The 1,028,209-nt window shown below is 39.5% G+C and overlaps 50 protein-coding genes and 11 long non-coding RNA genes across 136 annotated transcripts in view; 29 read left to right on the top strand and 32 right to left on the bottom strand.

Moving 5' to 3' along the window:
• The first annotated feature begins 16,026 nt into the window (after positions 1–16,026).
• On the top strand, positions 16,027–19,915 carry Syx5 (syntaxin 5). Its single transcript, XM_076809493.1, has 5 exons — positions 16,027–16,578; positions 16,898–17,154; positions 17,246–17,437; positions 17,520–17,641; positions 19,461–19,915. Exons 1-5 carry the CDS (start codon positions 16,209–16,211, stop codon positions 19,618–19,620), a joined length of 1,101 nt encoding a protein of 366 aa, XP_076665608.1. The 5' UTR covers positions 16,027–16,208; the 3' UTR covers positions 19,621–19,915.
• A 77-nt stretch (positions 19,916–19,992) lies between these two features.
• On the bottom strand, positions 19,993–29,320 carry Tango1 (transport and golgi organization 1). Its single transcript, XM_076809492.1, is given in 19 exon segments — positions 19,993–20,555; positions 21,173–21,682; positions 22,308–22,431; positions 22,510–22,606; positions 23,435–23,524; positions 23,602–23,740; positions 23,819–24,041; positions 24,112–24,279; positions 24,400–24,420; positions 24,517–24,741; positions 24,813–24,890; positions 24,976–25,092; positions 25,222–25,359; positions 25,436–25,518; positions 25,593–25,751; positions 26,433–28,719; positions 28,929–29,062; positions 29,156–29,291; positions 29,294–29,320. Coding segments are annotated over 19 exon segments (4,800 nt in total). The 5' UTR covers positions 29,306–29,320; the 3' UTR covers positions 19,993–20,496.
• A 784-nt stretch (positions 29,321–30,104) lies between these two features.
• LOC143366897 (uncharacterized) lies at positions 30,105–34,343 on the top strand. 2 transcript variants are annotated; one of them, XR_013084848.1, is made up of 3 exons: positions 30,105–30,369; positions 33,853–34,026; positions 34,153–34,343. It is a non-coding gene; the product is annotated as an uncharacterized LOC143366897 (long non-coding RNA). The 2 variants fall into 2 exon arrangements; XR_013084847.1 differs by lacking the exon at positions 30,105–30,369 and adding an exon at positions 32,485–33,179.
• On the bottom strand, positions 30,637–33,053 carry LOC143367294 (odorant receptor Or2-like). The gene is made up of 6 exons (XM_076808932.1): positions 32,954–33,053; positions 32,235–32,523; positions 31,921–32,020; positions 31,601–31,708; positions 31,123–31,278; positions 30,637–30,867 (listed from the first exon to the last, which is right to left on the bottom strand). The coding sequence occupies exons 1-6, from the start codon at positions 33,051–33,053 to the stop codon at positions 30,817–30,819; spliced, it is 804 nt and encodes a 267-aa protein (XP_076665047.1). The 3' UTR covers positions 30,637–30,816.
• A 2,593-nt stretch (positions 34,344–36,936) lies between the features above and the next one.
• Positions 36,937–40,376, bottom strand: LOC143366896 (uncharacterized). 2 transcript variants are annotated; one of them, XM_076808344.1, is made up of 5 exons: positions 40,217–40,376; positions 39,911–40,010; positions 38,328–38,435; positions 37,351–37,506; positions 36,937–37,081 (listed from the first exon to the last, which is right to left on the bottom strand). In XM_076808344.1, exons 1-5 carry the CDS (start codon positions 40,234–40,236, stop codon positions 37,031–37,033), a joined length of 435 nt encoding a protein of 144 aa, XP_076664459.1. In that variant the 5' UTR covers positions 40,237–40,376; the 3' UTR covers positions 36,937–37,030. The 2 variants fall into 2 exon arrangements, with proteins under 2 accessions (XP_076664459.1, XP_076664458.1); XM_076808343.1 differs by lacking the exon at positions 36,937–37,081 and having other exon boundaries at positions 37,285–37,506.
• Positions 40,377–55,255: 14,879 nt separating this feature from the next.
• LOC143367298 (uncharacterized) lies at positions 55,256–193,662 on the top strand. 7 transcript variants are annotated; one of them, XM_076808940.1, is made up of 15 exons: positions 96,580–96,860; positions 100,155–100,765; positions 160,401–160,464; positions 172,613–172,869; positions 177,408–177,471; positions 181,673–181,768; positions 185,731–185,831; positions 185,928–186,059; positions 186,135–186,308; positions 187,495–189,450; positions 189,539–189,677; positions 189,772–189,894; positions 189,975–190,160; positions 190,239–190,364; positions 190,644–193,662. In XM_076808940.1, the coding sequence occupies exons 2-15, from the start codon at positions 100,556–100,558 to the stop codon at positions 190,685–190,687; spliced, it is 3,672 nt and encodes a 1,223-aa protein (XP_076665055.1). In that variant the 5' UTR covers positions 96,580–96,860; positions 100,155–100,555; the 3' UTR covers positions 190,688–193,662. The 7 variants fall into 7 exon arrangements, with proteins under 7 accessions (XP_076665057.1, XP_076665055.1, XP_076665056.1 ...); XM_076808941.1 differs by having other exon boundaries at positions 190,239–190,408; XM_076808938.1 differs by having other exon boundaries at positions 96,581–96,860; positions 189,975–190,364.
• LOC143367305 (uncharacterized) lies at positions 95,073–96,486 on the bottom strand. The gene is made up of 2 exons (XR_013085012.1): positions 95,885–96,486; positions 95,073–95,814 (listed from the first exon to the last, which is right to left on the bottom strand). It is a non-coding gene; the product is annotated as an uncharacterized LOC143367305 (long non-coding RNA).
• Positions 193,663–196,473: 2,811 nt separating the features above from the next.
• Positions 196,474–229,397, top strand: LOC143367300 (uncharacterized). Of its 5 annotated transcripts, XM_076808945.1 has the most exons (8): positions 196,474–196,917; positions 198,001–198,198; positions 212,907–213,185; positions 222,233–222,366; positions 225,304–225,813; positions 226,064–227,122; positions 227,509–227,964; positions 228,657–229,397. In XM_076808945.1, exons 1-8 carry the CDS (start codon positions 196,794–196,796, stop codon positions 228,834–228,836), a joined length of 2,940 nt encoding a protein of 979 aa, XP_076665060.1. In that variant the 5' UTR covers positions 196,474–196,793; the 3' UTR covers positions 228,837–229,397. The 5 variants fall into 5 exon arrangements, with proteins under 5 accessions (XP_076665060.1, XP_076665061.1, XP_076665062.1 ...); XM_076808946.1 differs by lacking the exon at positions 212,907–213,185; XM_076808950.1 differs by lacking the exons at positions 196,474–196,917; positions 198,001–198,198; positions 212,907–213,185 and adding exons at positions 217,660–217,685; positions 217,840–217,955.
• On the bottom strand, positions 229,392–230,591 carry LOC143367304 (transmembrane protein 70 homolog, mitochondrial). The gene is made up of 3 exons (XM_076808958.1): positions 230,374–230,591; positions 229,704–230,045; positions 229,392–229,633 (listed from the first exon to the last, which is right to left on the bottom strand). Exons 1-3 carry the CDS (start codon positions 230,485–230,487, stop codon positions 229,403–229,405), a joined length of 687 nt encoding a protein of 228 aa, XP_076665073.1. The 5' UTR covers positions 230,488–230,591; the 3' UTR covers positions 229,392–229,402.
• Positions 230,592–231,895: 1,304 nt separating this feature from the next.
• Positions 231,896–234,729, top strand: Nsmase (neutral sphingomyelinase). Its single transcript, XM_076808957.1, has 6 exons — positions 231,896–232,181; positions 232,313–232,486; positions 232,625–232,808; positions 233,101–233,427; positions 233,502–233,607; positions 233,693–234,729. Exons 1-6 carry the CDS (start codon positions 232,138–232,140, stop codon positions 234,034–234,036), a joined length of 1,179 nt encoding a protein of 392 aa, XP_076665072.1. The 5' UTR covers positions 231,896–232,137; the 3' UTR covers positions 234,037–234,729.
• Positions 233,985–243,010, bottom strand: Graf (GTPase regulator associated with FAK). Of its 6 annotated transcripts, none has more exons than XM_076808952.1 (21): positions 242,514–243,009; positions 241,889–242,046; positions 240,351–240,422; positions 240,181–240,282; positions 239,989–240,099; positions 239,816–239,920; positions 239,086–239,157; positions 238,756–238,822; positions 238,572–238,666; positions 238,398–238,492; positions 237,824–237,905; positions 237,653–237,755; positions 237,363–237,584; positions 237,077–237,182; positions 236,657–236,987; positions 236,376–236,565; positions 236,138–236,294; positions 235,991–236,047; positions 235,785–235,864; positions 235,136–235,671; positions 233,985–235,093 (listed from the first exon to the last, which is right to left on the bottom strand). In XM_076808952.1, exons 1-20 carry the CDS (start codon positions 242,671–242,673, stop codon positions 235,580–235,582), a joined length of 2,457 nt encoding a protein of 818 aa, XP_076665067.1. In that variant the 5' UTR covers positions 242,674–243,009; the 3' UTR covers positions 233,985–235,093; positions 235,136–235,579. The 6 variants fall into 6 exon arrangements, with proteins under 6 accessions (XP_076665067.1, XP_076665066.1, XP_076665071.1 ...); XM_076808951.1 differs by having other exon boundaries at positions 238,572–238,669; positions 242,514–243,003; XM_076808956.1 differs by lacking the exon at positions 242,514–243,009 and adding an exon at positions 241,567–241,592 and having other exon boundaries at positions 238,572–238,669; positions 241,889–241,948.
• Positions 243,011–244,886: 1,876 nt separating this feature from the next.
• On the top strand, positions 244,887–250,300 carry Smg5 (Smg5 nonsense mediated mRNA decay factor). Its single transcript, XM_076809196.1, has 8 exons — positions 244,887–245,123; positions 245,608–245,830; positions 245,939–246,103; positions 246,231–246,499; positions 247,407–247,587; positions 247,667–249,410; positions 249,490–249,825; positions 249,920–250,300. The coding sequence occupies exons 1-8, from the start codon at positions 245,050–245,052 to the stop codon at positions 249,985–249,987; spliced, it is 3,060 nt and encodes a 1,019-aa protein (XP_076665311.1). The 5' UTR covers positions 244,887–245,049; the 3' UTR covers positions 249,988–250,300.
• Positions 250,301–250,822: 522 nt separating this feature from the next.
• Ubqn (ubiquilin) lies at positions 250,823–255,067 on the top strand. Of its 2 annotated transcripts, none has more exons than XM_076809200.1 (8): positions 250,823–251,036; positions 251,148–251,377; positions 251,496–251,694; positions 251,785–252,073; positions 252,218–252,868; positions 252,930–253,056; positions 253,129–253,261; positions 253,484–255,067. In XM_076809200.1, exons 2-8 carry the CDS (start codon positions 251,276–251,278, stop codon positions 253,558–253,560), a joined length of 1,578 nt encoding a protein of 525 aa, XP_076665315.1. In that variant the 5' UTR covers positions 250,823–251,036; positions 251,148–251,275; the 3' UTR covers positions 253,561–255,067. The 2 variants fall into 2 exon arrangements, with proteins under 2 accessions (XP_076665315.1, XP_076665314.1); XM_076809199.1 differs by having other exon boundaries at positions 250,823–251,082; positions 251,133–251,377.
• Positions 255,068–255,569: 502 nt separating this feature from the next.
• LOC143367410 (uncharacterized) lies at positions 255,570–291,814 on the top strand. 2 transcript variants are annotated; one of them, XM_076809198.1, is made up of 6 exons: positions 255,570–255,976; positions 274,285–276,193; positions 287,841–287,926; positions 288,152–288,276; positions 289,138–289,565; positions 289,599–291,814. In XM_076809198.1, exons 2-6 carry the CDS (start codon positions 275,241–275,243, stop codon positions 289,717–289,719), a joined length of 1,713 nt encoding a protein of 570 aa, XP_076665313.1. In that variant the 5' UTR covers positions 255,570–255,976; positions 274,285–275,240; the 3' UTR covers positions 289,720–291,814. The 2 variants fall into 2 exon arrangements, with proteins under 2 accessions (XP_076665313.1, XP_076665312.1); XM_076809197.1 differs by having other exon boundaries at positions 289,138–291,814.
• Fdx2 (Adrenodoxin-like protein 2, mitochondrial Ferredoxin 2) lies at positions 291,752–293,764 on the bottom strand. The gene is made up of 4 exons (XM_076809201.1): positions 293,426–293,764; positions 293,015–293,127; positions 292,553–292,685; positions 291,752–292,237 (listed from the first exon to the last, which is right to left on the bottom strand). Exons 1-4 carry the CDS (start codon positions 293,572–293,574, stop codon positions 292,147–292,149), a joined length of 486 nt encoding a protein of 161 aa, XP_076665316.1. The 5' UTR covers positions 293,575–293,764; the 3' UTR covers positions 291,752–292,146.
• Positions 293,765–296,515: 2,751 nt separating this feature from the next.
• Iru (E3 ubiquitin-protein ligase Iruka) lies at positions 296,516–302,366 on the bottom strand. 5 transcript variants are annotated; one of them, XM_076809236.1, is made up of 8 exons: positions 301,411–302,366; positions 300,749–300,877; positions 300,512–300,661; positions 300,213–300,331; positions 298,930–299,102; positions 298,668–298,783; positions 298,488–298,585; positions 296,516–298,251 (listed from the first exon to the last, which is right to left on the bottom strand). In XM_076809236.1, exons 1-8 carry the CDS (start codon positions 301,492–301,494, stop codon positions 298,161–298,163), a joined length of 960 nt encoding a protein of 319 aa, XP_076665351.1. In that variant the 5' UTR covers positions 301,495–302,366; the 3' UTR covers positions 296,516–298,160. The 5 variants fall into 5 exon arrangements, with proteins under 5 accessions (XP_076665351.1, XP_076665350.1, XP_076665349.1 ...); XM_076809235.1 differs by having other exon boundaries at positions 300,213–300,326; positions 300,501–300,661; positions 301,411–302,363; XM_076809234.1 differs by having other exon boundaries at positions 300,213–300,329; positions 300,501–300,661; positions 301,411–302,362.
• A 3,426-nt stretch (positions 302,367–305,792) lies between these two features.
• Positions 305,793–306,817, top strand: LOC143367433 (uncharacterized). Its single transcript, XR_013085035.1, has 2 exons — positions 305,793–306,010; positions 306,078–306,817. It is a non-coding gene; the product is annotated as an uncharacterized LOC143367433 (long non-coding RNA).
• A 1,078-nt stretch (positions 306,818–307,895) lies between these two features.
• LOC143367428 (uncharacterized) lies at positions 307,896–313,496 on the bottom strand. Its single transcript, XM_076809231.1, has 6 exons — positions 312,935–313,496; positions 311,985–312,142; positions 310,583–310,811; positions 309,475–310,505; positions 309,085–309,386; positions 307,896–308,903 (listed from the first exon to the last, which is right to left on the bottom strand). Exons 1-6 carry the CDS (start codon positions 312,996–312,998, stop codon positions 308,831–308,833), a joined length of 1,857 nt encoding a protein of 618 aa, XP_076665346.1. The 5' UTR covers positions 312,999–313,496; the 3' UTR covers positions 307,896–308,830.
• A 697-nt stretch (positions 313,497–314,193) lies between these two features.
• On the top strand, positions 314,194–317,347 carry LOC143367427 (uncharacterized). The gene is made up of 4 exons (XM_076809230.1): positions 314,194–314,374; positions 314,485–314,657; positions 314,746–314,943; positions 315,223–317,347. The coding sequence occupies exons 1-4, from the start codon at positions 314,210–314,212 to the stop codon at positions 317,207–317,209; spliced, it is 2,523 nt and encodes an 840-aa protein (XP_076665345.1). The 5' UTR covers positions 314,194–314,209; the 3' UTR covers positions 317,210–317,347.
• Positions 317,348–318,251: 904 nt separating this feature from the next.
• Positions 318,252–321,254, top strand: LOC143367429 (very-long-chain 3-oxoacyl-CoA reductase). Of its 2 annotated transcripts, none has more exons than XM_076809232.1 (4): positions 318,252–318,483; positions 318,978–319,353; positions 320,150–320,493; positions 320,602–321,254. In XM_076809232.1, the coding sequence occupies exons 1-4, from the start codon at positions 318,398–318,400 to the stop codon at positions 320,870–320,872; spliced, it is 1,077 nt and encodes a 358-aa protein (XP_076665347.1). In that variant the 5' UTR covers positions 318,252–318,397; the 3' UTR covers positions 320,873–321,254. The 2 variants fall into 2 exon arrangements, with proteins under 2 accessions (XP_076665347.1, XP_076665348.1); XM_076809233.1 differs by lacking the exon at positions 318,252–318,483 and adding an exon at positions 318,743–318,886.
• A 1,133-nt stretch (positions 321,255–322,387) lies between these two features.
• Positions 322,388–345,725, top strand: LOC143366944 (elongation factor-like GTPase 1). The gene is made up of 5 exons (XM_076808429.1): positions 322,388–325,319; positions 325,528–325,650; positions 325,830–325,981; positions 344,420–344,607; positions 344,775–345,725. The coding sequence occupies exons 1-5, from the start codon at positions 322,771–322,773 to the stop codon at positions 344,961–344,963; spliced, it is 3,201 nt and encodes a 1,066-aa protein (XP_076664544.1). The 5' UTR covers positions 322,388–322,770; the 3' UTR covers positions 344,964–345,725.
• Positions 327,182–337,126, bottom strand: Dsx-c73a (doublesex cognate 73A). Its single transcript, XM_076808449.1, has 5 exons — positions 336,312–337,126; positions 328,593–328,847; positions 327,624–327,774; positions 327,410–327,535; positions 327,182–327,317 (listed from the first exon to the last, which is right to left on the bottom strand). The coding sequence occupies exons 1-5, from the start codon at positions 337,101–337,103 to the stop codon at positions 327,193–327,195; spliced, it is 1,449 nt and encodes a 482-aa protein (XP_076664564.1). The 5' UTR covers positions 337,104–337,126; the 3' UTR covers positions 327,182–327,192.
• Positions 339,700–344,203, bottom strand: Aos (protein argos). 2 transcript variants are annotated; one of them, XM_076808454.1, is made up of 5 exons: positions 343,631–344,203; positions 342,156–343,556; positions 340,534–340,775; positions 340,260–340,455; positions 339,700–340,122 (listed from the first exon to the last, which is right to left on the bottom strand). In XM_076808454.1, exons 2-5 carry the CDS (start codon positions 342,414–342,416, stop codon positions 339,874–339,876), a joined length of 948 nt encoding a protein of 315 aa, XP_076664569.1. In that variant the 5' UTR covers positions 342,417–343,556; positions 343,631–344,203; the 3' UTR covers positions 339,700–339,873. The 2 variants fall into 2 exon arrangements, with proteins under 2 accessions (XP_076664569.1, XP_076664570.1); XM_076808455.1 differs by lacking the exon at positions 343,631–344,203 and having other exon boundaries at positions 339,715–340,122; positions 340,555–340,775; positions 342,156–343,211.
• Positions 344,484–344,860, bottom strand: LOC143366956 (uncharacterized). Its single transcript, XR_013084869.1, has 2 exons — positions 344,737–344,860; positions 344,484–344,662 (listed from the first exon to the last, which is right to left on the bottom strand). It is a non-coding gene; the product is annotated as an uncharacterized LOC143366956 (long non-coding RNA).
• A 146-nt stretch (positions 345,726–345,871) lies between the features above and the next one.
• LOC143366950 (serum response factor-binding protein 1) lies at positions 345,872–348,195 on the bottom strand. Of its 2 annotated transcripts, XM_076808451.1 has the most exons (4): positions 347,998–348,195; positions 347,801–347,868; positions 346,276–347,242; positions 345,872–346,203 (listed from the first exon to the last, which is right to left on the bottom strand). In XM_076808451.1, exons 2-4 carry the CDS (start codon positions 347,837–347,839, stop codon positions 346,034–346,036), a joined length of 1,176 nt encoding a protein of 391 aa, XP_076664566.1. In that variant the 5' UTR covers positions 347,840–347,868; positions 347,998–348,195; the 3' UTR covers positions 345,872–346,033. The 2 variants fall into 2 exon arrangements, with proteins under 2 accessions (XP_076664566.1, XP_076664565.1); XM_076808450.1 differs by having other exon boundaries at positions 345,872–347,242; positions 347,998–348,189.
• Positions 348,196–348,332: 137 nt separating this feature from the next.
• Positions 348,333–353,806, top strand: Clpx (Caseinolytic protease chaperone subunit). 14 transcript variants are annotated; one of them, XR_013084867.1, is made up of 9 exons: positions 348,779–349,010; positions 349,352–349,494; positions 349,578–349,781; positions 349,877–350,025; positions 350,105–350,294; positions 350,618–351,519; positions 351,606–352,116; positions 352,149–352,209; positions 353,521–353,806. XR_013084867.1 is itself a non-coding variant. In XM_076808443.1 (7 exons), exons 2-7 carry the CDS (start codon positions 349,425–349,427, stop codon positions 351,855–351,857), a joined length of 1,767 nt encoding a protein of 588 aa, XP_076664558.1. In that variant the 5' UTR covers positions 348,333–348,592; positions 349,352–349,424; the 3' UTR covers positions 351,858–353,147. The 14 variants fall into 14 exon arrangements, 8 of the variants coding, with proteins under 8 accessions (XP_076664558.1, XP_076664554.1, XP_076664555.1 ...); XR_013084866.1 differs by lacking the exon at positions 353,521–353,806 and adding an exon at positions 352,492–353,147; XR_013084865.1 differs by having other exon boundaries at positions 351,606–352,209.
• LOC143366951 (mitochondrial outer membrane protein SLC25A46) lies at positions 353,765–357,006 on the bottom strand. Its single transcript, XM_076808452.1, has 5 exons — positions 356,719–357,006; positions 356,299–356,581; positions 354,653–354,709; positions 354,295–354,571; positions 353,765–354,218 (listed from the first exon to the last, which is right to left on the bottom strand). Exons 1-5 carry the CDS (start codon positions 356,876–356,878, stop codon positions 353,808–353,810), a joined length of 1,188 nt encoding a protein of 395 aa, XP_076664567.1. The 5' UTR covers positions 356,879–357,006; the 3' UTR covers positions 353,765–353,807.
• Positions 357,007–357,388: 382 nt separating this feature from the next.
• On the top strand, positions 357,389–360,769 carry Asnrs (asparagine--tRNA ligase). Of its 2 annotated transcripts, none has more exons than XM_076808448.1 (9): positions 357,389–357,614; positions 357,738–358,148; positions 358,221–358,378; positions 359,092–359,235; positions 359,360–359,508; positions 359,587–359,715; positions 359,807–360,056; positions 360,164–360,427; positions 360,504–360,769. In XM_076808448.1, the coding sequence occupies exons 1-9, from the start codon at positions 357,593–357,595 to the stop codon at positions 360,633–360,635; spliced, it is 1,659 nt and encodes a 552-aa protein (XP_076664563.1). In that variant the 5' UTR covers positions 357,389–357,592; the 3' UTR covers positions 360,636–360,769. The 2 variants fall into 2 exon arrangements, with proteins under 2 accessions (XP_076664563.1, XP_076664562.1); XM_076808447.1 differs by having other exon boundaries at positions 357,390–357,626.
• Positions 360,770–362,187: 1,418 nt separating this feature from the next.
• On the bottom strand, positions 362,188–371,135 carry LOC143366946 (uncharacterized). 4 transcript variants are annotated; one of them, XR_013084861.1, is made up of 11 exons: positions 370,338–370,649; positions 367,401–367,681; positions 365,996–366,585; positions 365,656–365,921; positions 365,200–365,536; positions 364,588–364,719; positions 364,312–364,499; positions 364,081–364,224; positions 363,856–363,980; positions 362,998–363,779; positions 362,188–362,939 (listed from the first exon to the last, which is right to left on the bottom strand). XR_013084861.1 is itself a non-coding variant. In XM_076808435.1 (11 exons), the coding sequence occupies exons 2-11, from the start codon at positions 370,370–370,372 to the stop codon at positions 363,688–363,690; spliced, it is 2,190 nt and encodes a 729-aa protein (XP_076664550.1). In that variant the 5' UTR covers positions 370,373–370,454; positions 370,733–371,135; the 3' UTR covers positions 362,188–363,687. The 4 variants fall into 4 exon arrangements, 3 of the variants coding, with proteins under 3 accessions (XP_076664550.1, XP_076664549.1, XP_076664552.1); XM_076808435.1 differs by adding an exon at positions 370,733–371,135 and having other exon boundaries at positions 362,188–363,779; positions 370,338–370,454; XM_076808434.1 differs by having other exon boundaries at positions 362,188–363,779.
• Positions 371,136–373,515: 2,380 nt separating this feature from the next.
• LOC143366945 (uncharacterized) lies at positions 373,516–378,550 on the bottom strand. 4 transcript variants are annotated; one of them, XM_076808430.1, is made up of 9 exons: positions 378,238–378,550; positions 376,363–377,894; positions 375,930–376,032; positions 375,140–375,324; positions 374,645–375,033; positions 374,224–374,548; positions 374,038–374,122; positions 373,825–373,954; positions 373,516–373,739 (listed from the first exon to the last, which is right to left on the bottom strand). In XM_076808430.1, exons 1-9 carry the CDS (start codon positions 378,456–378,458, stop codon positions 373,713–373,715), a joined length of 2,997 nt encoding a protein of 998 aa, XP_076664545.1. In that variant the 5' UTR covers positions 378,459–378,550; the 3' UTR covers positions 373,516–373,712. The 4 variants fall into 4 exon arrangements, with proteins under 4 accessions (XP_076664545.1, XP_076664547.1, XP_076664546.1 ...); XM_076808432.1 differs by having other exon boundaries at positions 374,645–374,982; XM_076808431.1 differs by having other exon boundaries at positions 375,930–376,020.
• A 143-nt stretch (positions 378,551–378,693) lies between these two features.
• Positions 378,694–381,620, top strand: LOC143366953 (uncharacterized). Of its 3 annotated transcripts, none has more exons than XM_076808457.1 (7): positions 378,694–379,614; positions 379,898–380,001; positions 380,292–380,496; positions 380,611–380,746; positions 380,843–380,992; positions 381,088–381,126; positions 381,428–381,620. In XM_076808457.1, the coding sequence occupies exons 2-7, from the start codon at positions 379,969–379,971 to the stop codon at positions 381,579–381,581; spliced, it is 717 nt and encodes a 238-aa protein (XP_076664572.1). In that variant the 5' UTR covers positions 378,694–379,614; positions 379,898–379,968; the 3' UTR covers positions 381,582–381,620. The 3 variants fall into 3 exon arrangements, with proteins under 3 accessions (XP_076664572.1, XP_076664573.1, XP_076664571.1); XM_076808458.1 differs by having other exon boundaries at positions 378,946–379,614; positions 381,349–381,550; XM_076808456.1 differs by having other exon boundaries at positions 379,106–379,614; positions 381,088–381,217; positions 381,349–381,620.
• A 220-nt stretch (positions 381,621–381,840) lies between these two features.
• On the top strand, positions 381,841–383,403 carry LOC143366955 (uncharacterized). The gene is made up of 3 exons (XR_013084868.1): positions 381,841–382,189; positions 382,242–382,812; positions 383,345–383,403. It is a non-coding gene; the product is annotated as an uncharacterized LOC143366955 (long non-coding RNA).
• Positions 383,404–383,436: 33 nt separating this feature from the next.
• LOC143366954 (uncharacterized) lies at positions 383,437–388,082 on the top strand. The gene is made up of 4 exons (XM_076808459.1): positions 383,437–383,813; positions 383,896–383,917; positions 384,036–384,140; positions 385,953–388,082. The coding sequence occupies exons 1-4, from the start codon at positions 383,610–383,612 to the stop codon at positions 385,997–385,999; spliced, it is 378 nt and encodes a 125-aa protein (XP_076664574.1). The 5' UTR covers positions 383,437–383,609; the 3' UTR covers positions 386,000–388,082.
• Positions 388,083–388,622: 540 nt separating this feature from the next.
• On the top strand, positions 388,623–410,380 carry LOC143366943 (dynein axonemal heavy chain 7). Its single transcript, XM_076808428.1, has 50 exons — positions 388,623–389,238; positions 389,358–389,515; positions 390,026–390,179; positions 391,421–391,570; positions 391,753–391,947; positions 392,808–393,184; positions 393,295–393,516; positions 393,819–394,116; positions 394,343–394,690; positions 394,774–395,039; positions 395,127–395,280; positions 395,373–395,599; positions 395,693–395,894; positions 395,972–396,206; positions 396,289–396,404; positions 396,495–396,773; positions 396,859–397,116; positions 398,147–398,431; positions 398,521–398,769; positions 398,832–399,177; positions 399,259–399,428; positions 399,502–399,633; positions 399,708–399,929; positions 400,011–400,462; positions 400,540–400,737; positions 400,807–400,954; positions 401,046–401,279; positions 401,346–401,527; positions 401,595–401,904; positions 401,977–402,222; positions 402,316–402,545; positions 402,619–402,838; positions 402,933–403,121; positions 403,215–403,589; positions 403,673–403,845; positions 403,905–404,150; positions 404,227–404,514; positions 404,625–404,816; positions 404,924–405,150; positions 405,231–405,601; positions 405,693–405,873; positions 406,043–406,231; positions 406,313–406,910; positions 406,989–407,199; positions 407,299–407,307; positions 407,536–407,556; positions 407,686–407,920; positions 408,000–408,151; positions 409,622–409,906; positions 410,021–410,380. Exons 1-50 carry the CDS (start codon positions 388,840–388,842, stop codon positions 410,225–410,227), a joined length of 11,811 nt encoding a protein of 3,936 aa, XP_076664543.1. The 5' UTR covers positions 388,623–388,839; the 3' UTR covers positions 410,228–410,380.
• A 1,061-nt stretch (positions 410,381–411,441) lies between these two features.
• Rbcn-3a (rabconnectin-3 alpha) lies at positions 411,442–429,923 on the top strand. 6 transcript variants are annotated; one of them, XM_076809014.1, is made up of 39 exons: positions 411,442–411,673; positions 412,081–412,278; positions 412,395–412,548; positions 412,664–412,744; positions 413,202–413,414; positions 413,495–413,630; positions 413,702–413,899; positions 413,984–414,165; positions 414,239–414,457; positions 414,525–414,678; positions 414,783–415,150; positions 415,234–415,529; positions 415,619–415,834; positions 415,928–416,218; positions 416,307–416,453; positions 416,520–416,778; positions 416,934–417,175; positions 417,298–417,514; positions 417,606–420,566; positions 420,675–420,779; positions 420,873–421,046; positions 421,128–421,361; positions 421,447–421,587; positions 421,681–421,913; positions 421,994–422,175; positions 422,283–422,649; positions 422,745–422,978; positions 423,064–423,316; positions 423,399–423,603; positions 423,673–423,943; positions 424,038–424,211; positions 424,307–424,405; positions 425,441–425,527; positions 427,439–427,499; positions 427,616–427,824; positions 427,911–428,055; positions 428,141–428,358; positions 428,766–428,849; positions 428,914–429,923. In XM_076809014.1, the coding sequence occupies exons 1-39, from the start codon at positions 411,587–411,589 to the stop codon at positions 429,028–429,030; spliced, it is 10,212 nt and encodes a 3,403-aa protein (XP_076665129.1). In that variant the 5' UTR covers positions 411,442–411,586; the 3' UTR covers positions 429,031–429,923. The 6 variants fall into 6 exon arrangements, with proteins under 6 accessions (XP_076665129.1, XP_076665128.1, XP_076665132.1 ...); XM_076809013.1 differs by having other exon boundaries at positions 428,902–429,923; XM_076809017.1 differs by lacking the exon at positions 412,664–412,744.
• Positions 429,924–431,451: 1,528 nt separating this feature from the next.
• On the bottom strand, positions 431,452–490,713 carry LOC143367337 (icarapin-like). Its single transcript, XM_076809019.1, has 4 exons — positions 490,437–490,713; positions 456,201–456,401; positions 434,165–434,280; positions 431,452–433,231 (listed from the first exon to the last, which is right to left on the bottom strand). The coding sequence occupies exons 1-4, from the start codon at positions 490,501–490,503 to the stop codon at positions 432,911–432,913; spliced, it is 705 nt and encodes a 234-aa protein (XP_076665134.1). The 5' UTR covers positions 490,504–490,713; the 3' UTR covers positions 431,452–432,910.
• LOC143367338 (uncharacterized) lies at positions 447,148–447,405 on the bottom strand. Its single transcript, XR_013085017.1, has 2 exons — positions 447,281–447,405; positions 447,148–447,246 (listed from the first exon to the last, which is right to left on the bottom strand). It is a non-coding gene; the product is annotated as an uncharacterized LOC143367338 (long non-coding RNA).
• Positions 490,714–493,089: 2,376 nt separating the features above from the next.
• On the bottom strand, positions 493,090–518,390 carry LOC143366863 (uncharacterized). Its single transcript, XR_013084837.1, has 3 exons — positions 515,042–518,390; positions 494,406–494,566; positions 493,090–494,312 (listed from the first exon to the last, which is right to left on the bottom strand). It is a non-coding gene; the product is annotated as an uncharacterized LOC143366863 (long non-coding RNA).
• Positions 506,276–567,164, top strand: Iav (transient receptor potential cation channel subfamily V iav). The gene is made up of 13 exons (XM_076808285.1): positions 506,276–507,097; positions 509,221–509,446; positions 521,232–521,347; positions 526,373–526,609; positions 529,856–530,007; positions 541,788–542,004; positions 549,031–549,192; positions 549,954–550,151; positions 550,840–550,949; positions 554,039–554,382; positions 557,071–557,322; positions 559,441–559,744; positions 566,724–567,164. The coding sequence occupies exons 1-13, from the start codon at positions 506,276–506,278 to the stop codon at positions 566,899–566,901; spliced, it is 3,318 nt and encodes a 1,105-aa protein (XP_076664400.1). The 3' UTR covers positions 566,902–567,164.
• A 1,419-nt stretch (positions 567,165–568,583) lies between these two features.
• On the bottom strand, positions 568,584–575,246 carry LOC143366571 (uncharacterized). Its single transcript, XR_013084766.1, has 3 exons — positions 575,104–575,246; positions 570,290–570,485; positions 568,584–569,627 (listed from the first exon to the last, which is right to left on the bottom strand). It is a non-coding gene; the product is annotated as an uncharacterized LOC143366571 (long non-coding RNA).
• Positions 575,023–597,144, top strand: LOC143366570 (venom allergen 5-like). Its single transcript, XM_076807693.1, has 6 exons — positions 575,023–575,226; positions 583,747–583,917; positions 584,004–584,088; positions 587,068–587,203; positions 594,177–594,472; positions 596,929–597,144. Exons 1-6 carry the CDS (start codon positions 575,080–575,082, stop codon positions 597,087–597,089), a joined length of 996 nt encoding a protein of 331 aa, XP_076663808.1. The 5' UTR covers positions 575,023–575,079; the 3' UTR covers positions 597,090–597,144.
• A 9,541-nt stretch (positions 597,145–606,685) lies between these two features.
• On the bottom strand, positions 606,686–624,468 carry LOC143366864 (arginine kinase). Its single transcript, XM_076808286.1, has 4 exons — positions 623,906–624,468; positions 620,720–620,885; positions 610,118–610,419; positions 606,686–606,985 (listed from the first exon to the last, which is right to left on the bottom strand). The coding sequence occupies exons 1-4, from the start codon at positions 624,458–624,460 to the stop codon at positions 606,827–606,829; spliced, it is 1,182 nt and encodes a 393-aa protein (XP_076664401.1). The 5' UTR covers positions 624,461–624,468; the 3' UTR covers positions 606,686–606,826.
• Positions 624,469–632,196: 7,728 nt separating this feature from the next.
• On the top strand, positions 632,197–638,555 carry LOC143366865 (uncharacterized). Its single transcript, XM_076808287.1, has 7 exons — positions 632,197–632,256; positions 632,347–632,469; positions 634,181–634,243; positions 634,309–634,371; positions 634,516–634,557; positions 634,627–634,701; positions 638,481–638,555. The coding sequence occupies exons 1-7, from the start codon at positions 632,197–632,199 to the stop codon at positions 638,553–638,555; spliced, it is 501 nt and encodes a 166-aa protein (XP_076664402.1).
• A 53,251-nt stretch (positions 638,556–691,806) lies between these two features.
• LOC143366848 (uncharacterized) lies at positions 691,807–703,468 on the bottom strand. The gene is made up of 2 exons (XR_013084833.1): positions 695,184–703,468; positions 691,807–694,875 (listed from the first exon to the last, which is right to left on the bottom strand). It is a non-coding gene; the product is annotated as an uncharacterized LOC143366848 (long non-coding RNA).
• Positions 703,469–713,861: 10,393 nt separating this feature from the next.
• Positions 713,862–718,601, bottom strand: LOC143366882 (leucine-rich repeat, immunoglobulin-like domain and transmembrane domain-containing protein 2). The gene is made up of 2 exons (XM_076808303.1): positions 715,572–718,601; positions 713,862–715,537 (listed from the first exon to the last, which is right to left on the bottom strand). The coding sequence occupies exon 1, from the start codon at positions 717,848–717,850 to the stop codon at positions 715,865–715,867; it is 1,986 nt and encodes a 661-aa protein (XP_076664418.1). The 5' UTR covers positions 717,851–718,601; the 3' UTR covers positions 713,862–715,537; positions 715,572–715,864.
• A 7,105-nt stretch (positions 718,602–725,706) lies between these two features.
• On the bottom strand, positions 725,707–735,837 carry Me31b (ATP-dependent RNA helicase me31b). Of its 2 annotated transcripts, none has more exons than XM_076809217.1 (8): positions 735,581–735,837; positions 734,289–734,457; positions 733,926–734,132; positions 733,463–733,634; positions 731,721–731,871; positions 731,435–731,630; positions 731,164–731,334; positions 725,707–730,978 (listed from the first exon to the last, which is right to left on the bottom strand). In XM_076809217.1, exons 2-8 carry the CDS (start codon positions 734,427–734,429, stop codon positions 730,682–730,684), a joined length of 1,335 nt encoding a protein of 444 aa, XP_076665332.1. In that variant the 5' UTR covers positions 734,430–734,457; positions 735,581–735,837; the 3' UTR covers positions 725,707–730,681. The 2 variants fall into 2 exon arrangements, with proteins under 2 accessions (XP_076665332.1, XP_076665333.1); XM_076809218.1 differs by lacking the exon at positions 735,581–735,837 and adding an exon at positions 735,336–735,490.
• LOC143367421 (uncharacterized) lies at positions 735,600–738,963 on the bottom strand. Of its 2 annotated transcripts, XR_013085034.1 has the most exons (4): positions 738,780–738,963; positions 737,136–737,790; positions 736,381–736,620; positions 735,600–736,272 (listed from the first exon to the last, which is right to left on the bottom strand). XR_013085034.1 is itself a non-coding variant. In XM_076809219.1 (3 exons), the coding sequence occupies exons 1-3, from the start codon at positions 738,958–738,960 to the stop codon at positions 736,455–736,457; spliced, it is 1,002 nt and encodes a 333-aa protein (XP_076665334.1). In that variant the 5' UTR covers positions 738,961–738,962; the 3' UTR covers positions 736,353–736,454. The 2 variants fall into 2 exon arrangements, 1 of the variants encoding a protein (XP_076665334.1); XM_076809219.1 differs by lacking the exon at positions 735,600–736,272 and having other exon boundaries at positions 736,353–736,620; positions 738,780–738,962.
• Positions 738,964–742,463: 3,500 nt separating this feature from the next.
• Positions 742,464–757,818, top strand: Yl (Putative vitellogenin receptor yl). Its single transcript, XM_076809328.1, has 32 exons — positions 742,464–742,644; positions 743,047–743,113; positions 743,194–743,321; positions 743,426–743,563; positions 745,905–746,013; positions 746,099–746,248; positions 746,335–746,451; positions 746,550–746,675; positions 747,004–747,219; positions 747,765–747,936; positions 748,143–748,344; positions 748,791–748,982; positions 749,084–749,204; positions 749,350–749,490; positions 749,663–749,915; positions 750,031–750,233; positions 750,306–750,458; positions 750,555–750,682; positions 751,303–751,427; positions 751,666–751,868; positions 752,562–752,737; positions 753,451–753,695; positions 753,826–754,136; positions 754,979–755,218; positions 755,339–755,491; positions 755,937–756,082; positions 756,162–756,253; positions 756,344–756,581; positions 756,658–756,835; positions 756,952–757,249; positions 757,332–757,449; positions 757,517–757,818. The coding sequence occupies exons 2-32, from the start codon at positions 743,050–743,052 to the stop codon at positions 757,628–757,630; spliced, it is 5,250 nt and encodes a 1,749-aa protein (XP_076665443.1). The 5' UTR covers positions 742,464–742,644; positions 743,047–743,049; the 3' UTR covers positions 757,631–757,818.
• On the bottom strand, positions 755,132–762,399 carry LOC143367482 (glutathione synthetase). 2 transcript variants are annotated; one of them, XM_076809330.1, is made up of 12 exons: positions 762,132–762,399; positions 761,832–762,015; positions 761,690–761,765; positions 761,220–761,344; positions 761,100–761,142; positions 760,956–761,029; positions 760,712–760,876; positions 760,337–760,490; positions 759,485–759,592; positions 759,062–759,351; positions 758,850–758,984; positions 755,132–755,271 (listed from the first exon to the last, which is right to left on the bottom strand). In XM_076809330.1, exons 1-11 carry the CDS (start codon positions 762,229–762,231, stop codon positions 758,858–758,860), a joined length of 1,446 nt encoding a protein of 481 aa, XP_076665445.1. In that variant the 5' UTR covers positions 762,232–762,399; the 3' UTR covers positions 755,132–755,271; positions 758,850–758,857. The 2 variants fall into 2 exon arrangements, with proteins under 2 accessions (XP_076665445.1, XP_076665444.1); XM_076809329.1 differs by lacking the exon at positions 755,132–755,271 and having other exon boundaries at positions 756,659–758,984; positions 762,132–762,398.
• Positions 762,400–762,973: 574 nt separating this feature from the next.
• Positions 762,974–777,267, top strand: Psi (P-element somatic inhibitor). Of its 10 annotated transcripts, none has more exons than XM_076809416.1 (14): positions 762,974–763,033; positions 767,970–768,048; positions 768,285–768,485; positions 768,886–769,015; positions 770,173–770,427; positions 770,496–770,697; positions 770,814–771,020; positions 771,098–771,281; positions 771,357–771,514; positions 771,615–771,729; positions 772,320–772,481; positions 772,594–772,811; positions 772,903–773,188; positions 774,273–775,003. In XM_076809416.1, exons 1-13 carry the CDS (start codon positions 762,989–762,991, stop codon positions 773,161–773,163), a joined length of 2,217 nt encoding a protein of 738 aa, XP_076665531.1. In that variant the 5' UTR covers positions 762,974–762,988; the 3' UTR covers positions 773,164–773,188; positions 774,273–775,003. The 10 variants fall into 10 exon arrangements, with proteins under 10 accessions (XP_076665531.1, XP_076665529.1, XP_076665524.1 ...); XM_076809414.1 differs by lacking the exon at positions 762,974–763,033 and adding an exon at positions 767,128–767,442 and having other exon boundaries at positions 770,814–771,014; XM_076809409.1 differs by lacking the exons at positions 762,974–763,033; positions 774,273–775,003 and adding exons at positions 767,129–767,442; positions 776,657–777,267.
• Positions 777,268–777,669: 402 nt separating this feature from the next.
• LOC143367516 (GMP reductase 1) lies at positions 777,670–781,688 on the bottom strand. Of its 3 annotated transcripts, none has more exons than XM_076809418.1 (7): positions 781,540–781,688; positions 781,055–781,360; positions 780,514–780,633; positions 779,015–779,272; positions 778,704–778,892; positions 778,395–778,597; positions 777,670–778,078 (listed from the first exon to the last, which is right to left on the bottom strand). In XM_076809418.1, exons 2-7 carry the CDS (start codon positions 781,139–781,141, stop codon positions 777,883–777,885), a joined length of 1,053 nt encoding a protein of 350 aa, XP_076665533.1. In that variant the 5' UTR covers positions 781,142–781,360; positions 781,540–781,688; the 3' UTR covers positions 777,670–777,882. The 3 variants fall into 3 exon arrangements, with proteins under 3 accessions (XP_076665533.1, XP_076665535.1, XP_076665534.1); XM_076809420.1 differs by having other exon boundaries at positions 781,472–781,617; XM_076809419.1 differs by having other exon boundaries at positions 781,055–781,594.
• Positions 781,689–782,239: 551 nt separating this feature from the next.
• On the bottom strand, positions 782,240–785,700 carry Fkbp59 (FK506-binding protein 59kD). 3 transcript variants are annotated; one of them, XM_076807689.1, is made up of 6 exons: positions 785,274–785,686; positions 784,562–784,898; positions 784,355–784,475; positions 784,031–784,278; positions 783,176–783,685; positions 782,240–782,895 (listed from the first exon to the last, which is right to left on the bottom strand). In XM_076807689.1, exons 2-6 carry the CDS (start codon positions 784,895–784,897, stop codon positions 782,731–782,733), a joined length of 1,380 nt encoding a protein of 459 aa, XP_076663804.1. In that variant the 5' UTR covers position 784,898; positions 785,274–785,686; the 3' UTR covers positions 782,240–782,730. The 3 variants fall into 3 exon arrangements, with proteins under 3 accessions (XP_076663804.1, XP_076663803.1, XP_076663805.1); XM_076807688.1 differs by having other exon boundaries at positions 785,400–785,680; XM_076807690.1 differs by having other exon boundaries at positions 782,766–782,906; positions 785,400–785,700.
• A 1,774-nt stretch (positions 785,701–787,474) lies between these two features.
• Positions 787,475–789,428, top strand: LOC143366569 (uncharacterized). 2 transcript variants are annotated; one of them, XR_013084764.1, is made up of 3 exons: positions 787,475–787,630; positions 788,280–788,433; positions 789,226–789,379. It is a non-coding gene; the product is annotated as an uncharacterized LOC143366569 (long non-coding RNA). The 2 variants fall into 2 exon arrangements; XR_013084765.1 differs by having other exon boundaries at positions 787,551–787,574; positions 789,226–789,428.
• A 2,152-nt stretch (positions 789,429–791,580) lies between these two features.
• On the bottom strand, positions 791,581–793,556 carry Snap29 (Synaptosomal-associated protein 29kDa). Its single transcript, XM_076807691.1, has 2 exons — positions 793,107–793,556; positions 791,581–792,349 (listed from the first exon to the last, which is right to left on the bottom strand). The coding sequence occupies exons 1-2, from the start codon at positions 793,377–793,379 to the stop codon at positions 791,831–791,833; spliced, it is 792 nt and encodes a 263-aa protein (XP_076663806.1). The 5' UTR covers positions 793,380–793,556; the 3' UTR covers positions 791,581–791,830.
• A 2,322-nt stretch (positions 793,557–795,878) lies between these two features.
• On the top strand, positions 795,879–799,077 carry LOC143367293 (uncharacterized). Its single transcript, XM_076808931.1, has 2 exons — positions 795,879–796,214; positions 796,846–799,077. Exons 1-2 carry the CDS (start codon positions 795,879–795,881, stop codon positions 799,075–799,077), a joined length of 2,568 nt encoding a protein of 855 aa, XP_076665046.1.
• Positions 799,078–825,099: 26,022 nt separating this feature from the next.
• On the top strand, positions 825,100–859,152 carry Awh (LIM/homeobox protein arrowhead). Its single transcript, XM_076807728.1, has 6 exons — positions 825,100–825,276; positions 842,565–842,848; positions 852,347–852,564; positions 853,851–854,099; positions 855,437–855,610; positions 856,385–859,152. Exons 1-6 carry the CDS (start codon positions 825,271–825,273, stop codon positions 856,450–856,452), a joined length of 999 nt encoding a protein of 332 aa, XP_076663843.1. The 5' UTR covers positions 825,100–825,270; the 3' UTR covers positions 856,453–859,152.
• A 190-nt stretch (positions 859,153–859,342) lies between these two features.
• On the bottom strand, positions 859,343–916,177 carry LOC143366594 (LIM/homeobox protein Awh). 2 transcript variants are annotated; one of them, XM_076807735.1, is made up of 4 exons: positions 916,065–916,177; positions 870,984–871,303; positions 861,868–862,322; positions 859,343–860,949 (listed from the first exon to the last, which is right to left on the bottom strand). In XM_076807735.1, exons 2-4 carry the CDS (start codon positions 871,160–871,162, stop codon positions 860,741–860,743), a joined length of 843 nt encoding a protein of 280 aa, XP_076663850.1. In that variant the 5' UTR covers positions 871,163–871,303; positions 916,065–916,177; the 3' UTR covers positions 859,343–860,740. The 2 variants fall into 2 exon arrangements, with proteins under 2 accessions (XP_076663850.1, XP_076663849.1); XM_076807734.1 differs by lacking the exon at positions 916,065–916,177 and adding an exon at positions 882,239–882,583.
• A 309-nt stretch (positions 916,178–916,486) lies between these two features.
• Positions 916,487–952,565, top strand: LOC143366592 (acyl-CoA Delta-9 desaturase-like). 3 transcript variants are annotated; one of them, XM_076807730.1, is made up of 8 exons: positions 916,487–917,560; positions 921,460–921,665; positions 923,128–923,213; positions 948,085–948,332; positions 948,622–948,752; positions 949,826–950,031; positions 950,811–950,996; positions 951,683–952,565. In XM_076807730.1, exons 4-8 carry the CDS (start codon positions 948,128–948,130, stop codon positions 951,981–951,983), a joined length of 1,029 nt encoding a protein of 342 aa, XP_076663845.1. In that variant the 5' UTR covers positions 916,487–917,560; positions 921,460–921,665; positions 923,128–923,213; positions 948,085–948,127; the 3' UTR covers positions 951,984–952,565. The 3 variants fall into 3 exon arrangements, with proteins under 3 accessions (XP_076663845.1, XP_076663844.1, XP_076663846.1); XM_076807729.1 differs by lacking the exon at positions 921,460–921,665; XM_076807731.1 differs by lacking the exons at positions 921,460–921,665; positions 923,128–923,213.
• On the bottom strand, positions 918,477–922,265 carry LOC143366590 (TBC1 domain family member 13). 2 transcript variants are annotated; one of them, XR_013084769.1, is made up of 11 exons: positions 921,691–922,265; positions 921,556–921,629; positions 921,282–921,407; positions 921,040–921,193; positions 920,815–920,971; positions 920,457–920,655; positions 920,180–920,381; positions 919,955–920,077; positions 919,825–919,882; positions 918,996–919,756; positions 918,477–918,920 (listed from the first exon to the last, which is right to left on the bottom strand). XR_013084769.1 is itself a non-coding variant. In XM_076807727.1 (10 exons), the coding sequence occupies exons 1-10, from the start codon at positions 921,708–921,710 to the stop codon at positions 919,679–919,681; spliced, it is 1,191 nt and encodes a 396-aa protein (XP_076663842.1). In that variant the 5' UTR covers positions 921,711–922,265; the 3' UTR covers positions 918,477–919,678. The 2 variants fall into 2 exon arrangements, 1 of the variants encoding a protein (XP_076663842.1); XM_076807727.1 differs by having other exon boundaries at positions 918,477–919,756.
• Positions 924,136–1,028,209, bottom strand: part of Crp (transcription factor cropped) — a 232,696-nt gene continuing 128,622 nt past the window's right edge. Inside the window, exons 3-8 of one of the 2 annotated variants that reach the window (XM_076807724.1) lie at positions 945,268–945,418; positions 943,790–944,055; positions 943,247–943,701; positions 935,395–942,407; positions 928,268–935,170; positions 924,136–928,202 (exon numbers count right to left, since the gene is read on the bottom strand). In XM_076807724.1, the coding sequence (XP_076663839.1) occupies positions 942,083–942,407; positions 943,247–943,701; positions 943,790–944,055; positions 945,268–945,418 (1,197 nt within the window). In that variant the 3' untranslated portion in view covers positions 924,136–928,202; positions 928,268–935,170; positions 935,395–942,082. Of the gene's footprint in view, positions 935,171–935,394; positions 942,408–943,246; positions 943,702–943,789; positions 944,056–945,267; positions 945,419–1,028,209 lie in introns of both variants that reach the window. The other variant, XM_076807723.1, reaches the window with a different exon arrangement.
• LOC143366599 (uncharacterized) lies at positions 1,013,592–1,014,789 on the top strand. Its single transcript, XR_013084770.1, has 3 exons — positions 1,013,592–1,013,840; positions 1,014,159–1,014,276; positions 1,014,395–1,014,789. It is a non-coding gene; the product is annotated as an uncharacterized LOC143366599 (long non-coding RNA).

Genomic DNA, 1,028,209 nt, shown 5'->3' with positions numbered 1-1,028,209 from the left:
CTAACCCAGACCTAACCCAGACCTAACCCAGACCTAACCCAGACCTAACCCAGACCTAACCCAGACCTAACCCAGACCTAACCCTAACCCAGACCTAACCCAGACCTAACCCAGACCTAACCCAGACCTAACCCAGACCTAACCCAGACCTAACCCAGACCTAACCCTAACCCAGACCTAACCCAGACCTAACCCAGACCTAACCCAGACCTAACCCAGACCTAACCCAGACCTAACCCAGACCTAACCCAGACCTAACCCAGACCTAACCCAGACCTAACCCAGACCTAACCCAGACCTAACCCAGACCTAACCCAGACCTAACCCAGACCTAACCCAGACCTAACCCAGACCTAACCCAGACCTAACCCAGACCTAACCCAGACCTAACCCAGACCTAACCCAGACCTAACCCAGACCTAACCCAGACCTAACCCAGACCTAACCCAGACCTAACCCAGACCTAACCCAGACCTAACCCAGACCTAACCCAGACCTAACCCAGACCTAACCCAGACCTAACCCAGACCTAACCCAGACCTAACCCAGACCTAACCCAGACCTAACCCAGACCTAACCCAGACCTAACCCAGACCTAACCCAGACCTAACCCAGACCTAACCCAGACCTAACCCAGACCTAACCCAGACCTAACCCAGACCTAACCCAGACCTAACCCAGACCTAACCCAGACCTAACCCAGACCTAACCCAGACCTAACCCAGACCTAACCCAGACCTAACCCAGACCTAACCCAGACCTAACCCAGACCTAACCCAAACCCTAACCCAGACCTAACCCTAACCCAGACCTAACCCAGACCTAACCCAGACCTAACCCAGACCTAACCCAGACCTAACCCAGACCTAACCCAGACCTAACCCAGACCTAACCCAGACCTAACCCAGACCTAACCCAGACCTAACCCAGACCTAACCCAGACCTAACCCAGACCTAACCCAGACCTAACCCAGACCTAACCCAGACCTAACCCAGACCTAACCCAGACCTAACCCAGACCTAACCCAGACCTAACCCAGACCTAACCCAGACCTAACCCAGACCTAACCCAGACCTAACCCAGACCTAACCCAGACCTAACCCAGACCTAACCCAGACCTAACCCAGACCTAACCCAGACCTAACCCAGACCTAACCCAGACCTAACCCAGACCTAACCCAGACCTAACCCAGACCTAACCCAGACCTAACCCAGACCTAACCCAGACCTAACCCAGACCTAACCCAGACCTAACCCAGACCTAACCCAGACCTAACCCAGACCTAACCCAGACCTAACCCAGACCTAACCCAGACCTAACCCAGACCTAACCCAGACCTAACCCAGACCTAACCCAGACCTAACCCAGACCTAACCCAGACCTAACCCAGACCTAACCCAGACCTAACCCAGACCTAACCCAGACCTAACCCAGACCTAACCCAGACCTAACCCAGACCTAACCCAGACCTAACCCAGACCTAACCCAGACCTAACCCAGACCTAACCCAGACCTAACCCTAACCCAGACCTAACCCAGACCTAACCCAGACCTAACCCAGACCTAACCCAGACCTAACCCAGACCTAACCCTAACCCAAACCTAACCCAGACCTAACCCAGACCTAACCCAGACCTAACCCAGACCTAACCCAGACCTAACCCAGGACGAACCCGGTGAAACTAGTGAAAAAGTGGAAAAAATTAGGAAAAAAATTGAAAAAATTAGAAAAAATTCATTAAAAAACAGTCTGGGGGAGGTCTGGGTTACTAAAAAGCAGGAAAAACCAGACCTAACCCATAAAGAAGCAAGAAAAACCAGACCTAACCCAGGACGAACCCGGTGAAACTAGTGAAAAAGTGGAAAAAATTAGGAAAAAAATTGAAAAAATTAGAAAAAATTCATTAAAAAACAGTCTGGGGGAGGTCTGGGTTACTAAAAAGCAGGAAAAACCAGACCTAACCCATAAAGAAGCAAGAAAAACCAGACCTAACCCAGGACGAACCCGGTGAAACTAGTGAAAAAGTGGAAAAAATTAGGAAAAAAATTGAAAAAATTAGAAAAAATTCATTAAAAAACAGTCTGGGGGAGGTCTGGGTTACTAAAAAGCAGGAAAAACCAGACCTAACCCATAAAGAAGCAAGAAAAACCAGACCTAACCCAGGACGAACCCGGTGAAACTAGTGAAAAAGTGGAAAAAATTAGGAAAAAAATTGAAAAAATTAGAAAAAATTCATTAAAAAACAGTCTGGGGGAGGTCTGGGTTACTAAAAAGCAGGAAAAACCAGACCTAACCCATAAAGAAGCAAGAAAAACCAGACCTAACCCAGGACGAACCCGGTGAAACTAGTGAAAAAGTGGAAAAAATTAGGAAAAAAATTGAAAAAATTAGAAAAAATTCATTAAAAAACAGTCTGGGGGAGGTCTGGGTTACTAAAAAGCAGGAAAAACCAGACCTAACCCATAAAGAAGCAAGAAAAACCAGACCTAACCCAGGACGAACCCGGTGAAACTAGTGAAAAAGTGGAAAAAATTAGGAAAAAAATTGAAAAAATTAGAAAAAATTCATTAAAAAACAGTCTGGGGGAGGTCTGGGTTACTAAAAAGCAGGAAAAACCAGACCTAACCCATAAAGAAGCAAGAAAAACCAGACCTAACCCAGGACGAACCCGGTGAAACTAGTGAAAAAGTGGAAAAAATTAGGAAAAAAATTGAAAAAATTAGAAAAAATTCATTAAAAAACAGTCTGGGGGAGGTCTGGGTTACTAAAAAGCAGGAAAAACCAGACCTAACCCATAAAGAAGCAAGAAAAACCAGACCTAACCCAGGACGAACCCGGTGAAACTAGTGAAAAAGTGGAAAAAATTAGGAAAAAAATTGAAAAAATTAGAAAAAATTCATTAAAAAACAGTCTGGGGGAGGTCTGGGTTACTAAAAAGCAGGAAAAACCAGACCTAACCCATAAAGAAGCAAGAAAAACCAGACCTAACCCAGGACGAACCCGGTGAAACTAGTGAAAAAGTGGAAAAAATTAGGAAAAAAATTGAAAAAATTAGAAAAAATTCATTAAAAAACAGTCTGGGGGAGGTCTGGGTTACTAAAAAGCAGGAAAAACCAGACCTAACCCATAAAGAAGCAAGAAAAACCAGACCTAACCCAGGACGAACCCGGTGAAACTAGTGAAAAAGTGGAAAAAATTAGGAAAAAAATTGAAAAAATTAGAAAAAATTCATTAAAAAACAGTCTGGGGGAGGTCTGGGTTACTAAAAAGCAGGAAAAACCAGACCTAACCCATAAAGAAGCAAGAAAAACCAGACCTAACCCAGGACGAACCCGGTGAAACTAGTGAAAAAGTGGAAAAAATTAGGAAAAAAATTGAAAAAATTAGAAAAAATTCATTAAAAAACAGTCTGGGGGAGGTCTGGGTTACTAAAAAGCAGGAAAAACCAGACCTAACCCATAAAGAAGCAAGAAAAACCAGACCTAACCCAGGACGAACCCGGTGAAACTAGTGAAAAAGTGGAAAAAATTAGGAAAAAAATTGAAAAAATTAGAAAAAATTCATTAAAAAACAGTCTGGGGGAGGTCTGGGTTACTAAAAAGCAGGAAAAACCAGACCTAACCCATAAAGAAGCAAGAAAAACCAGACCTAACCCAGGACGAACCCGGTGAAACTAGTGAAAAAGTGGAAAAAATTAGGAAAAAAATTGAAAAAATTAGAAAAAATTCATTAAAAAACAGTCTGGGGGAGGTCTGGGTTACTAAAAAGCAGGAAAAACCAGACCTAACCCATAAAGAAGCAAGAAAAACCAGACCTAACCCAGGACGAACCCGGTGAAACTAGTGAAAAAGTGGAAAAAATTAGGAAAAAAATTGAAAAAATTAGAAAAAATTCATTAAAAAACAGTCTGGGGGAGGTCTGGGTTACTAAAAAGCAGGAAAAACCAGACCTAACCCATAAAGAAGCAAGAAAAACCAGACCTAACCCAGGACGAACCCGGTGAAACTAGTGAAAAAGTGGAAAAAATTAGGAAAAAAATTGAAAAAATTAGAAAAAATTCATTAAAAAACAGTCTGGGGGAGGTCTGGGTTACTAAAAAGCAGGAAAAACCAGACCTAACCCATAAAGAAGCAAGAAAAACCAGACCTAACCCAGGACGAACCCGGTGAAACTAGTGAAAAAGTGGAAAAAATTAGGAAAAAAATTGAAAAAATTAGAAAAAATTCATTAAAAAACAGTCTGGGGGAGGTCTGGGTTACTAAAAAGCAGGAAAAACCAGACCTAACCCATAAAGAAGCAAGAAAAACCAGACCTAACCCAGGACGAACCCGGTGAAACTAGTGAAAAAGTGGAAAAAATTAGGAAAAAAATTGAAAAAATTAGAAAAAATTCATTAAAAAACAGTCTGGGGGAGGTCTGGGTTACTAAAAAGCAGGAAAAACCAGACCTAACCCATAAAGAAGCAAGAAAAACCAGACCTAACCCAGGACGAACCCGGTGAAACTAGTGAAAAAGTGGAAAAAATTAGGAAAAAAATTGAAAAAATTAGAAAAAATTCATTAAAAAACAGTCTGGGGGAGGTCTGGGTTACTAAAAAGCAGGAAAAACCAGACCTAACCCATAAAGAAGCAAGAAAAACCAGACCTAACCCAGGACGAACCCGGTGAAACTAGTGAAAAAGTGGAAAAAATTAGGAAAAAAATTGAAAAAATTAGAAAAAATTCATTAAAAAACAGTCTGGGGGAGGTCTGGGTTACTAAAAAGCAGGAAAAACCAGACCTAACCCATAAAGAAGCAAGAAAAACCAGACCTAACCCAGGACGAACCCGGTGAAACTAGTGAAAAAGTGGAAAAAATTAGGAAAAAAATTGAAAAAATTAGAAAAAATTCATTAAAAAACAGTCTGGGGGAGGTCTGGGTTACTAAAAAGCAGGAAAAACCAGACCTAACCCATAAAGAAGCAAGAAAAACCAGACCTAACCCAGGACGAACCCGGTGAAACTAGTGAAAAAGTGGAAAAAATTAGGAAAAAAATTGAAAAAATTAGAAAAAATTCATTAAAAAACAGTCTGGGGGAGGTCTGGGTTACTAAAAAGCAGGAAAAACCAGACCTAACCCATAAAGAAGCAAGAAAAACCAGACCTAACCCAGGACGAACCCGGTGAAACTAGTGAAAAAGTGGAAAAAATTAGGAAAAAAATTGAAAAAATTAGAAAAAATTCATTAAAAAACAGTCTGGGGGAGGTCTGGGTTACTAAAAAGCAGGAAAAACCAGACCTAACCCATAAAGAAGCAAGAAAAACCAGACCTAACCCAGGACGAACCCGGTGAAACTAGTGAAAAAGTGGAAAAAATTAGGAAAAAAATTGAAAAAATTAGAAAAAATTCATTAAAAAACAGTCTGGGGGAGGTCTGGGTTACTAAAAAGCAGGAAAAACCAGACCTAACCCATAAAGAAGCAAGAAAAACCAGACCTAACCCAGGACGAACCCGGTGAAACTAGTGAAAAAGTGGAAAAAATTAGGAAAAAAATTGAAAAAATTAGAAAAAATTCATTAAAAAACAGTCTGGGGGAGGTCTGGGTTACTAAAAAGCAGGAAAAACCAGACCTAACCCATAAAGAAGCAAGAAAAACCAGACCTAACCCAGGACGAACCCGGTGAAACTAGTGAAAAAGTGGAAAAAATTAGGAAAAAAATTGAAAAAATTAGAAAAAATTCATTAAAAAACAGTCTGGGGGAGGTCTGGGTTACTAAAAAGCAGGAAAAACCAGACCTAACCCATAAAGAAGCAAGAAAAACCAGACCTAACCCAGGACGAACCCGGTGAAACTAGTGAAAAAGTGGAAAAAATTAGGAAAAAAATTGAAAAAATTAGAAAAAATTCATTAAAAAACAGTCTGGGGGAGGTCTGGGTTACTAAAAAGCAGGAAAAACCAGACCTAACCCATAAAGAAGCAAGAAAAACCAGACCTAACCCAGGACGAACCCGGTGAAACTAGTGAAAAAGTGGAAAAAATTAGGAAAAAAATTGAAAAAATTAGAAAAAATTCATTAAAAAACAGTCTGGGGGAGGTCTGGGTTACTAAAAAGCAGGAAAAACCAGACCTAACCCATAAAGAAGCAAGAAAAACCAGACCTAACCCAGGACGAACCCGGTGAAACTAGTGAAAAAGTGGAAAAAATTAGGAAAAAAATTGAAAAAATTAGAAAAAATTCATTAAAAAACAGTCTGGGGGAGGTCTGGGTTACTAAAAAGCAGGAAAAACCAGACCTAACCCATAAAGAAGCAAGAAAAACCAGACCTAACCCAGGACGAACCCGGTGAAACTAGTGAAAAAGTGGAAAAAATTAGGAAAAAAATTGAAAAAATTAGAAAAAATTCATTAAAAAACAGTCTGGGGGAGGTCTGGGTTACTAAAAAGCAGGAAAAACCAGACCTAACCCATAAAGAAGCAAGAAAAACCAGACCTAACCCAGGACGAACCCGGTGAAACTAGTGAAAAAGTGGAAAAAATTAGGAAAAAAATTGAAAAAATTAGAAAAAATTCATTAAAAAACAGTCTGGGGGAGGTCTGGGTTACTAAAAAGCAGGAAAAACCAGACCTAACCCATAAAGAAGCAAGAAAAACCAGACCTAACCCAGGACGAACCCGGTGAAACTAGTGAAAAAGTGGAAAAAATTAGGAAAAAAATTGAAAAAATTAGAAAAAATTCATTAAAAAACAGTCTGGGGGAGGTCTGGGTTACTAAAAAGCAGGAAAAACCAGACCTAACCCATAAAGAAGCAAGAAAAACCAGACCTAACCCAGGACGAACCCGGTGAAACTAGTGAAAAAGTGGAAAAAATTAGGAAAAAAATTGAAAAAATTAGAAAAAATTCATTAAAAAACAGTCTGGGGGAGGTCTGGGTTACTAAAAAGCAGGAAAAACCAGACCTAACCCATAAAGAAGCAAGAAAAACCAGACCTAACCCAGGACGAACCCGGTGAAACTAGTGAAAAAGTGGAAAAAATTAGGAAAAAAATTGAAAAAATTAGAAAAAATTCATTAAAAAACAGTCTGGGGGAGGTCTGGGTTACTAAAAAGCAGGAAAAACCAGACCTAACCCATAAAGAAGCAAGAAAAACCAGACCTAACCCAGGACGAACCCGGTGAAACTAGTGAAAAAGTGGAAAAAATTAGGAAAAAAATTGAAAAAATTAGAAAAAATTCATTAAAAAACAGTCTGGGGGAGGTCTGGGTTACTAAAAAGCAGGAAAAACCAGACCTAACCCATAAAGAAGCAAGAAAAACCAGACCTAACCCAGGACGAACCCGGTGAAACTAGTGAAAAAGTGGAAAAAATTAGGAAAAAAATTGAAAAAATTATAAAAAATTGTATAAAAAACAGTCTGGGGGAGGTCTGGGTTACTAAAAAGCAGGAAAAACCAGACCTAACCCATAAAGAAGCAAGAAAAACCAGACCTAACCCAGGACGAACCCGGTGAAACTAGTGAAAAAGTGGAAAAAATTAGGAAAAAAATTGAAAAAATTAGAAAAAATTCATTAAAAAACAGTCTGGGGGAGGTCTGGGTTACTAAAAAGCAGGAAAAACCAGACCTAACCCATAAAGAAGCAAGAAAAACCAGACCTAACCCAGGACGAACCCGGTGAAACTAGTGAAAAAGTGGAAAAAATTAGGAAAAAAATTGAAAAAATTAGAAAAAATTCATTAAAAAACAGTCTGGGGGAGGTCTGGGTTACTAAAAAGCAGGAAAAACCAGACCTAACCCATAAAGAAGCAAGAAAAACCAGACCTAACCCAGGACGAACCCGGTGAAACTAGTGAAAAAGTGGAAAAAATTAGGAAAAAAATTGAAAAAATTAGAAAAAATTCATTAAAAAACAGTCTGGGGGAGGTCTGGGTTACTAAAAAGCAGGAAAAACCAGACCTAACCCATAAAGAAGCAAGAAAAACCAGACCTAACCCAGGACGAACCCGGTGAAACTAGTGAAAAAGTGGAAAAAATTAGGAAAAAAATTGAAAAAATTAGAAAAAATTCATTAAAAAACAGTCTGGGGGAGGTCTGGGTTACTAAAAAGCAGGAAAAACCAGACCTAACCCATAAAGAAGCAAGAAAAACCAGACCTAACCCAGGACGAACCCGGTGAAACTAGTGAAAAAGTGGAAAAAATTAGGAAAAAAATTGAAAAAATTAGAAAAAATTCATTAAAAAACAGTCTGGGGGAGGTCTGGGTTACTAAAAAGCAGGAAAAACCAGACCTAACCCATAAAGAAGCAAGAAAAACCAGACCTAACCCAGGACGAACCCGGTGAAACTAGTGAAAAAGTGGAAAAAATTAGGAAAAAAATTGAAAAAATTAGAAAAAATTCATTAAAAAACAGTCTGGGGGAGGTCTGGGTTACTAAAAAGCAGGAAAAACCAGACCTAACCCATAAAGAAGCAAGAAAAACCAGACCTAACCCAGGACGAACCCGGTGAAACTAGTGAAAAAGTGGAAAAAATTAGGAAAAAAATTGAAAAAATTAGAAAAAATTCATTAAAAAACAGTCTGGGGGAGGTCTGGGTTACTAAAAAGCAGGAAAAACCAGACCTAACCCATAAAGAAGCAAGAAAAACCAGACCTAACCCAGGACGAACCCGGTGAAACTAGTGAAAAAGTGGAAAAAATTAGGAAAAAAATTGAAAAAATTATAAAAAATTGTATAAAAAACAGTCTGGGGGAGGTCTGGGTTACTAAAAAGCAGGAAAAACCAGACCTAACCCATAAAGAAGCAAGAAAAACCAGACCTAACCCAGGACGAACCCGGTGAAACTAGTGAAAAAGTGGAAAAAATTAGGAAAAAAATTGAAAAAATTAGAAAAAATTCATTAAAAAACAGTCTGGGGGAGGTCTGGGTTACTAAAAAGCAGGAAAAACCAGACCTAACCCATAAAGAAGCAAGAAAAACCAGACCTAACCCAGGACGAACCCGGTGAAACTAGTGAAAAAGTGGAAAAAATTAGGAAAAAAATTGAAAAAATTAGAAAAAATTCATTAAAAAACAGTCTGGGGGAGGTCTGGGTTACTAAAAAGCAGGAAAAACCAGACCTAACCCATAAAGAAGCAAGAAAAACCAGACCTAACCCAGGACGAACCCGGTGAAACTAGTGAAAAAGTGGAAAAAATTAGGAAAAAAATTGAAAAAATTAGAAAAAATTCATTAAAAAACAGTCTGGGGGAGGTCTGGGTTACTAAAAAGCAGGAAAAACCAGACCTAACCCATAAAGAAGCAAGAAAAACCAGACCTAACCCAGGACGAACCCGGTGAAACTAGTGAAAAAGTGGAAAAAATTAGGAAAAAAATTGAAAAAATTAGAAAAAATTCATTAAAAAACAGTCTGGGGGAGGTCTGGGTTACTAAAAAGCAGGAAAAACCAGACCTAACCCATAAAGAAGCAAGAAAAACCAGACCTAACCCAGGACGAACCCGGTGAAACTAGTGAAAAAGTGGAAAAAATTAGGAAAAAAATTGAAAAAATTAGAAAAAATTCATTAAAAAACAGTCTGGGGGAGGTCTGGGTTACTAAAAAGCAGGAAAAACCAGACCTAACCCATAAAGAAGCAAGAAAAACCAGACCTAACCCAGGACGAACCCGGTGAAACTAGTGAAAAAGTGGAAAAAATTAGGAAAAAAATTGAAAAAATTAGAAAAAATTCATTAAAAAACAGTCTGGGGGAGGTCTGGGTTACTAAAAAGCAGGAAAAACCAGACCTAACCCATAAAGAAGCAAGAAAAACCAGACCTAACCCAGGACGAACCCGGTGAAACTAGTGAAAAAGTGGAAAAAATTAGGAAAAAAATTGAAAAAATTAGAAAAAATTCATTAAAAAACAGTCTGGGGGAGGTCTGGGTTACTAAAAAGCAGGAAAAACCAGACCTAACCCATAAAGAAGCAAGAAAAAACAGACCTAACCCAGGACGAACCCGGTGAAACTAGTGAAAAAGTGGAAAAAATTAGGAAAGAAATTGAAAAAATTAGAAAAAATTCATTAAAAAACAGTCTGGGGGAGGTCTGGGTTACAAAAAATACAAAAAAACCAGACCTAACCCATAAAAAATCAGGAAAAACCAGACCGTACCCGGTGGAACAGGTAAAAAATTGGAAAAAAGTAGAAAAAAAATTGAGAAAAGTATTAAAGAAACATAAAAATCATGAGAAAAGTTTTAGAAAAACATAAAAAACATGAGAAAAGTATTAAAAAAACATAAAAAACATGAGAAAATTATAAAAAAAAATATAAAATGTAATAAAAAAACTTAACAAAAGTATAAAAAAGTATAAAAAAACTTAAGGAAAGTATAAAAAAAAGTATAAAAAACATAAGAAAAACTCAAGAAAAGTATAAAAGATTAATAAAAAAAACATAAGAAAAGTATAAAAAAAGTATAAAAAAAAACATGATTGTAAACGAATAGCGACTTCTGTAATTGCAGAGATTTTAAACGAATAGCGACTGCTGTAAATGTAGAAATTTTTTAAATGTGTAACGTCTGCTGAAATTGTAGAGATTGTAAACGATTAGCGACTGCTGAAATTGTAGAAATTTTATAAATGTGTATCGTCTGCTGATATTGTAGAGATTTTAAACGAAACGCGACTGCTGTAATTGTAGAAAGTTTTTAAATGTGAACCTTCTGCTGAATTTGTAGAAATTTTTAATTGTGTGCCGTCTGCTGAAGTTATAGAGATTGTAAACGAATAGCGACTGCTGAAATTGTAGAAAGTTTTTAAATGTGTGCCTTCTGCTGAATTTGTAGAAACTTTTAAATTGTGTACCGACTACTGAATTTGTAGAGATTTTAAACGAATCGCGACTGCTGATAATGTAGAAATTTTTTAAATGTATACCGTCTGCTGAATTTGTGAGATTGTAAACGAATAGCGACTGCTGAAATTGTAAAAAGTTATTAAATGTGTACCTTCTGCTGAATTTGTAGAGATTTTAAACGAATCGCGACTGCTGTAATTGTAGAAATTTTAAAAATGTGTACGACTGCTGAAATTGTAGAAAGTATTTAAATGTGTACCTTCTGCTGAATTTGTAGAAACTTTTAAAATGTGTACCGACTACTGAAATTGTAGAGATTGTAAACGAATAGCGACTGCTGAAAATGTAGAAATTTTTAAATGTGTACCGTCTGCTGCATTTGTAGAGATTGTAAACGAATAGCGACTGCTGAAATGTAGAAATTTTTAAATGTGTACCGTCTGCTGAATTTGTAGAGATTGTAAACGAATAGCGACTGCTGAAATTGTAGAAAGTTATTAAATGTGTACCTTCTGCTGTTTTTGTAGAAATTTTTAATTGTGTGCCGTCTGCTGAAATTGTAGAGATTGTAAACGAATAGCGACTGCTGAAATTGCAGAAAGTTATTAAATGTGTACCTTCTGCTGAATTTGTAGAAATTTTTAATTGTGTACCGTCTGCTGAAATTGTAGAGATTGTAAACGAATAGCGACTGCTGAAATGTAGAAATTTTTAAATGTGTACCGTCTGCTGAAATTGTAGAGATTGTAAACGAATAGCGACTGCTGAATTTGTAGAAAGTTTTTAAATGTGTACCTTCTGCTGAATTTGTAGAAATTTTTAATTGTGTGCCGTCTGCTGAAATTGTAGAGATTGTAAACGAATAGCGACTGCTGAAAATGTAGAAGTTTTTAAATGTGTACCGTCTGCTGAAATTGTAGAGATTGTAAACGAATAGCGACTGCTGAAATTGTAGAAAGTTTTTAAATGTGTACCGTCTGCTGAAATTGTAGAGATTGTAAACGAATAGCGACTGCTGAAATTGTAGAAAGTTTTTAAATGTGTACCTTCTGCTGAATTTGTAGAAACTTTTAAAATGTGTACCGACTACTGAAATTGTAGAGATTTTAAACGAATCGCGACTGCTGTAATTGTAGAAATTTTTTAAATATGTACGACTGGTGAAATTGTAGAAAGTATTTAAATGTGTACCTTCTGCTGAATTTGTAGAAATTTTTAATTGTGTGCCGTCTGCTGAAATTGTAGAGATTGTAAACGAATAGCGACTGCTGATAATGTAGAAATTTTTTAAATGTGTACCGTCTGCTGAAATTGTAGAGATTGTAAACGAATAGCGACTGCTGAATTTGTAGAAAGTTTTTAAATGTGTACCTTCTGCTGAATTTGCAGAAATTTTTAATTGTGTGCCGTCTGCTGAAATTGTAGAGATTGTAAACGAATAGCGACTGCTGAAAATGTAGAAATTTTTAATTGTGTGCCGTCTGCTGAATTTGTAGAGATTGTAAACGAATAGCGACTGCTTAAAATGTAGAAATTTTTAAATGTGTACCGTCTGCTGCATTTGTAGAGATTGTAAACGAATAGCGACTGCTGAAATTGTAGAAAGTTATTAAATGTGTACCGTCTGCTGAAATTGTAGAGATTGTAAACGAATAGCGACTGCTGAAATTGTAGAAAGTTTTTAAATGTGTACCTTCTGCTGAATTTGTAGAAACTTTTAAAATGTGTACCGACTACTGAAATTGTAGAGATTTTAAACGAATCGCGACTGCTGTATTTGTAGAAATTTTAAAAATGTGTACGACTGCTGAAATTGTAGAAAGTATTTAAATGTGTACCTTCTGCTGAATTTGTAGAAATTTTTAATTGTGTGCCGTCTGCTGAAATTGTAGAGATTGTAAACGAATAGCGACTGCTGAAAATGTAGAAATTTTTTAAATGTGTACCGTCTGCTGAAATTGTAGAGATTGTAAACGAATAGCGACTGCTGAAATTGTAGAAAGTTTTTAAATGTGTACCTTCTGCTGAATTTGTAGAAATTTTTAATCGTGTGCCGTCTGCTGAAATTGTAGAGATTGTAAACGAATAGCGACTGCTTAAATTGTAGAAAGTTTTTAAATGTGTACCGACTACTGAAATTGTAGAGATTTTAAACGAATCGCGACTGCTGTATTTGTAGAAATTTTAAAAATGTGTACGACTGCTGAAATTGTAGAAAGTATTTAAATGTGTACCTTCTGCTGATTTTGTAGAAATTTTTAATTGTGTGCCGTCTGCTGTAATTGTAGAGATTGTAAACGAATAGCGACTGCTGAAATTGTAGAAACTTTTAAAATGTGTACCGTCTGCTGAATTTGTAGAGATTGTAAACGAATAGCGACTGCTGAATTTGTAGAAAGTTTTTAAATGTGTACCTTCTGCTGAATTTGTAGAAATTTTTAATTGTGTGCCGTCTGCTGAAATTGTAGAGATTGTATACGAATAGCGACTGCTGAAATTGTAGAAATTTTTAAAATGTGTACCAATTACTGAATTTGTAGAGATTATAAACGAATCGCGACTGCTGTAAATGTAGAAATTATTAAAATGTGTACCGACTTTTTTTATAATTTTTTCTCTTTCATTTTTAATTCTTTTAAATTTTTAAAATTTAAAAAAAAAAAATTTTAAGTTTAAAATTTTTTTTAATCATTTTTAAAAATTTTTTTTACTTATTTTTTGCTTTTTATTTTTTTTTATTTTAATTTTATTTTTAATTTTTTATAAATTTTTATTAACTTTTTTTTTAATTTTTTTTAAAACACTTATTTCATGAAGCAATTCGGCGTATAAGTTACTCTGACACGGTAAAAAAGACGAAAAAATCAGTTTTTAATTTTTTTAACTGCGGCGCACCAAATTGAAAAATTTGAAAAAAATTCAGAACAATAGTAACAGTGATACGTACAGTAAAAATATAATTATAGTACCAAGCCTGCTTCGATACACAATCGGCATTTTTCAGCATTTTTTGGCGTTTTTTATTTTTCACAGCTTGGTTTTTCAATTTAAAAATCTGAAACAACAACAATTCTCTAATAACAATTCTCTGATTTTTTTCAAAATTTTTCATCCCCTAATATAGGAGAAATTCGGCAAAAACCTGATTTCCAATTTTTGCCTTTTACTACCCTCCGGGTGGAGATACGAAGTTGGAAATTGCCACAAATGTTTCTTTTTTAATAAGCTTTCGAATGATTCATCGTGAGTCGAATTCGGTTCAAGGACACATTTGACCATCTTAACTGGCTACACCCTTTCAGCTTCAAAGGCATCGCCTTAAAGTTGCAAATAAGAGGCGCTCCAAAGTTCTGCGTCTCTTCGTTAAACAGTCCCTGTCTCGAAACATCTGCGCCACTTCTCGCTCTTTGATTTGCTCTCTGGAGACGTTACTGGATGAAAATAGTCTTGGAAAAATGTAACAATGAATAAACAAAATTTAAAGTCTTCCTATATCTACTGCGAATTACTTTTTTATTCCTGTTACTGTAAAAATAAATATAATATTGAAGTGAGATTATTTCCAGTATTATTCCTTTCATTCATTTATATAATATCATTCAGTATAGTATGTCCTCCTCTGTACTTGGTTACAATAGCATGTCCAACTTCCAAGCATTATTGTCGAGTTATTATTATAATTTTGCAGATTCTAACTTATACTACTAATTACATACTTTCAGTGATACCTATATTACAATAATGCAAAAAGTATTTATGTAATTATAAAGTACCATTGAATGTTTGAACCTGTTTTTCTCAAAAACGCTAAAAGTGGACATACAATATGTGTGCACTAATTGTAAGCCATCGATGTACAATAGGAAATTTTTTTTTAATGACCTACATTAAAAGGTTAGTCCGTTGTTGTTCTAACTGCCTGAATTACTATACATAAATACGACAGCGATTTCAAGTGATGTATATGTAACGATAAAAGCGTTAATTTAGTAAATGTATACAATTCCCAGCAGTTCCTATGTCAATGTATGCCTAAAATGCATATAACCTAACCTCTAATCGTACGAAAATGCATACATTGACTGCATCACGCTTTTACTGTAGCATATTTATCCACCTAACGCTCCAGTTTTGCTATGATTCCACGTTGGCAGTTGTGGGGGATATCCGATTAGATAGACAACGTGAATAATCGAGGAATTAAGGAAAACGTCCGTTTGGTCAGGGAACAGAATATTTAATGAATTTATACAGAAAATGTGACAAAAACCTTAGCAACTAATAAACAGAAGAGCAATTAATTATAAACATTTATAACTCACTTCATTCATTCTTCATTCATTCGATAAATTATAAATTCGCGCGCAAACAGGCATACCACAACACAAACACGAAACCCCACACAGTCCTCCCGAGTAGGCGCCATCTCGTATTCACTATCTGAACTAAATTTGTCACGTGACTTCTCTTTTATTATCGCCAATATGGCGGAACTCGTATTTGGGAATGCAATCACGGGCTTACGTTGTTTGTCGTTATATGAGCAAATTTTGAGCTGGGTGAGGTCTCATTCGAAAGAGGAAGGTTCAGTACAACCCGCTCTGCTCATCGTTTGAGTCACAAAACTCTTTTAGTGACGTACAAATGCTTGGAATCTGCGAGTGAATTTCGCCCACTTTTTCTCTACTTTGGACACTCATATTATTACATATCAACACAATCTCTTTGAACCATGAGCAGAGCGGGCTGCATTCAACCTTCATCTTTCGAATGAGACCTCGCCCAGCCCAAAATTTGCTCATATATGGACAAACAACGTCAGCGCGCAAACCCATGTTTCAGGCCAGATTATGTCGGTATACAGAGCGCTGCATTACCCGTGTCTACCCCCTTAAAAATAAGTAGCGACTGCGAATTCCGCCCTATATGCTCTAAGCGAAAATGTAGACGGCGGTAGAAAGAGAAAGATATACATTGTGGGACAGCCTCTCTCTGTCTAGCTCCAGGGGCGGCAGTGTTTTTCTTTTGAAATTAGAAAGAGAGAGGGTGTCCCCAATGTATATCTTTCTCTTTCTACCGCCGTCTACATTTTCGCCCATTGCATGCTTCCTCCATGTTTATATGCTCTAAGCTCGCGAACGTAATTTCTAGTAACATTTCGTTTCATTAAGAGCACGCCTAACACTTGACGTTGCCAAGGATGAACGAGTGAAATCACTGTATGTGTCATACGAGGTATAGGTATTCGATGGTATTCGAGCTGTCATGTGGACGTGCTCTTTTCAATCTGTTGATACGTTTACAGGAGAGTACATAAGGTAGACTGATAATAGGGATTGTACTTTAGAGATTATAAAACTGTGAATACGTATAGAAATTGAGAATGCGATGCCAGCGCGTAGACGACACGTTGGCTACGAGATTGACCATGATTTCGTGATCACAACCTCAAACGGTCCCTTGCGGGGCAGTACCATAAGTCAGCGGTCTAACCATGAAAGTGAAGGGCGCGATTTAACGGGGAACGAGAAACAGCAACTGGACACCGTGCCACCGACAATGACGTCACGCGACAGAACTAATGAATTCGTCAACGCCATCCGGACGATGCAAAGCAGGACCGTGGCGCGAGCAGTGGTCTCGCAGAACCCTCGGAGAGCACGGCAGCTGCAGAGTTACTCAAATTTCATGATGATAGCTAAGAGTATTGGAAAAAATATAGCAAGCACATATAACAAGCTAGAGAAGCTTGCTCTACGTAAGAACGCAGTAAACAATATCGTCTTCCCCTTGTCATATTCAGAGCAACACATTAATAATCTAGCGTACGGTGAAACAGGAATAAGATCGCAGAGGAAATGTCTTGATATGAACTGTATTTCGTTCGTATAACCTTATGTACTTGGAATCATTTTGGTATAAACTTTTTCTGTGTTCTTATTTTTGCCCGGTGGCGAAGCATTCGTTTCCAATTGAGAAACCGGCATGTACACATGTTTCAATACGCTATAAGAATGACAAGTGTGTAAGTAACAAGTAATGAACTTTTAATACATTGGTTATATTTATTCTTTTAGTGGCAAAAAGGAAGTCTATATTTAATGACAGACAAGTGGAAATTGAAGAATTAACGAATATCATAAAAACGGACTTAAAAAGTTTAAATCACCAAATAGGAAAGTTGCAGGAACTTGGAAAGAAGCAGCGAGAAGGGCATGGTGCAGTTCAAAGTCACCATATGGCCTCGCATTCATCTTCCATTGTTATGGCCTTACAATCAAAACTGGCAAATATGTCGAATCACTTCAAGAGTGTATTAGAAGTTCGCTCGGAGGTATGTAAAAAGAAAAGTGAAAGCGTAATATTGGGTCTAATACTATGCGTTAAATATAGATTCATATGATAACATAAATGTTTATGAATAGAACATGAGGGAGGAACAAAGTAGGAGGCAACAGTTTACTCAAGGTTCTGTGTCCACCATGTTACCCCCCAGCGTTGCTGGGAAACAAGGTTCATTATTGTTTCAAGAACAAGATTCCCCGACATCTGTAACGATAGATCTAGAGCCAGCAATGGGGCAACTGTCACTACAGCAAGCAATCACTGATGACACTGTACGAATATAATTTTGATAAAGAATAATTTAATGATACTAAATGTGTTTTCGCAATATCGAGATAATTATTTGTTTACTAGGATGCTTATGTTCAGTCAAGAGCAGAAACAATGCAAAGCATAGAATCTACTATTGTCGAACTTGGTGGCATTTTTCAACAATTAGCGCACATGGTTAAGGAACAGGAAGAAATGGTGGAGAGGTAAGAGTGATATTTATAATCATATACAGTGGCTCACACTCAAAATCGTACACTCTTTAAAATCGAATAACATTCTTAAAATTGGTCTAAGTGACTTGAGTTTTTTTGGAAAGCTGTAAGGATTAACTAATGCTACAAACATTCAAACGTTCAATAAGGTCGAAAATCGCTGATTTCTGGAATTTCGTGATTTTCGACCTTATTCTGCGATCTTTAAACGTTTGTAGCTCAGAGCAACGTCAACCGGTTTTGATGAAATTTTCAGCATGTACACAAACTTACTTAAATCTACAAACGGGTTTTTTGAATTTTCAATACAGGCTCAGGAAAAAAAATTAAAAAATGACCTTTACTATTTTTTTTTTCACTTAGCAAACTAATCCATCTAGCTTCTCAAAAAAAAAACTCAAGTCGTTTGGACCAATTTTAAAAATCTTATGCGATTTTAAAGAGTGTAGGATTTTGGGTGTGAGCCACTGTAGATTCTAATAAAGAATTTGAGGATATTGTTCCGAATGGCTCCAGTGGCTGATCGACACGAGGTTTGAGAGGAAGGGTGAGGATGGGGTGTGGACTCTAAATCTAAAATTGTAGCTTCGGGTATTTATTAGTTTCCAAAATATTAAGAAACAAAATTATTTTTTTACCTAAATACACGTAGCTGCGAGCCCTCAATCTGTCCTCAAACCTGCTCCTATAGGGGTAGCAATAGATTCCGCTGGCAACACCAGAAGAATCGTCGCGTCGCCGAAATTTTATATGGGGCACTTTATCGATACTGGGGCCAATATCGCTACTGTATCATCGGCTATTCGACACGTGACGACGACTGCTACAACGAAAACAGTTGACTAGCAGCATCTGTATATGCGGCATTCATTGTATTATACTGAAAGTTTTTAATTAATACCTCGGAAACAAAATTGGGAATCCACCTGGAAGCTAAGCCATGCTTATGCTATGTTTTAAAAAATTAGCTACAATACATTCTTATGGAACCGTTTCCACCAAAAAAAGCTAAGCTGTGCCATGCTATGCTACATATGTTTTAAAAAGACAGCTTCAATCCATCATTTTTCACCAAACGCTACGTTTCTGTGCTGTGTTCTTTTCGGGTTAGCTCGACGTAGCACGAGATTGCCCCGCGAACGATTTTTCGGAAACATAGCAAGCCATAGAACAGAAACGTAGCTTTTGGTGGAAAATGATGTCTCGAAGCTGTTTTTTTTTTTAAATATAGCATAGCGTGGCTTAGCTTAGCTTCCGGGTGGATTCCCAGCTTAATAAATGCCCGAAGCTACAATTGAGGGACTCAGTGGAAAATAGGCACATGTCCAGAACTCCAGAATACATAGAAATAAGTGGTAAAAGAATTCTCGTAATGGGAATAAATGGAAAGATAACGGAAGAAAATTATTAAGAAATACCGGTAAATAATATAAACAGCGAAATAAAAAAAATAAGAAAAAAAATTTTTTCAGCTAAATTTTGATAGTAGTCAGTTATCGTGTAATTCAAGTACCGTTTAAAATAATTACAATTTGGTTCCTTTGAAAATAATTTTTCCTTCAAGTTGATTTCCTCACAAAATAATAAAACGGTGGTATGTGCTTGTTTCCCACTGGGCCCCTCAATTCTAGATTTAAGATCCACACACCCTCCCTTCAAAGCTCGTGTCGACCTGCCACTGGGGCCATTCGGAACTACAGCCGAATTTTACAATTACATTTGATAAAGTATTAAAACTACAAGTCAAAAAGCACCCAACCTATACGAAGGTTCATGAAGTATACTATTTGTGGATTTAATGAAATTTCAGGATAGATAGCAATATAGAAGACACTGAATTGAACGTGGAGGCAGCACACACAGAAATTTTAAAATATTTCCAGTCAGTAACAAACAACAGGTGGTTAATGATAAAAATATTTGCTGTCCTTATATTTTTCTTCATATTTTTTGTAGTGTTTCTGGCATAAACTAATTATTATAAAATTATGCATATTTCTTTGCGCAACTTTGTAGTTGACCATCCATATCGATTACTTGTGATATAAGATGATCAATGAGCAAGACAAATTTTTATAAAATTATGACTCATTAGCTATAGAGTATTAATAATATATTCAATTGCATTCCTCGACCTCTTTGTTGAATTGTGAATACTGTAAGTATTAATTATTAAAAGGTATATCAATGTAGAGCACCAGCTACATTGTTGTCTGTAAAATGTAAAAAAAAGGAAACTGTGGGTAATAAATGTATAATTTTCAATGTTTGGCAATTTCTGGCGAATGCACGTCTGTACACGCAGAAATGGAGTTTGGTGTAGTCAGCTATGAAACGTGAAGTAATAATAAATTACGGTTTATTTCAATTTTTTTTAAAACCTTATATAACAATTGCGTTTAGTCTAAATTCGTATTACAATTTATTTCTTGACTGCATGTTTTATGAAGACACGTAAGTTTCGGACTGGAACAAAGAATTATATATAACTGTATGTATAAAGAAACATTTTCACAATCTGCTCTATATACTTCAACACATTTCTAATCAAGTGTATATGTACAATTGTTTTTTTTTTCTTGTTTTTCTTTAACAGCAATGACATTTGACAGTTGCATTCCTTTCAGTGAACTAAGTATGCGTTTATCACATTTCACAAATCCTTATCAAATGCACGATTCTCTATTCCAATAAATTATATAATAAATGCTGGTCTTTCTACTAGCATTAATATATCTTCCATCACTGTTAATTATTTATTGAAGTTTCATATAATCGAGTATATCCCATTACTACAGTGACAATTTTGGCGTACGTATGAAGATGTTTTATAACAAAATAAACAGTTAAACTTTGCTGTTATGATGCGTCTTGTCCAATGACTCTCCTGAAGAATGCAAGGAACCTGGGAACAAGAATGAACTATCAGTAATCTGTGAAATCTTTTTTCTTTTCAAATTAATTATAATTGCTGGTATGGAAAAGAAAAGAAAAGAAAATGAAGAATGGAAATTTCGAATTCTTCACAAAAATAACGATAATGATGAATATAAAATAGGATTGAAAAATTACAAATACGAATTTTAAATACACATTGTTCTGAGAATATCGGAATCGAATCACGAAGTTGTGCTGTATGTTTTGTTTCAGCTAAAACAATAACAGGATTTAATTCCCACGGAGCTGATTATAACATTTTCTCGTTCGTGATCCGATTTCGGCATTTCACACGCATCTTGTGTAGCATAACTAGCGAAACTAAATCAAAATCTCGAGTTGCTGAACCTGATCTGTTGCATCTATTTGCAATTATTCCCTTCCATAGTACTCCAAAACTGTCTCACTTTAGAGAATCGCTTGCGTCCTTGCATGCACAACAAAAAGAAAAAACGGGGGGAAATAAATAATAATAAACAAAGGAGAGTAAATTGGGTCATTTGGTCGCAATGAAATTGAGTTCCGTTAATAAATGGCCGTGCGCCAATTTGTCGTTGTCGCTTGTTGGAGATGTGTTGCACAAACCTTTGTGATTTCGTACTCGTTCTCGCCGCGGTGGATGGAAACCAGAATTGCGTGGAGGCGGCAGTGATTCTTCCCCCCATGAATGCGTCGCTCCAAGGGGTGGTGGCAAAATCGAGCCAGGAGGAGGAGGAGGTGGGTGAATATGATCGCTAGCAAATAGATGCGGTGGTGATCTATGATCGAAGTGAGGAAGTAAGTGTGGCGACATTGGTGGCGGCGGGGAACCAGCATTATCATACCTGCTGGAAGCAGGAGGGTGTAGGGGCATAGGTGGAGGCGAGGATAAACGGCCACCCAACGGTGGTGGTCGTTGACTGACTTCGTATGACGGTACACCAGGAGCATTGGGCAATGGAGGTGGCAAGTAAGGAGGAAAGAGTGAATGCAGATAAGATGGCGGTGGCGGGGGAGGAACGTTTGTAGAACCAGAAAACATTACGGGAGAGTTGGATGACTCTGGTCCTATGAATAATGGAGGCGACGTTGCCGTCTCCCCATTTGCTTCCAGGCCTGTTTGAAAATCAGGTGAAGAAAATACATTTTTCCACTTAAGTGTCTCTTGTAATACCGCAGTGATTTTAAAGAAAGTGCACCACTGGTAGACGAGCCTGAAGATCTTTGATAATCCTTAACATGACTTAAATTCAATAATCAAGTTCCTACAAGTTCTACCAGTACTAACTTTACAGTAGCGATCTACGAAATATAATAACATTATAACAGCTTTTAAGATTAACCCTTCATTGCCACTTCCTTCATTTTACTTTTTAACCTTCACTATTGAAGGAAAATTTTGCACGTGTATGAATATATCTGTCATACACATGAATAACTGTAACATATACTGTTATTTAAGCAAATTTTTTAAAATTTCCTAACTGTTAAACGGAAATTTGAACGAAAGCAGAAAATAGTTTCTTTTAAGAATTCTGCTCGTAACTACTGGGTCATTTCCATATTAAAAAAATAAATTCGTACACTGAGGGGTTAATGGAACCACTAAGGAAACTGCATAGCTAAATATCTTCGTATTTAAATGTCAGAGAATAAAATTGTAGCTGCTACTTACAGAAACTGCAATATTCAAATGAAACTTAATACAAGTAAAATATGTTCTTTACAGTGAAACACTTACGGTGCAATTTTGCTTCAGAATCTGCATCATTAATATTCTTCTCTATAAGTGTGAGCCGGTTACGTAATTGGCCTGCTTCAACTTTGGATTCCTCTAAACGACGCTCGACTTGACGTGCTATCACCTAATGTTGAAATTCAATCGAACAATTAGAAAAATATCAAATCAAGATTAAAGATAGTGTAATAAAAAAAAATCATACCCATTGTTCATGCGCTTTCGTTTCAAGAACAGACATTTGGTTTTTGTATTCTCTCTCTTGGTCCAATATTTCGCGTTTCAACATTTCTATTTGCTGTCTGAAATTATGAGCAGATGTTGTAATAACTACACAATAGCCGGCTTTAGACGGACAGTTTTCCAAAACTGTACGTGTAAAGTCTCCAACGCGATAAAGGACGATCACGCATTCCCGGCGGAGTGCAGGTCTGACCTTGTCCTTTACACCATGATGCGAGGACATTAGGTGTGCTCAATCAGCGGTTCATTTTCGTCTTTTACTGCGCATTCCCACTTTCCGCCATATTAAAATATGTATGTATGTATGTATGTATGTATATGAATGCATATGAAAGTGTGCGGACGCGTTATCAAAATGAAGATAAATTAAATCTACACTATCGGTTGACAATCCAATATGTAGGATCTTGGGAAAAGCACGTTATTGGCTAATCTGGAAGGCTGCGTAAGAGCACACTTAATGTCCTTACATCATGCTTTACACGTTCAGATGTGATTGATGTGCCACGCGCTACGCGCCAGATCGTGCTTTATAGGTATAGCAGTGAAAATGTGATCCACAGCCGGTTTGGAACAATTTATCGCAATTTACAGACGCTTCCTCTGCCTGCGGAAACTAAAACCGTGGCGATCTCTGTCGTCACTTCATCTCTTGACATGCCGCGCTCCACGCGAAATCTTGCAAATTTGGAGCGGACGCTCTAAACCTGCGGATCTGGCGCGCGCATTTGGAGTGTTGCGCTTTGAACATCACGCAGGAGTGCGTTCCAACGCGGCACGATGGAGCAACGCGCCAAGCCCGAAGGTTTGGAGCGGCCGCGTAAAGCCAGCTAATGATTATACGTCTTTCAAATTTTCATAGCGCGATTAACGCACTAAGTACTTACTTATAGTTTTGTATTTCATTTTGCATCGTTTGTATTCTTTCTACGGTCGACAGAACTTCACCCTGCTGTTGCAGCCAAACAGCTTCTTCCCTGGAAGAGTATATCGCATTAAATAAAAAGAATAATGATTGAACTAATTTATAAGAAGTAAAATAAGTCTATCGTACTTTTGCCGTTGGGCCTCCTTTTCTTGGAAAAAGCTTGATAGTACTTCAAGCCGAGTTTCTGCATCTTTCTTCTCTTTCTCAGCAATCTTGCATTGTTTGCTCAGAGTAACTACCTCTTCTTTGACAAGCTTCATGTGCTCTACCATTAAAAAAGAATTTGTATTTAATACTTTCTTTATTCTACAATTTCTAATGTAATTAACGTTATTAAAAGTACCCTCTAATAAGTTGTGGGCCCCTTCAACATCAGTTAGTCGTATTTTTAGTTCGTTTCCTTCTTCAAGCAAAGCTGTTGCTTCTGCCTTAATGCGAGATACCTCGTACAACTTATCCAAATCCAAGTTATTGCAATTCAGTCGGTTAATAACGTCTGCGAGATCTTTTATTTCTACTTCTTTACCCTTTATCTCTTTCAGTAAGGCTGTTTTTTCGGTAGAAATCTATAAACAAACATCTGTGAAACAACGTTCTTCCCTAATACGATTAAATATACATGCATTGTATACTTACTTCCTTGATTTGCATTTCTAATTGCTGTACCTTATCAGTCAATGTTTTCTCGATACTATTCTTACTGTTCTCTTCGACTTTCAAATTTTCTGCTACTCGTGTGAGTTCCACTTCCAGATCTTCATACTTCTTTTTAAGAGATACGAGCTCGGCTGATAAAGACTCGTTCTACAAAAATCAACAGTATATAACGTTTATATATGTACAATAGAATATGTCGCATGAGACATATGCTCTGATAAAGTACAACAATGTCGTTACTCTTATAAAATATCTATGATTACGAACCTCAAATTTATCGAACTCAAGCTGCGGTAAATGAATAAATGATAAAATAAAATTAAGAATCTATCTATGAAAGGAAAAATGTTATTGTAGGTAATATAAATGTACTTGTACGCGTACTTCTTGAGTTTTGAGATTGAGGACATTCGTTAATGATTCATTTGCAGCTTGTTGAGCATTTAACCTTCTTTGTAAATCTTCCACGGATTGAGCTAATGGATTAACATCATTGTTCGATGATAGAACTTCCCGCAACATTCGTTCTAATTCTAAGCCTGCTTCAGTAGCACTTTCTAAATCCTTTTCCCACAAATCGACCTGCTTCTCCAATTCTGCTTTGGCATTCTGTAAGAAATTATTTCACCATTGAATGTTGTTATACTAAAATTAAAATTATATAAATTTCTATGCTTTACCTGTGAAGCTTCTAAGTCAGCCTTTAAAGAAAGTACCATTTCATTGGAACCGAATGATTCGTCCTCAATACTTGTTAACTAAATTGTCCATCATAATAACAAAAAAAATCAATAATATAAAAATACTATAAAATAAAAACAGATAATATATTAATTTCACTACCTTATCCTTTGTTAATTTTAAATTGTCGTTCAACATCGTACATTCCTTTGTGGAAATCAGTAAATCTTTTTCAAGTTTGTTGATTCTAGCTATTAATTTTCCATCTCTCCTCATATTCTGTAAAAATACAGAATTAAAAGAATGATAGAGATTTAATTCCAAGTATTTCCGGATTACTATTAACAGAAGTGATTCTTTATTGGTACTTGATACTAGAAACGGGGTAAAAGAAAATATATTAATTACCTCAATATAGTAGTATCCTAAAGAAAATATAAGCGTTGTAGTAGCAGTAATGCTTACATATATTAGTGTCAACCAATAATTGCTTTCTATTTTTATTCCCTCCATTAAAGCATTTTCACTATTTTGAGAGGTTCCTTCCTGCAATAATTAGCTAAATAAATGATTGTAATTTATTTGTAATATGTGTAACTTCTAAAAACAGATTAATCCTTACGTTATCACTAAAATAGCTTTGAGTGTTATCTTCAAAGGAACATTCATCATTATCAGCCACACAAACGTGAGGAGATGGGACTACTAACATTAATAAAATGGATTAAATATAATAATAATGAATGCAACATTCAATGAAAACGTTTTCAATACCACACCTTGCACTTGGTGTAAAAGGTCTTCTGATGTTGTTTCAAACACAATATCTTCGATATTCGAATCTTCATGCAAAACCTTATCCTGAACACTTATATCACCTTCGTGTTCAGTTAAGGCTTCATTCTTAAGAGGATCAGTTTCATGGTTTACTAGATTCTCTATTTGATATAAACACAAAATAAGATTACAAGACATTCGGGTGCAATTTCATGCTGACGCTCGACGCTCATTTTGAGCGTCAAAATCAGTCACGTGATCGGTCCACGTGACTTTTAGCAGCAAGCGGAAAAGCTAAACCGAGTTCACTCTGACTTAGAGTTGATCGAGTACTCGAATATTCGAGCAGCTCGAAATTCAATCCGAGCCGATACTCGGTTTCCGATCCGAACCGAACGGCTCGAATGAAGCCAGCAATTCGAATAAAGCGAGCAGCTCGAAAAAATCGAACGGCTTGAAACAATCTAGTGGCTTGAACGACCCGAGCAAGGTCTTTCTGCTCGGCCGAGCTGCTCGGGTCGTTCAAGCCACTAGATTGTTTAGAGTCGCTCGGATCGGTTATTCGAACCGAGTATATCCCGGCTCGGTTTTTCCGAGTACTCGAACAGCTCTACTCTGACTTGCTCTGACTCGCTCGTTCGTTGGTTAAGCGTCAGTCACGTGATTGGCTTTGACGCTCAAAACGGGCGTCAATGTTGAAAGCCCCGTAGACCGATCATGTGACTGGCTTTGACGCTCAAAACGCGCGTTGAGCGTCAGCATGAAATTGCACCTTTCTGTTTAAACTTCCCTATAAACAGAATTTCTTTAAAGTTTGCAACTATGAAATATTAGGTACATACCAATCTCAAGTTGTTCACCTATATCAGCATTTAACAAATTTCTATTATGAAATTCATTAATACTCTCGATATTTTCTGAGATCATACTAGTTTCATCAGAATATAGCAATTCTGGTGTGCTTAAATTAGATTCTTCGATTGTAGGTGCATCGATCTCGTTTACTACAAGAGGTACTTCAATGGAATGTGAATCATCGCTCACATTTATATGTACATTCGTCTCATTTTCCAAAATATTATCTGCTATTGTTGTCTTATTTACAATTTCACTTATCTCTTTCTCAGTATGATGTTCGCTTTGATACCGCTTGTCCTGCACTGTGTCTTTTTGCAATTCTCCATTACTGTCCACCTCACCGACAAGAATAGCATTATTATTCTCCTTTAGATTCTGATTCACATTTTGAGGAACAGGCGAAACTGTTGTTGTACTAGGAGTTACTTTAACTTCAGCGCTTTTAGATGGAATAGGTACGTTTTGCTCACGAGATGAAATCTCCAAACTAGAATTATGTACTTGTTCACCTGTAATCTTTTCATCACTATTAGAGGATAATGTTAATTTCGCTGCATCGAGTACATACGATTTTATCGATAAGGGTGAAACATGCGTATCAGTGTTATCACTTATAATTAACTTGTTTCCAGAAGCTTTACTATCCTGTTTCGATTCACCTTCTTCCGTTCCTAACTGAGTCACATTGTTCAAGGTTTCAGCTTCGTTTATCTCAGATTTAGTCATATTCTGCACTGCCTCTTTATCTGTTTTAGCATCATCAGCTGCAACTGCTTTAATTGTATCAGTATTATGTTTCTTCTCTAATTCAATGGCTGATGTATCACTGACATTACTATGTGTTACATTTTTATTCGAAGCTTCTTCGGTAACATGGGATGTAGGTATTTCTTCTGTTTTTAACTTAGTCACATTTTGCAAGGTTCCGGTATCTTTCACCTGAGATTTAGCGATACTCTGTACTGCCTTTGTATCTGTTTCAACATCGTCAGCTGCAACTGCTTTAATTGTATCAGTATTATGTGACTTCTCTAATTCAATGGCTAATTTATCATTAACATTACTATGCGATACATTTTTATTTATTGGTGTAGATATTTCTTCTGTTTTTAACTGAGTCACATTGTTCAAGGTTTCAGCATCTTTTGTTTCAGATTTAGTGGTACTCTGCACTGCCCTTGTATCTGTTTTAGCATCGTCAGCAGCAACTGCTTTAATTGTATCAGTATTACGTTTCTTCTCTAATTCAATGGCTGATTTTTCATTGACATTACTATGTGTTACATTTTTATTCGGAGCTTCTTCAGTATCATGGAATGTAGACATTTCTTCTGTTTTTACCTGAGTCACATTGTTCAAGGTTTCAGCTTCGTTTATCTCAGATTTAGTCATATTCTGCACTGGCTTTGTATCTGTTTTAGCATCGTGAGCTGCAACTGCTATAATTGTATCAGTATTACGATTCTCCTCCAATTCAAGGGCTGATGTATCATTGACATTACTATGCGATACATTTTTATTTACTGCTTCTTCGGCGTCATGTGGTGTAGATGTTTCCGAGACAGTGATATTACTAGATTCTTCCGAACTCTGTGCCTCCTTCGTTTCAATAGTTGTATCGTTCTTTACGTTTTGTGTTACACGTTCAACTTTACTGAGATCATTAGTTTTTAGGCTCTCATTTACATCCAACGCTGGAACCTGTATCCCTGCTATTTCTGGTACATGTAACATATCCTCCGAGCTTGTCACAAAATCTTTGATGTCAACCGTCTCGGGAAATTGTTGCTCGTTACTTTCTACTTTATCGCTGAAAATTTCTTTCTGTAACTTATTCCCTGCTGTAAAAATATTCGATTTAACTTTCGCGCTACTGGAACTCGGTCCTGCATTATGAACCGCATCTTGTTTATTTGGCACTGCTGTCGTTTGTACAACTTCGGTCACAGAAGCTGGCTGTACAGTAGGTTCGTTATGACCTAAGTGGAAGGTAGTTCCATCTATAATTTCGTACGGCGGAGTTACATCGCTTACAACTGGCAGTTCTTCTGTGGATTCTAGATTGAAATTATTAGTCTGAGCATTGGAAGCCTTAGTATCTTTAGCAACAAACTCTGCTTTGTCATTATCCTTCTTAGGCTGAAGTTCTGTATCGGATACATTATTATTATGTGGTAATCGATTAGTAGGCACTTCGTAAGTTAAATTCTTATGTAAAATCCTATACTCCTTCAAAAACTTTTTTGGTGCATATCCGCGTTTACCATTTATCTAAAATTAATAAAACTCGTCAAGTTATTTTCGTACGTGTAACTTTTGATTAGAAAATATACCACTGTTCAATATCATTGAATCGGGAAGAATGCTGTATCCAAATAAGAAATTAATTTTTATTCTTGCTAAATTTGTTTATATGAAGATAGTATAGAAGAGTGGTATTAATCATAGCATAGGGGGTAAATCTTAACAGTGACATATACCTCTACACCCCATAAGTCAGTTCTATTGCCTGCTTCTTTACTGTAAACTTTGACTTTTACATTAACGTCAAAGGGCAATATTCCTGGCTCATTTGGATTATATCTGATTGACGTTCTAGCCAACGAAACCGGCTCTGTGTGAAAGAAATGATTAAATAATTTAAGGTAATTTTAGAAAGGAATGCGCTTGTAAATTAGATACATATTGAAAGTATGGCTTCAATTACCCGAGCAATCATGATCATAACATAATCGTTTGTTCGATAGTGCTGAGGAGCATTGTGATATTGCACTAAATAATATTGCAATAAGTAGAAATGCTACATAAATAAACAAATTTCTTTTCATCATATTTCCACTATTCCGAAGTTCCACATCACTACTAAGATACAATGACACAGCCTTGGACGCACATTTTGAACCAGAAATAGTTTATAATAAGATGGTTCGCCGGAAGTAGCGTTCAATCTCTCCACGAAGCAAGTGCTCAACATATGTCACCATTTGATTGGTAATTCAAATGCAATGTAGTTTACGAAAATCCATGTATCCAAAAGAAACCTTGACCTGAATAAGTATATTTAGGATTTACATATACTCTATTTACATCGTAAATAATATTGTTTAAAACGTGCGCCGAAATTACGAGAAATCGCGTATTAATTGAGTATATACCCATGTCCATCGAAGAAGAATCGTAGAGATTGTCCACGCTTCGCTCACGAAGATCCATTGCGCATGTGCCACAGTCGGGCAAATTTTATTTCGAATAATGAAGATATCTTGAAGATCTGTCTATGGAAAATTAATTGCCATAACTTTTAGTCGTCAGTAGTGAGTACATTGTATTTTCATGCTGTATCAGAATTCCTTCAAATCAAACATAATTTCTTATTTATTTTCTATGACAATACATTTCGGCTGCGTTCCGATTTACGCATACTGCGCATGAAGTGCGACAACCGGCAACCGTTCCGTTATAGGGTCTGTTCCAATTCACGCATTATGTGCATAGATCGCAGCGTAGTCGCCGCGCGCATTCATAGCGTTCCGTTTCCAACAGCGCATGAACTAGAACATTAGACCTCTTTAGTGCTTTACATGAACGGCAGTAACGAAACGGAACGGTTTTCGATGCGTTTGATGCTCGTGAGGTTGCGCGGGAATGTTCAAACTTACAATTATCTGTGTAGTTGGATGGATTACGTTAAATTTAATTCGAGACTTTTGGACGGTGGTCGAAGCACGCTTCCTAACTACATCGGTTACTTCGTCCTAAGGATCGGGGACCGACCCCTAACGAAATTTGATGGCTTTATTGGTTCCTGGATTTTCTCAACCCGAGTTTTTCTATTCTTCTTGAACAGCGGTAATTATTGAAAGCGAAGACCATATTTCATGAGTTTTACAAGACGAACTGCTGCTTACCCAGCGAAATTTGGTAAGTAGATGTGTAAAAGAAAAATGAAGTTATTTATTATCCATGCCCGGTGAAGTTGAAGGTTTTGAAGGCTATTGAATACAATCGCAGGCTCTCGTACGTACATCTTCTGAATTAGAGTATAGCTGTATAGTTAGCATTATAAGAACACGTTCAAAAAACTTAGCAGTAAAAGCCTTTAAGAAATAACAATGCGTGCCACGTATTTGTCATTTGTATTTTACTAATACGTAATTTACTGTGTACGAAGAATAATTGCCAATCACATTGTGATTATAACAGATTCTCATTTATTCAATATAATATGTTTGTTCTGTGTCGACGCCGAAACATGTATGTTGTAGCGCACTATCACTTTGTATCACCTACTTAGTACATCATATATAACAAGTTTATATAAACAACAATCTGTAACGGGAATTTTTGGTACATTTTGTACTCGCATCTTTACATGCTGGCTTGTAACATAGAGAGACACCCCATTGAAGTTTTTATGATCTATGTAGGGAAAAGGATCGTTATTAAAACTTACATATGTTATAAAGTAATTCCTAATTAGGTAGGTATTCGTGTAATTTTTATAATGTCCCGTTTTGTTATGTGAAGCAATTAATGCAAGTGCCTCACAGATTTCATCACGAAGCACCAACTCGTTCAATCAAATGTTTGCTTGTGGTTTTACTTTTCATATTATAACAAATTTGTGAGCCACTATAGGTACTTGGAAAAGCTATAGAAAATCGTTATACTCACACTGGTGAAACCGGATAGCGAGAAAGTGTAGACTTTCCCAGCTGTGACATACAGTGTTTTGTACCCGTTTAAAATGCATATTAATAATGACTTTCTGTCATTGTTTTCCACGGCTGGCCAGTCGATTGCGTAGAACGCATCACCCACTTTCTGGGACTAGATATTAATCGTTCCGTTAATACTGTGCATATCACGATCAAAAACGTGTAAAATAAGGAATGAAGCAACGGGAGAATATATTTTGAATGCGCAAAGGACCTGGCTCGGTACCTTCAAGAGCGAAGAGCAACTCGCGGTTGCTCGTGCGAACATTTGCCAGACCTAAGCCTGGACAGGCCTGGTCTAATTATACCTATCCAGTGTCAAGTTGATAAACCAAATTATAAAAAGCTCCTTTATGTAGCTATATATAAATACTTGCGGATGGAAATCGTTGCTCTAACCCACTCTAACGAAAGACATTATATAAATGACATACCTGAAAAATCGCTTGTTCGCCAATATAGCAGTACAAGAACAACCAGCCAACTTGAACAATACTGTACAGCGAGAAATTAATTACAGCTCCAAAATCTGTGCCAAGTTTCTGAAAAGTGTGAAGAGACATTGAAATAAGTAATGGAGCAATGTTATCACTGTCATGTATTCCCTTCTTTCGTATTAATTAGTCTGTACCTAGACGTAAGTAGGTATCTACCCATACAGCACACTTCGTTATGGCAACATTGCAGGAGGCGGACATAGCACACCTTGCACCGCAACGTTGCTGCAACGAGAGTGTGCTGTGTGGGTACTTACGACGAGCACAACGAACATAGCAAGACCCAGTCTGCTACAGCAGCTCAGAAGTTCTAGAAGGAGGACCACAGAAAGGATGTCGTTCAAAACTTGTACCGACCTGTGAAACGTACATTTCTTAATATGACCGTTAAACAATACAAATAGTGTAAAGCTTCCCACAGTATTTCTGATTATAAATTGTCATGTGTGATGTGAAAGCCCTCTTCTACGCAAAGGAACTTGAAACGTCTGATTATATTATGCATGTTGGCATAGTGCCTGCATCAATTTTACATAGAAATATAAAATGTTAATGGAAAACTGATACATACTCTATCAGCTCCAAATGCGTGGCCACTGCCTTTTGGATGCCGTCGGTGAAAGCTCGATGTGATTCCGTTGAGATATTTCGAATACGATAGGACAGCACCGATAATCTTCCGCAAAAATGCAGGACTAGACTAACTATGAAGCTAGCTAATGTTGCATGGTACACGGCCACGCACGTAACAGGAAATTGGTACAAATACAGTAGACTGTAAATTCGAGCATCCGTGGTGTAGTCGAAAATAATGTGCGCCCGAAATGGCAGGTCATAAGACAACGTACTATTATCGTAACCTGCGTCAACATACGGGAAAGATAAGATAAATGAGAATAAGAAGAATAGGTAATAATTTCAATTTTGATACCGTGGTGCTAAATAGAAAGATTCAAGAAAACCAAGTAGAATGGTCCAGGAGAATGGAGGAGGGACTAGAATTCGTAGAATCGAAAGGAGGCAACTCTGAGCTCGTAAAATGTCAGATAATTGAAACTGAGGGATTCTAAGATTTTCGGTACTAATCATCGTATTATCCTGGATAAATTCGAGAATCGCGTCAATCTATTTCCATGGAATCTCAAGGTCGACTATCGCCCATACGGCTTTCCGCAGGGCACGATTCATTTATCTTGGCCCTAGTGATCTACGATCGTCCATGAATTTTCTCGTCGTTCAAGCGATGAAGTTAGACAAAGCCAAGGGAAATACCAAACGATCGACGAATACCTTGATGGCCACGGAGCACTTTTATCAAAGGACGCACGTACATCAGATAAGCAGTAGTGGCTGCGGCAATGATCGTGTATTTGCTCAAAAGATAGACCATGTTGCTGTGGCCATGATACAAGACTTTCTCCTCGTCCTCGAGCGACGAAACATCCGCGATGTATCCTTTCATCCCGAGGACCACACCCTCCAACTGTTTGTTGCATTGCAAGATAATCATGGCGAGGTAACTTCCCGTCGTTAACGTAGTCTCCAACACATTGAACACCATCATATCGAAGTCATTCATGCAATCATACAAATCCCAATATTGCATGACCGTGTGCAGGCCCAAGTACATCATCGTTATCGCAAATCTTGCGCGCATATGGTGCCCTGGCCACGAACCACATAATGTAAAAATCCGTTCGTACAATACGAGTGGATCTTTTATCTCGACATCACCCTACAACACGACCAACAACTTCCATCGAGAAGGCAAGATAATACAGGGTGTTCAGCAATAAATACTAGAAAATGAAATGGCTGTTTCTACGTGGCAAAATAAGACGATAATCCAGGGTACGGAAATTGCGGTGGGAACCTTCATTTCTTCATTATTAATGCTTAACAATTCGGTACAGGAATTCCTGAAGCACGGCAATTCGCGTTACGTAGGTCATTTTCTTCGACTTATTGTGCCACGTAGCCAAATTACCCAATTTATTATCTACTATCTGTTGCCAACACCGTGTATATGGTTGTAACATATAAAACGTCTGCTCACTGTTGTGTAATAAACAAAAAGGTATCGTCGTCCCAGGAATAAAGCGATTTTTTTCTGAAATTCTCTTACAATTAGTCATTCATAAAATTCTATATAAATGAAGTTGGAAATGTGTTAAAATGAACTTTCGCAGGTACAATTTCGACAACAACGAAAAAACGGACGTTTCGTACGCTACAACCGCATATAAAGAATTACTCGTGTTACCTTCATCGTGCTCTATCTTTGGAGTAAGAAGAAAGTCGAGAATGAAGTTTGATCGAGTGACGGCGGCTTGGGTTCGAACGCGACCCCCTAAGCGCATTAAGTATGCAGTCATTTGATATGAAAATTGCTACATAAATGAAGCTCGACTATTGCCTTCTCGAAGCAAACGTAACAAACACGTTTGTGAAGTTTTTTTCGAAGTAATTTTGTATTTTTCATGTTTCAGCACGAAATTGTCAATATTACGGTGCCACTTTATCTTTTCTACATGCAGACAACCGTAACGTTTATCCATCATTTGTCCTAATGCTATGCTGCACTCCAAGTTTCAATTTTTCCCCAATGTATCTGATTGCGCTCAATTGTTGCGTCTCGTCTTGCGTGTATGGATAACAGAGAAATGAAAAAAAAATCGAATGCGTAATTTTTATTCAATAATCCAACCACTGTGTTTCTGTGTTTATTTCGACGACGAAAATTGCTAAATTACGTGGTACCGTTCGTAAGAATACTACGCGGTCCTTTGCAAAATGCAAACTAATGGTGGTTCACCGAGGTAAGTCGAGAATTATGCTTCTTTGTAACTTTTTTATTCTTGAGAATTATACCCCCAAGATTCTTCTCCCTTTTTACACACAGGTGTATCGTTCCCCACTTCCTTCCCCCAATACTTTTGCAATATCTTCAGTTATCACTTTCATACCATTCGGCGTGCTGCGTACAGTCGTAATGCGATTAACAGTTTCCCCGACATTGACGCATCAATTTTTCGCAGTGTGTACTTTAGGGTGGTTCATTTTTTCCAAGTATAATGTAGGTTTTCCACACGGTTGCTTTTATTCCATAAAACCAAATACAACTCATGTAATTTTGATTATTTTTACTTGAAAATATAATTTACATACTTCAAATATCAATAAATGTGTATGGAAAAAACTTGAGCAAAAAATCTTATCATTTCTTTGAATATAAATCCTAAAAAAGACGTAATAAATGGACTATTATATATTTATTATAGACTATTCAGAACACCTCCTTAACTGATGTTATATCTGTTCGGAACCAAAGAATTACCGGGTAGATGCACTGCACTCCTGCAGTGTTTACATTGACATCGCTCATGTCCCGCCCTTGGACGGGCAGGGAAACCGGCAGGTAAAGCGCTACAAGCAATCGCCTGCGCAGATCGGTCGCAAAACGGTATGGGCGTACGGTTTTATCTTAAGCTGGATTCGAAAAACGATTAACACTAGCGACCTCCAAATATTATCCGACTAGGCTCAAATTTTGTACAGATTTTAGTTAGCATATTTGGAACAAAATCAACCTTGTGAAAAACCTACATTTTATACCTGAAAAAATGGACCACCCTAAGTAGTATACATCAGTGAAAATAGGATCAGGTATTTAATTTTAAATTCATTGAAACGGAGGAGAAATGAAAAAGATAGTAATTTAACATGTGTAATATTTATTTCGTTATAAGCACCTTGCAAAGAAGGAGAGAGCACAAAAAAGGGAGTTTCCTCGTAATGGGCCCTGTTTAGTTTAACGAATCCCTTCGCCCCAACCCTAAAATGAATGTTCCCTATTTTTATTGCATTTACGGGAACAACGAATCATCTTGATAATAATTCAACTTTAGTAACACTAAAGGTATACAATTTTTAAATGAACTCTTTTTATATCTCTGACTTGTATTTTATTATTCGAAAGTGAGCCACAAACTTTGCTGCATATTCAATTATACAAAGAAAGTATGGTGCTTACTGGTATATATGTACGTACTTACCTATACTACTAATACGTAATTTACTGTGTACGAAGAATAATTGACAAACACATTGTGATTGTATTAGTCGGGTAATTATTTGGGTAATTAGTTACTTCAGGGATTCCTCATCGATTTTGATGACCTTGAAATATGTTGTCAAGGTCATCGTTCTGAACAACTTTTTCCTATATGTACCTACATGTTACCGCTGCTCGGTCTTAGTTCTCGAGATATTTGCGAAAAACTTCTGTTGATTTATTCCGACCCAACGCATTTCACTTTCCAACTTACACCGGGTAGAGTTTGGAAATTTGAACCAGAAACTTGCGGATGCCCGTCAACACCCCGACTCTGTTCGGCAGCGCGGGCGCTGCCGGGTATTACGATGACTCTGGTTCTAAAACATAATTTTTTTGCTAGGAAGAGGGTGCTTTCGAGAGCACCTGTCAGGTGTGTGGGGGCTCCCGTCAACATCCCCGACTCGCATCAGTCCGCTACCATGCCGTGTGTGAATATCTTGAAAAGTAAAGCCGAGCGGCGGTAACATGTATAGGAAAAAGTTATTCAAAATGTGGAGTTTTACAACATATCTAAATTTCATGAAAATCGGTGAGGAATCCCAAAAGTAAATAATCACCGGCCGTTCGTCCACCGCAAAACGATCGGCGAAATCTACTCATTTGCATATTAATTCTATGGTTTCATGTCGATTTTGCAATCATTTCGAAAATGTAAAAATGTGACATGAAATTTTAGGTTTTAATTGCTCTTTTGCAATGTGAATTACAGCGCGAAGAGTGTGTGCAATATTTCACGTGTGAAATGTGCGTATACTTCGTAGTCTGGTTATGACTTTGGAAGTTAAAACTGTGTCCACTGCGAGTGGACCTAAGATGATTCTTTGTAAGCTGCGATTTTTTAACCTGATTAGACCATAAGAGAAAATAAGTTTATTATTTACTTACTTACTTATTTTTTGTAATTTTATAAAGTGAAGGTGAATTGAAATACCGGTATGTCAAATTATCTGCACCTTAACAAAATCGTTACTTTCTGTCATTTTTCAATTAGAACAAAGTTTCAGATACTTTTTGCTTTTCATTATTACTGATAGTTTGAAATATAAAATTTCTTAGTTTATTAGTTCCTTACTTTATTAGTTTATTAGTTTCTTACTTTATTATTTTATTAGTTTCCCTTTGATGTTATGCAGTTTTATTTGTTGCCATCCTCTGCTGTAATTTTTTATTCATCTTGAACAAATTGGTATTCCACATATATTACACTTCCTCTACGTTTCGTAATGGCATTATTCTCGTTACTCGTATTTTTACATGTTGGCTCGTAACATGGAGAGACACCCCATTGCAGTTTTCATGATCTATGTTAGAAAAAGGATCGTTATCAAAACTTTCATATATTACAAAACAATTCCTAAGTAGGTACTCGTGTCCTCGTAGGACGAAATAGTGTTAATTTTTATAATGTCCCGTTTTGATATGTGGAATAAATTGATGCAAATGACTCACAGATTTCTTTACAATGTACTAACGCATTCAATTAAATTTTTGCTTGCAGTTTAACTTTCATATTTTAATGAATCTGTAAGCCACTGTACTCCAGGAAGCTATAGAGAATCGTTATACTCACACTAGTGAAACCGAAAAGAGAGAAAGTGTAGACCTTCCCAGCTGTGAGATATAGCATTTTGTACCCATATACGATGCATATTAACAATGACTTTCTGTCATTATTTCCCAACGCTGGCCAGTTGAATTCGTAGAATGCTTCACCCACTTTCTGGGACTAGACGTTAATCGTTCTGTTAATACTGTGCATATCACGATCAAAAACGTGTAAAATAAGGAATGAGGCAAAGCGAAAATACATTTTCAATGCGCAATTGTTATACGATTGTGAACAATTAGAGGATCATATGTCCTAACAATTCGACTGAATAATTCAAATTGCATGGGATGAAAAACGATCACTGTGTGTTTAATATCGAACACTGCATAGTATTATTGCTGAAAACTTAATGCATATAATATTATGAAATTCATATTTGCTGAAAGCTTTTATGCAGTTATTTAAAATAACTGATCGTTTAATTGTATCCAGCCTCAAGTTGATAAATCAGCTTGTAAAAAGTGTCTTTACGTAGCCCTGTATAAATACTTGCGGATGGGATTCGCACTGCCCACCTTAATTAAAATAACCTATGTAACATTTCGAAACAATTGAGAATCTGAAGTTTTAACATTCTCTTTGTGCCGTCCTTGTTTTTCTTAATTCAATTTAAAAAATACTGTTGTTATTTCGTAACAGCCTAATATAATTTTTTGTAATAGATGTGGCGATAGATAATGTTATTAACGTAGCAATTAATTAAATGTTTTAGATAGGATATTTTAACCATCCGAAAAACAGTTAGGTCAAATACATTAGACTGTTTATAGATCTCTATGAAGTACGTAGGGTTTTATGACTTTACTTGAAAGGTAAAAGAACTTCAAACATTTCAACATATCTCGGAAAATGAAAAAATGAAAAATTGAAAAATAGGACATTTTAACTAAGGAGGGCAGCGTAGCTCTAACGAAGAATTTATTAAATAAATCAAATACCTGAAAAATCGTTTGTTCGCCAATATAGCAGAACGAGTACAACCAGCCAGCTTGAGCAATGGCGTACAACCCGTAAGTTATTACACCTGCTAAATCTGTGCCGAATTTCTGAAAAATGTGAAGAAATAATCCAGCGATGTTATCAATGTCATCTATTCTCTTCTTTCGTAATAATAGCTGTGAACTTAAGGGGTCATTCCGGTTAGCGCGCCGATAAATTCAGCGATTTTCAGGAATTTATTGCGACGACAATAATATAGTAACGAAATAAAACATTTTTCTATTTATTAAACTACATTTCTACAGTAAATAAAAAATATAAAAGTAATAAAATTATTGCTTTTCAAGTGTTAGAGTTATCTGACTATCTGAACCCAAAAATCCAAGCAGATTCTTGATCAGTATGACTGTCGCTATCGCTTGGATTATAATTAGTGATTTATCTTCAAAATTAGCAAAATGGCAGGCAAAATGCAAGAAAAATGTTTTTTTTTTGTTTTTTTTCTATTGTTATTTTCGATATTAAAATGAAAATACTTGGTTGTAGTCCGTGCGAGAGTCACAGGTGTGCAGAATAAGCAGTAAAATTTATAAAGCAATCGGTTCGATAGATTCTGAGATCTTATCTTCACGATCTGGACAAATGACGTTTTAAAAAAAACGCGTTTAAAGTTTTCATCTATAGAGGCTGAGACACTGCGCTCCCTATAAAATGCCTCTGTAGAAGCTAAAGTAATCGGAACATTTCCATGAACCTTTAACAGTACATTCTTGAGGATATGTACTTTCGAAAAATATTTTTTAAAAAAAATCGATTTTTTCGACCCGTCTATCCCTAATGATCCCTTAAGGGGGGAATCCTATTCTTTGGGCTAAAAATATAGCAAAATTGTTTTTTTTTTTAAAGAAACTAGCGATTTGATTCATCTGAAATTTGGACCATATTTTGATGCATCTTTGAGGAAGCAATAGTTTTTTTTATGAATTTTTAATAACAAATATATATGATCGACCAACACGCCGCGGAAAATTCGTCGTCTGCTGGTGTGCATGATATTTACCTTCCTGGTAATCTAAAACAGAACAAATGAAACGGCGTTTCACTGTATACATATGTAGCCATAATTTGATGAGTCAGAAAAAATACAAAAACTTTTTGAGAAGTGTGGAGAGAGTTTTTAAATTAAAAGGTCTGAAACTTTATCTTTTGCTATACAATTTTGCGGCAATTTTCTTATCTAATCAAAGAAGTCTTATATAACTTATCGGTATCCTGGTTCAGCAAAGAATAAATTAATGTTTGTTCGACATACAGATCAAATTTGAAGGTAATCAGTTCAGTGGTTACAGAGATATCGTGCACACCAGCGGACATAGGCGGCGTGATGATCGATCATTCATAACTCCTATATCTATTACTAAAAATTAATACAGAAAACTACAACTTCTTCAAAGATACATAAACACATGGTCCAAATTTAAAATTATTCGAATTGCTAGTATCTTAAAAAAAAAATCTAAAATTTCGTATGTTTTTAACCCAAAGAATAGGATTCACCACTTAAAACGAAGCGCCAACTTACGACGAGCACAACAAACATAGAAAGGCCCAGCCTGCTGCAGCAGCCCAGAAGTTCTAGAAGAAGGATCACAGAAATAGTGTCGTTCAAACTTCGTATCGACCTGCGAAGTGTACATTTCTTAAAATAACGGTTCAAAAATAGAATTAGTGTAAAAATTCCCACAGTATTTCTGATTATAAATTGTTATTTTTTATATGAAAGCTTTTTTTACGCAAGGGAACACTGTATTATACATGTTGGCGATGGTACCTACATCAGTTTTACATAGGAATATGAAATGTCAATTAATGAAACATTGATACATACTCTGTCAGCTCCAAATGCATGGCCACTGCCTTTTTGATGCCATCGTTGACGGATCGACGTGATTCCGTTGAGATATTTCGAATACGATAGGACAGGACTGATAATCTTCCGCAGAAATGTAGGACCAGATTAAATATGAAGGTAATTACTGTAGCGTGGCATCCTGGCACACACGTAACGGGTAATTGGTATAAATACAGTAGACTGTAAATTCGCACGTCCGTGGTGTAGTCGAAAATAATGTGCGCCCGATATGGCAGTTGATAAGACAATGTACTATTAACATAACCTGTGTGGACATATGAGAAATAAACTTCTATACTCATCACACAGTCGTTGAAAATGCGATTCTAGCTAAGCAAAATTATTTTTGTCATTATTTTTTCCTGTAAGTATACACCCAGATAGCACACGACGTGTTAAAGATGTCCTAAAGACGTCTGTTTCAGACTTTCAAGACGTCCTAAAGACGTCTTAAAGACGCCTAAGACAGACATCTTAGAAACGTCTCGACACCGACGTCTTAATACGGTCGTCGGACGTTCAGACCAAAAACAGACGTAAAATGGACGTCTTTAACACGTCGTGTGCTATCTGGGCATACTTTAAAAGTATTTACTTATTTATTATTTTTATTGTTATTTCTACTTATTTATAATCATGTTCTGCTTATTTTTGTGTGTTAGTAAAAATATAGGTGTTCTCAATATTATTGTGTCAATAACAGTTAATATTACCCGATTGTGTCTGTGTTATAGGTACTTGATAGGAAATATTATTAAAAACTTATAGTATAAATATGTACAATCTTGCGCAATATATTCTTAATTTTAATCGCCACCTTCGATCTTCATTCAGGGGCGGAGGATTTGCCAATAGAGCAATATCATCCGATGTTAATGTCGACAAATTACTTTTTAATACCCTTCGATAGTAGCTAAAAAGAAATTAAATCTCTTCTTGAAATTCGGATATGCCCTTGAAAAAAGCAATTTCTCAATAACCTGCAAAAACCAGCAAAAGTTATCCTTAAATTTTATTAACGTACCTATTTATCATAGTACCAGAAGCTAAATATTACGGCATTCTTAACGCCTCGCACTAATTTTATTCTATATGCATTACATGCATTTTTTGTTTTTCGCTGAAATATTTATCTGTTTGAAATATCAACTTTTATCGAGAACACAAAACATAATCATTAATAAGTAAAAATAATATTAAAAATAATAAATGTGTAAGTACTTTTAAACTCCATATATGTACCGGAAAAGATATGACAAAAAAATGTTGCTTAGCTAGAATCGCATTTTAACTCAGTGTGCATCAGTTGCCTAAAGTTTCACATACTCTATAGAAATAAGAAGAAAAGGTAATAATTTCAATTGTGGTAATGTGGGACTCAATAAAAAAGGTTCAACATAATCAAATAGGATCCTAAGGAATTGATTTTGAATTGGGATCTGACATGGGGGCGGGGCCTAGCCATGATGGCGCCGATATGGGTACAAGATACATGTGTTATACATGCGATAATGTTTCTTTCTATGCAAAGTATATGTGATTGGGCAGGTTCATGCGCTCCTACTTTCGCCACCAGATGTCATGGTGACGGATGTCAGACCCCAATACCTAGCGCTCGGAGAGGAGGATCTAGAATTCGTGGGACGCAAAGAATTCAGCTCTGACTCGTAGAACCGAAAGGGACTGAGGGATTCTAAGATTTCCGGTACTGATCATCGTATCATTCGGTATAAATTTGGGAATCAGACTCGCGCAGAGCACGTTTCATTTATCTTCACCCCCGTGATCTACGCTTGTCCATGAATTTTCTCGTCGTTCAAGCGATGAAGTTACACAAAGCCAAGGAGGATACCAAACGGTCGACGAATACCTTGATGGCCAAGGACCATTCTTATCAAAGGTCGCAAATACATCAGAGAAGCAGTACTGCATACAATAATGATCGCGTATTTGCCAAAAAAATAGGCCACGTTGTTATGTTTATGGTACAAGCGTTTCTCCTGAGTGTCCTCGAGCAACGAAACATCCGCGATATATTTTCTCATCGCGATGATCGTAGCCTCCAACCGTTTGTTGCGTTGCAAGATAATCAAGGCAACGAAAGTTGATGTCATAATCGTAGTCTCCAACATGTTTAGCACCACCATATCGAAGTCACCCATGTAATCATACAAATCCCAATATTGCATGAACGTGTGCAGGCTCAAGTACACCATCGCCATCGCAAATTTTGCGCGCATACGTTTCTCTGGCCACGTTCCACATAATGTAAAAATCCGTTCATACAGTATAAGTGGGTCTTTTATCTCCACATCGCCCTACAACACGACCAACAACTTCCATCGAGGATACAGGGTGTTCGGCAATAGATAGTAGAGAATGAAATGGCTGATTCCACGTGGCAAAATAAGAGGGAAATCAAGAGTGACGAAATTGCGGTGGAGGCTCTTCGTTTCTTAGTTATTAATGCTCACAAATTCGGGGCAGGAACGCCTGAAGAATGGTAACTCCGCGGTCAGCAGGTAGTGTTGCTCAGGTCAGTAGAGCCACGTACGTACAGCATCCGTAAAAAAACAATGATACAAGTACTAGGGCACTTGCTGTATTTCCACAAAATGTGATATTTGGTACAGATTGAATACTTTTCACTGCTCTTACTTTAAAACACCGAATAAAGGCCGTATGAAAATATTTGACAGAGTTTTTCAATAAATTTCTAAAGATTTTCGCCATTATTTCATACAAAGTAGGTGTCCTTATATGTAAGTACTAATGAATGGCAGTGTAACGAAGGCAAGTGTTTCCACTGATTATCGCGGAATTGCTGTCTTTCAGGCGTTTCTCAGCCGATTTTTTAAACATTAATAACTGAAGAATGAAGCATTCACCACAATTTTGTTACTCTTCATTTTCGTCTTATTCTGCGATGTAGAATTATCCACTTTATTATCTACAACCTGTTGCCCGAACCGTGTATTTGGTTGTAACATATAAAACGTCTGTTTACAAGCCCAACCGTACCGTATGTAATTAACACGGTGAATAATACACAGAAAAGTATCGTCGTACCGAGAATGAAGAGAATTTTATCTGAAATTCTCTTAGTCATTCAGAAAATTGTATATGAATGAAATTGAAGGTTTATAAAATGAACTTTCGTTGATACAGTTTCAACTTCAGCGAAAATACGAACGTGTCGTACGCTACAACCGCATGTAAAGAATCACTCGTGTCACCTTCATCGTGCTCTATCTTCGGGTCAATCGAAAGTGAAGAATGAACTTTGTTCGGGTAATGGCGGCTTAGGTTCGAACGCGAACCCCTAAGCGCATTAAGTATGCAGTTCATTTGATATGAAAATTGCTACATATATGAAGTTCGACCATTGCCTTTGCGAAGGAAACGTAACAAACACGTTTGTGTACTTTTTTTTTCGAAGCCATTTTGCATTTTTCATATGTCAGTACGATAATGCCAATATTACGGATGCCACTTTATCATTTCTGCATCTAGACTGTCGTACCGTTTATCAATTATTTGTCTTAATGCTACTCTGTACCACAAGTTTCGATTCTGCTCCATGTACCTGATTGTTTTTCATCGTGACGTCTCGTCTTGCGTGCATGGATAATAGCGAAACAGTAAGAAAAACTCGAAGATGTAATTTTCATTCGATAATCGAATTACTGTGTTCCTGCGCTTATTTTCCGTACGAAAATTGCTAAATTACATGGTACCGTTCGTAAGAATAGTGCGCGGTTATTTCGCAAAATGCAGAATACAAAGGCCTAATGGTGGTTCTTATTCTTCTTTTCAACTTTTTTACTCTCGTGAATTATACCCCCAAGATTCTTCTCGGTTTTTACACAAAGTGTATAGTTTCCCTACTTTCTTCACCCAATATCTTCACAATATCTGCAGTTATCATTTTCATACCATTCGGGGTGTTTGATACAGTCGTAATGCCATTATAGTTTTAGCGTCATTGGCATTTCAATTTTTCGCAGTATGTACGTCAGTTACAAGAAGATTGGGTGTTTTAATTTCAATTATGAGTGTTATACGTTTACAAGATTTAAAACGGCAAAGCAATTAGTGCCGAGAATTGAATAAGACAAGTGAAAGTGAATAGAAAGACATTGTGATTTAATACATGTAACGTTTGTTTCGTGATAAGCATCTTGCACGCAAGGTGAGAAAACCTGAGCAATACAGTAAATCCTCGTTACCAGTCCGACGAACGGGGCTGGCGGCGAGCTCCTAACGTGTTGTGGACGCTATTCCGCGCGGCCAATAGCGCAAGTGAGAAAACCCAATGATCGAGCGAGAGGAAACGAAACAGTTGACACGAAGTTGCCAACAGACTTATATCAGCGCTGTCCAGCGTAGGGGCCCCTCACGCGCATGCTTCCCCTTCCAATCTTTCTTTCGCGCGGCGTGCCTTCCGTTGTCAAGGAGACCGCGCGATGCTAAGAAGGCTGCCATGACAACGCGGACGAGAGTCGGAGGACCCCAAGCTCCCGTGGGAACGACCTTGGACAGCGCTGACTTATATAGACGGAACCGAAGAGAGGACTGTGGGCGACAACCGGTGATCAACCGGTGAGTGATCTCCCTAGATTTTACTCTGAACGCAACCAATGACATTTGGTATATCTGGCGGGAATATTAAAAACATGGATCCAGAATTATTAATTGGTCTAGATATTAGTTTGCATTTGAATGTAATGAAAATAATAGTAGATGAATTGTCGCAACCAACAAATTTATTAATCGCAGAACGTGGCGTTAGATCAAGAAATGAAAATTATATAGAGGTTATAGTTCCTCTATATAACAATAATCTGTTTAAAGAACATTTTCGAATGTCACGCATAAGTTTTGAAGTAAGTGTACATTTTTGAAACGAGTGATAGTTTTAAAGTGCAGAAAATAAAATGTATAACCTATATTTACCCTTGTATTATTATTTTGAACGGGTCTCGACATTTTGAAAAACCAGAACTGATTCCTGATCCCAAATGTACCGCAGTTTATGTCCTGAACAAAAAATGGCGACCGATTACTAAACATGTTGAGTAGGTGGTAAGTGAGCGGTTGCGTTCAGAGTAAAATCTAGTGAGATAATTCACCGGTTTGTCACCGGTTGCTCACCGTCTATTTAGACATGCGCGAAGTGCAGAGATTTGCGGGAATGTCAGTAAGAGCGTCAATTTTTAATATTTTTCGGCATACGACACAGGAAAAAGTTAGTTAAGTGTTCCACTACATGTAAAGTACTAACAATCAATGTTATCTTGCAATTTATAGCTTGTACAAGCTCTCAAGAAGAGCGATCCCCGAAATAGATTTTTGGATTTTCGGAGAGAAATCCACGCGAGTCGTTGACAAACCGAGCCCAAGCGTAGCGGAGCGAAAGCCTGCCCTCTATGTCAAACTCTTACTCTAAACAAGTCACACGTAAACAATCACGTACGCACCTTTCAGCATTTCACACATTTCAGAGTAGTTCCGGAGTTGAACGCTGATCATGAACAGAGGCCGCTAAATTCAGTCTTCAAATTATCGGTCGGTAACACAGTTTGGGTGGTGACACGAACATCCATAAGTTGATAGGTCTACTCTATACTTCGTCGATGGTGACACGACTGCCATAAGCTGATACATCTATACCTCGCCTGTGAAAGCATTCGGCATCTTTTACTAGCTACTAGATTAGTAGAGAATGCCGCATGCTTAAGCATTCGCTTAAGAATAAGTAGCGCCTGAGAATACCGCCCTAGGACCCCCAAACCCGGGACAAAAAAATGCATTGGTTGTCAGGTCTATTCTATACTTCGTATCTGGTATTAGATTTACATTTTTTTAGTTACCGACGCCTCCATCAGCGTCATCTGCACGAAAATTTCAATGCGTTACGTGTAGGTGCTGCTCCCTATTCATACAGTCTCATGACGTAGAAATTAAAAAATTTCTAAATCAATCTAGGCCGGTATTCATAGTCGCTAATTATTCTTAAGCAAATACTTAAGCATTCGGCATCCTTTACTAACTACTAGGTTAGGAGAGGATGCCGCATGCTTAAGCATTTGCTTAAGAATAAGTAGCGACTATGAATACCGGCCCTACTCTGATAGTAACTTAAGCCTATTAAAACCGAAACTTAAATCCGTTAAGGCTGCCGTCTCATTTTTCTTATGGTTCGAATCGATCGAAGCGCCCCCAGTAAACGAACGGACCCTAATGAAACTACTGCGGTCGATAAAAAGAACTTGTACAGAGATGACATCTCCAGGTACTCTGGGTAGACGAATTTTTCACGCATAGTTGTCACATGTTCTGTTCTCTCTGTCTCTGCTATGCTGTTGCGACAGAGTGCTCTCTTTTTATCGAGAAGTCTTGAAGGAATACGGCACGAGAGCTGCGTCTAGCGTCACAGTCTTGCTAAACGTAGCAATAATGAAAGATAGAGAGGTCCGGAAGTGTAAGAAGGAATGATGGAAAGATACTAAACCTGACACAATTTCAACTATCATTATTAACGATATTACACATCAAATTCGTTTGCAGAATTGAAAGCCCGTTTCGTTCAAAGTTGTCTGATTTCAATTATTTTCTGTCAATTTAATTGGCAGAATCACTTTCATATTGATACGATGAAAAATAATGAAATTCTGTTTCTGCATAATCGATGATACATCGCCGAGCAACTCCAGGCGGTCGGCTCGGGCTTCTGGGGACTTCAAGAATGAAGTATGTTACTGAAAACGTTACCTTTTACATTTTATTAATACATAATCCACCGCAAGCAACACTGTATGCCTCTCGAACCGAACTTTTATTCTAATTTATCCAGATATTATCTTTGCCCATCTCCGTTCTCCAGCCGCTTCGCCGTGATTCATTCAAGCCTTCCTGGTGACAAAATAGTAATAGGGGAAATGCGGCAACAACGCGACACGACTCTCAATACGTATCGGCAACTATGTCTTTCCTACATTTATCGGCTAGGGTGTACTTCCACCGGTTCTAATGGTACATGGCGCGAATATGCCATCAGCGCCGGTGACGGAGAATTCTTGAAGCCTCATTCTGTCATTTCTAGAGTCTGCCTAAGTACACGTTTCACAAATTCATTAACGTACGGTGCTTATTAGTGTTGAAACGCAGCAGACCCGTCTGCATAGATGTCTACTGGAGGCAACTATACCCTCAAAAACTTCTTTCTTGCCGATTCCACGACGAAAGTTGATTGAAACGGTTTCGCGTATACGTACACGCTTTTCCTAGCTTGTGTGAGCGTACGCGCGCATTCAAGACCCGGTGAGACGGCAGCCTTAAATATATAAACCTCAACTAAAGTTTGTCTGGTCACGGTCAAGTTAGATCAGCGTTACTTATGCATACGTAACGTTAGTTTCGACTTTAAAACTATCATTACACTGATATATATATATATATATATATATATGTAAGTGTAACCAAATTCAAAGATGAGGTCGAGGGCAGATGGCTCCACGCTGTCCTGCTTTCGAGGATTTTATGGCAGGGACTGAGCCTGTGTGCGGTCCTGATAGAGAGTGCATGAGACTAAACAGCCCTGACGACGGGCGATGGCTAGCGACCGCATTGTGTCTTCCAGCTATCGGGTGTCGAAGGATTTCTTGTGTGAATGACGAGAGAGAGAGAGAGAGAGAGTGAGAGTTTAGACATGGCAAACGGTCTGGCACCGTATTGCCAAAAAATGGGGTCTTTGTTCCTAAAGGATCTGGCCACAAAGTGGGGAAGGCTATGCCTTTTGGTCCTGGAACAAGCTTCTTTACCACCCTTATAAAGTCGTTTCTAACATACAAAGTATACAATTCAGAGTATGCCGTTTACTATCTCTATCGGTAGTAAAACAATGAGCGAATCATGTTCATATTCGACTTAATCCTGACAAACCACAATTTATAATATCGAGGCCAAGGTGATCTAATGTTGACAGTCGAATCAGCGGTGAAGGATCAGTGAGTGTTTACATTCGTCAAAAGGACGAACGGTTCTTATAATGTATTGGAATGCAGCATTTTAAGTTGGTAGTTTGTGATCTGATACGATTTGGGTAGCAGCGAATCGTTCAACGAACTCGGCGCGAAAAGTGAAGTGGCACTTTGGATTGTTTCCAGTCTAGTTACGCGAAATTCGTTTTCCTTGACTATCGTCATTGAAATTGAAATTCTAGACAAGCGTTATCACAAATATGTAAGATTTACTCTTAAAATTCAATGTTTGTCGCATGCTTATATGTACGTTAAATGTGTAGACAAGATTACACTATTTTTTGCATTTACTATACACAGATTTTTACATTCATACAGAATGTTAATGACAAATTCTTTCATTAATTCTACGCGTTGTATGAAGTCGAGTATCTTTTATACTTTATATGTAGCAAATTATCTAAGGAATCTATAGTTACAGCGTTTCTTGGGTGAAAAACAAATACCAGAGTGAGGTTAAGATGTATTGTTGTTTAAATTGTTTATTTATGCATACGATCGAAGATGTTTTATTTAGTAATGAAATGCACGATATATATTTCGAATACGAATGCAAACGTATCTGTAAGAATTGTAATGGTAGCAGTCAGTTTTCAAGTGATATCGTCGTTCCAATGGTAAAGCTGTGAACCTGCAATTTTTGCGAATCTGACCTAAATGCCTGATTTTATTTATTTCTCATCAACGTATTATACCGTGATACAGTTTCAAAATTAATTAAGTTCTTGTAGCATTCGAATATTCCATATAAATGATGTCTATACGTTAGCCGTATTAGGATGTACTATATTCAGACGCATCATTTATTTTAGTTAGACGAAGATAAGCGGACGAAACAGTTGGACTTCCATAACCACGGTGGAGCTACCGAGACTTCCGTTACTATTTCGGACGAAATCGTCGCAACATTCTTACGAGTAAGTAAAGTTGTTTACACTCCCTTTGGTTTAATAAACTGTAAGTAATTACAGTTTATTAAACAGTCAGCATCTACATATTTAACGTTCCTTTTAACGTGAATTAATTCAATATGAATTATTATACTATCCGCAAATCTTAGACCATCGAAATTTTAGGAATATTAGTATTTTCAGACGTCACCTAACTGTTATACCTAATTTAAGCATACAATCGATGTTTGATTAAAAATTGTGAAATTTCGAAACGTTTATGAGATGATCATCTAAAATCTCTGAATAGAGCTGCGGGTAGGTAGAATGTAGAATGGAATGAAAGGTGCAATACACCAAATGCACTAATTATGTATTATAATCTATTTGTTCTTTAAATATCAGTTTTTCGTAACGAAAGTGAGATGGAGAAAATACTTTCGGAGTATTGAATGTAAAAAAACATCGAAGAAATTAATGCTTTACTCAGTTAAACTTGTAATTTAACCGAGGATGTTACATTGAGTAGTATGTAGAATATTTAGTGCAACATCGACTTCAGATCAACAATGATCTTAAAGTATTTGAACGTATAATTACATACATATAATAATTTTGACGGTCCACGCGGAAAAAGTAGGAGTTAATAAGTCACAGTATTTCCGCGATCGATCTGCGGCGTTCGTGGGGACTAAATATTTGTACAGAATGCAACGTCAAGCATAATTTATGACAGAAGGAAGTTCGTTTTGTGGCCATTGTATTAAGCGTGCTGAATAACATCCACGCTATATTGAGTCCAAAGGAACGTTCTATTGAATGTACAGTCTACCATTTGCACGAGCATTAGACTAACCCGGCGTTAAAATTAACTCGGTTAATGTACTTACCCGCCGCGGAAATGAATTCCATTCGAGAAGACCAAATTTTTTTATTCGAATCGATTTGTTCTACCATTTTTATAATAATATTAAAAATGTACATCAACAGTAAAAAATGCTATTTTTTAATAATATTGTCAAGTAGTTATGTCTTGAGAATTTTGTATAAATTTCGTCGTTCGAGTATCCTTAATGTTTTCTCTTTAAAATTATCAGAAAATACCCGTTTTTCTCCGTGGAAATTCACTGACATTAGCGTCCCAATCTTAAATCGATACCTATATCGAGTCGCTACAGGATTCTTGAAGATCCGTTATTAAAATAATAAACGTGTAATGTATTTTATAAAGACTTTAGGTTTTATTTTTAGGAGACTCACCGATTCACCCTGTATATACAGTGTAATACAAAAAATCAAGTAGAAGCAGTAGGGTGGCCCTTATTTTCAACCTGCGTCTTCTTTTGCTCTCACCCACTAATATGATGCCATTTCATAAAAAAAAAACAGTCCCTGAAAAAGTTTATTGCAATCGGACAACAGGAAAGGGTGTCGACCAGGCCTTAAAGTTTAAAATTCTATTTCTAAAAACTGGCAAGCCCTATCGAAATTTTCTTCAAATAATATTAAAAGAGCATTCAATTTTCTACAATTGCTGTATATATAATTTCTTCGTCCTTGCAACCATTTTTTAGATAATAGCATTTGAATATAGAGAGGTCCGAATATACTTCGCGCGTCCCCCCTGTACGGCATGACGTATTGTCTATACGCGCATAGGGCGGACCACTCTATATTCAAACGCTATTATCTAAAAAATGGTTGGAAGCACGAAAAACTTATATATACAGTAATTGTAGAAAATTGAATGCTCTTTTAATATTATGTGAAGAATATTTCGATAGGTCTTACCATTTTTTAGAAATAGCAGTTTATTATAAATAATTAAGTGTAATATACTGGGTGTCCAAAAATACGTAATACAATCTGTCACGGAATAATTTTACATAAAAAATTAAATAGAAGTTGTAGAATAAATATTTTTTATATGGAGCTCCATTTTTCACAACAACGGTTATAGAAATCTGCTAAGTGCACATGCCTACATTTGATTTAGCCCTACCATTTGTTTGACAAAATAATTTCTTTTTAATTGTATTTGATTAACTTAGAAATTCTATACCAGTAGAAACATTATGATGACATGAGAAAATTACCATATCCTATCATGTCATGTCGATGAATTAATCAAATCTGACTTTTGATATTGACAGAGAAATAGTAGGTAAGACTAATTGTAAGTGAATAAACATAGTAGCACAACAAGTACCTATACAAACATCGAAATCAATAGTCATTTGTATGATTAATTTCCTGAACAGTGGTGTGGTCAAGTACACATAGGTACACACGCAGCGGATTTTCAAAACTAAACCTTCCAATGAAAAAGGTTTATTGTATAATCTCGACTTACTTTTTGCTACCAATTTGTTTTTCACTACCTAAGTATAGTATACAAAAACAAAGCTTAATCCAATAATCAAAACATTACGGTCATGGTTTCAGTCAACAAATAAAAACGCCTGCTCGGTTTATTCATTTTAAAAATCGATCGTAATTTAAATAAATTAACATAGGTATCCAAGTATCGAAAACAATCATTGCAGTGACCCAATACAAAGAGTTCCAAGGTGCCATTTTCCATGTATGGAATTTTCCATTATGCAAGAGGATGGGAGAGAGAAGGTGGCTCTAGAATGCAACGACTATTAGATTACAGATAAGTAGGCGCGCATGTACGTGCGTGATAGAAAAGAATGGTCGAATCTTAGGGTTGCGTGTGGAATGACTTCCTAGGACACTGACATCCATATAGTCAATGTACGATCATTGTATCGTGGCAAGAGTAAATGATTCGCGGGGTGGTGAATATGGCCGGATGAACGGGAATGGCGGCAAGCCTCTTTCCGCATGAAGGGCACGGAGAAGGTGCGCTTCAGGTGCGTGAAGTCAAGATCGATATTGCAAGCGTCTCCCTGGGCCATGACATGCCCCTGCGGCAGCCATCGGTTGCACGCGATCGTGCTAAAATTAAATGATGAAATTCACATTGTTCCCTCTCGCTTTCCCTTCACTCGTCTGTCTCCTTCCTGCTCCTCCTCCTCCTTTTTACCTCGCACGTATATCTCCCTCTATGTCTCTTTCTCGCTCTGACGTTTCGTCATTTGCATCGTGTGACGAACCACGTGCGACGTCTTGTCAGTGATGTAACGCAGGCCCACTCGTTTCGTGTCGTCCTGTGCGTAATGGTCGTGCGTTGATTTGCAATGCGACACGGACGGAAATTATGCCTGTGTAGAAGCGACGTTTAAACGCGTTTTATCGCGAGGATTTCAGTTGCAATTAACGCACGAGAAACGGGTACATACGCGTTTCTGCGAGCTCGTTTAATGACTGGGTGCTTTTTTAAAGGCGGATTCACACATATCAGTGCCGCGACGGTTCAGTGCCCATCAGTGTCAATGGTCTCTTTATGCCACTGTCAGTAATTGGCACGGACAAGTTGTACTGCTACATTCCGAAACAAGGAAACGATATTTTTATCACTGACACCGAAGGCACTGAAGCGTCACGGAACTGATATGTGTGAAAACGCCTTTAGTCGGGACACTTTTGTGGCTCACGACCGATACCACTGTCCAACAGAATTCAACTTTTTTTCTTTTCTCAAACACTCAGTAGATGTTTCTTATAGATTTTTGCGCGATGAAAACAAATCCGGAAACCGTTTGTCGCCATCATTTACAGTTTTCGAGAAATTCGATTTTTTTAAAAAAATGCAAATTTTCAAATTTGAACATGAAATTATTCCATGAACCCTCGCGAACACAACGATACAAGTTATTATTGAATTATGAACATTTAAATATGTTTAAACAGCGGGAAAGGGGAAAGGGCATCCAAAATGCACAAATTTTGCAGATATCTTTATATCTGACTACTCCACGCGATGCAGTAGATATTTTTCCTCCGGAAACAATCAACAGAAGTGGTAAAACGCCTTTTCTTTCCAATAGAGAAACGAAAGAGTTTGGCAAAACGTGCGGCGCCGACAGTGAATCTCAGCGTCACAGAATCGCGTAACGCGCGTACAAAAATCTATAAGAAACGTCTATTGAATGTTACAGAACAGAAAAAAGTTGAATTTTGTTGGATAGTGATATCGGTCGTGAGCCACAAAAGTGTATCCTCTAAAATCACTAACGGGTGTAGTACTGTGATGGTCAATGATTTCTCAAGTCTTTACATCGCGTTTCAATATAATTATGATTCATAATGGTTATGTCACAATTTGGTCACCTTTTAAATGGTACAAGCAGCATTGTAAATACTAGATAAATAGTCTAAACGTAGCGTAGTGCAGAAATTGGTTATACCAAGCGTTTTCCCTGTGATAGATAAGGATGTCTTACCCTACGGTGTAACAACCTTTGTTGTCCGAGTCTAATAAAAGTAGCGACAATATCTTGGCTCGTGATTTTAGCGTCCGCTGGGGTCTTACACGGCAGATAATGTACCGGGCACGGCACTCCCGCAAGAGGTGGCGCAAGGGGGGCTTTAGATTTGAAAAATTCATTTCAGTTCTCGTACGGCTTATAAAAAGTAGTGAAACTTTCGGGGAACGAACGTTCACAAAAAGTACAATTCCTTCTAAATAGTAACATATTAATGAACATATTAAGATAAAATTAATAATAAAAATCTGAGATATTTTGAAAATATGGAGAGTGATCACAATTTATTTCTCAAAAATTAGTTTATTCAAGAGAGCAAGTATATACGGTGAATTTTAGCGTTTGTGGATACAGTTCTGTTATTCTACTGACAACATTGATGATTTCTTAGGTCGAATCAATTAACGGCACAAAAACGAGTTGGTGGCACGCGATAAGGCTAAATTTAAGCTTCCAAAATCCTTGGCGCTTGTAAAATCAGCCTGAAACTTACAAACGTTATATTAGAAACACAATTTCAGCCTATCGAACGTGTGACAAGTAGATCCTACACCTAAACACTTGACATTGTAACATATTTTAATGTCGTTTATTATTTGGGATAACTGTACAGGGTGTTAAAAAAGTGATGGTCACTGCTTTCAAATGAGTAAAAAAAATTGTTGCGAATTTGTTTATAAAATTGAAAATTAAAGTTAATTTGTTTTTTTACATTAACATATTCTGCTTTCTGAAAGGAGAAAAAGTCTAAGAGGAAACATACGCCGCAAACGCACCGTTTTCCCAAAATGGTATTATTTTTTTTTACAAAACGCTGCGTTTACGACATATGATTCCTTTTGGACTTTGTCTCTTTTCAGCGATCAGAATATGTTGATGTAAAGAAAAAAATTAATATATAATTTTCAATGCTATAAACAATTTTGCAACGAGTTTTTTTATAAATCTGTATCGATGCAGAGGTGTAGATTCGCCCCTAAAACCAGTGACCATCACTTTTTTAACACTCTATATATTCACGTGTCATCGCTTAAGCCTTTCAGCGCTACGGTTACAGGTTGGCGTTTAGTAACCAACTACAATGCATGTGATAACCGCCCGTACGCACCTATGAATATGATTAAGAAGAATGACTGTAGAATTTCTATACATGGTGTACGTTGAACGTTGAAATTATAGCGCTAAAAACGTTAAGGACTCGAAATAGTAGACTCTATGTTCAAACAAATCGATTACTTCTGTCCACAAACAACCTACCATTCGCTCAATCCATTTTATTAAACGTTCATCCAACCAATCAATTGATCGACCCTAAGGACTGAATAGAAAGTATACTGGACAAGTACCAACAGTCGTACTCATCTCATTACGAAGTAAACATCAGCCAGTTGACGAATGCATGCCACACGGTCCCAGGGGGCGACGAAACGTGGACTGATTTCTGGGTAGAGGGCTATCGAGGAACCAAATTGCAATTGTCGATCCTAAACGTGAGGTTCTGTATGGACTATATGCAAGAGACCGCGACCCGGTTCTCACCCCGGCCGTCTTCGGTGATCGTCGCGGTCGCTCGTAAGCGCTCGGGTGCTTCTAGGCGAATGCCTTCTTCGCCTCGGGTCTCATTGATCCCTTGGACGCGGTTGCGCGCAATGCTCGGCAGACGGCGGTGGTACTCGCGTCAGCCAATCAGCGGCTGCGATTCCCCTGGCTACGCTCGAGTCTCGTGGTCTTCGACTAGCCGGTCGCCTCTTGTTGTTTTCCATCGTGGCTTCTCTGACCCGTTTGTTTGTCGGCGGAACGCGCGCCCGAACGCCGCTGAACGCGTGAACGCGGTTCGCGAGAACGCGGGATACGTGGGCAAACGGCTGAAAACGACGATTATTAGAGAGGCCCTCCGGCAGGCAAGATTCTCGAGCGGATCGTACGCCCCCTTCTTGTCGCTGCCGTCACCATGATACCGTACTCCACGTGCTTGTCTTTCGGGGGCCGTCGCGACGCTCGTCGCTGGGTGGTCCTACACGACGAGTCCTCTCCCTACCCGGTGAGTCGCAGTACGAATACGCACGAGCACGCACGAGAGACGAACGTGTACGTCACGTTCAGTAGATGAAAAGACGCGCATCCCCAGTCGCGCGCTTACACCGAAAATCCTATCTGTTTCTATATAGTGCGACGTGAACCGCACCGCGCTGATGCACACACCGTTACACTGTATATATAGAGTAACGCCTTGGCCGCGTGAGCCACAATACCTCCGGGTTCGATGAACGTCTTCGATCATCCTCGATTTCTAGATTCGGTGAAACCAATCTGTATCCGAGCTGGGCAAATTTTCTGTCAACATATAACCAAATACGAAGTAAAGATAGGGTAAATTCATCATTATAAGATCACTTGCCCTGGAAAACAAAACTGCAATTTTTTTAGCAGCTTGCCTGCAGCATATTACATATCACCTATATAGTATAGGTTTAGCTACTTGAAATCACAGTTGAAAAAAGTGAAAATTAAGTAAGATTTAACTACAAATTTAAAGTGAGTCTTGCTTACATAAAAGCATGAAAATGAAAATAAAAATGTGTGGAAATTAGTATTTATTACATTCGCGTGAAAATATATGGAAATGTGTATTTATTACAAAATGAAAATATATGTAACTTTAGCAACAAACCTAGCTATATGTCCATCAAAGAAGCGATATCTTCTTTGCTTCTGTTGCGATTTATAAGCTCAATTATTATTTTTTTTTAATAATTTAAGTAATTTTCGTATTTTTCTATAATTTCAAATTAAATTCCAACTAGGTAAATAATGCATCACACAAAATTTAAAGGTAGTGGTTAATTTTAAACCTGAAATTGTACCGTTTTTCCACTAGTCGTTTTTAAAATTGAAACATTGAAAAAATTCACACATCCTGTCAATTTTATTTCTATATCATATAACACACGAGCTCGATCATTGCAGGTTATTATAAAACTGAATCGATGGCTGTTGGAGTGCCTTGTGAATGAATAGCATCGCTTCCTTTCGCGAGAATATTATCGGTCATATTAGTGCAGTGAAAGAATTAGCTATTACATTTATCATCTTTCTAGGAATGTTTCAAGCATTCTGTAGCTGAAAAATTGTATTCGCAACTGCATTTACGTTTGGAAATATTTTTCTCCGTTTTTAAAGAAAGCGATTTTGAAAACTTTCGCAGATATCATACATGAATATTATGGACTATATTATAATGTTGCTACAAGTGGTTCTTAAATTTATTTTTAGACTAGATGTTAGATTTATTTACCAGATCAACTGATTTCAGTCGTATTGAAATCTGTGTAATTTCACTCCTTATAAAATATATATACTTATAAAATTAACTTTCAACTCAGAAAACTTACGTTTTCCCGAAAATCCCGAACCCGGAAATTTAAAAAATTCTTAAACTTTGTGAATATGTAGGGGATTTCCTCCTGGTTACAACGCAATTTTTGTTTGCTGCCCAAATTTACTCGATGGGGGTGAAATTAACCCCTGAAAATTCGGTTATTTTCCGATTTTGTGTTACAATTCGTGAACTGTAAGAGATAGAAAAAAAACTTCAAGACAAAAGTTACTTCTTTTAATTAGAGCTATCATTTGGTAAAAAAAAATTATTTTACAGTTCACGAGTTATTACACAAAATCGGGAATTAACCGGATTTTTAGGGGTCAATTCCACCCCCATAGAGTGAATTTGGCAGGAAAAATAATTGCGTTGTAATTAGGAGGAAATTCCCTACATATTCACAAAGTTTCAGAATTTTTTGAATTCCCGGATTCGGGATGTTCCCTTGTAAGTCTCACAATTTCTGAAAAAACCGTATTCGTTCTGAAACGATTGACAGTTACTCACTGGAACAGACACGTCAAGTAATTTAGTCGAGTAGCGAGTAATTTAGTAATTTGCCATTGTCTTACTAAACAACTTGATTAAATTTCAGTGTTCACACACGAAAAATTAGTAAATTACTCGCTACTCGACGTGTTAGTATCAACCTTTAGACAAAAATCGTAATAAAATACGCTATACAGGGTGGTCCACGCAACCAGAACGAGTCATATCCTTTTGTGGTTTCAGTTAAGAAAAAATGAGAAAAAAGTTGAATGGGGAGATCTATTTTCTTATGACAAAAACGTTTCCGCAAGTGCAACATTTGTAATATGTAGTTACACGTAATTTTTATATATATATTTCATTTCTTGTGAATACTTTAGCCAATCGCACCAGTTTGTTTATACATAGACTAAGTAGAGAATGTATACATTCGCAGAATTACGCTTTGAGTGTAACATATATACAATATAAAGCAATTCAAGAGTTTGACAGAGATTGATAGTGCGTTAGTAGGTGCAGCACGAACGTGCGTGTCCCTTTGAACTGCAAGATACGTGGGTCGAAGGACTACTTAAACAAATTATTTCGTGACGATTGCTGTTCACGGTTAACATTTCGAAGCATGAACATACGGCTCTAGATATTATCGCTCGTGCGAGTCTAGATGAATTTCTGTGCTCTATTAGTCTTGATATATTATAACTATTGCACTGTTTGCTGTTCTCTCCAGATTATTACAAAATCATGTTTTTTAAATTATGTATTGGAATACCAATTTTCTATTTATAATAATGTTGTATTTATAAAAGCTTTGAAATCAAATTTATTTCAAAGCTGTCTCAAAAACTTTGAAATAATAGTGTGAAGTGAAATTTTACTGAATCTTCTTTAGATAATTACAATAATTTTTTTTGGAGCTTGAATTTAAATGTTTGAGACTAATATTAATTATGAGGAAGCACTGTATATGTACATGTATTAATTACATTTACGAAGCAGTATCCTCCATAATGTATGTTAAACGCTTTTGCTTCCAATTTTGCTCTAATAGTTTATTGGCCGAAAACAGTAATAATTCTGAAAAACATCACATTTTTTATACACCACGATGTAATATGCGTGTAGAGTTTGCAAAATTATTGTACCTATGACATATATATTTAAATCCCCGAGTAACACCGTACTGTTCACGTTTTTCATTCTTACTGTTCGTCCATAAATCTGTTTTTTTTTTTTTATTCATTGCACCAATCAATAAATGCACCCTTGCATCCTTCTATTTATACGGGGCATTGAAGGGGAGGTTCAGGATTCAGAGAGTGTTTAATATTCACTCAACTGGGCAAGAATTGCTTAGTCAACATGGGTCGACAAATCAAGCCCTTGTCAGAGTTAGAAGGTGTTTTGCTTTTGCAGCGTTGAGGATAATAACTCTGACAGGGTTAATACTACAACGTACATTGACTAAGAATTTTTTCAGTATGTGATATACACCTAGAACAAGTATTATATTTACATGTGTGGGTGAGTTGAAAAAGGGTCGACGTTTTATTCAACAAAGTCTTTATTCTATAATTCTGACACATATTAGGTACCTATAATATGGTAAATTTTTAATGTATTACTTTATGATTTTTATATGCACTAATTTATATTAATATCGGGAATTTATAGTATAATATATGAATGTATATTGGAAATATATTAGTAAATTTCCATCACGTAATTAATTAATTAAACTAACTTAATATCAAATAATTGCTTCACCATTTCGTTAGATTAAATCAAGCTGCGCGAATCAAATATTCCGAGACAAAATGCAAACAGCACGTATTGTGTTTAACGAAACAATGAATTTACAGTTCTGTGTGAGGCAACAATTGTACATTCGACATTTACCAAAAACAAATTTATTCCCGTGGGAATAGGATTTCGCGTATTTAATTAATTAAAATAAATTAATAGTAAGTAATTGCGATGTTGTTTCATTAATGTAAATCGTGTGTGAAGCATAGAGTGTATGTATATTATGTATAAAAGTTAATTTAAAATATAAAATCGTGAGTATTTAGTGAAAAGTTACAGTTGGAAAAAGTGACGACAACTTTTCCCATCGTACATTAAAAGTATTTCTATTTACGAGTGAATACAAATCAGTACCACCATATGAATCCTATACAATAAGGCGCTTAAGGTGGATGTTCGTTTGTTAGCAAAATCTTTCCAGAGGCTTTTCTTTGGGACTTCCCGATGGCCTACAAGGTTCAGATTCGGCAGGAAGTTTTCTCGGCGCCCAAAGATGCCGTAAAAAATTAAAAACCTGGAAAATTCGATAATGGGTATTACCTGTGGTACAAAGTATCATGCTTTCTCTCTTTCGTCCTTTCTCGCTCGCTCACGAGTTCTCTTACTCTCGACCGAAGGATTCCAAGAAGTGGTGGAGATACAAACGCGCGCTCAACGCAGGGTCGAAATACGCCCTTTATGCTCCACAAATTTCTTTGATCCGGGGTTTTTGTCACAGATTAGTTGTTGTAATAATATCAACAACTATTTCGTTTCTAGGGGGGATCTGAAATGTCGACGGGCAGTGAGTCTGGCCACGTATGCGACTTAGGCCCCTCGTAATGCCCTTCAGGATACCAATTAGACAGGTACAGAGACCCTTCTGATACGCAAAAGTTGTAAAATTTCGTATTTCGCAGCGAAAATTGTTTCTAGGAGAGTTTCCAACAAAAATTGTGGTTATCTTACGCGTCTTAGTGTATAGGATAGTAATTTCTGGCGAAGACAGGCTAAAAAAACTAGTTAGCATGTATTAGTTGAATGTTGTTTGTCCAGCGAAACAAGGGTAACGTTTTGTTTTTCCTGTGGTCTAAAATCACCTACGCACCTACGTACCTACGCACGCATTTTTATTATACCCGTGACGCGCTGATAGGTATAATTTGTATAAACAGTTTCGTTTGCATCGTTCCTTATCTAATTTTATTAGCCAGTTGCTTTCGTAAATCTGCCTTCCGTCATTTGGCCTACCTATGTATTTGGTTCATAAATATAAATGAAGAGTCTATTTTTGGAGCAGTCAATCAGTACGACGCGACGCCAAATAATCCCAATATTTTTGAATTTCTTAAAACATATATCTAATTTTACTATGAAGTACATAATTGTTCAGGAATTTATCTCGTGAATTATTGTATTTTCATTATAAAATTCTGGAATACTCAATAACGAAACGTCTAGACCACTATCTTTACTTGTAAAAATACTTGTAAATTTCTATTAACAATGAGAACAAGGAGAAATCTGTAATTAGTAGTTTTTCATTTTGGCAGTTTTTATGACGTAGTGGTGAATGGTCATTGTTAATATCATCAAATAATATGTATATCATGCATTAAAATAATTGCATTTGGTGGAGTGTTATTTTATTACAGTGTATTATGAATTATTCTAAGTATAGAATAAATTCCATTGATTTCTAACTTGATTTAAATGTAGTTATCACTTTAGCTTCATTTTTAGCTTGCCAAATGGCACTACTTAGTCGATGACGAAAGGTTGCCTGAATTTTCATATTGATTCTCACAAGCAATTTCCTACTTTATAACATTTTTAAACGATTTTAATTAAATAGCCCTACAATTTTAACCCATAACCACAAATCCAATCGACTTGAAATCAGCCTCTTGTGTTCTTCTCGAACACGACAAAGTCAACTAACCTCGTTAGTGCGATAATTGGTATTGCACGCTTTTTCAATTAGTTCAGAAGAAACTATTATAGAATATGAGAGTGATATATGAGCACTGATCAATTGATGATTGATCACATGTGAGGTGTACAAGGATTTATTATAACATTTCGATCACATTTTAATTAAATAATTACGCTTTTCTGATTCCTTAAAACGTACGCATGCATGTATCGCAAAAAGTATTTCTTTCCATCGTGGTCCCAAATTGACCAAAAAAAAAATGGCTGGGTCCTTTAAAATCCGTTTTGCACGTAAGATGTAGAATGTCACTGAAGCACGCCTGATTTGCAGGTTCTCGAGGATTAACGAAGCTCTGCCTGCGCTAAATTAATTTTCCAGGCTTTATTGGCTATCTCTAAGCTCGATAGAGCTGGATTATAGTCCGTTAACTATCCATGTATTCTTGGTGCCTGCACGACGAAATCTCGGGAATGTTTGTTAACCGGGCAGGTTCGTTTGTCAATGCCAAGATCAAAGGGGATTCGATGCCCCGAAACAGCATCGCAAACGGATCCATCTCAAACATGTATTAACACGCTGATTATGTCGCTATATTCGACAGAAGTTCTATCACGCCACAGTAATTCTAATTTCAAGTAAAATTCTAAATGTAGTTCTTGGATAATCTACTAAATTCAAGAATTCTTTCAAATTTCGTTCGAAACTAATTTGGAATACAAGAAACTCTTGTACAAAGTTTAAAATCGATTTACCACATAGTTATCGAGAAATTGTTAATTAAAGTCGATGCATTTTACCACAGTGCCATATGACACCGTCGAAAAAAGGGGGTTATAGTTTCAGTTTTTCTTCTGAAACAGGAAAACTGTATTCAAGAAGTGTACCAAAATTGGCATAAAAGTACATCGGAATGTCAGGAAATGAATTTATTAATTTCTGTAAAATTGATCACATCGTTTCTCGCAAATGCCCATAAAATATAGGTTTACGTGCAAATTTTTTAGAAACTACGTAGAGCAGTCAACGTGGCAACGTCGTACAATCGATATGTTTAGACATTTAAATAGCGAACGACGATTCAAATTCATATGAACATTTTGCTTATAAAAGTCGCTCCATATGAATGCGACGTGGTCAGATCTGCTGCTCCAATTCACTACGCTAACCAATTTAATATTCTATTTTCGTATTACAATTATTTATATTAACATTGAATTTTTTAAAATATATATATACACATGATGTTAAAAATTATTATTATTATTTTATTACTCAACTCTAGTTTGACTAACATAGTTGGTCAGGAACTAGCTTAAATCAATCTTGTCAGTGGCTTCAGAGGGCTTTATTCGTTTTAGCAGCCGTTAGAAAATTCTGTTAATATTATTCATATTCGTAAAAACAGGGTGTTTCATAACAAGTGGTGCGACTGAAAGGGTAGAGAGTCTACATGAAAAAATAAGTAGGAAATGTGGAATAAAATTTGTTTGACTAAAAATCAATAGGATTTGTCTGTACTTAAATAGGGTACAGGTAACAAGGGAACTTCGGCAATTCGAAAACTCAAAAAAATCTGAATCTTTGCAGAAATATAGCTCAAGTGATGCTAATAATGTAACTATTTCTTGATTCGGTAATAAAACGGCCCTAAGGGTGAAAATACACCCTGAAAGAAATTGCGAGTTTTCATATTATCGCGAATATCTACGAAACCATAAAAGATATCGAAAAGAAGTTCAATTCAAAGTTTTATGGTTTTCGATACCCTAAAATATGGCGATAAAGAATTGCCGAAAAAGGGGTAATGAGGTTAAATTTTGAAAAAATAATGTTTTTTTGCAAATTCTTTATCGCCGATTTATACGACATAAAAGAGCATAGAACTTTGAATTTAACTGCTTTTTGATATCTTTACTTTCATAGATATTCAGGATATTCTGGAAACTCACTATTTTTTCGAGAAGGTGTGTCCATATATGTATATTTCACACATAATATAGTTGAATTTTCATGTAGGTGTTTATCAAACTTATCTAAATTGATTTAAAACGCTGATCGCATAAGACGCGAGATCACATTGACTAAACGGCGACTTGAGACGCGTACGATGCTCGTGTCTCGCGTAGAATGCCCGCGTCTTGCGTACAATGTTTATATTTTGCTTTGGAAAAACTACTTAACTGCGACACGGTCGAGCAGAATAAGACAAGTCCAGTGGACTTGCGTCGTTCTGCCTAAAGTGCCCGTAAATCATTACTATTTTGTTTATTATTATTTACCTACGTTAATCGTGCGAATATTGAGTGTTCCGCAAAATGAAGGAAATGTACGTCTCTATTGTAAAAAGAAAACAAGGAAACATTACTAATAAGAAGAATTGGTGACCACAAGAATCTCTTCAAGGTCCATTTAGTCATTTTTGGCATTCTCTCTCACCAATAGAATTCTTCCACCTTTGAGTAGGGCAAAGCCAGCCAATGTCTTAAAAATAACAGAAATAGCTGAAATAGAATAGCAGAAGGTAATTTCGAAAACAAGCCCCTTGGAATGGCATTCAATTCTCTAGCCAGGATGCAGAGGCAGTGGTAATGGTGGGGGTGTTATGGCGAAGGACGCCGTTCGAAGGAGAAATATTTTCCTGATGGAAGGACTTGCCTTTACTTTCTGTCCGAGCCGCTCTTAAAGGGTGTCGTTTCTTCTCCTCATGGCCGATCCGAACGGTCGGTAGGGTGATTAAAAACGAAGCTAATAAATTAGTTTAAAGTGCTTTCAAGATGGCGCCCCTGATGGCAAATCATGAGACGGAGGAAATGGGAAAGTACCATCCTTCTATCCCCCGAAGCGTCTCGAAGATGTCTTAACGAGACTTCCAGCATCGCTATTTTTTTTTTTTTTTTTTTTAGAAAGAGAGAGGAACCTCCCGTCGCTTTCGTTGTAATGTGTTTGATAAAAGAAAGCTACCGTTCACTGATTCTCTCTCCCGATTTATTTATAAAAATCTTCCATTGTATTTCAATGCTTCTCCTTGGAGTTGTTATTCGACCTTTTTGTGGCCGCAATTTTCATAGTTCAAGGCAATCAATAGTGAACAAATGATTGTTTAGGTATTTCAAATGTTAGTAATAATCGATGAAAAATCGTTGCGCGTGACAATCGGACGAAGACAGCTTTAAAGGGAATAAATTGTTTTGTTTGATTGAGCCTGTTAATACAGGTAATGATAGTAATAGAAGGATTGTAGTGATAAATACTGATCATGGGAATAGAGGTAATTGATCATAATTTATTGAAATAATTTTCATATTTAAAATTGTAACAATAAAATTGATTGCACCTATAATTGATGAAATTCCTACAATTTGTAGGGAAAAAATTGTTAAATCTATAGAAGACGAGGGTTGGTAAATGTATGATGATAAAGGAGGATAAATTGTTCATCCTGTTCCTGACCCAGAAGTTGAAATTCTTATTAAAATAATTAAAATTGACGGTGCTAAGAGTTGAAATCTTATATTATTTATTCGTGAGAAAGCTATACCAGGAGCACCTATTATTATAGGAGTAAGTCAATTTCCAAATCCACCGATTGCAAATTGTATAACTGTGGAAAAAATTATAATAAACGATATGCGTGTTGCGATTGCTGTACTTCAATTGACCAGAATAATCGTTCTGAGCGTAAACTGCGGACGTGTCTGTGATATTCGAAGTACGTCATGGGTTTTCCGGAAGAATTCCAAGTTATAACGTATTATAAACATTAGTTCTCCCTCTTGTTGTTGGTTTCCCGTTCTGCTGTTTTTAAATTATTCTCGTTTCGAAGAAACTTTCCAGAGATAACAAAACGATTTTATGATGCGTGGGGAAAATATGTTGAATTACAAGCAGAGGAGCTTCCGAGGAAACGTACTGTTCCATTTCAAATTAAAATGATGTTGCGCATCGATGTGTGAATATGAAATCAACTTGTTCAACTTGATTTCGCTTCTGCCGAAACAATAACTTTGAATTTTAAATTAAGACAAACTGTAGGGGGTAATTGCGAGTGCATTTAAATAAATAAATATTAAGTTAATTCCTCTTGTGCAACTGATGCTACGTTTTAAGTAAATAACGCATGATGCAATCATCCTTCGTCCGAGTCTAAAAATATGTATTTTATTATTGCGAGCACAGTCAACGTCTTCTTCAGGGTCTCGGTGTGTTCAGGTCAGTTAGTTACGTGATGTGCATTAATCAGACTCGCGAAGAAGACCCGCGTGCGTAATTAATATCGCTTTTAAACATTTATCTGGATCAATTTCAATTACTGTTTTCCAACGCGGCGCATACAAATCAATCATGAATTTCACCTGGCGAAAAATCGCTGGCAAAAAGAGTTGTTATCCCATCAATGTTTCAATTCCATCTGTTCTTTTATTCGCGAGTAGAGAACGGAATATTACAGGGTACGTCATAAAATATGAACATAACTCCAGATACGAATTCAGTAGTAGAAATTATGTGATAGATTATGGATCAATTATTGACAATTCAGTACAGGCTGATTAATAATATCGTTCAGTAATACTACTTGCAATAACACTGATATTAATAATACTGCTACTGATTATCATGCAATTATTGCCACCTTGTTAATCAGTACAGGCTGATTAATAATATCGTTAAATTATACTACAACTAGTTTTACTACTTGGCTTTGCCCGAAATTTAGATTCTGCTTTTATAAAAAAAAAAAATATTTCTAGTTTTTTTTTTGTGAAATTGGTCACATTAATCTGGATTAGTCAGGCATAATGAGCTGAGACACATTTCGTGATCCCAGAGTTTATCGTTCGAAAGTTTTTAGGCGACAGACAAACACACAGATATATAGAAGCTTCCTGCTTTATATATTAAGATAATACTCGAAAAAGACACTCGGCACACCTAAAATTGCAAAGGCGTGGGGGTCATTCCATACCAAATCGATCATCTTTTCCCTCCATAGGTATTTGGGATTTTGTTCAAAATGGAATATTATGTAAACCACGTGAAATTAGGGGGGGGGGGGGTTTAAGTCATCATTTTGCTGATTTCGAATTTGTTTAAAAAATGCATAGCGGTTTGCGACTTTTGCTTATTTTCGTGAAAATTGGCTGTACTTATGAATTTTTATCTCAGCAACTATTTATTGTATTTAGGTGATTCCATTTTTATTTTAATAGAGGAGAATCGGGCTTTCTAAATAAAGGCCCCTGGCAGACGTTGCAGCCCGCGGCTATGACAATTGGTTTTTGTCACCGATTGGTGCACACTTATAAAGACGGGGCACACGTATTTTTGTTATTGGTGGAATCGGCCACATCTACTTACTACATGTATACAGATGGAGGTTGAGGTGGAGCTAGCGGCGGACTGCACCGCCTGCCAGGGGCCTTCTTTCTGTGAAGTAATAGTACAGGGTGTATAAAACTTTTGTATAAATATCACCACTGCGGGATTCTACCTTTGGATCGGTGGCAATATGTCAAAAAAATTAGGTGCAAAATTGTCCCTGATCCAAATTGTTTTATTTTAATGCGTTCTACTCACTGGAGGGTTTCCGCATACGACATACGTTAACTGTTTGAATTTTCAAACCCAAAGAATTAACAAACTGAACTGATGTACATCCACATAGCACGTAATATAATCACACCCAATCCAAGAAAATTTAAAAAAAAATCATTTCTGTTTCTTTACTTAAAGAATATTACAATTATCGCAACTTGAAAACGAAGAGCGATTTAAAAAAATTTCACCTAGTACTTTCGACTTATTTTTACACGAAGAAATATCCCCTTCGCTGGTTTACCATCAATAAAAATATATATATATATATATATACCGTGTTTGCGTGTCCTATTTGCCACCGGATTAATGCCACGTTTCATGGTATGTACATCTTAATATATAAAGCAGAAAGTTTATATGTTTGTGTGTTTATCTGTCGCCTGAAATCGAGTTGAAAGCTCATTAAATAAACTAAAAGCTGATTACGCCTGGCTAATCCAGAAGAATGTGGCTATTTTCACACGAAATATCCCTAAAAAATGTCTTCTTTTTATAGAAACAGAATCTAAATTCCGGGCGAAGCCGAGTAGGAATCCGGTGTATTTTCCCATGGTGTATACGTAATCGTAAAGTACCCATTTGGTCAAGAATCGACGAAACGCGTTCGAGTTTGGCGACCACTTACGAACGTATCACTGACACACGTTTCCTGTGGGTGGTCGAAGGTAGTTTACGCGACGATACCATTTGCTGCTAATGCGTTTTTAGACTTTGCGGCACGTAACCCCGTGAAGAAGCCGCAGGGGTACCGTACACCGGGGATATAGGAATTCATGGTGCTACGGAAAGGGAGGGACGAAACGGGAAAACCAGTGGGCGAGAGAAAGACAGAGTGTATATAGCGAAGGGTGAGAATCACGAGGGTGCCACTTGCGTCCCTCGATCGACATTTTCGTCGCGTTGCTTTGTCAACCACGCTGCTTTCGCCTTAAACGTGTAATTGAATGGTTCGGAATGGTCGCTTGCGTAATTGGTTTCATTAACAGAGTTTTATTACCAAGAGTTTGATTCTAGGTGCCAAGTTCAATGGTTATAAAATTTTCGATCCTAAAACGTGCATTCTGTCTTTGACGAGGGATCCAAATGGAGAGGGTGTAAATTATTATTAAATATTTCGTAATTCAATTTAAGATACCTCGTATCTTTTAGATACCTCTGTAATTATTTGCTGAAAATTCCTTTATTCTGAATTTGAAAAATTCGCTTACGCCATTTTTCATTGTTTCTATATTTTTGAATGATCCGATATTAAGAAAATGATGTGGCGAATGATGTAAAAATTTCATTCAAGTACCTCTGAAAAATGCAGGGTGCGTTGGTCAATCCGAATGGCATTTGCAAGTCTTGAGATGTACTTAACAGAAGACTCAGGCACCTTGACGTGGTAGGGTGTGTCAATTTTATGGGTAAATTTTAAATTTTTTGAAAATTTTAAAACGACTAGTGTCAAAGTAATGCTGTTTTTAATCCTGCATCTGAAATTATCTTCAGAAATTGATTTGAATGAGGTTTAGCTACTTGAAATCACAGTTGAAAAAAGTGAAAATTAAGTAAGATTTAACTACAAACTTAAAGTGAGTCTTGCTTACATAAAAGCATGAAAATGAAAATAAAAATATGTGGAAATTAGTATTTATTACATTCGCATGAAAATATATGGAAATGTGTATTTATTACAAAATGAAAATATATGTAACTTTAGCAACAGATCTAGCTATATGTCATCTATGTAGTAAATTTAATGCTATTTAACAAAGTCCACCAAATAAATGATATCTTCTTTGCTTCTGTTGCGATTCATAAGCTCAATTATTTTTTTTTTTTAAATAATTTTAGTAATTTTCGTATTTTTCTATAATTTCAAATTAAATTCCAACTAGGCAAATAATGCATCACACAAAATTTAAAGGTAGTGGTTAATTTTAAACCTGAAATTGTACCGTTTTTCCACTAGTCGTTTTTAAAATTGAAACATTGAAAAAATTCACACACCCTGATACTATAATCTAATTGCGTCATTCCTGAGATGCTATTTGCAACGAAGGTTGCATCGTCTGGGCCTTCTGTATCGTACGTGATACAGGCCGGAAATAAAATAGACGAAAGAATGAAATCAGACAGGAGAAAAGGGGTCATTGTCAACAAACTAAATAGACACTCACGATGGATTATTTGGCTCGGAGAATGAATTTGCAGCAAGTATTTGTCGGTTGGCGCATTGGACACAGCAACATGCTATACCGGATGTCCCAGTTTAATCTCTCCACGTAAACGACATTGAAAATATTTATGATATCAAAAAAATTTTGTAGTAAAGGCTTCTTCAGATACTGATCCATCTTTAAAATAAGCAGAGAAAATCTGCGAGTATATCAGTCAAAGATGTATCATAAAGTCGTTGCTACGTGCGAGCACTCGAGCAGAAACCAGCAACGCGTACGCCGACTTTGCTTCCACATGCGTGGGCAATAAATGCTTCCAATCTGGTTTTGTTTTTGTCTATTTATATATAGAAAATGTTATTTGTTGCGCTAGCACAGCTGTAACAACGAAGGATTTGACGGAAAATACAGAGGATATGAGATAATGCCGGGACACATCGATTTTCTTCACGTCATAAATTTTATATCTGACTTTCCACTTAATACGTCATCGGTAGCCTCGCCAAATTGAATCGTAATACGTATTTAATATGAAAAAATACATTTGTAATGCTGTGAAATATGCTGGGTGGATGATGAAATCTAATTTTTAATTGAATCAGCGTAAATTCTCATTAAATATAAATTGTGTTCCCGAATCATATATGTACATATAGAATAATTTTCTTGTATTACATATTAACTAGCAACACACGGACACATTTCACATTTGCCTATAATTAAGTAGTAAATAAAGTGATCAGTTTTTATTCATAAACATCGTTTACATTGTCGACCGTTCGTTAGGCTACAAACTTTTATTTTTATTTTGTTGCTTAGCGATACTGTTCAGTGCAGTATACATATAGTCAAGTAATACAAATTTACAAATTATTCAATTAAATTAAATCTCCCCTTTAGTGGCTACGTACATTTCAGTTACCATTTACTCTTTAATAAATCAATGTATGTACCTACTGAAGAAAACGGTTAAAAGTTGAAATTGAAAATAACCTCACCCAGTATTCTATTCGTGATTTGACGTGTTATCAGTTCCATTAACAGTTTACTAAATTATATAAGCGTAAACAGATTTTAATATATATTATAATATACATATTTGTTATTTAAGTCGTTGCATTAAGTGCAATAAAAAACTCGTCGATTCTCCGCCATTGCAGCCTGCCCTCTTCACGGCCCCTTTGATACGCCCCATACGTTTTTTTTTTTTTTAAATTCGCGGTACTGCGAGTATGGCCCATGAAAGACTCGGACGTTAATTGAAAAGGCAATTACCATTAGCAGCGTCTAAAAACGTTCTTTCAATTTACATGTTAACCGAATTTAGAGCGCCCCTTTCGTTCGCGTGCGTATCAGTCACCCATATTTTCCTGTTTTTCCTCTTTTTTCGAGAGGGGAACGAACCTCGTGAATATTTCATTGCAATCGCTGCTCCCGGGGACGTGGGAGAGGGGCAGACGCGGTCGTGTTCCGCGCGTATAAAATTAATTCGCTCGTCGCGATATAACATCGCGGCGAGTGAACTTTGACGCGCCCACGGTCACGTACCGTGGGATGTGCTCGACTAAAATACAACGGCCACGTATTAATAAAATTGTATTTTGCAGCGCGAATTTCAAGAGTAGATTTTTTGATTGGTACCTGCCCCTCTGCGGGTGTACGCGATGGATCCGAGTCGTAGGAGCGTAAATCGAACACAGCCTTCTGATATATAAATTCACCGGAGTGCGACAGCTTGAGAAACCGCTGCTAGAGCACGCTTGTGCGTTGGCCAAAATTCTTCTCGGACACGCGCGGGCGCACGAGCCCGCTCGCTGCGCGGGGAATAATTTACTTGATGGTGACTGCGCCCTCGACGGTGGCACCCTCAGGAACGATTCGCGGGTTCCACGGAGACCCCGAGGTCGGTCTGTCCCGCCTGTTAGTAAATATTACTTAACATTATTACCTGTCAGGTGACGTCATCGTGGACATAGACTAACGAACGAGGACACTCGCGTTTTCTATAGCGCAGCTCTACTAGCCGAGTCGCCTCTCGGAATGCTCAATCTTCCATTAGCGATCACGGGGTATTGTTCGTGGCAGAGTAATGGGGTGATAACCATATTTTAAAGAGCAATTACGCTTCAAATAAACTAGTACCACCATGATTTCTAATAATAGTGGTAGCAGTGCGTCTTTGTTGCACACTAATGACTGGGTAGAAATAAGAGAAGGAGAATGCGACAAATTATTTTAATTAAATAGGTGTGTATTGGGCGATGTTCCGCGAAAAGGTTTGGTATGCCAGTGATTAGACACTCTGTGACTAATTTTTCATATATTTTTTCAAAGAAAGTTATTGTAGCTTGAGACTCCACGGTTCGTGGAAGGAATAAAGAAAAATTGCAGTAAAAAAAAATGATATCTAAACCTCTATGAATGTCGTACATAATCAAACTACAAACGCAGCACAAGGCAACTAACATACGTTAGACGGTTGAAGGAGGGCCATCTTGCGATGACAGTGACTTATTTTTATTCATTTCTTCATTCTTTCTTCTTTATCTGTCTTCTTTATTTAAATAGAACGATATGTTTCCTTGTAATTTATAGCACACACTCGAAAATGTTATACAAAATAATGTATCTGAAAAAGAATTCGCGCAAACAACCACATCAATTGTATTCAAGTAGTACTACGTTGTCGTGACCAAATATATGGGTCTCTCAGAGAAAGAAAGAAATTTTGGCATTCTGAAAATATTATTTGGTCTGACGTAGCATTTCGAAGAGGATAGGAAACGAAAGAAAGAGACTCAAGATTCTTCGGTGTGTCAACATTTGCACGCGGTTTTAATTCACCGCTTAATCGAGCCGCCTGTAAACTTGGATCTCCCGTGGCGAGTTTCTTGTGTGTCACACTCTTCCTCACGCGGACCCTCTTAACTCCGTTTGTTCAGAAAGCAATCTAAGTTTAGCGCGGCCGTCTAAATGCGTCCAGCGTGGTGGATCGCGAACAACTATTTTCGACATGTTTCGCCTATCCGGCGATAACTCTTCTTTACACGTTCGAACTGAATCCAGCATCATACATTATTATTTTTATTATAAGCGTCGCGTTGCCCCCGTCAGCTGGTGACGGGCTTAAAGTGATTTGTTCGCGTTTTCCCGCGGATTAATGGCGTTGGCTCACCTCAGCCGCCCGCGCTGTGAAAGAATTGAAGGGGGTATTCCCATCTGAGCGGTCAAAAAATCGATTCTTTTTTATTATATCTCCTTAAAGGTTCACATTCCGAAAACGGGTTTCTGAAATTTTATGCCCAAATCCGATGGAATAACGAAGCTACAGAGATTTGAAATTCTGGGGTGTAAGATTTGAAGAGCGTCAGGGCCGTCAGGTTTGTAGGTTTATAAAAGTATTATGAGATAAAATATAGTAGTATTGCATCCGTAATAACGATATGGACGATAAAAATGCCAAAGGAACGAGACAGAAGTGGCATGCATAATTTAAATTGTTACTTACGTAGAAAGTGTACCCAGAACTCTACGCGCGTTTTTCACCAATGAATTATCCAATGAATCTCAAAGTTTACGTGCATCTAAAGTAGGCAGTTGTGAATCATGTTACCAGAATTAAGTCGATGTCGGTAAAAGTTTCTCTTCGTAAGTTCTCAAAGACAAAAATGTATTAAACATAATCGTATTCTTTACAACAGTGTTTCCCAACCTTTTTTCAGTTGCGGCCACCTTTTATAATAATCAAACGACCTGCGAGCACTTTGGCCTTATTTCTTAAACTCAAATTATCTTATAATAAAAAAAACAAGAAAAAAGATAGATAACATTTGTGATTTTACTAATTGGTTTGCTTCAGCAAAGACAACCACTCTTTTTAGTGTTTTAACATGACTTGTTTAACAAAAAATAAAAATATAAGTAAAGGATTTTTTGTCCCAATGGTACCTCCATAGATTCGCCGATATATACGTTCGAAAATATTATCATTTAGAAATAAACAATATCATGCACACATTACTAACGGAACATACAATCCCAACGTATTCACCTGATACGCTGTTAAATTGTTGTTTACTTCGAATAACGCAACAAAAACGAAGTAGTTTTTTCGCTTCTTGATATACATAATGACAACGGCGTCATATGGCTCGCACGAACGTTAAAACAACTGGCGACTCTGCAGTCCTTCTCATTACCCTTGCCACCAACATAGTTATGCTACAATATTCAATCGATTGTTTACGAACGGAGATTTTGAATTCGGGACTTTTTACCCGCCGGATTTTTAGCCCCACTCTATGTCAATGTAACCATATTAAAATAAATAAGTGCAAAGAATCGTCAACTAAAAATAACCGTGGCAACCCCCCAGAAAACAGCTTCGCGACCGCTTGGGTGTCCCAGCTGGGCGACCCACAGGTTGGCAATCACTGCTGTGCTTTTGTCAAATTACGTTTCTTATTTAAAATAAGACTTCTTCGGATTTTCCCGTCTCAGTTGCATGGAACCACGCCAATTGTGCAGTCATGGCGAAACATTTTTGTACTAATAACTTCTTAAATATACGAGACAATTACGTACGAATTTGTCCGTACTTTCTTGAAACGTGAATAAATATTTGAGAAAGATCGTGAATCCCCTTAACGTCTCGTAACTCGAACGTTTGTAGTGAAACCATTGCACTAACCCGCGCCACGCGAACGCGTTGTCTGGCCATTTAATTAATAACTTCCACGCACATTAAATAGATGCGACGCGGCATCAAAGGAGTATTAACATTGGCAGTACGGGGTAACATTGGCAGTTACTTAATAAGTATTAAAGAAGGAAAAGGACCAAAGAACTTGTAGTTCAATCACAAACGCTGCAATGTTATAATGAATACTTAAAGCAAATGTAAAAATGTTAATTTTCATATTATGTAACAAAATGTTCCAAAAGCATACCAATGTTCCCCCACTTTGCGGTACCTACCACTTTGTCATCAAAGGGTGTACAAAGGGTAAAAAAGGCGAGTTTTATAATATAAAAACTGGAGTACCTAAAAGAATGTATCTGTCCACAGAGAAGTGATAAGACAAAGGGAATTATGAAAGTGGAAAAATTATTTCCCTCAATGCTCATAGTCTTTGAGTTTTCAAGACTGTCAGTGGTTTTTTCCGCGGAACATAAATTTCGCCATAGAAAGAAGGGACAACTGGTAATTGTTCCAAACAAGGCAATTATACAGCTCTCACTCTAAGGTGCAAGGTACATAGAGACTTTCCAAACGGTTGTTACACCTTGAGAACCGGGGAAACGTGTGGGTGAGCAAACGCGCATGACCAATCATACCTCAACATACCTTATTGCAATGTAAATAACAAAATGTGTCGCCTACTAGCCATGACATGCATATCATTGCCAGTAAGCTATCTGGCTGCAGCGTTTTTAATTTATTGCATAATAATAACAGGCATCAGGCAGAACATCTCCGTTAAGAAATAACCGTGTTACGTCGTGTTGAGGAGGCGCGTGGTAGTCATCAGAATTCAATGCTTCGTTGTTTACAATCATCAGACTGTCGCGCTAATTACGCCGTTACGTGTCAATCCATCGAATCGAGGCTCAGTCTGTAGAGAAATTGAAAGGAATTTCATGTAAGCTGATAGGCGGGTACCAGTCCGATATATTTCCTCTCTGCGGAGGCGCTGTGTGTCCATGTATTAAGGGCGCGTGGAAACTGGTTTCACAAAGCGAACTAGCGACGACCAGGGAAATACTGAAGCCAACAATGGGGTTACACGGGTGAAAGGGGCGACTGCACCAGAGATATTTTACACGGGAAGGAAAGATGTACGTCAATAAAGACAGCAAAGTAGGGAGAAGAACCAGCTTTCGAACCCCGTTTGCCTTCGCTTTCGCCATTTCGAGCCCCCCCGTCTCTCCCTCTCTGTCGTTGTCTGCTTCACCCTCGATTCAGTTCTTGATGTGCAAATTTCACGGTTCCGTGTATCAACATCGACAACAATATGAACGTAACACGTTGCTGCAAAGCGGCCGTCTGCCTGTAGAACGGGAACGGGGCAAGGGTCAAAGACACGGATGAGGGGATGGAAGCTGTATTCAACAGCGTCGAAGAAGAAATTGCAAAGAGTGAATGGAAGCGGGTCACAATGCCCTTTTGCTGCTCTGTAATTGGCGATGAGTGTTTCGTCAATTAATAGCGCGCCAATTGCCACGGCTTTTTACGGTTCTGGAAAATTGTAGTTATATCTATATACAGGGTGAGGTATTTCATATAATCACTTTAAATAACTGTTAAACTGTGGGTTGCATAACAATTTATTTTGTACGAAAGTTAGATAGTTTTGATGTAGTATAATAGAAATCATCCTATACATGTAACATAGTTATTTAATGTCTTTTAGCCATTATAATTTACATTAGTATAAACCTTGTTTAATATATTTTTAGATAGTACCACCTAGCAAAGAAATCCTCAAACAAAATTTTACTGGAAACATGGAACAAGATAACCTCGAATTTTAGAGAAAATTAATTGAATTTATGCCTTATAATAAAATCGCAGAAATATTAGAAAAATATTAACTTATTGTAATTACGATTGTATAAATTAAATATTGAATTTGGGCAAATATTTTCATGCACTATAATTTTTCATGTCACGCAGTTTCGGACTTATTTTGGATGGTCATTTCAAGAGCATCACCCTGTATAGTTATCTTCAGACGTTGTATATAATCGATGTTCATCGACAGCATCGCTGATTCTTGACGCGCTGCCCTTTCAGCCTTTCCCTCCTTTTTCCGGATCGCGTAAGCCCTTGCAGAATCGACGAGATATTTTCAGAGAGAAACAGGTTGGCGGCAATGGTGCGAGAGGGAGAGACTGCTGGTCCCGAGGTTCCAATGAAAAATATTCGCTGTCAACATAGTGTATCTACCCGGGAAAATGGAATTTCATTGTATGCTCCCGGGTTGATTTAGGACAGGGGCGCGGAGCAGTTCCTTAAACAGAAAGATTTAGGGAAGTTGACACTGGTAAATCGCCCGTCGAAGAAACGTTAAAGCTCTGCTCTTCACGCGGACAGTGGAATTGCGCATTCTTGAAATATTTATGGCATTACCCACGATTCAACGTAGTGTGTAAAATTTCTGCAGCTAACAATGCAAGTTCGGCAACTGGAAAATTAAAAAATATCTGAATCTTTGCAGAAATGTAGCTCAAGTGATGCTAATAACGTAACTATTTTCTGACTCGGCAATAAAACGATCCGAAAGGTGAAAACAACCCCTCGAAAAAATGGTGAGTTTCCAGATTATCGTGAATATCTACGAAACTGTAAAAGATATAAAAAAGAAGCTAAATTCAAAGTTCTATGGTTTTGTATGTCCTATAAAGCAGCGATAAAGAATTTGCGAAGAACAATATGACTTTTTTCAAAATTTATCCACTCCACCCTTTTCTTCGAAAATTCTTTATCACCATATTTTAGGATATCGAAAGCCATAACACTTTGAATTGAACTTTTTTTCTATATCTTTTACGGTTTTGTAGATATTCGCGATAATATGACAACTCGCAATTTCTTTGAGGGGGTGTATTCAACCTTAGGAGGACCGTTTTATCAGTTGAGCTACACTTCTGCAAAGTTCCAGGTTTTTGAATTTTCGAGTTGCCGAACTTCCCTTGTAAGTACTTAGATGAGAAACGCTTCAAGTATGCGTGGTTTTAAACTTTTAGTAGTTTTCCTTTTAACCCGCGTCTATCCAATGCCTGGTCACTTTTCACCCGTTTCTTATGTATGTGTATGCACAGTCAGATAGTCGATTCTATACAGTGTTGCATTCTTCTGAGCTGGACCAGAGTCTTGTTTACTTTATTTATCTCGCTCTACCCCAGCGTTTCTCAAAATTTGCATCGCACCTAAACTCTAAATCTAAATCTTACAGTTACTAGATTCAGTGACTTCTGAGCTCTCACGATGTTCCCTGCGTTGAGAACCACTGCTCTAACCTATCGGTTTTCCTTCTGAATATTTGCAACAGCAAAAAGCTTGCGATCAAAATTGCAAAATTCATATCATATAAGAATGTAAAATATATGTGTAAATTGTGCTGAGAATGAATAAAGAAGAATTATTTATTCTTTGCAAATTTATTCCCTTTTCTTCCAAGTATTTTGTAGTGGCGTCACTTAAAAAAAGCCATAATACACCATTAGTGGTGTAATAAGAGATAAATTTTGATAGAGTTATACTAATCAATGCTAGGGGAAGCAAAATTTTGTTGCACATTTTCTAAAACCTCCCATAGATTGAAACTACATACAACTCAGTAACAAACGAACCATTACCACCCAATAATTTTAAGGAGGTTCGATACCTCATTTGCAGGGCAGGTGGCGAGAGGGGTAAGCCTATGCTTATACATAGGAGCTCTGCAGTGATACCAATCTGAGATAAACAAAAATTATGTAGACAAAAAAGTTGTTTACATGTCTATCCCTAATAAAATTATTATTACATATTTTGTTTTTGAATTCAATTAAACAAGAAGTATGTTTAATGCAGCTAGAAACACAATATTTTCATTAAAAGTAGCGTAAAGTATGCGAGTGAAATGCGGCAACGTCGCTTTGCGTTCATCTTCTTTTTCACTTTTCATCTTACACTTCTGGCGTCCTTTGCGCGTTTGTACCGGTTCGTAACAAATTACTAAATCCATGTTCAGAGGTTGGTAGTGTTTTTACCAATTTATACATTATATACATCACTACCCGGCGTACAACGTTGCCACGTTTCAAACAGTTCCTTCAGGCAATTCCAAAAGTAAATCGTATTGCCAGTGTCCGATTTTCTTTTTTACAATTACTTAGGAATATTTTACACTTTTTATAATTTTATAGAAATTTTATCGCTTCCCCCATAAAAGCCTGTGTATAAGAGCGCAACTTGGATGTTAATTTTATCGAAAAACTGTGTCGTCGATCGACTTGAAATTTTGACACAATACTTGTTACTGTTTGAGCATTAAATTAAAACACTTTTCAAAGATTTAATCAATCTAGAAATCGCCACGTGAAGCCCCTGCTTGCAGGCGACAGTGTCCCCTGTACGTACGGTACTGTACGGCCGTCCAAGAATCCCAGCTCACAAGGGAATGGAGTAATTTCGTGGCCCCCGTGGCCCTCCAAATATTGGATTTACCCCTTAACATACGTCCTGCAAATATCGTTAACGATATCCGGCCGAGGGGTTGAAGTTTACGGCCTGGCCGCAGTGTCAGCGATATCGCTGAACGATTCGGTGTCATGCGCAGCTGAGTCGCGGCGTTCCCCCGTTAATCGTTACACGATAAACATAAATATATCCCTACATAATACGAGAGATACACCGGTGCCACGAAGCGCGGGGAACCGTGGAAGAGTATGAAATCAGTGAGGTGTACGTGTCGAGTATATAACCTCCCTGTATAATGGGCTCGTAAGGCTCGATGGATCTGGATGGATCTGGGAGCTTCCCAGCCTCTGGAGCCGATGAGTGGCGTTGCGCGCGCACCTTCCAGAAACACTTTTCCTCCATCCATCCTCATCCGCGTCCCTGGCCATGGCGGGCCACCCCCCGGCTGCGCCGGCAGGTCTGCCAACATCGCTGGTTGGCTCGCCCCTGCACAGGTTTCGCGGGACTACGCGTTTCCTGGGCTACGCCAGTTTTTCCTTCGCTTTCCTCTCCCAGAACGGCGAACTTGCCGCCAACTATTAATAGCGTTACACACAATGTTCGAATGACGCATGGTTTAATCAACTGTTGCGGAGAGTTCCACTGAAACTCCTCGAGTTTTACTCATGTGTTGTCGCGGCGAACACACGATGCCCCATTGCAGGATTTCGTTTCAACGTCGATGCCGTTCTGCTCAGACACTTAGGCGTTCCGGTCTACTTTCCTGGCGCTTGCTCGCTCAAGTTGCGTCGCCTGTCGACGCGAAATTATGCAAATGACACCTGTTTAGGGAAACTGTTGCGGCCACCAGTAGCCACGAGTGCGGTTCACTGGTACGGGTAACGAATGCGAGCGTGGATACTTGGTTTGCTTCTATCTAGACTCTAGAGCATTCGATTTTTAAGTTGATGCAGGAATTGGTCGATTGGTGGATAACTAGACTTCTGTTAGACCTGTAGCTGTAAAACGTCTGACTGGCGAGTGTCATATTCCAGAGATAAAATCCTTCTCTTCTCAGGAAACACCTTTGTGTGCAGGGTGTTTTGTAATTGACGGCACAACCGAGAGGATAGCGAGTCTACATGAGCAAATAAGTAAGGAAAATCCATTTTGTAAACTCGTCTTGCACGCATGCTGCTAACAATCGGCAGAATTTACCAATAGATATGGTACAACTGCGCACGAAATGAATATTTAGTGTCAAAATATATTGAAATTTCAAATTATATTTTTGAATGGAGCCTTTTTCGAGTAAATCGATTTGAAGTACACGTCTACTCCATGAATTTTAGACCTCATTTTTTCCTGAAGCACAGTGTCATTTGAAAAAACAATTGTGTACAATATCGACGTATTTCTGCACGAAGATTCATGTTGTTCATGACCGTACCATAAATGCTAATAAATTTTTCTGATTTTTAGTCTTGAGTATGAAACGAGGTTTCCAAATCTAGGGATAGAGTAGGTCTGTAGAATGATTATAAACCTAAATTTATTATATAAAAATTATCGGTAATGTATAACACTTTTAAGGTAGGCTTGACTCACACTGCGCCTCGTCTCGCCTCGGCGCAACTCCGAGCCGCGGTTTCTTTCTCGAGAATATTTTGAGGAAGAGAGGCGAGGCGAGCCGATGCAAGGCGTAGTGTGAGTGGATGCAATGCCACTGCACAGGAAGAGGTTCTCTGGGTAACTGACCAAACACATGAACCGAGGCAAGCTCGGATAACTTCAGGTACGGAAAAACCGAAGTGACGCGAGCCTAGATGTGAGTGCGAAAAGAAATTGCGCCGAGGCGAGACGAGACGAAGTGAGACCCTACCTACGTCACACGTCACACGTCACGTCATAACTCTGCGTCGTAGGGCTTGGACCAAAACACGCCTTGCCTTCAGGTGTGCGCACACACAACAGCTCCGAAGACAAGCATATGTGTTGAAAACATTTTTATCCTATACAAATTTTATGTCACATTTTGTACTTATTTCTTCGTGTAAAGTCTATTCTACTCTTTTGGTTATACCTTTTGGTTACACCCTGTATATATCCTTGGGAATTGTGTCAATGTTTAGAGAAAGCCTAGGGAAGTTAAAATTCGATTTAGACTCAAATCATTTACAGGTTACTCATTGATAGATTCTTTTTCTCTGAGCACTTATGTAATTCTCGTCGCGGCAACTCAACAAGGCTAACTATTCTCATTGTAACTTGCGTGGTATGAGGATTCTGTCGTCAATATATGTATATTCTACTGTTGAAATATAATCAGTCTGTATATTTTTCAACTGAAGTGCAACAGAGTTTTTTGGGGGGTTTTTACATGCCTTGTGATTTAATTCTCACACTTATTATCGTATCCTCGCATCTCAAATTTTCTTGCCCCTTTTAAGCTAACTGTTTCCATATACCAGTTCAGTACCATGTTAGTGTATGTATCACTAATTATGGAAGAAGGGTAGAAGTGAATAGAATTTTATTTTGCACCAGAAATATTGATCAATCTATGTTACCAAAAATAAATATGGAATATCATAGAGCCCATTATTCACTATACTTTAGACGTATCGAGCGACATTTTCAACGTTCGTTTAACATTTCGCATGGAAATCTTGCTGGAATATTTATACCGACGATTCAGAATTTTTTGTTGTCGTTTAGAGATAAAGTACATATCGTTAATATTTTTGCAATTGAGTTTATCACTGACAGGACTTTGAACTCTTTCAGTTAGCTTTCGAGGCATTTACTATGCATTTCCATCGCCGATTTTTCGTCAGACACATATTTTATGTTCAAATAAATCGGGTGCTGGGTATTACCAGCATACGTATCGTGCAGTTTCATATATTTTTGAAATTCACAAGTAATACCACTGGCAGAATAAATAATCCTCCTGGTATCGTGCAGAGAGTTTCTCGATATCATATCATCGGTCCCCTTTTTACCTTTCATTTTATCGAGGATATTTTTCATTTTTCATATTTGGGCTGCAATCTCAATTTCGGGTGTACTGTTTTTGAAAGTTGTCGCTGCCATTTCGTCTCTTATTTTCTCTCTGCTATTTATCTTTTATTGAAATTAATTAAACATTAATAGCAAATAATTACGATTAATAAACTAGTTACTCTTTCAAATAGTTCCTCTGTAATTAATTAATGATCAATTCTAAATTCGCCCACTTTTTATTATTTGTTAATTTATTTTTTTAGACATAAGTGCATCGAAACAAATAACCACTTATGCAATTAATCGATTATTTTTCAATAGATTGCAAGGGCTCTCCATAGCTAGCGCTGCAAGCTTAGAACCTTGGATTATGTCAGGGTGTGTTTAAATAAGTTTTTTTTTAATGAGTCTGGCGAACTTGATTCTTTCTACAATTTCGTGGTATTTATATGTAGAAGAATAAGTATTTCATTAATACGCTGACTGTCATGCAATTCTCCTACGTTTCCCGTTCACTCACGTTCATTTAAATGTATCGTCAGAAATAAGTATCTGCTTCATTACTCCACTATCATTACTAATAACAGTAGTAAAGCTGACGAGTTTGAAAAATCATAACTTCGAGGCAGTGATGCCCTCCATCGCAGTCTAGTTAGAAATACAAAAAGTTTCTCATATTTCGATATTTTTGCGAAGATATAGAGTCTACATCTTCGATATTTTTGCGAATTTCGGTCCCAAATTTTCAGGAAACATTCATGACATATCAAACACTGAAAATAAGAATTTTTTTTTTATCTTTTTCGCATATTTCGGTATATGCCCCCACATTAAATGTTTAAAAAATAGTTCTCGAAAATAAAAATTACATTTTTTTGTTCGCCTTTAGAAATAAAAAATGTTCTAGAAGTATTTAAACGTTCAAAATTTGAGAAAAAAGTTTTTTTTTAGTTTTTCGGACTATTTCGAAAACCGTTTGTCGCACGAGAAAAAGTAATAGAATATAAAATATACTCCTTGTCCGGATCTACAACTTTTGTTTGACATATTTTTTTATATAATCAATAACTTGGAGGATATTATATAAAATCGACTTCGCAAGCTGTTAAATAATGATTTAAATGTTTAAGGGCCCAGGGGCACCGTTACCCGTTATCCGATCGAACTCAAACTTTACGCGGATTTTTTTTTTAATTATTTGGAACTATTCTGGAGGATGCCCCGAAGAAAGTTGAAAAGTCGAAAATAAGAGCCACCCTAGTGGTCACTTAACACATTTATTGGTACATAGAAACATATACAGCATGAGATGCCGGTTATAACCTTAGATGTATCTGTTTTCGGAGGATATATATGTTGCACTCAACTATGTTTGCTCTATACTTTTCGCTCGCGGAAGGAAGTGACGCGCGGTTAACAATCGCTCGGTACCTCGTCACATTCGCGCTGTCGCGCCTGTGCAATCACGTCCGTCCATGCTCTCACATGTTCTCGTGGAACAGATATTTTAGAACCTATATAATAAAAGTTGCATGGAAACAGTTATATTAGAACATTTATTAAAAAAGGTTCCATAAGATAAAGAAAAGTACTAAACTATTAGGTACTAGTTTTATTTAACAATATAATATCATATTCTTCGTGTTTATTTAATAAAACACATGAAAGTCATAACATAGGTAATTAATAGTTTCAAAAGAAGTATTGAAAGAAAGAAAACATATTTGGCACTTACATTTTTTACATTTCTTAATTACATGTATAATTTTATATAATTGAATACTCTATTAAGTTAATCTGTATTTTGAAATGTTGCATTCAACTTTTAACGTCTGAGAAGTTTTGTTCGGTTGACATCTGGACGCAACGACTGGCAAGTAATCCTTGTTACAGTAGTTTGTACAAATTCAGAGTGAGGTATGCAATCAAAGTGCTTTATAGATTTGTATTGTTAAACATGATACAATTCTTTGAATTATTACGTTATTTCCCTTAAAAGTAAGTAATAGGACGAAGTATCTCTTTCTCCAAAGTCAATGTTAAATAGAAGTGGTCGACATCTCGTGTTTTTCGAAATGCCTACATTAATTGCATATAAATGTCTTATTTATTCTAAATCACGATTACATGCTCAGCATTCGTACGAACCCTAAAGTGGCCATTCTCTTAGTGCCTACCGATTCTTGGACCCCTAGAATATACAGGGTGTTGAAAAAAAATATACTTCGAGAACGTATAATTCTCACAGAGCTGGGTAAGAAATGCTTAGAAAACACAGGTCAAGAAACCAATATTTAACAAACCTTTTTTTAAAAAATATTGAAAAATAAAAAAGGTATGATTGTTTTAGTAAAAAAAAAAGGTCATTTTTTTAGAACTTTACACCTTTCCGATTTTTTTGATGCGTGTTGTCATTTCATTTCTTACTAAAACGCGACTATTCCATATTCTACAATGTTCAAAGTGTGTATAATAATTTTTGTGACTCGATTGGACTGATACAGTTCGAACATTGGACCCAGTGTCACTACCGCGTAACTTTACAGAAGTGTGACCACGAAGGGTTAAAAGCAGTAATACATTACATGCTTTTTTAATCAGAGTACTTCCCTTGGCTATCTATAACCTTTTGCCATTTTTCTGGTGACGGTATACGTAGGTGTGGTAAAAAAGACATTTCCGTACACCGAATATCACTTAGCAGTGAGCGAGCGAACTTTAGCACCAACCTAACACATTCTAATCTTGTTATGCTTTGAGAAATTTCTATCTTCCTTAAGAGGTAATGCGAATAATAAGCAACGCGCATAGCTTACTATTTAGGATATTTAGGCTGCATCCGTCACCCTAGGGTTAAATCGTAACAAGCCATTTAGGAAGCTATTGACATCAGGAAACCTAATCACCACTCGAAGCAACGGTATGCATTAGTATACACGAATCGTGATTATTCCTATTCCTATCGTAATCATTAGCAGAAGAAACTCGTCTCTTGTTCCTTTCAATTCTGCGCCGATAATTCGGAAACATCCTGCATTCGTAACGGGGTCTACGTCTCCACCGCGGATTAATCTATCGCGCATCCTTAGCACGGGAGAGAGACATTGATCCGCCTCTGCTGGAGGCGTAACGGTGGCTAAAGCAACAGAAAAGCATCGTAATGAGTAACGAGACGTGAAGAATGGTGGGTAAGGAATGGAAGGGGGCGGGGAGGGTAGACAGAATAGTTTCATAGCACCAACAAACTGAAGAGGGAGGCTGCGAGATGAGGGGTGGTTGCAATTGCGGGGTCAACGTCCGACAAGCAGTCGCCCCGTTGAAACAAACCTGCCAAACGACAGAGGTTCTCAGTTGCCCATCCCTCTTCTATCCGCCCTCCCTTCTCCTTCATTCGTTTCTCTTCTTTTGAGGATCGATCATCCTCTACGGTGTCTCGTTGTCATTTCGCGACTACACGATCTCTGTCTGATGTCAAGGAAGTTATAATTGAAACGAATTTGTTGATCGTGGTGGAACATTTTTTCCACGTTCCACTGACCCATGCACTTATCGGAAGACAATCTGTTCTATTGTACAAACTGTCTCAATCAAGCGGCAATTAATTGATCCGCCGCAACGAAGTAGCCCGATAAAACGGAGTAAAGGCGGATTCACACGTATCAGTGCCGTGAGTGTTGAGGGCTGCCAGTGTCAGTGCCAGTAACTGACACGGACAAGTGTGAACTCTACTCTATTCCAAAGCAGGGAAACGAAATTTTTTTTACCGCTGAGCAGGGTTGCCATATGTAGGGAATTAATGGCGGCGTAGACACCACCTGAGGTAGTATGGAGTAGGAGAAGGGGGACACCTACACCAATAACCGTATATTTCTGTTGGTCACGCCGTGGGTCGTGACGTCATGCCAATCGACGCCAGACCCAAACCAAGCCAAGCCAGTAACGCCACGTTTTCGAGTGTATATATGTAGGTCTATGTGACGTCATGTCTTTTCTACGCGTAGAGAATTCCCTGGCGACCCTGGGAAAAGATTTTGTACGTAGTCTGGCCAGGGTTACCAGGAGTACAGACCACATGACGTAATAGGGAGTAGTGGAACGGGAATCCTCGTATGTATAGAGATACATACAGAATGTTTATTAATATGTGGGACATTTTCTCAAGTTCTACTCACCAAAATAATAAAAAAAATTAGTGTACCCGTTATAAGCATTTTTATATTTCATAAAACACGGACCCGAAACGCTATTGAAGTGGCAAAATATATTACAGTACGCACTCGTTATAAGGCGCGTTGCGGACACTATTCCGCGCGGCCAGTGGCGCGAGTGAGAAAACCCAAGAGCGAGCGAGGGATAGTCGCCGGGCGTACAACGCATGGTAGAAACGGGCTTATAACGAGTGCGGAGTGTATTAGGTATATTAGGCCAACAGACGAACACGCCAGTCTGCCGATTGCCCTTTAATAGGCATTTCGAGCCGATGTTTTACGGAATATAAAAATGCTTATCACGGGTAATACTTAACATTATCGGACATATGTGTATACCAACTTTTCTTATTATTTTAATAGAACCACATTTTTATAATCACCCTGTATACTAATGCGACTTGTGCGCACCACGAACTCAGTGACGTAGTAGGGTGTAGTAGGGGGAGAATCCTCGCGTGGTGTGCACAAGTCGTGTTAGTATACATGCCAGGATTCCCCTTCCACTACTACCTACTACGTCATGTGGTCTATACTCCTGGCATCCCTGCTGACGGCACTGAACCGTCGCGGAATTCATACGTGTGAATCTGCCTTAAAACTCTAGGTGTGCTTACCTACTTCTATTACGGGAACAGGCGTGTACTTGCACTCATTTGCATTTGACTTTAATCGATCGGCGGAATCTATATTTGGACCGCTTTGCTGAATTCCTAAATACGGCAGCTCTTTTCTTTCCTTCTGTGGAAATTCCAAAGTCATTAGGTAGAAAGGCGTTGTTAAGCTATAGCGTGCATGCACGTAGGCGCCTGCTTTCGCTTTGAATGCCGGCGCACGCTTTGCACGGTTCAAGCTGCGTTCCCACGGGCGTAACGCGTCGCCTATTGAAGGCAGCATTTCGATCCGTAGGTACTGTTTTCGCGAAGGAATACTTTTTTCAGCTGCTTAAATAATGCACACTGACTCTGACGATGCATCTTAAAAGGATTTTTCATTATTTATATACAACTTTTAAATTATTGTATTTTAAATTAAACATTATAAATCTTTCTACACTTATCTTCTTAATAATTAATCAAATTCAATAAATACTTACGCAGCCAAAATTTTTTCTGTACGTTGCGGACTGAAAATGAGTGGAGTGTAATTACACTCCTGTACACGGTTAACGTTAAACTATTAGTACGCAGAGTGAAGGTTAAAACGTAGAAACGTTATAATACATCAGACGCAAAGTGACTACAAAGTATTAAGTATGAACAGGTTCCTTGAAGTAACATTTCAAATTACGTACAAGTGTGTCTTGAACGCATTTGCTCTGCAATGTAGTTAACAAATTTTCAACCTTTTTGAGTAACATTTAAACACAAAATTTGTCCACTTTATATGGAAATTCTGTACATTCGCTTCTAAAATGGAGATAAATACGACCACGAAATTCATTAGAATTTACAACTTTAAGCCACATACTCACATATGCAATGCGGGACGCGGAACAAGTTTGAAGCACTTATTTAGCTTCTTATATAATCACCTGGTTTTAGATTTCCCTTGTACTTGACAAATGTGTTAATAAATCTTAAATACGTATGGACAGAAATTTCAGTTTGAATTAAAAATTGTAGGTTTAAAAATGTAATTTTAAATTGCCTTGCAACTGATAAGGGAATATTCCGAACCTGGAAGTTCAAAAAATCCTGAAACTTTGTAAATATGTAGAGGATTTCCTCCTGATTAGAACACAATTTGTGTTTGCTGCCCAAATTCACTGGAAGGGGGTGAAATTAACCCCTGAAAATTCGGCTATTTTCCGATTTTTTAAGAGAAACTTTATTCACGATGGAATAAAGAAAGTATGCCACCAATTTGAAGACTGCCTTTAAATATGAACCTATAGTGTATATGACATTTTTTATACAGAATAACCTACTGAACAGATGGGAAAATTTTGTTTAATACATTGTGGAACACCCTGTATATTATTAATATTCTGTAAAAAATTCATACCTTAAAATATTTAAACATATATCCTTCGAAACAATCTCCAATATAAAAACCTGACTCCTCCTAGACATCACTATGATGTGCAGATGCATGCTTCGTCGTTAAACTGTTTCGGTTCGAACATACAACGCAATCTTTACATTTTCCTTCGTCATTCCAGCGAATTACACCCAATTTTCCATTCGATCTTTCTTGCTCGGAACGAGACCCGAATTCCCACATTCTATTGCTTTAATTGAATTGAGATATTTGGCTAGAGCTAAAAACTACCTCCCCCAAAATAATTAATATTTCATCCCTTATGAAAATCGACAAATGAGCGTTCGAAAATAAGATTTCGTACCGAAATAGCGTCATATCACGTTTGTGAGGTGTACAGAGTGTGACCTCGCCTAGCAAGCGGAATGATGAAACTGTTCTGGTGAGTGCAGCTCGTCACCCCACTGTAAAAGGTTAAGTGGGCCTCTCGGAAGCCAAGCTGATCGGTTTCGTGAAATAAATAGTATAGAGAATGGATATGTTATGCAATAATCATACGTTGGTGTACTAAAATTAAGAAATTCGCAGAAAATTGTGTTAATCAATTTGCTTTCCGAAACGCTCAAGTGTGTTCTTCGCCAGTGTTTGTGCATGTGCAAACGCGGCTTCACGCTGAGAACAGTGGTGTCCCGGTGCAGCGAGTGAATTACCCAAATTCACCCGTGGTGCAGCCATCGATTGACGAGAGATTACGGCTCCGCGTATGCACGCTCGTTACAAACGTATTCAAGGAACCATGGCGGCAAGTGTCTCGCGAGGAACCGCGCGGAAGAAGTAGGAAGGGAAAAATGAGGTTTCTATGGCGCTGCCTAGGTTTAACATAAAGGAAAATACGGGTCAAGTCTTTTTATAGCGGCAAGGGCAATCCCGCGATAATGCAGCCCGATTTTCTCCCTTTGGGATTGTCGCCATGCAGCGGAGAAGGAGGGGAGTAAGGTGGGGGAGAAGAGGGTTCACTGAAAACACACCGTTATTTTCTCTGTCCGTAATTGCCCCAGCGGGAATCTCACCTTGGTCCGTGCGCGCTCCTCTACGTGCGTTTTCAGGGTCGCGATTATGGGAACCGATGAGACGTGCCTTAAATTCGATTTTATTTTCAGGCGTGTAGGTACACTGAAAGACGTGGAGTCTCTCGTTTTTGGTGATTCACCAATGGTGGTGCGCATCACCTGTGGTATTCTGTCGTAGATGTAGCTTAATATTTTATACAGTAATAAAATGAGATAAATATTGTCGCTGATATCCAATTAGCATTGTATCGTATTTTGGCTGTACTTCCGAAAAGGACCGGTGGCCGATCGAGATGAAACTTGGTGGGTATTACGAGAGGTGTGGAAAGGCCCCAAATATACAATTTTAGCTTCGGCAATTAATGCGTTCAATAGATACAGGGGTAATTGTGCATAAACGATCGCCCCTGTTAACAATATTTCTGTTGATTTATACCGATACAACGCATTCCACTTTCCAACTTGTCCCGGGTATTAGTATTGTTTGGGGAAGCACGGTAGCGAACCGATGTGAGTTTGGCGATGCTAAAAATGAGACTGTGGTTACAAAATTTCAAAAATAAAAAATGGCAGGACCGGGAGGGTTCCCGGGCAGGGGGCCTGCACCAACGTCCAAAAAAAATTAACAATAATTTTTTATTAATATTTCGGAAACTAATAAATACCCGAAGCTATATTTTTAGATTTGGGGTCTATTTTTCAGTATGGTTACATTGCAATATTTTATTAATGATGTAATACTGATTGTTGGTTATCCAGATGCAAGCACAATCATCACACTAAATAAGATAATTAAATATATTATTATCTGTAAGTATATTTAATAGGTTTACAATACATATATTAAGATAGTTAAATACATATTATTAAGTTAGAATTACCTATGTCTGAAATACCTATGTCTAATGTTTTCTATACCTTATTAAATCTATCTTACCTTACATGGGGCGGGGGTTGCAGGTTATTTGAATATTATAAAAGGGGGTCGCGACTCAAAACAGGTTGGAAAAAACCTGCTTTATGGAATTCACTTGGTCCGACCACTAAATGCAGGTTTAACTTTTACACACTATAGTTGGGACTACGCGCCCCTTTTTTGTATTCGAATACTCAAGTATACGAATATTATTTGAATATTTAAGTATTCGAATATCCGTCTTGTACGTGCCGCGATTGACGGACACGCTGCCACTAGCCAAGTTAATTTTAAGTGGCTTTTTCAAGTGACAAGAGAGCTTCTTGCTTCGAACGATGAGTTTAACAAAATTGAAATGGTCGAACGGTGACTAATTGCAAGACGGAAAAGGATCCAGTAGTCACGAGAAGCTTGTGGTCTGAACGATGATCACGGCAAGACTGAGTCGAGGGATGTCTACGACGGAGACTCTGTGATGTGAATGTTCGAACGAGGTAACGAAAAAATCGATTGTTTGCATTTTCCTGGAGAAGTAGAGGAGGAAAATGCAACATCTGCATTTCCCAAAAACCAGCCAGGTTGATCGGCCAGAGAGTCTCTGCCCACGCCAGGGTCGCGGTTTATGACTATTGTCCCGCAAGTCAACGGTCGACATCGTAACCATGTACATATACAGGGTGGGGCAGGGATTTATCCCTAACTTTGAATAATATGTCGAATATTGGTACGAGAAAATTTTATTCCACATTTTCGACTTATTTTGACGCGCGGAATGAATTGGTCAAGTCTTTTCGGAGTGTCCTACTAAATTCCACCTCATCTTACGCAATCATGAAACATTAGCAATGATTCTGCTCGTCTCACTCATTAAAGCACGATACTACATTATCTCCATCGAATAACTTAATGATCAAAGAAAAATCAATAGCAATTATTGGACACAGTCCAGCGGCAGGGGTCAATTTCACGGGTTAATGTCAGCTATCTTGTCCGCAACGTATCGTGCAACGTTGTTCCATCAAATAATATGTACGCCCGCGTCATTTCGTTGAATATGCAAGTGCACTCGCGTTTTTCGATAGGGCGAGCACATTGTCCATCGAATCGCATACGTAAAACCGGCAACGTTTCTCGATTTTTCATCCGTTTGTATTATAGGTATTTCTCTGGCATCGGCGAGAAATGCAGAGATAAGCGCACACATCAATCCGAGCTCAGAGTGTACAGAGTCGAGGGTACTTTGTAAATATAACATGTACTTTTTTTTTGTTTCGTAAAACAAATCTGGTCGCGCGATAAAGCAGTCGTATTTGTATATTTATTTTGGGGACAGGGGCGGGAATTCTACCATACTCTTCGCATCTCGCGGGATTAAACGTTGCGTTTGAATTCCATCAAAAGGGGCGGAATTATCGTTCGAGCAACTTTAAATACGATTTCACCGTAATCCGGCTTTCGTTCAATTTTTTTACCTACCACGAATGATTCATTTGGGGTGTTGGGGTGCTCGCCTTAACAACGACAAATATCGTACGGATTTAATTTCAGTACTGGTTTGGTTAAAATAAATAACTACTGAAGATAAAGGTCTGGCATACAGAATGAAAAATACAATTGGAATTGGAAATCCCTATATTCTCGATGATGAACTAAAAATGGAAAGAACATAACAATGCCTTCATTTTCAAAGCTTCACTCTTTTCTTGGTTACCCATAGTGGATGCACGCTGCAATGTATTTGTTCGAAAATAAGAACAAATATTTTTATTTATCGCAAAGTATAATTTTTGTTTACTACTCTGAATTACACGGGCATTGCTTCAATTTGTCCAAAACACCAACAATCTGAAAACCACAATAATGCTACGATTTGTTTTCCAAAAACTGGTCGAACTATCCCAGACTTACCCTATTCCGTGTTTTACTCCGCTATCTGTTTCTGCCTTTGGCGACATATAAGCTACGACTCGCCTGCATAATTTCACAACACCAGCGTATAGGGTGGTTTTACAAAAAGGGTTCATGACTTACAGGGTAGTACCTAGATATCTAACAAGGATTCTGATTTTAATGAAACTTGTGTGATTGTGGAGCATAGTGGAGAATACCAGGAGCAACTGGTTATTTCTATAGAAATTCACTCTGAAGTTGTGAAAGCAGCCCTTAAAGTTATCGCGTCTTTTCGTTTCTTTTTAATATACCTAACTTTATTTTCCTTCTGATACTGCGACACAGCGTAAAAAACAGAGCAATTCTTACATTTGAAGTTTTATTCTATCCCACACCGTTGCAAAGTTGTATTAAAAAAAATTGAAAAGACGCGATAACTTTAAGGGCTGATTTCACCCCTTTTGCTGTACAGTAAAATCAGAATTTTCGGGTTCGGAAAGTTTCCTTGTGAGTTGAACAATAAACAAATATATAAAAAAAATTATGTTAAACGATTTTATTAAAAATGTAGTAAAAACTAAATTAAAATTCACTAAAAACTAGAAAATAATTCTTTTCTCGTACTTGAATTTCAATGGTGATATACTACGAACGCCTGCAAAGTTTTAGTTTTACTATTCGTACATACGTGACGGATGATTTCTCGATAAATTGTGTATTTTCGGTAATCGCGATGCGATTAGGGTCACGAACGCAGCGGCTTTTTGTCGTTTTCGTAAAGAACGCGAGTGGCTGATTTCAAGTCGTTTGGATTTGTGGTTATGGGTTATATTTATCGATGACTGGGTAATTTTTTCACCCGCTCGGGGTTAATTTTTTTTAAAAATATTGTATCGTCATCCAAACTACGCACACCTGCAAAGTTTCAAGACAATTGGATAGTTGTAAGTGGATTAAATTTGAGTTGCCAGATTTGAACCATACAAATAAACACAGGATCGAGGCTGAATAAAATCGTTTAAAAATGTTTAATGAACATAGATTGACAAATGAACTTTGCCAGAATTGGCAGCAATTTTCGACGATAATAATGCCAATGATCTGCTTTCTACTATTATTATATAACACGCAGAGTAGAAACAAGGAATTATCGTACCACATTCTCACTTTCATGTTTAAAAAACATGTTTTATGCGTTCTACTTTCGTTTTGGCACAGACTTCACATCTGCGTGGTACAGAATAGCGAATACTTTGAAAAATTCCTGTTCTGCCTTTGACAGGTATTTTCTACTTACTGAAGGGAAGCTCGCAGCATTTTAGCTTGAAATATTACAAAATTATAACACAGTAGTAATTATTAATTGTGGTGTGAATGAAATGCAATTATTAACGTAGCAAGGTGTGCTTTTATTTTCAGTCAGTATGCGTCAAGTATTAATAGAAGCAGGCAAACCTCCTGCATCACCAGAACTGGAAATTGCTTCTAATTCTGACACGGTTAATTTTCAGATGCATGTTAAGTAATAAGTTAATAAGCATTTTCTACTCGCGTTAGAGAATACTATTTAACTTGTAAATCCTGAACGCCTTTTTAAAAACTCGCTTTGGACGATGGACAGTTTGGTAGTGGATTGCTGATACGGGGTCCATTTTGACCCATAATAAAATTTCGTTCGCATAATTCTCAGATTAAAGTTTCATATTGTTATGTTGGAATGGATTATAATTTCTCTACAATTTAAAATTCTTATTTTCTTAAAGTAATGATAGTAATTAGTAATGAGTAACATAAACTCCTTCTGTTGTCTGCAAGTGGATACTGTATCCGCTAGACGAGAGTTAAATAAAGGACGCAGTATTTAGAGTGACAAAGGCTTAATCGAATAATAAAAAGAATCGAAAGAACTGAACTGATCAGAGTTAGAAGAGTCTTTCGGTTTTGATGATTCGAGTAACATAGCTACTCCTGTTCATTGCATAGAATTTGCAAAGAAACGAATCTCTTTCCATATTCTTACTTTGATATCTATGAAAGATGCTCTCAGTAACTTCGATTCTCGAATACATTTCACATTTTCATATCCAAAGATTGTGTGCTCTGTCTGAAAATTGAAAATTCTCCGTCTGCACTGAACAGGTATATTCTACTTTCTGCAACAATACTTCCTCTAAAGCAGTATTATAAAATAGAACACAGCATTGGTTATTAATCGTAATATTAATTAAATACAGTCAATGCAAATATTTATGTTAGGATATTACAATGTTATTTTCATTTTACAAGACGTGATTGTTTTTTCTTTAAGATTTTAAATATACCTTGTACGTGTTTAAACTATATGGCGGGCTGTCTCGGTAACAGTTTAATCTTATTGCCATTGGAGGATAATACATATTGAAAATTCACATTTAAAGAAGAATTCACTCCAGTGGATATCAGTATACAAACCATTCCTCTAACAGCAAGCAGTACATCTTCATGTTTACGTTCTCCCTAATAATACAGACTGCTTGTGTCATTTAAGCAGAATATAGTTTTAAAATAATTGACCTAACTATAAGTAACGGCGCGAATTTCATATAAAATGCAAATAAAAGCGAACTTGCTGATAATAATAATTTTTTTTTTTGGCTATCCCTTGCAATATTACAGATAGCGTGTAATTATTACAATATTGCAGAAAATTATACATTCAATTAAGGGGAAATTAAGAATATCTTTCGTTCAATTACGAAAAACGAGTGGTTCTGAAACTTCAATTACTTTGATCTATCACTCGCTTAGGTTTTTTATTACTGCACCACAAGTGGCTCAAAAATCGGGCAGCCTGTTACCATTTACACATACTGTGCATACAATTTTTCATCCTCAAACCTGTCCATTTATCTTCGTAACGTTCAAACTACACACAGCTATACATAAACACGTCCCTTCGCTTCGTCGGAAGCACTCGTGCGTGCATATTTTTCATACAATCGAATTTTTGCTTTCCTCCCATTTAAATTTCGCAGTTTTTCCCCGAACGCAGCAACATATAGGGTTTGTGTTTACATATTAGTATCATGTATACCAGTGTTTCCCAACCTTTTTTTCAGTCGCGGTTCCCTTTTATAATCTTCTATTCTTATATAATCGTTGTGTTACTGATTCATCACCGCCCGGTCCAAACCGCTCACACTAGAAACATGAAATTCGGCGGGAATCACTAATGTATGTATACAGTAGTAACAGCACAGGCGAGCCAAAAATGGTGTATCACTCTTAATCCGAATTTTTCGAAAGTTGCAGTTTACAAAAGTCAATAGGTATATGTTACAATTAGAACGTATTTGGTGTAGAGAGTTAAATGAAAATCAAGCGAAAATACATTCTACGCGGATGTAGAATTAGTTTTTGTTATACATTTCGTTTTCGGAAAGATAAATTTTAAATATCTGTCGAGTACTGGTGCATTTCACTGAGAATCGCTTATGTATCTTTCTGTAGAGTAGTATTTTGATTTGATCTCGGGTTTAATAACATTGGTACTACTATATAATGGAAAATTTCAGAAAGCACTCCAAACCCGTGATCGAAAAAGAATGTCAATTTTCATGGAAATATGTAGTCAATACTTTTTCATTTAGGTGCACGAGAACTTGATCTTCAAAAGCGATTCTGCCAGAAACAGAACTTCGTTGGAGAAAATGTTGTCCTCCACTTTCGACTGACTTCGCTCAGACAATCATTTCACTTGTAGTTGTGCCATATTTAACGCTGTCTTTTCTTAGCCGAGTGCATTAATCGTTAGATGCATACACATTGGATGAATTGTGCAAATTGATCTTTGCAAAAAGAAAGTCTCGCACTCCAAAATTTCATTCTACTTTTCCAATTTATTTTTGCGCAAGGACTCATACATACATTTATCACAAATAATTTTATAAATTTTATAACTTAGTTAAATCAGCAGATTTATATTAATATATTCACATACATTTGAATATTTTACTTTGCGCTTACACCGAAGGGTTTCGCTCTACTAAATGTGTAAGAGAAGTTAATTAGTCGTCTAAAAATGCCTCCATCTAACAAGGGAAGATCCCGAACCCGGAAATTCGAAAAATTCTGAAACTTTGTGAATATGTACGGGATCTCGTCCCGATTACAATGCAATTTTTGTTTGCTGCTCAAATTTACTCGAAGGAGGTGAAATTAACCCCTAAAAATTCGGCTATTTTCCGATTTTGTATTATAACTCGCGAACTGTAAGAGATAGAAAACAAGTTTCAAGACAAACGTTACTTCTTTTAATTAGATCTGTCATTTGGTAAGAAATTATTTTACAGCTCACGAGGTATAAAACAAAATCGGAAAATAACCGGATTTTCAGGGGTCAATTACACCCCCTTAGAAAAGCCCCCAAGCAAAAATTGAGTTGTAATGAGGAAAGTTTGAGAATTTTTTTGAATTTCCGGGTTCGGGATGTTCCTTTGTTAGTCAAGACGAGTTCGTGAAAGTTGAATAATTGCATTCGTACAGAAGAAAGGAATATAGCATCTCTCGTATGAAACCGAAATAAAAGTGGAAGTTGACCCAAACATACATCTTCACCTTATCTTATTATCTCCATGAGTTGATTTGCAATTCCACAGCGCGACAACTGTTGCCATCCACCCCGCTGTAACATAAAGTGGTATGTAAAGTTATATGTTGATTGGGCATTTCTTGTCTATTTCTGTGAGGCCTACATTCCCTCGAAATTCCCAGCCCCCTTTTTAGATCACCCTGTACACCTCCCCGCTCTAACGTCCCTCCAATGAAATCCGTAAAAGATCAATAAACGGGGCCATCCTTTACACGCGTCTTACGACCGCGAAATCCTTCCTACCCTTCGAGCAGCTCACTATGGGGCTGGCAGAGAGGAGGGGTTGGTAAGAGCTCGCACGACGTGCGTGTGTAAATACGGTGGCGGCTACGTCGCGGTCGCGTACGCGCCACTGAAAAGAGAGGGACGACGAGGCGGAGGAGGGATCCGTTATTGATCTTCTTCCCTCGCGCTTACGCTCGCGCTTACGCTCGCACCCTCCCGCCCTCTCGCCGTCCCTCTTTCTCTCGTAAAGCGAGAGAAAGCTACATCGAAGTAACGTCACCGACAACAGCCACTCGCGACGAGATCCCGTCGCGTTGTGAGAGCCACTCTCCCGTTGGTGTTTCGGAGCGAGCGGTGCGCGCTGTTCGGGATGACCGGGAAGCGTGGCCAGGCGGCGAGCGGGGCCGAGTCCTGGCGAAGGCTGTCGAGCGCGGCCGAGTCTCGGTCGCTCGAATCCAGTGGCTCAGTGTATGCACAACGGCCGGCCGGCGTGCATAGTCGGTGACGAAGGTGGTGCGCTTCCCGGTCTCGAGTATTCTCTTTTCTTCTTTTAAAGGGGGATCCCTTTTTCCCCCTTTTTTTTTATCGCCGCACTTGTCTCCGAAACACGAAAACGCGCGCGACGGAGGAGCCAACGAGGGAGCCGGGCGTCGTGCTCACGGCCTCGTCGGCACCGGGCCTCGGGGCCCGGGGGCCACCCGCGACTCGCACGCGGTCATGGAGCTCCTAGGCTCGTCCCGGTGCGGAACCAGCTACGATATCTGTGCGCGGGCATTACCCCGCGTCGTTCTCTCGCGTACTGCTCACGAAGTCTCGCGCGACGACACCCAAGGCCTTGCACCGCCCCGATAAAGGTATCAAGATCGCTCCTCTCTCGCGTGTCGGCGATTGAAATTGGGTTACGGCGGTGCTGACCAGGAGGAACTCCGGCCGATACGTTTGTCGCTGCTCTTCGGATCGGGGGAACGTTGGAGTGATACGATGGTGCGCTCGAATGGGAGGGGATTAATTGTGTCTTAATCGAGTATACGTCGATAGCTCCGGGCACGGTTAACTGTGTAGACTTCCGTTGTTGACGGAAGAGCTCGCGTCTCATGGCGTTTTAGATCGTAATAGGGACACTCGTCTCCTTCTGTCTGGTTATTTAATCTCGAGATTTCATTGTCCTTCTAGTGGCAAGACGGCCGAGGCAGTGTCGCCCTGCATACTGCCACGGGAACGTGCTCCCTTTTCTTTTTTCTCTCTCTCTCTCTCTCTCTCCTCGCGTACGCTCTCTTTGAGAGCAGCATTCACCACGCTCGGTTATAATTGCTGCTCCGTAAGCTGAAAAAGAGTCTTGCTTGGAAATCGAGGTCGTAGAGGGAACAAAAGGGAGCGGCCTTTGTTCTTGCCCGGTTTTCATTTCTCTTCCTAGACCCCGAGATTCTTGCTTCCGAGCTTCCACTATCTTATCGGGAAGGGTTAGGGGGTGGAGCGACCACGCGAAGAACAATCGACGATGGGCCTCTTGGAGAGAAAGTCACGATCGGGACCCATACATCGCCACGCGAGACACGTGCTGGAGATACGTGTTGTACCGTTCGGAATAGCCAAATTGATATCCCCTCCTCGAAGATGTGTTAGCGTGTACGCGATCGTAGTAATTGATCCTTGGACGATCTAGCAAATTGGCATGTCCCTTACCATCCACTTAACCCTTCAGAGTGTCAACGAAAGTAATAGTCATAGATTTTCACAGATGAATCTGAGCGTGCGAATTGGGGGGCAGATTTGTTGAAAACACTCGCTGTAAAATTCATCTATTTTTATTTCTACCCGCTGTGCTCGATGAGAGGTGGACAATTTCGGAATGGAACTATATGTGTCACGAAGCAACTTTTTTTTTGTAAAAGTGCCATTATTTCGACCAATAATCTGTGCTGTTTGCTACCGAAGACCCTTACGTAGTTTTCTCTCCCCTCCACGCGGTGCATCCGGAAACGATGTAGGGGATACGTTCCGCCCCCACGAGCTACTCTGTGCGATCTAATTGGCCAGAACGTTAACAATGTTTTATAGAGAAACGGTTTGTTTTAGACGTATGATCCTTTGCGAACTTTTCATTTTCTTCATTCAATACAACGCGTAGGAATATGAAAAATATCACCCCGAATTTTCCAAGTTCGAAACGAACTTTACGACTGAATTTCTTAACCAATCTGCAACGAATCGAAGGGGAAGATTAATTATTTACTTTACTTATTGCACAATTTGTAACTAGAACATTCGCTACCGTTTCAATGTGACGAAAATATAATACAGACATAATTTTGGAATTCTTTAAGCTGCGTAAAACCTATGTTTAACACAAAATGGACATTTAGTCAGCAATTAGAAGAGAAGTCTGAAATAATAATAGCAAGTGTACTTGAAAAGTTGTCCTTGGTTACACAACACAGAAAATTGCTTTCAGTACACTATTTTGTAAGCTTGTCCTTATTTCAAAATATCTTTATCATACTTATCGATAATAATCTATTGTTTTGGCAAAGTATATACCATTTCTTGGCAATGCAAATTTTCAAATCTGCACATTGAAAACGCGTTCTATTAACTATCTCGAAGAATTCTCTGATATAACCATGTTAGATAATCTTACTGACCACTGCCAAATAGTTATTTTCTCGTTGGTTATATCATTCTATTTAACAAAATAATTTTTCTTCTCTGTCGCAAAATATGAAGACAAATATTGTACCCTTTTAACTTGTACCGAAGTCGTGAAATACAAAGTAGATACTAGGACGTGTCAATTTTATGAGTAATTTAAAATTTTTGAAAATTTTAAAACGACTAGTGTCAAAGCAATGCCGTTTTTAATCCTGCATCTGAAATTATGTTCGGAAATTGATTTGTGTGAGATTTAACTACGAACTACATATTCATATACTGCTTAAAGCGAGTCTTGCTTACATAAAAGCATGAAAATGAAAATAAAAATATGTGGAAATTAGTATTTATTACATTCACAAGAAAATATATGGAAATGTGTATTTATTACAAAATGAAAATATATGGAACTTTAGTAACAGATCTAGCTATATGTCATCTATGTAGTAAATTTAATGCTATTTAACAAAGTCCACCAAAGAAACGATATCTTCTTTGCTTCTGTTGCGATTTATAAGCTCAATTATTAAATTTTTTTTAATAATTTTAGTAATTTTCGTATTTTTCTATAATGTCAAATGAAATTCCAACTAGGCAAATAATGCATCACATAAAATTTAAAGGTAGTGGTTAATTTTAAACCTGAAATTGTACCGTTTTTCCACTAGTCGTTTTTAAAATTGAAACAAAATAATTATTCTGACAGTCTCTTTTCTTCTTTTTTTTACAGTCACTCCAAATCCATAGCTACATAATAGTTAAATCTCACGTCATCCATAAAGAACCTTTCTCCATTTCTTTCTACCAAATATATTTAATTACAAACTGAAATGTGCTACTTTTCGTTCGCAGACTTATAGCAAGCTTCTTCATGCACTTTCAGATAATTTATGAAAGAAAACTCGTAAATCTTGTACGCCCCCACATGGATTTCTCGTGACTCCCTGCAACTCCAAAATCCCCGTACCCTTTACTATGCCTACGTCAAAAAACTTCGTACAATGGACTCCAGAATTGTTAACTCTGGTTACTCCAGTACGCACGCGTTTTCATCCCCTGCTGCTTCAGCGAACCTACTGTATTTCTTCTAGCCATTATAACCCCATTGCTCCTCATCTTTTTGAATCCAGTACATACGTGCCCGTACGTATTTACGTGACGCACTCCAGTCATAGACAGCCCTTTAGAATTGAAAGTAACGCGTTATCGGCCGGAGGGGGGATCGTCGTGTCAGTGGCGTCCGAACGATCGCGAATAAGCACTCGTCTGATTTTCTCCTTCGTTCCGGACCCGGCACGGTGTTCCGTCGACGTCGTTAGACGCTATCGGACGTGGCTTCACGGCAATCGATAGTTCTCCGAGAGACACGCCGGCCGGAGCTCCTCCTCCCTTCGGGAGAGAGAACGAGGGCGATAGAAAGAGCGAGAGAGAGAGAGAGAGAGAGAGAGAGAGAGAGAGAGATCTTTGGACCTGTTCCCGACGGTGCTTTGGTCGTGCAGGTGATATGCGGCACCGGGGGATCGTCGGCAGACGTGACGTTGGCTTGAACCGTGTACGTGAGGAGGAGAGGAGGCGACCGTGCGGGAACTCGAGAGCACAGCGGGCTGGCGATCTCGAGGAAGATAGACACTGCGGCGTGGGGATGGAAGGCGAAGTGACGAGAGATCTCGGTGAAACGGTTCGATAGAAGCGGAGGAGCTTACGCGTGGGCTCGCGAGCAGGGGTCGACGGGGGCTAAAACACGGACAAGAGACCGATAGGGGCAGGAGAGGGGGAGAGAAGAAAGTGGCCACCGGGTAGAAAGCTGGCGTCCCAAACACGCGAGGGTGGCTCTCGCGGGACTCGGACCCGGCGACGGACCAATGGTGGATCCCTGTCCAGCAGAGGAAGCGCCACGGGGATGCAATGCGGCCTGTGCGCCGTTGTCGCGGGACTCTTCCGGCGAGCTATGTGCATCGCGGGCAGCAGACGGGGCTCCGGGGAATCCTGCTACCAGGAGCTCACTACCGAGGCCCAGGCCAGGCGGCACTCGCAGGTCGCGCCCGTAGAGACTGGCCTGAAGGCGGCCGAGATCGCGGAGCACGTTAAAGGGGCCGTTGAGACGCAGGAGGTGAGAGAATTTTACTACGACCCACGTACAGCTTTTTCCACCTGATCCCTCGTTATTCACTGGTCCCGAAGCGCGTGGTCACGGTGGTTATTTTTGAGGAACTTAAGCGGGTACATTAATAAAAGACGTAATTATGGATTGTGGTGCAAAATGGCTATAGCAGTCACTGGAGAGGAAATATTCTTTCGCGGCACCATTCTGTATTTTCTAAGTAATCAGAAACCAATTACCGAGCCTAGAAGTGAGAGGAAGGTTATAATAAACACGCGTAAAGGCAGGGATATAATTGAAGACCTTGCAGCAAGAGGGGTGCGACTCCATCTTGACCAGTTTCGAGTAAACTGGAAAAAACTGTTTGTAGACATAAATAAATAACATTATTCTTGTGCCTGCTCGTCATCATTAGCTGCGGAAATATCCTCATCCGCAGTCAACACACATTTAAAAGTCTTCACAAGCAGTAAAGGGTGCAGGTTCAAAATTTGCAATAAATCGCTCATTTGTTATCGGATTTGCATCAAAGATTTTGTTTACATATATTACACGTTATAAGTTAAAAAATGTCAAAAATGGAGTTGCACCCCTCTTGCTACAAGGTCTTCAATTGTGATCGTAGCTTATCTAATTACTATGTTTTGTTCTTATTTTCTTCGGATGCGGGTCTATTGGTAAATCGTCGAGGAAGGCTGCGGTTGGTCGATATCCAGTAAAATTGAAAAATTATAAAACTCGTGGCTATATTGGCTCGTCGTTCATGCGTCCGCATACAGTTAATAGTTGTATGATGTGGCGCTCATGTACGGTATACATGGTGTTCGGTAAAACGTAGTACAACTGACAATGTGATAATATATATCTATACTATTATATAAAGAGAGAGCCGATTTTTATGTTCGCGCAAAAGTCAAGACCTATCGAATCGATCTTCCTCAAATTTTAACACGTTATTCGTGCATACTCTAGGATGGACATAGGCTATGTAGCATGTCTCAGAAACGCGTTATTAACATGTAATTTATGTGTAAACATTTCATGTGTAGTACGGCTGTTTTGAGACCACGTGACCCGTGTATACGACAGTCTACTTCGCGCGCGCATGCGCATATTCGGCCCGCGCGATACCTCGCCCGCGGTAATACCGTGATGTCACCACCAGATGGCAAAGCTTTTCGCGCGCTTTCTCGCTAGAAAAGTGGATTACCGCGGACATATATGTTAGAATGATCGTATGGTTATTGGTTACAAATTGCTGTTGCAGATTTATGTGTACCCCATGTGGATATTACTATGCCCCGGATGCGATCCAATTTGTAAAGATCATATCCACTCTTGCTCGATGTATGCAATACTAACTTTGCTACTCAGCTTCGCCCGAAACTTAGATTGTTGTGAAAATAGCCACGTTCATCTGGATTAGGTAGAGATATAATGAGCTGGGAGAAATTTCGTCACCACTGAGAGTATATCGTTCGAATGTTTTTAGGCGACAGACAAAAACACACAAACACTTTCTGCTTTATACATTAAGATATATTGTAAATCCTGGACTTATAAGAGTGAATTGTTACCGGAAGGTTTGCATTGCATTATGCTCCAGGAATTAACTAGGTATGTTAACTTAGGAGAAGTTCAAATAGAAGCGATGGATATTTGCCATCATTGCTCCGGCAGGTGATGCGCAACAACAATTCATCCTAATGTCAGAAAATCATTATACCAAGAATGTTATCTTCTCCGAAATATTACGAAGAACTCAAGCTTTTTTTTTCAAAATACTTAATTTCCTTAAAGGATATATTTTTTACTTTTTTTAAGAAATCACCCTGTCGTTTGTACTCCGCTTCACGGGATACCCTGTATATTTGCTCCACATCAATCCTCCATCAATTAAGCGTCGAGCTTCTTAAATAATTGTCTCACAGATAGACCATGATTCAAAGAAGATGAGAACGAAACGTAGCAACTAAGTGAGCTGCAATCGCGATTATACTCCTGCATTTACGCGTATTTATTACAATTTTCCCGTCGACTAGGATAAATTGCTTTCTGACTCCTTAGAAAGTACAGAATTGTACTGTGAAAGAATATTTTCTTCCGACGACCTGAATAATCTCAAATTTCCTGCTACTTTTTTGTATATAACCTTAGTAGGTGGCAAACACGAGTCCAATGAATAAAGTCATGAAGATTTTATGATGTTCCAATGGATTACTTTAAAATGAGCAAGAAACATGTGCAATGCTGCTACTATCCTCAAAATTCATGTACAAACCACTGTCTAAACTAGCATTTCTGTGATTTCAGCGAAGGGATAGAACTTGTGGTGATAAACTTTTGTAAAATGTTACAAAAAGCGTATTCATTACAATCCTCAGTGACCTATTCGCGAAGTACATAATAATGGTCACACGTGCATGTATCGATACAATAATTTTGAATTTGGGGGTCTGATAGGGTTGAGTAAGTTCGATTTTCACCTTTTTCAGTGCACTTTTTTTACAGGAATTGGTGATCATGAAATCAATGAATCTGGGCGTAGTATCTCTATTCAAAGTGATGCTCCGATCTTTGTACCTAACTGGATGTACATAGTTTTTCTGTGCACGCACATATATGCTTTAGTATAATTGGGGATTATTGGGACAATTTGGAGTAGATATTCATGTAGGATAATTACTCGAGTAATTTATCGGATATGGATTATTCAGTATTCGTAATGAGTTATCCTATTATCACGTTGTTCAAACAATTATTTATTATAATTGTTACGAAGATCATAAAAGTGATTTTTAAAATGCCCAGAGTAAAATAATTTCGACAAATTATAACAATAGAATATAAAACCTACTGATTGCGAGTTTGACTCCGTTTCAAAGACACTAAATTAAATTTTCGACTTCGGTATCCACCTCGGCAAACGATGAACTGTCCGGTGATGGACATCGCTTCACGGAAAATACTATATCACCGTCAATTTTGCAAATGTCTTCATAAAATTTGGAGAGATCATTCTTGAAACGTACGTGTTTCAGAAAATGTGAAAAGAAAAAATCGATTTTTCCGATTTTTTACAGTGGTCTGCCCCCTTAAACTGAGATTGCGACAACATGATAGGTGGTTAATTTCTTCGAACTAGCTCTTTGTCAATTTGTTCCTAGCTTTCATTTCAAACTCGTGTCAGTCAAACTTCTTAAATTCTTCCAAACTATTCAATTCTTTTTTAAATAGTTGAATTCTGTTACTCGAATTGCTCATCGGTCTTAAGGTAGGCTCTTACTACGCCTCGGCGCAACTTCTTTTCGCACTCGCATCTAGGCTCGCGTCGCCTTGGGTTTTCCGTATTTGAAGTTATCTGAGCTAGCCTCGGTTCATGCGTTTGGTCAGTTGCTCAGAGAACCTTTTCCTTTCCTCTTTTAGCGGTCACCGAAAGCGGTGGCATTGCACCCACTCACACTACGCCTCGCCTCGCCTCAAGAATATTTTGAGGAAAAGAGGCGAGGCGCGGTGAGTGGATGCAATGCCACCGCACAGGAAGATGTTCTCTGAGCAATTGACCAAACACAGGAACCGAGGCAAGCTCGGATAACTTCAGGTACGGAAAAACCGAGGCGAAGCGAGCCTAGATGTGAGTGCGAAGAGAAATTGCGTCGAGGCGAGGTCTCAAATTTCTTAAGTACCAAATATATCTACTGCTCTAATTAAATGACCTGTGGCTGATTATACTTGTTATATTATAGTTATACGGAGTGCCCCGCGAGGTAGCTTCTATACGTTCTCAAACTCGACATTTTTTATCTTGATGTCAAACTAGCATATGTGCTGGCTGTTGGCGAAGATGTGGACTGTGATGTTCAATATACTCTGGATTTTGACTAAACTCTTTCTGTTCACTATCCAATGATTCATGTTTGTTAATGGTGACAGTAGTAAAATTGCTGCGGTGGTCAGTGATTATATCCGAAATTTAGAATCACATATCCCTCGACGTTTCAATATACGGTAAATCCCCGTTATGAGCCCGTTTTTACCATCCGTTGACAGTCCGGCGACTATCCCCACCATTTCTTGGAAGCCTGCAGAGGAGAGTGAGAGGAAACGAAAGAGTCGACATAGACACTGGCCGCGCGGAATCATGTCCGCAACCCATTATGAGCCCGCCGCCAGCCCCGTTCGTCGGGCTCATAACGGGGATTTACTGTACACAGTATTTTAAGAGAAATTAGATCCGTATTGTTACTAAATGCGAAGCAATCCTCTTATTAATACACGTATTGAAATATACCTGTGTGTATTCATGGATGAAACTCAGTTTAGCCGCAATACTATTGACGGTAACCACAGTTTCCATTACTGGACTGGTGAAAACGCAAGAAACCACACAGCATGAATTTCAGTATCGGGTTTTAATAAATGTGTGGTTTGGGATAATAGACGAATGCTTTGTGCCGCCAATAATTAACATGCGTCACATCAAAAGGATAAACATTCGCTGTGAGAGGGAGTGGAATAAGTCTCATAAAATACGAAACCTAACTTACTCATCTAGCAAGTAAAGTTTCTGATTGTTTGTATGAGATATATATATCTCTAAAAATAAATAATTTTGTAAGATTCGAATTTTCATTTTTTAAAATCTAAGTGGTAACTCAGCTTTCATACTCTTTCCATATTCTACTACAATTAGCATGGAATAGATGTTTGAAGTTACTTTAGTAGACAGAAAAAGGCTGCTTATCGAGTAATATTTTGAAATTTATCTATACACATACTGTATACTTGTGTCTTCTTCACCGTGTTTATACTTTCCCTTCGGTTCTCCTTTATAATTCAAAATCGTACATGAAAATGAATAAAATGGTATTGAATTCAGTTGGACGAAATTCCAATGCCGAATCTCTCTGAAAAAAATACACGCACGTAGCATTTCTCTTTCTGCCGGGGGACCAACGAGGCACGATTGCGGCCCGACGCACTCGGTCTCTTCCATTTCCTTATCATCGAATCCTCGATTGTCCGCGCGACCGCGGAAGCGTGCGCGCGCGCAGGACCGTCGATACCCGCGTCGATGAGCGCGATAATGTTTGTCATTTCGCCGAGGTGCTGCTCGTGCTCGTATTGCATCGCGAGTCTCACCCTCTCCCCCCACCCCTCAAGGAGGATTTTAAAATTAGTCTTAAGGTCAAACGTTGGTAGCTGTCGTCATCGTTGTTCCTGACCTAGACTCGCTGGAGTGTAAACTTCGGGATGCAGGCACGCGGGGACAAGGTGCGAATGGAAAGAAAAGAAAGCCTCGATTTACACACTCGACTCGACCGACGTAAACTGTTCGCGCACGCGCGCACGCGTCGCTGCGGAGGTGGCGTACTCGCGCGCTCGTTCCGTGACGTAACCGTCGGGCTGAGGCGAGGCGATGCGACGTGAATCACGCGAGCCGCCGCTATATTAAAAGTCGATTATCGCGATTTCCAATTCATACGTCGCCGACGATCGGCGTGTACTCGTTATACCAGACGAAATTGCACTCTGCTCCCTTTTATTCGATAATGATGGCCGATAAGGCGGTTGGGCGCTGCCTGCTTGGGGTGGAACTGGGAAGGGATCGTACAGGGTGTCCCGTATTTCAGTGGTGCACGCGAAAGTGTTTGGTCACTGATTATATAGGGTGTTCTGTAATATGTGGGACTCGCTTTACAGAGAGAATCTGCACTTGAAAACAATGAAAGAAGGTCGTTTAAACATGTGCTCTATTTGACCTTGTTCCCAAGTTATAGCCATTTTTGTACCCCAGCAATGTGCAACTGCTTATAAGCACCTACTTTTATAGGAAGTATTTGAAATGGTCACCTTCCGCCTGACAAGGAGAGGCTCTAAAGGTAGGCCCTCACTGCACCTCGCCACGAAGTTAGGGGAAGGGGTGGGCATGATGGGGAAGCTAAAGAAAAATGCAAATAAACTGATGATTAATTAAATATTTATTACTCCAAATACCACTATAAGTTAATGATTTAGCATTTCGTTCTCTGTCCGTTGAACTGCAGGAATTGACGAATTGTCTTTGAGGGAAGTATTTTCAAAGCTAGATGTTAGATCGCGACAAACAGCTCTAGCAGGTGATGGAATTATAGGTGCACTATCAGAATTTTTGTCCGTCAAGCTGCGCGAACAACATGGTTCGGGATTGAAAACAGGAGGGGCATTTTCCTGACCTGAGGCGGTATCAGACTTGTAGCCCGTTTTCTTGCTCAAAACTTTATTTACAGCGTTTTTCATCACTTCTATTCACCACTCTCCTCCTCTTCTGGTTTTTTCGTATACGTTCTGACCATTTTATAAATTCCAACTAAAAATAAGGAGATTTATTTGAATTAAATTATAATAGAGAACGATGACGTTGCTTAATCCCACATGAACAACCATGGTACGGGGAATGATGAGGTTAGGTCGGGGTACCCCATCATTCTCCGCATCAAAGACCCCATCTTTCCAAAGATTTAATATATTCGTACAACAAATAAAGAAATATTAAAATTTTGAATATGTCACATAATAATAGGCTTACCGTTCTTTAATATATATTTATTTCAAATCTTTTTGTCACACGAAATAAGATCGACGCAGCACGCAAACGGTTCACAGCTATAAAGAAAAAACGCGTGCTCCCTCAGTCACTTTTGCCAGCGACCACACTATTATAATACAATGGCTTCCTAGAGATGTATCTGTGACGTGCCTAGCATCTTTTAATTAGCGTTTAGGGCGATACCCGATCTTACCTCGCTTCCCCGTCTTTGGTCAGATACTCGGAGAAATTCACACTATGCCTCGCTTCTGTCCTCGCAGTGTGAGTCAAATTGTCAAAGTACATAAGAAAAGCATAGGAAGAATAAAATGAGTCGTGGCGAGCCGATGCGAGGCGAGGCGTAGTGATAGCCTACCTTTAAGGTGTCCCCACCGATTGCTTTTTCTCTATTTTGGTCTGTTTGAATATTAGGGGGACTAAAAAAAGGGGGATAAATACAAGAAATAATTAACTATGTACTTACTGTTTTATTCTATTTTTTTGCACTAATATAGAGCGAGTGATTTTTTGTGGTGACATTTTTTCATATAAAGCTTTGCTGTTTGAGAAATTCATTCGTTTTTGGAATTCTTTGAGCGATTATGTTTCGATCCTGCCTATCTCCTTGTCGATAGTGTTTGCAGTTGTATGCGCGCTTCTGAATACAGCAGAACCTTCGTTATCCAAGTTTCGTATTATCCGAGCGTCCTACTATTTCAGCGTTCTATTATCTGAACGGGTATGCCCTCGTAAAACACCTTTTCTCCTATTATAACTTCTTCTATACCCGCTCAAACTAATTTCCATGAGAACAGTTTAGTTTTGAACTGACAGTGCGCGTCGTCACATTGTGTACTTAACTACAAAAGTACGCTAGTGGTGAGTCCCGATTATAGGAGCCTAAATAGTCAGAAACTCGTCCACTCTTGAAACTATAATAGGGCCCGCGGACGTAACGATTTATCGTACTGCATGTTGTATAATAAGTTGCATACACAGTTGTATCAATTTGTTTGTTGTTGTTGGACAAGTATTACCAAGAGGTAGCGCAACTGATCCCAAGAAAAAATAATAGATTATTGGTGACAGACAGCGACTCTTCCGCAGAAAAAGGGGAGGAATTTGTTTTTTAAAATAAGATACTCACTTTTATGTGGATTGATACCTAAACTGAATGTCAAACGTCGTTTAACATTCAATTGGAGTTTACGCAATTTCTCACCTGTGAACACGCTTCCAAGAAAGAGATATAAAATTGGAGAACAATTGGCGAGGGAATATTCATTATTTATTTTGTGATATTTATTCTTCAAATAAGATGGCCCAAGTTTCAATGAAATCAGGAAAATGAATGAAGTATTAACTCTTCGTTGACACTCATAAGCTGATTTCAACGCCCTGTACATTCTATATGCAAAATAAATACCTTTACTCCAAAGCCGACATATAAACTATTTTTTTCTCAAAATATTATATCTGAACAACAACTCTGTACATTTTCAGCTTCTAATATCGAAATTTGTAAAAGTTAGAATTTTTTTTAAAGATTTTCTTCGTTTTTTCCGACATATAGTAATCTAGCATTTTTCCACAAAAACTGTGGTAAAATTTCAATAAAAAATCTATTGGAATACATTCTGCAGACCTTGGAAATGACCCATGATTTTTTTCATAACGATTGGATTCTTTAGACGAGAATGGCAGTCTTTCAAAAATTGTTCTGGGTATGAGCCACTCAGGTATGTGAAAGTTGATGGAAAAAAGAGGGGTGTCAACGAAGGGTTAAGAATCCAAGCTGCAGAGCATTATATTTCATCGGATGAAACGTGAGTTTGACTTACCTGCCCTATTAAAAATGTCTGATACTCGTGCATCCCTAGGTTCAACTACTAAAGAACATAAGACTCTAATAAAAATTTCGCATTTAGCCTTCTCTCTAATATATTCGAAAAATTCAAAACTTTATTATATCCTACATTTCAAACTCTACTTCTTACGGAAATACAATAAAAATATCTATTAAGTCTGTGTTGATATCTGTTCTGTTCTCGCCTCCACATCCAGAGTTTCGCCTCTATTAACGGCGTAATATTCGAGATATTCAATTATCTACCAAATACAATGCACATTGTATGGCAAAACTAAGCTTATCATCGCGAATGGTGTTCAGGCATCCAGCCAATAGAATCTTACTCGACATCAGTTTGCATCGACAAGTGTCGCGCTCGCAATACCGATTCACCTTTTACGAATCACGATAATTAGCGATATGGGAGTATCACGGAATAGCCTGATCGCTATTTCGTGGGCTAGTTCCGTAGTACGGCGGGTTAAGACTCGCGTGCTCGTAAACTGCGCGAAACAAGTTTATGAGACGGGACGATAATATGGTTATCGCAGCCGCCGTGCCTGACCTATGCTCGAAAATAATGTGATCATTCCCGCCGCCTCGAGCCCGCTGCGGACGGACCAGGGAGCGTCTAGGAAAGGGTGCACACCCCGCGAACAATACCCACCCTCGATACAGAGGCTTGATGTCATTCAATCATTTATGACATTTTGAACACAAGCCATGCTACGTGACGAGGAAATTAGATTGCGATGTTGTGTTACAGAAAAGTAGCAATTCTTTTCAATTCTTCAAAATTTTAGCTTCTTTTTGTCCAGTTTGATTTCAAAGTCGAATCGGAAACCCCGCTTTGATCTGAAACTCTAATTGAAAACCCCGCTTTGATTTCAAACTCGAATTGGAAACCCCGCTTTGATTTCAAAATTCAATTGGAAACCCCGCTTTGATTTCAAACTCGAATTGGAAACCCTGCTTTGATTTCAAAATCGAATTGGAAATCGCGCCTGTGCGTTGACTGAAAGTTTCACTTCTGTTAAATATTGTGGGTCGCCGATGATCCACCCAGCATGGAACATTTTAATTTTACACTCTCTACGTATCATTGTAACTGAAACGGGGTAAAACGTACTGGGAATACTGTGTGAATCGTGTGACGACTCTATTTGTGGAACGACATGCACGGCTGATAAGAGGGAAAGGCGGAAAAGGAGAACAAGCGGACGCGAAAAACTTTATCCCACTTTCCAAGATGACACGTTATCGGGATGGAACTTTATGATTTCACAGTGGCGTAAGAAACAAAAATGAAACTTTGGTTTGCCTCATGTAAGACACTTTTTTATATCAGGGGGATGAAAATCCACGGGGCCAGCGATATACAGGGCATTTCGTAATAGATGATACGATCAGGAAAACAGTGATTTCAAAGGAAGAAATAAATGGGACATGGGATTAAAGTTTTTCATACGACGTTTCGTTTCTGAAAAAAATTCATTTTGAATAGTCGTTTTGTACGTTTGACTGAGATTTCGTCGAATGCAATGGCAAATGTGATACAACTGCATATGATTGTGCAAAAATGAGTCGAAATTGTAAGGTACCTACTTGTTTTTTTAATCAGACTTTGTTTTCGAGAAAATCAATTTTCCAAATCTGTCTAGTACAAGCGAGAATGTTTTCAAGTGAGACAATGAAAGCAGAACACGATCACACGATAAGTATTTTGTCTTAAAATGTATTCTCAAAATTTTGCATCAACGTGTTTATTAGATTTCGAAAAATCTTAACAACCACAAAACAACTGTGTCTCATATGGATCAATTTCGATGATACATAAGTTTGTGTAAAATTAATATTTTGCAAACAAATTTATTTTCTCTTACTATTTCAAAAATGCATTTTTCCAACATTAATAAATAAATTCTAAAGTAGTCTCCATTTTTCGAATCAACACTCATTAAGTAACACTCATTAGAAAATTTCAAATCGATAGCTTTATTAGTATTCGAGATTTCACTTCCGCGAGCTTGAAAAATGTAGTTGCGAGAAAAACGGCTTTAAATTGTTTACAATGATTCTTGAATGCTTACAAAATTTGTGTACATTGCCCAAAAGCCAATGAACATGTCCGTAGACTTAGAAAACAATGCATTCGACATTCATTTCTCCATAAAGTTGTACAAAAATTCTCCTGTTTTTCGAACCTTCGAAGGGGAAAGCCAGCCCCCCTGTCTCCTAAATAGTTGTAGCATGTCACTTGAACTTCAGTAAATTGAAAACACAGTCAGTCAGTCCGGATCATTCAAAGTATCGAAGCAGACCAAACTTTCCCACGTACTCGGGCATTCGGCCCGAGTCGAAACGTTCGACCCCGCGGTTGAGTCCTTTTTCCTTTTTGCGGGACACTTGGACAGCTCTGTTAGCAGCGGAGCACGTTTATCCCCGAGACCTCCATTAAATCTTTTGTCTGGCGAGGAGGGCGGGCGCAGTTTATCTTCCGCGGAAAGTTGCCAGTCCGTTCGAAAGCGACTCGCGACCGAACGGCATAAAAATCGGGTCAATCTCTTATTGGATCTATGAAACGTGCCTAGACTGTAAAATAAACGAGCGTGCCGCGCGTACCCGTGCTCGAATTCCATCTGAATCGACGACGTCGCGTAGGCAAATGCGTCGCTTTTGGCGATGGAGGTCGAAGAAACGAAACTTGATTCGTGCAGGAGTAGTTATTAAGGGGGCACGTATTTTTTTTATAATCTGTAAGATAATATCTATCTTGAGTCGGCAGCAGAATTTTGATAAAAAATTTAATACAATTTTTATGTTGAAATGTATGATTTTATCCTTTTTCTGTATTAAAAAATATTTTTTATCTTCCTTTTAAGAATGTATATTGAAAATGCGCTTCCCACACATTATGTATCTACCTGTAAATATTCATTCAAATCGTTGGAGCGGTTTTCGAGATTTTATGTTCACCGTTGTGGAAAACGTGGATTATGGGAAATCGCGTTTAAAGTACATAAAGAACATGCAGTTTTGTCGTACTTTAGGCGTTAATAATTGCTACCTACGAATTTCAATCGATGCCTGGTCCATGCATTACATCTTCCTCTGATAGATTAAGATCCTCTATGGCCTTTCTTTCTCTTCTCATTTCAATTCTGCCTTCTTTCGTCGCAAGTGTGGCACGGCGTGGCATCCACACTCGTGTGCAGCCTCGCACATTTTTGCGTTTAGAATACATAGAAAAGATGTAGCTAGCGGAATATGCAAAGATCCAAAACTTGAATTTTCCAAGATTTTCAGGGTAACCTACCCCCTCAGGGAAAGTCGGCGATTCGCATGGGACGAGCCTAACCCGCCCATCGGAAATAATTTTCCAAACTATACCGAAGCAACGCTGCTTTTCGTCCCTGAAGAGCACTCGCTAAATAGCTATACCTCGCTAATAATTTTCACTTCACACAGTTTGATAGAGATTAATAGGATGGAATGGCGTTGTATCCTGCGCTGCATTATTATCATTTGAGGTTTAAACTTTGATTAGATTTATAATTCTCTTAGTTGCCTAGATAGTATCTAGAAACGGGGTCATATGGTACAGGGAATTGATTAAGCTACACGGTAAAGAGAAAGGGGGAAAGAAGTGATTAAGATGAGTCAATCAAAGTATCTACTAGAATCTAGCAACTACAGCGTTGTCCCGTTATATGTCCGGGTACCGTGTTTCGTTAGAAGTACATTTCTATCTCCACCATTCGCCGAAGGGGCACATAGTAAGTCCAGTAGATGCTATTTACAATCTTTTTATCACCTTTCTTAATCTTCTGTACCGCTTAACTCTGTTTTTTTCCTCGAGGTATCTAAAATTTTATTCATTTTTAAGCCGGGTCCGCATTTGTTACCGCACCGCGCTCTGTTATCGTAATCTATTACCTAACAAATGTAGGCGATGTTCTGTTACTGCATAGTGTGACTCGTTACTTGGATCGGCCGCTCCGATGAATGTGGACAGAGCGAAGTGCGAAATCTTTGGAATTTTATTAAAGGCAAAATACGCGATAAATCTTTTTTAAACTTTCAGGACCTTTTATTGGATATTTAAGTTATACGAATATCTTTTTTTAAATTTATTTAAAGCAGATGTACAAGCTGTAACTTTGCGCTGCAAAAAATCTGGTTGACATTTTTCTGACGAAACGGTGCTTCTAAAATTAACAATGGCTATAGCACGACCGGAGATTTTTTTGATTGATCGTTTCCTTTTATTTCTTTTTCAACGAAAGAGGTTAATTTGCTAGACCGAAATTTTACCATTTTTTTCAGAGGTTCGCTATTGTGTCATTTTTCAACATTTTCAAAATCAAACCCGTCGTGCCATAGCCACGCGCATATACCTAGTTTCTAAAACATGTTGGTTACTTGATTTTCGAAGAGCCGTTTCATCAGAAAACTCTCAACCAGATTTTTTGCAGCGCAAAGTTACTGGTTCTGTACAACTTGTAAATCTGTTTTAAATAAATTTAAAAAAGATATTCGTATAACTTAAATATGAAATAAAAAGTCCTGAATGTTAAAAAAAATTCATTCTGTAGTTTGGTTTTAATAAATTTCCAAAGATACCTTTACTTTTCGGGCCATTACAGTGGTGTCCTCCCTTAAGGAGTCATTTACGTTTCTCATACTCTCTGAACATCCCTTGGCCGTTCCCGGCACTGCCTGAACAAATGTATGCGTACACAGCAATAATAAAGTTAATACATACTTATTTTATTTCATAATATTCCACTTCACGATCATTATCATGTTTGAAACATGTTTAACAAAGCATGTTTAAAACCTAAATCCAAAAACGAGTTCTTTCTTCTATTCAAATCGATAACATAATTTTCTCTCCTAAAGAACCTCCAAGAATGTCCTCCCACTTACTAAAATAAATAAAAAATATCTATACAATCCCAGTAGAGTGAAATACTGATCGCAGCGTAAAAATACTCTCTCGAATGTGATCATTCACGCACACGAGTTAATAATTGGCAGGATTAATTAACGACTTTAATTAATTAAACTCTTCGCGCATCCGCTGACCGATGAACGTCGAAACGTTGAACGCGGAGTGCGCGGGCACGCAGCATTTGGTTCGGCGTACACACATCGCATCTTATAGAAACGGCAAGCAGTTTTCGAATGTTCGTCTCGAAACACCGTGACACGGTTGTCAATAGGCTGGCAACCGCCTTGGTTGAATTCACAGTACGATCGAGCGAGCGAGAACGTCCACTTTCGAAATGCCCGAGAAACTCGAAGTCGCGCCGCCGCCGCGGAATTTCAATCGCCGACCACGTTCTTCGTATTCGAGGCGCGCGCGATTGATAACCAAGTGTGATCATCGATTTTCTGCCCCGTAAAGAGCAGCTGCGCGAAAGCGAGAAAAGCTCGAATCCCCGGTTGAATCTGTTCGTTATCATTTCCAACAATGCCCATGCGTCCTTATCTCGACATTGCTGGCGGCCATTCTCGTGCATTAGGCTTACGTTCCAAGCAGCTACACAGTTGTCACTTGTTCCGTTACCGACTAAACTTTTTTGTCGACGAAAACGAGGGATGATTTGTATTTAGAAGGACGGAGGTAGTTAAGTAGATCGTTGAGGCTCTTGATTTGGGCTGGGACTCGTTAGAAAGGCTCATTTCCACTTCTGGTCCGTCCTCATTAGGGGAAAAGGATCTATTGGTGAGAAAATGGCTTGTAGTTGTAGCGTTTGAGGTTCTGTCGGTTAAACTGTGCCCTTTTGGAAGCCTATTTTGGACTTTGCTATCAATTCAGGGAACTACTTTAGGGTGCTGATGATGCGCCGATAAAGCGTCAGCTTGATGAAGATAGTTACGGTGCAACTATAAGAATTGGGACGGTAAAAAGTTAAAATATTTTACCTACGTAGTTGAATCAGGGGACCTGCAAGCACAGAATCTGGATTGGAATTTCGGTAGAGATATTTGAGTGGGTGATTTCTTTTGTCGCGTTTCACATTTTAGTTCCAAATTATTTGGATTTTCTAATTTTGAGAATAGCTGTAGTTTATGCTTCTTTTGATAATCATTTCGTAGACGCCATTTTCAGACCCGAGGTACTTGACCGAAAGAAAATCTAAAATGGTATCAAAATTACTGGAAGTTTTAAGTTCTGATTATAACTCAGGTTGATCAGATTTTGTCAGATGATCTAATTATAGGCAGCAAGCACTTTTCAATGTTGCATTTATGTCGGTAGAATCAATCCATTGGCTAGAAAATTCATTCGAATTTAATACTTATACAGTATAATCGAGCTCCAATCAAAGAATGCAACTCTTAGTTCAGCAAATTCTATCGGATGATTCCATTTTTCAGAAAATAGATTCTTCAATTTCAACTTCGCGTTTTGTGAAAGCACCTCTGTCCAAAGAGTAAGAATTTCCGTAGCGAGGGAATCCGAAATTTCGATTTACTTCCCTCATAGAAATAAGATTTCATGTACCAGGAGACTTTTCAATTTCAAGTTATTTCGTGCATTACATTTGGGTGGCTCTACGTGTCACACTCGTCAAACCATAGGCAGGAGCGATCTTCTAATATATCTCGAGATAGACAAAAACCAGGACAACCGGCTAGAACACCTGTTCATCGAGAAGCCAATTTCAGCGAAATAACTCAATCAATCCATATTCCAACTGCCTGCATAATGAAGCGGCCAAGTTCTTCCCTGTAGCCAGCAGTTCGTTATACTTATCCTAAGCACGCGAAGAGAGTCGGCTATACAGAGCACACGGAGTGCATAAAAGTCAAAGAATTTATATAGAGCGCGAATGGTCGCAAACTGGTGGAAAGCAGTGAAGCAAACTGCCATGAAACCCGGCCCGATATATACCGTTCCACTTATTCTTTAAATAGTGCCCAGTCAACAAGTCTCGGGGATCCATAAAGTTGAGAATTTGTCGCACGAGAGGGACTGCGCGGAACTTTCTTCGTCCTGACCCGATTCGGTGGCATCAACCGTCCCCTCAAAGACTTCGGGGCGGCCGACAAAAATACAGTGGTACCCGCTAACTTGTCGCAGAACTGCTCGCTTAATTATCACTGAGTTATCCCCACCAGTTCCTGCAGCTACTCGCACGGGGGGAGCCTCCGTGTTATCTACACATGTCATCAACGATGACTCAGAAATAACAGAAATAAGATGTTAATATTTTTCAGTGTACAATTTATTACGATGAAAATCATACCAAACGGCGGCAAATTTTAAGAGGCGGCAACCTATATGCCTATTTCTTTAATGTGAATAAATTATTCAATATAATTTAACAGAAAGGACCACTTTTTTATTTTAGCTGAGGCTTGAGACAATTTTAGAAACAATTTACTTTTTTTCATGTAGCAAATTACCAATAACTCATATGTGAGTTGTCACATTGAATTAATTTTAATATTGTCCCAAGTCTTTGGCATTAAAATGGGCGGCAGACGCTAATCTCCAACTCCGCTCTGAGTAAACACGATCACATTTGAATAGTTTGAGTTAAAGAGGCAGTATGTATCTAACCAAAGTCCAGAAGGGGTGTGAAATAGATATTGTAAGAGACGTTTATTTTCTCAATTAAATTTTACTACCTCGATTTCTCGATTCACGTTGCTCGTAATAGATTTACGACATGTCATTCACAATTAAGTGCCAAGAAACGAGACGTTAGAGGCGCTCACGGGCCACAAAGGTGCACAGTTTTGTGCCAATGACACAATGCGTAGGATTACTACTTTCTAAAAAACCGTATAATAAATCCAACAGGCCTTAGTAATTTTACATATATACATGTCTCCTTCAATTGTAATTTAAGGGTGTGAAAACTAACCTCAAAGTTAAATAGGCACTCTCACTTTTTCGCATATAGCTCCTAAAGTACAAGAGACAGAAAAGAATTTTTTGAAAAGACTTTAAAAGAAAATACCTTTTTTAAAAAATTTGTTAACGCAAATTTGTATCGTGTGAGTGCCTATTTAAGTTTGATGTTAGGTTTCACACCCATAAAGGGCTACTGTTGTCTTGTCTCGAGTCACTCTACGAACCCTCCATAGGGCCGGGCGAGTTAGAGGATACCTACTTATAACAGCTGGCAATTCCTGGAATAACTACCTCCCCGCTCAATTGTCACGGCTGGGCCTTCAGCTTCCAACAATTCAAGACAGAGGGTCTTTTCGGCTGGCCTTGATTACCTTATTGCGTAGAACGAGAGAAATTTCCATCTATTTCTCTCTTGAGGGAGCGGAGACAGGATAGCGATCACCTTATTTCGAGCCTGAAACCCCGTCCTACTGTGTTGCGCGGGTCCCGCGATCGGCGTCGCGTGACGCGCACGGCGAATCCACGATTTCGTTGCATAAATGTTACGTGACCGTCCGGATTATCCATCCCGGACGCGGCTGCTACTCTCGCGGGTGAATGGAATTATAATGACGCTAACGATCTATCGAGCATCGACGCGGCGCGTAGGACTCGCTTATTCGCATGACACAGGGCACCGATACACGACGGGCGAATGAACCTTTGAGGCAGTCACGCTTCTACGCCCGTGTTGACCCGTATTTCTTGTTACATTCCCTCGTTTTATTGTCCCATACGAACGAACGTCAACCGTGCGCTCCCCGCCTGGTCGGTGTTTTCATCCGTACCAACGTCACACCGTTCTCCATCGTATCTCCTTTTATCTTTCCTCGTATCTCATTTTGTGTTTATGGGAGTTTGGAGGGAACACGTTGCGGACGGGCTATATTGCGGTGATTCGGGCCCCGAAATTATGGGGCTAGCAGAAATATGAAAATTCTCCCTGTTAAATAAATAAAAATCGCTCGTTGCCTTGCGATCCGTAGACTCGTTTTCATGGTATGAACAGTGAATTATTTGATCGACGCTAGGGAAACGAAATATCGTCTCGAGTCTAGCTGGCTTTTTTATGCATTCAGGCGTTAGGCCTCGTTCACTTTAGTCAAGTTTTCCCCTAAACTATATGTTGTTAAGCAGCGGTACTCTGTCCATAAAATAATATCTGGTTGGCAAGGAAGGATTATTAAAATAGGAAGTGTATTCATCAGTTTGTACACGGTTGCATATCAGTTCCATGGGGAACTTAATAAAGAATGGTAATTGTGTTTATTGTAACTAAATAAATATGAAAAATTAGCACTATAACAGCCAAATTACTTGACTTGAAGTCGCTTGAATTCAAATAATTTGAAACTAGAGGTCTCGACGCCAAGTACATGTCGACTGTCGCTGCTGTGTATCTTTACTCGTAACCCGGCTATTCCAACCTTACTTGAAACTTATTTCATTAATATTTTACTTGACTCGAAATATCCTTTCAGGTTTCTTTCAATGCCAGGAAATGCATAGACTAGTTACGTAATCGCTGCTTGGCATTGATAGTGGCATAACTGAAAAATGTCATTTTTGCACAAGTAAACTCCGCAGGTGCAGTAAGTACGTAGATACATACTGCTTTTCCTATAAAACTTATATTTTTTGTGTTATGCCACTATCAATGCCAAGCGGATGTCGAAGAAATGTCAAAGATGTAAAGTTTAAGAACCTTTGGCGTCCTCTGTTTACATATCTAGCAGTCTATTATCTCAAAGTCTAGAACACGTAAAAAGTGTAGAATGAGCAAAATAGGTTTATTATACGACTGTGCAGTTTTGGGAACAAGCCCAAATTTTGCCACCCATATTTACCTTTCCGGCCATTATCGTTATTAAGCTGTCTAGAATAGATGCTGCCCAGATGGTCACTAAGAAGGTAGCGATAGGAGGGTTACAAAATAGGCATATTTACCAGCGGAGCAAACCTTATAGCACCTTTCCACAACTCCCTCGTCATAAATCTTGTACGTAACGACCAAAACATTATGCTGGAACTCCTACCACTTCTCGCTTCTCCCACCCTTCTTATCTAATACCTTACATCTTTTGTGTGCTCTGAATTTCAAGGTGAACACCAATTCCTTTTAAAGCCGAACAGAGTTCGCGACTTTTTCTTGATATGCCCGGACGATAGTCGAAGTTTGTGTGATGTAATTCAGTTCCGTTAAATGTGTTCAATGTGATTTAGTGTACATTGAATTTTCCAAGGACGAATAGAAGTATCCATATCGTTTGTAGCGCACGCAATCGTTACGTTTTACTATCACGAGGACGAGTGTCTCTTTTAATACGAAATCGCATGAACTGAAAAAAAGATTCTACTACGGTTAAAACTTAAAACAAGGGAAGGTCTGTTGAACGGTTTGTTCAGGATCGATCTCAGCAGAAGCATCAGGCAGTTTTTCGTTTGTGCCTATTTTTGCTTCTTCGGGGTGAAAACACCCCTTACGTTTCCTGTATATCTTGCAAACTATAGTAGATACAAAAAAGTTATTATAATGACAACTTAACGGCTTTTTAGGCTCTATAAAACTATGCATTCGAATTATCCGTTCCAAAATTTAAACAATTCGATTCACAGTTTTATAGAGCACAAACAACTGTTAAGTTTTCATTGTAATCATTTTTCTATATCTACTATAGTTTTCAAGATATACAGGAAAGTAGGAAATCGCGCAGGAACCTTTAAGGCGGGTTTTCACGCCGGAGAACCGAAAATGGACACAAACGAAAAATGGCCTGATACTTCTATCGAGTATCCTCCTCTACATTACAAGCCTGCACAGTTTAAAAAAAAATCGGAATGTTCGGGTAACCGTACTTCCCTTGAAAGAACAACTTGTATAATCGCGTAATATATTTAAAAGTGCAGCGTGAAGAGGGCGTGAACATGTGCTACAAACTTCTTTCGTCGGGACACTTTGTACTGTTAACGTTACAGTATACGCGAAGGTTCATCTGGCGTGTTTTGGATGTGCGAGTGTGCCGCTGACGTTTAAATACAACGCGCGCCGGAAATCAGACACCAGAATTTCAATTGCTTGCCTTGGAAACGAAGCCTTTGATTACAAAGTGGTACAGAACTTTTCGATTTCATTTGACAGACTGAATTTGCATGCTCGGCTTGTCCCATAATTTTGGACACTGTGTATGCGGTATATGCTACGAAAACCAATGCACAAAGGTCTTTCACACGAAACATTTCTGTAGTTCACGGTTGATATTTAGAATATAGTTTCATATATTTTATATTTATCTATTTCCCACAAACCTACGCGGTTACAGAGAATATATCACACAAGTATCTCGTGTCAAGAGGTCGTAAGTAAGGCTGGTGGACGATTTTTTACACGAGTCACTTTTGTGGCTCACGACTTATATTTCTAATGTATTATAAAGATAGGAAATGTATGAATATTATTCGAGATATTAGGCGCGAGCCACAAAAGTGTCCCGTGTGAAAAGGCCTTAATGCAATTTCTGAGGAGAACGTGTGTACTTAATGGATGAGTAAGTAGTAATTTGAAGCTGAGAGTAGAACACGAGTACGCTGACGATTAATATATTTTTGAAATAATTGCCAGGCGGAACTTATCAGCTAGACCTTTCAGTGACTCAGGATCATCAAATAGTTGGAAGAAAGACACACATCTTGATTTATTACTTCCGTCCCTGATTACCGTGTATGTTTCTGCGCGCTCTTTACCGAGTTTTATGCATGTCCGTGTTACATTTAGATTCTTGATGCATTTACTTATTTATTCATCAGCCAAATCATCGAATTGGCTATTTACGTATTCATATATCGATCAGTACGTCGACCTGTTACTTGGATCATTTGTCGACTAGAAACGTTCCACGTACTTATATTGTAAAATGATTAAAGCTCCAGTATGATATACAAATAATACAAACCAACGGCCTGACAGTTATTAACTGTCCAATTACCTAATTCACATTTAACAAAGTGAGTTGTGATAAGCGTACGTAGCGATCTAACCCTCGGTTGTTAGTTTTTTTTTTAAATATCCTAAACTTTTGAAGGGATCACAGGAGAATATACCGTTAAAATTTTAACCCTTCCACACTCTTGAATGAGATATCTTCTAAGCCATTTTTCCTGTTCGATTTTACAGACAAGATATCTCACACCCTCACACGAGATGACTTACCTTTATGTTGATAAACATTTCGGGACATTGGAACATCTATATTAGGACATACACTGTACCTTTGGATATGTTTACATATTTAACCACTTAGAAATTTCCATTACCAGTCAGCTTTCATGCGGTGCACAGTAAGATATATACTTAACGCGGTGGATGCGAAAGCGCGCGCGTGACGAACGGCCGCTGTAGGCCCCTGTAATTTACACGAAATTCATTTAACGTCGAGTGATCGACGGTTATATAACTGGCCAACAATACGCATAACATCGCCCGTACTCGCCGCGCGATTAAATCATTTACGGCGACAGTTGTGTCGCGGCTGGGGATTTACGTTTCGTCGACCTGTCGTACGGCACCCGTTATGCAATTAGGTGCTCGAATAACCGTGAATCGCCTCTGGCTCTCGCCCCCAAGGCGCAGCTGCATTTATAGTGACGGACAAACGTAGAGGATCATTTAAAAATGAAAGTCAAGGAATTCAGGGGTGCATACAGATACAGTGGGCAGAAGAATGGGCAACAAATATACAGTTGTAGGTCTAAAAGTCAGTTTCGATAGATTAAAGTTAGAGATAGCTATCCATTTTCTGTCAGATTTTTATTTCGTTTCTCTACAGAAGATGTTTTAATTCTGAGCTACGAGATCTTAGTAACAGAAAATTAAGGCTTACAACTTACAATCAATATTTCAGACTCAAAGATATGAATATACCGACAAGGGAAGTTCGACAATTCTAAATTCAGAAAAATCTGGAGCTTTGCAGAAATGTAGCTCGAGTAATGCTAATAACGCAACTATTTTTTGATTCAGCCCGAAAGATGGTGAGTTTTTAGATTATCGTGAATATCTACGAGACTGTAAAAGATACCAAAGAGAAGTTAAATTCTATTAAATTAGAATCTATTAAATTAGAATTTAATTTAAAAAAAAAAAAAAAATCTATGGTTTTTTATGTCCTATAAAGCGACGATAAAGAGTTCGCGAAAAACAATTTTTTTGCCAAATGTATCGCGAGCAGCCTTTTTTCGACATTTCTTTATCATCTTATTGTAGGATATCGAAAGCAATAAAACATTGAATTGAACTTTTTTTTCGATATCTTTTACGGTTTTGCAGATATTCGTGATAATATTAAAACTCGGAATTTCTTTGAGGAAATGTTTTCATCCTTAGGACCAGTTTATTGCCGAATCAAAAAATAGATACGTTATTAGCATCACTTGAGCTACATTTCTGCATTCTTTGTAATTTTGAGAAATTCACAGCCTTATAGAAGCATTTTGTGTTCGCCTTTGTAAATCCTTTTCATCATTAATTCGATGTAAAGAAATTAAAGTTTTTACTGACGAGATAAGTAAGGATTGCAGATGAACCTTGCACGATAACGTATCGTAACAGATACATACCTAGTTGGTTTCCGCAAATAAAATAAATTGCCTGCATCTGCAACAACTGTGACTCGAGGACGTATGTCGACGGGATGTTTGATGCCCACTTTTGCGAGTGCAACAGAACCTCGATTATCCGAACCACTTGGAAAACAAGATGTTCAGACCGTCGAACGATTACGTTCCAACAATGGAGAACGTTCATTTATCATGCGGTATTAAATTTATTACCCAGAAACTGCATTGGAATTGCACGGTGTCCTTTGTCTCGCGCTTTAAGTAGTCAATCGTTCTAACAACAAATCTTAAAGTGAATATACTGCAGTAACAACTCCTTTTCCACTTTGTACTACCTTAAAACTGATTTTGAAAATGTGAACGCGCCAGAAGGTACGGAAATATTCGCGCAAACGCATTCTTTGTGATTCGCTTCTTATCTCTTATACGTTTGGTTAATTATTTCCAATATTAATACCTTCGGGGTTTTCCTGTCGTATATTCCGAAAATTTCTTGTCCTGTTTTTATTTTTATTTTTTAAGGGACTGCCAACACTATTCGAATATCGAATGATCCTCTAAACTCTAAAGGATGCATAGATAATCGAATATACTATCAAACAATATTCAAATAATCAGGCGCTGCTCAGATAATTAATGGACATTCTACATAGGGTTGCCATCCGTACTATATTATACAGTATTGTACATATTTCAGTAAATTGTACTATAAACTGTTGAAACAAAATATAGGTAACATACTATATTTTCAGTTTATAGTTAATTAAAAAGAAATTTAATTATCAACCTAACTAAACTAACCCAATTGCAACGAGTCACAGTGCTCGGAACATACCCTTAATTAACATCACGCGACACTATGCATGACCAGCTTAGGTTAATTGACAATGTCTAAGGTGTTCTTATATGAATATTAAATGGCGAGAAGATGGAAATAAAGCTACAATTAAATTAATAAAAAAATGATCTATTAATTTATATTAATATGAATGCCGGAATTCTTATACTTTATAAAAAATAATTTCTCCAAACTAAAAGCAAAAACTAACAACAAATATATTTGGAAAAATAAGTAAAATAAAAAAATAAATCTGTACTTTTTATTTTCCTAAATTTCCCTGAGAATACTATATTTTTCCAAAATGCCAGAAAAATGCTATATTTCCGCCCGAAAAATGGCCACTCTAGTTCCAAGTACAATGCTACGTGTTGAAAAATTCCGGAACTTCATTTTTTAGACGTTACATTAATTTTTCCCATGTACCGCTCTCCGTGACCGCGTGCTTCTAATACCGAAGGGAGAGCGACCACCGCGGTTAGGAACGGCAGCTGGGATGCAACGGAACAGAGTGCAACTGTAAATCGAGGCGACAGAGCGAGCAGACGTGTGGCCAAGCTCTGCTTAGCGTAGTCAGACCCGAGAACGGATCCGTTTGTCTTTCTATTCTATTTTCTACATATTTATACATCCCGCGCTCGCCCTCTCCTCGGCCGTTCGGCACAGTGGCTCGGTCGCCGGCGATGCAGACCAGTTTCTTCGATCGACACGAAAAAAATGGTGCGAACGCAACGAAAACAATCCCGTGGAATGCGTCCTCTGAATGATCTTGTTCGAATGCCAGCGACCACTCTGCTTGGATGAAAACAAGAAAATAAACATGTTCGGTGTATTCTAAGTCGTGTATAGTGCATCGAGGGTATCGTTTCACCGAACGAGTCATCGTAGAGAGCATTCCTCCAACGAGTTCCCCTTCGCCAATTATTAGGCCACTGTCACTCTGGTTTTCGTCTATTGACTCTCGATTTAGCTTTCTATTTCTGGCTTCTGATTTGTCACAGTAGATGCCTGAATTTCAACGCGACTTTAATGATACTTGAATGAAGTGCACGTTGCGCCTAGAGTTAGGGTTGCCAATTTTTCTTCGGGAAAATATCAGGCTACCAGCGCAATAGTGGCGTCACCCCAAAACTTTTCTTTTCAGATAACGGCTAATGAAATTATTGACGTTTTAAAGTTGTTAATTAACAATTAAGATTTTCGTTATTTACACTTTATCGAATAATTTGGGGTCATTGGTAGAGCCCAAACTGTTTTCGATGTCTCATCTAAGATACACTGCTGGAAACATCGAAAGCTGGGGAATTTCTTACGGACACGATTTCTATTGATGTTGAATATATTTATAGTCATACGGGGCATTTCCATAACTACCTCGTTCACCTTTGCATCTCTGCGTGAAAAGTTTTCCTCGCTGCCAATTGTGGAATAAGTAGTGTTACCTTCAAGAGCGTGACGCTGTCTTTAACAAGAACTTGAAGCAACGCATTCGATTGAGAATAGTTGTCTGTTCTTTCAATCCAATATTTCTCACAGAAGAGAATCTTCTCGTGTTTCATTTTTGCACAGTGTATAGGCGAAGGGGAGGGGGGGGGGGGCGTAGCCGTCTTCGGAAGAATTGAATTCGAAATGAGAGATGAACAATAAATAGTTGCTTTTACTTTATTACCTAGCATCCTTAAGATGCTCTCTAGAAGGTATACTAACTATAATCTTTTATTCTTTGCTCACTTTTAAATTTCTATATCTATTGTCCTTTCGTTCTCGTCTGTATGTACATTTTTCATATGTATATTATTTCTCCCCGCGTTATATCTCCTTGTACCAAAGGGTTTATCCCGTGAATACTAATAAATAAATAAATAAATTACTTACATTATACACATTTTTAATATAAACGCTATTATCTAAAAAATGGTTGGAAGCACGAACAAATTATATATGCAGCAATTGTAGAAAATTGAATGCTCTTTCTATATTATATGAACAAAATTTCGATAGGGGTTAACATTTTTGAAAAATTCTTCAAATTCAAACCATTGATGAATTCTAAACCTTAAGGCCTGGTTGGCACCCTTTTCTGTTGTCCGATTGCAATAATCATTTTCAGGGAATATTTTTTTATGAAATGGAACCATATTAGAAAAAGAAAAAAAAAATCGCAGATTGAAAATAAGGGCCACCCTAATACATACATATTGTGACTTTTATATATATATAGATCGTTGCGGCGGGTAAGGGTCTCCTCCGTGCGTTATAACGGAATAACACAATTTAAGTAATACAATACAATAGTTTATTCAAACAGTTCAGAGCTTGGTTTGGCAATTTTCTTCGCGAATGCCGTCAGTCCAAGACTGACGGTTAATCAATAACAATTTCGGTCGGTAGAGATTAACTTCGGATGCGAGCATCAGTAGACCATGAAGTTATACACGGTGCTCGCAACAATATGTAGAGAAGAGAAGAGAAGATAATCGAGGACCTTGCAGCAATAGGAGTGCAGCTCCATTTTTCACAGTATTTCACTTTCGCCACGTAATATACATATGTAAAAAAAGATTCAACAATTTGGCGATTTATTGCAAATTTTGAATCTGCATCAATTACTGTTTTGCGCAATATAAATGCTCCAGATTTGAAAAATTCGCTAAAATTAGAAATGAAAACTTATCAATTAAATAACTACTACTTATTGTGTGAAAAAAATATATTTTTCAATTAGTGTTCTCCTTTTAATGCGAAGTGAAAGCAATAATTTTATAAACAGATTTTTCATTAAATAGAGCTGCACCCCTCTTGCTGCAAGGTCCTCAATTACTAGTTTCTGATTCCTGAAAGAATACAAAATCATGCTGTGAAAACATTTTCCTTTTCCGATGCCTTTCAAAATTTGCCACATTCCAGTATTATTCCTCGCCCGTGTCTGTAAAAAGATCGTTTATAACTCTGGGTAATACGTTGCCTCTCCGTTTCGGCGTGAACGGAGCAGCCACGATAAAGAAAAATCGCGGCTTATCGCTGCTACGTTTTTCGCATTTCACTGACGTCCCGGACGCGGGCATTTCTATCTCCCCGAAAGAATTTCAGCGATACGTGTCAGTGTACGCAAATTCCCCCGACTTACGAAAATATACCAGTGAAAAGTTCCAATGTCCTCGTGTCTGGCTCGATGATGCGTCGCCGTGCATGTTTTCTCGCGTAAACACGGTACGGTTGAGGGACCACGAGTAACATTTTCAATGAATTTGCGTCGAAGAAAAATTTCGCGAGAAAACGCCACAGCAAACGCTATCGGAAAGCTCTCTGTTTTATCAGGGCTTTTGTTAATTGTCTACATTTTGTAAACGCATAGTGACTAGCCTCGTGCCCGTTTTCGCATTCTGTGACTTTAACGATGCGAGCCACGAAAAATGGTGCGTAATTTGGCATACCGGAGGTTTGCAAGAGGATATCGTGTGGCTTCGTTTTTTATGTAGACGTTAGTAGACGGTAGAAAGTGCATAGAATGCATTAGAATGTATTAGGGCGCTTGAAGAGGCTTCATGTTTCTGATAATTAATTACAGTATATAAGAATTCGATGGGGGAATTTTGAGATTTTATATTAAAAATAATATTTATGTGTTAATACTTTTATTTTAACTCGACGAAATTTGATTGCAAGTGCCTTGAATAAGATAACTTAGTAAACCGTAAATTATTATGTAATGGAGTGTTCTTGCAAAACGAAGTAGATTTATTCATTCAAACGATAAAATGATGTGAAAACCGCGACAGAATTTAGGAGAAAATGGAGTCATGAAACATAAAACAGGCGGAGACTATCTTATTATTTGTGTGCAAAATATGATTTAAAACTCGAATGGAAATAATGGAACGAGATGAAATGTTGCAACCAAATGCTAAATATAAAATATTTGTGAACAAATTTGCACAAATATTGTATGTCCACTTTTTGTGAAATTTGAGTTTTTACATGCAACAAATAGTTCTTCACTGTCCCTGTATGCTCTATAAAAATCACGTTTATATCTATTCCATAAAATTGTCAAAATTAAAATTGTTATTCATAGCATGTCCCTGAATCTTATGCATCATTGCATGTTTAAAACTGTTTTTATCGAAAACGCTATAGTGGACATACGATATATGTGCGCTAAGCTATCGATATGTCTCACCTGTCATATTAAATCGTAAGTTATAGTCCGAACAAAATAGCGAATCTCTAATTACATATATTGTTGTCCAAAAGTTTGTAATTACTCTGATTATGGGAATTTTCTTGTTAAACAAACACAAGCAAAAACTATTTTTAAGATATTAAAATTGTTTGAAATATAGAATGCTGCAAGCATTGATATGATTTTATTGAGACTTAGCTCACGATTTTTAGCAAATTTTTAGCCAGGCAGTGGTTAAAACATATATACATATATACAGTTTTAAAATTCCAGAAAATATCTTATACCAATTTTTTCATGATTCATTAGATAATTTTAAAGAAGTCTTACTCGCGCGCCATGTGTGGAAGGGAGCAGTAAATAGGATGGTGGGGATAGCTTAGCCCTCTCGATAACTATAAATTGCTAGTTGATTTGGTTCCGCCTGTAGCCTAAGATCTCACGTAACATCGCGATCCAATGGAACAACGCAGTATTATGCAATATAGTCTATTTTTTCTTCTTTTTCCTTTTTGGGCTTAATTTCAGATTAGCATCCCTTGCAGAGAAGCTATCAGTATAAACGTGCAACGCGTGCGCATCGTTATATATTGTTACACAATGTTGCATTTGCAACTGCATATGCAAAAAATGGCAATTGGAATAATATTATAAAATTCATGACACAACGTCTCTGTTTTTGTAATTTGGCAATATTTCATATTCATACCCAAATGTACATCGGATGTGCAACGGTTTAATAATAAAAAAAACGGGGCATATTTTCGTACAATTCGGGAGCAGCGCGAACGTGTATTTCTGATAATAAAATCTAATTTGTAGTATGACGCAAACAACTCGCGAGCGTTGTGGCATTTCATTCTTTGAAGTGCGCAACTCGTCTATAAATGTAACAGGTGCGTTCAATTTTAATAACGATATCGATATCGTAGAGATTTTGCGTGCAGTAAATTTGTTAATATACGTATTTAGCCTCCGGCGTTACTTATATTTCTCAGAGCATTTTAATTATCAATAAAAATTACTTTTTCACAATCTTCACAAACCAATTTTGGGGTATTCGAATTGTTATTACACCTTCGCTGTATTCAAGACTTTCCTTAAACTTCAGAAAAAATTATTTTAGACAAAAGTTGAGCTGTGGTGAATATTGCACCCTTCTCCATATTTGAGAGAAACATTGCGGCTACCTCGTGTGGGCTGGACCGTAACTAATAGGCACATAAATCTGTCTCACTTGTTGTACATCTTCACGTTTTTATGCTTTGGTCGTCACCACTTTCTTTTTGTACTTTTCTCAATAAATAAATAAGTATTTTTGTTCTAAAGTTATCAATCATATCTTCACATATTACTATAATATTAATCCCACAAATCTCATTATGACACTAACCCACAACAAACTATATTTAGAACTTCAGTGAACCAGAGTGTCTTTTTCTGCATTTTTTCGGAGATATGAATGTTACCTTCTGTTTCTTAAATAGCATAAAGGGAACTATACCATTTTTTAAATATTTTACATACGTTTTAAAAAGAAATACCAATCTATCTACGTAAAATTCATTTTATGTTTGTTTGTTCGTAATACAAATTTACACCGCTGCGCGGATTTCATTCGATTTTTAGGCACATATGTTCTACACGTCCGAGCGGAGGTCACTGTATAGGTTTCGTTGACCACGCCCGCTTTTACGCTCTGTTATTTAATGAGAAATTAAATCGATGAATACTCGATTACATACGAAATGAATACTCGCGTAGCGTTTCGGTATCGGCGCGGCGAGCTACATAGACGTTGTAAGTGAAGTTGGTTACCGATATTACGTGGGTCCGTGTATCGCTCTAACATTTAGAAAAATTTCTGTTTGGACATGTTTTTTTTTTTTTAGAAAAAACACTATTGCCGTTGTCGCTAACTTTAATAAGGCTATCAACTGTTTGCCGTCTATAATACTGCCGCTTTTATTTTAAAAGTTGCGTCAACCCGGATAACACCCCTATTTGAACTAATAATGTCCTTCCCGCGACGCTTCCGTTGGGCCTGGGTTTTTCCCCAGATCTCTCGCGCAAACGGTCCCAGCCGGTGTGTTTGGGCTTCCGGGCAGTTGGCCGCGGTTCCGGAGCTCCATTTCAATATGCGTCCATCGGATTTTCTTACACGATATTGTATTAGTGGCGCGATTGTGTTTGAACAATGCACGACCTATCAGCCAGAAACGAATTCGCCGTTCTCCTGGCTAAAGTCGATCGATTTATGTTATCCATTATCACACTTGGATGCACGTGTGCATCGAATCGGACTGTATTCGGTTTATCTCGTTGATTTATCGTTACGTTGTTCCTCGAGCTCCTTTCTTAAGGGCACGCGTGTACACGCGTGTTTCAAGCCTGCTTCTCAGCGCATTCGACAACACGGGGCGCGCGCGGGTCTGCTAGGATGAGATTGTTTGCCTGGTCGAGCGGGCTATGAAGAAACGCGGGGCAAATGAGAGCCCGGAAATTGAAATTTATTGGAAAAGTTGGGCGGGGACTTAGTTTCATATGGAATCGCCGTTAAAGAAGTCGTAAAGTAAAGCTACCAAAGGCAAATATTGGGTCGCGTTTCTGCTCGTTCCGAATAGCCGGCAGAGTGAGGACGCCAGAGAGATTTTTTGCGCGTTTTCTTCTTTTTTTGGAACGGTCAATAGCAGAATGTTTACTAGAGAAAAGGGATGGGCCATTAAAATTGCACCGACAACAAGCTCGAAGTTTTAGAGATTCTTACAATTTGTATGCACAAATATTTTCAATTATTTTTCATTTTTTTTACTTCGTAATTTACAAATCTCTGTTTTACGCGTGCTTAAGTGTACCCTCCGGTCGAAATGCTTGACAAATACGTGATTTTCGTGAATTAAAAAAAAGAAACTCAACAGCATACAGTAAAACAGGTTTTTGGACTTTATTACTACAGATCCACATAGTGTAGTGTATTCAATTTATTTTGGTCAATATATCGGGAACCGAATACGTAATCATTATTTACATAATAATAATTGTTCTCTGATACTAATGTTAAGTCAGATATAACTGATAACATGTTAAATATTCAAGTGATACGATAAATATTCTCAGTAGTGAATTTGTGTTTTATTCGCCACAAGCAAAGAAGGACGAATCATTTTTATTCGGATAATTATTTATTCGTTATTTATCCCCATCTTCTGTTATTCGAGTAATATCATACTTTGCATTTATCATTTACCAAAATAATAGTTATCAGTAAGTAGATAATGAGAACTATTGTATCAACAGTTATTCGTATCATTATATGAATAATTTCTTAATGGTAATGTGAATAAATTATTGAATTAAATGATACCACTAAGGAGAATTTATAATTAATTTTCTTAGATAAATATTTATTCCAAACAATGCGTATAATATTAAATTATCTACTTGACACTATTGTGTCATGTCTGAAGCAACATCGCACCCGAACAAGTTTCTACTTATTAACTCATGTCGTCAAATCCTGATAAGACTTGACAATATGCATCGCTATGAAAAAATACGACCTCAAAGGGTTAATATCGACGTAGGTAAACTGAGCTTCCTTCAGAAAAAGGATGCATAAGAGGATGTCTCGTGTTACGAGTCAGGCCCCAGAGGCTGCGAAACCCGAGATTGGATGTTAAGTTTTCTTGTTAGTTGCGGACGACCTGGTGTTTGAAACGTTTGTATGTCACCGTTTATTAAGTCTACCGATCTTTGCCAGATTTTCAGATTCGACGTAGAGCGTAACGGACATTCCCATACATAATTTGAAAATTTCTACTGAAAACCAGTCTCGTTTCGTAATCCCTATGATGTATTGTTTCTAACAAGGGGAGGACACCATGTGGTAGACACCGATTTTGATGAGCCTTGGCACGATGGATCTATGTCGAAAATAAGTAAATAGGTGTCCGAGCGTTTCTGCCAATGGTCAAAGGTTAACCGAGAAATTGCATACTCAGCTTGAAACTGTAATTTCCCATGTGCTCCGTCAGAGTTGTCATTTCTACCTAATGCAATTGCGGGGATTTGGTGTGACTTTGATTCTTCTGCAGTTTCTGATGTAACGAGATCCTAGGACCTAGGCAGATAAATCTAGAATCTAGAGGGATTAAACCTGAAGATCGAGCATTCCAAATATAAGTTCCCTACGTTCAATTCACTGATTAGAAAAATGAGTTTTCAGATGTTCTCGACGAATAAAGACAAAATTCTATGGGATCCCTTTCTGCGGAAACTATAGTGGCGAGAGTAAAATCTCGAAAAAGTGGAGTTGAAGGAAATGTTAAAGCGTATCTTTGTGACCGTCGCTATAAAAATAAGATCCAGAAATATTTAACTACGTCATTAGAAGCCACTTGTTTACGCTAGACGAGTCTGTTTCCTATTCAGTGATCTCAATTCCTTTTTTCATCAGGCCAGATGCCACGGTTATGTCAACTGTTGACATCCTTTACAACACTGCTTGCTCCCATTTGCTGTCACGTCGTACAAAGCATAACATTGCAATATCGACCGAAGAAAATTTAAATAATCTCTCTCGAAAGCTGGGTAACTGGCAAACTGCATCGCGCTAATGGTTAACGAAGCTCTTGTTGTCGAGCATCCGACAGTCGTCCAACGAATAACCAATTTAGCGATCAACGTCCTGCGGCAGCTAATTGATAAATTGCAGCAGAAATAAACTTCCATTAATTATCAATCTGTTTTCTAGTCCAACACCGTTGGAACGAGTTTAATGCATCGTGAATATTTCGTATCGTATTTAGCCTAGTTTTCGGATCTCGTGACGCAACTCCTACGCTGGTTGATACTAGGGCTGGAACTTGTTTATCGAATTTTTCTTTAGTGGAATAGTCGAGCAGTTTGTGAGCAAAAATCGACTGTGCATCGAATAGAAGTCGAATACTGTATTTGAATTAGGCTTGTATTCGAATACTTGGACGCCCTGAATTGTAGAATATAAGTCGAATTTTCAAAAACTTGAATCTTACACTCGAATAGATGTATTCTTACAAGGGAACATGCGGAAAGTTAAATGTGCAGAGCATTAAACAGTATTAGAACGGTTTAAAAAGGTAAAACACTTGGGCAAAATTCGCTAGCTGAAATAGCCTTTCTCTAATTAACTCCAAACTATTTATCGCATTGAATAATGTTTTATACAAATGTTGCTTTGGTGTAAATGCAGAATTGTATCGGAAAATAAAAATGTCAGTATTCAAATATTTGAATACTTTGAAGTAGGACTCGAAACGAAAATTAATATTCAAATATAGTCCTTCTTATTATTATTATTATTACTACTACTATTGTTGTTATCAAGTTTTAAGGCGCCTGTACGATTCATATACAATTCTAATTCGAATGTAATATCCGAATACTGGACTATTCGTGGAATTTTCGTCTCATTCCAGTACTCACGAAGACATTCGATTAGCCCCAATCCTGCTTGGTACGCGTAGGTAACCACTAGGGGTTGCAAAAACACCGGTTTACCGGTATTTTTTAAGGTATTGAAGATATAAGAGTAAACATTACAAAAAACTTTTTTTAAACTCATTTTTTTAAACAAATTTTTGTACAAAATAATCTAGCCACGGATACAGCGCTCTCAGATTCTACACTTGTTGGCCGGGTAGGCATTAAGAAATCATATGCCATTTGTATATATTTTCTCCTTACTTTTCCGACTTGAAAATACGTCCATTTTTGATGACTTGATTCAGATGTTTAGTTTTCTTTGCGATCAGAGTTGATTCGTCATGAGATACTTCGGTTTTCGTATTTATTAGTAATTGAAATGTTTTCTCACTGATAACGTAGTAGATGTCTATGGAACCAATGAACGTATATATGCGCTATATTGGTATACCTAGTAACCACAGGTGTCTTTAGCGAACAATCACCGAAAGGCACAGATGTTACATTTCATACATTTCAACGTAAAGCTCTCTGTTTATCGTTTATACAGTTCGAGCATTACCTACATCAATTTATGCAGCTACCAGTGTCACGCGCGGGGCTATGCACGCACGCGGATGTTTCCATGAAACTCTCTCGAGTATTAATATCACAGAGTGTTTCGTCCGTCGTGTAATTACTATTTAGTACGTAGTGTATCGCATATGAACCCCATTTATAATTCTCCAAACTTCACCTATAAATTTCGTTGTCTTGAAATATCAGTTCGGCTTGAAATGAATGTATATCCTGAAATCCATTTTTCAGTTCCATTATTATTCAAACATGTTGCCATCACCCAAGCCGCTTTGACATCCATTATGCTTGGATAAATGGAATTCTACTGTCATTTCGTGGAATAAATGAGACATTGCATAGGGTAATTCCAAAAACTGGGCTGTGCTATAGGTATTTTGCATTGCGTGAAGAGATAGAGAAAATTGGAACAAGGAAATATTTCTTTTCTAAGCGAGTTTTATCTTTCCACGATTATATTATTTTCACAAGATACATCGATGTACCCCTGCAAGTATATTTCTTTCGTATACAAATTAATACTTTTCGTCATTCTGCGTATACAAGTGTTAAGGTGCAGTTATCGAAAAATTAATACTTCTGGAAATATCATATTTTATGTTCGCATACAATATTGTGTAACTTTATGTTTATCTTTGACGGGCTCAGTGGAAAAGTGATATAAGTGATATATGCCCTTGTACCATTTTTGTAACATTTTATATATTTTTCTGTATTTACATATTGTGTGATACTTAGTTTTAGTCAATTCTTATTTCGATAGGAGTATTCAGATCAAATTTTTTCAAGTGGCACACATATTTATAAATATACACATAAATTTGTTGCCTATTTCTTGGCGATTACAATGATTGTACACAGTCAGAATTATACGAAGGCCACAAGAGAAATGTAGGAAGTGCAAGTAAGTAGATGAGAAAAAAAAACCTGCTTTATTCACGAGCCGTTTCCTTAGCAGACACGAATAGCAAGTAGAAACGTCCTATATGCGGTCAGACACAGGAAAACATTTCACGACGCGTGGACGCGTCTAATTTTAGATTTTCAATCCTAGTAAATAGACCATTTTATTTAATAACGAACAACATATTGGAACTACATTATTTCGAACATTTATTGATTCCTCTTCGCAATAATTGAACGCTTTCAACTTTCACCCGCTATTCTTTCATTATCTGCCTGATCTGAGATTGACTTTCATATGGCCATTTTGCTCGTCAATAAATGGAATGCACACGTAGGAACTTAAAAACGTAAGTTTTCATTTCAAAAAATCAAAACGACCTGGCAATGATTTACATATTTGCACTAACAATTAGACAAGAAATTAATTGTTGTATCATAATGTTCAACTCGAAACTGGACAGTGTCTAAGAAATAAAAATGTTGTTTTTTAACACACACATAGATATGTATGGAAACGAAAGTTTAAACTGCGAATGGTAACACGAATAACATAGTTCCATTAGAAATAATTATACCGTAAAATTGACATTCCTTAGATTGGGTGGTTTTCAGAACAGACCAGTGATACCAATATAATACTTAAAGCCTAGTATTAAGTAGTTATTCAAACATATAAAAATATGAGTTTTAAATTTTCTTTTGACCACCACTGTTCATATGAAATATTTTAATTTAATATATATAATTCATTGTCCGATACAAATTCTCTCCACTTTCAAAATTGCAATTCCTCTGCTGAAAGTTCATTATCTCTAAAATTGAAATGCTTATTCAATGCTATTTTTCACTGTATTAGTATTTTTGGATGTTTCTGCAATGCTGAAAGAAACAAATGAAAATATTTTTGCACACCCTTTAAACAATACATTGGGCGTACTAAAATTTCCCAACCAAGATAAATTCATTTTAGATTGTTTTGTCCACATCAGACTTTTTATTTATATTCCCTTTTTCAGTGTCTCTTAATTTGTCACAAGTGCATAAACAAATTTAGGAAATGACTCGAAACGACGCGCTTATGCTCGATGTAAATGCATCGTTTCGAGTCATTACCTAAAATTCATTGCAGAGTGTTTTATCGTAAACTGTGACCACGTGTTTGGCAACATCTGACAAGAAAACCTATCAACAAGTTCAAGCCATGAAGAAAGATTAGCGGTAGTATGGAAGAGGAGCATCCCCTCTGCATCATTGGCAACGCGCGCTAATTGCGTTGGCATAGTAGCTAAATTCTACTATTTTTGACAACAGTCTAGCGACATTGTGTTCAACGAAAACGTTATTCGCAAGGCCCGAATAGCAGACCCATTGTAGCGCGATAACAACATCACAGTATAGACGGCTCCGCGTCTATTTTCATCCTAATTAAGTTTCCCAATCTCCTCGTTGCTTACGAAATGCATTCTGCGGCTCGCGTTGCATTCGGTCGATCTTTGCGTGGTGCCACTTTATTCAAACTCGGAGATGCGGCTGACGATCGCCGATGAGATACACTCGCGTAGGTAGGTATCTTGACAAGTATTCGATTATTATACAGAGTGATTCTAAAAAACTTGGACAGGCTGTACCTCTTTGCTACGCAAAGATGCAGTACATTTTTACAGGAAAGACTTAAACGTCATAATGAGGATCATCTTTTCACGATGCAAACTTTATAGGCAATATGCACTAACATAAAATACGAAATATCTTGTAAAGAATTTCGTTCTCGATGGTCGTATTTTAGAACTTTTATATGTGGAATAATGAGAAGAATCAATTTATTTAGAACAAGAAACAGAGGTTACTTTAAATTTAACAAGTAGGTGCAAGTGCAGAAAAATTCTCATGAAAAGGTGGTCCTCGTGTGATATATAATCTTTTTGTTTATATTACTCTAACACAACAGAAATGATTAATTCCTTGATATATTTGATTGAAACAAGCAAATAATATTCTGAAATTCACTTTTCAAGATGAAAACGTTCAAGGATTTCGCGTCTGCTGTTAAAATTTTTTTGATAATTTGTATTATAATTTGTGTTCGAAATCACGCCGCAGGTATTTTTCTTATTAGCCTTTCAAAGCTGGCTTGTCGACATAATTATTAACAAACTGAAGTTAACGCAAGCTCGTGGACGAAAGCTGCGAAAAACGATCATGAAACCATGAAATTTTTTCCTCCGTGGCGGCAGCATCTGGGTCGACATGAATCTTTACGTTCCTCGCCCCAGTGAGAGATCGATCCCCCAACGGTTATCCGCATCTTATTTTACTCTTCATATTGGCGTAGCCAGTTTCATGTATGTATGCGGGCACATCAGCCCGACTGCCACTGAATTCATTAACTCCGCCTCGGCGGCATCCCTCGCGCTTTAAAGAAATATTCAAAGCTGAAGACGGGTCACGCGGTGGGTCCTGAAACGCGCTCGTCCTCGATTCTCACCGGCGCCAGAGCGTGCTCTTGTCAGGTCCGAGAAAAAATTATTTGAAATACATATTACACTGGGTCGCGAGAAAGATAATGCCCCTGTTTGGTCGATTTGGGAGACTTTGGAATACAGAATTTTGTACAGAACCTGTATATGTAGGTACGTTCCAAGGAATCGGGAAAGCTTAATTGTCTAATAAATGTCGATTATAATAAATCACCATTAACAAACACGATTTCTGCTGTTTAGTAACGCACGGGTAGAAAAAGTGAAATTGTTACAGACTATGCGTGTTTAAACCTGACAATAATTAACAATATCCGTTAATTAACGAAGAAATTTTTCTACACTCCATCAAGAGTATAAGAAATTGAGAACCTTGGAGCACGAGGGGTGTGTAGTTTCATTTTCACCAACTTCGAGTAAATTAGAAAAAACTATTTATAAAATTATTACTGTGACTTAACATTGAAAAGGGAACACTAATTGAAAAAGTTCCTCTGACTTGCAGCAAGTTAATGGGTGCAGGTTCAAAAATTCCAATAAATCGCTCATTTGTTATCGGATTTGCATCAAACGTGCACCAAACGATGTAGAATTTTTTTACGTATATTACATGTCATAACTCTAAAATAGAAAAAGGGAAGCTGCACCCCTCTTGCTGCGAGGTCTTCAATTACAATCCTAGACTATTCAAAAAGTGTTGACGTGCAAGTGCTTCGACTTTAGTTCCCTTTAAAGTCATACTACAAAAAAAATAAAGGTATAATATCTATTATATCATTATTTCGCAAAATCAATAATTTATATATGATAAAATTGAAATATAGCAGAATACAGCTAACAGTAATAGTGAATAATAGAGTAGAACAAAATTAACATATAGAGATACCTATTATTAATAGAGAACCACAGTTGTGTGTTCTTTCAAAAATTCCTGGCCTGCATTTGACAGGCATTTTCTACTTGCTGAAGCAAGGATGTGTGCATGTATTGCCCCTTATGATGGTAGTAGTAATTAGTTCTAGTAATATGTAAATAAAATTATTAATTATATTTATATCAGTTATGTAAATCAAATTATTAAATTATATATATATATATATATATATATATATATAATTTATGTAAATAAAATTATTAATTAGATTGATTCATTTTATAGTATAATATTATATTTATTATCAATAGGTATTACTGAAGGTGCAAATAAAATTATTGCATGTTAATAAGTATGTTAATTTTTTTATCTGCATTTACTAAGCATTGTTTTAGCACTTTTTTTTTTTAAATACATGTTTATCTCTACTTCTATTTTATGATATATAAAGTACCAGAATCTGTTTCAAACTTACATGTTGAATACAAATTGACTACCCTATTTTGAACAAAGTAAATTCAAATTCAAACTAACGAAAAGATGTTCATTATCGTACTAAATTGCTTTTACAGTTTTATATTCTGATTCGTGAAGAATAGAGACACTTCCATCACTTATAGTTTCACATATTGTAGTAATATAGCTTTATTCTTATTTAGAGATATTAAATGCTACAAATAGTGATGGACGAAATCGAATATATTTTATGAAAATTGAAACGAATAATTTCAGTTTACGTTACCACTTATGATACATTGTTTACTGAACCGTGCGTAGTATCAAAACATTACAAGCATAACATTTTAACGCCACAGATCTCCTATTACAATCCCCAAACCATTTCTAAGAGTGCCTTGCTATTTCTGCTAAAGAACTAACGTCAGAAAACGAAAGGAAAGCCAGATTTGCTCTGAAAATACAATTTCGAAGTTGACACTTTTAATCAACTCCTATAAAACATTCCGCGATGAACTCCTCTAGACACAAAAACCAGAACGCGGTATGCAAATTTCGATAACGACGTGACGCAAGTGCTCCAACATGTACCTACGTACATACAACACTGTAATCAACTAATTTTTTCACAATGTCACCAAGATAAAATCTACATCAAATACGTTACGTAACGACATGTTATACAAGATAAACGAGATACAAAAGGATTAAGGGGCGTCTACTTTTTTTCTTCTCGTCGACGCTGGGCGAGAAACGTTCGAGTACATGTAAAGTGGGGAGAGGGGTGGGGACGCAGAAGAGGAGACGTAGGACGAGGGAGAGAGCCGGAGCGAGAGAGGGTGGTTGGTAGAGGGGTGAGTCGACCTGAATTTCTACGCGTGACCCTAGGCACGATGACGTCATGGACTGACTTTCCTCGCCCTCCTTGTCCGTGTCCTGAAGTATTCAGGGCCGCAAAGGAGTGCAGTAAACGGAGTCGTGAGAATCCGAAGAAAGAGAAAATTACTGGGTAGGGGTCGGTTGGGGCTGAGAAGCGAGAGTAAGGTAGACACTAAAGGTGGCGCCGCTGGCGGTGCAGGGGGTTGAAAGGAGGACCAGAGGCTTTCAAAAGGTTCGCAGCAATTACGTTAAGCAGTCAGTGACTCTCGTGTCACAGCGCCGAAATAGGGTTACTTGCAAACGACTAGGTGAAGCCGTTTTAAAGTGAACCCGCCATATAGTGCTCCTCAACCCTCACCCGTGAAGATCACTGCCAGTTAGAAGTTTAAGGAAATGTCGTAATAGCTTAATGTTAACGATACTATTTGCCACGAATAATAACAGAAATGATAGTAAGTCTGTAGTATATTAAAATTAGTATGCAATGCAAAGGGTAAAGTGCAACTGTGAGCTGCTATTGACCTAACTAAAATACGAAAAGAAAGAAGATAAGTAGGAGGAAGAAAGATATTGATTTCTTACTCTTCCATAAATATACCAACTGGACTAAATAAAATTTGTGTTATTTTAAATACGTCGTTTCTTTAAGTCATGTGTAATAATTTAGAGGATTGACGCTTCTTTGAACGACATTAATAGAAGGTTTAACTGCATTTTCATCGATGCTGTCTCATCAATTGCAACTTCTTCTCCCGCCTTTTCAAATTAGCGGTTATTAGGAAAAATTCGTTGAACTGGTATTTCCCGTAAGTTCTGAATTGGTTTCGACCTGGGAAAACGTGCAGCCGATTTCCGAGGGGAATATTACTTTCTCTAAATTAAACGAACGTTGACGTTAAACACTCTGGTATGAATTGCTGCGCTACCTTCCATAAGCGTATGCAGACGGGCGGTTTGCGGCCGTTTGCCACCACGTTATTATATACTCAATCGTGGTATATGTAGTGTATTCATCATCACTTCCAAAAATCAAAATCAGGAAAAAATATATGTCGGTGTGGTAGTAAGTGTTTTTTTTTTTTTAACTTTGACCTCCTGCATCTCAGAAACTAATTGTCGGCTCAATGGTAGTTAATGCAGTAGAATAAAAGAAAGAACACTGACGGAAAAAGGGGTAAGAATAGGCAGGAAATTCTTATTGGGCTCATGTGTCATTGAAAAGTGTCAACGTATACATAGACATACCCACCTTATGATTCGCTACCGATCGACTAACCATGAATATAACCATAGAAACGTTGTGAATTGCTTTTCGCAAGTGTTACACATGCAAGAAAGAGCGACGGAAAAACTGTGTGCAAGATCTCTTGCAGATGCTCGTAAAGGTGACAGAAGAGCACCTCGTTAAGCTGACAATGTGAATCACTTCCGTAACTAAGGTGAATGATTTAAATGCTTATCGCCAGCAAACGCAGAGATACCACCGTGGCTCTCTCTCTCTCTCCTTCTCACTCGTGCACGCTCGGCCACATCTTCTGCAAGCTTGTTCAGCACAAATTTATCCAATCATCGTAACACACTTCTCGCCGACTCAATCCTGTCTGGAGATTAATTTATGAGGCAGAATAATTTTCGAGGTTCCAGGGTAACTCGACCCAGACGCAATGCACACTTTATAATCATGCCAACTAATTAGAGGAAGTGTTATTCACGTCCGTGAGGAATTTCCTATATCGTATTAGTGTCTGCTAACGGACTAGGTAAAATTACGCTTTATCTGTGGATAGCGAAGCTCGAACTAAATTTTGCTGATACGAGCTCTGCGAAAGCGAATAGCATTTATCATCGAAATGGTACACCCACCTCCGTTGATCGTTGTAATTGATGACCACGGACTATCATTGAATTCAATTTCGCATTCTTTCATAGCTGTACACGGACATGAAACTATGTTTTCAATGTTTTAATGACCTTTTTGGCGTGGCTGAAGAGGAAAGGTGTCAAGAATATTTTGTTTCCGCTATATTTAATTATTTATAATTCTCTGAGTTTGCTCGAATGAATGGTCACTTTTCAATCCTTACATTTGCATCAGTAATTGAAAGTTTAAAATTTTGAAGAAATATCTTGAAATTGAATAGTTACATTTTAATTTCTATTTCAAATAAAATCCGATTGAGCTTTGATCAGGAAGAATGTGTGTTATACATATGATATTTAGCTTCGTTATTGTGTCATTATTGCAAATGTCTCTTAGATATTTATTATACTTTGTTGCTTCTTTCTGTCGTTACTAATATAAACATAAAATTGGACTTGTTTTTGATAATTACAGAAATTTCCTTACTTTCCTTTTAATTTTCCAATTTTTGTTATTTCAGTGCATTTGTTGTCCTCTTGGAACATTGCATTCCAGTTCCTAAAGGCTTAAACTTCAATTAGCGGTGTCTGGATCTTCTTGGACCCAATGGAAGCACCACTGACAATGAGTACAATAGTAAATAATAGAGATTACCTTAGAAATAAAAAAAATGAGTTGCTTTAACAAAAAGTGGGTCATTTAAAATGCGTTGGGTATAGGGGAAGAATTACTATGGGTACAGACGGGCCCAGATACCGATTCCTGTGCGCGCAGATTAAATAATAAATACATAATGCAAAATAATATAATAACCACGTAGGGATACAAAAGGAAAGTAAATGTTTACCATTCAGATTTTACATAGTTATATCAGATGCCTAAAGATCTTGTTAGAGCTGTTTGAATTTATTAACCTGCCTAAATTTCTCATCTTTTGGATAAAACCAAACTCAAAACATAAGAAACGAGATCAGTACTTTGTACACAGGCATCAACGCAATACTGTGTACAATCGCAGTTACTTAAACTTTGAAATATTATTACAAAGTAAATTTGTAAACCAGCAACTTTTAAAAATAACCAATTCATATTTATAAAAGTCTAGTAGTAATGTTTACTAGCCAGAGTAGAGGGTAGACAACTATTGCGGGAGGGAGAATTCTTGATATAATGACGCCAGGCAATCCAACTCTCAGGTTTATACAGGGTGTATAGAAGGTGTATGAATTCGTCTTATGTAAAAAATACAATTTTATTTAAAATATTAATAAGCGGGTAGCAACCTCTAAAGCATTATGCAACGTAATCAAATTTTAACGAGGCCCGTTTTTCAGCATAGAGAACAAAATGTTGGGCTGCCAGCAATATTTTAAAAGTTGAACTTTAAACATCACCCTACGTCAGCGTTTGAACACTACTGAGGAACGAATTGTATTTCTGTTTACGTTTCTAATCATTGCGTGTGCTATCTAAAGAGATTTTTTAATTTTCAATCCTTCGTCAATAATGATAGTAAAATAAGCTACCTGTAAGCGACAGTGAACTGAAACTTACAAACCAAATGTTTAAGAAACAATACCAGTTGAACAAACTGATCAGCAAGGAATTCAGAGTCTAAAACCAGTGAGAAACAGTAGAACAATGTCATTCCAGTTTGTCAATTTGTGCGCAATGCAAGCCGCATCACTTAACTCGTCAACGACAATTTCACTCGGCTGAACGTTTACTCAGGTTCCTCGCGCCAAACACATTATTCAGCCGTTGCGTCTCGAACATGCACTCTGCAACGAAACCAGCCGTATAATTTATTTACGATCGAGACCAAACACGTCTAGTGGCGACCCTTAAAGGTCTACGCACACATATCAGTTCCCTGTTTTGGAAAGGAGCAGGCCACACTTGTCCGTGTCAGTGACTGAACCATCATGGAACTGATATGTGCGAATCCGCCTTAAATATTCGGACGCGCATCAGTCCCGTGTCCATTCTGGGTCCACTGAGAGGCGTCCGCACTTTACAGCAGGTCTGCTCTGACCCATTATAATGATTACAAATAAATAATCAGAATTATATCACGTTTGGTGTCATTGTCATAATAAAACCACCAGCAATCCATCGGTGATACTTATATGAAGATCTAATACGAATTATAGAAATTGACATTTTCATTACTGAATGGCGTATTGTTGCTGTCTTTGTCGTTATGACCCTAGGACATGAAGTTATGAGTTCATTCTTATGAAATTCTATGTTAATTTTTAAAACTGTCTTTAATTTGTTCTATCTAATTTTGCGCCAATTTTCGTACGTGACAAAACAAGTACAGAACTTAGCGGTATTTTGGCTCATAAAATTCAAGCTACATATGTATAAAATAAAACGCTGTTTCATTTTTCTGTTTCAGATTACGTGGAAGGTAAATATCATGTATACAGAATTGAAATGCTAGTTTCTGAAAAAAAATCCTAAATTTTGCCACGTTTTTAACCCATAAAATAGGCCACTACCCATGTATCGGTTCCGTGCCAGCGTGTCGGTAGTAAGAAGAAAAGATCTTCTATCCCCTCTTCTTCTTACCACTGGCACGTTGGGACGAAACTGATATGTGTGCAGGGGCCTCTATTAATCTGTGCGCTTTCCGGCGTGTTTATCTATCACGTTTATCGAAGCATTCGTCGATCCCCTTTGAAAATGCGGAGCCGTCTGAGAGAACCGTAAAATCAATGGAGCCAGCGGCGTGCGCTAGTCCGGACACGCCAGGAAAAGACAACAATCGATATTCCGTGAAAGCACACCGGGGCCGAGTGCACCGTTTACGTTTTCGGTCGCATCTCGCCGATCCAGCCGATAAATCACGGGAGGATTAAAACCGTTTTCAACGACGGTGGCCGTTTCTCTGGGGATCGTTCGACCGATCTTAATGGCCGTTTTCCGGTTTCGCAACCGCACGCCGGAGTTAATCTTAGCCGTTTTACAGTCCCCGCGATTTACAGACCGCGCGCGGGGAGACTCGTCTTTGCACAGGTACGATCAGGCGGACGGACTCGTGTCATAACTAAGTAGCAAACTTTATTTTAAATACGAAATACGCTTTACACATCGAACGAAAGGACGCGAAATAGGCCCGCGAGTAACGGAATCTAAGTCTCCAGTGGTATCCAGAAATGCTACATCTGGCGGATCCGGATGTGCTTATTCTTAATATCGTTATAATTCGCCTACGTCCGCGAACCCGCACTCACCAATTGAAACGCAACTTGGTAGGATTATAGGGTGACTCAAGACAAGAACAACGGTATGCTTCATTCGTGCCCAATCGCCCCTTTTCGGTGTAAAAACTAACCTCAAAGTCAAATAGGCACTCACACATTTTCCCGTATAATTCATAAAGTAAGAGGAACAGAAAAGAAAGTGTTTCAAACAAAAGTTTAATGGCCCAGTAAGCGCTGCAAACCTGCGTTATCAAAATTTTCTTAATGTAAGTTTGCAGCGCGCATTGTACCGTTAAACTTTTCCTTGAAATTCGTTTCCCTGTCTCTTATACTTTAGGAGTTATACGCGGAAAAGTGGGAGTACCCATTTGACTTGAAGGTTAATTTTCGCACCCTTAAACGGCGATTGAGACATACCGTTGTTCTTGTCTCGAGTGTTGTGCCTCGCGGTGTTCCCTTGTTAGTCAAAGCGGAAACAGTTGCGGGGTTTTAACACCTTCTGCGGTAACGCCAGTAAAGAGGACGCATCCTTGCTGACTGGATGGGCTTTCTAACAATGGGAGGGACGAACGAAGGGAGTCACATAGGTCTCCAAGCTTTGGAATCTATGGTCGTTTTGAGCGATAAGATATCGTTAGTCATCGCACTGATTGAAACGGAGAGGTTTTTAGGTGTCCGCCTCCAATTGCTTTAGTTTTTCGATATGTATCAGAGTACCGAAAAATAAGAAATACGTGTCTTTTTATTTTGGCCCGTTTGCATATTTAGGGGATGAATTCACCCATCAAAGTTCATACTTGCTGGATGGATGAATGCAATGTCAACTAAAATGGACATTTGAAGTCTACATATTCCCCAAATGCAGTATTCACTTACTTAGTAGGTAATTAATGGTTGTATTAACTTTTTTATTCCTATTCATATCTTTCTTACTTTCATGATGATAATATTTTCTATTTTAAAAAGTGATGAAAATCAGGCTTGTTTACTAGTACGGGGACGTAACGTGGAATAGTTCCGACCTTTTACAAAACGTGAATACAGATCCCACTTTGTGCAACAACGGTTTGCACCTCGTGACTTTTTTAACGCCATACACTGGTATTTGGTGAATAGTGCCTAGCTGCGCCGCGGTACTGGTCTTTTACAGTAAAAAATTACTCGCCGTGCTGATGGCAGAATTTTTAAATTCTATTTTCCCCAATTCAGATGAACAAAGGTTCTGATAGTGTTAAACGTTTGCACAGATAGAGAAACGGTATGTAACTCGTTTTACCCTCCTATTTCGTTTCTAAATTTGCAAGTTAAATTTGAATCTTGATATATTAAAAACGAATATGATATAGATAAGTAATTAAACTGCTTATCCTGTGTTTTTGGTCTTGATTACTTTTCAGTTACTGTGGTCATTAAATTTTGATCGAATGAGGATGGCAACTATCAGTATTAAAAAGCATATATTTATGTAATTTTATAAAAGACAAATTTAGTGATTTTGATATCAGGTAAATTCTTTCAGAAAACACGTTCCCTACAACCTTTGAACTCTGTGGCAAATAAAATTTTTGTCACGAGCAATACATTTGGAGATATTCAATCTTGTCGCATTTTTGTTATGCATCAACTTCTATAATTTAGTTTTAAATACATGGTACGTTTTTAAATACTAAATCGTTGCGCTATGTTCGTTATAAGCAGAACTCTCTACAATTTCTAATTTTTGTCGTGCATTGCATTAATGGAAACATGACTTTAGACACCTATGTGGCAACGTAAAAATTGAGAAATCTTCTAACCAATAGCTCAATTCTTAGGATAGCATATTTCATAAAAATTTCTGCAAGAACCATGAAGTAATCAAGGTCCATTTTAATAAAGAAGACCTAAAAAGTGCATTTGAAAGACTGCACGCCATAAAGGGACGTGGAAACATGGCTTAATATTTTATATCATATTAATTTTCGTTGATTTTCATTTTTTGTGTCCGAATCCAATTCGCTTGTGAAATTTGCAGGGAGCTAGGATAACTCTGATTCTCGTCGAGAGAACTGATATTGATTACACACGAGTATTGTCCTTAATTAAAATATGAATATTAATGTCTTGCTCATCGTCGGTATTATCATGCATAATGTTCAAGTGTCACCCATTATTCGCCACAGTTTGTAACTTTACGCAGCGGCACTCCGCTATTTTAATAGTAATTACGTGTTAAACGACAATCGACTGCGACTAACCGCAAATCGATCGGTAAAATAATTTCATTGAATAATGCTAATGTTCCGCAAATGTAGCATTGTGCCACGTCGACGTACAATGTCGCATAAGAAGGGAATAATATTTTTTTACTTTTTCTTTCTGTTCAATATATTTTTTTAAATAACTACGTTACATTTCTGTGTCCTTTGTACAAATTTTATCGTGATATGTAATTTGAATATTTATTTACACAAAATAACGCTACTGTCATAAATTTCTTAACAATTAAACGAACAATTAAAACTGGTCAAAGATTAATACGCGGTGTGGTATCAAAAAGTGGAATTTAAAATATCGAGTTGACCAAAAAGTATTCTCGTGTTTTAGTAATATGACATTTCGATTGCAATATATGAGTATGGTTACTTTCAGCTGCATGCACGCAAATAAAATTTGAAAATCAACTCGGCAAATTGAAGAGACACTCGATGTATAAAATGTTTTCGGTTTTACGTATAGAACTTGTTTCTGCAATTTCATTAAAACACGAGGACATTTTTTGGCCAGCGCAATATTATTATAAAGATTATTAACATGTTATTCCGTCATAAAATATTGAAAGAATGGACATTTCTATTTCGAGTTTATGCTTCGTTCGCGCGTTTAATAATTCTGATTTTACTCGATGTACACGTTTATTATTCCTGCATTATCGCCTCGCTAATTTAACAAAGCCGACCTCTGGCAGACTGCAGAGCATCGTAATTGATACCGTTTGTTAATATTTATAAATTGCTACAAGTGCAACAACGTTGCTTTGATAAGATAAACTCAAGCAACGATAAAAGTGAAACAACATGCTTGAAATCACGTTCTATAATCTAAGAGTTTGCCATAATCAATCATTATGTCGAATAATATTTTGCAAACAAAAATTTTCATTAGTAGGTATGACATAACTATTTACACTAGGTGTTGGAATTTAGCCTTATAGCGTTTTCCTATTCTGGCAATGAAGACACGGCTTATCGATGGAGATCTTCCAGGGCTTCCCGCTCTTCGTTTATTCGTTCGTACGGTGTGAGCATTGTAAATTGATAGTTAAATTGCAGTGCAAGTATTTATGAGAGTTTGAATTAAACTAGGATTTTATCGTTAGAAGCTTTAATAAAAATTGCGCGAGTGTGGTGACGTTTCTATATTCACTCGTATTGTTTCGAACAACACCGTGTAATCATCTTGTGAAATTTCAACAGCAGTGGTTTTTCAAATGTTTCAACTTATTGTTAAGCAACGAATTCACAGTTTTTCTACAGGATGCCTTCTTTCTTTCACACTAAAATTTCGAATAATGAATAAAAGTTAAAAACATTATTCGTCATGTGTCGAATAAAGTTGACCCGAGTTAACTTTATTCGACGAATTAATTCTCGTCGAATAAAAAAGTTAACTTCATTCGTCAAATAATCCAAAGTTATTTAAATATTTTTTTATTTAATTAATACCCAACTCTGGTGGCATTCAGAGTCACCCTACGAACAATTTTTCTTCTTTTTTCTCTACCTTTTTATTGTTTCTTTCACATATAACTCAACGAATTCTTATTTTATACATGGCTAGTGTAAGACTGCAATAATTCAGAAAAATGATCTTTAAGCATAAATATAAGAATGCAGGGGGCGGTATGAAATTCCAAGACCAAACTAATTACTGCAGCAACGTGTTTTAAACTCTGAAGTTTACCAGACTTTGCGATATTTATCCAGGTTTAATGTTGAAAGCTTTTTATTTAAAAACTTCAAAAATTGTGTAGATAAATTGAGCAGTCTTCGCTATTATTTTTAATACGACTTAAATGGCAGGCGAAATCTTAACATTAAGAACAGTGTCGGTTATTATTATTTTAGGCGATTATTCAAGAACACCACTTAATTAATAGCATTAACCCCTTAGGTGTTCATCACCGTTTATTTTTGTAATACAACTGTGAAACATGATTGCCAGCAATTCAGTCTTTAATAATGCGTATTTATAAACCATTCAAAGGTGAAATAACAGCTGATTATAGAAATAAATTTATGGCATTTTAAATGAAAAGATAAATGTAACATTCATATGCTAACAGGATTCGTAATGCTTATACACGAGCAGTAAAAACTGAAATAGGTTGTGCGAAAGATAAAACGCAAGTAACGCAAAAATACTGTGTAAAAATAGTAATATTTATAATTATTATATTCAAACATTCGAAACAGCACAGTAAAAGTACAAATGTAAATATAGAATAAATTAGAATAAATTAAGAATAAATTAGGAAAGATAGTACAGTAAGTGGGTACAGACGAGACCAAAGACAGATAAGCGAGTGGAAGGTGTGTGAGGGAGGTCTGGAAGAGATGGTATAAAGGAGCATGAACGTTTCGTTATTAGATATGTAAAACCAAGCGAGTCCCTTTCTTGGCAGCAATGCCGAAATAAAGGTTACTACTACTACATTCCGAATGGTTTTCGAAAATTCGTCAAGCAGGCGTGCACCTGACCGGTTCCACCTTTGAGTCGATTTTCTAAAAAATCAAGCCTCATTCGAAAGAAAATAACTCTGCAATTTCGATTTATTTCTGCACGAGGATCCTATTCTATTCGCAGTTGTACCTAATTTATTCTAGTCGGACGGGCTTTGAAAAATTTTCTCAAAAACGAAACTTACCATGGACGAATTTTATTCAATTTTTCAAACTTTCGGTTCTACTACTACCTATGATGGAATACGAATGTTTCAACGAATGGACGATTTGCAAAAATCGATTATAAATGCCTCGATATCGTGCCTCGCGCGGTGTGTGCATGGAGCAATAAATGAAGTCGTTACTACGAAGATTTGCAGGTTTGCAAAAAAAGACCGATTACAGGACAGAAGCCTAGTTTACATAATCGCATCAGCACACGTGCTTTGCACATTAATTATACGCGCGGTAAGTCCTTCGGATTACGGAGGCTCTTTCGTGCGTACACAGCGAGGCGGGCAGAGTTTAAGGAGCAGCCGTGTTCAACACGAATCGGCGTTGTTTAGCAATAGCTGGAACGATCCTTGCAAGATTGGCTGGGAACCAAATTCTCATGGACGATCACGAAACAGATATGACCGACGTGAAATTTATTATTCTTTCCGTGACAGTTTGATAAATGGTCCCGTGATCAAATTAAAGCGATGCTACGGGACGTGTTTCGCAAGCATTTGGAAAATATTGAAACTGCAAACGCTGAACCCAAAAATACATACTATGCGAATGGCTGGAGACACCCTGGTGGAATTTCGGCTGTGACCGTACGCACGGCGTGCGTTTATAATTATACAGGGGAAATATCAAAGGGGCCAAGCGCCAAATCGTAGTTTTTTAATTCTAAAAATGAAACATTGGATGTACGTTGTTATTTAAAAAAAATAATAAAATAATAAAGGCACGCTTTTTCTTTTTCGTATGCGAGTTGGTGGCATATTTATTTATTTAGTTAAACGGAAGCCCTTTGATAAATACAAGAAGCAATAATATACACTGAGCGATGAAGCGCAGATTAGATAAATAATTATACAATACCTACGTAAATATAGTAGAAGCATAATGCACATAAAGGTACAAACACAAAATCAAAGTAAAGATAAAGCTAGTTACAAATATATACCTTCGTAGTCACACGGGGTATATCGCACCCCAACAGTAATTTTCGAGTTCAAATGCCGCGCCTTTAGGACTTCCAAAGATGATTTATCGATATTCTTGAACTACAGATTTTATCATATCAAAATTTATATTTCTAGAAAGATACTATTACAGCATAATTGTATGAGTATCACAAATGTACAATTATCACTCAAACACGTACGTAGTATGCAACTACCTAGTTTCGCAAAAATCTCGATCTACTTAATTTTCACATTTATGTTTGCTTCGACCTGTGGAAGGTATTTATTTTTTATCCGTTGAATGTAGATTGCAGGTAATAATAATGCGCTATAGAAAATGATTGTGCGACCTACAGTGAGCCACGAAAGTATTCGAACGCTCGCTATTAAAACTGTAAACAATAAAAATATACATGTTATACCTAAGTTCTGAAAGTAATGTTGTAACTACTATAAGACAGAAATATCCAGATTATATATACCAAATTTGAAATGGATCGGATAATATTTGTAGAAGTTATGAAACATTTATTATGAAAAATACTCATTTTATTCCCGATCAAAACAAACCCCTCCCATTGCAATAGAAATCAGCCATTAAATTGATGCTATACAACGAAGTTCGGAGGAACAAACGCGAATGAATCCCTCACAGTCTTACACAATCGAATATTTAGTCGTCGACGTTTTGGTTTCCATCTTACCCTTTGAAATCGTAGTATGGCTCGTAAAGCGTAGAGCACATTGTGCATACAACTACCCCAATAAGCTGCTTTCCATTTATAAGTCCACAATATTGCCGGCGTATTGTGGTTGTATGGACGTTGCATAACCCGACCAGGTGATAGGGAATTCTGTTTATCGAGCACGCACATGGGAACGTGATTCAAGGAATACGATACGCTAGACCTGGAATTAGGAACGAAGAAAACGATCGGACATGCATACATGCGTGTCTTCCTGCAACATTATTTCGAATATTGAATTCACACATGTGCCGGTGATTATGAAAGTGGTGTGTCGAGATGAAAATTTTTCACAACATATATGCTCTTCGAATGTCAAACTTATCTGTCATTATACAATTCTATGAGTAACTTGTACGAAAATGTGTTTTTTAAAACTTTCAACGTCTCCCAAATTCCAAAAGTGCCCGAACGCAATTTTTCGATATTCACAGCTTAATACATTCAAATAATCTTTTGAACAGCAATTTTAATTTTTAAATAGTTTATCACTAACAACTTTACTATTTTTGGTAATGTATTCTTTACCATTGTTTCTCCTAATTTTTCTCATCTTTTCAGCATAATTGAGTATATTTCGCGTTTTCCTTCTTTTTTTCTACATGTAATTATTTCCTTTTTCACAAGTTGAAATGAAATTTCGTAAATAATTTAAAGTCAGGGTAGTTTTTTTTCTCTCCTGAGAAATTTGATTTTTGACACTTATACAGTGTTTTCTACAAGGACTCTCAATTAACTTTATAAAATCTTGCAAAATTACAACTCTCTTTTTTACTTAAATATCGCGTCCTTCTACGTAAATTTTTTATTAAGTTTTAAGCTCCAGTGAAATTCAAATGCTTCCGGTATTCTTTTGGTAACAAAAAGAGGCATGTCCACTCTATATCTATGTATACCTATATCAACCTCTATTCCTTCTTGAACATGCACATCAAAGTATTGTTCCGGTCAGTCGAAGTTTTCACGGGTTTCCCGTTATTGCACCCGTCGAGTATTGGAAGTTGCGAACAGAAAGGGGATGGCGAGGGAATCGTACAACTAGGGGAGAGCGAAAGGCCAACATGTCAAGGGACCAGGAGTGAGAAGTCGAAAAACCGATGATGAATTTCGAGTTTCGTGTTTCCCTGCTCGTATTCCCCCGAGTGCTGAGCTAGATCCTTGAAAAAAAAATCTTAAAAAAGCTCTAAAAAATCTGGTCATTATTTCAAACATACCTTAATACGCAGGCAAAACGCCAGATAGTATAAACTTATAGTTTCTGTTAAATAAATTCCTGAAGATGGCGTTGAAAAACGAGCTATGTATAAAACATGACTTTATATGTTTGAACCTCACCACTTGAAAATTGAAGGGCCCAGTGGAAATTAGGCACGTACCACTCGGCTCCTTAGGAACACGTGACGTAATAAAATTATGTTTTCACTTAAAATTGAATAATAGTTGTCATTTCCCATTTAATTCAAGTATAATTAACATATGTATTTAACTCATTTCTAGCGTACACATCATACTTGATTATGAACTAATGTGTTCTCGTGCTTTCACTGCTTTCCCGAGACTGCAACACATCTTAATATATAAAGCAGAAAGTGATTGTCTGTCGCCTAAAAATTTTCGAACGGTAAACTCTGCGGTCACGGAATGTGTCCCAGCTCGTTATGCCTAGCTAATCCAGATGATTGTGAATATTTTCACAAAAAAAATAAATGAATTTTTTTTTTATTAAATCAGAATCTAAATTTCGGGCGAAGCCGAGTAGAAAAGCTTTCTCGTTGGAAACGTAGCATTTAAAAGTCCTGATTAGGGCCTTACGTTCAATGTCCAATTGAAACTGTTATTTAATTTTTTTCTTCTTTCCATTACTGCGACGAGATTGCCTGCAACGGCGTAGACTGTGCAGCAAAAGAAAAAAAAGGGTGCTAGGGGCGTTTCAAACACCTCGGAAAGAAGGAATGCAATCCTAAATACATAATTGCCAGTGGTTCTCGATCAACCGTTCTCCTCTTTCATTTAGCGCGTTCCTTTTCTCTTCTGTATTTCAGCGGAAACGGAATTGCGCTGATTCGAATCTTCCTAGCCGTACAGAGCAGTTTGCAATGCAGATTGAAAGGAATTTTTATTTCGCTACAGGCTCGCCGTGATTCCTACAAATTAGGCATTTTATTCTATTAATTATTTATCACGATTCTAAGTTTTACTGCAGCTCCGTTTAATTCATTTATCAGCTCGAGCATCGCAGGACCTGCGTTTCAGCCTGCCCATACTTTTTAACGATTCGAACCGCACATCTGCTGCTCGCGTAGCAAATAATTTCACTGAGTTTTCGTGATTTCCTGACATTTCCCGTCACTCCTGCGTCAAATGAACAGTATACGACGATCGTTCACGCGGAAATTGTTGTTCTGACCTTTCTATTTTTATGAGTACTATTTTTCCACCGACATCGCGATGTATTCCCAATTTTTATTATCAAACTCAAAAAAATTTTGTATATTATATATTTAATTTCGCACTCTTTTCGTTTTCTTTGCTTGCTGGTGCGTAATAAAGACGAGCTATTCTTGTTATTATAATTTTCGAGTAATATCTTCTAACGAAGAATTCAGTAATTAAGTAATTTAAGTAGATTGAAAGAGTGATTAAGTAACTGGTGTAGGTAGTTAGAAATAGTAATTATGGATGATCTGTAATTGGTTCTGCGATACATGTTGCGTAAAGATCCAACTCGTTCTCGAAAATAATTCTGAATTCTGCATTCCAATCCATTTCTTTTTCAATTCAAGATATGAAACAGTTTCGAGCATGTTATACATATAGGGTGCACCGCGATAAAACGATAAAGGAGAAAAATGAATGGAATAAATAGTATAATAAGATCTATTTTCCTATGACCTCAGATTTTTCATATAGATATGTATAATGATGCAGTTGCACAGCGCTTTTGCATTTTTTTAATGCAACCACTTTTCATAGACAGATTGATTCTGCCTGTTATTCTGCATTTAAATATTTTTCGACATATGTAGGTATTTAAAATTTTGTAGTACAGTATATGCTTTATTCAAAGAGATTTAAATTTTTTAAAATATTTTTTATAAATATTTAATATTTAATATTATTTAATATTCAATATTATTTATTAAATATTAATATTTAATGTTTAAATACTTGATTTTTAATATTAATATTAATATTTTAATATCAAAATATTGAATATTAAATATTTTTAAATATTTTTAAATATTTTTAAATATTTTTAAATATTTATAAATTCATCCATCATATAACAGCGTGTATCATTACGATTTGATTGTTAATATTGGAGAGCATAAGGCACTGTTAAAAACAAGTGCAAATGACAATCTTGAGAAAATGTGTAGCTATCTCCGCTGTCATATGAACGTAAGGGAGATACACAAAGGTGAACCAGTAGATGTCCTAGTCTGTATAATCATATCAGTTCAGCAAAGTATGGAATTATTCCTAAGTACGTCATACGAGTTCTATCAAAGTACTCCACTTCAAAGAAGAACGATTTCCAGGGAAGAAAATAACCGTAAATCACCCCATCCACGCTCTCTTCCCAACGTCCTTCTGACACCCTTTCTTCTTTCGAACAGTCGAAAGAAGCCTCGTTAAATCTATCTAGAGTCCGTCACCCTGGAGAATGCTCCAAGGAAATTGGATCACACTGGGTACATTGTAATACAGGCTTGTACTTCTAGTTATGGATGTTACTGGAGTTTGTTGAGAAACCTTGACAGCGTGCTCTTCGCAAAATACTGCATCAATTTCTTGGGTCTGCTATCTTTACTCGAACTCTATTCGGGGTCTTCGAAAGAAAATGTATGTACCAAAATCGTTGAGTAATTGAATTCTTTAATAATTTAATCACAACGTAATCCGTCTTCGACGAATCCCGCGTTTTATTCCACTATTTGTATTTGTCTTTGTCGATCGATTCGTTCGTTCTTTTTATATCTGTTTTGATTTGAGCACCTTGCAGCAAGAGGGGTGCAGCTCCGTTTTTAGCAACTTCAAGTAAATTAGAAGCAACTGTATATAAAATTATTGCATTGTTTGGTAAGTTTTTATTTCAATTTTTGCCAATTTTTTCCAATGTGGATCATTCGTATTGCGCAAAACAGTAATGAGTACAGATTCAAAATTTGCAATAAATCGCTCATTTGTTATCCGATTTGTATTAAACGTGCACCGAACGATGTAGATTTTTTTTTACATATATTACACGTTATATCTCAGAAACTATCAAAAGTGGGGCTATACCTCCTCCCCCCCCCCTCACTCTTATTGCAAGGTTCTCATTTAGTGTTTTTGGTAAATGTTTACTTTAGGGGAGGATTGTGTAAAAATTGGTGAAAATCTTCCTTGTATGTTAAGGAAAAACTTTGTCGTTGCAAGTTATATATACCTGAAAATTGCCTCGATACTTAACGGCGAACGTTGAAAAACATGGGTTATGTCCAGTGTTAGTTTTTAATTAAATATTATTACATTTGTTAACATAAGGGTTTTATTCATACATTTTACAGAACATGAAATAATTATGAAATGAAAAAACTTCCAAATGACTCCATTAACCACTCAATTGAAGTCACTCTAAGGTCACAGAAGATTTTAAAAATACACACGTTATAGCTACAGTTGAAGAAAACATTCTACATTTCGTAACAGACAAGATTGCTCTATCACGTTTCAAGTGTCCCGTCCAAATTGCTTCTGTCCCCACAAATTCTGCCAACTTGTCTTGCCCACATTGTCAATCTAACGAGCACGTCCCCTGTCCGCTCCTTCGCCGATTCCTCGGCACTTTCGTAGGCCTATCACGAAGCTGGCGATTCGTCCCTGCATCGCAGCAACGTACCTGGGGACCTCGGAGTGAATCCGAATCCAGGTCGCCCCAATTTTGCAATTGGCAATCGGCCTGATCCGCCAGTGAAAAGTCTGCCAGCGAGTTCCAGTTGTCGAACACTGCCAGGTCGATCTATCGGTTGTCGGGTCGCGTTTGCCTAGACTTTGCACAATTCTCTTCTCGTTCCCAAGCACTTTTTGTTTCCCTCTGTTCGTTGAATCTTCGCTTTTCTTCTTTCTCTCCTATTTTTTTTTGCTCGTTTCCCATTGTCCTGGCACCGACCCCGCATTCACATCGGGGACAATTTTCTCTCCGCGGCTACGTTTTATCAAAGTCCGCCCCAATGGAGGGAATTCCAGATAGCACGCGACATGGATTCTCTTATGGACGAAATTCGAAATATTTGTTTCTCTGAACGACACCAGTGGAACGAAGGTTTAGGTTACGTCCAAAACCGATGTTGTCTCACGTTTTTAAGTATTTTCTATTAGAGAGAGGGGTCTGTGGACGAAGATTGTGAGAAAGCAACAGAAATGTAATTCGTTGGACAAAAATAGGTTGAGAATGTGAAATATGGTTTTTTCGCTCGACCTTTCACGCCCAGCGAAAAAGCTGAGACCCTGACTCAGACCTAACCCCAGACCAAACATCGGGAGGGTGATTTCACATCCAAAAATAAGTCAGAAATGTGAAGGAAAGCTTTCTCCTGAGGCGTTGTTTTCTTAAGAAATCGACTTCTAAAATCGTCGAATGTGTTCTCTGTAGATAATATTGTATTAAACTGATAATTTATATTTATGACAGGTTCCTATAGATTACAGATTCTCTTCGGCACGTGTTTGTATTCAAGGTGATCCTACATATTAATTAAAAAGCGAAATTTCAGCCTCTTAAAATTGCTAACTCGAAAAGCTAAAGTTCAATACCTGAATACATTTAAACACGACATTAAACTTATTTTAAAGATATCATGATATCTATAAATATAACAAATAGTAAATATTTCATTTCTATGGTTCTTTACATAAAGCTGAAAATTTGAATTTTTAATATATGTCCAAAGGTTCATTTTATTAGAATCAAGTAATATTTATTCAAACAAAAATACTCGTGATGTGTTCGAACCCATCGCTACTTTCTTCAAATCAGCCCTGACTCGAAACACTTACATGAGTCATCAGTTTAGGAAGTAAGTGAGCTTCGTCTCGCTGGAGCGACTGTGTAGGTGGTCTCGAAAGTCGATTCTTTCTTCGATCGTAAGTTAAATTGCCCGCAAACGTGATATAACCTACAGTTGACATAGTCTTAGATTTTCGACCGTAAACCCCGCCCTCCTGAAATTGTGTTTCGGTATTTTATTAACATTATTAGTAGTTTCCTTAGTGATCCGATGAAATGAATAATCCTTGTAGACGACACTGTAAGTGCCAAAATTAAAACAAGACCGTGTATTTTACACTACAGAAGTGAAACTTACTTATGCAAAATCAACATATACACCGGGTAAGAAATATGTTAGGTTTGTGAGGTAATTCTCAATGAGTATAAATAATTTTTAATTTGCCGTGATTGCTTGCACACATAAACTGTAAGATCACTTGCATCGATAAAAAAATTAATTTTTCAATTTATTTCCTGTTTTACAAACATTTTCTTCAGGGACGAAATTAGGAACACTTTTTTCAGATCTCACATGTTGAACGTTTTCGCATTTTGTTTATTGATGCATAACTACATTTTGCGAATCGTGAATACACAGAGAAACGTTCAAAGCAAATTCATGGCAAGTACCAGCTCATTCCAATATTTTATACACCCTCTACAGGGTCAAATACAAATGGGGTACGAAATTTGGGTCCTTTACCCTTCCTTGGATCATCGACACTTGATCAGAGCTTTTGGTAACTTGGTACTACAGAAAAATTTCCTAATATATTTGTCGATTAGAAAACGTTGTTGAAAATCAGAATCAATCATAGGTCTGCAAACGGTTCTTTTCGAAGTGGGTTCTTTGAGCAAGGGGACATGCTTAAAAGCGTCGTCTTATTTGAACATGGCTCGACCTATATTATACATACATATTGTGTAAATAGGTGGGAAGGATCCTTTCTGTGTAAGACGTCTATGAATGCTGCAAATGTGATTTAAGCTGGACAACGTCGACGTGGGGAAGCTTGTCGATACAGATGCTGAGCTTTTCTGCTATTTCCATTCGCTCGTTCATACGTGAAGCGCAAATCTATCAGCCATTTCACGACTTGGGCAAGGATCCTCTTTAATATTAATATGTTCCAAAAAATTGATGAAAATAGTATTACTATAATTGCAACGTTATGCTATCGCCACTATTACGAACCAATGCTGTCCTTATCTGTATTCGATAACTAACGATGGCTGTTTACATTCTCCTATCATATCTGAGTGATGTCAAATAATAGATGCTTTACATTCAAATGCCTAGCCCTTTTCTGTAATGTGCAACTTTAAAAGATTGCAATTCGGACAGGAAACATTTTTGGAAGACAAACTTTTTATCGATATAATTGGTAGAGTACCTACTTCTACCGTGTTAATTCGAAAAGGTGTATCTGGTCAAAAGGTGGTTCCGAGATAAATGACTTTTAGTGTTTTCTGTTATGCAATCGGTATCTTATATGAATCGAATTAGGTTAAATATTAAATCTGGATAGAAAGGTATCTAAATATTTGTAATAAATCCATAAAAATGAACTGTGGTTACGCCTTTTATTACTAATATTTTACAGTTACTGCTATTTCATTTAACAATCAGGCATCGATTTCACATGCGTCCGAAATATAAACTATTATATGTGTATTCAGTTTCAATGCAGCCATGGATTTCTTATTATATATAGATAAACTATTTTTGTATAACTTAGTTTAAGCGAAATTACACTCCTAAGGCCATATCTACATGGTATCTATTCACGTTTCAAACCATTTAACCCTTTGACTATGAAAGGTGTATATATACGCGCTCTCACAAGTCTATCAATATATACGAAAGAAAAACTGAATATTTTTAATTTATTTGCAATTATTTATTTTTTTTTAACCCCGAAGAATGGTATCAAATCTCCGGGTATCGTTTTGGTCAGTACGTAGTCAGTGGACAACCAGTCGCAGCGACTGATATGCGAATATCGCGCCGTCTGTATTGATGGTTCTCTCCGAGAATGCGCCGCAGTCAAAAGGTTAAACAATTTCGAGGGACCACAATTTTCTAAGCGTTCATGTGGAAGTCACTTTTAAAAATCGAGTTTATATTAATAATCCAAATATTAAACTAAATCTAAAGAATGTAAACGCATATTAGATTATTTTGTTAAATGTAATGCAATTGTATTCTTGAAAAAGAAACATTTTTTTTTCAATACTTTAAATGCGTATTGTGCTGCTCGTGGCACGTGTAGGGCGTGGCTCTACATGTTCTCTGTATCACGAGCAAGATTCGGGAGAACGCGGCTTAACACTTCGACGGCCGCACCTTTTGTAGCAAACTTACATTAACTGTCGATCTTTTTTAAATGTTTCAACTATTCAACCATCAAAACAGTATATTATAAGTAGAATATAAGTCTTTGAATGGTATAGTTTATAGTTTTGTCGCTGATAAATATGAAATTCAATTGATTTCTTAAGCTCACGGAAAAAAGTAAATAAGCCGTCAAGGTATTAAGGGTGCTTGTACATGATAATTTTTAAAAAATAAGTAAGGTTTATATGAGTTATTAACATGCATGTCTGAAGAACAGTATAAGCGAGTAAAAAACAATGGCTTGAGCTTAAAATTGAAAAATATTTGGACTAAGATTTAATATAAAAATATCAAATTATTCGCGTATTAAAAGAAGGACTTATATACTTACGTGTAGGTCTACTTTCAGCATGTATATATTAATGCAAATTAAAAACCGCTAATTAGAACTATTCTTCACCGAATCTGTACCAGGTTTGTTGGTGTAAAAGAATTGTCATTTACAGCTATTTAATAAAATATGCCCTAAAAATGCATGGAACAATAGGAACAATGTTCCTATCACGTTGAATTTTAGCAGTATTCGTTAAGGCGCATAGTATGTACTTACAACACGTTGAAAGTGGAATTTTTCAAACAAGAAACATCGTATGAATAAACTGTATCCTATAATTCCAACTTTTTTTTTATATAAAAATAATCGCCTTCCTCTCGTTTGTATACAAATTTACAATGCGCACTGGGATATGTGCCAAACCAATAATAAAATTCATTTATGTGATAGTTCTATAGTATACTATTTTTATGCAACGAATGAATAGTTGTAATTTGTAAGCCCCCAAGATGTTAAGATACCAGAATAAGTCAGCTTATTTAAAAAAAAATGTCGCGGTTGTATTATTATCTTGTCAACCTGATAAACATAAGTGATTATTCAAAAAGAAAAATTTAATCGACGATCCTCTCTTATCGTTGCAGAGGAGAAGCGTAGAGATAACGGTGGACAGTGGGGAACAGAATGCTGTATTCGTCCGTATTTCCGGTGAGTGAAACAAGTGCTACATTGAACATTTAACAGGACGTTGATTCACTTTAAGCCATTATTTTGATTCGCAATCAAGGAATCGACGAATTCGAATTTGTTACAGTTTTTATTATACCACTAGTTGTCACATGTTCTGTAATTTATGAATGTATTCATGAGAGCAGATCAGTACCGTGACTTAATGTTAATGTGAAATACGTACTCGGTAGTCGCGTTTTAGTGTCTTGTGCAGATTAGGTAGATATCAACCTTTTAAAACACATGCAATATGCATTCATTATGGACACGGTACATGGTAACAATTATATCCATACTATCATCCTTTTATCATTTCTTATTCTTACATCAATACAAATGAAACTGAAATGTTTATTATTGTATAATATAAATGATTTGACAAAATTATCCAAATTTTGATATAGAAATTTTAATTAAAAAAATGATGAGTATCAAAGAAAATGTGAAAATTAAACCTGCATTCTTATTCATAATTGATATCTCTATACATCAGGTAATCCATCAAAAAAAAAACATTTTAATTACTTACGTAGGAAGTACTTTGAACTATATGTATCGGCAACTTTAAAAACTTCTATATCAAAAGGGCAAAAAATAACTTTGCAAATTCTTTAAAAAATGAATGAAATTTTCCTGTACGCCATATATCCGATTTAAAGGAATTTCAGTTTTATTTCGGACATTTTCTTACATCTATAAAGCAGTGTCGCCTTCAAGCAGCACAGTTGCGTGACTCATAATGACTTGTGCACCAAGATTTTTTGTTGAATTTATTAGCGAGCACGTGAAGCTATTTTTGTAAAATATATCAGTGGATATGAATATTTGTATAGGAATTACAGGCTCAGATTCTTGCTGCCCTGTATAGTGCGAGTAGTAATAAATCTCCTCTAATTTTTGTTTCTTTTTTAAGCAGTCTAGTTCAAAAAAAATAATTACAATAAAACATGAATAAACAGCTACTAAAGAAGTACTTAATGTGTAGTTCTAATATGCACGTACTAAAAAAAGACCTTACGACTAGACGAATAAATCCACTTACCATGCTTACAGTAATCTGTTCGACTTGCACCTCCATTTTGATCCCTTGGAGGGACATTGCTTCAGAGCTAACAAGGGAACACCGCGAACCCCTACTCACCGATTAGAACGCAAGTTTGTGAGTGTATAGAGTGACTCAAAGTAACGGTCCGAAATGTTCTTTTTCCAAATTTTGTTAGGGCAAGTTTGCAGCGCTTAGTGCGCCATTAAACTTTTGTTTGAAACATGTTTTTCTGTCTCTTATACTTTAACAGCTATACGTAAAAAAGTGAGAGTGCCTATTTGACTTTAAGGTATGTTTTTGTCTTGAGTCACTCTATAAACCCACAAAGTTGCGTTCCAATCGGTGAGTAAAGGTTCCCGGTGTTCCAGTTGTTTTAGTTCTACTGTGTCACCCTGTATTGATATTATAAAGTGTTAAAATTAGAACCTATCATTCTCGTTAAGTAACCAATGCGCAACAATAACATTCCTCTTTAGAAATATTCTCTATAAAGCACCACGCGATGATACTTGGCGGTGAAGTGCAGGTTTCATGAGAACGCAATTATTGTTACGACTACGACAGAAAACGAAGCTCGTTCGCGATTTAAACTCCGCGTTAAAAAAAGAAAAGGAATTCCAATGCCCCTTTGCTGAAATAAATCAAGAGGCAGCTCATGGATACCAGAATTCTCGTAGCTGGGTTGCAATCGTATCGTTATTGGAGTACTGTAAAACAACGACGGATATAAATTGAGTCTTTTACTGCATTACAATCTGGCCAAGTTCTCCCATTGTAATGTACCTTTCAAAAGCTGTGACTGAAGCTGCAGGCGTAATTACGCGGTGACCTTTCCTCCTGACAGACTGCCGTTTTCCACTTACAATTTCCATTTACATTGTTTTGTACAGTAGACGGAAAAATTCAGAATTATTCAAAGAATATCGAAATATTTTCATCGTGACTGGGACCAATGATTTCTAAAATTAATTCATTATTTCTGGCGTTAGTGGACCAAATTCAGATTTTTCCTATTTTCTTACCTTGTTTATAAAAAACCTTGCAATTAAAATATGTGGCAAACCAAAAGTAAATTTCTTGACAAACAATATTCATTTCAGTCAGTCCATGCGGTCGCTCGGGGAACGCCTATAGGCGTTCAGCGAGTGTACTCAACAAATACGACTGGCGCATTTCCGCACGTGACGTACGTTGCGCGTTTGAATATCAATGCTGAAGAGGTTCACACCGCAGGTTTCAAACGGACCAGCATATAGAGACAAAGACCATCGGTTGATCGATTGTATAGTAAATTTAACGTGTCGGTTAACGTTACAGAAAACACACATATCCGAAGAGAGTAATGAAAATGAATGAACGAATAATGCAAAGACCGTGGCGTTGCTCTCGCGCCGCCTGGTTTGATTAGGAAACGCTCACGACGTAGAAAACGGAGCGATGATGGCAGGGAACGTTGCGTTTCCTACGGCATCGGTGATAAAAGATAAACGGCCCCTCGTGTTCAACGTATTTGTCTTTCCTAATGAAACGTCCCTATCCAATTGAATTTCAAACATAGGTAAACTACTTAGTGGACAAACTTTTAAATTATTTCTTAAAATGAAATAGCATAATTGCGTTTCATAAACAAAATCACTGTGAAATGGCGTAACAAGTTTTTTGAACCAATATTTAAAAAAATATTATGTAAAAATATTTATTGTTAGAAGTAATTTCAGTTGTGATAACGTCCACTGATTTGTTTGTTTTTCTATTTAAAGGGAGATTACTATAACGTTATATGATATGTTCTAATTGGAATAGTTTATTTTCCTATTATGAGAAATTTTAGCATAGGTACTTCTTCGTTTTAGTAATTCGGAGTTTAATTGTCCCATCAGCTGCTTATGCTGGTTATTAGCGGCAAAATAAAAAAATATATGCAAAAAAATTTATGTTAAACAATTTTATTAAAACTGCACAAAGATCTAAATTAAAATGCACTAAAAACTAAAAAATAGTTCTTTTCTTGTACTATAATTTCGATAGTGTCTTTTCACTTTAATAATATTGTATTGTCATCCAAACTACGCACGCCTGCAAAGTTTCAGGACAATTGGATAGTTGGAAGTGGGTTAAATTTGAGTTGCCAGATTTGAACCATACAAACAAACAAACAAACAAACAAACAAACCAACAAACAGAGGTTCGAAGCTGAATAAAATCGTTTAAAAACTGGAGCAGTGAATCAATTGAAACTTATATTAACTTGTCAAGCAACTTCGTTTCTTTGAGGAACGTTATCGCGTTAGGAATTCCATTAACGCTGAGATTGACTCTGAAATTTAATTCAATTGGATTTTTTTACGAGCCGTTCAAAACTTGGAACAATCAATCATGAAATGTGTCGAGGTTGCACGTGGATTCAAAGGCGTGATGAGAGAACACAAAAAGATGATGTTTATTATATATTACAAAGTGCAGAAAATGAAATAGATGATATCATTTACGATGGTTACAGATAACCGACGACTTAACTTTTTACTTTTTACTCTCTCCAACTCTCTCTGTGTCTTACAAGGAGATATAACGAAAACCATACCACACAGTCCTACCAACCTAGGACCTCTACACCCCATACTGTCAATTCTGGTGAATTACCTTCCCAACAAAATGTCCAACAGTTATAATAGTGCTGCACGCATCATAGTGCGGTGGATCGCATTTGGATAGCAGCTTTCCAATTTTCAGTCTAGGAATAAGTAGGGGAGAGCGAGGACAAAAGTAACACTTTTTACATTTGGCCTAGCCTACAATTATCTTTTATAGATATAAATATGAAAATGGTGCTTTAAGATCCTACGTTTCTTGGTCTATCATTTGAGCCCAGATTCAGCCTTAAGTGATAAGTAGTTAAAAAGTTATGGCAGTTTTCCGCTGTGACTGTCATTGTTACTTTTGTCCTGCAGGGGTAGGACGAAAGTAACACTAATTATTTTCAGGAGAATTAAGTAAAAACACTTTGCCCACCGCAAAGGATTTTTTGTTATAAAAAAACCGATAGGAAGAAACATTTAAATAAATATATTTTAAGTAACGATAAAAGCAAATAAATTTTAAATAACGAAAGGTGGAAAGGATAACCAGCTTCGAACATTTCTTTGATATTGTGTATTTAGTTAAATTATAGGTATTACATTTCACCTAATCCGAATTAAAATTATATTAATTTATTCCAAGGAGGAAAGATTGGAATCCTCTTGTGTGGTTGATAAATTTTGATCTATTTCTAGTTCATTTTTGAGAATTTAAATCTACTATTTGTGGCCCAGTTTTGTATCTTCTTCAGGTTTTCTTGCAATATTTTTTGAGTAGATAAGAGATAGTTTTCTCTGCGTAACTATAGGCGTAAGGTCATCTCCGTACAGAAAGATGTTGATGGCTACGAGGAATAGAGTTACACTCAACACTGAGCCCTGTCAAACTCCCTTTACGATGGTTCTGGGTTGAGATAACGGGTTATTTACTTTAACTTCCATTTATCTTGTTTTTAGAAAGTTCTTTATAATCCTGAGGATATGTTCTGTAATTTCGATATTTCTTAGTAATTTTATAACGCGAGGTCTCCATACCATATCATAAACTTTGCAATATCAATATTGATAATATATGTGTTAAGTAATTAAAAAAAAAAAAAAAAATTATGATTTTCTCAGTTCCTTGTTTGTTTAATTTGAAACACTTTGAAAATAGGTGTCCAACTTATTACAACCGCGCGCTTAAACACAAAGATGACTATGTAGACACTTTCACCACTTACATACTGCTACGTTGTGGAAAACCAACGAGGCAGAAAGGGAAACGAAGCGATAACCTCAATGAAATTTACGCGTCATAAAGTCTGCCGTTTTCTTTGACCGATAACACTTACGGCTGCAATTAGGTTAATTAGACAGCGACAGTGAGCTCGTCACGAGACAGTTACAGGACTCTAAGCTCACGTTCTGTTTCTATTCGTGGCGAGCGGATGTTTCCTTTAAATACAGTATTGGAAACGTATTTATTGCACCGAATACCACGTATAACATCGAATAACATGAATATTTAACATGTCACCACTTACACCTCAGTTAAGGGGTTACATCTAACACAAATTTGGGGATTTTTTTTATAAAAAGTAATACTACTATAAAAGATACACTTATTCAATAAATTTTCACAAGTTTTTACTGAAAAATAATAATAACAACTAAAGGAGTTATCGTTGCTGATAGGAGACGCGTGTTTTTTCAAGGCGTCTGGTGGGCACACACCAAACTCCAGCTCAGATGGTGTATCTAAAAACAAAAGTTCGAACAGATTTTAACTTATCAACCGGCACATTTTTCGATTCAGAGTGCTCTGTAGTTGGGCAGTGATAAATAACGAGAAACCTGTTATTTCGTCTGACTCATGGCAGGTATGAGTCTTAATGTTAATCTTATACTATAAAGCAGAAAGTTTATATGTTTCCCTCTTCCAAAAAAAAAACCTAAATTTGAATCTTTTTCAGGCTTCGAGATAGATATAATTTTTTAATATACTTAGTATTCAGAAAATATTTGTATCGCGTGATTATTGACTAGGTGTTCAATGCTCGCAATCTTGGCCAAAATAAATAAGTGGGGCCCCTTAAACATATGTACACTGCAATTACTCAAAAATATATATTTATTTCGCAACATTTTTTTATTTATTTCTTATAAAAATTAAATAATAGCCTTATAGTTGTGGGTGGGCTCCCTTTGTCTCCGGGCAACCAATATTTTTAAACCTAGTCCGCCACTGTTCAAATACCTGCACACGTATTCGACATATATTTAAAGTTATTTTTCTCAAAATCGAAGTCTCGTATGAAAAAGTTTTATTCTTTATTTTCCATTCATTTTCTCATGTAGAATATTCTATTCCCCTGTCCGCTTGTACCACCAGTTGCTTCCCATAATGTGGTTTATCTATGAACCTCAAGCTTAACACCTTACAAGCTGGTGAATTTCAACCACATTATCGGTGGTCCGAAAAGGTCGAAGCTTTCGTCTGTGATTAGCTACGTCACGTACAGCATGTCCCATTTTCGTTATGAAATGTTGTGATGCAAGTACGTAGTTTGAAATTCCGATGGAATATGCTTGACTCGTGTATGTGCTTCGAAAAGCAAGGACAGTATCTTTAAATATAATCAAACGCTACGTTTCTTTTTAGTTGAGACACTTTTATGGATCGCAACTGTTATGTATGTATTTCAGACAGTCACTCGACAAATACAGTACTGGCTTAAGGGAAAGGGAGGAAAGATGGAAAATTTGTGACTAGGTTCGAAATATCAATAAACATTTCGAAATATCAGTTCGCCTGAGAAAGGTTCTAAAATAAATATATTTCAATTTTATATTATGATTTATTTGTTACCGTCACCGAATTTAAGGATTACCTTCGAGGATTCTCTGGCAGGGATTAGAGAGTGCATGAGACTAAACAGTCCTGGCGACGGACGAGGGCTGGTGATCACGTTGGGTCTACCAGCTATCGGGTGTCGAAGAATTGATTGTTTAGTGTGAGATAGAGAATATGGGAATGAATGGCAAGCGGCCCAACGCCTTATTGCTAATGAATAGGGACTCTGTGCCTAGAGGATCTGGATTGGGACACGGAGTGGGGAAGGCTATGCCTTTTGGCGAGAGGACTGTGACGAACCCCACGGCACTTACCCCAGAACTGTTCTGGAACGAGCGTCTTCCAACCTTTTTTAAAATCGTTTCTAACATATTATTTCTTTCATCATCTCAGATATTTCATTATTGTTTTCGAAATTATTTTTTTCTTCAAATGAAATAAGATAATTGAATAGTCCTTGTAGAAAACACTGTAAGTGTAAAACATTTACCGATAAAATTTTGTTTTTTCCTGAACTACAAATTTCGCGGCTATAAGTAGTTAAAAATCATTCAGTGTCGCCGGGAGACCCAAATAGAACAGCAGACTCAATAAACCATAGTTACCCCCTCCGCTGAGAGACGTAATCGTTCGGCCCATTAATAGAAACGAAAGGTCGCTCAAGCGTTTCATAGACGACATTTATGGCACGCGTACGCGCGAGCGCACATTTGCATGAAAAGAAACACGGTAATCATATAATCGCACGTACGATGGTACACGACGTAATGTCGAATAAAACGATGTCGCAAGCTAAGTACCGTACAAATTGTGCAACAGAAATTATTAGCAGAGGCAAGATGCACGTATCAAGTGGCCTGCCGCGTTTAACGCGATGTTGCAATCGACTTGCTTGACAATGCTTTCTAGCCGGGGCATCGTTACGCAAACGCGTAATTACGAGGGAAAACTTTGTCTTCTTCTTTCCTTCATTTTGTCAGAAGATAAATATGCACCTCGACTGTTTCGTAGTTAAGTAGTTTCTCAGAGAAACGGATCGAGGGAAATAAATTGCAGCGGAATAAACACTGCTGCTCGAAATAGTGAAACTTGACCGATCAGAAAATTAACATTTAGATTAATTTTAAGGGGGTAGTCTGGTATTCTGGGTCCGAAAAAGTCAATTTTTTTGCATTTTTCGAAAGTATTTAGTTGTTGGGGCACATCATATGGGGACACAATTGTTGCACAAAGAAATCGATTAAAAATTTACAAAAAATTTGTTTTGTAAGTATACTCTCTAAGTTGATGAATATTAAGTAAAAAGTTTGGCACGATTATATTTGTTATTCGTTGAGTATAAAATTCATAAAGTTGCTCAAGTTTTCAACCGGATTGCCACAGTGCCCCTTTAAATTACCAAAAGAAAAAAAGTAACAGGGTATCTGAATGTAAGGTTTTTCCTTGTAAGATACCGAATACTATCTTGGATTACAGCCCTCTTGGTTCATTCTATTCAATTACCCAGAAACACGATCCTCGTGAATTGCTTGATACAAGAAAATGAAAGTTAGAAATTAACATAATCCAAATAGAGGATATCGACCAGTAAAATTCATATTTGTCGCGAAGCTACTGTTTTTATTCAAAGTCATTAATAGGCATTTTGAAAAGCTAGTACTTAACAGGACGGAACTGTTATCGAAGATTCAGTACTATGGAATTGATTATCTTCCGTGCTTGTTAATTTTTAATCTAAACGCTCCTCTTCACGATCCTGCCCGAGTTGGCTCTAATTTTTTAAACATTTCCAGCACTATACAGGAAGCTGTAACTCTTTTTTAGGAGGAGATACAAGAAAATGGCAGAGGACTATCCCCTTGTATCATTCTTTCTTCTGCACTTGCGCACCTCTTTTAAATGGCACCATTCAATTTTTACTTCATATCAAAGTACTTGCAATAAGTTATGACTATTGAAAACGAAATACACAGATGTTTCTAATACGCAGGTGCTTGATTATCGCTATTATGATCACCTCAAGTTCCAATAAATACCTGAAATTAGGATAAGATATGGTCGGGGTTGGTTGGAGTTAGATAAGAGTGCGTCAATATCGGGTCTACAATTTTTAATCTATAATTTCTGAATGGGACGTTTTCGGTAGCTGTGCCCACCCTTATCCGACTCCTCTGCTCACAAGCTTTCCGACGGTGTACCATACTTCTCAGTGGGAAATATTACCTTAAGCTTTACTGATATTTTAGCTTTTATAGTAACACGTACGTAGTTCATTCCTGTAGACTGACCTCCTCGATAACCTGACTTGAATCCTCTATATTCCTTTTTTAGGGGATACTTATATACTTTAGTGTACTCGCCAATGATAAATTAATTATGCAGTGGACTTACAGCAAGAATACTTCAAAATGTATACAGGGTGTTCCTCTACCTGTAGTCAACACTCTGCAGGGTGATTATACAAGCAAAAATAAAAGAAAAATTAAGAGTGAGGAAATTGCGGTAAAGGCTTCGTTTTCGAGAAAATTCACTTTGAATTTCACTTAAAGTTGAGGGGCACGCGGAGGTGAGCGGAACGCGTCAGCTGCCCGTAGAACAGCGCCTACGGTGCACGTGTATTTAGGTGAAAGTCAATTTTCTCGAAAATGAAGCCTTTAGCGCAATTTTGTCACTCTTTAATCACTCCCTGGAGTATAGACCATAGGTAGAGAAACACCCTGTATATACATGCCAGTCTTGTATACAAATGGAAAAACGGCGCATCGAACATCCCTTGTAGAAATAAAAATAAACTTTCGTGTTTTACATTGACAGTGAATACTATAACTCCCATACCACGTACTCTTAAACCCTTTTTTTTAACACCTTGTGTAGCCCCTCTTTCTAGAACCACCCTGTATTCGCTCGACCAACAACGCGAGTATAGTTTTCCGAGGTAGGTACTCAAATAATTTGAAACGACAGTGTGACGTGTCGCGATAAATTATAATATCCACGGACATTCCTATTTCTCGTCTGGTTTCATTCGCGTTTAATCGCGCCGAGCAATAGGAACACGGACGCGGCCAACCCAAAGCACATTAATCTTGTCTTGTGTAGCAATTTAATGCAGAATTCGCTGTGTTTATAATTTATCGGGGATCGATCTCGATGCCGTTTAAACGGCTGACCTTAAGGTTCCGTAATTAGACGCGGCTGTTGCACAATCGCGAAGACTGGGATCGCGACAACCGAATCTCTTGTCTTGATTATATCACTCGCTGCCAACGAAAGCGAGATCTGTTATTATTGCCGTTGTTTATAGGGGATCGTAATCAACAGTGCCGGGAATAGACGCGCCGCGTTAAAATTACAACAGCTTGGTGCATTTCCGCGTGCCCTGTACGCGCAGCTAATTAATTTAAATGCGCCACTTCGCCTATATGTCTGCACGCGCCTACGGTGTGCAGGGGTACGGGTGGACGAAACGTTTATAGACGCGGCGTCTAGCCGTGCATTTAGCGGGTCGCATAGCGACTCGTAGAAACATAGTGGGGTCGTGAAAGCAGCAGAGGGCAAAGTCCGTAAGGACCCTTGGGCGTCTTCCCCCTGGGGACACGCTCGTGACAATAAAACACCCATGACACAAGGCATCAGCCCTCGGCGATATATGTGACATATGTGCTTGACATATTGTGGGGGAATATTTACTCATAGGACAGGTGGCGTGAAAAACCGCTACTTTCACGGAACCGGGTGTTACGGTTTATTATAATTGGACAACTCTAAGCTCTGTATAAATGAAGCTTTTAAGCATGCGACCGTGGTTTAGTCTGTGCTTTGTCCTGTAGGGGCACGGTGATGTATTGGCACCGCGGAGCAACAGGAACTAAAGTTGGTGGGACCCTTGAATGTCTTGTCGATAAGTAAAGACTCTGGGGACGTATTTGGTGTATTCTTTAGATGTTAGTACTTAAAGGCTCTGGGGTGCCTAAGAATTTGATTGCCGCGAGGAACACATTTGGTTGGTGGTTTGTGTCATCAGGAATATTGCTTTAGACGCTTGAGTGGACTCCAGATTAGTTATATGATTCCAGGTTATATGTACTACATATTTCTTTAAGGGGCAGCATACACCTAGGACGACTTTTTTGTTGAAAATATTACTTAACTTAAAAATCTTTAGATGCATCTTAGAATGCATACTTTATCGTAATAATTGTGTAAATTTAATTCGAAACCTATGAAGATTGAATATGTAATAGCGTTTTTCTCAAAATGGTATTTTAAAAAACGATAACCAATTTCTCCAGAACTAGTGGACCATTTCAGTTGAAATTGGGGGTAGAGGTTTTTGATAGAGTTATTTAGTTTATGTCGTAGGATTTTTTTTAGTGCAAAAGCATATATCTGTATTCAAATTTTCGCCATTTGGCAAAAAAAAAGATGTTTTTAAAATCAGCTACTGCAAAAAGTAGATTCTTTTATGTATTTGAAGAAAACAAAATTTATTTTTCAGATAAAAACTATCGGAGATATTTTGGTTGCCGGCGAGGCTGTTGTGAAAAAACTGCCCGACGGAAATTGCTGAAATAAAAAAAAAACCAAACTGAGTCTTATTCATTGTCAGTACCGCTATCGCAGGTGCCAGAATTAGCCACGGAAGTGAAAATTTAACAAAATTGCGCGTATTCAAACTTCAAGTCTCGAAATTTTCCATTTTTTCTTGAAGTTTGAATGCGCGCAATTTTGTTAAATTTTAACTTACGTGACTAATTCTGGCACCTGCGATAGCGGTACTCATAATGATTAAGAATCAGCTTGGTTCTTTTGTTTCAGATGAGTCTGTGAGCTGAAATCACTCCCGCCGTCTTTTCAAAGGCGAGATTTTTAACTCCAGATAACATTGAAAAAACACAATTAAAAGTGTATTTAAACAAAACACCGCGAGAAGTACTTGATAGTTTATCAGCCATTGATGACTGACGCTAAGAATGTTCCTTCTCGAGAAATTTTATAATTGCTTATTTCTCATTTCTCGAGAAATTACAGTATTTCTCGAGAAACTTAAGTCTAGGAAAATTATTATAAATCTCATTTATTTTCGGAAATGAATTTTCAGTTACTTCAAAGTGGGTATTTCTAGTTAACCGCGAACGTATAAAATAAACACATCTACAGTTTATAATAAATGTTAGCAATGCATGTCTAAGTGAGATCATGCATTTGGTGCTTATGAATTTAGATTATATGTGAAACGATGAATATACTAAAATATCTGAAATCTTATTAGTAACATTAGAACCCACTACAAGAATTGCAATAGAAAATCTCAGTAGCAAAGATTCGACATTATTAGCTACTGAAGATGCCCTTAAGGGGGTACATAGGTTTCAACTTCAGCGTCGAATAAACTTTTCAACTTTCATTTTAATTTAACTTCAAATTTAACTTTACCTTTAACTTTCCGGGTTAACTTTATTCGACGCATGACGAATATTTTTTTTTTATCTTTTATTCGTTATTCGAAATTTGTATTTAAATAAAAATTTCCCCTATCTCTGAGTTAAGGGCACAATTAGTGCCTAACTTGTAATGCTCTCTACTTAACTAGTTACTAAAAGCGTACATAATTCAGCGATCTTGCCGACCAGTGTCTTTTCTCTCGTTACAAATAATTTGTTTTTACAGAAAGTGCCGCATTACCAACGTCAGGTGTGCCAGCGACGTTAACGGAAGTCCACGATGAACCTACGACGGAAACGGCGTTCAGGCGTTTGTCGAAGGTGGACCGAATCCTCCTGGAGAGTTTGGATATCGGCCATTCCAGGCCCAGGCCAACTGGTCGATTTCTGACGATGCACAAGAGACGCCGTAAGAGGCTTACCACCAGATCCTTAACTCAGGAGCCGGGTATCCTGGACGATGTATTCCATGGCCTGGTTCAGGTAAGCCGTTCATCGACGGATATAAATTCTATGCCTTCCCGAGCAGTAACTATTTTCTCAGAATCGCGTCAACATGATGAAGAAAATCTGTTTACGGTAAATAACGTGTCAAGGTCTTTCTCTGTTCATTGCTTGAAACAATTGGAGGATTACATTGAATACGGTGAATGGTCACATTAATGGGTACACAAGAATGTGGGCAACTAAACCTATACTTGAAGTGGGCAATTAAACCTATCCAAGGCACTTTGTCTGAGAATAACACCTGTTCTAAAATAGATGCTAGAGGAATTTTTTTTTAAAATCTAGTTTTGTGATCAAAGTTACGCCACTTGGTGGTACCTGTAGGTGAACTGCTCGATGCAGTTTATCACTATCGTAAAAAAAGTATTAACACGTTTTCACGCCAAGGAATTTGCACCTGCTGCATGGCTTTGGCGTACTTTCGCGTAATCTTGTTCCCTTTTTTCTTAAATTTAACGTATATTCCCCATTCTTCGCAAAACATTACGCATAGCAGCGTCTATTAATTTTCTTAATTGCACTTATCAACCATAGACTCTGGTATACCACAAGGGAATTCTCTTTCACCTAGATATCCCCGACCGCGATAGCAAAAACAATGCTGAAAAATATTGAAAAATTTAGCTGAAAATTATTACCACATCCACCATATTGTTCCTAACTTGGCACTAACAAATCATCTATTTCGTTGCTTATAAAACTTTGTAAATAGCCACACCTGCAACATTGGATTAGTTTTTTAGTTGAAAAGTCACGAAATTTTAGGCGATGGGGATTAAAAATTTGCCTAAAAAATGGGAAGTGGTTGTCGCAAATAATGGTCATTATTTTATCAACGCATAGTAAGTATAAGTATTATCATTTACCTGTTGAAAATCGGTCCTCTAAATGACCTAGTTTTCCAATAAGACAGAATTTCAAGACATGCATGTGTATATCTACATGTAGGTAGTTTTCAACCAGTGCTCTTCTGACATTTACCATTAAAAACATGAACGACCTGAATGCAACGAAAGTAGTCAGAGCAACTCACTATCGTAGAGTGTTCTGTAATAAACAACCCTCCTTTGCCTGAAAATGCAATCTTTCGCTTATATGAACATCCTGTCCTCTAATTAATTACAGTGAAGTAAAAAACACGATAAAGGTCGTGCACTTTCCTAGTTTTCAATTCGGTAACCGATTTATTGTTGATTGAGTAGTAGTGGCAGCAGCGGTAATTGTTGCACACATACGCCAGTCGTTTGATTGAAATAAAAGATATTATCAGTTAATTAAAATCGTCGGCTGATCGGATCGACAAAATTCCAGCTGGTTAAAGGACTCAGACTGTTAGGTAATTGAAGCGAAAAACCGATGATAGCGGTCGAACGGTCAGAACCTTTGAGCGATTTAATCGGTTAATACTAATGCGACATTACTGGCCAGAAATGTGACACGGTGTATGGAAGTCACTAATTCTGTTTAGAAGCTTTACACACGTTCGTGGGCACACGTGCCACGATAACACGACTAAAATGTTCGTATAATCTGCATGTAGGTGTGTCATAACTGATGAAAAACAATTTTTCTATTAATTTCTGTTTTAGCTTATCGCTGAAAGGACACGTGGATTTATGTAATCATTTTAATAACGGATACAATAATATTATTATTAAAATTCTTTTTACTGTTTTTAAAGTCCCCAAAAAGAATCACGAAATATTCAATTTCAATTTCATCAACAAGAACGCGTCGTTTCATAGATGCAACCCGAATTTTGCCTTTGTGTTGACAGAGAATATGATTTTCAACGATTTTTATATTGTTGACTAATTTGCTACGATCAAATGATAATTAAATAATTGCTTTTGTAATAGTATAGATATAATACTTTATTAATTGCGCATACAATTAATCATAAAAATCACACTGGTTAGTATTCTTCTGTGTTTAGAATAATAATAGTCTTTTTTCAACTACTTCTTTGTAGTGTAAATTTAATAAATATTATATAGTCGGCGTGAAATGCACATTCAAAAAACGAATATTTCGTCTTAAGCTTCTTGAAAAAGGTGTATTTAGGATTAGGTATGCCGAAGCTTCGGTTACTTTCTAATTTTAAAGTTAAAAAGAGATGGAGGTTTAAGGGGGCAGACCACTGTAACGGTCCGAAATGTAAGGGTGTTTTCGGGAATTTATTTCAACCAAACAGCGCAAGTAAATCAATGTATTGCTTAGTACAGTTAATAATGTACATATCGAAGGGTAAGAAAACATTTTTTTCAATCAAATTCATAATTCCGTTTCCTACATACTCTTCGTCAAAATGTGCGCTGCGGCAAAATCGTGATTGTCGCGTTCACAGTGCCCAGGCCATATGGTTAATCCGAATTCAAAAAGACAAAAATATTAAGAAACTAGAAGCTTACGTCTATTGCGTGACGATAAAAAAAAGTCAAAATCGCAAAAAATTACAAAATTGCGGACCACTGAAAAAAAATCATGTTTTCGGTGTACAAAGTTGTCGTTAATTGAAAAAAACTGATGGTCACGTAATAGCGACGGGTTTTTCGTACAATAAATGCCCTTGCTCGTGTAAATTGGACGTATAGTTCTGAGGAAAACGCGTTCGAAATTCTGCGCGGCTCAGTCGCGCGCTTGACACCGCTTCACGGAAAATACTATATCTCCGTGAATTTTGCGAATTTCTTCATAAAATTTGTAAAGAGCATTCTTGAAACGTACGTGTTTCAGAAGATGTGGAAAAGAAAAAATCGATTTCTCCGATTTGTTACAGTGGTCTGCCCCCTTAATATCGCGCGGTTATATTTGAAATTTTCTATCTCGGACTCCACTACTTTGATCTCACACAGACCTGAAGTAAGTGAACATTTTCACGTTAAGCCGCGTATTCACCTGCGCATTCGCCCCGAATGTGCATTCGGCGCGCACCGATTTTTTGCTCGTCCGGTGTTCGGCGCGTGTTCGGGGCGCGGCGCGCATTCGGGCCGATCCGCTTGTTGGCGGTCCATCAAAGCGCGCATTCGGGTCCGAACAATACCATGAAATGGACGCCGCAAATTTCACTCAACCCCGAACGCGCGCCGAATGCGCGCCGAATGCACATTCGGGGCGAATGCGCAGGTGAATACGCGGCTTTACTAACACTTTATCACCAAATGATATTCGAACAAAATTTACAATACAATCCATGACAAAAAAAATGGCATGTATTGCACTTTCATACTAATCTTTCTTTGGATATAATCCACTAAAAAGTTTACAAAGATGTGGTTACCATTAATTAACAATATTAATTGGAACCTGTAAATCGAATTTGATAAAACGATAACTTGCTTGAAAAATATCTGTTGGTTAGACAATAGTATAAGGAACTATTTTTAATTTAATGTTTCTTATCTATCTATCACTATCATCAACCATTTTAATAAAGTTTTTTACATTATGTTTGTACTCTTTTCTGACAGAGTTTATCACGTGTCTGTGTAATGGAAAATTTTCAAATTTAATACGCTTTAAAATTACCTTCCGTTCCTGTATATGACTCTCGCAACTTCCCTTCCAACAGTTCTCTATTATGTTAAAGTTAGGTAACTTTGTTGGCAATTCTAAAACGGTTATTTTCTTATTAGGAAAACACTGTTTAATACTTTATACTCTTTATAGCATGTACAGCTACATTATCCGGTTGAAATATTAATTTTTGCTTAGCAATTTACCCAGCACGCTCTTGTATTCAGTTGTTAATCAGTTTTATACAACCAACAGTGTTCATTCGTCTTTTCAAGGTGTCCCGTAACCAGCGGTACGAGCGGAGGGGTGTTGATTCTGCGTGAAAAAATGAATAAAAAATATAGAATAAAATTTTGTTATAACTTCAAAGTCAATTTTCTCGAAAACGGAGTGCGATATAAAAAAATATTGTTCTTCGTTTTTGACTTATTCTTTCATACTTAATCGCCACCCTTCCCTTTGTATCACTGGTTACAGGACACCCCGTACAATTCTAAAACAACGACACAACCCTACGATGCATGACTATGGCGTTCATCAGATTTACACGCCGTGAGTGAAAAGGTCCCACATCAGCTTCATTAATTAGCACTATTTTAAAAATACATATAATGTTAATATGAAATGTGTTCTTTACATGGACATGTAAAGCAACGCATTCAAGTATGTAATCCTCTAATTATCTCAACAACCACATTTTTTTTACCTGGAAATACAGCACATACATTACGGTAAACACTGCAACTTATGTTTACTTCTCTTGTAGTAGAAGCGTGCCGTGCTCGCTAATTACTTACCCGTTTGAATCGCACGAAAGGCTTCGATTAGCAAGACTGCGTCACGACGGGGCCTTAATGATTTATCGTACACCCGAGAAATAGACACGCTCCTTCTATTGTAATTGCATTGCGCTCGGGGACACATATCGACTCTACCTACCCAGCGAGACTGTTCATTTCACCCAGTCTGATCTATTGTGCATTGATGATTTGTTGCAGTGCGTGTTGCTAAAGGCCGGAAACTGGCGATTTAACGCGTTTACTCTAGAAACAGTGACGGGAGGTAAGCAACTATGAAAAACCATCGTCGTTCCAATGGTAAAGTAACGAAACTGCAAAAGCGTTAATTAACTTTAAAACTTTACCACGGTATACGTTGATGACAAGCAAATGAAATCATCCATTTAGCTCAGATTCGCAAAAATTACAGTTTCGCGACTTTTTACCATTGGAACGACGGTATACAGGCACTTGTGCCTTTGAGATTGAAATATTTTCGTTTATTTGATCGAACACAAATCAATATATCCATTCAGAATATTACGATGGCCCTTTGATTATTTTCTCTGTACTGTCGAGTAATTAAACGGAAACAAGACGGATGGACAAATTTGACTAACCGAATAGAACGAATTTTTTTTTTTTTTTTGTTAAATATTTATTATTCCTTGCTGTATAGAATTGTATTTCTCATGTTTCCAAAATATAATTACAAATGTGTGCATTCAAGTCGCAAGCGTTACAGTGGTTCTAAAATGGTGAAAATAGAATGACTGTGTCCTATAGGGGATGTACGCATAAAGTGGACTAGAATAAAATTATTGATTTATTAACAGTGGTTACGAAATAGCGGCCTTCTAAAACAAAAAGTTTGAATTTTCTGTCTATTTTTTATGCTTTTTATCGATGCAATAAAAACTAATTTTGATAACTGGATGATTCTAGTCCACATTATTCGTACACCCCTATAGGACATAATCATTCCATTTTTATCATTTTAGGACCACTTTAAGGGCGAGGAGAATTTTCGCAAAAGCCTGTATTCTCACTGAGGCACACATTTGTAATTATATTTTGGAAAAATGAAAACTACGATTCTACGTAACAAGGAATAATAAACATTTAACCAAAAAAACATTAAAATCCGTACCTACCTTAGTTCTTGAAAAAAAATCATGAAAATAGGCCTCCTTTTCGACCCTTAAGTTGATAATTCCAGGTTCCGGAGATTATCGTTTATTCGGGGTAGTAGGCAAATTTTCCACTTCCGATTTCACGCTTCACTGAATTTTATGCGATTCGGGGCTCGAGAATAAGGGACCACGAAGACACTCTAACACTGGCCATTAAGAAGCGAAAAATGTCATATTCCGCGTTTCTCATCGAACCTTCATGAAAGTAACACCAATCGATCCCTCGTGTTTTCCCGATGAAGATGATACCGATTGGCTTCCAGGTCCCCAATTCTCGAGCGCCGAATGGCATAATCTTTAATGATGCGTAAAGTCGGAGGTGTGGAAGGCTACCACCCCGAATAAACGATAATCTCCGGAATCGGAATTATAAAATTAACCGAGCATAACTGTACTTATAAAAGCGTTTGTTCGATTCTAAGTACCTAAACGCGTAAATTAAAAAATAATAGTGGTATAGAATGCATTCTGAGGATGTTTTGTTACACAAATACAACTTATATGTAGGATGTTTTTAATTATATGATTGATTAATACTGTGCATTTGACAATGATTAAAGGAGAGTTACCTCGTTTTATTCACCGTAAATGGAACATGGCACCATATGTTACATTTATTTATTTTACACGAGTGTAGTGAATGTTTTGCTTTAAAATTTGTACATAATTTTAAAGTTGATATTCTTTAACACGTCTGACCACAGACGATCCACTCTCCCTGGTCCCCTTAACGTTGCTTTTCTCTTGCCTTCCAGCATAACTTGTTACACATATCGCTTTTAAATGTGCATTATTTTGATAATCATTTCGAGTTAAAATTGTTTACATTAACAGAAGCTTTATAAAAACATACATAAATTCAACAAGAATTCCATTTGGGAGTCTTTAGTTGTATCACCATTTATCCAGGTTAAAGAAAATTGAAATATTCTTGTCCATGTAAAGCGAAAAGTACCTTTATGTAATTTGGATTAATGAAACATCCTATAATCTATACAGAATCCTTCAATGAATGAGGAAAAAAGTAAAGCTTTCTTTGATAAATTCAGTTCACTAAATATGAGACACGTCATTTTTTTATACAAAAATATTAATAGATTTTCCTCAATTTTCCGTCATTTTTATAGTTTCTTCTTTTACAGTTCCGTTAAGCAAGAAAGGCGTTTACATTTCAGAAATTTATGACAAGTATTGCATGTAATTTTTAACACTTTTTCATATGTTAATCAACTTTTCTGAAAATCCATTGATCATTAAAGTGTATTTCTAAGTTTTTTTTCTATTAAAAGAGTCACAATTTTGATATGCTTTTAGGTTTTCCTAAAACTCAATTTCTTTAAAACAATATTTTTGAGACTAATATTCTAACAGAATGTGGCACCACGTCGTGATGCCCTAATTCATTTGGAATACTTAAACAATGATATTCAATTAGGCATGGGGGGCCGAGATCTCAGTCTGTGTAATCTTCAGATTTAATCCCATTAAATACCTTCACTTGGAATTTCATGAAATCTGAATGGAAGGATTAAAGACACACCACAGATTCGAAATCGCATTAGAGGGAGAGAGAGAGCTCAAAGGCTAATTATAAACTCTGAAATGCTCGCAACTTAGCTGTCTGATTTGAGGGTTGCAGAAGTACTAACGAGGCACACGTAGAATTACGTGATTAATTTTTATATAAAAGTATATATGCAACTATATTGTAATTAAAATTTTCCTGATTTCAACAGAATATGGATTTTAAAAGGCCACGCATTGGGAAGTCGCTTGAATCCTCAACGTTTTAATATACGGGGGCGTGGTCGCAATGATTGTACATTCGGGCAATAGGGTGATTTCTCGTGTAAACATAAATCGAAAATCTAGAAGGGTGTTATTTTATACGAGATTTTGTTTTAGAGAAAATTGATTTGAAAAATGGGATAGGTGCGCATTAGGGTGACTCTTATTTACTCTTGGTGAAATTTTTTTCTCAAGATTTTCTTCGCCCCCCCCCCCCTCCAGAATAGTTTTAAATGATAAAACAAAAATCTGTGTAAAGTTTAAGCCCGATCGGATAATGGGAATTAACAGCTCACAAAGTCGATTTTATATAACATCCTCCAAGTTATTGATTACATAAAAAAATATGTTAAACAAAAGTTGTAGATCCAGACAAGGAGCATCTTTTATGTTGTATTACTTTTTCTCGTGCGCCTAATGGTTTTGAAAAATTCTGAACAACTTAAAAAAACTCAGGTCAGTTTATTTGCACAAGCGAATGGTTTTTCTCTGAATTATTTCGTTATTTGGTCACTAATCGAATAATTTTTTTATTTTATTTCATGTTTAAAAAAGTGTCTCTTGAAATGATCTCGAAAATAATGCTATTAAAATCATCGATTATATTATTTGAAACAGTTATCTAAAATAAAAGATCATTTTGAAATGATTTATTTGATATTGGCGCACAATAAGATTACTTTTCCGAAAGTATTTTTAAAATAGAAATATCAGGTTGGTATATACAAAAAGGCCCGAAAGTTTATAATAATAAAGTAATTCAAATAATTAAATACGTAAAATATTATATTTCACTTTGTATTTTAAATCACTTTTGCACAAACTTGCTCTGCAGAAATTACACCAGCTCGTACCATCATTGCGACCATCCCCTGTGTAGAAACTCATGTTTCCTAAAAGAATGACCCATTAATGCTTTTAATGGCCAATTAAAGCATACTAGAAATGAAAAGAATGTATTAATTCATTTACTAGAGGAAACACGTAATTATAACATCACGGTATCTTAACTTTGCAATAAGAAGCCACTCGACGAGAATCACTGCAGCAAGCCAGTATCTAGCACAGCATGATTTATTCGGGCCGCATCTTCGATGCGACCAAGGAGGTGTACGATATTTACGAGCAGCGACGTCTTTAGCTCGCTAGCGCGCCATTAATTCCGCGAAAAATTTTCCATGCCGACAATACAGAGCGTCCTCCATGGCCACGTAATTTGAATTTTAGAAGATGTCGCCGAGATAGAGGGGAAATTGGATACAAATAAAAACAGATGCTTGGGCGGGAGAGAGCAGAGGACAGAATCCTATTACGAATGCAAGAACCGTCTTCAGCGCTCGCGCGCCATCATTATCCTCGTTTTTCCTCCTTGGAGGCTGCTCCCGCCCCCGCAACGGTTGCTCGCGTTACCATTATTCCTCGTCCGCGAGTTTCAGCTCGGCGACACGCCAGCTTGCCTTACACTTGGGCCTCTCCACTGTCACGCTTGCATTTGATTTCCAGGTCGTTCGCTGCCAGTATTATGCGTCCACCTTTTTCATTGGTACGGACTCCTGCAACACTTCAACCTGGACGTGGTAACGGTGTGGAAGTTGTTCGGTAAGTGTGCGATCGAGTTAGCGTGGGAAGTTGTAGCAAACGTTCGCGAAGAGTTTGAATTGAATTTTATGGAGGGTACGTCGTGCAGCTGGAGTGGTTCGTACGTAACATGCGTTTCGTTGGAGGGAAAGAAAGTGGTTGAGGGTAAAATTCAATGGTATAACAAGGTCTATCTTCCAATGGTGTCACTTTATTCATAAGTGCAACCAGTGGCGCACCCAAAGAAAAAGGAAACACGAGATTAATGTAACCGCGACTCAAGTAAGTCAAGGGCTTTGTGAAAAGAAAAAAATAACTGGATTCTATTTTATTGGATTTGTACTGAAAATATTTTTATCCATTCAACTCGGCTCCCCCCGTGGAAAAATCCTGAGTGCGCCACTGATTGTGACTGCAACGATACACACGTGAAGCGCAATTGCGCAAACGCGCAATTGCCTCTTGGCAGTCGGTGCATATTTTCCGGGATACTGGATGCTTGTTGATAAGCGAGACGCTTTATTCAAAGATATGTTTAAATGTCCCGTCATCTTATAACATTAACAACAGTGATCATACACACATTGTATATTAGGGTGTGTCAATTTTATGGGTAAATTTAAAATTTTTAAAAATTTTAAAATGACTTTGGTAACAAAGTAATGCTGTTTTTATTCCTGAATCTGAATATGCATAAAATTCTTGTCCAACTCCCTCTTTAATACATGTTAAATACCTGCCAGTGTTACCCCGTAACCGGATAACATTGGCACATCATATTCCTATAAATAGCACTAAAAAGTTAAAATTTTACCACATCTGAACTTACATTAACACTTAAATTTCTTTCTTTTAATGTTGAATGCACTCTATTTTATATTTGTTTTTATTTTGTTATTTTTTTAATTAACATTTTTATATTTGGTTTACTACATACTATACCCCCTTAAAATCATGCAACTGTAGCATAAAAAAAAAGTTTATACAATGTAGTTGTACAATAACAGGCTTCGTATTAAATTTTCTGTTTATTTCATTATCTTCCTAAAAAAAAAAATCCGTCCAAGATGGCCTAACCCCGTAAATATTGCAACGGTATATGGCAACGTTTACTTAGCGCGTTTGCGGAACTGAACGATTATTTCCAACAATATCTCGGTTTTCCTCCCGCGTCGGCGCCAGCATTTCCTGATACCGCTGCGCGAGGCAGAATCCCGACGGTCCTATTAGTAATTGTTACTTTCTTTCCGCACGAAATTTTTACGTCATCATCGGGCTGGAATACAGGTCGGAAGCTATTCGTCACCATTAAATATTCAAAAGGGGGAGAGAGCCCCGCAACAGAGAGAAACGGCCCCTTTACGCGGTTTATTCGTATTTATAGACCGCCGCGATGCTTATTATTTATTTATTCTGTGTAAGATTTCCATACAAACAGGATTTATGTGCTGCCGCGTACATAAGAGCGAACGTGAATACTTAAGCTCCTTGTAGCCAATCGATTAAAATAAACGATATGCAGATCGTAGTCGCGATTCTTTCTAATAGAAGATAATGCCGTTGGAAGACACGTGTAATGCGTTCAGATAAATTATTAAAGTCATTCGTATTTACTGCCTGCTATTATTGACCTGTTGACGGCGAATTAGTTTCTTGCATACTTATAGAATCAATGGTAGAACAGGTGGGCGCAATTAACCTTGCAGAGACGGAGTGCTTTTACGCGAAGCTTTAACACTGGCGCCGTCCAAATGTCTTATTCTTATTAATAACCTGTTAATCAGCAACTTTTATTAGTTTTTCCGTGTAACTCTGCAACTATTACTGCCACTTCATTTATTTTACTTGATAAAAACGCGTAAAGAATACCTAGGGTATAAAGAAATTGATCATTAAATTTATTAAGTAAAATAAATAAAGTGAAGGTGATAGGGACATTTACCCTAAGCTTTCGTCGAATCTTTATTTTCCATAAAAAGAATGGTCTGTTAACAGGTGCTCGACTCTTCTATAAGGACAATCCACCATAATCGAAACTAATATATCTTGCCAGGCTTACACGTTTCTGGCCATGTCACTTGTTTCTCCACTTATCTTATTTCATCATCTAATTAGAAAAAATCTGGGTAAATATTGACAAAAGGGACCCTGCCGCAATGACGTTGACCTTGACATATGACGGGTAAAACCTTTTCAAGGTCACACAGATGGGTGACCTTGAGAAAATATGTCAAAGTTAAGGTCGTTAAGGCTGTGTCCCCATTTGTCGATATTTACCAAAATCTGTTGTAGGTATATTTATTTTTTCACGTTTCTTCATATAGTCTTTTAATAAGGCTTGACAGTTCGTCGCGAGAGTTAAGCTATGAAAGAATTAAAAGAATGGCGTATGCTTGTACGTTTGCGTAGAAAATGGTGACCTTGGCCAGTCAGTTGATTTTCTTTTTGCTATATTCATACTATGCATTGTCAAGTAGGTACCACATACACATGACATGGGATGTGGTACAAAAAGTTATCATCGTGCATATTCAGATTTTTTTACATTTTTTTTATTATAATTTGCAATCACTATTGATTTGCTTATTTGCATATTCGGTTTTTTTGCGGATTTCTTGAATTTATAAGTGCTCTTCATAGATGCTTCCATTTATAGCTGCTCGAGCAAAAATTGTTTCCAAAATATTTTGTCTCGTTTCTTATGCGAAAGCATGTCTTCCAATTATTATAGCGTCATATTTACTTACGCTTATTGTATAATAAACTATAAGGCAATTCAATTCCAAGGAAAGCATAAAATTGATTAAAAAATCTTTAGAGCATATTGATAATATTATTTATTTCAATGACCGCGACAATACTGCTGAATTTCGTAAAATATAATCGTGACTTAAATTAAGTCATTAAGTAACTTAAATTCAATTTAATATTCAAATATCATCCAGAAGAGGAAGCGTACGTTACCGAGAATATTTCAACATCCGTTGGTATAGGGTTAAATGACTTTTACAACAAGTTTGATTGGTTCTGTGAAAACCTCATCTATAAGCAGTTCAAAATTTAGGTACATTTCTGACGTAAACCGTGACCATTTTTTTAAAAATTATTTCATTGATTAATCAATATTACTTACAACTGACTTCATAAAGATCATTAATTATTGGTAACAGCTTGTTGAAACTTTGATAACTTTTTATTCGATACACTGCAGCATTGTGATAGAACGGTATCGCGATATTGGAGTACTATCATGACTTTGCATAAGTACATATAAAGCCACCGAAAAACATTATTTAACCCTTCGTTTACACACCTCCTTTTTCGATCAACTTTGACATACCTAGGTGGCTCGCACCCAGAGCAATTTTTCAACGACTGCCATTCTCCTCTAAAAACTACAATTTTTGTGAAAAAAATCATGGGTCAATTTCGAAGTCTCTAGAATGTATACAATAGATTTTTCATTAAAATATTATTACCGTTTTTGTAGAAAAAAATTCTAGATTACCACATGTTGAGAAAAAACGAAGAAAATTTTTTAAAAATTGTAACTTTTACAAATTTCAATATTAGAAGCTAAAAATCTACAGAATTGTTGTTCGGAAATAATACTTTGAGAGAAAAGATAGCGTGTAAGTCGGCTTTGGAGAAAAAAACTATTTATTATGCATATAGAAGGTATAGAGCGTCGATATCAGCTTATGGGTGGCTCACACCCAGAGTGTCAACGAAGGATCGATGGGAGCGATGTTTAATGGAGAAATTATTGCCTGCAAGTACTTGAATGCCTCTGAAAACTTGACTATAAGAACCCCAGTAATAAAAGCCTCAAGTATCTCACCCTCATCTTCCAATGTTTCACTTACTAATTAGAGCATTATTAGCATTTTCCTCGTAGTCCTCGTACAATCCAAGAATACACGAGAACGGTGTATTCTTCATTATTAACGGTGTTAATCTTCGTTATGATTATTTGATTTCAGCGTTCATCGAAGAGGGTTATCACAGTACAAATCCTTACCACAACAGTATACATGCGACGGATGTAACTCAGGCGATGCACTGCTTCCTCCAAGAGGAAAAAGTGAGTACTGATAATTCTCTTTCTTTTTCGGTCGTTTCAACGTAATTCGATCGTGGAGAGGAACAGAATTTACGAGTGTACGTTGTAAATTTACAGATTAGGACGCACTTAACCAACTTGGAAATTATGGCTTCGCTGATAGCTGCGGTGACGCACGATCTGGATCATCCAGGCGTAAATCAACCGTTTCTCGTTGCTACGAGCAATCACTTGGCTGCTCTCTACCAAGTGAGTCGATTAATTAAAAAAGAAATTCGTGAGAAGCTCAAGGTGTCTCGAGCAATCAACTATTGCTAATTGCAGAACACGTCGGTTCTGGAGAATCATCATTGGAGGTCAGCGATAGGGTGCCTCTTGGAGAGCGGCGTTTCGAATCAACTTCCGGCCAGCGTGAGACCGGAACTGCAACGACACATCAGCTCCCTTATTCTAGCGACGGACATTACGCGACAGCAGGAGTTTCTTGTCCGATTCAAGGTGAGTCTTCGAAAATTCCAGTGAACTCTTTAATACTGCTAAATTTCGGTATTTTCCCAGTGCGGTTAGGTATGCCAAAAGTTAATCCTTAACTGGCGAGGTGGAAAATTTCTTACCTAACTGGTGAGGTGAGGTCTAACGTATCCCAATTTCTATTTCTATTTACACAGTCTTTTCACTTTTCCTTCGGAATAAAGCGTCCAAGTATTTTCAGTAAGTATATGAATTTAGTAGTGATAAAACTTAAATTTTATTGTAATGAATATAAAACTACAATTAGTTGTTTTGTATCCTCGCGTGAAAAAACGTCACCTCACCAAATAAGGGTTATGACAATTAAATCTATTCTATGATTAAAGATTGTTTAATAATACAGTTGTAAAAATGTCATTTTTAGAAAGTAGGTATTTATGCTAGAAGTTTGGAAGTTTTACTGTGTACATATTCTTAATAAACAGGGTGCTCGGCAACTGGTGTCAGAAACTTTAAGGGGGATTGTACATGCCAAAATAATCGTAGTCAAAGTGATGACATACGACGCCACTCGTCAAATAGGTATTTTCTAGGTAGCTACGGCACTGCCTCCGTCGTGCCTGATCTAAATAGCTAACGCGCGCCGACAGTAGTCTAAATCCCTCGTGTTTTCAACAATTAATAACTGAAACAAAGCCTCAAACGCAATTTCCTCATTCATGAATCTCGTCTTATTTTGACATGTAGAATCCCCTCTTGAAGTTTCTGTCACCTATTACCAAACACATATTATACAAGGCATTTCGTCATAAATATTACAACCGGACAGTCTATGATTCTACGTGAAAGAATACATTATTTCATACGAGATTTTGTTTCCAAGAGAACTCGTTTTGTCATTAACACCTTGTACAAAAATAAATTCAAGTAGTAGAATAATATTTTTCGTACGAAGCTTTGAGTCTAACGAGAATAGAGTCTAGCACGCGTATCACGTAATCTTTCTACTTTAACGGCATAAATTTGCCAGTATAACCAATCAGCGTCTCACCTTTTAATCTTTCGCAAATACATATATGCATACAATTTATAACTTACAATAAATCGATGGCAGTTGTATTTAAACAGTGAATATACTTGTGTAGATCAGTTCTCCCTGCTAAGGGGGTTGAAAACGTCTTATCATGAGTTTCATGGTGGCATATTTTTTCAGCATTATTTGGACGAGAACAAGTTGGAGATGAAACGCGCGGAAGATCGGCATTTCATTCTGCAGATAGCATTGAAGTGCGCAGATATATCGAACCCGTGCAGACCCTGGGACATCTCGAGGAAATGGTCGTATAAAGTATGCGAGGAATTCTTTCGGCAAGGTGATTACGAACGCCGACTGAACCTTCCTGTGACGCCGTTATGCGATCGACATACCACTAGCATACCAAAGATACAAACTGGATTCTTCAAATTCGTCGTGACACCTCTTTACGAGGAATGGCATCGTTTCCTCGGCGACGGGTTGAGCGTGTCCCTCATGGAACATTTGCAGGCCAACCAGAAGAAATGGGAGGCGTTGATCCTGCAGGAAACCGCAGAAGAAACGGAAACAGAGATATCAGAGTTGGAGGAGATGGAAGACGCTGTTAGCTCTATCGAGGACCCAGCCGCGGACGAAGACACGGGAAGCATAGATTTGCTCATACCAGCAGCATACGTTCAGTCCTCCCGAATGCAAAGCTTACCAGCACGTGTCGGTCTGGAGCGTGTTGGAAGACGCCATTCCGTGCCACTGAGCATCTCGAAGCCGCTGACGTTGCTTCCACGCAGTACGGTAAGGCGAGAGAGTCTGCCGAACGAGCAAAGTAGCAAGGCGAAGAATCTGTCGAGCGAGCAGAGTAGCAGGACGAAGAATCTGTTGCTGAAGCTGGAGGATCAAAGTCTCCTGGGACCCAGTACGCTGTCGCTGCTTTCCTCCAGGAGCAGCATACATGAATTATCGCCAAACGTGAATACCGCAGAGAGGCCAGTTAGCGCGGAAAGTCTCTTGCCAGAAACGAGTATAGCTAGCATCACCAACAGCGCCGAAGCGTCCAGGCTGAGCTCGGTTCTGCAGCCGGATAATCAAAAAGCAGGATCGCAATCTAAACAGCTAACGAGACAGCAGACTTTCCCTCCCCTGCAACCCTACATTAGAATGAGATACCTATCCACGACCGCGGAAATGTCGCAATGCTACTCTCAGATCTTGATGGAGGGTGACAGCTCCAGCTCTTCGTCGTGTTCTGTGAAGGATAAATCCTGTTCTGACGGTCATTGCGGTACACCTCCAACGAACGAAGCGCACACGTCGCAAGGGAAGACTAGTAACGCGAAGATATCGAAGGAATCACTTTCGGTGGACGTAGCAAGCAAGAGGCGCGGCTCAGCCGTGACAGATCTGTTCAGACAGAAGAGCGATGCTACCTTGACTGTCGACTATCCGCGACGCCATTCGGTGCAAACGATCCGTATCGAGGACACGAGCTTCAAGAATCGCCACAAACGACCTACCTCTGCTCAAGGAACGGATTCTGCGCAAATCTTCTACACATCGTTGACCGGGTCACGCGACGACAAAGAGACCAGTAGTCCCGAAACCGCGGAATCTAAGGCGGACAATATGTCGTCCATGTCAGTGGTGAAGCAGGAGAGTGAAAGGGCGACGTGCGACGAGCAACGGACTACAATAATACCCCCATGTAAATTGGAGCAGTGTAGTTCGATGCAGGTTGCGAAACCAAAGTGCACCGACTCCGAATTACGAAGATACTCAACTCCTGTGCCAGAAACTAAGACAATAATGACCGATACAGGTGGTAGACGATTTACCGCGATACCAGTGTCTTCTGAACTTAGCACGCATAAAGTGTTCTTCATTGGCAGCCCACCGGACTCACCGCCTCTCAACCAAAGCATATCTTCTTCGAGCGACAGTGGCAGTGAACGGAAGAGATGTAGTGGTGATTCGAATAATGAAATCGTTTCTATCGGTAGTAAACGGGACTCGGATCCTGTGAAAGAAAAAAGCTCCAAGGTTGCTAAGTTGAGCCTGGATATGCAAATGAAGGAGAACATTGATCCACGTGGGGTAGAAGATCCAAAGGGGATTACGTTGTCTCGAAAAGGGAGCCAGGTAAAGCCACTTTTTCGAATGTTACATGTATAGCAGACGCAACGTTCACTAGGATTACTTTACTAAATTGCATTTTGCGTTACGTTAGTCGTGGGCTAGAAGACGTGGATCCGCTCCAGTTGGTCTTCTATCGAGATTGGATGACATCACGGTACCACCTATAACGTCTAGAGTAGACCACACTTCTAGGCGTGGATCTGTACCAACAGATATTACTAGGCATCAAGGTACGATAGTGAAATATAACAGCAGGTGTATGCACATAATAAATCCAGAGCACAGAAAATAATAATAAAAGCATTATATTCATTGATGTTTCAGGTGGCGGTTTCAATCGATTAGCCTTAGGACCGCGAGAGGGTAATGTTTCAGCACCCAGAAGAGCAAGTCTTCCACAAGAAACTGCTCTTGGTAATCTTCTTGGCAATATTTTATCTTTAACCAGTGAGTATGCGTTGCAAATTGTAATGTTCTGGGGAATATGTTTGCTTTTCTTCTTCATTACAATAGATAAATGATTCTAGATGAGCGAGAGAATCTCCCAATGAATAATAACAACAATAATAACAATACCGGAAGTAGCAACAATAATGGAATAACAAGAATAATTGATAGCACCGGACCTGGCATGCCGTCTCCGCGGCGGGGTTCAGTGCCAGCAGACATATCTGAATTGCGCCGTGATATGTTCAATAGGAGTAGCATAAATGGTAAGCCTCGTAATCGGAAAAAGGTTTTGAGGAGGAGAAGTTCTGGAGGACCAGAAATGTTTTCTGGAGGATCCACAGATGGAAACGATAATGGCACATTGCTTAAATGGAAGAGGGAACTCGGAAAAAGGGACTCGATTCCTGAACCGCTCATCAAGCGAAGAGGTTCCCTGCCCATAGAGATGGTGGCCATATCTCATGCTGGTCGGTACAATCATAGATAAAGGAGGATGTCGTAAAACAAGCCGGTACCATTGCGTTCTCCACTAATATTTATTCGAGAAATTGATTCACAAGCTTGTCCAAACGTTATCAAAAGGCAATTTCATTAGCAGCACTTAGCGAAACTCCAGCATTGGTTGTAGAATCTGTAAAGTCATAGATATCAGCTTTCTTCAAGTCGTACGTTCACTAATGCTTTTTGTAGAGGTAGGAGCCTGACCGTAGATTAGATCTAACGAAGCCATTATGTATGCACAACAGGATCAGGATCTGGAGCCCGAAGATCCAGTTTGTGGAGACTTTAGCGTGCAACAGATGCAAGTGGACAACGTGCGCTACCAACTGTTAACATCAGATCATCGAATACTACCATATTGACAGTCTTTCCTTACAACTTTAGCAGCAACAGCGATGATTGACTTCCATGTTCCAGAATTGCCAAAATTGGAACTCCTCTTATTAACCGTAATTGTGGGCAAGTGAATTTTGTAAAATTAACCAAAGATTTCTATAACACAATGGCAACACGTATGAAGCAATTAAAGCGATTTCTTCATTAATCGCTATTAATTTCATTGCCGTAATAATAGTGCTATGCATGTTAATGCCTATGGTAAAAGAATCTACTTAAAGGAAGAGAGAAAGAAAAATGGCGGGTGTATAGTGTAAACATTGGCACAGAATATAACACTAACATTGGCAGAGAGAAACCTCAAATTTTAGGACAGGGTTAGTATAGATAAAAGGAGTATAAAAAATATAAATTCTAAAGTCTTCCCCGCAATTGACTCGTCCGCGTGGAAGAGGGTAAAATGTATACATATTATTAGCTATTGGGGCTCTATATTCATTTGTGCCATACACAGATGTTGTCGAAAACGTGACGCAGTGAAAAACACAGGGTTCAAATATGACGATTTTAATAATTAAAAATGCCTAGGTACGGAGAAGGAGAAAAGACTGGTAGAGAAACTCACCGCTACAAAACTAGCAACTTAAAGGAGGCACATAAATCGATCGAAACCAAACAACATTTGCTCATAGCTAGGAAAATTATGATCATTTAAACACCTCGGGCAGGATAATGTTATCTATATACATTCAGTTAGTCATTTTTAGTGTACGTTATCCCTAAATACAAAATTCATTTCTGCACCTGCCTTAAGGATGAAATTTTTTTATTTTCATTGATAGTGTTAAAGACGAAATGCAACAAAATTGAAATTATCGTTAAGTCGAAAATAAGGAAAAGTAATAGGTACATATAAAATGTAGCTCCGATGGTAAAAAAAATATACTCAGTATCAACCGTAGTTTCCTTCGAACTCTAATGAAAATCAAGATAGACATTCCATTAAAACAGATAGTGTACGATGCTTAGTACATGAATGAGAATTAATAATTATAAAGTTGTAATTATCGCTATTTATCATCATTCATTATAATATCATAACGATCATTACTGTCATCATCGTTGTTGTTATAGTTATAAATGAAATCTTAATGACCGTTCAAGTAAGTAGATATGATAAACTTAGGCAGTAACAATACATGCGTTTAATCACAAGGTTAATTAGTTAGTGAATTGCGTGAAATTATAACCATAATTGTTTATAATGAAAACAAAAGATGGTTACGATGTATGGGTTTACGGTACGTGAACCAAAATCAATCAAAAGTTGCAAAATCAGTTCGTACTATCTTTTAAAGCATGAATTTATATAGTAGCACACATTTAATTAATAAGCTTTTGTCACATAAAGTACAATTACTAAACTGCCTATGCACAACCATTACATACAAGCTGGTTTCAAACATTATCCTATTTTGCTGTAACATTTTTGTTATTACAGGGTTACTACACAAAACGAATTTTAATAGCCTTTATAATTATTTTTCTATAAAAAAGGAGCAGAAGATACTGATAATTTATATCACGTACTGCTACAACCTATCGTCCCTCTGACTGTCAGAAAGTAAAGAAATATTATTAAGCCATTGCAGTTCAGTAATAATATGTAACGAATCTAAGTTTATAACTAATCAAAGTAATAATTGATATCTGTATCGATGTAACATAGATAGGTCAATCCATTCCCCAGGCAAAATGTTAGAAGCTTACCAAACTACCCCTATTAAAGTTTCCAGATCTTCTTGATACAGGAACTGTCAGAGCTTTATGTGTATTACACTCAATGACCAGAAAGACAAAGGTGCGACAAGGACACCTTAAATAGATTGCAAATCTTTAAACACGAAACGTGAAAACAATTCTTAAGTTTTCCTATTTGTAATGCAGGAGCGTCCTGTATAAAGGACTTGTTGTATATGTGTATTAACAACTAAGTTAGTATAAAACTACTAGTCTTTCTAACTCTTGATATAATTTGTGTTTACATGTACATGTATATGTATCTGTATATATATATATATACACATATACATATGCGTATACATGCGCATACACGACAAAGAAATGCACAGATGACATCGAGGAACATATTGGCGAAAGATATTGAGAAATTTCATTGATAAATTTATTTCTTTATACTTCTTAAAACACTTACCTTTACAGACAGACCAATAAAAATGGGACTAAACAGAATCTCTGTAAAAATGATAATTGACGACTTAGCTTCTGCAATGAATTTGAACCCAATATTATACACGACCACTCTGTCCAACTACTTTTCGAAGAATTTATAACACTCAAATATACATGTTTCCCATTATGCCTCATTCCAATGGAGAGCGATTCATGTTCTTGAAAAATTCTTCTCTTCTGCCATCCTATAGATATTGTGTATTTGTCTTACACCATTCTCTGTGATTGTATTATCGTGGGATGTGCGAAATTAATAAAATATTATTACTTTATAGGAATGGATGTAAAAGTAGAATAATTGACATATAATGCATCAGGCAGTGTTTATGCTCATATAAATAGTATTCATTTTGTATGTAACAAAATTACTGCTACGGTATTCCTTTGGCTTGTAAAATTTTACTCTCCAACTGTGTGTATAACAAAGTATTATTTGAAAATTGTATTATTTCTAAAATGTTCTGAGATGTATGGTTTCTTTGAAAATTACTGTACTGACAAAAATGCAAACATAGTTATATTTATATTAAATATACTATTTGCAATCTCTTTATTATTATTTTTAAACACGGATCTTCCAAAATTCGAAATTACTATAATTGTTACTATTCCAGTCTATGTATATGTACATACACTTGACAAACATGACAAAGTTATTTATGATTTTTCTAATAACTGTATACACGGTAGAGAAAAGTTATGACAATTAATTTTCTCAGCCTACATCAATATTTAAAAAATCTAATGACCGAATGAATAATTGACAAATGTATCGATGAATTTCGAAAGTTGATTGCACAGTACAGAGTTTTTAAATTTAGAAAAATCAAATGAGATATTGTCCTTAAAAATAAACGAAAGAGGCGAATAACTATTATATCTCTCGTTTCTTTCTCATTAGGTACGTTTAGTTTATTAATTTCTTCCACTTTCTTATGACATTTGATGTTATAATTGTACATCAGCAAAAGAAAATTTGCGTGCAATTCGCAGTATTGGAAATGTCAATTAACAAGTAACAATTCGTATGTAATCGGTCTGACGATAAGAAAGTCGTTATGTATTTTCTATAATGTTACTGGTAGGTAGCTACTGCGTTAGATACAATTAAATGATGTGTTCTTATCATTATTCATAATTAAATTATAATGTCGTTACAATAAACACGAGATGCGGAATAGTATGAAATGAACACGTGCATGAGTGACAGTGATAAGAATGCGAGTGAAATCCAATCGATTGTCCTATTTACAATGGACAGCGTGAGCAAAATTAATATATATCTGTATATGTATGTGGTGGCTCTACATGGCCTATTATATTCATTAGATCGAAATTACCATAGTCGATAATTGTAGTACCCAGATTTTCTATCATTTCCATTTGGTTGAAGTGACTATTTATTTAATGAATGTACATGCAACTTTAGCAATCATATGGCAAAACTCCCCATTATTAGTTTAGAATTGAATGATACGTGATGCGATATGTAAACCCATCTTCTTTATTAAAAAAAACACAAAACTTACAAGAGTATATTTTATTAGTCAAAATACTTTATTCTTATCTCTAACAATAAGTAAATTTTTCAGCCCCTTTGATGGCTGCAACCCTTATTAATTATCTGATAGCTATTATTAGAAAGAATCATTTTTGGGACGAGCCTCAACTGAGGGTGTAGGGAATGATGAGTATGAACAAATACCAGAACATCAGTTACGTTCTGGTGAAAAATAGCTCCGTATATTTATATCTCCATAAATTCTCTAAAATAGATGCTATCCAATTGTAGTTGTAGGCTTAGTAAGACCATCCTGAATTAAGAAGTAGGGGAGCCTCAAATTCAATTTAAATTAGCCGAATATGAGACCCATTTCTTAAAAACATCATAACTCTTGACTGAGAAAACATTTATTAAAATTCGATACACGTTTTAAAAGTAGAATATGTATTCACACATAGCTCTGCATTTGTTGTCATTGTAATAAAATTATAGACTGACGTCAATAACGCTCGATATGTATTATTACGCGAATGATTCCAACGTAACGCGCGGGTACGCATTTCAAAGCGTACGCAAAGAGATAAATACGCATGCGCGACTAACTATGCAGTCTATGGGCGGCGTTCTCAGTCGCTACTTATTCTTAAAGGATGCCGAATGCTTAAGCATTTGCTTAAGAATAAGTAGCGACTGAGAATGCCGCCCTATGCACTCAATGCGCGAAACCGAACGCACCCTTGACCACTCACAAGTTTCAGCATTATGGCGCAGCCAATCCAAGCGTTGCCCATTTTACCTCCACATTGGTACTCGTGGTGCATCTACATAGGTACCCTTTGTTCAAAGCGGTATCCGTTGTGTTTCAAGACGAACGCTCGAAGAATATTCCACGCGATTCTAAGTGTCAATATCCAGACATATCTTCTCGAAGTATCCAGAAAGTGAACGTAATTATGGAATTGAATAATTTTCAATTATCTACGTCGCGGAAATCGAGACTCACGTTATCTGTAACTCAGAGAAGTAGGGTTATGCGCGAAGTGCGAATGTTTAGCGTCTTGTTTCGTATATAATAATTTAACACATGTTTTCTTATAAGTGTTAATGTTTGCAGGAGCATGTATGATCGCCTAGGGTGTGTACTGTGTGGAGAAGGAGCTGAAGTAAGTATCGCATGTATCCTGTTTATTCGTACGTTACGTTTTATTTTATACCTATATTGTATTTGTTTTCAGCGCTAACACAACAGGGATGATTCTACACACAAAAGAAGTCGGAAATATTGAATAAAATTTGGTATATGAATTTGTAAATGTTAATATGGAAAGTTCCTCTTTGGATTTATATGTACTATTTATATTATTTTGTAATAATTGTAATTACCAATCCTGTATATAATTAAAGAAAGAATAAATACTTTTTGAAATAAGTAGAATTAATTATTTACTAAACTGCAGAATCTGCTTATTGGTTATGTAAGGGTAGAGATACACGCGTACGGAATTGTTTGGCAATTGTGGCCTTCAGATGCCGCTGTTTGATGTGTCAGACGGGCAGCAGGATCTGCCTGCAGAACCGTAGCTGAATGCGGACACAGACTGCACCGCATTTGCCGGCAGACCCTGCTGTCAATCTGCTGGCAGATTGTTATCAGGGGTTGAAAAATATTTTAATTCTACCGCAGTTAAACAGATACAAATATCTAAAGCCACGTATATTTATAAAAATGGCTAATATTTCAAGATGTATTTATACTCATTATTCCCTACATTTCAAGCTTTGCTCCATCCAAAAATAATCTGCCTCGATGACAGTGATTTGTTGCAAGGCTGCGTTTAATTGTATTGTTGATTTGAATGTTGGCGCGATGCACGCTCCTGACAGAGATACCAACTGTAAACACAACGCAAACGTTGCGTCATATTGCGCACTGTGCCCCCGAGTCGTGTGTCACGAATCTCGTTTTCGAAAGAGCACGCACACACATGCCGCGTCGTGAAATCAAATCGTCGGCCCGGGAAACAAGAGTGCATAAATCGCCAGCGACGATTCTCGGTGTTCGTCAGATGCGATCGGTTTTGGCGCGTGTGACTGCGTACGTGTCGCGTGACTGTCGATTCACGTATCTGTGCGCGCTCGGTAGGTCAAAATGGCGTGAACCGACCGCGCGATTTTAGGTTATCTCTGCTCGTGGCGAATCACCGCGGGCCCACGATTAGAAACGTGCGTCTATCCGCGGGTGGCATCCTTCCCCTCGAGTGTATACCACGATCCTTCACGCGCGTTTTCGAGTCCGAGTTACATGAGTTATGAGGACGGAATGCCCGCAGGCGGTAACAGTCGTTTCCGCGGTTACCCAGCGCGGATGTCCGAGCGACAACAGCTTGCACTCCTTCTCCAAATGACCTCTCAGGAAATAGTACCAGGTGAGATGGACAAGCACTTCGTCACAAATGAACACGCGCACAATTTCTCTACTCCGATGCAGGAGCACATAATCTATCACCCAACGATGCTCGCTCGTGATGTCTATGTGTATGTTTCACTATTAATGAAACGGTTCGGTAAACGTTCGAACGGATTATATATTTCATATTTACATAGGATTACGTAGCTGACAATGAGATTCACTACAACGTGACGTTACGTTATTTATTCTACACAAGTTAGTTCAAGGATATGCTCGAGAATTCGATTACCGCGATTTAATCGCGAGTCATGCATTTAATTCTTTACTGATCACGGGACAAGCAACACTCGCGCAGAGCCTACGCACCTTACTCGCCCCGATTGGCCACATATGTACATACTTGCTTTATTGAACGAGCTACAGCACGAAACTCTTAGCTAGTTACTTCGCGCGAGCAAGTTGTGTCCGCCTGTTTTCACGCTCCCAGGCTTGCCAACTATGCGTGCTTATTGCTTCGTGACAGTCGACCGTTCCCGCGGTACTGCGTTGATGGCGCATGCCCACTTAACAATGAGAGGGAGGAAGGAAGGGGCAATGTTAATATAAGTAATTGACAAGCGCGCTCGAGTTCCCGCCACGGGAGAATTATCACGGCACCGATTGCCGGTAACTTGTTGCAACTGCAATTTTCACTAGGAGGCGTTAATGCCACTCCGTATTTCACTATTGCTTATCAACCGTATTGCGGTGCTCGTATTTCGGAGAAATTACCTCGAAATTTCGGAATATGAAAGTTACATAAAGAATGGCACTCCAGTACAGTGGGAAAACTTTGATGCAGATTTTTTTGAACTATAATTTACACACGTATCGAGGAATTACCCAAGTAAACAGTTCCACGAAAGAGATGTAGTGTTACTGCGTTAATCAGATTCTAAATATATAGACTGTACTTCATAGGCGTGGAGTTTCACATTATAGAGTTACGATTTTCATATAAAGCGATGAATTTGAAATTTCGCGCACGAATGAAATATCCTACTGAATCACGTAGTTAATTTGGAAGCTGTAGGGATTGAGTTTATTCTTTCGTTTTTAGGAGGAAATCGAACAGAGAACACAACAACGTCGAGCACCACTCCAAGGTCGTCGACGTTACAGCAACGAGGGTCGAAAGGTCGCTGGACCAGCAAAAATGGAGAATCGCCAGTCCAAGCGTCTATTAATCGTAAAGAGGATTTTCGTATGCGGCCAATGCTTGTGAATGGATACGATCTCAATGCTAAAGAAACGAGTGGTAAGTAACTCCAATTCCTCTACGCTCTCAACTTAATTTATTCTCTTCATGGATGCAATAATTATACTCGATTCTGATACTACTGTGAAGTGTGGGTACTTATAAGTATGTATTCACTGCATTCAGTAAAACAGCACTGTAATTGCGGCGAACGCCCATGGGCGTCCGGCAAGCACGGTTTATTAAACACGACTCCGATGTTAAGCATAGAAATTCTATCGCGTAGAATTTCTTTTATTTAAAAACATTTTTTGGAACATATATAATCTCCCTCGTGAAAAATTTCACGACCACATAAATAGCTCTGTATTGAAATCAGACCTGGGCACCTTTCAAATAGCACTTCACAAAATATTATATTATTTAACTTTTTCTTTTTTAAATACAATTGTTGTTTTATTTTAAAGATCAATTTAAAAAAAAAACAATAATTTTGTCTGGGATAATTATCTAATGCAATGATTAATTAATAATCCAATACAAAGTATTGCAAATATATGTGACGTGCTCTGGTAAAAAAGACTAACATGCGAAAACGACTTTTCGAAATATGTAAACGCGTTTAAAGTATGCACTCCGTAAGTTTGTTTCGTTTTCAGCTGTTTTTTCTTGCGTTTCGACGTTTTATTTCCGGCTGGATGGTGTTACGATTTGATCAGCTTGATGCATAATCCATAGTATTTTTGAATAGTGAAGCTTGTACAACCATTGACTACTTTCATTATTAATACATGATTTTAATTGTGAATTGTGAAGTCAATAATTATCCTAGGAAATTGGAATGTTGGTCTCATTGCAAAGAGCATACTTTTGCCTATAAAAAAACATGGAAATGTAAAAATCGATTTTTCCGCACCTTAATCCCTTTTTAACAGAGCACGTCACATATGTATAGTGAAACTATCTCACATTACCGTCGGATGAGTGGAGTGTTTACATTTAACTCTCACTCTTCCAGATATGTGTAGAGGCACTTTGATAAATGCAAGTTCTATTTATAGAAAAGAGTATACTGAATTATACAATACGCGACGTTTAATTAAACATCGTGATATCTTTTTTAAAGAATTATTTACAATACATCAAATTCTTTAGTATGCATTCCTATCGCAAAAAACTATAAGGCAAATGAGTGAATTTTACGCACACGTCCCTAGAAACTACAAATGTGATCTAAAATTATCTCTTTCAATAAGAAGACTTTAGAAATCCTTTCACGATTCTAGAAAAAACATAAATTGATCATACGTATTTTATTGACACTTCGTGCTTCCACATTATTTATTTATAACTGGAATTGTCAGTGTACCTACTACAACAAGTAAAAACATTTGCTTAAAATTGTAAAACATTATTCCATTCATCTTTAAGGCTGCCGTCTCATTTTTGTTACGGTCCGAATCGATCGAAGCGTCTCCAATAAACAAACGGACCCTAATTAAACTATTGCGGTCGATAAAAAGAACTTGTACAGAGATGACATCTCCAGGTACTCTGGGTAGACGAATTTTTCACGCATAGTTGCCACAGAGTTCTCTCTTTTTATAGAGAAGTCTTGAAGGAATACGGCACGAGAGCTGCATCTAGCGTCAAAGCCTCGCTGAACGTAGCAATAATGAAAGACAGAGAGGTCCGGGAGTCTAAGAAGGAAATATGGAAAGATACCAAACATCACGTTGCACTTCCTCTGGTACAACACCCTCTGACATTCGTGTAATTACGCTATAACGAAATAAGTTTTCTTTTAAACAGAAAGACAACATTCCCGGAGCTCGGTCACCCCCGGTTTTGTGTGTAGTAGAGGCTCTCGTCGATAAATGAAAGCGACAGTGCACGACCTTCCTAAACGCAGGAAGTCAGCGGGTCCGGGTTCATTCATATACAATCCACCTCCGTTGCTCGGCTGCCCCTTTCTCCGGTCCGTTTCGTTCCATTACCCTTTAAGGTCTGCGCACACATATCCGTTCCGTGTCAGTTCCGTATCCGTCGTGCCAGTGGTAAGAAGAAGAGACACGGAACGGATATGTGTGCGCAGACCTTTAAGGGGGCTGCTCTGTTAAGGCGGGATTTCCTAGCCGCGATCGGCCGCGACGGCCGGATTACGAGTAAAAGATACGCGGCAGCGACAGTCGACTTATACAGGGTGTCGAAACATGTACTTGGCGTCGAGACGCTGCCGCGTCTCTAGATTCAATATTACTTTGGTACCTATATGAAATCGTCAGATATACTGCCTTCAGATTCTATCTTTGACAAAAATAAGTGAAATTAGTAGAAATTAATAAAAACGAATGTGCGAATTCTGATAAAACCGTTTCCGTAAACGGGTATCTTTTTAGATTATACTCGATTATTTTCAGCTCTGTGATAATGTCTTAATTCAATGATTATATTATATATAGCATAGCATGTCTCAGATTTTAACGAAATGAGCATTTACTGAATCTAAACGATAAAATTATTCACATGAATAATCATCGAAATACTTGGAGAACTGTACGTGTGCAAGTACTTGTAGTGACACTGAAAAAAGTACCTTCGGTATATTTATAATACAGTGTACTTTTAAGGAAAATTCCGATCACATTTATTTTTCATATTGATCTCTGAATCTACTATGGTATATTGCTGGAAAGAATTAGAATAGAGCATTTTCGAGGAATACTTGACTAAAATCGTCACTGCTCCGCTTCCGCTTGCCATAGATTAATATTTCATATACGTAAACTTTCCCCGAGAAATGCTCTATAAAACGGTGAAAACCGCATCACAATCCGTACAGTGGTTCTTGAGATTAGTTCGTACAAACAGACGCCTGCGGATAATGATAAAGATGGAAAACCAAAATAACTGAAAAGCTCCTTATAGCGGGATCAAGTTTTATGACGACAACACTACAGGAGGTACATACGCGCATTATGTAGAATCTAGTGTCCACCGTACTGCGCGAAAAAGATGCGCGTACGGTTCCCCGCATAGTGGTGGGGATGCTGAGTCACATCGTTAGCTGTTCTGTCAGAGCGTTGCGATTCACGCGATTCTTCTCGAGGCGTGCTTTACTGAAATCGTCACTGCTCGGTTTCCTTTTGTCATAGGTTAATGTTTCATACATCTAAACCTTCCTCGAAAAATGCTCTATACAACGGTGAAAACCGCATTACGATCCGATCATTGGTTCTCGAGATTAGGTCGAACAAACAACAAAACGCCTACCGGGGATTTTATTTTATACTATGTAGAGAAGATATATGCATACGCACAGAATATAACATAGATAAACACAATATATATTTTGAACTGTACATAACATTGCAAAAAATACAAAAAAATCTTACACAGATATACATATATTGTTCAAGCTATATCTTCCTGGTTATAACTAATTATAAACAGTGATGAACTGAACATGCATTAGATAACTTGGGAAGTAAAACCTGATCACCCCACGTTTACATAATATTTTCATCTGGTTCTGGGTTCTAGATTTAGCTTCTTAAGGCTTCTGGTGACTTTTACGTACAAGGTCACTTAAAATTGAGTTTGCACATATGTACATTTTAAAAGATATAAATTAGGAAGATGTATGACATCTATGGGAGAAAAATATTGATATTTTCTTTGTGGTACACAGAAGTGTAAAACGTGAAAACTGAATAGCATGTACCAAGTGCAAAGTGAGTTCGTGTTAGAATTATTACGTAATATTAATTTATCAAAACTGATGTAAAGGTTAATTACAATGTGATATTGTTTTTAGTACTGCCATTTCAACAATTCTGATGATTTGAACAATATCAGGAATTCTGACTCAAAGATTCCATAAAAAAGATTTATTTTCTAATACTGTATGAAAATGAGAATTTATTCTTCATTGAAAAAGACGTCCCACAAGCAGTAAAATCAACCTAAAAATTTATTTGCACATTTTTTATTTACCTAATTTCGAATGTAACATACCAACCTACACATTGATAAGAAAATTGATCATCAATACCAAAACAAGCAACAGATAATCTAAAAATACATAAAATCAGTCGAAACCGCACAAGTCCTCCAAACGGTTGAAAGTTCAAATATCGAACACCTCACCAAGCGATAAATTGATTTAGATAGGTTCTCTAAGTGGCCTTCTAATTGCTTTGAATAGTGTAGGTACATGTACATGCTTCTTTCTGTTACATCTCGACCAAGGTAGCAGTTTTAGATCGGGTCACTTTCCCTTTTGGTATAGATATCTTATTTTGCGACCAAAGTGGACTAGAATCTCCGGCCGAGACGTGCCGCGCGTGCGGACTGGCCACTGAGGCCGAATTTAAATTCTAAGTTCGCGGATGTCGAAAGCAAATGATAGCAGGCGAACGTGATACGTAGTTTCGCACATGCCCGCGTAGACAACGTCGACGTAAGATGCCTAATAGAGGGTATTCACCGACAGCCTAGACACAGGTGCGCGACATCCTTGTTGTTCAGGGGCTGCGGAGGGATGAAGCATCCACCGTTTGCCACGGGAGGGGCGGCAGACAACTCTCGTACAGATCAATACTCGAGACAGGGCCGCACAATTCCATCGAGTTTTTCAGCTGACTCTTAAAGCACCCGATTCTCATTCATCATACGAGGATCGGAGCAACCAAACTGCTCCATAAAATAAACGGTAGAGAAATTGATAAGTTAAGCACTACTTAAATAATAAAATTAAGAAATTTACAGAAAGCCGAGTTGATTAATTTCACCTCTCGAGGACTCATATTTGGAAAAATATTTACCACAGGACATCGGTGTTTTGTACAATACTTTTCCTTCTTTTCGCGTGATATGTTTCAAACTGGGCGACAGTGTTGTATGTAATTTTTTTTGTTAACTGCTTAACGCATGTAATGTTTTTTTGTAACATTTGAGATAATGCTTGGTATATAGATGATGCGGTGGTAAGTGTGATCTTTAGGCGAAACCTAAAAGGGTAGCGTTCACTTGTAATGATTGAAGCAATATTTCAGACACACTGGCAATATAGTTTTTTGGGACTACAACTTGGAATATGAAATTAAAATTATTAAATTTGAGACAGTGTTTGTGATAGGCTGTGCTAAAATTTAACCCTTTGACTGTGGGGTGTTTGGAAGTAAGACGTTTCCCTGCTTGCGGCGCGGAGGTGGCAGTAACTATATATATATATATATATATATATATATATATATATATATAGTATATATTTTTCACTTGTGATATTTGAAACAGATTTACAGATTTCGTATAATTTTTTAGCTAAAATTATTAATATATCAAATTTCAGGTAAGAAGTAAAAGTGTATAATATTCACTTGCAATATACCTATGAAGTAATATTTCAACCAAGATCACAGTATTTTTTATAGCCGTTGACTTAAAGTTTAAAACATATAATTCTGTACTGGTTGAATTCGTGGGAGCATTGCAATATTTCGAATCATTTTTTACTTGAAACTTATAATAATTCCATAGACTTAGTTTTTTTTTCAAATGTACCATATAGTTTTTGAATTTGGACCTGAAATGTGCGATTTTTATTTTGAATATTGGAAGGGGTATTTGTAATTTGGGTTGCATGTAATTTGTCTGTATTTAAGACAATGACTCTAGTATTCGATGTTTTTGGGGCAACCAAAAGTGGACGGTATTAATTCATAATAATGGAAGCAATATAATCTGGGCCACGATACCTAGGTACTACAAAAAATGTTGAATGACAATTTTGTTTGCGATTTATAAGGAACTAGCGAGGCAGATAAATTGCATACATCTCTGCCACACATATTGTTTTGTTCAACTACGTACAAAAATTACGTTATGAAATAGCGTAATAGAATCAGTTGGAAAATATATAACAGTTTGATAACAGTAGAAAAAATGGAGATATCAGGAAATATTAGATTGGATGACTCCATAGCGCGGCGCTTGTTGCGCATATTTTTGTCACGTAATACCTCAGACAATAGATACTACGCAATATCTACATATGTATATGTATAATGCTTTCTCCTACCTTGTGGTTCAGATACAAAATTTACATTCCTCAGATTAGATTCTTATTAGATGAGAGTCGTCGCAAGTAAAAAATTCTATCATTATGTCACGTACTTCGAATCGTACGTACTAATTTGTTAATGTATAGAATTTTAAGATTTTGAGATAATAAAGATACATTCAATCACATACAGAAAGCAAATTCCATAAAATAAGTAACTTAAGTGTATTTAATGGTTTTTGGGTCTATTAATAGTACCTACACCTATGAAAGACTGAACCCATCTATGCGACGCCAATGCATTCGCCTTCTTCTTATACGCCAACAGTAGATACGTTAAGACGTAATTTAACTGCATTAAAAGACTTTACTTTTCTATTACCTATTTTGTTACATTACTTCAATTTGTAACAAACGTGTAATTTAAATTGTCTATTCGCCGCCACTGTATTTGGTTTGGATACATAAAACAGTAATTAAACTATATTTCCTTAATCTCGCCTTTCATTTCTACTGATAGACAATGAACTACAACATATTTCTCTAATTATTTGGATTTGTAAAATGTTTCTATCAAAATATAGCCAGTGGTTTCACCATTGCATTCATCTTTTTTCACCTAATTGTTATTTCTTTTACCACGTTACTTCAGTTTGTTCAATATATCTAACTAAATATATCTGTGCCACGCCACTGTATTAATCTTCACAAATTTTGCTTTTGCAGTTCCACGTATAGTACATAGGTATACTCCTACACTACACTCCTCCAGATCTGGGTTATCTGACTATCGTTTTCCTCTTCATTGTAGTATACTGAAGCTGAGCTTTTAAAAATAAATTTTAATTTATTTTATATGTCCTGTATTATACCCTATATAATTAACAAAATGTCTTAGCCACCTACAGTTACTCATAAAATTATCCGCTCATCCGATACACGTAACATAGTTTACTTATTTAAGTAGGTAATGTTGAATTCAGAATTACCAATTATAATTTACATTAGTATGAACCTTGATTAATATATTTTTATTTAATGCCAACTACCAAAGAAATGCTCAAATAAATTTTACAAGAAGGATGAAATAAAATTAGCCCGAATTTCACAAAAAATTCGTTGAATAAAATCGCAGGAATATTAGAAGAGTATTCAAACCTATTCCTTACATTTTTATAAATTAAATATTGAATTTGGGCGAATATTCTTTTGCACGATCTTTACGACTTTCACGGATAATAATACCTACGTTTGTAAATAAACTGTGTGCCATTTTTTAATTGAATACACCCAAAATCAAATTATAAGTAATTAATCAAGGTTTATAAATATGAATTAGAATTGCGAATTCTTACTTTAAAGTCGATTTAATATGTAAAATATGTTACATATAGGGTGGGCGGATGCTTCTGTGAGTAACTGTATAAGTTTCTTTAAAATAATAAAATATCTCGATTCACTTTCCCTGAATGGTTTCGGGGAAGCAATCATTTCTGACGGAAGTTCGGCCCTGGCTTACCTGCGAGACGATGCCCATGACAAATCCAATGTTTCCACGGAGAATTTCGAACTCGGCTTAAAGCCGAAGGTTTCGTACCGCCATGCCCCAGCATTCTTGAGGAAGTGGTCTGTCTCCAATGCCTGTGGGCGTCGGACGCTTGTGCATAGCTTGACAATACAGGACTATATTTATCTTTTAATATTCTTCAAAGTAATCTTCTTAAACCGCCAAACACATTTATGCTTGCTGATGAAGTTGTTACAAATCATTTTCAAACTTATTTACATGTTATGCCAACAGCTCCTTTGTTCCAAAATATCTACTTTGGGCAAAACCAGTTGACTCTACAAAAATTTATTAGTTACATTCTTATGTAAAATAGAGCATTTGTTATTTTTAAAACGTGGTAATGCACCATTATGATGAATCGTATATTTTGTCAAAACCGTATATCGTATATTTTTGTTTGACTGTTGCTGCAAAATGTGGTCTCGCATTGGCATGCAAAGGAAACCGACTTCCTCTTTCTTGAAATTGTCTTACTCGGCGAATTCTTTCAAGGGAAAGAGACAACACATAATGTTCCTTATTTAGCTAACATTGACGAGTTGAATCGTCGTATTCTTACGTACTTTGCATATGGTAAACTTAGACCCTGCATTTAAATGTTGAACCTGGTATAGGATTTATCATTTCACATACACTTAAGTACTAATAACTCGCATATATCAGAATAAAAGCAATGCTGTACAATTTTATACACAAATATTAACATTAAATTGTGTAACAAAGTACATTCAATTTTCATATACACACAAATGTAGAAACTAGTGATCTAAAAACTACAACTGCTAATTAAAATCGTATAATGGCTAAAAATATCGCAGTAAGTTTAAATATATGCAGCAATAATTTATCTCCCATCGAAATTTTCGACTCTTCCCAATACATTTAACTTTATATGTGTTTTTTTACCCACTGTAACTTGATCACGCAAATGCTTAAAACATATGTAAGTAGCTTGTGTTCAGTTATCGAGATGTTTACATTCTGGAAAATGATTAGCCAAAGTTTCAAATTCGAATTTCGAGTGTAACGTAATTAAAGCGAATGAAGTTTTCATCGAATCCCCAAGAGGAGGAGACGGCATCGGGCGCCGCCCGCGTTCTTAAAGCTGATAGACCACTCAGGGAATTACGGGTTTGTTGTTTATCGTGACGCAAGTTCCCAACTCGGTTTCCGTTGCTACATACAAAACAACAACATCGTGAACTCCACGTGACGCCTTTTACTCTCCCAATACTTACTTCATTCGCCTAAAATTAGTCATGCAATGAACTTTCAAATTTAATTTCGTTATTGGAACTCTTGCTTCCGTTCCAATAAAGCAACTTTTCATCTACCATATTTGACTATGGTAATTCGAAGATGGTTGTAATTGCATATTAAACATACAAATTTCCTGGAAGTTGTAAGCTAATAAGATCATGTTCTTGTTTGTTGTAACTCCCTCATTGAATTATCCAGTGCACCTATTGCTTCGATTAACAGCATTTGTATATAAAATTGGAATTGCACTTTGAGGTTACTGCGGATGCAATTTTTTGACGTTCTGTATTTAAGCTTAAGTTTTATCAAACATATTAAGTTGTAAGCAACTAAATTTTGTACGGTGAATTACAGAAATTGTCAAAGCTGAGATTGAGGTTAGAGTATACTTCATAAATTCTATCATGAATCTGTTAGGAGCGAACTATAATCCCACGAATCTCTTACATAATCAAAATTGTAACCGCGTTCGACTACATCGCCAAGAACGTATTGACTGAAAATTTCAAGTGCAATCCTTGAACGACGTTTTCTCCTCGATATTAAATGTCCAAGGACTTCGGCCATTGGCCATATGCGAACAGGGGTTTATCACTTGCATATTTTCTTCCCCTTTTTAATAGAACAGGACATATGTTATTAGTCGACGTTATACGTTTACTTTGGATTTATTGTAAAGTGGAAAAATTTTCTCATTCGACGGACTTACGAATAAAAGGACAAGAAATTGTGGCATAGTGTCTTGGAGCACAGCGTGCGTTCCATGTTTGGCTGTAAATGACCAGCCTTATTCTGACAGCAGAGATATCGATCGGGAAGAACTGACGAATGTCGCAAATTCTCGACGAGGACCGTGCACCACGAGTTTACACGACGATCCCCAAAATGTTCGTATTCAAACCCCATCTGCTTGTGTGTGGATCCTGTGTATGCTTCGACTGGTCGAGAGCGTCAAGTTTTGCCCTCCCCCCTTACCATGTGCAGATAAAAAGGGTTCGTGAATTCTTGGAAACACTCTGCACGTAATTAGTCTTTAAATATAAAGATGCCTCTTCACCTGTTGACCCGAACGTTCCTCGAAGTGTGTAATCACTTTAATCTTATGATCAGAGTGTATAACGTTAAAAATAGAAAATAAATACACTAACGTTAGGAATAAGTTTCAGCGGGTTAAGTTTGTAGCATCAGATAAAGAGGAACGTAGATGGAGATAGAAGGAAAATCGAAAGTTTTTGATACGTGTGTACCTCTGGCTAGACCAGCCATGGCCAACTGGATGTCCTACGGGCAGGGTTGCCATATGTAGGGAATTAATGGCGGCGTAGACATCACATGACGTAGTACGGAGTAGGAGAAGGAGACCACCTATAGCAATAACGGTATATTTATGTTGGTGACGCCATGACGTCATGCCAATTCATCGCATAGCGTGCACAAGGGCAAATGGCGACGTCACCAGCAGTAGATGAGAAGTGTGGAACAGCTCAAGCAGGGGAGCGCAGCGCCACGTAACTGTACATACAAAAACATATTGAAAGGAGATGCATTGTTGTGCCCGTGGCTCTGTTCGTGCTGTTTTTGCGAGCATCGGCGAGCGTCTGTGCCCTTCGAACAGCGTTGCCAGAAGTAGGGAGAGAATGGCAGTGCACGGTGCTAGGGATGTAGTAGAGGGGGAACAGCTGTTGGAAGTTGAAAATCAGTGACGTAATAGGGAGTAGTAGAGGGGGAATCCTTCGCATGGTGTGCACAAGTCGCATGAGTTCATTTATGTATATACAGCTCTCAGTGACGTCGGTTATACCTATAGATATCCATGACGACACGAGCAACCTATAGGGTAGGGTGTTCTCCCGGTAACGCCGCCTTCAAATCGCTAGTTGAGCACGACTGGTTAGACACACGACGTTCTTACGGCTCCGTCTGGTGTGCACAAGTCGTATTAGTACATGTAGCTCTATACATGCGAGGATTGCCCCTCTACTACTCCCTACTACGTCACCGAGTTCCTTCTTCCAATAGCTGTTCCCAGGGCCGTCTTATCCAATAGGCACAATGGACACTGTGCCTAGGACCTACGAACCTACAGGTGCCTACGAAAGTCTAAAAATGAAATTTTAAATAGGAATGTATCCTAATATAACAAAAATAAAATTGAAAATATAATTTAATTTAAAAAATAATGTAAATATATTAACAATTGAATGACGTGAATAATAAATTGAAAGGGCTTACAAATACAGTTTTTATGCAAAAGTGCCTAGGGCCTACGGTGATCGTAAAACGGCCCTGGCTGTTCCCCCTCTAGTATGTACTCCATGCTACGTCATATGATGCGCTTTTCTGGCAACCCTGTTCGAGCCGGTTCCCACTCCTCCATCACTGCTCGCGAGGTCATTATGTACCCGCAGCTGTGCCAGTGCGAACGGCAAAGAGCCAGTTGTGCACAGGGTTGCCAGGAATTTCTCTACCGTAGTAGAGGGAGGAACACGCCGTGTGATGATGTCCGTGACACACATGTCCCGCCATTGCTGTAGGTGTTTCCCCTCCACTACGGTAGGGAAATTCCTGGCAACCCTGGCTGTGCATGCTTCAGCTAAACACATGTAGGTCGCTGTAATTTGATATTGATTTTGCGTTCCTCCTAATGTACATGAAGATAATTTTCACGATATTTTTATCCCGTGTTATGAGATCTTAGACACTTATGTGTAAAGAAATTAATTGGCAATGAACTTTTATATTATTAAGGTACGTCTACACGACGACCCTTTTGTGTCTAGATCAAGTGTCTTTTGTGTCTAGCTAGAACTAATTGCAGTGTCTTCAGTCTAGCTCTAGCTGCAACTCCCGCGATGATAGGTCGAATTCAGTGTCGCGGACTGCTCTAGGCAGTTTCCAATCTTCCGGAAATATTTTTGAGTGTCGTATACTCTTGATCTAGACACAAAAGTGTCGTCGCGTAGACGTACATTTACATTACGAGTCCCTAGCGTGGACAACATGCTATAATGTGGAGCCAATGTAAGCAATATGAGTTAATACTTCTATTTCATATTTTTGAAGTCAAACATACAGAAATACTCATGATGCCATATTTAGGCATTCAAGAGTGGAAATATGATAAACTACTAATGCCAAGGATATGTAACAGTTCAGATCACAATTCATTACAACACACATAAGTGTTTATAAAAATTGCTATTGTTAAGAAATTTCTGGTTTTTCTTCTACTCGTTATGCCCAGTCATAAACAGCTTGAGATAGCACTGGATCGGTAACCGCTGGGAAAAAAACAAGGTGACCGCGACGATCATGCTGGTCTATCTCCTTTAAAGTAAACGTTGCTGTTCATACTCGCAGAGCATGTCTCGTCCCTTTCGCATTTGCCAGTAAGCCACACGTCGGACGGAGTACGCCAATATCTTCTTCCCCATGACAGTTAGTTCGACATTCTACTGAATCGCGTTTTCACTTTTCCAAGCCTTCCGCGTTTTCTTTGTTCTCCGTGTTTCCTAGTCTTTCCTGTGTTTTCGCCCCCCCCCCCCCCAACACACACCCTCTCTACTTGTACAAAAATATAATGACCTGTAAAGACTATTGTTTTCATCTGTATCCCAAAAATTCGTTACTCGCGTTACTCTCTCGTTTTTGGGCGACGCACACGGCCATCTGGATTTATTACGCTAGCTATAGTCAGTCTTGCCAATTTATGGAGCCCACCATCGATCGTGATGGTGTATCGCCATGATGTACAATGTATACATCGCGTTGGTACAAAATTAAGTTTATGTTCCACCTGTCAAATGTTAAGTAAACAAGAAACAGTAGCACTGTTTTTCATCGTATGCTTATCTGGACATAGTTCACAAATCCATGTGTTGTACTGCAGTAATACAGTGTTTTAAATTCATTATATTTCCATGAACTGTGAATATTTACTCTTAAAATTAGATATTTTGTTTCCGAATTTAATAGAAATTTTAATACAGACGCAAAAATACGGATTCAGTTACATTGACTAAGTAACTAACGAATTCTAAATGCATTGTTGATTCTATAGGCGACCATAATGCGTTAAGGATAAAAACTATTTAGAATACGACGGGATGTGTGACGTTTTTGAAGTAATCGCCATAACGAAACATACACGAAATCTAGAAAATTGGTGCACTCCTCCCTGCAACTAGCCGAGCGAACGTCAGTACCCTTCTAAGGTGAATGTCCCAATTTCTGCTCATTTAAGAGATAACTCGTCATAAAGAAGGTATAAAAAATTTGTTTGTGATAAAAGTTTGCAGAGTAATTGATTAATTCTTTAATAATAAATCAACCAATTCAAAAACTATTTAAGAAATATATTTCACGATTGTTAACTATTAGTAATTTCTAATTAAATATATAATGCTCTAAATGTCCGTATTTCTGATCATGAAAAATAGCGATGTATGTATTGCCCCAAGCTCGTGCAACACTCGCGTAAATGTTTAAATAGTTTAGAATTATTTTGTTGCAACTATAGTACAAACGTAACGCATATAATAATAAGAAAAATACGAAATGATCAGAAATGGGGACATGAGCAGAAATTGGGACATTCACCTTACAGCTCTATTTGGCGCAAGATGCGCGGATACACTCGGAAAGTAAGCAATAATGCGACTGGTGTGCCGAGCGCAGGAGCGGCACGTGAGGAAATGCTGCCACTGGCACACATGTGCGTATATACAGGATATAGTTATAGGGGGATATAGACATGGCTCCCCACTCTGCCTACGCAACGGCGTGAACACAGGTGTGCATTTCGCTGTGGTGGTGAATCGCATGCATGGACACATAGGTCTCACGGCCGTCTCGCAGAGCGCACGACCACCAATGTCAGTTGGCGGGATCAGCTTGTTTCGGATTGGCTAGAAAGAGCGTCCGCGACTCTCTGTTGGTGGGGCGACGCGGGGAGAGGCGGAGCCAATCGTCGACATAGCGACGCAACATGGCCCCTAGTTCGCGAGGGGCCGTGTTCGCGTGCACGTCGAGCACGTACGCGTACCGACTTTCCCCGGCGGACCGACAGATGTCGCCCTGACCACCTTTGAATCGTCAAGATCGGCGTAACAATTGGCCCCATGAGAAAAAAAGAAAACCCACAAGGAACCTGTTTATCACAGAAACGAACCGTGATCGTGTATCAATACGGTCAAAGGCACTTGTGGGAATAAGTTGAAACGAAAGACTGAAAGTGACGTCGACACATCGTGCTTTAAAATATAAATCTAGCATAATGACAATAATCCGTACATCAATATATCTCGAAGCGTCATAATCCTTGCTGAAGCTTTCGAAATTATTCTACTCGAAGAAGCTGCCGATTCCTGTCAATTGTTTATCACATTGCACCGTGTATATACACGAGTGTAGTATTTCTGCAAGACTGTGTCACCGAGGGGGAGAGAGAGAGAGAAGAAATAATTGGAACCTTTAAGCGTTTACAAAGCTGGAAATACTGATCAAGTATCTCACAGTAAAGTCTGTACGTAGTGTAACTGCTATTTCTGAGATTGAAGATTCATGTAGAAGTGGCGTGTTCGAAAAAGTGTTCGTAATGTGTTCATAACCTATCTAGATTTTAAATGGAATGAAAATATGGAAATAATACAATAGAGATGTTAGCATCCTTAGAATGTTGAACAAACGAAACCATCATAGTATTGTAAATCGTTGTGTAATGTGTACAGTCTATTGAACTTTTCACCTTGTTCCACTATTCCATTGTTTTGTGCTTCAAATCTTGCTTTTTTCACACGAGACATTCGACACGTCTCCCGAGATTTACCAGATCACGCTCATAGGTTTTTATTTCTATTTTACTTGTGAGTGCAGATATTACAAGTGCAAGTTCACCAGATGAGAGTACAACCGTTGTTCCCGACAGCCCCTGCTCTCCCGTTGAAACGAGCGCAACAGCGCCGTCCAACGAGCAACAAGAACAGGAGCAGCAGCAGCAGCAACAGCAGCAACAAATTTACCAACATCACCCAACGTCTGACTTTCAACAACAGCAGCAACGTACGACCGGAAGTGCACCAGCCGCTGCACCGCACGTTGCTGAGGACAGTGGAGCCCCCTGTGAGATGCGGAGGACACCACCGCAAAATAAAGGTAAGTTCACTGTGCAATCTGTCATGCATGAAATATTCTTATTTTAAATTTAAAACACTAGACAATTTAAATTCAGTATTTAAGCTCCCTGGCTGAAAGCGAAGCGTTGTAAATTACGTTGTATCGGTTCAAGCCCGACAGGTTTTTTCACGCATTAGCTATCAACATACATAAAATTATTGTCTATTTTTATCCTCCATAATCATAGACGTTGCCGTTAAAACAATTTTTAATTTCCATACCCAGTTCTATTTAACATAAAGTGAAAAAAACAGTGTGTGTAATCTTAAAATGTCCCTAGATTAAGCGTGGATTTCATGGAGTCATAACCTTCGCTGCCACATTGACGTGAAACAATGCTAATCACAATGCTAATAGTATTGATGTCTTTCATTAAATTCATTTAATTATAACGTCAAATTGTTTTCGAATGTATCTTATAAATAGTAAATATTATCTGAAGTAGATTTACAAAAGTGAGGTTAGCTGTATTCCACAACATGGGGATAATCTTACACGTAAGACTGTGTATTTACATACATATGAAACGTATACGAGCTAATCTATCTAAAATAAGATTCTAATTACTGCTAATGTATTGAAAGTTATGACTGTAAAATTTACGATATCGAAATTTTGTAATGCCGGCTTAAAATTTTCATTCATTTGCCTTTGCTTTTGTGTGTACTAGAAAACATCTTATAATTTTTTATTCTTGGAGTAAGAATATATGGAAACAATGTAACAAACAAAACTTTTCTTTATCACAGTTTCGAAACAATATATTATGTACATTCATTTAAAGTACATTATGTATACTTTGTTCCTCAGTTGTTTAACAGTAGGTGTTATTTGGTTAAATAGATACTTGGTTTATTACATGTTCTGCTACACTTACTAACATCAAGCACAGACTATGTAGTAGGTATAGAATATACTTAATATCCACTGCATCTTTCCGTATCGAGTTTGTGGGATCCTAGAACTCCTAGGACCTTCTTACCATTTTATTATCACATGCAACATTACCGGTAAAGTCTCGAAACAGATTGTAACGTTACGCGTGGTTGGAATTAGAGTTCGCCATAGGTAAAATAAGGTTATTCGAAACCCGCGATTTTCAATTGATGTTTATTTATTTTTATTTTATTTTTATTTTTTTTCCTGTGTTCAAACAGGATGGCGGCGTTTCAAACTTATTCGCTTATATTGCCCAACGAACTATATTAAGTCTCATTCTTTTCCCTCCTCTCTCTCTCTCTCTCTCTCTCTCTCCTTCGGGTCCCATAGTGATCCTCCAGGGAGTGATCGGCATAACCGCAGCCATTTAGTACAAAACTGGAAATAAACATAAACTAAACGTTTATCGATCTCTTTCTATCAGTATTTCTCTCTCTTTCTGTCAGTATTTCTGTCTCTTTCTTTTTTACAGTTTCTTTCTCTGTCTACTTCCGCTTTTGCCCCAAATCGCGGAAACCAATCAGCGACGATACACGTTGTTCCGATCACTGCCTAGAGGATCACTAGGGTCCCAGCAGCAGCAGCGCACCGGAAGAAAGGTGATCTAACGAGAACCGGTGTTTTCCATCACGGCCACCGCCGCTGGTCAATTGATGTTTATGTTCGTAATAATTTAAAGATCGCCTTATGAACGTATTCAGTTGAATGAAAAAGAAAAAAACGGAATCATAACAAAATCAAAACACATTCGATTTCCAACCTTGCTGTTTTGTTCGTGCTTATTTAACGCAAACAAATTTCATTTTATCGCAAAAACGTTATTTATGATGGGTGTGCCTTAATAATTAAAGGAGTTTTTTAAGAGCACCTATTGCTGAGACTTAGCCATTCATCACGTGTAGGCGTATACATTAACGATAGTGTAGAATATGGTATAATAGACACACATAAAAATATTAATAATATCTTCTACTGTATTCTGTATTACACACTTAGTAATTTCTGTGCCAAACGAATTTTTCGGTCTTCATTATTTGTTACTTTTTAAAAATGAATACTAACATAACATTCGAGTCAGTATGAGTCAACGCCGAAGTGCAACGAATAATGGTATGTACTTCTTCTAATAACAGAAGTGATACAGAAAATTATATCAACCTGCAGAAGCTGTAAAATGATCACGAGGACCTCGATAACCCTATAGTACAATCCATATAATCTATTAAAGAAAAGGTTATTTTCGGAGAAATTAGTAAAATATCTCGTTATATCACCATTACCTCGCAACGGTGTACAGTAATTTCTCGATAAATGTAACTCGCTCGGGACCGAATACTTGTACATATATGTATACAGTAAATACTAGTATTATATACTCGACGAACGGGGCTGGTGGCGGGCGTACGACGCGTTGCGGACACAATTCCGTGCGGCCAATGCTGCGAGTGAGAAAACCCAAGAGAGAGCGAGAGGGAACGAAACAGTTGACACGAAGTTGCCGTCGACTCTTTCATTCCCTCTCGCTCGTTCTCGGGTTCTCTCACTCTCGACCGAAGATTCCAAGAAATGGTGGGGATAATCACCGTGCGTACTACGCATGGTAACAACGGGGCTATAATGAGGATTTACTGTATCGGATATAGGATGTCAAACATTATGTCACCTCACTTGTCCCGCTCTTTTGTTAATGTAAGCAACCGTTGGCCCGATTTTCTGTCCCGCCAACATCGACGGTCAAAGAAAAGGACAGCGAGTGACAAAGACAGAAAGTAAGAACGAGTCACAGAAAAGGAGAGTGAGCGAGATGCACATAGTACATAGATTCTTCGTCTCGCCAAGCCGTTTAAAGGTCCCCACAGATGTTATGATTTTTCATACTATTCATCGTACATACATAGTTGTATCAGCTTAACCGGGCACTACCTACATATGCATATAAATGTTAGCAATGAATCGTCTGAAGCAGCACGCGTTTAAACTGCAACATTGACAATACCTTGGAACAGCGTTTCCTAATTGGTGTACCACGCAACACTAGGATTACATTTACAATTAATAATTGGGTTTGTAAATGTAATTAAATTAGGCGTCATTAAAATTATGTACAATTCATTACTTTTAACTAGTTGACCAATTCATTTATTTTTTAATTGATTAATGTGAAACTCTGATTAAGTACATCATACGACAGAGCTAATATTCTAGGGTAGGTACGATTAATATTGCAGTCCAAACGCGTACTGCTTCACACAATTCTTTGCAAACATGTATACGTACAAGTAGTTTCCGGTTAAGTTGATACAAAACCATTCCCACTACCATTTTTTCTTTACTTAGTAAGATCCTTTATGGCCTCTTGGCTATGAGGCCATATAGGTATGTATTACTCATTTTTTTTTATCCCTGCAAATATAACCTTTTTTGTATAGAATTTCCTAAGCTACAAATTTCAAAATAACTAATTTTGTTGTAAAACTGATAGCTAACGAGATATTCGTGAAAAACTTTTTTCCATCAACCCTCTGTAAAATTTTTGGCGGATGTCGGATCGACGGGGACTTTTGACATATTTTTTAAAACGACCAAAATGTAGCCTGTTAGGAATTGTTCTTGAATATATGAATTGTCAAAGAATGAAGAGAAAAAACGGAAGAATGTCGTCGGATCCTGAAAACTACGAATATAAATTTTGTAAAAATGTTTCGATTCATTGTTTTAAATCATTTTTTACGTATCGCAGGGTGGACACCGCCTAGACACGCGCGTAGTTGAGAGTTTTGTAGGAATGTCAGTAACAGCGCGAATTTTTAATATTTTTCAGCGTGCGACGCGTAAAAATGTTTGATAAATGTTCTTCTAGGCGTACAGTACTAATAAACAATGTCATCTTGCAATTTATATTTCGACGCCATATACATAGTCTCCTGACCCCGGAATAGATTTTCGAAGAGAAATCCGCGCGAGTCGTTGACAAACGGAGCTAAAGTACAGCGTAAAACTCTCCCTCTAAAGAAGTCACACGTATGCAAGCAAACACTTGGCCATTTCAACACATTTTAGAGTAGTTCTTGAGTTAAACACTGTTCATGAGTAGAGGACGCTAAGTTCAGCCCTGAAATTGTGGGTCGGTAACACAGTTTCGCTAGAGACACACAACCCCACAAGATGGTCTATTCTGTACCTCGTCTGTGACTTAATTAAACGCGACATTCCGGAGTAGTGACGCGTCGGTATATGGTGCGCGCGATGCAGTGCCGCGCCTGTTAGTTGCCTGAGACGGTGGACGCGGCGACACAGTCGCAAGCCGGTTCCTCTCTCTCTCTTGATTCTCAGTGTCTTCGCTTTGGCGCGTTGTGTGGGAGCCGTGCGAGCGGCAGTAGTGTACACACGCTGCTGCTGCGGCTACTGAACCTCTTTCCCTTGTCGTCGCGCTGGCTGTCTACCGCTCCTCATTGTTCTTCTTGTCCTTCCGCAGTGATACGTCGAGACCTTTAATCGTCATACGCTTGGTACTGTCAGTGTGCTCCGTCGCGCGAACAGGTATGTGCTCGACGCCACTGCGTTCCTTTTCACTCGGGACCCTCTCGCCGCTGTCGGATGACCCAAAAGTACCGTTACTAGCCAGTACTGCCGACCACGTGGCTCGGCGCGTGTTTCGACTATCTTAACTGAACGTGTGCCGTTGACACGTTAGCTTTGGTCAACCTTGCTCGGGAAAGCATCGACAAAACCAGGAGTGCCAAACCTCCGGCTACATCTTCTGCTCTTCGCTGTCGCCGAAGGAGAGGGATAAAGGCGGACTTCCCAGAGGTGAGAGAGAAAGGAGCGCGCGACGGGGGAGGGGGAAGAAAAAGCGTAGAAGGCATGGAGTGAGAGAGGAACAGAGCGAGCACGCTGACTGGCAAGTACATTGGACACGTTTGCGCTCGCGGACTGCGTCCATCGACACCACTAGGGTGATCGCACCTCCAAAAGTGGTCTATGTTGCAGTCGCTGCAACGGCGCACCATTTTCTACAAGCTTGCTCGATAATTTATGTGTCCCTACTTATCGTCGCAAATGCATACAGACTAGACTCTTCGGTGAATATTGTATATAGCATACGATTGTCGAAACAATTTATCTTCATAATAAATATCATAATTCTGATGCCGACTGACCCGTTAGAAACGCGCTACATAACAGAAATCGTAGACATATTGCAAGCGCCATTTATCGACTGTAACCAAAGTTGAATTACATCCGACAACATTTAGTAACGGAAATTAAACGTACATTATATGTATACACGTATATATAGCGAGATCAAAACCGGTTACGTACTTTGTCTCGTGCATTTCGCGGAACATGGAAACACGATATAGCCGTGTCCCGTATTCGCTTTCAGCATAACGAAATCTTATAAACTTTCAACCTGAGCGGTATGCTAATCTTTCTTAATGCAAACCCAGAGGCCCGTAGGAGGAAACGGCGACACTTTGCGAAGAGGTATCTGGCCTGACCTTGATTCTCGTTGTGACATATTTTGTCATTGTGTAGCGATCGAAGGTTATGGTAAATCGGTACTGCAATTAGCGATCGGCCATTATGAAATGCTGTCTGCCGCAAAGTCGAATTCAATCGCGAATACGAACAGATTCCCTGTTTTTTATGTTGTAACAAAGACGACGTTGAAAATCCAGTCGCGAAGATTTCTCGTAGATTTGACTCCACGGACGGATTCAAGGAGAATTGTAACGTACGTACGTGTGAAACGAGTACGGTACGATAAATGTTAGGTTTAATTTTAAAATATGATTCTTGGATGAATCGTGCTGGTTAAGAAGCGGCTGTGTCAGTTTGTGTCATCAGTTGTACAATTATCTTTATCGCGAACCGCGACAAGTTAATGAACTTCTATCGCAAACAGTGTATCCGATAAAACGTACGTCGTTATCGGTCAAAAAGAATGCAGTGTCGTTTTCTTGTCCAGTTAGACTCTTGATCATTTCACACTTTGGAAGAACAGAATAGAGGAGGGGGATATCAATTTGAACAAAAATAGTATAAGATTTCGCATTTTCTGAACTTATGTCTGTTATCGATTCTCAATACTTGACTTGTCGAACGTTCGTGCCAAGAGTTAATCTTTCGAACCGATCGATCACGTCGAACTTCTTTTTTCCTCGGAATATTCGTACGTAAGTACATACAGTCGGTTATGCAACTTTCGCGAGTCGCGTCGTAAGACGTGGTTATCTCCGTGCTACTTAGGGAGGGGGGCTGATACATCGCTGTGTTTGATAGTTTTTAACGCATCGGTAATTCCCTTGAAGACAGATCTCTTGCGCGGAGGAAGTGGGAGTGTACGCCACGAAATAATATACGTTGCATTCGAAGAAATACATGCGTGTACACGAATACACCGTTCCGATATTTGCGTATCGTCATTTCGCGGTAAGAATGTTCCTGGGCAAATATGTACTCTCTTTCTAGAGATAGTATTATGCTGTACGCGCGTTAGCATATTACAGAACGACTGTACTGGCGATAAAAATATTTTTGGTCTGAAATATTGGAAGATTGGTTTTGTTACTCGATTCAAGTAAGCTTATTTTATTAATTCGTCGAAGAAAAATTTTAATTGATATTTTATGTAGCGTTCTACTGTGAGTAGTCTACCGACAATAGAATTTTTTACCGCTAACGATTATTAGATATTAAATAATTTACGAGTTAAACCATTTCGTTTATTGCTTGTAAAAGTGGGACCGAATGTGTTGTTGGTTAATTAGAAGACTATTATATTAATGATATATATTAATGATATTATTTTAAACTAATAATATTCATCCTCTTGGTTAATTTGAACATCATATTTTGCATGGAAAAATACATACGTAATTTTATTTTTTGTATGACAAAGAGTAAATGGAGTCATATTTTCAAAATGATAATTTAATTGATTCACATTCATTTACAAAGGCTGCTATGTCTAAGACTGTAAAACTGTCTAAAAACTTTATTAATTACAAAATTAATTATCTCCACTAAGTATAGAATTTTATAATACACTGTAAACTATGTTATATTGTTTTGTAAATTGATTATAACAATTAAATACAAACGCTTTTTATTTAAAAATTGATAATGCTGTTAAATATAGTATAATTAGATGTGTTTATTAAGCAGTTTAATATATCCTCTTATCATCGAATGATTAAAACATTACTTCAAACATTTAATTATCAGCCAAAAGATAAATAATGGATTTAGTGTTTATACGGATTATCTTTCTTGGGATAGACATATGGTCTGATATATAATAAATAATTATTATTATTAGGATTTAGTATTCCCTATCTTAAACTTACTAAAATTCTCAGCCCTTTTTCATATTACTCCAGACGTAAAGAAATAACCAAAAAATGGAATATTTATAAAATCAGCTATAAATAAACGTGCCTGATTTATTAAATGCACAATAAAGTCGAGAGCCTGAGCGGGGTTAATCGGATTCACGATCTCCAAGTCTCGTTACCTACCTACAAAACGGAATAAAAAGTTTTGCCTCTCAGTCAATAAGAGAGTAACGTAGACGAATCGATGTTTTCTACGCCGGTTGGGAAACATTGATCCCGTATACGGAGAAATCTTTTATCCCGGTGAATCGCTGATGCGTTGTAAACGCGGCAGAATAGCCACGAACTCATTGACTAGCGGAGTCGATGTATTTTCGGATACACTGTTTGCGAGCGCCAAGTTTCATTGGCACAATTCCCTCTTACATGCGCGAGGAGAAGGGGAGGGCGCAGTAGGAGGAGGAGCTACGATCAATGACCAACTGAAAGTAGATATTAATAAGAGTGGATATTTATGCGCGCGTAATAGAGAATCCCGCGCCCCGGTAATCAAAGCTAAACGACAGCTTATTGTTCACGCGTACATTTCGGCGCGTATTGATCCAAATCCTGAAATTATGGTGACGCCGCACTAACTCGTAGATTCAATTACATATTGATCGAGCAGAGCCTGCGTCAGCCTCGCTGTCAACGGTGCACGTACGGTACCCTGAAATCTCTCGAAACAAGCCTTCCGTGAAATCACCGCCGAGCTCTGTGTTCATTGTTCCTCGTTCAGTCCATTTTACCGCGTTTCTCTGCAATTAGCGAGCCAATTTCGCCAATAAAGCACTTAAAATGATTGGGCGAAAACTGGAAACATACTGGATTATTATATCTCCTGCACAGTGTACACCTGTTACGTTATCCCAATTTTAGTATCCGGTTAATGGAGCCGAATAACTTATAGTTACCACACTTTCAAATAGACACAGATTCTTTTATAGCCCTTTATCGTTTTGCAGGATCGTTGCTAACGTATAAGATACATTATTGGATTTGATGTTATAAGCGGTTTATTGGATACGTCCGCGGACAAACCGTATTACTATTCGCCATTAAATATTTCTTTGTCTCGCCTTAGATTCGCAATTTATCATTCCATTCACATTCTAAATAGTCCAAGCATCGTTATCCATTATTCAAACCTGCCTCTAAGAATAAGCACTTACGAGATCCTCTATAATCATCCGTCATATATAAACTATCCCCGATGTTATAAAAGCATCAAGATGGCGGTCGTAAATGCCCCGATAACAGTAGCGGGAACAATTTATCCGCTTTAAGCATGGTAAGATGCATCGGCGAGGGACTGAGGCTCGATTGTGCTGGTGAGTAAGCTCCACTTACCGTATTCGTCGCGACCAGCGCTACAGCCACGCGAATAAAGGGTTTAATGGCACGCCTTCCTGTAATACGATCGTCCGGTAAAAGGCCACTAATGAATCGATCGCGGATCGGGACTCTCCCCCTCCATTTCATTCTCCTCGAGGAACTCGTTCTCTCGGGGGCCCAGTGATTAACGGCCATATCCCCGATGATCGCAACCAGCGACTCCGTGCCTCGCAGCTCGAATATGCTCCCCCCACCTCAGCTACTCCTTCTGGACTCCTTCCCTCCATGTGCCAGAGTACTGGTTTCGTGGAAACTCGTTCCATGGCATTCCGTCGTTGTTGTCGCAATTAACCGGCGTTTTGTTCTCCACAGTCGATAGATCGGGAACCGGGCAGTCTGGAAGCTCGCCGAGGGTGACGCTTCGGCTCAACCAGGTGCGAGGAGCGAGGGATGAAAAGAAAGGAGGGGGCGCTGCTAACTCCCGTCAGGGCGGCATGAACGCACAGGTACTGCACAGTATTATCCATCATATTAACGTACTGAGTGATTCCTACGTTAGGTGGGTGTATAAATTTGTTCGCTTCATTCAACCAAAGCCTTTATTAAAAGTAAAAGTATAATGTATGTTTTTATGTATCTGTGACCTTTAGCTACGTTTCTGGTAAAACTAGGAGTGGGTGTAGCAAAAAAAGGCATTTCGGTACACCTATCATCACCTGACAGTGACCGAACGAACTTTTGCCCCGACCAAATATAAAGGTGGGATCAATTTTTGTCCAAAAGACGCAATTGCATAGTTTTTTAAATGAGAACGCGTACCTTTTTTTACACAAATTGACCGTTTTTATATTGTGTATATGCGTATTAACGCATGGACATCAGGAAATGAATACCTTACGAGATATTTCGTATTTTATGGCAAAACGTTATTTTATTGCTGCAAGTGTTAAACATTGTTTGTGAGATGAAGGAACACTCGATATCGTTTTTCTTATATCGTATTCACGATTTATAGCCGTGACCTGGCATGTTATTTGCATTACATAACACTTATTATTAACTCTTTTGGAGTTTATATTACACTCTGCCCTTGACGATATATGTACCACTTCGTACACGATCAGATGTAAAATACTATCTGCAATACGACGCATCGATACTGGTTAATTGAATTGTGACAAAATTTCTACCACGAAAAATGATTTGGGATCAATAACTTTAAGATTTAGATTTAAATCTTGATGCCTCATTCACCGGTTTTAAAATCCGTTGATTTCTTTTCTAATTGGACAAACATGATCATTGGAAATATTGGAAAATATTTGGAGTATAACAGTAATAAGTAGGTACATCTGAACATTCAGTGTAATAAAATAATATTTTAGCATGAAATGTGAATTATCTCCAAGTGGTTACTTTCCATTTCCAATATCTATATCTTTGTACGCAGAATAACGAGAGGAATCAATTTATGTAAAGAAACGTAAGCTATCGTTTAAAAAACATTGTTGTTATATCGTAACCCCTCCTGAAAAATATGATCATGAAAAGATATAAAAGTGTCTCGTCTCTAAAATCGTCGTTTATAAATGCATTTTTTTTTATTGAAAGTCTGTTCTGGATGCGTAGCGTTTATAAATATTGCCACGCGTCCATGATCCGCGACGGAGCACTCGTGGATGGAGTTAATTAAATTAATTGATGCACGCGGTGACACGAAGCAATTACGGAATCCACATGATGCACGAATGGTAATGCTCGAGAATCGAACGATGTTCCATGAACGGATTTTTTTAAATGCAAAATTGTAGATTGCTCGTTTTAGTCCAAATGACTCCCTCTCCCTCCGTAACTCCTAGGACAATAACGACGTGCGTTATGAAAAGTAGCACGTTTGCCTTCGATCTCACGAAAACTATCACGTTTGAGCGGTTTGCCACGAAAAGTACTGTGCCCGGATGGAAAGAAGTCGGTCGAGAAACTCTAGGGTCCAAATAGTATATCCCTATTGGTCAACGCGACAACGTCAACGGGCAATTTTTAGCTTACTGTCGCCTAGGTAGTTTCAGAAAGGTTCTTGGTATTATTGGTCATCTTTGTGTACAATTTTCAGGCAAAAATTATTTTTAACTTTCTGTGTCACATAATAATGCAACAAATAACATTCAATAAAACATAGGCAATAATTTTCTCAGGTAAGATTTCGTTTTTCAGAAAATCGATTTTAAAGATTCGGCGCTTGGTTAAGGTGTTTGAAATAAGGGTTGAAGGGACTCGTATTGAAAACTACTGCGCAGGAGCTTGGATCTATTTGAACGACGCGGCCTTTAAACCTTTATAACTCTACCAATTTTATGAAGATCCTAATCTTTAGGAAAGTACCTATAATGAAACAGAAATTTTTTTAACCTTCACATTGAGAATATCCCCTTAAGGGGGGAATCTTATTCTTTGGGCTAAAAACATAGCAAGATAAACCTGCCGATGAACTGGGCCCTCGCCGATTTCGATGACCTTCGCATATGTTGTCAAGGTCGCCATTCTGAACAACATTTCCCTTTAAACAAAAACGTATGAAAAACTTTCGGCATAATATATTGAAATCTGTTTCACAGCTGACGGTATTAGCATTGGTTGTGGTTAAATGGGGCGGGGGGCGCGTAAAGCCATGGAAGCGAACCGATGTGAGTTTGTGTTAAACTCGGTAGTTTTTTATGAATATCTCGTGAACCAAAGCCGGTCGCCAAAAAATTTAAAGAGAATTGTTGTTCAGAATGACGACTTTGACAACATATGCGAAGGTCTTCGAAATCGGCGAGGGCTCAGTTCATCGGCAAGTTTACCCATAGCAAAATTGGGGATTTTCTTTTTAAGAAACTAGCGGTTTGATCTTTGAGGAAACAAGTTTTTTATTAATTTTTAATAACAAATATAGCAGTTATACGTGATCTAAAACAGCAACATATGTAGCCATAATTTGACGAGCCAGAAAAAATACAAAAATTTGTCGAGGTGTGTAAAGAGTTTTCAAATTGAAAGGTCTGAAAATTATCGGTATCCTGGTTCATCAAAGTGTAAAGAAATGTTTGTTGGATATCAGTGGTTACAGAAATATCGTGCACACCAGCGGACAACAGCGGCGTGATGGTCGATCATGCGTAACTCCCATATTTATTATTAAAAATTAATAATAAAAAAACTACAACTTCTTCAAAGATGCATAAGAAAATTCTTTTAAAAAAATCTAAAATTTGGCTATGTTTTTAACCGAAAGAATACGATTCCCCCCTTAAACATGGTGCTTTCGACGTTTCTCTCTCGTGAAGATACAAAACAACTACTTGCAATTTTATATTCTTTAAAAGCCTCCGCCTCGCCATTTAAGCATTAAGTATTCGCGTACGATGTGTCATCTGCATTCTGATATAAAACAATGCTTACAGAATCAAGGACAAATGGAAGCTTCGTCAAAGGCGTCGTCAAACGTCTCATCGGGGACCGTAAATGCCGCCCCGGGCTCGAGTGCCTCTGGGAACACGTCGTCCTCTGCCACCGACAGCGGCGACGTGTACGAGTTCAAAAGCTCGAAGGAGCCGACACCGGTGAGAGGCGCGAGTTCCTCGCCGAATCCTAATCCTGAGAAAGATAAAGATGGCAGCAAATCCACTGGCGGTCAAGGAAGCCAAAGTGGTGGGAACAACGTGTCCACCACTGGCAGCTCGACGATATCCTCTGGGGAAACGTCAACGACGCCCATTACTACCGACGAGGCACCCGTGGTTTCAGCGTCGCCCTCGTCGAAGCGCGCCTTCGAAAGCGACAATGCCGAAGAACAGGACGAAGAAAATCGCCGGAAGAAACGGAAGGATTCGGAGCCCGTGAAAGAAAATTTAAAAGGCACAACAACTGGAAGACAGAGTACTGGCAGAAATGCTGCTAACACGGCAGAAAAAGTAAGCATTGTTTCTTTTGCAACTAGTAATGAAAGCAACGTTAGGCATGTAGAGTGACTGTCCCGAAAAGTGATAGGTTTCGTGGTTCGATGGGTAAAAATCTGCCATCCCCACTGCTTCTTTTGTAATTGCCGCGGCGAGTCAGAGGGAGACTGAGAACGAGTCAGAAGGCACCGTAATTTATGCCCCGTGATCAGACCCTCTCACGCGCCGCAGTGATAGTTTCTAATAGCTCCGTTTTTAATTACAGTGCGCAAAATCGGGTAAACAAGGATCTGGAGCAACTTCTGGAAAGACTAATCAAAACACAACCTCGATTAGTACCGATAGGAAAAGTCCAAGTACTTCAATGGCAAGTAGCCCAAAGCCATCAAATCCTCCTGGTTCGGCAACCAGCTCCAAAACAACTACACCAGCACCGCCTGAATCCGATGGTGAAGATGATCGATCAAAGGGTTCAGATTCTAATTCAGCTCCCAAAGTGCCGCCTTTAAAAATAGTTATTCCGCAAAGTACCACATCCGAGCAAGAGCAAGGCAACAGAAATGGGAAGAGCACGTCTAATAGAAGTCACCAACTGCCTTATGTAGTTGCAAGCTCTAACAGTAATGATTCGACTGATAAGGATCAAAGCCAATCTGCCAGTGGCACGACAAGCCCTACGGAGGGTGGAAGTAATACTAAAAGCGAGGACAAAAAGGATTTCAGTGGTGCTTTACACGGAGAAGAAAGATCCACGCATCATCAGAGAGTGCTGAGAAGTTCGCATAGATCTGGCAATGGCAGCAATGGCTCAGCAACGTTGAAAGAAACATCCACATCCGCGGGTAATGGAAATTACTCAAACTCATCTCCCTTACCAGTCACTGCTTCCACCGACCGTTCGAATAATTCGTCGCCGCAACAACGGCATCATTCGCCGACACCCGAAACAACTGGCTCCGAATCGAGTAAAACAACCTCGACGGAGACTTCGAACAATAACGCTACTTCAAAGGCAAATGTTATGGTGGAGAAATCTGAGAAAAATACCGAAGTTAGTGGAAAAAGTCAGAAAGATAGCGGCGGGGAGAATTCAGAAAGCACATCTACAACTACCTCGTCTACAACGTCAAATGTAGGTACTCCTGCCCCACCAGTTGAGCTGCACCCCAGAAAAAGAAAAATGAAACCTAATAAGGAAGCACAGCAAGCTGCCACGGCTGCTTCTAACGAAGCGTCTGAAACCACCAACACAGGCCCAGAAATTCATCCACACGATCAACCCATCACTAATTGTTACCAATTATTTCTCAATATCAGAAAACAGGTACTTTTGCAGTATTATTATATGGCATAGAAATTTCAGTATTACTAACCTGCTACTAACGAATTTGACTATAACAAAAATGTATTAGGTGGCAAATGATATTGGAATTACCAGAAAATTCTTTAAAGAATTATCATTTTCAACATATTTTGTAACACAGATTCATCAAAAGCGATTATTAATATTTCCAAATTTTTGCACACAAATGAACATGTTATTTAATGTAATTATTATTACGAAATATCGATTTTTATGTATGTCAGCACATGCTCTAAAATCATATATATACATTGAAACGACGTCTATAATTTTTTTTATACTAATAGAAATTAAAGAATAAATATACAATATAATATAATGTAATGTAATTATTTTCATCATTTCAGATCGAACGAAGAAGGAAGGGTCTTTTTCCAGTTCAACCAAAACCACCTCAGGGCTTTAAAGATTATTTAATGAATCGTTGTACATACGTATTAGCTGGAAATGCGAATAAAGAGCCCAACGTTAATCCGCCAGTTGGATTGCAAGGGGCTATGAAGGATTTGTACATTGAACAAGAGAAAGAGAGATATCGCCTTAGAATGCAGCATGTCGTTGAAAAAGAGAAATTAGTTTTGTCGGTGGAACAGGAAATTCTTAGAGTACACGGTCGAGCCGCCAGAGCCCTTGCTAATCAATCACTTCCTTTTTCTGTTTGTACTATATTGAAGGATGAAGAAGTTTATAACGTTATTACTCCGGAGCAAGAAGAGAAAGACCGAAATGCAAGGAGTCGATACAATGGCAGACTATTTTTGAGTTGGTTACAAGATGTGGATGACAAATGGGAAAAAATCAAGGTAACGTGAATAGTGATTAAGGGGATATTCTCATTAAAAATTTTCAGAAACTCGATTTACTTTCCATAGTATATCTATAGTATAGTATCTGAAGAATGCTCATTGTCAGTAAAAGTTATAAGACTTTATATTTCCGTCTATATATTTCTATGTTTTTTTAGCATATGTTTGTGTTGAAACGTACACCGAACATCGTCATTTTTGTTTCTATGCCTTCTTAAAGGCTGATACGATAGCGATTGCTATAACATAAAAGAATATCTTTGGTTTCTTTATTTGGGACAATGCTTCAGTTATACTGGCTACCATCGACGCCTCTTTTTGTTGTAGCAGGGCACTGAGCACTACTGGAAAATGAAAAAAAAAATCATAGCCTTGAATAACAAATAAATAAAGGGTAAAGTTAAAACAAAAGCAACCCTAAAAATCATTCATTTCTTGAGCGATTTGATGAGACTGTCCCCTTAAAACTGATTGTCAACCTGAATTACAGTTTAGACATTCGTAATTCCGTACGCTGTCCTCGATTATTCAGGTTATATTAATACGCGTTATGTAAAAACCAGCTGATAAGTTTCTCCTTTACGCATATCAGCGTAAAAAGGCATAACACATGATTGGTGGATTATTATTACCATTATATTTTACTTGATTGAAACAGCTATGAGTTACAATAAAAAATATTATTCTAGGAAGCAATGTTGCTTAGACATCACAACGAGGCTGAATCGTTACATGCTGTGCAGAGAATGGATTGGGAATGGAAGTTAAAGGAAGTTGGACTGTGCGAATTTAAAGCGACCCCTCAAATAGAGGACATTCATGTTCCAATGGTACATGTTTCAGACGACTTTGACTTGCTCCCAGCTTAGTGTACAGTGATTGCACTATTGTACTGGCATAACTGTTTTGCTCATACCTTTGAAATTCTTTCAAGGGTAGTGACTATAATCTGTGATCTCTTTAATAACGTATTCGCCATTCTTGCACGGTTACCAAATTACGTTGTATCATTCTTGAAATTCTCATTACACCTCGAGGCTATGTTTAGGAAACGATTTGATGACTCTCTAATTAGGTTATCCTATATTGTATTTATACTTTTGTTGGCTACTTGAAAATTTAAACACTGGATTAAGTTTTTTCCGTAAGTAGCATATTTTATTCGCAGATTGTACATTTAAAAAGGGTAAGTAAGGATAATTATGAATATCGAAATTTATAATACTCCTTACAAATGTGTAGTAATTAACAATTGAGAAATTCATCCCTTTCGCATTTTAGATAATTGGTACTTTTTAGTACACAATCTCTACACGATAATGTATTGTAAATATTTTGTACCTAGCGATTTATGATAGTACTTTTAAATAATGTATAAAAATTCTAGATTAAGAAGCTGTGTAATAAATGAGACTGCTTCGAACTTTAAATTTTTTTATCGTTTAATGTCCATTTCCGGCTGATCCGGTTTCTCTTTAATCGAATCAACTGGATTTACATTACCCAATTTAAAATCTATTGGCTTATAATGTCCCATGATATTGAAATAATGAGTAACATCTGTAAAATCATGCTCGTGAAGAAACATTGGCTTCCCTTTTACAAAGCAAGACGTAAACATTCCAGTTACATCAGGTACGTGCACGTCGCCTACTCTAAATTCAATCTGAAACATTTAATATAATAGCTATTTACAAACAGAATCGAAACTAATAAGAAGAAACGTTTGCAAGTACCTTTTTCTTCCGAAGGAAAAAGGTGTACAGTTCGGCAAGATATTTGTCTTCTTTAGGGTAATAATATAAGTCAGTTACATAATTCTTTGACACTGAATGTAAAAACAGCGGAGTACCGATTGCAAAGACGCCAACAATTCCAAATACTGCAAACATAGCTGCTAGATTATCCCCTTGTGCAGCTTGCATATAAAGAAAAGGTTGAGCCGCTAAGGCTACGCATGACGATAGGATAGAGAATCCTTTAACCATAAAAATTCGTTTTGTTAAAATTCCTTTGTATATGTATTCCTTTTCTGATTCGCTATTACTTTCTGTGGAAAAGTGTTTCACTCCAAAATCCTGAAACAAAGTCAGGATTGCCAATGATAACAACAAACCATTTTTAGAATTTATGGTAACCGAAGATATGAAGTAGTTACTATAAAATAATTCAAGAGAACAAAATCAATGCACAGGGAATGAATTTCCTGGGTGTCTGCTTACTCAAGATAATGGCATAATAAAATCATATGAGAAATGGACAATGGTTCCAAAACAAAAACAGATGGCAATCATGTCTGCTAAAACAATTACTTAATCTAAAATTATAGGCTCAATTTCCACGTATCACAGCGACAAACATTGACGACTAATACCGAAAACCCGTTCTTTTAAGAAATATTCTAACCTTAACATTACTACTGTTAGATGTAAAGCACGTGACAGTACGTCCGAGTAACGCAAATTCTTGCAAGCATCGTTTCCTCTGGACTAAAATACAGGCACGTAATACAGCAGCCATTTTTGCAAATTAAATATACTTTGTTTTAACTTTAATATTAGGTAACCACGTCCAGAAACAATATCGTTAAGGGGGTACATACGGGTAATGCAGCGCGCTATATACCGACACAATCTGGCCCGAAACATGGGTTTGGGATTTTTCATTTTTCGTCCTTATATGAGCACATTTTGGGCTGAGCTAGGACTCATTCGAAAGAGGAAGTAGAGAAGGTTTAATGCGTAGCGCTCTGCTCATGGTTCAAGAGCGAGATTGTGTTGATATCTAATAATATAAGTGTCCAAAGTACAGCAAACGGTGAACAGAGCGCTCCGCGTTGAATCTTCCTCTTTCGAATGAGTCTTAACCCAGCCCAAAATCTGCTCAAATAAGGACGAAAAATGAAAAATCGTGACTGCATTCCCAAATACGAGTTTCGCCATATTGGCGATAATATAGAGCAAGTCACGGGACAAATTTAGTTCAGGTAATGGATACGAGATGGCGCCTACTCGGCGCCTAATCACAGCAAAACTGAAGCGTTAAGCACAGACAAGGTATTTGAGACTATCTTGAGCAACGAATATGAATACCTGACATCTTCAGGGAAACAAAGATCGTCTTCTAGAAGATGATCCTCTGGCGACAGCCAGAAGCACCCTGCTCTCTCTACTGGTATCTAAGAGACCGTACACTTTCATCATTGGCTCATAGATGGCGGAAGTATCGGCGCATGGTTGTGTGGAATGCGTCCGTGAGACGGTGTTGCCATTTTACCTGTTCGCGCGCGCGTAGGTTGCAGTTTCAACGGATGACCCTGTATGTGTATCTTCGTATTCTGCTTGGTTCTCAAGTTCTCGGTGTTCTCACACTCTTTTCTGGAACGAAAGTTTTATTGAAAATGTATCTTACTATTTGACGATGCCCAAGCAATTAACACTGAAAGATTTACATTTCATAAAAGACACCATTTTCTATAAATATACATGCCCAAATGATATGATTCTAATATCAGTGTAATTCAATGTAATTAAACAGATTCTTCGGTTTCATTACCGATTTCAATTCGCTCTAGCTCTTATTATCTTTATTTAGTTATACATACATTTTAATCAACATCGAAAGATAGACCTGATTTAAAATATTTAACTCTTCAAGTGGGTAATGCGTGTAAACTGATTGCAGTGATTCTTATAATGATTCTTATACTTGAGAATAATATCTTCTGATTAATGAATCAAAAAGGATTTAACGAGTTCCATTATATTTTATTTCATATTTTGTAGACTATATCAATTACACAATGTAATATTTATGTATGTAGCACATATCGAGAAGTATGATCGAATGAATTTAAAGTAATGATTCATTCAGAAAAAACAGTTGAGAATCATTGCTTGGAAATGGTACACAAGCGCAAAATCGCACATACGCAGCCATACGTAGCATGAGTACATAAAGGAAGTGGTAGGTTCCAGCTGTGATATACTAATGATAAACAAAGAACGGAATGTGTGACTGTGACTATGAGGGCACTATTTTAAATCCTGTAGCCAAGAAAACAATTAATAATTCTAATTTCTTTATGAAATCTCTTCGTCACTATATATAATTCAGACCGGCTAATATATCTAACTTCCACCATAATAGTGCCATAATAGTTCGTAAAAGATGACAAGCGAAGTAACCATACATATCCTAACTTTGAATTGCTGGTAAGCTGCTATTTTATAAATATAATTAATATTTCCGATAATTCATTCGTATACATTGATCGAAGATATTGTTATATCGTCTATGATTATATCTAACAAATTTACCTGCTTAACAAGTCGTGCAATTATAGGGGTATACCGTATGTTTCGAAAAACAGAAGGGCCCGTATGGAGGCAATCGCAGAAAAGTTAATTACCGAAAATTACGATATAATTTGCTTGCAAGAAGTATGGTCCATTGATGATTTTAAAATGATGAAAGCCAAAACGCAAGAACAACTACCTTATTCGCATTATTTTTATAGGTGAATGTCTCATATAAGTATATTATACTTTAAGAATGATACTGTGTCGTTTAAAATAGAATACGCACACATTGCATGTAATATTAAGGCATAATATCGACTTGAAAATTACACAAATGTGTTTTTGATGTATTTCAGTGGTGTTCTTGGGTCCGGAGTTTGTATCTTATCACGATTTCCTATTCAAGATGTAATGTTTCATAAATGGCCTTTAAATGGCTACGTGCACAAGATACATCACGGAGACTGGTTTGGCGGAAAAGGAGTTGGACTGTGTAGACTTAAAATTCATGATATGAATGTCAACATTTACATCGCACATGTAAATCTTCTCTTGCGAATCATTTCACCCCGTTCGTATAAGTCAGGGGCGGATCTAACCCTCCCAAGAGTAATAAAACAGAAAAATATTATAACATTGTGTATTATTCTGTACAAATAATTAATGTGAATTTTATTATTTAGGCTATAGCAAATTTTAAATCTTGTAAAAGAAGTTTAAAAAATGTACCTATGTACTTTTACATATTTCGCCCCCTCCAAGGAAGGCTCCTGAATCCGCCTCTGGTATAAGTATTTAATCGTTAACAGCTGTTTAATGTTTGATGTTTCAGTTGCATGCAGAATACAGTAGGCATAACGACGAATATACAGCGCACAGAATTCTACAGGCATTCGATACTGCTCAATTTATTCGGATGACTTGCGGTGGCGCAGATTCTGCGATACTAGGAGGTGACCTCAACGCAGAGCCGCAGGATTTAGCTTACAGAATCATGTGCGGCGTTGCTGGTTTAGCAGATGCTTGCTCAAATAGTTCAAGTAATTTAGGGACCAACGAGTGTGCCAATAATAGTTATACTAGCTCGAAACTTGCAAGGAAATTCCCCGAAGGAAAACGTATAGATCATATTTTGTACCTGGGTTCAAAGAATTATAAGGTTTGTTAAATGTTAAATCTTTTCTGCCAATTTCAACATTGTGTCGACTGTATTAACATATATACTATTCATAGATGGAGGTAGTAAATTTTCAACACCCTTTCCCAAAACGTATACCTTACAAGGACTTTAGTTATTCTGATCACGAGGCTATTATGGCAAGTTTGAAATTCAGTCCTGGTAAGTTTAAGGGTACACAAATATGTCTTGTATCGAATGACGCAATATTCTAAATACTTCATATGTACATGTAATATTCCCACAGGTGAGTCTCAATTTGTAGATATAGATGTTAGAGAATCTTTGAAGGAAGCTATAAACATATGCAAGACGTCGTTGAAAAGTGTTCGTCATCAGCGAATTTGGTATTTACTATCAGGTTGTATATTAATTATACCACTTATTTGGTCTATGGGACTGGATTGTACCATTGCATGTCCGGGCATAAGCATTGGACTCAACGTAGGACGTATCTTTTTAACTGCTCTATTATGCTATACTTTGTTCATGAGTTCTATCTGGAACAGCGTAGAAAAGAATGCTTTAAAAGCCGGATGTCTAGGAATGGAAATTTATTTAACAAATTTTAATAACACATTTAAAAAATGATACTGCGCACACCATACAATTACATAGTCGACTCAAAATGTTGACTTCTCTTTTAAACTATTCCTCAAATGTTCAGTCAAAAGTATCACGTAATATCGGTATTTCTGACAAAGATATATTTTCTTATACAATGAATCTTAGCATTTCTACGCATTAGTATTTTCACTATTATATTATTGTAGGGCAATAATCAAACTGTACCGTTTACAAATTTTGAAGCTCCTACTTTTCATCTAAGTTCGAGATACACTAAAAATGAATCACGATATCTGCTAAGTATTTGCAAATATCCATTAGTTAATAGTTTCATTAATATTACTTAAGTATTGAAATTATTCCACTAATTGCATTTACCAAAACCTAGTTACAATTTAATTGTAAAAAGGGTTTTAATAAAACACAGATGATCCATCCCTTCAAGTTTCACTAAATTGAAGAATTTAGTAAAACATCAATTTTTAAGAAGAATCTGATTACACTTGCTAGAAACCTGCCTTTCCCTCTGTTAATTTTAATTGTACTTGTACTTTGTTGTGAAATATAATGTTTAAGCTACTCAATTTCTAACGACACAATGTAAATGAATTTAAGAGACCTATGAGTATACGTGTTCATTACTTTAAAATATTTAATTGAATTAAATAGAGGCTGTGCACTGCGTCACTGAATTATTTATTAAAAATTCTGTTTATATTTGGTATTTATTTATTCCATATCACATTCTTATATCATATATAATATATATATCCTACTAATATAATAAATGCGAAAGAGTGTTTGGATGTTTGTTACTCAATCACGTCGCAACTACGCAACGGATCTTTCTGAAATTTTGTATATACGTAGTCTAGGACCAGGAATAACATATAGGATACTTTTTATCCCGATTTTTTTTTTAACCGATCTGGACCGAATTTTGTATAACTATTCTCTAGAACCCTGCGCGAAAATATAGGTTACCATGAAATCTGGACATCCCACCACTTCCCCTTTATTTCATCCTCTTGACACTCCGTGATAATCGAAGTTTTACGCGGGTAACGCCGGGTACTTTAAGCTAGTAATATATATATATATATACACACACACACACATATACATATATATATATATATATATTATTGCAATATAAACAAATGATTATTGCCTATGAGATCTCCTACAAATTTCATACTGGAGCAATATCTTTCAGTACAAATATATTTAAATATCATGTTATATATTAGCGCTATATGCTTTTATATGTATATATGTATAAGTATATATGTATAAATTTTTCTACAACTGATTATATACAATATAGACCTTCTTGAGCAAAGAGGCTCCTAATAAATAAAAGATGTATGCACGAATGTGTATATATATAATTGATTATGTAAATTGTACCCAAAGGAATTTAAATAGAAAAACATTGCGCTTCGTATGTCATCATATAGCATCATTCCCATTTCGATGAATATATGCTTCGATAGGCAATAGTACTAAAAAAAAGCTATCATTATGGAATGTAAAAACAATTTAGGCACTCTTTGGTTTTCCAAATTCAAGGTAATTGTTCGACATAATTCTTTGGGACCAGTCCTGTCTTGCCATTTAACGTACCTTCCAACCACCCTGGCTCCAAAGAGGCCTTTACTGTAATTGAAAATTGATTTCAGTATTTTGTTTGTAATGCAATTTTATTATATGTAACTGTATTGCATATCATATACGTGTACAACAAGGAATTAATCACATATTCTTCGTACCATTTGTAATAATTTGATTCGGTTCGAATGATAATTCGCCATCGCTTTCTGCCAAACAGGCATATAGAGTACGAACTCTCCTAAACAAGACATACAACAGTTCATTTCTCTTGCTAATATCACAACAACAGTCTACAGACAATAAATCATACATTTATTACTTATCATAAGAGAACTTGTCGGGTTAATAAGAGATATATATTTACCAAATGCCAGGCACTTGCCCAGGACTCGAACGTCCACTGCTGGGTGATGTATTAACTCTGTTAAATAAATATTTTTAATACAGAGATTAAAAACGTATAATAGCATTTTACTTTATTGTAATTCGTTCAATACGAAGAGAAACCTACGCAGATGCCGATGGATTGTTCCGTTGAGCGTAACCAGATGGATAATGTACAGGCAGCATAGAACCGCGTTTCTGTTTCACCGGTAAATCAGATGAGAATGAGTGCGGGTCAGACGCTATTGATTCACTTGAACTACTCGTGTTGCCACTCGTTAATACTGAATTTGCATAATATTAACGATCATTAAACACAATAAAACATGCAAGCGGAATATACTTTTAGAGAACATCAGAATAACCTTTATCCGCGGAATGGTACATAAGATTCGCGTTTGTTAATTTAACACGTCCACTCCGACTGTCTAAATACGTTGGCAATCTGTGGCTCGTGTGCTCCGTATCTTCGTAATCCCCATTTTTCCGGTCATCGACGGAGGATGACTTAGTAACGACTGCTAACGGACCGTCATAGTATGATCTCGTAACCAGCTACGCAAATATGTTTTCATTACGCTATTGTACAACCATTAAAACTCCAATTCGTGTTTGTATCGGTAAAGCGAATTGCTGCGTGACTCACGTGTGCGTGCGGCGAAGACAAGTTTGTGTGCAGCGGGTATCGTAAAAAGGGAGTGCCATTCCCAGAAGACGTTGAACCGTCCTCCGCATTGATACGTTGGGATTTAGATGGTGCGGTATTTTGTGTGATTTGCGCCAGGCGCATAGTATCTTGTGGCGGGCCAGCAACTATTCTCTCGCAGTTCTCGATTAAAATTTCAACCACGATATTATAGAATTTAATGTCCATTATAGATGCCACTGTTTCTTCCTCTGGCCGTAATAAAGACGGACCGAAACATACGGCCAAGTTACCGACAGTCATTAAATTCTTATCACTCTTCTTCGCTACACTGTATAACAGATTCAATTGTATAAGTCTATGTACAGTTTTCTAACTCGAACACTTAGGTTACATCCCGATCACACAACGTATCCTTACCTGCACAAATGTCGAATGAGAAGAATTAGCATGTTGAAGTTTGGTTTGGGCAATCGATAAACGAGGTTGTGAATATCGCTGATGCGTGTTTCTTTCGTTTCTTGTTCTGTTGAAAGTGATGATAAAGATAATATTACACGCTATAAACTGAATGGCGCAAACAAAATTTAATTTGGTAAAGAAGAATTTTCGATATAATAAATATTTACTTAATATTATAAACAGATAACAGTTTTAATCTGAGGATGTCAAATAAAACAATATTGTAGAGAATACCTATACGCACTCGCAGCTGAAATGAAACGACAGTAGTATGGGAACGTCATTAACGGTTCAGACAATGTCCTCAGATAAGTTTTCAAAGCACTAGTAATAGTTTTACTTTCCCATTCGAAGCGATCATCTAAAGTTAGCTTCTCTAATTTCCTTCTGTCCAGTCCCATTGCCAGAAGTTTATTCACTTTCGAAGCAACGCCAACCACTCTGTAGAGACCTTGTTCCTCAAGGCCTAAAAGTATAACGTATAATAAAATATTTAAAAAATACTGTACATACGGATGACTACAATAATCTCACCTCTCTCTTCAAGCACTGCAATACATTTCGATACGAACGTAAAACCTGTTTCATCTAAAACAGTTTCTTCAGATTTTGTTGATACGCCTACTATTGGATAATTCTGAGATCGGAAAGTGTTGCGATTATTAAAGTGAATTGAATTAATAACGGGAAAGTAGGAATACCTACCGGGTCTTTACCATCCATAGCATCTAACCATAACTTCCTGTCTTCTTCGGATAGTGCTTGGAATGTATATATTACATTAGGTCTGAAAAAGTAAAAAGGTACTGTATAATATAACCCAATACAGAAAGATTACATATAAAATGTTCGTCGATATGGAAAAAAAATAATATATTAACGTAATTTATATTTGTTAAATTGTAGCGTATGTTTGCAAAAAAAGTAAGTCTTGTTAGAAACGTGAACAAAATATCTCATTTCGCAACGAAATTCAGCATAAACTTGACAACTTAAAAAAAAAAAAAAAAAAAAAAAAAAGAAACGAGGCGACATATGCATTTTCTGTTCAAATTTAAATCTATATTAAAAAATGGAAATATTACTTAAAGTAGGTCATCTATCACCTACCTTAGATTCCCAAGAATGCAAAACGTATCAAACTTTGAAGAATAGACATTCAAACATAAAACATAGTTTCCGATTAGATAAATTATTTAAATTAAACTGTCGTGTGCCAGATTTTACTGTTAGAAATGTACAAGATAGTTATACGCCGATGTGCTCGAATTAAACTTACTTATCGACCGTAGTGATGTCAAAACAGAACCGTTTCTCAATTGTATCCGATGTGCGACGTACGCAAGATGCCAATGTCAATATTTCTTTGCTACTCTGTTAAAATACAATATACATGGAATTTCTGAGAAAAGAATATTGGAGCACAATCTGCAGATTGCGAAATATTGCTTACAAATTTTCCTGTAAGTTGATTATACGGTATCATTGTAAACTCTTTCTTGTCCTTTTGATATGTGCAATACTGCTTCGTCCATGTCGTTCCAAATGCTTCTGTAAATTCAAATGATCTTTATATTGTAACATAATGATAACGATACTTTAGAGTCTAGAGCATTCACGAAGCTCGTTACACTTACTTTTTTCCATTAGAAATAAATAACCCTCGCGGGTGTACAGTTTGTTGACACCAGATTCTACAGCAGACTATAAAATGAGGATATTACTAATATTTTTGTCGCGTGGTATTGGAATTTATATAAAGTGACTACATTGCATTTATATTCACAGGAAACAAGGAATATTCGTCGTAATTTTATTCTCGTGTAGACTTGTATGATTATTTAATGTCTTTAGTGTTATCATGTAATATTCTTTGCTACTTATTATAAAGCTTTTATTCGTTATTTCGAATGAGAGTATCTGCATTACGTACAAGTAATATTTCTTAAAAAAATTGTACCACATACCTTTTTCATATCCTTCATTTTATTCATAAGTGATTCTGTTTTATCCCGGGTAGCAAGGAAATTTTCTCTAGTCTTGTAAAACACACACACACACATAAAATTGAAAATTAGTAAGCTATCTGTCATGCTGTTATCCTAATAATATTTGCACCACACAATACTTTAGTAAGAAGTTACATCTAAATATTTCTACGAGTAGTCGAACATTAAAGATCAATTCGATTATAAAAATGTCAAAATTACTAACATTAAGAAAATACTTTCAAGTGCCACACAAGACATATAAAAATACCCAAGTTATACATCCCCAAATAATTCTGAAACATCTGGGTCATGTTGTGTCACATTCTTATGATAATATTAATAATAAATTGTTAAGTTACACGATAACTACTATAACTATCTTTTGTAGGTATAATAGTACGACAAGCAGTAGTGCAGTAAAGTTATATAAGTTTGTGTTGCTTATAATACAAATATATATGTATATATATATATATATATACATCTCGTGTCAAACGAATTCCGTAGAGATTAAAATGTGAGACAACAATACATGAAATGTATTTAATATATTTTTCTAAATCAATGTTACAATGCATAAAGCAATCTTTTTGTCATTGGAACGGTGCTAATGTAAGTAATAAGTTTTAGAATCGTGCCTTTGTAATACTAATGCTCCTTTCATGTATTTTTAAGCGGTGAAATATTGAATAGCAAGGAAACCAACCTTCTGTATCTTTAATTGCAATTCAGTCATATAAGGTTTAAAATCCTTCGCAACTTCATGCCCCTGATGGTAGAAAGTCAACCACCCGAACATGAAACCTAATAGCTGCAACCAGAATTGCATTATTACATCTGATCCATAAACGGGTCGCATAATCTATAAAAAGAGCTTACAGTTTCGACAAACTCGAACTTTTTCCGTTCTTGGACTTCTTGGAGCAAGAACACATATTCTAAACTGGCTTGACAAAAATGTCTTTCGGCCATTTCCAATGTTGCATCAGCCTAAACACAATTGATTCTGCGTTAAACCAATATCGGCGATATAAATCTTTTGTTGCTAGCGTATCTAAGTAATACTCGTACCTCTTGAAGAACATTGTCTTGTTTTTTAGTAGATAGATTTAGGTAACGTTCCTGACTTTGACAAAATTTAATTGTTTGCTTCTCAAACTTCTTCTTCCCGTCCTGCAAGTACATTGCAATTACATAATACCGTGATTGCGTATAAAGTATAAAGAAAGCGACAAAGTTACCTTAACTCCTCCGATATGCTCTTTCCTAAAATTCTCCAGGGGTAGTATAATTTGATCGTAAGCACGTTCAAGCTAAAAGTAAAATATATTGAATTCAGAGAAATTCTTGTCGACGGATGTATCTAAATCTATAGAATTGATAAACAATAATTTTTCGTTACACGTTCAAATAAATATATACAAATGATAATACACGACTACGTATAAAAATTAGGCGGATGTCTGCCGACATACATATAACACCATTGATAAATATCGTAATGAAAAATGATAGAAAAACTAATTGAACTTGCTGGATAAATATAAATAATGAATAGAGTTCTTAATTTATGAGACATATGGTCGACTTGTGTCGTTAAAATAAACTGATATGTACACTGAACCGAAATAATTCAATGTTTTCTACTTATCTAATCTAAGACAATAATCGTAACATCCTTTTAAAATAAAACAACGCCCTGTACACAGTTATTTAGTTGTAAACTGTAATCTATTCATCCTAATCGCTATAATTTTCATTCGTATAAAAATTATATAGAACTGAGAATAAGTAAAGTATAATATACGTATTTCAACTAAGCTTTCTTTATGATTTTAAAGAATTTATACGGAAGTAATTTGAAATATCAAATGTTAACACAAAAATAGCAGAATTATCGACATCGCTAAAGTACATTCCTCGTTTATAAATGAAACTAGACGTATGTATGTGACCTATGTCCACACACATGCATCGATGCTGCTATAACGAAGCAAGGCAGAACAGCAGTCTCCATTTCACTATTTGGGGGGAAAGATTTAGATCGCATGACACATATTTAGACGTGTAGCTTACCCGAGGTATCATAGGCGAGTAAGTATGTAAATCGTTGTTAAAAGTATGTTATTATTATATCAGTAAATGCTAGTAACGTCTAATCGGTTCTTATTCTCGTATGCACGAAACGTGTAAATGCTCTATGAAAGTATGCTACGATGAGTAACAATTACATGCAATGGTATAATATTTCAGACCTCCGTTTGTTTTTTCAGAACAGAGGGTATTAAGGGATAGAAGTATTTGTGTGCATTCAGAGATGTGAGGATGTATGTACATTATAGTATTATGAATTGTTCACTCCAATAATTGCAGAAACTGACGCAGTACAATAGAAATCAATATGCAAAACGGTGTGAAAAACTTTATTTGAAAGAAAGAATGACTCAAAAGATATACCATTAAATAATCAGGTCGAGCTCCTTCTATAAGAATAAAGTTCACATATATATTTCATGAACAAATAGTTATGGTACTTGAAATGTTTAAGATATTAGTTTCATAAGTAATATAACAGATAATGTTCAGATACAACTGCCATGATAAATATCTAGATTACTATTATATAAATTTTTGTTAACTTCTTTATCATCATGGCAATGGTAAATTCATTTCTCCTCGTATATTCCGACCGTTCTAATACAAATTATTATTATTTTTTTAATAATCTTCCCCAATATATTATAGCTATTAACATATATGTACTAAAAACATTGCATACCATGCGATCCCTTTCATCCTCTATTGATGCAATAAGTTTACCAAATTCCTTTAGACTTTGCGATATGTGCGTTTCATCTTCGGTTTGAGTTTCCCCAATGCATTCGAAGCTAAAATTCTGCAGTGTTTTAGAAAATGCTCTCTGGGCTCTGGATAAATCTAAAAAGAATCGATTATCCTATTAATTACGCTTGCCTTAATTAATTAATTTAACATTATCTATAACTTTCATACTTTCCGCATCCAATTGTACAAATACTACGTATAAAACAGATTGAACAAAAAGACGAATTCTATTTGTATTAATAATAAATAAATACTATTCGAACAATTATTGCACACACACACACACACACACACACACACACACGCGCGCGCGCGCGCAAACGCAATGCTACAAATTACAAATAGAAAGAAACACACGAGAAGCTTTAAGTTTTGAAAAAGGAGGTTAGTTGCGATACGTGGTTAATTAAAATATAAAAAAAATTGTGAAATATGATAAAGTTACGAGCGAGGTCTGAATATCGTAAACGAATATCGAGGTGAAACACAGTACGACGATAGCAGCTGTTACGCATTTATGTACACAATATTATCTCGCATACGGAGAACAACAAACTTACTTTTGGCAGCTAGCAAAAGATCTTTGACCTCCTTGATGAGCCGTTTGATCTGCTGGCTGGTCTTCTCCAACTCGCGCTCATGATAATGTAGATTCTCTCGGAAATAGGGGCTATCGGTCAAGCAATCCGTAAACTCTAATGGTTTGAGGCCAACACCCATTATTCTTGATTGTTATATTAAAGTTCGAAAGTCATTAATGAGTCAAAGCAGCAGAATCGACGAGTGAAACACTTATAAACAAGTATCACGGGTTACGATCATTTAACGAGGACACAAAGTCTTATCGCGGCGTTCGCATCGAATTACTTCGCGGCGTGAGTGCTATTCACGGGAAACGAGATCGGCACGACGATATTTCTCCTGTTTGTTGCTGGTCATGAACAAAGATACATTTTCTGAAGCTTCGTTAAGGCTAAAATGCGAATCACCAGCGCGATCGTAATAGATAGGAATTTTGTGATGTCGATTAAAGATCATGTACCCTCTTTAGTCCAACGTCTCAACTACATTTTAAATGGCGGGATATTTAAACAACTTCGATTACGAAACAGTCCACAGCGATGCAAGATATAAATTAACTATAAAATAATCCATTACTATTTCACTGTATTAAAAGTATGCTGCACAAATAAATAAAATTATTACGAGTATTTCAAAATTCCTCACTGGAAATTTATATTTACATTAAAAAAGGAACTGTAAGAATAAACATACAAGAATGTGCATTAGTATTTAAAACTGTGAGACATTAATGGCGTGCCATTTATTTAAATGCACCATCATTGCCATTGTCATGACTATATAACAACAATATTCAATTCTGAACTCTTAAAGATAATTAACTAACTACTTCGGGAAACGTACACTTTAAGAATAATGTACAGTATATGTACAGCTACATATATGTATGCATCAATGCATCTCTACATTCTATGTACACGCACCCACACATATTTATATTAATATGTAATCATTCATTTATTGCAATCATTTCTTTTATGCTACTTAAGTAGTACTTTTGCAGCAGCATTGAAACTGTTATATAAAGTAAAAAGGAAAACTGAACAATCACCTTATGTGCTCGTAAAATATATGGCACAGAAAACTGTTAAACAGCCGTGCAGTTCTATTGTCTAATAGGTGACAGTTTCTACCTGTTTCCAAAGAAAGGCACAATTTACAATACCGAGTGTATGTACAAATCGAAGGGACCACTACTCTCAACACTTTCTCCTGTACAATTAATAACACATTTGTCAAAACAATGATACTTACCTAAAAGTATAAATATTCGTGGAAGCTTAGCAGCGCGGGTTCCTTTCGTGAGCCAATTTTAATCCCATGCATTTCTCACGCAACGTCGATATGCCTTTCAGATTGACGTTTCATTGACATTAACGTAATCTGCACTGTGCATCCATCCGTCAAAAATCGATCTTCGATACAAAATGTCTACGTCTTGAACTTAGCCTCGAATTATGATAATCTTGAACACGAACAATTTGTTTAAAGAATGGAGTCCCATTGGTACTGTTGCATGGACATAGGCATGATGTATGTAGGTCAGTGGTGGGTAAAGACACGAATTTTTTATTTTATACACGACACGTGTCTTAAATGTCGTAAATGTGTCATAACTATCGTAGGTATATCTGGAATGAAAATAACTAGGAAGATTAGACCTCTGGTGGCGCTGGCGGACACTACGTCGCGATCCCGTGGTGGGGCCGGGACGTCACAAACCTATAAAACATTTTTCGTATAGGTTATGAAGAAATGCGAATTTATTATTAATTATAATACTGATTAAAAAAATTAAATTAAATTAAGTTACACTGACGAAAAATGGATATTGAAAGGTTAGTAAAAGAAATGCATATAGAATAATAAATATAATTTGTTTAAATTATATTTATTGGATGCCAATATTGGGATTGGCTAAGTTTCGATATGCTACCTGGTGACAAAAATCAGAACCTGAAGGAGTAGGTCGCCACCAGGTAGCGTATCGCAGCTTTGCCAATTCCAATAGTTTTCAACGGTTTTCGACGTAGTCGCCGTATTTTACAGTAATCTACAGTATTCGCATGCAACCAACAAGCGAGTCAGAAAGAACTATATTTTTCCAACACTATTGTTGAAACCTTGAAATAATGAATATTTCTATTTACTACATTTGCGACACATGACACGTATGAAATAGGCTTAAAAACGACATATTATACGTATGTACATTTGCGACATGTCGTAAATGCATTTCCGACGCGGTGTAAAATACCGACCTACCACTGATGTAGATATAGTTTGCTCCAATGATCCTTACATCATGCCTACATATATGCATACATGTGCGTGCGTATAATTGTGGTGAGCTCTGTGCTCTGTGGTCACTGGTCAGTTCGTGGGAGGTTTTTCGAGTCAGGCTAGGGCGAATGTCGAATTTTCTTACCGTGGGACGGAGGTGCGCGTGTCAGGAGACCGCGGGAAAATGAATAATGACGAAGCGGCCAAGAAGTGAAAAATGATCGAGGCAAAATGAGGAGGACGTACAACACTACAGCGGATGCCCGAACGACCGATTGTCTCGAACAGACGAGACGTTTGCACAAGTAATATTCAGAGCCCGTTAAGATCGTAATCCCTCTGGTTTCACGTTACGCGTCGCGCGTTATATTCGGAGGGATCTTTTTTTAGTAGCAACTGGAGCATACGCAATTCTCGGGTTAACATAACCTGCATTCTCGCACCATGGTCTTCCATTGGCGCGCTTTCGTGCGCAGCTCTTTGGACTCCGAGAATATTCTCACAATCGAGGATTTTTCTTATCAAATTGCGTCATTTACGTATCTTCTATTTAGCTGAATGCTCGAAACGAAGGAGCTGCGAACACGTAACACATTTTTACTTGCGAAAATTAGGCTTCTGTATCCCGATGAGAATTTTTTTCGGATATCTTTTTATACCTTCAGCTACGTTTCTTTTCGTACTCGATGCTCCATGCGTAATGTAAAAGATATAGTAATGGAAAAGTATAATCTAACTATTTATAAGTAATACGTACATTTAATGACGAACGATGCATTCTTCTGATAGGGGCATAACAGATCTTGCCAAAAGATTAGATGAACATAAGAGTCATGCGTTAACGGTAACAGATTTATTCACCCCGTCAGGGGAAACTCTGCGGGTGAAGATTAAAGATTATTGTATAAGGTTAATAACTAAAGATCCCGTGGGATATGCACGTAAAACTGAAGAGTTGTTATGGAGGAAAGCATTTTACGATATCGTCTATGCTGCTAAGAAACTACGGAAGGTATTACTTTCAGATTCTCGTGTACAAATTGCAATAAAGTATTTTGTATCCTAGCTCTCTTGTGTTGCTGTTTTCACAAAGGTATTAAAGTTACATGTTTTATTACAGGGTAATACATGGACGGAAACAGAAAAAGCAATGTTATCTGTCCATTTAGCAGTAGGCGTTGGATTCTACCATCATTTGATATTGAAACTACAATTAGAATATGGTTTAGATCTAGTTGGTGCTATTGATTTTGCATTCATGCAGAATGAAACTAGATCGTCAAGCGTAAGTTTTTCTACCTTTACCATTATGCTAGATTATTATAATATTATAGACGTACGTAAGGGTGGAAAGTTATTTACAACAGATATTTAATGTACCTAATCCAGTTTTCACTGTTTTTATACTCAAGGCGAAGACTAAGACGAGTCAATCTAAGGTTCATACGGATGAAGTCAAACAGTGTGTTATACGCTTGATTCATAGAAGTTTGGTATGCCTCGGAGATTTAGCTAGATACAAATTAGAGTTAGATCCATACTGGGATCCGATGATAGCGCGGAGGTGTTATAAAATGGCTATAGGGATCGAGCCGAATATCGGAATGCCACACAATCAATTGGGCACAGTAGCAGGCAATAGAAATTATGGTCTCGACGCAGTGTACCATTACATGAGATGGTTAGAATAACGTTTTATGTTACTTTAATTTCAACATTTGTGGAACCAGTATTTGCGTTTATACAGTGTTACTCTACCTATAGTCAACTAGCTTTACTACTCGGCTACGCCCGAAATTTAAATTCTGATTTTTAAACGACTTCAAAAAGGAGGAGGTTATAGATTCGACCCGTATGTATTTTTTTTTTATATTTGTCCGCACAGAACATATGGACCGATTTTGATAATCCTTTTATTTTCGAAGGAGGGCGATACCCTGATGGTGGTCTCATCCTGCACTGCATAAATATTGGCCCAATATTTTGCCAGTTCTGGTTAATAAAGACTATTGTCACCTAAAAAAGTAAAAAAAAAAATTTTAAAAATTAAAGCCGGCTTTAAAAATATATTTTTTCCCTTATTTAATCTGACTCTCAATTTTTTATGTCGGCGCCTCATAATTTGCACTGTGTAACTCTGGCGCCGACTTAAAAAAATGAATGGTCATAGATTAAATAAGGAAAAAAATTATTTTTTACTTTTTAGTGGATTTTTATTTTTTTTATATTAATTTTTTTGGTGAAAATAGTCACATTTATCTGGATTAGCAAGGCATAATGAGTTGGGACACATTTCATGACCCCAGAGTTTACTATTCGAAAGTTTTTAGGCGTCAGACAAACACTTTCTGATTTATATATTAAGACACTCTGGGGGCGATGACGAAAATCAAGACAAGTATTTAGCTGAAATTCAAAGTCAATTTTCTCGAAAACGAAAACTTTACCGCATTTTGTCACTCTTGATTTTTGTCTTATTTTCCCCTGTATAATCAGCCCCTAGAGTATTAACTATAGGTAGATTAACGCCCTATATAAATCTTTGCTAATTGTAAAGACTAAATACAGTAACAATGATTGTCTTGTAGCGTGTTGTGCACCGAACCATTTGATGGAGCAGAGGGAAACCTGAAGAGAGCCGTAGTTATGAATTCTATTTGCACCGATGAGAAGTGCTGCACACGCATGTGCGTAGCGAGATTGTTTTCCTTATTGCAATTGTGGGATTACGATGTACCAAATTCTGACAGAATAAATCAGGAATGTCAAGTGTGTAAACTAATGTGCAATGGTTATATGTATTATTACCTAATAAAGGATAACTTTATTGTTATTATTCTTCCCATAGGATCTTCTGACCAGCATCGAAACGGGTCTGAGTGCAGAGCAACCCGAGTCTAACCACACGAACTACAATGAAAAAGGAACTAGCATCGAGGAGTATCTTCAGAATTGCAAAAACCGGCAGACGAATTATTTAACCGATGACGTGATATTCAAGATAGTGGCAATATGCCTGATGTCTATTTCAAGATTGAAGAGTAAAGAATCTAGCGAAGTACAAGGCGTTGTCGCCATAACATTGGCGATACTCTCTCAATTGATACAGTTTACGATAACAAGATTGCAAGAGTCTTTCATAGACGTATCGTTATCCACCACGGACGAAGCTTTACAGCCAAATATGAAGATAACACGAAAGGATACTGACAAATCCGTGAATACTGTGGAAAAGAAGAATGATGCCGTGAAGCAGGTAAAGTCGATTTCGAACGAAGGGGGTAAATCTATAAATCGGAACGACAGTAAAGCGTCTTCTAAGAAGAGGAACGTGGAAAATAATGGGGACGTTCCTAACGGCCCACGAAAGAATCGGGACAAAACCAAGAGCTTGCTCACTAAGCTTCGACGACGAAAGCGAAGGAATAGCAGCGAGTCGGACGCGAGCGACGTCGATCAGACAACCATGGAATCTTCCAGCGACGAAGTGAACTCTGATGTTTCGGAAACAGAAGACGATGTATTGAGCGAAGGAAACGTTTTGTCGGACGACGCATTGTCCGAAGACGGTCGCGGTACGGACGACGAGGGTGGTGGCACGAAAACGAAGCAGAAAACCGCAGTCGGTTCTGAAAGCAAGGCAATAAACGGACATGTGGAGACGGAAACGAAGGTGGAATCAACCGAGACGCCGAACGATCGTGTACAAAATGGCGAACAAGCGTCTGACGATCAATCGGATAAAAAACCCGACGCCAAGGACACTGTGACTAATTCTGGAATCGCAGTGACGACTATTTCGAATAATACTGCTGAGGAAAGCAGCGAATCAGCGGATAGAGTGACGTACATTGCTCAATTGAGGAAAGAGAATTTAACACCGGGCGAAGTATTGAATATTTTACTTGGAAAGGAAATACTTGCGTCCATTAAGATATGCTGCGACTGGTTAAGAAGCAACCCAGACATTATAAGGATATGTGGAAAGAGCTCACGGATTTTACTGAAGCGTGTTACTATTTTACTGAATTTAATTAAAATAGATGCGGAAGCATTGTTGAAAAATTGCAAGGAAGACAGTATGATTCTCTCAAGCGTCGAGAAAGTGAAGGAATGCGTTAAAACACTTCCACTACCGGAGGATGTCGATCTGAGAGGGTTGAATCTTTTAGACGACGCTCAGAAGTCGGTGAATTGGAAGATACTGTACAAGTACAAAATGAACAAACGCGAAGAAACTTTGCTGAGAGCATTGAAGTTGGTCGAGTTCGGTTACTTCCTCAGTTCCGTCGAAGACTCTGGGGTGAAGTACGAACAGACGAAACAGTTATTCATAACTGTCGACATAAGCACTATCAATGCAGCGAAAGGGAATACTAAGGATCTGGAAATGGATCATTCGAAGGGGAAGCTGATGAGACATATGGGTAAATTATGGTTGAAGGCCGAAGTTTGCGCCCTGGAGTCTCGTTTAAGATCCAGACTTATGTCTCCTTACTTGGTGCCCGATCACGAAGCTTTAGCGAAGCATACACCGGCTCTCAAACGTTTGGTCTACGCTAAGAAATTCATTGTCGTGATTCCTAGCATCGGTGAGTAAAACCGAATTAAACGTGATGAATTGTATGTGATCCTTTGCGTATAGAATTTTAATATATCTATCGTCCTTAGTTGTTTCCGCGTTGGACGAAGTGAAACGTATTAGCGGCCGAGCCAGAGAAGCAACGCGCTGGTTGGAGGGTCAATTGAAACGGGGCTCGAGATTCCTCCGAGCTCAAAGACCCCACGAACGTCTATCGCTACCCTATATAAAAGGACCAAGGCCGAAAGACAAGGAAGCGTGGCTATTCTTCCAAATCATAGAGTGTTGCCACTATCTCACTCAGCAGACGAAAGTGGGCTTAACGAATGATGCTGAGCCGCCAGTTGTGACGTTGTTAACTGGTTGCAGCCCGGACGATAAGAAGGTCCTTACTTTTAGCCCCGAGGGATTGGCAAAGAGTGCAGGTATTTTCTTTTTATCGTGACATTAAATTCCATTTCCCTGTTTGTTCCTTTCGATTAAATGCAAGCTCTCTGCACTCGATGCGTTTGATTACAGGTGTCAATATTGAATACATTGAATCGTTTCACACAAAGTGGAAGGCATCGAGTAAAAGTCATGGTTGAGCGTACCGGGCTAATAGAGATGATCATCTGTTGCTTCCTCGTACCAAACTGAAAGTAAGAGACTTGGCCCTTTTTGGGAGCTGCAGATACAGTCAGCCGAATGGGCGAGTCTGAGAGGGCTGGAAACCCAGACAAGGAAAATCGACAGTTCTCCTGTGACAAAACTGATGGAACTAATACCTGTTTCCATGGAAGAATTCTAAACAATAAAATGGTTTCCTTTTAATCACACATATTGCCTTTCATGTTTAATAAAAGAAAAAAAAAAATTGTATTTTTAAGTAAATAGTTTTCAATAAAAGCAAACACGGTAGCGCACGTTCTTTCGATTGGGTGCAGTTCCATTGTAAGAGAAACAAAATGAAGACAAATAAGCTTGTGTATGTAGTGTATTGACTCTTTTCGATTACGATTAATTTTGCCGACATAAAAATAAATCACGTTACCGCAATAACACGTCAACGGTATTTGACATTTACAACTGGCTAAAAAATACCATCGAACTAGGGAATACTCTTGTAATGAATCATGACGTAATGTAGCGTATAATCATTATCGGAATATGCACGCACACAGTGCTGCGTAGGAGCAACGTTTCATAGAAAAGTTGACAAAGTTTAAATCGCGAATTCTAAGAATAAAATAAATTCCAAATACCATCGATATTAAAGCGATTCTTTACCAAGGTCATCTAAATACGTGAAGATTAAACGTTTTTATTTCTCTATTTCACAATTCTTTCAGAAGATACATGATTGTTTAATGATGTGGTATGTTCCTTACGAGAGGTACTTCCTCTGCATTAGTATTTTCACGTTACAATAGTGGCAGCGCGACATAACCTATTAACTAAAACGATTCGTGGCTTTTCGTAAATAAGATTAGGAAGTTCCCGTGTAAGATCGTTAGTCTGTAATTGGCGCGTACAGTTGATATCGTCTAACGGCTGGGAAGCGGATCGCGATCTCTAGGAAACGTGTCACGTTCATTGGAGTTGAAAGAAACTATACGCCACGGGCTTGACACATCGTCTACTTTCGTCGTTTCTTGTATTATGGCTCAGTATAGAATAGTCGCTCAAGTTGACCCTTCTATGTAATCATTTATGGTTCTTCGGGAGAAGTTGTTAACAAAATTCATCGTAGTTCCTTTTAGAGCAGTCTGGTGAACGAAATTCCGGTGGTGCGAGAAAAAGGAGTTGTAGCATTCGTGGAAAGTGGTGCGCAATTGGCCCTCGGCGAGGGAGAATCGAAAGCGTTGAAAGTAACGAGTCATCTACCGATTCAAAATGGCAGAAGGCCAGGACACTCGAAAGAAAATCACTATTAACGTCAAAACGCCGAAAGAAAAACAGACCGTCGAGATCGAGGAGGATGCGACTATCAAGGACGTAAGTTTTCTGTATACGTGTCCCCGAATTTCACCGAAGATGATGGTGGTCGCATAAGCCGTCATGCTTGTCATTGTTGGGTTAACTTTTTAATGACTGCTTCCTCCGAATTTTCTAGTTCAAAGACGTGGTTTCGAAGAAGTTTAAGGCCCAGACGGAACAGTTGTGCCTGATCTTCGCTGGCAAGATCATGAAGGACCACGAAACTCTGCGTACGCATAATGTCAAGGACGGCTTGACGGTTCACCTGGTCATCAAGGCGCCGCGCACTCCCTCTAATCAGTCTCAAGACTCAACGCCGTCTCAGAGACCGCAAGGTATAGGAGCGTCGCGTTGTATAAGATTTAATTTCCATAGTATCCTTGACGAGCGAGGTGGTATCGTACGTATGTCTTTGTTTCATTCAGCTGACATAAGCGCGAGTCCATTTGGATTGGGCAGTTTGGGTGGACTCGTGGGACTAGAGTCCCTCGGGCTAGAGTCTGCTAATTTTATCGATTTGCAACAACGCATGCAACGCGAATTATTATCTAACCCGGAAACGATGCGTCAAGTGCTGGATAATCCATTGGTGCAGAGTTTGATGAACGATCCGGAGAATATGCGCAATTTGGTCACAGCCAATCCCCAGATGCAAGAGCTGATGCAACATAATCCAGAAATTAGTCATATGATGAACAATCCGGAACTATTGAGGTGTGAATAGAATTATTTAGAATATACCATAGCTTTCTGTGAAAATGCACTTTTCAAACAATGGAATTCGTGATTGGATCTTCGTCGTTATTTTATGCTATAATATACAGCCGAGGTCATGAATAAACATGCAAATTATTTCAGGCAAACAATGGAGTTGGCTCGCAATCCGTCGATGCTTCAAGAATTAATGCGTTCCCATGACAGAGCTCTGTCCAATCTAGAAAACATTCCCGGTGGTTACAGCGCGCTTCGTCGCATATACCGCGATATCCAAGAGCCCATGCTCGCGGCGGCAGCCAATGAGCTCAATCCTTTCGCGGCGTTAGTGGAGAACAGCAATAACCAAGACGGTCAGATTAATCCACAGCAGGGACAGGAAAACAGGGATCCATTACCAAATCCTTGGAATCACAATCAGACCGATTCCTCCACTCCACAGCCGCAAGGAAGGGGCCTGCTGGATTCACCAGGAATGCAAAGTCTTGCAGCTCAGATGATGGAGAATCCTCAATTGATGCGGAACATGCTGAACGCTCCGTATACGAGGTCCATGCTGGAAGCCATGGCAGCTGATCCAGCTATGGCCAGTAGAGTGATCTCCTCTAATCCGTTCCTACGGTCGAATCCACAGATGCAAGAGCAAATGCGAGCCATGATGCCTGCGTTCATTCAGCAAATGCAGAATCCTCAGATTCAAAACGTTGTTACCAATCCCGACGCTCTAGCTGCCATTATGCAAATTCAGCAGGGTATGGAGCAGTTACGTACCGTTGCTCCAGAACTCGTTGAAAAGTAAGTTGTACTGTTCTAAACGCGTTAGTTGTTTAGAAGTTGATTAACGTAAACTGTTTAGCATGGGGCTAACTGTACCGCCTGCAGCGACAACGCCGAACGCAGCCGCGACGAATCCAACTGCGCCAACTACGCAGACAACAGAGACAAACCAGCAAGACGCGTTCTCTCACTTCATGGCACGCATGGTAAAGTTTTGCTTTATTGCGCGCTGTGAGTCTGTACGAATAAATGGATTGATAATCGTTTGTGTCGGTCAGGTATCGGCAATGGCATTGAATCAAGGCGCAGAAGTGGATGGCCAACCTGCCGCTCCACCAGAAGAGCGCTACAGAGCACAGTTAGAACAACTCACGGCCATGGGTTTTGTCAATAGAGACGCTAATTTACAAGGTAACGACACGCGCATTCTTTAAAACTGTTTCTATGCCCCTTCTTCACCTTCGACTACTGATACATGCCTTTTTAACAATTGTGGTTTCCTTTTGATATGTACTTTGCATCGAAGTCAATCTTTGAAATTGGGAAACGTGTTATCCATGGAAATAATAGGGAATTTATACTAATGATGGTACAGCGCAACATTTATAACAAAATTTTTCATGTCGTTTTCAGCACTAATTGCCACATTCGGAGACATAAACGCTGCTGTTGAACGGCTACTGTCTAATGGACAAGTGTCCATGAGCTAACCACCAATATGCAATACTGTTATTCCATTACTATTTTTAATTTTTTCCTTATTTACCTCTTGCGACAGGCGTGGCGAGAGATATTTGAGGTAACTGGCTGTCAGAAAAAGAAATTATAAACTTCTCCCCCCCCCCCCCAAACTCTTGACAGAATACACGCTACTGACTCGTTCGATATATGCATTTTTTATTTTGGATTGGTACTCTTATCGTACTTGATGAAAGCAAGTACCGGTATTTAAATGTTCGACATATTTACACGTTTCGCTCTTCGAAAATTTCCAGTTTCTTTACTCTTGTATTTTCTCTCGATGTGCTCTAAGTACTAGGTAGCTCTGTTAAAATGTATTTCGTCGGTGTAACTTTGTTTATCAACGCATTCAAGAGAATTATATTATTATTAGATCGTAATACGAAGGACATATCCTTCTTCTTTGTTATATTGTACGTTTACGGTGTTTCTTAGAAACGATGGAAACCTGCATGGAAAAATAGATTGCCGTTAATAAATATTGCTTCAGGCTTGACTCGGTCGGACTACAAATTTTCACGGAGAACAATTTCATTTGCTTGGATGTATTGTAATCATGCTAGTAAATGTATCGCATGAAGGATTAATATGTTTGCGACAGAAATGGGCACGGGGTAATTGTCGATTTACTGAGTAACATTTGGTGTGTAGGGATAAACGACTCGTCAGATACAAACCGGAGACTTTGAGCTAACACAAATCACAGTTGGATTTCCGATTAACGAGGAAATTAATTCAATCATTTGTCGTAGTGTTTTCCATGTAAGTTTTGTATGTAATGACGGGTGAGAGGCGGAATTCTTTTGGTTTCATCTTTATACCGACGCACATTGTTTTCTTTTCCTTTTCTTTTTTGTTTTTTCTTTCCTTAGTTTTTATTGTACGCGTGAGGAGAAAAAAAAGTACTAGGTATGCACTACATGTCTTTAAGATACAAATATAGAGATTTGTAGCATGACGATCGAGAATTTTATGGTGTAGGTTGTTTATAGAGAGGCAAAAAGGAAAGACGCGCGATGAAAGAACGATTTAACGAGATGTGTCACATGTAAATGTGGTAAATTGGAAATGTAATCGTCGGTTAGCTTTAAGATACACGAAAGAAAAGAAAAAAAAGAATGGTAAATGTTGTAAATTATCTTTATTGAGGAAAAGAAAAAGAAGCAGTTATAATTCTAATATTTTTGATTGATGTACGATTACATGAACTATCCATGCGCATTATAATAAAACCTTTTATGTGTATTCAGTATACTTCACTAAACAAGGTATTCTGTACAAGCGATTATATTACAGAAATAAAAAAAAAATTATGGTTGATTCATACTGATGAATTTTAACTACCGAGTATATTAAGGTATCGATTCGACTACCTTAGCGGTACACGTTGCGAGTGGATGGTAATGCGAATATAAAACATATGTTTAGATATAACATAGACTGGAAACCTATGTAAAATACACATTTCGAATTGAATTTGATACGTCTTTGGTGACCCCGTCATTGTAGAATTATAGCATGTCTTATTCCTTCTAAAACATTGTTATTAATTCACTACTAATTTTACCCCTCATTCTACTGTTACTAATAAAAAAAAAAAATTCGTCGCAAAACATATATTCCGGTACAATTGATATTTCAATTCTAATTACTTAAGCCGCGCTTTTGCTTTACCGAAGCTTCAACATTCGATGCTTTTATTTTTATTCCACGTTCACGAAAAGAAAAGATAATTTCCAAATATATACAAAGTGTTTGGGAATTAATTTAAATTTTTAAAAAAACCAGGTACGGTTAATTTAAATCCCACGGAAGCTTAAAAGCTCGATTGAATCCAATCAAGCGGGCGAAATAGAGAAAGATATCGAGTGCCAAGAATCTTAACGAATTCGAATTTCGACGAGAGGCAACGCTGAAATGCGATCTGCGCATCCCCTCCACGCATCATCGGCGAACTGCACCGTACTACGATCAGTCGGTTGGCGCGGCCGGTTCAGTCTGTGTTGATCACTCGCGCGGTTCGTCTTTGGTGCGCGTCTGCTCGTCGGGCGACGTAACGCCGGCTACTTCGCAGCAGCGTTTGCTTATCAGGAACGGGAAGCATACTACACGGTCGATTGGCGATTGTCGTGTGTCGGTCGCGTAGGAGGAGAAGGAATCCCGTCGGGGAGTCTGCGCGAGCGGCGCGGACGAATCGCGTCGCGGGTATGCACAGCCCGCTGGACCATCACGTGCGCGTTTGAATTTTCGAAAAAGCTCGAGTGCCGCGTCGCGGTTGGTGCAGGTGTGTGGTTTCGGTGCAAAAGGTGGTGCTCCAGCGGGCCAGCGCCGTGGTGCATTCTCGTGGTCGAAAACGTTGGCAGAGCCAGCGGAATGTGGCACGAGGTGAGTTAGCAGCCCGCCCGGTTTCGCTTACCCGAGGCCAGGGACGGATCTGGACGGGCCCTTTCCCTTTCCCTTTCCCTTACGTTCTCTCTTGCTGATCCTTTCTAACCCCTCGGCGAATTAAGAAAATTGCGATATTTTTCGTCGATAAAACCATCGGGAACCGTGTGGCCTCGTATCGTAAACGAGAGCATCGTTCACCGATCGTTACATATGCGTATTCCAGCTAATACCGTTTCTATAGCAACTTATTCTAGTGGAACTTGTATTGTTGATTGTTACGCGACACTGTACCAACTGCGCGGAAAGAAAGGATTAAGAAATGTATCAAGGATATTGGGGCGGTTCGACGAACGTTCTGTTACTTTTCGAGAGACGATCGTTAGATGGGTCACGCGACCAAACCGTCTATACGTGTAACCGTTTTTAATCTTCTTTTCGCGATCTTTTATCGGTAACATCTGTAGGCATTTTATGGTCCTGTATGTTGTAACAGCGATCAGTTGCCATTGGAAGCTTGTCATTTTCGTAACATAAAAGCGTCCTTCTTATTCGTGGAGATGCGATCGATAAATACGTTAGGCGCCAACGGTTTACCGAATGAACTTTTGAAAGTTGACACGCTTCGGATACTCCGCCGTTACGAGGCTTTGTCGTATACTACTTCAAGATAATTACGGGCATGTTTATTTCTGCTACTTCGCGTTATCCTCCGAGGTTCTTTCTCGGAACCCAGGAAGTGAGATTTTTACGAGCCGGGATCCAGTTTTGTTTTGTTTAAACAGCGTACGATTAACTGCTAAATTCCACCATTTGCATTTAACGGTCGCTATAAATATAGCTGGGATCTGTTTAGATTGGATTTAAACAGCGATCCAATTTATTCGAACGGGACGCGGCGAATCCTCGTGTTAACCCGATCATCTTTCGTTAAGAATCAGCCTCAAGCGTCATCCAGATTTAGATTTCTCGTGTTTCAGTGATCGAACAAGTGAAATAGAGGTTTATAGACGTTCGAATAATAATTCATTAATCGAACTTTCCGTATTATCGCAAGGAGCTGAGAATTCTCGTGTTTCTTGGCCGTTCGAACTTTATCCCGCGAGCGACAGAATTTCGAGGATTATATTTATGGTTAACGTTACAACAGGGAGATCGTATCTTTCGCGAGTATATTGTATCGGGCGTCTGGAATAAATTATCCACAGGCGTGAACATAGTGGATGAATAGACGGAGGAAAAAAAAAGGCTCGAAGGTCGAAAAGGGTGAAAGAATTCCAGCTATGCAATGGGCAGACGCTGTTCCAGTCAAATGGTTCACAGTTGGCATAAATAATGGGGCCACGCTACGAGATTAGCCTGTTCCCTTACGTCATTGCCTATAACTTTATTCTCTTTGTCGCATTTCCCATCTGCGTGAAATGGTGCCAGGGACTATCTCCTTCCTGTTGAACACTTGCGATCGTCGAGTTTCCAAGGGATTACGGGCTGTTTGCGATGATAACCTAGATTATACCAGTAACGTCTTGAAATACGTAGTCAGAGGAACTGTAGCGTTGTACGGGCAGCATTTCTTGGGGACCTTCGCTTCAAAATCAAACTAATGAAAATAATACGAAGATTAGCCGATAATTTTCCCTATAATAAGAGCCATTTTCGGCTGGGTACCTGTAGAGCGCTAATCTTCCTTCTGGAGCAAATAAATACGTTACTTAGGAACCGCTGAGTGGCGAGGCTGCTGGAAAATAACGAAGAATTCTGCGCGTGGCTTTCGAAGGCTTATTTCGTCCCTGAACGTCGAGGAGAGGCGGCCTCGCGATTCGTGTACGCAGGATATTTTGTACCCGTTACTCCCTCGAACGCATTCCATCTCGCGCTGCTGAATCGCACAAGCGAAGATTAATTTGTCTTCGGACATGTCCCAGAGCGTCTAGAGGTCCCATGTTTCCCTTCCTGTCTCCGTCAATGCGCAACCCTTTGATTGTCTCCCGTTCATTTCCACGGCACACTTTCGGCCGCCGACATTTCCCATCCTCGCGTTACCCAAGGAGAAATTTTGCACGGCTTGGGTCTTAGCGTTACGACGCGCCAGCCTTGTCTGGCAATTACCGTCATCCACTTTAGGGATCGAAGATTCTCGGCAATCGCATTATCGCTCCTTTAGAGGATCAATTGTGTAATCCGCGCGGAGCTGTTGCGAAGAGAAGAACGGCTATTCTCGTGTTGAACAAGCCGGGGGCTTTTGTACCTTGGGCTTGTCACGTAACATTGGTATTCCAGTGATTACGTGCCGATAAGTAATTGAATTTTCCACCCGTCTGCGCTCTGATTGCCGTGAAACCGATTACCGTCGAACCTCGTCTATTTCTATCGCACGCTCTACTACCTACTTTGGAGAAAAATAATCTCCGCGAGAATTCTTTGGCGTTTCGATCGGAGGCGAGGATTTCTGAATTTAATTAGCAGGGAGCAGGAGGGAAGAAAAATACGCTGTCAGTCGTATGTTGAGCCCTGCTGATGAAGGTATACGAAGGTTACGGCTGTAGCAAAGGCACTCCTTAGTTCTGGCTCAAGGTCGGACTATTAAGAGGCTAAAGCACACCGACGGGTTTACGTCGCCGTTTACGAGGAACGGCTCGCGTCGCGGCGTCGGGTTAGGAAATAGTGAAAACGGCGAAAAACACGCGCTACCGCCGCGCGACAACAGCCGCGTTTTACCTTCTTAAAGTACGTTGACTCGGGTTCAACGATGTCTGTCATTCATTCTATCGAAGAGTACCTACGTTCGGTCTTCTTCTTTTCTCCTCGGCGTCGAGTCACCTATGTTCCTACCACTTATCTCGTGTCGCCGTTAACTAATTCTCTAATCGAACCTGGTAATCTTAATAAGCTGCAACCTGCTTAGGTAATATATTTTTAATTCCTCAAACCTCGTTTGTAGGATAATATTAGACGGGCAATGAATGTAATCAAACTGCTTTTCATAGCATCTTTTATTTTAATGAATTGGGTTTAATACGAATTACATCGAGTAAAAGACCTCAATGCGTAGGTTTAATTTTCGTAGCATTTTATTGGATCCATAGAGGATTTCCACGCGCAGCGTGCGCCAGGAGGGTATTCTAGTGTATATGACTGTTTTTCAACGCCGTCTTCGAGAATTTATTTAACAAAAACTATAAGTTTGTACTGTCCGAAGGTATATTTGAAGCGATACTTGGAATTTTCCAACTTTTTTATTGCCTATATACATAGATATAGTCACCGCAAACGTCCTAAAAAAAAATAGTACGTTGCGTGACAAGGGGGAGAAGAAAGCGATTTTGCCTCGCGTCAAATGCGAGCATTACTTTTGCACGATACTTTGTGTGTTTTTGATAGCCTGCTGAGCGATTCGCAAAAAAAATACACATGAGCGATAACGATTAGTCGATCAAATGTATCTTCGTACACAGGGTAACGCCAAACTATAGTTTCCTTGGGAGAAAAGTATAAAACGCGAATACGCGTCTGAAATTGGTGATTTTGCTCCCGCTCAGCAGGCGTAAAAAAATTATTCAATTTCATGCAGGTGTTGAAAAAACTTCTTTTCCGTCGGGCAATGGTGTGGGCTGTGGGGACTGTTATAGTCGTCTGAAATGGAAAAACTAAGGTTTATTTTCCTTATTATGGTTGTCGCTGTGTCGGAACAATTTTTATTTTTAAGGGGCCTTTTTGAATTTTGTCACTCCAATTCGCTTCAATGCGAAGAAACAGCGTGGAGTTTTCCACTCGTATTAGCCGGACGTTAAAATAGAAATCTTCCGCCGGCGAAGCGTATTTTTCATCATCAAGTATAAGTTAATTAAGATATCGTTGAGACGTATTATCGATCGCGGAGCGGTGATTCCACAGGGACCGAAGGTCGTGCCAGTGATTCGATCCAAGGCCAGATCCCAGTTTCCTGGATTTTTCAACGTTTTCTTTGAAACCCGAGATGCAGGCGGGTGCTGCTAACCCAGCCTGCGGATATCTTTTCATCGTTTGAGCCATTGCTCGCGATAACTTACCCTTTCGTTTAACTAACTTAAGTTTCCATGCAGGGGAAGCGTCGCGTCGCTAACGATCGCTCTTGATGCGGCGGCATGAAGTTGAAGAACCTCTCGATGCTCAGCTTCCACGAAGCCGCGATACGGCCCGTCCCTCGTCTCCCTTTGTAAAGTAATCGCGAAATGTTGTGCAACCGCCGTCAACGCAGTAACAAGTCACTCGCACGGGGTACAACCTTCGTTGCAGTTTGTGCCGTCATTATCTAGCGGCTTTTCTCGCAAATGAACGGCGCGAGGAAAGATAATCACACAGGAAATAGTTTCGTCAGTTTTCTCAGAGGGACATTGTTCTTCGCGGGTCATGAAAATCTTCTCCAGTGGTATCATCGTTATTCGACTTAATATTAAAAGGCAAACTTTGAGCGTTTCCCAAGCAGCCGCTTCCTCTCTCGCGCGTCGTGCGCATCAGTGACAATGAAACAGCGCCCGACTAAGCGCGTCATACGCGGTAATGCATCAGGCTGCAGGGGAAGGTAGCAGAGAGCGAGGTAAAAAACGAAGAAACGGCGGGAAGGTGAGGGGAACGGAAGCGGAATGAAAAGTGATCGCATTAAGAAGCGAAACGTCGTGTTACGAAGCGAGGAGGGGAGGATCCTCCGCGAGCGTGTGTCGTCGACTTGTGCGGTCGGGATTTTGTAATTTTCCTTTTTTCCCGCCATTCCGCCGCGCAGCGGCGTCGGTTTACCTTTGCTCCCGAGGCTCGGTCGTGCGGGTTCGCGCGCGCCTCACTTTCCCATCCGCGATTCGTCGCATTAGAGGCCGAACAAAAGGCCGCCACGTGAAATTTCCTGGCGGCAAGCGGCCGGAGAGAGGCATCGCCGACTGGCTAGCCGGCATAGAACGCTCTTCTAACCAGTTGGAGTAGAAAAAGAAGTAACGCGGAGGCTCTCCTTCTGTGAATGATGAGAAGCGCGTTGCTGGAGGGACCGTTTCCTTTCCAACCGACCATGGAAGTGCTTGGGCATTTTGTTCGCTGTCCGTGATTTGTCTTAAAGTCGCGCGCGGGTAGCTTCGATACGAGACGGATCAGGTGCCGAGATTAACAGGTACCTACTGTCGAGCGGAGGAGAAGAAGAAGAAGTTTGAAGCCTGAGCTACGAAACGCTACGAGTTCGTGGACCAACGGTTGGGAGACGCTGGCATAGACAGGGAGATAGAGAAGGAGGAAGGTGGAGAGAAGGGTGGAGGGAGAAGAAACGAAGAACCGGAGCCCAATGTCCATTCAGCAGGCACCTGCCACGTTAAATTCAACCGGGCCAGGGCTGGATGAGCGCTTCCCTCGAGCAGCGTGAAACAGAAAGAAAGCAACTGAGCCCAGGGAAGCCTTAGGAGCGAGAGAGATTCCTCACGGTGGGCGAAGGAGGAGGAAGAAGCAGCAGGCGCCCTGTAGGTACATCTCTCTTACATCACTCCGTTCTGGTCGTCCTTCCCGAGCATGGACCAGACCAAAGAGAATAAGGAGAGATATCACGCCGATAATGTAACCTTCTTCCCCCTCTCCCCGCTCTTTCTCTATCTGATTCCACCGCTGGCTGATTGAATTTTTCGATTCTTCCTCCTCCATCTGTCCCCCGCATTCCTGCCCCCCTCTTCTGCTACACGATAACACGAGTAGGACTAATTTAAGCGGGCAGTCGTCCTCGGGTCACTTTTAATCGCGACATGTGCTTTCCACTTCTGCGTAACGGGCTAGGAAGGATGGTAAAATTGCAACTGCCACGTTAGAAGCTTTCGTTTCAAAACAGACAAATCTTCGTTAAGGCGGAAACATAAACTCGCGTCTCGGGTAAAAAGTGTGCGATGTCGTTTTACTAAAGTACCTACATATTTTAATGCATCAGAATCACACTGAAGTTACCTCTTGCTTGTCACGCCACATCACCATCTTTCGACTCGCGTCACCTCGCGTCTCCTCGTAAACAACATGTTTGGCGAATATCTTGGAAACTAAGGCCCAACGACGGTAACACGTTCTCGTAGTAAAAAGTTGTTCGGAATCAGCAAGTACCACCCTTTTTTGTAAATAATTACCAAAATACTGTAGCACGATAATACATTGCTAGTATATTTCTAACCATGGATCGCGCGCACCTTCGCCAGACCTCTGATGCAGCGGCAATTACGAAGGGGGCACGAATGCCTGATCCAACGTCAGACCTAGCCCAGACCCGGAAGCAACAGACAGTTTCGACTGCAATTAAAATGTCATCAGGATTCGAGCTCCGCAGCGATGCATCCGTTAACGAGCCTCGCTCTCTCCGCGCGCGGTTCACGAATTCGCAATTCCCGTGGCATCGATGGCGGATCGTTATCGCGATTCCTCTTTCGACCGACTGTTTACAATGTGTTACCTCGGGATGATTGATGCCGCGAAGGCATTCGCGGAACAGGAAACTCGTGGGAGATCGAGGGGACATTTGTTATTCCGCGGGGATAAGCGCCGCCAAGGAGGAGTATCTAATGAGCGGTAAACGTTGGCAAAAACACAGCGTGAGAGGGGTATCGATGCGAGTTGGCGCATTGCTGGGATGACTGTGCGAATTCGTCGGGGAACACGCTCGGAGCAATTGCTGCGAGGCGCTTTCACGCAGAGTGCCAGCGGGAGCCGAGGATCCTCGCGTGTCTTAGGGATGTACAGTTGCTGGAGGAGACGTAAGTGCTGGTTCAGAGTTCAGAGGAGCGTTTGATACTTGAAGGTGCAGGTCGCTAGATTTGTATTTTGACTTTGATTTCGTTTAGAAGTTTAGAGATTAATGTAATAAAGACCAAATGGAACGCTCGAAGACACTCGGTTAAAGGAAGAATCCCATTTTTGGAGTTAAAAACCTAGTAAAGTTTGGGATTTTTTTTAAAGAAACTAGCGATTCCCTTCGTTTGAAATTTAGGCCATGCTTTTATGCATCTTTGAAGAAGTTGCAGTATTTTTTTATTATTAATTTGTAATAATAAATATAGTAGTTATGCCGCGCAAAGTTCGCCGTCCGATGATGCGGACGAGTTTTATCTTCCAAGTAATGTAAAACAGAAAAATAAAACGACGTTTCACTTTACAGTAGCTTCAGTTTGATGAATCAGAGTAAAACAGAAGTATTGAGAAGAATGGTGACTTTTCAAATGAAACCTTAATTTTTGCTATCAAAATTCTCCAATTTTCTTATGTAACAAATAAATATATAACTTATCTCTAATACTAAAAATCAATTAAAAAAACCTGCCATTTCTTCAAAGATGCATAAAACATGGTCCAAATTTCAGATGAATCGAATCGCTACTTTCTTCCAAAAAAATCCTCAATTTTACAACGTGTTTAGCCCCAATGGCAGAAGAAAAGCATTGGATATTTCATTGAAATCGGCGCGTTTGGGCTTCTCTGGTGAAGTGTCAATCATGCTTCCATCTCGTTTGATTTTCCCAATCCTTCCCACTGGGGTTGAAGGCAGCAATGTCGGCATCGCGTGACACTTGGAAATTAGCCAGACTCAAAGAGCAAAGTAATTTCAGTGGGTGGTGGAGCTGGCGGGGTGTTTGTAGGGCGTCTTTCCCTTTTCGCACTGTGATCGTTCGGTCGCATGGTGGCAGGCATGCGAGAGGCAACTGTACCTTGCAACTGTTATCTAGGCAACGACCTTGTCTCCTCTCTCTTTCCCTCGCTCCCTGGCTCTCTCGGTGCACTCGAGTGCATGTACTTGCCAGGCGCAAGTTCATCGGTCCGCTCGGAAAATCATTGACCTTGCGGTTGATCTAGCGTCGCCGCTTGGATCCCTCCACTTCCTGTTACCCTGTTCAACGTCCGTTAGGAGCGGAACCGATCGCGTCTCAAATCCTGTGCTTCGGGATCTGCCAACCCTTCTGCTGGCATCGGCGTCTTTCCACGCCGAGAGATCGGACCCCTTGCACCTTCGTCGATATGTTTCGAGAGTCTCGGAATGTTTGCTTGGAGCGAGTTAACTCTTTAGGCGCTGATCATCTGAACACTGAGCGTTCGCCACGTGCGGGTCTCCCCGAGCCCGCATCTCTTAACCATTGTCGCTGAAAGCCCATCAGCGTGATAGATTTAAAGGGGCATTTTTCAAAATCGAGTTCCCCAAGTCCAATTGCGAGGTCCAGCAGCGACCTGTGGTGCCCTTACCTACAGTTTACGCGTAGAAGCTTCGAACAATGTCCATTGTAAATCCATGTAAACAATTACGAGGCCAGCTATCTACAAATACCATGGAAGAGAGTATTGTGCCGAGCTGTGGGGATGACAGAGAGCGTCGAATTGCATTCAGGCTTCGTGCCCGAATAGGTTTTATAGTTACGAGGGAAGCTTGCACTTTCTCCCGGCGATCAACAAGTGCTTGCACCTTCCCTATCGCGCCGCTCTCTTCCCGCGAACGTCCCCTGTTACCGAGCCTCTCGTGCTATCCCGATAATATCGAGTTTCCACGAAGTAGGTAAACGCGGATCGAATAAATTACACTGTATTATATCGTACACGCAACCGCGGGGGAAACTGTTACGGGCACACTAGCGGCGCACAACAGGTGAATGGCGGCGCGCTTGGACAACGCGTATTCGGCCGTAATGACGCTTCAGAATGGCTTGATTGTGTACCCGGGACGCGGAGCGTCGGTGTGATATCGTTTCTTAATCGCCGGGCAGGTGCTGATCGAATGATAAATGGCCACGGGCACGACGGGCCCAAACAAATATCGTGCGCGTAAAGCGGGGCCTTAGGGGGCCGAGCGCCGCTTAATGCTTCTTCTTTGACGCTCGCGGTATTGATAGAGACAGTGGACGTTGACGGGCATTGAAATGGAAAGTAGGCGACGCGATTGTCTGAGGAGGAACACTGAGGATTTCTGGCTTTGAAAAGAGGGTGTCTCTGTAATTGTCCGTGAAGGTTCTTGCGCTCCATGCTTCTTTCGGTGCGGTTTAACACCACTAGAAATTTGTTTTTGGTCAGTGCGAATTTTCGAGAAATTGAAATTCCTTTGGTACTCTTGCAAAAACGGGATGTAGAAAGTTGTGGTACAGAGAAGAGAAGAGATTTGGGAGGAATTTAAATGAGAAACGGATCCATTTTTCGCTTCACTCAGTTGGTCGTAGATTAGCTTCAGAAGCTCCAATTTCTCTCGCATATAGATTTGACGTAGAAAGTTGTCGCCGAGAGAAGAGAAGAATAGAGGAAGGCATAGAACAGAGGACTATGGAAAAGGAGAAGTTAAATTAAAGAGGTCGCATTAGGCATCGTTCTCTACCGAACAACGAGTTTCAAGTTTTAAACTTCCTGCGTTGCGAAGATTTTTCAGCTTCCCGGCACTCCGGGATGCCATAAACGTGCGACCTTGAAACGAAACGTGTTATTACCGTCTTTGAGACGTGTACTTCCCTCGGGCGTAGTGATTCGAACAGTATACAAGCTATTCAAGGCATTCGGGATAAAAAATTTCGCTATCGAACCGTGGTTTCGTAACGATTCATTCTCCGCGATACTTCCTTATACTTTGCTGTAACAAGTATCGCCGCTAGTTATTTACAATGACACCAAACGAGTTTAGCGATCCTCGATCCCTTTCGGGGCAAAAGCCAAGCAATTCAAATGTTGCCTATTACGGTCCTTTCAGTGCCATTCCTCATTAAGTACCTGTTTCGCTACTATTACCACAATTTATAATATCGACGCAATCACCATAGTCTGCCATTCGAATGGTCGACTTGAATTTCCCTTGAACTCTGAATCAAATACATAATAAATGTGCAGATGATTATTTAATTTAATTTCAATTTCAATGTAATTGTAATAGACGGATTATACTACCCTTTGGTACAATTAATTACAAATGAGGTAAAAATTAAAAAAAAATGAATTTATCACTTACTTTGTAATGTCACAGAGTAAGTGATGATTTTAATTTTTTTGGATCACCGGCACAGACGATAAACGGTCACTTTTGCGACAGTTTCTCGGGAGGCAACATTGTTTTTACAACGAGCACCGTTGCAGATTACAGAGAAATTGTTGAGTAACGTGCGTGCAAGCTTGTTGGACGACCGCGGCCAGCGAGGGACGAGTTTCTTGGAGTGGCTGGCGTGGCGTGATGGAAACGGAGAAAAAGCCGGGATCGAGTTACGGCGCGAGAGCAGCTTTTCTCGATACGCAGAGGCGCGTTTGCTTGGCATTATTACGAGCTTACGCGCCACGAGGGGTTTCTTCGATGACGGGTGAAGTCCTACCCACGCCAGTTTCATCCAATTTCACAAATTTACCGCCTTGCACTGTGGTTTCCGTCGCGTTCAGCCCTCTTCTATCTCTCTCCGTGGTAGATACGCGCGTCGATGCACAAATGGTCTCTGTGTTGCTTCGAAATCCACTTTTCTCTTGGATGAACGGCGTTAGGTGCGCACTGATCGCGATTAATAACTAATTATTCATCGATTGGTGAAAGTGGAACGCGCAAGCAGCGGCAGTTTGATCTTTATTTCGTTTTTAACGTTTACGAAACGGATGTGAGACACTTATGGTAATTAGAGAGAAGTTGCGTCGTTTCGGTATTGAAGGAAGTGGCTTCGAGATATCCCATTTTTCATTTCGTTAGGCATAGAAAGTGAACCGGTATTGAATTGGGGCTTGATCTCGAATAGGGCGTTGCAGTGGGCCTTTTTTTTATATGATATATGAAGGGTAAGGGGAAAAACAGGGAATATCCTTGTTTCACCTTGAAGACGGAAGCTCATGCTTAGGCCAAGAGTGGGGATTCAACCAGTATTTGAACTTTATAACCCTTTGCGATTCGACTATTCTGTAGTCCACGTTGCCAACAACAAAATACGCTATAAATCGCAAAATCGCGAAAAATGGACATTCCCCGTTTTTCCCCTTACCCTTCGCATGGTCTTTAACATATGTATCAGGAGCGTAGCGTTTCCCAGAACAAACAGATTGAACTTACTAGAAATTCTTGGCTATAATAACGAAGCATGTACCCCGACACTTTGCCACGGTACTCGCAGCGCGAATAGGTGAAAGACTCCACGCGATCGCTAATTAATCAGCGACGAGTAATCGCGTCTTTCCTCGCAGTTCCTCGTTTGAATCGAAGGAAGCGATAGTTCGTGATTTTGGGAATGCTCGCCCCGAGCGCCTCCCCCAATTATCCCCCGCCATTAATTACGCGTAATTATTGCCCTTACGATGCGCGCGCGATAGGTCCCCGCGGGGCCCAGCCATTGTCCGCGGGCCTTAATGCAACACGGACGTCCGGTACGTGTATTGTTAATAATAATAAGATCGCGAAAAGGGATCGTGTCGATTTTGCAAGGGCAAACGCCCCGTGAAAAAGTAATTTAATTCCGCGCGGTGGATGCGCGGCCAGGAAGGAACCGGGCATAAATCAGCCGGCGCGTATACACAGGCGCGGGCGCGCCGAGTGAATAGGGCGCATTGTTCACGAGTGAACTTTTTAAGTGAACGAACCGAAAGCACCGAGGCCCGGACAATGCGGAGCTCGCCGGGACGGGGCTGAAAGAAGTATCCTGTAGGTTCCTGGCGTTAATGATCGATCAGCTTCGAAGCTTTCCCGAGGAACGACCGTGAAATTGCGTTGCATGGGATCTGGAGGCATAGTCGCCTGTTCCGATGTATAGGTGGATCGAACAGTAAAGAGGTTGGTAGATGGAGTTGATAGAAGAAGGTGGTAGAACATAAGGGAATTTACGGGAGGTCTTTGCTTGGTAGCTATTTAATAGCGATGCTTCGATACTAGATCGATTTATAAATAATGTTTATAAGGCTCGAGCCTCTTTTGCGTCCTAGGCGAACTTGCCAAATCGCACCCTTTATTTATTACATATTTATTCCAGCTTTTTCACGACCTTATTCTAAATTTATATTCGTCGCTTAAATCATTTATAGTGCAACTTGTATCATTTCATTTGGAACTTTACAAAAACACTATTTTGCGCCCCTTCTCAACTTTACGCCCTAGGCGGGCCTGCGTGCCACGTGTTTTAATTAAATAGAAAATTAATCATTGCAGAATTTTATTAAGACAGGTTTAAAAACCAACATGCAAGAAGAATGAATTCGTAACTTGGCGTACGCATTGTCGTATAGTAAAAGCTGGCCAAAAGTATTTTAATACCTATTAATAACCGTACAATAATTATTTTAAATTAATATACAGATATTAATGATGCCACTTGTAAATCATTGACGTGCCAGTAAAATTTTCTTCTAAATAACATTGAACTGTCTTAAATGTAGGAAGAGAGAAACAGAGACGAATGACTAGCCAAAACAGAACGTAATAGAAACGAAACCTGTTTCTGAATCTCCGTGAATCATCCGAGAGGATTTTGGCGAAAATATCGATCACCAAAGAAGCTCGTATAATTCGGTGACTCTCGACTGGACACCTGTAGGTAGTTCTTTGAATTTGCAAGTGGATCGAGTTGTTTTCGATTCCGTTCGGCAGCCTAGCTAGCGCACGCTGAATCAGCTCCGTGAAGATTGTAAAGAGTGGTTTCGTAAGACCCGATATCCTCCTCTCTCCCAGGTCGTATAATGAAGAGAGTATCTACGTGGGCCCCCGAGGAACGAATCAAGGCGATGAAGATCGAAGATTACATTCTTCCGATTCACATCACGAAACGGTACACGCCGCGGACGTGTGTATACTGCGTGTACCACGAGCCAATCGCGTATTTACTGTTCGCATCGGAGGGATTAGATAGGCCAGGTACGAATCGGAACCCCGCGAGATATCGGGTCACGGTGCTTTTCAGCTTCAATTTCACCATCCGACGAGATATCTACCGTCACCGCTTCAACGCCACCGAACTGGGAATTAACGAATTGGTTACATGGCGTTCACAGCAGCCCAGCGTCTAAACTCTTTACGGAATCAACCTATTCATTTAACAAGACACTTGCAAAACTTTTATAACCACGCTGCGCATGAGTTTATGGCGTTTAAACCGCTTTACCGACTTTAAGTATCTATCGTTATTTTTTTCTTTGTTTTCCTCTTGTACACTAATGAAACTTTATCCCGTGTATATTACATAAATATCAAATATTAAATATTTCTGAGTTATCATTTTCGTACTTTTTTTTTAATTTTTTAACTTTTAAGTGATAATTGTACATTCGTAATACTCTTACAATCATGCTCTCATAGTTTTTTTTCTAGAAATATAAATCTTGATATGATGAAAACTGTAGTTGAAAAAAAAGTTGTGGAAAATGCGATCTTTTTACCAAAATTCATTCAATTTTTAAATTGCAATATTAAGCTCTAAAAGTTTACAGAAATATTAGCAAAGACCAAAATTCTTTTGCCAGGAGTGCGATACACCCCGTGTAACCTGGAGGGTTAATGTCGCCTCCAGAATTTTTCTGTCATCCAACTGATTTCCATATATCTATAAATCGAATAATATATGCTTGCGACCTTGAGAAGAATCCTTCGTGTGATATCGATCATCCTGATTCATACCTACAGTAAATTCGATTAACGTTTAAGCAAAGGGTGAGTAAAAGAATTGTATCGTTTTACGGATCGAAGGTGCATACGTTCCTGGAGCACTGAAATTATCGTGTTCCACGACACGATCACGAGCGAACGGGTAACCGTTCTCGTCGTTTGCCATTTTAACGTGAAAATGATGTATGGCTCTCGTTCGTACCTGATGCACGTGCACCTCTACAGGGTGTCCCGGGAAACGTGATATAGCAGCATTTCCAGTCTCTCGATTCTTCCGAGCGTTCGGAAGTGACTCCGGATAGGTAGCATTCGGTGCCGCGAAGCGGCTCGACGGGATCTGGGATCCCGTCCAGGAGGTCGATCCGCTCAGAAATCCGTGACACCTCGAATTAAGACCGCGTGGTCGATTACAGGTGTTGCCCGTGGTATCGACTGAAAACATGGGACCGCGTTGGACCGTGGGCTGCCAGGCGCGCGTATGCATACGTATCGTATGGAGGAAGGCAGCGTGGCCGGCAGGCTGGACGACGTCCGGAATGCGAGCGGAACCCGTTTCTATGAGTCAAGTCTGGCTATTGACAACGGCCTCTCCTCGTGTAGATTCTCCTTCGCCGCTCGGATCCTGCGGTTCAGGATCGTGCCACGTGATCTGGAACATCGCGGCCGGGAGGGGAGTCATGTTACCCCGTGAAAATTCAAAACCGTCAGCAGACCTTGGCTGACGGTGCGCCGTAACTGTAATAGTATCCACGGGGAGCAAAACATTTCAAGAATTCGGGAGAAAAAATCTCAAGGTGACTGCGACAGTTGCCAAAAAGGTAGAGACGATACCTTCGCTTTGCAGGATACTTGAATGTGGAAAGAATATGCGCGATAGGGGATGGTTGCTTATATCGTACCATTTAACATATTTTACGTTATATTTCGTATTTGGTACTAATTTCAACGCAAGTGAATATTTGACATTGCAGCTCGATGTTTTAGGCACCTACTATTAGATGTTTAAGCTTTTGTTCGGATCAAATTAATTTGTTATTAATCTTTTTGTGAGATACTCTAAGAGGTACCTACCATTTAGGCAACCGGCTTCTTAAATTGTACTTTTCGGTTTCCGAAATCGTACCTCTTCTGAAAATAATATCGATACAAATAAAGAATGATTATTTGTATACCTCTAGTTACACATACATCTGTATATAGATTACATACAGGTCGGAATAACTGTTTAGGCATCTCTTTTTGGCAGCGCCGCTGCACTAAATGCCACCTAGAAAATGCATCAAGACCGAAAACATGAAAGAAAAAAATTTTGTACCTTAACGAGTGTATATTTTTGATAAAAGTGAAAAATATTTTTTAAAATCATAAAGATCGTCAATATTTCCAGGGCTTCGAGAGGGTCCTCTTATTTTTTTGGACAATAAAATTGCAGAATGTGGCGGAACCCTTGATCGTGACAGTGCGATCGAGAGGCCGTAAAGTTTGCAAATTGCCATCGTGAGTGCCGAGTGACCTTGAAGGGGCAGCTTCTGCACCTACATCTGTTGCTTATCGGCTCTCGCGCTGCGATAATAGTATCCGGCGTTCGAGCATCGTCCCGCGCTCCTCCTTTTGCGATATCCACCGAGCTTAATCGTTTTTTACTCGAGCACGGTGCGTTGCATTATCAATTTGCCATCGGGCCGCGGTGAAATTACGACTAAACGACGACGGTGGACTAGGTAAGTATTCAAAGACTTTCTTCGCCGCTGTCGGTTAAAGGAAGCCTTCACTTGTCTCGCGGCAAAAAATGTAACTGCTTCTTTCCGCTATCGCGTATCATAGCTTCCTCGCGATTGAAATCGACCGCGAGAGAGGGCCATCCTGCGCTTTACAGTCACATTTATCGCGCCTAATGAATGAGTAAGAAAATGGAACACCACTGCTCGAGTTGTGCTGTGTATTGGGAAACTTACTGAACAAAGCTTCGACAGAGAGTTGAGCATTATTCGAATCAAAATTTATTCGTTATTCTCGAATAACTTGGTTTCATTCGCAATTCTTATTTGAAATTATTGGAAAAAATATTTATTCAGATAATACTCAGCACTGTGCTTCGTAGTGTCTTATATTTACAAATATCATTGCCCCCAAGGCGAAGAACAGATAGAGTTACAAGCTGCCTGTTACGTCGCGATGGCTTTCTGGAACGTGGGTATTTCATCGCGACTCGCGTGTCTTCCGTGCACCGTTTTCGTTTCCGTTGATCGATCCCAGACGAGAAAATAGCGCCGATCTTCCGGCTCGAGCGACCGAATCGCGCCTGAATTCGACCGTTGCGGGATTCTAAAGCGGACAGACGGTAACGGTATAGAAGCGAGGTGCTCGAAGAAGCGGAAGAAGAGCAGCTGTCCCTCGATAAACCGATCGAGTTTTCCGAATAGAATATTCACACCGCCATGGAGTGCCATCTTCCTCTCGTCATTAAAATCTTTTTCAAATTGAAAGTCTACTAATAATATGTAGCTTTCTACTTATTGTTAACACGGAAGAGATTGCCAGAAGGCAGGAAATATTGATTGAACAATAAGAACGCTGAACTCGGAGAATACACGTACCGTTCAATCGATATCGTCAACCGTTGTGACCCATATTTTGCGAAAAGCTATGCAAGCGCAGAAGAGCGTCCGCCTCTTGTGGCGTTTCTGGGCGATTGGCGTTCGCTGCGTTCGGTACCGGGTGGAAGTACGACAGCAGGTTCTATTGTGGACGCAGCACAGGAGCTTTTTCTCTTGGATCCGAGGAGAAGGCGCGTCGTTACAATCGGGTTCATCGATCCATAATGACTATTCGCCCGCGGGCACGGCCTGTAATAACGGAATAGCCAATAAAGTATATCCTGTCGATTTAATCGTTACCCCTACGGTGCACGGCACCGCAGATCGGATCGACGATTTTCACGTGACGCTCCCGCGGATCGCGAGAAGCTATCGCGTGATCCGCGCGTTTTGCGCGTCCTGCGCGTCCTGCGCGTTCCCTCTCGAGCCAGCGCAAGGGAAAGGAAGAGCGTGCCCGTGCTACCGCGGGAACTTTTAATAGAGGCCAGTGTAACGAGAAAGAATTTTGATAAATTGCCAATTTCAAGGAAGATTTTTCACTTTGGCGCTTTGAGCGGCGCGAGGCTTTTCAAACCAAGTGCAAACGTTCAGAGACATTTGGCTGATACCTGGAGGAGAGACGGAACTCAGAGATGGGCAAAAATTTTATTTAAATAAATATTTCAAATATGGAATGAAAGTTAAGGAAATTATTGTCGAATAAAAAAATTAACTTTATTCGTCAAATAATCTAGAGCTAAAGTAACTTTTATTTGACCACAAATAAATAATTATTGAATAAATTATCTATAATCTAATTTATATATATATTAAATTTAATATTCATTTAAAGAAAATTACCTAAGAAAAATAAGTTCTTCCGTACAAAAATGTATTAAATAATTAACTATACCTACTACTTATTATGTATCTTTACCACTTCCGCATAACGTATTTGACGTATTTCATTTCGAAGATGGAATACGGGCCAAGATTGCCCCAAAAAAGAAGAAACCTGAGTATTTACAGCCAGCATAGATATACAAGTGCAAATCTCTCAACACATTTCCCTAATATTTTAAAGTCTTAAGAGTTGAACTCACCGAGAACAATGCATGTTGAAAACAAAGGCGTGCTTCTTGTTACATTCGTGTTTATCAAACGGTAACAGCATTTACTTCGACCGAATCCTTTACAGAGAAAGAAAACAGACGGAAGTTGCGATCCAAGCGTAAGTCAATAAAGGACTATGAAATTACAAGGGGGATCCTCGTGACGCGGTTACCGCTAAGTTACGCGTCCGAATAACCAGTGTCGTAAGAATACGCGTAGGGAGATGGCAGGTTACTTCCTGCCAAGTACTCGAGCGGTATATTTTCCGGTCGTTAGCTTCTCCGTGATGGGATATTAAAGAGCACGGACGTTTAAATCCGCCGCGGGAACGTTGCAATTTTTCAACCGTTTATTATGAAATTACGGCGCCGGTATCATTCCCACTGGCCGAAATGTAGCGACTCATGTCCCTCCGCGTCATATCGCGCGCGCCTACTCACGGTAAACGTGTGCCCGTCTTTTCCGTTCCTCGTTAGGGGAACGAGAAGCAAACGGTTGTTGCAGCGATCCCTCTCATTTACACGCAGCATATTTCTTCCACCTTTTTACCACACGATTCTCTATAAGTCTATACCCTATGGTCGTTTGCATTATTGCTGCTTTTATTAATTTAATTGTGTTCTAGTCCTCGTGAAATTTCGGGGGGGAGTCAACATTTCGCCCATTTCGAATTTGTTTAAAAAAATACTATTTTCGTGAAGATGGGTGGTAGTTATCAGGGTTAGATAATTTAAAGAAAAATTTCAACGAGGAAAGAAGTTGATTATTTTTCTTATTACTTAGTCAAAATTTGACATACTATGATAAACGCCCCTAAAAGGGAAAGGTTACCTGCCACCCGTTAGATCTGATTTTTATTCCAACGCAACGGCCTATTCTTCTCGTCCTAGACCGGTAGTCGATCGAATCTAATTGACGGCGCGGTGGAGATAAGGAGCTGGCTATGGAAATGTGATTCGGGGGTTAGATTATACCTCGCGTCTATCGTTCGTTTCGCGGTGAAGGGTGCACGGACGTCTAGGTGAACAAGTCCATTAATTATTTCCTTGGACCTGTTCCAGAGGGACCATCTCGGAAGCCATGCCGGCTGACGAGTTCGCTGGAAATCGACACAGAGGCAAACCGAGGCTGCAGCCGCCTTAACGAACCGCTATTCTCATTGACAAGGTCATCGAGGGTGAACCGGATCTAATCATGCTCACGACGACGCTTCCTGTGCTTACGTTTCGCCGCGACGAGTCGGTCCTCCAGCCACGAGAGTCGTGAACGGATCGGGAGGCCTGCCTCCTAGATTGCTCGGCGAGGCTAGAGCGAGTCGTCCATGAGTCGCTGGAAGGCGAGGCGGAAATAGCTCGGAGAGGACAATCTCGGAAAAACTGGACTTAATTGACCTTGCCGCTGGATGGTATTCCCCCCTGGCGGAATCTTCTGGCTGAAGGCGCGAATCGAATCGAGATCGCGGCTCCGAGGAAGCAGCCGAGCCCGCCGCGTAATTATCCGCGTACCGATGTCGCTTCCGGTGCGCTCCTAACGCTCGGCGAGTTCTTGCGGGTCGCGGAAGAAAGGCGGAGACACCGAATTTATGGCCCGATGATACCCCTCGCCCGTTTAATTCCGCGCGAAGGGTTAGGCTCGCGTGGTTCGATCCAGTTAAAGACGAAGGTGATGATGTCTACACAGGCGGTGCTCGAGATTCTCAGGCTTCCTGGCGAAGAGCCGCGTCCAGAGCGTCTGCAGGAGGCATAAGCGGAGAAAGGTGGCTATGTAGGCTGCCTGGGGCATGCCGTCGCCATGGTGGAGCTGGTGTGCAGCAACTCCTTGAGCCCAGGAACGTAGTAATCCTCGAATGACCGTTACGAAAGATCACGGGCTCTGGTACTGTGGGTATTAAGTGGACGGGCGAGAGAAGCCTGAAGGAGCAAAGGGGGGGTCTGAATGAAGAGGACCACGCGTGGCGCCATGTAGAGTAGCGGGAAGAGACGCAGTCTTCCTCCGGGCGAACCCAGCGTGTCGAGTAATGCTGAAGCACATCCTGACGGGGCAACCGTCGTCAGCGGGCTCCAGGCATCAGCACAATGACTATCAGCCGAGCTCGGGCTCGTTACACGGCGGCCACCATCACCACCATCACTACGGCCAGAGCGTACGCGCGTCAGGGAACGCGGGACGGGGCGTGGACGTCTACGACTCGGTGTCCCACCAGCAGAGGTCTGGGAACACGCATCAGGCCGCGACCACGCCGTCTTCGACGCACAGGCACCCGCTCAACCACTCGCAGCTGAGCGTCAACAACCTCTCCCAACGGCTCAATCACTCGCACGCCCTCAACCTGTCCACCCTGTCCACGTCCAAGCACTCTGTCAACAGCGTCAGTCCCGTGGCTGGTGGGAATAATAATAATAATAACAACAACAACAACAACAACAACAACAACAATAATAATAATAACAACGTGTCGACGACATTGGGGCACACGGCGGTGGCCCAGGCGCCGTTGCACCAGGACAGCAGACCCAAAGCGAACGGCGGCTTCGATATTTCCAGGCTGTCCAGGTTACCCAGTCAAACGACACCCTCTCCGGCACCTGTTCTTCAGAGCGCAGCTGCGGGCGGACAGTTGACCGGCGCCGGCTCCACCGCGTACCCCTTGAATGCTTCCTGGTCCTCGTCCTTGTCGAGGAACCACAAGGACCAGGAGGCCGGGGCCAAAGAGACACTCACGAGCCTTGGCCTGCTGTGTTTGGTGTCCCTGCTACTGGCGCTGCTCTCCTTGATCTTCCTGCTGAAGATCTCGCCTTTAACGGTCACGCCGAGCAGCTTGATCAGCCCTGAAGAATACACGATTGTGTACGAGGTGACTCTGGCGCTGTGCGCCCTCGCGCTGTCCCTCAATTTGTGCTGTCTTCTCGTCTGCGCTATACAGTTCCTCTTCACCGTCAAGCTCGTCAAGACTTCGTATCAGGGACACTGGTGAGTAAATATCTGTCTTTCTTTGTATTACAAGCAAAGAAATATATACTAGCAGAAGACCTAATCCTGATAATTCTTCTAAAGTTCCAATTAGACGTAATGTTTAGACTTGATTAAGAGTTAAGAATTATGAATGAATGAGTTCGTCCTGATTAAGAACAGGACGAATATTTTTGGAAGAGAGTTAGGCGAAGTGGAAGGTGAGTAGGAGGAAAAGGAGTCCTTTTCAATTCATTTAGTAGGTATTCTATGGAAAGGAATCGCGAGAGGGTAGTGGAGTGTGGTGGAAGGTTAATAGAAATTAGATTGAAAACAGGTACTTACCTACCAGTAACAGCGTACTCAAGATTTAATCTTGGGGCGAGCCGAGTCGAAGGAATACAAATATTTTTAATGCAAATTAAATAAACCTCGTTAGCTGAATATAAAAATTACTTAAAGAATAAAATCCAGTTTTCTTTTCTTTTTACAACTTTTTACACTAATCTCCTTCTTCCTTTTTCTTTGAGAGATAATAATTACTATTATTATTAATATTATTGACGTTAGAGAGGAAAAACGCTCTCAATTCGGCAATTGAAGCAATGCTAATAACGTTACTACTTTTTCTTTCGGCACTGAAATGGTCTCAGGGGTGAAGACGGTTATATAGAGAAGATTATGGTTCTAAGATTAAAGTTCCAACTACATATTCGGTATATCGGATTCGTTTCCAATCCGCGCAAATATCCCTCTCTGGGGACGGAGTAGATGGCGACTTAAATTATCCTCGAACAGGAGAAAAAGCCAGGGACAAGCGGCGTACAGAATCCCAGAGGCAGCGTTGCGCGCGGGCCGAGATGCGCGCGGAGGGTCGAGCGTCCTCCTTTATAAATGCGACTCGCGCGCGTTCCCGAGCTGGCGTACAACGTCTCCAAGTGCATCCACCTGCGACGCGCAACTGCATATCCCGGTAAGGTTGCCACGATAAAAAAGTTAACGGCCCGCGTTAAGGGATTTTGTAACGACAGGCCGCGGCCGAGAGGTCGCAGGGAACATTATCGCGCAACCGCAGTCGCACGGCCGAGCCTTTTCTTATTGCGTTAATTAATTACGGATCTTAGTTGGCGGCGGTCCCATTGCGACTTAAAAATAATCGAACTGGATTCCAGCGTGTCAAACTCGCGTCTCCCGGGGGCCTGGTACCGGTCCGCGAATCCCTGTACGCGTCTTTCCACGTCCACGAGTCGCGAATATCGATATGACATAATCGACGTTGGGGAGACTCGAAATTAGCGTAATCGTCTTTGCTACTTTGTCTGACGGGGTCTATTGCTGTTTGCTCTAAAATTTGAGAATACTGAATAACGCTGGATTCGCACCTTTATATTAGCATTAATCTTTTTTCACTATTAAAAGAAAGGAGATATTTGGGTAGCCAGCTGATATCAACTTCTCGCTACTACTTAAATCTGTTATCAGACCTATAATAAATATACCCATTCTTATCCATGCGCATTAGAGGCCTCAGCATTGTATATCTTTGCTACACCTGAGCGCACAGTATGCCAAGTATATGCATCCCTACTTAGTCAGGCGGAGAAAGCGCGTAACGCAGCAGCGCGGTTTTCCGAAGCTTAGCGGTTGAACGGGGAAGGGCATACGCGGGGGTCGCGCTCAAAAGGGCGATTACCATTAATTTATATAATCTCGGATCGTTGCCGACGTCCTCGATCAAGATTATCCCCGCGCCCGGAACGAGAGTTCCCAGTCATCCATGCGTGCCCTATCCGTGCGCTGAAATGCTGGGTGTCTCGTATCCCGCCGCGATATATCAGCGCACGCCTGTCTAGTGTTTCTTCTCACGCCGCGAGCAGACGAGGAACACGAGGAAGACGGAGAAAACGAAGAGACGCAAAAATGCACGTCCTGTACGCACGGCGGCTCGCCCCTACGTGTGAGTGTGACCCGTTTCTTTTTACGCGGGAAACGCAACTGCAATCGCCAATGGGCATCGCGGTGCGTTTCGTGACACACCTTGGACGAAATAAGGCTGCTTTCGCGGGCGGCTGCGCGCTCCCTTATCGGTCACGGATCGGGTTTTCGGGGGCCCGTCCGGGACAAAGTAACGTTCACCTCGGCTAATTGCGACGAATGGAAACGCGCGTTGGTTTATGCAAATTAGCGGCGGTGGGACCAACCGGCGGCACTAGCCGAGCCAATGGAATCGATTTACGTGGCTTTATAATTTCTAGGCGATTACTCTGATGCTTGCGTAATGGTAACAGTAAAGTTTTTACTACTGAGGTATTCTAATGGGATGGTTTGAAAGGAGGTACGTAGAGAAGATAACGCGGAGGGAACCGGCGAAATTAGCTTTTGGTCTTCGAACCGCGATTTCAGATAATAAAATTAGCATAGAATGAGATTTAGAAGCAGAGAGGATTCTCTGCTTAGAGCTATGTTAATTAAGTTTGCTAGGAAACGTCTTTAAATAATACACGGCAAGCAACACTGTCGTCGAATCTCTTCAATTTCATGCCAGCCTTGATGTCGTTTTCAAACTGTTTGCTTAGCGATAACTCTATAAGTACTTTTATCCGAAAAAACTAACGGTCGACTACCAGTAAAGCAGCTTTTCTTTATCGCTGCTACAGATAATCCTTCTTTATCTCTTTTTTTTTGCATCGGGGGATAGTTTCCCTTGCGCACGATTTTTACTATCGTAGTCTGTCTAGGAAATTCGACCTCTCGATAGGAAAAATCAGTCTCAGGCGGTAAAGCTGAACGTTTTCCAATCTCACTTGTTCAGCTCGCTAAGTAGGTAGTTATCCTACTTTAAGCTATTAACCTTCCGGTACTCGCGCCTAAAACGAGCACTCGCGTCGCGCACTCCGTGCACGGGGGTCTGTTTTGGCTGAACAACCGTTTTACCGCGATGTATTGTACCCAGCATCCCTATGTATTCTTCCAGCGGACATTTTTGCATCATGCTACGTACTTGTCAGGTTCAAATTCAGTGTGAAAGTGTCTCTGATTGAATGAAAACGAAAGTATGCCGCGTATCCTGCCGGCGAGCGCGCCCGTGTACTCACAAGTTTCCCAGGTGTTCATCTCCGGTTGCTTTGGTTTTTGGATAATTATGACGCAAATGAAATTTATATCAAACTTATTTTTCTACCCTCTAAAACATATCCAAAAACCAGAACAATCGGAGGCTGTACCGGAGGGTTAACTTATCACCCCTCGTATTTCTGCAGCAGAAATCTCCCTTAATTCAACCAAAGCTAGGATATTCCACTGATCACAGAAGCTTTACTCCGCTTTCAGTTTTTCCTCAAGCAGTAGGAAAGGACAGTAGTATAGCGAGTGTCCTTTCTCATCCAAACTGAAATTTGGGTTAGAATCCCCCTTACTTACTATACCTACTATTTAGGTTCTAAGGACACCATTCTGCAGATACAATAGATATGACCTAATCGACGGACATTGGTGGCCACTTACCAAGTCCCCCTTACGAGTTCGACTCCGTCACAGAGGGTGTTGGTAAATTTACGAGGATTCACCGAAGGGCGGTTAGCCAAGGAAAGGAACGATTTATCTTGCACGATGAGGGGAAGCACTTGTTCGATTAACCCGCATCTGCCGCGCCTTGCCGTTAGGAAGCGGCAAATGGGGATCCGTTTGTGGGAACCGTCCGGCCCTTTTCTTCATTTCCGAACAATGGGCCGGAGTGATAACCAGGCCTATCGATCGCACCGCGACAGTTATTTTTAACCGACGTTATCACGGCGCCTACGTTTACGGCCGACTGTAGAATGCTCTCGCGCGCATACCTGGCTGGAGGAGATACGGCGGCCGATTAAAATTGCAGCCTCTCGCGTCCAAGCACTTGCTCCGGGCCTTCTAGACAATCCAGCATTCTGCTGCATCTTTCGATTCAGGCTTTCTGGTGACTGGAGGTCGCTCGAACGGGGCCAGAGGAATACCCATTCTCGCTGTTCACTGCTCACAATTCATTGTAGAAATAAGTGCAAAAATTCAAGAGGACTCAGGTAAACATCAACTAGGTACCAGTTGTTTTACAGATTGAAATTTAGAAAACATGTAGTTTAATATTATTTTTACACTAAACTGAATTATCTTCTATGAATTAATATAGTAAAAAACTTTGTTCTCATAATTTGAGGGTGCCTCCCTAAACTGAAAAAAATTCTAAGGGTCACCTCTTTCTTTGGGCGATTTGACGAGAAAGTTCCCTTAATTGCACAGGGTGTTCTCTAATTATCGACAGGCAATCCTGTTGCGCCATGCTGTACACCGTGCTAAACAGAGTGATTGAGAAAAAATTAAGCCAGTGTGTTAATGTTTGAATGCAACCCCTCGCGGAGTAGTGCCATCTTGGATATTACGCCTATCCATCTCCAGTCGCCACAATAGCCTCCGCTTTCCAGCGACTTGCCTCAACAAAGGGTTCAAGCATGCCGATTTTCGGTGACCAGCGTCTAGGCTCGCTCGGAGCCAAGGTTGTCCGGGCTAAGGTAGCGCGCGAAGTCTGGCAAGTGGCATTGTTAGGAGAAAGGGGAACCTCGGCTGTGTAGGCGCGCACCGAAAGCGACGAGCTTCTAATGGCAGGCTCCCATTGTCGCTGGAAGGTTCGTTCATCCGTCCGCGGGCCTGTGCGCGGCCCGTTTTACCTCGCAGCCGGGGGAAAAAGCGACAGAGCCTAGCGGAGATACGACGAGCTCCAGCGACGATTACGCTGGGATGCTGCAACGAAAGAGAAGCGACGCTGCTAAGTGCCGGCTCATTACTTAAATGGTCCGTGATAAGGGATCTCTGTCTGCGCTGTTGGCGCGAACTCGGCGGACACCAAACAGGAGACACCCGAGCGTGGAATCGCGAGATTCCTAGCTGGACCGAAGGATTACCTTCGTGGAAGAAATCCTGACTCGCTAGTTTCTTGGACTCGACACCAGGGGTCCGTTGGAAAGGGCCAGATTGAGTCATTATCATCGGTGAATTTGATTTCGCACCGTGCCCCCCGGCTGCTGGAAACGAGGGGGCGAGACGGAGCCAGGATCCGAATGATCCCTAGCTCTCTCTGAGATTTTATCTGTTATTAAAAAGTCCATTGGGTCCATGCCTTGCGGTTCGTTTTTCACCGATGGCCCGGTTTAACGTTACACGCGTGTCTGGTTTCTGTTCTCGGGGCGGTTTCGTGCGTCACAGGCAGAGTGTGCTGGGGCAGCACACGCGTGCTCCTCTTCGGCTCCGCTCCCTCCTCTCTCCTTTCCTCTCCGGCTGTCGAGTACCACTTGGCATTCCACGCCTTCGAATCTGGCGTCTGGGATTTTTTTCTTCCACCGGGACAAGGGAAACCGGAATAAATTTGGCAGCTCGCTTTGACTGCGCTTTAATATCCGCGTGTAGCGCGAGGCGCGAGGCGCGAGCCTGTCCCCGGTGCCTTGTAATTTATTTTCCGGTTAATTTCGATCGAACGGGCCCCTGGCAGTGTGGCATGTTTGCCTCGTTCTGAGACCGACGTCAGCTATAGCCGGAAGAAAGCCTAGTGGCTGCTCAAGGACGCCATCCCTCGCTTCCAATCTTGTCACGCGCGATCCCCTTCGTGCCCATTCAGCTCGCCTCGCCGTTCGCCACCTCTTTCGAAATTCAGTCGCGAGGGGAAATTGCAATCAAATAAATTTCCTTCAAACGCTTACCTTCCAATTGCCTATAGCAAGAATGCTAGGTATAGGCGAATAGAAAGTCGCAGTACACTCCAACTGTATATAAAAAATGAAATTGTGCGTATGAGTTTCATGGGTGTACATAAGTAGGTATACACTAGAACCTTCTAAAAAGATTTTATAAACACATTTTTCATCATTCTTTTCATCGATTCATCAGAATCGATTTTTTTTTACGGAATTTGCTATTCAATGCTGAATAAACGGGACAATATACTTGTCGCGTAAAGCTGCCCAGCGTTAGCCGGCATTAAAATGCGACAAGCTTGCGGAAACGCGATTCTCGGCGCTGCTGTACAGGCGATTAAGCCAATGAAGCGTCCACTTTACGAGCAGGTCCATATTTCGTGGTTCGACCCGGTGTCGCCGGGTTTACGCAGCCCCGTGGAACCTGTCGGGGTCGAGCCGGCGATCCTCGGAGGGGAACGGTCTCGGAGGACTCGTAAAACGCACAATGCCTCGGGGATGCACCCGGCTAGGCCGTGGAACAGGTGTAACTCGGCCGCTGGTAACGGTTGTCCACCCTTAATTTCCAAGTCATCGAGCCTCCCCTTCTCGTTTCCGCGCTGAAAACAAGGGAATTCCGAATAAAATTTTATTCGTAAAATAATCTAAAGTTAAAGTAACTTTCTTTTGCTCCGTCCACTTTTCAACGTCACTTGAATCCCGACGCGTCGCGGGGGAGTTTCAAACGATAATTCTTTGAAACTGCCGCAAAGTACGGGCGGGATTCTCAGGATTCCGTCGAATCAAAGGGAACGCGACACCTGTCCGAATGCATCGGTGTTGTTTCGCTGGAGTATGATCCATCGTGCACGGTAGTCCGTTACGATGAGCGCGAATGATCCATCATCATTCAGCCGCTCACGATCCTCACCGTGGAAATGCCGATCCGCGATGCTATTCTCGTCCGCCGCGTGCGTTTAAGCTCTGTTCTCTCCCGCTGATCGTTTAGAAGCTATCTTGCGTCGAAATATTTCCATCGCCCGCCCTGGCGCTTTGTCTTTCGCGCTGGAGAGCCGCGGCGAGAAGGAGCAACCGGAAGCGTGGAGAATGCGAAGTTTATGGACGATCTGTCGAGCACCTGGAGCATTATGCAACGAGCCGAGAGATTGATCTTTCCGCGTACTTTTATCGTCGCTCACAATTGGCTTTCACTTATCCTTTCGAACATCATAGATTTTTAATCGTGCCGCTGTCTGGCTTGCTCCGCACCACTTCCACTCCCGGGAGTTAATTCAACACTTTTTATTGCTTTTTTATCCCTATTTTGAGTTTGCTAAATAATTCAGAACTGGAGCTTGAATTACGATTAAGCCTTGGCGAATAGCTTGGCATTTCATCCAGAGTTCATTTTAACTTAAAATCCTTGACTCTTTAAGAAGTACCTAAGAAGAGTTGCGTGGAGTTTGACGGTATGTGTCATACGCGTGGATTAAAAAACTTGCAACAAAAGCCCAAAAAAAGACTCGAGCAGTAGAACGGGAAAATGAACAAACGCAATGACACCTTTTTTTCATCTCTGAAATTTGCCTAATAAAAAGATTACAGTTTGGTTCTATGTTTGAATAAGTAAATACAGTCATCTCCCTCGGACTTACCGCGGGGAAGTTAGTTATACTTGGGTCAAAATGGACCCCGCATCCGCCTAGCCTGGGTTAAGTGATCCACTGGTGAATGATGAATACTGACGGTTAAATTGCTACCTGTAATTCGCGCGTAATTAAATACGTTGGCGGATCGCTGAGGAGTCGATCTTAAATGATACGAGACTTGTAATATGGGTACCTCGCGTTCCGTAATTTATAGGATTCGAATAAACCAGTTGGAACAGATGATTCATACGATTCCGGAATAATTTATGCGAATAATAATGATTTTCTGCGATAATACTAGTGCGATTTACATAATCCAGTCTGAATGGTTGATTGATACGATATAGTCACGTGGTAATCCAGTTGAATAGGTAAATAATTGATGCAAATTATAATCATTATCTCGATGATTTGCATAATCCAGTGAAACGAACAATTCAAGGATACAATTTCTTCTTGTATATCTTCAATCGCAAACTTGAATGAAAGAGAAAGTTTCCATTTCGCATCAACAAACATCGTTGCAAAAAAAGAGTTGCAGAAATCAACATTCTGAACAACTCTTTCCTTTGACAAAAATGGCTCTAGTTTCCGAGAAATTGGCAAAAGTATTTTTTACATTTCTTGCTTTGCTTTTATAATTTGAGTTAAATAGTTTTGGGTTAGACACAACTGCAAATGAAGAATAGACTCTCGAAACATCTCGCCTGTGGCTGTTTACAAATGGCATAGTGTTTTGCACTGTTTTTTCAAAACGGTTGTTTCGATAAGGATCAAGCTCCCTCTCGCAATTTTTTCGTCGACAAAAAGTTTCTGCCACCTTCGGCTCTCCCGTCATTTATAGCTAATCTTTGGAAAATCGACGCGCAATCTTTCGCTGCGGAAATTAGAAAAGTGCGATCTAATTCGATGGAAACGCGCGGCTTCTGGCCGGAAGTGCAGCCATGTAAACACGTCCGCTCGGTGTAGGATGCGTGGAGGACGAAATCGAATCCACGATCCATGTCGATTCATCGCTGAATGATTCACATTTGAAGCGAATTCGAAGCTGCACCGGCTTTCGGGCGTTGCTCCGTGGGCTTGTCGCTCGCTCGCTCGGCAGACCATTTCGCAATGGATCGGCGGGCATTTCCTTCAACTGCAACTGCAACTGCGTATGCAGAATATATCTGACGATATATTCTGCTGAAATAAAAGGCGCGTCAGCGTGATAGCGGACAATGAATGAATCCAATTGCTGTGGTTACATCATCGCGAGTAAGGTCGAATTCGAAGATTCCTTTACTGCTGCTATGGTATCGTGAAGATAGATTAACATTTAATTGGACGCGGTGTATTTTCTACTCCATTTCCATGAGATATCGTGGGTCTGAAAATGTTGGTTGCCAGGAGACAAAGGGAACCCACCAATAACTATGAGGCTATCATTTAACGTTTATAACAAGTAAATAAAAGTTTCAAAAAAATACACAAGTGGCAAAAAAGTACCCACCTAGGGTGCCACCCTGGCCAGTCCGCCACAGGATACTATTGTTTCCGTCCCCAAATAATTTTATTTTACTTAATTCTTCTAAAGATGATTTAATTAACGATTAGGAGGAGAAATAGAAGGTGAACGAGGAGAGGAAGAAAACGCATGGTTTTCCGTGCGTTTCTCTAAAAGCGTCGTCGGTCAGTGACTGTTGGCCGCGAATGCAGTCGTTATGGTCAATTAATGATCCTGCTCGTAAGTATAGACGAGCTCAAAGGGTATTTCGGTTCTTGGCGTTAGGCGAACGTTTCTAGGGATTTCGCGTGTTCCTTCCGTTTCCTTTGGTCTCCACGAACGCCAGGTTTTCCAGGGAAGTCTCGATGGCTCGTATCGAGTTGTATAAAGGAAGTGTCTGGACGCTTACTAGATGACCAGCGATAGAAGCGTCGAGAACCAAATATTACTTTGTTATAACTTAAAGATAATAATAATTCTTCTTTGGAATCACTCGTGCTTAAATGGTGCATCTTTGCGATAAACATATTTTTAATGTAAATTCAATAAAATTCCATTAGCTGATTAAAAAAAATTTTTTAAGGAATAAAATCCAGGTATATTTTTTTCTTACAGAGTCCTTACTTTGAAAACGATATCTTTGAGCAGCTTTTATCGTCCTCTGATCGACTCACCCTCGTAACTCCTATCGCAGCTTCGTTAATCAGCCTGAAGTTTTCACGACTCCGAAATATCCAGTGGACGAGGATTTAGCAAATATGATTGTCGCGGAAGGCAGAGCAGCCCTGCCGATCCTTATCTCCATTCATCTCCTCGAGCGAAACTATTTGACGGCTGAATAGGCTGAATAGGCTCAGACGGTTTTGTCTGCCCTCGTGTCGTCGTCGCCTCGCGTACCCGTCTTGTAATCATGAATGGAGGCCTCGTACCCCCAATCAAAGGGCGAGGGACTCTCCTTGCTTGCCGAGATCGACGAGGCCTCGTTCAACGGAGAGGAACAGGTGACACGGGCACAGTGACTCGATGGAAATTTATTTTCTCAGCCATCTGATATCATAAATCGATTAAACACGCGAACTGAAGGCATCGCTCTCCCGCTGTAAATAGCAGCGACACCTTTCACTGGAAAGGTGCATTATTGTTAAAAAGCAGTAGAAAGCGCGGAGAGCCTTTATTGCGCGCGAAATGCAGGTCAAAGCGCCGCCCGATATTTAATATGAAAATCGGCGGTTCGGATCTTAATGCTGAACGGACACGCGATTGCTTAGCGACTCGACTGCCCTCGGAATAACAACGTTTCTCTTCATCTGCCGCGAAGGAACCTTTTCAAAGCGGATCGCTATTCAAGTCAGAAGCAAATTGGCTTAACTACGGAGGAGAAATCGAACATGGGAATTTCGACCAGGGAGCTTTCAAAACTCGATCCTCGATAGCGGCGTCATTTCGCTATGTTAGTACTCGACAGTTTTAGCAGCGACTGTTTCGCGGGAGCGCTGGTGGGACACGTAGGTATACGGCGGAAGGTTAAATTTATAATGGCCGTGTAACTGTTGGGAAGGCAAGGCGCGTAGGAATTAGTCTAGGATGATTTCATTGGTACCGGTGCACTTGAAACGTATCCAAAGAGGTCGCCGACCTCGAAAAGGGTGGTAGCAACGGCTTCGTGGGAATTCCTCATTGTGCCCGTTCGGATGAGGCTTGTTTAAAATCAGCACGTAGTCGAGGATTCGTTCGTTTTTGCGCCAGAACCAGCGACTCGGCCCGATAGACACTCTCCTCGACCGCTTGGCTCCGGTCGACATTCGTGCTCCAAAGAAATCGCCTTCCTTTTGCAAACGTCGCGTCAGCCTACACGCTGAACGCGTAGAAACGGGTGAACGTTGGAGGAGAGTTGGTGCGTCGATGGAAATTTTTAAACGGATACAGAAATTTCAATTCATTTGCATATGGAACTTCTCTTTCGCGAGATAGACTTTTCGAAGTGAAAATTAATGGAAGTTACCGTTTCCTTTGATCCAACGAGAACGTCTCAACTGGTTGATAGAAATCTGTTCCAGAATGCCGCAGAATTTGGGGGATCAAAGAGTCGATGGACCTCTTTAGGCTACTTACGGCGAACATAGAATGATCATTCGAGGAAACGAGGTTCGTGCGTTGGTTCTGGCTACAGTGTTCCCAGCAAGGAGAGATTAGTCGCGACTGGGTAACATCCATCCAGTCGTGTTTCCATCGCGATCGTAAATCTACTCGCTAGTCCCGAGCAGACTTCTTCGAACGATCCCTGATGCGTTATCTGGAAATTCGATGATAGGGGAGTCGGGACGTTAGTTAATTTCCTGAGAACGAAGGTGAGAGTTTGTGGCGAAGCGACTTGTGGTCGTTGGTGAAATTAGTAGAATGTACCACTTGCGGTGGACCTGACCGTAATGGACGTTTATATAAAGATCAACGCCTTTGCTCTTCCGTAGGTTTATTTAAAAATTTTAAGAGACCCACCGCGCAGCGGCCTAGCACCAACATTTTGTTAAAAAATTTTTTGTAATCTTCAATAGATGTATAATAAATGCCAAAGAAAAAATTGCTAAATAAACCTATAAAGATTGTACCGTTAGTACTGTGCAGGGCAATCTTGTTTCTCCCAAAAAGCGAGCGCTCGATAGAAATGTTTGATACGTATCTCTCGTCAGGCCAACCGTGTCTGAAATTCGTCGGTCTGTCTACACAGAATATTTGGGATGTGACAGGGCCGATAGGACGGGAAACTCGTTCCTCCATAACTCGTTCAATTATCGTGGAACCGCGAAACTCACTTTCCCTTCGATTTTTCTTTGTTTCAGGAGTAACAAGTACCTGCAAAAATCGTCCATCAGCCGTATATGCGCTGTCGGAGGCTTTTTCATTAGCATTCCTGTCTTTTTAACTGGTAAGAAGCGTGTGCTCTGGTTACAGATCGTGTCTCGTCTCGTTTGTTCGATATAAATCAGTGTAAATCACCATCGGGGTCCTAGCTGGAAGATGGAGCATGTATCAGCGTTGCTTTCTCGCAACGAAAATGTGTTTATCCGAGCTAACGACACGTGTACACGCTAGATAATTGTTCTTTCTCCTATTAAGAACGCGCCGTGATCCGTTAAATAATGGCTTTCAGGTATGATATTGTACACGTTCATCCAGTTTCACTCGACACCGGCGATCGTCACGTCGGTTTTTATAGGCCTTGGCATCGTGTTTTGTGGGTGCGCAATGGTCCACAACGTCTTCGTGTGGCAGAGGGTAAGCAATGTTATTAGGTGCCATTATTAATCGTCTTCGTCTCGATAAAAGACCTAAGTTTAACTTATTAGTAAATTGGCGTAAAAACGAATTAACCTACATTTTTGCGAACTTGAGTTGGTAGCAATAATGTATTCTAATAGGCTGGTACTGATCATATAAAATAGGAAAAATTAATTTATTTCTTTTTCTGTGGTTGAAGCTGGGATAAGTCACGGGCTCGCGAGCTGCCGTGAGTCACGCCGAAGACCCGCTCGCGCTCGCATAATTTCGCCGAAAGTAATACGTATCTCGCGAAATCGCGCTCGCGACTTTATTAGCATATCGGACGGTCAATATTACCGAGATCGTTTATTTATGCGACCCGCTGCATTCGAGCGGCGTTCCTGCACGCAGAAACGGGATTTTATAAATAGCAGCGCGTATTTTCGCTCGCCGGTCTATTTTCGAGTGTTTGCAAACTGCCATGCGATTGACCCGGCAGTAGATTGTCCAGGAAGGAATGATAAATCGACTTGTCGACCCTCAAAGTATCATACTCGCGTGTATATATACCCTGTATTACTTGCTCGCGGCACATCGTCGCGGTGGCGGTGACTCGCGAAGGCAGCCCCGGAAGGTGCCATTACTGCACTGCGGCAGGTGTGCGGCGGGGGAGGTCGCGTTTAAAAGCCCCGATTAAGTCGTTTACGCGAACAGCACGGAGCGCGGGGCATTCCCATCGATATCGCGCGTTTACCGTAAGCACCTTCTAATTCCCATCGCGAGCCCACCGCGACCCGTTACTCGCCGGGCCGAGCCGATCGCGTTTCCCAGGACCAGCCGCGAAGCTGAAAGGTGGCCGTTGCTTGTTGTTCGCAGGAGAAGACGAACGCCGTGAAGGCGTTGGCGCGCGAGCAGTGCGAGGCGGCTGTGCAGATGCAAAGGCAGCAGCAGCTGCAGCAACACCAGGGCCAGCCGCACCTGCAGCACCACCAGCAGCACCACCAGCAGCAGCAGCCGCAGCAGCAGCAGCAGCAGCAACAGCAGCAGCAGCATCGCGCTCCGTTGGCGATGCACCACGCTGGCTGCGCCACGAAAGTCGGTCCCCCGGCCAACCAGCCGAACGCCGGCCACGGGGCGCACGGCCGACCGGCCCAGTACTATCACCACCACCACCACCACCGGCACGTGTCCATGTCCCCGCCCCTCTTGCTCTCGTCCCCCGCCCCGATCACAGCCACGCACAATCACCTGAACGTCAGCAGTCACAGGAACATCGTCACGCCGCCGGACACTCCGGGGGACAGGTCTCCGCCGAGCCCAGGGAACAAGCTGAACAGGTCGCAGCATCTACCCCGAGAAGCCAGCGGCAGCGTCAGCCCCGGTCTACCAGCGGCTACGCTGGACCTCAGCAGCGCGGCCACCACCAACAGTCCCCACGAACTTTCCACGTTGGTCTAGGTCTGCCCCGGGTAGCAGCGGCTTCTCGACATTTACTGAGATTTTCGAGGGGTCAAGAGTCTTTAGGAGCTTGTAAATTATCTATTAGATGCTACAGCTGCTAGTGCTCCAAGAAATTATATATGGTTGATGATAATCGAGTGTAGAGTCAATATAAGGCTTCCAAAATCTCAGTTGTTGGTGTCTGGTGTTGCGAAGCTCTGCTGCTTCGTGTTGACTCGGGGACTGTTGGCATTCAGTGCTTGAATGTTTAGAAATAGAAATGCCTTCCGTGTTAGGAAGACGAAACGAATAAACAATTTCTTGCGAACTCAAAGAAAATCAAGCTTCTGTTATGTAGCCGGGTGAAAAGAAGTTGTGTAAAAAAAGAGAGACATTGGCATTGCCCCGAAAAACAAAAGGTATTATTTCTGAAAATGAAACGACTAACTTATACCCTCATGGATCTTGCCATTTTTTTATTATTACTATTAATAATCATGCGAAACCTCTAGTCCTAGGTTACTTTCGCTTTCACGAAAGAATAAGATTTTCGGATTTTGACTGTCGCGCCATCATGCGATTACAAGTTCTTCGTAGCGTATCTGTTAGAAGTCTAATTGAGAAGTTTAGTTGAGCGCAAATCTGAAAATATAGGAGGCCGAATCGTTAACAGACAAAGCAATTAAGGGCCGTGCGGCCATTTGGGTGTAAGTGGCATTCGCCCTAAGGGTATTGAAAGCAGAACAGAACGCAATTCAATAAACCAGAGCATTCTTTATTACGTAATGACGTGCCTCCATAATTTCAGATTTGAACTGCAATGGATTTATGTCAAGTGTAAATCTGTCTTGGTTCTTCTATTTAGCTGTTTATACTTATGTGTGTGTTCCTTTTCGTGCAAGCTATAGCTTAATCACCTTTGGTAGTTGCAGTTATTGAGTTCGAGACCGATTACGAGTTTAAACTTAAATGCTTAGGGTTATTCAACTGATGAGAAAAGTACCGTTTGCCTCTTGGCTCCATATAAAAAACAACCAATCTCTCCACTTCAATATTTCAAAACACTTTTCCAACAGATTCCTTTTGGCTATGATATAAGAGTTTAGAAAATTATTACTCGATAAAGTATTTACTCTTACTACAGCTGTACTTATATGGACAGTCTTGAAAGTATTTACCTAGTTTCCTAACTACGATCACTTATCAATTCGATCACTTAACGATTCATCATCGAATGATTCTACGTAAAATGAAAACTTAACAACCTCTTATTAGTTTGTTTTTTAAAGTACATTGTTAAGTTGACGTTTATAGTGGTCGGGTTAATGTACATGTACATATTATCTAAAAGAAAATAAGGGATACAGAATATACAGATGTATTACTTACGTTCTAAGTTATATTCCAACTGGGCAGGGTAAGCGAGTGAAATGTACATTTCCTAACACCGTAATGTATACTTTATACCGACTTTGTAAGTAGTGTAGCAATAGAGAACATTTTTACACGTAACACGCGACAATACAATGAGTTAAATTATTTGTTGGGTCCATGTATAACATGTATAGTACAAAAAGTGTTTTAGCTTTATGTGCTGGTACTTATGAAATACCAATTTAATAAATGTATTCGGTCGGTATGTACCTAGTTAAGGGTGAAAAAATAAATTATTCTGATCATGTAACGACGATTGAAGTTCGACCAAGTATTTAATAGGTTTTGTAAAGTGTAAAATCTGCGAGAGATATAGGCGTCGTATTTCAATGTAGTTGAGAATCTTAAGCGAAACAAGTAAATAAAAAGAATGTTTCAGTTTAAAGATATTTAATTGCTTGTTCAATTTAAACATCTTAATCGAGAATGTAAAAGATTTGAATAAACAAGATTCGTGCACTATGATTGAGTCTTAATTGCAGTAATTGTACAGATTAACAGGGTCTCGTAATCTCATTCGATTTAGTTAACAATCTGGATTCTCTTTTCAACTTTTTGCAAATCGATTTAATTGCGAGTTCGTGATTGCTCGATATTTCAAATGACTTTTACCAAGTTCGTCTTAAGAATTATTTTATTTACAACTCTAGAAATTCAGTACGCTAGTGCGTACATAAAAGACTGCACTCTGTAAGAAAATCACAAAGTATTTTATGATCGATATGGTATACCTGTTATGCATATAAAAAACATATGACTCATACTTTGACTTCAACTCTTCGGTATGTACCACATGATAAACACTCTAGTCTATCCGTATTTCTACAACATTTATACTATAGTAGCAATATACATATATGAATAGCTGCATACATCTTACTACTATGTAGAAAATAATCTGGATATTTTACAATGTACATTAGCCCTACATCGGAGAATAAAATTCTTTAGTATATTATTTTTCATCCCAAAAATTATATCGCTATGATCGTTCAGGTTCTTGGAGCATGGTTATGCCCTTGCATCGTTAAGTGTCGCTGGCACTCTTACTTCAATTCCATCTAATTTTGTAGTCATTACTATTTGACAACCTAGGCGTGACCTGGAACCGATAACATCGCAATAATAACAAAACATGAAATTCGGTATTACAAATGGGTGAACTCATTCAGCATTCAATTCGAACGGATGTAAATTCCCGAAGAGATAGGTATGAAAATGTATACAGCTGATCTTACTTTCATGGATTTCGACAGAGGAACAGATTTAGATTCTATGTGGAGCAAAGTTGGAAATATTCAGTTTCTGGTAAGGCTACTCGACAGAAACGAACTAAAATAATATATCATATTCGCTTTCCGACGGAGATACTATTATTTATCGTCTATACGAAATGGCTTAATTATTTTCAACTTACGTGTCCGTCAACTCGTACGCTAAATCCAGCATATCTAACTCTTCGTCCGTTGGTTTATCAGGAAGCGCATCATAAATTTCTTTTGCAAATATCAAATGGCACGTGCTGCAAGTTAGTGTTCCTTCGCAGGCACCTATATAAATTCCAGAATGTTGATTACACGTTAGTTTAGTAGAGGTGTGTAACTGGTAGAAGACTAAAAATGTTCAGTACTGGTATCGAGACAATTTTAACGAGGCACACTAAAATACATTCGTCGCTTAGAACGATCTATTACCATCCTCAAAATTGTTGCGATACGCCAAAGGCTGGCTCTCGCTACGCCTCTCCTCGCCGTGGCGCAACTCCTTTTACCTCGCTCTTCCTCGAGACAAAATCCGTTGATCGCAGTCGCGTCGAGGTGATGGGCAGCGATGGGAGGCGTAGCGAGAGAAAAAAAAACAAAATGTTTTATGAACATACCATATCCATCTAAGTCAATATCATTATTTACTACAATATCCAAAATAGTATCCCCGACTTTTCCTTTTGCTTTGATTCTTTCTCCACTTGCTGTGACGAATGTTATAGTCACCCTGAAAATAAGCAGTTACATCTTGCCTTAGATACTTGTCATTTTCTTAAATTATTTTCAAACGCAGTAAAACTATATCGCTTCGTAAGCCAAAATGATTAGACTGCTGATTTTTATTACTTTTCAAAAGATTTCCTTAAAATTTCCGTGACGTTTATTGTATCTATATAAGGTCACTTTCACTGTCATGTTATTTATAGTTTTCTCGTCAATTACTCCGCAGAATGTGCGGAAAATTTTAACTGATGGAATTTTTTTTAAATTTTTTCTCAAAGAGTGCAAGAAGTTGAAAGACTTACTCCTGTTTCTCCGAAAGTGGTTGCGTCGTCGAGGCTGCTCTTGCCGCCTGCAAAAAAGGCAACGGAGTGTCGCTTTTATATTTTGAACAATTTGAAGCGACGCTGAGGATCGATCTTGATAACCTTTGCAACCTGTTTATTAGCGCCATTCCACTGTCAAAATATCATACGTCTAGCTGAACACCGCGAATGATAACGAGCGAATGCGTATTTCCTACTGAACTCTCATAACATCCTTATAAAGAGTTACTGTTACGTTTCCCTATATGCTAGGTTATGAAATCGTCTGTAACCCATGTGACGTGTACCGCACGTGCCACGAGCCTGCGAAAAGGCTTTCTGAAACTACTACGAGAGGGCAATGAACGGTGGAAATCCTGTACGCCCGTACCTCTAAAAGCGGTGGAGGAACTCACGCATGCGCGCGATGGGCGCCGCAACGTCGAACCAATCAACGCCAAGATGGGAAACGATGGGAAACGAAACGACGAAAGCGCCAAGCCAAGCCAACTAGCTAAGCCCAGTGAGGCCGCAGCCGACCAGCGTCGACGATCCATTCCCCAGCGATGCTGGTTGGCCGCGGCCTCACTTGACTAGGTAGTTAGCTTGGCTTGGCGCTGGCGTCTTTTCGTTTCCCATTCGTACGGGATTTCCGCCGTTCACTGCGAGAGGACTACCAGTATTACGCAATTGTCACGAGTTCTTTTTACAATTTACGATCTAAAATTCGAGGCACGAGGCGTCTTGTAGAAACATTGCACTTCATTACGCAACTAATAATTTTCTATGACAAAATTGTTTATTTATTGCTTGGGAAGGCGTGTAGGTTTTCTCACCACAGTAGACTCTTGCTATGGGCTTGCGATTGTGTCTGGTGGCGAGCGCTTAAGGAATAGCGTCGACGATTCCGTGCGAGAGAGAAACAGAGCTTAAGCGCGTGAAAGACGAAGCAACAAAGGGAATCATACTTTCTCCACAGATCAGCAATGAAAATCAAGTTGATTTCAATGAAATTTAATAAAATTTAGCTCCAACCAAAAATTTTAACGTAATCGGTAATTATTTAGAAGTTTTCTGTTCTCCCGATATCAATGATTTTTGGATATGTTATCAAGATCAAGATTCGCACGGCAGTAGTTTCCGAGATATTCGCAAAGAACTGTTGCTACCACTGCATTGAATTCGACCCATACGTGCACGAGACCGCCGCTCATCTACTGTTTCTGCATGACAGGTGACCGGCAGGCAACGTGTATACCGGATAAACTATAAGGTTCGAGTTAATCAATCTTAGATCTGTTAACAAGTTTGGTGATAATTGAAAGGACAATTTTAATTTATATTAAATTTATTTTGTGCAGCAAGTTACAGTGCATTCCACTTTCCAACTGGTCTGGGTATTAGTATAGGTTGGAGATATGAACCAGAAACTTGCGCAGAGCTGCTCGGCGATGTGCCATCGGCGATTATGCAGGAACGAAATTTTCTTTACGTTTCATCGTATCAATATGAAAGTGACACCAATGGATTCCTTGCGTTCTCCCGATTAAATTGACAAAAAAATGATTTAAATCCGACTATTTTTAACGAAACGGGATTTCAATCCTACAAATTAATTTTATTCGTAGAAATTTTGTCAGGTTTGGTATCATTTTCATCAAGAAAGCCCAAGGTGTCACTTTCGTGGAGATCCGATGACGAATGCGGAATTTCAGATTTTTCCGTTCCTACACAATGGCTAGTGCTATCACTGCTATTCTTGTCTTTTTCGGCCCCGTGGTTCTCGGCTGTCGAGCGCTCGCTTCTGAAGGGTCCCACTTTCAATTACAATATTGACAATACCGTCAATTCTAAGGCCTACAGAATATTAGCTGCGTACGGCGATGTTCTTAACCAGAGTTTCGCATCAATCAATTGAAAAAATAATGGATTGGTCAACTACTTAGTTATAATTAATGAATTGTGCATGATTTTAATGACGGCTAATTTAATTGCACTTAAGAACCGAATTACTAATTGTAAGTAAAAGTACATATTCTTTACGATGTACAGCACGAATTTCACGATATTACGCATAAAATTAATTCGCAGGATTTAAAGCCCGTTTCATTAAAAGTAGTCGGATTTAAATAATTTTTTTGTCAATTTAATCGGGAGAATGCAAGGAATCCATTGGTGTCACTTTCATATTGATACGATGAAACGTAAAGAAATTCCGTTTCTGTATAATCGATGGCACATCGCCGAGCAACTCCGCGCTGCAGTTGACCAAAGGCGCTCGAAGTTCGCCCAGAGTTATTTAAGCTTTAAATAACTTTCGGATATATGTAAATACAAATGAAAGTGAGAACATTATTCGAAGCTTCGGATGAATTCTCGTCGAATAAAAAAATTATTTATGGCGCTTTGAATAAAAACTAACTCTGGGCTATTTTTATTTGATGAATTTCGAATATAATTATTGCCTTTTATTCGAAATCAATTTTTTATTTAAAATAATTGTTTGCCCACCTCTGCCCTAGTATACATACAAGCACGCGCAACACCCTTCAGCATTTCAATACTTTTCAGAGTAGTTGCTGAGTTGGACGCTATTGATGCACAGAGGCCGCTGAATTCAGTCCTCGAGTTATGAGTCGGTAACCCAGTTTGGGTGGTGACAAGAAGTCCCATAAGGTCTGGATTAGGTCTATCCTGTACGTACTTCGTCGTATGTACACGCGGAGAAATATTGGGCAGGCAGCAGAGTTATACATATAAATTTGAATTTCTCGCCAATAATTAGGTGCATGATCATAAATAATCATTCGGTGATTATATCAAATGATTTATCCACTCAACAACTGTTACATTTAGACTTGTTGAACAAAATTCGTATATTTAGTTTTAAAGTCGTTTACAATCTTCCCGCAATTAAATTGGTATTTCTTCAGAATAAGTGAATATATATATATATATATGTGTATATATATATATATATATATATATATATATATATATATATATATACATTATGATTTTCTTAATTTACATTTTGTTATTTCTTTTCGATTTGTTACATTTAGGAGCGAGAAATATATAAAATTAAAGTACATTTTACATTTTATTAAATAGACGAAGCAAATCAAACTTTATGAACCTATAAAGGTACACAACGCTATTATCGTATTATATTCTAGGTAATATGGCAAATTGAAAGAGCATCTGTATGTTGTTATCGCAGGGTAGTAACAACCTCAGTCGTTCAATATGTTAACAACTCTAACGTTAAACGCAATACGTAGCCATCTCTATTTGCTATCCATATTACCCGCTGCTATATTTTTATGTCTAAGATAATTAAACTCGTCTTCGAATGGCAATTACGAGCGAACGGAGATTGCATTTATATTTTATACACGAACAGGTCGTATGTTGCGACTTATATAATCCGTTTTGGGGTATTTGTGATTGATTTTTTCAAACTGATTTGATGGCTATGGGGCAAAAAAGAAATAGAAAAAACGGCATATATTATATGTATACGTATATGTAGGTCAGCCTATGTAGGCCATTCTCAAGAAAAACAAAACAAAATTTTAATATGTTATATCGAAATTGCTCTACGCTGCAAATTATTCCATATTTTTGTATATTTCATGATCTTGATCACTAAAACACTATCTACTTGTGGCCATAATATTGGCCATGTTGTTCCTTTATTGCTAACAATCGAAATAAGATGTATGAATAATAATTTCCCGAAACATTGGTGTGAATATTCGATTTTAAACACAACGATACGTATACGAACGTTAATAATTCGATTTCGATTTCAAAGAATAATTGTGAAAATTAGAAGAACGTACGTACGTATGCATGTACGTATGTATGTATGTATGTATGTATGTATGTATGTATAATACAATCAATACTAGTAAGAAACTGTCGGAACGTCGGAAGTACCACGCGTAGTTGAAGGGGAAATTTTTTACAAGGTTCCGTGTACTGCGCGCACGTGAATCTTCGACCGAACTGTACAAAATTAAAATCACCAACGTTCACGGCATTATCCTTGTACATACGTAATACATATTCTACGATCATGTTATATTACAATGTTTACCTATGTAAATATTAATTTGCTACGTTCAATTTATTAAACATTGAAATTCGAATATTTATAAATAATCGCACATTTCTTTCTAAATTTCAGATGCATTTGTTACAGAATTTTAATAAACTTGACTCTTTTGTAAACTATAAAGATAGCCTGTATGTGTGTATGTATGTCTGAATGAATGAATGAATGAATGAATGAATGAATGAATGAATGAATGAATGAATGAATGAATGAATGAATGAATATATGTATGTATGCATGCATGTATGTATGTATGTATGTATGCGTGTATATAGCAACAAAGATTACTTCAGCTCCAATAGGCATGTAGGTATGCGCTGCGCATATACACTCTCCTTTTAATCATCGTGATCTGAACGTTGTTAGAATTCATTCAAAGTAACATATGCAAATTGTAACTTGATATTCCATTATTTTTTTTTATAGTTTACGTTACAATGTCGATTAAAGTATAAAGCTTGAAATTTACGTTATCTTCGGGATACAATGTTTAGGAAATATATAAGCATGGCTGGAGTCAACAGTGCCGGGGGAAATAAATCTGAATAAGTGAAAAACAGATGCGTGTTGTGTGTACACTTGTTGTGTGTCCTCCTAGGTAGATAATCATTCTCACATTTCACTCCATGTGTTATTACTGGAGTTACTTCCACTCGAAGATGACGTCGATGACATTCTAGTATTGTTTGATTCATTGGCTGCCCTAAGAATAAATAAACACGTCTATGTGATTTTTCTTATCTTCTATTAATTCTATTAGCAGGATGCTCGAGCTTTTCTCTCTCATAATCACAAGTACGAAAGTACGTGCAACAAAGCTTTTTCTCATTATTAAACTGTCGATATATCCATATAAATATAATACACTCGGAATCAACGACTTTTTATTATATTAACATAAAAGTGTCAACACTATGCGGACAAGGCATATTAGCGTACCTAAAGAGGGCTGCTAAGCTAGGTCCAACGGTATCCTGATTAGCTTCTGCAGAATTTTGATCTCCCAAGCTTTGTCTACAGATAGGACAAGTCCCGTGCTAAAAAAAGAAAAACGACAAAGCAAGGAAGAGAATGTCACTTTGTAACATGTAGCTAATGATTTTTCCTCTCTTAACTTACCAACTCTAACCATGGTACAATACATGGCGTATGATATAGATGTTGACAGGGAAGTTGTTTTACCGGTTCCGAAAGTTTGAAGTCCTCCCAGCAAACGGAACATTGAAGTTTACTATCTGTACGATAGAAGAAGAAATAATTCATGAAAAATACACCACTATCGATATTTCACGTAATATACGTTCTATACGTGATTCTATATGTATGTAGTATGTATACATATGTATGCCAAAGGCTGTCACGTATCATTCTCTATACCCACCAACGTGACTTTGAGTCACACTTGTAGTTGGTATTTCATCGATTTGTTTCCTTGGCAAAGGCGGTGGTCCGGTTCCATCCAACTGGTTTAACAACTGTGTTACGATTGCATCCAAACCATCCTGACCCCAAACATAATCTCCGGGATTTCCCAAGAACAGTCTAATATTGAATCTACATTATTTTGTTTTATTTTAGTAATACCAAATATCGAATAAAACAACAATGACTTTTATCCTGGGTGAACAAGCGTTTTAGTGATTCTCCTTCTAGTAAGAATATTCTGTACTTTTATACGTGCGTGTACATAAATATATTAACATGACATATTCGTCGCCGCCACGCCGGCATAATTTAGTCATTGCTAAATCATTTATAATGTGCAACAACTAAATGGAATCATAAGATTACGAATATGATTAAAGACAGTATGTAAACGGGTAGAAAACAACAAATACATATTTCTCTTCCGAGTTGTAAGAATTAAGAACGCCCTACGTATATGTACATACAACAATGTTCAGGCAACTATGCAAGCAACTGCCTTTTATTTAATCTTTAAAATTATTCGTACATTTACGATCGATTCTTTCCAATGAACGAAGTGAAAATCTTTTCATGAATGTTCGACTGCAAACAAACCAGGATTGCTATGTAACAATTTGTAACTCGAGTTGCCATTAAAATAACTAAAAGAAAGCCTAATTTAGCTTATTAGCATACTTCATTTCAAGCGATACGCTAGAAAATTTAATTACATACTTTCGTTCCTTTTAATATAACTGTATATGTAGATACACAATACTCGTGCACAAGCAGTCACGCAGAAGTTAATACTTTTCAACTAGATAAGAAAATCTACTAAAACAGACACATGGAAAGAAAAAAAGAAAGAGGAACCACTACAGGATTTGTATAGTGCATCTTTATAGTAGCATTAACAAAGAAATACCTAACAAAATATAGAAGAAGCATTGACGTTTTACGCAACAGACGAGCAAACTTGCTATAGACAAGAAATTCGGCACATTTCAAAGTGTCACATAAAATCCCGTTTTGTACATCGAACACGAGACGAACGAAATATTGCTATTGAATTCACTCAGGATAATGTTTCACATAAACAACATGCACAAAGCAGAGAAAACTGCATATGACAGGGATGAATATAACTTCGTTATTAGTACTATCTACACGTATTTTAAATATGTCACGAAACATGACGACGCATAAAATGTAACAAGCGAATAATGAGAAGAAATTAATTATTAATGCTTTACATACGCAGGCGGTTGTCCATCTTGTGTTACAGAATGAGCTAGAGCCGGTCCTGACAGATTAAGTAAGAAACCTTGTATGAGGTTGTCGATAGTAGTAGGTAGTCCTTGCCTCCCGCGACTACTGTGCAATAGAAAAATGATTAATCGACTGCATTGTTACAACGCATCGGAAGCAAAGTATGTAGTAGATTTATTGTAATAGAGAAATCAACTTTGACTTACATAGTCTCAAAATTATAATATATATCGCTTAAGCTAAAGCTTTAACTTAACGAAAGAAAAAATGACATACCTGTTAGAGAGACGTATATCTGGAGGATTTCGGGACCAGTTAACTCGTCTCCTACCGGCGAAGCTACTATTTCTGTTAAAAGCACTCGCTATTGGGTTTTGATCGGAGTGCATCAACATCACTTGCATTAGATCTCGCTCCATTTCGTCGAATCGTAGATCCTAGTTAGCAAATACTCGATAGAAATTAGATTTGAAATCTACATAGGGAAGTAAGAAAGCTATAGAAGAATCCAAAGCTATACTCACACTGTGCATTGAAATATCATCGAGGTCGCTTAAATCTTCATTGCTAATATCCATACCCGAACCACTATCATTGCTGCCGCTTTCTAATTCCTCTATGAAACCACTCGAGCATCTTGGACACGTATAATCCTAACGAAAAATGGAGAAATCGATATATATATATATGTGTATATATATATATATATTTCGTGGACGCGTAATAACCATATTTCCAACGGGATGTAAGAAACAGAATAGTTGAAACTTGGTACACGTTTGTAAGAAAGAAAGGTATGATATGTAATTATTTACCTCCCTTTGTTTACAAATCAGTTTTAGGGTACTATCGGACTTAACCGTGCAGTTTAAAGATAAAAATCGTGGAAAGTAAAGGGTTTTTGACATACATGAATTTCGCGTGAAAGCTGCGACATTTTAACAACGCGTAAACGTCGATCGATGTCAACGATACGGTTGCATATAATAAGAATTTATTCAATTATTTAAGAATAACAAGACGTAAAAGAGGAATTCTGGAGCCCGGAACGGGAAGCAAGGAGAAAGGAGTTTTAACGCGTGATACTCAGTGACAGATGAAAATAAAAAGATATGGGATATCAGAGAAGGAATTATGTACATCCAATTGAGCAGTATTAAGTTAAAAAGTATATGCGTATACTTACGGGTAGTAAACGTTCAATTTCTATACTGCATTTATGACAAAAAAATCGGGACATCGGTGTCCCGTCTACAACGGCTTCCGCCATGTTTTTACGTGTGCACCTTGCTCCTCTTGCCTATTTCTGACTATGGTGGTGGTGGATTGTAATCCGTTCCGTCACAACTCTTCGTGCAGTTGATTGCGTTTTAGACGAATGTCGAATCTGAGCTGAGAAACTACTGATTTTAGGTGATACCTTTACGAAGCACGAGATGGCGTCCGGTTAAATTAGTCGATTGCGCTGATTGCGCATCAACGCCTTGTGTTGCATTTACATTTAATTGTAGATCTCGACATCCCTCTTTATCATTTTCAATTTATTCTTTCAATCATTAGCAATACGTTACCTTCTAGGATATTTTACCACTTTATTTCCCCATTACCTACATACCTACTAAGTATAATAGGTATGTGTCAACACATTTCGCTAATCAGTAATCACATACCACATACGTACCATACCATACCATACATAAAAACGTTTTTCGAGTGAAAAGCTTTGAGCTAGCAACTGTTAAATTGGCCAAAATGAATAGCACTTTTCTCTTATCGCTAGCCAACTTAAAATTCTATAATGTGAGAAACAGAATCTGCAAAACTGATCATTTTATTGATCGTCACGTGTGCACGCTGCACAGTGCACGCGTCGCACCAAAGTCTAAATATCTAATATTGACCAAAAGCACCTTGTATAGGTTAGGTTAATACGCGGCGCACGCGCGCATCCTTGTCGCTATGTATGCATGTACTTACGTATGCACATATCTCTCGAAGCGGTAGAAATGGGTAGAAAGGAAAAGTGAATGATTTATTAGGTGTTGAAATGAGATTTACATATGTTATATGTAATAAAGAACGGTACATATTTTCATGGGGGCATGCAAGATCTGTAATTCTTGCTGTTGTATCAGCCGTGCTACAAATGTGTTGCATTGCCGTTACCACCGTACACCGTACGTTACCGTTACGCAAAAAGTATACAATTATGCACTACAGCACTACCGACTTGGGTAGTACCTAGTGTACTTACACTTCTGACTTGACAGCTTTTATTTTCGTTGCGCGCATGTGCATGCGTGCAGCGTGCCACACGTGCTGCGTTTAATTGACAATTCAGTTCAGACTCAAACACATATCAATACATGCTCCGCCAGTCGCCACGTGTTCACACGTGTTGTCCTACGTTCTCATCTAGTATACTATATAATTACTAAATACTGTGACTACTGTATACCAATATTACCAATTATACGATACGTACTTACTTGGTGAGCACCGTAAAAATCCCATTCCATTAACCAATAGGCACTTTACTTATAGAGTCATTGAAAAATCCTAAAAGAGGTTCCAAGACAGAGATGCGGAAAAAGAGCATCGACTCGAGTAATTTCTTCGATTTTAAAGGATTCTTATGTATTAAAAATTACGTAAGAATAGATCGAAAGAATCTTTCATTTGAAATTTAACAGAAGAAGAACAATATAAGAATTAGCGAAATTAATTGGAAAATAACTAATCACAACTAACATGTATAAATTATTGATTTATTACAATCGAATGATAACCTGCCGACATAAATGTACTACTATATTGTATCATAGTATTTCACTTATTTCACTTAACACGTAAGTGTAATAATGATTCTCTTCTAAACTACTCAGATAAATATATATACAATGCTTTACGTTACTATGTAGAATGTATAGTGTAGAGTGTAGAGTGTAGACAAACAGTTAGGTAACTCAAGTTTTTGTACCGTCAAGTTAACTACGAGAATCTTGATCGCTCTCTTAAATTCATTTCGAATCGAATTTATCGTGCTCTTCCGTAGCGAACAACTTCATGCACATAGAAAGAGATTTATCATATAATGAACACATTTCTTTTAAGAGTGGAATATAGTCAAGTTTTTAATGAACACACAAAATGCGTCGACTATAATAGAAAGAGATTCTGACCTTGTCAGAATCTACTTACATTCGTAGGTATGTAAGTACATACATATATATACATATACGTACACATCGCATCCGTTTCATTTGTTATGTGCTTTCTTAAAACATAATCTTATCAATGTTGTTTCCTACAACAACTCTCGCTACTCGCTGCATGCCGCTGTTTTAATTGCATCTCTTCGCTATGCTCTTACAATTATATAGATTTGTCTTATCTCTGGACCACTGTCTCTGTTTTCATGCAAGTTCGGTAGAAAACCAATGCTATAGCTAAGGATTTTAGATGAAAAATTCATAATTTCTTTCAAAATCATACGTATCTTTTTCTAAATAGTGATTTTCACAATTGAAAATTGCCGAAAATAATACTTGACAATAGTCCTGATGAAGATAAACATTCAATGTCTGTTACTGCTGTTTACTTTCTTCATTCATTAATGACTTTCACATTTGAATTTCTAAGTCTGTCTATATGTATTTACATGCGTGTATTTTGCTTTGTACTCGCATTAACTTATTAAAATACAAAATTCATCTAAAAATCTTGAAATTTTCTAAGGGTTTGTATTAAGGGGGGACCCCACCCTGAAGCCACGAACAAAAGACCAAGTTAAGGGTTTTTTCGTTCGCATAAATAAAAATATAGGGCTTCGATTCTTTATATAGTTTTAAAGCAATCTTTATTTTGCTAGAAAATATTTCTTTTTTATGAAAAATTGTACAAAATGGCGGTGAACAAAATGGTTTCCTGGAGCACTGCAAAAAAAGTGGCTCACAATCCCGGGAATGACTGGATCATCTGAGATGGAAATACAAAAAAGATATATAAACAGGAATATATTATCTTTGACCTAGCGTAGGATTTTCACAAAATTCGACTTATTTTCGAAATTATAGCAGTTTGAGGAACTGACTTTAATTTTTTACATAAAAATTTGCACTAAAATGCTTGTAAAACGTCGAATAATTGAAATGTTTAAAAAATCCTACGCTAGTTCATAGATAATAGTTTCCTGTTTATATATCTTTTTTTTGTATTTCCTTCTCAGATGATCCAGTTATTCCCGGGATTGTGGGCCACTTTTTTTGCAGTGCTCCGGAAAGTCATTTTCGTTCGCCGCTATTTTGTACAATTTTTAATAAAAAAAAAAAATTCTAGAAAAATAAAGATTGCTTTAAAACTATATAAAAAAATCCAAGCCCTATATTTTTATTTATACGAACTAAAAAATTCCTAACTTTGTCTTGTGTGAGTGGTTTCAGGGTGGGGTTCCCTTTTAATTTCACATCTTGATTTCTTTGTTCGTACTGATTAAGATGAATGTGGTATATGTGAAACCCCTTAGAAACGCAATCGAAGGTCAATAATGTGCATCTTTGGTTAACATGTACATACGTATGTACCTATATTCACAAGTAGAACGATTGGTAAAAATAATAGTTGCTTTAAAAGATGGGTAAAACCACTTTGTTTTTGCTCACACGTATACATACATACATACACATACAGGGCTACCCATTGTAACATAAATGAATTTATCTGGCAAACTATATTGAATCGACAAAAATTGTAGACACGAACCTTAAAACATTCCAAGCGAAACATGTAGTTTTCACAAAATTAAATTAGCAGATGGAGAAGTTAATAAAGTGTTACATGGGCCCTTCCCGTGTTTGCAGTTCGCGCGTTGCATCAACATTGCAGTATGTATAAAGTATCAGTGTCACTGTGTCTATAGGCCCCCTGATGAACACCTAATGTAGCTGCAAATGTTGGCAAAACATCGGGAAATAATTCCTCTTGGACACGGTTACAACCCAGAAGCATAAATTCATAATTATTTCGTCCCGCTACAAAAAATAATATATTTTACTAATGAAAACTTAAGTGACCTAAAATCTCGAAAATTGTAGCTATGATAAAAAAAAACATCTAGATGTGTTAAATCCCGTTGTAAGTGACTCACCCTGTACATGTACCCAGGCACGCATGCGCGCGCGCGCGAGAGAGAGAGAGAGAGAGAGAGAGAGAGAGAGAGAGAGAGCGCGAGCGAGCGACTAAACATATATTTACATACAATTAATGTCATGAAATTGCAAATATTTTGGATAGACTGAATCTGTTTAACATATAATCTTATGTTAACCGTTTTCCCAACAAATGTTGCACATATGTTATAAAATGTTATTTGATGTAGAGTTATTGTATATACGCATATACATAATAAGTTTAATTATGGTATTTGTTACTATTAATGTTTCAAATTCTTGTTTTAGTGATAAATGTGTAATGAATGGTCATGCTCGTGAAACTTTGAAATACTTCTTTCTTATTGTTACCATTCTCTTTTAGTTATTTATCTTTTCAGTATTTGAATGATAAATTAAACACCAGTAATTATGCGTAAAATGTTATCAATGCCTGAGATAAACTTGTCCTGAGAGAGTAAGGTGCTGATCCGCTATCATTCCAATTTCTATGCAAGCAAACATATAGTAAAATCAGTCAGGGTTTTACGTGCTTATTTCATATAGAGAACTATTGTTCCGTTGTATTACTCATAATTAATATTAAATTTGCCTCGCGTTAACCTGATTGTTAAACATGTAAGAAACTCAATAACAGAATTAAGTAATGTTTTCATTGTACTTGTTTGAGACACGCACCATATAGTAAATTTAAATAATTTTTCAAATATCTGTTGAAAATAATTATAGTTTATAAGCAATTATATATTTGTTCGACCATGCAACATAATTCTTAGATTATGCCATATTTTTTAATTTCATTCGTCAGGCTGAGGTATCTCACAGCGTTGTGACAAAAGTTTAGATGAACATCATCAAGGACAGAATTTGTACACATGCTTAATAGAATTAAGACTTGTTGTAACAGCGCCAAAATTTAGAATTGTACTAATCACTATTTAGTATATTATTAATGACTACACATACGTTCTAGGGTATTAATTTCTACAATGTTTATCATGGCTTCGAGAAAAAACAATTTTACGTGTCATGTAAAAAGCGAATAGAACAAACTACAATACGGTCAGTCAAATTCTCCGATTCTATTAATAACATTAGTTTACAAAAAAAATGGCGCAGCAGATGCCAATATTTCTTTCATTTGTAAAGTAGTCCGCTGATTCCTGAAATAAGGTCTAAACAAATTTCTATGGATGCGTTTTCGAAATATCGACAAGTGAACTTTCGCTCAATACCCTTCATATCCCGCTGGAATTTCTCTCTGTGTTCGTCATTTACGTAACCAAGATTTTCCGGGAAAAAATTCAAGTGAAAATACAAGAAATGGATCTTCAGAGACATATTTACGCCTGTTGGAAAAAATAAAAAAATGAAACCCATACAATAGAAAATGAATTACCAATAAACATATATATAAAAAAAAAATATGTTACCTAAACGATTTTATTAAAAATGCACTAAAAACTAATTCTTTTTTTGTACTACAATTTCGATGGTGTTTTTTCACATTCAATAAAATCGTGGCGCAGGATATCTCACAACAAATTTATTTCGACGCTTAATGCTGTATTAAATTGATTCATATTCTATTATAAAATATCCTGCTCTACGATTTTATTAAAGTAAAAAAACGCCATTGAAATCGTAGTACAAGAAAAGAATTATTTTTCTTAAAAAAGAGCCATAACTATTTCTAAAACTCACATATATTAACAAAATACTTGAAAAATATACAGAATTAATTGAAATTGATATAACAATAAAATGTAAAAAAAAAAACAAGAAAAAATGAAATTTTAGTGTTATCACACAATTGTCTCTAGCTTAGGTATTTATCCATAGATTTTCTTCAGTAGCATCTTGTTTTCTCCGTAAAAGTGCAGACTCAACGTAACAAATGAGAAACTGGACTCATTGTTGCGATTTCGATTTTTCCCAGATGATTAAATGAATTGTTGATATCAATTTCGGTCGAAAAAAATTACTTTTTTCCACATATTTCCTTGGATTTCGCCCGAACTACTGAACCGATTTAAAAATTTTATTAGGTTCATTTGTTGGTGATTCAATTATCTTTAATTTGATATAATGTTCGACCATATCGGTCATTTGCAACACGAGATATTCGCAATTAAGTGGGACCACCTTTTTGACAGGCAGGTAAAAAGTTGACCTGTCGATATCTCGAAAGCGTATCCATAGAAAAAATTTAGGACCTTATTTTCGGAATCAGCGGACTATTTTACATAAGAAAAAAATAGTGGCATCTGCTGCACAAAATGGCTGTAAACTAGTGTAATCAGACACTGAGATTAGAAGTTATGCATTTCAGGAAAATGTTGTTCTTTCATGTTTGATATACTCTAAAAATCACTAATCGACAATTATAGATAACGAGCATTGCATTCACTATACTTTCATAGTAGATGTTGGAAATATATATTGGAAGAAGTTGTAAAATAAATGCAATCTTCCTTCTTATGCATGGATTAGAATTGTACACACTTAAAATTTGTTATTTTTATATCAGATTGCTAAAATCAGTCGGTGGATTTGTTTTTTTTGATATAGGTACATACATATACCATGCGATCAAACTATTTGTAAATAGAATAGGGATATTTACGTTAAATTTTTCCATAAAAAATCATGAGGGAAAGTACATCACGAAAACAGTATTTTATATAGGAAATGAATGATGTAACTTTCCTGAGTATTAATTAATGTTTTTAGATGATAAATATATATATATATATATATATATATATATATATATATATATATGTTTGTGTGCTGGATCCGCAGACAAGACCCGCATAAAGTAACATAAAGTGCCGTAAAGTGTGAACCAATCTGATCTCTACGTGTTATTATATCATTCGGCCGGTAAAGAGGTACGTGTAGTACTGCTTGCGACGGCAAGAATAACCAAGTCTGTCGCTAGATTTCAATGAAAGTAAAGCGATAAAAATCATTCCAATTCATTCGTAACGAATGGTACTTACGTATAGAACGTATGTAGTTTAAAAATGATCCTAGACAGGCTATAGAATATTTTGCTTCTTCAAATTTATTAATTTGAACTTGTAAAAATGGTAAGTTGTGATTTTATGGTAGGTATGTTTAAAATTTGCTCCCACAGTATAATGAGGCGTAAAGAAGAACTGTGAAAGCAAAAATGTGACTCGTTTCTCTTGTAGATATTGCACTGTCCGAATACATACACGAACAATTTAGATTGGACAGTGAACGAGGTAGAAAATATAGTCGAGTGCAGTCAACACTCTATTAACACCGATACGATATTGTTGCCCGCAACGGAATAAAACGCGAACATCGGTCATCTACCGTAATACTAAACTTTGGTAATGGGAATGCGTCATAGATCGTCTTACAGTTATACGATGTAGGAGAATTATCTTATATTCTCGCAGTTGATCAATTTTCGTCCGATGACTCTGTAGAACTTTGTGGCATAGTGTTGAACCAATTTTCTCGAACACCGGTGCTCCTAAACATAAACAAGTGTTGGTAATATTTAAAATTATACAGGGCTTACTTTCCCAAGCAAAAATGCTTTGTGTATACGTATTACGTGCATTATAGAATAAGATCGTGACGCAAGTGTGTAGTCGGAATGAAAAGTATAGTTTTACTTGTACATATGAATGTATGTATGTATGTATGATTACCTTGTTCGTTGGCGTGTACTTGTAGGCAGTGTAAGCGAAGTTCTGTAATACTGAGGCGTAGTACTCGACGCTGTTTCGTCTGGTCTTCTGTGTAACGTCATAGTTTCGTGCGGAGAAGTAACTAATTCATCCTCGTTATCTAGGTAGTAACGAGAACCAGTCGCGCTCTTGCAATTTTCACATTCGCTTCTATAATCATCGGTATCATCGTGAAGAGTAGGAAGAGCTTGCATACTACACGTGCATGCTACCGATTCAAAACTTCCCTCATCGTTAATTCCATTGGCCACGTTCAACAGCGGCTGAAACGCATGTACATACATAGATTATAGGTGATTGACGTGAACATAATTATGTTTAGATAGGTAATACATATATTTTATACTACACCTTATAGTCGTGTGACTTTTCCGATCTGTGATTCAAATTTTGCCTTTCATTTGGTTGTAGACCGAGGCCAGTCAAAGAAGAAGCGGAAGAAGATTGTACTTGTACATCTTCGTGAAATCCGGGCAAATTTCTCTTCTCCCTTGTATTTTCTTGATTAGTTAATATTGAATGTTGCTGTACAGAATGCGGTAAATTTGACGAGGCAACGTCGGTTGTCGAGGGTCGTAGAAATTCATTCTCGGAGCAATCATTTATAATATCTCGTAGTCTCGTACCAGTACGAGTAGTAGTTAAAGTCCTAGGAATTGTACGGTGGGCAGCCATACTGGAATTTGACAAGGTCGCGGATATTGTAAACGCTCCAGTTTGACGAGGAAGAGTAGTATGAGTTTGATAATTTTTCGGAACAGTGGATTGCAAATTAGACACAGGTTGAGTAGTTACATCTGGATGCTGACTAGCAAAGTTTGGGATTCCAATTGGAGTAGGCAAATTCTCGTAAGTACTTGTCCCCATAGAAAAACTTGTTGTAGAAGTTCCTACGCTCACACCTGGAGATAGCGTTTCGTTTTGATTCGATTGCCGATAACTAGCATATATGTTTGGATTTGAAATTGGTCTGCTCGGTGTTGACATTAAGCCACTAGAATCGGCAACACCACTGTCGCATATCAGCGTTGATGGACTGCCATTTATTACACTTTGCGTATTTCCTACTAGCGAGACGCTAGTACGGCTATTAGCATTCGTCAGATAGCTATTTGGAAAATTCAATTGAGGAAGTGCTTGTGGATTCATCGACAGCAGCGCCTGCTCCGCTCGTGCTGCTGCCACAGCTTCTTCGTAAGGCGGTGGGGCTTCTCCGCGCGGAAAATAATTGCTGGGTGGCTTCCACAATGGATAACTAGCTCCGCATGGAATGTCATCCATAGGAACGACATGCGACAATCCATCCCGTTCCAAGTATCCCATACTACCTAAATTTCTTTGGTCCTCTGCCAACTGTCTGTTCTGTCTTCCTGCCACGCAAACTTTTACAAGATAGTCAACATTTCTGTTCTATCGTCTTAGAAAACTAGCACGAAATACGTTGTAAAAGGTGAAATACCTCGTATCTTTCTTTGGCGTAAGCGGTGTATTAAAAAAAATAATAGACTCAACGATAACACAGCCGTCACAAAACTAGCGACAGATCGCAGTCCTATATCATAATTCGCAGTAGCGTCCGTTGCATTGCTGCCGATCCCATCTGCTTTGTCGTTGGATACAGAGAGTGTATCATCCAAGCAAAGATAATCGCAACAGATATCACCTTGTCGGGAGGATTTACAATCTTCCTATCGAACGTAAAATCAAAAAAGGTTTTGATACAGTAAATAATACATGCATAACGATAGAAGAAAGAAGACAATTGGAAGAGAAGGAAATGAACAAGATATTGCAGGAGCGAATCGAGGGGGAGGTAGCAGAGGGAGTGAGAGAAGAAGAGGAATATATGAGAAGGGAAACAAGCATGGAGGGAGAGGAATGGGATCAAGAATATTTGGTTTCTAAACAGAATAAGAGCCAATCCCTACAATCTTGCCGAGTCCCTTTTTAGGAAAGGGATGGTGGAGGCCTGACTGTGAATGCGGTGGAGGGACAGAAGGTATAAACCACATTTTTTGGGACTGTGATAAGTACATAGGAGAGAGAGAGACAAAGATTGCAGATGGAGCTGGAGGAAGTGGGGATCCAGGAGGGGGAGGATATAGCGGATGCGATAAGGGGAGACAGAAGACCTGCAGCGAGAATAATAACGGGATATTTAAACAGAATAAAGGGAGATATAGAAAGGTAAAGGGAAAAGGAGGACTGAGGAAGCGAGAGAGGGACGAGAATGGAATTGGGAAGAAGGGAGAGACTTGATTTTATGGGTAAGATGTTGTATAATATAGAAAAGTAAGAGAGAGGTGAGATGAGAGGAGTGAGAGGAAGGGAGAGAGGAAGAAAGAAGGTGGCTAGACGTATCGTATCTTGTAAAGTATTGTGTTTGGGTAATGTATCGGGGCATTAGAGTGAAATGAAGAAGTAATGTTGGAATGGAGGGAGAGAAAATAGACAAGGAATAGAAGTTCATTTGTGTGAAAGATTCCTTGAAGCGCCATTTTTGGTATAATGTAATATGGTTTAATGCGATGTTGTATTTCAGTATTCTATTTTTTATTGTAATATATGGTATTCCTGTATTTTTGGATTATTGTAACTGCAGTTGTAACGATGCGTGAGAGTGTGAGAAAGAGAATTTTTTAATGGAGAGAGAGAGATAACAGATGAGGGACCAAAGTTCATTGGGCTATATAAGAAATATCTTGAAATGCCACTTTTGGTATAGGGTATATACTTTTGTAACCATGCCAAAGAAAGAATAAACCTAACCTAACCTAACCTAAAATCAATTTTCAATCACGCGACGACAATAATATATATAATGTATAAAAGCAATAGAATTAGTTTAGCAATTGGAATACCTCTGCAATCTTGCAAACGAACGCTTTACACCATTTTGGATTGCCATTATCGCAAATGCACAATGTACAAGGATGTGGGCCGGGAATGTAATACGATTCAGTTTCATAAGATCGTCCTTGTTGATCTTTACAGGTGACGCCACTTTCTCCGCGAACAACTGTAAAACATTTGAAGAAAATCTTTCTAAAATTTATGTTAAAATGCTCTTATAGCTCTATACCACTCTATTATACGAAATCGAACATAACAATGACGATTTTGCCGGTTATGTGTCTCCCACTTTTAATCCGAAACTTATTGTAAATATATATATATACACCTACCTACATACATAGCTACTCATTATACCTATGTAAGTAGTAGGTAAGTACACACGACTGGTGAAATGCGACGCGCGCACATATACCTACCGCGTACGAAGCGTGCGAACGAGCGAGCGAGCGAGCGAGCGAGCGGCAACAAACATAAGTACTTACACATGCGTCATATGCACGTTATTACGTCAATCGCTCCATCCAACACTACTTACTTGGTGGTTTTTGTTAAAAATTCTCGCTCGATATGAATGTTGAAAAACATAAAACTGTAGGTGCAATTATTTATAGACAGACTGCTTGAAAATCGGAATTGATACATATCACGATAAGGTTGTTCTTAAACCGGTGGGAAATGTCTCGTTGAATCAAGCAATTTTAGGCGCGCAGTTTTAAAGATACTCGTGTAGTAGTACGCATATACAGATATGCATACATATACGTACGTATAGGGCGAAATATTCAGGATCAGTGAAAGGGATGAGAAAATCGACCGAGGAAACGGAACAGGAAGAGCAAGAGCAAGAGCAAGAGGAACAGAAGCAGGAAGAGGAAGAGGAAAATATGAGGAAAATATCTAGAAGAAATTGCAAAAAGATCAGATATGAGTAACGAAAACAGGGATTTTGACTCACCATTAAAATGTTGAGTGAACGCGATAACTGCATAACCGAGAAGGTTACTGCCGCTGTATTTCATTCTGCGTTCGTTATCTCATCATAATCGTAATCACTCGGCACGGTGCAGCAACAGACAGCGAAAGGATATCGATGGACGTTTTAAACGGTGCTCTGTTTCGTCAACTCGCCGTTGCTTCTCGACATTTTTTACGGCACAATGTCAGGCAGCATCTCGCACGAATACACCTGTATCACGGACCGCGTATGCAGGAGCAACAGTTATTTTCGCACACCTGCATATCTTAGAAACTCTTCTTTTACTCCCAAGTGTCCTCGCACAGTATACGTCCTCTCAAATAGGCACACCAACTTGCACCTACTTGCATCTACTCGCACCTACTTGCATCTACTTGCACCAACTCCCGACACCCGACACCTGGAATGATCGATTAGTAAACGGAGCAGCTATCGGTGTCGAGCACCGATACCGAAGCTGCCGCCATCTTTTAGCAGCTTGTAAAATCTGCTGTTGGAGCAATCCACTCTCTGCTGGATACAAGTTATTCCATTTAGTGGCCAGTGGCCGGTGGCTAGACCGGCTAGACGCCAGACGTCAGACGCCACCACACGCCACCATAGCTTCTCAATCTTCTCCGAAAATCAATCGAAATCACAGCTTTTCTTTCTCTTTTCTTCTACAATTTCTGGACTATTCACTGTTACAAGTTGTGAAAAACTGTAGGTGTATGTATGTATAGCAATTCGCTCGGTTCACTGATTTCGGTGATTTTACACTGCCGATACGCTTCGCATATGTCCATCTACATAGTTATATATACCAACACGTGTGTGTAGAGATTGTTGAGTATACTTAATACACTCATGAAATGCGAGATGTATCGAGCACGATTTCTCGATTAAAAATAAAAAATAAACTCTCAGAAACAAAACAGATTTCTCTAATCCTAACCTATCAACAGTTCGTATTATTCATACGACCTTAAGCAAAATGTGAAGACAAATTTTCAAGTACAATAGTCACACTCCGCACACACATCTTCTCCGTCCTTTAAAAGAAAAAATACAATTCTACCCAAGACAGATAAACAAACAAACAAAAAAGAGAAAAAGAAAAAAAAACCCGAAAAATAGAAACTCCGATTGGCATATTTCGGCTTTTGAAGAATATCGATGAGAGAAGCAGAAAGGAATAAAATTAAATTATCTTAGAAATAATCCAAGAAACTTTTTTCCCGTGATTTTTCTTCGTAGGGAAAATTAATAATTATAATGGACAAAAATGACGACGCTCCTGAAGACGTTAAACGGGCTACGTCTGTCGAGCGTGCGATAAATAAAGGCTTAAAAGATGATACATTCGAAGGATATCCGCGAGTAGAGGAAAAGAAAAAAAGATGGGAACACTGTGACGAGGCACCTTCAAAGAAATCTAAGGCATCTTCTCTCCTTCTTCTCTTCTCATGATTTTTATTCTTGTTAAAATGACTTGAAGCATTAAGAATAGGTAGGATTTTGTAAAAGAGTCTTTCTCTTCTCGGCGATAGAGAGGAAAGTCGGATGGAAGTTGTTGTCAGAAGCAAAGAGGAAGGAGACAGAAGACAGAAAGATTCGTAAAGGTTTCAGTAGTTGGGGAACCATGTACCTTTCCGAAATTAGGCATCTTGCCTAGACATTGTTTGACGAAAACAGATTACATAAAAATGTTAGCGACGCCAAGGTGATAGTCGAGCTGACAATAACTTTAGATTTTCCAACGATAAAATTCTTTTTACGGATTTATCGGTTTTCTTAATGTTTTCATACAGTCGGAGATGTCCGCCGGATTGCCATAAAAAAACAGTTCTGAAAAAATTAAAACCCGTATCACACCGAATCAAGGAACTGGCCCAACCACCGAGACAACGAATGTTAATGACCTTAAAATCGGGCGCGCATATTTTACCACCGGCACTTTTGGACAATCTCGTTAAAACTTTGGAGAATGAAACCTGCTTAACTCCCGAGTAACGTATAAATCGCTCAAACGATTCTTCTCCTCCCACCGTCCTTACTTCTCGAATCCTTTTACATTGGGATTCTTGGGAAAGAACATGGGTACACACATAAATATCTATAAGAGGGTATTAAAAAGAAATAGGTAGAGAAACAAACGTTGTTAGTTAAAAAATGATTAATTTATAGTGCCTATCTAAGATGAATTTCTATATCTGTTCGAGTACTTGGAAATACATACCTACGCTCTGTTATTCCGAAGGTGATCGAGTATTAAAATATTCTTTCAGGCAAGCTTCCACCCTTTCGCGTAAGAAGAAATTTGGCAAGAAGAAGCGAGAGAAAAAGGGCCAATGGCGGTACAAAGAGACAAGTAAATTGAAGAAACCGAGTCTACTAGGTACTGTCAGCGGAACGGGATCGTTCGATAAGGATTCAGTCTCTTGCCAGTATCTTATGGCCGAGCGTTTCGTTAAAAGTATTCTACAGTGGAAGTGCCCGATCCCCAAGTCGGAATTGAAAGATGTTTCGGAAGTGATAGTCAGGCGTCTAGTAGATATTCTGGAGTATACACTCCCCCAGGACGAAGATCGTAAATCCCAACAAATTCGCTTCTTTGCCGACCTGATAGCTTGCTGGGTAACCGGAGTGTTGTCGGAAGTTGCGCAAGATCAGGAGAAGAAGCTTACGGACCGGTGCAAGAGAAAGGAAGGCGAGATCAAAGCAGACGAGGAAGAAGATGATGATGACGATGACGAGGACGAGGACACGGAACGGAGAGAGAGACTGGAAGAGGAAGAGGAAGAGGAAGAGGAAGAGGAAGAGGAAGAGGCAGAGGCAGAGGCAGAGGCAGAGGCAGAGGCAGAGGCAGAGGCAGAGGCAGAGGCAGAGGCAGAGGCAGAGGCAGAGGCAGAGGCAGAGACAGAGACAGAGGCAGAGGCAGAGGCAGAGGCAGAGGCAGAGGCAGAGGCAGAGGCAGAGGCAGAGGCGGAGGCAGAGGCAGAGGCAGAGGACAAAGTCAGGGATCTGGAAGCGGATATGGAAGGAGAAAGAGAAGATGAAACGGAGAAAACGGATGATGCGGAGGAGATCGACGAAGAAGAAGATTTAACTGTAAAGGACGATGACGTGGAAGCAACGGAGGCGGAAGCGCAAGTGGAAGCGGAAGCGGAAGTGGAAGCAGAAGCGGAAGCGGAAGGGGGAGTGGATGCAAAGACAGCGGAAGCGGAGACCGACACACAAGTGGATCTAGAGGACGAAAAAGTGGAAGCAGAAGCGGAGGAAGAACCGGCGAAATCGGAGGTGGCAGCGCAGGTGGAAATGCAGTTGGAAGTGGGAACGGAAGTGGAGCCAGAGCAAGAAGGCAAACCGGAAGAGGTAACGGCAGTGGAAGCTCAAATCGATCAAGCATCGATAGAGCCAACGGCCGAAGAAACCGAGGGTGTCCGAGAAGACGAGCAACGGAGAATGGAAGATGATAGTAAAGTAGAGGTGCAGACGGTAGAGGAGGAAGGAATTAAAGGACCGTTAGAGAAAGATGCGGAGGAGGAAGAGTCGGACGGAACAAAGGAAATGGAAGAAGAGAGACAAAAGGCGGAAAAAGTTCCCTCTGATCGTGAAAGAGCAATGGCAATGGATAAAACCGTTACCAAGGATTTGGAAGAATTGTTTAAATCCGACCTCCCTTTTCTTACATTCGGCAAAATTATCGATACCGTTTACAACATGGTTGAGGATGCGCCAGAGAATACAGGCGAAGATCCAATAACGAACGGCATACATCGCGTGATTTACGAAAAGTTAAGCAACATCGTGGTGTTGGAGAATTCAGAGCTGCTAACGGAGGAACTGAAGGACATTATGGACGTGGTGTGTGGAAAGATTGCTAATTGGTTAAGGTCAGTTCTGAGTAAATCGCAGATCGCATTCATGGAACGTTATTTGCCAATGGTGGAATCGAAAGAAATCAGAGATTGGACCAAATGGCTAACGCATATCAGCGACGCAGCCATAGATTGGAATACGTGGCTGCGGGGCGTGATCGAGAAGATCTTTGAAATGGAAAGCGCACAGATTACTCGTGGAGAATGGCAAGATTGGACAAAATCCGTGGACACCGGAGCCTTACTTTGGAGACGATTCCATTTGCAAACTATGCATCAAGCGCATCGTAATGTTACAATGATGCTCGGCCGACGCGTTGTCAAAACAGGCACTATTCGAGCAAATTCTGCTACATCCGAACAGCTGATTCACGCTACGGACTTGCACGCCTGAAATAAGGCCCCATCTAGAACCACCGTAAGCCAAACCGTCTATTTTATTAGATATTATTCTATAAATGTTTAAACTTATTCACTGTTTCTTTCATGTATTACAGGTATTTAAGAATGGTAATCAAAGCGCACTACATACATACATACGTATCTATATGCAAACGTAAAAAAAATTCTACGACCTCACTCGATATTTGTCGGAGCTGACGAACATTTCCAACTTTCAAGTTCATCGTTCAAGACTATATATATATACATATACACGCTAACCTACTTGTGATCGATGCTATAAAATCAGGCAGTTGAGACACCCAGTTCTGATACCGAGAAGAAGGAGAAAATGTATCAATAGTTTGTTACACATACTTACTACTTGTAACCATGTACTTATGCATGTAACGAATCTTTCAACAATCATTTAGGGACAGAATTAATCAACTTACAGACCACCGTCAAGAATTTTTACGTTAACACATTTTACGTTGGAGGCATGTTCGCCTGGAGCAAAACATTACCTGCCAGTCTACTTTTTGGAAAGGGTACGTGTTACTACACGAGGATCGCAAAGTGTGTCAAAGAAAAAGTCAATCGCCGAGAGAGCGAGAGAGATCTCCCTCCCTGTTGAGAGAAATGCTAGAATCGACGACTTTCTTCTGGGATAGCCTAGCCCTGACATTGCTCGCGCGTCGCGCGCCTCGCGTCTCGCGTCCACCTTTACCAGCACGTTCACGTTTGCGTTCATGAGTTTCATGAGCGCGCAAATGTGAATTCGTATTCGCATCCGCGGTCCGCGCAAACTCCAGAACGCTCGCCAACATCGACCGTTGTTCGGTATCTGGTGTTCTCGCTTACTCGTCCCACGTACAAAATCGTATCTCACTTCCGTCAATTCTCGCTGCTTTCTCTTTCTCCTCTCTTCTCCCCTTTCTCTCTGCTCATCTTCGGAAAGCTGGTGCGCGATCCGTTTTCCGTCGGTCTTGTTTGAGTCGTACTCGTGGTCGGTGTCGTTGAACGGTGTCGGTAGCTCGCGCATCGTTTCGCTTTTCTCTTTCAGTGCCAATATCAAGGTTCAACGAATGAAAACAATTAGAATTTGAGTGCCAACAGGACTGCGGCAGAACCTTATCCGACACTTCCTCTTTTAGCCGCTCCGCATCTGTATCAATTTTTTGATGAGTGTAATTGTTTTATGGTTACGACACCGTATCTATCGTATTCAGGAGAAACACGTGAAATCAAAGGTCGAGTACGAAATCTCAGCGGCATCGACTGCAGGTGAGCGACACTGATGCGGTCTCTTCGACTGTTGTATGAATTTCTAATGCGCTAGTTTATGTACCTACCTACCTCGTAAGAACATTTTCTATTACCCGAATCGCTGCAACGTCCAAGCTTCATTGTAAGATATGTCTACGCGAGTAGATTTAAAAGTGCAGCCGGGCGTGAGAAATATTGCGCGTGACGAAAAGCGAATTTTTGTTTATCAGCGTGACAACTGAAGGCCAGTGCCGCGAGTCGCGACCCCGAGCTGTATGACTGACGATTCTCACCTATTGGCTGATTGTTAGCTGGTCGATTGTGTTATCGTGGTCACAAGCTACGGGGAGGGCGAAAGAGGATAAAAGTAGGAAAAGAGCAGTGGGAAAATCGGCATACGACGTAAACGACGTTGATAGAGGCGCGTGGCTAGTCGAAGGAATCGAACCGAGCCGAACCGATCGCTTTCGGGCGAGTGACCGAATAACCCGTTGAATTTCGGATCGTTTCAGGATGACGCTGACTTGTTGGGAAAAACTATCTCTGGTTGCATTGGCAGCGGTCGGACTGCGGATTTTATTAAGGGTCGGTGTTCTCGTATGGAAAAAATTGATCGCGCCAAGTTTCGGATTGGGCATCGACCTGAGCACCCAGGGTAGGTGGGCAGTAATTACTGGCGCTACCAGTGGTATCGGCAAAGCGTATGCGGAGCAGCTCGCAAAAAAGGGGCTCGACATTGTATTGATTTCGAGATCCTTGCCAAAACTCGAAAAAGTCGCAGCGACAATCAAACAGCAATACGGGGTCCAAGTTCGAATCGTGGAAGCTGATTTGACCGAAGGCCAAGCAGTTTATGCGAAAATCGCCAAAGCTACCGAGGAACTCGAGGTACATACGTACATGCCTATACTTCTATTTCTTCCTTCCGATGTCTAACTTAAGGGGGTATTCTCGTCTAGAAGACCAATTTTTTGCCTTTCTTTAAGGGCGGTGAGCATTATCCACGCGTATTTATTAACATTTCATGGGACATCTCGTAAAGTGTGTAAGAGTGTGGTAAAAAAAAATTAAAATTTCACAAAATGGCGGGACTTTGAATTTAAAACTCATCTTCTCCGTGTTTGTTTGTCTTTAAACGGCCTTAAACTTACGAAGAAACAACTATTTCGCCTTGATGCTGCTACCGGCTAGAATTATGTTTTCCGAAGGTGTACGAAAAAGATGGACCAGATTGGTGCATTAGAAGTTGAGATATCGTGTGTATCGTCATGAGAAACACCGTTTTGAGAAAAAACCCATATCTCCATTAATTATTATTATATATGATAGAAATTTTTTTTTTACAACTTACTGAAATGTTAGTAAATATAAAAATTCCGTAATTTTTTGTGGGTCGTCTCTAAAGAGAATAGAGGATCTCGTCCCTCTAGACGAGAATACCCTTCAATTGGCAATCGTACCTACATCGTACCTGTAGGTAAATCGCGGCACCACGATTTACACCGCGTGGACAGCGCATGTACATTATGTAGTATCTACCACGCATCTTCGCTACCTGTTATAAAAGCATAGGTGTAGGGTTATTAGTGAAATTTTAATAACGTCTAGCGGGTTTTTTGCGATATTTCCTTTGGCACCTGATGCTTGAAATTCGATTAAACAGAAAACCATCCGTTTTCCATAGATCGCGGTTGCGGTAAACAATGCCGGGGCGAGTTACGAGCATCCAGATCTATTTACCGAGACATCGGAGGAGTGTTTAGCAAAAATCCTGCAGCTGAACGTTGCAGCCGTGACGGGTGTAGCAAGGGCTCTGCTCCCCGGAATGTTCGAGCGAAGAAAAGGAGTTTTAATAAATATCGGCTCGACGTTGGCGGCTATGCCGAGTCCTTACTTGTCCGTTTATGCCGCTAGCAAAGCCTATGTGAGCAAACTTAGCCATGATTTAGCCGCGGAAGCCGAATCGAACGGAGTCACCGTTCAATGCGTGACTCCCGGATTGGTGGCAACCAAGATGTCAAAGATCAAGTAAGTTCAACCGAATTCGATTAACGGCCTTCCGTTCGCATACTTACCTGCTCGAGCTTTCTATTTATTCATATACATATCTACATATGTATACGCACTGTTTTCCAGGAAAGCAACGTGGATGGCACCAACACCAGACAAATTCGTGGAGGCGTCGTTGAAGACGGTTGGTATCGAATCCTATACAACCGGCTACCCACCTCACTTCTTACTTACCGCCGTTGTATGCGGATTACGTTGCGTATGTGAAAAAGGTGCGCTTTGGTTGATCACTAAAACTATGTGCAACATAAGGGCTCGTGCATTGAACAAAAAAGCTAACAGACCAAAAGATAATCTAGTGGACACGCTACAGAACGAAGTCTTTGACGCCGAGTAATCGTTGACTCTCCCCCCGTTCCTCTTATTTTTCCTTCTAAAATCCAACTCTTATTCGTTCTCGAGTGTAGGGCAATACATTTTTTTAGCCGTTTTAACGCACATACATCCGAAGCATTTACGGTAATGCGCCCCTACTTATAATTAATTCATCGGTCACCTCGGTCCCATTTTATTTCTGCCACCAAGTCGCAGTACTGCGCCCGTTCAACGTATAGTACATATACATATATGTATATGTTGAACAGAATTGAAAACCGAGCACTAAAATTGTTAACCCTTCTGGACTATTCTTCAAATTAATTGTTACGTTGTTTTTACATGTGTTACATTTTATATCGATAAGTGTTATACAAAGAAATAAAAAGTATCATCTATTTTTCTTCATTGTCTTTTCATATCAGCCTTTTCGCTTATTGTCAGCCTACTTGTCATTCGAATGTTGTATGCATGATATGTATATACTATATACCATGTATGTACTTAGAATTCTGCTTTTCATAACATTTCATTTCACGCGTAGGATATTGTTATTTAACAGCTCGTTTAAGTAAAACGAACTGAATTCACGTGTGTGACAAGGAACCTTTGTAAAAATCAGTAGCTACCTATGTAGTCTATCCTTGGAACTTCGTCGTTTCTCTTTTTAAATCAATGCATTGGTTTCGAGCGATATGGAAGGAGGCGAAGACAAATTTCAAATGTAATAAACTTCATCCTTAACTGTTTAATGTTCGAATTTCGCGCTCCAAGAGCTTGCGCTAAACGTCGCTAGAGGGAGAATCGCAACTCGCAACAAGAGTTTATGGCGGTATTTTACTTCTGTTTATTTCACGTAAATAGGTATATACGTAGGTATATAAAGACATTCTAATTGCGATTGATTCATACAAAATGGGTGAATGTACAGCACCCTTTTGCAAAAATGTATTACAATTAAGATTGGTATAATTGAAAGATTTAAAAATCAGCGGGAATAGACGAAAAATAGCGGGCCAATCAAAAGTGGCCTTCTCGTGGCCAGGCTCTGATTATAGTGTCTCTAGAATCGGTGACTTGTCAGTGCCCTAAACCATGCTCATGAAATATTGTAGAATGTTAACGACGAAAAAAGGCCAGCCATGGTAAGATATCCCACAATCGAAACTCGATCGGCCACAATCGTTTGAGCCGTGTGTATGTAGTAGCGTGGAGCGGAAATAACTTATCGGATAGTTATTTTAGTGGTGGAGGAACGCCACGCACGCGGGCCATGGCGCCGCGAAGTCGAACCAATCAACGCCTCGGGAAACGATGGGAAACGAAACGACGTCAGCACCAATCCAAGCTAACTAGCCAAGTCAAATGAGGCCGCAGCCAATCAGCGTTGACAACCGATTCCCTTGGCTAATTGATTTAACTTGACGGTAGCGCCGTTTCGTTTCCCACCTTGGCGTTGATTGGTTCACGTCGCGGCGCCATCCTGCGCATGTGTGGCGTTCCCCCACCGCTAAAATAACTACCCCATAAGTTATTTCCGCCCCTAACACGTTGTTACATGTACCTAACCTGCGGTCCTAACCTGCATAGATGAAGTGATAAATACGATTCCAATTTTTCTCAATAGCATAGTAATAATATAGGAATTAGAGAAAAGGAAAACAGTTTCGATAATCGACCCTCGATCGATAATTTATTTTTGGTGCTGATTAAGCAACCGAAGCACCTGGCATGCTGAGCAAGACGAAAACGATAACGATGCCAACGAGACTACTATATGTCCTTGTGTTTGTTGAACGTTACGTACTTTGGAAGCAAAATAAAGTGAAATAGTGTTTACCGTCATTATCACTAATTAACGTATCCGCACACCAAAGAATACTATTCCATTTTCGTTCGCACTTGTAAATTGATGGTAGAATGCGACTTGTTAGTCCAGAAAAATTGACAAACATTCATAGCGATCCTGCCAGTATTCGAAATGTTTGTATACTGGCGCACGTTGACCATGGCAAAACCACCGTGGCTGATTCGTTGGTTGCCAGCAATGGAATCATTTCCAACAAGCTTGCTGGTAAACTTCGGTATTTGGACAGTCGTCCAGACGAACAAATGCGGGGGATCACTATGAAATCGAGTTCTATTACTCTTTATCATAAGTATGGTTGTCGAGAGTTTGCTATTAATTTGATAGATTCTCCAGGGCACGTAGACTTTGCCTCAGAGGTTTCCACCGCGGTTAGACTTTGCGATGGAGCTATTATCGTAGTCGACGTAGTGGAAGGTATATGCCCCCAAACCCGTGGCGCATTATCCACCTCCTATGCAGAAGGATTAAAACCGATTCTACTGCTGAACAAGATCGACAGGTTAATTACGGAAATGAAACTATCTCCATTGGACGCTTATGTGCATTTGACTCAAGTTCTAGAACAAGTGAACGCCGTAATGGGAGAGCTATTTGGCAGCGACGTAATGGAGAGGGAAGAAAAAGAGGAACTGAGAAAGGAAAAGATAGAAAGGGTTTCTGACAAAAGGAATCTGGCTGACTGGCAGTCTGTACTCGAAGATCTAGATGATTCCAGTTTATATTTCTCTCCGGAGCAAGGTAATGTTTTATTTTCCAGCGCCACCGACGGCTGGGGCTTTGGCGTCAAAGACTTTGCCAAGATATTTTCCAGCAAACTAGGATTTAGCGAAAAAATATTGGTAAAGACACTCTGGGGAGATTTCTATGTGAACACCAAGACAAAGAGGATAATGAAAGGAGCTCAGGAGAAAGCAAAGAAGCCTCTATTCGTTCAGCTTATCCTGGACAATCTTTGGACGTTGTACGAAACAATAACCGTACAGAAGGACAAAGAAAAGGTGGCGTCCATGGCAGAGAAGCTCGATATCAAATTAACCACGCGAGATTTAAGACATACAGATCCGAAGGCTCAATTGCAGGCCGTTTGCTCTCAATGGTTACCTTTGGCTCGTGCGTGTCTGGACGCGATATGCGAGTTAGTCCCAGCTCCCAACAGCTTGACCTCTGAGAAGGTGGAGCGGTTGTTAAGCGGTAACTTTGATTTCTCATCGTTACCAGTTGAAACGCAACGATTAAAAGAAGCATTCCTAGCATGCGACCCATCCGCGGATTCCCCAATCGTCGTGTACATTTCAAAAATGTTTCCGGTCGAGAAGAAAGTATTACCAGAGAATAGACCTAAACCGCTGACGCCGGAAGAGTTGGCGGAACGAAGGGACATGGCGCGGCGAAAGCACGCGGAGAAAATAACATTGAAAGAGGAGTGTTCAGAAGAAAGGCTACAAGAGATTAATAGCGAGGAAAGCGCGCAATCTCAGACATCGACATTTACAGCTGCAAAGACGACCGAGCAAGATACGGACACCGTGCTACTAGCGTTTGCCAGAATCTATTCCGGCACGTTGAGGAAGGGGAGCAACGTGTTTGTGTTGGGCCCAAAACACGATCCACGCGAGGCATTGAACCGTGAGAAAACGGGGCCGGGGTTCGAGTCACCGGTCGACGAGAACGCGACGTTGAAGGATTTAAAAGCCGGAAGATACGTGACCAGCGTCAGCATACAAAGACTCTATCTACTAATGGGCAGGGAACTAGAACCTACCGATAAGGTGACTGCGGGTAACGTATTCGGAATCGGTGATTTGGAGGAACACGTGCTGAAAACAGCAACACTTTCCACCACCGTTGCCTGCCCCTCCTTTGTCGAGCTGTTATCGCTCGGTGCTGTACCTATAATGCGAGTGGCTCTGGAACCGAAACATCCCAATGATTTGCAGCCGCTGATCAATGGTCTGAAGCTGCTTAATCAAGCAGATGCTTGCGCCGTTGTTCACATTCAAGAGAGCGGGGAAATTATACTCAACACTGCCGGAGAGGTGCATTTGGAGAGATGCTTGGAAGATTTGAAGCTGAGGTATGCTAAAGTGGACGTGAACGTGTCGGAACCGATCGTACAGTTCAGAGAGACAGTCGTCCCTCCTCCAAAGGTCGACATGATGAACGAGGCGATCGAGAAGAAAGCCGATGATGGCAACTTGCTGGCTTGGACAGCAAATCGACAGTGTTATTTGGAGATAGATGCAACACCTTTGCCAGAAAACATCACTAAGATTTTAGAAAAGAATTCCGATCTGATAAAGGCCTTGTATCTATACTACGGCAAAGTGTCTTCGGAAAAGGAGGATGAAACGGAAAAGGAGAGACGGCCCAGTGAAACAGAATCATTACGTTCCATCTCCGAAAGGAAACGGAGAGAGTTGGAGTCGTTTAAAATCGAGCTGATAGTTGCTTTTCGAGAGGCTGGCCATGAAAACCTATTGGATAAGATATGGGCCTTCGGCCCACGGAATTGTGGTCCTAACATCTTACTAAACCAAACTGACTACAAGCAGAAAAAGTTCTGGGAGAGGCACTCCAAGTCTACGGATCCACGAGCTCCGTGAGTATTGAACAATTCATGCAATTCGTATTACAACTTATTCACCAATAATACGTAATATATTTTCGGCTTTTTACCAGCTATCTTTAGATCTTAAGCTAGCGTGTGCGGTGTGTCGCGTCGCGTCGCGTCGCGACATAATAATGTACTTATGTAGGTACATACATCTGAGAAAGCGCGTAACGTGTCTTCTGATCTGCTGCATCAGGTACGAAAGCAGCATGGTGAATGGTTTTCAATTGGCAACGCTCGCTGGACCTCTGTGTGAAGAGCCTATGATGGGTGTCTGTTTTATCGTGAAGAAGTGGGAAATTTATCAACATGCTCCAAGGTATATTAACACCTTCTTCTTCCTTAATTTCTGCTTTCTGCCGGGTGATTCTCAGAGTAATTAGCAAACGTAATACTTAATTCCTTCTCCCTCCTATTTTTCGCATCTACATAATTATGTTTTATTCGATGAAAGGCTGTAGTTACATATCGAATGATAACTTGCTCTTTTGTCAACAGCGAGAATTACGGCCAGAGTCAAGGTCTTGTTGTTGGTGGACATTTAATGTCGGTATGCAAAGACGCTTGTCGTCGGGTATTTAACTCGAGACATCCACGCCTAGTCACACCTATGTACAGCTGCAGCGTTCTGGCGAATTCGGACGTATTGGGTAAGTCTCTGGCGTATCTATCTGTTCGGTTACGGTTATTCTTTTGGCTTTGAATACTTATTAGATTTCTATTCTTTCGTCTCCAATATCGCACAGTGCGTTAAACATTATTCGTTAACGTTACAATTATATTACAAAACGATTACAGTAGGTGTCGCTACGATGGCGACGCGTCAATTGCAAACGTAGGTTTGTAAAACCTAGAGTATGTAAAAACTGTCCCAGATGAATGACTCAAAGCAACGACTATCTTGGTAAGCGAACAAGGCGAAGCGAGTACAACCGCGAATAGAGAGGAATAGATGAAACTGGGAAATTTCTCGGGCTCGGCGTCATTACCTTTGACCATCCTTTCATTTCTTATTGGCTCGATCGATCGATCGTTGAAGCCACAGGATTCTACGACCGCGGAAATTATAGCGGCTGATAGCTTTTGTGGTTTGGCCGATCGTTGAGCAACGCTGCTTCAGTTGCTGACAAACATATCGTTCTAATTATCGCGAAACTAACTCAAATCTCACATGGACTGACTGACAATTGGCTACCAAATTGCCTTTTCAATATTCAGCCTGGTTATGCACGGTGCTAGGTAAAAATGAACGTAACGAATACGAAACGATGTTAAGGACGAGCTATACCTGTCGTAACATCTGTGTATGTAAAATACACGCGCACTCACACACACACACACACACATACACATAGTTCTATAATTGACGCGAGATGCGAGCTGGTATTTGATTGTGATAAGCCTCCAGGACGAAATTTCTGTAACCTCAAGTTACTTGAATTCGACGCACAAATCTAAACGATATGAAACGGTAAAGCCGCCAAGAAACTAATTGTAAATAAGATAAACCAAGGTATTGGTTGTACGGATTCCTCTGGGGAATGAATTGATTCGGTCATTTATACGTAGAGTAAATATGTATACATTATACATGGGTTGCATCCAGTAGTGATGGGTGGTGGTATCGCGGTATATTTGCTGTACAACCGTGAATTTCTATCCTTCCATTTGGATGGATAATTATACGGGTATAAATAAGGAGGTACAAGAAGAGAATGAGTCGCTTAACGAGGGATGGAAAGTCAGAGAAAGCTGAGCGAAGCGGAATGCTTAATAAATAAGTGAATGAATGGCGAAAAGCAGATTGCGCGTGAACCGAATATGTAGTAATTTCTGATACTTGGTTGTATCTTGGAAAGTTCTAATCCCAAACAGCCGTATTGATCAGTTGTTTCACTTTGTACCATGGAAAGCTCGATCTTTCATCCGTTTCCTTTTTCTCTGTGTACATGGAGTCGCCGGCGGTGGTTTGTTCTTCTGGACGGTCTGTCGGCAAACGATGATCCCTTTATTAATCAAACACTGCCAGAGACTTGGAGTTGCGGACACGATTCGCGAAAGAAAACTATGATAAATACCTGAAATGCTGCGCGTGTACCGCAATGGCCGCCCTCTTCTGTTTCCCCCCTGCACGCACATCATCCCGTACACGCGAATTCCCGGTACGCTAGCATACGTCGGCTGATCGTGACTCATAGGACCTTCTAGGAACACACACGAGAATAATGTATGATTGTATGTAGTTAGAATTTACAATACGCATTCTTCTTCTTCTTTCCTATGCTTTCTCACCGAGAATATTTGCATCGGGGCACCTGCAGATTACGAGGTAATGAGACTTTCCAGTTCTTATGTTTTGCAACGCGAGGAGAGACCAGTCCCTCGGTGTTCTGCATTCGCGCATTTCCGCCACTGGTTCGCAAGTCTTCACCAACGTCAAAGCCTAAATCAAGTAGCATTAGATTAGCTTTTTGCCTTTTTCGTCTTCTCTTAATAGACCGAGAGCCAGTGAACATTTATACGGTCGATAACGGAAAAAAAGCTGATTTTTTGTGTGGTAATTAGTAAACGTAATGGTAAGTTATAAAAAAATGTTGCCAGATGTTCATAAAGTTGCATTTTTACACTGATCATTTACATCATAGATAAATGGCTGTTTCTTTTTTTAAACTTTAAGTTAGGACCCCTTTAACTAACACCTTGCCAGACGTGAGCAAGGTCTTAATCCATTACCGTAATACTTCCGCAACAATTATATACGTTTTCCAGTAAAAAATGACACGCGAAAAATGTTTATAAATTCTTTTAAAACACCATACTTTTTGCCTACTACGCTACATGTTTGGTGGGGAAAATTTATGCTACTCGAGCAATATTAGAGATTTGGGTTTATTGTGATCGTACGACGTACATAGGTACATACGTTGTATGCTTGTATTACATACATACGCGGCGATATTTTGAAAACTTGTTACGCTGGCTGAAAGTGAGTGAGTCGTTTCTTGTGATCTGGCTAGGTGTTTAGTCAGTCAACGAACCTTCGTCTCTTTTTCTCTCGCGCGTCTGATTTTCTTTGCTCGGTGCGGCAAAGTTATTATTCTGGTAAGAAGCGTTTACACGCATTATGTAGGCAAACGGTAGAATCGATTACAGGGAATTGGCTCGTCACGTCAGTGTTGGCGAAACAACGCGAGTAAAGAAAGTAAATAGCAAAGTATGTACAATGTATACTAGAAGAGGCAAAGCAACTCAACTGCTAACCTTGGTTCGTGGGTCGGTGACCAGCTCCGTAGTGTGGAGGTCGTCGCTGTCGAGAGAGGCGCTGCAAGGGTCGCGATATCTCCCTGGACAGGCACACAGAGGCTGAGTAAAATTCAGTCGAACGTAAACGGCATTGCAAACCTGCTGAACCGCGCATTCCGGTAGCAAATAGATGTGCTGATTATGCGGATAATAGTGATATTTAGTTGGTTTCGCGAGAGCTGCACTCGCTCCTTCCGGTAATCGGACTCCCGCCTGTAAAATTACCAGTTAACGCAATTATTATTATTCCTCCATACCTCCTGCCTTTATCGCCGTGTCTTTCATTTGTCTTTTGCGCTATATAAAACAGATTTCGTTGCTCTCGCTCTCGCTCTCGTTCTCGTTCTCGTTCACGTTCACGTTCTCGTTCTCGTTCTCGTTCTCGCCCCCGTTCTCGTTCTCATTCTTGTTCTCAATTTTTCTCTCTCTGGTTACTTTTCCGCAAATAATCGCAATAGAACTGTTGTGGATAGTCGGCAAGCAGAGAAGAGAAATACAATGTAGATAATTATACGAACAAACAAGTTTGAATGAGTGCGCACTTAAAGTTTAAACTTCTAGCTTTTACTAGTGATTTTTCAAGCAAATATTCAGTTCCGTATGCAATAAAGGACGAAGTATTTATTATAAATAGTTTTTACTAATTTTTCAGTAAATACGTAAAATACGTATGCATAATGCAAGTAAATGCTAGTGTTATCTTAAGTCTGCCAGTCGTCTGTCTTAAATTGTCTGCTCAATCGCAATCATGGCGTTGTTCGTGCAAATTCGTGCCCCCAAGGTTTACAAAAGTCGAAGAAACCACACCCGAGAATACCGTACCATGTTTAGATTCGAAGAACACCATGTGAACAACCTGGTGGATACATTTTTAGATATCGTGAACGAAACCGGAGGTGGCGGTCTTTCACGGAAAGAGTAAACGGAGGTATGTTTTATTTAAATACATAGGAGATCCCGGGTTGGAAGTAGGTACAGTCAGTTGAACCGTAACTGAAGTTGTCCGCAAAATCTGTACCAAACGCCAGAACTGGATTAAAATTCCAAAAAAATACAAATAAAGTAGAAAAAGTCAAAAGAGATTGGCAGATTTACCCGTCATAACATATATAAAGTAAATATTTCCAAAAACTGTCAAATGCGAACTTTTATCCGATATGGATGGTTTTATTTTTCTAGATACAATAGTTGTGTTAATATAGAAAAACAACTAATAGTTAATATTTTTGTTTAAATCAAGGTAACAGTAATAGCACATAACGTTACATCAGTCTTCCGCAGGATCAGTGTATTCTTCTTTACACGCAGGACAAATTATTTTTTCCATAGATGTTGATGGTTGGGCTATTCTCTTTTTGAAACCGATTTGTTTTGTTCCTTTCAAAATTTTTCACAAGTACTAGATGTTTTTTTTTTGCTTTTCTAATTACTTCTTTGCACGTTCGAAATTCAGATTTTGTTTCGTTGCTTCATTTATTTCAAGCTGATTTTTTAAATGGGGAGTTTACATTCTAACTCTTGTCACACTGCATTGTGCGAACTCTTGCTCCCACAGCTACTTTTCCATTGTTTAATCAATCCTGTTATCTGTAAGGAGAACTGACAACTTATATTAGTACTTTTGAATAGAAGAATTTCAGCTGTTTCAGGTGAAATATTAATTAAAGTATTTGCTGATCAATTTATAGGAATAATATTGATTCCTAAAAATGAGAATATTACATCAGAACTAACGAATTCAGTACTTACCGCGTTGTACGATAACAAAACGAAGCACAGCTACACTGTCAATCAGCATTGGCAACTGCCACAACTCAAACAATGAAATTCGCATGGTGCGAACTTTTACCTACGTCTATTCTACAGCATGAAAATTGTCTGGTGTCATATTTCTTAGCGGCTTCCGCCAACCACTCTCGCGAAACTTGACCGTTCTATTACGAATCAGTAATCACGTGATATTATTGCAGCTATATCTACTTAATACCGATACCGATTCACGGTTCCTTATACTTTTGAACACTCCGACTATAGATAGGTATATGTAATTGGTTTCAAAGTTTTAACTGCAAAGTGCAAGTGAAATGGGCGAGGATACTGATCGATAGATGGATTTTTCATCGGTCTATCGAGAACGCGCTCGCTTGGCGAAATCAAGTACCTAAGTACTTAGATTCCTTAAGATTAGTCACGGGCGCAGCGTTAAGCAGATCGAACGGTAGCAACGATATCGTTCAATAAACCGTACTCTTTCGGCCTCCTTCATTTTCTTTTGCCTGCTCTTCCGTTTCCGTTTCTTTTCCTACCGTTCGATACTTTTTCTTTTGCTATCGTCACGTTCCACTACCGATATTAACACCGGTTGATCCGCTTGCACGTCACGGTCATGAACACTTGCCCTCCTTTTCAAATGCTAAAGCGAGCAACGCGATTCGTGACAATTTTCTAAGCAACTCTCAACGATACCTATTTAATTCAACGATTCGACCAGAACGGGTCGATCAACACGAGTACATATTTATTTCGTTGAACCATAGAAACCGATAATGATTCTTATTGTTAGTAACAGGGGAATGAGCATTGAGCAGCCAGTGAAGGAGAAAAGAAAGCTAAACCAGGCAACGCCTCCAACTTGAACAATTATCTCGCTACCTAATTAATAAGAAACTGAAATGCTAGCAATGGATTTTCATTAATTTATCCGAAAAGAGAAACATTTCAGACAGCAATGACGATTCCAGTCGAAACTGTGCGAGAACGGGAAGGATCAGCGTTAACGGTTTCCTTCTTTCTCCGATGCAAATTGCTGGTAGGAGCGTGCAACTGTTTTTACACGAACAGCCACTCTTGAAGCTTCATTTAATGCTAGAACCGCAGATTGTTTATTTGCAGCAACGTTAGGTACATTATAGACGGCATGGCTATCTATCGGTGACTGAATTGTCTCCTGTCTCTTGTCTCGTATAATTTCTTTCTGCTAAATAACTGGCTTTTGTAATTGGGGGGAAGATTAAAAGTTTGCTTCACCGCAAGCATTAGGACTTTCAAAGAATTTTCTATGAATTCTCGATTTTGCTTTACCGCTAACTCTCGTCTGGAACCACAGTTATGCCTGCACGGAAAATCGACTTTCCATGAAATTGCACAGAATCCGATGGTTTCGTTGCTCGATCAAACTAAACCGTTGCGTTACATCGGTGAACGAGTGTAATTTCTTCGATTATATCGCGGTATTCTTTGTATTATATTTAACCGTTGCAACTGTACATTCCTTTGAATCTGCCTGTTTCTCTGCCAGGCAGGACACAGTCACAGGCATAGTTACGCGTCAAAAGCTGAATGAAACAATCTGTTGTTACATTAACAACGAACACGTAAATTATTGCTGTAAGTTCATCGTGTAGCGAATACAGTATAGGTATGAGTATAATCTTTCGTTACCGCCACACGCATACCTACTTCCTTGTTAGTAGTAGTTGAATGATAAGACAGTGTATGCAACATTTAAAGAAATCCAAAGCCATAATTCATCGTTATTGAAACTTGAAATATAGATATTTCTGACGCATGTAGGATGTAGGTACAATAGATGTGCCTACATAGAATCCCATACTCTTGAAATGTTTTGCTACTAACTCATTGTGCATCATTGAAATGTGGTTTTTCTGATACGCTGAACAAGATGCACTGAAAAGTGATAATATCTATGTTGTGGCAGTGAAGATGCCACACACAAAGCTAATGCATAGAAATGAATGAACATTCCGCTTAACCACGTACGCAGTACGCACACTGCCATTACCATTACACAGTGGGACAAACTGCTCCTTTTCATAGGAATAAGATATAATTTAAACTGTTATATAAACAGTTTATATAAAATTGAAAGCTGTCTAAACTTTATATAAATAATAATTTAAATATGGTTCTAATAAACCATTTTGTCAATGGAATCTGCTAAAATGGACTTGAAATTCGGTATTAGAGGTTTTATTTGTTTGCAAAAAGAAATATAACACGTAAACTATTTGTATGCATGAAAAGAGATTATCCAGACGTATTTCAGCATATATTTACAAAATACAAAAACTTAATTAGACGAGTTGTTGGTGGTGGGATAACTTGAGAAATATGGATTTTTTCAGAATTATTTTTACGCTGTTTTGTAGATATAAGAAAACGATGTACCTTCTGTTTAATCTTCTTTTCGACATCTCTCACCATTCTCGAAACATTCCACGGGAAAAAAAGTCTGCATTTTTTTCAAGGAGTGATTTCACCCCGAAAAATTGCGTTATGGCACCAACAAAAAAGACGGTTGCGTTACGAATGGAACTACTCTCCTCTACTTGAACACCGAGTTTCATAATTTTCTGATTTTCCGGCTTGCCGAACCTCCCTTGTGAGCGTAACCTCTTAAATCGCATTTTTCTTCGAATCTTGTACGGCTAGACAAATTCTGCGAACAGATTTGAATTCAGCACCTCAAAATCTATAGGAAATGATGTGTAACAAGTCAAGGAAAAAGTTCAACCACGCGTTATAACGGAAAAACCGAAATTGTCTTTGAAAATGTCTACTTTGACGTAGATTTTCAAAGTCAAAACTTGTTTGTTATACATTCTCGATACTTTTCCCTTATTAACCTCGAAAAAGATTCATCCCTCTATCTTATTCCTATGAAAAGTTCTACGATTTTCACACAAAAAGGAGCAGTTTGTCAAGGGGAGAAGCCCGTACGTAGTTTGGATGACAATGCAATATTTAAAAAAAAAAAAATTAACCTCGAGTGGGTGAAAAAATTACCCAGTCATCAATAAATATAACCCATAACTACAAATCCAAACAACTTGAAATCAGCCACTTGCGTTCTTTACGTAAACGACAAAAAGCCGCTGCGTTCGGGACGCTAAGTAGTCTGATCGCGATTATCGACAATACCTACAAAATTTATCGGGAAATGATCCGTCACGTATGTACGAATAGTAAAACTAAAACTTTGCAGGCGTTCGTAGTATATCATCATCGAAAATTGTAGTACAAGAAAAGAATTAGTTTTTAGTGACTGTTAAACTGTATACAGCAATAAAAGATATTTGTAAAGAAGTCTGAGCTGTGAAATGTAAATCCACAAACACTAAATAAAAACTAGAAAATAAAAAAACGATTTTATTAAAAATGTAGTAAAAACTAAATTCAAATGCACTAAAAACTAAAAAATAATTCTTTTCTTGTACTTCAATTTTGATGGTGTTAATATCACTTTAAATAAAATCGTGGGGCACGATATTTCATAACAGGATATGAATCACTTTAATACTCCAACTGCTGGTTGCACATGATGCCCCGTGATTTTATTTAAAGTGATATTAACAGCATCAAAATTGAAGTACAAGAAAATGATTATTTTTTAGTGCATTTTAATTTAGTTTTTACTACATTTTGAATAAAATCGTTTAACATGAATTTTTATATATATTGTATCAATTTTTAGAAATTTTTTGCAAAGATACCAATCCGCTAATCCTTTCGTAACTTTAAGGGTACTTCACTTAACATTGTAATAAGTAAAAAAAAAATTATAACAGTAAAATTATAATAAATACAAAAGAAATAGAGCAGTATCTGAAATAGGTAGGGGAGACCGGGGCTAATTGACTAATTCCCTTTAATTGTTTTATTACGTTATAAATTATGCTGCGATCCGCGATATTAAAGCATATGAATGACCAGCTTGCCATTTAATGTGTCACCGTGACAAAAACTTGCGTGTTCTACCGGTGAGAATGAAAAATCTAAAAAGGTCGGCGGGAAGTAAATATTTTTGTTTCGACTATTTATCAATGTTTGTCCACTAAGTATTGCTTGATGTTTTTTTATGAATATTTTGTGAAAACGTGATACGTTGACTATAATTTAGGGTATTTTATTTTATCCGGTGCGTGGAGGTTTTGTACGTACGACCCTTAACATGTTGACAGTGGCAGACGGGGTTACTTGACTAATTGTAAGCATAGGAGTACCACTAAAAATTGCACTTTTTATCCTCAAGATGCAGTCGAGGCAAAGAGCCGGGGTTTCTTGACTTATTCGTCTCATTACTCTAAATATAATAAAAACTATGACCTATACTCAAGCAAAACAATTTTAAAAATTAAGCCTGTATACCTAATGAAAACGGCGCCGTTTGAAGTGTCTCTGGTAGTTATTTGAAACAGACCAATAATTTTTTTTTCAATTTATGTACCAATTGTAAGAATATGAACCACAAATGGTGTACAAAAATTGCATTTTTTAAAAATGGCGGAACTTGAAACATTTTCGCCAAAAATTCGCGTTTTATTTGTTTAAAGACAGTAGTTAAAATTCATAATTTGGTTAAACATTGTGGTTCATATTCTGAGGAATGTTATAAACTAAAAGTGTGCAAAATTTGAAATTAATTGATCAAGTAGTTTTCGAGTTATCCCCGGCGCCAATTTTGAAAACGTGGTTTCGAGAAAGAAGGGTTTAAAATGCGTTTTAGATATGCTCGGCGCTCGGAGGCGCGCTGACTCACTAGTATATTAGAGTATCAACACGGGGTTGAATTTTGGCCTATAACTTTGAGAATATATTTTTGAAACGGTTTAGAAGCGGTTTATGGAAAAAAATTTGTTTCTATTTTTCGTTCGGTTTATACGGTCTTCAGCCCTTAATTGGATGAGAACGTTTGATCCGGGCGATGGGCCCAGCCCCACGATTTCATCAGGACACATCTTTGACCCGTGAAACTCAACCGCTTTATAGCTGCGTACCTATCTATGTGCCTATGTAGTTACGGTACTTGCGGTATAGTTAAACGTAGTTATAGCTTAAACAGTTATACTTTGCACTTGGAGGCTCGTACGCAAGGTACACTACTTAAAACAGTTAAGATAGTTGAGGAATAGGGGAATTAAAGCGAATTTGAAGCGAAGCCGTGTTCCAATAGTTCTAGAAACGATTCAGCCCTACCTAAATAGGTTCTCGGTTTCCAGAAATCGCAGCCGATCGATCAGTCGATTCTGGTCACACTTAACATTCTTGACACTAACTGTTTTGTTCTGACTAATCATACAGTTACGTTTACATTTATGTTTACGTTTACGTACCAACTAACGTTTGTAGCTTTCTAGGTCGACCCATATGACATTTTTTCTCAAGTTCGTGACACTTGACGGTCCTTGCTGCAGTTACTGCACGACTCGAATCTGGGTCCCTTTCTACTCTATAGCTCCACGCACATACATAGTTACATTTCTCCCCGTTCTTTGCACAAGCTCCAAGAGAACATTACATAAATTATAGCGTCTACTCCACCACTACCTAACTTAATAGCATAGCAACGCTATAAAACGTTAATTGTGAATCGTCCACGTGTACCCACAGCGTGTACTTATGTACAGATAAGTCCCATTTAGAAGCAATCTGGTGCTATCTCCACCAATCCAACATTATGCAGTTGGTTCCATGGTGAATAATTTATCGCGAAACATCAGTCCTCGATTACTTCGAGATTAACTATAGCTGGCTTGTTCTTAGATACTGTTCAACGCTAGCATATTTCTTTCGTGCTGCCGAGTGTTATTTCAGAACGAGTACGTTAATCGATCAAAGAAACTGAAGAGGGAGAGAGTTAAAAGGATGTCTACTCACCTCGCTGAGACTGGTGTAGTTGGTTGTCAATTTAATTTGAGGTCTAATTTTTCCGGCAGATTCCCGCGTTTCCTTCGCCGAGACCGAGCCAGGAGTGGTCATGAATTCGTTGAAACTGCTCGTAGATTTCTTCGAAGAAAGAGCATACGTATTCGCATCCTCAATTACAGATGTGGCAATCGTTCTCGAAGAAGTTTCTGTCGTGGCTGCGCTCGAATTTATAGTTGTTCTTCCATTGCTCGACATGCCACTTTCAGTCGTCGGTGCTCCTCCTAACTCTGCTCCCGCGATCGACGAGGTCGACGCTGATGTCGTCGGCAGAGTCTCGATCATTTCCGTCAAAGAATTACGGCCCGTCGATCCCAACGATATCATTGGCAATGGCGATGGTGATGGCGACGGCGACGATGGCGATGGCGATGGCGACGGCGACGATGACGACGATGACGATGACGATGACGATGATGATGATGATGATGATGATGATGATGATGATGACGGCATCGTAAGAGCATAGTTGATCATTGTGGTGGGAAGCCCGACAGAAATCGACTTGGATGCAGCACCACTGGTATCGGTATTGTTACCGGTGTCATTGCTGCCGATGTCGGTACTGGCAATAGTGGTGGTGATGTTACTGCTGGTCGATTTCTGTTCGTTGAAGTACATCGGTGTTGTTTGTTTCGCTTTAACGACACCTCGAAAATGAGATTGCGATTGCGACTGTGACGGCAGAGCTACACTTCCAACTACCAACATCAGCAAGCATACCACTTCTCGAACTGCTTTCATCTTCAACCCGATCTCCAATCGACAGAAAGATGGACGGAAGGAGTAAAGGTATCCCTCGAGTTTCTTGGTATTTTTACCTTGTACTTGCTGAAAGGAACGAAAAGAGAAAAGAGTAAAGTTGCTCATACGCGATACTCGTGTGTTTCCACTTTCCAGTAGGTACGATAGAGGTGAAAGAAAAACTGATCGGATGATAGAATATGAGATGTCGTGGAATCTCGACCCGCGTCGTTCGTTTCTTCCGTCGAGGAACAGTGTGCGGAGGAGCAAGAGTGTCTCGTTGAGAGAAAACAACACGACGTAAAAAAGAGTGAAAAAGGGGGGAGGAGAAACGAACGGCGAACACAGATCTCGAGCTCGGGCTCGAGCTCAAGCTCCCTTAACGGTATAACGCTATTTTTTCACCGAGAGACTGGATGCGATTTCCCAGCCGGTCGATTCAATCGCGAAATTTAAACGTGCACCGAATACTGATTTCGCTGCATGAAACGTTGCATCCCCCACCACCCTCGACTCAACATCTCTGATAATCTCGCCCGAACTTGACGATTAATATGTAGACGGTGGACTTGTTTAAAAATAGCGTCAACAATGAAGAAAATCGTACCTTTCCAAATAGTTTTCAGATCGAATGGCGAACGAATCGACCCTGATTTCGCCCTCGAACGCGACCTCGACCTTGATCTCACAGTTAGTCCTGATCTGGATCTGAATCTGGATCTCGATCTCGACCGCGACCGCGACCGCGACCTCGACTCCAAGCTTAACCTTGACTTACTCTACGAGTTTTGGCTCTCAAACGTAATTCACTAGTAGTTTTCAGTCGAATCCAAGTTACAGGGTTCAAGTCCTCGAAATGAAATTTCAATAAAGACGAAGAGGAACCGCGCGTATCTTTTGTCCGTGTCGTTTGTGAGAAAAATCTTTGAAACGTTATTGCGCCCACAAAGCTGAATTGTTCGCGTTCCCTCTCATTGTCGTGCGTGTTCCGTGGAATATCGAAAGAATGCCGCGCGAGTGGAACTTTTGCAGAGGAACGATCCGCACTTGAACGCTTTCGAGTTTGAAATGGGACTGCGAACTCTCGTACAAGTGACGCTGCCTATGAGTCCCAGCTAGTCCCACTTACCAACCAACCAGAAACCCTTGGCTATGCGTGGAATCCTAAGCTGCATCATCTCCGCCAATCCTCTAGCTTGGTCGCGCTCTACGCTCACCTATACACCGTCCACTGAATACCTCTACTCGGGATACATCCGTGTGCGCATCTTCGGAGAGGGATGAATTCAGAGTCAAGAGCCTGAGATTCTTAGAGACGAAACAGAACCTAGTGACTAACGGATGGGCCTGAGAAAGAGATAGAGTACCTATCTCATTGTCAGTGAAACACGCGACCCTGATAAGAGAAAACGCGAGAAGACGCGAGAAAAGCTTGTCTTCTTTTCCTTCTTCTTTTCGTTTTTCTATCTTTCTTTCTCCTTTTTCCTTTCGCTTCCTTCCCTTCCTCTCCTTTAATTTTCTTTACTTTCCTTTCGTTTCTCCTGTTTTACTTTGTAGTTCCGTTTCTTGTAGCTTCAAACTTAATCTCACGCGTCATTTTTAAACGACTTCATTCGTGTAGGTATTCAACGTTCTATCGTCAGGTGGAACGTGGACATGTCTGTTAATATTAGTTTCAAGGACTTTCAACGATCTTCGACTGGAGAAAAGCGAGAAAAGGAAAGAATCAGAGCATCGATAGCGGTACTGTTATTTTTCGCGAGTTCGATGAAATAGCAGAAAAATATATCGAGCGTGAAATCACTGTGGTTCTCATCAATAAACTAGCTGGCCAAGTTCACTGGCATTTGGACCAGATCCCGGGACGATCGCGATCGCGGTAGCGATCGCATCGGTCTCTCCTCCTCTTCCTCCTCCTGCGCCGCTTCCGCCCCCTTTGGAGGAATGCAACGCTGAACACTCTACGCGACCGATTTCAAATATAGAACATCGCTCGAAAGTTGTTCCAAGTGCAGCAATGTCTTCCAACTGCCTGTACGCCGGATGTCCAGAATTCCTTCCTAGGCGTCATCTAACCAGAGAGAGAGAGAGAGAGCGAGTGGGATGCGCAACGCCTTTAGGACGAGATTGGAAGGTATCTAGAATAGGGATTAATTGCAGCTTATCTTTTTTGCGCAAGTTAAAAGTTGCTTTTAGATGCGGAAACGGTATTGGCTGGGATCATTTATCTTTGAACACGTTCCGCCATCTGGCCTTTAGCCGCGGAAACGTTAAACCGAACATCTTAATGATCGACTAATGGATTTTTCGCATCGAGGTATTTGGAATACGGCAACGTAATATTTCCAGGAAATCGCCTCCTACGGCGCGTTCTCAATGTTTATAGGGCAAAAAAATACAATATTAGTAGGTTGTATGTGCCTAATTGATACTTGGTAGTAATGCCCGGAGTAGTAGTATTCTCGTACTATCTTCGCAAATGAAATATTTGCAACGAATAGGTATTTTCTGTTTTCAATTCCCGTTTTGCATTATTAAAATCTGACAATGATCTTTACTCGATCCGAAAAATAATTAACATGCATCGTGCCAATGAACGAGGAAAGCACTGGAATGCGGTTCGTTCCTACACCGATTCGGCATTTATTCGGGTTTATTCTCTCGCGTTACTTGTACCTACTCGCATAATATCGTAGGTATACGCGTTACATAGGTAGGTATAGGTATTGGTTTTTGCCCTCCGGATAAGTGGTCGGTTTCAGTCATAATTTCATAGAGTGTAAACCGCTTCGAAATGATACGGTTGCGAGGGCAGGCAATATCCACTGTAAGTCTTAATCTGGAAGAGACCGGAATAGGATGTTGCCGGAAAGGAACCCGGATCCGTGTGTCGCCTAGGACACCGATGGCCTTTCGGACACTGGCAGAGAGGTGATGCGTTCACCTCTTCGAGCTGCGAGCTTTGTCTCTTTCGTACGGTGAACAGTCGACAGGGTTCCTTGTGCTGACAGCGTAGCCTCTGAAAGCGAACATTCCTCTTGATAGCTTTGCTTGCATTGGTAAAAATGCGTATTCGCTACGGCCAGGAACGAGCACGGATATGGAAACGAGATCTAGATCGAGATCGAGATCGAGATCGGAGACGAAAGGACTTACGCTTTGCGGAGAACACGCGAAAGCATAAATAAATCTTGGATTTCCTTCGGAAGGTCTGTGAGGTTGTCTTCGAACTAGGTAGGGTACGCTGCCTGGTCGACATCGACAGTAAACTCGCTGGATCGTCGGTGTCGGCGTCGGCGTCGGCGTCGCATTCGCCGGGCCCCCTCCGGGAGCTAGAGTCCACGTGACGTCCCTGTAAATTACATACGTGCATCGGTGCACCTAGTAACCTATGTACGTAAGAGTTAAAAGATTGGAGAATCGTAATAACTTGGCTAGACATCCGACTAACTTGAAGTAACGACAGATGGGAAGACGTTTCACTGGTTCGCAGAGCTTATACTGCCGTGTTTTGTCCACTATCGTGTGCCCGTCATCTCCGTCTAAGCTGCTAGGACAGGTACGGCCGTCCGGGCAACGACATTGTCTCTCCACCCACGGCGACCCGTATAAATCCACCTTACTGCAAACTTCGTTTCGGTCCGAGCAACCTGGCAACTCTTCTTCGCTATCCTGAAAATTTCCAAATTTATTATTACGCGACGTCCAACAATCATTTCATCGATTCGGGGCATTCATAATTATATTACGTGTAAAATAGAATAATATGTAGATATCCAGTAATGAAATTGTTTGGGGGCGTTAAACAGTACATATCACCCCACCCTACCCCATCGAAGAATAGACATCTGGTCTAACTGCACTATTCAAACGGCGCGGCGCCGGTCAATCCCCTGAATGAGGCAATCACGTACGTCCTGTCGGGCCATCGCTGGTAATCTACGTCGTGTTCGAGAATCTCAATCAAACTCCTCAAACTCTGCCTGCCCATTCCTCTCATCGTATATGCACAAACTTTCCTCAACTCGATTGAAAGTTTCCATTTCTACTTGGCAATAAAAGGGGAAAGAAAAAAAAAGTAAGAAGAAGGAAACAATTTGTTTCTTTTACCCCTTATCGATCTTCCTTGGCTATCCACGTGTCACGTGCCTATAATCCTACAGGCATTATCTGTACGTCTACACTCTAAATTGGGGTGGCTCTTATTTTCGACTTTTGAATTTTTTTCGAGGCACCTTCCAGAATAGTTCCAAATAATTAAAAAGAAAAGGTGCCCCTGCGCCCTTGAACGTTTAAATAAATATTTAACAGCTCACAAAGTAGATTTTATATAATATCCTCCAAGTTATTGATTACATAAAAAAATATGTCAAACAAAAGTTGTAGATCTGGACAAGGAGTATCTTTTATGTTGTATTAGTTTTTCTCGCGCGACAAACGGTTTTCGAAAAAAAAGTCCGAAAAACTGAAAAAGAACACTTTTTATTTACGAAGGCGAACGTAAAAAATGGAATTTTGGCATATACCGAAATATGCCAAAAAGATCAAAATTTGTTTCCCCTTATTTTCAGTGTTTGATATGTATGTCATGAATGTTTTCTGAATATTTTCTATCGAAATTCGCAAAAATATCGAGGATCTAGACATCAAGAAGATTAAATAAGAGCTAGCTAAGCTTCATCTCAAATAAAATATCTTTCTCTCAGTTTCTCCGGTTTTTGCTCTTGGCTCTCCTTCTTAGAAGGTTGCTCAAATGGAATAATAGGGTGACCGGAAAGGCTGCGTGATCCATCCGGAAGTTCTCACGTGTCTCCCGCTTCTCGCACAAGCACAATGAAAATCACACCTGGCTCTCGAATTGTATACATACATACGCGTTATGTACGCACCGTCATTTCGCTCAATTACAGTACCTACGCAGACTCGATCGAGTCAATAGGGAAGAGGATACGCGACCGAGTGTTTCTGTTAAAAATTACAACAATTCGTAAATTACGAAAATGAGAATTCAGCTATCCCTGCTCGCACGAGATATGTACCTATCAAACTTACCCCGACTTGATAGAGAACTCTGGGAGGTTGATAGACCGATCGATGCTTCGCCTTCTTACCGATCAAGTCGATCTCGGTTGCTGTATCTTGTTGTTGGAATTCCTTTAACTCGGTTAGGTACTTGACTTCGTCAGAAGATAAATATTCGGTAAGAAAATCTTGACCGGCTTCGTGGAGTTTTAGTCCAAGGAGGCTACCCTCGATTCCACGTGCGAGTAACTGTCCAAACATCGTCAATAACAGACACATTGTAGTGGCCATGTGCGCGCGCTATCGTCCTCGCCTTCTTTTCGTTTAAATGGCAGAAACAGCCGAAGCCGAGTATAGTACTTTCTCGACCGAAACACCACCGAATCAGGATTGCATGCGTGCATATAGCACGGACGCGGTACTTTATATCGCGTATCGGCGCACGTGCGTGCTTTCTATAGCGCGGTCGGGATATCTTGGGGTCTCGTGCGTGCAATAGAACTTGCCGAATGCGAACGCTCCAAAAACTAAGAAACTACTAGTAAATTACCGTTTCTTTTCGCGCGATTTTACCGTGTCGTAAAGATCGACGGACCGATCGATCGGCTGGCCGGCCGGTCGACCGATCCAACGGATCCAGATCACTTTGCAAACAATAACAAAAACGGACGAAGCGAGAAGCTTTCTATTTTGTTAATATAGGTACCCCTTCACCAAGGGAGAACGTTAGGTATGTCCGCCGTTCGTTAAGAGCTATCCAGTATCTCTACTCGATCTCTACTCGTGTTATGCCTCGCACTTGTCGTCTTTCGTCTCTTTCACCACTCTTCGTCTTCTGTACTCTGTGTCTCTGTTATGCATATATAATCCTAACCATGTCCCACGTTTCACGATGCGATTAGGATCAACACGAGACCAAGCGACTTGCAACTTTCGTGTTACGCGAACCTATACCGTTCGTTCGACTGGACAGGTTTTAACAGCTAGAGGCGAAGCATGAATGAGTACTCCCTTCTCCACTCCACTCCACTCCGCTCCACTTCACTCTACTCTACTCTATTCCACTTCACTTCACTCCTCCCCTCTCCACTCCACTCCACTCCACTCTACTCCGCTCCGCTCGACTTCACTTCACTTCGCTTCACTTCACTCCTCCCCTCTTCACTCCGCTCCGCTCCGCTCCGCTCCGCTCCACTTCACTCTCTACTCTACTCTACTCTACTCTACTCATCTTTTTTTTCAACCAGTGCTGTCTTTATCAAGCGAGTACATCTGAACCAGTAGCAGCAAGTAAGAGCAGTCGGCAGTGTCTCGTGTGAAAAGGTTCTGAATAGATTCGATCGTGCCGAATGATGCGAAACTCGGTGTCCGGTATTTGTCCTGTAAAGAGCTGATGAAACATCTCAAAGTCGACCGAGAACTTTCCAGCAGCTTTCAAATTACAAAAGACTTTCCCAATATGTACCGCGTTTGAGAATTGCTTTTTCATTCATAGAAGCGGCGACCCATTCACTCTTACTTCCTTTCGTTTACTCTCCTGCTGCGCGCGCTCTCTTCCCCTGCACCCCTATTATTTATGCCAAACATGTAAGAGAGGATCGAATCGGATCAGCTCGATTGGAAACAAAAGCAATCGCATCTGGCAACTGCATACATCTCGCGCCAACCTCGCGAGGTAAATGTTTCGCGAAAAAACTGTTGAAACTAGCGAGGCGACAGATTTGCGAAAAAATTCGAAGGGAGAGACTGATTGTGAGGTAGAGTACTTGGGATTAAAGCTGAGGATCCTCAGGATCTGGGATCTAGGACCTAGAATACGAGTCGAGACTAGGATAAATAAGGAGAGAGTTGCGTGCGTAAACGATGAAATTGTTAACGCAGGAGGCATTGTGTACAAGTACAGTGTAGAAGTAAAGGTACTTGGATACCGCAAGAGCAAAGAATGCCAGCTAGAAACAGAGAAGGAAATATCGTATGCAACTTATGAAAGGAAGTATTATTGCACATTTTTATTTCTAAAGATAGATATCAACAAATCCTCGCCACTGTTGCGTAAGTGGTGTTGCCTTGGAGAAAGTCATGGCATTGACAAATACAACATATGTACCTTATATGTAAATTTTTACACATCATTTGAAATATTTCAAAATAATTTCTGAAATAATTACACAAATACAGCGAGATGGAGAATCAACGAGAAAGTAAAAGGGGGGCGCGCTGTCCGTGCGTTATGAGCAAGCTATTTACTATACCGTAGGTAAAGGAAAGACAATGTAGAGTGGATTTTGTTTCAGGAAAACTGTATGCTGTGTTCGGAAAGAGACAAGGCCGTGTAATCGCTGCGGAAAGTGCTCTCGGATTTGGTGGACAGTTTCGTGTGTTAGCAACGTTACCTGTGCCAGAGAGTTTTCAGCTGGCCAGAGAACTGCGAACTCAAACGTCGGGGCTGGCCAGTCCTCAACTGGTTTTTAGTCATTGGGAGGCAAGTTTATCCATGTCAGGGAACGCGTCACGTGGCTATGCATTTTTCCACTTTCCTCTATGACGAACCAACTGAATACACCCTTAAACAACTCATGTATCCCGATATCTACATTTATACATTATCAACGATACTATAAATTATAAATATTTGTTTTTGTATCGTAGGTGATCGAGCAAGATCCCTATTGGACACCTTCTACGGACGAGGAATACCTTCACTTCGGGGACAAAGCGGACAGTGAAAACAGAGCTAAGAAGTATATAGACGCGGTTCGTCGACGCAAAGGTCTATCCGTGGACTCTCAACTTGTCACGCATGGAGAAAAACAACGCACTCTCTCGAAAAATAAGTAAACGTTGTTAAAGAATCATCATTCGCCATCGACGTCTTAGGAATAACATCAACCGCCATTGCCATCGCCATCGCTTCGCGAATTCATTCGGTTTACGCAAACAAACAGCTTCGTTGATATGATTAGAATGGTCGAAAAAACCGTATTTCACATTGATTTAGAAGCACATTGTACTAAAGTTATCTTTAAAAAGTAAACCAGTCAAATGTAGTTCTATAGTTCTAAAACAAACACTGATATGTATTAAAAAAACAGGAAAGAAAAGAAAAATGCAAGCATGGTGGCTACAACGCGATCCATTGAAATGATGTGCATCCAGTACGCGTTTGTAAATAAATATTTTATACTATGCTAAATCTTTTGAAAACAAGTTAAAATTGTCGAATACCTAAGATTCAGATACAACATACACATACGTGCAAAATGAATTTTAATCCGAATGTATACTTGTTTATTCACTCGTTAGTGGGTGCACAACGCATTTTATACGAAATATGCCAACGATGACTGTAATAGAGTCAACTACCTCGGGAATGAAGGTGTCGATCGCCTGAAATATTATTCATTACGTACACATCGGGGACAAGCTACTTGCGAATATTTAGGAATCATGTTCGAGCGCTGGGCGCAGTTAGCTTTCATGAATTCGATGCAATCTTAACGTCAATTCGACTAATGTTGTAAAGAAAAGTTCTAACCATTTTGTATAATTTATAATTCAAAGCAGATATTTAAATAAAAAGAAAATGTGTATTCCATAGTATTTCTCATTGGTTATTCAACGATATCCCCGATTAGTTTATTACGGTGGACTGCAATTATACGTACTAACGTTCGTCTTATAGATATTTCTGATAAACTAGAGCGTTGAATTACATTCTTTCAACGAACTTTAACACCGTTCATCGATCGATCAAGTATGCGCTTCACTTCAAAAAAGAAAAGAAAGGGGGGGGGATAGGAAAATCTATTTTCGTCAACGAGTTTATTTCACATGGAAATTCATCTCACAAGCTTATTTCAAATGGAAAGAAGCTTGAATGAAGGAATTGAAATTCTTTTCTTCATTTTTCAACTCTCGTCGAATCGAATCTTCTTCCCTTGAAAACCTTGTTTTATAATCTCTTGTTCTTTTCTTCGTGCTGCCCATGAAGGATGTAGTTTCTCACTTTCTAAAGCATTGGTAGCCCTTGCATTTCCCGATACATCGTTTCGTTTCGAATGCACAATATTTACAGGCTCTATAATATTCCGATCGTAAGAAGTATCTCTAATACTGATTTTTCGTCTTTTGTTATTTCTTCTTTCCTTACCTACTACTTCATCACTGCGAAATTTACCTCTTTCGCTTCTTACCCGTAATGCCTTATTGTTAACATTGGGCACGCTATTTGCTTCTCTTTCTTCAGAAGATATTGGATTATTCAAGTGCGGTGTAACCTCGTGTGAGTTTAAGAAAAAGTCATCTACCTTTCTTACAGTTTCCTGACCTATCGTCTCTGTCGACAACTGTTGGCTATTACGGGCTGTACGCTTACCACGTATCTCCTCTGTATTCCCTTCCTGCAAAATGTCTGTGAATCTTTTAACCGTGGCTTCTTTACTGATAGCTTTGATAGCATTGTCGGATTCCACACAATTATCCGTATCAGAAATTTTCCACAAATTCGTACAGTTTTTCCAATCTCCTTTCTTTTCACCTAATCGCAGACATGGCCATTCCTCGGATGGCTCTTTATATTTCCCATCTATTTTCATATTACGTCGAGGTCGACCCATAGATGTACCATCATTGGAATCTTCCGTATTTCCTATACGTTCTCTGATTTTTCTACCATCCTTATCGCTCACCGATTGGGTCAAATTTTCTGTAGGGAATTCAACGACGCGATTGTTTCTTTTTCTTTTCTGCGAATGTTTCTTGCTCCTCGAAGAAATGTATTCCTGGCAACCCGGAAACTTTTCCGTCAACTCCGTTATCCTTGCATTTAAAGAGTTACAGCGAACGACTTTGACAATAGCTCTGGTTCTATCGTCCGAACGCGAATTCTGTAACATGGCTTGTAGATTTTCTAAGCCAACGATTCCAAATCTTGATATTTCATCAGCTTTAATACGTTTCAATGCGAATATCTCCCTCAGAAGTTTATCCGCCTTGTGCTTATTTTTCTCCAACTGTTTTTCATTACCATGATTGGTACGTAGTCGTTTCGCTTCTCTAACCAGTTTGTTTATAGTGCAAATGCGAGCCTGACGGACACACTGTCTTAATAAGACAATCTGAAAGATATCGATCGAAATATGTGACTGATTTGTGACTATTTACTTATTTACAAATTATTACACTAGTTTACAGCCACTTTGCGCAGCAGACGCCACTATTGTTTTCTTATGTAAAATGGCCCGCTGATTCCAAAAATAAGGTCTAAAAAAATTTCTCCCAGATGATGAAATGAATTAACGATGTCAATTTAGGACGAAAAAAAATGACGTTTTTCATATATTTCCCTTGATTTCGCCCGAACTATTGAACCAATATGAAAATTCTGCCAGGAACATTTGTTGGTGATTCAATTATCTTTAATTTGATATAATCTTCGACCATATCGGTCATTCGCAACACGAGATATTCGCAATTAAGTGGGACCACCTTTTTGACAGACAGGTAAAGAGTTCACCTGTCGATATCTCGAAAACGTATCTATAGAAAAATGTTTGGACCTTATTTTTGGAATCAGCGGGCCATTTTACATAAGAAAGAAATAGTGGCATCTGCTGCGCAAATTTTTTATTTTTTATTTTGTAAACTAGTGCTATTATTATTATTAGAGCAGTTACCTCGTTGTTTATATCCTTTCCAGCTATGGTTAAAGCCATGTGACCAATGAAATTGTCGCGTTAATGTTCTAAAACAAAGCGAATACAATAAAATTAGCCGCGATCAAATGAAACAATTAAAAACCCGCCGACTTTGTCCAAGTGCAAATGCGATACCGTATGCGATGAATTTTACGTAATACATATTATATACTTACATATTATTACTCTAATCTCTACCCAACCCTACTTATAATCACAAATAATAATGGTTAGTGATGCAAGGGAACAGACAGAGAGAAACGACCGAAAATTGTTTGAGAATTTTATGCTGTCAATGAGATCGTCAGCAATGAAAAGAGAAGAAAATGGAAGAAAACTATTTAATACGCTATGTGGCTATGTGAATTGATGCGAATTGTGATGCGATGTGACGCTATGGCACTATGGCATGGCACGTGTACACATGTATGCACAGTATGCACTCGACCGACTTGGCGCCCTCGATCGAGCATACGTGCAAACACCCTGACGTTTTGTTCGTTCGTCAAAACGTCATTTCAGGTAGTGTGTTCTCGTTCATCCTCGTTCAAGGAACGTCGATGAACTTTGGTTAAGGCACGTAGCTGTTCAAGTATGAAAATTATTTTGGCTAGAGAACGGAGCGAATGAACCGATAGGGCAATTGTGTCGGTTGAATTGCTGGAAAGAGGATCAGCCATTAGCCATTGGTAGGAGAGTCTATGGTTTCTTTGACCGTGGTTGACACTGTAGCACATATACATCACATACATCAACTGACATATCCGCCACGTATGTAGGTATGTGTGTACACAATCGTGTGATACTCTAATGTGTAGTAGGCTAATAGGTAACGACTCTTTAGCAATTTGGTAGTTTCTAGACTTTTTCATCGATATGAAGGTCAAGCTTGAGCACTAGTTGCTTTCGAGGAATTTTCAAAACGGCGGAGGCAATATCAAAAATTTTAAGTAAGAGATGGTCGAGTGACCTTGAATCATGGTCAACCGACTAATCATTCTTGGACCTTGTTGCGCGATGTGTCAGACAGTCGTGTTTATAAATTAATCCGTTTCGTTGATTCGCGCTAGATAATTTGCAAAAAGTTTTCTCTTTCAACTTGTTACACGTCTCACGATTAAAAAAAAAATAGAAACGACTAAATTATGAATAATAACGAACAAGTTATGCGTTAATGCTAATTCGGTAGGTTAGTATCTCCGACGCTTCAGTGTTGTGTCGTCCAACCTCGAACCTCTTCTTCAATGTTTATTTTTATATTGATATTGCGCTCGTGCCCATATTTTCCTTTCCTGATATACTTATACCTACATACATCACGGCTTTGTTCTTTGCTTCTTTGCATAAACATCAATCCCTAGTGCTATGTTTACTAAAGAGTATCACCCAGACCTCTGTTTATTCTTTTACATAAATATGTTGCCTTAACAATCCTGCACCTTGTGCTAATTTTTGTTACTTTCGTCGATACAAGTTTCCCACAAGGACAAAATGAATTCCGAATTGATACATCTTATTTCATAATTTTAGGTTTTATTTCGGACGATTTTAATTATTATTATTTTATTGTTTCGATACTGTACCATACGAAAATCAATCAGAAATGAGTTGCGTTCGATGCTGTTTAATTAACGCTGGCCGTATAGCATCTTCCAGTCACGTAGCTAATCATGGTAAGTTAATTACACGATATACTCGTGGTCGTGGTTGTGCTCGCAGTACTCAAAGAGAAATAACGAAATATTATTTACGCTAGTTCACAAAATTGCAAGAGTAGCAGTGACTAGGTCACTGACGATTGGTAGTACTTTGGGGAAAGCACCCACAGAACCCACCCCACCTGGCAAAGATACTAGTAGCGGAGTGTCACCTATCGGTGGCGGCGGAGGAGGAGGAAAGAAAAATACCCTTACCTGCCCAAAGTGCGGGGATCCTTGTACACATGTAGAAACCTTTGTGTGTAAGTATAAAAGGCAAGGCGTGTACGTTCCGCTACAATGTAATTGCGGAAATGCTTAACAATTATCCAGGATACAAGAGCATCTTTTTTATTAGCATCAACAAGGTTCGTAAAGTGCGAAAAATGCCATCATTTCTTCGTTGTTCTGTCAGAGATAGATTCAAAGAGAAGCCTCAAAGAAGCTTTGAGGCCAGACGACACTAAACAAGGATTTTATAGAAAGCCACCGCCGCCGCCGAAGAAGGTAACGAATAAAAATTATTCACCGATAATATTGTAGACATAAATACCTTACATCGTTACATCTGTGCTGATATTTTCAGATTTTTGAATATCTAAATAAACATGTGGTGGGGCAAGAGTACGCTAAAAAGGTTTTGAGTGTCGCTGTCTATAATCACTACAAACGAATTTATAATAACTTGCCAATGCAAAATTCCATGCAAGGATCTACTAACGCAGCTGGTACACAAGATATGAATCATCCCTTCACTCACAGAGGTCTAAAACCACGTAAATAACAGTTGACCCATTTTACATGTATTCCTCCATGTTCTATATGTTATATTCTATCTTCTATATTGTATATACGAAGCCAAGAAATAACGTGGTGTGACCCAACTAAAGTTCAACCATATATTCGAGACTATATTGAATTTTTGTCAAGCCGGAATACCTGTAGCTAGATGTAGATACTTGTTTAGAACAACAGATTCCAGCGTATCGGCGATAAAAGTCCTCTCTCCCTCTCCCTCTCTCTCTCTCTCTCTCTTTCTCGCGCGCTCGTTTCTTGTCAACTTGAACGCAATAAACAAGCTGCTTCCTTTTTATTATAGATCTGTTACACATTTCGACAATTGGAAATTCACTTGGTGTTGGATTTCAACAATTCCCTACCGGAAACGAGCAGAAATCTACTGGCAACCAATCGGTTCCTGGATCCGATATTCTGGATAGTAAGCAGCATCAGTTGAAATTAGAGAAAAGTAACATTTTATTGCTTGGCCCAACTGGCAGTGGGAAGACACTACTCGCGCAGACAATAGCTCAATGCTTGGACGTGCCTTTCGCGATTTGCGACTGCACCACTTTGACGCAAGCTGGATACGTTGGCGAAGATATAGAGAGCGTTATCGCAAAGCTCCTTCAGGATGCCAATTATGTGGTGGATAGAGCGCAGATGGGTATCGTGTTCTTGGATGAGGTGGACAAAATCGGAGCCGTTCCTGGCATACATCAATTGCGCGACGTCGGCGGAGAAGGTGTCCAGCAAGGGATGCTAAAAATGTTGGAGGGTACGATCGTGAACGTGCCCGAGAGAAATAGCTCAAGGAAATTGCGCGGGGACACTTTGCAAGTCGATACTACAAATATTCTATTCGTTGCTTCCGGCGCTTACAATGGATTAGATCGATTAATATCGCGGCGTAAAACCGAGAAATACCTCGGATTTGGCGCAACACCTTCCTCCGAGAGTCCAGGAAGAAGAGCCGCGAGTCTAGCCGATGTAGCAAACATGTCGCCTTCCACGGAGAAGGATAATAAAGAAAAAGACTTGATGCTGCAGCAGGTCGAAGCAAGAGACTTGATTGATTTCGGTATGATTCCTGAGTTTGTCGGCAGATTTCCCGTTCTTGTACCCTTTCACACCCTCGATAAAGATATGTTGGTCAGAATACTGACCGAACCCCAAAACGCCATGGTGCCTCAATATCAGATGCTATTTTCCATGGACAAGGTATCAATCAAGTATACATAATCTTCTCAACACTACTTTTATTCTTTTATAATTTCCACTCACGTGTCTTTCGATTTTCTTCATAGGTCGAATTAACGTTCACCGCAGAGGCTTTACACGCGATAGCGACACTAGCGATGGAAAAGAAAACGGGCGCGAGAGGACTCCGAGCGATCATGGAATCGTTACTCTTGGAACCTATGTTTGAAGTGCCGGGTAGCGATGTAATGTCAGTACATGTGACCGAAGGTTGCGTACGAGGACAGGATAAACCTCAGTACATCAGACGAGGCGATGCCACCGAGGACGAACTACAAGCTCAACATATACACAATTAACAAATCATTCATACGAAAGACGCATCATCGCGCGCGTCTGACGAATATCTTCGTAAGATTACTCGAAACTGTACCTTTCGCGACAATATTTTTTGGTAAACTATCAGCAAAGCTTGTTTACCGCCAAATGTGTTCCTTTCTCTCCTCTAAAGGAAAGGAAAAGAAGAAGGAAAAAACCACGACCATACATACCGCCACGCGTACAAGTCACGAATAGGATGGCATTGGATGATACACATATGTACTTCCGTAAGAACTGGTACGCGCATTGGTCGAGTAATGGCCGAAAAGTGATCGAATAGTGGTGTTTAACACGTGAAAGAGTAATTCGTCGAAAAGGATTTCTTTCAAGGTTTCTCTATTCTTTCTTGTTCTTCTTCATTTTCGCATGTAGAAATAAGCAAAAATATCCGCCTGTGGCAATAACTCGAGGCAGATATATTTCGATTAAGCCGTGAACATAAAACCAACATATTCATCTCTGACAGATATAACATTATTTACGTGTACGTACATACGTTCTGTCCGCGTTATGACATTATATAATGTATGTAAAAGACGAAATTAATGATATCTTTACCACGCTCTAATTCGCGTTTACACCGCAATCGATAACGAAACTAAATTTACGCAGGCATGTGTATCAGTTACACAACATTCGGGCGCGTTACCGGAACCTACACGATATCATTGAACAATTTCTTTAGAGGTCATCCTTGAGAAGTAAGTAAATAAATAAATAAACAAATAAGTAAGTAAGTAAGGATGGCCTTTAACGCTTCGCAAAATGAAATTCAAACCTCGAACGTATATTAAAATTAAAAAGGATACCTGAACAACAATTTAGAAATAACTTTTAGGGAAAAATTAAATCTTTGACAAAGATAGATTCGAATTTGAGAATCTAAGGCGATATACCGCGCTACTAGATAAATGAAAGAATTCTTGTAATATATTGTACATAATGATATAGATTAGTGGAATTGATGACATTGAGAATTTAGGAACTGCATAAACATTGCGAGAAAAGTACTTGAGAATTAAACGGAACCTCTCGTTGGCGACAAACATAATTTATCCCAACATATATTGTAAAATATGTATATGTGATAGGTATAAAAGAAAGGCTGTGTAATATATACCTATGATGCAAAGTCGAGAACGTACACAAACGAAATTATAAACGAACGTTATTAAACCTACTTGGATACCGTGCGATATGAATTTCGTCGAGTCTATGATCAGACCTAAAGTGATCGATACATTCATCTCCTTCTTCTTCTTCTTCTTCTTCTTATTATTATTATTATTAAAAAGTTAAACGTAATACGATAGGTACATAATAATATTATCTTTCCCCGATATTAGTTTGCAACTTTGCATCTCTACAACGTTTTCAATTTCAATTCTTAGCAACTTGTGTGATATATGAAAAGCAAAACACATACATGCATGTATGTATCTAGTACCATGGTAAAAAGTATTTAGAACAAATGCACCTTTTTGTATACGCAATTCTTAATGATACGACAAAGTACAAATTCGATATTTCTCACCTTCAAAGTGGAAGATTAACCTTCTCCATTTATCGTTAAAGTATTTAGGTTTTGTCAATTACGTGTAGAATCATTTGGAAATTTGATTCGCTTTTTATTTTATGTAGACTACAGAGGCCCATCACGATGAACCAAAAAATGACTGAAACTACTGCGATATCTACGTGATTTACCGGGTTTTCTGGTTTCCCGGGTATCTGATAGCGAAAGAAAAAATCTTCAACGACCGATACTTGCGGTGCCGGGTATTTTCCAACTATGTTATGGTCTGGACTACAGTGCAGACAATGATGAAACTGCAGATGCAGGAGTGATGCACGCAAAAAAATTGTAATTAAATACACGGTAATATTCGCAGTTAAGAAATCATATTAAAGTACGTATGTTATCTTTCTTATAATTCGTTATAATTCCAATTTGGCTGTTTTCGCGCCGACTTTGGTTTCGGCTTTAGCACTTTTCCCAACTCTGTCACAATCCACTTCATTACTCGTACTATTACGACATCCATGGTAAATTGCAATAGGAGAGCGCCGAATCCTTTGTACAAACCAAGCGGACCTTCCGTAGAAAGTATCGTATCGTAGCAATCGATTGCTCCGCTGTATCCTGTTAACAGCGGCGTTACGCTGCGTCCAGTGTCCAAATTGTCGATAATAGTACGCGTACCCTGGAGGTGAAGTCTATGAATCACCGTCTCCCAAGGGTAAAACAATACTTCTGCCATAAATGTAGAAATCAATACCGACTGTAGCTCTATATCCAGCACAACCTCCTCGGACAACAAGTCTCTGCTATACGCACCCTTCGCATAACAGACGAACACCGTTTGATAAACATATTCCAAAAAATTCAGAAAATACATATATAATCTAGCTCACCCTTGACTCTTGAGACTGTTTCTGTCTAATCTGCATAATACGATTGGTAACTCCGTGAACGGTCAATGTAAAAAGATATTTGGTCACTCCGCAAGCGATAGTTGGCGGCAAAAGAGAATATATGGGAATTAATCTTCCCTTGTTGCTCACTTCGACCAAACGAATCGCGCCATCTCGAAAGACATCCAATATCCCAGGGCTTTCGGATGCGATCTCAGATTGTACTGTTTCAACTAACGATGCCGAGTAAAACGGCGTTGTTAGTCCTATGGAAACACTGTTGTGACATTTTTTTCTATTAATATCTCCCACAAATGGGTTTAATGCACGAAAAGCACGTACGCCAATGTATTATTACCATTTAAGTAGAACATGCTGACCAAACGCTTTTAACGAACTATTACATGTTATTTCCCTGAAATCAAATACTCGGCGTAATACATAAAATTCAAAATAAATCTATCGGATATTTTGGGATTAGTTTTTCAGTTAGCGAAGAAAGAATAGGTATGTAACTTGCAGAGCTGTTGGAGTACTCGGAAAAAGCGAGCGGCTCGAATAAACCGAGTAGCTCGAAGAGAACCGCCGAGCAGTCCGGGTATGTCGAATAGTTTGAAGCTTGAACGTTTCGAATATTTTAGAATACATATGTTTATCTACTGGATAATAAACTGCAAATGAAAATATTCTCCAACTATTGAAAATAATTTTTCGCGTATGTATGATTTAATAATATTTCTTCTTGCGCTTTACTTTATTTTTCTTTCTTTTCTGCCTTCTCCATATGGATTATATTTCTGTCGAGTCACTGTTGACAAAGGCAGTTACCCGTTAAAAAGTACGAATAAGTATAAATAAATAAAGAATTCAAAGAGTGAAAATTAAGATTATGGGTGTTTTCATGTGTGTCTAGATGAAATCTGTACGGCGTGTACTTAGTGTAGAAAGAAAGCGAGGTGGCAATTCATGATGTGTCAAAGTTTTTGTTGGGCATTGCCCATTACTGAAGACGCTGCAGAATTCGACTATCTGAAAGACTTTGAGGATGAAATTAATGAAAATTTTTAAAAAATTAATTTCCACAACTTTCCATAGAAAAATAGTTACTATTGTTAATTCCCTGTCTTAAGTTACCTACTATTTCCATATTCAATTAATATTTTCATTAAAGTGTCTTAATGTGTGACTAAAGAAATGAAAATAAATTTTTCACAGCTGGAAAAACTTTAAAACTGCTGTGATGTAATGTGATCTTACATTAATTGAATAAAGAAATTAAATTTGGAAAAATGAATTATGCGAAATCGAGAGGTTTTAAACATTTCCATGGCCAGATGGCAGAACCTGATATGTCCAGTTTTTCTGATTTTACAGCACAGCAGTTTTAAAATTTTTCCAGCTGTGAAAAATTTACTTTCATTTCTTTAGTCACACATTAAGAAACTTTAATGAAGATATTAATTGAATTTGAAAATAGTAGGTAACTTAAGACAGGGAATTAATAGTCGTAACTATTTTTCTACGGAAAGATGTGGAAATTAATTTGACCAACAAAAACTTTGACACATCACGAATTGCCACCTCGCTTTCTTTCTAAACTAAGTACACGCCGTACAGAGTTCATCTAGACACACATAGAAATACCCATAATCTTAATTTTCACTCTTTGAATTCTTTATTTATTTATACTTTTTCGTTTCTTTTTTAACGGGTAACTGCCTTTGTTAACAGTGACTCAACAGAAATATAATCCATACGGAGAAGGCAGAAAAGAAAGAAAAATAAAGTAAAGCGCAAGAAGAAATATTATTAAATCATACATACGCGAAAAATTATTGTCAATAGTTAGAGAATATTTTCATTTGCAGTTTACATTTTAATTACTCACATTATTGCGAACCATTATCCAGTAGATAAACATATATATTCTAAAATATTTGAGTACTCGAACAGCCCTAGGAACTTGCGATCAACGGAGAGTACATCGCACAACGATCACCTTACTTTGGCCATGGTGTAACTTTAGAAAGAAAATCTTCGATAGCTAACATCATTCCTTTGACAAGTAACACGGACCCAATGCCTTTCCACAGGGTATTTATTCCTTGAGTTTGGTGAAGACGTATGATCACAGGTACCAAAGTAACTGGTACTATGTGATACTTGTTCGATCCAGGATTCACTTGGCATTGTCTTCTTAAAACAACAAACGGGTGAACTAATAATGTTTCTGTAATCAAGCTTGCTAGGCCACAGGTTGCACCTATGTATCTCTTTACGGTAATATCTGAAAGTCAAAAGTTATTTATATAGTCAAGGTAGTTTAGGGCTAAATTTCCATCGTCTCAGATACGATAACTAGGATTTTAACGCATCTTGGAGTTCACTGTAATTCACGTCAGGTTGTATGACGTTAAGGCTTACCCTCGGCAGGAGGACTATCTTCGGCTAGAGGATGCATAACAGGAACGTCCAAAGGACGTATAACCTCTCGTCCATGGTATACGGACAAGTTATTTTCACTCTCCCACGATTTAGTAGACTTTCCCCGATATACTCTCTCGTAATTTTCTAATCCCGCCATTGCTACACACAAATGACTTTTAAAAGTCGTAATTATGCATTTTGAGGATTAAGAACTTTTTCAATCAACGTCTCGTTACATTTAGTTTCAGACTTTTCAGACCGATCAAGACCGACACTGACGAGTGACGATAGTGGCGATACTGTCTCATCTTACATACTACATATAATATGCTATAAGTAAAACAGTTAACTATACTCATTGACACTATACTGCACTCAATCGCACTCTCGTTCGACACTTAGCGCGCGCGCGCGCGCGCATACCTAATATGCTGATAGTTCTCCGCTCCACGAACTTATTTTCTAAACTCTATATGATTCTCCATCGCCATCGCCACGCCAACCCAACCGCACTCATACGGTTGAAAAGCCAACCAAAGTGAACCGTGTAAATTTGCCTGTAGGTGCTCCCCTTACTTGATTGGCTCTTTTTCTCTTTCACTGCGACTCTGCGATGCTTACCTTCAAGTCGTCGATGGTCGTCGACTTACGTGTCGAATGTCGATACACGTGGAGTTGTAGGGTGCCATTACGGTTGATTACGGTCAGTTATAGCGAGAGTAAGATAACCCATAAATTGCATCAGTCAAGATCAGCATCTGTGGAGTTGTGTAATTACAATTAACTCTGTACGTTTAATATTGTGAAACGTAATTAAAATACATAACTAAAGTTTAAAAAATAGAAAAGGAACTTGACGTTTAAGCGAAAGATGGTCGAGGAGAAGTGCCCCGGTTCGTTGCTGGGTAAATTCTTGTTATTTCGATTATAATATTCCGAACGGCTAAAGATGCTGCGTTTATATTTTATTATTATGCTTCTAATAATTAGTTGTAGTACAAAAGTTTTTCTTTCAGATGCAATTTATACGTCTCAGAAGATTGGAAATGACGAGACAGGCAATGGTACAGAATCCGCTCCTTTTAAGACAATTTTAAAAGCAATGCGACACGCAGGAAAGGAACCATTTCCACCGATCTACCAAGATTCTCAGAAAGATGGTAAAAAATATGAAGTAGCATCCAAGTCACAATTAAAGAAGGTACAGAAACTATGGGTGAGGGAACAGTATAAGAACGAGGATAAACAAAAGAAATTGTTGGAGGATGAAGAAAAAAGATTAAAGAACCTAGAGGAGGCCAAAAGCGTTGTACTCGAAGAAGACGATACTTTGCCATCCGCAGTTGGTATAAAAGTCTACAAAAGTGTCGACTACCGAGGCCGACGAGTAAAACTTTGTGGATGGGTACATAGGCTTAGGCGTCAAGGTAACAGACATTCTATGTATAAGAACCATTTAATCATTTAGTACATACAGATTTAACGTTATATCCTTCTAGGTAAATCTCTTATGTTCGTTACATTGCGAGACGGAAGTGGTTTCTTGCAGTGTGTTCTTAGCGATGTATTGTGTCAAACATACGACGCGCTCACATTATCTACAGAAGCTTCTGTCCAAGTATTTGGAACTCTGAAAATTGTTCCAGAGGGGAAAAATGTATACTACATTGTGTACGACATAGACCAGGGCTCTCCAAAGTCGCTTACGCGTAAGCTCGGGGTTCTCCTACTCTCGTCCGCGTTGTCAGGGATACCGCGCGACACTAACCGCGAGGCTTAGAGCATATATACACGAAGGTTTCATGGCCTATGTCTCCTGTGGATCCAGTTGTCGACCAACATCGTGCGAGAGAGAAAGCATCGTGCGAACTGGTGCGAGAGCAAGTACTGCGGAATAATTGACCGTAATGCGCATGCGCCGATATCGTGCGAGAGAGAAAGCCGTAGAAATACGTCCGTAAAAACCTGCAACAATATTTTTCTACACGATTCGACCATCCATAGATGGTATGCAGTAATCGACGGTCGACCAGGATTTACAAAAGAAGCATTCGAAGCTTTAAAATGTCAAGTTCTTAAACAACAAAGTCAAATATGTTGCAATGTAATGATGAAAGCATGCACCGCGTATCACTTCAAACCATACCGCTTGCAGCAAATTTCACGATATCGGCGATTATTCCTCTATACTTCTCTCGCTCGCACCATATTGGCGGCAGTTTCAAGCTTTCAATGAGACCTCCATGTAGATATGCTGCGCGAAAGAAATATTGGAAGGGGAAGCAGGCGCGTGAGGGGCCCCTACGCTGGAGAGCCCTGAGTTAGACTTTAAAAAGAGCTTTTCACCATTCTTTAGTTGCTGTGTTTTAGGCTCCAAACGGACACGAATTGCACGTAGATTACTGGCGATTGATAGGAGCGTCTCCTCCCGGCGGCGCAGACTCTATTTTGAACGAAGAAGCTTTACCCGATGTACAGTTAGATAACAGACACATCATGATACGAGGAGAAAATGTACGATAATTTAATTAATCCAATAAGCTATCTCGCAACAGTTAACTGCTAGTTATTTATTTCATTAACGAACATGAGTAAAGAGACAGGGATGTTTCAATCAGCCTTGATTTATTTGTTTCAGACATCTCGCATATTAATCATGAGGTCTATATTAATGCAGGCGTTTAGAGATCATTATAGGGAAAGAGGTTACTGCGAAGTAACACCACCAACTTTAGTACAAACACAGGTAGAAGGTGGATCGACGTTGTTTAAGCTAGATTACTTTGGGTAAGCGTACCGAAACATTACTCGTCTCTACACGTATTTACCTCTATCTTTATCGGATGGTTTGGTTGTTATTTGTAGGGAAGAGGCGTTTCTAACTCAAAGCTCGCAGCTTTATCTAGAAACTTGTCTTCCAGCAATGGGTGATGTATATTGCATCGCGCAATCTTACAGAGCGGAACAGTCTAGGACTCGACGACATCTTGCAGAGTAAATATATAGAATTTACGGTGCACCGGTTTGGTAGTTTTAGCAATCCTCTGTTCAAACGCGAAGATAAAGATGAGTTTTAAACTTTCAGATATACACACGTAGAAGCAGAGTGTTCATTCATTACATTTGAAGACTTGCTCGATCGATTGGAAGACTTGATATGCGACGTTGTCGATCGCATCTTAAAATCGCCTTTGGGCCAGCTCGTCGAGGAATTGAATCCGAATTTCAAAATGCCAAGAAAACCGTTCAAGAGGATGGATTATAGCGACGCGATCGAGTATCTTCGAGTTAACGGTATAACCAAGGAGGACGGAACATTTTATGAATTTGGGGAGGTAATTTTTCTCTTGTTTTGTTTCTCATGTTATACGCTTTTCGGGTAGAAAAGACGAAAGACTTGAATTTTCTTTGTTAATTTAACACAACGACCCGTTTGCTTCAGGACATTCCAGAATTGCCAGAGAGAAAAATGACTGATGCAATAAACGAGCCGATAATGCTCTGCAGGTTTCCAGCGGAAATCAAGTCATTTTACATGCAACGATGCGCCGAGGACAAACGGCTTACAGAATCCGTGGATGTACTTTTGCCCAACGTCGGTGAGATAGTTGGCGGTTCAATGCGTATCTGGAATTACGATGAATTGTTGGAAGGATACGCTAATGCAGACATTGACCAGACTCCATATTATTGGTACACGGACCAGGTGAGTGCATCGTGCTTTAATGTTATTAGTACCTTTATATCGCCATAGGCTAAATAACCTTCCATGTATTATTTAGCGAAAGTATGGAACGTGTCCTCACGGTGGATACGGATTGGGTCTCGAAAGGTTTCTTTGTTGGCTTCTCAACAGGTACCACATACGCGAAGTATGCCTTTATCCGCGCTTCTTGGAACGCTGTCGTCCTTAATTCCGCGTACTTGACGCTTTTCCGTGCACGTGCGGAAATAATCTACCACTCTTGGAATTTCAAAGCATTTAGCCTTTTGCAAAACTACTGGCCAATGTAGAAAGTCGATAACGAAATATATAAAGAATAAAGTATTCGTTTCTCATTTCATTTACCACAACAATGTCACAATAATTAGTTTGCGCGTAATTACACGTGGTCATGTTTTCACGGTTGTAACATACCGCTACCAACCAGCATCATTTTTTCCTTTTTTCTCACCATATAAATTCTTGTTCTCATCATATTATATCTAAGCTTCAATGTTAATATAATAAGGACATACGAAAGAACCTAATGACGCGCAACGCATGCGCATAATCGTTCATTGAAACTGTGAACTCAGTGCCGTGAACGACTCGAGTGCGCGTGCGCAGACCGGACGCTGAATAAGCCGAGCGTAGGCGCGAGTGGCGGGAACCGGATATAAAATCCGATTGGAACGCGTAAAGTGCGACAAGTGATTGGCGCGGGCCAAGTACCGCCAATGGATATAAATATAGGCCTGCCAGCAGCAGAGAGCAGTCTAGTCTAGAGACTTGGTTCTGCCACCGAACCGACTTCCATTTCGAGTCAGTCGTTTCTACTAACTCCGAGGCCGCTCAAACAGGCACCTTGACTCCTATCCTATAAAGCGTGGACCAGCTTATAGGCAACAGGAAGCCATTGCAACTACGAGAGGAGGAATCCTCTGAATTTCTCAACTAAACATTTCAAATCAACCAGGACGTCAATTCCTGTATTATCTATAACGTCGAGCAGATAGGTTAGGAAATAGGTTAGATATACCTAACCCAATTATAATATAGACTGCGGAAGTTTGTGTAAATGCATGTTTTTATAGGAATGGCTTAAACATGTGCGATTTTGAAAGAACTATGTTTCATCATTAAGAAAATATTAAAAATATTTTGTTTGATATTGCACAGTTTGCATATTCTGGATATATGTACGTTGCACATTTTGCACATTTTTCATATTTTTTGAATATACGGAATTTGTTTACAAGTTAGCTTGTTGAACCTCGCCTTTAAAATTTAATAGTTTTAAGACGATTACATTTTAAAAAGTTTCGACGCGAAATGGGACGCTCGCGATAGAAACGTTGAAAAGTTTAGGTACACGCATACACGGTAATCAACGACTATCGCACAGCGAAATGTAAACACGTGTATGTACTTAGTTACTTGTTTACGCGTACGACGTTCTATGTATTTTGGCTCAACGATATTTTTGTCACTAGTTTCATCTGTCGTACTTTACGTGAAATATCAACTGGACGTCTTGTGGGCGCTTACGGTATCATCGTTTAACTCGCGATCGAGTTGGAATAAATAATGAAAGATAAAGCGACTTGAATTAAAAATCTGCGTCTTGTTTTCCTGCCACGTCCGCGCATAGATACATTTGTCGTGTGTGTCCTTTTAATTGAAAGCGAACTAATCGTCGTCCTAAATATTAGATAAAAAAAAAAAATCCTAAATGCGTACACACGCATGTAAACCTACCTTTCTTTACCGTTTAAAGATACTTTTTACAGTTTACAAAGAAGACGCTTGTATTCGTATAATTATTTACAATGAAACGACTCGCAATTGGTGAATTTTTCGAAATGCACACATAATTGGATAATCCTGTTCCATTCGTCGACGACCATGGCGCGAATTGAATTGTCATTTATCGATGCCTGTCCGCACGATGGGAAACCTAATTAAAAGTTTCCAAGTATCTGAACGTATTATCGTGTTGAACGATGAACCACCCTTCTTTCACGGTGTGTTGGACTTTGTCTTTAAACATTTTTCAAGGAGGTCGAAAGTGTCGATTCCGCGAGCCGCGTTCGATCGCTTTCTAAGATTAAATCTGGCAAGATTATCGCCGGCGCGTAGTTGGATGGAAAATAAGGTAATTATTTACTTTAGGGATTCCTCGTCGGTTTTGATGACCTTGAATTATGTTGTCGAGGTCATCATTCTGAACAACTTTTTCCTATACATGTTACCGCCGCTCGACCTTAGTTCCCGAGGTATTTGCGAAAAACTTTTGTTGACCTAGCGCGGGGGTCGCGTAAAGCGTGGTACCGAACCGACGTGAGTTTGGAGATTTCAACCGGAAAGTTGCGGATGCCCGTCAACCCCGACTCTGTTCTACGGCTCCGCGTCGCCGGATAATAGGATGCCTCTGGTTCTACAACATAATTCATTTGCTAGGAAGAAGGGTGCTTTCGAGAGCACCTGTTTGGTGTGGGGGCTCCCGTCAACACCCCTGACTGACATCGGTTCGCCGCCTCCCCCCTCCCCCCCGCGCTAATCTAGCCCCAAACAATACTACCTAATACCCGGGACAAGTTGATAAGTGGAATGCGTTATATCGGAATAAGTGAATCGAAGTTTTTCAAATATCTCGGAAAGAAAGGTCGGGCGCCGCACAGTGGTACATCATTAAAATCACCCTACAGGTCGTAATTTTTCAGAAGACTTGACGGGTTTTTTTAAATTTCGGCCGGACAGATCGATAGAGAATTTAATTGCGAAGAATTTAAAAAAAAATCGTCAATCCTGTTTTCTGAAAAATTACGACCTGTCGGTTGATTTGAAGAAAAAATGTCATTATGTTGCATTGTGCGACGGCAACGTGTATAGGGAAAAGTTGCTCAGAATGATGACCTTGACAACATGATTCAAGGTCCTAACCCAAATTATAACACCAAAGCAAGAAATTGAAAAAATATTTTTGCGAATATCTCGGAAACCTTAGTTTCCACCGAGCGGCGGTGAGGAATCGCTGAAGTAAATAATTAGCGAAAATAAATATTTACGAACCATGGCGAAATGCGCGTCTATACGGTTCTCTGAGAAATTATTTCGCGCTTCCAATGTTTCTACTTGAACATATTTGCTAATTACGGAGAATTGCACCGCCTGTACAAAAACTTGTAACACTACCTACGCATAGCGTAAGTTAAAAGATTTCGTCTATTATGCTTTTCTGTTCTAGAAATTTTTCTAATAATCTACACCGTCGCTGTGGGTCCTTTGGGTTTAATCATCAGCGTGGCGCGTTTCAGAGTATAATCCCAGCCTCTCCAACGAAACCACACGATACCTTTGGTACACACAGAGAAGCGAATGAATACATCTTGTTATCAGGTATAAAAATAAAGTCAAGCGTAAATGCCGACCTTGTCGGGCAGTCAAATCCTGGGGATCGTTCAGGTAAAGGCCGTTTAATCCGCGTCCGCACGACTTCCACCACCATCCACCCTTCAGCATAGAAGCACAATTCAACGATGATCTGTCGTTGTCCCTGTAAAAGCGAACGTAGGTGCGTCGATCGATTAAAAGGTTGTTGCGCGCGCTACTTATGCGTCGTACGCGTTCGACATTTTCCTACCAAATTTTTTTACCTGTTATACGTTGAGAAGGGACTGTTATTGGAACCATACCAAGGATCGTTTAAAGAGTCTCCGGCATTTCCATCGTACCCATCGATCTCCAATTTGTAATACTCGGCTTCTGAGTAGATCTTGAAATGAGAATACTGTGCGTACCTTAGAAAGGAATATTCGTAGATATACCGTAGGTATCGAATAATGGGAGAGATTTCTTAAAAATGCAAGACGCACGTGCAATTTTACCTTTTGTTACCTTCGAAATCTTCGAGTTCCACTCTAAGCATGTAATCTTCGTTATTCGTCAACATGTATATGTTCTCGTTGCCGAGCCAAAACTCTCTGGAAGGATCGCCAAACCCGTTCTTGTAATCGGCCCAATCTCGATTGAAATTTTCTCTTGGTTCTCCAAAATCGTCTCGTCTTTGAACGACCTGTGCAATGATTTCATTATGATCGAGGACTGCGAAGCATCCTGTCGGTATGTACTACCACCTAGGGATTCCCGCGCGATATCCTTACCGTCCAACCTCCTTCGGCGATATCTTGTTCGCAGAAAACTTTTAGGAACCAGTAGGTGGTACCGCGTATTTGAAGGTAGTAGACACCGCTATCTCTCATGCCGGCGTTTAGTAAATCCACGCACGAGTAACCCTGTAATATGTAGGTACGTAGACGGACGTTACTTGTCGTCTCGGATGTGAATTAGAATTGCCCTGAAGACACGATGTGTACGTAGAACCGGTAGGTAGATACGCGTAACGCGATGCGCGCGACCCGACTCATCGCGATCACGTTCGATTATTCGAATTGACCGCTTAAACTCGATAAGCAAGTATATCCAGTATAGCGACTTTCACGTCGTTGCTAAAAGTTGTCCAGACGCACGATTAAGAGTAACTATAAGAGTATAGGTCGTGCGTTTAAGCGAATCGCCCGGAACGGAAATTCGTTCGTTGCATAACCAAGTAGGTAACTCGCAGGCGTGAACTTTTCTTCTCGATATTCGCGTACCTATCCATTTTCACCTTTGGCATTATTTATTTTCGTTAAAAACGTTCAATGGCAGCTACTAATGCGCGTGGTAAGCTGGTATGGCTAAGAGCAATATCGTAACGTTTCGTTGGAATTTACCTTGATATCCTTATAATTGAAAAATGTATCAGTGGTGAAAGTGGAATTTGCTGGGCTTGGTTTGTTTTTCACGCTCGGGAATATGACCCCGCGATTTTTAGTCGATGATCTCTGCGAGGTCGACGATGGTTGTTGCTGGGTTGTAATCGAATTGGGGAGATTGCTGCTGGAACCATTAAAATTGTTAGAATTGATGGAATTATTGTGCGGCACGATATTATTCGACGAGATAGACGAGGACATGGACATTGACACCGATGAAACGGTGACTGTGGTTGGCGTGACTGGTGGAACGGTGGTAGTGTCAGGTGTAAGATCCTCCGATAACCCGACGTATCTAGGCAACAACGAGAAAAAAAGAAGACATTCATAGAGAATGCGACTAAAAGGGCCAGATCTGGGTTAGGGGGCGGGTACGTTTAGTGGCGAGTAGAAAAATTATTAAGCGGAACCTACCTACTCGAATCGTATTCGACGAGTCGATCGATCGTCGGATCCAGCAGCAGTTCTGCCGGTATTGGCCGCTGCTGGGCGAGCGTAGCGACGTCGTCCTCCTGCTTTCTCAACCTATTCTCCACTCCTTCCAAGTTTTCGATGATCTTGTTTGTTTTCGATCTTAAGTCCGCGTGGATCTCGCTGATCGCTCTTTCCTGCCTTTGCGTTTGCGTAAGCAACTCGTCTGATTTCGGCAAAAGATCGTCCACGGAACTTTTCGTGCCAACCTAGCCGAAAATGTTTAGAATTCGATATGAATGAACCGGTGAACCTTGTCTCTGAATCGATATAATCGGCTTACCACGACGTTCCAAACTTCGTCCATTTTTTCGGAGACGGTCAACATTGGATACATCTGTTCGACGAGACGATCGATTTTATCTTGTTTCGATGATGGCTCGGTGGTTGTGGATGTGGTCGTGGTCGGGGTCGGGATTGTCGTCGTTGGCGTCGTCGTACGATTAACGATCCGCTCGGCATCATTTGCTGCATTTCCTCTCGCGCGTATCGCGTCGTGCACGTCAGTCATCATGCTATAAACGGCTCCCAAATGGTCGGAAACTAAATTCATATGGAACTGTAATTTTCTATCCATATTGCCAGTGGCTTGTCTTAGATTCTCTATCTCGATCGTTATGTGGTTTATCACTTCGTTACTCATCGCTTTCGTGATTTCGATTACGCTCATACTGACTGGCTTCTTTTCGCTGGCTTCTGCGTTTATGTCGTCGTTTTGTAACAAGTTACTGTCCAGTTGATTTTTTAGATCTACCAGTTTATTATCTATGTCAGAGACCTTTTGGTCGAGAGATAGCAATTTCTCGCCGAGATTTCCGGATGGTGAATAATTCTCCCGCTCCCGCTCCCGATGAATCGCTTGCATCGTCGGAACTGTTTCGCGAAACAAATACGTGGCCGTATAAACGGAGAACGACAGATCCGCGCGCATGGTAGGTATATGTAGGATAGGGTGGGGTTAAAAGTCCCGTTTTTCGTATAAACCTATGTAAAATTTGGTACTAACAATCTAGAGATATCTGGCGTTATTTTGTATAAACTATAACTATTATGCTTTACGCTCACGGAGTTTGTTTGTCGATACCATTATTTTCTCTTGAGTTATACCACAAAATATTTGTCGATGCAAACTTTTGCCCCACACACGGGGCAAAAAGTCCATTGCATAGGGTAGAAAATCCTTATTGTCTTTTCGTGTGATATTAAACTGAATAAGTAAAAAAGTCTGTATTGAAAGGAAAGTATGACTTGTTTAACAAAAAATAAAAATATAAGTCAAAGGCTATTTAAAGATTTTGGCCATCTGATAGTATGGAAACTAGTAATAAAATATATATTTTTATATATATTCGGCAATAAACGATATCATGCACACGTTACTAAAGGAACGTACGATCTTAACGTACTCGATTGATACGCTTTTCAACTGTGGTTTACTTCGTATAAAACAATAAAGACGACGTATTTCTTTTAGTTTTCGATACATAAAATAACGAAGGCGTCGTGTAATTCGCACGAACGTCCAGGAGCAACCGGTGACTCGGTGGTCACCTCCGTTTCTTCTGGCCTTTTAGATAGTATACTGCCAAACTCGTTAGATTTTGAATTCGAGACTTTTTACCCGCCGGACTTTTAGCCTCACCCTACCCTACACTTGTAGGGGAGTTGTTTCGTTGTCGCGTACGTACCGCTTTCGGGTTTGCTGTCCATTTGATCCTTGGATATCGTTGCCGAGTAGACAGGTTCGGTTGGCAAGAACGATGCTTGGGAATTAAACAGTTTCAGATCCAGCGTTCGTAGTTTCGTAATAACCGCATCGGTCTTATCGATATTATCGTTGACGCGGGAATCCAAAGCTTCTACTCTTCTCATTAGATGTTCCACCGCTTTGTCCAGATTTTCGATCCGCTGCAATTTCGATTCCAAAGTCGAAACTATTACCTCGAAAACGTTGAAGAGATATTGCTCTCTGAAAATAGTATTTTAAGCGAAACAGTAGTGAGAAATTCTCGTGTGCCTCGAAGAACTGTTGCTGGCAAGGAAAATTATATAAAAAAAAAAGAACTGGTTTTAAGGGATCACCTCCCCTAAACTTTACGGCGCTTAAAATAGAGTTTGATCTGTAACAACTTGCGAGCGGGTGTATCCTTTCTCCTATTACGATATACGCTGTGTAAGTGTGCCTTGAATTTTACGCAATCGGTTCACAGGTAGGTCAGCTGTAGACGTACTCTCGTACTTACCACGGTCCTTTCGAATCTTACTACCGCGATAGGATTGTGTATAAGATTTTCTGATTAGTAGCATCGACAATTTATAGCAAGCGGAAGAATCGTTGGTCTGTGTTATGGACCGCGTAGATGCGGTTAACGGATCTCGAGAAAATTCCCAACGAGCGATCCCGATTGTCGATGCATCGATTCCCCTTGCTCGCGTACCTACACCTCGCAAACTCGTAACGAATTCTACATATGGGTACATATAGGTACATGCGTAGGTTAGTACCCACGTGCTTGGTAGTTTGGTACATGGGTGTATGGGCGCCGGCAAGTACTCGTTACTACTCAAGCTGAGATCTCTAATGTGCTCCGGCCGGCGACGGTCCCACTAATGCAAGGGAGAAACAGATGCATTCTTCTCCTAAACTTGGAGAAGAATGTATTTTAGCGAATAAACGGTTTGGTACTTTCGATTGACACTTTTCACATCCTCGGCCTCGCGGTGAAAGTGGGTTGGGTTGTATGTATTATCCCATTATAATTATTTGCTCGGAACAAGTGTCACGGAGCCCAAGGATAAAAAGTAGGAACTGACGGTGGAAAAGTGGAAGCGGAATGCTTTGACGCGCGGAACGAGCGACATTCCGCTACCGGAAATACCTGCAGGTATGCGCATGAAAAAGAACGGAATACTGCAAGAAAACAAGACGAAAACGATAGGTAGCTAGCACCATGGAGCGAACCTAAACTTCCCGGACGACCTTTTGGATTCCTTTTGAATCCTCCGATAAACGTATATACGCTATAGATCGCCTTGCTATACATACCTACGGCCTGATCAGCGTTCTTTCATTCTTTCGTTCGTTCCGAGGAATCTGGTAGAGCTTGTGCAATCATATTGTCATAACTAGAGCTCGGGTTTGTTGCGCAACCAAAGGAGAACTAGTACCCCACTAAATAGGGATCGGTCTATCCTTGTGATCCGCGATCACTTCTCCTTTCGTTCCCTTTTCCGTCCTTCTACCAATATCGACAAGGACAAATTGGAGGGATCGACTGCTATATAATTCTATACATATGCGCAACCAAGGTACGTGCGTATAATTTTTTGCCGTAGTTTGACCGCATAACCCCAAGTATTATCGTTATAATCCCATCTACCTCTGTGTGCTCCGCGATAACAAGGTGAAAGGAAAAAGTTGCAAACTCCTTAATTTTTGCAATGTAAGCGCGCGTGAGAGCGAGTGAGAACGCGATGTAGCTGCGGGAGGGGAGGGAGAGAAAGCGGAAACAAATTATTCTCGTAACTGGAATTCAATGAACGTTAAAACGGAGCAAGAAGGAAAACGATAGGTATGCTTTTGCGATTCTTTGCAAGTTCGATCCATTGCTTTTGTGCGGGCGCGTGTAGCTGCATCTCCGCTGCAGCTAATACCTACTAATAATGGACAATTTTCGTCAAGTGCCTACACGATCTAATGAGAGAGAGAGAGAGCGAACGGAAAGTAAAAGAGAGAAGAATTGACGCAACTCGAGTGTACCGGTCGCCCGCTTAAATGCTTTCACCGAATCAAAATTGTTAACGTAGCGCGAAATTGAATGGGAGAATTAATTATTTTGTCCGTGCGAGTTTCCTTTGGCGTGCTAAATTCTCTTGGTCAAGATTCGATACAGGCGATGGAGCGTGGAATATTTCTTTCGATTAGGTAGGTACCTATACGCTACCCGAAAGATTAGTACTTCGTTACGTAAGCGATAAAAGTACTATACTTTTCCTTTTATCAAGTACCAAATGGTTCCTGTAGAAGGTCCGCTCCTATTAAAAAGTAAACGTCTCGCGTTGTTTTGTCAAGTTACATAAGCGGAGAACCAGCGTAAGTCGACTGTGCGACAGCGCAACGCGAGACAACGCGACACGCGCGAGAATTTATAATGGTATAGGTATTATAGGTGTACACTGTTGCGCGCCATGCGAATCGAGAGAGGATGAAAAGAGAAAGCGAGAAAAATGAGAGTACATATATGTACGCGCGAGCTTATTCGATACAATAGCGGAAATTCTTATGGTCGGAATTATTTCTTTCCGATTCGTCAACTTTTACGCTACTTGGGTATGTACTATGCACCTACAGACGTGTACCCATATGTACGACGACGTTGTATTTTCTCGTTCAACTAGAAGGCAAGTTAAAGACCGACTCGAAATCGCTCCGATTTCGACCGGTGGGTGTACAGTTAATCTTGGGTTGCGTGCAAACGCGAGGAAATAAGAAAGCCCGAATGTTGTATAAAATTCCGGTAAAAATATCCTAGTAGGTACGGTTAACGAAAACAAAGAGGGGAAGGGATGTGTGTTTATCGTACGAGCATACGGCCATAGGACCGTACGCGACGCGGCGAACATACCTGTTTCGTTGGGAATTACGGGTAGGTGCCGGCATCGTATTTCCAGTGACGTTGCCTCCATTGTTACCGACGTTACGGATGTTACGCTCGTCGGCAGAGGTCCTAGGCAGTCTAGGACTTCCAGCGAACACGAAACCCAATAGGCACGCGGTAATGATTACAGCCTCTCTCATAATCGAAAAATCGATAGAGAAAAATGGATGCGACAGATAAGGAAGCGGTCGAGTCTAATAATGGCGATGGCGACGGTGATAACGAAGAGAAGGTATGCGTAAGAAGAAGAAGAAGAAGAAGAAGAAGATGAAGATGAAGAAGAAGCGGAAGAAGAAGACGAACGCCGCCAAGAAGAGGTGGATGGAAAAAAGTAGAAGATACCCGATTTTAAAAACACATACCGACACACTCGACGAGGATCACTTTGCACTTGACTAGCTGTTCGCGCGCGTAACAACTTCCTCTTCTCTTCGAGTGAAACGTTCGCATTTACTTACACGTACCATTCGTATGCACTGAGAACAACAAACAGATCGAACCACCGAGCGAAACGATACTTGAACGCGGGAATAGAGGGTATTTCACGGTAAGGAAATGACGGTTCGCGGATCACTCCCGACGCGAAAACTTTGTCCTTGTAACGATCGAAATGAACGTTCGAACGTTACGATTCTCGGTTCCTCGATTCTACGCTTTCCGGTTTCCCTTTTTACAGCGGTAGAACCATAATTTCTCCAACATTTTACGCTTCGTATCGTTGGCGGTGCATATCCGATTGTGATTTTGTCACTACATAGATTCCACAACTTTTATCCACCCCGATGAAGAACGCAGCAGCAGTTGCGGCGATTATCCTCTGGTTTGTCGACACGGGTACACACAGCTTGGGTAAACGGACAAGGGATGAAGAGAAAAGGAAACGAAAACACGAGAGAATATATAAATGTGGAAGAGAAGCTCGAGCGTTATACTTCTTTTCGGCACACTTTCGTTCGAGTTGTAGAATTACGTGCGCGCGTACGCGAGGTACTACATACTTGGCGTACAAAATCAAGAAGAGTGCATTGTATCCATTTCCGGGAATCGGTGATTTATCGATCGGTTGTCGATCGTCAAACGTTTTTCCCGTAATTACGTTGTTGCTGGTAGGATCTATATCGGTTTCGGTGTCGCGCACGATTCCATCACCCCCTATTCGCTGTTGCGTTTCTCACTTGGCTGCTCGTCACGTAAAGTAAGTCAAGTATATAGTACACGCTGCGCGCACCGTATCTTAACTTCGCTTCGTGGTGAACGACGGGACCATCGACACCATAAAACACCAACAAGTATACGATCCCCGCTGAACTGTAAGAGTTACTTTCACGTGCATACGCGTGTCCACGCTGAAGTAGTACCTATACCTCTCCCCACTGACCTACCAACCATTCTGGTCTCTGTCCGTCCTTTCCCCGCCGTGCAAAGCTGTGATCCGATCTGAAACGATTCGATCCGTTTGAATCCGTTCTGTTCCGTTCCGTTCGGTTGCGAGTACGTACTTCCCCTTCTTCTTTTTTCCTTTCCATTCCTTCCCCTCCCCTCCCCTCCCCTCCCTTCCCGATCGAACGCTGCAGCCTGCAGCCTGCAGGTGACGAGAAACCGAGAATGGGAATAGTTGGACCAAGAAGAAAGGCCATAGATATAGCCCGGAATCAAAGTTCTTTGCCATACTGGCGTATAAATTCTGGCCAGTGAGCTGCGACGGATACGTTTAAAAAAAAATTGTGTCGACTCTACCGAAGCACGGACAAGCACATGTTTGCGACGAGATTGCTCTACCCTAGCATTCCGAAAGTCGATGAAAGGGGATCGCGTATGTACGCGCGGCTTCGTACTAATACGTATGAAACATTGCCCTACGTATTAATTGTAGTCACTTGAATGGAAAAGTGGAAATTGTTCAACGCTGGACTACTCGGTAGTGTGAGAATAAAACGCCACTCGCTTCGCGATAAAACTGGTCAAGCCACGATGGTAGTGTGGAGCCACGCACGTAGTTACCATGTACCTACACGTACCTTGTTCACGTTTCATTATATACATATTTGGGTGCGAACGAAACTAAACGGATAGAAATATAAACACGTAGAATAAAATAGAAACGTGAATCGAGTATATAAATTCCTGGAATACTACCTACGCGCGTACTCTGTTGCCACGCGCTCATTCGTGTCCGTAAATATTGTGGCTGCCCGATAATTGTCGCGTAGGACAAGGTAGCCGATAAAAATTCTTTTACATTTGTCGCTCGGTTACTACATAATCGAGGAGAGAAAAGATTACCGATACATCGAGCGTACTACATGTATGCAGATACCGCGTGAGCTATATAACCAGTGAAATCTCGTTTACATTTACCATCAAGCGTAACATCGCGGATATTAGTTTGACGAATATTTCATGTATATGCTACGTACATATTATATGCGTAGATTTAGTAGATTATACACAAGTACAGTGGCGGCAGGTTACTCGCGTTCGGTAAACGTACATATAGACTCGAATCGTCGACGACGCGTTGGTCTAGAAACGACCACGTATCTATTATACATACTTACGTACCTGGTTTTACCGTGAAATACGCATTCCATGATTATTAGGCCGCGTCGACGACGCCAAGTATGCATTGAAATTCCAAAGATGACCTCGGGAACGAACGAGTAGAAAACTGAGAAATTGAATCGGAGGAAAATGGAAAGGAATATTGAACGTAGTGGTCTATGAAACGATAAAGATTAATCTATAAATAAATAATTGCTGGTTCGCTCGTCGACTTTTGTATTCGGTACTTAATGTTTTTTTCTTTCGCAGATGGTAGAGACGAGACGTAATATTATGTAGTATTCGGTTGTTACGGCGTTTAGAATAGACTGTTGCTTAAAAACTCGCAACACCCTCTCGTTGGTTAATACGAATGAGGATACGAGTCAGAGTCTATTCAGAACTGTGTAAACAGCGAACGTTTGCGTTGCCTTTGCGAACAAACGTTTGGGCGAATTGCGTGTATAAAACTAAACGGTAAAATATTTTCAAGTATGCTTTTACAAACTACTTTTAAAAATAGTCTATTGGTAAGAAAATTGTACACGGGACGCACCCGGAAGGATATCGCGCACATGCGCGTGCGTACTCCAACTACACGACATAAACGAGCTCTGGATTTAGTTTATTGAATTTTATACTGCCCCCTTTTTCGAGCAGGTAACGCGCCGTTCAGGCGTAATATGTTCGCTTACAGAATTTCAAATATACAAAATAACCGACTATTTATTCTTTAACTAAATAGAAAATTTCGATATATAATGCCATAAATACGATACAGTGACGCTCCCTTTCCCCTTATTAGTAATATGGTCTCCGGGGATTATTCTGAAAACAGAGAAATTCAAGTTGGTCGTAGCGAGAGAAACGTGATATGTATACATATCACTCTCTTATCGGACAAAATTCTTACCAAAGGATTAGGCCTAAATCTGTAAGCGAGCATCATTCTCTTCCTATACGCGTCGAATTCGTCGTCATCCCTAGATACACCGTCGGGTCTTTCGGAACCTAAACCAGCGCTATCGAATCTGTTGGTTGCTCTGTGAAACCAAAAGTTTGCGAGTATGAGGAAAAACATACGTATGCGCGGCGGATGTGCGCGGTAAGAATCACAGTTGTGTACTTATTGATAGGTTCGATGCGACCGTTGCCTTTGCTCCCCAAGCCTTGTCCCTCGCTCCAGCCAAGTTTCTGCAGCATTTGAAATCCTACGAAATCGAGAATTTGCGCGTAGAGATTATTATGTATCGAACGGTGCCTCGTCAAGCAAGACTTGTGTAACGTGTCGTTAAATTTTTATTAAACGCACCAATGTTATCTTCTTTGAGCTTGTACTCTTTGTAATCGCCAAGATTGGGTTCCCTTCCCTCCTTAACCGCGTTATATTGTTCCATGAATTTATCAAGTTCATCCGGTGGTAAGAAGTCACCGATATGATGTTTCCCTTCCGCTTGAGCAGTTAATTCTTCCGCCCACATTTGAGTAGCCTCCATTTCGGCGGATCTAAGCTTGTGTTCCCAGGTACCTCCTTCGGTTTCCTCGTCGCTATCGTACTCGTATTTGTGCTTTCCTTGTGCCTCCAAGCGTTTCAGTTCTTCCCGTTTTCTCAATAAATTTTGATAGAGAAGGTTTATCTGAGTGGGGAAGCGGTTGATGGAGATTTTGATCATACCGAAAAAAGACCGCCGCCGCTTTATATTTACTATATAAACAAAAGAAAGCGCTATTACCTTGTAATGATCCTCTGCCTTCTTCCATTGTTCCTCGGCAAGGTCCAACGTGCCGAAAGTTTGTCGAGCGTATTGTATCAGCGCGGGATCGTTCCTCGAAATTTTCGTCAACATGGGATTCTTCGCTTTCGTATGTTGCACCTTCGACGATGGAATTATTACGGCCGGTTGTCCAATTTGACCGGGAATCGCGATACCCGGCTGCGAGAGGCCACTGTCTCGCTTGTGTGCGGATAAATTGTTCATGTCCGCGATAGACACTACTTTATTGTCTGCATCACCCCAGCGACTACGTCTTTTTCGTCTACGTTCCTCTTTGTTTTCCTCCATTGACCGATCTACAGAATTGCCACTGAACTCCCTTTCCCTTTTCCTTGCTGTTTTCCTTGCTGTTTTTTCCATACAACATGCGTGCATACGCGCGTATAAACAACACATACATACGCTCTGCTACACATCATAACGATTTCACACGAATGCCCACCACACACTCACCTTGCGAAGGAACATGTTTGTTAATATGACTTTGTTCGCTATCGTCGTTATCGCTGAGAGCCTCTTCCGGGCAATACGGTTCCGCGCCGCTGTCTTTAATCTCCTTGGCGAATTTTTCGGCACGAAACTTTGCCACCAACCCCCTGTACTGCAGATACGCTGCACTTTGCTTTTGGTGCAGAAACCTTGATTAAAACAATACTTGAGACTCTGTCGATCAACATGTTCTCCTAGATCGGGATCGTTTGTTACAAAAAAAAGAAGAAAAAAAAAAGAAAAAAAAGAAAAAAGATCCAGGAAAAGAGGTGGCGGGGCTGGAGGAGAAGAAGAGTGTCGCAACGATCGGAAACCGCGTATCCGATCGCCGTTGTTCAACAACGCAACGCGAATCGACTAGTTGAATGCATGCACGCATATAGGGTACCGTTGAAATGGAATCACAGAGAGATGGACGACGTACGAGTGACCCGATATAAAGCATCACAGGAACAGACTTTTGGAAAGGAGAAACCGCCATCAACTAAGGCGATACGACGACGGCGGCGGCGGCGGTACCTGTCTCTACGTACTATGCGAGTACATGCAAATTTGTGCGTCGACGGCGATTATATACGCTATAGGTAGGCACGCGTACCTATACGATTTTACACTCTGCTACTGTTAACGCGTAGAACTAGAGAAATACCGAGACGCAAGGATCGATACGCGAGCTAAAGTAGAAGAAGGAAACGAGGCAACCGCGTCGCGTTATAGCACGGATGAGACGGGGACCAGTGAGGACAGTAGTTACCATAATTTAGGATCTTGGGCATTCTTCTCTCGCGCTTCCTGTTCGATTTCATCCCCGCAGTCAGCGACGATGCGTGCCAGTTGCTCAGCCTCTACGGGACACACTTGGAAGACTTTGTCAGACATGCGTAACAACGCTAAAACTTGTATATTTACAATTGTTTGCTCGCGTTTCTGTATCGTAAAACATATAGACACATGTCTACACACGGATGGTCTCGATAGATACACGCGTACACGCACGCATCTCACGTTCGCCCACGCGTCTTGCATGCTTGGCGTATCGCACGCGCTTGTGCCTTATCCAGATGGCTCGAACCGGCGGCGATTAGTTTTAACAGCGAGCAAAACGTGTTTTCCGCGTAACAGACCGAGGCGCGCGGCGATACGTCGAAACGAAGAATCAACAGTTGAAAATGTTGGACATGTCGTACCTGGCTGTTTGGTAGGTTGCGGGCCGGCCATTGGCCTCGCCGGTGGTGGTGGCACTTGAATGTTGGGTGGTCCCAGCATTAGTACCTGTGCGACTTGATTAGGAAGCGAACAACTGGTTGACATCAAAGGAGGGGGTGGACCGGTGTTTTGGATGATAGAAGGGGGTGGTACGTTTGGAGGCGGAATATTCAAGTTTGGCGGTGGAACTGAATTTATACTTGATGATGGTAAACTGTGAACCGGAGGTGGAGCAGACATCATCACAGGTGACATCACATTCGGTGGGGGGACGTTTGGTACGTTCGATGCGTTCGGTACACTGACCACGATTGTCTGCGAGGCCGGAATCGGCATCATGCTCGGCGGCATTTGTGTCATTGCTGGTAACAAGTTGGGAGGTGGAATATTCGGGGGCGGTAAATTCGTAGGTTGTAGAGCTGCGGGGGGTGGTAAACCGCATTGTCGTCCGCTGGAAATTAGGCGTTGTTGCGTGCCCGATGTCACTGAGGTTGATGACGACCCGGATGGCGAGGGCGCCAATGATGGCAATGAAAACGACGCTGATGACGACGTTGACGACGACGATGACAACGGTAACGAAGACGGCAGCTGCAACACTGATGACGTTGAACAGGAGGAAGTGGAGGAGGAGGAGGAGGAAGAGGAGGTCGAGCAGCAGGAGGAGGATGACAAGGACGATAATGGCGATGGCGATGACGACGACGACGACGACGATGATAATGACGATGAAGATGAAGAAGGTGCCGGAGGAGGTGGAGGAGGAGGTGGTAAATTTTGTAGATTAGGTGGTATCGTCCGAGAAATGTGCATATTCGGTGGAGGTATATTGGTATTGGGTGGAATAGTCTGTAGAGGGGGAGGGGGTGGTGGCGGAGGTGGATGGATCACTTGAGACGGTGATATTTGGATTCTTGGGTCTCTGGATCGATCGTCTACACCAGGATAAGCATTGGTCACATTTTTTGGTGGTGGCATTCTCGACAGATTCGGAGGAGGAACATTGGTTACGATATTCCTCATGTTTGGTGGTGGTACGGCGGTAGGGAGTATTATAGGCAGAGACACCAGGGTTGGTGGAACGGAAAGAGGATTTCCATTTCGAGGAAGAAATTGTTGCAGACTGTGTTGAGCGCGCTGCCCGTTGGAAGGTAATTGATTAAAGGAGCGTCGAGCTTCCGGGCTTTCGGGTGCTGTGTTAGATCTGGTTGGGGATGGACTCGAGGAAGAGCTGTGCCTCTTGTAAGAGTTTTTTTCCCACCGAGAATCGGCTCTTCTGCGATCCCTTCTGTTCTCCCAATCTCTGCTCTTATCGTGATTTCTTTTTCGTTCCTTCTCTCGTGTATCTTCGTTGCTTCTTTCTTCCTTCTTCTCTTCGGATTTTACGCAGTACGTTGATTCCATTTTCCCCGATCCTTTGTTACTCGCGATCTTTTTGAACTGATCTAAAAAGCTGCCGTCATTGGCGAACAAATTGATCGTTTGCGAAATGGCTGGTTTCTCTTCCTGTTTTCTGTAAAGAGAGATGATTGTATCGTAAGAGTAACTAAACGGGCCAAATTGTAATGTCACCGATCTCGATTGATAGTATTAAAATTAACGCCGGCCGTTTTATTTGCCGCTTCGTCCTAGATGTGAGCGAGAACGTACGCACGTACGCTGTACGCGCCTACACATGTGTATATAGCCGCAAATGTTGGCACATAACCAACATTGGTAACGAAACAATTGTAAAACTGCGTGGCGGAAAGAAATCATCAACTCGTCATGCTACTGCTGAGGAGTCGCAAAGGCAGTTTGACGCAGTAACAAGCTTGAAAAGATCAGAGCAAGATAGCAACTACATACATACTTACTTGGTAGAGTTGGCTTTATTCGCTATCGAATTCGGGACTAACGCATTTGTCTTTTTCATATTCTCCACGGCTGCTTTCGCTTTTTGCTCTTGCATCTTCGCTTGTATCTCGAGTTTCTTTTGCTGAATAATTTGTTCTTGCTTGGACATTTGCGCGAAACGTTCATTACGCGATGTTTTAGAAACGAATGGATCGGAACCTTTAACACCGCGATACGCCATATTTGTTGTGTCACGACAGTGTCGTTTTGTCGCAGACGACTCTCGAACAAGTTTGCGATACTTGCATTACAGTTGCACCATCTAGATGGGTCGCTGAGGCGACAAACCCGTAAGATCGGCTGTGCGCGACCTGCGCGACGCAAGTAGCAGCAGTAGCGACACGTAGCGACACTCTGTTTGCCGAACCTACTAGATTTACCGCGAGGGGGCTATGAATTCTATGGGCGGTATTCTCAGTCGCTACTTATTCTTAAGCAAATGCTTAAGCATTCGGCGGCCTTTACTAACTACTAGGTTAATAGAGGATACCGCATGCTTAAACATTTGCTTAAGAATAAGTAGCGACTGAGAATACCGCCCTATGAACTGAAACAAACAATTCTCTCGCAAGCCCATGGATAAGGTACTACCAGATTCCTCCTTTTTCACGTAGAATACTTCTTGCCCATGGACGTAGGAATATATAGGGACGGAGCAATAGTTGCGGGTGTCGAAGCAGTTTCCGGGGAGCGAGGAACTATGGTCACGTGGTACTCTGGTGCCGCATTGGCGATTGGTTGTGATCGCGCATGCGCAATCTTATTTTCTTCGAGTAAGAGCACAAAATGGCAATACCGGGAGAGTCCGGCTTCGATATACCTAACCCAACCTACCGTATCACCCTCCCAGCCTCTCACTATCCACCGGCCACCCGGCTACACGGTCTTCCTCTATCGGCCTTTCGGTTTCCTGTCTATCTTTCAAATGTTTATATTAATGTAGAACTGAAGTTCTCTATCAGAATCGGAGCAATAATCCAGGTGTTTTATTTATTTATATTAACCCTACAGATCCTTATTTCTGCGTGTAACACATTTATTTAATACGATCTGTAGTATTTTTGGACATTTTGTTTTACGTGTATTTTTTTTAGAAATTTCACGTATTCAGTAACAATGCCAGGGAGCAGAGCGGGTCATGGCAAATTGAAAAACCCCGAAATTACCAATGCCGAGCGTCAAAGGGTTTACCGATAACGCCGTGTGCCGCAAATGTGTAGGTATTGTATTGGAGTGGACGACACGGAAAACGTAAAGGACTTGCAAAATGATGCGGTGGGCCCATTGTATGAAACAAGCCTTGCTCGAATGAACCGATTAATTTGTGTGATAATTTTGTAAATAAAATTTGTTTAATTCTAGAGTGCAGTATATATATATATATTTATTCTCTTAGCAATAGCTTCATTTTATTAATCCCGATTGTTAACAAAGAATTTTCTTCCAAGTAGTTGTAGTTTCATTGATAACTTGTTTTACCGAATTTCTCACCTCCATTACCACGACAGCGTGTAACCATGGTCACGGGAATCGTTGATTGCTCCGTTTCTTAGAGCATATATATGCTCTAAACTCCGTTTACGCGAATTTTTACATTCGTATAGATATTTATACGTATAGATACGTCCGACACATGGTAGACATTTTCCTTCGATAGGTATCGCAGGACTTGTACTCCTCGGACCGTCTTCATGGATCAGCTTTTAACGACACTTGCAAGAAAAGTAAGTACATGTACACATATTGAAAGTGAGAATACGAACGAGAAAATGGGACGGATATATATACTTAGGTGTGTAGAGTCGCGTGAGCAAGAGAATGGAGAGGATAAAGATATATTATACGTTGGGAATACTTGCGAATGTTAAACACGTTAGAGTGCTAATCGTATATACTCGTATGTACAACATAACGCTTGCTATGAAATATGAAAAGTAAATAATACAAAAGTAGAGAGCAGTAAAATGGCTGTAAATTATTTGGCATGATTTTAGCGTGTACAGTTTTATTTCAGTACTCGCAGGATATGATTGACGCGCACAGTATGTCCAAAGAAAATTTCTATCCACGAATGAATATTTTGTTCGATGTGATCAAGTTACTTTGTTGTTTGATTGAAAATCGAGCGAAACAAATGCCGAACGAGGAACTGTTCCGCAACGTAAAATTGCCCGCCGACCTTACGAAGTGCATTACGAAAGCTGGGATTAAAGTGGAACGTATGTAATGATTATAAATCGCGCGTAATAACGGATACAGAATTAACGCTCGCTGTTCTGTAAAACTATATTATATTTATTCGGCGTGGTAACTGCGTCCATGGACTTTAACAGAACGGGCGGTTGACCTTCGAAAACAAAGATCGCATTTTGTTCATTTCCAACAAAATGCTGAGAGAGATTGGAAAGCGTGGATGTTGAAAAAGGAGAAGATGAAGGAAAATTTGAAACGCGTATTTACGATGAAAATGTAAATAATTTTTTGCTCTGAAAAACAGAATACATATGTATAATTCAGTTTGATATCAACTGTTTCGTATGAAATGCCAACGGAAAATTTTCGCAGGGCGGAATTCTCCTCGAAGATGTCAACTATGAATCCGAAGAACCAGATGCGAAAAGCATGTATAGAAAAAGAAATAGACTTGTTCGTGTTCTACTTGATGACTATGAATAATACGCATTGTTCGAGGGAAAACGACATGCGGGACTTACGGTAAGGGAGATAATTGGGAGAAGAATCACGTGTTTACGTATTATTAGATATGTACAGTTGCAAAGATTACGATGAATTGCATTGTAATTTTATAGCTTTGATAGCAAGGAACGATACTTGAAGCAAATGGCAAGGTATGATGATGACATTGCAAAACTTTATAGTTGTAAAGCTGGACTCCTGGTCGAACATGGTTTGATCGAAGACGAATATACCGTTATTCAGGTTCGCTTCATCCACCACCCACAAATACAGTATTTTCTACCGTGTATTAGGTAGTCCTTTTTCGAAGTACTCGATCGACTTTCGTAGGATACATATTATGTACATATACCTATAAGTTTACCGTCTTGCAGAAGCAACTCGACGAACAACGTAGTTTATACAATAAATCGCGAGAGGAGCATGACCTAACGATGCGTAAGTCCTCTCTAGCGAAATTAGCACGGTTTCGACGAAATCGCGCGGCAAAAATTATTCAGCAAGGCTGGAGATTGTATTGTATACGCGTGTTTTCGAGAAGGAGAAGAGGCAGAAAATAATAGGATTTGTTGTACAACTTGACGATGAATACAATGACAATTTGTAACCTTCCGCTTCCGAGATGTGCGCGCCGTGTCCTTTTATTTAGCATAGTATGTATTTGTATCATCGCATTGAAAGTTTTACGTCTTGACTAAAACTCGTGGGAAACGCATTGTACCTACAATACACAACTGTTGAGCATATTGTTTCATTTCCTTTTATTCGACAATTTCATTCTCGAATCCCTTTATTTTACATATATGTATATTCTTAGATGATTACACGAGCGGAATAGCAAGATGCTTTTTCAGCGGGAAATTTTCAAGTATCCAATTATATTGATCTCTCGCTATGTTTAGATATGCCTCCCAAGCGCCCAACCACCCGCCCACCGACTCCTCACCATTCCCCCTTCTCTTCATTTTGTTTTCGAGAGGCGATGATGATGAAAATGTGTGGCAGAACAAGCTGAAAGGAAGTAAGAAAATAGAAAAAAGAGGTTTGCATCGTAGAGCGTTGAGTAGTTTATACCCTGTTTATAGAGGGGGAGTAAAAAGAGAGGGTGGTGAACCGCGCGCGTAACTTGGAAACGGATAGGTAGTTAATAGTCGCGCGGGGTTCGACGCATGCTCCGAAATGTTTCCCCCGGGTGATATTCGGTGAGGTAGGTAGGTAGGTAGATAGGTAGGTAGGTAGGTAGGTAGGTAGGTAGGTAGGTAGGAAGGTGGTAGGTAGACCAAGCCAGCAGCTGAGGCTGGCAGACGTTCGATCGTTACGAGGTGGTGAATCAGTGGTCGGACGTACCGCGAAGCACGATACATAATTCGGAACATGTACGCACGTATCGATCGTTATCCATCATTTTTTTCACCAACGAGATACCTGCGATTACCATTAACGATTCCGATATGCGGCTCGCGTAGTTTCTAATTATTTGGCTCGACAACAAGGGCGGGAGACGGGATAAATAAGCACGCGCGGAGAAGCTATTAAAGATGGTGTAAAAACGCGTGATGAAAGAAATATTCTTGAAACACGCGAACCGATTAAAGTTGTTTAATTGAATTACGGTGCATTACTGATGACAGACTCTAGATTCAATCGATCCGTGGCAAGGTTGAAATAGGTACTATCGGCCATCATGCCGATAACAGGGCTAGCAGCGGCTTGAATGCATGCCGACATCGGCTAGTAGTCCGGATCTGGGGTCTCGCGTAAAACGAATGCGCACCACCTGTAGCTCGATATCTACGCTAGAAAGGTCAACCTCCCCTCTGTCGAGCTTTTCTACAAATGTAAGTGAAATGTTTCTTCCGTTCTTTTCCTCTTTTTACCCTATTGTTTCTTTAATGTACAATGTACATTACTATACGCATATTTCTGTATGTACTTAGGATTTAATACTTCATCGATGAGTCGATTCCATCGTACATGTATACTTACAATAGCTACCTACTCTGTTTAGTGTCGCGATTCCTCTATTAATTGCGAGAATTTTTGCAAGTCGTATCGGAGACGACGTAGCAAGCTGCTACGAATTATTCTGTGTATAGTTTTTTCTCGCCATGGTTGTTCTATAATTCGTCACGTTCCCGCGACTTGCATTTGCAGTTAATCCGTCTATAAACAGGTACATGTAAAAAAAAACACTTGTGTGCCATGTATGCGTTCTTATACAGGAGAGTGAAACGGGGGAGCGGTAATCGAGGATTTTGTTTATTGTTACGATAGTAAAGTACGAGTGAAGCGAGGTAACGAGGGCCACGCGATTGTCTCGATATTTCTCAACGATACACAAGTCTCAAGTTCAATAATTTTCTCCTACAGCGGGGAAAGAAGAAGAAAAGGAAGAAGAGGAAGAAGAAGAAGGAGGGGGAGTAGGGGGATTAGTGGGGGCGGGGGGGTGGGGGGTGGGGGAGAAGGATTAGAAGATAAGGAGGGAAAGAAAGGAAGCAAGCAAGCAAGCAAGCACAGCTTTTTAATTTCACGGTCGAGAGTTGAGTAATTCTTTATTGCCAACGTTTAGTCGCTCTGAATTACTTTTTAATAGAGTTGATCTAAAAAGGAACGGGTACCTACCTACGAAATAACGATGACCGACGGAATGAGCCATGTCTCCTCTTCTTGTAAATGGAGCATGGCGGAACGGGAAAAGATTTTGGCCACAGGGAGCTTGGACGAAAAGAAGGAAGCTTTTAAAGACGACGAGGAACTGATGAGAGAAACTACCAAGTTTGTGAGCGAAGTTATAGAGACGGCTACCACACAGGCCACCAACAGACAAGTCCATTCAACGGTAAATATCGCCCGACTTTTAAACCTTTTTGCTAAATATGTACAGTTACTATTTGCTGACCATTCTGTTTGTAATATTTCAGTCAAGTGACTGCGATACCGAAGGTAAGGACAAGATTCGAACTATAATAGATACTGTAATCGCGGCTTACGCTTCCCCCTCGCCCCATTTGGAACAATTTTGGTATCTTGATGCTAATCGAGAAAATGTACGTTTTTGTAGGAAGTAGACTGAAAGGTGTGGATAGCATCGCTGCTTGGAATCATCGTGCACGTGGATTCTGCAATCGAATATTAAACACGCTCTGTCCGTGCTTTACTAACAATGGTAAATTGCAATAATGCGCGCGATTCTAAATACCATAGTTTTGCATCGCTCTTATCGCCATTCATTCCCCAACCTGATGATCATCGAACAAACTACATACATACATACACAAACTTGGCGGTCATCGTCAGTTGTGGACGCGGTCGTGAGCTTTAAACATTGCAATGTTTAATCAATTATTAGTTTTTTCCGCATTAGATCCCTTTGTCCGAGTTTCATCGCTCGATGTCAGTCTTCTGGGGCACAAAAAGAAACCGAGGAAGACCGCGGGGTCTTGCAAAGTATCGCACGAGAAATACTTACGTGCACCCCTATATGATGACTTAAGTCTCGAATAATATTGTGCTGCAACATTAGGCGTGCGAGCGAGTTCCCAGCTCTACTTAATCGTCGTTGTTACACACTTCTCCGTAACTATAAACTGTAATAAGGAGCACGCGATTCGATCGATAAAGAGTTACGCGATTTCGAAAGGCGCGATCGGATCGAACGCTTCCAAGAACAATAATTTAAACGTCCACGTTCATTCTTCTTGTTAATTAATTACACTAGTTTACAAAATAAAAAAAAAAAAGCGCAGCAGATGCCACTATTGTTATCTTATGTAAAATGGCCCGCTGATTCCGAAAATAAGGTCTAAAAAAATTTCTATGGATGCGTTTTGGAGATATCGATTGGTGAACTTTTTACCTGTCTGTCAAAAAGGTGGTCCCACTTAATTGCGAATATTATATGAAATTAAGGATAATTGAATTACCAACAAATGTCCCTGGCAGGATTCTCAAATTGGTTCACTAGTTCGGGCGAAATCGAAGGAAATATGTTAAGAAAAAGTCATTTTTTTCGACCGAAATTGACATCGACGATTCATTTAAACATCTGGGAAGAATCGAAATCTCAACAATGGGTCCAGTTTCTCATTTCTTGCGTTGAGTCTGCACCTTTACGGAGAAAACAAGCTGCTATCGAAGAAAATCTATAGATAAATACCGAAGCTACAGACAATTGTGTGAAAACACTAAAATTTCATTTTTCTCAGTGTTTGTGTTTTTCCCCATTTTATTGTGTTATTTCAATTTTAATTCATTCTGTACATTTGTTCAAGTATTTTGTTAATACATACGTGTGCATATGTGTGTTTTAGAAATGGTTCTGGCTCTGGATTTTTTTGTCTTTTGTTCGTTTTGGGATTCGTTTCTCTTATGAGGAACCAAATATACCCTTCATATCCTGGTGGAACCTTTCTCCGTGTTCGTCATTTATGTCACCCAGATTTTCCGGGAAAAAATTCAAGTGAGAATACAAGAAATGGATCTTCAGAGACGTACTTACGATTCGTTAAAAAAATACTGGCATCTGCTGCTCAAAATGGCTGTAAACTAGTGTAATTAACGTATGCATCGTTCGACTTGCCTCTTGACCTCGCATCCTGCAAAAACCCCGTTATGGCAAAAGTTTTAAAGTCATCACCTAACACACATGCAGCTTACACATAACGGTAGGTGCATGGGTACACCTGTTATTGAAACGGCGCTCACTCGCGTATTTAGCTCTCACCTTATATGTGTGTATATGTACCATGGTAATCTCGATACTTGTGTGTTTCATTGGTAGCCAACCACGCGTTTCGTAAACTAACTCATCATTCCATCGCAGGGTTACGGAATCTGTAACGCCGCGCCGCGTGGTAGCGTTATGTAAAATTATGTGTGCACGTTGCGGGCCATAGTCCCTACTATCTAATTTTAAGTAGAAATAATAGACGCTGAAAAAGACGCATACTATCGGTGTACATATCTATTGTTTTCGTAGAATTATTCGCCTGGACGCCCCGGCCGTACCGCTTCACGAGACCCTAATCAGTTGCTGCCTTCCAGAATTACCGTAAAACATGCTGAGCAACCATTCATTCAATAATACAACAATAAAAGGCATCATTACGCGTTGCGCGCTAGATAACACGAGGGAACAACTACTTATCTCACGAAACAGTTCACCTTAGACCCAGGGGTGGATTAAATTCTTCGACTTGACTGCTACACGCTATACGAATTTTTCAGTCCGGTATAAGCAGTAGACACTTTTAGTCGATTATCGTGTTTGCATATTTTCATTATAGGCATACTAGCCGGTTCCTTTTGATTTTCTACTTTGGCGCGTGTATCGTGACGAGATGTACCGATGCGACGCGCGATGTTTGCTTTCTAGCTTCAAACGTACTGATTTGATCGCATTAAACCTGCCAACAGCTGTTGAGCTTCTCCATTAAAGAATTTTTACGTATAATATAGTTTGCCGTTCATAAAATATCGAAAAACATCAACACCTACGTAAAACAAAGAAATTATAATTAACCGTATAGCGAGAGGTGTACTGCGGATTTGTTACGTAATTACTTTGTGTCAAGTATTTACACTTGCATCAAAAGGAGAACAAGAATAGAGAGAGGGAGAGAGAGAAAGAGTAGTCGTTGTTTAAATGTGACAATCAAGTTGTACTCGATGTGGGATCAACAAGTAAATAATAAATCTATCGACTGACAATCGAGAGAATATCCATGTTAAACATATATATATATGTGTGTGTGTGTGTGTGTGTATGCGTATGAGTATAATATTTATATGTACACAAGTGTCTACTCGTGGTCGTAAATATGGGTGGATTTAAATAGGCTACGCGACACAACATTGGTCCGTCTATCAGCAGAATCAATTCTACGCGACCCCGTTAATGTAAGATGTCTGCGAATAAAGTAAAAGTAGTAAAATATTGTATTAAATACAAAGAATCGAAAGTTGATGGCACGCTCTTCGTGCTACCAAGTAGGTACATAATAATAATACGTGCGGTGATTATTTACAAAAGGACAAGTGCTCGTCGATTTCGATGACCTTGAAATATGCTATTGTCAAAGTTGTGATTCTAAACAACTTTTTCTCTGTACTTGTTGTAGTCGGTCGACGTTAGTTTTCGGGTCGGGATATTTGCGAGAAACTGTAATCGGTAGCTGGTTCAGGTACATCGGGCGGGTGAGCTGGCAACTTTTGGGAGATTTAAGATAAATAAATGTGTAGATCTCCCGAGAGCCCGCTAAACCATCCAACGGCTAACCCAAACCGCAACTACGGGTCACAGTTTGCTCGCGAATATCTAGAAAACTAAAGCCGAGCGACGGCAACGTGTAGATACTATAGGAAAAATTCCGATACTATAGGAAGCGATTCCTGCCCTTTTGTAAATAATTACCCCACGTACACGACTACATGTATTTAGGTACATACATGTACGGATTACGGTGGTCAGTGTCTGACCAATGACCAAGGTTGGCGCGGCGCGGCGGCGGAACCCCCATTATGCAAGTTATGCGCCGTATAAGGGCGCCAGAAAAAGCTTAAAAAAACTATAAAATCTATATCGCACGCTTAATAATAAAGGAATCCAACTCGCACATAAACAAAATGTAAACGCAATTCTATTGTTTTTTTTTGTGTACTCTGTAAAGGCTAAACATATTAAATAGAAACCCAGGTGCGCAAAGGAGCGCCAAAAATTTTCTTGCATAAGCCAACCGTCCTCGCGCCGCGGCCGACCTCGAGTGTCTCACACTGCAAGCAAGTTTTCTCAAAGTCTACTCGTTGTACATTCTTGCAAGATACATAAGCGAGAATATGTAATACATACATATTAATCTTTGCGTATATAGTTACGTATGTAAACACGAATGTTTTATTTGATAATAGAGACGAGAGAGGAGCCTAGGGTAATGGGTATGTAGGTATGTGACTGATGTGTCATGGCTCACAAGTCGCTTATTTCGTGTAAGTACGAGAAAGACACAACAGCTAGAATTATGATAACGCGCGTGAACGTTACAGGAGACATATATGTGTATCTTTTAATTTCATGATTGTGTATCGATACAAATAAAGATTTTACTCTCAAGTATCGATTCTAGTATCATCATTAGAACTTACTATGTAAGTTGTATGTATGTACGTGCTCTCGTTATACTTGGTTCGGACAATTACGATAACCAATTCCAAGCTTTATAAATTACTAGCTTAAAGTACCCGACGTTGACCGGGCTTTTGATATGCATCTGTAACATCGGCATTAATATCAAGAGAGACGGTAGTGTCTCGCGGCAAGTACATACATGCACAGCGCGAGATGACCGTGCCTATATTACACCGGCAGTTTTTGGAAGAACCTTTCGATTATCGAAACTCAATAATGGTTGATCCGATTAAGTTTTGAATGGTCTTAATGGACAGCTTGGGCTTGATTTACATAAGAAACGTGTCTTCGTTTTGTTCCTACGTGCCTTATCAGCTGAGATATTTCGATGTAAAGTTGCAATTTGGCGAATTTTATGTTAAGAGATATACAGTTACCGTGAAACTCCATAAAAAGTCCTATACATATACAATACCATATCCATGTAAAGCTGTGTACATATGTATATAGAACTCGGTTGTCATGGGAAGTTACGTATTCTTCGGTTTAGGACTTTCTTGTTGTGTCGAAACATTGCTGCGTAATCTGTATAACCTGCAATGATTCTTTCAATGATTGCGATGCATTCACATGTAAATACGCGGCATCAGTTTCACTAACAAAATAAGAAACATCGGACAAGGAGGTGTTGGGTAAATTAAGGAGGGCGTATCAAGGATCGAAACGTTGAAACGTTTCAAGAATGAAGAAATATCTATCGCTCTGTGAGAAGAGGGAGAATTTTCGTGCGCAGCTTCTCGAACTTATCGTAAAGGCGAAGAAGGAAGGGAAAAGAAACGAAACTGCGCGGGAAATCCGAATAAAGGGAAAAGACACTGAGGATTCGATCACGGAGACGGATATCGATATTTTACGGTACTATTATTACTTAAACCATGGCGTGGATAATGTTTACGTGGGATCGATGGATCCTCGTCTCCTGGAGGATATATTAAGGATGATCCCAGCTACGTGGCGAGAAAAGTTTAAGGAATCGGTGAGGGAATTGGTGAAAGAAGTGAAAGGAGAATACGCGTTGGACGTTAAAAAATCAGTGATAGAATTCGTCATCGGGGATTCGCTGCATTCTTCGCTCGGACAGGTACGGTACTCGTTCTTTCCGCACCTTTTTCACCTTAAGTGTATTTACTTAACGAATAGACGTAAAAAATAACGGTGAGGAAAGAACGAAAACGGATAATGAGCAGGTTTTTTTTTCAGTTAACCGTGCTCGAAGAAAAGGAGGCGGGTAAAGCGATCCGACTGCCAGCGACACACGCGGCCAGGTATCAGTGGAACAAAATGAAACTGGAAAAGACGATTATGCTTTATTGTCCAGCCATGCGACGAATTGTAGATTATTGGTATCAAGAGTTCAGGTTGGTTTCCTGTATTCAAACCATTGCGATCGATGATCTGGGTTTAGTGTTGGTAGGGTAAAGTAGCCGAATATGACGACCTCTCCTAATATTAGACCCCAGCTTATCTCTGCTACAGAACTCTTGTGGGTGGTGGGCCCACGAAGACTGTGGTAGTGCAGAAATAGATTTCACATGCCAACTTTAAAAAAAGAAAGAATAAATAAGTTTCAGGAAAAAACAAACTGGGTCTCATATTAGGAACCGATTTTCTTTATCCGCGTATTTGAATGACTTTCATTTTTATTTTATTATGAAGAAACCGAATTTTTGTTATAGTACTTTCCAGTAGGTTGCTAAAGAATACATATTCTACTTATAAGACGTGTATCGAATTTTAATAAAAGCGTTCTCAGTCAAGAGTTATGATGTTTTTAAGAAATGGGTCTCAGATTCGGCTACTTTACCCTATCGTCTGCAACCGTTGGCATACATATGTACATATGTGTATTTGTTTCCATGACGTAATAGTGGCAGAAGGCTAATTAATGTAAATCAACTGCTGGCACGTGGTACATCGTATAATCTCGCTAGTTTCGAGAAAGCCATCTTAAAAATGTGTTACAAGACGAAGGAAGATCTCGCGAGATACTGGTTGCCCAAGCTTCAGAATGTTTTACTTACGGTACGAATAAGAGTGGTATCCGCATACGTGTCGCATGAATATATCGCATAGTATGTATTCTCAACTGTCCAGTAATACAAAGTCTTTGTCTCGCAACTGGCACGATCGAATACATATGTATACCTATACGTATAGTTATATGTATATGTATATGTATATGTATACATACATGTACATGAAGTTTGCACCTTTGACGATTGTTTTCATAAGTCAGCCAGTGATGTATTTCGTTCTGTCGAAAATTTAACGCTGGAACATGAGCGGCTGATTTCTTTTCTTTCACTATATTCCGTGTTTTATCTATATCTGGCGCATAGTCTAAACTTTCATCTTCATCTCAGGAATTACTGTGTTTAGAAAGTAGGATATGGTTCATATCGTAACTTCGCAATAAGGTAGTTACACCGAACTACATGGATACTATTTAATTTTTTACCAAAAAGATAAAATATGTTGCATATTTACACCAGAATGCAACGAAGGGTTAAATAAAAATTTTATTCGTGTCTCGTCGAATAAAGATAACCCGAGTGATCCTTGTATTTGTACGGGTAATTTTTTATTTTTATTTGCATCTGTATTCAAGAATTATTAAAAGCTCGAGTAACTTTGGCGAGAGACTTTATTTTATTGGATGTGTTATCGATTATACGGAAATTGAATTTCTTTATTTTTCAACGTATCGATATGAAATCGACACCGCGATGAATTAATCGGTCTACATGATATTTTTAACGATGCTTATTTTACATTATGCGAGTGAATTTTTCACGTAATTTCCTTAATTATGGTCCGAATCTACAGTGGGTCAAAAAAGTATTGGCACACCCAGTTTTCTTGGAATATCTTTAAACTATAAAGTAATCTATCAATATTGACTATGTTTATTAGTGTCTTTTGACACACATAAATAGTTTGTTTACTGAGAATTCTCAGTTATTTGGTATAAGGAAGTAAAGTAAAGAAAATGAGAAATCCATAGTCAAATAAGTATTGGCACACGTACGGTTTAACTATAAGAATAAGTGTTACTCGCTTTCGTACGCGACAAATTCGGTTCCAGGAACGTAAACATAAACAGAATTCACTGTTGCTTTTCTCAGTTAACACAATCAGTTTGTGTTTACACTTTGAACAAGAATCATGTCTACGAAGAAGAGCGAGTTATCATTGTGCGTGCGAATGGTAGCAGTAATATAGGTATGTAACTATAGTTATTCTAGAGTTAATTTTAATTTCAGGCGTACGAAAGAAACGAATTACCATGGATCAGCGACGATTCGAGATCCGAGAGATTCTTCAATTGCGTCGCCTTCATTATGGAAGATCAATTGCGAAGACTTTGCCTGCACTCGATAGACGAGTACATGAACTTGGTTTCAAAAACAAGCGTAAGCAATGAATTTTTTTCTATTTCAATATCTCGCTTGTCACTTTGCGCTATAATAGGTATGTAGGTACGTTCGCCGCGTATATACATATACAGTATATCCACGCACATGGGGAAAATTGCGGTAGATGATGCGCGTTCTCGAGTTTTGAATATAAAAACGGACGTATATCGTTCTCGCAGCGATTATGTTACGGCTTTGATATAAAAGTGACAACGAGGAATATAGTTCCCACGTTCGAGCCTACATTCAAAGGTTTTGTGAAAGAATTATCGGCACTGCTGAATACGTTGCGGGACGTAAGCGCTACGTTACCGCGCGTCGAAACGCTACTAAATATGGGACCTGCGATCAATCCCGCTGGAAAATCACTCGAGGTACATATAGAGGTTAGGGTAAAACTATACAATGCGCCCCACTTTTAAAGAAACATCTACAAAACCAATATTTTTAAATAATTCTTTAAATCTTTTGTGTAAACACATTAAGCGTTCATTACTCTTCACAACTACACCGAAATTGTGAAAAAACCATAACTGGAAATAACTGTAAATAATTATTTTTCTGAACCTTACGTGGGGCGTTTTGTAACACAGTCGTCCGGTAAAACGCCCCACCTACATACCTGTGTGACAAAACGCCCCGACATAAATAAGTAATTACTTTATTATTATTTCTATCAAAATTTTATAGAATATATATTTTATAAAAGATATTATTAACAAAAATAGAACAATCTTGAATAAAATTATTACATTTTCTCTTTTGACTTTTCTGCCGCGAGGATTACACAGGGGATTGTACATTGTATAGGACTCATGTAACCACATGTGGCATAATGTGCACTGTATTCAGTCTTCCTTCTCTTATATCTTTACGATCAGGACCAAAGCTGACTTTTTCTAATTTTTTTTTATGTTCCACTATTAACTTCTTGTGTTCTACATTCCAAGTCGGAGAACGACCTAAAGGAATTTTAGACATTCCTGTTTGTACGTGTCTTCTTAGGGTCCTTGCAGGTATGTTATACATTCTGCTACTTTCCTTAATTCCCATTTTTTTACTTTTAACCTTTTACATTGCACCTTTTCTAGCATCCTGGTAACTGGTTTGCGTGCGTAAAATAATGGTGGGGCGTATTGTATAGTTTTACCCAATGTACATATTGAATTGTGTATGGAATCTTGGTTTCTGCCAATCGTTCCTATGATCGCGATTCTTCGTTTCACCATCACAGCCACGCGTATCGGAAGAGTATCTGAAGCAACGCGCAAACGAAATCGCGCGTCTAATTGAACAGGAAGAAATAGCTGCCACGCTGCAACTTGAAGAATTTAAGAAATACGCGCATTTGCTGGATGATACGGAAACCGTAAAGATCGAGGAGTTTTTGGGAGCCAAGACCGCTGAGAATTTCGAAAGTTATCGAGCACTGATCGAACACTACGATCGCCTGTCCCGACGTGTAACGGTAGAGTTTAATCGTACTTGGTTCGGTAAGTTTTTCGTGATCCACAGAGGGGCGCTTATCGAACATATTGCCTCGGTGGCCCGGAGACTCAAAGAAGAATTGGTGCATGCGATGATTGCCTATTATCAGCAACAGTCTCGGGCGTAAGTAAGCGATTTTAATACGCATGTTCTAGTACTGTCTGTACTTTTTCAAACTTGACACATGTATCCATGAGCATACATTGTTATAATGGATGAATACCCCATATCAGTATAGGAGATGCTTATCAACGCATCGTGGACCGAGCGCTAAGCGTTCCGGCGAATACCAGCGAACTGGCGGAACTTGTAGAATTTATACGTGAAACAGAAACGGAGACTGTCTTCCAACTGGAAGACCGTTTGAGGGAAATCATTAAATATATAACCTTTACGTCGGATCATTCAGCATTGACCCCTATCGAACTGAAAATTAATAATTTTGCTTTTCAGTGGTACGTAAATATATAAATACGTATGTCAATGTACTTGAATACAGGGTCATCCGTTAAAACTGCAACCTACGCGCGCGCGAACAGACAAAATGGCAACAGCGCCTCACGGACGCATTCCACTACACCATTCACCGGTCCCGGCTTTCGGACTCCGACGTTAATTTCAAAGAGACCATCCTGAAATTTTTTCCGAACGCCTGGCCGGTGATTGTAGTGCAGTTTTAACGGATGACCCTGTACATACACATGTTGTAGCGTGATGTTAGTTTTCATTCTCTGGCCAACAACTTGATTTGCGCAAGGTATCGGACGCTTCCTGAAATTTTCGAGCAACACAGAGAAATCGTTGCGAGGAAAACGGAGGAATTTCAAAAGATCCTTGAGAAAAGAATCAAACAGTTTGAACGGGAGCTCGAGATATACGCCAAGCATTGCGACGAGTTACAGTACTGGGGTAACATCGATGAGATCCATCGGTATAAAACAAAGGCCAGCCGTCTGGAAAGTAAATTAATCGCCGCAATGGACACTATCGATGAATTCAACATGCAAGAAGAGCTGTTTGGCTGGCAATTATCCGAGTATCCGCTGAGAAAGACGGTAGGTGGGGTACTTGCGTGCACATTATTTAACGGTGGACCTTATTTTTCGACCATTAGATTTTTGTTGGCCTCGCCCCCCAGATTTGTGCCACTTGTTGGTCAAATTCGTTGAATTTGTATTTTCTTCTCTGTTTGAGAATACATACACACCCTAGTGCACGTGTACCATGTATGTGTATGTAGATACATGGAATTTCTGTTTCGAATGCGCAACGACATTATAGACGGCGGACAAGCTAGCGCCGTACAAAAGACTGTACGACGCCGCCTGTGACTTCCTAGCGAGTTATGACAACTGGATGAATGCTGTGGTGGGTACCCATGACCCGGAGGAAATTGATACCGATATAGGAACCGCTTATCGTACCATCCATAGATTGGAAAGGTCCATTGAAGAACCGATAACAAAGAAGCTCGCGGAAACGTTTCGAACCAAGATAGAAGATTTCAAGGAGCACTTGCCAGTGATATCAACACTGGGCAATCCGTCTATGAAGAATCGTCATTGGGAACAAGTCTCCGAGATAATCGGCTTTCCCATAAAGATTGATCAGTGGATGACGCTTGCCAAGGTTTCTCTCTCTCTGTCTGTCTCTTTATGTTCTGTCTCTCTTTCTCTGGTAAAGTACGGTTTTTTTTCACTCTTGCGCATCAGCTCCTCGATTACGGTTTGATCGAACATGTGGCTAAATTCGAAACAATCTCGGATTCAGCAACGAAAGAGGGTAGCTTGGAAAGGGCTCTCCATCAAATGCACGTCGAGTGGGCGGATATCGCGTTCACCGTCAATCCTTATCGCGACACGGGCACATACGTAATTGCCAGTATAGACGATATACAATTACTTCTGGACGATCATTTGACCAAGGCTCAGACTATGAAGAATTCCCTTTATATTCGTCCATTCGAGAAGGAGACTTTGTAAGTCGCATCGCTTTCGTCACCCCAACTATAACGTCGTATGTATCTTTCATTACCTACATATTCATTTTACGTATTCATGCTCAGAGAATGGGAATCGAAATTGCTCTTACTTCAAGACATTATGGACTATTGGCTACAGGTGCAAGCAACCTGGATGTACCTTGAGCCGATATTTTCTTCGGCTGATATTCAGCAGCAAATGCCGGAAGAAGGTCGACGATTTAGTGCCGTGGATAAAGTACGTACCCTTTCTTCTTTTCAATGTCAGACGATTTCTCGAGTTGTGTGATTTCATTTACAACAACAACAACAACGCAACCGATTGCGTAGATCTGGAGAGAGATAATGCTGCTCGTTTCGGTGGATCCCCGTGTCATGTCCGTGGTGGGTATCGATAAAATGCTCGAGCGCCTGCAAAAGTGTACAAGTTTGCTCGATCTGATACAAAAAGGACTTGCTGCGTATTTAGAAAAAAAGAGGCTGTTCTTTCCACGATTCTTTTTCTTGTCAAACGACGAGCTTCTGGAAATATTGTCGGAAACGAAAGATCCTACCAGGTGCATATGTAGAAATTTCCAAGCTAAGCATAATACAATGTACCGATATCTCGTATCAGGTATCACTCTAGACAATTGTATTCTTTCACACAGAGTACAGCCACATTTGAAGAAATGCTTTGAAGGTATCGAGCGAACGAGTTTCACATACGAAATGAAGATAACGTCAATAATATCGTCCGAGGAAGAAAAAGTTGTTCTTGAGGACGTGATTGATACGGCGGCGGCCCGAGGCCAGGTCGAAAAGTGGTTACTCGATCTTGAACGTTCCATGCTAAAGAGTGTCAGGGCACAGGTAGCTGTCTATCCATCAGTTTCCTACCTACGCGTCACAACTATTTAGAAATAAATAAATACATTCAATAAATACAGGTAATTAAAGCTAAGGACGCGTACGCGAAGCAGGCAAGATCGCAATGGGCCTTGCACTGGCCTGGTCAGACCGTGATATGCGTGAGTAAACTTTATTGGACCGCGGACGTAACGAATGCATTGTCCGGGTCATCGGTCAGCCTGGAAGGTTACCGCGACACGTGTACAAACGAATTAAATGAAATCGTGAAACTAGTCCGCAGTCCGTTATCCGCGCAGAACCGTACAACTTTAGGTAGGAAGTACATATGTATCGGCTAGACTAGAAGAATAAAATTTCTGTGCCTCCCCTTATTCATTATTGTTTCCTCTCTCAGAGACCCTAGTCACGATGGATGTCCATAGCCGAGATGTGCTAACGGAGATGGTCGAGGAAGGAGTTTGCGATATAACGGACTTTCAGTGGTTGGCTCAGCTGAGATACTACTGGACCGTAAGCGAGGGAAACTGACGAAATTTTAATGCGTACATATGTATCCCACTGTTTCCACTGCACTGAGTTATGCGGGTCTGGCGGTTACAGGATCAAGACTTACGGGCAACAATAATAAACACATCGTTACGTTACGCGTACGAGTATCTGGGCAATACTTCGAGGCTGGTTATAACACCGTTAACCGATAGATGCTACCGGACCTTATTCAGCGCGTTAAGCTTAAATCTCGGCGGCGCGCCGGAAGGTCCCGCCGGGACCGGTAAAACCGAGACGACAAAGGATATGGCTAAAGCTGTAGCTAAACAGTGTGTCGTTTTCAATTGTTCCGAGGGTCTTGACTACATTGCCTTGGGTAGATTTTTTCTGGTACGTCGGTAAACATACCCTATGTACATACTAGGCGCCTAGGGTTAGGCGTTTCGAATGGAATGAGCAAAATCTCGCTTCTCAGGGATTGGCAAGTAGCGGTGCATGGTCTTGCTTTGACGAATTCAATCGTATCGACGTGGAAGTACTGTCTGTAGTGGCGCAACAAATTCTAACGATTCAACGAGCCATTAATGCTGGCAAGGAAAATCTTGTTTTCGAAGGTACCGAGATCAAATTGAATCCTACCTGTGCTGTCTTTATCACGATGAACCCCGGATATGCTGGAAGAACCGAACTTCCGGATAACCTGAAAGCCCTCTTCCGACCAGTCGCTATGATGGTTAGTACTTAGTGGTATCAGTTATCTGTTTTAGTATGTAGAATGCGAGAGAATAATAAAAAATTAAAATCGACTTGAAAAAAATAAAAATGCACTAAGAAGTAAAAAATAATTTAATCCTTGAGACGCCGACTTAAAAAATATGAGAGTTTATACATAAATAATTGAAAGTTGTATAGATTATTGAAGTGAAAATGATCGGTCGGGGCTGGTTGACTAATAACGTTAATAAGATTTAAATTGTTATTTTGTTATTCAGAAAGCGATTTTTGTTTTTTCTTTAAATTTCACTGTGTTATAAATACATTATAATTTAAGTTTAAGTTGAAAAAAATGTTCAGTTTATTATTAAAATATGAGGGAAAGATAATTAATATTTTATTACAGCGCTGTTCAGCGTAGCGACCCCTCACGCGCCTGCTTCTTCTTCCAATCTTTCTTTCGCGCAGCGTGCCTTCCGTTGTCAAGGAGCTAGCGTCTTCGCGGTTAGCGTCGCGCGGTATCCCTGCCAACGCGGACGAGAGTGGGAGAACCCCAAGCTCCCGCGGGAGCGACCTTTATTAATATTAACACTGAGATAACTTGCTAATCACATTTTTTTAACTGATTGTACCTATAGTCAGCTTACATTAATTGTGGTGACATTCGGTAAACATGAATAATTTAACACTGAAAAACTAGTCTAGCAGCCCCGCTCTCCCCTATATGGCCCGCCTTAATTATTTTAAAAAATAGAATCCTCGAAAACAAAAATTACAATGTTTTTCTTCGCCTTCGCGAGAAAAAGTAATGGAACATGAAAGACGCGCCTTGTCTGGATCTACAACTTGGGGGATATTATATAAGATCGACTTTGTGAGCTGTTAAATAATTATTTAAATGTTCAAGGGCCCAGAGGCGGCACGTTCTCCCTAACGGGAGATCAGGCTAATACTTTACACAGATTTTTTTCCCGCATACATAATAGTAGGTAGAAACTGGTAGAAATCGACGGACATAGAGAGATACGCGTTTTCAACGGTTTTTTTAGGTCCCGGACTATGCCTTGATCGGCGAGAACACATTGTATTCGTACGGGTTTTACGAAGCTAGGCCGCTTTCGGTAAAGATCGTCACAACGTACAGGCTGTGCTCGGAACAACTCTCCAGTCAAAATCACTATGACTACGGAATGAGAGCGGTAAAATCTGTTCTGGTGGCGGCTGGAAACCTGAAGATACGGTATCCGAATGAAAATGAGGATATCGTAGTGTTGCGCAGCATCAAAGATGTAAATTTGCCGAAATTTCTCAGCGAAGACCTGCCATTATTCAACGTACGTTATTCAATCGGTTTGCCAATTAGAAAATGTGCTACATTATCAAGATCAACGCGACCAATGCGTTAAAACCTGCTGATTTCAAGGGCATTATGTCGGATCTCTTCCCTGGGATTACACTCCCGGAACCGGACTATACCGACTTGAATGCGTGCGCGTACGATGCTTGCTTAGCGATGAATCTGCAATTCACTCCCGTCTTTTTGGAGAAGATACAACAGATATACGAAATGATGATTGTTAGACACGGATTTATGATTGTCGGTCTTCCATTCGCTGGAAAGAGCGTGGCCTATAACATTCTAGCTGACAGTCTAAAGCTTTGCGAACAGCGAGTAAGCCATTGATTTTCTATTATTCTATGCATGTGATTGCGTTTATCTAACACCTTTTACAGAAGTTGATTAATGAGCGTAAAGTAGAGATGATCGTAATGAATCCGAAAGCCATTACATTGGGTCAGTTATATGGAGAATTTGATCCGATTTCTCACGAATGGTCCGATGGGATTTTAGCCATAAGTTACCGTGCTTTCGCCACTTCCAGGACCGATAATCGCAAGTGGCTGGTGTTTGACGGTCCCATAGACGCGTTCTGGATCGAAAGTATGAACACCGTGCTCGACGATAACAAGAAACTTTGTTTAATGAGCGGGGAAATTATTCAGCTAGCACCGTTTACCAATCTGATATTCGAAACAATGGACTTGGAAGCAGCCTCACCAGCAACGGTTTCCCGTTGCGGTACCTGATACATGATTCTTTCATCCGTTGTACGTCCTATATGCATACATACTAGCTCTTTATTGTGGCTTTTTAATTCAGGTATGATCTATATGGAACCCAGAGCTCTCGGCTGGGATGCTTTGATTAAATCTTGGATCGCTGAAACTCCAGCTGTGATGGACAAGTGGCTGAGAGGCTATGTATACCAATCGCTTTTTCGAAGATTTTGCGATCCCCTGATTTACTGGTTAAGACGCAGCGGCGCCGAGGTCTTTGTCCTATATTCTGTTTTATAGCTCCTTATTGTGGTGTTTTAACGGATCGTATTGTTGAACGTCGCAGGAAATGTGTCCGATGCCTGACTCGAATCTCATCCGTTCGCTGACATACCTAATGGATTGTTTCGTTGACGAGTACCGTGACGAGAAGGTGGTCAAGGACATGGCCGAATTGGACCTTCGAGCCCAACTCGAGGTTAAAACTTGAAACGCATTCAGTGGACGGGTGATAGGTCTACCTACATATAAATGTTTGCGAAATATTTGCAGGGTTCATTCTTCTTTTCGTGTATCTGGGCCCTGGGAAGTACTTTGACAGTCAACTGGAGAGAACCCTTCAGCACTCTTTTTCGTGGTTTTCTCGAGAGGGACTTTCCGACCAGTTTGATGGAAACGTTTGGATTACCGGAACTGATAAAACCTCCCTTAAAGCCGTACATATTTGTGATGCCGCGTGACGGTCTGGTCTTTGACTACAGATTCGTTAAAGAAGTGAGTGGCCAAGTAGAGATATCAAGATTGTTGTAGTCGGCAGTGAAGAAATGTGACGATTGTTTGGGTGGTTTTTGTTAGGGTAAAGGAAGGTGGAGATTGTGGTCCGATGAATTGCTCGATGGCTCATCGATTCCGCGTGACATTTCCGTAAATGAAATAATAGTACCAACGGTCGAGACGATACGGTACACCGCCCTGTTCCGATTGTTGGTGCGCAACGAAAAGCCGGTGCTGTTTGTAGGCCCCACTGGCACCGGAAAATCTGTCTATATAATCGATTTTCTACTAAAAAAGAACAACTCTGAGGTGAATAAACCGCTTATCATAAATTTCTCCGCGCAAACTACAGCGACCCAAACTCTGGACACGATTATGGGAAGACTCGATAGAAGACGGAAAGGTGTTTATGGGGCACCGATAGGCAAGCGGTGGATCATCTTTGTCGATGATCTTTCGATGCCGATGTCGGAAATATACGGTGCACAACCGCCTATTGAGCTATTACGACAATGGCTGGACCACGGAGAGTGGTAGGAATTTTCAATTTTGGTCCTTGTCGAGAGTGTCGAAACTTGCTCTTACATTGATTCCCGATCTCGTGTGTAAGGTATGACAGGAAAGAAAAAACAATGATAAAACTAATTGACGTTCACCTGATGTGTGCTATGGCTCCGCCGATCCGTGGTGGAAAAGATATTACACCGCGATTCAAGAGACATTTTTTCGTTTTAACGATAGCGGAATTTAATGACGAGGTGATGACGATGATATTCAGTAAGATTGTTCTCTGGCATCTCGATACAAGGTTCGTTCAACGCACAGGTTGCGTTATTTACACTATGTATTCCCATCTCGAATTCAATTCCTATTTTAGAGGATTCAGTAAAGAATTCGACCCGTGCATCGACGAAATCGTTCTGGCTACATTGGACGTATATAAGCAGAGTCTTCGCAATCTTTTGCCAACGCCGGCTAAATGTCACTACGTCTTCAACCTCCGAGACTTCTCCAGAGTGATACAGGTACTCGTTGACCGTTGCGTTTAATAATTTAATTGTACTAGTACACAAGTAAGTAGGTAATGATATAATACAAGTTGTGCGTGGATCGCAGGGTGTTTTGTTGTCCCGTCCGGAAACGATGTCGACGTTGACAAGTATGAAAAGACTCTGGGTTCACGAAATACTTCGAGTTTTCGGAGATCGACTGATAGATGATGTCGATACGTCTTGGTTGGTGGAACAAATACGCGTTACATTAAAGGAGCGTATGAATGTGACTATGGAAGAATTGCTCGAGGATCTTCTTCCCCCCGTTCCCACCGGTGGAGTTGTATTATCCAAGAATGTAAGTGACTTTGCTACATACCTATAAATAATTTGCAAGTTTACGTGCTGGGTATCGCATCGATAGGTCGTGCGTATTACCGAGAGAGAACTTCGGAATCTGGTGTTTTGCGATTTCGGGGACACAAAGGGGGACGTTCAGCTTTATCAACAAGTCCCGGATCTCGAGCAACTGCGAGAAACAGTAGAAGCGTATCTGGCTGAGTACAACTCGATGTCTAGGAAGCCCATGGATTTGGTATTGTTTCGGTAGGTGGAATATGTACCCTATCTGCTACCTACTAAAAGCTGTGAAATCTTACAAAATACACCACAGATTCGCCATCGAACATCTGTCTCGTATCTCTCGCATTATCAAGCAACCGCGCAATCACGCTCTCCTTGTCGGAGTCGGCGGTTCGGGAAGACAGTCGCTGACTAGATTGGCATCCCATATATGCGACTACGACGTGTTCCAAGTTGAGGTCACTCAGCAATACGGGGTTCAAGCTTGGCACGATGACGTGAAAGACATTCTAAAACGTGTTACCGCCAGCGATCTTCACTCTACATTCCTCTTTTCCGATACTCAGATTAAGGAGGAGAGTTTCCTCGAAGATGTAAGCAACATGCTTAATACTGGAGAGGTAGGCTAAACTTGTGCAAACATCGCGCGATACGTATGTACATATCCATGCATGTATACGATACCTATGTAGATACCGAATATATTCAGCGCTGATGAATTGGCCGAGATATGCGAGCGAGTGAAGCAAATAGACAGACAGCGGGATCGATCTGTGCAAACGGACGGAAGCGCGGTGGCTTTGTTCAATCTTTTCGTTCAAATAACGCGCGATCAACTGCACATCGTAGTAGTCATGTCTCCGATTGGCAACAACTTTCGCAATCGGATCAGAAAATTTCCAGCGTTGGTCAACTGTTGTACCATCGATTGGCTTCAGGTATGGGTACAACAAACAGTTGTTGGTTTGCTTACATACATACACAATTACGCATACTTGGGTACTACTTTTTTCTCGTTTCACTCTATTTAGCCATGGCCAGAGGACGCTTTACTAGCGGTTGCAACTAGATTTCTCTCAACGATCGACCTAACGGAACAGGAAAGGATCGCCGGTATCGACATGTGCCAATTCTTTCACCTCTCCACGGAGAACTTGAGCTCAGAGTTCTTTATTCGGTTGAATAGACACGTTTACGTCACTCCGACTTCATACATCGAGATGATAAACACGTTTAAAGATTTATTAGAAAGGAAACGCGAGTAACTATATTATTATTATTATTATTATAATATAGTAGATAATTATGTATGTACTCATGGTTCGACAAAATAGGCAGATAATAAACGCAAAAACGAGATATGAACGTGGTTTGGAGCAATTGGACGAGACTCAACGACAAGTTGCAACGATGCAAGAGACCTTGAGATCCTTACAACCACAATTAATAATTGCCACGCAAGACGTTGAGAAGATGTTGCTGGATGTGAACAAGGAGAGGGAAGAGGTGGCAGAGATAGAGAGAGTCGTCAGAATGGACGAGGAGGCGGCTCAGGTTGGCCAATTGAGCGCGTAAGCGCCGGCGGTAGCCGGTTATCCAACCAAGGACTGAGCTATCTAGCTTGAATTCGGTTTTGTCAAATTTCCAGGTTTATGCGGGTGAAGCAGCAGCGATCAAAGCCGAGTGCGACGCCGAGTTGGCCGAGGCAATGCCTATCTTGAACCGCGCACAAGCTGCTCTGGATACGTTGACCGGGGCCGATATTGCGGTGGTCCGATCGATGAAGCAACCACCGTACAGAGTTAAATTAATCGTTGAGAGCGTTTGTGTTCTCAAGGTTGAAAGCATTTCTACGTACTATAGTACCTATACAACATAGATATCTATCTACCTATGACGTAGACATTACTATTCCGCATTACATTTATAGGAAATAAAACCAGAACGGGTTCTGGGGCCGGATGGGAAGATGGTGGAGGATTATTGGAGAGCAGCCCTCAGAATGCTGAGCGACGCTAAATTTCTCGATTCGTTGCTCCATTTCGACAAGGACAACATACCCGACGACGTTATCGACAGAATACGTCAGGTATATTTATCGAATCCAGATTTCGACCCAGAGAAAATAAAGAAAGTATCAACGGCGTGCGAGGGACTGTGTCGTTGGGTATACGCCATGTCGGAGTACGACAAGGTATCAAAAGTGGTTGCTCCAAAAAAGAAAGCCCTAGCGGAAGCCCAAACGGTTTACGATACTGCCATGGCCGTCCTTGAAGAAAAACGAAAACAACTTCGGCTGGTGCAGGTTCGGTACCTTTAATTTCAATTGTTCCGAAGTGCGCAAATAGGCTTATATACATTCATAATACAATCATATACATCGTATAGGAGAGACTGGGAACGTTGGAAAAACTGTTGGAACAACGAAGAATGGCCTTTCAAGAGATGTCTGATAAAGTGACGGATTGCGAGACCAAATTGAAACGCGCCGAGGATTTAATCGGAGGGTTGGGCGGAGAATACACTCGTTGGGCTGATACCGCGAAAACTCTGGGAGAGAGGTACCTCTATATTTTTCGTCTCCAATCATATAAAATATAATTACTCTCGTCTTGTATAGGTATGATAAAACAACTGGTGACGTTGTGATTGCCTCTGGTGTAGTAGCGTACTTAGGTCCGTTCACCACGCCATTTCGCGTCCGACAACTGGCTATGTGGATACAACGTTGCACGGACTTGAAAGTAATTTGTAGCCAGGACTTTCAGTTGCGCGATATTCTTGGGGATCCAGTCTTGATAAGATCTTGGAACATTTCCGGCTTACCGAACGACACATTTTCCATCGATAACGGCATTATCGTCAAGTAAGTAGAATTTCTTCTTTCGCAACGACGGCGACGTATGAATCGTGTGTACAGACTCGTTGCGTCGAATGTTTAGAAATGCCAGAAGATGCCCACTGATGATTGACCCTCAAGGTCAAGCGAACAGATGGATTAAAAACATGGAAAGGCGAAATAACCTAAGCATTATTCGACAAAGTCAACCTGATTATGGTCGAGTACTGGAAAATGCTGTGCAATTTGGTCAACCGGTACTTTTGGAACACGTCGGAGAAGAAATAGACGCTGCCCTCGAACCGATTCTACTCAAAGAAACGTTCAAGCAGGCCGGTGCGGTCTGTATAAAATTCGGTGACTCGATTATCGAATACAGTCCCGATTTCAGGTAGCTTGTTGCAACAATGCGCTTTGCTCCCTATACGGATATACATAGGTACATATGTAGTACCTATACTTCTGTATGCACGTACATATCCGTTTCTATCCTGCCTCTAGGTTTTACATTACCACGAGATTAAGAAATCCCCACTACTTGCCAGAAATAGCGGTTAAGGTAACGCTATTGAACTTTATGATTACGCCAAATGGATTGGAGGACCAACTATTGGGTATCGTGGTTGCGAAGGAAAGGCCTGACTTGGAAATGGAGAAGAACGCTCTAATTGTCCAGAGTGCCGCGAACAAAAAGTGCGTACCACATAAGCGCTGCTACTTGAGGGTACAAAGTCCGTTCGCTTACTTTTTACTTTTACCTATACAATAATGTAGCTAGTACTTGATCGGATATTCCGCAGATTCCTCGAGGAAACAGAGGACAAAATTTTGGAGATATTATCGATTGCCGAGGGCAATGTATTGGAAGACGAAGAAGCCATTCAAGTTTTAACATCATCCAAGGAATTAAGCGACGACATTCAAGTGAAACAGGCGGTAGCCGAACAAACAGAAAAATTAATCGACACTGCTAGACTACAGTACACCTCTATTGCAGTATATTCAACCGTACTGTTTTTCACTATCGGTATTCATTGCATTTCTTGCACATCTTACCTCGCATATCTTTCTTTAAAAGTCTCGTGTCTTTCCGTTGTTTTCTTTCAGCTATACTTGCGAACGTTGATCCGATGTATCAATATTCGTTGCCGTGGTTTGTCAATTTATTCGAGTTGTCTATCGATAATACCGAACCAGCGGAAACCGTGGAGCAACGGTTAAAGGATCTTGTGAAATATTTCACATATTCCCTTTACGCGAACGTCTGTAGATCCCTATTCGAGAAGGACAAACTACTATTTTCCCTGTTATTGGCCATCAATTTACTCCAGCAGCAAGGCAAACTACCTTTGACGCAGTGGATGTTTTTGCTGACGGGTGGAATCGTTATCGACAATCCATATGCGAACCCGACAACGTGGTTACCGAGTGGACAATGGAACGAAATATGCAACTTGGATACCATAGAGGGATTCTCGGTTCGTTCAAAGTAGAAACAACGAGGCATGATGGATACGATTACGTTGGGTGTGTAAGATTCCAACATTGATCATTTAATTGTACGAGCAGAATATTCGAGAGACCTTTGTCGCCAACATCGAACAATGGCGAAAACTATTTGACTCGAAAGAACCGCAGAACGAGCTGATACCTTCGCCATTCGACGCTTCGAATCTATTCGAAAGGATGCTGATACTCAGATGCATTCGTCCAGACAAGATAATCCCCGCGATACGGCAGTTTGTTGAAGGTACGCGCGTGGTGCGTTCACGCACGCATACCTACAGGCAGGTGCCTGTGTTGTATGTATAACCGTCACCACTGTGTATTCAATCCGTCTCACTCTCTCCCACCCACAATTGAATACACAAGTTTTAATGCTAGGTAGATATATACTACACGTTTGCATTTGTTTTCAGCGGAACTCGGCTCGCAATTCGTCGAACCGCCAGCATTCGATTTAGCTTCGTCTTACGCCGATTCCAACAGTTGCACCCCATTGGTATTTATCTTGACGCCTGGCACGGACCCGGCGCAATTGTTGCTTACGTTTGCCGATGAGCAAGGGTACACCGCGAACCGTCTTTTTTACCTTTCTCTTGGCCAGGGTGAGCGCTTCTTTCGTTTTTTTTTTCAGAAAAGAAAAGAAGGTAAATAAACGTGAATAATGAGCGGGGCGTGTTCGACAGGTCAAGGACCGGTTGCCGAGGACACGATCCAAAAGGGCGTGATCACCGGTAACTGGGTGGTCTTGCAAAACTGTCATTTGGCGGTCAGCTGGATGGGCACTCTGGAGAAAATTTGCGAGGGCTTGATGCCCGATACGATTCATTCGGAATTTCGGCTGTGGTTGACGAGCTATCCATCCAAAGACTTTCCTTCTTCGATTCTAGAAAACAGTGTAAAAATGACGAATGAACCACCGAAAGGTCTAAGGGCCAACATCCTTAGATCGTACACGAGTGATCCCATCTGTGATCCGGATTTCTTTGAATCTTGCGCTCAGACCGACTACTTCAAGAAACTTTTATATTCGTTGTGTTTTTTTCACGCCATCATACAGGAACGACGAAATTTCGGTCCTATCGGCTGGAACATCAGGTACGAATTCAACGAAACTGACCTTCGGATCAGCGTCTTACAGTTGCATCTCTTTCTCAACGAGTTTAAAGACGTCAGATTCGATGCTCTCAAGTATCTGATCGGGGAATGCAACTACGGTGGCAGAGTGACGGATAATTGGGATCGCAGAACTCTCAGCACTATCCTGGCCAAATATTATTCCGAGTAAGCACTCGCGGCCCTCCGAAATCTACTCTACGTACACAATAGCAGCCATTCTCACCCCCTCTTTACATCATTTAGAGAACTGCTTACCGAGAAGGTCTACTATTTCGATGATGCTTCGGAAATATATTATTGCCCGAACGTTCGAGAACACGAAGCCTATGTAGAATATACGAAAAACTTACACCTAATCACCGAGCCGAGTGTTTTTGGTATGAATGAAAACGTCGAAATCATCAAGGACCAGCAGGAAACAAATTTTTTATTTTCATCGCTCCTACTCACGCAGGTACCGAGCTTTTCCGATTCCTTAATATTTATAGTTTTCATTCCTACATTATTCATTATTCTTTATCCGGTTGATTTTTACGAAACATGTTCTCTCCAGGACCGTGCGGTACGTATTACACATGTCCATTTACTGTTTACATGTACACGTTTTTTCGCAGAGCGAGGGTAAATTAATCACTTTTCGTTTGTCGAGGCAAACAAACCTCAACACCTCTTTTATTATTCGATACAATAGTGTGGATGATTAATTTACGCTCGTTTTAAATACATTTTGTTATTAAACGATTAATTATTACAACTGTTGCGTTGCATCGCATCTGGGTGAGGTATGTAGGATCTCTGGCGATCAGGAAAGGTTAGTAGTAAGTCTACGGTGTGTGCAAGTACCGATCCGATACGATACGATATATTTTACGTATGACGATTTATCGTAATGCCAACTAAAATCTAAAAAACCTAACGCTATTATAATCGCTCGTCATAGGCTGCCGTTATAGCCGGAGGCGGACAAACTTCGAGCGATGAAATAGTATTTGGAATTGCGAGAGATATTTCGGGAAAGATGCCAGCTAATTATAATATCGTATTAGCGCTTGAAAAGTATCCAACGTCTTACGAACAAAGCATGAATACAGTGTTGGTACAAGAAATGGGAAGATTCAACAAACTCCTCAACTATGTTAAAATTAGCCTGGAGAACATTCAAAGAGCCATCAAAGGTTCGGTCGATCATATCAATTTTTCCATTCCACATATATATGTGGAGTATGTTCTTACATAATTTCTAATCTCATTCAGGTCTCATCGTAATGTCCTTTGAACTTGAAGATATTTACGAAGCGATTTTGACTAATAAAATACCGGCACTGTGGCAACTGCATTCCTACCCATCTTTAAAACCGCTTGCCAGTTACATCCATGATTTGTTACAGCGTTTAACTTTCTTTCAAGTAAGACGCTATACTCACATGCACATACCTTGACACTTACGTAGGTTCACAAAAATGAAAAAATTGGCAAAGAAAACTACCACCGCGGGAATCATGGCGCTCGTGTTGCGTAACACTACTGATCTAGACAGTGATCGGAACAACGTGTATCGTCGCTGATTGGTTGCTGCGATTTGGAGCAAAAGCGGAAGTAGACAGAGAAAGAAACTGTAAAAAAGAAAGATCCAGAAATAGTGATAGAAAGAGAGAGAGAAATACTGATAGAAAGAGATAGATAAACGTTTAGGTTATGTTATTTCCGGTTTTGCTCCAAAATGACTGCGGTTATACCGATCGCTCCCTAGAGGATCAGTACGTAACACTAGGCATTTGCTTAAGAATAAGTACCTACTATGAATACCGGCCTAGAGCACTAAAGAGGTGAGTATGCGCATCCGGCATAGGGGGTCCTCTGGAGTTTGTTTGTTTTTTATTGTTTTCCTGTATTTTAAGCAGAATGGCGTTTCAACCTTACTTTTGCTTATATTGCCCAACGAACTATAGTCCCATTTTTTTTATCCCTCCTCTCTCCTTCGGGTCCCAGCAGTAGCACCGCACCGGGAGAAAGGTGGTCTCCCATCTTTCCCCAGTACACTAACGAGAACCGGTGTTTTCCATCACGGCTACGGCCGCTGGTGGGTCCTCTGGAGAAAGAAGATTATTGAGTACCCGCCTTTTTGAGTATTGTCAAATTCGCTTTATAAACCAAATATAAACTTAAATGTAATAAAATACTCTAATAATGTGTCGTGCTACTATGCTTCAATATCAAGAACGCATATTTTGTTTATAAAGTGAATTTGACAATACCCAAAAAGGCGGGTACTCAATAATCTTCTCTCTCTCTCTCTAGACTCTAGAGGACCCAATATAGCGGATGCGCATACTCACCTCTTTAGTGCTCTAGTAACACGAATAGGGAAAACGCGGGTATATATTTTGCCACGTGTTATGTTTACCTACATATGGAGCCACTACTATAAACGTTTATGCAAAAAAGTTAATTCTTATAGTAAAAATGTTATGAATATGTAAAAGTATGTAATGTGGACAATTTTACTGGACCCACGTTTTGGCACTTTATGAAAACTTGATTCGAGATCATTGTTCATTGTAACATTACAATTTGCTACGCAACATTTCCTTTCTGCATACGTCATTAGTCATTATACTATTAGTTCGCGTACATACCATACCCGCGAGTGTCGCGGGTAATTTTAAAACTCCCAATAAAGGAAAAAGAAGACGAAAAAGAATCAAAGCATTCTACTGCCATCTACTACCTATACATACATGTTATAGTATATACATAATAATTAATAATATATGTATTATTATAGTATATGTATACTAAGTATACTTAGTCTACTATGTATACATAGTTTGTATAGTTTTCGGGGTTGATTCTGATTACGATGTATAAATATTTAGAAATGGTACGAAGAGGGTCCACCAACCACTTATTGGATCTCAGGATTTTACTTCACTCAAGCATTTCTCACCGGAACCAGTCAAAATTACGCAAGAAAATATCAGATACCCATAGACCTTCTAGGCTATGATTTTGTCGTGTTGAAGAGCAATAAGATTCTCGACTCTGCCCCTATAGATGGAGTTTATATATACGGATTGTTTCTAGATGGCGCGAGATTCAACAATGAACTTGTGATTTTAGACGAGAGTATCCCGAAAGTGCTCTATGAAAACATGCCACCTGTAATTATATTTATTTATCGTTTCAACCGTACTATACTATTACTATTATTATTATTATTACTATTACTATTACCATTACTACTATTATTACCAGTACTATTATTATTATTATAGTTGTGGATAATTCCTACGAGACAAAAAGACGTTGAAGAGACTTTAACGTATCTCTGCCCAGTGTACAAAACTAGCGAGAGACGAGGAGTCTTATCAACCACCGGACATTCGACTAATTTTGTTATTGCTATGACATTACCTACCGCGAAACCACCGGAACATTGGATTATAAGAGGAGTCGCGATGTTATGTCAACTCTCCGAATAGAAATCCGACTTTTCCCATTCATTCTTTACATTGTGACATGCCTTTAAAACGTGAATATCGATATAATCAAGGCTCATGCTGTCTAGGATGCTCGAATTCATATTGTGATTAATTTCAAATAAAATAGAGTTCGAGATTGTAAAAAACTACAAATATCAATTGATTATCTTCCCACACAGAAATAAACCAGGGACCTTTCCGATATTTTTCTGTTAAATGATAAACTGTTTTTTTTTTTGTATCAATTTATCATATTTTCCCTCATATTGCTAAGTTAAAATATGTATTTTGCAAATTAAAATAAGTCTTTTTCCCTTGAAGGTAGATGTCCCAATTACCGTGCTTGGCGCCGACTTGCTTACGAAGGAATTAATTACTGACTTCTCTTACTTTAATTTTGCTTCATGAAAATTTATATTGGTGTTTTGAACTTTTCTCTTTATTAAGGCCTTTTTTCGTGTTGAAAATGTTAATTTTTCATATTTTGTTAATTCAAATAGAAATACATGTTTTTGCCCCAATTACCGTGCCCTGAAAAATACGTTGTGCCTATTCGCGTGCCTTTCTTGAATAGCGTTCCCGCGGTTATCTGTTATATCCTTCAGCTTTGAACAGTTCAAAACATGTTTTTGCTTTACGAGAGGTGTTTTTATGTAATTTTAATATGACCTTTTTGTGAGAAAAAGAAATTTAAAAAACAACCTTTACTAGTTTTCTTGCTATTCCGACCAATTGCATTTTTTTTAAAAAACGACGAAACACGTCACTTAGCAAACTAATCCTTCTAAAAAAAAGCATGTCTGGACCAATTCTAAAAAAGTTATGCGATTTCAAAAAGCATCCGAATATTTCCGTTACTCGCTGTAATATAAGCACGGCCATGATATATAAGCCGTTCGTGGGACGTCACGGGACATTTGGAACACTGTGTGCTGTGCGGGTTCCCTCCTGCCCGTTTGTTGTTTTACTGCCTATCTATACAATAAGTACTTCATGTAGTTTGAAATACTTATTACATAGTAGTATAATCGACGAAATACCTAAGTACATGCGTACTTATCTACTTACGACGTACTTACCTACCTATATCGGCGCGGCGCGCGCGCATGACACTAGCGACGACACACTTCTTGCTCATATACACGCATATACATGAGCAGCCAAGGAAAACGGTGGCAATGTGTCAGGTCGTGAGAATCCATTTAAAGATGGCTGCTGATCGAGCAAAGGGCTGCCGTGTGATGTTACTTTCGGACAACGTCTCGATGTTGTAACCCGGAAAATTGTCGCAACCAAGTAGCAACATTTCCAATCGAGGAATCAAATTAATAAAGAATGAATTAATTTTCATTAGAAAAAATGAATTGTCATCAAATATTAAGTGGAGCCTGTAATGCGGGTGATCGTTGCTACGCCGTTGGCTCGGTCGAAGGGATTTCTTTTACTGTAAGTGCATCGTATCACTACTCACGGTCTACAAATCTACACAATTATGTACATTTTAGAATTCTTGTCTGCGTATCGACTCTGTTCTCTTCTGAAATGTCAATAACATGTTTAATTTTTGTGAACGCCAATCTATGATACATACTACCTACATACATATTCGATATTCGAATTCCTACCTAATATTTGTTTTCAACTGTTGACGCGCAGTTTTAATTTCTATTGAATAACCCGGGGTACCTCTGTACTTACCGAGGTTTTATCACTTTTGCACGATAGTAACCACTAGGCAGATTGGTTTGTTGTGTACCTTTATACAAGTAAAGCTCAAGTACTGTGTATCTCCGCATGGTTTCGTTATTCTTGGATGGTGTATCGTGTACCTGAAACGTATGTATTTGATACAGGCATACGCGGCAGGCTGCAACATAGTAATTCTTGCCAGTAACTTCGAACGGGTTCAAATAATTCCAGGAGCTGTACATAACTATATAAGAATTAGCTGCCTGGATTGTAGCACCGATACTGGAAAAATAGCTGCAGCCTATGAAAATCAAGTGTGCATTTTTGAGCCTACACCACTGATTCATAGCACATGTTCTCACGTTCGTATTTCTGTTTTTCTTATGTATTTTATATGTTTCATCATTTTGCGTAATAATTCTTTCAAACGATATCTACATACATACATATATATATATATATATAAAAATATATATAGCAATTAGAGTATCGATGGGTCCAGACTGGAAGTCTGCAAACCGAATCAAATATCAGTTCTCTGTCGTGGAATTTGGAAGGGACCAGACTATTAACTGGTGGAGAACTTTTACAATTATGGCATCAAAACATAACCCCGTTTCAAGAAGAACACAGTAAGTCTTATCCTGTCGTTTTATTTAACCGATAATTACTTTTCGTCTACCGTGATGCGCGCAATGGTGTGTCATTATTGGTGGTGGTGGTGACAAGTAATAAAATTATGTACAGTGACGAAGATGAATGTATTACAAGCGCAAGAAACCATTGTAACCGGAAGAGAAGAAAATACTTGGACTGTTCTTCCAAGCTGTGAGTTTACTCTGGAAATGCGTTATAAAAAACATAGAAAACGCTGTTCTTGTGTGTACTTGGCTGACAAACTTGGTCCTTTTATTAAATTATTATTATCTCTTTAATATACCCGAGCGCCGCAAACTATGTTAGGAATTTTTCCAATATGTAGTTGGAATGTAGTTTATTCCTTGCTTGCTCTGCTAGTGAAGCAAGCTAGCCATATTCATGATTTTTTTCTATACGCAGCATTTATAACGAGCATCGTGGCTTGACGCTTCTACGTATTATTTTGCAAAGACCTTTTGTCATAAATCATGGCCGCTTTCCCAAAATCAATGTCCGGGTTATTCGAAGGAACGTGTGATCGTTGATCGTTGATCGTCGATAGCAGTTGAAATGGAAAGAAAAAGACTTGTCGCGTTCACGTGTACTTACCAAACAATTACTACCAAGAGTATCTGTATTTCTACAGCTGGTACAGTTACTTTTTCGATTGGTGGAGAAGCAGAGAGTCCGGCACCTGGTGATTCAACTACTGGAAATGAACCAGGAGCATGGAACTGTGTTTGGAAGTGTCGCACAGCCACACCGGTACACCTTATGAGTTTCAGTCCGGATGGTACATTATTCGCGACAACAGGATTCAATGATAGATTAGTTAAAATCTGGTTCGAGAATAAACAATGTAAGATTCTTATCTGTCGAATTTTATAACTAGTTTAACAAAAATCGCAACGAAACTATGCTTATAAATTCTTTTCACAGTGTTTTCAACAAGAAACCTGGATCACGGAAATGTTACACAATCCATGGGCAGTGACAATTACAGTTTCGTTTATATCGCTCATCCTCGTGCAGTAACACATTTATCTTGGCGCAAGACCAGCAAATACATGCCAAAGTACGTAATTACATACATGGAAAGAATTCTGCACAAGCTATTATTTAATCTTTGTCCATTCATTTGTTTAGGGGCTCCGTTTCCAACATGTTGGTCACATCCTGTAGAGACAATATTTGTCGAGTTTGGGCAGAGACGATACCACCCGAGGTCGAAGGTTTAGCCAACATGAGTCAGTTCGAAGGTTCCGACAGACATGGTCACCATGGGAAACATCGACATCACAATATGCACAAACACCGTTTTATGCAAAGGCTCAAACACATGAAGTGCGTATTAGCTATTGTCGCGCGATTCGCTGTCATCCAACTCGATTAAACGAGCTCAACATTTATAACATTGCTACATTATAGAACGTGCTTTCATATCCGTCGTCATGCAAAGCAACAACATCAGGCGGGACACGCCACAGCTCCGACTTTGCCGACCTTACCTTCGACGTATTCGGTGCACGATTTTCATAATAATTACCAAGGCGGCGGTCACTATCCAGGGATGCACTTTCACTTGGCAGCTAGTATCAATGCAGAAACCGGTACGAGTATATGTATTATAATATTTGGGCAAGTTGCTGCACAGCACAAATCACATTCTATTTCGCGTTGTAGATATACCACTAGTACCAAGTTTAATTACCGGAGACCCCGAAAGGGAGCCAAATTTTATTCTACACTGGCTGAACAATAAAGAAATGCACTTCACCATGCAAGCGGAAAGTATCCTACAAGAGCTTACGCGTAAAGTTGTGGAGAAGGAAGAAGGACTGCATCAACAGGATATGGATCATGGGGGGGACCACGATTCCGAAGACGAAGGCGGCGTATCGAGTGAGTTTCTCGGTTCTTACGATTTCTATAATACATAATCTATGCTGATATGGCTGTGCTATTACAGAAAAGGGAGTGCGATTGCAAGCTGTACAAAAATCGGGGGGCACAGGCCGATCAATGAGCCAAGAAGATCACAGTAGCGATGAACATCATACGCCTCATACAGTTTCGTCCCATCAAAGTTTACCGCATAGCGCGCATTCTCACCAGAGTCTCAGGTACATTAGTCGCGCGATAGTCACACAAAATATCCATCACCTACCAATGTAGAACAGCTTGGTTCTTAATATGTACATATGTATTTCGGATTCCCTCGTTCCAGTAATACAACATCTATTAATTCCATTGCAACGGATGTAACAACGTCGATCAATCATGCTCCGGATTCTTTGGACACCAAGATAGAAACGTTATTACGTGACTGGCATCACAACCCGGATCTACTCTTCTCAATTCATCCGATAGACGGAAGCTTCTTAATCTGGCACATCGAATGGTTAGACGAATATCATCCAGGATCGTTTCGGCAAGCGCAGATATCATTTTCTACGCGAATACCAAACGCTTTTCCCCTTGGCGACGCATCAACGATGAGTCACAGTGTGTCGATGTATTCTCACAATACGGGCGGTCCGTTATTAAATATCCGTGAAGTGGCAAAGTCGTCGACAAAACCATCGTCGAATGACGGTACGCATTTTATACGTCGTCGTCGTCGCCCGAGTTTGGTCTGGGTTAGGCTAACGAGATGATGAACTTGTGTGTCGATACAGTTGCCGAAACAGCTACGCCGTTACCGAGTTTAATCGAACAAGATGAAGAACAATCCACGTTAACGTCGAGGACAGGCCAGGAGCTGTTAAAAAATATTTCAAGTTCGTCCGATCCGAATCAGAGTGCTGCGGTGAAGGAGAGAAACGGTCAATTGGAAGGAGGCAAAACGAATCAAGAGACGGTGAACGATTTATTGACTCATCCCAGTCCGATTGTCTCCATGGTATCGAAGCATTCGAACGGGACCTTGAATTTATGGCAACTGACGTTTGCCGATAGAACGAAATTTTCGCAAGTAAGGGATCCTTGAGCGTCATCATCTTTGGCTCATCTTCAACTTAATCTTCTACGCTATAGCTTATCACGCTATTCCTTCGGCGATAGGTATTAAGTATTGGACACGCGTCGAGAGCTTCGGGGCATCGATTTCGGGTAAACGATATCACTTGTCACCCGGTGTTACCTTTGCTGGTGACGACGTCGCATCACAATATACCGGAATGTTCTGGATCTCAGTGTCAGAACGCCGATTCGAATGAGAACGTCAATAGCAAATCGAATGCAAACAAGGCGGCGGCGGCAAAAGATATCTCTCCGACTGTAAGTGGCTGAAATATCCGGTTGTATGTATGTATGTAATGTTGAACGTGATTCGGATACATTAATTTGAGACGAATCGACTGGTGATTGCAGGGATTTTGCAGTGAATTGATACTGTGGCGTGTAGACCCAGTCGGACCGTTATCGAAGAGCGGAGGAGTTTCGGAATTAGCGCGGATTAATTCACCTGAGATCTCAGCGTTCAGCAACGTAGCGTGGATTCCAACTTTATTACCGAGTACTACGTTGGGTAATTTATCGAACTCGCCGAGTGCGTGTTTTGTCGCCAGTGATGGTGAGTGTTTAAGAGTTTACCAGGCTGTTATCGATGCTAGAACACTTTTGGCAGAAGTATCGATCAGTGAGAGGCGAAGCAGAATGATGGTAAGCGGTTTATAGATGTAGTAAAAAGAAAACTCCAGAATCCAAAGATGCGAGAGATGCGAGTGATTTATTATTATCGCATGTATAGGATTCAATGGCGAGCCTCTCGACAGATATATCGTCGGAAGATGGTGTAAGGCATTCGATTCATGACAGGATAAAGATAGTGTCGCAACAATCAACGGCAAGACCAGGTTGTGTCATACAGTTGGATGCTATTGCTGATGCCACGCATGTAAGTGCCTCGGTTATCGATTGCTAAACGATTGCCAACTGATAAAATTGGTCATTTTAAATGTAGGATTGGCAGAACACACAGTTTCTACACGTGTTCCAAGAGCAATTAATTACCGGAGACAGAAACGACGAGAAGCAGGCTGGAACAGATACAGCGGCAAATGATTTAGGCTTGATGGAATCTACTTTGGATGCTATGGTGGATTTACAGCAATCCACGATTTTCGAGGAACCATTTTACATTGTTGTTTTAGAGAGAACGCAACAGGGCACAACGGTACATATGTGGCGTTTAATTATAGCCTCCCAACCTGAGACCAACGGTATGTATGTACGTCTGTAATGAAAAGTTTCGGGTCATCGCGTTCATTTTCTTTTATTCCATTTAATTTTGTTGGATCGATGTTGATCTGTCAGGTGGACACCCTGAAAATGAAATCAATTTATTGTTGCACCAACGTATTCTTCAACTTGATAGGTTTGTCGGGATCGATGATGTACGTTCCAGACTCTCATTTGGTTCAAGACGAGGAGGATGACGGTACTCCCGGTCGATATAATCATTCGGAGGACAGGAGATCTCAAAGAGCGAGTCAGACGCGACGAGAAAGTCAAGGCGAGTTCGATACGTTTTTCCAGAAACGGCCACAAAATAGCCACGTTCTGATCACCACTACAAAAGTTTGTACTCAGGAATTACCGTTGCCAGACGGAGTCGAGGTTCGCATTTATTTTTCAGTTACGAAAGATGGAGAGGGAGAAGGAGTGGGAGGGGAGAGAGAGAGAAAGAGAGAGGCAGAGAATAGTTGGCATTGTGACGTACCATGTGATTACACTCGTAGGTAATACACGCGGCACCAGCTGCTGGACATTTGAGCAGCTCTTCCATATACCCTGCTTGTTTCGCGCCGTACATTATAGTAACAGCATGTAGCGACAGCACGACACGGTTTTGGAAATGTAAAGTGACAAAGAGCCGGCTAGATGACAACCATTGTTACGAATGGTGCGAATGGGAAATGATACGGAAGGATCAGGAATCAACGATCGATATTACAGGTATATATATATATATATATATATATATATATATGTACATACATACATACATACATATATACATAAATAATAATTTCACTCGTAATTTCAGGACAACCATTGAATATAAGCGCCGCGTACAGTGGACGTATCGCGTGTGCATATAAATATGGGAAATCATTCACGCGACCAACAAAAAGCGATCCTGACTCACGATACGTAAATCTGTGTGTCGCTATATACGAATGCGAAAGTACCGGTGGAAGCGAATGGATTTTAGAAGACACTATACATCTGAAAAATATACACTTGCCGAGGATCCCAGTAGATCAGCATTTAGATCTAAGCTACCTTTACGATAGTAGATTCTTGCAAAAGAAACAGAGACTCACACAAGTGTTGCAAACGCTGAGCCACGAAGACGTGCGATCACCGAGGAACGGAGAGAACGGAGAAAGTACAAAATCGAATGCAGGTTTACTGGCGGTTCCGTCGTTCAGTACTCTTCAGTCTTTGCGGAAGTCGATCATAGAGAACGGCAACACTTGCCCACTTACGCAGAAACATTTGGTTCAACTGGACTGGGTGTCGAAGGAGGATGGTTCGCATATTTTGACTGTGGCCGTTGGATCGAAAATAATGCTATTTACACCCGTCTGCTCGGATCTGGCGCAAGCCAATATGAAGGCGATGAAAGAATCGCAGAGTAACAATCGACCGATATTACGGAAGGCTTCGTCGTTGGCACAGCCGCAATTTGTCGACGAGATACGTTGGATGAAACTACGAAAGATCGAATTGACCACGGCGGATGGCCTGCCACCGTTACCTATGCAAATATCTTGGGTTAGAGACGGTATCTTGGTGGTCGGCATGGATTCCGAGATGCACGTTTACTCGCAATGGAAACCGAATCCGAAGAAGGATTGTTTTCACTCGAATTTACAGCATCAAGAATCGGACGAGTTCCAAGCAAGCCGGAACTTACGGGACGAAGATCTGAGAACATTGGCAAACGAAACGTCGCAGAGACGGCTAGCGAACGTATCGTCCATGCCTCATCTTTCTCGCGTCAGCAGCATCAATCTAACGATGCTCGACGCGAAGAAGAAGCGCGGAATCCAAAACGAGAACTTGAGTTTCGACTACATGCCGGACTACGGTTTGTTCGAGGCTTCGCGGATCGCTTGTCCCGTGCTGCCCCAGTACCATCCCAAGCAATTGATGGAGTTGCTAAATTCCGGTAAAATACGCTGGGTCAAGGCTATACTGTCGCACCTGGTTCGATGCATAAAATCTTCTTGCCCGCTGAGGGCGGACGACGAGAGTTTGGTGAAACAACGTGGCGGCGGCGGAGGCGGCGGCGGCTGGTCGCGTTCGAGAACGATGTCAGTGAGTTACGTCGGCACAACGTCGCCGCTGGAACCGAGGGGCTCCACCACTCAAATACCGGAAGAACTTACGTTGGATTACGCAGAAATAACCTCGATATCCCCGTTACCCCTTTGGACGCTGTTGATCGCGGACAAAGAGACGAATCTGCCTCACCAGCACAACACCGAGGACAAGAAGAAGGATTACAACGAGCTATTCGAGAACAACTTGGACGAAGGTGAGTCGTTGGATGACATGCTGGAAGAGGATTACGATTGCTCGCGACAAAAGGATAGACGGTCCTCGGTGCCGGAAAGGCAAGGGATATCCCATTTCGGGCCGAGGCAAGGTAGAATGCTGTCGCGGTTGTTAACGCACACCCATTTGCCTGGCCTCTCGAGTCTCGATCAGATGCATTTGCTTGCTCTGGCCGACACCGTTTCGACCTGCAACGTAGACTTCGCCGAAAGGTTTGCGATAGACGCCGCGAAGAATGCGATCGCGAAAGAAAATTTGACCGGCATCCCCGACGGAGAGACCGTCTCCACCGATTCGCTGGACGATTGCGGACTCAGGTTCTTGCTGGCCATGAAGCATTACAATTATTTGATTAGGTGCCTTCCATTGGCCCAGAGGGCCCAGTTCCAGAAGCAAGGTGTATCTTCGAACAATCTTGTCTGGGCCTTTCATTCCGAATCTGAGGAAGAACTGTTGGGTTTGATACCCTCTTATGCGAAAGGTCAACCCAAGTGGAGCGTTTTGAAGGAGCTCGGGGTCGGTTGGTGGATCAGAAGCAACACTGTATTGAAACGGTGCGTCGAAAAGATCTCGAAAGCGGCGTATCAAGAGAAACAGGAGCCTCTGGATGCAGCCCTCTATTACCTCGCTATGAAGAAGAAAAATCTTGTTTGGGGGCTTTTTAGAAATAAGAGAGACGACCGAATGACCAGTTTCTTTGCCAATAATTTTACGGAGGACCGTTGGAGGAAGGCAGCGTTGAAAAATGCGTTCGCCTTGCTCGGTAAACAAAGATTCGAACATGCCGCGGCTTTCTTCCTATTAGCGGGTGCGCTCAAAGACGCGATCGATGTATGTTTAAATAAATTGAATGACATTCAATTGGCAATGGTGATCGCTAGACTCTATGAAGACGATACAACTTCTCCGAATATGAGAAGACTACTCTACGAAGAAATATTAGGCTGCGACAAGGACGGGCAAACTCAAGATATGAACAAAGTTCATCCAGATCCGTTTTTGCGTAGTATGGCCCTGTGGATTCTTAAAGATTACGCAGGTTCGCTCAACACTTTACTCTTGACCAACGTTGGCACCTTGCATTCGCAGTACAACGACGAATCCGATAAACCTGAAGGCTCCACAGCGAATCCAAATGTGTTCAACTTTTACGTTTATCTCCGTACACACCCGTTACTGATCAGACAATATATCGCATCCACCGCTCAAGAGAAAAGGAAAGGTCATTCGGTAGTTATATCTGGATTTAGTTACGGCACGGATACTAAATCTCAGCCAGACAAGCAGTTGACTTTGGAAGACAGTATTACCCCTTTGGAAAGGCAGTTGTACTTTACAACGGCACACGCTCACTTCAAGGCAGGATGCCCCGCTCTTGCTCTTGAAGTTCTGTCAAAGCTACCCAGCAAAGTGATGGACACTAATTGCGAAGATTCGCCCAGTATGTATATGCGATGTACTTCTATACATACATACATACATACTACGCGTCATCTGCTTTCTTCAATGTAGTAATTGTGTGTTTTTATTCTTTCTTCGCGGTTCAAAGGCCTGTTGAATAGCCCGAGCAAGTCCAGAACTCAAAACTCTCAAATAGATACAGGTATCATCAGTTGGGACGATGATTCAAAGAAAACCAACAAGGACGAAGGAGGTACGCTCTCGTGTCATTACGCCCTTTTTTTCTTTGCCCGGATAGAGAGGATAGGACACGAGTTAAAAAAGAATGCTTCACTTATCGCCTTAGGCACCATCGATTGGTCCGAACCTGTGATAGCAACAACTGACGAACAATTGGTGTTAAACTGGGACGATGACGATGCAGCGGAAGACGACGATGATAGCGACAGCCCTCCGTTAAGCATGAAACTAGACAAAAAGGAGACGAAAGGGAACGATACTAAATTGTCGGAGAAAGAAGGTAAGACGTGAAATTCATTGAAACGAAATTGATCGGAAAGAAGACTATACGAGCATCCGTTTTTCCCGCAATAACTCTTAGAAAAGAGCACGAAATTATCCGGTCAGCTGGACATCATGGCGCAACAATTGAAGTTTGTGGCTTGTTTAAAAATTTTGATGGAAGAATTATCAACGCTGGCAACAGGATTCGAAGTGGACGGTGGACAACTTCGTTACCAACTATACGTTTGGCTCGAGCGAGAAGTGGACGCGCTTCGACAGCTTTGCAATTACAGCGTCAATTCTGATGGAGATGCCAGCAACGTTTCGGACTGTAATTAATAAAATCTTACGATTAGTCGTTCACTCGGAATCAAGGATTTCACGGAAATGACGAGAAAACAATTTTGAATTTACAGACGAAGGCGGCGGTATGGTAGACGATGTTCAACCGTGCAGATCCGGTGAACAGCCAACGTTGCATGAAATACTAGTGGCTGAGAAATTGGATTTCGAAGCTAAAGTACAACGAGCCGTTCGTAGGAAAAAATGGTTAAAAGGTATGCCGAAGGAATGTCGATATCGATATCGATGTTTACATACTACATACTACTTTTTTACTTTGGTTCCACGTAACGATGCGTTGTTTCCAGCGAACGAAACATTGCTGCGAACATTGCTGTCGTATTGTTCCCTGCATGGAGCATCGGGCGGGGGTTTAGCGTCTGTTAGAATGGAACTTGTTCTTTTATTGCAAGAATTACAACAGGAAAAGACGCAGCAACAATTGCTTAGCCCCCTCCCGTTCCCAACCACACTTCCTCTTCTGAGTGCCAGCGTAGCGTGCAACAAAACCGTGGTAGCTGATCCGGTTCGACATCTACAGGTTCGAACTCATAGATGTGCGCTAATTCTGCGAATTCCTCAAACCCTATTAATATATTAATGTGTTGGAAACGTTTTCAGTCCCTGGCACACGATATGTTGCAAACATTGGTGGAATTGCGGAATCCTCCGATGCCAACGAGAAACACTCATTATTGCGAAGTATTTATAATGAGGGACTTGGCGGTAGCTCTGAGCGCTTGCATTTACCAGTCGCTCTGCGATTCTGACACTTTTGTAATGAAACATCAACAGCCGGACAGGTAAACCCCGTGAAGCTTTATCTAGTAAAATAGCAGCTTCGCTTGTACATACGTCCAGAGTACATGTATCGGTAACTGTGTAAAATTCTCGCGCATTGTTGACGCAGCTTTCCAGCAGTCGCCGAAATAGAGACGTTCTCCGGTGGCCACCTGGTAGCCTCGAATCGACACCATCGAAGATATTCGACGGACGATGGCGTATGCATTACCACATCGCCTTCCAAGTGGCCGGGTGTGACCAACTTGCGTGCACTGCTGGCTCGCGAGAAAGACGAGGACACACCGAAGCTGAATATTCTTCTCTGCGAAGCTTTCGTAGCAACCTATATGAGCTTGTTTGTTTACGCCCTTTGGAGCTGCGACAGTCATATTCTTTACAGGCTCGTAGGCCAACACTTTGACAATAACACGTGGTCTTGTCTTTTCGGAGGAGGAGTCAAGAAATTACTGCGCGTCGCGAGCACCAGCAGTCAGGTGTTGTACCTGTTTTCAAATATTAACAGATGCTTCCATGTATCGGTTTTTTTTTTATTTTATTCTTCACTTTTCCATTTGTTCGGATGGTTCAGCCCGGTGGAACAGGAGGGATAGAAAGAGGTGATGGTACCTCGAGCGAAGCGCAAACTACCGCAGGAGCCGTGTGGAACACTATGACGTCGTTGACTAAACAGCGTGTAAAATTGAATATGAAGCTATTGGGACAGTTTACGGGTCAGCAACCAAATATGAAGGAGGATAAGCCTACGTATAGAGAGCAATTTGTCTCCCCTCAAATGAGCATGGTCTCGTATTTTTTGATGAAGGTCGGTTATCCAAGTTGAATAAAGTTTTCTTTATTTTTTTCATTCATTTATTTATTTTCTCATCTTTCCTGTTATACCGAGATAGCCACACATAGATCGCGAGTACGCGGACGAAATCGATTACGATTCATCCGATTCCGCAGTGTCAGATTTAGATACGTCCGAGGATGAGGAAGACGTATTTGACACCAACGCGAAACCAAAGAATAAACCAAAGGACAATACGGAGCATTCGAACCCAAACTCGTACAGTTGGTCCGTCATGAGATTAGGCATAATCAGAATACTGCAACACCAGCTGCAAGATTTCTTAAATGTCGCCGGCATAGAAATGCAAGGTAGTATAATTCTCAATGTATAACGCCCGATTTTCCGTTTCGAATTATCCCTTTTTTTCTTTACTTTCCTTTCCATTTTCAGAGTTGCCTGTAAGTAGCCCGTTGATTCATGGTACGCTGGCTGTGGTGGCACAATGGCAAGAAGCGTTACGCGAGGAATTAGATGGTAGAGGGCCACCGCCGATTAATTACATTCCTGGCTGTGCACCAGATCCGACGCCTACTCCGGGAAAACCAGCGATACACAAATATCGGTCTTTGCTGGAAAAAGGCAACACGCCGTTCAAGTAAGATCACCATCAAAATTGCAAGAATGTTGAGAAACTCTCTCTCTCTCTCTTTCTCTGTATGTTTAGTACACGCTTAGCATCGGCGGCACCGGCTAATCGAATATGGTGTTACTTGGTCAGACAAGAATCGGTGCAGGATATTTTTATTCGAGCTGTATTTGGCAAACGAAGGTCTTTGTCGTCGATATTAGAAAATAATCAAACCGCGATTGATAATTTGAATCGCGGAACAACGGCAGAAGACAAAGGTAGCGACAGCGGAACAACCAGCCTGCCCGAACCGGTTCGAATCATTCACAAAGAGCAAGATAGTATCAGTGCCTTTTGCCTTAATCAGGTTTGATCCGATTACTTTCGTTCCTTCTTCGATACAGTCACCGAAATGTTCAACCTAATCACGCTCAACGACCTCTGCAATCTATAATTTATAGGTGAACCCAGGTTTGATGGCTTTAGCCACTCCTCGCGAAGTGCAAGAAATGAATATATCGCTGCTGCTCGAGCTTCCATCTTGGTTAGAAGATGAATGCGAATTTGACCTGATTAATTTAAATAAACAACCAGAACCGGAGGCAATCCAACCAACCAGTTTCTTAGTCATTCAGGCAAGCATCCCAATAAATCTTTTAAACCGTGCATTACGTTTTCACTTCATACGTATCGTATCGAACTGTACTTGACGTTGTTATTTTACATTTAGACGGCAGCTGATCGACCATTGCTTGCTCAGAGCCCACAGGCAAACAGCCCTCAACCTCAGTCGGGTATCGCGAGCCAAAGTGGAAGAGGAGCCAGTGTGGTAAGTTTTCCTCGCGATCGCCCAGCGCACGTAATTCGCGTGTAATATTATATTATATTTAGTGTACAAGTCGCGGACACTGTACAATCGTATGTTTGTCTACTTGAAAATTTATACCTTCACGTGTCGTATCCTTGCACCGGTCTCACCCAGATGTGACTCTCTCTCTCTCTCTCTCTCTCTCTCTCTCTCTCTCTCTCTCTCTCTCTCTCTCTCTCTCTCTCTCTCTCTCTCAGTCTCTCACGTATAAATCCCCGTAATGTTGGGATAAAGACGGGTTAAATAACGGATGTGCAACACTTGAGCAAACGATATCGAAAATTTGATGTCGTCGGTCCACGATCCAAGATTAACGCACAACACACATTTTGCGGAGCATTACCCGGAGATTTCGAATTCTAATGATTTCGTGTTGCGAAAATTTTGCGGTCAATTGTTTATTTTGAGTGGCAGACGAGACTCTGCTCCCATGTGGTGTTTATTCGTCGGGTGATGTTTATGCTCCGCATAATGCGTAAAGCGCATCATAAATTGATGAACGCGACCACAAATTCGAACCGAAGAGCAGGATTCATGCCTCAGACGTGAATATTCAAGTTGGCATTAGGCGCGTCGAAAGTGGTTGCGCTCTCCTTTTCCCCTATTCTGTGGAAGAGATTCCAAGGGACCGGTCGGTCGTTGCGTTGCATGATATGTATCAACAAGTTTGCACCATACGGCTGGAAACCGGCTACTTCGAGGCTTATTTCCTAGGCGAGAGATCGGTAGCGTGGACGATTGTCTGAAAATAAGGAATTAGGAATTAATTGTCCTGGGAAAGTTGAGTAAACCGGTAAAATCGCGGGAGGAAAGCCTCGATAGCCGTGGTATGTGTCGATATCAAGATTATCGAGTAGCCCATGCGCACTGGGTCGCGTCAAAGTAGCACAATTGGTGACGGAGACACATGTTCCTTGTTCAATGCTTGCCTAACGTCTAACTTGGTTCGCGTCTCACCGACGTCACACTCACCTGTTGGCTCGTTCGCTCGCTCAGATGAAGGGGATGCCCGCTTTTCCTGGCTCCCACGACCTGCGTTTCTGTCAGTTTGTTGCAGATAGGAGCAAACACTTGTTGCAACCGGTGAGATTAACTTCTAACAGACCCTAGCCTGCATAATATTCATAGTATTATATCCTAGTGGCAGTTTCGTATTCGGTTCTCTTTTCTTTCGCGTTTTCTCACTCTTTTTTTTTTCTATTTTCGTTTTGTAGGAAACGTTAACGATTCGCTCCATGTCGTAACATCGTAAGCGTAAATTTAATTTAACGTCTTATCCCGCAGCTAGTTCGTGGTCCTACTAAATACTCGCTTACGAGCGTTACGAACGGGCGACCGTTCTGTGTTATAGGAGCAATAGTAACAGAATGGAACGAACGCTTCTCCTCCTCAAACAGCTCTTCTAATTTAACGTAGCGATTGTGAAATTCTTGCCTTCGTTCCTATTAGTATATATCATTATTATTGTTATTTTATTCTTTTATTTCAAGATATCCGTGGAAAAAGTGTCGCGAAGTTTGCTACATTTTTTATATCGGTTTCTACTTTTGAAGAAAATCAAAGGTTAAAATTGATTCGCAATATAATCTTGATAAATAGAAGTGATCGACGTTGCGAGTTGATTACGAATAGGAAGAACCGCTCGATCCGACGCGACGGATCCGCGACTTTTCTCTCTTAACGCTGCATGCCTGTGTTTAACCCTTTAACCGTTCCCTTCGTGTACAAAATATTCATCGAGCATTGTACGCCTTTTTGATCGTTGTCTTGAATGTTGTCTGTAGTACCTATACATATAGTTCTACTATGCTTCTCGTCGGACCACATTGTAAACATAACGTCAATGTAACGTATCCGTGCGATCTCGCACACACGGTGCGAACACCAACTCTAAAATCAATCACGATCACACGCCGCGCCGCACAGTAGCGTGTTTATCGGAAAATTATGCCCTATAGTTCTACTATTTCTTTACAATGGTTTTCGACACTTAACACAGAAAGGAGCACCTAGGTAGTAGCAGCTGATTTTTTTTCCATTCGATAGTATACACTTCTGCCTTCTTAATAAAACAACATTCAGCGTGGCACATTTTTTATATACATAAAATTTTCACAATTAAAATGTGCTTATTTAAAAACGTTACAGAAAGCGTTAAAAGGATCGGAAAACGTTGATTTGTTCGCCTTGAAATATACTATACTATGTCGACTATATCACAAATCTGTTGGAATCTTTTATGTGCCAAACACAGAAGAAATAGAACGCCCGGAAAACTGCCTCGAAAATTTTGTTCAACCTTAGACATTTGTAGAGCAGTCGGTAATACTTTTAAACAAATGACAAACTTTGACCATTTTTTATAGACATATATAAAAACATTTTCATGTGTTTACATTCTCATTATCTGTCAAATGGAAGATTGAATTCCCTAGAAAACACGCTACTGTGCGCCGGTGAGATCGGAAATTTGTCTTGACCTCGAGTGAATTGTGGAGAGCTGCCGCCTCGTTAGACCGGACTACACGAATGTTTCCGTGATACGATGGGGGGTACAGCATTGAGTCGAATGAAACAACCAAAATATGCATACACTCGTACATACATACTTGCATGTCCGTGCGTCGCGTTTCGATTCATCCATGTATCCATGTACGTCTACACCATATCTATGTATAGAACGATCGTTTAGTTTTAGGCTTTGGCTTCTCGAGACAACGATAAAGAGAGCAACAAGCAAGTTTAAGATTCGCTCTGTGCGTGCACGCGCGGGTGTGTCAAGCGTGCATCTTCCTTTCCTATCTCTTTATATCTCTTTTGTTTATCTTCCGTTTAGCCCTGTTACACGTACGCTAACGTTTACCGAGTTACGTTGATCCCCACCAAAGAATTCATACGTGATTCAACTATTTGCGTAACAATAAGACTACTATTGTAATTATAAACGTGCAGGAGGACCCGATTGAATATCAATTCTTATATTTGTCCCAACAGATCCTGAAGCATAAAATTGACGGTATAAGAAGAATCTCGTCCCATCCACTTCTGCCGCTATGTAAGCATACTGTTTGTTTTGGCCGATTAGTCTCGATAATGATTGTCACTGAAATATTAAACGGATGAATTTTTGTATTAATGCTGGACGACCGCGATCCGTCATTCATAAAACAGACCTGACCGGTTCTCAAGATGGTTCGGTATCGCTTTGGGAATGGGGACATCAGACCGCTGTAGCGACTCCTAGACAACCAGGAACATTTGCGAAAGTGACTCGCGTACGTTTCTCGCAGCACGGGAATAAGTTTGGCGTGGCCGATTCCGATGGGCATCTTAGTTTATTTCAAGTAGCTTGCAGGGAAGGAACCTCGCGGCCATTCTTCGTAAGGATATCTCTCGTTTTATAAGGATTATATAGTTAATTTATGTACATAGATCCATTTACTACCCGTTGCAATTGTTTCTACAGAATTACCAGTGCCATAGCAAGGTGACGGCCGACTTTGTCTTCCTCGGCGCGTGTAGCTTAATAGCAACGGCCGGTCATGGCTCCGAAGGACGTAACGTTGCGCTTTGGGATACATTGCTCCCGCAAAATAAATCTCTGATTCAAGGTGTCTATCGTTTAGCTGCTTATTTATGTACTTATTTTAGCTTAGAATTAGCGTCTCGTCTCACACTCATCCTTTCGACCTCTAGGCTTTACGTGTCACGAGCAAGGAGCCAGCTCCTTAATACTTGCACCGCAGCATCAGTTATTGATCAGCGGAGGAAAAAAAGGAGACATAAACATATTTGATGTTCGACAGCGACAACAACGGCATCGCTTTCAGGCTCACGAATCGGCCATCAAGTGTTTAGCGCTAGATCCACATGAAGAATTTTTCGTCAGCGGGGCAGGAGATGGTGATATTAAGGTCATATACATATATATATATCAAGTTGAAACAACAAAGTAACATGAAAATCTGATTTTACTTTGATTACACAATTCGACAAAATTTGACTTTTTTCCGGACTTGTAACATTCAATAGAAGGGCTCATAGAATAATTTCATGGAACAAGCAGCCGAATAACTGTTTACTATTATTGTTTCGACACAAAAGATGTTGAAAGTTGAAAATTTGCAGTGTTTTTTCAAAATCAAATTTCTAAAAAACTGAGGGTGATAGCGACAAACGGTTTGCGGATTCCTTTCTCAGCGCACGGAAACCTATGAGAAACGGCTAGTGAATGTTACAGGTCCAGGTGGCTGTCGAGCTGTGTTATTAGTGTATATTAAATAGTAGTCTATAATTAATACCTATGCTTTGTTTTCTTCAGATATGGGGTTTAACCGTCCATTCTCTGCTTTACTCTTTTTCCGGGGAACATCCACGATCCAGCTTCTTTAAAAACATTGGACAAGTAAGTCGACTCAACTTGGGTGACACATATTTCTTTGAATAATAATGTCAAGAACATTTTTCAGGGCGTGACCCAGTTGCACGTTGATTCTGCGGGTCGTTTATTTTCTTGCGGTGCGGATGGATCCATGAAAGTTCGTCAGTTACCAGAACGCGATTGTGTTGTGCACACTTTATATTAGAGTAATGAAAATATGCTAATCTTCTGTCAGCGATTATTTCAAGCATCAGTTTCGTTCCCCTGAAAATCATAAATTGTTTAAATCCTATTAAATATTATACGAAACCGCATTTCTCAAGTAAATACTTGTTGCGCTAGATTCTACCAATATTAATAAACGAGTGTCACTTTTGCCAAATTATCAGCGTCAACAATGTTGGATGAAATTTTACGTTGAATTCGCGAATCTAATTCGTCTCTCTTTCCTTCTCTATGGGCTGGTCTGGATTAGGTGATGATCTGGGAGATGATGATCACTGAAACGCGTGTCGACGCACGAGAGAGCATTTGAAGCGTCGTTTATTTAATTGGATTTAAATTACAAAAGACGGCCGATACAAGTACATGTAAATTTATTCCGACGAATCGTCATATCCTAGCGCTTTTAGGGTGGTTAAGTACTTTTGCTCGTGTCATGTTACCTCATTACTTAGATGTATTGTTTGCCAAACGTATTTATATACATATACCTAAATGACCGTCGAAAGCAACTATTCATATTTTTCTCTTACCTTCCCAGCGTTCGAGTCCGATGTTGATAAGATGGCCGTTTGTAGAATCTGTATTTCTATAATCTATATTATGAATACGTGTAAAGTTGAGAAAATATGCCAAAATTAGTCGACAATTGTCAATGACGAGTGTTGTACGTATACGTATACATATACATATATATCGTGCTGCTTTTATGTTCACACAACTATTTAGTATTACGTAGGTAACCTTTCGTCGCGCAGTATTATACAATTGTATGCACATTCACTCGTATTGTGACGAAATACATTTTTAAGGAGAGCTTTTACCATGTAAATCATGTTTAATGTAAACATTAAATTATACGGTGTTCAATGATAATTTAAATTGATTCAATCAATGGAGATAAGCGGGTAGAAATCACACCTCCATTATTTTCAACCATATCACCCACGTAATTTCTGCTGTGATAAATATTAAATAGTAGCATTTTAAAAGGGAGAAATGAAGTATGCTTAATTACGAAATACCGTGTAACATTCTCTAACGAGACTTTGCCGTTAATTACAAGAGATTCCACGAATAGAGCGGTTTACCCGTGGAATTGTGGGTTTTGGTTTGGTTCGTGTGGCTTGCGATAAAGAAATAAATTTCACAAAACGAGAGTCCTTCTTTTAACAATAAATAGGTTTTGACTCTAGGTCGAAATGGAACATATAATACGACACTGAGTCGTGTGAACTATGACGATAAAAATATAGTTGAACATAAGATAATTACGTAACGATGTTTCGGTCGGTATTTAAGAATATCGTTTGATTTCGATTTTTGACGCTAAGTCGGTGTAACTGAACATAAAGTTAACTAACGAAAATAACGCATTTGTTGATAGAATCTTTAAGGGGGTAGACACGGGTAATGCAGCGCTCTGTGTACCGACATAATCTGGCCCGAAACATGGGTTTACGCGCTGACGTTGTTTGTCCATATACGAACAAATTTTGGGCTGGGCGAGGTCTCATTCGAAAGATGAAGGTTGAATGCAGCCCGCTCTGCTCATGGTTCAAAGAAATTGTGTTGATATGTAATAATATGAGTGTCCAAAGTAGGTAGAGATAGGTTCACCCGTTACTTCCCTCCTTCTCGGACCGGCCGCCATTGCTCTGTTCTCTCTCCAGGTATTCTTATAGCTCAATGGAATGCATAGACTGCAGGCAATGGTGATTGGTAGTTCATACGGTGAGTGAATAGACTGCATAACCTAATTCGTAGAATTCCCTAGAATCCTCCAACTTCTAGCGTTTGATGCGTGCAACAACTTCACGGAGAGATGTCTGCACCGTTGTGTGCAGCACCGAAAATATCGGTGCTGAGCATTGGGTGCATTCAGCGGACTCAACCGCTACGTAGCCGCTCACTGATGTTTCGCTGAACGCTACCGCTAGGTTGCTCATCGCTCAACACGTTTAGTGAGCGGTCGCCATTTTTTCGAGCGTAGATAAACTCCGCTACTTTTACGGAACGTGTTGAGTTGCTACAAATATCGCTACCCTCCCAAGTGTCGTTCAGCGGAACCAGGACCGATCACCGTTGACCTCAGTGAGCGGCTACGTAGCGGTTGAGTTCGCTGAACGCACCCATTGCTATCTTACCTCTTTGTTTTGCATGTTCGCCATTCGTTGTTTTCGATGCGCGCATGGTACACGGAACAAGGTCTGCACCGTTGAGTTCGTGTATTAAAATTAATGGATCGTATGAGTCGTATCTTCTACAATTACTTACTAATCAGTGTGAAAATTATTGAAAATCAGTTTTAAGTCGACTTCATATTTTTTTTCTTATACAACTATACTGAATTAATACTTATGATTTATGTATTGAATACCAGTTTAAAATGAAAGAAACGATATTTGTATGCCAACAACGTTTATTTATTACGCAAACATTTTCTTTCCTTAAAATTTTTTCTCCAAAACACAACACACTACGTTTTACAAACAGTCAAACTCTATCACAATTCATTTTGATCCTCGTTCTAGCCCGTAGCTATAGTATGAATAATCTATATTGTTGTCAAATTATTTGACGTTCTCTTCATTTACAAACTATTTCCATACTTACACACACTGTTAAATGCTCTCGAAGGATTTATTGGCATAGATAGAATACATTGGAATAAAATACGTATAAAATTTCCGTTACACTCTTGCTGGCACTCACAAGGAAAGGAGAAAGGAAAGAGATTTCGGAGGAAATAAACGATTCTTACGTTTCATATTAATTTTTACTATGTAAAAAACGTTCTCGTTCCCTTTTAAGATCCATCGACGTAAAATATCGTAGTACAATCTCTGTAATTATAGTCTCACTACTGCTGGTAGGTTCAAAAGAATATAAATAGGATAAGCCGCGTAAGGAGTTAACTTTACTTACGTTCCCATGTTTTTAGGAGAAAAACAGACGATACTCGCAAACGTTACAACAGGTTGCTTCGCTATAGGCGGACTTAACTATACGATGCGACTATTCTTGGAGAACGTATATTATATTTATATATATATATATATTTTTATAGATAGACGCTCTATAACCCGCAATTGTTTACACAGAATGTTTTCGTTACGTAAGCCATCGAAACGGAATCCGAAAGAGATTCACCGAGGAGGGAAAAGTGCTTATGTCGAATACTGGGTAATACATGAATTTTATGATTCCTATCATTAACGACGAATCAAGTATACGATATGCGTACAATGTTTTTGATATTATAATGGATTGCAGTCAAGGGCGTCCGGAGACTTTTTTCCAGGGGGCGGGGGGCAACTTTGGTGATGACAAAGAAAAATATACCCCTCTTGCTTTTTTAAAACCCATTTTATAGTGCCAATTTAATTACAAATTTAAAACCAAAAATTAAAAATATTCTCTTTTTTAATATAAACTTAATAAAGATCAGTTTTGAAAAATAAGTGATTTTTTCTCAAAAGCCAGGGGGCACCCCCCTCTGGACGCCCATGATTGTAGTAATTCGTAGGCAGTGGCGGATTTAACAGGGCGACTGATGCCGCCTGGACCCCTGCCCAGAAGGCCCCCCAGGGCTTGATATTCCCCAAAAAAATTATGATTAGGTGTAGGTATCCAAACACTACATATTTTTCGTACTATTTCACTTTGCCCGTTTTCAGTAAACTACCTCTTCATTTTCCCGAAAAATGGGCCCCTCTTTTTTCATAAATCCGCCACTGTTCATGGGCGATGCAATTTGGGAAATAGGAATATCAAATTTTCTTGGAAATATTGTGAAAAATGGGGAGCATTCTTTCGGATTCGATTCCGAGGGCGATCTTGTTAGGTAACTCGATACCGCTTTAAGCAGTTAGGGTGTCTACTTGGTTTTTCGGTATTTCGTTGTCGAACTCTTCGACGGTCTCGACGCTTCTTGACGGTGTGCTGCGTTCCTCTTCGCTGCTGGTGGTAGCGGTGGCGGTGTTTGTGTTTGTTGCTGCGCTAGGAGTGGGGGTACGCGTGGGCAAGGTAGTCACCTCAGCGTCCGCCTCGCTTTCAGTCAACAGAATCGTCTCGTTCTGGGGTTTCACGTCGATAATGCGGATGCGGATCTGCGTTCCGAATACGTCGTCACCGTCCGTGTAGGTCGTCTCGTTTATGGTCACTACGTGTCCATCGACGATCTGCGGAGAAAACCATTTGTTATTTCTTTAATGGCGACTCATACTTCCGCTCTGTGGAACAGATATCGAATAAGGAGGATGCGACACAGTTGCGGCGAAATCAACTATTTAAGACTTTCACTGCTACGCGATTGTTTCATGTTTTCCGTTCACTCCCATCTCGCATTAAATTTATTCAAATATGTATGTATTGAGAGAAATAAAAACTATTATTTCACAAATAATTGCGACTACCTCGATACTACATTTATCACTGTTTTAAACTTTAAACTTTTTTAGATTAATATGAAAATATCATATCATATATTATCATACTATAACATTATTTTCGTTTGTATGATAAAATGCTGAAAACTATACACAAGAGAATGTTCCGTTCCCTTTATTTAACGTTAACATAAAAAAGCAAGTGAATTCGATTCAACCGAAATCAAAGTTGAACATAGAAATCTATTGTTTATAAAAAAACACCTAGTAAAATACGTCTCGTGTTACAGCTTCTGCGTGTTAATATCATTTCATTCGTCGAAAACCAATTTCAACAAACCGAAATGTCCTCTACACCGTAGAAACGATCTCGAAAAGGAACTGGCAAGCAGACTTTACTGTAATCGCTGGCAACGGTAACAACAATATCTGTTCTTTATCACCTGGGTCGTCAAACAGTCGTCAAACAGTCGTCAACTACGCGAATCGGCAAAGTGTAATTTAGCTCCCAGCGATAGGGAGAAGATGCAAGCGTGGAATAGATGACGTTTCAAGTCGGGGACGTCGACAATGGGGGTAGACGTGATGTTCGAGTACAAAGGATTAACTAAAGGGAAGAAATTCGCCAGCGAGGCGAACTGATTAGCCATGCGGGAGCGTGGTTAAACGAGGTAGACGGAAATTATTGTAATATTCATGGGAAGCGCGTGCGAGAGAGTCACTCACCTTGGTGGTGGAGGTGGTGTTCGCTCCGTCAGGAATCTTGCCCCAGGGCACGACACCTTCCTCAGGAATACCTGACACAATGCCAATCATCTGCTCCCTCAACCTTTCAATCATGGCTGAAAAGAGGTCGGAGATTAGAAACGAGGAGTTGCGGAGTGGGCGACGTAAACACACACCACCTGTCGCTACGTATGCTCCCTTTCTCGGCTGGGCAAGAAAATACGACTCGATGAGGGAGGGCAGACTAGGTACGGCACTCTGGGAATGGGACCGACGGTACGTATTTGGAAGTGGTATTGCAACTTGGAAGCAAGTTGAAAAGCTTAAAGCAGCGATATCGTTTGCTCCTAACAAGTGAAGATCACGGGGGGAAATAAAATCGTTTAAAAAGCCAGAATCACTGGAAAATTACAGCGGCTCCAGACAACGCACCTACATATCAGGCAACTGTAGCGCTGTCATACTTATGTATATATTATACAAATAATTTTTTTTACTGTTTATAGTATTAACAAACATTACCCAAAAGTACTAGTTACAATTTGTATTCATCTCCTTGTAATTAATTCGCAAAAAATACTTGATTTTCGAGCGATCTGACTGCCTAGTCCCCTTAATTAAGTTACCATTTTCGTATTTTTGCATCTTTCAACTTTTCAGTGATGATTGTACATTCGTAATACTCACACAATCATGCTGTAAGGGTCTTTTTCTAGAAATGTAAATTGTCATACGTTGAAATTTGTATTTGAAAAGATAGTGGAAAAAGGCAATTTTTATTTGTTAAAATTCACCAACTTATATTAATATTCAAAGTCTATGTGCCCTACGAACAAATCTTATTCCACGTACCCTATTTTTTTATCGCGTAGTATCATTACCATTCCGGTGGATACCTTGTGCACAAATACATAGAAAACGTGGAATAAAACTTTTTCATACGAGCTTTCGTTTTTGAGAAAATCGAATTTGAAAACTTGTTTGGTACACCTACGTACAATTGGTTAAGCATTGGCAGAGTATAGGAGTAAATATCGTACATGTACAGATGAAATAGATTCCTGTTGAAAACGAGAAAAAACTGTAGAATAACTGTTTTCCAAACGTGGTTGTTTTCGAGAAAATCGAGTTAAAGATGGAACCGATTGTCAGGCTAGTACCTACATGCGGCTTCGTCGGTTTTCAAAATCAGTTTTCCCGAAAACAAAGCCTAGTTCGAAAAACAGTTATTTCACAATTTCGAACTATTTTTACACGAAGATTTATTTCATTGGTACGTTTACTGACAAATTCCCGATTTTCAGCGATTGAGTTTCAGAGTTTTGAAAGTTGATATTCTCGAAAACGAAGCCCCTGCAATCTTCTCGTACCTAAACGGTGTACCGTGTCACATTTTTATATAACTCTACCATTGATCACCAGTCTTTTCATTATTTGCACGTTTATTCTTGAGGTAACAGGATGTTTGTCAGTCCGAATCATCGTCTGAATTTGTTCGCCAGGGAGACGCGAGATTGATATCAATCGCGCGAAATGGATGGCTATTGTGCCGCGGCGTATAGCCACTTTCGAAGCGTTTCGATCGAGAGGGACAGTTTATCCGAGTCTAATCGAACCTGCACTGTTTGTTCTCGAAGGGAGCAATTCTCGGGCAAGGCAGGGAAAACGGTATCGAGGAAAGCCTGGGGCGACAGTTATGCACTGGGCCTTGAGGCTAAGAACATCAGGCATAATTCAAGAAGGAGGGTACACCGCGCCTATTCAGGCCAGGTCGGATGGAACGCGGCGGACATAAAAATAGCAGGTTGTAATCATTTCTATAGCATCATGATGGTTGGTCGACGAAAATTACGGCTAATTGCTTTATCAGCGGCAGGGTAATGTCTTGATAATGTACCTGACAATGTGATTTTCCTACGTCGCTCCATCAAGGATGTTCTAGCTTCTGTGATTATTATCATTGTAAATAACAGTCGGTGATCCGTGCTCTGCTTCGAGCAGTCTTTACACCGTAGTCTCGCGTGTATACGTACATACGCGCATGAAGACGTTCGAAAATCGAAGTAGGCCATTTGTGGTTTATGCATTACGCAGCTACTTGGCCGTGTCGCTGACCTATCGTCGTCTGAAATACTATAACGAGCAGGGTAAATACGTTGTTACTTGAGTAGAGGCAGTTCTTGAACACGCCATCCTGTGCGAGAATTTGCAAGCTGCGCGGAATGGTAATTTTTAATGATTTCTACTTAAAGGGATTCAGATCTGGCTGTTGGAAGGATAAAGTGATTTAACGTGAAAATTTATAACTCCCTACAACTCTGGAAACGCGTTCAACTCTCTGAAGTCTCTCTATGAAGTCTGCCCTCTCAAAACTCTCTAAACACTTCGACTAGCTGGACGAAAGTTCTTCTTTTCCCGGCGCGTTGTAAGTACACTGCTTTGGTATGACTGACTGACTAAAACGCATCATTATCAAACGGTTGAAATCTTTGATTGAAATGAAAAGAATTCCTTTACTAATTTTTGATGCACTGAAGTCACTTAATATTTCGAAGCTAAGTAACGTCAGTGGAATATATATATATATATGAATAAAATATAAACAACAATAACAATAATATAAGTAGAATAAAATACAGGTATATTTTTTTAAAGCTAAACAGTTTGAATATATTGTGATGTAGGTACACCGCTAAACAAAATCAAAGGATCACTCAAATTTCCCGACAAATTCAGTCATTTTCAAATGGCGCTGTACCTCCGCGAAAAATATTTTAAGAGAGCATTTTAATGCTTGTAATTTTGGGTTGTTGGATCAAGGACTCAATTTTTTCATCCATTATGATACTGTTTTTTCAAGATGAACCGTAACAAACGTATTTTCAAAAATCGAGAATTTTTCTTCATCGTGTAAAATCCATTTACCTTACGGTATTTCTACAGGCAATATATAATTAATTATGGTATATAACTATTAACACGGGACAAAAGTTCGTTTGCTATATTAAATCACAGCTTCTATTAAAACTAAAAACATATTACCCACATGTTTTTTTAATTAAAATAAAAATTAAACCCTTTCTCTTTTCTGGTAAAAGTGCAAGCAGGTGTAGTAAACAAAAGACATTTCTGTACGCGCTACATCACCTAACAGTGAGCGAACGAATTATTGCACCGACCTAACGTTCATTGCCCAACAAGTAACACCCGTAACAAAGACAATCTTTAGGGACAAAAGAACACGCTTGCAGGCCGTTCGTATCTCGACAATGTAATAATAATTTATGCGCAAATTGAGGCCATGTATGTATAGACGCGTGATAGCCGCGTCGATAAATTCCGCATATTTTATTACGTTTACAATGCGGACACCCAGAAAAAAAATGGACGCCTATATCGGCTGATTATTACTGCGTGGGAATTCTCAATGAAGATACGACGGATAGATCTACCGCTCGACGACGTCCTCGTTTGCATAACAAAAATCCAGAAATTCATGATAAACGTCGTTAGACATTTATCTTTTCGCCATCAATCATGCAGATGGAAATAGAACTGGCCTACACCGTAAATAGCATTGTTTGCTCACTGCCCCCAGATGTAAAGCTGCTTTATAGACGTTAACAATTTATTTTTCACTGAGATGCTGAATTGAATTATCTATCTCTTACTTGCTGCGTTCACTGTCTACGATATTTTTAAACGAAATGTACGTAAAAGTTTCTTTTAGAGTATTCGCTGTCGTGGATAAAAATTAGATTATTTAAACCGAAATATTGAAGTCGTTTAATTTTTATACTTAGTTATGCATTTCATGAAGTAAATTATTTAATAAGGAAACCCCTTTTCGGTGGCTGCTAAAATTATTTTAGAAGTGCAGTATTTTCTTTTCGATAACTCTTGTGATATTCCTTTGACATTTTACCATATTTGCCCGACACCACCAGCTGGGCAAGTGTCAAAAACAATTAATTGACACATATTAATTTTGTTTTCGCATTGCTACTGAGAGTGGACATAAACCTTATCCATAAATTAATATTTATTTCCTAATAAGACAGCTGCATCAACAATTAAGTGAATTTAGAAGGGAACATCTGAGTGCCTTTTAAAGCCATTTATTTTTAGGCGTGCGTTTCTTGGGAGCTTTGGAAGTTGCCTACTCAAGTTTCCTCCCATAATTCTCTAACGCGTTGCACAAGTTTATTCAATAACTCGACGATGATCCATCGCCAGGTACGAGAAGCCCCACTTAACAATAAAGTATGTAAAAGAAATTCTATTTTTATCTGCAATGGTCTCGAAGAAAGTGGTTCGCGACATATCCTACAGCTCACCCTATACAATTACGCAACCTAATCCGACCTAATCTTATAAGCCGTGGCACAGTTAGCTTTAAACAAAGTTGTTAAGCGAACCAAAATAGGATTTCCTGTACGTCTTCGATCGATGAACCGTTTTTAAATGAACGTTTCTATTCAGAGGGCGTTCACAGGTACATGCACACTTTAAGTAACCTCGAAGATCGTTAAAAGTACACTAGTGACTTCTTGATCCAAACCTTTGACATTTGAATACCAAAAACATTTTTTCACAGAACGTTCCTCTCCTTTACTTATTACATATAGCTTAATACATATAGCTATTTATACGACAACATCGTTTTGAGAAAAACGCGATTAAAGTTTACCTCAGCCGCTTAGATAGCCCGTACTATTGTTCATTCAAGCCTCTGTAACTTAGCTAATTTTAAGTTTTCGTCAAAAAGCTTTCGGTGGAATATTTCTAGGACTATAAGGATTTAAAAAAAAATCGATTTTTTGAACGGTTCAAAGTAGAAAACACCCTTAATTCTGGGGGTTGAAAATCGCTCGTTTAAAAAGTGCCTAGTCGCTCGAAGTGAATCAGAGCACGAGGGACCCTTACTCATAGAACAAACTGTACTGATTCATGAAACGTTATAAGATAATGTTCACAAAATACTCGGCAAGGCCATAGTAAGATATCCAGCATTATTTATAGCCAATCGAACGCTGATTTATTAAATGAGTCACAGTAATACAAAACACGCAAAAACTCAGAAACCAGGTCAAATTGCAAATATGTTTATACAAGCTTTTTTATTATTCTTCCAATGCTGAACACATCCTAAAAGTTTGACGCACTTGGTATGTTGCACCCTGTATATAAAGGGCACAAATTTTTAATAAAATCACTAAGTAGTTCGTATTACCTCAGTTTTGTTACTGTTCATTGGAATGTTACTTTAGCTGGAATACAAATAAAATAGAATTCTAAACATGGCGAGCGTTCTGTTATCCCAGAATGTGCGAGCAGTCGTGTCTCTCTATTAGTTCGGATAATGGAGGTGCCATTATAGCTTGCAGATGGGCGCAACGGCGACAATACCTTTCACGGTTACAATGATTTTATTTCAACGGTGAATTTATTCCCGCCTTAATGAGCAGTGATTCAGCGTCAGCGATATTATGGTAATTTCCTCGATAATCGATTTCATGTTACTCCACGACCCTACCTGCGACCGCGATTTCACTTTTCCGTTCCTACGGGCAGACATGGAGGCCAATAACGCTTTTATCGCGTTGCAGCAACCGGCGCGTAATCGCGGAGAACCACTGGCGCGATTCGACCGTTATTAACATATCGCGGGAAAAGGGAAAATAAGTGTTGAAATTCATCCGATAAGACCGTATCACTAAACCAGCGGTGAACGATTACGCGGTAACGCAGCCACGGAGCGTTAAACCCAATTAAACGGTCAACTGTCGGCCCTTCATTTTCTCTTCGCGCTGAAACGTAACGACCGTGAAACTCAAGGAGGGTTTCTCCTTCGGAGGCCCGAAAGACAATGGGTGTTTTTTAGGAATTTATGGCGAATAACCTCAGGGGTGGATTTGGAAATTTGGGGCCCCTAGGCTAACAAGATCTGCCGCCCTTTCCGTGAAATATCATCAAATATTTTAATTTAAACGAGTTGAGACAATTTTAAAATTAATTCAATGCGACGGCAATTCGACGAAACACGTCAGTTAGCAAACTAATCCTTCTAGCTTCTAAAAAAAACTCAAATCCTTTGGATTAATTTCAAAAAGGTTATGCGATTTTAAAAAGTGCCCGAATATTTTCGTTACTCACTGTATGTATGTTTGGAAACGCAAGACTCTAAAACTACTGAACCGATTTCGATGAACCATATAGCAGAAGAATCTTTGTTTTAATGGGACTGCTATAGGCTATGGAATAATTCCAAAATCCACGTGCAGAAGGTTATTTTTAAAATTAAATGTTAAATGAAATGAGAACGGAAAGTCTAATTTAAACTGTAGCGAAGCACGGGTATTTGGCTAGTTCTCTATAAATTCCTGAATATGTTTGTTATTTTTCGTAGTACAGTTGTATCGATACCGACCCGCGATTTTGTAATAAAGTACATACGTACTACCGCCATTTACTTTTTGTGTCAGTAGTAAGTTAACGATAATACATATCGTGATCAGATTCGTCAGTTTGTTTTATTATGCAGCAGCTTTGTGTTCTTTTTATTTTTGTACAGTAGACAAAAAGTGTTTGTGAAGTGGAAAGAAGATATTTGATAACAAAGAAGTAAATGGTTTCTTTTCATCCCCATGATGAATGGATAAACTACCAGAATTTTGGTCACTTACTTTTTCAGCACACTGTAGAAAGCAAGTCATAAGATTATGGGTGTGGTGTTAGACTTTTACAATGAACTCTGCTTTGAACGATTCCATCTGATATCCAGATATGTATTACATTTACTTTTGTCACGAAATACAAGCCTGCATGAAAAGTTAATAGGTTCTGTTACAATTTCGATTAACACGCGACCATTGTGGAAATGTTTTTGGAATAATTTCCGTACCGTTCCATCGGGACCGAGTTTTTCAGAAAAAAATCTCGGCGCGATAGAAGTCAACAAGACGGAGTCATTAAAATCGTCGAAAAATCGTCATGCATTTGTTCCCCTCCAGTCTTTATCGTTGAACGCTTTGAATTTTGTTGCTGTTCGCGTTTCCATCGGAACTTCAAGAGCTCTGTTCGCGGCAACCACTGGACCCCCTCTTGATTTATCGCGATCGATATTTCGCTTTTACATACACTGCAATTGAATATTGTTATTTCCTGATGCGTGCGCAGCGAACATTCGTTTCACTTGCATAACATTGCTCTTTTCAAGTGTGACATACATAATCGTAAATGGAGGAAGAAAATTTTGTGCTAACAGCTCCAGATCCTGTTTTCGTAACCTGAATCCGCCATATTCTGTCGCATGTATTCGAGTTTTTGTATTTAGACGACGCATGTAAACAGGAATAAAATATTCCAGAGACGTTGGAGGCTTGAAAAGCAAATCGAGACGTTTAAATTAATGATCGAAGATGTGTTTATATCTGTTAAAATCTAAATATGGATTATTTGGCAGTGAAGAATTTCCGTTTGAATAAAAAATTAACACTTGTTCGCGGATATCGCGGGCCTCCAAGTCAGTTTCATTTGAGATGCTGAGTAAAGAAGCACTAACTAACTAAATAAATAGCGTACAAATGGAAATAATGTGTCGGTGTAAATTACATGCTAAACGAGTTTTTTTCCACATAAACAACGTTTATGTAAAAGTGTAATAAATGCGAATTGAGTTATTATTATTTTTTATTATTATTCGTCTTTGTTACTTGACACATCCAGAGAAGAAAATAATACATAAAGTCAAGCGAAGTAAATGGCGAGGCTGCAGTACAATACTGTTAGAAGGTGTCATAACGATTCTTTAGCAGGTCGCTCACGAGCGATTTTGCTCTTAATTCCATGATTTCGGAAATCATTCAAGGTGGCCTGATAAGTGCACCTAATTTCGCCTACCCAAATTCAAATCCTTCTCAATTGAAGGGTATTTGATAGTTTTGCATCTGACCTTAGGGTCACCTGGTATATTTAGTGAAAAGACAAATGCTTTGTCCTGAAGAAAAATGGAAAATTCTACTATATAAACGGAAAGGCATCTAATTCAGCCTTGTACCGCTTATTTTGAGACATCCTGTAGGCTCGAAGTGATTCGATATGTCTTCCACCCATCACTAGATGTACCGTGTACGGGAATCAATTTGAAGAACCAGTTCCATTAATCGAAACGGATGAATCTGACTACCAAATCGGTGGTCCGAAAATGGCGTTCCCAAGGCACCAAATTATTCAACCGACGACAACAGCGCCCCGATTCACGGCCTACCTTTCTTGCTCGTTCGGCCAAATTTCGCGGCCGTTCATCACCGGGCGAAAACGTTTCTGTCGATGCTTCGTCGCCGCGCGAATAAAATCCGTGACATTTCCATGTAACGATACTGACGCCAGCGCACCGACATTACACAGTCGAATTCATTCGTCAAATATCACGGGCGTATGGGCTATCATAAGTGAACTCGATGAACGATATCGCTCTCCCCCCAACCCCTTAAAAATTCTACGCTTTCCAACGCGCCTCGAATAATACTCGTCAATGAACGAGCAGGAAATCGATATAAACACGAGCTCTTCATTCTCTATTTTTCTTTAGCATCTCCTTCTCTGTTTCCCCCTTTTTTTTTGCCATTAATTCCAGCCCCTTGTTCTGTCGAATGGAGTACTCGCGTACAAGTGTAATACTATAAATTGGGATCGATTACAAAACGTAGGTTTTGATGAATCAAAAGATGACAATCAGAGTAATGTAATTTGAAGGTGGTGACTCTAAATACGTGGGTTGTGAATTTGGGGATGATTGAAATGTTGAAAGAGAGATCTTAAGTTACTCTTAATATTGTGGTATTAAGTTGTTTAATAACATAATATTAATGAACGCGTAAAGTAATTTCTTAACAAGGAATTCTTCTGTGTTTGATCGATTACCTACAATCTACATTACTGCTCTGTACTTTTTGGTAAAAGTATAATAATAAATAATAAAGTAAATACTAATAAATAAGTAAAAAATAAGAAAATAAATAAAAGTCAATAATAAGTAAATAAATACAAGTAAATAAATTAACTGTCTTTCTATTTGAAGGAACTGACAATGAGTAAGGATTGTGAGAAATATAAAAGATCGTAGCATCGCTTGGAGACATCTTTGGAAGAGTATTCTACATCGAAAGACGTATACGGTCCTAAGCTACTAGCCATTTCGCTTAATTTTCAAATTGTAGCTATTTTCGTCTTCCAGAAACATTTATAAACAACACTTCACACTTCGTGTAGGTACATACAGCTTTGCTCACTACTTTCGGAACACTGCCCCACACTGTACAGTTTGTTCTAAAAAATCTCCGTGTTGTTATTTAACAGCATGAACAACGATTAACGTTAAACACACGAGGAATACTAGACGGTAATTAACTGACTGTCAGATCTATATTTCTCAAGAGGAAATTAATAAGAGAATCCTATGATGAACTCTTGGCTAAGTAATTGCCAATTGCTATCAGAAGTCCTACTTAGCCTGACACGTTGCACGTGGGTTATGCACGATGGTGCTCCACCACCTTTTCGTAGCCAAACACTTCTTGAATGAGTGATTTCCTAATAAATGGGATAAGTCTTGCAGAATATATTGCTCAACCTGCTGGATCTCCAGATCTGAATCCATAGGAGGTTTATTTGCGGGGCTATCTGACGCGAATTGTTCACAGAAGACTCATTGAGAGTGTACTTCGTCAATGTATTCAACTAGGTTGCCAAAGAATTCGAACACCTGGGACTTTCAAACGCACAAGAAGATTTATGATGAGACATTTACTGGCTTGCATTCAGGTGCAATGTGGTTAGTTCAGGCACTTGGTACGAAGATAAGCAATATAAGTTGCTCCAGCTGGGAAATGGTTGAATTTCGAAATTTATACAAAATTTGTAGTGCTTTTTCCGATACTGAATCCATTTCAGTGAGGAGATGTGGAGTTGAAGGCAGCGCAGAAAAGGAGGAAAGGAAGAAGAAGTGTACGTTTCGTCTTAGGCCTGCTAGTGGACTTATTATACAGGGTGTCTCAAAATTCAAATAGAAAACCTATGAAAGGATGGGGAGACACTTTCTGTACATACAAGATCCTTCAGAAAACATTGATTAACGCGAAGTGGGGCGAGGGCGTATTTGGTCGCATATTTTAGAAACTATTAGAGCTAGAAAAACTGTTTAAATGGCAAAGTTGCGTAGGTTTAGATAAATAATCCAGCTTCATGAGCAACTTCTAGAAATGCAATTTTTCTGTTCAAATATTAATCTATTTTTCTGTATATTTGTGTATGAGAACTATAGCCCGAGAGTCGCAGTATACTCAAATAGAAAATATGGATAAACTCGGCTTTTGATTTTTGCATTATAAGTTATACTTGAAAATTTCTCGCATTTTGTGCAAGGCGGAGTCCTTGAGTGCGTATAATCACTGTTACGAACGTGGAACCGGTTCGACTTGTGAGTGGAAAAACAACGGATTATCTTGCCAAATCCTTTTCTCGAAATCTACAAAGGATGTTCTAGGTGCCCTCCTTCTATTTCCATACACGACTGGCATCTCACGGACTCCCAGTACCTCTACAAACTTTTCACGTAATCCGAACTCACAAAGGTGTTGGTGAATCTTCTTAAACAGTATATGAGAGAGAACTCTCCGATTGGAATACTGTTCCATGTAAAGACGTTGCGCAGCTGTAGCATTTCCATTGGCAAGGCCATACATAAAATGCGCATCTGCTATAGAGAATACTTTCAAACAATGTCATCATTGGACAGACGTAAAATCGCTGGCTGCAGAGACGACTGACTGTTCTGCATATCGAAACATATTGGTTTTATCGAAACCTTGGACCATCCACCCAATTGGTTACAAGCTAAAATCAACATCTGCTGAATGCAAATTAGATGTACGAATTTGCAAATTTTCTTTTGCACATTGTCATAAAATCCTGTCGTAAACAAATCGACAAAACATCCATACAAATGTACTGTAATTGTGCGTGTTACTGTGTGTTTAACATCCTAAGCAAACAATGGTATTCTAAAAATAATGATGAGATATGATGATATAGCTCTTTGTTATGAAGCATGCACGAAAATTTGACACATGCCACATAGCACATCTTTTATAGATATCGAGCTAAAAATCTGGCAGGATAATCCTTTGTTTCATGCCGTGTGCTCCACATAGAAACCAGTCAGTCGCTTCCAATATATTGAATCATTTGTAACTCAAAAACGGTTCAGTTTCCGACTTAATCTTTTAACACACTGTATATTTTACTACTGGAATCAGTGCTGGATTAACCAATAAGCAAAATAGGCAGAAAGGGGGGCACCAAACAAATTTTCTGAATTTTAAAATCTAACTTTTGTTAGAAAAACACTTTTTAGTCAAATTATCGGAAATGCCTAAGAAATCGTACATTGCGTTGAAGTGATCACCCTGTATAAGGGGGCTCAAAATCTTTGTGCTAAGGACCTCTAAGGGTCTGAATTCGGTTCGGACTGGAATATAATCCACCTGCCAATTTAGGCTAAACTACAACAGATGTTTGTTCTAATACTTTCATCTTGTAATTTAACAATTCCAGCAATACCGTTAATCCTCTACTTCACACTTTTTGACTTGGATCCTCGATGTCTCTTTCGTTTACTTCGTTTGATGAGTACTATCTACCATATTAATCCTAAACCCTTTTTCAAACACCCTATACACGATACAGCAACAATTCCCTTCTTTTTCCGTCACAAAACAGAATCATCCTCTCATGGAAAATGTCGAATAGTTGTATAACTCTATAATCACCCGTAATAGTACATACAGTACATCGTATAATTCGCAAACAATAAGGAACTACAACTACAACGTTCCCTTGGTGCGATCTCAGCTATTCGAAGTCCCTCCCCGCTGCAACCAAGTTCTAAAGGGAAAGAGCGATTTGAACGCACCGAGGTATCAAGCAGCAACGTTAGCCGCTAGATCAACGCGAAAACCGACGACTATCTGTATCCGGTTAATTGCGTAATCTCTGCAAATTGTGAATGTGGGGCGGGGTGCAAAGTGGGGTTTTACTTTCAAAGGTCGGTTCTGGTAACCGGTATCAAGGTCGCCGCGTAACAATTTCGATTCGCGCGACGATCACTTTCACTGCCGAAAGGCGCTCGATGGCTGGCCATGCACCGATCGCTACGATCGGGACAATGGGGAATGAAGGGAAAGAATCGAGGATAATAATGGTCGCTGGGTCGAGATCGTGTAATTCGTTATACGGAGCGAGTAAAGGCGGGTTCACACATCGCTGCTCGGCATTGATAATGGTACAACTGAACAAAAAAATTATATTAACAAATTCTATGATCAGTATTCCATTATTAAATAGTCAAATGCAGATTTTCATCTGGTTCTCCTGTAAAATTTACATTTCTTAAGTTATGCCACTATCAATGCCAAACAGTGATGGTTCAATGTTGTCAGTAACTAATGTTGGGTACTGACGCATGTATACGAGCGTGAACTGCTCCATTAAAAAACGGGGACACGATATTTTTAACCACTGACACTGGCGGCACTAAACTGATATGTGTGAATTCGCCTTAAAGCCGCTTTCGGTGAATAGGCAGCAATTTTCGGTAATCGCCGATTGCACGAGTCGACGGATCGTTATTCAAATCTGCGTTACATGTCCGCTGCCGGTGGTTGCAGCGGAAGGTAGGGCTTTCGGGATTAAAAGTCGTCGGGCTGGAGAGAAAAGAAACTGGATCTGTTATCGAAGAGAGAAGATTTTCGGCTGCGAGAAGCCGCGTTGCGGATAGAAGAGAAAGTCGAGAGGAAACCTGTGTACAAGGTGATTCTGGAAATTTGGACAAACTACAGTAGCTCCGTTCTGCGCGGCGATATGAAAAATTGATGGAGAGATAAGTTGAGTGTTGCGATGAGGACTATCGTTTCATGAAATAATTTTTCGCTTCGGTGCAACGGCGCAAGTGTATGCTGTACTTTGTTTAAGGAATCTCTGTAGTATAGTGGTTCAAGAAAATCATGTCTTTTTTGCACCTTCTGAGTAAGTATGACATATGCAGAATGTGTACACTCCCTTTCCATAAATCACCGAACATCTACTGAGTCTGTGCACAACGTGACATTTGACACAGATAGGTAAGAATTTTTTTACCACGTTTGTTACTTCATTTTGGTCTAAATATGTACTTGTTTTTTTTTTAATGTACTTCTCTTATCGAAAATATGTCTCAAATGTGTTTTGGTGCGGATAACTTTTCAAATCGAATTCTTTGAAATCGTTGAATATGCTAATTGTCAAACTGAAATCATAAGAAAACTTTTCACCTTCAACAGAGAATGCAATCGTTAAAATTCTTCATTCGTGCACTACTATTTAAATGTCAGTATCAACAATGAAACGAAGTAATATCTAAATATAATTTGCAGGAATGGATGGGTACAGCAGCATATTCATCGACGAATTATGTCTATTTCGTTTGTGCACGTTCAATTTAATTTTAGCGAGGAGCAATACATAGTGGCACTCTCGTTTTATCCGCGCATACAAGATATTTAACGAATCGAGCAGGCTCAGCAAAATTGTTCAACAAATTGTACGGTGATTCTATGACATAAAAGGTTAAACAATTCATTGGATATACAATTTAAAACGCTTCGACCATATAATATATATATAATCGAACTGACAATGAAAATCATTTTATGTACCTCTCAGTGTGCCCCTTTTCAAGTTCGATTCAAACGTTCGCCCCAACCGAAGAGAATGTACGATAAAGTACAATAGTTTCCTCTGCCTTCATTGACAATCTAATACTATCATTAATTTTATTTTCAATTTGGTCAGTGGCGTACGTTAGGATGTATGAAAACTTGAATCCATGGATAAAAACATTACTTTACAGGTTTAAAAAAAAATCATGATGCGGCTATTTAATATAATAGTTATATAAAATATTAAAAGGAATTTACCTTCAAGTTTTAATTTTAATCTCAAACGGAGAGGGAATTTCACTAGTGGCTCGCTGTTTGACGTTTCAACGGCACTTATTTATTGAAACAGCCTTATTATGTATTTTATTTCGCAGTATAATTATCTTTTTTATGATATATGCAAAAGCAGCAAACAAGATAAAGGATATTTTATACTTGGGGTTAAATTTAATAACAGCGTAATTTGTATTCGCTACATATCGCACTTTATACCACTGTCTTTTTTTTTATTTTTTATGTGATATACTAATGTCTAAAAATCTAAAACTAAAGTATAAAAGCATCAAATTCGTAGATTGTAAAAATCTTGCAGTTGTGCTGTATAATTTACTAAACTTTTTACTTCGCTTGCTGCTGCTTTCGTAGATATGGAATCCTAGTATTTTTTAAACAATTCTTATGTCATTCTCGTTCGAAACGGAATCGTCAATACTTTCGTCCATTGTATGAGGTACTTACACATGAAATAAATATTGTTTTATTCAGAAGATAAAAAAATATTTTTTCTCTATTTCACATTCGACATTATACATATGCATGTATGTTATTATACAGTGTGGGGCAGGGGCAAGTGGTGCAGTCGGGCATAGGGTGATTTCTTTGCGCAAAAATAAATCGAAAATGAAAAATAAAATTGATATGGATCATCGTTTTTGAGAAAATCGATTTCACAATAAAATATAACCCCCTCCCCTTAAATAAAATGTACTAAAAACTAAAAAATAATTATTTTCTCGTACTACAATAAAATTTCAATAAAAAACTATTGGAATACATTCTAGATACCTTGAAATTGATCCATGATTTTTTCCATAATAATTCGATTCTTTAGATGAGAATGGCAGTCGTTCAAAAATTGCTTTGGGTGTGAGCCACCCAGGTATGGCAAAATTGATCGAAACAAGAGGTGTGTCAACGAAGGGTTAAGACGAGTTCAACGACCTATCCGTAAATCACAGATGTACCTATCTCTTGTAAAATGCGACTGTCCTCTTTTATTTCACTGTGATAAATTAGTTTCTATAAGCACAGCGGTTATATCACCATTTAATTCTTTAATCTCTTACAAATACAAGCTATTTTGTAATTAACCGCTGGCAATCGAGCTTTACACTTGCATTACCCATGTAAATACACGTGCCACGAATAGATATCCACTCGTCCCACATAAAGAGGTTGAGCAGTGTGCTTGCTCTTATCCGTGCTTAAGAGCCTTTGCCATTGTAATATTTGTCGTCGCTCCATTCGCTAAGCGACCATTCAGAAAACTCTTTAAATTCCCCACCAAATAATACGAGCTTAGACCTCAGCTCGTTCATTTTCGCGAGCCATTTTGCGAGCAGACCTACAGCGCCGTTGCTAAAGCGTAAAAGCTTCGTTAATTTTTACTTTACAGCAAGTTCACAAAATTCTGAGAAAAAAAAAGAAATAACGGAAGCAACGGTGCGCAATTAAACAGACGTTGCGTAACACGATCACACTTTAATCCGACGATCGCCACTTTTCCTCAACATCTCCCTGGCAAATATAATCTCGCCGGGAAATAATCGCGGAAACCGGTGTCCTGAATTAATCCCTTCAGCAGACCGGGAATTCCGCTCGAAAGATGCAATTAGAACGCGCTTTTAATTCCGTCCTGTCTAATATTACATGAAATATTTAGAGCAATGGGAAAAATTTCATTCCATCTCCGCCCGGCGGGTGTAAAGGGCGAGAAAGGATGAAATGTACCGCGAGCCGAGCCGGAGAGCGCGTGAAATGCCACCACGTACGGGCCCATACGCGGACACTGTTGCTGCTGTTATTCGCTTTATTCATTTTCCGTGCGGGAGCCGATAATGTTAAACGAGAGATACCCGGCGACCTTTGCCCACTGCGCCGTCGCGAGGGACCATGAAACATTCAGAGGACCCGCCCGGATTTTTGTTCCGCCCCAGCGAGACCGGTTGTGTTCCGAGAACGCGTGGCTCCGTTTAAAACAACTCCGAGTAGTCGTTGCGAATTCCACGCGACAACGTCATCAATCTTTCCCATCAGTGGCGGCTTCTCTGTGTTTCTTCTTCATTGTTTTCCCCCCCATCGCCCCCCCCCCCGCCTTCTTTTGCTCCTTCTTTTCGAAACTTGTCGTAACGGTATGCAGATATATTCATGAAATTGCTCCGTGGAACGTGAGCAGAAGCTCCGCGGAACTGGCCAACAAATTGCAGATGTTCGTCTCGAAGACTATAAAATCAATTTTCCGTTACAGAAGGGTGAGGAAGAAAAAAAGAGAAGAGCAGGTGGGGGGGGGGGCGAAAGAGATCTGCCCGTAGTTTCTGCGACGCCGCAGTAATCACGACCAGCTAATTAGGGCGGTAATTTCTGCTAATTGCTTTCATTAGTGTACCGCCGAACTACTCGTCTTCTTTATCGCGGATATAATTTTATAATTACATCGATTTAACGGCATGATGTTTAGAACTGTCTGTGCCTGCGGTCTCGATCGGTCTGCTCGGTATTGTGGCGGGAAATTATGAAAAACAAGATGGATTTCAAATGTGAGACAAAATCTGTGCAGTCGTATGGCTAGAGTATTGGTATAACAATTTTATTCGCAGGGATAGTGACTGTTTGTGCAAAAGTAATGGAAAAATGTGGAACGAAGCTTTCTCATACGTGGTCTCGTTTACGAGAAATTCAAATTTGATAATTCGTTGGATACACGTGCACTTGACTGACAGTAAGAGTCCACTCAATAGACCTGGGTACACACCACTGCTTCTAATCGTGGCTGTCAACAATACCATGACTTGTAGCAATATCATGGTTTGTTTGCTATCATTTCCATTACGGCTAACCATCTGTTTGAACTGTTAGTATTTATGAAGCTACCGTGACAATATCTCATCGGTTAACGCACCTGCAATTTGTCGTGTAACAATTTATGAGCGATAACGAGACACTTTCAGCAATTCCTAATTTGGTAAAATAAATACGTTATGGAAATTTATTGCGTTACTTTGAACTGTATCGAGTATATAATATTGATAAAATACACATTGTTGTTTGGGCCAATGCACGCGCACTTGGCGAATCTTTAAATTTTATTTTTTCGGATGTGAAGCCTCGTAAGAAAAAATTTCTTATTTCGTATTATTTTCCAGAACATATTACCAACGTGTGGCATTTCTTATTAATATCATTAATAATCATAATCATTTCAGATCTAAACACAAAAATCATAGCTTAATTGTAATTTTGATGTATCTACCTTTCACCACGGTTTTTTGAAATGTTATTAACAAAAACTAATATTTTTTTTTTCGATTCCGAGGTGGCTCGGTGTAAGAATGCTGCACAGCATATAACACAACTCAATTTATTAATACCAAACTATTATTAACAGTAACAGATAGAAGAGCTGCGCGTTACGGTAAGTCCGAGAGTCGGTTCGGGACCAAGTGCCCGTGTTGGTAGCCCGAAAATGAAGATGGAAACGGACAAACAGAGAATAACATAGGGAGGGTGAACAGAAAGTGTGGGAAAAGAAAACTACTCTGGCTCGCAAAGGCCTGGTCGCCAAATGTTCCTGACGATGACCAGGCCTGTGCGAACCCTTGAAACCAGATGGAAGAAGAAGCGGCGGGAAGTAATAAAGAGGTATCAAGGAGTAGACAAGTGAAAGTGAGAAATACCTCCAGAAACAGAAAAAAAACTAATACCAAACATCTGGCAAAATATGGTAAAGGCGTAGTTTCAGAAATCTTTGTTATAAAATACGGGTTAAGAATTAATGTATACGCAGAAAATGTTTTTTGCCATCACATATTACATTTTCAAAGAAATAGCTTAAAAATCTTATTATTACTACGAATTTGCCCCTCTCGTTAGTGCAAACATTACAATTAGATCATTTTGCACACCGTTCACACGTGTACACACTCAGCATGTCACGTTAAAAATTTACATAAGCACGTGATTTTCTTCAAGTAACATTATTCATGCAGAATACTTAAGTATTTACGCCAAATTTGGAATAATGCAGTATCGTTTCATAGTTAAAGATAGTTTAAATATGTAACACGGGAATGATATTAAAAATCTTATTTTATTTCATACGCAGAAATATATTTAAGATTTAAGACACTGGTAGCAATAGTACTGTTGCCTAACTTTCTCCCTAAAACAAATTTTTAAACATTGCCTTAAAGTGCTTTGCTGAAGTTAGCCTTGAAGAACAACTTGGAATCTAAGAGTGTTTATGTTTTCAAACATTATTTTTTTCTTCATATAGTATGTAATATAATAAGTTATGTTATTATTTAAGTGCTGAAACTCAACGCTAAAAACAACGCTAATACTAAGTACGGAAAGTGGTCAATTTGGCATGGAATGATCGATTTAAGGGAAAGTCTGAATTGCATGGCAAGGCTCTGTTTCAAAAGATTTGATACAGTGATAAATCTTAAATTATAAACACTAATAGGCCATATTTTACACATGAATACTGAATGTGTAAATAAGTGTAAATCCACTACTATAAAATTGTCAGAAGCTGAAATTTTTAAATGATCATAAACCACAAGAGACCCTTTTGCAGAACAATCGGACCCACAAAGCAGTTGCATAGAATCACTAAAAACAACTTGAATCCTACAGGATAATCATAAACGAGTTTCCAGTGTGTCTCATTGGAAACACAAAGCATGTTTGCGACAAATTACCATTACCGCTGCTTTGCCTTGACCCGTAGCAGAGGCCTAGTAATTTTTCCCTCAAGCGATAGCGCGGCTCTACCTAAAGTGGCGATACGTGTACTCGAACACATCGCAATAAACCCTCGGAAATTCGAGAAATTTCGACGATGACGATAATCGGAACGCGTATCGCCACAGGAAACAACAATCGGTCTACCGGTGTGTACATTCTCTACAACCGGTTCATTTAATTTTGCTCCCACTAACGCAAACGCACGACGCCGGAGAGTGACTAGGGTTAGTCGGTTTTTAAAAACCAGGTTTATAAACCGTTTTTTATAAATAAATTTATAAAATTCGAAAACTGGTTTTTAAATTTGAAAAAAAAGTCGGTTTTACATACTAGCCAGCGTTTGTCGGGCTTATAACGAGTGCGTACTGTATAGATAGAAGAATCGGTATTCGACACCATGTTTATAGAACATTCCTTCTTTCATTTTACCTCCCTAATCACCTCCTTCAAGGAGACCAGTGGATAACCGGACACCCTGCATAGTAACATATTCACGAACCACGAAATATTATACCGTAGAAGCGTTCACGAAACGGACGTCAACCGCCTGAAGTTGGGTTATCTCTTCGTAGTGCCTCCGTATTCGTGGGACAAAATCGAATCAGCCGGTTGTACAACGAACTCGCGCGGGAGTACTGCTGGAGCACGAGGGTGTACCGGAAGTTACGTTTGACAGACCGCATGTAAGCGGAATACGGACATGGTCGCGCGCGAATCCATGTAATTTTATGTTTGCGCTTGTTGAACCGTGATCGCGTTTCTGCGGCGGCCTAAGCGGCAGAAGCGCGGTCATTTCGATCGCACCAGTATTAGTGTATTCAGTTAATTCTATGTTATATCCTCGCGAATATCTGGTCCGTGCTAATTGATCCCGCGGCTACCACTGGCACTAACAATAAGCTTCGGCTTAGTATTGTTTTATGGCGCTGAGTGTTGCAGCAAGTGCGCCAAAGATGTCGATTTCGAATTAATGCGATCGTTTCTGGTTACATTTTCAAGAGGAGTAGACAGATGCTCTGGGGTGCTTCGATACTTGAGAAGTTGAAGGTGAGAGATTGGAAACGAAACGCATCGTTGGCAGCCACTTTGTAATATTAGGGTTGGGAGGAGAGGATTCTAACGACGTAAGAATGGCCAGTTACGTGTAGCAGAAGGGTATTAAAGTGTTCGTTGTATCATAAATCTGTTACTTGCTAAAATATGAAGCTATCCTTTTTGTATGATTCCTTTTACTTCTGATCTATCTCATCTATTCTTATAGAATGTAGTGGCTTAAGATTTCAGGTTGACGTTGCTATCACTCTGTTAAGTGAAATATCGCAAGAGGTATGCTCAGAATATCCTGTTTCAACCCCTTGCCATGCCATTTAAATTCCGACGGCCAGTGCAAAATCAACACCAGAGGTGAGTTTCGCGTCGAGCCATTTCACGGTTCGGCTCAGCGTCCGAAGTTGTCAATCGCACACTTCTTAGTCCCGGTACGCAGTTGCAACGAAGTTGCCGGCAACTTGGCTAACGGGGCTTAAGATGTGTAAATACATGTGTATGCGGCCAGGAATAAGGGGTCGTCCTTAAATTACGTAAGCTTTTTTTTTTGGGGGGGGGGGGGTCGCGAATTTCTTACGTTTTCTTACAAGGGGAGGAGTCAGGTGTAGCGTTTTACGTAATATTTTTTAACTTAATTTTCAATAAATACAAATTCTATCATTAACGTTCCAGAAAAGTAGTTTTAGTTTAAATTTCCCGAAACCGAGTTAAATGAATTATATAAATTTTTAAAAGAATTTTAATAACTGAAAAAATTAAATATAAAAAATATTACATAGGGAGGGGGTAAGTATTTGCCAAAATTACCCTTACGTAATTTAAGGACGGCCTCTAAGTAAGATGAAAAGACATCGGCGAAAAGTTGAGTCGTAGTAAGTATCTACTAACCAGTCTCAAACGATGTTGTATGCCAAGGAGTTAAGTGTTATGCAAATGGGGAGGTTCAGATTTTTCTGTAAGATTTTAATTTGCTATTTGTTAAAATTCCGACGAAATCCAATAAAGATACATTCGCGCACTATCCCATTTGACAATCATAATGTATGAATACTTCAGCGCACACTGCATTACTTTTTTCCTTGAAACTGTAGAGGAATTTTGACGTAGAACTACGTCTCTTTTACAATATTAAATAAAACAGCTTGTGTTCTTATAAACAAATCATTTGCAAATCCATGGTAATTAGGATGTTATTTTTCTGTCGTGCACTTAAATATGAGCCATTGACAGTAAAAACGGATTAACCCACATTGAAAAAATATTAATATTTTCCATTTTATGAATACATTATTGCGAGTAAGTCAATTTTGCAAAAAATGTGGGTTAGACCGTTATTGTTGTCAATGCCTCATATAATAGACGAATTTCACTAACTCGAACTTTTCAGGACACCCATTTAGGTGTTTCCATTACTCAAATTAAGTTACAATTAAGAATTTCGAATCTCGATCATATACAACTTGCTGTATTTGAAAATAGGAAGCAATATGAATCCCACTTTTGATTTGCTGAATAAGCATCGAGCAATTATAATTAGTATCTCTTTGTGGATTATACCAGTGGAGAAAAGAGCAACAGACGCAAAATTTAAAATATTCCCACGAATATTTCTAAAACCACAAAAACGCTGGGAACTTAATCCTTATTGCTTCTTTACAATATAAAAGTGTCTGCTCGTTATGAAGAACCTATATAAATTACTAAAAAAAATTCAATATATAATCTTCAATATCTTCAAGAAACGTCCATAAAAGGCCACGGCTGGTTGAAGTTTCATGAAGTAACGCTCAGAATATCAATAGACAGCTTGCTGTCTTTTCATAAGAATCGAACGATTCTCGTCTACGCGCAATATTGTAAGAGTACTCTCAGAGATATCAGTCTGTAGAGTTTTTACCCTTACATCGATCTCCGAATGGATCAAATTTTTTAACAGTAGCCAGGTGGTGTGCATTACATTGTTTTCTACTTGTAAACCGAGCAACAGTGATGTTTGTAGGCGGAGTTAAGGGGAGGTGGCGTGGCAAATAAAGCAGTACGTGGGAGATCTTTGATTACCAGTAACCCAATAATGATGGTGCCACCCTATCTAATCATTCTACCCATAGAATTTGTGTTGCGGAACATTCTCTTATTTGAGCATGCGCATCGGAGACCTCACTGTTGCTTGGTATACCTACGCAACAGTAAATTTTTCCACATACCTTGTACGCTCGAGTGCAAACTATTGAAGGGGTTGGTTCTGAACCAGCCAGGCCAACTCCAGGTTGGATTCTCAGCGCTCTCATCGAAGCTCAAATCAGAGAAGTCGATGACCGGTCTTAAGAGACTGTCCTGCTTGTCAGATCCCAACACCAGAACGGTGTCCACATTCTTATTTTCATCGCTGTCATCATCGCGCAGGCCTGCAAGAAGAAATGAATTCATTGTCATGAAACCATATCATTCGTAAGTAATAATTGCAGAGTCTATGTATATAAAACACTGTCAGTGCCAAAATTGAAAAAAAAAATTATCGGAAAATGTTCTACGCGCCAATGATAATCCTATAGTAGATATAAAAATTGTATGTCATTTCCCTTTGCAAATAAGTTACCAATAATGCTAAAAGGTGACCGCGTTGGTGCGACCACCGCCATTTCTGTAGAAAACAATATGAGAGCTAATTAGCTAGGGACAAATAGGATTGGCACTTACAGTACATGCAAATTTAAATGAATGGCACATTCAGTTTTCTCTACAAGTATAAGGTGGCACATTCAGTTTTATTTAGAACTAGTAATAGGTGGGCACATACAGTGTTTTCTACAAATTCAATTCTTTTCTTCACTATTAATGCAAAAAATAGAAAATTTTGTTATGCATTTGGGTTGTTGTATACATAAGCATATTTAGCAATCAGAACAAATCAAAGTGTGATTACCGCAGGAAACACTTCCTTACAAATTATAAACGATTTTATAGTAATAATCTCACAAAATTTCAAGTTTAATATTGCATGTCTCCCTTCAAGTTAAATAATTTCTGCTGCTTCCTCGGCAGTTTGAGAAACAATCGCGCGTATACAGCCAAAGCGGATATACCGTGCACTGAACACGAGAATTCTAGAAGGGCTGCTGAAAAAAGACGGAATCAACGAATGCAACCTTATAATTATTCTTGCTCGGCGTTGCAGCCCGTACGTGCGATCCTTTCAAATGCCACACGGCACTTAGTGCTTTGCAAGGAATTTGCTCAAGTGATTTATCGTCGAGTCCTTTTAGTGCCACGCCACTGAATCCGCTGCCGTGCTCGCTGTCAAACAGGAAATGCGGGATTCTGTGCTTCTCTTCTGTACGGCATGCTTGACACGCATGGACAAATTCAATCGGTAATCGATAAGCAGCAGCACGTCGGCGAGGATTAAAAAGAAAATAGTACACCGCGTGATGTCATCATTTGCAAAGTGTCAAAGGGGCGCATGTAAATCTAAAGTCGACAGACGAGTCATACTTATCCGAATGATCGATCGAATTTTCCCACGTCTGTAGAATCTGATGTTTGTATATCATACCGCTCGCTAAGTTGCTTATTTCCTAAAAAATGACAGAGTTTTTGAAAATCTTGCGACGATATATGTGAGCTGGGATATGATACGGATGAAAATGATCGAAAATTATTATTGGAAATTATCATTATAAGCTTTAATTGCCAAAAGGTGCCATAGGGTTCTCAGATTCCGAAGTATGGGGAACGTTGATATTATTATTTAATTATTTAGTTTGATTTTGAAATTTAACACGTTTGTTTGTATTGTGCCTGTGTGTTTTAATGAAACTAGTGATTATAAATTAGTGTAATTCGAGATTAATCATTATGAAAATGTTCTGTTTGTAAATGGGGGTATAAAAATCTGATAGTACCAGGTGTATAATAGATTTAATTGTACTGCTTTTATTCAGGTTTTGATATCGTGTTAAATACTAAATAAGTAATAATCAATAATAATGGAATATGTGAAATAAGAAATAATTTGCAAGATGTATGTTATGATCCCTCGTTATTACTACCCTTTTATTTTTGCCTAAACAAGCTGTTGGTTGTATGAATAATTTTAAAAATAATAGACAATAAAATGTCTGTGATAACAGACAATAAATTGTTTATTTTCACCTATAAGTTATTTAATAAAATATTCATATATTAATTTACGTCTGTTAATATCTCAAAGAATACAAAATGATTTAAAGAAGAACATTTTATTTTAGCAGTGTAAAATATTTTCTTTTTATATCCTTAAAAATTCAATTCATCATTTCTTTGCATGTATGCATTTAAACTTCAATGATTGGTTTTTTAATGGGATGGTATTGATCGCCGCATACTGGAAGCAAAATTAAAATTTATGATACTTTCTGGAAATTAGTACTAAATAATTCTACAACCTTTCTTGGATATTCCTACGCTTCCGTTCAATTCAAGAATCTATTCATTCATCAAGGGGAAATCTATTGACCGAGCGATTCAGAATCAGAAATATTCTCATTATTTATCTTTTCGTTAATTAAGAAGGGTTATCTACTCCTACATAATAAAAGTGAGATATTTCAACAAATCTTAAATGCAGTATTTTTGTGGAAATGTTACAAATTCTTTATTTCAAAAGTTGGTCGTATATACGCCGTGTTTAAAAAAAATTGTACTACAGAACTGCAACTATGTAATCTCCCTGCAAACAAACATTTACCTGCAATCATCGATATGGCTAAATTGCAAGGCTAATGGTTTAAAACAGCCTTGAAAATAATATTACTATGTAATTCCACTAATATAGGTACATAAGTACATACCCACATTGAAACAGGAATTATTATATACCACCTTCAGTATCTTCAAAACAATAAGAACTGGACTGATACTAACTACAAGTTTTAATATTAACTATAATATAAACTTATATTATATTAGAATACCTTTTTTTTTACAGGTGCTTCAGAATTCTGAATGATATCTTTGTTTTTTAAATGGCATGCTACATTTTTTGTATTCTTTAATAGCGGTTTTTAAGACAAATACAATGTTTTATGATGCAAGGCCATTCAGGGGCACCTTTATGTCTATTAAAGTGCTACGGTATTATAACCTTCTACCTGCTGACTTACGATAGCTGCACTTCTTATGCGAAAAACCTAGCAATGTAATAGCTTACGTACAGACATTTGTGGGTAGGTACAATACGCCCTGCTTGAAAGATATTAGAGTAAGTAGGTATGCACAAGGTTACAGCAGTGACATTGATACCAAAGGCAACCTTTACGAACGCCTTCTGTAAGTGTAAGTCTCTTTCACTTTCATCTGGTCATTAATATAAAATATTTACGTTGTAATTCACCTTCATTAACTTTGAATGACCTCATGCTACAGGTCGTTATACTCGTTAATTCTATTTAAAAAAAAAAAACAGAAATAATCTTCAGGTCTCCAAAGCGCCACCTTCCAAAACGAAGTTAACACCATATGTAGACTACTTCTACACTATGTATCTTTTGTCATGCTGGCTCCTGTTTCCATAGTTTTAAAGATATCGAAGCTGGCAACAGTTACTGCGTCACCCTGTACATTAAATTTTACAAACCACTGCCTCCATGTTTTTGCGAAACTGGTGTCCTTCGGTTAAAGCTAGACCTATTACACGAAGTCTTCCTCATGAATGCAACTGGGAATCCAGCAAGAATCGTTTCAAGTTTCATAAATTCAAATTTCCCATTACCAACAACGTTTCGAGTATCTAGGTTCTAGCGTATCCAATAATTAATCGTATTCCCAATAAGTAACGTGTAATTCACAGAGTCGCTATTAAGACTCTGCATCCATGCGGATGAGTAAAATACCTCAAAGGATTGATTTAAGTGCGTTTGTCTGATCGCACCGCCCGGATCCCATCAAAGGAATTGATCGCAGTGGCGCGATTAAGCAACGCGAGATCAGGGAAGCAGAGGGTGAATCCCCGCCGAGGACCGCCCTCTTCAGGCTTAAGCGCGAGAGGGTTTTTCTCGCACACTCCTGGCGATTATCCAATTTGTTCGTCGTCAATTTATATTGACGCACGCGAAACGCGGGAGTCAATTCGAGTCAATCTAATTCCCGCCTTTCCCGGAGCCCCTCCACGCGGAAGACGTGCACAGTCTAACAGTGTCTCGGGGAAATCCGCGCCCCGTCGGCTTTCGATGATGAAAAATCGTCGAGATCGCTGCCACCGGATGAAATGTTTTGACAGACGTCGACGGCGACGGCGACGAGACACTGCCTCCCTTATTGAAACCTACCCCGCGGGGGTTTCGTTCTTGCCACGCGGGGCGAATTTAGTCGTATCGCCCCTACCACCGTAGATTTACTTTTGTAATTGAAACGGGACCTCTCCGTTGTGTCATTAAATCGCAAGGAAATTAATTCCGCGCCGAGCACTCGCGGTATTTTTCTACTTACAAATTTAATAAAACAGGGACCTTTGAGGAGGAAACCTGGGGGATAATTTCCTTCGTTCCTAACCAATAAAGTGCTTCCCAAGGGCATTACTGAAATGAAAGGTCTACAAATCGTCATTACTGTATAATGCAATTACTGGGATGAGCACACTTGCATTTTGTAGTGGAATATTAAATTACATCACACCTAGATAATATGATTTTCTGCAGATTTTTTATACTTTGCCGAGGCATTTGTAGATTCCATTATTGGCGTGGAAGCATTTGAAGACTTTGCTGCAAGAAGGAGGCAGTTCCACAATTTGCTGAAATTGAGTTACAGGTACCATTGAATGTAGAAAAAAATGAACTGTGAGTTAACTGATGGTGAAAATTCTTCTGTAGTTTCTGTTACACATGACGATGACCAAGCAAATGAACTCGGAGACTATTTCATGATTTAGTAAGCATACTTTATTATAGTTTTTTAAAATTGTTTAGATTGATATTTTCTTATACGTTTTTACGTATTAATGCATAGCTTTATAACATAATAATATGGTTTAATGCAATTCTTACACTGGGTTGAGTAACTCGTCTTGCTCGAAACAGTTTGCGGCTCGAATAAAAAATAAAAATGGCACCGTCAAATAACGACTAATTTATTTCGTAAAATGACAAATAAATATATTTATTTTTTCTCCTATTTCACAAATTGATTATTTCTCAAATAACCTTCAAAACTGATTTTAAAATAATATTATTTCAAAGGATCTGAAAACGGCCAACTCTGGTTTGACCTCGAATGCATTGAATTAAAGTAGCCAGTACAACACCATTCCCATTGTTGAATATCTCGTAAACTGTAAAGTAGCAACTACGCAGAAAAAGCAAACGCGAGTGAAGTATTTTTTCCTTTTCTATCTACTTACGAAGTTAGATTGAAATCATTACGTAACAGTTCACGTGGTTCGCCGATTACCTTTACCACCACCGCTTTACCAACACAAATTTTTCGTGACATGTGCGGCATGTACCTCTATCCGCGGGAACGCAACAGCGAATGGCGTCAACGTGTGGGTTTCAAGACTTTCAAGGGCATTTCAAAAAACAAAACACGTCGTAGGTGCGCGCCGTTCAAATAACCGAGGTGCCACTGTGGGCATATCGTTCTCGTCTGCTCGTGGGAACGTTTAGTCGGTGAATCTCTCAGTGTACTATCTCAAATGTTACAAACATCACGCGAATGGACGTTCGATGGTACTTTAACACTGCCCGCCGTCGCGTATCCCCTTTTTCCCTCATCGCTTTTCGTGTGCACACACGAGGGCGCGCGCGCGTGTGTCCGCTCCCTTGAGAAATTTGAGCCGCATCGATTTATCGGACGCGGTTTTTTTTTACTCTCCTCTCCTCCACTCTTTCTCAAGTGGCATTAGGCAGGTTTAATATGATGCCTGCAAAAAGTGAAACAGGGTGTAGGAGCTACCGGGGGGGCGAGTAGGTGCCGAGTGCCATTGACTGCAGAATAAAATAGACGGCGGCATTTCTACCGCGGCTCAGGGCTTGGCAAAATTCCATTTCTTTTCCATGGAGGTCCTGGCTCTGTGCAAAAACTGATATTTCCCTTCTCCCACATTTTTTTCACCCCGACCCTCTCCGTCGTACCCGAGACTGCATCGACGAGTTTTGGCATACCGTACTACATTTGCCGGAACGACGTGTCTGAACAATCTGAATAGCTTCGTGCTCGTGCTTTCGCGCAATAGCACGGTAATACGGAATAAAAAGACGCGGCTGATGGACTGGCCGCTGAGGATTTTTGCGCGTCTAACCCGTTTCTCCGAAATTTTCACACCGTCTGGGTGACGTTGAGGTGGGAGGTACTTTTTGTGACCCCCTGGGTGAAACCATTCTGGGTGAGGGTGATCGATGGGGATGGTTTTAATGTAAAATGTATGTATACAGTAGCGGTCGAAAGAAAATTTAAAATGCGAATAATAATATAAATAAGAGAGTTCTATTAGAAATAATTATATCAATTTGTATCCTGGAGATTGTGGAGTTGCCAGAAAAGGTAAGTAATGCCAACATAATAATTGCACAATGCTTGTTAGAGTCTAGTATTCAGTTAATTATACAGGCATGTAAAAAAATCAGTTTTAACATGTCAGATTGAACTTTCTTTGAACGCTCCTCGGTTGAAAAAAGTTAGTGCAACGACGTCGTGATCTGGTGGCACAGAACGAAATCGCGACGCGTATAAACGCGCGTTTGCTGATTTCGCGGGATTCGTTAAACTTCACCTCGAGCGTGGCGAGCTTAATTGGGGTAGCGGTTATCAATTCGGTCATTCCAACGTGTACCGTCTGGGCTCTGGACACCAGGTAATTATAGTAATTATGGCAAAGCATCGACGTAACTACGAGATGCTAGCGGCGTGCAAGGGGGTACATGCGCGTAGCGGGCCGATATGGGTTCTCGGTGACAGTGGCCTGCGCCAATATTAGGATGAACCTCTTAGTGCGCTTGGAGCTATAACCATTGACACAATCACTTGAATTAATAGCCGGCAATTAAGCGGACGATAATGACGCCCCTGTGCACCCTTCCGATTCTGTTTGGCCGTTGATAAAAAGACGATCCGTGAATTTATGCCTCCTCCACTCTGCACCCTCCGCCGTTTAAGCTATACAAGGTGTCCCAAATATACACAACCGCTCATAACACTCTGGACACTTAAACGTTTTCGAGGAAATATGAAATATCTAATAAATACAACTATCTTCGGCGATTTTACCCTATTGTTTTTTCGTTACGGTTGATTATATAATATTCCTACTGACTGGCAAAACTAATCATTATCAAGAAATAATATCAATACAACGGCTAGAGTTTACGTGAAATGAAAATGTAATTAGAAACGAGTGATTTTTAGTAGCTCTAACTCGCATCTATTTTTCATCTGCGTTATTATGCATTTACATTATATGCGCCGATGTATTTTGCTTATGGACCTATTAATGTGCAAGATTTGAAAAAATTCCATCTGTGGTAAATTCGGTGGATTTGGAATAGGGTCAGGAGCAGTTTTTCTTCTAATAGGGAAAAACCTGTATAAAAAATCTCAGGAATAATTTCATTAATAACATTCACATACAATTTTAATTTTTCAAAAACTTTTTTAAAAATACAGATTTAAAAATTCCTTGTACATATTGCACTACAAAACATCCCCCTAGTGCACTTAATAATTAATAATAATCTCCACTGCTGTGAGCGTACGTATCTGCTTTCTAAAGTTCCTCTGTCCTGATACTTTCCACGATGTTTGTCACGTTTACGTTTTACGAAGCTTCCGTTTGTCATTTCCACCATTTCGCCATTTTATTCGATACTTCTATTTCAATCTTTTGTATCAGCTTTTACTGCGGCTCGTCCTGCTCCGCGGCTTGCTTAGAGTCTCCAATAAAGAGATAAAGTTGATCCGCGTGTAAAGACGCGAAATATCATCGGCTCGAATAGGGGTGGCGCGGGAGGTGTTATACGTATGCAGGGGTAGAGCCACCGGATATTTCCATTGAATTTATACCGCAGTGTATCAAGTCGTTGCGATTGCCAACTGCAGGAAATCGTAGAGTGCAACGAACGGCGCATAGAAGGCTTTATGGAAATCGATGCGAATATATAATGATAATAAGTGGAACTTGCGTTATTTTAAGTACTCTGCCCTGCTCTGTAAATTTACCTTGCTCATTATTGAACCGCCATGTTTTGTTTAGTCGATCAGAAACTATCTAAGCAGCATGTTAACTTTGCTGACTTGCTTTTATTTTCACGTATTATCCGTGTCCAAGACAGATAGAAATATATAGTGTCCTATTTTCGTGAATCGTTAATAGTATATGACAGAAAAATTTTTATATCCGGTGAATGAAATTGAGCCGAAAATGGTATAAAAGAAACTCGATGGGCGCGTCGCTGCGAAATTGTTCCCATTTAAATATTTATTTTTTTTGGTTCAGGCGAAGTTGCTGAACTTTTTTCCTTTGTTTTTGTAGACCGATAAAAATTTGGCCATCCATCGTCAACACTTTTGCAATTCATTTAACACGCCCGACCGCTGCGTGATAGCATGTACGCTGCAGCAATGTTTTACAACGAGCGTGCAAATTGTTTTTTATTCAATGAATATCAATTACCGCGCGGTTTTTTTGGGGAAAGATGCACCTCGAAAAGTTTAAAAAAATTTAATTCTGCGCCCGCAGAAAACCCAGTTTTATGGACTGTTGTGATTAGAACTTGAAAATGTGAAATCGTGCGGGATTCGAGTGTCATATGACCTTTTGTAACACGGACTGATGTCAGTTATTTCACGAAGTTCTCGCGAGGATAGTAATACGTTTGTTTGTAATTCACGAAATAAATTAAACTTGTGAATAGCGTTGGCCTTTTTCAGATACAGGGCATCGGGTAACTTTCTATGGAACGCAAATTTTATTCGAAATTCAATTTTTTTACGAGAAAAGTGCACCTTGGAAGGGTTCAAAGTGCAGCCTCTTGTTTGCAAAAATATGCTGCCTTCAATATTTGGAATTAGAATTTAGAATATCGGTAACTCGTACAAAAATATAAAGGGGGAGAAAACTTTTCATTACACGAAAGATTTCAATTATTGCATTCAATTTTGGTTTCTAGAAACAATATCGCGTGCTGTTCATGAAATACATTTTTTCTCAATAATTCGAATTAACATTAAGAATATCATTTCTGCTGGATGACGAGTGTGTACATGATCTTCTATGGAATACAATATGTATTAATCATTACATTGAGTTTCAATTTAAGGGAATCAGTATTAATTCCTACAGCACGTATATCAACAACTCCTAAATATATCAAGCTATTTATTTTAATTATTACTTGTCAGCTCCACTTTTTTAAGAAACCAAGAATTTTACGAAATCTTGTTTTTGCATTTGTACAAATTACGTTTTTTGTCAAAATGGACACAGCACCTGTACCATCACACCTCCTTTTGCGATCAACTTTGATATACCTGGGTGGCTCACACCCGGAACAATTTTTGAACGACTGCCATTCTTATCTGAAGAATCCAATTGTTATGAAAAAAATCATGGGTCAATTTTAAGCTCTGTAGAATGTATTCCAATAGTTTTGTGATTGAAATTTCATCACAGTTTTTGTAAAAAAAAATCTAAATTACCATGTGTCGAGAAAACACGAAGAAAATCTTCCAAAAATTTTAACTTTTACAAATTCCAATATGAGAAGCTAAAAATCTACAAAGTTATTGTTCAGATATAATATTTTGAGAGAAAAAATAGTTTGTAAGTCGGCTTTGGAAAAAAGGTATTTATTTTACATATAGAAGGTACAGAGCGTCAAAATCGGCTTATGGGTGGCTCACACCCAGAGTGTCAACGAAGGGTTAATGAATCTGCTACTATGCGTAGTATTATGGTCTTTAGTATTAAATCTGCTGCAGTAGATGATCAACGATAAGTGCATGCCATTTGCATGGAAAACACGATTCGATGTTAAGATAATCGCATCGAATAATTATGCAACGAAGTATTTGTCTCTGTGGGAAGAGCTGCGCCAAGACAATCTATAACACACGCAACTCTACGTCCGATGAATACGCAATGAACAGGTATATCTGAGATCAGAGACAGCAGGGTAGCCTTCCTACTTTGGGATACTTGAAGAAACAAGTTTTCCGTAATCGCGCGTGATTCATAGCGCACATGACCTACGCGTGTAAATCTCGTCCGGTGGCATTTACCAACTACAAACGTTGCCTGGTTTCCTTGAGGATAAATATGCATACTACTCGCGGTACACGCAATCCCGAGACGTGTGAGATGAACATTGCTGCCGACAAGCTGACTTCACTGACCGTGTGTTCCTTTTTCCCAGAGAATCATTGATACTGTTGCGGTGCGCTGGATTTTGGTGGAAGTTATTATTTATGCGTATATTCTTTAACTAAAGCCGCTAAGTCAATTTTCCTTGTTAGTTAGTTTTTCATAAATTTAGAGTTGTATTCTTCACTTCGAAACGCTTCATGCCTATACAAATTTTGAGATCATCTGCGAGGAGTGTCAGGAATTTTTATGAAAAATGAGTGACAGAACAGTGTGCCCCTGACTTTCACGAAGAACACTATGCAAAATCAAGGGAATACATATATAATGTCTCGTAATATATAGGGTGTCCTATTGAAATCGACCTCCGCAAATTTCTTCGAAATTGCTAATGGTGCAGACAGTATTTCAAACGAAAATTGAATGGTTTTTAGGGTGATATAATTTAATTTCAATATATTGATTTCTATTTTAAAGGGAGTTACAGTTCACCATTCACTACAAAAAAAGTATTACTATTCCTATCGAAAAGCCATTAGTGCAAAGGACAATTTGAATTTTAATATTGCGAAGTTAGGTATAGGTACTAAATTTCCGTAAAACTAGTACGCGTGAACATAAACTTTAAGGAGGTAAATATCGTATTATTAATGTCATTCCGCAATACTAAAACTAAAATATGTGCGAAACTAATGGCTTCTTGGAATGAATACTTTAATACATTTTTATAGTTACTAATTAGCTGCATCGATTAAAGTCGATTTTCGCCTGCCCTTTACGCGTCCATCTACAAAAAAGCTGACGTCAAATTATGTCCTTGAAACCATTCAATTCCTGAACCACCAAGAAACAAAGACGCATTGATAGCAGCATTGATAAATGCCTCTTTGTTTTCTGTTCTAACTTCGTTCTCACCCGATTTTTTTAGAATTAACCCTCAGGGACACGGACCCGCGTACCCGCCGCCGCGTCGAAATGGTCCGTTATTTTCCATTTTGATGGTCTTTTGTTTACGTAGTGGTTATTTACCGTATGCCTGGATTTCTGTTAGTGCTTTTTGTTAGTTTTATTTTTATTTGTTTTAGTTGAAATCTGTTTTTTGTCATCCCAATTATCTACTATTAGGATTAGAAATTTATTGAATCAAAAGATAAACAAAAAGTTTACTGCCTTTTAGCATTACGCCATGCGTGTCTTACAATTAGCGTAACTATTCGTGGCCCGTGTCCCTGAGGGTTAATAACTAAGAAACGAAGCCTTTGCCGCAATTTCATTACTCTTGATTTTCGTCTTATTTTGTCACGTAGAATCATCCACTTCATACTAACAATAAGTATCTATTGACGAACACCTTGCATAATAGCAAACAGAAGTCCGTGCTGCAGTAAAAAATGAATCGCTGTTTCGGAATATCTAAAACACATAGGCTAAACTTCTTTTGCCGCCGCGGCATGGTCTCGAAGAGAATGACTTTGAAAATCAATTGGGTACGTACGCTACTCAACGAAATTCGTCGTGACAGGTTTCATTACGAACCACTGTCATTATTTCCTCTACGAGCTTATTCGCTACTGCGCAGTTCTGATCTTTATTTAGAGCCAAACGGTAGCAGACACGGTCGATAAATATCACTTAACTGGTTTTCTAAATTGGCACCGTTATTATCCCCGATAAAGCGCGAGTACAGAACCACTTTTTCATGAGCGACAACGAGTACGGGCCGCCTTAAGCTCTGGACTTGATCCGAAGAAAAAACGACCACTATCAAGTCATCAACCATAACGAGCAGTATATTACAGATATCGGCGAATAAGCGTAGCACGATCCGTTTTTCAACGTCATCAAAGTCGATCGAACGGCGGCGATTGCGTGGTCCCGCGGCCACGAAAGTGGCACAGCGCGAATGGATGGCCAGGGAAAATTATGTTCTCGTCAGCGTGCACCGGGGGCGCTGCAGAAAATATGAAATCTCGGGGGTGGTAAGCGGGTGAACCGTTTGCATCCGTTGCAAAGTTCCACTTTCTGTCGGAGCGGGAGCAAGGATACGTTTATGCAAGTTGACAAGCGAGAGAGGAGAAGGAAAAGTAAGCGCGAGAGGCGTGAGAGGGGAGAAGGAGGAGGAGAGGTAAAGGTTGAGGTAAAAACGACGTCGACAATGCGCTCCAGAGCATTATGAAACTTGAAATCGAAATAGCGCGCGAGAACACGTACCCGCGAGTACCTACTTGATGCCAAAGACGTAATAACTTGGAAGTACTCACTGTTGCAAAATGCGTCTGCAGCACCTGTGTTGCGCAACATTCGGACACTTACGTGTATTCGGGGATATTACGGTCCTCGGTTGTCCCGGGATTCGTTGGTCGTGTAAAAAACATGTTACGTTACGCGAATATGGAACTACTTATGTAACTGCTATAGTTAGCCGCGAACGACTCGTTAATTAGGGTATTAAGGTTTCAAGCAACTCGCGGAAATTACAACTTATACCCTGTTTACCGAAGGTATGGATAAACCCCTACTGGGGTAAGAAGCAATTTGCATTTTGTGAATTAACTCGTAGAAGGCGGTGCGAAACGTTTGGCCGTTTCTTGGAGTCCTGGGTCACGTTTTCGTGGAGATAAGTCGTGAGTACGTTTTATCATTTAGCAGGGGAGAGGAATAATGACCTTTTTCAGATAGGATGCCGTGTAATTAGTTAATCTTTTTTATAGTGGGAACTGTTCACGCGTAGTTGTGGATTAGGACAATAGAGTTTCTTGACAAAGAGGAATAATGACAGCAATAATAATATTATAAAATGTATGTAAATATTTTTGAGAGAGTTTTGTAAAAACCAAGGGAATAACTAATGGTAAAAGAATAAATATATTTTAAATGTTCCAGAGGCTAGCAAAAAACACATTCAATTCCAAAGCCAAATAAAAATGAATAAATTAAAAAAAAAAAATTAGAAACACAGTTTTGATAATATGGGATTGATTGAGAGTGTTTTGAACTTAAAAATTTCTGCCCTATAAACAATTAAAAATGCGATTTATCATGTTTCTCCCATGTGGCCATCATGTTGTTATGAATGCGATATTATCACACAACCTACGAATGTGTTCGTTCGAGTCTCTTAAAGCAACCGAAGCATACCAAAACTACCATTACACGACGAGGTGAAACGAGAAGAGCGAACAGGAACAGTACACAAGGTCAGAAAGAAACTCGTCTTTAAACGATGGCAACCTTACGGGTCACTATACTTCCAGTAGAATGGTACACACCGACCATTTAATGCGCTCGTCGAAGCCACCGAGCATGCTTCATGCATATTACATTTTGTCAGCGCTGGGCGAACAATAAAAAAGAATTATCATAATGAAATGCATTTTCAGTTATGCATCGTACATAATGCACGTGCGTACGGTAGGAAGTGCATATGCTGGCTCGCTTGAAAGGAGTCACGGTTGACCGTGAGAGGACATCTCTCTGCATCTCTCCCTATCTCGTCCTCGTTACGCTCGTTACCATTGCCAAGTCGAGGAAGCAGAAGAAGCCACACGTACACGGACGCGCACACGTAAGTACACATGCGCGCATGGAGCTCTATCAATCCAGCGGAAGGTGCATCGCGAAGAAGCGAGTCCCCTACACGATGATTCGCTTCTATCCGCGACGAAGTCCTTCAACGTGCACACTTCCGCCTGGAGGTTGTCGATAATTGGAAGTCGTTCCACTTCTTTGCCTTTGCCAACTCGCATCTTGGAATGCGACCGGCTCTACGCTGACACGTTTTTTTCCTTGCGACAACGGTGTGGCGTAATACACACCAGGAACGGGGTACAATGAACTTCAGGGTTCGATAGAGATACCTATGCTGTCTGTTGGTATAGCCTCCGAGTGCTGCACGGTGATTAATAAACCAAGGTGGGCAGAGAGAGGTAACAGAATCGCTAGAGCGGATCCCTATCTATGGGGCTGTTAGATTACGATTGAACTTGGGATTTTACAGCGGGGATAGTTTCGTGTTGACCACTTCTCCCACCGTTTGTCATTATTTTTTAGCGGTAAATAGTTAAAAAAAAAATTTAATAGGCATAGTTTGTAGGTTGTAATGTTTAGGTAGTTTTAGGAAGTTTTTTAGTGCCACTGGTGATGCCAATGTACATTTCGAAAAATGAATACTTTTCAAGTGTCTCATTTTGTACATATGTATACAGATGATAAGTGTTATTGAAATATTAAATTTACGGCATCTTTCTCCTACCTATCCTGTTTCTACTATACTTCTCTTCCTTTTGAAATTCGTTCTCTGTCCTCTATCTCTGCTTTTAAATGTGCTGCCCGCTCTTTTATTTTCGTCCACTATCCGTAACTTCCCTTGTCTTTCGGTTCTCTCTCTCTCGCTCTCCTGTTGTCTCGCTAGCTTTATACATATCTGCTAGATAATGTTTTGGGGTTAGGTTGCAAAACAGCAGGTATGCTGAATTTCGCCCATTTTCACTTAATTATTTATGTAATTTTGTGGCGAATAAAGACGTTAAAGGTTTCGTGTGTGCGAAGAAACATCATTTTTCTAGGCTACTCTTATTGAAAATTAGGTTAAAAAATATTACCTAAAATGCTACCTGACTCCCTCTCCCGCCCTTGTATGAAAACGTAAGAAACTGCGTTTCTTAAGAAAATAAAAAAAAAATGGTACCTACTTAGACGAAAGTGAGACAGGAGTGGTAGATAAGTACAAAGCTGCGATGATTCTAGCTGGAAAACGTTGATGCACAAAATCCACAGGCATTAAAAACGCAGGTACGTACAAATCCGCCGCAGAACTGGCGCGGTATCGTATTCCATCGCAATTGAAACACGTGAATTGAATTTTAAAAATTCATCCGGCCGAACCTGATACGCGATTACGCTGTAAGCCGAAGCGATCCACATAATTTGCTAAACGACCGATGCATCGATTTAATCCGATGCGTTCTTGTTTAATGGCCGCTCGTAGCTCCCGTCCGTTCCATCGTACTTTTCCGCGTTCTCCACTTGCGCGCGCGCGCGCGAAACGCCTCATTAAGAACACATAGACGTAATAGGTGAGTCCTTATTAGTTTCTGGCTTGCCTTCGACGTCTGGAGGTTACATAATGGGATTGCTTGAACGATAAGCTCATCGACAGTGAAAAAAAGATGGCGCGTGTAAGTACGTGCGCTGCCCGCGACAAGAGAATCGTGGCTGCTCTCCAACGGCGAATTCCTTCACGTTCTGTCGACGTGTTAAATTGTTTCATTACCAGGGCCGCGTATGTAATAGATACAACGCGTCGAGGCGTAAAAAAGTGGTAGCTATGCACTTGAACTTCGAGAGCATCGTTGCAATTGTAGCGATTCAGCCGAGTTGAATTTGATGTGAGTAGGTTAAAGGGGAACTAATTGTCAGTAGCGCTGTATCGGTTCAAAAGGCGGGAGCAATATTATATTTTTTTTAAGTTAAGTATTTTCTTTTTTACTGCAATTTATTAGTGTATTAATAATCTATTTCTTTATTAAGATATAAATCGGAAAAATCTTTACGAAGGGTTACATTAGTTTGCAACCATTGCTCACAAAGGAAGATTCCCAACCCGGAAATGCAAAAAATTATTTGAGGATATGTAGCGGATATAATATTCACAGATATGTATTACCAAATGATAGTCCTAATTAAGAGAAGTAACATTTGCCTGAAAACTTTTTTTCTATCGCTTATAATTCGCGAGTTATAACACAAACTCGAAAAATGACCGGATTTTCAGGGGGGCAATTTCACCTCCTTAGAGTGAATTTGGGCAGCGAAAAGAATTGCGTAATACATACTATATATTCTATACATATCCCCAGTTTCATAATTTCTCGAATTTCCGAGTTGGGGATCTTTGCTTGTTAGATTAACGAGGCGCGACGGATCCGCCAAAGAGGTTTAGTTTTTCATAATATATTCTAGTAATAGGATCGATGTACCCAAAACAAGAAGCATATGAAAAGTTTGGGATCTAATAGAAGAAAATTTCTTACTTTCCTTTTGGATGTGCTAAAGTTAATTAGTTTAAGAAGCTCAGGGCATGATGTGTCAGACATAATGCATACTTTGAAGTGTAAAATAAACCAAAGATTATTACAACATATTATTTTGGGTGTATGATTCTCATCTCGTGGAAATGAGCAATTAAAACTCAGTATTCTATTCGAAGATTTATACTCTGAGGACAATATGCACGAATTTTATGCTCAAGGTTCTGCTTCAAGTCTAAAAAAGGAGTGGGAATTTACACTAATTTTTGTTAACCAATGAAACGAAGCGGATGTTTCAACGACGCTATCCCTCTTGATAAGCTGCGATTACGTGGATCGATTTGATTAAGAATTTTCTGTAAATACGTTCTTTTAAATGTCCACCATAAATTTACGAGCAAAGATTGTTGCGGTACGATTTCAATATGCTAGTGCCTGCTAGAACGATAAAAGAGCAGTTCGTGAGATCATGTAATTTTTTTCACCGTAAAGAACGTGTAAAATACATTAATCATTCAGTTCAGTTTCTCCTCTGACCAGGCCGCGCACGTTTTTTCTCCTATCAGCTGGTAATCTGCATTCCTCGGAGTCTGCACCGACTTACATTTAGACTCGAGGAGAGAAGGAACAACAGAATATAGAGACAGAGACCGGGGAAGTTGCTCGAGTAATGCAGCACGACAATGAGTCAACGTCCATCAAAACGTTTCCTTGGTGACTTCATATCGTCTTCCGTGAATTGTTAAGTACCCGAGCTGCTAATTGTGCACCGTTACGATTGATAAAGAGTGTTCGTGCGAGGCGTACTTGTGTAACGTACAGCCACGATGAGCTCTGTTCGCTCATTCAATGAGCAATGCCTCCAGCACAGGAACCTGTACACTGATATAACATTATCAGCGCTTAATTATAATCACGAGAAACTGTATCCCTCATGATTGCATCGAATATTCGAGACGTCTTCAGGGAGACTCCGCTTTGCGCGAACTAGATGCCATTGTACTCGAAGGAATTTGAGTATCTTCGTTAGGAGATTGCTGCGAGTGCAGTGTCACGGACAAATCATTCAAGGATCGAGCAATTTCGTGATACAAAGTGTTTGGAAAGCTGAAAAAAAGAATATCTACTTGACGCAAGCCTGCAGAATAAATGTAACTGAGAAATTATCGGTACTTTGTTCCGGTAGCACGAGCAGCTTGGTATCTTGGTTTAATAGTGCGTGAATTTGTGTGCCCGGGATTGATCTCTATCCCTTGTTTCCATGCATTTACTAATAATTACATTGGAAAATGAAAGGAATTTTTAAAGTAGAAATATCAAAGAGAGTTTAGACGTAATAGTCTACTATATTCCTTATACTTCCGGAACCGAAAATTGCACGTTACTATGAAATGATTCATTTTGTATGAAATTACAGTTTAATATTTCTAGCTGTGCACGACGAACAAAGGAAAGCTCCATATCGATTAGAGGTTTCCTTTCCTCTTAGATCACTGTGTATGTGATTGCAACGGATTGATCGGGCGAAGAAACAAAGGGATGAAAAGAGGGAGATAATGGAGGGATAGGACTTATGATTGGTTCCAAATGAATTTCCAACTAACCAATTCAATTCCGATTTCCACATGCGATATGCACTCGACTATTCATAATTACTCGATAGTTAGCGGCCACAGAGGTCGAAGTTTATGGCTTCGCAACTCGCTGGTAATTGGATTGTCCGTCGAGTGACCGAACGCTTCCATAATTCTTTGCACAGCCTGTAGAATCGAAATACCGAGTCTGCTGTACATCCATCTATTTAGTTACTCCCCCGCGTTTTCGAGATTTCAGACTCCGTCACGTCTGTCCTCAAAAAATCAATTTATTTCCAGTTTGTTGTATCCCTTTTTGGACGGTCTTTAGAATTCAAGGTAAACTCGATTATGTATTGGACCATGGAATTTGAAATTTTTCTCATATATTTACTCATGTTCCAAAAAAGCACAGAACCTTTTTTACATAATTATTTCATACGTTTGTATATTTATTTTCTGTTTCCTCAACGTGTACAAAAATCTTATCTTCGTTGCTGCGATGATTGGTGTCGTTTTAGTCGATTGAAACAAACCAATTCGAGAAAATCTTAATGTACATAAGTATAGTCACTACTAGAAGAGAACATGAAAAATATAATTTGAATGTAACAAAATGTTGATTGTTTTCCATAAATTTTTCGTTGTCTAGAACTCGTGAAAAAGCATTACAGATATGGATTTAATTCTCGTACTTAAAATTTGAAGACGACCGGTTAAATCATTCCTAAAATACCATGACAACCAGTTCAATGAATACCGCTCGGGCAGAAAAACGTTTAAATCTCTGTGTGCAATTTCATGTATGTATGGCACTTGCTTGTAATTCTGTATTAGTTTCTCTTGCTCTTCTTTTTCGTTTTTTACCGTTCATAGTGATGTTTATCATGGGTGTAACACTATTGTATACATTATGATGCTTTTGTGAAACTGCAAACCACATGCGCTTCAAATTATGCACTTTACAACTTTAAGCATCTGTAACTTCGCTATTTTGCTGAATTGAAACAAAATATCATCTATCATCATTGACAAAATTTTATCGATAAAAGTGTTTCTGTCACTTAGAAATAAATTCCCAAAATGCGATATTTCTTGACCTGGCCAAGGTAGTCTAACCCCTTCAGACAATATAATAAAAATATGTAGAAATTTTTTTTCACCATCCACATGGGAATATGTATGCCCTTAATATAGGCCTTTGCTGCGATTTCACTTACATACTTGTTCACTTTGGGCAGTGGTTTCCACTTGTATTCGACGACTTTTCATTTGTCTATCTCATTACAAGTCTGTTTATCCAATCGTTCTCGCGGAGGTGTTATTTAGTCTGTCTTGCGCTGGCGTGAATCGAAGCGTTAATATGAGAAGTTTCGCGTGAAAAGTTTCACGAAATTCCATTACGTTGAAAAGTTTTCACGCCTTATTAAGATCCTGTTAGAGGAACAGAACGTTTTAAGGATACTCTCAGTCTCTCCCTTTTTCTCTCCTTCTCTGTGGAAAACACGCGACATCCCGCTCTTCACCGGACGTTTAATATCGCATTATAACGTAGTTTACGACATATTTTGAGGATAACGCTGAGATATTTCTCCCTCGTAATGCAGTTACGTACCGTTGTTTCGCGCGATGCGACATTATTCGTGATAAAATGTGTCCTGCAATTATATGACGGCTTCCGGTAGCTCGTTATTAACAGGTAGTTGACAGTTTTAATTTGAAATTTATGTATACCATTTTGAGCAGCAATGTCGCTTAAATAAATATTGTTACCACGCGTGTAAATCTCACTCTCTCTCTTACAACTGAACAGTGAAAAAAATGACATCTTTCTTCCATTAGCTGTGTGCGTTTTATCGGGATCGCTGCGCACAACATTTATTATTCAGAATCGAGACAAACGTTATGTACGAATTTACTTCAGAAATTTCTCCTTGTCTTTCACATTAATCGTGAGTAAAAATTCTATAATTTAATTAAACGTGATCCTGTAAACACAGCGAAACCAAAAATGGGGAAGCGAAATGCCGATCTTGTGTGTGATAAAATTGATGGAGTCTTTAATTAATATTTTCTAATTTAATTAATTATCGAAATTCATATGCTGGGTACCCGCCAAAGGAATGTATTTTTAATATCTGATAATCAAACTTATTAATTTTTAATAAAGAATTCTTGTTCTGTCTTTTTGGAAACTTTTGGGACACAGCGTGTATTAAAGTGCCGCGCAATCGCGAGATCGTATTGTGTACATTAAGTAGCGACATGCATGCACATTTCGATATTATTGCAACAGATAGTTACGTGAACGCTTTTATGCAACATACGGTGTATTAAATTTGTTGTATGCGTTCTCGTAAGTCCGTTTAAATTGCCGTTCGTATGCAAACTGACGTGCAAAGCCGTGCCGCAACTGAAACGTAAGTAACTTATACACGAGCTTCATTTTATTCGGCTCGTTTGCTTCTGGTTCATACGGAATTAGCTTTGTCTTTTCAGTTATATCAATGATAGCACGTATTTCTCGTTCAGAGGACTTTTGCTCCTGACGAGTGCAGAGCTTTAAAATTTCAACCGAAATTATTTTTAGATTCCAATTACCAGCATAAAATTCTATGCGAGTTATTCAAAAATGTAGTGACTTTTTATAAATGTGCAAGTAGAAAAAGTAATTTTTGGAACTGACAGTCTGAGTAGCGCAAAACGTAGTACATACTTCTTTGCGAACGATTCTTCATGTAATGCAAACATAAACATGGATATTTTACAGTATCAGAAATAATTTATTTTTGCGCTACTGTGCTTCATAGTTCAGATTTTTAAGAGTTCTAATTGGCTACCAGAATTCATAGGAAAGAACAAGAATTTTTTAAAGATTACATGTCCAAGGACGGATTATTTTTAAAAAATTTAAGTTGTGCTACTGCATATACAGTATGTATATATACTACTACATATTTTTAATAATCTTATTTACTCCCATAATGATCAACGTTGTTATACATCCAACATTTTTGAAATCCAGAAATACTCTAAATAATTCTTAATAACATTACACGTCATAGCAAAAATATGTCTCGTATGTAATATATAAAAAATCGCAATTTTCTTAGCTTCGTCCATGTTGGATTATCACGGATGCTTTGGAAATAATCTCTTCAATTGTTTAAACGTTCTCAACCCGTACTATACGCCTGTCTCTGCCATTCCCTACTGCACGAGTGTTTATCGATTTTCAAAAACGCGCAACGGCCCCGGCATCTTCGACTTAAATGTAAGTTGCACGTTCCCCTTAGTTCCAAGATGGAGGAAAAGTTCAATCCTAACACATCCTTTCTAGCGATACATCGCAACTTATCTGGGACACGAGGCGGCAGTATTTCGCAGATGTAAGTATCTCATGTCTCGTTGAGTACAGAGTATTGTCCTCTCAGTTTACAGAATTATAAATCCCCTGTGTTTGGCCATGTATTGAAACTATCCCTACACTTGGTTATATAATGTACAATCATTTATTCACAAAATACGATAAATTACGTTCACATCGATATCGTTGCGCTAGAAATATATTGTAACAGGTAACTAACGTTTCAATTCGCGTTGTCCAAACACTCGAATATTTCGGAGGGATCCGAAATAAAAAAGAAATATTCAATACGTCGAAAATCGAATGGCTGGATTGACGATGACGGACAGAACTTCCAAACGCGCGAGTCTAACCAGGTCGAGGATTTCCACGACAACTTCGGATTCGACGATATAACCTAGCGAGAAAGCCCGCCACTGTCGATCCTGTCGAAGTGTCAGAAACATTTCACCCTGGTAGTTGGACTAATTTCCTCCAGCAACGTTGCTCATCGAATCCACGTTCAACGAGCCAACTTCAAGAATCTTCTAAATCGTTCCTTAAATCTACTGTCTGGAGAGATGCCTTAGAAGATACATTCGGTTGATCTCTAACTAATCCTGTATAATAAGACTAAAGTGACCAGATATTTTCTGTTCCAGTGCGGAACAAGCAAGCAAGCAAAAAAAGGGGTTAACAGATCCATGAGGAGATCTTTTCCGTAGTTTATTAAAGCATTTACAATATATTTAAAAATACATACTTGTGATTATAAAGTGAAACATTGAAACGAAATTAAAAATATTTCTTTTTTCACAACAAAAAAAGTAGAGGAAACAGTAACTTTATGCCACTGCGAAAATGTAAAAGGTTACATGTCCAATCCGGGACACTTTGCGGGACACTTTTCAATGCGGGACAAAGGGCTGAAATGCGGGACAGTCCCGCACGATGCGGGGCGTCTGGTCACTTTAAATGAGACGCTTAAGGTGGATGTTCGTTTGTTAGCAAAATCTTTCCACAGGTTTTTTTCGTACTTCCCGATGACATATAAATTTCAGATTCGGCATAAAAAATCCAAAACTTGGAAAATTCGATAATGGGTAGTCCCTGCGGCCTAAAACAGGTATTATGTACAATGTAGTAGCCGCTACTATATGTAGGCCCGCACGCGGGTCGAGCTCGAGCACGAGCTGAAAGTCGAAGCGAGACAAAGTATCATGCTTTCTCTCCTTTGTAGCCGACGGCAACTTCGTGTCGACTCTTTCGACCCCTTTCGCCCGCTCACGAGTTCTCCCACTCTCGACGGATTCCAAGAAGTGGAGGAGATACAAACGCGCGCTCACCGCAGAGTCGAAATGTGCTCTTTATTTGGGCTCGCATGAAGGCAGACGAAAAACCGTAGTTGTAAGAGTGAATATGCTCCACAAATTTCTTGGATTCATGGTCTTTGTCACACGTTAGTTGTAATAATATCGAGAATTATTTCGTTTCCAGGGGGGGAGGGGGTGTCTCAAATGTCGTCGGACAGTGAGTCTGGGCACGTATGTGCCTTAGGCCCCTCGCAGAGTTAGGAGCGATGGGGCCACAGTGATGGAGGGGGAAACACCTACAGGAGCGGTGGTAATGTGTGCGTAACTGACGCAGGCGCAGTTCTTGCACACATAACCACCACTCCTGTAGGTGCTTCCCCCTCCATTCACTGCGGCCCCATCGCTACTAACTCTAGTCCCTCGAAGTGCCCTTCAAGAAATCAATTAGACAGGTACCTTTCTTGTACCCAACAATTGTAAGATTTCGTATTTCGCAGTGAAAATTGTTTCTAAGGGGGTTTCCACCAAAAATTGTGGTTATCTTAGGCGTCTCGTTATATAGGATAGTAATGTCTCGCGAAGACAGGCTAAAGAACTAGTCTAGGTATATTGCCCAAAATCCAACGAACATGCACGTAAAATTTGAAAACCAATCCATCCAATAGCTTATCCCTTAATAACACCTAGAAGTGCCCATGTTTCGCGGGCCCCCAAAAGAGAAATCCCCTTGAAGATCTCGCCTCTACCCACCGGTAGTCGCATTTCTGTCATTCTAGCGCATCGCTCTCCTCCTAACCAATTTAGTCGCACTCAACCTCGAAAAACCCTGGCACTCCTACATCGCTAACCAACAATCGCGAGTTTGAACTCTAACGATTACATAGGTGACAGAATAAGCTAGCTGAGGGGGGGGGGGGACATAGCTATCTTATCGCCACAACACCCCTCCCCCCCTCCTACCTCAACCCAGAAGCGTTGTCCATGCTATCGTGTGCTCAGAAAGTTCCCATAATCATAAACTCAATCGTTGATAACGCGGCTGATCATCGTGCGCTAAACTGACCCTCCTGGAGAGGCCGACCTACCGTTGGCAGGGAGAGCGCGTTAGTAGAATTGACCCACAGGACGGGCAGCAAACGGATGCGGCGATCATCAGCGGGGAAAAAGCACGGCGGTACAGGCAAAGTGCAGGGGGTGTGCCCCCTTTTTTCATTTAAATTACTTGAAGGCGGTAGTACTGCGACGCGGCCAGCATACCTAATGGCCGCATATTGTGCGCTGCCACTGCCACTCAAGGCGAGCCGAACGCCGCTATACTGCGTCAACGGGGCCCTGCCCGGGCTGTTCTCGACAGGAAAATAATACGAGTTGGCCATAATCCGTGGCCGCGCTTCGTGTACGGATATAGTACGTATACACGGCGGTGGAACGCGGGAGGGTTAGGCGGAACGTACAACGAGAAACGACACGGCACGGGGCGCACACGCACGGAATACCGCAAGCCGGCGTAACCGTTTATTCGCGCGCGTGATGCGCGACGAGTGCAAATATACGCTCACCATGTAGATATTTTAGGCGGCAATTGACAGTGGGATTGAATTTCGCGCCGGTGCATCTTTAACCTTTTCCCTGTCAGATTCGCGGATCACGTTCCCTCCTGTTAATTATATTAGCTTGCTGCTTAACTTCTGCCCGCCACTTCGATTATATTATAATAAGAGTTTATTTGCGGGACGAGCCCATTGTGAGATCCACAAACACTTTAAAGGAACGGATAATCAAATCGCTAGTTAATTAAAAGAGATTGCCAGGTAGGTAGGTGGGGGATACACTAGGCAATGCCTTCCGCAACCAGGGCCAGGGTTGCCAGACAACATTATGCAACACGTTATGCGTCAGCGACGTCATCACTAAAGGGCTGCTGGGTGGAACTCGCATCAGCCGCAATACGAAAGGGAACGCAATTTTAAAATGCAGAACATTTTCCAATTTGATGCGAAGCGTTTTTTTATCGTGTAAAACATTAACCTGTCCAAGAAGTTGTAAAAAAATTAAAGGGCCTGAGCTCTGGTTTAAACCGCGCCGGCTACTCGAGTGTTTCGAGTGGTCTGAATGTTAGAAGTTGCTCAAGCAATTTATTCTGTTTGAAGGGTTTGAAGGATTCGGACACTCGAATCGATTGCTCGTGCTTGATCTACTCAAAGTCGAACTGTTTTTTTCTAGCTACGTGTCAGTTTTTCGTTCATTACCTCTAGATATGAGGATACATTTTGGGGGAATACGAGTTTTTGTCTTCATGTCAACTATATCTGATGAGACACAGTCTATGAATTATTCTGAATATTCGCTAGACGAAGGAAATGTAAATATCTACTTTCATAATGGATTTTATAAATGCTAAATTCTTTTGTTCGGCTTCACGCCACTTTTTTGTCACTGTTTCCAAATTTGTGAAATACAAGTCTTCCATATAAACGGGAGATGAAGTCAACATTCGTTGTCATTGAGCGATTGCCATCGATTTCTATTTTATTTACATTAGTTTGTGAGAAATTAAACTAAGTAGGTTTTCCACGCCAGTGTAAATAGTCTTCACCCCTTAAATATGAATGCCATTTAATAAAAAAAAATATGTGTTGAATATTTTTCACTGGCTGTGCAAAATTTCATCAAATGGATACTGCCCATTCATAGCTTTTAATATTTTTAATACTTTTAGTATTTCTTAAAAAATATAATCAACCTATGTAGTTTTCTTTAGGAAAGTATTATTAATAAGAGTATTATGTGCAGTTTCATTCATGATTCTCATCCCTGATCCCTCCTCCCATAACTAGAATATCCAATTTGGTGAACGTTTACGGTTATATAGGGATCAAGATTTCTTTTCTGGTAAATCCCTACCCTCATCCTGGCTGAACATGAAATCGTTATCATAAGTAACCGTGATCCTTGACGCAATCTTGCTGTATACTAAGATGTATCTATCCGCAAATAGATTAATCGGACAACTTGTTTCACAATATAATGTACAGGTTACATACAAGTAATTTGTTCGAATGTTTGAGTAGATTAAGTTAGTCGAGCACGTCGAATACATTGGATTTTGTTCGAATACTGAATTATATTTGATAAGATGGATTTTACTAGATTCGAATTTTGAAAAATTCATGCTCACTTCGGCCTTACTGCACCATATAAAGAGTACAATAAAGAAAACAGAAAGACACAGTAGAAATAAATAAAAATAAAAAATAGAACAGAAAAAACAGATAATTTTAAACACAAAACCAGGCACAGTAGTGTAAAGGGCAAAATTTAGAGAAGATAAATTGCGCAGTTATTGAATTAAAATTTAAATTAACGAAAAGTAACCATCGCGCAAATTTGATTCCTCTCAAATATTCCCTTAACTCGTCCAAAAGTCCAACCTCTTAATTACTCCGAGCGGTACAAATGGTATTTCATTGCACAGAGTCGAATCACAATCCAATGATAATTAAACAAAATAGCTAATGAAATAACTGCACTTTAACCTCAATTACAGATCTTTCAAACTCAGAATCCACAAAAGCCACTTTTATTCTCCCTCAGATTCAAATCTCCCTTTACATCCTTTCCTCAAAGGTTGAAGGAAGAAGAGGAGGAAGCGAAATTTCACATCCTTTACATTTTCCCATTCAAACATCACTTCACCCCTAAGTATCTACATTTCCCTTCAAAGAAGACCGTGCATTTTATAGTAAGAGTATTATCAGCCTGAAGCATTGTAGCTCCTACAAGCCAATTGTTTGCAAATGCTTCTCGCGCGAAGATGAATCAGATCGGTCGCCATGTTAGCGATTCGGAGATTAAAATTCAAGATCTACGGAACAGGCACTTGCCAGCCGTGTTGAGCGTCGTTGCGCGTTATTTCATCGTGGGTGGGTTATTAAGTTGGTAGATACCGAGGGGAACAAAAGGTAGGTGCATATACAATAAGCCGTGCAACTAAGCGTGACACGAAACCGCGCGAGGAAGCGCAAACGTCCATTTATGTTCGCAACGGATGCGTAAATACGTGCGCGCGGCGGGAAGAGGCGGAGATGGAGGAAGAAACGGAGGTTCGACATTAGCAGTACACGCCATGTAGAGAAAAAAAAGGAAGGCGAAGTAATACCGAACCGAGAGGCTTGATATGCTGGATAAACTAATTAATGATCGAACGACGTCGGAAGTAATTAGTCACGTATCCTATTCACGACATAATTAAACTCTGGCTAGAGGGTCCGCGGTGTAAACTAATTTATATACGAGCAGAGATCCCACACGATTGGGACGCGACAAATAAACTGGTCTCTATTACGCGGATTTGGGGAAAAGAGACCATGATTTCATGCACTGATTGAAATGGTTCCAGAATCACGCTGCTGGACAATATCGAATAGCGAAGCAAATATTGGGGACGAACGTTCGCGTAATAGTATTTTCGCAAATTGCCTCTGCTGTGGTAGTTGCTGGTGCATTGAGTGGTGAGGGAAGGGAGGGGTGTTATTAAAGATAACAATAAAAGGTGTACAGTAGTAAGTCGGACATACGTCGACGTTGGATTCAGCACCAAATAACACGATATAATAATATAATATAATGTAATATAATATATAATAATAATATGGTTTGTGCGAACGTAGGACTTGTTTCGCTGCGACATTGGCAATTCACTGTAACTACGTTCAGGAACAATCAAGAATAGTACCTATACTTAAGGGGAGATTAACTGGAAAATCCGATTATAATTTCTCAGGTAATCAACTATGGTTGAGGTCAGATGTATTGGCCGGCCAGTGCGAGTGAGGGGTAACTCCCACCATGCCGCCTGCTTGCCACGGCCCTCCTTTTCTTAAGGCCGTTCGTCCACGAAACGTCGCTGCATAGACGCAACATCGCTTATATACTCTATGCTTCCGTGTAACGGCCAATGTGAAACAATGCACGCCCGTCCATGAAAGCGTCATGCTTTCGTCGCGATCTGCATTCGTCATAACGCCCAGCATACACACTGTCGGTCGCTAGGCATATAATATTGTCACTCGTGTTTCTTTTCGTTGAGCTGTCTCTATTTAGACGGGGATACTAATGTTCGCATATTTGTGTACTTGTATTTGTATATTTGTATATTTTCATATTTGTATATTTTCATATTTGTATATTTTCATATTTGTATATTTTCATATTTGTATATTTTCATATTTGTATATTTTCATATTTTTATGGCCCCAGTATTTGTACAAAATTTGTATAAGTATCTTAATGCATTCTGTAAAATGCATCATCCTCTGCTAATCCTAACCCAGACCCACCACTGGTGGGCAGTAGCCTTAAAGCCTGCCCTACACAGAGAGATCTGTCTCGAGGCAAGTCTCATCGTGTAGGGCAGGCTTAAGGCTCACTGGAAGGAACCGATTTCCTCTCGATCGCCGCTGTTCGCGAAACAGCTTCAGACCGGCCGATATATGTATCTGACCTCCAACATAAGTGTGCCGTTAGAAGCCCCACTTGATACTACACGGTGCATTTGATTTATGCTTGATGATTCCCTATCACGCTTTAGTAGCTAGAAGGGCTGCCAATGAAACTATTTGTCGAATTTTGCTTTATTTAAATATTTTAGCAGTCCGAGTATTCGAATAGTATGTATGAAGTCTGCACTAATTTACATGTATTATTTAAATACTATCCTATTTCCAATGTAATATTCGAATAAAGTTCTAATTTGAATGTAATATTCGAAGAATATTCGTAACATGTGAATTGAAAGCTTGTTTGGAATAAAAATTATTTTAAAATAATTTCGACTTATTTCTGCACAAAGGTTTCTTTTATTCATGGTCGTACCATATTTGCCGATAAATTCTTCTGATTTTTAGTCAGGCATGCGCGTGCTGGATGAATTTTCAGAATCGATTTTGTCGAACACGGAGCCCCATATCACAAAATTTTATTTTACATTTTCGATTTATTTTGTGCATCAAATTACCCTACATTCGTTATACCATCCGTCCTGATCCACACAGTTCATATATCTGTGTCACAGAGGTGCAGGAAGAATAAAGGTGTTACCTCAAAGAATCACTATGAGATTAAACAGATTTATTATTATTTGTATACTGGAAAGGGAAGCTCCTTATATGTATGTGTTACAGTTATTAAAGCATCAAATATGTTATTTTGTGTGATCACCCAATACTTGAGCCCCATAGAAGTCAAAATCAACTCCACTTTCTGTAAATTTCTTAATTTCAGTACCTGACCACCTGATTATTTATTGCTAAACTTATCATATATTTTTCTATTCCTTATATCATCGTATTGATTACTTTGGCTTCTGAACGGCTCAGTTGTAAAAGTAATGAACAAGGATTAAAGATAATTCCAGAGTTAACTTAGTTCTATAATTGACAAACAAGTTGTTCGCACAATTTCAAACGAGTGTCAGTCGACAAAATGTAGATGCTGCGATAATGTGCAATTGCCAGTGTCGAGTCAGAGGACATACCTAAGCGGCGTGCATAGATCAGAAGCTTGTAAGTGCACGGTATTAAGAAATGGTGTAACTAGCGTGAATCCAAGGTAAGCTTTGGTAACATGGCAATAAGTTCTCGACTCACTTCCGGCCGCGGTGAATCATTGAAGGATCGTACAATAAACGCGCTAACAATCGGGTGTAATACGCGTGTCTTTCTAAACTTTGTGTCAACTATAATGCGACACGGTCTATAAATTACTTTGAATATCCGCTGAATGGCGAATAGTTATGATGCATACCTAATGAGATTTTTCTGCATACACTGTGTAAATAAAAACCACGAACCTTCAGTCCGTGCTTAATAAAATAGGATATCAAAATCTGATGCTATTGTACACAGGAACCCGGAAATAAATGTAAAATAAATATAAATGCTTTCATAGTAGATTAAATAAATAATTTTGAATGAAAACTTTCGTATTAACGTAGGATTAGTTGCCTATAATTTTTTAAGTATTAAAATGACTGTTCTTTCGAAGTTTTTCTTTGCAGTTGAATTTTGAATGAACTGAATCATTGATAAATGATAGGTTAAGTTGAATTTTGCAATTTTAATATAAACGTTAATGTTTTATACTTAACAGAAAACAGTAAAATTGGTTTCATTCTGTTAATTAATTATTTGACTTCTTTATACTACATACATATATGACACATAACAGTTTTCCTTTAATTTATTTTCCAATTTTCGCTGTTCTATAAATGTTACTGTATGCCTGCATATGTTTCTATATGTATATGAACAATTTCAGGACGTACAGGTACTACTATGTAAAAAGATGTATCAGAAGTTCCATTAAAAAATTTGCAGTATCCCTACTAATATATAAAAGTGAAACGTTATCAGTTTGTTTGTCCTTCTTTCATGCCTAAACGGCTAAACGGATTTCAATTAAATTTTGAATACACATTAGTTACGTCCTAGATTCGATTATAAGCTATTTATTTTATTTTCTAGGTATTTTTAATTTGGAAGCATCATAAATAATTCCCGGGTGAAACCGGGTAACGGGTCAGCTAATTCGGAATAAATGCCAGGTTCGTCTATTTGAAAATGTTTTCAATTATTATTAGCAGTATTTGAGGCTCTGATTGAACTTCTGAAAGCACACAAAACTGTAACCTATTATTTTTACAAAATTGATATCAAATATATATATATATTTAAATAAATATATCAATAAGGAATTATAAATTTCTCTAGTAATTTCTAAACTACCCCGAAAAATACACGAAGAAAGAAAACACGATTCTACTCTTATCTATTTCACCTAAAGCAATAATCAGCACATCTTTAGACTAGGTACATCATATTCGTTACAAACTATATCCATAACTAAAAGCAGGAAATAATTTTCCAGGTATTTATTCACGCAGTTATGCCACTATAACTTGTCATTTAATACATTATATCACGCTCAAACAAAATTTATACCCAGAGTAAAATCCGCAATTATTCTATGCAATTTGATTAGTTGAAACAATTGAAGAATTCATATAAATCCGGCAATGTATCCTTTACAAACGTTCGACGTTGCAGAATATTAACCTAACTAGTTCTAGCGACCTCATTTTCATTCCCTTTCAAGTACAACACGCACAAAGCAAGCATTTTAAGCTTCCAATACTTTATTCTTCTACTGGTTGATCGCCCGCGCCTTCCGAACATCCCGAACCCTTTTTCAGCTCCACAAATAAAGGAAAGTCGCTGGAAGTCAAACAAAACGGGACAGCCGAGCTAAATCTTTAGACACACTTCGCGGTTGCCATAATAGTTATCGTGGCGTACCACGTCGTTCCCACAGCTACACGAATCTTTATCGCCGTCGGTCGTTGGCAACAGTACGACCTATATTTGCGGAATAATCGGGGGAATTCGAGGAAGCTGAAGCACGCGCAACAAATCTTCGCTAGCAGAGAGAACTTGGATGAAAACTGCACGATAGTTGGACGGAAATTTGTCAGAACAATTATCCATCAGCTAAGACATGGCGCCAAGTCAGGCGAGCCCTCGCCCCGCCTACAACCCCTCGGCACCCCTCCCTGGCGACACGCAAAAACGCGACTTCGGTACTAATTAGCAAAGCCCACGCTACGAATGAATTTCATGCCGAATCCAGAGCCACGGGATGCTCTAGCAACTACATATCCGCATAAACGACCCGAGTGCTTTCGACGCAGCATCCCGAAATTTTCAACGTGGCACGATACCCGCGGAGCACGTTTCGATGATATTTAGACTAATCGCTGCCGCGTATGGCGCAATTCTTATGCGCAAAAAAAGTGTCGCAATCGATGAGCAGCTGCACGGCCCGCGAAGACCAGCCTCTTTCGCAGAGCATCGTGAAATAATCAGTTTAAATGAAACCGATGATCAACGTTTAAGGGCAGGTGTGATCTGTTTAGATTAAATTTATTGTTTCTCTTGAACTGATTGTTTGGTAATTAGCGGTAAATGATTTTATTTATTTGCATTTTGTGGTGACTTGTTCCATAAGACTGGTATTTTCAGTGGTTGTTCCATGTTTACTGATTGTAAGCTTTATTTATTTAGAATTTTGTAGAGTGGCCTGAACGATTACAATGACTTTGTTTAGCGTTTTACTGAGAGACTGTTGCATTGACTTGAGAGTTTATAATTTTGCAGCGAGTTAATTTAGCACTAATGGAACAGAATGGTTGCAGAATTACCTGGATGAAGTTCATACTTCTTCCGTTTAAAGTATTCCCAGATTTTTTAATGTACTGATAGTTTTGCTAACAAGTTTTACTGTAACTTAGATAATAATTTGTGATATACAATTAATACCGTATATAACAAATTAAGTTTTTGTTATGGAGTAAATTGGAATATTCTATTACGGAGTAGAATATAAAATTATTCATATTTCTCACTTATTAAAATCTGAAATATTTAATGTGCTTAAATACCGTGGAATAAATTAGTTCAATGTAATTTTCATTATAGAATAATTTGAAATATTTTTAATGACCAAATTTGGTTTAAATTGTGTACGTAACAGAAGTAGGTTAACAAATGTACTATGTAACACTCTGAGATATGAATTACGAATTTATATAAATATAAATATTTTTTACTAGACTGGAGAACATGTAATTCACATAATTAGTCTAAGGTCACGTTCACGTTCACGGATGAGTAACGAACTGCGCACAACATGCACACTTGAGACGCATCATTCAGAGGTGCTTCAACGTCGCGTGTTACACGCGTGTGAACGTGGCTTAACTCGCTCAATTTGCAACATGGAATAAATTAAACTGTTAAAATTCTTATAGCAGAGCAAATTATAATATTTTCACCGAATAATGTCATCCACCCTATATTGCAATTTGAGCATTTAAAATATTTGGCAAATTGAACTATAGTCACTTGAGTTGTTAATTCTCCCATTTTTAATATTGCAGCTTTTCGCGATGATTAGGCTAATCTCTTTCTAAGTGACAATCAGTAGCATCGTATTACAAAAAAATCTGCACACCGTTTTGCGATAATTTTATGGTTACGCCGTGCGAGGAAGCCATAACAGTATCAGCAAAGATTTAAAGCGTTCAACTTTAATTTATACGCCATATTAAGATGCCGCGCGCGGGAATTATACCGCAGTGGAAATAAAGCAGGCATATGCCAATTGGCAATTTTCCCGCTTACTTAGCACGGACAAGAGGAAGTGGTACTTGCGCATACGACCCATCCCGCGTACAACTTTCTGCATAAAACTGCATAAAACAACGGTAACCAGGCAGCATCTCTTGATTTGCGAAGTTTTATAGCAAGATGGTTCTGCCCTGGCATGAGAATATCCCCCTTTGTACGGGAGAAGTTAAGCTCGTTTACAAATATGCGCGCCTGAGGTATCCAGAAACAAGGAGATTAATAGATCCAAGGCGTAGAAAACTCGCCAACCATTTACCTTACATATGACTAAAGCGAATCTCCCCCTTCGATGTCCCTATACATATTCATTGGTATTACCTGTTCCTCGTACTACGTATTTTTTGTGTTTTTTTTTTAAACATTTCTAGACTGTTGCAAAAAGTAGCAAAGATATGTACGGGGTGTCGCCGACATAAGGGGAGTCTTTATAAATACACATAGTTACATTATTATACAGGTAGAAGAGTGTGTAATAAATTTAGGATCGTAGAGGATGGTCTCTCTAAAATTTTATATTAAAGAAAATGATTACAGGGCCAAGCCGTTTGTTCTAATCTACCAATGACTACGATATTTGTTATTAAACTGCTAATTGTTAAAATGCTATAAAAAGGAGGAATTCTTGTGTTAAAAATCACTTTATTCTTCACTCTTTACGATGCTTGCTATTATGTTCGATTAAATTTGAAAAAGGTTTGTGTTTTTACTAACTTATCACAACGTTTCCAATTACACGCATTTTTTCAAATTCAATGTCTATATGGCACTTTTTAAATCACTACACTAAGTAGAGCAAAATTTAACAGTTTTATCATTTAGTTCAAAGACACCCTGTAGGTATATTCTTCACAACAGATATATGTTGACTTTGATACTATTGAACCAAATGTTTGTTTTGGAGTACGAGCCAATTCCGATTGTTGTGATGAGTTACTCGACCTCTGAGTCGATTCGTCTAACCAGAAATTCCTAGTGCAAGATATCGGGACTCGAAAATTTCCAAATATTCATATTAAAATACTTCTACATAATCACCACTCGAATTTTCTAATAATCAACCAAAGAAGCAAGGGAGAACGTTGCCTTTTCAAATCGAACTTTCCCACAGAAACAGTGCGATTAACATGACTTATCGAGCACCCTATAACCCCTTCTATATTTCTCGCCCCCGCACGTACTCTGTGCACGCATGCTCCTTTCGCTCGGAGCATGCCGTTGATTCAGTTGTCACGCGACAAGATCACGAATATGACCTTAGCAATTGCCAAGGAATTGCTCTCGAGCATTTCACGCTCGGTCTGCCTCCGTGAAATGCTCGATCGTTAAAAAAAGTTTCGCACACGAGACGGCATCGAATTCGAGCGCGTGCGCAACGTACTTCATACATACGTGTCGACCGGGGAAAAACTAATTCCAAAGGGAATCCCCCAACGCAAACAGCGATAACGACCGACGATCGAACGTGACCGCGCTCCTGCGTCCGCTCTAATTACTTTCCCAACGAACTGTCCCTTTGCCCGTCACGCGCATCTCATACCAAAACGTTCGCTAAACAAAGAAAAAAGAAAAACAACTGGTCACTGGAAAAGGTTTGTGTACTCACCGGGGAAGCTGTGCGTGCACGCGACGAAACACGCCGCGACGAGCAGTACACTAGCAAGGGTCTTCATTCTTTCTCTCTCTAGCTCGGTACTGTTTGGTTGCGTTGCTGGAAAGCCGTTCGGTTAAGTCTCTGCGACGATGATTCGATTACTACTGACGGGTTCGGGCCTCTGCGAACGGGACTGTCACAGAACTCGCGAGGGGATCAAGGTCACTCACAGAACCAGCTCTCCTGAAACTCGCTTGACGCTTTACACCGCGACTTTTGTCTCTACATGTGCCTGCCACTATATATGCACTCGCTCGTCGCCGCTCGACCAATCGCAAGGCTTCCTGCGGCTGTCACGTGGCCATCGTGTCACGTGACCTGGCGGCGCGCCGCTTGAGTCATGCAACGTCTTTTCCCGGTATTGCTGATCTCTTAATGCTTTGTAGTCGATGCTTAACAATCATACGCGGTGTAATTGCCACGAGCATCGCTCCCATGATAAATTCCTCGAGGATTGCACGTGGATGATATTAATGATAGGGAATTTACTGCGCTTGATTGTCGATTTATGTAGTCACGTGTGGCTGACGGGGTTGATTTTGGAGTAGACACTATCGTAGCTTCCGATGAAACTTTAATTGCGAAATAATGCCGTATTAATGCATATCTATCTGTCTGTGGAAAATAGAATGCCCGCCTGTATGTTCCCTATTAACTTTTAAACCCTTCGACCGATTTCGACCAAATTTTGCATAGTTACTCTCTATGACTCCGCGGAAAATATAGGCCACCCTGGAACCTTCGCACCCCATCCCCTCCACTCGATTTCACCCCCTTGACGCTTTATGATAATTTAAATTTGATGCACTATTATACAAGTAAGCAATGCGTAATAATTAATGAAGACGCCAGTTAATTTAAAAATATTAATGCTGATATTATAAATATAAGAAATTGTCATAACGTGGGGTACTTTAAGCTAGTATTTTAAATAATTGATATACACAGATTTTTGTTAGTAGTATCAATAAATACAAATTGTACATTTATCTTATTTGAATTATTAGTACTATAAGAATTGTATTACATATTACTGTTATAATGTTATTATTATATTAAAATTACATTACTTCTTGCTCGTTTGTATTTGATGAACCTTTTCATTTTACTATTTGTGCCAGTAAAATTATTTAGATGTTAGTCTATTACATAACGGTATCTAAACGGATATGATTTCCAATACAAATAACAATAATTTGAAACAATTTCATTCAGCGCTATTTATGAATATATTCAAGAACTTTAAAATTTTAATAAAAGTGTCTCGACCGTCCACTAATTAACCGAACAATGCCGTTAGTACGACAGAGTTAGTATAAAGAGTTTTTTCATTGTTCCTTGAATGACGAGACGGCGACTTTGTCTTTGATGACTGGATACAACTAGTGGGTACGGTTATGGAGTAAATAACAGTTTCCAGGAGGAATGAATCTACATAGCTGCAGCTGCGTTATGTGCTGTACAAGATGCTGAAATCCGTTACACGTTTCGTGTTCATAGTTCATAGTATGTATATATGTATATACTTGCAGCCGTATTGAAACGTCACAGGGAATAGTATACCAATACGATTCAGTGGCTATTGTTTGGATTACAAGATTATCGCTCCAGTACATCATTTTGGTGTAAGCAAAGTCTTGACATTGAAATTGTTGATACCTTGTAGAATCTTGAAACAGACAGTTTCCACTAAATTCAATAACCGATTTGAAGGAAATTGATAGCTTTGAAACATTATTAGAATGAAATAAAGTATAACAACTTTAGATTCTATATTATTTTATTATATCTTTAATCTAATATGCCTGGAAATAAATTTATCTATGTATTTCGTACTACCCAAGTTTTGTAAGAAAATTTGAAATTAGCATCTGTACACCGCAGAAAAATATTTATCTACAACTTCAAGCAATTAAAGGATCGCCTGTTTAAATACTTTTAATGTCGTTTCATAAAGTTCTCAATGCTTTGACAGCACCGACACGTTACAAAGATTATGTTACACTGCGGGTACATTGACGATATTGAATCTGACACTACAATATAAATTACAATATAAATATATAAGCTGAGCCACAAAAACTAACAAGTAGTGGAAAAAAATGTTTAAAATCAATATTTTTACATGCTTCTATTAATGAATTTAATTGTAATTTATGAGTTAAAACACAAATAGCACAAGGACATCTTATGTACGTCCGAAGAACACCCGTTCCGGCTATACTTCGGAGGAAGTCCCGAGAAGATACACATATCCCCTGTACGTCCACGTTACCTAAGCTCTTTAAATGTCGTAGGAAGGTCCCATTTACAAAGTGGAACGTCCCGAAGATGTGCTGTGCCAGCACTGGCAACATCCTCGGAACATTTTCCGAATATCCGAAAGTAAAGTTAAATACGCCTAAAAGGCGTCTTAAAGACGTCGTAAAGACGTCTACGCCAGGTCAGGGTTAGGACATTAAGAAACAATATTTAGCCTTGATGGGAATCGAACCCAGACAATTTATTCGCAACTACCCAACACACTGCCTACTTCTGTGTTCATAACTATCACTAATTGGTTATTAAAAATGCGCATTAACGCGAAATATTCTACAGAATATCGAATCATTCGACTTCGAGACTTATTCCTTAAAATTTCACATTCGTCTTAAGACAGATATTTTAACGATGTTTTAACGACGTCTTAACGACGTTTAATTAAGTGTCTTTATGGCACAATACAAAAATAGGAATAACAAGGAAAGAGAAAGAAATGAAAAGAATAAAAATAGCGCTAAGACGAGGTTCAGCCGTAATACTATTTCGCAACCTAATCTTAATCATCTGTAAAACCTACAAGACGGTTGTTTTTAGAACATCTGAAATTTAGTTCTTCTAAACATTTACGACACTTGCGAGACGAATTTTCCCGGAACCTTCGAAGTGTAGTCGCTGTAAAACAACCACGAGACATACAAGATGGATGTTTCTGGAACATCCGAAATTCAGTCCTTTCGAACATCTATAAGATTTACGAGACGAACGTTCCTAGAACATTCGTCAGTCTTGAAAACATTCGTAGGATTTTCGAGATGGACGTTTCTAGAACATCCGAAATTCAAGTCGTACGAACGTTTGTGGGACTTAAGAACCGGACGTTCTTGGAACATAGAAAATTTATGTTTTACGAACATCCTAGGAATGTTCAAAATGGACGTAGGACGTTCGGGATACAGGTTATAGTTCTTTCTTGTTCAAGAATGATATTTGGATACGGTTTACACTTAAAACTTTCGTTTGAACCTCACAGTACTTTTAGTTTCTCGGAAACGACTAAGAATAACGATTATCACCGATCATTATCGTACCATCCTCAGGGACGAGAATAGTGAAATCCTTACAGTTTCTTTTCACAGAACATTTACAGTTTCGTATTTGTTGTTATTCCACTTGAAATTTAGTAATTTTTATTCGACACTTATTTTGTATTTCGAATGTTATTCTGACATAGAATTTGTATTTTTTAATGGAATTATAACGACAAATATGCTTCATTATAACTGTTTATAAGGTAAATACACCAGAACGAACACAGTAGAAATAATTTCAATTCCCAAATCGCTGTCGGATGGTTGTTATTTGGAACACGATAATATTTAAGTAAAATACAAATAAAAGTACACCCCCCTTATTAGATAAATACTTTGTTCTAAATTTTACAAATTTTTCAATAACCTAATGGAGAATAAATAAAATTTTAAGGGGACTGACACTGCAGAGCCCGGAAAGGCAGCCTGATTTTGAGAATTTTTTTATACCGGAAAGATTTTTCCTTCAATTTTTGACCTAAAATCAAATACATGGTATTATAAATTATAGATTCATTATGCAGCAATTTATGCAGTGAGAACATTATTGTGCGGAATAACATTGTTTTACCTGCAATATTTGGTTCGTTTCCCTTAATCTTCCAGAACCGTGACTCGTTAATTTTCTCAAACGGTACAAACTCATTATTATCGAGTTTCTCGTAGAAATCTCGTCGGCGCAGGGTAATTTACGTTAGGTGTCTTATTCATCAGTAAAAGTCTCGTAACGCGCTGAAACAATTATTAAAGGAGCCGGTAATCATAGCACCTCGATGATTGCCGTAGAATGGAGCGTGTAATTGGTTTGAGTGCTTCCGCCTTAACATGTTTCCAGTCGCGCAAACATACTTCTTGTTACCGTTAAGTGTCAAGGAAGTGCACACAGTACAGAAGCAAAATGAATCGGGAAACATATTACGTTAGCCGCCTCTGTGCATAGTACGTTCACAGAATATTTCGTGTCATTTTGTTTATGAGCAGCCGTAAGTGGATTTCTGATATTGGTTGGCAGATCACATTGGTAATTTCCCAAAGGCCAATAATTTTACTCGCGACCGTACATGTATGTATGTTAAGTGTATATGTATATGACTATACATATGATGGACACAAGGAAGTTCGTTTTAAATAAGAGGTTTATTAGTAGGAGCATACAACGTCCTGAACTTTACAGCGAATAAGTAACAAGATTGACTTCGTGACAGATTCTGAGAGTTGGTGAAAAATGTTTTGGGGTTTTAAAGGCTAGCTGGAAAAATAGTCTGGGTGACGTAGATTCGCAACCAAGAGTGATGCGGTGTTTGCAAGCATGCATAATTCCAGAGGAGAGTACATTACAGCTAATACAGTGGGCCACGAAAGTATTCGGACACCCTTTAAAACAGAATAATATTTTTAAAAATGGTCCAAACGACTTAAGGTTTCTTGAGAAGCTATAAGGATTAGGTAGATTACCTACTAGGTGACGCGTTTCGTCCTTTTGAAAAAAAATTGCAATTGGATGGAATAGCGAAGAGAATACTGAAAGTCGCTTTTCAGCTTTTTTATTTGATCCTGCAATGAACATTTAAAAATTCTGTTTATAGATTTAAATAAGTTATATAAGGTAAGTTCGGGTAATAAGGCACACCTGTAATTTATCCTGGGTAGGTCAATCCACAATCTTGTTAATACCATTTATTGCTTTTACTACACACGAAATGTCACTCGAAGAACCCCCGCGCGATCAATGTAACATTTGCCGGCTGTAAATTCAACAACTGTTTCCTCCGCAGCGGGCAATTTCGTATTTCTTGAAACGAAATTCATTCAGCCTTCTACAGCTAGGCAATTGCTTAGTTCCGAAACGTTTGGGAAACATTTGCCTGCCAAATGTCGAATAGGGGGCATTCGACATCGTGCCGTTTTTTGGACATCTCTACGGTCTTCGCTCTGAGTTAATCCGTTGATTGCTCTGTCAGCGAGTGGTATACGCTGACCTCGGACCAGCACATACCGTCACCTAGCGCTGACTCCCGGGCAGGGAATACAATTCCGGGAACCCGGCTGTTGGATTCCAAAAATTCCGGGAATTGATATAACTACTCCCGAGAATTTGGAGATTTTTTAAAAACGTGAATTACTTTATGAACAACTGAAAAATATAAAAACGGAATCCAAAAATCAGCCGGGATCGCGGGATTGTATTCCCTACTCGCGGAACAATACGGTAATAAACCGCGACCCTGGGGAGACGCTGTGGCCGATCAACCCCGCTATATAGGTTTGGTAGCCAGATGTCCGGTTTCTCCTTCGCTACGGTACCAAGAAGGAGAGGTTTCCTCCTCCACTGCCGAAATCACAGAGGGAAGGTCCTCCTGTTCTAGTCGTGTCTACACCGCCGCAAACATGAACAAAACTCGGCATACGAATCGTAAGTGAACGGTTTGTTCGATTTGCGGCGGTGTGGACACGACAAGAACAGACGATAACGTTTGCGATAATGTTTTTGTTCCTGTTCGCCATGGTGGAAACGCGGCATTGCAACCCCGACAGGAACAAACGAGATTTCAATCCGCCTATTAATCAGTTCAAATGGCTTCAAAGATGGATCACACTCAAATCTTACTAAGAATAAATATTAAAAATAACAAAACTAATCGAATTAAAATGTAAATAATTTTTATACAGTTTTGCCGATTACGTTAGTGCTGGTAATTGTTTTGAACCTTGTAGATAATTTTCTACAACATCATGTACATGTATACTTCGTGTACGATTTTCCGCCTGACAGACTAACCACCGTGTTTTTTTTTTTAAATTGATTTTTACAAATCCCGTAGTCACGCGAAAGATACATACGCGTTAATAAGACGCTCGCAACGCAACTGATCATTTCGTAAGCTCGCAGCAAGTAGTAACTGTACACGCAACGTTAATTTCAGAATACGTAATAATTAGTTATAATCGTCAGACGCGTAAGTATACTTTCAATCGCGTTCCAGCGACACGCGTGTATGTGCGTGTCGTATCCAACTCGTGTGTTCATGGATTTGCAGCAGAGACATTAGTTTTAGACGTTCGATAACGCATTTCAAATCGGTTGAAAGTAAAAGCCCTCTACACGAGACACTTTTGTGGTTCAAGATGCATCATTATTGTCGTCTTTATTACGCAAGATTGGGACTATATGTGTAATATATACAGGGTGATCTGAAAGTTTTTTTTAGACAATTGAAATTAAATTATTAAACATGATCCCACAAATCTTTCCTTTTGGAGATACAGCTACTTTAACCCACTACATGTCTTAAATTTATTCATTATGTAAATGTTCGAAGTGGTATCCATTGAAAGCGCTTCAAAATTGCCTAATTCTAATGTAATTCGTACTGTAACTTACAGTAGTAATGTCTTCGAAACAAAAGAATTCTGAACCCGCGTATATTAGAACCTTTTTCTAATTTTGAGATATAGAATACGCACTTCTAAATTGTCTAACCGAATTTTCGATTAACCCTGTACTTCTCTAGTTTTAGGCATGTAGAAAATAAAACTTTTTTTGTTATAGGTCAAACGGTACAGCCGTGAGATTGCACACCGTGGAAAACGTCGTTGTTCAAGATCTTGCGTATCACAGCTCTACCACCACCAGTTTGTAGGAAAAAATATACGATTTTTTCCGGCGAGAGTTGTACAATAATAGACTTCATATTGAATTTCCTGTTTATTTCATTATCTTCCAAAAAAAAAAATGCTGAAAATGACTGCAAAAAGTCAGACGAAAGGATCCTAAGACTCGCCAATTTGCAACGAATAAAATTTATCTATTCATCGTCAGGTATGGCCTGCCATTGCTAATGACACAGTTTATACGGGTCACCGATCATATCAATGTTTTTAAGTAGTCGTAGAAGCAAATGCCCAACGTTCAACGCTGTGTATGTGAGCCGTTACGTTGCACACTAAGCGATCAGACGAGCGTAGAATACAAATGTGCAGTTTCATTAATGCGCGCGCGAGCACATGTTTACATGCACCTTCTCCACATTTGTGTGCCATCAGTGAATTTTCCAGATGCAATGTTTGTTCAAAGAGTAGCAAACGATTTAGCAAAAGCGAAGTAGATAGTAGCATAAAAAATTTATTTTTGGATTGAATCATCGTAATTAGGTTAATACCCAATGCAAATGGTGAGGATTAGACATAAAAAACTTGAGAGTCGTAGATGAAACGAGCAACAAAATTATTTTTTACTTTTTAGCGCATTTTTACTTTTATTATTTGATGCAGGTTTTAATTGTTTTACATTATCTTTACATACACAACTTTAGATACATTTTGTTTCAGATAGTACTAAGCTACAAGTTTCAATATTTTATTGTGCCTTTGTAATATACATAGTTGTACTCAGAATAGAGTACCTATCATGTTTTTTATTTTCTGTATTCTGACAAACGGCAAAGAAGTAATAATTTTTGTATTAAATTTTAATTAAATATTCTTACAGTTGGGATTGTCATATAATAATTTAATATTACGCAAGCCTGAATTATAATTATGTAACAAGCGACATTTACCAAACAATACAGTACATAAAGGGGTTCGTTGTTTAATTAACAGTTCCAACATTGGCGAGTTGAGACATAATATGAAAAACATAATATTATGCAAAAATGTAGTACCCCACCAACTTACAGTGACGCAAATCGTATTGTTTTTAGTCACCACGCTCATTTCCTCTGACCTTTGTAGTTGGACGTACCGTTACAACTTACAACGCGGAAGACCTGGCACCGTGACTGTATAAATCAAGCCTGAGAGTAACCACCTTAATTGTAACTCATTAATGCAACACTCTCTGTTAAAAGACACTCTGTTGCTGCATTCTCCGCAGTAGCATTAAATATACCTCTATGAATTTAACGCTGTCCCCAGTTGTATATTTTCGGTGTAACTCAAAAAAATATTCTCGTTTAGAAGGTTCAAAACACCTGTTTTTTTTATTATTGTATGTTCTTCAACATTAGAATCTTGGAAATGTATTATGAATGTATTAATACGAAATTCTTAAAATGAGAGTTATAAAGGTTTAAATTAGCAGTTCTCGACAGCAGGCAATATTGTAGTGGCAAAGAGAAGCTGCCTTGCAGTAGAAAACGTTAACATTTTTGTATCTCTCCTCCAAAACAGATTTTGGAACGAATAAAAAGAATAAAATTACTATTATTGCTACTAATGAACATTTTGTAATTCAACATTTAAATGCATTACGATTTAAATTTAAATAGAATTTACCTTTCGTCTAAAAATTTATAAGGGTGCCAAAGATTAATAAAGTTTCAAATGTAACATAGGGAAAACAAATAATTGTAAAGAACAATATGAAAAGAATAGCGCAATAAGTAACGTCTGAAAAATTATTTCACGTTTAGATTTTATAATTATTTATGAATTAATGCTACTACAATTCAAATTTAAATACAATTAAATCTGATTTTAACATTGTAAGTATGGAGGTCATTAAAAATAAGTAAAAAATCAAGTAAAATCATTTCACGACAGGGCAGAGGTATCAATTCTGAAATATCCTGTAATAACGCGCGAACAATTCACTTTCTCGTGTACGTCATTTTGTGGGGGCTCGTTGAAACCGTGAAATTCGGCCGTAGAATAAATCGGGCCGATCATCAGTTGCTGTGGATTTATTTCGCGCGGAAGACTAGGCGCAGGCGTTAATTCGATGTCTCGTAAACAACAAGCGGCTCGCGTCCGACTGTACAGGGATTTCCGGTGTTTTATCGACGCACCATAAAGCCGCCGTGGATGGTACGTCCGTATCATGATCCCGACAAGCGAATAACTTCACCCTATGATCTCATTGGAACAATACTGCCATTTTTTTTCTCAATTTAATCTTGCGGAGCAAACACTTGTTCCTCTGTTTTATCAGTGGCGTGATTCATGGAAACGAATGCAGCAGGTGAAGGCAACCGGACGGCATTTTAATGTCTCGCGTACTTAACCGTCCAACTGTGGAACAGAGATTAAATGAATTGCATTGACGTGGTTACACAGGTAGAAAGAGGAAGTCAATATATAGGATTCTTGCAGTCCCGACGCTTCATGGAAAAAGAGAATGAGTTCTGTTGCTCGATCGCGTGCTTTTGCGAGATTACTGTTGTTTGGAGTTTGAATTTACTCGCTAGGCTCGAGACACTCATAGTGATCACTGCTCAAACACGCGGTTCCTTACACACCAGGGATTTATCACGTTTCCTGATAAGTGGGTCACTGATAATATACGATATTTATCAAAAATTAAATGTTTATTGAACAAATAAGCGTATTCCTTAATTTGATGTCGAAATAACAGGTGGAAGGGAAACAGAATGTGAAAGGTTTCTCATAATTGGCATTTTGCTCTAATCGAATATTGCAGTTCAGTTTGTTATCACGTTTTAACCCTCATCCGTCCCTCGTGTCAATTTGACAGTTATCCCGTAATAAATTATACCTAATGTTCTATTACACAGTTCGACAACATTAGACTCTTTTCGGACTTGTAACATTCAATAGCCCTTATAGTTTGTTATAGGTTTTTGTGCGCTGAAAACGAACCCGCAAACCGTTTGTTGCCATCACCCTCAGTTTTTGAGAAATTCGATTTTGAAAAAAAAGCTACAAATTTTCAACTTTGAACATCGTTTGTGTCGAAATAGTAACAGTTATTCGCATTATGAACATTTAAATATGTTTAAACAACGATCAAAGGGAAAAGAACACCCGAATTGCACCCATTTTTCAGATTTGTTTCATTAACGCGTAGGGTGCAAGACTCAACACTTTTCGAGACAATCGAGTTCAAAATTTTACCTTTTTCAGATCCCCACCCACTCTATATAAAAACCGTGACTATAATTAAATAAGTTATAGTGATGAGCTTAATCAACTTAACTGAAATCCACCTAATATACATTCTTACTAATTCTTAATTATTTCTCTGATTAGCTATTTAAATGGAACTCATTCTTACATACAGATTCAGATACAGATACAGGATCTGGAAAAGACAAAATTTTAAACTTCATTTTTTCACAAGATTTGGTGTAGTACGCCTTATGAATTGAACATACATGACATGGACTAACTGTGTACTGTGTGCAAATTTTTAGCCCAATCGATGACTCGAACCTTATGCACTCCTCATGTTAGACGTCGAAATGTAAGAAGTAAAATTGCACTGCACGCGTCAGAAATAAAAGGGCAAGTTTTATTTATTGTACTATAGCTTTATTGCCGAAGGCACTTACATATGATCATTGATAACGTAAGGTGCGACGACCCCGTAACGAAATGTTAACCGAGTATTCCTGGGTTAATGTGTCGTCAGCCTTCTTCTTATCTGTTAATGGTGCAATGACAGTTAAGCGTGCTTCGCTGAGACTGGCACCAGAACAATTGTGCGACGCAAATGTTGAATCATCGCGGCTGGAAATATCGTAATTATATAGCCCATATATAACAACTCGTCTTTTTCCTTGGACGACTACGTTCTGCCACTGAATGCTGACGTGTCCCGGAGAGTCGAGTTTGAACTGCGTGATTTGCTCGCGGAAGGAAACGAAACAATGCGCTGGAGAACGATTTCAGTTCGTTTTCTTTGAATTCTGCCTTTTGTTACAACTTTTCTCGCAGACAGAGGGAAATGTAAAACATATCCTTTGTGAATTATAGGAAACAGATTTTTTTTTAGAATTACTATAATTCCAACCAGCCTGAAGGATGAACGAGGTGAATAATTGAACATATATTTTCTCACAGGTACTTTTTCTGAATTACCGAGATCATTAGTGGATCTGTTTTTAATGAAGATACTATTATTCGTATTTCTTGTACATTTAAGTTTATTATATTGTTACGTTTATTATATTATATTGACAATGAGATGTGATTAGTCGTATAACACAGAGTGTCTCAGAATTGATGGTATAATCGAAGAGGGAGTGATCCTACATGAAAAAATAAGTCGAATATATAGAAGAATTTTTTTTTCATTTGGGGCTTTATTTTTTTTAGGTTTTATCTCTGATTTTCATTTATAAACCGACTCTAAGCAGACAGAGACAGTTAATAGTATATAATATTGATAAGGAATCAACGTTACGTATGATATTAATGGTAGTTGTAAATGACACGTTAAGTGCACGTGTTAAGTGATCACGTATTACTCGAAGAATATACATAGTTAATTTTCTCAAAACCAAAGCCTAAAATGAAAAAAATTCATTCTATATTTTTGACTTATTTTTTCATGTAGAATCAACTCCACCTCCAACAATCCCCCCTTAATGGTTAAGATACTTTCTTTTACATTTTAAACTAATATCAGTTAAATGATGTATGCAATTATCATTAATTTTGTAAACAAATGATTTGCGCCGCTTTAATAGGCACGCTATAATTTTTAATTAGAAAGTGCGAAGCTCTATTGACATTATCTCTAATTTTTAAGAGCTAATAGTAAATGCAATTTACTTATTAGCATGTAAATATTAATAGTTTATTCTAAATAACGTTCCTTGAACTACTAATTGATAATTTCACTAGGTATATCAAATATGAAATTATCATCTTCGAAATTGCTCCTTGAAATTAAGTAATATTACTGTACCTATATACTTCAAAAAGGAAATAATCATGATAAAGTAAATTTCACAGAACGTTATATCCACAGTGCGCAGGTCCAGTGTAAAGTTATTTGTTTTCTTATTAATGCCTTTTATAGCGTATCTGTATAATATTAATAATTAAGCTGACTTCTAAATAAATCGTACTTGGACGACGAAGCTCTAAGTCTTCCTTAATTCAGGCAACTTGAAAAAAGGTGTGTGAGCGACGTTTTAAACACTGTACCGCAACTAGTAAAATACATGGCAAACACGTATGCTGCGGGTAACTGCATCGTGTGAAACTGTTCCGCGACGGTTTGATTGATTTTGCGCGTTCACGATATGGGTTGAATGCGTGAATTCACATTGCTACAAGTGCGCGTTCCTGTAAAGGACATATTATTTGGTCTGAAAAACACAAATACACGTGTACTGTCCACCTCCACTACACAAGCGTATATACATACACGCGTGTTTCGCTATTTCACGTCTACAGGGTGTTCCCAAATAAAGTGTCAAATGCTTGGCACCTCAAGAAAATTTAATTCCGAATAAGAAAGTTGAGTGAACATATGGTACTAAATGCTTTCTTAAAATAGGTCACAAAATAGGCACGTTTTTGTTGACAAAAAGTGCAGCTAGTTTTTACGTAGGTGTGCATCTAAATAGAAGGCTCAGAAAAATCATCTTATTAATAAAGGAAAACAACTTAATATAAAAATAAGAAAATTACTCTGGTTGCTAGGTTACAGGGCACAGTTGTCACTATAGAATACATTATTACTCTATAAAACTATGATAAATGTGAAGAAATAAAGGAACATGTTGTATCGCATAACAGCAGGCACAGGCGTCCGAAGAAATTGGCCGACAATTTTCTCAACAACGAAAATGAAATTAGACGACTGAAAAGCAGAATATCTTATCGTAATAAAAAATTCAATTTATTTGAAATTTTGAAGAAATACTAATGAATACTATCTTTATGTATGTCCATTTAAGGTACATGAGGTTGCTGGTTGGCTAATGTGTATTTTTTATGTCTTGTATCGCAACAGACGCAGCAGAAGGAAAGATTTACGAGCATATACGTTTACTAGAATTTTTTTACTCGGAATTACATTTCCTATCAGATATCAAGAGCCTTCTTTTTTAATCCTACTACCAATCCACAGCAGCGTCTTCCTGGAGCCATTTATAGTTTTATACCATTGTTTCGGGAACAATTTGAACCTCCCCGTAGGACTTACTCCATAAAACGTTACTACGTATACATATTTACAATAAATACTTTAGTACTGCAATGGATTAGTAAATACGGTAAATGAATAAACTATGTATAATTAAGAAAAAAGGTCCCGGTCAGGTAGAAATTTGAGTTACTCAAGGTACTCAGATATTCTAGTAAGTGTAGAGTCAGGTCCATTGCAGATATAAAAGAAGTCATGTTAAAATAGGAACAGGTATGTAAGTATCGAATTGGAAATAAATATGTAGATAACAAATAATTTAGGTAACTGAATTTATATAAATAGATACACGGTTTCCTCCTAATTACAACGAAATTTTTGTTTGCTGCCCAAATTCACTCGAAGGGGGTGTAATTGACCCCTGAAGATCCGGTTATTTTCCGATTTTGTGTTATAACTCGTGAACTTTTGGACAGCAAACAAAAATTGCGTTGTAATAAGGAGGAAATCCCTTACATATTCACAAAGTTTCAGAATTTTTTGAGTTTCCGGATTCGGGATCTTCCCTCGCAAGTTACCCTGACACGAGTAAGAATAGGCCACGCGAACTGGACACCCTTCTACCTGATCACCAAAACCGAACCAAACACCTGCGATTCCTGCGACGTACAAAACTCTGTTAGTCACATCTTAACCACTTATCCTAAGTACAGTAGGAAAAGAGCAGAACATATGCTACAAAATTCACTAAATGTGTTACAAAAAGAAGGTACATATGAAAAAAAAAAATAACGTGATACTGTAATTTGTTTCTAACACTTTCCAAACTTTTAGAACTGCCATTTTCTAAGATGGTTCTATCATTCTGGGACCCACTTTGTATGGGGGTAGGATAATTTAATAACTATAGCGTATATAATTGAACATTTACACTATATAGTGTAAATATTATGTAATTGCGTGAGTTGATAAACGAATTAAACTTTGCCGTAGGTATTAACGAAATCAAGAGCCTGTCCTTTTGTATGGTAACACCCTGTATATTATGTTTGTGAGTAACAAATGGCGAGCATGCACGTGACCGATCTGCTCTTATTCATCTGGTGGACGTCAATTTGGAAAGGTGTTTTCCGGGCGCTATTCAACGAACGACAATACGTCGTTTCACAATCACACGACCTAGCTACAACGTTGAATGACGTTTGCACCACTTGCTCATTCCCTTCCGTGAAAAATTCGCATTTAAGCTATTGTCCTGCGTTTCCTAGAACAGTGGTATTAATAACTTTCCTAGACCATCCTTGACACAAGGCCATGTGAAATTTTACTCGCCATTCTCACGAGATATCTGTCAGCGACGAAACAACTTCTGTTACAAGTGCTTTTTAATGAAGAATAAAACACGAAAACGACTTATCTTTTCAATAATTGTATGTATTTGTGGGGTCATTTGTTTAATAATTTTATGTATCTTTAGCGATATTTTTCACGAGTCATACCTGTATTTTTGCGTTACATGCAATTCTAATTAGTTTCGAAAATTATCAGCATTCTCATTGTCAGACATTACGAACTGTGTTAAGGTCGGGGGATTGAAATGTGGAATACTTGTTCGTCATTCTCGAAGAGTCGAACGTACGAAAATTCTACGGATAAGTGAGTTAAGATAGCGGTCAATCGATGAGTACTTATTTCAGCCAACAGGCCTTAATAATAGAGATATTTGCATGTCTATTATTAAAAATTTCATAGTGGCCGTTGGGTTTTAGTGGGTAAAAATCCCACAGTACTCTGGCGCCTACGGGGGATTCCCCTATGGAGGAGTCGGGGTGCCTTTTGAAGATTTTCCTAAGTTAAAAAGAAATTTATAAAAAAAAAATTTTAACGTGGAGATATCATCAAAAGGCACCCCGACGCCTCCAGAAGGGAATTCACCGCGGGCGCCAGGGTAGTTGTGGGATTTTTACCCACTAAAACTTCACGGTCACTATGAAATTTTTAATAATTTACATGTAAATATCTCTATTATTAAGGCCTATTGGCTGAAACAAAATTCGCATAGACAAGATCTACCGCTTGCCCTTTCTACAACGAGCCCCCTACGCCACGAGCAAAACAAATTGCGCGATAGCGTCGTTTAGTATGCATCAACCAAAAATCAATTTTTGCCACGAAGCCGAAAGTTAGAGCCGTCACCTAGTGACCCTACCGTGTCTAGCGGAGCCAGGCACTGTTTATAGATTGCTTGGCGCGCTCGAGGCGGTTGCTATAGTTCGCGGACGAGCTTTCCACCTGTGTGCCACCTTTCGTTGGCCCGCAGAAATCTCGAGGGCTGTATCAACGGAGTCGATCGCGGTTAGCCACGCGGTGAACTGCCCCCCGTGTCCCCTGTCCTGATTGAGTGCTGGGAAAAATGGGAAAACCCTTGTCCTCGAGGACGCCTGAAAACACTCGACAAAGAGTCCACTCGGGTGTCGGTTGACAAGCAGAGAGAACCGGCCGTCTCGCTGATAGGGGAGAGTGATCGTGATCAGGTGGAGTGGACAAACGTCAGAAAGGCGATTCGAGGACCCGGAAGAGGCTCGAAGAGGGATGTCTGAATGGGTGGTGTCTGTTCGTGTCGAGGTCGCGGCAGCCAGGTCAACGCCGGCTCGATCCTTGACCGTGTGATCAGTCAAGCGAGCGACGAGGACCAATGCCTGCTGTACCGCCTCGCCAATTACAAGAAGGGCGGCGAGCTGATAGAGTCGTACGGCAAAGGCGGCCAGGCGGAGGTGGAAAAGTTGATCAGGGAACAATTCGGGGTGCTGATGTACGGCGACGGGAAGGGCCAGGTGATTAATCGGGCCGAATACCTACGGTGGAAATTCCGTGATCTCGAGCAGGTTGTACTGCCGATCGAGGCCTCCCTGTCACGGTTCGATCCTTTGGCACAATGGAACGATCACGAGGCATGTTGGCAGATGCAATACAGAGGCTCGCTCGGGGAGACCCTCCTCCATGTTCTGATTATATGCGATACGAGGGTACACACGCGAGTAGCGCGTATCCTGCTCAAGTGCTTTCCACGGCTGGCTATTGACGTTGTCGAGGGCGAGGAATACCTCGGTGCTAGTGCCCTCCATCTAGCGATCGCCTACAATAACAACGAACTGGTGCAAGATCTCGTCGAGGCGGGCGCGATAATTTCTCAGCGCGCGACCGGCAGCTTTTTCCTTCCCAGGGACCAACAGAGAACCAACCCGACGAAGAATACGGATTACGAGGGATTAGCTTATTTAGGAGAGTACCCACTCGCCTGGGCGGCCTGCTGCGCGAACGAAAGCGTCTACAACCTGCTCCTCGATTCCGGCGCGGATCCTGATGAGCAGGACTCGTTCGGGAACATGATTCTACATATGGTGGTGGTTGGCGACAAATTGGTGCGTATCTTTCCTTTCAATTGCCTTTGGATGATGATGAGCATTTTTGTACCGCACTGTGGAGTATTTGCAGTAGGTAATACGCGTTGTACATTTTTTACAATCCCTACAGCGTCTCACGCATATAACTTCAGAATTTGGGCAAAGTATAATCTAATCACTAATTAACAATAATTAAGATAAACTGTAATTGTTAATTCAATTAGAAATTACTTTCTGTAATGATCTCAATTACAATCGTAATTGCCAAATGTAATTGTGCAGAGCAATTATAATTACACGCATTTGTAACTGTTCTGCAATTATATTTGGCTATTATAATGGTAATTAAGGGCTGTAAAAATTAACGAGTAGAGGAAGTAATTAGTAATTGAACTCACAATTACATTTCAATCGTAATTAGTAGATTCAATTTTGCCCAAATCTGTTATAACGTGGAGGTGCAGTTTTAAAACGATTCGTGATGCTTTGAGTTACGCTAAATCAAATATAATGGATTATTGTACATAGTGAGGACGTGTTGTTGAAATGATTAGAAATTGCATGTAATGAATTACGTTAGGTTTCGATGATAAATAGTAATTAATGAGAAAATTTCGTTGACTTCTCCTCATTGGTCATATCAAAATAATTATGTAATTGGCAGAATGGAAACTTCACTTTTTGTTAGAATTAACAGGAAGAACCGTTCATTTAAACTGTTATAAATTATAGAAGCTGCCTCGCGTAGCTATGGCAAGCTACAGCTGTGAAACGGTTGAAGGTAGAGGAAAATTTCATGAGGTAAAATTGAATGGGTTTGGATTCTCTGTGTACATTCCGACATTCCTGTTATGAATTTACGTGCATACGCGCAGTTGCGAAGCGTAATTGCAATTTGTTTTTTACCAGAACCCTACATTTTCCAGTGCACCAACGATGTATGTAGCCTTTTTTCTCTATTCTCCACGAAATAGTATCAATAAACTTGTGCCTAAAACATATTGTAATTTCAATTTTGCAAAGCAAAGCATAATCTCAGTATGATTAGTGATATAATAAATCATTGGGCATGAATATTAAAAATTGTCGAGAGAGACATTATACAAAGCACAATACGTTCTTTACAGAAAGAGGGGTTTCAGAATTGTGAAAGCCACTTTAAATTTTCTGAATGGAATTATGCCCTCCTTCAGGAAAGACAAAAACTGTGACCTACATTATCCGAAATAACACAAGGTTATTTTAGCTATTTTGTATATATTTTTCGAAAACATTCTTTTATAAATTCTTAACACATTTGACGCCAGGCTTTTCGAGGTGCAACGACATTTGGCACATTTTACTTTTAGTACAGTGGTGGAAGGAAATATGGATATACGATCACTTTAGATAAAAAAAACTTCCAAATGAAACTTTATAATACACATTAAATATTTTCTAATGCCAATAGGTTATCAAAAGTTGAGAAAATACTATATGTATATTATCGCATTACTTTTCAACTTTGCTGATCGTAAAATTATAGAAAACATTCGAGGTATCGCATATATTTAAATAATAATCCATTGCTCTAAACGCTAGTAGGTATTGTAGAAATATGTACTTCCCAATTCAATATTGCAGCATTAGTTAAATAAAGTAATCAAGCTTCTTGATGAGGTCATTTAGCCATTTAACCAGTGCTCATTTAAAATCTGCTCAGCTGTACCATAAAAAAATATAAGTATTTCTTAGAATACAACATTATTTTCGTCTCCACTTAGCTCATTCAAAATCTCAGCCCCCGAAGAACCACAAATAAATTCAAACGCTGTACAAGCCATCCTAGGATTAATCCTTAGGCGACAGAGACGGAGTCCATTTTGATTTTTGACCTACAGTGGAATTTCCTACATATAATCCTCAGAATAACCTTTTGCAGTGGCTTTCCAACTTACCACTGTCTAAAATTCTTATTTACTTGAACCAGTGACACTAACAAGCGATCAGTGACATAAGCACTATCGAGCGGGTTGAAACGGACCCTGGATCCGTCAGCTGAGGATTAAACAGGAGCATGGTGACCTGGTTTAGTCGATTTTTCCTGAAACACGTCCGCATCCTCACTAAATCGAGTACAAAAGCGCGGCTGTATAACGTAGGACATGTTCGGGTATGCTCTTCGTCATCCGAAGCTTCCTGCACGCAATGGGATCGTGAACGCGGCCGGACTGACCCCATTGACGCTCGCTTGCCAGCTGGGTCGCGCGGAGGTCTTTCGGGAGATGCTGGAACTGTCTGCACGGGAATTCTGGCGCTACAGTAATATCACCTGCTCGGCGTACCCCCTCAATGCACTCGACACGCTGTTACCTGACGGCAGAACAAGTACGTCGTAATGCTAATCGAATTACACGGTTTTGAGAATCGTCGTCCCCGGAGTTCGTCGTTCGGGAGCATGCTGAAGTAGCCACTCACTTTGTGACGTGCCTTCGTATAATTGTCAGGGCCCAAGGGCGAATCGTCCTTAAGTAGCTGTCAAGTAGCCCTCCTAATGCAATATAACCGACCCTACCCTCCTCTGATCTAGATCGGCATTTCTTGATAAATTCTCCACGTTACGAACTGCTTTCCTATTCTTCTTCGTCAAGTCACAGGATGATACTTTATTGAAAGGTGTGGTGGGAGAAATGAGGGGAACGAAATAAATGCGAGTACCTGCTAGAACTTGCGCGACCGTTGCAGGGGAAAATGAGAACAATTGGAGAGTATGTGGCTGACAAATAAGTATTTTTTTATTTCGTGCTTAAGGTGCAGTCTTCTTACCTTTTACACCTGTGAAGTAGTACAGCGTGACTTTGTTGCTATTTCTTCATAAATATATATTGTCGTTTATAAGTATTAAGACCAGAGTTCGAAAGAGTTCATGAACTTTTCAATAGGTTCTATTTGAAACTTGGACCGTGGAACTTTTTTAAAAATGTTCTCACATTATAAGTTCCCGTGAGAACTGACAAAGTAAAAGCTCGTGAAAATAAAAGTTCTAGTTGGAATGGAACTTATAAAATATAAAAATAAAAACTTTCTCTATTACAGGAACAGATACTTTGTTCATTAATATTAAAAAAGTTTTAATACTATTCAATGAATAGTACTAAAACAATAATAAATAATTACTGCAGTTAAATTGATATTCCGAATGTGTTATTTATTTGTAATATTTACTTACGTAGATAATTTCTACGTAGATATTATAGAATTTTTGTGTATGTTAACGAATTGTTATTATTTGAAGGATTCTTTCTGAGTAAAAAGTTTTGCAAGAATTTAGGCTGGTGAATATACAGAGTAAATTAACACAGAATTGCCAAGTTACAAATTTCCTTTATGCCCTTTCACTATTTAATGTTGATACCAAAATACATCAATTACATCTTTCTAATACATCAAAACATTACTTTTTTTTTATTAATTTTCTTCTTAAACAATCGAGCTATTGTATATAAACGTCTGTACTATCAGTTTCATTGACATTTAACAATAATGGATAATACCACAATAATTCCTCTAAAGCCCCAAGAAAATCTTGCTCCATGTAAACTTGGATGAGAATCTTTTGTGATTATCACATTTTTTATCGCCCCGCATAATTGCATACGAGAAAAATTTAATGTCAAATCGACAGAACAATGATGATAAAATATTTCCACGTTTCGTGTTGTTTCCTTTTGAAAGAATTTGCGGTTCTGGTATTCTCAATTTGTCAGCTTGTCCAATGTAGTGTAAATAGCAGATTGTTGTCGATTGTAATACACTAAATTTCATTGCCAATTCTCTGAATGTTACACATGGATTATTTTCGAATGTTGGTTTCGATGTAGCATCACCGAAATTAAATGGGCGGCCTTACCGAGCTTCACATTTGATATTGGTACATGAAACCAGCGCGGAATTTTTTAAATCAATTTCTGCATTGGCAATCAGTAACTGTGCCTCTTCTGAATACGATATAAATATTCTGCTGCAGTTTGTGTAGCATTATTCCTTCATTGGAGCTCCAACAATATTGCGTATCAACGCTGGTGCTGCATGTTACTAATTTTTTAAATTCAAATATTTGTCCAGTATAGATTTATCCTTTTTACAAATATTGGTAAGATGTAGTTTTATGCAATAATATTTTATTCACAGGCACACAAAGATTCGTTAGAAGTCTAAATCCAAAATTATTCACTTAAAACATATTTTTCTTGTAACTGGAATAAACGTTTTAGCATGTTAAAAAAACAGTTAAAGCAAATGACGTACATTGATCCTTCCACTTTTTTTTTAATTAAATCGGACTAATACGAACATTTACTACAACGACATTCTCTCTCTAATCAACCTCTTTGTGTATAGGTACTGCTAGCCAGATTACGCATCCATTACTTGTTTCTTCCTTAAATAATTATCATATAATATAACTGTGGGAACAATTGGCTACGTCTATTAGATCTTCATAAAAGTACATTTCATAATATTTTTTAAGTTATGTTGCTTCTTTCCTGTGCTTTGCGCAGGATTTCGTTTATTTTCCATTCAAGTCTCCACCTTTCTGCCTTTGGGCAGTTAAAGATCTCTCTCCCCTTTTCTTCCGCTTCCTTTTGCGTGCAAATATTTGATATTCTTCTTTCCCCTTTTTCGACTTCAAAAGGTTCTTCATTTTCCTCTTTTTTCTTAAAGTTTTAATAATTGTCAATCAACATATACATATAATACAGTTAATAATCGCGAACGCCTGCGCTGTCTAACATTAAAATCCTTGTGTTAGTAGGTATGTTTAAAAGCATCATTTATAAAAAAAATCCAGTTATTAGGAGACTCCTAAGATTATAATTTTTTGAAAATCTTGAGCAAAAATGATATTTTTCTTATCTAGTTATTAATTGAACAAGCCGCTTCATTACTCGACAGATTTCTTTTTTTATTCAATGCAACACCCAAAAACTACGTATGTATTGCTGTACCTATATTATTAAAATACAATTTTGTTGCAGTAAGTAATGCCAGATTTTTATATAAGGATACTTATATTAAGCAGATTTATATTAAGAATAAGTTAAAAAGTACAATATCTTCAACATTTTGCTACTCTATTCAGCACATTTATTTATTTGTCGCGTTTAATTAACGTAAAGAAACAAATGATTAATAAAAGGAACGAAGTGGGTAATAACGATATTTATTCTAATTTGTTAAGATTATAAGAAGCTACTGAACAAAACACTACTATACAAAGTCTTATGGTATCAAAATATTAGTTCTGCGTAAAATGTTTATCCGATTTATCAAAGAAGAAATTACGCAGTTTCGTCGTAATTTTTAATACTTCAATTATTTTTCCTTCTTTTCTCAAAATTTTCAATCGCTTTTATATATAACATTGCCAATGTCGTCTGTTCATTAACACTTCGCGATGTAAAAGCTGATCCAGACACTAAGAAATAAAGGAACATCAAAGGGTACAGATCAGTAGGGTACGGTGAATGAAATGTCTCAACTTTAATCTCTAAAAGTTCATGAATCATTTATGCGTGACCCAGCAGTATCACGCAGACGAACTAATTTTCCTTCGATTAGGGAGGGTTGTGTTTCAATAAATTTCTGCTTGACTACATCATGCAGCGAACAGTGGATCCCTACATTCATCCTTTTTTTATCCACTGGAACCTTACAACTCTATTTAAAGTAGGGTTTCGTATACCCGACTGACATGACAATCCTTTTACACGAACCAGATATTAATAGTAGCCAGTGTTACTCCCCATTTCGCTCAACTCAAGGAACAATCATATTTCGTACGTAATCGAACGGGAACTCAATATCTGCCGTCTAATTTCCATGAAATTCGTCTCGCGTGGCGGGGATCGTGCCCGCGCCAAGCTGTTCTGCATTTAAAGAGCGCGCAGGCAATCGGATTTGTGCCAAATTGTATCGAAGTTTCCGCCGCTTTCGAACCAGTGTAAAGTGGATCTGTATGCACCATCGACGAATTTTCTAGACGTTCGGGGTGATTCATAGGTCCTGGGGTCCCACCATCCTGCCGTGGAAGACGGTGTGCGGGGATGGCGGTGGCAAGGGGGGTGGCGGAGGAAGCGGAGGGGAGGGCGTAAGAAGGAAGACAAGGGAAAAGGGGGTCGTTGCAGGATGCAATTACGGCCATTTAACGAAGTTTCGAGATTAGCCGCGGACGCGGAGTTGGGTGCTCGCGTTTCATTTAGTTTCGGAATCCATTATCCCTTCAGCCATCCCTCTCCTTGCTGTCCTCTCCCCTGCCCCCCTGCGCCGCCACCCTGGTTTCCCTACCACGGGCGTCTTTGCCACTGCGCGAATGTCATCCGATGGGTTCCAACGACGGCTGAGAGACGAGACGAACGAAGTAACCGGTGGGGTGAGGGGTAACCCGGTGCCGCCAGTATATCAGAGGGGGTGAACTTTCAGCTTACTCCTTCCTACAGGCACGCTTAATTACTCTAAGCCAAGGCCAGCCACCCAGGGTCCGGCAGTTAGTTAGCCAACCAGTTCGCCAGTGAGTAAACCAGTCGGCTACCCTACCGTGTCAAGACTCGCTCCTCTCTTTTTCTCCATTCACTGTTTTCTACCCCTCTCGCCTTCTCCACCTTTTTCATCGTTAGAGACGGTGAAAATATATAAGAAAAAACGGAAGAAAGTAAACGGGAGGAGAAGAGGGGATCAGGGACGACTCGGCGCTGAGCGATTCGGTTTTGAGGAACGGTATAATTCCACCCGTGGAATCTTTCGAGGTTTTTCGCATCCCTCTGCCACTCTTCCTTGCGCTTTATTCTCACCCCTGGATCCCCCAGTCGAGATAGGTTTTTGCGCTCGTCACCCTTGTCTCGCCTCCGTCCCCTCCTTTCAAGGAAACGTTATATGTACCTCCAGAACGGGCGCAGGATGAGATTTCTGAGGGAATTCGAAGAAACAACGGGAGGGAAGGATCAGAGGCTGGTCTACTGGGGAAATAGTATTTCACGGTTTAGCTGTCGCGGAAGAAAAAATGCGGAAGCTGGCTGCGTGGCGACGCAAAATTGGTCGGATAAAATTTCTGACGCCACCCCTTTGTATCGGGATTCAGTAGAGCTCCATCGAGCGCGCGCGTTTATGGTTGACGACAGAGGTCTCTGATATAATCTGCAGCTCTATTACATCACTGCCGATCGACTTTTGATGTTCCCTGACGGGATTAAGCTCGGAAAGATAGCTTAAATCGATTACGGGGCACGGGCGGCCGCCTGCCTCCACTAAAACGTTAATAATTATCTGAGCAGAGCACTTAGGGATGATTATAAGCGATAACGGGGCAGCGGAGCGGCAAAGGCGAAATCGTTATTCAACTTCTCGGTTCAACGTCCGTTTTTGCGTACTGATCTGTCGTCACGTCGATCCAGGCCGAGGGGTGGGAAGGGGACAACAACGGGCTATCAGGGAAAACTTCTCGGAGGTCTGCCCCCTAGAGTTAGATATAATTACGAGTTGCGGCAACGACCATGTACGGGTAAGTCTGTCGTGTGTGTGAACTTTGGGATCCCTGTCATCCAGGCCTGGGATTTTGTCACGTGAAATCGGAGATCGGACGGTCGAACGTGGCCAGTTATTCTCGGATGCATTTTTTTTCACGATTCGGAATCTTATGACTACAGGATGTCTCAAATGTGCGCGATGTATGAAAAGTTATGGTTACTGCATTCAGGAGTGAATCTACAACTTTGGTTCGGTGGATATTTGTAAGAAGAATTTGGGACAAAATTGTTTGTAATATTGAAATTTAATGTTAAATCTTTTTCTCATCGATGTGCTGTAGAGAAGACGAACGATTATAAAGAACGTATATCAGAAAGTTAACTATTTCTGAGATACTGGTCTGTTCTTGCTAGCCAAGAGTTCTTTATACGATAAAAAAAACAGTGTACAATAACTTACGTTTCGCGAATCAGCGTGCCAACAACTAATAGGTAGATGGATATTTCTTGTTACGGGTATGCTTTGCCTACATATCCCCTGGTACTTGTGGCTTATCCATCTCTTCCATTTCCAGATCATTTATCTGAGTAATCATCGCGTTTCCTTTTATTCCCAATCCTCCGATTGCTCAATTTCTCGTCATTTAAAGAGTTCAGATTTCTCTAACCATTGCAGGTACTTCTAGTAATCTCTGGCTATTTAAACACTTTTTCGAAAACGCTGACTTTACAGAGTAATACTTTACCAATTAAAAAACGCTGTCTTCTCTCAGAAAACATTAGTTTTCAACCGTAGGTATATTTGTTATCCTTTCGATGGCGAATGATTTACCAATTAACCGAATGGTAGATGTAGGGTACATTTTGACTATGTAATTAAATTCATACACATTCTAGAATGAAATATTATATTCGATTCTCATCTTGGAATAATCGAAAATCTTTATTTTCTTTTAGAGACGATACTAATAACAGTCTCTTGACACTGGCGACAATTTGTTGAACGACAGTTTAGTTGCTCACGAGAAATGCATTGGCGTTTATGGAGGCATGCACATTTAATGACACGACTGTACAGTGACGTTTAACAATAGAATAGCGTTTGATCTATCTATCTAGTTTCTGATCTTCTAACAATAATAATGACCGTACGTGTACTAGCAATAAAACCGTCCTTCCGTGCATTGAAACGTACACAATAGCGGTCGACTAAAAACATCCAAAACGTAATCCAATTTTTCAAAGCGATAATTGACTTGTCCTCTTATAATTGATCATTACGTAATTCCATGTATAGCGCAAATACTTTGTTAATTATATTGTCTACATTGTAAATTTGACCACTGTAAAAAAAAACTCATATAAAAAATGGCGGTCGAAGAAAACGGCATTAAACTTTTAGTTGACGAAGTACAGAAAAGATCAAGTGTGTGCCATAACTTGCTCACCTTAAGGGAAGAAGACCGTATAAATCGAACGAAAAATTGAGAAAAAAAATTCCATAAACCGCTTCTTAAAAGTTACAAAAATATATTCTCAAAGTTATAGGCCGAAGTTCAACTCCGTATCGGTACTATAGCCTGGTGAGTAAGCGCGCTTCCGAGCGCCGAACATACCTAAAACGCATTTTAAAAAAATCCTAAAAATTGATACAAAAATAAGCCGTTTATACGGGCTTCTCCTCTTAATTACATCCGTTACTACTGGGCCAATTCAAAACATTTTTTTATACCTTACTTTAGAGGGACCTATAAGCCGACTGCAGTATATTCTTTGTAGGTTACTTTTTTCCGAATTTCTAAAGTCACCTTTAGTTTTTTAAATGGAACCATATAATTATTTGTCGCCCATTTTTTGGTGGACAAGAAGCAACTTATTTTTTTTTATCATTAGAACTTGTATCGTATCCTGCTTATCATTAGAACAAATATTAGAACTTACTAGAAGTTTCTAAGAGACTATAAATATTGACTCGCCAAGCCACATCAGTTACTTGTAAGTTCGGTAATTTTTCACGAATTTCATTCGATCGCAAATATTACAACATTACAAACGCCGTAGCAAGTTTTGAAAAAATTGTACGTGATGGAGCAAAATCTAAGGTTATTTGTGCATTTATAAGTTAACAGTTCTATAAAACCAGCATGTATTTTTAAAAATGAGTTTACGACCTTCAATTTTGTAGTATTGATGTATCCAATATCGGTTCTTTCGTCTTTTCTTCTTTTCTCGCATTCCGAGGACACAGATCACAGCAGCCTCTTCGAAACCCATTGCGAGACTGAGTTGGAAACAAAAAGTTCTGTCGCCAAGTACGTTTGGGCACGGCGACAGAACTGTTTCGCCACTTTACGCGATCGACAGCGGCTAAACTATCGCGCAACAAATTGTTGCGAATGCGCCAAAGCTCTAATTGTATGTAATTCTCTCTATTGTACTTTAGCGCCCTCGAAACACGGGTTGAGTCTGAGTTTTTTTTTTAGAAAGTACAAGCCACGCGTTGTTCAAACTTGGCATATGTCTTTATCCATTATTTAGCAATATTTTAGAATTTATACAGCTAGAAAGCTGATATACATTGGCGTCTGTACCTACATTCCTTGCGGAACTTTATTTTTGAAGCTACCGTGCTTTATATATCAAAATCAGTTGAACCAATTGATTTTTGCCCTTGACAATAATACAGAAAACAGTTTCTTTGAGTTACTGAAGTTAATTAAAATTTAAAAAAAAAAAAAAAATTTGAGTATTTTGTAACCTCTGAAAACGTAGAAGAATTGTTGTAAAAATGAATCTTTTTAGTTACCTTTCGTCTGTTTTTCATCAGATTAGGTTCAGTATCCTAAGTAATTCATACAGAATTATAAATAAACTATAAATAAAGTTAATATGTAAAAATTCTAGAACAGTGTTAAATAAAGAATAAACGCATATGCCAAAGTTGAAGAAAGTGTAACTCTTACTTTCTTCAAAAAGAATCCCAACTTTGATTAATGTAAATAGACCCCTTAAAATGGGCCCCGGTTCTGCGTGACGAGATTTAAGATCACCTTCTTGTACCACACTTTGACTGGCGCAAGGTTTTGAAAAATACCCTTTTAAGTTGGTTAGGCCTTTCCGAGCGATCGCTTCAGCCGGAAAAGTTCTGTACAAAGCGAACTCCGAGCTTGGTTGGTTTTCAAAGTAACGAATCGGGGACACTCGGACAATACTTTCAATGCTCAGAAAATAACGACATGAAAGTACGCCAAAACCATGCACAAAATGCAAACCGCTCACGAGGGAAGCTCGGTTATCCGAACATTAAGATTTTTTTAAAACAGCGCAGGCTTGTAGAGGACCTCGATACAAGTGTTAGGCAATTTTTCGTTTGTTCCCATTTTCGGTTCTTTTTCTTCTAAAACTGTAATCAAATCGTTTAAAATTTGTAGTTTAAACAGAAAAACGTTCCCCATCACAAACTTTAAACAATTCGATTAAATAATTTTATACAGTACAAAAGACCATTAAATTTTCTTTATAAGAATTTTTTTATATCTGCTATAGTTTTCAGGGTATACTGGAAAATAGAAAAGCACTCATTAGCCTTTAGGGGGTGGTTTCACCCTGAAGAACCGAAAATGGGGATACACGAAAAATTGCCTGATGCTTCTATGGAGGTCCTTTACAAACGAAGTATCGAGTACGGGCGTGATTCATTGTCAAGCAGAAGAAAATGAAACGTTATCAACGAAATAACTTGATCGCAAAAATTGACACAGCACGAAATATGCCACTATTTGAGAAAACAGTATAACCTTCCACTTGCAGTTGCAGGAAACGACTGAAAATGAGTCATTGCTGTTGAAAAAACATGGCCAACTTGATAACTATCTATCTGCTGTCTGGTGTGAAACTAATGTAGTTAGAAATCTGCGGTTTGACTTATGGAGTCTATTTGTGCAAAAAACTCAAAAATGACGTTTTAATTTATGCCACTAGCAATGCCAAGCAACGATATATACATCTTCGTTGTTCCTTACGAATTGCAACCTTCCCTCTCTACCATATGTACATTCCTCTATACTCTCTATAGTCTATGTTCTGCTTATTATTCTACAGTTTTACTCTATCTTATTTGCTATCTCCTACTCACTATTACTTTCTATCCTTTTAGTACACTTTCTTACGAATATCTAAATCTTTCTACGTCTACCCTCCTATTCCTCTTTCTATTTTAAATCTATCTGTTCTTCCTCACCCCTTACCCCCACTCTTTTCTCTTCTCTCCACCCACCTCCTTTCCACCCCTCCATCCAAATTCCCCTCATTCTCTCTCCTATTGCTCTTCCGCTCCCTGCATCTTCACACCTACCCTATACAATGTACATGCTCCCACGTTCATAGAACGTTTTATTTCGCCTTGACACTTGTGTGGGCGTTAATATAATTATTGATACCAGCCACAAATGACCATTGAATCTGACAGAAGCGAAACATATCGAATTGATCGCTTTCGCAATAGCCTTCAAACTATCCGGCCCAACATCAAAGTAGCTATCAAATTAATATGCACGGTATCGCTACGCATTAAATATCCTATTCATTGAGCATAATAATTGGCGTTTCGATGTCTCGCTAAATAATTACGTTGAATTCGATGGAAAAGCTTCGGTCAACGGTTCGGTCGTTCGAGAAGGTATATGCAAACTGAATGGAAGTTTCGATGGTTCGACGAGAACGCGGATATTCGTTGCAATTTTGCTTGCACATCTGAAATTCAATTTCCCGGCCGAGAGCTGCGAGAGCGGGGGGGGGGCGAGGGTTTCCTATCAATGGCGCCGCAGACCAAAGAGAGAAGGGCGGAGATTGACAAGAGACGCACCGACCGTTAAAACGTTTCCTTGAAAACATCCAATGGAACTCGGAACTTCCCTGACGCTTTAAGCTGCCGTGAAAGCAGCTTCCCTTAGGTCGTCGAGTAATTAAAGAGTCTGAGAACGTGATCGACTCCGTGGACCGTCGCTAAGGAATTTGACGCGGCAGGGTCTGCAGCCTCTGCAGGCCTCGGAAAAAGAGAATCGATCGATGCATGTCGCAACTTTGAGAAACTTTCCAAACGAACCCTTAATATTTCATGGCGAAGCCAGCTGAACAAACTTCGATAATCAATACCGGTGACACGGTTTAAGGTTCATTGGCCCGTTGTGCGATATTTGTCACCTACCCAAAATTTCCAAACCGTTGTACTCTATGCGACAGAAGCTTCTGTTTGGCGACGAACGAATATAATGCTCAAACAATTAGAGAGTCGCTACTGTGAGAAGGAGGAGAAACGTGCTATAGGCTTGATAGATCGACACGTTATTCGTGCGATACTGTGAAAAAGATTGGGTTTAAGGTAATCATTAATCAGAGATGTACAGAAGCAGGGAGGGGGTATAAAAATCAAAGTGAAACAGGGGAAACTCAGAAGTGAAGGGTAAAGGGAAAAACGGGGAATGTCCATTTTTAGTGATTCCGCGATGTATAAAGTGTTTTGTTGGTGGTAACTGGGGCCACACAACTGTCGAATTAACCTGACAAATGAACCTAAAGAACTTGATTTATAATTCACACCATATTATTCAAATACATCAGTATTCAAATACATAAATATTCGAATAGTATTCAAATACATAAATATTCGAATAGTATTTGAATACTTGGATATTCGAATTATATTCGCCAAATAATTGAGAAAAATTCGACAAATACTCCCAGCCCTAATACCAACTCATTCGCAGCTCTCATCTATGAGAAACATTGATGTTCCGCTTTACCCTACTCTCCCCTATGCATGGAAAAGTTGAAGGTGCCCTTGAAAAATTATTTAAAAAAACATATAGAAGAATCTAACGTCATCACCTTGAAGGTTCTTCGAAACAATATTATCTATAACAGAAACGAAATTTTGATCGATGCACTAACAACGAAAATAATGAAGGTGGTCACGTTACGCGGTTCACCTTGTATATAAATAAGATAGATTAACTGTCCACAGAATGACAAGCAATGCCAGATTAGGCGATATGTCCCTATTTGTTCGCGTTACTACGCCATAACGAATGTGCAAGAAAAACGACAGAGCACTCTCGCAGACTAAATTATTTTCTAAAGCGTTAGGAGTCGACGAAAAGCGCCACAGCACACTCACACGCGCTCACGCGGCGTTCAACTCTTTAACTCGCGTAATTGTCCTCTACGCGAAAGCAAGGCACAACTCTCCAAGTTCCACCCCGCTTATACATTACTAACACTTTCTAACAGCCTAGTACTCGCATTTATGGGCGCGCTGAAATTCAAACGCGGCATCGAACTACCATTAGCTGACTTTCGGAAGCTCAGGCTGCGAGTTCGGCCGCGAGATTAACGAGTGCCCGTTGAATTCTTCGCGCGCGAAAGTAACATAAACTTTTATCTTTACATGCAGGAAAGTTTAGCACCGCACGTGGCGCGGCTGCAGAAAAAGCAGGCTCGAGGGGTGAGCAGGAGCTGGTGCATCTGATATATGTGTGTACATATATACACGCACACGGCGCTAATGCAAAACCCATAATTATCGCGGCCGAGAGAACCCTAAAGTGATGTTCCATTAACCGCAAATGGTCCTCTCCGAATTTCTATTTCAGACTGGAACTCCGCGCTATTTATCATTCTGAACGGTACGAAGGAGGAGCACTTGGACATGCTGGACGGTGGTATTATTCAGCGATTACTCGAGGAAAAATGGAAGACCTTCGCACGGGTAAGTGCGTCCACGTGACAATATTCTCGCTCGTTTCTTCACGGGACATTTTTCACGGCTTTACCTCAGTCGTGCAGCCGCGCTCTCCGCCCGCCTGGAAATGTTGGAGTATCCGTTCCGTTAAAAATTGAACCCCCGGTTGCCCGTTTGAAGGACAAATAATGCCTCGGGCGTGGATCAATCTGTGACTCGCAGAGGACTTTCCGTTCGAGCAGATTAGCAGGCACATTATGACGGAGTGTTCTGCGATATCAGTACCTCATACATAATTAGCATGTGCAATGGACTTCACCGTACTGTAGATCATTGGCTGACACAGGCGGTGCTGCTATCGCCTCGCTGCTATTTTAAAATGTTTTTAGTAGTTTCTTGCTCGATATCCCATGTTTGTTTCTGCGATTAGGGGGGAGGAAGCGAAGAAAAGGAAGCAGATTATTTTCTGGGGGGAAAAATGTCGGGAAACTTCGCAAGTTGCAACAAAATTTTAGGAACAATATAGTGAGTCGCTAAATTATTGGTCCAAGTAGAAGCTTCATAAAGCAATTTGACATCAAAGCTTAAACAATTTATTTTTCCAAATTTTGATTTCTGGAACACATTGTTTATACTCTGTGCTCATAGAATAGAAGACTAAAACGAGATTGTTTTATACAAGAGGTAAGTAAAGAACGAAATAGATGGAATTTAACACTCTTCAGCCCTTTTGATTTTACAAAATTATTAGCGCAGATCGTAGATTCTATGATAACGAATGAACGGAATTTGTTAGTATGCGCATCACATGTCCTTTAATATTGGGAAGACTTTATACTCCTTAAGGAGGGATTGCGCCTTGTTGAGCCGAAAAATAGGTAACTATTTGTGAATATTTTGAAAAATAAATTTCTATTGCAAAATTCAGTATTAGCGATAATATACACTGAAGACGTAAGTATGAAAGTTGAAAGTATGTTTTATATGTAATTTTCCATCGAAACAGTGGCGCTAATGATAGAGAAATTGTGAAAATGAAAAAAAAGGCCCTTTAGTACCTTAAAAAACATCGTAAGAATATATTAAAATAGTAGGGCTGTCGACAACAAATGCATTTGCAGCAAAAAGAGGCATTGAATGCATCGAAAGAACGTCTCTTAGCTCGAAAAGTAAAAAAGGTCATAGAATCAACGCTGTTGAACTGAATACAATGCTTGAACAGTTTTCTGAAGAAACCATTCCTTATGAAATACCACAAAGAGTGCTTAGCCGACATCATGATAATGGCTGCGTAGCGAGACGGAAACCATAAGTACTGTTTACAGAAATAAACAGTTAGAGTGTTAGAGCTGGTCAAAAAGATACTCCAAAAATTTATTGTAATATTATATTTTGCAATAAAAGCCATTTGAATTCTAAGGATCACAAGATTGTATAAAAACATAAAAGAGGAAGAAAAGTCTTCAGCTCAAAATATCTGTTTCTGGCAATAATTCTGTATAATCTATTATCAACATAAAACTTCGTAATGTGACGTTTATTAGATTGACAAGGACAGATTATTTAAATTTAAAATATTGTCCACTACATAGAATCGACTTACGCATTTTTTCTTAATAATGTTGAACGAAATAATTCGTTCTCCAGTTTCTAATGAACACACTAATTTCATGCATCATTTTATTAGTTAAAATTATTTCTCGATAACAATTATCTTTAGAGTTCCCTAAGCATTACAAAATCCGACACAAAAGATATCCCCAGTAACATAATAATCATCGTGAACCATCGTTTCGTTACCTCAGGTGACGTGACAGAGCGAGTCACGTTGACCAATGCGATTCACTCAATGGGAAGCAATCTGCGTTAAACCAAGCCCGATGAACAAATATCAAATATGTACTCAACGTACTCAGCCTCGTGTATTGACTCTTTTTCTTGCGTTGAAAATATCAAGTATATACGCGTGTAATAATAATTGACATACGTCAGCCGTCCTAATTGTTCGCGAGCCGCTGGGTAAGAGGGCAGACGAAAAAAAATTTGGTCGCGCAATGCTTATCAATGCGCGCGCATTTCAAATTATTCCTGTGATTACTGAGTGACGTCGAGTAGACCTCCAGTGACTTGGAGCGATTGTCGTCGGCCGTCACGCTTGTACGATCGAGTGGCGATGATAGGGGTTCCCTGCGAGCCTGAATAAACCGGCGATTTATTTCGATTTACATCGATATGCACCGTGGTATCGGTGATCTCTGAATGATCTGAGAACGATGGCCGTCGATGTCGTGTTTGCTCGAATTGATTGCAATTGCGAGAGCGCGTCCGAGAGCCTTCCAGGCGAGTCAATAGGAGATGGTTTTGAATGTGCCATTCATTTATTTTAAAAATCACACAGTGCGCGAAGTAAAGAGACTCTGGTCACATATTTCGTTCTAATTGTGCTAAAAAATTAGAGAGGAAATCGGGTTCAATGTTTCTCCTTTTCTAGAGCACCTATACAGGGCGTATCATAATATGTGGGACCCACTTGAATGGTGGACAGAGAATACAGAAAGACCTCGATGTGGAGTTGCAGCTATTTTTATATTTCAATATTTCGTAATGGCAAACGGCGATAGGTAGTGCAATTGATTCTACTAAACTGTTTGTATATCTGTTTGTAATTGGCACATGTTTTTTAGTAGGAGATTCAGAGTAGGGCTATTACGAATATTCTAAGTATTCGAAAATTTTAACTATTCGAATACTCTTAATTATTCGAATATTCTAAGTAATCGAATACTCCGAATTATTCGAATATTCACATTATTCGAATAAACTATTCGTATTCGAAATTATTCGAATTATTCGAATATTTACAGCTTTAGTTAACAGCTCAAATTTATATGAATTTCTTACGTAATCAATTAAGTTAATCAATTATTTTTTTAAAAACTCCCACGTGATGTCATACGTCGTATATGGTTTATCTATGACAGCGCACCGCCACATTTTAGAACTTTTTTTTAGAACATATGAACTTTTTCATTGTTTTGTGTCTCCTGTTTTTCGTCAAAGTGGGTTCCACATATTATAATACACTCTGTATATGTACATATACGTGCAGATGAAACAGTAGTCATGTATGTATGTGATAACACCCTGTCCGATTTTTTAGGGATTCGATAAAATATAATAAACAGGGAGTTATGTATAACTAAAACTGCATTTATTTTGAACGAACAACATATAATAGTAAAATAACAAAACTTTTGATTTACCTACACTGCTTCTTCGTGAAAAAATCAATTTTACCTTGACTTTTAGAAAGCGAATTATATGATTTTCCTTTTATATTTTTATAAGTAATATCGAAGTAAATTTAACAATTACTTTTATACGTAAGAGTGAGAAAAAAAAATAGTTTGTGTAGGTGACTGCTCGAATTGTATATTCTTCTGCAACACAAATTTGTATTTTCTCAGGTGCAAAGTCATGAATATTAATTATCAGACTGTTCAGATTTATTGTTCTGAAAGTTGTAGTTATTTATTCTTCAGGATTGTAAATGTTCTCCGGGCGTGTTCAATACACAATGACCAGTAGATATCCTCACAAACGGAAATTAATCGGAGATAAATACAGCAATTCACTGTTACTAGAAGTTATTACACATTGAACATTCAAAAAGCAATAAACAAAATTTATTTCAGTAGATATTATGCTACAAACACCTCTATACTTATGTGATATTCGTGTTTACGTTGTTTCCAAAATTTACCAAAACTTTAATACTTCACAGTCAACTGACAAATAGTGATTTCAGCAGAGTATAGCTTCAGTAACGCCATCTTAAGTAATGACGTAAATTTTGCATTAAATTTGAACGAAGGCATTACATAAACATGAATGAAAGTGGTACTTCTCGCGCTCGTAGCATTTATCTTAATACTTCCAACGATGTTGTAAAAAAGTCATACAGTTCAATTTCAGAATACTTGGAACGACTTTAATCTTTTTACTGCAAAGAAAAGTGTTCGTGAAATTTTTGTTATTTTTAAATTTGTTTCAGCATCAAAATCTAAATATCAGTTATTTTCGGGACTGTTACATGAGATTGTCCGCTTAAGGGAGCTTTAAAAAATTTATTCCCACGTTCCGTTTCAAACTGAAACAGCAGATAGTGTAACGATGCGTCGAATATGAATGGTCTCGCGAAAAATGAGTAGGTACCATGGTCGATGGAACTTCCTATACATATTCGCGTAGTACATGAGATCATAATAATAGCAGAGTATCCATGACATATCCCACTTACAGCTCTAATCACGACAACGTTTAAACCGCATACAAGCGTCAAATGACCAATTACGCTGTGATATTGTACACAGAGATTAGCACGGTTTTCGTATAATTAATCACGAAGCCCATTCGACGGTAACACAACATTAGGACAGTTCTGTAGATAGTCGAGAATATGAAACACTTAAAACAGTAATTACCATTTTATAAAGGCTGTTCTGTAAATCGTGATGCAAACGGTCAGCTCATAATTCCTCGTGATACAAACAGGTGAAACGATATTCCTCTGACCATTTTATGAGTGCATAAGGAAAGGACAATGTTAACTCTGTAGTGTGACTACTGGCCCGAAAGATCTCGCCAAGACGAATCGATTGCTATCATTTTTAACTTCGGAATCAGATGGGGCCACCTCGAATAATAGCCTCAAATTTCGAGATAAAACGAGGCGACGCGCGCCTAGATGTGAGTGCGAAAAGAAGTTGCGTCGAGACGAGGCGTAGTGAGAGCCTATCTTTAGGAGCATGCGTATTCGATAGATTTTCAAAGTCATTTCTCTCGCAAATACAGGTTCGCACGACAAAAATTGATTCTATCATTCCGACCTATTTGGAGCCATAGAATCTACATCATCTCACTTGTACCACGATTTTTGGTCCGCGTATGTACGCCTGGCGGCGACTCGTGGAGTGATTAGGTCGGGTGCTATGTGCATACGTCGCTCGTGGTTGAAGGGTTAAGAAGACTCTGTTCTTTTCCCCATGAAAGTTACAGTTCCTAAAGCGACTGATCATCCTGGCGTTTCACCTGACGTCCCTGTCACTGGCCGTGTACCTGAGGCCCGCCAACGTGGACGCAGCTCTCCTGAAATGGCCGGAAGAGATCACGGAAGTTGGCCGCACGATATCGGAGTGCGTCACCGTGATAGGTGTACTGGGTTATATTCTGGCGCAACTAGGCGGCGAAATCATCAACATCGGCTTCCTATCGTTTCTGAAACAGCTGGTACGTTCGGATCTTGTTCCATACTGCACATCTCTATTCTATCGGCCCGTCCGTGCAGGATACGATCGCGAAATTCCCCGTTGTTCCGCGGCTCACGATAACTGGCCGATATCTGGCTACGCTGGCAGAGAGGGAAAGACGGGAGCAATTTCGAATCTTTTGAATCGTGGCACGAGCACCAGAGGTTGAGCAAAACCGACGGCTAGTGAACTGTAACGAATGATCACGAGTGGTAACGAAGGAACGCGATCTTTCGGCACGAAAACACCGTGTTCCTGGATCGGATGGGCTTTTTTCCCTAGCGGGCTGCACGAAACTCCGATTACGCTACGGAATTAAGCAACGCGAGGGTTTCGAAGTCTGCTGCTGCACAAATTAATTCAGTTATGTCTGGAGGTATTGTACGAAGTGCATGCACCAAGTTTTTGATAAATTTAAGGAGAGTAGGTACTTGTAGTACATTTATCTTTTCAGTATTGCACTCCCAATATTTACTATACTAATTCGATATACAATATGTTATTACTTACGTCTCATTTAATATTAGCGCTGGGAAAATATGATTAATACAGTGATTAGTATCTACTTTATGTCCCAACAATCAGGTTGGCATTGAAAGATGTGCACACTACGTAGATTTGTGGGCGGTGCAATAAATATTTTCAGTAATGTGTGAACAACCACTAGTAATGTGGGAGGTGCTAGGAAAGGACACATAATATATTTTCTGTCACATTTGTGTCTAATAAATGTTTAGAGTTGACGCGTATTCGTTGAAAGCAAATTTTCTATCAAGATTCACGAGGGTGGAGTATAACGTAAGACACAGAGTACAATTGGGTTAAGCGTGCGGGGGCCATGAAGGACTTAGCACCTCGGAAATTAATTTACTGCGGTCTACATCATAAACTGGGACACTTGCACAGTCGTATACCACATTTGCTTGATTAAGGATCCCTTAACCCGTTACTTACCCCCATCTAATTTCTAAAAATCCTAGGACGGTTCGTGGAATAGAAGCACAAAACCTGCTATCACGCAGAATACGCCGCTGGTACAGAAACAACTTGCGCTGACATTATAAGAATATTTCTACCTTCGACAGTCGACCTGTGCATAATATGCGAGAAACAAAAATGCAAAAGGAAATTGCATTTGAATTACAGACTACAAAAGTGTACTGTGCCATTTATATAGGTATTCACTAGCCAACCGTGTTTTTACTTGCACTTATTACTTATTATTTGACTCACCCTTCCAATTAGCCCTCAGATACTAATTCGTCAAAGCATCAGTCATATACAGTGTGTTTCTTATCATGTAGTATTCATTTCAGTGGTGGATGAGGGACACAAAAATAATGAAAAAAGTTTATACAAACGTATGCCCTAATTGATCTTGTTCTCGATTTATAGCAATTTTTTAAGTGTTCGAAATGGCCACCTTCACCCTGATAGCAAGCCTGCAGTCGTTGTATTACAGATTTTCTAAAAAAATATAATAAATGTGATTAAAATGTGGTAATGCATCATCGCGCGTATACCAGATGCGACGTACGACATCAAATGTGAGACTTCCACACTAAGGTCGCTCAATTGATTGCTTAAGGGGTAAAAAGAAACGAATTATTGGAGTACAAACATGGCTATAGGTAAATCGGAAACAAGGTCAAATAGAACGCATGTTTGAACGAACTGTTTTCTCTCATTGTTTTTGTGTCCCCCTCGTCACTACTGAAGTGGATCCAACATGTTAAGAAACACCCTGCATAACCAGAATTTTTACCCAAAACATTTTACCGCAATATGTTTCGCCAGCAATTGGAAACAAAATTCGGCGCGGCCCTTTATTTGCATCGTTTTAACGTTAAATAGTGGAATTCATAGAACGCTCTCCATACCGTTCATCTTTAAGGGTTTCATTGTCCGAGAATTAATTTGCCAGTAACGAGAGAATTGCTCGTAAATCATTGTACACGTTGAGCATTCTCGTAAGAGAGAATCCATAATTCGTAATTACCCCTCCTGCACCTCCCCACAGAGTTCGGTCGATAGTGCAGACATCGAGTGTACGATATAATTAGGACAACGTAATTTACGTATGTATATACTGTGAGTTATTAAGCGAGATTGCATTCACCGTAACCGACGGCGATGGAGTTCGTCGCCGGTGCGTGTGGAGCAATTAAAAACGATGTCACGCGAAAGACATCGGGTGGCCAATTAAGTCAATCGTATTGTCAGTTGACGCGACACGTTCCTGTGAAACCGAAATTCCGCGCTACGTACACTACCGCTAAAACGTATATGAGCTATGGTTACTTAAAAGGGATTGGCTACTCTGTAAACTGTAAACGCTGTAAATGTCACAATTGGCAAAGGAAAATGTCACTTTTTGATCGACTTGGGACCACAGTAGAACAGAAGGATTTGTGCAGGACATGCATCTGTACGTTATGAGTACAGAAAGCCTTATTTAAGTTATATTTTATGTTTTATTGTTTTTCTTGCGTTTTAAGCTGGATGGCGTTTCAAGCTTATTTTTGCTTATATTGCCCAACGAACTATATAAGTCCCATTCTTTTTTCTCTCCTCTCTCCTTGGGGTTTCAGCAGCAGCAGCGCTCCGGGTGAAAGGTGGTCTCTCCCATCTTTCCCCAGTACACCGCCCCGTGAATCTTAACTTCGGTGATCTAACGAGAACCGGTGTTTTCCATCACGGCTACGGCCGCTGGTTATTTAAGTTACGATAAACAATGGTGTTTAAGCCACGATTAAACATTCGGGGGTGCTCGGAGAATGCTTTCGAGGGCCGGTCGAGGGTTAAACATTAATAACTAAAACACGAAATCTCCACCGCAATTTTGTTACTCATGATCTGCGTCTCATTTTGTCACGTACGTAGAATCAACCATTTCATTTTCTACTATTTGTTAATGATCGATCAACGATATATTTTCCCCCATCTTCCTACTCAATAGTTGTCAGTTGTTAAATCAATTCTACTTTCTCAGTTTGAAATGAGAAAAATTGGAACACAAAAGTGCTTCTAAATTGGGAGCAAGGTCAGCTGAACAAGGGAAAAATTTTACATAAACTTCTTTTCTATACTTCTTTGAACCTTTATCCCTGAACTAATGCTCACATGTTACGAAACACTGTGAATATCGATTCCTTTGCGGAAGTTTTGCGAAGGGTGCAAGAATAACTGGCAGCTTTGACGTTTTGCCTGTAAATTTTCCTTTCAGAGTCACGAGCCTGCCAAGCTCGTATTCGTGATCAGCAACCTCCTCATACTCGCGTGCATTCCGTGCCGTCTCGCTGGTAACAGGCACGCGGAGGATGCGATACTGGTGGTAGCTGTCCCTGGTTCCTGGTTCCTCCTCATGTTTTTCGCTGGGTAAGTCGTACGAGTATTAAGACTTTCGATTATCGCCATTCAGTGAATAAGAAGCCATAACGACAATAATTAAAGTGTCCCACTACGGTAGTGTTTCGAAAGAAGGATGATGTTCCTGGCTCGAAATAAGGTGATCGCTATCCCCTCCAGTTCTTCTCTACGTCCCGAACCGTCATCTTCTTTAGAGACAAACCAGTATATGCTTTTTATCGCTTTGAGTGACGCAAGTTTCTGAAAAACGCCTCTTCAAGTCAGTCAGGCCTTCCTGAACGATTGCTACTGCCGAGAATGTTTTGCTTAATTCATCCCCAGTAAACATTCGGAGGCACTCGAACAGTACCTACCTTTGGTGCTGTCCAGAAAATATGAAAGTGAAAACAGACATGTGTAAATCATGGGATGGGAATTCCTCGGCGGGAAATACATCGACGATATTTCTCAGTTGCCGAACGTTCCTTGTAAGAATATTAATTTACTCGAAAATAAAGTCCCCTTCATATGATTCATTTCATAGTTGTATCATATTTATTGACAAAATTCTGCTAATTTTTACTGAGGTGTACACGCACCAGACCACTGTGCAACATTGATTCCCTTGGATAAGAGAGCCTGGCAAGAACAAATTTGTTCCCCATATCCTACTTATTTTTTCATACAGAAACACTATCTTGTTTGTTGTAACATTTATTACGAAACATCCTTACATAGAAAGGGATGTCATAAAACAGGGTTCCCTCGTTTATTTCTCTGGATATCTCTCTCGTATGCAGCTACTAATTTATTTATGCACATTTATTCGTTGGATTATAATTTAAGTGAATCTTTTGTCACTTTCATATTATATGGACAGCGTATGATGAATATGAAGCTTAATAAGCTGATGCGATTATTCTATTACTCAAGGGGCGTTTATAAAAGCAGATTTATCTAACACACTACTACACAAGGTTCCATTAATAGAATATGAATTGTTAAACCATCAGTTTCTATTAATAATACAGGACATAATGACTGTGTAGAATCAGAGGTTTGCAGTGAAAATTCCGCTCGTAGCTTGTAAACTTACGACAGAAATATTCATGAAGAATGATAAAAGAATGCTCGATAAGTGTTACGTCCCCTGGTCATGCAACACCACAGTTACACTTTCTCCTGAAAATGCCAGCGACGATATTTTATCCCTCCAGTACCTACCTACATTTAAATATCCCACTAGCCTCAGAAAACTCCACCAAATCCCTTATCAATTAACTGAAAGAACTAAATTAAATTCAGTCCCAAATAACTACAACCACCCACACAAGCAGCATTAAAATTTGATCAAATCCAAGTGCAATTCTTAATTCCTAACATTCAATTAAAATATTATTAACGCTAGGGTAAGAAATGAAATTACTTTCAGAGGTGTTCAAGTGCACCGTGCAGATTTCGGCCACGTTTTATCTTCACGGGCGTGATTAATGTTATTTACGTTAATGAAAAACGAAACTGGAATTTCGAATAATTCTCACGCGACACTGGGAGCGCTCTGGTGAATGGAGCAACGAGAAGAAAGGCATTTGTAATCGCCCGGAAGATAGTGCCTCCAGATTTCAAACCTCTTTTTACGTGATTTACGACGAGATAATGCCGGCTATTTCGCATTACCATATACGCCTCTCTTGGCAATCGTTTTTCTCGGTGCAGCGTCCTTTTCGCGGCCACTTTCCTGCAGGTATTACTGCAGAACTTTCAGCTCCGCTCTTCCACCCTATCTTTCGCTCGGCGACGACTCGTTTCTGTCGTCTCCACGGCTTCGAGCTAACGCGAACAACGCTCTTTGACTCGCCCGGCTTAACGTCACTTTGATGAACATCTCTAGCTTTGATTGAGGACGTGCTCGAAAAGGGACACAACGGCGTTGTCGGTTCTTCTGATTCCCCTTTCTCCTTTTTATTTTTTCGCCGGGCTCGCGAGGAATCTATCCTTCCAGATTTTTTATTTAACCGGTTTCCATTCAGACGCTGGGGAACTATCGTTGCGCCTGTGCCAGAAATCGTCCCGCGTGCTCCTCGATATGGCTTTGCGTGGAAGCATTTCAATTTCACCCTGTCGGTAGACTCCAATAACTGGGGAGCATATTGTTTAAACGCTTGAAATACAGGCGACCTTCGTATAATACGGTGGTCAGGTTCTTAAACAGTTTGGTGTTATGCGAAATCGTGTTATACGCGGCTAAGAAGTGATACAAAAACACAGGGTTGGCTTCCAAAAACTAACAAAAAATACACTATTTTGGATTCACAAGTATCACAAATGTGTTTATTAAAAATATCAACGACTGATCAAACGTATTATACATTAATGTTAAATAATGCTAACTACACTTAAACAAACTTTATTGCAAAATATTTTTGTCTTCTGAGCTTTCTTCCGCAACATCTAAATTTCTATGTTCTGCATTTTTTTTAAGAAATTGGTATTTCCGTTTGCTTCCTTTTCCTTGGCAGATTTTCATAAATCTCGTAGCAGGTATAGGGCTGAACATTTTCGAAGTTCCCTTTTGAATTTTGCGTTGCTTTTAGTAGAAGGACCCGTATTCACAAAATAGAATTCTTATTGCTCGGCTAAGTTTATGCCTTCCTGTGAGCTTTTCAGGATAAAATGTTGAATTTTAGGAGTTTCTAACCACGTTTGAAAGAAACCGTGTTGTAAATATACCGTGTTCCCCATGCGGGGGAATGATGATTAGGTCTTGCGAATTTTTATATGCTTTATTATGCTGACACACATTGTGCGATACTATTTCATTATCAAAGAAATCGAATGGTAGCGTTATGGCTTTACCTATCTCGCTTTTTATAGGTTTATGTAGATTTATGTAGGTTTATGTAGCGTATCAAATACTTTTTCTTTTCTTAAAGTTTCTTTTGTGGTAGTTAAGATTTTATTAATCATTTAGTAAATACAAATTATTTTAATACATATGCGCAGAACATCGTTAGAGTATGCGAAAAGTTACGGTAATGATCAGTTTTCTTTAACACTAGAACTATCCACAATTAACGTATACCTATATACTTCTATTGGGTGGGGGGAGGGGAGGTCAAAATGATTTGGTTTTGAAAAGAACAAGTCATTTAAGAAAAGACATGCATTTTTATATATTCTCCTGTTTATTTAACTCGCACTCTTTTCCTTCTTTTATGTAAACGACAAAATCTTCATTTTCATTGACAGTATCTGATGATTCATTTCTGCTTCTCGTGGTCCGATTGTGGATATTCATTTTCACGGTCTAATGAATCACTTTTATTCAGGGTTCGAAAGAGTTCTGGAACTTTTCAATAGGTTCTATTTGAAACATGGACGGTGAAACTTTTGTAAAAATGTTCTCACATTATAAGTTCCCATGAGAACTGATAATGTAAAAGTTCTGGAAAATAAAAGTTCTAGTTCGAATGGAAATTATAAAATATAAAAATAAAAAGTTCTCTATGCATAACGGGAACATATATTTTGTTCATCAATATTAAAAATGTCCTCAGTCGTTGTAACAAATACTGAATACTATTCAATGACTAAAACCGACAACAATTATAAATAATAATTATAGTTAAATTCATATTCTGAATGTGTTATTTATTTGTAATATTTACCTACGTAGATAATTTCTACGTAGATATTATAGAATTTTTGTGTATTTTTGTGTGTGTAAAAATGAAATTAAAATTCCATTGTGGGTCAAAATGAACCCTGTAGTCGTCATGCACTCCACTACTAAACCATCTGCCATAAGGGTTAAAGGACAGACAAAAGCAATTGTTTCATAGGAACAGGTGACATCTGTAATCACAGCATTTATCTTCTATCTATTTATAAAATACTCGCAATTTAGTACCACTCTGTACGTAATAGGAGAAGCGTAATGCTATTTAGAAGTGTAGATTTAATTCAGTACGAAGCAGGGCTGAAAGGAGTTGCGACATACTGTCCATGTACCGCGTTGGAAACGTATTTTCTTTATTGGAGCAATATAACGTAAAAGCGTCTGCATTCCGGCGTGTAATTACTGTCCATCAAGGCGGCCTTTTGTCTCCCGCTTCTGTTTAAATACACGTATAGGACCGTAATTCCTCAAAGGCTTTCGAACACTCGCTACCCGATTCCTTGTCCTCCATAACTGCTGCCGTTGACTTGGCAATAAGCCACCGCCTTGCGCCTGAAATTAATTTCCCACGAATTTTAACCGGATGATCGATGCGGCCGCCTTTCACATGCTTCATTTCGCGTTATTTCTGCGTACAACTCCCTCTATGTATTTCGTTACCACTTTGTACAACTATGGCCACTGTCGCTATTTTTTTTAACTACTCGTCAAAGGAAATAGCCACTACTGGGCGTTGAAAATTCAAGATTCCTCTTTTCACATCTTTTTTATAGTTCAACCATTTGAGAATATGTCTCTAAAGTTTTATTTTGAAATTCGTAAAAACGACATAATTTTCGAGAGTGCATCAGGAATAAATGACTTACAATTACGATATGTATTTAATCAATGTTCATTCAATTTCACATGTATAACTACATAATAAAAACAAATAATTATAAAAGGATACTGACTTCTTCTACGTGTTCATCTTCTATGAAAGAATTTCATTGGAGCATCGGATTCTATCTATAAAATGGTCGATATTTCGTTTAATGTAATATTTATAGATACTACCGTACTGCCAAAACAGAAGTGAAGACTTAACAAAAAAATATGCATGTAGGTGAAGTAAGCTAAAGATAATTTACTGGCTATCCAAGTAAATATATTATTCCAATTTTCTAGCAGGCGACTATTCATAGCTAAACCTATTTTATTTATCTGTTTCGACGACACATTCCTCGTATATACCTACCTATTTTTATCCAACAACATACAAGTACAAAACAATTATCGAGAATGGATAGTAATTTTGAAATACGTACATTGGAGAAGAGCATCGTGATCAAAGTTCTAATTGTGGGTCTGTATACACGTGGCGAACATAATTGTGGAGCTCATCTGGCTTCGAGATGTCGCTCTATCCAGCATAGTTTAGATTCACAAGCAGAACGAAGTGTATAATCCTTAGCCTCCTTGGAGGGAGTCAGAGCCAAGTATGAATCGACTGTCTACCAACCAACAACCTAATTCAGATCTGTAGACTGTACCTGGCCTGACGCGAACTCTGTCTAGCAATTGGTGGAACTAAACCGATTCTGTATGAACCCGTTTAATACCGGCGCTAGCCCTAAACGCGTTCCGTATCGTACGATTGAATCGTACGGCGACATCGCTTAATTTGCAGCGATTCAGACCGGGAACGCATTTAATTTGCGTTCAAGGCATGTCGACGCAAAGAGGAAGTTAAAAGCGTCAATGAATACTTTCAAGGGCACTTGTACGCGGCAATTTAAAGAAAGATCGATGAATTTGTTAAATTTTGTTGCCAGCAGCCGTCGGCTCTAAAGGTGAAATCAGACGGCTCGTGGATCGGCGATTTTAGCTTATTAAGAAATTCTTCATTCTTTGTCGCATCGATATGGAAGCGACACTGATGAATTCCGTATATTTTTCCGATGAAAATCATATCAAGTTTCATGTAAATCGGACTACATATTATTAACGAAATTAGCTTGAGGTTATGGAAATGATTTTTTCTTGGTTCTTGGTGTCAGTTTCATCGGCGAAACATGAGGAATCAATTGGCGTCGTTTTCGCAAAGATCTGATGAGAAATGCGGAAGTGGAAGATTTCGCACCTCTTAATAGGCACTCCAACCCCTTCGAGGGTCGAAAGCCATAAAATTCGATGAGCCACTGCGGGGGGGTTGTCCTCGCCACGGGGTGACAGGCGTAGCTGGAGAATAACCCTGCAAGTTTTGCTCTTGGGGCCGCGAGGCAGCCTCGCAGCGAGGAAAATATCATGCTCGAGGTAGCGCAAGGCTGCCACGGGAGCATCACGAGGCTGCTTGCCTCGCAACGTCGATACGCGCCTTTAGAAGTGTAAGTTCTTATTTTTCATTCGATTTAATTTGTAAAATATGTTACATATAAAGTGGCTAGATACTTTTGTCAGAAATTGTACGTATCGCATTATATAGGTTCTTTCATTCCAAGTTGCAAATCTGCTATATAGCAGATCATTATCTGCTATATGGCATAATCGGCCATAGCCGAGTCGTATTGTCTATCTTCTATGGCCTATGGAATCATTAAACAACAGGAACGGCGCGTGCGGTAACCAGACAGGGCGCGCGCATAAATCGCGAAGGGGGCGTAAAATAAAGCAGAAGCAGGTGAAGCCTGCGCGTTAGTGTAAATTTTCACCAAAACATCGTTTCTCAAAATGCTGTAGCGACAGTAAATTGAAAAATAATTGTCGTCGATTGCATACCAAATTCTACGGAATCATTCCTGTTTTTTTGAAGCTCGATTGCTCGGAACTTGTGCAAGGTGGAGGGGGAGGGGGGGAGGGCTTGCTGTTCTAGCCGCGCAGTCAAAAAGTGAAATAAAGTCTATTTTATGCAGAGTCATGCATCAAACCCGCGACCAGAAACGAGCATTTCATCCCGCCCAGCTTCTTCAAGATCTTTTTCTGGTTATAATCAGCGCTTTTTCGTACGATCGCAAGTATTCAGTCGTGGGCCATTTTCTTCGTTATTACAGCCTGGAATGTTGACAATAAATAGCAATGCATTATTATCTGTGGGTTATTACAGGAGATTATATTTACTTTTTATTTTCCTAAATTCCCCTGAAAATACTATACCTATTTTTTCGAGATTCCACAAAAATATTATATTTTCCTCCCAAAAATGGTGGCAACCGCAGACCCACGAGACTCCACCTCACCATCTGAGTGTTAAAACTTAAAACGATAACGAAAATAATAATGAAATAAATAATAATAAAATAATAAAACTGGCGAAGGCCATATTTCTTAATTTTCGGTAAATGCAAATTAAAATTCATTCTATTACAACAAATCAGGTAATAATTGAAAGCTACTGCAAAGTACATAAGTTCCTCCCCACATGGATTTTTATTAATCTATCGTTGTAGGAAACTTAGAACATAATTGCTTCCATTAATCCCTCAGAACATGGTCATGACATGGTCAGTTCGACCAACAAGCCAACGATATCATTACACTTAACATAAATACGTGATTGCGTTAGTTACATACTGCAATGTCGTTACGAACACAAGCTGTTCAATACTACAATATTCAAAACCAATTCCAATCAGTCAAAAATAAACGGCAAAAATTACTTCAATTCCAAAACAGTCAATTTCCTGCGGGACTTGTTAATCCTGCAAATGGGGGAAAGGGTAAAACAGTAACAATTTAATTACGAAGGATATGTGTTGCCTGGTTCTCGGTGCACCCATATCGTGCAATAAAACAGGTTATTGTATCTTCTCTGTTATTAGTCTACGGGTCATCAGGTTGGTGAGAAAGTTCGAAACAAAACGCCAGGTGATGCAATATAGTTACTTCTATTACCGTGGCTATCGTGTTTTCCATTGTTCTCGTCGACGCTACCAACGAGGATCGTCGTTGAATGAAATTGAAGCAGCGCTGAATTCGAATCTAAATCTCGCCCGGCCTATCGATCGCGGCAATACGATGATGCTTGCGTTCCCAGAACATCGACATGCCGATTAAAAACGATTTTTCGTGCTGGCGAACGGGGATATTTTTAATCGCGCGTGCCAGGAGCTCCCCTCTTTTTTATTTTCCTACACGTGTCAGTTTCAGGAATGAGACTGAAGAGCGCAGCGACGAGAGAATCGTCTCGGAGACCAATCGAGAAATGACATGGCTGAAGAAGCATCGATCGAGCTGCCATTAGGTGGAACGACAGTTCTGTCCCTCTTCACTTCCGTTAATCGATCGGTGACCTTATCTTGTCAAGGGTTACCGACAGTCATAAATCTTCGTTTTTTCATGGTGTAAGTTCAAGGGAAGGTACAGTCACGGTGGGAAATAATAAAGTCCAAGTACAGGGGGACGATCCTTGGTTACGCGAGCTTCAATTACGGGCCATTTTACAATCACACAATTACTTTTGTATCTCCATATTGCCGATGTCAGGGATTCTGATGATATCGAAACACATTATTGTCCATATGAATTTAGGGGGGGGGGGCTTAAGTCTTCATTGCTCTAGTTTCGAAATTATTTATCAGAGTTGCAAGTTCATAGCCCCTATGGTGAGGTAATTATTATAGTGTTCTGCATATCTGCAGTAACAAGCTCAACTTATTTTCACCAGGAGGGAACTTTAACGCCACATAAAACAGCAATATGTCCATCCAAAAAGAAATCATAGTTTACGACATTTCTCATTACATTCTGGCTGACGTCTCTTGCCGCGCTGTCTACCTGAATCGGACGTGCCGCGGCCTATGTCGTCGTGGCATGACTACAATTTTAGACTGTCCGCCGATTAGAAAAGTTTGATAGATAGGGGAAGGACCACAAATAAGGACACAACTTTTTCAAAATTTTAGAAACATGACTCTGAGAACAAAGTTGAAAAGAAAAATACTTTTCATTATCTTTATGTTGTAAAAATGACTATCGGCACAAAAAACAGATTTAGCGAAAAGGGTCTATCTTTTCCGATTGAAATGAACGACAGACGAAATACATGGGGTAGACCGGGGCGAATCTGATGTGTTTGATGGTAAAAAAATAATAGTCAAACATTAAAAAACTAATATTTTATTATATATTCGTGACCAGTACACCTTTGGCTTGAACATTAATATATAAAAATTGAAATTAAACATAAAAATCTTTCATTTATAAATAAAAAACGAAAAAGTGAGAAATATCCGATTCGCCCCGAAACTTGGTTGCAAATTGAATAATTCTTTTGTAAAGTTTGGCGGTATCAGCATGTAAAATAAATTTGAAGTTTGGTGTGCTCGGGAATCCCGGATGGGAAATGGCGTAGAACCACCATTATTTAACAATATAACAAAGAGGGTGTCGCTGACTGAGGTACAACTCGTTTTCAAGAAAAATGATTTTGAATGTTTATTAAGAATGCATATATCTGACCAAGAATTGGTAGAATACAACAATAAATATGATAGAATTGTGTTAGAAAATCCAATATATGCGACTTGATGCATTCGAGTACTTACGATAGCGTCCCTGAACATTGGACTACCGTTCGGAAGGCCAGCAACAAAGGCCGTGACCGTCGGGGAAGGGGGGGGGGGGAGGAGAATTCTGGGAAAACCCCGACCTGATGCCATTAGGCTGATGGCAGCGTCGCAGGAGAGACGGCAGGACCTCGTCGCTACGACACGCGGAGTTGGGGACACATATGCGGTCTTTTGGACACGCTGAGCTGGTTGCTATCGAGGAAGTCCTCCGCGTTTTATGTACTACATATCTGACAATACATACATATGTAGCTTGTAGAAAACTTATATTTTAGAGGTTGCATTGACGCTCGTGATAACTGAACATCCGCTGGCACCCCCTTACCCTTTAGAGGGCCAGACTGGCCACCTAAGGATTTGGATACTTTGCCGGCCATTTTGGTGGTATATATACATAAATTTAACTAAATAAAATTTACAATTTCAATGAAAAAATCCCGGCCCTCTAAAGGTTAAAATATTTTGTACAATAAATTACAAGTGACATGAATTATCGTAGACAAATAAATTGAAATTGTAAAATAAATGGTTTCATGAAGGCCACGAAATCTGTTAATAATAAATTTTCTACCTCCATGTTTAGTAGTAGAAAATTAAATATTCATCGTTTAGTCGTCCTCTAGGGCGGTGACCAGCAACTGTCCGATGATTGAAAGGGAGAATTTGTAGAGTGTAATTTCCATGGCGTTCTGCCAGATCGAATCATTTTCATCGTTATGCTGCAGTTCTCACTGGTTTCCTATGTACTGCAGCTTGCAACAGTATTCTCAAGAGAAGGATATACATAAAATGATTACACGTCGCCGAAAGACGGGTTGATAAGAACTGACTTCAGTTGGGTTGCAATCAGAAATGCAGCTTTGGAAAAACAGTGATACAGTGTGTATAAGTATACAGGGTGATGCTTGCCGGGAAAGTTAAGAGGAGGGGATAAGAAATGAAGCAGACAGTGAAAGGCTTCCGATCATCCAATCAACCAACAATAGTACCTTCATTTCCAAAGAATTTGCGTTGTCGAGTGAAATACATATTAGAACTATTACACTTTTCCACCTCCTGTTTATTTAGTCATGCGCATTGGAGACCTCAATATTGTTCGGCATATGTACCTACTTATATCTGACCCTGCGCAATAACACCACAGCTGCGAAATTGAGTGACATAAAAACGTTCTTAAATTGTATGCTGATTTTATAGGAATTTGGACTTCTAAATGTAAAAATAACCTCAGATTTGCTCCATCACGCACAGTTTTTTTCACAACTTGCTTTGAAGTTTTATGTATGAAATTAATAGAGCAAAATTATTGAACTCACAAGTAACTGATGTAGCTTGGCGATCCAGTACAATCACTTATATTTAATCTCCTAGAAATTTCTAGTAAGCTCTAATATGTATTTACCTGCACCAACCGTTATGGCAACCCCTAAGCCGTCTGTAATCAATGTAGTATGGAAATTGTATTGTGTTTTTCGAATTCAGCACCTAAAAATATATTAAAAATAGCTAAAATATTGAGAGAAAAATTGTATGGCAGGCCTATGTCATTAGACAGAAGGAAAGAATAATTTTTATTGCGTTGGAATAGTATTAAAGAATTCGCGTAGAATTTATGTAAATTTTTGTCTGTCCAACTGAACCGAGCTAACGCATACAGTACCAGGCGATGAATTTGCATCAAGCTGTATTGCAGGTTTTAATACTGTTGTTTGACGATTGTTTTCTCTTCTCCAAGGTTTCTATCTCTACTACGAAATTTCTGAAATCCATACTGAATTATTTAAATTATTTACAAACTACGTTTGGTATATATCACATTCTGAGATGCATAAACACTAGTGCGCCAAAGAATATTGCCAATGAAGGTGAGGTTGCATTGCAGTTTTGTTTTCTTCACAAAAGATCAACAAAGGAGAACGATCGTCCTATATTTGACGTTCCGAACATCACCAACTTGACACCCGACCAATCAACGTCGGCCGATTAATGCCTCCGAAGATCGAGGAATCTGGGGCCCCGATCATTAGCTTATTGTCCGCAAACTGACGCCAAGCGTGTCCATAATACGGCTGCATCCGCTGACAGTAAACACGAAGGATCGATATCTGTTGCACGACGCACGGATACCTCTGAAAGCAACACGATACTTCATCGATACCGCTGTGACAGTGACGCTCCGCCATGTTTAGGCCACGCCATGCCGAAGAGCAAGGGGATCCCCGAAAAATCGGCACTGCGGAGCACTGGGTTAAATACAAAAGGGGGAACAAAATACTCGCGTGACGTAACGATTAAAAGCGAGAAACTCACGTTTTTCACGGGCTGGCGAACTTGTAACCCTCGCATTTTAATATCCGCGCGCCTATCCGCGGCGGATACCGCAGTGAATCGATCGTGGCATTATTTCAAAATCGCTGCATGCGACTGTCCGCGTTTCTCTCGCGACACGTGTGCACAGAGGCGGACGCGATTAAAGCCCGTTGCACACGAACACGATCACGCTGCCGCGGTATCTGATCGTTGACGCGTTTTAATGCGTCATTATCGGGTCGGGGGCATTGTGTATCGTTCGATTGTTTTAACAGCGCTATCCGGCTGACCGGGCCGTTCGTCACCATGGTCTACAGCATGATAACAGGGGACATGTTGACCTTCGGGATAATCTACATGGTGGTGCTGTTTGGTTTCTGCCAGTCCTTCTACTTTTTGTATAAAGGCTTCCCCGGGGTGAAGTCGACCCTCTACGGTTCCTATCACTCCACCTGGATGGCAATGTTTCAGATAACTCTTGGCGATTATAACGTAAGCCCCTCTATAAATCACCGTTTTATTGTCCTGCACTGGCTGCTCCTACCTTGTGCTTCTACCACGCGTGCGCTGCGCCTTGCAGAGATATAGTGATTAGCACTTTGAGTGGCGCATCGTTTTGAAAAATGCCCCTTCAAGTCGGTCAAGCCTTTCCGGGCGATCGGTCCTGATGGGAAAGATTTGTCCAGCTCGCCTTACGCTTTCAATGTATGCCGGCAATGATGAAAATTTAAACTTCTCTATTGTCTATTAGATTGTCAAGAGAGTATGTACTTACAGAGACCCGCAACGGGCGGATATATCGCGGGTCAACCCTTCCGTCTTTCGATTCCACCGATCTGCCTATACCTGCCCGAAGCTATCGCGACTTGACTCGCCCGTAGTCGCGCCGTTATCCGCTCGTACCCGTGCCTTTAGCCGCTCTTTACCTGCGACTTTACTAGCACTTTATTCGGTAGTTGTTGTATCAAGACGCGGATTATTTCATTCTATGAATGAACAATGTGGTGTGGTATTGTATCAAATTCAAGAAATTATGGGTACCTATATGCAGGAATTTGATTCAATTTTAAATAAAGAATCAACAAAAATACTTGTCATATGTTTTGTTTCAGAATACGTAATGTTCATAGTGGAACAGGAGAATGTTTACACAAAAAAGCTTCTGTATAAAAACTTAAGGGGTGATGTCACTGTAGAGCTCGGAAAAGCAGACTGATCTCCACTATTTTTTTTAATCCTTCGGAGGAGAGTGACAGACTGTAGGGGTTATCGAATAAAACAACCTGCCACGCACAATTGTTTGGAATATAATAATAATTGTTTATTAAAATAAAGACGATGAATAGAAAAGAAAATAATCAGGATTCACGCGTGGCACGCCGTGACGCCATGAGCAAAGGGAACGCGAGGACTGCCACGTTAAAAAACAAAAAGAACGACGGCGACAACGCCTTAGCCAAAAAACAAACGCGCAGCAATTCCTGTTGCTGACCACACTGCATGGTAAAACCGAATACACCGGGTGTAACATTTCTAACAGAGACCCCGAGAACGAGCGAGAGACTCTTTCGTTTCAAGGTATGTACAACAAAGGCTTTCATACAAATTTTGTATTCCGTTCACTATACTCGCATAAAAAATTCTGAAAATCAGGCTGCCTTTCCGGGCTCTACAGTGGCATTACCCCTTAACAGCAAGGTGTAATTATTTCCCTGTATTCTAATATCACAGAATATAGGATTGATTCCAATGACATATTTTTAATGTATGTATTTATTGAAATTACTGTAAAATAACTTTGAATATTATTAGAAAACAACAAAGATAAATTTAACTGGCGGAATGACAGTTACTTTTTCGAATAAAAGTTGTTCGGCATAAAAGGTGCCAAGGTCATAACGATTTTCCCGCAGGGGTGAACTTTCTTACGCGCGATTTTTCTCTTACTTCCATGATTTCGGAGATATTCAAGGTGGTAATTCTTATTGGTCCAGCCTATACATATTATTCTTTCACACTTACGATTAGTCAATTTATATTTCTATATGTAAACCGATTTCTCATTGAAAAAATATCTCATACCCGAAGCACCCGGTTAGTGCAACGCTTAAGTTTGGTATTTAAAGTAATACATCTGTGGGAAGGAACTATTACATTTGTTTTTCGTTATTGATTACAATTTTACACACACTGGGTGCCTTATAATAGTAATATCGGAAAAGTATGGCGAATACATACGTCTCTGAGGTCTTGACTTGAGGGAAGACACTCGAGGGCGCTACTGACTTTGCCCCCCTCCCGTTGCCTTCACAAATCACTGCATATATCTCTGCAAGGCACCATACTCGTGCAATTGCGCTTGCTTGCATGCATGCTTATTTTTTTCTTTTTATACCGACTTTTGTTTCTGCGTGTAACACAGCAGATTTATCGGTGGGAGAAAATGAAAGCGGTGCGTCAATGGGCTACATCCGTCAGCCGCGGAATTTGTCCTCCCGAGCATTGTTTTATTATGTATTACTGTTATTACTACTCATAGTGACAATGTGACGCCGACTTTGCGTAAGAGAAAGAAGAATATACAGGTTGAGTCGCCTGTTATTAAATGTTACAGTATTTCTTTTACTCTCATGGATGATACAAAAAATGCGCTTGTTTTCGCAAATTCAATTCACAGTGGTGGTTTTTGCAATTCTATTTGCAAATGAGAACACGCGTTAATGTATTATTATTGTACCGTAAACTGGAACAGCATTGGCAAGTTAATTAACATGCATTAAAGAAGAAAAAGGACAAAAATTGTATGCATTTTCAACCTCATAGTACAATCACAAAAGAGGCAATGTTATAGTAGGATACTTAGAGCAAATGTAAAAATGTTAATTTTTATATTGTAGGTGTAACAAAATGTTACAAAAACCTGCTAATGTTCCTCCAGTTTACGGTATGTATTAATACTCATAGTATACAGGGTGCGTCCGAAAGAATGGTACAAGCGGGCAGGAGATGATTCCTTATGCAGAAATAAATCAAAAGTGTGGAATAAAATTTCTTCAGCCGCGGCTTAGTTTTCGAGAAAACAGATAGAAAGTCGCAATACGGGAAAAACTATTGATAGGGCAACGAAAAGTAGTAGATTTTCTTTGTCAGGAAAGTCGAATGTCGGTTACTTCTGTGAATTGTGCAGCTTGCCGATGAACTTCAACTCCCAACGGCATTAGCAGTGCGGCTGTTTCGTTGCGGTTTCCAGGAAAGAATTAAGGATGTAGACGCTGCTCGTAAATCAATTTTAATCAGGATACTTGTTGTTTCCCTCTTTTAGTTTCTTTAGTTAAACGTGGTTTCCCAAGACCCGCTAAAACGTTAAAGTTCTTTTTTAAACAAAAACACGAGCTGCTGTTCTTTATAAATATACCGTCCCACTTATTCTACGTTGAAGTCTGGCACATTTATTTAAGTTATTTTGACTCTTTCTGATTTGAATTGTGGACTCTACTAACAAAACCGCACTGCGCTACTACTGAAAGGAAGTTTGTTAAAGTGAAAATTGATTTTGTCAATTTGTGTGAAAAAAGATTTTCTTGTTATAAGAACGTGAAGGTAGAATTGGAAAGGGCTAAAGCAGAAGAGAGGAATCGATGTCCATGAAGGTCACGATTTCCTCTCTTTTAATAGGAATTTTAATTGGAAAGGGAGGTAGGTAATGTTCGGCATGCTTTGACTGTCTACTAATCTCAGTCCCTTCGAGACTCTTTCGTTCTAGTTAGTTTAGAAAAGTACTAGCGTCTGCAAAGACCACGGTTTCTTTTTCCAATGAACTTAACGAATGCTTGTCAGCGACTTTCTAGCTTATTTGGATAAAAAGACCCATATATATATATACACCAATTTTCGAAACTAGGACTGACTAATAAGAACGGGTCTTCCTTCGAAAGGTTTTATGACTTTGGCTATGAACCTGAGGTGTCAGAAAATGCACCGAACGTAGTTTCTTCGTAACTGGCTTTAGAGGTAATGCGCAATGTATCTGTATAATATTTTTTATATTTATAATATGTACAGGCTACAAAATTTGCTAAATAATTATTAAATCTGGAGCCAATCGTATTTTCTAAAATATAAGAATATCTAATTTATACAATCTATCACTGTTAAGGTAAAAAAATTGTATTAAATATTCTTACAAAAATGAAGTGTTTTAAATGTATTTTTCTAATTTTTAAGCATACTTTTCAAACATATTTTAAAGCCCCAAGATATAAAACAAAAATTTCCATAATTTTGTTTTTTTATTTATATTCTGCAAAAGTATGTATACGCTGTAAATAATCGTATTATCATTATTTCCTTGAAGATTACAAATATGTCAACCTGAAGTGCAAATTTCGATATTTGGTTTACTTCAAATTTAATTTAATCGAATTAGTTTAAATAAATTTCTACAATTTGTTTTCTTTTGTATTTAAAGTAATTTTTCAACACTCCCCTTTCATCGTAGTGAAAGTTAAAAACCATTTCTTGTTAAATGTTCAGGGTGAATGTTCCTTCAAAAACACATCATGATAAAAATATAAATTCGACTGAATTATTAAACTTTAAATCAAACATTAAACATTAAACATTAAATTTTAATGTCACCCATAATATGTGCGTTCTCAAAATATATTTTTCTACTTGAAGAATCTACAATGACCCAGAAAAAATTACCCTGTAAACAAATTTTATTTTGTAGGTGTTACATTTGTCCCTTAAAATTATTTAAACTCTAAATAGCATATTTTTATCCTATATCCTCAAAACTAACAATAACAGGATAATGTATATAGATACTGTCTTTTTGATCAACTCGTCTATGAACTTGACTGAAAAGCTTCCAAATAGTTGTTGAAAGAATCATCCCGATAAACTCTGAAAATCGTTCTTTATCTTCGTTACAAACATTCAGAATAAAAATCGCACTGTGGAATAGAGTAGGTTTTTCATTACATATAGATCGCAAATTGAGGCAGCATGCGCAGGAAATATTACGCTGGGCGCTTGCAACCCGATTTTCACATGTTGTAATTAATTGAATCCCGCCCATGACATATCAAAACATTTCAGAACGCGTGATTCCACTCGTAATTGAATTACATTCAACGATCCAGTATGTACATATGTACATATATCGTGGACTAGTATGCCGCGTATAGACAAGTTCGTAGCACAACCGAAAGAGGGGTGATACATTATGCAGAAATAAGTCGACAGTGTGGAATAAATCTTTTTTCTTCTTTATCATAGAGAAAATTAAATTTATAAATCGGTTGAGTAGAGCCTTTTTACAAGGGACACTATCGAGGTGTTCTACGTTGATTTTGTTAAGCGCACAAATTTGAGAGACGCGTATTTTTTTATTTTTGCCCAATCTCAGTTTTGAAGGGTCACAAACAGCCCCTCAAAGTTTGAAAACCGGTATTTCCCGAATGAAGTGTTCTGCCACTATAAACTCTGAATATCCAAAAAATTTCGTGTATTTTAGAAGAGATACTGAAAATCCTAATCGCGTGGGAAGATTAAAATGGAACACCCTGTATATGGCAGGAGGCCGTTGGAATAATTTGATAGAATTACGGCCGCGGTAGCCTGAACAAATTTGAGTAACATTGGTTCAAAACTAACTCACAACGAACATCACCCAACTGTTACAATAGTTTTCCAACCCCCAACTTAGAAGGGTAATTTCATCCCTTAAACATGAATTTAATAATGTAACAGTTGGGTGATGTTCCTTATCAGGCACGGCTTGTAGCTTGGCCGCCAGAAACGTCACCTTTCGGAGGATTGAGTACATTTTCAAGAAATTCCGAAGAAAAAGCCAGTCACGTCGCAAACTACGAGGAGAACAGTCGCGTTCCAAATCTCGTAGAGAACAGTTAGGTGCTAATACACAAACGACAACCCTCGTTGTCCTATTAGATCATCTATAGCTGCAATAAACTAACACTCCAATCACCATCTAGTGTTATCACTCACAGTGTCACTTGTATTTCAATTTCTTATTTCGGTACATTTGTATGTGTCTCATACCACGAAATACTTTCCAGAGAATTACAACTCCTGGCGCTCGAGATTTATTTTAATTTTTTTATAATACTAATTGTGTTGCCATTATATAATTTGTTATGTTACGTTAAACATATAAAAAATAAAAAAAATGTACATACTTGTAATTAACTAGTACTTGCAGATACATAATATTTATGACAGTAAAGAGACAAATGAAACTAATTTTCAAAGTAATTTTATCCTCAAATTGAAATTTCAAACACCCTCATCAGCTATTATTATCGGTGGTAAGTGGAAAGTCACAAGAAGCGAGGACAATAAATTATAATTACTGTTTTTAATCAAACCTCGTTAATTTTTACGACGTTGCCAGCTCGCTCAAATTCAACTGATAATAACGGTACGCATAGTTTTAATTGCAGAGTTCCTTCCTCCACCTAACGCTATATAAATCATCTCTCTATCTCTATCCGTTTGCAAGCAGTAACGACGAAAGCGGGTTGCACTTTTTCGAGACATCCAATTCTCAAATATACCTCCCATACCCGTTGCGTATCTGGTACGGGGAAAAAGGTAATTCTACGTCAACACGAATCGGAAAAGTAGGTGTTACCTATAAACGTGCAAGCGATATTTCTCTAACTGGGGCCAAGTACAAACAAAGTTTATTCCACGCTGCCGACTCAGTGCTTCATGTAGAATCATTGACACCCCAGTCGTGCTATCAGGTACAGGATACCCTGTAGTTTTAATAAAAAAATAAAACACGTTTGAAAATACTTGGAACGATCAGTGCTGTAGTAGACGCGTTTGAAGGGCGCGGATAGCTCTACCCCTGATGTTTGCACGCCTGCACAGTACGTAAATATCGTTCGGACTATAAATTCACGCCCGTTTCATAAGCCTGTTATAATTGTTGAATAAAATCCCTGTAATGGTAAGCGTAAATTTTCCAGGCGGGGCACTTTTTTCTCGCGGATCGAACGCTGAACTCCCGCGCGTGAATCTTGCATTTCAATCACGGATTGTCGGGTCCCTGTATCGCGCGAGCGGCATTACTCCCCTCCCTCCATTTTGCCCGTTTTTCGTTTATTTTTGTAGCGAGGAAATTAAAGATTTAGCGCGTAGCGTCCGCGTGCCTGGCCGTACACCGACACCGGTTTCATAAAACACTCGGAGGCCCAGTAAAAATCATTGCTCGGTTTCACGGCTCGTCGAGCAGCTCGCTCAAAAGCGCCTCTCGAATTAAAAAGTGGACCAACGCATCGGGAAACTCGGATTTCGGATTGAAAATCCATTCGGATGATTACGTGCCCGCGCACTTGCTACTGATACGATTATTTTGCTGTTCCTGTTTTTCGTTTTCTTTTTACTTCTTCTGCTGATCTTTTGCGTCGCGGCGCAGCTTATCGTTACGCTGCTTGGCCAATGGATAAACGCTGATAATAAGCAGACGATTTTCGGTTTCAGTATACGGACCTGAGCTACACGACCTATCCTAACTTAGCGAAAACGGTGTTCGCTATTTTCATGGTGCTGGTGCCTATACTGTTGTTGAACATGTTGATCGCCATGATGGGCAACACTTACGCGCACGTCATCGAGCAGAGCGAGAAGGAGTGGGTGAAGCAAGTAAATATTTGCTGTAATGGCGTAATTAACTCGTGATTCTTGAGATTAACGTGTGTATACTGTTGGCAGACCTTTAGTTGGTTTACCGTCCGTAAACGACATGGATAGGACTAAATGTCGCCTGTTGACAGTTGTGTAGCAGTATTATTTATGAATAATATTAAAGATTAACGAAGCGTGGTTGCATCGTGTATGAGAAATTTGAGAAACCACTTGCTTGCAAGTAGAAGCGAATTTTACTAAGGGGACTAGGCAGTCAGATTTGGTAAAAATGTAACTTTTAAACCTATTCCTACAATATCCCTGAGGGTACAAAGCACTTACTTAGTCATATTCCCATACACCCCTGGGCCTGAGAATCCTTAAAATTCTTAAAATAAAAATAAAAATAAAAATACCAAAATAACAATGTCTAAAGGGTGTGCTGAATATACCAATGAATTCTACCTTCACTCAAGGGCGCTACAGACTTTGCCCTCGCTGCTTTCACATCAATATTTATATTTCTACAACACACTGCATTGTAATGCACTCCAAGTACCTACGTACTGTGCGTTGCTGAGAAGATGGCAAGCGGAAGGAATGTGGGTCCGGTAGCTTATATCCCCGCAGTCTCCATATGGTATTGTCTGTTATTGGCGGACGTAATAACACCGAGGAACCTGTGCCGCCCCGCTAGATATCTTCGCAGCAACGCACATGTACTTACTTCGCCACATTTCTTGAATCTACTATACATTGGAGCGTTCAACTACTTTCAGTGGGCGAAAATCGTGGTTTCACTGGAGCGTGCGGTGTCACAGAAACATGCACAGAATTACTTGCAAGAGTATAGTATCAAGCTGGGGCCTGGGGATGATCCTAACAACCCTGCTTCCGAGCAACGGGGAGTTCTAGTTATTAAAAGCAAATCGAAGACCAAGGCGAAGCAACGCAAAGGCGCCGTGGCTAATTGGAAGGTGATATCACATATTTCTGTGTTTCTTTCTTTCTTACACTTTATGTGCGTTACGGATTAATTGCGAACAGCTCGATTCACAGCGATACATTCCTCGTGTAAACGTTGCACGTATTAATTACTGCGATCTCGCGCTCGACTGATTCGAATCTTGATCGTAAATATTATATACCGCGCGTTAAAAAGTCGTTGCTATGGAAACGTTAAATATGTGTCTAATGCAACGGCAGAGGTTCTAAATTTCAATTAACATACCGTTACCAATTATTTATGTACGTGCTCTCTCGGCATGAATATGACGGCTGGTTTGGTAATTATCCACACCTTCAGGGTTCTTGCATTATGAACATTATGGGCAATTATAATTAACCGAAATCGTGTTTGCTTATTGATATACCTACGTGTTTATATTGAATATAATTAATGTAATAATTATGAATCTCTGTTTATCCTGTTAGTGCGTGCGCTTTTTTTTAAAAAAAAGGACAGATACACCACCTTCCTTGTTTAATTCCTCTTTATTACTTTATATTTACAACGATTTGTTAGGTTCAAGTAATTATATTGCTTTCAGCGGTATGAATTTAATTTGTTGACAGCCTTGCGGCAGCAACAACTGCAATTTAGCTTGTATTCCCCGATGACACCTCAGCTCGCAAATTTCTATACCGCGTGATTTATACTTACAGCGCGTTGGCAAAGTCACAATAAATGAATTAAGAAAACGCGGCATGACTGGCGAGGAGCTGCGACGAATAATGTGGGGACGGGCGTCTTTCTCTACGCCAGTCAGAATAAGGTAATATTCTCTGTATAGAATAAAAAATAATCAAGCGAATCATCAAGGAATTGATCAGAATCGACAATATTTGTAACTTGTATTCGTTATAAATGCTTTGTACCACCCGTTACTTTCCATGTGTACTAACATAAATTATGCATGCTGTGCGGCCAATATTACTGTACGCACATGTGACAATTTTAATGAATTCTTTACAATTTACAATATTTCTATGGTATTCGTATTTATACCACCTTACCTGTTAAACTTGCATCTGGGCCATTCCACGCCCAACCGATCACTTTTTGTGGTCGATGTCTGGTATTTTGGCGAAACTGAAACATGATGTATAGTCTACGTGACATTAGGGTGCATGGAGGAGGTGAAACCACTATTTTGTTGATTTCGAATGTATTTACAAAATACAGGTTCTCAGAGTTTGCAAGTTTTGCCCAGTTTCGCGAAAACAACTCTTATAAATGAATTTTTATACAGGTTTCTTGCTGTTTACAATGTCACTCATTCAATCTTACAGTCCTTCTTGCTTGTTAGATTAACTTATGTATGTACTTCTAAAATTTATTCTATCCTTTTTTCTCTCCTTATTTATTTTCTCCCAATTCTTAATCCTACCCCTCGTCCTTAAGTCACTATAGTGCCATCATTTATAGATACTATAGTTATTTGTTTTGTTCTATTATTATGTAGGGTGATAGGCTGATAAGCTCAATGCACTGAGGTGATTTCTGCATCTCGAAATTAGTCGAAAATGTGAAATAACTGTTTCTCATACCAGGCTTCGTTTTCGAGAACGATGACTTTGAAAATTAGTGGATTAGAATTGCAGCTAAGAACATTGAAATCAATCTTCGTGGAGAAGTAAATCGAAATTATAGAACATCCTTTTTCCATCTTCGAGAAAATTGGTTTTGAAGGTGAACTCGATTTGTGAGTGAAGTATATATGCCCGGGTACTCGACAAATCTTCAAAATCAATTTCCTCGAAAATGCAAACTTTGATGGAAAAGTACACATTCTACATTTTCAACTTATTTTTGTATAAGAATTTATTTAGTTATGGTTGCTACTATATTTGGCCAATTTTTAGTTGTACACGTACCTGAGTAATTTCCAAAATAGTTTTTCACGGAAATGGAGACCCGCACGAAAGTAATTTATTTCATAATTTCGACTTATTTTGAGATGTAGAATCATTCTCTTCTTATTGCATCACAGATTTTGTCCTACCATATACATTATCTACCAATATCTTACTTCTATTTATCATCTGTATTATCTGCCAATAATATTTCTGTGCGGAATCTGATTTCTGTATATTCCCTATGCCATTTAATTATTTTGATCCCAGGATATTAATTCGCATTCATTGCTAAATATAACATTGCAGCTTTTGCGTGACTGTGGAACGTATTTTGTAGCGAAATAAATTTTTTTCATTTCAGAGCACTGTTTGTACTTTTTATCACTTTCGTGAAATTTTTGGGGAACTTTTACAATTTGTGAAATTTTTAAAGCTGTTACTAAAGGTCCTTGAAAAAACTAAAAGAAACCGAGTTTCATCTCTTTAACGCCTTTCAACAGAATAACTCTATTGTCACTGTACACCAACCCCCATAAAACTATGTAACTTTTGTAAGAAACACTTTCATGAAATTTTAAATGTAACCGAAATATTTCAGGTGATAAAGTTAGGTGACACAGCCTGCATATGCGAAGTCCGGAGGGAGGGTCCCATTTTTTTTAAAACTTCCTGTACCGATGCAATTGATGTAGTATTGATTAATTTTATTACTTTCCTGGAAACTGAATTAAAATAAATTGCTAGAAATATGCGAAATATACTATATATATGCAATATGCAATGACGAAATATATTTCTGTCAAAGGCATACTTGTTTAGTCCTTTTTTTTTACAAAAATATGCATTTAAATAAACTTTCGCAGTCTACTTATTATTTATCCATAATGGTACTGTCGATCGTGGATTATTACCTACAATTTCAAGTCAATGATTTTTATATGATTTATTAATAAGAAATCAACCCTACCGAGAGCAGCAGAAATTCTTCACAGTATAGCTTTGATGACCGATGACTCGAGTCCCGATAAACCGACTTCAGCTTCATAAACCCACTTGTCTTGGATTATCTAGGCTCCACTATATTTACTTTCTTCTGTTTTATTTTTTTTGTTTTCTCTTTTCCTGTTCAATACGTTTTACGTATTAATTAATTAATTTATAAATAAGCGGGTTATTTAAGAATAAATAGGGGTTTATTGATTACTTAATATTATTTTAAATGAAAATAAAATTTAATTCACTCTTGTAGCAAACTTGTTTTTAATTTTGTATTATTTCGATTGGGATAATCGGATTATTAAACCTATATAACATACACAAATTAAAGCATATTATCTGAACGAAAAATAGTACCATTAAATGTGCGAATACATCAGTTCCCTCATTATAAACGCCAAAAGTATTTCAGGTTTTGTTATAATTACTGTTCCTAACGATGTTGTTAAAATCGTGTTTCCTATATTTCCAGAATACTTACAATTAATATTTTGTTGGAAAGTAATTGGACACAAATTGGAAGTTTTTCGAGATCTATTTACTTCATTACAATATTATTGTGTGTTCCGTAGGCTTTAATGTCCTACTAAGTACCTCTCATTATAGACAGCCTAACATTTTGAAGCTATTAGTATAGTAGCTGCAATAGTTTCAGCTCATCTCATTTGAATAGATCTTTTTATTCTTTTTAGACAAGTAGTTTAAAAGTACCCAGGATCTCTTAAAAAATTATTTGGTTCTCTCAAACAGTACTTCATGTTCCCTAGTCCTTTGGCATCCTATCATTTTAGATCGTACATGCAGAAACCTGTTACATAGTGTTACTTGGATATTTCAATATTTACAACGCTTCCCCATGTATCTCAATAATTAGTTTAGTCATGTCAAATTATTACCTGTATATTAAATTCACTCATATACTCGTTCAATTCAGATACAACAACTGAAGACCTACTTCAGCTACGTAGAAATTTCAAACACGAATTAATGACAGTCAATGTTTGCACAGTCCAAACGTAGAACAACCCCAAGTCTCAGCAGTGACCGCTGGTTTCGGTGGCGCACTGACTACAGCTTTGGACATGATGGCTTTCGCCCATGATCTCGACCTGTCCACTGCCACAGAAGGAATTCCCACCAGTATCGACGCAAAACAATCGAAGTCGAAGGCTTCCAGTAACGATCAAACGAAGTCGACGCAGGCCAACCAAGAGAAAGTATCAGTGAAGCTTCAATTACAGGGAGAGCCACCCACTGCGCTCGTGGACAAACAACAAAATGGTCAAAGTGATCAGAAGACAAAGACGAGCGAGCCAGTGAATGTACATGAAATGAATTTGAAGAACGCCAGCCGTAAGTAAAAGCAACCACGAAAATAGTATTGTTTCAAATAGTGACGGGACCACGTTTAAAGTATGCACTAATAAATGCAGAGCGGATTTGGAGATTTGGCGCCCTTAAGCTAACAAGGGTTGTTCGCCCTTTATGTGAAATATCATCAAATATTTTAATTGAAAAGAGTTGAGACAATTTTAAAATTAATTTAATATTTTGTGTTTAATATACTGTGTTTAAGCCTTTTCCTTTGGAACCTTTTAAATTGGTTTAAGCCAATTTTTAGCTTTGTACACACCCTTGATAAATAGTCGAAATTCTTTTTTTTCAAAAACAAAAAGCTACTTGCAAAAACTTTATTTTGTAGTTTTAATTGTTTTTACGAAACATTAGGTACCTATTCATGTTCCTACTACCAATTCATAATTCTGTTGTAGTCATTAATTTCCTTATATGTTGATTTCTTCACTATTTTCCCATTTATTATTAATTCAGGTTTCGTTTCTACCGCTAAAATTGTAGATTTCAATGCAGTAATTACTTATTACATTCTCTGTAATAAATTCGGTTAAACAATGCTCATATACTCGAGGTTATATTATGATATTCGTGAAAACAGATGCAGATATTATTACCCCAGCCTTACAATTTTTCCAGAGGTTGCAAGCGTTGCAGCTAACTGAAATATAAGAAAAAATGGATACAGTAAATGTAAATAAATTACATTTTGATATAAATTATATTAAGATTTTTTTGGAGGTTTAAAGATGAATGTAATTTTATGTTGAATTTATTTGAATATTAAATGTAGGCAATTATTTTTATATAAATTATATTAAGTTTTAATTGGAGGTTTAATTTACATTTACAATTAATTAGAAGTGAACATATGAACCGTTCAAAACTGTTAATACCTTAAATAATTTTATCGTTTGTAGAATTCCACCACGTAACGACGTCTAAATTCCAATATTGGAAACATAATGCGTCCAACGAGCGTGGCTTCGTGTTACAAGGACGGGGTCAATATTATTTCTCGTGAATTTAATTATAGTCAGAATGAAATGTATTGGTACCTCAAGGCCACTAATCAGTTATCCCGTTTCAACAATAGTACCAAATTTTAGATTAATTATGCTTAGAATTCGGAAATAATAAATAATCAAAATTAAATTTCAATAAATTTAGCAGTGACAGTTTGTTAAATCCAATCTTGCAAATTGTAGGTACTCCTGATCCTCGACACATGCGAACGATCGCACATCATTCACCTAATTATTAAACCCAAACGGTAATGGCTTTAGTTTGAGATCATCTCAAGTTTCCACAACGAAGTTTCAAACCAATGCAAATCAGCACGATTGCTGGAAACAATTGCCAGACGTGTGTAATTCTTTTCAAAATAATCATAGAATATTTCCTATCAGATTGTGAAAATACTTGCGATGCACGTAGTGTGTAACGAAAATATTTGGACACTTTTTAAAATCGCATAACTTTTTTAAAATTAACCCACATGATTTGAGTTTTTTTTGAGAAGCTAGAAAGTTTAGTTTACTAAGTAACGTGGTTCGTCGTTTTGAAAAAAAATTGCAATTGGTCGGAATAGCAAAAAAAAAAAATAGTAAAGATCGTTTTTTAAACTTTTCTTTGTGAGTCTGTAATGAAAATTAAAAAAATCCGTTTGTAGATTGAAGGAAGTTGTATACAAAATCAGTTAACGTTGCTCTGAGCTATAAACGCTGATTTCGTGAATTTCGCGATTTTCGACCTTATTCTGCGATCTTTAAGCGTTTATAGGTCAGAGCAACGTTAACCGATTTTGATGAAATTTAAGGCGTGTATGCAACTTACTTCAATCTACAAACAGGTTTTTTGAATTTTCATTACAGGCTCACAAAAAAAAGTTTTAAAAAACGACCTTTACTATTTTTTTGCTATACCGACCAAGTGCAATTTTTTTCAAAACGACGAAACACGTCACTTAGCAAACTAATCCTTCCAGCTTCTAAAAAAAACTCAAGTCGTTTGGATTAATTTTAAAAAAGTTATGCGATATTAAAAAGTGTCAGAATATTTTCGTTACTCACTGCATACAGTCTCGTTATGCCATTAGAGATATAGGCATGCAACAAACATTTTCCATTTTGAGCCCGAAACGATACCCATTCGTCTGAATTTAACGCGACTTTACTAACTTTTATTACATCGTGCCTTTGTGTGCTGGACATTAATAAAAACTAGTGAAATCGCTATAAATTAAAATGAAGAGGACAAGTCTATTCATGGTGCTCAAGATTTTGGACATACCTAAAAATCGCGATGACATGTCTTTTAATATTTGGGTCCTATAACAATTATTCTCATTAAGTAATCATGTTCATGTTCAGATTTATGGTAAGAATGTAAATACCTGTTTTTTATAATTCATGTATAATTTTCAACTTCGTTACTTACGAAGTCTGGAGAATGTAATAAAGAAGAAGACAACGATTTGTTGATCAGTCGTGTTACAATAAAGAACATTTATACATACTTCTTCACTAGCCTAAAAAGCAATGTGTTAACGAATGGTGAAAAACCTGAAATAGGAGGTCATACATTTTTATTCACCCCGCAGTTCCGTATGCCAGATGGATATGCTTTGTTTCAACTAGTCTTTTCCATTACACGAGAAATGTGCAATGTTTAATGTATTTGTTCCAGATTCGACCATACCTGAAAATAGCCAGGATCCATTTTTGGATCTAGTGATCGCCTCCGAGTATACGACTGATCATGAAACGTTGATGAAAGTGGCACAAGCTGCAGCTGCGAGCAGTTCCGAAGTACCAGTAAAGCCGAAATTAAATCTTCAAATTTTGGAGCAATTCACAATGACCAAGGTACCTGTGGAGGAACCAGCCACGATCGTCAAGAAGCAATACTTTGTGGAATCCAGCGACAACGACTTTGGTGGTAACAATAACACTCATCTTCGCTCTCGGTCAAATACAAATTGAATATTGACCAGTTATCTTCTTTCATTAAAGATTTATTAGGTAACAATTTTGAAATCTATGATCTGCTATCTGGGAAAAATACCTTGACTTTAGATAAATCAGTTTAACGATTCGTGAAAATTTAATGATTACACATCCATATTTAGCATTCTCTGCCGTCAAGAGTAGTTAATTCTGTCTTGGGGATTTTTATTAACAAACGGTATTAGCCTAACCACTACCCAGTTAATAGATTAAACTTCCAATCTGTACTGTTGTTTAGAACGAACTTGTTAGTTGATAGGCAACGTTGATTCGATATAAGAACCCTCGATTTTATAACGAGAGATTTTCATTCTACACACGGTATTGGCGTGTTCTCGAGTCGATATTTTTTGGAATACATTAAAAGAACTGCCTGGGATCCTCAAATGTACACTTTGAAAATAAATTCTCCTGATGAAAATGAGTCAAAACTCGATGCGGCGTGATTGAGTAACAAACATCGAAACACACTTTTGCAATTATTATATTATAGTAGAATGCGGTAGCGTTTCTTAAGACGAGTTCAACATCATATAAGGTCATTCAATGTAATAAAATGTAAAAGATCATCAATTAGTGAGACCCCAACTAATCAGGTCAACGCGAATCGCAGGTTGGTCCCTAGAAAATTTTCAAAAGTGTCGATATACGTTGAAAGTGCGGGTCGAACTGAACGAAGCTTTCCCAGCGGACTCTATCGCTTGGAAAAGCTTGATCTACTTGTTGTGTTAGTTCTCCAAATCGTACGCCATTTAAAGCGTTAATAATATTATTAACAGGCTGCGAAAGTCCCTGGTAATCTAATATAGCCATCACTGAAACTGCAAGGCTCGCGGTTGCATGGTCAGGGATCTTCTCCAGAGTTTCTTGATAGTGGCTTGTTCAGAATGGGAGTATTAAGACCAACCAATCAGATGGTTAACACTTTGACCAGCGCAGGATTTTGAAAACTGCCTCTTCAAGACTGTCAGGACTTTCAGTCGCGGCCATTGAGCTATAAAAATACCTGGAGAGTGAACAGGGCAATGGCGCGATTTGACCGGGGATGCCCTTAAAAATATTTTTCACATGTTTGTAGTAATTACACGTAAAGTTACAAAATTATTTAGCCCCAAAAAATTAAAAGAATTTGAAAATAGAAGGAAAAATAAAAAATGTTTGAAAGTGAGAAGAGAAAATAAATAATTGTATGTACTTTTTAAAAAAGACAGCGGTTTATTAATGAAATTTAATGTAAATTTGACATTTAATGAAAATTTCTAAAAAATAAAAACACCACTGTCGCATCCAGTGCATAAAGCCGGGAGTCCACCGGGAAGCTAAGATAAGCTATGCTATGCGATGCTATGTTTTAGCTTAGCTTTTGATGGAAACGGTTCCATAAGAATGTATTGATGCTAATTTTTTTAATACGTAGCGTGGCATAGCATAGCATCGCATAGTATAGCTTAGCTTCCCGGTGGATTCCCGGCTTAAGGAGTGGCATATTGGAACACTGAGAAACAAAAATGGGAAGAATTACTTGATAAAGTAATCATTGGTTGTAATGTGGGCCACCGCGGTCCATATTGACTCCTCCCGCCTTTTTGCAGAATAACGTAAAAATCACGGCGTGGGAAAGATATTTCCAAATAACTAAATATAGCATTTCGAAGATCAACCTTATGAGTATTTATGCTTCTATACCTAACACATTACATTTGTCAATTAATATGAGAAAAAAATCAATTAATCTCACCATGAAAACCTATTTGCACGAACAGACACAGATTCATTTTTGTTCGGCACAGGACTCTATTTTTTGTGTTTATTTCGGTTCCCGATATATCGCAGCACTTAACGGAGAAATAAACACCTGGTCCACATTTACACCTTCCCCTCTATATTAATCCAAGTTAAATGCATAAAATCTTATTTGTGCAGAGTATAAAACTACGATTCTGTACTTGTCTTTTTATACTTTGTGAAATAAATACAGTTTTCAACCCTCTTTGACGAATATGTCAAAGCTTTTGCGACGTGGTTAAAGGAATCGATTGCTCGCTCGCAGGTGACAATCTGCTTGGAACGGAGGCTCGCTTACGCAGAATAAGATCAGCCAACAGCAGGTTTATCAGCACGCGAAGACACTCGCGTCACGACGACGACATGTCGACGTCGTCCTCCACGTCCGCCGAGAGGAATCCTCAATATCAGCCATTGTTCAACGATCCCGAAGAGAACCCGTCGAACCGTCAAATTGAAAGTCGAGAGAGATCCATCGAAACAATTAAGTCGCCACCAAAGCAGAATGGAAATTGCGAACCGTCGAGGGGCAAGATCCGAAAACGTCGCCCAAAAACGGCCAGGAACAGGTAGAAATACTCGACAAATTACACTTAACTCCGTTTAATCGTCCCTTTATAATTTCATTGTCCCTTCTGCCTGCGGATTTTCAAAGGGACGTCTGTGTCCTCTTTTAACTGGTTAAACGCGACAACTGTCTCGAATGAATACATTCTGCTCCTCATTCCGCATTGATTTTCTCTCTCGGTTTTATTTAATACGATTCGATCAGAGTACAGTAATAGTCCTTTATGAGTAAGAAAATTAATACTGTTTTTGTCTTTGATTTTCGGGATTTTTTTAAAGCTTTTATGCTGATCACACTTTAAATAGCTCTAGTGGCTAGCGGCTAGGCTCTAACCGTTAGAGTATAGAGAGTCTTTTACATAGGGTGTTTGGTAGTGGATGGCAGAACCGAATGAATAATGATTCCGGATGATAAAAGTGAGCACGAAATAAAAGTTGTTTCTGAGAGGCTTTATTATGGAGAAAATAAATTTTCAAAACTGATCCGGTACGCGTGTATCTGATTATGAATTAGCAGAATTTATCATCGAATAAGGCGCCATTGCGAATGACATGATTCCTCACACTCAAATAAAACGAAATTGTAAAATAATTTTTCCCAGATTTTTAGTCAGGTGCACGCGCACCAGATGAGTTTTCCAGCTCAATTTTCTCGGAAAGAAAGCCTCTTATGAACAAATGTTATTCCACATTTCTCACTTATTTTTTCAGTAGGATCATCATCGGTTTACCATCTTTTACGAAATATCTGTATATCCTGTTCGTTGAGACTCATTTACTACGTATTTATTTATCTTTATTTTGCTCAGGTGATTGGGGGTATTTAAACAATGGTGATGGTTATTATGAAAAAACTAAGTTACGGGGAATTAAATGGTCGTAAAGCAACATCAAGTTAATTACGATACGTTTAATTGCTATAAATAAATGAAAAAGAAATACTCTTTGCTAGCTCCTTTTCCATCGACTATATAGGGTGATTTCTAGAAACCTGGAAATTAAGGAAAGTTGTATTTCTCACTTTAGCGAAAGCAGAACAGAATTTGCTTGTAGAAAACGTGCCATTTATTAAGGGGTCAGTCCACTGCGACGGTTTGAAAAATTAAGCTTTTTTTAAAAAAAATTTTCTCCGTAGATACAACGTATAATGCAATGAATCTTTTTGGTATTTATTAATCTACTCTTATATTATACAAACAAATTTTAAAGAATTTTTTTTAATTTGTTTTAAAACTTTAAACACGATTATCTCAAAACGACATTTTTTCAACTGGTGCAGGTGATTGTAAAAAAACTATTTGATCAATCAGTCTGAAAATTTTACACTTTATTCAGCACATCAGTGGGTATGGTCGGGACTAGGATTATATTTACTGATAAAGAATTGACAAAATGGCGGACGTTTGAAGTTTAAGTGTCAAAATATGGTGAATTTAAGCATTTTGCCTTGTAAAAAGTATGAAATGTTTAATCAAAAAAGGTTTCCGTAGTCCCGGCCATAGTCACTGATGTGCTGAATAACGTGTAAAATTTTCAGACTGATTGGTCAAATAGTTTTTTTGCAATCACCTGCACCAGTTAAAAAGATGTCGTTTTGAGATAATCGGGTTTAGAGCTTAATTTTTCAAACCGTCACAGTGGACTGACCCCTTAAGATTCATCCCGCTCTAATCATATTTTTCAGTAAATGCACCAGCTCACCTGTAGAATACATTTGTGTCTCCATCATAATTTTTTAAAAATAAATTTATTCCCTTCATTATCCTGCATTAAATACGGGCAGCGCATCGAGTAACGAATGCTTCAGTGGATATTTCCCATTTCATGTTAGAAAGATAACTTCAGTGCACGAAACAGATGAAACTTCAATGGAAGCCATCGACATCGTATTTATGTACTACATACAGTGGCGTGCAAAAGTATTCGGCCACCCTTTAAAATCGCATAACTTTTTTAAAATTAATCCAAACGACTTTATCTAATATTTTTACGCCGTGTGAAAATGTGTCTTTCATGGCTCTTGCAAACGAATTTAGAAAGTTGAAGCGAAAGAATCTATTGGAAAGACCTGTATAAAAAATTCAGCACAATTTTAAAAGTAGAAATGAAGAACCTCAATCTTGGATCCCAAGATCGAGATGAACTTTGCAGGAAGTTTATTTTTCCTTTACTTCCTGCACAAGCTCCACTGCGCGAGTCTAATTTGAACTTTTTAGTTGCCTTAAACATTTTCGTCTTAAGAATTAAGTAGGTACCTATTAATTTATAAAAATAAATGAACAGAACAATTTGGCTCATAAAAAATTTTGTACTACAATTTAAAAATGTATTCCAAGAACTATAGCACTCTTACTTAATAATTGTTTCAATCTCCATTGTTATCGACTATGGTTTGATAACGTTTTCGCATACTTTCGACAAATTTTTTGATAAATGATATGAATAACGCCGCCATATTGCGCAAATGCTTTGCATTAAAGCTTTCAACGTCACCACACGTTTGCTACGGACCCTTACCTTCATAATCGACAAAATCTTATTAATGGAATTAGTATCAGGAAATTGCAATCACCAATTTAACATAACGTTGCATTCTTAATACATATTTTCCGTTAGTGTTTAACGTCCTGGTCCTTACGAAGCGTCCACATTTCATGAAATCAGTTTATAGTAGATGTTCTGATGTTCCTCTGGTACAATGAGATTATTAATTGTGTGTTCAAATGATTAGTAATCACGTACCAATCACTGAAACAGCAGTATCCGAACATTCATTTTGTGATGTTTTTAACAGTTCATTGGGGTAGTGGATTACTATTGGTAAATCAAGTTCATCTAGTAGAATGTTGGTGTTTAACCCATTATTTGATGCATAGTTTCGTTTTTATTGCATAAAAAGGCAAGATTTATAAAAATGTGCATTTTTAAAGAGGATTTTTAAAAAAGTTTATTTTGTACTGCAACGATTTTAACGAAATGAAGCGGATTCAGCTACCTTCTTGTAAATTCTATTTCGGAATACCTCTCGTTCTGCATTGAACCTTTAAAAGAAGTGAAATTATGAAAATCGCAGCTACAAAATGGCGATTTTTCAAAAATGTTTGTTTTTCGGTAGACAAAGAATGAGGTTTTAGTTTCTTTTCACGAAGAAAAAAAGTTTTTATTAACTTCGATTTAGGTTCAGGCGGAAACTACACAGTTCGCGAACATGCTTGAATTTGATTTGAATCGATTGGGACCTCCGTTCTTGAGTTATCGCTGCAAACAAAAGAAACGTTTTTAAAAAGCCTCTTTAACGATGCATCTGTAACGTCATGTATAATGCATATTTTTGACTTGCTATTAACATAAAGATGTTAATACAAAGTCCTGCACAGAAGCAGTTTGCCACAAATTTTCGTTTTATTTTTGCACGAAGACAGCATTTTCCCACCCCTACACATGCACACTCTGCTGTATCGGGATTGGAAAAGTAATTACAACATAATAGTCGAGTTGCAAGGTGTTGTTCGTGGTAAGTCACGGCGACACACAGATTCTGGCACACAATCACTGCTGCACTATGTATCAACAATCGATTGTGTCGACATGCCTCGACTCAGGAACACGCAATATCGAGACACAGATTTCTTATTTAGATTTGTCGATGTTTTTCCGCCGTATTTTCCCGTTCGAAGTCGGGCAACTCCCGCAAGCACGTACTTTCTTTCATCGGAATTCCCGCCGAGGGCGGAATTAAGAGGACCTACGTTCGGATCATTCGAATTCTGCTCGCTCCGGCTACGATTACGCGATCTGACTAACACGTCAGTTTCATTCGTTAAGGACAGATCTTTTTCACGCGACGCTGTGGCTAGCGAGTAGTGTTTCGAACGTAGGTGCTCACACATTTTTTTTTTATCTTTTTCAAAACAACGCCGTCTCCGCCAAATAAATACGACTGAAATATCAGAAGTGAACCAGAGAAGTGCACCGCGTGCAAGCGCTCGTGATCGCTGTTTTAACCCCTTAACACGTTCCGCGCCACTTAATAATTGGTCGAAGTGAAAATTTCATTCAAAGGAGCAAGGTATTTCTCAGTTCACTGGCGAAATAATAATATAATAAGAACAATGGACATTGTGCACGATTTTGATTTAACACTGTTCAGAAAATAATTAAATTCTCTTTGGGCATGATTGGTTTTGATTTAACACTTAAAACAGCAGAATGCTGAAAAATATTTGACACGCATTTTTTGTTATCGGCATTCGTCCATGTTGAAGGACTGAAAACCGTGCCTAAAGTCGGGGTCAAAAACATATTTCCCGAAATTTTCTAAAAACTGAGCAGGGGGCTGCCTTCATTTTTAAAAACCACACGTTTTACTTATTACATCACGTATTACAAAACGTTTCTTTACTTATCAGCAGGTAATATAATAACTCGAATAATAATAATTCGTATTTAACTTTTCATTGTAGACCTCTTTCAAATTTGCATGTAACTACCTTTTCGTCATTACTGTAGTGCTTCCAAATGGCAAATATGACAGATGAGCATTTAAGTGGTATAACATAAAATGAGAAGGAATTTTTAATTCTGACTGATACTTGCCTGTACGAAGTGCGTTAACCGCTCCATCATCAACTTGTCACGCGATTTTTTACCCTAAAGATGATGGAACCGCCTAACGAAATGATGAATAGCACTCGAAACAAGTAATGCAAATTAGAGTGCACGGAGATGAAACTTTTTCTAGCCGGTCGAGATGCACGGTGCATCGATCGTTGTTATTTGCCGAATTTGTAAACAGTTGTTAGCTGCGCAATTATTTCACAAAGTTTGATGACATAATGAGGTATCAATTGAGCCCTTCAAATTGATAAGCGATACGAGTCCAGAATTACGAAAAATGAATTTCTTATAAAAGTAATAAGTATTAAGGATACTTGTTTCAGTTGCTCGAGTAACATGTGTATAATTTGTTTTATATTAATGAAAAATGGGGATCTGTTTTATTTGTTCCTTTATTATAGTATCATATTCATTTATACAAGTTTACAATCTTTTTTTTTAAGAAAATCTTTTTTTTCAGCCCTCGTATTTTCGCCCTGTAGTTTTGTTTGATTCTTTTATTTCACTGGAATCGTTTGCGGGGCTCGTGTTCGTTGCACAGGACATACAAAAAATTTTGTCATCACTTTTACGAATGATTGTACATACTTCGATCGATAGAGGTCTGCTAAAGAATGGAACGCAAAGTGCACCTTGATCTGAAAGTTCAGCGTTAAATTTTTTGTTGTTGTAAAGTGTTTTACAGAGGATGAAATATGTCAAAAGTACAGTCCTAATAATGAACCAATGTAAGTGGAACACGTTGGGATAAAAATATACCAATCTTGAATTTCGAGGATAAGATCAGTCCTGCGGTATATTTTTTTGGCAGATCTTCAGCGATACAAAAGTGCACAGCTATATTTTCGTTGGATATTTCTCGATACGTGTACTTATATATTCCTCGATACGTGGACGAATGCAGAGGCAATCTATTGGATAAAAAGTATTGTTCAGTGAACTGAAACTATTCGGTGTTTACTATACTTGAGATCATCTCGTGACTATTGAATTTTTGTCTATTTAAAAAATGTTATAATAGGGGAACAGGCTGATATATATTTAGTTTCATGGTTTCAAAATTCGAGGTCATAAAAACTATTTTTAAAAACGTATACTATTTTGTAGGTATTTGGACTTCTAAATTGCAAAAGTAAACTGAGATTTGCTCGGGCACGTACAGTTTTATCGCAACTTGCTTTTACGTTTTTACGTTGTCATATGCGATTGAATAAAATTAGTAGGGTAGACCGGGGGCGGTAGTAACACTTTGACTTTGGAATACGATTACGCAGGAACTGTTACATTTACAACAAATACTCTTATACGGAAATTTTACTTATTTGACAATCATTAACTCACAACAGTTCGGTATATGTTAAGTAATATCCAAGTTATTAGTAAAAAATGAGTGAAATTAAATTAGTGAAAAATGTTTTCAGATGTTTGTTATCTATTATATGTTTCCCCTGTTACTACCGCCCCCGGTCTACCCTAGTGAAAAATGAAACGTGGTATGAAATATTTATTGTGTTTTTCGAATTCAGCAGCCAACAATATATTAAACGCAGCTAAAATATTGAAAAAAGTTTTTTCATACCTGACGATAATTTTAATCTTGATGCCTAAATAACTTACGCGATTCTGCTCCTTGACAGTTTGATACAATACACACGACATGATTGAACATTATGAATCATTTCGTGCGCTGTGATATCTCTCAAAGATAACTGTAATGTTTCAAGGGCAAAACAAATTTTGTGAATAATTTAGTTCCACAGCTTTAGCTTGGAAGTCACCTAACGGTCACAAGAATGGGAGGGTGGGGTAATCGACCTGTCACGAGCCATCCACGCGTGCCATTTGAGGGCAACTAATTTTCATGCTCAAATAATTCATAATTACAATGTACACTTTGTTACAAATTTTTACATAAAATATATTTCAAACAAACAATCCTTTCGCATACCTAGATATCGTACTACCATCTTATATAAAATTAAGAACTGCAACAAATAGCGTGGGTATTGAAAAATATGAGTTTCCATATTTTTGAAAATGGTTGTCGCCGAAGCCGTGACGACAAAAAAGAATCGATCATATAAAAACATTACGTGCTGTGAATTAGGTATCTACTAAAATCTATACATTTACGAACATGGAGTTGATCAGTTTAGCTTCTGAGAGATTGAACTGTTCCTCACAAAAACCTTATTAATTGTATGTACCTTGTACCCAGTGAATCAGGTAACCAGAAGTTTTGTTTACCTATTCCCGTTTGGAATTTATCTTTATGCCATAGCTCATCCCTTTCGATCGAGGGGGAGACAGTTGTCCGATTGACCGTTCGTTTAATGGTTCTTGTTCTGCACGATGCATGCACAGGGTATCGCCGAAGGAAGTGGAGGAGCCTGCACGGCGGAGGAGAGAATCGATTGAGCGGAATAAGGCGGTTTCGCCAGTGACGTCGCCCACGGATCCGCTCGAGCCATGGAGCACACGTGACATTAAGGACATGAACACGATATTGGCTTGGGAGGAAAATGTGCCGGACAGTCCTTAACGAGGCTTTACGATATCAAGCGGCCCCGCCCCTCCACCGCCACTGAATTGGCAAAAAGGAAAGTTGTTTTTGCAAAAGCTGGAGTCTGGGAACGTGTTAACGCGTTACGTACCACCGTGGAATTTCGGGTTTCAAGTGGGACTTAAAGGGGGGTATTCTCATTTAGAAAGTTCAACGAATCGATTTCTCAATTGCCATATTTTTTAAAAGATTAGAATTTTTAAAACGTGCTAGTAAAGTATTAAGATGAAATTCGTAAAATCGACAGAACATTATTCGAATGCTGCCTTGCACCAGAAAACGTTAATGTTTTTGTTTTTCTTCACCAAAACAGGTGTTGGTATGAATAATAAGAATAAAATTATTATTATTACCATTAATCAGCATTATGTTTCAACATTCAAATGCATCACGTCCCTAAATTTAAATAGAATTTATACCTTTCGTTTCAAAATCCACTTTACCAAAGATTAGTAAAGTTTAAAATTTAACATTCGAAAAACAAATAATTTTACAGGTGAATATGAAAAGAATAGCACAATACAGTGTGAAAAAAAAATATTTCACTTGCTTCTGTCTGTCACACTGCTTCATTTACGACTTCACTATTACTTTATCAAAATATATATGTAACTCGAAATTCTTCCGCTCGAACAGAGCTACGATGTGTTCTTCAAGGATTCGAAACGAACTCAGTAATAAAATCTGTGCAGACTTCACTCTAGTATCGTATTAATAAACCAAGAACGAATAATAATTGTGCACTGCTTAAAATGTGATGTACCACTTACTGTACATCGAAGACATCTTTATCTATCGCTGAATGTCTCTCGAACGTAGCTATGAATTTTTTACGGAATTCCTCGTCGAATATTTAAGATGTGCACGAGCAATTGTTATCTGAGCGGAATGTAGGTATTTCTGTACTCTGTAAATGGAAGATCTATTAACGAAATCCGAATTTGTCGAAAATGTAGAGTTCCTAAATTTTTTGCGACAGCTTGCGAAGATCTAAATAACATTCGACGTGAAAGATTCATGCACTCAATGTGGTCTTTAAATACCTCTGGAACATTGAGACAACTTCATCTAGTGGAAAGGTACGTCTACACGACGACACTTTTGTGTCTGTATAGATCAAGTGTCTTTTTTGTCTAGCTAGAGCTAGTTTTAGTGTCTTCAGTCTAGCTCTAGCTGCAACTCCCGCGACGATGGGTCGAATTCGGTGTCGCGGAGTGATCAATTTTCAATCTTGCGATAAATTTTGTTGAGTGTCGTATGCACTTGATCTAGGCACAAAAATGTCGTCGTGTAGACGTGCCTTAACTGTTAACGCCACCTTCCTGCTATTCTCACTGATATTTCACGGATTTTTTCAAAATCTGAAACTGAAAATTTCTCGACAAATTCGTGTTCAGGGCGAAAAACTCTACAAGAATCACCCAGCGAATATTACGGACCAAAAGTAAGTGAAAAGTACTTTCGTCTCACAAACTCGAGTCACCATCCAGAAAAAGTTATACATCCTTCATTGTTCGCTGCTCTGCAACTCAGAAAACTTACCTACCTCCAATTGACGCGAGACATAAAGCGAATGTCCCTTGTTAATTCCAATATACGACGATTCACCTCTAAATTTTCAGGCACGTCTATAGTGCGGTACCGTAACCACCATGCGGAGACTCAGTCCAAAATTGCCCAGTATCCAGCAGACCGGGGGTAATTGCCGTTAAGCGGGGCTTAATCCAAACGTTCGCCAGTAGGTGATCACTCGTTTCGATTGCTAAATACTTTCATTGTCGGCGGACGCTTTAGCGATTAAAGGAGGGGCGACTCTGGACGCTTTCGTGCGCATCGTGCTTGTTAGCCAAACTTTATCAGGGACCAAATGATCTTTCATCGCGTGTGCGCGCCGCTCGTGCAGCCAAATGCAAGGCGGGGGGATTAATTCGTTTCGGGATCGACTGTAGCAACTCCCGTTCCCCGCGGTGTGGCGCACTCGCAATTAAAGCAACTCGCGCGGAAGATATTTCAACACGTTAAAGAAAGTCCGTCAATTAAGCACTCAAGAACGCTTACGTGCCTGCACGGGCGCATGCGCGTGAAACGGCGCGCGGCCTGGCGCGGAGCGGCTGCCCGCCGCAGCATGCAACAGCAATTAGTCTCCTTATCGGAGCAATTTCATTAATAAACTATGTTACTGCCCTATTTTTAGCGTGCTTAGAGCAACGCAGCTTGCGGCGTATCCCTGACCCGCCGAGCGGATTTATTGCTGGCATTGTACAGGGAAAGTAAGAACAAACAAAGAGGACCTTGTACAGATTGCTCCATTTCTCCGAAGGAAAGGATTTGTAACTGTAGCTGAATGTCAGCAACGATACGTGAATAAACTATTATTAAGCCACCTTTGCGTACGCTTCTTATGGGGCCATTCCAAATTGCTTGCACGGAGGTGTGGAATAGCATGTGCTACGGGTTTTAAAGAAGACTTGACGAGTATAAATCGTTGGAGTTGGTAAAGAAATCTGCGGCGAGGTTCATCTGAATTTCAAGAACAAGATGAATTTTGTCGTACATTTGTTTTTTAAATCTCCTGTAGAGCCTGATGTAGATCCATTTGTCAGAAGAGTGGCAAATACCTTCTTTTAGACCTCGTACATTTTTCTTCATCTTTTTGAACATTGTTTGTGAGTTCTTGCAGGCCGGAGAGAGGGTTTTGCTTCTACCTGCGGTAAGTAAGGTAAATATTGTGTGACTAGTTGAGATAAATACAATTTGTTAGGATTTCTTACAAGATGTGTAGTATGTATACGTTATACGTACTCACAGGTTTCAACATTTTCAGTTTTACCGTTTTCAAGGGTTAATTCTATATTTCTAAGAGCAGTGTCATGTTGCGGCTGAACGTCAGCTAGTGTACACAAATGAAGCAGTATTTACGCATTTCCATTGGAAAAAATGTTTACGCATGTAGAATATAGGGGGCATGATGGGGTACCGAGGTAAGATGGGTTACCGTAAAAAAACGCTAATCGAAAAATGCTAGACATTCGATGAAAGTAGGGTCAGGTGGGGTAGACAACAGAATGTATAATAAATCAACTTTTCTTTTGGACTTAAACAGTCAACAGTCTTGTTCCTTCGAATCAGAATTAGCGGATGTTAACCGGCAAATGAACCCTTCAACTAGCCTTATTGTTAGCTGCAATATACAAAAGAAATATTGAAGACCTTCGTAACTTCGAAAAGAATAATTTCGAGAAAGAAGTTATATCCATCACATTCATCCTTTCGATTCATCTAAATCTAAATTACATCCTGCGCATCTGTTTGTACCTTTAAATTCAAAGGATACCTATATTTGGGTGTACCCCTTTTTATTACTCACCTTGCAGATTCCAAGATGGCCGAGCGTTGCAGTGACGAAAACTCCATGTCCAACGGTGAACATTTCGGCCCCTGGTGCAGTAATGCCGCAGCTTCTTCAGCACTGTGTTCCAGTTGCGGAAAGGCAAGTTCAGTTGCAGTGGACACAAGTTACCACTCGACGGAACAAGGCACAGCGAGTTATCGCCGACTCACAACTGAAACACATTAGATTTGAGAAATAGTTAGACGCAATCCTATATTCCGTTGGACGCCAGGACACACCTCTGTACCCGACACTCGCGCAGCCCGTCGATTGGTAATTGTACCGGATTGCGTGTACGTGTAAATAACCCACCAGATATCGACCGATGTAAGTTGACACTATTCGCGCAAAAATCTAACGCCAGACACTAGGGTGGTCTTTGTTTATACGTGTCGAAATTTTTTTTTGTATTTCTTTTCTCTCACCCCCTAGAACAGTCCCAGTTAATAAAAAAATAATCCCTGAAAAAGTTTATTGCAATCGGACAACAGGAAAGGGTGCCAACCAGGCCTTAAGAGGTTTCGAGGGAATTTGGTCGCCAATTTTATTTAACTTTCTCTCGTGGAACGCGCACCAGTGCGAAATGTTTGAGAATTGTAATAACTAATATTACAGCAATCGGTAGTGCACACGACGCATCAACATGAGTATGGCTGGCACTGGTGGCCACCCGGAACATTTGCTGCGAGTAAAAGCCTTTTCACACGAGAACCCTTTTGTGCCTCACCACAGGTATTTGGGACGAATTCAGATACCTTATATCTCTTTCTATATTTTTTAATTGCGCGCTATCTCAGCCCAGAAATACTAGTTCCAAGCCACAGAAGCTTCTCATGTGAAAAGATCTTCAGCAAATGAATTCAGAAGCTATCTTTATTAGACCTTTTTTGTTCGTTTTTATCTGAAGAAAGATATGAAAATTTTGAAACTGGTTTTTCAACTCCTCTTGTATGAATTAGGACCGGTGCACACGAGCGGCATGTGTCATTTCGCAGCTCTATTGTAGCAGTACCTACCTACGCATATTTATATGGAGAGATTAATATGTAACATAATTTTTTGTGGCAGTATTGTCATAGTGCTTTAGTTAGTATTAAATCAGTGTTCGATCAACCTCTTTCGTCGCTTCGGGCAAAAATGATTTTTGCCGTTCTTTATATTTACTTATAAATAACTAGCTTAAAGCTTCTTATACAGAGTCAGCATTTTACCTTGCAATCCGCGCTCGCGCGAACATGTAAAATGGCAACAGCACCTCACGGACGCATTCCATTACACCATGCACCGGCCGGGCGTTCCGAAAGCTGCCAGCGGCCTCTGGACAGCAGTGATGCCCGAGCTTCGAGAATTTTAGGATGGTCTCTTTCAAATTAACGTCCCAAAGAGCTATTATATTTCCCGGCCCAGGTAAGCGAGCCGCGCGCTCTGCTTTTATCATTTGTTTACCACTCGCACCCCAGATTACTGTAATGAGGTTTGAAAACCATGTTGCCTGGTCTCGTACCCGTCTCAATTTCAAAAATTTTAGCTACGACAGGGTTCACCTCGGCGCTACATCCTCGCTGTTACCATTTCACCTGTTCGCGCGAGCGCGGGTTGCAAGATAAAATGCTGACCCTGTATGTATCTCTACATCAGTGCCGTCTTATCGTTTTCGGGGTCCCTGAGGCGAACCGCATCACAATCCGTCCAGTGGTTTTTGAGATTAGCGCGAACAACAAACAGACGCCTACCGGGGACTTTATTTTATACTATGTGGAGATTATTTTGAAATATAAGTTTTGACAGTCAGTGAAAAATTTTGTAGGTATTTGTTGAATAACAGAAGTCTCTGTTTTTATAAAAATTCAATACTCATAAACAAAACAGTAACAAAAGAAAATAAAATATGTATGTAGGAGGTAGGTATCCATTTTTTAAAACTCGAAAAAGAACTCATAAAATATTTAAAAAAAAAATCAATAAAAACCAACGTAAACTAAAAACTACAAAATGGACCACTCTTTTTGTTTCGAGGAAACCACGTATTACAAATGTAAAATTGTCCGCATTACAACCCCGGTCCATATTTACACCTTCTCCCCTATTAATTTTATCACATCTACTTTTTCAAAAGGAAACTTGTTCATCTTAATACCGCATTAAGTGACAAAGTGTAAATTGCAATCTTTATAAGCCACGCTACAAAAACATTATATATCCCGTGAATTTTAAGCAACATTGAAAGTTTTCAAATCTTCCATCTCACTCCCCTAGTAAACGCGCTCTTTACAAACGGTTCGCCAAATATGAACACGCTAGGTTAGGATATTACCGTCTAACAAAGCGTTCTGAGTGCTATAATCAGAAATTCCAATCTGTAGAACGTCAGCGAGTACATCCGTTCGCTTTATCGCTTTACTGTTGCTCCGCAACGATTTCCTTCCACACCTGTTCTCTTCATACCCTTTCTGCGTAAAAATTGGAACGGTGAGAGCCGGGCTCGGGTGAAATATAAAATTTCGGTTACCGCCGCTTCCCAAAGAGTTCTTTCGTACTTTGCCAGTCGCCTCCCCTATTCCAACGCAACTGCGGTTACAAAGAAAGGGAACGAACGCGAGATACGCTCCACGGGGTTCACCGCCACGGAAACTTTCCGCCTCCCGCGCGTATTGAAACAGTAATGATATGGGGAGGAGCTGCTGGGATAACGAAATGAAAACACGTGCTGAACATCTAAGAATCGTCCAAGTTGCCGGAGTTGTCGGCTCCGTTTACGCGTTATAGCGTTGCCGCTGCGGGGGATGAGGTGGCGGCCGGAGCAGCGTGCGAACAAACTTCCGGCTTGTCGAAATAAAAATTAAACGCTGGATGATTGGCCCGCCTAAATGCCCGTAAATACGCAAATTTCGCTGGGAAAAGTCTGGCTGGGAGGAAGTGCAGCTTTTAACCAAGTTGCTCGCAACATTGTTCCTAGGGACCAGTGTTTCGTAACGGGGGTTATACGCGCTCCCTTGAGGGGTGTGAAACGTCATTGCCACTGGCGTGGGGCGTGAAAAATGCAAACAAGTGGCTGTAGCGAGCAAATGCGAGCAGATATGGCCCTTTTACGATAAGAGACCGTTCGAAGTTCGTCGGGTTTGAGATTTTAACAGCGATTGAAGTTTGTGGGACATGGGGCAAGGGAGCGGAGATTAAGTGCCACGTGTTTTCCAGTCCACTGTATGAAATAATAAAAAGGCGAAGCGTTTTTCGCGCCGGAATTCTCGAATAATGAAATGAAGGAGTATTGAAAAAATGTTTTCAGTCAATGTTAGTAAAACGTTGAGTATTATTGAAACGCATTATGAAAATTAGTACAGTAATGTGCTAATATAATTTGGGATTCTGTCGCGCAGTTAAACATCGTATTTATTCACTGCAGAACGAATAATTACATGGTATATATTTTTTTAGTGCATTCGCACATTTCATGGCAATTTCCAATGCACTGTAGTTCATGGCGTTTTTGATACAGTAGATTCTTGTTTCGTATCGTTCTTTTGTGCGAATAGACTCTGCCATAAGCATACAAGAGATAACTTGGGCAATGTGTATCACTGTAACCATTTCTGAATATCATCAAAGTTATAGTCTTCGAAGTCTGCCGCATTGCGTGTCGTTCTTGCACTATTACTTTCTGCTGTAGTTTATTATTGTAAAACACGTTAATTAATTTACATTACGCTCGTTTGAGAGTACCTAATATAATATATGCTGTCCTAAGATTTATCTAACTTCTAAATGAAGATCTTTAAATAGCTTGCTTTAGGAAATTGTATGACAAGGTTGCCGTATTCTTAAATAGACTAATTGTTTTAGCTGAATCATTGGAACTATCTGAAAAATGATGGCAAATGAAACGAGAATCATTTAAATATGTATTTTTAACATTATGGTTTCTGTTGGATTTATGAAACATTGCAAATTAAAATGTTTGGGAAGACAAGCATAAATAAATCTTAAAATAATAAGTGCCGACGCAACTTTTATAAAAAATGGCTATAAATGTAAACATTCGATCCTTCTGTAACTTTGACTCACAAGGGAAGATCCCGAACCCGAAAATTCAAAAAATTCTGAAACTTTGTCAATATGTAGGGGACTTCCTCCTGATTATAACGCAATTTTTGTTTGCTGCCCAAATTCACTCGAAAGGGGTGAAATTAACCCCTAAAAATTCGGCTATTTTCGGATTTTGTGTTATAACTCGCGAACTGTAAGTGATAGGAAAAAAGTTTCAAGACAAAAGTTACTTCTTTTAATTAGATCTATCATTTGGTAAAAAAATATTTTACAGTTCACGAGTTGTCACACAAAATTGGAAAATAACCGGATTTTCAGGGGTCAATTACACCCCCATTAGAGTGCATTTGGGCAGCAAACAAATATTGCGTCGTAATCAGGGGGAAATTTCCTACATATTCACGAAGGTCCAGAATTTTTTGAATTTCCGGGTTCGGGATGTTCCCTTGTCAGCGCAACCGCAACTGGCAAATAAACAAATCCAACAATATTTGCTAATGCACCCGCGTGCAAATTCCCTTTAACGAACCTACTTTGCTCGCAGTAGAAAAATGTTATCCCTGAACGCGCTGGGTTTGCCGGTGTTTCATTGGAAAATCGATCTCGAAAACATTGCCCCGGGGTGAAGGTAGCGGCGAGATTACCCGACAGCAGTGAAACGCAAAAGATAAAATGTCGCGATAGATTTTCGACCGTTGAAAAGTCCACGAAAGCCGGCGAAAATGACAGGTCATATCTCGTTCTACCTCTTATTGTTCTTAACGGGCTGCTGCGATTGCACGCTACGAGGGACAATATCACCGGCTCTCCATCTCGACGGCACTCGTTACTGCCACATTTGCACCGATCACACCATGTGCCGATTTCCGGTCTGTATTCCCCAGCCACGATCCACGAATTAACCTATTAATATTTCATGGGCAACTGATACCGGGTGACCGGTCGTTCACTGGTCTCCTTAAAGGTGGTGATTAGGGAGGTAAAATGAAAAACAAATCTCTGGTGGGCGTGCAAACGAGTAAAAGTCAGGAAGGTGTTAGTTCCATTGGAATTTTATAAAGTACTTCATATTTGAAAGAAAATTACAAAATTTTAATTAAATTACAAATTGGGCGAAGGTATTTTTTTTACAGTTTTTGAGTTACGACGTGTAATATATGTAAAAAAATTGTACGTCGTTTGGTGAACATTTGATGCAAATCCGATAATAAATTTTGAATCTGCACCCATTGCTGTTTTGCGCAATACGAATGCTCCGGATTTAAAAAATTGCCAAAAATAGGAATAAAAACTTATCAACTCAATAACTACTACTTTTATTGTGTGGAAATATATATTTTTCAATATATGTTCTGTTTTTAATGTTAAGTCAAAGCAATAATTTTATAAACAGTTTTGTCTAAAGTTTCTTGAAGTTGGTAAATATGGAGCTGCATCGGTGAAAACTGTACACGCTACAGTATATTAAAAATAAATAACAGGGAACCTCACTTATTGACTTCCCCTCGTACCAATTACGTTACATCCTCGTCCAAGTTCGTATTGCTGCTGTTTTGGTTAATCCTGACGGATTACTTTACAGCTTGATAGGCTTTTCATATGAAATAGGATCCAGATAACACATGCCTATATTTTACTAGAATCTGTTGGTCTTGTATCAGTGAATAACTCCAAAACTTTACATGTACTTGTTAAAAATATTAATGAATCGGAGTACATATGTATCAAATCATCAACAACTTATTTAGTAAAAGTGCAATGTTCTAAATTTCTAATTATAGATAATGATTATATTTAACACATTGATTTAACTCTCGCTTTCAGTGTAAAAATAAAAGCAATATTTACTTTGCACGTACATTTATAATTATTTTAAAATAATGAAGTTGCAGAGGTAATCACTGTGAAATTTCAATGCACGTTTGAAATTTTTGTTTTTTTAACCTCCGCTTGATATAAGGCCAGTATTAAATGGTTTTACAAAAATTATGCTTCCTTTTTCCATCCGAATATCTTCAATCCATTTGAACTTAATTAAAGTCTGAAAAGATAATATTTCACTTAATATGTTACTTTCATTTAAAATCTGTCTGGAGAGATCGCGAAGGAATAATTCTGAGTCAGTATAACAGTCTCCAGCGAAATAGTAATTTCAGTCTGTAAACGAAGCAGGACTTCGTTTAAAAAGGATTTAAAATTATTACTAGCGTAATTTTTTTATTTACAGAATATGTCAGTGATGCATATTGAATGATAAAGTGTTTTAGTTAACGAAGCCAATCTGTGGAAGGGTCAATCGGTCGTCACAGTTGCGATAATTTGAGGAATTCCATTAATTGATCAAATAGGTCGGCGATCGTTGAGGAAGATAGAACTGATAGTTAATCATTTATTGCGCGTGTTTCGTTAAAATGCAATTAAAAACCACTCAATGATTTCATTGGCATTTGCAGGTTATAGCAAAATGCTTAATTTCCTTAAAAGATATTAATTCTAATAAACATGAATCAGTCACGCTAATATCTCGGGCGAAGCCGAGTTGGAGGACGCTAGTTAAATGATACAACTATACTGAAATAACAATAGTGCACCGTGAATTTATAATAATAATACGACTTTATTACACGACGTAAGAAGTACACAATACAAAAAATGAGATCAAAGCAGAAGTAAATTAAGAAAAATAAAAAATGGAAGAACAAAGACGAGATTCAACTAACAATAAAACAAATTACGTTGGTACTAAACCCAACCTAACAAAAGTCTTGCGTTTCTTCAAGAAATTTTCTTGTAACCTTTTCTTCAAGCGTGATTTTGTTTTGGAGAAAATTGAATTTGAAAATCTACCGAGTTCCTACGTGTACTCTTGATTAAAATTCGGTATCACCATGAAATCACTTTTCTTGGAAAGAAAGTGCCATTCGAAAGAGAGGTATTCTACAATTTCAACTTACTTCGTCACAAGGATTGATTTCCTTTACAGTTATACTACATTTACTGATAAATTCTGCTCCTTTATGTCTCGGTACACGTATGCGAGGCGCGTTTTCGAAGCAATGTTTTTTTTAAAAAGGAAGCCCCCAATTTTCTTTTAAAAAATTTTGTCGCACATTTTCTACTTATTTTTTTCACGTAGAATTAGTATCATTTCAGTTGTATCACTCATTGCGATACACCCTTACTTTCGTCGCGTACATATTTATTAGCAATTAATTTGTTTCGTTCGAAGTATCGACGAATAAGGTTGGAAAGCACGCCGTGGCGATAATAAATGTAACCAGGGGGGAGATCAACGAATCGTGAACATAAAAATCTATCGTAGGTGTGAATTTTGCACAACAGGAAATTCGAAATGACGACGCTGCTCGTTATCGTCGTTTCGGTGTCACGCGCGGGACGCGTCTATTCTCCGTACACGTATTGCCAGAGAGAGGGAATTGTGATACGCGAAGAATAGTATGAAAGCGCTAAAGTCGAGATTTCATAGGTGGCATGAATTTTGTGAAACGAATCAGAATTCCAGGATGACATATGGGCCAAGTCCAATAAAGCTACGCGGCTGTCTGCTCTATTCTGGATAAGAATTTAGTAAAAATAAGGAAAAATTCTCTTTTTTCATGGAATCCAACTTTTTCTGCCTTTTTTAAAATCGCCAGCGGTAAATCTGATGAAATGTAACAAATTGTCGCGTGCCCGTATTTAATATCATTCTTCTTCATTTTCCCAAAAATTATGTTTTTCCCTTTACAGATACCATCATTATTTCGCCCCTGATTTTTACACGTAACACCATTTACCACAAGGGCAGTTTAACAAATATCTTCCTCATGATCGTAATTGGAATTCGTTTCATCAACTTGTGGAGATATCATTCGTGACAAAACAGATTTATCCTGTGGGGCCATTTACATTTCAGCTGGACGAGTAAACGGCCTAAGCCTTGCTTTTAAAATGATTTCAAAGCGCGCAAAAATGAATGGATACAAAATGAATATTCAGTGTCTGGTCTAAAGCGGATTGCGTGATTGGCGTGTGCACCGTTCCTCTCTTTTTTTTTTAGTCACTCGATCAACGCTAATGCAGGCGGCCGGCGAGAAGAAACCTTTCGATTAAATGCCATTAGGTCAATCGTCCTCTGTCGTTATCGTTAATTTCCCTTTAATCCGAGCTTTCGTATGGGTTTTAAAGTTCTCTGTAATTTCGCAGACCGATCGTTTTCTAAATTCCGTGCTGCTGAACCCGTGAACGCGTTTTATTTTAAATCTATTTTGCATCGACCACTCGAATCAACGCATTTAGGATTATACATAGTGATTCGTAATAAGTGGTAGAACAGAAAGAACAGTGTTTCTACGTGAGAAAGAAGATAGGAAATGTGGAAAAAAAATTTCCCACGCGAAGCTCTTTTTTCGAATATGTCGGTTTTGCCAAAATTCAAGCTAGAATTTATCAGTAAATATGGCACAATTGAAAATGATATTAATCTTTCTGCACTCGAATTTGCAGAATATTTTTTTAGGGGATGGGAAAATTGAGTTTGAAAATCCATCGAGTAGGTACGCGTGCATTTTATTAAAAAACAATTCCACCCTCAATCGATTTTCCCAAAAATAAAACTTCATTTGAGAAAAACATCATTCTACAAGTTCGACACATTTCTGTAGAGAGATTTAGTTCATTCGCTACGGTATATTTAGATAGTAACAAGTTCTGTTAATTTTAATCAAGTAATTTTGATCAGAAGAGTTCTCAAAATTCATTTTCTCAAAAAGGATGTATCCTATGAACAAATTTCATCCGACTATAATATTTCATACCTTCACTTTGATGTGGAATCACTACTATTTATAAACAGTATAATGCGAGAAAATTGGAGAAACTAATCCGATCAGTATATTTGCAACGTTTTGTAGTCGACTCTATTTGTTCATCATTGTAAAAGTTGGAGATAAAAATAACAAATGTAAAAGTGTAGATTTCACATAAATTCACGTTACATTTACGTTACATTTCACGATCGACAATGCCATACAGCCTTTCTTCAGCGATTCATAATGAGGGTATGAAAAGTAGGTGTATTACAATAAACTCCAAAAACAGAGGTGGGTATTGGTTTCAATGAGATACTCGTTCCCTCCAAGGCTGAATTGCATTCGAAACTGTTAATGCAGTGCGTGCAGTCGGACTACAGGAGAATAGTCTGTTCTGAGCAGCTTGGAGGGTCCGAGACAATAGACAGTGTGTAGTATTGTCGACGACTGGAGAATTTGAAGGCAGCAATAGCTTAAAAAATACCTACGCTAGGGAATAGACACGGAATTGTTTTCCATCCGATTATGCTCGCCTGTGGACGTCATTGTTAACGCAGAAAAAGTTAAAAAGAGCATTAGATTATTTACATTAGATTATTAGATTATTTTACATTTATTGAAAGTCGTTGCAAGACGTTCCTGAAACGGAGAACCTTCAAGCAGTGGCGGACTGGAGCCAAAATTATTGGTTGCCAGGAGAAAAAGGGGACCCACCCACATCTATAAGCCTATCATTTAATCTTCATAAGAAATAAAAAAAAGAAAAAAAATTTTTACCATTTATTTTGAAATTATTGTAAACAATTGCCATGTTTTAATAGCGGGGCACTATTTAAAATTTTGAAAAAATGAGGGTATAGTCCTATTTGTCCCTTTTACGGACCCGTTTTCAGAAATACGGACACTTTGAAATTGGCAAAATGAAAATTAATTGAATGTGACGTTGCCCAGCACCGGCTCGACTGGCTGAGCCGTGCGTACTACAATTGGTACAAAGATTTTGATAAGTACGCGTCGCTGGACACACATTGTATGCAGTTCTTACTGAATTTAGCAATATAATTGAAACCGAATCGACTACTTACAACAGCTACACTTGTAAGTGGAATGAAACGTTAATATGATATATTCGAACTTTATATGAGTAGTAGGTACGTTTAACTTCTTCGTTTCCCAGTTGTTTGAAAATAATATAGCCTCATTATGGAGCTTAAACTATAAACCCAGTCAAACAGTACCAAATATGTTGCTTAGACAAAGAAAAGTTTGTTTTTATAATTGCTACTTGATTCTAATGAAATGTATTTCAAATATTAAATTGATTATAAAAATAATTATTTATATAGAAATTGTTTACCTGAGAACATGATAAAGATATATTATGAACTGCTTGTATTAGAACCACATAATAGAATTTCGGATCTTCTAACTTAAATATTTCTCGAGACCGGTGTACCTTTTATGTGTAGAAAACATCGTTGTTTCCAAATGTCTAGTTAAGAATACCTACTTAGAAAACGGTGAAGCAATAAATGAATTACCTAATCGTTAAATATTCTCAAAGCATCCATTAATCATGCAAAATTTATCCTCATAGAAACAACAAGAAAATAAATATGCGCTGCTATCTTTACTTTTGTGTATAAAATTCCTTTCAATACGTAGAGTGCGAAGACACTTTAGAAATATTTGCTAACGAGTTCGTGCACAAGTGCTTTTAATCTCAGTTACGAGGATCATACCCAGTCTACAGAAAAGCGTAAGAATACTTTACGATTTTGTCTCATCGCGTTTCATCGAGCCACTAATGAAAATTAATAATATTTTCGCAATGCCATAGTTTCCTTGAAACTGTACAACAGTCACGGCAGATTTAAATTACATGAAACAAAGAGAGGTCGTAATTGCAGTTGACTTCGTGATTAAGTAAACTTTCATTTCGAGGAGTAAATAGCTGTAATTGTATAATAGAAAAAAAGTGTCTTCTCAAGGGAAGAACTTTTTCAGAAAAGGAAAACAGCTTGGAACACTTTGATGCATTTAAAATTAACGCGGCCAACAATGAATTACGCTTCTTTATTAATTCTTTTTCTTTCTCATTTACTGTATCAGTTGTCATTATTATTATTGTATCGACACTATTATCATTACCTTGTGTCCTATCCTTGTAAGTGAGATGTAAACAAAAGGGGCATTGTTTTAATACTTTGATTGAGATAATAAACTTTAGCAATATTAAATTTGAAACAGACTGTGAATCTCAATCTTTTGTCCACTATGAAAAGTTGAGTGAGAAAATTGTTGTGAAGCAGTTAAAAGAATACAAATATTATTTATAGGATCTCGTTGCACAAGAGTAGTGAATAGTTGTGGCGTAAACATATGCTTTGAAATCGGGTCTATGATTTAGTCAAAAAGCCAGAATTTGTCACCTGCTTTTAAAAAATATAGCCCACGAATCTCTGGTAGACTTTGGAAAAGTGCTACTTCCTCTGCTACACATCAAAGTAAATTCGATGAAGCAGCACGTCAAAGCTCTGCAAAGAAGGTGCCCGCTTCAAGTACCTTTCCGTTAAATTCGGAAGCCCTCGTCAAGAAAACCCTAAAGGCGGTATTTTTATCGGAATCGAGATTCGTAAAACGATGACATAAATTTGAAGAAATCATATAACCATAATAGAAATTCGGAAAAATCGTAAAAGGAATACTAGAGGTCTGAAAAAATGCGAAAGATGACGGAAGGAATTTGAATAATTCAGAAAACATTAGTGAGAACTTAGAACTTTGCAAGATAATCACTGAAATATTTAAACTTATTATCAGGATGAAAGGAATTCGAGGAATTTGCATACTGGGTACAGGAATTTGAAATATTCGTAAAACGCTGTTAGTAACTTAAAAAATTCGTGAAGCAATTCTAGGAATTTGGAAACTTCACAACACGATGATAGAAATTTCAGAAATTTTCAATCGATAATACGAATGTAAAAAATTCACAAAACAATGATAGAGATTTGGAAAAATCTGAATTACATCAGAAGATGAACATGAATCAATTTGAGATAAGTTATTAATGATTTTTCCAAAATCAAGCTATAGGTAGATCCAAGCTACGATATTATTACTGTATTAGCATTTATAAGACTGAAATTTCAAAATTTTCGTGTGGGAAAGGAATCAGATTGACATTCCCTTAAAGGTTAGACCACCTTGGACGGAGCAAAATTGCAGTCATTTTCGGCATTTTTTTAGGAAGATTATGAAATAAACAGAAAATTTAATATAAGAGCTCCAGAGTATTTTTCCTATTAATTTTCTTATGACTTCATATATTGCGGAATTCATTGATAGTTTTAATAAATATAAGCCTGCGAGGTTATTAATTGGGAAGAGATGAGACAGATTATAATACAGAATAACCATTATGTCATTTAAGTCTCTGTATTTATTATTAGAAGCTTGGCGGGCTATCAAGTAACGTGTTAAAAATTAATAATGCGAGCTAGTTAATAAGAAAACTTCAATTAAGGGGGGATTTTTTTTTTAAGAAACTAGCGATTCCAATAATCTGAATTTTGGACCATGTTTTTATGCATCTTTGAAGAAGTTGTAGTTTTTTTATTAATATTTAATAATAATAAATATAGGAGTTATGTGACTATATTTACAAGTCTGGCAAGTAGATACTGTATACTATAACACGATAGTAAAGCAACTTTGTAAAAAATCAATGAGTCGATGGAAATAAAAGTGTAAGTACGAAAAACTAATTTCAAATCATGTATTATTATAAAAATCTCCAACAACGTTAACGCAGAATACAGAAAATGTAAAATTCACGTGTCAAAACAAAACGAAACGCGAATGAACCGAAAACGATCGCGTTTTATATTCGTCGCTCATCGAAGGAGTAAATTGTATTCTATAAATTGGACAAACAAACGCGGCGAGATCGACGAATCCTCGAATTACCAAAACGTTTTAACAGGTTTCATTTCTATTTCGCCAATTTCGAGGCATCGCCGATGTAAGCTAAAATTACATACGTTTTAACGAGCGGCGAATTTTCGATTTTCCCATTCTTCCATCTTCGATTGCAATTATTGTTTGTAACCATATCCAGGCTATTCTCCATTTACACACAATCAAACTGCACACACCGCCAAAACCTATTAGTAACAATACAGGAAGACCGTACAAAATTATGTCGTAAAACTGACTTTGACATTGAAGTTCAAGCATAAATGCTTTATTGCGTGTAATAATGAATTCATCTACCAAATTTTTCAAATTATTAGATACTGTTACATTTGAAATGTTTTCACACTATTTATTGTAAGTTTCAACTATTCTTCCAGGCCACAAAACTTGTCAGTATTGATCTCAGGCATAAGTACTGGTAAAAAAAAAGTTTAAATTGTGAACGGTAACAGAAATAAAATAGTTTTATTAGATAGAATTATATTACGTTTTTCTTTATTCTTTTAGATATGGTGAAGAAATTAGTTATTGAAGCACGCAGAGACTTGTGACACGAATGTCCACATGGCGGATACTATGAAAAGATTTTTGTTGCAGTTCGATATGGAAGGTGCCAGATGCATGAACCTCGAGCAGGATGACCTGGATGAGAAGGACATCGAGACGATCCTCGATTGGCACAATATTTATCGCAACGTAATGCCCATTGGAGAGGAACAGCGGGGGAACCCTGGCCCGCAGCAACCTGCAAAACACATGATGGAGATGGTACGATTTTCCATGGGATCGGGCACGCTGGAGATATTTAATCATTCGCATCCAGTCGAATCTGACGGCGATATTTGTTTCGACAGATCTGGGATGACGAACTCGCTCATATTGCCAGACGATGGGCGTTGCAGTGCAACCTCGTCGAGAAAGATCAGTGCCGAGACGTTGGCAAGTAACTTCCCTGGATATATACCATTTTTCACTACCCTTATTCGTCCCTATCATTTTTCAATATCTAGCGTATACGGTCGAAACGTGAGATTGTTCCACCCGCGGGGTTGCACAGGGAAACTGAGCGATGTCTGCACGTTTCAGCTCTCTCTCCCTCTCTCTCCTTCTCCTGTATCCTATTGTTTATTTGTTTTTTACTTCTCCATGCCCAGCTTTGCAAACGCAAACCGTGACAAACTTGGTCAACGTTGGAGATTTACCACTTACGTTGGGAATTATTAATTAGTGGCCATTCAATTCCATCGCACATACTGTTGGCTTGTTGGTGAAACTGACCAAGTCCATGTTTCTGAATTTTTGGTAAATGCAAATTTAAAAATCTGTCACAATCAATCAGGTAATAAATGAAAAGTATCTATTGCAAAGTATGTAAGATTTTCCTCCGCATGGATTTTTAAATTTTTATTAATCTATTGATGGAAAAAGCTTAGAAAGTAATTTTAGGATGGAAGAAAGGGCTTGGTCAGTTTTACCAACAAGCCAACGATATTAACACTTTGAGCGGCTTCAGTGTGTGTTCACGTCTGGGGACTTTCATCCTGTGCACGGTTTTGGCGTGTGTTCGCGTCGATATTTTCTGGAAATCATCGACAATATTATCTGAGAGTCTCCGAATGTTTACTTTGAAAGCAAACCAAGCTCGTAGTTTCTTCGATACTTTGTCGTCACAGCGAACTTTTGCTCGCGCGGCAGTCCTGTCCCTGACGAGTCATTTGGGAAGGAAAATTGTAATTTCTGTATCCTGTATTAGATCTTCGTGAAAGTGTTCTAATTGCTTTGTGTTTACGAATTAGGCGAAATTATCAAAATGCCGGTGTGACCATTGGCTTTGTAACTTTACAATATTATTTCATAGTTTGCCTAACATATTCAAACATATTCAAATAATTTGGAATATCTTAAAGTACATAACTATTATCTACAGTTAAGACCTCCTGAATTAACAAGTGACTAATTTCTGAGTAGCTTTTCACGAACAAATTGGTTGAGGCATTGCAGCTGAAAAAGATCCAAACAGGGTGAACTCCAGAGAGCATGTGGGTCAGGCAGTTGGCCCTCCTCTACCGATTCAATGACCAGGATACTTTTTATTAAAATAATCTCGGGTGTGAGTCTAGAAATGAACTGGAGGTCACATCTGACGACACCTCCGCGAAATGTCCGTAACTGTAGTCGTTGGGCGCTACAATGGCACGGAAATTTCGTCCATTTTCATGCGGAAATTTAAAGGATTTTAACTTTAATATGAAGCGTTTGTTATCCTGTTCATTGTTTTAATTAATAAAATTCCTGCATCCTCCATTTCTTATTTAACCTAATTTCCTTACCTTTTATTTATATGTAATATGGGTGTAGTTAGAAAAATAAAAATAAATGACAGAAAGGGATAAAAAGATTTGTTCTATAATATTGGAGAGGATGTAAATTAAACGCACCCATCATATGTATCTCTAAATTTTATTTTAAATTTTAATAATCGCTTAGTCTTCTATTAAGTATATTTTGTGGTGTCATAATACTAAATAATAATAACTGTATTTAAAGTAAAATTTTAAGGAATTAAATTTGTTTCTGTTCAACAAGACATACATAAAGAAAGTTATGCAGCAGCATAATAATCTCTTACCCTCGTGTCAAATACCAGTTTGTGTTTCTTCAGCTAAGATTCATTTTTTCAACTGCCCTCTTTGGTTTATCTTTCGTTCCTTCGTCGTACATTTCTGAATTAACGCAGTATCTACTGAATAGAAAATTATTGTTGAGGTATTCCTAAACGACTTAAGCATAGTAACAGAATATCACATCCAGCTGGAAAATTACAGCGTCAATTTAACGGGAGTTAAATCATATTAAGACTTTAGCTACTGCAATAAATGAAACTAAAAAAAAAATAGTAACTTCAACAAATGAAGCCACGCATTTACTTCGGTGAAATCTCTTTCCCATTCAGAGAGTTTAGTTCATTCCTCATCAGCCAAAATGCGACAGTTACGTCGATTGACCTAGCCACAGGTGTGAAAAGTTTCCCCATCATTGAATAAACTGCGTTCCATTAAACTGTCATTTTTTATTTGATCAACCAGGTACTATGCTCCTATTCTATTACAAAACTACATATACCGGGTGCTCTAAGGAGTAATGAACAAATTCTTTGAAAATATGTGACTGGCCATTTTGAACCATAAAGCTCGTGTACCTATTTTTAACATTATTTTTTTATTATTTACATAATATTTGAGAAAATATAAAATATCGAACAAATATAGTCATAAAAATAGTCATAGATCGTGTCATATCCAGGTTGATGTATGTTTGTCTAAATACGAGTTAGGGTCAGTTGGTAAACATCGATTCACAAAATTGATCGTAGCTCTGTCAATTTGAAATATATGGCAATGAAATTTAGAGAGAATCTGTAGAAAAGAACGAGGATTCTAATTATACGTTTTATTCAAAAAGGGCCTGTGTGTCCTGAGGCCATTCTTGCATCCAACAGTACAATCTTGGTCTACTCAAATTCAAAATCTATTGGGCAGGCTTATTTTGAGAGTTGTCCAATCTAAATTCTACTACATATCAGAATAGATCCTGCATTCGTCGTGCACGAGGTAAATGTGTGATCCTTCCTTCGGTGTGTTTGAAACTTTCGAAAACGTACCAGTGCAATCAGAATTTTCGTCTACGGCCAAAGCACCGTACCTACCCCGATTCAAAGCGGATCGATATTCCCGCGTAAAATCGCGGTAGAACGTTCTAGCCACCGTTTCGATGGTCTAGTTTTAGCTGCACATGAAACGAATCGATCGTTCTAACCGATGAATTTAATCGGTCTCTATGTGTAAGGCAATGTACTAGCCAGTCGTCGGCGAGCCAAACGATCCCCTCTGTACGTATCTGTGTGTGTGTTCTTTATAGAACGATTCGGGGTATGGCAGAACGTGCACGTGCTCGATGTGAACAGCGTGGGAAACAGCACGTCCACCGCGAGAATTCACTTTCATATTCAATCATGGTACGACGAAGTAGAAGACTTCGATTCCACCGAATTCGGGTAAGCCCACTGTACACACTTTCGCGCGTGCTTTCAAGCCCGTGCCATTTTTCGGGTTCGTCACCACTTTTTCTTCCTCTCTTTTCGCGATCGTGCGAGGATTAGCTTAATACCGGGATTTGTTCGACCCCTCGCAGTCAAAATATGAAGTCCCCCGACCGGGAAAGAGTGACCAGTTTAACTCTTAAAATATTTGCCGTCGAGAGACGAAGGCGAATATTTTCTGGCCGTTTCTGGGAGGCGAACAAGAAAGCATACGGAGATGGTTTTAACCCTCAAACACCACGCTATATTTTTTTTCCTAACGCCTCCACCACACTGGGTCCACGCGTCCCAGAATTTTCTTTCCTCTATATATCAGGATTTGCTGCACCGATTTAAACAATTTTTTTTTAATCGCCGTTTTACTTCTTTTAATCGCAGTTTTTTCTAAAAAAGGTACGGAGATTTTCTGTACATCAGTCGAAAAGTTTTAAGACATAAGCCGGCTTTAGACGGACAGTTTTTTTCACAGTTTTGGAGCGTCCACTCCAGGCGTGCGCTCCAAAACTGTACGTGTAAAGTCTCCAACGTGACGAAGGGCGATCGCGCGTTCCCGGCGCGCGCGTCTGGAGTGTATGTCTGAACTTGTCCTTTACACGTTCCGATGCGATTGACGCGCCACACACCACGCACCAGATCTTGCTTTATAGGTATAGCAGTGAAAAAGTGATCCAAAGACAGTTTGGAACAATTTGTCAATATTTACAGAAGTTTCCGCTGCGCTGAAGTGGAAACTAAAACCGTGGCGATCACTGTCTTCGCGCCATCTCTTGACCCATATTCTTGTTTTATGTTGTTGCTCTGCCGCTTTAAAATAAGCATGCAATACAATGCAAGCGATCGCGCGAGTTCTTCGCTTTTTTATCAAAGACATTTTACTTGCACGATGTCGGCGATGCAGTTGGCGTAGCGTGGCGCGTCTCACTGAACTGTCCGCCCGGCGGACATATCACGCTCCACGCGAAATCTTGCAAATTTGGAGCGGACGCTCCAAACCTGCGGATCTGGCGCGCGCGTTTAGAGTGTTGCGCTTTGAACGTCACGCTCTAGGAGCGCGCACTCCGGCGCGGCACGTCGGCGCGACGCGCCAAACCCGAAGGTTTGGAGCGACCGTGTAAAGTCTGCTATACTTCAAGGAAATAAATATGTCATTATGATTGGTTACCGAAAAACTATAATTATTTCGAGAGATGAAGTCGAGTGATTTTTTACTTCTTCCGAACGAATGTTCTCTGTGAAGTTATACCTACAATGAAATGGTTGGAATAATAATTTGTTTTATGAGAACAGGGTCGACGACGAAGAGCGGTCGCAACATATTTTCGCCACATATTCCCTACACATCGGCCGATCGTATTTTAAATACTTTCCATCGATTGAAAAGTATGTGTTCTACTTTACGCAGCGTAGAAATACTGTCGGAACACCAAATCACTGAACAAACAATAATGTCCTGTAGCAACTGTTAACTCCACTTTTCCGAAAATACTGACGTGGACACCACACTGGATCTGCGTGACCCATATGCAAGATCATCCGTTAAAACTGCAACCTACGTGCGCGCCAGCAGACAAAAAGGCAACACCGCCTCACGGACGCATTCCACTACAACCATTCACCGGCCCGGCGTTCGGAGGGTTGCAGCAACTGGACAGCAGTGAGCTTCGAAAATTTTAGGATGGTCTCTTTCAAATTAACGTCGCAAAGAGCTATTCAGAATTTCCCGGCCCGGGTTGAGGAATTTGGGGACTTTTTCGTATAACTTTTGAACTTTAAAATATATCGGAAAGCAATTTGCACCGAAAAATGAGGAAAAATTATTCCCTCTTAATGATGGATAATTTAACATACCTTACGTTTACTTAATTTTTTTTATCTATTTTTTAATCATAATTGTTGTGAAAAACTTTTGCAAACTGTTTATTTGATACTGTATTTAATGCTCTTTTTTAAAATTCATGGTGTTGATAAACAATAGGCTAGTTGTTTCTGTATCGTTACTTTCATAAATTGAGAAATTAAATTTTTATTCAATTATGTGTTAGTTCTGCAGACCTCAGAATCTGTTGTTCTGGTTTTCTTTTTTATAATTTTATCCTTATAATTTTATCCTTAAAGGGGTAACAAATGGGACGTGTCTTTGATTGTAGCGGTGTTTGAATTTTTTTCTAGAATTTTTGTGTCTGAATGTTTTAACCTTTTAGCTACTCAACGCCACGCCTATACCGGCTTCCGTTAATGTCATTTTTTGGAACGACGCGCCATTATTGTGTCTGTTACACGCAGGTGGCGAGAAATCTCTCCGTACAGGAATATAACGCCACGGTGAACACTGTCGCAGCTAAAATTTTTGAAATTGAGACGGGTACGAGACCGGTCGACATTATTTTCAAACCTCGTTACAGTAATCTGGGGTGCGAGTGGTAAACCGATCATAAAAGCGGAGCGCGCGGCTCGCTTACCTGGGCCAGAAAATTCCGAATAGCTCTTTGCGACGTTAATTTAAAAAAACCATCCTAAAATTTTCGAAGCTCGGGCATCTGCTGTCCAGCGGTCGCTGGCAGTTCGCCGAACGCTGGGCCGCTACATGGTTGTACTGGAATGCGTCCGTGTGGCGCTGTTGCCATTCCCCCGAGCGCAGGTTGCAAGATTAAATCATGACCCTGTATATTTATATAATCTATATAAATAAACATCGACATAAAAGAAACTATATTAAATAAATACATTATTTATAGATATTTCCCCGCAGAGTGATTTGTTTTTAATAAATCTTCGTTACTTGAAATATGTTGGTTCCAAACCAATAGACGCCAAGGTTGCCCCCCCCCCCTTCCCGACCGCGAGTAGGAATTTCCTGGCAGCCCTATTCACGTGTGCACCAGAGTCCGGCCGCCAATTTTTCGTCGGGGCACAGTACACGTTTGTCATGCGCATTCTATACTATTAGCATTCTCTCCACTTCAGATTTCTATCCAACAACCCATGACAAGACGAATAGAAACCTTTGTTGCCAGTTAGCAGCATTAGCGCCATCTAGTATGAAGTAGAGGAAACAGTAACTTTGTGCCACTGTGAAAGTGTAAAATGTTACATGTCCAATCCGGGGCACTTTGCAGGACAAAGGGCTCAAATCCGGGACTGTCCCGCACGATGCCGGACGTCTGGTCACTTTACCTCTCGCTCGTTCTCGGGTTCTCTCACGGGGATTCCAAGAATTGGTGGGGACAGCTACCGCGCATACAACGCATATTCGAAATACGCTTATGACGAAAATTCACTGTACACGTTTTTTTTCTCTTTGCGAGTAGAAATATTTTGGTATGATTTTATATGTTATCATTATTCTTTTTGTGGTAGTGTGAGTCATATCAGAATCAGTATGTCGAACTAGTGAGGAATGTACAGTTGACAAAACTTTAATTGTTTATATCTTACAAAGTATTGAATATCTACACCTACTATTTTACATGTATTATTAGGGATCTGTCTGCTACCATTCTGCAAAAGCACGTCAAGTATCTGTTGCAGATACAGGAAAGATTTTTATTGATATTTCTCATGATTCTTGTGTTTTATGGAAAATAAGCTTAAATAAATAAAGCTTAAGCAAAATGTTATACTTAACGCTTTCACTTTCGGGGTCATTGATATTTTCATGAGGAGAAAGAAGCTTCTTGTCCTGAATTTACAATCACCGGCTACGAAATGTGCGAATTGTATAAAGCAATTGAATAAACATGAAAATGTTTTACAAAATAGATAAATATAACGATAAGTGAGGACTGGAAAACATACTTTTCATCTCTGCCTTATACTTTACTCAAATGAGACAGAATTTATATGAGATAACTGCTGTCAGAAAAAAATTGTTTCTATGGGGGGTTCTAACAAAAATTGTGTTTATCTTAGGCGTCTAATTATGTAGGATAGTAATGCCTGGTGATGACAGGCTAGAAAACTAGTAAGTAATAATGTTTCATCAATTGCGAGTGCAATTGATTTCTGAAATATCATTTGAAAATGAAATTCATATTGAAAAGAGAAATATTATTTGAAAATGAAATTCATATTGAAAAAAGAAATATTATTTGAAAATGAAATTCATATTTAAAAGAGAAATATTATTTGAAAATTAAATTCATATTGACATTCACGATTTGGAATATGATGGTGCTGATAATGAAAACACTAGTGTTACAAATAACAATTTTGTCAAATTTTTATTTTATTCTTTGAATTTATAAATATCTGGAAATAACGTATTACCGACGTGTTCGAAGCAGTTTGAAATTTTAATCTTTAAACTGTACATTAGATCAACTTTTTTCATTGAGGTATATTAAAATGAACATTTGGTATTCACGCCTTTGTGTGTCCATAAACTTGTAAAAAATGTATATTCGTAGTCAAAGGCGATTCGCTTGTGAAGTTGTGATTTAAAGCAAATTTAAAGCAGAAAGGAAAATTTCATCAAAAACCGTATTCAGAAAAGCAAACTAAAAAGTTAATAAATATTCACATCGTCAGTAAATTTGATCTCGTAATAGATCTGTATTTATTTTAGCGATACATTATAGTACACAGACAGGCCATAAAATAAACGTTGCTTTATGATATTTCTGCCAATTGCAATATGATATTTGCTTGTAAATTATTGAAATAATTGAAAATATGTATTTTCTATCTTTTTACTTTTATTTGATGACCCGTAACGTTGCAGTAAATCATATTACTTCGCTCTCCTATTTTATATTTGCAAACAAAGCTGTTACATTATTTCCACAGCCATCTGTGTACGGGCTTTTCTGCAACATTGACTGATGTATGCTGAGATTAAAATATACACAATGCAGGGTTTTATATGTGCCACCGCGTTGCTACAATTTATGTATGTCATCCCGATAATAGAATTTTTAAACAAACTTTGAAAGCGTAGAATTATTTATTCCTAGATGTATTCAGTGTAGTGTGAGGTTTAAATGACAGTGAACGTCTCGTATTCAACAAGTGGTTTTTAATGAAAATTCTTCGATCGATTTTAACAGATTGACTGACAGGGGTACTTGGATGGTTTTTCCGTAACATGATTTTGGTACTAGATATGGTACACATTGTATATGTATCTGCTCTCCAAAATTGGTACACGATGAAATGCACATGTGTATGTACCTATAAAATACTGTAAAATGTGTCAATAGTGCTTGAAAATTCGTCTGTTAAAATAAGTAATGCTACTGGGGGAACATTGGCATGTTTTTGTAACATTTCATTATATGATATAAAAATCAACATTTTTACATTTGCTTTAAGTATTCTATTATAACATCGCATCTTTTCCTTCTTTAATACATGTTAAGTAACTGCCAATGGGACGCCGTACTGCCAAAGTTCCCCCAGTTTACGGCATTTGATCAAGAGTTTTATTGAGGTCTCGGTAGAGGTCGCAATTAATATTGGCAGGTCTGAGCGATTTCGCGAACAGCTATCGAGAGGAAATCGGTCCCCTCCAGTGAGCCTGGGGTTCACATATGGGGTAGGCGGTTACTTTTGTGAGTAACTGTACCTAATGATTTTTCTCCACAACAAGGCAGCTGACAAGTTCACTGCATTTGTACCATTTGAATGAAACGCTTATCGCAAATTGTTTACGTGTTACCAATTACCACACGTCACCTGGTGTAACAGCCACGATTTCCACGTCAAGCTTGAACGTTACAAAGACCGAATGAAGATCGATTAATAAACGCTAGGGAAGAAACGATGTTGTTCAATTGTTCCCAGTTATCAGCAGGTGGCGATAAATGGCGCGGGCTCAAAAGGTGTTAAAGAGCACAAACTCTTTCAGCGCGAGCTTTCCAGTGAAATATCTCGCACGTGTGTGCAGGTACGGGAGAAAATCCACAGGCTATTGTCATTCCGTGCGGCATGCGATACCTTAAGTTGAATTGATCGAAACGGGCTCTTATGTGGCGAGGCTTTCACTCTGTGAATGGGACTCTGTTCGATCCGTCGTGTATAGGCACTGCTAACTCGCCTCCGAATTTAGGGAAGGGTTTACAGTATCCCCCTTTCTCTATCCACCCTGTTCTTTCCTTCGGCGTTACTCTCCGCCACTATTCTCCACGTCTACACGACAGACGAGTGTCAACAGAGCGATTCAGCTGCTCGAGGAAACCGCTAAAGACAGACTGATCGCGATGAGGTCTTGTGTTAATGACAATCCTACAGCTCCCATAGCAGACTGAAAATTTCGATCCTCGTTGTACGTACTCGCTTGGTAGATTACTTCTGGATTGTTCGCTCTATCTCCTTGTCTACACCGAAGTTTAACAGACTCTGGTCTTTGTAACTTCATTTACGCCAACACAATTTTCAGCTTCTATGACACTTTAATTAGTTTCTTACTATCAGCTTTATTTGCATTGGTATATTGTCGCGCATTTTTCTTTCCTGCTAATTTGTTATTTACATGTATTTTCTTGGCATTGTCTTTATTAATGATTCTCATTGGAAAAGTACTAAAATTCAGGCAAGTTTTCGGAGTGTAGTGTGTCTATTTTAACCTCCTAGAATTTCCACCGTTTATCTCACATAAGCTTATTAGTTTACCTACATTTTAATTTAAAGAAAAGTTTAAAGCAGTTTAAATTGTGAATGAGATTTTAGAAAGGGCTTTAATTCTGCGGGGCCTTTTTAAAGCGCGGGACCGCGTTCCATGGAACAACGCGGTGAACCCGTTTCACGCAGGTCCTGATTGAAACACTTATCCGCATAATACATAAAAGTCGTCTTATTTTTAGTTACAGTGTTCTACTCAAGAAGATTATACCTTCCCAATTCTTCTTCCTCCGCCACCAAACTTACAAAATCAGAAAATCTATGAAGGTTACGTCAAATGTACACCGCGCCTTAATTCTTTTCGTTGCAGATTGCTGAACTTCACCGCGCGAGGGAATCTAGCTTACATCGCGTTCGCTTCGACGACAATTAGCAACGTAGGTTGCGGCCGAGCAATTTACACAGCGCTGCCAGACGAGTCGCTGTGGGTTCTCGCGACGGCCGCCGCGAATACAATGCCCTTCGGGTTCGGGGATCGAGTCGAGACCCTTGTGTGCAATTACGGGCCTCTCGATCAGAAGACACCGAGGGAACTCTACGAAGACGGTGTGTCGGCTCTTTGTCCACAGGGGACGGTTCGTAGTCCGCGATACGAAGCCCTCTGTCGTAAGTGTTTCCCTCCCGTCTTCCCCATATGCTCTATGTCTATGGTGTCTGTGTGCCTGGTGTCTAAGTGTGCGTGTGTCTATGTGGCTAAGTGCCTATGCGCCTATATGCTTGGGTGTGTTCGACTAGCGCACGATTGTCGTCGCTTCCTAGGCAGTCGGTCGTTACCGTTTCCACCCAGCCACGCGGAGCAGTTAACAACGACGAATTTCAGGTACGAGCGACGGGAGGATCGTTTTCAACGCCCGCTCGGATTGCTCGTCTCGCGACTTGCCAGCCACTGTTATTACAGTGCCTGGCAAGTCGCGCAAATTGATTTTTACGGGACGCCTAACGCCTGAAGAATCCGTGCCGCAAGCGGCACGGGTTCGTCTCTTCTGGTGCAAGGGACAAGTAGGGTTGCCACCCGTACTATATTATATAGTACTGTACTATATCTCGGTAAACTTTACTATAGACTGTTGAAACAAAATATAGTATGCAAAATACTAAATTAAACTAAGAACTCTGTAAATTCTTAGAACTTAATAATAAAATTTTACAAAAAAAATCACATTTATTCACATCTATTTTTTCAAATACAAATTTCTACATATCAAAATTTACATTTCCAGAAAAGGACTATTGGACCATGATTGCATTAGCATTGCGAATGTACAGTATTCACTCAAAAGTTTAAAAATTCACAAATACAAAAATGATAACTTAAAAATGAAGCTGTGGTGCAGTGAACCCCATGTTACCAATTTTTAATTATACGAAGGTGTGGCCCCGAAAGATTATCTTTAGTTGAAACTTTAATTTTCAAAAAGACCCAAAAATTAAAATTTTTCGATCCGATATATTATACTAAAGTCGTAACATTTTTTCATCGGTCTAGACTGAATATCAGCAATAATGTAGTGACCCTTAGTTATGAATTATAGATACTGATTAATTGATGATACGTTTATCAATCTCGCAGTAATATACACTTATAATTCAAACTTTCCACTAACAAATTTCTCGCTATTAAAATGTAACCATTTTAAGTTCCAACAGGCTTATATGCAGACTAAGAGTAATAAGTAATAAGAATGAACATTAAGTAACCTTATCAACAAAAATGTCAGTCATTCGGAAAAAACACGCATACTTGACAAAAATTTATTTCTTGCCGGATAAAATTTCGATGAAGTTTTTGACTTCCTATAATTTTGTATAAAAACAATTGGAACATTTCATTAGCTATCGTGCTAAAGGGAAACCTCTAACTTGATACGTTGCCAATATTCACCGTTAATCCATGAGATTTATCTACAAGTTTGCAGAGAGATATTAATCACGAATCTGACGGATGTAACAGTCATTTTCTCAACCTTCAGATTGAAAACAGAAAATGAATATCGAGAAAGTAATTCGTCTTTTGTCGGAACCGGTGAAACTAGCAGTCAAAGTTTAATTATTAGTGGGATATATTGATTCATTAACGTGGAAACGCGGATAGATCTTATCAAATCAGCATCTGCGCGGGCCAACATAATTCTTTTGCCTGTCAAGCGACGCGTACTTGTTTGGGGCGGTAAGAAACCACCTACGATGATGAATGGATTCATTTTATCCGCCAGAACTTGGTGGCCGCTTCAGGGAAATTTTGGTTTTCTTTCTTTTTCAAGAATATGTAATTATTTGAGAAACGACCGCCTAATTTCGATAGTTAGGCGAGCCTGATCACCAGCGTCGCCTCGATTGTTCCATTAACGTGTTATTATTATTTTGTATGTAAGCAGATCGGGTATAAAGACGAGAAAATAGTGTGTATGCAGTGAGTCACGCAACCGGGTTGAGAATAGAAGGTACGAGTGGTATAAATAAAAGTTTACTTCACTTCAAATTTTTATTCGCGTAAAAATTCATGTTTTTAATTGAAAATATGTGGAAGCTGAGTGTATGACTTCATTATGAAGGTGTAGAGGTGACAGAATATTTGACAGGGTAGAGAATAAAGGTTGGAAATTTAGATGATGTTCCTTTTGGCATGCTTCTTCGAACAATGGATGATATTACAGCAATTTTAATTGAACAAAAGACACTATAAGTGCAAATGTGAAATGTTAGAAATATTAAGAATTTTATTTATATTTCTTGTTTCGTTTATTTAAATAAATATTATCTGTCGACTATTTCCGCTGCAGTTTTCTCAGTTTTAATCGCAATATCTATTGAAAATGTTAATATTTACCTATAATAAAAATTGTGATCATAGTTGAAAAATTTGCAGCCCAAACATCGATGCTTACTATTTTCATCTCTTACTATTCTATATTTAATTAAATTTTGTTTCTATACCCTTAATTATTGGTAAAAAAGGGGGTCAAATTTTCAAACAGCCACCTAAATATTCGAGATCGATGCTCCTACATTCGGCCAGAGGAAAAATCACACTTTAACCCCACAAGAAAAATCTGTTCTGTTAGAGAGGTACCAGGACTTGGTGTCGCAGAAGGTGCACCGAAGGTCTCAAGTGAGCAGAAAAGAACATAGCCGGCAGACAATAACCAGCGGCACGTACCCGATTAAACGCGCAGTTTATCTTGTTCAGACGGTGTTATTATTACTGGGATGCCTGTCGACATGATCACCACTTATCGTGCATCACCGGTAAATGTTACCTGATACAGCGCTATCAATAAAGCTCGTGCAACACAGATAAATCGTGTGTTCATTGTTATCTTATTCACAGATTGGATGTACCTTGTATAAAATAAAATGGTATTGAACTCTTTGCCTTCTATATTATACCTAATAAGTCACACAATGCCGCAGATTATGTACTCTACACTGGATCAGACATCGTTACGTGCCTGAATTCAATAAAAACAAGTAGCAATTAGAGAACTTTTAAAGAATGGTTAATTTAGTTTTTACTAATTCATTAATTAATTAGTTGAGCTGCTGTTTCTTGTTCATTTGAGGGAAGCTTTCTGGTTTAGATTGTCGGAAAGCAAGTGTTGCTTATTAATACTTTTTCAAAAAATGGAAAGTTACTGAAATTATATTTTTCTTTGCGAAGAAAAATTTAATTCCTGTCGTTTCGGAGAATTTCCTTTGTTTCATAGTACCTACACTTGAAGTTGTAGGAAGGAAATGCCTCAAACAGGCGAGCTGATAGACTCGAGCCACTTATTTTTCAAGAATAGATCGTTTTTATTCAAGGTTGAACCTGAATTCAGAACCAGAAATTGAAAATGAACTAAACTGTGACATTTCAAAGTTACAGAGATTCTTTCGCTTGCATTTATTCACTTTATTCTGACAGGAAATGCATTAAATTTTGAAACTTTATAAGGAATTTGAGTTCACTCTCCAATAAGAGCTATTAATTTTTAAAAAATAAATGGTTCAGGTTGAGAAACATGGCTTTGCGTTCCAGGCACCACTCCATTCAACAGCTCACAACTTGTGTATTTTTCAAACTCCAAAACAACTTTGTACTGGTATATTTTACACACGTAAAAGACTCGGCAAAAAAAAAATATTCTCTTTTTTTTTAACATCCTAACCCCGCATCTTCTCTTAAGGGGTTATACCTAGTCAGTCGGCCGAAAAGAGGCCAATATTTGTGAATTTTTTTTTAAGAAGCGGAAGCGTAAATTTTTACCAAACTTTTTGCGCTTAAAAGAACAACATTTAAAGAACATTTGGTAATTTTTTCGTAGAAAAATATTTAGGTTTATAATAAAGTAACAACCAACATCCAAGGAGCATTTTTAAAATTTGGTCATTTGGCTATTTAAAGTTGAAATCCTGATTTTTTTCGCATGATTTTTACACGAAAAAATCAGGATTTCAACTTTAAATAGCCAAATGACCAAAATGAAAAAAAAGTCACAATTATTCACCGCTTTTCGGCCGCCTGACTAGGTATAACCCCTTAAGAGACTTTGGGGAATGAAATTTGTAAGAAACTTGTAAAGGAAGGGATTAAATCTGGCTACAACGATTTTCATCTTTATATGTAGAGGAAAATAATCTGGTCAGAATTATTAAATTGTTGTATTTGATGACATCATTTTGTCGCAGCTAATAATTATGCTCCTAAATACAGAACGTGTGCAATCACCTCGTTCGCAATGTTTATTATCGGACATAATGCTCGTTAGCTGGGTCTATTCATTAATGGACACGAATTTCATTCACTCCCTTTGCGTGAAAAATAGAAGTCCATATCGGACTCCATTCTACCTTAGAAATATTCGCGATAATGACGAGGGCTGGTTCAATACGCATTCAGGAATTCATTTCCACTGGAATAGAGCAATCGCGTTGGAAATAAACACACTAATGCTGAAAAGGCTGCTGTTATCAATGATTGTCAAAGAAATCCAGAAATTTCCATTGGATATGTGGAACGTAGGCATAACGGATACAAATTTCAGGGGTTTCGATATAGCTCTTTGAAAGAAATTGAAAAAGTTTGAATAAAAACATATATTCGAAGTAATTCAATAGACTCTTTAATTTATAAACGAATAACTGATTTGAGTTTCCGGTTACGTTACCAATTGCCGGCTGTTCTTTCCGTATTTATCGCTGTTTAACATCGAGTGGGGCAGCTCGTTAAAAGTGAGAACGTAGGATCCACAGCACTCGTGTGTCGCTGTACCGTTGATTTCCGCTCGGTCGATTCCCTGGCCCATCACTTTCTGTCAGCTGTAAGGATTTGATCGTGCAATTAAGTGGCCGCGACGAAACGGACAGAAAGAAAAAAGGGGAAGAAATGGCCGACAGGTCGGGCGATAATTGAAAGAGACAAGCCGAAAGGGAATCGAGCGAGACGGTTGATGAATATTTCAGCGGGGATCCAGGAAGAATTACGAGGCGGAAAAGGGGGTGGCCCGTGAAGCCCGGGGCTCGGGGAGGGAGGGGCGAGAAGAACGTGTCGCGGTCGAGGATGTCGTGTGTACGAGGAAATCGACGTTTTGCAGAGCAAACAGTCGGCCCCCGATGTTATTTTCTTGTTTGCGCCAATATGAAAACGCTCGTAACGCGTTTCCTCGTCTCTGTGTTACGAAACATCGTTCGGTCGGGCGACAGGCATCGACTGTCGACGACTTTTCAGCCGATGAATAACGCACGGTCGAACGCGATTTGCGTTCCTTTCCACCGGCGACACATTGAATGACGTAAATGTATTGGAAGATTAAACGCACGGAATACTTTAGATATACCGATCACTGAAGGTTAAAGTTGTACAAACCTGTGAATTCTCTGCGTAACATTAACCCCAAATCAGAAATCCCTGGTCTGTGCTTGACAGTCATTTTCTACTCGAAGCGAGGGCGTATTGCTTCCTGTGGTATTATAACGTTGCAATGCAGTAGTAACGATTGATTGTAACATTAACTATGTACGATTATTAATTATATTTATTTGTCGTGTAATGTTTTGTTGCTGTTGATGCGGTGAGGGTAAACAAATTACTGGTGCTACCGAAAATAAAGATCCCTTCAACTCTAACAGAATTGATTTTGGTGTTGACCAAGCTGTATACGTAAGATAATTTTAGTTAATAACAGTTTTTATGTCTCAAAGAGAGAGGAATAAGAACATTTCTCTTTGGCACTTAACTAACACTAATTAAAATTGAGCATACCCGTTAGATGCGTCGCTATCAACTCCGTCAGTGAGCAGCGAATCAATGAAACATGTGGACGCGAGACGAAGTTAGTTACTTATTTTCAAGTATATAGGTACATATTTATTATGGTACTATTTTGAGCCTTTAGATGTGCTCTCACAACTGCAATATATGCGTAGAGTTGTTTATAACAGTAAACGCAAAAATTATTTTACGCGGAACATCATGCGAGTGACACCATGACTATGAATCTCGGCCTTCCATATAACTATGAGTTTGTGGACGACTTCTTAATTCTTTTGTCTGAAATATAGGGAAGAACTGAAATTTATCAATAAACGCTTACAATTCTCGCTACATCAAATGAAAAGTGCTTGATCGAGAGAGGTCGTAAAATACACCCTGTTGGGGTTAAAGCGGGATATTTATTTTAATATGGAATGTATGATTTAAATATAGAATGTTATAAACTAAATAAGTGTAATTAAGGATGACGTTTGGTTAATATTATAATTCAGAGTTATTACTGAATTATAATATAATAGTATTATGGGAAGAAATACTTCTTTGCTTCGCCGAGTAGAAAATAACTGTCAAGTACAGACTAGGGAGTTTTTACTAAGGGGATACAATCCTGTAATACGATTATGTGAAACGAGCGTGGAAATGGAAGAAGAATACTTACATTTAGGGTACTTTCACAGATATCCATGTGAAAATATAGAAAGATGTTCATTTGTTTGTATGTTCATTGTAATAAACAGAAGAAAACAAATGGCTTTTTTTTATCAAAACTAAAAATGGGTTCTACATATAACGGGGGTAATTTCACAATTATTCTTGACTGAACGTGTCTCTTTTAAGTTACTGATGTATCTACTCTTGACGCTTTCTATGGCTACAATAATTATTTATTTATATGTACTCGACCTCCATCTATGTACATATACGAACTTCTCAAAAGCCAAACTGATGACTAAAATTTTAATTTTAGTTTTTTATTTACAATACTTCTTTCGTCGATATAAAGTAAATTTATCTAAGGAAAAAAGTTACTTTTTCTTTCAAACGCTATAAATTTTTCAACTTTTAATTTTTTTTCTTTAGATTAGGTTCGCTCCCGGAGTAAACTATCTAACTTTAAGAAATTTTTCTTATTGCTGCAATCAGATGACTCTGGCGGGTGCTACACGTCACGCCAACAGGAGTTATATCGTCGAAGGGGTTAACAAGATTTCACAATAATTAATAAACAGTAAGAAGGATCAACATAAAAAAAAATCTGCAAGTTTAAAAAAGCTTGCTTATATCCCAAAAGAGTTTAATCCAATATTATCAATAGTTTTTTTCCCAAAAAATCATAAATATCAGTTACTTTTGGGACTGTTACACGAGAATCCCTCCTTAACTACTAAAATCGAGATATTTACAGAAAACCTGGCTAATTTCTGAGTGCCTCATATATATACATATATATACACTTTATTTACGTTTAAAAGGAGATACTGAAATAACAGTAGGTAATGAGAACTATACTCCAACAAGTAAGAAACAAAAGGAATAAAATACAAGCTTGGAGGAAGATTTAATGAAAAAATTAACAGCTTGGATAAACCTGGATTATTGTACACTGTTCAATAGCTAAGGGTAGTTACTTCAGCAGAATTAAGACAGCGGCACTATCTCAATAAATAAATTATGTAAACGAAAATTTCCTTCTTAAATGAAACATGGCACCCCCTAGTAGTAATTACTGCACTTCAATGAAACACCTCGCTTCCAGTTCACTAAGTGATCGTCTCGAACTTATTTATGATTTGCTGCGTAGACAGCGTGTTATAAAAAACTGTATAATTGGAAATTATAGGAAAACACGTAGTCGTTGAATAGGGTAAAAGATGTTTAGTTAACGCTTGTTTGTAAACAGCTTCGTCAGAGTGAAAAGCAATTTTCACTGTAGCTGATCGACCAATGATGTATGAGTTATAATGAAACTTCGTGGAGTAACCAGTTGATTAATTATTTCTTCTCCTTTCTTGTAACGATTTCTAGAAAATCTTAATTCCTAAGATGAATCCATGAAAAAGGATGTCTATGTAATGTGTTACGAACAAGACGATCAAGGACTCGAGATAAGCGTAATACTCATGAATATGAATTAAACGTAATTGAGTAATTTATAAAGGTAAGTTTAGCATGATAAAATTTATTTTTATTTTCTGCTCACTCTCATACGATATTTGAGCCAGATGTCAAGGAAAAAATATGTAGACTGGGACATTCTAAGCAGCTTCTTAGTTCAGTAAATCTAATTATACCAAGAAATCTAATAAAAGAGGTAATTTAGTTAAGTACATTATAATACGAAATATGCTAAAGGGATAAAACATTTCGGATGCCTTTCATCAAAATGGTGATTCAGAGAACGATAATTAATGAAATGCAATAATTCGGCTCGAAGGAATTTTTCAGATAACGCGTGTGTATGAAAAATTACAGAGACATAGCTTCACCCAAGTTAGTTTGCAAATTGCATCTGACCATAGACGATCCGTCTTCCCTTGATCTCTCCCACTTCTGTCATGTTCTAGGAGTACAGATAAATCATATCTTCGTGTATCTTGCAGTGCTTGTCGTTAAATATGTGCATTATTTTGAAAATTGCTTCCACGGAGGAAGCTGCTTAAATTAACACGAGCTTTATACAGGTGTACAAATACCAATATCAGAAATTTTACGTATCAGTCCCAAGTTATACGCAATGATTATGTAAGAAAGCATTTAATATTCCACAGGAAGAAATTTTTTTTTTTTGATTGTTCTAGATTAGCAAAATATTCATTTACATGGTGTAGTCTAAGGAACAGTGAATCCAATATTGTAAATGGATCGTTCCATGCCAAATCAATCAGTTTTCGCGGTCGATGCCTAGAATGTTGACGTCACTGAATTATGATTTTCGGGAAAATGAACAAAAATTGCAAACTTCAAAGGCCTGTACTTTTTAAACAATTTTTTTGTATGGCTTACCTCTCCCCTAATTTCACGTGTAGTACATTATATTATAGTTGTATCAAAATCCCAGGCATTTCCCACAAAAGTGATCGATTTGGCGTGGAACGACCCTGATGCATGAAAAATCTTTGTAACATTTCATAGAACACTCTACATAGTATTCACTAAACATTATCAACTCATTTTAATTAGTCCCATAGATCCTCAAATACTTAAAGTGTTTTTTTTTTTTTAAATTCTATAACACATGGCAATGAATGGACGAAATACGTTTAGCGAAAAGTAGGTAGTACCTACGTAATGGTATTTTCGTGTTGCTGAGCTGCAAAGTACGCAGTTTCAGTTATTTCAAAACAGAGGGACCAATGACTGAAACTTTCGTAACTTCATGAGAGGTTTATTGCGCAGTAAGTGCGTCGAAACAGTTTGGAAATGAAGACAAACTCTCTTTCCCCGAGATTCTACTTAGTATGGCTTCTCTGTGCGTTTAATTTCTTAAAACTCACCATCTCAAATTTAACATCAAAACCTTAATATATATTGAATAGTTCTAAAAGAATTAAGCGGACGAAAACGAGGCACTTTTTTTGCATACTGTATTATTTACCATATCCTCTTTTATTCTGCATTTTTTTAATATGTAACTGTTCAGTCGAGAATACCCAACGTGGGGAGATCATCAGTGGACAATGAGATGATTTAGCATATGCCAGCAATGGGAATCTCTTTCTTACGGTCGACTTCCAATTTGGAATAAGCATCGTGAACTAGGAGGCAGATCATTTTATGAAAGAAGGGCAGCCAGTTCTCATTAAATTATTCCGCGACGTTTCAAGTGATAAGTAATATTAGTCCGATATTCGTTTCTCGTCACATTAAACAATTTCTCGGGTCGATTTTTTTTTTGCAGCCCTCGAAATCCAACGAAATTGTTCACCCCATTCACCCTTCATTCCTTTCTATTGTTCTTTCTCACCTTTTTTTCTTAGTCATATACGATTTCGAAGAGGCGACGTATTGAGTTTTGGAGTATGTGAATAGGATCAGGTAAGTGTGGTGTACGGAATTTGTGATATAATAAATATTGAAAGTAAAAAATCGTTGATAGTAACACTAATCGTAAGTGAACGTATGTATATATTGTAAAAACGATTCTTTGGTATAGACTGTATAAAAACTGTATAAATTTCATACTCAATAATACCTACATATACAATCATATACAATTATATTGCTTCATCAAAGTGCACAGTGACTTTTTGAATAATCTCTATTTTTCCCTTGAAAAAAGAACTTTATAAAATAGCGGAGATTATCGCAAGTCAATACGGAGAATCATTTATCGTCGTGGGACACGACGTTCAGCCCAACGTTGCTTATTTTCCGCGAATAGCTGAAACAGAGTATGTACATTGAACGTTGCCCGGATATAAAGTAGTCGGCGGCCACGTGCAATTACCTTGCCTTAATTGGAAGTGTCAAGTGTTTGCGCATCCCTAAGGAATTATTGTTTACCGAGTGAATTAGTTCCCCTGTGCTTCTTCTCGGTCAAAAGGCGGAAGGACGTCGAGAATAGAACAAGTCTAGGTAAAATCGAGGCCTAGAAAACACACACCATACCATGTGAACTATTCCACGTCAAATCAATTGGTTCATTTATGGTACATGCATGGCTTCTTCTCTCATTTTGTAGTTTACTTACCTACTTAGGTACTTTGCCTTATTAGCTCTATATTTGGATGAAGGCTATTCGCATATTTTATAATTACTCGGCTGTTACAAACAGAGGATTGGAGCAGACCAATTTTTTATTTGCTGCGTCCCTGCTCCGCTCCGATATCAAAATACGTGCTCCAGCTCCGTTCCTGCTCCGCTCCAGCTGCTTTACAACCCCATCTTTCTAGCTTTTCATTTTCACACAGAAAAAAAAATCACAAAGAACCGGCCCTAGGATATAATATTCTTTCAATTATGAAAAACTGAGAATTGGTATTTATTAAAAACATTTCATTCATCTTCTCCTATAAATTGAAGGAAAATTCGAATAATAAAAAAAAAATTGGAGCTGTGGAGCAGTGAAAATTTTCCGCGCTCCGGCACCGCTCCTGCTCCGGGCAACACTCCATTGCTCCATTGCTCCGCGCTCCAGCTCCGAGCTCCGCTCCAACGCTCTGCTTACAAATATTCGTCGAATATTGTAGTATTCGAATTAAGGCAGTATTTAAATATCAAATTAGAATTAGGACAGTATTCAAGTGTTCAGAATTATACTGGAAGTGGGGTAGTTTTTGAATATTGCATTCGAGTTAAGGCAGTACTTAAACATAAAATTGGAATTAGGACAACATTTAATTATTACACTGGAAGTTGGACAGAATTTGACTATTAGATTCGAGTTAAAGCAGTGATTAAATGTCAAATTGAAATTTGGACAATTTTCGATTTAGTGACTTTTCAAAAAGGCATATTTCCATTTTCGACCTTGAAGCAAAATTTTGATGGCATCGTCTTAATAATGTTAAATTACATCGTCCAGTGGCACAAAACACTACAAAATAGGTTTATTCCTTTTTGAAAATTGAATTGAAAAAATTTATTATTTTCTATTTAAGTTGCACTTAACAAGAATTATTACCACCCAACAGCGCGCACTTATTGACAGTCTCAACGAACTAACTCATCCGCTTCTGAAGCACAAAACATGCTTGATGTCACGTTTCACATTATTGTCATTGCACAAAGATACACTTGCGCGCGTGGTCTCTCTCGACATTCTTATGGTGTCGAGAGCACCGGCTAAATAACATGGAAGTTGTCCGCCGCGCAGTTAAATAACATAGAAGTTGTCCGCTGCGCGCAAGGTCCGGAAGTGTATCTTTGAAGGTAAAAGAGGAAGGAAAAATGGTACGTGGTTCTTGGAAGTTCGCCTTTGAAACCGCGAGAAGACAAAGGAAGGAAAGAATACACCGTGGCCGCTGCTGCGGTTAACTTTCGAATGATGCGCGCATTACGATCAACTTTGGGATAATTTTACCATAAACTAGTACCCCCGTGGACTGTACTCTCACCGAAATATAACCAGAACGGTAAAGTGGGCATTGCAAAATTCCTGCAGTATATTATTGCAAGGAAACACTTGACAGTTATGTTTGAAAACAATAAACAGATAATAATTATTCAGTAGGTACTTACAATTAAAGTGTTTGGTTAGTCTAATAGTCTTCAGAAGAAAATTAGAACGCGGACTAAAATATAAATTTTAGTATAAAATTTTTTAATTCAAGAAACTGTACTCCCGTTCAAAATTTATTTAACTGATTTCTTTATTCAGTTGATTACATTACATTTGCAGCAGCGTGTGGGGAGCACGATTATCTTCCGCAGGCGAGTATCGAAAATCGGGAAATCCGCAACAACGATATCAGAGGGATAATAACGAATCGATATTTCTTCGCTGTGAATTCGAGAGGTCAAAATGTGATAGACGCTCCAGGTATCGCAATGGACGAGCGCCGTCGGTCCAACTTGTCGATAACTTCCCTCTGTACCACCGTATAGGTCGGGCACGTTGCCGGTACACAGAAACATTAATCGATAAAGTTTTAGATATTTCGATTTACAAGAATTACAAGGGACGGTGGTATTGAATTGAATGAAATCGATGAAACGTTCGCGACTATCGACGTTCAACGACTTCTACCTCTCGACGTCGGATGTTACTACTTTCCCTCCAGTTGTTTCTCTTGTTTGATCAGCTCGATTACACCGTTCCTCATCTCGAAAACCACTTCCCGCTCGGTCAGGCCCATCCGTCGTCTGTTGCTGATATCGTAAACTCCTCCTACGCTCTCGCTGTGCTCGCCTCTGGTTCCCCTTATCTGAATATTTTACGTATCGTTTAATCACGTTCATTCATCTTTTACGATGCTGCGTTTTTTTCTTTACATATTGTTAATGGTACCATTCAGTAGACGCCCCCCGTATGTTCATATACAATGATTCACCAGCGTTATACCTAATATCAGGTCGTCCCATAAGTAGTGTCTTTCCTCAAGGGGTACTCTAGTGTAACTACCCGTTTTTCAACGCCATCTTTGAGAATTTATTTAATAAAGACTATAAGGCTATACTATCTGGCGTTTTTCCTGCATATTAAGGAATGTTTGAAGTAATACTCAGAATTTTTTATACATAGATATAGGTGGCGCAAGCTTCTTCAGAAAAATTCTTTTCCGACGGGCGTTGGTGTCGGAACTGTTCTAGTGCTACAAAATGGAATAACTAAGGATTATTTTCTTTATTATGTTTGTTGCTATGGTTGGAACCACAGAGCTCCCTAACGATAAGAATTAGCAGAATGACAGCAGTTTGAAAAAAATGTTCGATTTTTGCTGATAAATTTAGCTGTTTTCATTCCGTACAAAAATTCAGAACAATAGTTCAAGATACAATAAAACAGCCTGCCAAACCTCAAATTAATTTGTCGAACCATTTTTGTACAAAAAATTCACGAAGAATTACCTATTTTTCGGCCCAACAAGGCGCAATCCCCCCCTTAAGATTTTATGTAGTTTCTGAAATACATATTGCTTCAAGTAATCGGAGTTCTACTGCATACAAAACATAGTTTCGAATGCAAGTTATTTTGAAGAATTGAAATTCTCTGTTGCATCTAATTAAATAACAGCCACTTGCGAGTTTCATTTCAATATCTTCATTATCTGGATTGAAGTTCGTTGAAAATTCACGAAATTTAAATACAGTGAAATTGAATTCTCGAAATTCTATCATTTTACTGGACAGTTATTGTATAAACGAACGGTAGTAATAATTACACATTCCCTCTGTAACATCAGTTTTGTTTTTCAAGGGGAAAATGAAAATTAAGTGACCAATGGTCCGATCATAATTTTAAACATAAACAGAGCAACGTGGATAATGTAAATCACCTTATATCTGTGAAGTGCTGAATATGTGTCTCTTTTTCAAATACGACTAACAAGGGAAGTTCGGCAACTCGAAAATGAAAAAAATCTGTAAATTTGCAGAAATGTAGCTTAAGTGATGCTACTAACGTAACTATCTTCTGTTGTAAAGGATATCCAAAAAAGTTGTCCATAATGAATTGTCAAAAAAGGGGTGGAGAGGATAAATTTGGAAAAAAATATTTCGCAAATTCTTTATCACAGTTTCTGCAGTTTCAGATTTTTTTGAATTTCCAAGTTGCCAAACTGCCCTTGTAAGTTTATGGTATTTGAAAATATTAAACGTCTAACAGAAATTCTAAAATTATCAATATATTAAATAGTTTAATATTTAGAAAAAATACTAGTCGCTTATAAACTATTGCTGTCGCGTCAATTAAAGCCGACACAATTAGTCGATTGCCAGCAATACTGTAAACATTTTTGATTCAATGTTCAAATCAGAATCTGAACTGCAGATATTTTTTTTAAAAATTGCTCAAGAACATTTGAGTAATTTAGAAATACTAATGGATCCTTGCATGTTTACTTAATATATTCCCCACTATACACCCGAAATGCTGACATTGATTGAAATTAGATTCGCTAAGTAGATTTTAAATTAATTTAATTGCAGCATTTACATACATAGATTTAAATGAAATCCCACCGAATTTCGTGTAAGAGCAAATTCTATCAACGTGCTCCCTCAATGGTTGTGAAAAGAAAATTACGCGACCCGAGGCCGTCCCTCTTGCAGTATTTGCTGCGGAGCGTCAACTACATTCTGTTACATTTAACAGCACATTATACTTTTCTACCCAGCGGTGGTAGGATTCGGTAAAAACATGGTCACAGAATGAAAAAAAAAATAGAAAAATAAAGGTTAATTTGTGTACGGGCGAACTAAAATTGTATATTTTAGTTGCACGCGGTTTGTCCGCAAGCGGTGAAAATGCAGTTCAAATATTTTCCTCGCAAGCAGAATATTCATTGCCGGTTGTTTATATGCTTGATTCCCACTAACTATAGTTTATGATGTAGGTATACACTTAGGATTTGTATCAGCATCACCGTTGCGCTCAGTCAATAACCTATAGGATAGAAATGTTTATCGTTAAGATTGATTGACGTTAATCTGATTCTGAAACTTGTTGCGTTCGTTTCGTCAGGTTTGTAACAGTGGAGGGTACTTGGCGATATTGACGTGAAAATTGAATACTTTTTCTTGTAATTTAACCTTTATAATGCATTTAATATTTTCTGTCAGTCAATAACTCTAAAGATACTGCTTTAAGGTAAAACTTCCTACTAGCAACATAGTCTCTTTATGTACCAATTGTTTCTATTTTTCTATTAACCCTTAGTGTAACACGGGTGTTACACGAATTGAAAAAATCATGCGCGCCATTTGGGGGCTTTTTCATGAACTTTAAAGCGTTACTTTACTATTAACAAGTGTCCTTAGGGCAGAAATACCTACATCCATAGAATTTTTTCGATTATCTGTTTTCTCTTTTATGATATAAAAAATAAGTTTATAAAAATCAACACGTGAGTCATTTAAAAAGCCTTCGTCGGTCAGTGCTTGACCCGCGGGTCATAGGTTCGCCACCACTGCTCTAGGTGCTCGCTAAGAAATCATTTTAAAAACTCCCTCCCCTTCACCGAAAAAGGTACATAACCCGGGCAACGCCGGGAACTTTAACCTAGTTTCATAAAAAGCATATATGATTCCACATAAGAAAACAAAGTTGACCTCACATTTCCTCTACACGTCCACCTACAAAAAAGCTACTGACATCGAATTATATCTCCCCTGGAGCCCCTCGATTTATATTTTAAATATTTCTCCACTATCATCAACGGTTTCGAAGATATTCGCGGAGGTCCATCTTAACGGCGCACCCTGCGCAGTAGAAAGGCAACAGTTCCGAGGGAGCAAGTTACTCGTAGGGGGCGCCATGCGCGCATAACTACTTTAAATATGCTGATCTCGTGGCCGGGCGGGTGTGAATAAGGAAAGGGAACAATTTCGTTTCTCACCTGAAGATTGTACATGTCCGCGATTTGTTCGAATCTCGCATAATCCGCGCTCACTTTCGGCAGACGTATGTGAACGGAGGCCCTGATGGTGGTCCCCAGGTTGGTCGGGCAGAATGTGAGGTAACCGAGTCTCTGGTGCCGCGAGAATTCCACTTTCTTCTGGACATCGGAAACCGCTTTAACAAGCCTCGAGTACACGGACGTCAAGTTCCCACCCTTCTCCATCGATATCAAACGCATGTGATCCTCCTCGTTGCACCAGACGAGAAAAGTTTTGGCCTCGTTAAAAAATATTCCTCTGCCTGGAAAAACCGATACACCGATAGAGGAACGGAGGGGAACGGAGAGTTGTGCCAAAAGGGCAGAGGGGGGGGGGAGGGGAGGCTGAAGAGAAGTGGGGAAAAGAAGGAGAGTGGAGGGGAAGGAGAGTTATTTCTCTCCGTTAAACTTTCAGAGACACGATGCAGGTTCTCCTCCAAACCATGAGCCATCGAGAAATCTTCCACGCGTCGCAGTGACGAATTTTGGGACCGCTATCGTTAATAGTTATCGAGAAATTAGAAATAGAGCTAACTTTGTATATTAGATGAGGGGAAGTGATATATTTATCTTTATTTCAAAAAGAGCTTCTTTTGCTTTATTGCTCCGTTGTAAAATATATGGCGTTTCTGTTGCAAGGACTCGATGTTCAAAGTTTCGAGTGGTCGTACTATGGAAGTAGCAAAGTATATGTACGTCGAAAATAATCGCAAAATTTCATATTCAATTATTCACTACGTGCTTTTAAATCCGCATAATGGACTCGCGAGGGGAGTGCATAATGTTTGGGCCACCGATTTCTATCAAATTTTGCATAGTTAGCGCGCACCATGTATAATAAGGTATTAGACATAGTGGATGCACTATTCAGAATGTGGCGAGAAAATCGAATTCAGAGTTTTGATTTGTGCTAAGTAATCCATACATGAGAAAAAAAGCCATAGTTAAATTACAGTAGCACTAGGTTCGACTGTTACTCCCAATGTCCAGACATTAAGGGGGAACACCACTGTGGCGGCTGGAAAAATGAGCCTTTCTTTAAGATTTTGTTTAGGAATAACTTACAGCTTTCATATAAAATACTTATTACCTATCTTTAGTACAATGTCTGAAGAGGCTATAAAAAAATGAATAGAAAAACATGCATAGATTTTCATATACAGTTAATCTTCTAGACACATCATAAGAAAACATAGGTCGCTGATCGAAAGGGTATCTTTGAAACGGCAACTCTGAAATCAAATTTTTTTTCCGTTGCGCGTACCGATTTTTAAAAAAAAAATGTTTTTGTGCTTTAGAAGGAAAACTTTCGAAAATCCGCAAAGAAATGGATAGTTTTTCCAGCGTATTTAAAAAATATGTTTTCACTGGCGGGGTACAAACGTACCCCACTGCACACAGCTACGCAAATATTTCTCGCGTGGCACATGCAACATTGTCGCGCCACCATGTATTCTTCTGTTATATTTGTAATAAATGATTATCTTTCAGCTTCAGAATGTTTAACTATTACACCCAACCAAAATACACCAACTGTGTAAGTTTCAAATCAGTTAAAACTCTTATTAAAATTTGGTATACAAAACTACCCCGCGGGTGTAGTTGTGTAGCCAAATTTGGCCAGTGTGGCTAAGGGTTAAAAATAAAGAGCTCAAGTCGATCGACCTACTTGTTCAAGAGATATTTTAAAAAAATTATTTTTCTCGCTAATTTGGGGTGCAACAGACACTCGGGTCAAATAGAATTCACCCAGACAGCGGACATTAAATGCTTCTTCATTAGCAAAAATATAATTTGATATTACAAATGTTAATAAACATGATGCAAAATCCTCCACATGGATATCTGTTTTAGTTCCTTCAAAAGAATTCGCAGGAAACACTCACTTTTTGACCATGTAAACCAGAAACTCCCTTACTACTGTTTAAATTTGATTTTTTAAATAAAACCTCCGTACTTCGCTTGTTCATAGTGATTCGAAACCCGTAGAGTTAAAAAAAACGGGGAAGGGGGAGCAATACGCGTGGACGTGATGACACGGTCGATCATCTTTCCTCGTTTCCTTGGCCTACGTTACGTAACAAATTGCCCGACAACGCATGCAGTACAGGGGAAATCTCGTAGCGATGTAAATGTAATCGAAGGGCGGTTCACCGACTGCGTACCGTGCCGCTTGTTTCTATTCGCCTCGAGCACCGCGGAATTGAATTATTAATGTTCCATTCTGGCCGTGACACGGGTATACGTGTGTACTGGGGTTCACGCTGCTGTTTACAAGGAACTTGTGTAGAAACGAAGTAACCCAGCGAAGTCTGGAAAGTTTTCTTTAAACGTGGCGCAGTTCTTCCGCGGCGTATCTTGGTTTTTCAATCTCGTAACGATAATGCTAGCTATTCGTAATAGATTCAAGCTTGATACATATTCATAGCATCAAATTAATCGAGGGGAATAGCAAGTACTAAGTATTAGGTGTAGAAAAGAGTCCTGTGCTTTTTTCGGAAAATTTCGATCTGCATTTTAAAATTATTGAAATAAGCCCAATAATTAAAATATTCTCCGCTGTTACCAATGACTTTTCTCCATCTTTCGAGCAGCATGCGGATTCCATCGCGGCGGAAACTTGGTGGCTTTGAAGCGATAAAAGCATCGACACGTTTTTGGGCATAGTCAACTGTGTTGAAGTGTGTATCGGCAGGGTAATGTTATAATGACCCAAACAAGTGGTAATCATTTGGAGCTAAGTCTGGCGAGTGTGCCGCGTGCGGAAGAATTTCCCAGCCTAAACTGAAGATTACTTCTTTCGTCGCTTGAGCAGCATGTGTTCGAGCGTTCTCGTGCAGCAACATGACTTTGCGGCTTCTCTGACCAATAGATGGTCTACTCCTCTGCAATTCATTACTTACATTAATCAACTGATGTCGATGTCCACAACAACAGCAAGTGAACGTCCACGCTGTAAACGACCGAAATAGCGGGACGAAATCTCAGTCTCAAGTCATTTTATAGACTGCAAAATCAGAAACCCAGAATTCTTTCCTGCACCTAACATATTTAGTAAAGAGATGGAGCAAAACTCGTAAAAGCAAATGCAGCATCCCCAATATGTTTGAAACTGAACGAGGCGCTCAAAGACATCGCAGGATAGTATTAATTAAATTTTCCTTTTATTAATTTAATTTAAATTCTGCCGTGTTATTTCGAAAAGGCGTATCTGGTGAAAAGGTGGTTCTGATATAAATGATTTTTAGTATTTTGTTTTATTCCATCGGTATCTTATATAAATCGAATTAAGTTAAATATTAAATCTGGATGAAAGGTATCTAAATATTTGTGACAAACCCGTCAAATATTTCATAAACTTCAAAGGAGACTTTGATAGATACACCAAAAAACAGACATCTATTTCACATACGTTCGAAATATAAACTGTTATATTTTCAGTTTCAATACAAGCTTTCTTATTTAATACATGCATATAGGTAAACTATCTTTCTGTTACCTGACAGCAATAACTCAATTAATTTAACTAAAATGGTAAAATGTGTATATTTTTAAATATTCATTCTGTAGTCTATTCCAAACAAGTAACCAAATCGTAATCGAGAGATAGTGAGTAAAGGTAAAAAGCGTTCCATTCTCATTGCGAAAAGGAAACAAGGAATTTTAAAAATTATTCCCTGTTCAGTTTCAAAATCAGCTGTTCACTAATGGTTGCTTACTTGTAACCCAGTTTAAAGCGTACAGTTTCTGTACACTATAAAGCAAACAAGTAGAAAAGCCCAGTACGTGGTCAGACACGTGTCACTATTATAGTCTGATTTTCGAGAGTTGAGACCTGAGGCGGGTCTCTCGGACGGAGCGTGGTTAAGGAGAAACCAATGGTACGCTATGGATTGCGTGCGGCGTAGCGTACCATTGGTTCCTCCTTAACCACGCTCCGTCCGAGGGACCCGCCTCAGGTCTCAACTCTCGATAATCAGAATATAGGTATCATACTTCGTGCAAACGCGACTAACATTACATTTCCAATTTTCCTACAAATTCACCATCTGTAAATAAACCATTTTTACATCAAACATAATATTAGAGATTTACTATTTCGAAAATCCATTACTCCCTTCCTACAACAAAAATGAAACCCTTCCTATTTTTTTGCCAGTAGCTTTTTATTATAACCTCAACTGTGTATGGTCATTTCAATCGTCGAAAAATGGGGTACAAACACATTTAGGTACTTCAGAACACACGAGGCGAGTTAAAAATCAGGGTAGCATTAGTAATACCCAGGTGTCTTTACCTAGGAGACAATTGCCTTGGTTACATGATGGTTGTCTCGAGAACAAACAGTGGCTGAGGAATAAAAATATCATATCTTCCTCAGCTTTTAGCATATTAACACAATATTTATATACCCATCAAGCTTTTACCGCGATTACAATGCAATATGCAAAATATATGGTCATATTTCAATAATTTTCATGAATAATATTTTGCTTTAAATTAATGTTCACTTCTTAGAATATGTACATTCTTCGGTACCCACTCGTCTGTTAAGTGCATCGATTGAGTAAGATTATTAATATATATCTGTTCATGTATAAATCCGTGTATGTTTTTGCAAATATTCATGAATTATCAAGCTTAAAGCTAAGATTGCCATTATTTTGCAGTAAACTCAAACAGAGGTCGTAGAAGCATTAATCCATGGTTAACCCGAATGCTTGCAGTCAACAGTTTACATTTGAAGACGGATGAAGCTCGTTGGTACCATTTTGCAAATGTCATGCAAGAAATTTCAAAAGAAGCTCAACCGTTCAACGATTCTAAATACCTACATTTAATTAAACCCCACGAAATTAAGTGGTTACATACACCTGTACAGCTAAAAGACATGTCAGTTTTGAATTTTTCTTAATTAACTATTAATTTTCATTGATACAATTTGCCTCCACATAAAAGAGGTACCAATCAAATTAAATTAAATTCTTTATCGATAAACATGACGAAAACTAACAGTAAGAAAAATAAAGAAATTGCTTTTAAAACAATCATACTTTTCTATCACTAACACATTGACTGCTACATTGTTGTGTCATGTTTTCCAATTATTTACATTCTCAATCAAATGTGTGTCGTCAAATGTAAGAATATTTTGTAGTTCAATGATATACTTAATATTTCATCTCTTTCTAATGACAGTAATATTATTCAGAAGCCAGCAAATCAAAGGGTACACTTATTATAACCATTCTACGGATAAGTTGGAAGGTTTAAAGATAACACCCATGGCCGAGAACGTTTAAAAAACAGAGGCACCAACATAGCTGAAACTAAATTTAAAATCGAACAAGTCACGTTAATTAAATATTCTCCTCAAATAAATATGATCTTCCTAGTTCTACAGTTTGTCTTATCTTACATCTTCTACGTCTACTTAAACTTTGTTTGTACGAGTGGAAGAACACTTATTAGCGATAATATAGGTAATTAAAAACCTCGGAGGGTGAAGAAGTTTGAAATGGAAGCCTTAAAAATCCATATCAGAAAAGCGAGCTCAGCGATGGAAAATCCCCCGAACGAGTCTCAGCGAAGATTCCCTCGCTTGAAACGTTCCAAGGGATGGAAGGTTCGATTGAAATCAATCTCGGGCAGAGAAAGATTAACGGGACGTAACAGCAACGCATGGAGCAAAGTTCATGCCTCGTCGTAATTCGATTCTCTCTGGGAGCGTAGCGTCGAAAAATAAGGGGAAAAAAAGAAAATCGAACAATAACGCCCGAAGGTACCAACTGTTCGTAAATAACAAGCAACGGCAGCGGCCAGTAACGAAAGCCAGCTGTTATTAGAGGAGATCAAAGAAACAAAAGCGACAGGCACCCCCGTACACGGCAATCGAAAGAGGAAAATGGAATGTTCAATTATATCCGCTTGAAATTGTATAGAAAAGCTTTTAGGATAACTATTTTATGTGCTTGCGAAACGAATGCTGGACAGATTGCGCCATTCAAAGAGAGAAACACGGATTCAGGGGAACCGGTAAACGTGGAAGGGATTAAAAGGGATTATATTGCTAGAAGAACGAGTGCTCAAAAGATTACCAATTTAACATCATATCGGATTCAATTGTGTCACCGACCATCGGCTGTGATAAAATGCAATTTCCTCGTGTGTCAAAATTGACACCTTCATCGCGTTTGATTGGAATTGCGCCATATTTAGGCCACTTTTAATCAACTTCTATAGTCTGCAACTTGTTTGCTGCTTCTAAGAGGCACTAGTTTCACAGGTATTGTGACTTTCAAAGATATAGTAAGTAATCTGGGAGCCACTCGACGTTGCGATAAGTTAACGCTATAGTTTCATTGATGCACACCTCAGAATAAGCTTTGATATTGGAATCTGATCTTGTTATGATGTAAAATCCTTAAAGGGAATCCTATTCTTTGAGCTAAAAGCATAGCAATATGTGGGATATTTTTTTTTTTAAGAAACCAGCGTTTCGATTCATCTGAAATTTTGGCCATGTTTTGATGCATCTTTGAAAAAGCTGCAGGTTTTTTTTTTATTAATTTCTAACCATAAATATAGTACTTATGCATAAATTTACTAATACTAAATTCCGTATTAGAGGTCACATAATTAATGAGGTGTTTAGGAGGAGCTGGAAATCTGGGGATGGCTTTAATTATCATTGAAAACTCTCATCGAATGGCTGATTCTCCCTCAAACATACCCTAAGCGGTTTAATATCCCTTAACCCTTTTGAGCCATTTAATCTCAGCAGCAAAGAGATTTCCCAAGGCCATCATGATGAAAATCACTAATGCAAATTCAGTTAAACAGAAGACCCTTAGCCAGCTTTCTGACATGCTACATCTACAAGGCAACCAATAGTAACAACATTTTCGAGTATGTGTTTCGATTTACTGGGCTCCTTGGAAACACGTAATAGATCTTACATTGTTTTCAAGATGCAGATAACAGATATGTAGAGAAATTAATCATTTATACGAAGCAAAATAAGTGGTAAAACACGTTCTCGTCGTGAGAATAAATGGAAAGATAACGAAAGCTAGAAGGCTAGAAGACAACGAAAGAAAAATATTAAGGAATAGTGGTAAACAATATATACAGCGAAATAAACGAGAAATAATTTTTCAGCTGGACTTTGATAAGAACTTGTTGTTAATTTGTCATTTACCATCTAATTTAAGTACCGTTTAAAATAATTACAATCATCAAAAAATACTAAATGCAATTAGTTAGTCAGTTAAGAATTGTTGGTCACAAATACCAAATATTAAAACTTAGAATGACGTATGAATTTGAGACATGTTAATGATAAATGGAAAATAGAAAATTATTTGTAGTCACAGAAAATTTATATCAAATATTATTAAATCGAAAACGAATTAAATAGCCATTATAAAGTCAGTGCACAAAGTTTAGTAATAAATATTCTAATATCACTGTACACACAGATATGCAAACTAAGTAATCAGACTTGCATTCCTGCAATATAATTCAATCGTGTCTTTCAATATACATAGTTGAATAAAAATTAAGCATTATTATAAAAACAGGGTATAATAATAGAAAGTCTATTTTATGTGCCTTTTTTAGAAAATATTTAATTTATATGAACCAATTCTTCACTGCAGTGTACGCGTCCAATTTTGTTCCTCAGAATGACAAGTGTTAGGGTCTCAAGGATACTTATTTTTCTTTAAACAAACTTAAAAGTCGCTAACAATTGGACATTAAATGCGGCGAAGAAAATGGAGGGCAAAGATCGGGAAATTGCGGGCACCAGTCGTAACATTCGTCAACTCGCCATTTCACTAACCTGTCCTTCCTCGAATGTGCCTTAATCCTAGAAACTTTCGGCTTAATCTTCGTTTAAACTTGAACCCCCAATTTCGACCGTTCGGCTTACCAGGGATTAATGTTTTCAAACGAGCTGAAGGAACTCGAGGCATTGTAATTGAATGTTTTACGTGAGCTCCGACCGATTACAACAAGTTGAACTGGCGAATAAATTGAACGGGAGTACTACGAAAAACCTTCAAACAGAATTGTAAAACCACGCTCCATCCTTAGTTAAAACAATAGCACTTGTATTATATTTGTATAATAGTTTTGCGAAATTATCAGCAAGTGGGGGAATAAAATGATCATTCATTAAACAGAGAGATGAAACATACTCAATGTGAGGATATAAGGACATACAAATGTATTACCTACGTACAATTTCCAGAGTGAATGGATTTTTGAAGTACTTTATTAAGTATATGTATTAGAAATCCAAAAGACTTTGGTCTAGCCTTAAATTATTACCTTTTCCTCCAAAGTCCTAGAATTAATAGCAAGTCAATAAATGCATTTCAATCAAAAAAAAAAATATCACAATACTGCTCTCAAAGAAACATGTGTTTCCATTTAAATAGACAAAGATCAACTTCAAATGTTTGAAGTGCCTCAACCTAGAAAAACTCGTTTAATCCATCTTAAAACCTTAAAACCATGTAACTTTAGTTTAACCCATTTTTCGCTACAGATATTAACATTGATGTAAATCGAGGTGATAATATTATAAGTGATGACTTCATTCTGCATACAAGATGTTGATAAAGGATGAGACTAAATTTCAAGGGCATGCATTGCTCATCGAAACAATGCAGAGTCTAATGCAAGATTTAACAAGGGAAGATTTAACGAGAGAAGTTCGACAACCAGAAAATGCAAAAATATGTTTAGTAATAAAAATGCTGAAACTTTGCAGAAATGTAGCACAAGTCATTCTAATAACGTAACTATTTTTAATTCGGCAATAAAACTGTCCTAAGTGTGAAAACATCCCTTCGAAGAAATGGTGGGTGTTTATGTTGGAGTTCGTAGCTCCCGCGCCTCCTCCCGATATGTACACGGGGATGCTGGGACCCCCTTCCGGCCGCTTGCGTCGTGTGCCGTTGCCACACTTTACGTCGTTAGTAACGCTTCCTCCGTGCGACACACGTTTCTATTTGTTCACTTATTGCACCTTAGTTTATATGTAACAATGTATATATCATTATTTTCTACCTAGAACAAAGTGACGCCTAATTCCTCCCGAGTTCCACTGCGGGAAAACCTACAATAGTTTAGTTTTATCGTGAATATCTACGAAACTATAAAATATATCAAAATGAAGTTAAATTCAAAATTCTATGGTTTTTACGTCCTAAAAAGCAGCGATAAAAAATTTGCGAAAAACATTATTTTTTCAAAATTCATCCCCACCACCCTTTCTTTCGACAATCCTTTATCGCCATATTTTAGGATATCGAAAGCCTATAACTTTGAATTGAACTTATTTTCAATATCTTTTACGGCTCGACAGATTTTCAGGATAATGACAACTCGGAATTTCTTCGAGGGGGTGTTTTCACCCTTAGGACCGTTTTATTAAAGAATAAAAAAAATAGTTACATTATTAACATCACTTAAGCTACATTTCTGAAGTTTCAGATTTTTTTTCCAATTTTCGTGTTGCCAAACTTCCGTTATAAGTTCCCTAGACACCTCCAACTGCTCCAGTAGCCAACCGCTGCCGAAGCCATCCTACGGTGAACTTGATAGAAAAAAAAAGTGACGGTGACAAGGATCACACCTGTTCGTTCCTAACAGCCGCTGTCTTCGCACGTTGCATATAACATGATGCGGTTAGTTTGTAAAACAGCAGGGAATGCTGAACCTCGCTTATTCGTCCCGCAATTAACCCTTAGTATCATAGTGTAACACGGGTGTTACGCGAATTGAAAAAATCGTGCGCGCCATTGCGGGGCTTCTTCGTGAACTTTAAAGCGTTACTTTCCTAATACTATATATAACAGATGTCCTTAGGATAGAAACACATCCGTAGAAATTCTATTGTAATACACAGTCTCGTATTATTGATCCTCAGTTTCGCCAGGACCACTGAAAGTACCAGGTAACTGCTAATTTTTCCTCTCAGTTATTTCGGTTTTCTGCAAAACCGAGCATTGGCTTAAAGTTATAATACATAGGCGCCTTTATGCCTGACGTAACACTGGTATTATATTCAGATTCCTTCATTTATAAAAAAAAATAGTTATACTAGGAATTTTTTGCTTTTTACGATGAAGTGTGGATAAAAATCCACCGATAATGGATCCTGAGTTTTACAGGTAAAATAAAAGAATCGTGATAGTAAGGGTTAACTCGATGTAAATTTTGCGATGCAATAAAGACGAATTATTATTATTATTATTCTAAACGTTTTAAAGTAATTTCAAGGTTAAAGTTGACTTGGGGCACAGACTGAAGTACTCGGCTGGCGAACATGTTTCTATCGGACTCACGGTTGACTTTAAACTATAGTTTATGAAACATGTGCCGCGGCGGGTCGGCGCCGATGCAACGATTTCAATCGTTTTCAATCCGCTGGAGAATCCGTCGAATGATAGATTTCGAATAGTTTTAAAGGCGCTGCCCGATCGATCCATCTAGGTTGCTCGGGGAAAGTTGGCGACGAAAGAGAGGGACGCGTAAATCATTACTCACCGGCTGGCCAGAACCTATTGGCGTTGGCTGCCTCCAAAAATCGATCGCCCTCCTTGAATAGAAAGTGATCGTTTATGAGCTGCTGCTGCGTCTGTTTATCCATCGTGGCGAGCGCGTGATAAGTCCCTTTCAGCTCGCCCGCCAACGACATTAGGACCTCTTTCACCTGCAACCGCGGAAGATTCACGGGCGTAAACAGATTAGAAAAGCCATTTCAGCAGTTTGTTGTCGGATTTATACATTTTTCTCTCTGTTTCCAAGTCGCCCCGGGGAGCGCGTAAGCGTCGGCAACGGAGCGGATAAAACGCGATTAGAAAAAGCAATTATCTTTCCTCGGCGGAGCCAGTGAATTTTCTACTGGCAGAAATCAATTAGCTGTGCGCACATTGTGCCCTGATTTAAACACTTCCGCGGGTAAACGAGCCGTACGGCCCGTGCAGCCATTGCGAGTTGTTTTTTCGGCCGTTGACGCGCTCCGAATTAAGTCAGACGCGAACGAACCGAGAATTTTATGCGTCTCCTCTTCCCGGGCGGTAATAATAGCTGCGTGGAAAAAAAAAGATTTTTAGGCGGGAGTTGTTCGGTGCTCTTTTTCAGCCGCCACGGCTTTACGTTTGAATTTCGCGGGGGAAAAGATGGAAAGCGGAGAATGTTTTGCTGGAGTTTTTCAAAAATTCTGTGCGCGCTGGGTGCTATACCATGGAATTTATCATACCCGACAGAACGTTATTATGAAATGCGCGTTATTTTTTTTATAAGGAAACAGATATGTAAGTTAGACGGAATGATTTTTGCTGGCTTTACAAGAAACGGATTATTTATCTGCAACACCTCTGATTTACAAAAGTTAGTGAAATGCACTTGCACTTGGGAACCGAATTGGGAAAATAATTAAATATGTAATTTTTGAGCATATTGAAAAGTACTGCAGACTACTTACAATACAATTTTTATCTAAACCTAAGTACATTTTGAGAACATTGAAAGTAATTCGACACGCATTTTTTAGTTTTGAATAAAACGTGCCTATAGAATTTATCTACATTTAAAGACTAAAGTAATATTTCTACTATTAACCTCAGTTAAAAAATCTTGTAGACAAAACTAACTCAGTTGTGGATGTCGAATCAATTAGAGAAAAGAAATTTTTATTTTTTAAAATTTTAAAAATATTATCTCATTCATATTTTGTCACGGCGTTATTAAGCATGCAAATTTTTTTAAAATTCTTGAAAATGGCATGTTCCTATTTCATTGCAATTGTACATTAAAAACTCAGTAATTTGGGTTTAAAATATTTTTTGATTCGGTGAATACTTTGTACTTTGAGGCAGAAAACTCCGTTTACGTAGTTTTGGGATGTACTTCACCTCGTAGACCATTTCTTTCTAAAACAAAAACTTACTGCTCTACCTGTTTTTAATGCTCCCTAAATTTATGCTAATTTCACTGGAACGAAATTCGCTGTTAGAATTTTCTATTATCTAACAAAAACGTATATAAGAAGTTTGTGGATGAAAAACACAAGTTACAGAATAAATCTTCCATTTGACCTGATTTCCAAATCTAGAAAAGCCAGCAAAATAAGAAATTGAAGAATTGAGATACATTTCTTTCTAATTGCGCTAGCAAACTGCAGGCACCTTTACAATTAATTTTCTTGAAAGGAGAGCTTCACACAAAAAGAGCATTACTCTGTGCTTTTTTATATAATCCCATTATAAGAAATCAGTTCTTACTCGTTTTATCTTCTGTTTCAAGTTACCTTTTATATTTTAATCAGCTAAGACAGCTGAAATTATTTTCATTAAATTTTTCCCTCGAACCATCGATGCGAAAAATTTACGATATTACATAGTTAAAGCAAACGTGCAATCTATAAACCACTACTACACTGCAAAATGTGCATGTAAACAAGCTCGTTGATTTTTTCTTTCTTAACCACCCCTTAGCATCGTTCCCCGTAACATCGGGTGCTGTATTTAATTTATAATCCACCTTTCAGGCTCTTCACCTTTTTCGCCTTTAACATTTTCTCTGCCCCTTTAATTTTCTTTATTAATTATTTCATAATCTGTAGTTAATACTTGTATTACCGCCTTTATTAAGGGGCGATTCTCGTCTAACAGCCCAAAAAGTAACTGATATTTAATATTTGTTGTTTAAAAACAGTTGGTCATATTGTATTAAAATCTTTTGGGATATAAGAAGGCATTATTTAGTATTTATTGTGGAATCTTGTCAACCTCTTCGACGATGTAACTCCTGTTGGTGGGATGTGTAGCACCCATCACAGTCTTCTGATTGCAAAAAAAATAGAAGTTTCTTAAAGTTAGATCGTTTACGCTGGGATTGGTCCACTTTAAAGAAAAAAAATGGAAAATTGAAAGAGTTATAGCGTTTGAAAGAAAAAGTCAGTATTTTCCTTAGACAAATTTTTCATATTTTTCTTTATATCGACGAAAAAAGTATTATACATAAAAACTAAAATTAAAATTTTAAGTCCAGTCGCAGCGTAAGTTATTTAACTTTAAGAAATTTTTTTTCTTTTAGCAATCAGATGACTGTGACAGGTGCTACACCTGGCGCGAACATCGCCGAAGAAGTTTGCGTGATTCCACCATAATTAATAAATAATAAGAAGGATCGGCAGAAAAAAAATATTCTCTGCAAGTTTAAATATGCCTCCTTATATTCCAACAGAGTTTAATGCAATATTATAGTTTTTTTTTTAAAAATCTTAAATTTCGGGGTCTGTTACAGGAGAATCACCCCTTAAGGGAGGGTGTACATTTTGTGGATTTTTTTACTACTCAACAGCTTGAACCTCATTATTTTCCTGCAATTTTAAGAAGCTCCAAAATCAAACCGCCACTACCCAGTACCCATTTCACAGCACCCCGCCAATTACTAAAAATTCTCTCCTGAAATACCTTAAACCGACATACGAGGGATACCAGAGTACAGTAGATACATAATAAAAAGAAAATAAGCTTTCCCTAGTATTTAAGCGAATATCGCACAATACAAAGCACAGTTACCAAAACGACTGAAGCGTTTTCTCTTTCGACAACCCGCGGCGAGCGTTAAACCCGAATTCTATCCTCCTGCAGCCCCTACCCCGCAGCCGACAATGGCATCAAGCAGTCCGTTCATATTACAATCGGCCCTTAAATCTTTATATACCTTTTTCTCGAGGTTGATATAGTGATCCGCGGTCATAGTGGGATTTAACGGATATCCCTCGATCGACCTGGCGCAGCGAATCCGCGTCGAGACCACGTACTTCCCCTCGGGATCGACATCGCCGAGCTCCTCGGGATTCCCCCAGTCCAGCTGCGGATGAACGTCGTTCGCCGTGAAATTACCATGATACTCCTCGATCACAGGATTGAAGAGAGCAGAGAAAACGGAGTACGCCTCTTGATCGGCCGCGTACAAGCCCACGTTCGAGTCGGGGTTCATTAAACCCGACTGAATCACGTCCATCAGAGTGGAGCCATTGCGGGTCATACGTGTCTTCAGTTGGTCGAACACCTCCTGGGTTAAGTGTTTTTTCAACATAGAGGTGCTATCGGTTTTCGCGAACTTGGCGTAGGCCTCCTCGAGGGCCTTCACTTTCTCGTCGTTCGGATTCATGAAGGCGGGCTTCGCGGCCTCCCTCGTCTTCTTCTCGCAAGCGCACAGACGCTTGTCGCACATTCTGCTTAGCGCTACCCAATTTTTTCGGATTACTATCATTCAATGGCAATTAGTAGGCCGTCCTGTAAGCAATGGGCACTTTCTGAGAATTTAGTGTTTCACGCGAACGTTATTTGTCCATTTGGTATAAATATTGGCTTACGCGGGGATTTTGTGATAATGATGTATTATAGATTGATGGGGTAGATAGGGTATTTTATTTATTACAAACGTTTAAGGTGGAAGCGATGAGAATTTAGCGGTGACACAGAGTTGATTATACAGTTCGACAAAATTTGACTTCTTTTTGAGCGCACGGAAACCTATAAGAAGCGGCTATTAAATGTTACAAGTCCAGAAGGCTGTCGAACTGTGTTATTATTAGTTTAAGAGATGAAGTGGACAATGTGATTGAAGTATCTTTTTGACGTCGGAAGAATTTTATAAAATAGGAGTAGAGACCTGAGTAGAATGAGAGAAAATAGAATATGTGTCAACCCTTGGCCGGTGGTGCCCGGGTCTTTTCAAACTCAAGCGTAACGTTACCAAGTGTAATAGTAGTAAGGAAAACTTCAGAAAATCGAAGAAATTACTTCTCTACAGCTTTCGGCGAAAGTAGATTAAGTTAGATGTTAAGTTGGTTTAAGACTGGGGTAAGTAAATTAAGTTAAGATGAAGTAAAGATAAGGCTAGGTTAAGTTAGATGTAACATGGGCATAAAAAGGAAGAGAAATATTAGAAGAATTGTATGTTGCAAATTCTAGTAACAAATCTATCTATTTATCTACTTCTCTATTGCTCTAACAAGGGGACATATCGAACCCGCACACACCGATTTTGAAGCTGGGAATCGAAGACATATTTTCTGGAATATCTCGAGAAGTGGAAGTTTTTTAAAGACAAATCCAGCCGCCTGCTCAGTTTTTAAAAAATTTCAGAAAATATGTAACGCCCATAAAAAATCGTTTATTCTCATCCAACATGTATACCGAAAAAATCACATTACTTATGCGATGGTCTACTGCAAACGGATGATCTGTGATAAATATTTTGATTCTGTTCGGGATTGCCGCGTGATTTTCATGAAGATTGGAACTCTCATAGATGGTCTATTCACGTACACTGCTGGCAAAATGTATAAAATTACTGTGAATTTGAACTGACAACATATTTTATACACATGTATGCTGTAGACGGCTACTTTGTGAGCAACGTACGTAGGGGAAACCGGGGCAAAGGAAAATGGTGGGGCAAAGTGAAATATTGTTTTGTACACGCTATTCTAGTTATCTAGGATGCATGTCACAAAAGGAAGCCATTATCATTCATGGAGACGGCTTGTTGGTAAAATAAATTGCTTAGAGTTTTCATTCCAAATTTTAAAAATTTATGCATGAAATTGTTACTTCTAAAGTCAGGTAAGTAATGCATTATTTGCACTGGTGTTATTCTTTTCGCTTGTGATTCAGGTATGTTATTTCAATATATTAACAACCATTGTAATCTATGAATTGTAGTTACGCGAAATTCTTACATTTCTTTTCCACTAACCCCGCAGGTAAAGTGAAAAGAACAGAGTGAAATCAATCGGAGCACATGTTGTATGTGTGTTCTGTTCACTTTTTACTGCATTATTTTCTTTTTGTGTATTTTTAACTGTATTTTGTTTTTTTTTTCAATTTTGGCTAGGTATTCTGAAATTAGTTTTTTTTTTAAATTTTCTTTCACAAACAAGTTGTAACCGATGTTGTAGAAGCTCATATTCCATAAAAATATTTGATTTCCCCTGTCTTAATAATTTTGACTTATTTCTAAAAATTGTAACAGATTTTTTTAACAAATATTTGATCAAATTCTGAAGTGACAGTAGAAGTGGCTTTATATTATGGGTTTTAGAAAACTATGCCTGTCTCTGTTGTTTTTGTGTGTTCTTAAATCCTAAGTGCCCCTTAATAACTTTGCCCCGGATTCCCCTACGTCGAGTAAGAAAATAGATATTATTTTAATTCCCAGCTACTGATTATTCTACCGCTAACCTTTCGGCGCACGGCGATGGCCGTCTGGACGTCTCTCTATCGTTCCTCAGTCGCTTTCGTTTCTCCCTTTTCGTTTTCCCTTCCCGCGCGAGTTCGTGGAGGATCCCCCGGAGCGTCGAGTTTTAATTACACATATTTTTTGTGCGAGTCGCTCTTGAGGCTTACGGTATGCGCTGGAAGGGCCCTACACGACGGCGACGTGAATATTCTGAATTTTGACGGACGCTCAACGCTTCTGGCATAGCCATCTCGACGCCGAGCGACCGCGAAATCTCGTTTCCCGTTTGTCACGAAAAAGTATTCGGCCGCTACCTTCAAGTTTCCGTCCCGGGGAAATCGTAACCGTGGACCCGTGGTTGCTTCGACATAAACCGCGGCTCTTTCGTCGTGACGGTTGCGAACGTGAGTTCCAAACGAACCAGTAGCTGTAGTTTTAGTGCATACAAACAGGGTGTCTTGCGATTCGAGGCATCGTAAAGGGATCAATTTTTGGGAAGAAATAAGATCCTTCCCATAGGAGACACTTTCGTGGCTCATGGCTGGTATTTCGAATATACAGGGTGGTTGCACCAACAAAATTGTGGTGCAACACCCACATATCTGAATGTAAATGATAATATAGGAAAGCAATTTTTGATTAGGAAATTCGTTTTCAAGAAAAATGACTTAGAATGTTGTAATAATAAATATAGCAGTATTAAACGTTTATTTCTTTGCCCTTCAGCGTTAGAAAGTATTGTGCATACATAAGTTCTATATTGCACTTCATAAATGGAGATAATTACAATTGTGTAATTCATAATATGTTTTTCAGCTAAGTTCCGGTTGGAATTAAGGGGTGACCCCACCCCAAAGCCACCAACAAAAGGCAAAGTTAGGAATTTTTTTTTTCCGTAAAAATAAAAATATAGGGCTTAGATTTTTTATATAGTTTTAAAGCAATCTTTATTTTGCTAGGTAATCGTGATGGAACAAGCGTTTTCAAGACAATTGGATTGTTGGAAGTGGGTTAAATTTGAGTTGCCAGATTTGAACCATACATACAAACATACAAACATACAAACAGAGGATCGAAGCTGAATAAAATCGTTTAAAAAGGGACTAATTGTAAGTAGAAACATTGGTTAGAGTATAATTCAACATTTAGTACCTTTAATTAAGTAGAAGGTGCTTTCTTTAATTTTTACATGGGCATATTTGTCGACAAGTGGAACCAATTGATGTTTTTTTTATAAGAACTAAGTACATATTTTTGGTGTCTGTATTTTAACTCGAATGGAGAAAAGCTGTATGATTTCGAAATATCCCTGAGTATAAAAATTTACATTAGTCAAGCATATCTTTGTAAGATAATTTTTATTGTACATGTGTACATGCAACGCCTGCAGAAATTTTGGTGCACATCGAATTCTTCTAAATTTAAGATAAATTCAAGTTTCACTACGTATGAAATAATTAAATTATTTAATAAGAATGTGATTATAATCGTTAAATGCACTAAAGTAATTAAATGATCCCCTCCCGAAGTCAATTGTATCAGCCACACGCTTATAATAACGTCGCACATATTAAAATAGAACTACACATATATCAGTGTCACATACGTTTCGATGCTGATGGAAAACCACGAAATTTTCTTAGTGCGCAAGATCCATGTTTAAAACTAATCCCCAATGGCTTCAACCTTTTTTAAAGGAATTACTTAACATTCGTATTTAAGGAGCACACGTGAAATGCACCAACGGCATGACCGAAAAAACTGTATAGCCTGTGTGGTTTATTTGCTGCACAGGTGGGACATACTGTACGTTACGAGATTATTATCGTACGTAATGCTGTAAGTCCCAACAGTAATAAAGCTACGTACGAAGGTACACACATCCCTATGTCTTGAAACACGTTTAAATACGCTACTCCACACAAAGGCCAGCAAATATTGAGCTTTTAACCGTAACATAAATTTATTCAAGACTATAAATGTCCAAATTAAATATCCATGTGCTCTCCAAAAGATTTGCTTTAATACTCAGCCCAGGATAATTCGAGAGACCGCAATATTTGAAATTAAAAAAGTATACAGCATTATACAAAGTGTTTCAGATATGTGGGCATAATTTCAGACGTAAATTTTATTTATCACACAAAAATAAGGAAGCTCGTACGAACGTTTTCGTAGAATATTTTAGAAATGATTATTCAAATTATAAAGGGTGGATCACATAAATGGGATCACCTAAATATCTCCCGTATTTATGTGTATACGAAAAAAGTGTTTGGAACATAGTAAACTGTTCAGAGGGGCAAATAAAATGATAAAGAAGAAAATACTCTCAAGGTCATTTTTAAGAAATTTCGAGGTCATCGGTATTTTTTTCAAAGAAATCCTACATTTTTTTCTACATGATCAGAAAGAATAAAAGGAAAAAGTCGACGACTATAATGACGTCCTATTCCGATCGTGTAAACTGAGAATATTTTAATAAAAATAACTAAATTAACTAAATAACTAAATTATACAAATAAATAATAAAATTTTATTAAAATGCCCAAAGCGAAAATTTTATGAAATAAATCCCCTTCCAGAAAAATTTCAGCGTATTGAACGTCATCCACGTTTGATCCACATTTTTTAATATCCTCGAAATATTCACATTTCAGCGTTGCCATTGTTGCCGGGTAATCCGAATGTTTCAAAATTTTGAAAGCATTCTCAGTAACGTGCACGCCTTCCTTCCCTTCTATTTTCTACCCAGGCCTAACCTGACAATTTTTTTCGAAATTAGAAGTACACGCAACGCGACGCGCGGTTTTATCTAACCCACCGAGTGCATTGTTCATATTGGAAATCGTTGGTCATCAGAAAAAGAAAACCACTGCTACAGAGCAAGTATCTATTCTTCGCGATTTTTGTTTCTCCGTCGCTGCCCCTCTGTCCTAGCAGCCCTTTATTTATGGTGTTCCGAATTTGTTTTGAATTTTATCCGACGAGCCGTACTTCCGACGTAGCCATTTCGATAGCGAACAACCATGAAATCCCGTTTCCGGCGCTAACTGCACGCCGTGAAAATATTTAACTGCACCCATTGGTCAAGATTTTTCGAGAGGAAATAACTGTCACGCGAACGAAGCGTCCGTATTCCGAACAGATTTTCACCGTTTTTGTTCAACCCCGGGAGAACTGCGGGGACCACCACTGGCATTTGTAATTCTACTTGTAACTTAAATGTTTTGTATTGTTTAATTGTAAATTATCTTGTAAGTGTATTGAGTGTTATAGATGTTCATTTAGCCTTCCTTCTACCTTGTCCCGCAGAAAAATAAAGTAAATAAGGATAAGTATGCTAACTTAAAATTATTTAAATAAGGATCAAACAAAAGTTACTTTAACTTTAGATTATTCGATGAATAAAATTAATTTTTTTATTCGTTATTCGAAATTTTATTTAAATAAAAATTTTGCCCATTTCTGTTTGCACGGAATCATTTGACAAAAATTGGGTGCAGTGTACCGAATGTGAAGGTCGAGCACACGTCGAATGCACAGTTCAGGAGAATATTAATTAAGTATTATACGTACTTGCGATGTTTGTACAAATAAAATTTGAAAAGAATCTTGTATTGTACCAATTAAATGCCTTTTTATTAACATTCATAATCATTTAGACGTAAAAATCTACTAACTTAATAGTAGAATTATCAATTCTTATTATTAAATTTCACAAAAACAATTTCCCTCCCCTTATTAAGTTCCATCTATACTACAAGCACGTTTTTGAATTTCTGATTTTTATCGACTCTACCCCAAGATATAACAAAAAACTTAGAGCGGCCGGTACTGCATGACTCTCCCCTATAAACAAAGGAATGCCAATATTTTTCAAAAATATTACTAGTTTTCTGCCATCAACACAAATTTATCTAAATTCAATTTTATGCATAAAAAATTAATATAAATAGCGATAGAATCGGTATTGTTGAAGAAAGGGACGCGTCACATTATTATTCCAAACTAAATAGATGTTCCTGAAGAATGCATAAAAGTTCTTCCAGGAGTTGTTAAAAGAATATTAATCACTGCACAACGTTAATTTCATTTTAAAATAACTTCGGCACATTAAAATTATCGTTAAAAGACTTTTCAAATACATTAAGCTCCTGCAAGTTACTATATTCAGCAACGGTCCGGTTCGAGGTTCCCCAGATATTCTTCCACCAGAAAATCGGCATTTATTTTTAAGTACCAATAACGTTCAAATGCATTTGTCCATTTATTTACCGAAACTGCTTGAAAACTGGAAATGGAGGGGATGTAATAATTATTATCGATTATAATGCTTGAGCCAACAACGTTAATGTAACATTATACGATATTAAAATATGTACAAACTGCTTTCATTTTAATAATTAAAATTTAATCCGACGTCAATATCGTAAATAAATAGTATCATAAAGCAAATGAATGTGTCTAAATACTTCAATTTCTTCCAGCAATGTAACACTCGAAGCGTGTAATTCCTCGAAATGATGTCCCCCCAGACATCCCAGCACCGCTCATCGAAAAAGCAGGTAAATTTTCGTCGCTTTCCATTTGTCATAGGTATTCATCCCAGCGTTTTTATCGCGGGTTATCTCAGACGCGGGCGAAACAAAAGGCGAAACGTAGTCTCGAAAGCCGCCGTGAAGAACGAATAACTCTGTAGCGTTATTCGAGCCAAATTTATTCGTTATTCGAGAGAACTCAGCGACGAATAAATGTTACGAATAAGCGGCGTGGCGGTGAGGGGAACGCTTCTCGAGATACCAGCCGACCGGGTCAAGGTGTCGATGAATAAGAATTAATTAAAAACGCAAAATAATGAAAGTGAAAATTAACGAATTATCTGCAAGCCTGTGAGCGGAAAGGTATCGTTGTCGATGAATGATCTTAGAATTATTTTAAAACGCAATATAATGAAAATGTACTCATATCGTCAGAACTTTAAATTGGCAAATTATCTGAAAGCCTGCGAGAGAGAAGGTCTGGGTATTGTTGATCTGAGAATACGTTGCCTGGTCACGCTAAGTATTTAACCGAATCTTACATTGTGTTACACAGTCACCTTTGCACGCTGCTGGGAAGCACCTTTACGTACTTGCAGCTTATTTTGGTTTCACATCTTTTTTTATATTGTAATTATTATTATCTTCTATTTTTTTTTTGTGATTTATTTGATAATACTCTTTTTCGTCCTAGACCTTTTCATGTACTCGGCGTAATTTTTTTACTTTTTTGAAGTTTTTTATGGGGGTAAACCCTACTCACAGTTTGTTTGAACCCGAGCACCGTTCGAGGTTCCTGGAAATATCGAAGGAAAACGGGTGCAGCATGGGGGTGGAGAGCAGTAAAACGGAATGATCGAACCGCGATCGGTGGCGAAGATAATGTCGTTACGAGGATCCGTTCTTACCGTGGCGAACCGATCGGATTATCATCATCGTCAGCAATGTTGTTTGAATATGCCGCATCAATTTGTACCGTCGGATGTTTACTGTTATCGTTGCTCGTGATCGATCACTGTAGGGGGCTGCTTGGCGTTTGGAGGGGGGGGGGGGGAGAGGCGGTGGCCGAGAGACGCGCCAACCACGCCATTTTCTGTCAAACGATCTGGCGAGGCTGTCAGTTTTCCCCTGTTTAGGTTCACGCCGAAAAAAATGACCAAACTGACGTGATGCCCGTGCTAGTCGCGACAAATTTTCAAGTTTACAAAGGGAAGACGTAATATGGAGAACGCAAGACTGATCAGATATTATCGGCCCCAGGGTTTTGGGTCCCGTTGGCTGGTCTGTAGAACTTCGCCTCTCTTCGACGTTTCTTGATGCACTGGCCTGAGGGCTGCTTTTCGAGGGAAAAAGACCATTCTCTGTTTTCAGATGTATCATTTTCTGCTGGCCGACAGTAAATTGAGGCACGCGCTTAATTTGGGCTCGCATTGCGGGATCGTTACGTTCCTCACTTGGGTTATGGTCCTCATCATCCTTGTTTGCTCGCTCGCAGTGAGTCGTGCCCCGATGTTCTAGCAGTAGTGCTTTCTTAGTGGTTTTTCTCGGCTAGGAATGATATTTCTGGTTGCGTTATTTTCATACGTATTTGCTTACATTTCAATGTGTGCCTGATTCGTATTTCTAACCCTGCATATAAGTTTATCTTACGTATTCTGTGTTATAAGCTGATTGCACCGTACCCAAGTTTTATTATTTATTGATAGTTTGCTTAGTCCTATTTTATCCTCCTTTTATTTACTCTTCCCCTTCAACATTATCTACTTCTTTCCCCTGTGCCTTTTTCTTCAACTTTTTCGGCCACTCTTCTATTCTCTGTTAATTAGGTCCGTTTCTTACATGCTTAATAATTATTACAGGCGAATTGACTCGTTTCGTCCACAGAAAATGCGACGTATAACCTAAGACATTATTTACTCCTTCTGTACGAGTGGAGTTTTGAAATTTTCACGATGACTATTCAATGCGGAAGATTACCTATTTTAATGACGAGTTAATTCGTCTTCCCAGTTAACAGATTATTTCCTGCAGTCCTTTCCAAAGATGGCCCTGTGCATCTCTATATAATTTCCCCCCACATGTTTCTGATTCTTCTTCCTCATCTTTGCACATTTCTATAAACTTTTCGATTTTTCTTTTCGTCCTTTTCTTAATAGCCTCCCTCCTTCACCCTGCTTTCGAATCTTATTCAACTTCTTTTCTTTCTCCTTCAAATGTCTGTGTACACCCTTCATCCCCTATTACGTCTTGAATCTTGCATCTGTTTTTCTCTCTTTATCCTCCAGTTCTATTAGGTCGAGACACAAGTAATTGCAGTCTCTCAATTAAAATGTATTTCTATATTCGGCGCATGTATAAAAATCTCAATATAAAAGATATTTGTCATTATTTCCAATGACAGCGCGCCATTCCTCTGGCAGTTTACCAATTTCGTTCCTGTAGAAGTTTCGTGGTTGAATTGAAAAATATTCGCGTGCTGAATCTATGTCATTCGCACTCGAAAAATTTTGTCCCGTTTGAAAATTTTTAACAAGGTTCGAAATGGGTACAAATTTACTGCTCCCAAGTTTAATGAACACGAAGGATGATGTAACACTACCCATCTAATTTCCCAATTTTCCCCGCATCTGCTGGGCGAAGTCTCGTGTCATGATACAATAGGATCGCAGCTTATCAGCTCAACAAAACTTAGGCGCGCGAAGACCTAATTTGGTATATTTCCACGTTCTCGTTAAATGCTGCGTAATTTATCGGTTTATCGTCGCGTTAATTGTTCTGTTACTTGTCGGCTGATTAATTTGTCGAGCGAGTGGCATCGGGACAGGCCATACCAGTTAAGAGAGCATCCCTCGTAAAGTTTATCGTTATCAGGATCGCTCGTTTGCATCGTTCTTCCCTCTGTTTCCTCTTCTTTCCCACCGAACTCCGGGTTAACTGCAAGATCGAAAGTTTTACTGACGTCTAACCGGGTAGAAAGGTTAATTCAATTGAACACGAAGTTACTGGTGTATCGAAGGTCGCGCTTTATTTCACCCAGTTTCTATCGGATTCAGCAACGTGTCCTTTCTTTCTGAGCTCGGTAGCTCGCCCTCGATGCTCGCTTATTTTAAAAGAACGCGAGATGCAAACAACCGTGTGTACATCTTCGCGATCCATTCGCCATGGTCCATTTATTAATTTATCTACCGCACGACGTCTATCGCAGAGCGCAAAGGCGACCGTTTCCAGCAAAGAGGACTTTCTCAAGCTGCAGACGGAGGCGGAGAAGGTGCGTCCAACAAAGGCCGCAGGAACTGCGGAGTCAAAGTAGTAAGAATTATCCTTCATTTGCAGAAAATCCCACGGAAGAAAAGCGTGGCGGACATTAGGCCAGCTTACAACTGCATTCATAAGCACGTAAGTTCGGTTTGAGCTAGAACCCCGAGACTTTTGTCTCAGCCGAAAGTGCATTCCGTTGTTTTAGTTTGAGCTCGTCATAGCTGCGAAGCCGTTGCAACAATGCGGTTAGAGTAAATGGTAAAATTGCTTTCTGATTTCCAGCTGCAGCAGACCGACGTGTTCCAGGAGAAGACGAAGAAAATGGTAGGTCCTCTGCGGAATAAATGTCTCTGTCCTCGCGATAAACTTAAGCGGGGTTCTTTATTTCGACAGCTCTGCAAGGAGAGCTTGGAGCTCGAGATCTTGAACAGCAGAATGAATTGTATCAACAAGCTGCTGAAGCCGGAGGTACATGGTTTTTAAAAAATTAATAACGATTTTCTCGTGCTAAAACCGTCCGGCACTTTAAATTTTTCGAGCCCTTCTTCCTCGAAACGGTATCTTCTCTTTCTAGAGAAATTAATAATCTGGTAAATAAGTGGGAGCGGAGGTTTACACACGACTTCTCGTAATATCGCTTGCGCATTCGTTCGCGGAGAGTTAATTACATTAAAGACCAATTATTCCACTACTTCCAATCGTTTAATATGAACGCACGGTGCTGCTGAACATTTTGGTGCCGTGTTTCTTACATTTCGTGGTTAAAAGATGGAATTACAAAGCGTATCTTTCACTGGGTCAGCAGATTTTGGTAGTCGCTTAGGTATTGTGAGAAATCTTTTAAAGTATTATTGCAATTTAGGATTCTCGGAATTCTGAATTTTCAGTATTTCGAATTTGGGATTTAGAGTTTCTGCACTTTCGGACGTGGAAGTTAGAATTTTCAGAATTTCGAATTTCTCGAATTGCAGATTTCGAATTTCGAATTTCACGAATGTAGAATTTGGAAACTATACTTTTTAAAATTTAATGTGAGGTTTTAAGTTTGGAATTTAGAATTTCTTAAATTAGTATTAAAAAATTTGAAATAGTTAAAACTTAGAATTTTTTAATTGTTACAATTTAGATTATGTAGAGTCCTTGTAATTTAAATTTCAAAAAGTTCGAAGTTTCACGCGCAGAAGATCGTTTGAGCAGATCTTACGAATCAAACAGCATTTTTTACAGTTCTCATTAAGTATTGAGAAGAATATTTCGAACGAAACGAAATCATATGAATTCAAAGAAACTGGTTCCATTCTCATATAGTACCTACATATGAAATTCACAAACTCCTTGGCTAATCACGGGTGCCCAAAATTGTTGAATTATACTTTGGGTGAAAAAATAAACGGTAAATACGGAATAAAACATTTCCATACCTCGCTTCGTGTTCGAGAAAATTGACTAACAGTAAGCACCGAAGTACAGTTTTGGACCCCTGAGGGGCACGCAGAGCTAAGGGAAAAGCTTTCCCCTCTGTGCGCTCTCGCTTACAATGAAACCTTAGCGAGTTCTGTCAAAATTTAATTTTATATTTTTCACTTATTTAATATTATAAAATCGATATAATTCCCCTTATTCCACCACATAGGAAACACCCTGTACAATTTACTTAATTGCAAACTGAAATTTGATTAAAGGTCCAGAATAGATTATTTCATTGCGCCCAAACGACGCAAAACGGCGAAAGCTCATGTTACATAATCAATTAATAAATTAACACGTTGTACGCTAGAGCGACACCAGACAGGGGAGTTTGTTTGACGAACACCCGAACGCCCAGATTCTATATGTACTTCGTGCAATTAATGAAAATGAACTGAAAATCGTTTCTCTGATATTCTGGGCAGTTACAGGCATAAAAAATAATTAAACTGGGGTTATTGTTTGAATTGAACGCAGTCGAAGTAGAATGAAGATAAAATACCTTACAATGATATCTAAATAAATTCACATATGCCGTCGAAATTTTCACAAATCTGTCTAATATAATAATCTAATATTATCAATGATATGACAATAAAAAATTCACATATTTAAATATGTTAAATGTTTATTTATTTCTTTTATTTTCTTTACTATTGCTTTATCATCCCTTTTCCGTGAAAAGATGTTATGCTTTTTTACTTGAGAAATTGTTTAGGGGCCTAAAATATTTCCTGCATCCGGATTACCCTACATAGAGAATACCGGCCCTGAGCGATGTATTCTGCACTTAATGTCACATACGCTATACACCAATTACACGCAGAATTTCAGCCAGATAGCTTACCCAAGAATTGTGCACCCCCTTGTCAGATAAATCCTGCACGAAAAATGTAGGAATCCTTCCTCGTTTCGTTATCCAAAAGAATCAAACGACACCCATTTTGAGGCACCCTGTACCCCAGCATCCGTACCCTTCACAATGGGTTCCTTTTACAATTACAGCAGCTTCCGTGGCCGCGTTCATCAAATTTTTAACAAAGCGCGGTCACGCTAATAGACAGCATATATCACACAGATGAGACGTATGATGTTCATTCAACCCAACGGCGGAGGCTGGAGGGTTAAGGGGCCGGTGCTGGAGGGGCGCGCAGAAACGTCGCGTGACAACTTAACTCCGCCATTCACCCCGTTAAACGAAATTCATCGCAAGAAGCGAGCCACCCCACCGGAGGAAAAAGCGAGATTTTACAACCGCGATAATCACGAAGTCTACGGTCGGCGGTCGCCAACCGACTGCTCGAAATTAGATTAAAACAATTAAACGCGGGTCCGACCGAAAAAGGGGCGCGATTCCCATCTTATCAATTAGGATGAACCCGCGGATGTTCGCGCGGCTCTGAGATATATCGCGATTCCAGCGGGCGTATCTCGTCGTCGGGTCTAAAAAGTGTCTGGAAACTTTTCCTGCCTGAGAATGGAGGGCGGGGACCAACGTGGCACGATATTACATTTATAATTACATTTCGCCGAGCACGAATTACCGCGGTATTGATGGAAAGAATACCGTTTGTTATTTAGGTGCTTTACCCTATTTTTTCCCCCTTTCGCTCGATGGCGATTCCGCTATAATAAGGAAACATGGAGATGGGGGTCTATTGAACTTTCAATTACCCGAAGGGCTGCTCGAGGAATCGAGGCATTAATGCGGAAATACAGGAATATTTCCGCTGCTGTGCTTGATAAGCTTGATTACGTTCGCAAATAAGCTATGGCAACGAAACGGAGTGATGGGAGCTTTAAGAAGGAGGAAGAAAATTGTCGCCGTTTCCTATTCCTGCAACAGGAGGTATTGTACTTAGATGCATACAGGGTGTGGCCGAAACGATGGTGCAAGCGGGCAGGTGGTAATTCCTTGTGCAAAAATAAATCGAAAGGGTGGAACACAATTTTTTCAGTCGCGGCTTAGTTTTCGGAAGAATCGATTTTGAAAATTTGGTGGACACCCGCCTGACTAAGAATTGGTAGAATGTAACAGTAAATATGGCGTAACTACTGACGAAGTGAATCCTTGAACAAAAATTAGTCGAAATTGTGGAATAGGATTTTTTTTTTTTTAGAAAAAATGGTCGTTTTCCACCTGTTCATTTTAAATGATCACATGTGCCTATAGGTAATTCAGCTATGTGCCTTCTATTACAAAACTGTTACTTTTTGAGACACTTAAGATTCTGAAGATTTCAAAATCTCATTTATTATTTTATTCAGAATATTTAGGTTCAAGCTCAGCCCAAGATCATGAAATTCTACATTATTTGGTTTTCCTTTGAATCAACAAAATAATATATTGTGAAAACAAGAATACCTACCACTTTCCATGTAATAATTTCATGATCTCGAAATCTTAAAACATTTGAGACTTAAAAAAAATATATTTAACTACTCGATAGACCCCATGGAATAAAACATAACATTTTTATTTTTATTATTTAATGTATTATTTTTCCCAAGAGACATTTTTCTGTAACATGAAAGCTAAAGGAGTTCTTTAGGTGCAAAGTTATTGTGGCTCACCCTATACACTCACACTGCAAACATCTTCTAAAGTGTTTTTTATGTTTCTCATAACAATATCACTGTGCTCAAATACCTTAAATTTTCAAGTTAGCAAACGTTCTTTACATACGTTTAACATAATTATCATGTTCTGTGCTCATTCGAGCTTTTAATTTAAATGAAGATTCTCCTGTTTAGAAAATGTGCTCACGTGTATGTTTCAGGCGCAAAATGAATGGCGGCAGAGCAGGCTGCCGAAAGTGTATTATCGTCCCATTAACTCACCCGCGACGAAGTAATGGCCAGCAGCGTAACAATGTAATTAACCAAAATACAAATGCGTCCAATAAATAATTACATCGACTTATTACACGTAGACGCGTCATGACTTCGCGATATTCCTGCTCACACTACCGTTCGAAAGTTTGAATATGTGTCCTCCAACGATTCTCGAATGTGCATTCACCGCACCAAAACGTGACAAATTCTATAACACAATACCATACTAAATAACAGATTATTCAGTCAGCTTTAATGAGTTCCCGTGATGAAAAGAACGTTTTGAACTAAATTTCATGCAACATACAGGATGTCCTATTTTCAGCGATTAAGAACGAAGCATATTCTTCGATTTGATGTTGAAATAAAAGTAAAAGGAGTAAAAGGTGGTTGAAACCGCTGAGAATTTAATGCAACTTTCTTCTAGGTAATTGAATATGTAGTGCAATACAACGGTCTGTTGTATTGAGAACCTTAACACCCAACATGTTAGCAGTATTGTAGCCTCAGAAGCAGAAAAACATTTGCATATATTTTTATCTTAAAAAATTATAATTTCAATTTAATTTAGACTTTAGAATTAAAAATTTATCAACATTTCTCTTATTAATACCCAGAACTTTGGATGGTATAGATACATTTAAGAAATGTATCCTACTTACAACAAACGTTAAAAAGAAATGCTGTTTCCATTTTTACGTCTAAAATTCTTCCGTCCAATAACTCGTACCAATATAGCTTTGACCTTAAATAGCATTATCTGATTGTCCCTGTTTCATCTGCCTCGGAGGCTAAGTCTCCCAATGGCGAATCGAGATTCGATAATTCCGTCTACTAGATCACTACTTCCAGGAATCTTTTGTTCGCTTCCAATGGTCCACATTTAAGAAACGATCGCACGTTCCATGCTCCATTTCGCCATTACGTAATACAGGGTGAGAAGAGATTCGTGGTACAACCAGATAAAGAAATAAGTAAAAAATATGAAGTAAATTCTTTTTCGACCTATAATGTATTTTCTTGAGGCCGAGAATTGCAAATCAAGCTGGGTATTGATCGTTCAAGTTACTGACGATGGTTTCAAATATAGATAGTCCTAATTCTGTAAATATGTCACGAATAATGTTAAGCGCAGTGAACTTTCTTTTCACTGTACTTCATCCATTGCACGCATTTTTCAATTTATATTAGTTTCTTCATACATCCTTTTCTGTTTTGTATTTCGTTATTAATTAGTGTAAATATAAAAATAATATAAAAATAATAAAAAAAAAATATAACAATAAATATTTCTTGCAAGTATTTCTGAACGCAGGCATGTATGTTTACACACACCCTTTGCGTTGTCAATCAGTCAGTCAGTCATTATTTGAAATACAATTATTTGAAATACTAGGCATTGTTTGAAATATTGTTATTTCAAATACTATTTATTTTCTTATATTGTAATAGAATACTGATTTCGCAATAGTATTTCTATGAGTTAGTATTAAAACATATATTTGAAATACTATTTCTTTATGTAACTACTATTTCAAATAAAAATTCATTTCTCAAATCTCGTATTACTCGAAGAAATAAAGATATTTATTTCGATTTATCTATTTCAAAAATCTGTTTTCCTCAGCCCTGGGTGTTAGTCGTGACTACAGAAGTCCTTCCAGAATTAACCCCTTAACGGCGACCCCCGTGTCTTGTGCAGGTGCCATATTGTTTGAGACAGATATTATAAAGCACATTACTAGGGTAATGATAATTTCGCATAGTTAATTCTGTTACAATTTTGATTGGGATAATTACAATAATAACATAACACATTAATCCAATAGTGGTATAGTGAAGTCGAGAGTTTGCAGCCCTCAAGGGATTTATACGTAAGTATAGTATACGCGTAACCAACAAACTTGTAAAACTAATTTTCTCAAAAGTAAAGCTTCGAACGGAAAACATTTATTCTGCAATGTTTACCTATTTTTGCAAAGGTAATCACTTCCTTCCCGACTGTACCACGAATTTCTCCTCATCCTCTGTATCCGCTGAACGCGGAACGTTAAAATCGAATCTTCGCGATCAGCAGCGTATGTTGTTGGCTCCGTCGAATCAACTTCTGCGTTTACCAGCCGTGCATAATTCATTCGCGGGTTTGACGTATGTAATAATAGAAACAATGGAACAACAGGCCGCGGTAACGCGCGGCAGCAATAACTCATGGTTGTCCCTGCGCGCATAACTCCTCGGGATGGCTATCTTTTGAGACACCGGGCGTTGTGTATGTTGATTAATCAAACCGAATAATCTGGTCGAACTGGATTCAAATAATACTGCTTACCCTCCGCTAACGACAGTTTCGGCCATCGCACCGTAAACATTAATAACAGACGACGTGGAGTAGATGCGATACGATAGATGTCTAATGAAACAATCGATTACAAAGATAGTCGCGGGATCACGAGTCGCATGTTCATTACTCAAACTAAGTAGTTTAAAAATGCGTTTGTTCCGTTTATTTAGTAATGCTTTTTTTGTTGTAATTAATTAATATGCATACTAAAAATTCATTAACACAACAACTAGAACAGTGAACTCTATTTTTTAACTATTGAGTAACATTTGATTGACGCTAGAGCAATAATACATTAGATTTTTCTCTGTATTTAAAATATTTTCAATTAAAAAGGAGGACGATGTCGATCAAGCGACTTAAAAATTTTAATATTTCAAGCTACCTTTCATAGTAAAACATAGCGTAAATATTGTACAATTAATTTATTCTCATCATCTCCAATATTGCGAACCTGGTTTCATACAAAAAGCGATCGTCTCGGTCGTAACTAGGACCTAGTCAATCAATTCAATGCATTATGCATCTTCGTAACGATTGATTCGGAATTTAGCTCTAAATGTGGATATCCGTGGACCATTTTCAAAGGTATACTTGCTACAGATTTTAATCGCCCATTACCTACAGCCTATCTATCTTTCAATGACACCCGTCTATCCCAAAGACATGACTATTATCGAACTTGCGATTTCTGTAATTCTCGCACTACATTGAAACAATCACTTTCTTAAATTAAATCCATCTAAAATTGAATTCCAATACTTCACACGTGGCACACATACGTATACAGAGCATTTAAAAAAAAATCTAAGACTTTCACGGCATATATTACTCACCGGTAAGCATAAAAAATATTTATTCAACATGAGTTCCAAAATCAATAATCTTGATGTGGAATACAAAAGTTTATTTTCATCTGCGAGAGGTGTCCAAAGTGTCCATTTTCATTTGAAAATAATACACATTTATGAGTCATGGATCAACGTGTATTTTGATACATTCCTACCTTATATTTTATTGCCAAGCTTAGTTTTCCGTCATGCTTGTACATAAGTAAAAATACACGTGTGCCATTTTTAACTCAGAATAGCCGGATATTGACAGCAAAGTGTAATAGAAATAACTAGCAAAATGCCCGTGCTTCGGTACGGTAGAATAATTAAAAAGAATTACGTTTATATCTGTATTTTAAAGTAATTTTTTATGTAATTCTATAAAGTAACGTTTGTATAACGGGCACGAATGAAACACACCGTTGTTCTCGTCTTGAGTCAGTCTATAAACCCACAAAATTGCCAGTTCCCTTGTAAGCTGCGCATCAGTGCTAAAGATTTTTGAAAGGTATTTGTCTATCAAGCAATCTTGTGAATGGCAACGTGATACAATCCGTTTTCTTATATTCCTTCAACTATTGCAACGTGTCACAAAAAACACACCTAAGTTACAGCAATAGAAAATTACTTTTTACACACGGAGAGCACAAATTTTCGGTGCACGTCGATTTTTACTCCCTAAAGTCTTAGACCCTTTTTTTTTAAACACCCCGTGGATACGATAGGTAATCGCCTGGTCAAAGTCACCAGCTCGATTTACTCGTTCCAGCGCGAGTATTTGCGGTAATAATAAAAAAGCGTGTCTGCCCGGGCCGCGTGAAATCGTCCTTTAAACGTTTCCGCCGGTTATTATTTATTATTCCCAACGAGATTACCGTATCCGCGGATAATATGAAATACCTGTTTGCGAAATTTATCTGTCGCGTCGCGCTGTGTTTGTCCCCCCCCCCCCACTGGACCAGTGTTTCCCAAAGCGGACGCACCATCCCCTTGGGAGCGTTTGAATTATCTAGGGGAGCAGTTAGGCATTAAGGGGGAGGCCTGGGAGCGTTAGACAAAAGAGGAGGCGGCAACGATTAGGATTTTAATAAGATGAGATCGCACATGATTACCCAACAAAGTTCATTGAGAGTGTAAAATTGTAAACGTATACGCAGTTTCTCTTATATCAATAGAACATTTTTTAGGTATTTCAATTACATCAACAATAATCGACTGCAACTTTAGATCGCTTGGAATAGTCGCAACACACGATGTTGCGTTGCGGCTATACGATCCTAAGCTTTAGGGGATAATCGTGTGGCAAAATTAAAATGGGACACCCTGTATATAGAAAGGGGGCGGTTGGAATAATTTGATATAAATAAGACCTCTGGCCGGTGGCCTAAAAAAGTTCGAGTAACACTGGACTGGACGAAAGTATTTCACACGAACCTTGTGCCGTTTGAAAAACCGTGACGATACGTGACCGGAAAGGGGCGCGATCAAGAACGAACCCGTACGCCTGGAACAGTTGTTTTCATACCAGAACTCGCGGTACGGAGTCGCTTCAGACGCGGAACAGCAAATTGAAGTAAAAGATTAAAAAGATGGGCCTTCTGCTGAATCTACAGTACTCCATTTCGCGTGCAATCAGTTGAGCGACCCGATGCGTTTTAGAATTGGCTGTAGAGAGTAGAAAATGCAAACTGTTACAGATCTGTGGCAAACAAGCTATGCTTTGAAGGCATCCGGCGATTAAATTCTGTTCAGAGTACGTGCACTTGTGAACGGGTATCAATTTAATACCCGCACACCGTTAGAGTGGAATTAAACAACCCTCGTAAAAACGGAAATTCTAGTCAGTGAGCGATGTGTGTGAAGTTAGCCTCCCTTTTTTCAAAACTTAAAAAGTCTTTGCTGTACTAGTTTGTACTAGGTTTGTTTCGCGTGGTACAAGCCGGTACAACAGACTTTTCAATTTTTCACAATTTTTTTTCAGTGCGGCGAATCGACATATTTGGATTTTTCTCGGAATACACAAGAGTTAAACAATTTTTTCGTACGGTACAATGTTCGGTACAATGCAGTACAATCGAGAAAAACGGTACTTTTCAAAAAGGGGGAGGCTAGCCTGAAAATTTATAATTTAAGTTCAAAAGCCTGGCAGGGGGCGATTGTAACATCGACAGTCAGGGACGGTTGTAACACTTTCTCCGCTTCTCATTTTTTATTAATAATCTGGATATTACTCGACATGCAGCGAAACTGTTGTGTCTCAATAATGTCAGATAAGTAAGTAACATTTTCGTATAAGAACTTTTGTTGTAACTGTAATAGTTCTTGCGTAATCGTATTCCAAAGTCAAAGTGTTACTACCCCTCCCGGTCTAACCTACTTTCTCTTTCGACAGAAGTTATTTAAAAGAGGTTGTATGAGCTTTGTATGAGCGTTAGTTGTTCTAAATATATCGACTGAAATAAAATTGCTGAAAATAGTAAGAGAAAATAGAAAATAGTAGGTGGTTGTTTCGTGGATTAGAATATAACAAAAAAAATGTGCCGTGCTGTCCTTGCCTTATATTATAATGACGAGTCACACACGTGAAGTGAATCATATTCTTTAATTAGGTGTACCTAAGTCTTAAGCAGTCGTTACATTGTTAATTTAATTTTCAACAATTCACTACTTTTAAAATACTTCATCTTCTCCTTCCATTCGACTTAACGCAAGTGCTTGCAACCCCTAGAAAAGTGTAACCTCAAGACGGGCTAAACTACCATCCCCACGTTTCCAAGTACTTGTCCTTAGTTAGTAATCATCATGGACACGTTCTCAAATGACAACCCACATGCATAGGTGTTATTGATCAACAAGCACAGATGCATCCCATCTCTTTTCAACGCATTAAACTTGCGATACGACAAACGACGTGAATCAGGAAACGTTCTGACGGACGAAGCCCATGGGCAGCATCCGTCAAACGCGAGGTGCAAAGGGGCTCGAAAGTTTCCCCGTCCGAGACGAATTACGGGCCGAGATTTCATCGGTGCGCACGCGTTGCCCGCCCGCCACAGTGAGTAGGAGGGGAAGCGCCGCTACTTTCTTTTTGCACCCCCGTGCAGTTGGTCGCGGAATGTAGATGTCGCTACTAGTGCCATCGAAATACTAACCCTCGCCCCCCACCTTCCACCCCGCCAACACCCCTGCGCGCCTCCTGTCCCCGTCTATTTTCATTCAACCCCCTCACCCACCCCCTGCCCTTTCCCTGGCCGCGGTTCGACCGCCTCTGGCGCAGAAATTGAACCACGGGCTACGTGGTGCACGAGAACAGGGTCTTTGCTCCCGTTTAATATTTCAACCAGTCCATTGGCTGCCTTGAGCATCGACATGCGCCTTGCCTTCAGCTTCGCCTCCTCGTTCTCGTTACGTCAAAGCCTGACGCTCGAAATCTCTCCTTCAACCGCCCCCTCCCTCAACCCGAATCCCTCCTCGCCCCGTTGATGATAATCCACTTACGGAGGAGGCTAGCGGGTGCCAGTATCGATACACACGGAAATATGAAAAAATCGATCGGACCCACCATCGGTGGTCACCTCTTCCTCCACGCATATCGGCTTCACCGGGGAAACGACGGAGGGGAGGGATGTAGTTCGCCCTAGGAGATCTATATATGCGCGCATATTTTCGTTCCGACCGAACACGGGCTATCAGGCCAGCACGATAATGCGCATCCGCGCGTACCACGCGATTCCAAACGTGCTCGTTCCACGGGCCAGATTTTCCCATGCCACCCTCTTCTCTGCCCTCCCCTGCTCCTTTTCTTGCTTTCCTTTCCCTGTTTTTTCCCATCCCCCCCCCCCCCCTCGTTTCGTCCGCTTGTTTTTGCCCCGCGCAGCGCGCCCAGAGACCGTTGCTTTATCCCCCGGAGGGAGGTATGGGACGATATGAAAGGGGGCGCGCGCGGGGGTAAGACGATTATTTCACTCGGCTGAGAACTAAATCTGACTGGGAGGAATTTTGTGTACCGTGGTTAACGGAGCCTCGAGTCGCGTGCACCACGCGAAAAGCGCCGAGCATTGGCATTATTATTCGTCGGCGTGTGTACGTTTTCTTTTGGCTACTTTCGGGCCTAGAGGGGGATTCGTTTCTGCGCTGAAGGCCTCTCCAGCAGGGTCGTGGGACTTCTTGTATGTGCACATCGAGTGTGTGCTGTTGTCATCGAAAACTCATTTCCCTGATCGATAACTGTTTCTACGTTGCAATATATGTACTTTGCAGTCGCTGCTGGAGATACTCTTATTCGCATCGGCAAACAGCAGGTGGTTTCATAAGGCATTGACTTGCCGATACTGTCGTTTTATCGCGGAGATTCTTCTTTGCTCGTGTGTAGTTGGAAGTGGTTCGTTAATGACGATTGTAATGTTGTTTATGAAAGCTGAAGGAGATCCATACGCACATCAATCCAGACGCCAGACATACACACGGCCACGCCGTTGTGTAATACGATAGAGGTTTATAGCGAAATGTATTAACCGGCAGCTTCATTAACCCTTAATTGCCACTTGTACCAAACACTCAATTAGGCCACTTAATTTATGCGCATACATTTCGTGCCATTCGCGCTAAACTAACAAAACATGAAACTGACATTTACGAATCACCGATCAGTACACATCTTTGCAATAAGTTCTTTGCATAGCGCAGTGATGCGCGACATGTCACCCGTGAAGTAATTAATTTTATCACACCTTCGCTATTAAGCACGTGACACACGTGCAACTGATAATTCCCAGTGCTGAGCTTGCACACGTGCTTGACCGAATTTCAAATTTCAAACTCGTTTATCTCGAGAACGGAGCATCGTGTAAAATGGTTTTGGATTCATTCTCCTTAGAAAAAAAATCTGCCCTTGCTTGCACCGCGATTTCAGTCCACCCCGTCAAGTTATTTCCCTCTCTGCCTATACTACAATTCCGCCTAAGCGGGGCTGTAGTACCACTTTAAAAAAAATAAAAGCGACCTTTGCCTTCTTTTGGAAAAAAGAAGAACGGGAAAAAAATCACGCGATAAAAGAAAATGCGCCGTGCTCGTTTTATAGGCCCGTCTGAAACCGTACGAACCGCATGCGAAACGTTTCACTTTGTTGATACAAATGAGAGAAATATTTCAGACGGTAAGGTTGTCTGGCCTAGTCCCTATACAGGGTTCCTCAAAATTTGCGATTACTTCGAGGTTTTGTGTTATACTTTGAAAATTGGCTTGTACTGCGCATTAACCCTTTGCACTGGGTAATAAAGCAATTACTTTTCAGCACGAGAACAATCATTTGCGAAGCAGAAATTTCATTGAAAGACAGGAATAATCATTTAGTTAAAGTTTTCTTGTGTGTTTTGATAAATATTATCATTATTCCAAAAATATAATTTTTGCAATATTTTTGCAATTTCTCAAGAATTCTCGAGAATTCTCAAGAAACATGATCTCATTTCTGATTTCTCGAGAAGCAGAAAATATGAAGAAATCAGGACGACTACATGAAACCAACAGTCACATGCATCCTCCACATATTTTCAAAATCAGTTTCTGCAAAACCCCAAAAACCCCTACAAAAGAAACACACACACACATATTCCCAATGTATCATTTCACCAGGAATCGCCTCGTTCCGTGTCGCGCCACATTTAAGCCAGCCTGTACAAACACGTCTAATACATACACGCGTTCCTTTATCCACCGTTTTCGCCATTACTGGAGAAGTTGCTCGCCTGAAAAGAGGGACAAGCGCGAAACCGTAATATCCATAATTTACTTGGAAATTAAAAGTGAGCACGGCGAACAGGCGGTTTCGTGGCTCTTTTCAAATTCCATCGCCGTCCCCTTCAACCCCCGAAGGCGGGCGGCGAGGAGGGGGTGGCGGGGTTGTGCGATTTACGCGGCGGAAATGAATATCGTGACTCGTGATCTCAGGAAATTCGGTGAAAGGAGACGAAGGGAAACGGCGATACGTGATTTCACACCGCAAACAGACTTACGCGATTACGATTACGGCCGGTGCACGGCCCGATAAGCCTTCCCCCTCCCCCTCCCCGACCAGGCGCAATCGATTCCACCTGGGTAGCTTGTTGTTTATGCAAGTGTCGGTTACGTTACCACGCCAATAGCCTGGTTTTCAAAGTGTCTCGGCCGCTACTGCTCCGCCGCATGGCAATAACGTATGATTACTCTGTCATGCGACTTAGCCCGGGGTAGAAACGAACCTCAGAAAGCAGGGGCGTGTGTACGTGTGCGCGCGTGTCGCTGGAACGATGCTCTTTATAGGCGCGAAACTTTTCACCAGCTTTTCTCTATGATACCTATTTAAATACATATCGCGTTTCTGGCGTGTTACTGTGAAAGCTTCGTCGCGCATTGTTCCCTCCCAGAGATACAGCGACTAACCCGAGACCCACTCAAGTACATGGCGCGTAAAGCGATATCCTTGGGGGTGCAGGCCATTAACTGTCCCCCGGTGGAGGTGGGTCAATCTTGACCCGTATCCCGGCTTCGTTAGTAGGCGACTCATACGATGCGACGAATATGTGTGTATAATATAATTGCACATCCCGTACGATTTACGTTACGCGTAAATTGTGAATTGTTTTTACTTTTTATAAATATATCCAGTGCTGGATTAAGAGGGGAGTGGTATTTTATCGGACAAAAACATAGCAAAATTTAGGAATAATTTTTAAGAAACTAGCATTTTGATTCATCTGAAATTTGGACCATGTTTCTATGAGTCCTTGAAGAAGTTGCAGTTCTTTTTAATTCATTTTTAATAATAAATATAGGAGTTACGCATTACGCCGTGCGAAACTCGTCGTCCGCTGATGTGCATGATGTTTTAAATTTCGCGGTAGGCGGGCAGTTGTCAAGCCATAGCGTGCGAATTCTTTACCGTTACCATGTCATGTAACAAAATGACCATCGGTAGTCCGCTTTAGCTGTGAGTCAGGAAAACGTGTTTCTGCGTGGTCAGAGTGAAATACAAAGTAAAAGCTCAATTAAAGTATATAAGATAATTATTGTAATGTCTAAAGTTTGTGGCTACTTATTATAAACTAAAGCAAATTGTTGTTTCTTTCATTTGTTCCCGAGTTACTAGAGTATGGTCAAATCCCCCCACATGGTGGATCATATCTCCCAGCGCTCGGGGAGAGATGAGCCAAATCTCATTTTTTATAAAATTTAATGTAGTGCTTACTTTTATAAACTTATTGAAATGATATAAACCTCGAATTATAGTCTGATAACAAGGCTTTACTGTGAAATAAATATAAAATTGATGCACCTCATACCCTACATTTCATGGACTTTCAAGTAAAAGGTGGTTCAACTCTCCCGGACTCCCCCTACCTTCCAGGTAATCTAAAACAGAAAAATAAAAGTTCTGTACTTCTTTTGTTACATAAGAAAATTGGCGCAAAATTGGATACCAAAAATTAAAGATTCACACCTTTCAGTTTTAAAACTCCACACCGCTCAATAATTTTTTTTGTTTTTTTGCTGGTTCATCAATTTCAATCTACGTATGTTTGCAATAAAACGCCTTTTCATTTTTCTGTTTCAGATTACCTGGTAGATTTAAATATCATGCACACCAACGGACGACGAATTTTGCGCTGCGTGATGGTCGATCATGCATAACTACTATCTTTATGGTTAAAAATTAATAAAAAAAAACCTGCAGCTTCTTCAATGATGCATCAAGATATGGACCAAATTTCAGATGAATCGAATCGCTGATTTATTAAAAAAAAAATCCCAAATTTTGCTATGTATTTAGCCCAAAGAATAGAATTCCCCCTTAACCAATACGCAAAATAACCACGTGCTTCGGGCATCAGGAGAAAGGGGATTTCTAAGTTTTGAAATCTAAATTTTGTTGGAAACACTTTTTAGTCAAATTATCGGAACTACCTAAGGAATCCTGTATAAGGGGGCCTCAAAATCGTTTAAGTGAGTACCCAGCTCCGTCTCTAGTCTCAGTCTAGTTGCCAGAACTTCCGTCATCCGACATCCGACAGTTGTATGTGTTTTTCGCGACTCATTACAGGGCTGCACTTATCTGGTCACATTGCTATCCACCCCAAGGACTTAAAGTACATTGCCTCTGCAGGGCTATAGTGGTGTCGCAAAAGTAACAGGGCGCGAAGAGGGAGAGGACCCTTGAACGCCTCGCAGAGACATGTAGAGACCCGGGGTATGTGCTCAACATACGTTTTGGGTATTAGTATTTACTTTAAGGCTCTGGGGCATATAGGTGAACAAATAATTCAGTTGCGTAATAGGAAACGAAGAACACGTTTGATGGTTTGTGCCTATTCGTGCCACTTCGGTGGGCCCCAGGTCCCAGGGCAGTCACTACACCTTGAAGAGATACAGTGACGTCGTAAATGCAATAGGATGAGAAGTTGGTGGGGCCCCTGAGAGTCTTGCAGAGGCACATAGAGACCTCGGGGATGTGTTCAATATACCTTTTTGGCATTGGTACTTCAAAACCTGGAAGCGTGGAGGAATGTAACAAAGTAAGTTCAGCTCTATAATAAGTGACGAAGAACACATGGTTAGTACCCTCGGGGGTATCGCTTTACATAGCACTTGAGTGGGTTCCAGGTTAATCTGCAAGGCACAGCACTACGTATATCCCTTCAGACCAACAATTGGCATCCAATTGTAATATCTTGAATAAGAATCGTTGTATAAAAATGTGGTCAAACTGTGGTGTAGCATTTTCTTTTAACGAGGCTTCGTTTTAGAGACAAAAATCAGTTTTGATAATTCGACGGGCACAAATGTGCATCTGTTGTAGTATCGTTCGTAAATACCCCGATATTGATCCGAGTGCGATGAGTTCCACCTCCATTATCATATGCATATGTCAATAAAATATAGTTTTAGGACATGTACAGTACTGCAAATATTTATTGCATCACTCTTAAAGAGTGACCCAAAAATGAGGCCTTTTTTAACCTCTTTTTGGTCCCACGATTTTGGAACGGAATTTTGTGCCAAATGATACCTTATGATGAGACATCAATCACACGAAATTTTCCAGTTGAGGTGACAATTAGTTTCTGAGATATGGAAGATCAAAGAAGTGAAAATTCGCCAGCGCGTTTTCTGATGAATAAATTTTGCATTAATATTTTCCTAATGCTGATAATAAATCCACTAGGTACTATATTTATTAAATTCTTTGTGCTTGTTCCGACGAGCACTGTCCGGTATAAAAGTGTTGCAACCTTTTCTCTGAAACACCCTGTAGATTATGAAACCGAGAGTCCACGTGATCCTTTTCCTAATTCCAAAATCTAATGTACCGTAATTTGAACTGTGGTTTCAACATCGCTCCATTTAAAATTCGATCACGAACTGAACATTATGTCGTCAAATTTACTAAACAATGGATTAGCGCAACGGTTAACCAGGTGGAAGGGAGAAATGGTACAATAAAAGTAAATTATCGAACGAATCTTCGAAGAACGGGCTCGCCTCGTCGCGGAAACGTTTCTATAAATATATAAAGTCGTTTCATCTCAATAATTCAGCGTCCCCCGTGGGGTACGTCCCGGTCAAGACGAGGGAAAAACGTTTCAGCCTCGGGATTCAGATTTCGACGTGTCGAGTCCACCCGCGACAGCCGCTGCTGAAACGACCAGCAGGGCTATCGCCTGGAAACGATGCTCATCAATACCGTGCTCCGCGACTTCAAATTAATTCGATGCACAAGTATCATTTCGCCCGTATGGAGTAGCGCTTATGGAAATTGGTCTTGCCTTTGATACGCTCGCGAGGCACTTGGTACGCCAGCCGGGTGCAGAAACCCAGAACGATTGCGTAGAGCGTTTGAAAGTATGCTTCTGGGTGCTTGAAATTTCGTAAACATCCTCGAATTTCGGAATCTTGGAACTCGAGTCTTATACACGTGCATGCATAACTTCCTGTGTTCGGTAGGAAACTACCAATCGACTCACGAAATTGCTATTCGTCTTGTACGCGATTGTGGTAAGTGTATGATGATGCATAGCTAGGACCGATGACAGAAAATACAGGTTTCCTATTTTCTCGTATGTGTAAGTATGTACACAAAGGTTTAAGGATACTATTCTGAACACAAGGATTACTCTGCGAACAAAAAACGTTTATTTATTTTTTAATAAAACATTGATATCGACTCGAGAAGCTGTCAAGTGATGACAGTCCAAAGGAGAATCAATAAATCAGTGATTCCCAACCTGTGGGCCGCCAAGTGTTTTCTGGGGGGCCGCCACGGTTATCTTTAGACGACGATTTTTTGCACTTACATTGCCATATTCTATTGATTATTTAACACTGACTTTTCATAAATGAAAGGAAGGAAATATTTATCTTACCTTATATAGGGGTCGGAGCTTATTCGAATATTATAAAAGGGGACTCAGAAAAGGGTGGGAAACACCGCAATAAATGATAGTAGGTAGAATATTTGTCTTCAATACAGTCGCAAAGCTGTTCTTTGCTATAACTATTCGGTTTCGAAGAGGAATTCCACGCTCTAATTGTGCTAGGAATCCTTGTAGGACCATTTGATTTTATTCTGCCCTAAGGGATTACACCTAGTCAGGCGGCCGAAAAGAGGCGAATGTTTCTGGAATTTTTTTGGCAAGAATCACGTGAGGAAGTCAGGAATTCAAATTTATATTTCGGAAACTCCCTCCGTTAATCAGAGGATACATTAATATACTAACGAAATCTTTTTGGTTTATTGATTTTAGATAATCTGGTTCCGAATGGCGATGCTCACCGCAAAACCAAATTTCTAAAAAGGCTTCTTGGATGTCGGTTGTTACTTTATTATAAATATTAAATATTTTTTTACGAAAAAATTACCAAATATTCTTTAAACGTTGCTCTTTTAAGTGCAAAAAGTTCTGTAAAAATATATGTTTCCGCTTTCTTAAAAAAAATTCGCCTCCTTTCGGCCGCCTGACTAAGTATAATCCCCCCTCGTCATAATTAGTCTCTTTTCATAAAGTTTAATCCTGTCACAACTAACCCCTACTCGGGGCACTTTGATACATGTCTCGACCTTCAAAATGGCTTTTTTTAAAGTCCTGGTTTTCGTTTAATTACACGCGACAGCGGTCATCAGCAGAGGTAAGTATTAAATATGGAATGCCAAAGAAAATAGATAAAAAACGGAAAAATTTAACAACCAACCCCTACTGCGTTTCTTTAAGCCCATCAAGCGCAGATGGTCCGCTAGCTGTGAAGACGCTAATCTCGAATCGATAAGCATCAAACACCAACAATAAATCCTCCCAGAATTATCATCGATTCCGCAAGAACTCTCATAAGCACCAACACGTGCCCTAAATCGTCGATCCGTCTCGGGGGGGGGGGAGGGGGTGAGAAATGTGCCCCATCTGACAGAAATAAGAAATCCTTCCGCCCGCATCGGCGACGTCGTAAACACACACGAAGAATCAATTTCTCCGCGCGAGCGGCTGCCGTAAAATACTGCGATAGAAGCTTGATTCGATAAATATCTAAGCCCGAGACAGAATCGAAGCAGCGGCGTAGAATCACCTCCGCGTAGAAAAACCGTGCAGTTATAAAAAGGAGTCGTAAAGGGAGGAGAAAGAAGAGACAGCAGAAGCGGACGGAGAAACGAGCGAACCGGAAACGAGGATGAGGGAAACTAGGCGCGCATGTAAACACGTTTAAGCGCACCACCGCTAACTATATACGAAATATTTCCCCCGAGAGGACGGGGGAGGGGAGGAAATGAAATTGGCCGGCCTTTTACTGCCGACGATAACCCATGGCCGTGCCAGTAAATAGAAGCTTTCGCTTGCAAGGATTAAGGAGGCTATCTTGCGGTCACAGATCATCGTGGGACATGGTTGCGCGCCGGCACCCCATTGATACCCAATAAATTCCTACGGTCGCTCGTAGGTTCGTCGTAATAAATAGCCAGCGCATGGCCGCAAAAATCTCTGGACGGCGTAGGGTAAAGTGGACATCGATTTCGCGTTCGGGGGTTACGGCCACCGTGTCCCACGCAATTGTATCGGCGCTTTTCGAGAGGACCGCCCCTCCCGCCGCCCGTCGTGACAAATGTCCCGCTTAAAACAAAGAGTACAAAATCCCCGTGTAATATCGACGAGGGCGAAGGAACGGGTGTAGGAAAAAGGAGGACGACGAAGGGCGGTCGGGGTGACGGAGTGCGGAGGAAGGGGCGGAGAGGAGGGGCAGAGGCCCAAAGGAATCTAAAAATCGATCCGTCAGACCTAGCGTGGTGCGAGCGCTGCGACACTCGGCATCTACGCAGCTATCGAGCTTTTCCGGGAGACGTCGCGATGGGAAGAAGGGTGGCGAAGAGACGAAGGGATGCCGGGACACGGTGGCCGACAAGCGGCTCCTGAAAAATGCCCCTAAAGCGTGACTACCCTCCGCGGCGGCGTTCCCTCTTTTTTTTTGCTCTCTCTTTTTCTTTCTCCCCGTGCGCCCGCCGCCGCTGGTCCCGTCGGCAGAGGGGGAACGCTCCGAAACGAATGGGCCACACGTGTGCAGCACATTCTCGTTTTTTTTCCCCTCCTTCTTTCTCCTTCCTTCCTTCCTTCCTTCCTTCCTCGCCCAACACCACCGACATAACACGCCAACATCGCCCTATCTCCCGCACAGCCCCACGATTCACCCCGTCGCCCTCCTACACCCTTCTCGACCCGGTGCTCAGTTGCCAGCGTCCCTCCCTCTATATCGGCGATTTCGGAGCTCGCAAGACAGTCGAAGTTCCGAAACTCCCCCGGCGGCGTGATTTACGCGTGTCACGGAGCATCGTGCCCGCCACGTGCCGCGGACGTTCGCCGTTTCACTTTCTCATCGGTTCGAAGGGAAAGAAGTTCGGAATCGCTCGCGCCTCGGAAGAGTAACGCTCGCCAGGGGGCCGAACACCGCCCAACCCCCTCTCCACCCTTCGAAACGCTCGTAAACTAACAATGATTCTCGTAGAACGAAACCGAGGAGCGAGGGCTCCTTCGGGTCAACTACGGTGATTTCGAGATCGAAGGGATTTTTCGCGATCCTTGCCGCGCCCGCGAACATCCATCGGCGGAGGGATCCTCGGGGGTCGCTTGACACTTCTGGGTCCGCGTGGCGCGTTCAGTCGGATCTGATTCATGGTGGACCAACATCCGTCGTTCGATCGCGGCTCCGTCCATCCCGGGAGTGCAACACGAAAAGCATTTTCACTGGAGTTGAGTTAAGGGGTTCGATTCTCGCCTAGGCGGGCAGTTTTAAGGTTATATTCGGAAACTAATCGTTGTGAAATGACTGAATGGTACTGGCATTTTCTACACGACCCTACTAATATTTTATTTAATTAACGAGAAGCCCTATTTAGGACGCTAGGAATAAGGTGATTCTTGGGAATTTTTCTCTAAGAAACTGTTAAGCGGAACTTTTCCAAACTTTCAGGGTATTTCAGATAACATTCAAGCAATAAAAATTAGTTTTTTCGTTACAAAGTATGCGGTAGAAATGGAGATGTATGAACACGTTCGTAATGTTGCGATTATGTTAGAGGCCCCAATTATTCCACGAAATTAAAAATAACAAGGATTTTCTTATTTCTAGCATAATTACATTGTCGATGAACCTAACAAATGAAAAACAAGTTAAAAATTAGCAAATTGGTGGGACTTCAAAGAAAAAGTTACGATTCTGCCCCAAAATATTTCGTACTACATATGTATGGAAATAAGAAAATTTGGGGTTTTTTCATTTCAGGGAAGAATTGGGGCCTCCAACACCCGGCACACGAGTCCCTCCGAACGTGTTCATATATCTCCATTTATACCGAACACTTTGTAACGGAAAAAATATTTTTTAATGTAAACTAAAATACCCTGAAAGTTTGGAAAAGATCCGCTTAACAGTTTCTTAGAAAAAAATCCCAAGAATCACCTTATTCCTAGCGTCCTAAATAGGGCTCCCCCTTAAAAAAAGATCGTGTGTCGTTATCAATAATATTTTTTAAGTCAGCCCCGTTCGTCGAGCTTATAACGGGGATTTACTGTATATATAGTACATGTCTGCTTCGTTTGGAGTTCAACAGCATACTAAATAATTCTCTTGAAAGTGTTTCGAATTCCCTGTAGGTTATGCCACAGAAAGAGGATGCCTAACATTTAAACATTTATAATCCTGCCAATTTTATAAGTTTCGTCTTAATATGTACATACTTAACGATCATATTTCCATATCTATAATCTTTAAGAGAACACAATAATCCAAAGATCATTTTTTTTTTAATTCACCAAACGAGAATATCTCCTTGCCTCTCTACAGGGTGCAGTAAAGTTCGTGGCATACGCCAGAACAGGGTGCTTACTCGAGCAAAAATAAGTCAAAACTTTGGAGAATGACGACTTTGAAATTTCGTCGAGTACGCCTGCACTTTGCCTTCACTTGTCTGGCTACGAACGAGTAGACCTCTACTTATGTTCGCATTTCACCCAAACCGTCGTCGTATCATATGCGATCATGCAAAGTTTCTACTTTATACTAAAAAATAGTCTAAATCTTGTCGAATTATAGGGAAACATTGGAACTAACTGCTGGACAATTGAAAGCTGCCATACATTAGCAAAAGTTTAAAATTCAATGATTAGAAGCACAAAGCTAGGAATTCAACAGCAATGTCAGCGTTTCCAGCAATATTTTAATTAGTAAGAAGATCAGTTTGAATACTCAATAATCTGCTTAATTTTCTCAAACAATTTCATTTTATATCTTTGCGTACGTACATTATATGCAAACTCGAGTGAGTACAAGTGTTGTTCTCATTAGCCAGACAACTCGAGTCCGCGTATATGTAGTATAAACACACGCGTACCCAATAAAATTTCAAATTCATTTTTCTCCAAAATAAAGTCTCACGCGGGAAAAATTTAGAATAAATTTAGAATAAATTTTTCCATGTCGCTGCACGAGGAGTCGCCCTATGCTCGCTTCTATCACGAATTTTGTGTAATGTCCTGTGACTGGGAGACAAAGTAGCATGCACCTGTGTTTGATATTACATATGCTAATATAAAATGGTCTATTATAAAGCACGGTCTCGTGGAAATGGCGAAATAAAATTTTCATTCAATGGAATCGAAATATGTCTGTTAATTTATACATATACAATATTTAACGTGTATCTACCAATGTCTTATTATAGAAAAAATTTTTAAACGCGAGAAAAAATTCTAGTTGTAGAGAGTTAAAATCACTGTGGTAAGTTGGTATTTAAATAACCAATGATGAATGCTGTGGTGTATTCTTCTCGGAAGGATAGCTGTCAGCTAATTCTAACTAATGGATATTGACAGTTTTAAAATCTAAAGACATGCATTAAACAGAAAAAATTATGCATTATAATATTTTATACTTAAACACAAAAACAGAAAGACTTAATTTGAATATTCTATCAATTTTTAAATAGAATATTTTTATGGTCTACTATAGTAATAAGTAGTTAGTAAGCTTCACAAATAAATAAGCTTTCGTAATTTCAAAAAATTTTGTCATATAAGAATATTGATTATACTTAATAAATAAAAAAATGTAAATGTTAAATGTAATTGAAACTAAAGGTTACTTTAGGAATTAATTTAGATACGGTTTAATTTCACCACCTAAAAGTTAATTTAAATAAGTTTTGTTTAATTGATCCTCCAACTATATACACGGATTTTAAACAACTTTCACTTTATTACAGTAATTCATTTTTACGATTTCTGAAGAATTTCTCTATTACTATTCAATATTACACTGGACAGGTCCAAAAAGACCTAGGCACCGTCAACGGATGGATAAATACTATAAATTATATACGGGGAGAAATATTATTTAATATAAATTTCACTGCAAATTATATAATTTTAATAGATAAAAATAAAAGCTGATATTAAAGATTCCATTCTAAAAATTACAATTTGCTTTGATATTCGCAATGCAGTATATATCAGAATTCGAATGAAACTGTTAACTTTTATAATTAAAAGTTATTTATCGAACTTTTAACTTTTAAATCCTTTCTTTTCAGTTTTAAATTAAGTTTGTGCATTAACACTTTAACTCTGTTGTAAGAGTTCAGTTTTACCAGTTATCTTATGTTCGATTAATAAAAGTTCCGGAGGATCATATACTTTCGAACAGATATTTACAGGGTAAAACATAAAAGGTAGGAATATTTTTTTAATTAGTATTATTTAAGGAAGTGGAAGCAGAATAAATGTAGAAGGGAAAGCACATTGTGAATTTGATATAGGTCACTATTTTCACCGAACGATTTATGGTTTCAACTTTAGATCTATCTACCCCACAACATTTTCACAAAATCTGCATTAATAACTTTAACTTTTTTAACACAAAATAAATGTTCCTATTTTACTAAATTTTTTTTTCTATTTTCAAGAAAGTAAAAGTTTCTTATTTACACAAAAATGTATGCAATAAAAGATTCAGTTAATAGACTGCATTTTATAAGTTTTCTCGGCACAGAAAAGATAATAGTCATAAAATTACAGTTATTTCATAATTTATTGAAAATTTTAACAGTTTCATTCGACCCCTGGTATACATATACCTATGTTTAGTTCGACCTATTCTGAACACTGTCAAGAAAGTAGTATACAATGTTATGCAATGTTAAAAGCTTCTTCCGTACACCAAAGATGAAATAAAATTCCATAATCTGACACGAGAAGCAACAGAAACACAATTATTGTTGCATTATAAACTGTATCTACTATCTAGTTTCATTTAATTTCATATCCTCTCGCATGATTACGTAGTAGAATTCCGTGGAAAATTCTTTTGCATATTTTTTTTAACATAATATTTCTTCTTGCGTTAATCGTTTAACTGTGAAAAATTGTCCATCGATGCTGACAGAATCTCTGTTCCTCCTCGTTAGAAGCATGATCACCATGAAAAAGCAAATTTTCGGTTTCAAAGTGCTCGTGTAAAATTTGATCGCGAAACTTGGTCTCTTTAACTTCAGAAAGGCGAAAGGAAGACTGAAGTATGTTTAGAAAGAAAATTTATATACCTCGCAGTAGTTAAAGATTGTCAAGGAAGAAGACTCATTACAGTGATTAATTAACACTGTTCATCATTATTTTTTTTATGGCTATTGGATTTTTTAAATTGTTGACTAGAGATTAAACGATATTACAATCAAGTTCTTCTTCAGTTTTCGTGTTTTTACACCTACAGTTTTCTTTGCGCTTTTTGAAAGCTCTGAAGTAAACATGTTTACAAATCTGCATTGCAACTGATACCAGGATATCATTTGTACCTTTCGTTTTTCATAGAGGGGAGGATCTACATTTTACCTGGATATTGCAGAATATTGAATTCTGTTTTCTTGATGGTATTTAAATTGGTATTAAACTGGAGCTGCTCTTGTATTAACTCAAACTGAAGCTGTTCTAGTAATTGAAAGGAAGCTAACATAAGCTTGTTGCAGATGCTTAGCTGTTGATTCGTCAAAGGACACAAGATGAAATATTGAAATTCGATACAATCAGTTTTATTTAACTGGAATTTGCGATAGTTCTTGGGGGTTCCAGCTGGTCAATTTTTTAAAAATTATGAGATCATTTATGTCTGAACCCATTTACATGAACACATGCCTTAAAATTTAATCACTTAAATATAACGTTCATTAAAGTGTTTTAGGGAACCTTCCAGTCGAAACGCTCGAAAAATAGGCGATCTTTATGAATTTTTTACAAGAAGGAGTTATAAAATATCCTAAAAAATATTTTTGGCATTATTGATACACTCGTTAGGGTACCAACAAAATGTTTGTTTTGTGTTTTCGGTCTTGAAGCATTTTTTACGCTGCTAAAAAGAGATGCCTAAACGGTAAACACAAAATTTACTCACACGATCGTTCAAAATCAAAAATTCAAACTATTTCTTAAAATGTATATCAATGGCTACTGCTGTACCCGTTATTGCGGCAAAAAAGACCAAAACTTCGATGATTAGTGCGCATTTGAATGAAGTGGTGCAAAAGGCGAATAATTTTCCGCAAAAAAGTGCAGATAAAAAAAATCCCCGTGTTTCAAAAAATTATGTTATAGGGTGCTACGATAGCGAATCCAATTACGAATCAAATACCTCAAAGTCTTTTTGAATCGGTTCATTAGTTCTTCTGAAATCGTGGTTACTATTTCGAAATATCGTGTTTCGAGAAAAACATGTTCAAAGTACCTGCGTTCGGAGCTGGAATTGGTTATGTGACTGTAGAATCTACATCATTACGAATTTTGGTGTGAAACTGACACAGTATATTCTTGGGATGTTATGCTACAAAAATATATGAAAAAAATCGATTTTCTGAAAAAATTTAACCGTAGAAACCCCTTAACAAGATATCTTTCCGAAAAAGATATGCTTGAACCACGAATACGCAAATTCTGTAAAAGGATTTAATTAAGGAAGTCCCTTTCTGCTAAAAGCAATCAACTACTCTAAAAGCTTAAACGACCAGTCACCCCTGTTCTAACAGTTAATATTTATCACAAGCAAATCAGCCAATTGGCTTACTCACATGTAGAACAAGCCTGACTCAGAAAGTGGTATAATTACGTGCTCTTTAATTTCTATAATTCTTTTCGATATCAGAAAATCAAGAGGCTAATGATATCAAAAAGCTAATAACACGCGTAGTGCTTGTTGCGACTTGAAATTCAATAAAATATTAAAGCCTTCAGAAAAAGAAACTAATTATACAGTCGAAAAAGCACAGGCAAGTTTATGCGAAATCATTCGCTGGTGTGTAATTTCATTGCGTCTTAGTTTGCTACGCTGAAAAGGAATATTAACATGAAGACAACGCGACCACTTTAGCAAACACGATTTAATTATATAAACAATTCGTCGGCGAGCAAACGTACTAATTGCAAGGAAGAAAGTCCAGCAGAGTAATGGTGGCTAAGTCAGTGGCGGACTTTTCTCTTAAAATACAGTGCAACTCGCGAAAGAACTGGAAGTTGTTTTACGCAGGATCTTGCAAAAACTTCCCTTCCGTTGCTGCCGTTTCGTCGGCGAAATGAAAATGAGCCGCGAGCTTTAGTTATTTCTGTCGTCAAACTGAGCCATCCGCCTCCGTAACAGAGTTCTGCCTTAAGCAGCATAGTGTTCCTGCTTTTATCGTTATTAGTTGTAATGAAAATTGGTCGTCTAATGGCCGCGAATCAGGGCAAGACGCGCACAAGAAGGAGAACGGCGAACTTCAAGGCTCCCGTCATTCAGCACAAAGCCTCGCAATATGTAAGTATCTTCGTTTAACTGCTACAACTGTCTTGTACGCTGACATTCAAAGATGTAAAGATGAGTTTTGTCAAAGGACAGAGGCGTTTCTGTTACACAGGCAGTACCTAACTAAAGCTGGGTTTACACCTGACGAGTGACTCGGCCGAGTCATAGGTGTGCTACTCGGCCGAGTGAAAATCTTCCCGCCGGATTACTCGGCCGGGTACTACAATATGCGTTCAGACTGGGCGAGTGCTCGGCCCAGTGGGCTCACTCGGCCTAGCACTCGTCAGGCGTAAACTAAGCATAAGTAGTGCAACCTTCAATACCTTCGAAAAGTCGGGGAGAAGGACAAAAATTTGTGTAAGAAAAGCTGAATAATACAGAAGCTATATTTTCACATTTAAACTTTTCTTTTCTCCTACTCCGAATAGTTTTCGAGATATCGGGTCAAACATGCATTTCGCTTCCAACTTTGAAGGCCATTTTCTCCCTTTGCATATGAATAGTAGAACATGAACAGAATGTGGCTAATATTTTTTTAAGAACTAAGTAGATACTAAATATCCAAGTTTTATCGAAATCGATGATTACCACTTATTTGTGTAGAGCCATGTGTCTTCTTAATGCTATCTATTATATATATATATAAATTTTTGGAAACTGAAAACCACTATTTTTAAAAAAAAAAGCCTGTCCTTTAAAGGTTATGCATCAAGAAGACACGTGGCTATATATATATAACGTATATGTTGTGCAGAATTTGAGGACTTGCACAGGGCTTCAAAAGGGGCTTTTATCGGTCCGTAACGTTAATCAAATTTTTAACATTTTTTAATTTAAAAAATACAGTATGTCTGGGGGCTTTTGACACTGCTGATCGCGAATTTGTAGTCAAAATATTTGACCTACATGGCAGGTTTACTGACCTAAACGAATGAACACATACCAGAATTCAGAAAACTTGTTTTTAGCGTTACCCAAAGCTAACGACGTAGACGTAGAATTTTTTTGTATCGCCTTTCTTCTTTCTGTCTTTTTTTCATGTTTTTATTTATTATTTTTGGTATTTTTGTGTTGTTTCAGGAATTATTTTATTTTGTCGTATTTTTTGTGTTCTTTAAAACACAATGAATTTATAATCGAACATGTATACAAACATAGTCAAACACTAACACGCCCAGACGTATTGATACTTTAAATCATTTTTAAGTATGCGTGCTTACTCAGAGCCCCAAAAGGGGCTTTGCCGGTCCCCTAAAGGTTAAAAGCTACAACGGAATAAGGAAAATTCTATGACATGTATTTATATGCTGTTCACGTACAAACATTATGAAAACTTAATATGTAAAATCGTGATTAAATTACCCTTTTACGTACGACTGTTTCCCAAATTTTCTTGACTGCACATCGGAACATTTCATACAAAATAACTCCCGACGCCGAAGTATGTAAATTATTAATTGGCACATAAACAGACACCGCGGAATTTATTTTCAACTCTTCTTTTGCGAAAAAATTCTATGAAAAACCCGTTCTACGATTTAATCCACCGGATGGTGTTTTTATTAATAAATATGATACTTCAGTTTCAAAAATATCAAATTCGCGAGAATACTCGCGCTACACCCCTAAGAGTAAAACGGGAAAGGAGGAAAAAGAGGGAGAGGAGGATTCCACCGAAATTTATTTAATCCACCAGAAGAGGCGCAGACACGTACGAATTACCGCGACTAATCCCGCCCAAAGGCTGATAAATATTCATTCCTCGGGGTGGTTTTTCCGTTTAACAAGGTCGCCCTGGGAAGAAGATCAGAACGTCAAATAACCAATAATTCAGGGACAGGATTCTGTCGCAAGCTTTCTGACGGGAATAAATCATCTTCGACGGGTTCAGCCGCAACTGGGGCCGCGGCTAAACGCGAAACGAAAAGAACACTTCCGACGCGAAGTACTGGAAGCCAGGCGCTTGTGACGGGGCTGAGAACGGGTGTAAGCGAGATAATGGGGTTCAAAGTTTCATTTCCAGACCCTCGATACGCATATGAACTCGTGCGTAGGCACGAAACCCGTAACAAGCAGAATGACAACTCGAAAACTTAAAAAAGGACATGATAGAATTTAGCCAATTTTGGACCACGCAATGAAAACTTTTTACAAGATACGATAAGGAATTCGAAATGCATAATTATTCATCCTGTATGCGATGTGAAAGTTATTTATTTATTTAGTTAGTTAAATGGAAGCCTTTTGATAAATACAAGAAACAATAATTTATACACTGAGCAATGTTGCACAGATTAAAGAAAGAATTATGCAATTAATACAGAAATAAAGTAGAAGCAGAATGCACATACAGGTACAAACACAAAACCGAAATAAAGAAAATAGCAGCTAGTTACAAATACGATTTATAACTCTAGATCTAAATGTTTCGAAACATTAACTAGTTTCGAAAGAAACTACTCCTAAAACAATTGCGAAATTTCAGTCTTTTGTTCGGGCCTCTAGGCATATACCCTAAACGAATATACCTACTATCGAATTGGCCCCGCCGCTGCCAGTACAGCAGGCGCGGCGCATATGAGGCGCAAGGTGTTCCCGCGACCCGTGGATTCACGGCACCCCTCGTTCGTTTCAAAGTTTTCCCCGCGATAAGTGCCGGATGATTTATTCATCTCACGGCGCTGCAGGCAGCAGTACAAATTACGCATCCCGTTCAGAAAACCTTCCCGCTACGTGACAGTAATTCATACGTCTGCATTAACCTACACGCGCGGCTCACCCTTATGTTTCCCCGAGACACGCCAAGAGTCCGAGGGGCGGGCGTCACCCTACGCCGAGTAATTCTAATTCTTTTACCGCGCTCCACCGGGGCCTTTTCTTCCTTTCTGTCTTTCAAGCGTCGCGTCGCCGCGAAAGGGAAAGTCGGTCGCGCACTTTTCAGCGGTCGTCGCGTCAGCACCCCCGCACGACAGGGGTGAAATAATTGCGCCGATTCTTTCGTGTAGTGTGCGAGCTTCGAGAAGGTAGACGGTCCCTCGGGTGGTAACAGCTGTTTCGTAATTTATTATTTTAAGGGAGGATGGAAGGGGGGGAGGGGGTTGGCGAAGTAAATCTTTGTCGATGGAAGTAGCTGTTACCGTCGCGCGCTTCGTGTAATTTTTTCCCGCTCTGAGGAATTGTAGTTTTGAAGGCAATTTCGGGGATCGCGTATCTGGATAGGTTAGACGAATGAGCTACAAGTAAGGGGTGGAAGAAATATTTCGGTAGTTAGCGGAGGCTTGTTTTTCGTCTATTCTTCTTGAAGTCTGTTTACAGTGTTAGAGTTGTCCAGGGTGTGTGGATTGTATTGATTTAGTACCTACACTCAGTATATTGTTTAGTAGATTCTGTTGATTGAGTAAATTGCGATGAATGAGTATATTGTATTGAATTAGCATATTGAGTAGAATCGGTGAAATTGATAGATTGAACAGAGTGAGTGGACTCAATAAATTAAGTAGAGTAAGTGAATGCAGTAGATTTAGTAGATTAAATAATCTTTGTAGATTTAATATACTGCAAAGTAAGTTGTTTGAGCACAAAGTAATCTGAATACTTTGAACAAATTGAACAAACTGAATGCACAGATGAAGCAAATTAAACGGAAAAGTAAATCGATTAGACTGAGTACATTAAGTGGATTAAGTTGATTTAATAAACTGCGCAATTTTAGTGATTTTTAGTGTATTGAGTAAATTCATTAAAATTGAATACATTTTGTTAATCTTGTTAGTTCAATCTGTAACATTTAAATATCGTTTTCTTGTGCAAGACAATTTTAATTTCCAATCAAGGATGTATAACACGATATTAATAGCAATTGTTATTCTAAGGAAGAATAAACTCCTTGCTATTAAAAATCAACAGGTGTTCTACTTGGATAACCAGACGTTAATCGATCGAGTCCACCGCGACGTGAATATAAACAATCGAAAGGTTCTCAATTAGTATCATTACTTAACGCTCATGAAGTGCACTAAGCAGTCTTCGATACGAAAGTACATAGTGTAGAATGCAAATCACGCGCGCTATCTATAGAAGACGACTTAACCATAAAATCGTTAAAGACTGAATAAAACGTATTATGAAATATACTTAGCTATGCTGGCTTATTTCGTTACGATAATATGTCTAATATATCCTACAAAATGTTCTTTCGATTTGAAAGCAATTAGCTACTAAATTGTCGGGAATAGTACGCGGTTCTTCGTAACAAGAACAAACATATCTTTACATGCAGTAATTTCTGATTTATTTCTGAATTGCAATTTATGAGATTTCTCAATTTTTGTCAGGAAATCAATTTATAATTGTGCGATCATCCACATATACGTACAAAAGACAAATTATCTAAAGAATTAACTACCTACTTTTTATAAATTCAGGGATAATATAAAAGATGAATCGGTTAACTGAACAATTTTAAATTAATCTTAACTTAACTAATCTCTTTTCACTTTCCTCTTGATCCTCTATGACCCAAATTTTTGTTGTGTTTCAGGAAATATGAGTACACTAGGGAATCGATAAATGTTAAAATTCTATATGAATTAACTGATAAATTTCAGTTACAAACATTTTATTGCAAAATTATGGTCTGTAACTGCCAAGTTACAATGGCTGGTAATGGAACATTTGTACATTAGCGTATGAAATATGAATCCATATAGTATGATGTATTATTTCAAGGCTATAATAGATTATAGAAGAATTGTCTGTGGAATGTCTATAGTTCAGCAGTAATAATGACCAGAACAGTAAATGTTCAAAATAAAATTTGGGACTTGGGCAATTGCACGCTGTCTAAGTTTATCAATTACCTGCTTACCGTACATTCCCCACGTATTTTAGATTACGAGACAAAACTCTACATTCTGCTCAATTGCTAGACATTTAAGCAGCGCAAGCTAGAAGTCGCCGTTCTGAACGTAAATAATCTAAACACACTTTTGAAAGGAAGCTTCAAATTGCAAAACGATAAAGAACATTTCAATTCCTCTTAACATAAAGAATTTACATCTCCTTCTGTATAACCCAATCTCAGAACAAACGAAAACAACTAAATCCCTGAAATTGATACATCACTCGTTATTCTCCAACAAACTCATTTAACCCTTCGTGGTCACCCCAGGCACTTTTTCTTTCTTTGCCAATATTTCTGTAAATTTTAAAAATTTGCTGAATTTTAACAAAATAATTCGCTTTTCTCCACAACTATATTTTCAAACACAAATTTCATTATATCAAAAATTACACATCTACTATAAGTTGAGATATCGTGTGTACCATCATGAAAAACCTCGTATTGAGAAAAACCCATATCTTCATTAATTATTATTATATATGACTGAATTTCCTTTTCCAACTTACTGAAATTTTGGTAAATACCTGTGGATAATGCTTATTGGCAAAAATTGCGTAGTTTTTTTGTGGGTCGTCCTTAAAGACAAGAGAGGATCTCATCCCTCTAGACTAGAATACCCCCTTAAGCCTTCAGCAAACAATATCAAAAACACAGGCTCATACTAAAATCATTATTTTAATTATCACCGAAAATATGACAATCTTACGAATCCTCCCCTACGCGTCGTTGTACATTCTCGGGTTTAAGGGCTGTTTCACACTTTTCCGCCATCAATTTAAGGTGCTCCAGAACTGTCGACGGGATTTCAGCCGAATAATCCAGCATACTGAAATTCAGTCACTTAGAAATTGACGAGCGAGATTGACTGACGCGTTCGATGCACGATGATTCAATTTTAAACGCTAAAGGACCGACGTGACACGCGCGACTGACAACGGGGCTATTTGGGGGCACTGGAGTTCGTCAGAAACGGAATGCGATATTCCGTGGGATTTATTAATAAAATAATGCACAGTGAATAGAGGGGGGGGGGGGAGCGTGGAAAGGAATTGCGAAAATAAATACCGCTGGAGATATTCAGATAAAAGGTAGGTATTCCAGGTATTCAGATTTTCCACTGTCGCTGGTCCCGTTGTCTTTCTCCATCCGCAGACCCGCGTGTACCGGACCGAAAGGAAAATATTTTTAAGAAAGTATGTACGAGACGGACACGAGTACTTTAAACTGACCGTCCGGTGAAATTAAAGCCGCGGTTAAATCCGTGCACCGCAAACAGTGGAATTTTTAATATGCTGATGTGCTTGAATAAACACGTACAAACGTCACTCATGTACGCGTAGGCGCGCATTGAGCGCAGGGTGACGTAGCGCAGCATGTCTCTACACTCTACGCTTTGTAAAGAGGCAGCTTCTGCTTCGGTTGTCTCGCGGTTTCGAACCCCGGAGAATCTATGGAGTGATCGTCCTAATTTTTACCTGATATCATAAATACTGAACAGATACTGAATGCTGCTGCGCGCAGTGTCCGTTGAGAGATCAGCTATTACACACCGTTTGTGAATTTCGGGGAATAATTTATTGGGATCCGTATTCAATGAGAAGCTTCGCATGATTACAATAGCTCTTCGTGGTTAAATAAAGATATTAAATACAAGTGGTCTTAATTAAACTGAGAAGCTGACTTGCTCAGTATTGATATATTTTAAACAAATGAAGGACAAAAACCCTTTTAAACGTCAAAAAAGAATGCGTTGATAATCTTATTATTTGTTTCTTGTATTATTAAAACCGATGGACGTATTTTAGGTTCCAGTACCCATTAAGTGATCCAGCCCTCGTGACATTTCTATATCGCATTATGCGGTGATTTTTTTGTCAATAATCGTATAATAACTATGCAGACAGTGAATTTCATTTCATAAAGTGATAAGTACGAAACTACTTCGAACGCATCAATTAATATGATTACTTGTATGCTCGCTCTGAGCAAGAGATACAATAAATCAGTATCCATAAGTAAAATCACTGGGGTATAAATAAGTGAAATTCAGCAGCGATGCAAAAGTTGCTGGACGATACGCAAAATTGACAGCCACCTTATACATTTGAATTATTTTAGTTAATGCGGTTTAAGAACCGCACCGTCGTATGCCACTACAGAGGATTCGAACAATGGAAATAGCCACGCAAATATATATATATATATATGTATATACTATATACCCTTTCGTCCGAATGACGATTGTACCGCTTCATCTAATTATTGAATATCGATATGCATATTCCAATCCTGATTCTCCTCCCTGATTAACGTACTTAATCATATTCGAATTATACCTGTTCTATTCTGCCTTTGAGCTCCTTGTTTCCTCCAACCTAAGAAGATTTTAGTTTATAAATAAATTCAAGATCTACTTATTGTATAAATTCAGCTATAGCACAACAAGATAAAATGGCGAACATTTTGAACGTCTTAAAATTGAATGACTTTCAAATTCTAGTCTCTGATTCTCCTGATTATTCCTCTTTAAAAAATGATATCATATTATGAATAAAAAGAGCTATTATAACACCATTTTATTTCTGTTTGACGGCTTTACGTGGAATGAAAATAATCCTATCGTGTGATACTCCAAATGAAACCACGCAACTTTTGTAGAAAATATTTCCCTAAACACTGGCAGCAGAGAAAATGCCTCAAGTGACGAAATTAGATGGTATACACTCTGCTTTTAATTCTTTCTCAGTTACCACTTTTAATTTAATGAAACCTCGACCGAAGAAATCTAATGGAATTAAATCTGAAGATTTCGCCTTTGTAGATCCTTCACGCCCAAGGCGCCGATTTGAATAAACGATTACTGGATCGCTACTGAACAATTAGGACACAATCGTATCGCAACTAATTTTGTTGAAAGAATAGGCTACAATAGAGGCCTGAGACTGCGCTGTATACCAAAGCGCGCAGTAACTTTTATAACGTCTTGTAATTCGATTCGATTTGAAGATACGAAAAAATGCTTTCAGGACGAAATTTGGATGCTCTTTGAAGTAGTAAACACAGTGAACACAATTTTAATAATTGTCGATCGTCAAGATTATTAAAATTCTCTTTCGAATGTAACAGCGTACATGTTATCATTCCTCGTACGTTGAAAAGAACATGAAGATAAATTTAGCAATATATCCTAACGAAACGTTGATTTAAAAAATTACTGCTATCTTAGATTTTAAACTGATAATAACAATGCTGACCATTGTCATCTGAATAGGTTGCAAGATGAAATATTAAAAATAATCTAGAGATTTATTTCATTTAACTATCAATCCTCCCATGCCAAACATTTAACAAAAATTGGCCTTTTCTTCTAGGTCAATTAATAATCTTCAGTAAAGTCTTGTTCGGTAATCCCGGCCTTTGGTATTCGTGCATGCAGCGAGGGACTACTGTAGTGTAATATAAAACTGCCAATGAGTGTGCGTGTTGATATAGTATCGGCGCAGAAGCATAGATTCTTCAATTAATAAGAATACATTCAAAGTGAAGAAAAAGCCACGTTGACTGACATGAAAAATATCTTCATCACGAATTTGTGATGCACCCACAAAGTAGAAAAATATTTACATCGAAAAATTTGCGGTATCACAGAAATATTATTGTCAGTAGTATCCTGAAGAAATTAAATTTCATTTCTGCAATTCATATTTACGTTGCTTTACGAAAAATGTAAAACAGCTGTAGTTTTACTTCCTGAAAATTCGTCGGCGGTTCCACCAGTCTATCTAAATGAAAATCATTCCAAGCCAATTAGACCTCGGCTGGGCGGTGAGGCCAAATCAATAAACCCTCTTCACGCACAGACGTCACCACCGAATCTCGATCAACGCACGCTGCGAATGGATTAATCACAGTGTACAGCCAGCCGTGAATAAATAAAATCCCGTTTAATAACATTGTTCTAGGACGACTCTTCGCGGAGGGGATCCTCTTTTTCCACCTCTGGCGTAGATTCAGAGGAGCCATGGTTCACCGCAAGAGCGTAAACTCGCTCGAGCACAGCCTTCGCTCAAGGGAATTTTTGATTAAAGTTTAATTTACAGGAATGGCTTCGTCCTGGCGCACTTTAAAATGAAATTTTTCATCCTTACCCAGCGTCATCCTCTCTCGCACCCACTTATCATCTTCCGCTGTCGGACTACGCAGAATGACGTCTGCAAGTGTCGCGGATTCGCCGCATCTGTAATCTTTCCCGCAGACCCATTCCCACGGACGAAAAGCGTTATCAATATTTCAGACGGGCGAATCGCTCTCTAAATCGTGTTTGATTGCAAACACACTCAGGCAAAGTTGGACGTTTTCCGGGGGCACCCAGAAACGTTCCCTTCTTTTCATACCTCTTTCCTTTTTACAGAGGGTGGTCCGTTATTTGTGGAAAAATCGGATCATTCGATTATGGCCACTTTCGATTAGTAAGTCCACGACACACGGTTGGCCTTTTCCTTCGCGAACACGTCTGCAGCATTTCGCGAACAATATAGGGGTGAGCAACACGAATCGTATACCGTGGGCAAGCTAAACTTGTTATTTAGATCATTCAGCTAAGTTTCTCCTATTTTGTTTTTTTTTCGTTAATATTCGTAGTTAAACAGAATTTCCGACACATTTTCCTAATCAATTCCTTCGGAAACAAAGCCCATCTACAAGAGAAAGTTGTTCTACAATTTTGTCTCATTTTCTCAGAAAGTTTTGTTTCATTTTATCCGCAGTTGCGTCATATTTGCTCCTGCGTCCTGCCAATTTCTAGTTAGATGCAGGATTATTTAACAGATATTCAAAATGATTTTTTTTAAACTGAACCCCAAATGGAAAAACGTTATTAACTCTCTTGGCTGTACCACCAACAACGGGCCACCCTATATTAACAATTAACCAACCGCACGTTTTGAAACTAATCTACGCTCGTTGCCAATCTCTTTAAAATTTCCCGACTTATATTTGCAGCTGTGTCTTCTTAATAAAGTAGAAACCTTTCAGTGGTAGGTACAGTTTTATCGGCGATAAGTGTGAAATCAACTGGAATTTTTAAGCTCGCAGACGTGAAATCACGTACACGTGACAGCGGCAGATAAAGTGGTAATTCAATGAATGAATCAGAACACTGCAATCGCGTTTTTGATTCTTTTCCTCAGTTCCGTTCGTCTGTTCCCTCGCGAAGTGGGGAAAATTAACTTCATAAAAAGTTAAACTTGCACAGAAGGAAATATGATTGCGTTAAAACCCTCCCTCGCCAAAGAAACCCGAGTAAATGGGAAAAAATGCTGGGGCACGTGATTCTTTCCCCGATTTATATCCTGTACTAATCCACACGGTTTTACGGATTACCGATATTTCACAAGAATATTTCAACATTTCGGGAAACCAACAATACGAGATATCCTGCCACACAGTCGAACTTTTCGGTTTTATCACGTGGACAAGTATGGACCTGCAAGAAATTCAATTTTTACGATTTAGAGTGCAACTGGGAAAGAGGTGATTCTGTCACGAAACAAGTGAAAATTGAAGAGTTCTTTTAGAAAACACTGTAAATGCCGAGAATCAAATTCTATACTATAATATTAATATTGGCACGTAGAACATTTTCCAATATTATTATTTTTTTTAATTTTGGAACTTGCAGTGTTTTCTACAAGGACTTATTAATTATAGAATAAATTTTTTGGTACAGGACTTCCTTGTCAAGGAAAAGCGAGATTTATTTTTTGGGCGGTATGTGTGAACTTGATTTATTTCAAATCGAAAACAAATGATATAAAAAAAGTAAGGGAATAAGAGAAAGGACCCTATTCAAAATCGACCTAAATTACTCGAGAGGAATTTTTCTCCACTTTTGCACATTAAAAGGTCCATAAGTGAGATTGATTCACATTTCTTTCATACCAATGGTTTGGGTGCTACAGGTTCCACCGTTTTGGAGGAATTTTTTGACGCCTCGACTTTAACGACTTCCCAGTGCCGTCTGCAATAATTAATTATAAAAAAAAAATATATTTCTATAGTCCAAGACATCCTGAATACAATGCAACAAGTCCCATTGAATTATATGCAGCAGTTTTCCTTTAATTAATTCCTAAACATCACCTATTTTTATGGGCTCTAGACCAGAACATCCCCTTAATAAAGAATCCAGCTGCTTAAACAGATTCCAGAACACTCCCTTTCTCTGGGAATTTTTTTCTGGTCGAATCTTCCCTATACAGTTGTGTGCGAAATATATACACCCGTGTACAAAATACAGTTAAGTGGAATGTTTATTTTTGCATTATAAAAAGAGTTTTTATAGTTGGAGCTTTTATTGCATCTTATGCAAAACGGAGTCACTCGGTGCGTATAATCAAACAGGTTGTAAATGTCCATGATATTTGAGGTATTTTGCTATGGAATACCTCGGTAGTTGGCATTCGAATGGTCGGAATTCACACTGCACGAGGTACCTATAGGAGGCTTATGGTGCGATCGGCGCAGTAATAATACGTTTATTAAGACTATTGAACCCGACTCGTTCGAAATGTTTGAAAAGTTGAATACGAGGTGTGCCGGAGTGCCGTACAGTAATCACTTTTACGAACCTCGAACACCTCGGCGAATGAAGTTCGCACTTTGACCCCTTCCGCCTCTCGCCCCTGGAGGACTGCAGAGAAACTGACACCTGGAACTGATGTCTCACATAGGACTCTATTAATGTGCAAAATTACAGAAAAACCCCTCTCGGGTAATTTAGAACGATTTTGAATAAGGTCCTTTGAAATTTCTCTCTATATATATCGAGTCGATGTTAAATTTTGATTTTCTTGAACACAAAGCCTCGTTTGAAATAACTCAAAATTAAGCATAAATTTTTTATTGACAGGAAAAAGATTCATTTCGACAACGGACCTGGGTCGGGGTCAGGAACACGCTTACTAATTTTCATTTGTTACCCTACTTTTATACTTGTACTGCTTCTTAGACTACACGCTTCCCATTTTACTTGATCGACCATTCATATCCTCAAATGTTTCTAATACTCGAATCAATTACAGAATCTCGTGCCTGAAGAGTGATCCAAAGTAAGCAAGAGTCACTGAAGATTAAACCAAATATCAAGATGGTTCAGGAATACTACTTTAAATGTTCAATAAAATGTTTTCTGTTTTGTAAAATGTTTGACTGGATATGTTTCACACCATTTTGAAGTCCTCCGACTGAAGAATACTTTTCATTGTGCGCTCTAAGTGTCCAGAATATGGAGATGTGTTCAAGATAAATGTTAGTTAATTTTTAACAAACTACTTAAAATTGTAAGATTTTGTGTGTCATCCATTTGAAGAAAGGGATGAAAATCCCACAGGGATGATAGTGCTGGCATATACGTATATCACATAGAGGACCCCAGAGTGCCCTTAAATATAACATAAGGATTGCGCCGTTCCTAATGGTTTCCACGAAAACAGGTTATAAAACTTTATACGCCCCACTCTGCATATTTAATACAGGATTTTTATAGAATATCTATTCCCCATAGGTCGAACAGGTTCTAAAATATTCATCTAAATAGGTAATCTATCGAGGCAAAAAGTGCGTCTGGCTGCTACAATTACTTTGAGTAATACACAAAAAGGATGATTTTTTTTATTAAAAAAAAGAAATTGAAAGGGTAAACCAAATTTTGCTCGTGCAAGACTCTGGTACATAAAGTCGAAATGTAGGAACATTGAAGAATCTTGATTGTCTCGAGTATTGAACCTTCTCAAAATACAGTGAAATCTCCAATCTCCGAACACCGTAGTAACAGGAAGAAATAAATTTAATTCGATCCAACCAAAATACCAGCTCAGCTTTAACTGACACGGATATTTTAAATTCCCATGCTGAAATAGCAGAAGAATGCACTGAAAGTGATAGTAAATATGTGCCTTCTCACTCCGAAGTATGTATTTTATATCTATGGCATTAAAACAAGGACTTATTGTTAGATAATTCGAAGCACGAACAGAATGTATGTAATTCATTACACCTCACATGTTAAGAAACTTGTGTGTTTTAGTGGTAAAAAAATATATTGTAGAACCCACAAATTGTTGAAGAAAACAGTACATTTATATAATCTCCCCGTTTTAGTATTGTTTCTTGTATTATTAAATTTAAAATATAAAATAATCACTTAATTCGTTAATTCGGATATTAGTGGTTCCATTGCAATTGGCTCTGTTCACGTTAGAAGAGACATGATAAGGAATTATTCAACAGGTTTTTATTTAATTTGTAGGTTTAATAACTTGACGTATAACTGACGAATATTTTGACGGCGATTTGACGAAGTGTTCTCGATGGATTAAACAGCGAACATCGCCCAATCAATCTACGATTATAATGAAGTTTGCACAGGGGTAAAATACATACCTATTCAAAAGTATTACACGCATGTTTTTTTATTATCGTTTGATTTTCGTCCTCAAGTGATGTAAACTACCCTCAAATTTGGAGATGAAAAACCTAATTACTTCCTGGAATTAACGGACATTGAAAAAATGTCTAATACCAAGAATATTCGATTTTTCATGAGCGATAACATGGCCTAAAGAAAAGTAACGCCACTACAGACGCATTCCACTAACAATACAACAAGTCGCCGTTATATCAATATTCCTATAAAACATATATCTGTTGGCTGAAAACTGTCTAATGTAAATAACAAACTGTACCATTGCACACATATCAATAGCTTAGTGCACAAACATTGCGTGACCAATTGCAGCATTTTCGAGAAAAAAAAACAAATATAAATGTGATTTTTATACAACATAAAAAGACAGTCAAGAACTATTTGTTGCATACAAAGCTGAAATTTCACAAAAAGTGGACATGCAATATTTGTGCACTAAACCATCGATATCTTTGTTTATGTTTATTCAATCATTTCCGCAAAATTCAACTAAATAGATCTTCCATCCCTAAGGATGAACACACATTTCACCCCTCGAATATGCAAATCAAGCAATACTAAAAAATATGTGTGAAATACTTTTGGACACTCTACCCCAGTGATTCCCATCCTGTGGGTCGCGACGTATTTTCTGGAGGGTCGCGGTCGCCACCGTGATTTTTAGTTGACGATTTTTAACACTTATTTATTTTACTTTTGGTACTTTCGTCAAATGTCTAGTATTTTTCTATTATCGTTTTTTTACGATACTCCATCTTACCTCGCTACCCCATCATGCCCCATCCCCTATTACTAGATTGCGTCCAACTAGACTTTAAAATAACAATACCTAAATTAAAATTAATAAAACTGGATGACTTTCAAGGATTCAGGGAACACAGGAGCTGATGCTAGAATAAAACACGATTTACCAAATTTCGCTGTAAGACACGGAGACTAAGACGACTCAGGGTTCGCGGGGCACAGTCAGGGTTGCCACCTTATCACCGTATAAATCCCGTAGTGCCACATATTCCAACCCGGAGATGGAAAAAGCAAAAAAAACTTTTGTTCTCGAGTATCCGGAAACAGATGTGCAATTCTGTTAAGCTGAAACGATTCAGAATTTAAAAGTATCTGTCTTTTAAATTAATAACTTTATTGTATATAAAATTGGTATCATTGTATAATACCACAATTTCTTATTATCTCATTTTTTTTTACAACCCGGAGATTTTTCCAGTAAAACCGGAGCCCGGAGATTTGCTTGAAAACCCGGAGTCTCCGGGCTAGAACCGGAGAGGTGGTAACCCTGGGCACAGTTGACAAAGTGCTGATGCGCACGAGTTAGAGAAAGTTGGAAAAGTGAAAAATATTTGTCGAGATGGGGGGCCACGCATAGATTAGAGTCAGCTACATTACACCTACGTACACAGCAAAAATGAAAGGAAGAAGAACCCGTCAACGTTGTCGCTGGCCTATACCAAGCAGGAAGCAACATTCTCTTGGAAACCGAGAACTTTTTAAGCCATCTCCAGGAACTCCGTAAATAGGATGTATAAAGGAGCAGCGTGGCCCACAGGCAAAGGAGAAATCGCGCGTAACGGACGCGTATGAAACTTATAAAAACTCGTTCAGCCACGGGGAAGCCATTTCGCGTGGTCGTTGGATGTGTCGCGCCGGTAGGACGACGAGGCAAGGGAGGAGGCTCGACGCACTTGAACGAGTTTCCGAACGGGGGCCCGTATAAATTTCGCGTCTTAAATTGGTTCCGTAAGGAAAGTTCGCCGATGTGATACGATAGGATATTACGACTAAATGTCCTATAGAGGGTGGCCCCGGATATTCGAACGCGCGGACCTCTCGCGACAAAGAATGGCCAAGTTCCCGCTTATACAGGACTATAGGCAAAGGTGTATCATAGAGATTTAAGAGCGACGCGGTTCCCTGCTGACGTTATTCGAGAACTCATTACCAACATGATTAAAACGTTGAAAGTGTATACCCGTGAATGGTCCTCCATGGGGGGGATTTCATGGGCTCTTTTATGACTATGACGTCCCAGAAAGTAGTTACACTGACTGAGCTCGTGAATCACCGACTTGATTCTCAAGAACTTCCATCCCGAGGTGTCTTTCAATTCATCTCTTCTGCGCAGTGGGCGTAAATGAACCGGAGTATTTCCGCCACGTCGTTAGCGCCTTGGAGGTTAACGATTAACCCTCATCTGACGGATGCAAGGTCAATTTGGACCCATACAGGGAGTCCTGTAATATAAGGTAAGTGCGGGTAATAAGGCCCACCTGCCATTTATCCTTGGTAGGTCAATCTACAATACTGGTAGTGCTATTTATTGCTTTTATTACATAGGAAATGTCATTCGAAGACTTTCCGCGCGATTAATATAACATTTGCCTGCTGTAAATTCAACAAATGCTTCTTCGGCAACTAGCATTGCTGCAAGTGTGTGAACAAGAGCCCGTGCCATCCAGCTCCAGAGAAAACGTTGTCCGCAACTCTGCAGACAATTGGTTTTGCAAATTATGCAGAACTGCATTCAAGAGTGTTATGCAACAGTGTGTCACGTGTCTCACCTGGATACCCGAGGATTGCGGTGGGCCCACACCTGAGAACGAAGATGTCTTTGTTTACCAGAATTGTACATACTAAATAGGTGGGCCTTATTACCTGCTTTACACGAAACAAAGCCCGTTTACAAAGTTTTTAAAAACCTATTAATTTTCGTATTTGTTGTGTTCATATATTGTTACAAATATTACCGTTTGTAGTTTAATGTCCATAGATTTCTATAAATGAAAGTTTTCAAAAATTCGGATAGTACAGTAAAACGTTCGGAAAACAGGTGTCCGCATAATGAAACAAAACTAATTATTAAACAAAACAGTACCCAGTTCTTGCATAATTCATAAAACGCACGAAGGCACTCATCGATGTATTCAGTTCCGAGTAAAAATTACGCAGGAATTGTTTAAATAATGCAAGAACAGCGCGCCAAGAAAAAAGCAGCAGGAACCTTAAGAAGATTTAAAACAAGTAGACCAAGAATTCTACTCTACAAGCATTATTCTTCTGTAAATTGTGCAACGCCTTCAAACCAATAAAGTGGATGGTGCGCGCCGTGCTCCCCTATTAAAGAATCTCTAGAAAACGTAAGGAAGATATAATCTACAAGTGTAACGAGGGTGAAGAACTTCAGAGAATCCCCTTTCCGCTTAAAGCATCCAGCCGATCGTACTTTCCCGGAGAAAGAAACGATTAGCCGCTGCTGTTGCTACATTCCGAATGAGACGGTAACACGATGGGCGCTCTTCAGTGCTCGCGAGCCTCGAATTAATTGAAGGGATTCGTGACGGGGCGTGAAATCTTTATAGATTTTTCTCTCCAGTGGACGGCATTCTACTTCGATCGTAACTCGATAGAACGTTCGTCAAGCTCTCGTTACGAACGGAATTCTTTCTTCTTTTTTGTCTTTCTTTTTGTAAGATGTTCCGTGGGAATTAATCGGTACAACGAGCAGGAATTTTGTTACCGCGCCTTCGGCCCTTGCGAGAAAGCAGGTCGCCAAGGAAAATGCGCATCGATGACAGGAGAATCGAAACCCCCCAATTAGATAAATTAAACTCGCGTAGGAAACAAGCATTGCAGAAGTGCTCTCAGACTTTTCACCCCCTACGTTTATGCTGCTCGGTGCGGTTCGAATGTTTCAAGTAGAATTGGAATCATCGTACACGGCGCACAGTGGCGAATTTGCCCAAAACCAGGCCAAAAGTAATATTTCCAATTGTAAGGTATGTAAATTGAAGTGTTTTATTATAATATGACTCACGGAAGACAGAAATGTAATTTTTTAACCTTAAATATTTAATTTGTTGTAGGGTTTTTCGGTATCGATCGATTCGTCTTGAACAGACTTTTCCAATGGTGTATAGAAACCGCTACACGCTCTCAGGCTAGTAATCACTCTGCAGACATCACATTTTCCTTTCTTTCTTAAGACGCAAAGAAATTGAAATAGACAATTTTCTCCAAAAATGAATCTATTTTTTAGAAATTAGTTAGACCCACGATGGGGGATCTTTCTTAAATAACTAGTTTGGGCCTACCTAGAGAGGTAAACAATTTGAATTACGAAACATCTGAAGCACATTTTATCGATTTTTATTTTCCTTTTCTCTAACAATAAATACGCACACGTTCGATAGAAATTCGAAACTGACATTAACAAAATCAAAATTTTGTATGAAAACAATTTGCTTCACAGTTACGATTTAATATGATACAAAATATGGTCACTTTTCAGTTGTGCTATGTATATCAAAGCATTCCGTATAAACATACACTATCGATAATTTTGTCCGCAGTAGCGTTTTGAGAATATCGAAAATTTTCGCTGCCTGCTTTCAATAAGCTAAAAACTCGACATACCACGGTTGACGTTTTATTGAATCTTTTTTTGCTTCGTTCCTTTATCGAGGAATATTTATTCTGCAATAACGGCGTTCTCAACGGCTTTCGATTTTCTTCGCCCACGGAGTACGGAAGGAAATTTACCAGAAGTTAGTAGAAAACTTTGTAATTACCTTGTTTCCCTTATTTCAACGTTTGCAGGGAGGTAGATTCGCCTGAGTGCGCCATTAACAGGTGCAATAAAATAGAATAGCGCAATCTTCCCTTGTGTAAACAAATATGAAAACGAATTGACCCTGGCCCGCAGAAACAAGCAAAATGGAAACTCAATGTACAAAATGAAATACGGAGAATATTGTAGAAAAATTATTTGCAACGCTTCCTACACATAATGTAAAGTTTTCCTCGCACCAGTAGAGTAATTTAATTCCTACCGACGTTCGTTACAGCACGTTTCTATGGGTACATTTAAAAAGCCCGGCGAAGAAACTTCAGCGACCTGAATTCAGTGAATCCGCGACAAAATCTAATCATATTTCCCGTGCTTTTATAAACTGTCCACTTAGTTGACAATTGGAATTCTCAGTTTTCCGAGAATAGTTAGGCAATTGTGTTTTTATTATTAACTTCACGTTTCATATTGCGCTGCATAAGGGATGATGTAAAGCCTCAATTTATAGCGCCAGAAAGCGAGACGGCTTATAGCAAAACAGGATAAGTCCCAAGAGTACGTGAGGAATTACGTACCTAAATCTCATTGTGTTACGCGCCCTTAAGAATTCTGTAGGTTTAGGATTCGATGCATAATATAAGAAATATTAGTACCCTTAACCAGTTTTCGATGCTTCGAATACTACCACCTAAACGAAACTTAGGTACTAATTTCCCCCTACTTGATAGCAATCAATTTGACAGCAATCAAAGGAAAATGTCACTTTTAGACGATTCGATACCACAGTGGAAAAGAAAAAGAACATTATATTACATGGTTCATATAGGTGATTCTACACGGAAAACCATTTGATTAATAACCAAATAATTCAGAAGCAAATCATTTGCCTGTTCAAATAAACTAACCCACGAGTATTTAAAAGTAACTTCTAGTCGAATAACACAATTTGTATAATCATTTCTAAAATACTTTACTCAATTATGCCCAAGCCTGCTACAAACATATCAGTTTCCTTAAAGATTATTTAGCAGGCGAATCGTCACATATGTGGAAAATGAATATGGAATATGATTACTATGTGAGTTATAATCACAGTGGGTTCATTATAATTTTCCCATTGTCAGTGGCGGATTTAACGGGTGGCCGACGAGCAGTTGCCGCCTGGGCCTTTTTCCTTAAATCCGTGACTGTCCATCGGATTTCAAATAAATATTTATACCTTTCTACTCCGTTGTGGTCCCAAATTGATCAGAAAATGACACTCTTCTTTACTTGCAGTTTCATGAAACGTATCTTTGATCGATCAACTACTCAGCGGCTCAGCAAACTGAGCGGTGTGAAACCGGACAGAAACGTTGCACTTGCCCAACAGAAAGCCTGAGGCTGTTTTGCGACACGCGAAGGTAACGAAGCCGTTCGTCGTCCCGGAATCGAAAATAATAAGGTCCCGAAGGATTAATTTTATTTTTTTTTCCGTGCAGACGACGCGCGTTTCATAAAGGGACCCTCTTCCCTCGCTGTAGGAGCGCGACGCAACGACGAAATTAAAAGAGAAAGGTTGGCACAGCATCGGGGGAGCACAACCACGGGTAATTGAGCGAAGCAAATTTGACGCAACGCCGCCGAGTTACCGCAGCCACGGAAACGAGTGTTTGCTTGCCTGTAGAAACAATGATCACGTATTATGTGCCATGAATGAGCCACCTTTGTCCACGGGACTGGGGCTACAGAAGCGTTCTTTATTTTATGTAACCGTTTTTCCTTCCCTGCAAAGGGGGATGCAAAGGAGAACAACAAGCAATAGTAAAGTATTTCCAAAAGTTATAATCCGATTCGACTGAAACCTTTTTTATTTTGAAGAATATACTTCTGGCTAGGGGGGATATCAGAAAAAATACAAAAAATTGAAAATTTATAATTTTCAAAGGCGTTGAAAGGATGAAAACTATAGGGTAAAAGTGATTTCAATCTTCAAGTATCGTTATTTTCTAAAAAAAATGTCATTTTTGTAATTTTTCTGGTTTCCCCCTACATCAAAACTACCAGATTTAGGCTACAAAAGTGTCTCGTGTGAACAGGCCTCTAGTGACTTTCTTTTCGTAAATAAGTTTTTCTGGATTTCAACTGGATTTTAGGTTCCTTTAAGATGAATTCTTGATAATTCGACTCGATTTTATGAAAATTTCCGAAACCCCCAATTTTTTAAGCTGAAATATATATGGAGAAATATTCCTTTTTAAATTTCGTAATACCTGTTTCCGACACTTTGGGTATCACATACATGCAGTTGAAGAGCACGAAAAAAATCACGTTTCGCCCCAATAACTCCATAGATATATTGAGACCTATAGACGAAGCGTTCTAACCAATAAGTAATCCTCTTCTATAGTATAATGTGCGCTAATTAGACATTCGAACGTGGAGAGCGGATGTTGAAACAGTTTCACCAGACTACTTACAAGAGACGAGTATTCATGCCAGTTAATGCCACTAAATGGTTTAAACCGTTGATAGCACTACTATAATCTAAAACGATCCTCAGGGGTGGATTTGTACATAGGCTAAGTAGGCTGCGGCATAGGGCGGAAAATTTTGGAAGAAGGCAACTTATAGGTATCCATAGCTATTTGCTTAATATGCGAATAAAATATCAAACATAATTTAATACAGAGAACCAGTTTTTTATTTTGGCTGTTTTAACCGGGTGGTCTTTAAACACAGAGGCTTGCGACAATTTTAAAAGCAATTCATTGTTTCTTCATGTAGCAAATTAGCAATAACTCATATGTGAGTAGCCATATTGAATTAATTTTAGAATTGTCTCAACTCTTTTAGATTAAAATATTTGATGATATTTCACGGAAAGAGCGGCAGATGCTTAAGCACCGAATCTCCAAATCCGCCCCTGACGATCTTATACCTTCCTGACATAAGATTACATTTTTAATCCTAGACGACGACAACATTCGAAAATAGGATCGAAATCTCCCCAATGAAAATCAACTTGGAAAACAGCAGTAAATATAAAACTGTGTATCGTTGTTAAAGTATGTTAACATACCCCACCGAACAACCGAAGTACCTGGCAAATAAAAAGACCAATTGTAAATGCAAGGAACTCCTGATAAGACACGACCCTCTAATTGCCGTGACCAAGACTAACTTGCAGCCTCAATTATTAAACAGCCCACACAACCCCAGCCGTAAAACAGTTGCACGAAGGGAGATAGCGAGGTGGAGATGGGAGAACCGGGACGGGGGACACGAGAAAGAAAGGGGACGAGGAAAAAGGGGCAAACAGCGAACGCGAAGGAAAAATAAAGAGGAAAGAGTAGGGGCGGGCGAGGGTGGGTAGAAATCGAGATAGTTGTCAGCTCGTCGGTGATAGCAGCGGGGATGCATTATGAGGCCTCGATGTGAATTTTCAGGCCGCGGCTGAATTCGCATTTTTCAGCTGAAAAATGATGCGTCGCGTCCTGATGCGGATGCAGCCAACCCCGTACCAAGCCAGCCAACCTCCGCAACTCTATATCTGTTTGTTCTGTTCCACGGTGTGTGCATCGAGTATTTACGCGGATCGAGTGTGCGTGCGGTGCACGGGCGCAGATGTGTTTGCCAGCATCTCGAGCCAGTATCACGCGCGACCGCGCGCATGTATACGCCAGTGTGCGTGCAACGTGTGCGCACCCCCTGGCGTGTAAAAGACGCAGGCGGTGGTGCGTGCACGTGAACGCGGATGACTTTTCGTTCGAGCACGAACAGGCTGGAGAGTCCATCGACGTCATATGAGACAGGAATTACTAGGGGCCGAGCGTCGATTGCACCCCGAGGGGGTAGGCAAGGAAACAGAGCCAGGCGAATGAGGAACGGCGTGGAGACGCGACCGACAGACCAGCCGTAGAAAAATAAGAGAAACGCCAAGAAGAATGGGGTGATGTTGGGCAAAGGGGGCGGGGGTGAGGGTGACTGGAGAAGGCACAGGGGGGCACGGAAGGGGGAGAGCGGAAGGGAGGGCGAGAGCGAGAGGGAGCAAGTAGGAAGTCCATTCGCGCCTGCTTCATTAACGGGAGGCAAGGGCACCGTGGTTGAAAGAGATTGGAAGGTCGACTTAAAAAAAAGAGAAAAGGAAAAAAAACGAGAAGAAAATGGAAGAACAGGCCTCGAGGGGAGGAAAAGAGGCGACCAAGTCGTGACGGTCAAGTCGTGTTTCAGCTTAGGTAGCTCAGGATTGGATCGGAGATATAACTGCGAGGACGTGGGCGGAGACGCCGGCTGAAGCTTTAGAGGCCTTAAGCAGCCCCTATTTTTTTTTTTCCTTTTCCCGGAGATCTTTTTCGAGGGACGGAAAGAGCCGAGATTTCCCTTCCCTTTGATACAGGGAGACCGAATGAATAATAATAGCGCCGCGGCGAGGGACACGGATTCGGGGGAGTGCCTTAATTGTCCCGGCGACTTCGGGACTCGTCCCGCAATCAACGTACGCAACCGTCGCGTTAGCTTTATCGACGTCCCGTGACGTCAACGCGATGGTAACCCTGGGGTGCGATTCGCACGGTAGTTTAACCTGATCTGAATAACGTATGCGAATAGCTAAGCTGAGGTATTTCGTTGTTCAAGCGAGAGATGAGAAGTGATTCTCCTCGGATATCGATCATTCGGGGACGCTTCTAGGGAGTGCTAGTTGTTTAGTCGAACTTGGAGTAACCCTATTCTGTTTCGAGGAAACCACTGTCTGTGTCAGTGCATTTCTTTCGATCATAAATCGATGCGTAATGTGTATTAGCAACGATGGTTTAATAATTGGATAGTCTGCTGTACTGGATATTGACTTATTTGAATGAAGAGGTTTTTGTGGGAGATATGAGGCTGATAGCTCTAAAATTACGGGGAGGTATGATGTTTTTGTTCCTACAAGGATTATTTGCTCGTGAGGGGGACATCTCGTGACCTAATTAAGTTTTTGTTTTGTGTGGAAGTTTGTAGATTCTACTAAAGTTGTTTTGAACGGTTCGAATGGCAGAATGTGTTTTTAAATTAGACCATATACTGTGGAAGAAAAATGTCGTACACTTTCATGGTTGTACTGAGGAAATTGTGAGTAGAAAGTGATAGAAAATTAATTCTTGTCACGTTAGGAAAACAACGAATTTTCGAAACAATAAATTTCCAACAATATGTAACACTTTGCACTCAAATTGTAGCGCAGAGGCGCCGTTGCAAATTTCTTACCAAACTCGAAAGCCACCGTGTTGTTGTTATCATTGTTACTCTTTTGAATTAGCTCACTATGTATATATTTCTGAGTTAATGATACATATCTGAAAACTTTTATCGAATTTAAAGAGTAAAATTAATCAATTTCTTAGCTACATATGTACTCCAAGTTGAAGTACATATATCGCGTCCAGAGCCACAGTGTTTCGCGTAATGGACAAAAGTCAGGAATCGGAAGTGTTCGATCCACAAGTTCATGTATCTTAAAATATTAATAAAGAATCGTAGGTTTTAATGTCACCCATAACTTTTGCTGAATTTACCAATTTATTGTCAAACGTGATACTAGAAATTTATTTATTATATGTACGTACGCAAAACACTGTAGAGTATGAATTCTTCACCCGTGTCTGACCACATACTGAGCGTTTCTACTTGCTCGTCTGGTCTTGGAATGAGTTTAAGAAAGTGGCTCCAAAAGAAATTGTTCTTGAGCTTTTGATTATTTTTTTTTATACAGCCATGTTTGTATTATGTGTGGTTATATCATTAGTTAAGAAATAAGCTACAAAAGTGGGCCATTAACATTTTTGTTCACGATGTCAAGGGTTCTTGAAAACGTACGCTATCACTTAAAAAATTCATATTACCCTGCCATAATCGACTTACGTCGAGAAAAATAGAAACTAAACAGTTCTTAAAAACAAAATTTTTATATATTCTGTGGTTTAGGAATATTATACAACAACATTCTTAATTTTACAAACTGTATAAGAGAGCAATTCTTAATGCCTCGTCAATATTTTAAGAAGTGGATCTGCAAATGTTTTGGATTAAAAGATAACGTTTTTCAGAGTTTAGTGTCTGAGTTATAATAAATTAAAGAAAATAGTATATGTATCATGTACAAACTGAACTAATAATATTTAGCAGATCCCATATTTTCAAAACTATCGAAGTAGAAAAAAAATCTGTCGAACAAATGTGTAACTAATTGTTATTAGTTCATCAAATAATTAACTGCACATCCATCGTAACTATTTTTTTATCGCCATTTTATCGTTTCCGAGGTACGAAATAGATCATGTTAAGTTACAGAATGCCGAATTTTGATTTTAGCAATAGTACAAGAGGATTTGTAATATTAATAAATATTTCTTAAAGTTATACAGCAAAGCACATATCTACTCTTCTTTAATAAGTTATTAAGTCGGAAAATAAACTCCGGTCGTCTTATGTTCGTGTAATATTTTCTACAGCTTGCTTCCTTGACTTAAATTGGAACTAGCTGGATATATCTACCACAGCCCATTCTTCCTCTAAATATTTAATTAAGCAGGAATTGCGCGAAATTTGAATTTTTCGCGAGTCACACTTCATACATTCCCATAAATGTTCTATTAAAGTAACATCAACGAAGTGGGACAACGTTTCCGGATACTTTCACGTTTCACGCCCCTGCCCCCACTAACTTGTCTCACATTTTAAATTGCTGTTCCACTGGAATAAGAAATTACCTTCAAAGTCAATTTTCAAAGTGCCTGGCTGTTGAATAATCCTTTAAGTTCTTCCGAACTTCATTTCTGCTCATCGATTTTGGACTTTTTTATGGTCCGTAAATTATTGACCACTGTGCAGATTACGTCTGTACTCAGTTGTGGATGTGAATTGTCCTTAATAGAAACTATTCTTGATTAACATGTTGAATATTAAAGTGACTCGGTAAATACTCCCAACACAGTGTGTATTAAATTATCTTTCACCACTACATGTATCTGTAACAATAAACTATAAACATTCCACGTGAACTGAGAGTGAATATTTCCCTTTTTCTCGTACTCCTTTTCTCTTTTCCAAGCAAACCGCGATCGATCCTTTCCGCGGGTTTTGTTCAAGATTGTAAACACTCTTCACCGCGGAACCAACATTTCCACCATTCCGAAGGGTTTTTCAAATCGTTCTAGCACATGGTCGTTGTGTCTTTGATGTTGCATTAACCGCTGCGTTTATATCAGAATTTTCTTCTGCCATCCACACAATGGCTGTTCCCTCCGTGAATAGCATATTTCCTCGAACAATGTGTCCACGATTTGTTTCCTATTGCTTTCTTTCGGTTTCATATTTGCATGCCTCTATTTCTAGCTTTTGTAACGTGCAAGCCATCGTTTTGCAGACTTTCATACAGCTCAGATAATTGACCTACACTCCTCACACATTTTGTTCCCTTTTTTTCTTCATTTAATAACGATGTTACATTGTGTACACTGTGATGCCAAAATACACACTCCAGTTGGCGTAATGATCGACGAATAATAAGCAGCACATAATAACTCGTATAACAAATTAATCATGAATAATAATAACATGGTACCTTTCAATCTATTGAAAAATAATACCAGGTGTACCAATTGTTTCTATACACACACGTTTCAATCGCACATGTTTTACGGCATTCTGCATTGTACGTGGAAATTATTTATACGTCAAACAAAAAGGGTACGTATTTTATTAAATGGATTTCTACTGCACACATTCAGTTATAACAATTTGAGTTATTTAATGGAAAAATATTCATAATTTAGAACAAAATGGAATGTTGACCTTTACGAAGCTCCTCCACCCTTCTTTCTCGTTGTACAGGTAGATGAACTTCTAAGATGAAAATTTTGCAAAAACTTGGAAGGAAATCCACGACAAATCGGTTTGGAAATTCACGAAAACTGTCATGCACGGTTTTAACGAAAATTCTGTGCTGTTAATAAAAATTGTTTGCAATCAGTGTAAGCCGCGACGTGTCCAAACAAAAAAAACGCCGGAAATGTAAAATTTATACAACAATTCCGTGCCACTCGTTAAAAATATATATGAATGTAAATCTGCACGGTAAAATCAATAGTTCCGTATCAAACCCCTGTCGATTGTTGTCCGCAATGAAAAAGGATTTTCAATACACAAACAATCGACGTGGCACTTTAATGCTGCTCTAGAGTCTAGTCGAGTAATCGAACACGTTCCAGCAAACATTCCGCCAGCGGAAATAGACATTCGCTATGTCCTATGAAACACATGAAAAGTGAATCGTTTGGACTATTTTTAATTTCAGTACAATTCACCGGGATGCTTTGCTTAAATGCAAATGGGTGGTATTACTTCAAGAGGGGAAGGGTGACTAATGCAATTTCGTAAAATTTCTGTTAAATTAAATACCTATATAGCATATTTGGATATTTGAAATTTGGGCTTATATGAAAAATTGAAGAATATAAGATTTATGACATTTTATTAACGATTAGTGAATTAATAGTATTTAATGAAAACTCACAAGGAAGCTGTTGAAAAAAGAGTTTAGGACTTATCGTTAGAAAGTATTCACGTAACTGATTAAAAAATATTCATTTTTTTGTGAGTTTTTTCTCGTTTGTATATCGTGTGCAGCATGTAAATACATAATTGTCTTCACAAATTCTTATTTTGATATCCACAAAAAGTGTTCTATGTTCTATTCTCCACGTTTCGTTTCTGCAAGCTTTACTTTCTTAAAATTCCTACTGTACTTTTCCTACTGTAATATACTATCCACGTTCCCACAATATTACCAAATTACAACACGATATTAGTTATTAAGAATCATATGAAGAAATCGAAGCTGGCTCCTAACTCTTACAAGCTCCATCTCTCAGCTTGCATTACCAATTATTTATTAATTATCATACTTCCACGTGTGCTAACAATAAGTAGATTCTCTCTACGCCGTGAGCCCTCCCTTTAACATTCTGTACATTCCCAAAATACTGTCATTTTGTCCTTGAAAAAAGAAGAAGACACTCGAAAGAAAATTACATCGCACAGGCACGAGTTAATAATGTACTGCTGTTCGACGTTTATCGATGTCTGTATCTAAACGACTGGATGCCATGTCGTGGGGTGGCAAAGTTACCATTTTCCCCGACAAAAACAGCCGATAATGTTTGAGTCACGTCGTGGCAATAGAGACTTTTCGAATCCTAACACGAAATTCCCTAGCATTGAAAGCAACGTCATCCGGATATCAATTTCTCTCCTTTTTTCAATGGAAATGGAGCCGTAGGAAAGTAGCGAAACGAATAGAATGATACCAATCACGGTATTGTTGCGATAACGCGATTGTCTATTATGAAGTTTCGAAACTCGCCGTTTGTCCCCCTCTGACCCCCTCGCCGATCGACCGTCGAAATTTTCCGGCCAGCTGTGTCTACCCTTGCTCGACATCGCGGGCAGTGCCTGCGATCGTCTGATGAGTTTTCTACGAAAACACAAACCTGTCGTCAGTTACGTGAATATCGATTTTCACCCAGGAGGTACTCCTTCTGCCACAGATTGTTTATACTTGTACCATTTAGCGTGTGCACTTTCGCACCAGCAGACCTGGGTAAATTGGGTTTGAAAGAAAAATAAGGAATAAAGATTTGAGGTGCAAGTTTTGTGTGTTACTTGTAATATTGTTAATAAAATAGTATTTGTTTATCTGGCACAATAGAAATTTTATATAATAATATCTCTTCATTAATTATCATTTGCAATACTCGTGGTAATATGATGGTTAATATAATTTCATTTGTGATCCACGAGTTTACAGTTATTTTTTCGCAAAGGATTCTAATTGTTTAATAGATGTACCAATAAAAGTTAGGGAAATTGAGAAAATGTAGTACGAAAGAATGGGGATATGTATACTTCGTTCATCACTTTGTAAGTGAGATAAAGTGACATTTCATTCGAAAGTACATAAAAGACATTTTTACGAACGCTTTTTAATTTCTAAGAATAAATTCGTTTTACGTAAAATTTCCTCCAATAATGGAAATGGATTTGAACACCAACAATATTCGAACTGATTCGTACATTTATTCAACGGTGCTTGAAAACTTGAAGGGGATGAAATTAAATACCCAGTGGTAATTATAAATGCTCGACTGAACGATATCAATATTAAGTTTCGAGATATTAACAATTAATTTTTCACAAATTGCTTTCATTTCAGCTTCAATCGAATGATATAATTAAGATCATAAAGCAAATAATTGAATTCGCTAAAAATCGCCAATTCTTTCAAGTCCATCACCTCATTTCGCAACAGTAATAATAAAAAGATGCAATTCCTTCGCGATATTTTACTACACATCTAGTAGCATTCCAAATAAGAACAAGTAAGGTTTCATCGCTTTCTAACGACCTTCCTAACGACACTTAAACATGCCCCCCCCCCTATCATCAAAAGATGCCCTCCTTCCTTATCACCTAACATTATAATAAAAAATATATAAAAAAAAAATTATGTTAAACGATTTTATTAAAAATGTAGTAAACACTAAATTAAAATGCACTAAAAACTAAAAAATAATTCTTTTCTTGTACTACAATTTCGATGGTGATATACTACGAACGCCTGCAAAGTTTTAGTTTTACTATTCGTACATACGTGACGGATCATTTCTCGATAAATTGTATATTTTCGGTAATCGCGATGCGACTAGCGTCCCGAACGCTGCGGCTTTTTGTAATTTTCGTAAAGAACGCGAGTGGCTGATTTCAAGTCGTTTGGATTTGTGGTTATGGGTTATATATATTGATGACTGGGTAATTTTTTCACCCCCTCGGGGTTAACTTTTTTTTCAAATATTGTATCGTCATCCAAACTACGCACGCCTGCAAAGTTTCAAGACAATTGGATAGTTGGAAGTGGGTTAAATTTGAGTTGCCAAATTTGAACCATGCATACATTAAACAAACAAACAAACATACAAACAGAGGATCAAAGCTGAATAAAATCGTTTTAAAAAAAAAACGAAATTATTTAGTTCACATTTTCCATGTCCTTGACTTTCGTCCAAAAATGACATCCCCCATTCTGTTTCCTTCGTTCACCTAGTTACTTTCTCATATTACAAGGTTTCTCCCTCTAAAACCGTATGCTAAACCGAAACGCACGCTATTCACCCCCGTCGTCTAGCTATTTTGATATTCGTAACAGAATAAAGGCGCGCAGCCCATACGTTCGCAGCACACGACACCTCGACAGATACTTGGGAATTGGATTTTTATTCAGCTGTCCCGCAGCCAGACGTTTCAGATTCATCGTAATTTCTCACTTAGACCCCCAACGTGACTGATCGATCTAACGTCGGCCGACCCTCCTGCCGCTGATAAAACGCCGCTTACAGTAATGACGGATGGGCGGATTTCCCTTCGCCGCGAGTGTCACGAGCGCGCGTTTTGTCCGTCCTGCCTTCAAAACGCGTCACTTTTCCCCGCCGCTCCACATCCACGCGCTACGTGGATCAGTCGTTCTGCATGAAATCCCGCCGAACGCTCGCCAGTTCTCATCGATTATCGCTCACCGTGTTATATTAAATCTCTCTGTCAGGCGGCTCGCTCGAACGAATGAATTTCCCGCGTTTCGTGAACGCCGGAATACGATTCGACGGCTATTAAATGTTGGGATACTTATCGTTTGGAATTTGTAGTTCAAGATGTAGCTTTAGGTCCAAAATGGTCGTTTCAGAATCCCGTACAAAACCGTGTACCATACGTATTTCCGTAAGTAATTCAAACATTCCCGTGGGCCACTGGTTCCCACCACATTGAAGTGTTTGTCAATAGAAACTTTCCACGAAACATATGCACTGCAGTACAGTGGCGCACCCACAAAAACTGGATATTATTCTTTAAATAAATTTTTATAATCACCTAATGAATTTTATTGAATTTGTATTAGAAATATTTTTATCGGTAGAATATCGATATTCTTTGGTGTTTAAAGATTTTGATGTTATTTTCCACTGATTTCAAAAGTGTACTTGTAGTGTTTTGGTAATTAATAGATAAGTTGCACGGAGAATCGTGTTAACAGTGTAGAATTAGGTGAGGCTTTTATTGATGGAGACAGGATCTTTATATTCTATGTTTCGAATTGCAATGTAAATATAGAAAATTGAAATTTCTTTTATATATTCTACGAATTAATATAAAATAAATATTTTTCCAAAATATTAATATTGAAATTTATAATTATTAATTAAATTATGTTTATTAATATTTTTAATTGTTTAAAATTCAGAATTTTACATTTAATTACTCAAATTAATTAACGATTGTTTATTATTATCATATGATTGATTGATTGTATTTCAGGATAAACTACAGGGTTCACTCCGTTACCTACGAACATATAAGTCAAAGTTTAATATAACGTCAGTTTATTTGGTGACACTCCATCTCATGCCTTTAGTCCGTATCCTTGTCAGTCTGAAAGCTGGCATGCCTGCTTTTAGTTGCACAGCAGGACAGCCAACTCATAATCAGTAATAAAATAGAAAAGACTAGAAACTTGAAGAATTTAAAACTGCGTGTTCACATTTGTATTTATTTTATTATCCTTCTTTAAGTTTTAGAAAACATATACTAGAATCATTCTCAGTCGACACATTTAATCGTATTGTCAGTGCTTCCCATATCCCATACGAACGGCGGCTGCAGCCAAAAACAAAAGAAGGCAACAGAACTCCTTGAATGATCGGGTATGGTTGAATGAAACACACACACGAGGAATGTTTTGATCGAAAAGAATTTTATTCTCGACAACTGTCGTCATAGCACATGATTTACCGCACGTGTGAGTGTGTGAGAGGGCCATCCAACCATCTTGACACTCTTCCCTCGCTCATGGTACGTAATCAGCTCTCTCTATCTCTCTCTCTCCCCCTCCCCCCTCTCTCTCTCTCTCTCTCTCTCTATGTCATGTATACGTTCAAAAAATGTGTAATCATGGAAATATAGGTACGCCTAGGTTCTCTAAAAGGTTCACCTGTACGCGCGTTCTTCTCGCTCTCGTAAAATAAAAGTAATATTTTTTGTGTTTTTCTTTTCCTGTTTAGTATTCTCCGCTATCGTGTTCACCGCGCCGTAGACGGATTTCTCTTGCGACACTAAATTACACATTTGTACATCGTTAACATCCCATAAAAGTAGCCTTCCCTCCTTCTCTCTTCCTCTCGCTCGCACCATATCGCCCCCAACCCTCTCCCCTCGCTCTCCTTCAGTTTCGCCGCTATACTTTTCTCGAGTTCACCTTACATTTACAAACTAGGATATTTCGAGTCCCCTTTACAAGATATGCTCGCACACGCGGACACGCGCGCATACACGTCTCGCCACACGTTCACTCACGCTCGCATCTCCTTCGCCCGGGATTTATTAATTGGGGACTCCCTCGCAGCTTCCAGAGCAGTCATCCCTCTGGACACGTTTTCTCTATCACACAAACATCGCACTCGATATGCATGCCACGGTTGATATGCACAAATGTATATGTATACTTCGGGAACTTTCGGGAGGGATCGAGGATGAGTCGGATCCTAGAAACGAGATACAAAGATGTCCGATCGAGGGACCTCGCTAAGCGTGAATTCCCACGGAGACTGCGCTCGAAACCGCGACGCGGCGCTTCTTTCGCTCTTCGCGACAATAGATATCGTAACAGGAACAAGGTCCGCGACAGAAATGGGCAAAATTTTATTTGGATGACGAGTAACGAATAAGCTTCTATTCATCACAAACAGATACATTTTTAGTCAAATAGAAACTTATCCGAATTTTTTTTTAATCGAATAATAATTTATCTAGATAACATAAGTAATTCTGATGCGGATAATTATTTACTCGTTGCGTAGATTGTATGAACACACATTTACAAAACGAAGACGAAATCAGTTTATTCGAATAAATAACGATAAATTATTCGAATAAATGGGTAGAATGATATGTTACAAATAACGAATAATTATTATCCAGATGAAATATTCGACTAAATAGAATTTATTCGGATAGTTATCTTAGGTAAATATTTATTCGAAGCAATTGGAGTAATGCCCAACTCTGGTCCGCGATAACGCGGCGGATGCTTTCTGGCGAATCGCCCATTCGAAATGTTCGTTGGAAACGATCATATCACGTATTAGGCAGTGCAAATCGTGACCATAATTGGTAGCGAGATCGGTAGGATTTTTGCAAGAAAATCGACTGACCAACGAAGAAACTTGTTTTTGTTGGAAAAAGACGCTTAAGGACGTATTCAGGCGAGACACTTCGGTGGCTGGCGAGTACTATGAGACTGTAGTGTAGGGTTGGAAACAATTTATTCTATTTTTTTCTCACGTTTCGTTAAAAGATGAATAGAATTGTGTTACTATTACCATATGCCACGTGCCTCGTTTAACGCATTATTTAATTGTTACAAAAGTGGACAAGAGTACGCTTCAGCGCATACCAATAACAATCGTACTATTCTTTAAGAAAGAACATAAGAACCCTCCTTCAAAAATATCCTCTTGAGAGATTAACGCGTGATTACATTGCGCGTCCGTGGGTGCGCATTGGTTTGTTAAAGTCGTCAATGTTTCAACTCTTAAGGCGGATTCACACGTACCAGTTCCACAATACCGTTTCCCTATTTTGCAATGTAGAAGTCCACAATTGCCCGTGTCAGTTACTGACAGCGGCACAAAGAGGCCACTGACACTGATGGCACTGAACCGTTGCGAAACTGATCCGTGTAAATCAGCTTTTATAAGGGGAAACCACCAGTGAGACACAGTGGCCTGTCGCCAGACACTTTGTGGCTCTGCCGAAGTGCTCGTATTGATTGCACATGGACCTTTTCACAGGAAACACATCTGTGCCTCGAGACTGGTGTTTCAGACATTTTCTGTACTTTTTTTTTATCTTCTTTAAACTAGTACTATATATACTAATGGAATATCCAGAGAATACCAGTAACAAGCCATAAGAAAGTGTTGCGTGGAAAGGTCTTGTAATTTCAGTGGCAAACCACTTTATTTTGGAATGAAGCTCTTATAAGCCAAGCTGATTAACTCTATAAAATAAAGCATAAGAAAATTATTAAGTTAAGTATTAATTCTGTACACAAGTGCTATAATTGAGAAGTGTACAGAAAGTGGAGCTGATCAGTTTGGCTTCTGATCATGAGAGGCTCTACTAGGCTACCTAGTGATTTTTCCTTCTAGTGACTGAGACACTGACAACTGCACACTCCACTTGCGTCACATTATGAAATAGTAAAGAAGACATAGAAGATAGAAATGTATGAATATTCCTCAGAAAACCGTCACGAGCCACCAAATTATCTTGCCGAAAAGGGATCCCAAGTAAAAACGTTACTTATTCAAAAGTCTCATTCTCCTTTCTACTCCTATCAAATAATATATTACTCAATTACTTTTACATTATACTAAAAGTAATCACGTAGCCGAACACAAATGTTACTCATTTACAATTAAAACTCCACTATCTTAACTCACAGAGTGCCCCGTTTGAATTGTCCCAATTCATCATCGAAACGAAATCGCTACGCCCCTTGTCCATCGTTAGCCACGATACTTTCCACGTCAACTAAACATCAAATTTTCTTTCGAATCAACACGAACGTGTGTGTGCACTGCACGTGCAAATGCATCTCCCCGTATCCGACAGGATTAAGATAGTAAAAAAATGGCACAAAATGCCTTGCGCTCGCTAATGTCCACAGGGAGAACATGACGTACGAGTGTTTGACCCCCGGCCAACTGTGCTGGGTCTTTTTGGACCCAATAGTATGGGAAACTGGAGAAATCGAAAAAATCACTTCTCTACTGCTTTAAGAAAAAGAACATTGTTCGAAACGCGTACAGTAGGATAGTTGATACAAGGTCCAAAGTGACCCAGGCGTCGACTTCCGTGTGATCAACCCGAACCGTCCGCCATCCGAGTGTTTAATGATTTGCACGAAGTGAATCGAGTAGACAAAGCTCGACAGGTTAATGTAACACGCTTATCGGACGTGTTCAACAAACAGCTTCGAAACGCATTAAGAACACCTACGGAATCGTCGAGTGTGCGTGACAGGGTTATCGTTCACGTTACGGCCATACCTTATTTTCATCGTGGCGACGTCCTTTGTCGTTAGCGTCCCCCTTCGCTCCCCCACTCATCAGTATTCGCTAAATTCATCCAATAAAACACACACACACACACGCATGCATCATATATGTAAAAGCTACGGAACACCAAAAAATAACGTTCGTTTCTCTCGTTTTTCGCTTGAACGCTTATGGATACGCACCATGCACTCGTTACATGCCCACACACGTCCCCGTATATTTGAACGCGTCATATTCCCGCCTCTCCACGTTCGTATGTTCAGTGACACCTCCCGACCGACGTTAGCAATTATCGCATACAATCGTTGCGGAAAGAAGTGTCGACTGGCCTCAAGTAGCGCGAACAACACAGCTCACACATCAACACGAAACACATTGCACCCTTGCCTGTGTAATTAACACATTCTGCCGCCGCGCTGGTCACGTGAAAATACGTTTCTTCCACATTATCGCTTAACCGCCAGTCACGTGAAATTATGTGTTTTCTGCTTATTATTATTGTATAATGAAAATATTAGGTCAGTGGAAAAATTCGTTCGCTCACTGTTAGGTGATGTTATGTGCCTAAGGTGTTATGGAAGTGTCTTCTTTCATTACTTTGGGAAGCGACAAATTTTGGGGAGCGACAAATGTTGGAATGCGGCAAATTTTAGGGAGCAACAAATTTTGTGGAGCGACAAATTTTGAGGAGCGAAAAATTTTGGGGAGTAACAAATTTTGAGCGAGAGAAATTGGAAAAGGTTTAAACACAAAGGCTTGAGAGAACTTTAAAAACAATTTACGTTTTCTTCATGTAGCGAATTAGCAATGACTCAGACGCACCTAAGTTGCCATATTGAATTAATATTAAAAATGTCTGGACTATTTTAAATTAAAATACTTGATGATATTTCGCGGAAAGGGCAGCAGACGCTTGTTAGCCTAGAGGCGCCAAATCTTCAAATCCACCCCTGCTTATACTTGTGCCAGAAGAATGGCACAAATTCATACACGTCCAAGGAAAATACATTGATTAACAAACCATGTGGTATATTTTTATTATTAATGAAAACTTTAGTTCAATAAAGCGAACGAACTTTTGCACCGACCTAATAAAACAAATATTCACATTTAACGAAATCTGAGATTTACGTGTTATACGGCTTCAATTAAAATGGAGTAGATTCGCAGTTGCAGCAATTTTTCCAAAGTGTAAGTGTTAAACCAAAACACGAGACTATTGCTCGCTGTTAAGCAAGTTTCGTAAGTGGTAAATGCGGTGCGGAATGTATTAACACTTTGCCGACCGAACGAGTTATCGCCTGACGTCGCGTCGGACATTGCTACAGCTTTTGTGATCCGTTTGAAATCGCATGCTCTAACTTAAAACATCCCGATTACCCAACAATGTTCGACTGTTGACTAATCGAGTGAAATTTGGAAATTAATCGTGCAGCGAACGTTAAATCTGATACTTTATGCGCTTTTTTCTGAGGTCCGCGTGGGAGAATATTTTTGTAAATGTGCTTGCATTGAAATTTTAAGTAATAGAGATATATTAATAGGTTTTCGCGTGTTAGTAACTTTTGACGGTGCGGTGACACTGGAAATAATTATATTTATGCAGTGACACGTTGAAATATCCACGACGGTCCACACTTTCCCCACCATTACCCTCCTCTACGAAATCCGGTGAATAGTCGACCCAAATTCTTTAAATGCGGGGGAGACGTTGGAACGCTTCTCAGACATTTTTATGCATCTCTATTCGAATAAATACAGTTTTTGTCCAATTATACGAATCATGAAAAGCTACTTTGCATATACATATAAGGACTAAAACATCCGCGACCTGCACTTCATTTAGGCCCGACGCAACTTTTAAACGGAGCAGAATCAGCTGCGAATAATCTCAAGCACGTCTTCTACTTTTACGTCTTGCGTCTCTGTTCAGAGAGAGAGAGCGGAAAAAATAGCCAGATGCAAAATGTTTGACCTAGAACATGAAGTGTCCCGTCAAGTATTCATTTTTTAATACATACAACCCAATACTTTGACACGCCGAATGGCAGGAACGGATTAATTCATGTAGAAAAATATACAGCTCCATTTAAAAAACAGTCCGGTTACATTTTGCAGGTGTATCAGAGCATTTTATTGATAAAATATTCAGCACCATGTTTCCCCGTACCTTTTTCTATCTTCACATAGAAGATACAGTAGTAGTAGTACACCGCATGTCGCGTTTAGTAGTTTAAGGGGTTACATACCCTTGATAAGGAAAATAGGGTCATTTTTATGATTTTTTCACATATAAAGAGACGTGATATTTAAAAATCAAGATATACACCTTGTTGTGTGTAAATTAAGCTATATTCTCTTCAAAAAGAAATTTGATATCTTAAGACGATTGTTCGATCAGTTGTCTTGTTTTTTATTAACAAAAGAAGCTGAAAAGTTAAGTCGAAAATCACACGCTTGACTTTGAGTAGCTGCCATTTCTCAAAAAATATTTTTTTTGAGAAATTGCCGCCGAGAAGTACTAGATTATAGTCTTAAAAATATTCGTGCAAAATTGTATTCAAATCGGTCCAGTAATCACCGAGATATTTTTGGTACCACGAAACAAATGCTGTTATGGCACCATTTCTTAAGATTTCAAATTTTGTTTTGCAGGGAATATAGTTTAATTGAGGCTATCAGCGCAATAGTAGCGTAACCCACAATTTTAGGTGGATTGATATTTCAGCCTTAATCACCTCTTATACAACAATATTTTAATTCTATAGTGGCCTGAGCAACCTTCCAAAAACATCTACAAAATAGCTGCACAAAAACGTGATTTTGCACTGAGCATTTTGTTGATTTACCTCATACAATACCAATTCTCCAATATTCATACATTTACAATTATATACTAATAGTACACATCTTAACAATTATATTTTTCTAAAAATCATACCTATATACCTAAAAATATAAATTAAAGCAACGACTTTCGAACGTTAATAACTTCATTAGCCGTAATCTCAAGACAAAGTTTTTGGGTTTACGCCACAAGGTGTATATCTTGATTTTTAAATATCACGTTTCTTTATACGAAAAGAAGAATATTAAAAATGACATTTTTCCGACCTGTCAAGATTATGTAGCCCCTTAAGTACGAGTTAATTAATATTTCAAATAACGATCGGGTGTCTCGGATCGTCAAAATGATTCAGTTAACAAATTGAGTAATTATTTTCAGAAAAATTGAAGAGAGTTGCAATCGTTTACCTAATATTTCTTCCATGTAAACTTCATAAAACTGCTCTCACGCGAACGTTATTTCGATTTCGAGGTATGTCCACTTAAAGTTATTCCAATCGCTCTCGTAGCGTTTGCGTTGAGCACAATGCAGCGTGGCGTAAAAAGAAAGAGGGGATCTCCCCTCCCGGTCGTTCAGCGACGCAGCGTGCAGCAGGGGGATTTCCCCCGAGCGGTTGGCAATGCGTTAATCGTAATCTGAACGATGGGAACGGTCGGTGTCCCGTGGTTCTCGACCGCCTGTAAATTCCAGGACGGCCGTGTAGATGCCGGATAATCGGTACGTGCCTCGCGATCGCAAGACAACGGGATCCCTTCTCAACGGACAATGTTCTTTAATTAAAAAAGAAAGAAGGAGAAGAGAAAGAAGGAGGTGGAAAGGGACCAAAAAGAGGCGCAGGGAGCAACGGAACATCCCCTAGTCCCTGTAGCGATTGTTTGTAGCCCCTTCCCCCTCTGTAATCGTTTTGGCAGCGTTTCAAGTATATATATATATATATGTATATATATATATATGTGTGTGTGTGAAATGCTCGTCACTAAGAGATATACAGCTGAAACGAGGAACCATTGTCTCCTCCTTCTTCCCTTTCTGTGCGTCGTAAGACGTTGCTTGTACGTGTGCATGAACTAACGTAAGTCTGAGAGTAAACGCCACAATATGAAAGGTAGCATGGGCGCAGAAGGAAGAAGTTTCTTTCCCAGAAAGCGCCGGTAACGAAGATCAAGCCACGCGGCGGGCGATGGTAGGACTATTACTTATCCCTCCTAAGGGAGCAATAAAAGTCTGAGTATTAAGTTCTTTAATAAAAGAAGAGGAGAGGAGCGAGAGGAGGGGAGGGGGAGGAAGGGAGGAAACGGCGGTGAGGAAGTTCGCGAACTGTTGAACTTTAGGAGGGTTGTGTTTGCTTCTCGATAGCTTCGAAAGCATTAAATCGTGTGAACCGTCTCCTCCGGTTTAGCTTCGGTTCGGTCGTATGGCACAGGAGGGAGACACTTTGGGCGACGGCGACGAAACGGCCATTAAATGGCAACTTCGTGTCCCTGCCATCGAGAATTTTATAAAGCACCGAAGTGCCTACGGTTTAACGCCAGTTACTTCATCATCGGCCAGGGTGAGCCGTTCCGTTAGATTATACGACTCGCAGTGTTGTTGTGAACGTCTTTAATGTCAGCTTTCAGAATGCTCGAAAAACTGTGCATGTAATCACGCCCGGCTTGTCTCTATAGGCAAAACTAAGTAAATAGGCAGCTGCCTAGGGCGTAAGGTTGGCAGGGGGCGCAAAATGTTTTTTTTTTTTAAATAAAGTTTTAAATGGAATGTTCCAAGGTGTACTATAAATGTGTTAAGCTACGAATCAAACTTCAGAGTAAGGTCATCAAAAAGCTCAAATAAATGAATATAATCACTGGGTAATATCAACTACTAGGATTATCTTCTGCTTTTATCTGGTACTTCTATTCTAATGTTTCTCTTTTATCATTTGCCAAATTTCTTTGTATGACTTACAACCTTTCCACAAAGTTATAGCATTTTAAACCATTTCTCTTTAGAATGCTTGCAATAAATAAACCCTTAGATTTGCAAACTTATGGATAGTGTTACTGGCATCAGAAATAATGTGGTGAACTTATTTTCGACAATAAGTATTAACTTCCACTTTTTTTCAAGATTTTTGTTAATCACGCGCAAACAGTGTTTGGCAAACACAGTGCAGCTAATATTACTTTTGACAAAACATTTTAGCCTCCACTGCTTAAAGAGTTTAAAGCCCGATATTCGAAATTATTTAGTTACATTTTGAAAAATATTAAAAGTGTCTGCAATTAACATTTTACATATTACGAGGACACTTATAGTATCATCAATACTTTGTACTCTCTAATTATTTTATGAGATGTAACCAGAACTTGTTACACTCCGTTTTCAGTTTGATTCTATACAGAACATTACTGGTTTGCCATACTAGTCTGTTAATAAACTATCGAAACTATGCATCCTAAAATAAAGTACTTTAAAATTATTTCCATTAACCATTTTTTTTTTCAAATTTTTTTATTAACTTTCTGCCCGTACCAGAAATTTTGTGGCTCGCTGTAACCAGTTGAACAGTTAATTATAACTCGACCAACAACTGCCGTTACGCCATTTATCAGGAACGAGTTTAGAGGAAATACTATTTTCTGAGCATTTAAATTGTCAGAAGTTTGCGGAAAAGCAGAGTATATACAGGGTGTGCTGAAACTGTAGGTAAAAATTTCGCTGGTTAATGGAACTCAGAAAACCAAACAGAAATGTCTAAATGAACGTAGATTTGCCAACTAATAGTTTTAAAAAAAAGCTAAGGTCATTACGTACTATGTATACCGTACAATGGCCGTCTCGATATCTGAGTCTGAATTCGTCAAAGTTCCCTTTAGAGTCATTTAGAAAGTTTAACTTACTCGATTCCCATTTATTAATCTAGAAAAATTTATACAACTCACTCAAAATGGTTGTCAAACCAGTGCAAGAAAATCCGGGAATTTTTAAACATACACGTTCACGCAGCGGCGCACCCAAAGGGGGGAGGGGGCGGCCAAGGGGCCCTGGCACCCCTCAAAGAAGGGGTATTGTAAGAAGAAAAGAAAACTGAGTTTTATTCTTTAAATCGATTTTTATAATCACCTAATGAATTTTATTGAATTTGCATTAAAAAGATTTGTATTTCGTTCCACTACCCCGCTAAGATTTTGCCTATACTTCTGATGCACCCGGTACGTTCGCAGTGATCTTTGACGACGCTATTTCTTCGATACAGAAAGCGTATTATTGTATTATGTACGACTAACCCAGCTAAGCAAAGTTGTTGCCTGAACATCAAACGAGACACGACAGCGTGCTAATTAAATTCATCGAATTTACTACTTGAACCGAGAGTCGATCGAAGGAAAGCACGAAAAGAGACGTCGAGCAATTAACGTAGTTTCTATTGCAAACTGGTCGATATACACGGGATTTACGTAATTACTTTGGCTAAATGCTTTCTATTGCCGTTTAAATGCTGCCTCCGATGTGTTCGCTTGGAAGTTGACTCGTGCGTACGGAGTCTCGCAGAGACCTGCTTCCACGATGTATAGTCGTCGTTGCACACACTATTTTGACATTGGCAAAACCTCGCGAAGCACGCGTATAGATTTCATCTCTCTGGCTTTTCGACAGGAAAATTGTTTATGGCCTGCTTTTCAATCTCTCGATGTTCTCAGCGATATTAAAATAAGGCAAACTCTCTTTTTCAAACAGATCTACTATTTTATGAATTTACGTGTACTTTATGCAGAATTTTATTTTTTTTGTTTTAATTTAGTTATTTTAAGTCACGTCAACCTCTAAGTTGGGATATTAACCTTTAGAGGGCTGGGCTGGCCACTATAGTGGCCACCTAAGAATTTGGATACTTTGCCGGACATTTTGGTGGTATATATGCATAAATTTTAAGCAAATAAAATTTACAATTTCAATGAAAAAATCACGGCCCTCTAAAGGTTAACGACTCAATCTATAGTATCAATATTCGTAACTCCTGAAGAAGATTGTGACTTTTAAGGAATCTCAGCAGCTGTTTTATCTTCTTCGCACAAATTTTGTTACCAGAGAAATGTAGCAATTTCTTGCGGGTATATGCAGTTATATAATTACTAAAGTGTTGCAAATGTTCTTCCAAGAATTATGTAAACGTTGGCAAATGATAAATTGCTATGATGCCCATTCAATATTTTTTAAAGTTGCTACACTATAGACGACAATTTTGTATCTTCCAAAAATGGAAGCAGTCCTTCAGTTTCTATTATAAAATTTTCTCAGTACATTTTTCCTAGTTAAGATATTGTCTGGATAATGTTTCCATTAAAATACGCGTTCATTTCTAAGATGTATACATATCCTACTCAAATTCGTTGCATATGCCAAGGTATTTTAGGTGAAACGTTAAGCTGCTCGCTGAAATCGGCGCGATATACATGGGCTGTTTGTTTGGAATAGTTACGAAAAGAATTGATATTGAAATAAAAATTCCCCGGGGCCGAATTGATTTTAAGGGGCTCGTGAAATCGAGATCTTCATGTAATCGGAAAACTACCGTCCGATGAAATGTGTTTGGCTCAATGTTGACATCCATCGATTTAACATGTTTGCATAAATTTGCATGGTTCGCCGTATTGTTGCAGGAGCAAAAAAGGATTGAATCAAAAGTAAACTGAATCGCGAGTGAAATAGCACACACGTAGTGAAGGCTCCAGTAGTCGATATCACGATACGATCAGCCACGTTCCGTCTCTGTTAATTATACTTCCTCTTTAATTATTAGTTTCTCCTATAAATGACACACATCCGCATTTCAATAGTGAACTGCGACCCAATTTTTCACCTGATAAACACCTCGGAAGACTTAAATCAAGCCTCCAGTAGTCGATATCAATATATGTTCAACCGCGTTCCTTTCCTAGTGTAAATTATTTTTTCATTCGAAACACATAGATCTGCACTGCAACCAATATCAATAATGCTAACACAAAACAGCCCCGGGAGGGTTAATTCAATTTTTCCGAAACACGTTCGAGATCTTTAAATCAGAACTCCAGTAGTCGATATCAAGATATGTCCAGCCATGTACGTTCTTTTCTAGTATGAATTATTCTTCCATGTAAATTACACAGATTTGCCCTACCATCGGCGGCATTAATCTGTGCTGCTAAGAGAAAGCTGCCTGAGGAGGGTTCATTCAACATTTTTCCTGGCGTACGTCCGAGATACTTGACTCGGAGCTCAAGTAGTCGATATCAAGATTTTTAGCTCGAGCAGCTTTCCCGCATGGGCGTTGCAAGTTTGCAGCGTGGAATTAATGACAATAACTTATAGTGCTAAAGCAAAGTTCCACGAGGGGGGGGGTGGATTATGACTCGATATGTTATCGTCAACAGCGAACCACCTTTCACAAACTTTGTATTTTTATCCTTACTCTTCTATGTGCCTATATAACACCTGCTGGAAATTCATGCACGTACAGTCTTCCTCGGATTATTGAAATGCTTTTTTCCCCCGGATTATTGGGAAAGACCTACCCACCCCACAGTTTTGCTTTCTCGCTGCGATCGCTGCTGAAGATTGCTTAAATGCAGCCTTCAGGAGAAATTGCCTGGATGTTTACTACCTATTTGATATTACGAGGATTGGCAAATTACTTTGATAATAATTGCAGGAGAAATGTTGTGAGTTAATCGCGAGAAGCGCGCTTTTCCCCTTAAACCGGGGAACTGGAACTCTAATCGTGTTTTCATAATAAAAAATAGACCGAATTGCTTCATATTTGGACTCATTTGCATCGACATGAACTCACCAATCCGTCGGTAATACTCTCATCAAGGTGTAATCAGTAATATAAAAAGTTGCATATTCAATAAGTACTGAACCACTCAATTCCACGTCGACCGAGGGTCTTCCGCTGGTGCGCTATTTCACTCACTCTCGGTTTACGTCGATCAGTGCTTGTCAGACAGTTCAGGCGAGGGTCCGGACAAGGGTCAGTTTATTAGCTGCTAACTACTTCCACTGCCCGGTTTATAGAGAATTCCCCGGTCCCAAATATTTCTCGATAATCCGGGGAAGACTGTATCTGCAAAGGTCTTAAAAGTACATTGCACTGAAAATGCAATATAAATGTAATTTTAAGTAAAAGGAAATAATACATTTCTTATAATAAGTAAAATTGTCTTTAATTAACATGACAGTCTATGCATTGTTATAGTCATTTCGAACTGTTATGTAAACGTAAAAAACTATTGCAATGCTGGAGAAAAGTGTTTCGTTTAATAATAATAGTGAATAAATACACCGAGTTTTTTGTTTGATAAGTTTCAATATTTAAGATTTCTTTGTAGTAGGTACTAGTCTTTTTAGAATCGCGTTATAAACGTGTCGATAAACTTATTTCTCCACGTCCATCAAACCTTTAAACTTCAATTTTTCGTCGATATTAATGCAGAAGAAAATTATTTTCACCATTACGAGGTAGGATCCTCTTTAAATGACCCCCTGTTTTGTTTCCAGCAAATTTGTCATTTTGTATAATAGAAGTGTCATTTAATTACAACCTGAACGAACGACATGCAGTAAGTACATAAAAACTTGGAATAGATTTTGCAATGCATGTTTTAATACCTGCGTTCCAGGTCGAAAACATTAGCACTAGTGAAATAACAAAAAAACCTAATATTCAAGCAACAAATACTAATATTCCATTTGAAAGAAAGCAAAAATATACAGTTACCTTTAGAAAAAGAGGAAAGAGAATAAGAATATAAGCATGTAATAACAAGAACCCCTATTATCACTATTTTCTCTAACATCAAATTCCATATTAACAAAGTGACAAAGAATGATCCTGTTACGTTTCTCACACTTTCCCACCACTTACAAACTGTTCAATCAATTTTGATTTAAAAAAAACTTCACTGACACTTCCACGACACAACATGGTAATATATGGCGAAACCTTGCTCATGTTTCAACAACATTAATGTCCATTACATCGTAAAGGATTACATCTACTCAGAGGCCCAAGAAAAAAGACAAATTCAGGATTTTTTTTCGAAAAACGTACAGGTGTAAATCATACCCAATTTTTTTCCACTAAGATTTATTAATTATTTATATATATATTTATTAATTAGATTCCCCCAAATTTTGATTGAAAAATAACAACGACTAATGAAGTTTTTTCGAAACAAAAATTGGGCGGATTATAAAAATAGATTAAACGTAAAGGTCCAGCACGTTCCCATTCTTTCAAATTTAAATCTCGATTTTTTGACAATTACAAATAAGCACAATTTCTTCAAAGAAAATTTCACGTCTATTCTCCAAATGGTGACAGGCTTGTAAGAAAAATCGAAAAACGTCAGAAGCCTTGACTTTTAATATATTTTTAAAATCCATCCATGTTTTTGGCTTGGGTTCAGTTGTCTGTTATTATTTTTCACTCGAAACTTGGGTCAGCCTAATTAATGAATATACATAAACAGGTACCATTCGCTAGAAAAAAATTTGGTATGATTTCGACCTATATCTACCTCTTTTCAAAAGAGTTCCTGAATAATTTGTCTGTTTTAAAGCTTCTTACGCACGTGTGCAACGAGACAGGTGAACCGATTGGAAAATTAAAATGCAATGCTCCTCGCGTTGCCTACGAAGAGGCAATATATATCTCCCAACCTCCTGGATGGATAAGGTATCGGGTAATTGCCCGTGATATCTTTCCGGTACGACTCATTGTCAAACACGCCAGCTTGTCTCGGCTTTTGTGACTCTCAAATGAAATGGATCGCAATATTGTAAGCAGTAGCATCGGGAGAGCTGGCATCGCGGATGTTCATTAGCTACCGCTGTGTCCGTGCGCCATTCTGTCTGAGATTCGTACCGAGGCATAGCCGAACGAAAAAAAAAAAGGATTCTAAACGCGGATTTTCCGCAGACAGCCTTTTTATACGCAAATCTCTTGCCCCTGTTGTGTACGTGCGCGTATAGGTCCGTGTTTTGTTGCCGTATTTCTGTTTCGTCCTTTCAATTGGGGATGACATAGATCACGTGGTGGTGGGGGGGGGAGGCATAATTTTATCCTAAAAATTCCACACCGACGCGGGGCTACAAAGGGGGAGAAGTACAAAAAATAACTAAAGGGAAAACCTTTTTTTCGCGTCATCTGGAGTGGAATATACGCGTGTATTCGTATCGCAGTGGCGAACGTGGGCGCTCGGTTTTGAAACTTTTGGAAAACGTGATGTCATTGCTGTTGAGGAATTAGCGGAGCGCGTCTGCTGCATTTTTACGCGATGGTTGCGTTTCGAAATACTGTGGACCGTCTATTATACGAACTTTAATGCACAAACCCTCTGTTATCTCAACAGAGCATGTCCTTACAGAACGTACCCCCCCCCCCACCTGAAACATTCTTCTGTGACTGTTGAAACTAACTCTGGTCGTAACAATTTTATGTGAAATTAATAATGTATAATTGGATGTATTTAAAGAATTTTTTTAATTAAAATGTATTATTGGTATAATTTTTAAAAATTAATTTAAAAAATTATTATTGGTATAAATATATAATTATACCAATAATAAATTTTTTAATTAATTTTTAAAAATTATACCAATAATACATTTTAATTCTCATTAATTATTCTGCGTTAAAAAGTTTATATTTTAGTGATCTGAATTTGTAAAAAGTAGGTGCGCCAAATAATCGAATGATTATAAATTTTGTAGAGTAGAATTGAATGAAATAATTGCAATGGTGAATGTCCCTTTTACTGGAAATTTCTAACAGTAAAATGTAATAACATCATTTGACTATTTGAAGCGCAAGAGGAATGTTACCCCACAAGGTTGAACATCTTAAAGCCTTGCACAACTCATCAAGCAGAAAGGCAAGAACCCCGCAAATTCAAAAAAAAAAAAATTTCATTCCTGTTCCTCGTGCTTGCGTCATTTCGCGTAAAGCCTACAATGCTGGCCGACAGAAAGGCGAGTGTTCCGCTATCCGAAACTCCCTACTATCCGAACACTGGCATCTCCCTATTATTTCAGATAACAGACGTTCCACTGTATCGCCAGACAAACCTTTGTTAATCAGCCTGTCCCGGATTAAATCCAATTCAACATCCGCCCCACTACCTATATTCATCGCGCGCCAAGCGAGCATCATTATTTTACAATTAATTAACCCCGTCGTGCCCGCCTGCGCAAACATTATCATGTCGGCCGCGAGAAAAGAAACATCCACACCAACTGTCGATGAAAATGCTAGGGTCGCGCCAAGCCCTGATGTGTGTAACTAACAAGGAAATATTCACAAACCCGAAAATTCAGATTTTAATGAAACCTCGTGCGAATGTAGATCACACTGAAATATGCAAGAAGCATTTTTTTCTGCGGTAAATTCACTCCGAAGGGGTGTAAAAATGCAAAGATATTAAAGACATCGCGTTTTTCGATTGTTTAATATAACTTTGTAACGGCACGAGATGCAAAAAACCTTTAAATATAAAAATTCTTCAGTTTTTTATGCTTTACCACACTTACAAAAGAATAGTAAGTCATATTAAGAAAGCGATAACACGCGAGAACTTTAAGGGCTGATTTCACCCCTTCAGAGTGAGTTTGCCTAGAAAAGAAATTCTTAAGTACTTGCATACTCCGGTACGCTCTACATTCGCACGAAGTTTCATTAGAATCCGAATTTTCAGGGCTGCTCCGATGCATCAAACGGCGGATCAATATCGCGTAATATCCGTACGATCTGTGAACGTCCTCCGCCGCGGCAATATTATTACTTCGTTTCAACGGAGCCTGGGCGAAAGGAGGTCTGCCGGTGAATGGTCTGATTATTCGCCATAATTGACGCTGCGCCGTCAGTTTCATTGATACAAGAGTTTTTGTACCGCTTCCAATCTTAGTTTCCAATCTTACTCTCAATAAAGCACGAGGAGCTCGTACCCTTAATGGACTACCATTCATTGCTGGCATCGAGAAGAGACATCTCGCTGCTCGCTTCCTTTCCGCTCCGTTGAAACGGACGGGGAAGACATTTCCTCTCTCTTGTTTCCTTTTTCGCAACGATTTCGATCGGAACGAAGCACCGCCTGCCGACGACGGTGCATAAGGAGCAGCGGGGGAGGATAATGCGCGGTAAATATCGCATTCCAGGGCACCGCCACAACACCCTAAATGTCGCGGTGGCGTGACTCTGTCGCGAAATGCCTGCCAAGGTCAGCTTAATTAACATTTTCAGGCCAGCCGCGTAAAAATAGACGTGACTTTTTTAGAAAATGTATGCAGGCAGGCAAATTTCAGCAGCCGCGATGTTGCGGCAGATTGATGAGAATGGAGGGCTCGCTGGAAACTGCGGGCGCGGCTGGCTACGTCAACGAAACTTGGCGCGGAAGGTATTCGCAGATGGGTGGATGGCAAGCTTTGATAATAGACGCGCAAGTTTTGACGTTTCGAGCAAGTTGAAGGGTTATTGGTACAGATGCATTTCTCGGGGTTCAGCTCTTCGTTTCGGTTTTGCTGTATTTTCAGATATCGAGGTAACAGTGAGGCTGAGATATGAATTTTGCTTTCGTAGCAGACGCAGTGTGCCTGAGGAGAATGTGGCTGAAAGGTAAAGCTGGAAAATGCCAATTCTGGACCTCGTGGGGAAAGTAGAATTGTAACTAGTAAGAAGTCCTTGTTAAAAAAATAATAATTTTTATTGGAAAATGTTCTACGTGTCAATGGTAGTACTGTGGTATAGAATTTGATTTTTGGCACTTACAGGGTTTTGTAACAGGACTCTTCAATTGTTTATCTGATATGTAGCAGGGCAGTTGCAAGTTGTGTAAAGTTAAAAATATTTTTGACTCTGGTAAAACTCTGCGAGAATATCTTGTAAAGGTAAGGGTAAGAATATCATATTATAAGTCACCATTTCCTTGGTGGTACAAGCAAATAATAATACCACCTTTCGGGAACGGATAAGATAACTTGATATTTCTAGCAATAAATATTATATGTCCAGGTTTGGTGTATCGAGCTTCTATGGAACTTCTCTGAATTCTTGAATGTTTATTACTTCACATTACTACGCATGATCCCACGCTACGAAACGTTTTCCTAGTGTCTTTGATAACTTATTTCTGCAGTAGGAGTTGTTTTGCACAGACGTTCTATCTATGATGCTCTTTTCTAATCTGTTCGTTGGTTTCCCAATTTCTTTTTACGATTCCTGCTACCTTTCCAATGAGAAATTATAATACTCCTGGCTTCTATACTCGTTTCATTATTGTTTAACCATGGTAATACGTATTGCAGTTTATCCAAGGCGTTTAAGAAAATTTGGAGAATTTGGTGACACATAATACTCATAAAAATAGCTAAGTAATATCCCGTTAACAAAAGTCCGCGAATCAACTTCGATGAAGACACAAGCACTTTGTTTCATTTGTGGAAATCAATTGCACACAAACTCGCCTATACTTTTCATCATCACACTTAATTTACGTCTAACTTCTAATCGTTTAACTTCTTTGTCTCGACTTAATGATACCAAATATTTACAATGCCGAATGCAGACAACTCCTAAAGTAATTCGACAAAAGAAAACAATTTTTCAAAACGACAACTCTGCTAGGGAGATCTCAACATCATTTTTGAAAAATCGAAATGAAAGTCTAACTGGAAGCAAAACATCTGCCTCGAGCTTGCCTCATCCCCAGTAATATTGATTTATAGATTCATGTTGACAGTACACCCCCTTACTTCGGCGAGGACCATATGCCACCAAATTCTTGTACATCATCCCTCTAACACAGATTTCTTCGATGCAACACTCCTTATTGCTGGACAATACATAAACCGATACAGAAACCTCTGGAAAAATAAACTACACCTAACGATAAGCCTTCAAGTGTTTAATCACGTCCAAAATGAACCAACTCTTTACGAACAGCTTCGTCACATCAGAGAACCAAAAAACTGTTATCTACACTTACTATTTCACGATCTCACTTCAAGCTTCCCTATCACGCCCCTCCGCCTCCCCCTGTGCCAATATATCCGCGCCACGCAAGCAGTTAAAGAGCATAAATTATCCCGCAGCAAGGTGAACGGTGCATCAGCGCAAGAGGGCAGCGGGTCGGCCATTCTACGTTCACGTCTGGGGCGCGGGTAATTTAGTTCCGCGCGACGGTGGAAAGAAAAATCCCCCCCGGTCCCTTCGGATTGTTCGTTCGAGTACGGTTTGTAGGTCACACGGAACCGTTGGGTCGGCCATCGCCGATGAACAGAGGAGCGTAATTACCGATGCTCACGAATCGTGACCCAGGCGCGCGTGGTTCAACGGCCGCGGGGGAAAAGGGCCGTTTTTGCAGGAGATTTCATTCAACGCCCCCCCTCGTGCTCCTTCGCTGTCACGTGCTCGGTAGCCCCCTCCGGACACGATTACCGTAATTCCTTCGAAATACTGCTCCGCGAAACAACCAATAAACCGGGGGGTGGTCTAGTTCGTTGGCGAATAAAATGACCGCCAGAAACGTGTCCCGTCTCGTGTTCTCCACCCAGTAGCCACGTATTATCGATCACCCAAGCCCCCCTCCGCGCCGAACACGTCGCAAAGTATACGATTCGAACGCAACTGGGCTACACCTGTAACGCGGTCTGGCCTTTTTTCCCTTACCGAAACGCTCCCGGGATCGTCGAGCGGAGGGAAAGCAGCCGAGTCGAACGAAAGGCGATAAAGCAATCGGTGGCAATGGCGAGCGATGCGCTACACGCGCTATCATCTCACCCTCGATCTCTCCCCGGCACGCGCTGGCGCGCGCGCGCGCGCGCGCGCGCGCGCGCGTATGCACAGGCACGCGACCCTTTCGATCATATTATCACACACGACGTTCCATAACGTATATTCGACCACACCAGGCACTCGAGACACGTACAACCCGGTTGGGTAAATACGCGCACACTTGCCTGCACGCGCGCACACACACACGCATACGCGCAAGACATGGACGCACAAAGACACAGGCTGGTAACACCGATATTCGCAATTGGCGTTTCGGCTTACCGCTTACCGCCAAGTGTCCAGGATCAACTCACACAGACTCGCTTACGTAAGACACTAACGCGAGGCATCAGCCGGTCAACCAATCGCAAGCTCCTCGTTTTCAGTGTTTGAGCAATATAGTTTATGTGTTCCCGCTTGCAATTGGCTTACGGGCTTCCTGTGCTTACTATACAGTCTTATGTAATTGATTCTATCGGCTCCGGTTAATATTAAAACAAAGGGGGATGAAACGAAACGAAACGGATGACAGATCGATCGACGACGGATACCGTTCTGGGATCGCGGCGTTCTCTCGTTGAGCAGCGTTCCGGCGTGTATCGCTCGCGGAGATGTGCGATCAGACGCCAGTGACCGAGGCAACTTGTACCGAAGACTCAGCATTTCGAAGGACGATTTCAGATAGGAAGCTAATTTTTTCGGTTTTCGACGTTTATGGTGTCATTGGTGAGTTGGCGACACTTCGCACGTGTAGGAGCAGGATTCGCAGTCTTTTCGAGCAGAGTGTTTATTAACACAGATAAGTTTACCTAGTGTTCCCTCTCGAGAATGCTTTCTCGAGAATTTCTCGAGAAATTTTATAATTGCTTACTTTTTATTTCTCGAGAAATACTAGAATTTCTCGAGAAACTTAAGTCTAGGAAAAATATTATAAATTTCATTTATTTTCGTAAATGAATGTATTACTAGTTAATCGCGAACGTATAAACACATCTACAATTTATAATACATCTTATTAATAACATAAGAACCTATACGAATTTCAATAGAAAATCACAGTACAGAAGATTCGATATTATTAACTGCTGAAGGTGCTCTTAAATTCTTATTTAAAATTTTAGAAAAATTGTATACTGAATTAAGTACCTAATGAGTTTCCTGTGGCTATTAAAGAAGAAATATTGAAAACAGGAGATAAGACTATTGTACCCCGTATAACATTTTTGCATGATCCAGAATTTCTTCCAAAAGGGTGAAAAGACACATTTTTTCATTTAACAGCCAATGTAGATATTTCTAAAACGTCAAAATATAACAATAACAGATTTTGCTACAAAAAAATAGATTCGCTGACGCTACATTAGACGCATTGTGCTATTTAAAAATAAATTTTAAAACCAAAAAGTAATGTTTCGCTTTGTATTAAATAAATAAATTTACCAATTATATTTAGTATCTATTTTTTCATTTACACAAGTTTTGTATAAATTAGACAGGAATAATCATTTAGTAAAAGTTTTCTTGTGTTTTTGATAAATATTATCAACATTATTCCAAAAATATAAGTTTTACAATATTTTTTTCAATTTCTCGAGAATTCTCAAGAAATATGATCTCATTTCTGATTTCTGGAGAAACAAAAAAGATCGAGAAATCAGGAACACTAAGTCTACCCTGTGGTTATAACTGAAACACTTATAAGGGGACACCGCGAACCCGCACTTATCGATTCGAACGCAACTTTATGGGTTTTTACTTTTATAGAGTGACTCGAGACAAGATCAACGGTATATTGCATTCGTGCTCTATCACTCTTTAAGGAGGAACACCACTGAGACGGCCGGAAAAGTAAGGCATTTTTAAGAATTTTTTTCCGGAATAATTTATAGTTTTCATAGAAATTTTTTTTACCTACTTTAGTACGCCGTCTTAAAAAACTATACAAAAAAAAATAAATAGGGAAACATCCATAAATTTTAATATATTAATTAATCTTCTACACCCCCTACGCGAGGTGGTCGAAGGTGTAACTATGGAACAGCAGGTCCGAAATCAAATTTAATTTTTTTTGTATAAACTATATGAGTGTAGTTTCCGTGGTACGTACCGATTTTTTAAACAAATTATTTTTGTAAAAATGGTGCGCTTTAGAAGAAAAGTTTCAAAAATCCGCGAATAAGATGGACAGTTTTTCGAGAGTATTTAAAAAAATTTGTTTTCAATCAAAAAATCCGTACGCACAACGGAAACTACACTCATATAGTTTGTAACAAAAAAATGAAATTTGATTTTGGACCTGGTGTTCCATAGTTACATCTTCGACCAGCTCGCGTGGGGAGGCCTGGAAGATTAATTAATATATTAAAATTTATGGATGATTTTCTATTTATTTTTTTTGTATAATCTCTTAAGACAGCGTACTAAATGTAGGTAATAAAAATTTTCTATGAAAACTGTAAATTATTCCTGAAAAAAACAGTGATGTTCCCCCTTAAGGATATGAAAACTAACCTCAAAGTCAAATAGGCACTCCCACTTTTTCGCGTATAACTCCTAGAGTACAAGAGACAGAATAAAATGTTTCAAACAGAACTTGAATGGTGCAATAAACACTGCAAACTCGCGTTAACAAAATTTTTCAAAAGTTTTTTCCGTCAGGTATTTTTTTTCTAAACTCTTTCAAAATTTTGTTAACGCAAGTTTGCAGCGCTTATTAAATATTTGTTTGACTTTTTTTTCTGTCTCTTGTACTTTAGGAGTTATGCGCGGAAAAGTGTGAGTGTCTATTTAACTTTGAGGTTAGTTTTCACACTCTTAAAGGGCGATTGGAAACGAATGAAGTCAGATTGATTCGCTCTATAAACCCACAAAGTTGCGTTCCAATCGTTGAAATTGCGTTAGCGGTGTTCCCTTGTTAGGTACATTTAATTGTGTATCTTTAGCTCCACACCCTTATGAGAAATTTTGCACCGTCAATGATACACATTTTCGTGATGGTGTTAATGAAGGAGTGTTGTCGTGTTATCCGTATCAAATGTAAAAATGTAAACTATATTACACGGAACGAGGGGATTTCCCAGGATGACAAGTGATACCAGCGCGATAAGTAAACCCCACGCGTTAAAATTACTCATATTCGCATAATAAGAATATCATTTTCAAGCTTCCCTGCAACCACCACTGCGTGCCGAAAAGACGAATAAACTATGCTGTCAGGCGAATGTGTCTGATTAAAAATCACCGATATGTCAACCTTCGTAACAAACAGATTCTTTACAAGTCAGCAATTGGTTTAAAAAATTTTGAACCTACGTGCGCCCTTTAAAAGATTAAATTACCCCAAACTGTCAGCTTTCGGTACATTTGCCTCGCACCGACCTGGCGATATGTATAACGCATGTACGATACGTCTATTATTTAAGAACACACCACTTAAGGGCTTTAAACTCCTCGATGAAGTCGAATCGATATCGAAAAAGGCAGTGTCGTTACGTACGCGGATGTAACCCCCGAACGGTGTCTAAACGCGCGGCAGAAGTAAATCAATTTACCGTCAAGAGAATTGCAACAACGGCGGATCCAGAGGTGTACCCGACGTCATATTTCACGCTCTATCGTTCCCGTGAATTTTCGTCTGGAACACGAACGTCAATAACCATCCGAAGTGACAATATCGGCTCCCGTACGTCGCGCTCGTTCGTTATCGTCGATCTACCGTTGGATCGGTCCTCCACTCGGTCTTACCTCGATGTCGGAACGGTGCGCCCGTAATTCGCACGTATTCAAATGAAAAACGACCACCGTGACTGGCAGACACGATGTTAAAACTGGCGTTACACGTAGTCCACCCGTCGTCACCGCGTTCCTTCCATTTTTATTCTTGCACCAATGGCGGACAACGTGGCGGCACGGTGACCCGAACGAAACCGTGTCCGATCTAATGTCGTCTAATTAACATCCTCGAATTGACTAGAAAATCCACGTTTAGTAATAGTACGGCAGCCAAACACGGCGATAGAAATTATTCTCACGCGTCAGTCTATCTACACATCTCTCTGGGAACATGCACTGCAGTCTTCGTGTTCGTTATCATAAGAAACATTGTTTAAACGTATCTTTTACAACGGTGCAAGGCGTTCACCCTTGTACTCGATTTTAATAGCTTTATAGTATTCGCCACCACCCTAGGTCCGCCTTGGCCGTTCTAGAAAGTATTACCCGTCAGTATTGTGCTGCGGAGGCCACCACCGAACGACGACGTGTGGCTCCTTTACCCGTGGCGCGTCATCGCTCCAGCCCATTGGATCACCGAATCCTCCAAAACTTTAACGTGCTCGCCGTGCTCACGGGGGGGAGAACGCGTCGTGTAATCGCGTCCAGTGTTATTCCTCGGGGCGGGCGGATAGCGATTCGGTCGCATCGATCGATCCTCGACAGATTCTTCGTTTTACGTGCTTCACCCCCGTGCATTACCCCTGTGCATTAGTCACGACGCGAGACACATCCCCCGACCGTTTCATCGGTCACTCGCACGTAAATCCCGCGGCAAGTGGACGTTCGTTTCCCAGGCAGCCGGCTTAGACGACGACGACGACGACGACGACGACGACGACTTCCTCCCGTTCTCGTACGTTCCGTATGTATAATCCACATCCACGTACACGGAACATATCTCGACTGTTTCCGCTTTCTTCTCTTCTTTTTCTCAACGATCACTCTCTCTCTCTCTCTCTCTCACTCTCACTCTCTCTCTCTCTCTCTCTCTTTCTCTATATATGTTGGTAGGAGTGTTATGTATATGTATATATATTATATGTTTTTTTATGTATACGCAATCCACGTGACAAGGTCGACGTCCCTGTCCATCGGCCAACACGACGGTCTCCCCCTCCGAATAACTTGTCGTATCGTTTTTCACTACCACTCGTCCGGCACTGGACAGGACGTCTTTCAGCAGTCGGTGTCGTCCTGGTGGCGTCTACGTAGCTCCAGGTAACGGTGCCGGGCGTCGCAGTAGTGAAGTAGCGGTACCTAGACGTCGGTGCCAGTCCCTTCCTGATAGCCCTCGTCGGGCGAGCTACGCGTCGAGCCCAGGACACGCTTCAGCGCCGAGACAGGTGGCAAAACGGGCACTCCCTTCTGCCAAACTCGTATCTGCTTCGCGCCCGGTGGAAACTGCTCAACTATGGGCGCCACCACCGCCAGCGACTCCTTCGACGGGTACGTGCTTACTGGGACCGATGTCCTGCACGCGTCCCTGCCCTCCCACAGGCAACTCGAGTAGAGGATCTTCGCGTCGTCCACCACCTCCATGCGGCTGTAATCAGCCCCGCCGTACGGCGTAATGTCCTCCGCGGAGCCGCGACGCGTGTCCCTGATCAGATCGGGATTGTCGATAGGCATCAAGGACGTGGTCGACGAGAAACAGGCGCCCGGCGCTACCATCACCGACGGCTGCTGGCTCTGGTCGTCGAAACGACCGATCGTTCCGTACTCGTTCTCCGTCTGCAACACCGCTGCCTGAGGTCTCTGTACGTAGCTCAAGCTCAGCGACACCGGAGGTTTCGACTCCACGCCGAACGACGTTGTCTCGATCTCCTCGTGCTTCCTGCGTGTGGTAGACGTCGCGGACGACGGATTTTCGTTGTTCCCACCGCCGCCGTCCCCGGACACACCGCCCTCCGCGGGCACTCCTGATTTCACGTCCTTCAAGGGCATTCGTCTGAGACGGATGAACAGCACGAGAATGATGAGGAGTATAAAGAGAATGAGGACGACCAGCGCGGCGGAGATGCCCGCGATCTGGCCAGAGCCAAGTGTGGACATGCCAGCGGTTCTCAGGGACACGTGAAGGGTGAAATTCGCCTCGACGCTGCCCGCGCGGTTCTCAGCCACGCAATAAAATTCACTCGAGTCCGCTTCCTGGGCGTTAGTGAGCACCAGCGTGCTCCGTTTCCTGAACTGACCTTCCTCGAAGATTAAGATCTTTTGGTAGCTGCTGAACGCGGAGTGATTGGTCAGCATCCTACCGTTCCAATACCACTTCACCTTAGCCGGCGGTATCGCGCTAACCCGACACACGATACTGGCATTCTCGCCTATCGTCGCCTCGGCGTATCGGCTGGCGATCAGAAGTATCGGACAACAGGCGAAATCGTCTATCCCCAGATCGGTGAACGTACGATTAAGTAACTGTTTAGGTCCGTGACAGACGGGCGCCTGAAGGGTTGGCAAATTGTGCTTCACCAGCCACATCTTCATCTCGCGTAGGTGACAATCGCAGAGCCAAGGATTGTCGTGAAGCTCGATGCTGGTGAGCTTGTTCAGAGGCTCGAAGGTGCCTGGATGGAGTTTCGACAACTGATTGTTGTTCAATTTCAGACTCTCCAGCAGCTCCAACCCCTGAAAGCCTTTCGCCTCGATCTCCCCAAGCTGCGTGTGGGATAGGTCCAACTTGACCAGGTTCGGTGTGGTGTCGAACGCGTAAGAGTGGATCCTCTTCAGGGGGTTGTTCGCCAGCACCAGATCCCTGAGGAACGGTGTGTCCGAGAAACTTGCACTAGGGACTACAATTAATAGGTTATGGCTGAGATCGAGCTCCACCAGATTCGTAAGGCCCGCCAGCGCTTTGCTATCGATTCGGTCGATACGGCACTCGCGTAGGTAGAGACGCTGTAGATTCGTCAAGCGTACGCGTACGAAGATGTTGCTCGGCAGGGAACGAATGTCGTTGCTGCTGGTGTCCAGCACTTGCGTCTCCGGATCGACCCACTCCGGTATGCTGGTCAGGGCGCGATTTATACACTCGACCGTACGCTTCCCGCTCTTCCACTTGCAGGAACACTCGTCGGCACACTTGTCACTGGTCGCGATACCGAGCAACGTCGTCACGTAAAGCAAGAACACCGAGATTTCCATGACGAACGTGTTTATTATTGTCGAACGATGGTCCTGGCTTCGGTAAACACTATCCGCCTCGACTGTCTTGCTCGAGGACGCTAGCTTCACCAGACGCATCAATACGCGAAAAATGTTTCCTCTCTCCCGAGAAGATCCTCCGCGGATGAGCTTGCCCCCATTTTTTCTCCTCCTCGACGATGAGACGTCTTCGCGTTCGTCCTTCACCTTTTACCTTCCTCCTCGTTCTTTCTACCCGCGTCCCGATACGTTTCACGCGTGTATTCGACGCGACTGTTACCTCACCCCGTGCACCCGAGTTTACGCAAACCCTCCTCCCCGTGTGGTTCTTGCAGCATACCACGGCTAATTATGCAAACGAGAGGGTCGGGATTAAGTGGTCTCGGGTCGTCCATTCGTGAATCCTCCTGACTCGATGACTGCGTGGCTATTCCTCGCCCCGGGTGAACGGTATCCTCCGTCGCTGGCCAGGGCGACTATTTTCGGCGAACTCACGAATCGACGAAAACCACCACCGTCTTCTTTCCCGGCTGGCTCTCCCGTATTTGTCGGTACTTGTCACACGCGCGCGCGCACATTGAGATACATACGTACGAGCGTCCGTTCTTACGTAAACGCGTCGGCCAGCGCGTGCACTTCCCTGGCGGAAAGCACCCCCGGCACGCCACCGACTTTCCACGAGTAACACCCCCGTTTGATCGTCGCACCAGCACGGGACCCCGAACAACACCCACGCGAACAACCGAAATTCTCGCGCGACGAGACGTGTGCCGCCCGCGTTCTCTCCCGCTGCCTTAGCCCGAGGCGTTGTCCGTGCTCGGCGATCCCCACTTTCCCCGTCCCCTCTTTCTCCCTGTATTTTCGTCGAACGCGCGAAACAACACTCGTAACCGATGCCGCGGACGCTCGTCGTGAAATGAGAGACTACGAAAAGCCCGGCACTGAACCGGAGAGATACGCTCGCCCCCTGCTCTCCGTCTCTCTCCCGCTCACGGCACGTCGTTGCACACCGCCAGGAGGGAAAACGCCGACGCGAAGTAGGGCGCACCCTTCTTCCACTCCGGCCAGACTATACACGGAGAGGGTGTACACACCACCATCGTGATTCCCCGACGCTCCTCGCACACCCCGCCCGTCTCACCCTCAGCCTCATCCACCAGCATCCCTCACCCCCTCCCTCGTCTCTAGCCTGCCTGTCCCTTGCAAATCCTCCCCGAGCGCCCCGCCGCTCCCAAGCCAGCAGACAGCTCGTGCGCTTTCCACACAACGGAGTCGGAGCAGTAGGGATCGTTTCCACTCCCTACCCACGGAACGAGCAACCCCACCTTCGTTGCCGGCGCTTTCCACCCCTCTAAATGGGGTACACGACGGGCGGGCGCGCGCACAACATTCACTAGTACTCGCTCCCGGCTCTCCTCTCTCCCCGACCTGTCTCCTCGCCGCACCTCGTCCGCGCGTTTTCCTACAGAGTCGCCTGACCTCACCGCCACCCCCTTCGCCTCACCCTCGCCTCGTCCCTGGCTCCTTCCTCTTGCCACCTTCAACCCTCCAACCTCCGTTTTTCGACGTATCGAATGCTACGTCACAGCGGCGAGATATACGACTATTTCACAAAGTGGTTAAATGCACTGTCAGATTACGGGACAGCGGGGACGGAGGTGCAGGGGATCCGAGGAGGAAGGAGGCCGCCAACGATGCCCAACGGTGGCGGTTACGATATCGTCGCCTATCCGCCACCGTCAACTGCCAGGGACTCCTGTCGTTTCTGGCTACGATCAGGCCTGGAACAGTCACTTTTCTCTTTTCTTCTGCTTCTTCCGCGTCTCGTTCGGCCCGGACGCACGGTGGGGAAATTTTGCGATTTTATGACCAAAACCACAAAAATAAATTTTTCAATTCCACAAAATAAATGCAAATCTCAAATGAAGAACTAATATGAGTATCAAATGCCACCGATTTTACTGTTAAATGTTTTAATACAAAGCTCGTATAGACTCGCAAATGAATTAATCCAGATTTTCAAGTTGCTACAAACACTTATATTGTGTTATCCAAAGATCTGAAAATAATTTCAAGGCATGGATTCAATTCCTGGTGGTGCGTAAGATATCTTTTCGTCCTCAAAATAATTATGTTTCGATTTTTAATACGTAATTTATACAATTTTTAGAGTAGTGTTTTAGAAATAATCTTTTCATATAAGAATCAATTTTCAATACATAAAATAGTTATCAATCCCATAATATCCTGCAATGATTTTCATTCCTATTTTACGTTCGACTATTTTGATTCTATAAATGCAATTATTAATTGCTAATTGTTGATAATCTTGTAATTATATGCATTTTTTTAAACACGATCCAGTGTGTCTTGTCTAACATACGACATAACTGCGACCGAGATTGGTTCACATGTTATATATTACAAACCTTTTTATTCTTTTTTAAACGATTTTATTCAGCTTCGATCCTCTGTTTGATTGTTTGTAGGTATTATGTCTGTTTGTTTGTCGTCAGAAGCGATAACCCTTCTGCTAAGCCCTGTTGCACTGTACCAGAGGCATGCTCTACCAAAGAAAAAAGTGTGTAAATGTAAATAATAAAAAAATCTTTATCGTTCGTAATTTGTGTAAGTGCTGTTTTTCGGATAATTTATTAGAACATATATTAGAACATAACAGTGCCGAATTTTATATATTAAAAATAAGTTTTCAGGTTTTGACCACGAAAATGAATATAGTTCTTCAATTGACATTCGTATTAAATTTGTAAAATTGAAAATTTTCATTTCTGTAGTTTTGGCGATAAAATCGCAAAATTTCCCCACTGTGCGACGCGGCCCTCGCTCCCGCGTTTACGCTCTCAACAAGTCTGCGCCTTCTTTTCAACCCTCCCCCAGCTACCCCTTCCCGTCTGCCATTTCTCGCTGGAAATTACACGGAAAATGGGGGTATTCCTTCCGTGGAGGAAAGTTGGGTTCGCTCGAGGACCACCTCCCGGCGTGAAAGGGGGTGGCTCCGCGGATCTGCCTACAGCCGAGAGTAAAGGTGACACTGCGACACGCCGGGAGAGACGACGGACGACACGCGGCGGCCGACGTGCGCGAATTTCCCTCGAAAGGGCCTTTTACGAGGGTAATTGATTTCGCCTGAACCGATACACGTGCCTCCGCGTACGCCGCGTGTAATGCACCCTTAATGGACGCGGAGGCCTTCGGCCGTGATTACGCGATCAAAGAACCTCGTGATGAGAACATCGCCGTGTGTTCGATCGCCGGTCGACACGCGTTCCCTGAATTTCACTACATACTCGACAGGGATGGTAGCGCGCCACCCGCCCCTCGGCGAGCCCCCTCCGCGCGTGCATTTCCATTTCCACGCGCGTCCTTGCGATCTGCTTTCGAGCATTTATCGATTTACGATACCGAGGAATTACGGAGGCACCGAGGGAGGGACCGTCGTAAAGAAAGTTGAAAGGGCAGGAGGTACAACCAAGGTAACGGGCGAGGAGGGAAGACGGGACCAGCGGTAAGAACCGCGACGGTTTCGCCGGCTTAAAGTTCCGCCCGCCCGTCGAGTTTCGCGCGTCTCTGTCGGTTGCACCCCGCCGATGGCACTCCGTTGCACAGGCCACTGACGCTATTTAAGCGATTACTTAAAATCAATAGCGCTCGTTCATGCCGCGCCGACAGCCCGATAGTATAATTCTTATCCCGAAACTCTTCCTCCGCCTTTTTTTCGACCCCGACACTTGAACCCGCCCACCGTCCATTCGCCGCGGAGTACGCTCCGATCAAAGCTTGGAGGGTGAGAGCGAGAGCGACAAAGGGACGGGCAGAGGAAATATCGCGACAGGGCTGTACCGGCCGCTTGTGGCTGGATTCTTTCCGAGAGGTTCATCGAATCGCTGTTCGCCGCTATCACGACCCGGCCGGCTAGCCGCATTTTGTCAAGCAGTCCGGCTAGCGATGTAACGCGCCTCGACATGCGTGCGTTACAAGCACCTACGCGATTGTTTCGCAGATTTACGGCGCGGACAAGTATGATCGAGGGGCGCAAAACTTATCACTAATTGCTCGGGCCATTAATCGCCCGCTACACGCGTGTCGCGCCTCGATGCTGGCCGCGATACTTCGCGCACGGGGTGCTTGTAGCTTGTCTTTGCCCAAGTATGTAGGGGGCGAACTCTTCGTACCCTGAGCAGGATACGGGGCATGTGCGCTTTGGAGATTAAGTGCTCGGTAATCAGAAGTTTGTATACTCTCGTAAGTACCCTGTGGGTCACGAAATAATTTATGCGACTTGCATTGTTTAATAAGTTGAATTCCTCGTGTGACATGTGCTATATTTTTATGCAACCCTTCGAGACATGCTTGTTAACATTGCTTGGCACTCCCCAAAGACAATGGACATTAATGTAACCAGGACTGAAGTAATTCAAGCGCTTTGTAAAAAGAAAAGGAAACTCGATTTTATTCTTTAAATAAATTTGTATAATCACCTGGTGAATTCTATTAAACTTGCGTTGCAAATATTTTTATCCGTTCAACTCCGCTCCCCCCAAGATTAAATCCTGAGTGCGTCACTGTTACTTTATAATTAGGTTCTAAACTTTCAGAGCTCGTAGTGCAATTAGAAACAAGGAGGGAGGTCTTAATAAACACATGTATATTCCAAAAGTAATTGTCGTTTGGGTACACATGATGATGAAGATAGGACGTTTGCGAATCATACCACGATAGTTCAGTTCTATGATTCTAAAACTATGCATTCTTAAGTATACAAACGGTATTTACATTTGCATTTACATGGCATTGCAGCGAGGAGCTGAAACTTGCTTTGAAACGGGAGAGAATCACAAAACTCATGCTGTAGAGGTAACATTACCAGTGGCGAATTTAAGGAAAAAGGCCCATTTGGCAAACGTTCTGAGACAACCTGTATACATAACAGAATTACAAATAAATTTACGCGCGTGTGGTATGAAAATTATGGGAAACAAAAGGAATATAGTGTTTGGATAAAATCATAATTTTTTGGAAGTTGGGACCCTCGGGGGCCGTCTGGGCAGAGGCAACGGATAATGAGTATTATTATTAAGATACATGTTTATTAAGAATTTTTAACTAGTTTGGATGTGCACTACGAGCTGTAAAATTTCCAATGACTGGAAAATCACTACAATGGCTCACGCTTAAAATCGTCTACAATATTTGAATTTTCATTTCTGTTCATAAAATATAATATATAGTTATGATTCTTTTAGGATCAATGTAAGGATACATATTGCTAGTTGCTTGAATGCAAAAAATATCGCAAAATTTTATGAAACGTTAATGAAGAATTAATATGTATAATGATACTTAAGAAAAGTACTTCACATTAAACATCACCCATTTTGTGATTGAATGATTAATTTATGAAGTATCTATATGAATTTAATAAAGTAAAGTATCTGTAAATAATTCGTTTTCTATATTTCTCATTTATTAAACATCAAGTTAGGTGAATCTTATTGTATTATTTCATTACACAGCGTTTCTAATTACGTAAAAGATCAAAAGGAGCAAAATAATGGAAGGGCAGCAATTATTCTGCATCATAGTCGAGGAGATTTTCTGCGTGAAATTGTAAAGGTCACAAACAGAAGTGACACTACAGGGGCGTATATTTTTAAAAATATTCCAAGTTGAAGATTGTATTTCAAATAAAACTGAAAAAAAGTAAAAAAACATATTTCAAACGATTAGGATAGATGATACACTTACGCGAGTATAGTCGATTAACAATAAGCTCAAAGCAGTAGAAACTAGTAAAATAAATGCTAGGAAATGTATTGAATTTAAATTTTTTTGTCTACAATTATCGTACAAATTTCTGAAGTGAACATAAATAGATGACTTGTGAATTTAGGTTCCTATTACGTATGTGTATATATGTATATGTATTTATGAAATTTGTACCTATGTCACTATTTCATAAAACTTTGCATTTTTATAAATATATTTTATTAATCCATATTGCATTTTATGAAAATCAAGGCATAAAGAAGAATAGAGAACGATTTTCAATGTAAGCGACTGTGTGTTTTACTTGTATGTAATTATTTTATATAAAAAAAATATGTTATACTATTCCACTATATTATCGTATGTAAATAACACAATGGTTGCACCACTTGCGATAATTAGACAAATGAAAGTTATTTGTGAAATCTCAGTTTTCACGTATCAGATCAATCCGAGTTTCTCACGTATTACACAATAATTTTTTGTACTGTTTTACAACTGTTGCAAAGGCGAATTCATTGGCCTATAAATATTACGACCTGAAGTAAACGACCTCTAAACTTAATATTCATATAAGAGAAAATGCTACCCTTGATACTCTATCTAACACGTATCCATTGACGTGAGTTATCTTCACTGCCCTTTGAATCTTCAGCGTGTAATTAGCCCCTGTAGAAATCTATTTCTTTTTCTAATTCAGAAAAAGCCCTTATACCGTGAATTTTCTGTAAATTTCTGCCAAATTTTCCCGTCCTGCATTTGCTAACATTAAGTAAAATACAGAAGATAACAATTCAGAAGAAATACACTTTTAGTGTGAATATTAATATTACAGGTCACCCCAAAGGTCATAATATTGTAAATCACTGGGCTCATCTTTGTAACAGTTATAATACTATACAAAACAAAAATAGCTGATCCTACTTAATGATCTAATCTTTTAATGAAAAGAAAGTTTTGGAAATTTCAATCATTGTAATTCATTAACGGTGAAAAACTTTATTCTGTCGAATTACTATAAGTGATTAAAAAATTGTGGAACCCATTACGATAAACACCCTGTATATTAAAAAATTGAAACTATCAAAAGTATTATAATTAATCTTGTATTTCAAAGTACTTCAGTAAGTTACTGGTTGTTCCAGAAATTTCGTTGTATTCTGTATTAATCATACGCGATTGAAGTTTGCAATTCTACCATAAGGATGGGTGAGTATATTAATTATTATCCGTGGAGAAATTTTATTTCTCCTGTGTATTGGATAATACTCGTCACAGAACCGTAGAGCAACATTATAGTTATCAACGCATCATAAATTCTCTTGCTTCAGAAATTGATAAAAGCCTAAATTTACTCCGTTCATCGAAGCGGTGGACAATTTTTAGTAAAATACAGGGTGTCTCTGAAAAAAGATGGTTTCTTTGAGAAAGGTGGTACGAAGCGCAAAATAAAATAGGTCGTATAAGCATGACGTCGATAAAGTATATCTAACAAAATAAATAGCGTTAAAGCTTAATACCACTAACGTGACAGAGCTACGATTATTTGGTTTACGGGCACCATTTTTCTGTTCGCAAAAGCGAACTGACCGTTAAAGTGACTGATGCATTTGTTAGAATATATTTATCCAGACATTTCTATTTACAGCTAATACAGTAGTCCATTTAAAAATACATTTCGAAAAATAAAGTATCTGGAGAGACCGAGGCTATTAAAAAAAAAATGATTACTATTAATTCTTTTGATAAATCTATTAGCTAAACTTATGTACGTTAGACTTTGATATTTGTTTCACACGATCTATATTATTAAATACGCGTTGAACACAATGTTTATAGATTGTTTTACTTCATTCTACCTCCTCAGTCTTCCTCGTATAGATCATCTTTTTAAAGAACACCCTGTACAATACTACGTTATATTAATTTTGATACTAGAAGCTGCGAGTGCTCTAATCTAAATCTTAACAAAGCTATTCGTAGATCACTTAAATCACGGTATTCTCTGGACTCGCATGGTGAAATATTTACTCACACCATATCGTGCGCAGAGAAGATATTCTAATTATGCATTACCCACTTTGTATACCGTACCATTATCCGCAATTAATCGTCCCGAGAATCGACGTTAACAGGATATTGTGGAACGAAAGAAGACATATGCGTCGTTATACTGAACCGGAAATTTTATTTAAGGACCAAATTTGCTTTGCTATTTTGTTCCTTTTGAAAACAAATCCATTGACATGCGTTTCTTTTTCATCGCCAGATCGGGTCTGTGCTCGGAAAAATTAAAAAAAGACAAATAAAAAAGGTTCTGTTTCGTAATCTGGGCACAAACCTGTCTTCACAATCGACAAATAAACATATTTACGTTCCTGGAATAACGGACAATCTTTCAAAATGGTTTTTCTCGTACGTGGTTAAAGTAGCTCCTAAACGTTTCTCGAACGTAAAAAGAATTCCGTACCAAAACTCGTACGATCACGCCGGAAACATACGCTGCTATCTTACTCGCAAATTTTTTTCCTCTTTCCCATGCAAGTCGGCCAGTACTGCGTGTATGGTTTTTTTTTATTTGTAATGCACACGATACTTGTTGCTGCGTGTCAGAAATGCAAGATCTACACACACGTGTATTCGCATATAAAACGTTTAAAAGAAAACAAAAAAAAAACGGGTGCACAGTAATGCGCGACTTGCATTCACAACAATTCGTTATCAGATTCTCGTGTCAGGATATAAACCAATTTTTTTTTTTTTCGAGCGTATAAAGAATTTCCTGCATTTGTTGGTACGAAAAGGTGTACGCTTGTAAACACATTTTCGATGTACCGTCGCTCTAAAACGCTTCAACATGACATCATTACGTAGAAGTAAAATGGAACTTTAGAAATAAATTACAGTGATTGTTACACATTTAACGTGACGGTACTCCTTGTACTTGAAAGAATTTCTTTTTTTTTTGGGGATTTTTTCATTTTTTTTTTTTTTTCAATTGATTCTTCATGGATTATTGGAGATCTTGTTCCAATATCACACACGAGCTGCTCAAGCTATTAAATGATTTCGTGATGTTGACTTTAAACCAATTTACCATTTTATGCTGTGAAAGTGTGCAATAATTGTAGAGTGTGCAGCTCGTTGCACTGGACTGTGGCCAATGCGAATTGCAGTGAAGGTACAAGACTGTTGATGGAACAATTTCAGTCGCGCAAAGATGTTCTAGCCTTCACTTATACGAACTCAGTCGTATATATATTTAATTATTAGTACAACTCTTCGTGATGGTCGTAAGAGTTTTCTATAAACCCAAATCCAGATGTTGACACGTCGCTTCCAACCTTGCACTTTTATGTCATATAAAGGTGCACTCACAAATAGTCTCCACATCAAGAATAATCTTCTTCTCCAAGATGAGGCGTAGGAACTTCACTTGGATACACATCTATGCGACAGACGTGAGGGAATGCTTACGAGGCGTTTCAAGAACAAAATTACTCGGATCATTTTTCTGTGTGTAAGCAACCTTCGACGCTTCAAATGGGTAGGCATGTATCCCGAAGATTTCACAAGAATTTAAGTTCCATGTACAACATGGAGAATGGCATAACTTTCGGGTTAAAATTTCAATGATTCACTCATCAATTTCAACAGTGAAACAAAACAAACACATAGATATCTATATATCCCTTCAGTCTATGCGCATAGCATTGCATTCAGCAATTCTCATCACCCAATTTCTACTAGAGATTTATACTTTTTATCTCGCATGAATACCATTCTTTAAAAAGAGTCAAGATGGTGAATACAATAACGACACTTTCCATTGTACGAATGTAAGATCTGAAAGATACTTCTAGCGACGTGCACTAGAACTGGCGTTTAAAACTGATAGATGAACGGCGCGCGCGCGTGCGACACATCGCCAAGCGATCGAGACATACGTTAAATCGTTAGGAATAATTCCATGCAATGCGTGTACGAAGATCCATTAAACTGTTAATTACTTTTTATACGTTGGCACATGCTTGACTCTTTTAAAGATTGATTAAAATATACTTCACAAAATAGATTCCATATCGGATCTAATGGTGTCTCAAATTATAATTCAGCAAGACCAAGAGTATTACTTTCCTCGTCTATACAACTTCGCCGAAAAGAACCGCAATAATCTTCACAACATATAACACAAAAGCAAAATTTTACAGTGAATATGTAGGAGAGTATTGTTTTTAGAACAGACACATCTGAAATACTGTTCGACTTATTGAATTACGTGTTCCCATACCGAGGAAATAATAAAAAATATGAGAGAGAGAGAGAGATAGAGAGGGGGGGAGAGAGAGAGAGAGAGAAAAAAGGATTACAATATTACATTGGAACAGAATGTCATATGCGATTTTACTTTATCTCAAGTATATCTGACTGGTGAAAATTTTTGTTTGGCCAGTAACATCGCATATGAGGGAAGAAACGTAATCGATAAAAGATAGAGCCACAAAAAAAAAGAGAGAGAGAAAGAACACCGGGTAGTGCCCTTTTTCTCTAAACTGTTATAAATACAACGCTTACGTAATTATTTAGATAAATCACTGCCAATTTTTGTAACTATTTCCTGTTTTCACTTTCAAATATACATCCCAATGTGGAAATGAATGTTTCGCACATTGATCCTCTACTATTAATTGGCTTTCTCCTATCGCCCCAAACATCATGATGCCTGCTCCGTTGCAACAATACGATGCGTGCTTGTGTTACAATCAATCGTTGAGATTTCCTACATTTAACGAGTTCTCAAATCACATTTTTTTTTTCTCGAACTGGCAAAAAAGTGTAAATCCATGGGCAACAACCGTTCGCGCACAGCTACCCGTGCGACCCGGGTATTTTCCCAATATTTGAAACGTCATGTGTATCAAATTATAATTTGTTGTTTAGCACAGAAGAACGGTTTCTAATGCATTTAACACCATAACACTAAATCACAGCATTAATGCTCAAATGGTGACACAAGAGAGATCATTCGTACGTCAGTAATTAATAATTGCTTAAGCATATCATTCGTAGAGCAGGATTGTAAAATATTTGTGCAAAAGATACATAATATAACCCTGTCCACTACAAACATGTTCGTAATTTTGCTCGGTAACGAAACGAAGAGGGGACTTTTTCGTTCTATCTTTGATATGCATACAAGTCAGTATATATAGAAGTTTCGTATCAAATATTCGTAATTCACCAATTTATGGTTTGTAATATCATACTTTGCGATTGCACTTAAATATGTGTCACCTATATTTGAATATTAAGTAAGTCAAAACCTTTAAGTAAGCGATTATATTTTATACGTGACATTCCGTGGAACTATACTCGATTCTAAAGCTTAACATTTCTCTTTGCGAACGTACGCATGCAAAGCCATCCATTTTCCATTTAATGGACATTCGAAATCATGATCAGTTTTCGCGTCCATTCTATAGCAGTGTTTCAAATTATCACACTTCTCCGTTCCAGCAGTCAATCTTCATCGTCATAAGAGGATCTCTCCTGTTGCCTCCACCGACGAAGCAAAATATCCGTTAAAACTGATATTATAAGGCTAAATGCATTCCAAACCGCTTTTCATCGCTTTCATTAATATCTCTCATTGGAATTTTCTGCCTCAAACATGATATATTCTACTATTGCCTATTTTTAATGTATACGCATTTCGTTCCATAAACCTAGGTCGTCTTGGCTGGTGGTGCACTTTTTGTTCACGGAGAATATTAACAATATAATAGAAATTTCATCGAAAATCATTTCTCATACACGCCATTATGCATTTTCGCTTCTCATACGGCTAGCATGTACACGGATATCAAAGAGAAAAACCAAAAATAAAAAGGGATTCCATGATGTCCTATTATAGTTTTGGCAGTTATTTTATCTGTCACAGAAACTGGCATCTCATCCTGTATCATCTACATTTTACTTGACTTTTGCAGGTTTTATCTAAAACGTGTCTGAAGAGTAACAAAGAGTCGTCCCCGCTAGATAATTTCATTACTCGTACGTTGGTTGTTATATCGATTTCGAAGCGTAGCAGACACGTGAATAATCAATAGAAATCATACATCGAATCCCTAACATTGACAAATGCCACCAGCCAGTTATTTATAAAAAATAATTATATAAAACTAGTCAATTTTACAACCTCTGACGCTCAATCACAATTTCGTAAAAAAAAAATCAGATTTAGTTTTAAAAAAAAGTTTCTATTATCGCTTCACAGAAAGAAAAGAACAATCTTTTGCCTTTTGAAAAGTGATTTGAATTTCAGAGTTGTATGACAGCATTGACAGGTAGCAAAATCAAGCCATGATCAAATATTAAGATCAATACGATATTTAGAATTTGTGATTGTATATTTAAGGAGAATTTCATATGCAGGTATGGTGATGCAAAAGTAATGGGCACGCGGATTAATATATAGTGTTCGGATACTCGAGGGCAGGCGCTTAAGTACGACTGCCCCCGCGCTGTTGCTTCTCCTTTAAATCGCGCGTGCCATCACGGTTTTCCTTAAAGAACAAAAAAAAAACGGTCTTGGAAGTATGAAGCCATTGTATAAAAATTTACTATTAAAATGATGGATAATCTTCATGTAGTATTTACAGTTGCGGTAAAATGTAATGATTATTATGTTACTCATGTATTCGTTTACATATTGTGCTCTTGATAATGGCTTGACTCTGGCGCACTTTAGATTATGTACATTTATATGTATCTATGTACAAAGAATGACTCGCACCGGCATTCACATCACCTCATACACTGAGTCCACTGCTTCACGCTCAGTATGCCTTATATTTACAAGAAATTCATGTTTTCCGTTGCTTACTATGACGTTAATTGAAATTTTCAATTTTTTTTCTATATAGACCACTTTTTTTTTATCTAAATGTTCATAGCACTGTTTCGTCTTTATACACTGTTAAACACACCAGACAATTCTTTTTTCAGACTGAAGTTTCACTCTGCGAGTTCAAAGCATAACACGTTGTATGCCTTACATGTACGAGCCACACAATCACCATATTTTTACACTTTAAACTCTTTGAGCGCATGTAAAACTTCCTCGACGACCATGTATCGAAACTACTTGGAGACATTACCCTCTTCCATACTGTTATTGTCTTCTGGTCTTGCTACGTACAAACTTGGATCTATCACCTTCGGGATAGGCTTAATTTCTGTTCCAAGCTCTTGTTCGATACGATGCAAGTTAAAACGGTCCTCGTATGTAATTAGGTTAATTGCTATACCTAAATGGCCGAATCGTCCTGATCGACCAATACGATGCAAGTATGTCTCTGCCATTTTTGGAAAGTCGAAATTGATCACGACGTTCACTGCTTGTACATCAATACCACGTGTAAAGAGATCGCTGCTCACCTATGGATGCACAAAAGTCACATAATCGATACGCAATCTCTTAAACGGTGTACAAGTATATAAATAGAAATGGAAAAATACAAATTCAATTGCTACCATTTTGAAGCATGAGAAGTTGTAAAAGTTATGTACATTTTCTTTCTCAAACAATATATCATTTATATGTTGTTGGTGCGATTACTTACCAAGTTTCTACAAAGCCCTGCTCGAAAATCATGAAACACGCGATTTCGGTGTGCCTGCGCCATTTTCGCGTGTATGTAATAACAGCAGTATCCAAGATCTGTTATTTTCTTTGCAAGTAATTCAACGCGTTGCGTTGAATTGCAGAATATTATACTTTGAGTTATTTGCAACTTGAAAGAAGAAAAGGGAATTATATGATTAGACGAAAGCGATATACAAAACAGTTATAGTGCATGCTAAGTGAAATTTTCACATACAACATAATCTTACCTTGGAGAACAGCGTATTAAGGCAATGAACCTTCTGTCGTTCTTGTACAAAGGCGTAATATTGCGTTACACCTTTTAACGTGAGTTCCTCCATTAAATTAATCTCGTATGGATCTCTCAAGTGTTTCTCCATAAATTGTTTCACCGTGAGGGGAAATGTGGCTGAGTACAGCAATATCTGACGTGCATGTGGTAATCTAAATGTGAGTGTAACAAAGGAAAGTATTTATAAAAGCCGTAAAGTTGTATTTCGGGGAAAGTTTATTTGTATATGCGGTATAACGTACCTAGAAATGACATGATCCAACATTCCTTTGAAATCTTGCGATAGAAGCTTATCTGCTTCATCCAAAACTAGAATTTTACAATGATCCATGTTTGCAACGTTCTTGTCCATGAGATCGAGAATTCTTCCTGGCGTTGCTATTATTACTTGCACTACACACAAACATAACATAATTAAATACTTTCTAGACTCAAGTGTTACAATTAATTACACGTAGAGTTTCAGAAGTATAAATACAAACTTAACTAATTACTGGAACCTACGGAAGAAATTTAAGTTTCAATATACCGTCAAGGACCCAGTTCCTGATCACTTAAGAGTAACAACCGCGGGTTTTTAAACGTGTAAAGGGAAAACTTAACCAAATCTAAAAGATTTTTTGTTATTTCATTAACTCTATGTTTTATCTTTAATTTGGTATTAAAAAAGTGCACACATAAGAATAATTATTTTATAATTTAACTTTGAAAGTGAAAAATGCAAAGGGAGCAGTTTCTGATCACCTTCGCACGTTTTACTATGAGCTATCAAATTTTGCGTATAAATTTCAAAATACTTCATAATTATTTAGTAATTTGTTAGAATAAATTTGTATCATAATAAGCTTATTATTTGGTTTATTTTCCAAAACTGATCAGGAATTGGGTTCTAATCAGGAACTGGGTCTTTGACGGTACAAAAGTCTGCAAACTAATTTCATTTATATAATTACATTTCCTAGCGATTAAATCATATTTTAAGAAAATAAGCCTATCGTCACACAATGATCTCAAAATAAGTCTTGCTAGGGATTAATTTTGTTTACAGTTTTTACTAATACAGTCGAACCTCGATAACTCGAAAACCTGTCTAAGACGAAAATTTTCTTCATTCCCTTTCGCTCTGCTGTAAACACCTCTGCAACTCGAAATAAAGCTTCCTTAATTCGAACTATATTTTGCATATTAAATTATGTATTTCACCTCTACATCTCGAAATTTACTTCTACATATGTATTACGGAATTTCGTAGAAAGACCTCAAAATATTAAGGAAAATGTTTTCTCTGCATTATTCACGATTAAAAATGCTATTGATTTACAATACACTAAAAGACTAGCACAAATCAAAATCAGAAATTTTATTAATATGTAATAAAGAGTAATATTTCGCGCATAAAATGTGTCATAATTCTTATTATATATGTAAGTATGTACGTAATATATAAGTTGTAGGTATATTTGATTATAGGTATACAATAAACAATTGACCTTTAAAACTTGAATTCGTCTTGCTTTACAGCTTCACAAGTCAACAAATTAACAGTCGCACGAAGCCTCTATTAAGTCAAATTTTCGATCGTTGAACCTCTGTTATTTGAAAACTCAATATGCTGAAACCTCCACAATTCGAAAATTTTTTCTCTTCCCTTGAGATTCGAGTTATCGAGGTTCCACTGTACTGAAATTCACTTTCATATTTTTTTGTCGCTTCCTTAACTCCTTCTGCTTACCCAAATGCAAAGGTTTTGAATATTCATATCACGTATGGATGTGCAAAGACTGGTGCAAGATTAGTAACTAAATTCTATCAAGAAAATTTAAACAGAAAAATATTCCCCAGAAAATTACATACTTTAAAAACGGTTAATTTACAGACTTATGTTTACCAAGATCTCTGTTCGTTCTCATGAATTCTATTACCCAATTAAGTTCATACTTGTAAATTTCATACACCCGTGTAAATAAATGTTATTAACACAAACCTTTCTGATAAATCCTCATAATGTCATCTCGTAAGTTTGTTCCTCCGGTAGTTACCATTACCTTTATGTCCATGTGTTTAGCGAGTTCAATACAGATCTGTGATGTCTGAAGAGCTAACTCCCTAGTGGGTACAATTACCAGCGCCTGGATCACATCTTTTCGTGGATCCACCTAAAGAAATGCATCGCAAGAGATAACTTTATTGAAACAGAGAAATATTTACAGAAGGCATAATCTTAATAACGCATTCAACACATTTTGGAGCAATCTTGTGTTTGCTACCAATTTCTCGAACTCATTAACTTGAAAATAGGGTGAAAATCTGTCGATTACATAATTTTTAATAGCAACAAATAAAACAGATCGAACTCGTACACGCACGAGTGATAACGAATGAAAGTCATGAACATACACAAGGGTAAAGGATAAAGTATTAATAGCAGACATCGTCGGAATGCGTACCTGTTCTAGCACTGGAATCGAATAGGCCCCAGTTTTGCCAGTCCCGTTCTTTGCACGAGCTAAGACGTCTTTACCAGACAATGCAATAGGAATACTGGCTTCTTGAATCGGGGAAGGCTTATCCCAGCCCTTCTCAAAGATCCCCATCAATAATTCTCGTTTTAGGCAGAACTCCTCAAATTCATTGCCACGAGTATCAGTAACATCCTATAAATTTTTACAATTCCTTTAATTATGAATTTGAAATAATTACGGGTAAGTAACGCAACAGCGTTTACAGAATGATATTTTACGTTGGATTTTAATTCAAAAGGCTTGATGTTAATAAAAATTTCATCGACGCAACGGACATTACATACTTACACTAGTTTTAATACGTATGTCCTTTGGTGGAATTTTTAATTTGGCTTTCCAACCTACATCGTCCATTTTGTCGATCTCTGATTTTGGGGCCAAACCAGAATTTAGGACATGATTGGAATTTATGTGTGTTTCTGTCATCATTTTTGAAATGATGAAATAAATCTACTTGCTGGAATAAAATTTTCCCTCGTAAATAAGCTATGAACATTAACAGAATCGATAAAAATTGTATTCCGCAAATATGCAGGTACCAATCAGATTAAAAAAAAACTTATTGTACGCGTGCGACCAACGATTTACAATCGTGAGATTTATAAAAAAAAAAAGAAACTCTGCGAGGTATTTGATCGCGGGTAGCGAGGAATTAGAAATTTAAATTTGTAATCATGAGGAATCGGTTAAACAGTTGACTACCTATGGGACGAAAGACAAACAGCAAGTGTGACCTATTGGAAAGATCACAATAGAATGTAAACATGATGTACACTCTTATTGGAACAGTACTAGTTTTTATACACTTCAGTCTCACAAGGAAATATAATAATTCCCCTTGTTATTGGTTACATTGTTAATAAAAAAAATTTAAATTTCGAAGATCGCATTCCTTTGAGAATGAAAATTCGTTTCACAATACATGATGTACATACGTGTGCTGAAATAAGGCACACGTGAAATATATCGTTAAATATGGAACAGAGAAATGCATTTATTTCTACCGAAGAAAAGTTACAAGGATGAATATCCGAATCGATAAATTAATTATAATGTATGCTCCACAGTTACGATATATTTCGTAAGCTTTACGTAATTTCTAATGGGAATAGAAAGTCCGAACATCGAGAATTGCTTTTAAACTGAAGAAAACTTCCGAATTAAAGTCAGACATGCCACATTTACGGTAAGAATATCCGTAACATGCTTATTTGGAAAGTTGGCCGCAGACATTGGCAACATTTTCGAATATCGCGTATAGGATAGATATGAAAACACCGTTCATTTCGAATTCCTATTAATTGTAGAGAAATTACGAGTAAGTTTTCAACGTACTAATAAGGCCCCCCTTACTGGACGATTTCAATACGCGGCGACACTGCCGTCAGACATACTCGCGAACGGGACGGAAAACAGAGCACAGGGCAAAACCATCTGCGCAAAGTCAATTCTCCTCTCCCTATGTAAACGGGCCGAAAATCCTCCGCGCGATAAACGTACGCGATGGAACGGAAAGCAGAAACGTTATCAATGCGCGACCGTTCGTTCACCGATACGTCCACAGCCGCGAAGCTACTTACCTTGAAATGGATGGATATCGATGCTGAAGCTGAGCACTCGATTAGGAAACAACACGCCAAAATGGCCGTTCCAATGTCAAGTTTTCTTTGCAGTGCTTAACCGCCGCGTTCTTTCCTTGCAGGAGCACTTAACACGGATTACTTGCTCGGAAAGCGTATCGCGTAATACGCGGCACTCAGTATATCACGTTCTTTTCCGTTTGTAATATGAGACTAACGCACTGCGTCAAATGCGAGCGATAATTATTCCTCGTTGAACGTACACGACATGCGCCATGAAAGAGTAAAGACACTCAGACCAGAAAACCGTTACGACGTCGCGCGCACTCTACGGACAAGTGGCGTCCAATTGCGTGCGAGACTTCAAGGCGCATTTCCAAGCCCCCCCGGCATTGGTCGAATACAAACTCTCGTGCCCACCGTTGCTTCAGTGTTTGTAATTGAAATTACTGCCACTTTAATGGAACAGAAGAATCTTGTAGTTATTTCTTCTCCTGTTAAAGTAGTATGAAATTGATTTATCTTGTAGCAAAAAATTTTTTTTCGATTGAGAAGAAAACGTGCGAATGAGATTTCATGTAATACTCCTGCCTTTCCTACGATTTAAACTTTTCACGACTGAATGTAGCTTTTCATGGGAATGAAAAAGAAATACTGGAATTTGCTTCGAATTAGTTTGTTTGTTTGTCGATCTGTTTTTGTCGACATTGTTATACATCGTATAATATGCAATTATATTAGAACAACTATGTGACGACAGTTTGAATACAAATTTTACGCTATACGTAAGAACAAAGTACATTTAATATATTATATTACACGCTTCTATACATAAATAATAGTATGTATACGTTAGAAGAACAAAAATCTTGTTCTAAGTACAAGTTTGCTCTCTCCTTTGAGATATTCTATATTTCCTACAAGCCTCGGGACAATGTCGTTCTAAATATCGCCTTTGGGAGAATGCTTTGAAACACTCTCCGCATCGCCATTGCCACTGATGGTGGTTCCGTGTCCTTTGATGAGCACGTAAATTCGATCTGCGAAACATATACATTACATCACAGCCTTCAAGTTAAACAGAGTTATTTAGTAACAGTATAAATCTTACATAATTACAAAAGAAGGAATAAATTAGGCAATTTATTAAAATAATTTTAAAATAGAAAATTGGAGAAATCAACATATCGCTGGCAGCTCTCTGAACGCCGGGACGGTGCATGGTTGTAGTGGAATGCGTCCGTGAGGCGCTGTTGCCATTTTACCTGTTCGCGCGAGCGCGGGTTGCAGGATGAAACGCCTACCCTGTATGTGCAGTATATATTCCGCACTGGAGATTTTGCTCTATGTAGAATTCCACATTAGGAACTTTGGAGGGCATTTTACCATTTTGTATTTTTTGTTTGCGTACTACTGTTTTTCAGGCTTTTGATATTTGACCTTTTAATTTGTACGCCTCCCTCCCCAACTCCACACTCGGGAAAAATTTGCTCTGCCGACCCTAGTAATCAAACTATCCTCGTAATTCAAGTGAAAATCGAAAAAGTATATGTACCGATCAGCGAAGGACTTATGGCACACGGGGCATTCGAAAGGTCGCTCGCCAGTGTGGAGGCGCAAGTGGCCCTTGAGCACCCAGGGTCGATCAAAACTCTTGCGGCAGTAAGGGCAATAATGCATGGTCTTGTTCCGTTTCCAGTTCTGGGTGTTCTCTACACCCGACGCCTTTATGTTGCCGCTGAAATACTGACTCTGAGAGGGGTCGATCGGCTTCTTGTTTGGGGTTAAGTACATCGCTTGCGCCGTCGCTTGGCTCTCAGCACCGTTGAACGTCCTGTTCAAGTTCACGGCTACCTTGATCTCGTCGCTCGTCACATTCAGGGGGCAGTTCAACTTTTTCGCGTTCATCTGCAACGGTATCTGCACTTTCTCTAGCTTCTGCTCGTCCTTTACGTCGACGACTACCTGGCCAGTGTTAATGGGGACACTGCCAGCGGCTGATGAAAGAGGACTGTCCATTTCGGGGAAACCCATGTCGCCGTTCAGCTCCTTCCTCCATATCATGTTGTTTTCTTTGTTGAAGCAGTACCGCGTAACGATCGGCAGTTTCGAGGAGGTCCAAATGTTATTGCATTTCGCGGAATTGTCTTTGACCTGCTGCTTTCGTTTGGTATCGGTCGACGGCGGCGGGGTCCACGACAATTCGGTCTCTGCGTATAAGAAAGATCTTTTATGTTTCGAGACGTCGTTTATAACCGATGCAAAATTTTTGTTATACTATGCTCCCTTAAAACATAAGTTTCTTCGAGTCACGCCCGTCTCTTAAAATAAACAATATAGTAGATCGCGAAGAAATATAGTACCTTTCAAAGAAAAGTACATCTTATTTTTTAAATGTATATTTTTTTCGCATTATTAATTAATTTATTGTTTTTAACAAATATGTCAATAGTTTGATTGCACTGAAAGTCCAAATTAACATATACGAGGTGGTCATTTTTTATGAGAGATAGACTGGCTCTGTTTCTCTCTTCCCGCACTTCATATTCATTATAGAAACAATCTTCCCTGTGAAAGCTGAAGTGGCGAGAATAAAGACAAAGTACACAATTACTTTATATAAATTTTAACAAAGAGCTCATAGACAACACTTTTGTTAAGTCGCGTTCAGAAGTTTAAAGTTTAAATTGGCAAATTAGTTTTCCTGTCGCCATAGAATAAAAAAATACGTAAAAATTGTAAAACTTATTGATGTATCGGAAATATAGTATTTTTACGTACTGTTTCTTTTTCTAACGGTATATAGTACACTAGACAAAAATATAGTACAATAGTTGGCAACCCTAGGTCCCCGCTAGTAGCGAACGCGTAAAATGGCCTGCCACGATGGAGAACATTATTTACAGTCAAGTACCTATCATGCATCACGTAGCAACTTCACGAAATACCCAGAAACCCGGGTGCGAGGGGACTCGGCCTTGGCCGTGCGAGCGTAAATCGCTATGAAACGTGTCTAAAGAAGGGAAGGAGATCTAATATTCGATACGAATACGACTCGCATTACCAACGATAACACGATACAGTTCGTACATTGTATATACGATACTTTGTCCATAACCACGCGAAGGTGTCACTGTCGTCCCTTGGCACACTGTACCCTCGCGTTCGACAGCAACGGAAAGGAACTTGGTTTTCTTACCTTCGGGGGAATTGTCAGTTTTCCTGTACCTTTTCATCGATTTGATCAGACATCGCGGCATGTTGCTGCTGGGAACGGGCAAGCACAGTTTCGCAGAGGGAACGAAATAAGACAGTGCCGGCAGCTCGTTGCAACAGCGATGGAGCAAACCACTGTCACACGGTCGACAAGCATTTGTCATCAGCCATCCCAGTGCCGTAACGATAAAAGAGTCACCCACGGGAATGACGAGAATTAAAACGTCCTTGATGCAGAGTTGGGCATTATTCGAATAAATTTGTATTCGAATAGAAATAGGGATCTATTATTAACAAATTTTTATGCGAATAAAAAGTTATTAATAATTATAAATAATATTAAATAATAATAAAAATTTAGTCGAATAAAAAATTATTCGTTTTTCCGGAATAACTTGATTTTATTCGAAGATTATTCGAATAATGCCCAACTCGGTCTCGATGCCTGTCGTATGTTTTCCCGCAGCTTTAAGAGGATACGGATATTTGATTATTTTGGGAGGATGAATGCCGCAGGAGGATGAAAAATGGGGAGGATAAGGATTGGAAATTTTTATGGAGAATTATGTATGGAGAGCGATCGAAGGTTCTGCGTGTAGCGGGAAACAGAATTGGGCGTTATTTGAATAATTTCGAATAAATATTTATTAAAAATAAATATTAAAAATAAATATTTATTCTTTGCATCCCAAGGATGCAGTTTACGGACCTGAATAAGTATTGTCACACCTCCTAATCTGACCAATCGGACTTGCATTCCTCCCAAACGGCCACTCTCTTGAAGAGGCCCTCTTCACAGCAATATCTCCTTCACAAGGAGCTTGAAAGCTGTCTAAATTTTATATAACTAATAATTTAAATATGGCTTTAAGAAACCATTTTATTAATGGAAACTGCTAAAATGCACTTCAAATTCGGTAACCGAGGTTTTATTTGTTTGCAAAAAAAAATATTAGCCACTTCCGAGTGACCCCAGTGGTCGATCGACACGAGGTTTGAGGGGAGGGGTGGGGAGGAGGTGTGGACCCTAAATCTAAAATTGTAACTTCGGATATTTATTAGTTTCCGAAATATTAATAAGTAGAATCGCCCCTCTAGAGTATTGACTATCATTAGAGTAATAGGTATCCACCCTGTATAATAGGATGGAGCGAGTTTCCGCAAGTTCCTGATTCAAATCTGCAAACTCACATCGATTCGCTACCATGCTTTACGCGCCCCCACACTAATCTAGCCCCAACCGATACTAATACCCGGAACAAGTTGAAAAGTGGAATGCGTTATGTTAGAAAAAGTCAACAGCCATACTAAAAGTGTTTTATTAATATCTCTGAAACTAATAAATTCCCGAAGCAATAATTTTAGATTTAGGGTCCACACACCCTTCCCATTAAACCTCATGTCGATCGGCCACTGGGGCCATTCGGAAGTGTAGCCAGAGATTATCCAGAGGTATTTCGGCATATATTTACAAAATACAAAAACTTCAAAGAGCGGTGGCAGTCAGACTCTCCCGCATTTACGGGAGAGTCAGCGGTCGCTCAGAGGCGAACTTAATAGCGTGCGCGATCTGCAAGTACCGGTCCCAGCCTTGTTCGCAGTATTACTATTAGACATTACATTATTTACAATCTGGGAAAGCCATATTATAAATGGATACACGATTCGTAAAATGGTGTAATAATTATAATATCCTGGTCTACCTCTTCTCATTTGGTTTCGCCTGATTTCATAAAGGTCAAGCAAATTCCAGACTAACGTACGAGACCTTGGTACATTACACGGGCAAATACATGGTTTGTATACATTTCTTATGATACGTTTATACACCGCTCCTTGTACCACGAATTTACCGTGATTTCGAATGGAGATTGTAATTCTTCAGGATTTCTTCTGCGTACGTTGCACGTAGAATTCTTATAAATTTCTGTTTATGCATTCGAGGCACTTAAATAAATATATTAAATATTGTTATTTAAAAACAAATTAAGAATATTATTTTGCTTATTTTATGGTTACGTCCGATAAATTGTTGTGTATGTCAGAAAAAGAAATGTTTCAAATTCCTCGTACTCAAAATTCAATCTTATTCTAAAGAATCGTAAACTGAAATCTATTTATTAGGCTGTGATGCACATATATATAGTTCTTCCTATTAATATTCAGACATTACAATATTTCTACATTCGTTGCTCAATGCAATCGTCTATGTATAATTATTTAAAAGAAATTACACATTCTGTTATACCAGATTAATCGAAGTTCGTTTAATCGAAATATTTTATTGTAATGTACGTTTCAAGTGAAACGGAGAAATAATTTTCACGTTACAATGATAAATAAACGTAACCATTTATACGAAGCAATTAAGCTGACAAGTTATACAAATTATTAAAACCCTTTTTAGTTCAGAAGAAATGTAAACGGTATTAATTTTTGTAGAATATCGAAACATAACTCAAATTTGGATTGTCTAAAACAAAAATACAAAATTTGTCTATTAGCTACCTATAATGTTTTTCCTATCCATTAACGGACCTGTTTTTTAATCTTTTGAAAATTCGCTGAATAACAGCGTGTTGAAGAAAAGAATGCCGATTTTCGCGACGACTCGTCTGTAACTCCCGTAAAGAAAGGAATTTCCAAAAACTGCTTGATGCTTAGAGAATGTAGCAACAATGATGTCTGCAAAATTTGGTCGCAATTGCATCAATGCAGATTGCGAAATCATGTACACCGTTTTGAAAAGTATCCGTCGGCGCGCAGACATTCGAGTGTGCGTTCGGCTCTGTATCTCCAAAACTAAGCTATATATATATTTTAAACCTGTTGCATGGCATTCTAAAGATTTTAAACTAATATTTAAGCGGGGAAAAAAAATTACGATTATAACGATTACAAATTACGGTTATACAGTAGTCTAACCCCTTAAAATATCTAGTGGAAGACTGTACAGGTGTGGAAAGAATAAATATAAGTGTGGAAAAAATATTTCAGGAGAGAAGGGTAGAGGAAGTGGTGGAATTGTTCATAGAAGGAAGATGGAAAGAAAAAGATAAGGAAGGAAAGAGGGCAAAATGATACCAAAGAATAATAGTTTTAACACTAGTTTCAACAGAAAAGCGGATAGTATAGGAGAGAGACAGCGTTAAATACATACATAGAGGTAAGATAGTATTCTGGACCGCGAGGTCGAAATTAAATAAATATATATATACAAATTATCCTTTATTTTGTTTTATAACTGGTTTGAAGTAAAATATTACAGTACGAAGAAAAGTTTGGATTCTATTACTGGCTTTAATTGTACACGATTTTATAAACTGGAATAAATGATTCCATATAACATTAAACGAACTAATCTACTGTTTCAGTAATTCATGAATACATATATACAGAGACGAATGTAGTCTGTAGAAATGCTGTTATGACCGAATATGTATCAACGAGGGTATGTAACGTGTTTTTGTATTTAGAGTTCGAGCTGTCCAAGGTCGAGAACGCGTGTGTGACTGACACACGTCGTCGCAGCGAGTCAATGCTTACTATTGTTACCACTACATATTCCTCGCGATTCTCGGGAGTATTGTGTGCGGACGGAGCGATTGGAAGGGGAAACAGGCGCGTGAGGGGCCCCACCGCAGAACAGCGCTGATTTAGACAAAGGATCTCTTCCTTCTATAATTTCGGCACGGTTCCTGTAGCGACCTTTAGTGTCTTAATAACAGTCGTAGTGATAACAAGTAGCTGGCACTTTCAAAAAAAAAACCTGTACACCATAAAGTCCGTTGGAATAATTTAGAGATATTAATCTATCTCTCGGGTAACATACGCCGGGAAAACCCTTCGTAAGTGCATTAAACATTCTCTTATTTCTATCCCAAAACTCATCCGTTTACTTCAATTTTGTAATATTACTTAAAAATATAAAACCCAACATAGTTTCATAGCTGTACTACCGAATCATTAAACAACCATTAAAACTATGAAGAAGAAATTGTTTGAATATAGAAATCTAAAACTAAACTCACAAAAAAGAAGGATAATTAGTAATTTATATAAACATATTTGTTCAACTTCGTATTTTTCATCAATACGAAGACGTTGAAGGGCCCAAAGGTCACCAACCGTCTGTTATTTGTCTCGTTCGAATAATTCGATCTGAATCAGTTGGTAGCAAATGAAATTCGACCGATTCGAAATCTCGGTAATTTCAGAAAAGGAGAATTAATTGAACGAAATTGTTTCAGATCATGCGTGCCAGTTTATTCGTGCTCCTCTTACTGAACATCTTTTATTTGCACATCGATTCCTTAGGTAAGTACGAATTTACACGTCTATGATTCAAATTCTCGAACGGCGAGTCCCAGCTTTTCTTCCTCTTTTTGCGTCGAAAGTGATACGCTGTTCACAGCCAGAGTGGTTCCTGTGCGGGAATAATAAATGTATTTCAAACACCTACCGATGTGACGGGGAGAATGATTGCGGCGACGAGTCGGACGAAAAAGATTGCCGTGACTTTGAAGTACGTATTAAAATATATTTTAAGATATTTAAAACTTCGTTGGAACCCGTTTGATAAATGTATAACGTTTGTAATTACCCGTGTATTTTCATCGTTTGCTTCAGAGTGCCATTTCCCTGATCCGGTGTGCCACAGACGAATTCCAATGTGCAGATCGTTCTTGCATACCCAAAGAAAAATTTTGCGATACCAGGCCTGATTGTTACGACAAAAGCGACGAATACGATGGTTGCGTGAAAGAAGTAAGACGCATTTAAATTCCCATTCTTTGATTCTCAATGAGGTGAATGGACCAATTATCAATCGTACAAAAATATTATGATTTATAATTAAAATCTAGGTCTCGCGACCCTAATCTGGTCGTCTTTAAAGGCACATCCAGGCGCTGATGCAAGAGTCACGAAACGTGTATCGTGATGCATAAATCAGTGTTTCATGACTCTTGCATCTTGCTCACCAGCTAGGCGCGTGGATGTGCCTTAAGACGTACGAATCAGAACGTCCTAACGACGCACAAAAGTTACGTTTTAACGATGTCTTTAAGGGGTCCTGCTCAGTCAGGAGGCCGAAAAAAGGGTGCTCTTTGGAAATTTTTTACTCAAAAGCTATAAGACATTTCTCAAAAAAACTTTTTTCCTTTTAAGGATTGCATCTAGTACCGTGCATCGTAATTTTTTTATTTAAAAATATTTATCAATAACTAAGTTATTGTGCATCACTCGAAGGTTCTTTAAAAAAAGGCTTCTGCGGTGATCACTGCTGCTCAAAAGTCGATCATCTAAAATAAAAAATTAAAAATAATTTACTTATTATATTATATTATCTAGTATTTGAACGAAGGATTTTTTTAACCGATGCTTAGATTTCTTTTAATTGACGAAACTCAGGCACGATTTATGATAAAATTTTAAACTTTTACTTTAAACATCGGCCATTTTTTCCCAAATCAATATTTCGAGATATCCTAACGTACCTAAAAGTTGAAACAGTTTGCGGGTCATTCTGGTCATTCCGCGGAAACCCGACTACCTCTTGCCGTCGGTATCATGGATTCTCTTTAAACTGAAATATGATGTAGTCCAGATGAAGTTGGGGAGTGTTTAAGTCATTATTTTGCTGGTTTCATTTTAATCTAGAAGGTTCGGCCTATTTGAATAATATTTCTTCAAATTGAAAAATCATTTTTGACTTACAAGTATTTCGGTAATTCTGAGTAAGGGTTGCTTCATAAGAGGGAAGCCTAGGTTCGATTTCCAACAAGGTTAAAAAAAATTTCCACGCGTCTTTAAAACGTCTTCAAGACGCCTTTAAGACGTCTTTTGGGCTTTATTAGACGTCTCGAATGTCTAGGATAAATGCCCTTAAGGCGCCTGTGTGTTATGTTGTTGCTTTTAATCTTTTAATTAAGTTAATTTTAAAATATAAATAACGGAAATATTTGTAACAAACACACTGTGATGCCGCTTTTAGCTGCTTCACCACAAATTATTTATTATATTCCCATTATCTTCTTTATTCATTGTGTTCAAATTTAAATTGATCTGTTTAAATCGGTTTTTTTTCAACATCGACTTGTTTTTTATTTTTCTTTTTCTTCTGAAATGCATGGAGCATTTTCCATTCTTCAGAAAACGTTACATATCCTCCATAAATCTCACATTAAAATCATTACTTAAATGTATCGAGATTTTTTAAAACGTCTCTTAAAAATGCCCCTTTTGCCGTAAATTTATAAAAGTTAATTTTAGTGTTTTAATCTTTTATTCAATTATTTAAGTGGCACTTTTAATTTAAAAAAAGGAAGCAGTTGGTTTTTCGATTGATTTTTCGATTTTTATATTTTCTTGAAGTATAACGTCCTGAAAATATTCCCTGAAACCACCTCATGTTTTCCTAAAGCCGTAGATAGGTAGAACATCCCTCGGCGCGAGAATACGCCGACGCCACTCAAGATGCTAATATCCGAAATGTTAGGAAAAGGAAAACAGAAATAGAAAAGATACATACAATTTCGTAATATTACAATTTTATTTCTCTTGTACTTTGACTGAAACAAAGTATTAGACATTTCGCAACATGTAATCTATTTCTTTGTTTTTATTATAACTTAAGAAACAAAGCTTGGATAATATATAATTATATAATATATAATTCTTCATTTTTTGCTTGAGATCTATCTCTTGAAGAATTTATATGTAATTAGCTTAAAGTACCCGGCGTTGCCCGGGTAAAACTTTGATTACCACATAGTATCAAGGGGGTGAAATAGGGGGAAGGAGAGGGATGGAACACAGATTTCATGGTAGCCTATATGTTCCACAGGGCTTAAAGAGTAATTACGCAATATTTGGTCCAGATCGGTTAAAAAAATCGGGATAAAAAGTATCCTATATGTTATTCCCGATCCTAGACTACGTGTATACAAAATTTCAGAGAGATCCGTTGCGCAGTAGATTGAGTAACAAACATCCAAACACACTTTCGCATTTGTTATATTAGTAGGACTGGGAATCACCCTATATACATGTATTTCTTTGCGAAACAACTTAATCTAACTCATCGTTAAATTGTTATCCCTAACAGATACTAAAATGTGATGGATTTCGATGCAAAGATGGCCACTGCATAATAAACGAATGGGTCTGCGACAGTGTTTCGGATTGTCCTGATAACAGCGATGAAAAAAATTGCGGTAATTTTACTTTACGTGATCGTTTCACGTCATCAGTTCTACATTAGTCAAGTTTGCGCTCGATATTCTGATTTACATTTCGTAGGAAACAAAACGATACCTGTCAACGAATGTAACAACGAAATCGATCGATACCTGTGCAAAAATCAAAGATGCATCTTTCTGAACGGAACGTGTAATGAGAAGGACGACTGTGGCGATAATTCGGACGAAAATGTCGAGGAATGTAAGAAGGGTACGTATGCACCTGAGATGTGATATAAATAACAGAAGAGACGATTCTCTTATAATAATTACATTTCTAACTGCTTCAAATTCCAGCTGACGTATCGTGCAAACAAACAGCAAAATGCGACCACAATTGCAGGAAAACACCAGACGGTGCTCAATGTTCGTGTAAACCCGGTTACAAATTGTTGGACAATCGAACATGCGCAGGTAAAACTTTGAAATGAATGATTTAATTAATTTACGAAGAAATGTGTATAAGACTAACGATATTGATTAATCTTTCAAATTTGCTTGCCATATTTCAGATGTGGACGAGTGCGAAAATTACGGCACATGTGATCAGAAATGCATGAACACTGCTGGGTCCTACATATGTTCATGTCAATCTGGTTACGAGTTCCATGAAGATAAAAACATTTGTAAAGCCGAAGGTATTCAATTCCTTACAGTTACATACTCATTCTTTGAATAATAAAAATTCTTTTTCACCTATTAAACACTAAATATTGTTTGCATATAAACATTGAGAAATTAATTGCTTCAAAATTAATTCAAAATTATTTCAATGCTTCAAAATGGTGCGTACAGATTTAATTGCAAACAAAAATGTTTTAATAAACACATGCCTGAAACAGTTGTTTTACATATATTCAAGTTTTTCATTAATAACTTTATTAAAATGGTGTAGCCCGCAAGCAACTGAACATAATATTTTGTGAGACTTTAAAGATGTTTATGTTTCCAACTGAATGTCGACAGGTGGTGAAGCCTTGATGGTGTTTTCAATAAAATCAGAAATCCGCGCGATCTACTTAGATTCTGAAGTATATTTCACAGTAACTCGAAATTTACAACATGCCGTGGCAGTCTCCTTAGATGCAAATTACGTATACTGGTCAGACATTAAAGATGGAGACGAAGCAATATTTAGGAGTTTGGAAGATGGTTCTGAGCAAGAAATCATTGTTACGACAGGTAAATTATATATATATGTATATACGTACTTAATTACTACAATCAACATTCGATTAATCCTTTTTTTTATAGTTGCAATTGACACCACTATTATACGAAGTAGATTGTAGTATTCATTTGTTCAACATTGATAGATAGATATAGTACTGGACACTATTTCTTGCCGATCGGTCACGCGAAATGTTAAACGAAATTCCTGTAAAGTAAATAGTATTTCGTCTGATAAATAAATGGCATTGTTTTAAATTATCAATTATTAGTTAGAAGAAAATGGGGTATTGTTTCAAATTTACTATTCAAAGCGATAATCTTTATCGGCAAAAAATGTGTCGCAATAAATTACACCTCGTTATAAGTTTTCTAAAGTTGTATGTAAATTTCATGTATTCAAATTGTTTTCTCTGCCTTATTTACTTGTTAGATGATTTTTAAGAAGACTGTATATGCCTTTTCGTGGGAATTTATGTTTCAATTAATGTATACATAATCATATATATTCGGCAAAAAATAGTGTCGAGCACTATATTATGTTTTATATTTTGAAGGTTTAAGTAGTCCCGATGAGATAGCAGTGGATTGGGTAACAGACAATATATATTTCACCGACAGTGGTTATATGCATATTGGAGTTTGTAATAAACATGGTATTTATTGTACCATTATAATTAAAGATCGAAATGAGAAGCCAAGGGGCCTTGCTTTGTTACCATCGAAGGGGTGAGTAAAGCTTGACGAATCAAATGGATTAATAGTAACTTTAATAATAACTTTCTAAAAGTTGGAAATATTTTTCATTGCACAATATTTTAATCATTATTCCATGATCTCAATTTTACTTAATATTTTATAACATATAATTAAAATATATACAATCTAAAGTAACATTAAAAATCAATACGAATAACAGGATTATGTATTTTTAGTATAATGTATTGGACTGAATGGGGCTCGAATTCGCGTATATTAATGGGAGGAATGGATGGAAGAAATAGCACCGCATTGATTACAGAAAACTTAGAATGGCCAAACAGTTTGTCTATTGATTACGCGAACAATAGATTGTACTGGGTAGATAGCAAATTGAAAGTAATCGAATCCATACGATTAGATGGTTCAGATCGCAGGGTATGCGTTTCTATACAATAATTATTGAAATAATGATCTTAGGGACCGTCCTTAAATTACGTAAGGGTAATTTTAGCGATTTCGTACTCCCTCCCCCCGTATAAGAATTCGTAAGATTTGATATGAACTCCCTCCTTACGTAATATTTTTTACATTTAATTTTTTCAGTTATTAAAATTCTGTTAAAAGTTTATATAATTCATTTAACTCGGTTTCGTGAAATTTAAACTAAAACTACTTTTCTGGAACATTAATGATAGAATTTGTATTTATTGAAAATTAGGTTGAAAAATATTACGTAAGACGCTACCTGACTCCCCCCCCCCCCTTTGTAAGAAAACGTAAGAAATTCGCACCCCCCCCCTTTCAAAAGCCTTACGTAATTTAAGGACGACCCCTTACACGTTGATGGACTATTTTTCCATTTTTATTTTGTCTCTTTTCAGACTATATTACACGGAATAGCGAAGAGACCCTTTTCAATAGCAGTCTTTGAAAATAAGTTATACTGGAGCGACTGGATATCCAATACGGTACAATCATGTGATAAATTCACTGGAAAAGACTGGAAAATTTTGGCGCACACAAATAGCACTATTTATGGGATACATGTATATCATTCCATTTTAAAACACAAGGTAGTTTTTATATTTTTTTACTAGAGTCTATTTAATTCTTATGTTTTATAGTAGAATTAAAATACTAATAACTTGTCGAAATTGTTACAATATAATAACAGATTCCTGACCCATGCAATTCAAATCCTTGTTCGCAATTGTGTCTACTAAATTCAGAGAATGGATATACATGTGCTTGCACTGTAGACAAAGAATTGAATTCCGATCAACATACGTGCCGTGGTAAGTACCAACATTATTCTGTCTCAGCACTATATCTTAAAACGTTTCAAATATTCTATTTCTAATTTGCATTCCATAAAAGAATATAGGTAAAGTGCAATTCAATTAATTTCCTGAATTAACTGAACGTGTCGAAAAATTTCAGCAATCAAGAAGGGGATGCATCTTATTATCGCGGCCGGAAATACATTCATAGACTATTATCACGAATTGCTGGGGAAACCAAAAATGACACCGAGTATTACACTAAAACATGTCACCCAAGTTACATACAACCCTCTTACAGGTAGAATTTTAATAATTAATTGTTGTAAAAAAAGTTGTCGAAGCTACTCACTATTGTGTGAAACGTGACTTGACTTTAATTTTATAGCACCCTCAGTATTGAAGTATTGATTCAGTATTGATCGTAATTTTTATTAAATATTTCTCTTAATACTGTATAAAAATCGGCACAGGCGGTCTGCTTGCGAGTGATCAACTGGCGGATGAAATTTTCAACTTCGACAAGAACACTGGAGACGTGACACCCCTGATGTCTATTCAGGATAAAGTATTGGGAGGGATAGATTTTGATTACATAGGGAACAATTTATATTTATCGGATATGGCACACGATACTATAGAAGTTCATAGCTTAAGTACCAACAAGACAACAGTATTTTACTTCCAAGAGGAGCCTCGTGATATTGCGCTAGTGCCAGAAGAAGGGTAATCATTTTCTGAATAATCTTTAAAGAACCAATCAGTCTGTAAATCACAGTTTCAAGTAAAATACATAAGCCCCTTGTTGACAATCAATATTGTACTAATGATAATGTTGCAGCATAATGTTCGTCGTTTTCCGGAAAAAGGATACGTACCGCATAGATTTAATGAATATGAACGGAGTCGGTCGTAGAGTATCAATTGAAGGGGAAAAGAACTCATTGCTTGGACCAGAGGTGTCGTTGTGTTACGACAAAGATCTAAAACAACTGTTTTGGAGTGATCAAGGCACTGGTCGTATTGGAATTACCACAATCAATGGTTTGTATTCATAAAGCGATGAAGTATGTTCTACGGTGGCTGATAAAAATGCTAATTATTCTGTTTCCTAAGATTTCGAGACCCATATCTTCCGCACTGGATTGACAGAACCCGTAAATCTTGCTGTTCTCGGTGATCATGTCTTTTGGACTCAGTACCAGTCGAACCAGTTGTTCTGGACTAGTAAGAGTAACACGCAACAATATCAGAAGCGCATTGCATTACGTGAGTTCGTCAACACGAATATATGAACATATAAAAATTAAGAGAACTCGGAAATTGTTTGCAGCGATTCGTAACGAAGTAATTCTTTTCCGGCAGCTGCGCCACCAGATTTGGAAAGATTGCAGCTAGTAGGTATACACGGAACGTACGTAAACGAGCACGAATGTCACAGAAACAATGGGAACTGTTCTCACGTGTGCCTGGTATCTAATCTTCGTTCGCACGTAAGTCTAAAACTCTCTGATTCATATTAGATCTTTGGTCAAGCTCAGTCACCTTAAAAATAAAGATCACAAAATTATGGGATCCGTACTGTGCAAGAACTAATTTTTTGTTATTTTGAGGGTTGGTAGTTTTCTGCATAACTACTTAGGTCCAATTGTTTCTTGCATAATGCATCATACTCTACATTCACACAAAGTTGTATGAAAATCGGAATCTTCAGGGTGGAAGCTTTCCCTTGTTAAATGCAAAGTTTTTACCCATTACCCTATTTAGAATTACAAACTTAATATCCATTTTTAGAATGTTCTCATTTCACTTTATGGAAATACGTGGTTGCATTTGACGCCTCTTGTCGACAATTTTCTAAAGTCATAATCTAAAATTCTGGAATTAGTTCTAAAATTGTAGAATACTTCATTCCTTTTAGTTTATACTTTAGTTCTAACATTGTAGAATATTGTAAACTAGCTTTACTACTCGGGTTCGCCCAAAATTTAAATTCGGATTTTATAAAAAAATAATTTCAGTCTATAAATGAACCACGATCTGAAAATCTTCCCACAGACCTAACGCAATGTCCTAGATAACTATTATTCTCAATTCTTATGTAAATTTTCAGATTTGCGCGTGTCCGCCCGGTATGATGCTGAATGTAGATAATCGAACGTGCAGTGCTCAAACTGCGTGCAAACCTGGCGAAATAAAATGCAGTGAACATGATATATGCATAAAATTACATCAGAGGTACATTATTAAGATTAGTATAAATTAGCCATTTCACTGTTTAGTCTGCACTACATCGAGGCATGTCGCTAAATAATAAACTGTTTTAATTACTAGAATGTTTGTCTGTGAGCATAGATAATTTAGATAATTGAAAGAATAAACACTCTTCAATTCCGTCATTTTTTGAAAACAGCGGAAGGGTTACATTGAACTCTCCAATTGCTCATGAAACTACAGTATTTCGTTATTATTTCAGATGCGATGGAGTACCAAACTGCCCTAACGGAGAAGATGAATCCAGCATATGTGCTGAACTTCACTGGTCGAAGTGTGAAAAGGCCAATCAATTCGCATGTAAAAGCGGTGCATGTATAAGCAAGACGAAACGTTGCAATTCCCACTACGACTGTCCAGACCGATCGGACGAGGAGGGCTGCGATAAGAAAGAATGCAACTCTAGTAAATCACATTTACTAAATATTATTTACAATGTCCTTATTGTGTACAACAATAAGACCGTTTGAATTTAACAGAAAGTTATATTAGACATTATATACTGTGTATATAAGCGAACGATAATGTAGATCCGATCGAGGATGAAACTATTATTCGATAGTAATGCTCGTAGTTATAATAACTATAAGCTCGAATACTACCTGATTCAATAAATTCACATTGTTTAAAACCAGTGTTGTTGTGCTTGAATAATTGCGACACGTGAATAGAATTACGATTAAACTTGTAGCTGAACATACTCGTTGAAATACTTGATACGTAAAAATATATGTAGATATTTGAGAATTACTTGATCTTGAACTAGAGTTAGAATAAAATTGAATTTCTTCGTACTCTTACTACTTTTCGATTTTTTTATTCTTTCCAAGCTTTATTTCAAAGAGATAAATTCAAATATCAGATTATAGAAGTACTTGACTATTTTATTAAAATTATATTTAAAGTTTCTGTCCGGTTCTTATACCCAATTTATTTCTCGCGATAAGGAACGTAAAATTCGTATAACCGAACGGATAACACTACTGTCACGAAGCATCCACATCGGAAAACGATGTTCGATGTCGTACTAGCCTGAATAAATCTCCAACGGTGCTTAAGAAACAAACGATCATTCACCGTGCCTCTAATATCTTTCAGATGAGTTTGAATGTCACGAAGGAGCTTGCATATCAAAATATCAAGTGTGCGACGGACATTACGACTGTAGCGATGCTTCTGATGAAAGTAATTGCGATAAGCATACGTGCGGTACTGGGACTTTCGCGTGCGACAATGGAATGTGTATCCCTATAACATGGGCATGCGATGGCGAGGTAAGCCCATAATTTCTATTAACGCAATATGACTATTACGAAACAACTTGACGGGTTTACAGTTTCGAGAAATAAGTTGCATGGTATCAGGGGGACGTTTGCCGCAATAATTGATCTTCGAAATAGAATATCCGGGATCTTATTTCAGAATGAAGACAAGTATCTAAAAAGTGTCATAACATATTTTCTCTAATGGTAACAGTTGTCACGAGACTGATAAATCAAGTTTTATTTTAATTACAGCCAACGAGCTGCGCGTAAAAATTAGTAATTCACTGTGAATTTTGAAAAATAAAAATATTCCCATGCAATTTAAATTCGTGAAGTTGGACGACTCGCTCTATACAGGGTGTATAAAAAGTGATGGACATCGCTTTCAAGGGTGAATCTACACTTCTAAATCGGTGGAGATTTGTAAACACAATCTCGCCGCAAAATTGTTTATAATATTGAAAATTGAACGCGTGCTTTTCATTGTGATCTTCTTTTTCCCTTGCGAGGGAGAAATATTATTTTTTTGTGTCGAAAATATGGTTCCTTTCGGAATTTCTGTCTTCTTATTGAGCAGAACGTGTTGGTGTAAAAAAACTTTAACATTAATTTAAATGCGGTGTTCAACACTTTTTACACACCCTGTACAATTATCTAGTTAAAAAGCATATGTATATTCAAGTATATACAATACAATCTTTTAATTTTCTATTCCAATTCAGCCGGACTGTTTAGATAGATCCGACGAGAGCAGTACTTGCCAAAAAAGAACATGCCCGTCCGAAATGTTCATGTGTTACAATGGTCGTTGCATAGACTCGTTATTAAAGTGCAACACGGTCGATGATTGCGATGATAACAGCGACGAGCAATATTGTACGGAAAGAAGCCACAGTAATTCTGTCAACTGCACTGCAGATGAATACAAATGCTATAATGTAGAATTGTGCGTTCCAAAAACAGCAAGGTGAGCCCTTTTTGATAATTTTCTTTTTCGTCCACTCATCTTGCTATTTGCTTTAATAACGACATTAGGAAGTCTACTTGTTTCTTTTCTTCTTCCCTTCCCCCTTTTTTAAATCAATTTTATTACGCAGGTGTAATGGACGCCAGGATTGCCCAAAGAACGATGACGAACGTAATTGCGTTCGATGCCAAAAGGGAGAGTACGCTTGCGATAATCAGAATTGCATCGATGAGACCTGGGTGTGCGATAGGTCCGACGACTGCGGCGACGGATCCGATGAGAGAGATTGCGATGGGGGTGGTAATTCGGGGAGGATCAGCGACATCACCAATTCCAAGTGCAAAGAATTTAAATGTTCTAATGGAGCCTGCCTCCCCTTTGAGAAAGTATGCGACAGAGTACCGGATTGTTTGGACCAAAGCGACGAATCTGGAAAATGTGGTACGCATCGTAACGTTATAAATAAATCTATATTCTATTACAGTAGAACCTCCATTACCCAAATTAATTTTTTAACAACAGAACACTCGTTTTTCTGTTGTTCATTATTCTATGTTTTAGGTTTAGGTAAAATAGCATATATACACAAGGTGTTTAAAAAAAAACGTTTCAGTACTTATATTGAGTGGAATCTACCCGGTAAATGATAGTTCTCATCAAACTGAGTAAAAAATCTTACAAGGGAATTATATTACGCTTTTTTTTTTTGCTGCCCAAATTCACTCTAAGGGGGTGAAATTGGCTCACGAAAATCCGGCTATTTTCAGATTTTTGTGATAACTCGCAAACTGTACGAGATAGAAAAAAGTTTTCAGACAAAAATTACTTCTTTTAATTAGGGTTATGATTTGGTAAAAGTGATACGCGAGTTATAACGCAAAACCGGAAAATAGCCGGATTTTCAGGGGTGAATTTCACACCCTTAGAGTGACTTTGAGCGACAAAAAAATGCGCAATACATACCTATATATCCTCTACATATCCCTAAAGTTTCATGATTTTTTGAATATTCGGGTTGGGGATCTTTCCCCGTTAGTATATGTGTATATGTCGAAAACTACCTAAGGTGTTTTTACTGAATTTGATGCCCTGAAGCCTTTTTTAACACCCTGCATAAATTACATAAATAAAAAAGCAATTGAAAGAAACAATTTTTCTAAAGATTAATGTATCATAATTTCGATAATATAATATCGTTTACCTCCTAACTATTTTTTTCGCCAAATTAATGATGTTACCACAAGATAGATTGTAACACATATCTATTTCAAATACTTTTGTAGCAATCTCGTGTACAAAAGAAAATTTCTGCGACAACATCTGCCACAGGTCACCCTCGGGTCCCGTGTGCGGTTGTCGAAAAGGATTTCAATTGAGCAGCGACTTAAAATCGTGCGAGGATATAAATGAATGCGAAAACAGCGTCTGTTCCCAAGCTTGTCACAACACCGACGGATCTTTCACTTGCTCTTGTTACGAGGGATACGTGCTCCGAAGCGATAAAATTTCTTGTAAAGTGGCCGGTACGAAATGCATCTTTTTTTAATCTTCCATCGTTCTCATTCGACATCAGCACCTTCGAATAAAGGAGGGAATTAACTGATTAATGATTACCCATTTTTTATTACGAAATGTGATGATAGGAAAACAAATGGAAATAATCACGGTTGCTGGACGTGAAATTAGGAAGCTGAAATCAAGCTTAAGTTCCATTGAAATTCTCTATGACGATTTCAACTCTGATATAACTGGCATTGACGTAAACGTCAACGAGGGAGCTGTCTATTGGAGCAGTGGTAAGTCTACACTTAAAAATTATTCAGGAGACAGAGTTGGGCAAAATGTAATCTAATTACAAATTACGATTAAAATGTAATTGTGTAATTGATTATGTGCAATCAATTACACAATTACATTTTAATCGTAATCTGTAATTAGATTACATTTTGCCCAACTCTGTCAGGAGACAATCCAGCGATGTATACTATAGCGTAATTATCAAAAATGTGGTAAAAGAATAGGAGTAAACTACGCATCCTGTAATCATTATTGTACTTATTGTTGTCGAATATTTTTCTAATAACCGCTTCTCATAAAGGTTCCATCAAAGTTTGATAAGTTCCCTTGCTTGTCGTTCTAAAATGAGACTTAGACTTCAATTAATTCACATGCATCAATACATTTTGAATTTGGTCCCATTACTAACAATATACTACTAAATGAAAACATTATTTCCTTCAGATATGTTAGGTATGATAAATAAAATACATATAAACAGCAAAACACGAACGACTGTTACTGGCCTTGGGAGACCTGAAGCTCTAGCTGTTGATTGGATCACCGATAATGTGTACTTTAACGACAATGATCATGCAAGCAGCATTAAGGTATTACATTTTTATTAATCGCTTCCCACAAAGTTAACATCCAACCAAGCGTATTCTGAGAAAGACTTTCTACTTAAAGGTATGCAATCTAGAGCAACAGAAGTGCGCTGAAGTGGTTTCAATTGAGAAACGAAATAGAGCGATGTCCATTGTTGTCGATCCAAAACAAGGGTATGATTCAACTTTAGAATTACTTTAAGTTACTTTTTCATATTTCATTTATGAATACCTTGTAATCGTAAAAAAAAAAACATAATGCAGGTGGCTATTTTGGAGTCAAACCAGCTGGATACATTACGATATCCCGACGAGTAAAATATATCGGTCTACTACAACAGGTTCTAACGCGACAGCAATCATTTATCGTAATATTGGCATTGTCAGTGCACTGGCGATTGATTACGCGAGGTCTAGATTATACTGGGCGGATACTTTCTTAAAAACTATCGAATCTTCAAACTTTGACGGTTCTGATCGTGCACTATTTTGGAAAACGGATGTAAGTATTGTACAGTATACGCGAGGGAAATATTGTTTCAAATATTCCCTTATTACCCCTATGCATAATACTTTAGGTCTATCATGCTCTGAGTATGAACATATACGAAGATAACTTGTATTGGTTGATGGGTACGACTGGCACCATAAAAAAATGCAAATTATATGGCGACAGATCGTGTACAGCGGTTTCTATTGGTACCTCCAACATCGACAAACATTTTGCAATCATGCACACCTCGAGGCAACCTATTGGTAAGTACATAAATGACTAATCGTGACAAATAGGCAGTAGAAGTAATGTGAAAAAAGATGAAGGTACACTTTTTGTTCGTGAATAAGTTGATTTATGTCTTACTTTCATTGAACAGCGAAAAACACTTGTGAGGACCATAAATGCAAGTACATGTGCATAGTGGAAAACAACAGTCCCAAGTGTATTTGCCAAACTAGACATCCACAGGACTCCGAAGGCACTTGTGTGCAAGACACGCATCCGAAAATTCAATTTAATTCGGGCATAGCTTATCGAAGAGGCGAGAGCGTTCATCGCCCAAGTGGAGCATTAATTGCTACTATTATAATGATAGTACTTTGCATCGTAATTATATCGGCGTATTTTTACTATCAAAAGGTCAGACCAGTATTTTCGACAAAATATAATCTCAGGTAAATTGGTTAACTATTTTCATGATTTATACAAACTGCTATTTTTGTAGAATTTTTGAAGAATTTTTTCCCGTGTTTGTAGTATGCGTTTTCAAAATCCATCATACGATCGACGAAGTGAAATTGCGGCTCTCGATTGCATAGCCGGTTTACCTCCAGGGGAACACGAGTACGTGAATCCAGTGACTAACATACCAAAGGTAATGTAATTATGTTTTGTTCAGTTATAGAATTGATACGTTAATTTGTACGTTTTTATCTTCTCAGAACGAAAAAGTAGCAGAAAAAAACGAGAAACCGATTGCAAATGATACACATGCCGACCAATTGGATGAGGAATTTGAAGATTCAGGATACAAGCTTAGCACTCGCTTAATATAACAAAACGTAATTTAAACTGTCGAAGTAAAATGCAATACGCCTAGGAAATTAGAAATACAAATTTAATTGTAAATAATTATTTATATAGTACTATGTACTATGCAATACTATGTACGCTTCTGCAGTGAAAGAGATTGTATACGATATTTATTTACAAGTAATAAATAAGAATTAAGTTTGCACGTGAATATATTCTTTCAAATGATATGGATATACATTTCCCTTTTGTAAACTATCCGATAGTGTGATTTATCTTTGTGTTAGCCCATGATTAAATGATCATAAAATTTACATTGCAATAAATTTTGGTAATTATGCAGAACAGGTGTTTCCTCATCGATTTTGACGACCTTGAAATATGTTGTCGGGGACATGATTCTGAACAACTTTTTCCTATACATGTTACCGCCGCTCGACCTTTGTTTCCGAGATATTCGCGAAAAACTGCTGTTACTACTATAATGTATTCTGCCGTATACGTACCTACAGTAAGCGTCCGTGGCAGACTATGCGCCAGCATGGGACAAAACAAATGATGAAGCTGGCTCTCGTTTCCAAGATACCTATTTGCGAAAAACTTCTTTTGACTTATTCCGACGCAACGCATTCCACTTTCCAACTTGTCCCGGGTGTTAGTATTGGTTGGGGCTAGACAGGAGTTCCCACACACCCAACAGGTACTCTCGAAGGCACCCTCTTCCTAGCAAAAAAATTATGTTTTAGAACCAGAGTCATCCTAATATCCGACGGCGTCGGCACTGTCGAACAGAGTCCGGGTGTTGACGGGCATCCGCAAGTTTCTGGTTCAAATCTCCAAATTTATATCGGGTCGCTACTATGCTTTACGCGCCCGCGGGCGGGCGCGCGCCCCCCGCATTCATCTATCCCCAACCAATACTAATACCCGAGACAAGTTGGGAAGTGGAATGCGACAATGCGTTACGTCGGAATAAATCAGCAGAAGTTTTTCGCAAATATCTCGAGAACGAAGATCGTGCGATGGTAACATGTACAGGAAAAAGTTGTTTAGAATGTTGAGTTTTACAACATATCCAAAAATCATTGAAATCGGTGAGGAAACACCTATTCTGCATACTTACCTATATTTTATTAATATCATTATATAAATAAGTTAACATAAATTACCAAGAATCTCAATTATTTAAAATATCACTTCCATATTTTTCAATTGCATTATTATTTACAATTATATAAATACCTCTTGCGTTAACTAATAAGGTAAGGACTATCGATAGCACCAAATCCTGCTGCTATACCAACTTCGTTTTCAGATGATAGCTTACTTCTCAAGATATGACCCACCTCTTCATTATATATAATATTTTGTTGGTCTCTGTGAAAGAGAAAATTCGTTTTGATGTAATGTATTCTAAAACGTGAAGGCCAAAATAAGTATATTCAATTAATTACCCAATGACAACGCCATAAACACCAAGCTCTGATACAGTATCAGAAAAATAAGGGCTGTGGTTTTCAAATGGCTCGTTTTGTGCACGTACAATATAATTCTTTTGTACTGGAGGATAAAGGCGATCCATGAGTATCCAAGCTGTTCTTTCCTCTGAACTTTTCATAGATTCTAAATGCTGCTTTATATCGTCATTGTAAATATTGTTTCCGCCTCCTTCCCTTTGTGGTTTCAGGACATATCTTTTCGGTTCTAACATAGCCTTTTCGATTATTGCCTCCCCTTCATCGTTCTGTTTTTACCAAACATTTTCGAATCATTATACACTATTATTAGAAGATACAGCAAATATTTTAATAAACTTATTCCATAAGTATCATACAAGTTTATTGCTACTTGTACAATATATTATTTTCTACACTTACGAATTCCAGTGAATAAAGCCCAGCAAAAACTTCTTGAATTCGTTTTATCGCATCATCTTCTTTCAAAAACATATTCAATGCTTTTGGATATGCTAGGGATTGTTGTACCTAGAAACAAAGAATTATCGTGTTTATTATGTATGTATGTATGTATGTACATACAGAGTTATCCACTTAGCTCGGAAGGCGCGCGTGAGAACAGATGAATTGACCAAGTAGTCAGTCTCTGTCCTAAAGAAGAAATTGGATTTTGAATGTACCAACGCCTTGCTCAGGGCTTTTGCATCATTTTCCCCTGAGCCCGAGGACATATGTCGAGACGATTATCTGAAAAAGGCCACGCAAGGCATCTGGTCTCCCGTGTGCGTTCTGACTTAAGTGGATAACTCTGTATGTATTTATTAATCCCTTTTATGTATTTATTAATCCCTTTGACTCCCTTTTTACATATCATCTCATCCTATCCTAAGCTATTTACTCCTCTTTCACACCTGCCTTTCATTCTTGTTCTCTCCATTTTCCTCTCTATCCTCTTTCTTGTTCCTTATCCTACCCTTATTTTATTTACTTATCAGACTATCCTATTCTTCATACATGACTCTCGCCATCCAAAATTCTTCCCCCCCCCCCCAAGTTTTACCTTGCACTTTGTCTCTGTATATTTCCCCTACCCTCTCTCAAAATCACCCTGTCCAGCGAATCAAACAGTGCCCTAAAGTCTACAAACTGGGCTACTAGTCTTCCTCTGTGCTTTGCTATATAAATAGATATTTATCACGTAGTTTAGCAATATGTTGGTTATTATTGCTGACTAGAAAATTATTGACACTAATTCATACTTCATAGGCACACCTTTTTAGTACCAGCTAAATGGTAGTGTATTGATGGACATTTTATTGCTCGGGAACGTTCTATTAATAATCTCACGGACCATTCCCGTTCTGTAGGATAAGCTTCAACTTCATAACCAGAGCGGAAGTAGACTACGGAGACCACTTGATTTCCACTAAAAAATATTTAAAGCAATTACTCCGTAAATATTTATTTAAACGTATCTAGAAAACTAGCAATTATTTGTTTATGTTCAGTACAATTTACCTCTGACCAAAATGTTTAATGCTTAAAACACTGAATGCACAGTAAGTGAAATAAAAAAGGAAACGTACGATAAATAGATTAAACATACAATTTCCAAACATTTCATTATGTACAACTATGTATACGTACACTATTAATTCCTTGTCAGGTCCCAGTTTTGCATCGGATACTAAATCAGTTAAGCTCTTTCTAATTACCATAATATCAGGGTTGAGTTTTTGTATTTCAAATTCATGAAATCTTTGATCGCATATGTTATAAGTAATATTTTCAACAACAAACAATATCACAGCCCTAAAATTGAGATAGATATTAATTATGCAAGAATAGTTGGCTATGTATGTATTTCTACAATATAGTGGAAGCTAATTACTCTTTATTGTTGTATAATTTCCATGCATGTGTTAAGCCTTTGCCGAGACCCGTAATGGGATTATTTTCTGGAATCTGAAAATTACTAAATTATTAAATTGAATGTTTTATGGAACATAAATGTAAATCAATAAAACAAACCTACATTTTCTAATTTGTTGACGTGACCCAATTGTCGTAAGATGTACCTAAAAAAAAAATTGTGCAATGGAGACAATATTTAAATATTGTGAAGTGAGGTAACATTTTTATGATAAAAATTTACATGTGATATTGAGAAATAATTGTCGCTATTCCTCCAAAACTGCTCGCAATAGTATTCAGCTCAACCTGTTTAATATGATTCTCATGTAACATGTAATCGGAACGAAGCAATCCAAGGCTTAAAGTCTATAAAAGAAGAATATTTACGTGATAAGTGTTCATAAAAATAAATGTACACAAGCTGAGCCAGAAGATACAGAATATGTGAATATTTTACTTGGATTTTAAGACACAATTAAATGCACAGTAGACTCCCTCTTAACCGCTTCCTACAGCACCAGAGCTCTGGCCAGTTAATTTGAAATTATATGCCAAATATATGTGTACTATACATAACAAGATATATACAGTTAAAAAGTCTATCTAAAAATTTTATCTGAAATTTCAAATCCAGGAAACATATTCAGGAGTTCTGTTTCTCGTAACTTACGCTGTAGAATAATAAATTTTTTATGAATTATGCTACTTTACTTGACTATATCCTTCTTTATAAACCGTTTCATATATCTCAAATAATTTTGCTGTAAATGGATCAGCATGAATTGTACTAAAATAAAAAGAACAGTATATAATAAATATATAAAAAGAATGAAACATTTTAAGTTTTATATACCTTTTTAAACTCTTTGTAATAAAATCATTATCGTGAGCTGCCTTATGTATAAGTTCGTTTAATAATACTTGTATGTTTTTCGCCTTCTCAAAATTCTTTCTCGGAAAACTTGATGGTAACAGAGTGAATGGTAAAATCTGCACTTGATTTTTATTAAACGATTCCTTGGATCGCATACTAACACCTACAAGAAGAGGAGAAAATTATACACAGAAATATTAAAAAAAGCATTATTCACTTTTATCAATGAAAATTAATTGATAAGCTCTCGATTTAATTAAAACATTTATAAACGAATACCATGCAAAAGTGCCCAATCCTTAGCCTTATCTATAATATTTTGTAACTCTTCGTTTGAAACTTGCATCTGAATGCAAGGTTGTAAATGCGGAATCTCCATTACTGTCAATTACTGTAAATACGTAACGAATTATAGGAACACCAAGCGGGAAATAGCTTTACAGCCGCGTTAACTAGCATTTAAATGATTTCGAAATAATATTGTCAAGTCATTGCCTTGTTTTATCTTATGACTTAGGATAAATGTCACACACGTAAATGAAACTACACACATACTTACGTGACACGTGCCACGTGATTGTTGGCTAAAAGATGCGTTCCACTACCAGCGTACGATGGAAATTACAGGGTGGTCAAACTATTTCGCGGAGGGGGAAAACGAATGGCGCCAAGATGGGAAACGAAACGGCGCCACTGTCAAGCCAAGCCAGGCCAGCCAGGACCAACCAACGTGGCGGGGAATCGGTTGTCGACGCTGATTGGCTGTGGCCTCACTTGGTAGTGACTTGGCTTGACGGTGGCGCCGTTCGTTTCCCACCTTGGCGTTGATTGGTTATTCCCCCTCCGCGAAATAGTTTGACCATCCTGTAATTTCCATCGTACGCTATCCACTACCGCACACAATGCGTGCGAAAGAGGTATGTATGTATATAGAAATGCCCTCCTAGCTCCTTTACTAGCTACTACGTTAGTAGAGGATCTCGCATGCTTAAGCATTTGCTTAAGAATAAGTAACGATTATGAATACCGGCCCCAGGCGCAAGCCAGTTGAAACGATTGGTGATGCGCGAGTTAGGTGCGCGTGAAATTGTGTCCATGTGTCGTCGACGGCGGCCACTCGATGCGCATCGAAGCAAATGACATGTGCGTTGCTGTGGCAACAAGTGTTTAGCTTATCGTTAGTATGTATATGTATAACAAGTATTTATAATAGATATAGAATATAAATTCATAGCACGAAAGCTTCACCAGAACAGCAATCTTTAACATTAATTTTCTTCTCTGTTAAATTCATGCGCTTTGTGAGGTTATAACGTACGTTCTATCTGTAACTTTGTTTGCCCGATCCATGTGCTTCATGAGGTTATGACTTGATAGACCGTTATGAAAAGCACATGGCATTACAATTGCACACAGTAGTGCGTTTTATAAAAAGATAAATATAATCATTTGCTAAAAATCTATAGTTATAAAAACATTCTTCTTCAGGAATGAGCAACAAAATGAATATATTTTTCTGTCGTTCCGTTCTTTTTATTTATATTTAGTACAGAGTAATTCATTGGCTTTAATAGGTTATTGCACACTTAATCTTGTACTCTACAAGTAAATTAGTAATTTTATAGACAGATGAAGGAACGAAAGTTATATAAAACACATTTATTTAATAGCGAGTGATGATGAAATTGGCAGTCCGTTAAACGCGGGAATATTTAAACTTACACGTAAACGATATTCAAAAGTATGCGAATAAATTTGTTGGGTTGGACAATTTATGAGAATGGCGCGGCGAATTCTCATGTGCCAGCTCAGCTGATTTCGTTGAGAATCAACTTGTAAGAAGAACGATTGCGTAAAAATTCAAAATCGATCGGTACCGAGATTTACGCGCCCAGCGCTGTTTTGTTTTTGTCTCTTAGTTGCTATAAATATGTAAATAAGAAGTTATGGAAGTTGCAATCATCTACAGATTATATTACATATCTTGAAATGGATAAATATATCATTTATCGTAAAGAGAAGTTTATTAACCCCGTACGCGACTATCACGGGCTGACATGACGCACGCTCATTGACCAGCCGGTAACAGACGCGGGCCGCTGTGGCTCAACACGTCACTCTCACGCACGGACATATGACTTGGTAGATGTTGTATACTTTCTGTTATACTTGCATTTGTAGTATCATAAGAACGTGCACATTATTCTTTCGCATAGTTTTAAGAGGCAGTAAGAGAGTCGTATGTAAAAGGGAAAGCGAGGGTCAACAGAAACCGGGCCCATCGAGAAATACCTCGGTGACACATGAGGCCCATCTGGAAAATCCTCGGTGAGGCATGAGGCTCATCGACGCAACGTTTATATTTGGACGTGGGCGAGTGAGAGGGTGCGTGCGCCGCAACATACTTGAAAAAAGCCTCGAAATATCGTGGATGCATGGTGGGGGTGGGAAGGAAGGTGAAGTTAGAGTTTTTCTCTGGTGTGGAGTTTAGTGTTAGAATCGTTGTGAGCATTGTGAGAATTATCATAAGAATTATTGGTAATTATGTAGAATAGGTGTTTCCTCACCGATTTCAATGATTTTTGGATATATTGTAAAACTCAACATTCTGAACAACTTTTTCCTATACATGTTTGCGAAAAACTTCTGTTGATTTATTCCGACGCAACGCATGCCACTTTCCAACTTGTCCCGGGTATTAGTTTGACACCGATATGAGTTTGGAGATTTGAACCAGAAACTTGCGGATACCCGTCAACACCTTGACTGTGTTCGGCGGCGCGGACGCCGCCGCATATTAGAATGACTGGTTCTAAAACATAATTTTTTTGCTAGGAGGAGGGTGCCTTCGAGAGCACATGTTGGGTGTGTGGGGGCTCCTGTCACACCCCGACTCACATCGGTTCGTTACCATGCTTTACACGTCCGCGAGCGGGCGCGCGCCCCCTGCATTAATCTAGACTCAACCAATACTAATACCCGGGACAAGTTGAAAGGTGGAATGCGTTGCGTCGGAATAAGTCAAAAGAAGTTTTTCGCGAATATCTCGGAAACGAAGGTCGAGCGGCGGTAACATGTGTAGGAAAAAGATGTTCAGAATCATGTTCCCGACAACATGTTTCAAGGTCGTCAAAATCGGTGAGGAAACACCTGTTCTGCATAATTACCTTATTATTTTGTCTTACTATAATAGTTTTGTACCTGATAAGTGATAAATAACATTTATTGTAAAGAGTAAGCAATGTGATTGGTTTTGGTATAGTGAGTTGTTTGGTTTAGAAAATTTATAGAAGATTATTGGAATTATCTTTCAATTCAGACTTTTGTCCAGATGAGATAGAAACTGCTTCTACGATTAGTGAAACGTTCGTTTCAACGGATATCTAGTCAGAATGTGAAGATGTGAATCAATTCCAGACCAAAATCGTGACAATCCAGCAGCACCTAGCTGTCCAATTACTGGAATACCGGCTATAAATATACTAGGTGCTGGTGAAGACTGAGGAAGATATTCTAAATGTTTTTGAACAATTTTTTATCAATGAGACAAATAGATATGTAAAGGCTTGTCTGGAAACAAACAAGATTATGTAAGTTTCCAAGTGCAAAACTATGGAGAGACATTAATTTAGCAGAAATGTAAATAAACCTTTAGGTCAATGGTACTGAACAAAAAATCAGAGTACTGAAACACCATCTTTCTAGAAAACTGTATCGTTAAAAAGATTTTGTTTCTCGAAAATTTATTCATTTCGTGGACGATGATACTTTCGACACACACCTGAATCCCAAACTGTTAGAAATCAAAATATGGCCAATTTGTAAACTTGTCGATATTTCGATAACTATGAAAACTGATATTTATGGAACCACGAGGCAAAATGGAAAAGGAACTAGACGAACCTTGCACAGGAAGAAACTTAGAAAAGGTGGAATAATCGGTTTCCAAGGGAAAAGTACACATTTTCAAATGGAAAAACAAGAAAAGTGTGACAATTCTCTCAACAATCCATAACACGGATATGGTAGAAATTCAAAACGAGGAGAAATGATTAAAAAATTGAAGCAGTAATCGACTATAATTACACCATGGGAGGGGTAGATGAAGCAGATCAATATTTACAAACTTATGGAATCATCAAGAAGAGTGAAAACCCATCTTCAATTTCCATTGGCTCTAATTGATTTGTTGACTATCAAATATAAGAAAGAAGAACTGAATCACAGTTCCAGCCATCCACCTCAGCAGTCCTTTGAGACTAATAAAGAAACATTTCATAGAAGAAATTTCTCCAAATGAAAAGAAGGCGAAATCATATCGTCAGTGTGTTGTATGCGGTTCCAAAATGATGTCAATGGCAAAAGAATTAGAAGAGAAATGTGGTTACACTGTAAAAATTGCGACATTGGATTACGTATTCCTTGCTTTAAAATATATCACACATACTTAAATTTTTAGATATGTTGTAATTGAATATTATGTACATAATTCTGAACTTAGTTTCTTTAATTTTTCCAAATAAAAGATATATATTTACTTCCCATTATTGCTTCTTTTACCTCAGGATACCCTACCCAATTAATTTATGAAAAATAAAAAATGGGCATTTTTTGGACGATATTTTGAATTTTATTTGTCACGCCAATATTTTAATTAATATTTTCATGTAACTTAGTAATAAGTAAATATCCAAAGACTATAACATTAAATGTATTAAAAACTTGACAATTGGCATTAACATTTATGACCAAATAAATTCGTACATCTGCTAGAACAAATTAACGCGCGCAAACTCACGCATGCGCAGTCACGGCTACCACGCAAGTGCTTACAAGACGGGCACCATTTATTGTCCCCTGGTGGTGAAGTCCAACCAACAGACGTGATATTCGTGAGCTGAGACATCTTAAATTTTCTATTTTCCCCTTTTCGCGGAATAACAAAGCGACTTAATCTCATTTGACAATAACATTATTGCAGTTACATGCGGTTTTTATATCTGTTCCGTCACGATATGCGTAGCAACCAAAAAAGGAAACTTGAAAGTAAAATACTTATGACTTATTTCCAACTGCGTCTTATGAAATTTTACGCACGTAATTGAAACATTAATCCGCGTCTCCTATTTACTTCAAGTCTAATTACTAAATACGCGTTGAATTTGAAACAGAGCACGTAACTTATCGCTTCGTATTTTCATTTATTCGACTACTTTACGCGACACCGATGCCTCGAGCAATTACCAATCTTCAGAATCGTATGCTCTATGACCGACGCTTGCGCTGTACCGTTCTTTCTGTGAAAGCACAGTTCTTTCACTCGTAAACCTCTGCTTTGTACTATTGTGTACTATCAAAGCAGTGCGTTGAAATATTCCTATTTTGTGTGAAATACGTTCGAAGCGTTACATATTAAAGTAAATCACATAGTAGCGATCGTTAATAGCAATTCGTAGTCGGATATATCGTAATAGTTTCAATTCGTATTGTTGCTTCATGTTCCATCATGAGTGACTATTCAGCGGTTGCTCCGCCTCAAAATTTTAGCCAAAGCTCCGCGTTTGCGGCGGCTTTGCAACGTGCAAAACAAGTAAGTAAATACGTCAAGCGTGTGTAATCTAGGTTATGATTAAATTACTACCATATAAGTAGGCCATGCAATGTTTTACACGCTCGTAAAGCCGTATGTCGGTATAGATTATTAATAAACAAATAGCCCATAATCGCGCTGGTAATTTTGTTCGCCCGAAATGCTGCGATCATATTTCAATGTATATGGTTAATTCCCATCGATAATCGGAAAAAGTAACTATCGCTTCGATGTGCATTAAATTTGTGTGATGTTGAAAAAAAATTTGGTTTGTCATGTTATTTACTTTGTTTGAATTGCATTATTTATACGCGCACAGCCATGTATATATATATATATGTATGTATGATTATTTCGATGTGTCTTACGATCGTTCGCTGGCCAGGTGCGAAGCGAGCAATGCGAATCGAGAAAAGCATTCTAGTAATATAACAAATAATGTGTTTTCTTGATAATTTAGTTGAAGAAGAATCGTGTAGTAATGGATAAAGTGTCATTTACACCTTTAAATATGAATTATTTTCTAGATAGCTGCAAAAATTAATCCAGCTGGTGCTCAGAATAATCAGGATGCTAAATTGAAACGTCCCCTTGAAGACGGCTCAGGTAAAGACGTCATACGTACAAGCAATGATAACGTTCTCTTGTATCTATTAGGGATTATACTTTATAATGTAATTTATACAAAAGTAATATTTTAACGAGGTCAGCAGTTTGTGGGAGAGTACGATTGCATTATAATTGAAAGCAGTTTAGTGTAACGTTTGTAAAAAAAAGAAAAAAAAAGAAAAATACGAGACCGCATCTTTATTTATTACGTAACGTTTGAATTATTCTTCTAGAACCAGAAGCAAAGAAAATGGCATCGTTAGTAGCAGATCCATTGATAGGACTCCGCGGTCCACCAGGGAATAATTCGTTAGGGGATTCGAACAATCAAGGTGGCAGAGCGGGGCAAGCAGGATCCTCGTCAGGACCGATTGGGAATGTAGGAGGTATTTGTAACGAAGATATCAGAGTTCCAGATAAAATGGTTGGTCTAAGTAAGTAAAAGTGAAATTCCATATATATTGTTTTTAAATGAAACTGACTAGCTATATATAAATTCACATGGTTACATTACTTCAAATATTCCTAATACAGACATGGGTAGAAAGAGGTTTTATTTAGATAAAAATTTTGAACGGCGAATAAAACATAATATTTTTGTCCATTTCGACAACATTTAATCTAAGTGTTACCCAATTCTGTCTTAATTAATATTTGTTTTTCTAATTTAGTATTACACATATTCGTACTGGTGTATCCAAACATTTCAGTTGTTACGATAAAACAGTTTGATAGTACATATTGATAATTACGATATACAAGTAAATTGTTAACGTGTTATCGAACAGACTATTGCGATTGATATTTTCATTCTGTACGTTGATATGCTTGCAGTAATTGGGAGAGGCGGAGAACAGATAACAAGATTGCAAAGTGAAACAGGATGTAAAATACAGATGGCACCAGAAAGTGGTGGGCTACCTGAACGTGTTTGCACATTAACTGGCTCGCGAGAAGCTGTCAAGTAACTTGTTTTTCCGTCCTTATTTTGTTAATTTTAACTATTTTGTATGCAATGCAATTTCCACTTTACAAACTACTTCCTAGACGAAGGGATTACTTTGTGGTGTTATGTCAAGTGGCACTGATTGGTTACACAACATAATGCAAAATATATATTTTACATCTGTACATATACTTATACATATATATATATTTACATATTGTACACATACAGAGCTACATATGCATACAGATAAATATGTATTTATGTATATGTATGTGCATATACTCAGTTATAAACACATGTACGGGGAAACAAACCTGCTATCCTCCTCGTATTTCATGTATAGGAAGATCATTAGATTCTAATTTACTTGAACAGCAGATCATTCCACCTAGATCCACTATTATATCTCCTAGAAACACCTGAAAGTATCAACTATTTATTTCACACAAAATGGTTTCGAAAGATCACATTGTGGTGTTATTGTAATATAAGATTACTGTGCTTCGTATACACTGATTGTATCTATTAGAAAGATGTGTTTCAAGCACGAATAGTACCGGTGAAATATAGTTTGCGTATGTCTAGTATACTCCATATGCTATCACTTCATGTTAACATGCATTTCTTGGATGTAGGTTACATGCTTTCGCGTATTGAAATTGTCAAATGTTTTACAGAGTCTTTGTTTAGCTCCTGGATGTGAATAGCGGGCTCATACTCGACTATTACATATGCTTCAGAAACTATTTTCCCATTGAGAATTTATCGATAATTTGTGGCTTTTGATTTAATAATTTTGTACTTACTAATAGTTTTTTACTTTCAATAGGATGTGGAGAAAGAAGGAAGGAAGGAGGATAGGATATGCATGGGGACGTGTTATTCGCAACTGGAAGAAAATTGAATTTTTTATTTATTTAAATCTGCTTACGATTAAGCCTACGACATTTGAACATGAAATTTAATTTTATTATACACTTAAGAAATAACTCTCTGTCATACAAAAAAGAAAAAGAAAATAATGTGACATTCCTAATTTATTATATTTTGGCACACAGTAGACATCACATTATGTGTTGCAAACAAATTACATATTGTATACCGATAGATTATATTTCCACCGAGAAATACTAAAAAAATTACATCGCGCGTTTAATTTATGTGTGTTCCAGTCGGGCTAAAGAATTGGTACTATCGATTGTGAATCAAAGAAGTAGAACCGAAGGAATTGGTGATATGAATATGAGCGGCAGTAGCGGCGGAATGATGGGGCATCCAGGATTCGTTGAGATAATGATTCCCGGGCCTAAAGTTGGCTTAATTATTGGGAAGGGAGGCGAGACGATAAAGCAACTTCAAGAAAAATCTGGGGCAAAAATGGTTGTCATTCAAGAGGGACCTTCCCAAGAACAGGAGAAGCCACTAAGGTAATAATAATTCCAATTTTATGCTTACATTGCATATTATCTTTGAAACCCGAAAGACTTTACGGCAGTAAAAGTGATATTTGTCTGTCTTCGATTAGGATAACCGGTGATCCGCAGAAAGTTGAATACGCCAAACAATTAGTATATGAATTAATAGCTGAAAAAGAAATGCAAATGTTTCATAGAGGCGCAAGAAGTAGCGATAGGAGCGGAAGTTATTCCAACGATAATACTTTTAATCATGGTTCTGGAACCACTGATGGAGTGGAGGTATAATACATCGTTCCTGAACAATCAATACACCAGTTGATGTTTATACAAGAGAATTTTTGAAAATTCACTCTTACGAGTGCACGTTTCCACTAATAAATGTGTTCGTTTGTCAGGTGCTGGTTCCGAGAGCAGCGGTGGGTGTTGTTATCGGCAAAGGAGGAGATATGATAAAGAAAATACAGGCAGAAACTGGTGCAAGGGTTCAGTTTCAACAAGGAAGAGAAGATGGCCCCGGAGATAGAAAGTGCATAGTCTCTGGGAAACATCAAGCTGTGGAACAAGTTCGCCAACGCATTCAAGAACTTATTGACAGTGTAATGGTAAATTTTATTTGAAATTTCGTGAAATATATCTTACAAGTGTAAGATTAGTTCTACTTTCAAATACTTTTTTGTAGAGAAGAGACGATGGTAGGAGTAACATGGGAGCAAGAAGTGGCCCGCGAGGCAATGGGTTTGGTGGCAATCGGAATCCAAATGAATATGGAGGATGGGATAGGCGTCAGGGAGGACCTATGCAAGATAAAATCGAAACAACATTCACTGTTCCATCGTCAAAGTGTGGTATTATTATTGGAAAAGGTGGGATTCTAGTATTTCACAAATGTAAAGGGAATAGAATGAATGTATAAATAATTACGAACTTAATTATTTCAGGCGGTGAGACTATTAAACAGATCAATCAACAAACGGGGGCACACTGCGAATTGGATAGACGAAATCAAAGTAACGAGAATGAAAAGATCTTCATAATTCGGGGCAATCCTGAGCAAGTGGAGCACGCAAAAAGAATATTTAGTGAAAAACTAGGCATGGTAAATATCTGATGATACAACTTACATAGGTCTATTAGGAAAATATTTCATTAAGTTTACTAATTATTTAATTACTAATTACTCGTGAATTAATTCAAAGGCTCCAGCTAATGCATCATTTACTGGTGCCCAAGGCGCAATTGGATATAATCCAACTTGGAATGCTGGGACAGCTTATCAAGCCTGGCCAAATCAACCTCAAGCTACTGATACAGGTACGTGTATTTTTTACTGCGGGATCAGGAACCCTCATAGCATAAGAGAGGGCACGGAATAACCAAGATCGGGGGAGGCAGCAGTAGCCGAGGTGGCTAAGGCGGTTGGCCAGTGCGTAACGAATCTGGAGATCATGGATCCGAGTTCCGCGTCCGAGGCTTCCCTTTTTTCCGTGATTCTACATTTGGGGGCTCGTCCGGGTTGGGGGGGGGGGCACCGATCGCCACACGAAGCCGTTTAAAGTCGTTGTCTGCGATGCGAAAAATAATAGACACCACGGTCGTTGTCCGCGACGCGAAAAATAAAGAGACGCCAGTGCGACAATGACATTCGAGGGCGAATGTCGTCGCAGGAGGGCCGAGTGTGGGATCAGCAACCCCAATAAGAGAGGGCACGGAATAACCAAGACCGGGGGAGTCGGCGGTAGCCGAGGTGGCTAAAGCGACGGCTGGCCAGCGCGCAACGAATCTGGAGATCGCAGGTTCGAGTCCCCCGCGTCCGAGGCTGCGCTTCCCTTTTTTCCGTGATCCCCTTTTCATTAAAATGATACGAGTGTATAATTTATACATAAAATTACTCATTGCTATAGCTGCTGCCAACCAAGCTCCCGTTCAAGTGAATCCACAGACAGGGCAGCCTGACTACAGTGCGCAATGGGCAGAATATTACAGATCACTCGGTATGCATAGAGAAGCAGATATGATTGAACAGCAAGCAAAACAGGGGAAACCAGAGCACAATCCGCAGCCAGGTAAAATCCTAGAATCACACTTAGTAATTGCGAAATGTGTATCTGCTTTTCCCTAAAGTTTTGAGTCAAGTAAAATAGCGTTCGTTTGATTTATGAACATGAATCTTCTCAGGAAATACACAGAATCCGAGTAATGCTTCAGCAACTGGCACTGGTGGGCCGGCCCAGCAGCAGCAGCAACAAACGCAGCAGCAGCAGCAACAGCAGCAAGCAGGAGCTACTCAGAATGGAGGTCAAGCCGACTACAGTGCACAATGGGCAGAGTATTACAGAAGTATTGGTAAAATAAAAGAAGCTGAAGCTATAGAAGCTCAAATGAAAGCGGGAAAGGTACGTTGATGACTGAATACAAGAAAGAATTATAACAGAATGTGTCGTATGATGTAAAGATTACCGAGGGTGCTACGTTTAATTTTTGTAGTTGGGAATGCAAAACAATCAAATGGCACAGCAGCAAATGCAACAGAGTATGCAGGGCCAGTCAGGCCCGGCAGGTGGAGCACCTAACGCGTTTCCACAAGCTTATGGTAATTATCCAACAATAAATCCTGGCTCGACACCGACGGGTTACTATGCAGCGGGGGCTGGATCCACAACGCAACCACAAGCTGGCCAACAGAATCCATCTTTCCCAACAGGCTATCAGAATTATCCATATACGCAAACGAATACAGAAAGTTAAGCTTCTACCAGGAAGAACATAGAATGTAAGTATTCATTTCTATATAGCAAACTTACATGCCTCCATAATTAGAAAATTGTATGATATGCCAATTTTCTTTTCGCAATTCAACAGAACTTAAGTTCGTTGTTACTTCCATTTTACAATTAAAAACACGATAGAGTGGCGAATTACACGCGGAAGTAACAGTTAAATGTATTTGCCTGTTTATGTTTCTTTTTTTATATCATACAATTTTGGTAAATTTTTACTTATATTAAGTCAATGTAAAATTGAGTGCAGCAAAAACATGCAGTTTTTAAGTGCTCCGAAGTATCTGCCGAGAAAAATTTATTATACAATAGAAGTTCAAAACTATTTAGTTGAGTGTGCAACGCTGTTGAAAACAATTTCTTATTCTCTGTATTGAAACACTCACGAAATTTAGATGCAAATTTTTTTAATATAAATTAATTTCAACTGTAATTATTAAAATGCATATTATGAAGCCAATCGTTTACTTTACAGATTTATAACTATTTTCATTGTTTCCTTACAATTTTTAAAATATTGTATTTGAAATTCTTGACTGACTATCATAGAGAAAGTACATTCATCCATATTTCATGAATATTCTTATTATATTTTTCATACACGAATGTTTACAAAAAAAAAAAAAATGAAAAGTTACAATGAAGTACAACATAATTTTCTCTACTCGTGCTACAATTTTCTGCTATATATTGTACTATATATATTAAGTAATTTGGCATTTATGCGATGTTCTTATTCACACGCACGCACGCACACACATACACACAGTCACACACGATATTTATATTTATTAATTGTATAATTAATTGCATACCATTATATTGAATCACTTGTATTTATATTGGCTTGATATTTCTTGCTTATTATGAAAATCAATGGTGTAAGAAGAAGGGATGCCATATGCGCACTGATAAATGTTGATACTTTCAGGGAGTTAAATGTTTATGAAAATGCTAAATTCCTGATATTTTTGATGTTTTATATAATTATTGAAATGGTATATTTTACACCTTTGAAAGTATAGTTATATTTATATACGCCACATGTGTTTTATTATAATTGTTTGTTTATTTCAGATAGTTTTCAGATAGTTTCCCATCGGGATGCGGTTAAATGCCTGCTGTAACTTCATACACTGTTTAAAATAAATTACGATAGTTGATCGCTTCGCAAAACCCATGAAAATTTAAAGAATGCCACTAGAAACCGACTATGTTCTATTTATACTATAATATTTTGTGTTTTTTTATATACATAGATATTATACATATTGTAGGATACTCATGGTTTTAATTTTAAGTAACGTGAAAATGCCAGAAGTTTAATATTATAATATAATATCAACATGATGTCTACTTGTGTTCTACTTATATACTACTGTATGTATTTTTGTTCCATAACACCTGATTGTAACATAAATTGAAACTGGCAGGTGAAGCAGCAGGTCAGAAACAGGAACGGGGAACCTACAACAAATATCCATATTATGCTTCCCATTTATCATTAAAAATACTAAAAAATTATCCTTAAAAATATGTATTAATAAGGAAAACATCTTAGATACTTATTTCGATATGTCATTATTTATGTTTCACTGTCTCATTCATGGAACGTTTGCCTTTAGTATATTAGAAAAAAAACCTTTATAGTATAAAGTGGCTGTAACGGACAGCTAAGACTCGTTTCTATTGTTTATGAATATGTTTTACCTAATATGTATGCAAGAGAATTATGATACACACGTATGATGGTCTACATACACGAATATGCTATTATAACAATACTAAATACAATTTTACCTTGGTTCCTTTGCTTTTTCTTGTCAAATACCACTACTATTTTTAGATTGCCAATTTGGAGCTGCCAATTGTAGGAATCTGTTCTTCGATAAATCTCATCAAGGGGATCTGCTATCTTAAATCTTTGATTCAGCATACTGTGTGTTTACATTCAAAGGAATCAGGACCTGCAAAACTGGAGTGTTATGGATGGCATATTAAATGGTTGTTTGCTACGTATAACATGTATAATCACATATATTATTTACTAAGTTACCAAATGGTTATTCACATGAATGTATTAATCGTATCGTAGTAGATAATTATCGACAGATTTTACTAGTCATATGTGAAAGCTTGACTTCCAAATCATTTAAGTTTTATCAAGATTGAATACTTTCAATATTCGATGATATATGTTGGTCAATTCAACTTACAACATCAAAGAGCAAAAATTCAATGTACCATCTATAATGTTGGGTACACTATATTCTGGCTAATTTAATTCATAAAGTTTTATCATTTATACCATTTAAGTATTTCTAATGTCTTTACACTATGTTAGCAAGAAAAGACACATTTGCAAGAATGATAGATAAGCTTTTGTTATATTTTTGTTGTTTAGTCTTATGTAATACTTTACGTATGTATAGCTAAGGGAAATTTCAGTTTTTTTATGTAACTGAATCTTGAATAAGTAATATAAGAAAAAGGAAATGTTATTTTGTATATTTACTGAAGATTCTTCTTCTCCAGTTACAAATTAAGTGAATAAAATTTTCAATATCGTACATTAGATATATATATAATAAACAGAAACAAAAAAAGCTGTTAAGCAATTTTATCTTGTTGCCTACATATAGTTACGAAGGTAAAAGAATCCTTTATTCAAAGGTAATAATAGTTACCATTATAATAAAATTATGTTTTTTATATATTCTTATATATTCTTTTAGTCAAACTAGAATACACCTAATTCTCAGGATAAACATTCCATTTATATTAGACAATGTGGTTATTTATTCTTTTTATTTGAATACATGCTCATGTACATTTGATACAGGATAAGTATAAGTATGCCACAGGTCAAAATATTATACAAATACTATCTTATAAAACCTTCATTTTCTTCGTACATGCTTTATACTTTGTACACGTTTAATAATAAAACTACAATATTATAGTTGCCCTATAATTTTTATACAATTTTGTATGTATAAAGGATAAGAACGAAAAATCTACGTTTAAATCTCGTACCATCTAGTCTAAATAAAATATTCGAATCTTCATTTATCTTTCTTCTTTCAGTCGTCTATTAAAACGGCATTGGTTTAATGTTAATGTAACTTTAAATAATAAGTGGCTCACATTCACTATGTTAAATTACAGTATAAACCTAACAAAATTTACATTCAAATAAATACCAACATATTTTTTATGTATCAATCGTAATTCACGCTTGTAATAAGTGAACATAAATAATATTTCATTTTCTTTCCATTACTATTAAATGTTTCTAGTTACTTAAATCAAGTTGTCTCGAATCAATAAATTATGTTCGTGTAATCAAATTTAAATATATAACTGTAAAAATTGAATTCTGCACAACACGTTTTCAAGAATTCTCTCAGTTATATCTTCGAAATTATAGCATTCAATAAAGGGTAATGAAAATGTTTCAGGGACAAGGATGATACAAACTTTCCATTGCCCTAATGAAGAAAAGCAAATAATAGGTACCCAAACAGACTCTTAATACTTTGTATACAATATTACCTCAAGCGACTCGTAGGAGACAAATGGATTTGCAATAACAGGTTTGCATAATTATATCTTTCCGAGAGGAAAGCGTAAAAATTACTCAAGTCACATTTGACAAAGTTTTTTTTATTATACATAAAATCAGTTATTTCACAGTTTCAATTTTTAATACTCTTTTAAAATACAATATTTAGCTTGGCGTATGTATTTTACATATAATTATGCTTAAAGTATTTTGTACTACACATGCATTATATGCGAACTTGTTTTATACATATGTACATATGTAATCAATTTACTAAAAAGGTACATGCATTATGTGTATAAACTACATTTTCTTTTCTAATTATACAGAATCATTTTCAAAACGTGCATATTTGAATACTTTCAAGAAATCGATAATTCATTTTACTGTATATATACATAAGTTCTGCTTGTTTATTAAATACGTATAAATGATACACATGTATATATGTATCCACAGTTAAGCGTGTAGTGTTTGTAGAAAGGATACAAATAGAATAACAAAATGTAGGGTAAACCAACCAGTAATTAGCCGCATACCAGTGACTGACCATTAGGCAAAGAAATGTCAATTATAAATTTAAACATTATTATATGTTTATAAATGGAGTGTAGTTGCACTTTTAATATCCTATATTTTTAGTTACGCATATTAAGCAAACATTAATGCGTACAATTCTTATTAAAAGTATGCGGTCATTTACTGGGCTTCTACACGTTTTGCATTTTATATTTTTTTTTAGATTACGATAAGAATAAGTAAATATTTTTATAGAAATTTCAAGAAAAATAAATTTAAATGCAATTTCAACAGTTGTTCTGTTGTTATACATAAATATATTCAACTATTAATCTCAAAGGTCCACAGATTCAACAATTCAGTCATTCACTGGTTGGTTTACCCTATATTTGTGCCTTAAGCAGTCATTGTTTCTTTGGAACTCGTCAAATTCAACCTAATTCGAAATCATTGGCACGTATGTACACCTATGTTAATCAAAGCGCCTAAATACTTGCATATGTAAATATTATTTGCCAGCAAATAATACATACCCATTAATTAAACGAATCAGTAAACATTTTTCTCTAAATCTGTACTACGGTAAATTAAATTAGAGTAACTTCACATTCCTGGCGGTGGGCCGTACATTGGATTCAACTGTTGAGTGCAACGTATAAACGTAGCACGTCGCGGTAGCTCGCGTAATCGCGCAGCTCCTGTATACGTGCACGCGGAGCGTAGTCCACCCAGCATGTCTAGTATAGTGTTTTCCACTTCACCTTTGTATGGTACTTCCACAGTCTTGCCTTCCGATGATCTAGAAAAGTTGTAAACTTAGAGTCCAGTGTACGAAATACAGTGGCGGATTTAACAGGGCCGATGAGCAGTTGCCACCTGGGACGCTGCTCAGAAGGCCCCTTAGGGCCCCATCCTTAAAAAAATTATGATTTTATCCAAGCCCTATATATTTTTCTATACTGTTCTGTACACTTACCCCCTTTCAGTAAACTACTTTCTCATTTTTCCCGAAACAGTGGGCTCCGCAAAACGTTTGCCACCTGCGCTTTTTTCTTAAATCCGCCACTGACGAAATACTAACTACTGCCACTGTAACGTTATCTATATATACGCACCTGTATTCAGCGATACCTCCAGCGTGCTTCTGCATCGCTGTGTTCGAAGCCATACCATAAAATAATTTAAATTTCCTCCCATTCTTCTCTATAATATCGCCCCCGCATTCGTCGTGCCCAGCAAACATACCACCTGCCATTACAAAATCCGCTCCAGCGCCAAACGCCTTTGCTAGATCACCTGGACAAGCACAACCTCCGTCCTAAAACAAGCCACATGTTTTTAAACGAAGCACGTGTGATTATTTTACTGCAAACATCATTGTAGGGATACGAAGCAATAATGTAGTCATTGTATTAAGTTTTTACCGAAATTATGTGCCCCTTCAAACCATGAGCAGCATCTGCGCACTCAATTACAGCGCTCAGTTGTGGATACCCTACACCAGTCTTCATTCGTGTCGTGCACACAGATCCGGGACCAATTCCAACTTTTATAACATCGGCCCCGGATAGAATCAGCTCTTCTACCATTTCTCCAGTCACTACGTTCCCTGCCTACAGTGGCAGTAATTATTCTTTACTTTTAAATATAAGGCGGAAATTAGTACTAAATAATGGCGCGATATTTCTTTCACTATCCTCCGAAAAATTATAACGATAACTGCACGTTTACTCACAATTATCGTATGTTTCGGATACTCCGATCTAACTTTTCTAACATATTCAACGAAATGTTGCGAATATCCATTAGCAACGTCTAAGCAAATAAAAGATAATTCGGGTACAGCAGCTAGGACGCTCGACAACCGTTCGTAATCCTCTTTCCCTGTACCAGAGCTAGCGGCCACATATTTAAGGTGTTTAGGATTTTGCACTGCGAAGTCCTTCCATTCTTCTGCTGTGTAGTACTTGTGCACAGTGGTAAAAAGACCGTACTAAAATATAACAAAATTAATATGACACTACAATTTTATAAATATCATAACTTACGTTTCAGAATTATAAGTACAATTTTAACTGCTGAAGAGAGTTCGTGAAAGGGAATCAGAAAGTTTTCACAAACATTGCTCGGCAAACTAATTGCTTTTGAGATACCAGGCCTTTTAGATCAGAAACCAGTAGTACTTTTCATGACTACATTTATTGAGAGGCACTCGTATTTCAAAATGTAAGCATGCCATTAATAAATAGAAGACCTTAGAATAATTAATAACAGATCTTGTTAAGGGGGAACCTGGTGTAATCGGCAGAAACCAACGTTCTTTTTAGGAATTTTTTGTAAGGAAACTATACGTGCAATCTTCTTAAAACTTTCAGGCTATACTATTACGTTTTTCAAGAAGTAAACAAACATTTTTTGGTTTAAAAATAATGAATTCCAAATGGCACAACTGTTTCGGTACAGTTGTTCAAGTGTGCGCAGTCTAGGGTCTGTTGTCATGGCCTGAAACTAAAATACCATATATATATACAATTTTGTGTGTTTTTAATAAAATTACGCTATGGAAGAACCTCAAATGGTATTCAGAAATGCAAAACTAAGATAATGATGAGTGTCTGAAAAAATAGTTGCGTCTTTCACTCAAAAATTTCACGTTAATTGTGCAATAAAGCTCATTAAAATTTATAATATTATTTCAGATAGAGGTACATCCATAGCGCAATTTTATTAAAAATACAGAACTATTTGGTTTTTTTGGTTTCAGGCCACTACAAGAGACTCTGGATTGCACGCAGTTGAACAACTAGGCCACTCTGAAACACCTTGCGCCATTTGGAATTACCGCGTTATTCTTATATCAAAAGATGTTTATTCACTTATTGAAATGCATAATAGTGTAGCCTGAAAGATTTAAAAAGATTGCATGTATAGTTCCCTCACAAAAAGTTCTCAAAAAGAGCCTTGATTTCTGCCGATTACACCAGGCTCCCTCCTTAAGCAGTAATTTTGTTTGCTTTCAGTAACAAAGTGATTTCTCTGAGTTAAAAGAAGTCTTTACTAGCGAGTTGAATATCTTAAAAATGATTACTTCACCGACCTATGTTTGTTGTGACTTTTGTTTAGTTATCACTAGTTTTGAAATACTTTGTATATCACGATTTATCTATAAACTTGCATTTTGGAGTATACAATTTTGTTGAAGTGAAATTGAAAGTGTAAAAAATTGTAATGTACCGTTGACAAGGCTTTCGCCATTTCAAATGTTCCTACTGTATCCATGTTCGAAGCCATCACTGGTATCCCTTTATAAGTTTGTTTTGAATTACGAAATGTAATTTCCCCATGGAGGTCAACCTAAAATTATAAAAGCTATGAAAATTATAATTGATTATGATGGTGAATCTTACCTCAAGATACATATAAAAATATATGTAACTTGCATATTGTTTACTTAATAAATTACAAACACATTAAACATATATATTCTTTCGATATAAACACGATCTATATCTAACATGTTAGAGATATAGCATAATTTTCGAGTATAAGAAATTATGATATTCTCGCAATAATTAAAGAAACAGCCTCTGAGGGCATTTCTAATTAAACAAACATTAATGAAACATTCCGTATTCACAGGTCTCGTAAAAAGAGAACCATACATATGTATTATTATTAGAATTTCAGATTAGGTCGACTAGGTGGAATCCTTGAGTAGAGTTTCAGAAAAAATGTAGACCGTGGAAAATCTTTATATGTTGCAAGTATTACTCACATCAGATCTGCTTTTCAATGTACTCCTTTTCGGACGTAACAGGACGTCTTTAAAATCTAATTTGATGTCGTTGATGATATTAGGCATTTTAACAGGCGAATATTATTTCCAATTATTCCACCGTGCTCCACCGACTTGCCGCGATGTGTTACGAGTCCTGCCCCGTCGCGCAATGCGACGAAGACCGTACAAGACTTGTAAAGTAGTTTCGTAGCGATCTCCCTCAAGGCGTACTTCTTAATCGTTATTCAATCAGAGTTAATGCAGGCGCATTGAAATGTATCACTGGTTTAATCGTGTCAAATACTGAAAGTTACCAATAAGAGTCATTATTTGCCGAGTAGCCTGTACACCCGAGAATAACGTTACAAAATGATTCGTAACAAAATATTAAGATTTGCACAATTTGATACATACTTTATTTTTCGAATGGTGTCAATTTGAATATTCTTATAGGAATTTACTTTACACGTTTACTGACTTACACTTCGTGCTTTTCGATTGTCTGGTAGACTTTACAGTCGAAAGACGGGAATGATATTACTGACTGCGACAGTTGCTCCTTATTGACTGACGCTGCCTGATTAGAGATCTTTATTGCTGCATCGACGTAACTGTTGCTAAGCAAGTTGCGGTAATGGCTTAGGAAAAAGTAGACTATTTACATACTTTCGTAGTTTTAAAAACGGTGTTACAATTAGTTAAACGCTATGTTGAAAAGCAATTATTTCCATTACGTTGAGGTACCAGACAAAATATTGCTCAAACAATATTCGTTAAAACGTAAAGTAAAATGTATGTATATAAAATTTTAAATATCGTTACATTAAGGGCGAATTCCACTACGTCCAAATCGCCCGCACGGTCGCGATATGTAATGAAAAAATCACGGGCGCTGCGGGCAATTTAGGCGTAAACGGAACGCACCCTAATAAATTTTTATTAAAGAACGTACATACACTGTTCTGCATTTTAGATTATAAGGAAATTAAGGTTGATACTTCTATTGTAGTAAAAATAGTCAGATTTGGAAACATTTATCTTTACATTTAATTACTTTATTATTGTTACCATAACAAATATATTACAAAAGTATAATTAATATATTATACTTACTGTATCTTCAATATATAATAACGATAACATCGTTTATAGGTTTGTTTACACAAAAGTGAATAAAAGGAATATCTGCTTATCCATGAATCGTATATTTAGTTTTGTCATGCTGCATTTACAATTCTATGGAATGAATTAAGCAAATGTATAATTAATAGTAACGTTATAATAATTATAACTATGTTATTGTTCGTGAATTGATGCCAATTATACTAACCAAAATTATAAAGTAGAAATTTATTTCGTATAAAATAGTTTTATCGCGTTATAATTTCAGTTCTTGTAAGTTGTTTCAATTTATATGAAATGCGAATAAGGGAATGGCTGATAGATAATAACAATATGTGACGGAAATAATTTGTCACCTCCATGAAATATGAAATTTGTTGACTAGGTTCTATCGTATCTCAAAGAATACTAATCAATTTAATGAGACGCATTTTCGTGTTGTAGATTAAAGCAGACCAACTTGGAATGCATTGGAAAACCGATAGTTAACTGAACTCGTGAAGGTTGGCAGTTAAGAGCAGAGCAGTGTAAGAGGAGAAAAAGGCAACCTTTTACATATTCTTAAATTCCCCATTGTCACTGTTGAGCATGAGTATATTAGGATTCTCCTTTTCAAACTCAGTTGCGTCTCTGCCTCCGGGTCGTTCGTCCTGTCCCCATTCGCCCAGGGCCGCGTTCATCACGTCTGGTTCCTCGCGCAGCTTCTCTGCCTCTTTCTGCGACATTACTAACAGTGTATGATGAAAGGTATCATACAAATACGGAGTAGAAACTTATTTCAAACGCATACTGGCCGTAAAACAAGTATTTGTATAAAAGTTTAATCAACAATATACCGTGCTACATAATTTATTTATTATATATGAACTATAAATAGAACACATGGTATCAATCATTAACATCACATATTAACTAGGCACTGAACAAGTGTACACGAGCAAAAACTGAAATATTTGCGGCACACATAGTTTATGATTAGTGTTGCTTTTCACAAACCTGCTTATCCTCTTTGGCAAATTTGTCGAACATATTCGCATACAATTTTTTCTCTTTCTCTAATTGCTTCTTCATAAGATTGCAACAAATTGCGGATTGCTTTATGGCTGCTGTATTGTTTGGCTCCATCTTCAGAACCGCTTCGAAGTCTTGAATCGCAACTTCGGGCGAAGCTAGCCCGAGATAGGCTTGACCTCTTCTAAACAGTGCCTTCACATTTTCTGGACTTAAAGACAGAGCTTCGTTACAGGAATCCTTTGCTTCATTGTTTTGATCTGTTTTCAAGTAACACAGAGCGAGGTTCAGGTGCGCGGACAGAAGAAGACTATTCCTTTCCGGTTGCAGATCTCCTTCGAAGGAATCACTGAATTCCAAGAATGAAGTGACCTTTTTATACAATGTAATAGCTAAATTATACTTGTTCGCTTTGAAGTAATTTGTTCCTCTTTCTTTGAAAATTTTAGCCTGTTCTATCTGCTCGTCAGGCTTTAAGCTCCAGCTCTCTACCGCCTGAAATATGGATAAGAAATATTAATGTAAGTACTGTAGTAATTTACGACATTATGCGATTTTTAAACCTTTACGGTCTCGAGTCGTTGTGGCGTGGCTTCCGTTCAGGCCCGGCGGAACCCATTATGCAAGTTACGCGCCGCATAAGGGCGCCAGCCGAAGGGGGCGCTAAAAAACTATATCGCACGCTTAATAATAAAGGAATCCAACTCCCTCATAAACAAAATGCAAACGAATTTTCTCGCCTCGAATTTGCTGAGACCGGCAATATTCATGCCACGGGCGACTAACGTACCGCGAGTATCCCGGCTGGAGACCGCAAAAAGGGTTAATACAAATAATTACTTTTTCAAAGCTTTTTAACTCTACTACGTATTCCACGGTTGCATTCGGCGGAATGTCGAACTCTGGTTTTCCTACATCTTTAAATGCATATTTGCTTTTGATTTTCAGCCTCGACTTCTCTCCACTTCTAAAGCTTACTAAGGCTTTCTCTACGCCCTCTATGACACCATACTCCTCCCCTTCGCCGAATGAGAACTGAACATCTCTGTTTTCGAACACCTTATCGTTGTACATTCCCGTTAAATGTACTAAAACGGAGAATTAATTTTCAGATTAAATACGCTGCTTGTATTGAAGAATCAAATGCCATATAATCATACTTGCTATTTACTAAAGCGCCTTCGTACGGAGTGAGGTAATCTTTTCCTTGGATGATCTGGAATTTCTCGATACTTCCGTCTTTATCGGGACTCAAATCGTCTCCGGTCCAACCGATCATTTCAATCTAAAGAAGAAGATAGACGACACATTTGTGATACTAAATATACAAAGAAATCAGATATAACTGTAATAGTTTTAAGGTGAAGTTACCACAAAAAGGAGCGTTGCGTTTGGAGGAATGGTAGGAGGAACACCTCGACTTCCGTACGCATATTCTGGAGCACAGGTAAATCGCGCGATTTCACCTTTTTTCATAGTCGCTATCCCGATGGTCCAGGCTTTGATGATGCACCCTTTCTTAAGCTTAAACGTAAATGCTTCATTGCGATCCTTGCTCGAATCAAACTTTGTTCCATCCAGAAAGGTGCCCGTGTAATGCACTGTTACGTTGCTTCTCGGTGCCGGGGTTTCATCACCAACACCCTCCTTTATAATTTCCTTCAAAATACCTCCATCCTGTTTGGGGGAAATGTCTATGGCAGGCATTCTAAATAAACAAAGAAATTAAAGTAAACATAAAATTTTCTGTATAACACGTTATCTTCCTTGTACTGTTTTAATTCACCGCAAATAATGATTATAAAGAAGATAAACAAATGAAGAATAGACATCAGGAGATTATACATAATCCCTACTAATATATAAAAGTGAAACGTCTGTTTGTCCTTCTTTCACGCCTAAAGGGCTAAACGGATTTCAATGAAATTTTGAATATATATTACATACGTCCTAGATTACAGGCTATTCGTTTTATTTTTTACATTTTTTTATTTTGGAAACATCGTAAATAATTCCCGGGTGATACCGGGTAATGGGCCAGCTCGTGTTCAATAAAATAAGGCTACAACAATTTTCAACTTACACTATACAGTTTTCAATAAAAATACAAACATACAATATTCATGTGATGGACAATTGATGAAATGAATATTTATGCAGATACTTTTATACATAAATAGTACGTAGAACGTAATTAAGAAATACATACATTCTTTGTATCCGTGTTTAATAAGTCGGTAATAAAATAGCACTTCGCGCGTGAGTAAATAACACCCCTTTACACCAGTTTAAATCCAGGCCAATCCAGGCAGACGAATCCAGAAACTAATGCTGGCCTCGCAGCTCATTTGATCAATTTCACAGAACTTACTAGAAATCCTAAAGCTTCACTTCCGCATCGATTATCGAATTTTAATATTGTACGTTTCGACTTTGATATCGATATTGGCTTTTCTTTTGCGATCGATCGATAGCATACTTTTGCTTATTTAAAAGAATTGTGTATTTTAGAAATTCGCAAAAGACTTTTATTCACAATCAGTTACAAGCAGCTACAAGTATTTCCTCCTGCTTGTACAAACTATTTTCACAGAATACTTGTGTAACAGAACTTTTTACGCAACTCAGGGTATGTCCCAATTACCGTGCCCTGTCCCTATTACCGTGCATTTATACTTAAAGAAGTCGTAAAAAAAGATCGCATACATAAATAAGGAAATAATTTTTTTTAATTAAGTTAAACTATTTATGTATGTGTTACAAACGAGAAGGTTACATTTTTAAACAATTAAAGCATAGGGAAAAAAAATTTCAAAAATGTATATGAAAATTTCGATGGATTTACCTAAATACCTAAATCCTTACCGGAAACAGTAAGGAACACGTAGTTTACAGAAGTGAATAAATTGATAATTATTATGATTTGCATTTATGTAAAGTGTTTATTACATCATAAAAGGTTCATATTTTATGAAAAATAGCAAGATGAGCACTTTTGAAACGTTTTCGTATTTTTAAAGTGAATCCGGTAATTAGGACAGGAATTTAACGCCTGTTCCTATTACCGTGCCCCTCGAAGCCCATTGGCTCCCTCTGTAACTGCTAAACCTAACCTTACTTTCGTTTCTCAGAACGGGTGAACAGAAACTTATATTTGCATATTTTGCTTTTGTAATGAAAAGGTCATATTAAAATTACATAAAAACACCTCTCGTAGAGCAAAAAATGTTTTGAACAGTTCAAAGTTCAAAGACATAACCTAACCACAGAAACGCTATTCAAAAAAGGGCACGGGAATAGGGACAACGCATTTTTCAGGCCACATTAATTGTGACAAAAACATGTATTTTTATTTCAATTAAAAAAATATGAAGAATTAACATTTTCAACCCGAATAAATGCTTTAATAAAGAGAAAAGTTTAAAATACCAATATAAATTTTCACCAATCGAAATTATAGAGAGAGAAGTTAGTAATTAATTCCTTCGCGAGCAAGTCGGCGTCAAAGCACGGTAATTGGGATATCTACCCTAGCAGCACCATTTGAATACATTTTATTCGATTCACTTGAAATTTGTACAGTAGCTTCTAAACTACATTCTGCATCGAAGTATGTAGCGATTTTACGATTTGTTGGAAACTTTTATAGTTATGAACAATTTTTTAGCTGAAACTGGTGCTGGACGTGGTGGTGAATGGAGCTAGAGAGTGAAATTTATGCTCAAATGCTTACCATTTCTAAGAAAAACAATATTTTACAATATCGGTACGTACTTCGACGGAGAATGTAATTTAGAAGCTACTATAAAAATTTCAAGTGAATCGAATAAAATTTGTTCAAATGGTGCTGCTTGGCCAATTTGAAAAACATGGTTTCGAGAAAAAAGCATTTCAAGTGCCATTTTTAAAAAAAAGAAAATTTACAAAATAGCTTGAAACTACTTAAGATGTGTATAATAAAGGCGTTTAAACAAAGTTTCGATTTATTTCTTTGTTTACCTACAAACAATTGTCAAAGGTACATTACGCTCTTGTGTCTGGACAGCTTTAGGACGTTTTTTGGACGTCTTTAGACGTCTGTGTGCTATCTGGGTTTTTATATATTTCTTTGTTGTAATTAATTTGTGCTTCTGTGATTAAATTCCAAGATAAGGGATTAACAATTAATGACTATGCATTTGGACTATTAAGTTAGAATTAAGAATTATGTGACTACTATGGAAAATTGCAGGAAATGTGACTAACATGGAAAATTGCAGGAAATGTGACTACACGTAAATTACTGTGCTTTTTTGATTTAAGATAAACATTGTAATTGCTCTGTGTAACAAGTATAAATATACGGGCGGTTAGAGTGTGACAGTTCTTTTTCTTAATGCAACTCGTAAGATGAAGTTGTTTAAAATTTCTTTCCTTCTTATGGTGCTACTTTGCATCGCGGTATGATTTAAAAAATACGCCGAGTACCTTTTATCATTCCGCATTGTACATAGTTGTGTGTTAAAGTTATTTTCATAAACATTATATTCTTCTCTCATTTGGATAATTGTTATTAATATTAAAAGCGGAGAGTGGTGAAAAAAATAAATAATTGTATTAGTTTCACAGATCGTTCGTTTCTCAAAAACACGCATATTGATTACACCATATCTAAATTAACTTATCTACGATGTTGAGGGCGTTGCTTCGTTTCTGATATTATATTGCAGTGATGCGATTGTTAGAATATATTATATTTTTGGCATTCTAAGCTTTACAATTCTCATAATCAGCAACACTTCTTTCATTCCTTTTTCATTTTCAATTTTAAATGTCTAAAAATTATGCATATTTGTCAAATGAACTAAACATATATCGATTAAATTAAATATTGATTTAGTTCATTATCAATTCAATTATATATTCTATTAAATAAAAGTGGTATAAAAGTTTTTTTTGTTTTCAGATAGTTTAGATTACTGGAATTATTTAACTTAAACTATATTGTTTGTACAGCAATAACGTCCTGCTATTCCATTAGTGCAACATTCGTGTACTCTTTGTACTACATATTTTTTTTCTCCATTTAAAATTGCTTTCCGATTCACAGACAACCGTGTTGTCCATAAATGTTAATGTCCCCATGACTGGACATCATGGTAGAGGAGCAGCATGCCGTGGTGGTGGAAGACGGGGACCATGGTCGGCAAATGGTGGTGGCAACGAGAATGGAAACAGTACTGTAAACGATGATGCAAACGCTGGTAAGTTTTTATAGTACGAGAAGTTAATAGTAAGTCAACCTATGAATTCCAAAATTGACTTAGATTTCATAAATGTACTTCTTCAATATATGTTCTTAATTCTATTTTTAAAAACTGATCAATTTAGAAATACTCTTCTTAATTATTATGTCTTGAATCAGTTGATTGAAAAATCTTTAATATTAACTCATCACACTATCAGATATTTAAAATCTAGTGTACAATGTTTTGGAGACAGTAATCCTTATTCATAATACTACAGGGTTTTAGTAACATAAGATTAGGCTTATTAAGGGGTCTCCCTACCTTGACGGACGAAACATGATGCGAACTTTGAGAATTTTTTAAAATAAAACTATTAAATATATTTACTTCTAGCTTTGTAGCTTCATTTATCAATCTTTAGAGAATACGAAAAAAAAATTGTATACAAAAATAGTGATTATATCTGGAGTTATAGTGCTTCAAATAAAGCGCCTTACAAAAATCATATGCGCATTGTTAGCATAAAATCAGCCATTGTAATTGTTGGAAATAGAAAACTTAAAAAATTGTGTAATCCGTATGCGTGTGGCTATCGCCTGTACTAAATTAAATGAGAAATACTGAAAATTAAAAAAAAAAAATGGCAGCATCTAAAATAAACATCGATTCGCAAAAAATTTGCTGGTTTTTTAAGTCTCAAAAGTGTAATTTTGCAATAACCGACTTAGTTTTGACTGGCCGTCAAAGTAGGGAGACTTATTTTAGAGAGATACATTTTTATGCGCATAATTGTCATTACCTAAACAGGTGGAACAAACGGAACAATGTAGGAATAATGGACAACAAAGGACAACGCGTAGTTAATTATAACGAAGATAAATTAGTAGGATAGTATGCAATATATTTTTGTGGAATTATAGCAGTATGTAAGAAATAATAAAAGATCGCCATATGTATGAAATGCATTGTATAATTTTCAAGACTTTATAAACCAAACATAATTCTAACAATGGGCTTTATTTCTGTAAATATCATGCAGTATTTCTAATTAGTATATCTAATTTTAAATAACGTAAGTTACTACGAAATAGTTGTTTTATCAACTACACAGTTCAATAATGCACATATTTTTATTCATATCGAATAAATTTACATCATAACATTTATTTAAATCCACTGTCCATCTACATCATTCTCATTTCATATAGGTATTTGTAGCATGAAAAATACAGAAATATATTCAAATTTGAAACAATCATTAACAGAAACAAAAACAACTGCAATGTAGTCACAAAATAGAAAGGAAAGAATAAGAACTTTATGATTCTCGTGTATTCTATTAACCCATACAGCCCGAGCGCGGGAAGATTATCTCCCACATGCTAGCCGAGCTTCGAAATGACAGAAACCAGCGCGGGAAGGAAAATAGAAAATTTCATAAAAAAAAAGCAAATACTGTTTTTCATTGCTATTGGAAAATGATTATACACAGTACGGCCAAATTGATGGTACAATCCGGAAGGTGATTTCTCATAGGAAAATACGTCAAAACTGCAGAGTATAATTTTTTAGTACAGACTTTCTTTTCGAGAAATTCAATTTTGAATTTTTGTTGTTCGTACGCACGAGACTGACTAATTGTAAGAATTGTTAGAATGCAACAGTAAATATGGCACAACTGCTGACGAAGCGAATCCTTGGGCAGAAATAAGTCGAGATTGTAGAATAGCTTTTCTCGAATAAGGCTTTGTTTTCAAGAAAATCGAGTTTGAAGATCTAAAAACCGGTTCCACCTTTAAATCGATTTTTTCGAAATCAAATCCCATTTGAAGAAAGTTATTCTACAATTTCGACTTATTTGTAGACTAGCTTTACTACTCGGCCTTGTTCGGAGTTTAGATTCTGATTTCATAAAAAAAATTTCTTTATTTTTTTTTCCGAAAATGATCACATTCATTTGGATTAGCCTGGTATAACGAGCTGAGGCATATTTCGTGATCCAAGAGTTTACCGTTCGAAAGTTTTTAGGGACAGATAAACACACAAACATATATAAACTTTCTGCTTTATATATTAAGATGAGAATTCATTTCAGTCGCAGTTGGATCGTAGTTATTGATGAATTCTGTTCCGTTCTAGTCGGGTGCACGGGTACTTAGCATTTTTTGAAAATCGATTTTCTCGGACACTAAGCCTCGCATGGAAAAACTTTGTTCTGCACTTTTACACGAGGAATCATTCCATGTCTGCTTGTACCATCATTTCGGTCGCAGCCTGTATATATATATATCTACATTTCTAAGATTATACGATCTATCGTATTATTACATGTATGGTTATTGTTAATGTCATCTTAGATCTAAAATATCTCCGTGGCTTTTGGCGATACGTATATTAATAGAAACAATAAAAAGTACATTTGTATAAACCACAATTTGTATAAATATTTGTACATTCTCTATTACAATTAATTATTTTAAGAGAAAGATATGTGTAGGTCTGTCTGTTCAATCATATTGAAGTAAAACAAATATAAACATATTTCATTCCTAGATTGTCGTATGATCTACTACTATTCTTATGTAGGGGTGTTTTTATTAATATTTATGTAGTACAAAATATTGTAACATGGCTGACATAAAATGCATAACACGACATTGCAGAAATAAATTATTACATTTAAAGCAATTTCACATAATATAGGAAGATTGCTTCCATAACTATATTTTTCCCGCGTATTTTTAAAAGATTTTTTTATTACTGTTCAAATGAAACATTTCGCTTGCTAAGCGCAAACAATGAAACTTCGATTTGTTTTACACAGAGATTCCAATAACACTCTATACATTCTTTCAATTAAACATCTTTCATCTCTTCATTAACTTCCTTTAAATTCAATAATACTTTTAAATCTTTGTAAAATACCAGTGTTACTTATTGAGTATAAATGAATTTTTATCACAGTATTTTTATAATTTTCAGTCCAATTATAAAAAGATATTAAAAGAAGTTATGTAAAACTTGGCATAAGTTTTCACAGAATAAAAGTTTATTCAAAACTTTGGGTTAGCCATTTTCGTAGGAATACTTGAATACAAACGGTTAATTTCAAGTGTAAATACTTTATATGATATGCTGTAGGTACAAAAAGAAACAATCAACTCAAGTGGCAAGCACAAGTATTATTTGTATTGTGTTGTCTCTTATAATCTTTTCACATTACTGTAAATTATATATTACAGAATATTATAAAACGAGAGTGACGTATAAATAATATATGATACATATTTCACATTTAACTAAATAAAGTAATATCAAACTTTCATTTCCGTACACCTGTTTACAACTTTCAGATGTATGAAATTTAACCTAATAAGCATATGTCTTTTATTCCTTGTATCGCATACACCATTCACTTTCTCAGTAAATGAGTAAGATCTTTATTTTGCTTCTGGAGCATTATGTCCGTCTTCTCCGCCGAATCTGTTATATTGTCAATTAAGTCATTCTGCAAATCTATTTCTTCCGATAACCCTATCGCCAATCCTTTTAATCTAGCTAACGAACCACTCATCTCGTCCAAATTCTTTTCTAAAATCTTGCTCACGTTATTACCCACAGACCTATTACCTTCGTCCTCGTCGTCTAGGCCGCGTAACTTCAACGCCGGGCTTGTACTAGCCAACTTGGTCTGTACTTGTTCTAAAGAATTGGACAATGCAGGCGACGCCATAGACTCGGAACTAGAAGACTCCGATAATTTAGTTGACGGTATGGGCGCATCCAATGATTTACCGCTGAGGTAATTCTTCAGACTTCCGAACACACTTTTTATTCCTTGGATATGTTTTTGACTAAACCTTAAAGTACTATTGATGTCGTCTAATCTTTTCTCCGTTCTTTCTAATTGTTCTCTTTGCCTAATGAGCTCCTGAAATAGCCATTAATATTGGTACATTACACATAGCCAACGAGTTGCACAACTATATAAATATGATGAAAAATAAAGGTTGTGGAATCGGAACATAAGAAACAATGCTTCTCCGAACTTTGACAACATATAGTTTTTTCCTCACATTCTGCATTTAATAAATAAAGCGAACAATAATAATACAAATTTCGATGAGACTAGTGACCTCAACTTTTCATTATGTAGCAACGAATCTGTGCATTGAAGCGAGATCAAACTGCTACGAACTTTACAGATGTTCTCAGTAAAATTTCCCAACAGACGAAAAGCGATTTAGCTAAGAAACGATGCATTTTCACATAGGCGACTATGTAACCTTCTTTTACCCTCAAGGTGAGTAGAATACGTTCTCAAAGTTTTGCCATTTATTTCTGGGACGTGGTATATCTTTTAATTAGATCATAGACTAATGAGAGGTTTAAATTGATTTATATAGATGAACTAATTTGAAATTAGATTCGCAAATACAATACAGCTTTCGTAAAGTAAAAATACAATTGATGTGGGTAATAAAACTACATCTGGGATCATCAAACATTCCTTTCAACTAAAAACATGTTTCTTTGTAGCTATTTATCTCGCAGTGACAATATTATTGGAGGAATTGCAATACAACGATACTCATTAATCACGTATTACAATGTGATACACAGCAGACAGCTGCTCCCTATATCACTCATTGTCACAATTGGATGATTAATATTTTCCAGGAAAATACCTCTGCAGTGGCAGCTCCAATCTGCTCGGAATCCCTTAACAATGAAATAGACCTTTCCGACGATTGTATCGTGCGATCTTCGATCTCTTTTCTTCGTTGCAGTAACTGTTGATGCTGCTGCTCGAGTTCGTTGTCGAAATTGTTGTAATGATTGTAAGCCGTGCGATTCGAAGACCTGGGTAGTGCGCTTTTTAGAAAGGTTTCGTCGTCGATATCATCCTCCAGAGAGAAGAACGGATTCTTCGGGTCACTTAAGTAATTCTGACTTGCCATCTCACTTTGAATTTCGCGTGCTTGACAATCTTTATGCAGAAACTAATTCAAAAACGGGGTGAATCACTCGACACTGTGCAGCACTCGCAGCCACCTAAAGTCTACGTTGGCCTCTGTATACTCTACGTTGCGTTCAACTAAATAGTTAGCGTTTGACATGCCAATGTTACCTACCGAAATTATGCCAGTGGTTCTCAAACGCTTTACTGAATCATTATAATGCATATGGTCCTTCCAAAATGTTAGTATGCGCGATTTTATTAAACTTCCTACGTGCAGTTTATGAAACATAAAATTCAGTTGCTAATGATCGCTATTCTGGATTATTTGATATCGATTTGAAAGCATGTTAAATGGTAAATTATATTATACGCGGGTTCATTTGAGAGATACTGTTATGTGTACTTAGTCGGTAAAACAGGGACTACTGTATTTTAGCAGAAGAGTAGTTAGATGGATAAATAAGCAATTGCCTTAATTGTTGAGTTGATAATTGTTTCAATATTCGTATGTATAGAAACTGAATATATTGATCGATAATTATAGGGAAACAATAACTCATTAAAGAGCGCAGCCCTCTAGTGGCAAATTCGGAAGATGCGACCGTATTTACCCTCTTCATAGCGGCAAGATATTCTTTGATTTCCTTTGAATTCTTCTTTCTACGCGTTTGGAACGATGATTTATTGACGACTGGTTCCGGAATAGAGAATTTCTTCTCTGACTGACCATGATATTGAGATGAATCAAATCGAAGGAATCGGTGGGGAGTGTGGGGACTGAACATTGATATACACTATACATATACTACATTCCACTTTAGAGTAGACTCGTTCCGCGCAGGGATATACTGTTGATTGGTAGGAAACCGGCAGGGAACGTGCTACGACCAATTACGTGTGTCACGCTGCGCAGATCGATCGCAAATCGGCGTAGGTCTACTCTTATATGGAATGGAGGACACCGCGAACACAGTACAGAAAACCCCAAACAGGCCGGGTCGAGGGAGACAGTGGCATTGGATGGGTGTCTATCCTTTGTTATACTACACACCACTGGTTTTCGAGCGCCCCCTACGAGGTATATTCTGTACATCGTCTGAGCTGTGGTTAACATCTCAAATGGTAAAAATCATCCGAATGCACATGAAGGTCTTTGGATGCTAGCGCCACGTAAAGGAATACCTCTGCAACTATTGACAACCATTCCTTTTATCTATCGAGGTAAGGAGATATATATCATCTTATGGATATCGTGTCGTCACCCGAACTGTATTACCGACCCATAATTTGAGGTCTGAATGTAGTGGCATCTGCTCATGGACAGCGTCCAACTTAGCAACTACTCTGAAATGTGTTGAAATGCTGAAAGTTTAAAAGCAGGAAGTGCTTTTGTAATCGTGTGCAACGCGATTGTAGAATCAGTGCTTATTTCGCGATAAAGTATTTCATCTTGTCCGTGGTTAAACGATTTTATTTAATTTTATCAAAAATGTACTAAAAACTAAAAAAGAATTATTTTTTTCTACTACAATTACGACGGTGATATATCACTTTAAATAAAATCGTGGGGCAGGATATTTCATAACAGGATATGAATTGATTTAATACAGAATCAAGCGCCGAAATGAGGGATGAAAAGCGATTAAACACCCTGCCCCACGATTTAATTTAAAGTAACATATCACCATCGTAATTGCAGTAAAGAAAATAATTATTTCTTAGTTCTTTGTGCATTTTCGATCGAATTGAATAAAATCGGTTAACTTAAATTTTTTTTTTTATATATTTTTTTCATTACTAACATTTTAGTGTTTGAGTTTCGCATCTAAAAAAAACTTGGAGAATTGAAATATTTCTACGTGACGGATCATTTCTCGATAAACCATGGTATTTACGGAAATTGCGATGCTTCTATTAGGCAACGCAGCGACTGTTTGTCGTTTTCGAGATGAACACGAGAGGCTGATTTCAACTCTATTGGATTGGTGGAAGTGGGTTAAAATTGAGTCACAAAATCTGTACCAAACAAACAAAGAAACCAACAAACAAACGGACAGAGGAGTGAAGCTAAATAGAATCGTTTAAAAATAAAAATTAATTTCAGAAATTATGCACGTAGCCAACGATAACTGCAACTTTGAGAATATTCGGCGTGGTAGAAACTATGATGACGAACTTCGGAACATATTTGAAAACACTTGACGATGACGCAATCGATTGCGAAAATGTCGGGGGCAAAATACAATTAATTCGGAGAGTTCACCTCAAAATCTCAAGTATTACTCTTAAGATCAACGTGGATCTAAAAAAAAACACAACAAACACCTTCGAAATTACAAAAAGAAAGTTTACAGGCATATCTAAAATTAAGATTACAATGCTTATGAACACTGAAGGAAGGAAGCCACCATTCCTGCCGAGGCTAAATGTTTAGAATTATTAAGGCTGTGCAGTCGACGTTGTTTAGAGATACCAAGATTCTGTGTTATCACACAACATGAACGCCTTCCCGGACAACCCGTTTTTCTTTTTCATGGACAACCCGCCACCCATCTTCTCCGCCGACGTTTCCAAGAACGCGAGGAAGATCGTCGAGCTGTCAGACACAGGTTGCGATGCTCGAATACCAGTTGGAACAGTTCCCCCACACACCAATCGAAATTATTCCTCGAAATCGTCCAAAGTGAAATCGAACGACAACTGGAAGTTCTACTATGAGAAAAAGTTCGGGAGTAAGTCCTGCAGAGAAAGGTTTCGAGGAGAAAGTGGACGAAACACGACGCACACAGGAGACGTGTGTTTGTTCCCCAAGGAAAATGAGAATATCCGCCAGGTACCTATTTAATGAATCAATATTGCAGACAATTATCATGGAAATCACTGAAATTAATTATTATAATAAATGTGTCGATATATAAGATAATTTGAAAACGATTGGAATATTTAAATAGAGTCGTATAGTGCTCAGAGAAATGGACAAAAAATATCTAGGCCCACAAATCATATTGAACGCCTTTAAAAGCTGAAATAGAAAATTACGTTCGTCATTGTTTATATCATTATTTTCCTTCAAATTATTAGTTTTTTTTCTGTGCTTTGTTTCGAATTTTTTAAATTTTTAATTTCTAATTTTTTGCTAAATTACTATTACTATTTTCCTCGCATATTTTTCGATAATTTTCGCACGAATAACTGACGACGAGAAAAGTAAGTTTCATTTAAGACATCTTGAATTTAAATGCAACCCCATCTGAAATTCCTATCTTCCTAAATTTTCAAACTGTTACTCAACAAAATTATCCCAACTCCTCTACAAAACAGAGCTAAAAATATAGAATATAATATTCCATAAAATTTCCCCCCTGAACCTTTAACATTCTTTCACACCACGATATAATTCGCTACCACTGCTTCCGAATCGGCTACCCCTATCTCCACTCTAACTTTCTCAATTCATTATACAGCAGCATTGGCAAAAACGCCCCACCATGGAAGACCCCAACAAGAGCACAGCGTCCACCAACGACCCAGAAAACATAAGCAGCAAATTCAACGAAAGGGCGTCATCAGAAAGAACAAGATCACGTCGTTGGAAACGCGACGACACCCCCTGCACTAACTGTGGCCACGACGTAGGCCCACAAAGCATCCAAAACGCGATAAACACGTTGATCGAGGATCACCTGTATCAGCCACGAAAATTGCCAAAAGCTAGCTCAGGTCGTGCTCCATTTCCCTGTTCCAATGGTTTCAGACCTGACCCCAGAATCTACAATCAAGAAATCACCGACGAAGAAAGAATAAGGTCCCTGAGAGCAGAGTATCCAGAACAATTCAAGTCTGAAGAAGCTGCGTCCAACTCGTCCAGCAGAGAGCGTTGGACACGATCGGATATGTCCACCTTCTACAACATCGAGCACCTATTGGACGAAAGCTGGCAGAAGAGTCAGGCATCGAAGAAGTTGAGCTCGGCGAAGTCGAGCGACGGAGCTAGATACTGGGAAGATGCGCACGCTGCCAGATTTCGGTCCAGAACGTGTTCACCGCCGGCTGATCGACGGAAAAGGACTCGGTCTGTCCCGAAGTCTGCGCACCAGGACGTGGAGCAGGCTCAGAATCAACATATTTCTCGAGATTCCAAGGATTCGCCGAGCAACGCTGAATCTGTCCGCCTCAGCTCTGCTCGATCCAAGGAGAGGCTGAAGAGATTCGTAAATCGTGCAGTGGATAAAGACAGTATACCTGACGTCTTAAATGTTTCCACGTCCACGAACCATCTGCCCAATAGAACGTTGCTGCCTGCGTCAATTGGCGAGGGGAAGAGTAAACAGAAGGGTGGTTTCGCCTTCTGGGAGTTCATTCCACTGGAGGACGAAGGCGACCAGAAAGGGAGGAAGATGTCTTTGGGCAGCAAAGATCCTCTATTGACGAAATGCTTAGTGAATGACAAGGACGATGCTGCTAAATCGAAGACGAAAAGAAGGGATGCTCAGAAGAACGTCGCAGACGAGGATTCAGCTCGAAGGACGTCGAAGACCTCGAACGATTCAGCCCCGCCATCGAGACCTCTCAGTGCAGGGGGATCGATAAACAATAAAAAGAATCATCCTCCAGATTCCCCTCGAATGCAATCGACTAAACCCTTGGTAGACTCCAACGAGGCAAAGTTAAGCCCGAAAGTGGCGTCTTCGATGACGCGGAAAAATACAGCAATCCCGCGGAGGATAAAGAGCGAGGATGAAGCTAAATCGGAGTCTAAGAATCTAGGTAAAATCGAGTGCAGGCTGCCTTTCAGCGGGACTGGTAAGCCGAGTCAGTACTCGAAGAGTCCCAGCAGCGTTGCGGAGTCTGAGCCCAACGCTGATAAGAAGAAGAAGGTAGGCAGTGTGGCCTTGAAGGGTGACAAGAGACCTGGGATGAAGATCGTTGAGAAGGTTGCAGCGTGCTTGAAGCGCAAGCTCGAGATGCCGAAGGAAGAAGCTTCCGTTTCGAATTCCATGATGACACAGAAGAAGGTTCGATCGGAAGTATCAACTATCTCCAGGCTGCCAGTTAGAATAGGAAATCGTGTCAGGTCGAAGAACCCAGTGGCGCTGGGTCTTCTGGGTAACTCGAAAGGGCAAGTAGTCACCAAGGAGGAAAGTAAAGGGACGTTGGGGTGGACCGAGGATTCGAGTAGCCAGCAAAGCTCGGTCAGGTCGCGAACGAAACCGAGAATAAGGGCTTCGATAAATTCACCGTTCGTGGAAAGTGTTCAGGCAAGTGTCGAGATTCAGGACTCCTCTAAATGGGGGCAGAACGGAAACGACAGATTGGTGGGAGATAATACTGGGGATAAGTTGATCGATGGTGTGCAGAGGGAAAGAAGTTTGTCGAGGACAGAATTACCGAAGGAAGAGAATTTGGGGGGCAATGCTGGGGAACGAGAAATTGGCGATTTGAAAGTAGTGAATGTGGAGCAGGATCAACGGAAGCGAGATATCGCGAATCGTGTTTATGGAAGAGAGATAAATCGAAGAAGTAATTTGGTGAAGGAAGTGGACGCTGGTGTGGCGAAAGGTGGCTTTAAAGGGAAGTGCCTTTTCCATTTGAATGGGGAGCAGAATATTATTTGTAATAATTATTGCAACAAGGAGCACAGGAATTTGAGAGCATATCGGTCAGGTAGGTCTATGGCGGTCAAAGCGAGAATTTAATTGGGGAGTTTTGATTGTGGGGAGGACATTGGAGGAACTATGCTGTGATGAAAATTTTGAAAACTATTAAAGTAGTAAATGTGTTAACAAATCGTATTGATTGTATTTGCGTTATTGTATTACTTGTTTAAAAGTTAAGCAATTTATGGAAAATTTTGAACCGTGTCAGATAATGGCAATATATGTAAGTGGCAGATAGAATATTTGCCTGATTTTGTAAGTATTAACGTAATTGGACTTCAAAATTAACAAGTTTTTCGTATGTATTATTTAAGTACATTTGTCAAATATTTTACGTTGATCGAAGCAGAAAAGTAGTAATAATATTTTAATTCTCCTTTATAGCAAAATTATGTGCAACATATATTTACGAAGATTTGTAAATATTACATGTTTTCTTATTCCGGTGCAGTGTGAATTTTAACAAGAAAGAAATACTTCAGCCTTTCTTACACTCGATTATACAAAAAGTGTATGAAATATGATTTAGATGATTTCAAAGAACAAATGTAACAAACATCAATCTTTCTGTGAGGATTACTCGTTTTACTTGATTTTCAAAACGCGTTCAATTGTAGTAAAATATTACCGTGAACTTAGGCATTTACAATCTAGAATTTGGCAACATTGCTCTATGAATGTCGATTGCATTTATTTTAAACATTACAAGAAACATTTTCAAGAAACTCGAATTAAATTGGCGTACACGGAAAGAAGAGGAAACTCCCACCCTCCAACAAAAGAGGATCTCTCCCTAATTTTGTGCCAAATTTCAGTGGTACAGCAAAACACCAGTGGCGGATTTAACGGACAGCCGATGAGCAGGTGCCGCTTGGGCCCCTGCCTAAAAGGCCCCCAGAACCCCATTTTTAAAAAAATTATAATAATAATTTTTTTGTTATAAATTATAATAATAATTTTTTTGTTATAAATTATAATAATAATTTTCATGCGACACGTGCGTAAATTCATTTGTAATTCTGTTACGTATACAGGGTGCCCCAGAACGTTCGCCACTTGGGCCTTTTCTCTTAAATTCGCCACTTCAAAACACCCGCACTTCTGATCTATTTAGAACTATCATGTTCCACAGAATTTTTTAATAACTCTCCCTATGAAGTCCACGACTCTGTAATTCCTGACTTGTACGATATAATAGCCACAATAATAATAATAATCAATAGCCATCAACGTAATCAATGACAACTCCGAAGTTCAACGATTACGAATGTTGGCGTGTCGGTGAAGAAGCTGGACGTGTGCGTGCCTCCATACGGAGCACATAGGCGTGTGCACAAAGGGGGGCCGCGCTCATGGGTTACCTCAAAAGAAGATCCCGAATGATACCAATTATGTCATCAACGCACCATGCAGTCCCTCGGTGCCGTTCGTTCCCTGTCGTACCACGGATTTCGCCCGCATGTCAGCCCCTGCCAGTATCTCCACCCTCGTGCTTTTCGTAATACGCGGTGGCCTCTGTGGGGCTCCGCACAATCTCAGAATCAGAAGAAAAATATGTAATTGTCCGTGCCCTTGCCCCTCCCCCGTCTTTTCCGCGGCAGAACGAAAACACGGGACGATCGCGATAAGGGGACGATCTGAAAGCGATACCCCAGGAAACGCGAAGGATTTGCGCAACGGGCGCCTGGGCTGTTGCTCTGCGCTGTGTAATTAGGCGTGGTTACGCTGCGGTGCAATTTTCATGGGACGAAAGGGTGGAACGAGGTGGAGGAATACTCGCGAGATTTTTATTTTTCAAAGTGAGAGTAGTAACATTATGTAGCGAGGTCGGACTGAGTGTATGTAACGAAAGGTACTTTCTGTTAGCCTTTGGAAATCTTTAGCGGTGATGGGGGTGTCGAGTTTAGGTGTTACGATTAAAATATCAATTGAGGACCTTGAAGGGTGCAGCTCCATCTTTACAAACTTCGAGTAAATTAAAATAAATTGAAAAATGTATATTCTCACACAATAAGTAGTTGTTATTTTATCTTACAACTATTGATACTTACCGTCACGAATTAATATAATATGAATATTATTAAATAAATCTATATTTAAAGAATTCAAACTACTAACAAATAAAAGTATATTCATTAACTTAATTATTTTTATCAGACTAATAAGAATAATCCTTTTATTCAATTTATTTGGACTTTTTCCATATATATTCACACCAACAAGACATTTAAATATTAATTTAACTTTATCCCTAAGATTATGAATAAGATTTATAATTTACGGATGATGAAAAAACACAAATAAAATATTCATTCACCTAGTTCCAATAAACACACCAACAGTTCTAATAAAGGCGAGATGATAAGTTTTTATTTCTATTCTTGGCGAATTTTTCTAATCTGCAGTTGCCCGAAACAAAAATATTGCAGAAACCAGTAATGGGTGCAGGTTCAAAATTTCCAATAAATATCGCATTTGCATCAAACGTGCACCAAGCGGTGTAGAATTTTCTTGCGCACCTATATTCCACGTCATAACTCCAAAAATTGCCAAAAATGAAGTCGCACCCCTCCCCAATTCAGAAATATAATAAGTCTAGGTAGTCTGCGTTCTATTTAATCGCTGCTGCCCGAAAGAGTCCCAAAGTGCAACACAAATCGATGGATAGTAAAAATATATGATCCTTTTATAACACTCACCTCCGTCACTGACCTGCACGAAAACAAAATCGGATAATTATTACAGGTGTCGTGTACGGTGTACGACATCCAAAGTTACATCGTGAGAAAATCTTTTTGGACAAGCAGTGACAGAGATGAACGACGGAAGACAAGGGACGAATCCGAGAACGAGAGAGGAGAGAGTGGCGCTGGAAAGGAGGTGAAAGCAGAAGAGAGCGGCCCAGCTGAGGGGGGAGGCAGATAATCAAATAACCTGCACGCACCGTATAAATTATCAATCAGGGCGCGATTGTGCAACCCCAACAGAGGGAGCCAGCCGTGTCTGGGTAAGGGTTGCTACACATCGCCGTTCCGCTAAGGGCGGGGAAGGGAGGGGAAGACTGTGCGAGACCTCGCCGCGTCGAGTGACCCCGCAAACGGTTATCTTCCCTTCGTGCGTGGGCGTGCGTGGACGTGAGTTCACGCCCTTAGCCGCCTGGATGACACGTGCAAAAGGGGGTTAGATGTGTCTGACATTAAAGGCGACCTCCACGTGCTGCGGAGCATCCCGTCACCGCAACAGGAAATTACTTTGCACGGGATCATCTGAGATTTTTGGCAATACTTTTTTGGAACCTCATCAGAGATTGTATTTAGGTATATTTTAATTTAAAATCGATGGATTACCTATTGACAGTAGAAGACGTGGAGAAGATATCTATACTGTCCTTAGTTAAAATATCCTATCTAGCATTTCTAAAGATCCGAGAAAACTGAAGTTTTATTGTTTTCTTTCTGCCATCCCTATAAAAAAATAAATAAATTGGACTGTTTCTAGATCTCTACGAAGCGTGTGGGGGTTTCTAAATTTACTTAAAAGGTAAAACGTGTGGAACTTCGAACATTTAAATATTTCTTGAAAAGGGGAAAATTCTAGATAGGACATTTTAACTAATTGTAAGAAGGGCAGTACAGGTACTCGGAGAAGAAAGCTTTCGGGAACTCATTGGGAAGATAGTGTTAGTGTGTTTATTATAGTTTTCTAGAAGAGGGTCGACGACTTTACTCCATATTTTTCTGCGCTTGATGCAGGTCATTTTAGAATTCAGGTGAAGAGATCTTTTATTTACCTTCTTCTAAGTTTTCACAGGCACCTTCGATTCTTTTATGTAATTCCTTCGACAGAGAAAGTATTTTCATGCCCACCAAATGGAAAGTAAATAAACTATAAGGTCCTAAATATAATAAATTCAAGATAATTTTTCAAAATTTACTAAAAGAATTATACAAAATTTAAGATTACCTTAACGAGCCTTGCGCCACATCATCCACCACGGAAAATTATAAAAGTAATAGGAGAGGATAATTTATGTGGTTGCCCCTACTGTTGTACATAAAACAACACATCTTGATCCTTTGTTTGTTATAAGAAATTCGAAGTCGAAATACGCAGGAAATGTTGCCTGTACTTTCGTTATGCCAAGAACGCGTGCAATGCGCACACACGAAGATAGTAACTAAGAGGGTGATACTATTATGCCCTTGCTGGCAGGCGTGGGTGTGCACACACGTAAATCCACGCTCTAGATTCTGAGCTGACACGTGCAATGGGTTAGATACAACCTACCCCGAGCATTTACAAGCGACATCCAACGCGTGCAAGGTGGGTAAGGTACGGCGCACGTGTACGTTGTACAATTGAACGGGAATCGTGTTAATTTACGCTCAAGGTGGTGGTGAATTTTTATCAGCTATTTTAGTTACACGGGGTGATTCGAAAATTGTAATACAATCAAATGTAAAAAAGTAATTTTCGAAATAAGAAATTAAGTTTAATACTTGATTAATTGGCACATTGCCACTATACCTGTCGCGTGTTAAAGGAATTTCCATTTCTCACGAGGAGCTAATGATAAGCCGATGCTACATAGACCAAATAAACGAATTTTACTTTTTTGAAGTAGGTATTGAAATCAGATAGCCTGGAGGATATTTAGAATACTATGTTGCATTCTTTTGTGTGGCAAATAGGTTCACTGGAAATGTAGCGTGATCTATTGCAAATTTCCCAATTGGTGGTAGTGAAAGTGTTAAGGATAGCTTTAATAAAATGAGAGCTATACTTCTTAATTAGATTCGTCATCTGTAGGGCACTTTCATGTAGAGTGCAGACAATGCCGAGTCCCGTGAAGCACACACCGAGTGTGTACACACACGGGGCCGGGCGTGTAGATCACGCGCGAAAGGAGCGCGAAACTGTATACACACGTAGCCACGTACGCGCGAGCCAATTAACCGTCGAAAGGGTGCACCCTGAGGCCCTGAGGCATCGACGTATACATAGAAAATTAATCCGCGCGTAATTCCTCGGAGCTGATCGGGACGCTCTTCGTGCATACATAAGAAATTCTTTCCAATGCTTCTGTTCCTTCGGGCAAACACACGAGGAGACTGTTCACGCTGGCTTTTAGATGGCCTTAAAGGTAACTCTGCTCTTAAATGGCAGCCGTTTGGCAAACTTTTATGGCACCCTAGTATTAAAACATTATACCACCTCTCTCTCAAAACAATACCACCCCTATTTTCATGCAAATCACTGCCTTCTCAGAAAATCAATGGAAAATTTGAAAAAGGACGGGGAAATTAATGACAAGGGGTATCGATGCGCGTCCATCTGAGCATAGATGAATCGCCAATGCTGCCTGATCGGATTTTATAATTTCAGCGTCCCATGGTCCCGGGCTGGAGCGATCGAATGGAAAGATCGCTTCCACGGCAGGAAGCAGAGAAAATAAATAAACGGTGAAATCCGGGGCGTGCGTTCCTCTGCTTCCCGAAGCGGAATGCACCCATTAAAGGATGCAGCCACGCGCCAAGATAAAGGATCCTGGGGGAGACTAAATAGTTTCCTATGGCCGCAGGCAGTGCACGATTGTGCATCGAGCCATCGTAGGACAACGGGACTCGGAACGTTCTCACGTTTCCACGTGCAACGCTTCGGTCAGTCACTTTTGACACGTGCGTCGTTTTGCCAACCCTCCTGCAAATCGATACAGAAATCACGTTGAATATCCATAGTCTCGTCACAGTCCGTTGAAGAGTGTCATCTTGCACCAGGCTGCTGCTTTTGTTAATTAAGTGCAGGACTTTGGAATAACAAGGATTAAAACATACGCGACCACCGTTCAGTGGAAAAATCGCTCGATGCAAATCATTCTATATTTTTAGCAGTTGCACGCAATGTAGAACATGCTTGTATTTATGTACAATGTAGGGGAGACCGCGGCTAGTTGATACAGGGGCAAGTTGATACAGACGAATTATCTCGACACCGTGTATATGTAGCTCCATTTCAGCCAGATATGTGAAGATTATTGTCCAATTCTTTCCTACGATCCAGCGTATGTGTGTGTACATTGACGTTAACAATCGTTTTTTAACTGTTTTCGTTTATATAGAGAAAAAGTAAATAGTTTTGATACATCCAAATTGATCGTCCAAGTAACATTTTTTCATTCAGTTTTTATGTATTTTCTCAACTCTTCATTTACAATATATTAAAGAGAAAGGACCAAAGTATATTTTGGCATATTTGTTATTCAGTAATTAATTAAAATAAAAAATTAAAAAAATTGAAAACAGAATAACGTATCAACTAGCCCCGCAGTGGTTTTGATACATTTTACCTTCGTCCAAATAACATTTTTTCATTCATTTTGTATGTATTTTCTCAACTTTTCATTTACAACATATTAAAGAGGAAGGACCAAAGTATATTTTAGAATATTTGTTATCAAGTGATTAATTAATTCAAAGAAAAATGAAAAACATTGAAAACTGAAAAACGTATCAAATAGCCCCGGTCTCCCCTATATTATATTCAACTTACATACAGTACTGGAAATATTTATTGCACCACTGGAATAAAAACGTTATCACTTGTACCTCCCTTATTAGTATTAGGAAAATATTATCGCAAAAATGTGTAGCTCACTATCTCGATCAAGATAAAATTGATAGGAATCATTTTATCAATTATATTCCTACGAACATTCTGCGTAGCCTACTACATAAATTTGAGAGTAATGCAATAAATATTCCCAGCACTGTATTTCTCCATAAACAACCATCCCATTCCCAATGTGTATATCCATTAGCATCCTATCAATCTATTCCACCAACAAAACCACATTCCTCAACACAAATCAAGCACATATAAATTCTTCAGCTCACCTCTCACATCCTCAATCTTCTGTACGTCATTTTGTCTGACATAAATCAAGCCACTAGCAGATCCACCCCGAAATAGCTTCGCAGAAAACCCCGCTATAGATGTATAAACATCTTTATTGTTCCTTGCGGTTTACAATCTACTTTCTCTCTGCCATATGAAGGATAAGAGGGAAAAGCAAGATTAAAACAGGTTAAAAACAAGGAATGTTCCCAGTCTTCCTACTTGTACTATGTATTTCTGATTAGTGTGAACTTGCACTACGCCAGGAGCCCTGGGACATCACTGTACACACATCCTTGTTTTGATAATAATAGAAGTGGACATTTGTTTTGTTACAGTATTCTGCAGTGTTCCACTTGAAAGATATTAAAACAACGTAAAACAATTACCTTTTTGCATAGTTCTCTTCTGATTCCTAAAAGGAGTATAAATTGTTCATGTTATGAACAATACAGTTAAGTTTTTACTGATAGACTAAAGTATTAAAACTTGATTTTCTCAATAAAGCTGTTTTGTGACATTCCTTGTTTTATCCCTTACTCTTCCTATGTACATCCCTTAATGATACCCTTATTTCAACTCTAGTGGCGGATTGAAGAAAGGTGGCAAAAGTTCTGAGAGGCCTATTTTTTCGGAAAAATGAAGAGGTAGTTTACTAAAAATGGGCCAAGTGTAGTAGTACAAAAAATGTAGTGTTTGCATACCTGTACTTAATCATAATTTTTTTGGAGTTGGGGGCTTGGTGGGGCCTTTTGGACAGGGGCCCAGGCGGCAACTGCTCATCAGCCGCCCTGTTAAATCTGCCACTGTTCAACTCTATGCTATACTTTTTATTCTATACTTTTAACCTAACTTATTTGCTATTACCTACTTAACTATTACCTTCTTTCTATTTACTACTCTACTTTCTATCTCAATCATTCTACCCTCCTCCCTTTCGCTCCTTATATTTCTATTCCTATTTTAATCTACTTGTTCTTTCCCAACTTTTATCCCCACTCTTCTCTCCTCCCTTCTCCTTTCCAACCCCTCCAATATCGTACAATTTTTTCCGTTATTCTCTCTTCTATTGCTCTTCCGTCCGCTCCATCTCCACACCTATCCTCTTTCTTCTTCTCTCTCACAACCCCTGCACTTTTACTTACCTATACTCCCCCATCTCTTTTCTCAGAGAGAAACTCACTTTGATGCAGGGGGCACAATGAAACATTAATATTATCTTGATATTCTATAGGGTATGTGGTATCATCTTACATTCTTATATCATCTATCAAGATGATAGGTTACACTTACTGTCTCGTGATCATGTTTTGAACTTCTAACTATTTCTAGATATCAATAGAATATTAATGTTTCAGTGTGGCCCTTGCACCAAATTGCACCAACTCCCCCTAATAATTATTGTTTCTTGTCCTTTCTCTTTTAAGTATTGTAGGCGAAAAACAGAACCTTGGGTGGTGGGACTCGAACCCAAGACACGCGGGTCCTCTGCGTACTGGCCAGGCGCGTTACCGATTCCCCCAACGCTGTCTCCACGACGTTATCTTCTCCTTTCCGAACTCTACAACTACCGAAACCAACGGGGCGCCACCTATGTGCCAATCGCGCCATAGGCAGTTCCCAAATGCCGAATGCCCACAGTATCTCGGCACAAAAGCACAGTACCTGTCGGAAAACGAGATACAGCGATGCTGCCGTTTATTTACCGCGATCGATCGACGCCGCGAGTGGTTACGCGGCCGGCGCGTAAATGGCCCCGGGCCTTTATTTAATAAGTTGTTATAAATTAAGGGGCTACCGCATATTAAACCACTCTCGGCATATTTATAGTGATTCTTAAGGGAGTACGCCGAGCAGTACGGATATGTAAATCACTCGACCCGCCGCCCCGGCCACGCCACTTTTCGATCCTCCGGTTTCGCCTTGGCGCACGCAGCCGATCCTCGCGGTCTCCTCTGCCCTCCTGCGGCTGCACCGCTTCCTACGCGTCCATCTTGGCTACCGGGAGAGTGTATGGGTTCGCCAGAGGTCCGGACCCAACACACGCGCGGACAGCCTTATGAATTTATCCCCGACGATGAAACGACAAACGGTTTTAATTGCCGCTCCGGGCTACGCGAGAGATCGGCGCGGATCTCGCGGGATCCGCCGCTTCCTCGATCCCTCGTTATCTCGTCCCGAAGATGGGTTGATAAGGTTGAAGGTTGGAGGCTCGAGTGAGGCCAACTTCGGTGTCCTTTGTGGAGGAAAGGATTGTTAAACTAAATCGAAGATGGGATGTTCGGTTACCCGAACAACCCTAAATCAATTTTACACTGCCCTTAAATCCACCCCCGTTGATTTTACCCGAACCGGCGAATCTACCCTGAGAAAAACCGAAACGTATCGCAAATGTAGAATAAAACTGTGCTGCGCGTGATTTGGTCCCGAAGGAAATGGATGTCGAAAATCGCGCGAGGGCGAGCTGGCACGGCGACGGTTGCCACGTCCGCGGGGAATCGTGGCGATAGGAAATTCCCGTGAATTCGGCAAATTGACGGGTGCGAAATTGGATCGTTTGTATCGTTTGCAACTGTAACGCCGACAAATGTTGCCGCGTGCCATTATAAACACGACAATGAGGCCCTAGCGCGGCAGGGAGCGGGCCAGTGATCGGATTATCCTGGAAACTCCTTGGGCAAGAGAGCACGAACAGCCGCGAGTTTCTACGTGCGGATCACGAGCGTGTACGCGCCGCTTCGTACAACTGACATAAGGCATTGTTAGCCTCCCCGGGGACAAACCGAGATCAAACGCTGTTAGCACAAACTGCGCCCCCGTTTCACTCTCCCGGTTAAGTTCATTTCGCTGCCATACCTCGGATGCTCGCCGAGCATGCTGCCGCTCCTAATTTGCTGTAGTTGGATTTTATCGAGACTCTCCTACCATTCCACCTACTAGCTACTTCCATTTTTGTTTATTCTTGGGTCCTGCGAGGCTTCGAGGGTGTACACAGCTCGCGTGTATCAAGCAAGATGCCTGGCATCATTTGCGGTATCGAGGTTTGTGGTCCAATTCACATTTTAGCGAAGCTTCCTGGGATATTGAGTTTAGTGTTCTTGTCGCAATTGAGGACCTTGCAGCAAGAGGAGCGCAGCTCAATGTTTGACAGCTTGTGAATTATGACGTGTAATATATGTTACAAAATTCTACATTGTTTGGTGCACGTTTCATGCAAATCCGATAAGAAATGAGCGATTCATTGCTGATTTAGAATCTCCACCCATCACTGTTTTGCGCAATACGAATGCTCTGGATTTGAAAAATTCACCAAAAATAGAAATAAGAACTTATCAAAGCAGTAATTTTATAAACATATTTTTCTAATTTACTCGGAATTGGTAAGGTGGTTGCACCCCTTTTGCTGCAAGGTCCTCAATATTGAAGGATTTCGTAGAATGTCTACAAATAGTATATTTATAGGATAGGTCTTCAAAAACAGTATAACGTTTATTTAAATCTTTTTTCGATATCTTTTGTAATTTACAAGTTATAAGCGCCTAAGTAGGTAAAAGGGGTGGTTTCTTCTTTAAGGGTACATTCTCGTGTAATCAAACACAGCAATGTCTCAAGTGTGGATTACTCCACACATTCCAAACAACTATCGCCGGCCCTGCCTAGTTAGAAGAAGCGTTATTCTGTGGCCTCCCAGCGCATTATAGGGTAAAGGTCCCAATTACTGTCACCTTAAGCTATTTTACTTAAAATAACGAATAAATAAACTATAGTATATAATCTATAGTATAGATTATAGGTTGAATTACATAATTATTTTTGTGCATAACTTTACAACGTTTATTTGTTCGTTATTTCAAGTAAAATAGCTTAAGGTGACAGTAATTGTTTAGGTGTCAGTAATTGGGTCCTTTACCCTAATTATTACAATATAAACGTAAAATCCCCCTGCAAAATGAGACCGACTAATTTTAAAACTCCCCACGTATTCCCAAAGTTTCACAATTATCTCAATTTTCAAACGCCTGATCTCCAATTGCCATTATGTTCTATTTCCTTCGGGGCCCCTCGAAATTCCACCATCGTCCAACGAGGATCCAACGAAAGTCCAACGCTCAGCGAAGAGGAAGAGGAGTGGGTACGAATTCGTTATAGTTGCGTGGGTACTATAATCCCGCGATAGTCGTGCCGAGGGACTTAAAGCACGCCGCTGGCCATAAGTCATTCCGGCTGGCGAAGAGGAGGGCCTGACGAGGACGCGGCGAATCGTGTCGGTGGTCGAGCAGAGGAGCAGAAACGGGAAGAGGAGAAGTGTCCCCGAAAATCGTGAAACCCACGCGGCCGTGTCGGGTTAATATATTTCACCTAGTGGGATACATCCTCCGTGGGTGCTTTTATATATACCGTGCACGGTATTTATGTGTCGCCGCCTTGCTTAAGCGTTTGATATATGAACTATGAAGGCACGATAGCCCAGAGTGAACCGATAGGGTTTCGGGGATGGGGATGGTGGACTGAGACGTCCGCACGGTGCGCGGGCAGGAAAGTGGCGAAAAGCGAAAACAGAAGAGGACGAAAGTATTTCTGAGATGAGCGATCGCGCGACGAGGAAAGAGTGACCCAAAAATGAAGGGTAAGGGGAAAAACAGGGACTGTCCATTTTTTGTGATTTTGAGATTTACAGCATATTTGGTTGGTGACAACTGGGACTACCGAACTGTCGAATCACAAAGAGTTATAAAGTTCAAATACCTCCGTAAGATAACGTTAAAGATTTCGTATACTGGTTAAAAGCAGGAAATATCTACTCTGCGCTGGAACAAAATATGGAATGTCAACACTCTTTGCCTAAGCATAAGCTTCTGTCGCGAAGGTAAAACAACAAATTATTTAAGAAGAAAATTTTATATAAAAAATTAAATGCATTGAACGTTGTTTCTTTACTGATGGACTAAAGTATTAAAACTAAATTTTCTCGATAAAGCTGTTTTGTGACGATAATTTAAAGAATTGTTCCCAGGGATTTTGTTGACTGCTAACAACCAATTTGAACTTTGATTTTCAAAGTTCACAATCGTTTGCGATTCAATATAGCGGACCGTGTGTCAAAAAATATTCTAATTTTCATAAAACTTTGGTCTAATATTCGTAACGTAAAAAGTTATAAAATGAACTTTCGAAACTAAAGTAATGTTTAGCTTAATGAGTTACGAGAAATTTAGAAAGTAATATTTACTTTACTAATAATATTCCTACGAAGTAACATTCACAGTATTTACGAACAAATTCCTACGACAATGTTTTAGAACATCAGAACACACAATTATAGAGAATTAGGACATTCTTTTCCAAAAATCATGCAATAGGATAATAAAGTTGACTTATATTACTTTATCACTGTTTAACGAGCACAGCTTGATAATTTCAATTCCGCAATAGTTTCCCTTCACCTTTAAAGTATTCCATCTCCGGCATTGCATGCAACGCGTTAAAAAAGTTAGGCTGTCCCAGAGACAAGGATCGAAATGAAAAGGATAATTCGAGGGTGCATAATCGAACTTGCTCCTTGAACGAAAGAACGCTGCGAGACAGAGGAACAAAGGGAAGCCGGTTGCTTGATTGGGTTACCACTTAGCCCCGTGATTGCCATTTGTGACTTCTTTGCCATTTTCGCCTTTCAGCACCCTCGCGAGATTCCGAATCAGAATCTTCACGATTACTCTCGTACTCTCTTCCCTCCGCGCCTTTTAGCGTGCTCGACGATCTTGGTCGAAAAGCTTCGATTAGAAAAATGCGCGGCTCCTTCCCAGAAAATTCGTTACGCCCTAAAGAGTTGCATACATCGATCGATCTCCTTGGAAAACGAATTTTATAATACAGGAATAGCTTGAGCTGTAAATGAAATAAAGCACCTATCCTGCGTGATAACATTGATGATGGAATGACTAACCTGAATGATAAATCTAATAATTAACACGTCGACTACCATGGAAGCATTAATGACCATTCCTTGGAATTTGAATGCAGGTGAGTGAACGGAAAATGTGGGTCAAACACGTGGCAACGAAAGTGTTAATTTAAAATACTGAACCTAAGGAAGAAATTATTCTAGCCTAAGCTTGAGCCAGACGTAAATCTAACTTAAATACCTCTAAGTAACAGGCATAAATATGAAAAAAAGAAACCTATGCCACTGTTGCCAAAACCTGCAAACACAGTAAACAAATTTTGCACACATGTTCTTACATTATAGATATCGTTAAACCTCTTCCACAATTACAGAGAGAGTTTGCACTAAAAAAATTCGTAGCAGTTATCACATGAATTTTCACACGTTCCTCCTGAAAAAAATTGCCATTTTGTATAATTCCATGTCACTAAATTACTCAAAAAGAAGTACCTATTGAAATAATAAACCATTAACCCACGAAATACTTAGCTAACGAAAATTTTCCTCAAATCTAATGCAATCATCAAAAGCCTACACCTGTCACTTTACGAGTGGAGACACTGTGTTTCGATCAGGTTCTTTCAGAAAGCTGTTAAGCATAAATTATCGAGAAAGCTTCGCGGCCAGTCTCCGTGCGCGCGGGCGCAATCACTGTTTCGTAATCAGCTATGCAAACGATCCTTGGTGCAATAAAGGTGGCAGTGTCTATAATGGCGCCAGTAGAGGTTTTTGCTCGTAAATGTTTCCAGTGAAATACACACTAATAACGGGTTGGAAACGTTGATAGGTAAATATATCTGACCCTGTACACGCGTGTACATACACACGCGCAAGCGTCGATTTCGATGAACGGGGGATAGTGGCTGTCCGCAAACGACTCACTGGATGTTTTAGACGGTACATCATGCTTCGCGGTACTTTATGGTCGTTGATTATAATTACAGTAGCCCGACCCGAGAACTGCCGTTTCAATCGCGTTTACTTGGAAGAACCTCCTCGAGATCCATTCTTACGTCGATGGGAGGGGAGTATTTTGAGTCCCGGACAGTAAAATGTCTTCTCCCTTGTAATTACGCGAGCCTCCGATGACGATGACTCGAGGGGTGGAGGAAAGTTTGAGTAGAACTGTATGGTATCGTGGGACCAGTGGCGGATTTCACAGGGCGACCGATGAGCAGTTGCCACCTGGGCCCCTGCTCGGGAGGCCCCACCAAGGCCCCATCCTTAAAAAATTATAATTTTATCCGAACTATATTCTTTTTCTGTATTATTACACTGACCCCGTTTTCGGTAAACTACCGTTTTAGTTTCCCCCAAAAATGGGCCCAGCTCAGAAGGCCCACCTCCTAGCGCCCTGTCTTAAAAAATAAATTATGATTTTATCCAAGCACTTTTTTTCTATACTTTTCTGTACATTTACCCCCTTTTAGTAAACTACCTCTTCATTTTCCCGAAAAAATGGGCCCCTCAACGTTTGCCACCTGGGCCTTTTTTCTTAAATCTGCCACTGCGTGGGACTGCTTGGTGTCTGCTTCATCCTGGATTTGGGCCCGGGAAAGAAGATTTAAAGGGTGTCAAAGGGTAATAGATATGGGGGTGGATAGTGAGGAGATGATTTTCTGAGATTTAGGGAAGATAATTTCAGTTTTCTTAATAATCTTTGTGAAGAAATATTTACACATGTGATAACACGTTGTTAATCGGTTATGCGTACTGTACTATATAGGAAGCTCACTAATACAGCGAAATTCTGTGGGTTTCAAATGTGTTTAGCTGTTTGGAAAATTATTCCACTGGTGATAAATGTGTTAGTCAGTGGAAGATGGATGATTCGTTTCAGTTTTCTTACTGTCAATCATAGAATGTGTCAGCTGCGCTTTAACGTGAAGAATTTGGTACTTTCGATTAATCAGTGTTGGTTGCTCCTATCTCGTGAGATTATACAAGTTGATATTTAAATGAACTGATGTAAGAAGGCGCATTACAGGTAGACACTTAACCCACTTCAAAGCTGGCTCATCGACGCAAAAACGATGAAATAAGTTCGTATAAACATGTGCCCTATTAGACCTTGTTCCCAAGTTATAAGTTTTAAGTGTTTGTATAACTCTTTGTAATTGGACTTGTTTTTCGTAATGGGAAATTAACAGGTTCATTTTCTGTAAACTTCTTGAGTAATTAATTCCTTTTTATTTTTATTTATTTATTACCCCAGCCTTTTGGCTTAGGACTGCTTCTGCTTACATCTTTCCTTAACTTTTGTTACTTACACAAAATAATTTGCTCCAAAATGAGAAGCCTCTAAAATCACCTTGTGAGATGAGTTTCCAGAATCTCCGACCACTGTCAAAGCAATCACTTCAAACTGCTCTTAACGAACTCATTCCATCAGCAAACACTGCACAAACTGTTCCAAACCTCGTAAAAAAAACTTCATTCTTTCCACATACAAAATCAATTTTCTCTTGCGTAATAATTACATAACCATTACCAAAATCTCTCCCCAAAACCATGCACACCCCGCGTAATAGATCGAATAATACTTCGAGAGTATCTATAATGAACGACGTAAACGCGTTAATCAAAGTTCATCGATAAATTCGGATGGGACGAAAGAGCGTTCAATCTGGTATAAAAATTTCTGCGCTCGCCGAATATTTATACGGGCGAGGGGTGCAATCGGCGGGTATCGGCGCGCATGCCCTCGTATTCGAAAAGGTATTCGTGCCGCGGTGGCTGGGCAATGGCGGCCCGTAATAAATTATAAATCGAAAAAAGAAGGAACAACGGCAACAAGAAGCGGCAACCGCGGCGAGTTACGGTTTCGCGTTAAATATGAAATACTGCTATCCGCGTCCGGACCACGCACACGCGCGCCCGCGCGGGCACGTGTATGCGCGCGCACACCATGGCGCGGTATTAAGTAGCTGTTTAACATATTTTAATTGCCGCATTAAAATTCGAAATGTCACGGCACGGTTATCCACTGTGGCGCTCGTAATGGCTCGGCTAATAGACCCTCGTGGACCGTTTGTCTATAAAAGTCTGATTTTTAGGGATCAACTGGGGGTAGGGAAGGGTGGCCATTTAGTTGACTATTTTCACTTGGGTTTCGTCTTTTTTCATGGAGACGCCGACAAAGGAGGTTCGGAGGAAGAATTGTTGCGATTGAGAATGCTCATGGGTTGGGGATTCAATTGCAAGTGGAGTTATGAGGTTGAGTTTTGGGGAACCAGCTTCGATGGGAATTGCATGAATTCTGGTGTTGTGATATGTATGTCGTAGGTAGGCAATAGTGTATAGTGAGGGAATTTGCGAAAGTATCAATAGAGGTGGGACCAGTACCTACTTGCAGTGTACCTACGTGACGTTGGGAGGATAAAGCATGGACCTGGATGTCTCTGTTGCTTCTGAAGATATTGAGATATTCTTGAAGATTCGAGAGGTATGGATATTTTGGATAGGTTTGGATATGTAGGTACTCCTTTTTTTACGTTAAATAGAAATGCTAAAAAAGGAAGAAAAATTTCATGGTTTGTCATTGATTCCTCGCCAGTAGGTAGGGGAATTTCTCCTACTTTTATAGAGACAGAAAAACTTTTTCACGTTATGTCTGAATATTTACGATTCTATTTTGCTTGTCGACAGTGACGATGAGCTTGGAGTTTTAGGGCGACAGGTCCTAGCGGAGGCCGGAGGGTTCCAAGATGGAGGTCATCAGCCCATTAAGAAGACCTTATTAATATTGTAATTCCCTTTTAATACGTGTAAATCTAGGGTCAAGACAAGGCCACCTTGGAGTCTGTTTTATGGCGACTCGATTATATAGATTTCTCGGTGCAACGGTTCCAAGAAGCAAGATTTCGAACTGATCGCCTCCGACGGAAACTACTCAGCAAACGCTTTGATTGAGGTAGGACAGTTTGGGGCGCAAGATTCGATAATATAAATTTAACAATTTGATCCTTAGGTAGACTCTTCAATAAAATTTTAATTATGGCGCTTCTAAATTAACCATTCTATAGAAGTGTTCCATCACTTTCTGCACTTCTACTCAGCAGGATAATTCTCCCATATAGGGTAATTATGGGAGAGTTGTGGTACCTTAGCGAAATTGTCACCGTGTCTAAATTTTGCAATGGGAACCTGCCTTTGGAATTTTGGCAATATGATTTGTCCCATTTAAAACCTGTCCCTTTTATAGCACTCCCTACTTGCATCGAAGGAAATCAAAATTTTAATATTCCTCACCGACAGCCTAAAGCAAATAAAGTCGACAGTGCTGTATATTATTACCCACAACCCTGAAGTATCCAAAGTGCGGCATCTCTCCCATAGTTACCCTAAACACTAAATTCCCAAACAAAACCCTAAAACTGAAACTCGTCAAAAGTCACCCCTAAATGAACAAACAGGAAATAAGACGGTGAAAATACAAATCCTTCACCCACAATTGAGGCAGTGGGAGCAACAACGGACCATCCCACGTTAAAAAAAATTGTTTCCCTATTTTATATGATTAGTAGAGCCTGTTCGAATACGTTATTGCTACTAACTCTGTTTAACAAAAATGTGGGTTAGTCCGTTTTTGTTCTGAATGCCTCAATTAAACCTCCGCCACAGAAGCTTGGTCCCACGTCCTCCTGAAATCATCCCATTCCCCATCTTCCCCATCTTCGACAAGTCACAGGGCAGCAAAAAGGTAAATCAAAAGAAAAACTCAACGTCCGCCAGGAATCTACGTCGCGTTCAGGCGCACTCACCTGAACGCTCCCAATGGCGTCCGTTTCCCAAAGTGCAACGCGCGAAAACGTTGTTCCAGCTTGGCGGGTAGGTGGGCACACGTACGCGCGCTTTAACAAACGAACGAACACGGATATCTCGTATGATCGGCGGGGTTAGGCGGCTCGCCGCCGCCGGTGCTAAGTCAGTCACTTGATGGTGCTGGTATGACGTGGTAAATTATTTATTCACCGGCGACTGCGGGTGAATAATGGATCTTCCTTCGGCGCGAATGGCACCGAGGAGCGTTATTGATCACCGAAATATCAAAAGTAGGCGTATCCATCAACGATGGACCACCATACGCACCGGGGAACGCTGTGTCGAAACGAGCCGCGGCACAGGGAGCGCTGGGGCGCGCGCGCGCGCGCGCGTACACACAGGGACGAAAGGAGACGCGGAGAACGGATGGACGAATGGACGGACGGGGCAGACAGGCGGGATGGAATGCTCGGCCTGCATCGTGCCGGGCCCGTTCCGACAATAAAATCGATTTTTCATACCGGGCATTTATCATGTACACCCGCGATAATGGGCATGTATGGGGGATACGGTGTAAATATTTCGAGGTAAATAATCGTTAGCCCCGGTGTGTACCGGAGAGTGCGGAGAGAGCATTAATAACATCGGTGTCCTTTTCACGTGCTAGAGAAATTGACAGCACCGCAGAATCCTTCGTTACCAATGAGCCAGCGCGCGATGGCACGATAATAAGCGTCCGTGATTATTGTTCGTCTTACGGCTGATTCTCTTTTTGCGTGCACCAACGGGCATGGCGAGTAGTTTCAGAGAAAATGATACAGTGCGACGTGCGTTGTTTGGGCTGGTGAGAGGATGATTGGACTGTTTGGAAGGGAGAGTTTTCGGGAAATGGTACTTATTGGTTGTTTTATGGAGATTGTCATTCTGCGTTCTGGGTGTAGTAGGGTGAGTACGAGGAAGTGGGATGAATGAGTCGTATGGAGAATTGGATTTTTAAGTACCTTTAGGGAACGTTGGCAGTACGGGGTAACATTGGCATGTACTTGAAGGGGTACATGGGTGTTTTCAGGTGAAAATATTGATTGGTTATGATAGCCGCAAGTCTTGGAAGTATTTTAAAAAAGATTTCATTGGAAAATTCGAAAAATTGCGAGATTTACAGCGTATAAAGTAACGGACGCAGGTGAATGCAGGTAAACGTGCCGCGGAAGACTTTAAGGGGTTACGCCACCCCGAGGCGCTCGAAACAGCACTAAATAACCTGCGACTTCCTATCGTTTATAGAAAATCAGTGTTAGGTACATCATTAATAGAACATGACGATTAAACCATATTAAAATAAATAAGTACTAAAAATGGTCAAATAAAAATAACCGTCGTTGGGGGTGTCGACCCACAGGTTGGGAATGACTGCTCTAGATCCAAGCTCCGTAGAGAAACAATGTTTCAAATTTTATTAATGCAATGGATCTCCTCATTTCTATTAGGTATATCACAAATCATACTCCACCCCATCTAAATCACTTCTAAATATACCATTCCATCGGAAATTTATAAACCGGGGTGAAAACGCAACGGTACCTCCCTACTAAAAAAAACAATACTCAAATCATTATGTATCGATATTGAACACTTCTATACCTACAGAATTCTAATATAAACTGTAAAGTTTTTGATAGCAGCGTAATCGCCTTCACTGAATCTCGCTCTTTAAACCACTACCATCGTCAAATCGTTCTGGCATCTTGCTGATTTTCTATTGTCGCATTGTCCTACTTGTAGATGCGGTTGCAACAAAGACGTGCTATTATTATTATTATCAAAGTGGCCCCGAACGGTGGTCTCCTCGTGGTCGCACCGCAATTAGTATCCCGCTGATTTTCAAAAGGAGGGGTGTTACGATTCGCTTCCGAGCCACGCACTCGTGGTCTCTCCAGTCGCATCGCGCCCTTTGTCCGAGCAATCGATGAAATTTTTCGGTTGGCTTGTCAAGATCGAGGGCCAAATTGTCGGCGACAAGTGTCCTACGGCCGAATAATCGACGTTCAAGCAGATACAATAGCGGTCGCCCCGCAAACGAACGTCCTTATCTCGGTAACAAACTCTATTTTACGTCGCCCACCTATATGGACGTATCTTCCCTCAAATCTATGCAAGTGAACCTTAGTTGTATACAATCGTCCCTATTCTATTTTTTTCTCCTTTTAGTCTTCAGATTTCAGATTACATTTCTAATAAATATATATTCTATTTTAGGGGGAGACTTGTCTCATCGAATTACTCAATTTTGCAGTGAGAGGTGCAGTTCACTGGTTGCAAGGTTCGTCGGTTTTTAAAAACCGGTTTTTATTTATAAATTGGTAAAATTCGAAAACCGGTTTTATATAATAGAATTAATATGCAGAAATGAATTAATTATTTAATCGAAAGCGTTAACATTTTGACTTGAAATCGCCGCGGACACAAGCATATATTGTAGTAGGTAATTAATCTTCGTGAGTTCGTATTTTCTGAAGAAAAGTATTAAATGGAATAAAGATTTATATTTGGTACCACCATTTAAAAGATTTTTGTGCGGATTTTAGATATTTTATTTTTTTTCATTCGTTTTTGTATGCAGTCGATTTTATTGTGTTATATTTTTGTAGATCCATAAATATAAATGAACTCAAAAATTGTATTGATTTTAGTTATTTTATTTTTTTTATTTATTTGGTTTTATACAGATAGAGTATATTTTATTTTGTTATATTTTTGTAATTCCATAAATATTAAGGAATCTGAACATTTTTAAAACAAGTATAAATATTTATTTACTATTTTAATTATATACTTTTTTGTGAAAATTCGAAAACCGGTTTAACCGGTTTTTTGGGGAATAGTTCGATAAAACTACCGATCACAGTTTTTTGCGAATATTTCGAAAGCTAAAGCCGAGCGATAGTAACAAGTATAGAATAAAGTTGCTCAGAATCATGCCCCCGACAACATATTCCAAGGTCATCGAAATCGGTAAGTACTACTCTTTTCTAAATAATTATCAAAATTCCTACCATCGTAAACCCTTCCACCAGCTCCTTTTACAATAAGTGGAGCTTCAATTTAATCCCAAACGCTACTGTCTCAAAGGAAACCCCAGAAGCACCGTTCAAAATCACTCCCCACGTCGAGCTGAAATAAAATTCCCTCCACTTTGCAAAAAAGTCCTCGCCAATTTTATCGAAAACCCTCCCCCCAGTGCAAGCTCCCTTGCCAATAATTGGATAGGCACCTACTCAATTTATCCCCGAAGCAAAATCCAGAAACATCGTTCCAAATCATTGCTCCCCACCTCGATCCCAAGTAAAAATTCCTCTGTTTAACTCTGCTCGCGGATCGTTACGAAACGCCGCACGGTATCGTAGCCTGGTCGAACTGAAATAGAACGAGGCGAGTTCGTAACGACGTCCGTGACAAATCCGTGTCTATTAATCTCCGCCCGAATACGCGGCTTGGCACGGACGTGTCGGTTCTGTTTATTAGCATCGGTAGACACCGGGACCGTTTACAAGGTGTAACTATGTGGCCAGGTGGTCGATCGTGAAACTCGACCAACGAAAACCTTACGTCAGGAATGACCCCCAGCTGGGAATTCTCCGGGGCTTCTTAATTTCTTCTTTTTATCCGGCTTTTTTCCTCTTTTATCTCTCGCCTCCTACGGCGTTACCTCTTCATCATCGCCTTTACACGGGCCACGGCATCCTCCAGGCCCGGATGGCCCAGCGGATTCAAGGATAATTACACGATCGATATGCTAAATATCTCTCGCCTCAATCACGTAGATAAACGGAGGCGCATGGTAAATTGGATTAGCCGCTAGATTACTGACGTCCACATCCCGCCGTCACTGTTTGCTGTCGCGGGGCTGGGTTTTTGGTGAACGATCGCGACACGGCGAACAGACGCTGGGATCGTTCGGTATGGGGTTGTGTACGTAAGTAGGTGTATGTTATTCGATGCTTTCGGATAAAATTATTCAGAGTCGAATTATTTACGGAGTGTTCATAAATTTGTGGTACCTATGCTGGGTGGTCTCTGTATTGGTTCGCCATCATATTTCAGGGCGAGGTGAATGTTCACCGGTTACTATTGGAAAATGTACCTACAATTGTAGTAAATATTTCGGAATTAGTGTTTGGAAAAACATTGGAGTTATTATTAGGGTAATTATGTAACAAAAATGTAATTTAAATACTACAGTAAAATTGAAAGGTATAACTTAACACGGTTTGCTTACCTGTCGTGTTTCAAATATCATTTGAAAGCAATGTAAAAATATGGAAAGTAATTAGAGGGAAGGTGCCACATTGTGTATGAGAAGAATTTGAAATTGTGCGGGTATATTTTTGAGACCCTACGTATTATGCAAAAATGCACAAAAGGAAAACAAAAATTTTCACAGTGGCTTCCCCCTTTAACATATCACAACAGCTGAATGAATTTTCAACTACTACGATAACAAAAATAAACTCGACGGTATTCAGATAAAGTGCGGTAGGCTTACGTACCTCGCAAAGCAGCTGAGTCTTTAAAAGTAATAAGGGAAGCAAATAAAATCGACAGTGCTGTATTTGATTGCCGAGAACCCTGAAATACCGAAAGTGCGGTGTCCCTCCCAGTGCGGCATCTCTCCCGTAATTCCCCTGTGCATAGATATTCTCTAGTTTCTCCAGATCCAAAGCCCCATCGCTACCGGCTCTCTTCGCCCGTATACAATGCCATAAAAAATTATTACAGCTATCGCTGGCGAGCCCGATTCACAAGTTCTGCATCGAGCAGCGTGCATACGCGTGCTGCGTCGCACACAGGCGCGTACACGCTCGGATAAATCGCGTGCAAACTTATGCACTGGAACATGCGAGAAGCGTGAGTTTAATCTACTAACCCATAAGCCTGGACAGACGGCCCCGAACTAAAGGGGATCGAGGATAAGAGATATACAGTGGACGGGCAGGGGTGTCCCCCTGCGAACCACAGAGGTGGACTTAAAGGCTTCGGATTCTTATTTCCCCATAAATAATTTTAATGACGCGCCGCGGCAGCTCAGGTATAGGGCGAAGCTATGCGGGGTCCTGTACCTGTAGGCAGCCTCGTATTGTTATTTATTATATTCGTCGCATGTGAATAAGCGTCTACGCGCGAGCACAGGGTCCGCGGCTGCGGCCGTTGAGACGCGAGAACCACACCGGGACGTGCCATCCTCGGCGAAACTCGCTGACTATTTTTCACGCGCACCGAGCCTTCTGTACCGTTTGCAGACTTTTCACGTTCGAGACTGCTGGACGCTAGAGCTTTATCGCACGTAATTACTCACGGATTTTAAGCGGCCACAATGGCTGAACGTGTTGCCCGAGTAGGGATAGTAGTGGCGAGACTTGTGGTGGCAGGAAGGGTTCATCGTTCTTCTTCTATTGATAGATAGGTGATTGATACAAGGGTTGGTATTTTCAGGGATTCTTTTAAGGCTGCTGCTCTTCTTGGGCGTCGCGGAGACGCTCTTTTGGTAATTACTTATTTTATCTGCTTACTAAGTTTTCACTTCTGTTTGTAATAATTTGGTTAACTAGCTTGTGGTAGGGCAAAGGTAAGGAGACCGAGGGGGTTAAAATTATGCTCTGTTGTGGGAAAGAAAGGGGGAAATTTTGGGAATGTTGGTATATGTAGATATAAGTCGGTGGAGTGAATGATCAAAGAGTTGGTTGTGATCTAGAACTCATATGCTTATTAAAGACTGCTGTTTCTTAATATGACACCTTCTCGTGACAGAATAGCAGCTTACCCTTCTGATGTGGCAGAATCCTGCATGATACAACACTGAAAGTACGTATCCACTTGTAAAGGGGTCTCATGAAACTGGCATCTCTCACCAGCTAGGACGATGAGCAAAATGCGAGTGCAGCAAGAATTTAGGGTTGCATCGATACTTGTACTCGTTACTTGGATCGAAAAAGAAGTATCGATACTACTCGGGTATGGGTGAAACAGTATCGATGCCTTTAAACACTGGTATCGAATAGATTATTACTCTTCGTAAAAAAAGTACTTCTGCATTATCCATGGTGTGACAATTCCTGTAACCTTTTCGTTTTACACTGTCAACCACTCTAAAAGTAATAAGAATCAACAGAAAAAAATTGTCGCTCAATATGTGTTCAACAGAAAAATACATTTTATATCGGGACTAACGTACATATTTAGTTGGCGAGAGAACGTTTTGTGTCGAAGGTTACGTTCTTTGTGGTTAAAAAACCTCGTTGCCAACTAGAAAAATGCAGTCCTGGAATTTTTCACCTTGGTCTCTTGTTATTTTGATGTGGAAACCAACCTACTCACGTAGTAACATGTATCATGAAACCTGAGAGTGGATGCATGCACCGCAAGTTGCAATTTGCAACATGTTTCAACGCCTTGAGACCCCTTCGTATCCACGTATCGTATCGCCGTTGCGTATCAGTCTGGACAGGCAGCGTTTAATCGTCGCGCATCAAAATTTCATACAAAGATACGCAACAGCTTCAGTGACGATACGCAACAAAATCACGCACCGTAACCGTGTCGTCTGGATGATACTCAACGGTGATACGATACGAGGATACGCTACAAATGGATACGTGTATGCGATACGCGTATGATGGATACCGATTTTCATTGTTTTTCCGTGAATCGTCGTGTGAACGGTACCATAATAATCAATGTGACATTCGTGTCCAGCATACACGTATCGCGATGTAAAGCTGGGGTATTGAATAATGAAACAATCAGTTGTATAGGTACCTACTATTACTGCACAGAAAGCAGGCCCCTGGCGGGTGGTGCAGTTCGCCGCTGTGACGATTGGTTTTTGTCACCTAAAACTGGGAGTCCACCTAGAAGCTAAGCTATGCTATGCGATGCTATGCGATGTTACGTTTTAAAAAAATTAGCTTCAGTACATCCTTGTGCTGATACATGCTTGCAAGCTGAAACATAGTATAGCATAACATAGCATAGCATAGCATAGCATAGCATAGCATAGCATAGCATAGCATAGCATAGCATAGCATAGCATAGCATAGCATAGCTTAGCTTAGCTTAGCTTAGCATAGCATAGCATAGCATAGCATAGCATAGCATAGCTTAGCTTAGCTTAGCTTCCAGATGGATTCCCGGCTTAATTGAGCACACTCTTAAAGACAGGGCACACATATTTTTGTTATTGGCGGAACCGGCCACATCTACTTACTACTATGCACACAGACACAGGTTCAGGCGGAGCTAGCGGCGGACTGCACCGCTTGCCAGGAGCCTTCTTACTGTGCAGTAATAGTACCAAACCACCTATACCTACACTTGATTACATAGTGTAACATAACAACATTTTTAATCCCTCTGATTATTTACCTGTTGTCAAATTCAAGGTAACGTAAAGTACTGCGAAGTGCAAGATATTTCGAAGTACTATTACGAGCTGGAAAGAAGTCGGACTACTCACAGTTGAAATGTCACAGGGGCAAGGGGAATCGTCCGCTCACTTCACCCTATTCCCTCCTACTTTTAGGTTCTTAGCGGCTGTCCAAATCCGCGGGCTGTTGTGATTTGTTTCGTTATCGTTACGCGGCGGGCTTTGTTGCAAGTGATTGGGTGGAGCAAGCGGACAATTTCTCTTGCCCCTGTGACATTTCAGCTTGTGGGTACTTCTTTCCAACTCGCAATAGTAGATAACGGAAAATACATCCCGAGCCTATTCTTACATTACCAAACCATCACTACTCTGAAGACCAGTTGACCTATCAAAAATTACCAGTGGAGCATAGTACTTACACATGCCACAAGCCCTCAGTCCCCAACAAATAAATCAAGCTCACTCTCACCCACAAGAAAAGAACACCCTCCCAACAAAATCATACCACCGTAACATCAGCATCTCCTCACATCCATCCAAACAATCGCCCACACCAAGCACCCTGCCCCGCAAAGTGCATCACCGAGAAGCATACCATGATCGATAACAAAGTTTCCCAGAGCGTTGTCTACAAAATTCGCATCCCCCCGGAAAATCCGGCAAACTCGGGCGAACACATCGTTGCAACCTATCCCGGCAGGCTCGTGGACAATTACGCGAGGCTGTCCCCGTCTCGGCAGAGAGATCTTCGAGAATGATCGTTCACGCGGGATGCGACCAATCGACGAGCGGCCGCTCGGCGCCGGCGGAGGGGGTATCGGCGCGCGCGGGCGCGCTGTCGACCGCGTGGCAACGCTACTTACGCGTCGGTGGGCGTGACGACGGCGGACCAATCGGGGACAGCTCTACCGTAGCGTCTCCCGACCCGTTCAGGCCACGCCCACTTCGCCGATACGATACCCCGGAGCGGGTCGCGGGTGCCGCTGCGCCCGTGCAGCGATTATACGCGTTATTATACCGTCGAGCGCACCGAGTCACGAGCCATGCCGCGCTCCTCGGGCGTAGCTATCGCTTCATCGCGCCCCGCGTGAACGACGCGCTTCGCCTTTCCGCGCTGTTTCCACGCGATGCCGCTCAGCCCGCGGATTACCCCGTTGTGATCGATACCGCCGGCGAGCCCAAGTGCGTTGATCGCGACCTCGAGGGAACCATGAAGGTACGTGTGCATGTTGTTGAGATTGTCCCGGGGGGGATATGTGGGTGTCACATTGGTTGGATAGGCTGGTTGATGTTTAACCTTCGGGAGTTGAAGCATTTGTGGAATTCTTGAGCTGGAAACTTGTGAGGATCTTGCGAGTGGAGGGTATGGATTGTGTTGGGGGTGGGCAGATTAGAGCGAGGGGCTTGAGGAACCGAGGGTGCGCAGGGTGATATTTTTGGGAAGAAGCTGTCAAATTTGTTTTTGATAGGGTTTGCGCAGGTGCCTGTGCCTTGGTGGACCTGGATTTTAACAACTTTGGGGGTGGGTAGTTGTCGTAGTTGAGGGTGAACGTTTTACGTGGATAGGAATTATTTGTTTATTGCAAACAGTGGTCGTTTTGGTGAGCATACATTTGTGTCAAGAGTATTAGCTGAAGATAGGTATGTAGGGATACATATTGAAGGTACATATTGGTTCAGATGACTTAAAGGATTCATGTAATAGTAGAGGAAGCACAGTTTTTTTGTATAGACAAAATCGTATACCAGGGCGAAACCGTATACCATACTTTTATTTCTGAAAATAAATGAAAGAAGCCCACGCGTGTTTGGCAATTGTTTTCCGCCATAATGAACTGTTAGTCAACAGAGATTCGTGACGAAATAAGTAGGTACCTACTTATTGAAAATTTAGACAGGGTGGGTCTCTATGTTCTTCATTCCTGACACTTTTGTGCCTTCACACTATCACTTCCTATTTCTTCTAAGACGTCATTATACTTCCACCCAGAATACATACCTATTCGAGAATGTGTACTTTGACGTGTAAGTAGAACGTGTTACTATTAAGAACGTGTTACTCTTCAATTGAAACGAATAATACTAGTCTATAGCACAATTTCATCCATAAGCATCTCAAATTTATCGTCTGTAATAATACATTTTGATCTCGTTAGTCCTGCGAAATCTTCAGTTTAAAAGATAGTGGTTATAATAAGTAATAACAGCGAACAGTTACCTAAGGCACCCTCATAATACGCATTACGATTAGAAAGAATGTGATCCTTCGCGAACACACAAATGAGAAAGAATATGTAATTACTTAAGCATATTTAGCAATCAAAACAAATCAAAATTCATAAATAATGTAAAGTCGGGGAATTTTTTTTTTCTCCTGGAAAATTTGATTTTTGGCGCTTATAGTGGTTTCCACAAGTAGGTACCTACACTTCAATTGTGTTCTACGAAACTGGAATCCCAATAACAAAACCAAACTCCATTGGAGCTTCATAAAATATAATATCACCCCCCAAGGTATGTAATTTGAAAATTCAAGCACCGTCGGCCAAGGGTGAAGTTGGTTTCTAGGTTCAGAAAGGGTGTAGAAAATCTTGACAGATTGTTTGGAACACGATTTTGACTATAAAGTGTTTCGGTACCTAAACATAAATCCTATTCTCAATAGATATTTAAATTTTTATGTTTGTCATAGTAAAATCACAAGGGATACTTCAGCTATTAAAACACAACAAAAGAATATGAAACATCATTTAGGTACCTATCCATACTTCAGTTTTATATAGTTTTATTACAGACCATTTTCCAACATAAATTGAAAATTTGTGCATATGGGTCAAAATGGACCCAGCCACAGTCGCCCGGGGTTTAACAGTTACCTCGTATCAGGCATCTGATTTTACTACGACAACAGTAAAATTCTAACTATATACCTGAGCATTGAACGTACCGTAAACTGAGGGAATATTGGCGGGGTAACATTGTCAGTTAATTAACATGTATTAGAGAAGGAAAATGACAAAAATTGTATGCACTTTGACACTTGTAGCACAATCACAAAAACTGCGATGTTACAATAGGATGCTTAAAGCAAATGTAAAAATGTTAATTTTTATAAGCATTGATATAAAAAAATGTTACAAAAACCAATGTTCTCCTAAGTACATATATAGTTTACGGTACCATCTATGCAGGGCCCGACCTAAACAGCTCTTCCGCCGCTCTGGACAAAAATGATTATTGCTGCTCTTTATATTTAATTACAAATAATTATTTTAAAATACAATTTTTGACAGGGTGTGATTTTTTTGGGGGTATTTGTTGAATAATAAAAGCCTTTTGTAAAGCACCTTTCCTTACAAGGGGAGGACAGGGTGTGGTAGATCGGTTTTGATGAGCCTTGACACGATGGATCTATGTCGAAAATAAGTAAATAGGTGTCCGAGCGTTTAAGCCAATTGGCTAAGAAAAATGTTAATTATATTTATAAATTTTTTTTTTAACGTGAGAAAACCTTTAAAAGACACCCCTGCGCTTGCAGAGGGGAATCCCCCGGGGCACCAGGGTAGGGTGGGATTTCTACCCACTAAAACTCCACGACCATCATGAAATGTTTAATAATTATATAGGCGATTTAAAAACCACTTCTAAGTTTGACACTAAATTCAAACACGTATTACCTCCTATTTACTTCTTTTTCGTAAACTTTTACTTTCTTATTGATTTTAATTTTCTCTTTCTACCAATTCTGCCGCTCTGGGCAGTCACCCTGCTTGCGCCCCCTAGTTCGGGCCTCGCATCTATGTTCCTACAGCACTTTTTACTCAAAACAGTCTCTCGAACAATCTGTCCTAAGCTTTTACACACCTGGGCCGCGTCAGGTTGCTGCAGTGCCTCGGTGGCGTGTTTCCGCGCAGTTCGGCCGCGCCATAAAGTCCCTAGATCCGTGTCGGCCGCGGCTTGATGAGGTTGATGAGCGTTGGTGGACAGGCTGCGTCTCCCCGTGTCGCATTGCAAAAAAGGGGCAGCGCGAACGGATGCCGGGGAATCCCCGATGGAAGTCGGATAAAGGAGCGAACGGCGGCCAACCACGGAGCTGCTTCCGACGTATTGCTAGGCGCGGTCGACGAGACGCGAAATAGAGGTGGCGGATTACGCTCGATCGTTCCGCGCGATTGTCTTGTCGGGATGTCGATCGCGTGTCACCTCCGCCGACTCCCCCCTCCGTATGCTAAATATCGTCGAACGCCCGCTACTCGGGCGCATACCCGATGAGCTTTTCCCCGTTGTCACCGAGGCATCGATGCGTGTCGCTGCCTCGAATCGGAATGCTGCATCGAAGACATTGAATGTCTAAGTGATCGAGCCTGCCGATCGATGGCTACCATTCTGTACAGGCACTCGATTATTGGCGCGCAAAAGCTTCTGCGGATGATTTTTGGGGGGGCGGGAGGTGGAGATGAGTTTTAGAATATTCTGTGCCACGTGGGTCAGTGAAGATTGATGATAATCCAGTGGTAGCGAGATTTTTGTTAAGGGGTCTCCCTACTTTGACGGCCTGATTTTTTTTAAGAGAAACCCTCAAATTATATTAATTGAAAACTTTGTGCCTATATTTGTACATATTTAGGTAACTTTTAAAAAAATTTAATTGAAATAAAAACGGTACCTAAAACTTTAAACGCGTTGTTCTCAAAACGATGATTTTCGAATTGGTTAGCATATCTAGAAAACCAATCACCCGATTTACTCCAAACTTGGTATATATCTTCTGTAGATTTCTCGTTCTCGTTGTTACTAAAACTAAGTCGGTTTTTGTAAAATTACGAATAAAGCCACAAAGCTGGAAGTAAATATATTTAATGGTTTTGTTTTAAAAAATTCCCAAAGTTCGCATCATTTTTCGGCTGTCATGGTAGGGAGACCCCTTAAGTGAATTAAATAGGATATTTTTTTATTTGGGGGTCTGCGGCACACCCAGAGGGGGTCCTAGACCCTGGCATCCCCAAGGAAGGGGCTTTGTAAAAAGAAAAGAAAATTCGATTTTATTCTTTAAATAAATTTTTATAACCGACTAATGAATTTTATTGATTATGCTTTAGAAATATTTTTATTCAATTAACTTGGCTCTCCTCAAGAGTAAATCCTGAGTGCGCCACTGGATGGAGAATCGTGTTATTAACATTAGAAGGATTGACAATAACTAATGTACCTATATAGATACCTGTTTCTATCAAAATGACTGGTTATTTATAAAATTATGCAAAGAAAATAAACCTTATTTAAGTAGTCATATTATGAAAAAATGTATACTTAATATTATACATATTTACACTACTTTTTTCAAAGGTACTTAAAAATGGTAAATTTAGGTATTACCAAATTTAAAACCAGTCATTTTGGCCGGTTTGCTAGTTCCATATGTACCTGCAGCGTAAAAGAGTTGGAGAAGCTATTGGTTTAGTATAATTGAATACTGGGATATGAACTTTTTATTGATTCTCAAGATTCTACCACAAATTTAAAATATCGAATGCTGTAGACTGCAGAGCTTGTCAAATAGTAGACACAGAGGAAAGTAACGTTTTGCAAACTACTTACTTAGGGTTTTCTCACTTTATAATAGGTACTCTGACTTTATAATATATTTGCATTTAGCGAATTTAGTTTGGAGAATCATTTTGCACTAGTGTAACGCGAGGGAAACGTAGAAGTGTTGCGAAGAATTTAGAAAAATATAGCAACCCATTTTTCTTCCTACCTTCCCACAGAATTTTTTTCCACCTCTGTCTGATTAATTCTCCAGACAAGAATGCTCCAATTATTTAAAGCTGTAAAAAAATGAGGAGGAAAGGTAGGTCCGCCTCGGTGTTTCTCGGGGGTTGTAAGGGCGACGTATGCCACGCTAAATAACAGTCGCGCGCCCAGCCGTGGATATTTATAAAATATACCTACGCAGAGGACAGGCGAGATCGTAAATACCTGTAAGATCACATGCGAGACGGGGCGCGTCGTCCCACGCGGAAAGGGCCCTATATACGCGAATCCTTACGCGAAAGGACCTTTCAAGATGGCACCCAGCGCGTGTGTGGTCCAGTAAATTGTCGGCGTAAGGCGCAAAATGGCGCATCAGCCTGATCCGGAGTTATATGACTCCGTTTTTAGAGGACTCGTGCTCGAACGGAGCAAGGAGACCGCGAAGGCGACAGGAACGGAGACAGAGGGACGGGGGTGGTTATTAAATGCCAGTGGCAGGTCGACGCGTGACATTGAAAGATATTAGAAACTGCTTTGAAGGATGAGAGGAGAGGCAGTGATTTTGAATTAAGTTCGAAGCCTTGCTAGATCTGGATAATAGGATAGTAAGAATGGGGCGCAAAAGTGTTTGTAACTGGGGTAGGTGATATGATTTACCTAGTGTAGGGGAATTAGAATCGTTAATTTTAAATGAATTGAAGTTGGTGCTGAAAGTTGGCTTCTGACAGTTTGTAAAAGGTGATTTTGAAGAAGGAATCGAATTGTGGTTGATCGTGCAGTATTTTGTGTGAGGTATACGATTGTGATTTGAGATTGGTAGGTTCGTGTGAATATACAATACTAGAATCTCGGTTATTCCCGAGGAAGAAAAGGAACCGCAATAAAAAGCCTAATGGTTTTAAGCAAAGTAGATGTAATTTCAATTAAAATACTGAGTGGTCTCGAAGAACGTGAAATACCGCGCTCTGTGCCGTAGAAGCTCGAACGAAATCTAGGAAAGCGTTTGTCCCAAGTTTCGGAGCCGACATCATTGAACGTGTCGCCGATCCCATAGATCGTAACTCCGGATGATCCGTTTTACGCGGGACAGGAGTTAGATCCGCGTGCCCTTTTACACCATTAATCTTCCCTGATCTCACGAAATCCCTACGTTAATTCTGCTTTATCGATCCCATTTACTTAACGCCCGATGAACTATTACCCACGAAGTCTGTTTCCACTGTCCTGCATTCTTCCCTCGTGTAATTGATTTGAGGGACCGCCGCCGCTCGTGGATACCGTGATAATATACCTAACAGCGTTCCTCGATATCGCGTTAGCCGGCGTTTAATTGTTACTTAATACGAAATTATGGATTCCATAATAAAATAGTCATAACGTGCCGCGCTTTTCCATAGGTAGGTAGGCAATAGATTACCGAAGAACTACCACAGAGAAAATATAGTTACGCTATAATAAGTGAGGAATAGCATGATGTCCAATAAGTTTTATCGAGTTTTGTGAGTAGGTACCGTAAAAGAGGACATTTCTTAAAAGATATTTGAAGCGAGTGTCCTTTCACCGCATTGCTGTTAGTACTTTCACCCCTATTCATTTCTGCAGAATGCAGCTTTCGTTACCTAAGCTAATAAAAATAAGCAAGTGTTCGAAAAAGGAAATTTTCAAATAATAAAATACTTATTTCTGTGACATTGATTATTCAATACTGCAAGCAGAAAGAGGGGATGCTTTATAAGGACAAGCTCCGTTCGAATACGTATTTAATACAAAATCCGAATTGCAATATGTTTGAATATCCAAGCTCTTGAATAATACAGCATTCCGTTAATAAAGTGCGTAAATAATAGACCCTTCGATTAATCAAATCCTCGATTGATAAAGCTGAACCGAAGATGACAAATTCTCGCGGCTGGTGTCCCACAGTATTCATCTAAAAATTCTCCCGCCGATCTGCCCTTTCCTTGATTTCGCCAGTTCCGCAACGACGTACTAATGTATCAAGGGTGCGATATGTAAATGGCGACGGCGCGATCCGCGCGGATAGCCGCTCTTTTTGATCGTTTACCCTCGCGACGAGGCTCGTCGGCGTGGACGAATAATAATGGGAACGATACACCTTCGTTGGCGCGCGTACTGGCCAAATGTGGCGGTTATGCTAATCGGGGGAAGAATTTTATTCCGCCACGGCCGCGCGGAGGAAACGTCGGCGGGCCGATGACAAAGTGCGTATTCCGTGAATTGAAAATAGAGAAGGGAAGGGAAAAGAAAGGCGGAGGCGATAATATATCGCGATAGCAGCGCAAGCAAAACGAATCGAGCCACACTTCTGGCACTCTATTAATAAAACGCAAACATATGTTAATGTGACGCGTTTCCATGGGCCCGTTGAATCAATTTATTATCCAGATCTAGAGCTCTCGCTGATAATTCTTTTTTCCTTTCATTTAATCTCGATCTGCGAGTCGATTCGTGCCACGTGTGTCTGCAGTTCTGCACACGCACGGCTGTGAATAAATGAAACCAGGGTGCGAGTAATTAGGTACCTACTGCGATTCCGATTTCATCGCCTCGGCCGAAGGAACTACTTATTCAGTTAGGCATGTCTTCGCGCGACACGTGGTCAAATGTACTTTTTGTTCTTTTCGAAGAGTCCGCTATATTTTCATTGACTCACCAAAGACACTGTCCTAAAGCAACCCTAATAATTACAGACTACCTCCACGGTTTGTCGCACGTGTACTCCTGGGTCTCAAATTCGTACCTTTCTCTTTTTTTATTCCTAAGGAGGTATTCCCTCAAATTTGATCCAATGGATCAAATTTTTGGATCTTTATCTTAATGAACGTTGCTTGCTTTTTAATACAACACTGTGAAAATGACTTCCTAGATAATAAGTACACAAAACAAACTTGTAGACTTACTGTATAATATGGTCATTCGGGGGAATATGCTACGGTTAACTTTGAAAGGAGATATCTCGCAGGTATAAGTAGATACAGGGAAAAGGATAAAACCATACGAAAGTGTAATTAATTCTGTGTATTGACTAATAAGTAGAGGTATGTAACTTTTATAGTTCAATGAGAAACGTGCAAATACAAAAGTCCTCGAAAGTGGCATATTACCCAAGTGGACAAGGTATGAGGTAATATGCCACAGGCTATGAAGTGCGAACTAATCACTAAAATTTTTGAGAACCAACAATATTTTAAACTATTCAAGTTATTAGTACCTAATAACAAGTATGTGAACTCAGTGAAACGTAAAATATATTTGGAAAAGTAGCTATTTCCTACAAACTAAACAGTCTCCAATCTCTACGCAGTCTTCACGCACCCACTTTTTGCAAAAAGTAGTTTTTACCCAGTCACATTTAAGTCCTTTTTTATGCTAATAATACAGTTCACACAGTAGTTGTTATTTTCTGCATCAGTCGAATCGCCATCAGAAATATCTACATTCTCAAAATTTCTTCTATATTGTAGTACGAGCCACCGTCACCATTCAAATGGCTTCCTTTAAACTTTCTTCTGACCCAGCCGCGCGGTTTGAAGTCCGTACACACTTCTTAGGCATGGTTCTAATCCGAAAAAGCAACTCGATGGCATTAAATAGAAAGAGTTACAAAGATATGTGGCATATTACTCCACACTGCCATAAAAAGAAGGATTGAAAATCTCTCCACAAAGTACATAGTTTTAACGGATGTGCGAGACGTTATAAAATTCGTTTGTCAGTATACTCTGTCATAATCTATTGATTTTTTGTAGAACTGTTCACACGAATGTATAATCTTGCATTCTAGTTACAGGGTGAAATTAGATCAAGACGAAACTTTTATAACTTACCAGGATTTACTGAAAATAAAAGAAGGCCAAAATCTATTGTCGTCTTATCAATTGCCCTAAATTGAACGGAATTAGTGCAAATGTAACGCCATCCGTTTATTATTAAAAAAATTATTTAGAAGTGACATATTACCCCGATTGACCCAGAAGAATTCCTCAAAAATTCTGATCGAATACTCCCTGAAGGTGAACAAAATATTCTTCGAAAGAACACTTAGGTATATCGAAATGACCGTACGTACCCTGCATTCGCAGTCCAAGGGTTAAACGCCACTTAACTGTATCTCCGGCAATGAAAGCTGGTCGCATCTTTGCACCCTCGATGCCCGGGAGTCACTGGTCCTCCCCCGTGGATCGGCTTCAGGGGCTATTAGTACGTGGCTCGAGCTAATCGCGAGACGAATCTCCTACCCGTCAGCCCCTACCCTTGCCATTCACGGTAACACACCGAAGGTGGCCGATGCGTAGCGAGCCGGAGCTGGCGGACATTGTGCCGTGCGAAAAGCAGAAATCGGATGGCGATTTAAATAGATCTCGAGTGGCTGACGGCGGCTCCTTGAACGGACACGGACCATTGTGCCCGCGGGGGATCGTTTTCTTGCCGGGGAACGGGGAATGGTGGAGTTTTCTACGAAGGCGTGAAGAGGCTCGTGCCCTTCGTCCAGTGCCACTCGAAAAGCCGCTCGAAACACACAAAAAGCCCGAGGAGCATTACTTTCCGGCGGATAGCGTCCTTCTTTCACGCGCCTCTGTCCCTCCGCTGCGGCGGAGTGGCGAGGTATCGGTTTGAAAGAACGGCCGAAAGACGGATGCCCGTAGTGGGCCACTTTGTCAACTTGTCACCTGGGCCCCGAAGATGCGAAAGAAAACGAACGAAAGGCCCCTCGGGAAGAAGGGAACGAGCCCCGTTCTTGTTCGCACCAGGAAGTCCCGAGTCCTCTCTTCCTGGAGAGTACACCACCTTTCTTTTTTCTCTCGAGCTCTCCACTCAAGTCGGGCTTTCGATCTCCTTCGGTCAGTTGTTTCTTGACGGGTTATTGCGAATGGTTGGTTAAATTGTTGTTGAGCCTTGGAGGAACAGGAGGGGTGGATTTTGTGTGATTGCATTTTGGAGGAAGCTACTTGTTAGTTCTAAAGCGATGGTCAAAGGAAAGTTTAAAATTTATATTTTTATTTACATGTCTGCGCAGGGTATAAATTTTAAGATTACGTATAATTTTGTTTAATGATACTATATTATTATTGTTACCCTGCAGAGCTTCAATTTTCTTTTGAAAACTACTATAAAATGGCTTTGTTACTGAATGTGGAAGAACGTCATTATTTAAATTTAGTAGGTAAATGTATTGTGTTGTTCTATTTAGTCGAGATTTGGATTTGGAAGAACATTGGTTTCATTTATGAATAGTGTTTTAATTGGCTAATTTTTTAAGAGCGAATGTTTTTAAGGAGCTATTTCCTCCTTTGTTTTGAGAAATGGTTCATTAATGTTGAATTGCTTCCAGAGCGTATAACTTAATTTCATTAGATCTTGTCATGGAAACGATGAACGAAAAGAGTACACTAGGTGGACAGTATTTACTTGGCAGCGCAACCCCTGCAGAAGCACATAAACTAATAAATTCCTCTAACGAGAACTTGTGAATACAGATAAGTTCTGTTAGATAGCGACCTTCTCGGATCGAGGGAGCCTGCTATAAAGTGTTCATTTCTAATTGGCTCGCGTGTTTGTTCCTAGCTGAAACGAATTTACGCCTCGTGTCCGTGGAATACAGAGAATCCTCCAAGGGAAAGTAGTCGCGCGCCCGCGCGCACGAGGAGCGTGTGAAGGCGGGGGATCGTGTGGCATTAAACAAACTGGGACGTTGTATCGGAATCAACGTTTCAACTTTATCCATGGGGGCATTGAGTCACTTTTACATTAAAACATCTCACTATTCTGAAAAAATGAAGTTTTGAATGATTGAATTTTGTAGATTATTCAAGTGGGAAGAAATAGATATGGTAAAAAATGTAAGACATCCTCAAAATTTATGTTATTATATTCTAAATTAATTATGATATTGCAATTCCTCCTATAATTAAACATTTATTTATTAAAGACACTTGATACTGTAAAAAAATGACTGACAATTCGAAGAAAATAGAATATCCTAAGAATACGAAATCTTTCACATATGAAACATTACAGTTCTGGAAATACTTATTTCGTCACTCGAATAAACACGATGTCACTTATAGGTACCTTTCTTATTATTACCTACTTCCTAGGAAAATATTACAAAAACGTGTAGTTCAGTATCTTGACTAAAATAAATTCGATACGAATCACTTTATGCGTGCAATAAATATTTCCTACTGATTTTCACAAAAATTGAAACATGATTAGCTGTTAAGAGTCCACCAAACTCTTCACCCTTTCGTTAATTCTATTCTTAATTGCAAAACATATTCTTCTAATAATCTGTTCCCAATTTCTTCCACCTCATTAAGGGGGGAATCTCGTCTAATAGCCCCAAAAGTAACTGATATTTAAGAATTTTTTTATTAAAAAACTGTTTGCCATATTGGATTAAACTCTTTTCGGATATAATGAGGCATGATTAAACTTGCAGAAAATATTTTTTTTATGTTGATCCTTCCTATTATTTATTAATTATTGTGGAATATTTTCCACCGCTTCGACGATGCAACTCCTGTTAGCGGGATGTGTAGCACCTATCACAGTCATCTGATTGCAAAAAAAATAGAAGCTTCTTAAAGTTAGATAGTTTACACTGGGATTGGCCCACTTCAAAGAAACAAAATGAAAAATTGAAAGAATTATAGCGTTTGAAAGAAAAAGGAAGTTTTTTCCCTAGACAAATATTTCATATTATTCTTTATATGGACGAAAAAAGTATTATAAATAAAAACTAAAATTAAAATTTTACGTCCAGTCCCAGGGTAATTTATTTAACTTTAAGAAAATTTTCTTCTTTTAGTAATCAGATGACTGTGAGTGGTGCTAGACAGGTGCTACGTCAGGACGCCAACATCGTCGCAGATGTTAACACGATTCCACAATAATTAATAAATAATAAGAAGGATCTTCATAAAAAAAAATTCTACAAGTTTAAAGGTGCCTCCTTATATCCCAAAAGAGTTTAATGCAACATTAACAATACCTTTTTCAAAAGAAATTCATAAATTTCGGGAGCTGTTACACGGGAATCCCCCCTTAAAACACCTATACCTATAACACCAAACAGCTTCGTAATCCAAACTCGCAATCCCTGCCTTCACGTTCCTGTTCCACCTCAATTTACCCAAAATGAAATTCCCATCAGATCTCCGGCGGCAGTAAAAGGTGGGCCGAGAAGAGGCCCCGGCCAAGTCCCTGAAAGTTACGCTCATTGTTGCCAGTGGGGACGAGCATTATCGTTATTACCGGTGGCGTGTAGTGCCCAGGCCGAGTGACATCGTGGCCGTAGACAGGCGACACGAAGGGAAAGAAGTATCGGTTTCAATGGACACCGTGTCGCGGACCGAAAGTGACACGGAGCCGCGAATGCCGTAGGAAACCCCATAGCGGGACCCCCGGAGGACCTCCCGTCGACAGGCTTTCAGGTTTGAAAGTCATACCCGGGTGGTGGGTTCGCCGTCGACAAGGGGACCGAAACCGAAACCACTCGACAGGCAAGAATGGGGCCTCGTGGCCGTCTCTGAATAGAGGCGTGTACAAACCCGGTGTACCAGTCCTCTCTATTCGCCTCTCTGCGAACCGTATCGCCGATCCACCTTTGTGTAAATAAGGCAATAAGGCGAAGGAAGCGGGATTATTCTCCTCTAAGTCCGCAGATCGGATTATGTGGAGTGGTTGAGGGTATCGATTCCATCTGGGCGCCAAATATTTCAATGGACCGCGGCGTCCTTCGACGGCCAATAGGAAAGAGTTGTAAACTGTTTTATGGAGGATACGGTGGCGTGCCTTTAGGTGTCGAAAGGGCGACGTGTGTTCTGTGTTTCTACATTCGGAAATATTTGCAATTTGGGTAGTGATGTTTATTGGGATTTTTCTTATACGTGTATTTGATTTAGTCACTTAATACAGATTACGATATTACCTCTGGTCTACGAGGGTCCAGAGGTCTTCAAACACCAGAAGAAAATAGCCAAATTCGTTACTAAGTAACCACCAATGAAATCGTTCTTTCCAAACTCGCAGATCGAAGCTTTCCTCTCTCCGCTCATCATTCTCATAACAAACCCTGAAAATCACGCCCCTGGCATGCCGTGCGACCGCAGGAAGCAACTTTGGGAGAGTCTGGGCCGAGTACAAATGGGAGGGTATGCCGTTCGTTCACCATAACTCATGGGGCTGGTCCTGTGACGAGGACGCGTCTCTCCATGATGGGTACCGCGTGCAGAACCTTACAACGCGCGCGCACACACGAGCGTTAGCTTGTAGGTATAGGGGCAGCACCTACGGCTTGCAGGTATTACGTTACAATGGTATTATGTAACCTCCCGTGCGCCACCATTGTGGGGTCGGCTGTGACGTATGGTTAACCACCGACCATAACCAACCAAATGTTCGCACGTCCTAACCGTGCGCGGATCTCGTGCTGTGTCGTTGTGGTTGGCACAGAAGCCTTCAGAATGCCTCGAGTTCGAAGCCACGAGTCCAAAGGGCGGGAAGTGATCATCCCCGGGGGTGTAATTAACTGTAGTAATTGCACAGTAGGACGGTTTGTGGTGGAGGATTCTTCCGATGGCGAATGGAGCATTCGGGGGTTGAAAGCGCAGCGTGATTTTCAGGGTTTCTTTCAGAATTTAATACAACACGTTCCCCCCATTAAGTTTGCTCACGCACTCGACCTCCTGAGCAATGAACTGGTAAACATTTAGTACGTATCTTTATTTACAAATTCCAAGAAAAATAACTCTGTTGAAATGATCAACTAGGTACGCCGTCATAGATATTTCTTCACTAAATCCGGGTCCTCTGATTTTATTCGCACGTTCCTAAATCGAGTGTATTGAAATTTTCCAGTCATTTGTCTCGCAGCGTTCATACAATTGCTGCAACTTCCTCTGGGCCCGCAATGAAAGCGTAATTTTCGGTGTGCCCACGCGCTCCGGCGAGATTAGAAATTTGCACCGCCGCGCCGGTTCTATTGCGAGTCGCGTCGTTAATCTTCCAGCTTCGGGTCTTTTCTTCCGTCGTAATAAATCCGCTGCTAAAATATTGCTCGCGTTTCGAGCTGCACACGCGTGCACATGGGTCTGTGTTAAAGGGCGCAGCATCTACACCCACACCGCACAAGGTTGGGCAAGAAGAGAGATAGATAGATAGATAGAGAGAGAGAGAGTGAGAGAGAGAGAGAGATAGTTATAGGTGACAATAACGAGCCGCGGTTGCATGCAAGGCGGGCTCGTAAAACGAAGGATTAGAACTCCTTTCGGCTATTAGCGTAATATATGCCTTCGGATATCAAAAAGCCTGCGAATCACAAGGACGATCTCGGCGCTGCGATGAGGCGACAGTGAACCGTCCACGAAGACTCCGTGCTCTGAAATCTTCTTCAAAGAAGATCAATTCACTTTCAATATTGTACAGGGTGGATTGATTCTTTAAAATAGCATTCTACTTGCAGAGAAGTCTTATAATTGTCAAAGAATCACTTCAAGCGTCAATAACAGTTTCAAACTGGGCGGCAATAAGTGAAGTCTAAGGTAGGGGACATTTGTCTCATTAAAATAGGGATAAAAAATAGGAACTCTGTGTTAAGATATCTCGGTGTTAGCTACTTGTTGGTCCTCTGCTTCAAACGAGAAAATGCGAAGAATAGTTGATGAAGCTGATGCAGTGATGGTCTATTCTGGACACCCACCAATCTACCAACCCGGGATTTGTCAGGTCGGAAAATAGAGTTATCTTTATGATTTTAGTTTTCATTTAAAAAACGTTATATTTAATAATCAGGGCATGCACCTTCTCTTGTATAAATTAAGCTGTATTCTCTTAAAAAATAAACTTGATGCCCCTTCTCTCTAGGCCTCTTCATATTTGCGGTACCAAAAATATATGTCATAACTTCTTTTTTAACAGAATAGAGCTTAATTTATACACAACAACTCGTATGTCTTGATTCTTAAATATAACGTTTTCTTATATGAAAAAATAATTCATAAAGCTAACAGTATGTCTCGACCTGTCAAATGTATGTAACCCCTTAAGGAAAAAAGCATACAAGTTGAGGAATTTTTTTGGGGAAAAGTATAAGTGGAAATCATACACAATGTTTTTCTACTAAAATCTTTTAACTATATTATTCTAAATTTTCATGAGATTTTATTATTAACTAAAGGAGATATCGACTTGGATGTGAGTCGTGTTTGTTTTAAGCATTAGCTGGTGGACATTCCCTAAGCCAAACGATGCATCTGAAAGCAGAAATTCAAATAGATTTTAAAAATAAATAAGTTACAGAAGTCCCTGACGTTATCTGAATTTTAATATTGTATTTTGGTAAAAAAAGGTCAATCGTTTGAAATTCAAATATCGAATTTCGTGGAAAAAATTTTTCTTTTTTTTCAAGAAAGCTTTGCAAGTATTTCCATTATTGCAAAATTGGAAGCAAAATTTAAAAATATGAGACCGTCAGTTGGGTACTTCTGAATGTTATTTATTTTAAAAATCTATTTGAACTTTTGCTTTCAGATGCATCGTTTGGCCTAGGGAATGTCCACCAGCTAATGCTTAAAAAAAAACACGACTCACATCCATGCCGATATCTCCTTTAGTTAATAATAATAATATCTCCTGAAAATTTAGAATAATATAGTTAAAAGATGTATCTTTTAGTAGAAAAACATTGTGTATGATTTTCACTTATACTTTTCCCCAAAAAAATTCCTGAACTTGCATGCTTTTTCCGTACTTCTAGGTGGATGTAACCCCTTAAACATCTTCCACAGCTACAAAACCGTTCCAACATTCAAGCAGTCATAACGCTCGCACCCGTCCGACACCATCGACAGCGACGTGCCAAAGAACGAGCCACCCCTGCGCAGCCTCCCCCTTGCCGGAAGTTTATTTACCCGACACGCCCCCCTCGTTCGAAGATCATTTAGCCGGTGGTCGATCTAACGCCGTCGATCCGACAGGAGTTGCCGTAACAAGGTCGCCGACACAATGACAGAGATGTTCGGAGGCGGCTGGATGCCTCGGTTGCCCATTTACGCGTCCCATTGGCGTAACGCGGCGCCCATGGATGCCACGTCCGTGGGGATGCGAAGGGGTGGGCCGGTCGCGTACACTACACCCGGTGGCAGGGCGCTAGGGGGGCGAGGACTTGCGCGCACAACAAAGCTGTACGCGAGGGCACGGGCATGCGTGTCACCACATCGAAGGGGGAGCGTATACGAGATTCTGGGGGGCTGCTACCTTCCACCCTGGCTTCGCGGTTATGTTGCCAACGTGTAACGTTCCCCGCGGGGTGCCCTTTTCGCTTGACCAGCTGCCTGCCGGATCGTTCACCGGGGCCTCGCCATTCGACACGTCGTGTCTGTAAACTGTGAATTAGCGGGGACTTGGGCGATCGCTGTTGGGGCTTGAAGGTGGACGAAGGCTTGGGCGGAGGTCCTGGGATCACGATACGGCAATACCATGGGATTTCTTTTGGTTGAGTTGCTGTTAAAGTTCGGAGGGTACATTTGGTTGGCGTGGTTGGTTGGAGGAATGGAGATTTTGATGGGTGTTTGAATTTTGTCGGTAGAGGGTTGAGGCCACCGTTTAACCGTCTAAAATCGAGAGACTTTCGGATATGTATGCATAACTTCCGAAAAACAATAGTTTTTTAACTGGAAACTTTTTTTTAAAGTAGACCATAATACTATGTAAAGATAGTAAAAAAAACGGGAAATCTTCATCAAGCCGTTGACTTGTAAAAAATCCACAAAATGTACACATTTTCCGAGGGTTCAAACGAGTATACCCCGTTAAGAACGCAAGACTACTTAGGCCACAGGGAAATAGAGTAGACCTTTGCCTTCGAGGTTCTTCTAATAAGTCAACGTGCACCTTGCATAGTTTTGAACATTTAGAAACACGTGCTACGGTAATGCACAGTAACTGTTGAGCAACGATTTATGAAGTTTCATCGGAGGTAAATACAGACGAAGAAACACGCAGAAGTTGCAAGTCGTCGTTAAAAGGAAGTCGCAGAATGTGCAGAATAGAACGCGGTGTATGAGTTCCTGAAAGGACAGGAAAGGGTATGACATAGCACCCGTAGCGAACCAAGTTGAAACAGATTGATCGCGACAGACGCATCCATCAAACGCGCGGCTGCTTTCGTGACAAGAACATCCGATAGTTTGCTGGTTGAATTGAATGTAGGATAGGGTGGCAGAGCCCTGCATATGGGCAAGTTATCGGGGAAGCCTTGACCTTGTCGCAGGCGAACGTGCGAAATCAAACGAAACGAATACGCATCTTTGAAAAAAGACCCTGAGGAGCACAAACAGGAACTTGATGGTGTTCCAACCCCTCGGCACTAACGCCACAATTTTAAAATTATCAACCCCCAAAACTATACAGGGTGTCCCGCGATGTATTCCCCAGGTGGATGTATTCTATTTCAGACCTATCATTATTATTAAAAGTACTAGACGGGGGTGACAGTTCAGACCTAACGCTGTATACAATTAATTTAATAATCTCAAACCCAAAGGCCAAAAAAATTCATAAAAAAGTGATCGTTAACCTAGACACCTCTCCTTACAGCATAAAAATTGGAACCGTGGAACAGCGGGGCCAGGCGACTCCGGCCACCTTCCTCTCTGTTGGAGCATGCGCGATAGAAGCTTCGGTATTGCTCGGTACACCCTAACGCATGTTTATCCGCTGTTGCAGACAGAAGTGGAGGACATGACGAGTGACAGTGTCTGCGAGGGCACAGGTCCGGGTGTCGGTGCTCCTGAAACCACCGGCGGCCTGATCGGACCGGAAATGTCCCCGAGCGTGATGGAGTGCGGGGGCTGCGGGGAACGCGTCCGCGAGCGTACTGTTCTCTGCGTCGGCGGGCGAACTTGGCACTCGAGGTGTCTGAGATGCTGTGCCTGTGCGAGGCCACTGCACGATCAGCACTCCTGCTTCCTGAAGGGCATGCGACTCTACTGCAGGCACGACTACGCTTTGTAAGTGAAACATATCACGAGCATATCACGAGAGTTGGGCGATATCGAAAAGCAGTTTAAACAAAATTTGCATCTCCTTTTTATATCTACAGAACTGCGTGAAAATAATTATCGACAAACCCATACTTTTCAAGCTACCCCCACCACCAATCCTTAATTCGATAAGTCTATCTTTGCCAATCCGTAAGTCGATAATTGTCAGTGAAACTTGGACAACTGTAACTGCTAAGTCGTCATTATTTAAAGATCCAAATTAACAGGAATATAAAATTTCTTTTTTTTCGAAATGTGACACCTCGGGACGCTTAAAAACCAATATATTCCCCTCGTGAAAGGGTGTTATTATAAACGATTCGAGTTGATATAAAGACACATTGTTCGACATACGAGACGGTGTTGCGCTATTCGATAGCGAGCCGATCGTGGCAAGCGCGCTTTCGAATATTTTCGTAGGGAGGAAGGTCAAGAAAGTATAGGGAGGCCGATCGTAAGCGAGAGAAGTTCGAAGTGACTCGTCGATTGTGCGCAGGCCGTCCGAGCCGAAGACTTTCCAACGTGTTTATCCAACTGTCAATCAAACGATCCGGTCACCTGGCTTGTGCACCGGCCCGTCTAAATCACGTATATCGCGATATCCGATCGCGACGTGCGACCAGTATCGCTGTCTGCATTATCGAACACGGAAATCAGTGTATAGTCCCGCGAGGAAAGAAATCGAGTGAAGTGAGTTTACGTGATATCCATTATTTTTCGATGTTTCTGTACTGCAAAATTATCGTCCTTTCAAGTCAAACGAGGGGAATAATATTGCGCAAAGGAAAGGGTGTCCAGATGCTTTAAAACACTTTGAATATATTAAATAATGACAGTAAAAATTTCAGTCGCTTTGAGTATTACTCGAATCTCAAGAAGATTTTAAATTTTCACGAATCTTGGAAGCCTAGTAATTCTTTCGTTTGGGTGACAAATGTCAGACTTATATTTAGATTGCCAAGCTCCATAAAATTTAAAAAATCTCCTAGAGCTGAGTAATGTGTGAAGTGACTTGAATGTTCAAATAGAACAGAAATATTTCAACAAAAATAATATACAATAATATTTCAATACTTCTGTACTGAGCAGATATTTTCAAGTTATTAGACCAATATTTCAAAACAACGATTTTTCATACCCTTCTCCCCATTTCCACCCCAGCTCACCTACATTACTCATATAGGTACTCACAAATGAAATAAACGTAGCACAGAAATATTCTCAATATTCGCCACAAGGATTACCTATAGCGATATAAAAAAATCAAGCAATTCAGTCTTGGTATCATTCCAATACCCAATAAATTACCCTCAAATCTCGTACAAACTTCACTTACCGGATTTACATAATCAATTACAACACACCGCGCTTGTAAACAAGTCACCGAGGACCTGATTGCACCAGAAAGAATCCCCAGCATTCCGCGCGAATCGAAAGGACAATGAAAATAATGATTCACCGGAATATCAACCGTCGAGGAGCGAGATATTTCATAACGCGTATAATACCGTTCGATCCACCGCGCGCGCGCGCGGGCAGAAATTTCGCAACGGCGTCGGCGTCTCTGAAGACAGTTGCCAGATTTTTCAAGCCGTCTGTCTTTTCGGGCAGGCGAAGCCGTGTGTGCGGGAGGTCCGGAGGAATCCGCCGCGTAATTTTTTTGACTGGTGCTTTTCGCCTCGTAATGCTGGCTTACGATGACCCGGTCGACAGGATCCACGACCCCGTAGACTCGTCGACAAGCGAGTCGGAGAGAGGCGAAGCCACCTTCTCGATCTACGCTCGGCCCTCCCGTGATAAATGATCGGAAACTATACCGCGGGCCCGTCGAAGCGGCAGGGAACGGGGACACCACCTCCGAAATGCTCAGCCCGATTCACAGTTGACGTGTTGATACAATGTGACCTAATTAATACTGCTTATACACGGTAATTGGTATATACGAGCCTGGTCTGCGAGGTGAATGGCCTCATTATTGGACGTGCGAGGTATAATCTTTTGAAAGTGCCTTTTATCGGTATGCGAGGGATATGGGGAGGAAGTCCGAGTTATCGGGAGTATTGATATGGTAGATATGGAAATTTGTATCGATCGCAGAATAAAGGTCTTTAGAGAAGGGGAACCTTACAAGGGCAGATCCCCAATTCGAGAGTTCAAACAATTAGGAATCTTTGGGGATATGTAGAGGATACGTAGATACGTATTCTGTAATTTCTTTTGCTGTTCATATTCACTCTAACGAGGTGAAGTTCAGCCCTGAAAATCCGGCTATTCTCCGAATTTGTGTTATATCTCGCGAACTGGAAGGGACAGAAAAAAAGTTTTCAGATGGAAGTTATTTCTTTCAATTGGGACTATCGGTTGGTAATTTACATTTTTTGTTATGGATTTAATCTTGGGGGATGCCGGGTTCAGGGGATAAAAATATTTTTAATGCTAATTCAATAAAATTCGCTGTATAGGTGAATATAAAAATTTATTTAAAGAATAAAATCCATCTTTTTTTCTTTTTACGAAGCTCTTGAATTACTTGAGATTATTAATCTTAGATGTGGACAGAAAAAAAGGAAGCGCGAAATACCTACACTTAATTATGCTGAAAATGTGAGAAAAATTAGGAGAAATAGTGATGAAGAATATATTACCAAAAATGGTAAAGTTGTTAGTGGCAAAGTATTAGCAAATAAAAATTGCTTTTGTTCGAATTTTTTTTAAATTTATTAAGTTGTGAAGCTCGATAAACTACGTTTGACTAGTTTTGGAAATAGGGAGGCATTCACAAGTTTAAAAAACACAGTTTTGTCCAGGATACTCATAAAATCTTACAATGATTGATAAGTTTGACATGAGAAGAGCTTATATGTTGTGAAACATTTTGTTCGATAAGGGAAAAATATTTTTTAATACACCCAAACGCAGCAGTCTAAATTTTCTCGAAATAAAAAATACATGACTTACACCACTTTCTTAATCACCGGCATATATATCATCTACATATCCCCAAAGATTCATAATTTATTTAATTTCCGGGTTGGTGATCTTCCCTTGTTAGTTCTTTTAGCATTTCATAACTGTTCAAGTACTTCTTTTTTACATAATTTTGTCCAGTTTGTGGCTAAAGCGTTGCATGGATTATGAAGATTGTATTCAACGCAGGATCCTTGGTTAAACTTCTATCATCCAAAATTAAGTCGTATCTTTTAATTTTACTCAAACCAAAGTGTGACTAATATACATCGTACAATCGATGACATTTATGGGAATCAGGTTGCAAGCAAGAGAGATACGCTTCTGTTTCATTAATTCAAAGCAGGGAAAGGTGTACAGTGATATCGAAAGGCAGAAACTACGTAGATCTTAATCCTACTGTCTCTTAACGAAGAAATAACCCGTTGCTTGTAAGAAGTGCCGTCTCGTCGACGCCCACGCCGACGTCTAGGAAGGGATTTGAATTTTGAGCGAGCCCGTGCCGGTCGTGGGGCTCTTTCGACATAACCGATGTAGATCCTATCCCAAGGAAGCTCGCGAGGTGCACCCGAGTGAAAAACAACGGATATTAATCCCTACGGGAAGCTTCTTACGAGGTCTTGGGTCTTATTGTTTCCGTGGCGAGGAAGAATGAAACCCTTGCTGTCGACCAACTTTGATAAATAATCAGTACACGATATTGTCCTTTGAATTCTATTTAGCCAAACGATAAATTGGATTTATGAACAGATATAAAATTTGTGGTCGTGTCTGAACTGTCTAGCCACGTTTCATATACTAAATTTTCGGAGCAATCGGAAGTAGAGGAAACTTTATTATTAAACATGATCTTTGTCCATTATTTTCTACGTGGAATACTCATGAAGGGATAGGGCTCGTTATGACGTTTAATTTTTCACTCCATCAATTTCTTATCTTCGCCTAGAAGAGAGCTAGAATTTAGCACAGTTCTAGGACCATCTAATAATTGACAATAGGCAAACAAATTAACTCGAATATATTCACCAAAACATCTAAATTTTATTCTAGTTTACCACGAGTCCCTGTGTCGTGTACAGAATCTAATCATTTGCAAACCAGCCATAGCAGGCACATCAAAGTTCAAAATAAAGTTGCACATTCGAGTCGTTCAATTTCATGAGATTATTAGAACTCAAAATTCGTAACTCGAAATTACTCTCCCTTATTGCACCCCACGTTAAACTCCTGCGTTAATAAGAACACAACAGTCAAACCGTTTAATCTAGGAACGTGAAATTTTTAAACCACATTGTTTTTTATGACGCAGGCACCCACTAAGGAAGAATTTTTATAAATTCCATCCCTAAGGGGGTGTAAAGAGGTAAAATGTGTTTTCTCGGATTCCTTAATATCTCCGAGGCCCGATTAAATATCAACTTGGTTTCTACGTACAAAAGTTACCCAGAAATTACATACAAAATTACTTCAAAACCCAGATGCGAAAGTAATTCCTCTTAATTATTCTACCGCCGCGCTTCGCTGCGGTATTTTGCTTGTCGACAAATAAGTAGGTACTGCTACAAATATCCAAAGCCACTCCTCAAACCCATACACCGCTCCAACAACCACGTTCCTATATCAATGCATCCCCGAAGGATGGTCAAACCACCCCGTGCAAGCCGTGCAACCGAATTCCCTGTATTCTCGATCCTCGTCGCAGCGCCGCGCAGAAGCCTTCGCCTCTATCTAGCCAGGACCTGATACGAAACAATCAGCTCCATTAGCAACCCCCGACATCTAACCGAGCCCGTGCAAATATCTTCCCACCGTAGAGCGTCCCTCTTAATCCCGCTCGCGGTTGTCGCGAGGTGCAGCGCGGAGGCAGCATGGTGGACGGTCGTGGGCCCAGCGATCGGTCCCCTGTGCTTTCTCTCCGCGGGTCGAATGGGGTGGTGGGGCCACCGGGGTAGTCGCGTGGCCCCATAAGATATCCTGGTCGCGGACGGGCGGCGGGGCGAGGGGCCAGCGAACACAGGCCGTATAAACAGCCTAGGTGGATCGTCGCCTTAGGAACCGGACGGGGAATCGGGATGCACTTTCCGTGTTCATGAATATGATAATGGGCTAATGGCCGCTAGTCGTTGTTTAATTACCGGTCGGGGCGCGCACAACCGACCACACCGGACTCCCGGTCCCGCGAACGCCACACCGTCGTGCTCCTGCTTGTCGTTAGCAGGCGGACGCTCCTCTGGGTGCTCCTCTCGGTGCACCCATAACACCCACCTTCCGAGCCATTCATCTGGCTGTGCGTGCGTGTGTCGTGTACCATGCTCGTGTCTTGCCGCTACACGGCTACCGTTTACAACGGCGTAGCTGCCGAGGGCTTTTTCCAACGGACCACGAAGCTCCGAGGCAGTCCCCCCGGGGCTGGCTCCTCGCGAGCTTTGGGTCGTTGAAGGGAGGATGCTCCGGGGCAGACAGTGGCGGTTTAGAAGTTTGCGCCTGGACTGGAAGCTATCGTGTTTGAAATTTTGGGGTTGATTTTTTGTTTTGTTTTCATTCCGTGTGAAGAGGACGTTTGCATCTTTTGATGAGAGTATTAAATTGGGAGGTTTAAGTGAATAGATTTTGTGCTTTGTGCTGAGTTGAGGAAGAGTTGTAATTTTTTTTCTCAGCTTATAATTAGCTAGCGATAGGAGAGCTCAGAGGATATGTCCCATGCTCGTGCATCGGGTCTTTGTAAACTCTTGCGGGATGAGTTTGTGTGTGCAAAGAAGGAACTAAGTGGCTGTGAAACATCCGCCACTGGATATCACTTTCCAAGACGAGAGAGCCAAGTTTCTCTTCCTTCAACTTTCCTGTCTTCCTCCAGACTTCGCTTCTATTCTGAGGGCGCTTTCTAATATGATCCTTCACCTCTTGCATTCTTCATTTCTCTTGTCATCCTTTTCTGCTCGTCCATCTACTTTTCAGTCTCTTGGTTTGCTGTTCTTTAACTTTCCTGAGACATACATCAGCTTCTTTCTTATATATTCTTTGTACTATCTCGTACTTTCTAATTTCATTTCCACCCCATTTAATTTGCGTTCTAAAAATTTGTGTTTTATGAAATCGTCTCACTCGTGTATTTTTTCTTTAACTTTTTGTCCCCTTCGAAGGAGCAATTTGAAAAGATTTGAAAAAGATGTCCCTTTGACAATGTATTCTAATGTTTTGCCAACATAACAATATGTTTTTGTTACATACACACCGTCCATATAATAAAAAGAGAAAAAGAACAGAAAATTACAATCTGAAGTAGCAAAAAGGGTAAGATTCAATGAAAAAGCCAACGCGAATATATCCAAGACTAATTAACAATTTCAAAAGAGCAAGGCTAATATCAAGAAACTTAAAACTGTATAACAGCCTGTGCGCTTCCCTTCTTTCACAATCAAATGATGCTCCTAATTTCTGGAATACCTTTTCCATCGATCAGTCTACAAAATATCCAGCCAGTACAATGTCACACGTTATAATTGGCACCTGGCACACCGTTACCCCTTGCTGACCCTTAATTAACCCCTTTCTCCCTCGATTTCTCCTCGTTCCCTCTCATCTCATCCCTCTCACGTTCCCCTCTTCCCTTCCCCTTCCCTATCGCTCCTTCCACTTCTTCCTTATCTCCGTCCGTTTCTCCTCTTTGCCTCCTTGCGGCGCTCGTTCTTTCCCCCCCTGCAGCCCTCTGCAACGGCGCGACGGACACCCCACGCGAGTTTACGTACACGCAAACATACTCTTCGGAGTCGCAGCTCGCGCTTCGGGGTCCAGTAGTCATTTATTTGTCAGAGGACGACCGGTATCCCTTGCCTCTTCCAGGTAAACGCGCGTTCGTGCGCGACGCCTTATCTAACAGCGCGGCGGAGTGCTCTCCCTCTCTCGGTATACGGTAGGCATACATATACAGTATACTCTCGGAGTATACACGAATTATTCCTCGCGACCGTTCACGCGAGCATGACCACGGCCGTGCATACATTTCGTGGTAATAAAATAGGGCAGCTGAGAGTTTTGCAGTGTTTTCTAAAGCTAACGGGTCCGCTGCCACTGTGCTTTTGAAAAATCCACCGCCACAAATCGCGGTACTTTTCATCCCAGTTTACCCATACGTTTAACGTAACTTCAAGGTGCGAGACACACGCGTACTATGTAGCAATAACTTTCTTACGTTTTGTTCAAAATCGGAGAATTTTTCAAAGCAGTGAAAACGCGATTGGGTCAGAAAGATATTTAGGAATTAATTAAAGGAAAGCTACTATATATAATTTAATGAGACTTATTGTATTCTATTAAGGATGTCTTGAACTATAGAAATATTTTTTTTTTTATATAATTGATCATTACAGACGGCACTGGGGAATCGTTAAATATGAGGCGTCAAAAACTTCATCCAAAACGGTTGTAGCACCTAAACCATTGGTCTAAAATAAAAAAAACAATGACAGATTATTAAAGGGCACGAAACTCGCACGTGGACTGACCAGAAAAAATGACATTTTTTTAGTAAATAACGACACTTGAAGTTTGAAATCACTTTTTCCCTGCGTTTTTCGCCCTTTTAACGCCTTTAAAAATACAAATTTTTTTTTTAATTTTACTGGTTTTTCTAAGAGCCAGAAGAATATTCTTCAAAATAAAAAAAGTTTCAGTCGAATCAGATGACTTTTCGAGATACAGGTTCCACCGATTTTAAGAACACTGTTCGAGAAAAACGCGTTTAAAGTTTTACGTGAGCCGAGTGGCCGGGTGTTATTCATACATTTGCCGCTACTCGAATGCCTATAACTTCAGAAACTTTACGAATTTCAAAAAATTCTTTTAAACGCGTATTCTTAAAAGGTTGAACATTCGAAAAATGAAGTAAAAAAAATCAATTTTTAGACCGGAACCTCCCCTTACACACGTTTATTGTTGCTAGTGTAACTGTCTTAGGTTAAAAGAAGCTGCAGGGGTACAAATTAGGCAAGTTTAATTAGTTAAGTTATGATTCTCCAGACAAAAGTGACATGCCTTAATTCTCCTTCTCCAAATCGTGCCAACACTGCACAGCAAACTCTGCACGCTGCTCCAGACCCACCCCATGTACTCAGAACTGCCTTAAAAAAAAATCATCTCCATCTAATCCTGCAGTTCCTCCAGAAAATCAACCACTATATCCTCCAAACTCCATCCAAAAGTTACGCATTAGGTACACCAACTCTTCCCGAACATCTCAATACTACCCAAGCAAACATCTTCCTAGACACCCAGCGGATGTGTGCCCGCGCGCGATAAGAGAGTCGCGAATAATAATTAATATCGTCCCTTCGCACGCAACGGTCCGCCACTTTGCTACCCAGGCGATTACTAATGGCGCCTGAGAGTAGATTCACCAGGAAATCTCCGAGGACTGGCGGTTTTCCTCGAGAAAGGGCCTCCGGGGCGCGTCGATAGCCGGCTTATCGACACCTCAATACACCGGCACGCAGAGCCATGGGGAATCGTGGCCGTTCGAATGCCTCTCGCTGGACACCGCGGATACATTCGTTAGAGGACGCGCCTCGGAAGCTAAGTCCTCCTGCGAGGCTCCGTCGTTGAATTTATTGGCGCCATTGCCGCAGGTGGCCGAGTGCGCTGCGTGCGTGCAAACTCTTTACGGCTGCCTCCGATTTTCTTGGACGGTGGACGCGGCATCGTTAGTCACGCTGCCTCGATATGGAAAAACTGTGGAATTCCCGACGACTCTCCTGGGGATGGTGTCTCTGGGAGAAGTGGCTACGTGGGTCGTAGAAATGCGAGAGCGATGTTAATAGAACTGGCTGAATGCTTTGGAGCAAAGTTATGCTCGCTGTTGATGCTTCTCAAATTTCAACCGCGGTTGCTGATTCTTTTAGATTTTTGCTTCTGTTTTGTTGTAGATGGCATGATTTTATGGGTGACAGGCATGGAACGAGATTGAAGGTTTGCGCTCATGTGTAGTGGTAGATTGACAGTGGGATTGAAATGGGAAATTATGTGAAGAGGAAAGTCTGTAGAATATTGTTTCAATTAGGGATACAGGCTGCCGTAGAATATGAAAGGAAGCAGGTAACCTCTCTCCAGAAAATAAATGAAACATGGTATTCGAAGGAATTAAATGGTAAAACTGGCAGCTGATTCCATGCTCCCCATGCCCATTCGTTGCATTCATTGTAAAAATTTTATTTTACACTACACAGTTCACCAACAGTGACTGCTTGAAATTAATACCAATCCCTTGGTTTAATACACCAGAATTATTTTGGAAAAGCAGTTAGAAAATTACTTTAAATGCAAAGGACAGTGATGAAAAACGATGATTAATATCACCCATCTGTCATGCAAAGTCTTTAATTGTATCTATCAACAATCTTCGAAATCTGGAGCCGTTTGAATAATTACAAACAGTTTTGCAGAGACTAATATAGTCCAGGTTTCTTTTTACAGTTACTAATAAATATATGGCTGTTCTGTTGACAGGACGTTCGGTGCAAAGTGTGCAAAATGTGGGCGCAGCGTGGGTGCCGGGGATTGGGTGCGAAGGGCCAGGGAAAGGGTTTATCATTTAGCCTGCTTCGCCTGCGACGCCTGCTCTCGCCAGCTCTCCACGGGGGAGCAATTCGCCCTCTTGGATGCAAGGCTGCTCTGTAAAGCTCACTATCTGGACGTCGTCGAAGGCAACAACACTTCGTCTGATGGTGAGACTGTGCAGATACCTTGCTGCACTTATTGTTGTTAAAGGTATTGAAATAGAAGTCGGGCATTGTTTAATTATAATATGCAATGGGGATGGTTCTTAAGACGAACGTATTTTTTTAGAATTGTAAAGTAAATGTCCCTATTAAAGACCAGTCGCTTCCATCGAAAGTGATGAACGAGTAAATGTGTCGAGGAACATGGTGAACAGTTGCAGTTTTTTTATGTATTGTCAATTTCGGAAATTGGGGAGTTACTCATTGACACCAGAAACTGCAAAGTATTTATTAAGGGTAGTGAGGGAAGTAAAATGAGAGAAATGGTTTTGGAACTTCATATAATGCGTGAAAATTCAAATGGGACATAAGCTAAGTTTTCAGAGCATTTATCTTACTTAAGGGGGTGTACCCGTTTGAACCCTCGGAAAATGGGTACATTTTGTGGATTTTTTACAAGTCAACGGCTTGATGAAGATTTCCCGTTCTTTTACTATGTTTACATAGTATTATGGACTACTTAAAAAAAAGTTTCAGTTCAAAAACTATTGTTTTTTGGGAAGTTATTCATACGTATCCGAAAGTCTCTCGATTTTAAACGGCTAAATACGACTTCCGAAAAACAATAGTTTTTTAACTGAAATTTTTTTTTAAGTAGTTCATAATACTATGTAAAGATAGTAAAAAGAACGGGAAATCTTCATCAAGCCGTTGACTTGTAAAAAATCCACAAAATGTACACATCTTCCGAGGGTTCATACGAGTACACCCCCTTAAGTGTCATAACACAGAAATTACTAAATCTTAATTAACAATTCCCCATCGTTCCTTAATAATTCCCCACTAACATCAAATACCGAAGGTCACTAGCAAGACTATACTATTAAAAGCAAATACTCTATATTCATCCTTGACAGCTGTCTACAGAAACCTTACACTTCATTCAATCTCCACAAAATTGGAAACTGAAGGAACGAAATGGCCCCCTTTTAAACCCATAACCCACCTTAAGAAGCCTCTTGACTTTCACAACAAAAACCAGTCCACTTGAAATGCCTTGCAAAGTGCGACAGACACGACACCCCCGACTTCCTCATCAATGCTCGGCGATCAGATAATATCGTCACGTAATCGCCACGCGCAACATCGAGCCGTTATTTGCATTAAAGTCCGCCCCGGATCCGCTGACGGCGCGCGACGTGCCCTTTAAATTGGGCTCGAATGAAAAGATCGGGGGTTAGGATTCAGAGGCGAACGGAAGGTGGGGCACACCCTAATTGGTACTTTCGCAGAAGGCGGTGACTCGGAGAGCGGCCACAAGAGCGGTAACAAGGCGAAGAGAGTGAGAACGACGTTCACGGAGGAGCAGCTATCCGTTCTCCAAGCGAACTTCCAGCTGGACAGCAACCCCGACGGCCAGGACCTCGAGAGGATAGCGCATGTGACGGGACTCAGCAAAAGAGTTACGCAGGTTTGGTTCCAGAATTCTAGGGCGAGGCAGAAGAAGCATCTGCACACGGGCAAAATGAAAGGGCAACACGGTACTTCTTGCGTTTGTTTCTTTTAGCACTACCTAAAAGAGCGATTTAGCGTGGCTAGAGGTCGATGGTTCGCTTGCAGGCCCAGAGGGGCATTTTGTGTGAAAGAATGTTTCCTTGGAGTTAGAAGTAAATTTTAAGGGGACACTACAGATTTGTGAAATTCAAGGAAATATTGAGTTAGTTGAAGTAGGAGGAATTTTAAGTAGTTGACTTACAAGGGCAGATCCCGAACCCGAAAATTCAAAAAATTCTGAAACTTTATGTATATATAGGGAATTTCCTTCTGATTCGAACGCAATTTTTGTTTGCTGCCCAAATTCACTCGAAGGGTATGAAATTAACCCCTGAAAATTTAGCTATTTTCCGATTTTGTGTTATAACTCGCGAACTGCAAGAGATAGAAAAAAGTTTCAAGACAAAAATTACTTCTTTTAATTAGATTTAGCATTTGGTAAAAAAATTATTTTACCGTTCACGAGTTATAACACAAAATCGGAAAATAACCGAATATTCAGGGGTCAATTACACCCCCTTAGACTGAATTTGAACAGCAAACAAAAATTGCATTGTAATCAAGAGGAAATTCCCTACATATTCACAAAGTTTCAGAATTTTTTGAATTTCCGGGTTCGAGATGTTCCCTTGTTAGTTCATTATTTTTGGTTTTAAGTACCGGTAAAGAATGGTAATAATTTCTGTTAATGATTTTAATAAAGAATTGTCATTTCAAACAGGGAGATCTAGTGGTTCAATGGACATAGGAATGAGAATTATGAAAATTGAGAGGATAGAATAATTAGCAGTGGCGGATTTAAGGAAAAATGCCCTGGTGACAAATTTTTCGGGAAAATGAAGAGGTAGTTTACTAAAAACGGGCTAAGTGTAGTAGTATAGACAAAAAATACGGTGTTTTGAGTAAATTATAATTTTGGGGAGGGGGGATGGGGCCTTGAGGGCCCTGGAGGCCCAGGTGGCAACTGCTCATCGGCCGCCCGTTAAATCCGCCACTGACAATTAGCGAAAATATTTAGTACACCTAATTGTTTTGTAATTGTGGTACAATAATATTTCATTCGCAAATATAAATTAACTGACTAAACTGCGAGTGAACAAAAACTCGAATGTATTTGACAATCTATTAAATAGAATTGGGGTCCTCGCAAGCTAAAATTGTGTCAGAGAGTTAGACTGAGAAATCTTACATTTGTAGAAAATCTCGAGCTGGGAGGATGCTTTTTGAATTCGTCGAATTGGATTTTTCGACCTCGCGAACTACACTTAAAAATATCCAAGATTATCATAATTCAGAATCGAGGAATCTTTGTTTGCTGTTACAGTTCATCAATCACCCCCGAATTCTACCGCGTCTACGGGCGATTTCGGCAGACACATCAATTTACACCTGACCTATTCCTTTCAACATCAACAGCAACACCATCACGGCCAGCAGCAGCCGCAGCTCAGCCCAGCTACGTGCAAGAGTCCCATACCTTCCATTTATCATAACCACGGTAAGAGAATTATAGATTTCCTGGCACAGTTTTGATATGAAATTCTACGAAATTGCTGCTTTCTTGCTGATAAATTCTTAAGAAACAACTTACCACCTTCAACCTTTAATGAACGTCTTCAACGCTGGTCATACCTACTCTTGTTTTAGTCCCATTTTTGTAGAACTGAGATTGGTTAACAGTAACATGCGAAAGTAATAAATTTCGTTTAAATTCTTTTATCAAATGCCAAGTTAAATTTAAGGTAAGATGCGCCAAAGGATTTAAATCCCTGATCGTTAAAGGTTGACAACGGTAGCTTCATTATTCAATGAAAGATGGAATGAAAACTTTTACCAAAATGTAGAAAAATAAGTAAGATAAACCTTCGTTAACAATTAGTTAAAATCACCCCGTTATTTTTTTCTACTTGAAATTACATTAAACCTCTATGAATTCAGAGTTTCAACACGACACGACAAATTTTTGCAAAGTACTTGAATTCATCGTAAAATTTTCTTCACCTTTACATAATTAATGCAACGTATTAATCGTTACTGTCGAAGATAGCCTCGATCATTAAGAACCAGTCATTAGCTTCGTGCAAGATATACGATGCTAATTGTAAGAAGCTAATTCAGTGATAGAAGGATTTAACAGGATAATTTTCAAAGATCTCACGACAGCAAAATCATAACTAACGTTGACAGCGATTAATTGTTCCCCAAAGACAAAACCAAATTTTGCTTTGACAAGGTCTACTCTCTATCGCAACCCCGTCAACTCTGTCTTCAGGCTCGGAACAGTCGATGGACGAGCTCTCGCAAGACTCGATGATGTTGTCGATGCCGAACGAGGTTTAATCGTCGCCGCTGGATTAGTTTGTATTGTAAATACTCTTTACCGCGTTAAGATACTATTTTCCCCCGCGCGTCACGAATCTTTCTCGGTGAGAGCGTCGATTGATTCCGTTCGAGTTTCATTTGTCAACGAAGCTCGATCGAATTTTGAATCCTGGACCGCGCGAACTTTTCCTTCGCGTTCGTCGACGGAATAAACTGTAAAAAAAAGTGAAAAAGGGAGTATCGCTTCGTTCGATACTTTTAATCTGGACGAATCTGTCGACGAACGTTGAAGGAAATGCTTGTTGTGAAACTCTGTGGTTTAAGTTTCAACACCAATTCACTTTGAGTTACACGTTTCTGGAACGTGCCAATTTCAGCGAACTACTTTGGTAGGTACTTCGCAATAGTATTTATTTCGTCAGTTAATCCTTTGAAGCTTTGAAGTTTGTTTTGAAAAAGGGGTGGTCTGTTGGACCACTTCTACTTTCTACTAGGGTGGAATCAACTGTGTACTATAAATAATGTGTAAGTTGATGAAAGTATTTGCACCTGTCACCTTATTCCATTTTCAGAACGCATGAGTCCTAATTAAATTTACTTATTTTTTTAAAAAAACATTAGAAACCTGTTCCACGACTACCTAAACAGAGCAGATGCTTTTCTCCAATCCTACTTTCAACATCCAACTTAAAAAGAGTAGCAATATCAATTTACAATTATGCATAAATTGTACAAATCAATTATACAGGGCAACTCACAAATGCATATCAATATTTCAGTAAAACTCAATTAACAAATGTTTTGAAAACGTAATTCATACGTGCCATAGCTTTTCAGAAATTCAACTTTTTAAGTACTGCAATGCTTCAAAGGGTTAACCGATCACGCACGATTAATACTAACATCTACATTTGTACTTCCGGGTAGCACTTAAGAGAAGGATGTTGCGGAACTGGTTTGCCGTGGGTTCTATATGATTTAGAACGAAATCCGCCCAAAACGTTGTTAAACCTATTAAGATATCAGCAAGAACGTAGGAGACGCCAATTTTTAAGACTGGATGGCGGTACAGTCAAGCTTATTATAAATAAGTGAATACATTTAACGTCTCATGTTTATGCATGAACATGCGTCCGTGTGCACCGATATGGAAACGAGTTGCAAACTTCATCGACTTGTTCAGTCCCTCCTATCGCGAGCCCCTTCGATACGACTCCGTCGTATCAGCGCGATTCAATATTAACCCCTTTCATATCTGCATCATTATGGGACCGGGTGCACCCGACTGCATTAATTTCAGTTTTCTTGGAATTAATTGATGACTACTTTCGAGAGATTTCGAATCCTTGCAGAGTACTGTTCGATGGTTGGGAGATTTTGTTGGCGGAATTTTATTTCTAACGGGGTAGTTTGGTGTTTGAGGCTGAAGAGTTGAGAACCCTTGAATTTTTTTAAGGAAAAGTATGTGATATATTAAGGTGAAACTTGTTGTGTTAAGTAATATACTTGTGAAGATGTGATATGAATTTTTTGGGGGAGGGTGAATGTCAGAAGAAAGTGATATGAGGGTGCACATATGCTATGCATTCGGAGTTATGTATCTTTGATACTTCTTTGAATTTTGAGGGAATATTTTCGAGATGAACTTTAGAAACCTTAACTTTTAAGAAAAGATGAAATATATATCGATTTTTCTTTATGTAAGACATGAAACTACCCCTTTCAGAGTGTCTCAGTTAACTAAGAAAATTGGGATGTATATTTGTGCCTCGTGTGGGGTAAAAACTCGACAAATTTGTGAAACAAATTAATTGATATTTATTCAGTATATTTGCTGTAGTTTAATACAGATGACTTCATGACACATGACTTCAAATTTTAAGGAATCCACGACGGACATTCTGGTCTGAATGATTGCTAGGAAACAGAATTGCATTCAGAAAAAGTACCAGCTTTGGATTAAAAAAGTAGGACTAGTGTGAACCAACATTACAAAAGAGTTTCTAACTTGCTAAAGTTGGAAGTTTATGAAAGAAAATTTCATGGAATTGGGTTTTACCTTTATCCCTGCCCAAGAAAAATTTCGAAAAAAGGTTTTTTGCGTGAAGACTATTTAGTTGCGCTCCTCTTCAGCATTTAATTCTCTCAACTCAATACGACTTCGCCAAAAATAAATTCACTACTGTAATCCAATATTCCAAATCTATTTCTTTAATATTCTACTTGTTACTTCATTTGATACTTCTTATTACTTGCATTACTACATGATTTCACTTGGCGATTTAACTGAAAAGGGTTAATATTGAATCTAAAATTCGACACAATCGTGAAATGTCCTTCGCGTTTGTAAAGAAGCGATAAATGTAATTTTTCCTTCTTTTTTTCGGAGAACAGTGCAGAGTGTTTGTTCTGAATTTCATTAATCCGCGAGGTCCCCTGATGTAATCAGGCCGTCGTTGTAATTAAACGTGTAAGGTCGAGTAAGATTAGCGTGAACGAGGAAACGAGGGTCGTTCGATGTCCTCGAGGGCTTCCGGAAGTCTCGTTTATTGTAGACTCGAGCTTCTTGGGTCTCGAGGAACATCCGAAAGCAATGTTCCAAAATGAAAGTATCTTTTACAGTGTCTAGGTAATTGTGTAATCGCAAAAGAATCGTAATTTAATATACATGTACTGTGATGTAAATATTGTAAGTAACTAAGTATATACAAATATAAAATGTTGCACATACTTCGTGTATTCCTTCGTTCATCCCCCCTTGACTCTTTCGAAATGGTCTCGTCGGTTTAAAAATTGAAGTTTTATTAAAATACATACATGTGTTATTTATTAAATAAAATAACTGACAGGTAGGAATGAATGGTGAATAATTGATGGTGGTTTACAAGGTCGAAGAAGAAAAGGCGAGTTAACAGTAAAAGACATTTTTATTAATAACAGTACGGTTTACAATATTGCGGTAATGAGTGTACAACACAAGAGCAATATCAAATACTCGTGCACGGTTTCATTGGGGGTTTATATACAAAAGCTACGGGGCACGTCTATGTACAATTTCATTTTGAAAATAAAGTAGCTCATAGGACACGTGTGTCGTAAGGATTTCGAAAATTCCAGCGAGTGTGACGTCGCGAATTATTTAATACATGAAAGGACGAGTAGAATGTTTCTTGGAACATCGTGTTTAAGGTAAAGTTAAACTTAGGAAATATTCAATTCCTAAACGTCACTTCGCAACGATTTGCAAGTACTAAATTTCAGCGAAAAGGAAAAAAAGGAAAATGATATAACTTGCAAAGGCTTTTAAAAAATTTGTATACGTAAGAAATTCGATTGATCAAACACAAATGAAAAAAAATACGTTTAATCAGTTTGGCAACAGATTTTGAGCGATCCATTTGCGAAATTATAAATGACAGTTGTTAAAACAACTACTAAAGAAGGGAAATGTTGGTCGATGTTTTTCAATTCATAAATTCGTTTCTATTTCGACTGGGACACTCCATTGCACTCTTGCCAACAGATCCACTAAGAACTCGCTACGCGAAGGGAAACTGAGTAAATTCGAATAAATAATCGTCGTCTCGTCTATTCGTAAACTATAATCCTCACCACGGAATCCTATCCTATTTGCATTATCACTTTTACTTCCTGCTTCGCTGTCAACAGTTCCTTTTTGGTATGTACAAGAACGAGAATCATCCCGGTAATTCTACATCAGCATCCTCGCGATTCTTCTCTTTCGTCCTAGGATGCAAAGTGTCATCTTCGCCAGAGAATTGACCACTAGATTTCAATATTACATTTAATATTCTCACAAGGAATAACCTCCAATTGGGGTTCGCCATACCAAGTAAATATTGGTACTGTTCGAAACCGTAAATAGGTAATGATAAAATTATATATAGATTATCAGCTACAAATTATTAGTACAAAGATTTATATAATTATTCATTAACTAAGGTTTCGAACAGGCCCAAAATTTACTTGATATGCCCACCCCTTACTGGGGATTATTCCTTGTAAGTTCATCGAATTCCCTTAGAATTTCATAACACTTTCTCCTCGATATAATACAAATGTTATTAAAACTTTGAAGAAAACCAGATTCACAAAGTGCAAATGATGATCTTGTGTGTCTTCCTCTTTGATATCCTAGGAGTTTGTCGTACCGGTTCCCCAATTGTCACATACATTGGCCGAGAAACACTTTCAGTGCTCTCTGATCGTTCGAGAACCACGGTGCCGTTCTGAATGCACTGTCAGAAGTATAATCACCGATTTCACGTAGAGTTCTTCCGTGAAGTTATCCCGTCTGGTGACAGAACTGGGCTTGAAGGTGATTGGGCGTCGTTGGGGTTAGAGGTGTCAAGGGGGTGAGAGGTGTCAGTGGACTGCCAGGACTTTCGCTCCCCGCACTACCGCCTTGATACCCGCCCAAATAGGCGCCTACCATGCTCACCCCCGAAGGGTAAAGTTCCCCTGGATGATGCTGCATCGGTGGCGAATGGTGCACTGCGCACAAAATTCAACTACGATTGAAAATCTTTGGGGATGTCGCCGAAAGCATAAAACAACACCTTGTGGATGAAGGAACAAGAATTCTTTAGGTAGTGTTGAAGAAATCTTATTTCGAATTGTAATAGGAAACGATTTTTATTCGTTACGGAGGAATGTATCTGAATTTATGAGATTTATGAAATTTTATTCCTCATGTGTCTACAAAAAGACAGGTTGTGGTTGATAAATGTTGGTTCTAGAAGAAGCTGCGCACTTTTGAAATAACATTTGAGATAATCTTGGGAAACATTAATGTCACTCTGTGACGTAATTCTAATAAATATGAAAGAATGCCACGTTATCATTAGATGTCAAGAATAAGTATAAGTATGAAACTTCTCACATTTCGTATTCACCACTGTTCTTCTCTCATAATACCACAATTAATTTCCTAAATTTTGGGTCAATAGTATCCAAGAAAAATGAATTTCCCTTACAACATACATCCCAGCTTAAGGGGGGAATCCTATTTAAGGGGCTAAAAACATAGCAAAATTTAGGATTTTTTTTAAGGAACTAGATTTTCGATTAGAAGAATTTCGATACATCTGAAATTTGGACCATGTTTGCGCGGCGTGATGGTCGATCATGCATAACTACTATATTTATGGTTAGAAATTATTAAAAAAAAGACTGCAGCTTCCTCAAAGATGCATCAAAACGTGGTCCAAATTTCAGATGAATCGAATCGCTAGATTCTTAAAAAAAAATCCCAATTTTTGCTATGTTTTTAGCCCAAAGAATAGGATTCCCCCCTTAACCCCCATGAAATGAAATCCCTCAGAGGGTTGAAATCTCTCCTCATCCACAATAAAAAATCAATCACAACTTTTCAAAGAAAATCAGGGCAATATGTGCAATGCATATACTCACTCTGCGTTTTAATTTTGCCGCTATGCTTCTTCTGCCTGGCCCTCGAATTCTGGAACCAAACTTGCGTCACCCTTTTGCTGAGTCCTGTCACATGCGCTATCCTCTCGAGGTCCTGGCCGTCGGGGTTGCTGTCCAATTGGAAGTTGGCCTGTAACACGGAGAGCTGCTCCTCGGTGAAGGTCGTCCTGACCCTCTTCGTCTTGCTGCCCTTGCCACCGTGCTCGGAATCGCAGTCCTCCGAGGACGAGGTGTTGTTCCCCTCGACCACGTCCAGGTAGTGAGCCTTGCAGAGCAACCTGGCATCTAGCAGGGCGAATTGCTCCCCCGTGGACAGCTGACGGGAACAGGCGTCGCAGGCGAAACAGGCCAAATGATAAACCCTTTCCCTGGCCCTCCGCACCCAATCCCCGGCACCAACGCTGCGCCCACATTTCGCGCACTTCGCACCGAACGTCCTGGGACATTGAAAATCAAAAGGTCTGTACTACTGCGAGGGCGAAATGGACTGGGTTGTATAACTGGGTAAGTGCGAGATGGGATGGATTGTGAATCACCTCTTCATTTTCACAAGTTTCAGATTGTGGTATCCTAATATAAGACTTTGAATGGCGCAAGGTTCTGAGAAGTGTCCCTCTAACCCTCCTTTGGCAGATGCAAGGTCCCTTTAGAAAAATTAGATGAATTTTTCCTTGCTTCTTGAAAAGGATTAGAATTTTAGGTGGTAACCAGATGCGAAGCTATTTTAAAATGGTATTGGAATTTCTCAAAAGCCCTATCGAAATTTTGTTCAAATAATATGTAGAAAATTGTAGAAAAATGAATGTTCTTTTAATATTATTTGAAAAAAATTTCGATAGGGCTTACCATTTTTGAGAAATTTTTTAAATTCAAGCTATTGATGAATTCTAAACTGTAAGGCCTGGTCGGCAGCCTTTTCTGTTATCCGATTACAATAATCTTTTTATTTTGTTTATCAAATGGCACCGTTCTAGGGGGTGAGAGCAAAGTAATACAAAAAATAATTTCGACACGTATAAATAAGGGCCACCTTAATGCATATTAATGAAATTCTAGGGCAAAATGGGGGAAGTAAACATTCAGGGACTCTGGGATAATATTTTCGATGCTGTCTATAAAATACCACCGTGAAAACATGTCAAAGCCATGCACAGGATGTGTTAATTAAGATATATTAGCGATTGGAAAGTCATTACGAGGATGTTCCTAATAATTGGTAGGAAAGTTGCTAAATACATGTTAAAGTTGCTGGATGCATGTTAGGTAACGCTCTTATGGATAACAAAAGGCACTTACAACAGATATCTTTTTCTTCCCAGCACCCTCGGTTTTACTCTAGGTATCTACAGCGATGTCAGAAGGAGCTCCAGTACAGTGCTTAGTAAAAGCGAGAAGAATATTCAACTTCTTGGACGTTAAACGAAGTGAAACCATCCCACACTGCGACCAAACCAACTGCCCTCCAATTTCCATTATCCCACCACTGGACTGGAGCTTTCGAAACTAATACTTTCACGGCGAATTAGCGACTGCGTCGACTCCCGTTTCGTCTGATAGGGAGTCATCGGCGGAGGGAGACAAGGGGCTATTTTGGTCGGGGCCGCAGGTTCATTCAGGACCTCCGTGCACGAGAATCCGCTGGCCCTGTCCTCATTAACATACTACTCTGCCACTCGATGTCCCTCGGAGCGGAGCGCGTCAGAAGCGCGCGAGCCACGGTTTAAAGGATCGTCTTGGGCACAGCGCGCGATTCGCCCGGCAGATTACGTCGAGATTATCTCGACGTCTCAGTCCTGCGGCTTCCCCGTCGCCCTACAAATGACTCGAGCCCTTTGACTTCACACCGACGACCAGGAAACGGATGACACGCTCGCGACTCTTCCCCCTGGTGCGTGCTCGGCCATTCGTTGCTAATTACCGAGCCACGAGCACTGATGCAAGTATCAGGTGCTTATTAAAAAGTCTGCGTATTTCTTGAGATGGGAAAAAATTATCGAGGGTGAGGGAAATTACATTGATGATTGAATTCTTTCGAAATGAAACTGGTGGATTTGCATTTTATCTGAATAACAGGTGTTTGGGGGTAAGAGATGGGTCGCATGTTTAGGTTGAACCCCTTGAGCACAGAGGTTGAACCGTTTACCTCTCTGAAGAATACCTGGGGAATACAAAAAGGAGATGCAATGAGATATTAAGTATTAAATAAGAGGGGGTGGAAATTGATAGGTTGAAGAAAACTTCTTCATAGAATATGAGGAAGAAACGACACGAGAAGGAGAAGAGCGAGCAGAAGGTGAAGAAGAATAATGGTCGATCAACTAAAGGTTTATTGTATGGAAAAATATGGTAAGCCACGGAAGGATTAGTCTGCTCGTGGATTGCATCGTCATCGTCGCATCGAAGATATTTTCGGGCATTATTGGTTATGGTGATCGTGCACAGGGCACGCCTAGAAGCATGCGCGCGATCCCCTCGAGACACCAAACCTGCCTCTGGAACCCTTTTCTTTCAATCCTTCGAAACCTTTGCCTGTCAGGAATTTGACAGGCTGTTTACATTAGCACTCGATACTCGCAAATGCACCGCAGCAAACTTCTTCTCCACTAGAATCATTGTTTCAGAAATTTCTCTAATAGCTCAAAGTTGAAGCATTTTGATATCCAATAAACTCCCAATACCTCAAGGGTACGTCTACACGACGACACTTTTGTGTCTAGATCAAGCGTCTTTCGTGTCTAGCTAGAGCTAGTTTCAGTGTCTTCAGTCTAGCTCTAGCTGCAACTCGCGGACTGCTCTAGGCAGTTTCCAATCTTCCAGAAATTCTTTTCAGCGTCGTATACACTTGATCTAGACACAAAAGTGTAGTCGTGTAGATGTACCTGAGAGAAACAACAGTAGATATCAAAACCTAACCGTAACAATCTCATTAAAAAGCCCCTTCTACAACCGCGGGCAAATCCAGAACATGTCAAAATCAATTTAAAAACAACCCCGCCTCGAAATCGCGCCACCATTCTCCGGGTTAATTTACAACGACCATCAAAAGCCCCCCCAAAGATTACAATTAACTTCTGTCCTCCCATTTGAATAGGATCGGGGAGAAAACACACAAGGGGCCCGTCACAGTTTGTTCATAAACATCCAGCACCGTCGTTCAAAATTGTTTGCGACCCATTGCCGGACACCTTCCACGCAAGATCAGGGAAAGTGCAAAAGATGACGCGTTTCGCTGTTGGGGCCCGTGACAAGGGGGGCCCCCGGACGTTGGGCGAGGTGTCATTAGCATAAATAGTGGCGCCACCCCTTTCCTCCTCTCGCGTACGCGTCGGGGCGACCAAAAGGTAGAAGGGTACAGACAGCAGAAGCCCCTGTGTAACCAGCCCAGGGGTCAGGGGAGGGGGGGACTGGTATTGGGTATCTATAAATCTTCAGGGCCGTACATCGGCTACCAAACGACCCCGCCCTAATTTATTCATTTGTTCTTCCACATAGGCGGGCCCTATAAGTCAACGGGGGATTAAGTCAGGCGCTATCCGACCTCTGCACGGTAGAATTCATGGCCCTCCCCCCTCTCGGTTCGATTCTCGCGCTCCGCAGGCAGATCATGATCGCGATCTTCGATATCATCGGGGATGCACAAGCGAACGACAAAATAAATTACAACGTTTGGTGCGGTTTATGGCTGAGTTATTGTCTCCGCGGTAAGGGTGCTGGGACATACGCGCGCAATACGACGGGGAAGAATTAAAATGTGGCGCTGGGATCGATTAGGAGTTCCATTATCAAGGGAATGGGGCAGTTTGTCTGTTGTATGGTAGTGGTATTTTTACACCATTTGTTCGTTCGATTGTAATAGCTTTAAGGGGTTATACGCAGTCAGGAGGTAGAAGAAGAACGATTCTTTGGGAACTTATTGCGGAAAGTGTACATGCATATTTTTATGCAAAGGTTTTTGTATTCCGATGAGGGACATTTTAACAGGTTGTTATATTGTGTTTTGGTATACAAGTATTTATTTATTGCAAAATTACAACTTCCCGAAATGGGGTTTTCGATTGCGGTCACCAGGATTTCTCAAAAACCGCTTCGCCAATCTTTCCGAAACTTTGTAGGTTTCTTCTAGACATTCAAATCTAGTCTTTAATCGAAGCATTTGTTTTTCCAATGCATAGTTTTTATTTCGAGGCTCGAGTCGATCCAGTGTGACAACTATGTTCGAAGAAGCAGGTGTAAAACGGTTTGCGTGACGAATTTATAACGGTTCGTCTTACAGTGTTACACTGCTTCACACAAAATTGTAATGAGTGATAAAGATAAATAATAATAATAATAATGCATGGCCTAACTTCATACCGTAGTATGGTACTTATGAAACATTGCATACAAAAAAGTTCGCGAAGCAGTTGTCAATCATGTGAAAGCCTCAGGCGTGCATTTGTGTTGGAGCGAGTAGAATCGAAGGAACCAGTTCAGCTCGTCATGTTTAACACATTCCGTGCCACCACAAGCTGCAAAACTCAACGTATCTAAACCAACCTCCACATAAGCATTCGTAATAAATAATTCATTCCCCTCGATGGATACTGTCAACCTATAAACTCCCTCCCCACTTTCAAACTCTAACAAACCACATAAAACATACTCCACCCCGTACAGAAAATTCTCCCACAGAAATTCCTCACTTTATCAACGCCATCCAGTATTACTCCATTCGCAACTGGAAATCAGCCAAGACTCAACGGTACCTCGTAAACCTAAACCCCAATCAGGAAGTGGCTGGTTCCCCCAAAAAAGATACATCGAACAGGTCCCCAAATTATTGGCGATTATCGAGGTCCGGAGTGTTTAGGAAATCGTTGGAATCACTCGACAGAAACGGAGATTACCTCGGCCTCGCCTCCCCTCCCCCGTGAACGAATTCGGGGCCTTTTTCGGTGGTTCCCGGGCATTTCCATTTAAGTGCCATTAGGGCAGAAACGATAAGCGCGTGATTAAGGCGGCGGTCGATTCGCTGTCGCGAGCTACGGCCACACTGAATTAAGAGAACCGGAATTCCCGACGCTGGGACCGCTAATAGAGCGATTTCTGGTCCACTCTTTGCTCGAGGAGCGCGGCTCGTTTTATTCCCTTGGCTGCACCCCACCGCTCTTCTTTCTTTCTTTCTTTTTTTCATTCAGCCCGATACGACACGGGGGAAACGGATCGTCGGGGGCGGAGAATAGCGTCGGCGAATATTTATTAATTTAAAAGACACCCGTCCCAACTGAAAAGCACCGACACACGAGGGTGGACGAAAGAGAGAAAATCGCAGCTGGCTTCGGGGCCCTTACGAGGCGAATTCCTACGGTCCCCTGGAACACTGGCAGCCTCTCGCTGGTGACTCGGCACCCACACGTGCGGCGTCGTGTCCGTGTTCACCGTTGAAAACCACCAGCCTCCTGGAATCGCCTCGTAATCGTGTAAGTTGTAATCATTAGGCCGATAGGGGTAGCACGGGGGAGCGGCTGACTTAAATGAATTGACAAACTAGGCGGTGGATTTGTGAACTACGCCGAATGCAGTTGTCATCGGATCTAACAAGGAGATCATATGTATACTGGACGAGCGACGTTTTTTTATGGAATTGGGGTTAAATGTGGGAGTGATCAATTTGAGTAACTTCTAGAGGCTCAGTCGCGAGGTTTCAGAAAAATATTGTGTTTACAAGTTGCTTGATGGATTTTTATGGGGCTTAAGTGGTTCTCGAGTAGCATAGTGGCTGTACGTGGGACGTTCTGATTGCAGCATTGGAGGATTAGGACTAGAGGTGTGACTAGCGATAAAGTTATTTGATAAATGTCCGCAATATCGAAATGTTATCGACGTTTACAAATAGAAGCGGCTGAGATAGAATGAAACGCATTAATTGTATAATAGAGTCATTCAGAATCTATTTATTTTTATTTGAACTTCTTGCAGGCAATATATTAGTGTATTTTGGCTGTAATCTTGTACTTCTGTCTGTAAGAATTTGTATATTTGCATGCGTATTGTAAATTGTACGTTATAAATATAAATATAACACACATGAATATTTTTTCTGAAAATTATATCGTTAAAAAATATTTAAATTTTCAAGTCGTTTTTTATTGATGAAATATTGTAATCAGTATTTGATTTTATATTTTGCACTTTCTTATCCAAATCCAAAACTTGAATCATCGTAGAGTTGCTTCCAGATTGGTTTCGAAAGTTTTCAACAGAAATTAACGTTTAATTTCCTTCCGCGTCTCCTGTCATTTAAAAGCAAATTAAAAGTACAAAATACAAAGTTACGTAACTGTTATGACACTTGTAAGCGGTCAAACAAGATAGACATTAAAAGAACAGCGTGAATCGCTTTAACCTTGCTGCATCGATTGAATATGAACTGTTTGAGTGGCGAGAGGATTTTAAAAATGCCCCTTTAAATTGGTCAGACTTTTTCTGCTACGTTTTGTATAAAGCGAACTACTTAGTCGTTCAGTTTGTTTTCAAAGTACACATTTGGGGGCTCCTGGACAGTCCAGTCGATGTTTCCCGCAAACTACAAAATGCAAATCCCTCGGCGCGAAAACACGTCGACGCCAGTGGAAGCGCCCTTAATTCCCTTCTTCATTTTTTACGATGACGGAACAGAATTATCGAGTGCGATGTACGATCCTGTGCCCCAGCTCAGGATTTACTGAAATTTCGCGGAGAACTGGCGTCGAGGACGACGCCTGTCGATCGAGAAGCGCCGCTGCAAAAGTTCGTGCCTTCGGCGATCGGCGAAACGCGGCCCCCCCTGTCTCGTTTTTTATTTTACGAGGGTCCTGTAACCGCGAGAAAAAGTCAGTTGAGATGTCCTTTATTCGTGCCCAGCATCGGTGCAGCCTCAACGTCACAACGTGACTCGCAGCTCGCGCGTGAGCATGCGTGGTACACGCATGCCCGGTGACGTGAATAGCCGACTGTACGTGAGGTCCAAAGAAGAAGAAGAAGAAGAAGAAGAAGAAGACAGAACCAAGAAGACTACATCGGAAGACATTAATCACCCACTGGCGAATCTCTAGTGCGTACAGCCTATACGTCGAATATCCGCGTGCAAATATCTGTTCGTCTGAGGAATATCGGCTCCCACGTGACGGCCACGTGACCCGAGAAGGAGACCCACTTATTTTTTCATACAGAAAATGTTCCATAGAAATGGACTCAGGAATCGAAACCGACGAAGAAGTGCATATGAACGTGCGTTAGGTGTGAATACAGCTGTGATGACTCTGTGCACCGCGTCGCCTATTTCTTTTTTAAATTAATAACACATCTGCCAAATGAACGTATGTGTAATCGTAAAAAGTACTTACTGTGCCCCGATGGAAAGAAGTCGGTCGAGAAACTCTAGGGTCCGAATAGTATATCCTTATTGGTCGGTGCGACAACGTCGACGAATACAAAGTAAGCAAACGCGACACGGGCGGCGGGAGCCAATGAGAGCGAAGAACCCCTCTCGCCCCTGTGACATTTCAACCGACTTCTTTCCATCGGGCCACAGTAGTTCCTACTTCATCAGCAGTTCCATATAGTTTTTAGTTTGCCATCAAAGTAGGCTCCTCGAAATCAATCGAGCGCCCTTTTAAGTGGGAATGTACAGTGTTGTATCAGGATATTGACACAAAAGCATGACACTTCAACGAGAAGCTTGTTCTACGAGCACAAAGGGTCGAATGCTACAGGGACCATTTTGGCGAGTCACGAGTTCGTAATCCAGAACGATACCCTTCAAAATCGATCCCAAGGGAGCTGTTCGTGGAATCCTTTGAAACTGGCTGCTCAACAGGGTGTCCCGAGATATCAGTTATGCTGGTGTCAGCGTACACCGCGAGGACGGTCCCCATAAGTCGAACAAATGATCGTTCTTTCCAGGAGCTGCGGTGGTAGTCGAGAAACGTCCTCTTAAGCTCGGCTTTACTCACCGGTTACACGTATCAGTGGGGTGTCTCTGCGAGCAGGGGGAATGTTATTGGATTTATCGATAATCCTTCGTGTTGCTTCTGGGGGCAACTGTCGCTTCTGATCGATCAGATCGTGATCGAGCGATTGAAAGTTGCGTTAGATGGAGTAGGTGTATCGCTGTTTCTTCAGAAGGAAACTGGTAATTTAGTTTTGTATAGGAGAGAACGTTTGACTTTTCTGGCAAAGGGTAAACAAAATGGCGGATCACTGAAAAAAAATCATTTTTTGCGCTAAAGATGTTGATAAGCAAAATAGAAGGAGGCCGTTAATTTAAAAAAATGAACGTCACGTAATAGAGGCAGGTTTTTCGTACAATAAATGGCTTTCGCTCGTGTCAATTGGACGTATAGTTTCCTCTGTATACTGTCAACGCGGTTGAAAAATGTCATTCTGAGCAAAACGCGTTCAAAGTTCCGCTCGGCTCAGTCGCGCGCTTGACACCGCTTCACGGAAAATACTATATCTCCGTAAATTTTACGAATTTGCACATCAGATTTGGAGAGAGAAAATGTGAAAAAGAAAATATCGATTTTTCCGATTTTTTACAGTGGTCTCCCCCCTTAAAGACACAGAGGGATTTCAAAGAAGTGCAACGAATTTATATCAGCACCTATAGATGATTTCGAAAAGTGTTTTCAGGATAAAAGTGCCTATATGATATCTGAAGAAGCCAATTCCGAGGAATATTAAAAAAAGCGTTCCCCCTAAAATCTACACAGTCCTAAAACTAACTAATCAAACCATGCACATATCCATATACTTGAATCCTGTATTTCAAACTGGACCCGCAACGTCCACTCCAATAAGCGAACAAATATAAAACATTTAATAACGCCGCACAAATATCGCATCAAAACACATTAGTCATTACAAGCATACATTTCAACCAACCACAACGAAATGGAACTGCAATCCGAACAGATATGCCATACAATAAAAAAGTAAACAAATAGGTAGGTCAACTGGAGACACATAAATCATTGAATCTCAGGAACAGGGGGGTTGCTCGGTGAAGAAATAGCTAAGGTTCAAGTTGAACAGCCAGGTAACTTGTGGCCGTGGAAATAGAAACGAGTTGTACTTACAAGGCGTAGTCGTGCCTGCAGTAAAGCCGCATCCCCCGGAGGAAACAAGAGTGCTGATCGTGCAGGGGCCTCGCACAGGCGCAACACTTGAGGCACCTGGAATGCCAGGTACGACCCCCTACACAGAGGACAGTGCGTTCGCGAACGCTTTCTCCGCAACCACCGCAGTCCATTTCCATTCCATCATGGCTCTCGTTGCTTACGATGCTGCTGCTCACCTTCTTGATACTTGGCACGTTGTTGTTATTGTTGGTGTTGTTGTTGTTGTTGTTCGAACAGAGGATACTGTCCGTGCACTCTGTCTCCGCCTCGATTTCGGTCTGCAACAGATTCGTTGTAACGCGATCAGTTCGAGGAAGCTGAATATCGTCGCTGATAGAGGATGGAACCTCCAGAACCTTGAGATCTGAGGATGGTTTTAATGGGAAAGGGGTTCAAGGCTGGCAAGTGGAGGTTTAACACCCAGGCTGCGAGGCTCCAAGATTCACCTTGGAGAAGTCTTGAGATATCAGAAGGTTTCCAATGTTAGTTGATGAAGAATCAGTTTCCCTTTCCTTCCAGAAAGCTGTTGTACTAAATTGCAGCCGTCGCAACTTCAAAATCAAGGACCCTTTCAGATAAGACAATTTATAGCCCACGAATGGTATTCTTTATATGCTCCTATTCAAACTTCCTCCATGTTTTCTCAAGCATCCTCATCTCCACCCAGTGGAGATCTACATATAGACGAAATACCAGTCGCGAGCATCGAAAGTGCTTCTTTCTAACGGGCCATGAAACTTTATCGATCTGATCGAGAAATTACACTATCCAGGGTATTAGCGTTATCGGGGGGAAGAAGGCATAAAATTTGTAACCTGGTGGAACGACGATCGTCCATCGATGTAATAGAGTGTACACACGCATAGGAATGGCGGAATAGCATAGCAGCGGAATCGTTTCCGGGTGTGGAGTACGGAAAGCCTGGCTGCGGGCTCCAAATCTCAATTAATACTCGGCAAAGTGAAATAATAAACGAGAGGGGGCTGCCGCCGGCTGATAAATGATGCTGCTCCGGGCATGATCCCTCGATCCCTGGTTGGGCTGGCCAACGTCTACGATTCGCATGATTACACACACGTCGTGTATCACTGTTCCTGCACGCGATTCTGTGGGACGATTGTTGCGGGGTGGGGGGCGCGAATTTGTTCGTCGCGAAAATTTAAGGGACACTGGCAAATAAGTAATAAGGTTGATGTGGAGAACAATTAACAAGCTGACTCGGGGTCACCAGGGATTAGGTACCGCTTCGAACTTATAACGATTATAATAAATAAACTCCCACATTTGCAAACTTCTGAATTATATTACTGTCATTGGAAATGGAGTGGAATATTAAATGCATCACTACGCTATGAAATGTTCTTATTTCTCATATGAGTAAAATCTCCGAAACGTTGCGTGATCATTGTTGTAAAATTTCGAAAAAATGTTGCAGAAATATCTCCTGCAATGTTACACAGGGGCGGACATAGCAATTTACTAGTAACGTCTAGGGAATATTTCGTGGAATGTTCCAAATGTTGCACCGCAACATAAGTGAGACATTCCTGCAACAAATGTGGGTGGTAATTAATGTGTTAAATATTCCTGTTTGAATGGAAGATGAAAAATAAATATAGGTGTCATTGATGTGGGGGATTTTTATGAAATTAGGATATGTTGTCCCCGTGAAATTAGGGGTGGGTTTAAGTCATCATTCTAGTGGTATTGAATTTGTTTAAGAAATATGGAACGTTGCATTTTGAGACTATTGTCTACTTTGCGGTTGTATATATGCATTTCTGTCTTTGAAATTATTAATTGTACGGAGTTTATGCTTCTGTTTTAACTAAGAAGAATAGGTAAGCTTTTATGAAATCGTTCTCGTAAAGTTAATTCTTTTTGAGTTATACACATTGTTAATATTATTTTTAAGAACGTGACTTGAGGATATATTTTTCAATAAAAATCTGTCAATTATACATGAATGGAATTTAATATCTGACAAATAGTATTTTTACTTGCAAAATACCGAAACGTAAAGATGTGGTACACGTTCGCGAAGTAACGCTTGCAAAATACTCGTTCTCAGCTTGCATGGCGATAGAAAAAATCTGAATCGTGTTCACGGAGCTAATCGTTCGAATGCATGAGACACCGTGGGCACTCGTTTAATTAATTAGACCCACTTGTGAAAGGTGATCGAGGGACCTCTTCGGCAACTATAAACCGGAAAGAGGTTCCTACGAGGCCGGTCGTGTAAAACCGCGGATGTCGCCCGCAGAATTTACTACGGACGATATATTAATTTGCTTGGGGATAATATTCGACAAGATTTATCGCTGGACTCAGCCATCGAGCTATTAAATCCGCAGGATTTGTTAATAATCCTAAACAACCGGACCACGGTGAATTTTAGAAGGGGTCCTGAGGCTGAAATAGGTATTTCTTTCTGTAAACGTCTTTCGGTCGATTCACTCGCATACAGTATATTCGTTTCATGTGTATGAATGCAATTATTTCTGAAGTTACTTAATACACAGTATAAGAACTTTGTTCGTGTAAAAGTTGTTCTATTTAATGATAGGGGTGTAATATTAGAGTAGGTAGAACTTTTTGTAAGATACTTGCAAGACTTGAAAGACTTATCATTCTTTTAAATGGAGCAATATATTTTTATTAAACTTATTTTATTGTGTGCATTTAATGAGACCAACGAAACATATATTTCGTCAGTTAGTTAAGAGATGTTCACACGAACATCGAAGACGAATATTAAGTTTAATTTAGATAATTTTGAAATGATCTAGGAACAAATGACTTCAGAAACAAACTTCTGTTAAACTTTATTTAAATCTTGGAACGTAGAATCAGATAGGTATTCAAGAAGATGAAGGTGACATCAAAATCCTTGCAACTAATAATTTCACAGAAACCACAATTATTCTAATATTATATTTCAAAATCCTTTTCTAAAATACAAAAAAGAGATATTCACTCATTATCCTCGAGCATTATATCCCTCAGATGTCACAAATACCGCCATTACGGCTGAATATTTTTAACACCAGGAAGGACGAACCCATAACAATCTCATTACATTTGAATAAATAGTCGAGGCGCAGAGCTACGCTATTCAAATGAAATCATTCCAGCAAATTACTCAACGGAGTACAAAACTAAGCCACTCCCATTGAACAGCGTAGCCAGAACAAAACAACCCCATCTCGGCGCAACTTTGCATTCGAATTCCCGATTGAAACGTCTCGGTCCTTTAGCGCACCGTCGCTCATTAGTCGGAAACTGTTCGAGACAAACTTGCGGCTAGAGTCTGGGCCGCGATTAATTGACAATCGAATGACACGATGCAGCTGATTCGATTCTTTCGTTCGTTCCAGTCACGGCGCGTCGGGCGCGAACGGGACGGCCGAAGATGGAGAAAGACAACGCGAACGGAGCAGAGAAAGTCATTGTGAGTGCGTAGAGATAAACGGGAAGATAACACGTATCTGATCTGTACGCAATTTTTTTCTTATCGCTGCCCGGGCACACGTGCTCGCGCGCGCGCACCTGCGCGCACATGCGCGCTCTGTTCACGTGCAGGCCCCGCCGCGATAAATATTAATTGGTACACGAGTAATGCACAAAGGTTATTGTATTCGTCCCAGCGTGCAATCAATGAGTTAATTACATTACGTCCCTCGATTTATTGCATGTTCCTCTGTTTACCCCTCTCCACCCGCGCGCGCGGGCCCGCCATATGCAAAAGCTGTCTCGCGTAATTTAATCGAACGGAACGGGCACCGTGGAAAACGCCGGTGATAAGAGCGATAAAGCTACGGCCTGAGAGAATCGAAACCGTTGGAGATCGAAACGACAGGTAACGGCACGGTGTAAATCCGGGGATCCACCTGGAAGCTTTAGTGTCTTTTACTATACTGAAGTAGTCCTAGTCTTTCAGGACACCTAATAATGTAATTTAGAAAAGTTATGAAAGAAAAACGAAAATTTCAGAGCTAAAGGAGTATTTAACGGATACTTTTGTGAGTAACTATATGCGCCACTGTGTTTTCTGTTCTCTGCTTCTTATTGCGGAGGGCAGCGCGAAACTCTGCAGAAGAATACAGTGATCAGTTGTCAGTTGCAGCGCGTCGCAGGTGAAGGATCGACCTTATAGAAATTTTAGAGTACCCTGCGGGCAGATGCAAAGCACCCTCAGCAAAAGAGTGTATTACCACTTTGTAACAAGTTCTGGCAGTCGTGAACGCCAAGAAAATGGCACAACTATATTGCCATTCTTACTCCCACCCTACTTAACATGCATTTCACATTGAACCCAATTAAAACAGATTGCTGAAAGAGCCTGCATATCAGCAGCCAGAAGTTGCGCTGGCGCGCAACAGCCGGCGAATTTACATACGAACCAGCGAAAGAGCGCCTCGACTAACCATCAAAGTGGTAACGTTGATAGAAAGGCCCGTTGCACGGCCGACACCTCAAGAAAGACAACATCGACGACAGCCAATTTCGAGAGACGTTACGACCCGTCTTTCTTTCCGTCGTTCTCTCCTTGTCGCGCCTCCTCTCGTCGGCCAGTAATCATTTCACGTATAACTGGACGGTCATTGATTTATGATCTGCCGAAGGCAAAGTTGGGCTTCCCACCTGTGATTTATGCCCCCTGGCATTTCGATCTTCCCTGGAGAAAAGCGCGCTGGTGCCCATCGGCGGCGCAACTACGTCGATTAATGCCGTGTCGCGCAACACCGTGGCCATTTTAACAGGATTATTACACCTTGCACGAAATAACCGGCGAATCGCTTACTTCGTTGACGGTCACCACGAATCGTTGTAAATCAGAGACTGTTTAAACGATGCTTGAAGACTTCATTATTGACATGTAGGCACTTCGGGCCATTTTTGGGTACAAAGATAGGTACTGGTCTTGTTTGGGGTTGAAGGGAGTAAGGTGAATGTCCCAATTTCTGCTTATGTCCCCATTTCTCATCATTTCGTATTTTTCTTATTATTATATGCGTTACGTTTGTACTATAGTTGCAACAAAATAATTCTAAATTATTTAAACATTTACGCGAGTGTTGCACGAGCTTGGGGCAATACATACATCGCTATTCTTCATGAGCAGAAATACGGAAATTTAGAGCATTATATACTTAATTACAAATTACTAATAGTTAAACATCTTCAAATATCTTTCTTAAAGAGTTTTTCAATTGGTTGATTTATTATTAAAGAATTAATCAATTACTCTGCAAATTTTGATCACAAACAAATTTTTTACACCTTCTTTATGACGAGTAACCTCTTAAATGAGCAGAAATAGGGATATTCACCTTAAGAGGGGAAGGGCTGGGAGATTAGAATCTTGATGTTTGACGTTCTTCTTGTTCAGTGTTTCATCTCTCTTTACACAAGATTTCAAAAACTTTGGCCTATTTTTTTTAATTTTGTAGTTATCGGTATTTCTCAATATTGCGTTTTCCCGTAAGAATACATGTTAAATTGAAAGTCAAGTAATTCAAAAACTACCGAATCAATTTGTCTAAAATTTTGCACGGGGATTTAGGGTACTATTGCATAAAGATTCATTCATCTAATTTTCATTGATTTTCGCTTATTTTTAATGTTACTGAAGTTCATCCTTAAGGGGTCTCCCTACTTTGACGGCCAGAAAAGGAGCGCGATATTTGGGATTTTTTAAGAGAAACCCTCAAATTATATTAGTTGAAGCACTATAACTTCGGATATAGCCACTATTTTTGCATACAATTTTTTTATCATATTCTATAAAGATTGACAAGTGAAGCCGCAAAGCTGGAAGTAAATATATTTAATGGTTTTCTTTTAAAAAATTCCCAAAGTTCGCATAATTTTTCGTCCGTCAAGGTAGGAAGACCGCTTACATAAATTAGATTTTAGAAGTAATGGGATTCGTTGTGCTTGTTCTAAGAAAGTATTAGAAACCACGCGAGTTTCCTAAGTAGTTGAATGTTTAATACACTACTAAATACCTAATAGCGAGACATAATGAATGATTATCTAACAATTCTTAACGCTAGATCATTATTCACAGGAGCAATGAGACGTTAATACTGTCAATTGCATGTTCCACGAGTTAATAATTCCCAGTCACACTTATCCTTGTAAATTCCTATTACCTATCGCGTAACAAATGCTTTTGCGGAACATTATACATCATCAAAACCTGGGGTTATATAATTGCAATTCATTAATTCCATTGTTTGAAAGCGATAAATTTTCACGCTTCGTACGCCTTATTAAATCCTGAAATGTATGAATCTCTCGTATACGCGGATATCAAAAGGATTACACAAATATTTATCCAACGTTCCTTTCTGTTGATTCATTCGAAATCCTTCTGATGAAGTATCGCCGGCAATCCTGCACGGTCTCATTGTTTCAAGGCGTTAAATCATAAATTTCAACGGTCCGGGCGCAAACCGGGAAGGCGTAATGCACCGACGAAAGTGCTTTCTAATTACCTGCGAGTTACGCAACGGGGAAAATTCGCGCGAAACCAGAGAATAGGAAGGCGCTTGAATGGCCATGGCCGACCGTGGGATTTTACGATGGTATCCCCGCTTTACGATCCACTGAAAACCAGCTCCACGAAATCCAAAGGGTAATTTACAGCCGGTCGAAATTCGTCTTGTCCACCGCCGCCCTGAGAAAACGGTTCGAAGTATAAAAAAGGAGGGTGTTTTTCTTCGAAACGGAGCTCGACTATGTAATAGTATCTGTGGGTTTAAAAAATCATTTTCCTCCGATTGCGGCTTTCCTTTTTTCGTTGGATACCTCTCGTGATACAGATTACAATTAATTTTGTAATTATGTGGGGAGTTTATTGGTTTCAATGAAAGCTTTTTGTGTCTTCGCTGTGGTAAGGGAAATTTCATCATCTTCTTCAAAAAAGTAGAAATGGACGGTAGTAATTTTAAATTGAACAAGTTGGTTTGTTTTATAGTCTTTCTGGAATCGTCTGGCAAAATGTTGGCGAAATATGTACGAATAGTAGGTGGAAAATGATATTTTCCCTTTTCAACGTGATTGGAGTAGCACAAGTAGTTTAGAGTAGATCAATTGAATCGACGAATCTTGAAGAAGTGTTAACAAAACCCAAACCCACCTTCTTGTCTCATATAATCCGTTACTAAGTAGACTTCCATAATTCCAAACTTAAGGGGGTACAATAGGTATTTCGGGGTTAAAAAATCGATTTTTTTCATTTTTTTTGTGATAGCCACAGGTCTTAGAAGTATTTTAAAGATGATTTCGTTGAAAAATTCGAAAAATTGCGAGAGTTACAGAGTAAAAAGTAACAGACGGGCCAATGCCGGTAAACGCGCCGCGGCGGGCTTAAAAACCGTTTTTCTCAAAACTGTGTTTCTGGAGACGGTGAACATCATAACTCGGAACGGGTCGATATTTTTTGTTGAAATTTTAACCGAACCTACAAAACACTTGTCTCCACAATGTGGAACTCGCTCACTAAGATCGTATAACTTTAACAACATTTAAGACAATATTTATCACAGAATTACTTGAGTAAAATCCTTCAAAGTTGATATTTGTTGTATAACTCCGTGAATTTTTATTAAAATTTTTCGACCGAGTTCCACAATGTAGATTTTGAGTTAAAGGATACTCATATACAGCGACTTTGCTTTTGGATGAGTCGATCAATCGGAATCGTGTTCACCACATTAAGGCGAACATTACGCAAGCACTCACTTTGACATCTTGTATATTAATTAATTTTTAATATTTTGTAAACATTCTTATTTGAAAATACATCTTATATCTCTAAGAAAGAATTGTTAAAAGAGCAAATGGTTTAAGTTATTACTGGCTGTACAATCTAGCCCAGAAGCAACCGTTGATTTTAGCTGTCTAAAACCCGTGTACCCCCTTAACGCAAAAGACACATAGCAATCGAATACTCAAAATTTTATACTTTACACTCATTCTTCAATTCAGACAATCTCCATCAGTTTTCGAAGAAAAATTCAAGTTCCACCAACCGGGTGACTAACAATCAGTCTTAAACATCCTGCTGCAATCATAGCATCGACATTGTCAGCCTTTTGGAGAGTCGAATGCCACAGCAGCACGCGAACACAGAAGAACAAAATAAACATTCGAGCCATGGACCGAAGCAAAGATGACAAAACGGATTCTTCTAACTGATTATTATTTCAACATTCCTCCACGAGGGATGGAATGTAATTTTCATTGGATGGGCGAAGGAATTTTTCAATTCACCTGGACGGCCGTTTGTAGTAGGTGGACGCGATCCCCGAAGAATGCAATCAGCGAGTAGTTAAGAAGAATAATAGGAGCCATTTTTTATTCGTCAGCACATCGGGGGCGACGGAGATGAGCTGACAAAGTGAGAAATGCGCGGGTGAGGAGGTCAAACGGGCTTCACCTACCGACTACCGGACACCGAACATGCTCATATACATCCGATTCGTCCACTTCGCTACACAGACGGACGTTTAATGGCACGGGCGAGTACCATTCCCCGTGATTTATCGCCCTTATACGTTTCACCGGCTATCGTAAATAATTTTTCGCGATATTTCAAAATTATTTTACCCGCCGCAGGCACCGGGCTCCGCTCGAGGAGATACTCAAGCTTGCACTTTGTGTGGCGGTGGGCTCGACACTTGAACCAACCTTCAGTCAACGGATACGGGGAGGAAATCGATTAAGGAAATTGGTAAAGGATTTCGGACAGAGCTGTTACGAAGAAGAATGTTGCATGGAATGAATGTTTGTGTTTGGTCCTGTGTTGCTGCAGACATTTTTAATGTAAGAAGGTAGCGCTAAGTGTGGTGGTTAGATATGCGGCAGAAGACACGTTACGTTTGTTGGTATGTAGCTTTTGACAATCGAGTTCTCCTCGTAGATTTGGATCTAATGATAGTTGAGGATAATTTCTTAATTTTTTGTTAATTCTGCTGTTGTCTGTTTCAGCTTTTTTGAAGGAGCATTGGTAGGAGACTTGAAGAAAATAGGTAAGTATCTTTTTATGAGTATGGTGAGTGAAAATTGAAACTTTGATAAGTGTTTTCTGAAGAATGTATGCCATTAATCTAACGCAGAAGAATATTTACCAGGAATTTATCACATTCTTGGAAACAGAGACCACGTGACTGGGTAAACACTTCTACATAGTAATATATGTATATTAAAAATGGTCAAAGATTTTTATCTTTATCGCAGATAGAAACCTTCAAAAACTAAACCTTTGGATCTTCCACTTGTAAGTATAATTTCTGGATGATTATCAAATTAATTATCAAAACTGAGCTGGTAGTAAAGGAATTCATTGCTTAAAATAGAAAAGGTATTTTCAATAAAAATTTAAAAAATACTAGGAGAAACATACAGCACATTCCTTGCAGTATGATATTTGCACAGATTCACTGCTTATTTATGCCCTTACCCATTTTAATTGAACATTCAATCAATGTATCTAACACTTTACTGAGCATAGAAAATTCTAGAGTAATGACAATTATGATACCATTTGATGAAAATCTTCCTGATATCCGACGGTAAAGTATTCAAAGGAAAAGGTACCTAATGCAATTACTTTCTGTGTACATAGTAATTATTAAGCATGACAATTATGAGCACAATGGGTACTTTAAATATTCCATTTAATATATTGCAACACTTAACATTCAATCAATGTATTATCAAGCGTGAAATGTTATAACGTGGTACTATTTGACGAGAGACTTTCTGATATCCGACGACAGAGCGTCACACAGTTCAAGAACATTTGCACAGTAATTTCAGAATTTAAATTAACCTCTCAACGCGGTGCGCACGAGGGTCACAAACACGGCGGGCAATTCAAACACTTCGTTTAAATGCGCTCAAACGCTTGATATTTAACCAACATACCGTAGAGTACAAAGTGTTATGACGTTATGAAAATTGCGATGCCATTACATAGGAGGCTTTCTGACGTCCGACCACGAAGCATTGACGACTTGGAAACTTGGACGTAACTTCCATCGTACGCAAACAAATACACCTGTACACACATTCGCGTGTCTTGCGCGTCCGTGGAGGCGAGCTCTCTTTGTTTGCATAGGTATAATCAAGTATTTTTCGTTGATCGATTGTCAATGAAGCGTACCAGAATTGTGGTTAAAAATAGCCAGTTCTTGGCCGATTCTTCAAATTTAGGAAACGAAAAAAGAATTGTGAATACTTTGTTTGTATTAGCAACGTACTGCCAAAAGCTTGAATTTTGATATTGTAATATGACGAGGTGAAAAGAGACACACTGTTTAATTTGTTACGACTTTTGTGGAAATGTAAGGCTAAAAATTTAGCCAAACTTGGAAATATAAAAGAATTTATGCAGCAGAGTAGATTATTATTTTTAAATTATTTCTTTAATGAAAAGTATTCTTCTTATGTTCCTACGTCATAGGAATATCGAGTGAAGAAAGATCTCTGTCAAATTAATTTGAAGTTTGGTGATTATGATGCATATGTTGGTTTCTATTATAACGGAGGTTTGAGCGTGCTTGTTATGAATAAAATTATAAGAAACATTGAAACTAAACTTCTTCAGAGTTGCGTTGCGTCGATGCATAATAACAGAAGAAGAAATATTAATAAAATCCATTCGTTCTATTAATATTCTTCCTTCTTGAATAATGTATTCATTCAGGCGCCATTTGTAGTTTCTTCAATCAAAAGCGGTATTTGTAGAACACATCTGTGACTTCTAAATATACCCACACAAAACTTAATTCCCCGCGCAGTTTCTCAACATAACACATACTAACTTGAAGTGTCGCAGATAATTCAGAAAAAAATCCAACAAATCCAATGAAGCGTAGCGAACCGTGCAATCTAGCAGCGCTATTCTACCCAAAGCTTTCATTTACCAAGAAATGCCTCTGCGCAAGTCAGCACCACTGACAGTGAACTATAAGCCGCAAACACCATCACTATCTAATCGAAGCTTCTGCAATTAAACCACCCATTAACGTTTCATCACCCCACAGTTAATACTTCCAAACTAAATCCCCCAAACTGCGATTCAAAATCCAAAGAACCATCGACCAACCACCTCATTCCCAATAATACATCGAACATCTCCGCATCGAAGACCCGAACCCACAGCAACCCCGCGAAACCAAGCAGCCCGACGAACTCACCTTCATGTTGCCCCGTTCGTGGATCCTCCGAGTCACGAACTGCCCATCCCCCGTTCCATAATTAACCAACAGGTCCAAACGGAGTCCGCGGGTGTCACAAACGTGTCCCAGGTCCGCCAAGTCCCGTTCACAACACCGTGGTCCCAGAAACTCTCGAGAACTCGCGCCTAGGGGAGGTTTCCGACCCGCGCGTCAACGTCTACGCTGCTACTGATGCGGGAAAACCGGCGGGGGCCATAAAAAACTATGGACGATCGGATGGAATAGATCGAAAAGGATCAGAGACGGTACCCTGTCCCGATCCGTGGCCCGGGGAAGACTGGCATCCTCGTTTCTGCCCCTTCCACGCGCCACAATCGCCGCTTGGTCCACGCGCGCACACAGCCAGCTCGTTTCGCTTCAGGGTAGCCCAGCGCGCGCTAGTCGCCCGCTTGCGGACGGCTGGAGAGTGTACGTGCACGGTTGCGCGCGTGTTAGAGCTGGTGGGAACAGCGCTGGAGGGGAATCGTGTTGCGTGACTCGAGTCGACGGGGTCGTTCGTGTCGAAGGGGTGGCGGTGGAACGATGGTTTTCAGGACGAAGACCCCTGGAACGGAGAGCAAGCTCCGCCCCCCGGGAGCACGCCCATGTTCCCTGCTCATACACCACGAAACTTGCACTATCGCGAAGCTGCTCGAGTGGAGGGGCCAGCTTCCCTCAAGCGAATCAAACCCGAATGGAATTTCCGCGGAGATTCGAGCGCGCTCTTCTTCCTATCCGCGAACGAGCACCTACGCTTTTCCGTTTCTATTTTTCTGCAGGCCCTCGTCTTGGGACTTTCCTTGGCGTTCCGCTCTCTTGGGCGTTCATGTTAAAGGAAGCTTCTTTGTCTCTTTTTCTTTTTCGTAGTCTACAGCTTCGGTCTCCTTACTTATCTCAGGTTTCTGCTCCGTGTGAATTTCCCTCTCCTTTCGGCTGCACTTTCAATCGCTTTTGGTTTGTTCTTCTCGGTTTTGGGAATTACTTTTGACACTTACTTGGAACACTTTTGTGTGTTACTGTGTTTTAGTGCAGCAGAGATGTCACCCCCTTCAGTTTTTGGAGCAGCATCTTCGTTTGGTTCATTAGAACTCAGACTAAAAATCTTTATTTATTGATTGTAATATTACTACCCATTGATGGAATTTTTAGATTTTCATGTAACCTTTTGTCAAATGCAAATGTTGTTTTGTAGGCAAGAGAATCACCCTTCTCAACTAATAGATATGTATTCACCTTTATTGACAGAATCACTATATCTGCGTAAAAATTCTCTAGGACCTCGATTAAATTTAGCTGATATTGTAGCATACGTGAGCCGAACACTTGCAAAATCGACTAAACAACGTCAAACACGGCGTCTCTAATTAAACATCGTCAGAACGTTCCGAGAAACTCCATCTTGGCAAATATTTGAGCAACTCGTTTCGCGTGCGAGTGACTTTCGCGTCTCAGGCAAATATTTAGAGCATCGTATGGCTATTTTACGTCTGCCTCGATTATCGATCAAAATGAAAATCGTCGCAGGAGCACATTCTAGCTGAGAACGCGTCCCCTGAAGCAGCGCTCGAAGATGTGTGCTTAATCGATGATTCCTTCAGCGTCGCCAAACACGAACGTGCAAGTGTGACAATCAGGTGATCGTATATCGTTCTGGTTTCCTTCGATTCGATCGGCGATAAGGAAAAGAGATACACGTAATCGAAGACACACGGCGAATGTCACGTATTGCGCGAATTGCGGGCATGCGAATTGCGTCAGAAAGGAATAACAATATTTCTCCGCTTGGCGCAATTGTTTTGTTATAACGAATATCGGCGGAAGCAAACAATAATGAGTTGTGGGATCACTGATAAGGATTCGATTTAACGATCTGAATTTAGCTTTACGACTCAAAATAGGCGTCGAAGAATTTCGAGGCATGTAGTTCATAAGCCGCAAAGTAGATAAAAAAAGGGCCAATGCAAGTCCTACGATCAATTTTAATGGGGATAAGGTATTACGAGTCTCCAACTTCTTCGACCACTTGTTTGGACCCTTCTGTACACACTGTGGATCGAGAAGTTGCATTCGATTCGTTGATCGCTATTTAAATCAGATATCTTCAGTGATGTATCAATTACTTAGCTGCGGTTCCTCTTCATCTTTATATTGGGGATACATAAACGTAGGTGGAACTTTTAGTATTACAAAAAGTTAAGTAAAATTAATCCGTAAGGATATCTATTACTCAATATTCATCGCCCATGGTATAGTACAGAAAACCAGAGCGTTGGAGCGCGGAGCAATGGAGCAGTTGGATTTTGCTCGAAGCACGGAAAATTTTTACCGCTCCACTGCTCCAGATTTTTTTTTATTACTTGAATTTTATTTTTTTTTATAAAAGTAGATGAATTAAATTTTTTCAAATACCAATTCTCAATTTTTCATCATCGAAAAAAATTTTATATTGTAGGGCCGCGGAGCCCGGTGCTAAAACGAGGCGCGCGGCGAAAAGGCAAACAAATGCCTAAAAACTTTGAAATTGATTACCGGCGTTGCCACGCGCTATCGTTTTACTCGGAGGTTAGTGCAGACATTTTCATGTCGAAGCGTAACGATTTGAAAATTGGTCTACTCCAATTCCCTACAGGAAACACCAACTGGTGTAACTACAGCAAAGGTAGAAAATCATTGAAATCAATTCTTCAAATAGTACCAGTTCAAAAGCGCAAGAAACACATTATCCCTTTGTACAGCTCAAAATCCAAACTCCCATTTCCCTCGCATAAGAAAACATGAAAAATCCTTAACCCAGACTCCAAGAAGCGGGACAAAAAAATAAGCCACGGCCAAAAATGGGAGCGATTGAAGGACGATCGAAAACGTTCCGTCTCCGCAAGGTCATGGGATGGGGCTCGGTTGACCGTTTAGTTACGGGTTACCCCTAGACAGACACCATCCCCTTGCAGCATATTTACGCGTGGATATATATTTTATATTCCCGTCGTTTCCTTTTTATTTTCGATGAGTTTGGGTTCTCGAGGGGGTTCGAGCACCTGTTTGTATTTCTGCTGCGCCGACACATAAATCATCCCGGAATGGACTAACGCCTTTTATCACTGCTATCCCTCTCCCCGGCTGTATCTCTCTCTATCAAAGCGGTCGCGCGAGCGTGTGTGCGTGCCGGGGCCCTAAGTATACATTCACGGAGCCGCGGCCGAGCGGCCCGTATACGCCCACGCCTAAGATGAATATGAATTTTTCGTTTCGGGGCCCAGGGAAACTGTCAAACGGGTTTCGGCCCTATCTCCCCCTTGCCGCCGCCGCCTCGCTGGTTTTATTGCCACCACGGGGACCGTGCGCGTGTGCACGCATCCGTGAAATCCAGTGTTTCTTGAATTATGCCCCGCCAGGGCAGAAAAAGGGATCGACGAAAAAGGGGGCCACTATTTTCAGATTAGACCGGCAAAGTGGACGCGTGAAAATGGACGAACGTCTGGGCGACGGGACTTTCGTTTCTACCTGTTCGCCTGCGATCGATAAAGGTCCGCCGATGCATTCGCGACTGATAACCTGGCGCTGCGGGTGCAACTTGGATTCGCACGAAGGAATTATTGGGACAGCTACTGCTCGGTTCTCTGAGGTTCCTTGTTCTGTATGGTGAGTAAGGTAACGCGAATGTGTGAAACGCATCCTCCGCTCATGATTCTGTAGAGTTTCCTACGAAATTAGTGTTAGAAGGTAACCGAAATGCAGATACGAGCACCTTCGAGGAACTTCTACAATGGAATGCTTCGTCCCTTTATTTTGGGGAATCTTCCAATAACAATAAGCCACCCTAAAAGCGTCTCGATTGCTCGCCAGTTTCTTAACGACGCCATTTAAATCGGTCCACGGATTCCCTTTTGAATATGAAACACACAGTAGGTGTCCCAGCTTCCTTTTCTGCGCCGAATTGCACTTCACACCCGAGAAAATTTCTATCATTTCCACCACCCCCGAATGCAAGGGTTCCGTCCAAGAGGAGCCACGGTTTTCTTCGATTCTCAGGGAGATCTGGAGTCAAAGAATAAGCCACGATTTCGTGAATGACTACTGAGAAGGAGAGAATTCCCTCATCGATTGAAAGTGCTACAAAAAGGGAAGCCACCTTTGCCTACCGAAGGGTGCCTTTTTGAAGATGGTTCGATAAAGAAGACTAATGATACTTCTCTCGTTTCTCGAGATGTTCCATTCTGTGGGAGGGTCTACAGCCTTCTGGGTATTTTCAATGCCTGTATTAAAGATGGAAATTTTTGATGAAGCTACTAAATTAAATGACACTAAATAAAAGTTAGAAACTCACGATTCCCCAATGCATGACTCTTTTATTCTCTGTTTTAGGTAAAAGAGCCAATTAATCCACCCGGTATCAATAATTTCAACGTTCCATAGTCCCCTAAATATCCTCCACTCTTCTCTCCACTCAACAGCCTTTCAAAGTCCCCACAAATCTAACTTCCCACAGCCACTTTCTCTTCCCTCTTCCCTCCCGTTTCATCGGGACCAGGGCGCGACTTCGAAGGTACTCCGTGCGCCGGAGGGGTTGACGCCCGCGCTAGCATTCGAAGAAAAGGAGAATCGATCCGACCGATTTGTCCCAGCGGTATCTGCGGCGCCGCGGCCCCGCGGTACCATTTTCGAGACAAATGCGCGTGGTACGTTCTCGATGCAGCCTATTTATTAAGATCATCGTAGGAGCGCGTGCAGAGGCCAGCGGGCACACGCGTGCACCCACGACACCGTTCCGAGCGCGTGTATGGGTGCGGTGGACGCGTTTACGCCGCCACAAACGAGACACCGGGGACCCAGAGGGTCCTGCGATCGGCAGGGAACGGGCCATTAGTAACGCTTACCTGGCATAAAGCGAGAAAAATGGCGGTCGAATTATTCCACTGGCGGGACCGGAGGTGGACAAAGGTCCTACCTCACGAGGACACGCGGAGGATCCTCGAAAAAGGAGCCACGGGGTTCCACGGTGCCAATCCTGCCGAAGGAGATGACCCTGCTGCTGGCTTCTCCGACGCTCCACCGATGGCATTAATCGATACCATCGGGGATCTTGTTCGCGATCGATGTCCCTTTCCTCTGGGGTGTGCACGCACACATATCGCGCGCTGCTCGGCCGATTCTCGCCCCGTCGGGCGCCATATGTACTCGGGTTTGTTCCTCTGTCTTCGGGGGAGCGGGGCTTTCATTGTTGGTGCGGGAAGGTTTGAGCTGTACGAATTAGTAGGGAGATTTGGGGGCTGGAACGAAGGTGTGAGGAAACCTTAGAAATTTGTGGTTGCAAGGTTAGTTCGTGTAGGACACTGTAGGTAGAGAAATTTACCTATTGGGGCAGGGGAAAACTTGACGAAGTTTAAAAAGAAGGAAAGTGACTTTTAAGAAGGAAAGTGACTTTTATGATTTTTTCTAGAAAAAGTATACAATGTATGGGTCTAAAACTTTTTGCGCTTTATTCTGCTACAAATGTAGAGTATAAAACAATTTTTTTATTTCATTTTTGTCCACCCCTGCCTCTGATATGCATTACGTGCTATATCGTTGTAAAAATAACTGGCCTGGACTATCGCCACGATAGCTGTAAACACTGTGTTTAAAAATCCACAAACACTAAAAACTAGAAAATAAAAAAATATATTTTTTTTTCAAGCCACCACATTGATAATTAATAACGCGAAATTACAGTAAAAGCTATGAGACGTATGCACACAAATGCATTATCCAAATATACGCATACTCGGACGTACCCATGATGCCTATGGGAACACTTGGAAATCGTGTGAAATGTAAAACTTATAATAGCTTCAGCCACAATGGATGTTTTCCCTCCGAGTGTTCCGAGTTCTTTCATCGAGCATTTAACACGCTCGAGGTGGTCGTCGACTCGCGGTTTCTCTCCAAACATTTCCCAAAGAATTTCCCAGCGTTCACGCGGCATTATCATGATAAAAGTGGTCCACGGACCTGTTCGCATTCGAAGCCAGCTCGGGCGGACTTTTGTGGGTGCCAGGGCCCATTGTCCAGCAGCCCTCGATACTCCATAAAAGAATACGAATTCGAGAAAGCAGCCCTGACATGTCACTCTCTGTTAACCGCCCGCTGCGCAAACACGCGAACCACGTAGAAATCCGACGACACGGCAGCCTTCGAGTTAACCAGCCCGCTTTCTTGACATTAAAAACGCTGATAAACCCGGCCTCGACCCAATAACGCTCCCTAGAAATTCGGAGCGCTCGCTATTTCGTGTTCAATCAGCTGTAAATGAAGCAAGACGTCAAACGCTTATCGCGGTTCGCAAAAAATGACGTCAAAACGGGGTGAATGACGTCAAAGTTTGATAGTGTTCGCGATGACATGATAGTGCAGCTTCGGTCAATATTTAAGTTGGATGAATTTAGCATAACTTAAGTAATTCGATTTAAACTATTTTTTTAAGTGAAGATGTTTGCTGGAAAGATACTTTAGGGTATGAAAAAGTAAATGTGCAATTGGGTGAAATATTATAATGCGTGTGACGATTTATCTCAAGAATTTAAATATTTTAATATTTTATTTCAAAGTGACATTTCTGCTGACGTGTTAGAAGTCTCTAAATTCCGTTTATGAAATAGTCCAATATTTCTGAAGCAATGAGTTCCTTTGGCCCCTTCAATGGATCTTTCTGGTGATGGGCTCAGCAAACACAAAACCAAAACTAGCACATTGCAGCCTAATACAGTAGCAGTTAATTAAAGCAACCAAGCATAATACAATTCCCCTGCATTAGTAACACACAAAAACTCTTGAAGCTCCCTCCAGTATACATTATAATTTCCACGCAACAAGGTACCTTCTACCTTCCCCCCGAAACGCCGAGAACCACCCCGAACACAGATTACACAAGTAAATATCCGTCGATATTCCGCAGGTTCATTAGCCAGATATATCGTCATCCTTCGTTAGCAGCCGACAATCCGTGCCTGGCTGCTGGTACCCGAGGAATTGCCTTGCAGCCAGAAATTTCGCGAGATATTTATGCACAGGTATACACGGCTGCAACGTCTACGGATGCGTGTACAGTCCTGTAATTTTCGGATTTCCACTTTCCACCGTTCTCGAGGAGGGCGGAAGGGGGTGTGCGCGGCAGCGACGATACGAAAGCCACCACCCCCTCCTCGGCGGGTCCTCTCATCCGCCGTCTACGCCGCGCGCTCTCAGCTTCCTGCTCTGTGATCTCAGCCCCGTCTGAGTTTCATCCCTCTTCAAGTTAGCTAACAGCAGGATCCTGCACAATGTAGTCGTGATTGCAAATCCGCTCGTTATCATCAAAACTGCGCCCGACCTAACGAAACCCACCCCCTCGTCGCGCGCAATCCTCCTCCACGCCTCTCTCCCCCGTCCCTTCGTTCTCACTTCTGCGCCCTGTATCGCCCTGCCTGTCGCACCTTTCACGCGACAAAGTGAATACTTTCAGACAGTAAAGAGGTTGCCCGCTCTCGCGAGATTTTTCCTCCGCGAGGGAAGTTCAAAAGTCCCAACCACCCTCCGACGCTCGCTAATTCAATCGGCGACAGCGGAGGACCGAGGACGTTCAAACTTTCCGCTCGACCTGCTTGATTCACTGGGGGTGTAATACGAAATTCAAATCTGTCGGGGCCGTGGCGCTTGTTTACGAGTTTTTCGCGCGTTTTGGGCGGGGATGATCGTTCTTCGCGCGGACGGACGCTTCGAACGGGTGCTCTGATTAAAATCCTCTGTTTTCAATAAAATTCTAATATTTGATACAGAATGCATAAAAAATAGCGGAGATTATAAGGAGGAATTTATTGATGTTTCTTATTTTGTTATAAGAGTTTTAATACACTAGCATTGTACACTTTCTTTATCGTAAAAAGTGTGCTTCATATTTTTTAAGGTTACCTAATTCTTTCCAGATTTGGAGCAACTATGACAACTGTCATAGACATAGACGAATAGAATGAGTGAAAAATGAATACTTTGTGTGGACTCGTATGAAGAGTTAATTGAAACAGAATGTTAGCTCTTTCAGCTTTTAACCCTTCGTGGTCACACCTTCTTATAATCACAAATTGGTCACATGCGGTTCACTGCACCCCAACCTCATTTTTGAGTTACCATTTTCGTATTTTCGAATCTTTTCACTTTTGAGTGATAATTGTACCTACATTCGTAATATACAGCCAAACTCTAATAGTCTTTTTTTAGAAATGCAAATTTTGATATCAAATTTGTAGTTGAAAAAGAAACGATTGTTTTGTTAAAAAGTTTTTCAATTTTAATATTAAGGTCTAAAAATTCACAGAACTATTGGCAAGGAAAAAGAATTGCCTGGGGTGTAACACACCCCGTGTGACTACGAAGGGTTAAAGGGATTTTATGCGAAATGTAGGTGCTTGGTAATGAAATCCTCTTTAGCGATTTAATTCTGTTAATTAACTTTCTCTGAAATAATTTCTGTAAAATGTCTACAAACTGTATGACTGAACACTTGTTACTGAATGTTTAAAAGTAGCGGTAAACTGTAATAATGGCAGCTAACTCGATGTCACTTCCTTAGCGTGTGAAAAACTCGATGGTAAACAAAACACAGGGCAGCAATTGTTCACAACAACGCCACCCTAACGTCAGATACAATAGGCCGTCGAGTGATTGATCTTCAAGAATGGAAATCATGGCACAATAAAGGAACAGTTTTGATAGCGGATGCCGATGATTCTCGCTCACCTGCAATAGCACAGGTCGTTTCGTCATCGTGTGGGAATGTCATGAGTTTTCTTACCGTATTCCTAGAGATGTCACGTTCGGATGGATTCCTCTAATCTCTAATGTTTTCATAGCACCAGCAACTTCCTTCGACTCATAACGCTGGTTTAGAAGTGACTTTTCACTTATAAAGAATTTAAAACGAATTCCTTGCCCCTAAGAACCTCAAATATCTCGTAGCTGAACTAGAGGAGAGGGTAGAAACATGAAACACCACCACGGTTCTGGTCTCTGTACTCTACTGACATTTGCAGAAACGCTTGGAAACTAGGTGTTGCGAAGCTTATAGCGCTTTCCCACAACTGCTGGTTGTGTTCGTTGCAGTTCTACTGCTTGGTGGATGTTTGTTGTTAGCCCTGCAGCCGAAAGTTTGTGTGTCTTCATATTGAAGTGGAATTTACGTCGGTTTATTTTACTATTTTCAAAGCAACAAAGAGGGTAAGTTATTTAAAGTATATTGTGTTTTTGAGTGTGATATAATATGGTGAAAAATGAAATGACGAGTTGGTTGTAATATGAGACACTGTGGATCCAGATAATGATTATGCAGGTCCAGAGAACGAAATATAAATATAGGTATGTGATTATTATTATACTAACAAGGGAAGATCCCGAACCCGAAAATTAAAAAAATTGTGAAACTTTGTGAATATGTAGGGGATTTCCTCCCGATTACAACGCCATTTTTGTTTGCTGCCCAAATTCACTCGAAGGGGGTGAAATTAACCCCCGAAAATTCGGCTATTTTCCGATTTTGTGTTGTAACTCGCGAAATGTAAGAGATAGAAGAAAAGTTTCAAGACAAAAGTTACTTCTTTTAATTAGATCTATCATTTGGTAAACAATTTATTTTACAGTTCTTGAGTTATAACAGAAAATCGGAAAATAACCGGATATTATCAGGGGTCAATTACACCCCCTTAGAGTAAATTTGGGCAGCAAATAAAAATTGCGTTGTAATCAGGGGGAAATTCCCTACATATTCATGAAGTTTCAGAATTTTTTGAATTTCCGGGTTCGGGATTTTCCCTTGTAAGTGAATTCTGATTGTGTTACTCCTGGTACTTATGTGCCAATAAAACTTTTTGGTTAACACATTCACGCAGTTTCATAACTTATTATTTTTTAAAATAATACTGTCTTGTACTACTACCCGAATTTGATATTGCCAGATTCTGACTTTCATTAGAAAAAAAGTTCAAAAGTTCTACAAGGTCCACCAGCTACAACTCCGTGCTAAGAGATACCGCCTAAATCAATTAATGAATAAAAACTATGGTCCAATTTAAGATCCAGTCCAAGTTAGGGAACTTGCCCCTACCAAAAAAAGGGGAGGCAAAATCGATTCAGCAATCCTTGGGTGACCATTGCAAGGTGCAGGAGGACTTTTTCCATTCACCGTGTTCATCCCATTCATCGATTACGCGGCGGTACACGAGGCGAAGACCCCGCGCAACTGGAAGCACCGATCGTCCCACGCACAAAGGAGATCATCCCTAATCCGGAGTACAGGCGACAGTGAACGCAACCACAAGCCTAAGCCCGTTACACGTAACTCGTTTCGCGTTCGTGGGATCCGCGGGATTATGCGTCTCGAGGGTTGCACGACGCCACGCACGCAAACACGCGCGGCCATGTATGTACGCGCGTGCAAGCTGTTTCCTATTCGCACGATTCCATGGGAACAGGTCGTTTCCGCGGGGAGCTCAGGTGCGCGGCGAGATGCACGCGATGATTCAGCTGGATCCAGCGACAACGATGATAATGTTGCGATAATTAGTCAGGAGGGAGCGATAATATCTGCCGATGCCGTTACCCACCGACGTCGATTCTTTCCACGTCATCGACGGATTGACACTTTCCACGACGCACGCACGACGACCGCGTCACGCTTCCACAGGGGAAAGGGACCGCAGAAATCGGCGTGAAAAATCAAAGGCGATTGTCGTTAATCGTTGCTCGTCTTCTTTCTTTGCGCCCGTGAATAAGATCCTGATTGCTGGGGCGTAATTAACGAACGGAGACTGAAGGATGGATAGCGTCGATGCGAAGCATTGTGTCCTTTCCGTTTCGATGGAAATGATGCTTCCAGTGTACGGGGTAGTGGGAACGGAACGAAGGGCGTGGAAGGTGTTTGGATAAATTTAGGAGCTGCTGAAGCCTGTGCTTTTGGAAGTTTTACGCGAATGTGGTTGAATGGAGATGTAGTGGAGTGTATGCAAAGTGAGGGAGAAAGAATTTCATGTGACATTTCTGAGTTATTCTTAATTCAGTTATTATTGCCACCCTTAAATATTTTCTTGAAGTGTTCAAGATAGGGTTAATATTCCAGGACAAAATTAGGTGCAACGATCTACACATTTTAAATTTAAGACACTTCAAACACCCCACATCTATAATACCAAATTTTTTTGGAAACTTAAAATCTGGGACAGCAATGTCTTAACCATTTGTCAAAACATTGATAAAAAAAATACTAGTTTTAGCCGACAAACTTGCCTAAAATTTTAAGCCTAAATTGTGTCTAAAATTGCCCGCAGCTAAAAAAGTTTTTAATGAATCGTAAAATCCGTATGTACTTCTGCAGATAATCTATTGTAGAAGATACCATTAAAATTTCAAGAGAATCGAATAAAAATTGTTCAAGTTACGCTGCTAGCCAATTTGAAAAAAGTGATTCCGATGACCTTCGCGGGACAGCACACAACTCGGCCATTTTTCAATATTTCTGTACAATATTTATACAATATATTCATCAATACATGCGCTGAACATAAAATGTGTATAAATAATTTTTAACCTCATAGTATCATAAAAGAAAATCTTCCAATTTGGTGCTGTTTTGAGGGCCTAAGGGTGGCGTAACCCCTTAACGAAGCTGGTACGTCGCGAAGTGTAAATAGCAGGAGGCTCGTTCTCATCGAGATGTAACCGATTACATGGATTTTTTCCAGCGCCACGTCCCCGTGCCCGTATATTACATCACAGGTCGGCGTTGTAAGTGGTGCACGCGGACCGGAATGAAGCGCGTTGCTCGTTGATTCGAAAGGAATAATCGGATTAGAGCTGAATACTGGCGCGCGCAGGGTGCAGTTCATTGTGGACGTTGACTCGAGAGGGATGAAGCCCACGTAGCTATGCTAGGAATACGGGCGGCTCTCGCTCCTTTTTCCTTGAACAATCGAGAGCAAGCCAGTCCGAGGCACGGTCGAATTTGATTCCAGGGGGCTGCGCTCATGCCACGTGCCCCCTATTACGTAATATTAGACTTACACCCCCTCACACCCTCTTATTAGGACGTCGCGGACCCAGCGTTTCGCAGCCTGCCGACTGTGACTGCCGATTTTCCTTCGCGATTCACTCGAACCACGCGACCACGATCCCACGCGACCACGTCGAGTGTGATGGTATCGATGATGGTTTCGTGGATTGGACTGAGTTGATGTGAACGTTTTGTATTCTTCGTAGGGTAAACTGCACAAATGCTGGCACTGCACTAAGCACTGCCACTCCTGATTAGAAAACCAAATATTAAGAACTACGAGCTTAGAAAGTACTTTTTTACAATTTCGAATTTATCTTTCCCTACAACACTGCAAATTCCAGTAGTTGAACTACACAACGGCCGAGTTTTAACCGTCCAACATCTAAATAAAAGCTGACAACTACAGTAGAAGAGAAACATTCCGCAACGAGGAAGAGTTGATGGTTTTCTTAAGCAATTATCCTGAATCAGATGACTCTATCTAGATCTTAACTTTCTTTTCTTTGGTCTGATCTATTATTTATTTTTATTTCCAGTTATTAATGAAGAATAAATTATTAAAAAGTCGAAAATTTATTTTTAGTTTTTGAGTGCCAATAATTACACACTGTGACAATAAATGTATTCAAGTATGTTAATGATTGTACTTTTATGACTATTTTTGTTTTTCATCGAATATGTTTAGAATAAAAAACTTAATAGTCATTCAAGATGTTTTATTTTAATGAGAAATCCGTAATCATCGATAATAACTGAAAATTAAGTCCACATAAAAACTTCACAAAAAAATATAGATTGTATAGTTTACCTTACCTTGGGAATTATGTAGGTACTGTTTGCAGGAAGTTGCGTAGTGGCGGAGCGTTTCTGATTGCTATTTATTGATATTTGAAGGGATTGACACGCACTCTTGTGATGGATAGTGATATTATTGGGAAGGGTTTTTGAGATTGCTTATGTATGATTAAATGCTGTGAAACAGGAACTATGGGCAAATATTATCGATAATGTTATGATCTGTAATTGACAACTGAAAAAGGGGGTAGTATTATTTGGAACTTTTGAAGAAAGGTGAAATTGATAATTCTAAAAAATTTCCATTGTGACAATGCTCGAGTACATATAGCAATCGCAACTCAAAGAAATCCCCAAATTTTATATTAGAAAGTAATCTAGCATAATTATCAGTACCAATCACTACAAAACCCTTCAAATGATAAAAAAAACTCCTTACGTACCTACTCCGAATATCTTCCCTCGAAAACTCTTATAAAATGGCAAAAACCCAATAACAAACAAGTCATACAAATCCCACAATTCCTATCTTACACGCATCTCGCTAGTGACTCGCCTAAATCATACCCATTAATGCTAATTACATGAAATACTCTTTATTAGCATAAAAACGATTTATTTTCACCGCGAAAAAAATACCTACATCACCACGAAACCCAACCAAGGAAAAGCGAAGGAAATCTCCCCCCCTCCAGCCTGAACAGATTTAGCAGCCGTCCGCCATTCGTTATGCAAGCGATAAAGCGAGGCCTGTCCGTCGGATAAAAATCGTTCCTCCGGAAGGTCCGAGCGAAGTGGCTTAAATGCTTGAAGGAGCCCGAGGAATAATCTTGCGAGCGAAATTAAATCACCCCTCGGCGATTACCGCGTTTCGCCGTGTCGATTGAGTCGTTCGCGGAGACGAAATTTCTCTTCCTCCTCCACCCCGTGGCGGTTCGTCCCCCCCCCCCCCCTGGCCCGTCGAGGGGGGTTCGTGCGCACCCATGGAAATAAATAACGAGGCCGGAGCATATCGGGATCGGCAACGGCGTTCAAGAAGAAAGAAATCTCGTCGGCTGGGTACGCGGTGAATTGGTATTTAAAAATATGCACGCCGACAGATGCAGTTTCCATGTCGCACGCTTCCAGCGGCTCCCATAAATATGATAAGGCCCTATAAAGAGATATACGAGCCTATAAGCCGGTTTCGCGTACCTACCGACTCGGTCCTGCACTCGCCGACGACTGCTGGCAAAGTGAAGAAAACGACGAGTAAACGCCACGGGAGGGGGCCAGGGGGGGGATGAACGAGGAGGAAACGAATGGATCGAAGATTACGCGTTAACGTTCATTAATTGGAAGGTTAATCGGCGGTTTCTGCGATCCACCAAGCCAACTGCGAACGACAATCAGAGGGATATTCGCGCGCGCCCCTGATCGACGCGAATGCTACCGAGAGATTGCGCGAAGGATTAACTTGGGTATAAAGCAGAGGAATTTGTATCGAGCGATAAAGATGCTTTTGGTGTTTCGGCGATGGGGCTCGGATTGTTTTATTTATCGCCGCTTGCGGCAGTGGGTAATTTTAAGTCGAAGGGCGGGGTGGCGCGTTGGGAGCGTGATTCTGCAAGCATGATGGAAGACTGGGAGAATGGGGAATTGTGGGTATATTGATTTTAATCGAGGGTGTTCCTTGTAATTGTTCTTCTCGTTATAGTGTATTTTCCTACATGGGGTAGTTTGTTGATGGTGGGCATACATTTAGGGGTGAATGCAACATGCTATAGGGTAAGGAAATGAGTTTATGCAAAAATATGCGCTATTCTAATGTAAGGGCTTTTTCGTGTGAGAGTATTTCACCTTAATGACACCGGAAGACTCAATACTTGGTGTAAAAACTGGTTCAGTTTAATTCTTTAGCAGAATACCTATATAAAAAATATTACCGTCCTGTGATATTTTGGGATTTGGTAGGTAAAATTGAGATGACAGAAGCAACAGAAATCTTTGACACTTATATGATATATTATTTAATGAATTTTATCTGAAACTGGCCATATTGAGCTCATGTTGTAAACAACTATTTACTTAGTCTCACAGCAACGCATGGGCGTCCGCAGGGGGGCAAAAGGTGCAGTTGCTCCCCCTGGCTTTTGAGAAAAAAACGCTTATTTTTTAAAACTGATCTTTATTAAGCTTATACTAAAAAAGAGAATATTTTTAAATTTCGGTTTTAAATTTTTAATTAAATTGGCACTATAAAATGGGTTTAAAAAAGCAAGAGGGGTGTATTTTTAACAATACCAAGTAGAATCTATGTTTGCACCAATATTGAAACACTGTAATTATTCTGTGATAAGAAAGCATGTCAGAGCACACCAGTGTCTACCACCTACCAAAAAGTTTGCCCCCAAATCGCGAATAAACCATCAAATGTTTTTATTCAAAAATTACTTTTAAACAAATCTGAAATTCAAACGCGAACAAACGGATTCGTACGATTGCTTTTTCCCAGACGCAAGATCCTCCAGTTATTTCCAGCTAAAATTATCCAGCGTTCGCAAATTAACTGAAACGGTTCGACGTCAATCAGCGAAATGCAAGTGACCAGTGACGTAACGAACACCTCGAAGGAGCAGGCTTTCCGAAGAGGAAGCTGAAGGCGTCGCGGCGAGTTTACGTCGCGGGTATACCTCGGGTATGGATGGTCGGTGAATTTTCACGTATCCATCGGTGGAAAAGTAAAATGGCCGTTGCTGTACGTACGGCCGTTGATCGATAAAAGCGTCGCGACGCTGGGCGTGTCCGCTGCTGCAAGCCGCCTCCGCAACGCCCCGCGAATCGCCGCGAAACTGCGGGAAAGTTTACCCGCGCCGTCGACAAACGGCGCAGCGACAAAAAGGCGAGGCACCCCCGCTGCTAACAAACTCCGTTTTCCCTATGTTCTTCCTCGCCCTCTTCCCCTTCTTTTCTTTCCCCGTTTCGTCCAAAATACTCGCTCCGTTTCCCAACAAAGTCTTCGATTAATTTTTAAATGATACTGTAGATAGTATAATTTATAAATTATAAAACTGTCAAGAAAATGTTCAACGTGGCCATCTCGAGATAATATCCGAATAATTTCAAATCGATTTCGTATCCCCTCTTTCAATTCATTAACATCATTAACTTCTGTAGCTTTCAAAATAGACCCCAAAAACCTGATTAAAATCACAGAACCAAGACAGCCACCCTACATGCTACATCCCCTTCGATTTTCCACAACTCCGAAAGTATACGCGCCTTAACTTGCAAAAGAAACTTCATCCTACTCCTAGAATTCTTCTGCATAAAACCGTGAGCCGAGAAACACAGATTATCTATGAAATCACGTGTTTTCTACCCAACCACAGACACATAGTAAGAAACTCGACCCTGACCACCGGTTATTTCGATAAAGGGCCGATAGTAATTGGCGCGCCACTTGTTGGCGTGTATCAGTGATGTCCGCGGGGGGTATTTTTGAGGCCTCGCTTACCTCGCCGTTGTCAACGACGTTTAATTCACCGTGTAACCATACGCGGGATCGAGTTAACGTTAAGATCAAATTGGATTTGGCGCCGGCGCTGGCCCGACTAAAACTTAGTCATCCGGCAGGACCCTCCTAATCCGTTTATGTTCCTTCGTCCTAGCTGCTGCCGTCGCCGTCTCCGCGTCTACGTCGTCCAGTGAAATAAAGAGAATGCCGGGGAAGGAAAAAGAGAAACGTCGGAAGGAGGGACGAGAAGCTGTGCTGGTCCCCGTTTAACTTTCGTGCCGAGCGATACTTGCAGGGCGAAGAATGATATTGCTGAGCACGGAATTGCAGGGGAATACACCCTTACAAGTGCAGGTATATGAGAAGTGAGATGGTGAAAAAATCGCGATATTCAAGTCGTCGATTTAGTTCAGATTTTGGACATAGTGTGCGTTCGTGTCTTAAATCGTCATTCCTTAATTCGATTTCAAATGAATTTTGCACAGCTCTGTACATAGGTACAGTGTACAAGCACAATGCTACCGTTATTATCCAATCGCTGCCAGTAGAACGACAGCTAACTCGTGGAAGAAGAGTGGCAAGTTACGAACGGGGTACCTGAATGTTCATTAAACATTATAATTTACTTAAGACACTTCAACCCTTTCAACAGCCTCTAGCCTATGACACTCGCCATTGCAACTTATCACACCCCTAATCCTCAAACTCCTGTTCAGTCTTCACCATGTTCGTCCGCGCTGCGATTTAACGAGGGACAAATATTTATTATCATTTACGCCGATACCGAACAAACTCCGCGGCAGCGAGACTCTGTGGAACATCAAAGCGTTGATCATCCTCAAAGGGGGAGTATGAACGCCGGCGCGTGTACAGTGCCGATGTAATCGCCGGGAATCGGATTACATCAAAGATCCTTGGGCGCTGACTTCGCGATTTCGCGTGGATAACGGTGTAAACGGGGCGACGATTCCGGTTGAGGCGACTTAAAAAGCTCGGATCTCCACCCTCGGGTCTCGTTCGGCCGCGGAGGAAAGGATCCTTCCCGAGGAGGATGATTACGCGGCGGGGAGGGCAGAGTCTGTCGGGCAGGCTCGTAAAATTGGGGAGAACAAGGTGAATTCGGCTCGCCCCGGTCCGGTTTATCGAGCTGGAACAACAAGCGGCAATCAGGCATAACTCGATCATTTCATTCTTCTACGGTCCGTGCTCCACCCTCGATCTTCCTGGCCCTTTCTCTGTTGCGTTGCCTTGCTGTACTTTTGCGATACACGCGCGTAGAGGACGTTTCAAAAGTGTCAGGTCGCGGGAATGGTCTGGTCTAGGAAGGGACTTTAGGTTATGATCGCTTCTGCTGATTAGGTAGGTATGATGAATCGAGGAGTCGAAGTGGTGTAAAGAAATCCAAAATTATTTTTTCAGCGAAGGGTGCGAATTCCATGCTGAGTACTGTGGTAAACGCTGTAAGTGCTAGAATAATTTATTTTAGTTTCGAGATTTATTTGAGTTGCAAAATAGAGCCGAAATCGTAAATATAAAAAATTTCAAAGAAATACAAAATTTCCACTTTTGGCACTTACAGCATTTGGCAGTTCAACTCCTCAATTATGAATGTGTGTCGGTGTAAGAGATGCTTCTGGGTGATTTAGGAAGATGAAGTAGATGTGGAGGTTAAAATTGACTTTGATGGTCTGAACATCGTTTAAGTACCTATATATTTGATGATATTATGGTGGTAGGGGTAAAACGTGAAATAATATTTCGAGTGAAACATGGTGAGAAGTATGAAATGTGGAAACAGAGCCGACGAGCAAGATTATATTTTCAACGTAAATTGAAATGTGTTCTTTGTGGGTTGTTTTGTAGATTTTACGAGAATTTTTCTTATTCAAGAATTGAAATATGAATTGGTAAATGAAGATTCATTTTTAAAATATTATACTTCAGAGAGGGATTATTCCTATCTTTGAATCAGTCTGTACATTCACACAATGTAAGAGGACGTCGACGATTGTGCGAGTTACCTTGGTAGAATCTCTCCCCCGGTTTTATTTTGTCGGAATCGCGAATCCTAAAATCCCAAACAGTTTCTCGGCAACGCGCCTGCACAGTTTCAGCCTGCACGTGTTTGGAATATATATTTCGTATCGAAAAGACAAACACACCGGTAAACATTGAATTTCTGCTCCGTTGCAGGGGAGGGCATAATTGGTGAAAATATTTCGTGTTTGGTAACAGTCGAAACGGAAATACAAAATATTAAATTACTAGAAGCGTGGTAGATTTGATCAATCGTGGAATAAAACTTGCAAACAGAGGCGTATCTAGGGTGGGGCAAATAGGGCTCGTGCCCTGGGCGCTAATGCCGGGCGGGGAGGGGGTTGGGGCGCAAAAAAGCCGAAAGAAATAGTGTTTCTTGAATAAATTTATTTGGATGGTTAATGTTAGTAGTATACGCTTGTTACTCGTGTGTTTCGCATGCCTCTTTAGAAAAGCTTCGAAAAAAGCTTGCTGCACTTTTCGGCTTCATTTGCCTGCAACTTTCTTCTCTTCCGCCGTTCAGCACTACTTTCTTTAAAAGGATTATCTGAATTCTAAATAATATGTTTTGTGTGATGAACAGTTTTAATAAAGAAGTAGAACAGAAAAGATGGAATTGGAATGATATGCGTGGGAAGCGCAAATTATATGCTTGCCCTAGGCATTGTTTACACTAAATACCCCACTGCTTGCAAAGGAATTTTAATAATTCCTTTTTTATCTTGACGTTATCGCTCACATTTTTAACAAAAGAATAGAAACAGAAAGGAAGTTTCGACGATTTATATTCAAGTGCCCCAATCTTAGTAGATTTCAAAGTTTTTATTAGGTTTAGAAAATTTGTGTCATTCTCCTTATTTACTAGTATAATCTCATCTAAAATTGTTTGCTACTTGGAGGCGTTTAACCTTGTCAAAAGGTAAACAAACTATGCCGACTCCAAGTTTCATTACTTTTATACATCTCGGTCATTCTTAATTTCCTTCAATACTTGTATCTCCCCTAGATCTTGAATTCCTGAGTCTCCTAACTCTCCACATCCTTAACATTTTCCGGCAATTTTATCGCCTGGCGATACACCGAGTCCCAAGGTTCCACGAAACGAAAGAACTAGAGAAACCAAACGGAAAATCTGTATGCAGGTATGTATACACTACGCGCAGAGTGCACTCTCTAAATATTATGCACCCCCGTGGGTGTCTCCTCATTGGTCGATTCGGCAGCTACGTACCACGCAGGCGGCTGGTTATCAAGGGGAAAGGGCTGCAAACCCCTAATTTCTGGAACGATAATTTCAGTCATCGGGCACGGCGGTCGATTTGCGAATCGCGTTACGCCACGCTCAAAGGGCCAACGAGACTCGTTTCTGTTGGTATATTTCATTGGTCGATTATTACGACTCGAACGAGCAAGCATGTGTACAAGGAAGGACGGAATGGGCGGTCTGTTTTTATTGAAAAAAGCTCGCCTTTCTTTCTGCGGCACGCTTCTGTCCACGTAATATCCATAATTCGATGGATCAAGAAAGGCTCAAAGGGTTGATGTTACAAAGGCAAGGGCGTTGCGCGCTCGACGGAGGGTCGCGTTTCTCTATCTTCGCGTCGCGTTTGATAAAATTCGTTGCACTCTGTCGGCTGTTTCGTCGCTTCTTTGTGTCCTCAACAAAGTACCTTGTACGTGGCTTTATTAAGAGGAAGAAATATTGATAACCAAAAATTAAGAGGTTTTGAAAGTTTTGATAGGAGATATGAGATTTATGACCCCATTAGTGGGAATAAAATAATGTGATCGTTTAAGAATATTTGCATGAGATATGGGTTATTGAAAACGTTGGACCTACTTAGTTTCTTAATTATAACTAAAGGAAATGGTAATTGAATAAGATTGTTGATATTATGTATAAACTTGAAGATCTTTTAAATATCACAGGAGAGAGTGCGAAGCTCGATATTAATTAATAAATAACGTCGATGTATTTGAGATATTTAAAGCATACAAGTACATTAGATTAACGAATTGAAGATCGAAGACGTAGAATTACGTCTTTTGGAGCAAAAAGTTTTCTAGATACACGATACCCTTAAGGGGGGATTCTCGTGTAACAACCCCCAAAATTTATGATTTTTTTAAAAAAAAACTAGTCAATAGTGCATTAAACTCTTTTGCGATATAAGGAGACATCTTTAAACTTGTAGAATTTTTTTATGTCGATCCTCCTTATTGTTTACTAATTATTGTGGATAGGTACGTGTTAATCTCTTCGACGATGTTGGCGTCAGGTGTAGCACCTGTCGCATTCATCTGATTGCAAAAAGAAGAAAATGTTCTTAAAGGTAATTTACGCTGGCACTGGACCTAAAATTTGAATTTGAATTCGAAAAAACTTATTTTTTCTTTCAAATCTTATAACTCTTTCAATTTTTCATTTTTGTTGTTTAAAGTGGACCAATCCCAGCGTAAACTATCTATCTACCTTTAGAGACATTATACTTCCATCAATGTCTATTCAATTACATCACACACAACATTAAGTATAAATGAATCATTCTCAACCAAAAGTGCAGGACAGTAATCGAAGGGTTTAAAGACTCGAGAACAACCTTTCGAATATGCATTTTAATTTCCCCTGCTCTGCAATGTGTTAATCTACTGAACATCGCTCAAAGAGTAATTAAACATAAAGCTTTAAAGGCAGACTTTGGCATCGCGTACTTTCGAGTGAAACTAATTCTAAACGAACTGTCGCACATAAAACTGGACAAATATTCTACGATCTGGGATTCAGGACGCGCCCCAGCTTTGCACCTCCCTGTACCTCGCAACATTATTCGGTCCACTTGTCGGCACCCCTCTGTGTAGCAACCCCTACACAGCCACCCTTCCGTAATCCTGTTACTGAATACGATGCTTCCACGCACCTACGCACTCGCCTACCTACCCCCTTTATTCCCGCAGTCTTGCAAAACACAATGGACGACACGGATCTCGGTTCGAAGACTACCGAAACGGAAGAAACACAAATTCGCCCGGATCGCCTTTTTTAAGACAGTTCGAAAGAAACTTGCTTTTTCTCGCAATTTTGGGGAAGTCACTATGAATGACCATTCACTTCTGGGACTTGAAACACGGCAATACTAAAGCGAAGTTTAGGGGCTGACTAAATAGGCTTTACTCCACTTAATACTGTATCCTGAAATCTAGGAAATATAGATAGCGGTAATGGGTACAATGGTTGGCCACCTGACAGTGAATGGCCCTATTTTGAGGAACAAAAAATATAAAGAAAATACCTATGCTATGCTATATCCATTTTTATTGAATAATTTTAATCCTATTTCTATCACCAAATCAGATAACATTTTCCTTTAGGTTGTATTATGTGTCAAATAGCGGCTAATTACTGTCGAACACAAGAATCATATTTATTAAAATTGAAATGAAACTTTTATATTCATTTCTCAAGTACACTATTATATTATTGCATCTTATATTGTTTAGAAACAATTTCCTTAAAAATCAATTCTGCCCAGCTCTCAGCATATATTCGCTCACACGAAAGAACGGCGTCAAAGGTACCCAGTAGGTATAGTTGCGAATGTGTTAACACCAAAGTGCCATTTTTTACCAGAATAAGGACAGTCTAGGACTGCACAGGAGCTGGAGCACAAGACAGCGGCAGGCGAGAAGCAACAAACGATGAAAAAGAAGTTCCATGGACACGTAATAGGACGTTAATCAAGGGACGATCAGTAGGAAACATCAAAGGGCGACCGGCGGAATTGGAAATTGCATGCAAATCACAAGGAAAGAAGGAGTTTATTTCTTCCTTTATCTTCGCGGGCTCCCTTCATTCCCGATCGCTTCCTTCCTTCCTTCCTTCCTTCCTGTCAAACCGACCTCGCAGCCGCAAATTAGCCGCCAACGGGCTAAAAGAAAGTTAAAAGAGGGTTGCCCGTCTCGGCCATTTCCATTTGCAACCCCTTCCACCGCGTTCCAATCGCTAATCCCCTCTCCCTTTCTCTTCCTCTCTACTTTCACCAGCCTCGCTCTGGAAATTCATGATCGACCGACCATATCGACTGGCATTTTTCCGCCGCGATAATTATTGTCCCCGCCAATGATTTGCATGAATTTGCATCGATTCCATTCCACTCGGCGGCCGCTCGAAAATCGTGACGCGGGAGCAACAATTCTTCTCCCGCCTCTGTCTGCCTGCCCCACCCAATTTCGGCGAACAGCAGAATGTATCAAGGATTCCGTATTCAGATCTCTACTTCCGTCGTATCAATTGTAGCGCGCGGGGTGTCGAGCACGTCGTAGGCCGCGACATGTGCCACCAGCCACAGCGATTCACCCTGTGTCTTATGTAAGAAGAGAATGGGGTGGCGTGCACAGAGTGACTCCCGATTGTTCGACACCCCTTTGCGTCATTTTTCGCCGCGGCTCGGTCCGCTCGCTCGAGTGCGCTACCAGAGGATTAACCCCCGGGAACCTTGCAGCAACAGGGATCAGGGTTGTGGAATTTATGCTGCACGGAGAAACAAGTTTCGGGTAAATATGGGGATTCTAATTAGACGAACAACTCGTCGGGCAATCTCCTTGGGGTTTGTTTGTTGGTTCTTTGGTAATTGGGGCTCTTGGTAATAGAAGAAATTTTGGGGATTTCAATAATAAGTCAGTTAATTTCTAAATTCCAGCTCAGAGCGCGGTCATTTTTTATTCATTTTTATTTATTTAGTAAGGATAACAACCCTTTGGTACATTATAATGATAAGAAGCGTCATGGGTAGAGGATGGATAAATAAGATAACGTTAAGATAAAGATTAAAGTACACAAATAGCAAAGAAAACAACAGAAAGAGATGAAATAACATAAGTAAGGTAATTGGGGGGAAGATGCCAATTAACCACACTCAGAGTTTATCCAGTAGATGTTAGCAAGACCGTGTGAGCTCTTTTGTTGCTAAAGGAGATTGCTTGGAATTTGTTTTAACACGCAACATAATAATACATGCTTTGAAACAGATTATGCTACAGCGTCCGTAAAAAAATTTGCTGCCGCTTGATATTTTGTATTGTAATAAGAAAAAAAAGTGTTATCAACAGCGGCAACCCCTATACGTGGATAATATTTATTAAAGACAATCATACACGTATCATACACGTATGAGCGACAGAACCCCGCAAAGAGACGTGAATATCTTCCTTCGCCCACAAGAAACCATCCAACAAAAGCTAAATACCAAGCATGTCCGCCATATAAACAATTTCACGCTCGACAAGTGGACGACAAAATAAGCCACAAGAACAATTGCAACCTAATACACCAGCTCGATCATTCTTCGAACGCATTCTATTCTCCCCGTTTCTATTATTACAGATGTAAGTGTTACGCTTAAGCCTACCCATGGGGCGGTCATGGACCCAGCCCGACACGGCTGTAATCCTGTAAAAATGCAAATTTCCAGGGCGATTCCCAAAGCCTCCAGTGGGATCGTCGTTCGGCAGAGGCTGTGTTTGCTGCAGCGCCAGAGGTATGGCTGTGCGTCGAGCTTGATACCGTTCCGTAGAGACACGGACGCAGTTAGAACGCATTACAACGTGCATGTAATGCGCTACCCACGGGCAAATATTCACAGATGCGAGCCAGGAAAATTCGGCTTTGCGGCGCTCTCGCGTCGGCTACGGCTAACAGGATTTATTTGTATCCGCGTGTACGTAGCGTTCCACGTTTCGGGGGCTCTCTCGCCAACCCCCCCCCCCCTCCAACCCCCCGCCGCACCCTCTGTGCCAATGGAACACGGTACATATGTACACGTACGTATGTAGCACACCCTGCACACGGCAGTGTACTGGCGAGAGAAAGAGAGAGGAACGGAGTTAGACTAACTAACGGACTACCAGTTCATTAGAGATCGCTAAACTTTAGGGTGCACGCGGAAAGGGTGAGGATTTCGTTATCGCCGCCCCGTCTACGTTTTATACCAGCCCGTATCCCGATGGTAATAAAAATCAGCCTGGCTGCTGGGTATTCTTCTCGCGGTGGGTCTATTCGAGTCGCGCTACCCGCGAAAGTGTAAGAGGGAGTAATTCTTTTTTATGCTGGGAAAGGGTAGATTTTTGCCTGGTAACGAGGAATAACAGATGTCTGCCGACACGTAGTGTACCGCGAGGTGTGGTGTACCCACTTAGACTTAATCCAGAACTGCACACGAAAGTGGGAGAGGAATTAATTTCTGTTTATAGGTAATGGGAGAGGGCAAGCTTTTGGCTGGCGATGAAGAATAATGGATGTTCATTTATGCGTAGCGTATCGATACTATGTATGTTAATAACTCTTTACATTTCGTGGCATAAGGTGGATGCTTATGAGGTAGCATCAACGATTTGACCGTTTTGCTGAACTGCTTACTTTCGGTGAAGAGACGACACATCGTACAATTGGGAATTTTTTTGGATTCATGTACTATTTGCGTGACATGATTATGACCTTTCCGTTCCTTCCTGTCACTCCACTAAATTTTACGGATTTTTTAAAAATATTTTTCGAAAATGCATATCCACAAAATTGTACTGTTAAATTTTCATGGAAAAATTCCGATTATTTTAGCTTCTAGTGAGGCATTTTGTAGGGAGCGCAGAGGCTCGGTATCTATAGATGAAAACTTTGAACGCGTGTTTCTCAAAACGTCATTTTTTTCACAGAAACAAAGAACCGTACAATATTTGTGCACTAAGCCGTCGATATAATCTTGCACAAAGAGCTTCGCTCAACTCGAAACATTCTTCTGTATAATATAAAACGTGTGGATAGGTATATGCCTTCTTTGTTTAGCAATAATAATGTTGCAAATATTCTTAGAAGAGAAGTCGAAGTAATCACATTTCAGATTCCAAGAACCTAAACGAAAAGCGTAAAATACTATACAGCATTGCTGTCAACCCTCCCCCCAAGGAATTGACGAAGAAGAAGCACGAAGTAACAGCGACGAAAGTGGTTTCTCAGCGATCAATCTAAAAAACTGCTGGAACTAAACGATCCCCTTCCGCTTCGTTCCTGTGATTCGCATTAGCGTATCACAATAAACTCGATACGCGAAGGACAAGCGTGTCCGTTTCTCTCGCTCGTCTCTTCCGTTCCTCCCGTGGTAGCATTAATCTTAAACGCATGCCAGTAATAATCACGCGTCTTGTGTCCGCTACGTGAAACGAACCGACTGTGTATCGTGAAACGACGACCTGCCTTCCCAAAAAACGAGAACTTCCCTTGAGCGATGATGGCGCGAGGCATATGTCCAACCAGCACTAAATCGATTAAACGGGGAACGCTTGTGCGAGAAAGAAAGGAGTGACAAATAATTTTAAACATTGCCAAGATTTAATTGGATTTCAGATTGATGAACTGAAGACAACCACATTTGTTCTGAATTCTTTTAAGGACTGGACAACGCCGAATAACTTCTCTTTAACCATTAGTCTCCAAATGTATTGCTCATTTACTGTGCTCACTTTCCATTTCAATGTCTTAATTGTGAATGAACACACCTCTTTATTTCTTCTTATTTTCGAGATGAATTAGTACCTACACAAGAAAGAACCTTCTTGTTCAACATCTCAGTAGTGTTGGTGGTGTTATAGAATTTCTCGAGAAATTTTATAATTGCTAATTTCTTATTTCTCGAGAAATACTATAATTTCTCGAGAAACTTAAGTCTTAACAGCCAAGATAGATATATATAAAACGTTACAATATAATAATAACAGATTTTGCCACAAAAAAGAAATAGATTCGCTGACGCTACATTAACCGCATTGTGCTATTTAAAAATAAATTTTAAAAGCAAAAAGTAATGTTTCGCTTTGTACAAATTTTGTATTAAATAAATAAATTTACCAATTATATTTAATATCTATTTTTTCATTTACACAAGTTTTGTATAAATTAGACAGGAATAATCATTTAGTTAAAGTTTTCTTGTGTTTTTGATAAATATTATCAACATTATTCCAAAAATATATTTTTTGCAATATTTTTTTTCAATTTCTCGAGAATTCTCGAGAATTCTCAAGAAATATGATCTCATTTCTGATTTCTCGAGAAACAAAAAATATGGAGAAATCAGGAACACTGTGAGGTGCAAGCTGTTCCCTACTCTATTTTTCATCGACTGAATTGATTTGTCGATGAAAAATCGTGGACTGTACACGATTCGACTAGAACCAATTTAGACAATGCAAAGGTCGATAATACGCGCTAGACTTTACGCAACGATTAATAATTCACATCTGCATAGAGTCGATCTTGAAACTGTGGAAGGGGATGAGGATTCGGTCGATGCCAGCCGCGGTCGCTGAAAGATTCGACCGGAAGGAGTTGATTGTCGATCGACGATCGGCTCATTGGTGGTCCGGTATTGTCGGGCGTCGCGTCGAGGAGATCTTAATCGTTTATTTATGCCGGTGAATGCGCGCCGGTATCTACCTGTCGTTTCGTGGCATTGTGCCGTGACTGTAGCTCCGCCGCGAGGATGCGTCACGACGTTACAAGCCGATTTTATTTCCTGCTTATCGTCCCATTACATAATAACCCCGACCGCTGCCATCGGCCCGCTTGATCGTAGATTATCGCCGATCGATAGACATCTACACCGACAACCGTTGCCTCCCCTTCTAGGGGATCGACGCCGCGAGAGGGCCTGCTATCGTTTGGTCTCACCGCTATTGATCCTTTCTGCGGAAAGCAACGGTCATTTCCGTTTACGCCGTTTCGCGTCGCGACGTCAGGTGCGCGATTAGAACAGTCATGGGATGCAGGAAGGGCGAGCGAAGCGGTGGCTCACGTTCAACTGTGTGATTTCAGAATTTAGTTCTAACGTTTGCGGCGGTTATCAGCGATTAAACACATGTGGACAAGGGGAGATGTTTGGTGCAAGTAGCTTTCTGATATTAGAAGATGAAACAGGTAGGTAGGCACCTCTGGAAGGTGTTACTTTTTCATATCTAGTGTAAAAGGAAGGTGTGCATTTGAAAGGGTATGCAATTCAGTGGCAGCCCCCAAAGAAAAGGGAGAAAGAAGATTAATGTAACCACGGCTGAAGTAATTCAAGAGCTTTGTAACAAGAAAAGAAACCCGAATTTTATTCTTCAAATAATTATTTATAGCCATCTAATATATTTTATTGAATCTGCATTAAAAATATTTTTTCCGTTCGACTCGGCTCCTCCCGAGGTTAAATCCTGAGTGCACCAATGATGCTGTTGCATGTTGAGGCGCATCGCTGCATCCCTAACAAAAAACTATGATCATAGGAAGACAGGGCCTGTTAAAATATCTAACATTCCCATCTCTCAATTTTCTGTCTTCACGTCGAAAAGAAGCGCAAGTCGATCCAGCGTTCGGAATCAACCCTGTATATCCTATGTTCAATTGATTCGCGATCCTCGCAGAATGCCAAGTGCTTATCGAACGTTTCGACGCGGCGCTCGCCGGCGGGAGATAAAATCAGACCTGAAGGGGTTAAAACACACGGCGTGCGAACGTGTGCGATACCTGCGTCCCAGGTCGAACGCGTCTCTCGATACTACGCGGCTCTGAAGTTGACGAATGTGCTAAGATCACCCGAAGGTGACTGGCAGATTGTTCGCCAGCGTTCTCAGCGGTGGTCCACGCTCGACGCGGCTCCGATCGATAGATTCTGACCTTAAACGACCGCTTCGGCACGCCTCTCGAAAAATGATAGATTCGTGCCTAACCCGATTCGGACTTCGATACAGCGTGTTTCCCGTCGATTTATCGCGGTTCGCGCGTTCCTGCTTAACGGCCCGCCGTGTGCGGTGCGCGCAGGTATTACGCGCGCTGCCGCGAATGAACGCGTGACGACGCCTATGAGAACGCGTGAAACGCTTCGGTTGCGCTTGCAAATTAGTTGCCGCGAGTAAGGGGAAACTTTTGGAAAAGGGTATGCTCGTTTGTGGAATTTTCGTTTTGTATTTTCGATTGGAAGTTAACCCTTCGTGGTCGCACTTCTGTAAAGTTACGCGGTGGTCACACTGGGTCCAATGGACCCGGCCGATTTTTAAACAGTTACCGTAGGAACTGTATTCCGGCCAATCGAGTCCCAAAAATTATAATACACACTTTGAACATTGTAGAATATGGGATAGTCGGGTTTTAATAAGAAACGAAATCACCACACGTACCAAAAAAATCGAAAAGGTGTAAAGTACGAAATGATAAATAAAATACGAAATGAGTAGAAATGGGGACATGAGCAGAAATTGGGACATTCACCTTACGAAACAAAAGCTTCGATAAAAACATACCTCTATTTGAATCCACTCACCAAGCAACTCTTCAAAAGAATCTCAAACTGTGATCGCTAAGCAAGAAGATTGCACTCATTACTAAATAAGCAAGATCACAATAGTTTCTTGAAATTACTATCCAAACATACGTAATATTTTATATATCCAATTAATTGTCTGAAAAATATCAAGAGTGCACCCTGGTTTGACAAGGTATACCCACTAACCCGAAAAAAGTTCCCTTTTATGGTACCTACAGGTGGAAGCTTCCGTGGCGCCGCTGATGAGCTGAACGCTCGTGCTACCGCGGCGGCCATTCCAAAGATCCCTTAACGATCGCATCGTAGATCGTAAAATCCGCGATCGCTGATTAGCCGAAAGCCCGTGCCACAGGGGTAGGAAGGACGTCTGAGCGGCGAAGTAAATTTCAAGGTCCTGCCTTAACGACGGGGGCGTGTTTACGGTAGGCAATGTCCCCTAGTTTTTGTCCGCGTTTAGGGCCGGCATGGCGGCGCTCTTAATCAAAGTTTGATCGCCACGAGCACCCCTCTTGCGCCCTCCCCTATCCGGTGTACGCAAAGATCCACGGATGTTAGCGAGAGCGGCTCGCGATCCTTTATAATTGCGGCCTTGCCTCCTGAGGAGCCGGGCTGAGATTATAAATCAAGCAATCAACCGCCATAAAAGTCCGCCCACGCGAACCCGCGACCCTCTTTTTCCCGCGATCCAGCCACGATTTTTCTTCTTTTCTCTTCATTTGGCTGGGGGAGAAGTGAGCTGTGCAGGGGACCCGCGGCGGCGACGGGCTTTCTTGAATCGACCTGATGGGTGAAACGCGACAACACCCCCATCGGAGGGATTATTGGGACTGGTGGCAGGGAATGCTGACGCATTGTTGCATCGTCTGAGAGGGAGATAAGAGTGGTCTTAGGTCTTTAATTACTTACAGAGGGAGGTATTTCGTGACTGGGTATATGTTCTGGGTTAGATGCAGAGCTGGTGGTCTTCTGTGTTGCATTTTAAGAACTCAGAATTGTCTGTATGGAGATATCGATATCCAGAATTATTTTTATAGGATTTAAGGGAGTCAGGGTTATGATGATTAAATCTAGAATCTATTACGATCGACTTACGAATTCAAATTCGTCGATATCGGAGAGCAACAGTCTGAAGTGGTCTATGTTATCCTGCAACATGATTTTTAGTCATCGGTATGTAATTCCACAAGTTTAAGATTACCCGTATTAAGACGCATAAGTATGGACAGCCCTCGCCACAACTTTTCCAACACCCATGAACACTCTTTTCACTGCAGTGATTAAAAGAGAGTGCATTGAACATAAAAAGAAACAAATTTTAGAGTCAATATGCCTTTAGCTGTTAGTGCTATTTATATGATGAGTCGATTCTTCCCTGATCACGAGGTAACATTGGCAGCTAATTAACATGTACTAACCCTTTCGGTCCTCTTGGGACACATATGTATGTCCCAGTAAATGTTTGTGATCATCTGTGGAACAATACGTGCCACACATGTGCGTTGTTTTATTCCTTTTTAGTTAATCTGACTATATCTACTATCTTTGATTGGCAATAATGAGAATAAACAACGTAGTAACGTGCTGCATAAGTTTTATTTTGGGAGTCTAGCTGCAGAATCGCAATTATAGAAATCTCGTGTTTTACACGCGTAATTGAACAATTTTCTGAAACTTTTTTTCGTTTCAGTTTATATTATTATATAACTGTTTTGCTTAAAAGTTTTTACATTATTATGTGTTTACTTATCTGATTGAGCATAGAGAAGTGCCTATGCGTTTTCAGGACGCATACGTCAATTTTATAAAATTGACACTCAACTTTAAAATTTGATCAGTACCTATCCACCACTTTGTACAATCGATTTCTGTATGAAAATATAATAAAATCCAGAATCCAGATAGAAAAATGTCAGGTCGAAAGGATTAAAGAAGGAAAAGGAAATTTTCTTTATCCATTTTGACGTTATGATAGGATATTAAACAAGCAAATGTAAAAATGTTAATTTTTATATTATCTTACCTTAGACAATTCTCCATAAGCATCCACAGAATCAAAACCAGCCTTAAAAATCAACCTCCCCCTGCTGAATGAGAATTACGTATAACAACCCCGTCGAAAAAGGGAAACCTCTTTCCTCTTCTGGCGACACCACACAGTAGGTACACCAGCATTTAAGAGCCACTAATGGGACGGAGTTTGGATACCCTAACGTACGCTCATCTCGAAATTTGTTACCTCGCATTCCAAGTTATCGCCACCTCCCCCGACTGGCCAGCGGGATGGCACCTACCCTCGAAAATCTCGTGGCGCGATTGCGATTCGCCACGCCAGGCCTCTCTCCCTCTCTCTCTCTCTTTCTTTGGCTCTTCGCGCGGCAGACAAACCGACCAGCAAAGACGATTGTTGCGCCAACAAAATACGCGAGCCGGGCCGAGGTGAAAAGAAATCAGGACCAGTCTGGGACCGGAGCATTGTCGCGGCTAGGACCGACCCGTATATATATAACCGAGGAGTTTAAAGAGCACAATGCACCATAAATCAGCGATCATCGCGCGTTCCCTCGCGTCGCCCGATTCAGGCGGAACGCGCGTGGGCGCGTTCCCGCACGCGCGCCCCCGAATCGCCGAATCCCGTATCTTATCGTCGATTTTCCATTCTTTACGACCACCTGATAAGTAAGCCCGAAACCTCGGGAATACGCGACGATTGTAATTCACGAGCTTTCCCGATGTTTATGCCTCTGTGCCTCCTGCATTCGAGGACTTCCGTCGCAAGGATCAGCGGCTTTCGTACCCCAAACTGTGGGGTGGTTCGAAGATTGTGTAGTGGGCAATTCTGTGAGCTATTAGACGGACATGAAGCTTGTGAGATAGAGGAGTGCTTTTGGAACGTGTCTCTGTTTTCTGGGTCCTTTAAGATGTTTTGAGGGATGCAAGGGAGGATACTATGTCTGGCTACAAGTAATCAGCGTGGAGGATGATTGAGGACCTTGCAGCACCATTTGTACAGTTTTTGAGTTATGACGTGTTATTACACGTAATTATGTAAAAAATATCTACATCGTTTGGTGCACGTTTGGTGGAAATCCGGTAACAAATCAGCGATTTATGCGAAATTTAAAACCTGCACTGCAGCTCCGAATTTGAAAAATTCGCAAAAAATAGAAATAAAAACTTATCAACTCAATAACTATTAGGTACTTATTGTGGAAAAATATATATTTCTCAATTAGTGTTTTGACTAATTTACTCGGAGTTGGTAAAGATGGAGCTGCACTCCTCTTGCTGCAAGGTCCTCAATTTTTACTTAAGGGGGGATCCCACCCTGAAACCACTAACAAAAGACAAAGTTGGGGATTTTTTTCTTATTATAAATAATAATATAGGGCTTGGATGTTTTATATAGTTTTTTCAACACCTGCATGAAAATGGGTGTTTTTTTTACGCCTACTGAGCGGGAGCAGAATAATAAATTTCAGACGTACATATACCGAACTCTTCTCCTATTTCCTTTAAAGATTAAAATGGCTCCTGTCTAAATCAGAAACGAAGAGGATCACTCGAAATGTTTAAATATCTTGCAATCCCAACATTCTCGAAATCACCAACTGATATAGTACCTATGCTACCGAAAAGTGCAGCACAAAAGTCTGCCAGTTGCGCTCATGTTATTCCCTCAATGAAACCAAGAGAACGCAATTTATTTATTACAATATTCTTGGAACTATTCTGAAGAATCCACTGCCTACACGAATGAAACTCTTTATCACATATATGTATGTACGTAGGTGCTTCATGAATGGGGTATTGGAAATGGTTCCTTTCATTTCGGATTTCTTTCTACGATGCTTAAATTTCGAAATGAGCGTATACACAGTGTCCAAGGAGATTCGTATTCTATATGCGCCTCGTCTATCGTATTATGCATGTAAACAGATAGACGTGCATCTAGTTCGCAAATGATCGAAACGTATTCTGATTTGTATTCGCTCGCCGTGCGGGCCCAATCATTCTATTTGCCAGCGGATGAGACGAAACGAAATGAAATTTAGAAATTCGGCTTATTCTACTCGCGAACGCGTCGGCTTTATTACTTTCATAATAATCATCCGCTTCCTCTTTGGGCAGAACGGCGAATGAATATTTTATTAATTCGCTCCGAGCTACTGAGTTTCGCGGATGTTGTATATAACGCCTTCCATCCACTCGAGTGGACTTTTTCTTAATGTTTTGCGGTAGTGATCAGCGAGCTGCTTGAAACGATTAGAGAACTGCCTAATTAGATGATTTCATCCCCCAAAAAAGCAATTAATGCTTTCAGAACAGTTTATACTGCGCGAGGTACCCCTTGATTGGCGTATTATTATCCATAAAGAACTTTAAATAGAATCCAGACATTCTATATGAAAAAATATTGAAAATAAAACATTACCCCAATATTATACTGGTTTTGAAGATTTCTGTTGAGAGGGCAGGTAAGTCTGATTTAATTAATCGATTTCAAATTTGTACCGCTAAAGATAGAGCGCATAGGAAAATAGAAAGTCATTCGAAATATCTCCGATATTTAAACGATTTCAATGACTGCAGTCAAAGATAATTGTACGTATAGAGCAAACATGATATAATAAAATGGTATACGTAATCTACATTCAACCCTCGATTTTCAGAGTCCTGCAATTGTGCGATTTCGTTTTAACTGGGTCAACGAATTGCGAGAAAATTTCTGTTTACCCGATAAAACTTCAATCACACATGATAGAAACCCAAAATATTTATTTTCTTGAATTTGGCGATAGATATACATCTTATATATTTTGCAATGAATTGTTACTTCCATAAATTTAGCAATTCGAAAACTCATGGCCCTCTTGTAATGTACCCATTTTTTAAATTAAATTATTTAATTTAGATTATGTATATATATATGTATAGTATATGCACTTTATTTTCCACGAAAATATGTGACTTAATTAACGATGTGAATGGAGGGTTAATTGTAAGTGCACGAGAGTGACACAGAACATATAATAAATAATGTATACTATATATTGAATAGAAGTGTATAAAAAAACTTACATAAAAATTCCTTGCGCCAAGACGATTCGAAAAATCCCGCGTCGTCCTTCAATCTAAAGTTGCATTCTCCAGACGTAACCAAACATTTGGTATCCAACTTGTCAGCTATTTAGAAGAAATTCAAAATATTATGTGCAAATCTAAAATACAGTTAATCATGAGGAATACGTACCGTGTTACAGGAATTTCTTGGGAGGAAGCACAAAACTTTGCGTTAGTTTAGTAGTAACACAGAAGGAAACGAACGAGGAGCTCAAGTGGCATACGCGAAATAAGAGGGAAATTCAAAACTCCTGTGACACAAAGCGCGAAATGATGTTAGCACAATGATCTGCATGTCGCGCCATCTATTGGGCAAAGGAGGGAACTGTGACTACATATGCGATCACCCCCCTCCATATGCTTCTCCGTTTCGGCTGCCATCGGCACCATTCGTCCGTTTTCGTAGTTCCGAAATAAAAGTGTTCCGCGTTCTATGAAATCGCGTTATACGACGGTTATCGCAGTTTTTCGCGCTGTATTAGGATCTATCGTGCATAAAAGTGTAGAGTAATTAAGAAACGTGGGGAAGTAAATTAATGATACAAGTGTGCAAGATTCGCGGCGGGACAAGAGAAAAAGTTCACCTGACACGATTGTCCCGCTGGCCACTTCCAACCGTAAATTGTAGAATAGAAACGGTTTAAACTTTGATTCTCATTGCGAGAGACGAGTTGAGTTAACAGCAATTCCTAAATATTATATTGCGCACTATTTAGTATAAAGTACATTTCGAAAGAAGCAGTACGCGTATTCGTCGTATACAGACGATTTATCTGATATATCGAGAGATAATAATGACGCTGATGGATATATAGATTCTCAAAACAATTTATCGTCGCACGTTTCGCGCATGCGTCAGTCGCTAGCTATGGGCAGTTTTCAACTTTGGGGAAAATTACGATTTGTTGGTATAACGTATCTTAATAATTCAATAGTACATGGTTAGGTTCGGATAGACAGATGTGTATCTAATATGCATACGTATATCGGAACTGAGAACAGAATAATTCGTAATTGATACTTACATAGGTATAATTATAAAAGTTAAAAGCAAAGAATATTCCATAAACCTTCGATAAAGTGTTAACGCGTAGGTCGAAAGAGAAAAAGCTGGTAACAAGAATAGTTGTTTACTGAAAAGGTAAACGTTTAATTTGTCGCGAATATTCCTTGCAATTCATTGCTAGTAGATCAGAGTTAAAGTTTTAATGACGCGTTAGTGAAGTAAAATTCGTTTTCATTAAATTCTTCGATACGCGAGCAATAATCTCGTAAAAGTAAACATAATAAGTATATATTGCTGGAATGTGAGATATAGGAAGGGGCAAACGAAGATGTGTTGCAAACGTGTGTGTAGGTGTGTGCTCTCGTGCATCTGCTGCTGCTGCACTTGAATATTGCGCGCCAGAATTTGAAGAGGATACCTCGAGACCAAAACCTCAAATTGCAGAATGGTAAAGTATATTTTGATTTTGATTCAGGTTATGCCATATTTTTGAGACATGCTGCATATATGTAATAAATAAACTCCCCAAAAATATGTTCATTATGTAATTATGTAAAACGACTTTGACGACTTTAAAGGTCTATTTTTTATGATAAAAAAAGTAATCACTATTTTATACATATCTATAAAATTTTATTATGCATTATATTATTAAATATTTTTATTTATTTAAACAAAATGTCTACCCAAATATTATACATACATATGTATATATTATTTCTACGATAATTATAAACAAACATCTGTTGATTTCCAACAGAAAATAATCGTCACAAAAATTAAAAATCGAGATCAGCTTATTTTTTTAAAAAATGGACACATCCTAGCACTTTAGATTCATTTTATGGATAATCCTAGCAACAAGACATTTCTTTGAAATTTATCACATAATACATAGTAACTGTTCAGGCACCATGTATATACTTACATCATATGCATATTCTATCATAGAGTTGAAGGGTTTAATTGTCACGTCTTTTATCAACTTTCTACAGAAATGAATTAGGCAAATACATTCTACTCATTTCACCGAATTACTTTTCTAACGGCAGTTTTGTAAAGAATCATATACTTAAAGAGCCGTTTCTACGGCGATTACCACTCATTAAATAACAATTTTTCACGTGACATCCTCAGTGGAGGGAAATAAGTATCGTTCCGAATTACGCAGTATGCATCATCAATCCTTCACACGATTTTCACTCTCGAAATACCGGTGTCCATCTGGTTTGCTGCAAATTACCATACACACGACCAATGGAACCAGTAATCGATGACGAAACATCAATGGAAATATTGCTCGTAAATTCTAGCCAGCTCGTTCAATGAAATGAGATTCGCAGTGTAACATAATAGATAATCCGTTTATGCAAATATAACATCACTTTATTTTATAAACGTAGGACGAACGACGCAGGTCATTACAAAAATAAGATTACAAAATATAATATTTCACTTAAACACAATACATAATTATTGCGCATACAAACGATAATAATCTATTACTGCTTAATCGTTACAAAATGTATATCAAATCAGCCAGTATTACAGACGCACCCATTCACTTCGGTTGCTTCCTTGTTTCATTTTTGTGTTTTTTGTTTCGCTTAACATCTATTGGACTACCCTTTCGCGTTTTCTCCATTAAGAAATCTTCACTGAATATCAACTTACCGATAAATGCTTTCTTCGAGCATTCAAACGTTTCATTTTCTCTTGGATATAACAAGATTCACAACATTAATATGGCTGAATGTTTCATTTACAGCCCTGTTATACGATTTTCTTTTAACCCCTAACAAGAAACACTCTCACTTCGTGCTACTATTCTCTGCCTGCTTGTTCTGCAATAGTGCTCATTGCGTATCTTTACGCTCATGTACTTTCAGTTGAATGGAAATAGAAAATCAGTAAATGAAAATACAATAGAATTATTGCCGTTTTTTAAAGTGTTAACAACCGATTCAGTAGTTTGCTAATTATTTTCAAGTTTAAACGTGTTTCCATTCAAGTACCATACAAAATTCGATAACAGTTTCGCCGGATTCGATAAAAGATCGATAATTAATTTCTTGGAAAATGTTATCATTGAATTATGCGGAAACACTTTCATTGAAATGGAATTTCTTATCGACAATAAGTAACCGTTTATCTATTAAAGAATGATAACATTCAAGAGCCTAAAATCCATATCTTGTCTTGTTAAGGGTTAATAATCTCTCTCAATCTCATCATTAATGAAAAATACATGGATATACATTCAAATCCATCCCAGCCTCCTACGTGAAAGTACAGGAATTTTTATTTCTTTAGAACGTACAACGTTCGCGATCACCTATACACTTTCAAACAACCATTTAGAACGAACGATTTAAACACAAATTATTCGCGGAAGAATGTTCACCTCTATTCCTAAGACCACAATTTACAACGTTGAAACAGAAGAGAAAGAGAGAGACTAACGATATCGAGAACATATAGCTTACAGAAGTGTTCAAACATTCCATTCTAGTCGCTTCGTTTATGTTGTCAGTTCTGTACAGAGTTCCGCACACACTGTTATCTGTTATGGCGAATTTAAACTCTTGCCTGCCAACGCAGCTGCCTTAGAAAGCACTATTTGGATGTCCATTGAAGGAAAATTCTAGACACACAATAAAACACATTAATCATTGACAACGCGAAAATGTTCGAAGCACACATTCTACTTACTTGTAAGAGCTTAACGTTCGTAGCAAAGTCGCCGGCGAGTAGTTGGTCCCTCAGTAGCCTGAAAAATTACGCGGAAACATTCATACGTGCTTCTAGGTATCGAAATTGGTTCGAACGAAGTGATGCTTACAAAATCATGGCACAGCAAATATGAATTAGGAAACTGAATCTGCTCTCGTCAGCAAACAGTGAATCCCAAATTCTCATAACATCCGGTAACGGAAATTCTTGCGAGAGGAGTAGAGTTAACCATCTGATAGAAATTTATCATTTACTCGTACGTGAATGTTTCATTGACGATATCGTGCTTTCATTGCCGTAAATTCGATAAAGAATTCTAATTAATTCGATCTACCTAAAGCTGTAATATTGCGGGCATAATTCCTGTTGATGCAAACGTAACCAAACTTCAGGATCATTAGCTTTTACTTGTGTTGTCAGTTTACTCATCATAGAGTTAATCCCAAACTCTGCTTCATCCAACGATTTTATAAAGAAGTCGCGAATCTCGCTCATCAAATTGGTGAAACAGAAAAAGGTGTCTGCTTCGGCGTGTTCTACGAGGAATATTCACAATGTTAAGTGTAAAGTCCCAAGAACGTGTGGCTCAGCGACAGCTATTTACGACTTACCTCTCCATTTTTGATCGGGGTCACAAGCGAATGCATGATATATAGGACCAACAATTTCGTTCATCCCTTGCACGTAGCCTTGGCCTGGATTCAGTTTAGCGTAGAGGAAAAGTATTCTTTCTAAAACCTCCCAGTGTGCCTCGCCACCTTCCGCCAGTGGTGCATAATCTTCCGCGGCTTTCCTAATCGAAACTGCTATCTGCAAGAAAGCATGAAATAACGTTTTTAGACATTCCCTTCTGGGTTAACTGGTTGAATTAATCAAACCGTGTTACCTGCTGCTTTCCATATCAGCGTAAAAATAGAAAAAGCACAGTTAGTCTTGTTATATTCTTATGACGCTCGCAGATTTAATTACCTTAGTAACGCCGAGTCCTTTCCTCTCCACATTTGCGCTTCTCAACACTGTGTGCTGCACTCTGTGATGCAAACGTTTCTGCCCACTGGCATTCACAATCTCTTCACAAGGATGATCCGTACCTTGTTGAAAGAACGATATGTCTGGACACAGTCTCCTGCAAAGAGGATTTATTCTATGCCCTTAGAAGTAAGTAACTACGATCGCATTGGGTAGAAACGTTACCTAACATCCTTGTCTATCTGCAGGAGAACTTCGTTGTCCTTAAAGTAGGTTTGCCATTTGCTATCAGGATTTAAATTCAAAGGATGATCGTGGAGTGTAACGTCCACTCTTTCGCCATCATTATTTGTTTCCCCCGGAGTAACAATGAGATCCTCTATAAATAATAAACATGAGTATGACTCGCTTGATCCTTTCGTCATTTCTTTTTGCATTCTAAATAGAATAAGGGTAATTAGGCCTACCAATAAAAGTTTTATAAAGTATTCTCTTGCGCGTAAGAGTTTCAGACCAACTGGCCCTTGTTGGAGGCAAGTAATTCAACAACAATTTCCAACACAATGGTCTCAAGCCCCCTTCATCCGGAATTCCTAAAAATAATAACTGATTAGTGCAAGTGCAATTCAGAATGTTTTTTTGAAGTTATCGCACGTGGTTGGCTGCATAGAGAAGCATGCAAAGTGTACAGCATCCAGCTTGACAGACAAAGGGGATTAAGATAGACACAAAGACTCATACCATGGAAGCACAATCGTTTCAGACTGACGAGATCTATTTCCTCGGCGTTCAGAACATCGTCGAAGTCGTTTAATCTGAAACAACAAGTTTCTTCACTGAAAAATTTTCAGGTGACTAAAACACGCGATTGATTACCTTTTTCTTAAAATACTCATCGCGGCTGCGTTTGACACGTGCGTTACTTAACGAGAGCTCCGCTGTGCTCTTATCGGCATTTGATAGGCGTGTGGGCGTACAGTGATAGAAGTACCCTCTCCTCACATTATTGTCAGTGACCTGCCAGATTGACAGGCGAACTACTCGCCATTTTTTACCTCCCGTACAAATCAACTGGTCTTTTATATTGAACAATGTTTTAAGGCTCTTATTGCAGGAAGCGGAGAAATCGTTCTTATCATTACAATATGGCACTTTATACTCGTAGCTATTTAATACATACGAGCTATAGTTTCTGCGCGAGTTAATCTGACTTTTGCCTAACCTATATGACAAACGTCTATGTTAGGTATAAGAGATCTTCCGTTTAGTATATGCAGACTTAATTTTTCTTTTTACTCGGTGCATGATACATTAATATCGAAATATTCGCTGAAGTTTGTAAATCTGCTCTTGTCCCTTATTCAGACGGGAGGAATCAGGTGATATAAAATATTGTAACATAGGTAGTAGAATATGAACATAATCAACTGTTTGCCGAAAATGCCTATAGCCCAGGCGATGTATAGAATAGACATTACATCTAATGTAAGCTTTTGTCACACGGATTGGGGGATCCTAAGCAACGGGGTCTCTTATAATTATTACCGTCTTATTCTCTATGCTTTGCCTAAAATCCTCTTCCCATAATCGTGTAGCTTGCAACATTATCGAGTCAGATCATTTATTTATTACTCAATGCTTCATGGTGGCGCTTATCCAGGCGCCACCAATAGAATAGATGAATACTTCGTTAATTTTGAAGTTTAATGAGAAGGTGCAGTGCTGATTTGCGAATTAATCGTTCATTGCTAAAAAGAATTAAAACAAAAAAAATAGGTTGTCTAGGTAGGACATTAAATAGTAAAATCGCGGGACCGCAAATGTACGAAGGAAATTATTGTAGTATGGCTGCATGTTTATACAAGCTTTGCTGTTATCTCGGCCCACTCGTATTGAAAATATTCGACATGTACTACCGAGTGACGCCGAAAATTTCTTGGAAATAGATTAAGTTGATCGAACCGCACTTTACGGTTGCCGCGGGGTGGTCAACCCCACCACGTTACGCTTGCTAGCTAACCAACGATCGTTATTCGAATCGTAGCGGTTGAAGTGATGATACGTATCTTCACTACGGCTTTGCTTTATTATTTATTCGATTTTTATCACACAATATCAGGATATCTCAAGAAATATCTGTTCGGTTTCCACGCTTCTCCGTTCTCCGGTCTTTAATAATTAATACATTTACTCGTCTTTTATAATAGAATTACAATCTTTCGCGACATTTTTCGAGTGAACTGCTGTTTAATTACAATAGAGATGTATTTCTTTTAAAATGATTGAATTATATTTCACGTTTTTCTGTCGCAGATATGTATGCGCCTGGAAGTTATTCGATCGGAAGGGATAGAGGCGCCACTAATGGCGCCAAAATTTGAATCAGTTGCAACAAAGAGGTGATCTTTTACATACATACAATTTATATATTTTTGTGTTTTTCTGCATGTAAGCATGATGCAGACTTTTATAATCGAACAGTGTTAATATTAAATGGGAAGATATTAAGTCAAACTTTTTTTTATTACGATTTGCATGCTGTATTCAAAATAGAAGACTTTTGCTCCATAACTGATAAATTATTACTGAAACTCGGATACTTATGCACAATTACATTGCGTTATAATGATTTTGACGAAACTATCTTTATAAAGCCATCGAAATTCTGTTTATATGCGGGTTCCGAGGCAAGTTTGAATATTTCGTAGAAACTTTACGTTTGAACATGCCATCGATGCATGATTTTAATTCATCAATTTTGATATTTGCAACGAGTCTTGAAAAATTATCAAAATCGTGATGCATGTTATAATGAAACTTGAAATATGAACATTCTTACAACTCTGATGATGAAAGCCTTTTCTGTTTTTGAATTTAAACAATTACTCATGAATATTATTTCCTGTACATGTAAATAATTTCAATAATAATTCATGAATAATATTTTTACTTAATTTTGGTATTGATAAGAAAGTCACAAAGTTACTAATATTAACAAAAATACTATTTTCCTAACAAACACTCGATTTAATGGACCAGACTAATTGTGTTCATTGAATTTTTCCCCCCTTCCCCCCTGACCCTATCAATCTTTTCTTATAGCAAATTTAGAGCCAGTGCTCGTTGCTCAGAACTACATCCCATCTACCATGCACTAAATCGTCAAAGGCCAAACTTTGGTCTAAAGTATAATAATATAAAAACCAGAGGCAAATTTGTTTTCGCTTATACTCACCAACCCTTACGATTTGTCAAGACGAATAATGTTCTTGGAGTTTCGGGGAAGTTAGGAAATATTATCTACGGATGCGAAAGACAAAAGACAGGCTAACATTGTTTATTACTTTTTTTGTATTCAAGGTATCTCGAAGTAATATTACAAGCAATAATATAATCAAATGTAATGAATAAAAAGCGATGAAACTAAACATCAGACGTTACACCTCATTCGTTATTGGTCACAATTCTCATCTCATTCTCGAATGATTGATTCCATTTTTTTTTTATTTGCATTTACGGTTCTTGTTCTCATTTTTAAATGTTTTCTCTCTCTTTCGCTCTCTCTCTTTCTCTCCCTCTCATTAATAATTTGTACTTCTCTATTGGCGCAATCCCTTGCCTCTCTAGTTCCTAAGAAACCGGTCGATTGCTTCACCAACGTCGACAGATTTGCGAGGTTTCACTATACGTTATCTTCACGACGACAATAATGTTATCAAACGATGCAACTCGATTCTTTAACCGATCGACGAACAACCTCGATCATTGGAAAAAATCAGCGAGGAGGAGAAGTTCAAAGGAATTCGTTTTTCAAACTGCACAACGGATCTAACGACGACAAGTATTAAAAGCTTACGCCCATTTCGGCAAAGAGGAAATGATCTCTGGCTCGCTGCGAGGACGCATTCAAACATTCCGGTGAACGGGGAAAAGAGAAACGAGACAATGAATCGAGTCGCATCGTCACGAAATTTCGCCACGTCGACGAGCACAAAGAAAGTCGTGGAAAAACGAGAGCTTCCTCGTGGTCGTCCACGTCGACGCGTTCGGCTCAATAAAATCTGGTTGATTAACAGTAAAATGAACGTTAGTCGTAATAAATCTTTTTTGTTTCCGTCTTATTTACCAGTCGATAATTATACAACGTCTTCTAATGGATGGTTACCTGGGAATATACAAAGTACGTAGAAAAAGAAGGAGAAAGTAAAACGTCTTCCTATGAATTAAAATGCCTTGCACTCGTAAATACGCGAATGTATCGCGTGTATGTATAGCTTAGAACGCATTGTTGGCGATTTATGGCGCGCCCGATGGGAACCAGTGACATCAATGCGTGGGCATAACCAGTGCAGTTGAACCGAGGGATTCGACACCATGGGAATGGCAATTTTCGCTACCTTCGAGCCTTTGCATTCCATTTTCGCCCCTTTCGCCTTTGCTGTGTTCCAAAGCCTATATAGTTCTCTGATCTTTCCTCTTCCGAGGCAACAATTTCACAAAAGGAATTCCAGCAGGCAGTGCTTTGAAATGTAAAACTACTGAACGACTTATAAATAGAAGGGAGGAAATCTCCATTGCCCATTCAGTAAATAATAAGGAACGATAACTGCTGAAAATTACACTTCGAAACTGGTCGCAAAGCATCGATGTAGGGAGGATCGAGCTTCATGGTCTCGTGGCTGTGCAAGAGTGTCTAAAACCTACGGGGGAATTTCGAGGGCGTCCCAGAAAATCGCCAACAGTTATCGATGGTTGCCGCCCACGTTTAATATTCTTGTTACTCTTTAATCGTAATGTACCGTTACAATGTTCGTATAACAATAAAGCAATATGCAAATGGTATGAAGACTTCTTTTCTCGAAGGGTGACTGCTGCTCGTTTGGCGCGTTCCGTGCATCGCGCGACTCAAGTAATACGTATCATGTAACAATAAAACATTGCACTTTCACCTGTCACCGCGCATATATCTTTCATCTATTTCTCGTGTATCGTGGATTCTTATTTTTCTCTATTTTTTCGTTTTCTTTTTTTTTTTCATTCTCTTCGCGACACGCCCGTTTACATCGTCGACCCCACACGCCCTGCTTGACGACACTTATTGCTGATCGACGCGGTGCAACGTTCCATCGCCGTCTATACAATAATACACGCTATTTATATATAATAAATTATCTTTCGTATAGGTGTAACACGTTATCCAGCTAGATAACGTATCATCTCGAATAGTACTCTTTACAACGCGGGCTTGCGTCCACTAGCACACGTTCGACAGTCGAGTCGTTTTCACGCGCAACGTATCACCTCATCTACCTACTTCTCTCTGTATTATCGCCACCCTTCTTTGCGTTCCACCGACGCAAACGTTTCGGACGCCCCCGCGCATCTGAAAACGACCGAACCTCGAACCCGTTGCGTCTGCACGAAACATCCGCACCGAGCTTCTATCGACGCTCTTCTATCCGTCGATGTAGTAACCAAATACAGCTTAATCCTAACGAACGACTCGAGCGAACGGGAAATCGCTGGACGCGGTCTTAACTCTTCGAGGGTCGTAGAGCTCGCCACTTTGTCGATTATCAGAGCGCGATTATAGTTGTTCTTCTAATTCGTCTTGTCAGTTTAATTTGTGTAGGGTGAGACATGTAATTCTAGGAGGCTACAGAAATGGGGGGGGGGGGTGGGAAATGGTTGAAGGGTTTAACAATGCCTTAACTCCTATGGTGCTACTTTATTCGCAAGCGTGTTTTTCGGGATATCGAAAAAAGGTTTCAGACAAAAGTTGAACGACTTCGAGGAAGGTATATACCGATGTACACAGACTTTTCGTAGGTGGAAGTATAGCGGAAATGTGACGATCAGCTTCGTTTTTTAAACAGCACTATATTCATTTTAATTCATTAATAAATTTTTGCCTGAAATTTCTTTCAACATCAACAGTTTCGAAGGTATTCGTGTAAGTCATTTTGAACGAGGACGCTGCATATATTTTTCCTGTTTGCTCACGGGAAAATTTGAAATACCGAAGAAGGTTAGGTACCTACTGATTGTTTAATACATTAATACACGAAACATTTGCAGGCGCATCGATCTACGAGAAAAATACCAGCGTAAGACGTTAAGTATTATTAAATCTTTCAAGTTTTCTCTTTACCATTCTCCTCTGTTAACGAGGGGTACACGGTCTAATCAAATTTCATGTCTCACCCAATATTATACATTTATTCTTCCCACCTGACTAGCACGATTTCTCTTGGAACACTATTTCCCGCGTTTAAATATTTATAAAATACCGTGTGTCAGTGCTAGGCGAGCTCTCGCGTCGACTCGCGGGCCTGGAAGAGTTAAGGGAGCCAGTGGAAAAGCGCAATAAAAAGTCAGCCAGCTTTCCAGGGTTCGCTCGAGTCGCTTCAGTGCAGTCGGTGTGTTTCGCTTCTCTTTCTTGTCTGTTTTCTTTTTTTTTTCTCTCAATAATTACGACGCTTAGAATATAGCATTTTCACCCCCGTTATACGCGCACGCTCGCATTCACTCTGTTTCCCACGCATTCGTCGTCTTTTCCTCTCTTTCTCTTCGATCGCACGCTAGTTCTATCTAATCTCGCGCTCGCTCTTCTGCTTCCCGTCGCCGTGGAATCTTTCTCCCACCGATCCGAAGAATGAACGCGATTTTTTGGATACCTCGGGTTCCCTTAAACGTTACGTTTTACGTCGAACAGTTTCGACTTCTCGTTAATACTTTGATGACCGGAATACAGTTACCCCGCTGGAAGTCAGTAGCTCGTTTCGAGGAAACGTTCGCTGAAAGGGGTGCAAATAACGACGACAATAAATAAACGCGTGCGTCGTTAATTCTTGTGAGTCGAAGAAATGAGTACGGAAAGAAGTCAGAAATCGCAACAGGATCGACAAGGCGACGCGAAGCTCGCACTGCCCCTTTGCTCCCGCCATCGATCCCGAGGCTACATAAATACGACGATTAGAAACTTATAGAAGAATATTCAGGGGATAAATCATGCGCTAATCACCCGATATTTAATCGCGGAACAGAAGTGTTCGCTCGTTGCGAGCGAAGTTCGTGGAACAGATCGAAACAGTTGCATACAACGAGGGAAGGGTTCGGAAGCATCCCCTATTTCATTTGGACTCTCTTTTGCAGGATGGTGGTACAAATTCCTGCTGCTGTGTGCAAAATATTAGGTGTAGATATTCGATAATTTCAGAGATACAAATTGTTAATTCATCACGCTGCAATGTGTCTCCTTTGAGTGTTATTATTTTTACTAGCGAAGGGCACTCAAACTTCTAACCTGAAAATTAATATAAATTCATTCGGAACATGAAGGTTCGAACGGCTTCGAATATTATTTGAAACCAGAAGCTTTTAAAAATCTCGATGAGCCTTGAAACTCTTGAACGGAAAGAAGTCTTTTGTTACGAACAATAACCCGACAGACAAATGGAATTATTTCAACCAATTATATCTCTAAAATTATCTAATATCTGCGCTTAATGTTTTGCATACTACAGCACCGATTTAATGATTATCATCCAGCAAAAGTATATCAAAATTCGAGAGAGACAGGTCGCTCCTTTCCCTCGTAAGCATCATTCCTCCCCTACTATTAAACCTTAAATATTTCTTTCTCCTTTCTCTAACTACGTATAATCAAAATGTGTGGCTTCAACCCCACATTTTCCACGTCGATTAATTTCTTTCGAGAAACTCGTCCTCGCCCCCCTCTGCCCGCCCCACCCCTCGTAACGATTCGAACAATTGGCATGTTGCTCCTCTCCCTCGATTTTCACGCGTTCGTTCGTGAAATTAATTAATCGAACGCGCGAAAATTAATTAACATCGACCTCGATTTCGTCTTCCGTGAAAAACGATCCATATATCTTCTTTCTTTCTTGAAAACAGAATTTTTCGGTTCGACAGGAACTATTTTTCTCCTACTTATATTTCTCACTTCGCGAATGATTGTTCATTATCTTCATCGAATAACGCGCCGCGTTTCACGCTACTTCGTCCTCGTTAAATAATCATTACTCTTCTGCTAGCACGGGGAATATTTGTACACGATTCGATGGACAGAAGTTCGCGAAGGGATAGGTTAAAAATCATATCGTTAGAAAAAGTAAGAATGAAATAATAATCGTACAGATTACGGTCAGTTTCATGATCGAGCAATATGAATACATCACAGAGAATTATGTTTTCACTTCCTCCCTTCACCCTCGCCATTCCCGTCATTTCTTTCCTCGTTCTTTCATAAATTTAAACTTATGCGTGATTACGTTTTTTTTCTTCTGACGATTTGAAACTCTTTTGAACCCTCTTATCGTGGCACAAGTTCGCAAGAAATAATCACCCTCTGATCTCTTTAACGTTTCTTCCGTGTCTTGAGCACACCTCACTGGCTTTACCAGTAAAAAGCGCCTAAAAGTCATTTACAAGCAATCTTTATAAATTAGTAGACTGTCGCATAAAATTAAATTAATTCGACTAGCGTAAGTCAGAGGCACCGATAAAATAATAGTTTTCTGATATGGAATATTAAATATTAAATTACGTCATATTTATCGTGTGTTTTTCTACAAAAATTCCTTCTCTAACAACCTAAAAAATTACATATTTAAAATAGGGGGACGGGGGGTCGGAATCTCCGTTACAAAGCAAAGAAACAACATCGGCAATACGCGAGAAATTACCGTTCTCGTCACATCCAGTGCGTACTGCTATGTTAGGCACTTAACATTGTCACAGGATACATCTGCATTTCGGTGCGATGTGAAATAAATAATTCACGTGCGTCCTGCACGATTTAACACTTTACCTGCGGGTCACGGAACATTCCATATTTCCAATTTCGACAGATGTCCCCTGATCACAGACGATGTTCCGTATTATCCCAATTCCAATTGTCGCAGCTGTTTACGCGTATTTGAGATAAATTTTTCAAGAAGCCAAGAAAGTAGCTTCGTTGAAAAATATGTTAATTTCCCACAGTCCAAGATGGAAGTGAGTGCGAAATGCCCGCGAGTAAAGTGTTAAAGGGAATTGGAGAGTGATCGCCGAGAATCACAGCCGAATATTTCTGACCCGATCCCCGACGCATCGCGAATAAGTAGAGGTTTTCAGTTACAAGTGTTGGAAACACCTAGCAATCGAATATCTCCCTTCGCTGTAAAATAAGAAACGCTGGTCCTGTTGTATTGTGACCACATAGAGGGCTCGAAATCGAAACAGAATCGTTCGCGAAGATGCTCTCGCTGCGATTACCGCGTACTCAGCCGTTTAACGTTACAAAGCCCGGTATAATGATTTCGACAAATACATTCGTCGTATTCCACGGTCCTCCCCACCCTCCCTCGCAAGGAGTCGCCACATTCGCGTCGCTTACAGATCCCTAAGTATCGTTAAAAATTCGAAACTACAAATATCGTGTGAAGTTAGAAAAATCGTACGTTAGAAATTTCAACCAGACTTGAAACACGCTCGAAACGGAATTGAAATCGGTGAACAGCGTTTCTGAAGCCTCTCGTGGCACGGGATCAATCTCGAGTTCGAATCGACGAAGATGCGAATTCGAGATCGATCCGATCGGAGTTTTGGGATCCCTCTGTCTGTTTCGCCGATCCCGATTTCCTCCCGAGACGATCAATATGACAGTTTTCCTAGATATGCGTAAAGTCCGGCGTTTCCACTGTTAAAAATTCGCTAGTCGTTCTCTCCCTGGCCTTATCTATCCCTAGACGACGCGCGTTCCACCTAACAATCGAATACCGATTATTACTCGTTATCTCTACAGCCATTGGCACTAAATGCCCTGTAAATTCGACAGAAAATCATCGATCATTGAACGGTGATCAACGGTGGACGCGTAGTGATTAAATCTCTGAGCATACACGCACGCACTCTCTCTCGGTTTCTTGTTTCTTTTTTTTTTTGCTTTTGTTGTCTTTAGTTTTTCTTAGAGTATAAGGTAAAAAATCGAGAGTCTTATAGTAATATTTCGCATACCGATTAGAATACTGTTACAGCGCAGAAAGTTACAGGAAGATAAATGATCTTTAATCGAATCAGCAGTTCTGTTATTTCCTTGCAAAGATACGTTTGTGTTAATTTACTTCTCTCCTTTTTTGTCACGCGAGCTTTTTGCAAAGAAAGTTTTGTGAAAAATAAGTGCCGAAGGTGCTGTAAAAATCGTGTTTTGGATTTGATATCGATTGTAAATGAAACTCGAGAGTTACGAGATTAAAGAATTATGGAAAACAGTTTATGCACGTTACGACAGTATTCTCACCGCTGCGCGATTTTTCATTTCGTCTACGAACATTAGACACTTGAACCGTCAAAAGCCACTTCGACCAAACCATTGCAACCCTAAAAATTCCAGAACCATGAGACTTAAGCCAATAGTTCATCGCAGAACTCGCTCCTCCACCATAATCCCCCAACAGAAATCCAAATCACATAAAATGCTGATGATCCAGATTTGAAATCCAAATTTCTTGCTCAACCAATGATTCTCGAATTCACAAGACTACTAGTTAATTCTACGAACACAATCAGAAATAAATAATACCATCGATTATAGCGGATGAAAGAATTCTATATTCGCGATGCAAACACGAGATGAAACTTCACGAGAAATTAATGAAAGCAAATTGATTGTAATGGTCGAAAATTTTCGTTTACTATTAACGAAAGTTGCCCACGCATTCTGACACTCACTCGTTCCTCTCTCATGTCCTCGCACATACACTCACACTTGCGTCTGTTTCATCGGTTTTCCTCCTTTTTCATTTCAGGCATTAGAAACGAGTGCGTTCGACTCAATGGCAGTCTGTTCTTGAGATCCAGGCAACGTTTACTGCGTGCAGAAGCATTCCTCATTTCTTCTTTTATATCTCTGCTCTTCTATTCTCTTCGTCTCCTTGTCGACTGCCCTAGTTTCCTTTCAATTTCCATTTTTCACGCGGGAATGCAAATGCACGAAGCAAACGTAGCTAGAATTTGAGGAACTTTTTCTACTATTTTTTTTATCTCTTTTTTCCTTATTTTATTTTCATCCCTTCCCCAGCAGCACCTCGATGCTCGAGGGCCTTTTGTGACTACGCAGTGGAACCCCTATTATCCCGACACCCGTTATTAGACTTCTATTTTAATCCAATTGCTCGTGGTACAGTCGCAGTAAAACCTCGATTAATCGAATTTTTCTTTTTTATTTCGAATGTTATTCGACTCTTTAAATACTGTTTATATTTTACGAATTTATTTGCGAAGCTACCTGTGAGTGAATTTTCTTTTTTCCCCCTGATTTCTCGTCTTTTATGTCGCAATGTGAAATACGTTTAATATTCATCAGATTTGTGAAAGGGCAGTTCGCTTTCCACTCATATGAATACAATGAACGTTCGCGTGTTTCTTTGATCGAAATATCTCCCCAATGGAATATTCCCCTCTTCGAGTAGTCTTCTGAATCATGGGTGATTAAAAAATTAAACAGTGAATGCCGTCGTTGAAGCACTATAATAGGATACTGTGAAAAAATCGTGGCTGCTGTTGTTAAATAAATATATACAAGAACGTGGAATTAGTACGTCTGTTGTGTTGAAAACTTTCAATAACAAGTTTCTGAATATATTTTTCCTTTTTTGTGCAATACAATAGGATTAACCATTTATCTAACATCAATGCAAATTCCCAAGTGTATAACGAGTGCTGAAGGGCAAACTTAAATATCATTACTCTTAAAAAACAATTTTTGGCAAAACATTTCAATTAATCGTTTCACATTTTTTGACGAACAAAAAATACGAGGAAATTCGTTATTAAAATTTTACAATGCGGTCGACATACCGATCCCACGTTGTATATATTTATTCAGGCGTTACGAATAAATGAAAATTACTTTTTATTCCTGCCTAGCAATCTAGTCTAATTGAGCGCACACAGGATCCTGAGATGTATCTTGTGAAAAGTGTGACACTTAAAGTCCATTGTTGTTCTCGGCTATGTTTGTTTTATTGTGAATAGTATGTTGTCTTATTGTGAATAATAATAAAGCTGAGATTTAATATAGTATAGTCTTAGTAACGATAATCACGTCAGTATCTGTCCGTAAAGATGCCATTCCACTGAGGCAACGCCCGTTGCCGAAAAATCGCCACAGTGGAATCCCACCTTACCGGAACGCATACGGATAATAAAAAATACACAGGGGGGGGGGGGGGAAACAAGTATTTCGTGTACGCCTGCAAGAAAAATGCCACGATTCGAAGAAACGAACGAAAAATCTCATTTTCTCAATAGAAGAAAAACCTATCCACTGGTACAACTTTTTAACCCAAAACCATTGCGTTTCGAACATCCATGGCGTCACGTACACTTTAATATAAAAAAATATGTGAACCCGACGAGGATTGCCAAGAATGTTTGGCATCCCCATGAAATAAAAAAATGGCATTGTCTAAATTAATCTTCGGATTAATCGCCATGCTCCGTCACTACGGAATAACGAAGAACGACTATGTATTTTCTTGTTGGAAAATAGAAATTCAGACGGTTTCGGGTTAAATTTCCATGATCAAGAAATTATATACTGTCTTGTGCCATGTTTCTTGCAATTCGTCCTAACTATCGAACAAAAGTGACAAAGGCTTACAAAACTCGTAGAACGTAAAAAAATAAGTGGCTACTATCAGAGTGAATAATAAATAATACATGTACATATTTATATATACTCGACGCTTAACGACTAAAACGTCCCCGCTAGTTAATCTGTGACGAACGAAAAAACCTCACCCCTCGATCGCCCTTTTGACCCGTGTGATCGAGGTTTTACTGCGACTCGGGTCGTTCTCGATCCACGCGCGCGGCAGGATTCTCGCGCCTTTCGATTTACACACACAAAAAAGAAACGAAGAAAACAAAAATCATCCTTCCTATCGAGATAATACTGTTACAATGTCCCCTTCGTGAAACTTCGCGACCTCTCCTCCATTCCCCTCGTCGCACTGTTAATTGGACCTTCTGTCGAGGTCGCCAGGATTACTCGACCGTATTTTTAGTTTTCCTTTTGGCGAGGGAATAGAAATAATGCGTCGAATGCTCTCCGCGAAATAGTCGCTTGCGCAATTCCCTGGTCGATTTTTAACCGACTTTATAATGTGGTGGTTCAACGTCTCGAAGACTCTCTAGAAAACGACGGCACGACCTGTGACCAGAGCTGGGCAGAATTTCGGGACGATATTTTCAAGCTTTCAGTCGCATGATACGAGTCGCGTGTTTGGTATCAGTCTTTTCTTTGGTTTAATAAATTGTGTGAACAGTGTTATCGGTAGACTTCGATGGTGCAAGAGAAAGTGGAGGTCGAAGTCGACGGATGCAGATAAATAAAGTGAATTTCATTCTGTTTTGCAATGAGTAATAACTGCGTCATATTAATACTTGTTGAGTAAGCAGTTGTATATTATTAATGAAGGGTTTAAACAGATCTGTATTGTCTATATTTCGAAGGCTGAGTGCGAAGTAGAAGGGAGCTGTTTGAACTATGCATTAAAAGATGTATATTACAATTATAATTTGATGAGAAATTGTAGATGGTATATTTAAATGAAATGTGTATAATTCAAAGGGACGTTTTCAAACCCTCAATCTCGATTTTTTTCAATCTGCAACGTAGAATCACTTCCCAAAACTTTGACCACTTTGCTCTAAACCACCTCACACTTCAACTCAAAATTTTACCTCTGACCTCAAACTCCCCTTACACTCCACGTTCGATACATTTCTTTGCAACAGTAATCGAGTGACAAACACCCAGAAAGTGCTTATCCCTCAGCCCTCAGAAAAAATTAAATTCCCAAGCAAACGACGATTAAAAATTCGCTCGTGTCATCAGAAACGCGAACGATGCCCAACTCTGCTCCAGCAGCAGGCCGCGCGGAGTTTCGGCAGTCGGATGATTTCAACCAGTCTATGCTTCGTAAGAAGAGGAAAATGAACTGTATTTCTTCATGGAGTTAATTCAGAGAACATCGTGGCTCGCTCTACAAATTACATGTACACGCACACATACGCGCAAACACACACGGGGAATAACACCGGACATAGCTTCCTCTACCACCTCGAGCGAGGTGCGACTCCCCTCGCGCCCCTCCTGAAAACGCTACTCAGTCCTGTTCTCGAAGAAGGAAACAAATTTTCAGAACCAGCTCGCTATGCTCTACCAAACATTCCGCTATTTCATTTTTTTTTTGCTCGTTTTCTTATTTCCGCTCATTCCTCGTTACTCACGCTCGCCCCTCCCTGCTCGATTCTCGCACGCAAATTTTATCATCCTACGCCAGGGCTGCGCAAGGAGTCGTTTCTAGCGCCTAGCTGCGAGCAACCAACCGAGCGTCGAGCAGCCGTAATACGTACACTTACGCTACGCGTCTACAAGCACGCACATACACTACTGCAGTTCTCCTCACTGATTCTATCATTAGCAAAGAGACAGCTCGACGCTTGGCTGGTTGCTCGCAGCTAGGCGCTAAAAACGGCTCCTTGTGCAGCCCTGGTCCTACGGCTTACACGCTACGCACAGTGCTTTGACTCCCGTGTCCAGCCCGTGGCGACCGAAAGCGCGATGTCGTAGAAAAATAATTACGATTGTTGGACCTCTGGAGCCAGGCGGTCTCTTACTTCGAGGCTCAAGGGCGGAGGAGAACTCGAAGAACCCACGTGTTTCCTTTCGTCGTGGGGATGGTTCATTCGCGCTACCGCATGGAGAACACATGACAGAGAAGTCCACTTCCCGTTTTACTGCGAAGCGAACAGTCGTCCATCCGCGTTGTCCATGGCGAACGGTCGAGACGCTTGGCTTTCAGTCGCCATTTGCCGCGGAAATGGTACAAATCGAAATGATTCTTAACAGTAAACTGTTCGTCTTCTATATTATTGATTCTCAATAATCGCTCGCTATCCGCACAGCCACGCTCGCTTAAACGTTAAAAAAAAAGGATTCCGCCGGTTTTTCAACATTCCTTCTTCGTCGTGCTAATCTTCGTCTTCCAGCCGCGCCGTCTCCCGCCTCCTTCCTTTCCTGTGTCACGACACCCTTAGCTCTCTACTCAGTCAGCGTTTATTCAGCAAACTAGCCGTCAGTTATTTCCTTCCCTCAATCTTTTCTCAACGAAACTGTAATGAAGTTAATAGGAGCCATTGTTCTCGTAATATACATTTCTATATATGTATATATAATATATATATATATATATAATTTATATATAGTCAACGATAAAAAAGAAAACTCGCCTCGGTCGAAACAACCACCGAGCATCGTTATCGCGGCGACAAGGGTTTCTCCATTCTTGCCTCTTTCTATTATTTCTCTTTCCGCTTTGTTAACCGGGCGAAACGTCGAATTCTGAAGTGGCTGCTCGAAAACCCAGTTTCTTTTCAAGAAAGACGACGGAACGCGGTGTATAGAACCCGTTCGCGACACAAAACGCCACTCGAAAATCCGTCGTTCCTTCTTTTTTTTTTTATTCGTTTTCTGTTTTTCTTTTTACGCGCCCATATTACCGTTATCGTACGTGGCACACGAAAGAGTGGGCGAGAATCGTGAGAGAAGGAAGCCTCCTTAGTTTCGTTGAAGAGAAACCTCGAGATTATTGGACATCTTAGAAAATCGTAAAAAATTCAAGATGACCACGTACGGGGGCGAACGACGCGTTGGAACGAACATGGCGACGCTAACGTGTATTCCTGAGACGCGGAGGGTGCGAAGGAATTCTTGAATCCCTTACCATATAAATAATAAAAACGACAAAGAAAAAGTAGACACACACACACCCACACACATACACACACACAGAATAGGGAGAAAGAATGTGTCTTTTGTCCTTTATAAATGATAGACGACATTGTACTCGTGTTTCGTTGCGAATTATGAGCTACTTTGTAGAAAACCACCGGCCACGAATAAATAACAGAAATCGAAGGGTTTTATAATTTTTCATTCCGTGGAATTAGGAATTTTTATCGGCTAGTGCATCGTCGGCGAACAAATACACTTCCACGTGTTCCCTCGTGAATCGACTTTACGGTTTACCAGGCAAAGAAGAGCGATGGGGGCTACCCACGCAGCAGATCGCGAAGTTACAGTCTTCGCGCAGCCTTATCGTTCCTAAGAGCTGGGAACAAGGTCGAGGGAAAACGAGACTTGATCGAGTCGCGCTGATTCTTAGGAAGGTTAAGGCTTTCCCCTAAATGCTCCGTAAAGTATGCTGTATAAATGCGTATGCGTGCGTGTGTGTATTTGTTTTTTTTTTTTTTAATTTGTACGCGATGTATGCGCGCAACGTTCTCGTATACATTGTACGCGCTTGCCCACAAATGGTTATGGAAGCGCTCGAATATTTAATTGTTTAACGTGCTTCTTGCCACGAGAGGTCTTTGAGGAAATTTCCGCAAGGAGTGTATATTAATTTTTGGAACAATGGACGACGTTCTTTTAAAAATTCAGTATTAATTCGAGCTGATTCAATGGTCAATTTCACTTTAGTTTCTTTGGTGAAGTTAATTTGATTGATCGATTGGGAATCGAAGCAGCTGTCGGAGGAACGTTTACATGGTGGCTTCCCTTAAACTTAACTTAGAAATAATTAGGGTTTAGATATGTTCAGATATAGTTGTAGAAAGTTATAAGTTTAAGTGGGAAATTAAGGCCGGTTGCTTTGGTTGGCAGGTGTTAACGCGTTAAATACGGATCAGCGATTTCGTGTAACTCGATAACGACGCGCTAATGAAGGATTAGTTTGAAAGAGAATACTCTTTCGTATAATTTACTTAGAAAAGGTTTAAATAGTAGATTAACGCGCTGATAGCGATTCGCAAGTCCGTTCGTAACGCGTTAAGATAGCGTTATCGATCACTAGATTTGTTGGAATCTGAGACAACAGCCTGCCATTGGAGGAATCACTTTGAACAATTAAATAATGGGAATTTTGTAGAAGATGCTCCCTAATATCGTTCATTTCGTGCTTCCAATGACAAGAAAATTACACTTGGATAATACATTCGTATAATTAAATAGAAAATAGCTCTCCTCCGTTAATTAATCAAAATCAAGATAAATTGTCGATCAGTAAATGCCAAAAGTTCTACACCAAAGAATAAGATGGCCAAAAACATCTCAAACTCAAAGACTTTCTAGATCCATGGATATGTCTAGCCACAAAGAAAGTTAACTCATTAAACCCATTGAAGCTTCTAACAATCGTCACAATTTTCTGAAAAACCTCACTCTTAACTCATATCACGAGGACTTCTCGATTCATCGTCGCAATTCGCATCATCCTCGCGACGACGCGACAAGAAGCACGTTAATAAACAAAGAAAGAAAAAGAAAACGGGACGAACAGCGTCTTGTACGCGTGATCACGCATTCGGAGCCGAAAGAGAGGAGATGGATCGCGCGCATACACGCGGAAATCAGGCGTAACAAGAGGTCGTGAGAAAAGAACAAGGCAAAGAAAGAAAGAAACGCAAACGAGAACACGGGAACGATCGAAGAAACTCGTGTCTCGACTTCTTAGGCCCTCGTGCGTCCTCGCGCGAACATCGACATCGAGATGCTGCTGTAGGTTGCACCCTCGATAGGGTGCTCTTCCTCGAAGTTACGATATATATATCAAAGACGCATTTAATTACACTTTCATCGCGGACTTGTAGTTCACTGCGTAGAATCTTCAACTCTTTCTCGTACCTGTCGCGTCACATCCAACGCAAATACACGTCGAGCTACGGAGGTGGGGGTGTGAAAAAACGGGACGAAAGAGTCGCATGGAAAATCGTAGAAAAACGATGAACACGCGGTAGAAAAAGTTGTGTCTTACTCGTCGACGAGGATCCGCAGGATCGTGATTACGCTAGGTACGGAAAATCGTTTTCCTTTAATTTCTCTTCCCCTCCTCTGCTCCCCAGTAAGCTTCACCCCTTTCGACGTCGTACGTACCTTAGGTAATCACGCGTATATAACGTATGCAACATCGCTCTAAATAGTATATACACACAGTACAAGTTACGGATTAGCGTTCACATTTATCATACCGATAGACAATATTAATAACTTGGTTGTATCTCGCCGTGTACTCGTCTAACAATTCCTACGTACTCTAACTGCTAAACGTTAACTAAAGTTCGCTTAACCATACCGCCTGTACTTATCGTCCTTCCCTCCTATCCGTGCCTCGCTTACTTCCCTACGTACATACTTAAACGAGTTACCTAAAATTAATCCTCCCGTAGGCGTACGCTCTTCCGCATCGGTCTCGGAAACCGAACGCTCTCGCTAGTCTCTGCTCTCAATCGACGCTCTCTGTTCGCGGGGAAAAGAGTCCTCGGATCGACAGGATCCCGAAATCGCTCTTAGAATGTACGTTGGTCTACTGCTTTGACGCCGGGATCTCGCGCCGGCAAATCCGATCGAGCGGAAACGAAAGGTGAAAGTAGAAGATGCAACGCGCGCGGGCCCGCGCGACCCACCGGAATCGATCGTTCCTCCCCTCGAAAAGGCACGAAAAAATCTTCCAGCTGCGAGCTACACTCGTACCTCGTGTCTCTTAACCTAACGATAAACATTCTCGATCGATGTCGCGTAGAAAACGATTTTTCTTGGAGGTGTGGGTGGGATAGTGTCTCTGAGGAGTGTGCCACCTGCGGAGCTCGTGCCCCTTTAGGTGTTTCAGCCTTCTGCGTCTCGACTTTTTGTTCCACGATTTACGGGGGACGGGCGGTTAGAAGGTGGTGAATAGGGGAAAAGGTGGGTACGTTTAAAAAAGTATCGCGCGGTAGAAAAAAATCGTTAAGCGGGCCTTCGAATAGTCGAAAGCACGCCGACGATTGTTGAAGGGGGTGAACGATCGTCGCGCGGCCATCTGACGCGCACCGATCCGTCATTTTGCCGCCACTACATCTACGAAGGAACAAAAGTATCGTGGGTTACTCGATATTTGGCACAGATTAAACGGAATTTCGTCCCTCGCGGCTTCTGCGAGAACGCCCTGCAGAGAGAAAGAAACGTTTTCCCCAACGAAAGGTCACTCGATTTCCTTCGTTCAATTTCGTGCATCTTAATGTGTGTCAAATATTAAGCATGCGGTGCGTACAGGGCGATTCAGGTGGTCGAAATTCGGAAGCGTGTTATACTCGCTTCAAGAGTGGAGAAAGATCGTTAACAAGGAGTCCACGAGCGACCCTTTTCTGTGTTAAAAACGTCACTTCTATCCCACACAATTTAGTAACAACACCTGGCAAGACTTCAGATTTTCCAGGTAATGATACTTTTCGCGGATGAGATTATCACAGCTAAATTAATTTTACTTGTAAATCCCCCCGAAACCGTAACATATTTTCTCACGAGGAAATTCAAAATACACTAGAATTGCTTTTAATAAATTCTACAGTTTTTGAAACGTCGATGTGAGGCCAGCTAAGCAAGCAAACCATTTCCAGCAATTTGTTTGGCCAAAAGAAATATCGATTCTGTTTGTAACTCGAACAAAAGCGTTTCCAAACATTTCTAAAGGTTTCTATGATTTTCTCCATCCTTAAAGTGGAACGGTCTACGCTTTCAAATTTCGACCAACCCCTTCTGCACCACCCTGTGTATAATATATATATATATACGCATATATACATACGTGCATACCTGTGTATCCAGTGTAATCGTCGTGGTTATGTGTCCCGTGTGTTTCGGTTAACGTCTCCTTTTTTGTTCGTCGAATAGTCCGTTCTCTCTTAGCGACAACGTCCGCGAAATGGTAACCCCATAAATATCGGAAAACGAAAGAGAAAAGAACCATCGCGCGTCGGTTAAAAGTGATTCGTTTCCTCGCGTCGTCAAGTGTATATCCTCCTTCGTTTCTTTGTTTCCATTTTTATATTCTCGTAACAATGTAAAAAAAGAACGTAAATAAGTATTTATATATATATATATATATATATATATAAATATATATATATATGTTCATTATGTATATATATGTATATATATACATATACACATATACACGTATACGTGTACATATATGTGTATATACGCCAGAGGATTCATATACATGTATATACGTATATATGGTGTGTATGTATGTATACGTATCGGTACAATACATTGTACGTAGCCTTACCGTCTAGGAATATTATCATTATCATTAATATTATCATTATCAGTATTAATATTATTAATGTTATCATTAATATTATTGTTGTGGTAGCAAGTCGCTTAAGTCTAGAAAAATGAAAATCCTGCCTCGTAAGACGAGGAGAAACGCCCGCTTCGCTGTCTCGCGATTCGCGAATGGAGGGTGAAGAGATGGGGTTGTACGGGGAGGAAGGGTGGAGGGTGGTGGCTGGGTGGGTTGAGTTCGGTTCCGACCCTGAACGATCTCGACCGGGCGGGAGAGCAGCGCGGGAGGGAGAATCCTTTCTTCGAGATTCAAGGAGAACGCGGGGGATCGTCGGCGCGGCGATCGCAGACGTGCCACACGTAAAAACGAGACTCGGAACCACGAACGAGAGGGTTCGCTTACGTGTGTGCCGGTGGTATTTACAAGAAGAAGTAAAGGGGGTTTGAGGCGTCGGGTGGATGGGCGAGGGGTTGGGCGTCGTGGGTCATGAGGGTTGGTTGGGGGTTGGAGACGTTTCGACGACTCGGTGGCGAGGATCCTTTCGTCGAGCTTCTTCGACTTGATGCTTCCACCTTCGTTTCGAGCTTACCCAGACCCACCGCGGACTAACAGCCGATCTGGATCGTTGCCTCGATCTTATCGACGAGCAACGTCCTGTGCATCGAACAGGGATCGTCCAAACGGTCCTCGTGCGAGATCGTGGTCACGGATTCGGTGCGTGTGGTCGAAACGAAGGCGGATGAACGGGCATTAGGAACATACGAAAACACCGACCAGACTCGCTCGTATCACGGCTTATCGTCGGTCGATGGTGCAACACCGAACGCAAGGAGGCCTTCCCCGAGCGTCTTCGAGAGGAAACGAGGCCCCCGGCTCGAGCGTCTAGGGTGCAAACGTAAAACGGTCGCTTAACGATCCTTCCTTCGTCTCTATGTCTATGATCTCCGGCTCGCCTGACGTGCACGTGTGACGCGTCGACGGTATTCCTCTTGCCTGGACGCGACACGGGGACTGCTGTTTCTCGAGCGGAGGCGAGCTAGCCGTGGCGTGGAGCGCGTTCAGTTTACTGATCGCGTCGCGCCTTTCGATCACGAGTGCTTCACCACGATCACGCCGGGACGCTGCTGGGTCTGCTGTTGCCTGTGGAACTGGAGGAACTCGGCCTGCAGTAGCCGCTGCTTCGCCGTCGACGACGCGGTCGCCGACGTCGGCGACTTGCCCGGCGTGTTCGCCGTCTGTTTGTTGGTCAACGCGAGGGGCACGTCCTGCGCTGGCTCGTCGCTGAACAGATGGTCACCCTCAAGGTGGCGTATCGCCTCGACGATCGTCTCCAGGTTCTGTCGCGAGGTGTTCGCCAGGTACAGCCTCGCTTGGGGGGAGCCGTCGTCTAACGTGTTCGACGGTGACGGCAACCTGCAATTAGAACGATGGGTTTTTGTCTGTTAGAAAGGCTTGGTAATTCAGATATTCTTGACTAGTTATTTTGTGCACAGCTGGGCCCAAGCTTGGGCATGGTTATGTGCTTGTGCAGAGTGTGACTGGAGTTTTCGAGGAAAGTAAAGGACAATTGGAGCTGATAAGTGATCTATTCACCTGTCGACTGGCTCGCTTTTTAATCAGAAGCGACTAGAAATGTGTGTCTAAGAATGGTTAAAGCTGAGTTACCTTATTTTCACAGTAAACAATGTACGTGGTTCAATATCAGATATTTGCTGTTTTCATGTGAGAGTAGTTGTTAAATTTTCTGGATAAATTGACTCTTTGTGCCAGTTAATAGATTACTTAAACAGTTCTAAAAAAAATTCTCATTATTAGACTCAATAATTGGTCCCAAATGATTATTAGTTATTTAGATTTGAAGGGCTCCAATTTCATACTCTCGCGAATAACGAACACCTACAAGTACAAGTTCCAAGGATCTCAAATGGTGACCATAACTGCTCCAAACAAGTAAAACAAACATCATTCACCACTTCTTACTCTATACCATACCAACAATACCTCCTCGTCTATCTTTTCTTTCACATTCCACCCGATTCGTTACAATTTCTTACTAAAACATGTATGTACTCCACCCCATTTGTACAACTCGTTTACCTCAGCTATCCCTACTCCCTTCAGTCGGCCCAATTAACCATAAGATCCCCGTCCACCCTCTACATCCCCATAAGAACCTTTCAGCTCTACCATCTTGAATTTCAACCTCCCTTCCACCCGTTCCATATCCCACGGCGAGGCATGGGGACGCTTACCTCTCGACCTCGACCTTCGGTTCCGCTTTCATCGCCGCCTCGAGGACGCTGGGTAGCCGTTGCGGTTCCGCTGTCGGCGAGAACGGCCTGGTTGGGCTGGCGGTAATGTACTGGGGCGAGGTGGTCTTGAAATCCCCCGTACTCGAGGCGTACGTGACGCGGCTCGACGAGGAGAACGAGTCGCCTGTCGTTTGCTCTTCGATCGTGGTGAACGCCTGAGTTAGACGAAACGTGACGACCTTCGGGCTCCCAGGGCACGTCTCCTCTTCCTTGATATCCTCGGGCACCATGTCGGCGGGCTGTGGCGACAGCGGTGGTGAACTTGGGTCCGGACTAGACGTCTCCACCGTCTGCGTCGAGCCGACCGGTGGCAAGGACACCACGGAGACTACTTGAAGAGCTGCGACAGCTTCCTCTGTCTCCTGGGCGATCACGTTGTCCGTGTGCTCGATCACCTGCGCAGAAATATCGGGCAAGATTCAGTGATTGGGGAACCAGCTATTACGATCAACGAATTACTTAATATCGAAGAGCGGACGGTACCTCGTGTGGCTGATAAGTGATGAGCTGATTATCCCGGAATCTCTCCGGGTACAGTTGGCTCTGTATAGCTCTCATCTGCTTCTCGAGGTGCAACCTCGCTTGCCGCTCCCTTTCCAACTGTCGTCTCAGCTCCACCACCTCGCTGTTGGCCACGGAATGTCCATCTGTGGTCACTGTTATTACAGACAGAGGTTCAGGGGACATGCTGCCCAACCCCTCGTCACCACTCTCGCTAACGTGCATCGGTAGGCTGACCACGACACCTCCTGGAACGAAGAAATTGTAATTTAACTGCATGTTTCATCGGTGACGCCCATAGCACGCCCAAACGGAGAAACTTCGATCCAATATTCATCGTGACGTTCGTAGCAGGATGAGACGAAGAAATTTTAATTGAAAGCTCACGATGGCGCACACGGTGCGCCGATACGCAAGACGACGGAAGCAAACGCAAGGAGAATCGCAGTTGCCTCTACTTCGTAATCAGCCCGTTGCATTTGGCTCGAACGAAGGGACGTAATGATTTCCAGAGCAAAGATCCGTCCCCCTTTCTATCCACGGCGGCTCGATAATCTAAGGATTTAATGGCACCGCGAAGGAGAGTAAACGAAGTTTCGATCCCATTGATCGGGTTGCGACTTTTTCCCTCTCGCGGACGGAACAGAATATCCGGCGTAAGGATGCCCGACCTCCAGGAATGTAATTACTCTCGCGAAAATGATGAACGTCCCTCCTATATTAATACCCACGCCACTTTCGGCGGGCAAATTAAAAAATTCCTCGACGAATGGCTCCGATGAGTTAGTAGCGCAAGGTGCGTTATATGCTGATGACGGGGGTAAATTAGTAGCGTGATCGTGACACTGATCGGTGTATAATTTTCCAGACGTGGTTGATTTTACGAAACGCGAAAAAATTCTTTAGGCAAGAATCGCGAGATTTCTCCTACTTTACAAATTGATCAGTGATAACATTTATTCAATTTAAATGGAATTCATTTGATAAATTAATAGTAAGTGTTAAATAACACTATCTGAATTGTAAGTTAATTGTATACCGGGGGTTATTGATATTTTGAGAGATCCTTTGTGTTTAGAAAACGGGAGAAAATTTCCTGTTTACTTGGTCACTTTCTTCACTTTTCGTTCAGACCAATGCTAGATCTTGAAAATTTATACAGTGCAGCCTGTAATTTGTCTGTCAATTTTCCACAGTGGGGCCCCCATAATCTGAGCTCTGTTTAAACCGATAATTGCCTTAATTCGTGGTCGTGTTCTGAAGAAGTCAGCGTTAACGTCGTTTCTGTCGTAGATAGTTGGATAATCCGAGTTGGTTCGAATCATTCGAAGTTCCACTATGTCTAATCTTGTTGATTATCCAAAAGTCTTATTCGAATTATTAATTTTTCTATCGAATCATATAAAATTTAATTAAAAACGGATCAGAAATGTGAAATTACTTAGGAGTGAAACACTCACCTTGATTGTCCGGTTTGCGCTTCTTGATCGGGACATCGCCGCCCTCGTGCTGGTTCACCAATCGCTTCAATTGACAGTTCTGTGACAGCAGCTGTGTCTTCTCTTGCTCCAACTGGTATATGTACTCGGCAGTCTGCTGAAGTATCGCAGCCTGAAACAGGAATATCAGAATGTATTAATGAAGGAAGTGTTTAATTATGCCAAATTCGATATCCAGTAATTTATGTAACATTTGATCACTTTTCGTAATGAAGTACACGTAAGAACCTCGTAAGTACTTTGTAAAGTACCTCGTCAAGTATTAATTTATCGATACCTACCTCCTTATTCTTATACGTGAAATAACGAGAGATCGATATAATCGTAAACGTAAAGAAATATACACGGTTTAATTTAAAAAATAATACAGTTGCCAGAAAAGGGTGCCGACCTGGCCTTAAAGTTTAGAATTCATCAGTGGTTTGAATTTGAAGAATTTCTCAATAATGATAAGCCCTACCGAAATTTTGTTCAAATATTATTAAAAGAGCATTAAATTTTCTACAATTACCGTATATATAATTTTTTCGTGCTTCCAACCATTTTTCTGATAATAGCGTTTGAATATTAAACAGGTCCGCACTTCGCGCGTCCCACCTGTACGGCATAACGTTATTGTCTATATGCGCGTAGTCCGGATCTCTATATTCAAACGCTATTATCTAAAAAATGGTTGGATGCACGAAAAAATGATATATACGGTAATTGTAGAAAATTGAATGCTCTTTTAATATTATTTGAACAAAATTTCCATAGAGCTTACCATTATTGAGAAAATCTTCAAATTCAAACCACTTATGAATTCTAAACTTTAAGCCCTGATCTGCACCCTCTCCTTTTGTCCGATTGCAATAATCTTTTTCAGGGGCTATTTTTTTATGAAATGGAATCATATTAGGGGGTGAGAGCAAAAAATCGCTGGATGAAAATAAGAGCCACCCTATTGCGCATGTATCGGAATACCCCTCATAAAAATATTGTTATAGGAAGATGGGAAAAGAGTGCAGTGCTCGCAACAAGTGGCTGTATACCATTGAAATGAAGTACAAGTAGAATACACACCTATATTCCATTTATTCATACACTTTTCATTCAATGCCCCCATACGGAGGGTGTACCATCCCCCTATATTTTACGATCGTTTCAGCGACATATCCGACCCAGCTGTGCTTCCTTCCATTAACCACGCTTCGATAACAAGCTCTTGGACTTGCTTCGAAAATCGAGAGGGGAAGGGGGGTGGCCGGCTCGTTTAAAGTCGAAAGAGAGAGGAGGAACGACGTGGAAATGGGCCGCGTTTAAAAAGAATCGTGGGTAATGATACGAGGAGCGCAGGTGTTCCGTGGGCATTATTCGTAACCTGCGTCGGAGGACACGAGGGTAGGTGGGGGGACTTCCTGTTTACATGCCAAGGGGGGGGACCACCATGGGTCTGCACGAGTCGATAACATCCGGAGGAGAGTATCGCGTGTCGCGCGCGCTAACGTACTACGGCGTAGTAAAACGGGATTGGTGTGTGCCCCGTGGAGGAGCCGTTGAAAACAAAAGGGCCAATTGATACCGGAGTCGAAGGTAACGGGCCCAGGTACGTTTTGCACCTGCCGACAGGTGGCCAACGAACCAGATGCTCCCGATCGTGAAGCCATCTCACGACCGTCCAGCCACAGTCTTCGCGTGTTCTCTGGAAACTCGCCTCAACCAGCTTGCAATTAAAATCGCCCCGCGCCCCCTCCGCGACGACGACGCCGCTTACTCTGCTAACGAGGGAAGCGCAAGGGGCTCGGGTCACGGTTTTCTTTCAAATTGTTGCGCTTGCCGCGCGGCATGCATGATAATTTATCGAGTGCCGAGGGAGGAAAATTAGACTGCTTGGGCAAAACGCTGGGGAGGGGAGAATTATTTAATTTACTGTAGATATGTACAGGGCCCGATCTGGTTCTTCCGCCGCTCTGGGGAAAAATGATTTTTGTCGCCCTTTATATTTAATTTTAAATAATTAGTCTTCTGTAAAGATCTTTAATAGGTACAGGTACACACTTTTCAGTAGTATAATGATATTAATTATGATTTAAAAACTTTATAAGTTTGATAGAGGAAAAAGCGTAGCTTTGTACATTTCGACCGGAAGCTTTGCAACCTGCAAAACGAAAATTTTTCGTCGTTCCCAAGGAGAAGTATTTAGTGTGGGTTACGACAGTTATCGGATTTTTGCAATATTGGTCAAGTTTCCTGGTTCAAGTGGTGCTAGCATCAGAGCAGTTTAGAGATCGTTCGGGTGCTCGGGAACTCTAAGAAGTCCTTTACCTTAGGATTTCACAAGGAAAAGTAGAAACATGATTTAAAAGCTGCACAAGTGTAACTACTAAGACAGAATTTTATACACGAGCGAAGCAACACCTTGAAGAAGTACCTAAGGTCGAATCAGTGTCACAGTGATACTAATCTTCGATATTACGAGACCACTGCCATTTAGCAAATCACCGCAATACAATTGCGTGCATTACTCGGATGTTTTTCCACTCTTCACTTTTTCTCACGAACGATTGTCATCGCCGAAAAACGTCGTAAAATTAATTAAAGGTCAGAGTGCTTTCTACCAAATCAATACAGGATAATTTACGAGCCGGCCGGGCCACAGTACGGTGTATAAATTCGGGGTGAAGTCACAGAGCCGCGAGATGTGAAACGTTCGACAGCCAGCCGTGTCATTCGTCGAGCCTATCAGAACAGATATTCATCATCAAACGCGCTCTCAGTCGCTCCATTTATCGTCCACAGTCTATAATTGGAGTCCTGCGAGTTATTTATTTACCTCGCGGAAATGGAGACCGAAACGAGCAAGGAAAGCCAGGGCAACCCATACGAGGTGGAAGAACTCTTGGAAATAGAGAAATATGGCACCGACATGAATTACAAGCATAAGTATATCTGGCAGCTCGTAACAGGTCACATTCTTCTTCAAGTGGCAGGGTTGATCGGCATGTACAGTGCCTTTGCCTACACCAAACGCGCCAGCATTGTGTGGGGTAAGTGAAGCTTGGGATGTCAGCGAGGGAAAAGCATGGGACGTTCAACGAAATGAAGAAGACCTCAGTCTAGCCTAACTCTAAGAAAGTCTAACGCTAATTCGTGAAAGCGTGCGCGTAAACTTGCTTTTAGTATATTTTTCAATGCTTAGAGCGATCTTTTGTGAAAAATAAGCCAGTAATGTGGAATATGTGCTTTCGTCGTGGAAGATAGTGATTTTTGATAAAACGGTGCTGCACATAGCACTCCAAGGGTTAAGGATAACGCTTCTGAATTTGTATTTTACAGGATTTATCATTGGTTTCTGCGCAGCTGAGGGAATAGGCCTCGCCGCGCATCGTGCCTACACTCACAGAAGTTTCAAACCGAGTCGTCCTCTAAAAATCTTTCTTATACTCTGCCAAACGTTGGCAGGCCAGGTTATAAGCAATTTTTTCCACTCGTCTACCACAAACTTCCCAAAGACTATTTTTTAATGCAAATTTTATGCAGCAAAAACCTTTTGCAAAATACGTGCTTAAAGGATCTCCCTACCTTGGCGAACGAAAAATGATGCGAACTTTGGGAAATTTTTAAAACAATACCATTAAATATATTTACTTCCAGCTTTGTGGCTTTATTTGTTCATCTGTAGATAATGTGAACAAAAATTTGTATGCAAAAATAGTCGTTATATCCGGAGTTATAGTGCTTCAAATTGAGCGCCTTACAAAAATCATTTACGTATGGTTAACATAAAATCAGCCGTTGTAATTGTCTGAAATAGAAAATTGAAAAATGTTGTGTACTCTGTGTAAGTATGGCTATCGTCTGAACTAGATTAAATGAGAAATACTGAAAAGTTAAAAAAAAAAATGACAGCGTCTAAAACAGACATCGATTACTGCAAAAAAATTCTGCTTTTTTTAAGTCGCAAAAGTCTAATTTTGTGAAAACCGACTTAGTTTTAGTAACAACGAGAATGTGACATCTACTGAAGATATATACCAAGTTTGAAGTCAATCGAGTGATTGGTTTTTGAGATATCACGCTAACAAATTCGAAAAACATCGTTTTGAGAAAATCGGGTTTAAAGTTTTAGGTATCTACCGCTTTTAATTATTTTTTTTTAAATGTTGCCTAAATATGTACAAACATAGGCATAAAGTTTTCAACTAATATAATTTGAGGGTTTCTCGTAAAGAAATCCCAAATATCGCGCCCTTTTCAGGCCGTCAAAGCAGGGAGATCCCTTATTATTAATTCACAAATATTCGCCTCTTTTCGGCCGCCTGACTAGGTATAACCCCTTAATAGAATTTTCGAAAATGTAATCCAAATCGTGAACACCTTTTCGTAATAATTTCGTGAATTGGAAAATTTCAATAATGATACTAATAATAACCTAATAATATCAATGAATGTAATAATAGTTTTAAGAAACAGCTTTGCTTTAAACAACTTTTGGCACGAAGATTCAAGTTTCTAACTGAAACGATTGCGCTAATTACAGAATAGTATCTTCACGTGGGCAAGGGACCATATGCTTCACCACAAATACAGCGATACGGACGCAGATCCACACAATTCTAATCGAGGATTTTTCTTCTCGCACATGGGGTGGCTGATGATGGAGCCGCATCCATTGTTACAGCAGAAAAAACGCGAAATCGATGTGTCTGAGCTACGGGCAGACAAACTCATCATGTTTCAGCACAAGTGAATAGAAACGAGCGATTAATTATTCCCCATCGAATTTTTAACAAGAAGATGTTTTCCGGTGTCCGCCGCCGATCACTTTGGTTTCCGGATAAGTTTCAGAGAACCAAAAAAAAAAATACAAATATATGTGTTCTTTTATTTTAGTCCGTTTGCATATTTAGGAGGTGAAACTACCCTTCAAAGTTCATAAGGAGAGGTACAGAAGTTCCTATTGTTAGTTTGAAGAATATTAAAACATCGTGTTGAATAAAACTTGATTTGCACAATGTTATAATATTCTTCAAACTAACAATAGGAACTTTTGTATCTCTTCTTATGAACTTTGAGGGGTGGTTTCACCACCTAAATATGCAACCGGGCCAAAACAGAAAATCACGTATTTCTTATTTTTCGGTCCTCTAAAACATATCCGAAAACTAAAGCAATCGGAGGCGGACACCTGGAAACCTCTCATGTTATATCATTTCAGAAAATATGTAGAAAAGGAAATGAATCGATTTTAATTTCATGTACATTGAGTTGCTAGATTTTTCAGGGTTGAGAAGATTTTGAAGTCTTGGGGATGTGTCGCTTCCTTTCAGTAGCATAGGAAAAATTAATATTCATTTTGAATGGGGAACTTCATATTTTTTATGTGAAAAATCTCGTGTAAATCACATTATGATAAATTCTAATCCATATAGGTATTTTTTTCATTAACCATTTCGTGGTCGAAAAGAATTGCGTCAAGAGCCGTGCAGTGCTTTGAAGATTCATATCGATTACGTCGATTTCAGGTACTTCCTGTACATCTATATTCCCTTGATAGCGTTGCTCCCAATAGGGGTGCCGATGTACTTTTGGAACGAGTCATTCTGGAACGCTTTCTTCGCGGTGTACTGTTTCCAATACGTCACCAACCTGCACGTCACCTGGACGGTCAACTCGTTCGCGCACCTCTGGGGATCGAAGCCTTACGACACGTAAATTGACAATATAACGTCATTCATTAGCACCTGTTCCCTGATTTTAACGTGCCACGACACGATACAAGATTTCCTCGGCCGTAATAACGCACGAGGCTCTGATAGTGATGATGGGGGAAGCGAATTGCATCCCATTTTAACGCGTTTAGTGCCAAAATCGATTTTCCTCGGTTTAATCATTTAATCACCTGTTTAATGGCTAGCGACGATAATCTTTTTCTCTTCCTGCGCATTGCTAAATAGTTACAGATGCTTTTACTTTGGAAAGGATATATGTTTCATAGTTCTCTTAATACCTGCTTAACACACGATTAGAGAAGAGAAATTCTATTCGCTGAGGGTATTTAAATGTTGGATAATAAACGTGTCAATGTGGAGGTGAATTTTTCAAACAGAAACGTGACTATGGAAAGATAGAATTTACCTCCACCCAATTTTCTCTATCTTAATTTAGAAAACTATCTACATACATCCCACTTTCTAGCTTCTCTTCATACAAACATTCATTATTCCCTAAATAATCACGAAAACATGGTTAAGGTCTCTCAATTTCGCGAGATCCACTGTTAATTACTAAAAACCAACGGAGCAAACAGTCAACAGACCAATTACCCCAAAATAGGATACATATATCGCGGAAATTGTTCCTAGTAAACGGGCACTCGAAAATATGGACATTTCAGGAGGATCCGAGCCGCGGAATCGTACATTTCGTCAATCCTGACACTTGGAGACGGCTGGCACAATTTCCATCATGCTTTCCCATGGGACTATCGAAATGGGGAAAAGTTCTGCGTGACCGCCAAAATTCTCGACCTGCTCGCCTACCTAGGGCTGGCCTACGATCTCAAGATGGCATCGCCCAACATTATAAACGGCCACTTGAACAGGCACGGGAAGAGAGTCAATCAAGAAACGCTTGTCGAGAAGCTCGTGGAGTTCCAACGAGAACGAAACGGCACCAAAAACATACACGCAATGTGAACGGGGAGAATCGCGATGTAAATCGACCTTTACGAATGGAATCGCTCATCTGCGCGTCGTTGAATATGGTTACTATACATGATTGTCTCGAAATATCATCGGAATTCTGTCGAACAAATAGATCGTAAATGCAGGCGCAAGCCTTTGCTCAAAGTGTGCGGAATTTCTAAGTGAAAATGTTGGAAGATATTATTTAAAATTGGGCGAGGAATAGGAGAGTTATGAAGCTAAAGTTTTTGATTTATTAATGTTGTTGATGGTTCGTTGAGGAATAAAATAGGGAAATTGGATGTTGAAGAATTTTTTATTAAAAAGACTATTTTGCGACATTATGTGTTTTTTGTAGATGTGTAAGAGCGAGTACTTACAACTTTGTTTAATAGATGCGTGTGTGCACCGTGCACTTCTCGAAATCGACTATGTCGAGAACGAAGGGTTGTGCAAAAAGACTGCTTTTTGACAATTTCGACATAAGTATTTTTCATAGGAAATTACCTGATTTTGGGTTGTAACTTTGATATACTCTGTATGGATAAGGTGGAAAGAAATGCAAATTTTTCATAATAAATTCTGATGACTATACATTTGGAACTCAAAACGTACTAACCTAATTCTTAATTTATTATTATCGAGATGTAAACGTCTGAATATTTGGATTAACATGCAGTTGAGTAATTCATTAATCATCGAATTGAATCCACGTAAATCCTAAAATAAAGGAATTATAATAACTATTGAATAGAAATGTTTACTTTGCGAGAAATTTAATTAATTCATAAGTAGGAAGTTGCATCGTACGGTACACCATGCGAAATTAATTAAATTACATTTAAAAACACGCCGACGCGATTCAAAGCGATAATATTTCACGAGGATGAATCTGCACACTAAGATGACTAAAAGCTGGCATCACTCGAATAATTTCGAATCCATTTCGTACCTTTTGGCGCAGTTCATACACGTTATTAATTTCTATTGTTATCAGAACACATTTCAAACGCGCCCCCTGCCCCTCAAAGTTCCGAACATTTGCTTTAATCCTGCATAATTCAGAAACTATCACATATACGCCCACTGCACATTTTTACATATTCTGGTGTATAGACTTGCCCTCGGGAAATATTGGCATGCATCTATGAATCGCTCTGTATAATTTTTTAGAGAAATCACAGACCAACTTAGTTTCCATCAATTGCAACCCAATCGAGGAAAATTGAAAGACAGGCGATCTTGCCTACTTGCACACTGCCAAGTATCGTTTACCATTTAGGGGGTGATTCGTCTACTTTCGTTTTGACGCGAACGAAGACGAAAATGGAGTGCGACCAGCAAGCAAACGAAGGAAAGAATCACGAAAGCAGCATCGCGGGAAACGTCTCGCGAGGGACGCTGAGCATCTAACCCAGAAGAAGTAGAAAAACGAAGTAACCGTGAAATACGAAACAAAAGCACGGTAGACGCGGAGGTGCGTGGGGGAGGGGTGTTGGTCAAAGAATCTCTTCGTGGCAAGGACAACATTTCGCGAGGAGGGAAATGAAAGGATTTCGTGGGAAGACGAAGGCAAGAAAAACTTGTCAAACGTAACAAGATAGATTGAAGTGGCGGGAAAAGGAATTGCAGGAAATGTTTGAAAGAGAAGGAAAAAGGAAGGAAGCGACCGCGGCGAAATTGAATAAAGGGGGACAGGAAGAGAAATATTACGCGAGGAACGGAAAATGATGTCTGAAGAGAGGGGAGGGGACAGTGGGGTGAAATAAGAAGAGAAGGAAAAGCGGGAAAATCTTCGGGAAGAAGCGACCCACGTGACGGAGGGACAGAACTCCTACAGGAAGGAAGAAAACAGTATTAAGGTAACAAAATATACGAGAACGCGTAGTCGGAATGAGAAACGAAATGGAGAGCTCATCGATGAGGGCTGACGAGGGAAATAAAAATATTTAGGAACAATGATGAATAGCGCTAATAATTATTAATCACCACTTACAAGGGAACCCTTACAGTACTTTTCGCCAAAGCCAGGGCCACTCGATTATTTTTCAACGCTCTCTCTGTATCTGCCATATTTTTTTTTTCACTGTCACACAAAAATTCAGAACAATAGTTCAAGATACAATAAAACAGCCTGCCAAACCTCAAATTACTTAATACTTAAATATTCGAATAATATTCGAATACTTAAATATTCGACTAATATTCGAATACTTAAATATTCGAATTATATTCGCCAAATAATTGAGCCACTGAAGTATTCGAATATTCGAATACCGAAAAATTCGACAAATAGTCCCTATTCCACATCATGGCGAGCGTCACCCAGCCACCTAAACCCTTAAAGGGTTAATGGATTCGTAAGACAACAGACGGGTAGAAAAGAACTCTCCCACAGACGAATAAGAAGTGAGGAAGACATATCCCGAGGGTGAAGAAAAGGGGAAGCTTGAAGCCTCGAAGACAAATTGAAGAAAAGTGGAAGGGTGTCGGCGCGAGGAGGAAGCTGAAAAGGGGTCTCAAGGTGTGCGCGGCAGGAACAAGATGGCCGCCTCGAGAGAAAGAGAATTAGGGAAGCAGAGTAGAAGAGGGAGTTCTAACGAGTGAAAGACGAAAAGGAGAAAAGGTGTCCCGACAATAATAATATCACAGAGCAGAAACGACCGGATACCAGGTCTTGTTATTGCGTTCGCGTGCACGCAAGCCAGGTCTTGGGGCGAAATCGCGGACACACGGCATCTGCCACGGGGCACAAAGGGCTGGACGAAAAGACTTGCCCTTTGCACGCTCTGCTTTATTCGCAGGCCTTTAACTGTGCAATTAAAAGCTCGTGGCTAAGACTGTGGACATCCGAGGCGAACCTTCGTGCTCTGTTCACACGCGAATTTCGCTAGAACGAACTCTGTCTGTGCTTGAATAACTTTGTTCCTTGGTTAGACAGTATGGGCGTCGAATTCGATGAGAATGTTAATTCTGCTTCATTCAAGCTTTTAATTGCGATTATCTCCGTAGAAAAATACGCCAGTAGTGGAGGTTTATGTTTCTCAGAATTTCAAACTTTTTTATGATTAGAAATAATGTTTGGAAAGTGATGAAATCAATTGGTCGCTTGTTTAGGATGTTATTTCTTCAGTTTTATACGAGAAACAGACCAATATCACTTTCAATTCCCCACGCAGGCAGCGTTTCCCGCCAAGAAACAGCTCGCTCAACGACTCGAAGGAACCACACTTTACGCTTACTTTATCGTTTCCGATTGGAACGGCCACTGTGCCACCCAACGACGGGATTAACTGTAATCGCGCAAACGGAATAAGGATGTGACGTGTTAGGTACTCGCAACTGGTATTTTACAGGGTCACAAATGTTTACATACACCTATCTTCGTCATGAGTAGCGGAACTACTGTATGCTTTGTAATAGATACAGTAGAACCTTCAGTATTCGAATTAATGGGAAGCCTAAATGTCGAAATGTGGAATGCAAAATTAACTTTCTTCATGGTGATTATCCTATATTTCAGAAAGAATGATACAAGTAACAATACCAAACATTTCTGCTTCTTACTGTTAGCAATCCTAGATTGTTTAATATTGTATATTTTTGCTGACGCTGCGACATTGTCACTGTTTCCTAATTTCTGATAGAACGTAAAAATTAGATACGTTAAGAATTGTGTGTAACGATTGTAATAGATATAAGGGCATTATAAACAAGGTATGATGAGCGAGGACTGTTTTAGCTAGGGTTGCCAACTTTTTCCGGGAAAATATAGTACTTTTCAGAGGAAAGTGATGCGCAATAAAACTATATTAAAACGACATCTAATTTTTTAAATGTACATATCTCTGTGCATTTTGCGTTAATTAATTCATTTCCTTAACAAATGCGTCACAGGTTTGATTGCACTGAAAGTCCAACTTAACATAGGGGCTCATTTTTCATGAGAGATAGACTGGCCCTCTTTCGCTCTTCCCGCCACTTCATATTAACGAATATAATGACAGAAAAATCCTCTCCGTTAAGGCTTAAACTCGCAAATCAAAGTTTCGATGGTGCTATAAAATAAAAAAATAGATAAAAATGGTATCAATGTATCAGAAATATAGTATTTTTACGTACTACATATTTTTCCAATAGTAGATATATAGTACACTAGGCAAAAATATAGTACAATACTATATATTATAGTACGGTTGGCAACCGTAGTTTTAGCATACATTTCATAATAACTGCCAAATTTCCATTTTCTTCCTATAAACGAAGACTTTTGCTGTAAATATCTTCTCTAAAGGGATCGTCCTTAAATTACGTAGGGCTGGAGGGTGGGGGTCTAACATAATATTTTTTTAAACTAATTTTCAATATGAGTAGCCCAACAAACGAAGTTTCATCGCATTCACGAAACCAAGTTAAATGAATTAAATAAACCTTTAAACGAATTTTAATAACTCAAAAAAATAGTATTCGAATACTTGGATATTCGAATTATATTCGCCAAATAATTGAGCAACTGAAGTATTCGAGTATTCGAATACCGAAGAATTCCACAAATAGTCCCAGCCCTAGTGTGCAAGAGGTCGAAAGCACCAGCGGCTAGCCGCAAACGTGCCCCGTGCGAAAAGGCTTTTATGCTCTCCGAAGTAAAACGAAGTATACTTCGATCAGGAGGGGCCGGAAGGCTACCAAGAAGACAGAGTTGAAGCGCACGGCCTGTTCGAGCAGAGTTCCAGCGCACGTGCCGAAATCTTAATACCATTCTGCAAAGTCGAGGCGGGCCAAGGTCGAAGCCCAGCGTTTCCTGAACGGCCCCAACCCGACGATTTACGGTCGCGGTGCGGCCGACTGGCCAGCAATTTTTTAAATAACTCGCTCCGAGTGTTTCGCACGCGAACAACCGTTTCCCCTGGCGAGTCGGTCAATCCCGATTACCTTCGCTGATTTACGATTATCGGCGGAAACGAGCGGCTGCTTTTCATCTGTTGGGCATCAACGTCGAGGATGTACACCTCAGCGTAGATCGACGAGACCACCGGATCGAGTAGTATCGAGAACTGAGTGGATGTATTCGAATTCTCGAACAATTCTACGAGAAGTATCTAGCAGAATAGAATTGCTGTGGAGTAATTAGTCGATGCGACAGTAATTGGTAATGACAGTTGAAGAACCATTATTTGTGAGCATGCAACATATTGTCACGAAGAGATACCGAACACCTGTCATCTAACACTGCTTCCTACTTCATCGAGAGGAGACAAGCTCATCCATAATCTGACGCAAAAAGAAACGTCACAGGCAAGCGGTATCTACCATTTTACAGTTCATGCAATCCTAAAAACACTTCTACTGACACAGCACGTACTCATATTTATTCATGAAACACTGTCACGTTTGGTCGACCACATGATGCGCGTAATCTTATTCTTCGTATTAACATCACGGATCAAGTGGTGCCAATCTGAGAGATGGTGACCATCCACAATCAGTTATCCTTAATTCTTCTGAATTTACTCCGGCAAACTCGTGAGTCACCGGGCAATCTACTCCAAAGTAGATACGCTGGAATACGAGGAGCAGAATGATTCCGGAACGTCAGGGAGCAGATGGGATCCTCCTCGGTCCACGAATTTCCCTGGTACCGCGGTGCGGGAAAAATCAGGATACGACAGCTGTGACCGTGAATGAATAGTGTGACGACACAGCGGCCGATCGATAAGAGTGAAAGACTAGAGGGCATAATACCGCGCAGCTGGCGATCGAAAGAAAGGAAAGTTCACAGCCGCGGAGCGTGCCCGTGGTCTGAGCTCGTGACCCTACCTGCTGAACTCATTTCCACGCGTAGCCCAGCTCTGTATCCTTTTCAAGCCGGATCGCCGGCCAAAGTCGCCGAGAATAAAATCTTCCCTTTGTGTGCGCGGGGGGAGGGTTGGAGGTTACCAACTTCGCGGGATCACGGGCTTCTTCTCCTCGAAAGTACGACTCAGTTCTGCCCCACTTTAACCCCTCTGGGCACTGTGCATCGTCACCACCGAGGAAACATCCTCGAAGTCAATCTGACCGCTTCGCAAAGAGTCATCGCATCTGTGACTCGAGAGAAAAGGCCTTTTCACGCGGGACACTTCTGTCACTCACGATTCAGGGAATGTAGAGACGGGGGTAGTTTAACCCTTTCTGCGTTGGAATTAGAACGCTGATTATAACATCTAAAGGGTTGAGAAAGGTAGATAATGGATACGTGGCATGTAAAGGGTTGAAAAACGTAAAAAGTGGATGCGTGGTATCTAAAGGGTTGAAGAAGGTAGAGGATGGGTGACACCCAAAGAGCTGGAAGAGGTAAAAAATGCTGGAATATTTCTGACGAGCCACAAAACTGTCGCGTGTGAAAGGGGCTAACAACTCTCCGCGCCAAAGTATTGGGCCATAACGATTACGTGAGAAGAAACTCAAATTTCCCATGGATTTAGATTGCGAATCAGAATGAAGGCGCGCTGCTGCTAGGGGAACTGTAAAAATTAAGTAGCTTCAAATTTCTCAGTAATTAATTAAGAGGGTACTCTAGTGTGGATGGTAGAAGAAACGATTTTTTTTCTTTTTTAAATTATCTCGTAGTTCGTGGTGTGTCAAATCTTTCTGCAAAACGACTTTATATCCCTATATATCATTCCATTTGTAATAGCAACTTAACTCAAGTGCTTCCTCAATTAAAACCCCATCATTTATAACATAATCCCTTTGGCACCCCCACTCTGCAATAAATTATTTCAAAGGAAAGCTGCACTTAGCAATTTTCAAATGCCATTTCCTCGACAGTTTCGTTCCTCGTTCGAAGCCATCGCTCCCCGCGACGGAATTCACTCCCACCGAAAGTCCACTCGGCCTCGAGAAGAATCGAATCGTTTTCTTCTTGTTGCGTCGGCGTCGGCGGCGTCGGCGTCGGCATTCCAAAGACCGAACACGCTGATGCAAGAGAGCGGTGGTCTCAGGCCGTTCTCGACCACCTATCGAAACTCGCTCTCACCTCCATGCTGTTTCGCGTCCCTTTATGATTCTGCGTGCCATCCATGGTCCACCCGCTCTTCTTACCGCTACCACGCCAGGCCGACTGTACTGTTTCCTCCGTTCGCGTCCATCGATCGACGATTATCCTGTATCGAGATGCTCCTCGTCATCGGTGGATCGCTGGGGTATTCAGATTGCTCCCGATGCAACTACGGCTACTTGTCCATTTCTTCTCATGCAACAACAATTTTATCGTTCTTCTTTGCTCGTCCCTAACCTTCCACGAGTTTACTCGAGGATTTCCTGAATGGTTATTCCGTAGATGGATCGTGTTCGATGGAAAAAGAGGATGAAACGTGATACCTAAGTACCCCAGGTGTAATCCGAGGTGTTACAGCATTTACATACGTTTTTTTTTATCATTCTCTCATCACACGTTGGATAAATGTGTTTTACTTTCTTGATTCCGTAGCAATTTTACTTCCTTGATGAATCTCAAAACTGTCAATTTTCTACCACTGGCTTCTAAAAAGGATTTCAATCGCACAAAAACGACTCACGGTTAAAAGGATCTTTAAAGATGTTCATATCGGCTTTTAGCATTTAGATGCAGGGATCAGCTGCGCAGTACGTCTTACGATATGAAATTACACACGCTGGGGAGAATAAAGAGTGCAGGAAAGAAAAAATTAGCAACAAAAAGTTTGCAAGCTTGAAAGCCTTGCAAAGTCCGTGGAAAAAACTGAAATTGGATGTACTTTTTACTTGTCTACGAATCTCCCGCGGATTTACGTTGATTTAAATAATTAAAAAATTTTCTTCATTTCAACGTTTCCTCCAATATCATACAACATTCCAACGAGTGCCTAGTTCTAGTACTATTTCAGAGAAAATCACTGTTCACCTGCTCTGTGAGATGAAAGGAAAGCAAATAAATTGCCAAATTAACCACCCTGTCGGGGTGAATTGACAGTCTCCAATATACACTGCCCCAAAAGCCATAGTTCTCAAACCAAACCATTAAACTTAACCCATTATTTCATAAAAAAAAAATTTAAAAAAAATTAAACCGACTTCGAAAACATAAAAATGCACTAAAAAGTAAAAAAATAATTGTTTCCCTTATTTAATCTACGATTATCAATTCTTTTTAAGTCGAGACGCCAAATTAAAAAAATTGATAGTCGTAAATTAAATAAGGGAAAAAATTATTTTTCACTTTAGTGTATTTTTATGTTTTTCAAGTCGGTTTAAATTGTTTTATTTTTTACTTTTTAGTTATTCAAGTTACATAACAACATTTATTTAAAAAAAAATATGAGTAGGCCTACAAAAAGAGCTGCTTATAAAGAAAGAACAGTTTGCTAGAAATGGAAGATTCCAAAATTAAGCGACATGAAAAAGTGAGAATAAGGATGTCTCAAATTCGTTATATGAGGTCTACAACATGGCGCGGAAATACTCTAAAATGCGAGAATACATGAAATACAAATTATGTAATGCGGCGAAATTTGAATCAACCAGTACTGGCAAAGTATTGAGCCAATATTGATGCAGTGTAGAATGGGAGCATCACCGGGGCATCGCCGCCTTTTGAACAAAAAACAGATCATCAACATCGGTCCAAGTGCTGAGGAGTTATGCGGGGACAAACATTAGAAAAAAAAATACATACGGGTCGAATCTATAACCTCCTCCTTTTTTAAGTCGATTAAAAATACAATTTACTCAGTTCCCCTAATCAACCCATTCAACCCACAACGACAAGAGCTTGAAAACAAATTGAATCTTAAAATCAGCACTGCTCTTGAAATCCCTGCAAACGGCTCAACAACACTCTCAGGTTTCCACTTCCTAACGAAACAGTGTCCTGCAACATTTCTGGCATTAAACGACTCGTTACTCTTCCCTGAATGCTCTCCCAGAATAGCGTTCGCAGAGAATTGACGGAAAACTCGGAAAATCGCAGAAACGCACACACTGTGTGTCCCGAATATCGCGTCGGTCTCGTGTTTCAAAGGCACAATGTTCGCGGCGAAGTGGCCGGCGGCCAAAGCGTTAGGATTTACGGCCAATGGATCCTCGCTGAGGTGCTCGCTATTACGTCGTAATTGCCTTGACGGACGGCGTAGAAATGCGTTTTCGGCTGGACCGCGGGAATTACCATTTTCTTGGGCCGTTATAACGCGGCAGAGCGCGTTGCTAGTTTTCGGCGTAATGTCCGCCAGATTTTGCCGGTGCGCCTCGGCGAGCCTCTAATTTCCCCGTAATGCACGGGGATTCGCAATTAGCCGTAAATTTCCAGGCCAAGACGCATCGTTTCGGGAAGACGCCTGGTACTTTTATACGTTTCGGCTACCGAGAATAAGTGCGCGGGCGAAGGAAAGGTGGAAGAACGAGTTGCAGACATTCCTGTTGCCACGTATAGTATGCGAATTGATTTCAATCTACAATAGCACGTGGAATTATAAAATTCGAAAAATTCGGTAACACAGAAGTGAAATGATTTTCAATATCAACGACTAGTTTGAAAAAATGTCAAGGTTCCAGTGAATTACGAAATTCTGTGGCCAATTGCAAAAATCAAATTTTCGTACTTGTACCTATGTTAAAAAAGTGCAAGTGTCTTCTCCAAACCGCGGACAATCTTCGCAAAGAACAGCAGAGACACGGGATATTTCGTGGCGAGCAGATAGCGTATTAAAATTTTTTCGCTATCGCCGGCCCGCATCGCGCGCAAATCAACGGCGTGTCCGCTGAAAACGCTCGATCGGCCAACGATACAATCAAAGTTAATTAACAGCTTGTTCCGCGGTTCCGTTAGAGTTTTCGTATTTTTTTCCTGATTGGACAGCGGGACAGGCGAGGAGGGGTAATTAAAATTCCCCGCGATGAGGTAACGAGTGGTGAGATCGACCTTTCTGGCAGGAGAACGAGAAAAGAAACTCGTCGCCGCGGTTTTAGAAGCGACTTCCAGGAAGGATGGTCTTTTGTAGCCGCGGCGTATGCTAAACGGGTTTACCTGCGAAAGAGGTGAAACGGGAGACGCCAGAAACGCGAGCCAAACGACCGTTACGGGGCCCTTTGCTGGGCCCAGAAACGACTCTGCTCGCGAATTAATACCCCTTTCAGAAAAAAGTGTAACGAACATTGTATTCTTCATCCTCTAACGATTTCAGGTCTGCGACGAGTTTCCAAATTGCTTATCCTCTATCATCGTTGCATTCAATTAGTACTCTTTGGGCCTTTTTGGGGACTTGCATAAGTTTCTTCGTCGTGGATGGTGCACTTGAATGAGTACATTGTTATTTTACGCGATAAACTAAGTGGGAACTTGTGGGAGAAAATTTGTACACAGAAAGCTTAGGTACTTTTTGGGGACCTTTATTTTGAAAATTCATCTCGTACCCGTGGATCTGAGAATGCAATCTATACCATACTCGGTAATGTGTTAAACGCATAGAATGCACTGCTCGAAATTTTCTTAGCAAATCAAGTTGAAAATTAGTTAAAGTCCTCGTTTCGAAAAGGGAACAACAAATTCTCAAAATAATTAATTTTAAACACCGTGTTGAATATTAGAATGCTTGATTTAGTGAACAGTGATATGTTTTAGTGAATATTTAGTGATTAGTGATTGCGATCCAATTTGAAGGACAACGTTAGATGCATCCACAGCGTAAAGTTTAATTCGTGTCCGACCGCATACTGGGCACTTCTACTTGCCCATATTGTTTGATCCCTAACCAACTGACAAGAAATATATCCTGCGTGCCTTTCAAGTGTCTCTCACATTTACAACGAAACGTACAATTTTCTATCTCCCCCTTCAAAGAGGAACTCCAACATATCACAAAGAAATGCGCTACGACCGCGTTATCAACGCAAGTGCAATTATCTCTGAATTCTCTAATGTTTCCCAGGGAAAGAAATCAGCCAATTATACCACTAACCGAGTCACTTCCGCTTGCCTACAATCATAAAGCTAAATATATGTAAAAATGCAGAGTATCTATAGCTTTCTAGCATGTAAACCGATGGAAATATTCTACAATTTATCTTAAAACGTAAAAGATAATGCACACAATCGAATATACATAGCAAGCAATCCTACTTTATCGTAATTGCTGAAAATTCATTACAAAATCCATAAATCAATCCAGAATGTTACCCATAATATTACTGCAGTTAAATAAATTTATTTATCTTCCCAGGAAACAAGGAAGTACCCACACGCTTTTTCCTTAGTTCCTTTTAATGGCTAGTCGACATATTACTGCCAACTGTCAGGCAGAGATACAGCGAACGAAATAGAGAACGGCCAGTACAGAAAAGTGCAATCTTTCGGTTGATATGCAATCTTGTTGCCTGGCTAACGTAAACGCTTCGCTCGCCGCTGCATGGTCTATTAAAGCGAACGAGAATTGCAAATTACCTGCATTCGTTCGCCTGTCATGGCACATTGCGGTCAAGCGTCCCGGCGCCAGACGCCGCCGCAAATGCTCCAGCGTCGAAACGGAAACGCAGAAATACGCCTCTCGAGCGGGGGAGGCCTTTGTAGCGCGCCATTTTTCGCACCCCTTTTCATTCTTAACGGGGAACACCACTGCGACGGCCGGAAAAAATGTCTTTTTTAAAAAGTTTTTTTTTAGGAATTATTTACAGTTTTCATATAAAATTTTCATTACCTATCTTTAACACAATGTCTTAAGAGATTATGAAAAATAAATTAATAGAAAAACATGCATAAATTTTAATAATATATTAATTGATCTTCTGGACCCCTCACGAAAAATGCAGGTCGCTGACGGGATATGTAACTTTGGAGCGGCAGCTCCGAAATCAAATTTAATTTTTTTTATAAACTATACGAGTGTAGTTTCCGTCGCACGTATCGATTTTTTAAACAAATTGTTTTTGTAAAAATGGGGCGCTTTAGAAGATGATTCGGAAATCCGCAAATAATGGACGGTTTTTCGAGCGTATTTAAAAAAAATTGTGTTTTAATTAATATATTAAAGTTTATACATGTTTTCCTGTTCATTTTTCTATAGTCTCTTAAGACATTGTACAAAAGGTAGGTAATAAAAGTTTCACATGAAAACTTAAGGCAAACTTGCACGGTTCAGTTTGATTCAACAAAACTGAAAGCAAAGTGAACAGTGTAAATTGCCATTCGATCAAAGTGTTCAAACAAATTGAACATTCGAAGAAGTTGGCAAAGTTTCTACTTCCAACGCGGTTGCCCATTCAGGATGATTCATCCGAATTGAACGCAGGTAAACGCGCACCTCGGTCATTGAAAGTTCTATTTCAGTTGCGTTGATCTATTGTTTGTAAATAACGCTTGCTGTTTGGTGCCAGGAAATAGTTTGTAAAGGCAATAAGAACATTATAAATAATTTGTAGTGCTCCTCTCGATTTTATAATGGTGTATAAATGAAGTGGAGAACAGACTTCATTACTACTTCTTCTTTACGTTTATTTTAATTCCCTGACACAGTGCCACTAAATGTTCACAAATTATTTCAACACCGATACATACAATTTGCTTCGACCCCGTTTTTAAGTGAATTTCTTTGAAATGTGTAAACATTCGCCATTCAATTGCTTTGTTCCACTTCTGTGGAATCGACCACATTCTTCAACCAAAGTGAACCGTGTAAATTCGGCTTTACGAATACTTCAACGGTATTGGAAGGAACAAGGTTGCCCTTTATCCAAATATTTAATATCTATTTTTACAAATAAAGTTGGTACGGATGTTTTAATTAGGGAAGTTAAGGTTAGCGATTATGAATTGTTGCGCAAAGCAGAAGTAAGAGGGTAGAACGAATTTGATTCTAATTGCAGCGACGCATCAAGGTTAACGCGTGCATTGCGTGGCAGAGGGAATATTAACGCATTAAGAACGAGTTGCACGCAAAAGAAGCAAGTGAATTACCGTTTTCGTGAATGCGATATCGCTATTAATCACTTGAATTTTCAGGAACTCGTTGACCTTACAGAGTAGCAAGAGGTAGTTCTATCGATAACTGATCACTTCGTGGACCCCTCACACTGATCAAAGACAGAACTGAAATTGACATCAAATAAAACTTCTCGGCGACTACGTTTTGAAAATATCAAACATTTTCTTTCGTAGTTAATTCTCGGTTGTCACGTCTCTTTTTTCGAACGCAGTTGTCACACTGGGTCAATTCGACCGAAGCCAATTTTTAATCAGCTGTCGTTTAACAACTATCTATTGATTTAGGTTGCAAAAAATCTGAAATAAAGTTTGGAAATTTCGGAATATATGTTTATCGGTGAGAATTAATATTTACTGTATCGTCATGTTTAAAAAAAATTTGGAAGTAAGAGAGTTAGGTACACAAAACGTTTTTTTTGTGCTTAAAAATCATATCTTTCATAATTTTTAATATTTTGAACTAAAAATCTATGGTTATACTCTTGAGATATGCTACTTTAATGAAAAAAAATCAAAAATTGAATTAAAACAAAATTTAATAAATAAAACTCCCCACACTTGGGAAGCGTCTCTACCTTGCAATGTAGAAATGTTGGCACTTCTGAGCCAGTGTGACAATTGAGGGTTAAAAACTGGAATATTCTTGGTGACATTTGTGCCATCAACTTCCTCAATATAAATTTAAACAGAGCTTAATTATAATCAATAGCTGTCAACTGTGTTCATCATGATACTATCATATTAATTTACCCATATGTTACCTGTTCATACATTTCTGTTTTCCAAATCAGAACTGCAGTAAATAGTAGTAGCACATGAAAACTAAAAATGGCGTAAAGAAAGAAACAGCATAACAGTTTCCAGACCTACTTATTGCCTTAAATTGACGTGAAAGAGTCTCTGGGCCACTGAATCGACAAAGTATCTGCATGATGAACGAATATTTAATCGGTGAGATCCAGTGACGAGGCGCCCAAGTAATTCAATCGTGCAGTTGAACCATTTCAATGGGGAATACACGGCAAGAATAAATGATAGCCCATTCCCACGGTTACCGTATTAAGAACACGTATCCGCGCTCATACGATCCGAGCAACTTCGCCGGCGTATTTGGAGGACTTGGCATGGAAACGTTGGAAAGAAAAATAACTTAAGTGCATTCGAGTTCCGCGGGGCTGGGAAAAGCTGGACACCTTGCCAAGGCACGAAGCCGTATATTACGACGGCGGAAGGAACAGGGAGGAAGGAAGCAGGATTAAACCGCGCTGCACTAAACAGTGCAGGCTCGCCGAACGATTGCGACAATTTTGAGAAAAATGGAGGCAGAAGTAAGGTGAATTGAGGAAATTCAAATCGACGGGGATAGTCTCTTATACACCTATGAGAAAATTGTGAATATTGTGCAGATGTGGTGATAATAGCAGTATTATTACTTGTGGAATTGCGGTCAGAGCTTAGCAGAGCTAATTACAGCTTAAAGGGAACATATCGAACCCGCACGTGCCGATTTTGACGAGACTCGGCAGATGTGCAGAATAGTGGAATACGTTTGACACGTATTTTTTAATTTATTAAGTTGTGAAGATCGAAAAACTACGTTCGAACACTTTTGAAATTTGGGAGACATTCAAAGGTGTAAAAAACACATTTTCGTACAACTTACTCATAAAATTTTCCGATGACAGATCAGTTTGACATTAGAAAAGCATATATATTGCGAAACATTTTGTTGAATAATGGAGAAATATTTTTTATTACACCACTATCGTAATCACCGACACACATAATACACAGTAAAGTGCGAGGAGATTGGCGAGAAGGAGATGACAGGGGTACGCGAAGAAGAGTTTCCTCCTCTCCTGCCTCGGAGAAGAAACGGAGGAGGGAAGGGACGAAAAAGACCGCGGCGGACAGACGGGCCGTGGAGGTAACGTTATGCAACTGCATTCTGAACGTGGCGTACTCTCGTACGTGCACTCGAGGACATTACTCCCAACGACTCGATGTCGTTTCCGCGCGGCTGCCACGGGGCCCGATCCAAAAAGACGGAGAAACCGCGACGATGGCCAAAATACCTCGTAAGCCAGGGCGCACAGGGCCGCCGTCGAAATCGGCGTAGACTTCTTTCCCAGTTCGATGCACGCCCCACCATCGTCGAACTCCTCATTACTCGACCAACAATCCGCCCTCCCTGCGCAGTGACTTTTAACGTTCCGAACGTCTGGCGCCGTTTAAATGCCCACGATGGGGCATTGGCGCGACGCTGCTGGACGGTTGAACGAGTTCCCTCGCGATTTTGATGAATGAAGTTCGACCTCCAGCGCCATGCATGGCGCGCTTTACTGGCTGTTAATGCGCGATAACTCACTTTAAGGATTGTATCTGATTGTACGCGGTACTCGGCGATTGCGGTTAGGGGAGGCTCAAGTTGTCGAATTTATGTCGTTATTTCTGGTGAAAATGCGACGAGTTTACGGTTTGTGGAAGTTCTTGGGGTGCAGTTGGGTAAATTGGATCTGGAATGTTATTCCATGTAAGATTCCCTGGCCTCTGTATCTGCCATTTCTTATTTCACTTTCGAATCAAGTTTCACCATTATCGCCACTAAAAGGCATCGGTAAATACATTTCGGATTACTTGGAGTTGGGCCAAGTTATGAAAGCTCCTTCAACGATTCGAAACTGAGTAAATTTAGCTTGAAGATTTTAATTGTTAAAACAAAGTAGCTTTATTTCTATTGGCTATATTTGCTGTAGCTTTTGTGTTTAAGCCTAAAATAAAAATTTAAAACAGATTTTTTTTATACTGTCAATAAGTGAAATAATAAATAGACAAAACATTATTTACGTTAGACGTTCCGTTTACTAAAAAATAAATAGTAAAAAATGACCATTTTTCACGACTTCACAGTGGAATGATCCCTTAAGCCGGATTCACGCGTGTGCATTGTCACGTGCGATGTAACATGCAATTAAGGAGATTTTCAGGTTTGAAGTGTCTTACACTCGAGGCTTGTCCATAGACCTTGCGTTGGATCGCACGTTGCATCGCGCACGCGTGTACCCCGCCTAACGCGTCGCCACCTCGGGAGATGCGTTTGGACGTCGCGAGGAGTATCCCCCGACCTTGCTGGAATGCGACGATCACGCGCGGACTCGCGCTGTCCGCCGTTGGTCGGTCGTCTTAGAGGGCTCATTAACATAAATACATAACGTTCACGTAACGAGTTTACCGCGGTTCAACATACTCCGCGAGCGAGCGGCCATTAGGCCGCGATAGAGCTCGCTGGCTGCAAAATGCAGCGGCTGGAATGCGCGTGGGAATGCCAGTGCTGGAGAAAGAGACTGCGAAAGGAGAGAGGCTGTGCACGAATCGATTGCGATCGATCGTTTTCCATTATTTAAACACTCTGGAAACGAATCGTGCTCCCTGCCACCTAGGAACGCGTTCCTTGGCGCGTTTTAATTGAATCTTAAGACCGTTTGCATTTACTACGATCGTGGATTATCCTGGATTTTTATTGGAGGATCTGTGAACGATGGCGTTGGGTTGATCTTATTTTGAAGAGCATGCTAAGTGACGAAGTTTGCGTCACAACGGTCTACGCGATAGGTATACCTATGTACTGTCGTTTGGTGAAGGGAAACTGGTCGTATGTGTCACTAAGTAGTAATGAGTAAGAAAGGATTAGTATTTAATTAGCATTTTAGAGGAATAGAGGAGCTTTGATTCTCGTTTCTATCTTCACCACTGACTGCTAACTGGAATTCTGCAGAGTTGTGCGTTAAGTAAATAAAACATTATTTAAATAACAGTTCGATTAAAAGTTGCTTTAACTTTAGATTATTCGACGAATAAAGTTAATCTTTTTATTTCGTTAATAAAGTTAACCCTAACTTCATTCGACACATGACAATTGTTTTAAAATTTTTTCCATCTCTGAATTCTGCAGGATATTTTCTAAAATTGAATTGTGGTTAGAGGAATTATTAATTTTGTGGAAATTTATGAAAGTAGCTGCCGATAATTTTTCTTCGACCTTAATATAGTACTCTAACCTTGATAATTTAGTAGCTATCTTTCTAGCAATGTCTTCATTACGAAAAGTTCTTAGCACTCCTATTGGGAACATAATCATCTATTTAAGTAGTGAACACAATCGGATACAACAAGTATAATAATAAGCTCTCTCCCGTCTTTTTCGTACGATTGTAAAAATCACTGACAAGTAAAATTCGCAAGAAACAGGACACCTCTCGTTCTGGCACCATCGACAAACTCTATAATCGGATCAACGTCGCAACGTTGTGGGTTGGTTAACGCTATTCTCCGCTGGATTTAGGGATTTATCTGATGAAGACGCGCGCGTATAATGTAACGAGGTTACAACCAGTCGAAGGCGCTGGGTCGAAAGCGTACGAGATATCGAGAACTACTCCAGTTACAAGGGAAATTGGCACAGCAGTCCATTCTCGACAGGCAGGGAACATCTATGAACTGTTCACCATAGATTCTAATAAGCTGGGCAAGTTTGTACCCAAAACAAGAAAATTGTAATCTTCCCTAGCAGTAATAAATCAGATCAAGTCAAAAAGTGAAAGCATCATCCGCAACTCCAGTCCTTAAACATGAGTCGCTTGAACTGAAAAAAAAACACATACGTGTCCCTTATTTCTAGCTACTATACAAACTTACAAAGTTTCATCAAAATCAGATACTTCACAGTTGTTTCTGAGAAAGAAGAGATCAAAGCTATTTCTTCAAGCAAAAATTAATAAGTGCAAAGAATATTTAATAAGAGAAAGACGGTGTTTCCAAACTATAGATGCAATTGTCGATTGGCTGCCCACTGGGGGAGGGGGGGCAAAATATAAGATCTATCGAGGCCCTTTAAAAAGTAGCCAGGGACCACTGCGCTGGAGAACGCGGGAATTCCATTAGGTTCGATTGCGCCTGGAAATATAAAATTTCATCGGCGAGGAGCAATAGGATCGAATGGAGGTGAAAGGACCACGGTGAAACGGAGAGACTGAAAAATAACAACGATATCGGTTAACGTGAATTGATTCATTCTCCCGTGAACGCGATACGGTTGTATTCTTTGAAATCCCTAAATCGAATATGATCGACAGCGCGCGTCTTAGAAATTTTACAGCCCCCGCCGCGTATCGCCGTTCGCGTCTCGCTTCGCTGGGTGTCTTGGGGAAATAAAAGTAAATGGTAATATGGAACAGAGTTTGGTGGACGAAGATGTTTAACGAACTTGTTATTAGTCCTAGTAAGAATTGCCAGAACCATTTCGAGATGCTGAATAATAAAATTCTAACGTAGCGGAATATTCATAGGTATTGCATTTAGGAAATTAAAGATGACCAATTGATAAAGCGACAGTAAGTAGATTAATATCGCGGAGATTTTGTTTAAAATAATTCTTCAAAGAATCGAAGGCTTGCAAATCGCTTAAGATGGCTAAGATAGGTGAGAGAGGTCAATGCTTAATAATTAATAATAATCATAGTAATAATGATATAGATGCAGAATATTACTATATTATATTTTTCTCTCTCAGAGAATATATAATTTTAAACCCATCTTCACTTCTCTGCTCTCAGACGAGCTTGAAATAAACACACATTATAATTCCTAAACAACTATCAATAAATCTTGCATCGTCCAAATTAATACACTCCACTCTACAGTACCAAAAAATACCACTCAACTTGAGTAAGAACAATAGCAACAAAAATGTTTATCACGCATCAGCATCGCAAAGAAAAAACGATAGAAAATAATATCAAAAGTAGATTCTGCATGCAATTGTGCTGCTACCACACCTGACCCTAGAATTCGCTCTAAAAGAAAAAAAGAAAAGTGAAAAACCCAATTTGGCCATTTTTCACCGATTACGCGTTACAATGGAATGAAAAACTGTCCACACGTAACGTTCGAATATCTACTATTCCCAACGACCACCTAAAAGTATCCAAAAACCCCCCGCGTCGCCCATTTTCGTTGGCGACAGAGGAGAGATTGAAAAATCGAGGGATCGCCTGCGAAAACAGTGGGTGGGAAAATTAAAAGAGAAAACACCGGGGCAAGGATACATCTGACACACTCTAATCCAACGGCGATTGCGGTGGGACAGCTGTATTCCCAGGAGAGTCAACATTGATAGCGACGGTCATGCAATTACCGGCTTCAGCCGGAGCCATGGAAAAGCCGGTAATTAGTTAACGTGCTCCAGATTCGATGTTTGAGGAGATAAGCTGACAGCATGGCCGCGGCTGCATGCGATTCATGGGGTTGGTTCATGGTCACGGTCAAGGTTACTGTTGGATTCCACATTCATCGGTACGGGCCATCTGCTGCCCCTCGTGCAACCATCGATCTCGCTTTTGGAAACAGAATGGGGGCCGTGATAACTGAGACGGAGCGGAAGAAACGTTTTCGTTGCAGGAGAATGTTGAATGAGAAGTCTTTGAGTTATTAAGAGAAAAAAAAATGAATTGTGGAGGATTGTTTCTTAATCGAACTCTTTGTGAGTGAAATGACGAGGTATATTGTTATTAGAATGGAGGATGAGAGTAGGACGGTCAAAGAAGATAGATATAATATACTTGTTAATATTTTGAAATTTAACTCGGCGGGACGCGCACCCCAATATGCAACGCACGTCGTCTCTACCGGTTCAAAAATACATAAAAATTGAAAACCACGGTTTCAGAATATTTGTTTAACTTTGTTATCTTTATGTTAAAGTACAGTGTTTTAAGAAGCAAACAAAATTTAAGAAATATCTCAAAATCTTTATTAAAGTTCTTTAAAAAATTGCAACCAAAACTGAAACAGTAATACTTTTATACAGATATGTATATTAATGTATAGTACTGTAAATATTTACTGCATCACTCGAATAAACACGAAATATTATTGCAAAATTTATTCATTGCAAAAATGTGTAACTCACTATATCGGCCAAAATCATTTTATCAATCATATTACCTACTATGAAAATTGAGCTTAGTCACTTGTGAAAAGGCCCCAACGCGACTCGTCTTCTCTCGCCTTCGATTTCTTGCAGCAGATTTCATGGTTTCGATCGAGTGTCAACCGCGGATCTCATGAGAACGGATACGATGTAGACGACGAGTCGATCTGACTTTTCCCTGTACAAGACCACTATGAAACGTACACGCTGTCTCGTATTAAGGACAGCCAGAAATCCTGCCATCTGACGAGCCGTGCCTTATCTGCGGAGGAAACGGCACATGATCTCCGCCATGGCGACGTGGCCAGCAGAGAGTCAGCGACCCCCCAAGTCTCTGGCATCTTCTCGCCAGAAATCTGCTTGCGACTTCGAAATCCAAGTGGACTGTCGAGTGGACCATGTCGGGGGGTCGAATAAGATGACACATGTGCTTAGGTCTTCTGAATATTTCTTATTTAAAAAGAAGTGGACAGTTTGTAGCCCCTCGGAGACCCTCTTTATAGCTGACGTTGGCTCCTCATTTTTTGGGATAACTGAATCTTTGTTGGAGCGAGCAGAAAAGCAGAACATGGGCACTGTTGGTGAAGCTAACTAAGTAAGCGATATATTTTAGCTCGCAGCTCCTGAGGGGGTCAAATCTTAGAGTTCTAAAGCTTTTGCAGTATACCAACCTCGTTTTAAATTGAATCAAAAACTGTCTCCGTGACATCTGAAGTCTACATCATCCCAACCTCTACATCACCAATCCTAGTTCATACATTACACAGAATCCAATTTCCTAAATTTTTCCCCACCATCCCCACTCAAAGCAACATTCTAACTTAAATCAATACAATTCCAGTCCGTTTCCAAATCAGGTGTCACTTCAGAACACAGTAGGTGCTCCAGTGCCACTCTACTCCAACTCCCAACATGTCCCATTACAATTCCTTCAGCATCAACGACCCAACACACCCTCCACAGCTAAAAAATCATAAGTCGTTGCAAAAGCTCGTTCGCTTTACTGAACCGAAGTCTTTATTAAAAGTAACAATACATTACATGTTTTTTTTAATCCAAGACTTTCCCTCAGCTATCTATGCCCATTTGTCATTTCTCTGATAAAAGTACCAGTAAGTGCAGCAAGAAAAGTGCCTTGCCATGCACCTAACAGTGAGAGAACGAACTTTACCACCGACCTAACGCAGCAATTAACCCCCAAATATTCCGCCTGCGCCCAACAGGGAGACGTCCTGCGACGCCAACCATCGCGAATGCCCCCTAACACTACCAGACACGCGGCAACCATGGACGTAAGCGTTAATTAAGCGTAATCCGGCGGTGGTTAGCGTTTACAAGGGAACAAAGTGTTGGCACACGAGATGCAAGGTGTACACGGTATCGCGCGTAGGAGGACCATGGGAACATCCGTGGGGAATCGTGAGCGGCGCGGATCGCATCCGTGGAAACGTCCCTGAGACCAGCGGTACGTGTCAGTGGGATTTTCATCGGGCGTCGTTCGCGTGTAAACGGACCACGTCGGCCTGGCGACGAAGGGGAGCCGGGGAGGGCCGGTCGTGTCCGCCGTCGCGGAATCGCTTTTGCCCTGGTATACGGGTGAATCGAGAGGAACGGCCAGTGGTACCAGCACGTGGCCGTTTATGGGAGACGCGATGCCCATTGGATGGCAAGCTGAGTCCTGGCTGGACGTGTGGACGACCCTGACCTTGACTGTCGGACAAGGACAGCGAGACGACTCGAGCACCGTGCAGCTCCGTTCACAACGGTACACGGATGCGTCCGCTGGACGCGACACGGCGATTTTAGATGGCTTGACCTACATCGTACAGATCCGCGTAGATCCTTAGGGGAGACGTTATAGTGTGGTTCTGGAGAAAATGGTATAGTGCGCTAGAGCAGCGTTTACCAATTGAGATTCCGCGATAAGAAGTTTAGAGATCCGCGATAAGGTATCTTATAATAAAATTTAAATATTAAAGAAATGGGTAAATTATCCAACGAGGACTGTGAAATTTGAAATGGCGCGGCGTCATTATGGCAGGTTAAGGTTGGGGGTTCGGCAACATTTTAGTGAGTTTGGAAGGGTCCCGGGGCAAAATTTAATTGTGTATCTGTAGCAGGTACGGGCAAAATTTTTATTTAAATAAAATATCGAATAACGAATAAAAGTTCAAAATATGATTCGTCACGTGTCGAATATAGTTAACTCGGGTTAACGAACGAATGCCGAATAATTTTAACTCTTATTCGTTATTCGACATTTTATTTACATAAAAGGTTTAACCATCTCTGGTGTGGTGTATAGTTGGTGTATGATGTGTATAATGGGGTGCTGCGTGGGGTGGAATAGCAAAAAGGTTGAAAGGAAATGGAGTTTAGTTTTTCGTGTTTTTTAGAGTCTGGGTTAGTTGGCAGAGTCGGTGTGTTTAGTTGTGCTTGGTGTAATAATTACGAGTAAGACTATGGATACCTATGTCATTTTAGTATTTTGGGTAAGTTTTAGTTACTTCTGCGACCGGGTGTTTAAATCGTCAGCAAAATTTTTAATAGTAGGTAAGCCCTATGAATTTAATGAGATTCTGTACATGGTATATAGGGTAAATGTCCCTATTACTGCCAGTGTCCCTATTACTGCCACTTTATTTATTTTACTCAAAGAGAACGTAACGTGTAAAGAATAGCGTACAATAATAATAATAATAATAATAATAATAATAATAATAAGAAGAAGAAGAAGAAGAAGAAGAACAGTACCAATATACGTTAAGTTTCTATCAAGTAAAATAAATCAAGTGACAGTAATAGGGACACTAAGTAGCAGTAATTGGGACGTCTACCCTACCAGCTGTTTTTGCACCTGATATATAAATGATAGTGTGCTTGGCTCACAACCATTCCTCTTTACGCTAGATCGTCGAGCGATTTAAATTTTTTCGTTTATATCATGTGTACTATGAGGAAACCCTGAACGAACATTTGTCTCTTAATAACAAGTGTATTAATAACCACACAATTATTCGCAACTACACTTCACTCTGAAAAATAGGGAACCAGAAAACGCTTCAAAAGTGGACACCAAAAATTCCTCAAAATTTTCCGTAACTATAACTCCACCATAATTCATCATCACAGAAGGTGAAATTGGGAACAATTATCTACACCAATTCCACAAACCCAAAAATATGAACCTCTGAAATTAGATGATTGAGTTCGCCACCAGAGAACAGCTATTCCCCCTTACCCACTTTGATCCTCAAGTTTGCTCCAACAGACTAGACGCATAACCCGTTACGATGCACGAAAACATTCAACCACAGTGTCCCCCGTAAAAACCAAAGAAACGATCAACAAAAAGCTCCAAGATTTCCGATAACCTCCCCCTCTGACGTGCCCCGAGCGAACCACGGCGTTTCCAGCGAGAGAGATGAAAAAATGGACCGGAAGCGTCGCGGTAAGTACGCGTGAAAGAAGACGGAGCACAATGAAAGGGCTGAACCTGATCCGGGGGACACGTTCTCAGGAACAAAAAAGGCTCGCCCGTAAGTGCGTGTGAACCGAGCCTGAAGGTGCACACGCGCCAGGTACAAAGCGCGAGGAGGCGCGAAAGAGGAGAAACGCGGTTGGGGACGGTGGTCGTCGGGCATGGTTTGTTTGCATTCCGCGGCCGTGAAGGGGTCGTCAGTCTTCCATGGAAATTATCGTCGCGCATGGGGCCCCGGTTGCCCTTCGTCCCCCAACTCATCTCGCGACGCCGTTCTCTCGCTTCTTCTGCCTCGCGCACCTTGAAACCAACGGCGATCAAGGCGAGTCCGTTCAGAGTGCCCGCCTGACAATGGCAACACGTCCATATCTTTGGATCGAATTAGTATCATAGGCCGTGCACGGTGTCCCTGCATTGATACGCTGTGAAATACAGTGAATTATGAATTTCTTTCTATACAGGGTGGATCATGTAAGGGGGACCATAGGTATATATGAAATGTGGATAGATTTGGGAGGATTTTGGGCTTCTGAATAGGGGATAACTTCGTGTATAATATGTCAATTTTACCTCGAGCTTAAATAGTTTTTGTTATTTTTTGTGAATCAAAGTTACAAATAAAAATTTCTTTTAACATATGTGCCGGTGATTATGAAAGTGGTGTAAGTCAAGAATCTAAAAAAATTGAATTCCTCACTTACTTTGTGTTACCTCACCTTACGTTTCAAAATAAGCGATAAATTCAATATTTTTTATATAGAAATATATAAAAATAAAAAAATTGAATTTATCACTTATTTTGAAACGTAAGGTGATGGAATTCAATTTTTTGAAATTTTTGACGTAGGTACACCATTTTCATAATTACCAACACATATATGTTATTAATTTTCACGTCCAAAATTTATCACATCGTACTTTAAATATTCCAAGCGTCTTCGTGCAAAACTAATAATTCTTACTTATACTCGTTTGCCCGTCCACCAGAGATATATGAGTGGGAGATATGTGAATATCAAAAATTGGAATTTAGGAAATTATCGAACTATTCCTTCTTCCAGTTCAGTCACCAATATAAATTTCCACGAAATACAGTCTTGGAAAGATTAATGATACCGATTATAGTCTTACCGAAACAGTTCAAATGGGCTCGAAAGCTCCAAGTCCTCTGTCAGAAGCTTGAGCAATTCGAAAATCGATATCGATCGGAAATTTCAGCATTGAAAACGACAAACAACGAGATCCCCCGTGCAGTCGCGGAAAATCTCTGAATAATTCACGGTTTCGACTAATCCTTTATCCCAGCACGTGAACGATAAGACTTCAAATGACAGGTTTAACGGTCGCTGGCACCCAACTGGTTCAAGCACCGAGTCAAAGAGCCGTCTCGTCCTATGTATGCACGCGCGTTGCATTAACTATGCGATCGAACTCACTCTGCATATTTTGTCATTCGCGTGCGATCGCGTACGTGTGCATGTGAGCGTTTCATTGAATCTCCCCGGCGAATAATGAAGTTTAAGTTCTAGCGTGGCGGGCGTCCTTTCTATGACAACAAAGGGGAGGAGAGATATTAGCATCGCGCGGGCGCGACACAGCAGAGTCGACTAAAATGGTACTTTCAATGAAGGAAGCGGCAAATAGAAATTACTCGTCGCCGGCACGGCAAACTGCTTCCATTTAATCGCCCTATCGTAGAGAAATTGCCATACTTTTACAGGAACCTCGTCGGGGGCGAGTTATTTAAGCTGGAAATAAACAGAAGCGACTTCAACGAACATTCCTTTCCGCGGAAAGTCTCTTTTAGTAAAAAGTTAATTAAGCTCGTGACACGTTAATCACAGCTGGGCAGCAACGGCAACTTTTACTCCGCTCGAGGCTGGGAATTTCGAATTTGCGTAAACTACCGGGCACTATAGAATTTGTTGCGCGGAATATTGCTGAGCGGAGGCAGGCATCGAGTTCCTCGCCCCTGTCCATTAGGGAACTCCCTCCGACGCCCCTCGAGACGTCGCGCTCCGCAGCCTTCGATTTCCCCTGGTTCGCGCGAAATCTCCACGCGGATTCCCGCGCCAACGAGATTAAAGTCCACGGCTGTCAGGTGGTCCGCGGTACGATTCGTTGAGAACGGAGGGTCTGCGAGTCCGAGTGACAAGCCAGACAAGGAAAAGGGAAAGGAAAGAAGCGGCCACGCGACAAGCTCCCTCGGCGAGGCGCGACCGGAAAGGCAAGAACGAGGAACGACCGTAGGAAGGATGAGGGAATGCGATCGAATTCCGCGAACAAGCAGGGAGGGGAATGGGGGAGGAGGGCTTGCCACGGGCCCCCTCTTATTTATGCATTAAAAGATGCCAATCGATATCCATCGATATTGCCATTCTCGAGTGGCGTGGCTCTGGTCTACAGCCGAAACTTAAACTCCATTTCGCTATGGCATTTCAAGTAGTTGCCGAACTCTCGAGAAACTTTAATATCCCGCGTCGCGAAAGATTAAAGATTCAACCGCTACTTGTCATTCCATCGCCACGTCCCGTGGCAACCGCCCTTCGCGTCCACGTTCACCGATCCCTTTCCCGCCCCCGTGCTTCCATCTCGGTGCTCTCTTTCCCGCTCTGTTTCCCTTTCGCCCTGCTGCCTCCACTCGTTTGCAGAGCGTTCCCGGCGGTAAATCGTTTGCACAGTCACTCGACGAGCGCGACTTTCGCAGTCGGTCCATTTCTTCGAGACGCCCTTCGCGCGATTCGAGCGAGGGCGGCAACAGTGTTGCGATTGATAAGTAAGCGATGCTTGGCCTGGAAGTGGAGGCGAACTTGATTCAGCTTTGGGCTGTGACGTATGGAATAGCTCGATAGTAATTTTGACAATTGGGGGTGAAGAGGAATGAAGATGGGACCGATTTTTAATCGAAGCCATGGGTAGGTACTCCGTGGCTCTTTGACACCGATTTCCTTCAAAATACAGACTTATTAAAAATAGGTATTCTACGGTATTGACTGAGTTTTGTAGGATTCAATTTATTTTGCAGGCGCACCATGTGTACTTAATTAGATGTAGGGTGGGATGAACTGTATTTATGTCGACAAGTCTACAAGTCGACGTTTTTCTTAAGTTACATAAATTCCACGGCATTGACAAAATATTTGTAACAAAATTTACATTTATTTTTTATAGCCGCCGGCAACCATGAAGGAAAAGGTATTTGAGCACTCTTAGTAAACATAGCAATTAAAATAAACATCACTATATAATTATCAAAAGTGTATAACATTAAATTTCATGAACCAACAAGAGACCCAAATCCAATCAACATTAATAAACCAATGTCACCCAATCGATTACACAAAATAGTTAATATTCCAGACCTATAAGTAATATCACTTTGATAATAAATCACTAAACAATAAGAAATCAACCCAAACCCATCCCAGCCTAAAAGAATTCTTAAAATATTAAGCCTTAAAATCATTAAACACATAGATAAAACAAACTGTAACTGAAATATTCCTTCAAATTTAGCCAAATCTCCATTGATTAATTATCCCAAGTTGACTATTAAATTGGAAAGGCTGCACAGTATTACCGACTTAGAAAATTACTGGGAGACAGAGTATCGAAATGAACGTCACTGCGGTAGCAAGAACGGTCACGTTCGCGCATTCTTCGTTCCACGATGGAAATGTTAAAGGTGAGGCGAATTCTCGTTGCAACGATGTGCCGCGCTCTAGTGGCAGCGCCATGCACCGATTCTGCAAGTTGCAGCAGCGGGACCTCCGCGTTGCAACGTGTGCAACGGGGCAGCAGTTGCGTGCATTTATGCACGCCCGTTTCTTGGCGAGGGGAACGAGGGAGGGCAAAGGGGCGGAGAGACCGAGAATATTCGCGGTCCTCGAGTACAATCAGCTGAACAACATCGTTGCAACTTCAGTAACCTACATCGAGGAGAAAGTACCAGCTGGAGGTGTTGAATAAAAAGTGCATAAATAAATGCACATGTATGTTATTACCACGTCCAGTGCATCATGGACCACCGCCGATATTAATCTTAAATAAAGTTCTCAACAACACTACAGAATAAAATGCAGGGGAGAAGAAGATAAAGGGAGAAAGGATTTAGAAAATTTAAATTTTTCCGAGATTGGATACTGCAATTGAAGTTTTTTATCAGTTTTTAACTTCAAGATCAATTTCAAGCTTTCGACAGGTTTTTGAAAAGTGTTATGAAATTAGATAATCACTTTGTGAATTTTTCCGTAACTTCAGCTTCGTTTTCTTGTATTTTATTTCAAGCTCCAATTGATTTGCTAATACGCTTTTTCGTTTAATCAGCGATTAATTTTCAAAAATCATCGTGGGTCACTACCAAGGTTGCCACCTCTCCGGTATTTGGCAAAATCTCCGGGTTGTAGAAAAAAATGTGATAATAAGAAATTGTGGTATTATTACAGTACCAGTTTTATATACAATAAAAGTTATTAATTAAAATACTGATATTTTTAAATTCTCAATTGTTTACGTTTAAAAGAATTGCACACAAACCGTTTTCTTTTTGCTTTATCCATCTCCGGGTTTATATTCGAATCTCCGGGTTGGAATGTGTGACACTCCGGGATTTATATGGTGATAAGGTGGCAGCCTGGTCACTACCCACGTGACACGTGTCTGTTAATAATTCAATTTATAAGTGCACAGACCCCTAATTATATTTATAAGCCCAGTCTTATCGAATTGCAAGTAACTAATACATGAATCTACGATATTTCTGAGCTGACTGTATGAACGTAAGCGAGTGTCTGCTTCTGTGGCTCACGAAGCGTCGAGACGCTGGTCTCTCTCTCTCTCTCTCTCTCTCTCTCTCTCTCTCTCTCTCTCTCTCTCTCTCTCTCTCTCTCTCTCTCTCTCTCTCTCTTTCCCTTGCGAAAATGCATCGTCACGGAGTTGGCCATGCGTGGCATATTTGCATGCGTAGATTGACCGTCGCGGGATCTATCGCTTTTATGAAGTCTTGGATTCCGATCTTACGTATGAAATCAGTTAGTTATGGAGTCTGGAGGGGCAAGCATGACGTAGCATTGGGTGGTCCAGTGATCGAGTGGTTTAAACTAATTCCAAAGAATAATCAATTATGTAAACTACCTTGTTACTTCCTTCTGATTGGCAGCAACTTCTGTTTTTATATGTAATCGCAGCTTAGTGTATTCGATTCTAATGTGAAAAACAAGTGTGCATAATCTTTGTCGTATACGAGTTCCTGTAGTTCGCAATACTGCCGTGTTAATTCGAACATCCCGAACGCGGAAATTAAAAAAAAATTCTAAAACTTTGCGAATATGTAGGGAATTACCTCCTGATTACGACGCAATTTTTGTTTGCTGCCCAAATTCACTCTAAGGGAGTGTAAAATTGATCCCTCAAAATCCGGTTATTTTCCGATTTTGTGTTATAACTCGTGAATTGTAAAATATTTTGTTACCAAATGCTAGATCTAATTAAAAGAAGTGACTTTTGTCTTGAAACTTTTTTTCTATCTCTTACATTTCGCGAGTTATAACACAAAATCGGAAAATAGCCGAATTTTCGGGGATTAATTTCACCCCCTTCGAGTGAATTTGGGCAGCAAACAAAAATTGCGTTGTAATCAGGAGGAAATCCCCGACATATTCACAGAGTTTCAGAATTTTTTGAATCTTCGGGTTCGGGATCTTCCCTTGTGAGATAAATGAAATTTAGTATCGTGTGCTATGCCATCGGTATGCTATAAAAATCGCATTAGGTTAAATATTAAATCTGGATGAAAAGGTATCTAAATATTTGTGACAAACCCGTAAAATATTTCATAAACTCTAAAGGAAACTTTGGTAGATACACCAAAAAACAGGCACTGATTTCAAATACGTCCGAAATATAAACTGTCATATCTTCAGTTTTAATACAGGTATTGGCTTCCTTATTTAATATACATACAGATAAACTGTTTTTCTGCTACCTGGCAGCGATAACTCAATTTAAGCGAAAGTTGCAGATACCTACGCCCTTTCAAATTAACACGGCAGAATACCATTGGTCTATTCGTTTGCAAGGAAAAAGCAACGTAGTTTCACGAATATGCGAAACGAATTTTAGGATTGACGTTGGAAACCTTTCTCGATCTCGTGGACAGATCGATTATAGAACTATCACTAATAACACCGTGACCATCCTATGCACAAACTAATTCAATTAATCCACTTTACCTAAAAGAAGAAACAAACAAACACGTCGACAAAAAAACCGATTTAGAAGGCCTCGACTTGAAGTAATATATTAAAATCTGTCTGCTCTTACATCAACATAAAATACATCACTTGGCGAACATCCCAATACCTAAAACATTCTAGCCTTCAACATCTGCCCATGTTGTTCGTCATCCTCATTGATTCATCACCTCTAATCAAAACCCCAAATCCCAGCAACAGACCAAGGAAACATACTCCTCAAAATGAATCTTCCCTTACATCACCCACAAGAATTCAAAGGAAAGCCTTTCCTCCTTAATCGCCAGCAAAGAAAAATGGCCCCGTCTCATTGGCATTCGACGAAGCCGCAAGAGCAAACGCGATAAAGAGCGATATCGATCATTCAAGCGCGCCAACGTGGGGCAAACGATACCCAACGCGTCCGTCTGTCCGTGGAACCGCGGATTCTATTATCGGCCAGCGAAAAGTTATTTTTAACGTCGATTTTCTGCGAGCCGCCATCGTGGCGGGCTTCTCTGTACAACGCCACTGACCTCGCCAACCGCCGACTGTGGTTCACCGCGAAACTCATATCTGAAACGTCACCTCTTACTCGGCCAGCTTCTGATTCCCTCCCTGTTTTTGTAATCGCTTTTATTCCCAGCCCCCTGCACCCAGACGGAACCCAGTCTCCTGTTTCATTGGCCACGCGTACTCACGCGTACCGCGCGCCAGATACACTGCGTCCCGGAAAGTCGATTAGACCTTATTTGGGACCGTGATTTGTGGAGCGGCCGAGAAATGGGCGATCCTTTCTGATGAAATGACTGAAAATGTGGAACACCATTCCTTCGCACGGGCCTTCGTTCTCGAGAGAATGGAGGTTGTACGGGACGAAGCGAATTTCGGCGCGTCTGTCCAGTACCTGATTAATTCTACTTGCAGTGGAATGAGTGGCCATTACAGCGATCCTTATTCTCTACGTTCGGTTTTTTGTGCGTTTCACACCTTAAAAATGTGGCACTTGATACGAAAATGCTTTCTACGAAGTTTCAGAGCGATTGGAGAACGGAAAAAGTTTTGAAATTGTAGTGATTTCACGCCAATCTCGCACATCATCGTGTTTCCCTATTATAGAACTTCTTCGGTGTATTCTCGAAAGCATTGAATTTTACCATTAAAATTAGCGAACAATATTAACTTTTGAAAGAATGGAGGCACATTTGAATTTTCTCATTATCCTGAATTTTCTAACAAAAAAAAGGATTGTTTTCAAATGTTCGTCATTTCTTCAAAAATCAATATTTTTTCGAAATCATAGGTACTTTTCTAGTATTTAGTGCGTAGATTATAAAACTTTTTGTCTCTTTGTCCAACAGTCTGGATGTAAAAAAATTCACCATGGAATGACTCAAACTAAAAATTCGTATTGGCTGTGCAGCTATTGTGCTGCCATTTTTTGTTCGAAATTCTGAAAAAATATTTCTTTGTTCTTTTTTATACGTATCATAAGAAGCTTATGTTACATTTTTAGTAAAGTTCATAAATTTCTGTAAAATCACCTCCGAAGTTATCCCACCATCTTTGACCTATCATCGTGGCGTTACCCTTTAATGAGTTTTCCTATTTTCCTGTATATATCGAAAACCATAGTAGATATGAAAAAAAAATAGTTACACTGAAAATTGAATGTTTTCTTGCTCCATAAAATTATGCTATCAAGTTATTCATAATTCGTAATTTAAAAAAAAGCGTTCCCCACTACTAAACAATTCGATTTCATCCTGAAAAACCAAGAGCAGAAAAGAAATTGTGTGGTACTTCTACTGAGGTCCTCTGCAAACTGCAAAGTTGAAAAAAAAATCGAAATTTTCGGATTACGGGATTAAATACACATTCGTGGACCCTTGGACCATGCTTTTGCTGCTTTCCAGAGAATATCAACGCGAAAACACGCCGACGCCAGTGACAGTGCTGAAGTACACGGCAAACCGAAGATCACAGATTAAGATTGAAAGTTATAAAACATCTTAAATATATTTGAAGACGATTGGAGGTTGGTGGAGAGCGTAAAAGGGCATTAGGATATTCGAGTTTTCAGAGCCTCTCTTTTATGACTTAGAACGGGAACGCTTAGTTTCTAATTTATGACACTGATTTCACCAATTATCGGAGCCTTAATTTCTCTCTAAATCGTTAAACCCAATTACCTTCTTAACATGGTCGTACGATAGTTCGACGAGTGGCGTCGATGGAAACAGGAAATAAGGACACCGTGTCTGAACGAATCGGGTAGACGTAATTATTTTCTTAATGTGATCGAACCAGCGGCCACGGAATAAGTAGAGCTAGTCAAAGAAAAGAAGAACGTTGCGGTTCGAGAAATGAATGTGCAAAGGAAACCTGTAATCGCAAAGATTTCACCCGATCTTGTGCTAAGCGTTAGGTAAATGAAAACGAAGTAAGGAGACGCGAGATCTAGCAGGCGAGTGTATTAAAATTACCCCGTGGTTGGCGAGATTAAAGGCTTCCTAGTTTTCTATTAAGCGCTGCGCGACTAGTTTAACTTTGTTCTACGTGCAATTTGCATCGTTTCATTCAGATTCCTCGATAACTGTGAGCCTGAAGACATTGGATCGTAGCTTGTGAAATATCCGCTTCTAGAATGGTTTTACAATTTTTATCTGCTTCGCGATAATATTCTGTTCAACACGACATATCGACCTGTATTCCTTTGTTGCAATGGAATAAGTTCACTAGTTCAGACTTAATTTTCTTCGTGTCCCTTGATTAACAGAAAGCGTATCCCCTGAGCATCCTCTGATTAACAAGAATTCGATACAGCTTTTTGACTAATTACTGCACTTACTCAACTGACACAAAATTCGATTCGACGAGATAAAAATAGTTAGGGTTTGTCGGTTTACAAAAATCGGGTTTAAAGACGTTGCTTTTTTATAAATTTGTAAAATTTGAAAACCGGTTCTTAAATTTACAACCCCAAATTTAGATACTAGAATTGATATGTAAAAATTAATTAATTTTTTAATTAACAACGTTAACATGTTTACTTGAAATCGCCTGCGGCACGAGCATGAAGTAGTCAAAGTTTACTATAAAACTAATGTTCATGAGTTCATATTTTCTGCAGAAAAATACTAAATGAAATAAAGATTTATAATTTATATTTTGTACGGATTTTAGTTACTTTAGTTTCTTTTTTATTTGGTTTTGTATGGAGTATATTTTATTCTGGTATAGTTTTGTAGTTCCATAAATATTGAATGAACTGCAGAATTGTATGGATTTGTACGGGTTTTAGTTATTGTAGTTTTTTATATTTTATTTTGTTTAATTATATCTTTTTTGTAAAAACTCGAATACCAGTTTTTTGGAATACTGGAATTCGAAAACCGGTGTTCCCAAAAGTCGGTTTTTGTATAAACCCTAAAAACAGCGCCATGCCACGTTCCAGCCATTGTATCTTTGACCTAGTGCCATAGTGGAGCCATTACACCGACAAGGCGTGAGACCCAACCAATAACAATGCTATCGTCGAGCCATAATTACGAAGAAATTATAATAAAGCCTGATAGAACACCGCTGTAACCCGTGATTTTCTTCATTCTCTACAATCGGTCCTGGCCGTCCACGTAATTACGCACGAGCGCAGATAGTTACATAAACGCGTTCCTCGCCGTCCAGGAGAAAATACGATAATTTATAGGGCGTATCGAGCAGCGTGTGCTCAGCGTTATTTCAAGCTGACACTTTGCCACACACTCTGAAACTGATTTGCATGTACCTCTTTCAAATCTCCCCTTGATTCATTAATTCTTGAAAATATAATTCACACACTACTAGGTACATCTTTTAAATACAATTGAGACTCCCTAATTATACAATTACGTTGGTGAAAAGTATGAAATTAAATTGAATTCTTAAGCTTACACGCGATGATAAAGATTCGTCGCATTTGAAGATGCGCATGCAGGAAATGTGTTGAATTAATGTTGCTTCTTATCAAGTTCATTATTATTTTAAAATAAGGTAGTTAGAATCACTCTATCCGCAAAACTCGATAAATTATTCATTCTAAGAATAAAATATGTCGTCCTTCAACTACATGTTATTTTCACTTGTCCTTAGTACTGTGATTGATAGAGGTGCCGTAATTTTTAAAAGTCGAGAAACCTAGGATCGTTGAAGCTCATTACGAGTCTGTCGTATAATAGATGAGCACCTAGTGTGACTCAGAAAATTGCTTACTATAAACGACGGAACGATGACTATCTAGCGAGTAACGATAGCAATCGAATGACTGTGTTGCCTTCAATCTCTACAAATAGCACAAAGTAGTACCAATTATTATAAAATTATCTTCGATTGTCGTGTGAATAACTATGTTGGAAGTGTCGCGGCACAGGATCTAGGTAAAAGAAGCTGGCTCGAAGGCAATTTTAAGAAATCAAGAAGGAGGACCGATGATTATACAAAGAGAAAGAAGAGTATAGTAAAACAACGCTTGAGGTGGTATCGTCGCTTGTATAAGCCTGGCCAATTTAACGTAATTATCTCGTCGTTATATGAATTAGCTTCGTTCCGAGTTACGTCTGTGATTGACTTATGATTACACAATTAACTTTCACACACTCTAATGTTGATCTGGTATTAATGTCGTATTAACATTGCAAAACAAGTCTTACTTTAATTCCTAGGTCCTTCTAATGTGGCGGCTGAAAAACTTTTTGTTTCGGAAATTAAATAAAGAAACAAGTAGTCCACATATCCTTTTGCAAGTTTGTAGCTTTAGTCTATCATATTTTAAGACTATACAAAAATTTGTAAGTAAAAATATCCATTTATAGCGGAATTGGAGCATCGTGAACAGCACAATATCCTGCCGGATACCAGACCGGATTGCCAAAAAATTAAAAGTCCCATCTACTTCAAATATATCAGGCATACTCAGTTACTTTATCGTTCGAACTAGAATTTTTGCAAATATTTGCAAAATTGGATTACTAGATCCGCTATAAATGGATATTTTCTAGTCCTAAAAGATGATAGAATAAAGCTACAAACTTGCAAAAGAATACGTCAACAAGGTGAATGTCCCAATTTCTGCTCATGTCGCCATTTCTGCTCATTTCGTATTTTTCTTATTATTATATGCGTTACGTTTGTACTACAGTTGCAACAAAATAATTCTAAATTATTTAAACATACACCGCTAATTTTCATGAGCAGAAATACGGACATTTAGAGCATTATATATTTAATTACAAATTACTAATAGTTAAACATCTTGAAATATCTTTCTTAAATAGTTTTTTCGATTGGTTGATTTATTATTAAAGAATTAATCAATTACTCTGCAAATTTTCATCACAAACAAATGTTTTACACCTTCTTTATGACGAGTTACCTCTTAAATGAGCAGAAATTGGGACATTCACCTTACTTGTTTCTTTTTCTAATTCCCCAAAAAATTAAGTTTCATCGTCGCAATTAATACCGGAATTATATTAACAGAAAATAAACTTTTCAATATGCACGAGTTTAATTTGCAACTTTGCTCCGCGAACAAATTACTCTATTACTAGAACCACGGACTAAAATATTCCAAACTTCCTTAATGTCCATTAAAAGGCCGTTAACGAGTTACCGATCCACTTAATTTCCAAACCAAAAACACCGACGTTCCCTACGATATACCTCCACGTGAAATTCCCTCATCAAGCATCCCATCAATAAAAACTATCCCCCCATCAGCGATCGTAACCCAGCGCGTCCAGTAACGGGGTCATTTACTTTACGATTTTACCGCGCGCAGCGTCGTATCCTCGTCCCACGACCTTGCGCCATTCACGATTCACGCGTTTCGATCGCGTTTCCACCCGAGCGTCCTTTAATCGGCGCGATCGGAGCACACGGGGGGGGCCTGCCTCCCTCATTAGCCAAACACACGCGGCGTAGTGGAAAACGCTCCGCGCTACGCTGTATAGCCGCCGTGTGCAAACCAAGGCGCTCATTGAAAAGCTCCCCGCAATGCACTCGGCCAGATGCATAGCGGCGCATCCGCGCGGGCGCCCCCTGTCCCGCCGCAACCCGCCCGCCCGCTCGCGAAAGATCTGTCAATACGCGGGCGGGCGGATCTGAAAAAGCGTGGCGCGTCATTCATCGCGACGTAGGACAGAGGCATCGTCGATAATGAGGGAGAAGACCGCGCGAGCGGGTGTAGGTGTTCCCATTTTTCTCTACCGCTGCTGGCGGGGAGTTACGGTTTGTAATTGTAACGGAACCATTAAAAGCAGCGACAGAAAGCTCCGGCGAATATTAGGTACGGCCTCGATCGCGGGCGGTGGTGGTGGTGGTGGCCGCGATGATAAAAGTATCGCGCCCAGCCGTGGTGGTAGTGACGGCGGGCGCGGTGGTAGTAGCAGCAGCCAGCAGCAGTCTCGTACGCGCTGTAGTAGCATGAATAGTAGTAGTACGAGTAGTAGTAGGAGTAGTAGTAGGTGGTCGGTCGCAAGCCACAGTTGCAGTCGAAGCAGAATCGTGAGAGAGCTGGCTGGAGGGGTTGAGAGTGGCGGGCACGAGGGGGCTGAAAGGGGCGGGGGAGGGGCAGGAAGGGGGCAGAGAGCGTAGCCAGGCTGGGTCTGGTCGCGCTAGGTCGACTCTCTGGTTGCGGCGCTCCGTAATGAATGGCGCATCGCGCGCGGGGCAACGCCCTGTCAGCCAGCTGACTGAAATGAACCGAATCGAACCGAGCCGAGCTGCGCCGAATCCTGCCGAGCCTGCACCGCGCTACACGGAGCTTCTTTTCACGCGGACGCCACTCCCTCTACGAGTCCGCTATCAATTTTCAAATTTCCTTCGATACCACGCGATCGATCACCACCGCCCCGCGGTCGACGTACTCGCTTTGTCAGATCTTTCTTTCTCCTGCTCTTTCTATTCTTTTCTTGCCAGTGACGCTTGTACGTGTAGACGACGGTCGATGGGCATAGTATCTTGCTGTGTGTGTCTGAGAGAATTAAGGTTAGCAAAAATATTGTAACTCTGTTGGTACGTGTGCTGTGTTAATCATGGTGTTGTGATATTTCTGAATCGCAGCGCAGTGATTAGGACGATCGGATTTAACTCTGGGTCTTTCAGACCACGTGCAAGCATTTATGGATAAATCGGAGCACTCTTGGATTATACAGTTCAGGACACTTGATTAATCACTCGTGATTAAATTTGGAGCAGAAGTTTTGTGAAAATAACTCGTTTTATGACGAAGATTGCATGTTAATGAATTAAGCACAGTAATATTTTGGTTAATACCTTCATCTTTAAAATTCAAACCATAGCATTTTCATTTACTTAAAAATCCAAAGTTTAACACTGATTTGAAGATTTATACTTCTGTTGCACCTTCGCTCTTATCTCTAAAACGTTCTCTCTCCCAGCAACCGTCAAGAAATATCACAAATGATAATTCAATCAAAACCTACGAACCCTCCCTCCCATACCTTTTGCTTCATAAACGCTCTCAACTTCCTTGATCCCTAACAAACTCTACTTCCCCCAGCCGCCATGCAAAACGAGTCAATCTAAAAAAAATCTACCCGAACTGTTGCCACGAGCAAGAATAACAAGACACGGGATAAGTGTTTCAAATTGAGCGTTTCCTTTGCTGCAGGTTAAAATTTCTCTTGCAGCGCGTCATTAGCCGTTGCTCGACGAAGAGGGGAGGCCGGGAACGAAGGGGGGGGGGGGGGGAAAGCGCAAAACGTTCATCCGGGCAGATCGCGTAAGCATGTCGGCGCGACGAATCCGCGAGCTGGCGCGAGAGGAAGAATGGAGAAGACGGGGCTCTCTCGACAGTAATCGCAGTCATCCCCCATAAACTGTTCGCCCGACAACCCGACCCGGTTTTACAGTTACACACACAGACGCACGCCCGTCTCGCGGTTCCCCAGCCCATTTCTCGATAAGGCTGTGCCTCGGATTCGTCGATTCTCGAAACTGTGCCGACCCGTAAATGGGCCACTCCTGAAAGGCTCGCGAGCAAACTGTACTGTTCTGACAAAGGCGCAACTTTACGTGGGAACTTGGATCGTTTCGTTTCAACGTCCTTAGGACGGAGTTCGATTGGCGGAAACATAGTTACCTACTCGATATCCTACTTTGGCGGACCGTGGCGGGCTTCGGAAGCTCGATCTTCGGTTTCGTTATTGTTACTGCTAGCTCCGAGAACATCCTGCATACGTACCTGAAACAAAGTAGGAGGTATTGGTCAGAAAAGCATGCGAAGGTTAACCTCCCCTATTAACCTGGAAGGATAAGCTGCTTCATCGCGAAGATATAAAGAATTTCGATCGTACCTTCTCGCGAAGCGAATAATTTCGCCTGTAAACACTTTTAGAGGCTTCTGGTAGAGAAGTTACCCATTTGACAAGAACTATTTAGAGATGACTTTCCGCTTGTGTAATTAAAAAGTGAAAAGTATCCGTAAGGGTTTCAAATTGGATTTCACTGGGAATTGCATAGAATAAGCGTCGTCGACTATTGGGCTCGAAATTCTCCATTTACAGAAGCATATTCCTGCGATACAGTGACCCAGAAAAGATTATTCCTTCTCCTAAGAAGATCATCCACACTGGGCAACGAGATCAGCGGCAACGAACTTGCTGCTGGGGGCTCTAGTTGATAGGAGCCCTGTAATACATAGATGGAGCCGAAGAAGGGGGTTATTTGGTTTTGGTGCTTTGCGGGGTGGGCACCAGAGCCGGTGCAGCCGACACGAGATGGGCGAGGGCAACGGGCGTGACGTCACGCCCTGCCCTGATACTGCAGAAGAGGCGGGAGGGGACGAGGTGCAATTAGAAGAGAGATGACCAGCCAGGGAGGGAGCACGAGAGGTGTGCTGGTAGGCACACCTGGGCAAGAGTCGTACCCTCTGTGCTCCTTCCACGCGAACGCGGGGAAAATGCACGGAAAAACGAGCGGTGGCAGGTGAAGTAGGGTGCGACGAGAAGACGAGAAAGCGGAGAAGAAGATGGTAGCCGAAGGCGAGAAAAATGGAAGTCGAAAAAAAAAAACTATAGAAGAGGAAAACAGACGGTGGGGTCGATAATGTAGAAAGATTAGCAGAGGAAGGCGATAAATGCAATAACAAATGTGAGGAATGAATAGGAAGGTGGTAGGGAAGGGGCTGCGGATAAATGAGAGGGAAGAAAAAAATGGGCGGGAGAGGAAAAACAGTGCGAGCGGAACGGGAAAGGGGAAAAACGAGAGTAAACGTAAGAGTACGAGGAAGAGGAACAGGAAGTGGGAGGAGGAAGCGGTGGAGGGAAAGGGGGGGAGGGAAACGTAGTAGAAAGGAGCGTCGCCCGGGCGAGTGGAATATCGAGCGACGTCCGCCGTCGGGACGCCGACCCACGCAAGCCGTGACGTCACGCGACGCGTCAGCTGCTGCTTCCGCGCAGTGCAAACCGTGCGCCCAGCTCTGTGGACCCCACCGGCGGCTCCTGGTTTTCCCGGATCCGCCACGGGTCTTCCTCATTCTGTTTGCACGGACGAAAACGTGGTCGCCACATGCGGCCACGTTATATACGCGTGCAGCCGCGTTTTCTTCCCTTTCTAAGCGTGGTACACGTTATGCGTACATTTTTCAAGGGAACGGGTATCGTGTTCGTTAAAAACCGTCAGGCTTTTGCTCGCAGGGGATTTCGATTGACCGTTTAATATTGAAGGGTAAAATGAAAATGGCCAAAATGTAGTACATGTACACGACTGACAATGCTAGTGTGTTTGCTATTGGGAGGCTTTTGTATTATACAGACGAAATTGGCCGTACGCATTTCAAATTGCGAAACTAATAAGTCTTCTTTTAACCCTTCGTTGACACACCTCTTTTTTCGGCCCACATCCAGAACAAATTTTGAACGACTGCCATTCTCATCTACAGAATCCAATTATTGTGAAAAAAATCATGGGTCAATTTCAGGGTCTCTAGAATGTATTCCAAGAGTTTATTCATTGAAATTTGATCACAGTTTTTGTAAAAAAATTCTAGATTACCACATGTCGAGGAAAAACGAAGAAAATCTTTAAAAAATTGTAGCTTTTGCATATTTTAATATTAGAAGCTAAAAATCTACAAAGTTGTTGTTCGGATATAATATTTGCAGAAAAAAATAGTTTATAAGTCAGCGTTGGAAAAAAAAGTATTTATTTTGCATACAGAAGGTACAGAGCGTCAGAATCAGCTTATGGATGGCTCACACCCAGAGTGTCAACGCAGGGGTAACATCGCGTTTTACTAGCAGAACAATGTCCCCTTTTTCTTACCAATTTACACCTCCTGCAAACCACGAGAAACTCAAAATTAAAAACCCAAACTCTCTATTAAATCTCCGAAACGCCTCCACCTACATTCGACCCAACCCATTTTTCCCTAAACGCAATTCCTGACACAAACCAATCGTACAATTCCAATTCCCACATCCCTCACCAGTCCTCCAGCAGCAGGTACGCGAAAATTTGTTCGAAAACTCCTCCACGTCCCTACATCGCGTCTGGCGAGTGCCAGAATGGAAACGTAAAGGCGGCGATCGATTGTAACAGCGAGCCAGCGTTTTCCCGCCATTTTAGTCGCAGACAGGAAACGGTCGGCGTGGCGGTGGCGGCGTCTGGTTTGACCCGGAAGTGGAGTGCCGCGGATGGAGGAGAGAATAACGGGCAGACGGCGCAGAGCGAGGGGTGGGGGAAGGAGATGTGGGGGAGGAGAGAGAAAAAGTCATTGTCTATGAATTCCTGGCGGGCTTCCGCCTGGGCGTATCTCCGCGACCGGATTGACTGCCTACGAGCGGTCGCGTGCGTCTATCCAGCACACAGAGGCTGCTACTTTCACGTACAGCGGCGCGTGCAACGACTCGAAATTCCAATCTCTGCTCGATAAAAGTCCGCCTACGTGTCACCTATCACGGCCTCGGGACGATTCGAGACGCATTTCTTGCGGGGGCCACGCCGTCGGAAGGCCCTCCGCGGTGCGCGCTCCCTCGGCCATGGCACTCTACTATCGCCCCGCGATGACGCAGGCCGGCAGATAATCGACGACCTTGAATGCAACCGGACGAAAGCTCACGCTAAATATATCAAAGGCACGGTTTTCGTACGCCCCCAGCGCGTTTTCGCCGCCAAATCTTGCGGGCGACTTATCAGAAGCTTCGGAGAGTTCCCCTCGATTCTCACCGGGGGCCTGATGCATCTCGCAGCGCTTGGGAAGTGGGGATAAAGGAGGAAGGCAGAGAGCCACATGCACGGAGCTTGGAATTTTTTCAGCCGACGTATATAGCTTCGGGAAGAGCGAAGACAATGACTGACTCGTACAATAGAACATTCACTGCTCCAGCGACAGGACTCTTTCTCTGATGAATCTAAATATAGGGCATCAGATAAAGAAATACAATAGTGTGTGGATAGTGTAAAAGGAGGTAGGTCTCAAATGTTTCGGGGAAAGAAGCTAGAACAATTCTTCGACTGCTTTCTACTATCCAGGAACCGTAATTTCAAGATTTAAACAAAATGAAATATGAACATTTGTGCATCCTCTCAACGCAGTGTAAGACTATTCGTAGCACTAAAAGCGTTTATATAACCGAAACTTTATACACTACGTATAAAAAGTCTGCGTAAACTAATGTATGCAAAAGTGTCTGTTTATGAAAATATAGAAATATCCTTGAATTCAGGTGAAAATGTATTTGTAACATGTACATGGTATGTTTACAATTCTAGTAATGTCAAAGTAACAAATTAAAAATGACCAGAACTTAAATACAGACAATGAAACGAAAAATGTCTCTGAAAAGTCAGCAGAAAAAGTTACAAATACATTTTGACCTGAATTCAAGGATATTTCTATATATTCATAAACAGACAGTTCCGCATACCTTAGTGTACGCAGACTTTTTATACCTAGTGTATACCGAAAGATTGAGGAATCATTGCGAGTTCAAAGGCCAAAGATTCTCCGCTCTGTCGACAAAATAGTCAACGATGCTCCAAGGTTGTGCATTCAGCTGCCCGGCGATACATCGACTCTTCGTCTTTCGAGGTTAGCCAATGCGAGAGCACGGTTTTCAGCGGTGTTGATCCACCGCAACGAGCGAGAAGAGACGGCCGCGCTCGCCGACCCTCTTACCACCGACTCGCAGACGAGCCCGCAAGTACGCCAATTGGCTAACGCGATAAATGAGTAGAATAAAACGAATTGACCGTACGATAGGTTAGGAGCATCAGCCGGTCGGACCAGTCAGTTAGGCGTTCGGCTTCCTGTGACGCATCCGATTGAACGGCCAAAGAGGAATGAGACGCAGTATGCAACAACTCGCCTGGTACCACCAGACACTAACGCCTCTCTTTCACGTGTTTCTCGCGGCCCGCGTCGCTCGCGCCACGTGGGTGGCACGTACACCCATGACGAAACACATTATCGGCCGATCGATCGAATGATTCATCGCTCCTATCCGCTAACCTTCCGCTTCCTGATTTTACCTGCAATTAGAACGGCCGTGCTAGATACCCCGCTAGGTACACAATCCAGCACGCGGCCAGACACGACGCTCGTGAGCTCCTACCGCTGCCCAAACAACGGGACAACGCGCCGCGTTGGGGGCCCTCGAGATCAACCACCCGACGACACGCTGGTCTCCCTAATCTCGGATACAGAGTTCGCGATAGGCAACCGAATTTTCATGACGTAGTGTTGATTGAGAAATACCTAAAAGGGAGCTTTATATCTGGGTGTGTGAAGTTTAGGTGAAGATTGTATGAAATTTTACCTAATTTCGGATACCGAGTTCGCGATGGGCAACCGAATTTTCATGACGTAGTGTTGATTGAAAAATACCGAAAGGGAGCTTCAGATGTGGGTGTGCGAAGTTTAGGTGAAGAATGTACGAAGTTTTACCTAATTTCGGATACCGAGTTCGTGATGGACAACCGAATTTTGATGACGTGGTGATGATTTTGTGATTTTTGAGAATTTTATGTGTAGGTGCATGAGGTTTGACAGATTTTTCAGCTGGCTATATTGATATCATTTAGAATTTACGATTTCGTCATCTACATCCGAAAGTTCGTAATACAGTGCTGCATCGAAAAGAACGCGCGTCTTCTGTCTTGATAAGAACCCGTCTTTATCCCCGTTACTTCTTTCGTAGTTACCGCAGCGAGTAAGAGGACCCTCTTTTTTCGATCGACGACGCCGCGGCAGTGTCGACCGTAATTTATGGCTTGTCACTGTCGCGTGCCCTCTCACTCACAATGGCAGAGAGCAAAGGCAAGCCGAATAGACTACCCGCCTTGAAAAGAGCTCGCGCCCGATCACGAGGTGCGGGTTCATTTCTAGGCGAAACTGTGTACTAAACTTACAAGGAATATTTAGAATATTCAATTTTTTTAAAGCTGTTTGTCTCACTGAAGGGTAAAGTCATTTGAGTAAGCGGTTTTATATAATCTCTAGTTACTATCATCAACGCAATAGTAGCAACCGAACAGCCCAGTCGATCTTTCCATCATCAAATGCTTTTCACCACTTGAACTTATTCAGAAACAAATAACATCAAACCTACTGGTTACAACTAAAACAGAACATATTCCACCACTAAGAAACACGGTTTTCATAGGATTTCTCCGAAATTCCTCTCAAAATAATTATCCCCAAAATCACACTAAAAATCCAGCCTGATTTTTTACCACCGTTAGTCTTTAATCTCGCGCACCTTTCAAAACAAACTTACTCTCGCTACCATCATTCCCAAATTCCCCATCAACTCGGTTCCTAAACACCTACTCATCTGCATCCCACAAACAAAACAGATATCCCCGACGTTCCCAACGTCTTCCAAACTCTCAGACTGACCAACGATACCAGTCCGAAATCGCGAGCCCACGCACACGCGGGGCCAGCTGGGCGAGGAGCGTTAAGCGAGCCGCTCCACTTGCGAAAGGTATCGGTGGTGCTCGCGGGCCTGACCGTGTCAACAGTCAACGACCTTTCGGCTTACTCCAGTGACCAGCGCCGGGCACCAAGTGCATGCAAAGTGAAGTACGACGGAAAATCGAGCGTGCAGATAATAGCTGGGTAGGCCCGAGCGCGGGGCTTGCTTTCCTCTCTGTTGTCGTTCGGTCGAGTAAGTAGTCGGCTCGGCGAGGCTTTTCAGCCTCTCTCGTAATGGCCGCTCAAGGTTTACGCTCCGCCGAGCAATCCTGGCCTGGATCGATCGACCAGAGACGCGCTACCACCATCATCCCCCTTTTCCTGGCGCGTGCTATCGCTTTCTTGTCGATACCACGCCAAGATTATCGGGGGAGTTGGCGAAACAGTAGGGAGCAGCGGCAGAGGCTGGCCGCGCACCCCTCAAAGGGGCTGGACGGTTAGCAGCGGCTCGTGTCGTCGCGGCACGAGCACGAGGAAGAGAAGCAACTGCGATCACCGTGATCTATTCATAGATCGTCGAACGCGAAAGAACGCGGAGAGGCACAGCGTGGATGATCGTGAATCAGTGCTGCCACCAACGCGTGCACGGGGGATCCGACGGGGGTGTTGGACACGCGCGGGGTGGGCCACGGAATGTGTTGCGAGCGAGCTACTTTCGTGGAAAGGAAATTACTGGAAGTGATAGTGGAGCAGGGCAGGAAACTGTAAAATTCTTTTTTGGTAGTTTAGAGGGAGGTGGGTTATATTGGCACGTGTGGCAGCTTTGGGATGAGGGCGTAGGAAGATCTTGTGTGTTTTCAATGGAACTGTTTGAATTTCTTTTTTAAGCTGCGGTGGTTTTTCATTTTTATATCTACTAGTTAATAATTATATTCGGTACATGAAACTCGTGGTTTAGGTGGATTCTTTTGTGTGAAATATGATCTTATTTCTTTAAATTTCTTTCCAAATGAAAACTTCAATTTTCCCACGGATTAATTGATATCTCTACCACAAATAAGTGTTCCATTATTCACATACTTATGCAAGTAGAGAAATACGATTTCCCAAGAAACCTCCGAGGCAAGCTGAAATTTATTTATTTATTTATTTGGGGTAAGGGACCCAAGTACTGCCACCTACCCATTTACTCTAAGCTGTTTTGCTTAAAATATCGAATAGAATTGTGCAATCATACATAAAAAAATTATTGAATTATTGAAACTGTTATTTATCCATAATTTTTTCTTCGTTAATTTTGATAAGACGATAACAAAATTTAAGCGGATTTTAGAAGAGTAAAAACGACAGCTTCCTTACTAGCGGAAGAGAAAACCAGGCATTAAAAAATGCTATAATTGTGATATTTAAGCTATTAACATAATAAAATATAATGTTTCAGATAATATAAGCACCATAGAAAGCAATAATGATCGGAATTCAACGGCTGAGTAAGTTTTTTTTATTTAATATTTGGGTGAGTGGTTGGTACAAGCGTTTCAAGCATTTTGGTCTTACTGTCATGGTAGTAGTTGCTCTTGTACATAAAACGACGTAACCTTAAAATGAGATAAACAGTATTTATTGTTAATTAGGTGGCAATAATTGAGGTGTCAATAATTCCATCGATCAGATTGTAAGGGTGACAGTAATAGCTCCCGACATATTTATTTAAATCAATGAATTTCAAAATAAAAATAGAGGGTTCGAGACTCACAAACACTTTTCTTCAACTAAACATATTAAATAACAATAAAGAAATAGACAAACTTATACTTTTAGCCAATAAATACAAAAACTATGCAATAATGTCGGAGTCAATTCTTAAGGTGATAGTAATTGGGTCCTTCACCCTATTGGCAATTTCACCACAACAAATTTAGAATCTGAAATGATTTTCACTCCAGAATATACTCGTGCTTCTGTCCACCTGCAAAACTAATATCCTAATGACTCGAGCGTGGACTGGCGAGCGAATGATTAAAGACCGCAGTCAGGCTTCCTCCAGTTTTTTCAAACGATCTTAGAATTAATCTGTACGCGTGCTCGGAGTGCAAACAAATCGACCTTGACAAAGTCGACAGCATATACCAGTTTTCGACGAGGGAAAAACTCGCCGGTGCATTACACTCTCGCGGCGGGACTCTGCAGGAGGAAAAGGTCCGAAACGATGATGGCCGTTAATCAATGTCATCCAGCATGCACGCTGGAATCTACGAATGCATCGAGGTCACGGTATCCGGCGAATCTAATCACGAACTTGACTCGATAGGAATACGGAAGGTCCCGGGGGTTAAGCTGGCGGTTTTGACGACCGCTTGAACAGATTCGTCAGCTACGAGCGAAAGCAAGCCATTCGGAGATCTGATAGCGCTTTTCGCCTCTTTCTGCGGGGCAGCGAGCGGAGCTGGCAGATGCTGGGACACGTCGGTGATAGTAGACGAAGTCGACTGACCTTTCAGAACATGCAACTGCTTTCGAAAACTTTGAAGCTTCAACTGTCATGCCCGGTGATACTCTAAAAGAACTCTGTGCCAATCTGACAGTCATGCTAGTTGCATCTGACAAGGTTTGATTGCTGTGGGAAGTCACTCTTTCCCATGGTACCTTCCCGTTCATTTTCTGGACAATTTGCTCACTCGGGAGGTGTTTGAAGGTGTGAGCCAGAGATGGGCAATTTTTTTATTTAAATAAATTTCGAATAACGAATAAAAGTTCAAAAAATTATTCGTCATGTGTCGAATAAAATTGACCCGGGTTAACTTTATCCGTCGAATAAATTCTCGTCGAATGAAAAAATTAACTTTATTCGTCAAACAATCTATAGTTAAAGTAAATCTTATTTGACCCGTTATTCGTATAATTTTTATTTATTTAATGCCTACCTCTGGCGTGAGCGTTTGTGGTGATTTAACATCCGGGTGTTGTATTTATTTCGTTTAAATCGGGGCACGGAGGGTGGATGCTGAACTTTGCAGCAGCCGAGGAGTAACTTTTTTATTAGCTTTTAAGGCTTTACATGGAAGTGTGGGTGTAACTCAGATTGCGTGCGAATGTTGCCGCAACGATATCGCGTTAAAAAGAGGAATGGGCGAGGATAAAAGTTGTGATATCGCAGCCTTGGTCTCCATAACGCTTGGAAAGGACGAAACCTTCGGGAGGGGCGATTATGAAAAACAAAAAGCGAACTAGTTCGCCTTCTTGTACGCGGCGACATAAGAAATGCCAAGGACGATGTCTTTGATCTTCGCGTTGAATGTAAATCTGCCGGCTGATCGTTTAAAAGCGTACTTCACCTACTCAATGGGAATATTAATCAGATGTAATCATATTCGAAACGGTACGACTTTAGAAAACTAGAATGAGTTCGATATTAGAAAACTTGTATAGGTATGCCAGTAGGTACATTATACTTTGTGGCTGGGAGGACAAGTTAAGAAGAAACCAGGTTAATTTCTAATTCTTACAATCGCGACAATTATCACTCAGTCTGATTTCAGAATAACAGTAGGTACGTCACTTAAGGCTGATGAAAAGAATTTGTCTACTCAAATATTTCACTGCATAGGTACTTAGGTGCTACAGAATTTTTGGTTAGAAACCGCTTCAAGGTATCCTCAATCAATTTCAAAACAATATGATAATGGTGATATTTTGAGATCCAACTCCCGACTTTCTGTAGATAAAAATTCCCCCCATACTTGACTTCTCCAGAAGTCTGCAAACGTTCCTGAAATTGATGTCACACCTCGCAAATATTTCTGACAAAGGGGATACTATATTCTGAATTAAATTTTTCAGAAAATCGATTTATTTTTTTTATACATATATCTATAGTATAGTATCTGAAGAATACTCAAGAAAACTTAATAGTAAAAGTCGATTCTACAACGATAGAAGCCACTCGACCTCCGAACAACCGCAACATACAAGCAAAACTTTAAGCTTTTAAAGCAAAAGAAATTATGGACCGATTCCAAAAATCTTGGTGACATTTTCTTTGTAATTGAATTCGCTACGGTATCAGTCTTCGATCACAAATTTCAGAGGTCACAGTTTTTCGTTATTAACATTCTTAGGAGTAAAATTACACCTTTTTTTAGCATGTTTGTGTTCAAACGTGCACCAAAAATCGTCATTTTGCTTTCTTTGCCTTCTTAAAGGCTGACACGATAGCGTTTGATAGAACATATAAGAATATCTTTGTCGACGCCTCTTTTTGTCGTAGCAGTGCACTGAGTGCGACATAGAAATCGAACCACTATAGGAAAATGAAAAAGAATTTTTTTCACATCTTTGAATAACGAATAAATAAAGACCGCAATTTTTTTTATTGCAAATTGTATACTTTTTCAAAAAAAAAAACCTAAGAATCACCTACTTTTTGCGATTTGATGAGAATGTCTCCCTTAAGTTTATTTTCGCGATACGAACGCTTCCTCCGAGCATGCCACGCTGAATTAGCGCAGCCACCCGCGAGTCCGATAATCCGTGAATCATTTCCAACCAATTCTGATCAGACGAGATATTATATCAAGCTCGTGAAACCTGACGCTGGTCGACACGGCGAACGTCGAGTCGCTTCGCGAAATTACGTCGCGAGCGAACGACTTATTTTCGGTTTACTCGAGCGTGTAAGACAGGACGACGCAATATCTCGGGGAAGGCGACGAGCGACGATATTTCTAAGACGCGGGACCGTCTGCCGTGGGGTGGCAAAATGACGATGCGTTAAGGACATCCCGCGGAAGGTGCGCGGACGTAATTCCATGGAAATAGAAATCCTTTCGCCGACATCTGGAACCGCCATTGGTCGCGGTCGACGGCAGCGGAAAAACGGCGCCCGCCGCGAGTGAAACTGCATTCTTGTCAAGTACGTTTGCGGCGATCGTAACCAATCATTATTCCACGCAAGGTGAACCAGCACGCTTTCCCAGGAAATACACTGGCACAAGCTTAAAATCCTCTACTACTTGCAGTGGGGGTGTACAAGTTTTGGGTAAAATCTTGCGTATCAACCAGGCTACGTATAGTGACGTATTAATCACACGGGGAACAGTATTCCAAATTTTGAGGAAAAAGTGAATTTAAAGTTCCTTTTCCTACATCCTGCAAATTAATTTCTGGGATCGCTTAGTTCTGAAGTGGTGCAAGTTACTTTTGTTTGCAGGATAACATATGTATAATATAATATATAAGTTACAATAAATGACTTTTAAATGAGTTATTTGAAATTTTGATACGGTTCTGTCCAATATTCCCCGTGTTATGCACCGTGTAGTTTGAAATATATGTTGCATAACAAACCGCGATGATACAAGGTAATTTAATTTGAAATAAAACGTAGAGAATTATACTGAAAGATTGAATTTACTGGCTGTTGCCATAAAACATACATATCTACACGTAATAATGAAATGAATATTTCAAATGGATACTGAAAATTTTATTCATTGTTAAAATAAATCCAACAGTAAATGGGAATGCAGCGAATCCTTGTGCAAAAATGAGTCTAAACTGTGGAAAACATTTTTTTGAAACAAATCTACTGTATAAACAATATCAATCTACGGTGTGGCATCGGTTGAGTAGAAACTTAGATCCACTCTTCTCTTCGCATTTGCCCCGGCAAGATGGAGAGCAGAAGATCCTGTCCAAAGCCACGGCCTGGAAAGTGGCTGGCGAGCCGCGAACGAAACGAGAGCGACGGCGGTATGCTAACGCGCAGATTCATCGAGAGATCGTAGCTATGAATAGGAGATAAATAGACAAAGGGGCGAGAGAAAGGGAGGAGGAAAGAAAGAAAGACAGGTAGGAACGCCGTGAGGTGTTGCAAACAGAATAGTCAAGGTTCACGTGAGAGGTATGCGGATCTGTGAAGTCGATACAACCGAACGAACCAACCGAGATTTCGCCAGTAGAATATGCACGGGACGAACAGACACAAGTCTCGCCGCACACCCATAACAATTTTATTTTCACCAATATTTTCCACCCGACTGTGCAAGTTCCGTTCAAGGAGAACGGGGAAAGGAGGCTCCGAATTTGCTCGATACCGATCTTCGACTGATTTGCCTGAAGACTTTCTGCTTAATTATTTTAAAAATCCTTTTGTAATTTTACCGTCACTTTTAAAATGAAAATAGCTATTTTTGCCATCTTGATTTGTATGGAGAAAACGATACCTTGCAATCGAACATGCCGATTAATATCTATTGCTCGATACGCGACGAACTTCCGGATGAGGGGATCTTCCCTCGTCAGGTTCGTCTTTCTTGTGCGTCGAAGGACTATTTATTTTTAGCCTCGACTTGTCGAATCTCTTTTGTTGTTACGTAAAGTGGCTGACGTCGATAGAGGAAATAAATACCCTGTTTCTCGCGAAAACGGTGGTAAAAGAATACCTACTGATATACTTTATATTGGCTTTTCTCGACCTTGCCACCAAATGCATTATCTTTCTATAAAAACGGTTCTCCCGTGTAAGTATTATAAAAAAAAATATTTATTAGCTTTTTGTTCTTGTGAAAATAGTCACATTCATCTGGATTAGTCAGGCACAGTGAGCTGAGGCACATTTCGAGATTCCAGAGCTTATCGTTCGAAAGTTTTTAAGCGACAGACAAACGCACAAACATATAGAAGCTTTCTGCTTTATATATTAAGATACACATTCTCCATAATTGAATGACTGCAGTGGATACACCCACCCCTTTAAAACCAACCCTCCATCCATCGCCGTGATTTACAACCCCTCTACGTACATCTTCCCACGTACCATGCACAATTACAAGGAGAATTTCATTCAGAACTCGGTGGCAGAAAGTCAGCAAACGGGCGAAGAGTGCTAGCGCTCCAGGACCTTCCTCTTGTCCTGGATCGCGCACAGAGACTGGTTTTCCCCGAAGGGAAACTTTCTGCCCCGACAGAGTAATACCACCGCTTTTCTCGTCCTCTCCCCCCCCCTCCTCCCCCGGAGCATTGGCGACGCAGAGAATTTCCACCTTAAGGCCGATCGAGTGTAAATAAAGCGGAGATACGTCGCGCAAACGTATAGGGAGGGCAGAGGCCGAGGGAACGAGGCAGCGAGCGAACGAACGAGCTCGATTCTTAGCGCTCGCGTGAGCATGACCCGCGCAACACTCCGTTGGAATTCCGCGATGGTAGTTCTTTCCGTAGGCACCGTCGGCCGTAAATGCCTCGGGAGTTGTCGCTGGAAAAAGATATCTCCAACACGCGCGACAAACTGCTCGCGACACGACGCGGGAATACGCGGGAGTGCTTCGAGAGACGAGCAACCTAACGATACGCGCGCCCCGTAATGTCCGCACGAAACGTTGCGAAGGTCTGACAAGGGGGTCGGGGGAAGCGTTACGCACTAATGTTAACCCTGCTACGATTTTCGGCTCAACTACACGTTGGAAATAATTTTAATGAACAAGAAACACGTGTAGGTGTTATGGACAACCCCATGCATGTTTCTCAAAATTACAAGCTGACTAGGAAATGGGAATGCGAGTGGGTCGATAAAGACCCGAGGACCGCAGTAAGGTTAACGGAGTAGGAATACGGGTGGGTAAAAAAAGACTAAGGAGGGTAAGGAGTTGGGTAATGAAATTTTGTAAATGGATGGAAAACTGAAAAGTATTTGACACACTGTAGTCTTAATAGCAGATTTTGGACGAAGTGTTTCGCAAAGTCTGTTGGAAATGGTGCGAAGGTCTGAAGGGGGAAAAAGCAAAGCGTTACGAATCGATTTTAATGGCAAATGGATCGAAAATTGAGAAATATTTGGAGTATTTTGGGCCATTTGCAGACACCTCATATTTAGTTTGCAGGATGCGCGATAGGTCAGATTTGCGTGAAACGGAGCAAAGATCTGATAATAGAGTCGTGCACCGACTTTTGCAATATTTTGTACGTGGGTGGAGAATTGGAGGATACTTAGTGAAAGGTAAAATACTTCTTTGCCCCAATAAATAGTTTACACCATGTGTAATAATATAACAAACTCGCGGAGCGTACTACTCAAAATAATTTAGTGTGATAATCGACTTCAAAGTGGTTAAAGTCCGAACAGCTAATCGTTAGAAATTTTAACAATTTTTTTTTAGTAACGATATAACGTGTTAACGATATAACAACACTTTCCACTAAACACAGTATATTTTTACGTTGGGTATCACATTTATTATAATAGATATATTAAAGGGAACTCATTCCTTGCTGGATTCGTCATCACTTTCTACAATCGCACTGGTTTTTAATGCGTGGAAAAATGAATGAGGAACCGGAGGAATAAACTTTAGCAACTCTAGCATGTCCTTCTTTTCAGCCGCTTTTGACAGTCACCTTGCTTAGGCTGTAAAATCGACTCTTATTTTTTATTAACATAAGAGAAAATATACGCAAGTTAGATTGGTAAATAAAACAAGTATTCTTAATTTAATACTTACTATTTCTATAATAGGTAAACTAATTTTTCGTAATTTTGGACTCACGCCACTTGTCAATTGCGGGGCTCAATTGTAAGAAAATTAACAAATAACATTTTTCTTCGGCAAGTTTTCTTCCCCTCTGCTGATATTAAGTGAAATAAATCAATAAATATTGAAATTCTGATGCTATCTGGTGCGACAAATCGAAGCAGAGCCTTAATAAATCCTACAAGTGAAACGGAGCGACAGTGACATTGCGTAACATCGTATTTCGTTAACGCTATTTATTGCGAACGGAATTGTACGATCATGAATGAATGCAACGACGGTATAGGAGCTGCGCAAAAACTGATCACGCGAGAACAGATTGCAATCCATTGCGTTACTTATGGCGCCTGTAAATTATGGGCCTCGGAGAGAGCATTTTGTGCCACGCCGCGCCTCGCGTCGCTGTTCTTTTTCTCTTGAATAAATATCGAGGTATCCGCACGGTGGTCTTTGCAAACAACGTAGTAACAAAAAGAATATCTCCTCGACACCCAGGCTCCAGTGCCATAAGACGGGACGAAGGAAAATAGCAATCTAGAGGCCTATATCGAATTCAAGAAAATTAAACGTTAATGAACTAACAAGTGTCACGAGAGATAAAAGAAACTGAAGATCAATTTTCACTCCCAGATGACACTATAGTTTCCGATACATTCGCATTTGAACAAAAAGTGTCAGCACCAAGTGGCCGGTTGTTACCCATGCATTTGCCGCTACTCAAATGCCTATAACTTTAGAAATTTCACGAATTTCAAAATATCCCTTTAAGCATATATTCCTAAAAGCTTGAACATTCGAAAAATGAAATAAAAAAAATCGATTTTTAGACCGGAACCTCCGCTTAAGCCGCGTCCCCACTGCATCGGCATGCGTTCGGCTTTTCAAACCATGCGCCTCAAGCCGACAGACACGTCTACAAATGCATACGCAGTGGTGACACGCTTTTACCTACTCGACGCTCTGCCCGTGCCTCACACGGGGTAAACTGTCAATGGATTAAAATCCGAATTCTCAAGCCGAACGTTTCCTTATGAGAATAGCCCTGTCGTCTCAGCTGCAACAAAGATCTCCGTCGCCGTCCTCCTCTATCAGAGTTATCGACTCCAGCAACGACTACCCCTCGGACATCCCGTGTATCGCGGTCATTTTAATTAACAAGCCGCTCGAAGGGAAAGCCTAACGACTTCCCGCGTGCTTTCTAACCGCGGGGCCCCGCGACAGTTCCCGTCCCCCGTGAAATATGTCGACGGCTAATTGGTTTCTCCTCGAGCGCCCCAAGGAGCAAGCGGGCTCGCGTGTGCCCGCGCCGATTCGCGGATAGTCGCGTTAGTTGGTTCAGCAATTTTTGCCCCGCGCTCCTTCTGGGTCTCCGTTCCCCTTAGGCGAAATGGACATGGACGAGCCACTCGACGAACCACGCCCAACATTGTTCCAGAAGAGGGACAAGCCGGTCGGCCGTCTCTGCCCGCGTCTGGCCAGATCGAGTATTATTACCGGCTCATAAATACTTCTTCTCGCGCGGAACTACGATGTGCCTCTCCCTTCTTCCTACCCTTCCCGGTCCCCTTCACCTTTCGACTTAACGCAAGTCGACCGCGTAGATCGCAACGAGACGGTGGAACCGCATGCCCGCATGATTAATGCCCCGGCAATTTACCTGCTGCGAATTGAGATCGACGAACGGAGAGCCGCGCGCATTCGCTACGTACTGGCGCGTTACGCCGATGGAAAAAACGCCTTCGATCGGCGGCGATGTTCGCGCCGGCCAGGCGGAACCAGTCGGCTCATCTTCGTGTTTAATTACTGGACGTGACGTAATTGGTGGCGTCGCCGCGGATGGGAGGGGGTGGATGGCGAGGGGGGTGTCTTTTAACTCTTTAGCTGCGCAGGATGTTCAGGTTCGTTCTTGAGGCGCGAATCCACGACGAGGTTTTACACGAGACGAAAATCTCAGCGAGAACTGAATGTAAATAATGGAAATAGTCGCGAGTCGTGAAATTTGTCTCGCTGAAGCCTAACTTTCATTTGAAATTGCTATAATTTCGAATACATCGATATTCTCTATATTTTCAAATAAAAGTAAGCAGGTATTGAACATAACGGGCCGAAATATTATTTCAAATAGCTGTTTCTTATTTAATTTCAAATAAAATTTGCCCAAGTCTGGTATGTACACACGACTTACCGCGAGCCTAAGAAATCAACAGAAGTCACCAGCAAAACTGAAGTTTGCCGCAAAAGGTTAAGCAAAACGTCGTTCGACACGGCCGAGTTGAAGGTGCATGCCTCGGAACCTTGCACTACTCAATGTAGCAAATTGTTTGTAAGTAATGAAAATACGCCGAGACCATGCACAGGATGCAAATCCCTCGGCGCGGAGGCACGCCGATGCCACGCAAAGTGATAATCTCCTGCGGATCCATCCTTCGGATCACTTTGAAAATTTCAATAACGATGAAACGTTAAACTGATTTCATCAGAGTGTCATTGTACCTGTGCCAGTTCAAACAGACGTGCGAGATTGAAAAGCAAAAGCATCGATCCCGTGGCAAAGTGCGCGAATAATACGTTTAACGCACGGATGGGAGCCAATGGAACGGAAGTCAACAAATGGAAACAACGTGGGCGTGAAAGTTCGATAGGTCGGCGACGTTCGATCATCCATCAATTTGATCGTGAAAACTAATGCACCTTTATCGGCGATTCCTGCTACGCCGTTTCTCGAAACGTCGCGTCCCTTTGCGTGGGGGCTTTAAGCCGAGCATAAATCAACCCTTGTTGGCGAACCCAAACAGAAGCTCTCTTCCACTTCGATCGAAGTGTGCTCTTAACGAGCACACGAGCTAGTATGCACGTCAGGGTAGATATCACGACCGATCGTTCTATTTATTCTTCCGTGGTAAACTGTCTGCTTGATAATTAGTATTTACCAACGCATTCTTTCTCTAGGAGTTACTACTTTTTTTTTTAAAATAGGGTAAACGTACCAATAAGTGAACACTTGTTCCACGTGCTGCAAAAATTGTTAGCCTATGAAGCACGAAATTAAAAGAAGTCTCTAATTAATTAGTTGCTTATTTTAATAACTTTTTTACTCATAAAATAAGGTTCATTCACTGGTACGTGTTCATTCGCAGGTACATTCACCCTATGTATTTCTATAGATGAATTCTGCAAAATTTGCTGCACTCAATTCTGCACTTTTCAAAATCGCATAACTTTTTTAGAATTGGTCCAAACAACTTGAGTTTTTTTGAGAAGCTAGATGGATTAGTTTGCTAACTGACGCGTTCCGTCGTTTTGAAAAAAAATGTATTTGGTTGGAATAGCGAAAAGAATAGTAAAGGTCGATTTTTAAACTTTTTTTTTGTGAGCTTGTAATGAAAATTCGTTTTTTTTTAAAACGACAAAACGCGTCAGTTAGCAAACTAATCCTTCTAGCTTCTGAAAAAAACTCAAGTTGTTTGGACCAATTCTAAAAAAGTTATGCGATTTTAAAAAGTGTCCGTATATTAATGCGAGTCACTGTAGTCAAGAAGGATTTGCTTCGTCAATTTTATGTAGAAGCTTCTACGTCTCGAACAAATGTTTCCTCGTGTAAAAACCCTGCAGCTGAATCTGAAATACCACTTCAGCATAAATACCATTCCCGCGCGTCAGTGAGAGAATTTGACTAAAAACCGCGCTGCATTCTGCTTCTAGATATAATTCCACGGATGCTGGAAAGTACTATGCGAAGAATATTAAAAGAAATCGCTCGTAAGAATTCGTACGCGCGTTTACAGTTATCAAAGTGAACCAGCGATCGTCCAAGGGGAAATATCACCCCGATTACGGAAGTCCCTCAGAGATTTATAGCTACGGCAAAAACCATTCAGCCGACCATCGCTGAGAGGCTCGTGAATTTTAGCACCTTTCCACCGCTCCCTCTGCAAATACTTTTCCTTCATCCACGAATATCGGGGACAGTTCCGTTCACCATCTCCTGTTCGTATCACTTAGCGCGCGTACTTGTTGCGTTTAGCGCAATGGCCGCTCGGACCGAGGTGCTAATAAGACACCTGCGAACCAATAACGGAGAGGATCGACGTCCTCGTCACCTCATGGGTGCTTGAAATTTCCATGGCCATGCGCAAAATGCAAATGGTTTTTACTGCCCCGTAGCATTCCATCGACAGGTCGCGGGGGAAAAGGAGGAGCACGAATCACTCTTTCTAAATAAAATAAATAATATTGGAAATATTGGAACGTTATGCCCAAAAATTGAAACCGGGAAATGAAGTGATTACCATCAGCTCCAATTAAGGGTGTATTTTCGCAAACAGAAGAGGAAGAACTTATCGAATATTTAAAAGATATGGTCCCACAACTCCTGCGCGAGGGTAGGAAGATATTTACGTTTATAATAAAAATACAACGACATCCAAGAAGCCTTTTTAAAAACGGCGAGCAAAATATCTCAAAAGCTACTGCACCAATCTTTGATAAAAATCTACTGAATGACGGAGGGATTTTTTCCATTGTATAGTTTCGATTTTATCAACGAAAAGCAGCCATTAGTGATAACCATGAAGCCATTTGTTTATAGTCCATTAGACAATAATACAAAATCGAAAAAAATTCAGGGGTCAATTGCACCCTCTTTGAGTGAATTTGGGCAGCAAACAAAACTGCGTTGTATTCAGGAGGACGTCCGCTACAAATTCCCCAAATGTCTCATTCACCAACGATTTCAATTAATCCAACCACTTCTATACCCCTACAACCTCCAACAACCACGCGTACGACCCAAGCCGTGTAACGAGGACTCGAATCTCGAGCACTGCAGTAGGTATGTACGCGAGCGGAGAAAAACGTGAAACGCAAAAAGAAAAATAATAAATCACATCTGAACCACGTGTAATGAAACAGCGACAGGACCGTGTGAAAGGGGGTTGCGGGGGTTTGCTGGCCGAGAATTTTCGCCTCCTCGAGGATCAAACTTTACGAGGACCACCTGCGATGACCGAATACCGTCGTGACGTGGCCCCCTCGATAATCGGCCACCGGGGGAGAAATCGGGGGAGGGGGTTGGCCGACACGACAGGTGCGTCCTCTCTCTACGGCCGACGCGGTGCATCATATCGCGTGGGGAGGCCGGGGGGCCGTCAATGGGAGACGTGCGTGGCCATCATCGGGGAGTGGATCGCGCGCGTGCAACGAGTACGCGCGCGAAACAGCGGCAGCATTCAAGAACGACGAACGAACGGACGGACGGACCCGCTTACCTTGGCGAGGTCCTTCCACTCGGGGCTCTGGAATGCAACGAGCTACGTGGCCCCGAGAAAAAGAACAGCAGAAGAACGCGGAGGAGAAGAAGAAGAGGAGATGGAGGAGCAGGAGGAAATGTAATAAGACGAAGAGGACGATTACGGGGAAGAGAGTCAGAGGTGGTCCGGCGCAGCAATTGCGTTGAAGGGGGTCGCGCGAAAAGGGGAGGAAGGGCAGCCGAGGAGAATTTGTGTCGAGTGGGGGGGCAGGTGAGAATGGAAAACGAGGGGTGGGGTGATTCCTTTTTCTTTTACGTTTTCTGTTGTTCTTTTTTTTCCACGAGTTTGGTGGTAGGTGAGTTTTCGGGGTGTTAATATATAAGATGGTGTGACTGACAAGGAACGTTTTCCAACTGGTAATTTTTCGAGGGGTGAACTTATTTAGTCCAACTTCTTGGAAAGTTATAGAGGTAAAGGGGAATGTTTAGATTATTGTTGATAGTAGTTTTGTACTATGGGGAGAAATATCGCTGAAAAACTATCTGACAGGCTATAGTAGTGTCGCATGTGACTTGGTCAAATTTTCGTTTAGGCTATATCATGACTCTTGAAATGTCAAGTACTTTTGTCTATCAGTAATAGTTTCTGAGAAATTTAACTGACTACTTAGGTTCTCCATCCCAACTTGAAGGGCGGTTTTCATCCCTCTACTATAAATTGCAGTTGATTAAAAAATGTGATTAATATTCTCCAATACATACTCTACTTGTGTGTCATAATAGTCGGGAATTGCCAATTAGGCGGTGTCCCCTGTGATTACAACGCTGTGTTCCCCTGAATTAAAAATAAACATTCATTTAGTTTTTACTTAATAGATTTGTGGAATTCATCGTCTATGAGAAAGAGTGCAGGATTTAGTAACCATCTGTGTATTGATGCAGACTTTTGGCTACACAGCTCCAAGACTGAATAGAAGCGTGAGAAGAATGAATAAAATTCGACGGCTTGTTGACAGAATTTCTAAAGAATGATTACTTTCAGAATTACGTGCACAGAAATACAAATGATTATATTGCGATTTGCACTAGCAGCTTTAAAATGGAAAATGTAATCACTTACTTTAATTTACTTTAATTTATTTTATAATTTACAATTTGTTAACTTCTCGCGAACAATTTGTGCAATATATTTGATTATTTCCTACGGAAATATCTTCAATTCGAGGTCTATAGCTTCTGGATATGAATGGACAGTAGAATTCTGATTACCCGAGCTAAAAGATCGTGCACATTAGCGACAATCCCACTTTCGAGCGATTTCGAGTCGTAAACTTGTCCACCGGAGGAGATCGGTGCGTCGCGCTGCATCTCGTTACGAGCCCCGCCTCGCGTTCATTGAGTTCCTGTTTGACGCGCATTTATTATCGCTGGAAATCAGGTTAGACGAGACTTAAGAGCTTACTTCGTGTGCCTGGCCTAATGAAATTAAATACGACACGCGAGAGCATTCTATTAACCGTGCCGAAACTAAAAATTGTCGCGGGCGATTAAACGGGATTTATCGGCGCAGGTGCAGCTGCGCGATCGTGCACGCGAGCTGACGATCACTTTTCACAGAAATTTCAAGAATTTCAGCATTTAATAGCGTAGGAAATACGAAATTCATCTCCTTGAATTTAATTTTACGAAAGACGATTAAACGTTTCCAAGAAATGTCAAAAACTTTCGCAGGGCTACAAACAATTTTTCAACAACGAAATTATTCCACTTTTATGGTCCATAAATCCAAGAACTAATAAGGCACCTATAATTTTTCAAAACTTGTGCGTAACTGTATAAAATAATGTCTTAGAAGAACTGCCAGCTGAAGTAAAAAGAAATGGGTAGGGTTACAGTAACGGTTGGCTAAATGGCAAATAGAAGCCCATAACTCGAAAGAAACAGCCGAGGACTACAGGGAGGATCATCCGGCTGAGAAAGATGGACCGTAAAAGTCGATCGATTGAATAGTTTTCGAATTTACAGCCTGTCCGACGATATATGGGCATCGTTTCATTATCTTCGCACATTATCCGTTAGTTGGATTCCGCGTGTAATTTGCCGACGCTTTAAAAGTTCGAGCTTGGATGATGATTGGCACCGAATGCATTCAATAATCGATACGGAGATCGTATACTTGATTTACTCGCGGCGTGGTACGGTACACGCGACTTATGTAACTGTGTATCGCGTTACAAAAGCCTCGCAGTCGATCATTGGAAAGGTAATAACATATTTATCGGAAGCATAATAACGCCGACGTACGCGGGAACTCAGCCACGCAATTCCTAATGCGAGAGACAGTGCCGTGGACAGATGAAATCATATTCGCACAGGAATGCGAGGTGGGGGCAAGGAAAACGTCATCGAACGTAATTGTGTTAACTTGTGGAATCCTGAAACGGTGGAGGGGACTCTTTTGGTAACGAGATTCCGAAGGAAGGATTTTCTAACTTTCTAAGAAGTTTAAAGAATACTATTTGGACCTCCTAAATTTGTAAGGGTTTAGTGCGTTTGGAAGATGCTTACAGCGATGGGGACGTATTATAGTTAATTCGGTAGAATTACTATAGATTTTTAACGTAGAAGAAAATATTATATTTTATATATCAGGCATTGAGAGCAAAGAAATAATTTTTCCTATTTTATATGATTAGTACAGCCTGATGGAATACATTATTACTACTAACTCAATTTCGCAAAAAATATTTGAGCAACCCCCTAATTTCAATTTCTTATGATACTTTCCTCTCTAATTGACATTTTTATTCTACAGTACGCAGCCTTACAAATATACAGTGACTAAACTAGGACCCACTCAAGTGGCATATAAAGCGATATCCCTAAGGATACAACCCCCAAATTGATCGCTCCTCCATTTATTACAGAGCTGTGTTTATATATGCCCTCACATTCTTACACACTCCAGGACCTTTTATGACTAATGTCCACAAAATGTTCCAAACTCATCCCCGTGTTATTGACTTGTCATCAAAACGCCAAATGACCCCCCAACTATTTATCTCCCACTACTTCCGCGTCATCATACCCCTATAAAACGCTATATAGATTATAATCCATATATAGCAACGACTTAATCATTATTCGATCATTATACGAAAACAACTTATCAGACTTTCCACTCCAAAGTACAAATTCGTACAGAGCCAAACTTATCTGGTTACTAAGGGTTATGGGTCACCCCTCTCCCACCAAACAGTTAATCTATTTAACCCTTCAACGCCAGTACCTAAGTAGATCCCGTTGAAGGAAAAATATCCTGTTTTCTTTTTATCGTTAAAATTGTCTGAATTCTTATTTCTTTATGTAATTTTTTTTCAGAGTTTAAAACGCATAAAATAAATAAATACAATTGGTTATAAATTTTACTTTTTTCATTAACTATTATAATTAAAATTAATAAATATTTTAATTTCGTAAAGTTAAATTTGTGCTACCATCGACTCCCTGACCACGGGTCGGTTGTAACACTTTCTCCCCTTCTGATTTTTTATTAATAACCTGGATATTATTTGACATGCAGCGTAACTGTTGTGTTTTCAATAATGTCAGATAAGTAAGTAACATTTTCGTATAAGAACTTTCGTTCTAACTGTGATAGTTCTTGCGCAATCCATATTCCAAAGTCAAAGTGTTACTACCGCCCCCGGTCTACCCTAGGGTGTCCCGATACTTATGAACGGCAGCCTGTTTCGGCTATTCCGTCAACAATTGCTGAAGTATAATCGCTGTACGGCGTTTCACACTTGGGTTTCCAACGAACTTTTACTTGCCCACCCCCCAAACAAACGGATAAACGAATGAAAGGAAATAATCCTCTGCAAAGGACACCTGATGAACGAGCTTCGGGGGAGGAAAGCAGCCCGGCAAAATCAGCGAGGAACAATGCCGCGTGCGCGCAGGTACGCGACCCCGTGATGTAAATAATTCGCTGGCCATTCCGCAGCAATTGAGATATCACGGTGACATAACAATGCGACGCGTATGCACGCGCAGCTGGCACGCATTATCGCGAATCTCGTTCGTGCGAAACGTCGAGCATACTGCCGGGGCGTTTCGCGCGCGGATACCGCCCGAGCGGGGGTGGGGGGCGCAGCGCCACGACGGCGGGCGAGGAGGGAACGACGAATTCGATACGAGCAACGTAAGAGTATTTAACGTGCTACGCATTCCGCGTACGCTCGAGTTAGCCGGCTCGCCTGTATCGATAAGATATCCCTGCCCAGGGCGATGAAACTCGAGACGACGACGCGTATGCTGCGGGCGATACGCGCCCGATAACGATTCCTCCTATCTCGCTACCTGGAATCGAGATCTAGAAGGCGAGACGTGTACAGAGGCGAAATAAAAATGTGAATTAAGATCCCACTGTAAATGGAACGCTCGGCTGCGACGCGCGATCGTCGCGCTCTCTCGAACGCTCACGGGACTCCGAGGGTGGATTAAGTATGAACTTCAGTAACATTAGAAACAAGCGAAACTCTTTAAAAATTGAAGGAACGCATGTTTATGCAATAGTAAAACCTCCTGCAAAACTTTCGACAAATTGATTCAAGCTTTATTCTATTTTCTCAGTTATCAAACGTACATGTAACGAGTGGTAAAATACTTTCGATGAGTAGTGCACCTGAACTCTACTCGTTGATCCACCGTAAACCATCTGACGACTAAAAAAGCACAGAGCAAAGTCCCTGGGAGCATAAATCTCGCGCATAAACCGCAATGATAAACGATACATTTTGGTAGCGATTACACCGGTTCCAGGTAAAGGAGGAAAAGATTCCAGTAAACTGACCACGAGCAACGAAGGATAAACGCCACTGTCCATCGTGGACAAAGTACCACGGTGGACGCGACATGCATTTTACAAGTTGGTGCGCAGGTGAATCGGAAGAATAAGGTACCCAGGTACACGCGCGGGCCCGCGCGTGACTCAACATGTAAATGTTGTACGGTCGGCTATTAATTTGTTACGTGTTTAACCCAAATAACCATTCCAGGACCGGTGGACGATCGCGCGTATCATGGGCGCAGCTAATGCAAGCGACTATGGGTGGGTTACGTCGCGAGAGGCGCCAATCCCCATAAGGCAAGGACTGCTCAAGTGCTCAAGTGCTCGCTCTCTCTATGCCCACGATCCCAGCGCATCTGTAATGCTCCAATCCCAAATCTGTAGCTAAATGTTTCCATTCAATTCAAATCAATCTTAAGCATCTTAATACCTGACCTGAGTCACTGTCTTGGTTTATAGACTGAGAAATAATTCCTTTAGCCTTGGCCTCTTCTGTCACACTTGCTTCGAAAACTGCACCAAAAGGCACTGTAGAAAATCCTATGTGGGCTGGTTTTTAATTTGATACGGGGTTAGTGGCGATTTAATTTGATTCTAGTTTATAATAGATTTTGGGCTTTCGCTTTGTTTTACTTCAGTACCAAGATAGATTCAACACAGAAGTATCTAGATACTAATCTACCTCAAATTCGATTCACCTCCTTCCTTTGCACCTCTTATCACTGCCGGATTAAGACCTTAAGGGGGAACACCACTGCAATGGCCCGAGAAGTAAAGATATCTTTGGAAATTTAGTAAAAGCAAACTACGAAATGAATCCTTTCTCAACTTTCAGGACTTTTTATTGGATATTTAAGGTACACGAATATCCTTTTTAAATTTATTTATAGCAGAATTACAAGCTGCACAGGACCAGTAACTTTGCGCTGCAAAAAATTTCCACTGACATGGTTGATAGTTTTCCGACGTAACGGCTCTTCGGAAATGAAAAAACCAAAAAGTTTTAGAAACTATATGCGAATGGCTACGGCACGACGGGTCCGGTTTTGAAAATTTTTAAAAATGACAAAATGGCGAATCTCTGAAGAAAATTGTGAATTTTTGTTCTTGTAAATTAACCTCTCTCGTTGAAAAAGAAATAGAAGGAAACGACCAATCAAAAAAATCTCCCTGCATGCCATAGTCATCCGCATATAGTTTCTAAAACATTTTGGTTTGTTGATTTTCGAAGCGCCCTTTCGTCAGAAAACTGTCAACCAGATTTTTTCTCGCGCGAAGTTACTGGTCCTGTACAGCTTGTAAATCTGCTTTAAATAAATTTAGAAACAGATATTCGTATAACATAAATATCCAATAAAAAGTCCTGAAAGTTTAAGAAAGATTAATTACGTAGTTTGTTTTTAATAAATTTCCAAAGATACCTTTACTTTTCGTGGCATTACAGTGATGTCCTCCCTTAAGGGGGGAACCTTGTGTAAAATGAAATTTTTGAACATTTTTTTTTTTTTGTTTAAATCGATAGGAAATTTCCTCAGGAATACGGTAGAAAAGTTAGAAAGTGATCAGAGATGTTCTTGTACGTTATTTTCAAAATAAAGTGAACGGTTGTATTGGGCGGAGCGGCTCAGGTAGTCGGCCTTCGTCGGGCGCTCGGCCTTTCTGTCCCTTCTAACTGTGTTAAAACCTATACTAATGTACACCAGTTGTTAGACCCACCATAGCACTGCCTTTTTCGGCGTCTATACGTGTACATTTGTGTGTATAACGGTTTTGAAAAAGATGCCCCTTCGGCGAGGGGTCCTCGCTCATTGTCAGTTCAGCAGCGTCTCTTGAGTGAAATCGGTCGTTTACAGAGCCTTATACGAATATATACGAATAAATTGAAAATGAGTCGAAAGCTGCAAGATAATAATCCAAATTATCGTCCGAATCGTCCCAGACGGCGAAAAGCTCCTAAAAAATTCGAATTTAAGAGTGCTGAGATAGAAAGTGAAAAGACGAGCGGAGGCGAAGGAACGAGCTCTTCTGCTAAGAAAATAAAAGCTACGTCGGCAGATGTAATTATTAATTTTACACATTGTTACCGAATTATAGAATTCATAAGTGTTTTTAGTGCAATATCAGATATTTCTGTGTGCAAAACGTGTAAACAAAAACAAACATATGGAGAAACAGGCAGCCGTGGATTAGGTTTTAAAATCGCCGTTACATGTGCGTGTGGAACTGTTTTAATCAATTCGGGACCATTTCTAAATAATAGTTTCGAAATTAACCGCAGAATTGTGTTTGTGATGCGTTTACTAGGCGTGGCACGTAAAGGAATAAATATATTTTGCGGCATGATGGATTTAGGCTGTGAATTGAGTGTAAGTGCTTATGACGGCATTATACAGCATATACATACCGCAGCGCAAAAAATGTATAATGACACGTGTCACAAAGCTGTTGAACAAGAAAAACAATTGAATGAAAAAAAGGAACAACCCTTGACAAGACTCAAAGTATCTGGAGACGGCTCTTGGAAAAAGCGAGGATTTTCTTCACACTACGGTGTAACGACGCTCATCGGTTATAACACGGGGAAAGTCATCGATTTATTGGTGAAAAGTAGCTACTGCCAAATATGTACGTTTTATAAAAACGATAAAAAGAATCCCGAATATTTAGAGCACAAAGAAGATGGGCATTGTGCAGTAAATCACAGTGGGTCTTCGGGTAAGATGGAAGTAGATGCTGTAGTTGAAATGTTTCTTCGCTCTGAAGAATTACACGGAGTACGCTACAGTAATTATATAGGAGACGGTGACGCTAAGACGTTCAAGGCTATACTCGATATTGAACCGTATGGTCATAATTTCAAAATTAAAAAGAACGAGTGCATTGGACATGTGGAAAAGAGGATGGGCAGTCGGTTGCGCAATGTAAAAAAGAGTGCAAAATTAGGAGGAAAAGGAAAACTGACAGACGTGTTAATAAAAAAATTAACAAAATACTACGGTCTCGCTATTAGGCGTAACAGTGATTCTGTGATTGAGATGAGAAAGGCGATAATGGCAACATTTCATCACCTATCTTCGACAAATAAAAAACCGCAGCACGACGATTGTCCCCCCGGCGCCGATTCGTGGTGTAAGTGGCGCGTCGCACAAGCCTCGGGGCAAGAATTTGATCATCCACCTCCATTACACGAAGATGTACAAAAACATATTCGCCCAATTTATGAAGACTTGTCACGGGATGATTTGTTAGAGAGATGTTTAGGTGGACATACGCAAAATGCTAACGAGAGCTTTAACGCTATCGTTTGGCGTTTAGCACCTAAACATCTCAACTGCGGTATTAAAATTGTTGAAATAGCTGCTTTTTTGGCTGCCGGCCTGTTTAACGAAGGATTTTCGTTTGTCCTTCAAACAATGCAACAACTTAGCATAGTAATTGGACAGCAGAGCAAAAGGTTTGCCGAAAATGAGGACAAACGCCGTATTCAACAGCAGGAGCGCCGCAGCCTTCCTTGGGCCAAAGAGGCTTGTGCTTCTCGAAAAGAAGAAAAAACGGCTGAGTTACAAGTTTTTGAAGAAGAGGAAGATCTATTTTATGGCCCTGGAATCGCAGATTAACAAAAAACTGCGGTAAGTCAAAATGAATTACGATTTTTCTGTTACTCAAATTTTAAACGCATTTTTCTCGAAACGCAAAATTTCGCATGCCGTGCAACGTAGCTCAAAAACTAATTACTCGATTTTTATGAAACTTGGCATATATATTCTATAAATAATTGGCCTCAGCATGACGAGCTCCGATTTCTTTATTTTTTATGTAAAATATTGTTATTAACAATTGTTCATAACCGAAAATCCGTTTCTTTCTTCAAAACTTCGCCATTTTTGCAATTTTGAAAATTTTAATAAAAGAAAAATGTCATGCTGAGCGTTTTTGCATAAAGTAACTATTCCATTTTGATTTTTTTGTTTCAGATCATTTTTGTGCATTGTACACTGCACGGCGAATTTACAGGATGCCATTTTCAAGCCGCCATTGCACCATTATTATTAACAATTAAAATTTATAAAAAATATATTTTTTTACATTATAACGTTAATAAATGGTATTTCAAATTTTAAATCAATCTGCGCATTACATTTTCCAAAAAAAAATTCTTGAAAAACAGACCATTTACATAAGGTTCCCCCCTTAAGGTCTTAATCCGGCACTGATAAGAGGTGCAAAGAGGTTCCGTTTTCGACTTTCCTCCTCGCAGAATTTTCTCACCTGTACCCACCACGATAATGCGCGCGAAACGAAAACATTGCATCAGAATCAAAAAGCAGCGCGAAGATCGGGTGTTTCTTGGCAATGATCTGCGGCGCAACGAGTCAACAAACTCATTGACTTTTCTTAAGCCCAACCACGCGGTCCGACGCGAGTGAGTCACCGCGAGATTACTCGCTTGATCTCGTCACCCTTCCCTCTCCCCTCGCCAATTCGCTATTCGCAAAATATATGCATGTATGCGCGTTGCCACAGCTCGATGTGCCAAGTTCCTCCGCGCCGCTTTCACACTTTCGGGGAACCTTTGGAGGATTTTTTGTTCAGCAAATTTTTGGGAAAATGAAAGACCGAGGGTTAACACTAACCCTCCGCATTGCGAGTATACCTCTCAGGCACATCGAAATGTAAAGCGGTGCACTGATGTAATTAAACTTTGCAAAAGTGGAGGAACTCGTGACTTGTAGGAATTAAATGAATTATTTATTTTGAAATCATTATACTATATTTTCAGTGCGGCGTTGTGCGAAAGATCTCGGGTCGATTGACGTGCGAATTAGTTGGAGTGCAAAGGATTAAGAATATAATGTAATGCAAGAAGTTCTGTAATTTTATACACGGTGTCTATAAAGATGTGGGACACTTTTCTAGGATCGGTTCTATTCATCAAAATAATAAAAAAAAATTGGTATACGCAATAATTGGTATATCCAATAATGCTTAGTTTTGCAGTTACGTGTATTTTTATATTTAAAAAAATTAAGGCGAAATGATAATCAATACATAATATCGATCCGCGGAAAAATACAGATGGACTTTGTTGGATGCCACTTTAATAAGCGTTCGGGCCCCCTGTGTTATGGAATATAAAAATACTTATTTATATGTAACTGCAAAACTAAACACTATTGGACATATTCGTATACCAATTTTTTTTATTTTTCTGAATAGAACTGATCCTGAAAAATATCCCACTTTTTTAGACACACCCTGTGTAGGGTATGGTCTTCTATTGATTAAGGGTATACGATGATAGTACAACCACTCACCCTCTGGCTAATCAGCAAGAAATATTTCAACGTACCTGCAACAGGAAAGTAGAATGCGATTAGAATCAAATGAGGCGTCTAATTCTTTAAAAGCTCTCATGTGACATGAGAATTATAAGCTATTAGTATATCCGACACATAAGTGATGTCTGGCACACTTTTTTGAGTAGTCAGAAATGGGATGTCGTAACTATTACGAGCGATAGAATTATAGGAATTAATTTACGAGAAGGAATTAATTTACGAGAAGGAATTAATTAATTGTGAGATCTGAATCATTGCGGTTTTCCAGAAAATGTTAAGATCTAATTCAATTATACTAAGTCTGCATTCCCACATTTTATTTATTTTCTTCTATTTCGTACATCTATAATGTCATCAAGTTGAATTAATGTGAATTCAAAATATATTAAATATATTTGCATTATATTATTATTGTAGCAATTTTGTTTCTTTGTCTACCTAAAGATCTCTGTGGAAAGATTTTGGATAAAAGACTTCTACTACAAATGATATTTTAATTACAAATTACAATTACAATTTCTTAACTTACTCGTGAAAAACATTAAAACTGCCGCGAGAACCTGTTTCATTAATTCACGTCTAATTATTAATTCCACGGGGAGAAGAAACATAGGTATTAATATTTACTTATCGTTCCTGTGTATCTTTCGTCCTTGGGAATATTAACGACATTCGCCGCGACCAATTTCGACACGTGTCACACGATGTCCAAGGACCTCATGGACGATACCTTTTCGTTGATGATTCACGGCTCGATAATAAAAAATGTCAAGATTCGACGCGATTACGCTGACAAGTACGCGACGGGTGTGAAAAAAATTTCATTCCATTTCTACTTGGTTATATAGAGTTTTGGAATAGGATATTCTATTTGGATATGTAGGGTTTTGGAATAGGATATTCTATTTGTATACTTACGAGCTCTTGAATATAATATTCCATTCGTATGTTTAGAATCATAGGGTAGAACATTTCATTTAGATATTTAGAGTTTTTCAATAGGGTTATATATATATTATACAGTAGCTTTTATTGCATTTGGACATTCAGAGTTTTCTTTCACACATGAATGTGTCAATATACCTACAACAACATCTAAGAAATCTTTCCTGCCTGAATACTTGCTTTACAGACAAAAGTTCAACCACACTTCAATGCATCGTACTCAACTGCAATTAAAGAACCGTACATTTCATCCGGACAGCCAAATGTCTGCACGTGTGTTCCACTTGATCGTCGCCATTCGGTTTAATCGAAACGACAATCAATATTTCTGTGTAACTCCGCTGCGAGGAGCCAATTACGTGTTCCATCGGAGCAGGATTAATAACTGAGGAGGCGAAAAGAACGATATACCGCGTTGCTATCGCCAAGAGCAAGCGATAAAAGGTACAATAAAGTGGCCGTAACATCGGCGAGATTACTTGGCCGCATAAAATCGCGAAAAGTCGTAAGAGTGATCACGTAACGAGCCAGGAACGCCAGAGAACTCGGACTGATGGCGCAGAATCGGGGCAAACGTAGAAAACCATTAACATTTTACAACGGTTGATGAACCAAGGAATCCATTACGCGATGCACGACTTTAATAAAAGCTGCGTAATGCGGTTCATGCATCCGCGGGAATCACGATGGTCTTGAGCGTTATTTACAATGGAGTGTCAGCGTCACAAGTTTGTGGGATTAAACGTGCTTTCCCTTGAGGACATTTCCCAATGAAGCTCCGTCGTGGTTTACCATAAAGATTCTATTTAAACGAGCTAAGACAATGATAGGTGGATAACCTAGTTTCAGAGGTGAAATGGAATAAAAAGATTAAGGGGATTACAGAAATCATGGGTGGTCTCCATTTATGCATCGTTAGATGTATGAATAGCTTAGAAGTGGGGAGGACTTTATGGCTTTTAAGTGTAGATAGTGGACTTGTCAAAAATATCAGCTTTCAAATTTAATCCATTAGGCAGTAAAACTATTTCCTGAGAATCTATAATGCCGCTTCTGATGTCTTGTTTTCCCCTTTGAAAGCTGAAGAACCCATAATGGGATATTTATACAGATGGTGCTTGATACGCAAGATACACCTGCTGAGATTTACTTAGCTTCTATCTAAATCTGATGCAAACTACAGAATGTACGAATTTTGCAATAAATGTTAGGTTTTGCAGAAAAATAAATTTTAAAAAAACTACATGGTAGATCGTGAAACTAACAACATGCAAAATATTGAAGTTGTATTTTTCTGTATTAACACATTCTCAAATCTACGTTGTGAAAGGAAATTTATGCAAACAATACAAGATGCAATAAAATAACAGTGTAAATGAGAATGGAACGTGAAATTTAATATCAATTTTAATATAAATATTTTGTCTTCATTTACAAAAATTCATACATAGATAAGTATTTGTTTTTACGAGCAAAAGACTTATTACTACGTCACTGGCAACCAGGTTTAACTTCTGAAAATAAGTAGTAAGTACTATGTCATCAATCGCGAATGTTTAATACATACTATTAGCATTGAATATTGCATACCTATTAGGGATCGTCCTTAAATTACGTAAGGCTGGGGGGGGAGGGCTCGCAAATTTCTTACGTATTCTTACAAAGATAGGAGAGGGAGGAGTCGGATAGCATCTTACGTAATATTTTTTTAACCTAATTTTCAATATGAGTGGCCTAAAAAACGACGTTTCATCGCACACACGAAATCAAGTTAAATGAATTATGTAAATATATAAAAGAATTTTAATAACTGCAAGAATGCGATGTGAAAAATATTACGTAAGGAGGGAGGGGGGTTGGAATATAGAATATTACAAATTCTTATACTGAAGGAGGGAGGGAGTAAGAAATCGCCAAAATTACCCTTACGTAATTTAAGGACGACCCCTTGATAATGCAATGCTGTCTACATTATTTCCATTTACTGCACCGACCAGCCGTGACAGTTTAATAAACATCATAGAAACAGCGACGGAGTAAGAGTTAATTGGCTGTCGAATAAATTTGGTCATATTAAATGAACACAGCGCGAAAGAATAATTTATACGAATTTCATTTAGCCACGAGATAATCCGCTAGTATAAAACGGGATTTAATTGTGTCGAGTGCAACGCTCGTGGCTATAAAAAGTGAATGTTTAACAATATTTCAAAAATCTGCCTGCAACACTGCAATACTTAATCCCAGTATAAGTAGCATTATATGTATCTTGCTTTGCGTTTAATGCCATTTTTAGCGAACGCGGAGGACTTAAAAGCAGTGGGCATGGGTTTTATTCAGCGTGCAACTAATGCCAATAAAAGGATAGGATATACTGTCACTTTTCTGCAAACTGTGTACTTCAACAATGTGAAACGACTAATTTTTTTTTAATTGTTATGTATGCTAATAGAATTGCTTTCTAAATGATAATAAGATTTTCTTGATCTCGCAGTGTTGAGTGGCGTAAAATTTACATTACAATTATTTTTTAGTACACTATTGTTATTTTTATCTAAATAATACACTGCATGCTGCATTAGTATAGACAAATAATTATACTTCGTCTTAAATCCTATTTAAACTGTAATTAATTTTAATTTATTTCAACTCCAATTGTACTTTATCCAAATTTGCCAATGCTTCAGTGAATTACCCTTCGCATTAAAAACCTTCGCCTTAAAAAACTGTAACACTCCATTGGCTCTGAAAACCGAAGTCTGGCAACTAAAAATCGTTTCCAACTCCAACTCTAACCACTTGAGAACTAAAAGAAATTCGTCAAAATTCAGTCTTCTAAAAACCACTATTCCGCATAGAAATACCAAACGAGATGCCTTTGAAGCCGCCGCATTTCGTCACGAGGATCAACTTTCTACTCGGTTCAAGCACCTGAAACTCGTACGTTCCTCTACGAATTCATCATCGGCAAAATACTGCCAAAAAGGGCAGAAAGAGAAACCGATAAGGATGGAGGGGGTTATCGGCCAGAATTAACGGATTTTTAATTACTGCTTCCAAAAGCGACACGTCTATTCCACGACTGATCGACCCTGGCTCGTTTAAAAGCGAGCCATTGCCGGGGCGGAGAGGAAAGAAAAGAAAGTTTCGCCCGTTTGGTCGATAGACGTGGCGTGAAGCTGCCATGTCACGTAACCAATCAGCGTTATTTACTACGCGGAACAAAGGAAATTATGGTAACGTGGTCAAAGGGAATGCAGTAACAAGTTCCTTGCACAGGATTATTCGCGTGACTTTTCTTTCCCGCCACGTGGGCCATCGCAGCAGAACGTACTACGTATTAGGTCAGTGCAGAAGTTCGTTCGTTAGGTGTAAGGAAATGACTTAGTTTACTACACTTTACTGCATACAAAATTGCCGATCGCGGATAGCGTAAGAGTTTCTTTGTTTATGGTGGCGATACAGTAACACAATTGCTATTCTCGCTCAGGACTCGAGAAATGTCGCAGAAACTCCAACAAAGGAAATAAAGAAAATAGTTGAAAAGCAAGAAATATTTTCATTCAAACCTCCCCACGCGAAACGGCAATTTCATATACACGAACTGAATTTTTACCCGAAAAGGAACGAAAGGCCATAGATAGCCGAGGAAAATATTTTCATTAAAAAAATGTGTAATATAGTTTTACTTTTAATAAATACTGGTTCAATAAAAAGAAACGAACTTTTGCAGCGACTCAATATAAACGAACACTTACATTGCGTCAATATTTAAATAATTAAAATATGATTGTGAATGTTATTGTACAAACTTTCATTCGAAGTTGAGAGGTATTCTGAACTCAGTGTTGAAATCAAAGAACCAAAAAAGCTGAAGTTATGAAATATATAATACAAGTACTATTTTTCTATAATTAAATATCGAAATTTATTTTTCTCGACACTTTTTGTAGTTCTACTAAGAATCTAAATTTCCGCTGTAGGGCGGCACGTGTTAATAATTAAAATCGCTAATGGAAAGTTTGTTATGGGCCACCGATGGCCCATGGGGATTGGAATAAGTTAAATTTTGATACTGGTGGACGCTTAGTGATACAAGTTCTGGTTGAATCGATAGGAAACCGAGTTCCAAAATATATTTTAAAATATTCGATGTCTCTATTCAGATATCTTTATATCGATGACTTCTCCGTGCGCGTTTTTATTGTGGATGGAGGAATATAGGGCGGTTGTAGTTACTGTGAGGAGCTATAGCTCTTTTCTATTGTAAAGGGAGAGAAAGTCGTAGAGGGACACGTTGCATTCTTCAGTGAATTCTATCTTTGGATGATCAGAGCTCCTCAGCTCCTTGATGGAGATATTGGTTCCCACTTTCTTGGCTAAAAGTGACCAGCTTTTTCTTCTGGGTCAAATCGTTAGTTCAATATACGGTAGTACGTTTCTTCAGTTCCAGTGCTTTATATCACATTTTTATCACAATACGCACTATCGATTAAAATTTAATACCGTTAATCAAGAAAGTCTGCGTGTACCTCGTCAGATTTGAAATGTTATAAAAACTATGGTAATTTTGGTAAGTCTGTATACAAAAACAATAACAGCGGTAATAGTGTTCTAAAAATCTGTGAAAAGAAACTTATTGTTTCTTCTAATTGTAAGAGAAAAGAGTGATTATAAATACCAACGTGAATAGCCTGCGAAATTGCCATTGTTTATTCATCGATGTGTGCATTAGAATGTATGAAGACACTAAAGCATCCACCTGCTATCACTGGACACCATATACATTGCTTATTTTACCCACTGGAATAAATAAATCTATAGAAGGAAGAACAATAAGCGCTGCCGGTGCGTTAAGGGATTGCATACGATGCATTGCTGCACCTACAAGATGCACCTGTATTTTCTTGTACTAAATGGAACCATGCATAGTATGAACTTATCTTATTTTAGCTTGCTCACTGGCTCATTTTCCAGGCAAAAAATCTTTTAGTGCACTAGTACCTACAATTGAAGAATTCTTGTAGGAAACACTGTAAGTGCCAAAAATCAAATACTATACATTTTTTGATAATTTCTTTTTTTAATGTTGGCACTTACAGTGTTTTCTACAAGGACTCTTTAATTTTGAGTTGCCTTAAAATTACTACTGGTCATACTATCCGAATGCCTCAGAAGTGCTTCGACATATATTTCTTCCATCCCCTGCACCTAGTTCCCGCGCCTTAACAGGAGCCTCAATACTAGTTACAGTGCAAACTGGACTGCTGTCTGTGTTTACGTCATTCGTCTGTCCAGCGCGTGCCTTCGCATACCGAAATGAATTTAAAACGTTAACCAGTGGGCTTCGAGTACCGAGCATGTGACCACTGACGATCGCGAAGGACTTTTAAGATCCCTCAAACAACGTGGAATATGTAGTACAGTAAACGATACAAAAGAAATGCAGCATCGTTTAAGTCCGAGGCTACTGCCGAGGTAAACAGATGTGTACTGTTAAAAACTGTCCGGGCAAGTAAAATATAAATGTTATATTTCACCCTGAGGTGTCTAGGGGACATTAGGGTAACACTTTACTGCCCCCACTTCAGTGTTGATTCTTCACAGCCTACTCTCTTCATTGCCCACACTTCACAGCTCACACTTGCCACTTCAAAGTTTATGATTCACACTTCACAGTCTACAATTCAAACGCCCCACTTCATACTTTACAATTCCAACTTCATTCTTTATAAGTAACACAAACCACATACCCGATAGTTTACAATTCCCACTTCACAGTATATAAATCACACAACACACTTTATAGTCCAGTCTTTACACTTCACAATTAATTATAAATCGTCATCACTGAACTCTGTGCTTGTACCGTAACGTTGGTCTTGTTCTACATCGCGACAAGAAACGCTGGCGATAGCGACGAGCCTCTAACAGATACGACAAACCGAGCTCATATAATGAAACTACTGGAAACCTCGCTGTATTTAATGTTAACTCTAACTTCTAGTGACGTTGCGCTGGTATTCCATTTCGAATCGATAATGTTTGCACGCCACACGAAAGTGGTATGAAAAGCCCGAAGCTCCCGACCGTGTGACAAAAATTTACATTCGATGTTTGCTCTACCCTACACCTCGCCTGTGACTTCACCACAGACCGGCAAATTGTCATATCTCGTTGACTATACAGAACCCTTTCTTTTCTACCGCCATCAACCCCTCGTCGTATTATTCTCCTCGCAAAAATCCAAAGACGGCCAGCGATACTAAAACGCGTGGTCGACTCGGTCTGCACAGGAAGGGAGGGGCAAGAAGAATACGCGTAAATAGTAGTAGGCCGGCCGACATTAAATTTGCATTTATATTGTGCCCCGCAATTTATGACGCTGACTTATCTCGTGCAGTGGATGTACGTGCTCGTAATTGTTTTCCCCGCGTGCGCGCATACGCACGAAGAGCAGGCCTCGTGGCTCGCGTAATCGCTCAAACCGCGCGGCAAAAGCGAGAAAATCGACTGGGACCACTAAAGAGATCCACGGGGGTGGAGGACAAAAGAAAAGTTCAGTGCGGAGGGACGACATGGAAAAACGATGGACAAAGGTGGCGCGACTGAGAAGCGGCAGAATGGAGGAATAAAGGCACGGAGAAGCACAGAGGAAAAAGAGGCAGGTGCAATAATAAAACTCCTCGAGCGCGGAGTGGTGTGTGCTGCGAGTTGTCGCGAATTATAGAGGGTAGTCATACAAGATACAATATCCTGGCTTAGAAAGGAAGGTAAGCTCGTTTATGGACATTTTACTGATGAGATGCTTCCACGGTGTTGCATAGAAGACCAGGAAATGCGCATTGTTGGGGAAAACGATACGAAAGTATACTAAATGGCTTTCGTAGGTGATAATAAATGAGCTGAAACTTCCAAGATGACTTATTTCAATGTTTCCTTAAGGGGGAACACCACTGTGACCGCCGGAGAAGTAAGTCATTTTTAAGATTTTTTTTCACGCATAATTTACAGTTTTCATAGAAAAATTGTATTACCTACCTTTAGTACGCTGTCTTAAGAGACTATAGAAAAAAAATAAATAGAAAAACATCCATAAGTTTTAATATATTAATTAATCTGCTAAACCCCCACACGCGAGCTGGTCGAAGGTGTAACTATGTAACAGCAAGTCCGAAATCAAATTTCATTTTTTTGTTAAAAACTATATGAGTGTAGTTTCCGTTGTACGTACGGATTCTTTGATTGAAAACAAATGTTTTGAAATACGCTCGAAAAACTGTCCATCTTATTCGAGGATTTTTGAAACTTTTCTTGTAAAGCGCACCATTTCTACAAAAATAATTTGTTTAAGAAATCGGTACGTACAACGGAAACTACACTCATATAGTTTACAAAAAAAAAAATTAAATTTGATTTCGGACCTGCTGTTCCATAGTTACACCTTCGACCAGCTCGCGTGTGGGGGTCTAGAAGATTAATTAATATATTAAAATTTATGGATGTTTTCCTATTTCTTTTTTTTTGTATAGTCTCTTAAGACAGCGTACTAAAGGTAATAATAACTAACACGTAGAGTTGGACGTTTAGTATAGGTCAAAATGGACTCCGTGTCCGCGAGAAGGGGGTTAAAAATATTTTTTCTACTGCACGTACTTTGAGAGACATATGTACCTACCTAGCAAGAAATGGCACTTAAAACTCGTAACCGACTAGATCGACTAAAATAGAATAGGTAG

Source organism: Andrena cerasifolii, chromosome 3 (assembly GCF_050908995.1).
Source record: "Andrena cerasifolii isolate SP2316 chromosome 3, iyAndCera1_principal, whole genome shotgun sequence".
NCBI lineage: Eukaryota > Metazoa > Arthropoda > Insecta > Hymenoptera > Andrenidae > Andrena > Andrena cerasifolii.
The sequence above is the reverse complement of the archived record's forward strand: the minus strand, read 5'-3'. Positions and strand labels throughout refer to the sequence as shown.

Coding starts and splice junctions, on each gene's coding strand:
- Syx5 (XM_076809493.1), top strand. CDS start 16,209: ATGCCAGCGCGTAGACGACACGTTGGCTACGAGATTGACCATGATTTC. Junction 17,155..17,245: donor TATTAGAAGTTCGCTCGGAG/GTATGTAAAAAG, acceptor GTTTATGAATAG/AACATGAGGGAGGAACAAAG. Junction 17,642..19,460: donor CAGGAAGAAATGGTGGAGAG/GTAAGAGTGATA, acceptor ATGAAATTTCAG/GATAGATAGCAATATAGAAG.
- LOC143367294 (XM_076808932.1), bottom strand. CDS start 33,053: ATGGTCTATCTTTTGAGCAAATACACGATCATTGCCGCAGCCACTACT. Junction 32,524..32,953: donor AGTGCTCCGTGGCCATCAAG/GTATTCGTCGAT, acceptor ATGTTGACGCAG/GTTACGATAATAGTACGTTG. Junction 30,868..31,122: donor CGCTATCCGGTTTCACCAGT/GTGAGTATAACG, acceptor TTCCCTACATAG/ATCATAAAAACTTCAATGGG.
- LOC143366896 (XM_076808343.1), bottom strand. CDS start 40,236: ATGCATTTGGAGCTGACAGA. Junction 38,436..39,910: donor CTATGTTTGTTGTGCTCGTC/GTAAGTTGGCGC, acceptor CACATTTTTCAG/AAATTCGGCACAGATTTAGC. Junction 37,507..38,327: donor GCGAACAAACGATTTTTCAG/GTATTTGATTTA, acceptor ATTAACGTCTAG/TCCCAGAAAGTGGGTGAAGC.
- LOC143367298 (XM_076808938.1), top strand. CDS start 100,556: ATGCAATGCGGCCTGTGCGCCGTTGTCGCGGGACTCTTCCGGCGAGCT. Junction 160,465..172,612: donor TGTATTCGTCCGTATTTCCG/GTGAGTGAAACA, acceptor TTGTTTTTACAG/AAAGTGCCGCATTACCAACG. Junction 189,895..189,974: donor CAATATTTTATCTTTAACCA/GTGAGTATGCGT, acceptor AAATGATTCTAG/ATGAGCGAGAGAATCTCCCA.
- LOC143367300 (XM_076808945.1), top strand. CDS start 196,794: ATGAGTTATGAGGACGGAATGCCCGCAGGCGGTAACAGTCGTTTCCGC. Junction 196,918..198,000: donor CTCTCAGGAAATAGTACCAG/GTGAGATGGACA, acceptor TTTCGTTTTTAG/GAGGAAATCGAACAGAGAAC. Junction 225,814..226,063: donor CTGCTAACACGGCAGAAAAA/GTAAGCATTGTT, acceptor TTTTAATTACAG/TGCGCAAAATCGGGTAAACA.
- LOC143367304 (XM_076808958.1), bottom strand. CDS start 230,487: ATGGCTGCTGTATTACGTGCCTGTATTTTAGTCCAGAGGAAACGATGC. Junction 230,046..230,373: donor CTAACAGTAGTAATGTTAAG/GTTAGAATATTT, acceptor ACTTTGTTTCAG/GATTTTGGAGTGAAACACTT. Junction 229,634..229,703: donor TTTTCCTTCGGAAGAAAAAG/GTACTTGCAAAC, acceptor TAAATGTTTCAG/ATTGAATTTAGAGTAGGCGA.
- Nsmase (XM_076808957.1), top strand. CDS start 232,138: ATGACAAGCGAAGTAACCATACATATCCTAACTTTGAATTGCTG. Junction 232,182..232,312: donor ATCCTAACTTTGAATTGCTG/GTAAGCTGCTAT, acceptor GTGCAATTATAG/GGGTATACCGTATGTTTCGA. Junction 232,809..233,100: donor TCAACATTTACATCGCACAT/GTAAATCTTCTC, acceptor TTGATGTTTCAG/TTGCATGCAGAATACAGTAG.
- Graf (XM_076808951.1), bottom strand. CDS start 242,673: ATGGGTGTTGGCCTCAAACCATTAGAGTTTACGGATTGCTTGACCGAT. Junction 237,756..237,823: donor CTATGGATGGTAAAGACCCG/GTAGGTATTCCT, acceptor TTCCGATCTCAG/AATTATCCAATAGTAGGCGT. Junction 236,295..236,375: donor GTACCATTCCGCGGATAAAG/GTTATTCTGATG, acceptor ATGCAAATTCAG/TATTAACGAGTGGCAACACG.
- Smg5 (XM_076809196.1), top strand. CDS start 245,050: ATGAGGAGGACGTACAACACTACAGCGGATGCCCGAACGACCGATTGT. Junction 246,104..246,230: donor ATGAAACTAGATCGTCAAGC/GTAAGTTTTTCT, acceptor TTTATACTCAAG/GCGAAGACTAAGACGAGTCA. Junction 249,826..249,919: donor GGGATTGGCAAAGAGTGCAG/GTATTTTCTTTT, acceptor GTTTGATTACAG/GTGTCAATATTGAATACATT.
- Ubqn (XM_076809200.1), top strand. CDS start 251,276: ATGGCAGAAGGCCAGGACACTCGAAAGAAAATCACTATTAACGTCAAA. Junction 252,074..252,217: donor AACAATCCGGAACTATTGAG/GTGTGAATAGAA, acceptor AAATTATTTCAG/GCAAACAATGGAGTTGGCTC. Junction 252,869..252,929: donor GCTCCAGAACTCGTTGAAAA/GTAAGTTGTACT, acceptor TAAACTGTTTAG/CATGGGGCTAACTGTACCGC.
- LOC143367410 (XM_076809197.1), top strand. CDS start 275,241: ATGCTGAAGCACATCCTGACGGGGCAACCGTCGTCAGCGGGCTCCAGG. Junction 276,194..287,840: donor ACTTCGTATCAGGGACACTG/GTGAGTAAATAT, acceptor TCTTTGTTTCAG/GAGTAACAAGTACCTGCAAA. Junction 288,277..289,137: donor ACGTCTTCGTGTGGCAGAGG/GTAAGCAATGTT, acceptor TGTTGTTCGCAG/GAGAAGACGAACGCCGTGAA.
- Fdx2 (XM_076809201.1), bottom strand. CDS start 293,574: ATGGCGCTAATAAACAGGTTGCAAAGGTTATCAAGATCGATCCTCAGC. Junction 293,128..293,425: donor CCACTTTCGGAGAAACAGGA/GTAAGTCTTTCA, acceptor GCTTATTTTCAG/GGTGACTATAACATTCGTCA. Junction 292,686..293,014: donor TATTGACTTAGATGGATATG/GTATGTTCATAA, acceptor GAATTTATATAG/GTGCCTGCGAAGGAACACTA.
- Iru (XM_076809234.1), bottom strand. CDS start 301,494: ATGGCGGAAGCCGTTGTAGACGGGACACCGATGTCCCGATTTTTTTGT. Junction 300,330..300,500: donor GATATACGTCTCTCTAACAG/GTATGTCATTTT, acceptor TCTATTGCACAG/TAGTCGCGGGAGGCAAGGAC. Junction 298,784..298,929: donor TGTGACTCAAAGTCACGTTG/GTGGGTATAGAG, acceptor TCTATCGTACAG/ATAGTAAACTTCAATGTTCC.
- LOC143367428 (XM_076809231.1), bottom strand. CDS start 312,998: ATGAAATACAGCGGCAGTAACCTTCTCGGTTATGCAGTTATCGCGTTC. Junction 310,812..311,984: donor TCGTTTGCAAGATTGCAGAG/GTATTCCAATTG, acceptor TACGTTCGATAG/GAAGATTGTAAATCCTCCCG. Junction 309,387..309,474: donor AAAAGTCACACGACTATAAG/GTGTAGTATAAA, acceptor CATGCGTTTCAG/CCGCTGTTGAACGTGGCCAA.
- LOC143367427 (XM_076809230.1), top strand. CDS start 314,210: ATGGACAAAAATGACGACGCTCCTGAAGACGTTAAACGGGCTACGTCT. Junction 314,375..314,484: donor CACCTTCAAAGAAATCTAAG/GCATCTTCTCTC, acceptor TCTCGGCGATAG/AGAGGAAAGTCGGATGGAAG. Junction 314,944..315,222: donor GAAACCTGCTTAACTCCCGA/GTAACGTATAAA, acceptor ATATTCTTTCAG/GCAAGCTTCCACCCTTTCGC.
- LOC143367429 (XM_076809232.1), top strand. CDS start 318,398: ATGGTTACGACACCGTATCTATCGTATTCAGGAGAAACACGTGAAATC. Junction 318,484..318,977: donor CTCAGCGGCATCGACTGCAG/GTGAGCGACACT, acceptor GGATCGTTTCAG/GATGACGCTGACTTGTTGGG. Junction 320,494..320,601: donor ACCAAGATGTCAAAGATCAA/GTAAGTTCAACC, acceptor ACTGTTTTCCAG/GAAAGCAACGTGGATGGCAC.
- LOC143366944 (XM_076808429.1), top strand. CDS start 322,771: ATGCGACTTGTTAGTCCAGAAAAATTGACAAACATTCATAGCGATCCT. Junction 325,320..325,527: donor TCTACGGATCCACGAGCTCC/GTGAGTATTGAA, acceptor CTGCTGCATCAG/GTACGAAAGCAGCATGGTGA. Junction 325,651..325,829: donor ATTTATCAACATGCTCCAAG/GTATATTAACAC, acceptor TTTTGTCAACAG/CGAGAATTACGGCCAGAGTC.
- Dsx-c73a (XM_076808449.1), bottom strand. CDS start 337,103: ATGAAAGCAGTTCGAGAAGTGGTATGCTTGCTGATGTTGGTAGTTGGA. Junction 328,848..336,311: donor ACTACACCAGTCTCAGCGAG/GTGAGTAGACAT, acceptor GTAATTTTACAG/GCGGGAGTCCGATTACCGGA. Junction 327,318..327,409: donor GTACACGCGCAGCATTTCAG/GTATTTATCATA, acceptor GTTTGCCGACAG/ACCGTCCAGAAGAACAAACC.
- Aos (XM_076808454.1), bottom strand. CDS start 342,416: ATGGCCACTACAATGTGTCTGTTATTGACGATGTTTGGACAGTTACTC. Junction 340,776..342,155: donor GAGTTCTCTATCAAGTCGGG/GTAAGTTTGATA, acceptor GGAAATTTTCAG/GATAGCGAAGAAGAGTTGCC. Junction 340,123..340,259: donor TCGCGTGTTCTCCGCAAAGC/GTAAGTCCTTTC, acceptor GTTCGCTTTCAG/AGGCTACGCTGTCAGCACAA.
- LOC143366950 (XM_076808450.1), bottom strand. CDS start 347,839: ATGGCTTTAACCATAGCTGGAAAGGATATAAACAACGAG. Junction 347,243..347,800: donor GAAAGGATATAAACAACGAG/GTAACTGCTCTA, acceptor GATATCTTTCAG/ATTGTCTTATTAAGACAGTG.
- Clpx (XM_076808443.1), top strand. CDS start 349,425: ATGAGTTGCGTTCGATGCTGTTTAATTAACGCTGGCCGTATAGCATCT. Junction 350,295..350,617: donor TCACAGAGGTCTAAAACCAC/GTAAATAACAGT, acceptor TTTTTATTATAG/ATCTGTTACACATTTCGACA. Junction 351,520..351,605: donor TGCTATTTTCCATGGACAAG/GTATCAATCAAG, acceptor TTTTCTTCATAG/GTCGAATTAACGTTCACCGC.
- LOC143366951 (XM_076808452.1), bottom strand. CDS start 356,878: ATGGCGGGATTAGAAAATTACGAGAGAGTATATCGGGGAAAGTCTACT. Junction 356,582..356,718: donor AGATAGTCCTCCTGCCGAGG/GTAAGCCTTAAC, acceptor TTTGACTTTCAG/ATATTACCGTAAAGAGATAC. Junction 354,219..354,294: donor AACAGTCTCAAGAGTCAAGG/GTGAGCTAGATT, acceptor TGTTATGCGAAG/GGTGCGTATAGCAGAGACTT.
- Asnrs (XM_076808447.1), top strand. CDS start 357,593: ATGGTCGAGGAGAAGTGCCCCGGTTCGTTGCTGG. Junction 357,627..357,737: donor GTGCCCCGGTTCGTTGCTGG/GTAAATTCTTGT, acceptor TTTTTCTTTCAG/ATGCAATTTATACGTCTCAG. Junction 358,379..359,091: donor TTGTTCCAGAGGGGAAAAAT/GTATACTACATT, acceptor GCTGTGTTTTAG/GCTCCAAACGGACACGAATT.
- LOC143366946 (XM_076808434.1), bottom strand. CDS start 370,510: ATGAGAGAGGCTGTAATCATTACCGCGTGCCTATTGGGTTTCGTGTTC. Junction 364,500..364,587: donor TCGCCGAAGGAGGTTGGACG/GTAAGGATATCG, acceptor ATCATTGCACAG/GTCGTTCAAAGACGAGACGA. Junction 364,225..364,311: donor GATTTCGAAGGTAACAAAAG/GTAAAATTGCAC, acceptor TTCCTTTCTAAG/GTACGCACAGTATTCTCATT.
- LOC143366945 (XM_076808430.1), bottom strand. CDS start 378,458: ATGGCGTATCGCGGTGTTAAAGGTTCCGATCCATTCGTTTCTAAAACA. Junction 377,895..378,237: donor AATAAAGCCAACTCTACCAA/GTAAGTATGTAT, acceptor CTCTCTTTACAG/AAAACAGGAAGAGAAACCAG. Junction 374,123..374,223: donor GCTCAAAGAAGATAACATTG/GTGCGTTTAATA, acceptor TCGATTTCGTAG/GATTTCAAATGCTGCAGAAA.
- LOC143366953 (XM_076808456.1), top strand. CDS start 379,969: ATGGATCAGCTTTTAACGACACTTGCAAGAAAA. Junction 380,002..380,291: donor TAACGACACTTGCAAGAAAA/GTAAGTACATGT, acceptor GTTTTATTTCAG/TACTCGCAGGATATGATTGA. Junction 380,747..380,842: donor CGCGTATTTACGATGAAAAT/GTAAATAATTTT, acceptor AAATTTTCGCAG/GGCGGAATTCTCCTCGAAGA.
- LOC143366954 (XM_076808459.1), top strand. CDS start 383,610: ATGACCGACGGAATGAGCCATGTCTCCTCTTCTTGTAAATGGAGCATG. Junction 383,918..384,035: donor AAGTGACTGCGATACCGAAG/GTAAGGACAAGA, acceptor ACGTTTTTGTAG/GAAGTAGACTGAAAGGTGTG. Junction 384,141..385,952: donor TCCGTGCTTTACTAACAATG/GTAAATTGCAAT, acceptor TTGTTTTCGTAG/AATTATTCGCCTGGACGCCC.
- LOC143366943 (XM_076808428.1), top strand. CDS start 388,840: ATGAAGAAATATCTATCGCTCTGTGAGAAGAGGGAGAATTTTCGTGCG. Junction 399,930..400,010: donor ACTACAGATTCGTTAAAGAA/GTGAGTGGCCAA, acceptor GGTTTTTGTTAG/GGTAAAGGAAGGTGGAGATT. Junction 404,515..404,624: donor GAATACAGTCCCGATTTCAG/GTAGCTTGTTGC, acceptor TCCTGCCTCTAG/GTTTTACATTACCACGAGAT.
- Rbcn-3a (XM_076809013.1), top strand. CDS start 411,587: ATGAATTGTCATCAAATATTAAGTGGAGCCTGTAATGCGGGTGATCGT. Junction 412,745..413,201: donor TTGGACTGTTCTTCCAAGCT/GTGAGTTTACTC, acceptor GTATTTCTACAG/CTGGTACAGTTACTTTTTCG. Junction 421,047..421,127: donor TAAATTGTCGGAGAAAGAAG/GTAAGACGTGAA, acceptor AATAACTCTTAG/AAAAGAGCACGAAATTATCC.
- LOC143367337 (XM_076809019.1), bottom strand. CDS start 490,503: ATGAAGACCCTTGCTAGTGTACTGCTCGTCGCGGCGTGTTTCGTCGCG. Junction 434,281..456,200: donor TTTGCACTCGAGCGTACAAG/GTATGTGGAAAA, acceptor ACCTCTTTTCAG/CCATGATTGAAAGGTTGAGG. Junction 433,232..434,164: donor ACACCACCTCCACCACCAAG/GTGAGTGACTCT, acceptor TTTTCTCCGCAG/ATCGTCGATGGACACGTAGT.
- Iav (XM_076808285.1), top strand. CDS start 506,276: ATGGGTGGTGTCTGTTCGTGTCGAGGTCGCGGCAGCCAGGTCAACGCC. Junction 521,348..526,372: donor AATGGAAGACCTTCGCACGG/GTAAGTGCGTCC, acceptor TCCCCATGAAAG/TTACAGTTCCTAAAGCGACT. Junction 526,610..529,855: donor TATCGTTTCTGAAACAGCTG/GTACGTTCGGAT, acceptor TTTTCCTTTCAG/AGTCACGAGCCTGCCAAGCT.
- LOC143366570 (XM_076807693.1), top strand. CDS start 575,080: ATGACAGGTCATATCTCGTTCTACCTCTTATTGTTCTTAACGGGCTGC. Junction 584,089..587,067: donor AGATCAGTGCCGAGACGTTG/GCAAGTAACTTC, acceptor TGTTCTTTATAG/AACGATTCGGGGTATGGCAG. Junction 594,473..596,928: donor GCGATACGAAGCCCTCTGTC/GTAAGTGTTTCC, acceptor CTGTTCTGTTAG/AGAGGTACCAGGACTTGGTG.
- LOC143366864 (XM_076808286.1), bottom strand. CDS start 624,460: ATGATAGTAATCCGAAAAAATTGGGTAGCGCTAAGCAGAATGTGCGAC. Junction 620,886..623,905: donor ATATCAACCTCGAGAAAAAG/GTATATAAAGAT, acceptor CCGCGGTTGCAG/GTGAAAGAGGTCCTAATGTC. Junction 606,986..610,117: donor CGGACATGTACAATCTTCAG/GTGAGAAACGAA, acceptor TAAAATATTCAG/ATAAGGGGAACCAGAGGCGA.
- LOC143366865 (XM_076808287.1), top strand. CDS start 632,197: ATGGAGAACGCAAGACTGATCAGATATTATCGGCCCCAGGGTTTTGGG. Junction 632,257..632,346: donor GTTTTGGGTCCCGTTGGCTG/GTCTGTAGAACT, acceptor CTCTGTTTTCAG/ATGTATCATTTTCTGCTGGC. Junction 634,558..634,626: donor AGGAGAAGACGAAGAAAATG/GTAGGTCCTCTG, acceptor TTATTTCGACAG/CTCTGCAAGGAGAGCTTGGA.
- LOC143366882 (XM_076808303.1), bottom strand. CDS start 717,850: ATGCGTCTGGTGAAGCTAGCGTCCTCGAGCAAGACAGTCGAGGCGGAT.
- Me31b (XM_076809217.1), bottom strand. CDS start 734,429: ATGATGACAGAAACACACATAAATTCCAATCATGTCCTAAATTCTGGT. Junction 731,872..733,462: donor TATGAGGATTTATCAGAAAG/GTTTGTGTTAAT, acceptor GTTTGTGTGTAG/TGCAAGTAATAATAGCAACG. Junction 731,631..731,720: donor TTGGATCATGTCATTTCTAG/GTACGTTATACC, acceptor ACTCACATTTAG/ATTACCACATGCACGTCAGA.
- LOC143367421 (XM_076809219.1), bottom strand. CDS start 738,960: ATGACAAATGCTTGTCGACCGTGTGACAGTGGTTTGCTCCATCGCTGT. Junction 737,791..738,779: donor AACTGACAATTCCCCCGAAG/GTAAGAAAACCA, acceptor TCTTATACGCAG/AGACCGAATTGTCGTGGACC. Junction 736,621..737,135: donor CATAAGTCCTTCGCTGATCG/GTACATATACTT, acceptor TATGTTTCGCAG/ATCGAATTTACGTGCTCATC.
- Yl (XM_076809328.1), top strand. CDS start 743,050: ATGCGTGCCAGTTTATTCGTGCTCCTCTTACTGAACATCTTTTATTTG. Junction 743,114..743,193: donor TTTGCACATCGATTCCTTAG/GTAAGTACGAAT, acceptor TTGCGTCGAAAG/TGATACGCTGTTCACAGCCA. Junction 750,234..750,305: donor TGGAATTACCACAATCAATG/GTTTGTATTCAT, acceptor CTGTTTCCTAAG/ATTTCGAGACCCATATCTTC.
- LOC143367482 (XM_076809330.1), bottom strand. CDS start 762,231: ATGGAGATTCCGCATTTACAACCTTGCATTCAGATGCAAGTTTCAAAC. Junction 761,766..761,831: donor ATTACAAAGAGTTTAAAAAG/GTATATAAAACT, acceptor TTTTTATTTTAG/TACAATTCATGCTGATCCAT. Junction 761,143..761,219: donor ATTATTTCTCAATATCACAT/GTAAATTTTTAT, acceptor TTTTTTTTTTAG/GTACATCTTACGACAATTGG.
- Psi (XM_076809409.1), top strand. CDS start 767,359: ATGAGTGACTATTCAGCGGTTGCTCCGCCTCAAAATTTTAGCCAAAGC. Junction 772,482..772,593: donor AGAGCACAATCCGCAGCCAG/GTAAAATCCTAG, acceptor GAATCTTCTCAG/GAAATACACAGAATCCGAGT. Junction 772,812..772,902: donor CTCAAATGAAAGCGGGAAAG/GTACGTTGATGA, acceptor TAATTTTTGTAG/TTGGGAATGCAAAACAATCA.
- LOC143367516 (XM_076809418.1), bottom strand. CDS start 781,141: ATGCCTAATATCATCAACGACATCAAATTAGATTTTAAAGACGTCCTG. Junction 779,273..780,513: donor TGGCGAAAGCCTTGTCAACG/GTACATTACAAT, acceptor GTTATATTTTAG/TACGGTCTTTTTACCACTGT. Junction 778,079..778,394: donor GGAGGTATCGCTGAATACAG/GTGCGTATATAT, acceptor CAACTTTTCTAG/ATCATCGGAAGGCAAGACTG.
- Fkbp59 (XM_076807689.1), bottom strand. CDS start 784,897: ATGCCTGCCATAGACATTTCCCCCAAACAGGATGGAGGTATTTTGAAG. Junction 784,279..784,354: donor CGAAGGCGCTTTAGTAAATA/GCAAGTATGATT, acceptor TCTCCGTTTTAG/TACATTTAACGGGAATGTAC. Junction 782,896..783,175: donor TTGCCAAAGAGGATAAGCAG/GTTTGTGAAAAG, acceptor GTAATGTCGCAG/AAAGAGGCAGAGAAGCTGCG.
- Snap29 (XM_076807691.1), bottom strand. CDS start 793,379: ATGGCAAGTCAGAATTACTTAAGTGACCCGAAGAATCCGTTCTTCTCT. Junction 792,350..793,106: donor TTGGAGCTGCCACTGCAGAG/GTATTTTCCTGG, acceptor TGGCTATTTCAG/GAGCTCATTAGGCAAAGAGA.
- LOC143367293 (XM_076808931.1), top strand. CDS start 795,879: ATGAACGCCTTCCCGGACAACCCGTTTTTCTTTTTCATGGACAACCCG. Junction 796,215..796,845: donor AAAATGAGAATATCCGCCAG/GTACCTATTTAA, acceptor TTCATTATACAG/CAGCATTGGCAAAAACGCCC.
- Awh (XM_076807728.1), top strand. Junction 842,849..852,346: donor TGCAGGCACGACTACGCTTT/GTAAGTGAAACA, acceptor TTCTGTTGACAG/GACGTTCGGTGCAAAGTGTG. Junction 852,565..853,850: donor CAACAACACTTCGTCTGATG/GTGAGACTGTGC, acceptor GTACTTTCGCAG/AAGGCGGTGACTCGGAGAGC.
- LOC143366594 (XM_076807734.1), bottom strand. Junction 862,323..870,983: donor TGCAGGCACGACTACGCCTT/GTAAGTACAACT, acceptor TCAATGTCCCAG/GACGTTCGGTGCGAAGTGCG. Junction 860,950..861,867: donor CGGCAAAATTAAAACGCAGA/GTGAGTATATGC, acceptor TTTTGTGCGCAG/TGCACCATTCGCCACCGATG.
- LOC143366590 (XM_076807727.1), bottom strand. CDS start 921,710: ATGAGTATTTTAAGAAAAAG. Junction 920,078..920,179: donor CCGCAATATTACAGCTTTAG/GTAGATCGAATT, acceptor AATTTCTATCAG/ATGGTTAACTCTACTCCTCT. Junction 919,883..919,954: donor ATTTGCTGTGCCATGATTTT/GTAAGCATCACT, acceptor GTAATTTTTCAG/GCTACTGAGGGACCAACTAC.
- LOC143366592 (XM_076807731.1), top strand. CDS start 948,128: ATGGAGACCGAAACGAGCAAGGAAAGCCAGGGCAACCCATACGAGGTG. Junction 948,333..948,621: donor ACGCGCCAGCATTGTGTGGG/GTAAGTGAAGCT, acceptor TGTATTTTACAG/GATTTATCATTGGTTTCTGC. Junction 948,753..949,825: donor GCCAAACGTTGGCAGGCCAG/GTTATAAGCAAT, acceptor CGCTAATTACAG/AATAGTATCTTCACGTGGGC.